Here is a 1,153,433-nt window from a genome sequence, read left to right on the forward strand (position 1 = left end):
ATTCTGGAGAAGATAGAGCCTTCAAAGGAGGGAAATAGACAAGACCCTGGAATCAAAGACAAAGAAACACAGAGAGGAAGAGAATGAGTGGAGGCAAGATGAAAGGGAGTGTTATAGGTTAGGGAGAGAATACCAGAGGAGAGCACCAAAGGATCTTTGACAAATGCTAAGATTCATCTCTCTGGTGGCATGAAAATGCAATGCATATTTTTTTCCAGAGTGGGAGATACAGAATGAAATGATGTGATCATTCAGACTTCCAGCCTTATCCTAGTAAATCCCATTTTAGGGGCTTCATAAAATTCATTTAAGGTTGGATGAGACTTTCGTCATGGTGCCTAGTCTCCCCTCTGAGTGTGCTTATTTATGACCAGTATTGTCTATTGTGTCATTGGTGAGACGTCACAGGCCTTAACTGCTTGGAAGCACTGCAGAATAACTTCAGTCAGACACAGAGGCCCTGGTTTTCTATTCCTTTTTGTCAGTCTAAGGCCAATGTAATTTCATTGATTTGACAGGAGTTAAACCAACCAAAACTAGTGTGACCGGGGTTAAAGTAAGTGCTAGTGGCCGAGGTTGGGGGGGATGTGCTACCTTTGCTAAATGCAGAGGGAAGCTCTCTCCTCCCCTTGGCTTGGGAGAAAAACACTGTTCTTTGACTGCTCCCCCTATTATTACCCCATCAGATCTAGTGGTTAAAGTGAAGAATCTGTCTCTGATTCAGAGGCTATACAGATGTGAAAATAGTGATGGGACACCTGGTAAACTTTCTTGTCTTCAAGCGAGTTCAACAGCAATCAATCAGAACTATGAAGTACAAACGTTCAAATTAACATCAAGTTGACTGAGCTCCTGTTTAAAAGAAATATTGAGTAGATAGATTCTTTTTATTTACCTTCTTATCTTTAAGGCTTTACGATTCACATGGGAAGAGATGAGACACACACATGTACACCTCTCTCACGCAGGGGGGGCATGACCCACTGACTTGACCCTCCCCTCCTGGTGCTCTTTGCGCTCCATGCCTGGCTGGGCCCCCAGGATGGACCTGCCTCTCCTGGTACCTGGTGCCACATCCTCCCCAGGCAACACGTGGGGGGCAGGGAGCATGCAAGATCACATGCTTACCACCCCCAGATTTCTGCCAGGGTTCACAACAGAATGTGGCCAGCAGCAGCCTTTCAGCTCTATGAGTGGGAGGGAAGGGACAGGAGCTGCTTCCAGCTGTGCAGAAGGAGGGGAAGGGATTACCTGGCCCGTGTCCTCCCACCCCTGCTCTTCTGTGGCTGGAAGCTGTTGTCCCTTCCTGCCCGCACACTGTTGAAAGGCAGCTAACACCTCCAGGCTGCTGTTGGCTACCAGCATAACCCAGCCGCCTCCTGTCCCCTGGCAACAGTGCGGTCAGAAAGGGGTTAAGCCCCTAGGGATGCATTGTGCACTAGAGCCCAGGGAAACCTGACTGCAGGGGCTTCAGTAAACCCCACCAGAGAGGTGGCTCAGCAGGGGATGGTGCTTAGGGGACGGAGCAGCCCCAAGCTCCCTAGGGGCAGGACCCAGGGTGGGGATGGGGAGGGGTAAAGAGGGTGCTAAGCCCCTGCATGGGGGACTGCCGTGCAGCCTGCAGGGTCAGGGTGCGAACAGGCTGGAAATCGCTTTTCTGCCCTACTCCAGAACTTAGCTGAAGGGCAGAGAGGCTTCCCTGTGCTAGCACTGTGCAGTGCCCAGCTCATCCTGACCAGTGCCCCAGGCTGGAGGGTCTTGGGCTTTCCTGGGGCGCTGTCCCAGACAGAGGCAGTGGGGGAAGGAAGGACCCTGCCGGCCAGGCTGTTGGTGAGCTGAGTGCTCTGACCAGGGGATGGTTCTCTGCAGCGCTGAGGGCAGGACGTACCCTGCTAGGAGGGAAATATAAAGGAGCAGTGGAGCTGGGAGGGCGTATGAAGGGGCAAAGCAGGGAGAGGACAGCAAGAGAGGGAGCATGTAAAGGGCTGATGGGTGGGCAGCGGAGGCGACATATAACCAGCTGGTGACTGCCCACACTCACTAGCCATCGCAACTTGCAGTGCACAGCCAGTGCTGGACAGAAACTGGACAGAGGTGGGGCCCTGCTGGCTGAAAGCCGGCATGCAGCAGGGGCTGCACTGATGGATGAGTAGGGGGAACAGCCAGTCCTCCACCAGTCTTGAACACACACCCCATCATCGGCCACTGGACACCCCCCCACACTCACTGTTGGTGGGGAGGTGGCTGGTGAGCAGGGATCAGGCCTGCATCAGGACCCGCTAGTATTGATGCGGGGGGGGGGGGCGTGTAGGGAAAGAGAGTGATAGAAAATATGGGAAAATTTGCCTGCTTTTAAGAAAAAGTTGAGGCTTAAATATGGGACTGTAATACAGAAGGGCTTAAATATGGGACTGTTCCTTTAAAAATGGGATGTCTGCAGGGGCGGCTCCAGGCACCAGCATGGGAAGTGCGTGCTGGGGTGGCAAGCTGCGGGGGGTGGCCTGCTGGTCACTGTGAGGGCGGCAGTCAGGCAGCATTCGGTGGCACGCCTGCGGGAGGTCTGCCAGTTCCATGGCCTCGGTGACAATTCAGCGGTGGATACGCCAAAGGTGAGGGACTGGCAGATCACCCGCAGAAACTCCACCGAATCCGCATTCCCAGTGTACTGCCCACAGGGATGCCACCGAAGGCTACCTGACTGCTGTGTTTGGGGCAGCAAAAAACATAGAGCCACCCCTGGATGTCTGGTCACCCTAATTAGGGCTTATGATTATACTGTCTAAACTACTTACTGACAGTGCTATTAAATAAACTTTTCACTGCAATGATTAATATTGTTTCATGCTGATACTTCCAATCACTCCTCTGGAAAAGCTTTCAGGTCACTCATGATGTTTGACCCCAGATTTATTGGCCTTTGCTATAGCTAGCCAAATAACAGATTGTAGAGGTCACCAGACTGATGGTGAACATATCCAGGGAAGCTGAAGAAAAATCATTTGAGAAATTCTCAGAAAATTGGACTTCAAAACTTCACATTTATTGGTTATTAAAAAAAATGCCTTCCATTTTGAAGCTTTAATTAAACTTACACTGAAATATACCATGTTATGACAGATTTAGGGCTCAAGGTAAATAGTATGAGAGAAATCCCTCTTCCAACCCCAAATCATCCATACTTTCACACGTCTATAACTTAGCAGTAATTGAACTCTGTGACCTTTTCTGACAGATTAATAGGTGTGACTTCTCCTGGTGGTTATTAGTCATTTTAATCTTATCTGCACAATGATATAAATTATCAAAAAGTGAGCTGAAGTACTATAAAATGTTGTAAAAGTGTCAAAAATATTGGACAAGATGCAGTTAGGCTTGAGAATTCAGAAAGTCAGAATTCTGCAGCATTCAACTTTATCTATAGGAATGTAAGCAGAGTCAGGATGAGCTCTACCCTGACATCTGGGGAAAAGAATTTCAGAGAGTGTATTTGCACAGGCACACCTACTCCATCCCAAGCTGCCGAGCTGTGGGACTGCTTTGTGACAGAAATGACTCAACCTCAGTTGGGTGGTACTTGCTAGACAAGGGGCATGGGTTCCAAAACCCAGTGAATTGAGAGAGGCTGGGGACAGGTATCTGTGCCTGGTGGTGTAGTCTCCTTGTGGAGCCAGAAGCACCAGTTCCCCCCACTCCTCTCTCCACTGTGGAATGTCAGAGTTGATTTTTTATTCCCTTAAGAATCTAGATACAGGTTACTGAGCTGAACTCACTTTGGGCTAATGGTGCACTAGCACTGGGGCTCCCCTACTATGAGCTGAGATCACTAGGAGTTGAAATCACTAAAGAGCTGGAATTACTGAGCTGAGAGCACAGAGTACTATGCTAACTAGTGGGGGAGCCTGAAGCTATACTGCGGAACAGAGCAGCTGGCAGAGTGGCATGGAGCAGTTTGTGGGGACGGCCGGAGCGGCCCACGGAGCGAGCGGAGCCGAGCAGTTTGCGGGGACAGCTGGAGCAGCTCATGGGACAGCTGGTGAAGCAGAGCGGCTGGCAGAATGGAGTGGAGCAGTTTGTGAGGACGGCTGGAGGAACAGAGCGGAGTGGCTGGTTAAGCGGAACAGTTCGTGGAGAAGGTGGAAGCAGAACCCCACGGAGAGGCAGGGCAGTTGGCCCCGGACCACGTAAGGTGCCCCTTTCTACCCAGGCTGAGGGGAGGGACCTCTGCAGATAGACTCTCAAACTTTGGGGCTGCACTGACCCAGGACAGAGACTTTTGGATTGTGGGTCTTTTGAAACTGGGTGATTTCGGGGTTGCTGGACTCAAGAGACCAGGGAAAAGGACACGGCCCAATTTCCTGGGGTGGGTCTTTGCTCACGGTTTGGTCTATGAACTCTAGTTAAGGTGTTTTCCCAATTTAATGCTTGTTGTTTATCTCATGTAATTAAACCTTTTCTACTACACCGAGACTCTGTGCTTGCGAGAGGGGAAGTATTGCCTCTTTGAGGCACCTAGGGATGTGTGTAAGATTTTCCCAGGTCACTGGGTGGGGGCTCAAGCCGGTTATGCATTGTGTTATTGAAACGAAACCCCTGGATACTGAACCCGGCCCTTGTTGCTGCCAACTCAGAGGGACAGAAGGGTTACAGGAATATTCTGTCAAGCTCCTTTTAGGGTTAGGGTACGTGTTTCTGGGGAGGACCTGAATTCTATTTTTGTTGTGAAGGTCTGCTTTGCCATGGTGACATGTTTGTTATATTATACATTCAAAATCTTGGCTTCAGAGCTCTGGTTTATCTAGGAACTGTTGTGAACTGTGCTAGCTGAGCCTCACAATCTTGTCTATGTGAGTCTTGCACTCATTGAGCCCAATTTTGACCTTTTGATTTCTAATTAATGCTATAACTGAAAGATGCAGAGCTGTTGACTCCAAGTGGCTGTAAATGACCTAAACTAAAGTGATTCTGAATGCGCACTGCTATAATATATTTATATATATCAATAAGACTTGCATAAAACATTAATGCTGGACCCTTCTTTGGCCACTTCTTGGTTCAGCTACTTTAACAATTTTGTAAAAATGTACGAAATATACACACATTCTTCACCTTTTACTACAAGAAGGTGTTGAGGAAAAGATGGGATTTTTAATATATTCTGAAGCTTTGGACTAATTTTTCTTGTCTACAATTAAGCTTTATTTTAATTTTTGTTATGAATCACTGAATTTTCAAATCAAATTTTTCAGTAATCAAGGTCCTGGTTAGATGTCTGCTTCTGTAGGGAAGAGATACATGCTATGGAATACAAAGAGAAGTCCCCATTTGCAATATTTCAGGCATGTGAAGGCCTTATCCATCAAGCAGAATTCACTCCACAATCAGTACTGCCCTGCATAATCCCTGAAAATTAGGTGTGTCTGCAGTTGAACAGGCTGTGTGCCAGGCCCCAGATCAATATTCTATAACAGTTGGGCAACATGACTGCAAAGCAGCCTGTTATAACATTTTTTCCCAGATCTGGACCTTAGCGTCCAAAATATGGGTGTTAGCATGAAAACCTCCAAGCTTAGGTACCAGCTTGGACCTGGTATCGCTGCCACCAGCTAAGAATTATACAGTGCCTAGCTCACTGTGGTCTCCCCAAAACCTTCCCTGGGGGACCCCAAGACTCAGATTCCTTGAGTCTCACAACAAAGGGGAATAAACCATTTCCCTTCCCCCTCCTCCCCTCCAGGTGTTCCCTCCCTGGGTTCCTGGAGAGATATACAGAAGCAAGCTCCATGAATCTAAACAGAGGGATTCCACCCACCCTGTTTCCAGCCCTGGAAACACAAGTACTGAGAGAGCTGATCTCTCTTCCCCCCTCACCCAGAGGGTATGCAAAGTCAGGCTTAGTAAATTTAACACAAAGAGATTTTCCCCCTGACTTCTTCCTCCCACCAATTCCCTGGTGAGCTGCAGACTCAATTCCCTGGAGTCCCCACTAAAGAAAACTCCAACAGGTCTTAAAAAGAAAGCTTTATATAAAAAGAAAGAAAAAGGACATTAAAAATAGGCTCTGTATCAAGTTGACAATATATAGGGTCAATTGCTTAAAAGAAAAATGAATAAACAGCCTTATCCAAAAAGAATACAATTTAAAACATTCCAGCAACTACACACATGTAAATACAAACGAAAACAATATAAACCTATTGTCTTACTATCCTTGTACTTACAACTTGGAAACAGAAGATTAGAAAGCCAGGAGATAGAAAAATCACTCTCAGAGCCGAGAGGGTCAGACACAAGACAAAGAACAAAGAACTCACACCCAAAACTTCCCTCCACAGAGATTTGAAAAAGTCTTGTTTCCTGATTGGTCCTCTGGTCAGGTGTTTCAGGTTCCCTGTGTTAACCCTTTACAGGTAAAAGAACATTAACCCTTAGCTATCTGTTTATGACACAGCCCTAGTCATCTTGATTAGTTACTCTAACTAGGGAAATGGAGTAACAGCTAGTAAATGTTCCAGAGAACCCCAAGGAGCTAGAAGCATGCAGTCAAGTGACAGCAGTATGTCCCCTTTCCCCTGTGTCCATAGAATTAGCAACTGTACACTAGTGCTGCCTCATGCACTTATGTGTTTAGAGCATTGGAACTGGTTTGAGTGTAATGGGGTTTGTTTGTTTTTTATTTAGACACAGACACACAATACACTTATTGCAGCCTTCAAAACACCTGACAAATCACTGAGATGCATAGAAAAACAGCCATAGAGAGAGCCCAGTGCACACAACAGCTACTTAGTGGAAAAGCCAAACAATCCCTCACCCCTAAACTTCCACGAGTAGCCCCTACACCTCAACCCTCCCACAAAGCCTGGCTAAATAATGGATGTGGCAGCTTACCCTGAAGCTTTGCAAATTTGGGGTTATTTGGCCAAAGGGAAGGAGTTGAGGGACTTTGTCAGAAAAAGTCCCCCAGCAGCCTCTTCTTCTTTAGCCAAGGAGCTAATTCGTGATTTCCCTCATTGATCAAAAGCAATGTGGTAATCTCTCTCGCTCTCTCTCTCTCTTTCTCATTCTCTCCCTCTTAAGTAGGCAGGTATTCCCAGTCATGTAGGGCTTCTTAGATTAACTCCATGTGAAAACCAATAGGTAGTCACTGTAGCATGCAAAGCACTGGTACCATGCTCATGGTGAGATGTGCTTTGTATGACATCATGTAAGAGAACATGCTCAGTCTCTCTAACGTGCTTAGTGCATCTCTTCACATTGTCATGAAGAGAAACGATGGTCCAGTGGTTAGGAAGTGGCTGAAAGTTGGGAAACTTGGGTTAAATTCCCTAGTTCACCACAGATGTCCTATGTGATCTTAGGCAAGCCACTGAAGGACAGATTTTATTTCAATGGGAGTTAGCTGCCCAGGCGATTTTGAAAATCCCTGTAGGTGTCTATCTGCATCTTTAGGATACTTTGAAAATCTGGACCTTAATCTCCCTGTGCCTTATTCACCATCTGAAAATGGAAATAATAGCACTTCCCTACCTCATGGGGTGTTGTGAGAATAAATATGTGAGAGACTGTGAGACACATTGATACTACAGTAATGGTGAACATACAAATAGCCAAGATAGATATTAAACTTTAATGTCCTCTACATGCTAAACTCATATGAAACATATAGAATGGGATTAAGGATTGGCAAGCAGGCAATTGTCCAGAGGGGCAGATGGTTGGTTTTGTGGAACATCATGTGAAATTTTTACAGCTTGGCTTATAAAAAATAAAATGAACACAATTTATAATTATGATGTCAGGTATCTTAACTGGGTAGTGGGGAGGGAAAAAGTTCCCTCTTTTGAACATCTCTGCTACTGTGCCTTTCTAGTGGGCAATATTTCTCCATATGTGGAAAGAGACCCTCCAAAATATGAACTGGCTGTACAACACTGATCTTCCTTCACTGCTTTCATTTACTTAAAAACCAAAATGCAATTATTTATACAAACTTGCTGTCACCGATATTGAACCTAACTATTTTTCAGGAACTGTTGGAGACCATGCAGTCTCACATGGCAGGTAAATGTTAAAGAACTGACAAGGACATCTCTCTGGGGTTATATTTGTTTCAGAAGTTCATTTTGTACGCTGCTGTTTGCAAATTGCATACTGCTCCCTGGTGTGCTGACCAAACCTAAAGCCATACTTTATATTTCAAAATTGAATTTCTCATCACCTGCTAAAACTAATAATAAAGGATTGAGTGTTTTTAAAATTAAATTATTCAGACCCTACCCAAATTATATTGCACAAATACTTTTAACCTGGCTATACTGGCTTATATATTAATTTAGATCCCAAAATTCAGCAAACTGGCTGGCACAGTGGATTAGTGACATTAACCTGTCACTTCTGGAGAATGCTAATTTGAAGCCCTATCCTGGAAGTATTTGCTTCTGGACATAGTGTTTATTGCCATGAGTACCACGGGCTTTATTGGGGGAATCATAATAGCAGCCATTATTATGGTAGCAGATATTTTCAGGATTAAGTCCTTAAATTTACAAATAAAAATCAGTTTCATGCTCAGATCTTAGTGTTTAAGTGGACACCTGACCACATCAAAAGTCTCTGCCCAGTGACTTAGAAGTGACTTAGAAGAGGTCCAGAACTGGAATGCAATGTTTCTGAAGATTACAATGAGCTATTCTGGCAGAGCTGTGTGAGAAAGCTTTCAGAATGCTTGCAAGGAGCCAGGTTCATCTCTGGCATAACTGTTTATTTCAGTGGATTTAGGGCCAGCTTTGTCTCCCTATGTCTGTCTGCAGGTAGTGCTATTAGGGCCGATGCAAAGTTAGGGTGACCAGATAGCAAGGGTGAAAAATTGGGGTGTGGGGGGTGATAGACATCTATATAAGAGAAACCCTCAAATATCAGGACAGTCCTTATAAAATTGGGACATCTAGTCCCCCTATGAAGAGTCCACTGAAGTCAGTGGGAGTCCCTCCATTGGCTCTAGTGGATCAGGCCCTTAATCCTTGGCTTTCAGGAGCAGAGAATGTAACAAAAGAACATTCTAATACAGAAAATATTTTCATAATGCATAATCACGGAGAAGAGATACACAGGCACGTTTTTAAGCATGCTGTAGATGGCGGTGTAATTCTTTAACATAACTGCAGGTGACCACATCTTAATTTCTGTAGGAGATTGAAAGTTCTTTTAACAAAAATGCAAATAGTCAAAAAAGGAGCAATGTTGTGCTTCATCATAAATTTAAAAGTACTTCCACTTTTGTGATTTTTTTTTCTAGTACTGGGCTGAGATCATTTTTAATTAAATTGTTTAAATTAAATATACATTTTGCTGCGTATTTGCAACACCCTCCAAAAATAATGCTATAAAACACTGCAGAGTCCTACAAACTGCAGGAGCAAACCATCATTTTCAGCCCTTTATACTTACAGGCTAAGAGCTTAACAAATTAGTGTTGTTTTTTCTACAGTGTACATGGGCAGTCTTATAAAAGCCTTCATCAATATGTTTTTAATTGCAGTATTTTTTCAGTCTTCTCTCAAGAATTGCATCTTTCACTGTGGTAAATAATTTAGTTCCAGGGAACTGTTCAGTGCAGGGCTTATTGATTAAATTCATAAACTGGATTTCAAATACTAGTTCAAGATAAGGAGACAATAAAAAAAAACTTCTGAGAATTGTGCCACAGATCTGATACATTTAAAATGATCCAGATATAATAGCCATTGTTGTTATTGAAACCATCAAGTAATGAGCACCATATGCTTTCTTGAAAGGAGTACGGGGGCATATGGGACTAGGCTTGATTAGCAAAGTCACTGAAGACTCAGAGAGCATATCACATCAAATGAACAATGGAAATGCTATTTCATCCTAGATAAAAAGCAGTTGAGGTGAGTAGAAGATGAAGCCCAGAAGTGTATGTTTTTCCTTTTTAAAAAGGAGATATTTATTCCATATGTGACTTACCGGGGAGAAAAGGATAAAGCACAAAAAGAAAACCTCCATGGATAAAAACTTCACTTTACTTTTTATTGGAGGGAATCTTTTCATTATTTTTTTTCTGACATCTATAAAAATTTTGGAACAAACAATGCGAGTGAAGTACTTGGAATAATATATTTTATATTATGCCAAAGACCAGCCGATCTAGCTGTGACTTCACAGTACTGTCTGTGTTGTCTGTGCCCAAGATACATAGAGATGTTTTTTTCATGAACAATTTATAACTGGGTTCTAAAGCCACTTATGTGCCAGGATTAAAGAGCAAAGTGATTTTAGAATCCTGGCACAAAGTTGCCATGCTGTGGGGCCTAAGCACAGAGCACACAAACAGTACCGTTAAATTCTTTCAACAGCTTGCTACTTTAATTTGAAAGGGACAAATAAGTTCTAATGCTTCAGCTAACAATTGGCAATCAGATGTTTTTTGAGCCACACATTCTCTAACATTTGCTTAGTTCATTGCTTCTGTAAAACATTCCTGCCTGGGAATTTATCCATTTAGAATATTTGTTTAATTTTCCTTTTAAATAGTTGTGATTTTTAATGGTGGGTGGGTTGTTTTTTTTTGTTTGTTTGTATTTAAAGGTCTTAATTTAGTAGCAACTGTATCCATGAGACCGATAAGATATTTGTCCAAGACAAGATAATTTGTCATGTAAGACTCTTAAATCTGCATGAGGTTCCGGAAGCCTAATTGCATACTGTGAGAAACAGTCATTCACCGGATGCAGTGAACAAATAGAAAAGTTTTTTAACATAGTAAATTCAGATATAACCAGCATGTTCAGTAGGTTAGGTGATCTGGCTCATTTTTCTGAGTATGGTTTAGTTTTCATAATTCAACCTAAATCATTCCTATGTAATATCTAATATATATATAAACCTTTTGGGGTGTATGGGTGAGTTCGAGGCAATACCGCTGCATAGTAGACACCTCCCCTTGTAGAAGGTTGCTTGCTTGCAGTTGGTCCTGGCGGCTCACTCAATTCTTATTAGTGGGTTCGAAGTAGCTGTGAATGCACTGCAGCTCCATATCCCAGGACCTTGCCTTGACTGGCATGCTAAATCTAATGAGGGTAGCTAGCAGCTGCAATTGCTAGTGAAGGGCACATCTGGCCTTCCAAGTGCATGCCAAGAAGTCGTGGGCAAACACTTGGCAAATATTAGACCATAGAAACCAAATGGAAAAGACTTCATTTGGCCCCATCATTTTTGTTAAGCTGAGGGACGGGAATCAAAAAGAAGAGAGCAAGAACTGTTTATTAAAGTGCTTTACAATCTTTACATATTCAGATGTGTTCCTCTACCACTAAAGTGTCGCCATCTCTTGGTGACAAGATGGCAATTGCTAACAGTGCATTGCTGCACCACAGAATGGTCTAGGACAGGAAGTGAAGAATGCCGTAGTCAATTGAAATCATGGGGAATTTAGGGAGGCAGAATCTAATTACTCAATCTATAATTTGGACAGGAAGCTGAGGCTAAAATTACTTCTCTGGTAAAAAGTACCATGGAATCTGTAACAGCCTCAACTGGTCAGTACTGAGGCTTGCCTCATCCTAAAGAGAACCTCTGGAATGGTACTAGGCTTCCTAATACCATTCTGAAACACTACTTCAGCATTGACACAGAGCAACCGTGCCATTCCCTGAACCACGAGCACCCCTTCCTGCAGCACTTTGACAGTTCTAAGGACACCTCTTTTCTGAGTACTGACCAAAGCTAACTTTCTTTATTTTGTGAGATTCAGGGTGGTCTTAGCCTCAGCTGTATTGTCACATAGCAAAAGTAAACTTCTTTAGTAATAACTAAGGCCTGGTCTCTACTACAGACCTATATTGGTATAATTATGTCACTCAGTGATGTGAAAAATCCACACTTCTGAGCAACGCAGTTATACTGACCTAATTCCCTCTGTAGGCAGCGCTAGATCAATAGGAGAACTTTCCCATTGACACAGCTCTTGCCCCTCAAGGAGACGGATTAACTAAACCCCTTATACACTGTACATGTAAGCAAGCCCTAAAAATTCTTTAACGGTGTGATACACTCAAAGGACCAGGCTTTGCCCTACAAAGGTGAATTGAATTAAGATAAACTGAATTAAGGTAAATTTAATTCTGAATAACAATGTTCACACAGTTATTTAATGTGGTTTAACTAACCCATTTCAAATTCACACCTTCGGTTAATTCAGGGTAACTTTCCTGGATGTCCCCATATGGACTAACCTTTAGGTTGTGTTAAGAGAAATAGAAATAGTAGTTGGTGAAGTATGCTATGGGCTACTCCTTTGAAACCATAACCTTAGCTCTGATTGCAGCACAAAAACAATGTTGTGTTTGTAATTTATTGGAAATAGCTGTATATTTTTGTAACTACAAATTACAACCATTTCTATAGTCATCAATATAAAAACTCTTCAGAAACTGTAATTTCCCCAGTTTCTAAAAGCTTCTATTCCATTAAAAAAAATATGGAAATTCCATGTATGGAGATATTCAGTTTTGTTATTAAGAAGGTATTTTCTACTGCAAACATTTTATAATGGCTACCCTTTGTTCTTGTGTAGAAATAAAATTCAATTGCCTGTCACAATATATTTCTCTTTATTATGAACAACTGTCATGATTTTCAAGGTATGAAATGTGTGGATTTTTGCCAATTTTAAATGTTTCCTTTGAAAATCTGTTCTAACTTCAGAAAACTAAGATGCCCATTATAAAACTCAACTGTCTACTTTGATTGTAAACTCTTTGGGGCAGGGACTGTCTTTTTGTTCTGTGGTCCATAACTGGGGCTGCTAGATGCTACAAATAAATAATAACAACAGCAACTCATTGTACCAAATAACAATGAGGTTAAGGGAAGACTGAATGCTGCTTGAGCACAATGGGTGAATAGTGAAATAAAACAGTCCTCCCCACTTTGCAGTGTGATTTATTATTGGAACCTTTGAAGTTTTCTCTTTTTATTAGACCATGAATGGGGACTGTACTCTAGTAGACCTCCTGTGTTGTCCCTATAAACAATGGATGACTGATGTGGCCATTAAATGAGAGGATTGGCAAATTCTCTCACTGGCCTGCTGTTAAACTTTGATACTTCTTGACAACATAGAGGGGCTGGGTCTAGCACAGCCGTGCCAGCCAGGATTATTTGTCCATGTAGCACACAGATCTGCTCCAGATCTTCCTTAGATGCCCCTCAGATAAAAAGATATTGTGGGAGAAGTCTGCTCCTTTTCAGGTTAGGGGGTTGAGACAAGGAAGCCACAGCGCCAGGAAGGGAGTGGGAAAATTGGTAGAGGAAGTAATGGGGAAAGAGAAAAGGTGCAAAATGAAACAAATGTTGGCTGACATAGAAATAAAGAATTGGCACTCCCCCAAGGGAAAAAGATACTCCTCCATGTATACCTGTATTAGAGATGGAATCAAATCAAACCAACCACCCTCGATTTTAACTTTGCCAAACTTTAAGAAGCTTCAGCTCAGAGACAAACTTCCTGGTTTCCGCCTATCTCTGTCAAGGGTGTGCATCTGTGTTCAGTATGTAGGTCATTCAACTAGCCTAGGACCAAAAATGACACTTCACATATTTTGTATACTACAAGCAAAAGCACAGTAAAAAAGCTTTTTCTATACATTGTATTTATAAAGTCAACACAAATATAACACTATTGTAAATGGTAACTAACAAGGTATCTACAGAAGTGTCACCAATGGTTTAATTCGCAGATTTTGATATTGGTGCTGACTTGTGACAACTGTATCAGTAGGACTTCTTGGCTTTTCAGCTGCTTGGTGATTTTTCAAAGTTATCTATATATGTCACTGCCTTCATGGCAGTCTCAGTTCTTCTTTTTAATTTGGCAGTCAACATTTTTAGGGAAACCCTACATAGAAAGGGGAGAGCTAGAACAAATTTTTAATTTCTCTGCAATGGTTAAGCAGAAATACAGTAGTAACCAAAACCATAGAGTACCCCCATGTCAGTTCTTTCTATCACAAGCATGCTAATGGAGAGTTCTGCTGAAGGAGAGCTAGTCCACTCAATTCATTTTGTTGCACAAGTGAGGTTGCTGCTGTGTTATGTTTGCACCACTAAAGTGCACTGAGAACATCAGGCTCTTGAGTTTCAACACCTAGGCTCTGAATATGACCCACCTTTGTTGCTAATAATTGGCAGAAGAGTATCCAATTCTCTTTTGGTTTGCTACACCTCTTTCTGACTCATCCTGATAGTGTAATCATAATCTTCTTCACAATGAACCCATTCTCATATGCAATGCATAAGTGGAGATCTGTGTTCTAAAATGGGACAATCTGTTCATCATTCCTGAGAAGTCATCCTCTTGGCTCTTTGATTAATTCTCCTTATGACATTCAGTCTTTTTCTTGCTTTAACGCATTTGGTGGGATTCCCAAAAGTATTTAGGCACTTAACATCCACTAAAATCAATGGGAGTTAGGCACCTAAATACCTGTTCTGAATTCCATCCATGCTGTATATTCCAAAATAGTTTAGATCTTAAAGACAATTCTCATAACAGGTTATCCATATGTCCCTAAGCAAAAACTGAAAAACTCCACTGCATTAAATCCATTATGAAGACTACATTAAGGAGGAGGAGGAGGGAACACTGTCAGGGTAACAGCTGATGTTATGTTGCTGGCTCATTAATTCTTTAGATCAGAATGAGCTTTAATGAGATGCAAGAATCAATGGCAAAAAGAGAGAGACAAAGCAACTAATTTAAAAGAATGTGGTAGAAGAAAGTGATTTCTTAAAACCTTGATGAAATATTCAATGCGCATCATGTAAAGTTGAATATAAATGGTTATTTCTCATTGATTAATTTCATTCTCCAAGTTAGAAACAGAGGATAGGGTAAGAGGGGGATCATGATTGGTCTAAAGGTGCCAAGATAATTATTACTCATTTAGAAATCTGAAATGGCTTTTACTTTAAGTGGGACAGAGAGCAATAGAAATCTTAAATGGGATTTAAAGCGACATAGCAATAAATGTCAATTCGAGCTAATGGCAGAGAATGAAAAAAACCCTCGAACTCCAAAACCCTTCACTTCTTCTTTCCCCCGCCCCACCCTGCATGCAAAGTAAAAACTACTTGTGTATGTGTGTGTGATGATGCACCCAATAAGGCTTTATGTAAATATGTTTATGAATGTATATATGACATAACTGGAATATGTTTTATGCTACATATGCCATGTAACACATCTCTGTAAAGGTTATGATCTACTGAATTTATTCATCCTATTTGTGTGCATGTATCATTTTTGTGTTTGAAGTCATGAATATTGGCTGTGTACTTTCTGAATTTCTAAGTAGCCTTAGTAAAGCATTTGGTTAGCTTCTTGAGAAAGGAATGTGCAAGTTAACTGCCCAAACAAGAAGCACTTAATGGACAATGGATCTTGGAAGGCTCCAATCCACATAAGAAGTCTACTTAAGGATGTTCAAGGCAGCATCTGAACCATGGCTGCTACCTGTAAGTTCTGAGTCATGCATGGACATGTGATTTGCCCATGCGACTCCAAAACTCCATCTTGGAGCTGAACTTTGCATAGGAGAGAGGAGGGGGTCTCCACCCACAAGAGAAAGTCTATTTAAACTCCCGGGAGACACTTCCATTTGGTCTTCAGGTGGCTCAAGAGATAGCCTCACCACCCCCAAGGGTACCAGAGAGAAACTGGAACAAAGAACAGTAACTACAGGGGTTGTGAGTGATTGCTGGACCCAGACTAGAAGGAAACCAGTCTGTAAAAGGAAGCTTACTGGAACACCTCTGAGGGTGATGTTACCTGAAATTGGGCCATCTAGTAAGCTTAGAGAGGACTAATGACCCTCCAGAGTTTGGCAGAAAGCAGCACATTTATTGATAGCTAAGCTCAAAAGAAGGGGGGATGGTGTCACACTCACACTTGCATACTCACGCTCCCAGAACTGGCATGGCATTGGAGATGTCAGGATCATTCAAGGTAAGTGTCCCACAGCGCAGTGATGGGTGGTGCGATAAAGGTGAGTCTTCCCGAAGCATGATGGAATGCAACGCAGTGAACCACTGGCCAGGCGGTCTGGCCAAAGGGCCTTCATGGGAGGTACAAGCTTCTGAGTGCACTCCTGAGCACATAGCCCCTTCCCCTTTTAGGGACCTGCTCCTCATGGCCTGTGGCTAGAGATGACTTGGCCACATCTGGTTGGTCACACCCCACCTCGGGCAGTGTCCATGCACCATCCATGCATTGGATGTGTGTGCTCTGCCTAATTAGAGTCCCAGACACCTTGTCTACCTGGAAGCTCTTCTGATCTTCCAGCTATTCAACCAGCCCGTTCATCCCACAAGCATTCCAGATGGGAGGGGGCAGGGGAAAGCCACTTACAGGTATTCAAAGAGGAAGAGGAGATATGAGGCGGGGAGTGGGGGGAGTGTAACAGACCTTTTGAAATTACAGGTTATACATAGCATACAGATCACTGGTGCTCCTACAACAGGTGATGTTTTGTCTGTATTCAGTTTTCTTACTGTATTAGGCATAGATTTGTGCATTTTATTTTATTTTGCTTAATACTTCACTTTGTTCTATTAGTTGGAACCACTTAAACCCCACTTTTTGTATTTAATAAAATCACTTTTTATTTATTAATTATCCCAGAGTATGTATAAATACCTGGGAGGGGGGGCAAACAGCTGTGCGTATCTCTCTATCAGTGTTATAGAGGGTGAACAATTTATGAGTTTACCCTCTATAAGCTTTGTACAGGGTAAAACGGATTTATTTGGGATTTGGACCCCATTGAGAGTTGGGCATCTGAGTGTTAAAGACAGGAACACTTCTTAAGCCGCTTTCAATTAAGCCAACAGCTGTTAGGGAACATGGTTCAGACCTGGGTCTGGGTTTGCAGCAGGCTAGTGGGTCTGGCTCTAACCAGGCAGGGCACTGAAGTCCCAAGCTGCCAGGGCAAGAAAGCAGGGGCAAAAGTAGGCTTGGCACATCAGTTGGCAGTTCCCAAGGGGGGTTCTGTGATTCAACTTATCACAGTGTGTACAAGAAGGACCAGGTGAGTACTTGCCAAGAGAATATAAGGAAACAGTATGCAACATGCGGCAAAATATTGTGGATGCAAAAACTACTTCATGTTTATCTGAGTGGCAGAATGAACGTTATTGAGAAGACTTTTTAGTCAACTGGTGAGCAATGTCTGAAATTTCTGCGTATGGCAGTGATGAAAGCTTTAGGCTGGGGAAGTGTGAAGAAAGACTTTAGTAAAATATACCATAAATGCATGTTACATTGAGACTTATCAACATTTATGGTGAAATGTTTTAATTTTAAGACCCACTATCTGCTAAAATCTTTGCAGGCCTTTGAAAATGAGTTAGTTTTTTCATAGATGGTTTGCTGGTTTTGTAGCTACAGAAAGTAAAAGGCACTCCCTGCACCACGAACAGCAATCTATTGAGAGACATTTCTTCAGGATGTAATGAAATGGACTTGTCTGGATCTAATTCAGTTTGTAATAATATATGAGCCTGCATGTTGCACCATATATTGTACTGAAGGTCCATTTTAAAACAGTCTGATTGAGATGTTACTGTATATGTTTAGTGATGTGTGGGCTATAATCTAGACCTAGCTTACTCTGAGCCATTTAATCACTCTATGTCTTTGGGCCCAATTCTCCACTGCCTTGTGGTAGTCATTTATACCTGTGCAATGAGGATCTGCAGTGCTACCTCATCAGAATGATCATGATTTACACCCACCTTGGGCAAGTGCAAATATTGACATGAAGTGAGCAAGCTATTGGAGAAGTGAGGCCTTTTAATTGTAGAAGCATTTTTGGGAGACTAATGACATGATTTTGTCACAGCTGTGTTAGTATAAGCATAGGGGGCAGGAGGCTAGGACTAGAGGGGACTCAGCTCCCCCAAAGTTTGAGCCATCCCTGCCACCTGTGTGCACTGCCCAGCTCAACAAGCAAAGTTCTGACTCTGGTGGTGCCAGGGCCAGTTGATGCTGAGCTGCCTGGCTGCCCAGCAGCAGGGCACTTAGGGAGAGTCACCAGAGCCAGGTGGGGGTCAGAACGCTGCATGCGGAGTCTGTCATAACATAGCTAATGCTCAGTGAGCTAGCTGTGTCCCTGGTGCCTGGGAGGAAGGGAGTGAGTGAGACAAAGAGAGCAGAGGAGAGGAGAAGGGAAAGGAGCTGCTAAGGAGGGAGCCAGACACAGCTGGAGCCAGCTGTGGCCACCCTCACAAAGCTCTGTCTGCATATTCCACCTCTATGTCCCACTAACCCCATCTCCCCAAATAAATAACCCATAAAACATTACCCTCATCACCCTACCAAAACCCTCCTCACAGCCCCAGTCCCCAATAGACTCACCTCTTAAATATCTCCTACTCTGTCATCCATCAAATGACTTCCCTCAATGCCCCTGCTACTCCACCACCCCTTATTCCCCCCGTCCTTCTAATGTCCCCAACACCCAAGTCCATCTAACCTACAGATCAGCTGAAATACTCCCATTTCCTGACTGCATGAACCTCTTTCTCCCTTCTTCAATTGCTCTCATCCCCTATGACTCACCCAGGAACACCCCACGGTGTCCCTCCACCCTTTTAGCCCTGGCATCCCATCCTCACTTTGGAGTATTATGCGGGGCGGGTAACCATTTCCCCCCTCCCCTTCCTTGTCTTCTTGGGTTAGTCAGATGGTTAGCTCCCTCTCATTTGGAGGAGCCAGTCACAGCAAAGCTGTGAGCAGCAAGAACCAGCGGTCCTTGCCTCCCCCCAAAAGTAATGCATAATTAGCAATCTAAAACAATATCTTTTGTTTAAAAGTAGCACAGTCATTGCCAGTAACAATTTCAGAGTATCTCTGTGACAATAGTTCTAAGCAATTTATTGCATCTGACTGAGGTCGCCTGCTTCTTAAAATATCTCCAGGAACTTGAACAAAAAACTCCTTTTAAAGAAAGTATACTAGTTTTAGTTTCTCCTAGAGATGTGCTGCAAAACATACCTTCACTACATTGTATAAGCAATAACAGTAGGGGTGCAAGAAGCTTTCTGGGGATTAGTGGGGCCATTTATTCTAAGGAAGTGTCTGCAATGAGGCTATTATTTGTTAAGCTAAAAATGGGAGGGAGACAGGAATTGAAATCATGTAATGTGAGTTAGGGTTTACATTACTGAAACCCTACATTTTTTCATCCACATTCTGAAATTGAAGTTGCTGGGAATGAAGAATCTGTTGGGTACAAGCAACCAACACAAAACTGTTTTTGAATGCACATTGTAACATGGCTGCATAGTGTTTTACTCATCACTCTTTAGCTGAACCACAAAGATCATAACAACTTACTTCTGCTGTCAAGTAAGCGTTAGTTCAAGTGATAGAAGCTTGTGCTTTTTGTATCTGAAGATCCGGGAAATAAATCTGATTGACTGGCTACAAAATATTCACACTTAAGGAAACAAAAAAACCCACCCTTTCCTGGCATTAACTTCACATATAACTAATAGATCATCCTGAGCTTTATATTCAGAGAAAACTTTGGAAACAAGTTCTAAGTGACTGCTTCAGGAGAAATGTGAAATTTCGTTGTGGTTCAATGCTTGTAAGTTTCATGAAGGAAGCATCCTTGTAGTTTTACAATGTTTGTATATCTCTCCCCATCTTTTATTTAGTCAATCAGCCTTACCTGCTAAATTTTATGTATTTTATGTATATATATATATATGAGAGAGAAAGAGGCTGACTGACTAGTAATACAGTTATGCAAAATTTTATGCTTTCTGCTGCAATAAAGCAAGCCAATGAAATAAGCATTGATTTTCATCTCCAGCAAATGAGAATGCAGACAGGCAGGCTCCATTAGTATTTTATTTTGCTCATTTTTTCCCCCTTATAAAAACATTATGTAGTAGTGGTAAGTGTTTCAGAAAGCTTTTTATCGGAGTTTCCACTAGCACGCCTTTGATCAGAAGTCTGTTCCTCCTGAGCACTAGTGGTAATGTTAGTTGGAAACGCTTGTCTCAGACTTTTCTCATCTGTCATACCATAGACTCCATGTAGAGAGAGTGAAAAGGCCAAAAGCTGTTTGTGTCAGTTAAAGCAATTTCCGGCATATCCTTGGGAGACCTTATTGAAATAAGTTTAAGTATCTTTGGGGTCCATTGTTTTTAAACACAAAGTTGATGTGTTATTGTGGGCCAGGGTTGTATGTAACCTCTCCAGAGGGTAGATACGATATGAGGCCTGGGAGTTCAAAGGACTATGCTGAACATGTGCCAGACAAGAATGGACTTTTGGGATCATAAGGGTTAGAGAGAGATTAATGCAAATTCCCCACCCCCACCCCCCATCACACAAAAATCTAGCCCTTTGAAGCTACACACTAAGTCAGTGGTCCCCAACGTGGTGCCCGCGGGTGCCATGGCGCCCACTGGGGCATTTATGTGTGCCCGCCTAGTGCCCAGCAGGGGAGAGAAGCCACAGCCCGGCGTCTGCCAGGGACAGAGAACTCCAGGGCTGCAGGCTGTGGGCGCTGGTGTTCTCTGTCCCTGGCAGACGCGGGGCTGCGGCTTCTCTCCGGCTTCTCTGGAGCTGCAGGCTGCGGGTGCCAGTGTTCTCTGTCCCTGGCAGGTGCCGGGCCGTGGCTTCTCTCTGGCTTTGAAGCTGTGGCCCGGCCTGTGCCGGGGACAGAGAACTCTGGGGCTGCAGGCTGCAGGCCCCAGTGTCCTTGGTCTCTTGCAGGCGTGGGGCCGTGGCTTAAGCTGGAGAGAAACCACAGCCACACGCCTGCCGGGGACAGAGAACTCCAGAGCTGCAGACTGCGGGCGCCGGCATTCTCTGTCCCTGGCAGGCATGGGGCTGCGGCTTCTCTCCGGCTTCTCTGGAGCTGCAGGCTGCGGGTGCCAGTGTTCTCTGTCCCTGGCAGGTGCCGGGCCGTGGCTTCTCTCTGGCTTTGAAGCCATGGCCCCGCCTCTGCCAGGGACAGAGAACTCTGGGGCTGCAGGCTGCGGGTGCCAGTGTTCTTGGTCCCTGGCAGGCATGGGGCCGCAGCTTAAGCTGGAGAGAAACCGCGGCCCCACGCCTGCCGGGGACACAGAACTCCGGGGCTGCAGGCTTCATTCTATGTTAAAGTAAGCATAATAAATATATTTGGACTAGCAGTTCAACAATGTTTAACTTTTTAAAAATAAATAAGATGAAAACTGTTTATAATATTTATTTTGTAAAAACTCCTTAATTTTTCTTACAGGTAGATAAAAAAGAGCAAATTCACATGGTAAGGTGAAAGAGTAATTGCCAAATAATTTAATTAATACCTTTTACATGTAAAATTACCCTTTTTATCTTATGGATTCATATATTATGTATATTAAATATGATGTTTTTCATATTATTTAATGTACAAATACAAAATAAGACTTGAAAAATTGTTGGCGCCGGCCACACTCTTCTGAAAATATAAATGTGCTACTGGCCACAGAAAGGTTGGGGACCACTGCTCTAAGTAGTGGGTCATTACTTGCTGATTACCTGTTACTGGAGATAAAAGGGCCAAGCCATATAAAAATAAACTGCTGATCTGCTAAACCTTGGTTCTGAATCTGGGATGGTTATAAGCATGTAACCATGGGAAAATCCAGTTCTGGGCTTTTGAAGGACTGACACCTCCCAGAGTACAAGGTTGGAGCTGGGGGTGACCTCTTGTAAGCTTTTTAGCTTACGTATTGATTCTTTTTATTGGTTTTTAAGGTGTTTTTTTCTCTGTATTGCTTTTACCTTAAGAAAGGTGGTGCTTGAGGAGCCGAGAGTCCAAAATGGGTGGCCTTAGAGAACCGTGGGAAATACAGGTGCAATTACCCAGCAAATGCATACTGCTGATACCAATCAAATACACTGGAGATGACCAACACACAACAACCTCTCAGGAATTTCAAGATGGATTCCAGACTATGAGGTAAGGTTGCCAGTTTTTGTTGGATGTATTCCTGGAGGTTTCATCACATGACATAATCTTTAATTAAAGATTAATATTTAATTCCTGGAGACTCAAGGCCAATCCTGGAGGTAAACTGTGAAGAGTACATGCCCAAATTCCTTTAATTACTCATGTCCCTCAACAGGATCTTAAATAGTTTATTTGTGGTTGAATTTTGTTTTTATTCTCTCTTGCTCTCTCTCGCTTGCTTTCTTGTGCTCTCTTTCTCTCTCAACAAAAAGAGACACTTCTTGTAGCGAGGCTTCTGAAGTAAGTGATTTTGCAAGTCCCTGAAATATCTCAGACTTGCATAAAATAATCTGAAAAAAAAAATCTTAACAGCCCATTCCTGGGGCTTCTCTTCTTCCATACCAGGAAATGAACTGTCTAGGTTGAAAATCAGAAGCCATTTTTGTCACATAGTTCAATTAAGAGCTTGAAAATGAAACTCTGATCTCTACTGCAGGATCTGAGAGAGAGTTGCATTAGTCCAAGGTTATTAATAATTAAACACAATTGAGCCAAACCACTAGTTTTCCTGGCTTTCAAAAGAGATAAAACTTTAATGCTGTAATGAGTCTCCAGGTGCTAGAGTAGTGATGAAGATTCCACACTTTTGCACAGAAAACTTGGTAGAGTTTCATACCTCAGAGTAGCCCACTGTCTCGGTGATGAAATATACACATAAGACTGAGCACTAGTGCCTTCTTTTATACAAACAGGAAAGAAATTTATTGTGAATTGTTGGCATGTGTGAGTTATCACACAGCCAATCACATTTTTTTTGCCACTGATGAAGCTATTAATGTAATTCATGTTGAAAGTCACAAACAGGTGTAATTGGCTTGCCTTTGGACAGTAGAGACCCTGGTGGGAAAATGCCATAATACCTTAATCTTACATAAAGTCCGTTGTTGCTGCAGTATAATAAGACCAGTTTTTATCTACCATGGGTACAGATCTCAGTTTTCAAAATTGCATTTAGCCATAGATTCAATTTAATTCTTGTTATAGAAACCAAGTTCCTGACAGTAAACTAGGAATCCCTGACCAATTTTAGTTCCACGTATCTAATGTCAGAAAATGATATGGCAGATGGTCTGATTCTTCCCCATTAATTGCCTAAAAAACTTAATTGCCATGTACAAATGCCTACAGATCTTCTGGACACAAAATAAACTTGGTTCACTCTAGATCACTTGCCTCTGGAAGATTTTAGGTCACCAATTTTTCAGTTAGTAGCCATACAACAGTATCATGCACTGCAACTTTAAAAGAGGAGGAGCAGCGAGGAAGTTAGCAAGCAGTGTATGCATTGAAATAAATTTGAATTGGTTCACTTAGATACAGCACAGGAGGGCAAGATGGGTTGGTTGTTGCTGAAATAGTGATGACATGATCAAAGTTTGATCTGTAGTTGTAGCTGCCAACTTTGTCTTCCAAAATGACAGGTTGTGCATGGCAGAGGGGTGGCTGGGCCAAATTTGTGTGGCAGTGAGACCTGGCACACATGGTTGTGTTGGCTCTCAGATTGTCCTGGCCGCCCATCCATTATGCCATGCCACTCACACTTAGCTCAGCTGCTCCTCTGTCTGGCATCATGGAGGAGCAGCTGGGTCAAATTTAAGTGGCATGTGCCAAGTTGCAACACCACTCAAACTTGTCCTGGCTGCCCCTTTGTCAGTATTCTAAATAGTATCGGACATCTTTTATCCCACATTTCAGCCAGCAGTGTAGTGCTGCTGGAGCACCACTATGCCCCTGGTTGAAAACAGAATAAAAAAAACCCAGATTAAAAAGGACAGGCAATTTTTTATTCAGATAAGGGATATCCCTTATAACGTGGTACTGTTGGCAACTTTCTCTGCAATGCTTCTTAACTGGCAAAGAAGAGATGGTGATAAGTGGTAATCCACAACTTCAGGCTATTTTCCTGTAGATTTCCTGCTCTTTTAAGGCACGGCAATGGTGCCATAATGCATACACTATTCAATCAGAGGCATATGCAGTGGGAATGAGTTTTGTGTGTGTTTCAGAAAGGAAGTAAATCTCACAGGAGTGTTGTGTTTTGTACTTTGGGGTTTAACAATCCTGCCATTTACCAGCTGCAGCATAGAACCAAGCTGGGCCATGCTGTTTCACCATTCCAGACCCATCTAGGGCTATCCTTAAGGTTTTGTCTACACTGTAATTAAATCCCTGCAGATGGCCCATGTCAGCTGACTTGGACTCATGGGGCTTGGGCTGCAGGGCTGTAAAATTGTGGTGTTGATGTTTGGGCTCGGGCTGAATCGGCCTGAGCCTGGACATCTACACTGCAGTTTTACAGCCCCCGCAACATGAGCCCCAAGGATCAACCTGTGTCCTGGAACAAATGTTTGTGGAGCATCTAGACTAGCATTTACAATTCTTATATTTAACTTAATTGGCAACTGGTTAACTCAAGTTAAAACAGGACTACAAACTCTGGCCTAGACAAGCCATGTGGTGATTGATGCAGTCATGAAATGTTGCCTGACTGGTAAGTTCAGACCATTTTGCCTCTGTTAAATAGTATGAAAAATACTACCCTGCTCACTCTAAAGAAACAGTCACAAAGTTTTTGTCTGAGCCTTAAAATGTTATGCACCGATAACTTGGCTTCACTGAGCCAGAGACCGATTTTGAAACCACTGTAAAACTTTATCTGAACTGTCTGTGCACATCACCCACCTGTGCTTTTCCGTGTATTTGATTTTGAGCCAACAGTGATCCCAGTGCCTGGGGAATGGATACATTTACTTCTTAAGTATTCTTGACCCTTTTCAAACATTATATACCTCTTCAGTTGTTCTGTGTATGAGGGTGAGGGGGCTTGGAGAGTTTGCCTCACACACTTATGAGAGAGACTATGCTATTTTGCCATCTTGGGAACTGACATACACTGCTTTTATTTCTGATTCCCTATGGGATCTGTGACAGCTGTTTGTTAAAATGTCAGCTCAGTAGACTTGCCTTGCTTTTATTACCCATGGTTGATCAAGGAGATTGAGGGTATGGCTACACTTGAAATTTCAAAGCACTGCTGCGGCAGCGCTGCGGGAGCACTGCTGCGGCAGCGCTTTGAAGTGTGAGTGTGGTCAGAGCACCAGTGCTGGGAGAGAGCTCTCCCAGGGGTGCACGTAAACCACATCCTCTACGAGTGTAGCTTGCAGCGCTGAGAGCCGCGCTCCCAGCGCTGCGGCACTGATTACACTGAGGCTTTACAGCGCTGTATCTTGCAGCGCTCAGGGGGGTGTTTTTTCACACCCCTGAGCACGAAAGTTGCAGCGCTGTAAAGTGCCAGTGTAGCCAAGGCCCAAGTTTCCCATGCAGAACCTATTATAAACCAGTCACCTGAACATAGAGTGACCAGATGTCCCGATAAAATCAGGACTGTCCCAATATTTAACCCTTTTTCCCATGTCCCGATCAATGTACGATCAGGACACCATTTGTCCTAATATTCAGATAAGGAGGCGAGCGGGAGGGAGGCACTGACCCTGCGGGTGCTCTGGGGCTGGAGCACCCACAGGGAAAAATTGCAGCCAAGCTCCCTCGTCCTCACCTCCTTCTCCTCCCCTCCCCCCAGTGTGCCACGTCTCTGCTCCTCCCTCACTCCAGTGCTTCCCACCACCTAACAGCTGTTTGGTGGTGCTTAGCGCTTTCCAGGAGGGAGTGGGGAGGAGCAGGGACGCCGTGTGCTCGGGAGGAGGTGGAGAAGAGGCAGGGCAGGGGCTGGCACTTGGGGGAAGAGGGTGGAATGGGAGCGGAGCAAGGGCGGTGTAGGGGCGGGAAGAGGCAGGGGAGTGGGCGAGCACCCACATGGCAGAGAGGAAGTCGGTGCCACAGGGGTGAGTGGCGGGTGGGGGGGTGAAAAGGTGAGCAGGCAGGCGAGCAGTGGGTAGAGGATTGAGGAAGGATGCAGCAAGCCAGCATCAGGCTGTGAGATGAGGAGGAGCGCGGTGGGGGAGCCAAGTGGGGAGGAGGTGGGACCTGGGGCAGAGCCTGGGAGGAGTGAGGGTGGACTGTGAACGGGACTGATGGCACCCCAATGTGTCCTGATATTTTAGTGTGGTGATTTGGCTACCCTACCTGAACATGTGAACTGGCAAGCAGAAGGCAATATGTCTGTATTGTCATACCATTTATCGCCAGAGTGGATTTAGCTTCACTCCCGAAATAGAACCTACATTGGCAGCACTGAAAATTCATGCCAAGTTCTATCAAAAAGATTTATTCTCTGTGACCTACTACTCTGTTTACAATCATTCCTAATTTGATTAACTCATATTCATACTGCCTATTACACAGAGACAATAGTCATTAATATTGGTGTTTGGCTGAGCGGCATTATGTGAAATGCTTCCTTTGAGGCATTTATATCTCAGAAACTCTTTAGGCCATCATTTATGGTCAGTGCCTAATAGCATGCCAGTTTTTCTGACAATAGGGTTACGATATTTGGCTTGTGCAGCAAGTGAAGAACAAGATAATGATTATAAATTTATTGCATCAACTTCAGTTGACACAGGAGGAAAACTTTTTTCACTGGGGACTATAAAACCAATATATAATGTAACTTGCAATCGGCTTAACAAAATATGGCCATGTTTTCAAGACTGGGTGTAAAATCTGCACATTTAAAAGCATACACTCACTTGGAAAAGCAATAAGACAAGAGCACCCTCAAGTGCTGTTTGTGCACATAATACTATTTGAATCTTCCCATGACTCTTTGGGTGAGCAGCAGGTGAACATTTTCCATAGGAAGTATGATTCAGAACTGAGGTCATTCCATAAAGCAAATTTTCAACTAACCTGCTGTGGCAAGAAAGTTTCTTGAATAAGAAATATTTAATAAAAAAATCTGGGAGGAGTTTCAAGTGTTTTGGAGGACAGGATTAGAATTCAAAATAATCTTGACAACCTAGAGAAATGGTCTGAAGTAAATAGGATGAAATTCAATAAGGACAAATGCCAAGCACTATACTTGGGAATGAATAATCAATTGCATAAACACGCCTTCCTAGGCAGTCATTTCCTATTTTGTAAGTACTGCAGTAAAGGATTTGGGGGTTAAGTGGATCACAAACTAAACATGAGTCAATAATGTAACACTGTTTCACAAAAAGTGAACATCGTTCTGAGATGTATTCGCAGGACTGTTGTAAGCAAGACAGAAGAAGTAATTCTTCTACTCTATTTAGCACTGATAAGGCCTCAACTGGATTAGTGTGTCCAGTTCTGGGCACCGTGCTTCGGGAAAGATGTAGACAAATTGGAGAGAGCCCAGAGGAGAGCAACGAAATTAATTAAAGGTCTACAAAACATGACCTACAAGGAAAGATTGAAAAAATTGGGTTGTTAAATCTGGAGAAGAGAGGATTGAGGTGGGGAAATGATAAAACTTCAAGTATGTAAAACATTTTTATAAAGAGGAGGGTGATAAATTGTTCTCCTTATCCACTGAAGACAGGATAAGAAGTAATGGTCTTAAGTTGCAGCAAGCAAGATTTAGGCTAGACATTAGGGAAAATTTCCTAACTCTCAGGGTACTTAAGCAGTGGAACAAATTGCCTAGGGAGGTGGTGAAATCTCCATCATTGGGGGTTTTTGAGAACAGGTTAGAGAAACACCTCTCAGGAATGGTCTAAATAATACTTAGTCCTGCCTGAATGTAGGGGACTGGGCGAGCTGACCTATTGAAGTCCCGTGCAGTCCTACATTTCTAATATTGTCTATGTAGATTGACAATTCTTGGGGACATTTTCTTTTTCTTACTTTTGTTTATCCAATGCCTGACACAATGGGGCCCTAACCCAAGCTCTGCAGGTTACTGTACTACAAATAATAATACAACAGACACTTCCTTTGTTTTTTATAAACGTAGCAAATTGTGCCCAGTTGTGCTGCTAAATGACAGTAGCACTCGAGTCTCAGACTGGAGTATCCTCTGTTAATTGTGGTTCACAGGTAGCTGGAGATCTTTGTGGAAGTGACATCTGGGCTACAATGCCCTGCAACTAGACCTCTAGCCATGCCATCTGGAGAATGCCTCTGTAATCAGGAGGAAAATGAATGGTTTACAACCTGTGTGAAGTGCCTAAAATAATGCTGTACCTCAGCTGTATTTTAGATTCTCCGTCTTGCGTTGCATTTTTTTCTGATGAATGTCCCAAGTCCAGTCTGCAAGGTACAAAATGGTTAGAGAATGTTGAGGCAGCTAGGAATACATCTTTTTTTTAATCAGGGAAACAACCTATTTGTTTTATCAGGACTGTCATAATAAGCCATGTATTTTTTTTATTATGGAAGAATTTGAAATAAATTACTGTTTATATTATGCAGTTTTGCAATAAAGCTGGCGATTAAGAATCACTAAATGTTAATAATCTAGTGAGATTCTCATAGCTTCATTGCAGAGCTATACTCCTAGAATGCAGCAGAGGTCCCCTAATCCCAGAGATATTACCTCCTACTTTAACAGCCAGAGGCAAAGATTTTAATATTAGAAGTTATGAAAGTTTAGTCTTGTATGACCCGCTCATGTTATGACTACTTGGGAGCCCCTCTCTGAATAATTGGGTTACATTTGCTTTTCATATAGTTTTCTTATTATAGTTTTTCTGCTTATTGTCTCGCTAGGTTTTGATCTTCTGCATATTACAATTTCCGTGCTGTTCTGTTATTTTTTTAACAGTCTGCAGTTAAATCCTGAAAGGATATAATAACTGAGTTGCTGTCTTCCCTGTGCAAAAGTAATTTAAAATATGAAAAGATTTCAAAGGTTAAATAGCATGCTAATCCTAAATTTTCAAACTTGGGTGCTTAGAACTAGGCATCTAAGGTTTCATTCACACTATACAGTTAGGTTGGCTTAAGTACATCACTCAGGACTATGAAAAATGTCATGCCCTGTGTGATGTAAGCAAGTCAACCTAACCCCCACTGTAGACACTGCTAGGTCAATGGAAGAATTCTTCCAGCTACCACCTCTCAGAGAGGTGTATATACTGCAGCGATGGCAAAACCCCATCAGTTGCTACAGTAAGTGTCTACGCTATATCGCTGCAGCTGTGCCACTGTGGCATTTCTAGTGTAGATATACTCATAATCTATATTTAGGCACCTAAGTAAGTGGCCTGATTCTGAGATGTGCTGAGTGCCTGCAGCTCCCATTGACTTCTATTATTTGTAGTAATGATACTTATATTAAGGTAGCATCTAGAGACCCCAATCAAGATAGTTGTGGGTGCTCAGCACCAGTGAAAATCCTGGTTTATGAGCCTGACTTTGAAGAGTTTGGCCTTGGCACTTAACTTAGCCTTCTAAGTTTGAAAAGCTTGGCCGTGATGTTTAGCAATTTAAGTCACCATTTTTCCCAGGGTGATAGAAAAAGTACAAACCAAGATTTTTAAAAACGAGTTGACTTAATTGGGGATTGTTGAATGCTTAGCACCTTTTGAAATCCAGGGCCCTTATTTAGGTGCCTAAACATGGACTGTAGGCATTCGTTTTTGAAAATTTTTGGCTCCAGTGTTTGCCTCACTGATATGTGATGGCAGAATGAAAAGGACAGAACACTGTCAAATGTTAACATTTTTATTACTAGGTTCATAACTAATATTATGCATACGAGTCTTTAGCATAACCTCATTTCAGTGGGTATTCATGGACCAACAATGGCTGTCTGTTTAAAGTAGTATCCAGGTAACCGAAAACTACAATATGGTTTGACACATCTGAAGAATGTTCCTTTATTCAACATTATACTATATGTTTATAAAGTGCTTACTACAGTAAGGTTCTGACCAGGTTGAGCCTGTAGGCACTACTGCAAAATTAATTTTAAGTAGAAATAATAATGGTTTTTGGGGGGATGGCAAATACAAAGTGAGGGTGTATAAATAATTGTACCATACGTAGGACCTCAACACGTATCAGTTTCACACTTGGATTATTGTTCACAGTTTCAGGCTCCTTTATTTATGTATAATGGGCATAGCTGGAATAGAGGAAATCTTAATAGTGCCAAAGATGATCAAAGAATTATAGGTTATGAACTATCAATTGAATCTGCTTTCAGAAAAGAGGCTCAGAGAGGGACAGGTTTGCTGTTTATATACCCTTTACACATAATGGTATTAAAAAGGGGCAGATTTTTTAGAAGTATTTTAAAGGTGGCATAATAAGGAGCAATAGCCTGAAACTAAAAGAGAGAACAATTGTATAGACGTTAGGAAACTATTTTTTGCAGTGAGTTCAATTGGACAATGAAGAATTTGCATGGGTGGGTTGATGAGGCACCAGCTCCTAGAGGTATTCAAAAGTAAATTGATGAAAATGCTAAAGAACAAAACAGCAACCATGCTATTGTGTAGAGATATAAGTTAAATGACCCAGAGAGCCCTTTCCTTCCCTGAAATCAATGCCTCTGTCTTAGTTATTGAATCCCTTCCCTCCCCCAAACTCCTCTCTTACCTTGCCTTGTCTGTTCTTTTCATAGAGTACAAATGAGCATTTTTGACAGGAAGGAGAGTGTTGAAGAGCCTCAGCCATGAGCTAAAGTAGGAAGAGCGATAATGACAAATATTTTAGACATTTAAAATATTTAAATAATTTAGGTTCTGCTGCTTGTTGTTGTTGTATCATCAATGTTATGGCCCAAAATATTCCTGTTTTGAATCATTTCTGGATAAGCAGTCAGTGTGGAACTCTCCATACAAAGGGTTAAATAAAGACAGCCACATCCATGGAACCCCAGAGAGTAACTGCACCCCAACGGTCAGTAAGAAGTTATGCACATTCCTTTGTCAGCTTGGAGGCTGGCCAACAGCTGGCTCCAGGTAAATCTGTTTGAAGTTCCTTCCTGCTACAGAACAGCTTCAGGAAAGGAGTATGAACACCCAGGATGACCTGGCAAGACTATGCAGTCTGGGTGAACACCTTTTGACTAGGGGTTTCCAAAGTAAGAAGCTTGGGGACTTGGGCAGGAAAAGGGTAATGACCGAGCTAAAGCTATCAACCACAAAGAGGGGCTGTGAATAAGTTTGCTGTTTTTGGTAGCTGGGCTATGTTGTTTTAACTGAGGCTTCTGCAAAAGAACCTTGCCTGTGTGCAGCTTGGGAGCACATCTGTTCAAGGTAAACAGGATGAGTGCAACCGGTAAATGAATAAATTAGTCTAGAGAACACTCTGATTCTGCATCACTGATTTCTCTTCCATTGGGCAACCAAGTTGTTGCAAGGTGCCAACATCTGCTACCACTAGGCCATTGGTCCCCAAACTGTGGGGTGTACCCTGTAGCGGGGCATGGAGGAATGTTTGGGGAGGGTGCCCGGCAGGGCCAAGGCCAGCCCTCACAGGGAGGAGGGGAGTGCCACTCATCCCCTGGTCTGCCCCCAGCACAGCTCCGGTCCCAGCCATAGCTCCACTTGCCCCCCAGCTCTGCCCCCAGCCCAGCTGCAGCTCTGCTCTGCCCTCAGCCCAGCTCTACCCTCATTCCCTCTCTGCCCCCAGGCCAGCTCTGCCTTCAGCCCAATGTCCTCTGCTGAGCCAACTGTGCAGTTATGGGAGGGGGTGAAGGGGGAAGATTCCATTACTAATAAGATGGTGTGTGAGAGGAGAAGTTTGAGCACCATTGCACTTAGGCAATGCACCAACAGTGCCAACTAGTATCATCCTCAGCAACTCAGTGCAGTGAATTAATATGCCTCCTACCTAAAGCATTGCAAAACTATGTCCTTCTTATTCCTGTGTCTAAAACAAGTTCCCGTCCAGTGATATTTTCTAGTGCATATGTACAAACCACACTTAAGGCTAAATTATGGCTTTAATTAATACCGTTGGGTGGGGGCAGAATAGGTCTGGAAGCATGGCCCTTTAAAGAAGCAATTTGCTTTCTTCTCCACACACGGTCAGCTCTGCTGGCTGGTGCAGTGGGAGTCAGTGTCATTGTACCATCCTCCATGGTATCTGAGTGCAAGAACTGGTACTGTGTCCATATACCCCGTGCAGATGATGGCAGTGAGGTGGGAGAAGAGCAAAAGTTCCTTGTGCCCTTCTTCTCTCTCCTGTATATTTCCCCTTGCAAGACCAAGCGTAATCCAGCCGACACACTCTAAAACTAAAACAAAAAATAACAGGGAGAAATCATTACTATGACAACCCTACAGTTAACACAAGGAGCGTATGACTCACTCCAGCTTTTGAGTTCAGTGATTCAAATCCATAGGCAATAAGTCTGTTTGTTTTTCCTCTACGGGCAAAATTGAGTAACATTCCACTTGTGCTTGCAAGACTGCTTAATACGTTTCAAGAAAAAAATCCAATGTGTACCTGTATCTGGCCTTAAAAAAAGGTCAAACCGTGCAAAATATCAATAACAAAACCCTTGTGATTTTTTTCAGTGGCGCCTGCCTTTTCTGGAGACATTTTGGGGCCCTCCAGTCTTTCCCTACCTTTTTTAATGTTTCTCTCTCCAGATGTTTTCAGATAGTTTCTCTGTTCTGCTGTGTCTCCCATTAAAGGTGGTGGAGGCTGGTAACGTATGAAAACGGATAGATGTAACTGGTATGAATGGGAGCCAGTTTACAGCAGTTTACACATGCAGGATGTTTTGAGGAAGTCTTTGTTCTATGCCTGAGCAATGCCTAGTGCAATGGTGCTCCGGCCTCTAAACAGGGCTATAATACAAACAATAGTGCCTCAGATCTGAAACAGGATGGGCACTGAACCATGAGGAGCTTCCATTGGAGGCATATGCACTGAAATCTTCTATCCATTCCTTCCCACTTGGAACAATTTCCCTTATCCAGTGCATCAAGATAAATGAGGAACGACTCCAAATTTAGATGTTGATCAGTGACCACACCTAGGAGTTCATTATCTAAGCACATAGTTCCAGATGACAGCCCTTTAATCTTCATTACTTTATGCAAGTGCTCAGGGATCTCTTCCAGAACCTCTGTACTGTGTCTCACCCCAAGACATAGTTTTTGTTTTGGGTTGCTTAGTTTTAATCAACAAACAGAAAACTTTAAAAGACTGCAGACTCCTGTTGTGACCTGCCTGTCACTTAACCTGCCTTTTTCATGGCCTTTGTGGTCAGTTTGCAGTCATAGAAGAGCTCGCTTTGAGACACTGCCTCCAGATTTGTATTGCAGGGAAGAATCATTTCATTCTGAATAAAGAACCTAGACATATGTGATAATTTTTTTCATCTCAGCTTGAAATCAGATGGTAAATAATACATACCCCTGTGTCTCTTTTCCAGAAGGTCTATAACAAAATAGCACTTATGATTTTTGCCTCAGTATACAGACAGTAACCTTTAAAGGTTACTATCATCTCGCTGAAGGTTAATTTATAAGTATGTTTTAATAAGTGTTTATTAATGACTGTGCATATAAAGCCACACCTAGATTAAACTAGTGATCATGAAATCTCAACCTCTTTCACCAATCCTAATATTCTTAAAATGTCATTTAAGGAGGGGAAATGCATCCGATTGGTAATGGACATAACCAAAGAAGCGGTGAAGTTGGTTGAACCAAACCCTCCCGTCTCCTCAGATGCTGAAATTTGCCTACATCTCTGGTTCCTTCATGTGCTCTGACATGATGGCAATGGGTGCGATACAAAACTCATAGATAAATACCTTCCTCTCCAGAAAAGACCTGTACTCTTAGGGGATCCATCACTAATTATACACTGTGTCTGTATTTTATGATGTCTGCTCGCTTGACAGTTTTTAAAAAGCATCCACAGTTATGTTTTTTTTTACTAAGCTGTGATATGAGAGGATTTTGTGTGAAATTTTCAGAAGTGCCCAAGTGACTTAGGGGCATAAGTTCCAATGACTTTTCAATGGCATCTGTGCTCCTAAAACACTTTAGGATATATCTATACAGCAAAGAAAAACCTTTTGCACCAAGAGCCCTCATCACTTGACTTGACTTGGGCTCCCAGGGCTTAGGCTGCAGGGCTAAAAATAGCTGTGTAGAGGGTTGAGATATGGAATTCTGCTTCAGAACCTGCTGGGGCAAAATTAAAAACTTGATAATTGGTGTCTTTCTATTTAGTTTTTGTTGCTCTTTCAAAATGAAAGTCAGTTTGTCTTCAATAGATTATTCTTCCTGAAAACAATTTTTTTCATTAATCATGTGATTTGATCAGTCAGCTGAAGGATTTGGAGTACTTTTCTTGCAGACTTGCTTTTAGTTAATTCAGTTTCCCAGAGATCTCTCTGGTGTAGGCAAGAAGCCACATCTTCTGTTTCTCACATAGAAAATCAGTAAATTCACTCTTTATGCAGTCACAGGCATGCAGCTTGTGTCTCAGTTCAAAAAAATCATCCCAGTACTTTTCCTCTCAAGATGTAACAAGCTTCAGCGAGGGACAACATGTCATGGTCAGACCCCATGTCTTCACACAGTTTTGAAAACAGTGTACATGAAGAGGCTGAGTCTTGATGTAATTCACAATGGATGACTCCTACTGCAAGACTTAACCTAGAAGTGGACCCAGAGTTTTAGATGCCAGTTGGTCTCTGTGAATCATGCAATGAAGCCACACAACAAACGGAGCAACTTTCTTGACCAAGGTGTGCAGGGTTGCTTTGTGGCCTGCCATAGATGGAGCTCCATCTGTGCAAAAGCCCATCATGTGATCCCACAGGGTACTTTTGTTTTGCATGTAGCCATGTAACACAACAAACATTCGTTGTGCTGTCTGAAGCCCAGGAAAAGGGAGACAGAACAGAATGCCTTTGAGAATTGCATTGTCCTATATGTATGGCACAAAAGCCAAGAAATGTGCATCACAGGCCTCAGTGCTCACATCAACTTGAAGAGCCTTCACTTCACTATGGTGTTGGAGAATAGTATGGCTTTCAGTTGTTTGCCTTATTTTCACCTCATATTATCTTCACCATATTGATTCCAGGGGGGCAAAATCAAGGTGTCTCCACTCATGTGAGGCTTCTTGGCCTGTGCAGTGTGAGTAACTCATCTTCAATGATGTTTGGTCAGAAACAGATGTAGATCTCTTGAATTGCACTTGTTGATGCAAAATTTCTTCTTTCCAGTGCTGTAAAAATGACTTTGGTTTTCCTATGTGTTCCCTGTGAAAGTTTTCAAGATGTTGTTTGTTTCATTAGGCTTCTTGCTTTCACGAGATAACATTGTGTGACACAGCAAGCCAGATTTGGGCCAAGAGACAATTCCAAATGCATCTGGACTCTCTCCCCAAATGCTCCACCAGGAGGAGGGCATTTGGTAAATTAAAATGGAGTCTTGCCACAAAGATGTTTGTGGAGCAATTGCAGACAGATCTGGGAGTAAAGGAAATCATCTCGTGGACTGAATCCGGCCCATTGGTCCTGCGACCCCACATGAGGACATAACCCACAGTTTGGAAACTACTACCCTAAGGAGCTCTGTCGTCATAGCGCCAGTATAACTGTATTGGCAGAGTCTGTGAAGTGTAGCCTAGCCCTTTATAGAATTAGTTTCAGGAACAAGAGCATGAGTCTTGTCACTCACCTTCTCCTCATTTGAGTTGATGGGGAGAGAAAAAGCAGTTTTCAATATTGATCTAATTATGCTGGTTTATTATTTAATATGCTCCTGTGACTTATTTTTGACAGCCTTGTCTGGGCAAGTGCCCTTCATAATAATAATAAAGTCAAAATCTGAGTTTATGGAGGCTTTTAACATTGAAATTTGCACCTCCAGAAAAGGAGACATTGAGATGCTTTATCAGTTAATCCTTCACTGATTGTTCAATAGCACATAAAATAGACACACACAAAACAGACACACAGTACAGTAGCCCAAAAGGAAATTTTATTCATTAACCATTCTGAAAGTAAATGAGTTGTTTTTCAGCAAATGTGGGACTCATCTGAAATTTACATAATTTTTTTGCATAAAGCAAGTTAAAGCCTGAATTCTTCGTGACTTTTGCATTTCTTTCTCTGGTTAGTTATTCTGGAAGGAAGGAAGCTGGAATTTATTCCACAGGCACTCTTGGTTTATTGCAGTAATGGGAACGTTGTACCGGTAATTATAGTTTTACTAATTACACTTGCTCATTTGCTTAATCTTCATCAAAAGAATATTATTTGAGCCTGGTTTTCTCTTTGACACAGTAGTTGGGTTATGAATTGTAAGTAGGAAAGAGGTCAAGTCTGACTGTCTGATCTTGTCCCTCGCTCTCGATCAGGCTCCTATGGGGCTGCTTCAGCAGAAGTCTCAGTCAGTTCTGAACAAGTTGAACAGTCTGCAGACCTTATGCTTGTAGAGTGCAGATACTCATGAAACAGAGAGGAAAAAACTGGGGGGGAGGGGCATATGGGGAAGGGGAGGACTTGTATCCTTGTTGTTGGATTGCATCCTTTTGACATGAATAACTGTTGTGTTTTATTGCTTAATTAATTAAATCTTTGATACATTTGTGTTTGCAGCTAATTAGCACTGCTAACTCAGAAGACTTCTTTCCATGGTTCTGTTTACAGTTTTTTTTTATTTTTTACTGTAAAAAATGCTTGTCTTATAATTGCAAAGAGTTTAAGACCAGATCCAAAGCCTTTTGAAGTCAATGGGGGAACCTTTCCACTGGCTACATTGGGCTTTTGGTCAGATGCATAACTGGCAAAATTCAGAATCAGAATATTGTGGAAAAACATAGGTGAATTCCACTTCCAGATTGTCACCTGGCTCCTGTGTTTTTTCTCAGTGAGCTAGCTTTTTTTTATAAAGCATGAAATATTGAAGGTTGAAGAAAACCCATTTAATGGCTTTAAGTTTATGGAGTTCCTTGTGATCTACTTTAATGTTTAATACATGCACAAGCAGAATAGCTAACAGTGGATAATACAAAGGGCAAATAATTATTCACTGTCATGTCTCATTAAGTAAAGTTCAGCGAATTCTATTAATTTCTAAGAATGTGCAGTCTGAATACACAGCAATGAATTTGTATTCAGTAAATATCAGGGACTACTCGTATGTAAAAACAGGCACTTTTCTATTCCTGTAAGGCTGTGTGTGTATTTTCATTGATTCTGAACTTTATTATCATGCAAACTTTTATTGAGGGTGACAGGAATAGGTGCTCAGGAAGCAAAATGAATAATTCCCCAGTGCCCTCTGGAGCTCAGAGGATCTAATCCAAAATAGTAGCAATGAGTGAATCTCTGGGGTAACTTAAACACCGAAAAGTTTCATTTTTATTTTTAAGTAAGCAAGTTCAAGCAAAGCCAACTTTTTATTACATGACTGTGACTGGAATTCTCAAGGAGTCGCACTGTGGTTACTCAGTTAGGGTGAATCGCAAAGAATGGGGTAGACAATCCCCAAAGCTAGTCGATATTCCAACACTTAGATTTACCAAACCAGCACAAAACAGCTTCTATAATACCTTACTGGTTACCCAGAAGCCAACAACACAGTTCCCTTAAAGTAATCTGGCCTTAGGCCTCCACTCAGACACCAAGTCAAATATGATGAGGATTACTGAAAATCTTATTCATCGTATAAGAAATTTCTACCAATCCCAAAGGATCAGACATGTTAGCTCCCAAGTTAATGAATATTCCAGATCTTATCCAAATACACAATTTACAGCCAATTTTTATTAACTAAACTAAAATTTATTAAAAAAGAAAAAAGAGTGTGTATCGGTTAAAAGATCAATATACATACAGACACGAGTACAGTTCTGAGATCAGATTCATAGCCGAGATGGTGAGCTTTGTAGTTACAAAGAGTTCTTTCAGAATCAGTCCATAGGTTATAGTCCAATGTCCATATTCAGGGAGATCCAGATGAGACTCTGGAGATCTCAGCCTTGCGGCTCAAGTGTCCCCCGCATTAAGCATCAAGCAGATCTAAGATAAAAAGGATCAGGACCCGAGTGGTTTTTGTACAGTTCCAGGCCTTCTCTTGACAGGTCAGAGTCCACAGGCAAACAGTAGGGAATCATGGAGACTTTGAAGCAGACCTATTTCCTAAACATCACTGGTAATTAGCTACACGGATTAACATAAGGCAATTGCCTGTTTTTCCATCATTCACAGGTGATTTGCTATACATTTCAAAAGAGAGATGGATACAGGGATATTACTTTGTTTACAGTTCTTTTAAATCTTAAGATGTCCTTTGGATCTCTGAATCAATAGTTATAGTGACAGACACAAACTGTCTGTTTACATGGCTAATATCTAACAAGATATAAGTACACACATGCAGTTAGTATCACTCCAATTCTCTAACAATACAGGTTTGCATTTCAGAGTTCTAGCCTATCTAGCATGGAGTGGCCCTAATGACCATTCACATACTTTTCTAACATGTCTGTAAAGGTTGGCTCTGTGTCTTTAGCCTGTGAGCCGCTTAACCCTTTCTATTGACACATTTTATATAAGATTCGTTGCAATTATACAACAGTGGTAGCAATAATGATTTGCATGTTCATATTTTAATGAGATAATGACACAATACATCAGATCCTCAGCTGGTATAATTTGGTGTAACTCCAGTGAGGTCAATGAGGCACTGCTGACTTACACCAGCTGAGATTCTGGCCCCAAATCTCTTCTAGCATTAACATGTCTCTAATAATAACTCACTTTGTGTTTTTCCTGCAGAGAAAATGCTTTATTGGCATAGGAAACTTTAACAATAAAATAAAGACCTTTGTCTTTGATTGATGTGATTAGACAGTATTAGAAAATGAAAACCGTCCTTTTCCATTTGATGAAAAAAGACAACAAGGGAATGTAACGTTCATAGTTTCATAAAGCACAATAACCCTGCTTATGAAGTTTTCAAGGCTGCTTCTCAAGACCCATTGCTTTAATACTTCAACTGATTTGTATCTGAAGAGACAGGTAGGGTCCTATTTTCTCAGCAGGAATTTTGCTGCTTAGGAAAACAGGCTGAATGAGCACTGGGTGGCTTGTGCTCTGCCAATTTACTATAATAATTCACATCTTCCTCCTGTAATGTTTGTTTGGTCACTGCAGTTATCCATTTGCTTATTTTAAAATGGAATATACTTATTATGCCCCATATGTTAGGGGAAATGCTTCTTGCATTGTCATTGGGAAATTTTCTCCCTTCATTTTCTTCATAAATGATTTATCTGCCCTGTTGCTGCTTGTGTGGTTTCTACCTTGTCTGCATAAAGACTTTTCCAAAGCCTTTTTGTTAAGGACCACAGAAAAGAAAATGCATTAAATCTAATTTTCAGCTGGGAATGTACTTTAAATCTTTCAAATGACTTTCTTCTCATTTCATGGCCATTGGCACATCATTAATAGCTCCAGAGGGAAAAGGTGGGAGTTACCAATCCAGCATGGACATGCATGCATTATCTTGCAATGTGCACTGACAGGACTGGAACTTTGAAAACCAGCAAAATACTTTTCCAAGGAAACCTTTAGAGTGTGTGTGGCTGCAGGACCTAGACTTGAGATTAGTTCAATAGGCTTTGAAGTTGATGTTACCATCAAGTGACTAACTCATTGGCTAATGTGCCTTTGGGCCCTGAATTGTTAAGAGTTCCAACATGCCCAGATGTTTTGGTTTTGTTTTATTTTAACCCACTTACTGAGCACACATTGCTGCCATTAAAATAAAGCAGCATGAGCTGTGATGCCCCTGTTTGCTTCTCATTATGGAGAGACTTATGATCGCAGCCAATTTTTACTCATCTCTTCTCAGGGGTCTTTTTGGAGGTTTTGTTTTTAATGGAATAGTTGCTTCTGTGAAGACAGTAGAATAGGTAGTAGTTATCTACTTCACATCACATCTTCAAAGCACTGATATTAAAGGCCAGGTTGTGGGTGCGCAAGAGCAGGGGAAGAAGGACGGTACAAGGAATCTCTGCCCTCCACTCGCCCCAATGACTTCACAGGCCCAGAAGCCTGGAGAGAAATAGGGAAGGGGTGGGCTGAGGGTAAGGCCATGATTAGCAGAGCTGGTAGGGTGTGGAGGCTGGGAAGCATGCTGCACCGTCTCCAAGGCTAACGTAGGCTGCTCTGGTGCATATTGCCCAGTACCTCCCAGGAAGTATTCTGAGTCAGCCAGGAGTCCTTCTGGGGACTCTGGAGCAGTGTGGCTCTTCTGTACCCCATCCCATAAAGCAGGACTATTAATGCTGAGAGCACAGTCTAGCCTAACAAAATCTGTGTGGGGTATTTCCCTCCTCATTTTACCCAGGGAAAACCCGAAGTAGAGAAGTTAAATGATTTGCCCAAGATCATAGTAGGAGTCGGTGTGAGAACGAGTTTAGAATTTCTGAGAGTCCATCACTCTGTCCTGAATTCAGACTGCTCCACTGCCTTGCCTAGTAGTTAATAGCCTGTAGTGCTCAACATGCTGTTTCCACTGGCACTAAAGCATGATCTAGGCCGGGGTGGGCAAACTTTTTGGCCTGAGGGCCACATCAAGGAATAGGAATTGTATGGAGGGCCATGAATGCTCACAAAATTGGGGTTGTGGTGTGCAAGGGAATGTGGGCTCTGGGGTGGGGCTGAGGAGTTTGGGGTGTAGGAGGGTGCTCTGGGCTGTGACCAAGGGGTTAGGAGGTGGGAGGGGGATCAGGAGGTTGGGACATGGGGAGAAACTCAGGGATGTGGACCCCAACCTAGCATCCCCCGGAGCGGGACCGAGCTGTGTGATGAAGCCTTGACCCTGCGCTCTGGCCGGAGCAGGGCCACACCACGCAGCTCGGCCCCTGACCCAGAGCCCTGGCCGGAGCACCAGAGTGGGGCTGAGCCGCATGATGCAGCCCCCGACCCAGCATCCTGGCCAGAGCAGGACCGAGCTGCATAGTGCGGCCCCCAACCCAGCGCCCCAGCCAGAGCGCTGCCGAGCTGCGTGGTGCGGCCCTGGCCGGAGCAGGACCCAGCCACTTGGTGCAGCTCAGGGGCTGACTTAGAATGGCTCACGGGCTGGATCCGGCCCGTGAGCCGTAGTTTGCCCACCCCTGATCTAGGAACAAGGGGGCATGGAAATACCTCCAGCTGAACATGTCCCAGTTTGCATTCTGGAAAGTGTGCATCCCAGAATATCTATCCCCAAAGGCATTCTAAGGATGAATTATAGCTGTCTGCAAAGTGCCTCCACATAAAGAATTGTGGGTTTGTTTTATCTGAATTGAGAATGCATTCCCATAGGACTCTGAGTTTTGTGTATGTGCTATTCTTTTGCAGTTTTCACTAACCAGAAGACTCAAATTGAGGCAGCTTGATTTTAAGATTATTGCTTGATAAAATATGCACAGTGACATCAGCTCTTGGGGAAAATTAGGAAAAGTTCCCTCAGCTATAATCACTATGATTTCATTGCTTTTCTTTGAGTGCTTTAGATGAGACATCTCCGTAACAATAATAAATTAAAGAGGCATCCAGACAGTTCTGCAGGATGAGCTTTCTGCAAGATGAGCTTCACTCCTCATCTAGGTCCCTTGGTTTGGAGCTGTATCTACATAGATACATCTTGTTTTATATTTTGATCTGCTTCGTGTCATCTCTAATAGATGAGAGAATGTTTCAAACCTACCTGCAGTAAAACAGACAGATGTTTGTCTTACATGCTGCCTAGGTTGAAATACAATTACTTTATTGGAATGTTGCAAGTTTAGCAGAATATATAGGATCCTATTCCACCCTTGCTTTTCATGTGGAAGACCCACTGATATCTATGGGTGTTTTGCACAAAGACTGAAAGTGAGCTATGGCCTCTAGTAACATGAAGAGAAAATCTATACTGATTGCTGTGCTTCTTTTCTTGTTTTGTTTTTTCTTTCCACTATTAAGGTCCCAGTCTTGATATGTTTTTAGTCAGGTCCCTGGTTAGATATCTGTGACAGGCACCTCTTAGTTCAGTATAAATCAAATAAATACAATACTGTGTAAGGCAAGAAAAAAACATTACTTTATTCCAGCTAGGTCTATTGTTCCAGAACACAGTAATTGCTCCTGGATCTGTAACTTATACTGGAGAGTGCCCACAGCAATCTGAGACACACTCCTCACCCCCATCCCAACACATACATCTTCAGCACACTTTGTCCTTTGTGCCTCTTTAGCTGCCACCTAATCATCTTGTTTCCCATCCATGGTTTCTACGTTTCCATCCAGTCTAGAAAGATCTCCCACATCTACCTTAATTTAAAGGCACAGCACAATGTAATCATTTTGAAAAACTGGTATTAGACATTTGGAAAAAAATATAATTTTAAAAAAATTGTTTTGCACCAGTATTGCATATTGAAATCACTAGAACTTTGCTGCAGACACATTCATAACCCATTTTGCCATTGGTTGGGGAAAAGACATTCCAATAATGTCGTTTTCCACCCCCAGTGGCCAAAATGTTGTGATCAGGCATGGAGTCATCTTCCATGTGCTTTCCGGTTGCAGCTTTTGGGGTGGCCGGGTTGCTTTGCAGCATCCCTAATGCCAGATCTAATGAGAGAACTGCTGTCATTCTGAGTGATCTCCCAACATCAGCTAACTCGGCACTGTGTCTAGGTATCCAAATCTCTTAGTTAGAGGAGGGGAAGTAGAGGTGGAAACCAGTATTGTCTTCAAATCGCTCTAAATGCATCAGTCACGCTGGAAATTACCAGCCCACTCCAATCACGTTAGGGGGTGACAGTGACTGTCTATTGATTCTGTACAATATGGTCCTGGTCCATGACTGGAACTCCTGGGAGATACGATAATACAAATATTTAATACGTTTTTGGAGCTGCCCTGTCCTGAGTGAGTGGAAGGAGAAGGGGATCCAAGGGATGATATCTGATAGGAGAGAGAAAGAGGAAAGACCTGGTCTTCCCACAGTAGATAATAGGTACCTTCTCTTCTGAAGGTAGATAAGGTGGAGCCCTAGACACCTCCTCGTACAGAATATCAGTCAGCCAGAAAATCACCCAGTTTGCATCTAGCCAACTAGGTAAGGAAAACAGCCTTTAGTAGAAGCCAGGTTGGGGGTCCAAAGTCCTTCCCTAAAGGAGCAAAATTACCTGGCCAGTTTCTTACATAGCTCTAATTCCTCCCCTGTTCTTGATTCACTTCACTATCTGTCTCTGTCCTTCTGCATTAAATTCCACTTTCCTCTCATAGTCTTCAATGCTTGGCACATCTCCATTCCTCTTCTCGCATCATCCTATACCCTTAATCTCTGCATTCTCTCTCCTAAGTGTCCCTTCATCTGTTGCTCACTGTTGGCATTTTGCCTTTCTTTATGCTACCTCCTATACATGGTTTCTCTCCTTCTTGCCAGATGCATCTGTATGTCTGAGCTTTAAGATGATAGTGTCTCCTTAAAAATCCTGCAAGATATGGGTCTTCCAACTCCTTGCCATTTGCTAGTGATTCTGACAACTGCACAAGCGTCAGAAGAAATTTCACACTCGAGAGCTTGCCTGCAGCAGGATTATTATAAGTAACTCACCTATTGATCATTACTGTTGATGATATCTCAAGAGAAATGATGTAAAATGTAAGGCAGACAAATAATCTATATGAGAAAAGATCTAGATCTCGGAGAACTAAAAATCACAAAACTATAGAAGATAAAAGACTTAACCAGCGGGGCTAGTGTTTAATTTAGGAAGAAAGCAAGGGGTCGTCAACAAGGTGAAAAAACAAAACAGGGAAATATGAGTGGCTTGTTTTTAATTAATTTTTCATTCTTGTAGTGAGTGTGGTGCTGTTGAAAGATACCAGGTTGGCCATTCTGGGAGTCTGAAGTTCCTTCTTTATTCATGGAACAGGAGCATCATGACACTGCAAGTTTCCTACCTTCCTCCCCACCAATATGCTGCAACTCTAGGAGGAAAAGGGCAGTTCACTCTCCATGCTCATTTTTGCACAGGATCTACCGAAGGATCAGAACAGTGGAGAATGAAACCCTGAATTTTTGCTGTCTCTGAGATTGCTAACAAGGCTGCCAAGTATTAATATCTCAGGTTCTATAAATATGCCCTCTGCCTTCTGCACCTGGGGGCTCTGCCATATTGTGCCAAGATTTTAAAATGTGGCTACTAGTTTTGGGTGCCTCAACCTGAGACATGGACATTCAAACAGTTGATAATAAAGGAACTACAGTCCTTTGAATGATGGTGTTATAGAATTATTCTGACAATATCATGGATAGACTATGTAACCAACAAAGTATCGAAGAAGATTGGAACTCAGCATGATTGGCATTAGGTTCTTATAAAAAGAGAGGGGCTATTTGCAGGGCACATCTAAACAAGCTGAGCAGACGGTGTATGTTTATAGGGACTAGAAGGGAAAGTTAATGGCAAAAGAACATGAGGCAGAAAAAGAAGATCTTGGACGGTCAAATTGGTATCTTGGGTGGATCAGGTTTATTCATCCACAAAGAGATTAGTAGAGGATCATACAGAATGGATTACCATTGTTGCAAACCTCCAGTAATGTACATGACACTTACGAAGGAGAAGTGCAACCTTAAATACCTTAAAGAGGCTTGAATTTTCTGAGTGTATGCCCTCTTAAAATGAGGCCCTTTCAAGGTGTCTTAAATTTGGCACCCCCAATCACTAGTCAGTTTTGAAACTTTTATCCCGTGAGCATGGCAATTCCAACAGCACTACCTCACATATGGAAACTTCATGTGATATCCCACTAGTCATCAGTACTGACTGGCTGAAGGTAGAGATGGAAGAACCTGGTGATGCTTGAGGTTTTGAACCTCTTGTACTATATTCTGGAGGTTGCAAACTTTAATTTGAGTTAATTACCTCTCTCCCTATGGATTTAAACAGATGGTTTCCCCTCCCCAATTTAAAAACACATGCACCCATGTATTTCTTTACTTACTGGGAAGCGTATGCTGTGAAATGTCAGAGGCTTGGGACCTACTGCAAAAGAATAATTTGACAAGACAAGTCCTGAGCTTAAGCCCTTAGGTAAACAAGAGGAATGAATAAATAAAAGGAGGATGGGCAGTGGGGAGGGAAGAGAGGAGAAGAGCCTAAGTTTGAGTAGTAATCCTCTCTTGGCATTTGAAAGCTCTCATAAATTTGCTTAGCTATTGAGCTGTTACATCCCAGGAAACAGAAACAAACAATATCATCCTGATAGCCTGTTATTATGTGAACAAATGTCAAAGGCAAAGGGAAGATTAATGTTCATCTTCTCTTCCTTTACACTGATCTGTTTGGTCTTATCAGGCAATAACAACAAATTCATGATATTCTTGATTTGTTTGTCAGCTCTCAGGTTCTGATCCTATAGTAGCATAGGCAGGCTCCTTTGGCTGCCCAGAGCTCATTGCAGGATTGGGGCCTTAAGCATAACATTGGCATTAAAAACAAAAGAGGGTCGAGGGGGAATATAGTAGCTCTCTTTAAAATAAACTTATTCAAAGTCTGATCTACCAGTACTCCCCTCACAAATGGGATTATAGTCAATGGCAGTTAATTTAAGACATTTAATGCTGAACTTCCCAGTTAATAATTCTACTTATGCAGAGACCTTGGGGCTGAAAAAAAAGATGGTTAAATCTCCATAGTGACATTCTGATGCTAACACCATCCTGCCTACTGCACCAAGAAAATAAAATGTCAATCTAGTTGAAAAATTTTTGGAATATTTTTCTGTCAAAATTCTTGCCTTTGATGAAAAATGTTATGAAAATACTTCTTTCATTTTCTTTTTTTCAAAAATGTTCAATGGAAACTTTTAAACAAGTTTTGGGAGGCTTGTTTGTGTTTGTTTTTTGTCTCTCTTCTGCAAATTGTGTTTGGTTGGTTTTCAGTTTTTGTGCATTGCCAATTTTGCTTGGTCAGATTAGCCACTTGGTGGAATTTTGTCAAAACTGAAAAATTCTGTTTTCAATTAAAAAAAACCTTTACTTAAAAAGTTTTGAAAATTTCCAGTTTAAGAAATAAATGTTGTTTTAAAAATCTAAGAATTTGAAAAGTGAAAAATTACACTTACCAAATTTTTACAAATTTGCCAAAATTCCCACTATTTCTACCCCATTTCTTAAGCAGTTCTTTATATTTTGCCCACTTTAACAAAGAAGCTCAGAAATTTTTAAATATGGAGGAGGTCACACACTTCATATCTTGTGTGGGTTGAGTATGTTGCCCACTCTAAGGGCTCCATGCCTTCCTCAATTCCTCCAACTCCCCTACTGAAGGAACTTCTATAACTCCCCCATCCCCTCCACTGTTCCAGGGTCTCTGTGTGCTCCCCTCCCCCAATACCAGGTTTCCCCAATTTCCCCCTGCCAGAAAGTGTTCTGTGTACTTCCTATTCCCGTTTTCAGGTTCTCCTATTCTTCTTCGAGTGATTGCTCATATCCATTCCAGGTAGGTGTGTGCGCCGCGCGTGCACGTTTGCCGGAAACTTTTTTACCCTAGCAACTCCAGTGGGCTGGCAGGTCGCCCCCTAGAGTGGCGCCACTATGGCACTTGATATATACCCCTGCCGGCCTGCCCGCTCCTCAGTTCCTTCTTATCGCCGTGTTGGTTGCTGGAACTGTGGAGTGCGGCTTGCTGTCCTCCACGTACCTAGCTCTCCTGTACACTGTTCATAGTCGTAGTTGCAAATAGTTTTATAGATAGTTTAAAGTAGTATACTAGTTAGTTGTTTATTGTATATAGTTCTATAACTTGTTTGCGGGTGGGCCATTGCCCTCCCCGGCGCCTGGCACCGGGCTCATGCCTGGTTCGCCAGGCTTCAAGCAGTGTTCGCCATGCAAGAAGCCAATGCCGACTAGCGATCCCCACGACGCGTGCCTCAAGTGCCTGGGGGAATCGCACATCAGTGAGAAGTGTCGTATATGCAAGGCCTTTAAGCCTCGCACAAAGGAAGAGAGGGATCAAAGACTCCGCGCTCTCCTAATGGAAGCGGCACTGACTCCGGTACCGGCGGCGCAACCGGCCACTTCTACTCTGGCACCGGACCGTGCCGGCATTGGCAAGACTCCCCGGCACCAGGAGCAGATCCAAGACCCTCGACGTCTGCAACACCATCTAGGCAGGCTCGAGTGGAACGCCCGGCACCTACCTTGGCCACGGCACCGCCTGCAGGGCTGCTGTCGACTCCGGGTCCGGAAGGTCCGTCGAGTCCAGCCCCTCCTAGCTCCCCCTTGAGATCAGGGGTCGAGCTGTTAGTCCCACCTACGCCGGAGACCTTTGCCTCGGCACGGGACTTGATAGCGCTCACGGAGCCATCACAGCCTCAGACCATGGCACCCCCAGGATGGGTAACCTCCAGAGGCAAACTGATGCTGAGAGCGCTGTCTCCGGAGTCCAGGCACCGATCGCCCCGGAGATGTGAACGCTCGTGCTCGGGGCGCCGCTCGCAGTCCCAGCACCGTTCTCCCCAGCGGTACCGGTCGCACTCGCGGCGCCGATCAGCATCTGCACGGTCCCGGTCTGGCTCTTCTTACCACCGGCACCGAGACTCTAGGAGCCGTTCACCTCGGCGTTCAGCTCCTCGGTCGACCTCCCGGCACCGAGCCGGTGGTAGGTCCCGCTCCCGGTCGACATCCCGGCACCGCGTCGGTGTCAGGTCCCGGTCCCCACTGCCATCCCGGCACCGCGCTGAACGAAGATTGCGGTCCCGCTCTCGGCACCGACCTCGAGGCAGATCCCAATCCGGATCCCGGCACCGACTACCACGCCATTCCCGGTCCCGATTCCGGCACCGGTACGGGTCGTGGCACCGATCCTTGGCACCAAGGAGATCATCGGCGTCGGCATATAGAGAGGTCTATCAAACTGGCTCAGCGCCTCCGTGGCCTTCAAGGGAACCATCCGTGTCCTCTCAGGCAGAGAGCGCCTATGCGTTGGGCCAGGACAGACACTCAGCCCTGTTTCAGGACCCTCCACCTCAGGAACGAGGGCCTCAACAGTGGGGGTTTTGGACCCCATGGGCGTACCGCCAAGCCCAGGGTCCACAACATATCACTCCCCGCCTTGCGGCGGAACGCAGGCCACCAGAGGCAACGGTGTCTAGACCCCCTCCCTCCCCGGAAGCAGAAGACAGGTCCAGCCACCAGGACCCAGAGCTCCCTCCAGTGACGGAGGTGCAGCCCCAGACAGAACCCCCCGTGGACACTCTGTTGCCGGGGGTTTCCTCGTCGTCTTCCCCGGATGAGGCAGTGGCGGGTACCTCGTCCTCCAGCCCTCCCCCTCTAGATCTTAGGGCACACCAGGACCTCCTCCGACGCGTGGCACAAAACCTGGACATTCAAGCAGAGGAGGTCTCTGAAATCGAGGACCCTGTGGTGAGCATCCTCTCCGCCGATGCGCCCACCAGAGTGGCCCTGCCTTTTATCAAGGCTATTCAGGCCAACGCTGCTACTATCTGGCAGTCACCGGCCTCCATCCCTCCGACCACTCGAGGAGTGGAAAGGAAGTACATGGCCCCCTCGAAGGGCTATGAATACCTGCACGTTCACCCGACACCCTGCTCCCTTGTGGTCCAGTCGGTGAACGACAGGGAGCGCCATGGACAAGAGGCCCCGGCACCCAAGTCTAAGGAGGCGAGACGGATGGACCTCCTGGGCCGCAAGGTCTATTCAGCGGGGGCGCTACAGCTCAGGGTCTCGAACCAGCAGGCCCTCCTTAGCCTCTACTCCTTTAACTCTTGGGTAGCGGCAGGAAAATTTGCAGAGCTGTTACCACAGGACGCCCGTCAGGAGTTTACCACCATCCTGGATGAGGGCAAAAAGGTAGCGAAGACCTCGCTACAAGCCTCCTTAGATGCTGCGGACTCGGCCACTCGGACCCTTGCCTCGGGGCTTACGATGCGCCGCATTTCCTGGCTTCAGGTCTCTGGCCTTCCGCCAGAGCTCCAGCATACTATCCAGGACCTCCCCTTCGAAGGCCAGGGCCTGTTTTCCGCTAAAACAGACCCCAGACTAAAGGACCTTAAAGACAATAGGGTCATAATACGGTCTTTGGGGATGCATACGCCTGCGACACAGCGCAGGCCATTCCGGCAGCAGAACCAACAACAGCAGCATCGGCCGTATCCTCAGTTCCGTCCGCGGCAGGACCTCACTAGGCGCCGCGGCAGGAACAACTGACGCAGACAGTCGGGTGGCCAAACGGGGCAAAACCAAGGCTCCACCAAGGCCCCTTCTGGACCCAAGCCTTCATTTTGAAGGTGCACCCGAGGGCGCAGTACCAGTTTCCCCTCCGGATCCTTCCCCGCAGTTTTCCAACCGTCTTTCATTTTTCCTCCCGGCGTGGACCCAAATAACATCGGACCGTTGGGTCTTGCGTACTGTGCAGGCCGGTTATCGCCTGCAGTTTTCATCGCCCCCCCCTCCCACCCACCATCCTCGTCCCTCTTCAGGGACCCCTCTCACGAGCAATTCCTCTGTCAGGAGGTGCAGATGCTCCTCGTCAAGGGAGCCATAGAGGAGGTTCCAGAGAGCGAGAAGGGCAAGGGGTTTTATTCCCGCTACTTTCTAATCCCCAAGTCCAAGGGGGGCCTCAGGCCTATCCTCGACCTGCGGGAACTCAACAAGTATATGGTAAAGTTGAAGTTCCGTATGGTGTCCCTTGGAACCATCATCCCATCCCTGGATCCCGGAGACTGGTATGCCGCCCTCGACATGCAGGACGCTTACTTCCATATTGCCATATTCCCCCAGCACAGGCGTTTCCTCCGCTTTGTGGTCAACCGCCAACATTATCAATTTGCAGTCCTCCCGTTTGGCCTCTCTACGGCCCCGAGGGTGTTCACGAAATGCATGGCAGTCGTCGTCGCACACCTTCGGCGCGGCCGCATTCACATGTTCTCCTACCTCGACGACTGGCTGATCCGGGGCACATCGGAGCTGCAGGTCCGACACCACGTCCGCAGGATCAGCAGCCTCTTTGCTGCCCTAGGCCTCATGATCAACGTGGACAAGTCTACTCTGCTCCCCACGCAGAGGATAGAGTTCATCGGGGCCGTTCTGGACTCTACCCTAGCCAGGGCCTTGCTACCCTTGCCCAGGTTCCAGTCACTGTCGGCCATCATTCTGCGCTTGCAGGCGGCCCCGCTGACCTCTCTAAGAACATGTCTGGCCCTCCTGGGCCATATGGCGGCCTGTACGTTCGTGACAGCGTATGCCCGACTCCGCATGAGGCCTCTTCAAACTTGGCTCATCGCGCAGTACCGGCCGGCCAGACATTCATTGGACACAGTTGTCACCGTTCCCCAAAGGGTACTGGACTCCCTTCGGTTGTGGCTGGACCAGTCCGTAGTCTGTGCGGGGCTCCCGTTCCATCCGCCCCAGCCCTCATCCCTGACTACGGACGCCTCAGATCTGGGCTGGGGAGCGCACTGCGGCGCCCGAAGAACTCAGGGCCTGTGGACCCCTCAGGAGCGGGACCTCCACATCAACATATGGGAGTTGAGAGCGGTCCGTCTTGCTTGTCAAGCGTTCGTCCATCACCTTCAAGGTCGTTGTGTCGCGGTGTTCACCGACAACACGTCAACCATGTTCTACATCAACAAGCAGGGCGGCACCAGGTCCTCTCCCCTATGTCTCGAGGCGATGCATCTCTGGGAGTTTTGTATAGCCCATGCCGTTCACCTTTCCGCCTCCTATCTCCCGGGAGTACGAAACACTCTAGCGGATCGACTGAGCAGGTCCTTCCGCTCGCACGAGTGGTCCCTCCGCCCAGACGTCGCCCTCTCACTCTTCCAGAGGTGGGGTCGTCCCCGGATGGACCTCTTCGCGTCCAGGGAGAACAGGAAATGTCGAACATTCTGCTCCTTTCAGGGTCGGGAGCCCGGGTCTATAGCGGATGCCTTCCTGATCCCATGGGCGACCCACCTGTTTTACGCGTTCCCTCCCGTTCCGCTGATACACAGGGTCCTCCTCAAGGTGCGCAGAGACAGAGCTCGTGTAATTCTGATAGCTCCAGCGTGGGCCAGACAACACTGGTACCCCATGTTGCTGGACCTCTCAGTAGCCAACCCAGTTGCCCTGCCCCTTCATCCGGACCTGATCACCCAGGACCACGGCAGGCTCTGTCACCCAGACCTTTGGTCTCTGCACCTTACAGCATGGCTCCTGTGTGGTTGACAGGCTCCGAGTTACGCTGCTCCACCCCGATTCGGGAGGTTCTCCTGGGCAGTAGAAAGCCTTCCACCAGGGCTACTTACTCGGCTAAATGGAAGCGTTTCTCCTGTTGGTGTTCGGAGAAAGGTCTTCTCCCTATGGAGATTCCCATCACCACTATTCTGGACTACATCTGGTCCCTCAAGGCCCAAGGTCTGGCGTTGTCGTCCCTTCGGGTCCACCTAGCGGCTATCTCCACGTTTCATCCTGGAGGGGACGGACGTTCCGTCTTCTCCCACCCTATGGTGGCGAGATTCCTGAAGGGACTGGAACGTCTCTATCCACAGATCCGCCCTCCTGCCCCTTCATGGGATCTCAACCTGATCCTAACTCGGCTCATGGGTCCTCCATTTGAGCCGTTAGCTACTTGCTCCCTGCTCTGTCTCTCATGGAAGACCGCCTTCCTAGTGGCCATCACCTCAGCTAGGCGGATGTCAGAACTACGGGCCCTCACAGTAGATCCCCCGTATACGGTCTTCCATAAAGACAAGGTGCAGCTGAGACCACACCCTGCCTTTCTTCCCAAGGTGGTCTCAGCTTTCCACATTAACCAGGAGATCTTCCTCCCCGTCTTTTTCCCAAAGCCCCATTCGTCCCGCAGGGAGCAACAGCTCCACTCGCTAGATGTCCGTCGGGCGCTAGCATTTTATGTGGACAGGACCAAACCATTCCGCAAATCCCCCCAGTTATTCGTGGCGGTAGCGGACCGGGTCAAGGGACTACCGATTTCCTCGCAGAGGATATCTTCCTGGGTTACCTCCTGTATCAGGACCTGTTATGACCTGGCCCACGTTCCGACGGGCCGTGTGACTGCTCACTCCACCAGAGCACAGGCGTCATCACTGGCTTTCCTTGCTCGCGTGCCGATCCAAGAGATTTGTAGGGCGGCGACCTGGTCATCGGTCCACACATTCGCTTCCCATTACGCCCTGGTTCAGCAGTCCAGAGATGATGCGGCCTTTGGCTCTGCAGTGCTCCAGGCCGCGACTTCTCACTCCGACCCCACCGCCTAGGTAAGGCTTGGGATTCACCTACCTGGAATGGATATGAGCAATCTCTCGAAGAAGAAAAGACAGTTACTCACCTTGTAACTGGTGTTCTTCGAGATGTGTTGCTCATATCCATTCCACCCCTGCCCTCCTTCCCCACTGTCAGAGTAGCCGGCAAGAAGGAACTGAGGAGCGGGCGGGCTGGCAGGGGTATATATCAAGTGCCATAGTGGCGCCACTCTAGGGGGCGACCTGCCGGCCCACTGGAGTTGCTAGGGTAAAAAAGTTTCCGGCAAACGTGCACGCGCGGTGCGCACACCTACCTGGAATGGATATGAGCAACACATCTCGAAGAACACCAGTTACAAGGTGAGTAACCGTCTTTTCTCTGTGCGCCTCCCCCTCCCTCCCCAGCAAGGGCTGTGTGTGCCCCCCTGTCTTAGTATCTTTCCCCAATCTGAACCTTAGAGTCCAAAAGTTGGGGTACCAGCATGAATTCCTCTAAGCTCAATTACCAGCTTAGAACCTGTAGCACTGCCACCAATCATGAATTCCAGTGCCTGATACTCTGGTCCCCCCAAAACCTTTCCTGGGGACCCCCAAAACCCAGACCCCCTGGATCTTAACACAAGGAAATAAACTCTTTCCTTCACCAGTGCCTTTCCTAGGCTTCCCTCCCTGGGTTACTCTGGAAGATTACTGTGATTCAAGCCCCTTGAATCTTAAAACAGGGAGGAATGTTCCTTCCCCCCTCCCCTTCTCCCTCACCCAGAGGCAAAACAGATTCAAGCTCCGTGAACCTAAAACAAATGGATTCCACCTCTCTCCCCTCCCTTCCCTTTCTTCCCTGTTAAGTACAAACTCAATTCCCTTGAGCCTCAACAAGGGGAAAAAAGCAGACAGGTCTTAAAAGCAAAACTTTTAATAAAAAAAGAAAGAAAAAAGGTAAAAGTTATTTCTGTAATTTAGATGGTAAAAGTTACAGGGTCTGTCAGCTTATAGAATTTGGAGAAAAAGCCTCCTCCAGCAGAAATACAATTTAAAATACTTCCAGCCAAATACACATTAAAACTCTACCAGCCAGATACACATTTGCAAATAAAGAAAACCAATTTAAAAGACTATAACCACCTTTCTACCTTTGGTACTTACTAAATTTGAAAAGAAGATTAGAGAGCCTGTAGGTACGTGTGGTTACTCTCAGAACCCAGGGAGAACAAAGCCAAACCCAAAAAACACAAACAAAGGCTTCCCTCCACCGAGATTTGAAAGTATCTTGTCTCCTGATTGGTCCCCTGGTCAGGTGTTTGGTTCCCTGTTTGTTAACCCTTTACAGATAAAAGAGATATTGACCCTTAACTATCTGTTTATGACTCCCCCCCCATCATTCTATGGCAGGGATTTTATGTGTGTCCTCATTCTCCCCATACCAGGGTCTCGCATTCTCCCCTGTACCAGGGCCTGTGTGCCTGCCTCCTCACTCCCTCCTGCCCACACATCACAATTTGTCTTCTTTCTATCAGGTGATGAGTCATTCAGGGAGTCAAGGTGTTAAAGTGTATTGGGAGGATAGGGAGAGATGAAATGGGATGTTGTTATGCCGGAAGGCATGAATGGGTGCCATCAACCAGCTATTTGATCGATCGACAATTGCATACGTGTTAGAAGCTGTGTCCATGCTAAACAGATGTTAGGGGCTCCATTTCCCCCCACCTTTCAGTTTCTGACCCCCCCCGTCATTCCCCCCCAAATCAAAAGGGTTCTGGCCACTGATGCCTAGAGTATTCCTTGAAATTCTGGAATTGATTGGATGCCATGTTCAAAAGTTATCATGTTACACACAGACAAACTGAGAAATGCCATCAAGTTGAGTGTCTAACCTTCACAAGTATGGCCAATTAGTTAAACATCACAATACACCTATACCATAGATGGTAGCTGTACTAGTCCCTGTACATGAATTCACTGGGGCTCGACCCTCTCTGGCGTGGAGGGGAGCCACACCGGCTCACTACACACTGATGGGTCCGAGGAAACAGTCTGGCCAGGGGTCTCCCTCGGTAGCCCTTGCGGTTGTCGGCTGCACGGTGGTTACATCTGGCCCCAGCTCCAGCGCGGCAACACCCACTGGCTCAGGAGGATCAGGCCCTCGGGGAGGGTTGAGCCGTAACAACAGTTATGAGCCCTGGCCCTAGGTCAGGGCAGGGCAGAAACCACTGAGTCAGGAGTGCTTAGGCCCTTAGGCCGGGCTGAGCAACAGTAACAGTTTTCAGCCTCCTCAGGCCAGGGAGAGGGGCAGTCTGCCACCCAGGAATAGGGTGGCAGGGGGGATGCAGGCCCTCCCACTCCACTGCGTCCCAGCCCAGGGCCCTAGCAGCGGCTGACGATCCGCTGCTTAGTCAGTGGGGATCCTGGCCGCAACACACTGACATAGGCTCCGTTAATGCTGCAGCCAGACTGAAGTCGGCTGCTCTCGGGCTACTTCCATACTCCCCCTCGGGCCCTACCTGGGTCCTGACGTCGGCCTCCGCGGGGTCCAGGAGCATGGATTCGTCGTGGCTGGGGCTGAGCGGCATGTCTGGCAACTCCTCTGGCGGCTCCTCCGGATAGCGGGCGCGGGGTAGCTCTGGCATCTCTTCTGGGTAGCGGGCGCGGGGTAGCTCCAGCCAGTCTGGGCTGCTGCCTTGGGCCGCAGTAGCTTCCCAGTCTCGAGCTCCCCTAGGGGCATCTGCTCTCTCCAGTGGCTGGAGCCCTTCTGAGCTCTGAGGGCTGGCCTTTATAGTTCTGGGTCGCCATCTGACCCTTTGGGGGGCGGGCTCAGAGCTCCCTAGCTCCGCCCACTCTGGCCTCTGTCTGGACTCTTCCTCTTCCGGGGCGGAGGGAGGCCACGCCTGCTCACTACAGTCCCATTTTACAGATAAGTAAACAAAAGAACAGACGGTTTGTACAGGTCTAGCTGAAAGTTATCAAGTCAGTGCCAGTGCCAGCAATAGAGCCCAGAATGCTGACTTTGTTCCATAAAAATGCCTCTGTGTGTGTGTGTGCGTGTGTTTGTATAATCTTTTACAGAAGTGATGATTTTGCTGAGACTGTGCTATGTTTTGATTGCTGGGATCATCTCATTCATGCTCAACTTAGATCTGGGATTCTGTATTTCTGTATTACCCAGTTTTAGTAGTCCTTTCTGGCTTGTAAACAACATATTTAAGCTTGTCCCTAGTGTTTATTTGAGCCTCATTCAACTCCTACTAAAGTCCAGTGAGAGTCTTTTAGTCAATTTCAGTAGACGCTGGATTGGACCAATGGCTCCACCATAGCAAATGCTTAATTTAAGCTTGTGAGTAGTCCTGCTGAAATCAGTGGAACTACTCCTATGTGTAGGTAAGTGCAAGGTTAAGTACTTTTGTGACGCATGGCTAGAAAGGGTTAAACGCCCTGCAAAATAAATAACCCTCAAAATATCTGTGGGGAGATAATGGTTGTGTTTTTGTGTATTTACATATATATGAGTAGACAATGTAAGCAACAGTTCCTGCCTATGCTGTATTCTGATAGTTCAGAGGTCAAAAGAACATCCTGGCCTTTTAAATGAATTGTAAACACAGGATATCTCTGTATTCATCTTGCTTTGAAATGTACTGTGAATGGTGGAGGAACAAGCAAATTGCCTTAGGTTAATTCAGTAGCTAAGTATCAGTGATGGACTTCCTTCAAAGTCATGATAATTACCTTTTCAACTCCAACTTATCTAAAGACGTGAAATTGTATAAAAGATCCTTGGGTCCTGATTCTGTCATCTCAGATCTGCTTAAGCTTCATCAGGGAAAGTTTGAGTCGCAAGACTGAGGTCCAGGGGTGAAAGTAACTTAAAGGACTTACCGATATGCTAAAGTCCTGAATGAGGGGCGTGGCCTCAACTGGAAGAAGTATGGCCTCAATTGGAAGAGGCGGGGCCTTTAAATACCTGGGCCCTTTAAATCAAGATTGAAAAGCCCAGTGGCTCTGGCTCTGGCTGGGAGCCCCGGGGCCTTTCAATCATCCCTGGAGCTCCCAGCTGCAGAGGCAGCTGGGAGCCCTGGGGCTCAGGGGCAATTTAAAGGGCCGGGGCTCCGGACGCTGTGAGGAGCCCCGAGCCCTTTAAATCACCAGCCTGGGGAAGCCAGTCCAAGGTCCCAGTTATGCTGGTATGCCCTGAAAATGATATTTGGACATTGGACTATAACCTATGAACTAATTCTAAAAGAACTCTTTGCAACTACAAAGCTCACAATCTCGATTATGAATCTGCACTTAAATGAATTGAACTCATGTCTGTATGTATATTGATCTTTGAACCATATTCTCGCTTTTGTTTTTAATGAATTTTAGTTTAGTTAATAAGAATTGGCTGTAGTGTGTATTTGGGAAAGATCTAGAATATTCATTAACCTGGGAGATAATGTGTCTGGTCCTTTGGGATTGGTAGAACTTTATATATATATATATGATGAAATAAGATTTTCAGAAATCATCATATTTGACTTGGGTACCTGGATGGATGCCTGAGGCCAGATCACTTTAAGGGACTTCTGAATAACCAGTGAGGTAATGAAGAAGTTTTTTTATGCTGGCTTGGTGAATCTAAGTATTGGAATGTCCACAAGCTTTATGGGGATTGTTTGCCCCATTCTTTGCAGTTCACCTTAATTGAGTGACCACAGCTGGCTCCCTACTAGGACCCCGGTCAAAATGTTGCTGAAAGGAGCCCCGCAGGAGCAGTTTACCTCTTCACACATTGTTCAAAATTCTAGCCTCATGCCGATAGAAAAGAGACTTTTAATTGATAGCTAGGGTGTGAAATGTTAAAATTTTCAATCACTTTTAAGGTATAAAGTCAGATCTAAAACTCTGTAACTGCAGCATAAAAGCAGTGTTTTATTAAGCTGCATTTCTTTTTTTAGGTGCTCTAAAAAGATCTTTTTTCATTCCATAAAACTGCTTAGTATTATGGAGAAAACTATATACTAGTGAGATTAAATTCAGGAATCACAGTCTAGGCACATACAGTAGCTGGTCTACATGCCCTCTTATATTTTGCCTACATTGGAAGCAACTTTTCATTTATTAACATGGTATCAGCAGCTCCCATATCCAATTAGTGTGCTCTACCTTTCCTACTGCTTTTGTTTGGGCATTTAAATAAGAGTACTTAACTGCAATTTTTCTGTTAGGCTGCTAGGAGGCAGTGCTGACAAGTGAAACTCCTGTATTATCACTTCTTGCATAAACTTAAAGGATAAAGCTTATTGAAAACAACTCTGTCCCTTTTCATTACTGATGAGGTTTAGTATGAGTTTTGGATTTCTTAAGTAATTTCTCTGTACATTAAACTAGAAAACTTTAACATAGTCTATCAGCTACAGAAAGGTTATGCATCCTAGTTCTTATTAAACGCTCAGATTAAGCAAATTTGATTTTACAATATAAACAGGTAGATCTGGCTAAACATGTAACCGTACAAAAAATCCTAAATACTGATTAAATCCCCATGTTTTCCTGATTCACTAAAAAACTGTTAATATCCAATGCTAACCTAATTTCGCACTATGTGACCATATCCATCCAGTCTGCAAAATGAATTCCTTGTTTATATATTTTGTAGAGATGGGACTGATCTGCACTGGTTGGACCTAGACCCAACTTTCCCAAAATTCAAGAGTGCTAGCTCAGATCAATCTTTTAGATTCAGGTTTATCTCCAAAAGTTTAGTTTTCTTCCCATAGGCCATGGCTACACTGGCGCTTTACAGGGCTGCAACTTTTGCGCTCAGGGGTGTGAAAAAACACCCCCTTGAGCACTGCAAGATACAGCGCTGTAAAGCCTCAGTGTAATCAATGCCACAGCGCTGGGAGCGCGGCTCTCAGCGCTGCAAGCTATACCCGTAGAGGATGTGGTTTACATGCACCGCTAGGAGACTTCTCTCCCAGCGCTGGCGCTGCAACCACACTCACACTTCAAAGTGCTGCCGCTGCAGCACTTTGAAGTTTCAAGTGTAGCCATACCCTGATAATCTGATACTGGAGGATTTCTTCCCATCTTCATCCCTGGGTGGGTTCAGTCTCTGAGTGGTTCTTTTCTGAGGTATGCCTAGTCTAATTCTCTAATGCTCAGAAGGATCAATCCAATGCTGGTGAGGGCAATAGACTCGGATAACAACATATTTTTGTAGCTCCTTTTTTTAAAAAAAAGCATTTCTTTAAAAAATGTGAATACAGGTGCAGTAAAAAATGTTGACTTTTTTATTTACATTCTTATAATGGAATAATATATTGGAAGGATAAAGAATGTGGAGAACAAAAGTGGCATTATCACAATAGATGAGAAAAACAATTCAGAAGTGCCTAGGTGGCTTAGGTGCCCCAGTCCAATTGAAAGTCAATGGGATTTAGGATCCTAAGTGCCTCAATCACTTGAAAATTTTCCCAACAAAGACAGGTATTGTGGTGGGGTAAATGATAAAGTCAGAACAAAAAAGGAGGGAGAAGGAAGGAGAGAGGGGGAAAGGTAGAAAAGAGGATATGGATATGTAACCCATGCCTGTTTGGTGCGGTGCTTTGTCCCCCTCTTGTGGCATCTAAACCAGTTGGCAGCAAGTAGGATTGAACCTGGGACCTCTGAAGCTTAGTGTATGAGTCTTTACTGCATGAACTGTAGCAGACACATCAATCTCTAGATTGCCTAAGTACCATTGGGGGGGGACAGAGCATCACGCTAGGGAGGCATGGGTTACAAATGTGTGTGGGGAAAGGTGATGTAGATAATATTTATGGGCTATGATATATCTGTAGAAACTCCCAGAGGAAAAAAAATTAATTCAAACAAACAACTCTAAATTCTGTAGCCCAAAAAGGATCCTTCCTATATGCTGTGGTTTATACAAAAATAAGTGCATGCTTCTCTCATGCAGTGCAGAGCTAATAATAAGTTGACTTGCAAATTATACAGCAAGTGCTATATAAATACATCACAGAGAGATTTTTATTGTTCAGATCTTCAAATTTTCAGTTGCTTTGTCTTTCTTCCCATTCTTGCCCCCTGTCTAATTCACATTGTCACTTCCCCCAAAGAGATTTTCTTCTCATTACAGAAGATGTGAAGACCTAAAAGTTTCACATATGCCTAGCTCCTTGGAGAGGATAAAACAAGAGGAGGAATGCGAAGAGTAAAAGTCATAGCTTTAATTAGCAGCAGGAAATGATTGCTTAGAAACTTGCTGCCGAGAGGTGGTTGGCAGTCTGAGATCTATTTACTCTCTGTTAGTGCTCTATAATGGCAGCAAGTGCTTGCAAATACTGTGCATGAATGAAAGAGTGAATATCCTGAGACAGTTACTGGAGAAAAATTAAAATATAGATGTGCTTTTTCTACAACCTGCATTTGCACAGATATGCACTTGTCTCCAGGTCTTGCTGGTAAATGTGTAACAAAAAGAACTCCCCTTCTCTTCTTGCCTCATAATTATAATTAATGTAATAGCATTTTACTGCCTCTCTCTTAATGCCTCTGGACAAATCCGACATTACAATATTTTGATTGGGAATCAGACCTAATTATTGTTGAATTTGGTATGTAGGAGAGAATGAGGTTTTGCTAAACAGCTGCTGAGGAAGCTTTACATGTGAAACAATCTGACACATTCAGTATAGCTTGCATTTGATCACACCTATGTGGCTGAGAGAGGAATGCAGTTGGTTTTTCAACATTCAGTTTAAATTGTAACAGCAAAGTAAAGAGGTGAAAGAAGACCAATGTCCATTCTTGTTTCAGCCTCTGTCAGAAAAAACAAGAACCACAAGGTGTTTATAGTCAAACAGGCTAGTTCAGGACAGAAAAGGAACCAGTGTGCATCTTAAGTGGAATCAGAAACAGCCTACTGGGTCATCCAGACCAGCTGAATGCTAATGCGGAACTGTAATCAACATGCTTTTAAGTTCCCATCACATTCCTGGGAGATTACTCAGAACCTAATAAATCTGATGGTCAGGACATTTTTCCTGGTACTCAGCACCTTAACTTGGATTTGTGGTTACTAGTGTATTATTTATACCACACTCAGCACCTTGGGATCCAAGCATGTTACAAAATACATATATCCACACAGGTGGTCTACACATGGGTTAAGATCCTATCTTCCTCCCTCTCTTTCCATTTCCAAGAATGGGGAGATATTTATTATTTACTATGAAAAACTCTGTCAAAGAAGTGGGTTTTGTCCGGCGGACAGTAAGATTTGCAGAAAGGATTGCACTGCTGTAGACCAGCTATTGAGAAGGCTCCATCTCCAGTTTCCACGATGCTCAGTCTTGCGGTTGAAAGTTGTGTTGCTCTTGAAGATTGTCGCTATTATAGAGGGTGAAGTGGTGTCTGGGATGGTCCAGTCCATTGAGCATTTTGAAGACTGTGACCAGGACCTTGAAAGTGGATCCGCTGTGAAGTGATCCCAGTGCCAGAGTGATATTCAATAGATGGACTGCTGCATGTTATACTAGCTAGAGTATTTTAATATTTATGGTTTCACTCCTTAGTATCATACGTTGCCAGAATTGCCATGTGACAATGGTAAAGAACGAACCATTTTTTCCTAACACTGAATCTATTACAATAAGGAAAATGGTATCTGAGATCTCATCTCTCTCTGCTTCATGGCAGTATGTGCCTAGAACCTTTCTGATCCCTCTTCTGCTTAACTTTTGTTTTAGATTTAAAGTACATGTCCTCACTGTTATCTAGACCTCAGAATTTCATGTATTACTGTGGCCAAGACTGCATCTGACAGGATAGGATGTGGTCTGCGTCTTAGCCAGCCAGAGGTACAGAACAGCATTTTTTTTGCTGCTGTTGCAAAATACCCAGTGTAAAAGAGGGAGTGCGGGAGGAATTTTTGGCTGCATGCCACTTTGATTATGACGTGAAACATGATCTATTGAGGGTGATTGCAATTTTGGCAAGTTGCTTTGACACCCACTGGAATTCCTTCAGTTTTGCCTGATTCTACTTTTGTTCAGCTGCTCTTTAACCAGGAGATGATCTTGTCCTAACTCTGAGAGAGCTGGGAAATGTCAGGGTTTGCATTTGATGTGAAAACATATTGTTGGATGATTACATATTGCTGGCATTTAAGATCCTAACACTTTGCACTCTACCCAGGGTTGTGACACAAATGTTGAACAAGGGCAGGGGGTTAAAACAGCACTTTGTAGAGTGCCATGTTAGAGAGCTCAGGAGAAGAGGGTTCACAACTCTTTGGGGAGTGCCTATTATTCCATCTCCAACCCTGTATAGCACCCTAAATAACTTCTCTTCCTCTGGATGTCTACACCTTGCAGATACGCATGATTGGCTCTGATGTTCTACCCCTGGATGTTGCTTAAACAAGCACTGCACATTTCTGATGCTTTTCTCCTTTCTCCACAAATCAGTCACTCATGGCCCCATTTTTGTTGCATTGCTTTGAACTCCCTCCAGTTTGTTAATTTCTAGAAGGCGCTGAGGTGCCTAGAAATGAGGATAAGCAGGGCAGTGTCTAAGCATGAATATATAAGGTGCTTTTATTCATCTGCAAATGTGGCAAACACCCAGCATATCCGATTCTCCTGGAAGCCATTGGGCACTCAGCCCTTTTGAAAATCTGATCATCAACCTTTTATTTCAGGGTGGCTGAAAGTCAATCTGAACTTACTGATTAGTTTCTCCTTCTAGTTCAAATGTTCATACTTTCAACTGTTCAGTTATAATTTCAGAAAAAAACATAGAGCTGACTTTCCCAGACATCCTTCTAAAAGAGTTAGAAGTTTATCAAAGTGAGGGGAAGAGGAAGGAGTTATGCTGGCTAACATTTGCAAGATGAACTCGAAGAAATGGAAAACATGATATAGCTGGACAGCCAAACTGCAACAGAGGGTGAGATTCATGGAAAGGTAAATACAAGGGCTGTGTTACAATATCTGAAGAGCACATCAAGGTCACAAATTCAATAGTACAATAAAAAGGAGGCAAAATTATACAAATATTGTAAATAACACAAGGTCATAACACATGGGTCAAAATACACCTGCAGTATAGTCCCATTTGCCTGGGCCATCTGTCTTGACGAGCCAGTGCCACCGTGGAATGTTGGCACATAAGGACGGTGCAGCAAAGCAGTTAAATTGTATTCCTGCTACAGTTTTCATCACCAGTGATCTAAGAGAATGTTACTACCTAGTAAAGTCAGTAAAAGACTATAAAGTTTAAAAGAGTTGTAAAGACGGACTTTAAAATGTTTAATATTCTATATTTTGATTGCTGCTTATTCCAAATCTTTTGCATACATGAACTTATACAGGCTACTGCTATTTTGAACAGGGAGAACAGGGCATGGCCAGCAATTCAAATAAGCAACATAGAAAAGGTCACAGTAGTAAAGTTTACTACCATCTTTCAGAGAATAAATGAAGCACTAAAACTCCGACACCTCATTCTTGAGGCAAAGACTGAAAGAGGAACAAGAAATGCCACAACCTGGATCTGGGCTTACTGTTCATGGACTTAAGTAGGTAGTAACATTCTCCTTGATTACTCATGAAGAAATTATTCTATATTCATTACAACTTACATGCTGTAATTGTGCACTTACTCTGATGCAATGTTAGCAGTTAAACTCTGGTAATACTTAGTTGTAGGTACTATGATAACGTGGCATGCAAGCTTGTCATTAGAGCTGGTTGAAAATGTTCTGATGGAACAGTTGAAACATTTCACAGGAACATTTTTATTTCATCAAAATTTCTGAAAAATTACAGAAACATCTTGCTTCAAGAAGGTCACAGCTCTTTTATTATATCAAAGTTGAAATGGTACATTGGAAGAAAGCACTTTGACTTGATTGAAATAAAGTGCTTTAATAAGGTTAAGTAAGTAGTTCCAAAATGAACTTCTTTGGAAACTTTGTTTTGTGAGTAATTTCAACTTTTCCTTCTGATTTGGTACAAAAGTAAGTTTTGAAATGTAGGTATATCTGATGGAATGGTAAGGCTGAGTTTTGACCAAGTCTCTTTGTTGTGAGAATCATGGATTCCCTGGGCATCATGCATCAAGACACTGTGATGTTTTGCTCCAGTCACCCAGAACTGTGAGCCCCTGTGCTACCACTCTGCCTGTGAGAATGAGCTTTGCTGTTGCTAAGCTATGTGTCAGCAGCCTGACACACCTGCTTGCCTGCCTTGCCAGAAAACTCATCAGGACTCTGCCAGTCCAAGTGCTGGAAAAGAAACAGAAGAAGGGTTTTAAGTGACTGTTCTAAACATTACACTACAATCCATGTATCCCCACAATACTCAACCACTGTAAAGATTCTAATGCTCACCGTTACTGCGGTGGCCAACCAGGCCAATAGCAATATCCTATCACAGGTAATAATCCTATGCAGGTAATAATCCGTGAACCCCAGTCCTGAGTTCCCCTGAGACATCTTTCTGCAGTGTCCCAATCCCTGTCACTGGACACTCACAGAAGTTACGTTTGCTGCCTCCAAAGAAACCAAACACACTCCAGTCTTCAGTTTAACACAAAGCACAGAGATGCTTTTGTAATGAACTGAGAATAAGTTTATTAACAAAGGAGATAGGTTGAAATGATGATAAATAAGAATAGAAGGCACAGTTATGGTTACAAGTAAACAAAACACCCTTTCTAGTGCGTAAAACTTAACTTCAGCAAGTTACAATCTTTGTCTAAGCAGGTCTCTTTCCTACAGTCAGTTCCCAGAGACTTCAACCCCCTTGACTGAAGGATCCACCTTTCTCAGATTACAAGAGCTCTGGCCTCCTTTGTCTGCCCAGTAATGGATGCCAAAATGGCTTTTTGCCTTTACTTATTTTTTTTTTCTGAAGTCTGGTGTCTCTGTTTCAAGAATCAGGAAGGCTTCCTTGAGGTGCAGGCTCCATCCCCCATCATGATCGTTAGGAAGCCTTCCCCACCCTGATTGTTTAGCTTGATAGCTTTGTTTACCTTCTGTTTAGATGTACTTTTCTTTGTCCTCTGAGGTGTTATCTGGCTCAATTTACATTGGAGACAGAGGAAAACAGGAGAAACAACATTCCTTTGTCTAGGGCCATGTCTACATCTAAAATTTTGCAGCGCTGGTTGTTACAGCTGTATTAGTACAGCTGTATAGGGCCAGCGCTGCAGAGTGGCCACACTTACAGCAACCAGCGCTGCAAGTGGTGTTAGATGTGGCCACACTGCAGCGCTGTTGGGCGGCTTCAAGGGAGGTTCGGGGAACGCGAGAGCAAACCACGGGGAAGCTGGTCTCCTTTCCCGGTTTGCTCTCTCGTTCCCCGAACCCCCGAGCAAGCAGGTCTCCTTCCCTGCGGTTTGCAGGGTGGTTCGGCGAACGCGAGAGCAAACCGGGAAAGGAGACCAGCTTCGCCGCGGTTTGCTCTCGCGTTCCCCGAACAAGCAGGTCTCCTTCCCTGCGGTTTGCAGGGTGGTTCGGCGAACGCGAGAGCAAACCGGGAAAGGAGACCAGCTTCGCCGCGGTTTGCTCTCGCGTTCCCCGAACAAGCAGGTCTCCTTCCCTGCGGTTTGCAGGGTGGTTCGGGGAACGCGAGAGCAAACCGCGGCGAAGCTGGTCTCCTTCCCCGGGTTTGCTCTCGCGTTCGCCGAACCACCCAGCAAACCGCAGGGAAGGAGACCTGCTTGCTCGGGGGTTCGGGGAACGCGAGAGCAAACCGCGGCGAAGCTGGTCTCCTTCCCCGGTTTGCTCTCGCGTTCGCCGAACCACCCAGCAAACCGCAGGGAAGGAGACCTGCTTGCTCGGGGGTTCGGGGAACGCGAGAGCAAACCGGGAAAGGAGACCAGCTTCGCCGCGGTTTGCTCTCGCGTTCCCGGAACCCCCCTGCAAACCGCAGGGAAGGAGACCTGCTTGTTCGGGGAACGCGAGAGCAAACCGGGGAAGGAGACCAGCTTCGCCGCGGTTTGCTCTCGCGTTCCCGGAACCACCCAGCAAACCTCAGGGAAGGAGACCTGCTTGCTCGGGGTTCGGGGAACGCGAGAGCAAACCGGGGAAGGAGACCAACTTGATTACCAGAGGCTTCCTCAGGTATGCTGGGATACCTGCTTATTCCACGGAGGTCAAGAAAAGCGCTGGTAAGTGTCTATACTTGATTACCAGCGCTGGATCACCAGCGCTGGATCCTCTACACCCGAGACAAAACGGGAGTACGGCCAGCGCTGCAAACAGGGAGTTGCAGCGCTGGTGGTGCCCTGCAGATGTGTACACCTCCTAAGTTGCAGCGCTGTAACTCCCTCACCAGCGCTGCAACTTTCTGATGTAGACAAGCCCTAGGACAGGCTGGGTTTAAGCACAGCTTGAAAAACATCTTTAAAGAACGTATTTCCATCACACATCTATAATTCTTTATAATCTCACCCATACATATATCACGCAATAATATTTATGACCAGTGTGTTACCAGATCACATATGGTATCCCATATGACACCTTTTAAATACAGATTATGACACCAATGTGTTGGGGCTATGAGTGTGTCAGGTCTGATGTGTTGTGTTAAGTTAGGCCGTGCCCTCTGCCAGCTGTCATTGAGGGAATCTCTGGGTCACAAACACAAATATCAGTGCTTTCCTCCTACATTTGGTGCTGTTTCTAAATGGATAGTGTGATACAGCATGGCCAGAGGGCAGCAGGAGAGTGTTAGAAGGGAGCCTTGTTCCCTGTAAAGGGAAGAAAGTTTCCTATAGATTAACTAGAGCACATGAAGCCAATTAGAGCACCTGCAGTCAGTCACATGATAAAAACCCCCTGCTTCAATCAGGCAGTGTGGGAGTTGGAGCAGAAAGGATTGGTATTGGAGCAGAGAACAGTTTGGAGAAGTGCTGTGGTGGGCTAAGAAGTCCAAGACCCTAAGTAAGGGGCACTTGGCTTGTGCAGAAGGAGGGCAGGAAGCCCCTCACAAGCTGAAGGGAAGGAGAGGGAAGTAGCCCAGGGGAAGGAACTGCCAGTTCAAGTGGTTCACCACTATCCTCAGGGCCCCTGAGCTGGGACATGGAGTAGAGGGTGGGCCCAGGGCCCTCCCTTTCCACTCCCCTCCTCAAGGACACTAGTGGGGCAATTAATATTCCAGTTCAGGGGCAAGAAATGGCACTCTGAACCCCCTCCCCCCAAAGAAGAGAAAGCGTGAGACCCATCATAATAGTGCTGGCAATTTGCCACAATAGAGGATCACTGGGGATGGAACCAATGCTGGTTGGAAAATGGTCAGAATTTACTCCAACTTTTTATCTAAGAAACAAAAAAAAATCTTCCTTTCCCCATATCTTCAATAAATTCTCAAACTTCTCTGTGTGAAAAATAAAAAAATAATATTTTTTCAATGTTTCTGGGTTTATTTGTTTTTTAAAAACCTTGAAAAGCTGGAAAGTTTTGAAGGAAACTAAAATTTTTATGTAAATGTTTTTGGTTTTTTTAAGTCATTTTTTCATTTAAAAGTAAAACCTCATCAAACACTTCAGCCAGCTGTAATTGGAGTTACATCATTGAGAACAGCTAGGTGAAGGCCAGCAAGAGGATTGATAAGTTTCCTAGTCATATTTAAAGACAATAATGAAGAAAAACTGAAGCCTGGCTCTATTAAGAGTTCCTCTGTGAAGAGGGATGGGATCAGTAGCTAAGTGTGCACAGGATTAAAGGGCGCATGATTCCATCAGCCAGCTGCCCCCAGCCCCGTGGCAGCAGTTGAGGCTCTGGGGAGGGGAAAAGGTGAATTCTGTTATCCAGGCTGCTCCCACATGCTCTTGAGTCAAGTCTATTTTACTTGAGAGTGGGGAGTAGGATTCAGATATTTGGAGGGGAGGCGAGTAGGGAAATGGAATCTTGGAATCCTGTCTGGTTCATCAAATACAGTTTAAATACCACCAAGCAGGCTAGGGCCTTCTCATAATTGTTCTGATTTCTCTGATCTTTAGCACTTTCTCCCAATTTTAACCAAGAACACCAGCCCTAATAATAATTGTTTTGAGTAAGGCAATGCAAATGGAGCCTGGCAGTGAAATGCATGTTTGAGGTTGTCTGGATTTTGACACCCAGCCCCTTCAAATAAAAGGTTCATTTGGTGGTTGAAACTTCAGATTTGTATTTCTGTTATAAATCCATTTTAAGTGGATACATTTTTACATGCGAAACAAATCTTCCAATGACTTAATATTAAAATTTGGGAGTATTACTATATTGTCATAGTCATAGACATTAAGGCCATTATTATCAAATAAATATTAGGCCCTGATCAGGCTTGTAGATCCATTGTTCTGGGCACCGTACAATGAAAAGAGATAATCCCAGCTGTTATCTAGTCTGACTTCAGGATAATGCACACCATAGGATATCACCCATCAACTCCTGCATAAAGCCTGACAATTTATGATTGAGCTAGAGCATATCTTTTAGAAAGAAATCTAATCTTGACATATATGTTATCACCCAATATTTATAGTGTTGTTTTCACACAAAAAAGACTGTAACTCCTTTGGTTTATGCTCCCATTATATGATTATAAGTTTGCCTTTTTTTGTTTTTTTAACAGTTTACAGTGCTTAGCACACTGGGGCCCGGTCAGAGAATGGGGGTCTATGCATTACTGCAATATAAATAATAGGCGATGAGCCACTTTTAACCTATGTGCATGCTGTAAAAATCCTAATAATTTGCATAATACAACACAAAAACATTGTCGAATATGATTGACACTTGGTATACTAAACATGGAAGAATTATAAAGAAGAAAATCCACGTGGCAAGAAATTTCTTAAGCTTCCACTTGTGGTGTTTCCTCTCAGTCACCAACACTGCATAAAGAAGCAGGGTTTTCTCCTCTCATGGAATAGGCAGGGCATTCAACTCTTCTAAATCTTTTTTTCATCTGCGAAGGTCCCTATGGCCTCATGAAAATCTGGTCTTCCAATATCTCCTTGTTTTCTACAGCTTCTAAATGTCTCATTAGCAGTTGGGACATTCACCACCAGCAGTATTGTTTTAGGTGGGGATTCTCTATAAATTTGGAAGGGAATTATGCTATGTAGAGTGGCCATATTCTTGTTCTGGATTCACTCTCCTCCAGTCTGGAGAGCCCAGTCTGTGTGCCCAGAGAGGAACTTTTGCGGGATCGGGGAGCTGACATTTTTCTCCCTTCTGTCTTCTTCCTGCCACCCCTGCAAACCTCTATGTGCCAGATGAAGGTCCTCTCCACTCTCAGGGGCAGAGGTGAAGATTTGATTGATTGATATCTGGTGCTTATTTACTGACAAAGCTTTCTGTACCATTCTCTCAAGTGCAGTATACATAAACCTTCCTGGAAACTGTGTACAATAGGAACATTATGTCAGCAGTTCTGTACAAAGCTGAAGTACAGCAATTAAAATTGAAATGAGAAAACAGCTTGATACTCCTAACTGCTATTGACTGTTGGCAAAGGATTTTCAGAGTCACAAAAGGCAGCAATAAGTTTTATTGAGCAGGAGATTCTCAAAATAATAGCTTGGGCATTTTTATTGCCTATTCCCCTGTGACAAAAGTTGGAAATCTTGGTCCCTTCAGATGCCTCCCAACTCACAGACTGTCTGTGGTGACCCAAAAAAACATTTAGGAGATAGGCAATGATCAAGCAAACTTCTCAAGTGATGATTAACACGAAGGGGGAGGAAAAAGAACATGAGTTCTTCCAATCTTTTCTACTCTAGTCCTGCCAACTTGTCTGATACCTCAATAGTATGAAAGTTAATTTAAAAATAAAATCTTATTGTGTTCAAAACAACTGCCAGTACTCTGAAAGTAGACATCAGTTTAATCAAAACAGGTATGAATGTCACCATTCGCCACCGTCACTGAGTTAAAGTAGCTCACCATGGAAGGCAACATTAAGGAGGTCGGTCAAGAAGAACTGATTCTGTAGATCTGAAAGATGACAAAAAAGAGCACAACATTTATTCTTCTTCGAGTGATTGCTCACATCCATTCCAGTTAGGTGTGCGCGCCGTGCGTGCACGTTCGTCGGAAACTTTTTACCCTAGCAACTCCAGTGGGCCGGCAGGTCGCCCCCTGGAGTGGCGCCGCCATGGCGCCCAATATATATCCCTGCCGGCCCGCCCGCTCCTCAGTTCCTTCTTACCGCCGTGTCGGTCGTTGGAACTGTGGAGCGCGGCATAGCTGTCCTCCACGTCCCTAGCTCTCCTCGTTATCTATCGTTTATCTCTAGTACTATTGTTAATTAGATTGTTAAGTGTAGATAGTAGTAGTTAAGTTAAGTAGTTGTAAATAGTTCTTCGCTGGGGGGCTTAGCCCTTCCCGGCACCCGGCACCGGGCTCATGCCTGGTTCGCCGGGCTTCAAGCAGTGTGCGGCCTGCAAGAAGCCCATGCCTACCAGCGATCCCCACGACGCGTGCCTGAAGTGCCTGGGGGAATCGCACAGATCCGACAAGTGCCGCATCTGAAAGGCTTTTAAGCCAAGGACAAAGAAGGAGAGGGATCAAAGACTCCAAACTCTCCTTATGGAGGCGGCACTTGACCCGGCGGCTTCGCAGGCCGTGATCTCAGCGCCGGCACCGGATCGCACCGGCACCGAGAAGACTCCCCGGCACCGACCTTCTCCGGCACCGGGGACAGAGCCAAGGCCGTCGAAGTCTATTACTCCGGCCAGGCAGACCCGACTGGAGCGCCCGGCCTCAACATCGGCCGCGGCGCCGCCGGCACCGTCGACTCCGGGCCCGGCGGGTCCGTCGAGTCCGGTGCCGCCGAGCTCCCCCATGAGATCTGGGGTTGAGATAGTGGTCCCATCCACACCGGAGACCTTCGCCTCGGCTCGGGACCTCATAGCCCTGACTGAGCCCACTCAGCTGCCACCCCCGGTACCTCCGGTGCGGGTCGTGTCCAGAGGCAAGCCTATGATGTCGGCACCCTCTCGGGACTCACGTTCACGATCCAGGTCCCGACGCCATGGTCGCTCCAGATCCCGCCGCCGCTCGCAGTCCCGGCACCGCTCCCCTCAGCGGTACCGGTCGCACTCGCGGCGCCGGTCGACATCAAGACGATCGCGGTCGGACTCCAGCCGCCGATACCGGCACCGCGATTCCAGGAGCCGATCCCGACGTTACTCGCCGCACCGGTCGACCTCCCGGCACTGAGCTGGTGGCAGGTCCCGGTCCCGGTCGACCTCCCGGCACCGAGCTGGTGGCAGGTCCCGATCCCGGCACCGAAGCGGCGCCCGGTACCGGTCCAGATCCCGGCACCGTGACAGAACCCGGTCCCGGTCCCGATCCCGGCACCGATATGACTCCCGGCACCGGTCCCCGGCACCGAGACGTTCCTCCGTGCCGACCCGCGCAGACCCTTACCATCCAGGGTCAGCCCCGCCATGGCCCTCTAGACAGCCGTCCGTATCTTCACAAACGGACAGCGGGTATGCGCTGGGCACCGACCGGCAGGCGGCACTGTTCAGCGATCCGCCACAGCAGGACCAAGGCCCCCAACAATGGGGATTCTGGACACCCTGGGCATACCATCAGGCCCAGGGCCCCCAACAGCTCCCTGCTAGGCCGGCGACTGCGGAGCACAGGGCACCTGAAGCCTCGTTGTCTCGCCCCCCTCCCTCCCCGGATGGGGAGGAAGGGTCCAAGCAACAAGACTCCGCTTTGGCTCCTGAGGCAGAGGCGAGGGCCGAAGGAGACCCGCCGTTGGACACTCTCTTGCCAGGGGTCTCCTCATCCTCCTCCCCGGATGAAGCGGTGGCTGGTACCTCCTCCAACAGCCCCCCCCCCCGCTGGACCTCAGGGCGCACCAAGACCTCCTCAGGCGAGTAGCTCAAAATCTGAGTCTGCAAGCCGAGGAGGTCTCGGAGATAGAGGATCCAATTGTTACCATCCTCTCAGCAGATGCTCCCACCAGGGTCGCCCTACCATTCATACGAACCATCCAGGCCAACGCCAACACCATCTGGCAGTCTCCGGCCTCCATCCCTCCTACTGCGAAGGGCGTCGAGAGGAAGTACATGGCTCCTTCTAAGGGCTACGAGTACCTCCATGTGCACCCGACCCCGTGTTCCCTGGTGGTTCAATCAGTGAACGATAAGGAGCGTCATGGCCAGGAGGCTCCAGCCCCCAAATCCAGGGAGGCCAGGCGGATGGACCTCCTCGGCCGTAAGGTGTACTCGGCTGGGGCGCTGCAGCTCAGGGTCTCCAACCAGCAAGCCCTGCTGAGCAGATACGCCTTCAACTCCTGGGTGGCAGCAGACAAATTCAAGGAGCTGCTGCCACAAGATGCTCGCCAAGAGTTTACGGCCATCTTGGATGAAGGCAAGAAGGTCGCACGCACGTCCTTGCAAGCCTCTTTGGACGCTGCAGACTCGGCTGCCCGTACCCTCGCGTCGGGTGTAACAATGCGTCGCATCTCCTGGCTGCAGGTTTCCGGCCTTCCGCCGGAGCTCCAGCATACTATACAGGACCTTCCTTTCGAAGGCCAGGGCTTGTTCTCTGAAAAGACAGACCCCAGACTCAAGAGTCTGAAAGATAACCGAGTCATCATGCGGTCCCTCGGGATGCACACACCCGTGACGCAACGCAGACCCTTCCGGCCACAGCAGCAACAACAGCGCAGGCCGTATTCCCAGTTCCGCCAGCGGCAGGACCTTAACAGGCGCCGCGGCAGGAACGGAAGGCGCAGGCATTCGGGGAACCAAGGGGGGCAGAACCAAGGCTCCTCTAAACCCCCGCCTGGACCTAAGCCTTCATTTTGAAGGTGCGCCCGAGGGCGCAGTAACAGTTTCCCCAATGGATCCTTCCCCCCCGTTTTCCAACCGCCTTTCGTTTTTCCTCCCGGCGTGGTCCCTAATAACATCGGACCGCTGGGTCTTAAGCACGGTGCAGACGGGATACCGCCTGCAGTTTGTTTCATTTCCTCCTTCCCGCCCCCCTTCCTCGTCCCTCTTCAGGGACCCCTCTCACGAGCAATTCCTTCGACAGGAGGTGCAGACGCTCCTCAGCAAAGGAGCTATAGAGGCGGTGCCGGAGAACGAGAAAGGCAAGGGGTTTTATTCCCGCTACTTTCTGATCCCCAAGGCCAAGGGGGGCCTCAGGCCTATCCTCGACCTGCGAGAGCTCAACAAGTACCTGGTGAAGTTGAAGTTCCGCATGGTATCCCTGGGGACCATTATCCCATCCCTGGATCCGGGAGACTGGTACGCCGCCCTCGACATGCAGGACGCGTATTTTCACATTGCCATCTGGCCACGCCACAGACGTTTCCTTCGCTTCGTTGTGGGGCCTCTTCATTATCAATTTGCAGTCCTCCCATTTGGCCTGTCCACGGCCCCGAGGGTGTTTACAAAATGCATGGCAGTTGTTGTGGCGCATCTTCGGCGCAATCGTATCCACGTGTTTCCTTATCTGGACGATTGGTTGATTTGGGGCACGTCGGAACAACAAGTCTGCAGCCATGTCCGCGTGATCACCGGCATGTTCGCCACTCTGGGCCTCTTGGTAAACACGGACAAGTCCACCCTGATTCCCACACAGAGGGTGGAATTCATCGGGGCCGTCCTGGACGCCACTGTGGGCAGGGCCTTGCTGCCATTGCAGCGATTCCAGGCCTTGTCGGCGATCGTTCAACGACTGCGGACAGCCCCCTTGACGTCAGTGCGGACATGTCTAACCCTGTTAGGCCACATGGCGGCTTGCACCTTTGTGACCGATTACGCTCGGCTCCGCATGAGGCCCCTCCAGTTGTGGCTCATCAATCATTACAGGCCGACAAGACAGCCGCTAGATATGTTAATCACAATCCCCCAGAGAGTATTAGATTCTCTCGGCTGGTGGCTAGACCAATCCGTGTTATGTGCAGGTCTCCGTTTCCATCCACCTCAGCCCTCGGTGTCCCTAACAACGGATGCCTCGGATCTAGGCTGGGCGGCCCACCTAGGGACCCTGAGGACGCAGGGCCTGTGGTCCCAACAGGAGGTGGGGCTACACATCAACATGCGGGAGTTGAGAGCGGTCCGCCTTGCTTGTCAAACGTTCTGTCATCAGCTTCAGGGTCGCTGTGTCGCAGTGTTCACCGACAACACGACGACCATGTATTATATCAACAAGCAGGGCGGCACCAGATCCTCCTCCCTGTGCCACGAGGCGATACGACTCTGGGACTTTTGTGTAGCCCACTCCATTCACCTCATGGCTTCCTTCCTCCCCGGAGTACGGAACACGCTGGCGGATCGATTGAGCAGATCCTTCCTGTCACACGAGTGGTCCCTTCGCCCGGACGTCGCCCTCTCCATCTTCCGGAGGTGGGGTTATCCCCGGGTGGACCTCTTCGCGTCCAAGGGGAACAGGAAGTGCCAAGCATTCTGCTCCTTTCAGGGCAGGGAGCCCGGGTCGATAGCGGATGCCTTCCTCATCCAGTGGTCGACCCACCTGTACTATGCGTTTTCCCCATTCCCTCTGGTTCACAGGGTCCTTCTGAAGGTGCGCAGGGACAGGGCTCACGTGATCATGGTAGCCCCGGCATGGCCCAGACAGCACTGGTACCCCATGCTGCTGGACCTGACCATAGCCGACCCAGTTCCCCTGCCCCTTCATCCGGACCTGATTACCCAGGAGCACGGGACCCTCTGTCACCCGGACCTGCAGTCGCTGCACCTAGCGGCGTGGCTCCTGCGTGGCTGACTGGCTCTGAGCTGCGCTGCTCCACGCCGGTGAGGGAGGTGCTCTTGGGCAGCAGGAAGCCGTCCACGAGAGCGACATATTTGGCCAAATGGAAGCGCTTCTCCTGTTGGTGCGTGGAGAGAAATCTCCGCCCTATGGGAGTTTCGGTAGCCGACATCTTAGACTACATTTGGTCCCTCAAAGGGCAAGGTCTGGCCATATCGTCGTTGCGAGTCCACCTAGCAGCTATCTCCACCTTTCACCCGGGTGCGGATGGTCGCTCTATTTTTTCTCACCCAACGGTGTCTAGATTCCTTAAGGGGCTGGAACGTTTATACCCTAACGTCCGTCCCCCTGCTCCAACCTGGGATCTTAACCTGGTGTTGTCCCGGCTCATGGGGCCCCCCTTTGAGCCGTTAGCTACTTGCTCCCTGCTTTACCTCTCTTGGAAGACTGCCTTTCTAGTAGCTATCACCTCAGCTAGACGGGTGTCGGAACTCCGGGCTCTTGTGGTAGACCCCCCATATACGGTCTTCCACAAAGACAAGGTGCAGCTGAGACCACACCCTGCTTTTCTCCCCAAGGTGGTCTCAGCCTTCCACGTCAACCAAGAGATATTCCTCCCGGTTTTTTTCCCAAAACCTCACTCCTCAGGCAGGGAGCAGCAGCTCCACTCGCTTGATGTCCGTAGGGCTCTCGCGTTCTACGTGGAGAGGACCAAGCCCTTCCGCAAATCCCCCCAGCTTTTCGTGGCAGTAGCGGACCGCATGAAAGGGCTTCCTATCTCCTCCCAGAGGTTATCCTCTTGGGTAACGTCCTGCATCAGGACCTGCTATGACTTGGCCCATGTCCCTACGGGCCGTGTGACTGCGCATTCTACCAGGGCGCAGGCGTCGTCGCTGGCTTTCCTCGCCCGTGTGCCCATCCAGGAAATCTGTCGGGCAGCGACCTGGTCATCGGTCCACACCTTTGCTTCCCACTACGCCCTGGTCCAGCAGTCAAGAGAGGATGCGGCCTTCGGAACTGCAGTGCTCCATGCCGCGACTTCTCACTCCAACCCCACCGCCTAGGTATGGCTTGGGATTCACCTAACTGGAATGGATGTGAGCAATCACTCGAAGAAGAAAAGACGGTTACTCACCTTTGTAACTGTTGTTCTTCGAGATGTGTTGCTCACATCCATTCCACACCCGCCCTCCTTCCCCACTGTCGGAGTCACCGGCAAGAAGGAACTGAGGAGCGGGCGGGCCGGCAGGGATATATATTGGGCGCCATGGCGGCGCCACTCCAGGGGGCGACCTGCCGGCCCACTGGAGTTGCTAGGGTAAAAAGTTTCCGACGAACGTGCACACGCGGCGCGCACACCTAACTGGAATGGATGTGAGCAACACATCTCGAAGAACAACAGTTACAAAGGTGAGTAACCGTCTTTTCTTTTTCCTTCAGAGAACACTTTAGGATATGGTCGCTTTCTAGGTGTCTGCAAGTTATCTGAAGTGAAATTCTCCACTGGAGTAAAATGCAAAAAACTTCATTGAAGTCCAGGTATTAAGCTCATTTACATAACACAAGCAGAGAATTTGACCCCTCTTTCTTATCAGGGATGGTTAGTAATTTAGTTTTAACAAAAAAAGCACTCAATGGAATATGTTGTTTTTGAGAAGGGGGGGAAACAGTCATGATACTTGTGTCATTTGGCATTCCATGGGCATCCTTGGTCACTCTTTTGGTTCCACATATTTAATGCCTTTTGATGTCAAGAATATTTTGGTCCAGATACTTTGGATTATCTCTTTGTCTCGCATTTCTGCTAAGTGTCTTGAAATAATCATGTACTCTAGACTACATTAACAGGTGAACTTCCCAAGGTCCTCTGAGACATAGATTAAAACAGGTTGGCAAGAATTTATTGCATTTATGTTCAGGATACATACAGCTTTTTCTCTGCATTAACCACGATTATGCTAGGAAATGCACTAATGTGTTCTGGGTTACCAGCTGGAAGTCCTCATTTAATTTCTTACTAACGCCATGTCATAAACAGATAGCTAAGGGTTAATGACTCTTTCACCTGAAGCACCTGACCAGAGGACCAATCAGAAAACCGGATTTTTTCAACTCTGGGTGGAGGGAAGTTTGTGTCTGAGTCTTTTGTCTGTCTGCCTGCTTTCTCTGAGCTTTGGAGAAGTAGTTTCTACTTTCTAGTCTTCTGTTTCTAAGTGTAAGGACAAAGAGATCAGATAGTAAGTTATATGGTTTCTTTTCTTTGGTATTTGCATGAATATAAGTGCTGGAGTGCTTTGGTTTGTATTCTTTTTGAATAAGGCTGTTTATTCAATATTCTTTTAAGCAATCGACCCTGTATTTTATCACCTTAATACAGAGAGACCATTTGTATGTATTTTTCCTTTCTTTTTTATATAAAGCTTTCTTTTAAGACCTGTTGAAGTTTTCTTTACTGGGAAATTTCAGGGAAATTGAGTCTGTACTCAGCAGGGAATTGGTGGGAGGAAGAAATCGGGGAGATCTGTGTGTTGGATTTGCTAGCCTGATTTTGCATTCCCTCTGGGGGAATAGGAAAGTGCTTTTGGTTTCCAGGACTGGGAACAGAGAGGGGGAGTCACTCTGTTTGGATTCACAGAGCTTGTGTCTGTGTATCTCTCCAGGAGCACCTGGAGGGGGGGAGGGAAAAAGGATTATTTCCCTTGGTTGTGAGACTCAAGGGATTTGGGTCTTGGGGTCCCCAGGGAAGGTTTTTCAGGGGGACCAGAGTGCCCCAAAACACTCTAATTTTTTGGGTGGTGGCAGCAGGTACCAGGTCCAAGCTGGTAACTAAGCTTGGAGGTTTTCATGCTAACCCCCATATTTTGGACGCTAAGGTCCAAATCTGGGATTAAGGTTATGACATGGTGTAGCAGCGGTTGGGATATAGACAGAATCCAGAAGCCAGTAGGAATATTATATTTTTCTTTTCTCTGCTAAGGGCTTTTTAGCAGAGAGAAACAGTTTGGTTTTAAAAGGGAACCAGAGAGAATTTTTTTTTCTGCTCTCTCTGGCAGTTTGTGGCTTGCATAATAAGCAAGAAGCCATTAAGGTGCTATTAAGAGTCTTTTGTCACACAATAGCACTCCCATTGAGAGTCATTACCAGCACTATATAAATGCAAATAAAGTGGTTTTTCAGGTTTACTTAACATTGAAGATTAGCTAAAGGCACTGTTGCTAGGCAGACTCCAGGAGGCAACAGAGCCTGCAGTTCAGAAGATAAACACCGGAGGGCACCCCAACACAAGAAAACAGGAATCATGACTTCTAAGGCAAAAATTGAGGCCGAAGAACAAATCAAAGAAGCTGAACACAGGCGACAACTGGAAATAAAACAAAAAGAGATGGAGATGAAAGAAAGAGAAGAACAAGCCAAAGAGGCAGCACACAAAAGAAAACTAGAAGAAGAAGAGGTGGCCTACCGAAGGAGACAAGCAGAAGAAGAGGCGGCCCACCGCTGAGACATGGAAAAACACCAAAAAGAAATGGAAAAACACCAAAAAGAAATGGAAAAACAACAAAAAGAGAATGAAGAGAAGGAAAAACAGAGAAAACATGAACTGGAGTTGGCAAAAGCTGGGCTGCATGTGCCAGCCAACCCTAACAACCCGGCGCCAATTATTGCTCCACAGCACAGGAAATTTCCCACCTACAAGGCAGGTGATGACACCGAGGCCTTCTTGGAAAATTTTGAAAGAGCCTGTCTTGGGTACAACATCCCTGAAGACCAGTACATGGTAGAATTGAGGTCACAGCTCAGTGGACCTTTAGCAGAGGTGGCAGCTGAAATGCCTAAGCAGCAAATGAATGATTATAAAATTTTTCAAACCAAGGCCAGATACAGAATGGGGATAACCCCAGATCATGCCCGTCGGCGCTTCAGAACCCAAAAGTGGAAACCAGAGGTGTCATTTCCCAAACACGCCTACTACATTGCAAAAAACTATGAGGCCTGGATAACAGGAAACAACGTTCAAACATTGGAAGAACTGCACCTCCTCATACAAATGGAGCAGTTCTCGGATGGTGTTCCTGAAGACATCACACGGTACATACAAGATGGAAAACCCAAAGATCTCGCTGAGGCGGGGGAGATTGGAGCCAAATGGATGGAACTGGAAGAAAGCAAGAAAGCTACTGTCAAGGGGAACGATTACCCCAGGGGGCACACAGACCATAAACCCTACAACCGAGGACAGCCAAAGACCCCACATACCACCCAAGTAAAGCCACAGACACCCTACCCTTCCACCTCACCAGTCTCCAGTAACTCACCTCGGCCCAGTGACCCATCAGATGGAAGATGCTTTAAGTGTAATGAACTGGGACATATCAAGGCCAACTGTCCAAAGAACACCATGCGAGTGCAATTCATTACACCACCATCACACCAAAGATCCCCAGGCCCGGATGCCTCTCAAATACCCTTGGAGCGAAGGGAAAATTTGAGAGTGGGCGGAAAGAAGGTTACTGCATGGAGAGACACGGGGGCACAAGTGTCAGCTATCCACCAATCCTTCGTTGACCCCAAATTCATCAACCCAAAGGCCAAAGTTACAATTTACCCCTTCATGTCACAAGCCGTAGACTTGCCTACAGCTCAACTGCCTGTCCAGTACAAAGGCTGGTCAGGAATGTGGACTTTTGCAGTCTATGACAATTATCCTATCCCCATGCTACTGGGGGAAGACTTGGCCAACCAGGTGAGGCGGGCCAAGAGAGTGGGAATGGTTACACGTAGCCAAACCAGGCAAGCTTCCAGACCCATTCCTGTTCCTGAGCCGTCCACAGAGGCCCCGTCTGTGTTACCAGAGACCCAGACAGAGGTAGTGGACCCGGATTCCATGCCTACCACTGAAACAGCCACAGCATCTCCAGTCCCAGGCCCGGAACTGGAACAGCAACCAGCACCAGCAAGTGCAACCACATCTTCAAACTCGACGCCAGAGGGCGCCAGCGAGCCAGAACTGGCAGAAGCAAAAGACAGCCATACCCAAAAGGCTCAGCCAGAGCCTGAAATACCCTCAGGTGCACCAGCGGAGAGCGGTTCACCAGCAACGGAAACAACCCCATCACCTACATCGCTTCCAGAGGGACCAAGCCCAAGTCCACAGTCTGAGGAAGAACTGGTGACCCCAGCCTCAAGGGAACAGTTCCAGACTGAGCAGGAAGCAGATGACAGCCTTCAGAAAGCGTGGGCGGCGGCACGGAGCACCCCACCGCCTCTCAGCTCTTCTAATCGATCCCGGTTTGTTATAGACCAAGGACTTTTATACAAGGAAATTCTTTCTGGTGGACACCGGGAAGAATGGCAGCCGCAAAAACAGTTGGTGGTTCCAACTAAGTACCGGGGGAAGCTCTTAAGCTTAGCCCATGATCATCCCAGTGGCCATGCTGGGGTGAACAGAACCAAAGACCGGTTGGGGAAGTCCTTCCACTGGGAGGGGATGGGCAAGGACGTTGCCAAGTATGTCCGGTCTTGTGAGGTATGCCAAAGAGTGGGAAAGCCTCAAGACCAGGTCAAGGCCCCTCTCCAGCCACTCCCCATAATTGAGGTCCCATTTCAGCGAGTAGCTGTGGATATTCTGGGCCCTTTCCCAAAAAAGACGCCCAGAGGAAAGCAGTACATACTGACTTTAGTGGACTTTGCTACCCGATGGCCGGAAGCAGTAGCTCTAGGCAACACCAGGGCTAACACTGTGTGCCTGGCCTTAACAGACATCTTTGCCAGGGTAGGTTGGCCCTCCGACATTCTTACAGATTCAGGGTCTAATTTCCTGGCAGGGACCATGGAAAAACTGTGGGAAACTCATGAGGTGAATCACTTGGTTGCCACCCCGTACCACCATCAAACCAATGGCCTGGTGGAAAGGTTCAATGGAACTTTGGGGGCCATGATACGAAAATTCATCAACAAATTCTCCAATAATTGGGACCTAGTGTTGCAGCAGTTGCTGTTTGCCTACAGGGCTGTACCACATCCCAGTTTAGGGTTTTCACCATTTGAACTTGTGTATGGTCACGAGGTTAAGGGGCCATTACAGTTGGTGAAGCAGCAATGGGAGGGGTTTACACCTTCTCCAGGAACTAACATTCTGGACTTTGTAAGCAACCTACAAAGCACCCTCCAACACTCTTTAGCCCTTGCTAGAGAGAACCTAAAGGATGCTCAGGAAGAGCAAAAGGCCTGGTATGACAGACATGCCAGAGAACGTTCCTTCAAGGTAGGAGACCAGGTTATGGTCTTGAAGGCGCAACAGGCCCATAAGATGGAAGCATCATGGGAAGGGCCATTCACGGTCCAAGAGCGCCTGGGAGCTGTAAACTACCTCATAGCATTTCCCAATTCCTCACTAAAGCCTAAAGTGTACCATGTTAATTCTCTCAAGCCTTTCTATTCCAGAGACTTACAGGTTTGTCAGTTTACAGTCCAGGGAGATGATGCTGAGTGGCCTGACGGTGTCTACTACGACGGGAAAAAAGACGGTGGCGTGGAAGAGGTGAACCTCTCAACCACCCTGGAACGTCTGCAGCGGCGACAAATCAAGGAGCTGTGCACTAGCTTCGCCCCATTGTTCTCAGCCACCCCAGGACGGACTGAACGGGCATACCACTCCATTGATACAGGTAATGCTCACCCAATCAGAACCCCACCCTACCGGGTGTCTCCTCATGCCCAAGCTGCTATAGAACGGGAGATCCAGAACATGCTACAGATGGGGATAATCCGCTCATCTACCAGTGCATGGGCATCTCCAGTGGTTCTGGTACCCAAACCAGATGGGGAAATACGCTTTTGCGTGGACTACCGTAAGCTAAATGCGGTAACTCGTCCGGACAACTATCCAATGCCACGCACCGATGAGCTATTGGAGAAGTTGGGACGTGCCCAGTTCATCTCTACAATAGACTTAACCAAGGGGTACTGGCAAGTACCGCTAGATGAACCTGCCAAGGAGAGGTCAGCATTCGTCACCCATGCGGGGGTGTATGAATTCAATGTCCTTCCTTTCGGCCTTCGAAATGCACCCGCCACCTTCCAGAGGCTGGTAGATGGTCTACTAGCTGGACTGGGAGAATTTGCAGTTGCCTACCTCGATGATGTGGCCATTTTTTCAGACTCCTGGCCCGAACACCTACTACACCTGGAAAAGGTCTTTGAGCGCATCAGGCAGGCCGGACTAACTGTTAAGGCCAAAAAGTGTCAAATAGGCCAAAACAGAGTGACTTACCTGGGGCACCAGGTGGGTCGAGGAACCATAAACCCCCTACAGGCCAAGGTGGATGCTATCCAAAAGTGGCCTGTCCCACGGTCCAAGAAGCAGGTCCAATCCTTCTTAGGCTTGGCCGGATACTACAGGCGATTTGTACCACACTACAGCCAAATCGCTGCCCCACGACCGACCTGACCAAAAAGACCCAGCCAAATGCAGTTAAGTGGACTGATGAGTGTCAAAAGGCCTTTACCCAACTTAAGGCAACGCTCATGTCTGACCCTGTGCTCAGGGCCCCGGACTTTGACAAGCCATTCCTAGTAACCACGGATGCATCTGAGCGTGGTATAGGAGCAGTGCTCATGCAGGAAGCAACAGATCACAACTTCCATCCTGTCGTGTTTCTCAGCAAGAAACTGTCTGAGAGGGAAAGTCACTGGTCAGTCAGTGAAAAGGAATGCTATGCCATTGTGTACGCCCTGGAAAAGCTACGCCCATATGTTTGGGGACGGCGGTTCCAACTACAAACTGACCATGCTGCACTAAAGTGGCTTCATACTGCCAAGGGGAACAACAAGAAACTTCTTCGTTGGAGTTTAGCTCTCCAAGATTTTGATTTTAAAATTCAACACATCACAGGAGCTTCTAACAAAGTTGCTGATGCTCTCTCCTGTGAGAGTTTCCCAGAATTCAGTAGTTAAAAAGTGTTCTTAAAATGTAGAAGTCTGTTAATTATATACTTAGTAGTATATGTAAAGGTGCATGTGTTGTAGTAATCTGTTTATTTTAAAGTTCTAGAAGGAAATCGCCGCCAGTGAGCTTCCCCACTGTCTGCAATTTGGGGGGCGTGTCATAAACAGATAGCTAAGGGTTAATGACTCTTTCACCTGAAGCACCTGACCAGAGGACCAATCAGAAAACCGGATTTTTTCAACTCTGGGTGGAGGGAAGTTTGTGTCTGAGTCTTTTGTCTGTCTGCCTGCTTTCTCTGAGCTTTGGAGAAGTAGTTTCTACTTTCTAGTCTTCTGTTTCTAAGTGTAAGGACAAAGAGATCAGATAGTAAGTTATATGGTTTCTTTTCTTTGGTATTTGCATGAATATAAGTGCTGGAGTGCTTTGATTTGTATTCTTTTTGAATAAGGCTGTTTATTCAATATTCTTTTAAGCAATCGACCCTGTATTTTATCACCTTAATACAGAGAGACCATTTGTATGTATTTTTCCTTTCTTTTTTATATAAAGCTTTCTTTTAAGACCTGTTGAAGTTTTCTTTACTGGGAAATTTCAGGGAAATTGAGTCTGTACTCAGCAGGGAATTGGTGGGAGGAAGAAATCGGGGAGATCTGTGTGTTGGATTTGCTAGCCTGATTTTGCATTCCCTCTGGGGGAATAGGAAAGTGCTTTTGGTTTCCAGGACTGGGAACGGAGAGGGGGAGTCACTCTGTTTGGATTCACAGAGCTTGTGTCTGTGTATCTCTCCAGGAGCACCTGGAGGGGGGAAGGGAAAAAGGATTATTTCCTTTGGTTGTGAGACTCAAGGGATTTGGGTCTTGGGGTCCCCAGGGAAGGTTTTTCAGGGGGACCAGAGTGCCCCAAAACACTCTAATTTTTTGGGTGGTGGCAGCAGGTACCAGGTCCAAGCTGGTAACTAAGCTTGGAGGTTTTCATGCTAACCCCCATATTTTGGACGCTAAGGTCCAAATCTGGGACTAAGGTTATGACACGCCATCATAAAGTCTTTTAACCACTTTTGGATTTTTTTTAATAACTTCACAGTCATTTTCAATATTAAAATCGCCTTGTTCCAAAAGATGCATCTACATTGTCTTGTAATATAACAATTAAACAGAGTGGCTAAGTTGTGACTTGGACTCTGTAATCTGAACTGATCCCCTAGCACTGTAGAAAAACTCACTGGTCTAGATTAAACACCCAAATAAAGCTATTAACTAGAGAAAGATTTTTAAGTGATTAAGTGGTATTGGCATAGAAGATTAGAACTGGTCACAAAAGGAAATAAAATAGCAAAACTGCAATCTTCTAAATCCTAAACTTCACCAGGCTAATAATTCTTAAAGCAGAAGTATTTCTCTCACTCAAATCGTCACAGAAGTTCATGCTAACTGAATGCCTTCCAGGTAGGTCCAGCCCCTCCCAAAATCTCAGTGGAGATAATCTTGCTTCCTTGTGTACAGATTGGGGGTGGAGGGGTGGGAGGAGAAAGAAGAGGCAGGCTCAGTGGTGATGTCACTGTCCCTCATTTATACTTTTCTCCAAGTGCTAGAAAAATCCTTGCTGTGTCATGGGGTTTAGGCAGCCCCATCATGTAGGTGCTCTGCTGACAGTCCTTCATTATGAATTGCAAGTTCTTGCTTGCACCTTTTGTCTATATGAGGTTTGGCATGTAAGACATCTGTGTTTATGGTTCCTTTGTCCTCTCTGAGGGGTTAGTCTGTGGGTATTCCCAGACTCACAATATGTTTCAGTGTTTAACATATAGCAAAATCTCTCATAACTTAATATACATTGATACATACATTTCAACAGGATAATGAGGTTCATCAAATCAAAACTTTTCAAATAATATCCCACAAGGCATACTTTGTACAAAATATATAGCAATGGTGAATATGTGGGTAACACTGGTTACAGTATGTCATAGTAGCTAGCTAGTCGCATTTGCAAATAACTTGTGTAGATGTCTTCTAAATGGCTTATATAATGACTGCAACTATTTGTGACTAGAAAGGGAAATTTCTCTTTTTGTGTATCTGTTCTTCCACCTGCAAAGTACCACAGATCATAGCAGCGTAGACCACTCCTAGCTCTTTGCCCCACACATCATTAAGGGGAACTAAACCTGTCCTCCCAGCCCCCGCTCAGAGTGTGACTTTGACTGTGTGGTTGGGGAAAGGGAGAAAGTGCCTTCAACCTGATGCTCCCCCTCTGTGAACAAGTGGGTGAGAAGGGGGAAGAGATGAACAGGAGTAGCTGGCCAGGCATGCTGCATGGAGATGGTGCTCCATAAAAAGGAGTTAAGTCGCATACTCATCCTCTGATAAGAGGTGGGACATCAAGGGAGGGAATAGCACTTCTGAACCACAGTTCAATCTCTGGTTTGTTCCTGCAGTGATGCAGTTACACACTGCCCCTTACACTGCCAATATTGTAAAGTTACAACCGTTTATTCCATAATAAGGGCATTATTTTGCACTTTTCAGGGATAGGTTCAGGGTTTGTCAATGTCTTGTTGAACAGGTCCTGGTTTCTTCTTTTCAAAGTGAGCTGGCTTGCCATTATTATGTATGTGGTATAAGCAGAGGCAAGTAATGATTTAAAAAAATTATTAATCACTCTTGAGCTAAAGTACGGTGCTTAACTTCCTAAGGGGAGGAATGGGAATTTCCTTATTTTAGTGTCATAGGAGAGCCATTTTTCTTATTTTTAACTGCAGGTTTAACCTTTACCATTTTATATTTTAGAGTAAGAGTGCCTCTGTATATAGGATCATCAAACCATTTCATGCCTGATTGAGTCTGACAAGGTTGGAGCATCATTATAATTGAAGGTCCAAACTACATCAGAACAAGTTTAATTTATTGACATGGTAGAAAATTTCAGGCTTTAGTAATGCAGCAGCTTAATATTCAATAACTATCAAGAAAATACTTTAAATTAAATGTCAGAAGTTTCAGCATCCATTATTTCTGTGCTGAATTTAACCAGTTAATCCACCATACTGTACTAATCCATACTTATTTAGTAGGAGATGACTTTGGACATTCGGAACATACTGGTTGGTTGTATCAGCAGGTCATACTCATGTCTAGTGCCCAATAAATGCACATGCCTGTTTTCCTTTCTTTCATAATAGATGAACAAGATGATTTTGTATGGAAATAAGAATCAAATTCAACCTCTTTTTGAGGTTTTAAAATGTTTTGATTTGCTTTTTACTCACCTTGTTTTTGCATGACTGGGAGAGAGAAGCTTGCTGTCCTTGGAGCATATCTATGGAGGCAGGACATATGTCTGTCAGAGAACTGGAAATTTTGCAAAGAGCGTCTGATCTCTTGGGTGTGGATGATACACTTCTAGTGAAAGGGGTACACCAGACCTATGCAGTAGGTAATCTGGATTCTAATCCTAGTGCTCCAGAGTGCCAGGAAGAGACCTGACAATCATAAGAGCTGGCACACTATTGTGTTGGCTCTGTGGATGTGTATGGGAGATGGGGATGTTACATGCTAGTGGCTGTCCTATACAGAAGTTAAGAAAACTGCTATTACTATTCTACTCTGTAGAGGTTCATGGTACATGTTATGGTAGATCATTCTTAGTGTATGTAGTCGAAATCTATGAGTTTGGGAGCTGAAGAACTGGGGTTCAAGTCCAAACAATTCGTCAGTGCATGGATTCTTGTAACTGTTGTCTACAGTGTGGGCCCAAAGAGACATAGCTGGGCCCAGGGGTGCTGAGAGCCATTGAACCAAACTGTAAACCCTGTATATGATGAAAATCACTTCAAACCAGGGGGTGTGGCAGCACCTATGGCTAGGCCATCGGTTCCCAGCCTACATTGGCTATGGGGACAAACTGCTTCCTTTCAAAGGTAGTGGGAAGTCACCACGCTACACATGAGGATGTCCAGCCTGAACCACGCTGCTGTGCTCAAGCATTATAATACTTATAATTAAGCAACTATCCAGCCAGGGCCCGGGTTTTTGCTGCCCCAAGCAGTGGGGGGAGGGGAGGGAAAGGCACCATTGGCGGCACTTCGGTGGCAGTTCCACCGCGCCACTTTCGTCTTCAGTGGCACTTCGGCGGCAGGTCTTTCCCTCCGAGAGGGACTGAGGGACCCACTGCTGAAATGCCGCCAAAGAGTGAGACATGCCGCCCTTTCCCCTTGGCCACCCCAAGCACCTGCTTGCTGCGCTGGTGCTTGGAGCTGGCCCTGTATCCAGCAGGCACCACTCCACCCAGTCCAGATTTACTCCTTCCAGTAAGGACATTGACTTTTTGTTTATCACTGAAGCATTAATAATCTATTAACCCTGAATAGTATGTGCTATACATAACTTGAGTGAACATTCCATCAGATACCTCATAGAGATTCATAATAGTGTTTCACTTGTCTATACTAACATGTAAAGGTTATACAGTTCAGTATATAGACATTTTAGAAGCTGTGGATGCAATCTTAACATCATTTTATGTATATATATATAAATAAAATGTGTATAATGGAAAGAGCTATAACAGAGGAAATTGTAACCCAACTGTTGAAACATCAAACTGATATGCACAAGAACCTTCTATTACTATTCTCTGTGAATGATCAGATCCTAAGTGTTTCCATTATTTATTATCAGTTCATCCTAGTTTAGAGGTGGTTGGGAATTTGTCAATTAAACTTTATCTTTTTCTTTTTTAGTCAGCAAATGCTGATTTTGTTGAAACTGAAGCTTTTCACAGAAAGGGCATTTGTCAAAACCAGCTCTATTTTAAAAAAATGTTTTGAAAAATGTTTCAAAGCTGTCCAACTATCTTGTTTTTATAATTTCTAATGAAAAGTTCTGTTTGGGCTTTTTTTTTTTTTGAAATTTAAGTTAATATTTCGGTTTTTTAAAAAGGAAGAAATAAAAAGTCAAAGGTTGAAATCAAAACATGTTTCACTTGACTCACTTAATGTTTGTTTATTTATTTATTTTTGAAATTTTGGTGCATGAACATTTTTAAGGTTGACATTTTTGCCCTGTGATTTAGAATGGGAAATTCTTAAATTCTCATGTGCCAGGAAAACCATTTCCTACCTAGCTCTGCTTGAGATTGAGAGTCTTTGGATAAGACAAAATTGCAGTCTGTTTCTCCAAACTGAACTTCCTGGGGTTCACTGATCACTAATTTTTTATTGATACATTTCATAATGCCAGTAAGGAAAACCCAGGTAGTATGCTACAGGATAGTTACCATACTTCTGCCACGATTAATCACTCAACCTTTGGACATATGCTTTTGTAATATTACAAAATGTGCCATAATCACCTAGAAATAAACTGCCTGATATTAATTATTGCTGCTGTTTTAGCACAGAGGCATTGAAAGAGAAGCTTAAAGAAGCTCCACCCTTTAAAACATTAAAACTTTGGAAAGAGGCACAAAAATAAGAATATAGGAGAAAAACAAAAGAAAAAGAAAAGCCAAACTCAGGGAATATACACTATATTTTATCTTAAGAGTTAATAGTTATGTACAAATAATCACCTTTAAAAATCAGGGTAGTGTGAATTTAACAGCAAATGGCAGTGACCCAGAATTCAAATTTTTGAAAAGTTTTTGATTTGTTTTACTTCCTGCCTTTGTCATCTTTCTAATCAAAGCCTGAGCCACTGTGCATTTTGTCTGTTAAACAGTGTAACTGTTGAAAGGATTTGCTTTTTATAGCTAGAGAGATTTGCTTTTAAAGCATATCTAACTATTGCAAACATTGGCTTTTTGTGTATCACTGAAGCATTAATAATCTACTGAAGGATGAACTTGTTAACCCTGAACAGTATGTGCTATACATAACTTGGGTGAATATTCCATCTTGTACCTTATGAAGATTCATAATAGCGTTTCACTTGTCTATACTAACATGTGAAGGTTATACAGTTCAGTATATAGACATTTTTAGAAGCAGTGGGTGCAATCTTAACATCAAATATATATTAAATATAACCTCAAACATAAGATATATAATGGAAAGAGCTGTAACAGAGGAAATTGTAATCCAGCTGTTGAAACATCAAACTGATATTCACAAGAAGCCTTCTATTACTATTTTCTGTGAATTACCAGAAATGTCAAATGGAAATAACTAGATCATTGTAGGCAAATGAAAGACATGTTTTCTTTTTGCCCATTTTGGAAATAGCAAATCAAAGTCGTGTTTGTTTATTTGGGGAAAGAAGAAGGTTGGAAGAAAGTGAAGGCACAAATTGATTCCTGGCCATAATGGAAATCTCATTTTAATCTTACTCATAATGTCTTCAATTAAAAAGAAATACTTTTGCAGAAAACCCATTCACTGTACGGTCTTTCTAATAATAAATAGAAGCATTTCTAATTGATTGTCAGTTATATTCTTTTAGTTTCCTATTGTAAACTATTATGATGTGATTAAATTAAAGAGTATCTAATCACTCTTTCATCTTCATTAATTTATTTTCATTTGTTGCACTAGGTCTCTTAGATAGCATCATCATCTAATCCAAACATCCATTGCATCATCTGTTTCAGAGAGTGTTTGTGGATGGGTTAAGTATATTGGGCAAGATTCTGATACGCTTACTCCATTTTAGATAGGATGTTCCTCCACAAATAGTTCCAAAGAAGTCAATGGGACAATATGTAAAGTGCTATCCAGTGTAAGTAAAATTAATAATTCTGTTTTCACAGCAGGGTTTGGATAGTGTGCAGTAAATAAGGCCTGGGGCTACATATTAAACAATGAGAAGCAAACAAAGTATTGAATAGCTGCTCATTAAGTGATTGGATGAGGGTAACATGATTGAGTTGTTGTATGTGAGGGAAGACACTAGGCAGCAACATTGTGCTCAAGCAGTTTCTGAAAGAAAATGAAAATGAAAGAACCTGCTATCTGTACCATTAGAGCCTATAAGATCCTTGCTCCGGTGCTGCTCAGCTTACCAGAGCTTTTAATTTCCTTGAAACAACTAAGGCTTTCTCTACATTACCTCACTTTTAGTGACATGGCTGTGCCGCCACAGCCATGCTGCTAAAAGGCGTGCAGTGTAGCTGCTGTTTGTTGGCACGAGAAAGCTCTCCTGCTGACAAAAAAATTCCACCCCCAACAAGCGGCAGCAGCTTCGTCTGCAGGAGAGTGCTCCTGCTGACAAAGTGCTGTTCACACCAGTGCTTTTCGTTGGAAAAAGTTTGTCGTTCAGGGTGATGGTGTTCTTTTAATGCCCCTAAACAACACAAGTTTTGCCGATGAAGTTCCAGTGTAGACAGGATTTTCAAAAGTGCTTATTGACTTCAACTGGAGCAGAGTTAGGCCAATACTAAGCACTACTGGAAATCCCACATCTCCCCTGCATTTACCAGTGTAAATATCCCCATGCTGAATATTACCAGAGACTTGATTTGTTATTGCATCATTTATAATATTTTATTTTTTCAAGTCTGAGTACCATTTTACAAATACAGAACATGGGTTTTTATGACAAAAGGAAAGCTACAAGTCCAAGATTTGGGCTCTGCTCCGGCAGAGGACTTAAGTACCTGCTTAACTTCAAGCACATGAATAGACCTATTTCTTTTACAGTTACACATGTTCTTAAGTACTTTGCTGGATTGGTGCCTACACTGAACATATATATCAAGTTGAACATATCCTGGAAATGTGTGGTTCTTTTAGTCAGATTTGTGTGGCTATGATTTCAGTTAAAAAAAAATTACATTTAAAAAAGTCAGGAAATGCAAAACTTGAAAGTTCTAATGAAAATATAAACTCACATTGCAGATATCTAAACTTATCTATTCCTGTTGTTCTTGATGTATGTATAGCTTATACAGGAAAATCTTTGTTATCCAGCATGTTGGCAGAATTGGGGCGTGCCAGTTAGTCAGAAATTCCTGTTAACTAAGAGTTATCCGTACCAATAGAGGGAGGGAGTTTGGGTGTGGGTGTGGGCTCGCGGTAGGGGGTTGGGTACAGGAGGGGTTTCAGGATAATAGATCTGGGCTGCGCTCACCTTGGGCGGCTCCCTTAAATCGGCGACATGTTCCTGCTGCTCCTAGGCAGAGGCATGGCCAGACGGCTCTGTGTGCTGCCTTGGCACGCAGGCGCTGCCCCTGCACCTCCCATTGGCCGCGATTCCTGGACAATGACAGCTGCGGAGCCAGCGCTCGGGGCAGGGTGGGGGGCAGTGCATGGAGCCCCCATGGCCGTTCCTCCACCTAGCAGCAATAAGGACATGTTGCCACTTCCAGGGAGTCACGTGGAGCCTGGTAGGGAGCCTGCTGGCCCCGTGCCAACCTGATTTTTACTGGCCTGGTCAGCAGTGCTGATCGGAGCCGCCAGGGTCTCTTTTCAACCCCGTGTTCTGGTCGAAAACCGGACACCTGGCAACCATACTGACAATTTGTATTGGGAGATATCAGAAATGCTGGTTTCTAGAGCTTTCTGATTGGGTAAAGTGCTGGATAACACAATTTTTACTATATATTACTGTTTACATTGTCTTTTTTTAAAAAAGGTAATGCATGGTTAGTTATGTAATTTAAATTCTGCTTCTATTAATGTAATTATCAAAAAGATTAACCACAGTGCTCACTGTAATTGCAATGTAACTACAGATCATTATTCTAACGTGCACCTTCAGAAAAAGGCTCTATTTGAAGCACACACATGTGGGTGGTCATCACAGAGTGCTGCTGTTTGAATAAAAGTAATGGAGCTATAAAGGGACTTGAAATATGTTTATTTTTCACATGTACACTTTCACATGTCCCCTAAATTTCAACTATGGAATAATGTTAATAAATATAGATATCACTTATAGCTACAGATGTGCTTTGTGTTGCTATTTTGTTGTGGAACTTCATAGTTGAATATGCTCTAAATATGTGACTGTGGAAGTACAAAGTAAAATTTAATAGGACCAAAAACCTATGTATGAAACCTCCTGACAACCTTCCCAAAATTGGGGTTCAAATTTGGATTAGTTCCATCTCCAAATGTTTTATATTTGAAAATTATCTGACCAACAACATATTGTAATGTCTGACTTTCTTTTGCTTTTAATGCAAAATGGAATGAAATCACAGTTCTTTGAATGGTATGATTGACTGAAAGGAATTAAAACTGGAAAACTTGCATGTGGTGAAACTATTATGGACCAGCACCATATGCTAGACTATGTGCTTTTTATCCTTCCGAATCTCTTTGAAGGACTTGTCAAAAGGAGGAGGGAAAGTAAACTAACGCACAGGATAACAAGGATGAGAGAATCCCTAGTGGAGAAGTGGCAGATTCACTGATGTTTTTAAAACAAAATTAGCTTCCATTACTGAATATTAGAGGTGGTTGAATATTCTCAGCCGGAACCATTTTTTCCCGTTGGAAAATGCTTATTCAATAGAATTGAAATGTTCTGTGGGAATATTTTGTTTTTGTCAAAATTTTGATGGAATCCAGGCAGGTGGGCTAGCTGGCATGAAACCAGGCAGGCTACTTAGCTTGATGGTTCACCAGGTGGACAGGATCCCTGCCTGGTGGACTGGCGGGATGCCTGGCTTCCTGGGCTCCCTCGCTTTTCAGCTCCCAGCTGACAGGGCAGCTGCCTGGCTTGCTGGCACCCTGATAGGCAAGCTCTTGGGCTCTCTGCCTGGCAGGAAGGCTGCCTGCTGCTGTCCTGGTGGCTGGCCTGGACAGTGAAACAGATTGTTCCATTTTTCTGGAAATTCCCTTTTTTGGCCAGCTCTACTGACTATAAAATGTGGAAGCTGCAAAAACAGAAAGTACAAGACTGGAATGAAGTAAAATTTAACTTTTGCATATAAAGAAGTTGATGTTTATACTAATTGGAAAGAAATGAAAATGAAACTACAAAATTAACTATACCTTAGTTTTCATCTAGTTAGAAATACTTGAAATAACTATTATCAAATTTGAGCATTTTGGCAGTACATTTATTTTTCTGATGCCTTTAGGTTTTCTACACAGGCAGACGTACATAGAGAAATCAGGATTTCCAAGGCAGATGTTCAGTCAAGCATGTGACTAGTTCCTCAAAATCAATGGGATTACCCATGTACTTAAAGTTATGCACATGTTTAAGTGCTTTTTTGTGTTAGGGCTGGAGTACAGAAATAACAGAGCAGAGCAAAATAAGAAAAAAAGTAAAGATGTCAGTTCTTGTGAGTTGACAGGTTTTTCCATTTGATGATATATCATAAGGGGATACAAGACATTTACTCTGATGTGTTTTGTATTTTGCTGCTGGTTTCATTATAAATACACATGGGTCATATTGAATCTTTGAGCAGGGGATTGTACTAGAGACCTCCTGAGGTCTCTTCCATCCCTAATATTCTATGGTTCTAGGAAAGTTTGAAAACAAAGAAACTGAATTCACGTATCACATAAAAACTTCCTAATGATTAGAAAATGTGTGGTTAAGTTTTATTGTGCCTAATTATCCCCCTTTGGTACACCAAAGGTGCACGTTAGAATAATGACCAGGGCAAGGCAGTGAAATTGCATAAAAAATTATTTGTCTTAGATCTACATAGGCACCCTTTGTAGGATTAGCGTGCAAAGAAAATTTGTTCATGTTCTTGTTTAAACATATAAATTAGATTGATGAAATTGCTGCTGCACTAGTAGTTAAAGAAACTGAAAATAAGAACAAACTATTGAGTATAGTAGTCTACAAAAATTCTAACTGCTGAGTATATTTTCTTACCTTTCTATCTAAATGAGAAGTTAATTAAATGAAAAAATTCCAGAATAAAGCTAGATAGGAATGCCTGACTTGTGTTAGATTTATTGTTGCAGGAAAGCTGGATGGCAGCTGCTAACAAAAAAGTAAAAGGTCACCTGACATCCCATTCTGTACATCCCATCTCAGATGAGTAGTGAAATGAATTATCTGACATTCAGCAAAATAAAATCTGGACTCAAATACAGGCTCTTGACTTTTGCCTTATCACCAAAGAAGCAGGAAGTCCACAAATACTATTCTACAATTACATAAGGTCATCCCTTTTATCAATATTTGACCTTACTTTGACTTTGTCAAAATATTAAAATTAGGTACAAAAAGTATATATTTTATACCTAAAGATATTAGAGAAACAAGGGCAGTGAGGTAATATCTTTTGCTAGACCAACTTCTGCTGGTGAGAGACAAGTTTTTTAACTTACACAGGTCTGACCTGAAGAAGCTTGAAAGCTTGTCTCTCTCACCAGCAGAAGTTGGTCCAGTAAAAGATATTACCTCACCCACTTTGTCACTCTAAAATCCTGGGACCAACATGGCTACAACAATGCTGCACACCTAAAGAGAGTCAGATTTTCAAAAGTGCAGGTTATATGTATACACAAAATATGCATACAAGTCTGTATCCAATTTGTATTGACAATTACCACTAATCCATGTGCAAATCAAGTAATTATGTATGAAAATGAATAAGCAAATGAATATGTGGAGTTATTTGCTCTGATATCTGTGAGGAATTATGCACATGAATTAACCTAAGCGAATAATGCATAATTTATCCTGTAGTTGACTACCTTAATCCCTTTATTCCTTTTGCCAATTTTTTTTCAAATATTTTTTTGAAATTAATTGTTCAAAATTATTTACCAAATTACCTAGAAAGAATTTTTGGTCTGTAAGCTCTTTGGTTCATTTTGAGTATTTTACATCCAATTTTTGAACTATGTCGGTTAGTTTTGGGTGGTCACATAGGCTACATACTGTTTTTGTTCTTTGATTTGATGACCGTAACATTTAGATTCAGATTTATGGTGGGAATAGATATGTTTCAGTTACAGTGAACTTCCTGCATATATTCTTTAATATGCACTTATAATGTACATTTTTTCACAAATATGCCTACCAAGTAAACAGGTTTGTTCAAACATTTGTAGAAATTGAAGAGGAGAGGTCAAATGCCACTGATGTGAATTCAATTTTTATTTTATTAGATATTTACACTCTTTTTTTGAAGTATTTATTCACATGAGTTGAATGTCTATTTTATACACCTAAATAAGTACCTAAAATCTCTAAAAGTTAGCCTCTCCAAATATTATTTCTCAAGATGACCTCCAAACTAACAGTTATGTGTTTTAGCAAAAAAGATAAATGAATAAAATAACAATGTTTTAGCAAAAAAGATAAATGGAAACTTAAGAGGGCTATTGATGGGAGTTCACAGTCCTAAAATACTTCAGTGGAGTAGGACATGGAGTGCATTCTGCAGGGGAATTACAATATTCCTATAAATGCATAGTGGGGCTTGTGTGTGAGAGAGGTTGAGAGGCAGGCCTGAAGAGCAACTTTATAGACTGCTGAACAAGATGAGTTATCTCATCTTCCTAGTGGCTGCCAATTAGAAGGGGTTTCAGAAGCTAGCTTAATCTCTCCCTCATCTGTAAAATCTCTGGTTTCTGTGAGTTGTATCAAACACTCTACCTGATGACTGTAAACCATAGCCTCTTTGACCTCTTAGGCCATGTCCACACTACAAACTTTGGTTGACATGAGTTATGTCGGCACACAGTTGCCAAAGTTAATATATCGGTCAGGGGCTCGCATACTTGGCTGCTTGTATTAGTACTGTGTGTGCTCACCAGGAGTGCCTGTGTCCATGTAAAGTGAGATGCACCATGGATAGGTATCCCACTGTGCCCCATCTGATACCATGAAAAACAATTCAAGGTTGTTAGTGTTTACAGAGCAGCTGCAGATGGTGGAGGGCCACTTCTGGGGCCTTGGCTACACTTGAGAGTTACAGCGCTGTTGGTGGCTTTATAGTGCTGTAACTCACTCCCTGTCCACACTGGCAAGGCACATACAGCGCTGTATCTCCATGGCTACAGGGCTGCTTGTACTCCACCTCCTCGAGAGGAATAAAAAGTATGGAGCTGCTGCTGCAGTGCTGGGGTGGCAGTGTAAACAGGGAATAATGTTAGTATGCTGTGACTGACCTCCGGACGCTTCCCATAATCCTTTTAAGTGAAGGTCCCACTCCTTGTTTTGTTGTGATGCCTCTTTGTTTTGTTGTGAACTCCGGGCTCCGGATCTGGTTATCAAAAAAACAAACACAGCTACTGTTTGCTGTGAATGAGCAGAGGCAGGGGAGCTCCCTTTGGAACGCCCATAGCTAGTGTTTGCTTGAAGAGAGGGGGAAGGAAGGGGCTTGAGGAGAGAAGCAGCGTGGCGGGCGGGAGTGGGGAGTCCATTTCGGAGCGGCTGCTTATCTGGTCTGTGAGGAAAAAAACAAACAGCTGTTGTTTGCTTTCAGTGAGTGAGAGAGGGGTGGGGGAGGGGGTCGGAACTTGCAAGGCAGCTGCTGACACAGTGTCAGCTCCAAAAATCCACACTCTCTCTCTCTCTCTCTCTCCCCCACGCTCCCTATCACACTTCACCCCACACCCCCGTTTTGAAAAGCACGTTGCAGCCACTTGAACGCTGGGATAGCTGTCCATAATTCACGGCTCTCAATGCCACTGCAGTTGCTGCAAATGTGGCCACGACAGTACACTGGCAGCTGGCAGTGTGGACAGACTGCAGCGCTTTCCCTACTTAGCTGTACGAAGACAGGTTTAACTCCCAGCACTGTACAGCTGCAAGTGTAGCTATACCCTAAGTCTAGGAAATGAGCACTGATGGGTGGAGTCACATTGAAATGCAGGTTTGGATGATTAGTGCCTGCAGAACTTTCAGATGGAAAAGGCCACATTCCTGGATCAGTGCTCTGAGCTTGCCCAAGCACAGGGACACCAGCATGAGAGGTGCATTGACAGTGGAGAAGTGAGTGGCGACCACACTCTGGCAGCTCACAACACTGGACTGGGAAATTATTTTGGAGCTGGAAAATCCACAGTGGGGATCACTGTCATGCAAGTGTGTAGGGCCATTCAGAGTCTCCTCCTATGCAGAACTATGACTTTCAGCAATGTGCAGGACATAGTGGATGGATTTGCAGCAGTGGGGCAATAGACATATCTCTATTTTGTCACCAGCCCACTTTGTCACAGAGTACATCAACAGAAAGGGCTACTTTCCATGGTTATGCCAACATTGATGGATCACTGGGGATGTTTCCCTGATATCAGTGTGGTTTGGTCAGGAAAGGCACATGATGCCTGTGTTTTTAAACACAGGACTGTTCAGGAAGCTCCATGAGGAATGTTTTCTTTCCTGACTGGTGGATTACCATTGGTGATGTTGAAATGCCAACAGAGATTCTAGGGGACCCAACCTACTCCTTGCTTCCAATGCTCATAAAGTGGCACACTGGCCACCCTGACAGTACCAAGAAAAGATTCAATTACTGGCTTAGCAGGTGCAGAATTACAACTGAACATGCTTTTGGTAGATTGAAAGGACCCTGGCAGTGTTTACTCACAAGATTGTGTCTCAGTGAGAAAAATATCTTACTGGCTATAGTTGCAGTTTGTGTCTTGCATAATGTCTGTGAGACAAAGGGGGAAAAGCTGCTGCCAGGTGGAAGTAAAGCGGCTGTCAACTGGCTTTGAACAGCAAGACACAAGGGCAATTACAAGAGCTCATCATGGAGCTATGAGGTTGAGGAGGCTTTGAAAGACCACGTCAGTGGTCAGCCACAGTAATGTGCTGTGCTGGGCTGTGCTCTCTCCTTGAAGGTTTGGGGGATGTCAGGAATTGTGTAGTGTTCTGAACATTTATAAATATTACTATGGTTTTACTGGAGCTATCAATTATGTGGCACTTGCTGTGTATTTATTAACATTAGGCTGTGTGTTTTACTGAACCTGTAAGTTATGCGGTGCTTGCTTTATGTTTGTTCATATGACTGGGTGTTTTCTGGAACATATGAGTTCTGTGGTGGTGTACATTTACAAGTAGTGAATGCTTTGAACAACACTGTGCGTTCTGTAATATGTATTGCGACCTGATAAAGATAATTTATTTTTAAAAAACAGAAATGGATTGAGTAGCAAAAAGGGTGCAGAAGAACAATGTGCAAAATAAAAAAGGCAATCCAGTGCAGACTTTTAACATAAATTACCTGAATGGAACTTTAAAACTGGAAAGGCATCAATCATTTCTGTCCACAACAGTGCACAAATGCAGTCCATTTTGGCTACACATACACCAACTGTGGCTGCCACATGTGTGAAGCTCTGTTTGTCCTTATTGTCGCTCCAGTATGGAAAGGTAAGGGTAGGAACATGGCACATGATGCCCTATGAAATATTGGGGGTGTACGGAGCTTCTATCATGGAGTTCTCCAAAGGGTGGCAAGTCTGTGACTGCTGGACCTCTAGGCCAAACAGGCTCAACAGCATTTGTGTTTGCTGCCTTAGAAGCCCTACTATGTATCACTCTCTCCTCTTCCTGCTGGGATTCCTGGGTCTTTCTCTCATCTGCTCTGTCCTCCTCCATGCCATCTGCCATGTCGGCCCTCCAGGCCCTTTATTCGTGTACCAATGCAGACTGCAGTGAAGGATCTCATTGAACTTATCCTCCCTAGTCGTCGTCTTTCTTCTCCTCTTCAGGGTCAGGCATTCTGTGGGTCTGGAGGGGGCCAAGGCAGCAGCTACTGATAAAAACAGACTCATGTCATTGAATTTCCCTAGATTTACAGTCACAACAGAAAGGGAAAATACGTTTAAAAACTCCCTTCTCTTATTCCCATCAGATCTTTTAATAAGGCTTGCTTATTGACACTTCAGCTTTGCAATACTTCTCTACAGCACCATGCTCTAACCCCAGCCATGTTGAGTATGGGGCAAGATGGGGGAGGGAAAGAATTTTGGTTACATAAAACAATAACAATGGTGATTTTTGCTGATATCTCGCCTCAAGGGTAAGTGGCGGGGGGGGGAGGGGGCTTCTGGTCTTTGTGACCCCAGGGCAGTAGAGTTTACAACTGTGATCAGGGACTGGGGCATGATGTGGCTGGAGGACTGTTAGGGTTGATGTATGTCACTCAGTGTCTGCACTTGCACTGATTCATCCTCAGTAAGTTGACCATGACTCAATGCCATTTGGGGAAGCGATTTTACTGCATCACCATGAATGGGCACTTACTTCGGCCCAAGACAAATCTGACTGTAGACATAATCACTAATAGGGCAATGCAAGGTGACTTATATCAACCTAACTTCATAATGTAGACCAGGTCTTAGAAAGTCAAAGCATCTGACATTGAGCTGTGGAACTAGAGATCTGCCCTGAGCTCAGCAGGGGAGGTTGTGGCCATATCAAGCATTTGTTGTGGAAGTTGCTGTCAAAAGAAATCAACCCCTTTCCTCAGATGTAAAGTCTGGATTTAAGATTATAATTTGTACACATATAACTAGCTATACCCCAGGCAGATACACTATCTTCAAGAGGAAACAAGTATTGCCCTATAGTATATTTTCTTCCCACAAAAATGGATAGAGTAATTACTGGCATCTAATTGACACTGCAGAAACTACAGCTGTGTTATTAATAAATTATGGGATTAGCAACTGGGACTTGTCATTAAGAATAAAATCTTCAATTTTCTGGTAGAGTGAAGGAAAGGGTGTGCAAGAGTCCTGCAGTGAAAAGGAAGCTGCATCTGTTGCCAGGGCCGGTGCAACCATTTAGGCGGACTAGGCGGTTGCCTAGGGCGCCAAGATTTGGGGGCGCCAAAAAGCAGCACCCCCCAATTTTTTTAAGTGGTTGAGTGGCTGCTGCTGCTGGGATCGAGAGGGACTCTGAGCTGCCGGGGGCATTGGCAGCGGGCAGCCCAGGGTGTCCCCTGGGTCAGTGCGCCACCGTGGCAGCCAGCAGCCCAGGGTTTATAGGCGGCAGGTTCTATATGTTTGCGGTGCTCGAGCACCAGCAATATTCAGGGCTGGGGGCCCTGCTCCAGCAATATTTGGAGCTGGGTCTCTCCCCCGGCCCTGCCTGGATCGGGCCCCGGCCCCCCATGGGTCTCCCCCCCCGGCCCTGCCGGGTCCCTGCCTGACAGAAAGCAGCACAGCGTCTCTCCCCTGCCTGCTTCTGTTGCTGGAGTAGAGCGGCTCCTGGGAGAACTGCTGTCTGCTGTCCCACGGTCCTAGTGCCCCCCATCTCCTACTGGCAGGGCATGCTGCCCTTACCCTGTGCTTCCGCCCTCGCACTGAGTCTCTCAAACACCCCAAACCCCTCAGCCCCCCCCACACCCTAATCCTCTGCCTCAGCCCTGAGCCCCCCCACATCATGAATCCCTCATCCTCAGCCCCAATCCTCATCCCCCTGCACCCTAATCCTCTTCCCCAGCCCTGAGCCCCCCCTGCAGCATGAACCCCTCATCCTCAGCCCCAACCCTCATGTCCCTGCACCCTAATCCTCTGCCTCAGCCCTGAGCACCCTTACATCATGAACCTCTTATCCTCAGCCCCACAGCCCTCATCCCACACCCCAGCTCTCTGCCCTAGCCCTGAGCCCCATCCTGCATCATGATCCCTCATCCTCAGCCCCAACCCTCATCCCCCTGCACTCCCTCCTATCCCCAAACTCACTCCCAGAGCATGCACTCCCTCCCAGAGCGTGCATCACCTCCCCTTTCCCACACAATCCTTCCCACCCCCAAACTCCCTCCCAGAGCCTGCACCCCTCACCCTTTCCTACACCCCCACCCCCAGCCTGCACCCAAACTCCATCCCAAAGCCTACACCCCTCACCCCCTCCTGCACACCCACCTCCTGCCCCAGCCCAGAGCCTGCACCCAGCACCAAACTCCATCCCAAAGCCTGCACCCTAATCCCCAGCCCAGGACCTGCACCCCAGAGCTCCCCCCCAACCCCCTCCCAAAGCCTTAGGCAAGTGGGGGTGGAGTTTGAGGGGGCAGGTTCTGGGCACCACCAAAATTTCTACAAACTTGCCACCCATGCCTGGGTCAGCGTGCCACTGGCAGCCCGGGGGTTCCACTGCGCAGTTGCTGCTTCACTTCTCCCACCTCCCAGGCTTGCAGCGCCAATCAGCTGTTTGGAGCCGCAAACCTGGGAGGAGAATTAGAGCAGGACAGCGTGCTCGAGGAGGACGTGGAGCAGAGGTGAGCTGGGGTGGGGAGGTACCACAGGGCTCCTCAGGCCAGGGGGTGGGGAGCTGCCACGGGGGTGGAGGGCACACTTCAGGGCGAGGAGCTGCTGCAGGGCTGGGGGGGCGCAAGGTGGAAGTTTCGCCTAGGGCGCGAAACTTCCTTGCACTGGCCCTGTCTGTTGCACTTTCCACAACCTTGGGGGTGAATTTAGAGCAAAAACCAAATGATAATAAATATGTTAGAAATGTATTTCTGTTTCTGGAATGCCTGAATCATGAGACTCTCTGTAGGTATTTATCACTTTTTGAGCAACACCAAATTGCCCAGTACACTGCTGTGTCTCACATGTTTTTTTAAGCAGTGACAGGAATTTGAATGATGGCCTTGGTTAATCTTGCAGGGTTTTCATATTCTATAAATACACCATTATTTATGATATTAGTGATAAGCAACTAAAAGTGTCAGACTTTAATTTCCCCTGGTGATCGAGGCATATATGAAATGAGAATTGTGGAATATTTCTTTCTTGGCATTCTTTATATTTATCAAGAAGATCCTCTAAATATAAGAAACATGTTCTCTCTTTTTTTTTTAATTGATTCAAAACCCATTATAGTCAATGGGAATCTTTCGACTGACTTCAATGGATCAGTCTCAAGTCCTTAGCATCACAAACTAAGAGACTGGTTCTGATCTCCTGTTGGTTTGCCATTAGTGTAGCATAGTTGAAGTCAGCAGTTACTCCTGATTTATACAAGTGGGAGTTCACAATTAGGCCTTTTAAAGAAGAAAGCATTACGAAAAATACTATTTGATTAGTGCCAAAAGCAGTCTTCCAGCACTGTAGTATTTGGCTACACTAGAGATGTTTTCCTTTCTCTGTCCCAGTTTACTATGGTTTGAATATTGAAGTTCTTAACAGAAACAGAAGAAATGAGGGACACAGCTTTAATTCCTTATGACACCTTAGAGACTAACAAAATTATTTGGGATAAGCTTTCGTGGGCCAGAACCCACTTCATTGGATGCATGGAGTGGAAAATACAGAAGCAAGTAGAAATACATGAAAAGATGGTAAGGCAACTCCCAAGTGTGAGGTCTGTCTAACGAGATAATTCAATTAACAATAGGATAACAAGGGAGGAAAAATAACTTTTGTAGCGGTAATGAGTGGCCCATTTCAAACAGTTGACAAGAAGGTGTGAGTAACAGTAGGGGGAAATTAGTATGGGGGGAATTAGGTTTAAGTTTTGTAATGACCTAACCACTCCCAGTCTTTATTCAGGCCTAATCAGATGGTGTCCAGTTTGCAAATTAATTCCAGTTCTGCAGTTTCACATTGGAGTCTGTTTCTGAAGTTTTTTTGTTGAAGAATTGCCACTTTTAGGTCTGTAATCGAGCGACCAGGGAGGTTGAAGTGTTCTCCGACTGGTTTTTGAATGTTATAGTTCCTGATGTCAGATTTGTGTCCATTTATTCTTTTGCGTAGAGACTGTCCGGTTTGGCCAATGTACATGTGTAATAACCTTAGTCCCAGATTTGGACCTTAGCGTCCAAAATATGGGGGTTAGCATGAAAACCTCCAAGCTTAGTTACCAGCTTGGACCTGGTACCTGCTGCCACCACCCAAAAAATTAGAGTGTTTTGGGGCACTCTGGTCCCTCTGAAAAACCTTCCCTGGGGACCCCAAGACCCAAATCCCTTGAGTCTCACAACCAAGGGAAATAATCCTTTTTCCCTTCCCCCCTCCAGGTGCTCCTGGAGAGATACACCGACACAAGCTCTGTGAAACTACACAGAGGGACTCCCCCTCTCCGTTCCCAATCCTGGAAACAAAAAGTACTTTCCTATTCCCCCAGAGGGAATGCAAAATCAGGCTAGCGATCCAACACACAAATCTCCCCTTGATTTCTTCCTCCCACCAATTCCCTGGTGAGTACAGACTCAATTTCCCTGAAGTAAAGAAAAACTCCAACAGGTCTTAAAAGAAAGCTTTATATAAAAAGAAAGAAAAATAAGTACAAATGTTCTCTCTGTATTAAGATGATACAACACAGGGTCGATTGCTTAAAAGAATATTGAATAAACAGCCTTATTCAAAAAGAATACAAATCAAAGCACTCCAGCACTTATATTCATGCAAATACCAAAGAAAAGAAACCATATAACTTACTATCTGATCTCTTTGTCCTTACACTTGGAAACAGAAGACTAGAAAATAGAAACTACTTCTCCAAAGCTCAGAGAAAGCAGGCAGGCAGACAAAGACTGAAACACTCAATTCCCTCCACCCAAAGTTGAAAAAATCCGGTTTCCTGATTGGTCCTCTGGTCAGGTGCTTCAGGTGAAAGAGACATTAACCCTTAGCTATCTGTTTATGACCATGGAAGAGGGGCATTGCTGGCACATGATGGCATATATCACATTGGTAGATATAAGGTGAACGAGCCCCTGATGGTGTGGCTGATGTGGTTAGGTCCCATGATGGTGTCCCTTGAATAGATATGTGGACAGAGTCGGTTCCGGGGTTTGTTGCAAGGTTTGGTTTCAGGGTTGATGTTTTTGTTGTGTAGTGTGTAGTTGCTGTTGAGTATTTGCTTCAGATTAGGGGGCTGTCTGTAAGCAAGGACTGATCTGTCTCCCAAGGTCTGTGAGAGTGAGGGATCATCCTTCAGGATAGGTTGCAGATCCTTGATGATGCACCGGAGAGGTTTTAGTTGGGGGCTAGTGGTGTTCTGTTACTTTCTTTGTTGGACCTGTCTTGTAGTAGGTGACTTCTACCCAAACGTTTAGAATTTGGTCTGGACAGAGTTTGAAGTTTGTAATGACAGCTGAAACTACATGAGTTGCATCTTGGCCTTGTCAGGAAACAATGAAAGGAAAGTTTTGTACCAACCCTTGCCACAACCAAAAAAATTTGGTTGCAAAATTGTGCAAACAGATTTAAATATTGTAGTTCACAGGTGGCCATTTCTATATTTCTGTAATGCCTAAGAACTGATCAAAAATAGCTAAGCACTGTGTAAACACATTATGAGAGAGAGTTCTTGCCCTGAAGATCTTACAATCTAAATAGACAAGACATATTTTAGGCAAGGGAAAGGGATATAACATAGAAGCAGAGTAAACAATGCAATGACAGTTCCAGCAAACATCATGTTAGTGTCCTAGTTTCTTTGGTTTAGTTTAAATCCTTTCAGTACGGTTAATGTTAGGAGGGGATTAGCAAGATGGAAAAACAAAGGAAGGGAGGAGGTGTGAAAGGTTGGAGCAAACAGCCAATCAGCATAAGGGAGAAAATGTTTAGAGTGAAAACTGCTGAAAGCAGTCTGATGTCGTCATCATCCATGTCCATCTATCACTGCTTGAACTGATTTCTACAGCTGCTACTGTTACAGTCTCTGGCTGGATCCTCCCTTCTGTTGGCTATAGGCTGGACAGGGGTAGGGGGTGTCCCCAAAGATGATAGTTCCCCTGTGGGGGATGTCTTCGTTGTACAGTTCTGAGTCCAGGGGTTATTCCTGGCATTTATAGTATATTTGATCTTGTTACTCTACATAATTATTAGGGTAAAGCATATCTTGTTATTAGAATACAATATGTCTGACTAAAAAGGAATCATTACATTCACTGGGAAGAGAAATTTAAAGTGAAATATTAAGTTTACTTCATTAACCTCTCAACTTTAGCTTCATGCAGGAGTCAGGGTTTGTGAAATCCAGTATAAGCATATTTTGGAGTAGCTTTTTGTTTCAAAGGAGCAGGGTGGGAACAAAGCCAGTAAACTCTTTCTTTAATTTAGTCATTGTAATTAATTTGAAGAGCAAGGAAGATTAAAAACTTGTAAAGAGTATCAAAGGAATTTATATCTAAATGTTCCTGCTGAGTCTCCAGGTAAGGAATGAAATATTTGCCAAATTGAGGACAATTTAAAAACTGTTGCAAGCTGAAGACATCTCATCAGACATCTCACAAGACTAGCTGCTGAAGACTCGTTGGAACCAAGAGCCATTATGAATGTCAAGTAGATGAAGTAAAGAAGTTCATAAAATATACAAAGTGTTAGATATTTGTCTTGTGTAATGCAGTATTTCTAAACAAATGGGCATTCCCATTTCTCTTCTGCCACCTGCACTGCAGATCTCTGTTGCATATTCAGCACAAGGAAATGAAGAATGGTACTTAGCACTTCAATAGTGCTTTACAACTTTTAACTGCATTTCAAACACTAACAAATTACTTCACACAACTCCCCTGTGAGATTAAGCAGACATCTATTATATTTTCCTTTTTTGCAGAGAGGAAAACTTGCCAAAGAGGTAAAGTGACCTAGCCAAGAGCAGAAAGGCAACTAATGTCAGGGCAGGAAGTAGAAGCAGGTATAGTGGGTGCTCAGAGCTGTACAAAATGTGAATATTTTTGTTTCATGGAATTTATCAGGAAAATATCTCAATTTATTCTGCATCATTTTGGTCCCTCTAACTTTTTTCGTAGGGATTGGGGGGTTTTGTTTTAAGATGAGTAAATTCTATTCATTTTAAACAAAACCAGACTTGCTTCCGAGTGAAAACAGGTCTGTTTTCTGAGCAGAGAAGTTGTGCACTTCAAAAAAAAAAAAAAAAAAAAAAAAAGTCAGTGTTTTGTGCTCACAACTTTTTTTTAGCATGAAAATTGTCATTTCATCAACAGGTTTTATCATCCCTCCAGGCTCCCCTGAGAAAATTCAGCAGACTGCAACACACTTATCATAATATGTGGAGTACCTTATCCAGTACATTAAAACCCTCAATCACAACTATATGGGTGAAACCATGCAATCACTATACGCTCGAATGATCTCTCACAGAAAAATGATAAAAGACAAAAACACCATATCACCCATGGGCGAACGCTTTTCATAAAGCTTTCATTCCCTATCTGATCTTTCAATACTTGTCCTCAAAGGAAACCTGCACAACGCCTTCAAAAGACAAGCCAGGAAACTTAAATTCATAACTATGCTAAACATCAGAAACCATGGACTTAACAGGGACATTGGTTTTTATGGCTCATTACAACAATTTGTAATACACCTTATTACTTGCCAGGGCTGCTCGGGGGGGGGGGGTGCAAGTGGGGCAATTTGCCCCAGGCCCTGGGCCCCACAAGGGCCCCCACAGGAATATAATATTCTAGAGTATTGTAACATTTTTTTATGGAAGGGGCCCTCAAAATTGCTTTGCCCCAGGCCCCCTGAATCCTCTGGGCGGCCCTGCTGCCCGCTACCCTTAATTGTCCACTTTAAAACTTTTATGCATAACAATCTGACCCCCAGTTGACCATTTCAATGACCTCCAATATGCATTATCCCTTCTGGTCAACAATCTGTCCCAATTTATAGTAAGCTCAGACACCTGCTTCCTTCCCCAGACCTGAAGAAGAGCTCTGTGTAGATTGAAAGCTTATACCTTCCAGTAACAGAAGTTGGTCCAGGAGAAGATATTACCACACCTACCTCAATTGCAGAATGCAACTGACCATTTAAGTGCTCTTTCCTGAAGGGAGCACATTACACCAGTGTACCATCATTTGCACTAACTTTCATTTCATTTCTAGGTGCAATATCAGAGATTGCTTTAAATGGTTTGATACCTCAGAGACTCAGAGATTGCCCGTCTCTTCCTCCGATACCATGGCAGAAAAAAGTCCAATCCTTATGTGTAATAACACTTTTTTTAGTGACGAAAATATTTTTTTTAATTTAAAGTTTCATGAAAAGCCCCCAGATTTGATGCCCCTTTGCATCGACCTTGCCAAAGGATATTAGATTTCTGTCATCAATGCATATGAACTGACTATGATCTATCCAGATGAGGAAAAGGAGGATTTCTATGAAATGTTTGATAGCACTGTTGGGTCAGTTCCATGTAATGATGAGCTGATAGTTTTAGATGATTTCAATGCCAGGGTTGGTTGCGGCTATGCATCATGGGACAATGTGATAGGTCATCATGGAGATGGTCATGCAACCTCTAACAGCTTGCCACTACTTTCTAAATGTGTGGAGTTCAACATAGTTATCACCACCATAGTTTTTCAACAGGCCAACAATTATAAGAAATCTTGGATGCACCCTCATTTACAACACTGGCATATAATCAGTTACCTTATTGTATGGCAAACAGATCTCCACAATGTCAGGCTCATTCTCATCATGAGAGATGCTGACTGCTGGACATACCATAGACTTGTGAGAAGTCAAACGTCCCTCTGCATTGTTCTCAAGCAACTCTGACTGTCTCAAACCAGTGAAGAAAATCAATATTTCAAGCCTGGAAAACTGTGACCGTCTGAATTTCAACAGAAAATCATGGAAGCATTTCCTTGAGTTATAAAAGCTTCGGGTGAATGTTGAGACATCCTGGAAACATTTTTGGGACATGACATATAACATGGCTGCTGAAGTTCTTGGCTTTGTTAAAAGGAAATATTAGGACTGGTTTGATGAGAATGACCCTGAAATATGACCTCTCTTGAACTCTCTGTATGCTACCCATCAAGCCTACATAGCAGACAAGGATTCAGCTGCTAGGAAGGCTGCATATCATCAAACAAAACAGATGATTCAGATCCAGACTTTGGCAAATGAAAAAACTGTGTTTGGAAAATGTAGCGGCAGAGTTGCAACAAGAACCAGACTGCAAAGACACCAGAAGCTTTTTTGCTGGTCTTCAGACTGTGTGTGGCCCTAGTGCAATGGAATAACCCGTATAAGCATGCTACATGGCAAGCAAATCTTAACTGACAAAAAAGAAATACTTTGACCCATGAATGGATCATTTCAGTTTGTGTCTCTGTTACTCTTTGACCATTTCTGAGGAAGCAATTAATGCTCTTCAAGAACTCCCATTAAAAGAAGAACTTGCACTAGCCCATCCTTATATGAGACCATAACAGCAATCAAACACATCACTTGGGAAAGCACTTGGACAGTAGCATTCCAGTAGAGATCTATAAGGAGGGTGACTACCACACTGCAAAGGAGCTCACATGGTTTTTCTGCATTATCTGGGAGCAAGAGTTGGCACCACAGGATTTCAAGGATGTCAACATTGTCCATCTCTTTAATGTAAAGGATGGAGTGATAGACCGTGGCATTTCCCTACTCTCTGTTGCTGGAAAAATTCTTGCATGGGTCATATTGAATAGACTTAATACCGGTCTTGAGGAAACCATCCCCCCCCAAGTCTCAGCAGAGATTTCAGTCTGGATAGGGAACTACAGACGTGATCTTCACAGTCCATCTGCTTCAGAAAAAGACTGAGGCAAAACCTGTGGTTTCATAGTGTTTCTTGACTTAGCTAAAGCTTTTTCCTCTGTAAATTGTGAGGGATCTCAAAACTTTTATTCTTCTTTGGATGCCCTGCAAAGTTTATTTCTGTCATTCTGTCTTTCCATGGTGGGATGATAGCCAGAGTTGTGGAAAATTATCAGACCCCTTTCTGGTCACCAATGATACCAAGCAAGGTGAGTGGTGACTCCCTCATTCTTTTCCATCCCTTGTTTCAACTATGCTTATGGCTGCATTTCATGACATTGACAAGAAATATATCCTGTTCTGGACTAATGGAAAGATGTTCAATCTGCAGTGTTTCCATGGTCATACAAATGTGGTGGATTTACTCATTAAGGAGCTTTTTATTTGCTAATGACACTGCATGAGTTGCTTATCCTATTATTAACATTCAATTTATAGGTGATCACTTGTGTAGGCAATCATTTTTTAATTTAACAATCAAACTAATGAAAACTGTAATACTGTACCAACCTGTGCTTGGGGATGAACCTATCTACCCTATTATTAAGACTACAATGCTCCTTTCAAGTCTGTGGAGAAGTTTTGCTACCTAGGGAATATGCTGTCATAACATGCCTCAATTTGTGATGAGATTATCCATTGGTAGAGCCTTGCAAATGTGGATATAGTGGTATTGTTTAACATCTTTACTGATCAGATGAAGATCCATATTTTTTTTTTCAACATAGGGCTTTAGCGTAGTGATTCTCAACTAGGGGTCCGTGGCCTCCAGGGGACAGCAAGCCTGTGTCAGGGTGTCTGTGGGGCCCCGGAGGATGGAAGTCTGGAGCCCTGAGGCCTGGTGCCCTGTGCAGGGCGAAAGCCCGGAGGCCTGCGGGGATTGGAGGAAGTGCTGGGGCTTGGGTCTCTGGGCTTTAGTCCCCTTGGGGCTCCAGGCTTTCAAAGCATACTCTTAAAAGCTGCATTGCTCTGGGCATCTCGTTTGTATAGCTGACTGAAGAATACCCAAGGCCATATTTTATGTCAACTAAAGCAAGGCATTGGTTCTCATAGTGGCCCAGGCCCACCGACAGCAATTCTAGGCCACAGGGCAGAACAGTCAGTGGGCCCCCCCCCACACACAAGCTGTGCCTGCGCTGGCTGGTGCCCAGCGAGTTGCTGGGTGTGTGCTCGTGCTCTTCTGGCATGGCCAGGGCTTTCCCATGCCTACCTGCTAGAGTTGCCAACTGTCTAATTGCACAAACCCAAAGACCTTTACCCCCCCCACCTACCCCTTCCCTTAGGCCATGCCTCCATCCTGCCTCTTCTCTGAGGCCCCACCCCCGATCATCCTCTCCTCCACTCTCTCTCTCTCTCTCTCTCCCCCCCAAGGCTGGGGCAGGGGGCTGGGGTGTGGGAAGGGGTGCGGGCTCTGGGAGGGAGTTTGGGTAAGGGAGGAGGTGTGGGGTGTGGGCTCTGGGAGGGAGTTTGGGTGCAAGATGCAGGGTCTAGGATGGGGCCAGGGTTTGGGGTGCAGGAGGGGGTCGGGGGTCGGTGATTATCTTGGGAGCTCCCGAAAGCGACTGACACCCCCCTCTGGCAGCGGCTCCTAGGTGGGGGGCCTGGGGGTCTCCGCACACCACTGCTTGCAGGTACCACCCCGTGCAGTTCCTGGCCAATAGGAGCTGTGGAGTTGGCACTTGGGGGGGGGACAGCATGTGGAGACCCTCTGCCCCTCCCCCCCCCAGGGGCTGTAGGGCTGTACTGGCTGCTTCTGGGAGTGGCATGGAATGAGGGCAGGCAGGAATCCTGCCTTAACCCCACTGCGCTGCCGGCCCCTGGGGCCACCAGGCCCTTTTAAATTGCCCGGGCCTCTGGGCAATTGCCCCCTTTGCCCCCCTTGTCGGCGGTCCTGTAGTGGCCAGTACAAATAATATTAAGGTACACTGAAGTCAAACTTGTCTCATTGGCCCCGGCAACTGGGAAGCAACAGCCCATAACAAAGTGAAGCCAGATTTTCATATCACTGTTAACTGTTCTGAAGCAAGGCACAATAATGCTTTGTGTAAAAAACATGAACAGAGCAAAACAAGGCTACAACAGTCTGCAATGGTCATGAACAATCATGTCTGTCTGTGTAACTCTGTTTGTGGTTCTTGCATTGGTCTGAACTTGCATATATGTGTTCATCTGAAGTGGTTGCTGAATCCTTGTACATTGACATTGAGGTGCAACTCCATTATAAATGGTCATCATCATCCTTTCTTTGCATTGTGTTCCATGTTAATAAGCCTCTCTAGCATTTTAATTTTAGTTACTATAAATAATAAATACTTCTAATACCTATATTAGGTGATGATCCTTCACTTACTTAACTTTACTCCCATTGATATGAATAGGATTACTCTTGTAAAGCTAAGCATACACATAAACATTTGCAGGATCAGGACCCTATTAGCAGAAAATCAGACATAAGTGACAAATTCCACCTTCCATGAGTATGCAATAGACAGCACTTACTGAAGTCATCTGAGGGCAGCATTTGGTCTTTAAAAAGAGAGAAAAGAAGCATCTCTTGGTTTTTAGCCTGAGAAAATATTACAGAGAAATTATTCCACTATAACCTACTGTTTGTCAGGGAAAATAGCTTAGAAGGTCTTTATGACCAAGGTAATCTTAAACCCAATGAAGTAGGAGGCTATGAAATCATCCCTAAATTAGAAAGGGACATTTATAATACTGGAATTTCAATACAATTAGGTTTAGTTTAAGTTAACAGTGAACTTTTTTGTAAGTTTGTGCATTTTGGATGAAGGATATAAATATCCTCCCATGCCATCTGAAATAAATTGAAAATCCAATATTATGAGTTTGTTTCTGTATTTTCATTTTAAATCATCTTTCACTTTTTGCATTTTAAAAAATTCATTGCGGGCCTGATCTCACAACTGAACTGCACTCAAAAAATCCATTTGACATTAGTGGGAATTCTACATGCAGAATAATTGCAGGATTGGATTATTGGTAAATAATATATTGTTTTAGGCGGCGTCATATCTAAAAAAAAATGTTGTTATAAACTTTACATTGAACGTGAAACACACTGTTGACATAAAGTATTTTAAAAATTGAGGTTCTCAGTTGTAGACTTGCCCAAAGTCAGGAAGCATGTCACAAGCAGGATCAGATTGGTAGGCCCATGCCTGTTCCACGCTTCACCTCTGTGTTTCAATATTTCCTTCTGTAAAATGGGTTGGAGGGAAATGGTATTTATCGCAGGTTGAAATCAGAAATGTGTGGCAAAAGATGTCCAGTGAAGATGCATGGGGACAAACATTAGTCCCATTCTGCACACAAGGAAACAGAAATCCAGAGAGGATGAAACAAAGGTTGAGCCTTGTAGCGGAGTGGTCACCCGCTCCTGCCTTGAAGGGCTTGAAATCGCAGCCCTGGAGAGGGCTGCAGCTCTGAAAGCTGGGCTGATTGAGAAGCAGCCACAGCTGTAGCTGGTTTAATAAGGGCCCAGCTGGCCCTTATAAGAGGGCAGTGGGCCAGGAGCAAGCAGTCTCTCTCTAGCTGTAGAGGGAGATGGACCTGGCTGCAGGACCTGAGCAGAGTGCCTGAGTGGAGCAGGGCTGGGGAAAGGCAGAGGACCTGGGGAGGCTCCAGCCTGGAAAGCCCCAGGCTGCGGCCTAGCAGAAGGCCAATGGGTACTGGGAGTTGCAAGGGGCAGCCCACGCGTAGGCAGAGGCAGCAGGTCCAAATCCTCCTTGCCAGTGATGAGTGGCTTATACTGCAATCTGCCCCAGGAATGGGGGCTAGTTAGTGACTGGCAGTAGCCCATGACTGAAGCAAGGCAGGGATAGAAGGTTGGGGGTTTCCCTGGGTGGGGAGACCCTGAGATTGCAGGGGTATTGCCAGGGGGCAGCGCCCAAAGACAAAGAGCACCGGGTCCTGGGAGGAACACGGGGGTCCAACGGGGATAGGCTTTTGGATAATGCTCTGAACTAGGACTCAGCAGAACTGAGTTGATTCCCAGCTCTGTCATGGGAAGTCTGTGATCTTTGGCTGAACGCTTAATTTCTCAATGCCTCAGTTTCCTTTAATCTAGAAAATGGGGTGATGGTCCTGATCCACATCCCACTCTCTGTCTCTCTAGATTGTAAACTCATCAGGGCAAGGACTGTTTATCCCTCTCACTGTCTGTAGACTGCATAGCACAAAGAGGGCCCAGTCTTGTTTGGAGTCTCCAGGACCTATTGTAATACAAAGAACAATAGATTCATTGAACCATTTATTTAGGCTGACAAAAAATCAGGGGAATTTTAAGTCCAAACTTAAAAATTATTTACACTGAAATTTTGACAATTTATAAATTTGACTTGGAAAAAAGTGAAAATCTTTGTGCATTTCTACTACTCTATTTTTTTAAAATACAAAATCTAAATTCCTATCTCTGACTAACCATGTCCCTTTCAGTTTATTTCCCATACAATTTTCAACTTTAACTATACTAAAGAACTTGCCTATATAAACTATGTTTAGCAAGGACAGTTTTCTATTGATTTCCTTTCTTCATTTTCTTGTTCTTCTGAAAATATATGGATCAGTATTTTAAAAAATGGATGTCTTAAAGTTAGGTTCCTTATCACAAAAATGTTCTGTCTGTATAATTGTAAAAGTAAAAGATAAAGTGCTAGTAGATTGTGCTTAATAGTATTTAGCATTGTTCCTGGGTTCTGTAGGACCAATACAGTTATGCATTGCATATGGCTTCCTTTGTGCAATCAGTTCTTAAACTGCTGAGTGTCCAATAGTTTCTGCTGATGTCATTGGCATTAAATTATCTCACAGTTACAAGTGCTGGTCAAATAATATCTGGCAAATAGATTATTTAACAAATGCCAGTGAAAATTTATCAAGTGTTATATTTGACAGTTTTTTTCTGCTTTTCAACCAGCGTTATTGATGACTGTGAGCTGAGAATAAAAAGCCCTAAATCAGTGCTGTAGAAGTGAAATGGCACAGCCACAAAACCATCACAAAATCTCTTAACCTGGGCACTGAAATGTAAAACTGTGATTGGACATGCAGATAACTGGAATTGGCACATAATTTATTGTTTACACACCTTGACTTGATGAGTTCTCAGGGAATTATAATACTTTCCACCAATATGGTGCCTTTCATTCAAAGGTTTCAAGATATTTTACAAATATTAACTCTCTCATTCTCTGGCAGGTGGTATTACATTAATTTCGCAGATGGTTAAACCAGACATAAAGAGGTTATGTCAAACAGTGAGTCACTGGCAGAGCTAGGGAGAGAACCCAGGAGTCCTGGTTCGCAGGGTCATGCTCCAGCTGTTGGAGAACACATCCTCTCTGAGCATCTGCTGCATCTTTACTGGTCCTTGAAAAGTTACAGCTCCTCAAATTAGAGAGAGAATTATATATGCCAGTGGGATACATGGAGGGTGATAGAGCAGGAAGGGGATACTGACTTGCAGTTGTTCCTTGATTGTTCTGCAGTATTAAAAACAGTGTCTTTTCCTATATTAATAATAATGTCTGTGTTCTTTCTTCGTTCACAGCTAATGAGAGGAATATATATGACCATTTCATATGTTCCTGCTGTGATTTCAATGGACAAATGAGTTACCTACTGCTGACTTAGGCAACTATTGCCAAATATCTTCACAACAAAGGTGTGTGTTTTTTCACTCTGAAATACGCTGTATTTTCAAGTGTGGTGCTTAATTTACAACCTGTAAATGGGACAGACTGAAAGGGCAGAAAAGATCATTGAAACATGCAGTGTGTTCATGCAGGGTACAATGTGGATTTAAATTCTGATTGCCTACAGGATTTTATTTTTCCTGTGCTCTGGGGAAAAATTGGGTCAAATTTAGCCTTGATATAAGCAGGTGACTTTCCTATTGACTTCAGTGGAAGTTAGATCAGCTTATATCAGGATTGACCTTATTATCTCACTACTGTATCCAGCTGGCTCAGCTTCAGCTAATGTTACATTGGGCCTTGAAAATGACAAGAAATCTATTTACCTTAAATATTTATATGGTCCCCATTGCCAGAGTATTTGAGCACCTAATAATCTTTAATGTATTTATCCTCAGAACAACTTGCTGAAGCAGGGTCAGATTAACCTTTTGTGGGCCAGTGCCAAACATATCTGTGGGCCCCTTCAGAGTGTGCGCCTGATGTAGCAGTGCCATTGGCGCCATAGTATACCTGGTACTGAATCTGAGACATTTTTCATTATGATCTCACACCTCTGCAAGACTATGTGTATTGCCATACACAGCTTTGTCAGCCCCCAGATTTTGTCATTGAGCTGTATCCATGTGAGTTTAACAATGTCCACAGTGAGCAGAACTTTCATAGTGAACAGGGAAACTCCCCACAGATTTATCTCCTTCCTCATTCTATAGCCTTGTGTCCAGTACCACCCTCTTTCACCAGTCACTATATGCGGTCCTGGCCTCGGCTCACTAAAGTTTCATGTCCAGCAGATACCTGATCAGTTCTGACAAATCCCTCCCCCAGCACCTTTCCTGCCATTTGAGCAAGCCACTTGCAAACACCATTTCCCCAACCCTGGCTCAGTGAGTACTTAGCCCTTGGGAACCTGAAGTCATCAGGCTTCTTTCTCCCTCTGCTCCCATCTACATGCTATTCCACTAAGTGGTCACCACCACTTTTCCCCATGCCTGTTTCCCTTCCGTCTTGGATGCGATCTCCAGCCAGCAGGTCCTATTCTCCCCCTGCAAGCCTGACCTGCTTCCTCTTTCCCTGCTCCCCTTGACATTCCTTTCCTACTGTTGACCTCGGTTCCTTGAGGTTAACTCCAGTTTATCTGCTCCTAGCTTAATGGCCCCTGGTAGACAGAGAACCACCTGTAGCTTCTCTGGCTACAGCCATGGTACCAGTTGCCAGAGACCCGCCTTAGACAGCTGCACCTACTAGCTGTGGGAGGAGTGGCAATTCCAAGGCTGGGCATGCTTGAACCTTGCAACAGCTGCACTAAGGACTCTGTCTCAATCCTCAGTGCTGGATCTAGGCAACTGCAGACTCTGCAGTAAAGTGCTTCCCTACTCCAGGCCATGGCTTTAAGTACCTGAGATGCCCATCACCTGCAGTAGGGCCCCCCAGTTCCCATGCACCCCTCAGCTAACACATAGTCATGCAGAAGGTGCAGCCTGGATGATTTTGGAGGCTGGGGTGCCAGGAGGTTCCCCATTCCTGAGCAGCAGCTCTGCAACAAGCTCACACTGCCCCCTCTGCTGTGGGACCGGGACCCTGTGAAGATAGTGGAGTTACCTCATGTATAACCAGTTCCACCCAAAGCCTGTTGAAGTCAGTGGGAGTCTTTTCATTGTCTTTAATGGGCTGTGTATAGCAAAGGACTTCATCTAGACTCTAAGAGCATAGTGCATCCTAAAACTTTGCTGCTCTGGTTTACTATTGTAAACAGGAGGGTCTCACATTACCTAGTGAATAATCAACACCTCCTGCTACATGTAACTTTTTCTGAGAGACTTCCCACCCAATTAATAAATGTAAACCTGCTTAGCTTACAAGGTCTGAAAATATCAGGTGGTATGGTTACAAAAACAAAGCACTTCTGAATCCAGTAGGAATTTTCTATGTGCACAGAATGCAGGACTGGTTCCCGCATGGTTACAGAACTGCAGCAAAGTTCTGTTTGTGTGATTGGAAGATATCTGGATCCATACTGTAAGACTGTCCCACATAATGAGGAAAAGTTGAGGTGCCTTTGCTGTTCTTTTGTTGCACTCTTAGCGTATGTCGACATAGCCAATGTTAAAGTGCTCCCAGCATTGTAGCACTACTACACTGCCACTTTACGGTGCTGAAACTTGCATCGCTCTAGGATGGATTTTTTCACGCCTTGTAGTGAAGAAAGTATCAGCGCTTAAGTGGCAGTGTCGACAAGGCCTTAGTTCTTGTGGGGGAACTTGCTAATGCACTATTACTGTCATTTTCTTTTTAAACTAATGAAACTAAAAAACAACAATCCAGTAATGGTTGTTGAAAATAGCAATTCCAGTCCTAGTTAGCACTGGAAAGATGCTAGCATTTGTTGCTCAAGTTTATACTACTTTTTCTAGAGCAAATTACAGTGGATCAGCATTTGATTTGAGAGAAATGAAAAAATAGAGAGCAGCCCAAATTGAGCTGAGCACTCCTGAACTTTGAGAGTATTCAAATCTGGAAGTCAGGTGCTAGCTTCCCTTTCTGGATATTAGATACATCTGGAAAGGAAAAGCCAATTTCTGCTTCCATGACTCAGATCCTCCTGCATGCCTGGTACTGTACCTAAAGTTGTCCAGGTCCTCTAGTAGAGCCTTCCCTCTCTTACCTATCAGTTTAACTTCTCCTGGTAGAGGTCCATATACCTCCTTTGCTAGGCTTCAGATAGAGGTGCACTGTCCATTCATTCCACCTAATTCCTTTTTTGGGGACTGCCAGCTGTCATCCCTAATTGTGTCTGGGGAAGTGTTCTGAGGGTGATAGCCAAGCCAAAGCCTTCTACTCCTTGTGCATACATGTTCCTCATTCACATTGCCACCCCCTTCTAGCAGCCAGCTCCCCATTCACAGCAAGCCTGGTGTGCATCAGGTCTTACCATCCCTGGCAGCTTCCCCCATCCCTTTCCTGTTGATAGCTGCCAATGGAATGCTGGGGAATTTAGTTCCTTCCCTGCTCCAGGGCTGGCTCTCCAGGCAGGGAGCTGGCCAAGGAACTACAGCTCACAGGTTACCTTGGTCTCTCAGCTCCCAGGCTGGATACTTGCACCTGCAGGCAGAGGGTGAGAGCTGGAGCATTGTTGCCTGTCTCTGGGTGTGGCGCGGAGGATACAATGTATCAGGGCCCTGATACAGTGTATCATATCCTGGGGAAGGGGGCTGGCTGGGCCTTGAAGGGCGTGGGTGTAGGTGTTCTCTGGGGCTGGAGGCTGGGCGCTATGGTAACCAGGATGCTGCTGCTTGCTCTCGGAGCCTCTTGCAGCACTGTGGGAGGGGAGGAAGCAGGTGTTATGGGCCCCTTCTGAGTGTGGGTCCGGTGCCAGGGAGCCACTGGCGCCTTGGTAAACCCAGTATTGCTCTGAAGTAGGACAGTGCTATTATCTCCATTTTACAGATGGGGGACTGAGGCCAGAGAGTGTAAGGGTTTGTCTACACTGAGCTGTACTTCAGATGATGGGCGTGTGAATTGCAAAAAGCACCAAAATGTTTTGTGCTAATTGCCCTGTGTGGCTGCTGCTAGTGCAAAGTAAAAGGTACCTTGTTTGTGTTAACATAGTTCCATTTGAAAGAGCCCTTTCCACTGCCATTACTCCAGGGCAAAGGTGGAGTCACATTGCAGGATCAGGTCAGGGAGTATCTCAGATCCTGGATCACTTTGATCCAGCTCTGGATTTGTGCAACCATATTAACAAAAAGAATCTCAAATCAAGAATCTTAAAATTAAGACTTGAAATTTATACTTTTATAGTTAGCTAAATTGGTGGTGATGTTGTAGCATTGCTTTTGTTCGCTGATTGGATGAATTATGTAAGTAATCAACACAGTGCCAATTTTTATTCTGTAGTTGTGTCTTCTACAATCGCTGCTATTTGTGATGTGCTGGTTAGTTATGTATGCCATCCAAGCCATCATAGGAATGTAGGACTGGAAGGGACCTCCAAGTCATCAAGTCCAGTCCCCTGCACTGTGTCAGGACCAAGTAAACCTAGACCATTCCTGACAGGTGTTTGTTCAACTTGTTTTTAAAAGCTTCCAATGATGGGGACTTCACAACCTCCCTTGGAAGCCTATTCCTTAGCTTAACCATCCTTATAGTTAGAAAGTTTTCCCTAATATCTAACCTAAATCTCCCTTGCTGCAGATTTAGCCCATTAGTTCTTGTCCTACCTTCCTTGGATGGAGAGCAATCATCCTCTTTATAACAGCCCTTAACATATTGGAAGACAGTTATCAGATCACTTCTCAGTCGTCTTTTCTCAAGACTAAACATGCCCAGTTTTTTCAATCTTTCCTCATAGGTCAGGTTTTCAAAACCTTTTATCTTTTTTTTTCTCTCCTCTGGATTCTTTCCCATTTGTCCACATCCTTCCTAAATTGTGGTCCCAGAATTGGACACAGTACTCCAGCTGGTGCTTCATCAGTGCCCAATAGAGTAGGACAATTACCTCCTGTCTTACATATAACACTTCTGTTAATACACCTCAGAATCATATTAGCCTTTTTTGTAACAGCATCACATTGAAGATTCATATTCAGTTTGTGACCCACTAAAACCTGCAGATCCTTTTCAGCAGTACTCCCATCCAGACAGTTATTCCCCATTTTGTAGTTGCACATTTGATTTTTCCTTCCTAAATGAAGTACTTTGTGTTCATCTTTATTGAATTTCATCTTGCTGAATTCAGACCAAATTCTCCAGTTTAAGGTCATTTTGAATTTTAAACCAGTCCTCCAAAGTGTTTGCACCACCTTCCAGCTTTGTGCCATCTGCAGATTTTATGAGCATATGCTCTACTCCATTATCCAAGTCATTAGTGAAAATATTGAATAGTACCAGACCCAGGATTGACCCCGTGGTATCCTACAAAACATGCTTTCTCAACATGACAGTAAACCATTGATAACTACTCTTTGAGTATGGTCTTTCAACCAGTTGTGTACCCAACTTTTATAGTAAATTCATCTAGACCACATTTCCCTAGTTTGCTTATGAGACTGTCATAAAGAACTGTGTCAAAAGCCTTACTAAAGTCAAGATATATCATGTCTACTGTTTCTCCTCTATCCAATAAGTCAGTAATCCTATCAAAGAAGAAAATTAAGTTGGTTTAGCATGATTTGTTCTTGACAAATCCATGCTGACTATTCCTTATAATCCTACTATCTTCCAGGTGCTTACAAATCGATTGTTTAATAATTTGCTCCAGTATCTTTCCAGCTATCAAAGTTAGGCTGACTGGTCTATAATTTCTTGGGTTCTCTTTGTTCCCCTTTTTAAAGATAGGTACTATGATTGCCCTTCTCCAGTTTTCTGGGACCTCGCCATCCTCCAGGAATTCTCAAAGATAATAGCTAATGGCCTTAAGATTGCTCCAGCTAGTTCCTTAAGTACCTATGATGAATTTCATCAGGCCCTGCTGACTTGAATACATCTAACTTCTCTAAATATTCCTTAATTCCTTAATGTTTGTTCTGTATTTTGGCTTGCATTCCTTCCCCTGGGTTATCAATATTAATTGTTGAGTTTTTGATCATCTATAATATTTTTAGTGAAGACTGAAAGAAAATAGGCATTAAGCACCTCAGCTTTCTTGATGCCAGCAGTTATTAGCTCTCCTTCCCAGGCCCAGCGAAGTAGAGGAACCACATGTTTCCTTCATCTTTTTCTTGCTCCTAATGTATTTAAAGAACCTCTTCTTATTGCTTTTTATGTCTTTTGCCAGGTGTAACTCATTTTGTGCCTTAGCCTTTCTGATTTTGTACTGTTTGTATTTCTCCTCTTCACTGTTGAGGATGTGAGGGAGATTCCCAAACGTGAGCCATTCTTTTTGGGTGACAGATCTGAGGAGCTGTCCCAAATTGAGGTGTCATTAGAGGAGGTTTGGGAACAAATTGGTAAACTAAACAGTACTAAGTCTCCAGGACCTGATGGTGTTCACCCAAGAGTTCTGAAGGAACTCAAATGTGAAATTGCAGGACTACGAACTGTCATCTGTAACCTATCATTTAAATCAGCTTCTGTACCAAATGACTGGAAGATAGCTAATGTGATGCCAGTTATTTAAAAGGACTCCAGAGGTGACCCTGGCAACTACAGGCCAGTAAGCCTCACTTCAGTGCCGGGCAAATTGGTTGAAACTATCATAAAGAATAAAATTGTCAGACACATAGAAGAACATAATTTGTTGGGAAATAGTCAACATGGTTTTTGTAAAGGGAAATCATGCCTCACCAATCTACTAGAATTCTTTGAGGGGGTCAACAAGCATGCGGACAAAGGAGATCCAGTGGATATAGTGTATTTAGATTTTAAGAAAGTCTTTGACAAGCTCCCTCACCAAAGGCTCTTCAACAAAATAAGCAGTCATGGGATAAATGGGAAGGTTGTCTCATGGATTGGTAACGGTTAAAAGATAGGAAACAATGGGTAGGAATAAATGGTCAGTTTTCAGAATGGAGAGAGGTAACTAGTGGTGTCCCCCAGGGATCTGTACTGGGCCCAGTCCTATTTAACGTATTCATAAACAATCTGGAAAAGGGAGTAAACAGTGAGGTGGCAAAATTTGCAGATGATACAAAACTACTCAAGATAGTTAAGTCCCAGGAAGACCGTGAAGAGCTACAAAAGGATCTCACAAAACTGGGTGACTGGGCAACAAAATGGCAGATTAAATTTAATGTTGATAAATGCAAAATAATATACATTGGAAAACCTAATCCTAACTATTCATATACAATGATGGAGTCTAAATTAGCTGTTACCACTCAAGAAATAGATCTTGGTGTCATTGTGGATAGTTCTCTGAAATCATCCACTCAATGTGCAATGGCAGTCAAAAAAGCAAACAGAACGTTGGGAATCATCAAGAAAGGGATGGATAATAAGTCATAAAATAACATATTGTCTCTAGATAAATCCATGGTACGTCCACACTTTGAATACTGCATGCAAATACAGTCACCTCATCTCAAAATAGATATATTGGAATTGGAAAAGGTTCAGAAAAGGGCAACAAAAATTATTAGGGGTATAGAATGGCTTCCGTATAAGGAGAGATTAATAAGACTGGGACTTTTCAGTTTGGAAAAGAGGTGACTAAGGGGAGATATGATAGAGGTCTATAAAATCATGAGTGATATAGAGAAAGTAAATAAGGAAGTGTTATTTACTCCCATAACACAAGAACAAGAGGCCACTAAATGAAATTAATAGGTAGCAGGTTTAAAACAAACACAAGAAAGTATTTTCTCATGCAATGCACGGTCAATCTCTGGAACTCCTTGCCAGAGGGTGTTGTGAAGGCCAATACTATAATGGGGTTCAAAAGGGGGCTAGATAGATTCATGGAGGATAGGTTCATCAATGGCTATTAGCCAGGATGGGCAGGAATGGTGTCCCTAGCCTCTGTTTTCCAGAAGCTGGGATTGGGTGACAGGGCATGGATCACTTGATGATAACCTGTCTATTCCCTTTGGGACACCTGCCATTGGCCACTGTCAGAGGACAGGATACGGAGCTTGATGGACCAGTATGGCTGTTCTTATCTATTTGACAATGTTTCAAGTTTTTGCAGGATTCATATAATCCTAGAACTGTTAAGGAACAGAAACATTGTGTTTTAATGTAAGTGACCAATAGAACATGAATCACAAATAACTGCAGTACATGAATGCTCAGCAGGACAATAATGACTCACTGAAACATTTTGTGAATATATTTTAATAACAAATTTGAAAATTTTGCTATCTCTTCATGGACAATTTGTGAACAGAAAAAACAACACTCACTGGAAAAAATAGTTCTTCTTCGAGTGATTGCTCATATCCATTCCAGTTAGGTGTGCGCGCCGTGCGTGCACGTTCATCGGAAACTTTTTACCCTAGCAACTCCAGTGGGCCGGCAGGTCGCCCCCTAGAGTGGCACCGCCATGGCGCTCGATATATACCCCTGCCGGCCCACCCGCTCCTCAGTTCCTTCTTACCGCCGTGTCGGTCGTTGGAACTGTGGAGCACGGCATAGCTGTCCTCCACGTCCCTAGCTCTCCTTCGTCTTTACAGTTCATACTTGTAGATAGTTGTAAATAATTGTAAAAGTATAGTTAGTTATGGTTGTTTGTATATAGTTGTATAGTTATTAGCGGGTTTGGGCTGTAGCCCTTCCCGGCACCGGGCCCATGCCTGGTTCGCCGGGGTTCAAGCAATGCTCGGCCTGTAAAAAGCCGATGCCGACCAGCGACCCCCACGATGCTTGCCTAAAGTGCCTGGAGGAATCGCACATTTCGGACAAGTGCCGCATTTGCAAGGCTTTTAAGCCTAGGACAAAAAAGGAGAGGGACCAAAGATTAAGGACTCTCCTAATGGAAGCGGCACTTAATCCGGTAACCTCAACACAGAGCGCCGCCTCTGTGCCGGCACCGGACCGCGCCGGCACCGGAAAGACACCCCGGCACCGACCTTCCCCGGCACCGGGACCCAAGACAAGACCTTCGAAGTCTGCGACTCCATCCGTGCAAACTCGAGCGGAGCGCCCGGCGCCTACCTCGGCCGCGGCACCACCATCAGGGATTCCGTCGAGTCCGGTCCCTCCTAGCTCCCCTGTAAGATCTGGGGTTGAGCTATTGGTCCCGTCGACGCCAGAGACTTTCGCTTCGGCGCGGGACCTGATTGCTCTTACAGAGCCTACCCAGCCTCAACCCCCGGTACCCCCGGTGCAGGTCGTATCCAGAGGCAAGCTGGCAACGATGCGAGCGCCGTCTCCGGACTCACCCAGCCGGCACCGATCGCCGTCGAGGTCCCGATACCGCGGACGCTCTCGCTCCAGGCGCCGCTTGCAGTCCCGGCACCGCTCCTCTCGGCGGTACCGGTCGCACTCGCGGCTCCAGTCATCCTCCAGACAGTCCTGCTATTCCCGGCACCGGTCTGGATCAAGTCGCCGCTACCAGCACCGAGATTCTAGGAGCCATTCCCGGCGGCGATCAGCACCCCGGTCGACCTCCCGGCACCGAGTTGGAGGCAGGTCCTGGTTCTGATCCCGGCACCGGTATGATTCCCGGTATTGGTCTCCGGCACCAAGAAGATCTTCGGCGTCGAGACCAAGAGAACCTTACCAGCCGCGTTCGGCCCCTCCATGGCCTTCCAGGCAGCCGTCTGTCTCGTCGCAGACAGACAGTGTGTATGCGATAGATGCAGACAGACCCGTGGCCCTCTTTCAGGACCCTCCTCCGCAGGATCAGGGACCGCAGCAGTGGGGTTTCCGGACACCCTGGGCGTACCATCAAGCCCAGGGCCCTCAACAAATTCCTCCTCAGCCTGCGACGGCTGAGCGCAGGGTGCCAGAAGCTTCGCTATCTCTCCCTCCTCCTTCTCCGGCAGGCGAAGACAGGTCCAACCAACAAGACCCTGAGCTCCCTCCGGAGTCAGAGGCGCGGGTTCAGACAGAGCCTCCCGGGCACACTCTTTTACCAGGGGTCTCCTCATCGTCCTCTCCCGATGAGGCAGTGGCGGGCACAGCATCATCCAGCCCTCCCCCACTCGACCTCAGGGCACACCAGGACCTCCTCAGACGCATAGCGCAGAACTTAAACTTGCAAGCTGAGGAGGTCTCCGAAATCGAAGATCCCGTGGTGAGCATCCTCTCAGCAGATGCTCCCACCAGGGTCGCCCTGCCTTTTATCAGGACTATCCAGGCCAATGCCAATACCATCTGGCAGTCGCCGGCCTCCATCCCTCCTGCTGCACGCGGGGTGGAGCGTAAATATATGGCTCACTCCAGAGGTTATGAGTACCTCCATGTGCACCCGACACCGTGCTCCCTCGTCGTGCAGTCGGTGAACGAGAGGGAGCGTCACGGACAAGAGGCCCCAGCACCCAAGTCCAAGGAGGCGAGGCGTATGGACCTGTTAGGCCGGAAGGTCTACTCAGCGGGCGCCCTCCAACTGAGGGTCTCCAACCAGCAAGCCATCCTTAGCCGCTGCGCCTATAACTCCTGGGTGGCAGCGGATAAGTTTAAGGAGCTGTTGCCTCAGGATGCGCATCACGAATTTGCGGCAATTCTTGACGAGGGCAAGAAGGTCGCAAGAACTTCGTTGCAGGCATCCTTGGACACAGCAGACTTGGCCGCTTGAACTCTGGCTTCAGGGGTTACAATGCGCCGCATCTCCTGGCTTCAGGTTTCTGGCCTTCCGCTGGAGCTCCAATATACCATCCAGGACCTCCCGTTCGAAGGTCAGGGCCTGTTTTCGGAGAATACGGACCCCAGGCTGAAAAGCCTAAAGGACAATCGGGTTATCATTCGCTCCCTAGGGATGCACATGCCTGGGACACAGCGCAGACCCTTCCAGCCGCAACAACAACAGCAGCGCCGGCCGTACCTCCAGTACCGCCAGCGGCAGGACCTCAATAGGCGCCGTGGCAGAAATGGCAGGCGCAGACAGTCGGGCAACCAGGGGGGGCAGAATCAGGGCTCCTCCAAAGCCCCACCTGGGCCAAAACCTTCATTTTGAAGGTGCGCCCGAGGACGCTGTACCAGTTTTCCCCGCGGATCCTTCCCCCCCCCATTTTCCAACCGCCTTTCGTTTTTCCTCCAGGCGTGGACCCAAATAACATCGGACCGTTGGGTCTTACACACTGTGCAAACGGGTTACCGTCTGCAATTTACTTCTCACCTTCCCTCCCGCCCCCCACTCTCGTCCCTCTTCAGGGACCCCTCTCACGAGCAATTCCTCCGTCAGGAGGTGCAGACGCTCCTCGACAAAGGAGCCATAGAGGCGGTTCCGGAGAACGAGAAGGGCAAGGGGTTTTATTCCCGCTACTTTCTGATCCCCAAGGCCAAAGGAGGCCTCAGACCTATTCTTGACCTGAGGGAACTCAACAAACATATGGTGAAGTTGAAATTCTGCATGGTATCCCTGGGGACCATTATCCCATCTCTGGATCCTGGAGACTGGTACGCCGCCCTCGACATGCAGGACGCTTATTTTCATATAGCCATTTTGCCGCAACACAGATGTTTCCTTCGGTTCGTGGTCGACCGCCACCATTACCAATTTGCGGTCCTCCCGTTTGGCCTCTCCACGGCCCCGAGGGTATTCACAAAATGCATGGCAGTCGTCGTCGCACATCTTCGGCGCAGCCACATTCACGTGTTCCCTTACCTCGACGACTGGCTGATTCGAGGCACATCAGAGCTACAGGTCCGCAACCACATCCACACGATCAGCGGTCTCTTTGCTACCTTGGGCCTCATTATCAACATGGACAAGTCCACTATGCTCCCCACTCAGAGGATAGAGTTCATCGGGGCCATTCTGGACTCCACCTTGGCCAGGGCCCTGCTGCCGTTGCCCAGGTTCCAGTCGCTATCGGCCATCATTCAGCGCCTACAGGTGGCCCCCATGACCTCTATAAGGACATGCCTAACCCTCTTAGGCCACATGGCAGCCTGCACATTTGTGACAGGTTATGCGCGGCTCCTCATGAGGCCTCTCCAGTCTTGGGTCATCGCGCAGTACCGGCCGGCCAGACATTCGCTGGATGCGATTATCACCTTTTCCCAGGAGGTATTGGATTCCCTCCGGTGGTGGCTAGACCAGTCCGTCGTGTGTGCAGGCCTCTCGTTTCATCCGCCCCAACCCTCGGTATCCCTAACAATGGATGCCTCAGACCTGGGCTGGGGGGCCCACCTCGGAGCCCTGAGGACACAGGGCCTGTGGTCCCCTCAGGAAGTGGCCCTCCACATCAACATACGGGAGTTGAGAGCGGTCCGCCTTGCTTGCCAAGCGTTCTCCCATCAGCTTCAAGGTCGCTGTGTCGCGGTATTCACCGACAACATGACGACCATGTACTATGTGAACAAGCAGGGCGGCACGAGATCCTCTCCCCTATGTCAGGAGGTGTTGCGGCTCTGGGACTTTTGTATAGCCCACTCCATTCACCTCATGGCTTCCTTCCTCCCTGGAGTACGGAACACGCTGGCAGACCGTCTGAGCAGATCCTTCCTTTCACACGAATGGTCCCTTCGCCCGGACGTCGCCCTCTCACTCTTCCAGAGGTGGGGTTGTCCCCGGGTGGACCTCTTCGCGTCCAGGGGGAACAGGAAATGCCAGACGTTCTGCTCCTTTCAGGGCCGGGAGCCAGGGTTGGTAGCGGACGCCTTCCTTATCCCGTGGACGGCCCACCTGTTCTATGCGTTCCCTCCGTTCCCGCTGGTCCACAAGGTCCTTCTGAAGGTGCGCAGGGACAGGGCCCGCTGGATTATGATAGCTCCATCATGGCCCAGGCAGCATTGGTATCCCATGTTACTGGACCTGTCCATAGCCGACCCAGTCCCCCTGCCCTTTCACCTGGACCTGATCACCCAGGACCACGGCAGGCTCTGTCACCCGGACCTCCAGTCCCTGCACCTCACGGCGTGGCTCCTGCGTGGCTGACCAGGTCGGAATTACGGTGCTCTACCCCGGTACGTCAAGTACTCCTGAGCAGCAGGAAGCCTTCCACTACAGCGACGTACTCGGCCAAGTGGAAGCGTTTCTCCTGTTGGTGCACGGAGAGGGGTTTCCTTCCTGTAGAGGTTTGTATCGCCAATATTCTAGACTACATCTGGTCCCTCAAGCAGCAGGGCCTGGCGATATCATCCCTTCGGGTTCACCTGGCGGCTATCTCCACCTTTCATCAGGAGGGAGATGGCCGTTCGGTTTTCTCTCACTCTACGGTGACTAGATTCCTGAAGCGACTAGAACGTCTCTACCCCCAGGTTCGACCCCCTGCACCTACCTGGGATCTCAACCTGGTTCTGACTCGGCTCATGGGCCCTCCTTTTGAGCCGTTAGCGACTTGCTCCCTGCTCTATCTCTCCTGGAAGACTGCTTTCCTGGTGGCCATCACCTCAGCCAGACGGGTGTCAGAACTCCGGGCCCGCACAGTAGATCCCCCGTATACGGTCTTCCATAAAAACAAGGTGCAGCTGAGACCGCACCCTTCCTTTCTCCCCAAGGTGGTCTCAGCTTTTCACGTCAACCAGGAGATCTTCCTCCCCGTCTTTTTCCCAAAGCCCCATTCGTCCCGCAGGGAGCAACAACTCCACTCGCTTGATGTCCGTCGGGCACTCGCGTTTTATGTGGAGAGGACCAAACCGTTCCGCAAATCCCCCCAGCTCTTCATGGCAGTAGCGGACCGAGTCAAGGGGCTTCCCATTTCCTCACAGAGGATATCCTTGTGGGTAACGTCCTGTATCAGGACCTGTTATGACTTGCTCACACCCCTACGGGCCGTGTGACTGCGCACTCTACCAGGGCGCAGGCGTCATCACTGGCTTTCCTCGCCCGCGTGCCCATCCAGGAGATCTTAGGGCGGCGACCTGGTCCTCTGTCCACACCTTCGCTTCCCATTACGCCCTGGTCCACCAGTCCAGAGATGACGCGGCCTTCGGCTCTGCAGTGCTCCATGCCGTGACTTCTCACTCCGACCCCACCGCCTAGGTAAGGCTTGGGATTCACCTAACTGGAATGGATATGAGCAATCACTTGAAGAAGAAAAGACAGTTACTCACCTTTGTAACTGTTGTTCTTCGAGATGTGTTGCTCATATCCATTCCACACCCGCCCTCCTTCCCCACTGTCGGAGTAGCCGGCAAGAAGGAACTGAGGAGCGGGTGGGCCGGCAGGGGTATATTTCGAGCGCCATGGCAGCGCCACTCTAGGGGGCGACCTGCCGGCCCACTGGAGTTGCTAGGGTAAAAAGTTTCCAACGAACGTGCACGCGCGGCGCGCACACCTAACTGGAATGGATACGAGCAACACATCTCGAAGAACAACAGTTACAAAGGTGAGTAACCGTCTTATCTTGGTTCTCAAATGTTATGCTAGTTTTAAATCAGGATAATACCACTGAAATCATACCATGGTTTAAATTAATGATGTTACAATAGCATAAAACTGGTATAATGGAATGAGAATCAGGCTTATTATTGATAGCAAATGTTTTGCCCTGCTCTACCCTTGTATATAGATTCTGAGGTTTCTGTACTACAATTTTCTAAGATGTATGGTGGTAAATAAATGTTATTCATTCAGTTCAATACAAATAATTCAATACTAGACTCAAATCATATGTTTTCTAAATCCTACTATTTTATACTGACACTAACCATTTAGCAAGATAACACAATGCAGCCCTAAGACTAGAGCTATTTTCATAGAACTTATGGGGGGCAGGGGGCAGCCATCCTGTAGGTCCTGTGACCACACAACTTTTGTTTGAACTCCAAGTTGTTGCTTGTGGTACCACCACTAATCTATCATGTGCATCATCATTATCTAAATCTGCTGCCAGGAGCAATTTACATGCTCATCAGTTATAATCTGCAGAATTGCCTGAGAGTGAACTTTCTTTGGAGGCTGCTTTAATTGGTTCACTCATGTAAATCATTTGAATGGTACTGTCATGAAGTGAGATTACCCCCACCCCTCCTATTCTGTGCAGATCGGTGCAGTTTGGCTACGTTTGTTATTCACATCTCTTCTGCCCTACTAATCTGAAGATCAACAAAGACTTCTGTAGGGAGCACTGAGGTACGATAATGACCAAGAAACAGAAAGGGATATCCTAGCATAGCTATTTTGACGAGTGCCTTTTATTCCCCAACAATCATGTCATCGTCAGACTCATGATGATAGTTATTGGGGCTGTGTATGTGCCTGGCACTTACCATCATGGATTCTAGTTTATGCAAAACTAATAATTTTTTTTCTGTGTGTTAACCTAAAAAATTATATAGGTGAGAAATGGAGCAAGCTATGGGTGGGAAGAAAATGGAGAATCCAGATCTTCAGACTCCTTTCTGATAGATTGCAAATCCCATGGAGATTGTGAGACTGGGATCTGCCTCAGGAGATGTCCTTTGAGAAGGATATCCATGAAGAGACTAATTCTTTGGATGACACCAATTTACCTGTAAGATTGGGAAGGTAGGAAAAGAGTAAAGGGAGAGTTAAATTGGTTGCAATGACTATTGGAGCTTGAAAACAAACAACCTCCCCTTCAAGATAAGGTAGTGAGGGTGGTCAGAGTACCTTGTGGTGATCTTATTCAAGACCCCTCCTCCTTCCCTTCTAGACTGAGGGCATGGGGCTGTACTTCAGGCTGATGGAAGCAAACACCTATGGTAGAAGGGGAGGCAAATTGACAATAGAACTGGTCAGCATTTTTCATATGAAAAGGTGTAGAGGGGAGGAGGTTGGTTGGTAGTTGGTGGTGGTTTGTTTTGTCAATGGCCTTTTATGGAAAAAATATGTTTAATATTGACATTTTAATTTGTGGTGTTTGTGTGCCATTTTTAATTGGCCTTATTGAAAACATTCTCAAAATCATTATCAAAATGGTTATTTCCATATTTTATTATGGAAAACCTGGTTTTCAGTAAAGTGAACATTTAAGATAACATTTTCATTACACTGTTGCAACCATTGCTGGAATAAAGTTCTGGTGTCCACAATCCAAGAAAGATGTTGATGAATTGGAGAGGGTTCAGAAAAGAACCAGGGGAATGATTAAAGAATTAGAAAACATGCTTATAATGGTAGATTGAGCTCCTGGAATCTATTTAGGTTGACAAAGAGAAGGTTAGGAGTGACTTGATCACAGTCTGTAAGTAGCTGTATGGTGAATGAATACTTGATCATGGTGTTTTCAGTGTAACAGACAAAGGTATAACAAGATCCAGTGACTGTCTCTCACTCTTTCAAGCTTTACCCTGGAGGCTGACAGCTTGAAAGTCTCTAGAGAGTTAAGACTTGATCCTGAACCCATTTGAATTCAATACCTCTTTTGATTTTGCACCACTGAAGTCAAGCCTTTAGTCATCAAAAAGAGAAAGCAACTCTCACATATTTAAAAGTGCTGTGAGATCAGACTCAGACCCATTTTGTTTACTGCCAGGATTCTACAAGACAATGAGAAAAGAAAGGACATGCTTGTGAAGGTTACTATTGAATAATTAATATTATCAATTAACACCAAAGCTAGTTAAAATTACAATCTCTTTCCAGCCTTGATCAGTCTTCAAACAATTGTAAATACTATCATAATTGCAATTATAGGATTTTTTTGTTTTTTGTTTACCAATAAAGGCTTGTCAGACTTAGATTAAAATTAATTTGTTTATATTTTCCTTCTGATTATATTGTTTCAGTGACTTGACTATTTGGTAGGCTCACATTTTGCAAGCATCTAAGTGCTGACAGATTGTCTCTAAGAATAAAGGTCAGCTACTTTAGGTTTCTTTAGCACAGCAGGTATGCCATAATGATCTTATGGGCCAAGCCAGACACTTCATTAGTTTACATTCTGATTGTGCACTGCATGAACAATTACACACCCAGGACAGTGGAACACCTATCAGAAGGTGGCATTCACCAAAGCAGATTGGAAGCTGCAGAATAGAGGTGTTGCACAAGTCCCACCACTATTTGTTTTTTTCAGGTGCTGTAAAAAGGCTGACGATTGGGGTGAGGGAATCTGCTGATAAGTCACTTCATCCTTGTTTCCCTCTTCTGTCTGACATCAGTGTGCTGAAAGCATGCCATCTACATACATGGCAAACCTGCCTTGGGAGCAAAATTAAGCCAACCAAAATGGTAAAAAATATATCCTTGTAATATGCGTTTCTGCTTATTTCCTCAGACTGCTCTACATTCTGCCTGAATGTGCCATTTAGGGTGACCAGATGTCCCGATTTTATAGGGACAGTCCTGATACTCAGGACTTTTTCTTATATAGGCGCCTATTGCCCCCCACCCCTTGTCCTAATTTTTCACACTTTCTACCTGATCACTCTAGGGCCATTAGAGATTATTATATCTGTGAAATTGTAATTACAAATGTACAGTACTTTCTTTCCTTTCCACTTTCTGCTTTGAGATCTGTGAGAAGTAGTTGTCTTATAACACATTTAAGTTTCTGGGGGGCTGGACTTCTCTATCTCTGCTAGTTTTTATGACTTCTTGCTTAATCATCGGTAAGGTGTCTGCTCATCTTCCCTCTCTTCCCACCTGAAGATGGCCATTTTGAATTTACTTCAGAGCATAATATTTTAGCCATGCACCACTCTCAATAGGATATGGGTACTGTTATGGGTGGAGCGTCCTTTCAGCTTTCTAGCTTCCTTATTTTCTGTAGTGGTATTTCCCTTACTGAACCACTGCTCCCTTCAGAGAAATGCTAAATCATCATCACACAACTTGGAACAGACCCAGTCATACCACCCTAAGGAGCTGATACAAATGTGTCAGCTCTATGTAAGTATTCATGTAGACAGAAATAGTCAGAGTAAAGCCTTAACTCTTCCCTTAATTCCTCACTCTTATGTCTTGGAATTCCAAGATTTTCAAGTCTTATACAGCACACAAACTACAGATCTGGTAAAACAGGATGAGTTCAGGCTTCATTTCACTCAATTTTGACTCTGAGGGCTGGATTCTTTAATCTGCTATGGCCAATTTGTGTCACTCAGCAGCACAAAGTGGCTATATTCTCGTTGGAGGTGGCCAGTGGAGAATTCCTTATTTGTAGGGGAATTTTGCACTCCCATAAAGCTGGGAGAGACAGTGCTAGCCACTTTCAGAGTAGGGGGCATGTCAGGGTAAGGAGTTGTTACTATCAGTGGCTGCTGGCTGGAATGAGGAGTAACTAGGAATAGGGCACTCCAGACAGAACATCCAATTGGAAAATCTCCCACTGACTCATCTCCTCCCAGAGATCATCTGTAAGTGAGTTTGAGTCCTGCTTCTGATTTTCAGGGTTTATTATATGTTTGCTTTAAAGTTGCAGCTTATTATGCACTCAGTTGTGGCCCCACTCAAATAAACAAGGAGTTTTGTCATTGGCTTTGGTGGGAGCAGGATTTGTCCCTATGCAAGTTGTATAATTCTGCATGTACTTTTCTTTATGAAGCAGAGCTTACATATGTTAGCTTTTTCAAAAATATAGTGGCAAAAAATGGAATATATACTTGGCTTTGGTCTTCAAACACTTTACAAAGATAAATTAATTCTCCCAACACCTATAACAATACAGTTCAAGCTGCATGTGGGGCCACCTCCAGTGCATAAACCACATATTAAGCAGTCATTAAAATATATCTTCTAAGGTTCCCTGGCCAATTGTGGTCAACCTCTGAGGTTTTTTATCAGTTTCATTGTACTTTTTTCTTTGTCATTGATCTAGAAGGTTGGGATGGGAGCGGGAGAACTAATGAAACTGCATGTATCAGGAATCTCAGATGTCTTTTTTCCATCTTTGTAGTCACTTCCTAATAGAATAACTCCAAAAAGCTGTGGAGCCAGATGAGTCAGTTATGCCTGTGTGGTGGTGGTAGTCCCAGTTCAGTGCTTTAACCACATGGCCATTTTTCCCTCTCTTAACTAGATCATTATCAGACAGATTGTTTTTCTGTCTTTAGCTTGTGAGCAATATAGGACAGGGCTCAGGGCTTTTTCTCGGCTTGGAAAGTGCCTAGAACAGGGACAGATAACTGGCGGCCTGGGGGCTGCATTCACTTATAATAATAATTAATAAATGGAGATATACCAATCTCCTAGAACTGGAAGGGACCTTGAAAGGTTATCAAGTCCAGCCCCCTGCCTTCTCTAGCAGGACCAATTTTTGCCCCAGATCCCTAAGTGTCCCCCCTCAAGGGCTGAACTCACAACCCTCGGTTTAGCAGGCCGATGCTCAAACCACTGAGCTATATCTAGTCCACAATAGCTTAGTTCTTGGCAGGATATCTAGTGGCACCACGGCCAGGAAAGGGGCAAGGCTTTCTTGGGAGTGGGGCCCTGCCTGCACGTAGATACATGTGTCACATGATTCCATGACACATACCAATTGATTGGAGCAGGGAGCCAAGTCCTACGCCAAGGGACAGGAGCAGCCACTGTGGACTGAGTGCAGGGCGGGCTTACTCTCCAACCCTCTTGATTCCCTCTCCATGTCATACCCCTTTAACAATCTTGGGGTTCATTAAATAACAAACCAGTGAATGAGACAGGAATAAAACAAACTGGAGAGTGTCTTTGGTGAACTGCTGAGCACAGCCATGTGGTGTTTCTGACCCCCGCCTCCAGGGCACATCTCCAAATTCTCACACTCCCAACACAGTCCCTTTTCAGGGAGCATCTCTAAATCACAATCTTTCATAAATTTCTCTCTCTACCCCTTGGCCCTGCAAAAGAGTTGTGCCTCTACTATTGTAAAGTTTCCCATCCTTGGTCTAGAACACTGAGGATGATACCAGTGATAAGTAAGAACAGTAGCAGTTTGCAGCTACTGATATAAAGTAAATCTGTGTGACTAAAAGTACCAATTTATTTTGGCAGATTGCTTAATAGGTATACTTTAACTAAATCCAAGTATAGTATTTGAACACTGCCAAAAGGTTAAAAGATGCGGGGGGGGGGGGAGGGGGGGGCGAGGAAGAGGGAAATGACTCAATTACCCATTCACTAACTAATATTTACCATCTTTTTACAATGTAATTTCATTGATCTCTCTTTAAAAGCTGGTAGAAATATCCCACGTTATTAACCACTGCAGCCTGGCATTTATTGAAGGTTTTATTTTCATCTGGGAGGAGGAAGGTGATATAAAACAAGATTTTGAAGTTCTTGGTTTTATCAGTCAGATTGACTGTGGAAAGACTTTTCATCTTTGGTATCAGTTTCAAAGATTTATAGTGAAACCTTTTTTCTTTTTAATATGGCTATTCATACCTTGTGACTAGTCAGTCATTTATTCATTTTCATCTTTGACTTGAGGTGAGAGTGAGCACTTGATTCTCATATACACTTATGAGGCATGGTGACAACATTAAAACTTCTTTGTGCTGCCAGAATGATGTAAAATTGCCTCAGTGTAATTGAGAATTCGGGCCTGGATGTATGCCCTCAGTGGCCTGGGCTAATACCTGCACTTGGACGTTCTTACATTCCAGAAGAAGAAACATATGATCAAGCACTTGAGACATGTTCCATCACTGAGTACACACTTCTGGGAAACCAGCATTCCATTTTTCCTGTGGAACGGGTGCAAGTACAGTAAAGCTGCGGCCAGACATGTGACAGCTGTGAGTTTGTTGTATTTATTTTGAACACCGCACACTACTTCTTTATTGTCCTTTTAGATGACATGGATTAGACAAAGACTAAGTTGCATATTAATCATGGCTCACGGTCTGTAAGAGGTGAACAAACGCACTTTGTTCTGGGATGCTCGTTTGGCACATGCCAAATTGATACAGTAATGTTTTGTGTGACTGTGAAACTGAACATATTTTCCCAGAGTCCTTTTACCTCAACAGGTCTTCTATTACAGCAGTGCTAAGGGTCTATGACTTTAAATTTTACATATTTGAAAGGGTGCTTTTTATCTAGCAGCAAGCTGAAACTTGTTTTAGAAGGTCTCCTCCTGATTAGATTTAAAACATAATGTTCTATACTTGTCCATGAGAAGATGATGACACTTACATATGCAAAGTAAATAGAAATAATGACAATGCTCAATGACTGAGGCAGGGGCTTTGAACTCTTGTTTCATCCCAAGAACCCTTTTACTGTGTGTGTTTTGTTTTTTAAGCATTGTGCTTTCCTAGTTGTGCACTTCAAAAGTTTAAGAGAAAACAATTTTCAAAGGCTCTTAAAATCAAAAACCAGTTGCCTCGTGAACACTTGGAGGCACTTCTCTTCAGTGAAGGTTCCTTCCATGCCACATTTCAACCTTAGAACCCTCAGCTATTTCATCTTCAGAGCTGTTCAATATCACACTTTTTTTAAAGGGAAAGTGTATTTTTTTTTAATGCTCTTTGTTCTAAAAAATTCTGTACTGTCTTTGTTCAGACTTTCCAAATAAATTCACCTTTGAGCAGAGATTAACACTGGAAAATTTCAGCCTGAAAAGTGATTTAACAAACTGTGGGTGGCAGAAAACAGGATTTGAACAGAAACTTATAGCGCCTTAATGATAGTAGTGGCCTCTTCCACTCCTATTATAAAATACCACTTTCCTTTTCTTCCTGTGGAAAGAGATACATACAGATCCTGCAAAAGTTTATGCATACAAGTAATTTACACATGTCAATAGTCTTGTTAGCTTCAGTGGGACTATTCACATATATATATAAGTGTTTGCAGGATCTTGGTCATACCACAGCAGGGTTCACATGTAAATATAAGCATGGAAGGATTCGATTTTTATTGGTAAATATCAATTTCAGTATACACACACAAACTAATGAAAAATATTTCCATTGATAACTGAAATGTGCAGATAGGCTAATAAAGAAAAATGCTGCTTGAGCTCATGAGAGGCCCACCTCAATGTGTATAAATGAGTTACAATGAAAGTTGCATACAGCACGTATTTAAGCTTTGCTAAAACAGACAGCTTAAAAAACTCTAATGGTTTGAATCTTAGTGTTTACTATCATTACATAATTATCTAACACTCCCAACCCCTTATTTCCTGTAATTTTGAGAATTTAAATGGATAAAAATTGAAAAAAAATGTGTAAAGCCTTTCATTTCTTGCAACTGTGCAAAGTTAAATAGATAAATGAAAAAATGTTCAAATTAACATCAATATTATATGTCAAAATTATAAAAAAAAAAAATCTAATTCTGCCAAGCCTATTTAAATCCTGTTGAAATCACTAGGTATTTTGCTTGCGTTGGGAGTACAGGATTGAGATAATACTAGACAGGACATTCAGAAATGTAAGGAATAAATTTCTAGATATTTTCCCGGGCTCTGCATTAGAAAAAGAAAGGAAACAATGCTGAGTCTGAGCTGCATACCTGTACAGTCCCACACAGAACTAGGTATTGGTAGCATAGCAAGGAGGGCAGTATAAATGTTTAGATATATGTAGATTTTTTTTTGTATGGCATACAAAAATTGGACTCTACTGTAGTGAGTGCAAAGGTGAACCTTTATTTAGCCAGCCTGAGATGTCTGATATTTCCCTATGTCTCTAATGACTAATAGTCCATAATATTGCCACAAGGAGGGCCACATTTTCTCATTATATAGGCACATTCAACCAGATAGGGACTAAGCAATCCAGGAGTAGGCTATGGAGCATATTACAATACACCTGCCATAATTAAAGCTGGGTGCCAATTAAACTTGGTCAGGGGAAGATGTGGCTGTGTGACACTGGAAGATCATAGAACTGTGGGGAGGAGATTGATGCGAATGTCAGCTTCCTGCTTAGAAATTTCATCATAATGTTATATGAAGCCCCTCCCCTGAAGTAGGGGTTTAGCCTCCTCTCTTTTCTCTCCCAGGTGCTTGTTAACACCAATATTTGGAGTGGCGTCTCCCCAATTCTCACATGAGCTTGAGTTTTTTTGGGGAGTGTCATAAACAGATAGTTAAGAGTTAATGTCTCTTTTACCTGTAAAGGGTTACAAACAGTGAACCTGGAACACCTGACCAGAGGACCAATCAGGAGACAAGATACATTCAAATCTCGGTGGAGGGAAGTCTTTGTTTGTGTGTTTTCTTTGTCTGTTGTTCTCTCTGGGTTCTGAGAGTAACCAGACGTACCTACAGGATCTCTAATTTTCTGTTCAAATTGTGAGTACAAGTACAAAGGCGGTTTAGTCTTTTTGATTGTTTTCTTTATTTGCAAATGTGTATTTTGCTGGAATGATTTTAATTTGTATTTGTGCTGGGGGGAAGGCTTTTCTCTAGTGTCTATAAGCTGAAAGACCCTGTACCTTTACCATCTTAATTACAGAGACAACTTTTACTTTTTTTTTCTTTTATTAAAAGTTTTTCTTTTTGAGACCTGATTGATTTTTTCCCCTTGTTGAGGCTCAAGGGAATTGAGTCTGTACTCACCAGGGAATCGGTGGGAGACAGGGAGAGAGAAGGGAGGGGGGAAGGTGGAATCCCTTTGTTTTAGATTCACGGAGCTTGAATCTGTATTACCTCTTGGGGAGGGGGAAAGAGGAGGGGGCAAGGTGCACTCCTCTCTGTTTTTAGATTCAAGGAGTTTGAATCACAGTGATCTTCCAGGGTAACCCAGGGAGGGAAAGCTTGAGAGAGGCAATGGTGGGGGAAAGGGTTTACTTTCCTTGTGTAAGATACAGGGAGTCTGGGTCTTGGGGTCCTCTGAGAAGGTTTTGGGGGACCAGAGTGTACCAGGCACTGCAAGTCCTGGTTGGTGGCAGATCTAAGCTGGTAATTAAGCTTAGGGGAATTCATGCTGGGTACCCCATCTTTTGGACGCTAAGGTTCAGAGTGGGGATTTATACTATGACAGGGGGACAAGGGGGGGAAGTGTTTGGTGCCTCCACTCAGAAAGGCTCCTTGTTGTGCCCAGTACACAGGGGTACTGTCCTTTGAGGAATCAATGATATTACAAGCTGGAAAAGAGAGTAAAGCCTGGTATGAAGGGGATAATAAAGTAAATAAAATAAGCACCAGCAAAGGAACGGCATGCCAAAATTAACAGCATAAAAAAGTGGGAGACTTTATTGTGGACAGGAAAATAGGCTTTTGGGAAGGAAAAGATTAAGGTTAACTATTTATAAATAACAAATTCCCCACCTCCTAATGCTCAAAAAAGCCTCTAAATCCAACTCCCTCCCTCACACCTTCCTGAGGCAGACAGTTTGGCCAAGACCCTATTGTCCTGAGATGGAGTGTAGCAGCACTGTGGCACTGGACAGCTTGAATAAAAGTCACTATGTTTTTGCTTCTCCCCTTGGTGGGTCTAGGTCTTCTCCTGACTCCAAATGGGCTTGCTGGTTTTCCCTGGTCTGGAGTCAGCTGGTGCTGGGTTGGATCTCTCTCTCTCTAAGTCTCTCTCTCGATACTGATCACTGCAGTCCTGGAGCCACCTGATCCCTGCAGCCAGCGTCTCAGAGCAGTACTACTGCCTTTGAGGAAGAGGAAATTTAGCAGGGACTCACTCCTTGAACCATGCAGTGTCTCTCCCAGCTATCAGAATCTTTGTCTACAATTTGTCACCTTTTCCCAAGATAACTTGCTTGGTGTGGCGTAGCCCTGTCTTGTCACTGGTCCAGTGGACTGCTTGTCCTGATCACACAGGGCAGAAGCCTCCATAATTGGCCCCAGCAAGGAGTTCTAGTCTCTTCTGTCTCCAGCTCTCACGCTAAGCATGCTGGGACAGGGATCTAAGGGCTTTGGTGACCATCATAGTTGTTGTCCTTTTGGTAGAGCCCCACTAGAGGCTCCGACCCAAATGCCAGGAGCTCGGAAACTCCAAGTAGGGGTTACATATAAATTCCTCACACCTTGGGTTAAACAAAAATCACTCTTTGCTAATCCGACTAATCCCTTCATAAAGCAGTTCACAAATAGTAACTTTTTAAAGTAAGTAATCTTCCCAGTGTAATCTTTAGCAGATAAGATTACTGCCCTGCGTCTCCTTGAAGCATCAGTTGCAAAACGTCTCTCTCTTAGCTATTATGCACCTGTTTCATGGAACTTGCTGAGTGGAATGTATCTACCTTTTCCCCAAATTTCAGACTGTAAACTGAGGTATTTGGGATTACCTGGGGAAATGAAACTCAAATGTGTGGCAAGTATCATACATATAAGGAGGAAAAAAACAACAAAATTTGCTTTTACAAAGGCTTTGTAGTCAGGCAAAACTGCCTATAACATTTGCTCAGGAATTCTGCTGTAAGCAAAACATGGTTTTCATCAGCCTTTCTGAAGCAAAATTGGCTTCTGAATCCATCTTTCTACAGTGCTTGTTCCACAAAGTGAAATAGAATTGGTGCCATCTGTTAAGAAATGTGCAAATACTTTAAAACTTGGTGCCACCTGTGGGTTGATACCACTGGAATAATTAGCACGTATGAAGTTGTTATTCTATGTTGCGTTGACAGCATACAGCCCATTAGCAGAAATTATAATACACAGAGAGAATTTTCAGGTTTCTGTTCATATTGATGGATACTCAGGAAATAAGTGATTCTTTTGCAAAATCTCATAATTCATGCTGTAACATTACAGTACACATGCGGGCAAATGACTGTAAAATGACAAAACAAAGCTTGTTCCTATAGTTTTTACTCAGGCAAAACTGAATAAAAACAATTAACCAAATTCATCTGTGTCTTAAATCAATGGAGTAATACCAGGAATGAACTTGGCCAATTGAGCCCCACTGTTGAAGGGCTACTCCAATTAGCCTTTAGTGAGCAAAAGACTAAGACAAATCTTCATAGTGTCTATTCTAGTGCTCACTGGCTGCAGGGGCGGCTCTATGTTTTTTGCTGCCCCAAGCATGGCAGTCAGGCAGCCTTCGGTAGTGTTTCTGTGGGAGGTCCGGTGGCCACGCGGATTTGGCGCTGGTTCAGTGGGTGATCTGTCAGTCCCATGCCTTCGGCGTACTCGCCGCCGAATTGCCGCCAAAGCTGTGGGACCAGTGAACCTCCCGCAGAAACACTGCCGAAGGCAGCCTGACTGCCACCCTCACGGCGACTGTCACGCCGCCCCCCGCAGCTTGCTGCCCCAGGCACGCGCTGGCTGCCTGGAGCCACCCCTGACTGACTGTTATGTAGTCCCACATACAAAATATTATTCTTCTGCACTAAACTAACAGTTAATTGAATGCAACTAATTATCCCTTGAGCCTATATTTATCTTCTGAATGTCACAAGCCCTGATTTACATTTGACAGGGAACTTCTTGAATGGAGGAATGGTACACATGGCAAAATCTCTTCAAATCTCATTGCTTCAAATTGAAGTCTCTGAAAGTTACTATAAGCTACTTAAGGCCAGATGGTGACCCTATTGCCTGACTGTCCAGGAGAGTAAAGAGGCATCAGGCACTCCTTGTTCCCTGCCCTAGTTGACCTGACCACAAGAAGCAGCATGGAGGGGAAAGCAGCCTCCATGGGGTTGCTACATCCTTTCTTAGAATGTGGGCATAGTCTATGCAGAAAGGCTAGTGCCTTGGCTCTGTCCTCTAAAATGCCTGTGCACCCGTGCCGGCACATCAGGGGAAATATGATCCACTAGGTATAGACTCCGCACGCTCCTATCCTATGAGAAAACTGGGAAATAGATTGGGACCTTGAGGCACAAGCTGGCTGCCGTTCTGCTACTTGAGTGTTCCAGCTACAAGCCACACAGCTATATGTGTGGTCTTTGTGGGCCAAATCCTGCCATGTTCAAGACTTGCACACAACCCCCACTAAAGTCAATGGGTAGAGTCTTGAATAAGGACTGCAGGATATGTCCCACCATTTGGAAACAGTGAACTAAATTCTGTCCTTACCTATAATCATTCAATATCTCTAAAATAGGGTTGCACAAGCCTAATAGAGGGCAGAATTTAGCCCCATAAGAGTAAGGATGATGGTGTTCTGTTCTGTCTCCCACATACATGGAGACAAGTACAAAGAATCAGGCAGGTTTTTATTTTTGTTTGTCTGGCTATGGTAATCTGCGGTGGTGTTGATAAGCAATATAGAATTGTATGGTTAGAAGGGACTGTAAGGGTCATCTAGTCTAATCCCCTGCCAAGATGCAGGATTTGTTGTGTCTAAACCATCCAAGCCTCCTTCTGAAAATCTCTTGTGAAGGAGCTTCCACAACTTCCCTAGCCAGTCTGTTCCATCTTGAGGTGAGGACCTCAGAAATTCTGCAGAAGTTTGTGGAATTTCCATGCTCCTTGTGTTCCACTGGGCCAGTGGCTCTCTACCTGGAGAACTTATGAAGTCTATAATGTGGACAGGCAACAAACTCAGGGGTCATGAAAGTTCTGGAAGTTTGCATGATCCTCTGGATTGATCTAAAGTTGTGCAGGAGAAGTTCATGTATGGGACTCTTGTCATGAAATCACTGAGAGTTCTTGCTTCTATGAGGAAGCAGGTTACATAGACTGAGGTGACTTTTCTATTGCTAAAGCATCCATGGAAGTTTGGGTCTTGAATACTCCAGCTAGTGATGCTGAGTAGAGCTAGTGAAAAATTTTCCACTGAAACATTTTTGACAGAAAATTGGGTTTTCAATTAAACAGCATTTTTTTTGCCTGAAGTGTCATCTTTCCTTCAACAATTTTCAACTTTTCAATGAAAAATGGAAAACCAAAATATTTTTGGCTGAAAACAATGAAAAATGTTTTCTGTGTTTATGATCAAAAGGTGAAGTATCATCAATGAACAAAGTCAGAGAGCTTTGTAGGAGTGGAGTGAAGTGGGGATGCTCTTAGTATTCCTTTTCTCTTAAAAATAAATAAATAAAATTATCATGCTGGCAGTCACAGGATTTAGCATTCAGAATGGCAAAGGTTTTGTCTGTGACAGTGGGTCATTGTCCCCTTCACTGTCCAGCTGTGTTTGCAAATTCTATAATTACAACACCCAAAGGTCAAGACATGTTGCATTTCATCACCCTCGATTGTGTGTGAGACCATATATCCCCATGTATTTATTTTTATATTTAATATGCAAATGTATACAGCACCTATTGTATGTTATATCTAGATGCTGAGACAAAAATTAGAAAATGGAAAACTACGAATGGTTTGGTAATATGGACATGAAATTGGACAGCTCCAATTCTATCCTGTTTCTCCTTTGACCTCCAATAACTAATTCCCTGCCTGTGAAAATACCAGGCTAAGCAGTTGCATTGCATTTTAAATCTGCCCCGCTGTGGACCAGAGCTGGAATGAGTTCTAAAGATGATAGGCTTCCATTGAAAATGCCTTGGAGTTCAACTCTGAGCTCTGACAACTCCAGCTGGCAGTAGCTGCTGGGATTGGGCAAGGGAGTGTGTGTTTGTGAATGGTTAATACATTATCTTGTTATCCTTCAACAATGATAAACGCTGTGCAAGCATTCCTCTTTTCATGAATTTTAAACCGTCGCTTCCTTTCAGTCTTTTCATTCCAGCCTTGTTTATGGATGAATTTACTCTTCCTGGAACTGAAGGACAAATTGTAAGTCAACCTGGCACTGTGTGAGTTAGGGCAGGGCACAGTCCTCTGCTCAGCTGTCTATGCATCTCACTCCTGACATACAAGACCCACCGCTACTCCAGTCCAGGGCTTCCCGTGATTCCCTAACAGATACTGCTGAAAATGCCAAGCAGTTTTGTGATGTACATGAATGAGGGAACTAGGTCAAGAGCCACAGAATAAATCATAGTAAAAAGATTATTTTTTGTTCGTAAAACAGCCCTGTTTATCTTGATAGGCAGCATGCTGTGTTCCAACACCAAAGAGACGCTTTGTTCTTTAGGGGCTCTGTACTGTACTTTATATGGAGTGGCTTCTCCATTTATTACATCATTAGGATGACTTTATTCAAGTGATTTAGAGCAGAAAATGATGCAGCTTGGCAGGGCAGCAATGGATCACGGTAAATTATCTTCACATGGTTTTAACCATGTTCCAGTTGAATCTGAATGTCAAGCCTTATTCCTCACAGTATTTAAACCTGAAAAATATAGGGACTTTTGGAAAAAAACATGGTCATAAAACTGTTTATCTAGCTGTATTTCACATTTCCTGAAAATTTGCAGCCCTATGCAACACTATACCAAACAGATTTAAAATGTGCTGTAAACTGTCTCTGCTACAGGCATACGAAGTTGCATCCTGCTCTTTAACAGTGTACGTGCCTCTAGAGAAGTGAAGGTTGCATCCAATTGGAAGCATGTTTACATCCGTCAGAAAGTAATGAAAAAAACCTTTTACAAAAGTAAAATATGTACTAGGTGGTCTATTTTAGAACAGTATAAAATAAGTCACCTCTTGCTGAGACCTTCCAAATGAGGAAGGACAGTTGGTAATTTAATATTACAAGAGACACCAAGGAACTGGAATGCAAATTTGTTTATATAGGACTTAATTGTGTTGACAGAGGCATAAAGTTGCTAGATTTAAAATCCTCATGTGTGCACCTGAAGTAAACCAAAAGCATATATGTGTTTTTTTTACCACCATACAATGCCTGGCTTTTATATCCCATTAAATTTCTAGGGCTATTGTGACAGATGTTATACTGAACATTTCTGACAGATGCTATCTACTTTTTACTTGCACCATTTTTCATTCATACTATATCAACCGAATTTACCAGCTGCCTCGATCCAATGATTTAAGAAATGTATTCCGTAGCTCGCAGGCATTTATAGTTAAAGCTCTTTTTTGTTTTTTTATTTTAGGATTAGATTTCAGGGCTGGCCAAACTGTGGCCTTGTTAAATGTGTCCTGTCCTCCGCCAGGAACACATGCAGCTTTCCCATTGTCTGTATGCCTTTCACATTTGATTGGAAAAAACCATCTGTGATGGACCAGTAGCATGAATGAGAAGTGAAAGGTAGAAAGAAGCTGCCAAGGAGGAGGAGAATTTAATATTGCTAATGTTGTTATTAATTCATGCTGAGACTGCACATCTAGGGCTTCTTCCAGGTCAGGGCCCTACCCTGCTAGGCACTGGCACAGATGTAGTAAATAACAGTCCCTGCCTCAAAGCACATACAGTCTAATAGGCAAAACGTAACAGGTAGATGACACAAACAGACAGGTAGGCGATAGTGTGAGGGAGGACAAGGTAACAAAAGTAATAGGATGTTTTAGTATAGACTAGCTGTGTGTGCAATTCTTAGCCAATCAGCAGCAGTAAACACAACTCACTACCTGTGAGTAGATAGAAGAACACGATTCCTCATTTTCAATATTGGTAATCAGCTGACAGCTTTTCAGACAACAGATCAGAGGTCACATGTCACTCTGCATTGAATATTGCCCCAATTTAAATTGGAGAATTGTTTTCTTCACCATCTGTTGATGTCTTTCAGCTATAAAGAAAAAATGCCATGGTGGTTTTTGGAGAGTATCTGTTGGTTTTGGGCTACCTGGAAATGTCAGATTACACTCCAGGAAGTGAAACTGAACATTTCTATTTCCGTCTAGATTTGCAACTGTGTTTCTGTATGTTGCAGGATACTGGATTCATGCCAAAGCAAAGCACAGATCTCTGTTTTCAAAGAGTGAGATGTTGAACCTGTGACAATGTTTTTGTGTAGACGTTACTTCTATTATCTAAAATGACCTAGGCAGATGCAATAATTTTATCTGATAAATACGCTGTATTACAGTGAAAGATGTTCTCTGCTAGTACCAAACCAGAATATTTGGCAATATGAAAGACTTACTAAGTTATTTAATCCACTCTCTGCTATTGTTCTGGAGCTGGACAATACTTTTGTAATGAAAACCAGGTGAGACTAGACTGGTGCATTGTTTCACAACTATGCTGTTTATATGTGAACATGCTAATTTCTAAATTGCTGGAGATTTGTGTTTCTTTAACTGTTGTCCCTGAATAATGACCACATACAATATTGTCAGAATCAGGGTATCTTATTTTGTCCTATAAAACTGCACTCTTAAAATCAAGCAATAAAAATATAAATGAAATCACATGTTGAATTTGACGTTAGTCAAACAAAGCACAGCCCAAAATCCTCAGGTTTTATGCGGTTTCTTTATCTGTAGTACCAACCCAAAGTATCAAAAATCATGAGTCAGGGCCCAAAGCGTCATGAGAGTTTTAAAAGATAAATTTTGGGTTCTTTTTATTTGTTTTGTGAATTTTGAACCTTTAGGGTGTATTACAGTCAGAATTTCTAGTTATTCTCTGTAACTAAGTATATCAACTTGGCTATTTTTTTTAAGTGAGATTTTCACATGTAATCACTTATCTTTAAGAACTGAGGACCTTGTTGTGGCTTTTACTCTTTACACAGCAGTCATAATACGAAAGAACCATACAGGCACAGAGAGATCCAAATAACAGTGTTTCCTAAACATATACAACATAGAAGGCCTAGATTCATAGATACAGTGCTGCTCTGGGAGGGTTATGGTGGCTTCTGAAACATAGAAGACAGTAAGGGCCATTAGAAGGGTCACAAACTATTTAATGGGGATACTACCCCATTTCTGTGTACTACAGCTTAAAGTAAAACATCAACTCCTGAAACTTGCCATAAAACTATGAGAGTTCTCAACATGGCTTTATGTTGCACTGTAAACATGATTTGGCCATAAATCCATTTTGGTTGGCCAGGGAGGACCATAGCAGTGGAACCTCAATAGAGCCAACCCTGTGAATTCAGAAACCATGAAATGGGACTAATGCTAATGTGATTGTTATTCATTATTATTTTTAAAAGGAATAAATCATGGGGTTTGGTCTGTTTTTCTGGATGCCCTCAGCCCACAGTCAATCTGTGAGTGACGATTACAGGCTGAACATTTTACCTTAAATGAACATAACATGTGCATGCGTGTACGCACACACATGCACACATACACACATATATGCAGGTGTTGGCTTCCCTGTGCACCTGCTCCTCATCTTCCTCCTTTTCCCCACTGCCCAGAGCCCCCCCTTCTCCGTGGCTCTCATAGCCCCCAGTCTTCTAGCAGGCTCACCCCACCCCCGCATTCCTCTCAGCAGACTTTCACAGTCCTCCATTCCATCAGCCCCTCCCATGCCACTAGCTGGTTCTAGCAGTTGCCCCCTCTCTCCAACCTTCAGGGGAGGGGGCTTCCCTTGTGCTACTTTCATTACCTCCATACCTCCTGCACTGCACCTATTCTACAGCTCCTACCTGCTCAACTAGGTGCTATGACTGCCTGTAGCACAAACGACACAGTGGCCACTAGCAGCCAAAAAGGGAAACATCAGATGGCTCGGGCATAACTCCTGAGCTGACAGTGTTTTATCATGAAATTACAAAAGCCCCTCAAAATAGGCCTGAACTCCTACCACTGAAGGATAATATCATGGGTAAGTCACACTGAAGAGTGATTCTGTCACAGTATGGAGACAGCATAGATACTAGTGTGCCGTATGCCTTTCCTGATGTTGGGTTATAGCAGGAGTGAGGGTACAGTTACTGAAAAAGGTGGTTGGGTAGGCTGCTCCTAAGTCATTTTGCTCTTAGGCCATATTTGCAGCATCCCTGTGACTGTTAAAGACTCCAGTAATCTAGAGCAACCTGTGGCTGCCTTAATGTAGTGCAGTGAGAACTACATGTGCAGAGCAGTACCAAGTTGTAGGCAGTCCAAGGAGCAATTTAAGTCACCTTTGTACATGCACCCTGTGCGTTTTGGCTGTGCTCATGCACCAGGTGTTACAACTGAGATACATAAATGTTTATAATGATCCCAAAGAAAAGGGGGGCCCAGAACTAATCTAAAACCTTAATGCTCAACAAAATACATACAGCCTCTTCTGTGGATGCAAGATAATAGCTTGCATTCGCTTCCTCTCCAACCTTAATTGATCTAAGAGTCAGAGCAGCCCACAAATTGTTTTTAATAGCTCTTCTGCCACCTGCACTGCCCATCATATATGTATTGTCCAAAACAATAGATTTCATTTGGTGTGATCTAGCATATTCCCTAGAGTCAAAGTCATCTTCCCTATTGCAAGTTCTTTCACTATTTCTCTTCAGAGTCCAGATGGTCCTCAAATCAGAAATATAGAAACTGATTAGGATTTAGTTCTTTATTTCTGATAGGCTGCCAATGGAAAGTGTGCTGATACATATTATACAGAGTGTAGGAACACAAATATCCCTTCTGAATACAGTAGACTTTCATCTGCTTTCACCCTGCAGGGGTGTTGCATATTTTTTGCAGTGAATCTATATTTTTTTCTTCCAGATATGATTTGGCAGCCTAGGGCGTTTCTTTGCACCTATGCGTCTCAATTCTGCCCTCACATACACCCTGTGCATCTCCAAGTATAGCAGACAGGCATCGGATCTTCACAATTGTATAAATGTACATAGGCTGATGTTTTCAAAGCCAGCTAGGGCACTAATTAGGTGACTGTGAACATCTCAGCCGTAATCTGTGTTTGCAAATGTACTGATTGCAAAGGTGACTGTAGAAATACATTAGCCATGATTCAAGTGACCAGAAAAAGAAAAAGTTGTCTTAAAAATTCCCTAATCCTGCTGAGACAAGGTAGGTGAGGTAATATCTTTTATTGGACCAAGTTCTGCTGGTGAGTGAGACAAGCTTTCAAGCTTACACAGAGCCTGTTTTTTTCAGGTCTGGTAAACTAACTCAGGGCTTGGCTACACTCAAAACTCCAAAGCACTGCCACAGGAGCGCTCCCGCGACAGTGCTTTGAAGTGTGAGTGTCGTTGCGGCGCCAGCGCTGGGAGAGAGCTCTCCCAGCGCTGCAGGTACTCCACCTCCTCAAGGGGATTAGCTTGCAGCGCTGGGATACAGAAACCATAGAAAATACAGACTTCTTATTCCAACAGATCTATTTGAGTTTAAAAAGGACATTATCTCTAAAGAAATTGTATATGCAGACAGGATACCATAGAAGAGACAGCAGGGATTGATGTAAAAGGTAAACGCAGAGAAAAATGATTGTACAAAACTCAAGGGCAATATACTAGGGAAGATCAAGATGTGTTTATGCAGATTACAAAGCCCTGTAAAAAGGATAAAAACATAGATCATGTAGTATTTCAATTATCCTTACAGTGGCTAAGGTAAGAATTGTGGAATGACAAAGGTAGCACGTAGGTTTCTAGAGATAGCATGGATAGTTTCCTAGGAAACCCAACAAGATCAAATGCAGGTTCAGGCTTGGTTCTTGCAGTACAGAGACCCAGAAGGGTAGGCTATAAAGTTGGAATACCCACACCATGTGACAACAAATTTTGGTATCTTAAGTTGCTTTGCAGAATAGGGGTGGATTTAAGTGCTTAAATTAAACTTGAGCTTTGCTGTATTGGGGCCAAAGTTAGTAAAGAGTGTGACTGTATGGCACATCAGAAAATACTCCATTACATGATACAGTAGTTCCTGGGACCCAAGCTTTATATCTGACCAAGCTTCAGCAGCATCAAAAGTCCTTAGTTCTAGCCAGGATTGTGGATGTACAACTGTAGAGTGTTAGCAAAGGGAGTTAGTTGAGACACTGGGGTCACTTTGGTAAAATTTATAAGAAGAATTGGGACCAGCTATGGGAGAGTAGAGGGAATTTTGTAATGAAGGGGTGATACCTGGGACTATTCTTTTCCACCCTGAAAATGGCAGAACAGTCCAGTATTTCACACATCAGGCCTGAATCAAAATCTTCCCTTTCATACCATACAGCAAGTGATGGGGGAGAGTGAGGGGAGAAGGAGCTTTTGTCATTTTAAAACTGTTCTAGTCCATCTGTTAATTTATAATCACTGCAGTATCTGGACATGTGCAGATTTTTTGTAGGAGTATTATTTTGTGATAAATATATTTTATAGTTTTGTACCAAGAGAACTTAAAGTCCCAATAAATCATTTACCAAGAGATCAAGGAAATTGTTCCAACTGCAGTTCAGAACAGCTATGCTCCACTTTCCAAACTGTGATGTAACCACTGACAGCTGTCACCATGGAGGTGTAGGGAGGAGGATTGGGGAGCTGATGAATAGATACAGTGTGTAATATCACAAGGATAACACCAGCTGTCTAGATGAAAAACAACCAAAGTTAAATAAGTGGAGAGATGAAATCTTTAAAAGTGGCAGTGGAATGGTATCTCAATAGGACTTCATGCATTAATCTAAGCCTTGGTTTCTTTAAGTGAATGCTGAAAATCAGGCCTCTTTAAAGTGTCTCAAGATGGGTACCCAAAAACGGAAGCAGCCAAAATCGTTTGGTGTACAATTTTCAGAAGCACTTAAATCCCAATCTCAAAACTTAGAAACCTATGTCCTTCTGACTTTCAGAGAGGTGTAGGCTCCTAGGGCCAGATTTTCAAATGTATTTGTCCATGTACAGATGCAAATAAGTGCCTACTAGGACTTACAAAAGCTGCCTAAACAGCCTAGGTGCCTAAATCCCATTGAAATTAATAAGAGTTAGGCATCTAACCTGAGGAGAAGCTTTTGAAGGTCCTACTAGATCTCTATTTGAATCTTTAAGTGCCTAGATATTTTTGAACATCTAGCAATAAATCACTTTTGAGCATAGGACTTTGGCTCCTAAGTGTGATTTAAGTGCTTTAACAATGTTACCTCCAAGGTACTTCTGAAAATCTTGGCCTAGACTTCTAAGATTGGGGATGATTCTAAACTCCAAGGAACAGTGCATTTATGGAACTCGGGGGAAGGGGAGGAGGCTTGTGTTGGAGGAGGAAGTACAAACAAACAAGCAAGCAACCCAACCCAACCACAAACTTAAATCAATTAGACACATAGGCTAATGGATGATAATTGTAGTTCAATACAAATTAATGTTGAATAATAAATTTGAAAAGAGGGATACAAACAGAAGCAGGTGCTGTAGCATACTGAGTAGGAAAGAGTTTTGTGAGTGTCTGTACAAAATTCTGTAATGCCTCCAGGCCAATACCAAGTATAGCTTCAGTGAAAATAGGGATTTTTTGTTGCACTAACAGAATAGAATGAAAGTCAAATGAACCACTGTTCCCTGTATAAGGCTAGATCGTGTATAAACAGTAGTATAGCCTAAAGCATCTCAAAATAGATAATTTCAGAGACTTTCCTGCTTAGTCTCCCAAAGTTCACCTGGCTCCAATGTAAATAACAAAATGTTGAAATGAAGTTAGTAAAATAGCCAAATGGGTGAATAAAGCAAATAATGCATTATTAAAAAGGACAGAAGGGTCACTAAGGCCCTAATCTTTCAATCAGATCTGTATACACAGATCTTTATGCCTACACGAAGTCCCATGGAAGACAATGAGGTACTGCATAGGTGCAGGTTCACCTGGATTGGGTCCAGAAACTGGCCATCAATTATCTCAATGACTCTAGAGGATTGATTCATACAAAGATTTGGAGGCAATGAATGAGGAAGGGGAAGAAGAGGAAAAATATACTAATTATTTGAGATAACCAAACTCTTTGTGTCTAATTCTGAATCCAGTACAACTTCTTGGATGCCAAGTTCAGAAGCCATTTCACATGATTTTTGTTTTACTCACCCTAGGAAAATAAAATTTTATTGTACTTTTAGCTACTCCTACACAAAAATGGACCCATTTCATACACTGTAGATAAAAAACATGCACTACTTGTCTTTTACTATGAGGGCCCTTCATGAACTTTCCCCAAACTTCTTATTAGCTCTCATTCAGTATTGAGAGGTTGACTCCAACCTCCAACTGGCCTCCAACCTCCACCAGCCTCCATCATCCACTTGTTAAATTTGCAAACACCTTGATGCTTTTTCCCATGCTGCCTCTCGCACTTGGGAGAAAAGCCCCATAAACGTCTGAAAAGCCACTTCATTTTTCTTCAGATCTCTCCTTAAAGCTCTCTTTTGCCATGATCCCCCCCAAAACACTTGACAACGGCTAGACTGCTAGTGTGTGGAGATAGCTGCCTATCATGGTGACCAATATTGTCTGATTGGTACCTTGCATTCATGGCAGTCTTTAGTCTGTGTGTCCATCTGCTGTCTGTTTTCCTATATCATAAGCTCATTGTGGCAGGGACCATCTTTTTATTCTGTGTTTCTACAGTGCCTAGCATGATGCAGTCCTGGTCCACTACTAGGGCTCTGGGTTGCTACGATAATACAAATAATAAATAATATCATAATGTTGTTACAAAATGCATGAAAAAACTTCACAGTAGTGAAAGTATACATTATAGATACTTTGTTTTCCACAGATTACAAATGGTAATGTTCATTAAATGTATCGGTATTGAAAAGAATTTCTGCAATTGCTTTTACATTCTGAGCTAAGATTAATTTGTTAGTATAAGAATTATAAATCAAAAAAATAAAAACAAAGAGCTGTCATTTACTGATTCTTTCAATTGTAAATTTCCAAACTGTTAGGTGTTCTAAAACTATGGCATGGATACTGCAAACGTGTTTACCTTTACCAAAATCAATAGGATTATTGATGATCTAAAAAAAGTTAAGCAAGTGCATACTTGTTGGAAGGATCAGGGCCTATGAAGCTCTTTGTAAGCAGAGAATAACATGTACATAAAGATTTTAGTATTTATATCTAGTGATAAAATGGACTGTCTTTAGTCATAGATATTTGATTGAAGTAGCCATTTTAGGCTACAGTGCTGCAAACACATATTTAATAGCTCAGTAGTCCCACTGGAGTCAATGGAAATATTCAGGAGCCTGATTTAACTGGGTGCTAAAGCATGTGTCTTTTTTCAAGCACAAGTAGCTATTGACTGCAGTGGGACAGCTTAAAGTTAGGCATGTGCTCCATAGAACTGGTCAGGAATTTTTCACCCAATATTTTTCAGTGGAAAATGTGATGTCTGCAAAATGAAAATTTTCCATGGAAAAATGTTGGTTTTCCTGAAACTTTTTGATTTCTGATCAGGAAAACTGAATTACTTGTTTTGTTCAGGTCAACATGAACTTGCACTGCAGCAGCTCAGCCAGTAGAGAGAAAATGGAGCGTAGCAGTATCATTTAGCCAGACAGCCCAACCCATAAGTCAGAATCGGGCCATGAGACATCTTCAGTACAACCCCATGAGGAGCTACAGCTGCACAAGCAGACACAGGTAATATAAAACTGACCCGATATGGAATGTTTCACTTGGTTTTACAAAACAAAACAAAGAAAGGATTTGATCTGAGAATGTCAAAACATTTTATTTTGATTTTAAAATATCAAAACATATTAGTTCAGTATTTTCACGTACAGTTTTTTCCTGAACTTTGTGCCTTCTGTATTTTGACTTTTCATTTTAGTTTTGGATTAGAGCAAATATGGAAATATCAGAATTTCCTACAGAGTGGAAATTACTTTTGTCATTCAGCTCTAGTGCTGATAAGTAGCTTGCTGAATTATGTCCATTGACTTGGGCCATGTAGGGATTATTTGCGGGTTTAAATTGGCACATACTTAAGTACCTTGGAAGTGTTTGCAATATAAGCATTTTAATTATTACCTGATCTATTGATTGATTATTATATGTTAATTAGAATGCCCAATTTAACATTCTGTGGTTTGGCAAGAACTTGCCTCAGGATCAGACCCAGAGCTGTTATTAGGATGAGAACATGATGTGTGTGGTAGAAACACTCACACTTAGTAAAGGCTTTATGGCTTTATAATATCTTTATTAGCATAATTAGCAAAGTCACAAACACTCCAATCCAGCAAAGAAGGTAGCGATCATATAAAATGAGCATCTGAGCAACCATATACTCACACCAGCCTTTGCGGAAAAACCCCAAGTGGTATTTGTCAAACTTATCATCCTCACCATCATCACCCTCATTGCTGGAGCTTGTCCTGGCATCTCCCCAAGCACAGAGGCCAGGATACAGCTTTTATAATGTGTTATGCTGACTCTCTTTATGCCTAATTCATATTCAGTTGGGATGTCAGATGCTTTTCCTTATCTGTAAAAGCAGCAAAGAGTCCTATGGCACCTTATAAACTAACAGATGTTTTGGAGCATGAGCTTTCGTGGGTGAATACCCACTTCGTCAAATGCATGTAGTGGAAATTTCCAGGGGCAGGTATATATATGCAGGCAAGCTAGGGATAATAAGGTAGTTCAATCAGGGAGGATGAGGCCCTGTTCTAGCAGTTGAGGTGTGAAAACCAAGGGAGGAGAAACTGGTTCTGTAATTGGCAAGCCATTCACAGTCTTTGTTTAATCCTGAGCTGATGGTGTCAAATTTGCAGATGAACTGAAGCTCAGCAGTTTCTCTTTGAAGTCTGGTCCTGAAGTTTTTTTTCTGCAGGATGGTCACCTTAAGGTCTGCTATAGTGTGGCCAGTGAGGTTGAAGTGTTCTCCTACAGGTTTTTGTATATTGCCATTCTTAATATCTGATTTGTGTCCGTTTATCCTTTTCCGTAGCAACTGTCCAGTTTGGCCGATGTACATAGCAGAGGGGCATTGCTGGCAGGATGATGGCGTATATTACATTGGTGGACGAGCAGGTGAATGAACCGGTGATGGTGGCTGATCTGGTTAGGTCCTGTGATGGTGTCGTTGGTGTAGATATGTGGGCAGAGTTGGCATCGAGGTTTGTTGCATGGATTGGTTCCTGAGCTAGAGTTACTATGGTGCGGTGTGCAGTTACTGGTGAGAATATGCTTCAGGTTGGCAGGTTGCCTGTGGGCGAGGACTGGCCTGCCATCCAAGACTCCTTCCCATATCTCTGGAAAAATTCCACCACTATTTCAACAGCTTCCACCCCACCATCAACCTCAGCCTGGACCAATGTACATGGGAGGTCCACTTCCTAGACACCACGGTGCAAATAGGTGATGGTCACATTACCACCACCCTGTACCGAAAACCTACCGACCGCTATGCCTACCTTCATGCCTCCAGCTTCCATCCCAAGAGGACTCCACTGACCATCACATACAGTCCCCAGCTAAAACCTCTCCAACGCATCATCAGGGACCTACAACCCATCCTAGACAATGATCCCACACTTTCACAGGCCAGTGGAGTCCTGTTGGTTTCTTTCTTGGGTTTGTCTTGCAGTAGGAGGCTTCTGGGTACATGTCTGGCTCTGTTGATCTTTTTCCTTATTTCCTCATGCGAGTATTGTAGTTTTGAGAATGCTTGGTGGAGATTTTGTAGGTGTTGGTCTCTGTCTGAGGGGTTAGAGCAGATGCGGTTGTACCTCAGTGCTTGGCTGTAGACAATGGATCGTGTGATGTGCCCGGGATGGAAGCTGGAGGCATGAAGGTAGGCATAGCGGTCGGTAGGTTTTCGGTACAGGGTGGTGGTAATGTGACCATCACCTATTCGCACCGTGGTGTCTAGGAAATGGACCTCCCATGTACATTGGTCCAGGCTGAGGTTGATGGTGGGGTGGAAGCTGTTGAAATCATGGTGGAATTTTTCCAGAGATATGGGAAGGAGTCTTGGGTGGCAGGCCAGTCCTCACCCACAGGCAACCTGCCAACCTGAAACATATTTTCACCAGTAACTGCACACTGCACCATAGTAACTCTAGCTCAGGAACCAATCCATGCAACAAACCTCGATGCCAACTCTGCCCACATATCTACACCAGCGACACCATCACAGGACCTAACCAGATCAGCCACACCATCACCGGTTCATTCACCTGCTCGTCCACCAATGTAATATACGCCATCATCCTGCCAGCAATGCCCCTCTGCTATGTACATCAGCCAAACTGGACAGTCGCTACGGAAAAGGATAAACGGACACAAATCAGATATTAGGAATGGCAATATACAAAAACCTGTAGGAGAACACTTCAACCTCACTGGCCACACTATAGCAGACCTTAAGGTGACCATCCTGCAGCAAAAAATCTTCAGGACCAGACTTCAAAGAGAAACTGCTGAGCTTCAGTTCATCTGCAAATTTGACACCATCAGCTCAGGATTAAACAAAGACTGTGAATGGCTTGCCAATTACAGAACCAGTTTCTCCTCCCTTGGTTTTCACATCTCAACTGCTAGAACAGGGCCTCATCCTCCCTGACTGAACTACCTCATTATCTCTAGCTTGCCTGCATATATATACCTGCCCCTGGAAATTTCCACTACATGCATTTGACGAAGTGAGTATTCACCCACGAAAGCTCATGCTCCAAAACATCTGTTAGTCTTTAAGGTGCCACAGGACTCTTTGCTGCTTTTACAGATCCAGACTAACACGGCTACCCCTCTGATACTTCCTTATCTGTATTTCCTCACCCTACTCATGTTGGGGTACCCTCCCTTCGTAAGTTACTAGGTCTTTCACCTCAAGCTTATTAGCATATACATCAATTACTTACTATGGCATTCTTGTGGTCAGACAGTTGCTGTTGTCCCTAACTTAAAATATCTAAATTGGATATCAACTGACATCTTGTGGTTAGCTGTCAGCAATTTAGTCATATTTGTGTATTACATTCGTTCTTGTGACAGCTTATAAATAAGGATACAATTCAGTCACGGGTTATTTTAACAAAAGTCATGGCCAGGTCACCAAATGGCAATAACCAAAAGTCATGGCCAGTGACCTGCCCATGACTTTTACTAAATACCCATAACTAAATCTTAGGTGCTGGGGAGAGGGGCGGGCACTCCCGCAGACGCTGCTGCTCTGGGGTGTGTGTGTGCGCGCTCTGGCGATTGCTACTGCTCCAGAGCGGGAGAGGAGTGGCCCAGGACTGTGCTGCTGCTCAGGGGGGAGAGGAGTGGCTGCTGCTCCAAGCAGGGGGTAGCCCGGGGCCCCACTGCGACCGCCGCTCTTCTGGGTGGGGGGCACAGGGTGATGCCATTGCTGCTGGAGGAGGGGACAGGCCTGGACGTTGCTGCTGCTTCTGGACTGCTGCTCTGGGGCAGCGCCCAGGACTAGCTGCCTGGAGCCACCCAAAGAGCCGCCAATACGGCTGGCCTCAGGGCCACCCCAGCAGCTCGAGCAGCCTTGGGGACAGACGCACTAGCCGCAGACGTCACGGAGGTCCCAGAAAGTCACAGAATATGTGACTTCTATGACCTCTGTTAGACTCGCAGCCTTACTTATGATCTAGGGTTTCTCCTGGTTAGCTGCTTACACTGAGGCTTTTGGGGTTGTTGCCTCAGTTAATTTAACTAAGCTACTGTCTTACAAGCCTTGACACTTGTAGACTCATTGCATTACTGTCTTAACTTATACTTATGCCTTACTTAGCAAATACCTATACCTATAGGCTACCTAATGTAACATATAAATAGTAAAGAGACCTCTCTGTATACAGAAAAAAAAATACAACTCCTTTTTTAGCCCCATGTTTTCAGTTATCTTTTCCATTCACAGATTCCTTTGTACTGGAATTTTCAAGTTTTCTTTGTCTGAATTTAGATTTTCTATTTTTCCGAAATGGTTGAGCCTTCCTAATTTTGTTCTGATAATGCACAAATATATTACTGCTAACGACCCGAAGAAAACCTCTGTGCAAACTTGAAAGTTTGTCTCTCTCACCAGCAGAAGTTGATCCAATAAAAGATACTACCTCACCCACTTTCCCACTGCTACAGAAAGTCAACCATTGCTTGTCGAATTTATAAACTCTATGCTGAAGAGCACTGCTGAAGTAGGCATTAGACTTGCCTTTCTATCTAGGCCAAGCTCCCATTTAAATCTTGGTCGCTTGAGGCCATGGCTATACTGGGACTTTACAGCGCTGCAACTTTCGCGCTCAGGGGTGTGAAAAAACACCCCCCGAGCGCTGCAAGATACAGCACTGTAAAGCCTCAGTGAAATCAGTGCTGCAGCACTGGGAGCGCGGCTCCCAGCTCTGCAAGCTACATCCGTAAGGGATGTGGTTTACGTGCAGCGCTGGGAGAGCTCTCTCCCAGCGCTGGTGCTTCGACTACACTCACACTTCAAAGCACTGCTGCGGCAGTGCTTTGAAATTTCAAGTGTAGCCATACCCTCAGTTAGCTTTCCCTTGCTCCTGAGCCCTAACTTGTGTAAAAGATTACAGGTGGGTTTCTGGGACTCTTGGATGATGCACCATAATCCAGGCTAACTAGAGCTGTCCTTTTCACATATCTGTCCTCACTGCGTTCCCTATCTCTTTCCAGAGGTGAATTGTTAGAATTTGTTTTCTATGCCAGTAGCCAAAATCTCCCCTCACCATGTGGATTTCTCCAGCATGACACCCAGTTTGAGTAAAATCACATTTAGGCTTCAGATTTTCTGAAGCAGTTAAAAGAAAAAGATTATGCTAAGCAATAAAAACCTTGGGCTGTGAATAATTTGAATGTTCTGCATTGGTTAGAGACAATGATTATTTCAACCAGTGAATTGTAAAAAAGCATTTGACTGATTTAATCTAAAAATACATTTAAATGTCTTCTGCAAGGACATAATGACGTATCTCAAAATTCCTTCTGATAGATTTTTTGTTTGAACAATGGAAGTAATAAATGGTCATATTTTATCTGAACACTTCAGTTATTTCTCTAGACGTGAAAGGAAAAAGAAGCACGTAGATTAGTAAAATAATGGCAAAGAGCTCAGCATGCAAAGTAATCAGAAAATGATAAAAAGCAGAGGATCACAAGAAAACACAAAGGAGAGTGGATGACTCAAAGGATTTTTAATGGATAGTGGAGCCTTGTACCTCTAAGGCACACATAGGTACCTGGCCCTGTTAGTAGTGATTGAAAGCATAGGCAGGGCCGGTGCAAGGATGTTTCATGCCCTAGGCGAAACTTCCACCTTGCGCCCTCCCCTCCCATGCCCCCGCCCTGAGGCGTCCCCTCCTCCCGTGGCACCTCTGCCCCTCTACCCTGAGGCGCCCCCCTTGCGGAAGCTCCCCACCCTCCACCCTGAGGCACCCCCCCCAGCTCACCTGTGCTCCATCTCCACGCCGAGCACACCATTTCTGCTTCACTTCTCCTGCCTCCCAGGCTTGCGGGGCCAATCAGCTTAGGCGCCGCAAGCCTAGGAGGTGGGAGAAGTGAAGCAGCCACGGCATGCTCGGGGAGGAGGCGGGGCAGAGGTGAACTGGGGCTGGGAGTTCCTCTGCATGCCACCCCTCCGCCCTTACTTGCTGCAGGCAGCCCTCCCTTCACTCCCCTGCCCCAGCTCCCTCTGCCTAAATGCTGATGGCAACTGGGGCGGCCGAAGATCTGGCCGTTGCGGTCGCTGCTGAAGAAAATGGCGCCCCCCAAATCCCAGCGCCCTAGGAGACTGCCTAGGTCGCCTAAATGGTTGCACCGGCCCTGAGCATAGGCACAGGAACTAGAGGTGCAGGGGGTGCTGCAGCACCCCCAGGTTTTACACAGGGCCACTGGCCCCATGCCCAGGCCTCCACTCCCCACACTGGGCTTGGGTCAGCCTTGCTCCCTGGCAGCTGATTGAAAGTTGCTGCTTCTAGAGTGTGTGAGTGCGCACGGCTCTGGAAGGGGAAGGGGTGCAATAAAACCATTGATTCTAACAAGAACTTAAATGAACTGCCCGTTCAAAGAGAGCATTATCTGAGCTCCTCTATCCCACAAAAACCAAAGTGACAAAGTACTCCACCACCAAATACCAAGTTTGACTCATTGCATCACCAGAACTTGGGCCTTGCCTAATAGTTTCATAGTAAGGCAAGATGGTTGGGTGATTAAAATGCTGGCCTAGGAGTCTGAAAGAGACTTTTCATGTGCCACTGGGCAAATAATTCTATCTCTGTGTCCCTCAGTTCACAGTCTGTAAAAAGGGGAAACATTATACTTCTGTTCACTCACTGTGTCTGTCTCTCTTGCCTGTTTAGACTGTCAGCTCTTTAGTGTAGTGGTGGAAAATATGTATAGCAGCTAGTAGAATGGGGATCTGATTTCAGTTGGGGCATTTACTCTCTACTGTTATAATACAAATAATAACCCGAACAAACGTATTGGCTGATCATGCACTGGTGGAATGATGTCATTGCTAGCCAGTAGCTACTTCTGACAGCTGCCTCTCATGAGTGTCAGACACACCAGAGTTTATCATCTATTAATTGGTCAATGACCTCTCACATAAATTTGTTGTCAGTCCAGTTCCTAGTGGACAGAGGTCCCTGTCAAAGAGGCCACTACCAGAATTGGTATTAATTCTCCTCTGCCCCGCTGCCTCTCCTGTTTACAGGCTCAGCAGAGAGATCAAGGATTTCCAGGGGACTGGACTAGATGATCTCTCAAGATCCCTTCCAGTCCTATGATTCTATGATTTACAGTTGAGCCATAGTGATGGGGAAGATTGCACTGTCATTTATTATGTTTGGTTTCAGAGTAGCAGCCGTGTTAGTTTGTATCCACAAAAAGAACAGGAGTACTTGTGGCACCTTAGAGACTAACACATTTATTTGAGCATAAGCTTTTGTGGGCTACAGCCCACTTCTTCAGATGCATACAATGGAACATATAGTAAGGAGATATATATACATACAGAACATGAAAATGTGGAAGTAGCCATACCAACACTAAGGCTGATTAATTAAGATGACTTATAATAAGATGACTCTTAGAGTTGATATGGCTACTTCCGCCTTTCATGTTCTGTATGTATATACATCTCCTTACTATATGTTCCATTCTATTTATTATGTTGTGGTTAAAGAAGACTCAAGTATCCAAGGATTTTACTATGGTCAATTCCATCCATACTAAAGTCACTGGAAAGAAAAGAAATCTATGAGCACAGAATGAGTATTAATTTGAAATATGATCCTAAATCCACATTCTACTAGTGTAATTTAGGTTGGACGATTTTAGAAAACTAAGATTCAGGTAATGGGATGCATTTTCAGTATTTCATTTTTCTGCTTTTCAGAGAGGCAAAACTTATTATTTGCCTTTTCTGAAGCTGGACAAAATATCAGAGAGTATCACACTTCAGTTACAAAATTGAAGCATACGGTATTATTTTTCATGCTTTTCACATCTTTCCTGTTGTAGCTATTATGCCTTACAGAGTAGATCATAAACCAGCCACCACACAAGTGCATTTTTCATGCTTTTAGGCTGACAGGCTACAGTGTAAAATGAGAACATATTGGGAAATTTCCTATTTCTGGTTTTTCATATACTTGTCATCTGTGAATTTGATAACTAGAATTACAGCTAAACTTAACAGTGCCTAGGGAACTGTTACCCAGCACTGACTGGGGTAGCCCTGGGCATTTAAGAAAAAAACAATGAATTTTCGTCTTTCTTAAAGAGAAATCTGAAATAAATGAAGACTGCAGTTTATGTGCTGTGGAAAAGCCAAATCCTGTGGGAAATTTTATAAACATCAGTAACTTTTACACAAGTGGTCCCCTTGACTTCAGCAGGACTCATTTGTGTGTATAAAAGTTACTAATGTGCTTAAATTTCTGCAGGGTAAGGCATAGGTGTTTTCTTTCTTAGGTGTCCAGGGGTGCTTGAACCCCTGCACCACCCCAGGCCCTGCTCCCACTCCACCCCTTCCCCCATCCCACCTCTTCCTGCCCCCACTCCGCCCCACCTCACCTCTTCCTGCCCTGTTCCGCCCCCAACCTGCTCTGCCCTCACTGTCCCCTCCCCCCCCCCGCATGCCATGGAACAGTTGATTGTGGGGGCGGGGAGGTGCTAACCAGAAGAGGCTGCCGGTGGGTGCTTTTTTTTCTGTGGGTGCTCCAGGGTTGGAGTCTGCGCGTACAGGGTAAGACACTCAGACTATATTAATTCTAGTTGATTTTTATATCACACTAATAGTTGAATCAGCAAAACAGCATCCCCGCTGTTGTTGGCAACTAATTAGAAAACCTCTACAATAAATCTTTAGCTTGCCTTTAATTTTTTCCTTGATATTTATAGTATGATGTGACAAACTGGAGCCAGGTCTGTCCTGCTTATGAATGCTGGATGGTACCTTGAAGTTGTATTATGAAAAACTGCTGTATAATGAGTACCTAGGTATGTTGATACACCACTGCTGACAAGTCCTGTAGCACATACACACCAGACAGGGACAATGGGAAATAGTTAAAGTTAATGACAGTACTTTAACTACATAAAGGTAATGCTGAAAAGCAGGAAAGGCTGAGAGGATGGATGGGTTTAAATAGTGACCCTCACAGGAATAGAGTGAGCCGGACAGGTAGAGAAAGTTTTGGGCAGGAGAGATCACATCATCCAACATGTAGCAGCCTCATAGGGTACGGGGGCCAAGGACTCTGGACAACCCAAGGGACTCTGATCCCAGACCAAAGCATGCCCTAGATGCAGGGAAATGGAGGCAGGGATGTTCATGTAGTGTTTATTGCTTTGTTTGCTCTGTACTCTCTTGTGCTTTATATGATTAAGTAAAGGAGCAACTGTGTTAGACTCTGCACAAAGTGTCTTTCTATGTGTTAACTGCTTCACAACTGCTACATGTCCCTGAGACAGTTACACTAAACCAGAAGCTGCACATCTTTTGGGTGGAGTTCTGGGATAGGGGGCTATTTAAACTCTTTCAAGATTCCTGGGTAGTCTGAAGGGTCAGTGTTGCACCCAGAGGGGCTAGATGGCTGGATGTGGTGCTAGATAGCAGGCTTGTGCCCTGAGAATATGCTCGGGGACCCCAAGGTTGGGGCACTGGCTCCAGGAGCTTAAAAGACCTGGGGGATCCAGGGACATAGAGGCCTGGATCCCCTTCACAGCAGTCTGGTGAGTGGCCAGCGAGGGGGCACCTGGTTGTATCTGTGAAATACATTATCACACACTCCTGTGAAATTCTGATGCAAAATTTGTGTCAGTTGTGTAAAGTAAAAACAAAAAAAATTTTAATCACTTATACAAAGTGTTATATATAGAGGTGGAGGGAGAAGACGCCAACTAATAATCATGTAGTATAAAATACACAGTGTTCTAAAACTCACTGCAGGCCATGAAGGAACAGTGCCAAGCCCTTATCAGGAAATGATCATGCAGCTCAAATCACCAGGCTGCAGAGTATTTTCATCTGCTCTGGGCATGTCAGCATCAGACGCACAAATGAGTCTGAAAAAGAAGGATCCGGCACTACTGGTGGCAGGAACTGAAAAGAGGGGCCCAGTATTAAAATACTAGCCTTCTTCATAGGGTTTTATGCTATTCCTGTGGTTAGAGGGTTTTGTCCACACATAAAATGCTACAGAACAGACAGTCACTAAAGTGATGGGTGGGGTTGTAGTTAATCAACCTCCCCAAGAAGTGGTAGCTAGACTGAGGGAATAATTCTTCCATCGACCTAGCACTCTCTACACCAGGGGTTAGGTCAGATTAACTACATCTCTCTAAGATCTCTCTTAGAGAGATATAGCTATGTAGATGCAAGTTTTCAGTGTAGACCACCCCTAAAGTTCTGAACCTTCCAAAAGGGTCAGAGCCCTTAAAGAAAAAATATTTGTATGAACTGGGTACTTATGAATGTGTGGGATCTAAGCACTGACTGCAGCAAGCATATTGCATGCAGGGGTTGTGCAAGATCAGGCAATGCCTTTACACCTTTGTCATTTTAATATAGGCTTTTCCAGCAAAGAGATTAGCAATTGTACTAAACGTCATAACACTTTGAGATGTGGTCAAATGTCCCGTAAGGACCATGAATTCCAATCTCCAGGGATGAAGAGAGAACATGTCAGCCCACTAATGTATCTAATCCACTCCAGTGAACGCTCCTTAAATTTCCTTGCATGTCTCTACATTGTTGCCTTTGTTTTAGTCTTCCCTCACCTTTGAGAAAATTAGGTACTTTTAATGGGTGTGACACATCCAGATATGGAAAAACCCAATAATGTCCTACCTTATATTCAGTTGGTATAGCTGCTCCTAATGAAAACCTCTCAGGTGTGAGGAATATCCCAAGATTTCAATCTCATAGTTAAGAAGGTAATCCATCAAACAGATGTTTCAAATTGTTCCTTTATGTTAAGTTTGAGAATCAGTCTCTCCACTCTCTACTAGGATGTTTGCAATAAATCAAATGTCTATTTTTAAAATAGTAATCAACAAACTAAGAAGGTGATTCATAAGAAATTCTGAAACAAAACCAGCCTTCACACTTCAATTAAAGTCAGCAATAAGTCAAATGTCTCTCTTTGTTCATCTGGGAAAAGGAGGGAAATGTCATTTTCAGTTATTTCTAAACAATAAATTCTTCCTTAAGAAATGTAGCAAATCAGTTATTCACAGGATGAGAAAAGAGTAAGTCATTTGCAAAATGTACTTTTATGAAAGAGTTGAAAAATATCTCCATTTCCATGGTAAGAAGACAGTCCAAAGATTTTTGGTTACTTTTCAAAGACATGACAAGAAAAATAAGCAGAAAAAATTGCTAAAATGATGGCAAAGAGGTGGAAGAAAAAGTAATCAGAAAATGATGAAAAAAATAAAGGTTTTGACATAAGAAATGTGAAGTAGAAGCAAATGATATTATTTTCCTATCCATTCAAGTACATGGTATTCAAGGCAGGATCTCATATTTTCTAATTCCAAATATTCTTTGACAGTTTGCCAAAGATCCCTTTTGATGTATTCAGTGCATACGCCCATACATTACACTACAGTTACTGACAGATCATCTTTCTCTCTCTCTCTCTCTCTCTCTCTCTCGCTCTCTCTTTTAATAAACCCAATGGCAATAAACCCAAGCAATAAACTCAAATGGCAAGGAAATATTTTGTTGTTAGATACATCAATGCAGATCCAGAATAATTCCATTGACTTCACTGGAATTACTCCAGAAGTTCATTGGTGTTAAAAAGTTTACAATCTTTTATAATGTTTGGAGTCATTGTTCATGGTAGTATTTAATTTCTCTTTTTAATTAAATGTTTTTGTAGAGTACTTGAGATCCATTTTAGGAAATATTTGTTCTAAAAATTAAGACTTGCATTTTCAATATTTGTCATGACAGTTGAAAACATGAAAAAAGTTTGTTGTTGGCTAAACTGTGTTTTACAGGTGAAATTATATTCTTTTATTCTATTGGCCATCTTCTTGTCATTCTCTCCCTGAAATGGCAGAAATGAGTATCCACTGCTTCTTGTTACTTTCAAGAAAGCATATGGCTTCTACAAGTTCTGATTTGTTCTATTAGTGGGCTAGCACACCAACTGCAGGAGTAATGATAGAAGACTTCTAACAAAATTAATAATGGGCCTTCCTCTGTCACTCTTACTTATACAGGAGCAGATCCTCAGCTGGTATAAATTGTCCTGGCTCCACAATGGACTCCACTGAGTGGTATCTTACTCTGTGGGTAGTCCCACTAATTTCAATATTTAACATGGCTACCCCCTTTACTTTATTCTCTGGAAATCATGCACCTTTCAGATGTCTCATGCTGGGCATCCAGAATCATTAATCACATTTGAAAATCTTGGCTAATGTTTTTAAGTAGGAGGGAATACCTATTCTGACATACATACAAGTTTTGAAGACACATTTACAACTATACATGGAAACTTATTTTTTGTGTTTTGAGGCAAGGTACTCTGAGGACATTTATTCTATTACATGGGATATGGATGTGGGATCTAAAATAAATAGAATAAGTAGTGGTTTGTTTTAGAACAGTAGGTAGTACGCTAGGATATTCCCTGGGTTCCACAGAGTAGGTCAATGAGCTGCACTGTAGTTACTGAGTTATTTTCAGGTGAACTTTTGCAGTGTGCTGTAAATAATCTAGCATTAAGGTTAAGCTCTGTGATCAGCACCCATCAGATTTTCAAAAGTACTCAGCACCAAACAGCTCTCATTGTGACATCTGTCATAAACAGATAGTTAAGGGTTAATAGAACAGGAGTACTTCATGTCTCTTTTGCCTGTAAAGGGTTAACAGTTCAGTGAGCCTGGCTGTTACCTGACCAGAGGACCAATCAGGGGACAGGATACTTTCAAATCTTGAGGGAGAGAAGTTTTTGTGTGTACTGTTAGTGTTTGGTTGTTGTTCTCTCTGGGTTCTGAGAGGGACCAGACGTGCAACCAGGTTTCTCTCCAATCTCCCTGATACAGGTTCTTATAGATTCAAAATAGTAAGTACTAGGTGATAAGGCGAGTTAGGCTTATGTTTGTTTTCTTTATTTGCAAATGTGTATTTGGCTGGAAGGAGTTCAAATTTGTATTTTGCTGAAAGGATTTTAATTTGTACTTGTATACTTAGACTGGGAGGGTATTCCCAGTGTCTATAGCAGAATATTCCATCTTAAATTTACAAAGATAATTTTTACTGTTTTTTATTTTCTTTAATTAAAAGCTTTTCTCGTTTAAGAACCTGATTGTTTTTTTATTCTGGTGAGACCCCAGGGGACTGGGTCTGGATCCACTAGGGAATTGGTGGGGAGAAAGGAGGGAAGGGGGAGAGAAAAGTTATTTTCTCTCTGTGTTAGGATTACTTTCTCTCTCAGGGAGAGTCTAGGAGGGAGAGAGAGAAGGAGGGGGAAAGGTGAATTTTTCTCTCTGTTCAAAGATTCAAAGAGTTTGAATCACAGTAATCTTCCAGGGTAACCCAGGGAGGAGAAGCCTGGGAGAGGCAACGGTGAGGGAAAGGGTTTACTTTCCTTGTGTTAAGATCCAGAGGGACTGGGTCTTGTGGGTCCCCGGGCAAGGTTTTGGGGGGACCAGAGTGTACCAGGCACTGGAATTTCTGGTTGGTGACAGCGCTACAAGTACTAAGCTAGTATATGAGCTTAGAGGAATTCATGCTGGTACCCCATCTTTTGGACGCTAAGGTTCAGAGTGGGGAATTATACCATGGTAACATCTATAGCCAAATTTTCATGAAAGCTTAGCACCCAGCTGAGCTCGTCTGAAAAGCTGGCCTTTTATTTTGTTGCCTAAATGGGAGCTGAACAATTTTGAAACTCTGTCTGCCACGTGTGGGTGCTGACCTTTCTGAAGATTCTGGTCTAAATCCTTTGATAGACCAAGTATGGGTCTGATCCTTCTGTGGGTTCAAAACCTCAGGACTAGAAGCACATCCAATAGTACAAACAGCAAGGCTAAGTGTGCGAGCAACGTCATGAGCCAGATTTGGTCATGAACGTATGGCTTTGGAATGACAGAAAAGGTAGTTGTGAATGTAGTGGGACCAGTCATGGAAAATGCAGAGGATGTATCTGCGCAGACAGTGGGGAGCTGGAAAAGAATCTTTGACATGACTGGTTGCACCTGATGCTGTGCACAAACACGTCTACAGAAGAAACTAAAGAATGCTGCAGGGGCTAGGGTTGACATACAATGTCACCAATTTTAAATGCTCAGTGTATTGTAGGTGGAGTCATTTAGGAGTGCAGAGTAGACCATTTTTTCTTCCAAACGTTCAATGTGTATTGTCAGTTTCCCCCTCCTCCGACCTTCCAATGTGTGTTTTCAGAAGAGGCTGCTGGCGCACTGTAGTAGAAAGAGAAAGTAAACTTGGGTGATTCTGAAATTTGTCTATGATGTCTCCTGCTTGTGCTTGGAGTAGAGTTCAGTGTTCTTTCTTTCTTCATTTCTATACACTAGACTTTCCTCAATTATTGCTGCCAAGCAGCTTAAAGGAAAGTGAATGGTATTTCTTCATTTAAATGTGGGCTGAAAAAATCCCGTGTGTGGTTGTCCAAGATTTCTCTTGTTTTATTGTAATTTTCTTATTCTGTTACACTTTATGAGGTGGAATTTGAAACTGGGAGGAAGGGCTTTAAGGGTCAGCTTTTCAAAAGGTCTCAGTACCCAGTTTTCTGAGCTCTTTCGAAATCTGGCCATCGGCATCACTCTGGGAACTGATGATTGCTGAGTACTTTTGGAAACCTAGTTCTTCATAGGTGCCGAAATAGGACCTGAGCACGTTGGATAATCTGGTTTCCATTGTGAATACTGAGGACTTGAAAATCTGGCCCTCAGCTTCTTTGAAAAACTAACCCCAAATAACCAGTATACAATGGCTCAGCAGTTTGCATGTGAATCATCTGAGTTCATATGGCCTTCTTAGTGTATGCACAACATACCTCGGCTTGCACGTGACCAGGATTCATCACCAAATTTGGTGTGCTGGTTGGATCATTAGTTTCCCAGCTTGGGCCAGGTACTGATGGGGAGTGTGATGTGAACGCTGATCCATGCCCCGTATATGGTGAAAAGGAAAGAAGCATTTAGCTGTGACTTTTAGATCTAAATCTGAATTCCGTCGTCCCATTGTTTGTATGTAGGATTTTGATTTGCTACCTCTGTCTCTAATTTGAAGAGCTCTATACCAAAATGACTGTTTTGTTAGTAATTAAGAGAATAATTGTAAGCTTCATTAAAGGATACCATTATATGAATACACTGTGGTTCCAATCTGTGACTTTGTCTGTGGGGACACAGAACAGATGGAGGGTAGTGTAAAGATTTGGCTTTGTATTCTTCCAGTTCTGGAGAGGCTGAATGTTGAGTGGTAAGAGCAGGCTATAGGTTACTGAAAATTGTTCCATGTGCAAGTAGCTTCAAGGAACCAAAATGTTATCTAGGTTTTGCAGGGCGTAGGGAAGCCCTAAGCAAACCCTTCTTGATCTGACCACATCCCCTACATTGGAGGGAAGGCACGGAACTATACTGGTTCCATACCATCAGAGAATTCCCCTATGCAGGGATGATCCTCCATGGCCAGATTGCCCTGATAGTGCTGTACAAAGAAGCTGTACTAGGCACAAAATCTGGCCCTGTGTGTAGAGTTTTATACTCTAATAGATATTAAACCTTTTACCCATATATTTATGAAACAGAGATAAAATAGTGCTAAGTACAGAGATAAAATAGTGATGAGAAGGTGCTACAATAATTATTCAGGTATTTTTAAATAGCAATTCATCAGTACAAATACAAAATTCCAAATATGATCTGACGGGGAAATAAATTAATTTACTGTGTGAGCAGTTAAGTGTCCAAAGAGAAACATTTTCGGCATCTGGCCAAATTGCTAGTAGCAGATTAGCTTTCCTAACACTTTGTACTCAAAACAAAACTGATTTTTCTTGTTACAGTAGCAAAGGAAAATAAATTATGTATGTGTGTCAGTGTGTGTGTAATATGCTTTTTATTTTATGAAAATTGAAAGGGACATAGGATTTATGCTATAGCCAGCTACAGGTTGAAACATATTTATACCTTCAAAAACAGAAAATCCTTGGTACTGTTCTACTGCTGTCTGTGTTGACGACTTCCTGAGAAATTAGGGTAGGAACTATGGTCCTATAGTAAAGGATTTGGAAGCTGGGAGATCTGGATTTTTGTTCACACTCAGCTACAGCTATGTGACCAAGAAGTAGTGACTTAATTTTTCTGTGCCTCAGTTACCCAATAGTGTTTTCCAGCTTTACAAATATTATTGGATTAAACCAAATAAACCCTTGGCAAGTTCCTTCATATTCCTGAAAGGAAAATGTTGTAGAAATATCTGAGATTATTTGATAGATAACTGTGAAGTATAAATCATCATCATCATGTGTTAGACTCCAGAATTCACTACTTTTTGCCAGGCTCAAATTTATCACATAAGATTTTGTGAACTATTCAAGAAATTAAAACCGAGGAAAATTTTGATTTTATTTTCAAAATATTTTTCAGTTTACATTTTTTCAGTTTTCTGATGAAAATTCAGTTTCTTTTTCTGAGAAAAGCAGACAGTTTCTGCAAACATTTTCATTTCGTCCAAAGTCCAATTCTTCATCAAAATGGCTTTTTTTATGGAAAATTTTTGATCAGCTGCAGTTAGTAAGTACCTGTGACCTTTTGGGGACCACCTAAGAGGGTACTGGGCTCTGTCACTACCTGCCCTGTAACTTCAGGGCCCCTTTGTGCTGCATAACTATGGTTCAGATCCCTGACACCAGTAACCAGCCCACAAGCATAAGGTCTCACCTTAGCTCTCACTAATCTAGGTATTCCTTGCAGGTTGACATCAACTTCTGAGTCATCCCAAATCCATCCTCCACGAGTTCTTAAGCAGCAGACACTCAGACCATTCCCTTCTGGTTTGTTGTCACCCCTGAAAGCGTGAAACCAGTCCCCCAGATACCAGCTTACTTTTACACTTACACTCCATGCAGTTTGCACAACAGGGACCTGCTTGAGATAAAAATAAACAAAAAGTTTATTTAATAGACAAACCACAGATTCAAAGTGAAAGAGCAAAGGAGAAAGCATACATATACAAGTTACACATAAAGCAAACATAAAGACACAACCTCAGGCTTTATGCTTCCATATTAGATAAAACCCTTTTGTAATACAAGTTACCTATTGACTTTGAACACTACCCCAAGCATACCGCCTAGCTAAAGGGCAGATCCAGCATTCAGGGACAGATTCCCGCCTGGATACTGTCCCTCAGTTTCTGGATGACAAACCTCAGTTCCAACCTTGTTTTCTTTTGTTTCCTCTCCCGGCATAGTGATTGATGATTCTCTCTTGGCTTGATAACCAGGATGTCACAATGTCTTCCCATTAACTCTAATGGTTCATCATTGTCTTTTTCTTAGCCAGACAATGGATGGTTACTTGGAGCTGGTTTCAAGTAAACACCTGGCATAGGAGGTGCCTCTCCCTGCTGTGAGGCATAGTTGAAGTTGTACACATTATGAGCACAGTTTTTTATATACATAAATACACAGATTCATAACCACAGTCTGTATAAATATCTCCTAATGACCATCAAGTTCAGAACACTACAAGCTTTCATAAAAGACCATACTCAATATACTATTATAGTGCAATAATATAGTGTGCGATCAGTTGGTTCAGCTGCTCATTTTGGGAGTTTAAACCTTCTGTTCTCCCTTTGGATGTCTGGGCTCTGATTGTCACAGCACCTCTTTGCTTTCGATGTTGGTGCTAATAAATTATTTCACATATTTAATTAGAGGGGAGGTTTGTGCACAGGCAGGCACACTAAGCGGCAGATCCTTGGCTTCTTATAAGTCACCCCTGCACTGTTTCAACTGCTAGAAGACAGCAGCAGAAGATTCCCCTAACATGGAGGGCCTTGACCTGGCATAGCCAGTCCAGGTCCAGTCCTTCCAAAATCTCCCAGCATAGGGGGCATTTAGGGGTGGGCTGAGGATAGGAAGGGGATATCTCAGGATTGGAACTGAGGCAGTATGAACTTGATGATTCTGGGAGAGGTGGGGGGTAGAACAGACCTCCTTGAGGCCCACTATCTGCAGGGGCAAATTAGAATGGCCCCAAGGCTGCTCTAACTTGTTCTATGAGTTTATTCAGCTTCTTGCAGCTTCCAGGGTCAGGGTGAACAGAAATGTGGCAGAAAGTCACTTATACATTCTCCTTCCCCTAATTGTCTCCCTGCCCCTGGTGTGTTCAACATTGCTGTGGTGTACCTGAGGATACAGCTCTATGAGCGTGTCATTTAAGACAATCTTGGTACATTCCTGTATTTGTGTTGTATACTCAATATTATGGTACATAAAAAATCAAAACCAATGTGTTAAAAGCATGTAATATATATGTTTAACTACTGTAGATTTAATATATGTAATAATAATAATATTCATATTGATGGTGTAAAAATAAAGATGGTAGAGTAATTACATATATATGGAGAGAGAGCTTGTGCCAATGGCTTATAAAAACTCATTAAAATTCTGGTAGCTACACAATCTATGATTATCATGACTGTATCCTCGCTGCTTCTGGTCTAAAAATACTTAAGGAGTTGTCATAGTTCTTAAAAAAAAAAAAAGTTGTGAGGATTGTTTTTGTCGGACTTCTCTGTTTAAAGAAAGGGTTTGTCCTGATGATGAATTAAATACACCTGACCGGCCAACCCACTAAGAATTCCCATTCAGTGAAATTCACTCTCTGGATTCCTCTCCCCCTCTGTAAAGTGGATATCTGGATTTCCTACTGTGGCATTCCGATTCAGGGAGATTCATTAGCATTAACAATGGAAGTAAATGACTTGTAAAGACTTGTCTACACCTAGAAATGTTTATTGTTTTAACCAGACCAGTATAGTTTTAGTGGTATAACCCCTGTAATGTGGACACTGGTATAAAGGTGCTTTACACTGTATAGCTATTCCTATATGGGAAGGGGAATAAGCTATACCGCTATAAGACACTGTATATTAACTACATCTACACTAGGGATTGTACTAGTATGGCACCAGTACTCTGTTGGTCAGAGTATGATTTTTACCCATAAATATACCAGTATAACATTCAGTGTGTAGATTAAGCCTTCTATCTCTATCTATCTCTTCCTCCTGTTTCCTATCATAATTTCCTTCTTTTCTTTATTACTCTTCTTCTCTTTCTCCTGGTGTTATTTGCTTAACCATTTTTACAGTGTTGTCATTTTCTCTCTTCCTCCTTAAACTCTTAAACTTTTCCTCTTCTCTTCCACTCTCATTTCTTTTGTACTGTTTTCCCATTCTGTTAAGCTTTTTGGAATTTTCACTGAAGTTATCACCATTAAAAGGGAGTTGTTGCTGCAGTTATCCTAGAGAGGTATTTGAGACACAGCAGCATTTCCCTGTACTATGGCCTCATGTGCTAACTGTGAGTAAATGTTTAAGTTTTCAGTGATGATTGTTGTACCGGCTGCCATGCTACTGTGCTGAACGGGTGATGCAAGAAGCTTCCTCTCAGAGGATTGACAGGAACTCTGCTGCTGAAGGTGGCTATCAGTGCTGCCAGAGACTGACATATAGCCAAATGAGAATGATGGGGGTAGTAGGGTGGGAGAAGCCCTTCATCTTAAATATACTGGGCCTGCTACTGTTTTATTTAAATTGGGGTGGGGTTAAGGAAATGATCACATGAGCACTTCTTTCTCTTCTACAATGTGATAATTTCTTGTTCTAGCTTTTCAGATAATTATAGAAAATTGGCCATTCAGGGAGGTCCATCGAGAGGCAATGGCACCAATTCATATATCACTTGGAGTGGCGTAGTGGGGTAAATTCCAGTCTCTTCCTCCCTGTCAGATGCCCTATTCCAGTCCCTGCTCTCTTCCCACCTTACCAGCCCAATCTCCTGCAGCAACCCCAGGTCTCCCTCAGGGCCGGCTCCAGGCATCAGCACAGGAAGCAGGTGCCTGGAGCAGCCAATAGAAAGGGGTTGCACATCCAGGTCTTTGGCAGCAATTTGGTGGCAGGTCCCTCAGTGCCTCTGGGAGCGAAGGAGCCGCTGCCGACTCGCTGCCAAAGAATGAAGCGGTGCTGTAGAGCTGCCGCTGAAGTGCCGCTGATCATAGCTTTATTTTTTTTTCCCCCCGCTTCGCTGCTTTGGGCGGCAAAAAAGCTGGAGCCGGCCCTGGTCTCCCTTGACCTAGTGAGTCTCCCCTCTCTTTTACCCACACAGTGCATGAGCAGTGCTACCAGGAGGAGCTGAGTTCTCAGCAGACTCCCCTCTGCTTCACTGCACAGGATCAGACTCCCTGTTATGGTACAATTCCCCACTCTGAACCTTAGCGTCCAAAAGATGGGGTACCAGCATGAATTCCTCTAAGCTCAATTACCAGCTTAGTACCCGTAGCGCTGCCACCAACCAGGAATTCCAGTGCCTGGTACACTCTGGTCCCCCCAAAACCTTGCCCGGGGACCACCAAGACCCAGTCCTTCTGGATTTTAACACAAGGAAAGTAAACCCTTTCCCTCACCGTTGCCTCTCCCAGCCTTCCCCTCCCTGGGTTACCCTGGAAGATCACTGTGATTCAAACTCCTTGAATCCTGAAACAGAGAGGAAAATGCACCTTCCCCCCTCCTTCTCTCTTCCCCTCCCAGATTCTCCCTGAGAGAGACATTAATCCTAACACAGAGAGAATTTAGCCTTTCCACCCCCCTTCCCTCCTTTCTCCCTACCAATTCCCTGGTGGATCCAGACCCAGTCCCCTGGGGTCTCACCAGAATAAAAAAAAAACAATCAGGTTCTTAAACAAGAAACTTTTAATTAAAGAGAGAAAAACAGTAAAAATTAGCTTTGTAAATTTAAAATGGAATAGGTACAGGGTCTTTCAGCTATAGACACTGGGAACACCCTCCCAGTCTAAGTATACAAGTACAAATTAGAATCTTTTCAGTAAAATACCAGTTTGAACTCCTTTCAGCCAAATACACATTTGAACTCCTTCCAACCAAATACACATTTGCAAATAAAGAAAACAACCATAAGCCTAACTCGCTTTATCTACCTAGTACTCACTAGTCTGAACTTATAAGAGCCTGTATTGGAGAGATTGGAGAGAAACCTGGTTGCACGTCTGATCCCTCTGAGCCCGCAGAGTGAACAACAACCAAAACTAACAGCACAGCACAAAAACTTCCCTCCCTCAAGATCTGAAAGTATCCTGTCCTCTGATTGGTCCTCTGGTCAGGTGACAGCCAGGCTTACTGAACTTGTTAACCCTTTACAGTCAAAGAGATATAAAGTACTTCTGTGCTATTAACTTTTCTTATCTATCTATGACACTCCCCATGTGCTGTCACAATGCCACTCATTGAAATTTGTCCTGGCCACACCCCTTCAGTAGTACATAGGGGTGACAGGGTCAGATTTCAGTGATGTTGTGACCATGCAGTTGAGTTGATGCTCCAGACTGCTCTGGCAGCAGTTGTATTGATTTAGATGTGACCACTGCTTAAAAGTGGCTGGGCCATTCTCTGCCCCTTGTCCCCGCACTGGCTTCACACCCTATGTAACTTTGAACAAGGGCAAAAACCATGGGGGTGAGGGCAGATTTGCCACCTCAACCTCCCGCTACCTGGCACCAGAGAGGTACCTGAGATATTATGGAATTAATTGTCAGAATCCCAGTGGTTTCCAAAAAGTGGCAACCGTTCATCTCAAAAGACGATGTTGTAAGTGCCAAAGTGCTGCAGCATCATGAATGGCTAAAAATTCCAGTTCTTGAGCAACAGTCCTTGCCACAAATAGTGCAGGCATAAGCTCAGGGCCAGAGAATGAAGCTGATGCTCTACTAGTGCTTGAGGGCTGCTGCATTTTCTTCTCTCCGAACCATCTCTCCTCAGCCTCTTTGATTTCCTGGAATAGATCAGACCTCCCATGTAGCCTGTTGCTAGCTATATTTTCCAATCTTGCAGTGTTGATGTTGAAGCTTTTCAAGTCCCTGTTGAAAATATCCTTGTAGGTTTGCCCAGTGGCCTTGAAGCATCCTCAAGTTCTCCAGACACGAGCTTCTTTGGAATGCATCATTCATTTGGTGCAGATGACCAAGGCAACTGAAACATCTGTGCTTGAGAATAGTGATTATATATCTCAATTTTGCTTTCTCACATATATTGGTGTCAGAAACTTTGGTTTCCCATGATGAAGAAAGTATGGAAGGTTTTTAGCTTCTTCTCATGCCTGCTGTAGTTGGTTCAAATCTTGCCACCATACAACGGCATGCTCAAATTGCACATCTGGTAGACCTTCATCTTGATGTTCATTATTAGTTTCCTGTTATCCGACATATGCTTGGTCAATAGAACAAATATGGTAGCTGCCTTTCCAATGCGAGAATTAAGTTAATAATTAAGAGATACTTTACCCAATACAGTTGATCCTAGATAGAAGAACTTGGGTGCACAACTTCTAGTGTGTTGTTAGTCTGGTGCAGTCGTCACACCTTGTGCCATAATCATTGTTTCTTTAGACTGATGTTTAGTCTAAATTCATCACAATCTAGTACAAAGCTATTGCAAGGTTGCTGAAGCTTCCCTTCACTCTGTGCCTTGGGCACTGCATCATTGGCAAAAAGAAATTCTCTTATCAGCAGGTGTTTGACTTTGTTTTTTGCTCTGGGACATTACAACATGGAAGAATCTTCCATCCAATCTTGTATGGAGATGTACGCCCTCAGTACCAGATGAGAGATCATGACAAAGTAGCAAAAAGATGAACATACTGAAGAGTTCTGGCACCAAAATACATCCCTGTTTGATGCCACTGTGGATCTCAAAGCTGTCAGAGTGATCGCCATCATACAAGACTTAGCCTTTGTGACATTAAGAAAGGATCAAATCAGACTTAGAAGGACTAGGGGGCAACCAATTCTCTCTAGAAATTGAAAAGGGCCCTTTCTGAAATAGTTCAGGACTTCCAATCAAATTAGATGGTAAAAGATGTAGGATTTCTGTATTGTGGGATCCTGGCACTGTTTCATACACATCACTGTGTTTCCTTCCATTCATTACATTGTGATTTATTGGTGCTGTCCAAAGAAACAGCATGAACACACAATTACTGACCGAGCATAAAAATAGAGAACCAAACAAATGCTTCCCTGGGGAAAAAAAAAGGGGGGTTGACAATCTCAGGGATAACCTAGCATTTAGGGTAAATAGAGCACACATTTCTGGGCAATAAATTAACATAAACGTACATAGGCAATTCGTACTTTATTTTGGAAAACACTATCATAACTATGCAAACTATTGTAAAAAAGTAATTAAAAACAGACTTTACTGCAGATTGCACTATACAAATAATTTGCTTTGGCTGCATATAATGTAAATGTACATACACTTCCCCAATACATTTTCAGTGAGTAGTTCTACTTGAATCTTTTTTAATTGCCAGCTGTTAGTATTAGGATTAACAGTGAAGATCACAGTTTATGGTCACAAATACAAATAGAGATAGGCAATGTGGTCTAGTGCATAGATCACTGGACTATGGTTTAGGAAATCTGGGTTCTACTGGTTAACAGACTGGCTGTGTGACTCTGAGAAAGTCACTCCCCCGCCCCCCAAATCAAGCTAAGGCAAGCAAACTAAAGCGAATAACAGGCTGGAAGCTAAAATTGGATGGATGAGGTGATAAACCAGACAAATGTTCAGTCTGTTGCCGACACAGAAGTGCCAGAGGCAAGCAACAGCGGTTCGTTGCCCAGAGTGCTTAGCGCCAATAAACACACCAGGGTGGAGAAGCAAACAGCCAAGTTTATTTGAGCTCAAATAAGGTGCAAGGGAGAAAATCTCAAATCCTGCACCCCTAAGACAAGCAGTTTCTTCCTTTTATATCCCAGTTGTTTACTACAAAACTTTTTCGTGCTGACTAGCTGATTTCTCACTCCCCCCTCCTTTCCCATCCAGCTGCAGTATCTTTTCTCATTCAATCTTTTGTCTTTCCCCTTCCTCCCCCCTCTCCGCTGCTGAGACATGTATACAGTATCTTAAAACGGCCTTGAGCGTGCTTTAGCCTAGCTTTAATGTATTACAGCAGAGAACTGGCTGTTATAACCAAAAACTAACTGCTAACACTACATTTTTACAGCTATTAGTACATTAGGTTACACTAGGTTACACAAAGTGTTTAACATGGAGGAACAATGGTTCGTTGAGGCCTGAGCAGGAGGGCTTCATCGACACTTGTGGTCTACCACCCTCCCGAGTTACCTAGGGTTATGCCAGAGTGACACCAACAAGTCCATGCTGAACTCTGTCTACTAATTGTAGCTGAATCATCTCATCAGTATCGCCACTAACTTCCTCAGTAGCTCCACTTCCCTTTCTTGCTTCTCTATGTTTTTGAGTTTACTCTTTTTGCTTCCTAACCCCTGCTCAACACTGCAAACTTATGTCGATATAACTGCATTGCTCAGGGGTGTTATAACCTAACCTCTGGTGTAGACAGACAGTGCTATGTAGATGGGAGGGCTTCTCCAGTCAACATAGCTATTGCCTCTTGGGGAGGTGGAGTACCTATGCCAATGGGAGAAGCTGCACCGCTGTATTGCTTTAGTGAAGGTGCCCCTATGTTGACAGGAGAGCTCCTCCCACTGGCATAGTTAATCCACCTCCCCAGGAGGCAGTAGCTGTGTCAGCAGCAGAAGTTCTCCTACCTACCTAGTGCTGTCTACATGGGGAGTTCGGCCAGTATAACTATGTTGCTCAAAGCTGTGGATTTTTCACACCCCTGAGCAACATAGTTATATTGATATAGATCTGTACTGTCTCAGTATTTGGCTATGGGCAAAACCACTCATCAACAAACACACAGGTTACAAGGAATAATGGGTGACAGTAGAGGGGGGAAACAGTGAAAATTAGTGAGTAATAAAGCAGGTTTTGGCAACAGTCTCAGCCCCTCTCCTTTTCTTGTGATTTTCTTGGTTAGACAGAGCCACCTCTCCTCAGTTCAACTAGTTTCCAAGGTCCTTCCAGCTCAGGCCATGGCTACACTTACAGCTGTACAGTGCTAGGAGTTACAGCTGTCTTTGTACAGCTGTGTAGGGAAAGCGCTGCAGTGTGGCCAGACTGACAGCTACCAGCACTGCAGTGTGGCCACATTTGCAGCATTTGCAGCGCTGTTGGGAGTGGTGCACTGTGGGCAGCTATCCCACAGAGCACCTTGTCCCATTTTGCTGCCGTGGGTTGTGGGAAGGGGATGGAAGGGTGCGGGTCATTCCGCTTCCTGTCGCAACACCCCATGGTGCATGGCTTCACATCCAAGCACTCACAGTTTTTCTGTCCATGTTTGGCGCCATTGTGAGTCTCTGTGCAGTGCGATTTCTGTGGGAAATGGAGCCCGAGCTGCTGAGGACTTTGCTGATGACTGCTGCCAGCACATCACATTTGGCAGTTGATCTATTCCTTCAGCTCCAAAGTGACAGTGAGGAGTCCGACGATGATATCGAGTCGCCTGACGCGTGTGACACTGAATTGCTTGTGGCATTCACAGAAATGCTCAGCACCGTGGAACGCCGCTTTTGGGCTCGGGAAACAAGCACTGAGTGGTGGGATCACATCATCATGGAAGTCTGGGATGACGAGCAGTGGCTGCAGAACTTTCGGATGAGAAAAGCCACTTTTCTGGGACTGTGTGAGGAGCTCGCCCCCACTCTGCGGCACAAGGACACGAGATTGAGAGCTACCCTGCCAGTGGAGATGCGGGTGGCTATTGCAATCTGGAAGCTGGCAACTCCAGACAGCTACCGATCGGTCGTGAACCAGTTTGGAGTGGGAAAGTCGACCGTTGGAATCGTGTTGATGCAAGTTTGCAGGGCCATTAATCGCATCCTGCTAAGAACAACCGTGACTCTGGGGAACATGCAGGACATTGTGGATTGCTTTGCACAAATGGGTTTTCCTAATTGTGGAGGGGCAATAAATGAGACACATATTCCTATTCTGGCACCACCCCACCTAGCATCCGAGTACATTAATCAGAAGAGGTATTTCTCTATGGTTCTTCAGGCGCTTGTGGATCACCGTGGGTGCTTCATTGACATTAACACAGGCTGGCCTGGAAAGGTGCATGATGCACACATCTTTTGGAACAGTGGCCTGTTCAGGAAGCTGCTGGCCGGGACTTTTTTCCCAGACCGGAAGATCACAGTAGGGGATATCGAAATGCCCATTGTGATCCTTGGAGACCCCGCTTACCCGTTAATGCCTTGGCTCATGAAACTGTATACAAGGAAGCTTGACAGGTGCCAGGACCGGTTCAACTACAGGCTGAGCCGGTGCAGAATGACTGCAGGGTGTGCTTTTGGCCGTTTAAAAGGGCGCTGGCGATCTCTGTATGGGAAGCTAGACTTGGGGGAAAGCAGCATCCCTGCGGTTATATCTGCGCGCTGTACCCTCCATAATATTTGTGAAGGGAAGGGTGAAACATTCAGTCAGGAATGGACCTGCGAGGTTCAACGCCTGGAGGCTGAATTTGCACAGCCAGAGAGCAAGGCTGTTAGAGAGGCCCAGCACAGGGCTACAAGGATTAGGGATGCCTTGAGGGAGGAATTTGAGGCTGAAAACCAACAATAATGTTTGATGCCTTGCATGGGAGTGAAGTGCAGTGGTTAGAATAGTAGGAATCTGTTTTTCCTAAAATGATTTGCAGTGCCTGTTTCTTTCCTGGGCTATGGTATCTTTCACTTTCTGCAATAATAAAGACTGTTTTCAAAGCCAAGAATTCATTTATTGAAAAGAAAATAACTTTCTTGACAGACACACAACATTTTGGGAACCTAAAAGGGCAGGGGGTGGGGTGGTGAACTGTACAGTCACAGGTTTGAATATGTCCTGTCTGGAGTGCTGTGCAATGACTGCTGCACTTCAGGATGAAAATACTGCATGGTGATGGGGGTTGAGTGCAGAGGGTAAGGGTCGTAGGTCTCAGGGCTGGTTGGTGAACGTACAGGTGTTGGGGGCAGCTGGTGGTGGTAAGAACCTGGATGCTGGGGAAGGGGATTTGGAGCTGACATTGGGACACAAGGGAAAGCGCTTTGGGATGGGGGGGGGGCCGGCACGGCAGTGCTCTGCCTGCATGGCTACGAGTGACTGGATACAGTCCGTTTGGTGCACCAGGATGCTTATCAGCTGCTTTGTGCTTTTCTTCTTAGCCGATGCTTTTCTCTGGCAGAGCATGCTTTCCCTTTGTCTCCAGTCCTGCAGTTTTTCACTCTCTCTGGCAGAGTGATCCATAACTGCTTTAAGCATGTCTTCTTTGCTTTTTCACGGCTTTTTCCTGAGGTTTTGTAGCCTCTGCCCAGTGGATGATACAGGCAGTCCAGTAGTCAAGGACACGGTTCGAAAGACAAAAATGGCAACAGTTAAAACAGGACACAGGCTGCATTGTTTATAATCTCACCAAAATAGTTATTTCCACACAGTGAAGGAGTTTACAGTCTTCACTTTAGCATACTTTTCCCATACCAAACAGAGTGCACCTAACCCACAGGAGGCAGGAAATGGTGAGTAAGGGGGAATGATTGCTTCAGGGATGTGCAGGAGTTTCTGTGCGTTGGGGAGAGCAAAATGCTGCAGGGGGCACCTACACTGAACACTCTCCCAACATTTTCCACAGGAGTTAATCCTGGAAGCTATCTCGCTGCTGCGGATCATCTGGGAAGGGGGAATGATTGCTTCAGGGATATGCAGGGGTTTCTGTGCGTTGGGGAGAGCAAAATGCTGCAGGGGGCACCTACACCAAACACTCTCCCAACATTTTCCATAGAAGTTAATTCTGGAAGATATCTCGCTGCTGCGGGTCACCTGGGAAGAGCGGGAGGGTCTTCTACAGCAATGCGGATTCTGCCCTGGCCCCTATGCAGCTTGCCTGTGTGCAGCAATGGTCCCTCCACTCCTCGCAGCACAGTGGCGCGGACGCGTTAGCCTGACTGGGACAAGGACCACAGTGGCTCTCCCTATAAACTTGCGCAAGCGCATTGCCCACACTCTGGCTGAAACTTTTGAAGAGATTACTGAGGCCGATTACCGCAAAGTGATAGACCACATCAATGGGCTATTCCACATCTAGGCATGCATGCATGCAGCCCTAACCCCCCCCTCCTTTCCTGAATCATTTCCATCCTGAAACTAAAAGTTGCTTACCGGGAACCTGCTCCTCTGCTTGTCCTTCTCCAACTAGTTCCAGCTGCTGCGACTGGCTGCCTTCCTCCTGGCTTGAGAAGAGCTCCTGGCTGCATGCCTCCTGGGACTCCGGGGTGTCTCCTTCCACCCCAGTACGCTCACTCTCGGTTTCCTCCCCCTCCTCCCCTTCCCCTTCCTCTAACCCCCGCCCTCCGCTCTGAAGTGTCCATCCTGGTTGTTGGATTGGGAGAGGGGTCACCCCCAAGTATCGAGTCCAGCTTCTTGTATAAACGGCAGGTCGTAGGGGCAGCACCAGAGCAGCGGTTTCCCTCACGGGCTTTGCAATAGGCACTGCGCAGCTCCTTTACTTTAACACTGCACCGCACCACGTCCCGGTCATGGCCCTTTCGAGCATGGCCCTTGAGATCTGCCCATAGGTATTGTAATTCCTACGGCTGGAGCACAGCTGTAACTGCACAGCTTCCTCACCCCAAAAACTGATGAGGTCCAGCAACTCGCCATTGCTCCATGCTGGGGCTCGTTTGGCGCGTGGAGGCAGGGTCACCTGGAAAGATTCATTGATTGATTGCACTCCACACCTGGCTGAGCAAACAGGAAGGGGATTTTTAAAATTCCCGGGGCATTTAAAGGGCGGGTCACCTGAGGCCAGGGCAGTAGAGCGTGAACTGATGAGCAGAGTGGCTGAACAGGCATTCTGGGATACTTCCTAACCCTGGAGGCCAATTACAGCGCTTTTGGTGGCCACACTTGTGGAGCAGCGCTGCATCACCAGCGCTGCAATCCTTATACCCCAAGCAGAGCAGGAGTACAGCCAGCGCTGCAATCAGGGACATGCAGAGCTGTATGTGCCCTGCAAATGTGGACGGTGAGTAAGTTGCAGCGCTGGTGGTGGGTTTACAGCACAGCAACTCTCCAGTGTAGCCAAGGCCTCAGTCTAAATCTCTGCCTCTGAGCTGACCTTTCTTCCCTTTCTGTTATCCAGGTATCCGAGCCTTCAAACAAGAGGTGGGGTTTCCAGTTGCCTGGACCCCTGTGCTAGTAACCCTTGAGTGATCTATCCAGACTGCATTTCAAATTACTGAGCGCGGTATTCCTGCTATGCATTTGAGAGATGTGATTCAGCACACCTAGATGGCAGGGAGAGAGGGAAGTGGGGGACTTACCTAGGGTTAGAGATTCTGAGAAGCCTTTGAACTTCACTTAAACAAACCTTTTGAATATCATCCATCATAACAACCACAGGAAAAAGGCCTGATAGTATGTCATCTCATTGTGCATATGAATTCAAATGGTTCTCTGACCGTAGCTATCTCTGCCTTTATTGCTAACATTTTCCCATTCATCTGCCATGGGCTTTTATTCTTGCTCAGAAAAATGGTCCTCGCTTTCCTTTGTTAGGAGTCAAGTAATCTCTTCCCATCCTTCACAGTTCTGTGCCATATCCCTCACTCTTCACTTCCTCTGTCACTCATCCCTGCTCACATCATCCTTTCAGTTTTCCCTCTCCCCCATCTCTTGTTTTGTGCCTTCATGAGGAAAAATAGATAATTGCTGAGAGGAGGGGTTTAAGTGAAGTGAAAGCCCATGAAGGAATAGTTGTGTTTTGACCTGTTTGAGGGCAATATTATAAAACGCTTTTGGTTTGATATTTCCTCTGTTACGTCAGACTGGTCCTTCCAACACCTCCTATTGTGACAATGATTGCTGGCATCACAAAAGTAAGATTCACACTGAAACTGAATGGCCAAGCTGAACTCTTAACCTTCTCTCTCCTGCTGTGATATACGACTCTTGGTTTAACAAAACAAAATCAGTTTCCACTAGCAAACACTTCCACCCAAGCAAAAGTCATAATCAATGATAAAATGGAGGGTGAAAAATGATTTTCCACTCTAAACACTCCCCATACCTCTCAGCTGGCACACAAAGTTCCATATGTGTGCCTTAGTAACCACTTTTCTTTGCTCAACAGATTATGTGATGAACTGAACTGTTCTGAAGGATCTGTGAAGTGGTTTCAATCATCTCCATTTCCTAACTTTCACAAGTGAGTGTTTTTCCCCTTTTTGTTTGCAACCAGATAGTAATGAGATTTCCATTATGGCCAGGAATCAATCTGTGCCTTTGATTTTCTTCCAACCTACTTCTCTCCCAAATAAACAAGGCCTTGATTTGCTGTTTCTGAAATGGACAGAAAGAAAATTCTTGACTTTTATGCCTGCAGTGATCTAGTTATTTCCATTTGTTATTTCTGACTACTCACAGAGAAAAATAATGGAAGGTTTCTTTTAAATATCCGTTTAATATTTCAGCAGCAGGGTTACAATTCCCTCTGTTACAACTATTTCTGCTATATATATTTGATATTAAGATTGAATCCACTGTTTCTAATAATGTCTATATTCTGAACTTTGTGGCCTTTACATGTTAGTAGAGACAAATGATTGAGTATTATTACTCTTCATGAGGTACATGATAGAATGTTCACCCAATATATGTGTAGCGCGTACTGATCAAGGTTATCAGGTTCATCCTTCAGTACGTTATTGATGCCTCAGTGATGCTCAAAAAGACAATTTGTTTGCAGTTGCTAGATTTGGTTAAAGCTACAAAAAGCAAATCCCTCTAATGGCTACACTGTTTGACAGACAAAATGCAATGTATCTCAGGTTTTGATGAGAAAGATGACAGAGGTAGGAAGTAAAATACAGAAAACAAAAGGAAAACAAAACAAACTTTTTATAAGTTTGAATTCTGAGTCTCTGCCATTTGCTGTTAAATTCACACTGTCCTGATTTTAAACAATGATTTTTTTTGTACACAACATTTTAACTCTGTTAAAACAAAATACATTCTATAATCCCTGACTTTGGCTTTTCTACTTTCTTTTATTTTCCTCCTTTATTCTTTTATTTATGTACTTATCTGTCCAGAGTTTTCATGTTTGAAAGGGAGCTGCTTCTTTAAGCTTCTCTTTGTCTCCGTTATAACAGCAGCAATAATTAATGATAGGCAGTGTGTTGCAAGGTGATTATAGCACACTTTGAGTAATATTACAAAAGCATACATCCAAAGGCTGAATGATCTATCATTGCAGAAGCATGGAGATCATTCTGTCTTATGCTGCCTGGGTTTTTCTTGCTGGCATTATGAAATTAAATTTATAAATAAAAATTAGTGATCAGTGAACCTCAGAGGTTCAGTTTGGAAAAACAGACAAAATTTCAGATTTTTATCCAAAGACTCCAGATAGAGCTGGGTGGGAAATGGTTTTCCTGGCCTATGAGCATTTGAGATTTTGAAAATTGTCCTCATTGCAAATTGCGGGACAAAATGTTGAAATCTCAAAAAAATTTGATGTCAGCCTTTTAAAGAGCCTGATTTGGTTCCTATGATTTACATGCTTGTGCAAATACAGCCATTTTTGAATTATCTTGGTTGAAAGGGGAAAAAAGTATGGCAGTAACCCATTCTTTATAGCATGAAAAGTATGTATGGGACAGGAGGGGAGCTGGGGGGTTCCCCTCAGCCTTGCACAACTCGAGGAAATGAAAGGACACAATTTCTCCCTTTGCTTCCAGTGATGGGGAGGGTGGGGGTAAGTAATTTACTACCGTGGCTGAGAGGCCACAGATTACTATTTCCCTTCACACCTAGCTAGTGACTCTGATCAGAGAGTGATGGTAGAAAGGGAGAACAGAGCCAAGGTTCTTCCCCGCTCCTCAGCTCTCTTCATTCTCTCCCCAACTATTTACTTGCAGTGGGGAACCTGCAAAGAGAGTCGGGGCTGCACTCCACACCAGAGAAGATCAGGAAAGTCTTACTCAGCAGAGCGGGGGGGGGGGGGGATCCTTGAGTGACATGCGGGCACATTCTAGCCCTTTGATGCATGTGCTATTCTGCTCACTCATGTAGCCTCTCTGGACCTCAGCTTCTGTAACATCTTTAAATGGGGATATTAATACTTTCCTGCCTAGAGGAGCGCTGTGAAGGTTAATGAATGTTTGTAAAGGCCTTTGCTGATGAACAAAATTGCCCCTGTAGAGAATTCTGTGATTTCATTAGGCAGGTGCAGCAAGGATGAAAAATGTTCTGGCTTCTTTTGTTGGCAGTCAAAATAATTTTTGCTGCTCAGTAGAGAAAAAGTTGTACATCCTCACTGCCAAAGGGCTGGGCTGTGCCTTTAGGCTTGACTGTGAGTAAGGAGAGGAGGGAAGGAGATGATGCATGAGCTCCACCGCCCCAGGAGTAGTGCTGGGAGGCATAGCACACAGACATACCCCTCTGAGGAACAATTTCTCCCTTGTGTTCTGGGGAGGGAGTAGGAATTTGGTCCTAGCCTATATCAATAGCAATGTATAACCCTGTCTGGTATATTGGAAGGTGGAGACAAGGCTTTGTTCAGTCCCTTCTATAGCCCAACTATCTGTTCTGGGAAGCGGGGTTAGGCAGGAATGCAGTTCCCAGTTACTCCTGCATACCCAGACCCAAAGTCCGCATAGCCCAAGCAAAAGCAAAAGGGGATCCTTGCTTCCCTGCATGGATTGTGTAGTCCACACTATAATCCAGCCCAATGTGATTTGCAAATATTTGGGACAGATTAGTCATGGAGAAGTTTATGCTTTGGAGAGATGAATTACATGGATTACTATGTCATGCCACCTAGGTTCCTGTTCTAGACTTTGCTGAGGTAATATCTATGCTGGCCAAGTTAGCACCTGTTCATTTCTTCTTTGCTTTATAAGACCCTTGCACAATCCTTGCAAAACATTTCATTGCTAAAAACAGACTTGGGAGCTGTACTGCAGGATCCAAAAGGGCCAGGCTTGCTATTGTCAGTACTTCTCTGGTAATATTTGTTATAATTACTCTAGAATACTCCAAACATTGCTATATTATTTATCGTTATATAGATTTCATGCAATATATTTATTACTCTAGTGTGTGGAGGGGGAATTTTATAAATGCAAAAGGATAATGTTTTATATTCCAAAATGTGGTATGGCTTATTTTTAATGGGATCCTTCATGACATCCTATTGTGTATATGTCGGTTTTGTTTTCAGACTAACACTTTATTTTAACATTATAATTCATTATGTATTAAACCTTCATGTGTGGAAAGGAGATCAAATAAATCCCTGATTCTCCATTTCATATCTTTGTCATGTGCTTACTTTCTGTGTTACAGTTAGGAGCTCTCTGAATTTAGGAGCTCTCTATCCAACAAAAACCAATTTTAAAGTTATCTGTAGAATTGCTCTGTTCTAATAAAAAGTACGGGACACACTCATTCTAGACATTTGCATTTTTGCAGGGAAAGGTTTCAAAACCTTCCTGGCTGAGAAGTAAATGTCACATTTTGGGTCTTGAAATGGTACCCAAATTACAACTGGGGAATAAAGAAGAAAACCATTAGTATATTGACTTATTGGCATTTATAGAAGATCATTAATCATGATCATAATTTCTTTTGACATTTCTGCTTCTGAAATTCTTAGTGGAATCACACAGTGTTCTCAGATACATTAGATAATCTACTGACAGATGTTCAGTTGATATTAAGCTTTTAGAGCAACCTGTTCCTCTGGACTATTGCCTACTTAATCACTAATTAATGGAAATTGCCATTTTGCATGTGAAGTTGGAAGCTGACATTCTTGGCACTATTGAAATATGTAAGTGCCTTACTCAGATAAAACATGACAGACAACACCTTAGATACTTGTGGCACCTTAAATACTAACAAATTTATTTCAGCATAAGCTTTCTTGAGCTACAGCTCACTTCTTCAGATGCACAGAATGGATCACACAGACAGGAGATATTTATACACAGAGAACATGAAAAGATGGAAGTATGCATACCAACAGGAAGAGTCTGATCAATTGAGAGGTGCTGTCGTCAGTAGGGGGAAAAAAACTTTTGAAGTGATAATTAAGATGACCCATAGAAGGTGTGAGAAGAACTTAACATAGGGAAATAGATTCAATTAGTGTAATGACCCAGCCATTCCCAGGCCATAGCTACACTAGAGATTTGCAGCGCTGGTGAGGGGGTTACAGCGCTGTAACTTAGGATGAGGCCACACTTGCAAAGCACGGCCAGCGCTGCAACTCCCTGGTTGCAGCGCTGGCTGTACACCCGGTCGAGCTTCGGGTGTAGGGATTCCAGCGCTGGTGATCCAGCGCTGGTCAGCAAGTGTGGATGCCCACCAGCGCTTTTATTGACCTCCGGGGTATAAGGAGATATCCCAGAATTCCTGTCCACAACAAACCGGAAGAAAGGGAAAGCTTGGAGTTCAGCCAAACTGCTTATTTAAAAAACAAACACAGCTCCTGTTTGCTGAGCGAGCGGAGGCAGGCAGGGGAATTACTTTGGAATGTTCACAGCTGTTTGCTTGAAGAGAGAAACAGCACTCTCACACGGCAGAGGGGGAGGGGGAAGTCCGTGTTGAGCAGTTGCTTATCTGGTCTGACGGGTATTTAGCAGTACATAATTTGCATTTAGTGAATGAGAGAGGAGTGGGGGAAGGGAGTTAGAACTTTTAAAATGATTGAAGGTAGGCACTGTGTATCTTCCAGTCCTTAGAACTTGCAAGGCAGGGAGCTGAGAACAGTGTCAACTCCAAAAATCCATTCTGTCTGTCTCCTCCATGCTCCCTGTCACATTCCACCCCACCCCTCTTTTAAAAAGCACGTTGCAGGCACTTGAATGCTGGGATAGCTGCCCACAATGCACCACTCCCAACAGCGCTGCAAGTGCTGCAAATGTGGCCACACTGCAGCGCTGGTAGCTGTCAGTGTGGCCACACTGCAGCGCTGGCCCTACACAGCTGTACGAACACAGCTGTAACTACCAGCGCTGCAAAACTGTAAGTGTAGACATGGCCCCAGTCTCTGTTAAGGCCTGAGTTAATTGTGTCTAATTTGCATATTAATTCGAGTTCAGCAGTCTCTCTTTGGAGTCTGTTTTTGAAGTTTTTTTGTTGCAAAACTGCCACCTTCAAGTCTGTCACTGAGTGGGTAGAGAGGTTGAAGTGTTCTCCCACTGGTTTTTGAATGTTATGATTCCTGATGTCAGATTTGTGTCCATTTATTCTTTTGCGAAGAGACTGTCCAGTTTGGCCAATGTACGTGGCAAAGGGGCATTGCTGGCACATGATGGCATATATCATATTGGTAGATGTGCAGGTGAACGAACCCCTGATGGCGTGGCCAATGTGATTAGGTCCTATGATGGTGTCACTTGAATCGATATGTGGACAGAGCTGGCATCGGGCTTTGTTGCAAGGATAGGTTCCTGGGTTAGTGTTTATGTTGTATGGTGTGCGGCTGCTGGTGAGTATTTGTTTCAGGTTGGGAGGCTGTCTATAAGCAAGGACTGGCCTGTCTCCCAGGATCTGTGAGAGTCAGGGATCATCTTTAAGGATAGGTTGTAGATCTTTGATGATGCGCTGGAGAGGTTTTAGCTGGGGGCTGTAGGTGATGGCTAGTGGCGTTCTGTTATTTTCTTTGTTGGGCCTGTCCTGCAGTATGTGGCTTCTGAGTACTCTTCTGGCTCTGTCAATCTGTTTTTTTACTTCAGCAGGTGGGTATTGTAGTTTTAAGAATGCTTGATAGAGATCTTGTAGGTGTTTATCTCTGTCTGAGAGATTGGAGCAAATGCGGTTGTATCTTAGAGCTTGGCTGTAGACAATGGATCGTGTGGTGTGTCCTGGATGGAAGCTGGAGGCATATAGGTAAGTATAGCAGTCAGTGGGTTTCCGGTATAGGGTGGTGTTTATGTGACCATCGCTTATTAGCACAGTAGTGTCTAGGAAATAGACCGCTTGTGTGGACTGATCTAGGCTGAGGTTGATGGTGGGATGGAAATTGTTAAAATCATGGTGGAATTCCTCGAGGGCTTCTTTTCCATGAGTCCAAATGATGAAGATGTCATCAATGTAGCGCAAGAAGAGTAGGGGCATTAGGGAATGAGAGCTAAGGAAGCGTTGTTCTAAGTCAGCCATAAAGATTTGGCATACGGTGGGGCCATGCGGGTACCCATAGCAGTGCCACTGACTTGAAGGTATATATTGTCCCTGTCATAACATATTCCCAGATTTGGACCTTAGCGTCCAAAATATGGGTATTAGCATGAAAACCTCCAAGCTTAGTTACCAGCTTGGACCTGGCAAAGCTGCCACCACCCAAAATATTAGAATGTTTTGGGGCACTCTGGTCCCCCCAAAAACCTTCCCTGGGGACCCCAAGACCCAAATTCCTTGAGTCTCACAACAAAGGGGAATAAACCATTTCCCTTCTCACCTCCAGGTGTTCCCTCCCTGGGTTCCTGGAGAGATACACAGAAGCAAGCTCCGTGAATCTAAACCCTCTCCTATTTCCAGTCCTGGAAACACAAGCACTTCCCTCTTCACCCAGAGGGTATGCAAAGTCAGGCTAGTAAATCTAACACACACAGATTTCCCCCTGACTTCTTCCTCCCACCAATTCCCTGATGAGCTACAGACTCAATTCCCTGGAGTTCCCCACTAAAGAAAAACTCCAACAGGTCTTAAAAAGAAAGCTTTATGTAAAAAGAAAGAAAAATACATAAAAATGGTCTCTCTGTATTAAGGTGACAAATACAGGGTCAATTGCTTTAAAGAAATATGAATAAACAGCCTTATCCACAAAGAATACAATTTAACACATTCCAGCAACTACACACATGTAAATACAAAAAAACAAACCTATGGTCTTCCTATCTTTGTACTTACAACTTGGAAACAGAAGATTAGAAAAGCAGGAGGCAGAAAAATCCTTCCCATAGCCGAGAGGGACAGATACAAGACAAAGAACTCACACACAAACTTCCCTCCACCCAGATTTGAAAAAATCTTGTTTCCTGGTTGGTCCTCTGGTCAGGTGTTTCAGGTTACTCCTTTCCAGGTGAAAGAGACATTAACCCTTAGCTATCTGTTTATGACAGTCCCCAAATGTGAAATAGTTGTGGGTGAGGACAAAGTCACTAAGTTCAGCCACTAGGTTAGCTGTGATGTTATCGGGGATACTATTCTTGATGGCTTGTAATCCATCTTTGTGTGTGGAATATTGGTGTAGAGGGCTTCCACATCCATAGTGGCCAGGATGGTGTTTTCTGGAAGATCACCGATGGATTGTAGTTTCCTCAGGAAGTCAGTGGTGTCTCGAAGATAGCTGGGAGTGCTGGTAGCATAGGGCCTGAGGAGAGAGTCCACATAGCCAGACAATCCTGCTGTTAAGGTACCAATGCTTGAGATGATGGGGCGTCCAGGATTTCCAGGTTTATGAATCTTGGGTAGCAAATAGAATACACCTGGTCGGGGTTCTAGGCATGCGTCTGCACAGATCTGTTCCTGTGCTTTTTCAGGGAGCTTTTTGAGCAGATGGTGTAGTTTCTTTTGGTAATCCTCAGTGGGATCAGAGGGTAATGGCTTGTAGAATGTAGAGTTAGAGAGCTGCCTAGCAGCCTCTTGTTCATATTACGACCTATTCATGATGACGACAGCACCTCCTTTGTCAGCCTGTTTGATTACGATGTCAGAGTTGTTCATGAGGCTGTTGATGGCATTGTGTTCAGCACGGCTTAGGTTATGGGGCAAGTTATGCTGCTTTTCCACAATTTCAGCCCGTGCACATTGACGGAAGCAATCTATGTAGAAGTCCAGTCTGTTGTTTCGACCCTCAGGAGGAATCCATGCAGAATCCTTTTTATTATTGCGTTGGTAGGAAGGATTCTGTGGGTTAGTATGTTGTTCAGAGGTGTGTTGGAAGTATTCTTTGAGTCAGAGACAGTGAAAGTAGGATTCTAGGTCACTGCAGAACTGTATCATGTTCGTGGGTCTGGAAGGACAAAAGGAGAGGCCCCGAGATAGGACAGATTCTTCTGCTGGGCTAAGAGAATAGCTGGAAAAATTTGAACTCGAATTAATATGCAAATTAGATGCAATTAACTCAGGCCTTAACAGAGACTGGGAATGGCTGGGTCATTACACTAATTGAATCTATTTCCCTATGTTAAGTTCTCCTCACACCTTCTATGGGTCATCTTAATTATCACTTCAAAAGTTTTTTTTCCCCTGCTGATGATAGCTCATCTCAATTGATTAGACTCTTCCTGATGGTATGCATACTTCCATCTTTTCATATTCTCTGTATGTATAAATATCTCCTGTCTGTGTGTTCCATTCTGTGCATCCTAAGAAGTGAGCTGTAGCTCAAGAAAGCTCATGCTGAAATAAATTTGTTAGTCTCTAAGGTGCCACAAGTACTCTTGTTCTTTTTGCGGATACAGACTAACACGGCTGCTACTCTGAAACCTTAGATACTGGCTTTTTGTTCTGCTATCTGGCAGAGCAGGAAAAAGTTCTGGGCTCCCATCACTTTCAATTACTAGTTTAATTTGGGCTAGAAATGAATTGGTGCATACTGTATGCTCAGTTCTTATAATGACACCCACACGAGTCACTCTGTGTGCAGCAGCACATTGATGTCCTTGTGCAAAAATGTAATCTATTTTGGAATAATGAACTGAGGGCTGTTTAAGGAAATCATTTTAAAAAACCAAATACATATGACTTAAGAATGTAAACACCACTCCCAGTACACACGCACCCACACCCTTCCCATAACCCCCCAAATATCTCTCAAGCACCCCTGAAATACCCTCTCCCAATATATACACCCTTTCAGCATCGCCCCCAAATACCCCTCACGGTACACTCACACGTGCCTCTAGCACCCCCCAAATACCCACTCCAGCACCACCAACGCTACCCCCCCTCCTTCCAGCTTCCACTCTACCTCCTCCGGCAGTGTCCTATTTTTGGGAACCTGAAATATGGTAACCCTACCTTCCAATTAATTCTTTCCTAGAGCTTTGAAAAAGTAGCTTTTGAAGCTGACAGCTGCATCCTGCAACATATCAATTGCTTTATGTAGCAACTTTAATGAAAATTCAGATGAGTGTAAGGTCAGTCACTCTACAATGTGTTCTAATTAGATTTCCACTTTTCTATAAAAAGCAGTTCACATCTGGCCCAAAGATAGAAGCCCATTGTACCAGACTTGTAATAGAATAGGTGTTATTTTGCGCCTTTCATCTATGAGGGATAATGGCATGGGAAATTCATTCTCTTCTGTTCCTTAGTAATTTTCCCATCTGTTATTGTAGTTGTTTGTGCAATTGGAAACAAAAGCTAATCACAAACCTCTACTTTAGAAGTGCTTCTTTGTCAGCTCCCACGTCAATGTTAACTTGTAAACAATGGAATGTCGCATACAGAGCAGAAGAGTAGATCTCTTGCAATGCAAATGTAGATTATGGCTTAGCTTTGTATACTGAAACAGGTTATTAGCATCACAAGCTAGTTGCTAGGAAGCTTCAGCACTTTTTTATGGTTGTGAAGTATTTCTTTTATTCCATTTGAATCCTCTAGTCACTTGGAGAGCCTTAACAACCCTTGAACAAATGCTAGCTGTACATATATTCATGCAACCTTATAGTCCTTAGCTAAGAGTAGAATTTGGCTCACTGAACTCATTGGCATTCCATCAGGGATGAAACTGACCCATTATGCTTAGGGAGGCAGTGTACTCATTGTAGTAGCTTTGAGCCTAATTCTGCCCTCAGATATATGCATGTGTAATTCCCATCAAAGGGTATCTCTGAATGCAAAGCTGTGCCCTTAAAATTCAGTCACTGCTGAAATGGGGATGCATCGGGGTCTGGGATAAATTCTATCCCAAATGTCACTGCAGTTCTTCCATTGTGGAGTAATATCACGTGACTTTGCAAACATCAGCAGCTGCTGCAGGGTAATATAGAAATTTCCACATCTACACTTCTCGATAGAGCTGATTAGAAAGCAGAATTTCCATTCTATGGGACCCTTCAAATATGTTTTTATTCTGAATCTGAATGAAAAGTCAAAAATTGTAGATTTCTCATGGAATGGAAATTTTGAAAATATGTTGATTTGGAAACATTACAATGCTTCATTTTTAAAACATTGAAATATTTCATTTGGATAATGTGAAAACATTATAACATAATATAAATAATAATATAGAAGTCAAAATTAAATGAAAAGTTTTTATCATATTGAACCAGAATGAGAGAGTCAAATGATTCATTTAGACTTTTTCCCATAAAAATGTATCAAAATAGACACATTCTCATTAAACACTTCAATTTTGACAAATGTCGGAAACTATTCTGTCAATAAAAAAATTCAACCACCTTCATCTCTCAAAGTAGATTTCCATTTCTGAAACCTTTCCGGATTGTTACCTTAACCTTTTAGGCTGAAAGCAAAAGGAAAAGGGGAGTTTCAGGAAGAAGTGGAAATACTCCACACCCCAGGCAGAGGTGAATGTAAGCCAGTCCAGTCCGGTGTACCAGCAAGAGCCAGTACGCTGTGCTGGACCGCACCGGCTTCCACAGCAGGAATTGAAAGGGCTCTGGGCTGCCCATGGCTGCGGGCAGCCCAGAACCCATTAAATCCCATCTGCAGCTCCGGCGGCCGGGATGGGGCTGGGATTTAAAGGGCTCAGAGCTCCCCATGACTGCGGGCAGCCCAGAGCCCTTTGAATCCCCACCACGGCTGGGATTTAAAGGGCTCAGAGCTCCCCGCGACTGTGGGCAGCCCAGAGCCCTTTGAATCCCGGCCACGGCTCTGGCGGCCGGGCTGGGGCCAGGATTTAAAGGGCTTGGGGCTCCCCTCAGCGGCAGGAGCTCCGGGCCCTTTAAATCCCAGCTCCAGCACTGCAAAACTTGGGGTACCCTCACCGGGGGGCTCCCAGCCACCTCTTCAGCTGGGAGCCCCTGGTTGATTTAAAGGCCCTAGGTCTCTCAGCCACAGTTGGTGCCCCAGGTCCTTTAAATCTAAGAGACCACGCCTCTTCCGGATGGGGCCACGCCTCTTCCGGATGAGGCCACACACTCCCTCAGGATTCCGGCAGTATGGGTAAGTCCTGTAAGTTACTTTCACCTCGACCCCAGGTCATACTAAAACAGTTCCATGCTTTTTTTGGAGAAGAGCATGCTACAGCTAAATTAGGAAGTGTAACCTGCACTTAGTAACTACTGGGGAAATGTATTAGTGAAGGCACAGCCTTGCAGAGTGAACCATTTGGACTTGTGTGTATACTAATTTAAAGATCCTAGATGCATATTAGATGTGACTATTTTTATTGTTTTAAAGGCAGATGAACTCTGGTAGAAAAACACTGCAGGGGGGCGGTGTTAGCCAAAAACCATGTGCTCTGCAATGTCCAACCCTTTCCTAAACCATTTTGAGGAAGAGTAAGATTTGTTTACTTCTCTAAAGAGACAAACTGCACAGCTAATCACTTTAACTGTAGTTAACTGTCACTTCAATTCAAACAAAGCACTGGGTTGATTTAAATTAAAAGTAAAACAAGTTCATTAACAAAAGGAAATGAGATTTTAAGTGAATTTAAGTGAGATTTTAAGGATAGAGTTAGAAATGGTTACAAGCAAATAAAAGTGAAAAGTGCTTTTTAGAGACTTAACAAAACTACAGTATTGGTTCAAGGGACCTGTCAGCAAGATGGCTGGCCATTCCCTTGGTCAGGATCTCCCACAAAGTCCAAAGTGCTTGGTTCCTTTGTCGTCTTAGGTGGAAGCTCACTAGGGTTCTTTGCACTTCTCTTTTTATAGTCCAGTGAACCTCTGACATGGATCCTTCTGAAGGTTACCCCTACCCACCCACCCAAGTAAAGTTTATTCAAGCAGTGAAGAAGGTGACATGGGGTCTGGTGCTGAAGGAGGTTCTATGTTGGTTTAATTCTCTGCTGGTGTTTGCTAAAATGCAAATTGATCTGTTCCTGCAATCTCCTCCCCATGCTGTGTTGCTGAGTGGTTATCTGCACCCCTTGTTAGCTTGATGGTTTTATTTGCCTTTTATGTAAATACATGCTCATTTTTTCTTCATGTATCTTGGAAGTACATTCAAGGTGGCATAATCACATTTCTTTGTCTAGGGTGGAGTAACTTCAGCCCTATTTTAAGAACGTAATTCAAAATATGTTTGTAATTTTGTATTTATCCTCCTGTACATACATCATTCAATAATAATGATCAATATGTTATTAGCTTTCTATAGATACCTTACATCAGTGGTTCCCAATGTGGGGCCTGCAGACCTCTGGGGGTCTATCATGGGTTATGCAGGGGTCTGTCCCTTAAGCCAGGCCCAGAACGCACTGGAACAGCATGCCAGCACGTTTGTCACATGGAGGATGCCATTTTGTTCTCAAAATGTGCTCTGCACATTGTGACCTCTCACAAACTGTGTGTGTGAGGTGATGATGGTGGGGGCATTCTGGTAGTGCTGGAAATGAAAGGGATCTAGGACACTTAGTAAGATGCCAAAGGGGTCGATGAGGAAGAAAGTTTGGGAACCACTGTCTTACAGGACACCTTTTTGATGCAGATTATCACACCAGTGAGTTGGCGTACACTGAATTGGTTAGTCAATTGAGTCTTATTACCAGTGAGCCCCTTGCCCTCTTGCATAGGGATGCTCCTCTCACTTACAAAACTGTTGGAGGGTTAGCCAGTGGCTGACCCAGAGGCAGCAGGTCAGAGCCCTCTTTCCTGGACAGAGCGTCTGCCCCCGTATTCACTTTCTCCTTTATAGTATGTACAGTCTCCATATCATATTCCCAGTGACCCAAGTAAGGAAACTTTGCTGGTCTTATTTTACACTTAGTCTTTTATAGTCAGGCCTGCTTCTTTGAGCTTTTCCCAAGTGATTTTTGGGAGCACACAAAAGTTGTCATCTTGGAATTCAAGAGTTTGTGAGCCTTTCCCAGTAGCATGCCATTGAGGAGGTTTGAGTAAGAAGATGACCATTTTCATGTGAAGTAAGCATTTGTTTTATATGTAGGTAACAGAGAAATCTGTGCTCATGAAGTTTAATGGGAGTCAGGCATCTAACTTGCTTAGACTCATTGCAAATCTGAGTCTTAATCTTTATAGATCTATTCAGCTCCTCTTTATTCATGCCCTGTGCAGGACACATTGTGCCATTCTGTAATATCGGTTTTATGTTCAATTAGTTTGTACAGTAGCAGCTATTTCAACAACAGAACATAGTATTTGCCTATAACAAGTTCAGAGTTTGAAATTCTGCAGAAAAGTTCTAAATGCTTTGAATTCCTTGGGATGTATTCTCGTCTCAGTACATGCACTACTTCCTATTAGTGATCATGGAAATGCTGGGTATGCATTTTGCACACCCCTTTCTTCTATCATTAAACAGCTATTGTATTTTCTTGTTTTGCATATTCTGTCTTTTTAATTTATACTTTTAAAAAATGAGCACAGTTTCAAGGATTAATGGGGTCTGCAGAATGTGTCAGCTTCATACATTTGCCTTTGAGGCAGCCTGGCTCTGAACATTTAAGACAGTGTTTCTCAACCAGTGAATCATGAATCCTGGGAGAGTCATGAAAGGCACTCAGTGAGGCCACAAGGCACTGGAAATGTTGTGACTATCTAAAGCAAATTGCCTGCATACTCTTTACCTGTTGGAATTATTATTATTTATGCAAGATATTACCACAACACTAATTTGACCATAAATTCCGGTATTAAATCTAAAGGCTGAATGGGATTTATATAGTTCCTCTAAACATGCCTAACAAGTTTAAATAATAAGCAATTTACTATATCCAAACAGTAACAAAACATTTATAAGCATTCGATCAGGTTACTTATAAATGGACTTAACTCAGGGATGCTTAGTCCCATATTGCTTGGCTCCAACTTGCTCAGGCAGATATTAGTAATGAACCCTTTAGGAATTGACTTTTTTATACTCTTAAACACACATGTGAAGTCATTGCCAATTATAAGAATTTAGCTAGGCCAGATAAAGCAATTTTTTATAATACATAAAACAAACATATAGCTAACTACATATTGTCCCTGGTACACAATTAAGTAGTTTATTTCTATTACTTCAGCCCAAACCTTAAGTATGATAACACTAGTATTTCGAAGGTCACTACAAGTTTCACACAATTCTTCTTTCTCGTGATCTCATTCTTTTTGATCATTTACTTTGGGTCAATTGCTTATGCTAATACCCCAACTCAATTTTAAAGCAAAGTTCACCCAAATCTAATGTGGGCCTGTATTCCTACATTATCTTTCAAGGTCAAGTATTCTCAGCCAAGCTCTTGAAACACACACAAATTTATTATTTAGGGTTTGGGTAACCAGATAGAAACTATGAAAGTTGGGACAGGGGATGGAGGGTAATAGGTGCCCATATAAGAAAAAAGCCCCGAATATCAGAACCATCCCTATAAAATCGGGACATCTGGTCACCCTATATAGGGTTATCATTGGTATGTTTTTGTCTTACTTTTACCATAAATCAAAGGGGATCATGAAATATTTTGACTTTGCGGGATCATCAACCTGAAAAGATAGATAAACGCTGACCGAAGGTTATCAATCACTTCTTTTTCTTGGTCTCAGGTTTGATCATTAAGCAGAAGGAAAACAAGTAGCCAGTTTGGACTCTGCTTTTGGCAGTCCCATGGAAGTGCTACAGCGCGCATGCTGGAAAGACAATTCATTGATTAATTTTTTCACCTTCCCCCATCCTTCCAAACAACATTTATCTTGTATGTTTGAACGTGATGCTCATTAAAGGAAAGAGCTAATTTACTAATACTGCCCCCATTAACTAATATGTGGGTCCCTCACAAACAATGGATGGATAATAAATTTATCCTCAGAGCGATGTTTGAGAGATGTTTGTGTAGGAGAAAAGAAACAATGTATAGATGGAGAATTGAAGCACAAACAGCCGAAGTATCTTGCCCAAGGCAATCCAGGTAATATGTGGCAGAGACACCAACTAATATCTGATCTTGTGCTTTATCTGTTCAGACATTGATCCATAAGCATTCAAGATCATTTTCTTTATTTTATCCTGGGAAGCAGTCACTCTGAAAAGGACTTGGAGGCCATGCTGGATAATAAACTGAACATGAACTTTGAGTGCAATGCTATGGCCAAAAAGGCTAATGTGATCCTCAGATGTATAAATCGGGTAATATTGATTGAGAATAGGATGGTTGTATTACCTCTGTGTTTGGCACTGGTGTGACCACTGCTGGATTATTGTGTCCAGTTTTGGTGTCCACAATTCAAGAAGAATGTTGATCAATTGGCGAGAGTTCAGAGATGAGACACGAGAATAATTAAAGGATTATAACGATAAAATAAATAGATTGAGCTCATGGAGTGTAACAAAGAGAAAGTTAAGGGTATCTACATGGGGAATAAATATTTGATAATGGGCTCTTCAGTCTAGCAGACAAAGGTATAACAAGATCCAATGGCTGGAAGCTGACAAATTCAGACTATAAATAAGCAGTACACTTTTTAACAGAGAAGGTAATTAACTACTGGAACAGTTTACCAAGGATTGTAGGAGATTCTCCATTACCGGGAATTTTAAAATCAAGATTGGATGTTTTCCTAAAACAGATGTTCTGGTTCAAACAGGAATTAAAATTAAAATTCTATGGCCTAGGTTATGGTAGAGGTCAGACTAGATGATCACGATGGTCTCTTCTGGCCTTAGCATCTATGAAATGTAGCTTTGCCAGTGCACCTCATCCCAACCTGAAATACCCAGGTCTGTCCAGTTGTGTGGTTTTTTTGACAGGAGATTCGCTATCACTGCTAAATGACAAGGAATTTTATAATATGGCCCTATGGCTTTGGGAGTGAGCTGAGAATACCACCTTTGTCTTCCCTCACGACCTATCACAATTTAAAAGCATGTTTATAGGGACAAATAGCTAATGTATTCACCGACTGTTCCACATAGTCCCCCATCTGATAGTTGTCTGATCATAATACAGCTGTGCTCAACTATTTACATTTGTTGGAAAAGGGGCCAAGCATTTGACAATTGTAATGGAAAATGGGGTACACTTTATGTATTTCATATGGCTTACACATTAGGTTCTATAAAATATTTACATTCTGGCTTCATGGAAATAGTATTGACTGATGTTCAGTAACCCATATCCACAATTAATGGTAACTGAATTGCTAATTATAGGACTGACATTTGCAGTGAGATGCTGCAGTGTTGTCATGAAGTATATTTTATCTAATTTCCTGAGCCTGTGATTTGATGCAGTGTAGTTAAAGATAGACTAAGGATTCAATCTCATCTCATAAAAATCTCAGCTAGCCTGGAATGATTGAAAAGCCTCAGGACAAAAGAATTGGACACCATTCCCCAAGGATTAAATCTCTCCTGGCATTTCACCTCATCAATGAAAATAAATTATGCTACACAACTGTCTATTGTTGCGTGTTTTATTTGTCATGCCAGGTTTCTCAGCCTCTCTGGTTTCTTTTCCTTGGGTAGTGTAGGAAGATTGCAATAAATATTAGTGCTGTTACTAAGACTGGATATTCAGGAATCCGGCTTGGAAAAAGGATGGATTCAAAATATTACATTTTATAAACTTAATCCTGGTATCCAGTAGCAATGAAATATTGTTTTATAAAAACAGCGTCTGGAGTGTATCTTAGCCCTCATACCAAAATGTGGGCCAGATTGTCAGGTGGTATATATTGGCATGGTTCCAAGAGGCTACACTGATTTACACCAGCTGAGGATCTGGTCCATTATCTGCTGCTTGGAGTAACCCAGTCAGTTGACCTAGTCACATATACTAAGGACAGCATGAATATTCAGCACCCAGATTCATTTTAACTACTAAATAAGGAGATTATGCAATTCTCTGGATGAACAAACCTTGTGAGAACTTTAAATTAGACACCAGGCTCTGAAATGTACTGATTAGCCACACAAGTAAAGAAGGAAAAAGTAAAAGCAGAAGAACATTGTCTCCTCCACTGTGCAGCAGGCAGGGGTGAAACAGCACAGTAAAACTGGAAATGGAACCAGGAGCTGTAGGGTGGAGAAAGGCAACTATGGGATATTCCTATCATTACATAGCTGCCAATATTCCTTGCTCGGTGCAGGCCTAATCTGAATAGGGTTGCCAGGCGTTTGGTTTAGAAGAGGTACCCTGGCAGCTCTGGTCAGAACTGCTGACTTGGACATTAAAAGTCCGGTCGGTGGCACAACAGGGCTCAGGCAGGCTCTCTGCAGCTCCTGGAAGTGGCCACCATGTCCTGCTCCTAGGCACTGGGTGACCAGGGAGGCTCTGTGCACTTCCCCCACCCCGTAGCTCCTATTGGCCCGGAACTGCAGCCAATGGGAGTTGTGTGGGCTGCGCACGCTGCACAAAGGAGCTTGCCTTAGCCCCTCTGCACTGCTGACTGGGAACTGCCTGAGGTAAGTACAGCCTGGCTGGAGCTCGTTCCCTGAACCCCCTCCTGCACCCCAACCCTCTTCCCCAGGTTGCAACCCCCTCCTGCACCCAAACTCCCTCCTGGAGCCTGCACCCCTAATCCCCAGCCCTGAGCCACTCCTGCACCCACACCCCTCATCCCTGGCCCTACCCCAGAGCCTTCACCCCCATATGGAGCCTGGAGCCTCCTCCTGCACCCATAACTCCTCATTTCTGGCCCCACCTCACAGCCCTCACCCCCTCCTGCACCTCAACCCCCTGCCCCAGCCCAGTGAAAGTGATTGAGGGTGGGAGAGAGCGAGTGACAGAGGGAGGGATGGAGTGAAGGGGGGGTCTCAGAGAAGGGGAGGGGTAGGGTGTTTGGTTTTATGTGATTAGAAAGTTGGCAGCCCTAAATCTGAGGCCCATTTAAGTTAATAGAAGTCGTTCCAGTGCCTTTAGAAGGCTTTACTTCCTGCTTTGTATGGGACAGCTACTTCATGGCTGAAAGGGAATTACTGCCTGGCACAATGGGTGTCAGAGCCAGGAATCAGCCACACTCTGTGACATGGCCCACTCCTCCTCAATGAGCGGATATAACAAACTTACCATAATGATGCATGAGCTGCTGCTGTTCCAGGCAGCAGTAACTTGTGACCTACACAACCCATCCAAGAGATCAGCAGTAGCACAAAACAGGACCCTGAAAAAAATAGCAGCATGATATGGGAAGCATCCATGCTTCAGAGCACAGAGAAGGCCAAGATGTACATAGATGTCCTGAGAGCTGCAGAAAAAGGCTCTAGTTTCCTTGCAAATCTTCAGGCACAGCACAACTGGCAGGGCAGGCCTGGCCCTCTGCTGACTGGATCTGCATTCCTCAAATCCCTCAACACGTCCAGTCCACCTCCAAGAAGAAAGCAGGAGGCATATTCCTTCCGCTATTAGCGCTGCAGAGCTGGGACTGCAAAACCAATGCTGACTCCATTCTGCCTGTCTTGTCAGAGCTGTTTGGTCTCAGTGGGTATTGCTAATGGGTAGAACCCAACAGAATCAAGTTTGTGTTATGTTTTCCATTTGCACCCCTGTGGCCTGCTATGTTGTGTTCATCTTGTTTTTCTTCTTTCATGAGGAGCACAGAGCACTTTACACAATACTTCTTCATGTCTCATAGCTAACTGTGCTGTAACACCCAGTTTGGAGTCATATGACCAGTCATACTACCTCAGCCCAATGGCCATCTAACATAGTATCCTATCTTCCGACAGTAGCTGTGACAATTTTCAGGTTCATTAAATAACAAGCCAGTGAATTAAAAAGGAATAAAACAAATTGGAGAGCAACTCTGGTGAATTGCTGCATACAGCCATGTGATATTCCCACCCGCCTCCAGGGCACTTCTCCAAATTGCTTTGTTTATAATTCTGTCCCTTATGAAGGAACATTTCTAAATTATAATCTTCTACAAATGTGTAGCCTGTGCTGGATGCTTCGGAAGGAATGAACAGGTAACCCAGGCCTGCTTGGTGTGGCACTCTGCCCCCCTCTGTGACAGCTAGACCAGCTAGAGACTGTTGAGTCTGCTACAACCTGGGCTAAAAGAGATGTCTCTTTTAGCTCATGCAGTGGAGGCTTGTGCATTGAGCTCCAGAGCTTCCAGGTCTGAACCTGGCCCACAATGACCGGGGTCTGTCAGCACTACAAACAGAACAGGGAAATTTTGAGTGATCCATCCCCTGTTGTCCAGTCCCAGCTTCTGGCAGTTGGAGGTTTAGGAACACCCAGAGCATGGGCTTGCTGACCATCTTGGCCAATAGCCTTGTTGGACCTATCCTCCATGAACTTAACTAATTCTTTTTTGAACCCAGTTTATACTTTGGGGCTTCACAATATTCCATGGCAACAAGTTGCACTGGTTGACTGTGCATTGTGTGAAGAAGAACTTCCTTATGTTTGTTTTAAACCTACTACCTATTAAATCATTTTGAGAAGTTTGACCCTTCTCAACAGTCAAACTTTTTCATCTCTACTGTAAAACAGAAAGTTTCCTTTTCTCTTTCATTGAGCTGTGATATCAGATCTGCTGATGGAAAGACAACACTCTTGCACCAGGCAGCGGAAATTCATTAAAAAGGTCAAAACTTTTTATATTTTCCCATGAAAAATGTATAGATTGTGTGTTCATCTCCCCTCCACACACACACCCTTTTTCTAATGTTGTACTTGAAAACTAAAGATTTTGAGCATAGTGAGGCACGTACCACAAAGCAAGAGGAAAGTAATAGACTAATTTAGTTGGTACACAGAGAAGAAGGATTTTACATGAATTTCAGATGAATCCTCTAAATGACTGCATTCTAGCGAATATATGGCTGCCTTCTCATAATCATGGTAGTGTTTATTTTAGATGGGTAATAACTTACTGGAAAATCAGCATGTTCTTATCTTTTTGTACCTTTGGGGACAAATTCTATCTTAGTATAAGCATGCTCACATTGCTCTGTATGCCTCGAGGGTTGTGCTTACATATGTGAGGGCCAAATTTGACCCAGGGAGTAAATCTGAACTGTACATGAAGTAAACACAGTACCACCATAATACAATTTTGTAAGGGAGGGCACAATAGAGTGGATTTTCCTTTGGTATGTTTGAACTCTTCATAGTAGTTTTTTTTTTTTTTTTTTTCAATTTGTATCACGCACCTATCAGCTTCCCCAGGCACATTTCCAATCAAATATATTTTCAGCTTTGTTCACATACTGTCATTTTGTCTTAGGTTAAAAATACCAGAAGTTTAAGGAATTTCAATGAGACATTCATCTATTTTGGGCCATAATTAAGGCCAGAGACACTGTCAATCCATAATATGTACAGTCCCCATCTTCCCTTATTGAGCATCCATGGGAGATGTTTTCCATTGGAACATCCATGGGAAATGTTGTCTGTGTATTATTTACTCCTCATTTATTCTCTCACAGTGATGTGGATGTTGTGATAACATGTTATCACCATATGGGCATTTGAGTTCCTCATCTGTTTGCCAAATCCCATCCAAAATGGAGTAATGTTGTTTACAGGAAACACATGGTTCAGCAAGGACACAAATGGAAATGAAATTGTTTGACTGCTCATTAATCATTTCATTGTTCCACTACAGGGAATGTTAACTCCAAACCCCTTCAAAATAGAAAAGTTTCTTCAAATATTTATAACACTAGAAACTTCATAATAATATCAGTTAACTGACATCAGTTATCCTTTACTGAACTTTTTCAGAGGATGTATGGCAAGCATGTTAAGTGCCTTCGGCTTTGCATTGGACGTTTAATTCCGTCTTCTGGGAGTACTTAGTTTACTCGCTTCGACAGTTTAAATGTGAAAAATCTAATAGGACTGGCAAAGGAGTGGTCTCCTTTAGGACACCCCCTTGTGGCTTTAAGGCAGCCCTGCAAGTGGTGCCTTGCCTCAGTTTCCCCTCTTGGTTCCTCAGTAAGAACTTTTTCAAGTCCATTAACAACAGCCCTCCTTAGGGTCTGCTTTATTAACTTAGAAGTTCAAAAATAAATGCCAAATTCTTCAGCCCCTAAACTCCTCTACTGTCTCAGGGTTTTCTCTGCTTTAGCAGGCCACTCCCAATCCTTTCTAGCTGTGGCAACTCCTCTGGTTTTAGGGTCTTCCCTGCAGGAGCCTTTCTCACTCTTTATAGTTTCCTGAGCTTTCCCACACACACTGCAGCTTTCTGCTGCCCTTTAAAAGGGAACAGCTGATCTCTCTTTGGTGTGCCTTTTCAATAATTGATGGCAACTGGACCCAGGCATCTGGCCTAGAAAGGGGCAAGCCATCCTGTTAGAGGGACATATACCAGTACCAGTAAACGTCTTATCTTCCCTAGGAGCTACAGTCTGCCAGATGTGCACTATGTTTCAATTTTGCATTATATTTATTACCAGCAGAAGAAATGGAAGAATTGTGGTGTTCTGTGAATTGCCTGGATTCAAAAATACTTATACAGCATATACAGTGAGTGACATGTACACCCAGAAACATACAAATAGGGAAGGGGGAGGAATCTGTTAATTAATTCAGAAACTCAGGATGCAAATACCTGGGTGCAGTATTTTCGAGGGGGATTCTGTGCTTATGGCTTATCTTAACTTTGGGCCCAGGCTTGCTCCAAATGAAATCCATTGGAGTAGGATTGCTAGCCTTTAAGATCACAAGTAGGAGGATAACATACTTATGTTTGCTGACTAGAGCCATGGATATTTTTAACCTGATAAACTGATGTGCACTAGCTAAAGCGCAGAGAGGCTCTGCTTTGCTATGCCTTAATGTTGCTGAATTTACAAAAGCAGTCCAGGTCTGTCAAGGAAATCATCACATTTCTTGTTCAGTCTTTTGCAAGAGCAGCATGTCGTTCTTCTAACCCCATAGGGTGATAAATATTTTATGGCAGATTAGCTAACATGGCATATCTAATAACTTACTGGAAAACTAGGTCTGTGGCTGGCAATATTTATGCTAAGCACAGAATGGGCTCATGATAATGAAGGAACCCAGTGGTGATGTCCTACTATAAGGAATATTGCTATAAGCTAGCAGAGACTGGCAGGTAGGAGGTGGATGCTCCTCTGGCAGTAGAGCTGATTGCTCAACCTGAAGACAAGGCATCCCTTGCCCCCGCTAGTGTGAAGTGTGAGTCTTTGCAGCAAGGAAAAGGAGGTATTGTTCTGAGAGTCAGACTAAGGTTCTGCTCTTAGGGCCAGGGACTTTCTCTTTTGAAGTCTGATTCACAGGCAGTTTATTATGGCAACAAAGGGAAAAGGAGAATAACAGTAATCCAAAAGCCTTTACACAGTAAAATATTGGCTATTTGCAAAGAGTAAATGTGCATATAATAGAGATTTTCAGTGTTGTTTTTCCAAAACATGTATTCATTGAGCTGCACATTTGCATATATTAGTGTACAAAAAACCCTAATCTTCTAGCCTAATAGGCCTGATTTTCATAAGAGCCAAGCACTCACTATTCTAATTTAAACCAATGGGTGTAATGGACTACTAAACTGTACTACATTGTTTTGCTAGGAGGTGGCTTTGTGTGTACAATACCTTATTTAAAGCTAATCTTAGCCATAATTGGCAAAGCATTAAAGGATCATGTGATGAACACATCTGGTGTGCATAAGCAAGATCTTTGACCAGTCCATATCTGGTATGGGAATATGACATGGTGTCAGAAGTAAACTACAAACAGAAAGAGAAGGAACAAAGGTTGCAGGATGTCATCAACATGACACTCTTCAATGTCCCAGAGAACTCCAGTTTTAATAAACCTTCAGAATGGACAATCTGGAAACAATATTTTCAAGATTTTGCATTGCTATCCAGCTGCACAAAAAATTGAGATATTACGAGTATTGTTTTAATTTATGCTGTAAGGAAGCAGGTAAAATATATCTTTAAATCATTTGACTTTACTGAAGACAGTCACAAAAATGACTCAGAAAGGGTTCTGCATATGTTTGATGCATACCTTATACCTCAGAGAAATATGGTTTATGAAAGAGCATGTTTCCACCAGAGAATTCAAGAACCAGGGGAAAATGTTGAATGTTTTATAAAAACATTGCATACATTGGCTCACAACTGTGATTTTGGGAAAGCAAAACTTGAAAATATAAGAGATTGGCTGGTTATTGGTTTGACATATAAAAAAATTCACAGCATCTACAACTGAAGAGAGATTTAACCCTAGCCACAGCTGTACAGAGAGCAAAGCAGTCTAAGCTGATGAGACAGCAAAACCTAGAGCAATTTGACAAAGTTAAAAAAACTGAAACTGTAAACAGATACTTGAGTATTAAAAGTCATTGTCATAAAACCCTGCATGGAAGAAAAGAGAACTCCCGGGCTAAAAGGGACAAATTCCAGCCAACTTGCACAAGGTGTGGAAAAAATTATATCGCAAGAAATGGTGTGTGTCCAGCCAGAGGCACATGATGTAATAAATGGGAGATTTTGCTTTTGAAGATTACCTTTGGGGATTACCAGTGCACCTGCAATTTTCTGAAGAAAAATGGCTGAACTGTTAATGAACACAAATAGAGTTATAGCTTTCATGGATGATATTCTGATATATGGATCATCAATGGAAGAACACAACAAAACCCTCAACAAAGTCCTAAACCTAATCAGCCAATCTGGACTGAAGCTAAACAAGGAAAAATGCATTTTTCATATACCCCAAATCAAGTTTTTGGAACAGACAATAAACAAAGATGGAATCAGTCCTACCCCTGGGACAGAAAAAGCAATTAGAGAATTGAATGCACGAACTTATGTATCAGAACTGAGACATATACTAGGAATGGCAAATTATCTTTTCAGTACCTAAAAGACCATTCTACAGTGCCAAGCCACTGAATGAACTGTCAAAGTCCAACACATCTTGGCTATGGGGGCCAAATAAATACATTCTCTTCACAAAGGTAAAATAAATGACCTCAATAGCTCCAGTTCTCAAGTATTACTCTGTGAATAAACACACAATGGTCAATGCAGATGCAATCAGTTATGTAACTCAGGTCATGTAATTAGAAAACCAGTACAATTCAGAGACACCTAGCATACTGATACATACTGAACTTCAAAGATTGCATGATAGTGTAATATTGTAAATGGTAGGAAAATAGAACTTAAAGGGGGGGATGTAATGGAATGCTAAACTGTATTATACTGTTTTGCCACTAGGGGGCACTGTGTGTATGAGACCTTATTTAAAGCTGACCTTAGCTATGCCTGACAGAGCATTACAGAATCTTATGCTGACCACATTTGATGTGTATAAGCAAGCTTTGTGACCGGTCCATGTCTTGTATAGGAACAGGACAATGGGAGTGGAATCTCTGGAAATCACCCTACATATGTTGATTGGACTGAATAAAAGTGAATTTGGGCTTTATATCTGGAAGGTGGGGTCTCTGATATAACACAGAGAGGGTGGGTGGGAGAGGTTGGTTTTCCCTCCCCATAGTCAATTTGTGAGGGAAAGAGGGATGACATTAGTTCTGCACTGTAGTTTTATTTAAACAATAAAATACCAATTGAAGTTATTAAATATTTTGGATGTTTTTCTACATTTTCAAATACATTGATTTCAATTAAAACACAGAATACGAAGTGCATAGTACTTACTTTATATTACTATTTTTATGACAAATATTTGCACTGTAAAAATGACAAAAGAAACAGTATTTTTCAATTTGCCTAATACAAGTACTGTAGTAAAATCTCTTTAACGTGAAAGTGCAACTTACAACTGTAGATTTTTTTGGTTACATAACTGCACTCAAAAACAAAACAATATAAAACTTTAGAGCCTGCAAGTCCACTCAGTCCTACTTCTTGTTCAGCCAATCACTAAAATAAACAAATTTGTTTACATTTATGGGAGATAATGCTGCCCACTTCTTATTTACAATGTCACCTGAAAGTGAGAACAGGTGTTCGCATAGCACTTTTATGGCTGGCATTGCAAGATATGCTAAACATTCATATGCCCCTTCATACTTCGGCCACCATTGCAGAGAACATGCTTCCATGCTGATGACGCTTGTTAAAAAAAATGCATTAATTAAATTTTGACTGAAGTCCTTGGGGGAGAATTGTATGTCTCCTGCTCTGTCTTACCCTCATTCTGTCATGTATTTCACATTGTAGCAGTCTCGGATGATACCCAGCACATGTTGTTCATTTTAAAAACACTTTCCACTGCAGATTTGACAAAATGCAAAGAAGGTACCAATGTGAGATTTCTAAAGATAGCTACAGCACTCGACTCAAGGTTTAAGAATCTGAAGTGCCTTCTAAAACCTGAGAGGTAGGAGGTGTGGAGTTTAAAAGAGCAACATTCCAATGCGGAAACTGCAAAAACCAAACCACCAAAAAAGAAAATAAACCACCTGCTGGTGGCATCTGACTCAGATGATGAAAATGAACATGCGTCGGTCCGTACTGCTTTGAATCATTATTAAGTAGAACCCGTCATCAGCATAGATGTATGTCCTCTGTAATGGTGGTTGAAGCACGACGGGACATATGAATATTTAGTGCATCTGGCACATAAATAACTTGCAGCTCCTGCTACAAAGGTGCCATGAGAACGCTTGCTCTTATTTTCAGGTGACAATGTAAACAAAAAGCAGGCAGCATTATCTCCTGCAAATGCAAATAAACTTGTTTTCTTAGCGATTGGCTGAACAAGAAGTAGGACTGAGTGGACTTGTAGGCTCTAAAGTTTTACATTGCGGTTTTTTTTTGAATGCAGTTTGTTTTGTTCATAATTATACTTTTATAAGTTCAACTTTCGTGATAAAGAGATTACACTCTAGTACTTGTATTAGGTGAATTGAAAAATACTATTTCTTTTGTTTTCTACAGTGCAAATATTTGTAATAAAAATAAATATAAAGTGAGCACGGTACACTTTGTATTCTGTGTTGTAACTGAAATCAATATATTTGAAAATGTAGAAAATATTCAAAATATTTAAATAAATGGCATTCTTTTATTGTTTAATAGTCCAATTAATTATGGGATTAATCATGGTTAATTTCTTTAATCGCTTGACAGCCCTAATTAATACCCTAGTGAATAGATTTATTCCTGTATCTATTACTGAAAGGGATTTCATTATATACTGTATGTAGTAGAAGATTATATAGAGAGAGACCACATGCTAAAAAATGTAATACTAAAAGATGTATTCATTTAGCAGGAAGTTTTGGGAGTGTATTTTTAAAATAGTTCTTACTAGATTTTACCATTTCACCCTTGGTTCATTTCATTTGCCTAACAGGTTTATTCAGTTTTCATTTAACAGGTTTTCATAGTATAGCTTTCAACCACAATGACTGGAGCACAGGAAAGATTTTAGCAGTTCTTTTCTTACAGTGTAAGTGGTATTTTTTTTATGGATATTCTTTTCACTAATATATTATGACACCCTTTTCATGAGCTCTGTTTACATAACAAGACTAATAGCTCAAGTGCTCAAACTACATTGTTTAGTTACCAGAGCCAACCTCTGCTTTCAGTTACATGGGTACAACTACCACTGATGGGAATAGGAGTTACACCTTTGTAACTGAGGGTCTGTCTACACTACCTGCCAGATCAGCAGGCAGCGATTGATCCAGCGGGTATTGATTTATCATGTCTAGTCTAGAAGCAATAAATTGACCCCCGAGTGCTCCCCCATCGAGTCCTGTACTCCAGCGCCGCAAGAGGCACAGGCAGAGTTGACAGGGGAGCAGCAGCAGTCAACTCCCCACCGTGAAGACACCATGGTAAGTCTATCTAAGTTCACGTAGCTGAAGTTGCATAACATAGATGGATCCCACTCCCCAATGTAGACCAAGGCTGACACCAGACTCATGTCTATATGCTTTCCTTATGGTCTGATTCAGCAAAACACATAAGCACATGCTTATGTCTATCTCTATTCAGCAAAGCACTTAAGTATGTGCTTAACTTTGAACACATGCTTAAATCTCATTTAAATCAATAGAACTTATGTCTGTGGTCAAGGATTTGTTGAATAAGGGCTCAGATAGCCATTCAATTCTGAAGTCATTGGGTGACTTTTCTGATTTGTGCTAAAGATTTATAGAACATAGAGGTCCCACAGTAAAATTCAGACTGACTTTTGAAGAATCAAATTACAATGTCATGTTTATAAAGAAAAGTGAAAAGATTTCAGACTTACGAAATTAATTATAAGAGTATAGAGCTGTATTTCCACCTTCCCTTACATAAAAGTGTTAGGATACATATATAGCAAAAGTGCTTTGGGAGTAGAAAAAACCCATTGGCTGAATGTAAGTGCAAACAGCTTTGGCACCCTGTATGTATATATGTACTTTCAAAAAGTGGAACGACAACTTACTCAGAGGAAATTTATTTTATAATTCCCAATTTAGTGATTAGCCAGGACATTTAGCATTTTTAAAGAATCATGATTCAAATAATATCTAGAGTTGACTGAAAAACAGAATTTTTGTCCTGTGGGGAATTCCAATCTTTCAACGTTTGTTTTCATCTTGAATCTAGACAAAAGATCAAAATAGCAAAGATTTTCACAGAATTAAAAGTTCAGAAAAAAATTCAATTTCAAAATGTTAAAATGTTTAGTTTTTGACATTTTTGATTGAAACAAATCATTTGGACATTCCTAAACCGAAATGTTTTGAGCTGACATTAATTTCTGTGTCAGCCTCTGTGCAATGCATGGGAGTTGTAGTTCTGGGCCCCTCGTGCCGCTATTTACCCCTGGGACTTTGCTCCGAGCTGGACTATGTCTTAGACTTCATAGGTATCCCCAGAGACACCGTGGTAAATAAGTGTATCCCTTGGTTCATTTTGGCCTCTTCAATCTTCCAGAATCCAGGCAGCACAAAAGTGGTTTAAAGCTCTGGATTCTCAGGAGCCACAGTGCAGAATCTTCACCTAAATGTTCTTTCATGATATAGACACTGAACTGTTTCTCAACAAACTGAAACAGTAAAAACAACCAAAAGCTTTATTTTATTCTAGTATTTTACAAAGATACATGATTTCAAGCTATAAATTTAACTGACTTTGGCAAAGAAGAGTTTTAACAGGATTTCCCAGGAGTCTAGTCTGAACTCTGTATAACAGTCTTATTTATTCCTCTAGAAGATTTATAACACCAAACAAACAAATACAGTGGATGATGGTTGAATTTCTTATAACTTGAAATTGTCGCACATTGTTCTTAATGTTGCTGAATATATAATAACTATTTTATAAATGAATTGACTTTACAGTGAAAAATTGAAATGGGAAACACTTCTGTCTTGGCTGTATTGGGGGATAAATAAAATGGAAGAGAATTTAAGTGGCTTTCTGATTTGGGATACATCTATCTTCAAAGCCCTCACAGGAGTAGAACAAAACTATCCAGATTGTTTGCACTTCTAAGAGAAGGAGGAGGGTCCTGTGGTGAGAGCAGTAGCCTGTAGCCTGGGTTAAGTTGCATCCTCTGCTTCAGACTTCCTGTATAGCCATTGGCAAGTCACTTTATCACCCTGTGCCTCTGTTCCTCATCTGTACAATGGAGGCATTACCCACATCCAAGGCTGTCCTTAAGATTTATGGGGCCCTTCATAGTAGAATTAAACTGGTGCCCCTATGCCTAACGGCAGCCCGGGCTCGCAGCCTGGGCGGGGGCGGGACGAGGCAGCAAAGGATACCGAGCCGCTCGGCCCTCCTCACAGCGATGGAGAGTCACAGTTCCCCACAGATACCTCCCCCCATACCCTCTCCTTCACGCAGAATATGCAGCGCCGGCACATTCGGCTCTGTCAATACGGCCCCTGCCTAAGGAGACTACAGTGTGCATTGGTTGTGCGGGAGCCAACCCACTCTTACCTGCTGCCATGGGCACTGAGTGAAGCTACCGCTTGGGGAGGCTAGCTCCCCAGCCCACCTCTTTTGCTGGTGGCCCCACCCATAGTCCACCCCTGCTCCCCCCCAGGCTCCACCCCCACTCTGCCCAGGCCCTGCCCTCTCCCCACTGTCTCCCTCCCCTCTCACTGCTCACCCCCTTCCAACCGAATTCCTGAACCCAAATGAAGCAAATGACATTTGAAAAAAACCACTCTTCTGCAATTACTTTCTGAAGAAAATGGAGCATGTTTTCCACTGCATGCCAGATTGAAGACTGGACATGCAGAAGGTCTCTAATTAAGAGCACTAAACTTGGGAATAAAAAATGTCAGTCTTGGTTTTTTTGATATACCCTGAAGTTTGTCAGAGATTTATTTGCAAAAACTTTGTAGTAAGGGCAAGTCAGCTGTCTTGCTGAATACAACATTAAATATTATGGAATACATGATGCAGCTCTTCTCTGTTTTACATTTTCTTAATCAGTATTTCTAAGCTGATTTTATATTTTAAATGTACTCTTAAGCCTTCATAAAATAATCATTCCAGATTACTACATATTTAAGTCACTGAAACAAAGATATTATTTTAAATTAATCAGTCACAGAGGTTTAGTGTGTTCATAACAATGTTCATTGCTTTTAGAAAAAAGTAATGCTAATTTACTTTGTGTGATCTCCATAACAATGGACAAGTTTATGAAATTTCACTAACTTTAAAAAATATATTTCCAAAGATTTTACACATAATAAAAGACTTTATATCTTAGGGTATGGCTACACTTCGCGACAGCGCTTTGAAGCGTGAGTGTGGTCGGAGCGCCAGCGCTGGGAGAGAGCTCTCCCGTAGAGGATGTGGTTTACATGCAGCACTGGGAGAGCTCTCTCCCAGCGCTGCACGTAAACCACATCCTCTACGGGTGTAGCTTGCAGCCCTGGGAGCCGCGCTCCCAGCGCTGCGGCACTGATTACACTGAGGCTTTACAGCGCTGTATCTTGCAGCGCTCAGGGGGGTGTTTTTTCACACCCGAGCGTGAAAGTTGCAGCACTGTAAAGTGCCAGTGTAGCCAAGGCCTTACTAAGATACTGATTTTTCTGAAGGGTTCTCTTAAAACTAGTTCATCAAATAGTCAAAAGTAAAGAAAGGGACACTCCTTTGTCCAGCTATCTGGAAGGAAGGGGGTGTTGTCCCTTTAAAGAGTCTCTTCAATGGGGAGTTGGGGGAGAAAGTGACGGCCAGAAAGGACAGGAAGAAGCAAGTTTTTTACTATTACTATAGTAATTAAGATTAAAATGTGTATTTTAGATAAGGGTGGTTTCTTGAAGGATTTATTTAAAAAACTACACATTTAAGACTAAAGATGATTACTCAGATTGTGCATCTAAAAATCTATGCAAGGATTTTTTTTAGAGATGTGATTTTATCATCTTCAGCCGCACACTAATGAAATATTTTTAAAGCAAATTTTAAACTAAGGTCATGTAGACTAATATGTTCTGAGTAAATATGACAGTCATGCACAACTGTTTTTGTCAGTAATGTCAGGCCATGGCTACACTTACAGTTTTGCAGTGCTGGTAGTTACAGCTGTGTTCGTACAGCTGTGTAGGGCCAGCGCTGCAGTGTGGCCACATTTGCAGCACTTGCAGTGCTGTTGGGAGTGGTGCATTGTGGGCAGCTATCCCACAGAGCACCTCGTCCCATTTTGGCGCTGTGGCTTGTGGGAAGGGGAAGGAAGTGTGCGGGTCTTTCCGCTTCCTGTTCCAGCGCCCCGTGGTGCTTTGCTACGCATTCCGAGCAGTTTGGCGGCATTGTGAGTCTGCAGCGCGATTTCTGAGATTTCTGTTACAAATGGAGCCTGAGCTGCTGAGGACCTTGCTGATGAATGTTGCCAGCACATCACGCATGGCAGTGGAGCTATTCCTTCAGCTGCAAAGTGACAGTGAGGAGTCAGACGATGATATTGAAACGCCTGACGCTCAAGACACACAATTGCTTGTGGCAGTAATAGACGTGCTCAGCACCGTGGAACGGCGCCTTTGGGCTCGGGAAACCAGCAGTGAGTGGTGGGATTACATCGTCCTGCAAGCCTGGGATGACGAGCAGTGGCTGCAGAACTTTCGGATGAGAAAAGCATTTTCATGGGACTGTGTGCTGAGCTCGCCCCTACCCTGCGGCGCAGGGACACGAGATTGAGAGCTGCCCTGCCAGTGGAGAAGCGGGTGGCTATTGCAATCTGGAAGCTGGCAACTCCAGACAGCTACCGATCGGTGGCGAACCGGTTTGGAGTGGGAAAGTCCACCGTTGGAATGGTGCTGATGCAAGTTTGCACAGCCATTAATCGCACCCTGCTAAGAAGAACTGTGACTCTGGGGAACGTGCTGGACATTGTGGATGGCTTTGCACAAATGGGTTTCCCTAACTGTGGAGGGGCAATAGATGGGACGCATATTCCTATTCTGTCACCACCCCACCTGGCATCAGAGTACGTTAATCGCAAGGGGTATTTCTCCATGGTTCTGCAAGCGCTTGTGGATCACCGTGGGCGTTTCACTGACATTTACTCAGGATGGCCTGGAAAGGTGCATGATGCACGCATCTTTCGGAACAGTGCCCTGTTCAGGAAGCTGAGGGCTGGGACTTTTTTCCCAGACCGCAAGATCACAGTAGGGGACGTCGAAATGCCCACTGTGATCCTTGGAGACCCCGCTTATCCCTTAATGTCTTGACTCATGAAACCGTATACAGGGAAGCTTGACAGGAGCAAGGACCGGTTCAACTACAGGCTGAGCCAGTGCAGAATGACTGTGGAGTGTGCTTTTGGCCGTTTGAAAGCCCGCTGGAGGTGTCTTTATGGGAAGCTAGATTTGGGGGAAAGCAGCATCTCCGCTGTTATATCCGCGTGCTGTACCCTCCATAATATTTGTGAAGGGAAGGGTGAAAGATTCAGTGAGGTATGGACCTCCGAGGTTCGACGCCTAGAGGATGAATTTTCACAGCCAGAGAGCAGGGCTACTAGAGAGGCCCAGGAAAGGGCTTCAAGGATTAGGGATGCTTTAAGGGAGCAATTTGATGCTGAGAACCAACAGTAATGTTTGGTGCCTTTGCTGTGCTCCTTTCTACCTTGGGGTACAGTATTTACCACTTCCTGCAATAATAAAAAGTATTGTAAAAACCATAAAATCCTTTATTCAAAGTACAGTACATAACAGGCCAGGGGGGTTAGGGTGGTGGACTGTACATTCAGAGGTTTGAATATGTCCTGTTTGGATTACTGTTCAATGTCTGCTGCACTTCAGGATTACTATGCTGCAGAGTAATGGGGGTGGAGTGCACAGGGTAAGAATTGTAGTTATCAGGGCTGGTAGGTGATCGTACAGGTGTTGGGGGCAGCTGGGAGTAATAAGAAACTGGCTGCTGGAGAAAGGTGTTTTGTGCAAATACTGGGGAACAAGAAAGAGAGCTTTGGAAGGGGTGTGGGTTACCACGGTACAGATCTGCCTGCATGGCTACGAGAGACTCGAAAGAGTCAGTTTGGCGAGCCAGGAGGCTTATCATCTGCTTTGAGGTTTTTTTGGTAGCCAATTCCTTTCTCCTGCTTTGTGTTTGCCTCCACTCATACATTTTCTCTCTCCATTCCTGCGTCTTCCTACTTTCTCTGTTGTAGTGATTCATAACTGCTTTGATCAACTCCTCTTTTGATTTTCGTGGATTTTTTCTCAAGTTCTGCAACCGACGTGAGGCTGGTGATCCGGCTGCATTAGTCAAGGTCACTAAAAAAAACATAGATAGAAACATGTAATACACAGAGGCTACATTGTTTATTATCACACAGTGAAGGAGTTTGTAGACTTTTTGTAGCATCATTCCCACATACCTAACATAACACAGAGAGGCCAGGGAAGCCAAGGCATGGCGAGCAATGGGGTGAATGTTTCTGCCCCGACTTCACCTGGGAGAGGGAACTGACTGATGGCTCACTGGGGTTTATCTGCACTGGATACAGGAGGTAGCTGGTGCCCTGCACAGGGGACAGTAGGGAACATGAAGCTGGCGAGCTGCTGGCGGGGGGGGGCGGTCCGCGGAACTGCTGGCCTGCTGGTGGTGGTGGGGGAAACGCACCGCGGTGCTGGCTGCCTGCTGGAAGGGCGGGGGGGGGAGACCGGAACGCACCACGGGGCTGGCTGGCTGCCTGCTGGAAGTGGGGGGCAGACCGGAACGCACCGCGTGGCTGGCTACCTGCTGGAAGGGGATGGGGAGACCGGAACGCACCGCAGGGCTGGCTACCTGCTGGAAGGGGGTGGGGAGACCGGAACGCACCGCGTGGCTGGCTACCTGCTGGAAGGGAATGGGGAGACCGGAACGCACCGCAGGGCTGGCTACCTGCTGGAAGGGGGTGGGGAGACCGGAATGCACCGCGGGGCTGGCTGCCTGCTGGAAGGAGGTGGGGAGACCGGAACACACCGCAGGGCTGGCTACCTGCTGGAAGGGGGTGGGGAAACCGGAACGCACCGCGGTGCTGGCTGCCTGCTGGAAGGGGGTGGGGAGACCGGAACGCACCGCGGGGCTGGCTACCTGCTGGCAGTGGGGGGACCACGAACCTGGCGCCCAGCACTCAAGTATCCCTAAATTCTCAACAGGGTTTCCTACTGCCAGATATATCACTGCTGCGTGTTACCTGGGAAGAGAGGGAGGGTCTTCTACAGCAATGTGGATTCCACCCTGGTCCCTATGCAGCTTGCCTGTGTGCAGCCATGGTACTCCCACCCCTCGCTGCACAGTGGATCGGACGAGTTAGCCTGACCGGGACAAGGACCACGGTGGCTCTCCCTATAAACTATAAAGCACATTGCCCACGCTCTGGCTGCAACTTTTCAAGAGATTACCGAGGCAGATTACAGAGATGTGATAGAGCAAATCAATGGGCTATTCCACGTTTAGGTATGCATGCAGGCAGCCATAACCCAAACCCTCCTCTCCCAAAACATAAAAATCTGCTTACCCCGAGCACGATCCTCTGCTTCTTCCTTACCAGCAACTTCCAGCTGCTGCGACTGGCTAGCCTCCTCCTGGCTTGAGAAGAGCTCCTGGCTGCATGCCTCCTGGGACTCCGGGGTGTCTCCCTCCACCACAGTAGCCTGACTCTCGGCTTCCTCTACACCCTCCCCCACTTCTGCCTGCTCTGAACTCTCCATCGTGCTCCTAGGATTGGCAGTGGGGTCACACCCAAGTATGGCATCCAGCTCCTTGTAAAAACGGCAGGTCATGGGGCAGCTCCTGAGCGGCGATTTCCCTCACGGGCTTTGCAGTAAGCACTGCGCAGCTCCTTAATTTTTACCCTGCACTGCAACGCGTCCCGTTCATGGCCCCTTCTCAGCAAGGACTGTGATATCTGCCCATAGATATCATAATTTCTCCAGCTGGAGCGCAGCTGTGCTTGCACAGCTTCCTCACCGCAAACACTGATGAGGTCCTGCAGCTCGGAACTGTTCCATGCTGGGGCTTGTCTGGGGCGTGGAGGCATGGTCACTGATTGATTGATTGATTGATTGATTGCACTCCACACCTGGCTGAGCAAACAGGAAGGGGTTTTTTAAAATTCCCGGGGCATTTAAAGGTGGGGTCAGCTGAGCCCAGGGCAGTGGAGTGTGCAGGATTACCAGAGAGGCTTAAAAGGTATGCTGGGATACCTCCTTATACCCCGGAGGTCAATAAAAGCGCTGGTGGGCGTCCACACTTGCTGACCAGCGCTGGATCACCAGCGCTGGAATCGCTACACCCGAGGCTGGACCAGGTGTACAGCCAGCGCTGCAACCAGGGAGTTGCAACGCTGGCCGTGCTTTGCAAGTGTGGCCACATCCTAAGTTGCAGCGCTGTAACCCCCTCACCAGCGCTGCAACTCTCTAGTTTGGCCATGGCCTCAGAAACTGACAGTATATACCTTGGGGTTGGCAAATACCTGTTAAATGGCTTCATTATCACTTGAATTGCTCTTTAACAGTGTCAATGTTATGATAATAGATCTGACAGGCTGGATGGCTTTTTCACTTTTAAGTTACTAGATCCCCTCTGGAGGAAGACTCACCAGGCTGCAGCAGCCAGCTGTGGGAGTCTGCAGGAAGAGTCAGAACAGGGATAGGGAGAGGCGGGAGCATGGACACTAAGACCCAGGGGTGCCCCAAATTTTCAGGTGCCCTACACAGCCAGGTATGCTGTGTATGCCTAAGGATGGCTCTGACCCCATCCCTACTTCATTAAGTTGATGATAAATACATTGAGAATTGCTAGGTGCGCAGATACTACGGTAATGGAGGACAATTAAGTAACCGTGATAGTTGTATCTTAGAGAGCACTTTGCCTGTGCCCCATCATGTCAGGTGGGGTTCAGGGTGTAGTCATCACAGGGCCCTTGAGAACTTCATTCCTGCCCCAAATCAGGCTTAGCACAAGTATTGCCACAATTAGGGGACAAATACTCAGCTCTAGGGGATTCTACTAACTTCCAGAGTGATAGACAAACTGGGCAACTTTGAACAGTACACCACACTCAGGCCCCGATTCTGGGGTGTGCCTATCAATAGGCACAGCCTGATGGAGAAGGGGATCAAAGGTGGCTCTGTGACACTTTAGCACCTCTGGGTTTCTGTAGCTGCCTTGTGGGCCCCTGGCTTGACCTAGAGCACTCAGGGATGTTCTTACTTACGCCTGTCTGAAACAGTCTCCAAGGTTCTGGCAGAACAGCTGAAGCACAGTGGGTGCTTCAGCTATTCTGGCCACATACCTTCCCCTGAACCTAAGACATCTCCTTTCAACATCAGGCCCAGCTTGCAACAGGGGGCTGCCCAAGGGGAATTTCTGGGTGGGAAAATCCAGCTGCTTTCTGGGCTGTGGATACAAAAGGAGAGTATAAAGGGGCCAAGTGTGGGGGCCCAGCACAGAGCGAGTTCAGCGGGAGCAAGCCAACATTACTCTGAGGTGAGGAGGCATCATGGGCTCATATTTTACTGTTCTAGAGAAACCACAGCAGGAATGATCAGTTCTGAAAATCTATGGACAGTTACGCATATTAAATTGGGATACAGGTGGCTAAATGAGGTTTTCCTCAGTGCCGTGTGATGTGCAGCATCTCTATATGATTATCAGGATGCACACAGACAGCTGGCTTGCAGAATTTCCAGTTAATATATATTGCTGAAAAAATTGCCGTTTGCTGCCTGCTATCTTTCTCTACCACACCAGTTTTTGTAACCTGGTGATAGGCCATGATTCAGAACACATTTGCTGCAAATTGCCAGTGCATTATCTGGCAAAGATAATAGAGGTAATCACAGAATTCTCTTGCCAACACCTTGGTGCCAGCAGTCAACACTGCTGAGAGCTGCTGCATTCATCCAAAGGTACAGTCTGAAAATCTTGCCCCTTGTTCCAGAAACAAAGGAATCATTTCTTCATGGAAGGCCCAATTTCTTAAATACTCTGGTTTAAATATCCATTTATCCAATATCCATTGATTTATCCCTGCCATAGCAAGCTGGAGCACTTAGTCTGTGTATATCCTGCTTGCAAAATGGCTATAATTGCATGAAAGGTGTAAGCAATCTGTTAGTAATTCCATTGTAATTACACAGATGAAGAACACACAGATATTACTCAGTTACATTTTTAGAATTATATTCATCTAGTTATGGGCTAGCCAGGTGGTCTAGTGGTAACAACACAATCCACAGGCATCTAGGGATTCAAGCTCAAGTCATGAGCTCATCTATTGCTTCCTGGATGGAGGCAGCACATCTGCCTGCAGAGAAGGGGAGAATGCTGTATTAGCCTTGTCTGCATGGGGAATTTCCCAGCTATAGCAGAATAACTATTCCACTATTACTATTCTGGTACAACTCTCCCATGTGAACACTCTATTCTGGAATCAGAGTGATTCCTAAGCAGAGTAATTATAATAAAATCACTTTGATTCTGGAATATACTGTCCCACTGGGGAGTTATATCGGACTAGCTAAACTACATTGGAATAGCTGTTCTGCTATAGCTATGTCAGGAAGTTTCCTCTGTGCAGACAAGGCCTTACTCTCCAGTTATAACAGTCTCTTCTGGCCTAGTCACAGAGTGATGATGATAGGCTCCAGAGGCAATTGTATTCATTCTTCCTTGGCTGGAGGGTGACTTGCTGCAAAATAAAGACTTTAGGTTCATTTGGAGGGGGGAGGTAGATGATGAAAACAGGGGATCCTGGAGGAATGAGATTTCACCCGTTGTCATGGTATAACCCCCACTCTGAACCTTAGTGTCCAAAAGATGGGGTACCAGCATGAATCCCCCTAAGCTTAATTACCAGCTTAGATCTTGTAGTGCTGCCACCAACCAGGCCTTGCAGTGCCTGGTAAACGCTGATCCCCCCAAAACCTTCTCAGAGGACCCCAAGACCCAGACCCCCTGGATCTTACACAAGGAAAGTAAACCCTTTCCCCCACCGTTGCCTCCCCCAGGGTTTCCCTCCCTGGGTTACCCTGGAAGATCACTGTGATTCAAACTCCTTGAATCTTAAAAAGAGAGGAATGCACCTTTCCCCCTCTTTTCCCCTCCCCAAGAGGTAATACAGATTCAAGCTCCGTGAATCTAAAACAGAGGGATTCCACCTTCTCCCCCTCCCTTCTCTCTCCCTGTTTCCCACCAATTCCCTGGTGAGTACAGACTCAATTCCCTTGAGCCTCAACAAGGGGAAAAATCAATCAGGTCTTAAAAAGAAAACTTTTAATAAAAGAAAGCAAAAAAGTAAAAGTTGTCACTGTAATTTAGATGGTAAATGTTACAGGGTCTTTCAGCTTATAGACACTAGAGAGGAGCTTTCCCCCCAGCACAAATACACATTAAAATCATTCCAGCAAAATACACATTTGCAAATAAAGAAAACAATCAAAAAGACTAAACCGCCTTTGTACTTATACTCACTATTTGAACAGAAAATTAGAGAGCCTGTAAGTACATCTGGTTACTCTCAGAACCCAGAGAGAACAACAGACAAACAAGCAACACAAAACAAAGACTTCCCTCCACCGAGATTTGAAAGTATCTTGTCTTCTGATTGGTCCTCTGGTCAGGTGTTCCAGGTTCACTGCTTGTAACCCTTTACAGGTAAAAGAGACATTAACTCTTAACTATCTGTTTATGACACCCGTCCCTTGCAAATAAATACCTACGTTTTGTTCCATTTGATTTGGAATTGCCTTTTACTCTAGCATGTTAGCTTCATAAGTGTATACATTGTGCAATAACACAAGAGTATAAGCAATATTTAGTTCCTGCATACTACGTTTCATCTGTACATCTCAAAGCACTTTGCAAAGGTATCTGACATTTTGCAGGAGGGGAAATTCAAGCCTTGAAAGGGGAAGCAAGTCCATCAAATTCACCCAGTAGGTCAGTGGCAGAACTGTGACTAGAGCCCAGTTCTCTGGAGTGCCCAAGCAGTGCCCTAGCCACAGAACCACGCTCTTTCTCTTATGCAGCATAATGTCACTGTAAAATTACAAGGGCATTCTAATGTCTTCTCCAAATGAGTGACACTAAAAGACATGTCAAAATAGATCCATGTCAAATGGGATTTGACATTCATTGTACTACCAAAGAAGGATTTCATCCTATCATGTAGCTAGGAAAATCAAATGCTAATCTCCTAGAGACAGCACCGAAATCCTTCAGACGGATTCCAACTACACCTCTATCTAGATCTCAATTCAAAGGCAGGAAAAATAATTTACCTGTCATCTTGAATGTTTGTTATTCTTTATGCTTTAATAACCCTCATGCTAATCAAGTATAATCTTCCTGGAACAGGAGTATGATTACTTGAAAATCATTCTAAACTCGTTTTTCTGTGCTTTCAAGGGGCAGAGACTAGGAAAGACTTCCTAATCGGATGCATATTCTGGAGCCATGTTGATTTTAGTGACTAGCCTGCCAGCTGTTTCTGAGCAACAGAGTTTACAGAGATGCAAATACCAGTTGCACTGTAGTTACTGGAGCCATTTGTTATATGTATTTTTAGAAAAACTCCTCACTGCTGGCAAAATCATTTGTGATAATGTTTTTGCTGGTGCACACTTAGAGACAGACATTTTTTCATCCTTACCTTGTATACTTTGTCAAAGTAATTGGCAGTCACCACCAGCTGCAAATAGTCTCTTTCAAACACTACTCATATGGTCATGGAATAATGTTTAGTAATTTAATTTCACTCAGCTCTATCCTATGGCGTAAGAAAACAGTGCATGGTTTATAGTTAACTAGACAATTACACAAAGGGGCCTGGTACTTCAATAACTATCATAACAAGAACAAACGTGTAATTAAATGAATGTATTGATTACCCCCTCTGCAAAGGTCCCTTTTATGCTGAGGAGAGTCCAGTTCAAGCACCTTTGTAAATCTTTGCATGTCACAGGGTAAAAAGGCTGTCCCTCAGGTATGTAGAGCCAATGCCATGGGGGTTTATAGCTCACGACTAACACCTTAAACTCCCCCTAGAAAACCCACAGGCAGTCAGTGCTGATCATGGAGCACTGGATGAAGATATTTGTGGTGAGGCACTCTGCATAGCCACATTCTGCACTAGTTTTAGCTTGCAAATAGATTTAAGTTGTAGTGCCAAGTAATGCACATTATAGTAGCCTTGTCTTGAGGGGACAAAGTCATGGATTACAGTGGGGAGAGGAGTTTAAAAACCTGGGGTGAAATTCTGACTCCATTGAAGTTAATAGAGGTTTTACCGTTGACTTTAATGAAGCTATGATTTCACCACGGCTATTGTTAATGAAGCTATGATTTCATTGCATGGCTATTGTTGACGTATTTTTTCTCTCAAAAAATATAAGACTTCAGTCTTCAGAACTATTAATCTGCAACCTGCCTCAGCACTGAAAGTCACTTTTAAAGAAAAAAAACAGAACAAGGGTTTTGGTGGAGTTTTTTTTATTAAAAAGCTGAAAGTGTGCCCTTTTAGACAGATTTATCTTCCGGAGTCCTGGGTGTTCTTTAATCTTCCTTGGAGATAATTCTTTAATGTGACCGCAAACAGGAGTCCCCGTTGTGTATTCATTCCCCAGCAGCTTTTTCTGTCTTTCAAGCCATCTAAATGTTTGTTGTTGTCAAGTGGCCTTTTTTCCAGTCCTGAACAAACAGCTAGAGTTAAGTATGTGGTCACATGCTTTTTAAAATACACTTGGCCCAATACCATCCTCTGTGTGACTATATATATACACATATATAGACAGATCAAATATCCATCTCTATTTATGTGCATATATCATTCTTGGCCTATTGAATACGATTCATTCTAAGTCATCTCTCTAGGGTGCTTTGAAATTTGTTCAAAGATGGCTATCCATCCCCTTCAGAATTATTCAGCTACAATCATATAATACAAGACCTTTGCATGCACCATTTACATTTTAATAGCACAGTAAATTCAATAGCACATAAGTTGTCCTTGTTACTGACTGACCAATCTGTTCTTTGTACATCTATTTTAGATTGTATTTTCCAGAAGGACACAGAGGTTCTCTATTATAATATGTTCACAAGTCAGTGGTGGAACTATACCTCCCAAAGCTTGTGACATAACAGGGATACAGTCCAGACTAGTGAGGGGCTATGTCACCCCTGCCCTGCAATCTTAGGTGCCTTATAATGTCTTGCTGTAGTAAATCCCACCTTGGACAGTCACAAACAGCCATCCAGAATGCAAGCCACACCCCGAGCATCTTTGCGTAACTGCAGACTGCCAGTTACATCCTGGATCTCACCAGCCTTGGTTGTATTGCAGGGTGACCCCAACACACTCTCAGTCCTGGATCTTCCCCCAGAAATGTGTGTCCTGTACTGCCCAGCCCTCTCCTGGAAAGTACAAATATATTATGCCTGTTATTCTTTTAAGGGAATAATATGTCAGTTTATTATCTGAAATAGTTACCAAGATAATTCAGTTTGAACACACTGGATTAGATAAAACAGTAAAACAAGTTTAACAACTACAAAGAGAGATTTTAAATGAATACAAGTAATGAGGCATAAGAGTCAGAAAGGATTACAAGAAAAATAAGGATAAAATGCTTAATGGTATCTAGCTCAACAAACGATATCACATTCAAGCAAGATTTCTCACCACATGTTTCCAGCAAGGTTACTGTCCAAACTTTTCAGGTCAGGACCCCTCCTGCAGAGTCCAATGACTGTCTCCTTTTGACTTCTCAGGTGCGGCGAATGAGGTGGATAGGGGAAAAAAGGGGCTTTCTTAGGATGTCTGCCCCTTCTTCTTATAGTCCTGTCCCCCTTTGAGTAGCATTTCCAGCTGGGAGCAAGGCGCCAGGCAGTCTGTGTGGAAGGGAACTTCATGCTATTTCTTTGCTAAGATGTAGATTTTTGCCTCTGCACCTGTTTCTACCAAAGAATAGCCATTTAGCAGGTAATGGTCAATCTTGTTTACACCTGGCTATGGTGTCAGCTTGCCCTTTGTCTCCGAGCAACTGGTTTGGCTACTCTCCAGACTTATCTGGAAAACACTTTTAGTGGTGATCTCTGCTTATGTTTATAACTTCACAAATAACACTGCTACATGCATTTTGTGAGGACATTATTGATCAACAAAGTATGGGTTTTTAAATAATACCTCACAAGGCAGACCTTGTACAAACATTATTACAATAGTGTGTAGGGTGTGGACACAGTGATATAGTCTCTCAGAGAGTTACAGCTAAATATGCGAGGTGATAGGTTTACTCAGGAGCTCTTGTTTCTCAAGTATGCATTTTAAATATAAATCATTCCGTTATTTAATTAGGTGTTTCATTTTCATTCCAGTTTTCTCTTTGGTTTATGGCTTGTATGGATACTCAGGAATGCTCTTTTATTTTGTGTTTTGATAGTCTGTAAGCTGACATTTTCCCTCCTAGAGGACCATTCTATATTTCTCTAAGGAAATGAGCCATTCTAGTGCTGGGTAATATGTTTAGTTTTGTCAACTTTTGCTATGCTAGAATGCAGCACTTGCTGCAGATATTGCTCAAATATTGTTTTTCTCGTATGACTGGTTTCAATTAAATGGTTTCCAGTGCAGTGCAGCTATATGTTTTCATAGCAAAGAACTGGCTGATATCTATGAAGAAGATGTTGTTTATAAAAGAAAACTCTTCTGTCTCCTTGTCTGTTTCTCCATGCTATATCCGAACTGGGCTTCCTGGGGCTAACAGTTTTCAGATTTATATAAGATTATAATATGACAGCTGAGTTTAAAAACATCTATCGAAACTCCTAGGCAAAAGAAACCTGTTAGAATAGAATGTAGCACTTAAAGTGCCTGGAAAAAGATGAGGCCAAATTGTTTAAAACAGGGTAAAGTAGTTTGCACTGAATTTTTAATGTAAAAATGTTATGTCCTAAGTTGATGAATGTATTTGATATTTCATCTTTACATAATAACTGATTTATTAAAGCTAGCAGTCGATGTCCCCGTTTTGTGCCATCTCACATGAGGAATGATTCATCTCTGCATCTCTTTCTTCAGGAACTCTTTCTGTTTTCATAGACTAATAGATACTAAGGCTACGTCTACACTACAGGATAAATTCGAATTAGCTTAAACCGATTTTATAAAACAGATATTATAAAGTCGATTGTGCGCGTCCACACTAGGCACATTAATTCAGTGGTGTGCGTCCATGGTCCAAGGCTAGCGTCGATTTCTGTAGCGGTGCACTGTGGGTAGCTACTGTAAAATAATGAGGCCAATAACTTCGATTTGCGTCCACACTAACCCTAATCCGATATAGTAATATCGATTTTAGCATTACTCCTCTCGTTTTGTAGGAGTACAGAAATCGATTTAAAGAGCCCTTTAAATCAATATAAAGAGCAGTGTAGTGTGGACGGGTGCAGCGTTAAATCAATTTAACGCTGTTAAAATCGGTTTAACAGCGTAGTGTAGACCAGGCCTAAGAGAAGGGATCTTTCTGACCTCTTGTATAAGACAGGCCATAGAATTCCACCCAGGTACCCCTATGTTAAACCCAAAAATTTATGTTTAACTAAAGCTTATCTTCCAGAAAGGCACCTCGTCTTGATCTGAAGACAGCAGGAGATGGAGAATCCACCACTTCCCTTGGTAATTTGTTCCAATTGTTAATCACCCTCACTGTTTAAAAAAAAAAAAAAAAAAGGGTGCCTGATTCCTAATTTGAATTTGTCTGGCTTCAGTTTACAGTTATTGCTTCTTGTTATGCTGTTCACTGCTAGATTAAATATCCCTTTTGTACCTAGTATTTCCTCTCTGTGATTGTACTTAAACACTGTCATCAAGTCATCTCTCAATCTTTTCTTTGATAAACAAAGAAAATTGAACTCTTTTAGTGTCTCACTGTAAGGCATTTTCTCCAGCTTTGTATCATTTTTGTGGCTTCTTTCTGTGCTCTCTCTAAAATTTAAAGATCCCAGAATTTTGGCTGCATCCTTTACAGTTGCCCTGTGATTAGAGCCGAGGAATTTCAATGCCATAAACAAAGGCCATATCCCTAGACCTGTGTGCAGACCATATGAACGAACAGCAAAGGTCTGAAGTTGAGTTCAGAATGACCCTTTAGGCCAGATCATTCCAATAGGATGCAGGCTCATTGGTACCAGGTTCGATTTTGCTGAATTTCCTTTTTTTCTCTCCCGGGCAGCTGTAGCAAGTATACCGTGGAACAAGCTGTAATCAACATTTTCATCGTATTTTAGAAAATGACAGATATATTTTTCAATCCTGTTGGATCAAAGATTTCAAAGTTCAGTTGGCCTATTGAACACTGAACTGTAAAAAAACAGACAACGAGCCTTTGTAATAAATGTTCCCATGTATAGCTCAGCTGTATTACTGAACAGCTCGAGTCACGTTCTTGAAATGTTAGACAGTTAGAGTGGCCTCTGGAGTGCCGTAGCTACTGTCCTTTGGAGGATGACGGGCTAGATAAGTATTTTTGTAGCACATTTTAAGAATAAAGCGGGTGCAGTGTTGTTTTGATATTTGAGCATTATAAATTTGAAATACAGAACATAAAAAATTGTAACGTAGAACATAAAACAGGCGACTAGCAGAACTACAGGTAGAGGCAAAATTAACTGTGAAAGTGAGAGAGATGCTGAGATTTGAAGCGATGTTAACAGCAGCACTTTCCACCCAGTGAGACAGTCACAGAGATGACATGAGAGAGGAGTAAGGGGAATTCCCTCTCTGGGCGGGGCCTGGTGAAGACAGACTGAAAAGAACTACAGAGAGTAAGTTAGGCTCCTGTGAGAGGCCCTGGGATAGCTCCTGTAAGAACTAGTGAGGTCCTGGCGAGAAGCTGCCAGAGTCCCCAGGGAGTGGAAGGCAGTGAGGAAGACTGCTGGGAAGAAGAGCCTATAAGGAAAATGATCAGCTTAAGGGTCGAAGGAAGCACTCTGCAGTGCCCAGGTGTAAAGCAGGAAACTTCAGCTGAGCCCAAAATAGGGATAAGGATCGTTTGTTTTGTCATGGATTCTTTAGTGGGACTTTTTTGTTACTGAGGAGTGAGCTTTGCTGGAGGGTCAGGCCTCAGAAGGTGTAAACAGAGGCAGGCTGTCACAGGGGCCAAAATAGCCAGGGGGTGCTAATGAGGATTCCTGTAAGATCATGAGTGACACCAGGTGGTGCAGCAGTGAATGGAACCACTTACACTGAAGTACCAGCTTGAAGAAAAATGATCTTTTGGAGGATCTGTTCAGATCAGACAGAGGGGATGTTAATTAGCTGGCATAAGCACCCACACTACAGATTGTTCCACTATAACTCTACTAAAACATCACACCCCTAACCAATATAGTTATACCAATATAACTTTCAGATGGAGACCAGGCCGTAAGTAACACAGGGTATCTTTTCAGAAATTGCCCCGCAGTGAATGAATTTCATTGGTATAAGGAGGAAAAGTGCAGAACTTGACCTAAATTTATTTGTACACTGCAGTTTCTTAGATGGTTTGTAGCTGCTTGTCACATGAAGGCAGGTATTCAAATAGCATTTCGCAACTAGCTCTCAAATACAGGGCTCATAATATGGGAATCTCAAATACTTTGCTGTAGCGCATTTCTAATTCATTTGTGTGTTGAAAAAGTGAGGCTTGGTCTGTCTTCAGTGAGTTATGGATCATTCCTGTAGTACAGGAAATGAATTGTATTATTCCACTGGCCACTGATTTGCATTATGTATTTATTTTTCAATTCAGACAAGTTAGACTGGGGTCAAGGAGAGTATCACTATATGATCAAAAGAGCTTTTAAAATTGTATTAATCTTTTGGTTCAAGACTGCAGTATTTCATTTTCCAGAAACAGCTTAAAATTTGCACTTCTGCAGTAAAAGGAAAGGAGCCTAGATAGATTTAAAATATGAGGCTAGCATTTTGTAGTGTTATGATATTAATGCTCTGAATACCTTGATGTGCATAGTGCTGGGAAGATACTAACTTTACTGCTTCTGTCATCTGTTACCGTAAAGTTGAAAATCATTGTTTTTTTTTATGTCAAAACTATTATAAACTTATATAACATTACATTTTTAATCAGCAGCGCTTTGGATGATACCATAGCTAGGCTGTTTCAGCTCGCTTTGCCTCAACCAATATTTTCCCAAAGTATATATTAATGTGTCTGCTTATTCAAAGTCACTGTCATACTAAGTAGCATAATTATAGGTTGCATGGAAACTCTTGATAAGAAAACAGGAAAAAATATATCAGCAAAATCAAAGAATCACTTGAAGTTAATTCTAAATTAGCACTGAAGTATAGCTAGCAAAATGCTTTAATTATTTCTGGATATTAAAAAAAAATACAGCATGTTCTTGAACGTTTGGGTAATTTTAAACCAAAGTGCATTTTTTTATATTCATTTATACCTAAGATAACTGATAGATGAGTGATTACTAGCTTAAGAAAAAGTGACTAAAGATGTAATTTGTCAAAGGTTACCTCTGCATGTGAAGGTTAGATATTTTAGTTACTCTTCACATCATCAAAGCCTTTTGTATTCCTACATGATAATGATTGCCGAAACCCCATTAAAGAATGTAATGTAAGATGGATGCACAAAACACAATCATACCATTATACTTATCTGCTCTTCATGTGAGTTCAAGGAGGTACCTATTATCAAGTTATTGCACCTGCATTTCAGACTCTTGGTGAGAAATGGCTGTAGAAAGATGACAAAGCACTTTAGTGAGCAGATGTTGTATACTTATAGACTCATAGACTCATAGGTCAGAAGGGACCAATATGATCATCTAGTCTGACCTCCTGCACAAGGCAGGCCACAGAACCCTACCCATCCACTTTTATAACAACCCCTAACCCAGGACCGAGTTATTGAAATCCTCAAAATTGGTTTGAAGACCTCAAGGGGCAGAGAATCCACCAGCAAGCGACCCATGCCCCACGCTGCAGGGGAAGGCGAAAAACCTCCAGGGCCCCTGCCAATCCGCCCTGGAGGAAAATTCCTTCCCGACCCCAAATATGGCGATCAGCTAAACCTTGAGCATGTGGGCAAGACTCATCAGCCAGCACCTCTGAGGTTAATGGTCTCCACTTGGACTTTACACTCATAAAGATTGTATTGTGTAACATATGAAGAGGGCCCTGATACTCCAATGAGCAATATGCAGATGCAGCAGTCCTCCCATGCATTGTACCTACAATGCAGAATTGGTGTCTAAATTATCATATATGCTTTAGGTCAAGGGCTAGGATCTGCCCTCTGATACATAAAAAGAACAGGAGTACTTGTGGCACCTTAGAGACTAACAAATTTATTTGAGCATAAGCTTTCGTGGGGTACAGCCCACTTCATCGGATGCATAGAATGGAACATATATTGAGGAGATATATATACACATACAGAGAGCATGAAAAGGTGGGAGTTGCCTTACCAACTCTGAGAGGCCAATTAAATAAGAGAAAAGAAAGAGAAAAAGAAACATGATACATATGCATCCAAGCTGATATAGTTGAAAAGCCACTTGTTTTATAAAGACTCATGTTAATGGGCACCTGCATACTGAAGTGCAAAGTCTGCCTTCAAATTCACAAGAGCAATAACATTCACAATTAGGAAAAAAACCAGACACTGACACTTCATCCATAAGTGATGCCATTATACAAAAAAGGTCATGTAGAGTGAAGTGTTATATCCAGGGTTTCCACTTTAAAACTTAACATACTGGGAAACGTGTGTGTGTAATTTATAACTCCTCATTGCCTACATATTTTAAAACTTTCATTTTCTTGCATTTTCAAAAAGTTTCAATAAATATTTCTGTGCTCAGGTTGTATGAATTATGCACTAAGAACAATTTAGCTGATAAACTTTGCCCTTTTTTTGCTCATGAATTATCTGCAAACAGGTTGGGATTAAATCTAGTTGAAAAAATTTTGATGCAACAGTTTTCCATTAAAAAATGCAGTTTTGTTGAAATTGAAACCTTTTGCAGGAATGTGTTAATCTCAACAATTTCTACAGGAAAAAGTTGAAATATTTTATTTTTACAATGTCAAAGTATTTAAATTAATTTCATTGTGTTATATTAAAATATTAATTTTGCAATAATTATATATTAATGTAGTATACAAATAAAAATGAATTGAAACATTAAAGGCTAAATGAGATATGCTGACACTATCAAAATGGAATTTTAATTTTGTGGGAAATTTTGAAATTTTAGCTTTTCATTCACCTTTGGATTTATTGCTTGATTTTTTTAAAATGTCAGAATTTCCACAGAACAGAAACTCTAGTTCCCAACTCGTTCTAGTTTTGATATTTTTTTAAACTAATTTGTACAGCCGGTAAGAAAAAAAGAGCCCTTCAAGATTTGAAATTTCAGTGAAAATTTTTGTTTACTGTCCTAACTTTTAGTAAATGAAATATGCTGATATCAAATGTTGAAATGGTTAACATTTTCAATAAAAATGCCATGGAAAATGGGTTTGTTTACAATCTGATGAAACAGAAATAAATAGGCTATTTTGAAAATATTCACAAGTTTTAATGTCATAAGTTTTTTCCTGCTTTGTACCCAATAAGAGCAAGCTTCTTGAGAAAATGGTATGGAGACTAGGAAGAAAGAGTTGAATCCAAGTTCGACTTGAAAATAAATGAGAGCTAGAGTTCCTGAACTAGGATTTTTAACTTATTGGCAAGATTGTAGGCCTCCTAAATTAGACAGAAGAAATTGTATGGCATGCAATTAGTATTTTACACTAATAACATAAGAGAAACATGTAAACTGATTTACAACATTCAATAGATTAGAAACATTCAGCTATGAAAATCAAGAAACTCTGAAGTAGGCAGATGTATCTGTCCTTCAGTGTAGGGTAAGAGGTGACTAATATTTCAAGGACATGAGTTAGTTAACCATTATTGATTCACTGCATTGTCCCCTTTCAGTAAATGTTGTTAGGCTCATCTGATCTGTTTAAATGAGAATGTTATAGGAGAAAAAAAATAAACGAACTCTATCTCATCCCCACTAAGAAACAGTTCCGGGACTTGGGTAATTGCATTTCTCACTGCTTCACCAATTTTGCTTTTGCTTTGATGCTCATATCACAGAATGAATTTGGAACACTTTCTAGCTAATGCCGTTTATTTAATACTTAGCATACAAATGCCATGTAATTTCTAGAGACATTTCCCTGTGTTTTCATATGCAAAAGCTGTAAGTGTAGGAGTTCTTGTGCTGGAAAGTGATTACCCTCCTGTAATCTTAAGTTTCTTTTTGGATAACTTTTTATCATCCCTAAATATTTACCTCTTGACTATTACAAAGCTTGCTGACTTCCTTGGAAAGATCAGCTGTAGCTGCAAGTAGACTGTCACCTAGCATATCCTGATAAAAGGGAGAGGCCTGGACAACATGACAGCTCATTGATCTTCAGTTGAAGGCAGTAAGTGCTCTGGAGTGCTTTGTAAGTGTCTTCATAAGCAATGTATTTAAAATATTCCTATGCTAGCCAAAAATACCATGTACCATTGGCATTTAGCTACACACAGGGAATCATTAATGGAGGTTCATAAGAGCATAGCATGTTTCAAAAGGAAATTCTCTGGCCTAACATACCTGTTCTTTTCTAGTTAATCTGTCTAAGGCCCTGTCTACACTGGCAAGTTTCTGTGCAGTAAAGCAGCTTTCTGTGCTGTAACTCCTGAGGTGTACACACTCCAAGCCACTTAGTGAGCAGAAACCCTGCAGTTTTAGCACTTAAAAAAAAACCACCCCAATGAGAGGTGTACGGCTTTCTGCACTACAGCGCTGTGGTGCCAGTGTAGACACTGTGGTCGATTATAGCACTACGATTGCCCTCCAGGAGGTGTCCCACAATGCCTGTTCTCGCCTCTTTGGTCATCAGTTTGAACTCTACTGCCCTGCCCTCAGGTCATCCTCGCCCCATAAATTCCTTTGGAAATTTGAAAGTCCCCTTCCTGTTTGCTCGGTGATGTGTGCAGTTGTCTCAGCACATCTTTCCAGGTGGCAATGCCTGCTCCATACATCAGGCGATCTCCTGTTTGGAGCAATGCCGAGCTGCTGGACCTCATCAGTATATGTGGAGAGGAGACTGTCCAGTCCCAGCTGTGTTACAGCCACAGGAATTATGATACCTACAGACAGACTTCACAATGCGTGACAGAAAGGGGCCATGATCAGGACCAGTGGTGCAAGTAGGGTGGTACTCTCCAGTATGCAGTACCGGCAAGACATTTTTAGGGGCTAGGGGCTACCGGAAAGACTTGAGGCTGTGCTCTGCTCCTTAAAGGAGCAGAACACAGCTAGGGAGGGCATTCATTCTTTATATGGCTTTAACAGCACAATGCATATGCTAACAAACTTAAACAAAGACTTTGTTTAAGTTTGTTAGCATATATATTGTGCCATTAAATTGTTCAGGAGTCCTCAAGGGAGTGGGGGCGGATGGAAAGTGTTTAAACAGTGTTTTTTATTCTGTTTCTCCCCATTGGTCTGAATTATCCATGACATTCATACTGCATCACATCAGGTCCAAATCATTAGAGGAATGCCTGTGCTTGTACTGACCAGAGGATGTTTGGATTCTGATGCCAGGCGAGTTCTGCAGCCTGACAGGTTTCAGATGTTGTTCCCAGTGTACATAGAATTCTTCTTTGCAGCCAAACTAGTCTAACATGCATTTTCTAACTGGAACTGGAGCAGCAAAATAAAGAAAACAAAAGCCTCATTTTCCAGCTTTGTGGGTGAGAGAACTATAAGTGATGTTTATAATGTTGGACCTGATGACCTTAAACCAGCTTTCTCAGTGAAGGAGCTGCAGAACGCCTACCACAAGGCGTGGGCAGCAAACCGCCACTCAGTGCTCAAGAACTTGGATTTAAATTCACACTTCCTACATTGGCAAAATTAGGCTGGAAAACTCTTGAGAAAGGACTTCCTTGTAGTGTGTTTTATCTCACAAACATTTTGAGTACCTGTATAGATTGTCTATTTTATTATTGATTTGTTAATGGGTGGGAGGGGGTGTTGAATTCTCTGAATCTCTGCATTTGTTATACATTCATTCCATTTAGTATGTAGTATTTCTCTATGGCATTTCTTTTCAAAGGCATTTAGAAGTGTCTGCACCTTTGTGGATTTAATTTAACAAAATTATAAAACCAGAATTTGGGTGTGGGATGAAATACAGTACAGTATTTTTGGCCCATTTGTAAATATCAGGAACAGTTCCCACATTCCCACAGAGAAAGTAGTCTTGAATTTTAAGGATTTACCTAATCATCAAGTTTGGACAGAAATTCCACAAGAATTCTCTTATATAGAGGGCCTTTTATCTTAGAATTGCCAAGCAATTTACAAACATTGAATAAATAAGCCTGTCTTATGACAGCTCTCTGAAATAGATGTCGTATATTTTGCTATATAACTATTATGTCTTTTGTTTTCTACATGCTGCATCTCTAAACGTTAGCCTTTAAAGATATGCAAAGTATAACATAATATGCTGAGATGTAAAAGACTTATTACAATGGGCTGCAGGTATTAAAAGGAAAGAGACTATTTTTGGATAAACCATGCAGCATTCACTGGCATCCAATTGGAAATGAAGCTGCCAAATGATAATGGAGTGAATGTCCTGGCTCTTACAATGTCAGTTCTCAGACAGAGCTGCTGAATTGTTTTCTAGTATTTTAGTACATCTGTCAAATAATTAGGCAGGCAGTTTGATCCTCCTTGTGTTGTACAATGCATACACTGAAAGCTGATGAACAACAATCAATAATATGTTTGTTAGCACAAATGCTCTTACAGTAATTGCTTTGGAGAGGCAGAGGGAGTTTGTTTGTTTGTTTTTAAGAGTATCATCTTTAGTAGCATAGCTGTTTAAAAGGCACAGTAGTGAGTATGAAAGATGCTGATCTTGCATGAATATAGCTCAATGGGAGATTTGTTTTTAGTTACTTTTTCCAACAATTTACTACTCATGCTCCTCCTCCTCATTGTTTGTCTCCTGTCATACAAAGATGAACACATTCATTGAAACTAGTGGATAAGCAGTAGTTTCTCTCCCCCTTTCAGGGCCCAGTACATCCAGGTTTTGTTATTATATAGCAATGTATGGCTCCTAGAGCCACAGTAATACAAGTAATAAATAATAATGTACAGTTTTGGCCAGTCGGGAATTAAATTAAGGCAGGGGGTTGTGGACAGTTCTCTCTCCTTTACTAAAAGCAGAGAGGTCCTCCTCCTTTCCCTGGCTTGGGGAAGAAGAGCCCCATCCTCCACTTCTCCTTCTTCATCCTGGGATGATGTGGTGACAGCTCCCCTTTTTATTTCAATGTGCATTAATCAGTATGGCTTTCAGCTAGAGGATGGTGCTGATGGCCAGGGCCAGCTTCAGCTTTTTTGGCACCCCAAGCGACAAACAAAAAAAAAGGAAAACCTTATTGAGTTGCCGCCAAAGTGCCGCCGAAGAGGAAGAGATGGAGAGAAGGACCCGCTGAATTGCCACCGAAGACTAGAGTGGAGCTCTTGAGCTGCCGCCGAAGTGCTGCCGAAGACCCAGATGTGCTGCCCCAATGCCCGAAGGAGTGCCGTCTTTCTATTGGCCGCCCCAGGCTCCTGCTTCCTTCACTGGTGCCTGGAGCCAGCCTTGCTGATGGTATTGAGCTGGAGTTGTAACAAGCTGCATAGAGGAAGGTGTTTGTAGGGGGGAAAACAAGAAGTTTTACTGGTCCTCCAAAACCCAGATGTGACGCTGGCAGCTCTTGCCCAGTTTGCAGGCATTAGCTAGAAACTGAAAACCTCATAGCTGGAGACCTGACCAGGGCACTTGTTTGTTAGTTTTGCTCAAAACAGGCATTAGTCTTACCAGAATGTATTTAGTGTTTAGGACTCTATTATATGTTTGGTTTCAGAGTAGCAGCCGTGTTAGTTTGTATCCGCAAAAAGAACAGGAGTACTTGTGGCACATTAGAGACTAACAAATTTATTTGAGCATAAGCTTTCATGGGCTACAGCTCACTTCTTCGGATGCATAGAATGGAACACACAGACAGGAGATATTTATACATACAGAGAACGTGAAAAGGTGGAAGTATGCATACCAACTGGAAGAGGCCAATCAGTTGAGATGACCTATAACCCAAGAACTGCTCCATGGAAGAGAACCTCAGAGAGGCGCAAGAGATGAAACATATCTATAATCCCAAACTACATTTATTATTTGTTTTACAGTAGCACCTAGAGGCCCAACTGAGATCAGGGCCCCAGTGTGCTAAACATTGGATATACACAAAATTAGAGGCAGTCCCTGCCCCAATGAGTTTACAGTCGAACCAGAAAAAAAAACACAGGGTGGGAGGGGAAATTGAGCCACAGAGAGATGAAATGACTTGCCCATGGTCACAAAGAAATGAGTGGCAAAGCAAAGAATGGCACCAAGGTCTCCTAATGCCCTGACTAGTGCCCAGGGCTGGCTCAGGGTTTTTGCCACCTGTAATGCGGCTTGGCCGCGGTTTGTCCCTCAGCGGGGCTGTGGAGTATCCCACCGCCTTGCTCCCAGTAGTCTTAAGCCCGGCCCTAGGTCAGGGCGAGGCAACAAACACTGAGTCAGTACGTTCAGGCCCTCAGGCAGGGCTGAGCAGCAATAGTAGGTTTTGGCCTCCTCGGGCCTGACTGGGAAAGGGGGAGTCTCCCACCCCTGGAGGAGTGGCAGGGGGGACGCAGGCCCTTCCACTTCACTGCATCCCAGCCCGGGGCCCTAACAGTGGCAGAAACTCGCTTCTGTCAGTGGGGATCCTGGCCTCAACACACTGACATTGGCTCTGGCAGTGCTGCAGCCAGACTGGGGTCGGCTGCCCCCAGGCTACTTCCACTCTCCCCCTCGTCGGGTACCTGAGTCGTCGTAGCGTCACCAGCGGTCTCAGACACCATCGGCTCCTCTGGGTAAGTGTGCGAGGGTGGGATCAGCAACTCCTCAGGGTAGCTGGCCAGAGGCAGGCTCGGCCAGTCCTCCTCGGGGTAGCTGGAGCGGGCCAGGCTCGGCCAGTCCTCCTCGGGTAGCAGGCGTGAGGCAGGCTCAGCCAGTCCTCCTTGGGGTAGTGGGTGCGAGGCAGGCTTGGCTGGCTGGGTGTGAGCTCCGGCTGGCAGCGGCCGCAGACGTCTGGTCCCGGCGGTGGCTGGGCCCCTACTGAGCTTTGCAGGTCAGCTTTTATACTTCCGGGTCTGTGCTGTGACCTCTGAGGGGCGGGCATAGGACCCAGCGGCTCTGCCCACAGCAACATTGGGGGAGGTTTGTCCCCCAGCGGGGCTGTGGGGTATCCCACCGCCTCGCTACACCACCCCAAGCAAAAAAAAATTTTTTTTAAAAATGCTGGAATGCCACCACTGAAGCAAAAAAAAAAAAAAAAGCTGGAGTGCCACCCCTTGAAAAGTGCCGCTGGTGCCTAGAGCTGGCCCTGCTAGTGCCCCACCTACTAGACCCCACTATCTCTCAACCAATTGATTGGACATTTAGTTAACACACTCTTCAACCACCTATTGCAAATGCAGCTTATAATAGGAGCAACTGTTTTCACTTGCTAGCACAAACTGATTTAATCCTGCTGTCTGTGGGACCTGATTCAAACCAACTTGTGTGTGTGTGCATGGAGGAAAGGGCACACATAACTTCCGCCCAATTTCATGCCAGTGTGCAAGAATCCCATTGAAGATTGTCCCTGCTCCTCCCTAGCACTCTGTGGGTTCTTTGGTGCCTGGAAAGAAGCAGGGTGAGAGTGAGGCAGAGTATCTTCACCTTTTGTTCCTGTCCCTTTTTCTAGGGTGCTGTAGCTGCTGACCCAATGTTCCTTCTGGGGACTCAGGCTGCTGTGCCCCTCTGCACCTATTCTGATACACCTGGTGGTGCTTAGGACACAATCTAGCTCTGTGTCAGTAGGCATCTATGTCTACGATGTTTAAAATTGCGTTTATTTTCTCTGGGCAGCTACTGCATCACTGGTGGGAAGATAGGTGATACCTCACTCAGACCCCAAAATAGAGCCACATGCCAGGCTTTGAAATAACACATGCGGCTTGAGAGTTTAGGTTAGGCATAAAGGCTGCACCTGCATATCAGGTAACGTGTAGGTAGGGTGACCAGACAGCAAGTGTGAAAAATAGGAACAGGAGGTGGGGGGTAATAGGAGCCTATATAAGAAAAAGACCCCAAAATAGGGACTGTCCCTATAAAATCGGGACATCTGGTCACCCTACGTGTAGGTGAGGAAAATTTCGAAGAATGTACTGAGCTGTAGTCAAATACATCCCTCGGCTGTAGCCACAACTGCTGCAAGGGGATATCCCTGGCAATAAATGTAATTAATGGACAAAAGTAGAAAACTCCTCATAAGGATTCAAATCACAAAGTTCCCTTTTCTCTGTGGAAGGTCTGCAGTAATCTGTAGATCAAGCTGCTGAGGCCAAAGAATTAGTAGGATATCTTGTTTACTATGGTACTTGTTTCGTGTGGAGGGAAAGGAGCAGGCAGTTTAATTATCATTGTTAAAATATCATTGGCTTTATAGAAAAGAAAATAACTTGCAAAATAATGGAATTTTTAATGGAGAAGGGGAGAAAAGCAAAAATAAATCAACACAGCAGCATTCTTTTTTTCCCCATAGATATATATTTGGGGCACCACGTTACTAGAGGAATCTTGACGTTTGTTCCACAGCTTTGTCTGATCTTAGGTCCTCTCGCTGCAGAAATTTGAAAGTCCAAGTAACATTAGCTTGAAATGTATGCTCTGAGAAACTCATGTTCTCCCCTAAAAACACCTAGGCAGCTCCAGTACAGGTCTGAGTCGGCTGTCACAGCAGTGTAAACTAGATGAAATGCCACTAAAATCAACCAGCATGCTCCTGTTTGATTATATATTCTAATCATATTGAATCCTGCAACATTTGTTTGTGAGGAGGCTTTGTTAAGCAGAGCTATTCAGAAAACAGAATTTGCATCTTGTGGGAAATTCCAATGATTTGATACTTGGTTTTGTCCCAAGAGAGGACAAAAAGTTGAAATGCTGAAAATTTTTGCAGAATAAAAAGTTCTGAAAAAATTTAATTGAAATTAAACAATGTTTTGAAATGGGAATATTTGACATTTTTGACTTTCGAAGATCTTAAAATGTCAGTTCAAAATAAAACATTTTCCTTCAAAATGTACTGTAATTTTTTTTTATATTTCAACAAAACCCCATATTTTATTGGGAAAATGTTACAGCTGAAAATTTTTGACAAGTTACATAGTTAAGCTATAACCAAAACAAATGGGAAACTAGTTAGCTTTTTAAAATAGCCGTTTACATTAGAGATTAAACATATGCTTGCAGCTTTAACAATTTGATTAAGGGGTTTCAGAGAGGGTTAGCAAGCCAAGTGTGTTCCCATGGTCTCATACTTTCTGGGCTGCAGCCTAAGCTGCAGTGTCTTCACTGGTACTGTTACCAGTGCTACATGGATTCAAGTTAGGTCAGATAGACTAGGCCAGGTATAGCTTTGCTGTGTTTATCTGAACTGGGGCCTGAGAGAAAGTATAGACTTTTGGTTAAAGTACTGGATGGAGACTTGATTTGGGTCCAGTTCCTAGCTCTTCTAAAGTCCATGTGACCTGAGGCAAGCCACTCAGGGCCTGATCCAAAGCCCATTGATGCAATTGAAAGACTCCCATTGGTTTTAATGAACTTTGGACCAGGTTCTTAAACTTTGTACCTCAATTCCACATCTGTAAACTGTCTTTCTTCTACCCTTTGCCTGTTTTGTCTATTTAAACTATAAGCTCTTCAGTGTAGAGACTGCCTTGCTAGGTATACAACCAGCAACTAGCCCAATGGGGCTGAATCTCCATTGTGGTGTCTAGGTGCTAACTAATACAAATAAATAATAATAATCAATGGAAAGTACAACAGTGTTAATTCAGAGAACCATGTTCAGAATCTGATCAGTTTGAACAGAGCTTCTGAAATACCATCTCTAAATGAGTGCAAGTAACTAGTCTGACTTATTGTCTTCCTGTTGTACTCTTCAGCACCATTGTTTGGACCAAAAAGTGATGTAACTCACAATAGCACCTTGGATATGCCTCTGATGTAGGCAGAGAAGGTTTAATGAAGTATGTGAAGATCTACTCATTGATACTTATAAATTGTCTGAAAGGTTTTTAAAAAAACGAAGGTCCTTAACAAATACATTCAGATTACTTTACATTAATTGTAGAGCTACTCTGTTTCTAATTAACCCAGTTCTATGCAGAAGATTTAAAATTCCTTTTAATTTCAGAGCTGTTGTGTGGATTCCTTTGAACCTTACCGTATGGTGCCACAAGAGAAATTTTAATTGCAAGCGAATAGTGATTGGAACTGATTTTGAATTCTGGACAAGCATCATACATCACAAACAAGATCCAAATGTTTGCTTGAAAAACATTAATTCCTCTTCCTAAAAAATGTATGAAATTAGCTCATTTTCTTTGTAAGATCAAATACGATGTAACATCTGGGGCCATATTATATCATCCATTTTAAACAATCATTGGGGAGTTTTGCTTAAAATGAATGGCATGATATGACCCCTGTGTTTTTAGCATGTTCTTGTTTTCACCCAATCTTTCAGCTGGGCTGAAGGAGGCACAAGAAGGCAATGGTTCACCCAAGGTCGCCCCAGTGAGACAATAGTTCACTGACATTAGATACTTCTTGTTGCAGGGCTTTTGCGCACCTCTACCTTCAGCCTCAGAATAATTTTTTCTATCAACATCTTTGACTTCAAGGTTAATGCATCCTGGGATGAATGTTCCTTGTGATTAAATAACATCCAAAATGTGTCATTATATTAATGAAGGTAAGGGATGATGGACTAAATATGGGTGTAAATTGATTGACAGCAGCATGATGAAGGAGAGATGAGAAGTACAGTCCCCTGAAAATCAGAAACTCTACAATTGCAATTTTACAAAAGTCTAGGGGCAGGTAAACGAAAATTGTGCAAATTGAAGATTTGTAAAATTCCTGTTTTACAAACCTACAACAATGTCCTATCAGTATGGGTTCTGTCTCCTCCTGAATTCAAATGATGCACAGCAGATGCAGTTAAAGAACATTAGTAGAGTGAGCAGATGTAGAAAACAACATTGCACATTCCATGACAGCCTCATGTCCCCTGGAGAAGACAACAATCCATAATGTAAGACAGAAGGAATCACTCTAAGAATGGGTAATGAGAAACGTCAAAACATAAGCCATTTACATTTAGGGTGAAATCCATACCCTCAGCAAGAAGAAGTTTAGACGGGTTTGCAGGGAAGACAAAACAGGCACCTATTCAGCCTTTGTGATTACTATTCACAAGACATACACTATACAGGATCTGAGGCTAGTAGGCTCTGGCCTAGAGTTCAGCCTCATAATGCACTGGGGGCGGCAATGTCTTTGTTCATGGTCTCATCTCTTAATTCATTTCACCCTGGGTAAAATTCATTTCTGTGCAGCACAAGGCTGGTGCATTTCCAGATGGTTTTTTTTACCGTGCAGGAGTAAAAATCCAATAAATTCATAAATTGTTATTTTGAGATCTTGAATGATGTGCAGTCTTTGTGCTGGACCTCTGAACAGAGGTGCGTTTTGCTCACTGTGTGCCACGGAACCATAGAATGTCCACAGAATTTTTAGTCCTTCCGTAGTTGCAGGGCTGGTCAATGGATTTCATTCTGAATAGAATTCTCTAATCCTAATCTGTTCAAACAGTCTAGCAAAAACATACATGCACGGTGTTCTCTTTCATTTAGCACATTTCACATTTTTTCCTTTTGGTGCACTTAAAACCCAATAATTTCTGTCTGGGGAGAGCAGTCCTGAAGTCTGGAAATTTACTTCTTTGGCCCAGTGTAAACATACCACCACAGTTTTAATATTGGGTGCTGCTCACAAATCCTAATGAGCCTTCTCTACAGTTTCCACTGGCCCCACACAACTCCAAGAGATGAACTGATTCCTAGAAGGCTTTTCCACACTGGGAGCTCCTGATTTATTTTTGAGTCAGTTACAGTAGAGGTCAGGTATTTATTAAGTTACTTGCATTTTCCTATGAAAATTATAGACAGTAAGGCTCAAATCATTAGGCTGTTGAAGAATAAAGACCTTAGAGATTGTTTGCACTGGCTTCATTCATATTGGTAGCACAACCCATTAAATACTGTGCAACAGCACAGATCTGACTGCTCCTTGCTACTGTCTATAAAATATTTAACAAATTATCAAGTGCATTCCAAACAGCATATACAGCTGTCACTGTTGAAATAATAATTAGAATTTGTATGTCTTAACAATAGCTTCCTTGAATTTGGAAAGTCTGTGTCAGTCTGAATAGCTCTGAATAGCTCATAAAGAAAAAAGAATGGGACAAATTAACCTTGCCTATTATTACACTTGTTCATTCAACCCTTAACACTAAGTACAGTTACATAGATATTAGCCTTTTGGGACTAATGTTTATAGCTGCTAGCTAAGTACCTTCAGGATTTCCAAAGTTTGGTTTAAAATTTCAAACAAGTCTATATTATATATCTGAGCCCTGATTAAAATAAAAGATGACTTTTCTTTGGACACCAATTTTAAAGCATAATATGGTTTAAGCTGGTTCATCGAGTTCTGACTTATACCAGTTCACCCGAGACTACCTACCCCAGTTCCCTCTATTTCATGTTATGAAAAAGAGCTACAGCCCATAGCCTGAATACACAGCAATTCCTGGCATAAAAAAAAAATTACTGTGAATTGCTTTTGAATAAACTGTAAAGAAGAAACTACTTACTGATAATTGACTACAGTAGATAATTAATGCATCCTTAGACTAAGCTAATGTCACTTTTCTAACAGTACAAAGTCAATTAGATAACTCTTAGGATATGGCAAAATATCAGTAATCACTCCAACCCCTAACTATTATCACTAGTTTAACACTTGTATAGGTCACTTATTAAAACAACTCCTATAATATGCGGAAATCTTATAAAAACAAAATAATTTTGAAACTGATTTCTACTGGCGCAAAGCTGTACCTTTTCAGTAACAGATAGAAATATTTACAGTTGTCATAATCAGATAAGTAAGAGTTAATAGAACAAAAGTGCTTCATATCTCTTTTGCCTGGAAAGAGTTAACAAGAACAGTGAGCCTGGCTGTCACCTGACCAGAGGACCAATCAGAGGACAGGATACTTTCAAATCTTGAGGGAGGGAATTTTTTGTGTGTGCTGTTAGTGTTTGGTTGTTGTTCACTCTGGGGGCTCAGAGGGACCAGACATGCAACCAGGTTTCTCTCCAATCTCCCTGATACAGGTTCTTATAGATTCAAAATAGTGAGTACTAGGTAGATAAAGCGAGTTAGGCTTATGCTTGTTTCCTTTATTTGCAAATGTGTATTTGGCTGGGAGGAGTTCAAATTGGTATTTTGCTGAAAAGATTTTAATTTGTACTTGTATATTTAGGCTGGGAGGGTATTCCCAGTGTCTATAACTGAAAGACCCTGTACCTATTCCATTTTAAATTTACAGAGATGATTTTTATTGTTTTTTCTTTCTTTAATTAAAAGCTTTTCTTTTTAAGAACCTGATTGTTTTTTTATTCTGGTGTGAGACCCCAGGGGACTGGGTCTGGATTCACCAGGGAATTGGTGGGGAGAAAGGAGGGAAGAGGGAGAGAGAAGTTAATTTCTCTCTGTGTTAGGATTACTTTCTCTCTCAGGGAGAGTCTGGAAGGGGGAGAAAGAAGGAGCGGGGAAGGTGAATTTTCCTCTCTGTTTAAAGATTCAAGGAGTTTGAATCACAGTGATCTTCCAGGATAACCCAGGGAGGGGAAGCCTGGGAGAGGCAACAGTGGGGGAAAGGGTTTACTTTCCTTGTGTTAAGATCCAGAGGGACTGGTCTTGGGGGTCCCCGGGCAAGGTTTTGGGGGGACCAGAGTGTACTAGGGACTGGAATTCCTGGTTGGTGGCAGCGCTACAAGTACTAAGCTGGTAATTGAGCTTAGAGGAATTCATGCTGGTACCCCATCTTTTGGACGCTAAGGTTCAGAGTGGGGAATTATATGATGACGTGGTGTGCAGCATGTGGGATAGATAGATAGAATTCAAAAAGGTAGTGAAGTTTTTATTTCTCTCCCTGCTAGCTATCTGCAGGCAGACTGAGGTTTGGGTTTAGAAGCAAAAGCCAGTAGGATTTTTTCTTTCTCTTTCGCTGCTAGCTGTGTGTAAAGCAGGCTAGAGGAGATTGTTTTAAAAGCAAAGGTCTGCAAGTTTTTTTTTTTTTGGTCTCTCCCTTCTGAGTACTCTGAAGGCAAAGACATTAGGGTTTAAGAAGGATCTTTGTTAAACAAAGGGACTCCAGTTGTGAGTCACCATACACCAGCAAAACACATTTGCAAATGAATGGTTTTTTTCTTTCTAACTCTGTCGGGAATAGCTAGGTAGAAGGAGTTAAAAAAAGACTCTGTTGCTAAGCAACCCTAAGAAGGCAACAGAGAAGCAGCATTTCAGGCAGTAAACAGCAGAGGGCACCCCAACACAAGAAAGCAGAAACCATGACTACCAAGGACACCCTGAGACAGGAACGGGCAAAACTGGAGGCAGAGGTACAAATCAAAGATGCAGACCACAAGCAAAACATGGAAAAGAAACTACAAGAATTAGAAATAAAACAAAAAGAGATGGAGCTGAGAGAAAGAGAAAGAAAGGCTGCCCACAGGAGAGAGCTAGAGATATAAGAAAGAGAGAAGGAAGAAAGAGAGGCTGCCCACAGGAGAGAGCTGGAGATAAAAGAAAAAGAGTTGGAACTCCAGAGGGAGGCCCACCGGCAGGCCCTGGAATTAGAACAGGCTAAGCCGAAGGACACAGCCAATCCTACCAACCCTTCGCCAGTTATCATTCCACATCCCAAGAAATTTCCCACCTACAAGGCAGGTGATGACACTGAGGCCTTCCTAGAAAATTTTGAAAGGACCTGCCATGAGTACAGCATCTCTGAAGACCAGTACATGATAGAGCTGAGGCCACTGCTCAGTGGACCCCTAGCAGAGATGGCAGCTGAAATGCCTAAGGAATACACGAACGATTATGAACTTTTTCAAGCCAAGGCCAGAATCAGAATGGGGCTAACACCTGAGCATGCCTGTCAGAGGTTCAGAGCCCTTCGGTGGAAACCAGATGTGTCATTCACCCGACGTGCCTACCACATTGGAAAGAATTATAATGCCTGGATATCAGGAGCCAATGTTAAATCTCTGGACTACATGCACCTCCTAATACAATTGGAGCAGTTCTTAGAGGGTGTTCCTGAAGAAATAGAAAGGTACATCCTAGATGGGAAGCCCAAAACTGTAACTGAGGTGGGGGAGATTGGAGCCAGATGGGTGGAAGTGGCAGAAAAGAAAAGAGCTACTATCAAGGGGAGCGAATACCACAGGGGGCACACCGACAATAACCCTATCACCGAGGGCAACCCAGGACCCCACCTGCAACCCCAGGAAAGCCGCCGACTCCCTATTCTCTCCTCTCACCAATCTCCAGTAACCCACCTCGGCCCAGTGACCAGTCAGCTGGGCGATGCTTCAAGTGTAATGAACTGGGACATATAAAGGCCAACTGCCCCAAGAACCCCAACTGAGTGCAGTTCATTACACCATCATCACACCAAAGATCCCCATGCCCAGATGCCTCTCAAATACCCTCGGAGTGAAGGGAAATTTTGAGAGTGGATGGAAAGAAGGTTGTCGCGTGGAGAGACACGGGGGCACAAGTGTCAGCTATCCACCAATCCTTAGTGGACCCCAAATTCATCAACCTAAAGGCCCAAGTGACAATTTACCCCTTCATGTCACAAGCGGTAAACTTGCCTACAGCTAAACTGCCTGTCCAGTACAAAGGCTGGTCAGGAATGTGGACTTTTGCAGTCTATAACAATTATCACATCCCCATGCTACTGGGGGAAGACTTGGCCAACCAGTTAAAGTGGGCCAAGAGGGTTGGAATGGTTACACACAGCCAAGCCAGGCAAGCCTCCAGACCCATCCCTGTTCCTGAACTGTCCACAGAGGCCCCATCTGTGTTAGCAGAGACCCAGACAGAGGTAGTGGACCCGGCTCCCCTGCCAACGACTGCAACAGCTTCAGTACCTCCAGTCCTGGACCCGGACCTGGAAATGCAACTAGCACCAGAACCATTGCCAGCACTGACGCCAGCGCTTGCAAACGCATCTTCAACCCCAACGCCAGAGGGCGCCAGCAACCCTGAACTGGCAGAAGCAGCAGACAACCATTCCCAAGAGGCTCAGCCAGAGCCTGAAATACCACCTGGTGCACAGGCGGAGAGCAGTTCACCAGCCACAGAAACAACCCCATCACCTACATCGCTTCCCGAAGGACCAAGCCCAAGTCCACAGTCTAAGGAAGAACTGGTGTCTCCAGCCTCAAGGAAACAGTTCCAGACTGAGCAGGAAGCAGATGACAGCCTTCAGAAAGCTTGGGTGGCGGCATGGAGCACCACACCGCCTCTCAGCTCTTCTAACTGATCCTGGTTAGTTATAGAACAAGGGATTTTATATAAGGAGACTCTTTCTGGTGGACAGCGGAAAGACTGGCATCCACAAAAACAGTTGGTGGTTCCAACTAGGTATCGGGGGAAGCTCTTAAGCTTAGCCCATGATCATCCCAGTGGCCATGCTGGGGTGAACAGAACCAAAGACAGGTTGGGGAAGTCCTTCCACTGGGAGGGGATGGGCAAGGATGTTGCCAAGTATGTCTGGTCTTGTGAGGTGTGCCAAAAAGTGGGAAAGCCCCAAGACCAGGTCAAGGCTCCTCTCCAGCCACTCCCCATAATTGAAGTCCCATTTCAGCGAGTAGCTGTGGATATTCTGGGTCCTTTCCCAAAAAAGATCCCCAGAGGAAAGCAGTACATACTGACTTTCGTGGACTTTGCTACCCGATGGCCGGAAGCAGTGGCTCTAGGCAACACCAGGGCTAAAACTGTGTGCCAGGCTTTAGCAGACATTTTTGCCAGGCTAGGTTGGCCCTCCGACGTCCTTACGGATTCAGGGACTAATTTCCTGGCCGGGACCATGAAAGAACTGTGGGAGACTCATGGGGTGAATCACTTAGTTGCCAGCCCATACCACCATCAAACCAATTGCCTGGTGGAAAGGTTTAATGAAACTTTGGGGGCCATGATACGTAAATTCGTCAATGAACACTCCAATGACTGGGATCTAGTGTTGCAGCAGTTGCTCTTTGCTTACAGGGCTGTATCACATCCCAGTTTAGGGTTCTCACCGTTTGAGCTTGTGTATGGCCACGAGGTTAAAGGGCCATTACAGTTGGTGAAGCAGCAATGGGAGGGGTTTACACCCTCTCCAGGAACTAACATTCTGGACTTTGTAAGCAACCTACAAAACACCCTCCGACACTCTTTAGCCCTTGCTAAAGAGAACCTAAAGGATGCTCAGAAAGAGCAAAAGGCCTGGTATGATAGACATACCAGAGAGCGTTCCTTCAAGGTAGGAGACCAGGTTATGATCTTGAAGGCGCAACAGGCCCATGAAATGGAAGCATCATGGGAAGGGCCATTCAAGGTCCAAGAGCTTCTGGGAGCTGTTAACTACCTCATAGCCTTTCCCAATTCCGCCCTAAAGCCCAGAGTGTACCATGTTAATTCTCTCAAGCCCTTTTATTCCAGAAATTTGCAGGTTTGTCAGTTTACAGCCCAGGGAGGAGATGATGCTGAGTGGCCTGACAGTGTCTACAATGAAGGGAAAAGTGACGGTGGTGTGGAAGAGGTGAACCTCTCCACAACCCGGGAACGTCTGCAGCGGCAACAGATCAAGGAGTTAATGCACTCTCCCATGAAAGTTTCCCAGAATCAACTGGTTAAAAATTGTCCTTGCAATGTGAAGAATTTTGTAGTTGTACATAATTAGTAGCATATGTAAGGGTGCATGTGTTTATTAATCAGTTTATTCTAGAGTTCTAGGGAGAAATCACTGCTAGCGTGGTTCCACACTGTCAGCGATTTGGGGGGCGTGTCATAAACAGATAAGTAAGAGTTAATAGAACAAAAGTGCTTCATATCTCTTTTGCCTGGAAAGGATTAACAAGAACAGTGAGCCTGGCTGTCACCTGACCAGAGGACCAATCAGAGGACAGGATACTTTCAAATCTTGAGGGAGGGAATTTTTTGTGTGTGCTGTTAGAGTTTGGTTGTTGTTCACTCTAGGGCTCAGAGGGACCAGACATGCAACCAGGTTTCTCTCCAATCTCCCTGATACAGGTTCTTATAGATTCAAAATAGTGAGTACTAGGTAGATAAAGCGAGTTAGGCTTATGCTTGTTTTCTTTATTTGCAAATGTGTATTTGGCTGGGAGGAGTTCAAATTGGTATTTTGCTGAAAAGATTTTAATTTGTACTTGTATATTTAGGCTGGGAGGGTATTCCCAGTGTCTATAACTGAAAAACCCTGTACCTATTCCATTTTAAATTTACAAAGATGATTTTTATTGTTTTTTCTTTCTTTAATTAAAAGCTTTTCTTGTTTAAGAACCTGATTGTTTTTTTATTCTGGTGTGAGACCCCAGGGGACTGGGTCTGGATTCACCAGGGAATTGGTGGGGAGAAAGGAGGGAAGAGAGAGAGAGAAGTTAATTTCTCTCTGTGTTAGGATTACTTTCTCACTCAGGGAGAGTCTGGAAGGAGGAGAAAGAAGGAGCAGGGAAGGTGAACTTTCCTCTCTGTTTAAAGATTCAAGGAGTTTGAATCACAGTAATCTTCCAGGGTAACCCAGGGAGGGGAAGCCTGGGAGAGGCAACGGTAGGGGAAAGGGTTTACTTTCCTTGTGTTAAGATCCAGAGGGACTGGTCTTGGGGGTCCCCGGGAAAGGTTTTGGGGGGACCAGAGTGAACTAGGGACTGGAATTCCTGGTTGGTGGCAGCGCTACAAGTACTAAGCTGGTAATTGAGCTTAGAGGAATTCATGCTGGTACCCCATCTTTTGGACGCTAAGGTTCAGAGTGGGGAATTATACCATGACAACAGTGTTGTAATGTCGGTGAAAATCCAGGAGGACCATATTAAAACAAATCACTATCAACTGAAGTTTATGATGTTTGTCTTATCTGTTTAGATTGTAAGCCCTTCCTGGGCAGGGACTGTGTACAATGTCTTGCATTTTTGATTGGGCCATAGGCATTACCATAATAAACATGATTAATGAAAATAATAATGGTAGCAGGCTTTTGATGTAATTAAATGAAGTGGTGGTGCTAAGGTAAGAGCCTCCAAATGAAAACATGCTAATGCAGCCCTACAAAGTAGAGGTAAAAACATTATCTAGATTCATCCTGGAGAGAGGCTAAGACCATGAATTCAGTCTGCACCTGAAAGTCTGAAAGGTTTCAGATAGCATTGCAATGATAGTGTTTAGATAGGGAAGTGGTATTGCCCATGGAATAGAACAGAGGGACTCAGGCAGCCTGCCTTCTAATCCTAGCTCTACAGCTGCTCTTGCCTACCTCTGCTTCAGTTTCCCCACCTGTAAAAGGAGGTTAATGATACTTACCTTTATAAAGTGCTGTGAGATTTACTGATAAACAGTGCTAGAGAAGTTATTAAAATTATGGCCTGAACAGTGAAATTTGGATCCATAACTCAAATTTCCCAAAGTCCACAACCTTATAAGCTAAAAGACTAGTCAGGATTGACTAGATATTGTCACTGTAAGACATTAGGGGAAAATAACCTGTGGTTAGAACATCTCGTTTTTTAATGGATGTATGGTAATTCCAGTCCATATAACAATAATTAAAAGTTATCCCCATTTTCTATTGAAGAGTGTTCCCCACTCTCACGATTTTAACATAAGTCTTGCAATATTTGGCATTTTTTGTTAAGCCCCAGCTCTGGGAATCAAGTGATTGAGATTTTCACATACTTTTTTTAAAATATGAAAGCTAAATTTTTAGTCCTCATTGTTATGGCTAAAAGCCTTTAAACATCCACCAAATGCCCCCTGAAGGTTCAAAAATATAAGGCAAATAGAAATGAAAAATGTAATAATTTTTAAAATCTCATTATTTTGAGGGGCTTGACGCAATTTTTAAATACTTGGGGTTGACAATACTGATTGTTATTTTTGCAGTTAAAGATCTTCTGAGAAGAATTATTAATTACTTTATGATTTCTGTTATGATTGTTTGAAAAAGTAGAAGAAGGTCAACTAGTGCCCTGTGGAAAGATGAAAGGCCTTGCCCACGTGCTTTAGTACCTATTCTGCTGACTTAGAGGATTAACATAACGTAAGTAAAGGGACAGGCCAGGACAATGCCGAGTGCCCTCAAATCCAGAGGAAGACTTTAGGAGTTCAGGGCACTGTGCAGCACTTAGACGCACTCGGCACTAGAGCTGGCTGAAATTTGGGATTTCCAGACTGCAGGATATTTTTATTTTTGAAATTTGGTTTCCTTGTCATAAGGAAGGATTATAAGGGAGCAAAAGTGATATCCTCCCCCACTCTCTCTGAATTGTGCTGCACTTTAGGTAACGTGAGAAAAAGGCATAACTCGCTCCTGAGCATTTGTTTTCTAATAGGTACAGCCAAAAATAAGTACTTCAGCCAGAACGGATATTTCTACACAGCAACTAGATACCTGCAGCTGGCCTGTGCCAGCCATCTCAGGCTTGCAGGGCTTAGGCGGCAGGGCTGTTCCATCACTGTGTAGATTTCCAGGCTCGGGCTGGAGCCTGGGCTCTAGGATTATGTGAGGTGGGACGGTCCCAGAGCTCAGACTGTAGCCCCAAGCCTGGATGTCTATCCAGCCTCGCAGCCTGAGCCCCATTCAACTGGCATGACCCAGCCGTGGGTTTTTCTTTGCTGTGTAGGCATACCCAATGTGGCTGACTACCTATTTGTGTTTGGATTTCGGTACAGTCCTATTCAGGAGCTGCCACTTAGTATGTCACACGAAAAATCAAGAAAGACTGGGTGCGTAGAAGTTTTCTTAGCTCTTTCATGTTACAACTTTGGTTAATATTAATCCATAGAACCCTTTCTTTTTCCGAGAGATGCTTTGCTATCATTGCTGAATGCACAGAAGTGGAATCATAATTAGCAATCCAACTGAGCGGTCGAAAAAGGAATCATTATTAAACTCAGTGCTCCTAATGGTGATCCAGCAGTTTTCTTTTCAAGACGTTGCCAAAATTATATCTTTAAAAGCTTCTTTTAAATTGATTTTAGGAGGAAATGTCAATTGGGACTTAAGTCAAAACCCATCAAATCTTCAAAGACCTTCCTCCATATAATGACCAAGATAAGGACAAATAGACAAAAACCAACAAGATAGGAAGAGACAAACTTCAAGTTTGTGTTCACTTTTTAGAGATTTTTACAGTCAAATGTGGAGGGACCATAAAATGAAATGGAGGCGTGGGGGGGAGAGGAGAAAGTGCTGCAGAAATCCAGAACCTAGGAAAGCCAGACTCTAAGGTTTTAACATAATTATTTTGGAATGCCCCTCGCCCTAGGAACCTTAAAACACATTGGAAAGTAACTGAGTATTCCTTTGAGAGCCGTGTGCTGTTGGGGTAAATCCATCCATTGATCTGTTTACACAGATGAATGGACACAGGATGGATTTAAGCAGCAGGCTGCAACTTTGTTTAATACTGGAAGGGGCATTGTGTTCCCTGCCTCCTACTCTCACACCAGGAGTGAAAGAGAGAGAGAGTCACAGACACAGAGGGAGCTGAGAGGAACATAGCTGTCCTTATTCACGTTGGAGACCGGCCATAAATTGCAACAAACTAAAACAGTTTTTCTTTTACTAATGTCAAGCCTTTTAAAATCATAATGCTATAACCTACCTACACCTCCACAATGATGCAAGGAAAGCCAAAAAAAAACCCTCACTAGACCATCTGAAAATCCCTGATCTGATTCTGAATCCAAACACTGTGGCAGGTCCTGATTTCTCTCTAATCAAGTGAACCAAAATCCTGGATCTAAAGCAATTAACCTAGATGGTGTTTTGTGTGCAGTTGTTTGCACATAATTTTTGTGTGACATTAGATATGTCCCTAAAATCTGAACAATAGGGAATACTTTAATGGCACTCTTTGCAAATTGTAAAGCCTTTGTCATATAGTAGGGGACTTCTGCCAAAAATAAAATAAGAATGAACTCTTAAAGTTTGAATGGTTTAACCAGTGGAAGTATATAGTAAGTGGGGCTCCAAACTGAAATACATCACAGTGTTTACCATCCTTTCAGAAAACTACAATATCTTTTAAGGCTGCTGTTTTGATCTTGGCATAGTTTCTTGGAATTACAGCTCAGCTGTGCTGTATTTATATTTGAAATAATTAGAGATTGGTTATAGTTATTCAGGGCTGACATTTTTTCATTTTTCAAGTGAATCATAAATCCCTTCACTTTTAAATGTTGCATGTGAAATTTTTCCTGACATTATCTAGCTCCTGTCTGCGCTGCTCCCCGGGGTACTAAGCAGTGTAAGAAAACTTGCCACTAACTGTCCTTGGCACAAAGCAGTCTTGTCTGTGCCTGCTGGGCTTTAGTTCCCTGAAACTAACAGCCTCTGGCCCTATAAGCACTGCCTTCCAGATCTCTGCAGACCTCACCTTCTCTTGTGCAGGCTAGCAACAGACACTTACCAACTCCAAGGCCCTCTGCCAACTGTCTTTCTCTGGAGTACCCAGTCCCTGTCACAGAAATAACCTGTAAGCTGTCTGCAAAGAGAGAGTGTCCACACAGCTTGACTGATACAACTCAGAATCAGGTCGTTTATAACAACACAGCACTGGAATCTGCTTGTAGTGAAAACAAATATAAGTTTATTAACTAAGCATATGATTTAAGAAATAGCAAGCAAGGATAATAAGAACAACATGTAACATGTAAAACAAAAGGTATAACATGCCTCTTAGAGTCTAAACTTAACTCCAATAGGCTCAAATCACTGTCTAAAGCAATTTCTCACATAAAGCAAACTCTTAGGCCTGGTCTACACTATGTGTTTATACCGAATTTAGCAGCGTTAAACCGATTTAACGCTGCATCTGTCCACACAAAGAGCCCTTTATATCGATATAAAGGAGTCCTAAAAACCAATTTCTGTACTCCTCCCCAATGAAGGGAGTAGTGCTGAAATCGATATTGCCATGTCGGATTAGGGTTAGTGTGGCCGCAATTATACAGTATTGGTCTCCGGGCCGTATCCCACAGTGCACCATTGTGACTGCTCAGGAAAGCCATCTGAACTCGGATGCACTGGCCACGTAGACAGGAAAAGCCCCACGAACTTTTGAATTTCATTTCCTGTTTGCCCAGCGTGGAGCGCTATCAGCACGGACTGTACGGGAGATACTGGATCGGATCGCTTTATGGGTACACAAATCTGTTCTATCAGAGTTCCGTTCCAGAAGACGAAATGCCAAAGCATTTGAAAAAATCTCCAGACAGAGGCCACAGCAGGGACTCAACACATTGCTGCGTGACAAGCGTAATGGAAAGCCAGAGAATCAAATGGACACTCATGGAGAGAGGGAGCGGGGACTGAGAACTCCAGCTATCCCACAGTCCCTGCAGTCTCCGAAAATCATTTGCATTCTTGTCTGAGCTCCCAGTGCCTGAAGGGTCAAAAACATTGTCCAGAGTGGTTCAGGGTATATCTCATCAATTTACCCCCCTCCCCTCCCCCGTGAAAGAAAAGGGAAAAAAATCATTTCTCGCCTTTTTTCAATGTTACCGTATGTCTACTGCCTGCTGCTGGTAGACGCGGTGCTGCAGCACTGAACAGCAGCATCCCCTCCCCTTCCTTTCCTGATGGCAGATGGTACAAAATGGTGGAAAACCGTCCTCATCATCCCATGAGTACTCCTGGCTGGCCTCGGTGAGGTCGGCCAGGGGCTCCTGGGCAACAATGGGAATGACTCCTGGTCATTCCCGGCAGACGGTGCAAAAGGATCGAAAACCGTCCTCATCATAGCAACTGGGGGCTGAGCTCCATCAGACCCCCCCTTTCATGTCTAATGAAGAATCTGTACTGCCTGGACTATCATAGCAGCGGGAGGCTGCCTTTCCCTCATTTTATCTCACTAAAAAGTCAGTGTTTCTTATTCCTGCATTCTTTATTATTTCATCACACAAATGGCGGGGACACTGCCACGGTAGCCCAGGGGGGTTGGGGAAGGAGGGAAGCAACGGGTGAGGTTGTTGCAGGGGCACCCCCTAGAATGACATCATCATTTCTGTGGGATGTCTGGGGCTCTGACCCGGAGCAGCTGTGCTCTCTGGTTCTCTAGTACACTTGCCTCATATTCTAGGCAGGACTGACTCTATTTTTAGACAAAATATAAAGAAGGGAATGACCTGGGGAGTCATTCCCATTTTTGTCCATGCGCCCCTGACCAACCTCAGTGAGGCCAGCCAGGAGCACCATGACAGCAGCAGACGGTACAAAAGGACTGATAACCGTCATCGCCAATTTCCGATTGCAAACGGTGCAAAATGACTGATAAACGTCATTGCCAATTTCCAATTGCAGACGGTGCTTTAGCTGGTAACCGTCTCTGCTACCTTGCAAAGGCACATGAATGCTGCTGTGTAGCACTGCAGTACTGCGTCTGTCAGCAGCATCCAGTACACATACGGTGACAGTGACAAAAGGCTAAATGGGCTGCATGGTTGTTATGCTATGGCGTCTGCCAGGGCAATCCAGGGCAAAAGGGCACAAAATGATTTTCTACTGTTGCTATCACAGAGGAAGGATTGAGTGACGACATTTACCCAGAATCACCCGCTACACTGTTTTTGCATTGGGATCTCAACCCAGAATTCCAATAGGTGGGGGAGACTGCGGGAACTATGGGATAGCTATGGGATAGCTACCCTCAGTACAACGCTCCAGAAACCGACGCTAGCCTCGGTACATGGCTGCACACCGCCAAAATAATGTGCTTAGTGTGGCCACGTGCGCTCGACTTTATACAATCTGTTTTTTAGAAACTGTTTATGTAAAATCGGAATAATCCCGTAGTGTAGACATACCCTTAGTGTCAGTAGCCCACATGGCCAGGATGACATGAATATTGAACTTGTCATGAATATGTGTCAGTATCTTGCACATGTCTGGTTTTGGGTTCAATACTCAGCTTGGGATAAGCACATGAAATGATGAGCCTATTACCCACCCTACTTTTGAAAAGGTATGCTCTGCATTGATCATAAGTTACTAAAATTGAGGCAGGAATTATTGGGCCTGTATCAGGTAGGAGGCCTGATTACATGGTCATAATGGTTCTTTCTGGCCATAAAATCCATGAATCTATTACCATTTCTACTCCAAGCTGGTCTAAGATTTGTTTATTAGCTTATATATCTGTTTGCTAGCAGGAATGGTCTCAAGCCTCAGATTTCAGATGTGGATATGACTTTTGACCACTGCAAAGTTGGGGTGGGGGAGCAGTCCAGATCTGTACTTTGATAACGGTCACTTGCAAATTTCAGATCCAGCTCTGGGCTCAGACTGAAGCAGGGAAAGACTCCAGCAGCAGGGATGCAGCAGGACACTATATCACAGCTAAACACAGCAGGCTAGATGGGGGAGGTACTGCTTGGGTGAACAGAGAACCACGTAGATACATACCCTAAGGTTCTGGCAAGTCTGTACTCCACTAGCCTAAGCAGTGCCTCATCATCTCCACTGCTATTTATACCTGTGCGTATGTACTCTCCATGCTGCTATAAGGAGTGTGCAGTGTAGGGTACCCTTAGATGTATCCTACAATATTTGGAAGAAAATAACTAAGAGCAAACACATTTGATATAAAAAATATTTGGCCTACTAAAAACTGCTGTGTTTGTGGGCAACTATGGAATTGTTGTACAACTTAAAAAGTTTAATAAGCAAGCACTCTATCCCATTTTAGCTGAGATGAGATAGTTGGGGAAGATGATGATATAGGGTAGGCCAGAATTGGGGCAGTTGCGCCAGAAGTGAAAGAGAAGCAGTAGAGGGGAATACGGTATTTGAGATATGTATTTGAGAGGGCAAGAATTAAGGGAACCAATATAGAGAGTAGGGACAATTTCAGGAGGTGAGGAGATTTGAGCTGATGAGTGCAATTAAGGGATAGAAGGATAGTAAAGGTAAAGAGGTGGTAAAACAGCAGAAGTGTGGTAATATTACTTTAAAATTAAATTCGTCCTTACCCCAAGGACATCTGTATGCATAATTCCCACTGAAGTCAATGGGAATCTGGTGTGTAGCAAGATTTCAGTAGTGGGCTTCTATTGTGGGATGCTAATGCTTTATGAAATGAATGTTCTAGTGCATCAAGCTTTCTGTATTTCATCAGAATCTATTTTGACAAAACTCATGATAGAGCAGAATATGACATCTGACAGTAGATTATATATGGCATGATACCTACTTCCAGAGTTTGCTTTTTAATCATATCAGACAAGGCACATTAAACATCCTTTTTCTTTTGCAAAGAGCTGTGGTTTGTTGTGAGTTTGGTTAGGAAAACAACTTGCTCAGATTTAGGGACAAGTCAGTGAGTTCAGTAATGTTTGGCTAGGTCCCAACATGGGGAAACTGCCTGCAAATGGGCAAAGTATTTTGCATTGCCTTTCACTCTCCAGTCAGTGGGTTTTCTCTGGATTTTACAATGCTGTAAGGGCTTGTCTACATCACAAAGTTGCAGCGCTGGTGAGGGGGTTACAGCGCTGCAACTTAGGAGGTGTACACATCTGCAGGGCATCACCAGCGCTGCAACTCCCTGTTTGCAGCGCTGGCCGTACTCCCGTTTTGTCTCAGGTGTAGAGGATCCAGCGCTGGTAATCCAGCGCTGGTAATCAAGTGTAGACACTTACCAGCGCTTTTCTTGACCTCCGTGGAATAAGCAGGTATCCCAGCATACCTGAGGAAGCCTCTGGTAATCAAGCAGGTCTCCTTCCCCGGTTTGCTCTCGCGTTCCCCGAACCCCCGAGCAAGCAGGTCTCCTTCCCTGCGGTTTGCTCTCGCGTTCCCCGAATCCCCGAGCAAGCAGGTCTCCTTCCCTGCGGTTTGCAGGGGGGGTCGGGGAACGCGAGAGCAAACCGCGGCAAAGCTGGTCTCCTTCCCCGGTTTGCTCTCGCGTTCCCCGAACCCCCCTGCAAACCGCAGGGAAGGAGACCTGCTTGCTCGGGGATTCGGGGAACGCGAGAGCAAACCGCAGGGAAGGAGACCTGCTTGCTCGGGGGTTCGGGGAACGCGAGAGCAAACCGGGGAAGGAGACCAGCTTCGCCGCGGTTTGCTCTCTCGTTCCCCGACCCCCCCTGCAAACCGCAGGGAAGGAGACCTGCTTGCTCGGGGTTCGGGGAACGCGAGAGCAAACAGCGGCGAAGCTGGTCTCCTTCCCCGGTTTGCTCTCGCTTTCCCCGAACCCCCCTTGAAGCCGCCCAACAGCGCTGCAGTGTGGCCACATCTAACACCACTTGCAGCGCTGGTTGCTGTAAGTGTGGCCACTCTGCAGCGCTGGCCCTATACAGCTGTACTAATACAGCTGTAACAACCAGCGCTGCAAAATTGTAGATGTAGACATACCCTAAGGGCTTGTCTACATCAGAAAGTTGCAGCGCTGGTGAGGGAGTTACAGCGCTGCAACTTTGAAGGTGTACACATCTGCAGGGCACCACCAGCGCTGCAACTCCCTGTTTGCAGCGCTGGCCGTACTCCCGTTTTGTCTCGGGTGTAGAGGATCCAGCGCTGGTGATCCAGCGCTGGTAATCCAATGTAGACACTTACCAGCGCTTTTCTTGACCTCCGTGGAAGGAGGAAGCCTCTGGTAATCAAGCTGGTCTCCTTTCCCGGTTTGCTCTCTCGTTCCCGGAGCCCCGAGCAAGCAGGTCTCCTTCCCTGCGGTTTGCTGGGTGGCTCCGGGAACGAGAGAGCAAACCGCGGCGAAGCGGGTCTCCTTTCCCGGTTTGCTCTCTCGTTCCCAGAGCCCAGAGCAAGCAGGTCTCCTTCCCTGCGGTTTGCTGGGTGGCTCCGGGAACGCGAGAGCAAACCGCGGCGAAGCGGGTCTCCTTTCCCGGTTTGCTCTCTCGTTCCCAGAGCCCAGAGCAAGCAGGTCTCCTTCCCTGCGGTTTGCTGGGTGGCTCCGGGAACGAGAGAGCAAACCGCGGCGAAGCGGGTCTCCTTTCCCGGTTTGCTCTCTCGTTCCCAGAGCCCAGAGCAAGCAGGTCTCCTTCCCTGCGGTTTGCTGGGTGGCTCCGGGAACGAGAGAGCAAACCGCGGCGAAGCGGGTCTCCTTTCCCGGTTTGCTCTCTCGTTCCCAGAGCCCAGAGCAAGCAGGTCTCCTTCCCTGCGGTTTGCTGGGTGGCTCCGGGAACGAGAGAGCAAACCGCGGCGAAGCGGGTCTCCTTTTCCGGTTTGCTCTCTCGTTCCCAGAGCCCAGAGCAAGCAGGTCTCCTTCCCTGCGGTTTGCTGGGTGGCTCCGGGAACGCGAGAGCAAACCGCGGCGAAGCGGGTCTCCTTTCCCGGTTTGCTCTCTCGTTCCCAGAGCCCAGAGCAAGCAGGTCTCCTTCCCTGCGGTTTGCTGGGTGGCTCCGGGAACGAGAGAGCAAACCGCGGCGAAGCGGGTCTCCTTTCCCGGTTTGCTCTCGCGTTCCCCGAACCCCCCTTGAAGCCGCCCAACAGCGCTGCAGTGTGGCCACATCTAACACCACTTGCAGCGCTGGTTGCTGTAAGTGTGGCCACTCTGCAGCGCTGGCCCTATACAGCTGTACTAATACAGCTGTAACAACCAGCGCTGCAAAACTTTAGATGTAGACATGGAGAGAGTGTCCTTGGCCAGAGAAGCTTACAGTCTAGGTACTATCCACAATTTTCTGCATCTTTACATGTATTTGAGTTCTGACTTGCTGTCACATTTTAGAGGGTTCCAATTGTTGAGTCATGAAGGTTGGCGTTTTAAATTGCACAACCGGGGGGAACAGAGGTCAAAAGTCATTTGCAATTACAAACATGTCATGAAAAATTGTTGTTGGAAGTAAGATGTTTTTCCCAAAGCTAAGGCCCAAGAGTGGCTAAGTGAGGCCTGGATTCAGCAAGCTGTTTATATTTATGCATCACTTTAGGCACACAGGTTGTCCCACTGAAGTAAGCTAAAGTCCTTTTTGAATAAGGGCTCAAATCATGTGCTGAGTCTGTGATTTTCTAGCAACTGAACTACAAGCACCAGAGGCAGAAACTGCAGAATCTGATCTTTTGCTTCTCTCTCTCTCTTTTTCTTTCCTTTCACTCGATGGGTATTGGATTTGTTTTTTCTTAAGAAGAAAGAACATCAGATTTTAACAACAAAATTTCAAAGCTACCATCTGAAATTGACTTTCTTTTTCCCAGAATGGGAATTTGATGTCACTCAAAATGCTGGCAAGCAAATAGAGGGAGAGGAGATAAAGGAAATTGGTGAAATGGAGAAAAAATGCAGGGGGGCAGGGGTGTTTGATTGTTTTTTGGAGATTTTCTAATTCTCTCTTTTCATATGTCTATTGAAGTAGAAAATATTTTTTAACTTTAAATCAAAGACCCCGACAACAGAAACTTGAACCCAGATTGTTGTTGTTGCTCTGGCAGTACAAAATGATGTTCAAATTTTTTAGCATCCTAATAGTCCTTTCCCATCTTACAACACACCATCTCACCTTAGGCCAGTGCTTCCCAAAGAACGAGCTGGGGAGCTCAAACAGACCTCTCCTTTGCTCTCCAGAGTCTCAGCTTTCATAAAAATAAGTGAGTCTTTAACTGTTATGGTTGCAGAGAAAACCTTCAAAATGTCAAGCAAGTGTAATTGTGGCAGTGACCTCTACCTGAGTTTGCAGAAGCCTAAATCAACAGCTTTAAGATATAAAGTGCCACACTCATTTCAGTGGTGCTAACTCAGATGCCAGTGATGATATTGTAAATGTCAACATTAACTAAAGCATGTAAGAAAGGAAAGAATGAATCATGAAGATTGTAAAGAGATTGTGAGAGACCATGGGTCTCAGACCACCCCATAGCTCACTGGTACCAGCAGGCCATGTGGTTGGTGGATCCTAGCCCACAAAGCTCTGATTGGAGAAGGCATTTAGCCTCTCTGATTGGCTCAGACTCCCTATTTAAGCTAGAAGGAGGGCCAGGAAGTTGTCTGAGAAATTAGGTGGCTTCCTGGCTTGAAGCTACATTGGACTCTGCCTTCTTGCTTGACTCTTGATTCCTGCCTTCCTTTCCTGTTCCTGCCCACCTGCCTTGTTCCAGGTCTCTGCTTCTACACCCCATCCCTGATTACAGACTCTGTCTCTGACCCTCAGCTTGACTCCCAACTCCAGCTCTGACCACCTTTGTCCCAGGCCACGACAAAGATCTGCATCAGCATTCCCCAAGTTGTGTGTGTGTGTGTGTGATGTGGAGTGGAGTGTAGGGTGGGATGGGGGGGTATCTTTAGTAACATGTAGTGGGGTTGCACGGCAACTAGAATGTAGAACTCAATCTCCTCCTTTATGTGAACTGCAGCTCCACCCTTCCTTCTTTTCCATGTCACCTGCGAACTTTCTTTTTATTATGTCTTCTTTCTTGTAACATCTCTGTCACCCTCATAATCTATAACCCTTTTCTTTGCAGGCTTTGTCTCCCATTTGGTCTTTTCTGTGTTTGCAGTTCTGCCAAGGAGTTTTTATTATATTGTTGTCGTTGATTGGTCTACGTTCTCATAATGTATTTCTTATGAGGGTGCTTTTCATTACTCCCGTTGCTTTGGGAGGTGGTGTTTTATAAAGAAAATTATGGATAGAATAAAATAATGTAAGGCCTTTTTATTTCAGTCATAATAAGATGGGAATGAGCTCGCTGAGTTGTAGGCCTGAAGCTGGAAAAGAACATCTGAAAAATTGTGCTTTTCTTTATTCTGTCTTTGTCCCCTTGCCTATTCCCTACTCCTCTCTCCCTGTCATCTCGCCAAAGCATGTGCTGAGTAAATGTGAAAGCACATCAGGATGGGACCTGACATTTTAGATCATGTGGAGCTTACAGCAGGATTTAGGGCTGAACCAACAAAAGCAAGTGAAATGTAGGTTGCCCCACAGAATCTGTGACACTTCATGAACATGTTAATGGATCAGAGTAAGAATGGTTCAAGTACTGAATCTTCTACCGAGGCTGATACACATTCTGTTAATGCTATTACATATTGACAACTGTCCCTTCTATTCCGTGTCCAATACTGAGAATGATTTCCCAAAATAATCTGGCAGTTGGTTGGCTAGCTAGCTAGCAAATACTGGCTGGAACACCTCTGTGTCCGACTCAATATGCACACAGTATATATGCTGTCACTGCTGACCAGTGAGAGAGACAGAATACAGTACAGATAAGAAGCTTTCCCCCTTCTCACTGCTTTGATTTTCTTGCCTCTCCCTCTGATCAATCTGTTGTCTTTTCTCCTACTTTAAATGGCACTGGCACTGAATGCTGATGAGACAGTGACTTTGGTGCAACTTCACTCATTTTTCAAGTTATTTCTTTGAGAACCTGACACTAGGCCTGAACTTTTGGAGGCACAAAGCACAGTAGTACTGAGTGCTGTTCCCATGGGCCCCACCAAAATATCTATAGTGTCATTATCTTGCAGACAAGAGCACTGTATTGCCTGTGCAACACATGCAGACTCTGTAAACATATGCCCAATGAGATGTTTGTATAGCTGAAAACCCTTAAATCGACCGATGACAACTAACCATTCCGTTTCAGTCATACACTGTGTACGTCTTATATACTTTCAATTTGGTTATCGCTCATTTTTATGCATTACCCAAGCCATAAATGCACCTTTTGATTTTTCGGGAGGATTGGCAGTTAATATTCTGGTTTACCTATGAGAGACATTTTCATAAGCAAGTATTTACAGCATGGCCTATATTCTGCTATGTCTTGCAATATAGATATTTCCTATACAGTATTTGTTTAACTGCTCTTTAGACTACCCTAGACGGGGAATCAATAAGAGATTTAAAAAATGCAGCAGGGGAGAATAAAGGAAGAAAACAGCAAAACATGACAATTTTACCCAGCTTTAGCTATTGCAATTTTGAAAATGGAAAATAGATTCACTTAATGAAAGAAACTGCATTTCCTTCCATGAAATATAGGAGCAGGAGAGGGTGTGTGCGTGTGTGTGTTTATTCTTTATGGTCTGGTGTATGCAGCTATGAAACTAAGGGTATGTCTACACTGCAATTAAAAACCCATGGCTGGCCTGTGCCAGCTGACTTGGGCTAAAGAGCTGTTTAATTGTGGGGTAGAGGTTTGGGCTTGGGCTGAAGCCTGAGCTCTGGGACCTTTCCACCTCACAGGGTCCTAGAACCTGGTCTCCAGCCTGAGCTTAGACATCTACACGGCAATTAAACAGCCCTTTAGCCTGAGTCAACTGGCACAGGCCAGCTGCCGTTTTTTTTAATTGCAGTGTAGACATACCTAAAATGCCTTTGTTTTTGTCTATTGCACTTTCAAAAGCTGCTCCTGTGTGCACAGAAAATAGCCATTTTGTGGTCAGAGTTGCTGCTCATTGCTTTACGTGAAAAGTAAAATCTCTTGTCATTTTCCTTAATCCAAATATATGTCATTTTAGACTAAAAAAAAAAGATTGCTCTTTGTGTGTATGGAGAAACCATAAATCTCCATGGTAATAAAGTAGCATCCAATTAGTAATATTAGTTGACTGTCAATTCAATACTTGATTGACCTTGTAGGCCTCCTAGACACAAACCCAAGAGTATCCAGAAAATATCAGAAACATGTGAGAGGCCCCACACCTCATCTCCTGGTTTGCTTTGCTTTGCCTTGCCCTACCCTTTGGGCTCAGCTTTAGGTATTGAGAGTCTCTGGTGCAAGTGAGAGTGCAGGGGAGAGAACTGGGGGCTAGGTGCAGGGCAGCCAGGGGAGAGGAGGTAGAGTCCTGGGGTGGGTGTGTGGGGAGGAAGGGACAGGAGAGAGCTATGCCCCTACTTGCTCCAAAGTTCGCCAGTTGGCATTGAGTCGCCAGTCATTCACCCTGAATTTTATGGGCCTCTGGAAGATGGGTTCCAATGGTGATAAACTCCTAGAGGGATTTTGGTATTTTGTTTTCTTTTTGAATCCAAACCTACTGAACCTACCCTAGCACCAGATGTGACTCCCTGGCAGCCTGCTTCCCACAGGAGCTGAGTGGCTACTGGCCACCCTGTAGTGCCTGTGCTTTGCCCACTGGGAGGGGGCAGCGTGGAGGTGGATTGATGCTGCATCTAGCAATGGTACTTCCCACTGATTTAGTTGGGTGTACAGTAGTTGCCCCTAAAATTTTTTCAGTTGCCTCTGTGGCTAGATAACATTAGCTCACTGTTTGCAACATTCCTCACACAATCCTCATACTAAAACTGACACTTCTCTTTTCAGGGCACAGCTCTTTTCAAAACACCTTTAAAGGGGAGAATTTCACATACACTCTATAACCCTGCAAGCAGCACCATGGGCCAGACTTCCAGTGGAGGCACTGGAGCTGCACAGGGGTCCAATTACAAGAAGCAGTCTGAAGGAATGGGGCCCAAATGGCTGCTCCTTCCCCTGTCCATCCCTTGCATAAGCTCTGGAGCTCCACTGGGCAGCCGTGGGCTGCCTGGGAGTTGAGGTGGGAGGATGAAGAAGGTCATGTTGCGTTGGATCCGCTCCCCCTGTACTGAATATCTGAGTGCCTTTGCATCTCACTTTACTTTTATTTGATCCCCCCTGCATATCACAGGGGGGATCATTATTGTGTTTGCTTTTTATTTAATTTTGTTATGCACAACTGTACAGATTTCAAAGGGATTATTTGAAAAAGCTCTCTGCATTGTAAAAGTAGACCTGGCAAGCATGTCATCTCTGATTTCTCGAGTGTAACTCTGTGCCAAGCAGGCTCAGGTGAAACACCCAGAGATATTCATGAGATGATGCTTTCATGAAAGGATCAAGGCTTCTGTTCATGATCAGTGAAAAGTTATTTTATGACTTTTGATTACTAAAAGCAAATGTGTCTCTTCAAAACTGACTGACATATCTGTACCTCCATATAGTAACTTATGATTCTCAGGGCTTTTATAAAAAAACCCTTATTTTAGCAGTTGGTAATTAAATTTACTGTACTGAAGCAATTGCATCATGGCAACGACTTAAGAAGCCAATTAAATTAAATTAAAAATGAGATAGCTGGCCATGCTATCTGTGAGATATTTCAATTACTCTCCTGATTCACTTCCCTTTATATGATGATCCTATTTACTCATGACCAAGTCCTATTTATTATTTACTTGGCAAAACTCCCATTGATTTCAACAAGGACAGGACTTAGTGAACACTAAATGTCATAATATATGGAGCTAAAGTCCTCTTTACAGAAGAAGAATTTATTAGGGAGAACAGCAGCAATAAACTACTGCCTTCCATCTTTGTCTATTCCTACAGATCCTCTCCTGAACCCTTTGGGACCCTCAGGACAACACAGACCTGTACGGGTCAAATGACCTATATTTGCAGTTATGTCAACATTAGGACTTCATCATTTGACCTTACAGGCATGTCTACACTGGGATCCGGGGTGTGATTTCCAGCTCAAGAAGATATACTTGCAGAAGCTCAGATTGTGCTAACATGCTAAACGTAGAATGTAGCTGTGGCAGTGTGAGCAGCAGCTAGCTACCCTGAGTATGTACCTGTCAGAGACCATAGGCATGTACTCAGGGTGGCTGGCTGGTCCCTTCACTCATGACACCATGGCTACACGCTATCTCTAGCAAGCTAGGGCAAATATGTTTCCTCAAGCTCCAAGAGTAGACATACCCTATGATTCTCAGACATGTTCAGTGTAGCTACATGAATTTATTCTTAATATTGTAATCCTTGAGTTTAATAATTTCTTCCAAGCTGATATCCATGCCACCAGCATCATGTCAACATGTCATTTAGCCAGAGAACGAGTGAGCAGAACTTAAGCCACCGATAGCAGTGGGAGGGCCAACTCCACCATAAAGATAGGACAGGTAGCAGGCTATGGTAGCAAAACACTGGGGACAGCAGGCTATTCAGTGCGTACCGTTTGGTAAGGAGCAGATGTTTTCTGGTTTGCCTAGGGCAGCAGAATCTCCAGACCTGACCTTTCCCCTTCCAATTTGGCCAAGATTTTCATATCCAAAAAACTCTAGACGTGTTCTTAGTTTGTGAGTATCTAGCTTGAACTACCTTAAGGCCCCTGATTTTTAGAAGGTGCTGAGCACTCAGCCTTTGAAAATCAGACCCCTTTAAGGAGTCTGACTTTAGGTCTAAGAACATATCTCCATTTGGATTTCTTCCTGCTTAGCTCACTCAGCTGGTTAGTCATTACTCATGCATGTAGCCCCAGAAATTCCAACATACACTCATGGGGTGAGCCTATTAGGAACAGTTTCTGCATAGGAGAAGGAGACGACTGAAGAGTCACTTTAGGGACTGGAGGCATCGGCTACTATTGGTACTACACTCATGAGTAAAGTCTACTTATGGGAGTTCTGGGTTGCAGGAACAGGTCACATACGGCATGGCTGAAATCATACTATCTCTTAGGACCACATGAATTCTGGCATCTTTCTCTTGGTAACATAGCTACAGTCTCCCTAGTTCTGTAACATTTTTTAACTTTGACTCTAAATATGGAATTGTAGTAAAAAACTGTGATGTATTTAACTACAGCTGACATTAAATGGTAACATTCATTAAGATTTCTCTCTTCCACTTGTTATCAAGTCATATTTCAAAGGTCACATTTACCTTCAAGCAGTATTTTACGAGGCTAAATGGCTGGAGCCTGGAAATAAATTAAAATATTGATTAATTTTTAATATGCTCCCAAAATCTCTAGGTCTTTTATAAATCAATATGCCCCTGGAAGGACTATATTCAATATCTGAGAAGTATCCTAGTAATTACACTCAGGTTTATATCACTGCAGAAACAGACCTACTTCTAGAATAATATCAGACAGAATCTCACTTCTTATTTAAAGTAACTAGGCTCCTAAATACATCCAGAGCAAAAAGCAAAGTACACCACATGGAAAATTTCATTAGGCAGCTGTGTCAGCCATGTACAAAGTTCTGTCAAATCTTTCCCATCTCTCAGCGCCTCATGGTTCTGATTTTATGTCCCTGTCTTAATATCAATGTTCACTTTAAACTCTGACCTATTTTTCTGGATTAAGTAAAGAGCACTTATTTCAAAATCAGCCCAAGGTGGCAAGAGCATATATGTATTTTTGTGGTATCTTTTATGCACATCAATTATAGAAGGGCTTTTAGAGAGCGGTGGAAATAAATTACCTTTATATACACTTAATGTATATAATATGACATACAGTATATGGGATATATATAGATGAAAATAATGTGATGTTAATTTGTACCACAATTAGTGACAAAATAAATTAATATTCTATTGTCTTGCTACAGAGTAGCGCATCTCTTCGGAGTGTCCTGATTTAGGTGGATTTCCTTCTGAATCTCTTAGGTCTGGAAAATTTGGGCTTAATCCTATAAGGTGCTGCCCCCCTGCAATTCCTGTTAATTGCAGTGAGTGCTGAGGGTGCTCAGCATGCTGTACAATTGGGTCCTTTGAACAAGAACAGGTTTTCTTATGACATTTCTGATGTTTCCTGTTTCCACCATGAGAAAACTTTCTTATGGCATTTAGTTATTTCTAAATGACTGCACTGGAACTGGAAAATGCAGAGGCACTTGAAAAGGACAGTCTGTGTATAGGAAGGGTCCATTGTAGGAATATTAGCATATTCCTATATGATGGACTGAAGGTACATAAACATAGCAGTCATATATCTGTGCATTTGGTATCCAGCTGCTTTGTGTCTGGCTCCTTTTTTGTCTTGTATTATCTACCCTTAGTGGCCAGTCCTACCCCTTCTTTCACAACCTGGGGGGGACCCCAGTAGTGAAAATGGGGTGGTTCTGCTGTGCAAGGGGATGGCAAAATTGGAAAGGGTGCATGAGGGTACACCTCTGCATTATGTAAAGCCTGCTGCATTGGTCCTTCCTCTGTAGCAGTATGTAGGAGTGGGCCATTGGCAGAGCAGGTGCCAGAGGATCTGCAGCTGCCTCATTCTCCATTACTTGCCCCTCTTAGAATCTTGAAAATAATGTCTTTTCTCAGCAATTTTCCCTGTTTCTACTTGTAAAGGACATGGATGATTGTAAAATTTATGAATATTATATCTGCATGTGATTGTTATTGTGATACATGAGTACTAAGGGTAATTCAGGCCTGGGTTAGATTGAATGTACACAGGAAAGCATACAAACGCTTCTGTCAGCCACCTATTTACTGATAATTAAAGGACAACTAGAGAACCAACTGCTTGGAAATCTGTCTCTGACCTCCCCTGGAGGGCTGCATAAACCTGTTTGGCCAGGTTCAGGAAACTCAGAACTGCAAAATTGTTAAAAGATCTGCCCTGCATAGAGTGGAAGAGAGACACAGGAACTGTGGATAAGCAAACTAAACCCCAATTCCCAGAAGAGGGGATGTCTGGGTAAAGTAGGCTTTGGATAAAACTTGTGTGTGTGTGTGTGTGTGTGTGTGTGTGTGTGTGTGTGTGTGTGTGTGTGTGTGTGTGTGTGTGTGTTAAAAATTCTTTATTCTTATTATGCTTTACTCCTGTTTTTTTCAGATTAGACACCATTTTGTTTTGATCACACACGGGTCTCAGTTCCCACAGACAAGATTAGCAGGGCTTGAATTCAGTCAAATCTCAGGACTCTTGGTTGGCACGCAGTGTACTGTGTCCTAAGACCCAGTCTGTGAGTGGAAGAATCATAGGATTCCACCCAAGGACAGGGGAAGGTGCGAGGCCTAACACTTGAGGAGGTTGCAGTCAGAGAGATATAAAGGGGCAAAAGGTGGAGATAGCCCTGAACTGTCACACTACTTTTCCCCTTTTTCTTCTGCAGCCCACGGCAACACAGTTTTGCGCTGCTCACTTCCCTGTGTGGATAGCATGATTGCAACTCCACTGGCTGTCTCCGTGTTGCCTCTGTCTGTACTGCAAAATGTGTGCACACGCAATAGCAGATTTAACAAGATGCATGGAAATGTGTATTGGAGGGCAAGAAAAGGATGCTGGTGTAAAAATAATCCTGTTAACACTATTTATTATGCTACTGTGGAGAATGGAAAATAGGTTTAAGTATATACAAGACTACTATGCAATTCCCTTCACATCTCTCATTCTGTTTTTGTAAGGTGGTGTCCCTCTTCTGCTCCTGCTCCATTTTGCAAGGCATACTCATAGAGTAGACAGCCTTAGAAAGGATGAAAAATATGCAACCCACCCTCCTCAAACTCCTGCAAAGTTAAAACTCTCCCACTCTAACTCCATTACAGATTACATTGCCGTGGGCTGCAGAAGAAAAAGGGGAAAAGTAGTGTGACAGTTCAGGGCTATCTCCACCTTTTGCCCCTTTATATCTCTCTGACTGCAACCTCCTCAAGTGTTAGGCCTCGCACCTTCCCCTGTCCTTGGGTGGAATCCTATGATTCTTCCACTCACAGACTGGGTCTTAGGACACAGTACACTGTGTGCCAACCAAGAGTCCTGAGATTTGACTGAATTCAAGCCCTGCTAATCTTGTCTGTGGGAACTGAGACCCGTGTGTGATCAAAACAAAATGGTGTCTAATCTGAAAAAAACAGGAGTAAAGCATAATAAGAATAAAGAATTTTGCAGTGTGACCTGAAAGTCAACAAAATCAAACTTGGCTAGAAAAGTGAAAGAAGCAAATTCCAAAAGTTGAGGACACTTGCTCTGAAAATACCCTGCCTCTATCCTCTCTCATTTAAAGGAAGATTTTAGCTCAAGCACCTCAGCTTATCTCAACTGTTGAGTTATCATCTAGGGAGTTTACCACTACAGATTCCAAGAGTATGGTTTTACTACTCATACCTTGGTACGTAAATACCTCCATATATATCTGGAAAGTGTAAAAGGAAGATGTCTGCTCTCCCAAGTTAGTTGAGAGTCTTGATAAAAGACACATGCATTATGTTAGCCATTTCCAAAGTTATTTGCTATGTAGCTTTTTAAATATCAGGCACACCACAAGCAAGATAGTGTCACTAACATGGCAAAATCATGAGTTTAGATATAGCACTTGGAAAGTGTGTGAAATAGAAAAAAAATACGGAAAGCAAATATAGTTTTGGAAGACGGAGGGTCACATCTCTTCAGAGGAGGAGCTGCTTGAATTGGGAAAAGGCAAGGGGATGAATTTGAAAATGTGTATTTATTTTAAAGTAAAAACTTCTAAACCCCGGTCTGTGATGAAGAGGGTGAATTCATACCAGCCAAGCCTGACATTGGCTGTTATGGTAATGCTGATCCATACAAGAATCTCCATTGTGATAGTTCAGTTTGATCACAATGTTGCCTTTTCTGTTGTCCCAAGTTTCTGTTTTGTGTAGACCAGTAGCTGTTACCTTCCTTAGCAGTATTCACTCAGACTGCCTCATGTACTTGAAATATCAGGAGGTCATATAAACTAGCATCTGTAAACAATACCCTGTACAGTACACTCTAATAAGGAAAGAGTGCATTCAGTTACTAGATCAGTGTCCTCATTAGAATCATCAATGTCGTCTCTAGAAGCTGTTCACGTCCAACCATTAATCGAACTATCCCCTTCCTTCATTATCATCAGAGTCCTGCAGAGGCAGAAATCCAATGTTATGCTATAAAATATTGGCATCATTGACTTATATTTAGCTTGTGCCATTTGCCTTAATTCAAATGTCTGACGTTACACTGTTTGCAAATAAAAGCTAATGTTTAAGGGCAAAGTTATTTTACTGAAAACATAAATTGACTGGAAGTATCACTTATGGCTGGCTCCAGGCACCAGCTAAGGAAGCAGGTGCTTGGGGTGGCCAATAGAAAGGGGCAGCACTCCGTTCCTGATCTGGTCGGCACACCGGGTCTTCGGCAGCAATTCGGTGGCGGGTCCCTCAGTCCCTCTCCTCCTCTTTGAGCTGCCGCCGAAGTGCCACCAAAGAGGAAGAGAGAGAGTGAAGGACCCACCAATGAATTGCCGCAGAAGACTGAAGTGGACAGATTCAGCTGCCGCCGAAGTGCTGCCGATCGGTTGGTTTGTTTGTTTGTTGGTTTGTTTGTTTGTTTGTTTGTTTTCCTCACCGCTTGGGGCGGCAAAAAAGCTGGAGCCGGCCCTGGTATCACTGACCTGTTGACTGAGTCCAGATTTACCAGAAGACCCATTGCCCACTTTCACTGTACTGTAGGAATAACAATTGACCAGCAAACCTGATAGACACAAGGACTGCAATACTAGATCAAACCTATGGCTTGTCTAGTCAAGCAGTGTCTAGAACCATGATGGTGAAAGAAACCTTGTAATGGACAGTTAGGTGGTAGTCTACTCATAGGGGAAGCTTAGCTATTGACTTATGCCCTGAGTCAGGAGGGTTTATAAATGTTTGTTTGTTTGTTTTGGGTATCTGTGGATAGTCTTAAAAAAAGAATAAGAGTACTTGTGGCACCTTAGAGACTAACAAATTTATTTCAGCATAAGCTTTCGTGGGCTACAGCTCACTTTTTCGGATGCATAGAATAGAACACACAGACAGCAGATATTTATACATACAGAGAACATGAAAAGGTGGAAGTACCCATACCAACTGTAAGAGTCCAATCAATTGAAATGAGCTACCATCAGCAGGAGAAAAAAAACCTTTGAAGCGATAATCGAGATGACCCATAGAAAGTGTGAGGAGAACTTAACATGGGGAAATAGATTCAACATGGGGAAATTTCTACGGGTCATCTCAATTGATTGGGGCCTCTCTGTATTACAATACAAATAATAATTGAAGAACAGATACTGCAGACTCCCCCCAACATCTGTCTCTAATATTAATCTTTCTTGGTTCTTTGGAGATTGTTTTTTCATGTGCAAACAAATCTCTCATCATATACAATTTCAAATACCCTTTACCCTGTAGAGAAATAGTCTACTGCATAATATCTGTGGGAGACATGTGATTTTTATTTTCTAGCATTGCTATGATAATGGGCTGAAACATGGTGGTTTTCTCCCCTCTCCCCTTTCATTCCTCTTTAAGTCTGTTCCTTTGTCTGTTAGCTGCCAGCCGGATGTACTAGAAAGAACAAAAGAACATCACTAACTAGAAGAGATATCTGGCTAGATATCATGGTGCAGGCGCTTACATTGTCAGAACTCCATTGACTTTAATGGAGCTCTGACAATTATCAGCTGAGTATCTGCCCCACTATACATACGCTGGATATCATTAACAGCAGTGACCCACAGTCTGTAGAAGCAGCTCTGCAGGGTAAAAATTTGCCTAGTGTGGTGGGGCAACACAATGCCCATGTGTCACTTAATTCCCACTTCAGTGATACATGGTTCACTTGAGATTTGAGTGATGCATCAGATTTATGCAGGCTATCTGTACACATGTGAATGTCACCACTAGTGAGCCAAAATCCTCATCTTGTCACATGAGCCATTGAAGAAAGCAGAATAAATATCTAGGATATGTGCCCAATTTAGATGCAAACTGTTTAAGATATCTCAGCAGATCATGGCAACAGAACAGAAAAAAAAATTGTGGGGGAGAACGTGTGTGGGCAGCAGGGTTGGAGAGGCAGTAATTCATGATGTTCTGGGATGTCTCTGCTAGGAATGCTGTTTTACAATTTCTCTTCAACTTTAATATTTTTAAAACTCAATTAAGATAAAGGCTGGGGCTAGTGATGTCTTCCATCTGCTGTATCATATGAACATCACTTTGTTTCATCTTTATGTTCCTTGCCACAGGTCAAGGTAGCTCAGTCATACTCTGTAATTTATACTTGTATTGTAAAAATGATGAGAGTATTACAGTATTCAAATGCTTATTAATGCTGATCTCTGTTCACTGTATAGAATATTATCCAGACCCAGAAGTAGAACGAGTACGAGCATTGGGAGGTTTGTGTATCTCCAGACATCCTCCAGTTTTACTCAATGCATTGAATCAGATCTGCAGGAGACACCTAAAGTGTACAAATCTGAGTCCATCCCACTTCTATGTTGGGTTACATTGTCCTACCACCCAATGGATTAAAAATGGATTGAAGTTAATGGCAGATGAGGGTGCCAAGTAACTTCCAGCCAAGGCTCAGCACCACACAAGATTGTACCCATGGTAACAGCATGAAAACGTACCAAAGGACACTCAAGGTACAAACATTTAAGATCAGAACATTTTAAAGCTTGAGGATACTCCACTTAGGAAGGAACAATCAGTTGCACATGCTTACAAACTGGGAAATGACTGCCAAAGAAGGAGTACTGCTAAAAGGGATCTGGGGGTTATAGTGGATCAGAAGCAAAATATGAATTAACAGTGTCAGACTCTTGCCAAAAAAATCATTCTGGGATGTATTAGCAGCAGTGTTGTAAGCAAGACACAGAAAGTAATTCTTCCACTCTACTCCACACTGATATGGCCTCAACTGGAATATTGTGTCCAGTTCTGGGTGCCACATTTCAGGAAAGATGTGGACAAAATGGAGGAAGTCCAGAGAAGAGCAACAAAAATGATTAAAGGTCTAGAAAACATGTCCTCTGAGGGAAGATTGAAAAAATTGGGTTTGTTTAGTCTGGAGAAGAGAAGACTGAGGAGGGACATGATAACAGTTTTCAAGTACATTAAAGGTTGTTACAAGGAGAAGAGGGGAAAAATGTTCTCTTTAACCTCTGAGAAGCAAAGAGCTTAAATTGCAGCAAGGGCGATTTAGATTTCACATTAAACTCTGGAATAAATTGCCTGTGGAGGTTGTGGAATCTCCATCATTGGAGATTTTTAGAGCAAGTCAGACAAACACCTGTCAAAGATAGTCTAGATAATATTTAGTCCTTTAAATCTCTTTACTTGCACACTGCTCTTGCCACCCCAGATCCTGCAGCAGACCAATCACTGGGCTGGTCTCTGGCATACAGCAGAGCAGCCTCATGGCTGTTCTCTTTTATGCTAGTTGCTAGTGGCTCCCAATGTGCAGGGATTGCTGGTATGTAAAAGACACTTTGTGCCACAATGGGGAACCTGGTGAGGATACAACCGCTCATATGCCACCTGAAGATTCCCTCATGCAGGAGAGATCCTTGGGGGATGGAATCACTGGCTTTCAGGTTTATTTGTGCCACCTGAGCAGAATCTCTCCCTTGATCTTTTGTGACATCTACGAATGGCTAAATGAAAACACAGTAATTAACCATACTAAGTGTGGTAAAGTAATGGAAGGATATTATTTCTATAATATGGAAGCTAGAGAACAATGGTCAAAATTCTCTCTAGGCACATTCATAGTTAAGGCATATGGTGATTACTATCTGCTATGATTAGATATGTCTTACTATAATAGCCAGTAGTATAATTACAGTATGGGACCACATTCAGCAGTGATATAACTGGTGCTTTAAGTTATACTTTTCTTATTACTAGCAATTATACCTTGCTACAGGCAAATGACACAGGCCATCTCTCACTTGTCTCTCATTGCCTTTCCCTCCCGCCCGCCCCCTCTCCCCAGCTTTCCACAGTTGAACAATTTCTTTTCATCTCAATCATCACTCTCTCCAGTTCCCCATTTTAAAAACCACTATTTTCAATTTTTGCTAAACTGCCTTCTGTATATTCCTTGGCAAGTGCATTTTAATGTAATCAACCAATGCTCGCTAGACCCTAGATTTTCCCCTAATGTTCATCCTATTTATCACACCCTGTACATTCTCCAGGACTAAATCCAATATAACATCTCATTTTTTTGATTGCTCAACAAATTGTGTGGGAGAACAGTTCTATATTACATTTAGAAACTTGAGCTCAAGACATTCCACAGTTCTCACTTGAGTCACTTTCAGGGCAATTGAAATTCCCTGTGATCAATGCTATAGCCTCTTTAAAAGCCTCTGTTATCTGCATAAATATTGGCAGATTTGCGTTTTCATCATGCCCTGGAGATCTGTAATGACTTCTCACGATCTTTTTGACCATTTCTATCTGTAACCTTAATCCAAATTATCTGTTGCAGTAGCTAAATTACATATGCCACATTTTTAGTTACATATTAATGTCCTTTCTCACTTACACTGCTACTTTCTCTTTTTTCAGCCAATCCTACTTTTAGATAATATATACTGAAATTGGAATATCCTGGCCAGTTTTCCACTTTTGGATTCAACTGTGGAATCCATTCTCAGGCAATGGAAATCTTGCCACTGCAGGTAGGGCCCTTAATGAGTCAGCAATGATTTTAAAAACAAGTCCTTTATGTCTCCAGTTTTGTCAATCCCCCAACCCCATTTTACAAAAGACTATTCTCAATTATTGCAAATATAGTATGTTCACACATTTTATCTGCTTTCTGTACTCAGCTGTCTATGCCTGAAACCCTGCAATACTCTTATTATGCTCCCTTATTTGTAAAAACCTTCCTTTTTGGATAAAGAGTGTTCTATAAATGCAAAACTAGTGAGGGGGAATGAATCCGCTGGCACTTTCTGTTCCCACCCCAATCTGAGGTGTTTCTAATAACTGTTAGGCTTGAGTTCTGGACTGTGATTATTTTAAAGAATAAACAAACTGGTCTATATAGAAAAACTGGTGATTTTGACAGTTCTTAATCACTGATCATTTTATAAACAAAATCCAAAAATTCAAAAATCACCTCCACCTCTTGACCCCAGTGAAAGGCTGAATCAATGCTGCTAGTAATCTCAGCAGAGAGGCCAAGAACTGAGTAGACCTGAAGAATGAGAGCCTAGTCTTATTCCCATTAAGCCAGGGGCAAAACTCTCTTTGGTTACATGGGAGTAGGACTGGGTCCTGAACTATCACCTCATCCTTAGACATAGTCCCTCCAGTTCAGAGTTGAGGCACATTAGCAGGACCATATGGGGAAATTTGCACTGCTGCTACTCACAGACTCATAGACTTTAAGGCCAGAAGAGACCGTTATGATCATGTAGTCTGACCTCCTGTACAATGCAGGCCACAGAACATTGTCCACCCACTCCTGTAATACATCCATAACCTCTGGTTGAGTTACTGAAGCCTTCAAATCATAATTTAAAGACTTCAACTTACAGAGAATCCCCCATTTACTCTAGTTTAAACCTGCAAGTGGCCCATGCCCCATGCCGCAAAGGAAGGCAAAACAAAAACAACCCTGGATCTCTGCCAATCTGACTTGGGGGAAAGTTCCTTCCTGACCCAAATATGGTGGTCAGTTGGACCCTGAGCATTTTGGCAAGACCCACTAGCCAGACACCTAGGAATACTTTCTCTGTAATAATGGAGAGCCCTCTCTATCTAGTGTCCCATCACTGACTGTTGAGGATATTTGCTAATATCACTCACAGATGGATTACATGCCAGTATAGTCAGTCTCATCATACCATTCCTTCCATAAACTTATTAAGCTCAGTCTTGAAGCCAGTTAAGTTTTTTTGTCCTCACTGCTCCTCTTAAAGGCTGTTCCAGAGCTTTACTCCTCTTATAGTTAGAAACGTTTGTCTAATTTCAAGCCTAAACTTGTTGATGGTCAGTTTATATCCATTTGTTCTTGTGTCCACATTGGCCCTTACTTTAAATAACTCCTCTCCCCTCAGTGGTATTGATCCCTCTGATGTATTTACAATCAGACCACCTCTCAGCCTTCATATGGTTAAGGTAAACAAGTCAAGCTCTTTGAGTCTCCTCTCATAAGGTAGGTTTTACATTCCTCTGTTCATCCTAGTAGTCCTTCTTTGCACCTGTTACAGATTGAATTCACCTTTCTTAAACATGGAAGACCAGAACTGCATACAGTATTCCAGATGAGGTCTCACCAGTGCCTTGTATAATGGTACTAACACTTCCCTATCTCTATTGAAAATACCTGGCTCGATGCACCCTAGGATTGTATTAGCCTTTTTCATGTCTGCATCATATTGATGCCTGTAATCAACTAATACACCCAGGTCTTTCTCCTTTGTTGCTTCCAACTGATAAGTCCCCACTTTATAGCAAAATTCTTGGCTTAAGTCATATGACTGCACTATTACATTTCATTCCATTTCTATTGGTCCAGTTTTCAAGGTAGTCCAAATCTTCTTGTGTGATATTCTGGTCCTCCTTAGCATTGCCAATGCCTCCCAATTTTGTGTCATTTGCAAATTTTATTAGCACACTCCCACTTTTTGTGCCAAGGTTATTAATGAAAATATTAAATAAGATTGGTCCTAAGACTGATCCCAGAGGAAGCTCCACTAGTAACCTTCCTCCAGTCTGACAGTTCACATTTCAGTATGACCTGTTGTAGTCTCCCCTCTAACCAGTTCCTTATCCACCTTTCAATTATCATATAAATCCCCATCTTCTCCAATTTAACTAATATTTCCCTTGTGGAACAGTATGCCTTACTGAAATCCAGGTAGATTAAATCTACTGCATTTTCTTTGTCTAAAAAATCAGTTATCATCTCAACGAAGGAGATTATGATCTACATTTTGTAAATCCATGTTGTCCTTAACTACTCTCTCTTTCAAAATTTGCTATATTTGTTCAAAGGAGAATAGTGTTAGGTTTCAGTGCTGTGAATCAAAGAACTATGATGAGTACCATATAATGTTGTTTAATTTTCTGGGTGCTCAGGATAAAGTCTTTCCCCCATCACTATTACGCTAGAGGAATTCACTATTTGTGTGTGTGTAGAAGGCTCACTGAAAGCATCAAACTCTATACAATTAACTTCCTTAAGTACCTTTGATAGCCCAGAATGATGTGCCCAGAAACATTGTGGGGTTTTTTTACCCAAACAGTGGCACTTCTGTCCAACTTCTGCTTCCCTTCAATTCTTCACCATCTTGTTAGCCACTTTTAGTCTGTAACTCACAGCCTGCAGCTGGTACTGGCTACAGTCCCAAAAACATCGGTTTGCTCCTTTGTTTTGCTGTCTAAAATCAAGTGTCTGAACCTTTGAAATGCTGGCTCTGCTCTCTCTGGTGTCATTTATACCCACAAGATCTGTATGTGACTAATGTGCAAACTATACATCCAGTACAAAGTTAATTAGAAGCTGATTCTAGAGAGGAGAGATTGACGAGTTTGGACACAGAATCATAAGCAGTGCAAAATCTTTTATGAAGTTCTTCATCTTGTGTTGTGTGAAATGCACCTTCTACCAGTGCAAACAGAAATAATGCATGTTGTGGTGTATTTTAAACAAAGTTTAAGATATATATTTTTCTGATGCTAAGCTATTGCAATTTCTATACTAGTATTTATTTACTAGTATTCATGTGTGGTGACAAATATCAAACCACCAGTCAATTAAGTAGGACTTCAAAATAACTCTTAAATCATATCATTATCATGACCTGGATTATCTTTTCCCCTGGGAAGGGAGGCTTTGGGTTGGAAAAACCCATGACAGTCATCTTGATGAGTTTCCCTGGTATATTCTAATGGGGTAGTAGGATGGACCTCACATATGGAGCTGCTAGTGATTCTGCCTGCAGAAGCTGTGAATCCCCTGACACTCCAGGCTGGCTAAGGGACTTACCGGCAGTGTATTATTTAGCCAGTAGATGTCTCTGTGTGGTGCATAGAGTTCAGGACAGGGTACAGTCCCTGGTAAACAAGGGAGATAAAGCTGGAACTCAAGCTGTGTGGAAACTTGCTTTTTGGTGTCCATAGTTTGTGGTGGCTTTCTTTAATAATCGCCTCTTATTTGTCAGTCTGTGTTTTCATATAATAACAGAGACTCTCTGCTCCTTCTGGTTCCTTGATAGTGAGGCTGCTTTGCCAGTGCTTCTCTCTAGCCACTGCTTTGAGGAGAGCTTTCCTATTTCCAAGAGTGTCTGTGGAAGAGTTAACACATAATATCTGAGGGGCCACACTTGTCCACTCACTCTCTAGCTGAGGATTCTTGACCTCAGAGGCCCCAGATAGGGGACAATAATGCTATGAAGATAACTGACCTCTCCCCCTCAAGTGGAAAGGAATGAAAGTGGAGAAGGAGTGTATCCACACAGAGGGAACTCTCGATGAAGGTTTTACTAGGCAGATGATCTGGGCTATTATGCATAAGGAGTGGTGAAAGATGAAGGACCATATCTCAGAAAAGTGAATTAAGAAATTAAAGGGAATTACAATGGCTCTGTTAATGTGTGCTCACCCTGAATGGGTGGGACCACCTCAAATACAGGTAATGGGGGGATGGGCTATACGTTGAACATAAATATAAGGTCATTTCAGAGTAAAAGCTCTCCCTCCAGTTACTGAACACATTTCATTCATCCCTCACATTAGTGGCAATAGGTTAGTCAGCTGATAGGTATCCTCTTTGTTAACTGTTTGCACTTGGAAGTCAAAGCAATGCCTGAATAAACTGCAGAAAAGGCCAGAGGAGGAGTGGAAGCATCCAGAATGAATGAGAACTTAACATAGCTTCAGATTTAAAAAAAAAAACAACAAAAACCTCCCACTCAACTATATGTCTTTATAAACATGTTTATATATCTTTTTGTTTTCAATTCCTGTGTCCATTTATCTATTGTATTACTGTCTGGGGAAAAACAGGCCATATTTCACTGAAGCAGACAATAGAGTGACCCATTGGGTTTTACTACATTTATTCCCACACACAAGAAACTGAAGAATCTAATACATTAAATAGTGATTTCATTTCAAGTGCTAGCAAAATGCCAAAACTCCAAGGGGAACTGTGAAGCTTGGAAGCCAATGAGGCTCCAATTGCATCTTGAGCTCCCAACTCCCACAAAAAGCTGTTCCCCCCATATAAAATCCTTCTCTATCTATCTTTTGAGTATAATCAGCAGCCTTATGGAGCATGAAGTATATGGATTGATTTAAATATTTTTCAGAATGGTACAGAGAAATAATGAAATAAATAGAGCAGTTCTATTCACCCAACTAAATAATTTAGGAAAAACAAACCGTGACTACTGGGTAAGGTGCCTACCAATCCAACTGGGAAGGAGCTGAGCTTGGGACATGAACTTCCAATTTCCTGGCAGAATTCTGTGATGTTTTGCAGTCATCTGTTTGCATGCTAGGGGAAGAGCATGGCCAAATATATCCAAGACCACAAGTGTCACACATCCAGCACATACTTATGCATTTATATGGTTTGCATGGCAAATGCAAAACTTAACATTCCATTAAATTCAAATAAAGTTTCTAGCCCTTGCAAAGTTCCCCTTTCAAATGTGAACAGAGTATAACTAATGCAGCAAAGTCTTCTGGGTTCTGCAGACAATCTGAAATAATGGATCAGAGAGAAGTAGATACCCCTGCTCCCCATTAATCTCATTGGACTGTTAATTCTAAAACTGATTGAAGACATCTGACATGCCGTCAGCTATTTTATCACCTGTGGTTTTATCAAATGGGCTGGGAACTGGGCTTCCAGCAAAGCCCATAGGTGGAGAATTGTGATCCATTCCCTGTGGCTCATTCCCATCTTCTGGCAAACAGACTAGGGACCATCCCTGCCTATCCTGGCTAATAGCCATTGATGGACCTATGAATCTATCTAGCCCCCTTTTGAACCGCATTATAGTATTGGCCTTCACAGCATCCTCCAGCAAAGAGTTCTACAGGTTGACTGTGTGTTGTGTGTGAAGAAATACTTCCTTTTGTTTGTTTTAAACCTGCTGCCTATTAATTTCATTTGGTGACCCCTAGGTCTTGTGTTATGAGAAGAAGTAAATAACACTTCCTTATTTACTTTCTCCAGACCAGTCATGATTTTATAGACCTGAATCATATCCCCCTTAGTCGTCTCTTTTCCAAACCAAAAAGTCTCAGTCTTATTAATCTCTCCTCATACGGAAGTTGTTCCATAACCCTAATAATTTTTGTTGCCCCGTTCTGAACCTTTTCCAATTCCAGTATATCTTTTTTGACATGGGATGACCACATCTGTACACAGAATTCAAGATGTGGGCGTACCATGGATTTATATAGCGGTAACATGATATTTTCTGTCTTATTATCGATCCCTTTCCTAATGACGCCCAACATTCTGTTTGCTTTTTTGACTGTCACTGCACATTGAGTGGATGTTTTCAGAGAACTATCAACAATGACTCCAAGATCTCTTTCTTGCATGGTAACATCTAATTCAGACCCCATCATTTTATCTGTATAGTTTGGATTATGTTTTCAAATGTGCATTAGTTTGCATTTATCAACACTGAAATTCATCTGCCACTTTGTTGCCCAGTCACCTAGTTTTGAGAGAACCTTTTGTAGCTCTTCACAGTCTGCCTGGGACTAAACTCTCTTGAGTAGTTTTGTATCATCTGCAAATTTTGTCACCTCACTGTTTACCCCTTTTTCCAGATCATTTATGAATATGTTGAATAGGACTGATCCCAGTACAGATCCCTGGGGGACACCACTATTTACTTCTCTTCATTCTGAAAACTGATCATTTAGTCATGCCTTTTGTTTCCTATCTTTTAAACCAGTTACCAGTCCATGAGAGGACCTTCCCTCTTATCCCATGACAGCTTACTTTGCTTAAGAGCCTTTGGTGAGGGGCCTTGTCAAAGGCTTTCTGAGAATCTAGTTCCACTGGATACCCCTTGTCGAGATGCTTGTTGACCTCCTCAAAGAATTCTCATAGATTGGTGAGGCATGATTTCCCTTTACAAAAAACATGTTGACTCATCCCCAAATACAATCCACAGGAGTGGTATGGGGGAATAAGGGATAACATTTCTCTGGGATCAGAAGCCTAGACTTGCCTGATTAACTCATCCTCTGCATCTGGGGAAAGAGGTGGAATTTAATTAGCTGACCCTTCTAAAAAAAGAGTTCAGTGGGAATGCAGGGGAGGACTGCAATATCCTTCAGAAAGTGGAGATGCCTGGGTGGTGCTCCCAATGAACTGTCACTGGATTTACTGCTGAGAGGAACCGTTAAAAAAACCAAACAGACAAGAGGGAAGATTGTCTGGGGAGCACTTGAGGACTGTGGCTCTGAGGTAAGAGTCAGGACATCTTGTTGGGAATTACTGGTGCAAGAGGCTGATTTTGGGGAAGGGACTCCTATGCTTGCACAGACTTTGAAGTAAGAGTCTGCAATGGGGGGAAGGGGAATTATGTTTTAGTAAGAAGGCTTAATTGAAAAAACTGCCCCAGCTGAAGATAATTTCCCTGGATTCCTTGAGAAACACAGACAAAGGTAAACCTAGGTTGCTAGGTGGCCAGGCAGAATAAAGCTGGGTCTGACTGGAAGCAGGACATGTTAGATTAGGCCTTTCTATTACAGAACCACAGGAATGCAGGATCTAGACCAAAAATCGCACAATGGCTCATGAGTATGACATATCTAAGTAAGGAGAGAGAGGGAGGGAGGCTTAGAAGTTTACTTATGTTCCAGTCAGCATCTGAACTTTTGGATGCTGATTTGATCCAAACCTGTAAACAAGAGATGATCCTGAAGCCCAGAGCTCCGGATTTGAACTGTGACTCTAAACTTTCAACAAATTCAGATCTAGATCTGCACTTCACATTTCAAGGTTAGGTCTATAAAGAACCCCAAATGAACACTAAAACTGAATGTCCAAATGTGGGGTAAGTTTGAATCAACATCCAAACTTCATGGTCCGTCTCTATCTTTTGCTTATCATTCTTAATACAAAATAATGGTACAAAGCGTGAAGAAAGATATAGTTGTGTGTTTTTGTTAATCACAGACATACACTGCTAAATAAGACCCTGCTTTAGGGAAAACGCTCAAGTTCTTGACTTTAAATTGCTTAAATTAAAATGAAAGCATGTGCTTAAGTGCTGTCATGAATAAAGATGCTTTCCTAAATCAGGGAATAAGTACCTAATAGAAACAGGGATAATGCTCCAGGAATTCTTTTTGGACTGGACTTCAGTGATCAAAGAATGTCCTCTAGAATATGATTTCTGGGGAGAACACGTCAGTTTCTGGATTTGTTTTGATTGGGGTACATATAAACTGCAGTTGCTGTTCTCACTTTTTAAAAAAATACTGTTTTTTCCCTTATTATTTCTTTCAGAAAATTTGCTTGCTTAAGTTTGTACATGTGGTGCGATCATCCTTGTCATTGATAGACCTGTCACGGAGAAACATTGCATATGCCTCGCCTGAAGATAACACACTTCTATCTGCTAAATGAATGTACTAGGTATGAATCCTGCTGCTTGAGGTTATATATTCCTGGTGTCTGGGCAAGGAACAGGCCAGAGGGCAATCCCCATCCTGCTCGTACAGCAGTAGGAAATACAGAAGATGTGCTTCATTAGTTTTGCTATTTGTCTTTCTCTTTTGACACTCCTGCTTAGAAAATAGAGGAAATCACACAGAAAAATACATGAGAATATGAAGAGCCTCACTGAAAGACAGTGTCGTCTGTTAAGTGCTGTGGAATGTCAATGGCAATGCTGTCAAAGCTGCTAAGCAGTTACAGCTTCTCAGTGCTGTTGTTTTTGGAGATCTGCTGTTATCTGCCCGAGCAGGGACCTCAGCTTGCTATTTCAGCACTCCTTGATGTTACTCATAAAGAAAGACCACAGGCTTGATTCGGTGGTGAAGGCGCTCACCTAGTTTATGGTCAATGAAGCACAGCACTAGCACCATGGCTCCATGGTTATAGGTACACTACCACATGTATGCCTGTGACAATGGTACCAACTCAATCAGTGCACCAGGATGCTGCCTCCTAGGCTGCACAAAGGTGCCCCTCCTATGACTTCTCCTTTTATACATTGATACAAACAAGTTACATATTATGCTCCTGTCGTGGTTAGTTATCACCTTTATCCTTGTACCTGCTAGTTTGAACAAAACATCCCCATCCATTATCCTATCACCCATCCTTTTCTTATTCAGGATCAATGTTTTCCTGTACCATATCCTAGGAGATGTGTTTATGCCATTACTTGAGAACTCTAGGTGTTCCTGTACCATCCTCTCAGGTCAGAATGTGCTTACTCGCTGTTAGCTAATACCTGGTACATTGCTATTTTGCCAATGCCAGGCCTACTCTGGTTCACAGCCTTTGATTCACAATGTTAGTTATGCCTGGGGCTCCAGCAAGGCCTAGATGATCTAGAGACTCCAACAGGGAATGGTGAGTCTGGAATAGAGGGTTCCATTCTAGTTCTGCAACTGACTCACTGTGGAATTTTTTGTTAATGATTCTGGGCTTGTTTTTCTCAAGTGGATGAGTACAGAAGGAATCTTCCACATGGATCTCTCTTTCTCTGCACTATTGTGTGCATTCAGCTGTCTCTCCTATGCCTAACCACAGAAAGCCCTCTTCAGTGTTAGGGATCTGCAGGTGAGAAGAGGTGGTCGAGGGTGTCTCCATTATGTGGAATCCAACAGAAAGTGAATGAAATTAATACAATATATTATCATGCAATGTGTGTGTTCACTTTGTAGTTCTGTGTACTGCTTGCTCTATGTACGCCAGACAACTGGAGTCATTTAGCCAAACTACATGTGAGAGTGTATATAAGTTGGGATAGATTCTAGACTTCTGTTGACTGACACAAAGTAGAAGAAGGGGATATATGTTCAAACTTTGCAATCAGATCTTTTCAATCTAAGCTAGGTGCCATGAGAGCTGATAGTTTATCAAGGGAACAATGTTATAGGCCAAACTGCAAACTATCCTGATGCAAAGGACAGCTAGGAAGAATAGTAAGAAACCAACATGGCTCCATGAGGAGCTCTTTAGTGACCTGAAAATCAAAATGAATCCTACAAGAAGTGGAAACATGGCTGCATCACTGCGGATGAATACTAAAGACTAGCACAGGTATGTAGGGACAAAATGAGAGAGGCTGAGGCACAAAATGAGTCACCTAGCAAGAAAGCAAAAGGCAATAAGAAGAGGTTCTTTAAATACTTCAGGAGAAAAAGAAAGACAAAGGAAAATGTAGGGCCTATACTTAGCTGGGAAGGAGAGTTCATAACTGCTGACAGCAAGAAGGCTGAGGTGGTTTAATGCCTATTTTGCTTCAGTCTTCACTGAAAATTACAAGGGTGACCAGATACTCAACACAATTAATATTAACTAGAAAGAGGAAGGAATGCAAGTCAAAAAAAGGGAAAAAGTCAGTTAAAGAATATATAGATAACTAGATATATTCAAGTTGGCAGGGCCTGAGGACATTTGTTTCAACTAGTTCCTTAAGGACAATCTTGAAACCATTCACAGTTATGCTGGAGAACTCATGGAGGATGAGTGAGACCCAAGAGGATAAAAGAAGGGCAAACATAGTACCTATAATACGAAAGGGGAACAAAGAGGAGCCAGGGAGTTATAGATCAGACTACCTAACTTGGATAGCTGGAAAGGTACTGGAACAAATTATTAAGCAATAAATTTCTAAGCACCTCAAGGATAACAGGGATATGAGAAATTACCAGCATAGATTAATCAAGAATAAATCATGGTAAACCAGCCTAATTTCATTCTTTCACTGTGTTACTAGACTCTATCTTGAGGATCACTACTAGCCATGGATCTAATAATACCTTGGGAAGTCCTACCCTTTGCAACCCTAAAACTTGCCCAGGGAGCTGTGCTCTTGGTAACCATAACATTAGCACAGGGAGCCTTCCCAGCCCAAGGGATAGCCATAGCCCAGGGAACCAGCAGAGCCCTAATGATGCCCCAGCATAGTCCTATTCCATAGATCCCTAACCTTAGTAACCCTACTCCAAGCCTGGGAGGCCCAACCATTAACAGCCCTAACCATTGTCTTTGGAGTCCAACAGGCACCAGGCCTAACCAACTCCTGGGGACCCTTTCTTTAGTAACCCTGGCCCAGACAACCCAAATGGCACCAAGCCTAACGCTATATCAGAGACAGCTAGCTTTAGTAATCCTAATTCTGACCTAGAGAGCACTACCCTTAGCATAGCACTAAGAGCCCTACCCAAAGGAAACCCAATCTTAGGGTGGGGCACCCTACCCATAGGACCCCTAACTCTAAATCCAAGGGCCCTATCCATAGGAACTGTAACCCTAGGGCGGGCAGCCCTATGCATAGGACCTATAACTCCAAGGGATCTATCCATAGGAACCCTATCCCTAACTCCAAGGGCCCAACCTATAGGAACCTTAACCTTAGGTTTAGGAGTGCTACCCTAACACTACGGCAGGGAGCGCTACCCATAGGAACCCCTACCGTAACCCCAAGAGTCCTCCCCATAGGAACCCTAACCCTAGGGAGGGAAGCCCTACCCACAGGAACCCTAACCCTGGGGCTGGGAGCCCTACAAATAGGAACTCTAATCCTAGGGCAGGTGGCCCTAGCCATAGGACCCCTAACAGTAACTTCAAGGGCCCTACCCATGGAAGCCCTAATGCTAGGGCAGGGAGCGGTACCCATGGGAACCCCCGCCCTAACTCCATGGGCCCAATCCAGAAGATCTCTAACTCTAGGGTGGGTATCCCTACCCATTTGAGCCCTAACCTTAGGGCAGGAAGCCTACCTATAGCAACCCTAACCCTAGGCTGGGGCACCCCACCCATAGAATCCCTAACCCTAACTCCAAGGGACCTACTCATAGGAACCCTAACTTTAGAGTGGGGAGCCACCCATAGGAACCCTAACCCTAGGGCCGGGAGCCCTACCCATAGGAACTGTAACCCTAACCCCAAGGGCCCTACCCATATAAACCCTATCCCTAGGGCTCAGAGTCCTACCCATAGGAAATTTAACTATAGGTTGGGAAGTCCTAGATATAGGAACCCAAATCCTAACTCCTAGAGCCCTACCCATTGGAATGCTAACAGGAGGGTGGGGAACCCTATCCATAGGAGTTAGTGTTAGGGTTCCTATGTGTATGTCACTTGGTGTTAGGGTTAGGGTTCTTATGGGCAGAGCTCTCTGCCTTAGAGTTAGCGTTCCTGTGAGTAGGACCCTTGAAGTTAGCTTTAGGGTTCCTATGGATAGGGCCCTTGGAGTTAGGGTTAGGGTTCCTATGGGTAAGTTTCTCTCCCACCCCCAGGATTAGGGTTCCTATGGGTAGGCCCTATTATTTCCATATAATCTTCAAATAATTCTTTTCTTGATTGTTTGAAGCAGCTCATTATTTGTCCTTGATGCTTGAATTTTTGCACCGAGTAGCAAATAATATAGCAGGGCAGTTTTAGCTCTGCTTGGTTCATTGTCGGTGAACGTTTTGATAACTGTAAATCCAACATCTATCAGCACACAGAAGAAAATGGTGTTGCATTTATTTTATGTTTGTCAGTCCCCTGCATGTTTCACAAGATCTGCATGATGTGCATGAATCTGGGTTTTACATTATCACCACCCACCACAGGCTTTATCCACCTTATTTTCTTTTTTCTCTCTCGTTTTTGTTTTTTTTTTTTTAATTTTATTTTGCATATTTTGCCCATTTTGTTAGCGGCACACTGCTCTTGAATTGGCTTAGCCTGAAAATGGCATCTAAACATGGATTAACTGGAACATACGTGTGCTTAATTGGGTGTGTTTTTTTATTTGAACAGGAGCGGGGACCGAAGGATTTTAAAATTCTGATGATGTGTATATTTTCTCTGAGATATACACACTTACTGTCTTCTCTCCCTCCAAAATGCAAAAGGACAGTTTCACAAAATGAAAGGACTATATTTTCAAAGTTGCCTCAATGTAGCCTCTAAATTTACACCTACAATCTTGCGTAAAAAATCATTTAGGTAGTAACTTTTAGAAGGGCAGTGTCCCATTTAAGATAAAACTCCATTTCATGGCCAAATATTATGCCTTTTGTGCTCCAACTGACTGTGAGTACGAAATTACAGGCTCAAAGTTAGAGGGAGTTTTTGGAAAACATGGCACAAAAATCATACATTTAAACCCTTTCTTAAATGTCAAGCTTCAAATATCTCCTATCAACATGATTTTCAAGAGAGAGCTCTTCTTACTACTCCCCAACCTATTGTGCAGCTTTCCATCTCCAAGGCCTGTCTTTTACGGTGCACCTCATACAATAGTTCTGCACCTATCCTCAACAAATGTGAAAATTATGACCCAATCACATGCGATGTTACCATAAATAACTGCAGTTTTTCATTGGCCAGAAAAATCTTTTCTTTCCTATGGCTTGGATTCTGCAACTCTTACTCAAACTGAGTAGAAACTTACTCAACCTCCAGGCTACATGCAGGGTAAGAAGCTATTCAACATGAATAAAGGTGGCAGACCCTGGCCTTGTGATTTACAGAACCATTATAATGTGTCTGGAATGATCTGTTTCAGGAACTCTGCTATTGTTCCTTTATGTCAGTGGTTCTCAAACTTTTGTACTGGTGACCACTTTCACATAGCAAGCCTCTGATTCCCCTTATAAATTAAAAATACCTTTTTATATATTTAACACTATTATAAATGCTGGAGGCAAAATGGGATTTGGGGTGCAGGCTGACAGCTCGCGACCCCCCCATGTAATAACCTCGTGACCTCTTGAGGGGTCCCGATCCCCAGTTTGAGAACCCCCGCTTTATGTGAATACTATAATCTTTCTTTTGGGTGTGCTTTGTTGTGGAGATGAGGGGTTTGAGAAAATGAAATCTTTTTAGGTGAGGTAGCTGCAGCTCTTAATAGGATAGAAAGTTATTGCAATTCTTAGCGGGGAGGCCTGGTACTTGAGAAATAATCTCTTCTCTACTTACACATGCATCACAGACAATATTTTAAAAAATCTTTACTCTTTTCTCAACACCTCCCCACAACCTACAACATATTAACTTGTTTACAGTGTATGTGGATATTTCCATTGAAACTGCATTTAATTTTCATGGAGCTTTGTTCTATTATTTTCTGACTCACTTTGAGACATCCTTATTTGCATTTAAATACCACAAGCCATGTGTGATGTTTCCCTCTGGTGTTATGTGGACCGGTGATCTGCTAGGTCACTCCAATCCTTGACTCTAGGAGCCAGGCTTACCCTGCTCTGCTGTGAGAACCCCCACTCCTGGGCTACTCACGCACAGCCTCTGGCATGTAAACTGCTCCTTGAATTGTGCAACCGAATGACACTAGCCACTATCTCCAGTCCCAGACACAACCCTAGGAACCTCCGTCTTGCAGTGTCCAGTTATACCTGCTGGATGCTACAAGCTTATATGAGTTCATCAATTAAACAAATAAATTGATATGTACCAGGCTTGTTATCCCAAGGGGAGTCTCTGACATGTTTCAACCAAATGCACTGCTTCAGGCAGAATAAACAAACAGATTTATTAACTACAAAGATAGATTTTAACTGATTATAAGTCAAAGCATAACAAGTCAGATTTGGTCAAATGAAATAAAAGCAAAATGCATTCTAAGCTGATCTGAACACTTTCAATGCCCTTACAAACTTAGATGCTTCTCAACACAGCCTGGCTGGTTGCTCTTCAGCCAGGCTCTCCCCTTTGATCAGCACTTCTGTCGCTTGGTGTGGTGTCGGTAGATGTAGGTGGAAGAGAGAGGAAGAGCATGGCAAATGTCTCTGCCTTTTATCATGTTATTTCTTCCCTCTTGGCTTTGCCCCCCTCCTTCAGAGTCAGGTGAGCATTACCTCATCTCAGTCTCAAACTTACCAAAGGAAAGGGGGTGACTCACTCGAGAGTCCAACAAATCCTTTGGTTGCTGCCTAGGCCAGCGTCCTTTGTTCCTGTGAGGCTGGACTGGGTTTGTCCTGTACATGCCCTGATGAGGTGTGAACTGCCTCTCTGCTCTTGGAGAGTTTTTGCCTGGGCCAGTTTTAATCCATGAAGACACATCCTCAGCCTCATAACTATATACATGAAATTACAATCTATAAAATTATTGTAACAACAATGCTCAGTGCATCATGAGCCTTCTGAAGATACCCAACATGACAAACTTTGCATTGGATACCACACAATGATCTTACGAGGATGAACATGGGGGTCCTGGGTATTCCCCCGAGTACAGAGCATCACACCATGATGCATGAGGACTTCAGTGAGATGACGTGTGGAACAATTCAGGGTCAGTCAGGGTATCAGAATTTGGTCCTACATGAACAACAGCCAAAAAGCAGTGACCTGGGGAGATTAGTGGTGCAGCACGAAGCTTGCAGCCCACTGGAAAGGAGGACTGTGGTGCTTTTAGGCCTCCTTTTGTGCCCTCCTGACCCTGGGATGCTCTGTGGTCTCTTGGGGGCCTGCCTAAGTTATGATAATCTTCCTTGGCTCCCCTATGGCTACATTTACGGCCTACAATCTCCACAGTGTGTGGGCCCCACCCCTGAAATACCCCTTCCACCCACAGCCTGACCCAATACACCCTCTACCCCAGGGCTTTTGAGGGAGTGCTCAGAAGTCAGTCTTACAGATGTCTTCTCTGGTGTCTGCACTGGGGGAATTCTCCCCGGGCCAGAGATGGGATATTTTAGGGCCTCTTTATACTGGTCTCACCCTCTTATGCAGCATAAAAGGACCAGACCAGAGCTCAGGATCTCGCATCTGATTTTTAGAGATGCTGAGCATATACAGCCTCAGCTGAATGGAAACTGTGAGGGTTCAGCACTCAAAAATCAGGACCTAAATTATGGCATTTCTCACTTTCACAAGTTCTCCCCCATAATGGCAGGAGACTCTTGCTTTAATGAAGGCAGCAACATTGTAAAGACGAATAAAGGATTATTTCACTTGGTTTTAAAATACTATCTGTGTATTTCAATACCTATCTCTAACATTGTGTGAAGCAGGAATTCACAGGTTAAAAATTCAGTTGTCTGCAGCTCAGGAGCCATAAAAAGCTGATTCTATAATTGGAGTTAAAGGAATGTAGGCAGATGTATTAGCACAGAGAGTGAGAAAGAGAATCAAGATTTAGCTTGCAATTTATTCAGACCCTGTATTCAATATAATTCTAAGTCTTGTTAGTTATGTCAGAGAGCTAGAAGAATGCTGATACTGTCTGTGACCTTTTAGAAATTGGTCATCCTAACTGGGGTTCATTCAATAAAAGTACAGAAATGGTGACAGTACTGCATTTCCAGCCACTTAAAAATGGGACTGTAGTGGGGTGGTCACCCACTCCTGCCTGGAAGGGCTTAAGACAGCCCTGAAGAGGGCTGGGGCAGCGGGAAAAGCTGGGCCACGCCCCAAACAGACCCAGCTGGCCCTATAAAGGCCAGGGAAGCCAGGAGCTCAGACAGTCTCTCTCTGCCTTCAGAGAGAGAGAGTGGGTCTGGCTACTGGGAAGCTCAGGGTGCCTAGAGTGAGGCAGGGCTGGCGAAAGACCAGGCTGGCAACTCCCCAGGCTGCAGGGCCTTGCCCATAGAGGCACTGGGTTGCAGAAAGAGGCAGCAGGTCCAGACCCAATCTTGCCTATGATGAGTGGCTGACACTGCAGTCTGCCTCTGGGCATGGAGGCTAGTTGGTGACTGGCAGTAGCCTATGACTGAGGTGAGGTGGGGATAGGGGGTAGAGGTTCCCTGGGGAGGGGAGACCCTGAGACTGAGGGGTATACTGCCAGGGGGCAGCACCCCAGATAAAGGGGCACTGGAGTCCAGGGAGGGACATGGGGGTCAAGCGGCAGGGGACACTGGCCTGCAGAGGGTGTTCTGGAGGCTGGAGAGCTAATTCCTGAGACGACCAGCAGGAGGTACCGCAGGAGTAAGTCCCACATCACTACAGGGACCCACAGGGAAATCTGAAGGTGCTGGCCAGGATGAATTTCATTCTGTTGGAAATGAAATATTTCACCTTTTTTAAATCCCCAGATTTGGATAGGATCAACAAAAGTATTTTGGCAACTTTCAAAGTGCATATTTCTTAATCTGGTTAAAAAAAATTTAAAACACAAGAGAACTTCACACACACAACTAAAAACAAAATTTAAGGAGGTGGATTGAATCATGACAATTCAGAGCTGCGATTGAATATCCTTGGTTTACCTCTGGAGTATTACTGCAGTTTGATGCAGCCCTCCATAAATTGGGCTGCGTGACTATTTCCTCAGCTCTGTTACTAACAAGGTAACACTCTATTAATTAAAAAAAGCATGGATTTGGGTTCTTCATCATAGAATTTTAAAAACTGCAGATAAATCATGGAATTAGTTTCCTGTTTGGGTAATTCCTCTCTCCAGAAAAAGTGTATGTGTTATACAGTATCAGAAAAAGGGGGCAATAACAGATACTGTTTGACAAAAGTATAAAGGAAAAAATACAGCAAAACTCAGTATGACTTGCTCATGTCTTAAGTTATCAAAAATAACGCAGCAAGAAACAGAAATCATCAACACCTTAGGTTTGTTATTTTTCTCAGCAATTGTGGAACTTCTAGCCCGTCCTGCTGTCTCTATGCAGTCCCCTTTAGGCATATGAAGTTTTGCCCAAGCGGAGACTACAGCGTCTGCTATTCTCAGCATTTGGAGATTTTCTTGGCTGCTATTTCACTTTAAGTGGTAGAGAACAAAATGCTCCATTAAAGTGGATGATTGTGCACTCAGAGGAAGGCCAGCAGATAATGACATCTTGTTTTGCAGCTGCTTCCATAGAATGTGGCTTGACAGTTAGTACAAATCCTCACTCTTTGAAAAGCTATGCAGGCCAAACAAGCAATATGATTTTTTATATTCCGTAAAACACTGAACTTAGTGATAAAATGTATTTACCTTGGTAACAATACTCTTAATAGATTATAGCGTTAAGTCACATATCCAAATTGCCAATTAGCTGTCTAAGTGAACATTTGCATGCACAATTTTTGCAACTACCCTTTCAGCAATTGTGTGCACAAACTAAGTGCACATGTTTTACACATACAATAGCCCTCAAGCCATTCTCAAAATCTGGGCCTTTGGAACCCTGACAATGAGTCAGATGTCATAGTTGTCTAGAGTAGACAGTGTGTGTCCCCTAAAAGTAAATTATTATCTCCTGGCAGAAAAGATTCAAACAACTGAGGTCAAAATGTTCACAAATGCCTTCTCAATATTTGAGTGCCTTGGTTGACATACTTTTTATCTGATTTTCAGAAATGAGCACCCATAACTCCAAATGGAGTCAGTGAGAGCTGCAAATGCTGATCAGCTCTGAAAATCGTGCCCAAGATGTCTCAAACTGGACATTCAATAAATAAAATGTTCCTGTATTAACTTGGACCATGAAGGGATCATGTGAAAAATCTGGTAATGCTAATATGATCATCACAAAATGAATACATGTAAACACTGTAGTTACAGTAATATCTATTTAAGCTGATATTAGACTATACCTAACACATTGCTTATGTGGTATGCTATTGCACACCACAAAGAAATGCTATTAAATTCATTTCAATTAGTATACTGGAAGAATTACTTAGCAGGGATTTAGAGGCTGCAGTTGAAACTAGCTTCTTTACATGGAACAAATATCTGGAAAGAACATTTTAAGGCAGATAATAGCAGGTCTGCTCATATTCAGGGGAAGGAATCTCAATGTTGCATACTGGGATGTGGCACCAAGGCTGATCTCTCAACACCCCTTCACCAAGTATGTCAGTGCTGCCAGGAAGCTGGAAACTGTGTTATAAGAGTGGAAGCACTGGTAGGAAAGAGAGTCTAACACATTAAGTACATTCAGGAGTTCGTCAATGCACTTGCCTTCTTGTCCACTGATTGAAGTTCCTGGACCAGACTCAAAAGCTACTCTGGCTGGTCCAAAGTTGCCACAACTATGCTCTGGCTAGGCCTGTTTTCTTCCCCTGCTGTGACTGTGTGGCATTGTTGTGGACAACTCATGGTGGAAGAGTATTCAGTCTGCCATCTGGAGGGCATCTTACAATGCCTAGCTTTCCTTGATACAGAGGCTTTCCTCTGGTTATAGACACTGAGCTCTGATGTATGCATGCAAGATGAGAATTATTTATTTGTATAACTGCTGTGCCTAGAGCCCTCAACCAGGATCAAGACTCCATGGCAGTTGTCACTGTACATACATTTACTAAGAGACAGCCCCTCCCGAGAAGAGTTTACAATCTACAGAGGTAACACAGATGAAAGATGGGAGAGAGAGAGAGGATTATTATCTCCATTTTAGATGTGGAAAATAGGCCAAGATTAGGAGGATTCCCCTTCTTCATATTAGCGAGTGGTTATTCTTCCAAGTCATCACAGTAATGCTAGTGGGATTATTTGGGTAATCCCCAAAGAGCGTAAGAGGTGATGAGTCTGGTACAGAGAGAGTACAAGGTCACAGAAGTCTGTGGCAGTCAGGAATTTAACTCTGTTCTAATTCCCGACCCAATGCATTAACCACAAGCCCATCTTTGAGCTATGAAATATCCCAGCTATGTAATATACCTGATGTCTGTATAACATGTTCAGTGCTGGTGCAGCTATACCACTGCAAGCATAGACGAGTCCTGTTACACACAGGCCCATTGGTGGCAACTGGTAAAGGGTTCTCTATTCAGTCAGCAACTCCTAACAGACCAGACAAACTCAATACAACTAACATGATTTTCATAGTCTTAGCCATAAAGAATACGTAAGGCACTTAATAAAAGCTTATGTCATACTGATCTTCATAATCATTGCAAGATGAATGTATAAATATTTAGGGAATTGTGTATATGTACTAAAAATGTTTTGGAGACTGTATCCTAGGCAGAGCAGACAAACAAGTTTCTTCCAGACAGATGATAAGATGTGTATCTCTTTGTCAAATGTAGGTTAAGCCTTGTAAACCAAAACAATGGAAGCCCAATTTACAGACTAGTCAATGGGGGATGGGAACTGAACAGGAAGAGAAGAACAGGAGGGGGAAAAGAACTTTGCCTAGAGGAGCACTTCAAAGGTTTATTGAACTATAATTGGGGGACAAGTAAGAAACTTTGTCATCCATTCACGAGGAAACAGCTTGAAGGGTGTCAGGTGTTTATGAAAGCTTAATTCCTGGTTTTGATTGAAAACCAGCAGCTCTGTCAAAGACTGAATCCTTGAGGGGAAAACTACTTTATTAAATTGGAAATGTAACTGTTGGTAAGTGAAGACCTAGGATTGCAATTTGTTTTGTTTTTATCTGTGTAGCCATTTCTGTTTCCATTTATTATCCTTACTCACTGTCTTTTAAATTTAACCTTTTATAATAAACATATGATAGGTCCACAATACATATATTTCAGTGCTGTAATATTATAAAGGAGCTGATTTTTAATTGTGTCAGTCGAGTTCTGTGTACACTGCTCTTCAGGGACAAGTTACCTGGTACTTTCTCTGAGTGTCCAGTGATGGGATGGATACTACAGGGGATGCTTTCCAAGAGCCCTTGGGAGTGGGGTGTACATATTGTTAACCTGCAAGGCAAAGTAAGGACTGGCGGAGCTCCACAGTGGTGTCTTTCATTCACTGAGGCAGGGGGTAACACGGTGGCTCCCAAACCTGGGCACCCCAAGCAGGACCGGCGCTAGGGCCCGGGGGTTTTAGCGCCCTAGGCGCATGGCAATTTTGCCGCCCCGTGCCCTGGTCCTGCGGCTCCGTTGGAGTTGCCGCAGTCGTGCCTGCGGAGGGTCCGCTGGTCCGCGGCTCCGGTGGAGCTGCCGCAGTGGTGTCTGCCGGAGGTCCACTGGAGCCACGGGAGCAGCCAGCCGTCCGCATGCACGACTGCGGCAGCTCCACTGGAGCCGCCTGCCGCCCCCTCCGGCAAAATGCCACCCACCAATAATCCTGGCGCCCTAGGTGATTGCCTAGGCCGCCTAAATGGAAGCGCCAGCCCTGACCCCAAGGTAGCCTCACATACTCTATTATTTGTTGATCTCCATTATCATATCATGTATCCATTGAGGTCATAAACCCAGCACACTTTGGACACTGAATGAATAAATAATGAATTAATAGCAATTTATACAAATATTTGCAAACATTCAAGGAATTCCAATGAAGTACAACCTGTAAGATCCAATACTAAAGGGTAGCTGGTGTTTCAAAATATGAACATGCATAATGAATATTTACAATCTGCAGCAGAGGGTTTGGGGAAGATTACTGTAACCTGACAGCGATGCCCTCCACTGTCATTTGGATTTCAATATATGAATAAGTGATTTTTAAATAGCTGTAAAAATCTCATCTGCTAAAAAATCAAACAGGTGCCTTTTCCTGTGATGAGCATTTCAATAAGTTTAATTTCTCTGGCTCTGCACCTAATTGACTTCTGTGGAGTTCCACTGGGGTTGTATTTGGCCTAATATCTGCTTTAGTGGTTTAGTGTTACCTTGCTCAAATGCGAAGCAATGTAATGAATTTATTGACTACTTCTGCTGGTCATTTTAAAATATAGACAAGCACTGTTGTCCTCTTTTTTTCAGAAGGATAAGCATGCTCAAATCTTGGGCTAAGGCCTTGGAAAATTACAAATACTTTCAAGTGTTTTAAATTGAAATTCCTGATATTTCTTAGCACAGCTCTGATCTGCTTCCACAAAACTTATGCAAATAGTCGTATTGAATTCAGTAGTCATGTGCATAATGCCTGCCAGCCTGAAAAAAAATTGCAGGAGTAGTAAACTACAAGTGGCCTTGTCAAATTCTTTCAGGTTCATACACTGCCCTCCAGTGGAACTCTCATTAACATTGGTCAAGTTTCCAAGCATGCATCAAAATCAGTGAATGACCGTAAAATCAGTCTATATGCTGCACTCCTCTCATCTGCTCAAAATAGTCACATTTTTACTGCTGACTTCCTTCTCCCAGAGCTGCCATTTTTAATGCATGTTCAAACTTCATTTAAAAACCTCTGGAGAATTTAAAGTGAGGTTGAACAAAACTCACCTCCAAGTTACAACCCAGAGTATGGTGGATTTTTTTCATGATATCGTCTTGGGACTTGTCCGTTTTCTGGATATCATAGCTTCTCAATTCACTAAAATGCCCAAATGTATGAAACAAGTCTTTAATATTGTGACAAACTCGAAATGAGGGATGCTGCAAAAACAGTAGATGGTGGAGATTCAAATGATGTGGGCTTCCTCTTTAAATAATGTATGAGGTTTTCTAGAATCTCAGTTTCATGATTCAGCACGTACTAACATGACATAAATTTATAATCCTAAACAGTGAGATAATTGAAGGAGTATAAGGGACAAAGATAATTTGAGTTTAAAATGGAGTGAAGCATATACTTTAATCAATGAGGATTTGTAGGCTGTCATGGCTTGTGGTCTTAGTGGAATTCTTGTGGAATTCATGCAGATAATGTAGTATTGATATTTATCTGTTGAACTAGATATTTTCTAATAGTAAGATGAGTATAAGAAACCTCTGAGTCATTTATTGAGTAATTTGGGTTTATTGAATCACACTGTGTAAAGAAGAAAAAGTCTCCTTTAGCTCATAATCTTAAATTACTGATGGCAGCAGTTTCCAAATCAGTATTCTGGTTTGTGTTTAGTTAAATATTTAAGTTATTAGATTGAATTCCTTGTCCTAAACTTCGTAGGACAAGGTAGTGAATTATGACAGAAACATTATTAATCTCCTCTTTGGTTACTATTTTTGTTTGTTTTATAATTAAAACATTGGAATGTGATAATGGGAACATTATTACTAATGCACTCAACTGAAAAACTCTATAAGATACTCCTGGGGGAATTCTGCACCACTGGCCAATGCAGAATTAATGTTATGCACACAATTTCCTTCTCTCCTCCCCAGAAATGGGCTGCAGAGCTGCTGGCCACCACTAGGGGGTGCTGTACCAAGCAGAACCCAGCTCATAAATAGAAGCCATTGCCCAGGGGTGGGGAGGAGGAGCTGGAGGGCTCTCAGCTGTGACAGTACCTAGCATGCCCTGAATGAAAAAGGCAGTGTGCAGGAAATTCCATGCAAGCCTGGGACACAGCATCAGGCTGGTTCTCCCTCTGGATCCTGGGCTCTGGGAAGGGGGGACTACCTGGGCTGGGGGGGAGATGCAGTTGGGCTCTGGGGAGTAGGTGGTGCAGGTGACTGGGCTCTGAGGGGTAGGGTGTGCCTGCAAGGGTCTGAGCTGTGGGAGCACAGCTAGACTCTGGGGAGGGGGGTAGATGGTACATGTGAGTGCCTGGGCTTTGGGGGGAAGGATGTGGGTGTCTGGCCCCTCCAGCTGGGCTCTTCGGGGAATGGGCAGAGAAACAGAAACTCAGTTGTCATAGGAGCTTCTTTAACTCTCCACTCATGGGGGAATTTTTTTGGCTATATTGTTACAGACATAGTTGCTGATAGGTGTTCTGAAATAAATTACTCAAATAATTGAAACTGGTGTGATTATGTAGTGTTATTTTGACAAATAAAATATGCAGAATTTTGCAGATTTTTAAAATATTGTGCCCAGAATTTTTAATTTTTTGGTGCAGAATTCCCCCAGGAGTAATAAGAACAGGGCACATTATTTCAGCCAACTCTTCTCCTGATTATGGCCCTGATTCAGAAAGTGTGTTTAAGCACGTTTAACTTTCAGCACATTGTGGTAGGGTATATATCCAGTCCTGACTCTGAAAGAATTAACATGGGCCTGTGAGGCCAAATTAAACCTATATGGGTGCACCTAGATGGTGGGCCAGGCCTAATTAAAGATGAAGCCCAATTGGGGAAGGAACTGGGTGGTGATTGTAAAGAACGGAAGTTCAGATTAGAAGGGGTTGCAGGGAAAAGATCTGTAGTTATTCTCTGGGATTAAAGAGTGGAGAGTCTAGAAAGATCAAAGAGGAAGACAGGGGGAGAGTTGGCCTTGGGATTTTCTCCTGAACAGAGAAATCTGACAGGAGGCCAGAAGAGACACAGAGCAGCTGCAGGGAATGAAGCAGGCTCTGATGGTGAAGAACCTTGATAACAGGATGGGTTCTGAACGTCCAGGGAGAGAGTCTTGGGAGAAGTTAATTTGAGGAACAGATGGATGAAGGTCAAGTCTGAGGCGGGTGGAAGTGGGTTTATGTTTGCACTTTCAGTTTGGCATTTTGTTAGGGGATTCTAGGGGACAGCTTGCAAGTCCTGGCCCTGAAAGAAGGGTGAACCTAGTAGACTGTGAGAGAGGCCTACTTGACAGTCTGTGAAAGGAAGTCCAGGGAAACAGCACTAAGAATATTGATGGGACAGACCTTAGCTGCTGGTTATAGGCTCCCTGAACTGGAATCCAGTATCGAGGGTGGGCCTGGGTCCTGCTACAAGCCACTGGGTAAGTGGCAAGAATGACCAAAAACTCTCAGCAAAGGGGTGTGAAGATCACAGGGCCCAGAGTAGAGGCCAAAGACTCTTTGTAAGAACTTTGGACTAATATTTGTTGGGTTTTGTTACCATGGAAGGGGTGGGACTAAAGTGTGACCTGTTGCACGAACAAAGATTACCACCAGACTGGAGTTACCATTGATAAGGAGCACTAGAATAGAAAGAGCTACTATGCCACACCAAGTCACAAGACAACATGGCAGCAGTGAGTCTACTTTTCCACAACATGCTTATGGTTCTTTTCTGACTCAGGGCTTGTGTGTCCATGGACTGTAGGGCCAGATTCAAAGTACTCTGAAGTCACTGGGAGTCTTCCCAATTGACTGCAATGGGCTTTGTATCAAGCCCATTTTGAGAAGAATGTATTAAAGTTCTTGAAGAAGACTTGTCTATTAGATAGAGCACTGGACTGGGACTCCAAGCACCTGGGTTCTATTGTGCAGATCCGTTGGGTGACTTTGAACAAGTCAGTTGCCTCCTCTGTGCCCTCTATTTCCCCTTAAGTAAGCACTACATAAGAGCTAGGCATTAGTTATTATTTTATAATCATCCCTTACATCTGTCTACAATGGAGAAAGTTATCATTCTCATCAGCACTTCCCTGCTTCTGGTGCTCCAGGGGGAATTTATTTGGTGAAATTCCTTATTGTATATGTGGCCTTTGAATAATGTATACCACTATTGCCTGATCTCCATTCTTGTCTATGTTCATAAGTGGGTTGCATGGTCTCAGAAGAGAGATGTACCAGCAATGTCAGATGCATATTTTTAGGAATATGGATTGCAGCAGGTCCACTGAACTGTCAAACATGTTATATTCAAATAGGATTTGAATTACACTCTGTTGAAGATTTAAAACTGACATAGTCTAGAATTAAAACAAATTACAGGCATAATGCCTCTCATTGCAAGGCTCAACAAATGTTCATTTGTTTGCTTGCTTAGAAGCTTTTGCTATTTTAAGCTGGAAATGAAGCAATGATTCGTGACGGGAGGCTACAGTAATTGTTTTAATTGATGTTATTGAGCTATTTTGGCTTATTATTTGACCAGGTAATACTTGGAAATGGGTTTTAAGCTTAATTAACCTGCTCTGTTAACAAATAAATGACTTGAGCAATATAAATTATCTTGATGTATATAGCTTTCAAAGCCAGCCCCACTGATAGTGTATGCAACAAGATTCAGCCCTTTGCCATTTGAAATAATTAAGGGTGGAATTTTCAAAAGCACTCAGTATTGGCCTAAATCTGCTCCCATTGAAGCCAAAGTAAGTTTTACAATGGACTTCAATCAGAACAGAGTTAGGCCGACATCCAGTGCTGTTGAAAATCCCATTATATGTTACAAAGCCTCTGAATAATGGAGAGTATATAGAAATTGGTGACATTCTCTTTCTGCCTACCTGGCATTAGTATGCACTGAACAAAGGTTGCTGGTGGGTTTCAAGTTGACTGGCTTGCAAGTCAAGACACAGAGTTAAAGGACATTTTAAAGTGGGAGACATGGAACAGTATTAAGGTAAGTGGAAAATTTAATCTCTGCAGCAGCCAAGTGATTCTGGCACCAAAACTGGCAGGATTCACAGTAGGGAAATCAGGGACTGAGCTGTGGCTTGTTGGCAGGTCTGCTGAGTGCACAAAGGCACATTTCCTCTGGAAGAATAGGGCCCAGTGTGGCTGCATAGAGTGCACAGGGCAAGAGCTGAAACTGCTACTAACTATACTTGCATTACGGTAGGAGGCTGAGAGGAAGGGAGATGGAGTGAAAGTAACTTAAAGGACTTACCAGTACGCTGGGGCCTCAGCCAGAAGGGGAGTGACCTAAACTGGAAAAGGCAGGGCCTTTAGGGCCCTGGACCCTTTAAATCTGGTTGCAGTAGTGGCAGCAAGGAGCCCTGGGCCCTTTAAATCATCGCCAGAGCTACCAGCTGCAGAGGCGACTGGAAGGCCCAGAGCTCGGGGGCCATTTAAAGACCAGGTGCTCCGGCTGGTACTACTGCAGCAGAGCCGTGGGCCCTTTAAATCGCTGCCTGAGCCCCGCTACTGGAGCTCTGGGGTAGCTGTGGCAACCAAGAGCTCTGGCAGTGATTTAAAGGGCCAGGGGCTCCTGGCTGCTGCTACTGCAGTGGAGCCCCAGGCCCTTTAAATCACCGATGGAGCCTCAGGGCTTCCAGCCACCTCCACTACCCAAGGGCTCCAGCAGCGGGGCTCTGGTGGCAATTTAAAGGGCCCAGGGCTCCAGCCACTGCTGGGAGCCCCAGGCCCTTTAAATCGCTGCCTGGAGAAGCTGGTCCAGTACAGCATACTGGTTCTTGCCAGTACGCTGTACTGGACCATACCAGCTTACTTTCACCTCTGAAGGGAGATTTTCTAATCCCCAATCCCACAGGCTGACTCTTAAAGTCAAAGAAAAACCCAACCATTGTATTCATGCTGTATATTTATAATGTAGAAATATTATGTTGAAAACTTCTTCAGCTTTCTTAGTTTTTTACATTCAGAAATACCAGGTTGTCACTTCCCTTCCTTTGCTGGAGATCCTTGGCGAGATGTTCAGAATACCTGAATGATGACATTATATGGAGATGTAGTCTGAGTTGCAACTCTGCCCCCAATCCTCCCTCCGACCCCGCCAGAGAGGGAAAAGGATGCTGGTTCTTAGACTGGCATCACTATTATATAAAAAATCTTCCAAGGATCTGCAGCATAGAGGAAAATGAACACCCAATACACTGAATTTTTGTTAATGTTTATGAGGTTTTCTTTATGCATAACAAAAGAAAAGAAGAAAACCAATGTGTTGGTGTTTTACTTCACTGTTCACTTTTAACTTCTTAAAGTTACTAGGAACTGTGGAGCAATGCAATGCCCTTTATGCCAGCTGCAGTAGCCTAAGAGTGAAGGCTTTATTTACACAATAAAACTTAATTTTTATTTTTATTTTTTGAAAAATCAGAGCTTTCACAACAGCTTGTGATGGAGATCAGTACAAGATCAGCTGCCAAGTTCCATGCATCTCTGAAGACTTGTCATGAATAGCCTGCTGTCTCGCAAACCAAGTCTGTGCTATTGTTATCCTTTAAATTTGGATACAAAGTTGTGTTTCATTGAAACAGTAAAGTCAATGAAATGAAAAAAATATTTTTTAAATTCCTATTAGAGATGGGCCCAAACCTTGGATTCAGAAACACACAAAATATGGGAAGAAATTGTTTTGGAATACAAATATGAATTTCATGGTTGACTCATATAAAAGGCCAAATCAACACCCCACGCCTTCTGTACTTTAGGAGGTATATAGAGATATAATTATGAATCTGTTTCCGTGTACTTCAACTTTAAACCTTTTATTGTCTGCTGAGGCTGGCAGCCACTTTGTGTTCAGTTCAGTACAGATTGTTACAACAGTGACACAAACCCACTGCATGCTTTCTTATAGGCATTGAGGAGGAGAGAAACTTTGGGTTTGTGTTTGGGAACGTAAACTCCCATCCAGGACTATAAAAAGAAAAGAAAAATGTAAGACATTTGACAATGTATCTTTACTTTACTGTTCCTGGTGATTTAAAATACACAAGAATTGACTTCTTAACAATTGAATGAACTCCAGAAAAATACTCACTGATCCTTGTAATGAGGTATGAAAAGAGATCTGAGGGACTCAAGTGACAAAGCAGCTTAAAAGAGAGTTTTACAGAAACCTTACTTTGAATGTCTTCAAAACTCAGGAACATCCAGCTGTGGAAAGTAACTTGCTTTTAAACATCTATTTCTTTTCCTGTTGTAGGTGAGGCACTGGGCTGAGACTCAGGAGATCTGACTTAAATTCCTGGCTGTATTGACATCCTGTTTGACCTTGGGCAAGTCCCTTACTCTTCCTGTCTCAGTTCCCCATCTGTAAAACAGTGATAACACTTCATTTGTCTGTTTGGGCTCTAAACTTTTCATAGCATGGACTGTCTCTTACAACATGTAGGTACAGTGCTTAGCAGAGTGATGCCCCAATCTTAGCTGGGGCCTCTGGGCGTTACTATAGTATAAATAAGTGGCTTTATTTTCATTGCTTGCAAAAAGCCTATGTGGGGGGTGTCACAGTGCAGGCTCCCCTGGAGTGCCCCCTTGTGGTCAGGCACAGCACCGTGGATAAGCTCTGCCCTGATTTTTTCCCTCAGGTTGGGTATATGACAATCAGACCCCATCCACTCATTACTTGTAAAAGCAAAGGAATTATCTTTATTTTCTTTTAGCACCCCTGCAGGATTTCTAGAGCTATCAGGCAGCTGATTTTTCACCAGAACCTGTGCAACCGGCTACCGCTTCCTTGCCATGCTCCAACTTTTACCTGCTTGACAAACCACTGAGAAGCTGAGGGATAATTTGTCTTTAGAATGTTCCATACGAAATCTTAATTTTTCTGCTGGGGGAAAATTGAAACATTTTATTTTATTGAATGGATGTGAAATGTTTTGGTTTTGAATCTGTTCAATAAAACACTAATCTGTATTTCATGTCAGCATATCACTTTATGGGAGTTTAGTTCAGGCTCCTATGCTCTCCTATGGCTGAGCCCCCTGAATTTTGAATTTTCCTCTGATCCAGCTCTGTAGGGTGCAGCTTGGGAGTCATCTGACTTTGGGTGGATAATGGGAGATGCAGTCCAGCCAGGGAGCCTGGTTCACTGGTGGGAATGAGGGCATCAGACTCCTGAAATTCAACGCCCATGAGACAATGTGTCACAATGGAAGAATGCAGTTTAATATTGAACTAGCTCAAATTGAAGCGTTCCTGGTCAGTTCGAAAGGAAACATTTCAATCTTGCTATGGCAAAATGTTGCATTTTGATTGAAAATGTCAGGATAAAATGTTTCAACATTTCCAAACAGAATTTTTTGGGGAGATTTTCATTCTGCAATGCTGGAACTACCAGTGGACTGGTAAGTCCAAATTTCACTCATCTTTAAATACTTAATGCAAGCAGATGTGTAAGCAAGGGTTTAAAAAATGACTAGTGATTCTGGTTACCTTAATTTTTAAGTGACTGGCTTGAATCACCATATGAGCCTGACTTTCAGAAAGTTCTGAACCCCCAAGCCCTTAACCCCCATGCCCTGAAAATCAGAACCACTCGAAATCACTAATCACTTTTGAAAACTTCAGTCATAGAGATTGACATCCCACATTACTTTAAGGCCAGAAGGGATCATCATGATCACTGACCTCCTGCACCTTGCAGGCCACAGAACCTCACCCACCCACTAGAATCATGATTTCCCATGGATGTGACTCCCAGTGGCAGAGGGTGAGAATTTGTCACATTACCACTGTGGCTGCAAGGAAGTCAGTCACCAACTTTTAAAAACATCTTATTTTTTTAATTTAAGGGGCACTTTCACCCTATAGCAAACTTGAAGGAAAAGGGGTGGGGGGGCAGGCTGGGGAGGAGATAAGTCTTACGAAGAAAAAATGGAGTTGGCCAGTCTTTTTTTATTATTATTATTATTATTATTATTATTATTATTATTTTTTAATTGGATGGCCTTTTCTACTGAAGGTATTTGAGGGAGAAATCTCTTATCAACATAGCACAGTTCATTCTTCAGTCCTGCAACTCAATTTTTTGTTAAAAGCATGCCTTGAAGACCTAATCCATCAAAAGCTACATTCTCAAGGAAGGGTAGAATGCATGTGCCTGCAAAACTACTTTAATCTCTTTTTTTCAAGTATTTGTAGGGGCAAATCAGTAACGATGTATTTGCCTAGGTAATGACATGCATGACACGGTGTACAAATTTGGATGTTGTGGTTGCCTGTGTCTGCTCCCACAGGGTCTAAGCACCTTTGAGAAGTATATTAACTGATGTGGCCTAGTGCCATCTTGTGGACTGTGCAGCTATCTAATAGGAAGTACAGGGGTGCTGGAACATTGTTGAGAGCCATTGAACCAAACTGCATATGATGAAAACCACTTCAGGCCAGACAGTACTGCTGTGCCCCCAGCACCCCTAGTTCCAGCACCTATGAGGAGGTAAGCTCAAGAGACATGGAGACTGACAGTTTAGCGCATTCTGATTAAGACATTGAATTTGGTCTCATCCACAAAGCTGCTAATGCAATTAAATAAAAGTCTTTTAGTGAAACCCGAGACACTAAATGAATGCTACAAGTGACTCAATCTGTCACTTTACCACTTTTTTTTGTGACGAAACACAAAGGCAAGTTAGAACTACACATCTTGGTACCTTGGACAGTTCAACTTACATGGTTGCATGAATGGCTAATAAAAGATCAATATTTTTAAACACTCCCCATCCACTGCTTTACTTATTTTTAAGTAACACGAATTTTATTTGCTGGCAAGCTTGTTTTGTTGGTTTATTTAAGGTTAACTCACAACCCAGTGACTAACTCTTTATCGACAAGTATAATATATAAAAGCCCTCCCAATCTCATCTGCCTCTCTCTGTCCCCTAACCCTCTTTTTGCATGAATTCTGCCACCCTAATTCACTATTCCCATTGAAACCAGCGTGGACAACCGTGGAGGAAGGTACTACTCAACACAAGTAAGATGGCAGAGATGGGGACTAAATTACCCATGGAATGGTTAACAGAAGGGGCTTTTTCCTTAATCCAGAGGTTCTATACACAGTCTAATCTACAGAAGGGCAACACATTTAGGAAGGAACAGTGGAAGTTTTGAAAAATCTATGAACACCCTGTGATGCAGGCACTGTGGAAGACAGCTGTAAAATTTCCTCAAGAGTCCCAGTGTAGGAGGAATGCTGGTGGCAGGGCTGGGCGTGGCATTGCTGTCAGCAAAGCTGTTATACTCAAGTACCACTCAAAGCCACCTTAATCCTCACGACCTCTGGGTTGGATTTTTTTGTGCTTTGCAATTCTTTATGGTGCAGCACAGAATCCCATCCTAGATATAATAAAGTGTGTGTCTGTTCGTTTGTTTTTCTAAAGGAATTCTTATGAGAGAACTCCCACATGTATCAGACTGAGAAACGAACAAATTTATTTATCTCATGATTCCTAGAATTTGAATATCCTTTTCAGATGGGATATTTTGGGCATCTTAGATTTTTACCCTGTAATGTCTTTCATTGGTGATCCAGGTCCTGTATTTCAGAGATACACAGTGGGAAATAAACTATTTGAGAGAAAAGACTTCATGCTTAACCAAGCGTATAGTGTTTTTAAGCCCGTGGTGAACTTTGGTAGATTAAGTCTCTGTTCAATCCAATAGGCAGGCACTATTTCATGGTTTTTTCAATGTCAAGTATGGAAAAAGGTCTTCAGTTAAGTGATTTACCTCTCCTAAGGGTTGCATGATAAAATTTCTAGTACAAAAAATTAAATACTTTGGGGCATAATAAAAATCTAGAACTTCAGCTATTAAAAGCTTCGGTGCAGTTAAAACAAATTTACTGCTTATGATAGGACACATAAGTCTATTATAATGCCAGTTGCTTGGAATGATGTTTTTCCCCCTTCATTTAAAAGCACCCAGTATTAGTGTGACAAGTGAAGATCTATTAAAATGTGATTGATGCCATAACATTTTAATACAAGTGAGAATTTGAGTATCTAGTTTCTGCACCATCGATACTGTGAACAAAATTACATAAAACAGCATGCCCATTGCCACAGGACTACAGTCCATCCACTTCTGGAAAGTTGTAAAACTGTATAATGTACATTATAAATCAACCTATGGACGGATTCTGAACATATTATAATAATTAGAGGGAAAAGAATCTAATATATAGACTTAATATAAAATCCCAAATGTTAATGCTTGATCCATAAATAATTAAAGATTACAAGTAGATGTCAATAATAATAAAATGGCAAGGGACTTACCTCACCACTTTTTGAGAGCTGGAAATATGTATCATGAAATTTGTATAATACTTTCAGTAATCAGATATGTTTCTCCTTCTGTACTGCGTAGAGAAAAACCAACATCTCCCTTTTCTTACTTGGTCTTTTTCTACATTATAATATTGGCAGAGGAACTTTTAGATTGGGCAGTAGCGGTAATGCAGGTTGCCCTGTTATTCGGGATTGGTCCCAAACTGAGGAGACTATAGTACCTTAATATCCACTGTTTTCATTCATTAAAACTAATGTAGGAATCTTATTAAACACTTACAGAAACATTCTAGGTATGAGTCTCCATAAGTAGGCAATTTATATACTTCAGCTGAGTTTGAACTTCAATTTCCTGTAGCCTTAAAAGTCAAATTCTACCCTTGGAAAAGCCTGGAAAACTGTCTCCTGTTGGACTACCGTCTGGCCTTAATTAGCTTAGTGCAGTCCCTATGAAATCACAGGCACTGCATTGATGTGACTGAGAGCGAAATTGGATCCATTAACTTGAACAGAAGTTACAAGCCCTTCTCCAAGGACAGCATTTGGCCTATTGTCCTCAACTATGAGAGTGAGAGAGGAACTGGCTAAAGAAAACCATTTGGTTCTAGAATCTTATTTATACTTTGGGCTAGATTCTGGCACCCTTACTCATACTGAGTAGCACTGTACTTGACAAGTAGTCATGTGTATTAAGATACTACTCAATATAAGATTGGCAGAATCTGTCCCTCAATCTGTTCTTTGAGTTAGAATTCCATAGGCTCTGGAAAAAACCCTGAAAACCTTAGGCTAAATGTTCTGGTGATTCCATAATCTGGAGCTGCAATATTTTAAATCTCCTAGGGGTTCCATAGTATTTAGGTGTGTACAATGCCTAAGGAAACTGAAACCAATCATACTGCCTTAACCTTCTTTACTGGTATTTTAAAATTTCATATCAGGCACATAAGCAGAGACTAAGCTTTCCAGGACATCACTTACCGTTTTAAAAACAGTAGCACTGCAGTCCCCAAATACAATCCCATAAACATGCAATTGATATTTCCTGGTCTTGTTTGTTATGGTGTGAAATGTAAATATGAATCTCCAGATCTAGTTAGCCAAAGGGCATGCTTGGCAACTGCATGACCCAGATATCTTCCGAGCTTCATTTTCCAAGTGTAGCATCAGCATTTTGGCTGCTCAGTGAAAAATAGTAGCATTTTCTGTTGCCTAGATTTTAATTGAACTGTTGTCTGGAGGCTTATAATTATTATCAGCTGATGTTTTGCTTGTGGGGCATATACAGTCACAGATTGTTATGTTAAGAAGGGATAAAACTCTACATTATTTTGAACATTTTATAATGATAAAATGCATAATATCGATATAAAATGTAATATTCAGCAGAAGGATTTTCCTGTTTTGGTCAAAACATATAAAGGGATAGCACAACTTGATGCCAACTATATATTTTAAATGGCCTTTGGCAACAATGATGAAGATTCTACTGGTGTGCAATGTACTGAAACTGACTGGTATCATGGCATGAGCACTGCTGATAGCCTGGATGGCATTTATGAGCCCCTAAACACTGAGATTATAATACATGGATCCTTAGATTAATCTGATCCATTGCGTAAATCCACATCCTGCAACTTTAATATCTTGCCAGTAGTAGCCAGACACAATTGGGAAAATTTTCTCCCTTGATATATGTGTAAACAAATAACAGTGGTTACCATTGGCATGGATTACTTGCTCTGGCAAACCTAGCAATTTAAAGCTGTGTAGCGTGCTAGCTCTTTACAAGCAGGTCTCTCATGTGGCTATGCAAAAAGTGCCTGGGTTTTGACTGCATTTGTTTTTGCTTTGTTTTTTTTAAACAAATGCCTTGATTGTGTAAACAGTAATTTTCCAAAGTCTGACACATCTTGTACCTTTGTAGTTCATCAGAATTTACTCTGAATAGCTCTGATATTACTATGTGAATTGAAGCCACTGAAGTGTGCATTGCGTTTCATGTAGCCTGAGCAGGTAATTAAGGAAACATGTGAATCTTCCTGTATCTTGCAGAAAACTCAGTGTTTTGTTCTTAAATAACAGTAGGTAGTTTCAGAAAGGCAAATTCTTCTAATTCTAGGAAATTTGAGATATTGTTATTCATCAGCTCATTTGTTCTGCTTTCAGCTCAGATTACTCACTTTTACTAAATAAAAGACATTTTGGATGTTCTTATTAAGAAAAATACCATTCTCATATATCCTTGATGTTATCGACACGTTAAAAATCCATACAACTGATATAAAAGCTCATTTTCTGTGGTTAACACTGGCTAAACAAATCAGTTATAATGGCATGGAGGAATCCAGTGGAACCACACAGCCCGCATGGTTTAACATGATCACAATAAACCTTGTCATGGAGCAAGTCTGAGCAAAAGCAACACAGAATTCAGAGCAGTGCAAAAGAAATGGCGAAGCAACAGTTAACTATTTCACACTAAAGACATAAAATCACCCCAATCCTATACTCTGAACCCGTGTGATTTTTACATATACTGCACCATGTAGGTTTAAATCTGGTAATAAAAATGAAATTGTGTTAATGCGTATTTTGGTAAATTTAAATTTAAAAAAAGCTTGGAAGAAAAAAAAGTCAGAGCAAATGCTGGAAGAGTGAACTGAAAATTTTTCTTGTCAGTGTAGATTCATCATCTTGTTTAAAGCCAGATGTGACTTGCTACGTGCCTGTACAGGAAAGTAAGGGTCTTCTTGATCTTCATGTGAGTGTGAGTGAGATATGTAGCTATAAAACCAGAAAACTATTATTTACATGGAGATATTAGAGCTATAACAACAACAATATCCGATCGAATAGCGATATAAAACCATTTAGTCCTGGACCTGAGCATTCAAAAGCTAAAACCAGACAACTCTGTAGAATTATTAGCTTGATAATCAGTAGAGGAGCACAGATACAAAATGTACAAAATATGGAGACCATCAGCTTCAGTTAACAGACTGAGCTGCCAAGGAACCTTTAAATTTTCAGAAAGAGGGAGGGGAAATGGGTGGATAAGGATAGGGACAAAAGTGTATGGCTCACATCCACCTCTGACAGAAAATCTCTGAGCCTGATAATGAACTTTACTGTTTCTAGGACACTGAGACAGAATGAAATTGTTGCAGAAGTTTTGAGCAGAGAAAAGACCAAAAGCTTTTTAACCAACTTCAAAAAACTGGATAAGCTATAATAACACCAGAATCCACTGCCTCTTATAACCCCCAAATGCAATACCTTTCTTACTGAGACTTTAAATCTGTAGATTTTAGAAAATTCCTCTGCAGTGACACTTATAGAGAGAAAAGTCAGACCTATAGTATCTTTATTAAACAGAAATATTGAAGGAGGATTTACCTTGTGGCAGTTTGATTTAAAACTGCAATATCCGGTGAGAGAGAATATAGAAATTAGAGACAGAAAAGAGCTACTGGGTCATCTGCTCTGTCCTCTAAATATAGATCAAATAATGGACGTTATTAGACAGTGCTGCAGAGCACCGTGTTCTGTATCATATGCAGATCTTGTTGGTACCATGAGTTTAGTTTCCTAGGATGTTCTGGTGGCACAAAGCAGCTATGGAAAAACTTCCCTCTATTCCTGCATGGAAATAGTTGGTCCGTCTACTAAGCAAATTTTATAAGCCAGGCCCTAATATTTCTTATTAAATGAATGTGTATAATCAGGATTTCAGGCTTGATGAATTTCCAGATTTGTAGATTTACTATTAAAAGGTAATTTTGAACTGAAAAACAACACTTTGTTTCAAAAATATCAAAACGGAACATGTTGACTACCTCAGAATTTTTTGGGGGGAGGGGGCAGCTTAACATCAACAACTCCGTATAACTAAGGTTACGTCTACACTATCCGCTGGATCAGCAGATAGTGATCGAGCTATCAGGGATGAATTTATCGCGTCTAGTGTAGACGCGGATAAATGGATCCCCGATCACTCTGCCATCGACTCAAGAACTCCACTATGGTGAGAGGCGGAAGCAGAGTCGACAGGGGAGCAGTGGCTGTTGATCCTGTGCCATGAGGATGTGAAGTAAGTGATTCTAAGTCAATCTAAGATACGTTGACTTCAGCTATGCTATTCTTGTAGCCGAAGTTGCATATCTTAGATTGATTCCCCCCCGCAATGTAGACCAGGCATGAGACAAATGCTTTGTTGTCACTGAATCTGCCTTTTTTGCACTTCAGCTGAAATATTTCACCAGCTCTGCCAGGCACTAACCAATGTTCAGTTATCAGAGGCACAGATCATTCTAAACTGTCTTGTCTGATATAAGGTAGTATTAATAGTACATTTGTAGAGGTTGGATAATTGCTCAAATTGCTGTGCTCAAAGGATAATTTTACTTTGCTAATTCATTTGTTTATTTGTGCTCCTACCAGTATTATTTTATAGCACTCAAAAGTATGCTAGATGCATCATAGATTTATCTAAGATTAAATCTTGATGATTAAATAACCCTAACTTCCATGGCATGTGAGAGATTAAACAATCAAGCTGTATGAGCATAAAGTTCAAACACTGTACATGACCAGAAGAGATTAGGAGGAAAACTGGAATGTTTTCTGTGAGAAATCATGCGCCATTTTATTCTGGACACCTTTGCCCACCACAGATGGTACTTTCCTGAAAAACTTGGTGAAATGGCTGCTTTTTGCTTCAAAAACATCACCCTTCATATTTCAAAGCTATCTTTTGCTCAGAAGGTGCTTGATTTCACTCAGAAATAGATGTATTTTAAGTGGGAAAAGGGGCAGTTTTTGAACAATGAATCCGTTTTTGAGTTCTAAAGAGGTAAGTGGTAAAATTTCATCTTCTTTTGTACAGTTTGTTACAGAACTTCTGTACAATTAGAATTTGAACTTGTGCACTGTTTTATAGGATCCTGTTCTGTGAGTACCATAATGTACCTGAGCTCATTTCCATTGATAAGCACCTGCACAAAGACCACACTATAGTATAAAAATATCAGTGTATATATGGTTTATGATGTAATATGGATGTATACACTTACAGATATATAGAAGAAAAAGATGATTGGTTTATAATTCTGTTTTACTTTTCAGTACATAAAAAAGAACCAAAGGAAGACTGATTGGTCTAATACCATCAAAACCATATGCTTGCCTTCACTTTTTGGTACCCACAAAAAGGTTAATCAGATCTTAGAAGTTCCAATGTAACTGTATCACTCTCTCAGGTTACGTTCAGCCAGTTGGGGAGTTCTGCTTCCATCTTTGGCTGAGTGTGTTGTCACCAGTGGTGGAGCCAGCTTTTGCAACTAGTGGGGACAATGGGTCATTGCCAGAGAACGAGCCCACCCACACTCACCCAAGAGCAGTGGGTCCTGCCCCTAAGGTTAGGCCCAGCTCCCGTCTCCGAGTGTTGCAACCCTGGTGCACGGGGTTGCAGCACCATTTCAGGCTTGGCTCAGCCCCCACACTCCTCCATCATGAGTCAGTGGCTTTGCAACATGGCCCACATGATCCAGTGCCCACAGCAGGGAGCTGGGCTGAGTTCTGCTCTGCAGGACAGGAGCTGCCACTGCCAGGTGAGTACGAGATGGGATCATTCTCCAGCCCTTTGTGAAAAGTCACATCATACACCTCCTTTTGTCAATGGTATCATATGCTTGAAAAGGCCCCACACATACACTTAAAGACCCGGAAGAGGGGAACAGACCCCCTCCTTCCCTTTAGCTCCACCACTCAGTAGCCCTGGGACAGTTATATGGGTGAAGATCTGGAGTTAACCAGAAGATTCCAGCTCCTTCATTTATGTTATTGAATTTATTGCCTGATAAATAGAACTGTTTCCAATTTGCCTCTGGACGCTCTAGTTCCAAACACAACAATGAAGGATTATACTGGTCTTCCAATATGTTAGACTAAATGAGCTAAATACACAGAGCATGGCTAGAAGATGACTGATTACTAAACTCCCCAAATGTGAAGGACTAATATCCAGGAATTAGTGTGTGTATGTTGGGGGAGGTATTCAGAAGAGAAATTATTGACCTTCAGAAGTAAAACCAAAATCTAATAGCAAGGTAGTTTGTCTTTCACTGGGGTTTACAATGAAACTCTGCGTGACAGACATTCACAAACACAAACACATGCACACACACACACTCCTAGTGCTCTGGTGGAAGAGGAACACATTTTTTGTAATCTAATTAGAATGAGTGATTTGAAACTGTAAAATGTTAATTATATTTTACATGATGTTGTAGTAACATTGGAAGAGTCCGAAAAATATCACAAATAAATCCATGTGATAGGGAATCAAACCTGAATGAAGGAACTGATTAAATTTTTTAGAATAATTATACAGAGAATTACAGCTATTTATTCTGGACATAAAGCCCTGGAAATGACAAGGGTCACTATGAGAGGGAATTCTGTTGCTAAGTAACTAACTTCAAAGTAGCCTATAGAGTTTAATATATCCTCTTTTATTAGAAATGAAAAAATGTTGATTAATGAAAATACTTAATAGATCACAAAAAACAAGTGTCAAGGCATCTACGTTATCTCAAAGGCTGGATGAAATATTTAATGTAGATCTTGAAATCCATTGTGAAATGAAAATCTTCAAGATGAACCCAGCCATAAGGAACCAAATGCCTGCAGAGTCTTAGAAATACACAGGCAAGTGCTCCCAGCTCATAAATGACGAAGGAATCAAAGAATAATAAACAGGTACTGACAGAGAGTTTAAAGATTTCTATAGCTGGTGTACAAGACTGGTGGTGAAACCAGCTAAAACGGTCAGGAAACGGATGACTCGGGCAACCTCATATTGATTAAATAATCTGGTTAATAAAATAGGAATTATCCTACTGAATCAGACTAGCAGTCCACCTAGTCCACTATCCTGTCTCTGAAAGTGGAGGAGAACAGCAGATACTTTAGAAGAAGGTGCAAGAAATCCCCCAGCAGGCGGTTACAGAATAACCTGTCCACAGGGAATGTTTTTTTACCTAATCTCCATTGGTTAGAGGATGTATTATTATTCTATCCCTTCAAAAACTATCTTTTTTAAAAAAAAACAAACTTACTTTTATAACTCTGAATATCTAATTTATGAGTTTGCATGAAGACCAGAAACTTCAAAATGGCCTTTGCAAAGAAGAGATATGGCAGTGTCAAAAGGAACTGTTTCTTTGAACAGCAGAAGACAGTTTCATTGCTTGTTCCTAGTCTCTTTCATCTAGTAGTCTACCCACCCCCATCCCTCTTCCAAAAATCTCCCTGTAGGCTTTTCTCAAGGCCTCACTCCCAGCGCTTGCTCGGGCTATGTCCTTGGCTTTCTCTTCCTTCTGTATCTGTTTCTGTGGTGCTTCTTGCTGCCTTACTAAAACAATATCCAGTGAAACTCTTATGCCCATATGTGCCTTTGTTTTGGGCCGTGACATTTGACTGCCTTTTGGATGGAGGCACCTATTGTTTGAACGACCTTGTTCGATAAAGGAGCGTAGTGGCTTCTTACAACTATCTTAAATGAAGGCTGGCAGTTACATCCAAGTCATAACAAAACAGTTACCCCACATGAAGCTGTGGTGGTCATGGAAGTGATCTGTGGACACCACAGGGAGCTGGAAATCGAAATAGGAGCATCAGAAAAAGAAACTTGCTGCTGCTTGTTCTGATGAGACACATACTTGGGTGAAAGGGACAAAGTTTTGTTTTGTCTATTAATATTATGTAAAATGTATATTAAGAATAAATTGGAGTAAAAAAAGAGTTGCTTGAAATAGGGGAAAAAACTGTAATCAAGATTTTTGTACTTAATCCAAAGTCTGCAAAAGTAAATGGAAAGACTCCCACTGACTTTAAAGGGCTTTGGAGGAGATGTGATGACTTGGGAATCTGTTGTACAATTTATGAATTCTGTGTGAGATTATGAGATCTAGGCAACTTTACCAGGCTGCAAACTCCATTCTGAATGCACAACATTTTTTCCTTCTCTGTTCATTTGCCTCCACATAGAGCTGAAATTTCACAGGCTGGTGGCAAAAGAATAACAAAACAGGACTGTTGAAGTTAAGTGTTCTTCCACTGAAAGGGAGTAGCTCTAAACAATTGCCTTCTATGATGAGATAATTGGCTCTGTGAATGGGGAAAGCGGTGGACGTGATATACCTTGACTTTAGCAAAGCTTTTAATACTGTCTCCCACAGTATTCTTGCCAGCAAGTTAAAGAAGTATGGGTTGGATGAATGGACAATAAGGTGGATAGAAAGCTGGCTCAACAGGCTTTGTCAGATGCTACCGGTGTGGTGCTCTACTCTATTCAATGTTGATATCAGTCGGCTGCGTGCGTGTGTTCCCTCTGTGTGCTGCCCCGGCTCTGCGCAGATAGCTGACACAGCAGACCCCGAGAGAACCCCCAGTGACCACAGACCATCATAAGGTACGAAGGCACTCAGACCAGGTTTATTGTCAAAGAGAAACACAGTCTCTAGCTCCCCAGATTAGATATCCAAGGTTCTGCTAGCTAGTACATATGTGCTCCCTGGCAATGGACCGGCTCAGTCAGTGGCGGGACTTTCCACGGCCCCCTAGGTCAGATAAAGACATCCACTCAGGGGTGCATTCTTATACATAGTTACAAACAAGTTACACATCACTCCTGACATACTGAAGTACAACCCCTCTGCATAGCAAGGTGCCGTCTCTCACCTTTTACATGTTGGTTCGCACAAAACAACTCTATCCATCATATTACCCTTTTGCCCCAGTCCTTGTTATCTGTGCGGAATGTGCAAGTGTCAGCATGTTCTGGTATCTCTAGTGTCCAGTACCTTTCAAGTATGTGTATTTTTGCAACATCAGCCCTTTCATTGCCAGCTTCTACGAGCAGGGCCTGCCTCTGGCTCACTTTGTTTTATGTTAGCAACGTCTTGCTCATTACTTTAGTTCAGGCCTCAGGCCTCGTACCGGGCCTCTGATAAGGGTTTATGTTTCAGGGCCTTATCTTATTACAGTAATCAATGGCTCGATGTTGAGCTGGCAGCTGGTATCAAGTGGAGTACCCAGGGGCCAAGCCTGGGACGGGTTTTGTTCAACATCTTCATTAATGATCTGGATGATGGGATGAAATGCACCCTCAGCAAATTCATAGATGAAACTAAATTGGGGCGGGCGGTTGGGGGAAGGAGATACCCTCGAGGGTAGGGAAAGGGTCCAGAGTGACCTAGACAAATTGGAGGATTGGGCCAAAAGAAATCTGATGAGGTTCAACAAGGACAAGTGCTTTTAGGACGGAAGAATCTCATGCACTGCTACAGGCTGGGGACTGACTGGCTAGTGGCAGTTCTGCAGAAAAGGACCTGGGGATCACAGTGGATGAGAAGCTGAATATGAGTCAACAGTGTGCCTTTGTTGTCATAAAGGCTAACGACATATTGGGCTGCATTAGTAGGAGTATTGCCAGTGGATTGAGGGAAGTGATTATTCCCTCTATTCGGCACTGAAAAGACCACATCTGGAGTATTGCATCCAGTTTTGCCCCCTCCCCTCACTACTACAGAAAGGATGTGGACAAATTGGAGAAAGTCCAGTGGAGGTCAACGAAAATGATTAGGGGTTTGGGGCAAATAACTTAAAAGGAGAAGTTGAGGGAAATGGGCTTATTTAGTTTGCAGAAGAGAAGAGTGAGAGGGGGATTTGATAGCAGTCTTCAACTACCAGAAGGGGGGTTCCAAAGAGGATGGAGCTAGGCTGTTCTCAGTGGTGGCAGATGACAGAACAAGGAGCAATGGTCTCAAGTTGCAGTGGGAGATATCTCGGTTGGATATTAGGAAAAACTATTTCACTAGGAGGGTGGTGAAGCACTGGAACATGTTACCTAGGGAAGTGGTGGAATCTCCATCCTCAGAGGTTTTTAAGGCCCAGCTTGACAAAGCCCTGGCTGGGATGATTTAGTTGGTGTTGGTCCTGCTTTGAGCAGGGGGTTGGACTAGATGACCTCCTGAGGTCTCTTCCAACCTAATCTTCTATGATTCTATGATTGGCTCCTAACCAGGGAAGAGCAGGTGAGAAGAGGAAACAAAATCATCTGGCTGGGGTTTTTGGTCACCTGGAAAGGCTGAGCAGGACGTCACCTGTGAAAAGGGGATAGAAGTTATAATAAAGGAGGAGCTTGTCTCTCCCTATCTGTGGCCATTTTTTCTCCAGTTGTGGAGGGAAGAGAGAATTAACCCAGTATGTAGGGGCTCCTGCTTGCCTTCTTCAACTCAGAGCCCTGAAGGATTCCCAAGGAAAGGGTGAGCTAGGGAGAGGCACTGCAGTTAGGATATTGGTTGTGTTCTATGGGATCTGTACTCTTGTGCTTCATATGATTTAAGCAAAAGAACATTAGCAAAAGAATCTGTGCTGCTATGTGTATGCTCACAGTTAACCCTGCAACCTGTGAGTTAAACTGTAACTCAGAAGGCTCATATCTTTGGGTGGGATTCTGGAAGACAAACAGATGATGTGTTTAAGTATGAGGATGAAGAGTCACCAGGACCGTGATTCCAGAAGGGAGTGTTAGTCTTGCAGAGCTGTGCCCCGAGAGTGTGCCCTGGCGACCCCAAGACTGGGGCAGTGGCTGGGCTCTGTTCTGGCTCTGGAGGCATAAAACATCCAAGGACCCAGAGGCTTGGCTTCCCCTCACAGCAGTCCAGTGGGTGGCCAGCAACAGAGCACCTGATGGGAGCTATCACATGAGGTTACAGCAACAGATCTGACACTATCAGAATGACACAAGTGTCCATAAACGAAACCACCAGACTGCCAATGAAATGCACTCAAATTGAAAATGATCTTCCCATATTGGCACCAAAACCATCTCCCAGCATAGTACAGAATTGGGTAGGCTTGTCATTGATTAATAAGACTTGATTAAGAAAACAATTTTTAAGAAGTCTGAAGTCTATACTTTAGTTTAAGCATCCTGAAATGTAACAAATTAATGTGAAACCTGGTATAGAGAACATATTTGTAATTTTGTTATGCTGTATCTACTTCATGGCTAAATCTGTAAACATCTTAGGGGGAAAGCCCCAGTGAAGCATTATCTCTAGTAAGAAGAAGTAGAAGTAAACAAACAATGGATTTTTCAGTTCACTGGCAATTTCAGAGAAGAAAAATACTTTGGGTTGAACTCTTTTTAATTTTTGGTGAATCAGAAAGGGGGGATTATTTGGAGTCAAACTATTTTGTTTTGATTTAGAGCATTTTTAATGTATTCAGAAAATTCCTTTAATTTTTTTTTAATTAAACATGTTCATTTCTATGATGGAATATTTGGAGGATTTTTTTGACCAACATAATTCAGCAAAATCTATATGAATTTGCAAAATGTTCCAGTGTCAGAGAATCTTCATTTTTTATCAAAAAATTTTGGTCAAAAATATTTTGCCAGCTCTAAGGAGTTTTAATGAGGAGTCATAGGATAAATTAAGATAGGAAAAAATATTAGGACTGGTCACTGACATCTATTAAGCTGTAAAATAGTATCTTTAGGGAAGTAATGGGGACTCCATTACTTTGGATTTTTAAAATTAGATGGAACAAAATACTAGGAAATAAACTGTAGAGAACAACTCTGTATTGGTAATGGGATGAACTAACAATGGATCTTTTCCATTTCTCACTTCTATGATTCTGTGATGGAAGCTTTAGTAAAGACTACAGAACTACATCTATCAAGAGAGAACTCATTTTTTCCCTTCCTTTCTTGTGCATGCCTGGAAACAACTATATTTCATACCTTTGTATGAGGTAGCAAGATTACGTGACAAGGCTTTTCAGTCAAGGTAGGGTATTTTGCTCATGCTTAAGGTTACGATTCTGCCACGGAGGTCATGGATTCCATGACTTTCAAGGACCTCCATGACTTCTTCTGGGGCAGGGCTGGAGCAGCTGTCAAACCTGGGACTGTTGGAGCAGCAGCCACCAGAACAGCTGACTGGCAGCCAGTCCCAGGGCTACTGGTCCACCGGAGCATTGGTCCCTGACCTGCACGGAGCAGCAGCAGGTGTTGGATCAGTAGCAGTCAGCCCCTGCCCCAGGAGCAGAGGTGGGGCTGGAGCAGCTGCGAGCCCCGGCAGTACTCTGTTTGTCCCCTTATCTCCCAGGATATTTTTAGTAAAAATCACAAGCTTCTGTGAATTTTTGTTTATTGCCCACAATCTGTCCGTAACTTTTACTAAAAATACCCACAATGAAATCTTAGCCTTCCTTATGCTGTACTTGGAATATATGTGGGCCTGATTCATCTGTTGCACTGTGTAAATCCAGAGTAATTTGATTGAATTCACTGACTGACAGAATAATTTGGCCCATGATGCAGAATGCTCCTTGTTTCTACATTGAAAGGAGCTATTTTTCTTTTCCTTTTTGAATACAAACTAAGGTCATGGTATTAATAAGGTTACTGCATTTGGTATCATTAATCCAGCTGCATCATTGCTGTTAACTAGATATCATTCACACACACACACGATAATACTTATTAATTGGGCCCATTCATGAAGCATGCCAATTTGTTTATAATTAACTCAAGAAATTTAGAAAAACAATTACAGTAGCTGAAATAAACACATTAGATAATGATCACAATGCCAAGTTTAATTGCTTCCAAGAAGAATTACTGGTATTAATACCACAATAATCACTAGTCATGTTTGACAGCATTATGTAAATATACCAATTATTAGTTTTCTGCTCTAACTTTGAAGTCTACTTTAAATAAACTTACATACTTACATACTTTAAATAAACTTACATACTTTTAATTTATTTTCAAAAATCTTGTCGCAAACCATTTCCTTGCTTCCACTCACAGGACTTTGCAGCATACAAAATACAAGTACAAAATAAAGACAATCTCTCTGATATTCCCACCACAGTCAAATTAAAGAGGAAATGCTTGAATTTATCTTGCTTAAGCACATTTTGACATTATGCATATAGAGATGGGGTGAGGAATTATTCTTATGAAATAATTCATCCTATTAAATGTAGAAAGCTAAGAGAGTAGATCTTGGTTTAAAAAGTATGAAAATATCTGTATGAATATGAATCTATAGATTGGAATATCTTGTAATTTGCTCATTAAACAAAAATGCCTTTGGGGGATAGGGCTGTGTGTGATTTCTGTGTGTTATCTCAAAGCTAGTATGTATGTGACCTTTTCTTGTTGTAATGTATGAAAACAGACATTTCTGAAAAGTGTCGTGGTTTTACTTGTACCTTATTTTTACCAAATGAAAATACTTTCCCCATTAGTCTCAATTTACTAACTTGGCTCAGTTTTATCATTTTCCCTACTTAGACAATTTAAAGGCACTCTTTGTCATCATTATTTTTATTCACCTGAATTTATTATCCTGAATAGTAAAAGAAACAAATCAATAAATAAATAACCAGTATATCATTTATCAAGCATACAGCTCCCTCTTTGGTCTATGTAGATGTGAATTTCATGACACAGCAACGTTAAGGTGTATGCTGATATGCAACCCAGTTTAAAACTTATTTGTCTACTCTCTGATTTATGGGCACATGCCAAAACAGCTTATAAATTTTCATGTATTTAATTTCCCTTCGCCTGATTTTTCTCAGTGGCATTGTGTGCCTGCTGTTCCCATTGATTTCAATGGGATATGCGGATGATAAGCACATTTGAAATCAGGCCAGAAGCACCAGAGCTGGGAGAGTCCCCACACACTTTTAAACAAGAGCATAGTTTGGGGGGCAGGGGCCATGTTCCCCACCCAAAACTGCAAGCCTCAGGCAGGGCCAGTACAACCATTTAGGCTACCTAGGCGGTCACCTAGGGCACTAGGATTTGGGGGGCGGCATTTTCTTCGGCAGCGACAGCAGCAGCCGTATCTTCGGCCACCACGGCATTTAGGAGGAGGGAGCAGGGGCAGGGGAGCGCAGGGAGGGCCTCCTGCAGCAAGTAAGGGGGCGAGGAGCTGCACTCAGGGAAACTCCCCGCTCCAGCTCACCCCTGCCCAGCCTCCTTCCCGAGCATGCCATGGCTGCTTCACTTCTCTCGCCTCCCAGGCTTGCGGTGCCAATCAGCTTAGGCGCCGCAAGCCTGGGAGGCAGGAGAAATGAAGCAGCAACAGCGTGCTCGGGGTGGAGGTGGAGCAGGGGTGAACTGGGGCGGGGGGCAGTGCCTCAGGGCGGAGAGTGGGGGGTGGGTAGCTGCCGCAGGAGGGGCACCTCAGGGTGGAGGGGGGAGAGCTGCTGTGGGGAGGCACCTCAGGGCATGGGCGCGGGGGGGGGTGCACAAGGTTGACGTTTCGCCCAGGGCTCAAAACATCCTTGCACCGGCCCTGTCCTCAGGCAGGCACAGAGTGGCACAGACAAGGGCTGCGCTTAGGGGTCGGGGAGCTGATAAGGTGATCAACTACCCCACTGCGAAGCACAGCCCTTGCTAACAGTGCCAGCCTCTTTCCAGTGGTGGGGCTGAGATGGGCCTTTGCTCCTACTTGCCATCAGGCCCGGTTCCTCTTAGTGGCCCCACCCCTGCACCTCTTCCCCCCCAAGTCTCCGCCCCCGGCCAGGCCAGAAGCCAAGCCACCCAGGGAGCCTGGGCCACTGTGGAGATCCCCAAACCCTCCAGCTGCCCTGGGCAAGGGGCTTCGGTGTCCAAGAGCAGCCCTCAGCCTGTGTCTCTGCCCCTGGAGCACACCACCCAGGGCAGATGGAGGGTCTGGGGCTCCCCACAACAACCTGAGATCCCTGAGTGGCTCTTAACATGGCCCAGCTCCAACTTCCATCCTGGCTAGGGGAAGGAGCTGTAGGGGGAAGAGGAGGAGCAGGGGGCAAGCCCACAAAGGGGGAAGGGGCAGGGCATTATGCCCCCCCCCTTCTATTGAGGTTCTGGCACTCCTGAATCTGACTACTTAAATACAAGACACATATGATTAATTAGCACAAACCTTTCCTCAAGCCCTATCTTAATGCTCTAATAACAATTTGGAGTTGTAAGAATTTACAAACCACTTATACTGAACAAATGACAGAAATTGCAAAAAGCATCTGGTTAATCATTTTCAAACATGAGTACCTAAAGTCAGACACCTAAATCCATACTGGGTACCTAACTTAGTGACTTGATTTTTTTCAGGGTTGCTGAGCACCTGCAGGTCCCATTGAAGCAAATGGCACTCAGAACTTTTGAAAATCAAGTCACTTACTTGAGTGATTAAATATTAATTTAGGCAGAGATCCACAAAGGGACTTAGGTGTCACAATACTGAGGGTCATGGCACCTACATTTTAGGTGCCTAGAATATTCAGGAACACTGTGATCCACAGGGTTAGGCTGTGAGTTAGGCTCCTTGGCTCCCTATGAAGCGCATGGGGAGAGATAGGCACCATAGAAGGTCGTTCACAAAGCTATTGGGCAGGGTGGCTTCCCCCCTTAGCTTGCCAACAGGAGCTGTTGAGAGTGCGGTGTCTTAAGTCCCACCCTCTCCCAGAGATAGGTGCCTCCTGCAGCCTGGACTTAAACACCTCTCTTTGCTAGCAATCTGTGAATCATAGGATGATAGGCAGCTCTCTGCCTAACTCATGTTCAGGGCCCACTCTGCTAAGAATGCTCAGAGTATGCCTAGATTGACACAAAACAGCCAGTGGAGAGGAGAAGGCTTTCCCTTAAAACCTTTAGCCCCATGGTTAAGGTACTCACCAGAGCTGTGGGAAACCTTTTGGTTCAAGTCCCCCTTCTCCTGGTAGGGTTGCCAACTTTCTAATTCCAGAAAACTGAACAGCCTTGCCTTTCCCCCTTCCCTGAAGCCCTTCCCCTACCCTGCCACTTCCCTGAGGCCCAACCTCCCTCCATCGGTCGGTTTTCCACCCTCCCCGCCATTGCTAACTCACTCATTTTCCCTGTAAGGCCCAAGCAGGCACCAGGAGAAGGCCAGGAGCTGCAACAGTTTGAAAGTGGGAGATGGAATGTGTGATTCAAATACCCTTCGCTTCACCAGGGAGAGATTTTAAACACTATTGTAAAATGAATTCCCCCCGCTTCCTCCCAAAAAAGAGTCCTGCTCACTCATGATGAGCAAGACTAAAGACTCACAAGAACATGCAGACCTCTGCAGGGCAGGAGTGGCTGTCAGCAGGCGATGCCAAAGGAGAACCTGCTATGCCACTCCCAATCAAATGTGGGGTGCTGGCTGGGGAGTCACTCTCTTTGACAGGGCCTGATTCAGCAAAGTACTTAAACACCTACTGAGACTTAGGAGGTGCACAGGCAGATTACTGCATGGGGCCCATGGCCAGAGACCCTGGCCAATTTAGGGCCCCCCAAAAAAATCTCCCTCGGCCATGCCCCAGGGGATGGAGGAGCTCTCGCTCCCTGCGGTGGCCCCAGGGGGCCGGGGAGAAGACACAGAGCTTTTCCAGTCTCGGAGCTGCAGCTGGAAAGGAGTGAGTGGGGCTGTGGGGGAAGGGGTGGGGCTGTGGGGGAAGAGGCCAAACAGGATAGGGCTGTGGGCAATGCTGCAGGTGGAAGAGGTGGAATGGGGGTGAGGCCTTGGTTCCCACTCTGAGAGACCTTCACTTGCTCCAGCCCAGGGCCCCAGTAAACCTTAATCCACCTCTGAGAAGGCGAATAGTGCTGCTGAAGTGGCATGCTGAATTAAAGCCTAGCTGTCTAAGCTTAGGCACCCAGAATTGAAAATTCTGGACTGTACTTTTAATCAAATCATGTTACACAATGTCACATACAAACACGTGCAGAATGGTAGGAGCGCCCTCTTCAGTGTATCAATATGGCATCAATGTTATGGGTCTGTAATGGGTTATATATCCACTGGCACTAAAAGAGTTAACTGGAGCTAGCTAGTCCAATTAAGTCATCTGAAGGGTGGGCTGAGCCTAGTTAAAGATGAAGTCCAGCTCGGTGGTGGTGGAGGGAAGCTGCATAGTATCAAAGGAGGAAGCCCATGCATAAAGGTGATTGTAGGATAATCCAGGATGAGCTCTGTAGTCCCCCTCTGGCTATTAGCAAGTGAACGGAGGGAGAGTGGGTGGGTGAGCCTAGAGAGAGGCAGATGTATAGTAAGCCAAGGAGGGACTGAGGCAAAGTGCCTGGAGAAAGGCCGGCTATGATAGGAAGAAATCCAGAGAGGTAGTGAAGAGTTTAAGAGAGCAGACCTTAGCAGCTTGCCCCAGAATCCTTGGACTGCAACCCTGAGTAGAGGGAGGGACTGGTTTTACTTGCGTCCACTGGGAAAAGGTGATGCAGAATACCCTGATGCCAGGGGGAAGGACTATTGAATCTGGAGCCAAACCTTCAGGAAAAAAGTTCTGAGATTTGGTGGCTTGTATAAGAAAAGGAGGACAACACTGCAGAGTCCAGCAAGGTTCAGTAACTTAAAACTTAAAACACACAGCTATGCGGGAGACTAGCATTAGTAAATAAATGTTGAAACACTTCCTTTAAATTCATTTCTTCTGTACTCACAGGCAATTATAACCAATTATCTGGTTGAAAAGATCAAAGGCAGTTTTGTGAGGTTAAAAGATGCTGCTATAATTCTCTTTAGCCCTTGGTGAGTTTGTATTCTCTCAGTTCAAGGAGGAGAAGCTGCTATACACTGAAAAAGATGTAGCTCCTGTGACGTTGCACCCCATAATGCTTTATAGAAATATGCTTATGTGTAAATATGACATAACTGGAATCTATTTTATGCTAGATATGCCATGTAACATATCTTTGCAAAGATTATGATCTGTTGAATATATTCATCCTATTTGTATGCATGTATCATTTTAATATTTGAAATTATGAGCATTGGCTCTATGCTTGTATTTAAAGTGTTTGCTGTAGGAATCACATAAGGTAGATTTGGTCAACATGAGGTTATTCAAGTAATTGGGAGTACTTAACTAGCAATGGATTTTGGGAGATGCCAATCCGCATCTGAGCTTTCCTGGGAACGTTCCAACTAACATGTAAACAATGGCATTTGCCTGCAAAAAGCTGAATTATCCATAGACTTATGACTTGCCCAGATGGCTACGAACTCCATCTTGTTGCTGTGATTTTCCACAGGAGAACAAAGGGATTTCCACCCACAAGAGAGAATATAAAAGGCCCTGGAAACCCCTCCAGTTTGTCTTCAGCTGGCTCAGAAGGTAGCCTCTCCACCCCAAAGAGGTGCCTGAAATAAACTGGAACAAAGGACAGTAACTATGGGGGTATGAGTGATTGCTGGACTCAGACTAGGAAGGAGTCTAGTATGTGAAAGAAGCTTACTGGAACATCTCTGAGAGTGAAATTTACCTGTGTTTAGTTTCATACTGTATTAGGCTTAGATTTGTGTATTTTTGTTTTATTTTGCTTGGTAATTTACTTTGTCTGTTATTACTTGGAACCACTTAAATCCTACTTGTTATATTTAATAAAATCACTTTCTACTTATTAATTAACCCAGAGCAAGTAATTAATACCTGGGGGAGCAAACAGCTGGGCATATCTCTCTATCAGTGTTATAGAGAGCAAACAATTTATGAGTTTATCCTGTATAAGCTTTATACAGAGTAAAACAGATTTATTTGGGGTTTGGATCCCATTGGGAACTGGGTGTCTGGGTGCTAGAGACAGGAGCACTTCTTCAGCTGTTTTCAGTTAAAGCCTACAACTTTGGGGGACGTGGTTCAGACCTGAATCTGATGGTAAGATGTGGATGATACTGTTACAGTGAATGCTCTCCTAGATTCCATTGTGCAAAAGTATTTGAGTTTGACAGGCTAATATGCTGATGTGGCCTTAATTGATCCTCCCCTGCCACACCTGTGAGATTCTTCCCTCCAGGTCTGATGCTTAAAATGGGGAAGCCTGGCACACTTGGTGGCAGACCAAGGAGGAGAGCTCTTGGACAGAGGGCTGACTGATGGCAGGAGCTCCTTGAATGGCTGATGCCTGGTTGCCCCTTCCTGCTGGAAGACGGGCCCAATTCTGACTCATCTTTTGAGGGGAATTTTTCTCTGTATTTGCCTATGAACTTATCTGAGGGCTGTTTAAAGGAACAGAGCTTTACCGCAGCTGCAGGACACTTCATTTGTATTAATTCTCCTGTTTCTCTTCATTGACAAGCCCAGGAGGGGCAGACTGTTTGGGGCTTAGCTAGAGGGATGAGCATCTTATGATGGGAAACAAATGGGGAAATCTAGATGTCACAGAACAGAGACCCAGGTGAGTGCTGGGGCCCAGCCCAGGGCCTAGTGAGTACCCTGGGGCAGGAACCCTAATGACAGCATGCAGATAAGTGATCAAGAATCCCAATTTGAGAAATCACCCAAGCCCATGCTTAGTTTTATGTACCTGAGTCCTTTAATGGGACTTAAGCACATGCTTAAGTGCTGCATTGCATAGAGATGCTGTCCGGCTTGTGCCTTGTTAACTATACTAAATATGCCTGTCATCATGGAGTTATAAGATATTGCCAGCACTGAATTGAGCATCTGTATTTTCAAAGAACTTCAAAATGCAGGGGGACTGACTGCCTCAAAGGCTTTTGGTACACCACAAAAATCTGTGAAATGGTATTTATTCTGTTCCCTACAGCTGTTGAACAGCAACAACAAGTTTGCCCATCATCGGGCCAGCTAGGAAAGATTCTGAAAATTAGCAGAGCTGCCACAAAGTTCTCATAGGTGTCCTCTCTTTGGGGAAAGTCCCTTTCTGGACACCAAATGCTGAATGTGTTTATGGGCAGTATGGAGCTGTTCAGCCCTTGTGTGACGGCACTGCATGGATTTGTATAATGTCACTCATGTTTTCCTAGGCAAATAAGTTTCCTAGGCTCTTGACTCTTGCATATGCAGTAATCCTTCTCTGTCTGCACAATGGTTTTCCTTTACTGGGGCTGACTCAATCAACATATAAATAGCTCTTAGCCTAATCTAACATTTTCTCCTTCCCTAGTGTATTTGTGCGTTCCCTAGTTTAGTTCATTCAGTAAGTGGGTCCGTTTCAATTAGTTTTAAAATTAGAGAGACTGTTTTCTTAATTTCATATTCTTCAATCTATGGCTAATATGCATTATTGCCAGATGGAGCATAAGTCTGTCCAAGTAGGAGATTTTGTTTTATCTCAAGGGAAGTGTTGCCAGGTCAGTTCTCAGAGGAATCATATGAAAGCTGTAACAGATGTGCTTTCCATTGCAGACTGAAAGTGGTCTGGGAATTCGCTAGCTGTGGGCCTACTGAGAATGTTCACTCTTTTACCCTACAATCCCATGTGGGCTATCCTCTCCATAAATCCTGGATATAGAGGCCATTGAGGCCTCCTCTTGTTCTTAAGCCCTAAGCCCTATCAGTCTATTATCGTGCATGCATGCCACATCTTCCCCAGCAAGATGGATTATATTCAGACTTTGATTTAGATCAGTACATCAAATATGAGCATCTCTATAATATATCATAATATTCATGGCTTATTTACAAATAACCTATAGAGCAGTGCATGGAAATAACTCACTAAATAGGTTATTCCAAGTCTGGAAGCTCTAGTAATTTCTCAGTCTTGCAGTTGATTGTCATTGTTGCAATGTTCAAGAAAAATCTAACCTCAGACATCATTTATCATACCAAAGTAAACGAATCGTGAAAGCAAAACCAAACAGGAAAGTAGTATTAGTCACACAACAGTTGAATATGTACTGGGAGAACTAGGGTTAGAGTGACAAAGGGAACTTAGGCTCACTTGCAACACCTAACTCAAGGGTGCCTCTGCTGCCCAGTGGAGTACAGCGCTGAATTAGTCACCCACACTCACTATACAATGCATGAGGAGAGTTAGGTGTCTAAGATTCATAGAAGTCAGCCTGCTAAGTGGGAAGCCACCTAAGCTAGCCAGTAGGAAATGCCAAGGAAAGGGGTGGGTCCTAAGCCCCTCTTCTCAAATGGACTTAATTGCCAAACTCTGGGCTGGAGACAGACACACATCTAGCTCCGCTCAGAAGTGAAGCTTCTCCTGGAGTGAAATGCCAAAGCCAGGTCAGCCTTTCCTTACTCCCCTACAAGAAAAGAGGAGGCATTTTCCTTTTACCCAACATCCCAGCACTCACCTGGGATGTGGGACACCCAGGTTCAACTCCCCACTCTGCCTGATTTAGAGCAGGGACTTGAACTCCACTCTCTCTCACCTCCGTAACTACTCATTGGGCCAGACCGAGTGAGAATAAATAGCTCAGTGATTAGCACACTTCTTCCTGGGAGACTGGGGTTCCTGTCTCTGCTCTAAAACCAGGATACTTTTACTGAGGGGCTTGATTCAAAGTCCACTGAAAGCAACACAAATCTGTGCACTAGGCCTAAGGGTTTGATCCTGTAAAGATTTTACCAACTGTCGAGTAGTTCCGCTGATTTAAATGTGAAGCTTTCTATAAGGGGGTTTGGGCATCTAATGTTAGGCTCCCAAATTTGAATATTTTGGCCTATGCTTTCAAAATTTGTCATAAACAGGTTGTGTGGATTGCTTTCAATAATATTGTTTTTAAAAAACCTTTTAAAAATAAGTTAAATTTATAATGGCATCATCTAGACATGCATTTTCTAAATTGACTTGAATAAAAACAAAGGTTATGCAAGAATTTATCCTCCACAAGTCTGAAGTAATGGAGTATTTTTAAAATTAATCTTAATTGATGGAATATGAACATAAGAATGACCATCCTGGCTCAGACCAAAGGTCCATCTAGCCCAGTATCCTGTCTTCTGACAGTGGCCAATCCGAGGTGCCCCAGAAGGAATGAACAGAACAGGTAATCATCAAGTGATCCATCCCCTGTCGCCTATTCCCAGCTTGTGGAAAACAGAGGCTAGGGCAGGAGTGGGCAAAATACAGCCCGTGGGCCAGATCCGGCCTCTCTAACATTTCTGTCTGGCCCGCCAGGCTCTTTGGCTGCCCCTCGCTATCTCCAGGCTGCTAAAAGTCCTGGAAGTGGCTGGCTGCTGCTGGCATGTCTCTGTGAGTCCCTGGTGGGGGTGGGGGGAGGGTGCAGTGGGTCTCTGTGCGCTGCCTCCAGCACCATCCTCACAGTTCCCATTGGCCAGAAACTGGTGCTTTTGGGCGCAGGCAGTGCACAGAGATCTGCTGCACCCCTCACCCCAAGGAGCGCACAGAGACATGCCAGCAGCAGCCGACCATTTCTGGGAATGGTGTAGGGCCACGGCATGCAGGCAGCCAGTGATAGCCAGCAATGGACCTATCCTATCCTCCATGAATTTATCTAGTTCTTTTTTGAACCCTGTTATAGTCTTGGCCTTCACAACATCAACTTCTGGAGCTAATAATAGTGATATTTCCTATGAGTCAAATTAAATTGTTTCCAATCTTGTATCTTAATTAGAGGGATAAAAACTGTTACATCCTTTCTTATTAAAATGTGAATCTTTAAGAGAGCAGGGTACTGTAGGTGACCACAAGTATGGTCCCCAAAACTGTTCTACAGTGATAAAGGAAAAATAACACATCATCCATGTAACAAATAGGAGATATATATCACTGTACTAAAATAAAACCTCTTTTGTTCTGTTTTCTCTGTTCTAACAGTAAACTCATACTTTCTGTACAAATTTGTTTTTAGATAACTATCTCTGATACGTAATTCTACAGAACGGTTGAAATCACTATGGAAAGGAAATTCTCAATTTCATTTTATAGATTTTAGTGTTCCATAGAAGTTACTCTATAGTACATTTTTACAGAACTCTGTTGGTTTCATTCAACTGTATTCTACACAGGGCTGGCTCCAGGGTTTTTGCTGCCCCAAGTGACAAGGAAAAAAAAAAAGCTGCGATAGTGATCGGTGGCAGCTTCACCACACCACTTTCTTCTTCAGTGGCAATTTGGCAGCAGGTCCTTCCCTCTGAGAGGGACCAAGGGACCCGCCGCTGAAGAACCGGACGTGCCGCCCCTTCCCCTTGGCCGCTCCAAGCACATGCTTGATTCTACAGCACACTTCTAAAAAGGCAACAGCAAACCAAGAAAGAACAACGTTAATGTCTCTAGGAGAGAGCCCTCTGAGTACCTCCCCTAGAACGTGCCACTTCAACTCTGTTTTATGACACTGCTGGTGCCTCTGCAGACAGCTGAGTCCAAAATATTTTAAAAGTGCAGTACAACGAGAACAAAATTTCTGTGCTGCCTTGGCATTCAAAAAGTATGTGGCTGGCCTAAAAATACCATTAAAAAGAAACCCAATTTTATTAGGTTTCAAAATCTATTTGCCCTCTGGTTTCTGAGCGTTTGGATGTATTCAAATCAAATTTTTCAAGCTTTTCTCTACAACCCACATGGGTTAGTCAGTATTTCTTTTAAATAAAAGTTGAAATTCCCACACATCAGGCTTCCAGAAATGGGGGCATTAAGTAAAACACAAGATATCATGGGGCTCAAGGTAAACTTACATGAAAATTAAAATTACAACAGCTACATAGATATGTGCACCATACTCCCTTTCCCTCTGCCCTTCTAAAAGCTCCGTCGTGGGTCAGAAAAAGCTTCAGGAAGGTGAAAGAGAGAAAGCAAGGAATTTTTCTTTATAAGAATGTGCTCCTTTTCTGATCTGAAACAAGATAAGTGGGAAACAGTTTCTCTTGTCAAAATAGATGGCCATGATTATTCTGCATTATATCTACCATACAGTTTCTATCATACAAGAATGGTGTTCTAGACTAGCATTCGGACATAAATGTAGGGAAGAGACTTGAAATGATCCCCACAGCCCATCCATGCTCAGGCAAAAGCCAGAGTAGTAGAGGTATTTACATTATGCGTTTGGCTTTGCGGCTTCCTTCAATTTTACTCTGTTTTGTGTTTTAACTGCATTAACTTTGCTAGTGAGAGGAACTGTAGCCAATGTGTGCCACTAAAAATAAAAATGCTATCCAGCCAAAATCTTGATCCTTACTCCACTTCTATTCAGTCCTTGCTCAAGCACAATTCCCATTCAGTAAGGATCATAAGATCTGGTCCATTGTTGACAGTAAATTGTAAGGTTGCTCTTACAATTTGCAACCTAGTGAAATAAAATTTCTCATCAGACAATAGAAATAATGCATTCTAGGAGTGAAATTCTAGCCCACTGGAGTCTATGGAAGGCTATTCTAGCCTTGATTGAGGCCAGGAATTGGATTTCACCTTCTGTGGTCCCTCACAGATGGGCTTATCTGTCTTCCATCCATCACTTTTATCCAAGCTCACGCCATGGAATGTTTTCTCACTCCAAATTAATGTGGACTATGATTATGGTGAACACATTAGACTGTCAAAAATCGTCAGAGCTCAAATTATGGGCTAACTTGGCCTTAAAGATGCATTCTCTTTGAAGAGGACTGGTGCTGTTAGAAAAAATATTAATTGAATTTAAATCTGAATGCTTTTCCTACATCTGAAACTTAGTTACTACAGCCATTTATAGCAAGCCACTATATAGTCCTCACTCACCAATATTGTAGATTATTTTGAAAATCCACATAAATGCTGCAAAAGTCTTCATTTGTCAGAATGTATAATACAGGGGACCCACCCCAGTGGATCATAATGTCAAAAATATTGTAAAAGCAGTTAGAAAATCTCAAGTCTTTAAGCAATTTCTTAGGAATGTTAATGTTACATCATTTATATGAAGTTATGGCAGATTCATTTTTTTTTGCAAATTGTTTGCTACTTACATGTGGTACATTTTATCTTGAAAAGTAAAAATAATAGGTAATGCTGGCTGGATGATCCTTCATAGACAGCAAAGCTTTACTTACTTAAACAATCTATTAAAGTCACAACACAATCATGGTTCCTCTTGGTTTTTATGGGCAATCTTGTGGCATGACACTGAGGCAAAGAACTCTTCAATGAAGTATCTTTTTAATTACAGAAGAAAAAAGAAATATACTTTTTAAAAATTCTAAATATAGCTTATAAGACAAATTTGGTTTTTAAGGCAGAATGTGCAGCAAGTCTATACAATGTATTATATATTTGAAGGAGAAAGTAGTTAAGGACATTGAGGTCAATGGTAATTGGGACAAATTACAACATGGTTTTACTAAAGGTAGATCATGCCAAACCAACCTCATCTCCTTCTTTGAGAAGGTGACATATTATTTAGACAAAGGAAATGCAGTAGATCTAATTTACCTCGATTTCAGTAAGGCGTTTGACACTGTTCCACATTGGGAATTATTAGTTAAATTGGAAAAGATGGGGATCAATATGAAAATTGAAAGGTGGATAAGGAACTGGTTAAAGGGGAGACTCCAACAGGTCGTACTGAAGGGTGAACTGTCAGGCTGGAAGGAGGTTACTAGTGGAGTTCCTCAAGGATCAGTTTAGGGACCAATCTTATTTAATCTATTTGTTACTGACCTTGGCACAAAAAGCGGGAATGTGCTAATAAAGTTTGTGGATGACACAAAGCTGGGGGGTATTGCTAACACAGAGAAGGACCGGGATATCATACAGGAAGATCTGGATGACCTTGTAAACTGGAGTAATAGTAATAGGATGAAATTTAACAGTGAAAAGTGCAAGGTCATGCACTTAGGGATTAATAATAAGAATTTTAGATATACATTGGGGACACATCAGTTGGAAGCAACAGAGGAGGAGAAGGACCTTGGAGTATTGGTTGATCACAGGATGACTATGAGCCGCCAATGTGATATGGCCGTTAAAAAAGCTAATGCAGTTTTAGGATGCATCAGGCAAGGTATTTCCAGCAAAGATAAGGAGGTGTTAGTATCATTATATAAGGCACTGGTGAGACCTCATCTGGAATACTGCGTGCAGTTCTGGTCTCCCATGTTGAAGAAGGATGAATTCAAACTGGAACAGGTTCAGAGACGGGCTGCTAGGATGACCTGAGGAATGGAAAACCTGCCTTATGAAAGGAGACTCAAGGAGCTTGGCTTGTTTAGTCTAGCCAAAAGAAGGCTGAGGGGGGATATGCTTGCTCTTTATAAATATATCAGAGGGATTCACATTAGGGAGGGAGAGGAATTATTTAAGCTTAGTACCAAAGTAGACACAAGAACAAATGGGTATAAACTGGACACTAGGAAGTTTAGACTTTAAATTAGACGAAGGTTTCTAACCATTAGAGGAGTGAAGTTCTGGAACAGCCTTCCCAGGGGAGTAGTGGGGGCAAAAGACATATCTGGCTTTAAAACTAAGCTTGATAAGTTTATGGAAGGGATGATATGATGGGATAGCTTAATTTTGGCAATTGATCTTTGATTATCAGCAGATAAGTATGCACAGTGGTCTGTGATGGGATGTTGGATGGGATGGGATCTGATTTACTGCAGAGAATTCTTTCCTGAGTGCTGGCTGGTGAGTCTTGCCCACATGCTCAGGGTTTAGCTGATAGCCATATTTGGGGTCGGGCAGGAATTTTCCTCTGGGACAGATTGGAAGAGGCCCTAGAGGTTTTTCGCCTTCCTCTGCAGCATGGGGCATGGGTCACTTGCTGGTGGATTCTCTGCAGCTTGAGGTCTTCAAACCAAAATTTGAAGACTTCAGTAACTCGGACATAGGTTAGGGGTTTGTTATAGAAGTGGATGGGTAGGGTTCTGTGGCCTGCTTTGTGCAGGAGGTCAGACTAGATGATCATATTGGTCCCTTCTGACCCTAAAGTCTATGAATCTATATATTTGCCAGTTTGGAAAACACTTACTACCTTGAAAGAATCTGAGACACTTGCACAGGGGTGACTCTTGAATACAGCAGTGGAGAGATTCTTCACAGGCAAAGTATAAAGTAAGTCAAAAATTAATCTCCAAGTAAAAAAGGCAGTGCAGCCAGCTAATCAGCAGGCAGCTAGCTAGCACCAGGCTACATAGTACAGCCAAGAACATCAGGTACCAAATTTATCTCTGATGCAACTCAGCTGTAACCAATGGACTCCTCTGCTTACTCCAAGGCTGAATTCTAAGTACCATGCACAATTATTGGCACTTTAATAAAAGATCAGCTTAGTGCTATACAAAAGACATCAAAACAGTCCTGTCACAAGGAGTTTACAATCAAGAAAGAAACTTTCAAGGAAAATGAGAAGCTCCTCAACAACTGCATTGGCTGGGTCAGTAGGCTGGAAGGGATTTAGGTTAAACCAAGGCACCCACAAGTATGCAACCTAGAATGACCAGGTGACAAAGGACAGTATGATGGGAATCTGGCATATAAAGCAGTAATATTAGCCAAACAAAAAGCTAATTAGCAGATAATTGGCACTGCAGACTGGTATTATAATACTCTCTTTGTGGCTTTTAACAAACAAGCATGGTCTTAAATAGCTGTCAAAGGTCCACAAATGTGGAACAGTCAGAAAAGCTGACTAGAACTTCAGAAATCAACACATTACCTATTATTTGACCCTGCAGTGCTATCCACCCCATGTATTCAGAGAGCCTAGTGATGGCTGGCTGCGTGCCAGTTTAGTAGTTCTCTCACAATGGACACTTTTCTTTGCTACTACTTTTGTAGAATGGTATTCGTGTGGCATGCAACCTGCAATATAAATGCAAATCTGCTTCCTGGGCCACTGCCTTGCCTGCTTTTCTTTCAGGGCCCGGTACAATGCAAAAACCTGAGATATGATGCAGGCCCTTCATTCAGGAATTGAGCTACCGATACACAAAACTGGTCACCATCTCAGATTATTGCTGTTGAGGACAGCCTTCATTGCAAAGTATTGTTTTTTTTCCATGTCATATTCTTGGTTTTGAGGGGGATCCTTTGCATGTCTTTCCAGCCACCCTGCCATGTTACTCCTCTGTATTAGTATGAGTTTTTGTGTGCTCTGCTACTTTGAAAAGTTTGAAATTGTTTGGGAATTGTGCAATTTAGGGTTTATTGTCAAGACCAGTGGCATCTGAAGTGTGTTTTGTGCATTGCTGCATGCTGCTTTGCTTTGGTGAGAATGGATTTGAATGATCAAAATTAGCTAAATCAGTGAACAAGAAATAAAATCCATATTTAAGTTACATTAAAATGGAGTGAATGACCAGGTTACTATATTTTTAAAAATGACTTTTGAATCAATTAGAATGGATGCCATGCTGACACACGAGGCGATTGTCCTAAGGGCCACATGCTGCTCAGTGAAAACAAGGGGCCAATATATGTGAGAGTACATGCCAAAGGGCAGAATTTGGCTTAGAATTGTTTCAAAAGAAGAATCCACGTGGAAGAGTAACATACTGTGCCATTCTCAGAACACTCTTTCTGCAAATTATAGGAAAAACTTTGTCCAAGCCTTTTAAAGCATGGGGGCCTAAAGGCTCCTTGGCCATGGTAATAAGTGGCCTGATTTTCAAGTGCTGGGTATCCGTCAGCTTCCATGGGCCAAGATTTTCAAAGCCTATTGGTGATTTTGAGTGCCTCTTACTTGGGGGCTGATTGTCAGAAGGTGGGAGCTCAGCGCTCAGAAATCATTAGTGACATCTGAAAATCCTGGCCACTGACTTCATGTGGATTTAGGGAGCCTAACTACAGGGACCTATTTTTGAAAATCTTGGTCCCTGAGTCTCTCTCATATGGATATGGGTTAGAATTTGCAAATGTTAAAGAAAATTATTCTCAAAAGGTGCAATTCCCTCCTGTACAGCAGGCCAACACAAGATCTGGGCACCATTTAAGTATTAGTTCAGCTCTGTCCCCTGGGTGAAAATGAATAACTTTATTATAAAAATATAGTAGAATTTGTCCTGTCATCACTTGAAGACTATTAGTCATCCAGTGGGTATGTTTCAGAGAGCTATATTGTTGCTGATTGCACTTTCCCGAATCCATTGGGTTGGTAGATTTTTAACAGTTCTCTTCATTCATTTTTTTTTTCTCATTTCCTCGAAGTGCCTACTTTACTAGGATTCAAAATAGTCACTAGAAGCTTGCTCTATAACCCTTTCAAACCCATGTTTAATTGCTTTTATCTTTGTCTCTCACCTGGATCTGATATATTGCTTGAGATTCTGATAAAAAACACGAATGAGAGAGAGAGACTGTTTCATTTTTTTAAAATCGTTGATCTGTCTTACAGTGACAAACAGCATATGTCTATCTAAATAATGTTACACGTTAATCTTGCCTTTGCCTTACATCCCATGAAATCTATATCATCCATGCATACTACATCCACCCCAGTGGATGATAATTTGGCCATTTTGTCAGCCAAGAGGTGCTTTGTCTCTGTTCAGGCTGGTAGTTAAATACAGTGTCATAGTCCAATGTTGTCTTTTGAGTTTGTGCCATAGAGAAAATCAGGCTAATATTCGAAAAGTATAAATGTGGGGCCTGATCCTGCAAAAACACTTACATATTAGAAATGTTGGGAAAAGTGCCCATTCATTGAAATATCGAGCCCATTCTCAAGACTGAATAGGTTCAAATAAGCATCCAAACTTCTGAACTGTTGAGGCTTGCCCATCTCTAGTTGTCTAACAGGAGTGGGATCAGGTCCAAACTCTGAGTCCTGGTGGGAGGGAAGAAAATATCTATGTGAGGAAACGGGCTTAAAAACTCATGGGCTACCACGTAGAAATGTTTAGGGGCTTGTCTACACAGCACAGTAAAGCACTTTAGAGGAGTGTGACTTGTTCAGCCTGTTACAAGACTATGGTACCTCTTAGATTACAACAATAGGGTCTACATGGGGAAGTTAAAGTGCAGCAAGTTAGAGCTCTCTGCAAAGCATACCACCATGTAGATAAGCCCTAAGAGTGTACCACTATCATTCTAGGTGGTTTAGCCCTGTAGCTCAAACAGGAGAGTCTTATGCTTTTAGAGCTTCTGTCCTTGGTTCAGTCCCCACAGATGACCAGTCCACCAGTTGCAACTCCCATTAACTTCAGTAAGAGCTGTAGGTTTTAGGCATCTGTGAAAACCCAGCCATTACTCTTTTTAAATATGAAAACTGAAATGTCCTTTGAGTTTCTAATTACCATGAACAAGAACGGCTAAAGTCCAAGCTTTGCAGAGCCCAAAGGAAGTGTTAGAGCTTGGTAAGATTGTCACATAGAACAGTGTTGGGCTTGTTTAAATGTGGCAAATAGGGATGGAGGAAAAGGAAGTTGAGTCCCTGAAACACTAATATAATTAACCTGCAGAATTGCTCTTGGGACAGATTTCAGCTGTATGGTTATTCAGTGGAGTCATAATTCTTGATCCAAGGGCTCTGTTAAGAGGAAGTATAACTTGAATGTAATGGCAATGACACAATTCTTGTTAATAAGCAGTTAAGTAAATAGATGCCAGAGAGTAGCCTGGATTGTACTCTGTGTGAACAGAAATCTCTTTTTAAGTTTCATAAGGGACCAAAGTTTAGAAAGTTGTGCCAAATGAAATGTTGTTAGAGGTCTCTGCCTCCTCCAGTGGGAGCTATCCAAATGTTTTCATTGTAATTCATATTCTCAGCATTCCACTTCTCAAATGTCACAGTGGAGAATTGCTTTTGTGAGATGAATAAAGTGGAAACTGGTATGGAACAAAGATCCTCAACATGTTTGCCCATACTAAAAAGATTAGGCCCTCCAACCTCACAGTTTTTGAGTGGCGAGTGTTAGGGTGATATGTTAGATTAGAAACCTGAAAGTGTTTACTTAGATCTTTGTTCAGTGCCAAAAGGACTTCAATCAGTTTTTATCTGCTCAACCAATACGTTCAATTGAGTGGTAAAGCTAAGCAGTTCTGGTGTGGTGAAATGGGTTTGACATTCAGGATGTGTCAATCAAATCTATAGCATAAAATGTGCGGGCAAGGAATGAGCATTTGTGAGCTCACTGATCCTGGATTTATGCAAAGGCACAGGCTAGCTCACCAGATGTAGTTTGCAAGACTGACTCCAACTCTCCTTTGCTCAGATGCTGCTAAGGCACAGGCTTCTGTCAGGTCTTTTGACTGGCACCTTTTTCTTGTTGATCTGAAACAAAGTCCACAGACATTTGTGAAATTACCATCATAGCCTGTCTAGTAATCTGGGGTTATGTTAAAATATATGCCTCTGAAGTCATTGACTCAATACTTTTCCACTTACTGGGTTTATGTGAAGGCCTAAACTTCTGTGAATCCCCTGGCCTGGTACTTCCAGTTTGCTGTCAAAGAACAAGGACTCTCTGACATTATAGGTTCACTGGCTTTATCTTGCTGCTCTGATGTTAAACTGAAGATTTATGTGAGGTCAGTAGCCTGTAAACTATGGTGACTGACCTCCTGTCAAAGCACAGGCTTCTGAGATTACTGGCTCAGCAGTTCTAGCTGGCTGAATTCATGTCAAGGGCTTGGCTTGTGTCACATTGACTCAATGTTTCTGAGTTTGTGAATAGGCCCAGACTTTTTTCTCTGGTTTGGCACCTCTAGTTTGCTGGGACAGTGCCAGAACAAAGGGTTTGTGAATATATGGGCTCAGCAGGCCTGATTGGATGGGGCTCATACAAAAGCATTGGGCTATCTAACACTAGTGGGGCAAAGGAGCCTTCTCCTTCCTTCCACCTGCCCTCACTGTCTTTTTGACCCTCACTTGTGTCATACTGAATCCAGATTTTATGTTTTTCTGGGCAGAGAGATGTCTAGCGTGTTTTGTGGTGGTCAAAATTAATTAATATTAAACCATCATAATTCTCCTTAGTGCTCTTGTGTTCCTTTTCTACACATTGTTTAATTTGTCTGGAGAAAGTAAACCAGGTGCAAGCTAGAAACTTAGTTGCAACATACCATTGTGTCTTACTCCTTTCAGAACAGCAACTCACATAGACTCTTGCTTAGCCCTTGTCTCTACCCATGTAGGATAATAAATGAACCTCTAGTTACTCGGCTACATTCTATAGCTCTCTATGTATCCCACAACTAACCATTAGTTTTCCGAAAAAATGCTTTATTTGTAAAACTTGACTGACATATGGAAATCAAGTAAATTATCTCTATGTGGTAATGTGATAAAATGCACCTTCCTTCAATAATAAAGGAAATATAACCTAACAACCCAGATTATACCTGTCTTATTGTTGCTGGATAGGGTTACATCCAAAGGGCAAAAGGATCTGTGTAGGTGGACCATTCAGATCCTCACTGACTTCAGGGAAATTTGCAGGGTTGAGTACTAAAATATGAGTCAGAGTAGATTGTTTCAGTACTCCTCCTTACTGAATTTGTATTGGACCATTCATTCTTGCTACAAGCTTTCTCACAAATGAGGCACCTGAATATTAATGGTCCTCTATTACGTGGAGGGTAATAGTATCCTGTACTACCCTGACCTTTCCCCATGTTCTGTAATTTCATTTTTTGGCCATTTACAGCCTCTTGATTACAGCTTCAGTATTCTCAGGTAAGTGTAATCATCAGTGAATCCAAAAGAACAGCATCTGAAAGGGCAAAGATGTGCAGCATAATGTATTTTTTCCATTGACTGTACTGGACATTATAATTTGATTGTCTTGGTCTTTTAATGAAGATTGTGGATTTAAATCAGAGCCCACAGGAGGAGAGCAGTGGAGGGAGGAGTTATCATTAGGTAGCAGTGGGAGTCCATGACTGAATTCTGGTTAGCAGAGAGGGAGCATGGGCTGGAGTGAGAGTTGCAGCATGTACTTCCTCCTGCATCAGTTCATCGCCATTAACTGGTGTGGAATGTGACAGAGCCAAATCTCCCTTTGGAAAGCTTATGACAAGTGACACTAACCTAGAGTAGAACTTGTGCAGCTCAGCCCAGTGTTGGCTGGTCCTTGTGCGGGGCAAAATATGGAGAAGGCCACTTGTCTTCTCTGCCCACCTTGTACATCCTCTCAGGGACAGCCAGACTCTGTCGCTCTGTGTGTGTGTGTGTGTGTGTGTGTGTGTGTTCACAAATGTTAAGTGTGTGTGTGTCTCTCTCTCTTTTTTTTTTATAATATTTATAATAAATTTTCCAAGCAAAAAATCTAAATTGAATGAATTCTAAAGTTATAAATTAAAGCATTCAAAAATCAGAAAATGACACAGTTAAGTTGCGCAGGTAACCTTAACTCAGCCCCCTTATAATGTGCATTTCAATACAGCCTTTAATAGTGTCATCACATGCTATTTTCTTCTGTAGGACCCTTGCCTCATTTGTTTCAGACGATGGTGAGTGCTCACTGAATGAGGCAACTTTTCAATAATTTTTTTCACATAATTTAATATAGAGGCCCATGTCTCTCTTACCACACACTATCCAAGCCCTGCAATGAATAATGAATTGTTTCCTTTATAGCTGTCTTTGTGGCACTCAGCTCAGTATCTGAGTGCCTCACAAACACTAATAAATTTAGCTGTACAACACACCTTTAATACTTAGAAGCATTATCACCCTCATTCTACAGATGCAGAACTGAGACACAGAGAGATTAAGTGAACCACTGGCCAATGCATTACATAACTTTGCCTCACTCTTTGTCCAGTGTGTGAATTGAATGAGATGGGGAACCTGTAGGAAAAAATCAGTATGTTCCATATAAGGAAAGGCTGTATCTTGATGCATACTCACAATGAGGCAGGGTTAAGGTTGTACAAGGAGTCTTAACTTTGTCGTTTCCTGACTTCTGAGTGCTTCACTTTGCAGCCTAAAGGATCAGCTAAAGTAACTTTTGTTGTATGAAACGTCCCATCTCTTTTTCATATAAAAGAAAAAGTAAGCAACTAAAATTCCATCATGTTAAGATTTGTGAGATAACAGCACTATTCCCGGCTGGGTAATGTGAGACAGACGCTCTTGCATCATTTAATGCACAGCTATACAATTGAATATTCATACAATGCACCTGCTCTGGTACTTTTGCTCAGACTAAATTCCCAGGAAGTCATTGGAAGCTTTCTGAGCAAATAGCACAAGAATGGGCCTAATGTCACTGGAAAATAAAGCAGAAAAAAAAAAACGAGGGCTAATATTCCAATCACAATCTGTAAGCTGTCCTTTCAAGGTTTGTAACCCTACAGCAATAATAAGCATACAGCTCCATACTGATTTTTTTTCTCTTTATCTCTTTTGCCTGAGATTCCATTTTAGAACAGAGCTGAAATTCTTGCTTGTGAAGCTGTTAGATGGAAGTGCATATAACTTTAATAATAACAAAGGAGGTTTCCTGTGCCTTTGCTTGGAAAATTACAGTTAAATGTTTAATGGCTTCCTCCTCCTAGATTAGAAACTAGACTCTGATTTTTATAAGAAAAGTGAAAAGAACTGGCTTTAAATCATTTTAATATAGAACATTTATTAATCTTCGATGGAGCCCACACAGAAAATGTGTCTGTTCCTCCAAATTCACAGATTTTTTTTTTTAAATTAAAATTCTCAAATGTCAGATTCACTCTGGGAATCCTTTCTAATTCACAACAATCTCAGTGTACCCATCCAAAGCTTTTCTTGCAGAAAAATCTTGTGGGATCATATTTTAAGTTTGAAAACCTGAGATAAACGCCTGTGCTGAAATCTTTGTCATTCTCCTTGTGTATATGAAACATTTCTACTAAACTTGGCATTTGTTTTCTAAAACAAAGAACATGACTAATCACTTGGGGCTTCCTTGTTGAATTGTTACAGCTTATGTACTACTTACAATGCATTCCAGATAACATGATGTTACTGAATAGAAATGAAAGTTTTCTCTGAAAAGGAAAGCAAGCTCTGATGATAACATCTCTTATGACTTCATTTGTTTCCCCTTGATAAGGACTTGTGGGATTATTTTTTTTTCTGGGAGGATTTCCTCTGTTCAGTCTCATTATCACAGGATCTGGAAGCAGGTAGAGTACACAGTTGTATTAATCCCCAAGTCCTTGGAAAATATTCCAACATATTTTGTTTTAAATTCTCAGTTGCATTTTGTGGTCCAGTGAGGACCTGCTTAGTACCCAGTCCTCTGGCTCAATTGACTGAACTTAAAAGGAGACAGAGTGACTTGCCCAAGGCCATCTGAGTCAGTGACTCACTCCAGACTAAGTATCATCATGACCTTCTTGATTTTTCTTCATTCCTTTGCTCCCAGTGGTTAGAAAAACATCTTAAAAGAAATGCTCCAGTTCAGCTCATAGTTGCTGGTTGGATGCAAAAATCACTTGGTGAAATTCTGTAGTCTGTTATGTAGTAGGCCAGACTAGATGATCACAATAGTCATTTTTGGTGTTAATGTGGATTTTAATTGATTTATAAATTTTATCTGAGAAGCACCAGCATTTTCTACAACCAGTTCATTCCAGGAGCCCAAAAAGAAATATTCATTCCTCAAATGATTTTGAATGGACTTCCTAGCTGGTTTGTCAGCAGGCATAATATATGAGAGCATAATAAATGAATTTAGCATTATGTGGTATATAGCTGGGAATGGAAATGGTACCAAGATAATGATACAGGCATAGGCATATGATGGGTATTAAATATGGAGAGAGTGGAAATATTAGGATTACTTAGCCTGGATGAGTAAGGAAAGGGAGTCTGAGGTATTGAAAATTTAGAAAGGCATAGTGAAAAGTGATAAGAGCCTCATTTTCACCTTGTCCCATAATCTGAAAACAAGGGGCAACTTCCTACATAGAATCTTCATTGCTGCACTAATTTGTGATGTGGTACTTTTTTGTGAAGTGAAAGCTCTATGTCAAGATGGCTTTTTGTCACTGGATGTACCTCCTGGCCTCATTATCCACTTCCCTGAGAGGCAGCATGTTTCCACATGTCACAAAATGGTATACAACGTGAGAGGCGAGAACAACAAATCTCCATTCAGTTGGATGTGCATGGAGTCCTAAAACAGTTATATAAATTAAATGTGTTCTTCTTTTTATTTAGTAAACTGCAATGAATTACTCATGCATGGGACCATGCCAAAACTGCATTTTCAGACTAAACTTAGGAGAAATTTAGATGTGAACTTGAAGTCTGGCTCTGAAGTCTGATTTGCCCCCTGGCAGAAATGGGCCAAATACCTTCTTGAACATTGGCAAAATTTGGATTCTTTGCATCTTACATATTTCTCTATATTGTGCTTTTATTGTTACTTATTCATGGGATTTTATAGATGAACACATCACTTCCAAAGTCTATAAGGAGCTGGGCAACAGTTTGAGTGCAAATTTGGGCAGAGATGCTTAGGATCAAATCCTTCAATCCCATGCCTGGCCCAAATAACAAGCTATGCATTGGGTATCTCCTTATGTCTGAAAGAACACCTCTCTCCCCAATGCTGTGTATGGCTGAGGTTTTGTGTTGTAAATGCTATTGCAGTCCTGAGGCTGTAGCAATCCTCTCAGTTCACCCTTGTGAGGAGGGGTGGAAAAACATGTAGCAGCAGATCCTTCAGCCATTTGCACATACACTGTAGTCCGCTCCCACACATACGACCTCCATACTGGCCTGGGTGAGCAACTGCAGACCTAATATCTGTCTAGTGGTAGTGAGGATATAAAACACTCTTCCATTCTAAAACTTAACCGTCAACACTAACCTTTACACTAGGAAGAAAGAATCTCTCAGCGCAGCATCCCTCTGCTGGGTGGGTCCTTCATGGGGAGTGGAGAGGGAAAGCTAGCTATTGCTTCACTTCTCTGGAGACTGGTGGAAGAGGAGAGAGATCTAGGAATTCCCTTACCACTGCTTCCAGAGTAGTGAAGGAAATATTTCTAGTGGCATCAGGTTGCTGACTTCCAAGTATTGGGGACCAAATATCCTTTAGGTAGGCCTCTTTCCCTTGGCCTCCAAAACAGGGAGTACAACTTTTCATCCTTCACACCTTTCCTTGTGATCTTTTGGGAAGAAAATAAATACAGTGGCCAAATACCCTATATTCGAGATCAGGGGAGGTGCCAGAAGACTCTGAGAGGAAAAATATTCAATGGCCCAGCCCAGTAGCAGAGGTACAGTTGGCAGAGGAAAGAGAGGTGTCTGGGAGACACACAGACTAATATTTGTATTTGCAGTGGATGCACAAGGAATATGAATGTTTGTTTCCTGAATAACCTTGCATGAAGTACCATCTGGATACAAATATCTCTTTTGTTCCCTCATTTTGTCTGCAAATACTTATTTTCCCAACACTAGCATGAATTTTAGAGCTCCTCCCTTAGTTTTATGTTTTTACTGTGAACCCTAACTTATGGTGGGCTACTGTCCAGGAAGTTGATCTTTGAAAGAGACTTTTTAATGCCAAAAATCACAAAATGGCCATTTCTAGAAATATTCCTTAAGTGAGTTTCAGCAGAATAATATTTGTTAAAATATTGGCTAAATGATCTGCTATTTTTGGAACTGTTTGAGCATAAGAATATGCATTAGTAAACATTGCAGGAAGGCATAAGATGGGCAAGGCAGATGTAATAAAAATCCTTTTATTGAAAACTGAAGAGGCAGATTGATTGCTGTCTTGTGCTGCTTTGATATAGTGCTGATGATGCCTCTTTAAATCAGATGCTGCCACAAATTAAGTGACACACAATTTTCTGAAATACATATGAACCCAATTTGAGACCAAAAATGACAGTCAAAGCTATAATTCCTGCCAGTGTTTCTATCTACAATCTGCCGAATAAGTAAAATGTTTGACACGGAGAAGTACTGGCAATGTTGCTTGATCCTTGTTTAAAGATCTTTTGATGCCTCATGGAAACCTTCTGGAAAGACTTCTATTTCCAGACCCATTCTGCTTATACAGACTGTCATCTGGTTTGATTTATTTGTGTTTCTCTTTTTGCTTTTTCTGTTGCTAGGGAGGTCTGCATTAAAAACAGGATGTGTTTCTGAATTCATGTGCTTTTTGTACTTATCCTTCACCTGAAGCCCTTATCCTCTGTGACCTCACAGATGACTGTTAATAGACATTATCAGATCATAAGAGGTTTATTATTTCAGAGGGGGCATAAGTACGTAGGGGCTTGATCCTGCTACCAGTGACTCAATAGCAAAACTTCCTCTCAATTCAATGGGCTCGATTTTGACACCCTTACTCATAGGGGTAACTTCACTGACTTCAGTAGGATTATTTGAGGAATAAGGTATCACTCATATTTTCTGGCATATGAGTTAACACAGGCTAGCTAACACATTTCAAGTCTTGTATAGAAAGGACACACTGCCTTTTAATCTTTACAAAGATGGTAAAGTTAAAGCCTGGTTTGGTGTGGTTTATTATTATTTTAGTGCTGGATTGACAGCTCTGGGGGAGTGAAGTCCTTCACGTATTCTTAATACAGGAACAGCAGGATAGCAAGCCTTCCCCTCACTGCCTCACCAATACCCCAGTGTCAGAAGGCATATCTTTAGCAGCAGTCAGGCAGTTCTGTCTCTGTTAATTCAGTCCTTGATGGGTCTCCATTGAATCTGTCAACAATAACATTAGTAACTTTGGGAGTTTTTACTATGATGTGACTGGATATTACCGGCTAGAATGCATTAAAAATGCAGAAGATGAATACTGCTCTCCACAATTTTTAAGGCAGATAATGTGCCTAATTCAATGACAAAAATACTCTCAATCCCTTGAACATTCCAATGTCACTTTTCATGAAGGACTGGGTTTTGAAAAGCCGAACATGCTGTCATATTTTAAGTGAACTATCTTATAAAATGTTATTTTAAAAAAATAAAAACGACTTGATGTCAGAGCTTTTTCAATGCTTTTATTAGCCCCAGTTTCAGAGAGATTTGCCTGATTTGAGTCCTTTGTCCTTGATTTTTTTTCCCCAAGAGTTGTTCTTGACTTTCATGTCAAAGAGCTGAGTGCTGTGAATTACCATTAATAGAAGCCTATGCTTCTCTTAACCCCTTGTGGGAATGTCTGATGAGTAATTAAGCTAAAGAGAAACAAAGAGGGAAGTGAAGAGTCTTTCTCTTTAGTTTGATTAACAGTGTAGGTGCTGGAAGCTGACTTTACTGTAAGTTTCCCATTGAGAGTCTGTCAGAAAGCTGTGAAAAAGCAACAACTGAGATTTGCTCCAAGCAGCTAGGGATTGGTGCTGTCTGATGTGAAAGCATAAAAAGAAAATAAAACTTTTTCGTTTTGCGCTCCCTCTCCTTCCTCTTTTTTTAGTTTTTAGATAATGTTCATGGTGCAGTGTCCTGGTCACTTGGAAAGATTTGCAGGATGCCTTTTGCTGTAAGTACACTAGTCAACAGTCCTGGTTTATCACACTCGTTTTTAAATGATATCTAGATTTAACTATCTCGGTTCTTCTTAGCTATTAGTACCGCCTGCCACCAGATCGTTTTTGTATTGGCTACAGCCAGCTCTACGGCCCCATTTTTTTTTCTGAATTTGATAGCACGTGCAGGGGGAGCAAATCAGGCTTTCACTATCAGCAGCCGCAGGTCTTAGAGGCAAGTAGTCAGGGCAAAGATGGGGGTAGGGGGGTGGAAATGCTGAAGACAGTATTAAACTGCCAGCCTTTTCTTCAAGAATATTTAGGGGAGTAATGAATAGATCTAGACTACTTAGCAAGGCTCGGAGTAGGGCTGGCTGGAAAGAGCAATTCAGTTTTTGCAAAACTTTTAGAATTTTTTATTTTGCATTGGAACAAAAATTCGACCTCTGAAAATCTGCAATGTGAGAGAGACAGTATAGCCTAGTGGTTAGGGTTTCTCTTATTTTGACCAGCAATACTATACTGGACCTGAGAAGCCTTTTTGATGAAAATTTCATCAGAACTGATTTTCTGAAAACACTTTTATTTTGCCACAGCAGTGTTTTGTATTTTTTTCAACATGAAAATAATCTTCAACCTCTCCCACCCCCCTCATCGGCTCTAGCTCTGACCCTAGAAACTTTACTCACGCAGGTAGCGCTTAGTTACAAGACTAACCCCTACTGAAGTCAGTGAGTCCACTTGCATGAGAGCTACTCCTGAAACTGAGTCTACAAGACTGGATTTTGAATTTCTGATGTAGAACAGTGTGTGGCAAGAACCATGACATGAGCATGACAGCACAGCAGAGTCAGGCCTGGCTAGTTCTGCTGCTGTTAGCAGTGGCACTAGACACCTGCTTACTCCTAAGAGAGACACAATGCCCGACTGATAAGTGCTCTGAGCAGTAATCCCATGACCATCTTGATACTCAGATAAAGGGAGGGAAGTGAAGAAGTGGGAGGTGAGAAGGATATGAAGAGAGTTGTGTGACTTGTCAGGGAGAAGAAATAGAGAATGAGTAGTTAAGAAAGAGTGGGAGAAGTAAGGCTTCCTCTAATAAAAATAGCTGCTGTTTGTCATAATTTTTTAGTATGACTGAAGCCAAGCTGCTTTCAGTTAAAATGGGCACTCCCTATTCTCCATGCCTGGCCCAAAGAGGACACAGTGAGAGGCATAAAGGGCTTATGAAGGAGATGTAGAAAGTTGAAATCTCACAAAAGTGAATTTGTGGGGTTTTCCCACCTTTCTGGGCTTGAAAAAGATGCTCCTTTGAGATTTGGATATGACCTTGAAATCATAGAGCTCCAGCTCCCCAAATCTGAAGACCCCTCTCCCTCCACCTTTCTGAAATTCAGGGAGAAGGGACTTGTGTGATTGGAACCACACATTTCTAAACTTAAAAATGTAAGTGACACACACAAACTTTCCACATCCTGTAAAATATTCTGTGGCTTTTTGAAAACAATGGCTGCCTATTATGTCTTTGTGGTGGTTCTTTAATAGACCTGTCAATGTCCATTTCATAAACTTTATCTGAGCCAAACAAGCAGCCATTATGTCTAGCCTTGTGGTGTTTAACTATTCTCTGAGACTGCTGGAGGGTGGAAAAAGCTGGATAATATGAAAACTATCTCCTTAATACTGATACAATTGCTATTCAAATACAGTAAAAGCTTTGTTATCAATCATGTCGGGGGAATGGGTGGTGCCGGTAAGTCAAAAATTCTGGTTGACTATGGGGGAGGGAGCTCAGGGCTGGGGTTTGGGGCTCACCTCAGGCAGCTCCCTACAAGCGGCAACATGTCTCTGCTACTCCTAGGTGGCTCTGCATGCTGCCTCCACCCACAGACTTTGCCCCTGCAGCACCCACTGGCTGTGATTCCCAGCCAATGGGAGCTGCAGAGCCAATGCTCAGGGTGGAGGCAGCACGCAAAGTTGCTTAGCTGCGCCTCTGCCTAGGAGCAGCAGAAACATATTGCTGCTTCTGGGAAGCCACAAGGATCTAGGTGGGGAGCTTGCTGGCCCCACACCAACTGGACTATAAACTGGACTTTCAATGAAGATCAGAAATGTTGATTTTATAGAGCGTTCTGGTTGGTAAAGTGCCAGACAACACAGTTTTTACTGTAGCTGGAGAAATCATTATGCTTCAGTTATCCAGAAGATCATAGAATATCAGGGTTGGAAGGGACCTCAGAAGGCCATCTACTCCAACCTCCTACTCAAAGCAGGACCACTCCCCAGCCAGATTTTTACCCCAGTTCTCTAAATGGCCCCCTGAAGGCTTGAACTCACAACCCTGGGTTTAGCAGGCCAATGCTCAAATCACTGAGCTATCCCTCCCCCATATAATTGGCAGGTTTTATATTTGATAGTTTAAAGAGGCAGATAGAAACTAGACCAATTTTAAAAAAACATAGTTGGGATGTTGCAATAAATTCTCTCAGATGTCAGTGTGCTGGGCATCCAATAAGAACTGAGATACCTTTATTTAAATCTATGTGATACCTGTAAAATTGAAAAACATTTATATTTCAAGCATGTTTTGAAGCACCCTCTCAGCATGAATGTACTACTTTTTAATAATAATTATATGTTCAAAAACACTTCAGCTTTTCCTGTTCCATGACAACTCCTTTCTCTGGACTGGGTATTAATATTCCCTGCATTACACAACATGTCCTCCACTGGTTTTTCCATATGTTAGTGAAGACTGTGCTCCCTCCGGATTATATATCATGTTGAATTGTTTGTTACATTTGTCTGAATTCCCACTTCATTTGATTTTAAGTGCATGCTACTTCCTGTGAAGCTATTAAATGTAGCTACCAAATGTGCTTATACAATATTCCTGGTTCTGTACACTTGAACTTCATTTCCATTTGACTTTACCCGTCAGTAAAATCATTTCAGAACTTTTTGGTTGCAATTAAAAATTATATTGTGTGTTGCCCTGTGGGGTGGTCAGATGAAGGATATCTGAGGAGGCTGGGGAACACTAGCCAACCTGCAGTGTACTAAAATGGAACAGAAAGAGTAAATTAATACGTAGTTCTTACTTAGGGGTCTTCCAGTGGTCTCAAGGGGCATAACTATTTACTATCCTAATTTTACAGATAGTGAAACTAAAATACAGAACTGTTAAGTAATACACTGGCAGAATGGGATACTGAACCTGTAACAGTGTGTCTTTCTACATCCTTGGTATTCTTGTAACTTGAGCACTACTGATAGTCTGTTGCATGAACTGTTAGTTTCTGCATCTTTGCTAATTGGAGTATTGTACCAAATTGGAGGTCATGGTCCTCTCCTGGAAGAAAGTGGACTCTTCTCCCCAGGTGAGGGGAAAGCAGCTGCCCTTAGTGGAAGAGTTCAAGTATCTAGGGGTCTTGTTCTTGTTTGGGAGTGGGAGATTGACTGACTGGCAGATTAATGTGGTGGTGGCGGTGATGCAGGCACTGTACTGATCTGTGGTGGGGAAGCGGGAGCTGAATTCTTGGACAAAGTTCTTGTTTTATAGGAAAAATCTATGTCCCCATTCTCACCTATGGTCATGAACTTTGGGTAATGACCGAAAGAACGAGATTGTGCGAGTACAAGCGGTGGAAATGAGGTTTCTCCGCAGGGTGGCTGGGCTTACTTTCCAAGACAGGGCTAGTGGCTCTGCTATTTGGGAGAGCCTTGGAGTAAAGCCACTATTCCTCCGGATTGAGATGAGCCAGCTGAAGTGGTTCGGGCACCTGATAAGAATGCCCCCTGTAGGCTTCCTTTGGAACTACCAAGCATGTCCCACTGGGCGGAGGCCAAGAGGCTGACCCAGGACACACTGGAGGGATTATATCTCCCAGCTGGCATGGGCACACTGAGGAATATCCCAGGAGGAGCTGGAACCTGTGATGTTATCTGATTAGAGTATAATCATGCAAATCATTGTGGCTATCACTGTTATATAATTACATGTGATGCATGGCCAGAAAGGGTTAAGCAGCTTGCAGGCTAATTAGCCCAGATTCAACCTTCAAGGACATATTGGCAAATAATATTTGTGTTTTTGTGTGTTTACATATATATTGTTAGCGGTTAATAATGTAATTGAGCAGCCCCTGTCTATGCTGTATTCTGTTAATTCAGAGATCAAAAGGAAATATTAACATTTAAATGAACTGTAAACAGTGTATTCATTTCTCTTTGAAATGTATAGCAAATCACCTGTGTCATAACATTTTTTCCCAGATCTGGACCTTAGCGTGCAAAATATGGCTGTTAGCATGAAAACCTCCAAGCTTAGTTACCAGCTTGGACCTGATAACGCTGCCACCAGCCAGGGATTTATACAGTGCCTAGCTCACTGTGGTCTCCCCAAAACCTTCCCTGGGGGACCCCCAGACTCAGATGCCTTGAGTCCTACAACAAAGGGAAATAACCCCCTCCCCTTGTTTCCTGGTTACTTCCTCCAAGGCTCCCCTCCCTGGACGACCCTAGGAGATTCCCTGCTTCCAGTCCTGGAAACACAAGTACCGAGAGGTCTGATCTCTCCCCCACCCCTTCACCCAGAGGGTATGCAAAGTCAGGCTAGTAAATCTAACACAAAGAGATTTCCCTCTCCCTTCGTCCCTTAGTCTTAACCAGTGAAAAAACTCAAACAGGTTTTAAAAAGAAAGCTTTATATAAAAAGAAAGAAAAGGACATAAAAATAGTCTCTCTGTATTAAGGTGACAAATACAGGGTCATTTGCTTAAAAGAAAAAAAATGAATAAACAGCCTTATCCAAAAAGAATACAATTTAAACATTCCAGCAACTACACACATGTAAATACAAAAAAAAAAACCAATATAAACCTATTGTCTTATTATCCTTGTACTTACAACTTGGAAAACAGAAGATTAGAAAGCTAGAAATAGAGAGAGATCACTCTCAGAGCTGAGAGGGTCACCGAAACAAGACAAAGAACAAAGAACTCACACCCCAGAACTTCCCTCCACCCAAATTTGAAAAAGTCTTGTTTCCTGATTGGTCCTCTGGTCAGGTGTTTCAGGTCACTGCTTGTTAACCCTTTTTTAGGTGAAAGAGACATTAACCCTCAGCTATCTGTTTATGACACGCCCCCCAAATTGCAGACAGTGGGGAACCTCACTGGCGGCGATTTCCTCCTAGAACTTTAAAATAAACAGATTAATACAACACATGCACCTTTACATATACCACTAAGTATATAATTAACAGACTTTTACATTTTAAGAACACTTTGAGAGAGCATCAGCTACTTTGTTAGAAGCTCCTGAAATGTGCTGAATTTTAAAATTAAAATCTTGGAGAGCTAAACTCCAACGAAGAAGTTTTTTGTTGTTCCCCTTGGCAGTATGAAGCCATTTTAGCGCAGCATGGTCAGTTTGTAGCTGGAACCGCTGTCCCCAAACATATGGGTGTAGCTTTTTCAGGGCATACACAATAGCATAGCATTCCTTTTCACTGACTGACCAGTGACTTTCCCACGGGTGACGAATGCTGACCTTTCATTGGCAGGTTCATCTAGCGGTACTTGCCAGTACCCCTTGGTTAAGTCTATTGTAGAGATGAACTGGGCACGTCCCAACTTCTTCAATAGCTCATCGGTGTGTGGCATTGAATAGTTGTCCGGACGAGTTACCGCATTTAGCTTACAGTAGTCCATGCAAAAGCGTATTTCCCCATCTGGTTTGGGTACCAGAACCACTGGAGATGCCCATGCACTGGTAGATGAGCGGATTATACCCATCTGTAGCATGTTCTGGATCTCCCGTTTTATAGCAGCTTGGGCATGAGGAGACACCCGGTAGGGTGGGGTTCTAAATGGGTGAGCATTACCTGTGTTAATGGAGTGGTATGCCCATTCAGTCTGTCCTGGGGTGGCTGAGAACAATGGGGTGAAGCTAGTGCACTGCTCCTTGATTTGTCGCCACTGCAGACGTTCCAGGGCGGTTGAGAGGTTTACCTCTTCCACGCCACCGTTTTTTTTCCCTTCGTAGTAGACACCGTCAGGCCACTCAGCATCATCTCCCTGGACTGTAAACTGACAAACCTGTAAGACTCTGGAATAGAAAGGCTTGAGAGAATTAACATGGTACAGTCTGGGCTTTAGTGAGGAATTGGGAAATGCTATGAGGTAGTTCACAGTTCCCAGGCGCTCTTGGACCGTGAATTCCCATGATGCTTCCATCTTATGGGCCTGTTGCGCCTTCAAGACCATAACCTGGTCTCCTACCTTGAAGGAACGTTCTCTGGTATGTTTGTCATACCAGGCCTTTTGCTCTTCCTGAGTATCCTTTAGGTTTTCTTTAGCAAGGGCTAAAGAGTGTCGGAGGGTGTTTTGTAGGTTGCTTACAAAGTCCAGAATGTTAGTCCCTGGAGAAGGCGTAAACCTCTCCCATTGCTGCTTCACCAACTGTAATGGCCCCTTAACCTCCTGGCCATACACAAGTTTAAATGGTGAAAACCCTAAACTGGGCTGTGGTACAGCCCTGTAGGCAAACAGCAACTGCTGCAACACTAGGTCCCAATTATTGGAGTGTTCATTGACGAATTTACGTATCATGGCCCCCAAAGTTCCATTAAACCTTTCCACCAGGCCATTGGTTTGATGGTGGTACGGAGTGGCAACCAAGTGGTTCACCCCATGAGTTTCCCATAGTTCTTTCATGGTCCCTGCCAGGAAATTAGATCCTGAATCTGTAAGGATGTCGGAGGGCCAACCTACCCTGGCAAAAATATCTGTTAGGGCCAGGCACACAGTGTTAGCCCTGGTGTTGCCTAGAGCTACAGCTTCCGGCCATCAGGTAGCAAAGTCCACGAAAGTCAGTACGTACTGCTTTCCTCTGGGTGTCTTTTTTGGGAAAGGACCCAGAATATTTACAGCTACTCGCTGAAATGGGACCTTAATTATGGGGAGTGACTGAAGAGGGGCCTTGACCTGGTCTTGGGGCTTTCCCACTCTTTGGCATACCTCACAAGACCGGACATACTTGGCAACGTCCTTGCCCATCCCCTCCCAGTGGAAGGACTTTCCCAACAGGTCCTTGGTTCTGTTCACCCCAGCATGGCCACTGGATGATCATGGGCTAAGCTTAAGAGCTTCCCCCCGGTACTTAATTGGAATCACCAACTGTTTTTGCGGCTGCCATTCTTCCCGGTGTCCACCAGAAAGAATCTCCTTGTATAAAAGTTCTTGGTCTATAACAAACTGGGATTGATTAGAAGAGTTGAGAGGTGATGGGGGGCTCTGTGCCGCCGCCCAAACTTTCTGAAGGCTGTTTTCTGCTTCCTGCTCAGTCTGGAACTGTTCCCTTGAGGCTGGGGTCACCAGTTCTTCCTCAGACTGGGGACTTGGGATTGGTCCCTCTGGAAGCGATGTAGGTGATGGGGTTCTTTCCGTTGCTGGTGAACCGCTCTCCGCTGGTGCACCAGGTGTTATTTCAGGCTCTGGCTGAGCCTCTTGGGTGTGGTTGCTGCTTCTGCCAGTTCAGGGTCACTGGTGCCCTCTGGCGTTGGGGTTGGAGATGGATTTGCAAGCACTGTCATCAGTGCTGGCACCGGTTCTGGTGCTGGCTGCTTTTCCAGTTCCTGGTCTGGGACTGGAAGCACTGTGGCTGTTTCAGTGGTTGGCATGGAATCCGGGTCCACTACCTCTGTCTGGGTCTCTGGTAACACAGACGGGGCACCTGTGGACGGCACAGGAACAGGAATGGGTCTGAAAACTTGCCTGGTTTGGCTACGTGTAACCATTCCTACTCTCTTGGCCCGCTTCATCTGGTTGGCCAAATCTTCCCCCAGTAGCATGGGGATGAAATAATTGTTATAGACTGCAAAAGTCCACATTCCTGACCAGCCTTTGTAGTGGACAGGCAGTTCAGCTGTAGGCAAGTCTACAGCTTGTGACACGAAGGGGTAAATTGTTACTTGGGCCTTTGGGTTGATGAATTTGGGGTCGATGAAGGATTGGAGGATAGCTGACACTTGTGCCCCCATGTCTCTCCACGCGGTAACCTTCTTTCCACCCACTCTCAAAATTTCCCTTCGCTCCAAGGGTATTTGAGAGGCATCTGGGCCTGGGAATCTTTTGGGTGATGGTGGTGTAATGACTTGCACCCGGTTGGGGTTCTTTGGGCAGTTGGCCTTGATATGTCCCAGTTCATTACACTTAAAGCATTTTCCAGCTGACTGGTCACTGGGTCGAGGTGAGTTACTGGAGACTGGTGAGGTGGAAGAATAGGGTGTCTGTGGCTTTCCTTGGGTTGTAGGTGGGGTCTTTGGCTGCCCTCGGTTGTAGGGTTTATTGTCAGTGTGCCCTCGGGGGTATTCGTTCCCCTTGACAGTAGCTTCCTTGCTTTCTGCCACTTCCATCCATCTGGCTCCAATCTCCCCCGCCTCGGTGAGATTTTTGGGTTTTTCCATCTTGTATGTACCGTGTTATGTCCTCAGGAACACCATCCAAGAACTGCTTCATTTGTATGAGGAGGTGCAGTTCGTCCAAGGATTTAACATTGTTTCCTGATATCCAGGCCTCATAATTCGTTTCAACGTAGTAGGCGTGTTTGGGAAATGACACATATGGTTTCCACTTTTGGGTTCTGAAATGCCGACGGGCATGATCAGGGGTTATCCCCATTCTGTATTTGGCCTTGGTTTGAAAAATTTTATAGTCGTTCATTTTCTCCTTAGGCATTTCAGCTGCCACCTCTGCTAAAGGTCCACTGAGCTGTGGCCTCAATTCCACCATGTACTGGTCTTCAGGGATGCTGTACCCAAGGCAGGCCCTTTCAAAATTTTCTAAGAAGGCCTCAGTGTCATCACCTGCCTTGTAGGTGGGAAATTTTTTGGGATGTGGAACCATAATTGGCAAAGGGTTGTTAGGATTGGCTGGAGCATGCTGCCCAGCCTGTGCTAGCTCCAGTTCATGTTTTCTCTGTTTTTCCCTCTCTTCACTTTCTTTTTGTTGTTTTTCCATTTCTCTGTGGTGGGCTGCATTTTTGGCATCTTGTTCTCTTTTATGGGCTGCCTGTTTGACCTGTTTTTCTCTTTCTTTCAGCTCCACCTCTTTTTCTCTTTTTTCCAGTTGTCGCCTGTGTTCTGCTTATTTGATTTGTTCTTCGGCCTCCATTTTTGTCTTGGAAGGCATGGTTCCTGTTTTCTTGTGTTGGGGTGCCCTCTGGTGTTTATTGTCTGAACTGCTGGCTCCGTTGTCTCCTAGGGTTTGCCTAGCAACAGTGCCTTTTTCCCTTTCTTCCTCTAGCTAATCTTTTAAATGTAAAGTAAACCAGAAAAACCACTTTATTGGCATGTGTATTGTGCTGGATACTTGACTCTCAATGGGAGTGCTATTGTCTCACAAAAGACCCTTAATAGTTCCTTAATGGTTCCTTGCTTAATATGCAAGCCAAAAACTGCAAGAGAGAGCAGAAAAAAAATTATCTCTGGTTCCTTTTAAAACCAAACTGTTTATCTCTGCTTAAAAGCCCTAGCAGAGAAAAAGAAAATAATATTTCTACTGGCTTCTGGATTCTTCTATCTATCCACTCCGCTGTGCCACCATGTCATAACATTTTTTCCCAGATCTGGACCTTAGCGTGCAAAATATGGCTGTTAACATGAAAACCTCCAAGCTTAGTTACCAGCTTGGACCTGATAACGCTGCCACCAGCCAGGGATTTATACAGTGCCTAGCTCACTGTGGTCTCCCCAAAACCTTCCCTGGGGGACCCCCAGACTCAGATGCCTTGAGTCCTACAACAAAGGGAAATAACCCCCTCCCCTTGTTTCCTGGTTACTTCCTCCCAGGCTCCCCTCCCTGGACGACCCTAGGAGATTCCCTGCTTCCAGTCCTGGAAACACAAGTACCGAGAGGTCTGATCTCTTCCCCACCCCTTCACCCAGAGGGTATGCAAAGTCAGGCTAGTAAATCTAACACAAAGAGATTTCCCTCTCCCTTCGTCCCTTAGTCTTAACCAGTGAAAAAACTCAAACAGGTCTTAAAAAGAAAGCTTTATATAAAAAGAAAGAAAAGGACATAAAAATGGTCTCTCTGTATTAAGGTGACAAATACAGGGTCATTTGCTTAAAAGAAAAAAAATGAATAAACAGCCTTATCCAAAAAGAATACAATTTAAACATTCCAGCAACTACACACATGTAAATACAAAAAAAAAAACCAATATAAACCTATTGTCTTATTATCCTTGTACTTACAACTTGGAAAACAGAAGATTAGAAAGCTGGAGATAGAGAGAGATCACTCTCAGAGCTGAGAGGGTCACCGAAACAAGACAAAGAACAAAGAACTCACACCCCAAAACTTCTCTCCACTCAGATTTGAAAAAGTCTTGTTTCCTGATTGGACCTCTGGTCAGGTGTTTCAGGTCACTGCTTGTTAACCCTTTTTTAGGTGAAAGAGACATTAACCCTTAGCTATCTGTTTATGACAACCTGCGAATGGTGAATGGAAAATAGGAAATTGCTTTATGTTAATCTGTGTAGCTAATTACCGGGGATGCTTAGGAAACAGGTATAATTCAAAGTCTCCATGTTTCCCTATTGTTTGCCTGTGGACTCTAACTTGTCGAGAGAAGGCCTGGAACTGTACAAAAACCACTCGGATCTTGATCTTTTTTATCTCAGATTTGCTTGATGCTTAATGCCGGCGAAGCTTGGGCCATAAGTCTGAGATCTCCAGTCCTACCTGGATCACCCTGAATATGGACATTGGACTATAACCTATGGACCAATTCTAAAAGAACTCTTTGCAACTACAAAGGTCTACTATGAATCTGAACTCAGAACTGTACTCATGTCTGTATGTATATTGATCTTTTAACCAATACTCTCTCTTTTTAAATTTTTAGTTCATAAGAATTGGCTATAAGCATGTATTTGGGTAAGATCTGAAATATTAATTAACCTGGGAGGTAATGTGTCTGATCTTTTGGGATTGGTAGAACTTTTTTATATGATAAATAAGATTTTCAGTAATCCTCATCATATTTAACTTGGATGTCAGGTGGAGGCCTAAGATTGGGTTACTTTAAGCGAACTGTGTTGTTGTCTTCTGGGTAATCAATAAAGTGTTATAGAAGCTGTTTTGTGATGGCTTGGTAAATCTAAGCGTTGGAATATCCACTAGCTTTGGGGATTGGCTGCTCCCTTCTTTGCAGTTCACCCTAATTGAGTGACCTCAGTGAGGCTCCCTGGGATTCCAGTCACACTCTACCAGGAACGTCCCACTGGGCAGATGCCCTGAGGCCAACCCAGGACGTGCTGGAGGGATTATATCTCCCAGCTGTCCTGGGAACACTGAGGAATATCCCAGGAGGAGCTGGAACTTGTTGTGGAGGAAAGGGAGGCCTGGTCCTCCTTACTCTCCATGTGGCCGCCAGGACCCTCAACAGGAAAAAGCAGCATAAAGGAAAAAATACGTTGTACCTTTGTGTGTGCCTGTATTTACCATCCCTTAGTCAGTACAGAAGCCAAGTCTTCTGACTCACTCCTGCATCATGTCCACTGCCCCTCATCAATTCAGTGACTCAAGAAGCAGTATGAAGCTTTTATAGATAAATGGAAAGACTCAGAGTACTCCTAAATATTTACATTTCACTTTCACTCTCAGCCTCTGTCGTGTTACATATTTAATTACACTTTACTGCTCGGCCTCCAAAACATCAGGTACAAAGTAAGCAAAAAGGAATCAAATTATATCTATACTCACAACAGTGGCCCTAGCAACTAGCTGCCTATGTATGGTTATAAATAATGAGTAGTCACTTATGTCATTACAGCAGCACAACTGAGAAGGATTAACAATTTCTCATGTTTGGAGGGGATGCGGAACTAGCACAAAGAGATTATCAGTTTGTTTAACTCTTAAATTAAGAAATACACTCCCCTCCTTATTCTAAGTTTATATCTCTTACTCTCAGATCTGTGTTTTTCCCCCCTTTTTCTACATATATAGTGTTGTTGTTGTTTTGTTTTCCTCTCTGACCTGCACTAATTTCTTGCTACTGTGGTAACAGGTGCTTAGTCCTGCATATAGTGAGGTTAGACACCACTATGCTGAGATGACCCAAGCTGTGACAAATTTTAAAACACGTAATGGATTTTTAGATTAAAATTTGTATCAAGTTAGGGAAAATATTTTAAGGGTCTAATTAATCCAAAATTCATTGAAGTCAATGGGAGTCTTTCCCCTCATTTAAGTGAGCTTTAGGTCAGTCCCTAAGGCAATCGTTCTTACATTGTTGTGAGTGGAGCTCTTAGGTGAAATACTGTATCTGTCCAATTTCATGCAGAGATGTTTCCTGCTAGTTCAAGCCAAGATCTGGGCTTTCGTAGAATTTCCATTCATAATTTTAATTTGCCAATTGAAACAACCAATTGAAAAACCTAACGTGTCCCTACATACTGTGCGATGTAAATTCAGCTGTGATAAAATTCGTAAACTGTTTCAAAACTGAAGGGTGTAGTAAACAAAAATGAAGACCAAACCAAACTGCAAAGGGATTTGGTGCTGCATATTGCAGGCTACGAACTGAGATTTAGTTTTAAGTAATTAATAAAAGACAAGCCCTACACTCATGAAGAAGAAGAAGAAATAAACAAGCAAGGAGTCGCACCTGTCTGTAACGTTCCCCTGGTGTTCTCTGAACCAGTGATCCGCTAGGTCACTCTAGTCTTTGACTCTGGGAGCCAGCCTTACCCTGTTCTGCTGTGAGAATCCCCACTTCTGGGCTGCTCATGCACAGACTCTAGCATGTAAGCTGCTCCCAGCTATGTGAGTGAGCCACTACTTGGATTGTGCAACCGAATGACACTAGCCAAAATCTCGAGTCTCAGACACAACCTTAGGAACCTCCATCTTGCAGTGTCCAGTTATGCCCACTGGATGCTGAAAGCTTATATGAGTTAATCAATTTAACAAAGAAATTGATATGTACTAGGCTTGTTATCCAATTGGAGTCTCTGACATGCTTCAAACTAAATGCAGTGCTTCAGGTAGAACAAACAAATAAAATTAGTAACGACAAAGGATAGATTGTAAGTGATTATAAGTCAAAGCACAATACGTCAGATTTGGTCTAATGAAATAAAAGCAAAACACATTCTAAGCTGATCTTAACACTTTCAGTGCCCTTACAAACATAGATGCTTCTCATCACAAGCTGGCTGGTTGTCTTTCAGCCAGGCTCTCCCCTTTGATCAGAGCGTCAGTCACTTGGTGGTGATGTCTGTAGATGTAAGTAGAAGAGAGAAAGAACATGGCAAGCATCTCTCCCTTTTATGATGTCCTTTCTTCCCTTTTGGCTTTGCCCCCCATCCTTCAGAGCCTGTGAGCATTACCTCATTGCAGTCCTGGACTGACTCACTCAAGAGTCCAACAGATCCTTTGTTGCTGCCTAGGCCAGTGTCCTTTGTTCCGGTGATGCTGGGCTGGGTTTGTCCCATACATGCCCTGATGAGATGTGAACTGCCTCTTGCTCCTGGAGAGAGTTGCCTGGGCCTCTGCTCCTGGAAAGTTTTTGTCTGGGCTTGTTTTAAGCCATAAGGACACAGTTTCAGCCTCATAACTATATACATGACATACGTTACTATAACAACAATGCTCAGTGTATCGTGAGCCTTCCGAAGACACCTGACATGACAAACTTTGCATTGGATACCACACATCATATTATATGGATGAACGTGGGGGTTCAGGGTGTTTCCCTGAGATACTGAGTGTCACATTATCATATTAAGCAAGTTTATTTTAATCAGATCTCCTAAAACTGTCTGGGGTGGTGGCAACCTTCACATGGCTTTCCCTGTTACGTACACTCTAATCTTTGTATATGAACTAATGCAACTGCTTTGGAAACTGAAGATCAGTCATCAACCTCTTGGTCAAAATAGTAACTTTTCCAAGAAAGGCTCTTTTCAAAGTCACACTAACTGACTAATAGGCCTGTTGATTTGTCTATGACAACTTAATGTTGAGGGCTTTCCTCATTTGAAGCTGATATTATCATCAGGGCTGCTGATGGGCAACATCATCATATCCTGGTGCTGCAAGAAACCACCTTTCAGAGGAAGACTCAGCATGCCTCAATATGCCAGGATTCATCTTCTCTCTAACCAAAATATGGAATAGTCACTTACCCCAGGCCAAACCTAAAAGACGTAGCCAAAGCACTGTCAGCAATGCACAATGGTTTTGTAATTGGTATCCAGGTTGGTGAGCTGATAGTAGATGTATATGAGCCGTCCAACCACCAGTGGCCCTTACCAGGACTAACAAAATCACAACGCCCATCTGGCAATTTTAACAGCTAGCATACTGCATGGGACTCGTCAACAAACAATGTTGCAGGTGAACATTTCGCGGAGTAGATATTGGCAAAGAATCAGTATTTGATGTTCACTGCAAAACAAAAGGGTACCTTCTGCTCAGCCCAATGGAAGAAAGAATACATACCTGACTTCTGTTAGTGTCTGTAGAGACAAAATCATATATCACCACTCATTGCATCTCAAACTATCCTGGGCCCTCTTCCTGCACAACCCACTGGTGGTATATATTGGCCTCCAACTTGCGGTCATTATCAGCATACCGGTTCTATGCTGGAACCTGAGATTGGTGGATTGGCTGGGTTTCTCTGATGCTATTAAAACACCAAACCATGAATAGCATACTACAAAATCCTCAAAACGCTGACAGCTTCACAAAGCTTATTATTCAAGTTGCAAAGAATAATGTCTCCTATGATTTATAGGAGCTTCATTATGCCATGCTGGAGCCCAGAGAGCAAAATGCTCCTTAGGAAGCTACAGGTGACCCAGACTTAGCCAGTGCTCTCCTGGAATCAGTGGACTCTACAAGATGACAATAGATAGAGACAGTGGAGGCTACCAGCATACACACAAACATCACAAGTCACTGCTAACAGCATTCCCAGCCTCCTCCTAAAGAATTCAAATGAAAAGAGAGGTGAAAACAATACTTAAGGAATCTTGTGTATGAAGTGCCCCCTTGCAAAATCTCTGTCAATCCTTCACCAGAGTCATGATAGACTCTGTCCTCTGCTTCCAAAGTAGGAAAAGCAGCTGCCATTGATGGCAACCTTCCAGATTTCCTTAAATATCTCCAGCTGAGAGGGTGTGGCTGGATGACAGCACTATTCACAGAAGTCATCTGTACTAGCAAACTCCCAACAGCTTGGAGACTCTCAAAAGTCTGTCATTTTAAAACCTGGAAAGCTACCCAATGGTGCAAAAGCCACCACTGTTTCTCACTCCTCTGTACAATTTACGAATTATGGGAGTGAGAGGTCCTGACCAGGCTGACCCCTATCCTGGAGACTGAAGTCCCCTTGGAACAGGCAGTTTTCAGGACAGGCTGAAGCTACTGTGACCAAGTGCTTGCACTGACTACACATATATTGTGGCTGGCTTCCAGCAGAAGCTTAAAACAGCTGCAGCTTTTATCAACTTGTCACCATCCTATGACACCGTCTGGCAAAAGAGGCTACAACTAAAACTATCCAACCCACTTCAATATGACCAGACTTTTAGACTCATTAGGTCAATTCTTCCACACAGAATATCATGTCCATCTTAGAAGTCAGGTTGGCAAACACATTGGCCTCCCCTGGGCATCAGTACTAGCACCATTCCTTTTTAACTTATATACAAGTGATGTGTCTGAAATGATATGCTGCAAGTTCATTGTGCAGATGACCTGGCACTAACAATACAGGCTGCAACACTCCAGGAAATGAAAGACACCCTTAATGCTGAACTGTCAGTGGCTCAAACCCAATCTATCAAAAATGGTGATGATGGATGCTGAATGTAAACATCTGTGTGGCAAGGCAATTGCCCACGATTCTAACTCCCGCTACCGGGGAGTCACTCTTGATTGCAGCCTTACCTGTCATCAACAACTCCCAAAGCAGGTGAGCTATAAAATGAAGTCCCATCCATTTCATCCAAAAGCTTGCCAGTTCTAGCTGGGGTTGTAATGCTCAAGTGCTCTGAATGGCAACACTGGCTTTAGTTCATTCCACATCCAAGTACTGCACACCTCTGTGGGGAAGAATTTTGTACGTGGACCTTGTCGATATCTAAGTAAATGTGGCATAACTGGCACCCTGAAGTCCATACTGCTGCCTTGGCTTCCAGTCCTCTCAAAAATCCTGCTGGCAAGAGATTGCTCCAGTAAAAGAAAACTCTCATTAACCAAAAGCTCCTGCTCCATGACAATCTTGTTCACCCCTAAACCCAGGTGCTGGCACATGTGGGCTTGCATTACATCTCCCAGCAGCTACTATTGATGATGTCCCTAATACCTCCATACTGCTTGTGGTGTAGGATGTAGAGGATGCTAGCAGGATGTAGAGGAACAAGACAACACTCACAACAAACTCAAGTTCAGATGAAATTTATTCTGAAAACACAACACAGCCCTTAGCAGCTGAGAAGTCAGGTAGCCATTGCATTGAGCAGACACTGACTGGCACTCACTAAGTTCTTGTATAGCAGCATGGGTGGCTTCTGGTAGGCAACGACCTATAGGAGGTAAATGATACTAATTCATTTACAAATCCTACATGGTCAGCATGATTTACTTACATTTACCTTCTCCTCAAGGGTGTCTTCCAGGTGCCTGAGGTCTGGACTTGGCAGGGTAGACTTGGTGAAAAAAACTAATCTAATTAAGTGTGTGGATGTGACTGGCAGGCTTTCACAATTGGTCAGTTGGCCCATTAACCTCCCAGTCAACAAAATACCTTCATTTGCTGCAGACTAGTTTAGAGTCAAGGATTCATTGTACAAGAAATCCTTGATGCCCCTGGATGATAATTGGCAGAGGTGGAGTCTTCACTTATCCAGGAAAGAGATTCTCCATATATAGCTTTAACAGCAAAATGTGGAAGACCAGATGTACTCTCATGGAACTAAGCAGGAGCAGTTTGACCATGACTGGGTTCATTTGCTGGTTAATTTTAAATAGACCCAGCTACCAATCTAGTTTGCGAAGGTGAGGTAAGGGTGACCAGACAGCAAGTGTGAAAAATCAGAAAAGCAGGGAATAGGCACCTATATAAGAAAAAGCCCCAAATATCAGGACTGTCCCTATAAACTGGGACATCTGGTCATCCTAGGTGAGGTTCTGTGATAACTATAAATCGCCAACAACAAAACAAGGGGCATCTTATCGGTGTTGATCCATACGATATTGTAGATACTTTTGGCGGAGGGGAGGTGTTTGCTCAGGTCCTTTTGGACATGATACAAATGCTGGCCTGAGTTGGTGGCTGTAGAAACATGAGACATCTTCAGTAAGGATTGATGGAACTGCAGATAGAATCCATAGTTGACGTAAAAGTGTCTGTGATGGGTTGAGGCCTGGTCAGAGGTGTAGGCAAATTCAGTGAAAGGAAAGACTGAGACCTAGTGTCCTGATGAAACAGCTAAGGTATTGTTCAAGGATTTGGTTTAACCCATTTGGTCTGCTCATCACTCTGAGGAGTGGTAGGCAGAGGGAGAGTGTAGCTCGATGTTCAGGAACTGATATTCTTGCCACAAATAAGAAACGAATTATGGGCCCAGGTCAGTGATGAGGCTAGATGGTAGCCCATGGAGTTTGAAGACATGAATGAAAAACAACTAGGCTGTCTCCTTAGCTGTGGGGATTCTGGGACAGGGGATAAAAGGAACATTTTTGTAATGTGATTGATGATGACTAAGATGGTTTTATTGCCCTCCAAGCTGGGTAAGTCAACAATAAAAATTCAGGGTGACTAGGGCTGTGAGTTGAAAGAGGCATGAGGCCCTGAAGGGTTTCAAATGGTGGGTCTTTGTTCGAGAGCAAATATCACAGGAGTCAACATATGACTTGATGAAGGTCTGTATCTTCAGCCACCAAAATTTTTGAGAAGTTAGTTTACTTGTTTTAAGATGGCCAAATGTCCAGCCAGAGGAGACGTGTGATAAAGCTTAAGTATTACAAGTTCTGGGTTGACCTTGTGGAATATAAATATGGCCCTTAAAATAAAGGATCTCATCTCTGATCAGGAAGTCAGGATTAGGAGGCTGGTCATGGATGGCATTCTGAGACAATATGACTTCCTCAGCAAATGGGTCCCTAAATAACAAGGACTGGATGAGGAGCAGCAAATTCCTATGTACTATGGCAATGGCAAAATTACAAGGTTGGAGGACTGTAGAATTATTCTTGAGCTTTTTTTCCTACATATTTTCCCCCTTATGCAAGTGTGCATCAGGCTTGCTGTTCTGGATGGTAATCAAAACAATGTTAAAGCTGGAGAAGAATAAAGACCATGAGATTTGACATTGGTTTAGGGATTTTGCAACACACAGATATTCCACATTTTTGTGATCTCTAAATACCTGCACTGGAAATCAGGCAACTATGAGATGGTTGGGCCATTCTTCAAAGGTAGCTAATGGCAAGTAGTTCTTTATTGCAGATCTTGTAATTCTGGTCTGTGGGTATGAGTTTATGTGCGTAGGATACACATAGATAGGGAGTAGATTCCAGGCCCCATGTCATTGTGATAGTACAGCTCTGACTGCCACACTGGATGCATCTGCCTCGTCTAGAAAAGGTATCACCAGATCTAAGTGCATCAGAATAGGCACTGACATAAATTCCTCCTTTAAGTGGTCAAAGATAGATTGAGCTTCCTGTGTGCAGGAAAACTGGGCATTTTTCCAGAGCAATACAGTTATAGGGGACACCAGTCATGAAAAATCTTTAGTAAAGCATTGGTAAAAATTTGCAAATCCAAGGCAACTTTGAACTTTGCATGTATTTCTTTGGGTTGCTCAGATCTGATCCCAGATATTTTTCTAGGGTCCATGCTGATGCCACTGGGGAAGACTATATAACCTAGAAATTCCATGGATGACTGGTTAAATTTGCATTTTTATAGTTTTGCATATAACTCATGCTCACGGAGATGTTCCAATACTAAGCAAACATGCTAGTCACGGAGGAATTGGTTTTCCCAAGAGAATAAGAATATCATCATTCAAGTAGATCACCATGAATTGATCTAAAGTGTCTGTAAAAATCCCATTAATGAAACGCTGAAAAGTGGCCAGGACATTTGAAAGGCAGCACCAGAAACTCAAAATGGCCTTACTGAGTCTGGAATACTGTCCTCTATTCATCACCTTCATGAATCTGAACCATATTATAAGCACTGCAAAGGTCAAGCTTGGTGAACACTCTCATGGAGTGCAGTTTGTCAACTGCCCTTAATAAGCAAGTTGTCATTTCTAATGGTGGCTCTATTCAAGGCTCAATAATTGATCCACAGAGGTAACAAGCCATCTTTCCTTCTGACATATAGGAGGGAGGCACTAGCTGAGAAGATTGACAGATGAAATTTTTTGTAAGATTTTCTTGGAGGTATTCATGAACAGCATTGACCTCTGGTTCCAATAAGGCAGAGATTCACCTAAATGGGATCTTGGTTCCTGGTTGGAGATAAATGTGACAATCAAGGTCAATGAGGAGGTAGAACGTGAGTGTTCCTTTTATTGAATATGTCCTCTAGAGCTCGTATTTTGCTGGGACCAGTAGGATTGGATTGGAATTTTCAGACTTAACTATTCTCATGACATGCATTGAATGGGCATTGGTTTGGAGAACCTTAGTTGTTACCATAATTAAGCCCACACTCCGCAACTTCACATAACTTGGAGCATAGTTGGTATGGCAGAAAGGGGCCCCACAGTGAGCAATGAAGATAAAACAAAACCTTGAATAGCTACTCATTATGTGAGCACTTCATCCAGTGCACTGAATGAAGCAGGGGATCCTTTGGAAAAAATAGTATGTGATTGTGTAATTAAAGATTATCCTAATATATGCACACATACAGGGGGGAGGGGATGAATTAATGGTGCACAGATATTACCGGTGTTCTTAGGTGCTACAGTAATACAAATAATAATGAGATGGACACTATTATCTGGGACTGGAGATTGGCCATACTTCTGATGTATTGATGTATGTATTGATCTGGGTTGCTCAATTCCTTACAAGCAAATATATCTAATGGGGTTTTTATATTTTTGTTTTACTGTTGTTGTTTTTTTCCTCTTGTATAAAAAGTATATACTTGGCAATCATCTGGGAACATGGAACATAAGTACTTGCAAAAGTGAGCAGGGATGTTTATTTTAATTCCCTGGAGCCAGAAATAAAAGCACAGCTTTGGATATGGGCTTGGATCATAGGACCTTCAGACCGATTGTCCCAGTCCTTGTTGCTGCCATTGGAACCTGGCAGAAGAGTTACATATGTGAGTGAGTGAGACAGGATGTAACTTTGTGTATCAAAGGGAAAAGAAGATTATAACCTATATGCAGTTACAGTTACAACACAGACCATAATCTCCCTCTTCAAAGGATGTAACTTTTCATCTTGGCCCTGAATTTCAGTACACATTCGTATCTTACAATGGGCGTGGGCCAAAGTGAAAAGATTGGCTTTGGTGGAGTTTGGCTCAGTCCTTGGATGAGCAGCTATGCTAATATCAGTTCCTCAAAGAAATACATTGATCATCTCCAACTGGAAAATCCATCCTCCATGTTATTCACTTTGAGCACGTTCTCTGCATTTAATCCCAACATGCAGTACCATTTGACATTGTACAAACTGCTTGCAAAGTAGCCAGATTGGAATGGTAAAATATAAGAAGGGCCATTGTTCCCATGGGAAGTAGCCAAGTGATGGCCTTGTTGGAGAATGAATCACAGATTCTTTTCTGTGAACTCTTGAGGCATTTTTTGGAGACTTCATTTGCATATCTTTATCTTTCTAATTCCAGCTGAAACAACTAACAATGTTTTGGCTCTCTTAAGCATGTGGTTTTTGTTAGGACAGTAAGTACAAGCTGTTAGCCTGATAAACATAGCTGCTGCTAAATGGACAGCAACTCAGCTACTGAGTGCATTGTGCTCTTCACTGAATTTGGGAGTAATATTTTCTGAAACTGAGTCACATTTCTGGTTGAAGATGATGTAGTTTCTAAGGCACCTAAAGATGGATGAAATACTCTCCTCCTCTCTATCTGTGATCTCTTCTGGTATGCATTGTATCCAAATGACAATAGATTAGCAGGTCCCCTGCTGAAGTTTTTAGGTAGCTTTGGGATGTGGAACAGTGTTGTGTTGCTTAATCTTTGCTATCATTTGCAAGTTTACCATAGTATTGCAAGTTTAAATTCTGATCTCAGAAACCTTTACTCAAAATCCGTAGTTCAATGTCTTCATAAGTACAGTATTGAGTAACATTTCCTCGTACTAGATTTAGACTGGAAACCAGCTCAAGCCACAAAATGTGGTCTAGATCCAGCTCAGATCACCCTCAAACACTGGATAAATCCCAGATACGAAGTCTGCACCTTGAACTCATCTCTAATCTCTGGTGTGAGGAACAGCCGCCCCACACAGCAGTTAAGATTTACCATTGCTTAGATATACATTTTCTTGTAAATCAATGAATTTGCCACGTCCTGCATACCAAAATCAATGCATCACTTTATACATTGCCCCTAATGACTACACATTTTTCCTGCTGGGTAATGTTAGACAGCTGTAACTGTTCACTTGTCTCAGGAAAGTATCCATCTTTATTGTGTACGTGAAGTGTCTTCCATTTTCTTTCTCTGGATCAGCAGCCTGTGCATTGTGCAAATTGCTGTGAACGCTCCTCTCACAGCCAGGCAATTCTCATTTCTGCAGCTAATTTTCCCAAGGAGCTGGGATGCAGCCATTGATAAATGGGATTGAGAAGGCGAACTAGCCTCTCTTTTTTCACTCTGCCCGCCTCTCCCAATTCAAGGACAAGAGGACACTCAATCCAGTTAAAAGCTTGCAAAGGAGAAAAAGAAATACTTACGGAAACAACTTGTAATTAACCTGTGGAACTCACTGTCACAAGACATTATTGAGGCAAATTGTTTAATAAAATTTAGAAAAGAATTTGACACATAATAAGAATAGAATCTGCAAAGACATTAAGATGAAAATTACAGGATTGTCACTCTTATTGAGTTGGATCAGGAAGAAATTCATCTCACTCCCACAAGATAGTATTGCACAATTGTTCAGGTGCCTTATGAAGGGGTTTTGCCTTCCTCTGAAGCATCTGGTATAGTCTGCTATTGGAGACAAAATATTGGTGTATGTGACCTACTGACTTGTTTCAATGTGGTGGCTTTTATGTTATAACTGTGACCTTATCACTTCCCATCTCACAGTTGCAACAATTCCAGACTTCAGGAAGCTCAGCCACCTTCTTCTCCAATCATCACAAAAGAAGTTGCAGATTAACAGCTGAATAAGAATCTCTTGGGAAAATGGAGGCATACACCCAAATATTTTCAGAACTGTAGGTCTGAAAGGGCTTGCTCAACCAACTTTGTCTCTCTGATTAACACCATAATGCTCCTGTAACTTTTATAGTGAATTAGGAGGGCCAGCTATTCTGGCAAGATTTAATGCTTTACAGCTAGCAAACTAACTAATACCTATTCTAAGCAAATATTTATAGTTTATAAACCAAGTAGATTGTCTAGCAGAAAAATAGCAGTGATTCTTTCTGTCATAGTACTGGAGTCACCAGCAGTGTAGTCAAATGTAGGTCAGAAGTAACTTTTCTGATTTATTACTCTCCAAGTAATTGCTTTCTATATCAAAATGCCTGTAGGCTACAGTCAAAATGTTGTCTTAAATAAACATAGGTATTTCATGTCAGGTCTTGGAAAGCTTTCATTAGAGACTGTGCATTTTGGGGCTAACAGCAGCTCAGTAAAAGCAAGCTCAGAAAAGGGTTGAGAGGGCAGCCTAGAAGGTAGCATTATGATCCACTGTGATAAGTAGGAGGACTGACATTCAGAGATCAGAGTTTCAGTCTATCATTGTGAGCTGGCTCACATAGGTTTGAAGCCCATAGCAGTGGCAGGCAAAATTCCTGGGAAGGGATGGCTCTGCAATAGTTAGCTGACCAGTTGCAGCATTTATTGAACTCTGAAGAGGACTCAATCCAGGCACGACTGAAGGAGAGTCATAACAATGTGGTTTATCATGGTCATCACATTTTGCCTTTGCATGTATTTAACTTTATCTGTGCTAAGACTGTTCTGTAGTGCTTCAGGGTAGAGGAAATCAAACCAAACAAAATAGTTTACACTGATTATCAATAGTCTTCTCCCGGTTCCTGGTTCTGAAGCCCTCTTAGGATTATAAGGGCTAGACTTTGTTGGAGATTCTGACAGGACTGTCATCTGTAAGAGGGAAATGCACACATTTTAAATTCTGACATTATCGCAAAGCTGCCAACTCCAGTAATGTAGGGGGTTACATATTGTCAATATTGCAACATTGCTGGACAGCCCTTGTACTCAAAGGCAATGAAGTCGGTGTCGGTGATGCTTTAGCCCCTTTGTAATTACATAACTTGCTAGCTTTTCTCCTTTAGCATTTATAAATTTTTAAAGGGGAGGGAGAGAAATCTTCCATATAAAATGAGTGGAAATTAAGAGCCCATCCCTGTTCACTGTTGACCTGTGTTGACTCTTCCAACAGGTGCATTCTGGTAGGGAGCAAAGTACACTTAGATACTTCCTGTCCTAATACCTTCCCAAGGCCTGGCACATTTTGTGTTTATCATAGGTCTTGTAACCTAGTTGGATATGTTACAGGTTACCCCTCTGGGCTGATCCACAGAGGATATGAGCGGTTGCAGTCCTGAGCTTTAGCACAAGGTGTAGCAGCTCATATCTTTAGGTCTGTAACTCCCCAGTTCCATCCCTGGAGTGTCAGCTATAGGGTGGCCATCACATAATCACTGAAAGACAATTAGGGTAGAAATTACTTCCCTTACAAATTCCCTAGGAGGCTAACAGGATATTTCAATTCCCAAGGCATCTGCCTGACACTCAGAACTTTGGACTGTGTTATGCATGAGGTCACTGTATACATGAGCATAGTCCCTTTTGGCCTTAAAACTTAGCTTCTATAAGACTGGGCCATTTCCTTAATGCATTTGATGTATTTGGACCAAAGCTCAAGACTCTAGGTGCCCTGACTCAGTGGTTCTCAACCAGGAGTATATGTACCTCTGGGGGTACATAGAGGTCTTCTGGGGGGGACATCAACTCAGCTAGATATTTGCCTAGGCTTTACACCCAGGCTACATAAAAAGCACTAGTGAAGTCAGTACAAACTAAAATTTCATACAGACAATGACTTGTTTATACTGCTCTGTATACTACACACTGAAATGTAAGTACAATATTTATATTCTAATTAATTTATTTTATAATTATAGGGTAAATGAGAAAGTAAGCAATGTTTCAGTAATAGTGTGCTGTGACAATTTTTGTATTTTTATTTGCGATTTTGTAAGCAAGTAGTTTTTAAGGGAGGTGAAATTTTTTTGGTTGGTTGCGGGGGGGAGAGGGTGTTGTTTTTAAACAAAGGTCTGACAGGCGAATCTGTATCTGAAATTTAGTTAGAAAAACAATCCTCTGCATACTACCCAACTGGTTAGTCTTCGCATTTGTTATGCTGCAAATTTGGCAAGGGAGGATGAAAGATGAGGAGGAAAAAAGTAAGTGGCATAATGGATCAAAGTGCATCGATTCAGAAAGCAAGCAAGCAGATTTCTGAAATGCTGAGCATATAGTTGGAACTCTTGGGAAGTCCTAGCTGCCATGAATGTCCTTTAACATATCGGATGATAATTCCAGATGGCAATGAGCCAGTCTCATAAGAAGGAAGAGATGAAATAATCATGCTAAAAGTTAGCTGAAATTAATTATGTATCTTAAAAGACAGGGATTTTTTTTTCAAACAGCTGCACAAACATACCAGTTGTGGTCATAATCCAACCCTCCGTGTATACCTTAGTTCCTGCTTTTCCCACTTGCAGAATAACAAGGCAATGATTCAATACAAGATCTTCTTCAGAACCCATAAGGGTTTTTTTCTCCCTTAGGGCTGGGGTAGGGAAAATCTTTCAAATCTTTACAGTTATCAAGCAGCTGCCAATGTTTGAGGACCTTATGCACCAGTGCTCCTGTGTGCTGGAAACAGAAATTTTCCCTCTTTTAAAGTACATATCTAGTCCTCATCTCTTACTTCATCCTCTGAGAGTGAGCAGAGGCAACAGAGCAAGGCAAGGGTAGCAAATGCAGGAAGCAGACTTGGTGGTGATGGCTTACTGTACGTGAATGAGCTACGGCCACACCTGTCTTTGTTTTTTATATATAGAGGCCTTTTCTTTAAAGGTGCTAAAATCACCCTTGTGTAGTCTGTGGTACGCATTACATTGCATAGTTATCTTATTGAAAACATGGAATTTTCTCTTTCTGCTCTGAAACAGTATAGCAGAGCAGAACAGCCCTGTATTTGCTCAAAACAGAAGAAGGGAGGAATTTGAAGTTATGAAACTGATATCTTTTATTCACACTATACCTTTTAAATTTTTAGCTCCCTCCCTGTGTGCTGTGCACAGCAGCAGTTTATTCTCAGGCTTGCTTCTAATCTGATTTGCATTCTCTCTCACACACACTCACACACTACTCCTGTACTCATGGAGATTTTACCTCTTTTACGTCCTCTGTGTTTCACAATTCCATCCATGTCACCAGGATGCTTATATTTCTATATGCACAAAGAGCAACAGAGCCTTTCAGTATAAATGATGAAGCAACACACAAGAGTAAAGACTCCATTGGAAAGCACTCTGTGTGTGCGTGTGTGTGTGACTGTTATAGCAAAAAGCCAGAGAACAAAATGAGAGAGAGCTAGAAATTTAAAGGGGTCAGGTACAAAAAAATAAAACCTCACAGTTTTATAGTGAAGATATATGTGCACCCTAGAACTCAGTTTTTATCTTTCATGGGTTGCCCATGGAAAGAAAAGAAGGGTTTCAAATGTTAGCACTTTAAAATATTGTTGCAGCTCCTAAAATGGCTCTGAATTTTTTTTCAAGATTATGAGTAAATTTTCAAAAGCACTAAGTCCCATTTTAAATAGCAATTTAAGTTTCAGAATAGATATAGACCCTCGTGCTTCAGAGCAAGCCTGCTCCTTACTTAACAGGATGAGGTAGGACTTTGTCCTGTGGACAGGCTATTCCATCACTGCCAGCTGCGGGTGTCTTGCACCTTTCCCTGAAGCAACTGCAAGTATCCATTATCAGAGACACGACAGTCTTTCACTTGGGGCATTTCACTTTGGGTGTCAGTCTCTTGATGCCCAAATTTTCAAAGTCACTTTTGAAAATTTTACCCTGTATCAAGAAAGAGCCATTGTACCAGATGCCTTGTGACATGCACTATTGGCCAATTCCAAAACTGAAAAAGACTAGGCAAATGGTACAAATTCCAAACCTATTAGCAGTTCATAGATTTTTAACTGCTGTTGGGACAAGTGGCAGGATTTCTCTTGTGTTGACCTAAAACAATGTATTTTTCCCTTCAAGGTTACAATGTTCATTTTAGGCACAAGTAACACCCTAGACAATTCCAAATGACGTTCAGAATGTTTTGTTTTCTTGTTTCCTTGAGCCAAAGCATAGGGTGGTTGGTTTGGGTGGAGTTGTATTTTTTTGTTTACTTTTTTTTTTGTGTCAAGTTACAGATTTATATGAGGCTTCTGCAGTGCATCAGGAAAAATAATAGATCTGCAGTACAACTGAAGGTCAAATGTAAATTACACTTGTATCGTGATAGTGGGTTTTTTCTTATGTGAATATTCTGTAGATCCTCTTTTCAAACACATCCAGATTTAAGAGTCTGAATGGCCCAATGGTGATCCCTTCTGTACATGGAATGGATGGTAAATTCCTAGCATTAATACATCCTTTGAGAGTCTTCCCTTGTGTCATTCCCTACCCAGATGGATATTTTTTCATCTCGAGCTCTGATCTAGGAAGATGTTGCTACACCAGTGCACAAAGACATCAAAAGAGGAAAACTTGTTTAGCCTGTTAGCAATCAATGCTAAAAGCCAACTAAAACAAAATTCCCTAGTGAAGGTTCCTAAATGTCTGTAGAGAGACCTTACTTAAGGATTAGTGAAGTAGTCTTCACTAATAGATGGGAGTGCTAGCGGAGCCATCTTAGCACAAATAAATAAGATTCTTCCAGTAAGATGCAGGCTCTTTCAATAATATATTCTTCCAGGAATAGTGCATTAACTTCTTAAGGATGAAAAAGCACAATCAAAAATGCAATTATCATCTAAAAGCTTTGTAATAGTTAATATTTTCCATGCTCTGTGACCATCAGCCAGGAACAGACACAAGGTTCCTTTCCCCATCTTCCTGAGTCTGTTTTAGAATAGATTGTGCAGGTAACCATACTCAATCAAAGGGCTGACTTAGAAGTGGGCAGAATTGCAGAGTGAGGGAAGAGCAACAGGGAGATGTTCCGACTCTCTCTCTCCAGTGGCTGGGCTTCCTTGCATTTTAAAGCTGCCCTTTCCCAGTGGAACCCAGGTAGAGTGGCGTTGTGACCACTGCTAGACCTCAGCAAGGGGTGAATAATCCCTGAAGAATAACTGTCCAAATTACACTTCAGCCTGCTTGAACTGGTGGAAGTAAATCAGGCCCCTTGCTTGTAAATTACAGTCCTTTGGTGGAAAGTGGTATATAAGAACCAATAAAAGCAACAAAGAATCCTGTGGCACCTTATAGACTAACAGACGTTTTGGAGCATGAGCTTTCGTGGGTGAATACCCACTTCCTCAGATGCATGTGAACCAATAAGTTACTGATCCCTGTAGCGAAGAGACCTCACTCCCCGCCGCGCCTGAGAGGGACAAGCCAGAACAGGCACAGCAGTGGGCGGAGCCACCGCCACCTGTCCCCGCCCCATGGAAGTGAAGGGGCGGGACACGAAGTATAAAAGCCCGGCCCCGGCGCTCAGTTGGCGGCAGGCTGCTGGAGAGGACCAACGCTGGTGCTTGAGCTCCCGCCGGGCCCAGCCTGCCCCATGCTCGCTCCCTGGAGGAGGGCTGGCTTGACCTGCCCCATGCTCGGTACCTGGAGCAGCTACCTGAGCTTCCCAATGCCCTGCATCTGGAGGAGCTGCCTGAGCTTCCCCACGCCCCGTACACAGAGAAGTGGCCTGGACTCCCTGGCGCCCCGTATCCTGAGGAACCCATGGTCTGGGACCCATTGGATGGCGTCGGCAGATGGCAGGTACCCAGTGAGGGGGAGATTGGAAGTACCCCGGGGACAGCTGACCCCAGTCAGGCTGCAGATTTACCTCAGCCCATGTCAGTGTGTTGCGGTCAGGATCCCCACTGACCGTCAGTGGTGACAGCCGCTACTAGGGCCCCGGGCTGGAACGCAGTGGAGTGGGAGGGCCTGCGTTCCCCCTGCCACCCTTCCAAGGGTGGCAGACTCCCCCTCCCCCTGGCCTGCGGAGGCCATTAAGGCTATATTGTTGCTCAGCCTTGCAGCAGAAGGTCTGAGCCCTTGATTAACTGTGTATGGTTGCTCAGCCCTGCAGCAGAGGGCCTGAGCCCCCAACTAACTGTATATTATTGCTCAGCCTTGCAACAGAAGGCCTGAGCCCTAACTAACTCTGTATTGTTGCTCTGCCTTGCCGCAGAGGGCCTGAGCCCTAACTAACTCTGTATTGTTGCTCAGCCTTGCAGCAGAAGGCCTGAGCCCTAACTGACTTTGTATTGTTGCTCAGCCCTGCCTGAGGGCCTGAGCCTATTAACTCGGGGAAGCCCGACTATTCCTGCTCAGCTCTGCCTGAGGGCCTGAGCTATTAACCCGGGGAAGCCCGACTATTGCTGTTCAGCCTTGCAGAGGAAGTCCCGAACTCCCCAGCGACTCAGCGTTGTTGCCTCAACCCCGAAGCCAAGGGACTGGGCCGACAGCGTGTAGCGAGTCGGTGTGGCTCCCCTCCGCCCTCAGGGAGCGTTGAGCCACGGTCCCACCCTACTACAATCCCATTTTGCAGAAGTGGAAACAGGCAGAGACAGGATACAGGACATAGTGACTCAGTGGAAGTGCTTCTTCAGCTATAATAAAAGTAGATATGGTCATGTCTGCATCTGAGGAAACATTATCCCAGAGAAGATCTAAATGAAAAAGGACTAGGCATGGACAAGGACTGGCTAATGTGCTTTGGACTCTTGACAACATTCCTCCAAGAAGGCCCTTGGTGAGAGCTCACCTTCTCCCAGAGAATTTCCTGTGCTCCCATATGCCCACTTCACTCTGGCTCTAGTGGACAGTGACCAACAGGCAACTGTGAATTGGGCCTATTTCATTCAATAACCTACTTCCATTATCTTCAATGGAAGCAGGAGCCAAACCCATAGTTTAACATTACTTGAGAAGAGCACGGAGAAGTGAATAGTGCTATGCAGTGCAAGCAAAAGAGGGGTGCAGGAACCTTTTATGTGGTTTGAAATCTGAAATAGCCTATTTCCTTTAGCAATTCCTTCTGAATTGATCATTGCTTCTACCAAAAAAAAAAAAAAAAAAAAGCAGGGATGGGAGGGTTGTAGTTTACCATACTTTCTCTGGGAATATCAATTCTTAGCTTTCTTTTAGCTACAACAAACTTGTCCAAATTTGATCCAACAGCGAACATTGCCATGTCATGATCCTTCAAATGCTACAAATCAAAACTGGATTGGCTACCTTTTCTGGAAGATTTGCTTTTGCCAAACACAAATTGAGCCTAGTACAGGGGTAACTAAATGTAATGGTCTGTAATATTCAGGAGGTCAGACTAGATAATCCAATTTTCTCTTCTGACCTTAAACTCTATTATTCTATGAATAATCCCTTCATGCTGAGAGTTAGGGTATGTCTTCGCTGCCGGCCATATCGGCGGGTAGCAATCCATTTCTCGGGGATCGATATATCGCGTCTCATTTAGACACAATATATCGACCCCCGAATGCGTTCCTGTCAACTCTGGAACTGCACCAACGCGAACGGCGGTAGCAGAGTCAACAGAGGGAGCCGTGGACATCGATTCTGCGCCTTGAGGATGGTAGGTAACTCGATCTAAGATACTTCGACTTCAGCTACGCTATTCATGTAGCTGAAGTTGCATATCTTAGATCAATCCCCCGCCCCCAGTGTAGACCAGCCCTCAGTTTCCCAGATCAGCATCACTTGCAAAGGAACAGATGTACTTTAACTGCCAGTGCCAAAGTGTCAATTGACATTGCCTCTTTTTTGCTCATCACTGTTCAGCCAAGTCCAGTCATTATTAATAAAATGTTTACAGAACTGTGCAAAAACTGTCCATTTTGTGTGAAGTTCTGCTATTTGCAGGAAAAGAAACAGTCTGAATTGCAACAAAATTTTGAAATTTCCCACAATGAATTTTTTGAAAAAATGGAGTTTTGGATCAATTGAAACTTTTTTTAATTTTGATATGTTTATTTGAATTTTTTATAATAAACTTTGCATTTTGGAAATATTAAAAACCTTACCACTTTTTCCTCAATATTCTTCTTAATGATATTTGGTTAAAATCAACATATTCCCACAGGAAGTTTTGGTTTTGACAAAATAGATTGTTTTTTTCAGACGGAAAACTTTCAACCTGCTCTCTTTATTATTCAAAGGAATAATTTCTTGGAAAAGTGAATATTGTAGATTTTATGGATATGCCCACTCACACTTATTCTTCAACACTATGCAATAGGTTAACTACTTTGTGGAAAGGCTACAATTTGTGCTTAAGACCGCTTCAAGTTGTTATTTAAAATGCTCACTTTGCAGCTGGAGTTACACAGACTGATCACTGAAAGCAGAAAAAAAATTGCCTCTTCCATGCATTCCTTTAAAGCCAAACCCCGTCGGCTGTTTTCAGAACATTCTCAGACAAAGAAGGTTATCTTTCTTCACAGTTAAATATTTAAATGAAAAATGCCTGTGCCACCCGCACTAGCAATCAATCCATTCTACAGTTCTCCTCATTTAATCAATACTAGGGCATAAACAGCTCTTGAATCCAAAGTCATGCACATCTTTCTCTTATATTGGATCAGAGCATTTGATTCCTGATCAGACAATGCATTAAAAAAAACACGAAGAAAATGGAGACAATTAAATAAGCTTGAAAAAAATGATTGCGTTAATCCTTGATCAAACTCACATTGAAATCAATGGAAAGATTTCCATTGGCTTCAATAAGAGTTTGATCAAATCCTTAAATACCAAAAGAAAAATGGATTCCTGCTATAGTCTCAATGTACTGAATAAGAAAATGGAGAAGAAACTTTGGTAGAAAAGTGATTTTCTCTATTAGGATCTCTGCAGGAAAGGTTAGCAACTACATAAAACTGGTCCTCATTATCGAAGAGTTTCCATATACCTTTGTAAAATCAGGGCTCTATATAGTTTGTACTATTGGTTAGCAAACTACAGATGAAAGATGTTCTATAAAGTGCAAGAACCATATATCTATAATATGGAGACAAGGACAGCATGAAGATATTGGTCTTCAGTCTCTTAAAAAAAATCCTAACATTATGAAATATATATTTAACAACCTTAATTTTTTTCTAAAATGACTTTTTTAAAAATAATAAAATCCTAGTAACGTTACAATAAAAGCATCTTGTGACAAAGTAATGTTTGGAATGAATCTCCTTTTATAAGGGCCCTTTTGTATTTGGGGTTTCAGATTTTCCATAGAAAACTGTATAAACATTATTACATTTCTCTAGGCAGAAAGGTATTGTCTGAAAGTCCTGATGATGCAAGGCCAAATCCTGTGCTGGTGAGCAGAACACACGGGAAAAGTTGGGTTTACATTTGTGCTTGGAGCAATTCTCCATTTGGTCTGTACCAGCTTTGTATTTCTACCTGTAAGTGAGCCACTCATATCTGTCTAAAATAGAATTTGTTTTGGAATTTGTGTCAAAGGAAGACAACGCACGTACCCTCACAAGCACACCATTTAGAACTTGAACTAACAAAGATTCAGGGAGGAAGGATATTTCTGAGATTGAGGCATGGGAGTGGTTATCTGATCTGACTCTTATATTCCTTGCTTGTGGGAGACTTGATGAGTGACCTTGGGCAATTACTTTCCTAGTCAGTGCCTCATTTCCCCCCACCCCCAATATCTGTAAGACAGATAATTCGCTGCCTTGCAAAGGTATCTTGGTGATCAGTTCACTGTTGTTGGTAAAACACTTTGAGATCTTCTAATAGAAAGGTGCTGCAGAAATACTAGGCTAAATCCTCAACTGGGTTAAATCACCATAGCTCCTTTGATTACAGTTGATCTGCTCTGATTTTCACCCACTGAGGACTTGGCACTCAAAGTAGTATTGTTAATATGCACAGTATGCTTTTTTCCCAGAATACTGGCAGTACAGGTCTCTTGCCTTCACACACAACTTGTGAAGCAGAAAGCACACCTCTTTTGGACTTAAAAAAACACACACAACCCAATCTTTAGGAGTGCTGAGAACCAACAGCCCTCATCAACTTCAGTTGGAGCTATGTAACTTAGCACCTCTGAATATCAGACCCATCCTAACTATTCATGGGATGCCTCCATTTCCTAAACACCAAGCTGGATGCTCTTCTCTCCCCTCTGCCATGGAGACAATACATGGAGCACCGAAGCACCTGGAAGCACTAGGCAAAGTAAACAGAGAAACATGAAAGGAGGGGTGTAGTGTGTACTCTGCATATTCCCCATCAGCCTCCAAGGGGCAACTACACATTCAGACATTTGTGGGTGTGTGAGGAGGCAGATGTGGAGTCAAGTGCTTCTGAACCAAAAACTCATTGCAACATTCTCCCCCAGCAAGTACCTACATATTTAATTCTGTTCTTTGCTGCTGCACGGAACACCCTACTGCCCAGACTGCTGTTGGTATCTGAGACACCAGCATCGAACAGGGAGGTTCCAAGCTGCATGGGAACACAGGTCCTGAGTGGTTTCAAAACCATGGCCCCTGCCCAGTCTGCATCATTGCTACTAATCTTCCCTCCCAAGGGTATAATGTAGCACATTTTCCATGCAGTCATTCCAGCATATTTGTTTACTTTTCTTTTCCACTCCTCAGAAGAAGACAGCTTTTCCCACATTTTTCTTCCCCTTTCTGGACACTTATGTGACTGTCAGGGGATACAGTGGGGGAGGGAGGGAAATAATCTTGCAAATTCCAGTAACATGATTTAGAATTAATTCTGCCTAGAGTTTTGTAAAGATTCTTTTAATGTTATTGTGCCTTCAAGTCCTCCACCAATACAATATAATTTCAGTCTTCCTCTTGGAATAAACTATAAGCATGACTATATAAGTCAAGAAAATACCAATAGAAAGCTGATACCTTCCTGGGCTACAGCATCGTATGTCTGGTGTCCACCTTTATGAGTGATTGCCTGCCTGTTATGTACTTCCATCACTGTAGTCTCTGAGCCATCATCCCCAAGTGCTACCTGTGTGTGTTTGTTGTTAACACCACAGGTAAATAAAATCCTATCTTTCAAACTTGGCCTACTCATATCCTAAAGATTTTGGGAATGAAGCATGCAAGAGATTCATCAACTTTCATTTAAGAACAGCAATAAAGAGTAGAGGATGTGATTTGCTTATTAAAACAATAAATTGATGGAGAATAGGCTATTTGTTTTGTGCCATGTCTCAGATGAAAATAATTGGCTCATTAATCACAATATCAGCTTGGTCATTTCAGGAAGGTCAGCCTCAAGAATGAATCAAATAGGGCACATAATTTTAAAATATAAATGCTGGCACTAGGACTGTGGGTGTCGGAAAGTTTCTATGAAGTACTTAGTTTCTGTGGGTTATGTACCAAAAAGCTTAAGAGGAATTTACTCCGTGCCATTTTTTTTAGCTCAATTCCACATTTTCAAACAGCATAAAAATAACAAAAATTAAAACATTCTCAGCCTCTGCGCTCTGACAGGGTAAATGCTCTTTGGGTCCTGCCCCTTTCTTTAGGTTTCTTTGTCCATGTGTTCTCTCCAGCTTTTTGTGGGCCCTATTCTCCCCTCTCAGGACACAAGTTACTTCCAATGAAGTTGTGAGAAATAAGAGTGAGATCTCAGGGCCCTTGTCTTCATCCCTCGCCCCAATGCATCACATCCAGTTTTGCCAACTTGCTTCGTATTCTTGTCTTACAATACTGGTAGGTTTTTAAAGGCCCAACTGCTGGAATCATAAGATGGCATGAGAATCTCAGATTTTATGTGGAAAAAAGTTAAGTTGTTGGCCATTGTGATTGCAGCGGAATGCTTGAATATGTGGACTGGATGAACCCTAAAGACTATGAAACCAGAATACAAATTTTCAAAAAGCCAACATTTATTGGGTTAAAATAATGAAATTGTTTTATAAATGTAACCCTTCTGCCCCTCTGAGTTGGCAGCAACAAGGGCCGGGTTCAGTATCAAGGGGTTCCGTTTCAATAACACAATGCAAAACTGGCTCGAGTCCCCACCCAGTGACCTGGGACAAATACATACCACCACCACCACCCCCCGGGCGCCTCTAGGAAGCAATACTTCCCCACTCACAAGCACGGAGTCTGAGTGTAGCAAAATCCTTTTAATAAAGGAGGGAAACAATGTGGCATCACATTGGAGAAACACCACAAACAGGATTATGACACAAACCATAAGCAAAAAACCCATATCCAAGTATGTTTGGAAATGTCCTTTCCCCTTAGGGTCTTAAGTCCAATCACCCTGAAGTCCAACAACCCGAAAGTCTCTGGTCAGTGCCACCCCAGAGTTCAAAAGTTTATCTGCAGGGGGGTACACACAGGGTGTTAAGGGGCACCTTACATGGGCCAGGGCCAACTGCTCTGCCTCTCCGTGGAGTTCTGCTGCAGCCTTCACCACCACCAACTCCACTCCATCAGCTGTGCCGCTCCTCCAGCTGACCCGTGAGCCATTCTAGCCGCCCCCGCAAACCACTCCACACCACTCCGCTCACTGTTCCGTGGGCTGCTCCAACATGTTGCAAACTGCTCCACTCTGCCAGCCGCTTAGCAATAGATCTTCAGGCTCCCCCACTAGTTAACACAGCATTCAGTGATCTCAGCCCAGTAAGCTTAGCTCTTTTAGTGATTTCAGCTTGTAGTAGGGGAGCCCTGGTGCTGGTGCACCATTGGCCCAATGTGAATTCAGCTCACAAGCCTCTAGACAGACTCCTAATGGAATCAAAATTAGCTCTGCTCTTCAACAGTGGAGAGAGGAGGATGTGCAATTGGTGTTTCAGGCCCTCAAAAGGGACCCATACCATCACATACACACACCAGTCCCCAACCTCTCTCATTTCACTGGGTTTTGGCACCCATGTCCCTTGTCTAGCAAGTGCTACATAATTAATGTTGAGACATCTCTGTCATAAACCAGTCTCATAGTTCCTCATTCACATAATCAGGATGACAACACTTTATTCCTCCTGCCCCAATAACAAAGAAATTGGAGATCCCAGAGCTGTCAAAATAACCATCCCAGGCTGCCGTGGGCTATGCTAGATGGGATGGGTGTGCCAATGCAAATACCTGAAATTCCTTTCCACACTCCCTATAATTCACCACCAGATGTCAGGGTAGAGCTCATCCTGACTCTGCTTACATAAACAATCTCATGACTTTTTTGGGTAGAATTTATATATATATATATTTTTGACTGCTGGCATTGGCCATACTGTTCATTTCTCTCTCCTTTTCTGGATCTCATACCTTTGTCTTTCTACACAAACCTGTGTCTTCGCTAATCATCTCTGACAAATGGAGAAGCTGTTCCTGACACTACTTTCAGAATCACATAGGTTTCCTGGTGCAGTTGCCAACTTTCTAATTGCAGAAAATCGAACACCCTGGCCTGGCCTCCTGCCCTGCCCCTTCCCTAAGGCCCCACCCCTGCTTATTCCATCCACCTGCCATCTGTCCCTCACTCACTTGCTCATCTTCACTGGGCTGAGACAGAGGCTTGGAATGTGGGAGGAGGAGAGGGCTCTGGTTTTGGGTGCGGGCTCTGGGGTGGGGCCAGCATGAGGGATTTGGGGTACAGGCTGGGAGGTGGGACCAAGGGGTTTGGAGCATGGGAGGGGGCTCTGGGCTTAGGTAGGGAGTTGGGATGTGGGAGGGAGTACAGGATCTGGAATGCGGGTGTGGGCTTTTTGGATGGGGGCAGTGATGAGGGGTTTGGGTGCAGGGACATCTGCACAACCCTATTTCCTGGTCCTGCTTCACCTCTCATTGCTACTCCTTTCAGTTTAGCACAAACATGTTCCTGCATCTCCAGCAGGTCCACACCCTTCTTCTACTCCTCATATGGAAACACATTTTTCAACTAGATAAGAGTTTTTCTAAAGAATTATAAGTTTCATAGACTTGGTCAGATTTGACACATAGCTAAATGGTGACAACTACTCTTGGAGGATGACTATTGCCAGGTATGTATGTATATATATACCAACTGTATTAATACAGACTTGTCTGTTTTAGGGGGAAGAGAATCCCAAGACCCAGTGAAGTCAAGGGAAGCCTTTTCTATTGAAAGAGGGATCTGGCACTATGAAAGAGATTTTTCAACAGCAGTAGGGACCTCACTTTTCATAGAATCATAGAACCATAGGATTAGAAGGGACCACAAGGATCATCTAGTCTAACCCCCTGCCATCCTGCAGGATTTGTTGTCTAATATAGTGGGACAGTAAGATTTCACCATACAAGTGCTGTGGAGAAAGATGAGATAATCCTGAGGCCTGGGCAAAGAAAAGTACTGGCTTTAGCAGAATCAGAATATTTGCCAATTCTTCAATACATAGTAGAAGGGCATCTACTTTAATGATAGCTTTAATAATGAAACTCAGTTTCTGTACAAAAAGTTGTGCCCACCACCAAAATTTTTTTGAGGTACTGCCACAGCATTAGAGGATGTAGAGGTCGGGGCTTTCCTTTGGATTTCTCCAGCAACAGTAGTAACAAGAGTATCAAGTAAAAGAATTGCAGTCACTGGTATATGAATTATTTTTAGATGGCTTCATTTGAAAGCCATTCATTGTTGAGTCTATAAATGTGAACAACTAGGGCTGTCAAGCAATTAAAAAAATTAATTGTGCAATTAACAATAATAGAACACCATTTATTTAAATATTTTGTATGTTTTCTAAATTTTCAAATATATTGATTTCAATTACAACACAGAATACAAAGTGTACAGTGCTCATTTTATATTTATTTTTATTACAAATATTTGCACTGTAAAAAACAAAAGAAATAGGCCTGGTCTACACTATGCATTTAAAACGATTTTAGCAGCATTAAACCGATTTAACTCTGTACCCATCCACACAACGAGGTCCTTTATATCGGTATAAAGGGCTCTTTAAATCGGTTTCTGTACTCCTCCCTGACGAGAGGAGTAGCGCTAAAATCGGTATTACCCTATCGGATTAGGGTTAGTGTGGCCGCAAATCGATGGTATTGGCCTCCAGGCGGTATCCCACAGTGCACCATTGTGACCACTCTGGACAGCAATCTCAACTCTGATTCACTGGCCAGGTAGACAGGAAAAGCCCCACAAACTTTTGAATTTCATTTCCTGTTTGGCCAGCGTGGAGCTCTGATCAGCACAGGTGACCACGCAGAGCTCATCAGCACAGGTAACAATGCAGTCTCCTGAGAATCGAAAAAGAGCTCCAGCATGGACCACACGGGAGGTACTGGATCTGTTCGCTATATGGGGAGAGGATTCTGTGCTAACAGAACTCCATTCCAAAAGACGAAATGAAAAAATATTTGAAAAAATTTCCAAGGCTATGATGGAGAAAGGCCACACCAGGGACTCAGTGCAGTGCAGAGTGAAAGTTAAGGAGCTCAGACAAGCCTACCAGAAAACCAAAGAAGCAAACGGAAGGTCTGGGGCAGGACCGAAAACATGCCGCTTCTACACTGAGCTGCATGCAATTCTAGCCACCACTACCTCACCCCTGTCCGTGGATTCCGAGGTGGGGTTGGTAATCTCAGCCATGCCTGAGGATTCTGTGGACGGGGAAGATGAGGAGGAGGAAGAGGAGGACGAGCTTGCAGAGAGCACAGAGTACTCCGTTAGCCCCAACAGCCAGGAGCTTTTTCTCACCAGACGGAATTACCCTCCCAGCCCTTCCAAGCCACTAGGCCAGACAGTGAAGCCATGGAAGCGACCTCTGGTGAGTGTACCTTTGTAAATATAAAACATGGTTTAAAAGCAACCATTTTTTAATGATTGATTTGCCCTGAGGACTTGGGATGCATTCGCGGCCAGTACAGTTATTGGAAAAGTTTGTTAACATTTCTGGGGATGGAGCGGAAAACCTCCAGGGACATCTCCATGAAGTGCTCCTGGAGGTACTTCAAAAGCCTTTGCAGAAGGTTTCTGGGCAAGGTAGCCTTATTCCGTCCACCATTGTAGGACACTTTACCACATCATGCATGTAGCAAGTAATCGGGTAACATTGCATGACAAAGCATAGCTGCCTATGGTCCCGGTGATTGCTGGCATTCAAGAAACATCCGTTCTTTATCTCTCTGTGTTATCCTCAGGAGAGTGATATCGTTCATGGTAACCTGGTTGAAATTCAGGAATTTAAGTAAGGGGACAGAGATGGCCATTCCTACTGGGCTGTTTGCCTGTTGCTTAAAAGAAATCCTTCCTTGCATGTAGCCAAGCTGGGGGAGGGGAATGGCGCTGAGCTTTTTCGCCTTTGGCTATCAGGGATCTTCTCTGCTACCAGCCACGCGGTGGGGGGGGGACCAAGGGGGGTAATTAGCAGTGATCTTCCGTGATACCAGCCATGGGGTGGGGGGAGGGATAAAGCGATCATCCCACAGAATTGGAGTGGGGGTGGCTTCTGCTGCTGCATGTTAACAGGAAAGAAGCAGCACTGAAAGGGATTTGCTTGGTATTTGGGAAAGGAGGGCACTGTGTATATGAAAGCTGCAGAAGCCAAAAAACAATGGCTTACCATGGCAGCATGCAAGCTGAATTCTGATGCCCAGTCCTGTGTCTGTGAGATCTGTAACACCAGAGCCACAGGCACTCAATATTAAGATGCAAAATGCGACCTTGTAGTAAAATCACATGTGCTATGTAAGGTGAATAGTGTTGTTCACTGTGAAAGAGTATAACCATTGTTCTGTAAAATGTATCTTTTTAAATACTTCTCTCCCTTATTTCCCTCCCTCATGCAGCTGCACATTCTTCAAGTCTCCCTACTCCATCCCGAAGGCTCTCTCAGATAAGGCGGAGGAAAAAGAAGACGCGAGACGAAATGGTCTCGGAAATCATGGAAGTGACCCGCAATGAAAGAGCTCATCTGAATGAGTGGAAGGACGTGGTATCAAGTTACAGGAAAGATGCCAGTGAACGTGAGGATAGGAGGGACCAACGTGAGGATAGGAAAGACGCTCACGATGAGAGGTGGCGGCAGAAAGATCAGAGGTGTAGGCAGGAAGATCAGTGGTGGCGGGATGCAATGCTGGGGCTGCTGTGTGATCAAACTGACATCCTCCGACGTCTGGTGGAGCTTCAGGAAGAGCAGCGGGGTCACAGAGTGCTGCTGCAGCCCCTGTGTAACCACTCTCACCACTCACCATGTTCCATGTCTTCCTCACCCAGACGTATAAGAATGCGTGGGGGAAGGCTTCGTGCACCTGCCTACTCCACCCCCGTGGACAGCCCAACCAAAAGGCTGTCATTACATTGAAATGTTTTTAGTAGCCTTTTCCTTCCCTCCTATCCTCCTCCCAAACCACACCCAGGATACCTTGTCATTTCTCTCCCTCTTTTTATAATGACTTTTTAATAAAGAATACATGACTTTTAAAACGATAGTGACTTTATTTCCTTAAGCAAGCTGTAATCAAAGTGGGAGGGTGGGTTGCTTACAGGGAATGAGTCAATCGGGGGGGGATTTATCAAGGGGAAACAAACACAACAATTACACCGTACCCTGGCCCATGATGAAACTCGTTTTCAAAGCTTCTCTGATGTGCACCGCTTCCTGGTGTGCTCTTTTAATCGCCCTGGTGTCTGGCTGCGCGTAATCAGCGGCCAGGTGATTTGCCTCAGCCTCCCACCCCGCCATAAAGGTCTCCCCCTTACTCTCACAGAGATTGTGGAGCACACAGCAAGCAGCAATAACAATGGGGACATAGGTTTGGCTGAGGTCTGAGCGAGTCAGTAATGTGCGCCAGTGCACCTTTAAACTGCCAAATGCACATTCTACCACCATCCTGCACTTGCTCAGCCTGTAGTTGAACAGCTCCTGACCACTGTCCAGGCTGCCTGTGTATGGCTTCATGAGCCATGGCATCAAGGAGTAGGCTGGATCCCCCAGGATAACTACAGGCATTTCAACATCCCCAACTGTTATTTTCTGGTCTGGGAAGTAATTCCCTTGCTGCAGCCATTTAAACAGATTAGTGTTCCTGAAGACGAGAGCATCATGAACCCTTCCTGGCCATCCCACATGGATGTTGGTGAAACGTCCCTTGTGATCCACGAGTGCTTACAGCACCATTGAAAAGTACCCCTTGCAGTTTACGTACTGGGTGCCCTGGTGCTCCGGTGCCAAGATAGGGATATTAGTTCCATCTATTGCCCCCCCACAGTTAGGGAATCCCATTGCAGCAAAGCCATCCACTGTGACCTGCACGTTTCCCACAGTCACAACGTTTCGTAGCAGCAGCTTAATGACTGTTTTGGCTACTTGCATCACAGCAGCCCCCACAGTAGATTTTCCCACTTCAAATTGATTCCTGACTGACCGGTAGCTGTCTGGCATTGCAACCTTCCAGAGGGCTATTGCCACTTGCTTCTCAACTGTGAGGGCTGCTCTCATCTTGGTATTATGGCATTTCAGGGCAGGGGAAAGCAAGTCACAAAGTTCCATGAAAGTGCTCTTACTCATGCGAAAGTTTTGCAACCACTGCGAATAGTCCCACACTTGCAAAACTATGTAGTCCCACCAGTCTGTGCTTGTTTCCCGGGCCCAAAATCGGTATTCAATGGCTAGAACCTGCCTCATTACCAGCATGCTCTCCAAAGCGCAGGGGCCCGCAGTTTGAGAGAATTCTGTGTCCATGTCCTCATCACTCTCGTCGCCGCGCTGCCGTAGCCGCCTCCTCCTCCTCGCCTGGCTTTGCAGGTCCCGGTTCAGCATAGGCTGCACGAGAATGCGCGAGGTGTTTACAACATCCACGGTTGCGGTATTGATCTGAGCAGGGTCCATGCTTGCTGTGCTATGGCGTCTGCACAGTTCACCCAGGAAAAAAGGTCGCGAAACGGCTGTCTGCTGCTTTCAGGGAGGGAAGGGTGAGGCTGTACCCAGAACCACCTGCAACAATGATTTTTGCCCCATCAGGCACTGGGATCTCAACCCAGAATTCCAAGGGGCAGGGGGAGACTGTGGGAACTATGAGATAGCTACGGGATAGCTACCCACAGTGCAATGCTCCAGATATCGATGCTAGCCTCGGACCATGGATGCACACAGCTGAATTAATGTGCCTGGTGTGGCCGCGTGCACTCGACTTTATACAATCTGTTTTACAAAACCGGTTTATGTAAAATCGGAATAATCCCGTAGTGTAAACGTACCCATAGTATTTTTCAATGCACCTAATACAAGTACTGTAGTGCACTCTCCTTATCATGAAAGTTGAAATTCCAAATGTACAATTGTGTACAAAAAAACTACATTAAAAAATAAAACAATGTAAAACTTTAGAGCCTACAAGTCCACTGAGTCCTACTTCTTGTTCAGCCAATCGGTTAGACAAACAAGTTTATTTACATTTGAGAAGATAATGCTGCTCGCTTCTTGTTTACAATGTCACCTGAAAGTGTGAACAGGCGTTTGCATGGCATTGTTGTAGCCGATGTTACAAGATATTTACATGCCAGATGCGCTAAAGATTCATATGTCCCTTGATGCTTCAACCGCCATTCCAGAGGACGTGCGTCCATGCTGATGATGGGTTCTGCTCAATAATGCTCCAAAGCAGTGCGGACTGATGCATGTTTATTTTCATCATCTGAGTTAGATGCCACCAGCCGAAGGCTGATTTTTTTTTTTGGTGGTTCGGGTTCTGTAGTTTCCGCATCAGAATGTTGCTCTTTTAAGACTTCAGAAAGCTTGCTCCACACCTCATCTCTCTCAGATTTTGGAAGGCACTTCAGATTCTTAAACCTTTGGTCGAGTGCTGTAGCTATCTTTAGAAATTTTACATTGGTATCTTCTTTGCATTTTGTCAAATTTCAGTGAAAGTGTTCTTAAAATGAACAACACGTGCTGGGAACAAGAAGACTGCTATAACATGAAATATATGGCAGAACGTGGGTAAAACAGAGCAGGAGACATACAATTCTCCCCCAAGGAGTTCAGTCATATATTTAATTAATGCATTATTTTTTTAACAAGTGTCATTAGCATGGAAGCATGAAGAGGCATATGAATCTTTAGCACATCTGGCCCATAAACATCTTGTGATGCCAGCTATAACAGTGCCATGCGAACGCGAACTCCTGTTCTCACTTTCAGGTGACATTGTAATTAAGAAGTGGGCAGCATAATCTCCCATAAATGAGTGCAGTTATGTAACAGAAAAAAATATTTGTAAATTCAACTTTCATAATAAAAAGATTGCACTATAGTACTTGTATGAGGTGAATTGAAAAATACTATTTCTTTTTTATCATTTTTACAGTGCAAATATTTGTAATAAAAAATATGAAGTGAGCCCTGTATACTTTGTATTCTGTCAAGTATCAGAGGGGTAGCTGTGTTAGTCTGGATCTGTAAAAGCAGCAAAGAATCCTGTGGCACCTTATAGACTAACAGACATCTTGGAGCATGAGCTTTCATGGGTGCATCTGACGAAGTGGGTATTCACCCACGAAAGCTCATGCTCCAAAACGTCTGTTAGTCTATAAGGTGCCAAAGGATTCTTTGCTGCTTTTGTATTCTGTGTTGTAATTAAAATAGATATATTTGAAAATGTAGAAAAACATCAAAATATTTAATAAATTTCTATTTATATTCTATTGTTTAACAGTGCAATTAATCACGATTAATTTTTGTGAGTTAACTGCGATTAAACAACAGCCCTACAAACAATGGTAGGTGTTTTGTTTGCTACTGAATAACTTCATTGCAATTCTGGTAAGAGTTCAGTTCAAGTCTCAGGGTGTTTTTTGGAACTACAAAAGGCACTCCATTTAAACCACAATTTTCTCCTGCATAAAAGATTTTACTGAAAAACACATACAGTGCTTTAAGAGTAACATTTATTTATCATGTCCATGTTATGCCATAAATATATAGTGTAAAATTTAATGAGATGTATCTAAATATTACACATAGTGGTATCTATATATATTGAAAAGTAAACTCACAGTTTTGTACTTGATTAGAAATCAGAAGTATTGTTTGAAGTGGCTAATGATCTAGAGAATTCCCAGTGGGGAAGGATCAAGATTTCAAACGCATGAAGAGAATATCCATTCAGTTCCTGGAAAGGAGGTGCTGTATTCCTGAATATCCACCTAGACAAACTTGAGTACTCATGGGTCAGAACATTCTAATTCAAAATTAATAGACTTCATGAATGTTGTATGGCAGAAGCTATACAATGTCTCCCTAGATGAAGTTTTTAAAAAAAATAAATCACATTAATTTAGCACAGTGGAGCTCTCCTCTTTCACCCCAAAACCCAAGAAAAAAAACATTAATAGCAGGTTCTCATACTCTTACCATGTGGAATTGTATGTTACTCCTTACTTGAAATCAATGGGACTGTTCATGGATTAAGGTGTTGATCTAAGGGATTTAGGATATCAGAATCTAACCGCAAAAACTAGGGATCAGGTCATGGAGCTATGCCAATTTACACCAGCTGGGAAATCTCAAAATAGAAGACTGAATAGTTAGAAAGTAGTGTAAAACCTTTATATGTGATTAGTCCATCCATTCTATGTGATTAGTCCAGCAGTGGTATTTTGAACATGCTGTAATCACAAGACAAAAGCTAAAGGAAGGCTGGTCTAGAGAAAGGTACAGTACTCAAGCCTGGGGATATCTGTGAATCAAGATCTCTATATTATGAAGCTTCAAACAGCTCTAGAGGGGAGCCGTGTTTTGTAAAGGATTGTCATAAACAGATGGTTAAGCGTTAATGTCTCTTTTACCTGTAAAGGGTTAAGAAGCTCAGTAACCTGGCTGACACCTGACCAGAGGACCAACAGGGGGACAAGATACTTTCAAATCTTGGTGGAGGGAAGTCTTTGTTTGTGCTTTTTGTGTTGTTCGTTGTTCACTCTTGGGGCTAAGAGGGACCAGACGTACACCCAGGCTTTCCCAATCTTTCTGAATCAGTCTTTCATGTTTCAAAATTGTAAGTAATAGCCAGGCAAGGCTGGTGTGTCTTATGTTTGTTTTCTTAACTTGTAAATGTGTCTTTTTGCTGGAAGGATTCTTTACCTCTGTTTGCTGTAACTTTGAATCTAAGGCTGGGGGGGGGGGGTCCCTCTAGTCTATATGAATCCGAGTACCCTGTAAAGCATTTTCCATCCTGATTTTACAGAGATAATTTTTACCTTTTCTTTCTTTAATTAAAAGCTTTCTTTTTAAGAACCTGATTGATTTTTCCTTGTTTTAAAATCCAAGGGATTGAGTTTGAATTTACCAGGGATTGGTGGGGGGGAAAGGAGGGGAGGATGGTTAATTCCGTCCTGTTTTAAGATCCAAGGAGTTTGGATTGGGGTGAAGCCTCTCAAGGCAACCCAAGGAGGGGAAAGTCTGGGGGGAAAAGGAGGGGGATGGTTAATTTCTCCTTGTTTTAAGATCCAAGGGGTTTTGGATCTGTGTTCCCCAGGGAAGGTTTGGGGGAACAGAAAGTGTGCCAGACACTAAATTCTGGCTGGTGGCAGCATACCAGATTTAAGCTAGTAATTAAGCTTAAAAGTGTTCATGCAGGTCCCCACTTTTTGTACCCTAAAGTTCAAAGTGGGGGTAAAAACCTTGACAAGGATAAAAGGCAATTTTTAGCCTGTGATTTATAGGTGAATCAACAGAGGGCCATGGAGTAGAACAGAAGCTGAGATTGGGACTTGGAAACAATAGTAATGCTATCAAAGTACAAAAGGATTTCTGGACAAGGTTGAAGGGACCTTGCAGAGTCTGTGATGAATGGTTCTGTTCTGGATTAATTAAGTGGAGGAAATGTTTATTTAACCATGGTCTGGCATCCTTCTATTTCCCAATAATGTTATGAAGGTGCTTAATGCAGGACAAATCTTACTGCATGAGCTCTGTCACACATGGATACTTTGTCTTGATATGTATCACTTTTCTCTAGTGTTCAGATTCCTTAGAAAAGGGTTGCTGAGAATTCAGACCCACCATTCTGTTCCCTAAAACTAGCTTCTTTCAGCAATATTAGTTTTTCAAAGATTTAAATAAATCTGAAACTGAAGCTTCTATTTTTAAGCCACAGTCATTAAAACCATCTTCAACAGTGAATCAAGCTTTCTACTGTATACACTTACCCTTTTTTCCAGAGTGAGGATCCAGGAGGAACTCTCAGTTTTCAAACAGCTGCAGATGGAGACACTCACTGTGAACTATCTTGGAAAAGAAAGATTAACAATATTGCAGTTCCCATAGGTACTCTACTTTCATGGCGGAGACTTATGGGACCCATGGGATTTTTTTCCCCCTCTACTTTTCCAACAAATTACTCCTGCTATTAGGTAATTTTAAACACAGTGGGCCAGTAGATGCTGTAGATAGGCACAGCTGCAGAATATTAAGTGGTTGTTTTAACTGATTCTACTTAAAATGGCAAAGTCTATTTATAATATTCAAGCAGCTCTGATCTAATTTCACTGTGCACTCTAATGGTCAAGAATCAGTAGGTCAGAATGCAAGTCTACTGCCCCTGTTAACAAGACAATACAGTGCTGAACAAATGAGCTTGAATGTATATAAAGGCGATTCAGCGAATGACACTTCTCTCCCCCTTAGTTCCATATATCTTTTCTTTCTTACTTACTCTTTCCCTCCTTCATTTTTCCTTCTTTCATTTTTCTTTTACCTTTTCTTTCTCTCACTCTTTTTCATCTTTCCTTCACGGGAGTTAAACATGGCTTGAAATAAATATGTCAAGTCAGGGTAAGATTTAATGTAGCTTTTGCTGTAAGAACAGCAGCCAAGAGTTTCAAAAACAAGGCCTGAAATTAGGCCCCTTAATCTGTATTTTGGCACCTAAATAAATGGCCTGATTTTCTAGAGTGCTGAGCACCTCATTCCTCCCACTGAGTCCTATGGGAATAAGCAGAATTTAAGTGATGCCTCAGTCCTGTGCTGGCTCTGTCACCCACCATGAATATTTCCTGTTCTGGCTGGTTTAGACTTGTTGGCACTGCCTCCCTTCTTCTGCCCCCTTCTCCAGGCAGCCCTCAGTGTGCTTGCTCTTGTGCTGTGAGACCAGCTGGCATGGTGCTGCTGCATACTCTGCTAGTGCCTGTTGCTAGGATCGAATAATCACTCCAGCACTCATTGCAGAGGCTGGCTAGCATTGTGAAAATAATCAAGCATGGCTATGCCGCTAACCTTTGTTATCCAGAGCACAACAGATGTGAGATGAACAGTGACTCTCTTGATATTTTCACACCTACTCAAGCTGAACCTGCAAAGGAAATTGCCAATGTCACCACAACTTTAGCAACATGTGTTAAAAGACCCCAGTAGCCAGGCTGACACATCTGTTTATTCACTAATTAGGACAGTTTCACCTTGTCCTCACTCCCCAGTTTTTTTAATTTTATCCACCTGCTGTTTTCTCATCATATGTGCAGATGCATATAAGGGGAGGCATTGTCTTATTAAAATATCTATGTACCACACCTAGCACAATGAAGCCCTGATCCCCAGCCTGGGAACTCAAGGTACTACCACAACAGAAATAATAACAGGAAGTTAAGGCACGTCCAGCAACCTTTTTTGTCTCTTTCACTTTAAATAAATTCTTAGTTTGGTGAGTTGAGGTATGCAGAGCACATTGCTAAAGTTCAGGGAATTTTGACAATTCCCTCTGCAGGTCTCCTGTCAGTGCATCATATTTGACAAATTGCTCCATGCTGGGGCAACAAGCTTTTATTTTATCCTCTACTTCACCATCATACTGTAAATCTAGACTAAAGAATTCCTTTCAGAGGATTAGCCGTAAGACAAGTAAATTATAAATGTTGCAATTTACTTGAAATCACCCCTATCATATTTTTTCGTGTCTAAATGGAATATAGACTAATAAACCCATGAGAAGCTTGGAAAAATAGATAAGTCTGGAATAAACTCACATTACTAAAAATACTCTAGACACAACTTTCAATTACTGCTTTGGTAAAAGAACTCAAGTCGATGCAATTCTAATGGCAAAACAAAGACTTCATATTAACCAATCAGATTTTGTTGCTGGTGTTCTTTCCCCTCAGGCTTGAAGTACACAGGGGTGACTCTAGACATTTCGCCACCCCAAGCACGGTGGCATGCTGTGGGGGGTGCTCTGCCGGTTGCTGGTCCCGCGGCTCCAGTGGACCTCCCGCAGGCATGCAGGAGGTCCACCGGAGCCGCAGGACCAGCGGACCCTCCGCAGGCAAGCCATCGAAGGCAGCCTGCCTGCCGCCCTCCCGGCAATCGGCAGAGCGCCCTTCACGGCATGCCGCCCCAAGCACGTGATTGGTGTGCTGGGGCCTGGAGCCGCCCCTGGAAGTACAGAGGGTATTCAGAGGGCTAGATTCTGCCATTGCATTCACACGCACAACTCCCATTGAAGTCACTCAGAGAATCATATGGAAAACTGAGATCAAAACTTGACCATGATTGTTGAGCCCATTTGTTTCTAAATACCACCTCACTCTGCCATGCCAATGTACAAAGTGCAATGAAAAAAGTCATTAGAAAATGATGTAGTCATTTCAGGTTCACACTCAGAATCTTACTACAATGGAGTTTTGCCTCCACATAATGGCTGTTGGGTTTGGCCCCAAAGAATAAATTGTCAAAGATGTCTCTATTGGCCTCTAATGTGGTGCACCCAATTTTTTTAGCGCCAGAGGCCAAGGAACAGAATGCACCTAAAAAGTAAGGTGCCCAAAAGTGAGCATCCAGAAACATATAACCCTCCAGAATTAGGCCCCCATTTTAACAATTGAGCTCTTAAAATATTCTAATATCAAGAGTCTGCTACCAAAACATAATTAGACCTGAGGCTATAGTATTGCCCTTTCACTTTGGAGCTATTGCAATTATGCTAGTTTAATGGCATTATACTAGGAATAAACTGATGAGAATTGGTTACTTCAGAAAATTACACCCATGTAAAGGGGAGCAGGATCTGGCCCCATCATTTACACTCAGAAGAACACACAGTGATTGAGACTATATTTAAATATCTGTCAATAGCTTTGTCTATGCTAGGGAAATTTTGCACACATTTCCTGCCATTGCTAGTGCTTTGCTACTGCCAGTAACATTTGGGACAGCATCTTAGGATGGGATTTTCAAAAGGCCCTAAGGAAGTTAGGCACCCAAATCCCAGCCCTAACTTCCATGTCTTCTACCCTGTTTTCAGAAGGTCTAATTAACAGTGTACTTAAAACATACATAACCCTGCCATTTTGCAAAATATCCCTCCTAGGTAAAGGTAATGTGTACTATAATGTTTTTCTCAGAGCAGCACAACTATTCATCTATAAAGAGGTTTGTTTGAATTTAGGCCTTAATGTAAATTATCCTTGCATTTTTCTACTTTGGATAACTTTGCTAATGAAAAGGCATAAATTCTTGTGCCAAAATTTCATTCTTTGGTGGAGAGAAGTTTGTTATTTCATGCTGCAGAGCTGTAATCTATATAGTGGCACTGTAAATATTTTTCAAAGCGGGAAAAAAATCTGGTTATCTTCCTTCATAAATAAAACAGGCTTCACGCAGCTGTTAATGCTGGTGAGTTCATCATACATTTGTGTCCTGCCCAAATCTTCCATATGTGAAACTTCACTTTAAAAAAACCCAATCCCTAGTATTTATGTTTAAGACAGCACAGAAGGGGAAAACATGCCAGAGGAGCTTTCATTCCCAGTTGATGGCCATAAATAGAAAAACTAGCTTTTCAATAGCAGTTTCCTGTAGTTGCTTCAGAAATGGAAGTGAAGGGTTTTATTAGTTGGTTACCACTGGGACGCCTGGCTCTAAGACTTATCTTTTATCCTTTAAACTCAGTTTTCTCAGCTACAAAAATTTAAATGAATGCTCCTGAACTCTGAAATTCGCATGTGGAGTTCTGCAGCATTTCTAGCTCATTAGCACTTAGAAATGTGAGGTGAAGGGAAAAAATAGGGCTGTCAATTCATCACAGTTAAATCAAGCGATTAACTCAAAACACATTAACTTGATTAAATATGAATTGCAGTTTTAATCGCACTGTTAAACAATAATAGAATACCAATTGAAATGTATTATGAATATTTTTGAATGTTTTTCTACATTTTCAAATATACTGATTTCAATTACAACACAGAATACAAAGTGTACAGTGCTCACTTTATATCATTATTTTTAATACAAATATTTGCACTGTAAAAAAAAAGAACTAGTATTTTTCAATTCACCTTTTCAATGTCAAAGGACTGTAGTGCAACCTCTTTAATGTGAAAGTGCAACTTGCAAATATTGTTTTGTTTTAGTTACATAACTGCACTCAACAAGAAAACAATTTTAAAGTTTTGAGCCTATAAGTCCACTCAGTCCTACTTCTTGTTCAGTCACTCACTAAGATAGGTGTTTGTTTACTTTTACAGAAGATAATGCTGCCTGCTTCTTATTTACAATGTCATCTGAAGTAAGAAAAGGTGTTCGCATGACAATTTTATAGCCGGCATTGGAAGATATTTACATGCCAGATATGCTAAACATTCGTATGCCCCTTCATGTTTCACCGCCATTACAGAGACATGGTTCCATGCTGATGATGCTCCTTTTAAAAATAATATATTAATTAAATTTGTGACTGAACTCCATGAAGGAGAATTGTATGTCTTCTGCTCTGTGGTTTTACCTGCATTCTGCCCTATATTTCATGTTATAGTAGTCTTGAATGCCAATCCAGCATGTTGTTTGATTTAAGAACACTTTCTCTGCAGATTTGACAAAACATAAAGACCGTACCACTGTGAGGTTTCTAAAGATAGCTACAGCACTCGTCCCAAGGTTTAAGAACCTGAAGTGCCTTCCATAAGCTGAGAGGAATGAGGTGTGGAACATGCTGTCAGAAACCATAAAAGAGCAAGACTCTGATGCAGAAACTGTCACACCCCAATGGCCCCTTCCCTCAGAGAGTCCCCGGGGAAGGCAGATCAGCAATGTATGTGGCTAATGCTGTTGCAAGCATCGCAAAGCATTTTGGGGAGGGTCAAAGGTGTGAGAGTAGGGAATGGAAGATTCCTTTTCAGGAGTACGAGAGGCCAAGGGGGTGAAGGAGAAAGAAAAAAGCAGAGAACCGGTTAACTCACCACTTTAGCTAGCTCCATGTAAACATAAGATGTTGGCCCTGGCCCAAGGTCATGGGCTCGACAAGAAATCTACAGATGAGAAATCTACAGCTGCCCAGTCATGAGAAGAGGAGAACAAAGTGGAGCAGAGCTGCAAAGATAGCAGTGAAAACAGAGCAAATGAGGCAACAACGGTGAAGGCCAGCAGAGCCAGTGTGTTTTGGGCAGCTGAGTAGGCCACAGAAAGCCAGTTTGGACTGGCACAAAGAGTACCAGGAACAGAGGTTGCAGAATGGAATACCCCCAGAGGAGCCCAGGACTTAAAACCCTACTGAGAGCTGGAACAGTTTGGAGAAGCAGATACTTGGATGACCTGGGTCCAGGACAGCACTCCTGTCCACCATTCCCCCCACTACCCTTCTTCTAACATTACACCCAGACTTGGCCAGTCTGGGTCATGCATGAGTATGAAAGTGGGTTAGGGCTTGGGGCATTAAGGCTTTTTTTCCTCCTGAGTGATGTGGGACTGTTCCAAGCACTCTCTGCTGTTCTTTTATTATTTAAGCTAGAAAATGTAAACACTTGGTATGTTATGCCCTCTCCTCCCCAAACAATCCTGCAGTGTCAGCCTGATCACCTGATGCTCCAGGCAGATTGGTAACAAAAATCTGTCACAAAGCTACAGAACCTGAACCACCAAAAAAGAAAATCAACCTTCTGTTGGTGGCATCTGACTCAGATGATGAAAATGAATGTGTGTCTGTCTGCACTGTTTTGAATCGTTATTGAGCAGAACCCATCATCAGCATGGAAGCATGTCCTCTGGAATGGTGGCCAAAGCATGAAGGGGCATACAAATGTTTTGCCTATATGGCATGTAAATACCTGACAACACAGGCTACAAAAGTGCCATGTGAATGCCAGTTCTCACTTTCAGGTGACATTGTAAATAAGAAGAGGGCAGCATTATCTCCCATAAATGCAAACAAACTTTTTTCTCTTAGAGATTGGCTGAACAAGAAGTAGGACTGAATGGATTTGTACAGAGGTGCTGGAACAACTTTTATGATGTGGGTGCTGACAGCCATTGAACCAAACAGTAAACCCTGTATATAATGGAATCTACTTCAAGCCCCTAGGGGGTGTGGTAGCACCCTTTGTTCTCGCACCTTTGGACTTGTAGGCTCTAAAGTTTTACATTGTTTTATTTTTGAGAGCAGTTATGTAAAAACAATAATTCTACATATTTACATTCACTATAAAGAGATGGCACTACAGTACTGGTATGAGGTAAATTGGAAAATACTGTTTCTTTTATTTATCTTTTTTACAGTGTAAATATTTTGTAATCAGAAATAATATAAAGTGAGCACTGTATACTTGATATTCTGTGCTGTAATTGAAATCAATATATTTTGGAAAATGTAGAAAACAGCCAAAATATTTAAATAAATGGTATTCTATTATTGCATAACAGTGCAATTAAAACTGATTAATTGTGATTAATTTTTAAAAATAATTTGAGAGGTCTAAAAAAATAAAAATATAAATCATAGGGCAAAAGATTTTTTTAAAAAAAAAACACCCTGCAATTTGAATTTGGCTGATACAAAGTCAAGCTATAAGGAGAAAGACCACATTGAAGGCCCAGACCTTCAACCTTTACATAAATAGGCCTATTGACTTCAGTACTTATCTAGGGATACCAGGCTTGAGCTCTAAGTGAACAGATTTTTATCATACTTAAATCTATTGAAGTTACTGAGTAATTTTGTGCCTAATCTAAAGCCCATTGAAATCAATGGAAGACTTTCCATTGACATCAATGATCTTCAGATCAGGCCTTTGGCCTATCAAGTTCTTACTCTTTTCGCTCCTGACTGGTATTTAGATACCAAAGTGATATGCTCCTTAAACATATTGGGCCAGTCTCCCAGCTGGTGTAAATCCATGAATCTTTACTTACTTCAAAGGAGCTGGTTGATTTACACGAACTGAGGTTCTGGCATGATTTCAGATCATGTTCTATTACAAATAGGCTTTTCAGTGAGATAGGATGGCAGATGAAGTTTATAAAACATACCATAAGTCATAAATAATTAGCTAAAGAGGCTGAAGGCCAGCTGGTGTAAATCAGCATAGTTCCACATACTTCTGTGGGGCTTCACTGATTTACACCAGATGAGAATTTAGACCAGATATTTTTGTACACATTTAGCTAATTCTGTTACTAGAACTTATGATTATGTAGAAGTTTATATGTTCATTAGAGTACAAGGTTACTTGTGCCTACAAAATAAGATTTCTGATGTTGTGGGTAGGAAACTGAGTATAAGGTGAGTTGTAGGTGTGTGAAAATAGTTTGTAAATTAATAATTTTCATATGTTGTTTCTTCTTCTTAGTATGAGTTTCTTCACATGTTCTTAGCATTTCCATGTTTAATGTAACCTAATCTTATAAGTAATGGTAAAGATATGATTATAAAACCCAGCTAATTCTGTAGGCCAGTTCCTCAACTTGTCTAAAAATCATTGTAGATCCATGGAAGTCAATGAAGCTGTGACAATTACACCAGTTAAGGATCTGGCCCTATGACTTCTTTGTGTCTTGAGCTTCCCTTGGAAACAGTTCTACCATGCAGCACGTGTAGTATTTTATATTCCTGTTTATCTAATTGTTAGAGATAGACCCAGACCAGAATATTGGTTCTGGACATCCCCTAGAATTTTGGATCTGTCCAATTTTCAAATCTCACAGCTGGCCTCCTCAGTATCTCTATAATGGGCCTGTCCCAAATAGCCCTAAACATCCACCAAGTTTGGATCTGGGTCCATATTTGAACTTTGTAGCTTGAGGAAAGCATCTCTACAAACCTTGCTCATGTGAGCATCGTTATTCATACGGGTATTCCTCTTGACTTTGGTGGAACTACTCAGGTAATTAAGGGTTGCTCATACAAACAAGGGTTGGCAGAAGCAGGCCCTTATTTAGTCTCTCTACCATATAGGTAATGTGGCAGAGTTAACATTTCAGAAGAAACCTTAATAATTCTTTCAGTTTTCTGACTTCTGAGTGCTTAATTTCTCAACTTTGCTGTTGCTAATGTTTGCATGAAATTTTAAATCAGACTTTTTTTTCTTGGCTTACACCCTGAAAGGATCTGTTTGCAACAGTTTCCTATATGTTAACAGGACAGGTTAATATATCTCCTTGAGATCCCTTAGGATTTATTCTGAGACTTCAATATTTCTGTTTGCTAAGAAATATTCAGATACAGAAAAGCTGTCTCTGTTCCTGGGGCAATAGGCTTTCCCAACATGTTTCACTGCAGTTTCAGGATGTTCTTCTATGCCCCCTTTCAGTCAGGGGAGGTGGACATTTAACACAGCCTTCTTGATATTGTCTGTTTGATACAGATACAGTACGTCAGTCCTTTTTCTCAACTGTCTTAAGGCCCAGTCCCACAGCTATTACTTAAGCAAAATTTACATTGATTTTGATGGATTTTTTTGCCTGAGTAACCACTGGAAGAATGACTTACGGTGGTTTTAATTCAGCACATTCTGCTTTTGTTCTGCCTCCCTGCTCTCAGCAATTCATGTCAATCCTCACAGAGCTATATAAGAAGTGCCAGATTCGTGGGTCTCTCTGAGCTATATACCCACATGTACTCCTACCTTGGAACACCTTCTACGGGAGAGGGAGGGAGAAGATCAGGTGATGTGGAACCTGCCTCAGCGTCATCTTACCTGGGGATTCCCCTTCATCAGGGTACTCCCTAGCTGTGCCTTTTGGGCAGGTTTCTAGCTGCTTTGATCTATCTAAGTAGAACAAAGAAACAGAACAAAGGCCTTAAAGTCATGATTGTCCTTTGTACGTTTGTTCCATGAATGATTCATCTCTCCCTGCTGACTGACCTTTGACAAGACTAGTTTTCCAGTTCTTATCATCAAAACATAGTGAATCACTGGAAATATTTATTATTATGTACTGTATTTTTAACATTTGTATTGCAATTGCACCTAGAGGCCTCAACAAGGTCAGGGCTCCCTGTGCTAGGCAATGTAAAATGGGTTAGTAAATTCTAGTCTCTGCCCTGAAGAGCTTACACTGTAAATGGCAAGACATTACAGGTGGATGAGACAATTTGGCAGGGTTGGGAGATAGGGCAAAGAACTAATAGACTGTTTTAGTCCCAGGAAGAATTGTTTGACAGACTTAAAATTTCACTTTATTTATTTATTTATTTGTTGCTATTTTAGTGGTATTTTACAATGACAAAATCTTGATGAAATTTCACCCCCACCCCACCCCCACATCCCCAACAGCCTTCGTCAGTCATTTGTCCACATTCTGAAAGCTACCATGTCTAGAGTGACTTGATGCATTGGAGACATTAAAAAGATATATACACATATAAAAAAAAAACATATTGCTGTCTGAAAATATCCTGCCTAGCAGATGAGCAAGTCACATTTATGATTCCTATAACTGAATGGTAGCAGAGAAAAAATACTTTATGCATTGGACAATGCTTTTCTGTACAGTCAATGTTTCCCCTCTACAATCAGATATTTAATCAGTTTCCCCTCTCGTTTGTGTGGTTCTTTTACATAGAAACACGGAAGAGAGAAACTATTTTTTAAAATAGGAAAATATGAATGTAAAATAACAGAAATCGACAGGGAAACTCATGGTCAGGTGCTGTACCCAAAACTACTTCTCTCTCTCTCTCTCTCTCTCTCTCTCTCTCTCTCTCTTTTTAATGACTAGATTTCAAGCTGACAGTATGTTCTTTTCCCTGATGGTAAACAGTAGTTTGAACTATGGTGGGCTGATGCAAAATCTCATCGAAAGCAGTTAGCACCTGTCTCATACTATGCCTGCAATTTATAAATACACTCTCCTTTGGAGGATTTTAGTGTTTTATAGGTTTACTGTTGTATTCACATTATTGACTTTCGTATTAATAGTTAAGATTACAGTCGGTTGAAAAAGCAAGGTCTTCATAGTTTAGCTCTGCTAACCAGAGTTCTTTAGAATAAAAACCTTGGCTACCTTGTGACTCTAGGGAGCTTGTTAAGCTTACATGTATTACCCCAGCTCACTGTGGAAAAGTTGTAGTTCAATGATCAATAGCTCTAATTATGAATGAGATTCCTATTTCCCACCATGAAAGAAGAAATTTCTCTGTAAAAATGTACTTGTAAATCCCAGATAGCCCAACTTTGAACAGACTGTCAGCCTGACAACTGCTGATAACCGGAATTATTTTAAGAATTTAGATTTTGCAGATAGAGAGAATAAATTGTAATTTTGCACATGAAAAGGATGCTTAGAAGAAGACATTAGCGGTGATAACCTGGAGATTATACTACTTGGGAATGCAGCACTCAGCAGAAGCTAAGGAGCTAATTCCATAGGGGAGATTACCATCAACCCAAAACAGTTAAAGAGAATAAAAAACAAAACCATTTAACTGATACTGTATGTATTCACTATCCATATACTCCACCCCTACTCATCCGCAAGCATCACTCACATATGTACACTTAAAGGTAGTAGACTATTTTAGAAGCAAAAGAGCTGCATGTTGTGCTGTTCTATAGGCTTTGGGAATGAGTAGAATATGAGTTTGTTACACCGTCTAGCTGTAGGACATGGTCCTAACTCAAGCTGTAGAAACTCATGCTTTTAGCTCCGGAGGTCCCCAGTTTAATCTCTACAGGTAATCAAGATGGTGATCATTTCAGAAACTCTTTAGAAATATTAATCAATAAATTTGTGCAGGGTAGAGAGGTATTTTCATCTCAGTTTAATAGACATAGACACTGAAACACAGATAGGTGAAGTAACTCAACCGATGTCTCCTGCTTCTGTTCTCTAGTATTTGGTTTATCATTACTATGACAAAAAAAAGTCTGCTTGTCATTCTCACCAGCTGGAGGAAAGCACCATTATGGGAGGTTTTTCAGACAAAACTTAAATAGGCTGGGAGTGAAGATCTTCTGCCTATATGAAACCAAGCTCGGAAATGGTGGGGGGGTGCAAAGAGATCAAGAAAAGACACCATCCAAAGCCTGAGGGCTTGTCAGACCTCAAACAAAAGAGAATCTGAAGCCCATAGCCACATCTGTATGTGCTCCTAATGTGAAATTCCTATCCTATAGCTGTTGTCTGGCAGTGCAAAACAGCATAATAAATGTGGATGTGCAGTGCTTGTAGATTCTGCCTCTTTGCCTTCATGCAACAGGCAATAGCAGAGAACACGAAAAATAAAGACCAGAAACCTATTTCATCTCTGTAATGTCTAATTATTAGTGCTGGGATCCAAGTTTAGATTTAGGTGCATAAAAGCATGGCTGCAGAGGGTCCGCTGGTCCCGCGGCTCCGGTGGACCTCCCGCAAGTGTGCCTGCGGATGCTCCACCGGAGCCGCAGGACCAGCAGACCCTCCGCAGGCACGCCTGATGCCCCCGGAATCCTCTTGGAGGCCCTGCATTCAGTTGCCATGAGTCAAAATAGCACTAATTTGTAATGCAGTGAATATACTAGATGAACATCGGGCAGACTTCTGGCTGGCTACGATAAAAATCCAGGCCAAGTTCCTACATTGTCCTTATGCAATCATCATAACTGCTTTAATCTACAATACTGTTTATTCTAGGATGGGAGAAGTCTAAAGTGCTGTACAAAAAATAGCCCCCACATAACTTTGTGATTTTCTTTCCCTATCATTTTATAAACTTTTACTCTAAAATTGCAGCTGCCTCCTGATGTGACAAGGATGAGAAATCAGCTGCTGTTTTTTCCCCAAAGTTTATTTTTAGTATCACTTGCAAGTTTACAGTACAGTAATTCCTCACTTAAACTCATCCTGGTTAATGGTGTTTCATTGCTACATTGCTGATCAATTAGGGAACATGCTCATTTAAAGTTGTACAATGCTCTCTTCCAACCTCGTTTGGCAGATGCTTGCTTTGTCCACTGCTTGCAGGAAGAGCAGCCCGTTGCAGCTAGCTGGTAGGAGCTTGGAACCAGGGTGGACTGGCAGCCCCCGTATCAGCTCCCCACTCCGAAGTTCCCTATGCAGCAGCTGTCCAGCAGGCTATCAATTGCCTGCAGTTCAGCTGTCCCTCCCCCACACTGCCATGTGCTGTTCCTGCCCTCTGCCTTGGAGCTGCTCTCTGAGGCCACGTCCAGACTACCCGCTGTATCGGCGGGTTAAAATCGATTGCTCGGGGATCGATATATCGCATCTAATCTAGACGCGATATATCGATCCCCAAGCGCGCTTATATCGATTCCGGAACTCCATCAACCCCAACGGAGTTCCGGAATCGACACGGAGAGCTGCGAACATCGATCCCGCACGGTGTGGACGGGTGAGTAATCCGATCTTAGATATTCGACTTCAGCTACGTTATTCACGTAGCTGAAGTTGCGTATCTAAGATCGATTTCCCCTCCCAGTGTGGACCAGCCCTGAGACTTCTGCTTGCTGTGTGGGGGGTGGGGGGGGCTCATGTCAGCGTGTCCCCCTCCCTGCTTCTCCTGCACCCCGCTTACCCCATCTTCCATAGAGCAGGGGGGACACACAACAGGGCTCGTGAGGGAGGGAGCTTGCTGGCAGCAGCTGCGGTCTCAGCATGCTGATCTAACTAACAAGGCAGTGTACTTAAGAGTAGGGTCAGCATACTTAAAGGGGAAATGGCCATCTCTCTCTCTCACATACATGGTTTGTGTCTCTGTCTGCGATGCTGTCTCCCCTCCCTCCATTCCTGTTGCCTTGTAGAGTGTGAGAGTTACCCTTGAGGGCTCAACCAATTGCTAGTTCATCATTTAGCAGTAAGGCATTCCCTGGAAAATATCCCACCCTCTGACTTCACCACCTCAACCAAGCTTCACAATCATCATCACTGTGTACCAGTATTAAATTGTTTGTTTAAAACTTATACTGTGTGCGTGTATATATATAATATAGCCTTTTGTCTGGTGAAAAAAAAATCCCTGGAATCTAACCCCCTCATTTATATTTGTTCTTATGGGTAAATTGGATTCGCATAACATCATTTCACTTAAAGTCTCATTTTTCAGGAACATAACTACAACGTTACCTGAGGAATTACTGTACTCTGTAGATCTTCCATGTTTGTAAATTCTCAAAGAGGAAAATACCAAACTTCACTGCTGTGTATTCGTCAGTCATACCCCCAGCAGCGAACAACACGAATGTGATACAGTGTAAGTGCAATAGTAGATAACAGCTCCTTTCTTAATGAAATGTCTGGAGTCTTATACTTTTACCTTTTCGCTTATGAATAATTTTATATATACTGTATATAAAGGATATGTACAGTTGAGTATTCAGATGTCACATTTGTCACTCATCAGTTCATTTTACAACTAATAATGAGCCTATGGCTTCCTCATGTAGATGAATCTCAACACCGAACAGTTGTTTGGGAATGTTAAGGAATTAGAGCACGAATTTGCAAGTCACTCAGCCAGGGGCTCCTGATTTTTTTTTAATCCAGGATCAGCTGTTAACTTGCTGAGTGGTTTGAACTAGTCATTTAACTTCTCTGTGTCTCATTTTACTCATCTGTAAGATTAATATAAATTAGTTACTTGCCTGCCTCTCTGGGGTATTGTAAGGGTTAATGAATTATTTGTGCAGCACTTTGAAGCACGATATGGAGAAAGTGGTAATCATTACTGGCAGAGATATTCAAAGGCACACATAGCAGTTAGGTGCCTAACACTGCTGTGCGTTTGAAAATCTTCCCTGTGGTTATTATGGACTCTGCCACTGAGGGTAGGCTCCATAAAGGCACTCAGGTGGCTAAACTCCAGACTAAGGGCAGGCCTACACTGAAAGCATAGGGTGACCCAGCTACATCATTCAGTGGTGTGAAAAATCCATACCCCCTCAGAAGAGTAGTTTAACCGACCTAACCTCTAGGGTAGACCGTGCTGGGTCAACAGAAGAAGCCTTCCATGGACCTAGCTACCTCTTCTTGGGGAGGTGGATTACCTACACCAATAGGCAAACCTCTCCCACATAGGTAGTGTCTACATTGAAGCACTACAGCAGCAACGCTGTAGTATTTCAAGTTCAGACAAACCCTTAGGTGCATAGGTCTCAGATTTTGTGTGGAGCAAGATAGGAGCCTAACTCATTCCCACAAGAAACGGCTTAGGCACCTAAGCTGCCTGACTCCAAGTGGCAGGTTCCCATTCATGGATCACTAAGCAGAGCTAGGCACCTCCCTGCGACTGGATTTAGGAGCCTATATTCATGAGAGGCGTTGAGCTTAAGACAAATCTGTCTCATTGGCATCTCCTATTGTTTAGTTTAGGCAGCCTTCTACCTAGCATGTTGGGGTTTGTGGATCACATTCTTAGGCCCCTATTGTTCTCCATTCATTGTTTAGGGAGCCTAGATCCCTAACTCAGTTTCGCAGATGAAGGGAATTCCTGTGATTTTTCTAGGTGCCTAACAGGTGCCATGAGGTATTGCAATGCTGTGCATAAGTCCCTTCATAGATCCCACCCTGACTCACTATTCCATGGGGACCTGGAGAAAATCCCTTAACTTTTCCTGCTTCAGTCTGTCTATCTGCCAAATGGGTATAGTAAGATTATATATCCCAAAACAGGTTTAATTAATCTGTGAGAACCTTGGGCTACATAAATACAACATATTGTTATTAGTCAATGGAGAATTCTTGACAATGTTTCATTGTACACTCTCAGCACCACAAGTGCAGTACAGATCCCCTCTCTGCCATATATCTATTTGTTATTCATTTAATGTCATGTGCTCTGACATGGTTTTACCAAAGCTCAGTGGTATCATGAAAGCTCTGAGCCAGACGTGCCAGTCTTAGATAGACTGTTGATGATTTGATGTTCATCACAGTCTCCCTTGTGTGATGTATAGGAAGGACGTGATGAGGTAAAGCATTCAGCTAGCGATGTGCTAGGAATCCGGGAAGGTGAAACCAAGCCAAGCATCTTAATGGAAGTGAAGGTAATGACTTGATAATATGGAGTCATTTGTTCATTATCTGTAGATAGACATCCAAAATGTTGGCTATGCTGGTGAAAATGACTATAGCCAATAATTTTGTTTGACAAAAATTTGGAATTTTCACAAAACCGGTAAACATTTTATGAAATTGAAGGCCATTCTTCAAAAGCTGAGAAAAATTCATTAAAATGCTCAGAATTCACATAAAGGTATTACAAGGATCAGAATTTGCCAAATATTTCTCCTGGGCCAAAATTATATATGAAAAGAAAATATGAGAACTTCACACAATTCTAGTACGGTACTCCATCTGCTGACTCAATAGTAGCCTTTAACTAGCAACATTATTCACAGAATAGCAATATTGTTGATGAACAGATGTTTTGGTGTGATAACAGTGATGTGTTGCTGATATTCCAAAAAGTAGCTCTCATGAAACACTCTCTCCTTAGCCTGTGATAAGACTCTGTAATTGAGATGTGTGGGCTTGCAGAGAGCAAGTGCCCAGAAGCCCAACTCCCACTGATTTGAATGGGTATTAGGCACCTAGGTGCTTCTGAAAATCCCACTAGGCACCTATTTTCATTTTTAGGCCCTAAAATACCGCTAAAAATCTGGCCCAAACTGCCTAATTTAGCTTGCAGAATCCTTATTATTGTGGGTGCATGAGAACCCCATCTTAGCCAGGGAAACCACCTACAAGTTTCCTCCAGTTTGGTGCTGGTATTTTAACAAGTGGCTCCAGAGAGCACCAGAAAGCCCACCCAGCACATAGTGGATAAAACTATAGTCTTCTTGATCCTGCATTACTTACTCTGGACAAAATCCTACTGAGTAAACGGTTGATTGAACAGGGTAAGGAGTGCAAACTCAGGCCCCATGTAAGTTGAGGTTGTCAATAAATTAAACAAAAAACCTCCAGGTTGCAGCTTCATTTAAAACACAGAAAGAACAACATTAGTTCCCAAATGGAAAATGCCCAATTTAGTTGCTATCTTGAATATTTAATCTTCATCCAAGAATGGTGATGATAGAGCTAGTCAGGAAATTTCTTGTTTTTGTCAAAATATGTCATGAGAATGAAAATTTTCATCAACATGTTTCTTCAAAAGTTTTCAGGTTTCCCTCAAAAGTCTGAAAACTTTAAGCCCAAACCTGACATTTTGAAATACCAAAAACTGAAAAAAATTGACATTCAGTTTTCAGTGAGACCTGAAAAATGTAGTTGAAAATGGACTCTTACTACTGAAATTTCTATTTCGATGGGAAAAGGCATTTTAATTGCAAAAAAAAAAATGTTTCAAAGAATAACATTTCAACCAGCTCTGTATGAGAAACCCTGAAGACACAATAAAAACACTGGATTTAAAACAGATTCTGTCTGAACCTTAAACTGGGAGGTCTCCTTAGACAAACTCTTCCAAAGATCTTTGGAAACCATATATAATACTTGCTTTGTATCAGCTGAGGCTCAACTTTGGCACCAGGACAAAGAGCGTTTTTTTTTTCTTCTGGCTAATTGCTTCCATAAAATCATTTGACTCACAGGTAAAAATCCATTGCTATGTGGCCTCGTCTTTATTCTGTGGTGAATGTAAACTCTTCAATATAATGCCATAAAAATTACATTCACCATTTCTCTGGAATTTACTACTTTATCAAAACTAATAGGCAATTAAAAGACATCAATTATGAGAGATAATTGATTGTGAATAGCTATAGCGTTCAGTTAAAGACCTTTAGCATGATCTACCTGTATTAGGGACTAAATCCTCAAGTCCAGTGGACTATAATGAGTATATAAAACAAGCACAGTTTAGCCTTTTTTTGGTTAATACGTTGCTCTAATTCAACAACGAATGCCCATGGAATGAAATGTGTTCACATTGGTTTAATTGATCCTAATGCTTCACTTCAGATAAATAGTTGAAAGCAGATAATGTTAAATATTTTGTAATCACAGTTCACAAGAAAGCATCTGTAAAGTGCACTTGATTCAGAGAGTTTGGATATAATTAATCTAGCAAGTCATTGGGAGTTTTGGGTAAGGAGTAAGGACTGAGTATAAGCAGAGCAAGGAATTCAGTATCAGGCCACCAGTGCCCATTACTTAGGCTGCTGGCAGAAAGGAAGGGTCTGTTGAGTCATACAATGCATACACATTGGATTAATTATATTAATCATTCACTGAATCAAGTGCACTTTTGTCAAAACATTTTTTTCGAGATCTGGACCTTAGCGTCCAAAATATGGGTGTTAGCATGAAAACCTCCAAGCTTAGTTACCAGCTTGGACCTGGTAAAGCTGCCACCAGCCAGGAATTATACAGTGCCTAGCTCACTGTGGTCTCCCCAAATCCTTCCCTGGGGGAGCCCCAGACTCAGATTCCTTGAGTCTACAACAAACGGAAATAACCTCCTCCCCTTGTTTCCTTGTTACTTCCTCCCAGGCTCCCCTCCCTGGACGACCCTAGGAGATTCCCTGCTTCCAGTCCTGGAAACACAAGTACCGAGAGATCTAATCTCTCCCCCTCACCCAAGCATTAGATATATCTCTTTTCAAACAGCTCTCTAGAGTAATTCATTAGGGTCATTTCCACCAGCGAACATCTCTTTTCATTTTCTGGGCAGCTGACGCTGAACTGGAGCATCATGTTTGCCAAAGATGATATAAAGGAAAATAAGAAATTAATCCGGCTGCTCTTCTAGTTACAAGGAGTCACAATGCAGTCAGTGACACTGCCTGTGTGCATAAGGAACTCAAGTTTGGCCCTAAATTAATAAACTGTCAGTATGGTTTTCTGTGTAGTGTATGGTGCTACTTATTATTAATAACAGATGTGAAAGTCAGAGCCGTGCTGTATGTAACTAGTGGCTAGGGTCCATCTAATAGCTAAGTGGGAAAATGTTATAGCCCTTCTGAGAGGGGTGTGAGAAAGCAGAACAGACCGAAGTAGCAGACTGGATAAGTAGCATTTTCTAATCTATTAGAGCTAATGTACTTCCTGCCAAGTGGGTAGCCTTAGGAGCACAACTCCTAAATCCTTGCATTTGGGACCCTGCAAGGATTAATAATATCCAGCCAGGCATGTGCTAGCCAGTATTCCCAGAGACTAGCTTTTCCAACACTTTTGCAGAATCACCTCTGCTGAATATAAGCCAGTTCCAAACACAGCACTGTAAAGAGTATTTTGTAGATGTTTCAAAGCAGATATTTATATCCACTGCCTGCATGTAATGCCAGGCACCGCAACACCATGGCTGGTTGAAATTTCACAACCTTTGTTATTCTAGAGGTCAGACTGGATGGTCTAATGGCCTGTTCTGGCTTTAAAAATCTGTGAAACCTACGGTGCACCAAGCCACCATTCCATGTCCCCATGGCAGGGAGTTCCACTTCAGGGGGCAGTCTCTACTCCATTCAGTTCCCTTTGCATCACTCGGGCACAAAAGGAGTGTGGGCTGGCCACAAATCATTTGCTCGGGGTTCCTTGTTGAGTCCCCAGTAGACACAAAGTAGCAGAGCTGGCTCCTTCTCAAACTTCCTGGCATGAGAGGTTGTCTGATGAAGAGGATTTGTGACCAGAGCACAATATACTCTGACTACCCCTAGCTGGTGGATAACCTCTCAGAGACCATTGCCAAATGGTGCACAACAGAGAAGCCCTTAAGGCTACTGTAACCTATGCCTGGCGGACAAGTGACCAGCTTCTCGATATTCCCCAATCTGCAGTGCCTAGAATTTGATGTGAGGATCCATATATCCAGCTATCTCTACTCTGAACTTTGCCACGAGCAGTTACAATTGACTCCATTCTAAGCTTGGATCATGTGCTAATGTATGCAGCCTTTTTAGGTTGTATTATTGAGGGTATATCACCTCCCAGGGCCACATCACTGCAGCCTGAGACTGAAACATGCCATTGTCAGGACAGCAGTGTAACAACTATTTCAAACCAAATCAGCTGCTATAGAAACAGGCTGTCGGAAAACAAAAACAAATTGCAAACAATGACCACTGAACATGAAAATACCTAAATCATCTGTTTGTTCAGATCTTATGGGCTGGGAGACAAGGAAATATTTCTGAGCTCAATGATAGACCTGTGTGATAAGAACAGACTCAAGGTACCTATGAAATGGAATGGGGAGGGTTGTTTTGTTTTTTATTTTGATTAGGGGGAGGGGATTTTTTTGGTTGGTTGATTTTTGCTACCAGGTTGACCTCTATTATTTTTATCTTGGTAGCTTTTGAATTTCATGTTTTGAACATTTCTTCTGTGTTGCTTGGTGTGTGGGAGCAGGGGAACCATAGCATCCAAGCGTAAGGTATTAATTAGGACTGTTATTGTTCTGAACTGAGACAGGCATCCTCCTTAAACTATTTGTACAGATTTAAAATATATGCTCAGGAGTCTCAGTTGAAGAACTTTGCACTTTTATGAAGCAAACCTTTACTTAGCCAAACATGAAAGAAGACATTGATACTCTGTGGACAAGACAGACGTGTGTATCATAACAAAAATACTTACAAGCTGTTGTTAGGGCAACTATTGCAGTCTCTTTATCTGAATCTCTGCTGTGCTTTTATTGTCAAATACATAAATAAAATAGATTTTTGCTAGAGAACTGTTCAACATTTAATATATATAAATGACTAATCCGTGAGAGAGACCAGGCTATAACCTATTGTCAGCTGGCAAAATGAGGACACTGGTATGTGCTTTAGCATTATTCTTGTCTAGAAGGTGAAGGATGGTCCTGTGGCTAAAGTACTGGACTTGGTGTCAGCAGATCTGGATGCAGTTTGCTACAGATTTCCTATGTGATCTTGGGCAAATCATTTAATTTCTCTGTGTCTCTGTTCCCCACCTGTAAAATGGAGATAATTTATTTTCACAACACTTTGAAGTATTCATTAATACTTAACATATGCTGTAGTAATGGGAAAAATAAAACTACACAGATAGAAGTTTAGTTCTTGTAACGAAGAACCAGAGGTGTGATCCCATGCCCACTGAAAGCAATGGGAGCCATTCAGGCACTGGTTTAGGTCCTGGATGCCAACATTAGAAACCATGGTCTGTTCTATCTATGGAGATAGAAACTAATACATTAAATCTGATACATTCCTCACAGCTGATTAACAGTCATTGTTCTTGTTACAGATTCATGTAAATAATTAAACAAATACCATAATCTCAATCCAAAGAGATGGTGGTAGAGATGAAGCTGCACTGCAGTTAAAGTATCTGTGAAATAAAGCATTAAATGAAACCTCAGCATGCCTAATTAATAATGACAAAATGTATTTGAATCTACCGGTGTGTTTTTGGATTGGGTGCTGTAACTATTGTTGGTGTCACTGGTAGAGTAGCTGTTCATATACAACTAAAATGTTTGTTCATTTAAAAACTTTGATTCATCTGAACCCCTCTGTTGATCTCTTTAAACAAATCTCCTATAGTGAGAATATTTTATAGTGCAGTACAGAGGGAAGCAATGAAGAGTACCCAAACAAAATTGGAAGCCATTCTTAAGAGACCTTCTCCTTGGTTAAAGAAACCACTTCTTCCAGTTCAGTACGTCCTTCTGATCCAGCTCAGTTTGCCTCTGATGAGAACTGCAGCTTCACACCTGTCACAGAAAATCAGAACTAAAACCAAAAATAAAGATTTTTTTAAGCTGCCAATGATGTATAAGGGACAGTGAAGATTGCATGTGTATGCAATGTAACCACATACAGGTATGCACGCAGGATCAGGGCACTATTTTCCAAACCCTCATTGCCCACGAAGTCAAACTGAAAGTGAATGTACACCTAGTCATGTACGCACTGAGTTATATATAGGCCCCAATAGCCAGGAGTACAGCAGAAAGGATATTTGCACAAGGATAGAAAAGTAGCAGACAACTTGGTTCTCAACCCAAGAGTGGCAACAGTTTAAGACACATGAACACTAGCAGTGGGTTATTTAGTTAATGACAACAATGAGGCATGAAGGCATCTTGGGAAATGGCTGAATGGCTGATTCCAGTAGTGTCTCCAGTTATTGTCTCGAAATATTGTCTTGTGGCTAGAAATCTCAGGCAATAATGAGCTTGTGCATTGCTGGAACTGCATGACTCTGCTTTGTTCGACATTCCAAGTCAGTCAGTCAGTCAATCCAATTTATTTATACTGTGTTTATCATTACAATATCCACCCCTCATAGGTTCACTTTCCAAACCTATCTCTCTGAATCACTTTCTCTCCTATCCGCTATAGGCACCTGATTCATACCTAGCAAACTTGTGGTGTTTGTCCAGGCTTCTCTTCTGTTTCACTTCTCTCGTTGCTCATGTTCCGTTGTGCAAATAAGTTGGCCATTTCTCTCTGCAGGTTGGGATACTAGCTTCCAGTTTCCTAAATTCATATGATGCTTCTCAGGGTAACTCCTAACAGTCCTTTGAAATGAGACTGCACACAATTGGTATCTGAACTCATTGCTATTTGCCCATGAATGTCACAGCTAGGAATTGGAGTGTAAGCTGGTCACTTGGCACGAGTGATGCTCCATGGAACATGCCAAACGAAGGCACTCTTTGCATGACATACAGTTGTTTTTTGTGTGCACATCCTTATGGACATCTGGCCAATTTAAATGTTGGCACAGGGGGAAGCAGGTGCATAGATCTGCCCTCTTCATGTCCCCTTTTGGGGTGGCTCGTACCACAGGGATCTCTACAGGGAATAGTCCTGCTCTCAGAAGAACATTGGGGCTTCTGTTGTGGTCCTTTTATCCTCTCAATACTCTTGCACAGCTGCAATCTGGCCATACATCTTTTATTTAAAGTTATAGTTACATAATTTGTTCACATGTTAAGTAATTTGGGATCCAAACACCCTTTCCTTTCTCCCACCAGATCCACTTTAAAAATCCATCATTTTCTGTGGCTCTTCTCATCCAAAATTTGGAAACCAGCAGTGTGGGTTTCTGAGAATGCTCCTGATGTTAATGTTGATTGATGTAGCCAAAATTCTGTGGCTTTTTGTTTGAAAAAGAATATAGTATTTATCCTTAATTGAGAGACTAGATTTGTGGAGCTTCAAGACAGATATCCAGAAATAATCACATATGAATTGTGGCCCACATTAGTGCTTGCTTATGAGTAAGATAGGCATTCTCAGAGGCTACGCTGATATTCACTCTGTGTATACTTTCTTGAAGGATATGCGTTACACTTACTATTTGTGAAACTAGGTTTGTGTGTTTATGCCTCTGCTTGCAATTTATACACTGTTGCATAACTGTGGTACATAACCTATCATTTAAATCAGCTTCTGTACCAGATGACTGGATGATAGATAACGTGACACCAATTTTTTAAAAAGGCTCCAGAGGTGAACCTGGTAATTACAGGCCAGTGAGCCTAACTTCAGTACCAGGCAAATTGGTTGAAACTATAGTAAAGGACAGAATTATCTGACACATAGATGAACATATTTTGTTGGGGAAGAGTCAAAATGGTTTTTGTAAGTGGAAATCATGCCTCACCAATCTATTAGAATTCTTTGAGGGAACAACAAATGTGGACAAGGTTGATCCAGTGGATATAATGTACTTGGACTTTCAGAAGCCTTTGACAAGGTCCCTCACTGAAGGGTTATTAGCATAGTAGGTAGTCATGGGTAAGAGAGAAGGTCCTCTCATGGATCAGTAGAAGACAAGGTAGAAATAAAAGGTCAGTTTTCAGAATGGAGAGAGGTAAATCGTCATGTCCTCCAGGGATCTATACTGGAACTAATGCTGCTCAACATATTAATAAATGATCTGGAAAAAGGGGTAAACAGTGAGGTGGCAAAATTTGCAGATGATACAAAATTACTCAAGATAGTTAAGTCAAAAGCAGACTGTGAAAGGTTACAAAAGGGACCTCACAGAACTGGGTGATTGGGCAGCAAATTGGCAGATGAAATTCAAGGTTGACAGATGTAAAATAGAGCACATTGAAAATGTAATCCCAATTTTACATACAAAATGATGGGATCTAAATTAGCTGTTATCACTCAAGAAAGAGAACTTGGAGTCACTGTGGATTCTTCTCTCAAAACATCCACTCAATATGCTTTAGCAGTTAAAAAAAGAAAATAAAATAAAAGCTAACTGAATGTTAGGGACCATTAGGAAAGGGATAGATAAGAAGACAGAAAATATCATAATGCCTCTATATACATCCATGGTTTGTCCACAACTTGAATACTGTGTGTAGTTCTGGTCACCTCATCTCAAAAAGATGCATTAGAATTGGAAAAGGTACAGAGAAGGGCAACATAAATGATTAAGGGTAAGGAACAGCTTTTGTATGAGGAGAGATTAAAAAGATAGGGACTTTTCAGTTTGGAAAAGAGATTAAGAGGGAATATGATAAGAAGTCTATAAAATCACGAATGCTATGGAGAAAGTGAACAAGGAAGAGTTATTTACTCCTTTACATAACACAAAACCAGGGGTCACCCAATGAAATTAATAGGCAGCAAGTTTAAAACAAACAAAAGGAAATATTTCTTCACACAATGCACAGTCAACCTGTGGAACTCATTGCCAGGGGATGTTGTGAAGGCCAAAAAGGGGTTAAAAAAAGAATTAGATAAGTTCATGGGTCCATTAATGGCTATTAGCTAAGATGGTCAGGGATGGAACTGCATGCTCTGGGTATCCATAGCCCCTGATTGCCAGAAGCTAGGACTGGATGATAGGGAACGGATCACTTTATGATTGCCTGTTCTATTAATTCCCTCTGAAATACCTGGTATTGGCCACTGTTGGAAGACAAGATACAGGGCTAGCTGGAACACTGGCTATTCTTATGTTGCTTGTTTTGCTTCAGGTTTGAGTCAAACCATTCCTTTCCTGTAGCTATTTTTAGTTTCACTTGATTGTTTTTATGGTTATCTTTTGGTCTATATTATTTTTGTAGTATATTGTCAGCACATTGACAGGTGGGAAAGGAGCTCTACAAATCAATAAAGAATACTATTGCTGTCTCACATTGGGACTGCTAGCATACACAGTGCCTGAGGGATTTCTACTCAGGTTTAAAAGCCAGCATAACACAAATACTATTTCTGAGTTAAACACTTGACAGTTGTAAGATGAAATGTGTTGGCACAGCCCATGAGAACATCCCCATTGCAAAAAATTCCTAGTTCCATTGTCAGGTGTTAATAATTGGGTGACCGGAAGGCAGAAAGTCAAATTCACTGATAATGAATATTGAACAGGTATATGAATATATTGCATGTGAATTTGTGCTGCCATTAGGTCAGACAATAGCCCAGCTTTAGAAAAGTGAAGGTTGACTGGCTCCTGTTCTTCTTGCTGTCTTAATGCTTCTTCTCTGTCCTCTTTGCAGTCTTATGTCTAACCTTCTGATCGGGTTGTCTCTCTCTGTTTAGTACTGGTCCCCCTGAATAGATGGTAGGGAAAATCCTGACACATTCCAAGGTTACATCTTGTCTCTTCCTCTTCATCTGTGGCCTCTCAAGGATCAGAAATTATGTCAACAGAAGAATGTATTTCTTTGCCCACTATGAGTCTGAAGACTTGTCTCTGCATAGCTATAAAAGTGCTATATCATCTGTTCAGAGATGAATCCATAGGCTTGTCATCACTCCTCATAAAGATGGTAGAAATAATGACTATTGGAGTTTATTTTCTCCTTCCACATCTCACAAAACAGCTAATTTTTTCTATCTTTTTGATCAGGTAAGTAGCTCTTCTGTAAAATGTCTACATTTATAAGATCCAAGGTTTTTGAGAGTTAAGGACCAGTTTCTGCCCTTGGTAACTTATGCAATCCAACTAAAGCCAAGGGCATTACCTGGGTGTAATGGAGGGGAAGAAATTGGCTCTCTATATTTGAACCTAGTCTGTGATCACAATTTCCTTTTCCCTCATAGTGTATTACCATTTCCTTTCTTTGCTTTTTAGGACCAACCGTAGCTAAAGAAGTAGAACCCTCAGATAACATCAAGGAAGCCAGAGATGTCATAATACCGTCATATGTTGGAGATGTGTGTATTCATTTCTCTGGCATAGTGAAAAAGTTGGACAGTGTGTAGAACAGCTGTCCCGGTTATGAAAGAATATGGAGGCATAGGTCAGCTTCCATTGTAGAATGTGGGGCTTTAGACAACAGAGGGCTGATCGAGCAGTGGCAGGCTGTAATTTCAAGCAGGCTGTGATCTGTGTTATGTAATGCAGGAATAAAAATAATATAATTGTTAAATATAAGCTGGTCTTGCTCTGATGGAAGGAACACCACAGACTGTGTGAGACAGACGTTTGACTGATGCCAGTATGACAGCTGCGTAAACTCTCTGGAACGGATAACGGGGCAAGGGAATTGGAGAACAGAGATTTCAATGGCACTTTGATGTGGGATTCAAATGGGGGACAGCAGCTTTAGTTGCATCTGGGACTCTGTAAGAATCCTGCCTGTGAAGGCTGCCTGAGGAATGATCTGAATTAGTAACATGTCCCAGGGCCCTCTCGTGGCTACAATCCCACCTTAGCCAGTGCCACCCACTTCTGGAGCACCAGTAGCTGGCTTCAGGCCCTCAGGCACAAGGGAAGGTTGCAGGCACCTTTCCCTGCTGCAGTCCCATCCATGAGAGACCCAGCAGCCAACACAATCCAAAGGGTGAATCAGGACCTGGATATCTGATAGAGTTATGGAAAGTGGAAGGAGAGACTTACCAAAGAATCAGTTACTTTTGACTGGCCACACAGTAATAATACAAATTACCAGTTGTTTTTACATTGTTCATAGCTGTGCCAGGCACTTTTTACAGAGCAAATAGAAAGGCATAGGCCCCACCCCAAGATCACATGACTGGATTAATTATTAAGGACCCGCTTTTGATGTCCTTGCTTCCCTTGTGTAGCACCTTATTCTGCAATTTATCCTATTGAAATCAACATGCATTACTCAATCTGGACCTAATTAATTAATGAATACCTACCTAGTGTCTTTCATCCAAGAGTGTTAGAACACTTTTCCAAACAGCAACTAAGAGCTTCTGCACCCCATCCAAAGCCTGAATGAATAAATCACACAGGTTCTGAACCCAGATCTGCAAACCTTCTTGACTTCCGTGAGCTTATATGCAACTCAGAAGGCCACAGATCGTTTCAGGTGAATAAAGCTCTGTGATTTAATATCACCCAGGAATCTTCAGTCAAGGATTTAATACCTAAAAGCATCAGTCTTAAGAACCTGAGTCATTTAAATCTGTCATGCTAAATGGCATTTATTGATTGTGAGACCATATAGACGGAGTCATACCAAAGAGCAGTACGGGGTTTATATACAAACTATTTAAACCCGGAGGCATCATCTGGAGTGTCCCTATCAAAAACTGCTGTATATTTATGCTAATGAAGAGAAGATTAGGGAGATGATAATGTTTCATTTTCCTTTTTTATTTTAATTTTTTTCAGTTTTTGACTTTTTAACATAAATAAAAATCAAAAGAGCACATATGATCACTTCTGCATGAAGTGTACAAATATCCTTATCCAGGAGGACTCAAAGAAGAGAATACATTGCATCCAGCTGTACAAAATACATGTTGGAAAGCTCAATATAGGATTAAGATCAAAAATAGGATTAATCTGAGATTTGTGTCTTTTTGGAGTCTGGAGAGCGAGAGAGCGATATTAACATAGAATTTAAAATCATTACTGATTTTCTGATATGTCGCCACATGTGAAGTGAGAAGATACAAATATAGATGCCACACTGAAAAGGGACAGTAAGTAGCAGGGGGATTGGCCATGCTTGTTAACTAGGGAAGACCTTCTGCATCTCCCCAATCAAACTAGATGTCTTCAAATGGCTGTCAGATCTGATTAGGCACAGTTAGTGAAAGATCTGCTTTGGAAGGTTGTTGTCCCCATGAGAATAATAATCCTAGTGAACATGTTGTCTTGAGTTTCCATTTCCGTAGGATACATTCTTTCATTGCCAGTTTAGCTAATAGGATCATTTTTTTGCTTAGGTTAACAGTGCATATGTGGGAGCTAAATGTTACTCCAACTCATATACAGGTGTTTATGGAATTCTGGGTATTGTTTCATTGGTTGGGGTTTTTTAATTTTGTTTCTTTTTTTTTTTTTATGGGGCTTAGGCCAGTTCTTCAGCTGCTATAAATTGACATACTAGTACTGAAGTCAATAGAGCTATGCCAACGTGAATTAGCCAGGATGTGTCCCCTTGCAACTGGTAGGCATCTGCTCAGAATATTGAATAGTTTCACAATTCTGTTGCAAATATTTCCAGCCATTTTACAATATGAGTTCACCATAATATATTTGGCTCTGAGTCTGGGAATTCTTTAGCAGCGTTTAGGCTTTGTGGAAAGCTACACACAAAGAGTCTGCCTTTTGAGCAGCTGCAGGGTCGGCTCTAGCCATTTGGCCGCCCCAAGCATGGCGGCACGCCGTGGGGGGCGCTCTGCCGGTCGCCGGTCCTGCGGCTCCGGTGGACCTCCTGCAGGCGTGCCTGCGGATGCTCCACCGAAGCCGTGGGACCAGTGGACCCTCCGCAGCCACACCTGCGGGAGGTCCACCGGAGCCGCCTGCAGCCAGAGCGCCCCCTGCTTGGCTTGCTGGGGCCTGGAGCCGCCCCTGAGCAGCTGACATTGACTATTTAGGGTACCTCACAGAAGCATACTGGTCTTTTTTTTTTTTTTTGATATTGCCATATTATGTCTTTTAAATTAGAAGCATTTCCAGAGCAGGCAGCAAGTTGTTGTAAGAGAATTGCTTCTTACTATGTGTCCAAACTGTGTATAGAGCAATGTGGCCTTGGGCTTACAGATTCTACTCTAACACATATATTTAACAATAACACGTTTCTGGCTTTTCCACAGACTTCTGGTGTGATTTGGCCAAATTAATATCTTCATGCCTAAAAAGGTGACTAATGATATTTACCCATCCATCCCAAAGCTGTTGTGAGGTTAATGTTTGTTCATATTATGTAAGCAGCTTTGAGATCCTTGGATTTTATTATTCTCTATTGTTTGTGTATGGAATTTTCAAATCTGTCTAAGGCAGTTAGGTGCCTGAATGCCATTGACATCTGATGGGATTTGGGTACTTGACTCCTTTAAGTACTTTTGAAAATCCCACCTTGTCTTGGAGTAGTGCCCAAGGACTCCAATAAGGAGCAGTAGAAACAAAAGAAAATACTAACATTGCCCCTGAGAGAATCTTACTGTTTTATTTTAATGGCTATAAGTACCATGTACAAGCAAACTGATCAGAGTGATGTGATGTGAATGCCAGGTACCTACATATTTATTTATACATTTGTATTACAAACAATGTTTTGGGGAGGCACTCGGGGATGAAGTTGGGGAGAAGAAGGGAGTGAGGCAAGACAGGGGCTGAGGATGTGGGAGGTAGCAGGAGAAAGGAGAGAAGCATAACATGCTAGGAAAGTGTGGAGAACATTATGGTATATGTCAGGGGTTAGCAACCTTTCAGAAGTGCTGTGCCGAGTCTTCATTTATTCACTCTAATTTAAGGTTTCGCATGCCAGTAATACATTTTAACGTTTTTAGAAGATCTCTTTCTATAAGTCTATAATATATAACTAAATTATAGTTGTATATAAAGTAAATAAAGTTTCTAAAATGTTTAAGAAACTTCATTTAAAATTAAATTAAAATGCAGAGCCCCCCAGACCAGTGGCCAGGACCTGGGCAGTGTGAGTGCCACTGAAAATCAGCTCGTGTATCACCTTCGGCACACGTGCCATAGGTTTCCTACCCCTGGTATATGTTGTATTGATATTATATTAGAATGGAAGTGGTGGAAGTAAGATAATGGTTGAAATCCAAGTACTCTGTGAGGGCCCCCTGGGGTGCTAGGTGCCACCCAGGAATGTTCTTTCAGCAGTGAGAGGATCATTGGTGAAGGGAGTGTGGAGACTTGCCACCTGAAGGTGGTTTGGTTCATGATTACTGAAGAAAGGTCTCTCCAGACTCCAAAGACTGGTCCATCAGGTCTGGGCTGCCAAGAGGGTGGCCATCAGATCAGATTAGGAGAACAATGGAATCTGTGGCTTATGGAAAGGATGCCTGAACTGGGGTCTGAAATCAGACTTCCAAGGTTTGAAAAGGACAGTGGGCTCTTTCAGACAGATTCATAGACTTTAAGGTCAGAAGGGACTATTATGATCATCCAGTCTGACCTTCTGCACAACGCAGCCCATACAATCTCACCTATCCACTTCTATAACAAACCCCTAACCTATGTCTGAGTTACTGAAGTCCTCAAATGGTGGTTTGAAGACCTCAAGCTGCAGAAAATCTTCCAGCAAGTGACCCGTGCCCCATGCTGCAGAGGAAGGCGAAAAACCTCCAGGATCTCTGCCAATCTGCCCTGGAGGAAAATTCCTTCCTGACCCCAAATATGGCAATCAGTTAAACCCTGAGCATGTGGGAAACACTCACCAGCCAGCACCCAGGAAAGAATTCTCTGTAGTAACTCAGATCCCATCCCATCTAACATCCCATCCCAGACCACTGGGCATACTTACCTGCTAATAATTTAGCAATTGATCTTTAATCAATTGCCAAAATTAGGCTATCCCATCATACCAATCCATCCATAAACTTATCAAGCTTAGTCTTGAAGCCAGATATGTCTTTTGCCCCCACTACTCCCCTTGGAAGGCTATTCCAGAACTTCACTCCTCTAATGGTTAGAAACTTCCGTCTAATTTCAAGTCTAAACTTCCTAGTGTCCAGTTTATATCCATTTGTTCTTGTATCCATATTGGTACTAAGCTTAAATAATTCCTCTCCCTCCCTGATATTAATTCCTCTAATATATTTATAAAGAGCCATCATATCCCCCCTCAACCTTCTTTTGGTTGATCAGTACTGGAGCTTGTTCGTAGGTATTAATTGTAAATAATAAATTACAAATTTGTTAATTTGGTCTAGAGTGGAATTGTGGTGAATGGAGAATCCCTGCCGCAGCTTTTAAAGACCACCTACCAGGGGACCCCTGCTCCTGGGGACAGAATCCTTGTAAAAAAAAGGAGCACAAAGAGGGGTGCCCTGAGGTGAAATATCCAAGTGTGAGGCTTGATAGTGGCAGCAGATACCTAAACAGGTTATAGGAAACCTGGGGTAGTGACAGTGAGCAAGACTGTGCAGCTGACAGGGTTGAAAAAAGGTTCCAATGATCAGCAGCAACACAGCACTAAGAACAAAAACACCAGAGCATAAGTTTCACAACTGAGTGAATGAAGATGTTAAGAGGCTGCGATGGCATCTCTCCACTGCTGTGTTCTCCATGCTAGGAAGAGAGAAGGCCTTTAGTCCTAGTTCCCTTGGTGGAGCAGGTCCTGCTTGTATCTCAAGCTGTGACTGGTTCTGGTTGCTTTGGGGATAGCCCTGAATGTCAAGTGGTTTCCTTAGTTATTATTTAAGTTCAAAGTATTTTCCATACCATTTTAAATTCTGATGAGTTAGGTGGGGATGAAAGGGTCACATAAGATGACTGCTTTGGTCTAAATTAATTGAAATCCAGAGCCTGTATTTTATAAAGGTTTAGGATTGATGGACGTATGATTATGCCCAATTTATAGATAGGAAACTGAAGCACAAAGACGTTAAGACACAGATCCTCAAAAGATATTTAGATACCTAATTCCCATTGAAATCAATGGATAAGGCCTACATTCAGCTGAAGCCATCTGGAGCACAGGTCTGATAAATATTTTCAATCCACAAGAGCCCCGGCATGCTCTCCCTCCCCCTGCCATGGGGCTGAAGCCCCAAGCCCCAGTGCACTGCCCTCCCCTGCCACGGGGCTGAAGCCCAGAGCCCCTGTGTGCCCGTTCCCCTGACAAAGCTAAAGGCAAGAGACTCCCTCACCCCACACCTGAAGCCCAGAGCCTTGAATGGGGGGAACTTGGAAATGGAAGGCTTTGGGATATAATCTTTGAGAATTTATGCCCTCTCAATGGGCGTTAGGTGCCTAAAGATGTTGGAGGATCTTTGCTTAAGTGACTTTTCCATTCAGACAAACCACTGATAGTCACAACTCCAAAGAATATTTCATACAGCAAAAGCAGGGTGGGCAAGGCTGTCCATAGCCCTGGTGAGTGCATAGAGAAGGGGAGAAAGCCTTCCTAAGGGTGGAGCAATTCTGTCTCTCCCTGACTCACCCATGCTGCCTCCTGGAGCTCCTCTTTGGATGATATGGTTCACACTGCCTCTACCTGCCTGACCTGGGGCTTTTATGAGATTTCTCAGGTCCTAGGCCTCCAAAATCTCAGGAGACTTCCCACTGATTTTGATGGGAGCTGGATCAGGCACTTTGTGCTGAAACTGAAAGAGGCATTGGACAGAAGAGAACAAAGAGTTAGGTGCTGTTCAAATATATCTCTGCATCTTCCCTCTTAAAGAAATATGAATTAACTCATATATAAATAATGTATCTAATAACACACACATTACATTCTCAACCCATTGACGACATTTCTATAAACCCAATGTGTCAACTACCTAGAGAGGAGAGGTTATCAACACATCACTCTCAAATGAGTCTTTACCACTCACCTTCCTCAAATACCCCTTCTCCAGGAAGGTTAGCAAGTCTCTATGAATCTTTCAGGATGTTTAATATCCTGCTCTGATCTTCTCAGTATCAGTTTTTCATTAACATCTGAGTTGTTCTCTCGTTCCTTGACAGTTTCTCCTCTGTGCATTGATAAAGGATCAGTCAGCTGGGAAATGCCAGAGTCCACATCTACTGTCAATGTGTTGGGACTTTCTGAGATTACTCGTAAATCCCTTTGATTATATCGAAATGTGTTCCTCTGGTCTGTCTGGATTACATAATACCTTAGATGCAGCTGTTCTTTAATGGTACCTCTTTGGCCCCAAATATTAGAATGTGCCCAAGGAATCACACCTCTAACACCTGGGTTAAGAGATCGGAGATCATGGACCCTTTTGTCAAAATAATATTTCTGCTTCCACTTCTGATTTTCTTTCATCTTCCATATGGTTTCATTGTTATGAGATTTCAGCAAGTTATCAGTAATTGGCAAATTAGATCTGGTCTTTCTTCCCATTAACGGCTAAACAAAGCTGGAAAAAAGCCATTCTCCAGAGGTGTACTTGGGTAAACCAATAAAGCTTTATACAAATCACGCCACTGTCAAAAGGCTTTTTCATAAGAGTCTTTACTGATCGTATGGACCTTTCCACATTTGATTAGGGGTAATTTGGCCTTGATGTTTTGTGATGAAAATCCCAATCTATGGCAAATTGCCTAAAATCTACACTGAAAAATTGTGGCCCATTATTGCCAAAGACTTCATCTGGAATTCCTTGTCTTGAGACGATTCCCTTTATGCCGGCTATCACTGACTTACTATTAGTACTGTGCAGTGTGCACATTTCTGGATACAGAGAATAGTATTCTGTGACTATTAAATAATGCTTTGATTGTCAGGTAAATAAGTCACTGCCGACCTTTTCATAAGGCTTTTGTGGAACTGGATGAGGTCTCACTGGCTCTGCTTGTTGGCATGGCTTGTATTTCAAGGAAAAGCAGTTTCCTAGCACATTAGCAATGTCATGATTGATCCATGGCCAATACTGCATCTCTCATGCTCGTTGTTAGCACTTCTCAATTCCTAAATGACTCTCGTGGATCTTCTGTAGCATTTCTTTTCAGAGGTTCATTGGAGTTACAACCTTTCTGCCCTTGGAAAGCACCCCATCTATCACAGTAAGTTCATGTCCGCAGCTCCAATAGTCTCTTCTACATGGACAGGCCACTCTTTAATTATCACTTCTTTAAGGATTCCCAATGATTCATCTTTCTCCATTTTCTCTCTTCTTTCTCGCAGTTTCCTGTTAACTATGGGAATTGACTTTGCAATCAAATCTACCTAGGCTTGCATCTCTCACTCTAAAGTTTTCCCTAGTTTCATGGAAGCCACTATTCTGGAAAGTGCATCTGCAGTTAACATGAGTTTACCGGGCATATAAGTCACAACAAAATCATACCTTTGCAGCTTTATCATCATTCTTTGAATCCTTAAGATACAATCATTTAGCAGTTTACTAAATAACACCATCAGGGGCTTGTGGTCCATTTCAACTTCCACTCTCTGTCCATAAATATGTTGATTGAATCTCTCACAGGCAACCAATATTCCTAAAAACTCCTTTTGATCTGTGCATATCTGGTTTCTGCCTCAGTCGGTGATTTGCATACATATGCCACTGGTTCCTCATGCTTCTGTAAAGTCGTTGCACTTAACCTCATTCTGCTGATGGGGAACTGGGGCATTGACTGATGGTGACCTTGCTGAAGGTGAAGCAGAAAATGTGGTTCAGGGATGGGAATAGCGCTCCAGTCTGGTGCCTTAATATCATGACCATCCTTCCCCTTCCAAGCTGGCTGAGAATCTGGCCCCTGTGGTAATTTGGCACCTTTCACTGTGTGTGTGTGACTTTTCGTCTTAAATTAGGAAGTTCTGTCCTATCATGCTCCCTTCAACTGAAGATTATTCAGTGGAAATAAAAACACAAATTATATTGGAAAAACTGTATTCTTATGGCAAGAAAAGAGCTCTTCAGATGCTTTATCACAGTAAATTCTGTGTGAGATCATGCAGAAAAATTGCTGTCACTTGTAGCTTACAATGTAAAATTAATATGTCAATAAATACATTCCATTGCCATTTCCAAATAGCTGTGAGACACCTTCCAAGTATTGTTCCACACACTTTTATGTATCTTAGTGATAAAAGGGTGGGGGAGGGGAACAACACATGAGACACTATTGAGTGAATCCTGAGGAAAAAAACATCGTAATGCAGAATCTTAGTGCTACAGTTGATTTCTATATAAGCACAGCCACACTGAGTCAGACCAGTGGTCCATCTAGCGCAGAATCCTGTCTCCAAAAGTGGCCAGTGTCAGGTGCTTCAGAGGGAGAAGACAGAACAGGGCAAATTGAGTGGTCCAGCACCTGTCATCCAGGCTGAGCTTCTAGCAAGCTGTAGTTATGAGACACCCAGAGCATGGGATTGCATCCCTGACCATGTTGGCTAATGGACTATCCTCCATGAACTTATCCAAGTCTTTTTCAACTCTATATGATGGTCACATGTGGCATGCATTTGGGATGTTATTCTGACTTTTTCTTGCTGACATCACCATTAAGGCTTTGCATTAGAGTGCGAATTTGAGGCAGATCTGTATTGCTTTTTGGCATCTGGTGGAGATGTGGAGTGTTGGTGTGCATTATTGACAGCATATAAAGGTGAAAAGGAATTAAGTCTTTCCCTTTTTAATTCCGTATTTCCATGTGTTTAAGGTATTGCCTGGATGAGGTGTATCCTGATGCAACCTTAACAGTCAGTAAACAAAGCTTTTGTTGTGTTATATATATTTCTAGCACATTCTATTACAAAACACCTTTTGAGATCCTGACATTTCATTTTCTGTATATCTCTGAAGTAGTTGGTTCAATCTAGTCCAAAATGACATGTGATATCTATTGTGTTTATTATAGCTTGAACAATGCTGCTCTTGATCATTGTGCCAGTTTATCTGAAGAAGTTCAAATGAAAGGTGATGTGTTGAATGAGAACCCCTTTTCTGCCCAGGCACTGAAAATCCAGAATCCTCGTGTCAAGGGGTTAACGATGACTTAAATTCCTTAAAGATGAATTAGTAGACTTTTGACTTGCCAAAATATGATTTCAAAATTCTTTGCTTCTCCCTTAATTATGGATGGCAACACTAACACCAGTACTAGGTAGGGCAGGGGTGGGCAAACTTTTTGGCATGAGGGCCACATCTGGATATGGAAATTGTACGTCAGGCCATGAACAGGGCCAGTGCAACCATTTAGGCAACTTACGCGGTTGCCCAGGGCACTAGGATTTGGGAGGCGGCATTTTCTTTAGCAGCAACCACGGCGGCTGGATTTTAGGCCGCCCCAGTTACCGCCGGCATTTAGGCGGAGGGAGCTGGGGCAGGGAAGCGCGGGGAGGGCCGCCTATAGCAAGTAAGGGGGGGGCAGCATGCAGGGGAACTCCCTGTCCCAGCTCACCCCTGCTCCGCCTCCTCCCTGAGCCGTGGCTGCTACACTTCTCCCACCTCCCAAGCTTGTGGCGCCTAAGCTGATTGGCACCACAAGCCTGGGAGGCAGGAGAAGTGAAGCAGCGACGGCATGCTCGGGGTGGAGGCGGAGCAGGGGTGAGCCGGAGGGGGGGGGGCGCCTCAGGGCGGAGGGTGAGGGGTGGGGAGCTGCCGCAAGGGGGCGCCTCAAAGCGGGGGCTCGGGGATGGGGGAGGGTGCAAGGTAGAAGTTTTGCCTAGGATGCGAAACATCCTTGCACCCACCCTGACCATGAATGCTCACAAAATTGGGGGCTGAGGTGTGGGAGGGGGTGGGGGCTCTGGGGTGGGGCCAGAAATGAGGAGTTTAGTGTGCGGGAGGGGGCTCAGGGCTGGGGCAGGGGGTTGGGGTTCAGGTGGGGGGTGAGTGCTCCAGCTGGGAGTGTGGGCTTTGGGGTGCAGGAGAGTGAGACCGAGGGGTTTGGAGGGTGGGAGGGAAATCAGGGCTGGGGCAGGGGGTTGGGGCACTGGAGAGGGTTGGGGAGCAGGTTCCAGGCAGTGCTTACCTCAAGCAGCTCTTGGAATCAGCAGCCTGTCCCCCCTTTCACTCCTACACGGAAACACAGCCAGGTGGCTCTACACACTGCCAATCTGCAGGTACCACCTCTGCAGCTCCCACTGGCTGTGGTTACTGGCCAATGTGAGCTGGAGGGGCGGCGCTTAGGTTGGGGGCAGCATGCGGAGGCCCAGGCTGCTCCTACACATAGGAGCTGGAGAGGAGACATGCTGCTGCTTCCAGGAGCCGCGCAGAGCCACAGCACACATGGAGTGGGACAAGCCCCGGACCCTGCTCCCTGGCAGGAGCTTGAGGGCCAGATTAACACATCCGAAGGGCTGCATGTGCCCCCCGGGCCATAGTTTGCCCACCCCTGAGGTAGGAGGATTCATGCTGAGCAACTCATTCCAAGGAAGATGAGGAGAAATAGGAGGGAACTCAGAAGAAACAGTGGGAGTCAGCAGGAATTTGCCAAAGTAAGGTTGAGGACCAGATATCCCTTTGGTGGAAAAAATCCATGGAAGGGCTAGTTCAGGCCAAATTGCAGAGTTTTGTCCTGGGAGTGATCCCCTCAGGGTATATGTGTGCATGCACACACGCAGGGAGCTGTCCCTCCAAGCCCATGAATGGTTCCATATTTGTGATGAAATTCTGCAGTTCTTGCGCATCTTTGGAGCACTTGGCATTTGCACAGAGGATAGGATACTCCATGCTAAGTGAATGGAGATCAGCTCGAGCCACACTACTATAGGATCACCAACATTGGCCAGCATCATTCAGCCTTCACCTAAAGGATGTGAAGAGGTTTCCCTCAAAAAGTCATGCTGATATGGTCAGCATTAATCCCCAGGCCCATTTCCCTGTATGTCTGGAAGGGAATGATGACGTAATAACAAATGGCTAATCTCTTGTAGCCACACCCCCAGCACCAAACAGAGATATCATGAGGAGACACTTGGAGTGACAAGTGAGGCGGAAGTGATGTAACCTAGGCTCAGTGGCTTCTCCACCCCTCAATGGGCCATTTGCTCAGATTTTTCATGCTCTCTCTGTCTGTCTCGCACAAAAATGATTTAGCCTTGAAAACAAACTGTAAGTGATGGCCTAATATGTGTAATATGGTGGAATGCAAATTGAGGCAAAGCAGGTTGGGAGCTAACGGTAACTGTCTACAAGTTCCTGAAGAGGAATAAGGCCAAAGGAAGAGCAGGAATTGTTTTGACAACTGATAACTAGGAGCAATGGTTAAAAATAAAACAACAACTACCTCAGTAAAAGACAATTCTGGTTAAATTTCCTAAGAGTCAGATGTGTTATATGGAATGATCTTCCCAGTGGATTGGTGGAAGCACCATCACTTGTGTTATTTGACACTAGACTAGACAAAGCACTGAAAATGCTATGGGGAACAATTCTGCATTGCAAGGAGAGGAACAAGCTGATTGTACTGGCTTTTTCTATTTTTGATTTCTGTAGTTCTGTAAATTCATGACTTGGCGGGTAAGCAAAGGAGGGATGAATTTTAACTGGTTCACAGATACTTTGTGGTGTGTCAGTTGTACTTTCATAACTGTTTTAATGTAGTCATTTATTTATTTTTTTTTGGTTTCTGTTCATCTTGATAAAGGCAATTTTAGGGATGCCTGAGTCTAATGAGACGGACGACTCGGCGATGTTCTGTAACACTGCAAAGGGTGCAATTTTTCTTCCATGTCTTAAATACATGTATTGTTTAGCAGCTATGCAGAAGGAAATGCTTTACTTATCACCAGCCCTCTGTGTAATTAAAAACTAAAAGTATCATAAAGAGATACCTGTGATTTAGAGTTAATGCCTGTGTCTAGCAGAGGATACACTGTAGTTATCCTATACAATGTAGTTATCCTAATCCTGTTCTGTGTCTCTCCCAAGAAAATATGCTCATGGAAGAAAATTTGTTGTTGTTCTGTTGGCCTAAAGGGCCTGATTCAGCAAAGTATTTACGAATGTGCTTAACTTTAAGTACATAAGTAGCCCCATTATCTATTTGCTATTTGATGGGAGACTTTTTTTTGTCATTACTATTTATTTGTATTACTCTAGTGCATGGGAGCTCTAGTAGTGGACTAAAACCTCATTGTGCCCCAAACCACTAAAGCAAATTACAGGCTTAAGTGTTTTACTGAATCCAGGCCTATTTGTAGAACATGGCCTGGAGAAAAAATAATTTGTTAGTATCAGGAGTAGGCAAAGGTATTGCGGGTGTCGTATATAAAGGTGTGGTTATAATTCACCTCAATACAATTTTGTTGTAAGTGCCTCAGACAGGGCTGGCCTTACCATGAGGTGAACTGAGGCGGCCGCCTTAGGTGCCAGACTAGGGGAAGAGGTGCCACTAGGACCCAGAATGTAGAAAATTGTGTCTGCTGCTGGTGCATATGTATTCTCTCTGCTCTAGATGCACAGAGATGGTGGAGTGCTGTGCTGGAGGAAGGAGGGCACAAGAGACATAACAGGCAGGCAGGAGAAAAGGTGAGAGGGAATAACAGAAAGCAGCACAAGCTGCAGGGAGAGAGAGAAGGAGGGGCCTCCTATGTACCTCTCTAGCACCCCCAGGAGCCCGGACTGATTAACACCAGCTTCTCAGGGAGCTTCCTGTTTCCTGCTGCTTCCCTGAACCCACTTGAGGAGAACAGGCAGTCAGCTGAAGTAGCAGGAGCCAGTTAGGCCCTTAAGATGCTGATATCTTCCCTCACTCAGGCCCTGCTACCAGCCTGCTTATTTGTCCCCTTCAACTGAGTGTGGAGAGCCACTATAGCTGGCACAGAACAGCAGTCATGAGTGAAAGAAGAAATCACCCCTCTGGGGCAGCATTCAGAAAAAGCAAGCAAGCAAAGGAAGCTTTTCTATCTACGCAGGAAGGAGCTCTCCTGAGATACATAGACACAAATGTTCACAGTGAGCCTTCTGGCCCCAGCGAGGATGTGAGTGGTGAGGAGATGCCTGATCTTCCAGTTAGTCAGAGTGCAGGTGACCTGGCAGCTACTGCAGCATCCATATCTCCATCTCAAATGGATGCAACCATGCACATTCCTGAAGAAAAGTGTAGATCAGAAAAGAGTGTGGTGGAGACACAGGAAACAGCTGCTGCTGAGTTTAGTTCCTTAAGTCTAGATGATCCATGACTGTGGACCCACTTGAGCAGTAGCCTGAGGGAATTCCTTGTACTGCATGAGCCACAGCAAGTGAAAAACTTCATGTTCCCCAAAAGCAATGAAAATAGAGTTCCATCCAACACATTACTGGCGTGAAATCCCCAAATTGGTACAGATTACAGAGGCCATGGCGTATGTACCCAAAAGCCCAGAATGCTGCATACTGTTTCTGCTGCAAACTCTTCCAGTCTAATGTTCCAGCCACACTGGGTTCTACAGGAACAAAAGACTGAAAAATCTGGCTAGAAATTTGGCATGCCATGAGAAGGCAGCAAATCACCAGAGAGCATTCCATAGGTGGAAAGAGTTTGAAATGAGACTAAGGTTAAAGGCCACCATAGACAATCAGCATTAAGAGGAGATTGCATCAGAGTCTTTTTACTGGCAAAATGTTCTGAAAAAGCTCATTGCCATTGTGAGAATGCTTGCTATCCAAAACCTAGCACTGCATGGCACTTCAGATCAGCTGTATGTGCCAAACAATGGAAGCATCCTTAAAATTGTGGAGCTGATGGCTGCATTTGATGCTGTACTCCAGGATCAGAAGACTCACCACCCAAGAAATGTACACACACCACTACCTTGGGAAAACAATTCAAAATGAGATCATACAATTACTGGCAACAAAAGTCAAACAGAAGATTGTGGCAGATCTGAAGTCAGCAAGATATTACTCTGTTATTCTGGACTGCACACCTGACATCAGCCATATGGAACAGATGACTTTAATGGTGCGTTTTGTAACAACAACAGAACCTAGTGAAAATGTCCCTGCAATGGTAACTGTCAAAGAGCACTTTCTAGAATTTATTGACATTGATGATACTGCAGGAGCTGATATGACAAATGTGCTTCTTAAAAAGCTGGAAGATACAGGAATTGCGATAGCTGACATGAGAGGTCAGGACTACGATAATGGTGCCAACATGAGAGGAAAGAACAGAGGAGTGCAGACTCGGATCCGAGAGTTAAACCCTCAAGCTTTTTTTGTCCCATGCAGTTCTCATTCACTGAATTTGGTGGTCAGTGATGCAGCATCAGCTTCTAGTGAGGCTGCTGAATTTTTTTCATGTAATTCAAAGCATCTACTCATCGATAGCAAACATCTGGGAACATCCTCTCTGACACTGAAACCACTGAGTGCCACATGATGGGGAAGTCGAGTGGAGGCAATAAAGCCTATCAAACTGGGAAGACAGATGATGCCATAGTTGTCGTTATGGAGGACAATGCTATGACAGGAACTGTTCATGGGAGAACAGTGGCAGAGGGAAATGGAATCACCAGAAACATACATGACTTCAAATTTCTGTGTGGCTTAGTGTTGCGGCATGACATACTGTTTGAAATAAATGTTGTATAAACAAGAGACTCCAAGGTGTTGACCTTGATATATCTGGAGCAATGGAACAACTGGACAAAGCAAAGACATACCTACAGTCTTACTGGTCAGATGAGGGATTTCAAAATATTCTGAAGAGTGCACAGAAGTTGGCAGAGGAACTTGACACTGAAGCTATTTTCCCACCCATTCAAGAATACAAGAGTCACTGAAGAAGATGACATTTTGATTATGAGGCACGAGATAATCCCATAAGAGACCCCAAACAACAATTCAAAGTTGAATTCTTTAAACAGGTGCTAGATTGCGCAATACAGTCAGTTGAAGAACGTTTTATGCAGCTCAAGGAACACAGAAGTATATTTGGGATGTTGTATGATATTCCAAAATTCCTCACTATACCTGAAGATGACCCACACCAGCAATGCAGGGCACTAGAGACAGTGTTGACACCTGAGGACATGTGCGATATTGATGCAAGTGATTTAGGTGATGAACTGAAAGCTCTTTCAAGATATATTTCAGCAGGATCAACTCCAAAGGCTGTTCTGGAATATATGTGCACAAATATGATCACTGCCCTCTTTCCAAATGCTTTTGTTGCTCTGCGCATGCTTCTAACACTTCCTGTAACAGTTGCCAGTTGAGAACGCAGCTTCTCCAAGCTGAAGTTAATAAAAAAACATCTATGCTCCACAAGGACACAGGAGAGGCTGGTCGGCTTTCCAACCATCTCAATAGAGCATAGGGCTTCCGGGGCGGGGGGAAGGGGGCAAGTGGGGCAATTTGCCCCAGGCCCCACTGTATAGTATTCTATAGCATTGCAACTTTTTTTTATGGAAGGGGCCCCCGAAATTGCTTTGCCCCAGGCTACCTGAATCCTCTGGGCGGCCCTGATGAGCTGGCCCAGACTGTGGACCTTCAGGAAGCAGTTCAAATCTTTGCACCCAAGAAGGCACGGAAAGCACCCACTTTGATTATTCAAACAGATTAAATGCCAGTGTTTACTATGCAGACAAGAAAAGTTACATTTGCTGTTCAGGAATTTGAAAGTTAAGTGTTACTTAAAATTTTTGAACCGGGGATTTTAAGTTGTTAGTTCTCCTTTATTGATATAGATAGCAGAGCAGTACCATGAGAGGGGTAAAACAGGAAGAAGGCAGAATTGAGACCTTTCAAAATTTTCTCGAGGGGGTATGGGGGCATCATTTGAGCTCCCTGCCTCAGGTGCCAAAATGTTGTGGGCCGGTCCTGGACTCAGGACAGGGACTGTATCTGCCTAGGTGTGGAGAGCACCTAGCACAGTGGGGCCCCAATCTGGATGGGGTTATGAGTGCTACCATAATACAAGTAAAGACTAGTAATGTTGTTGCTCCTTTCCTATAAGCCATGATATTAAAATATGTAAGTGTTTGACAAAAAGTAAAACACACTCTATGGGTCGTGTGTAGCCTTTTTAAAAATTTTAAAATAAAGCTTAAACCATTACATTAAAAAGTGCAGTTTTAAGCCTAGCTATATAATTTTTTTTTAAATGTTGCGAGATCTAAATTTGATCTTGGTACAACCGCATTAACTACCACGCTCTTACCCTGGATGGATGAGGTTAGCCTGGTCTATGTTCAATTTTAGAGATCTTGGGCCAAGTTCTGCTCTCAGTCCCAAAGATACAAGCCCTATGGGAATCAATAGGCGCTGCAGCCATGCAGATGAGATTAGAATTAATTTCAGGGGAGTCGTGGCTGCACAACAGAATTTGACTTGTTTACTGCTGGGGGAGATGAAACACTTGGCTCTGCTAATTTTTTTCTCTGGTTCCTGAACATAGTGGTTGCAGTGTGGTTAGGATTCAGACTAAGGTCTTTTGTGGACTGGTTCAGTTAAAAAAATTGCCCATACTGTGTGGAGAGCCATTTAAACTGGGATGAAATAAAACAGATTGTAGTTCTTCTCTCTCCTTTCTACTTTTGCCATCTCTCATCTCTCGCCCTTCAAACCATAATAGGGCACATAACCCCCCCACACAAAGTAGCTGTTGTAAAGGACAATTATGTCTGAGTGTAAGAGAAAAGCAAAATCTGTTTTGCCCTTTCCAGTTGCATCCCTAGTGAATGGACTGTGCTGTACCGTATGATATGCTTAGCATTTCTTCCAGGCTGGAAGAAATCACATCAGCCAACTCCCTCAGCATCCTTGGATGCATTAGATCTGGACCCATGGACCAGTGCACATTCAGCTTTTCTAAATAGTCCTTTACCTGTTCTTTCACCGCTGAGGGCTTCTCACCTCCTCTCCATACTGTGTTGCCCAGTACAGCACTCTGGGAGCTGACCTTGTCTGTGAAGACCAAGGCAAAAAAATCATTGAGTACTTCAGCTTTTTCCACATCATGTCAATAGGTTGCCTCCCCCATTCAGTAAGCAGCCTGCACTTTCCCTGACCTTCATCTTGTTGCTAACATACCTGTAGAAACCCTTCTTGTTACCCTCCACATCCCTTGCTAGCTGCAACTCCAATTGTACCTTAGCCTTCCTGATTACATCCCTGAATGCTCTAGCAATATTTTTATACTTCTCTCTAGTCATCTGTTCAAATTTCCACTTCTTGTAAGCTTCCTTTTTGAGTTTAAGCTCACTGTTAAGCCAAGCTGATTGTCTGCCATATTTGCTATTCTTTCTGCACTTCAGGATGGTTTGTTCCTGTGCTTTCAATAAGGCTTCTTTAAAATACAGCCAGCTCTCCTGGACTCCTTGCCCACTCATATTAACTTCCCAGGAGATCCTGCCCATGAGTTCCCTAAGGGAGTCTAAGCCTGCTTTTCTAAGTCCAGGGTTCGTATTTTGCTTCTCTCCTTTCTTCCTTTTGTGAGGATCCTGAACTCAACCATCTCATGGTCACTGCTGCCTTATGTTGCCACCCACTTCTACTTCCCCTACCAATTCTTCCCTGTTTGTGAGCAGCAGGTCAAGAAGAGAGAGCTCTGCCCCTAGTTGGTTGCTCCAGCACTTGTACCAGGAAGTTGTTCCCAACACTCTCCAAAAACTTCCTGGATTGTCTGTGCATTCCTGTATTGCTCTCCCAGCAGGTGTCAGGGTAATTGAAGTCCCCCATTAGTATCAGGGCCTGTGATCTGGAAACTTCAGTTACTTGTCTGAAGAAAGCCTAAGGACCTCAGAACTTGGCCCACAGAATATAGGCGGTATAGTCAACCTTCACCAATTTTTATCATAGATATCAGTGGTACCTTCACCTGTTCCTGTACATAGAAGAAAGATTCTGCTGCATGCCTAGTCACCGCTGTGTGGTAACTATATATAGCAGAGGGATACTCTTACATAAACAAACTGCTTAGACTTATTAAACAGCTATTAAGAACAATGATACTAAGAATAGCATGGCCCTGAATGTGAAATCAGTCTGTAGGAGGCAGTTTGGCACATGATAGTCTTCAGGAGAGGTTCTGATTGCTGCTTAAAGTAGCAAACAATATAATAAAAAGGGAGCAAATAGAATAATAAAAGAGAGGTAATTCACCTCTATATAAAATCAAAAGGAAACCAAACCCAGGGATCAGTCAGTGAGTTCCCAACTAACAGCCCTCTCCTCTGCCTCCCCCACACAACACTGATGTGACTGCCCAAGTGCTACAGGCTGAAGTACATGTCATGCCTCACTTAGGTGAATGCAATAAGAAAAAGGCAAATTCACATCTTTTGGGGGGAGACATTTTCCAGAAGGACAGTTTAGCCAGAGAGCAGCACGTTTATCAAAAAGCAATTGATAAAACCAGCTGTTAGTGGGAAGGTAGAAAGCAGCTGGCATTTTGTAAGGTAACCCCCTTCTCTTCATGTGCAATAATGCCTACATCTGTAATTTTCACTCCATGCACCTGAAGAAGTGGGTTTTTTACCAGAATAAATCGGTTAGTCTTTGAGATGCCACCGGACTCCTCATTTTTGTGAATACAGACTAACACGGCTACCCCCTGATACTTGGCACTTTTTGGTGTATTAAGCTGTATTTCAGTTAGTGATATTCTTCCAATTCCTTATTATTTGATTTTTGTTGTTTCTCCCTCCATCCCAGCCCAAAAGTCATTTGCCATTTTTGAATTCAGCAGTTTTTCTGTTGTTGGTGAGAAATGTGTCTTAATGCTGCCAAAGTGTATATTTCTCATGCCGGTAACAGAAAAGGGGTTGCAGGTACTTCCTCACACCTCCTTTCCATCAACTGAAAAAAAAAAATTAACATCTAGGCTGAGACAAAAGAATCAGTGAAAAAGTAGATTTTTTAAAAAGAAAATTATGCACGTATAAAAACAAAAGGTTATAATGAAAGTACTGGTGTTACACTGAACTGTAGTGGCTGCTGCCAAGTGACTGGCTGTACTATTACTTTGTGGCTATACTGGACAACATCTCAGTGCTGTAGAGAAAGCTGCTGGCCACAGCAAGATGCCTTACATTGGGCTAAGGAGATGTACTCAGGACTGTGCTTTAGTAGCTGTTTAAAAGAGGTATTAGAATGTTCCACCGGGAAAGGAGCAGGCCAACGGTGGTACCTGTTAGTATGTTGCTATATAGTCTTACTTCTGCAGTGTCTCTAAAGAAACCAGTGTGGGGGTAATGTGGGTACCTCTGGAACACCAGAGGCTGCAGGGGGCAGTAGTGGTGCTAGAGATTCTCTTCAGAGCTCCACACAGTTAACCTGCAAAAACAGCAGCAGCAGCACACAGTAAACAGCATAGATGGAAATCCTGGCTGTTAGATTCTTTCCATTGACAACAGTGGCCAAATTTTGCTTCCAGGACTTTCCAAATTCACAGAGTCATTGACAAAGTTACGAAGAGTGTCCTGGCATCTGGTCCTATGTCTAAACACTGGTCTACTCTGCCCACATGTCAAGAAGGGGTAAGGTGGGGTAGGCAGTAAAACCAAACTACACTAAGGGGAAACAATGGAAAAAGGCAAACTCTATACTGAAAGTGTGCTCATTTCCCACTGCAGCTGCTACTGTGCCATTACCCAAAATCATTTCCCCGCCCGTGGTCCGAATAACTTGTCTTAGGGGAGGAAGACGTGGGAGAGGAAAACAGTCCCATGGGCTAGAGTGCAGCTGCTGCTGCAGTCTCAGTGCTGAAGAGGACTCCATGGTCTTAGCACACTGTCTCTATGCCTGGGAAGGAACAAAGGATCCCAGTTGCTGAGCCTCCAGCACTGTCCCTTCCACTCCCCTCGTGTGTCCCTCCTTCCCCAATCCTTCCCTGTGCAACTCCTGCAGGGAGCCTCCAACCAGTGGCATTTCACACTGCACATGCTAGGGTTTTCAAGAGTGGTCAGTGCAAGCCTGCATCTGCTCCCATTGAATCTGATGGGGCAACTCCCCCGGGAGGTGGAGTTAAGTCAGCGCTGAATGCTTTGAAAATTCCATCCAACTTCTGCAGCTCCCCAACTCCTTTTGCACTGTAGAATTGCACCAGTCTGCATGCGCTCTTAGATGAAGAGGTAACATTACCTCTGTATTATTTTGAATCATGTTACGAGATGGGAACATGAATTGATCCCTGTTGTGACTCTGCCTTCTCTTGCAGCAGATTTTAAGTCTTTCTTCTAGTGCTTTGCCCCACCATCCTTCCTAAGAAAAAAACTGAGCCCCTTTGAAGGAGCAAGAAAATTATAGATGTCACAAGCAGCAGCTTAGCTTTAAATTTACTGTTTGACTCGCAGTCCAATTTATAAGTAATTCCATAAGTCTTCAGCCATTACTTCATTTACCCAGAGAAACCATAAGCCATAATCATTAATGCTTATGATACTGGTGTCACCTTAGTAGTGATGTACATTTTGAGTAGAGAACAACGTCTCCTTCCCTGCCACCCCGTTGCAGTGCAAAAGTATCATATACTGACTTTTAAATTAAAATGAACACTTTGATGTAAGGTTGCTATTTGGTTTTGTAAAGTCGATTTCATAAGAATGCAGGGAAGCAAATGTTACCGATTACTATAGAGTGGCTATAACCCAGCTTTACTTGCTTCATAACCACTAGATGGTGCCTACTGCATCCCCCATGACCTTGGCAGGATCGGATCCAGTGTGGCACTGAGAATCCATCACTCTTGATAAGTCATTAGGGGTGAAATCCCAGGCCCACTGGCAAAGCACCCATTGACTTCATTGGGGCCAGGATTTCATCCTTGGAGTTGAAGGTGCTCAGTGTCTTGCCAGGATGAGGCTCTAACCAATGAAAACCTTCAGACTGACTTGTTTTCAAACTGATCCCCAAAAGAGACAGAGGCAGTGGAATTGGTTTTTTTTTAAATCAATAAAATTTTATTGTCAGAGTTATAAATATTCTCCATTTGTTCCCTATTTACATTTGCAAAATATTTTAGGATAGCCTACCATCACCAGTCATTCAGCATCTCTATAAATGCCATGAAAATGTCATTATGAAAAAAGTCCATATTTTCAGCCCACAAACCCGATTTCCACACACTCGCAAAAAAGAATCAAAGGGGCGGGGGTGGGGGGGAAGATACAGTACAGCAGGCAACATTGCAACATTTGCTACACAGTAGCAAAAGGACTGAATTAAGAGTTTCTTAGAATCAGTTATGATGACAAGCTTTTCAGGACATTTGTTATAGACCAGCGTTGGCCAGTGCATTTCTGAAGGACCAGCTGAAATCCAAATTCATTGTCACTGTTTTCCTGTAATTCCAGGCAACGCTTGGATTTTCTGTTCTGGATTGGACCTCCCTTGGGAAAAAAGAAAAGGAAAACCAGTTTTGATTAATGCCAAGTCTTTCGTGTGTGATGTTTCATGTTAGACTAGCAATCAAAAGTCCATCTTTGAATGGTTATTTATTGTGGAAGAGGCCAGACTGAGATGCACTGTAGTGTTAGACTGGGGAGGGAAGGTGGCCTTACACCACCTTTATGGATCCTTAATCCTGGGACGAGCCAGGGGCTAGTTCAACCCTTGATGCAATTCAGGGCACATCTTTTATAGCACTGGGGGAAAGCTTTTCCAGCGCTATAAAAACCCCACTTCCATGAGAGGAATAGCTACTAGCACTGGTGCACTGCTTACACTGGCACTTTACAGCGCTGAAACTTGCAGTACACAGGGGGTGTGTTTTTTCACACCCCGAGCGAGAAAGTTGCCGTGCTGTAAAGTGCCAGTGTAGACAAGCCCTTAGAGCAGCCCCAAGACTTCTGTTCCAGTAGCTGGGGAGGGAATACAGCAGCAGTCTGGCCATTCCCCTTAAACTGGATGCTGGAGAGCCAGCAAGATGGATCTGTACTACCCAGGCCCTCCCTGTTCAGGCTTCATTGCTCCTTTGCACTACTGGAGCAGCATCCAGCTGCTCTAACAGAGCCAACGACCTGACCCAGTATGTCCTGTACTTGCCAGATCTCAAGGTCTAGAATGTTTTTTATAAATGATGCCTAGGCTATCTATTGACGTCATAATTAATCACATGTTGTTTACATGCCGTGTCAGTTCTGTATTCAGTTTGCAGCCTGTATAAAGGCCTAATTAAAGGCCTAATTAAAGGCCTAATTTTGCTCTCTTTGACTTCACTGGGAGCAGGATGAGACCCTAAATTGCTAGGGTCACCAGGGGATTAATTGTAGATAGATGACAAATTACTAGTTTTCCTTCAATTCAGGGTGCAATTTGTTCCTCTCCTTGGTTTAATAATGATAATTATGATGTATTAACGCCATTCTTCCAAGGTTTACAGGGCAATTAGCACAGTGACCTGAAGAAAAAGTTTCTCTCATGTAGGCAGGCTAGCTACCAGTGGTGGTGTCTGAAAGTCAAAGATTGGAGGGTAAGCCATCAGCCCCAGATTAATGCAGCTAAGGTACAGAAACTGCTCCTAGACATGTCAGGTATTTGTTTACAATAGAGGACAAAAATCTAGTATGACTTTTTTTTTTAAAACTCACATTTAGTTTTTTCTCTTCATTTTGCTGAAGCCTATGTTGGGCTTCATGTTATAAAGTTGCAGTATCAGAGATGTCCGCCATAATAACCTCAAGGATTTTAACTTAAATGTGATATGAGATGTGTTACCAGGGAAGCAATAACATATGCCATTTGGAACATGACTCTACACCATTCAGGCAGGTGTCGGGGTATGTCCATATGTATGACTGGAGTGAGCAGCAGTTATAATAAGCACTTTTTCCCCCTGAGAAATGAACATCAGTTAAAACCTTTTTCTTGAGAGAGGCAAATAAGGTACATAATTAGGTTTGACAGCTCTGAAGTTTAAATGTGGTTAGGCTTGAATAAGGGAGACCATTTTTAGTATAATCTACAAAATTCAAATCAGGGGCTCCCATAAATCCTTTCTGAAAGGTTTAGATGGGAATTTCAGATTCAATTCTCACTGATTGCTGTGCTTGGCATTCAGCCTTAATATGCCTCCACGACTGCCAAAGTGTGATTCCCATTAATAGTAATAATGGTTGTTCCATGTGGCTGCCCCCTGGGAGATTAGACCTCCTTTAGCACTACAACTGTTTGAAATTCATAACGTTGGTTGTATGAAGTGGCACATGCAATTGGTCCAAGTTTAATTTCGTGCCATTTGCTCCTCTCTCCCACTCCAATTGTCTCTTTGGCCCCAATCCAAAGCTGAATGAAATTAAGAATCTTTCTATTGAGTGTAATGGGGTTTGGATCAGGCCCTTCAGGAAGGATTTCAATTAAACGGCTATTTTCACATTAAAAAAGTGGGCCTATTCTGACAAGGGGAAGCTCACTATCTTCAACATCTAAGATAAAGAGCAGACGTTACAATACAAATAAAAAGGATGCACAAAATGACTTAGTCCTGAGGGGCCCAATCCTGCAGGGCACTGAAGCTCAGATTTTCCATGGGAGTTGGATGCCTAAATACCTTTGAAAATCTGGGCCTGAGTGCCTCCTAATGCAATGGTTCCCAACCAGGAATATGCAGAGGTTTTCTGGCGGTACATCAGCTCATCTAGATATTTGCCTAGTTTTACAACAGACTACATAAAAGCACTAGTGAAGTCAGTACAAACTACAATTTCATACAAAGAATGACTTATTGGTCTACATACTACACACTGAGATATAAGTACAATACTTATATTCCAATTGATTTACTTTATAATTATATGATAAAAATGAGAAAGTAAGCAATTTTCCAGTAATAGTGTGCTGTGACACTTTTGTATTTTTATGTCTGCTTTTTGTAAGTGATTAGTTTTTAAGTGAGGTGAAAAGTAGAGATATGCAAGACAAATCAGAATCCTCAAAGGGGTATAGTAATCTGGAAAGACTGAGAGGCACTGCATTACAGGGTGTCCGTTATGTATGTTAAATGAGCATGGAACTCAGGTTTGTGCATAGAAAACCCACATGAACAGCTTCTGAAAGGACAGATTTCACAGGGACAGCTGTGCTTTAATGCCACGTCATCAGTGTGTGGATTACAGATGAAAATCATTAATGCATTAGTGAAAAATGACTTTGACTCGAGGTACACTTAAATAATAAAATAAATCAGAACGCTGGTTTAGCTCACATTCCAATAGCTATTGAGCATAACAAAATGTATTGAATTGAAATATAGAGTTAATTCAGCAGTGAGGGCTCTATGCTAATAGTGTGCTTCTGAAACCTGAAATCCGCTTTGTAGGCGTATGCTCTCAATTGTCAAAAGGCCTAATGCTGCCACAGGTAGTCGAGAACGCCCCCACCCCCCAAAAAACCCCCAAAACAAACAAAAAAAAGATGCTCAGCACCTTACTGGAGCATCAGGCCTCAACCCCACCATTTTCATTATATTTTTATTCACACAGTGAAGGCTGGATTTATTGATTCCCCAACTATTTCTATTCCCCTTTCAGGTGCCTCTTGCCCTCAAATTATCTTTATTCCAATTCTAGGCAACTGGACAGCAAGTCTGTTGTCTTCCTCTGCAGTAACCCTCCCAGACTCAAGCACCGTAGCACCGCTTTTTACACGTGAAACTAATGAACTATTAGCTTGGGCTCTGGAGTTTTTGCCTCTGAACTGGGGACATGAGTGCTGGAGGAGCATTTGCAGGTTGAAATGTATATTGAACGCAGACAGACAATTTGTTCTCCTTCAGCTGGAGACTGCACCGTTTGCTGTAATGAATCTTTTGTGGAGCCATTACTGTTACATTTTTTCATAGCTTTTTTTTGTTGTTGTTGTAAACTTCCTATGGAATATAATAAAATTGTACCTTTGTTTGCATTTGGCTTTTGTGTTCCAAACAGTAATGAAGCGGACAGACTGCAAAAGTCATTCAATAGTGATCTGACTTGGAAATATATCTGCTACTGGGTTTGGCTTCCTTCTCTCATTGCTTTTCAGCGTGTCCTCATGCTGAAAAGCAATGAGATTTATTTAGTTAATTTTTTTTAAATGAATTATATAGCTCGGTCTATTCCAGGCCTTGCACCATATGGCATGTGCATTGTCACTACCATTAAGACAATATACTGACCTCACGAGCAAGCCATCTCTTTAGACATATACAAAAATCAATTAGATTATTTCACTAGGACACTTTAGTTAAGAAAAAGTCTCCAACTTGCCCCTATTGTGCTTCAAAGTAGTTTTCTTCCATATTTCTGCTCAATAGGGCCAGACCTGTGTGGTTGCTGCCCCTCTGAGAGATTAAGCCATTGTTCTCTGCATATGTGCCCCAGGGCTCAGAAGCAGAGCTGTTTTGTTTCTAACAAGATTTGAACCTTTATGTTTCTATTTTGTAGAAAAACTCATCTTGCTAAAAGCTTCTATGCTGTCTGGAACAGCTCAGTTCCCTCATATTAGCCACCACTTCAGCTCCAGTACTACCCTTAAGGGTGATATTTACTAGTAACTGCTGAGTGCTGTGCAACATATCAAGCAGGACTCCCTAGCTTTTTTCTCTCCAATGGCACTTAAGTGTAGGTCAAATTTTACATCATAACAGATTGGGAAAAGAGAATGTTTCTAAAAAGAATGGATCACTCTCTTTTTGTTTATTATCAATGCCTTTATTAAAGCAACAAAGAATCCTGTGGCACCTTATAGACTAACAGACATTTTGGAGCATAAGCTTTCGTGGGTGAATACCCACTTCGTCAGATGCTTATAGTGGAAATTTCCAGAGGCAGGTATAAATATTCAGGCAAGAATCAGTCTAGAGATAACGAGGTTAGTTCAATGAGGGAGGATGAGGCCCTCTTCTAGCAGTTGAGGTGTGAACACCAAGGGAGGAGAAACTGCTTTTGTAGTTGGCTAGCCATTCACAGTCTTTGTTTAATCCTGAGCTGATGGTGTCAAATTTACAAATGAACTGAAGCTCAGCAGTTTCTCTTTGAAGTCTGGTCCTGAAGTTTTTTTGCTGCAGGATGGCTACCTTTAAATCTGCTATTGTGTGTCCAGGAAGACTGAAGTGTTCTCCTGTAGGTTTTTGTATATAGTATCCCTGATCATGCCCCAGCACAACTGGTTGCTGAGCTCTGTGACTTTGTCCTCATGCACAATTATTTCAAATTTGGTGACAATATATACCTCCAGACCAGTGACACCACTATGGGTATCTGCATGGCCCCACAATATGCCAACATTTTTATGGCTGACCTGGAACAACACTTCCTCAGCTCTTGTCCACTCACGCCCCTTCTCTACCTACGCTACATTGATGACATCTTCATCATCTGGACCCATGGGAAGCAGACTCTTGAAGAATTCCACCACGATTTCAACAGCTTCCACCCCACCATCAACCTCAGCCTAGATCAATCTACATTCCTACACACCACGAAACAAATAAGCGATGGTCGTGTTAACACCACCCTATACCAACAACCCACTGACCGCTATGCCTACCTTCATGCCTCCAACTTCCACCCGGACACACCACACAATCCATCGTCTATAGCCAAGCACTGAGGTACAACCGTATTTGCTCCAACCCCTCAGACAGAGGCCAACACCTACAAGAGCTTCACCAAGCATTCTCAAAACTATGATACCCGCACGAGGAAATAAGGAAACAAATCAACAAAGCCAAAAATGTACCCAGAAGCCTCTTGTTGCAAGACAAGCCCAAGAAAGAAACCAACAGAACTCCACTGGCCATCATCTACAGTCCTCAGCTAAAACCTCTCCAATGCATCATCAGTGATCTACAACTCATACTGGACAATGATCCCTCGCTTTCACAGGCCTTGGGAGGCAGGCCAGTCTTCGCCCACAAACAACCCACCAACCTTATATTCTCACCAGCAACCACACATCGCACCATAGTAACTAACTCAGGAACCATGCAAGAAACCTCGAAGCCAACTCTGCCCACATAGCTACACCAGCGACAACATCACAGGACCTAACCAGATCAGCCACAACATCACCAGTTCGTTCACCTGCATGTCCACCAATGTAATATACACCATCATGTGCCAGGAATGCCCCTCTGCTATGTACATCGGCCAAACTGGACAGTCCCTATGTAAAAGAATAAATGGACACAAGTCAGATATTAGGAATGGCAATATACAAAAACCTGTAGGAGAAAACTTCAATCTCCCTGGACACACAATAGCAGATTTAAAGGGAGCCATCCTGCAGCAAAAAAAACTTCAGGACCAGACTTCAAAGAGAAACTGCTGAGCTTCAGCTCATTTGCAAATTTGACACCATCAGCTCAGGATTATCTCTAGACTGATTCTTGCTTGCATATTTAAACCTGCCTTTGAAAATTTCCACTACATGCATCTGATGAAGTGAGTATTCACTCACAAAAGCTTATGCTCCAATATGTCTGTTAGTCTATAAGGTGCCACAGAACTCTTTGTTGCTTTTTACTGATCTAGACTAACATGGCTACCCCTCTGATACTTTATTAAAGCAGTTATCGTGTACACATTGCTGTAGCCTTTGGGTACCTTTTACATGGTTTGGATCTCACATAAATATATTTCTGCCAGGTTCTGTCCGCATTCTCCCCTCCCATCAAAACCTTCATCAGGAGTTGAGCACACTCAGCACCACCTGCTAGAACAGGGGCTCTCAAACTTTCCAGACTACTGTACCCCCTTCAGAAGTCTGATTTATCTTGTGTAACCCCAAGTTTCACCTCACTTAAAAATGACTTGCTTACAAAATCAGACATAAAATACAACAGTGTCACAGCACGCTGTTACTGAAAAAAATGCTTATCTTCATTATAAAAAATAAATTGGAATATAAATATTGTACTTATGTCAGTGTACAGTATATAGAGCAGTATAAACAAGTCATTGTCTGTATGAAATTTTAGTTTGTACTGACTTCGCTAGTGCTTTTTATGTAGTCTGGTGTAAAACTAGGCAAACACCTAAATGAGTTGATGTACCCCCTAGAAGAGCTCTGCAACCCGCCAGAGGTATATGTACCCCAGGTTGAGAACCACTAGCTATAATATACAGTCTTCCTTTACAGTTTGCATTTACTGTATGGCATTTGTACATAATAGGGGTTTTTTTTAGCTTTTCTTTAGTGAGAGACTTGTGTTGTGACATCTGAGAGAGTCATTTTATATACTCTGCAAACCCCACACGCAGTGAGTAGCACCAACTCACAGAGGAAGTCCCATTGCGCTGGATAGGTCTACTCTTGCGAGTCAGTGCTACCCAACAAGAGTAAGGCTTTTAGAAACTGGCTCTCAGTAATCAAAAAGCTTGCTGCACACCAATTTACAGTCACACATAGTTCAGCCTTGCTGAATGAATGCTAGAGTCCAGGGTGCTGATAAATAATTACATTTAAATGTAACTGCCTTTGCTGAATTTACCTAAAATTGCTCCTTTGATTTGTTGTTTGATCATGGATGTGGGGTCTGTTTTTATTAATGGGATTCAATCTTCCTCAATATGTTTGTCATGGGAGCTGGGCTGGTGGAGGAAGAAGCCACACATGGAGTAGTGATCCTTGCAAAACTGGGCCCTAATTGAAGGCTTTTGCAGGAGAACGCAGGTTTCCGTTAAGCTGCAGTAAATGAAAGGCGCAGATTCACAGCATCTCTGAAAATCAGGCCCATTGTTCCTTGAAAAATTTGCTATGGTAAGATTTACTAGCTAGCTGAAGAGTTTGAATGTTATTTTCCCTCATCTCTTTTACAAAAACACAAAAAACAAATTACATGTGCATATATTATTCTAGTTGAGAAGGGTACAGTCCAGTACTTAGCTTTCTTAACGGTGTCTGTTCCAGGGTTGTGGGAAGAGATCCTACAAACCGTGTCTCTAGCTGCCTTCAGTAGTCCCATCCCAGAAAACATATGCTACATGGAATTCACGCATTTACTGGTTTGTAATTTTCTGTTATCACCAGAATCAATGACTCAAAATATTTGCAGGTGTGGTCCCAGCTTTGATGTGTGTTATCAAATCTTTGATTTGTTTAATTGCTTCTCTACCAAAGCATAGGCAAAGATTGTGGGAAAACCTGGCAATCTGAGGTGGAGCAAATAAATATCAGCACGTCAGATTTTTGCCAAATTGGAACACAAAACTGACGTGCGCATGGGATGAAGCAGCTTCCTTTTAAATTAGAGCAAATACTGGATTATCTGGATCTCTGTGAACCACTTACTGAAGATGGCCTTCACTACAGAGATTGCTGAGATGAGGACATGCCAACATAATGGTGACACATACAGGGAATAACTCTTTGGTTGAGTTGACAACATCTTTTTAGCTGATTACCTTTAAAAAGTAATATGTATTTTTTTTATTGTGACTACAGGCAACGGGTTATTCCAGATTCTGATTCCTGTTGGTCACGTTCATCTACAGAAACTTACTTTTATCTCTGCAGAGACCTGCAGTACCTTCTGTTTCTATAGCGACATTACTTATGTCCCACACATTCATGGGTTCATTTTCATGGAATATAAATACTAAACTTTTACCAATTTCAAAAGTGGCTACTACCACTGATGCTGATTAGTCAGTGAGACATTTAGAGCTCGATCCTGCTGTCACTGAATTAAACTGCAAAACTGCCATTTATTTTGATGATGCAGTAAGCACAAACCTCCATTTCTAATGCTATAGCTTTTGAAAAAGCTATCTGCATTGTTCAGCTGCAGTTTGTTGCTGTAATGATGCTGTCTGCCTCATTACAGCAATGAACTGCAGCTAAACAAGGCAGCTAGCTTTAATATAACAGAGCTGAATTCAGATCCAGATTTCTAATAACCCAAAGGTGAGGAGTATTTGGATTTAGAACTCTGGTTCAGCTCATTAACGATTTGTCCAGTTGCCAAGTTTGGATTCCCATTTCAAAGGCTGCCAAAATTCTGGGATATTAGGATCCAGTTTTTGGTTCAAGTCCTTCTTAAGTCTAAATCAAATAACCAGGGTTGCGAATTCTTTGGTCTAGCAGTTATCAGGAGCTCTACTAGCAGTAGAGCAAATTAAGCATAGGTTTTAAATGATTCCTTTGAGAAATAGTCTAGAGTCCTTGGAATCAAACTTTCACAATGAATTGTAATTCATGTGAACAACAAATTTCCTCAATAAAGCGTTTGATTAGAGTGCCACTCTCCATGAAAGTGCTTAATCTCTCAGTATTTATTTTAGTGGTATTAGTAATTAAGATACATTTCACTCCCATTAGTGCTGCATGTAATATTTCATATGCATGTGTATTTAGCTAGATGACGGTATGGGAGTGGCACTATGTGAAAGATTTCAAAAAATCTTCAATGAATCAAACAGTATAATCGAATCTTTATGGATAGAAATTCCATACAGTAACTCCTCACTTAACGTTGTAGTTATGTTCCTGAAAAATGCAACGTTATGTGAAATAATGTTAAGCGAATCCAATTTACCCATAAGAATTAACGTAAATGAGGGGTTAGGTTCCAGGAAATTTTTTTCACCAGACAAAAGATTATATTATATATACTAAACACACACACAGTATAACTTTTAAACAAACAATTTAATACTGGTACACAGTGATGATGATTGTGAAGCATGGTTGAGATGGAGGAGTCAGAGGGTGGGATACTTCCCTTACTGCTAAATGATGAACTAGCAGTTGACTGAGCCCTCAAGGGTTAACTCTCTCACTCTACAAGGCAGCAGGAATGGAAGGTATGAGAGAGAGATATACGCACTTCCCCTTTAAGTACACTGCCTTGTTAATTAGATCAGCATGCTGAGACTGCAGCTGCTGCAAGTTCCCTCTGTCCTGAGCCCTGGTGTGTCCCCCCTGCACTATGGAAGATGGGGTAAGCAGGGTGCAGGAGCAGGGGGCAGGAGGACACTCTGACATTAGCCCCCCTCTTCCTTCCCTCCTCCCCGCACAGCAAGCAGGAGTCTAGGGGAGCAGCTCCAAGGCAGAGGGCAGGAGCAGCATATGGCAGTAGGAGGAGGGACAGCTGGACTGCAGGAAGCTGCTGCACAGGGAACTTAGGGGAGCGGGAAGTTGATAGGGGGGTTGCCAGTCCACCCTGGTTCCAAGCCCCCACCAGCTAGCTGCAACAGGCTGCTCTTCCTGCAAGCAGTAGACCAAGCAGGCAGCTGCCAAACGACGTTAGAAGAGAGCATTGCACAACTTTAAATGAGCATGTTCCCTAATTAATCAGCAACGTAACAACACGTTAACGACTTTAAATGAGGAGTTACTGTACTTGAATAATAAGAATATAGCAGTAGGAATATACTATTGACCAGGATGGTAGGGATGATTGTGAAATGCCCAGGGAGACTAGAGAGGCCATACACACAGAACACATAATAATAATGGGGATTTTCAACTATCCTTATATTGACTGGGAACATGGCATCTCACAATGGGATGCTGAGATACATTTTCTAGATACCATTAATGATTGCTTCTTGGAGCAGCTAGTCCTGGAATCCGCAAAGGAAGAGACCATTCTTGATTTAGTCCTAAGTGGTTCACAGAATCTGGTCCAAGAGGTGAATATAGCTGAACCACTTCATAGCGACCACAATGTAATTACATTTAACATCCTTGTGTGTGGTGCTGGGGCGGGGGGGGGAGGGCATACCAAAGAAACCCACCACAGTAGTATTTAACAAAAAAGGAAACTATCCCAAAATGAGAAAGCTAGTTAAATGGAAATAAATAGGTACAGTCACAAAAGTGAAATGCCTGCAAGCCTCATGGAAACTAAATACAAATACCATAATAGAGGCTCAAACTATCTGTATACCCCAAATAGTAAAAACAGTGGGAGAACAAAAAAGTGCCACTGTGGCTAAATAACAGGCTAAAAGAGGTGGTAAGAGACAGAAAGACATCCTTTAAAAATTGGAAGTTAAATCCTACAAAGAAAACTATAAAGGAACAAACTATGGCCAGTCCAGTGTAATTAGGCAGGCCAAAAAAAGAACTTTCAGAGAAACTTGCAAAAGACAGAAAAATTAGCAGCAGTTCTTTTAAAAATACATCAGAAGCAAGAAGCCTGGCAAACAAGTTATGGGGCCAGTGGATGATCAATGTGCCAAAGGAGCATTTAAGCAAGATAGGCCACTTCAGAGAAGCTAAGTGAATTCTTTGCATTAGTCTTTACTGAAGAGGACATGAGTGAGATCCCCATACCTGAACCATTTTTTTTAAGGTGACAAATCTGAAGAATTGTCCCAGATTGAGGTGGCAGGTTTGGAACAAATTTATTAATTAAAAAGTATTACGTCACTAGGACCAGATGATATTCACCCTAAAGTTCTGACAGAACTCAGATATAAAACTGCAGAACTACTAACTGTGGTATGTAACCTGTCGCTTAAATACATCTCTGTACCAGATGACTGGCAGATAGCTAATATGTGCTGATTTTTTAAAAAGGCTTCAGAGGCGATCCTGGCAATTTCAGGCTGGTAAAGCCTCACTTCAGTACCAGCAAACTGGTTGAAATTATAATAAAAAACAAAATTATCAGACATGTAGATGAACATGATATGGTGGGGAAGAATCAACATGGTTTTGTAAAAAAATTCATGCCTCACCGATCTATTAGAACCCTCTGAGGAATCAACAAACTTGGACAAGATTGGTCCAGTGGATACCGTGCACTTGGACTTTTAGAAAGCCTTTGACAAGGTACCTCACTGAAGCAAAGTAGATAGCCATGGGTAAGAGAGAAGGTCTTGTCATGGATCAGTAAAAGACAGGAAACAAAGGGTAGAAATAAATGGTCAGTTTTCAGAATGGAGAGAGGTAAACAGTGGTGTCCCCCAGGGATCTGTATTGGAACCAGTGCTGTTCAACATATTCATAAATGATCTGGAAAAAGGGGTAAACAGTGAGGTGGCAAAAATTGCAGATGATACAAAATTACTCACGATAGTTAAGTCCAAAGCAGATTGCAAAGGGTTACAAAGGGACCTCACAAAAGTGGGTGACTGGGCAGCAAATTGGCAGATGAAATTCAAGGTTGATAAATGTGAAGTAATGCACCTTGGAAAACATAATCTCAACTCTACATACAAAATGATGGGATCTAAATTATCTCAAGAAAGAGATCTTGGAGTCATTGTAAATAGTTCTCTGAAAACATCTGCTCAATGTGCAGCAACAGTCAAAAAAGCTAACAGAATGTTAGGAACCATAAGAAAGATAAGATGACAGAAAATATCATTGCCACTATATAAATCCATTGTGTGCCCACACCTTGAATACTGCACACAGTTTTTGTCACCCCATCTCAAGAAAGATATATTAGAATTGGGAAAATACAGAGAAGGGCAACAAAAGTGATTAGGGATATGGAACAGCCTCCATATGAGGAGAGATTAAAAGTCTGGGACTGTTCAGGTTGGAATAGGGACACTACGGGTGTATGTATGATAGAGGTTTATAAAATCATGAATGGTGTGTTATTTACTCCTTCACGTAACACACAAACTAGGGTCACCACATAAAATTAATAGGTAGCGGTTTCAAAACAACCATAAGGAAGTACTTCACCCCATAATGCAAAGTCAAGCGGTGAAACTTGTTGCCAGGAGATGCTGTAAAGGCCAAAAGTATAACTGGGTTCAAAAAAGAACTACATATGTTCACGAAGGATAGGTCCATCAATGGCTAGTAGCCAAGATAGTCAGGGATGCAACCCCATGTTCTGGGTGTCCCCAGTCCTCTGACTGCTAGAAGCTGGGACTAGACAACAACGGATGGGATCACTTGATAAATTTCCCTGTTCTGCTCATTCCCTCTGAAACCTCTGGCACTGGCCACTGTTGGAAGATAGGATACTGGGCTAGATGGGCCAACTGGTCTGGCCCAGTATAGCCATTCTTATGTTTTTAGGGTCTAAACAACTACACAAACTTGGTATTTATAGATAGGCAGGTAAATGGGGTCTCTTTATCAGGCTCTGTTTCTGAATGCGAGTGTTAGCTATTTTCTGATACTGAGCTACACTAATCGCTGGTATAACAGCACTGACTTCATTGGAGCTACAAAATGGATAAATCTGGCCCACAGTACCTATTAGAAATGGGCTAAACTGAATTTGGAGCTCTTCATGATAAGGCAGCCTGTCTTTCATTTGCCCACATAGTCTAAGTAGACATCATTTCAGCAATTGTTATACTCTTCCTATATTCTATTTTAAAAAAAGACACCATTCCATCACTGCAATTTGAGTTACTATTTGGAAATATGATTTTCATTGACTTCTCATTATTATACCATCCTGTATGTTTATACTGATGCAGTATCTGTATTTAAACAATTGCGATAAGTCAGATGATATAGTTGTATTAGCACATTCAAAAGCTGTTTTAAAAACAAATTGGGTGTGCATTCATTTACTGTTTTGTTTAATCCATTATTTTATGTGCATGCAGAATAGTTTAGGTTCTGAACACAGCCATTTAAATTATTTGTGTAATACTTAAAGCTACAGGATCTGGAAATACACAATACTGTTAATTAAAGTATTTAAATAAAGATAATTAAACCTGGCAGGAGAAATGCAATAGCATACAGAGAACTTAATTAGAATGGAAATCAAATTAAATAGAGAAAAGACAAAGAAACTGAAAACCAAATGTATGGCTAACTTTAACAGTAATATCTTGGATTGATGTAGCAAACTTTATCCCAGAGGATTACCAAAGCACTGTTATTTAACAGCAGTAATATAAGATATACCCAACCCATAATGGAATCAATTCAACCCACCACTGAAAGACACCCTACCTATGGGGAAAACAAAAATGGTAAGATTCACCAAGGTATTTGGCACCTAATTCCCATTTATTTCAAGTTTATTGATTTACAGTTAAGTGCCTAAATACCTTTCTAAATCCGACCCAGAAACTCTTTAAGAGCTCACAGAAAAAGGAGCATTTTACTACAGGAAATGGGGAAAAAACACGTAACTGCATTGGAAGTCTAGGATGGGAGAAATTATCCAAACTGGAAATCACCCAGATCAACGAGATACTCTTTTTCAAAAGGTGTCATTTGCCTTCATTAGATTAGTAGTGGCAAGAACTCTGTTTGACAAGTTATAAAAGATACTGACACCAGTATACTCCATTCTTATAATTTGTTCTGTATTGATTCAAAGGGAAGAATGATTAGTGAGTTACCAGCACCACTTCCGATAGCAGCCTTGAGTTTTCACTGAGGATCTTCTACCCAAATATAGACCAGGCAATCATATTCAAACCAAAGATTACAATGTAAGTAACCTTTTCTTTTTGGCAGCCACTCAGCTGCTGATTTTCTTAAGTATACCCTCTACAAAAGCTAGGCTCTACCCCCATCCTAGTAGTCTCAATAGCAAGAGATAGTGTCCAAGACAAATCCAGGTCTCCCCTGTGCACTTGGTAATGACTAGCATCTATCTTCTGACCGTAAGTGGTGTTCTGAATAACATATTTTAGCCTTTGCTATATGAATGAACCTGTTAGGTATGGTGAATTGGACTGCATTTTTTTTGACAGCATTACATCTATGTATGTTACAACACAGCAGAGATTTTAGGAGTGAAAATAAGAGTGCTCTGCAGTATATATGATGACATTTCTCTCAATTTGTTCCTTATTACTGAACAGGACTGAGAATGTAGTCGACTTCCTACATTCTGCTTAAAAATTCACCTCCTATCATCCTAAATGTAGTAGTGAACTGGAGGTACATGTAGAGATCCTGTTATCAAGTGATGGGATATGTGTGTATTTTGGCCACACACTGCTTTACAGATGTAACTTGAAATACCTATACTCTGAAGTCTAATGTAGAAGTCAGGGTATATTTAAGGTACACAATTTTACATGATTTTTGTTAATTCGACAAGATTTGAAACAGTGCACCCTTGTGCATGCTAAAAGACTGTGGCATGTGCCTTGAGATTTAGTATAACTGACCAAAGCATGCATCCGAAGAAGTGCGCTGTAACCCACGAAAGCTTATGCTCAAATAAATGTCAGTTTCTAAGGTGCCACAAGTACTCCTGTTCCTTTTGACCAAAGAATGAGAGTTTCAAGACAGTGCCCCCCACACCCAGGTCTCCTACCAGGTCAATTCAGTCTGTTTATTGAAGAGACATTTTTGTATGTGAAAAATCTGTGAGAGAGAGAAAATTCTACCTTCAGGAACCACACTGGCAAATTAGTTGCTAGTGTAGACAAGCAGGAGTATAATAAATACCAGCAAGATGGGATTACTTTGTGCATTTTGTGAAAAACCCAGAAGAAATTTTTTTTTATTCTAAAATTATGTCTAACTGACTCCTGTAAATATCTCAGCAGTAAGGTTGGATATAAAATACTGAACCAGGCTAGGGCTGGTCCTAAAATGTCTCAAAAAGCAGAGAATTGAAAGATGTATAGTACCAGGAACAGAGAATGAAGAGGCCCAGAGAAGGGCAACAAAGATGGTTAGAAGTTTGGTTGATAAAGGATTACAAAAAATTAAGATCTATTAGCCTGGAAATTAAAAGCAGGGGATCTGGCTGAGATCATCAGAACTATGAAGGGATAGTGAAACCTGGCAAGTCTCTTCTTTGTAGCCTGTCCTATAACAGTAGAACAAACATACTTAACTTCATCAAGGGACTGTAAATTTAGAACAATTAATGTACTTTATGCATGGTTTAGTAAGCTCATTGAATTCACTGCCATGAGGGGTAACAGAGTCAATGACTGCGACTGGATTAAAAAAATAAAAGGGCTAGATTAATTTTATGAGCACCAATAAAATGTGTAGCTGTGTGCACATTAAGATAATAATATGGGTAATCAGATCTCACACTTCATGACATAAGCTGAGCACCTCAAGGTTGCAAAAGGGAATTTCCTTCCATGGGGTTACAATGCACAGTTGTTTACCGATGGGCTCCATATTCTCCTGAAACACCAGCCATTGCACTGCTAGAGGCAGGATGCCAGACAAGATAAATTATGGATCTGATCCATGGTGTGGTGAATCATGTGCTCCTAGGTTTTGGCTTTGGGCAGAGTTTGGTTTTTATAGTAGATCACGCATTTATGGGGGTTCCCAGCTCAGTCTTTTCCTGCATTCCTGGTCCACCCAAAACTCTTACAGTGGCCAGGGTTGGGTGAGCAGAGAATGCAGGATTGGGGCTTTCATGTAAACCTCTCACAGCATACAGCTAGCTGTAGGCAAAGAGCAAAGGGCACAGTTCTAGCCTATTCTCGAGATGATCAAAATACTGACATACCAATACACATGAAGAAAACTACTGTAAAGAATCTATAGTAACATGAAAAGTCTAGAGTTTCCAAAAATGAGATATTTCAACCATCCTGCATCTGGTGAGTGACTAATTGGTCTTCACCAGTCTGACAAAAAACAAGCACTTCTTGTTTTAACACTATTAAAAAAAAAAAACCAACCAAGTTACAAAAATCCTACCTCGCCTTACAGAACATGCTCATCACTTTATAAAATGGAAAGACCTCTCAAAAATACCCCCAAGATACAGTTGTTATGGGTAGAAAAAATATTTTCTACTTCCTTGTGAGACTTAGTAGAAATATCTTTATCTCTCCACTGTTATTCAAGATTTGTTTTTCCTTTCTTTGTTAGATGTAATTAGTCTGCATCTTCCAACCTGAATGTTTGATATAAGGTTTGTGTAAGTAATATGACTCATTTTAACCTGGAAAACGATCTATTTGCAATGCCATATATGCTGCTAACAAACCAGTTCCTACAGACAAAGATACAAATTGATGCCATCTGAACAAAAAGGATGAGGATTTAGACCAAAACCACAGACCAGCTGTGCACTCTAGTGTGGGCAAGTACACTAAGCACTTTAGGATAATTAGATATCATGGTAAAAAATCCCAAACTTTTGTTTCCAATCATCATAGAAAACTATACACTGACCGGCAATAATGTCAGGAAAGGAATTTTCTCCTACTTTTAATGTAAACATAGTACAATTTATTAAATGAATTATGGGAATTTCTACTTTTCTCTGATATGTTATATATTGTCCACTGTCAGAGGCAGGACATGATTGTCTGATTTGTTAAAGGAAATCTTGTGTTGCTACAGTATATATTATTCTTTAATCTCACCTGAACTGTCTATAGAGTCTAGGATTTAATTTAACCTGTATGCTAAAGTACTGTTGGGTTAAAATGAGGCTGTGACACATTCACTTGCCAAACCTTGGTTATACATTATAGGTCAATCCTGCTTTGACTGAAGTCAGTGTCAAAACCTTCACTAACTTTAACGGAAATAGGATTTGATTTTGTTTGGGAGGTCAGAATACTTAATAATAATAATAGCCACTTAAATAGTGCTGTCCATCCACAGATCTCAAAGTGCTTGAAAAAATGGGTAGGCAGTATCTCCATTTGGAAGATGAGAAAACAGGGGCACAAAGGTGACTTGCTCAAGTCACACAGCAAGTCAACAGACACACCAAGAATAGAATCTAGGCCTTCTGAATCCCAGACCAGGGTGGCCTATTCACTGGAGTTGGCTAAGTGTTATAAATCAGTATGTTAAATAAAGCCATCAGGTTATGGCTCTTAACTTCATAGATTCTAAGGCCAGAAGAGAACACTGGGATCATGTAGTCTGACCTCCTATATCAGTGGTTCTCAAACATTTTGTATTGGTGACCCCTTTTGAAAACCAAGCTCTGAGTGTGACCCCCCTTAGAAATTAAAAACACATTTTTGATATTTAACACTATGTTAAATACTAAATTTAAACCCCATTGCTTAAAATGAATTTACCTTTTCTCACTGATTTTAAATTAAGACTAAAACACATTTTTATAGAATTAAATATAAGTGGAAAAGTTATTTTTAAGTAGAATTTTATTTTAATACTTGACAGCAATTAATGATCTGAAGCAGCCAAAAATCAGTGAGATGGATGATGCTGTTTATTTGACACAAGAAGTTTTATTGTTTTAGAAAGGGTGCATCTGATGTCGTCCTTCACATCAAGCCGGTTTCAAGATTTTGTTTTTATTGTGAGAATGCTGGAGAATCCACTCTCGCATTCGTAGGTAGTGGGAAATGGCAGAAGGACTTTCATGGCCATTTCAGACACCAGTGGGTAGTCACTTGCAACTGAGCACAAGAACTGGTTTGGAGGCAGCTGTGTGAATTTTTCTTTCACTTCATCTTCATTGATCATGTCGACAAACTGTTCCTGTGTGTGAATATCGTCAGTAGGTAACTGCTCAGCTGTCACACTGAAAGGGTTCTTCACTAGGGAATGAAGTGGTTCTGGTAGGGCTGGGAAGTAATGTGAGAACTCTTCATGAAGGGCTCTCAAATGTTCACTGATCGCTGATTTGAGAGCACTATCAATGTTAATTTCCTCCTCCTCGCTGAATGATGAAAGTGTCGGAAACATGCCGTATCTGTCTGTGTCCAGCTTCCTGCACCACAGATCCAACTTCATCTGGAAGGTTTTGATTTTATTAGTCAGGTCTATTAATGTTGAATGTTTTCCCTGAAGTGACAGATTGAGATCATTAAGGCTACCAAAGATATCAACTAGGTATGCCAAGCAGAGAAGCCATTTCTTGTCACTGAACATTTTGTTCAGCTCTTGTTTCTGTTTTTGCAGGAAAAACTCTGCCATCTCTTCACGATGTATAAAAACACGCTTTAATGCACGTCCCCTAGAAAGCCATCGGACTTGAGTGTGGAAAAGCAGAACTTCATATTCACCACCCATTTCATTGCAGAGCTCTCAAAAGAGACAACTATTCAGAACATGAGCTTTAATATAGTTCACTGCTCGTATAACAACATCCACCACAGCATTAAGGCATATTGGCAATGTCTTTGCAGCTAGTACTTGACGATGGATTCCACAATGAGTGACAATCACATTAGGTGAGACACACTTTACCTTCTGCTGAAAGCCAGACCGTGCACCCATCATTGCTGGAGCACCATAGATACCACAAAGATTTTTCCATTCAATGTCACTGCTTTTGAAAAAGGAATTCACCTTACTGAAAATGTCCTGTGCTGTTGTGGTTATTTCAAGTTGTTCACAAAATAAGAACTCATTCTTAACATCCCCCGGCATTAACATACCGTACGAATGCTATCAGTTGTGCGTAGTGAGTAACATCAGCAGTTTCATCAAGTTGCAGGCTGAACATACCGAAAGCAGAATCTTTAACTTTGTGCACAACTTGTTTTTTGATATCTTCAGACATCTCACATATTCTCCGTTTCACAGTATCATTAGACATGGAAAGCATAATCAGTTTTTTGGCAGTATCATTGCCAACCATAAGTGCCACAATATCTTTGCATCCTGGCAGAACAAGCACCCCACCTACTGTATGTGGCGTTTTGGTACGCACAATTTGTAGTGACACAACATTCCATCAGCATCAAGCCTGGCCTTCTTTGCTGCTGCTTCTCTGCGTTTGAAAAAAATCCATGCTTCAATTTTTATGCTCAGGATGTTTAGTTTCAAGATGTCGCTGCAGTTTGCATGGTTTAATTGATTCAGCAGACAAAACTTCACAGCAAATGACACATTGTGGTTTTTCAATAGCAGAGGAGATGATACTGGTAAAACCAAATTTAACATAAGACTCAAGATACTTTCGTTTTTTAGCGGTTTTAGCAGTACAAGTGCCCATTATTTTCAGGAGAAAGTTTGCACTTGTGTGTCTGACTGGTAATTAATAAAGTATTTGTTCAGCTGCGAATCAAGCCCTCTAATGTTGTCCCAGTACCAGGGCCAGCCAGAGGAAAAATGGCGCCCTGGGCAAACTTCTATTTGGTGCCCTTTCTTTGGAGGTGGAGCAACGCTGAAGGTAGAGTGGAGTTAGGGGCTCACAGCCAGGCAGCAAGGTCAGGACTCGCAACCGTACACCAGAGTTGGGGCTTGCAGCCACGTGCCGGGGTCAGGGCTCACAGCCCAGTGCAGAGGTCTGGGTCGGGGCTCACAGCCATGTGCCAAGGTTGGGGCTCACAGCCCAGCGCAGAGGTTGGGGTTGGGGCTCATAGCCCAGAGCAGTGCTCAGGCTGGGGCTCACAGCTACACACCGGGGTTGAGGCTCGCAGCCACACACAGGAGTCGAGGCTCACAGCCCGGCGCAGGGGTTGGGGCTCACAGCCCGGCGCAGGGGTCAAGGTCGAGGCTCGCAACCGCGCGCCGGGGTCGGGGCTTACAGCCTGGTGCAGGGGTCGGGACTTGCAGTCACACATCCCTGTTGGGTCAGGGCTGACAGCCCAGCGCCGGAGTTGGGGCTCACAGCCACGCATCCCTGTCGGAGTTGGGGCTTGCAGCTTACAGCTGCACATCCAGGTCAGGGCTTGTAGCCCCGCAGCTCCACACAGAGGTCGGGGTTCGCAGCCATGTGTCTTGGTCAGGGCTCATAGCCCAGCGCAGGGGTCACACTTGCAGCTGCACACTGGGGTCAGGGCTCATGACTCCCCACGGAACTGTGTCATGACCCCAGTTTGAGAACCAATGTCCTATATCATATAGGCCATAGAACTTCCCCAAAATAGTTCCTAGAGCATATCTTTTAGAAAAACGTCTAATCTGGATTTTAAAATTATAAATGATGGAGAATCCACCATGACTCTTGGTAAGTAGTTCCAATGGTTATTCTCACTGTTCAAAATGTACACCTTATTTCCAGTCTGAATTTGTCTAGCTTCAACCTCCAGCCATTGGATCTTGTTCTACCTTTCTCTGCTAGACTGAAGAGCCCATCATTAAATATTTGTTCCATATGTAGGTATTTATAGACTGTAATCAAGACATCCCTTGACCGGCTCTTTGTTCAGTGAAATAGATTGAGGTTTTTGAGTCTATTACTATAAGGCATGTTTTCTAACCATTCTCATAGCTCTTCTCTGAACCCACTACCATTTATTCACATCTTCCTTGAATGGTGGTCTCCTGAACTGGACACAGTATTCCAGCAGTTGTCGCACCAGTCCCAAATAAAGAGGTAAAATAACCTGTCTACTACTACTCTAGATCCCCTTGTTTATGCACCCTAGGATTGCATTAGCTCTTTTGGCCACAGGGTCACAGGGGGAGCTCATTTCAGCTAATTATCCATCCCTTCCCCTCAAAATAGAGTTACCAATTTTTGGTTTGATGTATTCCTGCAGGTTTCATCACATGACAATCTTTAATTAAAGATTAATCTTTAAACCCTACCCCTAAATCTTTTTTCAGAATCACTACTTCCCTCTAAGTGTGGCCTAAATTCTTTGTTCCCAGATGCATGCGTTTGCATTTAGCCATATTAAAATGCATATTATTTGGTTTCATCCAGTTTACCAAGCAATCTAGATCGCTCTGAATCAGTGACCTGTCCTCTTCACTATTTATCACTCTCGCAATTTTTGTGTCATCTTCAAACTTTTATCAATGATGATTTTATGTTTTCTTCCAGGTCCTTGATAAATAGCAAAGGGCAGATAACCGAACCCTGCAGGATCCCACTACAAAGAGACCTACTTAATGACAATTCCCATCTTGTACAGCACACAACACCTTACCCTCATTAAAAAGTTTTTCATATGTGATTTCAGAGTGATCCTATCTGGACCTCAGAAAATCAGAGTTAGTCTATCAAAAATTAAGAGAATCATGAGCTTGGAACACATATTTTCTTTGTAAAAATAAAAGTGGTACAGAAAATTATATGCTAAAATATGCAAATAGCATATCTGCTTTGTAGAAAAAGCAGAGGAATGCACTGAATTCCTTTTAAATTAATTCAACATGAGTATCTTTGGAGCTTAAACACAGTCCTCAGGAGAATAAATGCTGCATAATGTGAAATGCTGGAAAAGACTCGAAATGCACCCACTAAAAGCACTTTTTACTGCAGCATTCACACAAGAACTTTCTAGATGGTAAGTTCAGCATGGAATTTCTGAAAATTAAAACCTGTTACTAGAAAATTACTCCAAGTACAAGACTTAAATTATTTAAGATGTCATTTGGTTGCCACAATGAAGAGTTTTTACCAAACAGCAACTGCATAAATTTCAGGCCACTTACCATAAATATTGACCTTTTTCATTAAGCAAAAATATTGCACACATTCATATTGTCATACAGAGATGTGTGAAGTGATGAATCCATAGAGTAGGGATTCTGAGCACGTGATGATTTACAAATATTTCTAACTAATTCACTTTAGCACAACTTGTCAAAGAAGCAATCACAGGTACTTAATTAGACATGCTAAGTTGACTGAAACTGCAAATACTTTAAGCTACCTATTTTTAACGTCAAGTACTCGATGTAAAAGGAATATTGTTTGAGTTGCACACACACACACGAAAGGGAAGCATACACTCAGTTAAGATGAGAATGTCATTAAATACCACTTTCTCATCTGCAAGTAGTACAGTGGGCAAAATTTCTTGGCCTCCAACTAGAATAGCTAGTGCAGTGATCCTATTAGTTCCAAGGATAAGTAGGGTCCAGCTGGGTTAGTATTTGGATCAGAGACAGGCAAAGAACAGCTACGGACAGCAGAAAGAGGCGGTGATGATTCATCAGGTAGCACTCTTTCCACCTAAATCAACATGATGTCCGGGGGCACTTGTGGTTCTGGAGGAGCTGTCTTGTGGTTGAGATTTAAAATTAGAGTCCTGGCCATTTGCAGTCATTTAAAAAAAATCAAAAAACAGCCTTTTTGCAGGTATCAGTTGGCCAAATTCCACTTTGGGTAATTACATTCTGCCTGTCTATACTCCTCCTACAGTTTCAAATGAATGCAGTCTTCTTCCTTTCCTGATCTGAGCAGTTGTTTAATGTTGTGGAGTGTAGTTATGTAGTTGCTGTCTTTCACATCAGCAGCAGATGATGATATGATCCTATTCCCTACATAGATTTTGAGAGTGTGGGATTCTTTTGAGTTAAAGGGACAGTATAAATCCAAATTTTTAACAAGTAATAATACAATAATATATCAAGGGACTTTTATTCTGAAAGATTCCAAAAAATCCTGCAAGTTACAGGGAAATTCTTCCCCTAGATGCATGCTGTACTCAGCTCCACTGAAATCATGTGCAGGCATTCCAGGGCAGGATTTGGACCTACATTAGGGTTACCATCCGTCCATATTTCCCTGGACATGTCCAGCTTTTTTGTCTTTAAATAGCTGTCTGGGAGGAATTGGTAATAAGGTTAAAAGGTCTGGGATTTTCCCCCTCTCCCACCCATGCAGAGTGCAGCTCAGCTGATTGGGCACCTGGGCCTGTCTGAGCAACTCCCATTGGCCTCCAGCAGCCAGAGCCCCTCCCCAGCTCTCCCCCCACCCGCTGCCTCAGCACTCCGTGGGGGAAGGGCTGTGCGCGGGGCAGTCGGCAGCGTGTTTTGCCTTCATGTGGAGCCAGCGTCTGACCGGCATGGGCCTGGTAAGGGAGTCCCGGGGGGCCATCAGGGAGCAGGGGGAGGGCTGGATGGGTCGGGAGTTCTGAGGATCCTGTCAGGGGGTGGGGAGTGGTTGGATGGGGCATGGGAGTCCTGGGTGTCTGTCTGGGGGTGGGAGTGTGGATAAGGGTTGGGGTAGCCAGCGGACAGGTAGGGGATATGGTCCTAGGGGGACAGTTAGGGGCAGAGGTCCCAGGAGGGGGCACTCATGGGACAAGGAGCAGGGAGGCTTAGGTAGGGGGTGGAGTCCTGGGGGGCAGTTAGGGGCAGGGGTCCCAGGAGGGGGCTGTCAGGGGATAAGGAGCAGGGGGAGTTGGGAGTTTCGAGGGGGGCAGTCGGGGCAGGAAGTGGGAGGGAGTCGATGGGGGCAGGGTTCTCCCCCCTCGTTTTTGATTGTTGAAATATGGTAACCCGACCTACATACAGTATATACTGCACAGGAATTACTCCACTCAGTAATAGAATGGTTCTCAGATAGAAACATGCAACTTTTTAGCAGTGCACAGCAACACTTCACAACAGTCTGGGATAAGAACGGTGAAATTCACTCACGTAAGTGTGAATTTAAGCACAGTAACAGAGCTCCAAGGGCTGGTGCAGAAATCCTCTCCATGCAGCACAGATTTTTTCCCCACTCCAGTATAGACACTGTTCCTTCTCCCTCCACTTATACAGAATGGGGCCTCAAGATCAGTGATCATATCATTCCAGTGGCTTCAAGATCTGTGTTCACGTGGATGCAGTGGCCTTAGCACCTCAGGGACGTGAAATGCAGGAGCTGAGATTACTTTCCAGCTCATAGACTCATAGACTCAAAGACTCATAGGTCAGAAGGGACCAATCTGATCATCTAGTCTGACCTCCTGCACAAGGCAGGCCACAGAACCCCACCCATCCAATTTTATAACAACCCCTATCCCAGGACCGAGTTATTGAAATCCTCAAAAATGGTTTGAAGACCTCAAGCTGCAGGGAAACCACCAGCAAGCGACCCGTGCCCCACGCTGCAGGGGAAGGCGAAAAACCTCCAGGGCACCTGCCAATCCGCCCTGGAGGAAAATTCCTTCCTGACCCCAAATATGGCGATCAGCTAAACCCTGAGCATGTGGGCAAGAGTCACCAGCCAGCACCCAAGAAGGAATTCTCCGCAGCAACTCAGTACCCATCGCATCCAACATCTCCCCGCAGACCATTGAGCAGACCTGTCTGGTGGTAATTCAAGATCAATTGCCCAAATTAACGATCCTATCATAACATCCCCTCCATATACTTATCGAGCTTTGTCTTAAAGCCAGGAAAGTCTTTTGCCCCTACTACTTCCCTCGGAAGGCTATTCCAGAACTTCACTCCCCTAATGGTCAGAAACCTTCGTCTAATTTCAAGTCTAAACTTCCTAATATCCAGTTTATACCCATTCGTCCTCGTGCCTACATTAGTACTAAACTTAAATAATTCCTCTCCCTCCCTAACGTTAACCCCCTTGATATATTTATATAGAGCGAGCATATCCCCCCTCAGCCTTCTTTTGGCCAGGCTAAACAAGCCAAGCTCTTTGAGTCTCCTTTCATAAGGCAGTTTTTCCATTCCTCGGATCATCCTCGTAGCCCGTCTCTGAACCTGTTCCAGTTTGAATTCATCCTTCTTAAACATGGGACACCAGAACTGCACACAGTATTCCAGATGGGGTCTCACCAACGCCTTATATAACGGTACTAACACCTCCTTGTCCTTGCAGGAAATACCCCGCCTGATGCATCCCAAAATCGCATTTGCTTTTTTAACAGCCGTATCACATTGGCGACTCATAGTCATCCTGCTATCAACCAGTACCCCAAGGTCCTTCTCCTCCTCCGTCGCTTCCAACTGATGCGCCCCCAAGGTATATCCAAAATTCTTATTATTAATTCCTAAATGCATGACCTTGCACTTTTCACTGTTGTATTTCATCCTATTTCTATTACTCCAGTTTACAAGGTGGTTCAGATCTTCCTGAATAGTATCCCTGTCCTTCTCCGTGTTAGCAATACCCCCCAGCTTCGTGTCATCCGCAAACTTTAGTAGCACATTCCCACTCTTTGTGCCAAGGTCAGTAATAAAAAGGTTAAATAAGATCGGTCCCAAAACCGATCCTTGAGGGACTCCACTGGTGACCTCCTTCCAGCCCGACAGTTCACCTTTCAATACGACCCTCTGGAGTCTCCCCTTTAACCAGTTCCTTATCCACCTTACAACTTTCATATTCACTCCCATCTTTTCCAATTTAACTCATAGCTGGAGTAGTAGCAATGTGGGTTTTAGCCACGTAAGGATCAGTGAATAAGGGTACCTCATAAGCACTGTTTTACAAAAAAGAGTAAATCTGTAGCAGCACTGAGGTATGAATGTGTCCTCATTTGTTTTAAGTCTATTCTAGCCATTAAAAGAGACAGGTCCTAACCAAACAGAATATTTCTTATTTAAATAGAATATAAGTATACCCACTACATCATATCAACCAAAGAGCATAAGTAATTTCCTCTCCCCTCCCATAAATTCCCAGTGTGGTACTTGGGGAATTAAGCATGTGACAGTTGCATTTGTTAGCAGATTTTGTGTACAGCTTTGCTCCCAAGACAACACAAAAGATAATTCAATACTTAGTTATTTTCTTTAAAGTCTGGAAAGCTTGCTGTGAGAAAGAACTTTGTGCCCACACAATCATGCCCCAAAGCAGCAACACTAACCGCCAGCCAGAGCGTTTCAATAAAGCACAGTGCATATCAAAGCAGTCAATCTGGAAATGACAGAATTCTGATGTGCTTATAAAACATGGAGGCCTTTCAAAAACAAAACAAACCAAACAAAAAGCTACCACTGAAGTTACATGAGAATAGCAACAACTTGTGAAGTTATTTTCTTAAAAAGTTTAATATTGATTGCTCACAAAGCTTCCTGTGCATCTCTGCCAAGGTCAAGGGGTCACGTTCTTCCTTGATCAGAATCCCATCACATTCTGCTATTTTTAATTCTTCTCAGTGGAAAGGGATTATTTATTCTAAATATTAGTCACAAAGTCTTAAACATGAGAGGCAATGATCAAAGTGCTGCAGCGGTAGTTTCAGTAAAGTAAGATGATCAACTGCTGAGATTTTAAACATAGGGAATAATCCCAAAACGCTACACCCAGCAAATCCCTTTCCACTCAGATAGACTACACTGTATAGCACAGTAATATTAGTTTTCATCTGATGAAATCTACTATAGCTGCAATATTCAATCTATAGCTGGAGAATGCATAAGCCTTAATCGTTATTTATTAGTATGCACTAGTTTCCATGCTATGTCTTCTTTTTGCACCTGAGGAACAAAGCATTTCATTACAATAAACTCCAGCTATGCAAAATATAGCCATGGGAAAGATATAGAATATAAACTCCAACCCTCTGCTTCCTCTAACAACACTATATTTTCATTGTAGTGTTAAAGCAGGGAGACAACTACAGTATTTCACTCTGGCAGCACTTTCCAAGGGAACAATTATGAGCTATAGAGAAACATGGTGAAAAATGCAAAAATATTTAAGAAGGGAACTTCATTTGCCTGCTGCAGTATTTTACAATGGCTTCAATTTCACATCGCTTGCTCTTAACAGTGCTGATGGTAGTGTTTGGACCGTCTCTCACTTCTTTTGGAGAAGTGACAAGATTCACAGTATTCTCATGATCAGAACAAACACCATAGATGGGTGGGATGAATGGCACACTGTGCACATGCATGGAACAGTGCTGTGACATTAACTCTAGATACCAGAATCTTGGTGCTGTTCTGGGCATATGCGCTGCCCAGCCTCTCCCCTTGTGATGCTAGGGCCGAGTGTTGATCTTACCAGGTAGGGGCTCTTCCTGCCCTCTGATCTCACCTATGCTGACAGAGCAAAGATAACAATAGAACCTTATGTGCTGTTGTCAAAATGTCAACATGGAATGCCTTCAAAAATGCTCAACCCTAAGCTGGCAATTCACAGATATTCCTTGAGTAAAATACCTCCTCCATTCCCCCGCCCCAATGCATTAATCCATTACCTCTCCCCTCCTGCAACATACTGTTTCATACTTGCCCTCTCCCAAATCCAGCAACCCTTTCATCCTCAACCTCGGTTCAAGTACCTCTTGACTCCCCACTAGGCACTTCTAGGTAGATCCCCTTTCTGGCAACTGTTTCTCACAGGAGTATCTGTGCTGATAGGCAGGTTGTCCTGCTCTTTCTGGCTGCCTGTAGGAGGATTGACTGAGTGTGAGCAGGTATCTTCCCCGGTGGTGAGCTCTGTAATTATTTGGGAAATGGATCTTCCTTAATTCTTGAGGCTGGAAGGTTCCCCAGACTGGAGGCCTTGCTTAGCTGGTCTGTCTCTGGCTTTTGGGATGGGAGGAAGAGGGTATCCTGCACTTATTGTGGGTGAGAGTCTGGGGGTCCCACACACTCCCATAAACAGCTTTTTGGATTCTGGGCTAGATTGACAGGCACCACTGGATATAGGGATAGAGTGCTGTGGCTGAGGGACTACTACTTAGTGTAAAGTATCAGAGGGGTAGCCATGTTAGTCTGGATTTGTAAAAAGCATCTGATGAAGTGGGTATTCACTCACGAAAGCTTATGCTCCAATACATCTGTTAGTCTATAAGGTGCTACAGGACTCTTTGTTGCTTTCTACTTAGTGTAATAGCAGCTTTCTCTCCTGGTCCTTGGGTGCTGCTAGAGCAGCTGGCCAGGGGGAAGGAGAGAGAGTTGCAAGGAGTTTGTCATATGCCCTCTATGCACCCTCTGCACAAATGTCCGTTTGTTTCCACAGCACACTTTCTAAGGGTATGTCTACATTACAAACCCAAGTCAACAAATACTAGTAGTAATTACTGAGGTGGTGCATATTCACGCTACCCTCTTTGGGTTGATGGGGAGCGTCCTCACCAGGAGCACTTCCACTTACCTAAGAGGGGCAGTGTGGGGTGCTGAGAGCCTGCTGGAAACTCCCTGCCAGGAGCCTGGCTGCTTTACAGGCTCCTGGGCTCCCAGTAGGCTACCCCTGCCCGTGTGTGCCATGTTCCCTGGGGGCAGAGGGAAGCCACCTGGGGCTTCTTGCCACCGGGAAACAGGGTCCAGCTGCTCTTCTGGTCAACCACCCATTGCTCCCTGCCTGGCTCTCAGCAGGAAACAGGAGGAGGGCTGCTTGGCTTCTCACCCCAGCTCCCTGCTGGGAGTCAAGCCCAAAGCCACCCCGGCTTCTGGCCTGGCTCCCAGTTGGGAGCAGGGTCTGAAGCTCAGCTCCCAGCTGGGAATCGGGGGAAGATCCCCAGGCTTCTCACTCCAGCCGGGACCACAGTCCAGCTGCCCAGCTCTCCAGGGCAGCAAGGGCTTTCTTGACAATTTCACAGCTCCTGCTATAGTGTAGATGCTAACATAATTAGGTTGACAAACTATTTTAAACTGACCTAACTATGTAGTGTAGACCAGCCCTTAATCTCTTCCAGCCATAAGTGGTGGGAGCTTAAGTGATGCATGGAGCCTCTGTGCAGAGGTGAATTTTACCCACAGGGAGGGTGTCCACTTGCCATATAAAACTGTCCACAGGTGTGTCTGAATGCAAGAAACTTGGGAAGTCTCATTGGAGGTTGAGGAAGGAATCAATAATTTACAATAAAAGCTATTCTGGTGTTTAGAATGTGCATTAAAAAAGAGGGACATACGTGAGAGGGTTTGTTCAGCATAATGTATCCAGAAGTGTGTGGGAATGCTCACCTGAACAGTACATACTTCCTTAGTGCTTTTAGAAAGCTTTCAAGCTGGAATCAATAGCTGCGTGAAATGGTTCTCCTACACACACTGAATAAATAACTTAGATATAGCATGTGGTGTCACTTGAGAAGGGTAAATCCTGCTTTCAGCTGCACTCAAACAGCCCACTGAACTCAGTAAGAACCCCACCCCACCCTAAAGTTATCTCCCAGGGCCTGATGCAAAACTAATTGAAACCAATGGAAAAAATCCCACTGACTTCAATAGGAGATTGGGTCCTAACAGAATAATTCAGGGAGGTTGAATAAAGGTGAGAATTAAAACATGGCAGCTTCAACAATCCTGTCACTGCTGTATTAGTGCTCCCGGTGCTAACATGGTGTTAGCTGTGCCTCCTCCTAACACCCCTCCCGAGACTGGCACTATGCACTAGTCCTGCCTAAAATATTAGATAACCTGGAGGGGCAGAAATAACATGGCCTCTTTATGGCCTTTATATATGGAGGAATTTGATTTCTCTCTTCGGACAAGTTGTTCTTATTTATTGGTTTTATTTCATTTTAAATGATGAGAAGTGTTTCTCTTTTCAATTCCTGAAGGATTTGGTTTTTCATTTTAGTTTCAGAATAAGGAAAGCGGAAACCTACTAATTAAGAAGCTTTAAAAAGAGTCCTTTAAACATATAAGCATATAGACATATATACCCATACACACATATGCTTAAATACAGCCCTTGTTTATCAGCAGTACTGAGATGTAGTACTGGTTCCACTAAGCCACCAATGAGCTCAAAGAGTCTTGCACAAGACTTTGGGAAAGAATATGCAAAGAACAGGCTTCATTTCTGCTGCAGAAGCCTGGGGCAACATGAAGCTCCCCCAACACTTTTCATGTCAAATGAATCTGTTATAGAGGGTATCTCCGAGAATCATCTAATTTACTGTCTACACAGTCATCAGTCTGGCACCACGCACAATGGTGCGATAATCATAGAATCAGAGGACTGGAAGGGACCTCGAGAGGTCATCTACTACGGTCCCCGGCACTCATTGCAGGACTGAGTATGGCAAGGTGGGCAAATTATGACCTGTGGGCCACATCTGGCCTGCGGGACACTCCTGTCCAGCCCGAGCTCCTGGCCCAGGAGGCTAGCCCTCAGCCTCTCCCCCTCCTGTTCCCCCTTCCCCGGAGCCTCAGCATACTGCACCGCCGGCGCAATGCTCTGAGCAGAAGGGCTCTTGCAGAGCCGCAGCCTGACCCGGTGCTGTGTGCTGCACGATGGCGTGACTGGCTCCAGCGAGTGTCTGTCCTGGTGCTCTAGATGGTGCAGCTGTAGCGCCGCCAGCCTCCGGTGCTCCAGGCAGCCCAGTAAGGGGGCAGGGAGCAGGGGGAGTTGCATAAAGGGCAGGGAGTTCGGGGGGGGGTGGTCTGGGTGTAGGGGAGTGGATAGGGGTTGGGGCTGTCAGAGAACAGGGGGGTTGAATGAAGATAGAGGTCCCGGGGAGGGGGAGAGTCAGGAATGAGAGGAGGGGTTGGATGGGGCAGCAGGGGGCAGTCAAGGGTGGAGGGTCCAGAGGCGGTAAGGGGACAGGGAGGGGCATCAGGGGGCAAGAAGCAGGTAGGGTCGGATAGAGGGCTGGGGCCGGGCCACGCCTGGCTGTTTGGGGAAGCACAGCCTTCCCTAACTGGCCTTACATACAATTTCGGAAACCTGATGTGGCCCTCAGGCCAAAAAGTTTGCCCACCCTGATCTAGACCATCCCTGACTGGTGTCTGTCTAACCTGGTCTTAAAAATCTCCAGTGATGGAGATTCCACAACCTCTCTAGGCAATTTATTCCAGTGCTTAACCACTCTGACAGTTAGGAAGTTTTTCCTAATGTCCAACCTAAACCTCCCTTGCTGCAATTTAAGCCCACTGTTTCTGGTCCTATTCTCAGAGGTTAAGAAGAACAATTTTACTCCTTCCTCCTTGTAACAACCTTTTATATACTTGAAAACTGTTATATTCCCTCTCAACCTTCTCTTTTCCAGACTAAACAAACCCCATGTTTTCTAGACCTTTAATCATTTTTTGTTGCTCTTTTCTGCACTTTCTCCAATTTGTCCACATCTTTCCTGAAATGTGGCACCCAGAACTGGACACAATACTCCAGTTGGGGCCTAATCAGCGTGGAGTAGAGCGGAACAATTACTTCTCGTGTCTTGCTTACAACACTTCTGCTAATACATCCCAGAATGATGTTTGCTTTGTTTGCAAGTGTTACACTGATGACTTATATTTAGCTTGTGGTCCACTATGACCCTCAGATCCCTTTCCACAGTACTTCTTCCTAGGAAGTCATTTCCCATTTTGTATGTGTGCAATTGATTGTTCCTTCCTAAATGGAGTACTTTGCATTTATCCTGATTGAATTTCATCTTATTTACTTCAGACCATTTCTCGAGTTTGTCCAGATCATTTTGAATTATATTCATATCCTCCAAAGCACTTGCAACCTCTCCCCATTTGGTATCATCCACTAACGAATGGTGGACAACAACTGGTTATAATGGGGATTAGTCTTCCTTCACTGAAGAAGGTGGCTAGATTTGCATGACTCCTGAGCATTGTATGAGGCTGTTGGTTGCCTCATGCAGTGGTCTGAATGGGACTCTGACCTTGGTTAGGCATTGGAAGGGCTGTGATAATCCAAGCTAATTAGGCCTGGGAAATATTAGAATACTTCGGATTTGAGTATTGAAAAGGAAGGTCGGTGACAGTTTGACGCTATATAGCCTTCCCCTTTGTTCACTGCTGCCAGAACAGGTTGCCCTTAGTAGATATCTTCTTTAAAATAATGGTTTAATAAAGTTGATTCCACTTTGGCTACATGATTATTCTTGTCTCTGTCCTCCCACTCCCTATCATTTGTAGTAATCACTAATTGCTCTTCTAGAAGGCCCCGTTTATTTCTGATTAAGTGAAAAGTGGCGATAAGTATTCGAAAGTCTGATGGCAGCTCACCTCTTTCAGTGATAGATACAAGGTGGCTGAGTCCAATAACGGTGTTGGTCCAATAAAAGATATTCCCTCACCCACCTCATCTCTCTCATATCTTGGACTCAGCACAGTTACAACAATTATTTCAGTTCAAGACAGCAGTGCTTCCAAAAAAGTATTTGCCTAGATTAGAAGAACACCTGACAGACACTCTGAGCAATAAACTTAGTGAACATTATGCACTTGAGTGAGTCTTTCCAGTGTTAATTTACATAATTTGACATAATTACAGATATAAACACTCGAAGAAGCCTTGGGAGCAGGAGTGTCACTGAAGCCTACACTTCATCAGCTCACACTGCATTTAGCACATTTATAAAGCTGTAGACTAGTATGGAAATCAGCTGAGGGTCAGATCAGCTGGATCATGATTAAATATCCATCATATAAGAGTTTGAATGACTTGAGTGCTCCAGGAACTTTCGTCTTGCAACAAAAACAAAACAAAATAAGCCCCACACCAATGTTCCTAATGTTTATATCCAATCGCTTTTCACATATAGGACCAAATGTTAAAATGATTTTCAGATATAGAGGGCCAGATCTTCCTATCATATCAGTTCTATACCAATCTAAGTCAATTCAGTGGAGTGACTCCTGATTTACACTGGAGTGAGCCAGACAAGATTCAGACTCAGCCCTTTACATTTGTGAGGCCCATACTGTATATTTAAGATACTTAGCATTTATGTGATGATGAGAAGCCAAAAGGTTTTGCCTACTTTTAGAAGCAACTTTTGAATATTTGGTACACAGACTTAACCAGAATAAAATCTGGTAGCAGACTTTCTATGGAGAGGCAAAGGGAGCAACTTTGCTATCAGTTACATTAGTGTAAAACCAGAATAACTCCACTGACTTCACTAAATCCACTAATTACATCCTTCTAATTGAGATAATAATTTGGTTGATAACAAAGCCATCATAAATTACATTTAAAAAATGACTATATTGAAGTACTGTACTGTGGACATATCATGGGCCAAGATTTTCAAAACTAACTAGTGATTTGGGGTGCCTTACTTGTTGAGTGCCAAAAACAAGACACCTTAAACAGGTCACAATTCCAGAGGTGGATGATGCTCATCACTTATTGAGAATCAGGTTCCTTAAGCGTGCTGAAAATTGAGGCACCCAAAAATCACTAGACGCTTTTGAAAATCTCAGTCACATGTGTAAAAATATTAATGCATTATTATTTTAACAATAAAAATCACCTATGGAGAATTTCTTGACACTGAATAATTTGAAACTCTTATGTTTCAACTAAATCTGAAACTTCCCAATACACATATTAATAGAAAAATAATACTGTATAATAAAAATTAACTTATTCCTTATACTACCTGCACTTGTGAAAGTTGATACATTTGTACATTACTATAGTTTCTTCTTGATCACTCCTTTTATCCTTTATTTTCTTAGAAATGTGATTGCTCATGAAAGAGGCCAGATTGACAGAACTTTCTCAGGGGCAGTGCAAGACTGGGAAATCAACTCCTCCAGGAGCTAAAGAACTTCACAAACCCCATTATCTTCCACTCCAAGTGCCAGACACATTTCTTTGATCTTGCCTTCTCTAACATAAATACATAGCAACTGGTACACTAAAACACAACAAAAAACAAACAGCTCCCTGAAAACCCTACCAAACCAAGACACTCCACTGCACATGCTTCTCTCCATGGGGAGAAGATGAGAGAACAATATATGACAGATGTCTGGTCACCTTATGCAATGAACTGTGGGAAAGCGCTCAGATACAACACTGATGTGTGGTATAACAACCCATATGGAACAGAACAGAATAAAATAGCCCTGGAAAATGAAGCCCTCTAGTTGTCCAGGAGAAATGAGGCATAACCAATGGCAGTGTAACCTTCCCCAAGCTGTCTCTCCAATGTGTCTTAAACCTGACCTAGTAGGACCTCCTCAGAGTGAGAGGGTAGAGCCACTTTTCTGTTGAGATTGCCACAGGACAGCTATAATATACTAAGAAACATCATCATCTATGCACTAACCTGGGTCTAATTCACATCAGTACTTCGAAGAAGAGATGGGTTCAAGTCATCACATTCCAATCCACATTTTAACTCTCTTAATTCAGGACTGTTTGGAGGATCCAGGGTTCTGGTTTAGCCCATGATAAACATAGCAACCATTTGAAAAATGAGGATCTGGAATCAGCTTTGGATCTCAAACCACTCAATGTTTCCGCCTGTGTTTGTATACATGGCTTTGATTTGGGCCTATTTCTGGTTAGATGTAAATGACTTCATGTTCTAGAACCAGTTCCCTGTGACATCCAGTCCATTGTTCTCTCTCAAATATTATTGCAGTTTGGGATGGAGAATTAATTTCTCCATCTTCCCTTCTAAATGAAAGACTAATAACTGCTGGATTTCTATTTGCCCCGCCTTTACTACTTCTTCATACTCTACAGTGCATTAAAATAATAGTGCGGGAAATAAATGAGCTCAATCCCCTTGTTATAAAAGGAAGGAGGTTGCTTGCAGAAAATTTTCCATAAAGGTCCCTTTCCTTTGTAATGATCTGCCCCTCAGGGCTGAAATAGCCCAAATTTGTTGATCTTCCAGGCATATTACAAAGGCCATCTCTTTGAGTTGGCTTTTGGTGGAAGGCTGAGACAACTGAGGGCAAGATTTCTGTGTACTGGAAAAGTGCAACAGGGAGTTGAAAGCCATATTAGTCACATAATTGGAGATCAAACGATGTGTGGTAGGAAGAAATGCAGCTGCTTTGATTGATTTACTTTGCACTTCCTATGTTATTGTGTTTCTAAATGGCATGTCAAGGGTCTAAATGGGATGTCAAGCACTTTGGATGGGCAACTTTGGGTGGGGAGTTTGCATGAGACAAAACTTAACTAAATAAAACAATTAAACAGATAGGGAATTAAGTTTGATTTCCATACATAGGCCCTAATCCTGAAAAGACTTACATACATGTTTAACATTAAGCAGGTGAGTAGTCCTAGAATGGTCTCACAGGATCAGGTAGGTCACTGTTAGCAGAGTATGAAATTTATCTTTTAATTTTGTTGTATTATTTAAATAATACCACATTTTCCATCATTAAACTAACATAATGAAAGCATCCCACTAACTGCAAATGGAGAAAACGGGGAATGCTATCTAAATGATACTTTTTCAAAAAGTTGCAGTTTTATCCACGTGAGCCTATCAATTTTCACAGAAACTTAAAATGTAGTGGTAAGACTGAAGATACATTTTGATGTCCTTGCCATACTATGGATAAGAGTTTTGCCTCTGAAAATGTAAAGTGTGTTTTGCAGGAAGTTATGTATGTTTCCTCATTTCAATTCCAAGACATAGGCCTGGAACCCAGGACATGTGCATTAGTTTTGCACTATTCTGGACCTTTCTGTCCTCCTATAAGTTTGCAAAACCCATTACCTTCATGAGGTAATTCTTCCCTCTCCCATTTTTTACGACCTGCATTATCAGAGTCCCCTGTGGGGATCATTGCCATGTCTCAGAACCTACAGAAGCGTGAGCCTGTGCTTGCAGTCCTTAGGTGGGGCTATGAAATCCTATGGCCAGAAGCCAAAAACTACATTTAAAAATACATTAATATTTGAACAGCTCCAACTCTAAAAGTGCTACATGAACATCAACGCCTACAGTCCCTGTGCAGTAGTCCTGATCACTGTGTAACATAAAAAAGTAAAGGCAGGAGCTTTCAAAATGTAGTAGAAGAAACAACCATGCTTTTCAGATTTTTTAAGACAGCTTCCAATGTATTCAGAGAAGTGTACTCATTTTACCAGATTAAATGTGAGCAACTAGAACACAATGCATCAATTTATCTTGGCAATCCTTGATTACTCTCATTAGTTTTCTTGTAGCTTACAGCATGCAAAACCTACTTTGCATCACACTATGTGTGCAGAAACTACAACTCTTTAATCACTCTGGGTACTAACAAAACAATCCTTTCTGAACAGCATGCCTTTAATTAATTTATCATAAAGAGACAAAAAAAGTGGTTCCCCCTTCTCTTCAGAGGAAGTTTAGGTTGTGGGAATTAACACTGGACTCCTTGGAGTATTTACAGCACAGTACGGTGCTTCCACTACAGAATGGAAAAATAGAAGGGAAAAGAAGACACAAAATCCTAACAAGGTGATTAAGAAATTTTTGAAGTTTATGTTTTGTTCTGGATTGTTGAGGGTGTGGAGAGGAGGGTTAATTAAACTGTTAATTCAGCACTTTTTACTCTAATAGCAAACATATGGGCCCAGAAAATCAATTCTAACATATATAAATTAATCATACCAAATTCATCAGTGTTTTGGAGCAGAGGCGATGGATTCTTTGGCACCAAAGGGTCAGGTCATCTGGAGCAAGGACCATACAGTTGAATGTTAATCAGTAACGTGACTGTTTTTTGCAACAGAGTTTGAATAAATCTGTTACTACAACCCATTAAAAGGATGTCCCAAAACTAAGCAAGCAGAACACTACAATGGAGAGCGTCCTGAAGCTTGGTAGAATGAGGATAATCAATTGGACAATGTAATACCAGGGTACAAAACATATAGGAATGACAGAGTAAGACATGCTGGCGGGAGAGTGGCAATATATGTTAAAAAAAAAAAAAAAGAGTCAAACAAGGGGAAAATCTTAAAAGAATCAAACTCTACAACAGAATCTCCAGAGATAGAAATTTCATGCTTGCATAATAAGAGGAAAGCACTAGGAATATACTACAGACCATCTGCCCAGGATGGTGACAGTGACTGTGAAATGCTAAGAGAGGTCAGAGAGGATACAAAAATAAAACAACGGAATAATAATGGGTGACTTCAACCTCATATTGACTGGATAAATGTCATCTTATGGCATGATGCAGAGAAAAAAATGTTTAGATACCATAAATAACCGTTTCTTGGAGCAGCTAGTCCTGGATCGCACAAGGAGAGAGGCACTTGATTTAGTTTTAAGTGGAAAACAGGTTCTGGTCCAATAGGTCACTACGGCTGAACTATTCAGTAATAAGACCATCATATAATTAAATTTAGCATCCTTATAAGGGGGAAAATACCAAAACAAAACAAAACAAAAACAAACAACCCCCCCACTGTTACATTTAACGATATAAAGGGGAACTACACAAGAATGATGATGCTAGGTAGATGGAAATTAACAAGAGCAGTCACACTGGCCTGGTCTACACTATGTGTTTTAACTGATTTTAGCAGCGTTAAACCGATTTAACGCTGTACCCGTCCACACTATGAGGCCCTTTATATTGATATAAAGGGCTTTTTAAATCGGTTTCTGTACTCCTCCCCGACGAGAGGAGTAGCGCTAAAATTGGTATTACTATATCGGATTAGGGTTAGTGTGGCCACAAATAGACGGTATTGGCCTCCAGGCGGTATCCCACAGTGCACTACTGTGACCGCTCTGGACAGCAATCTCAGCTCGGATGCAGTGGCCAGGTAAACAGGAAAAGCCCTGCGAAATTTTGATTTTCATTTCCTGTTTGCCCAGCGTGGAGCTCTGATCAGCACGGGTGGCAATGCAGTCCCAAATCCAAAAAGAGCTCCAGCATGGACCATATGGGAGATACTGAATCTGATCGCTGTATGGGGAGACAAATCTGTTCTATCAAAGCTCCGTTACAGAAGACGAAATGCCAAAGCATTTGAAAAAAAAATCTACAGGCTACACAGTGCTGCGTGACAAGCGTAACGGGAAGCCAGAGACTCAAATGGACGCTCATGGAGGGAGGGAGGGGGTACCGAGGACTCCAGCTATCCCACAGTCCCCAGCAGTCTCCGAAAAGTATTTGCATTCTTGGCTGAGCTCCCAATGCCTGTAGGTTCAAACACGTTGTCCGGCGTGGTTCAGGGAATAGCTCGTCAATTTACTCCCCCCACCACGTGAAAGAAAAGGGAAAGAAATCATTTCTTGACTTCTTTCAATGTCACCTATGTCTACTGAATGCTGCTGGTAGACGCGATGCTGCAGCAGTGAAGAGAAGTATCTGCTCCTCTCCCCTCCCCGGTGGCAGACAGTGCAGTAGGACTGGTAACTGTCCTTCATATCAACCCGTGAGTGCTCCTGGCTGGCTTCAGGTGAGGCTGGCCGGGGGCGCCTGGGTGAAAATAGGAATGACTCCTGGTCATTCCCAGTAGATGGTACAGAACGACTGGTAACCGTCTTCATCATAGCAACTGGGGGCTGAGCTTCAATCAGCCCCTTCCCTTTCATGTGAAAAGAAAAAATTCTGTACTGCCTGGACTATCATAGCAGTGGGATGCTGGGCTCCTCTCCCCCACACTGCTTAATGTCCTGCCTGGACTATCATAGCACCGGGAGGCTGCCTCCCCCTCATTTTATGACACTAAAAGCTCAGTGTTTCTTATTCCTGCATTCTTTATTACTTCATGACACAAATGGGGGGGACACTGCCATGGTAGCCCAGGAAGGTTGGGGGAGAAGGGAAGCAACGGGTGGGGTTGTTGCAGGGGCACCCCCCATGAATGGCATGTAGCTCGTCATTTCTGCGGGATCTGACACAGAGCAGCTGTACTCTCTGATACACTGCTTCTCTAGTATATTTGCCCCATATTCTAGGCAGGACTGACTATTTTTAGAAACCATAAAGGAGGGATTGACTCGGGGAGTCATTCCCAGTTTTGCTTTTGTGCCCCCAGCTGATCTCAGCCAGGGACACCCATGATAGCAGCAGACAGCACAGAAGGACAGATAACCATCATCTCATTGCCAAATTACACTGGCAGCAGACGGTACAGAACGACTGGTAACCATCTCCGCTATCATGCAAAAGCAAATGAATGCTGCTGTGTAGCGCTGGAGTATCGCCTCTGTCTGCGGCACCCAGTACACATACGGTGACTGTAAAAAAAGAAGCTGAATGGGCTCCATGGTTGCTGTGCTATGGCGTCTGCCAGGGCAATCCAGGGAAAAAGGGCGTGAAATGATTGTCTGCCGTTGCTTTCCTGGAGGAAGGAATGACTGACGACATTTACCCAAAACCACCCGCGACAATGATTTTTGCCCCATCAGCCACTGGGCTCTCAACCCAGAATTCTAAGGGGCAGGGGGAGACTGCGGGAACTATGGGATAGCTATGGAATAGCTACCCACAGTGCAACGCTCCGGAAATCGATGCTAGCCTCGGACCATGGACGCACACCGCCGAATTAATGTGCTTAGTGTGGCCGTGTGCACTCAACTTTATACAATCTGTTTTATAAAACCGGTTTATGTAAAATCGGAATAATCCCGTAGTGTAGACGTACCCACTGTTAAAATGCCTGAAAGCAGCATGAAGGCTACTTAAAAACACTGTAGCAGAGGCTAAGACTAAATGTATAAAAATAAAAAAAGATAGCAGCATTCTTCTGGTCTTCTTACTATGGGCATGCTAAACAGCAGAGTAATCATAGTATGATAGAATCATTGGATTAGACGGGAACGTAAGGGTCATTCAGTCTAACCCCCTGCCAAAATGCAGGATTTCTTGTGACTAGACCATCCAAGACAGGTGGCTATCCAGCCTCCTTTTGAAAACCTCCAGTGAGGCAGCTTCCGCAACCTCCCTAGGCAGCCTGTTCCAAAGTCCTACTGTTCTTAAAGTTAGGGATTTTTTTCCTGAACTTCAGTCTAAATCTGGTATGCTGTAGTTTAAACTCACTGCCTCTTGTCCTGCCCTCTGTGGCAAGAAAGAACAACCTTTCTCCCTCTTTTTTATGGAAGCCTTTCAAGTATTTGAAGACTGCTATCATGTCCTTCCTCAATCTCCTCTTTTCAAAACTAAACATACCTAGTTCCCAGTGGTGGGTTTAGAGTTAGTGGGGCCCTGTTCTTAGCTTCATTTTTGGGGCTCCTACTTGGGACCCAGCCAAGAAAAAGAACATCCTCTCTTATCTCCCCGCCACCACCGTTTTTCATTCACCCTCCTCCTATAAGTGATAGCAAATAAATGAAAATAAAGTGAGGTACCTTGATTGTTTTTTGTTGACTAACTTATTTTTCCACAGACCACTTGAAAATTGCTGAGGGTCTCGGCAGACCACTTAATGATCTTTCCAAATATTGGTTGTACTGTTAGCTAACTACTGTAAAACGCTTTGGATAACAGTGCTTTAAAAAAAAGAATGTAAACGCTGGGGTGCAGGGTCTGGGCTCAGGATTGGGGGTGCAGGGTCTGGGAGGAAGATAGGGTGCAGGAGTGGGCTTGGGGTTGGGGTGCAGGGTCTGGCCAGGAGTTAGGGTGCAGGAGGGAGCTCAGGGCTGAGTCGGGGGTTGGGGTGTGGAGCGTTTACTTAGGGAAGCTTCCATTTGGTGTGAGGGGTGCAGTTAGGGATGTGGGGGGGTACAGGAGTCAAGAGGGCAGGTAACTGGGTGTGTGTGACGGGGTGCAGGAGTCAGGGCTGAGGGTGTGTGAGAGGGTGCTGGAGTCAGAGAGGGCAGAGGTCTGCGGTGTGTGAGGGGAGTGCAGGAGTCCGGGATGGCAGGTGACAGAGTGTGTGAGGGAGTTGCAGAAGTCAGGGCAGGGGGTTGGGGCTGTGTGAAGGGGATGCAGCAGTCAGGGAGGGCAGAGGGTTGGGGGTGTGTGAGGGGGTGCAGGAGTCAGAGCTGGGGAACAGGGTTTGGGAGGAAGTTAGGATGCAGGAGGGCGCTCAGAGTTGGGGCAGGAGGTTGGGGTGTGGAGCGCTTACCTGCGGCACTTCCATTTGGTGCGAGGGATGCAGGTGGGAATGTGGGGTGTGTGTCAGGAGTCAAGGAGGGCAGGGGACTGGGGTGAGTGAAGGGGTGCAGGAGACAGGGCAGGGGATGTGGGCTCGGGTTGTGGGGGTGCTCCCAGCCCCCTGACCCATCCTAGCCCCGTGCCCTGAGCAGCTCCCTGCCACACCCAACCCCTGCCCCGATTCCACCTCCTTTCCCAAGGCCCTGCCCCGGCCTCTTCTCTGCCTCCTTCCTCAAGCGCACTGCGGACCCCACGTCTCCCCCTCCTGGAGTGACCTGAGCACTGGCAAATAGCTGTTTGGCGGCGGCGGAAGCGCCGAGAGGGTGGTGTCAATAACCTAGTCCCAGATTTGGACCTTAGCGTCCAAAATATGGGGGTTAGCATGAAACGTCGCTGCAGACGTTCCAGAGTGGTTGAGAAGTTCACCTCTTCCACGCCACCGTCTTTTTTTCCCGTCATAGTAGAAACCGTCAGGCCACTCAGCATCATCTCCCTGGACTGTAAACTGACAAACCTGTAAGTCTCTGGAATAGAAAGGCTTGAGAGAATTAACATGGTACACTCTGGGCTTTAGTGAGGAATTGGGAAATGCTATGAGGTAGTTCACAGTTCCCAGGCGCTCTTGGACCGTGAATGGCCCTTCCCATGATGCTTCCATCTTATGGGCCTGTTGCGCCTTCAAGACCATAACCTGGTCTCCTACGTTGAAGGAACGTTCTCTGGTATGTCTGTCATACCAGGCCTTTTGCTCTTCCTGAGCATCCTTTAGGTTTTCTCTAGCAAGGGCTAAAGAGTGTCGGAGAGTGCTTTGTAGGTTGTTTACAAAATCCAGAATGTTAGTTCCTGGAGAAGGCGTAAACCCCTCCCATTGCTGCTTCACCAACTGTAATGGCCCCTTAACCTCGTGACCATACACAAGTTCAAACGGTGAAAACCCTAAACTGGGCTGTGGTACAGCCCTGTAGGCAAACAGCAACTGCTGCAACACTAGGTCCCAATTATTGGAGTGTTCGTTGACAAATTTACGTATCATGGCCCCCAAAGTTCCATTAAACCTTTCCACCAGGCCATTGGTTTGATGGTGGTACGGGGTGGCAACCAAGTGGTTCACCCCATGAGTTTCCCACAGTTTTTGCATGGTCCCTGCCAGGAAATTAGTCCTGAATCTGTAAGGATGTCGGAGGGCCAACCTACCCTGGCAAAAATGTCTGTTAGGGCCAGGCACACAGTGTTAGCCCTGGTGTTGCCTAGAGCTACAGCTTCCGGCCATCTGGTAGCAAAGTCCACGAAAGTCAGTACGTACTGCTTTCCTCTGGGCGTCTTTTTTGGGAAAGGACCCAGAATATCCACAGCTACTCGCTGAAATGGGACCTCAATTATGGGGAGTGGCTGGAGAGGGGCCTTGACCTGGTCTTGGGGTTTTCCCACTCCTTGGCATACCTCACAAGATCGGACATACTTGGCAACGTCCTTGCCCATCCCCTCCCAGTGGAAGGACTTCCCTAACCGGTCCTTGGTTCTGTTCACCCAAGCATGGCCACTGGGATGATCATGGGCTAAGCTTAAGAGCTTCGCCCGGTACTTAGTTGGAACCACCAACTGTTTTTGTGGCTGCCAGTCTTCCCGGTGTCCACCAGAAAGAATCTCCTTGTATAAAAGTCCTTGGTCTATAACAAACCGGGATCGATTAGAAGAGCTGAGAGGCGGTGGGGTGCTCCGTGCCGCCGCCCAAGCTTTCTGCAGGCTGTCATCTGCTTCCTGCTCAGTCTGGAACTGTTCCCCTGAGGCTGGGGTCACCAGTTCTTCCTCAGACTGTGGACTTGGGCTTGGTCCCTCTGGAAGCGATGTAAGTGATGGGGTTGTTTCTGTTGCTGGTGAACCGCTCTCCGCTGGCCCACCTGAGGGTATTTCAGGCTCTGGCTGAGCCTTTTGGGTATGGCTATCTGTTGCTTCTGCCAGTTTTGGCTCGCTGGCGCCCTCTGGCGTTGAGTTTGAAGATGTGGTTGCAATTGCTGATGCTGGTTGCTGTTCCAGTTCCAGGCCTGGGACTGGAGGTGCTATGGCTGTTTCAGTGGTTGGCATGGAATCCGGGTCCACTACCTTTGTCTGGGTCTCTGGTAACACAGACGGGGCCTCTGTGGATGATTCAGGAACAGGAATGGGTTTGGAAGCTTGTCGGGTTTGGCTGCGTGTAACCATTCCCACTCTCTTGGCCCGCTTCACCTGGTTGGCCAAGTCTTCCCCCAGTAGCATGGGGATGGGATAGTTGTCATAAACTGCAAAAGTCCACATTCCTGACCAGCCTTTGTACTGGACAGGCAGTTTAGCTGTAGGCAAGGCTACAGCTTGTGACATGAAGGGGTAAATTGTCACTTGGGCCTTTGGGTTGATGAATTTGGGGTCTACGAAGGATTGGTGGATAGCTGACACTTGTGCCCCCGTGTCTCTCCACGCAGTAACCTTTTTTCCGCCCACTCTCAAATTTTCCCTTCGCTCCAAGGGTATTTGAGAGACATCTGGGCCTGGGGATCTTTTGGGTGATGGTGGTGTAATGAACTGCACTCGGATGGCGTTCTTTGGACAGTTGGCCTTGATATGTCCCAGTTCATTACACTTAAAGCATCTTCCATCTGATGGGTCACTGGGTTGAGGTGAGTTACTGGAGACTGGTGAGGTGGAAGAATAGTGTGTCTGTGGCTTTACTTGGGTTGTAGGTGGGGTTTTTGGCTGCCCTCGGTTGTAGGGTTTATGGTCGGTGTGCCCTCTGGGGTATTCGTTCCCCTTGACAGTAGCTTTTTTGCTTTCTGCCACTTCCATCCATCTGGCTCCAATCTCCCCCGCCTCGGTGAGATTTTTGGGTTTTCCATCTTGTATGTACCGTGTTATGTCCTCAGGAACACCATCCAAGAACTGCTCCATTTGTATGAGGAGATGCAGTTCGTCCAAGGATTTAACATTGTGTCCTGATATCCAGGCCTCACAATTTTTCCCAAAGTAGTAGGCGTGTTTGGGAAATGACACATCTGGTTTCCACTTTTGGGTTCTGAAACGCCGACGGGCATGATCCGGGGTTATCCCCATTCTGTATCTGGCCTTGGTTTGAAAAAGTTTATAGTCGTTCATGTTCTCCTTAGGCATTTCAGCTGCCACCTCTGCTAAAGGTCCACTGAGCTGTGGCCTCAATTCTACCATGTACTGGTCTTCAGGGATGCTGTACCCAAGACAGGCTCTTTCAAAATTTTCCAAGAAGGCCTCAGTGTCATCACCTGCCTTGTAGGTGGGAAATTTTCTGTGATGTGGAACCATAATTGGCGAAGGGTTGTTAGGATTGGCTGGCGCATGCTGCCCAGCCTGCACTAAGTCCAGTTCATGTTTTCTCTGTTTTTCCTTCTCTTCACTTTCTTTTTGTTGTTTTTCCATGTCTCGGCGGTGGGCCACCTCTTCTTCTTCTAGTTTTCTGTGGTGGGCTGCATTTTTGGCTTCTTGTTTTCTTTTATGGGCTGCCTGTTTGATCTGTTCTTCTCTTTCTTTCATCTCCATCTCTTTTTGTTTTATTTCTAGTTCCTGTTTGTTTTTTTCCATCTCTCGCCTGTGCTCGGCGTCTTTGATTTGTGCTTCAGCCTCCATTTTTGTCTTGGTAGGCATGGTTCCTGTTTTCTTGTGTTGGGGTGCCCTCCGGTGTTTATTGTCTGAACTGCAGGCTCTGTTGCCTCCTGGGGTCTGCCTAGCAACAGTGCCTTTTTCCCTTTCTTCCTCTAGCTAATCTTTTCAATGTAAAGTAAACCAGAAAAACCACTTTATTTGCATGTGTATAGTGCTGGTATTTGCCTCCTAATGAGAGTGCTATTGTCTGACAAAAGACCTGTTTGTCACAGCTTAATGGTTCCTTGCTTAATATGCAAGCCAGAAACTGCAAGAGAGAGCAGAGAAAAAAAAATTCTCTCGGGTTCCTTTTAAAACCAAACCGTTCCTCTCTGCTTAAAAGCCCCTAGCAGAGAAAAGAAAAATATAATATTCCTACTGGCTTCTGGATTCTATCTTTCCCACCACTGCCACCATGTCAATAACCTAGTCCCAGATTTGGACCTTAGCGTCCAAAATATGGGGGTTAGCATGAAAACCTCCAAGCTTAGTTACCAGCTTGGACCTGGTAAAGCTGCCACCACCCAAAAAATTAGAGTGTTTTGGGGCACTCTGGTCCCCCCAAAAACCTTCCCTGGGTACCCCAAGACCCAAATTCCTTGAGTCTCACAACAAAGGGGAATAAACCATTTCCCTTCCCTTCTCCCTTCCAGGTATTCCCTCCCTGGGTTCCTGGAGAGATAAACAGAAGCAAACTCCGTGAATCTAAACAGAGGGATTCCACCCTCCCCGTTTCCAGCCTTGGAAAACAGAAGTACCGAGAGCTAATCTATCTTCCCCCCTCACCCAGAGGGAATGCAAAGTCAGGCTAGTAAATCTAACACACACAGATTTCTCCCTGACTTCTTCCTCCCACCAATTCCCTGGTGAGCACAGACTCAATTCCCTGGAGTTCCCCACTAAAGAAAAACTCCAACAGGTCTTAAAAAGAAAGCTTTATGTAAAAAGAAAGAAAAATACATAAAAATGGTCTCTCTGTATTAAGGTGACAAATACAGGGTCAATTGCTTAAAAGAAATATGAATAAACAGCCTTATTCAAAAAGAATACAATTCAAAACACTCCAGCAACTACACACATGTAAAATACAAAAAAACATATAAATCACTATCTGATCTTTTGTACTTACAACTGAGAAACAGAAGATTAGAAAGCAGGAAATAGAGAAATCCTTCCCATAGCCGAGAGGGAGATAGGCACAAGACAAAGAACTCAGACACAAACTTCCCTCCACCCAGACCTGATAAAGTCTGGTTTCCTGATTGGTCCTCTGGTCAGGTGCTTCAGGTTACCTCTTTCCAGGTGTAAGAGACATTAACCCTTAGCTATCTGTTTATGACAGGTGGGAACCCAGTATGCTCATGGGAGGAGGTGGGGAAGGTGGGATCTTGGCTGCTGGTGGGTGCGGAACCTGCAGCAGGAGCCCCAGGAGCCAGCAGGACCAAGCTTCTGCCCCCACAGCTGCCCATCCCTGGGGCACCCTGTCATTGGGGGGCCCTGTGCCAGGGCACCCTGTGTTTTACTGTAAATCCGCCTCTGCCGGTTCCTTCAACCTTTGCTCATGTGGCTTGCATTTCATCTCTTTGATCATCTACGTCACTCACCTCTGGATCCTTCCCAGTTTCTCTACATCGGTGACCAAAACTGGACACAGTACTCCAGCTGAGGCCTAACCAACACTGAGTAGAGCAGTACTATCACCTCCCATGACTTGCATGCTATGCCTCTGTTAATGCAACCCCTAAAATTGCAATTGCAACAGCATAACGGAGGCTTCAGAGGCAAAAAGGCATTCTTGAAAATATGGAAGTCAAATCCTATTGAGGAAAAATATGAAGCAGCATGAACTCTGGCAAGTAAAATGTAAAAATATAATATGGCAGGCCAACAAACAATTTGAGACGCAACTTGCTAAAGATGCAAAAACTATCAGTAAACGTTTTTGTAAAGTACATCTGGAGCAGGAAGCCTGCCAAACAGGCAGTGGGTCCACTAGACAACAAAGGTGTTAAAAGAGCATTCAAGGAAGACATGGCCATTGCAGAGAAGCTAGATGATTTCTTTGCATAATATTCACTGCAGAGAATGTGAGGGAGATTCCTGCATCACAACTATTCATTTTGGGCAATAAATCTGAAGTACTGTCTCAAACTGATGTGTCAATAGAAGAGGTTTTAGAACAAATAGATAACAACTGTAATAAGTCACCAGGATTCGATGGTATTCATCCAAGAGTTCAAAAGGAACTCAAATATGACATTTCAGAACAACTAACCATAGTACAAAACCTATAACTAAAATCAAGCTCTGAACGAGATGACTGGAAGACAGCTAACGTAACACTGATTTTTAAAAAGGACTCCAGAAGAGATCCTGAGCCTAACTTCATTACAAAGCAAATTGTTAAAAACTATAGAAAAGAACAGAATTATCAGACACATACATAAATACAATTTTTTGAGGAAGAGTCAACATGGCTTTTGTAAAAGGAAGTCATGCCTCATTGATCTATTAGAATTCTCTGAGAGTGTCCAAAAGCATGTTGCTAAGGGTGATCCAGTCGATAAAGTATACTTGGATTTTCAGAAAGCCTTTGACAAGGTACATCTCCAAAGGCCCTTAAGGTAACTAAGTAGCCATGGGATAAGAGGGAAGATCCTCTCATGAATCAATAAGTGGTTGAAAGATAGAAAAAGTGTAGGAATAAATGTCAGTTTTCACAATGGAGAAAAGCAAACAGTGGGGTCCCCCAAAGATCTGTGCTGTTCAACATATTCGTTACTGAGCTGGAAAAATTTGCAGATGAGGAGTCATCTTACAGAACTGGGTGACTAGACAACAAGATGGCAAATGAAATTCAGCACTGATAAATGTAAAGTAATGCACACTGGAAAAAATAATCCCAATTATACATATACAATGTTAGGTCCTAAATTAGTTATTAAAACCCAAGAAAGAGAACTTTGAGTCACCATGGATAGTCCTCTGAAAACTTATGCTTAACAGTGATCAAATAGGCTAACAGTATGTTAGGAATGATTAGGAAAGGGATAGAAAAGAAGACAGAAAATATCATAATGCCATTATTTAAATCCATGGTGCACCCACACCCTGAGTAATGTGTTTAGTTCTGGTTGCCCCATCTCAAAAAAAGACATAATGGAACTGGAAGCAGTTCAGAGAAGCTAATCAATGGCTTTCATACTAAGAGAGATTAAAAATATTAGGATTGCTCAGATCAGTAAAGAGACGATGCAAGAGGATATGATAGAGGTGTGTAAAATCATGAATGGCATAGAAAAAGTGAATAGTGAAATCTTACCCTTTCACAGAATACAAAACCCAGGGGTCACCAGGATAAATTAATAGGCAGCAAGTTAAAAACAAACAAGAAGTACTTTTTCACACAACACACAGCTAACTTGTGAAACTCCTTGCCAGGGGATGTTGTGAAGGCCAAAAAGTACAACCGGGTTCCAAAAAGGACCAGATAAGTCCATGGAGAATAGAACCATCAATGGCTGTCAGCCAAGAGGGTCAGAGAGACAATTCCATGCTCAGATTGACTTTAAACCTCTTACTAGAAGCTGGGAGTAGAAGACAGGGATGGGATCATTCCATATTTTCCCTCTTCTGTACACTCCCCCATACACTTTGGTACTGGCCACTGGCGGGGACAGGATACTGGACAAGATGGACCATGGTCTGACCCAGTATGATAGCTCTTATGTTCTTATATTCATTTTAAAATATTGTTAAATATTATGTTACAGGCCAAGCTTAAATGTAAGGACATTGTAAGTGAAGGCTATGATATCACTTTCCTGCCAGCCTGGGCATTTTGAGGACTGCCACTTGAGTACTATCCTTTAAAAACAATGATCATGGCTTCCTATTAATTATAATAAAAATACATTAATATATGTTAGTGACCATAAAGTCCAAATGAGCACTGCACTAATTGTAGTCACTCCAGTTAATTGCAGGACGCTTCTACTGCAGTTATTACTGAAGCTTCAATTGCTGGTTAAACATAAGATGAAACTAATGAGCAGGCAGCAAAAGTACTCTGCAAATCCACATGAAGTGGAGCAGAACAGACCAGGAGTCACAGCTGAGGTTATGCACTTAGGGTGAAATTCACCCTGATGCAGAAGGCCAGCACACAGGTCTATGCACCACTTAAGTTCTCCAAACAGGCCCTTGGTGGGACTTAAGTGATGCACAGGTCTTGCACTGGTCTCTCTGCACAGGGTTAACTCTCACCCTTGGTTCTGAGGGCCAATACTGAGTCCTGTGGAAAGCCTCAGTAAGCTGTTTTTGCAGAGGACAGTTCTCTGCAGAAGATCCTTGATGAGAAGGGAGCCCCAAAATCTCCGCTGCACAATGACACACAGAGAGTGCTGCTGGGCAACACCGCTTCACAGCCCACATTCTACGGCTCCTCGTGTGGTGGAGCTATCAGGATCAGATATAAGTACGGCTCCCTGGCATGCTGTACAGAAACCAAGCATACACCCAGTTCAGTTCTGCTGGAAAACAGAGTATGCATGTTTCAGGTACAGAAACAAAGCTGATCCCTTTTGAACCTTCTGCAATGTGTTTTGAGGAAGAATTACCTGAGTAAATTGCCAGTAAAGCTTCATCCTCTTGGCTTTGGCATAATTGCATTCAATGAGTCTGGGCCTGCTGTTCACATCCACCAGGCATCTGTTGTCATCATCATCAATAGTGGGACTCAGAACACCCACATGGATCTGCTGATTACTTGTATAATAAACATTCTGCAAGAGAAAGCACAAAACAAGACTCATGGCCTGAAGATGGAGGAGCTATTTCTGTCAAAGCTAACAGCAGCAAGAGTTAATACACTGACGAGAAATGAACTATCATCTTGTCCCCTGTTGGCTTGTAAATCATTTTATATGTAGGAAGTAGCGTAATATATATAAAGGTAGTTTTAAACTATCTATAATTGCCAGGTACCTGGTGAATAAGGGGTTATGTGAATATTACAAAGCATTTACTGATGACATTTTTCTCTGGCCATGCAGATTTGGACTCAGAAACAGCAAGCTGCTATAAGTGGTAAATTTTCCAGCAGGAAGTGGGGTCAGTTTGGGAATTGCCATCATTTTTTATTAGAATAAATAATCTGAGGATAAAGCAAGATGCAGATTTGGGAGGCAAGGGAGGGAGGAGAGGAATAATACAACTGAGTGCAGAGGGATCTGGATCTTTTATGTGACCTAAGACAGTAAATACAAAAAGCTTAGTGCAGATAAATGAAAATTAGTACATTTAGGGCAGCTCCCCAAAATGCAATGTACAAGTTCAATGGATATCAGTTAACTCATTCAGCAGCCTGTGAAAGACTGAGTTATGGAAATTTCAGGACACCTGGACTCATTTTACTGAAAATATATATATATATATAGAGAGAGAGAGAGACAGGGCTGAATCCTTTGCTCTGGATTCACAGCAGAGCATTGATCTCACAGACCCTAATGACTTTTCTGCTGTCCAAACAGTCAAGAGAATGTTTATTATCTAGCCTATTCATTTTGCCCACTGAAAATGAGAGTGGTGTGTTTCTTTTGTTTGTTTCCCCAGAGGAAGGAGGGGAAAGTGAAAAATGGATGGCAGGGGTTCTATGGTGTTCCCTCGCAAAGGTATAACATTATATTAAATGTGAGCAAGGTGAAATAAATCCACAATTTGGGATTGTTCTGTGAAAGCCCCAATGAAGAATTAACTTTAAGGAGACTGGACCTTTCCCCTTGACAGCATTATGGAAAAGGATAAAATTGCTCTTATCTTTGACTCCATTAATTCTTTACCACCCCTTATACAGTGGGGAAAGTGTTAAAAATGAGAAGTAAAAGGGCAAAAGTTGATAGGGAGAGGCTCTCCGAGTAGCCCTGTGTTGTCTTACTGTTGTTAATTAACAAAGCTAAATCCTGGAAAAGTGGGGAGCTGGACTTTATGTACTGTGTGGCTTGAAAACGTGTCTGTTCCCAGGGCTTGATGGTACTATATCCTGATATCTATTTATTATTAATGTTATATATAACACTGAGAGCTTGTTTTGTATGTACAGTGTGTACTGCGTTGTAAAAATCAAATAAAATATTAATTACAAAAAGAACAGAGTACAAATTAAACAGAACAGCCACGAACCATACAGACCTGGGAATGGATTTGGGGGCCTATTGTAGAAAATTCTTTAAATACATTATACCAGCGTATAAAAGGCAGGCAGGATATTGGGATGAATCAACACAGGGATAAAATACAAACCTTGCTTCTTGTTTGTGTGCAAGGCATACTGCTTGCCCTCACCTAGCATTTCTGGGTCAGATCCTCAGTTGATGCAAATCAGCATAGTTCCATCGAAGTCAATGAAGTTATGTTGATTTACACCAACGATCTGGGCCTCTGTTTAGTTTTGGTTCCTTTTTTTCCATATCAAGGATACTACAGAGAAACCTTAGTTGGCTGAACCAAGGTGATTCCAGGTGTTAAGAATCTTTGCTACAGAGAAAGATTGAAAAGGTCAGTCTTATTTTCACAGGAGAAGAGAAGAGTGAAATGATTTAGCAGATTAATTCAAATTTCTGAACAGGGTGACTGAAACTGAATGACAAACTATAAATACTGCTGAAGGGTTCACAAAAAGAGACAGATCCATAAATTAGGAAATTAAGATTGGGCAAAATGAAGATTGCTATGATTAAAACTGATGCATTAGAAGAGCAATAAACATAAGCTTCCCAGACAGACCAGTGCGGCAAATACTGTAGATGAGTTTAACAAGTAGCCAGACACTTTTATGGAGAGGATTGAAGGATTAATTGATAAAGCAGGGAGACGGGATTGAGATAATCTTTAAAAAGGATTGTTAGGCCATATAGCCTTTTATGGTTCAGCACTTCTTTATGGCCCTAATGCCTAGTATCCAAACTCGTTACAGGCGGAAGGGGAAGAAAGTGCTAGTCGTCTTTTGTGATTGCTACTGATAGGAAGCTATTTGTTAATATCATTATTCAGTATGTTGTCACCAATGTTAACAAGACAAAAGAGAAAAATATGGATAAGTAATCTTTTTAAAAAGCTACAATAAGTCACTTAAACACATAGGCTTAGTTCCTTGACTACAGCTGAGGGCTGCACTGCACAGCTAAAGTGATGTGTGCACGTAAAGGGGACTTTAAACTATTGTGTGTGCACTGTCGTTTCAATGCCCTCTTTATCGGTCAGGTCTCCCAAGCATTACTTAGAACAGCTTGAGGGATCACACCAATCACCCTTCTCACTACTTGAAGAGGGACAAATTCACAGTGTAACTGCAAAGACCATTTGGGAATTATACCAGTAATAAATTAGGCCTCATAGATAGCAGTAGAATGATCCCCCTGGTTGTGGAGTACTCAGTAACTGAACCTGGAACTGGCTGTTGACAAAGCTCTACAGATACAGATTCCAAGGCCAGAATGGACCACTGTGATCATCTAATCTGATCTCCTGTATAAAACAGGACATAGAACATCCTCAAAATAATTCTTCTTGAACTACAGCATATCTTTAAAAAAAATCTAATCTTGATTTTAAAATTGTCAACGAGGAAGACTCTACCATAACACTTGGTAAGTTGATCCAATGTTAATTAACCTCACTGTTGAAAATTTACACATTATTTGCATTCAATCTTGTTAAACCTTTCTCTGCTAGATCAAAGAGCCTGTTATCAAATATCTGTTCCCTGTGTAGGTATTTATAGATTGTGATCAAGTTACTCCTTAAACTTCTCTTGGTTAAGCTAAATAGATAGAGCTCTTTTGAGTCTATCACTATAAGGCATGTTTTCTAGTCTTTTAATTATTTTCATGGCTCTTTGTTGAACCTTCTCCAGTTTATCAGCATCCTTCTTGAATTGTGGACACCAGGACTGGACACCGTATTCCAGCAGTGGTTGCACCAGTACCAAATACAGAGATAAAAATAATCTCTCAACTCCAATTCGATATCATTAGCCCTTTTGGCCTCACAGCATCAAATAGGGAGCTCCTTGATCAGGTGATTATCCGCTGTAACCCCCAATCTTTTTCAGAGTTAGTGCTTCCCAGAAGGAAGTCCCCCACCTTGTATGTATGCCCTACAGTCTTTGTTCCTAGATGTATGAACAAGAAGTATATATATGTATCTTTAATAAAGGTGAGCTAACAGGGTGTTGACACAGCCTCAGAGAGCACCCCCCATATGCTAATATCATTCCACTTTTCAACCCGGTGTAAACCAGTTTAACAAAGGGGCAAAAAAGAGTTGTTAAATTTTATGATCTGAGCTATAGTGGAACTTGTAGAGACTTGGGTTGGACAAAAAACAAGAATTTCATTTTACCAAAAAATTTGAGGTTTCAAGAAAGAAAGACTACCACAGAATAACCATGAGGCGAGTAGTTCGTGTACTCACCTGGGATGTGGGAGACTGAGGCCTGGTCTACACTACGCATTTAAATAGAATTTAGCAGCATTAAACTCATTTAACCCTGCACCCGTCCACACGAGGCCATTAATATCGATATAAAGGGCTCTTTAAACCGGTTTCTGTACTCCTCCCTGACGAGAGGAGTAGCACTGAAATCGGTATTGCCATGTCGGATTAGGGTTAGTGTGGCCGCAAATCGACGGTATTGGCCTCTGGGCGGTATCCCACAGTGCACCATTGTGACCACTCTGGAAAGCCATCTCAACTTGGATGCACTGGCCAGGTAGACAGGAAAAGCCCTGCAAACTTTTGAATTTCAATTCCTGTTTGGCCAGCGTGGAAAGCTCACCAGCACAGGTGACCACGCAGAGCTCATCAGCACAGGTAACAATGCAGTCTCCTGAGAATCGAAAAAGAGCTGCAGCATGGACCGCACAGGACGTACTGGATCTGATCACTATATGGGGAGAGGATTCCATGCTAACAGAACTCCGTTCCAAAAGACGAATTGAAAAAAAAATTGAAAAAATTTCCAAGGCCATGATGCAGAGAGGCCACACCAGGGACTCAGTACAGTGCCATGTGAAAGTTAAGGAGCTCAGACAAGCCTACCAGAAAACCAAAGAAGCAAATGGAAGGTCTGAGTCAGGGCTGAAAACATGCCGCTTCTACGCTGAGCTGCATGCAATTCTAGGGGGGGGGTCAGCCACCACTACCCCACCCCTGTCCGTGGATTCCGAGGTGGGGTTGGTAATCTCAGCCATGTCTGAGGATTCTGCGGACGGGGAAGATGAGGAGGAGGAAGAGGAGGACGAGCTTGCAGAGAGCACACAGCACTCTGTTCTCCCCAACAGCCAGGAGCTTTTTCTCACCCAGACGGAATTACCCTCCCAACCCTCCCAACCCACTAGCCCAGACAATGAAGCCATGGAAGCGACCTCTGGTGAGTGTACCTCTGTAAATATAAAACATGGTTTAAAAACAAGCGTTTTTTAATGATTAATTTGCCCTGAGGACTTGGGATGCATTCGCGGCCAGTACAGTTATTGGAAAAGTTTGTTAACATGTCTGGGGATGGAGCGGAAATCCCCCAGGGACATCTCCATGAAGCTCTCCTGGAGGTACTCCAAAAGCCTTTGCAGAAGGTTTCTGGGAGGGCAGCCTTATTCTGTCCTCCATGGTAGGACACTTGACCACGCTATGCATGTAGCAAGTAATCGGGTATCATTGCATGACAAAGCCTAGCTGCGTATGGTCCCAGTGATTGCTGGCATTCAAGCAACATCTGTTCTTTATCTCGCTGTGTTATCCTCAGGAGAGTGATATCGTTCATGGTAACCTAGTTGCAATTCAGGAATTTAATTAAGGGGACAGAGATGGCCATTCTTACTGGGCTGTTTGCCTGTTGCTAAAAAGAAATCCTTCCTTGCAGGTAGCCAAGCGGGGGGAGGGCGGGATTGGCACTGAGCTTTTTCACGCTTGGCTAGCAGTGATCTTCCATGATACCAGCCACGCGGGTGGGAGGAGGGGTAAAGCGATCATCCCACAGAATTGGATAGGGGGGTGGTTTCTGCTGCTGCATGTTAACAGGAAAGAAGCAGCACTGAACGGGATTTGCTTGGTATTTGGGAAAGGAGGGCACTGTGTATATGAAGGCTGCAGAAGTCGAAAGACAATGGCTTACAATGGACACATGCAAGCTGAATTCTGCTGCCCAGACCTGCGTCTGTGAGATCTCTAACACCACAGCCGCAGGCACTCAATATTAAGATGCAAAATGCGATCTTGTAGTGAAATCACATGTGCTATGTAAGGTGAATAGTGTTGTTCACCGTGAAAGAGTATAACCATTGTTCTGTAAAATGTATTTTTTAAAATACTTCTCTCTCTTTTTTCCCTCCCTCCTGCAGCTGCAAATTTTTCAAGCCTCCGTACTCCATCCCGAAGGCTCTCTCAGATAAGGTGGCAGAAAAAAAAGACGCGAGACAAAATGTTCTCAGAAATTATGGAAGTGACCCGCAATGAAAGAGCTCATCTGAACGAGTGGAAGGACGTGGTATCAAATTACAGGAAAGATGCCAGTGAACGTGAGGACAGGAGGGACCAACGTGAGGACAGGAGGGACGCTCGAGATGAGAGGTGGCGGCAGGAAGATCAGCAGTGGCGGCAGGAAGATCAGTGGTGGCGGGATGCAACGCTGGGGCTGCTACGTGATCAAAGTGACATCCTCCGACGTCTGGTGGAGCTTCAGGAACAGCAGCAGGATCACAGAGTGCTGCTGCAGCCCCTGTGTAACCACCCTCACCCCTCACCATGTTCCATATCCTTCTCACCCAGACGTGTAAGAATGCGTGAGGGAAGGCTTCATGCACCCGCCCTCTCCACCCCCATGAACAGCCCAACCAAAAGGCTGTCATTACTTTGAAATTTTTTTAGTGGCCTTTTCCTTCCCTCCTATCCTCCTCCCAAACCACACCCAGGCTACCTTTCAGTTCTCTCCCTCTTTTTATAATGAATTAATAAAGAATACATGATTTTTAAATGACAGTGACTTTATTTCCTTAGAAAGCAAGCTGTAATCGAAGCGGGAAGGTGGATTGCTTACACGGAATGAGTCAATCAAGGGGGGGTTCATCAAGGGGAAACAAACACAGCAGTCAGACCGTACCCTGGCCCGTGATGAAACTCGTTTTCAAAGCTTCTCTGATGCACACCGCTTCCCGGTGTGCTCTTCTAATCGCCCTTGTGTCTGGCTGCGCATAATCAGCGGCGAGGTGATTTGCCTCAGCCTCCCACCCCGCCATAAAGGTCTCCCCCTTACTCTCACAGAGATTGTGGAGCACACAGCAAGCAGCAATAACAATGGGGACATTGATTTGGCTGAGGTCAGAGCGAGTCAGTAATGTGCGCCAGCGTGCCTTTAAATGGCCAAATGCACATTTTATCACCATTCTGCACTTGCTCAGCCTGTAGTTGAACAACTCCTGACTACTGTCCAGGCTGCCTGTGTATGGCTTCATGAGCCATGGCATCAAGGGGTAGGCTGGATCCCCCAGGATAACTACAGGCATTTCAACATCCCCAACTGTTATTTTCTGGTCTGGGAAGTAATTCCCTTGCTGCAGCCATTTAAACAGAGTAGTATTCCTGAAGACGCGAGCATCATGAACCCTTCCTGGCCATCCCACGTGGATGTTGGTGAAACGTCCCTTGTGATCCGCCAGTGCTTGCAGCACCATTGAAAAGTACTCCTTGTGGTTTATGTACTGGGTGCCCTGGTGCTCTGGTGCCAAGATAGGGATATGGGTTCCATCTATCACCCCACCACAGTTAGGGAATCCCATTGCAGCAAACCCATCCACTATGACCTGCACATTTCCCAGAGTCACTACCTTTCGTAGCAGCAGCTTAATGATTGCTTTGGCTACTTGCATCACAGCAGCCCTCACATTAGATTTTCCCACTCCAAATTGATTCCCGACTGACTGGTAGCTGTCTGGTGTTGCAAGCTTCCAGAGGGCTATTGCCACGTGCTTCTCAACTGTGAGGGCTGCTCTCACTTTGGTATTCTGGCGTTTCTGGGCAGGGGAAAGCAAGTCACAAAGTTCCATTAAAGTGCCCTTACTCATGCGAAAGTTTTGCAGCCACTGGGAATCGTCCCAAACTGGCAAAACTATGCGGTCCCACCAGTCTGTGCTTGTTTCCCGGACCCAAAATCGGCGTTCAATGGCTAGAACTTGCCCCATTACCAGCAGGATCTCCAAAGCGCAGGGGCCCGCGGTTTGAGAGAATTCTGTGTCCATGTCCTCATCACCGTCCTGCCGTAGCCGCCTCCTCCTCGCCTGGCTTTGCAGGTCCTGCTTCAGCATAGACTGCACGAGAATGCGCGAGGTGTTTACAATGTCCACGATTGCGGTCTTGAGCTGAGCAGGGTCCATGCTTGCTATGCTATGGCGTTTGCACAGTTCACCCAAGACAAAAGGCGCGAAACGGTGGGATAGCTACCCACAGTGCAACGCTCCGGAAATCCACACTAGTGTCGGTACATGGACGCACACTGCCGAATTAATGTGCTTAGTGTGGCCACATGCACTCGACTTTATACAATCTGTTTTAAAAAGCTGGTTTCTGTACAATCGAAATAATCCCGTAGTGTAGACATACCCTAAGATTCAGGTCCAAAATTAGGCAGAGAAGGAATCTGAGCCTGGATCTCCCACATCCCAGGTGAATACCCTAATCACTGAACTATTCCTTCCTGGACCTGAGAAACCTTCTTGATGAAATTTTAATTGAAACCAATTCATTTCCACAAAAAGTTACTGTTTCCACAGCTTAGCATTTTACACACACACACACACACACACACACACACACACACACACACACACACACACACACACACACACTTACTTGTCAAAAAGTTCCAGACCAGCTCTACCAGATGCAGCTTTCAGCTTCTGAATATCACTTGAGGTAAGACCCAAGATATGCAGACTGAGATGCAGCAGAGATTCCAGTCATATTTGAACTTTTCTGATGCTGATCTGCTAGTTGCCTAGATGCCAGTTTCTTTTTGTTTGAGTATTGAACATATCAAGTACCACCTAGCCATCTGACTCCAGTGTAACTTCTCCAGTGGAAAACCAACAACTGCTCACAGCCTGTACAGCATTTTTTGTTATCGGAAAGATAAAGAAACTATGGGTTTGTGTTGCCCTTGGGCAAAATGTTTTTCTTAATACCTCTGTATGAAAAAAATACTTGCACCTATATACCACAGTGATGGGTACCCCTGAAAGAAGACACACACAGCTGGCTAGATGAAATAGATAGATAAGGTAAATACTGGCACTGCTGACAAATTCCTTCCACTTATCTAACATTCTGGGATTTAAAATTGCTAATAGCTAAATCCTGGTTACCCTTCCATAAACATTCTCAGATAGGAAGAAGATAATGTTTAATTGCTATTATTACTCATTTTAAAAGGGCAATAAACATAAAAGCCATTCATTTAAGTCTGTTTCCCTGATTTTTTTCTTCTTCAGAAATATTGGTTATGAGAACTCTTTAAAAGAGATGGGGAACAAAACATGATAATTTTGGATTAGGCTTTAGGAGAGGACTGAACTGAATTACAACAACTGTGTCAACTAATTTATAGTTTGCTTTTTTGCTTGTTAGATTTTTATTTTGTTATTGTTTTACTGCTTGTTTGAAATTAAATTGCAGACAAAATGAAATCTTACAGGTCAAAACAGTGCTCCTATTTTCTCACAAAATAGAATATAAAAAAAGAATGTTCATAGCAACACTTATTATACTGGATCGCTTCTCTTCTTCAAGTGGATGCTTTTCACAAGCATCAATAAGCATGACAGCTACAATGAATTCCACTTCAGCACAAGACAGACTACTGAGTCTCTTTTGTTTAAAGCACTGCAGATCATTCTGGAGAAATACCATTTACTGGCACATATGTTTCTATTATATTACCACACTATGTTTTCAGCTTGCAACCTAAAGGCAGACTGTAGAATTTTCAAAAAGCATCTAAGTGATTTAGGAACGTAAGTCTCATTGCCAAAAGTGACATATGCAGTTAACAGAATAACTGCCCATTGAAAGTAGGACTTAGGCACTTTTAAAAATTTGACCCATAGTTAGGAAATGCCAGTGAGACAGATTGGATCACAGAAATCCCCCTGGAAACTGCCACCTGATGTGCTGAGATTACCTCTGAGTCTGTTTTCCCTGGCAGCTTGGGACTTCAGAACCCTGCTTGGTTTGAGCCAGACACGCTAGCCTGCTACAAACACAGACCCAGGTCTGAACCACGTCACCCAAAAGCTGCAGGCTTAACTGAAAACAGCTTAAGAAGTGTTCCTGTCTCCAGCACTCAGGTACCCAACTCCCAATAGGGTCCAAACCCCCAATAACTCCGTTTTACCCTGTATAAAGCTTATACAGGATAAACTCATAGATTGTTCGCCCTCTATAACACTGATAGATATGCACAGCTGTTTGCCCACCCCACGCCTAGGTATTTATACATACTCTGGATTAATAAGTAAAAAGTGATTTTACTAACTAAAAAAAGTAAGATTTGAGTGGTTCCAAGTAATAACAGACAGAACAAAGTGAATTACCAAGCAAATAAAATAAAATAAAAGGCATAAGTCTAAGCCTAATACAGTAAGAAAACTGAATACAGATCAAATCTCACTCTCCAAGATGTTTCAATAAGCTTCTATCACAGACTGGGTGCTTTCCTAGTCTGGGCACAAACCTTTCCCCGATACAGTCCCTGTTCCAGCTCAGGTGGTAGCTAGGTGATTTCTCATGATTTCAGCCCCCTTTGTTCTGTTCCACCCTCTTATATCTCTTTTGCACAAGGTGGGAATCCTTTGTCCCTCTCTGGGTTCCCACCCCTCCTTCTAAATGGAAAAGCACCAGGTTAAAGATGGATTTCAGTTCAGGTGACATGATCACATGTCACTGTAAGATTACATTACCCAGTTGCCAGCACATGGGTATACAGGAAGACTTACAAGTAAACAAAACCATCTACAGTCAATTGTTCTGGTTAATGGGAGCCATCAAAATTCCAAACCACCATTAATAGCCCACAATTTGCATAATGACAACAGGCCCTCAGAGATATCATATTTCTAGTTTCAGATACAAGAATAATACACCCATACAAATAGGATGACCACACTCAGTAGATAAGAAGATTTGTAATGATACCTTACAAGAGACCTTTTGCATGAAGCATATTCCAGTTATATTATATTCACTCTCATTAGCATATTTTCATAAAATTATATAGAGTGCAACGTCACAGTCAGGACATTTCGTTTCCTAAGATTCCTATGTCACGGCAAATGTTGCAGTAGGCAATGTTGTATAAGCACAATAAAGATAAGGAGCCAGATTCTCAGCAGGTATAAATTGGGATAGTGCCACGAAACTCACTGAAGTTACTGTACTCTGAATTACACCAACTGAGGATCTAGCACAGAATGTCTTTACTCATCATACTAAAGCATTAGTGAAAAGCAACAACAGAATTCTCACATCACCACCACACCAAAGTGCCACTGAATTTCCAAGGGCACGTGTCTTGGTCTGATGTTGGGACACAAGCAGATGACAAAAAACAACTCCATATTCCATAGCATTATAACTGAATATGCTTAAGAGATTTTCATTACTCTAACACACAACACTGCTGTTTCTCTTAAAATACCAGCCATATTGAATGAAATATAAGGATAGCTATGAGCTCTTCAAATTCCATTTGTACTATAGTGAGGGAGTGTCTTTTGTTCAGGAAATCAATGCAGTTCCATTAAACATACCATGCAGGTGGAATTGTCAGGACTACTGTCAGTTAAATCTATTTTGGAAAAGCTTTACTATTCACACAGGAATCACCTAAGGAAGTGTGTGTGTGGAGGAGTGTCATGGTCCGACAGTGAGCAGGGCCTGAGACCCCTTTGCAGTTCGTTTTGAGTGCATTCTCAGGCAACATGCTTTGTTTCCTTCATCTAGGTGGAACCCCATGCTTCACCCACTTTCAGACTGGATCTTGGGGTTGCAACCCTGCTGTTTGCAACTGTGTAAGCACAACAGGCCCAACTGTATTTGGCACATGCAAGAAACTTCCCTCTGGGAGCCTGTGATCAGGGACTGACTAAAGTGACTCAACACAGCTTCTTCAAAACAAACATATTGTTTTGTTCACCTAAAGGTACACAACAATCAGCCTGAGTCATACCTAATGTTCATCATTTCCCTCAAAGGCTGGGCAAACTTAGCTGCCTCAGGGTATGTCCACTCTGCAGTGAAAAACCCACAGCTGGCCCCTGTCAGCTGACTTGGGCTCAGGGGCTCTTTGATTACGGTGTAGACATTTGGGCTCAGGCTAGAGCCTGGGCTCTAGGACCCCCTGCCCAAGCATCAACAGTGCAATTAAACAGCCCCTTAGCCTGAGTCTCTCCCCCCACCCCCCACCCAGCCAGTCTGAATCAGCTGGCTTGGGCCAGCCACAGGTTTTTAATTGCAGTGTAGACATACCCAGATTCATCCTGTGTCTCAGCCTGTCTGCTCTCAGTGAACACCTCCCTCCCTCTCTACAATGAGAGGTTTTAACTGTCCAGTATCCTTTTGATCTAAGCCTTGGCAAACTAGCTATGTAATTTTGCCTGGTGCCTGGACATATTATCTTCCCAATTAACTGCTATCAAGTTGTTTACCCAGAGGTGTCTTATTGCTGGCCATTGTTTCCTTTGTTTGCTCTTCCTAACAGCGCCTTTTCATTTAACCCCATCTAGTCAGACAGAACAATATCAAACAGGTAAACTGAAGTATATATAATATTCATAAAGCATAATATAGATCTCTTCCCGGTTCTTCACTAGGAGGAAAGCTAGCCACTGGATGTTTGGAAGCGCTGACCCTTTTTCTAAAAGAACTTTAAAATGAACAAAGGCTATGAATGGCTGGGAGGTGGAGAAGGGCATTGCTCAGGTTCCTCTAAAAACTCTTTACAATTCTTTTTCCTGTGCGTTGTGATTATTAAACTATGAAGAAAACCAGATGTACTAGCACTTTCCCACCCTCTATTCTAAATCTCAGGCAAGTTTGTTACTGGTGATTCTTTCTTCTTTGATCACCCAAGTTTCACCTTCTTTCAAGATGGAATCTGACGCGGAAGCCATCACGAACATTCAGAATATCATATTACTTTTATCATATAACTTTTCAAATTCCTCTTGAACAAAGAAGATCCAGAATAAAAGGAGAGGGTTAAAGCTTTAGCATGTAAATGGGTTGGACCAGCTCACATCCTTCCTCACTTCCTTGGGATGCAAGGACTCACTCCCCACTTAGCATAAGCTCTTGGAGGGAGAGTTCACACCCAGAGTCCTGGAGTGTTCTATGCATTAATTATTAAAATGATAACAAATGGCCCTTTTGCTGACATCTACCTATTCTCTATTCTGAATATCCATGAGGGGCCAAGTCCTGTCTTCAGTCATATCCTTGCAAGCCCACTGAATACCAGTTCATCTGACTGTGGGGACAGCAATCTATCTATTAAAGAGTTCACCTTGCATCTTGTTGCTGGCATTAAATAGCAAGTATATGTCCACAGCATGTGTGAGTGCAGAGAGCAGAAAGTGGACACAGCTAAAAGGAAGAGCAGCAGATCTTGGAGAGAATTCTGTGCCTTAGCAGGGCAACTAATCAGGAGAAAATGAGAGTTATTTTACAAGAGGTTAGAGTTGGGATGATTTGCTGTTGAGATCCACAGGAACCTAGCAGATTTCCACTCCCACCTTGTGTTTGGATTAATCTGACAAGTTTTAGTTTAATTTTTATTGGCAATGGCTGAGCTGCTGAGCTTAGTGAAGTACACGTTTCTTATACACATCCACCTGAGAATGATGCAGAATTTCTATCCAGGAGAGAACTTCATCCTGAAAGGCCAAGTCAGTCTTTAACCCACTAAAGTTAGTGGTGAAATTCCATTGATTTCAATGGGACCAAGATTTATCCCAATGTTAATAATAAACCTTGAAAAGCCACTTGAGCTGATAAAGACTTTGCTGGCTGAAGATGGTTGCGAATTTTTGTAAATAATTCATTGGAGCTGGTTTGTCAAGCAGCAAAATGTTACAGTAAGATGTTCAACTTAACACAGGATGATTATCTGAAAGATGAATTGCCGGCTCCCCACTGAATGTTTAAAACAGAATACACCAATGTTTAGGCAAAAGCTATTCCTACTGCTTATGGCAGCTTTCCCAGATGAAATCTCATTGGAGGCTGCTATGTGGCTGTGCATTTGTAATGAACGATCATTATATTCACCAACAATGGTGCATGATTTCTATCCTGCTTGTTTTACAACAACAGAAGAAAGTGAGACAATGGGCATGATTCACTATAGTTTTACTGCAATTTCATGCTGTTTTTGCTTCACTTAAATCAATGACATTACATTAGCATGAACCTGGAATAACACAATTATGCAGGTTCATTTGAGAGCACTACTCCAGTAGACTATTCTTGAACTGGGTTCTAGTAAGTCCAACCTTGATTAAGTTTTTAAAAATTTACTGGCAGAAACTGGTAACTGGAAATGAATTTTAAGTGGCCAACCAACTCCTGGCTGCTACTCTCCAAAAGGCCATCCAAGCCTGGCTGGAGCCCAGCTGATTTCAATGGGAGATTAACTGAGAGTTAAAGGACTTGGGTAAAATCAGAGTAAATCCCTCAGGATTTCACCTAAATAGCTTGAATTTTAAGTTTAATCTTATTTTAACTGTATTTTTAAACATGTTAATTCTTCCTAAAACAATAAAAAGTTTGAAATATAACAGATACTCCACAATTTACCAGATGCACCTTTCTGATCTTTAAAAAAGACCTTGAGTTCTGTGGTTTCCCTTATCAGTTGCTTGGCTACTTGCACTAGGTGCACTGTTTATTTCAGAGTCCCTTATCACTTAGGGTGCAATTCATGAAGAACCTTTGGTGCCTAAAGTGCTGACATAAGTCCCTAAGTCTCGGTATCTAGCACCACTGTGATCCACAAACCTCACACATTTATCCACAGTGGAACAGTCCTTGGGCCAGGCTGGGAAACAGAAGGAATGACATTAGTCCAGTGGTTCGGGAATCCACCTGGGAAGTGGGAGACCTCAGGTCCAGCCCCTTCTCCAGTCACTCTCCAGCTTCAACAGTGGAGATTAAGCGAGATCCATATCAGAGTATCCTGTAGCTTGGTGGTTAGTGCACTCCCCTGAGAGGTGGAAAACACCTGTTCAAATCCCTTTCCCCCCTTTGGGAGTGAGAGGAGAATTAAACCTGGATCTCCCACATCCTAGGTGAATTCTCTATCCTCTGCACTAAAGTGTATAAAATGGCTGCTGCTGCCTCTTTGTCCTCCATCTATTTTCTGTGGAATGAGGTAAGCACCTAAGCTGCCTGACTCCAGGTGGTAGGTTAATAATAGGAGATATACCAATCTCCTAGAACTGGAAGAGACCTTGAAAGGTCATTGAGTCCAGCCCCTTGCCTTCACTAGCAGGACCAAGTACTGATTTTTGCTGCAAATCCCTAAGTGGTCCTCTCAAGGATTGAACTCACAACCCTGGGTTTAGCAGGCCAATGCTCAAACCACTGAGCTAGGCCCCCTCCCCAAGGAATCACAAGCCAAGGTAGATGCCTAAATCCAAGCTGCAGAAAGGCACCTACCTCCGTGCGAAGGGCAGGTCATAGCACACACCCCTCTTGTTGGCACCTCCCATTGGCTAGTTAGGCAGCACTGCAGCTAGCATGCTGGCTTTTGTGGATTGCATTCTAAGGCACCTATATTTCTCCTTTCATCGTATAGAGAGCCTAAGCCCCTAACTCAGGCTTCAGGGATCACATTGTTATTCCTGTGATTTTCTAGATGCCCAAGAGTTAGTTGCCACTCAGCTTTGCAATACTTAAGTCCCTTCAAGGATCCCACCCTTAATCACATTTGAGTGAGTGAACATATCTGTCCTGTTGGGAAAATTATCTCCAAAGAGATGAAAGAGTAGATCATTAGTATAAAAATCAAGTGAAGTTTTCATCTGTACACTGATTCATAGATCATAAGGCTAGAAGGAACCATTGTGATATTCTGTTCTGTCCTTCTGTATAACACAGGTAATAAGACTTCCTGAATTCTTCTGTTTGAACTGGCACATATCTTTTAGGGGGAAAAAAAATCCAATCTTGATTTAAGAAGTTCCAGGGATAGAAAAGCCACCACAACCCTTGGTAAGTTGTTCCAATCGGTAATTATCCCCACTGTGAAAAAACTGCATCTTATTTCTGGTCTGAATTTGTCTAGTCACTGGACTTGTTATACCTTTGTCTGCTAGAGTAAAGAGCCCCCTCTCATCAAATTCCTGTTTCCCAGGTAGGTACTTATACACTGTGACTATGTCACCCCTTAACTTTCTCTATGTGAAAATCAGCCAATTAAGCTCCTTGATAAGGCATATATTCCAATCCTTTAATCCTTCTTGGGGTGCTTCTCTGAACCTTCTCCATCCAATCGTGTTTTCCTTGCTGAAACCTCATATCAACAAATCACTGTGCAAAAGCATCCACCAGAAAGTGCTATTTCTACAAGTCCAATGATTCATACAAAACAGGTGTCATGCTGTCTGGAGTGGCTCATGACCGTGAGTGCCTAACTCAGAGCAAACTGTCAAAAACAGGACAGATAGCCCGGCCTGATGGTGTGTTCTATAACTAGATTTCACCAAACCAGTAACACATGTGAACTATAACAGTCTTATCAAGGAGTCATAGACAGTCCCCTTAGACTCTCCAGTTTATCTTGCTACTCAGGCAAGCTGGACTGTGTGTGATAAATAGGGTCCTATCAAACTCATGGTCCATTTTGGTCAATTTCACAGCCACGGGGTTTTTAAAATTGTCAATTTCATGATTTTAGCTATTTAAATCTGAAATGTCAGTGTTGTACTTGATGGGGTCCTGATGCAAAAAGGAGTTGTTGGGGGAATTCACAAGGTTATTGTGTGTGAGGGTGGGGGTTGCGGTACTGCTACTCTTACTTCTGCACCTCTGCTGGAAGTGGCGTTGCCTTAATTGCTGGGCAGCTGGAGAACGGCAACTTAACTGGGAGCCCAGCTCTGTAGGCAGAACAACTGACAGCAGCAGTGCAGAAGCAGGGCCAGCTCTGGCTTTTTTGCCACCCCAAGTGAAAAAAAAAATTGGGGTGGTCAGAATGGAAAAGCAAAAAAAACCCTGACAACCTGCGGGGCGGCTAGGGCCAGGGTGCAGGCGACTCCCTGCGCTGCAGACATGCCCCAGCTAGTGGTGGGGAGGGGGACTGGGGGAGACAGAAGGGGGGCGGTCATAGCTTCAGTGGAGCACTCGCCCCGCAGCCCGACCGCTGTGCCACCTGCTGGGAGGGCTCCGTGCCACTCCGGTCGGCAGGGAGGGAGGGATGCGGGCTGCCAGGTTTGCTACAGACCTGGCACCGGCTGGGGCAGATGGAGCGCGGAGCGCGCAGCCCGCTCCCAGCAGGGCACTCCCCTCCTCCACGCTGCTGCCCTCTACAGGGCAGCTGGAGCAGTGGAAGAAAAAAAGTGGTGGTGCTGCCCTAGGACTGGGCAGAATGCCGCTGTGTAGAATCTGCTGCCCCAAGCACGAGCTTGCTCGGCTGGTGCCTGGAGCTGGTCCAGTGCAGAAGTAAGGATGGCGTAGTATGGTATTGCCACCCTTACTTCTGCACAGCTTCCTGCAGAGCTGGGCCCTCAGTCAGCAGCTGCCACTCTCTGGCCGCCCAGTTCTGAAGGCAGCAGCGCAGAAGTAAGGATGGCATGGTATGGTATTGCCACTCTTATTTTTGCACTGCTGCTGGCAGGGTGCTGCCTTCAGAGCTGGGTGCCTGGCCAACACATGCCACTCTCCAGCCACCCAGCTCTGCAAGCAGCATAGAAGTAAGGGTGGCAATACTGTGACCCCCCCACCACTCTAAATAACCTTGCAATCCCCCTGCAACTCCGTTTTGGATAGGACCCCCCAATTTGAGAAACGCTAGTCTCCCCTGTGAAATCTGTATAGTACAAGGCAGGGGTAGGCAACCTATGGCATGAGTGCCGAAGGCGGCACTTGAGCTGGTTCTCAGTGGCACTCACACTGCCCAGGTCCTGGCCACTAATCCGGGGGGATCTGCATTTTAATTTAATTTTAAGTGAAGCTTCTTAAACATTTTAAAAACCTTATTTACTTTACATACAACAATAGTATGGTTACATACTATGGACGTATAGAAAGAGACTTTCTAAAAACGTTAAAATGTATTACTGGCACGCGAAGCCTTAAGTCAGAGTGAATAAATGAAGACTCGGCACAGCACTTCTGAAAGGTTGCCTACCGCTGGTATAGGGTAAAAAGCACACAGAAGACCAGATTCCACGGGGGAAACTAGATTTCATGGTCTATGAAGTGTTTTTCATGGCTATGAATTTGGTAAGGTCCAAGTGACAAATTGTCATTTACACCTAAAATCACAACAGATTCAGGTTACACCCAGTCTCAAGAGCCCAGTCACTCACCCAGCTCAATTTGCATCCTATATTTCACACCAACAATAATTCTGGTAGCCAATTCTATAGTAAACTAACTAAAGGTTTACTGACTAAGAAGGAGGAATGAGAGTTACTGAGAGCTTAAAGTGGATAAAAAAAAATATATGTACAGATGAGTCATCGTCTATAATTCCAAATGGTAGCAGAGATGTAGTAATCTGACAGTTTCCCCCAAATCTCTCAGGGTTAGCCAGAGTAACTCTGGGTATCTCTGTCTTCTCGTTTGGTTGTTCTGCCCTGTTGGAATGCAAACAGTCCAGTGATGAAGAATTTTTTCTTGTGTCCTTATAGCTTCTTCTCGCCGAAAACAAGCTAACAGGATCACTACCCATGTGAGCTCTTTCTTTGAGGATGGAGAGAGAGGAATGCATTTAGAATCTCTTATATCCAATCATCACATTTGCTTTGAAATGCACAAGAATTAGCACTTTCCTGTTAAAGTTCTTCATTTGCATTACACAAGGGCTTCTATCTTGTTTGAAGGGTTATTTAGTTACAGGGGTAAATACAATGTAAATGTTTGTTATTACATTATAACGGGATACAGATAAGTGGAAACAATGCATGCAGCATCCCATTAGTTTTCATGAATTTTGAACACCAAACACATTCTTATATATTTAACAATCACTTGGATCTATACTAACAGATAAGTGAATTGGCCTGGCTTCCAGCTGTGAGTTTCAGTTCTCAGCTGACTCGTAGGCCTTGGACAGAACTGGTATTTGGTCTGGCAGTGTCACAACATGATCTCTCTTTTTAGGCACAATTAGTTCACTGTAATCAATGCAGAGCTGTAACCTCATATACGTTGAAATATCTTCCTGAGCTAGCCTGGCTCTCCTCCTTACTGAGTGAGTCTAATGGATGCTCTCATTTCTTCCAGTTTATTCTCTTTACTTTCTTGAATACACAATGATCCACATATTTTAAGCAAACTATTCCACATATGCATATGTAATGCTGCCCTGGTCACAAATGGTCCTAAGATTATCCCTCATGATTTACTCCTAGTGAGGCATAAGGCTGGGAATACAGATTAAAAATTATAGGAAGGTTCAGAGATTTCTCCCTTAACCAAAAAACCCATTTAGAGGGGTCAAAAATCATTTTTCTGTGAAAATCCAGTGATGAAAGTTAAACATATTGAGGTCTATACTCAGCTGGTGTAAGTTGGCATAGCTGCTACAGTGGTTTACTCATCAGTTGACAAAGATAGTGGACTAAGGATGGCCAGAGAACATCCTAGATCTTCCTGAATTACAAATGCCGCAGGAAAACAGCTGGTAACCAGTTTACCATGACTCCCTAGAGATGATTGTTGGTTTTTTTGGAGATTCTATCTGAGCTATCCTACCAGAATGATCAATTATCAATTTTCTTTTGTGGTCTAATTAACTTTTCAGGCTGCATTCCTGTAAATACAGGCCAAAATCCAGTAAAATATTCACAAAAACAGTATTTCTAAGGAAAAATAAAAACAGGAAATGAACGCCAGACCTTTGCAGGCCAATTTAGAGCAGCCACTGCTGACTTATAGTTCCTTTAGTTCTGTTCTTGATTCCCACTTCAGCTGCCACTGCTTTTGCCTACTCTAATATTCTATCTTAGCTTTCAAGAAAGAAAAAAAGATCACTCAGGGCCACACTGCTGCTCTTATTCAGACTGCCTGCATCTGTGTAACTTAAAATCAGGCAATCACTCTCTTTGTCTACTTACTAGTGATGCCAATTTCTGTAGCCTTCACTCTGGGGAAATTAGGATCCATAGAATTAACGAATAACCAAAGACACACGTAAATTAAAGTAAGAAGTGTTTTTATCAAAAGACATGGTGATAGGTCTCTAAGAAATATACCATTTTGAACAGCAAATTAACCTTTTCTATTGCAATTTATTTTCTGATTTAAGTTTTTGGTAGATTTAAATAATTTTAGTGTTTATAATTATGAGGGACTGAAACACCGAGGAAAGTTGCAAGCAACTGTCATGCAAACTTAATGTGGACAAGGCAGAGCATGGAGATGGGGATGGATTTTGAGCACCAGGCCTCAACAGTATTAAACTTAGAATGGAAGGAGCAGGGGTTACAAGGCTCCCACTATATAACCCATAACTCAGGTTAGACTCTCCTACGGTGGATTCAGCAACCCCTAGGACTCATGCTTCTGAGTCCTATCGCCCCCAGCCCACAAAGAGAACAGAGGTTATTAGCCCATGAAGGCCACAAGGTCTCCCCCCATCCCCTGAGAACAACACTCATCAGCAAAATTCCAGGTCTTATTTCTGGGAACCATTCCTTTTAGCCTATTAACTACCCTGGAAACCAGACAAGTTGTGACAAATTAACATCCCTGCCAAGTACTACCACAAAATACTACCTTTCACTCCTAATTAACTTACTGTGCCTCCAAGATACTGTCTAGCATGGCCCATAAGCAGGGTGGTTAGATCAGTGGGATGGGAGTCGGATTTCTGGGTCCTATTCCCAGATCTCCTACTGACTTTGTCATGTTGTCTTCACTAGAAAAAAAGATGCGTTTTCGTCACGTGCTAGCTAACATATGGTAACTAACATGAGGTAAAATCCTAGTGAAGATAAAGCGGTTGTAGTTTTAATAGGTGTTAGAAAGTTGAGGTAAATAACAGCCTCCCCCATGATATGCACCTCTCTGTGCCTCAATTTGCACATCTGTAAAATGGCTATAACAATACATTCAGTACATATTTCAGAGGAGTATTATGACACTAATTAATGCTAGGAAAGCACTTTGGAGGCCCTTGAGATGATATACACTAGAAATATACAGTATTATTATATATCCTGAGGGGGTTAGTGTAACACCTTAATTGCTGGAGACAAGGACTTCATAATAAATGCCTAAGGTTGTGTGACTATAACAACAGAACTTGCCCAAGCTCATTTACAAGGAAAGGTGTGAGGAGAAACTCAAAGACATAAGGTGTATCTGAAACTAAGTTTATTTCAGTTTCAGTCTGTTGCAGGACGGCTTCAGGGGATGTGCTACTGCAAAGTGCACTTTACACTGTTACCATCTGAGAAACTCCATCCTGGTGTTATTATTTGAAGGTTTATTGTGGATTTCTTTGTGGACAGTTTTCCAGTGCTGTGTTTCCAGGTATATTTGGCTCTGTTACTTGAGCTGCTCATTGAATACATTTTAAATGTTTTCCCAGTTTAACATAAACTACTATGTGGTAAACATTGTTGAGGGTGAAATTGCCTCAGGATTTCACCCAGAAATAATTGCGCCCTCATTATACATGTCGAGTAACTATAGTTCTATATACACAAAGATTCTATGTTGTGCTTAACAGTCTGTGTTGCCTATTGCAAATGAACTGAATTATTGCAACCACACTTTTAGTGTTTTAAAACACTGTCAGTGCTTCCCAGAAGTCAATAAACAATTTCCTTCTTGACAACCGATGGCAACACTATGGTTTCCTTAGGGAATTAAGTGATTTACCACAATCACAGCTCCCTTCACAGCAGCATCTCAGGGATTAACAGGAGTCATCTTGAATACAACTGGCAAAATTATACACAGCACTATGCTAATGACAGAAAGAAGAGGAAGAACTGAGGGCACTCGCACTCTTGTTGTTCATCATGTAGCTGACTTGTCCTTTTGCAGCTGAATTTGCCTGCAACCATAAAGTCAAATCTCCTTTTATATACAGTGCCTCAAGCACTTAAAATGTTACTTCAGTGAAGTTTTCTTGCTGGCACTGTTCTTGATACTTCTGATGCATATATAAAGGGTGTCTTATATAACTGAGAAGGAGTTCCCTATCCAGAAGAACATAAATCACCACCAAGGTAGCTGTTTCATTCACATTGCAGTACCAGTGCCTTTATTATACATGTGCTTTTTCATGATAAATAGCGAGCATAACCTCTTAGAAGTACATGAACTTGCAACATATTAGGGAAACATTGTGTAAGATATTATCCCTCCCAACCAAAAACTAAACAAACACACATTTCAAGTTACTCTATTGGCTTAGCTCTCAATATGAATCATGGTTTGGGGAAGTTACTGAGGACAAAGGAAGACTAATATTAATAATATGATGCAACAGGTTCAAAAATAAAAGCAAAAGAGGAGGAATATTTATGTCAATATGGTGACCAAGTAGCAAATAGGACATGAAGGATCCAAGTTCAGTCCCAAACCTGCAGAGGCTTGAAACATTGGCGAGATGGGCTACATCTACCCTACAACCTGGGTGTGTGATCCCCATCTCCTATAGACATACTCGTGTTAGCTCTCATCTGAGATCGCACAAGAACGTCTACTCCAGCTGGGAATCACACCCCTGGCTCATAATGTCACTGTAGTCATAGAATACTCAGCCTATTGGGGAGAAAGCATCCCGTGGCATTACTGAAGATCAGTTCTGGTCTAGCACTGATGAGCTTCAGCTAGAGTTATATCTGGTTCTCTTTCACCTCTGTTCAGCAAAGCACTTAAGCACATGAACCAAAATCTTGGCCTTGCTGATGTCAATTGAAAATCTTCCACCAATTTCAATGGGGCCAGGATTTTTCCCATGCTTCACTTTCAGCCCATGTTTAAGTGCATTGATAAATTAGGGTTTTTGAGTGGGTTGCCCTGTGGATGAGGTGGGGTGGAATACGGGAGATTGTGGAGAATCCAACCCCCCTAATAAAGCAAAGGGTAATTGCTGAGTTTTCTGTTGCCTGATGGTATTCCTATTCTAGCACATCTATAGTATTTGCCCACTTGCTCAAACCATGCTAAACCTGTGCAACTAATAGAGGAAGTTCTGATTATTTTTTAAATGGAGAACATCAAGTTTATGCTAATTCCCACATACAACATTCCATAGGGAAAATGTGCCACAGCTATAGAAATATTTCAAGCACTACCGTCTATTAGTTTAAGTGGTTTGCTAAACTAAACTATCAATCACTAATAACCTGTAGTGACTGCCAGCAGTCCATAAAATTTTACCAGCCCTTCTTGTATCTTTAAAATACGTTTCTTTGGCGCTACAAAAGACAGTCATAGAACCATACGGATTTTAACAAAAATAAATGTATGTTTTTATTATACACACACAGGCACACTCAAAATTTTCCCATAACTGTTACTTATTCTGTCTACAGAATGCCTTCAAGAAGTTTCCCGCTGAACACTTGAGCTACAAGAAGTGACAGTAAGTGAGAAAGACGACAGCATCCAGAATATAAATGAAGTGCCTGTATACTACGACCTCATGCAACAAACTGTACCATTGATCTTGGCTGTGCTCATGAATAAATTGCCAGGTTCATGAAAGCTCAGCCAAATATATATAAAAACATGTCTCAGGCTGGAATATCCACACCCCAAGCGCTCCTCCTCCATTCCATTTCTATTCTCCTCAGAAGAGGACAGAAGGAAATAATGAAAAATGAGCCACTTGCCTTCACATTTCTGCTGCTGAATGTATTTTTAAGCAGTACAGTTTAAACTTTTTTTTTTAAATACTCAACAAAAAGACATAACAGAAGAAACCCCACCCACCAAACTATTACAAAATCAATCATTTATGAAGCTATTCTTAGGAGACATTCAAATGACCTTCTGGAGTGAAAAAAGCCAACACTATAAATGAATTACAAATCATTTTATGACAACTGAGCCCAGGGAGGATAATGTTGATTCAAACATCCAAACTGAGTTGAGAGGTTTATTGTATTTTGTTTAGTGAACTTCATTCCCTCTACCACTGAATAGCAAGTACCTGCCTCACAGTATGTCCCCTGACACACATGCTATGAAGCCCTAAATACTGCAATGTGCAAAGCCACACTGCTCTACTAGTAGGGTTGCCAACGGTCCCTTGTTACAAGGGACATCGCTTATTTTTTCATCTGTGTTTAAGGTCAGGAATTGCTGAGTGCTGCAAAAGGCATCAAGAAATACCTCTGGTAAATGTAGGCAAGAGCTGCTTATTAATAATAATAATTATGATAATGTTAATAATATCAAAAGTAGGGGCAGGGCTGGGGTGTTAAGAAAAGAGTCCCTTACTTTTGGAATACAGTGTTGGCAACCCTTACTGCTAGAATACTAACATGTATCTCTCTCTCTCTCTCTCTCACACACACACACACACACACACACACACACACACACACACACACACACACACTCTCTGGGCTCTGATGATGAGCAGCCTTTATTACAAAAGGTAGATTAGATCACAGATTAAAAAAAATCCTCAGGTCCTTTCCCCCTTCCTTTTTGGCCTTTGTTGATTTTTGCCATCTTCAGGAGATGGAACAGATGATTTGTAAAGGCTTTTGCAAGACACAGTGACAAAGAGTGGACGAAGCAAAACTCCTGTCTCACTGCTTAGAATAATGCATATTAGTTGCATGAATCCTATAGATCTTTCAGTACTTTATGGGCCACAGAACACAAACTGCTTGCCCACTCCATAGATATTACAGGGCTAGATTGTCTCTAGGACACAGTAAACAGTGGCATGTAGCTTGATCCACCCAGGAACATCCCGGGGAAAGAACTGTGGCTCAGGGATCAATGATTCCCTCCCTGTGCTCCCTCTTCCTCCAAGAGTTCAATAATTTCCTGCTGGCCTGTATCAGTGGTGAATTCTAATTCCCTTTCTCTTTGCTAGCTCATCCGTGCTTGCCGAAGTAGAGGATGTGGAGCCTAGGCTCCCCATATTCTTCACCCCTTGCCCACCCACCTGCTCCAGGGAGTAAGTGGGTGAGTGGCCCTGCTTACTCCTATGCCCGAAGGTTCAGAGAGCCAAGGTACAATCCAGCCCACGGTCCAGAAACTGTAAAAGTGACAGCAGCCTGGTGCATACCCCCTGTCACCCCAGCAGGGCTCATAGCCAGTCCATTAATGTTGTTCACTGAATCACCAGCTGTGCTCTGCCACAGTCCTCTTGGCACTCCAGTGGCAAAGGTAATTGCAGATATTAGTCCTACAACACATAGAGGGTCTTCCGTGTGGCTTTTCTGCAGCCTGGCCACCCTCTGCACGAGAACCACAGCAGCTCCATTCTGTTGTGAGCCTTCTGTGGTCTCTTAGCATATGGGAGGCTTTCTCCTACAGCAAACTTCTGCTTATAGTGAGATTGTTATGTGGGGGAAATATATTTTTCTATGAGCACATTCCTCTGTGCTGTATAAGATGTGTGGGGCTGAATCATGACATAAGTAGATTCATGAATTAAACATTGCAAACAGACAAAAGAGCATTCTGGGAGCTAAATTTAACTTTTAAACCACATTAATAACACTAAACCATCTCTCAGGGTAGATGCAGACTGGAATAAAATGTCAAGAGTTTCATTCACCGAGCTGCTTGTTCCACTCCAATCCTGGGATGAATGTTAAGAACAGAACCACATTTTTCTTCCGCTTCTAAATTACAGAGTTGGCTTCTCTCTGTGTCTTCCTTTAAAACAGAACTGTTGTAGTTGTCACAAGTGGAACTATGGGTTGTCAGAGACTCACTGCTTACTCAGTGTCTTTCACTTATCAAACTCACAATAAAGAGGAAACCTAAAGAGTTAAATATTGTACCACTGAGCTTTCGGGAAATTCCAGATGACCTAGGGCCTGATCCAGCACCCACTTAAGTCATCAGTGTCCTTTCATAGAATCAGAGAATATCAGGGTTGGAAGGGACCTCAGGAGGTCATCTAGTCCAACCTCCCGCTCAAAGCAGGACCAACTAAATCATTTCATTGGGAACTGGATCAGGTCCACGTTCAGAAGCCAATGGGATGGCTGAAAACAACTGATCACTGCGGCAGGAGCTCATTCAAAGCTAAATTTTGGAGGTGGATGGGGAAGAAGCAGGTGACAGCTACTGCTTGAATGTCTGAGGGATACTGAGCCCAAAAAATGGACCCAATCCTGGCATTTTACATGTGTAAAAAAAGCAGAATTTAGTCCTTTAAGATTTGGTCTTGGAGATTTTGTTTTCATTTCATGCTGGTGGCCACTAAAGGAAAAGTAAGAGAAAGAAAAACTTTGTGAAGAAAGGCCAGCAATAAAAGAAGCTGAGCAGTCAGAAAGCACAAGAACTGTGTGTTGTCAGAAACTGAGGCAAGGATGGTCAGGCCTATTGGCTGGATTAGTGGCAGTTATGCCTTGAGGTTGAAGTGGTGACAGTTGGGCCTAGAGGTTAGAGGCAAGAGTCAGAGCTGGAATCAGGAGTCAAGATGAACATTGGAACAAGGCAAGAGTATGGCTGGGAGTTAGTCTAGAGCAGAAATAGGGACAAAACAGGAGCAAGAGCAGAACTGGAACAGGCTGAGGCCTGAGGAGTCTGTCACCACCATCAGGCAGAGAAGAGTTCCAGCTCATGGAGCAACATTGAACAGACTGAGCGGCTCTTTGTTTCGAGAGGTTTATATACCTGCTCTGAGAGTCAGCAGACCAGCTTTTGCCTTGTAGACTGACTGGGGCCTAACACAGGTGTGATGTTACACCCCATAATCTTCATAGAAATATAGTTATGATATGAATATGGCATAACTAAGATATACTTTATGAAAGATGGCTCATGTAAGGTATCGTTGGGAAGGTTCTGATTTACTGAATGTGATTATCCAATTTGTATGCATGTATTATTTCTGTATCTGAAGCATAGGCGCCGACTCCGTGGGTGCTCTGGAGCTGGAGCACCCACAGGGAAAAATTAGTGGGTGTTCTGCACCCACTGGCAGCCAAGCTCCCTGCCCTGCCTCACCTCACCTTCTCCTCTGCCTCCTCCTATGAGCGCTCCGCATCCCCACTCCTCTGCCTACCTCCTAGGGCTTGTTGCTGCCAAACAGCTGTAGCAAGCTCCAGGAGTGGGGGTGGAGGAGAGGGAATGTGGTGCGCTCAGGGGAGGAGGCAGGGAAGAGGTGGGGATTTGGGGACGGGTTTGGAAAAGGGGCAGGGATGGGTCAGAGACTTTGGGGAAAGGGTTGGAATGGGGATGGGACAGGGCGGGCCCGGGGGCAGAGGGGGGTCGAGCACACACCGGCACCAGAAGAAGTTGTCGCCTGTGATCTATAGTTAGGCGTATTGACTATGTAACAATTACAACTGTGTGTGTACTTAGGGGAACGCCCACCAGACAGTAGGTAATCATCGTGAATGAGCCATTTAAGAAGACAATAGAACTCTGAAGAGCCTAATCTCCCCCCTTCCTGAGGAGTTTCCTGGGATGCTACATTGACATCACAAGGTCCAGTGATGTCACCTGATGCAAAATACCTTGGACACTGCTAGTACTTTTCCCCTGAATGGGGATGGGGATCAAACAAAGGTTTCCTGCCTTAGGTAAATCCTGTTTAAGGCTGGGGAGGGGGTTAATCTGGACTCTCCTCCATTGCCTACCCAAGAAGAAAGAATGCTGAAAGTACCTGAGGGGAAAGGCAGGGTTGAGTCCAGACTGAGACAGGTGTCCACTCTGTAATAAGAGATAACTGGAACTCTAAGCTACAGAAACTCTGCATCCTGCCTAATTCAACATTTAGGGTGTGAAATTACATTTTGTAACCTCTTTCTTTAGTGAGTCAAGCTTAGTTTGTGTGTTTTGTTTTATTTGCTTAGTAATCTGCTTTGTTCTGTTTGCTATCCCTTATAATCACTCAAAATCTGTCTTTTGTGCTTAATATACTGATGTCTTGTTTATAGCATAACCCAGTTTGCGCAATCCATATCTGGAAAGAGACAGGGGATGAGGTAATATGTTTTACTGGACCAACTTCTGTTGGTGAGGGAGAGAAGCTTTCAAGCTACACAAAGCTCTGAGTATACACTTAATATTTCCCATCATCCTGTTTAAATATGAATATATATTATAGTAAATGAAACAATGAATTCCACACTACTGTAGCTCTTTCAGGTAATTTGATCACTAATCACTGATTTGGCTCCTGAACCACTGAGGTCTGAGTATCACTGATCTAAAGTATGGACCAAAATAAGCATATTACACCAGTATTCTGGTCACAGCATTTGCTTCCAGTTACCATATGTATGGATTTGAAGATTGCACTTCCTACGGTTACAGGGTGAGTGGTGCCTTACACTCCTTTGCCGTCCCTCTCGAGTACACTCGTCAGGTAACAGCTTGTGTTATCTTTGCCCTTCTATAGGTGGAATCCCATGGTACACCCACTCTTAGACTGGATTCCTGAGTTGCAGGCCCTCTTTTTTCCAAACATATGAACATGACAGGTTTAGCTATATTTGGCACCTGCAAAAAACTGCCCTCCTGGAGGCTGCGACCAGTGGCTGACTGAAGTGACTCAAAACACCTTCTTCAAAATAAACATGTTATTTATTCACCCAAAGGTACCTAGCAATCAGAGAAAAGTGTTAAACGCTATACAGCTCTGGTCTTACCTCAACTTTATCCCCCACCCTCCACAAGTTTAAGTAGGGTTATACTTCACCCAGTTACATCCCCCCTCCCACCACAGGATGGGAGGCACAAACTGGCCTGCTACAGCTTTTGCCTCTCCCAACGTCTCTCCATCAAAGTCTCCCCTCAAGCATCTGCTGAAAATTCACACTCCCCTTTCTCCAGGGGTGGGGTAGCTCCTTTTAATCATGTAGTGTCCTTCCGATCTCTAGGATCCCAGCCTCAACAACAGTTGTGCAGCTTGTGTTGGAGCCTAGAAGTTGAATCCTCACATGCTGATAGCTGACCTATTTTCTTTCAAGGTGTTGTTCCTTATCTAGGCTATTGTGCTGACATCTTCCTTGTTTCCCCAACAGTCCACTATTAAACTGAACCAATACATCCACACATTGCCATAACCCAATGCTGCTATGCATTAACTATCTTAACAGATAGTTCACATATTCCTAAAACTATTACAGATCAACCCCATGTTTTCCACAGAAATGTACGGACCATATCTGCAATTTACTTCCATCAGAATACATCAATTGACTTCACTGGAGTAACTGGGGATTTAGGGCCTGGTTCACAGCCTAGTGAAGTCAACAGGAATCTTTCCATTGATTTCAGTGGGCGTTTGATTAAGCCCTTGCACCATTGTCTATAAAACCCCAATTAGTCAAAGCTCCTCTTTTACTCTCAGTCTTTAGGTTCATTAAGATTCTCTTTATCTAAATGCAAAGTAGCTGGCTGATCTATCCTAAAGATGAAAGTGTTTTGTGTATTATCCCATTTGCTTAAAAACTTTGAAATAGGCTGTCTATGGGTAGCAGGAACATTAGTGCCACTAACTCTGCATTTAACCTGCGGAGATGATAACAGTCATTCAGAGTTAGCTGATTTTATTCTGTAAAGGTCTGTATAGCCCAGCTGTGGGAGGAGGCACAGGTGGCTTTTTGACACCTTTACACTGGCTGTGGATTTGTTTAGCCCCTGGGGCAACTTAGAGGAGCCTCAGCCAAGGAGGTGCTTGTCCATCAGGAGACCACTGGTGTGCAACCACACTCTAGCTATGTCCCTGACCCCCCTATTCTGGGGTTAGCAGGTATGGGGTGGCATAGAGCTGGTTTTGCTGTCTCTACACCACTCAAAATCCCCAACTGGCTGTTAGGGCGTATTTCCACCTGCTTTGTGCTGTCAGAGCAACATAAAGCAGAGAGAATGAGAGTTATGATCAGGCTAAACAGTCTATTGCATTATACTGCAAAACACTCTCCTGCCCAGCAACGTAAAAATGCACACAAGGGGTAGTAAAAAGTCAAGGGAAATGGAAGAACAACAAGAGATAGTGTTGGATATGACTCAAATGATAAAAATATTCATTTATTTTTAGACCAAAAGGTTTGCAGGGAGTCAAGGAAATCAAAGAGAACCAAAGATCAACTCTGCCACTTGTCTAAATGAAAGACGATCTGTTCTATTTTTTTTTACACTATGGCCGTTACTACAGTATAATCATCCCAGACTATATTTCTCAGATGGGAATTTCCCTTCACATGATTTATGTTCAGTCATAAATGGAATCTGTAGTGGTCAAATTCAGCTTTATTTGGAAACTGGCTTGTATATGACCTACAAAAATGCCACTTGGGAGCCTAAAGTTTTCATTCTATGACAAGCAGATAATTAATGAGTGTTCCATGTGGACTTCCCTGGAATTAGGAGTTTAACAACTCCTTCAGTGTCCTGTCCGTGTATGTCATCCATCTGGCAAAGTGATATCCATCTCACTTGACAATCCTCTCAAGTTATTTGAATTCGCCTTGAGTACTCACTACAGTCACGATCCTCCTATCCTTCTTCACAAAGTAATTCTCTCTCACGTGTGAATAATCCCACTGAATTAAAAACAAACCTAACACAAGCCAATCTGGGAAAAAGCAGACTTAACTACAAAAGCATCTTTAAGAACACCACAGGGCCAAAGTCAGGATTAGTGATGGAAGAGTGCGCAATTTGATGAACGGTGTAAATGATGCCACTTAAATGGTGCAAGAAAGTGGTGGGACGCAGAACCACCGGCACTATGACACACCAGTGTGTACGCAGAGATACGAATTGCAATCTGAATTCTCAAGGGCATTTTAGCTCTGTACACCCCAGTGACTCCAACGAAAAAACGTTTGAAGCTGTGTGCCAATGACAGACTGAAGGTGTTCAGTATCTGTAAAATTATAACATGTCCTGAAAATACACTTCATACAGTTTTAATACTATACCAAAGACACATTCTTAATTACACCATGCTGTGCCAACTCTGCTAAGAGTTCCCTAGTGCATACTGATGTTTGAAACAGGACCACAGCTACAAACCCTAAGAAACTTTTATTGTGTGCCAGCACGGTCCACACGGCAGTATACAACATGCTGGTGTGCACCAGAATATACACTCCAGCTGGTGCACACAAATGCACCATGTACACAAGTTCTAAGGGAGCTTTCTTTGCATGTCCCTACGTTCAGGGGCCTCTGCCACAACTTAACACAATGCAACAGGATCAAGATGACATTTCAGTTTTAACACCGTAAATTGCCTTGATTTTGCTCAGTTTAAGCAAAAACTTTTATTCTGTTTTAGCAAAGTCTGTGTGTTGATATATTGTTCTATTTTTTTCTCCCAAATCAATAGGTATTAACAAAAAAGTCATGAAAACCTCACAATTTATTAAGCTAAGTGCAGAGTTTGGAAATGCTAAGAATACATCATGTGAAATGCATACTGAATCAAATCTTTACATCTTCAGCACTGTAACAGCAACATAGCTTGCAATCAATACTGTTCCCTGCTGAACAAATAGACGGTTAATATTGTAGCAACATCTGCATGACAAATGCATTTATCAGCTTTTTCACTGGACTGCTGTAAGCTTCTATGGATATCCAACTGATACCTGTCATGCAAAACTTATCACAGTGCTGTTTGTTTATTGTAACACTGGAAAGAAGTGGAAATTTGAGTAATTTATAACAGAATAAAAAAATTCCCACTGGTTTAAATGATAAAGTAAAATCCAAAACATTCTTCTTACATATTAACAATTTATCTCATCTATATGTGCCATAAGTGCAATCAAAATTAGATAAATAAATCCTAGATGATTGTAATTTAGTTAACAGATTAGTAGGCCAAAAGGGACCACTGGATCATCAAGTCTGACATCCCATATGACACTGGCCATAGAATTTTACCCAGTTACTCCTGTAGTGGATTAATTAACTCGGGTTTGACTAAAGCATATCTTCCAGAAAGGCATCCAGTCTTTAGTTGGAGACTATCACACCTCCATTTCTGTGGTATCGGAGTGCCTCACAGTCTTTTATGTATTTGTCCTCACAACCTCTGTGAGGCAGGTAAGTGCTATAATCCCATTTTACAGATAAGGAACTGAGGCACAGACAGACTAAGTAACTTGTCCAAAGCCACACAGGAAGTCTGTGATGGAGCAGAGATTTGAACTTGGGTCTCCCAACTCTCAGGCTAGCACCCTGATCACCAGATTATCCTTCCTCTCATCAAGAAATGGGAATCCATAACTTCCAGCCATTGGTCTTATGGTCCCTTTCTCTGCTAGATTAAAGCGCTTTTTTTTCCCCTGCAAAGGTAATGATCCACCGTAGTTACTGTTCAATCAACTGGAGCCATGGACTGAATTCAGCCCTTGCTAAGGGCTATTTGGAATACGACTTGCAAATACATTGTCTGACAAATGTAGCTCTTTCTTCAATTTGCAAATTAGACCTGACTTCTGTAAAGTTATTCATTAGTATTCAGTGAATAGTTCATATGAAGAAATTTGAACCTATGGGTTGCTTGTGCTCTAATTATTTTGGCTTTCTGTGGTGCATGATTGTTTCTACTCCATGACTGGATGACTGACGTTTTATAAATAGGAAAATATTTTTATTTGCATGCACATACAGGTATCCGTGTGAAGAAAAAAAAATCATTCCCCAAACATTCATGTGAATAAAAACTGCCTTGGAATTGGTGAAAAATAAAGGACAGAAATTAGTTCAAATTGAACTGCTGATCAGAATTTGAATGAATGCTGACAAACTAGCACAGCTCCAGTTGACTACAACGGGAGTTGCATTTGTTTTCAGTGGGGCTGAATTTGGTCCATGAATTCTAAATAAGCCAGTGGATGACTTCAATTAATAGAATGACATAATACAAATTAAAAGATTTATGAAGTAGGCACTTTGCTTTCTGTATTATACTCAAGCTATAGCACCACTGACAAGAGTCACACCGTCAAGAGTTTGAGAAACAAAAATCTGACCTTCAGGACTTTAACATTTGATAAAGTAACAAACGAAATAATATCACATCAGTCAACAGAATGTTTAAACTGACAACCAACCCGTGGCTACTGCAATATCAATCTCCAAGAGCAATATATGCACTCCAATAACTCTTGTTGGTTTTATGCTAAATTTATACTGTAAGCAACTATAGGTCTTGAAAACTGCAAATTAAAATGCCAAATTGGAAATAGAGGAGAGATCTTTAAAATATGGCTAACTCTAGCAATTGCTGCATAATATGCAGGCCTACAATTCTGATCTATTTCAAATTGATGCACTTACCAAAAATGTGGAATGCTTGGATAGTTTTAAATTGCTACATGCGGCACGTGCCCAGAACTGCTATTTTAGTTCTCTAATGGGTTTTAATTAAAAGTATTTTCACTTTAAGCCAAGGACAGGCTTGTCTACAACATAACAATCCATCCCTCAGTTTATTCACACTAAATGTTATTTAGATGAAAATCAGCTGGGCCATGAAGCTTATTTTGACCTATTCCATAGGGCCTCTTGCAAAGAAAGAGAACCATAGGAAAGTGGAAACTTCATTATAATGTTATAATATATTTCTTTTCATTTCTAAAAGTTCATTCAGCTCAGTGTTAGATTAGTGCCTGCAGCATTAATGTATAGTAGGTGTGTTGCCTCAGTATGGGAAGTTATTGGGCCTCTATCAAAAACTTTTAGACTCTTTCCAGGCACTCAAGAAATCATGGTAATATGCATGACATAAAAAACAAAAAAATAAAATAGATCATAGTGTCCATCCTATCTCTATTTTCGTCCCTCTAGTAGAACTATGCCTCCTCACCAGTTGGTCACATCCTGCATTTTTGTGTGTGGACGTAACTGGCAGCTTAGGGATTGCAAAGATGTTGGCAACAATAAAAGTGTAGACAAGGACTAAGATGTAATCATGCCTGGCCAAGAAAAAAAATGTCCTTTTGAGTGGCATAAACCCAGCAATTCCTTCCACACACTGAGAAAAAAAAATCATATTATGCCTAATTCTGTTTCCTAGTCACCAGTGATTATGGATTGTGTAAAGTATAGCTGAATGTAAGCCCACATTGCATATTTTAGGTATTTCTCTCCAAGTCTATCCATCTATTGAACTTTTACATCACTGTAATATCTGAGTGCCTCACAATCTTTTTGTGTATTTATCCAGCGCTGTGAGTTAGCAAAGTGCTATTATCTCCATTTTACAGTTGGGGAACCAAGGCACAGTGATGCTAAGTGACTTGTCCCAGGTCACACAGGAAGTCTGTGGCACAATACAGACTTCAACCCAAGTCCTTTAAATCCTAGGCTACAGCCCTAACCACTCAATCATCCATCCACGTCACATCCATCTCTGCATGATAAAACTACAGCTAGCTTCAAGCACTGAGAATTTTTGTAAACCTGTTAGATAGTGGCTGATAGATATACGTGAAAAGTTTCACTTAATGGATGATGGGTGTGTTACCACTTTGCCTTCAAGTATGTTCTGTCCCTTTGTGGCAATGCCCCCCATTACTCCTCAGCATGCTAATTCACATTGTGAGGAAATGTCACTGGCTGCTCCATGCTGGAGATGATCTTTCAAATGCCTGAGCAGCAGCTCTGAGTGGGAGAACTTTGGTTCCCAGATCAGGATTAGACTAGACATCAGCCAAGCTTGCAAAGCCCTACAGAAGCTTTGAAATCACAACAGCAGAATTTCTTTGGGTCTGCTTAGTGCCTGTTGATAACACATCCCTGGCTATATTTAACAAATTAATGGAAATCTACAAACCTAAACCAAACCCTGTATGTAAGGAAGTGTCACCTTAATCAGCTTAGTGCTCAGTCTGAAAAGCATAGAGTTTGAGTCCGAAATCATGTGTCAGCCTTATCATCTCGGAGCTCAACATATTTCACCTTCAAGTTTTTGAGTATTTAAAGTTTTAACATGCTGAAATCCTTAGTAGGCCAAAACTACTAACACAATAAGCCATACTCTAAACCAAATAGAAAAGAATGCCTGACAAGCATATATGCATTCTGAATATCTGGATGAGAACAGCACTGAATTGCTGTATAATATCCAGTCAGCACCTCTAAGCTCTTCCAAATTAACCACTGTATAAGAACCCTGAAATGCTCTGGTAATTTTTAATATATATGCATTGCTCATGTGCAGCAACAGCTTGTTTGTTTTGATTACATTTTTAATTAAACTTATCTTAGCATTATTTACTTCTGGGCAAAATATATTTAATGAATATAAATAGAGGGTAAAAATCTTGAAGCAAATGGCCATCACAGTTTAGTTACTAAGGACTGAGGCTGGCACAGGGAGAAGAAATGATAAGAATAGCAGATGGGTTGGTTTTCAGGACCGGTTTTGGGTATGTGCAATATGAAACTAGCCCTAAAACTGGTTTCTCTGACATTCTGACATCCAGTTATCATAATCTTTTGGTCTGCTGCCTTTGTCAGCCTCAGCTGTGCTGACTAAAAGTCTTGAACAGAACTGTCTCCAGTCAGAGGACAGAGGCAGAAAAATTATGAATTTACTGCTCCCCAACTTATTCACCTAGGAGGTATTCAAAAGCCTCAGTTTTTCTTTAAAAAACCCAAGGAATTTAAATGGAAGAAAAAAAATGTTAAACCAACATTAAGGTTTCACATTTAGGGTAGGAGTTTCCTAAATGCCTGGTGTTGGCCTAATTTTCATTCCATAGAAATTACTGAGAGTTATACCACTGACTTCAATAGAGTCAGTTAGTTCAAAGCTGATTACATTTGAAACACTCATTCCTAAAATGTGTAAGGTAAGAAAATACAGATACTCGGATTCAACAGCAATCTGAACTTCTTCATGTTATGAATCCTATATATATATATATTATGCTATACATTTAACAATGCAACAGAAATATGTAAAACTACACAATTAAAAAGAAAAAAACAGAAAGAAAATACTTCACTTATAAGCATGAGTAAGTAAATCTTGTGTGAATCCTTACTTCTTCAGTTCTTGATTTCCATTAATATGAATTGTGCAACTTTAGTGATGCAGTAATATCTTTTCTTGCATGTAACATTCATAATATCAATAATGGAACATACAGAAAGTGACAAAAGTGATGATGCCGCACTGTCAGTTAGCTAATTTATAATACAAAGGCAACCAAATTCAAGATGAAGTAGCTAGACTAAAAGTTCATGCAATTCAATACAGAAAAATATGTAAGGCAATCATAATGTGACTAGGCCCGCAACAATTTAAATGGAAATATACCGTACAAAATTTCAAGGAGGAAAAAAATTAAAACATTTTTGAGAAGAACTTCTGTAATTCACAAAAACATCACGCAAGTATTTCATATTTTTAATGCTCTTCTTCTTGGAAAACTGCAGGGCTGCTTGTTATACATTTCACAGAGTTTTAAGCAGGACAATGAAAGTGCCATTTGCCCAAAGGATTTTTCCTGATTTGTTTTCACTCACTGGTATTCTGTCTGTGGTCTCCAAGGTACTTCTTTATTCACTCAGATAGTTTGCTTCCTTTACCAAACTGTTTCCCATTTCAAGTTTCTATTATTTCTACAAAAAATCTGCTTTACTAGGCAAAATCTTTCTCACTGAAAATCTTTAAACCAAACAATGGGTTTTCCATTTAGTAAGGTCAAGGTTATTTTATATACATATTTCCAGCTTTTCTTCCAATTGCTTCTTAAGACAGATGTGACATTACAGCGGTTTCTCATACTGCAGACAATGAAGTATTGCTACTGGCTTAAACCATCCCCTCTAGCCTTTTCTCCTTACACCTAGGTCTCCCTTCCTTTTAGAAGAAAGGACAGTCTTGTGGGTATGACACATTATGGGGAATCACAAAACTAAGGTTTTGTTCCTGGCTCTTTTTAACAGACATTGGGTGACCTTGCCCAAGTCACTTCTTATCTCTGCTCTAGTTTCCATATCTATAAAAAGGGAGGCAATTATTTCTCCATCTGTTTAGCACCTATATGTTCCTGAAGTTGACCTTAAAGCTTCCTAAAATACACTCTTAGTGTATGTCTACACAGTCATGACAGCACTTTAACGTGGCTACATAGTCGCAGCTCCAGCATTTGTAATCTGCCTCCTTCTGGTCCTAAACATTGACAGCACTTCTGAGAAAACTAACCTTTGAATTCTTGCTCTTAAGCTTCAGGTTAGCTCCTGGAACCTGAACGTCAGGACTCCTAATATAGCCTTTGTCAGGTTATTGGATGCAGCAAATAGCCTGCGATGGTATTTTCTATCTCCATCACTCTTAGGCATATAGGCAGATTTTTACGTGTGTTTTAAAATCCATGATTCACCCTATTCACTGAACTAAGTGGAAGTTCTGCAACAGAACAGCCTTCTAAAGGAAGCAAATTGGAGTCTGTTGAAATAATACATAAATATTGTACATCCCCAAATGAGAAAATCAATGTCCTGCTGTAAGAAGAAATTACTGTTTTTCAACTATTTTATCTCACTAGTAACTGAGTTTCAGTTCAAAATGATCAGTTCTTCTGCTGTCACGGGCATGCATAACATCACACCACCGCATATTTTCAATCACAGAAAACAAACAATAGTTTCCATTCAATTATTTCAAAACTAGAATTCCTCTGATCCAGAATAATATAGTTTTATGGCTTATGTTCTCAGTGCAAAACAGAGAAAAGGACCTGCTCTAATATGTCAGAAGCTAGGAGAAGGATTCTTTGTTTATGCTTTTTTGAGTTGAAGTCCCTTTACACTGTGAATTAATAATGTCTAAATCCCATGTTTGATACAGTTCCTAAAACAAACTGAAGAGCCAAGATAGCACTTAGTCCTGCTACTACGAAGTCCCAAGTTCCATTCAAAACCCCTCTCACTCCCATGTCAATCTATACGCTGTGGATAATGGATATTATTTCTGGCCACATGGGTTTCTGAAATTGTCTGGAAGGCCAGTTAGTGGAGGCTGTGCCTCTCCAAACAGCCAGGCCTGGCCCAGCTCACGCCCCCTATCTGACCTCACCCCCAATTCTCGCCTGCTGACGGCCCCCCTACCCCCAGGATTCTTGCCTCATCCAATCCCCCCTATTTCCTGATGGCCCCCGGGACCCCTGCCCCATCCACCCCTCCCAGTCCCCTGGCTGCCACCAGACCGCCCGCCCCTTACTGCCCCCCACTGCCCCATCCAACCTCCCTTTCTATCTGACCGTCCTCAGAACCTCTGCCCCTGACTGCCCCTCGCCACCCCATCAACCCCTCTCTCCTTCCTGACTGCCCCGTGACCCCTGCCCCCATTCAACCCCCATTCCTCGCCCTCTCACCAACCCAAACCCTGTCCACACCCTTACTAACAAACCGAAACTCCCCTGCCCTCTAACCCCCCTGCTACCTCCCCCTTACCACGCTGCCAGGAGCACTGGTGCTGGTGGTACTACAGCTGTGCTACCCAGAGTACCAGGACAGGCAGCCGCTCTGCAGCTGCACTGCCTGGCAAGAGCTTGCAGCCCTGCCACCCAGAGCATTGTCTCGGTGGCGCAGTGAGCTGAGGCTGCGGGGGAGGGGAAACAGCATAGAAGGGGCTGGGGGCTAGCCTCCCTGGCCAGGAGCTATGGGGCCAGGCAGGATGGTCCCGTGAGCCATAGTTTGCCCACCTTTGCCTATGAAGCTACAAAACCTTGGTCCAAAAGGACAGATCCAACACAAACACCAGAGGAAGCACATGCAGCCCCCCGAGAGATGTGCTTCATGTCATTCCCCATCAACTCCTGCGGCTGAGCAAGGAGCAGCACTGACCTACTTTGAGGGACAAATTGCCCAAACAAGGCTGATGTGATTTGGCACCTTGCATTCTGAAAGGTGAGCACTGGGTGTGACGGGTTTCCCCCCTTTAAGGTGCCACCTGATGTACCACTGAGCCTGCCTGTTCCACCAGCCTGGGCCTCTTTGATCCTGTCTTGCTGAGCCAGGCTCTTTAACCTCCTCTAGCACAAACACAGGCAGGGCCACACCCCGCTGTAGAAAGACACAGACACTGAGATCAGTTCTGGGAAAATTCATCTTAAAGGGACTTACCCCAGTACTCAGGTGCCCACCTCCCTTGGAGTGCAGACCCAAAGGTATATTGTCTTGTGCTGTATAGAAAGATCTACACAGTGCAAGCTCATAAAAATTTACCCTCTCCCTCAATGTGAAAAGAGATATGCACAACTTCTTCCCCCCCTCATTAGAAATTGCACAAACTGGGTTTAATAACAAACAAAACAAATGTATTAACTATAAAAGGCAGATTTTAAGTGATAAGGGACAGCAAACAGAACAAAGCGGATTACTAAGCCAATAAAACAAAACTCACATACTAAGCTTAAAATCTTAAAGAGACTGGTTTCAAGAATAATTTCTTGCCTTAAATGTTGTTTTAGACAAGTTGCTGAGTTTCTGTGGCTTAGAGTTCCACTTATTTCTTCTTATAGACTGGATCTCAGTCTCAGTCTGGACTCACCCCGCCTTTCCCCTCAGGTACTTTCAGCCATCTTTCTTCTTGGGTAAGTAATGGAGGAGAATCAAGATTAACCCCTCCTTAAAAAGGATTTACCTAAGGCGGGAAACCTTTGTTTGATCCTCATCCCCCTATGGAGGGAAAGCAGCAACAGTGTCCAGGGTGGTATTTTGTATCAGGTGATCTTATCACCTGATCTTGCAGTGTCAAAGCAACTATGAAACCAGGTTCATTTATAATGTCCACAGGAAGGAACTCCAGGCAGATGGGAGATCCACATCTTCAAAGACTCATTGTCTTTTTTTAATGGCCCATTAAGGTTGATTGCTTACTGTCTGGTTGGTGTTTCCCCAAGAACACACACTGTTGCAATTGTTACAGAGTCAATATTACTAACTTCAGATACAGAAATGATACATGCATACAAATTGGAGAATCACATTCAGTAAATCAGAACCTTCCCAATGATATCTTACATGAGCCACCTTGCATAAAGTATATCTTAGTTATGTCACATTAATATCATAACTATATTTCTATGAAGAATATGGGGTGTAACATCACACCGGGGTTCAGGTGAAATGGACACACCCAGGGCCGCCCAAAGGGGGGGGGAATTGCCTCACTTGCCCCAGGCCCCACAGGGGCCCCCACAAGAGTGTCAGAGGCTCCCCCTCACCTCCGCCTTTTACCATCCCCCAGCGCGCCGCATCCAGGAGCGGCCCTGGACAGCGCTGCAATGGTGTGGCTTGGGCGGGGCCTGAGCTCCTCCCGCTCAGAGCCATGTGATAAGAGGGCGGGGCTGTGAGCTGCAGCCAAGTGGCGGGAGCTCAGGTCCAGCTGGAGCCATGCCGCTGCAGCACTGTCCAGGGCCGCTCCTGGATGCAGCACGCTGAGGCTCCGGGAGAGGCGGGGGTAAGCGGCATGGTAAGGGGGCTGGGGGGGCTGGATAAGGGGCAGGGAGTCCCAGGGACAGTCAGGGGACAGGGAGGAGGCAGAGGTTTGGGGTGGCGGTCAGGGGACAGGGAATGGGGGATTGAATTATGGGCATTCCGGGGGTCTGTCAGGACTCGGCGGGAGGGGTGGATAGGGGTCGGGGCAGTCAGGGACAGGGACCGGGGGCAGTTCATGGGGGTGGGGTCCCAGGGTGGTGGCTGGGGGGGTTCTCAGGGGACAAAGAGGATGGGCCGGGGATTCTGAGGGAGGCAGTCAGGGGGCAGGAAGTGTGTGGGGGTCAGATAGGGGGAAGGGCCATGCTGTTTGGCAAGGCGCAACCCTCCCTACCCTAAAGCTCATTCAGCAGTTTGAGGCTTGCAGACAGCTTTTGACACAAAGAGCCAAGCTGTTACATTTTCCCTTAGGGCTACCATCCCTTTCAATTTTCAAATGCCAAATTATAGTCTATATTTAATTTCAGTGCCATAGGGAGATTCATGTCAGGGGAGAGTAGCTTCATTTAAAATTAGCCACTTTAGATTAACAGTGATAGAGCCAAGAGAGCCATGTGGGAGGGGTCACATGAGAAGAGCAATATTCTACACAACCTATCTCCTTCCCAACCCTACTAAGGGAGACCCCCCCCCCGCATTCCCCAAGGCTCCAGAGGGGTTAATTCAGTGGTTCTCAAACTTCTGTACTGGTGACCCCTTTCACATAGCAAACCTCTGAGTGCGACCCCCCCCCTTATAAATTAAAAACACTTTTTTATATATTTAACACTATTATAAATGCTGGAGGCAAAGTGGGTTTGAGGTGGAGGCTGACAGCTTGCGACCCCCAGTAATAACCTCGTGACCCCGAGGGGTCCCAACCACCAGTTTGAGAACCCCTGGGTTAATTTAATTTTAGCACCCTGTGTCCATTCACATGCATTTGCTATTTTGAGCATTTCAGTTTTCACAACATAGGCTCATCCCAGATTCTGGAACAAGCTCAAATGCCCAGTTCGTGGAGTATGTACATAAGTTATACTAAAGGCAAACCCACAGTAACCATCTCCAGTTTGTGAGGGACCCCATGGAGCCAGTCTCTAGGAAACAGATAAATTCATGGAGGTTAAGTCCATTAATGGCTATTAGCCAGGATGGGTAAGGAATGGTGTCCCTAGCCTCGGTTTGTCAGAGGGTGGAGATGGATGGCAGGAGAGAGATCACTTGATCATTACCTGTTAGGTTCACTCCCTCTGCGGAACTTGGCAGGATACTGGGCTGGATGGACCTCTGATCTGACCCAGTATGGCCATTCTTACATTCTAATGTTCTAACCTAAATGAAGCCAAAGTTATGGAGACAGATATGAGTCAAGGAAGCCAGCAGAGTATCAGAAACCTGGAAAAATCTCTGACTGGATGGGCTCAGGTGTTGGTCACAAGCTCAGGTGGTTCAAAAGTTTTGGATTTTTTTTAAGCAGAATTTTTGTCATTGCTTCTTTAAGCAGTCAAACAGAGAAAGCAGCAAATATTTGGCCACATACTTCTGAAACCCCAAACCATGTTCAGGTTTTGGCAGACTAATTTCAGCTTTTCATTTAAAAAAAACCCAACACAACCCGTTTTGAAGGAAAGCAGACATTGTCCGTGATTTTTTCTGCTTTTTAAAACCCCCTAGTTTTAGATCCAAAAAAAGTTTTGATGGAAAATATTTGTCCAATCCTTTTAAGGAGCTTTAGGGCCTTTTAGCACTAACTGATCCTGAGAACCAGTGATATCTTGTAAAGGTGACTTGAAAAGAAGTTCTCTCAAAACTGGGCTTGTGCCAAGATGCGGAAGGTTTTTAAATGTTTATTTTTCCCAGGGCCATCTGGGGGGGAGGGGCAAGTGGGGCAATTTGCCCCGGGCCCCACAGGGGCCCCCATGAGAATATAGTATTCTATAGTATTGCAACTTTTTTTTTTTTACGGAAGGGGCCCCTGAAATTGCTTTGCCCCAGGCCCCCTGAATCCTCTGGGCGGCCCTGGACACACCCATCAGAGACACATCCAGAACCTCATGCTGGGTATATTTCTTTGAGAACCAGTGGCAATAAACAACAACATTAAATGTCTTGAATCCAGACAATCCCTTGGGAAGAGATTCCAGACAGAGCTCACTTGGCCCCAGAATTTCTGATCAGATGAAACCACAGCAGGATCAATAATCTTGCAGTCCTCATCTTGTCACTGAGGTCTTTTCCTGAGTTACAGTATGGACTTCAGCACAAAGCTCAATCTGTTTTTGTTATAAAATCAAGTTTAAAGAAGAAAACCGCTTCAAAAAATGCTGCAGCGAAGTAACGTACTATGAGAGATCAAACACATGATTATTGCAGTCTTTTCCATGTTGATCCACTACAAGGTCTAGGTGAGAAGTCTTTACATCTGAATATATTATCTAGATGCTAGTCTTACCTACTGCGTAACACAGACCAAAGAACTTCCCCAAAAATAATTCCTAGAGCATATCTTTTAGAAAAATAAACATTAACAGTCCAGCTAGCTCCTCAGCCAGTTCTTTTAAAACTCTTGGATGCAAGTTATCCAGCCATGCTGATTTTAAAATATCTAACTTTAGTAGCTTAACATCTTCCAGAGATACCAGTGGAATGGAAAGAGTGTTTTCATCACCACATCCTGAAACAATAACATCTGTTTTACTCACAAATGCAGAATATAAATATTGATTGAGCTTCTGCCTTTTCTGCATTACTAGTGATAATTTTACTATTTCCATCTAGTAATGGTCCAGTACCATTGTAAGGATTCTTTTTGTTCCTAATACATTTTAAAATCTCCTCCTCCTTAACTCAGCAAGCCATAGATTTCTTCTTGTGTTTCTCTGCTTTCCTTATCAATTTTCCACAATTCCTAACTTCAGATTTATATTCATTACAATCAACTTCCCCTTTCTTTCATTTGTTATATATTTATTATAATGAATCAAAAAGTTACCCAGATATGCCCTCCAATTTGCTCAAGTAAAATGAATATATAAACAAAGAACTCAAAGTCACAGTAAAAGAGAAACTATTTAAACTAACCACAATTACGAAACTGCGTGCCCGCCCTCACATTGGATAATTAAGAAATGATATAGGGGATCATAATAAGATACCAAAATCTGATGGCATAATGAATTAATCATATTGTTTTAGCTACTTGCTATTTTAAGGCTCCATTCAGTAAGAGCTTTTGCAGAGATTTTACCTTTTCTTTTTTCCAGCTTCTCAGCCACAGTGCAGAGCCTACAGTGATTTAAAATTCATTTCTGCCTACAATGTACACCCACCTGCTCCCTATACTTGGCTCATGCTTCTCTCCTATCAGTGTTCTTTGTCTACTCCAGAATCTAGGGACTGGATCCTTAGCTGGTGTAAATCGGCATTAGTCCTTTGAAGTCCACGGAGCTAAGCTGATTTTCACCAGCTGAGGATTTGGCATCATATCTATTGTTGTTGTTATTAATATTATTGCCCATTTTGTTAGGCACCATAAAAAAAAACCATAGTAAGAACCAGTCCTTGCATCAAGGAACTTACATGCACTTGGAGCAGCCTCCCAGTCAATGCCTGTACCAAACACTCTTCCTGTCCTCTGTAAGGAATTGCTGAAATCCTTTTTGTTACATGAAGCATTCCAGCTATAATGGCCATGCAGTACCCTTTGCTTTCTCTGTATTGTAATGTTTTAGTACTTACTGTGCCTTGAGACCATACGTTCTTTGGAACAGAGACTGGTTCATTTTTTAGTCACTCTAGATTTTGATATCTCTTAAGAGCATGGAGCCAGTCACACACACTTTCAATCTACAATCGGAAAATCATTTCACAGCGATGTAGCACTGACAGTTGTTATAAAGTTGCTCTGTCTTCTGAATATTATTTTGGGAAGAATTCTCACAATTAAAAAGTTGGGCTGTGCTTATTTTTTCAAAATAATGTGTAACATCATGCTCAAGAGAAAGGATATTGCGCAGGGTCTATGCGTGACCAATCAGTCTCATATGCAAGTGACTAAAATGTTTATCATTTTCCTAAAAACAGTCAATGCCTTTCATAAACATCAGCTCTTAGTTCACAGGTGACTGACAGCTATGAATCCAGTGTTGTGCCTTATATAATTCCTTAGAAAATTCTCTGTGAGAAGCTTTACTGGGCATGTCTCATCTATGGGGAGCTGATACTTCAATACTGACCATTTGAAGGTTAGTCTTTAATACAGATCTGCAGGTTTTCATATGATCTTCAATCTGGTTTTACTCCCACTGAAATCAGTGGCAAAACAAGTGTTAACTTCAGAGGTAGCAAAAGCAGGCCCTCTGTTAGGAAAATTCCTCACATGATGTAGGTTTGTAATGCTTACAGGTTTTGTCCTGAAGCCGAGTATTGTGTTAGGAACTTGGTCATATTTCTGAGCTACAAGAGACTTCATGATTTCTAAAAATATGTATCAGTGTTGTTTCCCACAAGGTGCTCTTTATTACCCTTGTGCTAATGAAATTTACAGGCACTCAGTAGTTTTTCAGATAGAGGAGAAAGAAATGCATGTTCTCCTATAAGTCAGCCATGGATCTAAACAATCAAAGTTATAGGCTTTTCTTAAATATTAGTAATTCTCTGCCTCTAAAACTTGCCCTGACGCAATACCCTGGCATTCTGTGGGCAGCAAAGGAAAGAATCCCAGTGAGAATGAGTTGTGTGTTCAGCTTAGCTTAATATTTCCACGTTTTGATACTAACTGAAAGGTACTATGAAAGGTCAGAACTGAAACGAAGGACATAATTACAATTCATGTATTAGTAATGTACAAAATGGGCCTCTCAATCCATGTAAACTGGTATGCAATACTTCTCAGTTTAAGCACTGCACATAGAAAGAAAAGCTGCCTTTGCTGAGGTTATCATCTCTGTTTGCTTCCTAGTAAACATGATTCTTCTCCACCACTCATCATGCCAATGTCCATGACAATACTTCCCAGTGCTTTTGCCCAGAAGATAGTTAGACAATGTGAATTCATTAGAATCAGATATTTAACGCAAATATTTAATCACAGAATAACCCTATTAAAAGTAAGGTTTCATGAAAATACCATTGTGGGGGTTCTATGTTTATTGTCTCTCAATAACCTCAGATCAAATTTGCTGTTTTAGAGTGCCTGAATTATTCATTGAAAATAAATGATCTGACAAACGCAGCACTCCTCTGTTTGCCAGTCTGTTGGCTAAGGATTTCAATTTTTGTCTACTTATTGCTTTACATAATTGTTTGATGAACACTTTATGTGAACAACTTTCAACCTCTACAGTTGTTTACAAACTGTTTACTTGCACCAGTCATCACTCGTCATTTGTATGTGTGACTGATCATATAGTCACATGGTATTTCTATTTTTAGTTGGATGACAATTTTTGAATGGTGAACATTCTTGTTCACAGATAAATATTTTTGTTCACACATAAATACAAGTATATGCCTGAAGCGCAACCATTCCTCAAGCACAGTTTTTGCCTGAATTTCCATGAATAGCAAATTAAAAGGGGAATAAACGTGATCCAACCAATCAGCTCTTTGTGATTTAAGTGAGTGTTTGCAAACACTATCTTTGCTGTATTCCGCCAACTTTACTCAGTTTGCAAAATTAAACATGTTGGACCTGATCCTCATATGGTGTAAATTGGCATAGCTCCACTTGTTGGCATAGCTTCACTCCACTAACCTGAATGCTGATTTACACCAGATGAGGAGCTAGCCTGTATTTTCTAACCACCAGTCCTGTAAACTCACCCAGGGATTTAAAAGGCAAACTGCTCTTTCCTGCTTGTGCTTCTTTACTAGTAATAAGGAGTCTGCTGGCCATATCCAACCCTCATCTCCACCAGTCTTCAAATTAACCTCCTCAATCCCTAATTCTTTTACATTATGTGACTCAAGAACCTCTGGATGCCAACTGGCAGAGGGCACTGGGGTATACAAGACTACAGGAGTTCACCAAGCTCTCTAATGAAAACCTGTGTCACACTGGGTCACCATGACCATTGTAAGTGAAGAATATGTGTGAGGAGTCAGGTATCTATACTAAAAAAATATGTTCTCTAGCTCTGATGTTAAAAACAGGTCACTCAACAGTAGCAAATCTTGAGACAATCTCTTCCAGACAAGAAGTCTAAGGTAAAACTGGGGAACTGTTTTAAGCGGTTCCTTTGGAAACAGAGGATCTAGGATTTCTGTGGGTATCCAGTGATCATAGGCTGGATACCACTAGAGGATATTTTAAAAGGACGCAGAGGCTTGGGTGCATCTGTTCTCAACCAGCAAGGCAGAGACAGTGGTGGTGTACCCTAAAGGAGAGTGCTTGAGTGGCGGACAGGCTTGTGTGTTCAGGAGCTAACACCAGCTTTGCACTAGAAGCAAGTGGTAACAAGGTGACTAACAGCCCTGGTGACTCAGATCACCAGGTGAGTTTCCTGGGATAGTTGATTACACATTGACACAAAAATGAGCTGGAAGTTATTGAAGACAGAAAACATGGAACCCCCATAATAACTTCCCCCCCAAAAAATCTCAAGCACTTTTCAGGGGACACTCACTTTAATAAAACTAGTGCTAGTAATGCTAGTAATATGGTATTCCGTACCTTACCAAAAAGTCTCTTCCAATTAGCATTCAGTGGCATGCTCTCATGCACATAAAATACTGTAATTAGTCTTCCTTGGAAAGATGAGAACATGGGCAAGGTCATGGAAACACTGAGCAGGCACTCAGTCTCAGGAGGTTTACAGAGAAAGAAAGTTAGTGCAACCAGGCCAGGAGCATGTGTTTACTGAGACTACAAAAAAGAACTATGCTTTACATACACAACCCGGCCTTTCACTGCAAAGGAACTTTTCTTTTAGGGCCTGACCCTGTGCTATTGAAGTATGGTTTTGTCATTCATTTACATGGGAATAAGATCAGGCTTTAATTGAATCACTGTACCATCACTCTCGCATGCTAGAACAATTAAAAGGCACAGATGGCACTTCTGTTCTGATTTTTGTTTTTTTCCTCATTTCCCCCTCTTTTTATCTCTTTCCTCCTTCTCAGCTTTCATTTTTCTTTCCCACTCCATCTCCCCCAACCACAGGCAGTTCCCCTTTTTCCCATCAGTTTTCATACTCTGTCCACTTGGGCTATGAACAAAAGAGCCAGAGGAGAGAGAAGAGGAGCTAGGCTATCCTTGCTTAGCCTCTCAGCTGTTCTGAAGCAAAAAGAGGAATGTGACTTCCACTATGACTTAGCAATTTAGTGGGAAAGCAGCTGTTTCAGTGGCTGGGGGAGTCTAGGCTGCTCATCACTAGAGAGCGCACTGATAGAATGATATGTATGTGGTCACCTATTAAAAATGGTCCCTCCCAGGCTCTTGGGCACATAGACACCAAAGAGGCCTGGAATACCTGCTTTATCCAAAATGGGTAACTTCCCAGGACTAATGATGGATACAGAACAGGATTAGAAACGATAGAAACAGATGCTACATGCTCAGGTACACTAGTGATGTTATTCTTGATGCCAAGACTAGGGATTCACTTCCACACACGGTCAGTCCCTGTACTGACAAGAGTAATGAAGATAGATCTCCAAAATCAACACTAACTGAAGACAGAGATGAAACGGGCTGATGATTGGAAAGTAGCATGTTCCAAAACAGTACCTGGAGAGGATGAGCTACTTAAGGATTTACTGCTTGGAAGTGACAATTTACAGAGATGAGAATATTTTCAACAGTATCCAAAAAGAGCTTGGCAATAGCCATTCTAGAAGTTACACTTGGAAAAGAAAATGAACAGATTCATAATTAATTGTTCCTGTATTGTTCCCCTAACCTCATTAAGAAAACAGTTACAAATGATTATCCCTGAATTGCTTGGTTGGCAATTTGCTGCACTCGCTAGATGATACCATGACTCTCGAAAGGATCTGAGTGTTTTAGAGACGAGCCCAGAAAAAGCACCACATCCAATCATTCCACGGGGGATTGAGGTAGAAAGAAGAGCATAATCAGAACATAAGATCTAGATCCCAATTTTTCTACTGGGCCTATCTCTAAGTCAAACCAAAATCCTGGATGTGAAAAGCCCACAAGTTTAAAATTGGGATCTGAGTATTGCTGCTAGGGCCAATCTCTAATTCTATCAAGTGGGTCAGCTTATTGATTCTTATGAAGAAGCATGGTCTTAAAACTGCAGTCTTTCCTCCAAATGGAACCAAACCCAGACCTTTCTTTAAGAGCCTAAGCTAGTTCACTTAGAGCAGACCTTTCTCCTGGGTTGTGTAATACTGCTGGCAGGAACAAGTTACATACAGAGGTGGCAGTGGGTGCAATGGCGGTAAGCGCTTTATTCTTGATGACTTGGAAGTGACTTAGATTAGAGCAGTTTAAAATATATAGACCCAAAATATTTTTCATCACAATGTTTAATGAAAGCAGATAAGATTTCAGTGAAGCTTTTGATTTTTTTATTTAAAAAAATTCTGAAGGAAACAAAATGAAAATGTTCACTGCATTTTTAACTCAAATTTTCATTTTTCAAAAAAACGAAATGAAATTTGAAACAAAATGAAAATTTTCATTTTTCATAGAAAAATCTAAAACTTCTACAAAATTGTGAATGAAATCATTTTCATTGTTTGACCAGCTGTAATGTAGTCAGCACAAGTTCCGGGCAGAATGCCTTCCAGAACACCTCAGCGTAGACACACAATTCCTGCATAATGACCATTGTTTTATTTTAAATTAACTTCTAACACATTAATATTGAAAAGCCCAATGACGGGCTAACTGTGAATGTAATCAAGATGTGTAAAATCCTTCTCAGCCCTTCCTGTTCTCACGGGGTGGAAGTGGAGGGCGGAGACTATGTAGAAACCATCCCCTGATTGCTGAGGATTTTCAATCACTATTTTTCTTTTTTATTTCTATTCCTTGTTTACTCCTCTCTCTGGAAGTGACATCCATCCAATCCTGACACCCTGTCATGGTGTAGCATAGACAAGATCAAGGAGCAGTGAAGTGATCAAGTTAGTTCTACTTCTTCTCTCTCAAACTCTTTGGGCTAGAATAGAGCTACACCAATTTACCCCAGCTGAGGATCTGGCACTTCAATGTGTATCTAGACTCTATTTTAAACCCACTGTAGGGTGTCTCAGAGCTCAGGCCTACAGAGTCGGGCTATGATGCTAAAAAACAGCTGGGTAGATATTGCAACTGGGGCTGGAGCTTGGGCTCTGAAGCCTACCGTCCTCCCTGGACTTTAGGGCCTGAACTCCAGTCTGAGCTGCAATGTTTTACACTGCTGCTTTTGGAGCCAAAGCACAAGCCCTGTGAGCCCAACTCTGTAGACCCAACCTCAAACTCTCGCCTATGGGTTTTAAAATGTAGTGTGACCCCAAACTAGCATCTTTTGCTCTTCTGTTTGACTGGTCATTTTTCTCTCATTCCTCCTTGCCTCAGTCTCCCTCATCTCTGGCTTCTAAGTCCTCCTTCCATTCAAGATGCATTGCTGCATCCAATCACCTCTCTGCTGCATGTTGGTGCCTTTACTTCATCCTGCATTCTGGGAACTTATGAAGCCCCCTGGTGTAGAAAAAATGAATGTAGAGTTGGAGGAATCCAACTAGGACTATGCCTATATTAATATTCAAAGGAGCAAACTGGCGGGAACATAAATATTTATAGATACTTAGATAATATCCACACCATTATTTTACAAAGCTGAAAAAAGGCTCTTTGCCTCTGGATATGTTCCATTGTTAGGAAGAACAAATTAGGTAGGATTTATGTCTCCAAACATAACAGAATGGAGCATTTTCATCCGGAGTCCAATGAATAATTACATTGATTGAAAAGAATAAGAGGTTACTATTTTGTGTTGTGTAAAGTACACACCAACTCCCACACCCACTCACAAAGTTTATGACAACTTTAAATGTGCATTCAAATAATATACGTAGGTAAAAAGCCAATTCTCCCCCCCCCCCTTTTCATTGTACCATATCCTGGTCTGTATATGCAGGTGTGCATTTTTTCTCCTTTTCTCCATTATTTCGATTTTAAAAAACAATTACAAGCCAAATTCTCTGCTGCTGTAAATTTGTGCAGCTCTGTTGAACTTAATGGAGTTATGGCAATTTACAACAACAGAAAATTTGGCCTCAAAATACTAAGCTGAAAATACAGACAAGAAGAAAAGACTAGGAGTCATGATGGGATGGAGATAGCAAGAAGCTGGGACAAATGACAATTGGCCAGTTGCAAAGGTTGAATAATAGAAGACAAGAAAATCTGGGTCACACGTAGTGGAAATTGCATGGAGATAGTCATGTTGGCCTCACCATGTAGAGAAAAGTGATGCATTATTTAATACCAGATGGGAAGATAAGTCCTTCATAGGTAGGTAGTTCTTGTTAGTGGACGGAACAGGAGACTAAGAGTCAAGATTCTCTGGATTCTATTCACCATTCCACCACTTCCTCACAGAAAAATTGTGCTTCAGTTTTCCTATCTGTATAATGGTGACAATAATATACACACAGGCATATTCATTCATTCACTGAAGTACTTTGAGATTCTTGTATTCTCAATACATATTAATTCTTTATTAGTTGTACAGCAATCATGTGACGGGAGTCGATGAAAGTTTGGTTAGCCTCAAACATTTTAGGCTCACTCATTATTAATTCTAATGCCTCTTAAAAACAGCTGTTGTTTTGTGCAGTGAGACAATCTCTGGCTATTCCATTATGCGGTTTCAGGGCAGTTCTTTGGCACTTTTGAAAGCATTTTTAGTTACAAAGGGATGTCTGACATACTTGCCACTGACCACAAAACAGTGCTATGAACTCTTATATTTTAACTTCACTATTCCCTTTTCAAAGGGTTCAATCATCCCATGTGTGTGAATCATGCTAAAAGAGAAGAGTAGACATTTACACATTCCACAGCTATGCAATTTCAAGAGCTGATGCCAAATAGCATGACTAAGTGATGAGTAAAAGGGGGACTAGATCAGAGTCTTCAATTATTTGAAAGGGGTTAGCACAGAGCAAGAAATTATTCATGACAGAAAAAGAGGATATAGCTAGAAGGAATGAGAAGAAAGGAAAATTTAAGCTGCATATCAGGGAAAACTTCGTGACAGTGAGATGTGTTAGGCTGTAGAATAGTCCCCCGAGGGAAACAGAGGAAGCTCTTTGGCTTGGAATGTTTAAAACTAGAATGGAGAAAGTATTAGGAACAAATACTAGTAGCTTAGGGAAAAACCCTGAATTGTCAAGCAGATGGGCTAATGACGTAATGGGCCTTTTCCATTTTTAACTTGTTTTTTTAGGATCATATGAATTCATCCTCACACATATTTCTAAGGGTTTTATTTAAGTCCACAAAACACATCCTTTATTTAAAATGCATTCCACCTCAGCTTATTTGCAATTAAATCTATCAAATATATGAATGCTGTGTGAAAACCAAAGTACCGAAATGCATGACAAGCCCTGAATTCTTCTTCTCTTGGTCCAGTGCATCTTATGCTATTACCCTATAATGATTTTTCTGGATCGTGCATATGCACATTTTATTTATTTATTTACTGTGACTCTTCTCCTGGTAGGATATGTGCACAGGCCTTGTGGTAATCAGCTATAAGATGCTCTCTACTTAGCATATCTGTGCACTTTAAAAAGCATAGGATCTGATAAGGAAAATGAAAGGTTCATCTCCAGTGAGCACTTTACACCAGTTGAAGAAGGAAGAAACCAATTTCTAAGGGTACATCTACACTTCCAGCCGGATTGGTGGGTAGCGATCAATCTACCAGGGATCGATTTATTGCACGTAGTGTAGATGCGATAAATCGATCCCCGATAGCTCTCTCGTCAACTGCTGAACTCCAGCTTGGTGAGAGGCAGAAGCAAAGTCGATGGGGGAGCCACGGCAATCGACCTCGCGCCGTGAGGACGCGAGATAAATCGAACTAAGATACGTCAACTTCAGCTATGCTATTCTCGCAGCTGAAGTTGTGTATCTTAGGTCAATCCCCAACCCCAGTGTAGACCAGGCCTAAGCGAGAGAAAGAATAAGGAAGTTGTAAAAATTGCATTACGTGCCAGGGTAGAACATTGTTTAAATCACACAATTTCCTGCACATTACCTCCTCTCCATAATACTAGAATGGTCTTGGAAGAGCCAAAACGCCTCTCCAGCTGTGTCTACCCTACGAGCTAGGGGTGCGATTCCCCCGGTTGTGTATGCATACCTGTGTTAGCTCTCATCAAGCTTACATGAATATAAACAGCAGGGTAGCTGCAGTAGCATAGGCAGTGGCAGCAGAGTCATGGCTTAGTGGCACTGAGTATTCACTAGGCCCAAGCCATGCTTCTGTTGCTGCTACCCATGCTGGTGGTGTAGACATAGCCTAAGAAATGAAGAGACCTCAGACACAAAGAGTATGGGATTTTTCTAGCACAAGGCCTCACACTGCAATTCCTACTCACACCAGTAGTTCTGACTCCTGCTACGAGTCCCACTGATTAGTCTCACTGGGACTGCTCACATGAGTAGGGGGTTCAGGACTGGGCCAGTATTCGTCACTAAACAGTATGACTGCTTTCCAACTATTTTTTTCTTTTTCAACAAAGTTAACACTAAGTGTTAGGTCCATGGCCACAGGCGTGAGCTGCCAGACTATGCAAAGGGATCTTGAACCAACCACTCCCTCTGTGCCAGTTGCTGGGAAGAGGCTTGGGTCTATGCAAATATGGGGATTCCCTCTACACAGAAGAAATCTTCCAGATGTCTATTCAGTCACATTTATGGGTCCTTTATGCTACAGTAGTGGCACACAATTGGGTCAAGTACACATCCTTTAATGGGGAAACAGCAAGTTCCTCTTTAAAAAGACATCTCACTCATTTTCTAATCCCAGGCAGAGTCAGCGTCATAGCTTTAAAAGATCCTGAAATCATGTCAATGGGTGAGGAGATGCAGTTAACACTGTAATTATGAAAGAAGCATGCTCCCATCAAGAGGGTTCCTCTTTCTCTCTCCCCCATCCCCATATTTTTGTTACCAGTATCTCATTTATGCAGAACTTTGACATTCAAAAACAGTTCACTGTACAGTGAATGCTGAACGGTGCTAATTAAGAGGGCTTTTTTTTTTTTTGCCTCTTAACTATAATTAAAATTTCCCATTTTAATTTACAACAGTGTATGTAGACTGTTATCACAGATGATATGCCAGAAGAGAATTATGGCACCTTCCCAGAAGGTGAAGAATAATGACTCCAGCAAATTTGTGATTTACACTGAAGGTAGGTAGTTACTTAGCCATCAATGAGGACCAGCTTAAAAAGCTCCTGAGGCAAAACACTAGTTATCAGTGTACTTATGTGAAAAATAAGCCACAGTCTATGCAGTGGGTGCACGTGATAAGTGGGACTCTCCGATATTTTTCTCTTCTTCATTCATAATTTACTCAAGCATGATCCCTCTACTGATCAATATTAAAAGCTCTCAGTAAAGGAAATCAGTGCACAGCTGAAAATGCAGAACACATCACTTTGCAAAGTATTATATAACCAACACCAACAATTTCATCAGGTTTAAGTTTCTAACTGAGTAAGTTACCCATAGATGGAAAGTCAATGTTACCTTTTCGGTGTGCACTTGTTTGTGTCTTAGCTAGCTAGTGTTATGATCCTCCTTTGCCGTGTAATCAAATCAAGTAATTGATGGTTCCATGAACAGCACCACATCCCACACATTTATATAAATGAAGAGTATCAAGGTCCTTTTGTACAATGCTTGCATAAAAAGAACAATCAGAGCAAAATTTTCTACTGATTATTACTACGCACTAGGAAAGGGAGGGAGTAAATGCTTTCAATCACCCTCATGAATTCTAAAATGCAGGGGTATTTTACTCTACAACGTGCAATCAAAATATGACCCTTTTCCTTCTATCAATTTTTGTTCAAGTGATCTTCCAATGTCAACTACTTTGCACTGTCTGCCTCTGACGGGCAAGTTCTGGACCACGCAGGTGGTAGTTTCGGTAGTTGCATGAGAATGCTTTCACATGTGTCCAGATTGTTAGTCACTCAAGAAGAGGCTATATGCTCAAACTCTTGTTTGTCAGTTATAAAATCCAACTGTTTAAGTCAATGCAAGGGCTTTGATAATTTGAGTCTTTGACCCATTCTGAACATGTATTAGGGAATGTAAAAAGGGCCTGGAATGAAGGGCTTTTGCGGGTATTAATTTATTTTTGTACATGTCTGTAATGCAGTTTGAAGTAGGGTGTTGTACCTTTCTAATTCCCGGAACGACAGTAAATACAGCAGCCCAAAAGAGAAAATTTTGCTCTAAATACACAATACCTTCTTTAGAGCTTACTGTTGCATTCCTATCAGAGACACAGTTAAAAGAGATCAATAACAAAAGTTTCTGCCAACAATTCCTGGTAAATGTAGCACTAATTCATGCCTCTTGTTGCTTATAGTCTTCCAAAATGAATAAATAAGCTTCCTTGTCAAAGCACTAATTAATACACAAGTGATTCTCGACATTATGGCACAAGTAATGTTCCAATTTTCTATAAAATCTCTAATAAAACAGCCTAAGGATGTACTGTAGCAGGAAAAAACATTGACGGTTACAATATGGTTCCTCCTACACAGCCTACTAAAAGCAGCAGCGATATATGAGATCATTAGTCATACTAACCTGTGGTGTCATTCCATGGCAGATATACATGATTGGAATATTTTCTGTGTCTGGCCCCTGATCAAGGCACAAATCACTTTTCAGGGAATTCTGCAGCTAGAATAGACACAGAGAAAAGGAAACAAAATATGTGTTAGAACAGACTATATTCAATCATTTCCATTTATTTGCAAGAAAATCATATTTACTCGAGAGAAGGAAACATTCATAATAAAGACACTTGTCTGTGTGACGTTAAGAGAAAACAGCTGAATCAAATTCTTCCCTGCCTTAAACATAGTAGAACCCTATTAACTTTAACACATGGCATGAACCAGGGCAGAATTTAGCCCTCTAAGGACCACATTTTCAAAAGGCATTCACAAGTGTCACCAGATTTTTCCAAATAGCTCACCATTTTAGCACCTACTTAAGGACAGATTTTCAAAAGCGGTCAGCACTCAACAACTCTCATTGCTTTTCTGAAAGTCTATGAATACTGAGCCTTTCTGGAAATGTCAGTCTCTGTGTTTTCCATTTAGAGTCCAATCCGACAGCCAGTCAACACATGGAATTCCCACTGAAGTCACAGATGTTTCTGCGTACACAGTGGTTTTACCAGGGGTTGGCAACCTTTCAGAAGTGGTGTCCCGAGGCTTCAGTTATTCACTCTAATTTAAAGCTTCGCATGCCAGTAATACATTTTAACGTTTTTAGAAGGTCTCTTTCTCTAAGTTTATAATATAATTAAACTATGTTGCATGTAAAGTAAATAAGGTTTTTAAAATGTTTAAGAAGCTTCATTCAAAATTAAATTAAAATGCAGAGCCCCCCGGACCAGTGGCCAGGACCTGGGCAGTGTGAGTACCACTGAAAATCAACTCGCGTGCCACCTTCGGCACACATGCCATAGGTTGCCTACCCCTGGGTTATAGGATCAGGTTGACAGAGTATATGTTAAGATGTCGGTGGACGATATGCCAAAAAGAGATATTGACAGCAGGGAATTGGTAACCTCTGAGACATAGAAAAAAAAGCAAAATGCTTTGTAATGTCATCAGAACCTGGGAAGGACAATGACAATTCATGTGACCTTTCCATGGTGCAGTGTCCTTTAGATTTCATGTTTAATTGTACAATTGTACATTTATATGCTGTATTCTCTTGTTGTTTGTAGATTACATCCTGAACTTCTTACTCAGTTTCTATTATATCAATGGGCTATAAATTCATCTAAATTACTTAACCACAATAAACCTAATCCTTTGCTGCTGTTGTTCTGTTGACACATTGGGTTGAATTGGGCATATTGCCCAATGCTAGTGTGATGCAGAATTGCACCGCAATAGGGACAGCTCAAGACATCATTATTATTAACATTTCAGCAATGAGCTCAACTGAGCTCAGAGCCCCATTGTGCTAGTCAATGCACATGCACATATACATGATGAGATAGTCTGTGTCCTGAAGAGTTTACAGAGATACAGTAAGTGTGGGAGAAAGGAAATATTAGCCACATGTTACAGATAGAAAACTGTAGCACAGAGAGATGAGTGACTTGCCCAGGGTCACACAGATCGTCTGTGGCTGAGCTGAAAATTACATTCAGATTTCCTGAGTGCCTTAACCATAAACCCATTCTTCCTTTCATTATTATTGACATTAATGACATACTGCTGCCATTTTATTCCACTGTCACTACTGTTACTTATACCTTCCTCTCTCAATTCAAGATCATCACTAATCTTGTGTCCTAGACACCACGGTGCAAATAAGTGATGGTCACATTAATACCACCCTATACTGAAAACCTACCGACCGCTATGCCTACCTTCATGCCTCCAGCTTCCATCCCGGGTACATCACATGATCCATTGTCTACAGCCAAGCACTGAGGTACAACTGCATCTGCTCTAATCCCTCAGAGACCAACACCTACAAAATCTCCACTAAGCATTCTCAAAACTACAATACCCGCACGAGGAAATACGGAAACAGATCAACAAAGCCAGATGTGTACCCAGAAGCCTCCTACTGCAAGACAAACCCAAGAAAGAAACCAACAGGACTCCACTGGCAGTCCCCAGCTAAAACCCCTTCAATGCATCATCAGGGATCTACAACCCATCCTGGACAATGATCCCACACTTTCACAGGCCTTGGGTGGCAGGCCAGTCCTCGCTCACAGACAACCTGCCAACCTGAAACATATTCTCACCAGCAACTGCACACTGCACCATAGTAATTCTAGCTCAGGAACCAATCCATGCAACAAACCTCGATGCCAACTCTGCCCACATATCTACACCAGCAACACCATCACAGGATCTAACCAGATCAGCCACACCATCACCGGTTCATTCACCTGCACGTCCACCAATGTAATATACGTCATCATATCCAGAAATGCCTCTCTGCTATGTACATCGGCCAAACTAGACCGTCTCTACGGAAAAGGATAAATGGACACAAATCAGATATTAGGAATGGCAATATATAAAAACCTGTAGGAGAACACTTCAACCTCCCTGGCTATACAATAGCAGATCTTTAGGTGGCCATACTGCAGCAAAAAAACTTCAGGACCAGACTTCAAAAAGAAACTGCTGAGCTTCAGTTCATCTGCAAATTTGACACCATCAGCTCAGGATTAAACAAAGACTGTGAATGGCTTGCCAACTACAAAACCAGTTTCTGCCTCCCTTGGTTTTCACACCTCAACTGCTAGAATAGGGCCTCATCCTCCCTGATTGAACTAACCTCATTATCTCCAGCTTGCTTCTTGCATGCATATATATACCTGCCCCTGGAAATTTCCACTACATGCATCCGACGAAGTGGGTATTCACTCACAAAAGCTCATGCTCCGAAACGTCTGTTAGTCTATAAGGTGCCACAGGATTCTTTGCTGCTTTTACAGATCCAGACTAACATGGCTACCCCTCTGATACTTGACTATTCTTGTTATGTTTCTTACACTGTTTAAATGAATAAACCTCTGCCATCTTCTCAACTTACTTCACTCTTTCCGTACCAGTTCAATGAGTCTACACACTACTGTCCCAAAGTGCACTGGTGGCCTTTTGAAATCTCTCAGAATCCACTGCTTCTGTGAGCTCTGGGATAGGTACTCAGAGGCTATTTCAAATGAGATGATTTAGAATACCACTAGTATGGATGCAGAGCAAAAGCACAAGACTTCATATGGTTAGCGTGTACACCTGACCAATTGCACTTAATCCAGTTCTATCATACACTGCTTAGTTTTCAAGTGCGCACACAGCCTAATTTACAATCTTAAGTGGAGCCTGGCAACCTCTGAGTCTCCAGCTGATCAAATAATGAAAAAAGGTATTGATTCTGATTTCCTTTTGTAATAATGCAGCATTTTTGTTAATTTTTTTCATTACTGACAACATTCCCCCTCCCCTACCCCGCTCCAAAAAAAAAAAAACCCAAAGAAAATCTGGTATCTTTGACAAATGCAGAGCAGTGATCCAAGCAGGTAAACACTTTAATATTTAAAATCTGAATTAGCAGCTGATTTGCATTTCCTTGGCACTTTTTCCTTCATTACAAGCTTAGCAAACAAGCGGAAAAGAAGAAATGAAGGAAGAACAGACGAGGGAACCAAATACCACTCCCTCTATGAAGATCAGGTGACAGTGTGTTTTTATTTCCTAATGCAATGTCTCTTGCAAGTCTCTGTAACTCTAGAGATGCTTTGCCATGTGGTTCATTATTTTCAGGCATTTTTCAGTTAGTGGAATAAGACTTCATACCACAGTTTCCAGCTAAATTATGAGGCCATTAATGTACTGACATGCTGCAGTCAATAGATTGTATCATGTCCCTTGTTGTGGCATACTCATAATATGTACCTATTGACCAGAGGTGTCCTGAGGACTTACATATTGGGCTCTTTGGTTCTGCATCACGTAACAGTGTGATGTATGAACACTCACTCTTGCTGTATACCAAGCTTATTTGGTATTGCCAGCATCCTTCTGTGGATGCTGAGACAGGCTCAGGAGATTCAAAATCTTAAGAGGCCTGTTCTGTGCTTTTCATCTGCGCCTGTCAAATCAATGTTGAATTAGTCCAAGAAGGATGTGTCAAGTAACTCAGTTATTCCACCTGTGTTTTTTCTTTTTCACTCATTTACTATTTATATCTGTGATCAAAAATACTCCAGGCTTCTATGCCCGGCAGGAGAAATATGCGTCCATTTACTAGGAAGCCTAATCTATCCTTAAAAGAATCTGGGCCAAATTCAGTTCTAGTGTAACTGAGCACAATTCCAGTGAAGTCAATCTCCTCACATCGAGGCCTCAATTTGGCCTTGCCATTAACAGTTTTCTACAATCCTTATTACTTTTAAAAGAACTTTGCCTTATTACTTTTTGGATGGGTTATTCTCTATTTGACTTGCATGAAAAGCCAGCACTATAATTTCAATTGACCATCCAAAGCAGTCAAATAATTATAAAATACCTTTCAAGTACAGAGCCATTCCACTTGCTAAAATGTGTGCTGAACTACAGGATCCTACTAGGGTTGTCAGCTTTCTAATTGCACAAAACTGAACACCCTAGCCCCACCGCTTCCCCGAGGCTCATCCCACTTATTACACCCCCCTCCTCAGTGGCTCGCTCTCTCCCACCCTCACTCACTTTCACTGGGCTAGGGGGGGTGAAGGAGGGGGTGAGGGCTCTAACTGGGGGAAGAAATGAGGAGTTCAAGATGCGGGAGGGGGCTCTGGGCAGGGCCGGCTCCAGGGTTTTTGCCGCCCCAAGCAGGAAAAAAAAAAAGCCACGATCACAATCTGCAGCTCTACACTGCCGCTTCAGTCTTCAGTGGCAATTCGGCGGCAGGTCCTTCGCTCTGAGAGGGACTGAGGGACCTGCCGCCAAATTGCCGCCGAATAGCCAGACGTGCCGCCCCTTCCCTGTGGCAGCCCCAAGCAGCTGTTTGCTGAGCTGGTGCCGGCCCTGGCTCCAGGCAGGGAGTTGGGGTGCAGGAGGGGGTGAGGGCTCTGGCTGGAGGTGCGGCCAGGAATGGGGTCAAGGGATTCAGAGTGTGGGAGGAGGCTACAGGTTGAGGCAGGGGGTTGGGATGTGGGAGGTGTGACAAAGTTCCTCCTCTACCTTGGTGGGTCCTGCGCTTATTGGCAGATTTGCTCACCTCACAGATTCACCCTGTGGGTTGGGAAACAGCCCAGACACCTTCCCTTCTGGTAGAAGCCACAGTCTAGAGTACTTCCTGGTACAGTTGCGTGACAGCTATAACTCCCTGGGCTACTTCCCCATGTCCTCCTTGCAACACTTTCTTTGTCCTCACCACCGGACCTTCCTCCTGATGTCTGGTAACGCTTGTACTTCTCAGTCCTCCAGCAGTATGCTTAGTCGCTCTCCGCTTCTCATGCCTCTTGCTCCCAGTTCCTTGCACATATTTCCTCTCCTCTGGCTCCCTGGCTCTCTCTGGCCTGACTGGAGTGAGCTCTTCTATAGCATCAGAGGAGCCTTAATTAGAGTCAGGTGCTTAACTGCCTCACCTGACTCTTAGCAGGTTAATTGGAGTCAGGTGTTCTCATTAGCCTGGAGCAGCCCCTGCTCTGATCACTCAGGGAACAGAAAACTGCTTATCCAGTGGCCAGTATATCTCCCTTCTACTACTCTGCTGTTCCCAGTTGGCCTGGATCTATCACAGAGGGCTCCAGGACTGGGAATGTGGGCTCTGGGGTGAGGCTGGGGATGAGGGGTTTAGAGTGCAGGAGGGGGCTCCAGGCTGGGCTGAGGGATTCAGAGTGTGGGCGGGGGCGGCAGATCTAGGTAGGGGGTTGGGGTGTGGGAGTGGGGTGTGAGCTCTAAGGTGAGGCCAGGGATGAGGGGTTTGGGGCAGGGGCTTACCTCAGGTAGGTCCCGGTCAGCGGCGCAGGTCCAGCTCCTGCAGCGGGGTAGAGGGGCAGGAGGCTCTGCACACTGTGCTCACCTGCAGGCACCACCCCACCAGCTCCCAGCCAATGGAAGTGCGCAGCCTGTGCTCAGGGCGGGGGCAGCATGTGGAGCTCTGTGCCCCGCACCCCTCCTCCACCTAGGAGCTGGACCTGCTGGCTGCTTCCAGGGTGCAGCACGGTGCCAGGACAGGTAGGGACTAGCCTGCCTTAGCCCTGATGCAACACCAACCGGACTTTTAACATCCCGGTCAGCAGTGCTGACCGGAGCTGCCAGCGTCCCTTTTTGACCAGGCGTTCCTGTCGAAAAACAGACACCTTGCAACCCTGGATCCTACTAGATCTCCACAGACCCACACTGGCAAACTGCAGAACTCAGAACCCAGTTTTCAAACCGGGGTATCTTCCTCCATATCTTGCATTGATGATCTGCACTTATTGGTGAAATATCCTACTTAGGCTTCTGAAGTGAGACCTGAGTGCAAAGAGATTACTTTCATTCACAGAAGGCAGTGCAGGCTAATGGATGAGGCACAGGATAGGGGTTCTGTTTCTGGTTACGTCACTAACCTGCTTTGTGCCCATGGGCAAATCACTTTACCTCTCTGTGCTCATTTTCCCTACTATTTGTTGTCTGTTTTCTCCATTTAGGTTGGAGGCAGGTACTGTTTGGAGCAGGTACTGTTTCTTACAATGTTTTAGTACGCTGGCCTAGCATAATCAAACTCGGATTTCAACTGTGGCCTGAACGGGCTACTGTAACATAAATAGTATGCAATGATAAGAAGAATCTTTAGGTTCATACATGTCTGTATGAATCTCTAGATATATGATTTTGATATTATATTAAGGTGCTTGTATGTGAAAAACTAAGTGCACTGAATGGATTCACACAAACTACATGTATTCACCATAGTTTCCAGCCAATAGCTCTGTAACATCTAATAAATTATACCTCAGAAATCTTTCACTTTAACAAAATCTGTGAAAAGAGCAGGCAAAGAAGATAATACACAGGAATGTATTTGCATGAAGTATTGTAGCACAACAGTCTTTGTCAACTAACCAGTCAATCCATCAATTTAACTAGAGACTCCTAGTTTGATCTGGCTCTTATCTGAAACCATGCATTGTCTGCATGAATTACTTCCACTATTATTCTGTTTTTTAAATGATCAAGGTAAACAGGATCCTTACCACCCCATAGGCGATAGTGTCTGAGTACATTCTCATTTCTGGATATACACTGACAAGGTACCACCTAAAGGTCTTGCACTGTAGTTTTTTCCTCAGGGCCTTCCTCTCAGAAATATCACCAATGTCAATTCCAGAATCCTGCGCACATAAAAGGGTCAGAAAAACAGAAAACGTATCAGTGACATCAAAGCAATTCTTCCTAAGATAAAACTGTCTCTCTACCATGCCCACTCTAGTGAGGAACAGTAACACAAGAGTTGATTTCTCCACTGGATCAGCAACACTGGTGTAAAGTGATTCTGATGTCAATGGACGTTTCATAAATCCACTGTTTAAAGAGGGTGTTTACCATAGTATTATAAACACAGTTCATATTCTGAAGCCTCATTCAAACCCCACTATGGTCCATGGAAAGAGTCCCATTGACTTATATGAGTTTTGGATTTGGAGTGTAGTGAATTCCACCATAATTCTCTAGTCCTTTTAGGTTTTCAGATCCAGAAATAATTGGCATAAGGTAGCAAGTTGCCTAGGAAACAACCTGATTGCTGATGTTCAACTGTGGCCTATTTACTAATGTATTCCTTTTTCTGCCTATTTCTGAAATCTGGCTTTGTTGTTCCATAGTGAAAATTAGAATTCCTGCTCGCCTTTTTGAAACCTCAGCTAACCTATTTTATACTGCCATTAAAATTTCAGTTGATGTTTTTGTTAAAAGTATTTGCAGAATTTCTCCCTCTCCTCCTTTTATTATCTTTTACTTTTACGGCTAACCCTCGGCTGGTGTGACACAATTTTGTGGAGTCCATGAAACATGAGTTCCATAAAAATCCTGTAAGTGGAGCTCAATAATTTATCCCTTTAAAATCATGCAACAGAGATTTTTAGAGATGGATCTAAATGCAAATCCATCGCCACTTTCTGACAGGAAGTAAAATGAGACATTTTACTGTAAATTATATTCTTGCATGCAGCTCAATATAACAGCTCAATATAACAGAACAAAACTTATTATAAATAAACTTTAGAGAGAAATCTTACAATCTATTTGGTTAAACAGCAGGCCTTGCCTGAGTCGTAAATGCCCAAAGTGTCTTCATTGGCTGCTGACATCAGGATTTTAAAATTATGTTAGGAAATGCTGAATTCTCTTTCATTAGTATATCAGAAGGATAGCTTTATAGGAGCCTGATTTTATGGTCTGAAGCATAGGCTATGTAATTAACACTATCTAGAGTAAGAATATTTTACAATGCGGGCACTTCCTGACTGGCACTAAAGTAAATTTGGCTTCCACACTAGCAAAGTCTATTAAAAATACCTTGCACCAAATTCAGGTCTGATGCAAATAGGTGCAACTCAAACTATGGCAAAAATCATGGGTCTATCCTTATACAAAACTGCCTCTTAATTAACAAATTGATCTCTTTCTCCTGGTCAGGAATGTGACCGTCTAGATCAGTGGTTCTCACCTGCTGGGATCCCGGCCCATGGGCCGCCCTTTAGAACACAGCTCAGTTGGGCTGCAGCTGTGTGCTAATTGGGCTGCATGCGGCCCATGGGTTGAGAACTGCTGGGCTAGAGAATCAGGTGTCCCTGAGGCTTCAGCTCAAGCACTCAATCTCTTACAAGTCAGTCTGAATCTTACCAGCAAGAACCTCCTATACACAATAGGTCACTACTACAAGAGGGTATTTAGAGCTTGCATTTGAATGCTTGTCTGAATTTCCAAAACTATGGATGCTTCTCTCAGCCAATCCATTTCTTCCTTGTCAGATGATATTTCTCTCTCTTTAGGTCACTGGTTCCCTCTTGACATCTGCCTTTGTGCCTACCCACTATCCCTGTGGTCTCGGATGACTTCTTTATCTACCCTGAGCTCTGTGAATTTACAATGTATAGTGATGCTCAGCTGCCCTTCTACTGGGTTCCAGTACATCCCCATTCCTTTCTCACGCAACATAGTATGCTGCAGTGCTTATTGCTCCTTAGACTGATGAGCCCTCTAAGGAGCCAGGTCCTCGTAAAGATGCAACCAGATTCTGCAACTGGAAAGGGAACCAGCTTGCACACAGTACACTGGTTTGGGTATAGCAAAGGCCAGCTTGTATGTAGTGGAAGCTGAGAATTGAATGTCACCGGAGGAATGGGAAAAAGCTGCAGGCAAGACAGAGATAGAGCAGACTGATAGTTAATAAAACCACCTAGGTCTGCTGCAGGACTTCTCATTAGTAGATCTCAAAGCAGTTTTCACAGGAGGTCACTATCCTTAGCCCCATTTTACATATGGAGATAACAAGGCTAAGAGAGAAAGAAGATGGTGATAAAGGAGCAATGTGTTAAACTGGCCAGATAAACACATTGTGAAATATGTTGGACTGAGAACACTAGAGTTTAAGGTCCTGCCACTTAACTAGTGGCGGTGCATGTTTCCTCATGTTTTCCCCCACAAAACGTGTTAACTTTAACACGGAGCAATCATGTGTGACAGATATGACAATATCCTGGACAAACCTTACCGAATGAAGTTAAACCTAATTGAATTATGTTTCAGTATCTTAGGAGTTCATTGTATTACAAATGGAAATGTTTATATACTATTGAGGGAACTGCTTTATATACTAGTATACTTTATATACTAGTTTATATACTATTCCCTGGGAGAGGGCAACCACAGACCTTCAGGAACTAAGAGCAGTTGGGAGTCGCTAGGTAAATTCATGGAGGTTGTAAAACTTCCAGAGAGATACCACCTCTTGGAGAGAGGCTCCCATATACTGGTTCAAACTGGATTCTCCAGGGACCAACAACATGCAGTGACCTTCCTCTGCAGCAGGCGGATGTAGGTCACTTGGCAGGACTATCTGGGTATATCTCACTTAATCGTTCCCCTGTCAACGTGGGGGGTCTCAGGCACTAGTGTTCCTTGGTTCCTCCTACTCTGGCACATAACAGTCTAGTCTCCTCTGGACTGTAAAACTACAGTCTCATTACAGGTGCTGGGCGGTGTCAGTGGCCTCTGCTATACAGGAGGTCAGCTTAGGTGATCTAGTGGCTCCTTCTGGCCTTAAATTCTAACACTCTGTGAGACAAAGGGCAGATTTTTAGTCAAACGGCCTGAGTTAAAACTGACTCAAGGCCTTCTTTCTGATCCCCCCCAATGGGCAGGACCCCTGGTCCTTAGGGAGGGGCTGGAAGGTCTTTGGCCCACTGAGGCCCCATAAGACTGGGGAGCCAGCTCTGAGCTGATGGTGAGATGGACTTGTGAAGACAAGAAAAAACCCCTGTGTGGGGTCTGAAGGACTAATCACCAATCACCAGAATATCAATTTATTTACATATAGTTGTTACCATATCAAGTCATAATTTACCATTGGTTACCACAGCCTGATTCTCAGATCTTCTCTATTTCCCCTCTTTACAGGAAAGCCATGACAACACCCCAAATAACTATTGGTAAAGGTTGAGATTTACTGGCTACTACTATAGAACACGTAGGTTGAAATGACTTTCACCCACTACCAACTAGTCATTATGTTAAAAAGTAGCCCAGAGGTGACAATCATTCTGTTAGTGATTCTATGAAGCCACAGATCCCTAATCTCATAAGCCCCTGCTACCTACCCCATTTTTAACATACACCTCTACCTCGATATAACACTGCCCTCCGGAGCCAAAAAATCTTACTGCATTATAGGTGAAACCACATTATATCGAACTTGCTTTGATTCGCCGGAGCACGTAGCCCCGCCCCCCTGGAGCGCTGCTTTCCCGGCGTTATATCTGAATTCATGTTATATTGGGTCATGTTATATCGGGGTAGAGGTGTATTTCTGTTTCATTTTCTAGCTCAGAGGATGGCTTCTTCAGAGAGATCCCTTCACTTGACACTTCTGAACTTTTGTTTCCATTTTAAAATGCTTATTGAGTCTGTTCAGCTAGGTATTTTATGCTACACTCCTCATCATGCTATCTGAGTGCCTGAGTAAAGCTTTTCAGTGCTTCAAATACAAAGATCCCAAGATAGTAGCCACTTCTTCCTGCCAAATGGGACAAGCTCCCTCCTTTTGAACTTTGTTGCTCTGAAATTTTTGGACATATTTGATTGAGGAGCTCTCTGAAGCTCTGGGAATTATTCCATGAAAAAGTAGGTTCTACTGGGTATTTGCTACTTTGCAACAGCATACTGCATGAAAAGCCCTGGCTGATACAGGTGAACAAAGAAGTCCACTATAATGGTTCCAATCCCTCTATTTTGCACGCATGTTTCATTTCTGTCCAAACACATAATTACTGTTGCTCTTGTACAAACGTTTAATCAACAATATCTGACCAGCCAATTTGCCTTTTCTTCCACACCCCCACTTTGTGCATCTACATTATCTTATTTTGTCCCTTTCTGAAACTAGCTATGACTTAAAGAGTGTCCATAGTTTATATTCCACCCTTAATGGAATCTGAGGATGAAGAAAGGTGCAATGGAGCTAATGTCACTCAGTCAGATATAGGACTTTGACATAATCAATCCCATACTTTCCTTGCTGTTCATCCCTTTAGCTCTGTGTCCTATGACACTCCTGGTGATCTGTAGCATGGATGTTCCACATATTGTGTCAAGGTTATTTTTCGAGTTGCTTCTTAAAGCAACTCAAAAAAATAGATGTTCTTTCTTTCTCTTCTCTGATACTTTTTCTGTAGAAACAGCAGATTGCATAACTCCTGCCCTTTCGATAGAAAAAACCTCCCACACTAATGATGTTGGTTTCCTTTTCAGACTGATTTGGTATGTGCCGACGGGTGCAAGCCTGTACCGTATCTTCCTCTTCCCCTCACCAACAATACTGGTAAAAGATCAGATGGTGATTTCATTGGGTTCTTTACTCCCACTGGGGCTTTTCCTCACTTAAGTCTGTAAGCTAGATTTTCTTGGGCAATGAGCAAAATTTAGTGTAGCAGATTGGAAGTGCCAGGGAAATGGAGCCAGCTTCCTGATTCTTGAGGCCAGCTCTGACCCTAGTGAAACATCAAGCTGCTGCCAGGTGACTTGGGATCCCTAATGGACTCTAAGCCAATGCTAGATTGCCACAAAGGAGCAAAACTCCGCCATGATCCCTGCATGCTCCCAATAGGTCTCCTATGCCAGGATTGTGACGTTGGAGGAGCAGGGCCCAGCCTGGCACATCTATATAAGAAGATAGTTCCTCACTGTTAGAGGGATTTTCTGTTAGCTCATTGAGGGCCCATATCTCCTCTGACACTTTTGCAGCTAATACCAAATCACTGCCAGGCTCAGGTTTCATGGATTTTTAACCATATGAAAACTAGAACATCTCCTACCTTGAAGATACCATTTTTATACGACTGTGACACCTAGAAGCTCCAACTGAGACATGCTAGGTACATTATAAGATAGAGTCCCTGCCCCCAAGGGTAGGAGAAAGAAAGGCATTTTATCCCCTTTTATATAATGGGAACTGAGGTACAGACAAATTAAATGGCCGGCCAAGATTTTACTGAAAATTTGTGGCCAAACTGGGATTTGAACTCTAATCAGCTGAGCCCTGGTCCTGAGTCTTAACCACCAGACAACCCTTCCCCTCATGTTCCTCCTGGTCATTTCCACTCTGTGCAGAGGAGAAACCCTTATAAATAAAAATGCCTGTCACCTCAAGGGGTCTGTTGTGCTACCTATAGCAGGCTTCACGTCCTCAATCATTTCCACAGTAGCACGTTACACATATGAACCACCGACACCATAGTCATCTAACATTCTGCTGGGTCTGATCTTCTCTGCCCTTTTGTTTGCCACTGTGGAATTAGTCAGCACATGCATTACTAGGGAGTCTTAAGAGAAAGAATTTGGGAACTTAAGGGATACAGTGAAGATGTGGCTGCTGCTTCCATGCCAGTTACTGCCTCCCCCCTCCTCCCACCATCATCCCACTTCCAGAGGAAATTTTGCTTTGGGGTAAAGCATTTTCATTTTATACTAGTTTTAGCTAATGTGATTTATTTTCTTCTGATAATGGCAATATATCTTCTCACTCCTTCCCTCCCCAAATCTTCTGCTCATAAGTGCAAGCACATTGTCAATAGCAATCAAACCAAACCAAACCCCCTTGACCCAGCCAGATATTTAGGACCTCTAACCTTCTAAGCAGCTCCACAAGACAGATTCCTATTACTGAACTGGGGAAAAAAAACGGTCTTTTCCTAGCTAAAATTACCTTTTTTTCCCCCAGGTGTAGTGAAACTAACTTAGGCAAAGTACATCATTTTACTTATAGCACGAAAAATAGTAACAGGACAAATTACACCAGTTTCACTGCAGCTGCAAAATTGTTTAGAAAGATTTGTGAGAGATCTTTTATTAGAAAAAAAATTAAATTAAATAAATTGTTTGAGTTCATTTATTTGTTTTGTGCTATATTCTTTAGCAAGAGACAGCTGGAGGGAGCTGCAGCTGCAAAGCAAATAGATTCATTTAAAGGAATAAAAGCTAAAATGACAGGCCAAATTCTGCTCTCAGTTATGCTAGGGTAAATGCAGAATAACTCCAACAAATTCTAGGAAGTTATAACCATATTTACATGAGTAGAACAGAGAACAGAATTTCATCCTAACATGAGGTCAGATTACTCATCTGAGCAAAGACCACTCACGTGAATAAGGATCTGGCCCATGATGTATTTCTACAAATCAGTATTGGAGCGTGTCTATAGTCTGTATTTTCAAGGGGATGAACTAATTGACCTAATAATAAATAATATAATACACCTTTACCCCAATATAACATGACCCGATATAACGTGAACTTGGATATAACGTGGTAAAGCAGCGCTCCGGGGGAGAGGGGGCTGCGCACTCTGGCAGATCAAAGCAAGTTCGATATAACGCAGTTTCACCTATAATGCGGTAAGATTTTTTTGGCTCTCAAGGACAGCATTATATCGAGGTAGAGGTTTATATTCAATTTCTAATATTTTTAAACCTTTTTCTTTATTTAGTAAATAAAACAGCACAGCATGTAGCGAGGACTTTGACACACATGCATTAAGGGCTATGTAGCATAGCTATAAAATCAAATTCTACTTTTAATAATTTTGGCTTCCAGTGCTGCGGCTGCTTTTTGCCCCCCCCCCCGCCCTTTTTTTCTTTTTTTTAACAGTAAGTTACACTCACAGTAACATAAGTAGGAATATGATCTGCATATAGAGACCTAGAACCATGAAATGACACTTATTCCGTAAGGCGATTTCTAGCCCTACTAAGTGAGTAGGAAAAAGGAAAACACACCGTTCCAGCAGCACTGGTAGACATTTAATACTCTCATATTGTACAACAGGACTTCACTCTAACATGGGTAAAAAGTATACCAGTCAATGAGATAGACACATGAATCTGAAGCTGAAGAGCAGCTCCATGTAAGCCTGAAAGCTTGTCTGTCTCTCCAACAGAAGTTGGATCAAAAAAAGATATTACCTCACCCACCTTGTCTCTCTAATAACCTGGGACCAACATGGCTACAACAACACTGCACATAAGCTTCATCTCTTGCATTCCTGCAGGTACTAACTTCAAAGAGTCTTGCAGGGTCAACAATGAACAAGAAAAAAGCAACGCAGCAAGAAAGTCATTTTTAAATAACCTGCAGACAATGGAATTGCTCACAGAGGGAGGTGTTACTCCACATGAATAAGGGTGGCTAAATGTAGTCCTAAACTAGAGTCCACATTTTGGGCCCAGAGCTAAGGCAATCCGAGCATGCCAGTGATCTTTGCAACCTACCTCTTGGGGTATATTCCATGCCATGTAAACATGGCTTTTAAATTCATCCATCCAGACTTCGGCCACTCTTAGCGCATTCCTTCGGACATGAGCAGTGAGGTCTTCTGTGTACGGCTTATGGGCTCTTTCAATATGGGCAATCCTGGAGCAAGGCAGCACCTCAACACTACCTCCACATTGCCATACCTAGAAAAAATATACAGTACGAGTTGAAGTCAGTAAACTGAGTCCACTATACAGTAATGCAGTGTCTTATCACTTTCAACAGGTACACTGGAACTCTTTTGGTTTTAGACAGAATACTGATGCTAAGGAGAAACACAACCAATATATATTGGGCTGTCAAAAATTATCTTAGAACAAAGCTGATACTCCTTTGACAATGTTTACAGTAGCATCTAAACAGTTAATTCCAGAGACATCCTTCCTTAGCCAATGTACCCAGCCTCATAGTAGTAGTAAAAACAAAAACAAAAACCTACTTATTTAGTATTTGTCAGTAGCTCACACAGCACTTCACAATCTTTAATGTATTTATACTCACAACACCCATGTAAGGAAGGGCGGTGCTATTATTCCCATTTTTATAAATGGGAACTGATGCACAGAAGGGATAAGTGACTTGCCCAAAGTCACAGAGGAAGTCCATGGTGGAGCAGGAAATTATACCCAGGTCTCCGATGCCCTAGGCCACTGCACTGACCACTGATCCCAGCAGTATCTGGGTGCATTGTATAAGGTATATATAGAGCTGCAAACTTTTCCCTCAGAGAGGTCACATGTAGCCCTTCATATGCACACCTCACTGCTCAGAACTAGATAACCTTAGAGGTGGAAAAACCAAGCCACTGAATTGCTTGTCAGAAGATCCCAGAAAATCCAGATTCCAAGAGGCATGGAAAATAGATGCATCTTACATCGTCCTTTAAAACACAGCCTAGATAGCAGTGAGATGCATTTCTTTTGAGAGTGAATTCAAAAACCAGGGTTCACTACTGAGAATGACCTATCCACAAGTTTCACACCTTGCAAATGCTAGCCAATCCATTTATCGCATTAGCTTGATGTTTCTATTAAAGTGTGTGTTGGCATTGAGTATCACAACAGTGATGGGCTAATGCGTAGAAAGTGGTATTGTTAGTTGTGAGTGTTGTCTTGGCTTATGATTTCCTTGCTTTTAAGTGTTTAGTGTGCCTGAGGAAATCCACTTGATCCTTAGCTCTTTGTTTGTTTTGCAGGGGGACGAAATATCTATACCTTATATTATGTGAGCTTTATATTATAAAATAATAGAATCAAGGCATCAAATTCAATACAAGAGACACAATGGCGTAGTGAATGATCTTCAGGCAGAAACCCAAATGTGCTGAAACTAGCCTCATTTTGAGTCTCCTGAACTGAACCCAAAAGTTTGTGAGATCAATTTGGCAGAAACAGAGTTTCATTGGGATGTGCCAGTGCTTGCGTTATGACATGAACACCATCAAGTTGTAACACCACTACTGGAAATCCCTGGCCTTTGGTACCCCCTCCCTATAGGGCAAGAAGAGAGGAAGGATGGCTCCTTCCCGAAGAAGCTAGCCCAGAGGAGTTCACACTCTGGTCTCCCTTGAGTCCTGTCCCTAGTGAGTAGGGAAGGTGGGTTGGCAGAACATCAGGTTCTGGAACTGAAAACTGAATCTCTCCAAGTCTGTCCAACCTATATGCATATATTCTACCAGGAAGACACTTAGTTCAGCCATTCATTTTATACATTTAGACAACTGGACTGAATATAGCATTTAGGCACTTGGCAGCTTCTGAGACTGAAGGAATGTGGCATGGATTCAGAATGTTTACAAAGCCTTTTCTGGACTGGCGCCTAATTATGTTCAGCATATGCTGGGAGGAGAGATACAACTTCGATGTTTGAGCTCACTGGATGATGAGCCACCCAATAGTATAATCAAATGAGAAAGTAGCTTAAAAGACTTTTGCACATCTTTGCCTCAAGAACTTGGAATTCTGTAAGAGGCAACAAATATAACCAATCCCAGTGAAAAACTGTGATGATCACCATTAATATTTAACAGGAACCAGATAATTGTTCTGGTATGAGAATAAATAACCTGAAAATAACATTTTTGTCCTCTTACGTATTTCTAAACGTAATATAAAGTAGGCAATCCAGCTTTAAAAGCTAACAAGAAATATTAGTTTCTGAAAGGTACAATTCTAAATAGCTCAACTGCCTTTTCTAAGAAAGATTCTTGACATCTGATTTGTGTCCATTTATTTTTTTGTGTAGAGACTGTCCGGTTTGGCCAATGGTCCTCGCTTGCAGACAGCCACCCAACCTGAAGCAAATACTCACCAGGAACTGCAAATCACACAACAAAAACACTAATCCAGCCCATTGCCAACATTGTCCACATATCTATTAAAGGGACACCATGATAGGACCTAATCACATGAGCCATGCTATCAGAGGCCCGTTCACCTGCACATCTACCAATGTGATATATGCCATCATGTGTCAGCAATGTCCCTCTGCCATGTACATTGACCAAACCAGACAGTCTCTATGCAAAAGAATAAATGGACACAAATCAGACGTCAAGAATTAACATTAAAAAACCAATCGGAGAACACTTCAACCTTCCTGGTCACTCAATTACAGACCTAAAAGTCACAATTCTTCAACAACAAAACTTCAAAAACAGACTCCAACGAGAAACTGCAGAACTGGAATTAATTTGCAAACTGGACACCATTAAATTAGGCTTGAATAAAGACTGGGAGTGGATGGATCAGTACATAAAGTAAAAACAATTTCCCCTTGCTAATTTTTCCCTTACTGTTACTCACACCTTGTTGCCAACTGTTTGAAATGGGCCATCCTGATTATCACTACGAATATTTTTTTCTCCTTATAATAGCCCAACTTAATTGATCAGTCTCGTTGGAGTTGGTATGGCAACACTCATTTTTTCATGTTCTCTGTGTATATATGTATCTTCCTACTGTATTTTCCACTGCATGCATCCAATGAAGTGGTTTTAGCCCAAAAGCTTATGCCCAAATAAATTTGTTAGTCTCTAAAGTGCCACAAGTACTCCTCGTTCTTTTTTCCAAATTTTGGGGAAGCTCAAAGTTAGATCTAAACTCCAGCTCTGGAACAGGCTGAAAAAACCCTTCATTTCTATAGTAGGCTGAACTTCAGGGGAGTTTGAACCTGGATCTGAAATTTTAGGCTCTGTCTCCTCTAATTTTAACTCTCTCTCTCTCTGTCTCTCTCTCTCACACACACACACTGTTTTCCAAACACACACTGATGTAACAAATATTATAATATGGTTTATAAACAACAATTACCCAGTATCCCAGTAAACACCAATTAATCAAACCTATTAGTCCTCCCTTTCTTTCTTACACACTGTCAGTCTTTGTTCTATTTGTGAAGACTAATTAATTACACTGTTGCAAGAAGCATGAATTCACTTAAAATCTTAAAGTTAAGTAGGAGCTGTCAATACAGATGCTGACAAAATGGTATAGTTGTGCAAGGCAGATTCGAAACCAAACCTAATTGTTTATAACGAAAAATATCTCCTGGAATCCATGAAAATGTGATTAGCATATAACAAAAATCCATTCAGATGTGGCTGATAATGTGCCTTTATAGCATCTATGTATCAAGATGAAACTATGCCACTCAGTTACTAATTATTGTACTAAAGAAGTGAGAAACAAACATGATTTGAATATCTAGGGCCCATACATCAAGTTATACAGTCTCTATAGGACTATTAGCATAGTCCTGTTTTGGGAGCAGCATACAAGCACGCTGCCTGAGCAGGAGGCACAAATTCACAGAGCACCCAGAGGCACAAAGGCTGTGTGCGCTGGCTCCTTCACTCACTGAGGGGATGTAGCACATACTCCCCCATTCAGCTGGTCAGCTCTTCTAGCTGGTATGGGGGCCAGGCCATGGTCCAACAAAGCCAATAGACCCATAGGAGAGACTGGATGCACTAACACCTCTGAACTTAACAGCTTTTGGCCAGAAGAAAGGTAACTTTCTTCTCACAGACCCAGCTCACAGGGAAGTTGGGAGGCTATCTGCAAGGACCAATTCCTAATCCCACCGAAATCCATGGCAAAACCAACAGTGAGTTCAAGGAGTCCAGGATTTGGTCCTAAATATTTATAATGTCTTCTGAGATTCCTGAATGAAAACTGTAAAGGGAACAATCCTACGTCTCCTTGCAATACATGGTAGAACTCCCACAGAAAAGCAAAGTATTATTATTTGTTATGCTTTACTTATACTGCATCTGTACCTCAGCTCAAAGAGACTCCAAGAAGGGAACAATGAAATTATTCATACTATTATACAAGTATCTACAGTTATAACTTTCTGCCACATTCTGTGTAACCCCTTGAAATTACATGTCATTATACAAGAACAATGTTTGTCTGTCACCCGCCAATGGCTGGTCTGAATAAGAAGATAAGAGATTACTCCAACTACCAACTAGGGGTTTTACTTCTTTAGCACAAGTACAGGCTTGTGCTTTGGAGTTGCAAGTCCATGGTTCAAACCCTGCTAAAAACAAAGGCTGGTGAGTAGTTAAAAACACAATAAGGAAAGGCAGAAAGAAAGAACAAACAATTGTTTAAATAAACAGGCTTTGCCATCAAACCAAGAGTCTATTTCTGGTTGGTGATGAGCACAGGGAGGAGGCAGTTCTTGTGGTTAAGGAACAGAACTGAGAGATCTGGGTTCTATTCATGGGTCTGCCACAGGAAAACTGTAACCTTGGAGCCACATTTGCCAGACTTATTCATCCTGAGTGGTACCTTAGTTTGTGAGAAGTCCCACAGATCTATAAAGAACTAAAGTCAATGGCATTATTTCAGATAAGCACCAAAGTAACTGAGAACAAGACTTGTTCCTAAGAGCGGTCAGGACCTCAGGGCTATCTATTATTCAAATATGGACTATGAACAACAGAAGAGATTAAAGAAAAAAAACCCATCAAGAAATCAAAACATGAAGATTGCACCCATTTGTGCTCACAGCCATATTGACTGATTTGACCAGCATATCTGACTGCTTCTGCCTATGGGCCAGATCCTCCAATCTGGATGAAAGGTGATCAGTGCAAAAGACTGACTGGGGTAGGGAGGGCAAAAGTGGCTTAAAGATCTAAGATGTCCTGGACTACTCAGAACTGCTCTCTCTTACACTGGATACCTATGGTCCCAAAGGGTGTGTTCACATAGTCAGGAACTGCTGAGGTATATGGCTTGTTCAGCCATCCTCCCTTTTTCCAGAACATACCCCTTGTATTGGCTACTATAACCCCTATGGGTAGCCCTATAAAAGGGAAAATTCTCAAGTATCAGTCAAACCAGCTTTAGGGCTACATTGCACCCAGGGCCGCACAGGGTGTTTGTGTGTGGGGAGCAAGTGGGGCAATTTGCCCCAGGCCCCGGGCCCTGCAGGGGCCCCCACGAGAGTTTTTTGGGGCCCCTGGAGCGGGGTCCTTCACTCGCTCCGAGGGCCCCGGAAAACTCTTGCAGGGCCCAGGACCCCGGAGCTTCTTCCACTCCGGGTCTTCAGCAGCAATTCGGCAGCAGGGGGCAAGACCTCAGGTCCCCTGAATCCTCTGGGCGGCCCTGATTGCACCACAGGAATGGCTGGGAAAGCAGCCAGAACAGGGCCACAGATGAGGTCCTATATGTTTATATGGCAAGGACAGGTCATCAGCAATGCTCATTTAAAAGCCTTCTTATACAAGTGGAAGAGAAGATACTTGAAGATACTCCAACAACTATGGTTTAAAGGAAGCAGAATACCTTTTACTGTTGGTGAGGCAGACTCTTTATAGATGGTGGCAAGAGCTAGAAATTGCCAGTTTTCTGGGGGATCCCTCGCAGCAGGACACTATGTATAATGTGAGAAAGCATTCCATATGCAATTTCTACATGTACGTACACACTTTTGAAGCTACCATGTCTATAGAAGAATACAGACTGCTACTGCAATCAAGTGATAAACAACAATGCCCAATACTGTAGAACAGTGGTCCCCAACCTTTTTGTGGCCAGTAGCACATTCATGTTTTCAGAAGAGTGTGGCAGGCACCAACAATTTTTCAAGACTTATTTTGTACTTGTACATTAATACAAAAAAAATCGTATTTAATATTACATAATATATGAATCGAGAGAAGCCGGAGAAAAGCCGCGAGGAAAGAGAACAATGATGCCTGCAGCCCCGGAGTACTCTGTCCCCAGCAGGTGCGGGGCCCCAGATTGTCTCTTCTGCTGGACACTAGGTAGGCCCCACACGTGCCGGGAACAGAGAGCACTGCGCCTGCAGCCTTAGTTCTCTGTCCCCAGCAGGCGCAGAGCCGTGGCTTCTTTCCCCTGCTGGACACTAGCCGGGCACACATAAATGCCCTGGTGGGCACCATGGCACCCATAGGAACACTGCTGTAGAACCTAAGAGTTACAAACACCAGAGTTACGAACTGACCAGTACCCTGCACACCTCATTTGGAATTGGTAGTATGCCATCAGGCAGCAAAGGAGACCAAAAAAAAGGAAAAAGAAAAGCCAATATTGGACAGTACTGTTAAACATAAACTACTAAAAAAATAAAGTTTTAATAAAATTTGACAAGATAAGGAAACTGCTTGTGTTTGTTTCGTTTAAATTAAGATGGTTAAAAGCAGGATTTTTCTTCTGCATAGTAAAGTTTCAAAGCTGAATTAAGTCACTGTTCAGCCAGGAGCGCCGGCAGCCTTTTTGGCACCCTAGGCTGCGGAAGGCCCTGTCCCCAAAATGGCGCCCCTGACGGAGATGGCGAAAGGTCCCACCCCTGAAATACCACCGATGACCACGGCGGCCAAATATCTGGCCACCACGGTTGCTGCCCACCAAATGTCAGCATCCTAGGCAACCACCTAGCTCATCTAATGGATTGCGCTGGCCCTGTGTTCAGCTGTAATCTTTTGAAAGAACCATAAAACCATAATGTTTTGTTCAGTTATGAACAATCTCCATTATCAAGGTGTTTGTAACTCTGAGGTTTTACTGTACTCTGTTTTGCAAAGACACCTCTTGCAAAGTTATCTCATTGGGGCTTTGCCTGTAGGGGACTCCTGAAGGTTTTCACCTCGACAGGATCAGCCCCTGGGAGTATTTTCATGTCTTCAGCAGGATGGAAGGGGACATCTTTTAAAGGCTTTTTGTTGAAGGCCCTGTTATTGATGGGTGTTTCCCCTCTGCTGTTTGCTTTAGAAGAGTTATTTATGGATTCCAATACTGCAAGTCACTGCACAAAAAATCTAACATAGGGGTTATCCTTTAAAAATAACCCAAACCATCCTTCAGTACAAAGTCTTTTGAATTTTCCTTTGCAAGGAGAACCTTTGAAACAATGCTTGCTCTTGGCATGGCTCCCTGAAGAAGTTCAAGCAATCAGAATAACCTCAAGAGATACTTAGAGGATTCCCCCTTTTGAAAGGGTTTCTTCACAGCTATGGCAAGGTGGCAGAATGCTGTCTCTTGGAATAATTTCAAAGCAATGTCAGGCATATTAATAGTGTCTGAGATATTCTGAATGCCTGTGAAGCAGAAAGCATTTTCTTCAGAGGGCTAAGATCAGCTGAGGTTGTAACCTAATCTAAGAAAAATACATGGCTGTAATGGAAGATGCAGTAGGAATATCAACTGAAGAAAACTGGTCCATGAAAAAAGGAAGGGTTCAGTCTTGTTCACAAAATCTGCAGTTTATCATCAGTAAAGAAACTAATAGCTATATGGGGACAGAGACACACTCCACATCACAGCTTTTTAAAAAAATATTATTACTAATAGTACATTTACAAGGCACCCATTCTTGTGGCCCTACTTTTGTGTGCACTTGTGTGCAGACAGGCTAGAATGGTACCACGCAACATCTTCTCACACAGGAAACGTGTATTTTGCAACCTGCCACTGCCACCAACTAAGTGAGGCTGAAAGAAAAAAAATGAAATTTAATAGAGAAAAATGCAAGGTCATGCATTTAGGGATTAATATCAAGAATTTTTGTTATAAGCTGGGGACGCATCAGTTGGAAGTAACAGAGGAGGAGGAGAAGGACCTCAGAGTATTGGTTGATCACAGGATGACAATGAGCCACCAAATGTGATATGGCCATGAAAAAAGCTAATGCAGTCTTGGGATGCATCAGGCGAGGTATTTCCAGTAGAGATAAGGAGGTGTTAGTACCGTTATACAAGGCACTGGTGAGACCTCGACTCATAGACTCTAGGACTGGAAGGGACCTCGAGAGGTCATCGAGTCCAGTCCCCTGCCCTCATGGCAGGACCAAATACTGTCTAGACCATCCCTGATAGACATTTATCTAACCTACTCTTAAATATCTCCAGAGATGGAGATTCCACAACTTCCCTAGGCAATCTATTCCAGTGTTTAACTACCCTGACAGTTAGGAACTTTTTCCTAAGGTCCAACCTAAATCTCCCTTGCTGCATTTTAAGCTCATTGCTTCTTGTTCTATCATTGGAGGCTAAGGTGAACAAGTTTTCTCCCTCTTCCTGATGACACCCTTTTAGATACCTGAAAAATCTGGAATAGTGTGTGCAGTTCTGGTCTCTCATGTTTAAGAAGGATGAATTCAAACTGGAACAGGTACAGAGAAAGACTACTAGGATAATCTGAGGAATGGAAAACCTGTCTTATGAAAGGACTCAAAGAGCTTGGCTTGTTTAGCCTAACCAAAAGAAGGCTGACGGGAGATGTGATTGTTCTCTACAAATATATCAGAAGAATAAATATCAGGGAGGGAGAGGAATTACTTAAGCTCAGTACCAATGTGGATACAAGAACAAATGGGTATAAACTGGCCATCAAGAAGTTTAGACTTGAAATTAGATAAAGGTTTCTAACCATCAGAGGAGTGAAGTTCTGGAACAGCCTTACAAGGGGAGCAGTGGAGGCAAAAGACATATCTGGCTTTAAGACTAAGCTTGATAAATTTATGGAGGGGATGGTATGATGGGATAGTCTAATTTTGGCAATTAATTAGTCTTTGACTATTAGCAGTCAATGTGCACAATGGTCTGTGATAGGATGTTAGATGGGGTGGGATCTGAGTTGTTACAGAGAATTCTTTCCTGGGTGTCTGGCTGGTGAGTCTTGTCCACATGCTCAGGGTTTAGCTGATCGTCATATTCGGGATTGGGAAGGAATTTTCCTCCAGGGCAGATTGGCAGAGGCCCTGGGGGGTTTTCGCCTTCCTCTGCAGTGTGAGGCACAGGTCACTTGCTGGTGGATTCTCTGCACCTTGAAGTCTTTAAACCATGATTTGAGGACTTCAATAGCTCAGACATAGGTTAGGGGGTTGATACAAGAGTGGGTGGATGAGATTCTGTGGCCTGCATTGTGCAGGTGGTCAGATTAGATGATCATAATGGTCCCATCTGACCTTAAACTCTATGATTCAACCCAGTCACTGCACTGGTGAAGAAGATTCCAAAGTCTGCAGTAGACACCTTCTCAAGCATCATCTCAGAAAGATGATCCTACATGTCACTCTACTGTATTCAGATATACATGCAAGTTAGAGAGGTGAGATCGAGCTGCTGAGAACAACCTATCCTCACCCTCCATACCATGCCGGCTTAGCACATTGTTTGCTCGCACTCTGCACTAGCTGAAGCTGCAGATACTCTTACAGGATAGCCCTATAGAGTGGGAGGCAGTAAGAGACAAAGGCATGAACTTCCATGGAAATAATATTTGCATCTAAAAGAAATGGGCACTAATCGCTTAGTCTGATGTGGATGAAAAGAGGCACTTTGGTCCACTGCTACTGTCTGGGAATCCAAGAGCAGAAAAGAATCTAGTAAACCCCCAAGTTTGAAAACCTCCTAGACAATAGACAGGCAGAAGCCATCAGTTGAAGGAGCAATCAAAGGCTTTGCCTGTTCTTAAAAACACTTTCATCTGCCTCCCAGCAACAACTCTCGATTAAACTTAAGCACACTGGCTTTCAGAGAGGTCACAGACTCAGACAGATATTGGGGAAGTCAGGGAAAGTTTCTGTCTTGGTAAGGTGAACAGGAAACTCACAGATGATTATCAGCTTTCTGAAGACACAGCAGTCAAAAACTCCCAGGGGCTTCACACTGAACAAAAAGATCAACCTGATTGGACCCTGTGGGACTCCAAGTCTTAGCCATTCCCAAACACTACACATTCTGCAAGGAGTGAAGAGGGCCATTTTAAAACTCACTTCTTCCTCAAGGCCCACAAACATGAATTCCTGCCAGTAAATATGGTACTGCTAAGTAGTAGGCCAGGTTTGACCTCTGCCCTTTTGACTTATGCAGTGCCGAGTACACTGTTGGCACTTAATGAAGAACAGATGAGAATATTAAAACAGTTCCATCCACCCTACCAGGGCCAGAGTTAATTCAGCAACATCTGTCACCAAAGACACAAAAGACTATTAGTAGGATCCTGATCCATAGTCCATCCAGCTTTAGGTCCTCATGCTCAAACAGATGCCTCGGCAAATTTCCTTTGCCAATAGGGTGTGGAACTCCAGGGAAGATAGCATGTGTCATGGCTGCTGGATGATCAGATCTGTGTAAAAATACATGCCACACCCTGCTAATTTCTTAGGAACAGTCAGGAATGGCTCCTCATGGCTCCACATGTGGAGAGTTTGAGAAGTTCAGCATCAATGGTTCTGGGGAAGTAAGGACCAGAGCCCCACAGCCGTACCACACAGCTCCCCATCTGGCTTTTTGTAGTCCAAAGTTTGAATTTGATCCCCACAACACACACTTTCTACTGAATTAATAAATTAACATTTTCAATTAAACAAAAATACAACTGAACGGAGTGATTTAATCATGAAACTTCCTGGAGGCATTACCTCCAATTTGCATTTAAGATTACAATATATACTATTGTCTGAGATTTGTCTCTTGGTTCTAGGGCCTAGAAAGAGCTTTACTCACTAATGATTTCACACCACTGTGTAAACCATTAAAAATGTCTAGCTATAGGGCTTTCTTCAACAGTGATTCAAGGAGGAGTAAAACTTAGAAAACTCACTGGAGAGAGAGAAAAATTGCAGAACCAGAAATCAGCGGCAACCTCCACTCCATCAAGGTGATACGGTAGCCCAAAACTGGATAGTCCTGGCCATGGAAGGGGCATGCCCATGACAGTTTATGCACTGATACAAGAGATCCTCTCAGAATGGTCCAGGAGTAGCCTAACCATAAGATATAGCTGCTCTGCACCCCTTCCCTAATCAAAAATGCTAAGAGGACTGAGGTAGTAACAGATGGAATCTCTCTTTTGACCAGCCTGGCATAGGGAGGGATACACCCTCAAGTTGGCTTTGGTGAATCTGGCTCCTATTCTCTTAGATGCAGGTGTCATAAGAACAGCAAAGGGGAAGGGATTACAAACAGCACTTCTTAAATATAAAAAAATGGAATTTCCATTTCAAGAGCCAGAAAACCTTCCTCAGAATAAAAAGGTCCATATTTCTACTAATTTTAAGTATTTCTAAATCTCTCTCCTTGGATAAATTCCATTCAAGTGCATTTAAATGTGTTTGAATTCACAAACACTCAATCAAATCAGCTATTGCATTGAAGCTCATCCCTTTTAGAATATTTAATTTATACTTTGACATATGAAGATGCACTACTTGTTCATTAAAAGTGTTTCTTTTTTCATCTCTTTAATCACTGAGTGTTCCTTTCATGTTGCTGTAGCTTAATCTAATCAAAAACAAATTTTGCGTGACACTATGCAGTTCATTAGCATGTACCATAGTCGCTGAATTCATACTTATCATAGAGTCTCTTAGAAAACCAAAATGGCCTTGTTTGCGGCAAACAACATATTTGGACTCCAGACAAGGCTCTTTAATAATTAAATAGTTTGTTAGGACCTTTCAAAAAGCTAAAGTATTTTCTAGTCTCTGAAGTCTGCAGAAGAGAAAGTGTTTTGTACTTTTAACAAACATCCTGCAGAAAAAAAAACCCAGTCAGTGTGATTTCATTATTTTTGTGGGTCTCAACAGATAGTCACTTATCTTCAACATAAATGTTTGTGTCATAAACATACAGCTGAGGGTAGCATAAAATCCCTCTTTTACCTGTAAAGCATTAAGAAACTCAATTAATCTGGTTGGCACCTGACCAAAAGGACCAATAAGGGAAGAAGATACTTTCAAACCTGTGGGGGGAGGTTTTGTTTGTGCTCTCTTTGTTGTTCTCTCCAGGACAGAGAGGAACCAGGGCAGGAAAAAAATACATCTCCTAAAACCCTACCTGAAATAAGCATCCAAGATTACAAAAATTGTAAGTAATAGCAAGGAAATGCGTTAGCTTATCTTTTATTTTAGCTTGTGAATTTTCCCTATGCTAAAAGGGAGGTTTATCCTGGTTTTTTTTGTAACTTTGAAGTTTTGCCTAGAGGGGAATCCTCCGTGTTTTAAACATTACCACCCTGTAAAATTACCTTCCATCCTGATTTTACAGAGGTGCTTCTTTAACTTTTTTTTTCTTTATAATAAAATTCTGCTTTTAAGAACCTGATTGTTTTTTTAGTGTTCTAAAAACCCAAGGGTCTCATCTATGCTCACCTTGTTTACCTATTTGGTTGGAAGATTATTCTCAAGCCTCCCCAGGAAATGGGGTGAAGGGGTTTGGGTGGATATTTTGGGGAAACAGGAACTCCAGTGGTCCTTTTCCTGAATCTTTGTCTAACTCACTTGGTGGTGGCAGCAATACCGTCCAAGGACAAGGAAGAATTTGTGCCCTGGCGAAGTTTTTAACCTAAGCTGGTAGAAATAAACTTAGGGGGTCTTTCATATGGGTCCCCACATCTGTACCCCAGAGTTCAGAGTGGGGTGGGAACACTGACAGTTTGGAACAATTTACCATATAAAATATTTGTAGATTGTTGACACTTATGTTTCACCTAAGGTTATTTTGTTATTATTGTTAATTATTTACAAATCGCCAACAGTGAGCTTGGTACTTTATAGACAAGAAAAGATCTCTGCCCCTTCCAATGTAAACAGACCACATACAGATAGGTGAATGGGATGCAACCCAAATTAAAGTGATGGAGCAATGGATTTTGCCACGTGTGAGGGTGGTAGTTCTGTGATTTCTTGGTTCCATATTTTTCTTTCAGTATTCTAACGGCTCACTGTGGAAAGGAGTAGGCTTTAAAAGCTTGATCTAAAGCCCACTGAAATCAGAACACCTACTTCCATTGATTCCCCAATGGGCTTTGACTGCTTTTTGATGGTAGTGTTTTAGGTAAAGATCTCTGTAAATCTATTAGTAACCATTTTTCATTGGGTCAAACTGTTGTTCAGACAAAACTTCCACTGAAATCACAGCATTTTGACCGAGGACTTAACATCTGCAGGATTTGGCTCATGCCATATTCCATGCAAGGCTTGCAGAGAGCCCAGGTCCAGGTTTGCACACCCTGCTGATACTTGGAAGACAAACCTTTAAACAGAAACTCAATAAGGTTCTTTCAATAACAGCTTCCTTGGAAGGAGTCTGCCCAAAGAGTAGATCTAAACACATTGTCTTGGACAGTGTGAGGTGAGTTCATTCAGGTGGTGATTCAGGATATATGCACTATAGGAAAGGCTGGAAATTACAGAGTTAATGTAGGATATGTTCTTAGTTTGCCCATATGCTTACATTTGTGCACAAAGCAGAACTTTACAAAGAATTAAGACCTTGGTATTTACTACAGCAAGCAGAAATTAACAAGAAACTTTGCATTGATGTGAAACTGTCTTTATTTGGTGTTAGTGGCAGTGAGAAGCAGCATTGACAGAAATCAGATCAGAGAATTTAGAGGTGGAAAAGATCATTTAGATTAGTTAATCCATTCCCTTGCCATCACAGGACTGTCCCTTAGTATGAAATGACCCAAGTGATGTGGTTTCTTGGGAGACTATTCTCACTTCTCTCTGTCTTGAAGCCTTCCCTTTTATTTTAGACCAAGTTTTGCACGTGTTTGTGATAATAACCGCTCTCACTCCCAAGCTGAAAATTCTAAGGGCAAGCTGCAATAGGCCCAGAAAAAGACAAAAGGGAAAGCTAAATGATTTAAAAAAAAAAAATGAAAGGCTTCAACATAACTAGAGTTGGCCCTCAATTTTTAAAATGTAAATTATTCCTTAAATTTTACTTTTGAAGTCTTCATTAATTGCCTTACAGGCTTCGCTTCACATTAATTATGCCTTTATACAATGCCCTCATGGAAAAAGTAATACATGTAAAGAATCTTTCCATAATAAATTGTCAGTGTTTTCCTCTCCCTTTTAGCTAATTGCTTCATTATGTACTTTTTTAATTGTTTTGTTCTGCAGGGATTAATTTTGTACTTATCTTCATGAACCGTAAAACTTTTACAATGTATTGTTAAACTACGTAAGTTGGCGTGCTGTTTTATAATTGCAGAAAGCCACTCCAAGGCTTGTGCTATTAGGAGATAACATGCTTCCAGGGTCACTGAAGGCATAAAGCTTCACTCTGTTGTTTCTCAATGTATCCATCTCGCTGCTAGGCACAGTAAAATAATTGATACTTAAGTCACTCCATTGCCAAATTTATGCCACAAATAGGAAGCAGAAGAAATCATATTTTACCCTGAAAGGGGGGTGAGAAACAAAGTGTATAACCAATGCAAATTACCAGAGGTTTAAGGTTTGTGTGACAAGATATTGTGACTGCTCATTTTTCATGCATTTTTTTAAACTCCTTTCCAGTCCCTGACGCCCGATGCCAGCGTCAGAAAGTCTTGTATTAATAATAGCTCTTGTGCTACGTCAGGGGACCCAGTCAGAAGAGCAGTAAGGTGAAGGGTCTGTACCAACAATATATGAGATACCATGATATCAGAGGTTACAGTGCCACTTTTAGCTGCCCTTAAGGTATTAAATTTTGTGCTATCTTATGATAAGCCACTAATTAATTTGTCTCTTTCCTGAAACCACTGATTTGTGAGTAGGTGTGTTGACTTCAGCTGTGTTATTTCTCTCCTTATCATTGCAAGCAGTAATTTCCTTTGTTAGCACATCAAGATGTTAACATTATTGTCCACTTAGAAACATGGGAGCACACAGGTACAGGCAATGAAAAAAGCACCTCTGCTGGAAATCTAAAATACTTCTTGCTCTTTAACGTATGTTAAAGGGATGCTACACCACATATCTGCCGGTGTTACATCAATCATTGGCTTTCCTGTGGGAGCTTTGAATAACATGTTCTCTCCCCAGAAATAATGTAAAAATGATTCACTGGCGAACTGGTAATGTTGTCTGTATGTATAATTATACATGCTGTAGCTGTGGGATACCTGCTGAGACATTCATGGGCTAAACAGGGGAAAAACAATTATTCCACTGGAGGCTTGACCCAAAAATAGAAGCAGCCATGGAGAGCAAATTGCTGCAGATGTCATGACTGACACAACTAGAGGCATGACAATTTGGATGCAAGTTCTTTCTTTCGTTTTCAATAGAATCATTTCTTGTGGTGAAATGATAATTGTATAGAAATGAGAGCCCTTAAAATAGAGAATACTAGTCTCTGGTACTGTTGGGCTTTAGTACCTCAACATAATGAAGTGGTCTCCTAAAGCAATCGCATTTTAGAGATGATTTTTGCCTATATCAAGATCACAATATCAATTATATACAAAGCTGCCAAAGTCAAATAGATCACTAGTTCTGGCTGCACTCATGCTGCAAAACTAAACAATTTTCATGATTTTTTGCAAAAACATTTGCTTTAAAAAGTATCAAACACTTTTCGCAAGATCCCCAATTTTTGTCAGTTTCTCAACTTTCTCTCACATGATTTAAAGTTAGTTAACAAAACTGTTTCTTGCTTCATGAAACCGTGCTGACAAGAAATGACTGCTTTTCCACTCACAACACTGGCATGAAAGTAAAAATGCCATGTTCAGTTAACTTTTAACAGCTGAAATTAAGGAGAAACCAATATACTAAAAAAAAAAAACAAAAAAAAAAAAACAAAAAAAAAAAACAAAAAAAAAAACAGAATTACACTTCTACCTGAAAATCATTTTACCTCACACTGTTACAAGTAACACCTCAGGTTACTATAAGAAAGAAATTAGAGAAGTGTAATTTTCTCTGTTTTTCCCCCTCCAGTTATCTTGAGCATTTGACAGTGTTGTGTCTATAGTCAGTTTCGCTGCAGTCTACGTGGGTCTTTCAGGAATTACTAAAATCAACTAAAAAAATACATGGTTGTAAAACCACACCAAGTGACAGTGACTGAAAGTGTGTGTGTGGGGTGTGTGTACTGGGGACTGAAGAGAAAACAGCTTTCAAATGTTTGGGAGATGATAACCTTAGATATACCCTATCAAAACAGATGTTCATTTATTTTAAATACTGAATGTAATGTATATTATATATAGTATATAATACATACACACACAGAGTAATTTGCTAGGCCTGTCTATTCATTCCTTATTGTCCAAAAGGGGTATTTTGATGAGAGATTTTGTATGTATGGATCTTTATTTATGGATATGCTAAAATGGTCAATGTGTATTTGTGAATTTATACTTATTTTCTGTTCATGCTCCTAGAAGCCATGATACATTCATTTTTATAATCTGTAAAGAAGAATACTATATATACATACAGATATATAATTACACTATATATGGTAAGTCATACAATTGGCATATAAAATAATATGCTAAATATGTCTCCAAACATTCCAGGTTACTAACACCACAAACTTTCCAGAGATTTCTGAAAAGATAAAAGCAGCAAAGAATCCTGTGGCACCTTATAGACTAACAGAGGTTTTGGAGCATGAGCTTCTATACAAACGGACTTCACTAGAATAAGACAGGAGATCTACATTACTCACTTCACCTCTCTTCAAAGGAAAAAGGACTGTAAGCTGTCTAAACTCCTACCTGCCACATGGGGCCACAACAGTGGTACTCCTAACCCACCCAGCAATATCGTCAATCTATCCAACTACACACTCAGCCCAGAAGAAAAGTCTGTCCTATCTCGGGGACTCTCTTTCTGCCCTGCCACCCCCACCAACATGATACAGTTCTGTGGCGATCTGGAAGCCTACTTTCGCCGTCTCCGACTCAAAGAATACTTCCAGGACAACACTGAACAGTGCACTGATACACGGGTGCCCTCCCACCAACAGCACAAGAAAAAGAACTCCACATGGACTCCTCCTGAGGGTCGAAATGACAGCCTGGACCTATACATTGAATGCTTCCGCCGGCGTGCACAGGCAGAAATCGTGGAACAACAACATCGCTTGCCTCACAACCTAAGTCGTGCAGAACGCAATGCCATCCACAGCCTCAGAAACCACCCTGACATTATCATCAAAGAGGCTGATAAAGGAGGTGCCGTTGTCATCATGAACAGGTCTGACTATCAAAAGGAGGCAGCCAGACAACTCTCCAATACCAAATTCTACAGGCCACTTCCCTCAGATCCCACTGAGGAATACACTAAGAAACTACAGCATCTACTCAAGACACTCCCTACACTAACACCAGAAGAAATCAACATACCCCTAGAGCCCCGACCAGGGTTATTCTATCTACTACCCAAGATCCACAAACCCGGAAATCCTGGACGCCCCATCATCTCGGGCATTGGCACTCTCACTGAAGGACTATCTGGATATATGGACTCTCTACTCAGACCCTATGCCACCAGCACTCCCAGCTATCTCCGCGACACCACTGATTTCCTGAGGAAACTACAATGTATTGGTGACCTCCCAGAAAACACCATCCTAGCCACCATGGATGTAGAGGCTCTCTACACAAACATCCCACACACAGATGGAATACAAGCTGTCAGGAACACTATCCCTGATGATGCCACAGCACAACTGGCTGCTGAGCTCTGTGCCTTTATACTTACACACAACTATTTCAAATTTGATGACAATATGTATCTCCAGATCAGTGGCACTGCTATGGGCACCCGCATGGCCCCACAATATGCCAATATCTTCATGGCCGACCTGGAACAACGCTTCCTCAGCTCTCGTCCACTCACACCCCTTCTCTATCTACGCTACATTGATGACATCTTCATCATCTGGACCCATGGGAAAGAGACTCTGGAAAAATTCCACCATGATTTCAACAGCTTCCACCCCACCATCAACCTCAGCCTGGACCAATCTACACGGGAGGTCCACTTTCTTGACACCACGGTGCAAATAAGTGATGGTCACATTACCACCACCCTATATCGAAAACCCACCGACCGCTATGCCTACCTTCATGCCTCCAGCTTCCATCCCGGGCACATCACACGATCCATTGTCTACAGCCAAGCACTGAGGTACAACCGCATCTGCTCTAACCCCTCAGACAGAGACCAACACCTACAAAAGCTCCACCAAGCATTCTCAAAACTACAATACCCGCACGAGGAAATAAGGAAACAGATCAACAGAGCCAGACGTGTACCCAGAAGCCTCCTACTGCAAGACAAACCCAAGAGAGAAACCAACAGGACTCCACTGGCCATCACATACAGCCCCCAGCTAAAACCCCTCCAACGCATCATCAAGGATCTACAACCCATCCTGGACAATGATCCCACACTTTCACAGGCCTTGGGTGGCAGGCCAATCCTTGCCCACAGACAACCTGCCAACCTGAAACATATTCTCACCAGCAACTGCACACCACACCATAATAACTCTTGCTCAGGAACCAATCCATGCAACAAACCTCGATGCCAACTCTGCCCACATATCTACACCAGCGACACCATCACAGGACCTAACCAGATCAGCCACACCATCACTGGTTCATTCACCTGCACATCCACCAATGTAATATACGCCATCATATGCCAGCAATGCCCCTCTGCTATGTACATCGGCCAAACTGGACAGTCTCTACGGAAAAGGATAAATGGACACAAATCAGACATTAGGAATGGCAATATACAAAAACCTGTAGGAGAGCACTTCAACCTCCCTGGCCACACTATAGCAGACCTTAAGGTGGCCATCCTGCAGCAAAAAAACTTCAGGACCAGACTTCAAAGAGAAACTGCTGAGCTTCAGTTCATCTGCAAATTTGACACCATCAGCTCAGGATTGAACAAAGACTGTGAATGGCTTGCCAATTACAGAACCAGTTTCTCCTCTCTTGGTTTTCACACCTCAACTGCTAGAACAGGGCCTCATCCTCCCTGATTGAACTGACCTCGTTATCTCTAGCTTGCTTGCTAGCACACATATATATACCTGCCCCTGGATATTTCCATTACATGCATCTGAGGAAGTGGGTATTCACCCACGAAAGCTCATGCTCCAAAACCTCTGTTAGTCTATAAGGTGCCACAGGATTCTTTGCTGCTTTTACAGATCCAGACTAACACGGCTACCCTCTGATACTTGACACCATGCAAGGCACTGCATTTAGCCGTATGGAATGGAAATCCATCAACCTCATGAAGAAACTTGCACAAATACAGACAGATATCATCTTCCTTTCCAAATGCAAACGGATGGACATCATACCAAATGGACTAAAGGTAAAAATCCACTGCTATCTACATACTACACAGACCACAGTGAGAGATTATGTCATACTCTATCAAAAAAACTGAGGAACCACCTGATCAGCATCCTATACAGCAAACAGGAAAACATCAGAAAAGAGCTCTCCAACCTGGAGACTCTCATTAATAACCAAACTTCTATACAAACGGACTTCACTAGAATAAGACAGGAGATCTACATTACTCACTTCACCTCTCTTCAAAGGAAAAAGGACTGTAAGCTGTCTAAACTCCTACCTGCCACATGGGGCCACAACAGTGGTACTCCTAACCCACCCAGCAATATCGTCAATCTATCCAACTACACACTCAGCCCAGAAGAAAAGTCTGTCCTATCTCGGGGACTCTCTTTCTGCCCTGCCACCCCCACCAACATGATACAGTTCTGTGGCGATCTGGAAGCCTACTTTCGCCGTCTCCGACTCAAAGAATACTTCCAGGACAACACTGAACAGTGCACTGATACACGGGTGCCCTCCCACCAACAGCACAAGAAAAAGAACTCCACATGGACTCCTCCTGAGGGTCGAAATGACAGCCTGGACCTATACATTGAATGCTTCCGCCGGCGTGCACAGGCAGAAATCGTGGAACAACAACATCGCTTGCCTCACAACCTAAGTCGTGCAGAACGCAATGCCATCCACAGCCTCAGAAACCACCCTGACATTATCATCAAAGAGGCTGATAAAGGAGGTGCCGTTGTCATCATGAACAGGTCTGACTATCAAAAGGAGGCAGCCAGACAACTCTCCAATACCAAATTCTACAGGCCACTTCCCTCAGATCCCACTGAGGAATACACTAAGAAACTACAGCATCTACTCAAGACACTCCCTACACTAACACCAGAAGAAATCAACATACCCCTAGAGCCCCGACCAGGGTTATTCTATCTACTACCCAAGATCCACAAACCCGGAAATCCTGGACGCCCCATCATCTCGGGCATTGGCACTCTCACTGAAGGACTATCTGGATATATGGACTCTCTACTCAGACCCTATGCCACCAGCACTCCCAGCTATCTCCGCGACACCACTGATTTCCTGAGGAAACTACAATGTATTGGTGACCTCCCAGAAAACACCATCCTAGCCACCATGGATGTAGAGGCTCTCTACACAAACATCCCACACACAGATGGAATACAAGCTGTCAGGAACACTATCCCTGATGATGCCACAGCACAACTGGCTGCTGAGCTCTGTGCCTTTATACTTACACACAACTATTTCAAATTTGATGACAATATATATCTCCAGATCAGTGGCACTGCTATGGGCACCCGCATGGCCCCACAATATGCCAATATCTTCATGGCCGACCTGGAACAACGCTTCCTCAGCTCTCGTCCACTCACACCCCTTCTCTATCTACGCTACATTGATGACATCTTCATCATCTGGGACCCATGGGAAAGAGACTCTGGAAAAATTCCACCATGATTTCAACAGCTTCCACCCCACCATCAACCTCAGCCTGGACCAATCTACACGGGAGGTCCACTTTCTTGACACCACGGTGCAAATAAGTGATGGTCACATTACCACCACCCTATATCGAAAACCCACCGACCGCTATGCCTACCTTCATGCCTCCAGCTTCCATCCCGGGCACATCACACGATCCATTGTCTACAGCCAAGCACTGAGGTACAACCGCATCTGCTCTAACCCCTCAGACAGAGACCAACACCTACAAAAGCTCCACCAAGCATTCTCAAAACTACAATACCCGCACGAGGAAATAAGGAAACAGATCAACAGAGCCAGACGTGTACCCAGAAGCCTCCTACTGCAAGACAAACCCAAGAGAGAAACCAACAGGACTCCACTGGCCATCACATACAGCCCCCAGCTAAAACCCCTCCAACGCATCATCAAGGATCTACAACCCATCCTGGACAATGATCCCACACTTTCACAGGCCTTGGGTGGCAGGCCAATCCTTGCCCACAGACAACCTGCCAACCTGAAACATATTCTCACCAGCAACTGCACACCACACCATAATAACTCTTGCTCAGGAACCAATCCATGCAACAAACCTCGATGCCAACTCTGCCCACATATCTACACCAGCGACACCATCACAGGACCTAACCAGATCAGCCACACCATCACTGGTTCATTCACCTGCACATCCACCAATGTAATATACGCCATCATATGCCAGCAATGCCCCTCTGCTATGTACATCGGCCAAACTGGACAGTCTCTACGGAAAAGGATAAATGGACACAAATCAGACATTAGGAATGGCAATATACAAAAACCTGTAGGAGAGCACTTCAACCTCCCTGGCCACACTATAGCAGACCTTAAGGTGGCCATCCTGCAGCAAAAAAAACTTCAGGACCAGACTTCAAAGAGAAACTGCTGAGCTTCAGTTCATCTGCAAATTTGACACCATCAGCTCAGGATTGAACAAAGACTGTGAATGGCTTGCCAATTACAGAACCAGTTTCTCCTCTCTTGGTTTTCACACCTCAACTGCTAGAACAGGGCCTCATCCTCCCTGATTGAACTGACCTCGTTATCTCTAGCTTGCTTGCTAGCACACATATATATACCTGCCCCTGGATATTTCCATTACATGCATCTGAGGAAGTGGGTATTCACCCACGAAAGCTCATGCTCCAAAACCTCTGTTAGTCTATAAGGTGCCACAGGATTCTTTGCTGCTTTTACAGATCCAGACTAACACGGCTACCCTCTGATACCTGAAAAGATAAGTATCGTTTTACCAGTCAGGAGAATTGTAGCACTGAAAATTATTTCCTGTACTGATTTTGAACTGCCCTTAGAGAGTATTTGTAGAGCACAACAAAAGAGAGCAAGACAGACACAGATATCCTTTCAAAGAAGAAACAGTTATGAGGCCACACTATCAAAAAGAGATTTCAGGTGACAAACACTAGGAATAGCTAGACAGATGGAGACTGGGATATCCTCCCTGCAGGAGCGGCACCAGGGTTTCTGACGCCCTAGGCGGACGGCCATTTCGCTGCCCCCCGCGGGGCCGGTAGACCTACCACAGTCATGCCGGCGGACGGTCCGCTGCTGGAAAGGCTCCGGTGGAGCTGCCGCAGTGATGCCAGCGGGCGGTCAGCTGGTCTAAAGGCTCTGGTGGACCTGCCGCAGGCATGACTGCGGTAGGTCCGCCAGATCCTTTAGATCAGCGCACCATTCGCTGAAATGACTGCGGCAGCTCCACCGGAGCCTTTCCAGCAGTGGACCGTCCACCGGCATGACTGCGGTAGGTCCACCGGACCCGCGTGCCGCCCCCTCGGCAAAATAGCACCCCCTCAAAATTCTGGCGCCCTAGGCCATTGCCTAGGTTGCCTAAATGGTAGCGCCGGCCCTGCCTCCCTGTAAGGTCTGAAGCCTTGTTCTCTATTAAACCGTGAGCTAAGTTGCAGAGTGTCATGTTCCATCTAAATTGCACCAAAACAATTTAATATCAAGCTGTTAAGAAGGCGCTCCTGTCCTAATAGTACCCATGATCACCAGACACTGAAACAGATCTTAAGATGTTCAAAGAAAACTTTGTTTGCAAACATTCTGTCTGGCAAGAAACCACTTAACAGCTGTGATTGTGAAATTTATACTTCTCTATTGTATTGCCTTTATGGCCCCTATTTCCCTACTACAGACACTCCCCAACTTACGCAAGCCAGAACGCCTTGTGTAAGTCGAAGACATATACCTGACAATTGTGCCAAAAAACCCACACCCCGCTTCCGGAACTTTCTGTAAGTGGGTTTGTGTAACCCAGGGAGCGTCTGTATATATCCGTATGGTTCCCGTCTGACTCTTTAATTGGTTCTGTCTGTTGCATAACTAGTTTGCAAAGTTCGAACCAACTAAGGTGATGGGGTATAATTGGTTAAAGAAGTGTTTTGCAATATGTCAGGACTGATTAAAGAGTTGTTTCATAAAAATAACTGGCTCTAACTTCATCACCTCAACCAAGCTTCACAATCATCATTGCTATGAACAGTATTAAATTGTTTGTTTAAAATGTATACTGTGTGTATATCTATATAACATATAGTTTTTTGTCTGGCGAAAATAATTTCCCTGGAACCTAACTCCCCCATTTACATTAATTCTTATGGGAAAATTGGATTCACTTAACATTGCTTCACTGAAAGTCACATTTTTCAGGAACATAACTACAACGTTAAGCGAGGAGTTACTGTACAGTTTCAATGGGAACAGGCTTAGGCCCATTAGGAAACATGTTTCATTTTTTCATTAAGGAGCTTTTGTCTTTCAAATAGAATTTTCTCTCACTCATTTAATTGGGACATTTTATCCCTAGGAATATGAATACATCAGCCAGAACACAGTCCTTCTAAAATATATCATTACTTTTTGAAGCTAGAGCCTGGGGTTATATTCCTGCCCCTGACATTGACACTGTCTGTGACCTTGGGTAAATCATTCAGTCTCTCTGAACCTCAGATTATGCATCTATAAAAGTGTGTACAATATAGCCTTAATAGGCTGTTGAAAAGCTTCAGTAATGTTTGTAAACTACTCTGAGCTCCTCAGATGAAAAATGACTATATGGTCCTGACATCAGTGGAAAGGCTTGTATTGACTTTAGTGGGAAATGAATTAGGCCCTACAAAAAGGAAGTATTACACTGGACTTCCAAAACTTTAAAACAGGCTGGTCACGATGGTCATCCATGGGCTTCCTAGATCACAAGGACATCTCATGGCTAACACTGATCAGCAATAGACACCCCAAGCCTACAAGGGATGGCAAGGGGCCATGACTCTGGAACCATATTCTGCACCAGCTGGGGTGGTGAAGCACATATTACAATCTCTTATGGATGCTCACTGGGGATGGTGCCTCCTTGAACTTCTGCTTGGGCATGTGATGCTGCACTGACCCCAGAACATGAGCCAATGCCTTAAAGGCATGATTAAAGGCTATGTTGTTATATTATGAGAGCAGAGAGTCACAAATGATGGAAACCTTGCCTTGAAACATATTAACAGAATCTGGAGAGTACAAGTGATTATATCTCAACAGGAAATAGCTTGGGATGGCACGGTAACTTTAGAGGGACTGATAAAACATGAGGGACCTCTGAAGGAGCCAGGCTTATCCTACACAGAGTCTAAGGATGTTATCCTGAGAGGTACTGACAGCCTCCTGTGAGCAACCTCATTGACGGGATCCAGCCCCTCTGACAAGGTGCTCATCAGCTCTCCTCATCTAGCCTTAGTGAGCTTGACCTTTTTTTTGTTATGAGGCAAGTACTGAGCTTTGTAAGAAAATGTTTTGCTGTTGGGGAAAAATATGACTTTGTTTCTTATTTTATGAATGTATGCATACTTTGCACTCAAACATCTAGCCTAAGGCAACTGAATTCCATTAATATTTATTTGAGAATAGATGTTTCATTTTACACATATTATTACAAAGTCATAGATGAGGGGGCAAAAAACCTATTGATAAAATATTACCTCAACTCAGAGATGAATGGAGTTGAGAAGAGAGAGAGAATATTTACAAGATCCTGACAGAATGATCCCCAAATCCTATGACATATTGCAATGTGAAAATAATTGCTCCTGCTTTTTATGGCTGATCCAGGTGTTACCAGCAATGAATGCTTTGGATACAATTCCATGTGGTTTGTGTGTTTTCTTGGTCTCAAGTGGCCCAAGTAATGTGAATAGATGAGAGAAAAGTGCCTCTTTTGGTTAGGACCCTGTGTAATAAACAGATGGTTAAGGGTTAATGTCTCTTTTACCTGTAAAGGGTTAAGAAGCTCAGTGAACCTGGCTGACACCTGACCAGAGGACCAATGGGGGGGACAAGATACTGTCAAATCTTGGTGGAGGGAAGTCGCTGTTTGTTTTGTTCGTTGTTCGCTCTTGGGGCTAAGAGGGACCAGACGTACACCCAGGTTTTCTCCAATCTTTCTGAATCAGTCTCTCATGTTTCAAAATAGTAAGCACTAGCCAGAAAAGGCGGATTAGACTTACGTTTGTTTTCTTAACTTGTAAATGTGTATTTTGCTGGAAGGATTTTTACTTCTGTTTGCTGTAACTTTAAATCTCAGGCTAAGGGCGGGGGGGAGTCCCTCTAGGCTATATGAATCTGAATACCCTGCAAGGCATTTACCATCCTGATTTTACAGAGATAATTTTTACTTTTTCTTTCTTTAATTAAAAACTTTCTTTTTAAGAACCTGATTGATTTTTCCTTGTTTTGGAATCCAAGGGATTGGGTCTAAACTCACCAGGGATTGGTGGGGGGGAAAAGGAAGGGAATGGTTAATTCCTCTTTGTTTTAAGATCCAAGGAGTTTGGATCTGTATAGCTTCCCAAGGCAACTCAGAGAGGGGAATGTCTGGCGGGGGGGAAGGAGGGGGGATGGTTTATTTCTCCTTGTTTTAAGACCCAAGGGGTTTGGGTCTTGGGTTCCCCAGGGAAGGTTTTGGGGGAACAGGAAGTGTGCCAAACACTATATTGTTGGCTGGTGGCAGCGTTATCAGATCTAAGCTAGAAATTAAGCTTAGAAAGGTCCATGCAGGTCCCCACTTTTTGGAGGCTAAAGTTCAAAGTGGGGAAAAAACCTTGACACCCTGACTTAGGACTCATTCCAACCCATTTTACGGTGAGCAGGGCACTTCAAGGCTGCAGAGGAAAGGACAAGATTTGCCCATTACAGACTAATCCTGGTGAGTATAAGAGGGCTTTGTTCCACATGGAAAATGACACAGAACTGAGAGATAAAATTTTCAGTCTGAACCAGCCATGGCTGCTAACACAGGGCATGGGGAAATATAGCAGACATGGCTTGCAGATTCCCCATGAAACAGCGCTTTGGCAGCACTGCCCAGAGGATTTAGGAGGCCTGGGGCAAAGCAATTTTGGGGGCCCCTTCCATAAAAAAAAGTTGCAATACTATAGAATACTATATTCTCATGGGGGCCCCTGTGGGCTTGGCTCAGCACATACACACAATACATGGATACGCCAGTCACAGTATTTGCCTGGGTCTACTCACAGTCCTTCCACAAGGAGCTGCAGAGACCCACCATGGCAATCTTCTCTATGGAATGGGTGGAGGGAGGAGGGAAGTCTCATTAATGCTGTCTTCTCTGCATCTACTTTGTACCCTCATAATCTAGCACCCTGTAACATTGAACTCTTCACATTTATAAGACATTACCAGGAAGAAGATGGCAATCCTGTTCCAGTAACCAAGCGTTACTGCAGGCAGGTGAGCCTGTAGAGTCATGCAGGCTTACAGCACACAGAGACTTCCTAGAGGAAGGAAGGAAGGAAGGAATGTTGCTTGGCATTCCATCTGTTCACTGTGTGAACTCATTACAGCATGCAGAATAGGAACAGGCCACTGTGTATTTATTTTACTCACAAATTCCTGGCTATGGTAAGCCATAGAGTAAGCTCAGGAAGTTGGCTGGCTAATGAGCTCCATCCTATTGTATGATACATGGCACTTGTAACTTGGAAAGCCAGCTACTGGGTTTACTCAGGCATACTTGGTAGCTGACTCTCCAAGGCTACACAGTAAAGCGCACCACATGTCAGGAGATGGGATTAAGCCATATGCTGCTAAAAAGGAAAGTACAGATGAAAGATGAAGCACAGGAAGCAATCTGCATCTTGGTGTGGAGGTTATAATTTTAAAATAAAAATATTATTTATTGTACTGATACTGTAACTATAAAATGCAAACTGCTGATGTTTCTGTTGAACAATTGCAGCCTGTATTAAGTGATTCATTTTAGGCCCTGCAGTTAAAAGCAACCCAGGAAGTCTCGAAATTACTCTCTGGTACTGCAGAGACAAGAAAACGTAGTTAGCCAGCAGAGAAAGACCATCAGGACCTAAATCCTTCTCTGACCATAGGTAGAGGCATGCTGAAAACTAAAGCAAATTAAAGGCAGCTTTGTGGAGTAACACTACTGTCTGTAGAGCTAGGGACTGCAACTAAATTACATGATTTTCCACAATATTCTGACAACAGCATTTTTTGTAGGCACCTGCATTTTGCCAGGAAGCAGCACATGGCCTGAGGTCTGTACCAGGAGCAGTGGATTAAGTGAAGAGGCACATTTGCAAAACCTACCATCTGCAGAAAGAATATTACATTCCTGGCAGAACTAATATTGCATTTAAAATGTATATTAATCCTAGTATTATCTGGGTTATGATGAGCATAGTGAGGAGAGTCATTAATAAACTGCTGAGCTATCTGTCTATTACAGATGTTTTGATGCAGCTGGGAACTCAGATCAGAGTCAGAATAGAGCTAGATGAAGCAATATATATTCTGCTACCTTGCATATTGTGGTATGTCAAAGATGAAAGTGTTTTATTTAGGTCAGGCTTCACTTCCCTGGAAACAGAAGAAACAGATATCAAGAAATTAGAGCACTGTTGGGTCTTATTCCACTAATCCAGTATATGCCAAAATTTCAGTTATAGAGGGGGTGGGGGCATTGTGCATCTGTCTAGCCCTGTCTATCAAAGTAATTTTCAACAGTTAACATCCACAAGGACTAAACAGTCCGGGCAACTAGTACATTACTTGAGAGTATTGGGGCCATATTCAGTCACACACATTATCATCAAAGTCTCATAGGTACGATTGATCAAACTCTTTGCCCTCTCCTAGAGGCAATAAATCATTCAGTTAAAAATCAATGTCACTAATTTTAAAACTGAGCAAGCAACAGCAAGCTGAGAAATCTGGTTCTAGGAAAGGACTCAGGCTCCCGGTTCTTAATTTTGCAGAGACTGGTTTTATCAAAGGCAGATGCTCACATCTCTCCTCCAGCACTGCAAGAAGACTCTCTCTCTGACAAGCGGTAGGAAAAGACTTTCAAAAAGTCAGAGATGGAAAATGAGTGGTTTTGTACTATGTCTCAGTCTGAACGCATTACCTGAAGATATTTTCTCATTATTTACAGAAATTCATCCTTGTCTTTATGCTCGTGTATATCTTTATTTCAGAGACCTGACAGTCACAAAACACAAACTTCAATATGTTCAGCCAACATTTCAGTAGCAGAGATTGTAAATCTAATTATGTAATGCAAATCAGACCTCTTTTTCATTTCTCCAACTATGTAACTCAGAATCGGTCTTTTGTTTGTATAAAAAAATCAGAGAATCTCTTAAATTGAGCAATGTTGCATTTTCAGGGTGGTATTTATTCATGAGGGGAGGCAGAATGAGATACACAAATCACACAGCGTATTGCAAATGGTAAATAAATGAACAGTGTATGACGAAAGAAGAAAATACGAGCAATTATGCAAACTCAGTACTCTATGAATATCTTAAATCCTCGGCAAAGGCAGAGGGGAGACAGCTGAAACAATAGGGCAAATATGCTATCTCCAAAGTGAGCTCCCCAATTTAAACAAACAGATGAATCTAGGAGAAACTTCTCCATTAGATCTTTGAGAAGCCCCCCTCCCTATAGGAGACTGCATTATAAAAGTGGGGCAAAGAAGTTTTCTCCAAGCTTCATCATAGCAGCTACCACTATCAGCTGTGTGAAATAATGACACCATGTTTGTATCCTCTCCAACTACATTTTTCACAAGGGAGCCTCTGCTTTGTAACCCGTCCCTTTCGTATACAACCCATAGGCATAGGATTCTACATCTGGCTTGGTATATTACATAAACACACGGATTGACAGCAGTTATATAGCTACTTCACATACTACCTCTACTTTCCTTTGTCTGCTTCTTCACCTATGATGTGGGGCAAGTCACATTTTATAAGAACAAATCATCAGTGCTTGTTTGTTACATTTCCTTACCCTGATCCCAAGCTCCACATTCTCTCCTCCATAGACCTCCATGCCTTCATCTAGTAAGCCAATCTCTTGGAAGTACTCCCTGTCTACTATGAAGCATCCAATCAGTGCAGGGCTTCTGCATGAATACAACAGAACAACAAAAAACAACAGTTAGAGAGCAAGTAAGCTACTTCCTTTTTTATTGTCACTCAAACAGATTGTAGTTCATGTCACTGGGCCATACTGGGTGTAAGACCATGGACTGCAAAGGAGTTACACCCAAGATGGATTTGGCCAATTTTGTCTTATTGTGCTATTTGTTTTTTAAATCAAATTGAGTGATGGTGAAAGGTGCCAAACTGACAATGCTGAAAACTGAAGCCCTCAGTACAGGATGAGCAACAAGAGTGATGCTCCCTTGCAATGTTTTGCCCATGTGTCCAAGCTCTGTTTTGAAGAGACTAGCTGTAGTGGGAAGAGGGTTGCAGTTTCTGTTGCCACTCAGCTCTTGGGTTCTCAATGTAGACTACCAACAAGGGTATCAATTAGTGCAAATTTTGCCCTTGATGAAGAAAAGCACTTAACCACATGCTTAAGTCCATCCCCTGGTTAGGAAAACATTTAAGTGTGTGCTGAATTTTAAGCTTAAATTAACTATCAGCTGAATTTTAAGCTTAAATTAACTATCAGCTTAAGAGCCCTTAGAGAATACATGGATGCTTTCTTGAGTCAGGGCCTTTTTTGGTGGCTTTTATAATACGGACGCAAGAATTGGGTATGAGACAACTCACTCCTTTCACTGAAATGCTGTAAAATATTAATGTCTTTCAATCACTGCTAATCAGGGACAAATCTGAATCTGTGGCCTAGAGGTGAGAGTCTCCATAGGTACGATTTATAAAACTCTTGAGTCACCCAGTCCTACTGATACTAATTTCCTATTCCTTCAAAATCCTGAGACACTCAGTCTTACGACTGCTGAACCACCTTGAAAAGTAGTGAAGATTTGACCATACAGAGTATAAATTACCCTCTATGAGGGAAGGCGAATGTAGAGTAATGAATCTAGTGCTTTTTAGCTTACCTTGCATGCTGACAAAAACAAAATTGTGATTTTTGTCATAGTGTGAGCAGAAGGAGCACTGGGAACAACAGGATATTAATGAAAGGACACAGGACAATTCAAGAGTATAGGGTAAATCATCCTGCATTTATCAGGAAGAGAACAATCAAGCTCTGTTAAATGTAGACATCTGCTTTTCATGCGATTATAAAAATGCTTAATCACAAAACTTAAAATTCTTCCCTTGTATGGATTTATATATTTTTGTGTGGTGTTATCCTACACTATTACTGCACCACTTCAGCATAATGAGAAAATATTTCTGATGTATTTAGTAATGAGGAAAATCTGAGATGTCCTTATACCATCTAAAAAATAGTGCTGAGTTTATCACAGAATAGGAAGGTTTCTAGATGTTTTTTGAGGCAAAGAATCCCTTTGACTTTGTTTTAATTCTGTTGTATATTCACTATGTTTCCTTTCAACAGTGCCTGAAGTAATAACGTGCTGGTTACTGGGAATGGTCTTAGTAACGCTATCTATCCACACGCTGAACGTAATTTATTGTTACATGACACTTTTGTACAACGTATCTCAAAAACAAATAATATTCCAGGACAAGAGCCAGCTATCACTCCCATTTAAGGATTTAGCAAGGATCAAATCTAAATGCCCATCACTGTAAAATGAAATCTAACCTCGTCTATCAGGAAACACATATACCTCTACCTCGATATAACGCTGTACTCGGGAGCCAAAAAATCGGACCGCGTTATAGGTGAAACCGTGTTATATTGAACTTGCTTTGATCCACCAAAGTGCGCAGCCCTGCCCTCCCGGAGCACTGCTTTACCGCGTTATATACGAATTCGTGTTACATCGGGTCGCGTTATATCAGGGTAGAGTTGTAATTACTGGGTGAAGTGCACAATCAGGACCAGTTCTTTGTTCTGAACTGCAACTATTTTATTTCAAAAAGTCAACAAGAAGATATTAAAAATAATTTTCACTGCTACAAGGCCTTCCAGAGTTTATCAAGCACTTTACCAACATTAATCAAGCTTCCTCGTATCCCTACGAGGTGGATATTTTTATCTCCACCTTAAATACAAAGTCTATGGCTGAGCTAGCCTTCATATCCAGATCTCCTGACTCCTAGTCCTGTCTAAGGACATCCTCTCACCTTCCTAACGAGTGATGGCTACAGATATGGAGTGGGTCAATGCAGCTCTGAGCCAACAATTCTGTCTCACAGCTCTAAAGATAGCTCTCAGGTTGACTGTCTGGGTGAATGCAAGAGACACCTACTGATGCCCCACCCTAGCACTTCCAAAAGATACAATTTTTGTACTTCAGTCTCAACCACCTCCTCTCTTTCTGCACAAGCTTCTGGAAACCAGAGGGGAGGTTATAGTGAGCTCCTTGCAATTTGCATAGAAAGAATAACTAGGATCTATAGAGATCTGCTTGGAGTTCGTCAGTCTTATTTACTAGACAACGCTACCCTTGGTAGCGTAGAGTAGACAGGGGTCCTCTTCAGCACCAGACTAACAGTTCTCTAGACAGAATAGGCAGGTACAGAGCTCGGTCACACAAAAATAGGAGTTTTCACACACTCCTTGCTCCCACATATATGGGCCAGATTTGGTGTGTACTACTATGTGATATAACCACAAATGTAATAATCAGATATTAATTCATCACTGACAGTTGTACCTTTTTGCAATACATTTGTAAACTGCATTGTCTTTCTGGATCATTACCATTAAATTAGCAGACAAGACATTTGTAGATGGCAACACTGAATCAAGTATCATGTCTTCTCTTTTGCTTTTTTATATTTGCTCTGACTTGTTATATAAAAATGAAGTACACGAGACTGTACAAGTTTTTTGTGGTTATCTGAGGAAGCAATGGTAAAAGTGGCAGAGAACAGTGAGAACATTTATTCTAATTTAACCACTGGTCTGTTTGATAAGCAGCTCCCTTGGTCCTTGTTAAAATAAAGTGCATGTAGCCAGCCCTTTGTTATTTGTTACATATAACTGAGTGCTTCCCACAAGTCCCAAATCCATGTCACAGCTGCATGTTACCTTATCGGAGCAGTTGAGTTTTCCAGCTTCCACCATGATTTTGGAGGATTCAGATATCGACACCACAGTTCCCAGTCAAACCCCTGTGCTGATAGGGGGTATTCCTCTATTTCAAAATTATCATATTTGATGTTATCAAACGAAGGAGAAATGACCCTTTTTCTGTTTTCCTTAATCCTCATGAGTACTGGTTCAGCCCTAAAGGAACAAATACTGAGATTGTTTCAACAGAAGCAAAACTCTTATGCCAGCCAGAGCCTATGTTCTACATTATCTGAAGGGCACGCTCTACAGTTGTTACTCATGCAAAACTCCCATTGACTGAAGTGTGGGTTTTACTGAGTGAGGCTGCAGGATTTGGCCCAAAGTATATAATGTAACTTTAAATCTAGCATGCACTGGATATTATTCCTTTCTAGTCTGCTGATGGAAGAAATTAGACCTCTCTTATCAGTTACCATTTACATCCTTGCTACCACATAAAGATGTCATCTCCAGGCCAACTCTATGATCAAGGACATCAAGAAGATCGAAGTTAATAATTGAAGTATCCCAGGGACAAAAGCTCTTTTCCCTTTAAAGAGACTTCTTTTTATACAGAAGTAACAGGGAAACTAAACATAAGTTGGACAACTGTATAATTAACTGCTCATGAGAGGTACAGTAGTAATAGACCAGTCACTGAAGGTCCTCTCTTTCCCCCCCATTTCCTGCCCTCTCAATAAACCTCAGCTGAGACCTGCTGGGCCACCTGTACGTATGAAAAAGTAATGCAGCCCCAAGGATACTCTGCCCTTGATCTCTGGACAGCACCATCCAAGTCATTTAAAAGTCCATCAACAAAGATGTCAAAGCTAGTTGTGATAATAATTCTCTGATGTGGTCACTCTTGACTAGGAATCAGGCTAAAACCACCAACTAATTTCACAGAGGCTATTGAACAGCTTCAGATGCTAACAACTTTTGGTCATTAATCAACCAATGGATTTAATTGGAATCAATGACCTAAAAGTGAAAGGTTTGGTATCCCACTCCTAATCCCTGAATCATCTACCCTCCTATGCCCAGACACGTTTTATGCAATTTAGATTCTAATTAAAATGATTTGTTAAGGAGACCACTGTGACACCAGGAGCACATATGAGATATATCCAAGACATCGTTATGTAATTTTTCTGTATCTTGTAAAGCCAGCTGCTGGCAGTTAAATACGAACAGCACAAGTCTCCTAGAAATGAGCGTTGAGCTTGGCAGCCTATGCCATTTGTTACTCCTTTGCTGAAAATGAAAAATGTTTGTACGTTCAGTGCACATGCACTGGTGTCATAGTATAATTCCCAAATCTGGACCTTAGCGTCCAGGATATGGGTACTAGCATAAATTTCCCTAAGCTTAATTACCAGCTTAGATCCTGTACTGCTGCCACCAATTAGGACTTAGAGTAGAGCGCCTGATAGACTCTGGTCTCCCCCAAAACCTTCCCTGGGGGCCCCAAGACCCAAATTCCTTGAGTCTCACAACAAAGGGGAATAAACCATTTTTCTTCCCCTTCCTCCCCTCCAGGTGTTCCTTCCCTGGGCTCCTGGAGAAATATTCAGATTCAAGCTCCGTGAATCTAAACAAAGGGATTCTCCCTTCTCCTTTCTTCCTCCCAGATCTTTCCTGCCCTGGGTACACTAGAAGATCACCGTGATTCAAACTTTTTGAATCACAACACAGGGAAATCAGGGGGGTTCCCCCCCCCCTTTTTCCCCCTCCCTTCTCCTTCCCTGTTAAGTACAGACTCAATTCCCTTGAGCCTCAACAAGGGGAAAAATCAGACAGGTCTTAAAAGCAAAACTTTTAATAAAAAGAGAAAAAATAAAAGGTCTATCTCTGCAATTTAGATGGTAAAAAGTTACAGGGTCTTTCAGCTTATAGACAATAGAAAGAAAGCTTTCTCCAGCAGAAATACAATTTAAAGTACTTTCACCCAAATACACATTAAAACTCTATCAGCCAGATACACAGTTGCAAATACAGAAAAACAATTAAAAAGACTAAACTGTCTTTCTACTTTTGTACTTACAAAATTGGAACAGAAGATTAGAGAGCCTGTAGGTATGTGTGGTCACTCTCAGAGCCTAGAGAGAACAAAGCAAAACCCCAAACCCACAAACAAAGGCTTCCCTCCACCTAGATTTGAAAGTATTTTGTTTTCCTGATTGGTCCTCTGGTCAGGTGTTTGGGTCCCTGTTTGTTAACCCTTTACAGGTAAAAGAGACATTAACCCTTAACTATCTGTTTATGACAACTGGGTTAAACTTTGGATGTTTCCATCTCTCCCTCCCAGCTCCTGCCAAGGCCTCCCCATCCCCCCACCACCACACACGTGGCCATCCAAATTGCAGTTGCTATGCCCTGAGCAATTAATAATGGGATGATCCCAAAACACTGGTTTAGACTGGAGGCTTAACTGGCTCAGGGCCCAATTGAGCAAGATACTTTAGCAGATATGCAGGCGAGTGAGTGCATTGGCTTCAATGGAACTATTTGAATACTTAAAATTATATGTGCTTAAATATCTTGCTGAATTGGGACCTCTGTCTGCTTTCAAAAAATTTTAGTTAAATGCAATGGTGAAAGAAATGTAAAGAATACTCTATGTGGAATTATCCTGAGAAGTACTGAGAGGCCACAGTATCTCATTGGATCAGCTCAGCAAACCACAGAATCTGGCCCTAAATCATAAAAATTTGCATTACCCCCTTAATTTTGCATACAAAAAATCAGAACAAAGTTTGTTACATGTCTGACCTGTTCTACTGAGCTTCTCCATGCCTAAGTGATTATTTATCATCTGTGCACTGGCTATTGACAAAAATCAAATGAAAATGGAAGAGAACAGTAATATACTGTGCATACATAAATTTGACACAAATTTTAACCAGAGGCAATAAATCTCTCGTTTGCTCTACTTGTCTAATTTAGTAACATGCATTTACCAGCACAACCACTACAGCAGACAATAACCTAGTTCTAAAAAACAGAATCTTGATTATATGACGATGTTGCATATTACGAACAATAAGCGTATCTCTGTATTTAAATCTATGTCAAAAGAGCTGCATATAACGATCTCCTTATATGCTGGATAAATATCATGCCATAATTTACAAATAATTGCAAGCAGCAGCAAGATACATGCCATCCCACGCTGAATTCCACATGAGCATCGAAGAGCGCAACAACTGGTGCAGTGGCAGCTCTCCATCCGCTGACTCGAGACCGGATCAGCCCCTCTTGCTTGCTGTGTCGGACCACCTTGATGAATCCAGGCTTCCGCATATTCACCTCGTCAACATACTCCTTTAGTTTCTCCTTGAGATCTTCTGTACAAAGGGAAATAATGAAGAGTAAGAATAATAAAAAAATCTATTTATCCATCAATATATGTTAGGGAAAACGTCAATGAGGACTAAATCTTGCCTTTTGAAGCACTAGAGATAAGGGAGGGTGACAAGAAACCTCTTCCACAATGAAAACAGCACACCCCAAAATTCTCTTGCACTGAAATGGGCCAGCTAGTCTGTTGGGCACAGCCTGAGATTAGAGGACATGATCAAGCCCCTGGTGACTAGCATTTATACTGTCATTCTCCTCCGTCAATAGTCAGGGACTCACAAGAAGAGAAGAACAGCTCAGTGCATTTCCACAGCATATCAGCCCGCCCACTGCCTTGTGGGGTCCTGCCCTCACCAGTACAGAATGCACCATGCAGCCTCTCTGCTACCCCTGCCTGCACTAGTAGGGGCAGAATTTGGCCACACAGTATATCAAATAAAGATATGAAGATGGTGTGAGATTCACCCTTACATGGAGGGCCAGTACAAAGTCTATTTACTAGAGCCCTGTGCCAGACTATTTTGGTATCCTGCTCCCGCTATTACGGCAGTGGGTCCTGCGGGATTCCCAGTCCCTCTGGAGAGCTCTAAAAACAGTCCCGGGCAGGGCTCTACTATGCACCATTTGAGCCTCAAAATATGGCTTAAGTGTTGCATAGGTCGTGTGCAGTGGTGTGAGGATCTGTATACTGTGATATTTTCCTTATGTCATATCTAGACCTGCAAATAAGAAAAAAATCATTGGTCACATTTTCCTCTTACATTTACAATTCAATAAAACCTATTTGGGGTTTACTACATTCAGTAAAGCCTATTTAGGGTTTATTATGTTAGAGATATTACTATTGCCTAGGAGCCCAGACAAACATTTAGGCCTCACTCTGCTGGGCACTGTACACATACATAGAGACAGACAGTCCCTGCCCCCACAAGGCTTACAATCTAAGGCAGGGGTGGGCAAACTACAGCCCATGGACCGTGTACAGCCCATCAGAACTTTTAATCCAGCTCCTGAGCTCCCGCCAGGGAGCGGGGTCAGGGGCTTGCCCCGGTCCAGCACTCCAGACGAGGAGCAGGGTTGGGGGCTTGCTGTGCGGCTCCTAGAAGCAGCGTGTCCCCCCCTCCGGCTCCTATGAGTAGGAGCAGCCGGGGGTGTGCACACTGTCCCTGCCCCAAGCACTGCCCCTCGCAGCTGCAGGAGCGGCACCAGTGGACAAGGCAGCATGCAGCGCCGCCTGACCAGGGCTGAGCCTTTGTGTAGGAGGTGGAGGACGACATGCTGCTGCTTCTGGGGGCTGCGGGTGCAGCACCTGCGGACGGGGTGGGGTGCAGAACTGCTTGGCCATGCCTCTGCACAGGAGCCAGAGCAGGGGACAAGCCGCTGCTTCCAGGAGTTGCTTGAGGTAAACGCTGCCCAGAGCCTGCATCCCTGAGCTTCCCCACTCCACCCCTGTGCCCCAACCCCCCGCCCCAGCCCTGATCCCCCTCCCACCCTCCAAACCCCTTGGTCCCAGCCCAGAGCACCCCTCCTGCATCCCAAATCCCTCATCCCCAGCCCACTCCCTGAGCCCTCACCTCCCCCCTACACCGCAACCCCCAATTTCATGAGCATTCATGGCCCACCATACAATTTCTTATACCCACATGTGGCCCTCAGGCCAAAATGTTTGCCCACCCCTGATCTCAGGGCTTGTCTACTCAGGAAAGTTACTACAGTATAAGCTAGGATGTGAATTTAAATCTCCACAGTTATAACATTGCAAATGCCCTATAGACATTCTTCTTCCAGTATAGGGTGACCAGATAGAAAATGTGAAAAATTGGGATGGGGGTGGGGGATAATAGAGGTCTATATAAGAAAAAGCCCCAAATATTGGGACTATCCCTATAAAATCAGGACATCTGGTCACCCTATTCCATATAAGAGGGGTGGTTTTTTTTGGTTTAGTTCACATCGCTTTGGCAAGGGTTTAAACTAAACTGAAAAAAGCCTCTCCCATATTGTAATAAGAGCATCCACAGGGAGAGCTATACAGGCATGACTATATTGGTTTATCTAGAGTGGTATAACTATACCGTAGCTGGTAAAACTTGCCTGTGTAGTCAAGCTCTAAATAGACAAGACAGACAAAAAGGTAGGAGTGTAAACAGAAGCATAAAACACAGAGAGAGGAAGAGTGTGCAACAGTTAAGCACACGGTACTATCACCAAAACCTCATTTGCCATTGAACATTAATTAACGTGCCATAAAATGAAGTGTTAGCACATAAAACATCATATAAAGGGCTATATTCACAATGGCTTGCATAAGCAAGTGTTATGTTATTGCAGGAATGAACGAGGTAGCAGTTACAGTATGTAAATTTCATTTTTGAAAAATATGTCTGGAAAGAAAACCTAATTATTTCCCATAAACTTTTTTTGATTTGTTTTTTAAACACCAGTGTTTCAAGGAGGAAGACAGAAAAAATTAACTATCGTGCTTCCCCCGCAGCTTTCTTTGCTCTGACAACACCTTTCTTTCTCTGCTCAAAAGGTTCTGCAATTTCTCCTCCTTGCTCAGCAAAACAAAGCAAGAATAGTGATCACAAGAGAGAAGAATCTTTTCCTAATTAAAAGGTTATTCCTTTTTAACCAATAATTACTGCAGCTCTGGTTCAAAGATGAATGCATGCAGCAATGCAAAACGTGGAATGAAAATGTGCAGTTAAAATGCACTCGTTCTCATGATTATTATTTTTACATGGTAGTGCTCAGAGTCCCCAATGGTAATCAGGGCCCATTATCTTAACCAATGTACAAACACAGAAGCATCCTTGGAGTAAAAGGAAAGAGAAAAATGATGGTCTTTGAGTTAAGGTGCTGGACCAGGACTCAGAAGATCACGTTCAAATCATAACTCTGCCACATATTTTCTGTGAGACCCTGGGCAAGTCACTTAACACATCTGTGTCTCAGCTCCCCATCTATAAAATGAGGATAATAAATACTTCTTTTATCTTTCTAGTCTATTTAGATTGTAAGCTCTTTGGGACAGGAACTGTTTTACTATGTTTCTGTACAGTGCCTAACACAATGGGATCATGAACTTAGGTCCTCTGAGTCCTATCATAATGTTGCCCCTTGACCTGAGTAGTTAGCGAATATTTGGGGCCTTGCCAGGTTGTTTCCTTTAGAGGGAGAAATTCGGAATACAAGTTACTTATTTCTTTGGTGCTATGTTGTTTATTTACAAAGAATATCCACAAAGTTATGTTTCCCTGAACACAGTAGAAACAAACAGCAGCAGGCAGAAATCCAAGCCTGCTTTCCAGCCCATCCTATAACGCAAGAAGCTCTGTCTCTGCTCCATATCAGGGCCATGCTACCAACTGCTTCACTGGTTTTCTCCTCCCTTTCAGATACTGATATACACAGACACACACAGCTCCACCAATCAGTGACCCAGCCCTGAATTTTCAATCAATCAGTCCCTGGGAAATCTGATTTAGCTCTTGTCAGGCCTTCCATGGACCTTAAGTTGGGGTGGCTACTATTGTTTCAGCTATCACTAAACAAAGGACTATTTAATTGCTCTCTCAGTTAGCATGAATGAATGGCGGCTAACACACCGGTCAGCTTCAGTTAGGTTTCTGACTGCCCACAGATCAAACACACTTGCTGGCAGCCACCAATGTCCTGCAGCACAACAGTAATACAAAATAAATAAATGAATAAGAAAAAGAGCTCCCGTCGGTGTCTTATTTTTTGCCTCTATTATATTTTCATAAAGATGAAATGATACTGCTTCCAGCAGTAATTCTCTGCATCATCTCTCTTGCAATAAAGTATTGTTTTGACTACATACACAATATATGTTTGGATTCCGTTCAGAGAAGTCAACTTTATTTCCTCATCACTAAACTCGTTTCACAGTGTAATGTTAATTTGTTTGTTTAAACTAACTGCCAAAGCAACTAAAAAACAGTCCCCCAAAATAAAGCTAAGGAGGAGGCAGGATTTCACATCTTACTGCTAGGGTGGCAACAACTTGTCACTTTGCACACACTGGGCACTGCACTCCAAATCAAAACCAAACCCTTTGAGTATTGTATGAATGAAAATGTAAGTCTGTAATTATTCAAACACACTGATAGCTGGATCGCTGTAGAACACAGGAGAAAGTTCTCATGGGAAAAATATCCACTCAATGTGCAGATGCAGTCAAAAAATGTTAGGAAAGGGATAGAAAGTAAGACAGTAATCATCATAATGCCACTATGTAAATCAATGGTACGCCCACATCCTGAATACTGCATGCAGTTCTGGTCACCTCATTTTAAAAAAAAGATACAAAGGGCAACTGAAAATATTAAGGGTATGGAACAATTTCCATATTAGGAGAGATTAGAAGACTGGGACTTTTCAGCTTGGAAAACAGACAACTAAGAGGGAATATGATAGAAGTCTATAAAATCATGACTGATGTGGAGAAAGTAAATAAAGTATTATTTACTCCTTCACATAACTAAAGAATAAGAGTCACCCATTGAAATAATTAATAGGCAGCAGGTTTAAAACAAACAAAAGGAAGTACTTCTTCATACAATATACAGTCAACCCATTGACTTTGTTGCCAGGGGACGTTGTGAAGGCCAAAACTGTAACAGGACTCCAAAAAAATCCAAACCAAAACAAAAAAAACTAGATAAGATGGTCAGGAATGTAACCCCACATACTCTGGGTGTCTACAGCCTCTACCGGCCAGAATCTGGGACTGGACAAGAGGGGCTGGATCACTCAATGATTGCCTGTTCCATTCATTCCCTCTGACTCGTCTGGCTTTGGCAACTGTCAAAAGACAGGATGCTGGACTACATGGACTGGTCTGACCCAATATGGCTGTTCTTATGTTTTTATGAGGAAAACAAGTCATTAATACATGTTTGCATTCACACTGAGACTCATCAAGAATGGACGTGATCTCCTCCAGTGCTTTCCCATTCATGATCTCTGAACAGGATATTGGAGACATGCGAGACTGGAGATCAGTTTAGATCATTTGCTAGTTGAATAGTTACTGATAAGGGAGATGAGCTCATTATATTTCAGATTAGATAGATCATGTCATTCCTAAAATATGACCCACGACTGCATGTCATTGAATCAAGACTACAGATCATTATACACATTACATACACAATACAATTCTGCTTTAAATTAGATTTGCTGCAGACCCTTCTTGTAGAATTCTTTAAAAAAAACAAAACAAGAAACCCTGAAAAGCAGGAAAATACATATTTAGGATTCTTATTGTGCTTGTGTAAAACGAGCATATACTCATTGCTCCCTTCTGTAACTTTCAAACTGTAACAAGCACTCAATTATCAAACCAACCACCACCTCCACTGTTTAAATTCAAAAGAAAGCATTTGTGTTATTGAGATATTACTATCCTTATTATAATAGGGTGAGAGAGTTCCTTGTTCCTAGTATAGTGTAATATTGTGATGAGTGGATATCAAAACTCTTAAGATCAAAGCTCTTTTTTGATTGCAAATATCTGTACCTAACTTTGCAAAAGCAGGAAGCTATTCTTGCTGCAACAATGCAAGGGGGTGGAGTGGTGTCATGAACAGATAGCTAAGGGTTAATGTCTCTTTCACCTATAAAGGGTTAACAAACAAACAGTGACCTGCAACACCTGACCAGAGGACCAATCAGAAGACAAGATACTTTCAAATCTCGTGGAGGGAAGCCTTTGTTTGTGGGTTTGGGGTTTTGCTTTGTTCTCTCTGAGCCCTGGCCCGGACTAGAGGTGTAACCAGGTTTCTGCCAATCTCCCTGCTACAGTCTCTTATCTGTTCAGAACTGTAAGTAGAAAAGGCAGTCATAGTCTTTTAATTTGTTTTCTTTTTCATTTGCATCTGTGTACTTGCTGGAAGTAGCTTAAATTGTGTTTCTGCTGGAGAAAGTTTCTTTCTATTGTTTTTAAGTTGAAAGACCCTGTACTGTTTACCATCTAAACTGCAGAGATAAACCTTTTACTTTTTTCTTTCTTTTTTATTAAAAGCTTTGCTTTAAGACCTGTTTAATTTTCTTTTCCCCTTGTTGAGGCTTGAGGGAATTGAGTCTGTACTTAACAAGGAAAGAGAAGGGGGGGAAGGGTGGAATCCCTTTGTTTAGATTCATGGAGCTTGAATCTGTATAATTCTCCAGGAGCCCAGGGAGGGAACACCTGGAGGGGAGGAGGGGGAAGGGAATGGTTTATTTCCCTTTGTTGTGAGACTCAAGGAATCTGGGTCTTGGGGTCCCCTGGGAAGGTTTTGGGGGGACCAGAGGGTATCAGGCCCTAAAAAAATTCCTGATTGGTGGCAGCGCTACAGAGCTAAGCTGGTAATTAAGCTTAGGGGAATTCATGCTAGTACCCATATTTTGGACGCTAAGGTCCAGATTTGGGAATTATACTTGACAGGTGGGGAAAGGAGGATGTTCATAGCCTCACTGTAGAGTGGCGGTGTAAAATATACATTGGGAAAGCAGATGCTGAAAACATTGCACACAAAGGCAAAGACTTGAAAATCAATACCCTTGACAGAGTCATTGTTTACTCAGACTCCTTCCTTTTCCAGCCAACAGAAAGTTTTGGGTGCTACCTTCTATTGCTTCTACTGTTACTATTCGAACAACAACAAATCATCTTAAATACTTTGGGAAAAACTGCAGTGAGGTTTGCTGTAGGAGCAGGTGGACAAGGAATAGCAGTGGAGCAGTGTCTTTAAGTAGCCTTGCCAATGAAGGGCAACATGGTTTGCAGAAGCCTGAAGGCAACAGGATCCTTACACCACATTATTGCTGCTCCCAAAAGGAGTAGTGTACACTTAGGGTTGCCAGGTATCCGGTTTTTGACCAGAACACCCAGTCGAAAAGGGACCCTGGTGGCTCTGGTCAGCACAGCTGACTGGGCCACCTAAAGTCTGGTTGGCCACAGCGTCAGACTCTGTGTGGCTCCCGGAAGCAGCTGTCATCTCCTTCCAGTTCCTAGGCCCGGGGCGGCCATGGGGGCTCCGTGTGCTGCCCTTGCCCACTGCAGCCAATGGGAGCCGGGGCGGGGTGGGAAGCACCTGTGGACAGCGCCAGCATGCAGAGACCCCGGCCGCCCCTGCGCTTAGGAGTCAGAGGAACATGCCAGCCACTTCCAGGAGGCTCCTGAGGTAAGCACTGCCCAGAGCCCACACCCCAACCTCCTGCGCCAGCCCTGAGCCCCCTCCTGCACCCCAAACCCCTGAGCCCCGGCCCCACCCCTGTCCCAAAGCCCTCTCCTGCACCCCCAAACCCTCATTCCTGGCTCCACCTCAGAGCCTGCACCCCAACTCCCTACCCCAGCCTGGTGAAAATGAGCATGTGTGTGAGGAAGCAACAGAGGGAGGGGGATGGAGTGAACAGAAGGTAGGGTCCCGGCGAAGAGGCACGGCCTTTGGGGCAGGACAAGGGTGTTTCAATTTTCTGCAATCAAAAAGTTGGCAACCCTATGTGTACTCCACCTCACAGCTGCTCTTGCATGTGAAAGGAGGGAAAGGTGCATGGGGGAGAGCCCATCTGTGCCCTACCAACTAGCATTTTATACATACTCCTAATGGAGGAATTCTTCTTGGATCATTAGCAAGAATTCCATTCTAGAGCCTGATCCTGCACAACTAGGAAATTTGCCATTGACTCTAATGGGGAGAGATCAGCCCCTAATACTCATGTACATATTTGGGCCATATGCAGCATTTTGCCCTCAGGCCTTTTCCTGCCATCGTTATTTAAATGAAACGTTCAGTGGCTGCAGTGGGGACTTTGTGCTCAGAAAGATGGCTGGATGTAATTTTCCCTTGATTGGTAGACTGGGATCCTTACTAAACCTGCTAAGATTCACCTTTCTTTCCCAAAATGAAAAGAATTTCTTGTCAGCAATGTAGCATTTCAACTCTGATGAAGGGCACAGCAGCCTGGGACATTTAAAGCAAGGAAATCACTTAAATCAACATTTTCTGCAGAACACAAATACGCCCTAGTGGGATATTCAGTATCCGATTTCTCATGCAGTCCTAACCTGCCTAACACTAAATTTTACAAGGCGGCTTTGTATTCAATTGCCTTTGACATTTTCAGAGCACTGTACCCAACTAGACAGGAAGAAAGGATTCTAGCCCTACAAACAATTATTGTTTCAAAGTGATGCTACCAATGACCTTCACCAGCACATTTTTCAACCCATATTTTTTCATTTAATGCAAATTACTTGAATAATAAATCCAAAACACTCTTCTTCATTAATTATTGTGCTTCACTGCCTTCTGCCGCCATAGGGAAAACAATGGGAACGAATTAATGTGTCTTTTTCAATATACAGATGATTCTGTTTCTCTTTATGGAAACAAATAGCTTATAAAGACAGATGTGCTTGTCTTTCAACATGGAATATCTGAAATAAGAACTCCATTTGGCTAAACTGAATGAGTCTGCATGGTTAGAGAGAGCTAACAGCACACATATGGACAGTGGAATACTGCAGGTGCAGCACTTGCAAGCCGCAATGAACTCTGCATAGTTAAAAGAGGCAGAGAGGTATGTAGCATTATGCTGGACTAGGACATTGCTAGTCAGAGCAGATGTATAAGGAGTAATTTATATTCTATTCTGAAATGTCTCTATATACATTTAAAAAAAAAAACCCTAAACCTCAGAGATTATCCCTGCAGGGATCTCTCTATTCCAGCTTTGCAAGGTGCAAGACAGGAACAGCTCATGCACATGCTCTCCCCCTTTTAGAGCTCCATGTGGGGCACTCAGAAGACTGGGCAGGCTGGAGGCAAGGCGTGGGTGGAGCCAGGGGAGGAACACCATCCCTACCTTCAATCCCACAGAGATTAATTGGGATTATATTACAGGTTTGGTGAAGTCCCTTTCACAGTGGGGAATCTTCCTTTAAGGAGGGGGGCCCTACGGCACCTGTGGCTTAGGACAGTTCCTTGTAATACACCTACATCCACTAGGACAGGGGTGGGGCAAACTACAGCTCAGGGGGCACATCCAGCCCTTCAGACATGTTAATCTGGCCCTCGAGCTCCTGCCAGGGAGTGGAGTCTGGGGCCTGCCCAACTCTACATGTGCCATGGCTCCGCATGGTTCCTGGAAGCAGCAGCATGTCCCCCCATCCAGCTCCTATGTGTAGGGGCAGCCAGGGGGCTCCGCTCACTACCCCCGACCCAAGCGCCTCCTCCGCAGCTCCCATTGGTCAGCAACCATGGCAAATGGGAGCTGCAGGGGCAGTGCCTGCAGAGAGGCAGCGTGTAGAGCCATCTGGCTGCGCCTCCACATAGGAGCCGGAGAAGGGACATGCTGCTGCTTCTGGGAGCTGCTTGAGGTAAGTGGTGCCTGGTGCCTGCACCCCTGATTCCTTCCAGCACCCCAACCCCCTGCCCTAGCCCTGACCCCCCTCCAAACTCCTAGGTCCCACCCTCCTGCACCCCAGATCCCACACGCCCAGCCAGAATCCTCACCCCGCCACCCGCACCCCAAACCCCTGCCCCAGCCCTGAGCCCCCTCCCGCACACTGAACTCCTCATTTCTCACCCCATCCCAGAGCCCGCACCCCCAGCCGGAGCCCTCACTCCTTCGTGCCCCAACCCCCAATTTTGTGAGCATTCATGGCCCGCCATACAATTTCCATACCCAGATGTGGCCCTCGGGCCAAAAAGTTTGCCCACCCCTGCACTAGGATGTTGCACCAGCTCAAATTTTGTGAATGGCCTGCTCTTCAGGTTGGCCCATAGGGGGATCAGGGCTATGAACCTGCCTCCTCTCTGTCTCCTTTCAGGCACACTGGAGGAGCAGTCCCGGTGCAATTATGAAAGGTTCTTGCAGGGTCATGCAAAATAGAAGGCTCTTGTGCACTTTCCCCTCACACTCACCCAAAGGGCTTGTCAAAACCTGGCTCTGAGGCAGAAAGTAAGTATATCCCCATTACTGGTAAAATGTAGACTGAACTCATACTCTCTTGTATTCCTTTCCATCACCAAGCTGATTCAGTATTAGAAAGGGATATATCAGGACATAATACAGAGCACTTCCATGCAGCCATGTGCAATTTGGGTGAACGTGCCCATAAAAATCTGACTCCACTACTTCAACAATTTTGAACTTGAGTTCATTTGAGAATTCAAATCTGCATAAAAGATATTTAGAGGGTTAGTTGCTTCTAATAGTCTCCATAGTAGCAAAATATAGTGGAAAGATAACAGGGCCAGACTCTCAGCTGGTGGAAACTGCCATAAATAGAGCTAATGTGAATCTACACCAGCTGAGGATCCCTTAGTCTTGAAGTGTAATTTTAAAGCTTTTGATAGAAGCAGTGTTGTCGTAAATAATGAAATATTGCTTCACATTCTAGAGAAATCATGTAAAGAATAAGCTTAATTTACAATAACTTTAATACTCTAATGTATTCCAGTTTCAACTGCTTAGATGAATCCTTGCATCTCTTAAAACAATTACATTTGTAAAATCTGACACTTCTTCCTTGCCTGGACACAGACACAGACTTGCTAAGTTACCTGTAACAGTTTGTAAATATTAAATTTTACTAAAAAGGGCCAAAAGTCACGTTCCATGACATTGGTACAGTAGAAGCAGAAATGCTCTTTACCTGCCAGTACTGCTGAACCCTGCGTTCTAATAGGATCAAATGTATGTCAATGCAAGGGGCCTCAGCACTGCTTACATCCGACTTATATCTTAGCCCTCTGCGCAGAGGTGAATTTCAACCAGGAAAGTGGCTACATCCGGGCCGGACGGAGGCCTGCCAATTCGCTTCTCGATGACAGTGCGTAGGGCGGCCGCTACTACACTTGATCTTAGCAACATAGTCCTTTTTATCCATTACTACAAGACAACTACCTCGTATTGGTAACAGACTACAATGAGCCTCAGAATTCCCTGCTGTAATGCAGATGCAGATTATGCACTCTACTTACTGGTACTGCTGAATCTTGTACTCTAATAGGATAAAATTTACACCAGTGCAGAAGGCCTAGGCATCACTTACGCCCCACTAATATCTTAGCCCTCTGCATGGAGGTGAATTTCACCCATTGTGAATGCAAAGGAACTAGACAGTATAATAAACCTTTACAGTCACAGCTTCTGTGTGCAATAGTTCAGATTATCAGGTGGTATAAAAAGGCACAGCTCTACTGAAATAAATGGAACTAATGCCATTTTACACAAGCTGAAGATTTCAAGAAGAACTTCACTGGTTTAGTGCTGAGCGCAGCACTAATCTCCCCATATGGAGGAATAAGAAATGGCCACACACCCCTCCTTCGAACTGCCCAACAGAGTTGAGCCAGACTATAGGGAGTACATGTTGCTCCTTTCAAAGGGTGTAACAGGCTGTTTTTGTCCTCATGCCTCAGGCATTCCCTGAGGCAGTGTTTGTTCCACTTGACTCATGAGTAGATCTTGTTGGCATTGTACTGAATCCTCTTTACCTGCCTGGAGCTGCCTTCCACAGAAGCAAAGGGTGTTCTGAGATCACCTGTGATTTTGACATCAGAAGAACAAAGGCCTGCCATCCCCAACAAATAACCCTATTTCAAAACAGTGGTTCCCTGTAAGATAACATGTAACACAGCTCTTCATAAATTGAAGCCAATCTCCTTGTACAGGCTTTCTAGCCATCACCAATTCCAGTAGCTGCTGTGTGGGTCTGTATTAGTGATCTAGTAGGCAGACATACCTTAGGAAATTTAAATGATACATGGTTCCTGACACAGATGTGGAAGTAAGATACCATGGAAAAAGGTAACCTTACATTTCAGATTTCAAAAGAGGTTATTTTAAAAATTCAGGGTTCAGCACATTTAATCAAATCCTTACTGAAAATACTGCTGCATTCTGTACTAATAGCCCCGCACACCGTTGCAAATTACTGCTCTACTGCTGAATACTATGGGTTGTTTTTTTTTTTTTCAAATAGAAGAAGAGGAGGATATACACAGCATCTGTCAGTTTATGTTATTACTACCTATGTAACTGTACACTTTTTAGGAAAGGCATTAAAAGAGAAGTGAAAGTAAGTGCGCACACACACAAAAGCATAAAAACCCTGACCCAATGAACACACACTGGTGGAAGAACTACTGTCAACAATCTGACATTAGAGTCTGTAATTCCTTCACTTGATGTTACTGGATTGGTTTGTGAAGCAACCTTTAAGTGTTAAAGAGAAAGTATAGCGCTCGAGAAATACAATCTAGCATCAACTGATTCCAGTAATCTATTTTTAAAAAACACTATTTAGTTCTAATCTATTGTAGGGTTTACACAAAGCAGCTACACGGAAAATCTCTATTCAAAGGGAACTAAAGGCTTGAACAGTCTATATACGTTTAGAAAAATACAGTGTAAAGAACACATTATAGATTCTCTCTACTGTAACCCTGGGGACCCCACAAGGTGCTTTCTAAACAGTGAACTTGATCAAGTCTTCTGGGTAACAAAAACATTTAGGCAATCCATCTTATAGAAATGGATTCCTAAAGAAAAAGAGAAACTCCCAATAAAAATGCTGAATACTCTAGTCCAAATAAGGCTATTTATTTATTGGCATTGCTTCAAAGCCTATGACATTAGTTGTGGAAAGTGGTGCAAACAAACATGGTTCTAGAAGTATGTGGTCCAGAGATAAGTCGTGAATAAATGCTATCTGGGCCAGGTCCAAGGCACTCAAAGGTCAACAGAAAGATTCCCATTGATTTCAACAGAGTTTGCATACTGTCAGCATGAAAATTATGCTAGAGAAAACAAGAACTAGCTGGGATCAGGCCATGCGTTCACTATTAAAGAATCATCAATGATTTTATAGACAGTTTTTTATTTTAGTGTTTTTAAATGGGGCTTAGGTTCTTTTGAAAATGTGAAACTATATGGGCAATCACAACTCAAACTTACAAACACTGCACATATGACAACTTTATCATGAACCTGAAAGTCAACTCTCCTTTAGGAACAAGAATGTTTGATTTGGACCACAGTGGCCCTCAGCATGCCTGATAATATCGTGAGAAGGTCTCCAAGGACAAGGGCAGCAATACGGCATTCCATCCTGTTGGGACCTCAATCTGGATCCAAGTGACAAATGTATCAGTCTATGGGTGCATTTCTGACATCATTCAAAATTAGGGTTGCCAAATGTCCTGCTTTTGAATGTGTCATCTTGCATCAGTCAAATCTTACATATGGGATCCAAAATGTTCCATCTCCATCTGAGGCATTTATTTCCAACGCCATTATTTAAGTGGGCATATCCCAGACTTTGCCAGAGATATTCTATATGAGTCTGGGTGAGCACATGGTGCATGATATTCTGCTCTCTAGTCCTTTAAAAGGCATAGCTGCATTTCAGCCTGAAGCAGGGCCAGATTTAGGGGCAGGCAGCCCACGTGACTGCCTGAGGTGCCAGGCTCAGGGGACACTGGGTGGGGTGCTGTTTTTGTTGTTAGCAACAAAAGGGAAAGGCAAGAAAAGCAACCTTTTGAACTAAAGGACTCGGATTAACATTCTAAGGGTACGTCTTCACTACCAGCCGTATCGGCAGATAGCAATCGATTTCTCGGGGATCGATATATCATGTCTCATCTAGACGCGATATATCGATCCCCGAACGAGTTTCTGCCGACTCCGGAACTCCACCAACGCGAACGGCGGTAGCGGAGTCGACAGGGGCAGCTGCAGACGTCGATCTCGCGCCGTGAGGACGGTAGGTAACTCGATCTAAGATACTTCGACTTCAGCTACGCTATTCACATAGCTGAAGTAGCATATCTTAGATCGATTTCCCCCCCTAGTGTAGACCAGCCCTAAGGCTGTCACCTACAGTAACACTATTTAATAGTGGTCCACCCAATTTTGGTTCACAGTTCAATTTCTTGAAGCTAGTACATTTCATTTATTCTTAAAATTTAAGAAGTTTCTATAAACTTAGAGGAAACCAATTTTTTTAAAATTTGCTTCTATATGGCATGAATACATACAGCTTTACAGATCCTAGCGTGCAAATTTATCATCTTTTTTGACAGAGCATGCCAATTGTGCATCAAATTTGTGAAATAGGCTACGTATGAAATAAAGAATGAGATATTCAGAAGTTTCACACATAGAGGAGGGGGCGCCGAAGACGCTCCTCGCCTGGTGTGCCATTTGGTCTAGGGCTAGCCCAGTGTAGGGAGTTTGATCTCTGTATCCATGTTATCATAGGTTACAGCTACAGCAATGGAAAAAAAAAATCCCACAGGCCTTGTTTACACTAGAAAAATAAAATCACTCCCCTAATTGGCATAGCTATGCTGGCAAATCTTCCAAGCAGCAAAGTCGGTAATACTGGCAAAATCTTACACAACTTCCCTCAAATGAAATAAGGTATGCTGGCAAAAGGTCAATATAACTGTATCGACTGGGGATTTTGCCAACATGATACCCTGGCACCCTAATACTCACTACTGTCATGTAATTAGATATGTTTTGTACAAAGTATGCTTTCTGAGGTATCCTTCTAAAAGTCTTAATCTGCTAAACATTAACATCTCATTGGATTATATGTGCTATCGTATGTAACGTTATGAAGTTTGGCTACGTATGTGTTACTGAAACATGTTGCAAGGTTGAAAACACCCACAAGCAGCCTTTCAGGTACAACAGTAAGAAAGTCAAACAATGTTAATGGCTTATTGAGGAAATGCATGCAGGCACAAAGATTATCTCAGGAACTGTGTACAACAGAGACCTCTCAGAGATAGCACTACACAATGGGAACAGTTTGACCCAGGTCACAGCAAAAGAGCTTTCCAGCAAGTTGGGAGAAGATATAAAAGGGGGAAAATGACATCATGATGTTACCTTACTCTCCCTGCAACAACACACCTGGAAACACCTGAGGAATAAAGACTGAACAGTGAGGAAGTGATGGTCCCAGCCTAAGGGATTGCTAGCCTGTTTACAAAAACCTGGGAAAGCCAAGGCAGCTCGTGCCTTAAGAATCTGCCAGCCTGTTTATTACTCAGAGTGAGAATTTGCTAATTCATATCCTACCTATCTAGTAAGTTAAGATGAGTTTGCCCATTTGTTTATTTACTAAATAATCTGCTTTGATCTCTTTGCTATCACTTATCACTTAAAATCTATACTTTCGTAGTTAATAAATTTGCTTTTGCTTCATCACAAACCAGTGTGTGGGAGTTATAACTTGGGGAAAAAAGATGTTTAATATTTCCTCTCCATAGTGAAGGAGGCGGCAAATTTCATGAGCTTACGCAATACAGATTTCTGTGCAGCGCAAGACCATATAATTTTGGGTTTACACTCCAGAGGGGGAGGGGTGCTGTAATAACCTTAGTCCCAGATTTGGACCTTAGCGTCCAAAATATGGGGGTTAGCATGAAAACCTCCAAGCTTAGTTACCAGCTTGGACCTGGTACCTGCTGCCACCACCCAAAAAATTAGAGTGTTTTGGGGCACTCTGGTCCCTCTGAAAAACCTTCCCTGGGGACCCCAAGACCCAAATCCCTTGAGTCTCACAACAAAGGGAAATAATCCTTTTTCCCTTCCCCCCTCCAGGTGCTCCTGGAGAGATACACAGACACCAGCTCTGTGAATCCAAACAGAGTGAATCTCCCTCTCTGTTCCCAATCCTGGAAACAAAAAGTACTTTCCTATTCCCCCAGAGGGAATGCAACATCAGGCTAGCAATCCAACACACAGATCTCCCCGATTCCTTCCTCCCACCAATTCCCTGGTGAGTACAGACTCAATTTCCCTGAAGTAAAGAAAAACTCCAACAGGTCTTAAAAGAAAGCTTTATATAAAAAGAAAGAAAAATAAGTACAAATGTTCTCTCTGTATTAGATGATACAACACAGGGTCAATTGCTTAAAAGAATATTGAATAAACAGCCTTATTCCAAAAGAATACAAATCAAAGCACTCCAGCACTTATATTCATGCAAATACCAAAGAAAAGAAATCATATAACTTACTATCTGATCTCTTTGTCCTTACACTTGGAAACAGAAGACTAGAAAGTAGAACTACTTCTCCAAAGCTCAGAGAAAGCAGGCAGCCAGAAAACAAAGACCTTAGACACTCAATTCCCTCCACCCAAAGTTGAAAAAATCCGGTTTCCTGATTGGTCCTCTGGTCAGGTGCTTCAGGTGAAAGAGACATTAACCCTTAGCTATCTGTTTATGACACGCCCCCCAAATTGCAGACAGTGGGGAAGCTCACTGGCGGCGATTTCCTTCTAGAACTTGAAAATAAACAGATTAATACAACACATACACCTTTACATATACTCCTAAGTATATAACTAACAGACTTCTACATTTTAAGAACACTTTTTAACTACTGAATTCTGGGAAACTCTCACGGGAGAGTGCATCAGCAACTTTATTAGAAGCTCCTGTGATGTGTTGAATTTCAAAATCAAAATCTTGGAGAGCTAAACTCCAACGAAGAAGTTTCTTGTTGTTCCCCTTGGCAGTATGAAGCCACTTTAGTGCAGCATGGTCAGTTTGTAGTTGGAACCGCCGTCCCCAAACATATGGGCGTAGCTTTTCCAGGGCGTACACAATGGCATAGCATTCCTTTTCACTGACTGACCAGTGACTTTCCCTCTCAGACAGTTTCTTGCTGAGAAACACGACAGGATGGAAGTTGTGATCTGTTGCTTCCTGCATGAGCACTGCTCCTATACCACGCTCAGATGCATCTGTGGTTACTAGGAATGGCTTGTCAAAATCCGGGGCCCTGAGCACAGGGTCCGACATGAGCGTTGCCTTAAGTTGGGTAAAGGCCTTTTGACACTCATCAGTCCACTTAACTGCATTTGGCTGGGTCTTTTTGGTCAGGTCGGTCAGTGGGGCAGCGATTTGGCTGTAGTGTGGTACAAATCGCCTGTAGTATCCGGCCAAGCCTAAGAAGGATTGGACCTGCTTCTTGGACCGTGGGACAGGCCACTTTTGGATAGCATCTACCTTGGCCTGTAGGGGGTTTATGGTTCCTCGACCCACCTGGTGCCCCAGGTAAGTCACTCTGTTTTGGCCTATTTGACACTTTTTGGCCTTAACAGTTAGTCCTGCCTGCCTGATGCGCTCAAAGACCTTTTCCAGGTGTAGTAGGTGTTCGGGCCAGGAGTCTGAAAAAATGGCCACATCATCGAGGTAGGCAACTGCAAATTCTCCCAGTCCAGCTAGTAGACCATCTACCAGCCTCTGGAAGGTGGCGGGTGCATTTCGAAGGCCGAAAGGAATGACATTGAATTCATACACCGCCGCATGGGTGACGAATGCTGACCTCTCCTTGGCAGGTTCATCTAGCGGTACTTGCCAGTACCCCTTGGTTAAGTCTATGGTAGAGATGAACTGGGCACGTCCCAACTTTTTCCAATAGCTCATCGGTACGTGGCATTGGATAGTGGTCCGGACGAGTTACAGCATTTAGCGTACGGTAGCCCACGCAAAAGCGTATTTCCCCATCGGGTTTGGGTACCAGAACCACTGGAGATGCCCATGCACTGGTAGATGAGCGGATTATACCTATCTGTAGCATGTTCTGGATCTCCCGTTCTATAGCAGCTTGGGCATGAGGAGACACTCGGTAGGGTGGGGTTCTGATTGGGTGAGCATTACCTGTATCAATGGAGTGGTATGCCCGTTCAGTCCGTCCTGGGGTGGCTGAGAACAATGGGGCGAAGCTAGTGCACAGCTCCTTGATTTGCTGCCGCTGCAGACGTTCCAGGGTGGTTGAGAGGTTCACCTCTTCCACGCCACCGTCTTTTTTCCCGTCGTAGTAGACACCGTCAGGCCACTCAGCATCATCTCCCTGGACTGTAAACTGACAAACCTGTAAGTCTCTGGAATAGAAAGGCTTGAGAGAATTAACATGGTACACTTTAGGCTTTAGTGAGGAATTGGGAAATGCTATGAGGTAGTTTACAGCTCCCAGGCGCTCTTGGACCGTGAAGGGCCCTTCCCATGATGCTTCCATCTTATGGGCCTGTTGCGCCTTCAAGACCATAACCTGGTCTCCTACCTTGAAGGACCGATCTCTGGCATGTCTGTCATACCAGGCCTTTTGCTCTTCTTGAGCATCCTTTAGGTTCTCTCTAGCAAGGGCTAAAGAGTGTCGGAGGGTGCTTTGTAGGTTGCTTACAAAGTCCAGAATGTTAGTTCCTGGAGAAGGCGTAAACCCCTCCCATTGCTGCTTCACCAACTGTAATGGCCCCTTAACCTCGTGACCATACACAAGTTCAAATGGTGAAAACCCTAAACTGGGATGTGGTACAGCCCTGTAGGCAAACAGCAACTGCTGCAACACTAGGTCCCAATTATTGGAGAATTCGTTGATGAATTTTCGTATCATGGCCCCCAAAGTTCCATTGAACCTTTCAACCAGGCCATTGGTTTGATGGTGGTACGGGGTGGCAACCAAGTGATTCACCCCATGAGTTTCCCACAGTTTTTCCATGGTCCCTGCCAGGAAATTAGACCCTGAATCTGTAAGGATGTCAGAGGGCCAACCTACCCTGGCAAAGATGTCTGTTAGGGCCAGGCACACAGTGTTAGCCCTGGTGTTGCCTAGAGCTACTGCTTCCGGCCATCGGGTAGCAAAGTCCACTAAAGTCAGTACGTACTGCTTTCCTCTGGGCGTCTTTTTTGGGAAAGGGCCCAGAATATCCACAGCTACTCGCTGAAATGGGACCTCAATTATGGGGAGTGGCTGGAGAGGGGCCTTGACCTGGTCTTGAGGCTTTCCCACTCTTTGGCATACCTCACAAGACCGGACATACTTGGCAACATCCTTGCCCATCCCCTCCCAGTGGAAGGACTTCCCCAACCGGTCTTTGGTTCTGTTCACCCCAGCATGGCCACTGGGATGATCATGGGCTAAGCTTAAGAGCTTCTCCCGGTACTTAGTTGGAACCACCAACTGTTTTTGCGGCTGCCATTCTTCCCGGTGTCCACCAGAAAGAATTTCCTTGTATAAAAGTCCTTGGTCTATAACAAACCGGGATCGATTAGAAGAGCTGAGAGGCGGTGGGGTGCTCCGGGCCACCGCCCAAGCTTTCTGAAGGCTGTCATCTGCTTCCTGCTCAGTCTGGAACTGTTCCCTTGAGGCTGGGGTCACCAGTTCTTCCTCAGACTGTGGACTTGGGCTTGGTCCCTCTGGAAGCGATGTAGGTGATGGGGTTGTTTCCGTTGCTGGTGAACCGCTCTCCGCTGGTGCACCTGAGGGTATTTTAGGCTCTGGCTGAGCCTTTTGGGTATGGTTGTCTTTTGCTTCTGCCAGTTCTGGCTCGCTGGCGCCCTCTGGCGTTGAGTTTGAAGATGGGGTTGCACTTGCTGGTGCTGGTTGCTGTTCCAGTTCCGGGCCTGGGACTGGAGATGCTGTGGCTGTTTCAGTGGTTGGCATGGAATCCGGGTCCACTACCTCTGTCTGGGTCTCTGGTAACACAGACGGGGCCTCTGTGGACGGCTCAGGAACAGGAATGGGTCTGGAAGCTTGCCTGGTTTGGCTACGTGTAACCATTCCCACTCTCTTGGCCCGCCTCACCTGGTTGGCCAAGTCTTCCCCCAGTAGCATGGGGATAGGATAATTGTCATAGACTGCAAAAGTCCACATTCCTGACCAGCCTTTGTACTGGACAGGCAGTTGAGCTGTAGGCAAGTCTACAGCTTGTGACATGAAGGGGTAAATTGTAACTTTGGCCTTTGGGTTGATGAATTTGGGGTCAACGAAGGATTGGTGGAGAGCTGACACTTGTGCCCCCGTGTCTCTCCACGCAGTAACCTTCTTTCCGCCCACTCTCAAATTTTCCCTTCGCTCCAAGGGTATTTGAGAGGCATCCGGGCCTGGGAATCTTTGGTGTGATGGTGGTGTAATGAATTGCACTCGCATGGTGTTCTTGGGACACTTGGCCTTGATATGTCCCAGTTCATTACACTTAAAGCATCTTCCATCTGATGGGTCCCTGGGCCGAGGTGAGTTACTGGAGACTGGTGAGGTTGAAGGGTAGGGTATCTGTGGCTTTACTTGGGTGGTATGTGGGGTTTTTGGCTGTCCTCGGTTGTAGGGTTTATGGTCTGTGTGCCCCCTGGGGTAATCGTTCCCCTTGACAGTAGCTCTCTTGCTTTCTGCCAGTTCCATCCATTTGGCTCCAATCTCCCCCGCCTCAGCGATATTCTTGGGGTTTCCATCTTGTATGTACCGTGTGATGTCTTCAGGAACACCATCCAAGAACTGCTCCATTTGTATGAGGAGGTTCAGTTCTTCCAAGGTTTGAATGTTGTTTCCTGTTAGCCAGGCCTCATAGTTTTTTGCAATGTAGTAGGCGTGTTTGGGAAATGACACCTCTGGTTTCCACTTTTGGGTTCTGAAGCGCCGACGGGCATGATCTGGGGTTATCCCCATCCTGTATCTGGCCTTGGTTTGAAAAAGTTTATAGTCATTCATTTGGTGCTTAGGCATTTCAGCTGCCACCTCTGCTAAAGGTCCACTGAGCTGTGACCTCAATTCTACCATGTACTGGTCTTCGGGAATGCTGTACCCAAGACAGGCTCTTTCAAAATTTTCCAAGAAGGCCTCGGTGTCATCACCTGCCTTGTAGGTGGGAAATTTTCTGTGCTGTGGAGCAATATTTGGTGCCGGGTTGTTAGGGTTGGCTGGCACAGGCAGCCCAGCTTTTGCCAACTCCAGTTCATGTTTTCTCTGTTTTTCCTTCTCTTCATTCTCTTTTTGTTGTTTTTCCATTTCTCGGTGGTGGGCCGCCTCCTCTTCTTCTTGCTTCCTTCTGTGGGCCAACTCCTCTTCTGCTTGTTTCCTTCGGTAGGCCATCTCTTCTTCTTCTAGTTTTCTTTGTGTGCTGCCTCTTTGATCTGTTCTTCTCTTTCTTTCATCTCCATCTCTTTTTGTTTTATTTCCAGTTGTCGCCTGTGTTCAGCTTCTTTGATTTGTTCTTCGGCGTCAATTTTTGCCTTAGAAGTCATGGTTCCTGTTTTCTTGTGTTGGGGTGCCCTCTGGTGTTTATCTTCTGAACTGCAGGTTCTCTGTTGCCTCCTGAAGTCTGCCTAGCAACAGTGCCTTTAGTTAATTTTCCTTTTCTCTCTCTAGCTAATGTTCAATGAAGGGAAACCAGAAAAACCACTTTATTTGCATGCATATAAGTGCCGGTACTTGCCTCCTAATGGGAGGGCTATTGCATGACAAAAGACCCTTAACATGCAAGCCACAAACTGCCAGAGAGAGCAGAAAAAAAAAATTCTCTCTGGTTCCCTTTTAAAACCAACTGCTTCTCTCTGCTAAAAAGCCCTTAGCAGAGAAAAGAAAAATATAATATTTCTACTGGCTTCTGGGTTCTGTCTATCTCCCACCAGCTGCCACTCATGTAATAACCTTAGTCCCAGATTTGGACCTTAGTGTCCAAAATATGGGGGTTAGCATGAAAACCTCCAAGCTTAGTTACCAGCTTGGACCTGGTACCTGCTGCCACCACCCAAAAAATTAGAGTGTTTTGGGGCACTCTGGTCCCTCTGAAAAACCTTCCCTGGGGACCCCAAGACCCAAATCCCTTGAGTCTCACAACAAAGGGAAATAATCCTTTTTCCCTTCCCCCCTCCAGGTGCTCCTGGAGAGATACACAGACACCAGCTCTGTGAATCCAAACAGAGTGAATCTCCCTCTCTGTTCCCAATCCTGGAAACAAAAAGTACTTTCCTATTCCCCCAGAGGGAATGCAACATCAGGCTAGCAATCCAACACACAGATCTCCCCGATTCCTTCCTCCCACCAATTCCCTGGTGAGTACAGACTCAATTTCCCTGAAGTAAAGAAAAACTCCAACAGGTCTTAAAAGAAAGCTTTATATAAAAAGAAAGAAAAATAAGTACAAATGTTCTCTCTGTATTAGATGATACAACACAGGGTCAATTGCTTAAAAGAATATTGAATAAACAGCCTTATTCCAAAAGAATACAAATCAAAGCACTCCAGCACTTATATTCATGCAAATACCAAAGAAAAGAAACCATATAACTTACTATCTGATCTCTTTGTCCTTACACTTGGAAACAGAAGACTAGAAAGTAGAACTACTTCTCCAAAGCTCAGAGAAAGCAGGCAGCCAGAAAACAAAGACCTTAGACACTCAATTCCCTCCACCCAAAGTTGAAAAAATCCGGTTTCCTGATTGGTCCTCTGGTCAGGTGCTTCAGGTGAAAGAGACATTAACCCTTAGCTATCTGTTTATGACAGGTGCTCTTGAGCAGTTCCTTAGCTGTAGCCTCCCCATGCAGAGCTGATCACAGCAGCCTGTAAGCTCTGCCACTGGGTGTATCCCTACCTATGTGCATGCTGGTGAATGAGCAAGCTTGGAGAGTTTTGCAACTTGTGACAGCAGCACAGTGTGAGAGGGAGTCCAGGCTGATGGGTGCTCAGTGGCACTCCAGTTCCAGGTGGCATCCCAGGGGGAACCTGTCACAGTACTTTTGTCACTGGGGTGTGATTTTTATTTTTTTCTACACACTCCTAACCTGACAGCTATGTCAGCAAAACTTTTAAGTTCAGACCAGGCCACACGGTAAAGCCCTACCCTCACTGAAGTCAATGGAATTTCACAACTGACTTCAGTGGAGCCAGGATTTCATCCACACTTTTTCATCTTGGCAGAACTTGGTAGACATCCAGCCCTAAATGCAATTTAATACACACCTTGAGGACCAAGCTGTATCTAGCCCTGGATATACACAGGGAAAAAAGAGAGACAATCCCTCACTCCCGGCACTATGTTATGGTAGCATCACCATCCGCGCTGGCATCCCTGAAAGGAAGGAGTAGTAGCAGCATGCTTGGCCTGTTTTACCACACCACTTCTCGAGCAACCAGAGGTGAACATCCACTGTGTGGTCCTTCAAAGTCCCCGAGGAAGAAAGCCCCATTCAGCTTCAAGGCCTCACTGTCAAACTCACACAGCATAAAGTCATGAACTTAAACCTATACACTCAGACACTTCCTCTGTTGTGCCATTTAGGTTACAGAATTTATCTTTTTAAACAGCCTCTCTAAATAATTGTTCTACGGTAGCTTCTCTTATTTGAAGTGTCTCACTAAGGACCAAACCAGTAGTAGGCCTTACTCAGGTAAAACATTCACTGTGGTCAACATGCATTTTGATTGACTAGAAAGAATAAAGACTCCAGGATTGTATGCTTGGAAAGATCAACAATACAAATTAGAGAACTGGTCTGATGTGAGGCTGATTTTTCCCCAACGCAACACATTCCAGCTTGCTCCATGATCAGCAACCTCCATCACTTCACAGGTGCTGTTCAGTATGTACCACTGTGGATCTACAGAAAGCAGATCTGCAGAAAACCTACCAATCCAATATATCTTCCTTCCTAGAAGATTGCTCCTTACAGTACATCCTGCCCACTCCCACCCACCTTCACTGGAAACAGCAACCCCAGAGGCTGCTCTTCTCTGTGCACTGTTACACGTGATCCCAGGTGACCAGTGCAGGCCAGGCCACACTCTGGCCCCAAGAAAAAAACTAAAATGTTTCTCCAGATCTAATTAAAACAGTAATGAAATTAAATTAAATGTTCACGGTGCTATCACTGTGATATCTGGACAACTCAATACATTAAAACAAACTGTTGCAAACAAAACAGTTTCTACTCCCTCCATCCACTGATGAGAGGCACCTCTTACTATAGGCCCATATTTGTTAAAAAGGCAGGAAGGCCAAATCCTGCCCGCATTCCCTGCAAGTATGAAAGGTCCTAAATGAAGCAGAACTGATGTGGCTCCACTGTGCAGACATGGGGGCAGGCCGAGCGCATGTCCATATTTTGAGCTGGAAGTACAGCTCCCAGCTCAAGAAGACGTACATATACTAGCTGCGATCAAGTTAGTATGCTAAAAATAGAGCGTAGCTGTGGCACAAAGCAGAGGGAAGGGCTGGCCACTCCAAGCATGGACCTGTCAGATGCTAGGAAAGCATTCATCCCAGTGAGCCTGTCCTGTCACTTGCATCACTGAGGGTACACTCTAATTTTAGCATGCTAGCTCAGTCAGAACGAGTGTGGGTATGTCTCCTCAAACTGGGAAATACAGCCCCAGCTCGAAGTGTAGACATACCCAGAGTGGGACTTCCCTGTGCATCACACAGTAGTGAGAGTGGTATTCTGTAGGTTCTTTCCTAGGAAAAACAAGGATCAGGATATTGAGGGCAGGCCAAAGGATAGCAGATGCATACCAGCATTACTATCTAAAATATCCTGCAGAGGGTAGGGGGCAGGATTTAGCTGCTACCAGGGTGTGTTTCATGCTTGGAAAAATAATAATACCACCACCTTTTACTTCCATATAAAGGACTCAGTTGTTCAAGCTTTATGCAGGTGTCCCAAGATGTGGCCTGAACTCAATGTGCTTCATACCACATCCTAAAAAATTGCTAAACTCAGGATCTTAAGAGAATTACAACACACACACACACGCCTCTTTGAGACCAGATAACTTGAGATGAAAGAAACAAATCAGTTTGCTCAGAACAAGTAATGATTCCAAGTCCTTAATTCAGATATATTGGAAAATTTCTCAGCAGGTACTAACCACCATTACCCAACATTTTTACCAACAGATCAATTCCTTTGCTTCTCTTTAGATCATTTTACAATTGTTGATGTTCCACAGTCATCGTTCAATTTTGATTTTATATATGAAATATGTCTGGGATGCAGCAGTACGTATCAGCGTCTGTATAACGAAGAACATTTTTAATACATTGGTTGATTTAATATTAAAATAAATTCAACCCAAGGATGTACTAGAGCTTGGATGCATGAAGGCAACCAGAAATTGTAACACAATTCTAGATACTGATCTGAAGCTACAATCCATCATACCCTTTTGATTATGATTAAAGAAGCAGCATTGCTATTAACATCCCACTGCAATCTGGGAAAGATCTGCTTAAATTGTGCTTAATTTTGAGTATAATTTATTTTAAAACTAATTATGCTAATCTATCTATTCATATTACCCTCAGAGTAGTGAATGCCTGCTGCTCACTTGCATAATACACAAAAAGGCCCAGCTGACAATGTTTTGCTAAGGCTACTGAGGACTGATTCTCCTCTCACCTACACTGGTGTTACCCTATGGAATTCCACTGACTTTAGTAGTTACTTCTGATTTACACTGGTGTAAATTATATAAATGAGAGGAGAATCAGGCTCCTAGGGTGTTATTGGCCAGTTCTTTACAAACCAGAAGCTATTATGCTGAAGTCATGAGTGAGATATGCTCTCTCCTCAAATCTCACAAAAGAGGTCAGTTTTACTAGTTCAGGTTATGATCTTGTCCGCAGCAACAGGACTGGTCGGTGCTAGATGGGAGACGCATATGGAAAAACTCAGGGCATTCAGGAAGGGTTGTTTGAGATTCGGAAGGAGACAGTCTTTTCTCTGAATCAGAGAAACACCAATAACCGGATATGTTAGTAGGAGCACTGTGCTGGTGGAGAAGCTGCCTTTTGCATGAGACGCTATAGTAGACTTGCACAAAATGGACTTAAAATAAAACTGCAGGCCACATCTCACAGTCACTAATATTCCAAGAACCCCAATGTGGAGTAGCATGGGTGCATAAGTATCAACAAGGCCAGAATTTGGCCCTGTGCACTGTTTGTGTTTTCCTAACAGAATTTTGTGCAAAAAACAACCACAAGACCAGCAGGATCTTCTTTTCAAAATGGTTTTTTTCTTGATTAATGGTTAGATGATACATTATGTTTTATGATATTTTTGCCCCAGGAAGAGATGTTCCAATAAAGATTTTAACCTAAATATTTCTAAAACCATCATCATCTCTTGTGTCTTTTCCTTTTCCTGCAGTTTTTTTTAATTTGATTACTTTCTGAACAAATTCAGTAAAGTTTCAAGTGATTAAAAAATTAATCACAATTAATTGTGCTGTTAAACAACAATGGAATACCATTTATTTTAAATATTTTTGGATGTTTACATTTTCAAATATTTTCTTTTCAATTACAAACAGAATACAAAGTGTACAGTACTCACTTTATATTTATTTTTTATTACAAATATTTGCACTATAAAAAAAATTGTATTTTTCAATTTTTCAATTCACCTCATACAAATACTATAGTGCAATCTCTTTATCATGAACTTACAAATGTAGAATTATGTACAAAAAAACTGCATTCAAAATTAAAACAATGTTAAAATTTAGAGCCTACAAGTCCACTCAGCCCAGTTGTAGCTGGCGTTACAAGATATTTAGGTGCCAGATGCACTAAAGATTCATATGTCCCTTCATGCTTCAATCCACAGGACATGCTTCCATGATGGGTTCTGCCTGATAACGATCCAGAGCACTGCAGACTGACGCATATTCATTTTCAACATCTAAGTCAGATGCCACCAGCAGAAGGTTGATTTTCTTTCTTGGTGGTTTGGGTTCTGTAGTTTCTGCATTAGAGTGTTGCTCTTTTAAGACTTCCAAAAGCATGCTCCACACCTCGTCCCTCTCAGATTTTGGACAGCAATTCAGATTCAGATTCTTAAACTTTGGGTCAAGTGATGTAGCTATTTTTAGAAATTTCACATTACCACCTTCTTTGCGTTTTGTCAAATATGCTGTGAAAGTGTCTTTAAATGCACATGTGCTGGGTCATCATCCGAGACTGCTATAATGTGAAATTATGCAGAATGCGGGTAAGAGAGAGCAGGAGACTCTTACAGTTCTCCCCTCAAGGAGTACAGTCACAAATTTAATTGACGCATTTTTTTTTAAACAAGCATCATCAGCATGGAAGCAAGTACCTTGCAATGCCGGCTACAACAGTGCCATGCCAACGCCTATCCTCACTTTCAGGTGACATTGTAAAAAAAAAAACAGGCAGCAGTATCTCCTGTCCATGTAAACAAACTTGTTTGTCTTAGTGATTGGCAGAGTAAGAAGTAGGACTGAGTGGACTTTTAGGCTCAAAATTTTATACAGTTTTGTTTTTGAGTGCCATTATGTAACCAAAAAAATCTGCACTTGTAAGTTACACTTTCACGATAAAGAAATTGCACTTCAGTACTTGTATGAGGTGAATTGAAAAAATACTATTTATTTTATCATTTTTACAGTGCATATATTTGTAATAAAAAATTATAATATAAAGTGAGCACCGTGCACTTTGTATTCTGTGTTGTAATTGAAATTAATATTGAAAATGTAGAAAAACATCCAAAAATATTTATTAAATTTCAGTTGGTATTCTATTGTTCTAAGTGCAATTAATTTTTTTGAGTTAATCGCTTTGAGTTAACTGTGATTAATTGACAGCCCGAGTTTTAATTCCATCATTATATGAACTTGTGGAATCTTTTCCAACAGAAATTGATCTCTCTCACAAAACTGATGCTTTGGAGCATGAAGTTCTGTTCCAAAGATCTTTTTAAGGCAGACCCTTACAACTAAATATGGCCAGTGCATGCTTTTATATAATCTTGATGTGATCTGCAACACTGCAAAATTTATCAAAATCCACTTCTTAGAGAGATCTGAGAGCTTCCCACCCAATTCTTCCAGTATAACATTTGACCTTTTGCTGTGAATAATGACTTTTGCACAGATACAGGCTTGAGCTGGATTTCTTTGGATTGAATTTTGATTTGCAATGAATATACATCCACATTTTTCATGATTGTATTATTGTCAGGCAAGTCTTTTAGTACCTCCAAGAGAGTCTCCTGAATTGGGAGAACTCATGATTAAATTCTATACTGATCCAAGGCATTAACTTTCCACCTTGCCTGTATATCACAATTTTCTATGCTTCACAAAAACCCTTTAATATAAAACTTCAGACCAGGTATGTGTTATTTTCCAGCATGGCATTCATCTTAATTAACAGTAGTTTATTTTCTTTTTCCAAATGAATGCATTTTCTCAATAGCGACAAAATAAATGTTGGAGGTGTTAATTGGCAACATTTGTGTGAAGCAATTACAACTGAGATGCTGCAATCATCTTGCAAAAAAGGGGGTTTTGTACAGAATTTTAATAAAAGTATGTTTTTCTTGTTAATATCCTGTTGAATCCGTCAAGTAGGTAAAACAGCGCAGGTAAACCATTAATGAGGCCCATATGAACCATAAGTGAGGCTCTATGACCAAAATTTAAAGTGTGTTTGTAAAGTTAGAGTCCTAAAATCATATTTAGACACCTCTTTGCAAGTTATCTCCCAACAGCCTCATATACATGTTACAAAAAAAGGGATGACAAGCATTGGTATTTCCCAGAGACCTCTTCTTTAGGCAACTGCAGATTGGTAAAATTTAGTAACACTGATACATAAATCAATTGAATATTTTAGACAATATTTTAATAGGTTTTAATTTTAAAGTATTTTGATTTGTATTTACTTTGACATTTTATTTTTCTTTCTAAAATTTTATTATATAGTTTGGGGGGTTTAGTAATATTTAATTTATGTTCTAGTTAACTAGAACTTTTGGATATGATTTTAGTGGTTTAATGTTTTATTATATTTTTAATTGCTATTGTATCACTTAATTTATAATTAATAGCTTGTTAAAAGAAAACAGAATTTGGATGGCATTTTTAATAGGATTTTGGTGGTTGGGCTTTATCTTTTCTATTTACTGATTTTTATTTTATTTTATTGGTGCTGAGTTGGTTTTTGCTTTTAAAGCACAGAGCTATCAGAAAAGGGGAAAAAATACTGTGGCTTCTTTTCGGAACCCTTCTAGGATTTTAGTTAATTAGCATGTTTTATTCACTTTTTAAAAAAGAACTTTTTTACACTTTATACAATGCATGTTTAATAGAAATGCATGTTTTTATAATTTAATGATTATTTTTATATTATATTAGCAGTAGTAATTTAATACATATATTAAAAAGAAAAATGTTATTCCTGAAAAAGGGATTTAAGGGTTTTTTTAATACTATTTTGGTATTGGTTACTTTGTTTATTACCTTTTATTTATTAAGAACATTTGTGACTCAATTTTTTAAAAATTCAGCTCTGTAAAAGCATTAACACCTCTGAAGGCTTAACTAGCAAAGCTAAGGATGTCAAGAGACCTTGGCCACTGCCCTCTGTCAGCTTTGCAACTCAATGAAAGAGTCTGAGGTATTTTTAGTGAAATTTTTTTAAAAGCCAATTTATTTTACACATATATTTTACATTTTTTAAAATAGATGTTTTTTAAAATGTTGTGGTCCCTTGCTGTGTTGTGAACAGCTTATTATGAAAAACCAAATAAATACTTCGAATTTGCTTGGCTTAGCCCTGCCAGTGAGACTTTGAACTTTCTTTTTTCCTAAAAAAATTTTACACTCCTGAGGTTTTCTTTTGTAAACTGGAAAGTTATGAGCAGATGACATATTTCAGTTTTTTATATTTTTAACTGAATTTTTTACATTTAAGCTTTGAATACTTTTTTTTAATTTAACAGTCAAAATAACTTTTTTGGCCTGGGCTTTAATAATTGCTGTATTTTACCAATGTTTTATTCTATCACTATTTATACTTCATGGATTTGTATTTTAGCTATTTGAGACTTCAGTAAGATTACTGTTGCACTTAACTTGCTCTGACAGGCAATTTTAGCTGCTGTTTTATTTATTTATTTATTTTAACTTAGCGCTTCAGTTTATTACCTTCCTTTTTTGTGCCCAGGTTACATTTTTAGCAGTGCATTTGCCACACACAAATTCCTATTTCCTTTAGTGATTTTAACTAATTTGTTGATAGTTAAACCATTTAAATCAGCAGGTCTTTGTATCTGCAGCAGCCAGCACAATTGATTACACCTCTACCTTGATATAACGCTGTCCTCGGGAGCCAAAAAAATCTTATTGCGTTATAGGTGAAACTGTGTTACATTGAACTTGCTTTGATCCACTGGAGTGCACAGCCCCGCCCCCGCGGAGCAGTGCTTTATCGCATTATATCCAAATTTGTGTTACATCAGGTCATGTTATATTGAGGTATAGGTGTATTTACAGACATTTACCGGAAAGGGCCAATTTCCTTCAGAAGGACTGTAAAGATGACAGTGGTAGTCACCACCTGTCCTTCCCTTAGCATAATCTGTTTAATTACTAAGGCTATGGCTACATGAGAGAGCTTAGAGCGGCACTAATGCAGCTGCGCCATGGTAAGCTCTCTAATGTAGCCGCTCTAAAACGAATGGAGAAAGCTCTCTGAAATGTTCCCCTCTGGTGTTATCTGGACCCGTGATCTGCTAGGTCACTCCAATCCTTCACTCTGGGAGCCAGCCTCACCCTGCTCTGCTGTGAGAACCCCCACTCCTGGGCTACTCACGCACAGCCTCTGGCATGTGAGCTGCTCCTCGGATTGTGCAATCAAACAACACTAGCCAGTATCTCTGGTCCCAGACACAACCCTAGGAACCTCCGTCTTGCAGTGTCCAGTTATACCTGCTGAATGCTACAAGTTTATATGAGTTCATCAATTAAACAAATAAATTGATATGTACCAGGCTTGTTATCCCAAGGGGAGTCTCTGACACACTTCAAACCAAATGCACTGCTTCAGGTATGTATGTATGTATGTATATATACATATAAACACACAGAAAACATGTTTTGAAATCTGTAGCAAGGCAGAGTTGACAAACAGGTTTTCTGTCAGACGAGGTTTATTCACCTCTCTCTGGGTTGAAACGTAAATTAAGTATTGTCTCATTCACAATGGATCTCCCATCATCTGTCTACAATGAATGCAAATGAAGGATTATACAATTTCAGAAAGGATCTAACGGCTATAGAAACACAGTGGGAGATACACTTCAAAGATTTGCTGGCCTATATCTGGGGAACGAAGAAGGCATCCTGTCATCCTGAACATAGGAAGTATATGGGCATTGCGTTTACAACCAGCCTTAGCTGAAACACTGCCAAGGACTTCGCGGGGGGTGAGATAAACTTCTTCAGATGGGAGGTTAGCCTGTTAAGTATTTAGTCTCCAGAAGTGTGTTATGATTTTTTTATATAAAACCTTTTGTTTCCATTAGCCTTACTCACAATCTCTTGAATCTTTGGTAATAAACTTATTGTTGTTCTCACCATAAATCAGCACTGTGATATGAAGCAAGGTGCTGATCCTGAGTTGAATCATACAAACTGGTGCGTATCCTGTTTCCCCTAGGGACAGCAGACCTGGTATTTTTGAGTGTGTTTAGTGGATAAGAGGCTGGACACTACAGGGAAATGCTTTAAAGGATATTGGGGACTGGGGTATACTTGTTAACCTGCAAAGCACAGGCCAGGGGAAAGTGCTTGATTAGCTAACAGGGCACTGACACCTAGTTAAGCACAAATAAGTCTCTCATATGCTGCAGGCAGGGGGGTAACAGAGGGTACCCAGGACTGAGAGTCACCAAGAACTGTCATAATGGATTAATGGAATTTGCAAATTAGCAAGTATGAGGCCCAAACCTACAAAGTACTCAACAACTCCTGCGAGGTGCTGACTGCCTTTAGCTTCCAATGAAGTCAAGAATAGCTGATGGCCTTCAGAACCTGGAGCCCTAAATGTGACTCACTGAACGTCTTTTATCCATTTGGCAAGTGCAGTCTACTTTTAACCCTTTATGGTAATATTTCATAATTCACTAGTCAATGTTCTCTTGTACATGCTGCAAACATAATGGAGTCTTAGTAATGTGAGACTTTTCTCTGGGGTTGAACCAGCTGCCATTGACTTAGAGGCGGGTTGAAGGGTTGGCCCTCTGATATGTCATCCTTCCTGAGAATTGGGATGGCAGCACTAAGTTTTTGAGAGAACTACTGGGTGTCTGAACTAACAAAAGTACAAACTAGTAAGGCTCAGCTGGACACATTTTAACTGCTTTGAGGATGTGGCCACACACAAGCATATTTTAGTCAAGATTTTATTTTATTTTGCACTGATACAAGCCTTACACCAAACTTCCAGTCACTGTCAATCACTCTTATTGAGGTAACAAAATCTGACATCTGCTTTGAAGATAATGGATTAATTTCTTTTGATACATGCCTATCTCATGATAAAATCAACAAGCAGCCCACGGAACAACTAATAACATGAACCAGATGGTAGAAGTACAATGAAAGAATTAGGATGCATATCATTTACCCCTTGAATATTTCTGTGCACCCGCCAGGTCCAACTGCAATGTGTCACCAAAAAACAGGATTTCAATAATCATATACTTAAATGATCACAGACAAAATGAGAGTTTCGTCCAGGGAGCTAATTCACTTTTTGTGAGGCAGTGAGCTGTGCTATAGTTCAAGGTCGAAATTTTTACATCTGATGCCCAAAGCTTTACTCCTAATCTATATTTAGGCACCTAACTAGAAGTGGTTTGATTTTCACAGGTTCTAAATACCCAGAAACTGGGTTTGCTCATAACCTTTGAAAGTCAGATGACTTCTATTTAGGAGTCTAAATATGGTTTTAGGTGGCTAGCCCTAGGCACCCAGGTTTTAAAATCTCTGGCCTAAGATTTAGGCTGTTACTGTAGAAGGGTCCTAAGGTAATTAGGCACCTAAATCACATAAGCCCTTTTGAAGTTTTCAGTATTAATCAGCATTTAGGGCCCTCTTTACTAGATGTTAGAGCAACTGATATCTTGAAGTCATTAATATATTAAAAATACCTTCTCTTTCAGTGGAAGAGTTTATTGTGTCTAAGGCATGTTTCTTATGTACACATTACTATTGAATGTGTAACGGATGCCTATATAATCATTGAACAAACACTAGCAGCACCTAAATTCTGGTTCAGTAAAACAGATACCTTTAGTAGGAAAAGTAAAATGGGACACACCAAGTATGAAAAGTGCTACTGCATATTCTGTCAGTCTCAACTGAAAAGCATAAAGAACAAACTGTTTCCAAAGGAACACATTTTGCCCATAGATAAGCATTCAAAATGTCCACCAAAGTCAATGGTTGTTGCATGTGCTTGTGTGAAGGCAAATTTTGCCTAAAGAAGTCAAACCACAGAGAACATATTAGAATGAATGATTTTGATGATGTGATGTCCTCAGCTATCTGCAAAAGGATATACATTTTGTGTGTGTGTGTACACATACAGTGTGGGCTATTATTTTGAACAATATTTTTAAAAAATTGATTTTTCAAATGCTATTTTTTCAGTGCAGAAAATAAAAACCAGCTTTCCGTATGGCAAACAGATCCAACTGCAGTATGTCATCAAAAAACAGGGCTTCAATAATCAGATATTTAGGATTCTTTTATAAGAAAAGAGTTCTCTATGCCATTTTATTGAGAAAATGGTGGTCCCTATTAAAATAGGCCCTGATTCAGCAAAGCATTTAAGCAGGGTGCCTAACTTAAAGCACATGAGCAGTGCCATTGATTTAACTGGGACTCCTCGCATGTATAAAATGAGGCATGTGCTTAAGTACTTGGCTGAATTAAAAAAATAATTAGATACTTAAGTCCTGATCCTGCACCATTAAAGTGAATAGGAATTCTATTTTTGACGTCAATGAATGCAGGGTTAAGCCCTGAAAGCTCATGTCCTTATTTCAGCGACTCTTATGCTACAACTATTGCTCCTACATGATACATACACACTAAAATAACAACTGAATTGCTCAAAAGTCTCTAACTCTACAACTCTAGAGACCATAATGTAAAGCCACAGTTGTTATGTCTGTACAGATAAAACGTCAGCACATAAAATGGGGATTCCTAATCAAAACACCCACAGACACTGTGCCCCACCATGCTTTCATTTCCTCTTCTCTTCATCTCCCTTCAGGAACGTCCTTAACCCTTACCAAACTGCTTCAGTTTAAGATTAAGCAATGACAAAACAAAATGTTTGCTCCGAGTCGATTTTAAATATTTTAAATTGTAGTAAAATGCATAACTTCATGACTATCTCTATGTTGTATGCCATGGAAATCCGTAACTTTACTAACAGTGGGTAAAGTATTTATATCCTCCAGCTCCAAAAGTACACATCCTTATCATTTGAGCTAAAGAATATACAGTCTATGACACAGCTGAAATGTTCTTATTCCATCCAGTAGGGGGCAGTGTCCCCACCAATTCCTTGCAACATTACACTTATCTTACTGTAGTAAGTGAAGGCCCTGAAAAAGGCCCAGTATGAGGCCTGAGGCCTGAACTAAAGTAAAGTCAAGACTTAGCTAGAAAGCAAAGGCAAGCTGTGAGCTGAAGGCCGGCTCGGTTCACAGATGTTGGCAAGGAAAGGGCTGATATTGCATAAACATATATTCACCTAGCATACTGAAGTATAAACACGGTACCAGAACACCTTATATTGGAACATTCCACAGATAAGAAAGAACACGCCGACCCATCCCAATGACAGAGGCAAAAGGGTAAAATGATGGATAGAGTTGTTTTGATCGAACCAACATGTACAAGGTGAGAGGCGGCACCTTACTACGTAGAGGGGTTGTACCTTGCTACGTAGAAGGGTTGTACCTCAGTACGTCAGGAGTGATGTGTAACTTGTTTGTACCTGTGTATAAGAATGCATCCTTGGGGCGATGTCTTTGTCCGGCTGGGGGGCAGTGGAAAGTCCCGCCACTGACTGAGCCGAGTCCATTGACCGTGGGTACATATTCGTAGTATGCCCTGTAGAGTAACAATCTGAGAGGTACTACTACTGTATCCAATACGGCAATAAACCTGGCCGACGTGCCTTCGTGCCTTACTAGACTCTGTGGTCATTGGGGGTTCTCTTCGGGTCTGCTGTGTCAGCTATCTGCAGAGCTGGGACAGCACAAGAGGGAACACACGCACGCAGCCGAGTGATACCAACAAGGAGAGAGCAGAGCACCACACCGGTAGCATCTGACAACACACTTCTAACAACACTTACAATTACCCAGACATTTTGCAGTTTGTGTCACTTTTTTCTAATACCTTGCAAGCCAAGCCTGCAGCGAAACACTAGAGACTGGATCATTCAGCTGAATGCACAGCTCTGTCAACAGTGATACATTGAAGTACACAAGCATTTTCCTGTACTAGTAATGTGTCCATATTTCACTAATGTTTATTCAGTGCAGTATGTCAGGGATCAAAAAGTTATAAGCTATTTTCAGCTTTCAATTGTTAACCTACTGTGCATGAGTTAATAAATATCAATCAAGCTGAATCTCGTCCGTTCAACAGCAACAGCCAGATAACTGACTTTGGGAACAACCAGTGTGCAGGTTCTGAATGATAAAGAAGAAAACCGGAATACAGTGGCCTCGGATTCTTTTAAAACAGAGCAACACACGCCTAGTGATAAGTGATCATAAGTCAAAGGATAGCTGTGGACTGTAAGTTCTTATGGATTTCCTTAAGTTTTTAAAGGTCAATAATTTACCGACAGTTACCACATCACAGAATCCAAGATGCCATAGTTTTCTATAATTCTGTCTGCTCATCACATCACTAGCATCAGGCCCCATTATCTGCAGGACCCTATGGTAAGGTGGGAAAAGAAGCTGCCCTAGGTTTGGATAAGAATCCAAACTGCTGGATGTTTATCCAATTCCAAAATCTTCTTAGGCCTTGGCATTACTGACATTAAAATAAATAAATCCACCAGAATGCATATAAAACATTTCCTAGCTGGTACCCTAAAGGACTAAGACCCTCATCTGACTGGAAGAATTGTCACAGGAAAATTTTTGTAAATGTCAGCAGCTACCAAAACAAGAAAGCCATTCACTGAAAATCTGCATGCTGATTGGCTAATCATATTGTGTCAATGATGTCTACACATGGCACTTTATATCTCTTTCATCCAAGGATTGCATGGAGCTTTACAAACATTGATTAATTAAATCGCGCATCCACTCTGTGAAGTAAATTTTACATCTTCACAAGTGGAAAAAATGAGGCACATAAAGATTAAGGCCAAATTGTTCCTACTTAACTTCAAGAGAAGCGGAGTTTGTTCAGCACCTCTGAAAATCAGGATACTTAAGATTTAGAGGCCAACATTTAGGGTGTGTCTCACTGCAATCAGAAGTGTTATTGCAGCTCACTAGCTTTAATCTAGCTAGCATGGTTAACGATAGCAGTGAAGATGCAGCTACATGGACTTCAGCGTGGGTTGGGGACCCTGAATTGGTAGCCTGTGCCACCATCTTCACTGCTATTTTTAGCTGTGTTAGCTAGATTAAAGCTAGCGTGCATATGCCTACCCACACCACAATCGCACTGCTCATTGCAGTGTATGTACACTGGTAGACACTTGCATTTGAAAATTTGAAATTAAGTGACTTGCCCTAGGCTAGTCAGTTGTCAGAGCCTCAAGCAGAAGCTGTAATTCCTTCACTAGTCAACCTCTAGACACAACACTGCTACAAAAGTTCAGTACAAGTTCCATGGCTCTTGATGCAGAGAGAACACTCACAGACTCATAGACTTCAGGGTCAGAAGGGACCAATATGATCATCTAGTCTGACCTCCTGCACAAAGCAGGCCACAGAACCCTACCCATCCACTTCTATAACAAACCCCTAACCTATGTCTGAGTTATTGAAGTCTTCAAATTGTGGTTTGAAGACCTCAAGCTGCAGAGAATCCACCAGCAAGTGACCCATGCCCCATGCTGCAGAGGAAGGTGAAAAACCTCCAGGGCCTCTGCCAATCTGCCCCGGAGGAAAATTCCTTCCCAACCCCAAATATGGCGATCAGCTAAACTCTGAGCATGTGGGCAAGACTCACCAGCCAGCACTCAAGAAAGAATTTTCTGCAGTAACTCAGATCTCATCCCATCCAACATCCCATCACAGACCACTGGGCATACTTATCTGCTGATAATCAAAGTTCAATTGCCAAAATTTAGCTATCCCATCATACCATCCCTTCCATAAACTTATCAAGCTTAGTCTTAAAGCCAGATATGTCTTTTGCCCCCACTACTCTCCTTGGGAGACTGTTCCAGAACTTCACTCCTCTAATGGTTAGAAACCTTCGTCTAATCTCAAGTCTAAACTTCCTAGTGTCCAGTTTAAAACCATTTGTTCTTGTGTCTACACTGGTACTAAGCTTAAATAATTCCTCTCCCTCCCAAATATTAATTCTTCTGATATATTTATAAAGAGCAAGCATATCCCCCCTCAGCCTTCTTTTGGCTAGACTAAACAAGCCAAGCTCTTTGAGTCTCCTTTCATAAGGCAGGTTTTCCATTCCGCGGATCATCCTAGTAGCCCATCTCTGAACCTGTTCAAGTTTGAATTCATCCTTCTTAAACATGGGAGAACAGAACTGCACACAGTATTCCAGACGAGGTCTCACCAGTGCCTTATATAACGGTACTAACACCTCCTTATCTTTGCTGGAAATACCTTGCCTGATGCATCCTAAAACTGCATTAGCTTTTTTCACGGCCATATCACATTGGCGGCTCATAGTCATCCTGTGATCAACCAATACTCCAAGGTCCTTCTCCTCCTCTGTTGCTTCCAACTGATGTGTCCCCAATGTATATCTAAAATTCTTATTATTAATCCCTAAATGCATGACCTTGCACTTTTCACTATTCAATTTCATCCTATTACTATTACTCCAGTTTACAAGGTCATCCAGATCTTCCTGTACAATATCCCAGTCCTTCTCTGTGTTAGCAATACCCTCCAGCTTTGTGTCATCCGCAAACTTTATTAGCACATTCCCGCTTTTTGTGCCAAGGTCAGTAATAAAAAGGTTAAATAAGATTGGCCCCAAAACTGATCCTTGAGGAACTCCACTAGTAACCTCCTTCCAGCCTGACAGTTCACCCTTCAGTACGACCCGTTGGAGTCTCCCCTTTAACCAGTTCCTTATCCACCTTTCAATTTTCATATTGATACCCATCTTTTCCAATTTAACTAATGATTCCCCATGTGGAACCGTGTCAAATGCCTTACTGAAATCGAGGTAAATTAGATCTACTGCATTTCCTTTGTCTAAATAATCTGTCACCTTCTCAAAGAAGGAGATCAGGTTGGTTTCGCGCGATCTCCTTAGTAAAACCATATTCTAATTTGTCCCAATTACCATTGATCTCAATGTCCTTAACTACTTTCTCCTTCAAAATTTTTTCCAAGACCTGTGACTTGCCCTAGGCTAGTCAGTTGTCAGAGCCTCAAGCAGAAGCTGTAATTCCTTCACTAGTCAACCTCTAGACACAACACTGCTACAAACGTTCAGTACAAGTTCCATGGCTCTTGATGCAGAGAGAACACTTTCTGTTGGTAAATCTCAAGCCCACTGGGATTTCACCACCACCACCACACCACTTAATTTATATTCATAAATGCAAGTATAATTCAGAAAAGAAAATTAATTGCAGCAAACATTTGGGGTTGGCACTTCATTATCCTCCTTAGATACAGAAGAACTGAATGACAGATTGCATTCTCTCTCATTGCCAAGCTAGAATATCTGTTTTTGAATAGAAGTCTGCTGAAAAATGTGGCCTCCTCCAAAGGGCAACACCGAGTAGTCACACCAACAGCCTGCAGGGGGGTGATAGCTTTAGCAACCTGGCAAGATCAATAGCTGGCACTCAGTGCTAGACATCCATCAGTAACATTTAAAACCAGCTTTCCATGAAGAACATAGAAAATTGTCCAGTTTTGCTGACTGCCAAATCTATTTGTACAAAAAGCGAGATACTAGTTATAGAGGAAAACATTTTGTTCTGTAAAAATGGCAGGAGCAGAAGAAAAAGGGGGTTTAAGTTAACAATTAACAAAATAATTAATCCCAACAGAAAGGGAAAATCTCTTACATCTCAAAAAGACATGTAAAAGAAAAAAAAATCAAACATCTCAAATCCAGCAACGTATACAGCTAATTCAGGGGAAGCTACACTTTATAGGCAATGGAAATTAAAATCTGCTAGAATCAGCTAAGTATGAAGCCTACTGACTATAACAGCCTTATCAAATTCTATTCACATACTTATTTGAAGTGATTTTTTCCCATTTCATGTGTAAAAATTATTACGTTGTTTTCATTATCCTCAATCATCACGATAAAGAGGCTAAAGTGAGCAGATTTTGTGGTTGGGCTAGTAAATTTGCAAGGCAGGTTTTTACAGTACTTCGATGAAAAACGAGTCCAGAGAACATTTTTCCTGTGTATTTACATTATGGACCAAATTTGTAGTCAACATCTGCTCTGCGTATTCACCAAAGGCCATATTCTGATGCCCTTATTCATACCAAAAACTCTCTCATTTAAACTAATGGGACAAATGATTTGTCTAAATGAACAAGAGTGCTCTTTGATCTAAAAACTAGGGAACTGTTAGTGCACGGTAGCAGAGTCCACACAGATACTTAGTGAGCAGCAGGTTCGCCAAGAGTAGATTTATAGCCCACGAACTAAGTGTTGGGTATGAGGGGTAATGTAGGGCTATCAGGATTCAGCCCAAATTTTGCTCTCACAATGTCATTCTTCTGTTGAGTAGGACCTTACCCCATGAGTAACCCAGTCCAATTGATTTCGATGGAACTAGTCACAGAATAACATGTGGCAGAATCTGGTCCACAATCATTCACAAATGGTTATGAAACATTTGGGGCCAGATTCTGCAGCTAAGTAATACATTAGTCAGGGAGTATCCTCCTACTGTTCATGTAGCAAGTGTCATGACTGGGGCCTGGGTCATCAAACCTAGTGGTTACAGAAGGAATCGGAGTCAGGAATCAAGCCAAGCGTCAGAGCCAAGATCCAGAGCAGCCAGAACTGCTAGTTGAGCCAAGGGTCAGAGCTCAGGAACAAAGCAAAAAGGCAGGAACCAGGAACAAGTCAGGAGAGTAGGACCCAGGGCCAGGTCAGGAAAGCCGGACTCAGGAGTTGGGCAAGAAAGCAGAGTCCAATGTAGCAGCCACCCAGAAATGTAACCAGTTGCCCAGCCTTCTTATCTCTCTCTTTGGGTTTAAATATGAAGCCCTGAAGTCACTCAGAAGTTCTAGTGTCCCTTCAATCAGGGCCACATAGAAGACTCACTGATGTAGCTTCAGGTTTCATAGTCTCTTCACCTGCTTGGTTGGTAGTGAGCCACTGTCTGAGATAAGGAAGGCACCCGCTGACTGGGAACCCCACAGATCCAGGTTCAAAACCTGTGGGGTCATAACAGTAAGATACTACTCAAAATGAGTACTGAGGGCAGAATCTGGCCCTTTATTTAAGCAGCTGTTTGCATTTTGAGGGAGTAGACCTTTTGGGCTTCCTTTCTGTGAACAGTGAAGTAGTAAACAAGCTTATTAGCAGAAGTGCGGCCAAATCAGCAAGGATGGATTCTGAACTAAGGCACAGTCCTGAGCAAAGAACAGTGCATAGCTATACCATCTCAGGAGCAGTTCTGATATCCTGAGATGCACTGCGACTAGTGACGCACTCTGAGTCACAATTCCTCCCCCAATTCCTCCTCCTCCCCAGGGAGGAAGGTAATAATTTGCTGCTAGTCAACCAGGACTACAGTAATATGAACTAGGTTAGGTACCTTTTAGTTCATGCAAGCAGAGTCTACACAGGGCAGTTACAGCACAATACTTCATTATGCACTGCAACCCACATACCCATAGTGCTCTACACTATGGGCATACCGACAAGCCCTAAACTAATGTGGGTTCTCTCATTAACCCATAACAATGTTGAATCCTTTTTTGAATCTTACTAAACTCTTGAAGTGAAATCCCAGCCCACTCAAGTCAATGGGATTTTTGCTATGGACTTCAATGGAAACAGAATTTAACGCTTGACATATCATAGCAACGAGTTCCTAACCTTTAAATTGCATGTGTTTTAAAAAAAATCTTTTTAAAAGTTTTTCTTCCCTCTTTCTGTTGGTAAAGGGTGTTTTCAGCAAAGGAAAGACTGACTAGGTAATTGACTATACAGAGAAAACTGTGAGGAGTTCTGTCAAATGTTCAAGGTAATTAAAATGTAAAAACAAAAAAAAAATAAAAGTTCTCTTTTTTCTCTTAGCACTTTCAGTTATACTGATCTTGTGTTACTTGTGTCTACATTTTTCAGATAGGAATGGAATTTTCAATTTTCAACCCCCTCTCCTCACCTTTTTTTTTAAATTATAACAGAACCAAATGAACTGCCCAGTCCAGAGATACCTACTGCTGTAATTCCACTGATATCAGTGGAGTTAAGCCAACAGCAATTCTAGCCCAAGATATCCCTATAACTGTGTATTATAATTAAGAGACTTTGCAGTGTGACTTGGAACTTATTTGATTCAAAACCCATCTCCCATGTGCAGTTTTCCAGAACCATTTGCTCATCTATTTCAGATTGCATGCACACAAGAAATATCTTATCTCTGGATGAAACAAATCACACCCACTAAAGGTATAATTCCAGGGGGCGGTGGGGGGTAAGTCACCCAGGAGAGCAGAAGTGTTTGAGAAGACTGGACTTCCTGAGAGCCTTAGATCCAGAAAGAAAATGTTCTGTATGGGCTCTCTCCCCATGGGTGAATAATACACCTGATATTTAAACCCCCTGAAGGAAAAATCAGCAGGAAAAGAAGGCAAGGACTGTGCAGTTCATCCTCACAATGTTCACTCATCAGTTATCCTATTCAAAAATTCAGTGACTAGAAAGAGGCATGTAAGTGCATTTCTACAGAATATACTGATGATCTCAAGATCTCTGATCCCTACCAAGCCCTTTTGCATGGAATCAAAGAGATACAAGAAACCTGTGAGCCGCACTTGGAGAAATTCAGTACAAAAAATGCTTTGCACCTTTTTGTTTCCATTTCATGAGTGACCTCTGCAAGAGATATCGACCCAACCTCCTTGAACTTGTGCATGTGAAGTTAATCTTGAAGTTAAACACTGAAGATCGACTTCTCAGTGTTTTACATATCCTGTGTGGCCTTTTATTCTTCAGTTCTCCATTTCTCTCTTGCTCTAGGTAGTTTCTCTATCAGTTCCTAAAGTTACCTGTTGTATTGGAGCTAAAGCACTTTGATTGTAGACTTGTCTCGGCCTTCTAAAGGCTTCCATCCTTTAAGAAAATTAACCTTTGCACTCCCAGTTAAGCGAGTTACACGGTCTCAGGACCAAATCACACTTTCACTTGCATGTGTACAACTCCGAGTCACTTCAATATCTCAGAGCAGAATCTGGTACAATAGATGGGTCTCACATTTCCCTAGCCCAAGCATCTGAATGGGTTGCAGCTTGACACTTGCTGAACAAATGTGGTTGGACGCTGCTTGGCAAACTGGGCTGTTGCTTCACATTTATTCCCACTGTTTTATCACTGTCATTTTATACAAGACCAAGGAACCCAAGCATGGGCTTGTGATGGTGCAAGCAGCATCAAGTGAGACTTCTAAAGGACTTCGAAAAGCATTCTAGGTAGAAAACAATCTGCTCATCTTATCTGTACATCTCATCCTTTATTCACTTCCCTTGTTCTTGATTACTAAGGACATTTGCCATGAAATGGGATTATGATTGCTCACTAATTTGCCTTCCTCTCAAGCATGGGGCACAGGAGTCACTCGCTATGACCATCAGGTGGATGTATCCAGGACCGGCGCTAGGGGTTTGAGCGCCCTAGGCAGACGGCAATTTCACTGCCCCGATCGCTGGTTCCGTGGCTTCGGTGGAGCTGCCGCAGTTGTGCCTGCGGGAGGTCCACCGGAGCCCCGCGAGGAGCCGACCGTCCGCAGGGACAACTGTGGCAGCTCCACCGGAGCCGCTGACCAACGGACCCTCCGCAGGCACCACTGCAGCAGCTCCACTGGAGCCGCCTGCCACCTCCTCCGGTGGAATGCCGCCCACCAATTATTCTGGCGCCCTAGGCGATTGCCTAGGCTGCCTAAATGGTAGCGCCAGCCCTGGATGTCTCTCACCAAACCAATTTCCTGCCGCTGCGGAAGCCTTGGGCATTGGTGTGCCATGGTCCCTCCTGTTCTTTGCCTGTGGGACACAGATTTGAGGGCTGCAATACTTTAGTCTAATTCTGGTAGCTGGGTTTGTGACTGACTAATTCATAACTACTGTTACTCATTCTCCATTCAAAGTCATAATCCTTGTTATAACATTACAAGTACATGCTGCGCTACCAGCTTCAAACTTCAGTCACTTTAGAGTTATGTGCATAATAAAAACTGGCAATTTTTAAAAAACAGATAATGTTTGTCTTTTTCACCTTCGTACAACTAAATGCTAGCACTACTCAGAAAATGGACTATTCCCTTCTCCCGCCCCTCGGAAAATTATTTCTCTATATATATTTTTTTAAGAGACAAGGTGGGTGAGGTAATATCTTTTGTTGGACCTACTTCTGTTGGTGAGCGAGATAGAACAGTTCTGTGTAAGCTCGAAAGCCTGTCTTTCTCCTACCAACAGAACTAGGTCCAATAAAAAAGGATATTGCCTCATCTAACTTGCCTCTCTAATATCCTGGGACTAGCATGGCTACAACAACACTGCATGAACTTTGTTTGTTTGTTTGTTTTCAGAAACAAACACAGAAAAAAGTTTCCAGACGCAGACTGTCAAAACTTAAAAATTCCCATCCAAAAAACTCAAAAATTCTGGCTGAACACTGAAAAAAAATTCCCACTTGGGTCCAAAAATGTTCAGTTTTCTGACCACAATTTGAAAAATTTTAAGGAAACCAGACACTTTCTGTGAAAAATGTCAGTTAAAATCCCACTTTTCAATTGAAAAAAAATCTCAGAAAAATATTGATCGATCCTATCAAAAACAGCTGAAGTGATTTTGCTCAGATTTTCAAATCCTTGGACTTCACAAAAAGAACCAAACATGGAAATTTCCAGCCCAAAATAGGATTTTCTTCAGATAGTTATTAGCAAGTGAAAAGAGGGAATTTCTCACAAAAATTGTTCTTCAAACATAACTATAATGTGTTCCTAAGCAATATTATACTATGAGCAGGATTATTTCTAACTAGAAGGTTATTCAAGGTTTTCCAGCAAGTCTTTAAAGTATATTATATATAAAGGACTAAATAAAATTTGATATGCTGTAGTTCTAGAAATAGGGTTCAATTCCCATCTTGTATCAGTGTGAATCAGCTGTAACTCTGTTGAAATCAATGGAATGACAATAGTGTAAAAATAGTGTAAGTAAGAGAAGAATCAGTCCTGTGTGATAATTTTTCCTATATTCAGCAATTTTGAAAAAACTGGAATTCTTTACAGTGAGGTTTTTAATCTAGCCACAGACAAGTGACAGCTCTCACCTACTGAGGTCAGATAAGACTGTGAAAGTAAGTTAACATGAATATATAGCCCCGTTTGCTCTAAAATAAACAGGCACAAAAATATAGTAATTAATTGTAGTGATAGACTGACAGACTGCACAATGCACAACTGGGGAAAACAGAGCATTCCCAAGCTTCTCTTTCTCTGGAAAGAGTGATATAATTGCAGACTGGCTCTTTCAGGAAGCAAATAATCATTTAAAGTAGCACGTACACTACATTAGGATTCAGTCTCTCTCTGTCTTCTCTGGAGGCCATTTGATCCTAGGAGGTGTTTTTAATCAGGGATTTGATCATCAAACAGACTATTCCAATGTTCATGCTCATTCTTCTCTAGGTCCCTCAGGCCTCTTTACAGCATTATGCTGTGATTTTAGGGTTATGTAATTTGGTACTTAATGCACCTTATTACTAGCTCAGGACAATTTAAATAACTCTCTGATATATAAATCACATAGCAGAACTGTTCCTTTCAGCTTCAAAACTCTCCCCTTCAGTGGATAAAAAGGTTCTTTTTTATCCTTCCCTTTCCCCCGCCCCTTTTGTTGTTGAGAAAATGGCCACTTCATGATCTCTAGCACCTTTACGGTTACTATAGCTAGTTTACAACTTTGAGAAAGCTGCCCCAGAAAGAATCATCGCTGTACCTCTCCATTTACAGAATATCTTCCCCAATTCAACAAAGTGCTTAAGCACGTGGCTAACTTGGAACTATTCACATACTTAAAGCTGATCATCTGCTTAAGGACCTTGCTGAGCCAGGGCCTAACTCATTAACAACCATGATATTCTATGATTAGAACTATTCTTTGGCACAAGCTACAAAAATGATCAATTAAGTCCCCATGGTTTTGGCTAGTGGGGTGCAATGATGTGTGTGTGTGTGAGAGTGTGAGTGTGCGTGAGAGAGACAGATCTGTACTGACTCAGCAAGAGATGAACCAGCCTGATCTTGCACAAATCATCAAGGCTAGTGATTCATCATCAGACAAAACTGGGATTGGAATGGAGATCACTTGGGTCTCTATCCAGCAGTGAAACCAGAGGGGGAAGAAATTCATAGATTCCACACCCAGAAGGGACCACTGTGATCCATCCAGTCTGACCTCCTGTGTAACACAGGCCAGAGAACTTCTCTGAAACAAATCCTTTTGAACTACAGTATATCTTTAAAAAAAAGTCCTAATTTTAAAATGGCCAGTGCTGAAGAATCCACACAATCCTTGGTGTACAAAATCCCAAACTCTCAGCATCTTTCTCTAATGTCTTTTTGTCTGTTTCCTTATCTGTAATTTGTATCACTTGAAATCTGATTTCTTCCCTTCCTGTGTAAAGCCTCTTCTTTTGCTATCAAACTGTTCTCTTCCTCCTTGCTCCCTCTGAGAATCTCTGGCTCCACAATCCATTCCTTCTTGATCATTTTGAAGATCAGTTCCCCTTCCAAGGCCACCAATGGACCTCTATCCCTTCTCCAATTGCATAGCCATAGATCTGCTAAAGAGAAGTGCCTCTTGCCACCTGTAACAGCACCTCACTGCTGGTCCATAAATCAGATTGACATTATTCAGTGCTCTCCTTCATCTCAGCAGGGAATGCATGCCACTTCTCTATTAGTTTAAAACACCTGATTCACCTCAGAGGTTGTGAGGTTCTGCTTCTCCTCAGAGCTGGAAGTATTTAATGTGAGGGGTTCTCTCAGTAAGATAGGTGTTGGGGGTTGCTGGCCCTTTCCAGAGGAATCATGGCCAAGCCTACCCACAAGGAGCAAATTTTACAGGAATGAGCCCATGTCGGCAGTTAATTGACCAATAAGCACCTGGGCCTGATAAAAACCACCAAGACTCAGTTGCAGAGAGGAACTTCCAGAGATGACGACAATAGCAGCGGCAACACTGCTTCTTTCCGCTAACCTCTCCAGGCTCAGAGGTAAAAGGACTGAGTAGAAAGGGGCCAGCTGGGGGAGAAGCTGACTGAGGGCTACAGCTAACCTGAAGCATAATCCCGCTCTAGACCTGTGGATTCATGAGGAGCATGAGATAACCCAGTCCCTGAGGAGCACTGATGATTGAAAACCTAAAACTTTCAGGTTATGAATCAAATTAGAGTGGATGTAGTAACGTCTGCCTGAGTCTACAGACAGCATGAAACAACAGGATTAAGAAGTGTGAATTGACCCATTCATCTCAACAGCAAGTTGATTCTGAAACCTAATGATAATAATTTCAGTGTCAACACTGATATCCATTTCACTGTTTATTAAAGCATACAAGAAAGAAGAGGGATGATCACTTTAAGAAAACCTTCACAACCTGTTGGGAACAACTCTCCTTCTGGTGTTTTGTTTTGGAAACTCAAGTAAAAGGAGTTCAGTTTGAGGATAGTGTCTACCACAGAATTTCCTCTCCTCCCCACAGTCAATCCCTGATCGTAACCCTAAAAATGTACACATATTGTATAGCTATCTGATCAGTACCTATTGCCAGGAACATGCAAATACACGTGCCCCACAAGCAGTAGAGTGCCTGGTTCTTTAGTGGACACATAAAACCAGCCAACTGATCAGTAGTTTTGCTTAAACTAATAAGTTTACAATTGGGTCCCACTAGGATAGGAGCAAGCATGAAAAATCGGGACAGGAGTAGGGGTAACAAGTGCCTATATAATAAAAATTCCCAAATACTGGAACTGTCCCTATAAAATCGGGACACCTGGTCCCCCTACACTAGGAAAACGTCACAGCATGAACAATAAATCTCTTAGATCCTCATCACAATTGCAGCATTGTTACACATGCTACAGGCAAGATTCTGGCTTCCTGAGCATAAGGATGGGAAGGAGGCATGGGAGGCTACCTGTTTCTGTACAAGGGTTAGCACAAGCCAGATTATGTGCTCCTTGAGAAAAACTGGTGGGAATCCTAGTGACACTGGTGCTGCTGGCATTTCAAGGGGGTGAACCTTAATTAGATGGTCATGTAACAGCATGGCACTCACCTCTCACAAGCACCTCCTTCTGATTGGGTGTTTCTGCAGTCTTTAAATAGTCCCGACCCTGGTATTGGGCCATACTCCCAGGGCTTCCTCCATGGAGGCAATGGTTTCGCTCTCTTGGTCCATTCTTGCCCCAGCTTTCCAGCTGGGCTACTACGTAGTTCAGTTCCCCTTCTGGGGGTTTATTGCTGTCCAATTGTAGACCAGTTCTCCTGTGGCCTATGCCCACTACTCCAAAAGTCCCAGCCCAGGGACCCTAAGAATAGCAGCCACATGCTGACATGTCCCTTTAACTAGACTGCTTTCAGTTCCCTGGGCCACTTCCCTGCAGCCCCAGCCTTTGCCAAAGCTTCACCTTACCTCAGGGTTAAGTTCAGGCCCAGCAGCCACCTAGGAGCTCTTCCTCCCTTCCCCAGTCCCTGCCAGCACTGAGCCGTTCGTGGTGCTGCAGTTCCCTCTGGCCAGCCAGGAGCACCATCTGCGCTCCTCTAGCTCAAGCAACAAGCCAATCTGTCTCTGCAGCTCTTATTATATGACCTTCCCAAGCACTGATTGACTGCTCCCTACAGCCACTTTAGGCTGCCTGAAGGACTCCTCTTCTGTTCCTTTCCTGGGATGGGTGTAGTAAGACACTGAAGCCTCCAGGAAGGGGCCTCTGGGCTTAGTCCACCCCATCACAAGTCCCTACTATTGTAGTATCTGAGCACTACAGAATCCTTTATGTTTATTCTTACAACACCTCTGTGAATCAGGGATGCACTATGATTCCTTTTTTAGAGATGAAATACCCAGAGGCTAAGCAATTCACCCAAGGTCATACAGAAAGTCTGTAGTGGAACAGAGACACGAACTCAGATCTCCCAAGTACAAGGTTACTGCCCTAACTCCTGGACCATCCTTCCCCTGTACACTAGGTCTATGCTACACCTTAGCATAGCGCTCTAACGTGTTACACTCTAACCACCTCACGTAGACTCTGTTGGTGCTCTCTATGGCTACGTCTACACTACAAGCTCTGACTGTGATTCTCCTGATCACGTACACATGCTCCCACTAGCTCCTATCAAGCTACCGTGAGTATAAATACCATTGTAGCCATGGTAGCACAGGCACTGTCAGCAGAGTGACAACTGAGCCATGCCAAGTACAAACCCACCTGAAACTGGTGCATATGTACTTGGCCTGGCTAAGCTGTGCCTCTGACGACGCTACCCAGGATACTGTAACTACTGGCTATTTGTACCCATGCCAGCTTGATGAGCAAGCATGAATGTGTGTACACGATTAGTATAATCACACCCCTAGGATCCAGTGCAAATGTAGTGTACAAGGTACCTAGTTCACGTTGATATAGTCACATTTCAAACTGGACCATGTTAATGCAAAGTAGGCAGCTTTTAGAGCACAGCAGCATGGTCTACACAGGGCAGTTAAAGTGCAGCCCATTAGTGCACTTTACAAATCACATCCCTCTGACGTGTGCTGCCGGCAACATGTAGAGAAGCCTTTAGAGCCCGATTAAGTTCTCACCTCAGAGCAACTCCATTTATTTCACTGGAGTTACTCCAGATTTACAGTGGAGTAAGTGAAGCCTCCAAAATTTAACATTATTAAATGCAGTGACATCCACATCTTTACATTATAACTCTGTATATGTTGGGGAAAACCAAGAGCTTATGTTTCAACACTCCTCTAAGCACCGCAATTCTTAAACCAAAATGTTCCACATACTGAACATTTTCATAGTCAAATGAACTACTAGTCCTTCCTGTAATTCCACTGAACAATTCATCCACCTTTTTTCATCTTGACCAACATTTTAAGTGTGATTGCGCTATTGTGCCGTAACCTGCAGCTGATGAAGTTTGGTTTGGTACATTCTGATGAAGTGGACATATTATTCTGGACTACTTTCCATTTAAAAAGAAAACCTTTCACAGATCAGGTCATCTTTTCTTTTTACTGTAACTAAATCATTTCTCAAGTCACTCTCTCAGTCTACTTCCTTTCTGACCATGAAATGACATTTAGTTTAACAAACCATTTTAACCTATCCTTCCTGAGGTTTATTTTCATATATGTTGAAATACCACTGGGCCTGATTCTGAAAGGTGCTCAGCACTCATCTCTCACCGAGCTAGAGCCTGGAAAGAGGCTAATCTGCACAGAATATATAATCAGTTTTGCACTCCCTTGCCCCTGCTACAGCCCCTGCAAGGCTCCTATGCCAGATCAGAGCAGCCTGAAAGTAGCCCAAAGGGCTGAAACTTCAGCCAAGAATTGGCCTTGGGCAGAAGTGTACAGACTTCTCTGCCAGACCCAGTTAGGAACAATTTCCAACTACTTAACATTGGGACTGGCTTGTGTTTCAACTTATACAACAGAACCTCAGAATTACAAACGCCTCAGGAATGGAGATTGTTCGTAACTCTGACACGTTCATAACTCTGAACAAAACGTTATGGTTGTTCTTTCAAAAGTTTACAGCTGAACATTGACCTATACAGCTTTGAAACTTTACTATGCAGAGGAAAAATGCCGCTTTCCCTTGATTTATTTTTAGTAGTTTATGTTTAAACACAATACTGTGGTGTATTTTTTTTTTTTCCTTTTTGGTCTCTGCTGCTGTCTGACTGTGCACTTCCAAGTGATTGACTGATCAGTTTGTAACTCTGGTGTTCATAACTCTGAAGTTCTACTATATCTCAAGTTTCAGCCCAATGTGATTTTAGAAAAGCCAACATACTAAACCTTGAATCTCTAAAAATTGCTGTTCCTGTCACAATGAACATGAGTATAAGTCAATGTGAGTTAGGCACCTAGCTACTATCTGTGCCTTTGAAAATTTCCCCCACTATCTCACTGGTTTCAACGGAACTATTTCCATAAAGGGTTGCAGGATCATCCCCTATATTTCTTCATGAGACTGACATCAGTACACCAGACATTTATTTTAGTGAGGATTAAAAATCAATTTTTACCATCTTAAAACTATTTAGCGGCAGAAAAATTCATCAATTTGTTTTTAATTTTAGAAGATCTGTTTCTTTCCTCTTACACAGTGTTGCGCATATTTGCCAGGTGAGAAAGCAAGACAAGAAGGTAGGAACTATAATCACTCTACAGTATGTGAAACTGACAGACCATGTGCTGTGCTGTATAAACATCTTTAAGCTTCCTAAGTCTTTGCTGTAATTCGATTAGGTATATGGTATTTTTTCAGCTTCATAAAGCACAATGCTGTTTCCACATTATTTTCTTCTGTTTTCTATTTTTCCAATTATTCTAACCGCATGCAAATCGGTTGGTATTTTTTACTGCCTGAAAAGACTGCCTCAAATGTAAGATTGCATCTTTCTAAGCATTAAACAATGATTAGGTAGGCACTGGGCCAAAGGACTACGCTGTTTAAGAGCAAAGGAACAACACAACAGCTGGCAGTAAGCAATCTTGAGAGAGCTGATAATACTTTGTAATCCTAGCAAGATATTCTCTACATACAGATGTAAACAATTATTCATGTTGCCTTATTATTTGGCACTCATCAGAATTCTGCAGAAGTTCATATCAATAATTGGAGTATATAAAACACTGGATTGCAGACAAATCTCCCATGACCTGAGGGAAAGTGAATTACCCTTCAACTGGTCTCACAAACATTTGAGGCTTTGGAGCATCATTTATCCTTCTCTGCTGCAGTATGAGTGGCACTGAATATGTAAGATCACTTGTTTTAAACAAAAGCCAAGTCTCCAGAGCATCTCATCATGGTATGCCACAGTGACCACCCCACAGTGCGGGTTTACGAGAAATAAATCTCCAAAGCACTCTCCACTCAGACTTCCTGCCCTATCATTCCATCGGGGCTCAAGACTTACCTCCCAACTCCCCGGAATAGGTCACAGGACCCACTCCAAAACATGAGTTACCTAGGGATCTTTGGAAATTACGGGGTATCCACAGGAAGCCAAAGCCATTAGTATGCAGAAACCTGTGCCTTCAAACTAGCTCTAGTCCTTGGTGGTCCCTCGCTTAGTCTCCAGAAGCAGGGCTCCCCTGGTCTGTGCTACCAAGGGCTACCCTTGTCATGGCCAGTCTCATAAATCTTTTAAGGAGGCTTTACGGCAAGAGAATATCTTTTCCACTTAAGCTCAGTGAGGCTGGAGAGGAACAATGTTGCAGTCCCCAAAGCCCAGCCTCCAACTCTTTAGCTTTTACTGTTTTAATTTCAAACTCATGAATATATATTCTAATGTGCACATCAAAGTTTCATTTCAGTTCCACAAGGTTTTAAACATATGTATTAAAATATATGCATTATTGTATTCATGGTATCACACTGTTCATTCTTCATGAATATTCAATTACCAGTAGGAATTCATAGAAATGTCTGCATAACCTGAAAGTTGCCCAAACTTTTGCCGGAAGTGTGCTATTCAGTATTTGTTAGGACATTTCTTTTAACTGATCTGGGAGCAAAAACAATACTATATCATCAGTGTCACACTGCAAATAATCAATAGAGAACAACTGAAATCAACAGTTTGTAAACAATTTACAAACAACTCATAACCCAAAGCTCATTCTTCTGAAATATTTGGTGACTGCTTTCAAATGTTAAATTCCAAATAGACCTGCAAGTACCAAATCTGGTTCGTGAATTATTAGTGAACCAAAAGAAATGACAAAATTCATGGAACTTTTGGCTCCACAAACATTATTTGACCTGTCTACTTCCAGGCTTGTATTTGCCCTTTGCCAGCCATTGTAGAGTCTGCATTCTCTTTGAAATATGGACTTAATATATTCATCCAGTGAAGCAGTGACTAATTCAAAAATGCTTTTTGTTAACTTGTCCTGACCCCTTGCAGAAGTATTTAAACCTCAAACTCTTGACTATATCAAGCCCCCGTCATACCTTGTGCTCCTCCCTAAGGTAAAGGTATCCGAATGAGTCCTAAAGTTAAATCATTTGAATTTTTAGCAGCTTTTTCACAAATGGGAACAGCAAACTCAGAATTAATTCTCTGAAATTCATCTTTCCTCTTCCTCCTCTTTTGAAGATAAATGTACTCAGGAAAGGATGAGAAGATAAAGGAAAATTAATTTAAGTTTCATCTGATGTATTCCTCACTTGCTATAAAGAGGAGTCCATTAAATCTTATGCGTCTTTCTACCACTAAAGATTCCTTTTTCCTCAGACAAACTCTTGCATATATCACATTTCTTGAATGAAGAAGAGAAAAATACTTTTCTATTGCTTTTTAAATAGGCCAATTCATCCTTGCAACAATTCACATTACTGAAATCTTTTAACACAAGTCTCACCAGTTGTGAAATCTCTACACATCTCTTCACTGATTAAAAAACTTAAAAAGAAATCAGCTATATAGAAACAGTTTCTTGGTTCCATAGGATAACAAACCTAGAAAAAAAAAAGCCAGGGTCATTTCACTATCCTGAACAGATTATGGTGCTCTAGATGCCTTGAGGGACATTCAGGATATCACATGAGTTGGACGCTTACCCATCACTGCTAGTGAAATTCAGTGAAGACCACCAGGCACATAGCTTTGGTAGCACTCGTGGATGATTTCCTCATGACTGTGGACAGAGATCAAACTGAATCTAAACAGCAAGCTTTCAAAATTACTGGCCTCAAAATGTTCCTAAACCATATAATATGACCTGGTAGGGGGTTGCAAAGTAGCTCTAAACTGGCCTCAATCATTCTTTCCAAAAGATTCCAGAATAGTGATGGGCAATTGCTCATTGTCCTGCAGAGACTTCATGTGTATTGTCCCTGGGCTCCAATATCATTAGTACACTGATGACAACCAGCCTTCAATCTTTTTCTCAGCTGTCATGGCAAACATCCTCACCCAGATGTCACAGTGCCCCAGAGAATGAAACACTTTGATGAAAAAACAGCTACCAGCACAAGGCAAGACAACAGTGTTGCTGTCAGGAAGAAGCATTACTTTAAGGAGCTTGCTACACTATAGCCACCACTGAGACTCTGTTCCTGATTTTCAAGTAAGTGTGAAACCTCAGAGTCCTATTCGATATGTTCATGAGCAGGGCCAGTATTTTCCAGAAATTGCCACTGTTTTTCACGAAATGGCTCTTCATTCTGGAACCACTAATCAGAGGGTGGGAGGGATCATTTGTCCCACTCAAGATTTCCGCCAGGAGACACCTAACTCCTCCCCAGGGTGCAGGTAAATGTCTAAGGGCTGAATGCTGTAAGACTTGCCACCAGCTTCTCCCCTTCTCACACAGGTCTGGGCTTGGCTTAACCTCTCAGCAGCATCCACAGCGCCTCTCCCCCTCCCTGCACACAGCTGGCTCCTCACCCTTCCCCCAGCACACAGCTGGTTCGGGTCTAGCCCTCACTGCCCAGCATCTGTCCCCCTCCCCTGCACACAGCTGGCTCTACACCCTCCATTGGCTATCAGTTCATTACAGGCGCACAGTTCAAGGTCCTGTTTTCCTTTAAAGATTGTTCACACCGTCCATTCCAGCAGCAGCTTAGAACTACAAAGGATAGCCAGGGGATCTGCTCAAATGGTGTGGAAGGGCTTCAGCTTCTACCCAGTCTATGTGCTCCACGAGGTCTGTAATACAGCCCCATACTTTTGCCATGGGCAGGGAGTTGTGAAGGGGGGGAGGGATTTCATTTCTCCTATTCACCACCAGATCTCAAAACTTGAACCAATAACTTGTTTGAAAACTACAAACTGCCTTGTAATCACTAAGATTTTACCTCAAGTTAGCCAACATGAGTTAATAACACACCTTTTTGTCCCTGCCTGCCGGTATATGGGATCTTGGGGAGCAATTACCACACAGCTGGGGTTCCAATTAATTTCTTTATTAAAGGAAAAAAAAGGAAGTGGTGGGAATTTAATAATGAAATACGATGGGATGGGGTGTATAGGGTGTTTACAATAGACAACGATGGGGGGGGTTCTTCTTATTGAACAGTGTAGGGGGTTCTAATAGTGGGCTACAGCAAGTGGGGTTCAACACAATGGGATACAGTACAGTCAATAAGCAACTCTAGATACAGTGTGGAAACGCAAAGCATACCCAAAAGAAATGCAAAATAAAATGGTAGCTTCTATATGAGTTAATAGCTAGATACACAATGTAACACAGTGGCATCAATGTAAATAAAAAGTATATCAGAAAAGTGGAGGCAACCAATGGGGTGTTATAATTACAAGTAAAATGTGAGTTACAGTACAACAATACAATATCAATATAAAGGCTGGATCAAGAAACAGGAGCGGGGGGAGTGAGTGATTAGTGGTATGCAGACGAGCGGCTGGAAGCAGCGAGAGACTCTGAAGCCCTGCAGGGTAAGGACAACGGAGCAGTGTGATGGTGATCTTCGGTAGGGGAGGGGCAGCGGAGAAGTGTAAAGAAGGGCTAGAGAGAGGTTTAAGCAACAAGCGGACACCAAAAACTAAGGTAAAAAAAAAAAACAGCAAAGGGTTAGGGAAGTTATACAGGGGGAGAAGCAGCAAGGGGTTTGGGAAGTTCGGAGGGTGATGCAGACGCGGGGAGGGAGAAAGCAGCAAGGAGTTGGGAAGTTCGGAGGGAGTGCAGATGCGGGGGAAAAAGTAGGAAACGGTTAGGGAAGTTATACAGGGGGAGAAGCAGCAAGGGGTTTGGGAAGTTCGGAGGGTGATGCAGACGCGGGGGGGGAAGCAGCAAGGAGTTGGGAAGTTCAGAGAGAGTGCAGATGCGGGGGAAAAGCAGCAAAGGGTTATAACAGGGAGACACGGAGGAGCACACAGAGGGGGAGATTGGAGCGGGGGAAAAACAGACATGGGAAAGTTCAGGGAGAGATCGGGACAGCAGGAAGGCAAATTTAAGCAGCAAAAAACCTTATCTATCTTAACCAACGACTAGGCAAAACAACAAATATCACAATTCTAAGCAAAGGTATAACAAGCAACTATACGGAGCAACAAAACAGTAAACTATAACAAGGCAGTTGAAACTTACAAGCTCTACAATCTTAAACTATGACTTATTAAACTAAAAAAAACAAGACCTATGGTGCACCTTATGCTATGGGGAGGTTACAGAGGGCAGAGTGGTATGTGTCCAGGACCCAGCTCCCAAGGAAGCCAAGGGATGGTGGCTACAGCAGTGGATACAGCTGAAAACAGAGAGCCCCAAGGCAAAGCCCACAGGAGCAGAGCTTAGCAGCGGCACAAACTTATTTTTAGCGGCAAGGAGCCCTGGAGTTTAAGAGAGGTTTTAAGACACAGACCAAGGTTTAGCTTGAGTCTGTGTGCTGGGGAAACAGAGCCAGCAGCTAAAATAATAAAATAAAAGTATAGAAAGTTTTACAAAGGGATTCTTACCAGTCCCCAAGGCAGCAGCAAAGGCAGAAGCAGCAGCAAAATCAGAAGAGGCAAGGAGGGCTCGGTACAGTCTCAATAATCAGGAGATCTCTCAGGTAGCAATTCGTTCTTCGTGGGGGGGGGGGCGTTCAAAAAACAGGGGTACGCTCAAAAATAAAACGAGAGCGGAGAAAGGACCCCCCAGAACCCCCGGCTGATCAGACCAGGAAGCAATGCAGGAATCTTTCTGAGGTGTGTTTCAAAAATGTCTGGTTTTAAAGGCAAACTTGGGCAGTTTCCCGCCAGTAATCCTGATAGGCTCCCTCTGTCACAGGGGAGGGGGCACAGGGAAAAAACTGAAGGTAAGCCCAGAGACATGCCTAGACATAGGCCTGTGCAATAGGTGACTCAAGAGCACATGAGGCCTATGACTCATGCCCAGGATCTTAAAAACACATTAGGTCTTGCAGCTCTGGACATTGCCTGCCCTACACCAAGCCCAGGCTCAACGAGGTGATAATAGGACTAACCCTTTGAACAGGGCAGTGGTCCCACTTAGCACGCAGCACAAGTGGCCATCCCTTTGAGAAGGGCAATGGCTCTTGTTAAACAACTTAAGGGGCCCTCCCTTTGAGAAGGGCAGTGGCCCTGGTAAACAACTTAACAGCCAGGGAAGGGCGGCCACAGGAGAATAGAAAACAAAATGGAGTCTGGGGACAGCTGTAAGAAACAAAATGGAATAGGGGATAGCTGTAACAGACACTTTTATTCTCCAGTGAAGACAAGGCTGAAAACTAGGGAAGTAGATTTCACCCACAATGAATAAGATGACTTGCTGTCACTAGGTCTTTTGAACAGCTATAGAAGTGCCCCATCACTACCTCAATCTCAGATGCTCAGTAGCTGAGTGTGTGCTGATGATCAATCTAGGATACAACAGTTTTTTTTCCTCAACTAGACCTCCCCCCCCCCCCCTTTTACAACCATCAGGCTGAGAAGTAGCCACCTGCATATCTCCCCTCCTCCTCAAAAGTTAGAGCTGGGTAAGCACTCTCTGTATTTCATCACTATGAAATCACTCACCATGCTGGGTCACAAAACCAAACTGTGGACCTGACTGGCCAATAGTCTGCACTTTGCACAGTCATGCACACCAGGGCGCAGTGGGTGTAAACCACGGCCACTCTGATTTGGTAATGTTTAAATCCACTGTGCATACACTACACCAGTGGTTCTCAAACTTATCTGATCACACTCCGCTCTGTGCGTCTGTAGTAGTTTAAACTCCTACCCCTCCTGTGGTGGCGGCGCATCACTTGAATCAATTGTGGCTTTTTTTTTTCCCCTGTTGCACAAATAAGCCAACAACCCATTGTAAAAAAACTGCGACTGTGATCCATGCTTACAGTTAAACATGCACATTCCATTGAAGCAAACGGATTAACGTACAGATGGCAATGACTTTGTATAATACTATGCAAGCTTAACAGAAATCCGTCAAAATGCACAGCGCCCTCTAGAGACAAATGCACAGTACCATCTGAGGACCTGATATGTCTGGAGGAATCAGCTTTGCTAGTTATTCATTGCTGTGGGTAAAATGTTCTCAGTAAGGCTTTTCTCTCCCTAAAGCTTCTCACACCGCTCCCCATTCCCTGCCCTGAATACATTCCGTGCCACACCAGGAGGGCCCTCCCCAAGTTTGAGAACCCCTGCACTACACAAATATTATGTGTGACTAATTCAGTAAAATGGTGGATTGGGCCTGTTTTGCTCAGCCTTGTTAGTACAAATTGGCAAATAGGTATTCACTCTAATGCAAAATCATGGGGAAGAATTACCACCTAGATTGCTTTCATTTTCATTCGGAAAAAGGGGGAGATATTGGGAAATTGTAAAATGGAGGCTGAAATTACACTCCTAAATTCCTATTTTCCACTGTAACCTCTGTATTAATGTAGTACACAGACTCAAGCTGCTATGCTTATCTACCTTCCCTTAGTATTAAGTTCAGCATGAAGATATTGCTGGGGCGACACTGAAATGAGTTCCTCTACATTTAAATCAGATATACTGTTAATGAAATCTCTTAAAGCAGAGCTTAATGGAAATGGCCCTGTCTTATTATAAAATAAACAAAACTAAAAGCACTGTGTGGTGATAAGATTTATAGTTACAAAAAAATAACTCCAACTGCACTCTGCCTACATTTAGACTGAAATGATAGAAAAAACTACTCTCGTCTGGATTCTATGTGTACTGAATTCCACATCTGCAAAAGGGTGTTTATTGGTCTGCAGCATTATAAAATGCTGTGGGCCTTGTGGGGAACTTTAGTTTATAGAACTGTTTCCTCCTGGGAATAGGTAACATACACAAGCAAGGTAACTTGGTAACAAGGTAAAAATTCTGTAACAGCGTGAAGTGTTTGATGATTTAATCCATTATCCATTTTAAGACTGGTTATCGGTTCTTTGTGGACGATCACATAATTATATCAGTCTCAGAGAGATCTAAGACACAGGTTCTCAGCTTGGGTGTCACATCTCACCCTCCACTTCTTTATGGCTAGATATAAAGAAGATCCAAAGTATTCTTCTGTTGTAAGCTGGGGCGATGGTCTGAAAAAGGTTGAGAACCACTGATCTACGTATTGCGATGGGTGAAGATGAAGGAATGGATAGTAAAAGAAAGGATAGGGAAATGGAAGACAAGGCTAAGGAGAAAGATGGGGGGAAAGAAAAGGGAGATGGAAGAAAAGAAAGAAAAAGGAAGACTATATGACAGAAGGGAAGGCAAATGTGGGTGAGAGGAAAGGAAGGTTGAAGGAAGTAAGGAGGTGGATGAAGAAGGGACAAGTCAGTAACGGGGTGGAGGAAAGGAACATATGTCTGAGACAATGGGGAAAGGGAGAATGAATGAAGGCTGGTCATGTAAGAGTACGACACAGGAGGGGAGAAGGGAAAATGTAGGGATGGGTGAGTGAGATGGGAAGAGAAATTAACTAATGAGGGTAAAGGCAGGGAGGAGTTGAATGATGACCGGAGAAAAATATGCAGGAGGAGGGATGACGAGGGGGTAGAATGGGACAAAGGAAAGGGAGACGGTAGATGAGGTAGAGAAATGAGAAAAAATAGAATGGGTGAATAAGGTGACCAGGGTTGAAGGGAGAAGGTACTGAGAGCATAGATGAGGGTGGGCGAGAGAAGAGGAGGTGCAGACAATGGGAGGCTAGGAGCAGGGGGAATGGAGTGCATGACTCAGGGAGACAGATGGAAGTGAGGAGTTAATAAGGAAGTCATACACAGGATGAAGCCGGTGGCATGAAAGACGGAAGTAGGTAGACTGGGTGAAATGGAATGAGGAGAGGGAAGTAAATGGATGAATTAAAAGATAAGGTACAGGAAGCATGGACGGATGAGTAAGAAGGAAGGAAGGTGATGGTGAGAGAATCAAACGTGTGGATGGAGAAGAATGATGGCTGAAAAGATGCAAAGGAGTAGAGATGGATATGGGTTGGTAGGACAGATAACCACATTCTTCAAGAGCCTCCCTCTCTTTTCTGCTGTAACTTTTACCTCTTGTTACACTACATCTGTTTTCTCTCTCTCACCTTATCTTCAGACATGGAAGCAGAGTTTCACGCATCCATTATTCTAGGCTGCCATAGGTAATCCCAATCCTCTTCCTTTGCAGCAGAAACTTCACACAATATCCTACCAACCAGCGAGAAAGAGGACCAAGCAGACATTTCCACAGCTTTACTGCTGCATGGCCATGAACAAAAGCTTGACACTTGAGCTCCTCTCTCTACAGAATAAGAGGCCTCATCCTGAGTCAACATGCTGATGGGCTGGTTTTCCCAGGTTGTTTGAGTGTGATCCTCGGCTGCCGTGCTCTGTGACAAGTTATTTGGCCAGCTCTTCTGTCTAACCCTGTTTGCTGAAGCAGATGGTCACTGGTTCAGAGTTTGTTTCTGGTTTTTTGTCTGTCATGTCTTTGAAGAAGCATCTGCAGTGGTCAGCACATATACCAGGATGCACATCACGCATGACACAGGACACATAGCTGACCAGGGATGAGAAAACGCTTGCTTCAGGGTGGCCATAGTTTATTCACTTGTTTGTCTTACTGCAAAACGCTTTCAGCAAACCACAGTTTTCCACAGAAAATATTTATTTACACATGTGAAAAAAATATTTTGGCTGTATAAGAGCAGCAAAAGGAAAAACAATAAGCTTTTTAACATTGAAGAATCTGGTACTTATATAGTGCATTTAACAAGTCTGCTCAGAAGGTGCCCATCAAGGGAGGAAAGGGGTTAATTTGACATTCCTATATCACCTAAAGCACTGGTGCCTAACCGTTTTACACAGAAGGGCCACAGAAAAATCAGCAGAACCTTGTATGGGGCAAATAGATTCTACATATTTTAATAAAGTTTAAAGTCACCTGTACTGATTTATATTTTAAGATCAGCTTGTTTCACATGTATTTAGATAGAATGAACACACTTGTGAAAACTAAAATGATGTAAACATGACGACAAAATGTTAAGGAATCAGCCAGTGGTATATTGTGTTGAAGCAGGCCACAGACCTTATGAAATACTCTGGTGGGTCATGTACAGCTTGAGGGCTGTAGGTTGGGCACCCCGACCTAAAGGAGTAATCTAAAAACACAAGAGATCGAGCCCCATACTTCTTTTAATATTTTTAGACCCAAATTCTGACTGAGGTCCTTACTCCATCCTCATTCACTCAAATCTCTACAGGCTTCATTAATAGTTTGCCTGTGTCAGCAGTGAGTAAAACTTGAGTCAGAATCAAGAACTTTGTGTAGAGGGATGAGTGAACCCAGGATGATGAAGTAAGCAGCTACTTTTACCATATACAAACTGTTACCCAAAATTGAAAATGGAACAGGTTTGAAAATACCTGTAGTTTGATTTTTCCTCTATTTTTACATGCCTCTGCATATATGACATCCATCCAGGACTAAAGTAGAGAAAACAGTTGTTACTTTTTCTCTAGCAAGAAGCAAGACTAATAGTAATAATAAGACAAATCCTAAAGGTGCTTATTCAGTTTTACTCAGGCTGGGTGAAAGTTTCTGCTATGTGCATAAAAATTATAGCCCAGGGGAAGTGTGTGTGTTTGGGAGGGATGGCTAAGATGGTTTTAAAGTCTCTTTTGTGCCCTCCTATTCTCAGCTGCTGTGAGGGCCAAAATGGACTCAGGCACAATTTAGACTGCTCAGAGAGATGCTCTAAATTACTGCACCCCTGCCTAGGCTGCATCTGAGGAAATGCACAAATAAGAGCTGCTCAGAGTCCCACATGTTACTGAATGCTAGGGCCCCAAGCCGCCTCCCCCCACCCCCAGAGTCCCATGCCTAACATGTTCCTAGAACTGGAGATTGCAAGGGACAGTGCATTAGATGGCATAGGCTGTCTTACACAATGCCTGCACCAGAGGAATGCTACTCAGGCTGGCTCACTAGCTTTTATGGACCCTGCAAAATGCTACAGCAACATTCAGGGGGGCACAGTAGGAGGAAGACTCCCCTTTCCCCCCTTCTTATTTAAGGAAAATCTCCATTTAAGGCAATGGGAGATTTATCCAAATAAGGAATAGGTGAATTCTAATTTGAATATAGATAGCAATGGATGAACCTCAAAAGTCCCATTTGCATTGTTTAACTGTATTAACAAGAGTTGTTCAGAAAACTTTTCTTCCCTGCAGAAAATTTCAACTTTTCAGACAAAAATCAAAAAGCCAAGTTTTTGGCCAAACCCCAAACTTTCAAATGAAAACAAAAAAATTTCATTTGGAAATGCTGCCATGGTGGGATTTGAAGTTTGTCTGTCTCCTGGCCTCATTTTCCACTCTGGGCCAGGCTCCTAAGCCAGACTATATGTCCCATAATGCACCACGGTCTCCCCTTCTTCTGAGCTGCCATGGTGCACCATGGGAGATATAGGACAGATGGGAAGCTGGGCCCACATAGGAAAATGGTGGCAGGAGGCAGCCATACTTCATTTTCAACATGGCATCATTTTCAAATCAGATTTTGTTGCTTTTTGGCCAATCTGAAAACTGCATTTTTTTTTAAATGAAAAGTCAAATTTTTCCATAAAAAGCATGCACTTTTCATGAATAAATGTGTTTAGTTTAAAATCCAATTTTCTGTTGAAAAAGAATTAACAGAAAATTTTCAACCAGCCCTAGTACTAATAGAGCCTGGTTGAAAACAACATATTAACACTGTTTAAACACAAGTATCAGACGGGTAGCTGTGTTAGTCTGGAGATGTAAAAAGCAACAAAGTCCTGTGGCACCTTACAGACTAACAGGCATATTGAAGCATAAAGTTTCATGGGTGAATACTCACTTGCATGCATCTGATGAAGTGGGTATTCACCCACGAAAGCTTATGCTCCAATATGTCTGTTAGTCTATAAGGTGCCATAGGACTCATTGGTCGCTCTATAAGCAGTTTGCCTGGCCAACATAAATCAAACACAACCATTTTACAAACAGTTTCTCTCAACTCAAATTTAACTCTGGATCCCATTGAAATCAGTGCCGAACTTTTACTGACCTCAATCAGAGTAGGATCTCCCCCTAACTAGAATACAATTCCTAGCATTGCTGCAGTTTCATGTCTCCATTCTATACTATTTCTGTCTGACACTGAAAAACCTAGTCCTATAAAAACCAAATAAATGAAGAGCCTGAATCTACTCTACACAGGCCTAGCAAACCATACTAAGTCATACTAGCATAAAGGGTTTTTTTGGTGGTGGTTGTTTTTTCTTTAAAAAAAAAAAAGAAAAACAAAAAAAAACAATTCAGCTCAGAGTTCTACTGCTAAATGAGAACAGAGTCACTTAAGGATTCAGTTTGGGCTGGTTCAGGTAAAGATTCAAAGTTTTAGCCAAATTATTCTGCTCTCTTATGTAGTGCTGCCAACTCTCAATAAAAAAAAAAAAGAGGACATGATATTTGGTGTTTTTCTTAAAGCTCCTGAAGTAATGTAAATCACAGCTTTCATAAAAAAAAAAAAAAAAGTTAGTTTCTAACACATATGGTTGCAGAGGAAAGCTAGAAAATATGACCTGAGTGAAGGTTCAAAAACCAGCAGGCAAAGAAAAAAGAACCTAAAATGTACTACTTTTTAAACTCTCATAATTCTTAAGTCAATCTCATAATTTTCATGGCCTGACAGTACTGTGCTTACAAATGCAAAATAAACCTGGAATTCTGTTAAGAAGAATCGGTTTTCCCAGGATATGCCTATTAATGACCTTGTAAACCAATCTATCAGTTTTTCCTGATTACACTGGGCATAAAAAATGTCTTTAAATCATGTTAACATGTTTAAAATAGGTGAACCTCAAAAGTCTGATCTACACTTATCAACAGTGTTAGGATAATAATTCACCCAATTTTCTCTTTCCATGTATCTGTTACAGATAAACAACCCCTAGAGAGAAGTGCAAGTTTCTAATGGAACTGTTAAAAAACCCTTTATTCAGCATTCTGAGGACTATGTCACAGATCTCTCAAAGGAGATATAGTTGCATACAATCCACTTTCTTCTATTCTGTACTAGTTCTCTTTGACAACGCAAGTCATATATCAAGGTTCCTCCGCCACTCTGAACTTTAGGGGACAGATGTGGGGACCTGCATAAACACTTCTAAGCTTAACTACCAGCTTAGATCTGGGTTCGCTGCCACCATCCAGATTCCTCCATGTCTGGAACACCTCTTTTCCCCCCAAAAACCTTCCCCTCCCTGGGTAGCTTTGAGAGGCTTTTTCACCAAGTTCCTGGTGAACACCGATCCAACCCCTTGGATCTTAACACAAGGAGAATTTAACCATCCCCCCTCCTTTCCCCCACCAATTCCTGGTGAGTCCAGATCCAATCCCCTTGGATCTTAAAACAAGGAAAAATCAGATTCTTATTCTTAAAAAGAAAGCTTTTAATTAAAGAAAGAAAGGTAAAAATCATCTCTGTAAAAACAGGATGGAAAATACTTTACAAGGTAATCAGATTCATATAGCCTAGAGGAACCCTCTTTAGCCTTAGGTTCAAAGTTACAGCAAACAGAGGTAAAATCCTCTCATCAAAAAGGAACATTTACAAGTTGAGAAAACAAAAATAAGACTAACACGCCTTGCCTGGCTGTTACTTACAAGTTTGAAACATGAAAGACGGTTCAGAAAGGTTTTGAGAGCCTGGATTGATGTCTGCTCCCTCTTAGTCCCAAGAGCAAACAACCTCCAAAACAAAGAGCACAAACAAAGACTTCCCCCACCAAGATTTGAAAGTATCTTGTCCTCTTATTGGTCCTTTGGGTCAGGTGTCAGCCAGGTTCCTGAGCTTCTTAACCCTTTACAGGTAAAAGGATTTTGGTGTCTCTGGCCATGAGGGATTTTATAGTATTGTACACAGGAGGGCTGTTCCCGTCCCTTTATAGTTATGACATCATAAAATTAGTATACCATGATACCAAACATTATTACTGCAATTCAATAGCCGTGTTCACAGACTTCTCAGAGCAAAAACTGTGAATTGTTACACTGCACGCGTTAGGACATTTTATTCATAAGTGATGATTCCAAGAAAAAAAGACCTTATGAAACGTGAGCCTGCTGCAGTGTTCATTATGAACTGCAATACGGAAAGTGGCCATATGGCAGGGTAATTATTGCTTTAATGTAAAATTTTGCTCTACAAATTTTAGACATGTGAAAGCACCCACCCACCTGCACTCACCGAACAGAAGGGCACAATCTGGCCAACAATGAGCTTCTTAGGTACAGTGCACATCGGATGAAAAGTATCACACAGTGTTACACGCAGTGGGTCAGACCCTGGCCCTGCTGTGCTGCAAGGGGCTGGAAAGCTTGCTTAAATAGCTAGTAGGGATTCTATTGGCACAGAAGATCTTTATCCCACCACCACCAAAACAGGAGAGGAATGTGTGAGCAAAGCACACTGCATCCCAGCAAGCCCGAGTTGTAGAATGGCTGCTCTAAAATTATACTTCAGCAGCAGCTACAGCATCAGGGACTGAGGAAGCATAAAAGGTGTTTTAAGACTACCTTTTCTTTGCCTCCCCCGCAGCTACATTGCACAGACCTTTGGTGCAGCGGGAGAACTGGGCCAGTTTTCAAGTCAAAACTGTGTAAATTATATTTTTGCCAATTCTAATTTAATCTACAAATTACCTCTGAAATGCAAACAGCATGCTTTAGAGAAAACAGAGTCGATTTTGATCTCACTAATGCCACAGTAAATCCACTGAGATCAATGGAATTACTCCACATTTACACCAATGTAACCAAGATCAGAATGTGGCACAATTTCTCTGTAATCAGCAGCACAGGTCAAGGTTTTTTGTTTTTTTGTTTTTAATATGTGCTTAATATAATACACATACACAAGGGTTGAAATGCTTTCTGTGGGTTTATTTAAAATTTTATTTTAACAAAGAATTACCTTATAGCACAGTGGATGAAACATTTCACATTTTAATATGTTTATGAAATTTTCACAAGGAAGAGTTGGCACAAAGTGTTTACATAAAAAACTGCAACCTGCTTTATTAAACCAGAGTTTTGGGATCCGTGACATGTATTTTTCTGCTTTTAAATAACACAGTGGCATTTTAGAAATACAAGGTGGGTGAAGTAATATTTGTTATTGGACAAACTTCTGCTGGTGAGAGAAACAAGCATTTGAGCCACACAGAGCTCTTCTTCAGGTTTATACTACAGATGCCTTGGCATTTTCACAGATTGCTAACTTCAAACATCTGTTTAAAAGAGGCGAAGTCTTCACAAAAAGATAAACTGGGGTCAACTTAAGCATAATGGGGAACTTGAAGAACTGCACTGAGGTTTAGCAAAAGTCACAGACAATTTGCTTGACGTACCACGAAGTGCATGAAAAAGACTACCGTAGCGTATGTTGCTCAAGATAAACATAAAGAAGCTGGACATACATATTAACATATTGACATACTCCCACACTGTTTTTCCCAGATCAGCCTAATAGAATAAAAAAATAGACCAGTTCCTCTGCTGCTTTTTCTTTACAATTAACAAGGCTATTTCCTGAAAGTCATAACAGGGTAAACTATAGGAAATAAATGAGTTTTTGCTATCAATTTAAATATGGCTAGCATTTGGCACACTGTGAAAAGACAGACCAGAATTCCATTTCAGATTTTAAAAACCAGGAAAATACCATGGGTCTAGTCCTGAGCTAGTATAAATTGACATAGCTGCATTGATTTAAATCCTTTACTGCAGACGAATCCAGGCAGTGAAGGACATTCAGTAATGTATGCATTTATTTATTTGCATCCTGTCTGGTCTCCCTATACTTTAGTCAATGTCAACTCTACTGCTGTAACATCTCCAGCCCTGGCTCCTGTGACTCTTATAGCATGATGTCACTGAAAGACTGACAATCTGGCGTCTGTTCTGGCCATGTGTGCGGTGCCTATGCTTAGGGAAAGTCTTCACACCACAATTGCAGGTTCTTGTCTCCCCAGGAAACTCTGCAGGGAAATCCAGAGTAACTCACTTATCTTACTGGCAGCAATGCTCACAATTTCCCAGTAACACAAGCACAAATAGACGCTAAATGACAAAAGCTGGGAAGCCCAGTCTGAACAGCTGAGGTAAACTAAAACAAAATTGGAAATAAAATGTAAAACACTAAACTAATAACCCCATAATCCAACCATCCTTATACACATCCATTGAACGGACCCCACCCATGCCCAAAGACTCAGTATACATTATGGGTTAGAAAGCAAGTCTGAAGTACAGAGAATTCTGGCTTGTGGACAATGTGGCCCAATGCTGCAATGGGCTATAGGCTCTAGAGATAGAGCAAGAGGTCAGGTGAAAAAAAAGCAGCATGGGTTGGAGATTTTCCAGGAGCCAATGGGGGTCTCTGTAAGGGACACACCTACTCTAAGCCATGTCAGAAAGTCACTCACATCCACTCACAGTCTCCATTCTCCTGTCTGGGGACTATGTATTTCAGAGGAAGGTGAGACCAGACAGCCTCTCTCTCCTTGTAGAGTGTCTCCTCTTTTGATCTACAGCATTTTCAATGAAGTCCTTTCTGGCAGTACACCAGGCTTTAGCTTCCTCAATAACCAGCAAGGACTGGATCTTGCAGTGGATGAGCTGAGTGACCTGGCGAAGTCAGATTCTACTATACTTCAGTTCTCAGTTTTTTACTTTCCCTCCTGGTCTATTTCCCCCTTCTGCTGACTGTTCCCAGAAGCAACAAGTGGATGCTGAAGAGGTGGGTATGACAAGCAGGGTCCAGATGCCCCAGGAATAGAACAGGGGGATCAGATTTCCAAAGAATAAACAATTGAACCAGCTGATTTCATACATTAGTATTGTACTATAGAAGTGTACCAAGTAGGGGCTTATGAAAGCTGATGACCCTCTTATGGTCATTGATATTATGGGGTGATGTATGTACAGTTAGTAGGTAAAGAATTATGTATGGGTGTTGGAAATGTGTTTGTAAAATGTGTTCAAACCAAACAATCTCAGTAGAGCGAATAAACAAGTTTGTCATGGACAGAGTAGTTTGTCAGACACAGCAACGCTGTTTTGCCTGTTTACATGCGTCTCCAATGTAAACTGAGCACGGGGAGGCCAGAGACAATGGAAGTACAGTAAAACTTGCCTGAGAGACGACCTATCACAAGTGACTACTTGCAGAGGCCATGGAACATCAGCATTCTCTGTTGTGCAAACCTCTGAAGAGACCATCTCTTACAAGTGACCACTTTTGCTAACTCCCATAAATGGTCGCTATTGGCAGGTTTTACTGTATATTTGCATCTAAGGTAAACAAAGCAATCAAGTAAGCAAGTTATCCAGAGCATGAAAAAGGAGGTTGGCATTAGCACCCTAAAGAACAAGCCGCAGCAAAGAGAAACTTGATCTGGGTTTACTTTTCAAAGAGTACATTTCTTCCATTTTATAGTTCAGAAAACCTTTGAAAGTGAACCCTGTTAGTTATCCATCAGTTAGGGAACAAAGGGGACAGCACCCTCTGATTCTGTAAATGTTGGATCCTCTTACCAGGAAGGGCTGGAGATGTTGTTAACTTGAGGTAAGTGAGAACGCTGTTCAGGCAAAGACACAGCTACTAGAATTATGTTTTAGGCATTAGAAATGGTGTTTTCGTTTTGTTTATAACCATACTGTGTCTTTTCCTCTTAGTATCACTTAAATCTCTGCTCTTTAATAGTCAACTTTTTTTGCAGTTTTACTATAAACCATTTCAGTGTTGTTATATTAAAGTAAAGAGCAGGGTTTCTCAAACTAGGGGTCACAAGGTTATTACCTGGGGGTCGTGAGCTGTCAGCCCAGAGCCTGGTGGGGCTGACAGCCTCAGCTCTGGCAGGTGCAGGGCTGACAGCCTGAGCCCCCGGTAAATTAAAATTAAATTATCCCGCCCACCCCCGTTTTTAATCCAGAAGAAAAGGGGTCATGTTCAGAGGGTTACTGTGTGAAAGGGGTCACCAATACAAAAAGTTTGAGAATCACGGGTAAAGAGCAAGTCCTCAGCTAACCTGTCAGGACGATGTGTGCACTGTCTCTTGGGAGGAAGCAAACGTAACTTCTATGAGCGCCCAGTGAGAGAGACTGGATACTGCAGAGTGCAGTCTCTGAGGAACTCAGAAACTGGGGTTCACTGATTGTCACCTGCAAGGACGGCTGATACTGGCAGAGTCTTGAGGAGTTTGCTGGTGAGGTACACAGATTGGTGTGGCACACAGACTGATGTGGCAGGGAGTCAACACACAGTTTAGGCCTCAGCACAGCTCTCTCTTACAGAGCCAAAATGGTAACATGGTGGCTTATTGTTCTGGGTGTCCTGGAAAGAGCATCACAGTTGAACACTGAGTTTGGAACAAGATCCCAATCAGAAGCCATTGGGGAAGATTTTCTTCAGGAGTCACTGCTGCAAATTAGCCTGTTTTATAGGGTCCCCCTTGGCTCTAAAGGGGCATACAGGCAGTGCTCCCAAACAATGATAAATCCCATGAGGATTACACAAGTCTGACAAGTGACTGTCCATATTTTATTACCTTTGTTTCCAGCACCATGGAAACTTGAATAGAAAAGTCATATATTTCTTTTTTACTGGCAACAATGGTGGAGTGGTACCAAAACCATTGGTATTATTATGTACTGGAGGGCCACAGCACTGGGCAAATCTATACAGCTGAGTTTCTTGGATCCGAAAATCTCCAAATTGGGAATGTTCTGAATCAGATCTGGATTCAAATTTGCAGCTCGGGGCCACCTTCAACATATATTAAGAAAATACGATCACTGTCCTCAGGACTGTTTATAAACTAATAAAGACACAGACCAAACATAACATAGTACATAATGGGTGCTAAAACAGAATGAGGGGGATGTGAATGAGATCTCCTAAAAGACTAGTACTTAAGCGGTTGCTGCGATTTCCTATCCCTTCCATTCTTAGGGATAATCTTCTCATTGAACCAAAACTACCATATAATAGACAGCAACTAGACTGCAATAGTTTCCAACCAAAGGAGTAGAAAGGGTCCCTTCCTATGCAACTGTAAGGATGAGCTGTTATGAAACATCCACGTAGGAAGGGCCTGATATTACTCCCAATTCGATATCAATAGGAGCTTTGTAACAGACTTCAACAGGATCGGGATCAAACCCTAATTAGCCTTTGCAACCTCCTAAACCCAAATGCTTAACTTCCTCCATGACCTGCCTTTGGTATTCCAGACTTTGGAACGGATTATCCCAAAGTACTTTTGAATCCAGACCTCTTGTGTTACAGCAGTACCACCAAACCAACAAGTTCTCCCACGTACTTTTGGCATCATATTATTAAGCCTTACATGTAAGATTCAGTGCTGAATTTCTGTAGGGACGTTTCAGAATTCAAGTCTACTGACATAAACTGCGTTCAACTTTATTGCTGATTCTCAATTCAGCGCCCCTCCCCTCGTCCCCTCCCACCCCAAATGGACAACAACAGCAGGAAGTAGAAAGAAAAAAAGTTACAGAGTGATGGAAATGTCTCAATATAGCCATGTGCCAGGCAACATCCAAGCCCTACATAATGAAACGCATAAACAAGCCAAACAGCCTGCTCCAGTTCACAAGTGGTTTCTGGATCACTGAACTTCTTTTATATATATAAAAAACAAACTATGAGAGAACTAAATACGTGATTTGTCATCACTCCATTGCACTGCTACATCCCACATCATGCCCTAATTCAAGAACAGCACCGTATAAATTCTGCATACATCTCACCCACACTGCTCTATGATTAGGTGTCTTAAGAAAAGTTAGGTCAGATGTAGTTGACTCTAAATGCAGCTTATTCACTGGGGCTGGAATCACACTTAAACACCCTTGTACAGCCATGGTTCTAACAGCATAACTCCAGTTGTTTTATGTGTCTGTCTGGGATTTGATTCTTTTCTTGACAGATAGAATAAAAAGAGGAGAAAAAGAAGGAGTTTCAGCCTTAGGAGAGGAGCTTATTTACTTTGCCTGCTACTTTGTCTTTGTTCTATACAAATCCAATGCACACCAGCGATTCAGTAGCGGATCCCAGTGTGCAGGAACAGGGAGTCATGTAATAGATGTAACTAGGCTAGGGATGGAACAGAAGCCCTTCATTTGGCATTCCCCTTCAGCAGAATGCATTTTGATCTCACTTAAATTTTATGAGTTTGAAATTAACTCCCAGACGAGCCCAACCTTTCAGAAAGTTAAATGTCCCACGGGCTGCTCATTTAAAATTTCATCTGCGATGGTTCCAGAGGATGAAATATGTAAGTAACTCCTGGCATGGCCCCACTGAAAATCATCTAAGGAAAGCACTAAGCATGTCGAAAATTAACTGGCCTGCTCCTCAGCCTGAGGGCTGGAAAGTCCACGTGGAGACATGAACTAGGTGAGCAGCAAACAATGAGATTGGGATTGGCAGACAGAGCCTATGAGCAGTCAGGAGGAACAAAGAGCTAGCAACCTGGTGGAAAGCACAGAGATAGGCTTTGCAGGAAAGAGACAGAGCACGCAACTGAAAACTAGAGGGGCACAGGGAGCAGGCTCCTGGGCCCAGAGACTGGAGGAAGAGGATGCCTGGGAGCACAGCAGTGTGCTAATAAACAGTAAAATCCTTTCCAATGTCTCCCATCCCTATTGTTCTAACGAATAGGGCTCTACTGAGCACATTAAACGTAGGGAATGATGTTCTGTTCTCCGCCTCTGTTCTCACTGACTTCAGTGTCAAGTAGTTTGCCACATTTGAAGGCAAAACTTGTCACAGGAGAAGGTTCTAAGGCTACGGGGGGCAGGAGGAGGAGGAGGAGGGAGGAGGGCAGGGAAGAATAGAGAAATACTCTGGCATTTCTCAAACACACCATCTGAAATTCTAACAGGATGTCTGTGATCCAAAATTTAAAGGGAAATTTGTGTTTATAGTCATACACAATAGAGTCTGTATGAAAAAAAACTGTGCTCAAAAGAGAGCCCTTACCATTATTACTGTTATCATCCACTAAGATAATTTCTTTGAGTAGGTGAGGAGGAGTCCGGTCAATAGCAGAATGAATGGAGCGCAGAATCACTGAGAGGGCTTCATTAACAAATATGAAAACAATGCTGACCTCAGGAAGGCTGTTAGGAAATGTGAGGTTTCTGCACCTGAAAATAAAATACAACAAATATAAACTGCTGGAAGTTTCCGAGATCATTATAGCTGTGTCTACACTGGCATTGCTATCACTGGTGGGAGATTTCCCAAAACTGCCTGTGACAAACTTTAGATGATTCTCTCGGCCTCTTGAGACTGAATTGGGCTGGAAATCATATAAGAACAGAGATTCTCTTAGTATTTTGATATTTCTCCCTTCCTCCCCTCCCCGTGACAAAAAAAATCTCATAGGCAGGCAAAAATGAAAAATACGTTTTTGTAAAAAACTAAAAATATGTCCAGGTCCAGAAGAGGCTGAGTTTTAATTTTAAGCTATTTTAATTTTAAGCAAACTGGTTCACCCACCACTAATAGTCACATAAAAACAAGTTCATACAGCATCTACCACCGTTGGTTCTTATGCATCAGTACAAGAAAGTAGCAGTTACAGTGTTATTTTTTGATTTACTGATCTCTACTTGCAGTGTGATCTTTTAGCTACAGATCAAATTTTACTTTCCATAAGCCAGTTCCTATTTTTGCTGACGGGTTTGCCCATTCCTTCCACGCATAACAGGACTTTCAATTGTAAGGATCAGATTGAAATGTAGTCTTTGATGTTTCCAAAAGGCCTGAAAGAATGTCACACCTTTTTGAGTATCACTCCACTGTAGATGAAAAAAAAAATGGAGTGCCACTTATAGTCAATTTCTGTACCACTTGACTGAACTACTTCACCACTGAATGCTTGGAAGTTGCTCTATCCTCCACAGCTTGATAATTTGCTTTCCATGAGCTTCTGATTTGGGAAGATGTTGGTTTTATGACTTTATATACCATGATCTTTCTGAGGAAATGACTGAAAGACAATTTTAGTCACATTGATCCTTACAACAGAATTTCACTGTCCTTTTAAAATCACTGGTCACATTTTTTGTAGAGGATCAGCTCAATGTCTAATTGCATGCCTGATCCTTTCAGGTGCCAAGAACCCATAATTACCATTGGTTTCAGTTGGTATTATGTATGCCACCTCATAAGCACTCACCAACTTGCAGGACTGGATCCCTAAGTATGTGAAATTCCACACATGTGCACACACTCTCAATTGCATGTGTAATTCTATACACACTATCAGTAGTGTATACACATAATAGACTCCACAGAACTACATGCACAAAATTGCATCGACATATTTAGAGGCTACTGACCAGCAACATTCCCTGTAAAACTGTGTGGCTGCACAGCAATCTTGAGCATATGGTACAGGTCAGAAACCATGTCATTCACTTCTCTGTGATGCTATCATGTGGTCCTTTAAGAACCTGCTGTGCTCATTACTTGACCAAGCCCAGGGCATGTGTGACCCCAACCTCTTCGCTGTGGGGGGAATGAAAGCACTTACAGTCTCAGAGACATGCTCACCCAGTCCCGATCGGGCCAAAGCACTATGCACTCCCTCCCCCGCCCCTGGCAATGGTTTCCAGTGAAACAGCAGTTGCTGCTGCGGAGAGGCAGCCAGGGAGGAAGATGTGGCCCAGGCCCTTCCTGGGAAAAACCGGCGGGGGCCTGAAACTCCCAGCCAATGGTGGGAGCTGGGACAAGTGTGTGATACTGGGGAGGAGACACACCTACACAGCCCTCACGACATACAACCACCACCACCACCACCCACCCACCCACATGTAAGCTTGCTCTAGAACAAAAATGTAGTGCTCACTAGAATTTGCAGCCTTCTCAGTAACAGAAAAAGAAATCAGAGGGAAAATTGCTGACCAGATTCTGATCTCAGTTTCACCAATGTATACCTGGAGTGTATCTATTTCGTTGATGTAAGAGAGTGGAAGTCTGTCTGTTTGAAAATTTGGCCCCAAATGAAGTATGCTGTAAACAGGCCAACAGTTTGCATGCACTAAAATAATTATCAGTGTCAGTCTAGGAAGATGCTTTTGTTTTATCTACTATGTCAGTGTCTCCAACATATAGACAGAGATATACAAACACAACATCACGGCATAACAAACCAAAAGGTACAGTGATTTTCCTTTCTGCTATGTAGCTGTGGGAATCAATGTACAATACTCTCAGCTGTGCACATTCTAGCAGTCATCATCACCAGTGATTCTGTAGCACAGAGAGAGAAATGATGAAGAAACAGCACCAACAAAATATAGCAAAAGGCATTGCTTAACAGACAAAGAAGAACGGTTTGATTTAGTGAAGAATATTTTCAAAGCCAATACAAAAGTGCTGAAAACAATGAGTTTAAAAATAAAGCCTTAATTAGACTCAATAGTGACTTTTTCTCTCCAGTGCCAGTTGGATGAAGGACTTATTGCCTGTTTGTGAAACTCACTGAAAATACAGCTTTGTCTAAGATTACAATTTGTTCATTCACTAAACCACCTAAATTAAAGTTAAATAAATAAACAAACAAACACTGCAGCCCTTTCATAAACTCATGTACAAACTCATGTCCTCCCGCTCCATGGAAGATGGGGTAAGCAGGGTGCAGGAGCAGGGGGAGTGGGACACCGTCACATTAGCCCCCCCCCTCTTTTTCCCTGCCCCGCTGCATAGCAAGCAGGAGTCTCAGGGAGCAGCTCCAAGGCAGAGGGCAGGAGCAGCACATGGCAGTGGGGGCAGAGACAGCTGCAATTGCTAGCCTGGTGGGCAGCTGCTGCACCGGCAATTTACGAGAGCGAGGAGCTGATGAGGGGCTGCCAGTCCACCTGGTTCCAAGCCCCCACCCGCTAGCTGCAACGGGCTGCTCTTCCTGCAAGCAGTGGACAAAACAGGTGGCTGCCAAACAACATTACAAGGGAGCATTACACAACTGTAAACGAGCATGTTTCCTAATTGATCAGCAACGTAACAATGAAACAACGTTAACCAGGACGACTTTAAGTGAGGAACAACTGGCGGGGGCTTTAAGTGAGGAGTTACTGTATCCAACATGAATTCCTGCTTCCCACTTGTCTCTCTCCCATTAGAGATAGAAGGCTGGGACTTATTTTTTCCTGGCTATATTTGTTTACACTTTTTCAAATTAATCACACTGGGGCTGATCTTCCATTGCCTAGCACTTTGGACAGATGTTCACATCAAATTAAAGTACATGCAAACTGAATGCCATCGTGACTCGGTAGCATTATACATTCGTTTTGCCCAGGAGTAAGTGATTAGAAAGCATGCAGGGAATGGAGAATCAGGGTCCAATTGTTTCTAATCCCTCCCGTCCCTTTTGCATTAATTCTTTTCCCATCCATTGTGTTGTCCATGAGTAGTTTTCACTTCCAGCAGGAATCCTCTTCCCTTAATATAGAAGGGAAACATTGGTCATTCATGTCCGAGAGAGAGAGAAAGAATGACCTACTTATTTCACTTACAAACTGGATTTCAACCTAAATATCCATGACACAAGGCATTTATACACTTGCACATCTATCACTATCCTTTCTTGGGGGAATTTTATTCAGTAGGAAACACAGCGTAATTCTAGCTATGAACCACCAAGTAATAGGGGCGGAGGTGGTTAAAATGACATTGAGGAGCATATGTATGGGAGGATACATGACATAGCTCAAAAATGACATAGCTCAAAACCTCGGGTCCAATAAGCTCTAAGAACAGAGTGATCACAATATAGCAAGTAAGAACTTCTGAATTCTTATGCTACCTCTGTGGTCCTTGACAAGACACTTAACCTGCCTGTGGTCCGCATTACTTATTTGAAAACTGGGGCTAACACCAGTAACCCTTCTCACGGGGGCACAGTTGAGTATAGGGGGTATGTCTACACTGCAGTTACATATTCATGGCTGGCCTGTGCCACCTGATTCAGGCTCACAGGGCTTGGGATAAGGAGCTATTTAATTGTAGTGTAGACTTCTGAACTTGGGCTGCAGTCTGAGCTCTGGGACCCTCCACATCATAGGGTCCTCAAGCCCAGGTGTCTACACTGAAATTAAACAGCCTTGCAGCCCAAACCCCACAAGCCCAAGTCAGCTGGCGCAGGCCAGCCGCGGGTTTTTAATTGCAGTGTAGACATACCCTTAGTAGTTACTGTTCAGTGTTTTTAAAATGTAAAATTGTAGATATTTTATTTATCGTTATAATAACCAGTATCATTTATGTTGGAGTCTGAAAAATTACCTCCAGTGGCCACGTCCGCTAAATTATATAGGGCTAATAAAGCGAATGTAACTGTTGCCATGGTTATCAGAAACTTCTAACGTTCTATTTGCAGCATGACTTGTAAGCAAGGGGAAGGATACATGATGATTCTTCTTCAAAATCTTTGCCCATGAAGAAAATCTATCTGACCAGAGCATGTACATAGCGGTAATGAACTTCACTCAGTCACAGTAAAATCAGTGTCCCTGTTCTGTGTTCTAGCCACTGGATCTCAATGCCTCAGCAACAGTGCTTTTCTACAGGATGATATATGGCATATTAGTAGTAATGAGATAAAATTCAGCATGGGTGCAGACAATGGGGCGGGGGGGGGGAAAAGAGTGCTGTGGATGGCTTTAGGCCTCCCAAAATGTAGGGATTATGTTCATAAATAAAGGAAACTCTATGCCTGGAACAGAAGTTAATTTATCTCATTTGATTAAAAGAGGACAAATGTAGTTATGGTACAAAAACTACACCTGGAAGCAATAATACAGCTATTATTTTCTTACTTTTTAACTCTAGCCTTCCCAAATTAAAAAAAAAAGTTGTCTATATGCCCCTGTTCAGGAGTGGTGAATCTCTATGACCACCAAATGGAAGGGTGACCTGTTTCTGATAAAATAAGAACTGATGCAAATCACAGACTGAACCAGAATGATTTTCAAGTCTTGGGAAAGATTCAAGGGTGAAAGTAACTAATTTAAGGGACTTAACAGCACACTGGAGCCCTGAGCAGGGGTCAGGGCCTCAAATAGAGGGGGAGTGGCCTCAACCAGAAGGGGCGGGACCTTTTGAGCTACAGGATTTAAAGGGCCCTGGGCTCCAGCTGCTAGGCTTGGGGGCCATTTAAAGGGCCTGGGGCTTCTGGCCACCCGTACTGCAGTGGAGCCCCGGGCCCTTTAAATCACCACCTAATCCCTGCTGCCAGAGCCTCAGAGTAGCAGCAGTGGCTGGGGGCTCAGGCAGTGATTTAAAGGGCCAGAGACTCCCAGCTGCCACTACCACAGCAGACCCTGGGCCCTTTAAATTGCCGAAGGAGCTGCAGGGCTCTCAGCTGCCGCTGCGATTCCAGGACTCTGGTAGCAGGGCTCAGGCCGCCACTACCACTCTGGAGCCTTTAAATCTCTGCCCGAGCCCCGCTGTCAGAGATTTAAAGGGCCCAGGCAGAAGTGGCTGCCAGAGCCCCCAACTCTTTAAATCACCACCTGAGCCCTGCTGCCAGAGCCCTGGGGTAGTGGCAGCGGGGCTCTGGCAGTGACTTAAAGGGCCAGGGGCTCCCAGCCACTGCTACTGCAGCAGGGCCCCGGACCCTTTAAATCACTGCCGGAGTGCCAGGGATCCCAGTCACCTCTGGCAGCAGGGCTCTGGTGGCAATTTAAAGGGCTCAGGGCTCCAGCTGCTGCTGGGAGCCCCAGGCCCTTTAAATTGCTGGCTGGGGAAGCTGGTCCAGTACGGCGTACCAAGGCATATCAGCTTACTTTCACTTCTGGAAAGATTCAAACTGGTTATCATTCAGAACTGCAAAGAGAAGTGCAGAATTACAGATAAATAGCCTGCTCTCGTGGGCTAACTGGAGAAGTACTAAAAATCTGGTCATATGAGAATTCCACCTCAAAAAGACAGTTACCTTTTCCGTAACTGGTGTTGCTCATGTCTATTCCACAATAGGTGCGCATGCTCACCATGTGCACTGGTGCCCAAAGTTTTTCCCCTAGCAGTACCCATAGTGGAGCGCTCTAGTGACCCCTGGAGTGGCGCCTCCATGGCGCAGTATAAAGGGCGCTGTGCGTTCCCGCAGCCCTCAGTTCCTTCTTGACAGACAACACCAACAGAAGGGAAGGAGGGTGGGATGTGGAATAGACATGAGAAGCACATCTTGAAGAACACCAGTTACAGAAAAGTTAACTGTATTTTCTTCTTCGAGTGATTGCTCATGTGTATTCCACAATACGTGATTCCAAGCTATATCTGTTGGAGGTGGGAAGGATTCACAAACTCTCAGCACGGAGGACGGCCCTGCCAAACCCGGCATCCTCCCTGGTCTGAGACACAATTGCATAATGTGGAGTGAACGTGTGAACTGAAGACCACGTGGCAGCTCTACAAACGTCCTGAATGGGGATATGGTCCAAAAAGGCAGCCAACGAGGTCTGCACCCTGGTTGAGTGCACCCTCACAATTGGTGGTGGCGGGATTCCTGCCAGGTCATAACAAGTACAGATACACGCGGTGATCCAGTTGGAGAGCCGCTGAGTGGAGGTTGGCCAACCTTTCATCCCTCGGCCGGGACGATGAACAATTGCAAGGACTTTCTGAATGGCATAGTCTGCTCCAGGTAAAAAGCCAGAGTGTCTCACATCGAGCGTGGGGAGGCGGAGCTCCTCACTGGGTGCATAGGGCTTGGGGCAGAGGACCAGCGGAAAAATGTCCTGACCCACGTGACAGGCGGAGACCACCTTCGGGAGGAACGAAGGGTGTGGGTGGAGCGGGACCTTATCTTGATGAAACACTGTGTATGGGGGCTCAAAGTTTAGGGTCCTGAGTTCCAAGACCCGCCTAGCCGATGTGATCACAACCAGGAAGGCCACCTTCCATGAAAGGTGTGACCAAAAGCACGTGGCTAGCGGCTCAAATGGGGGCCCTGTGACACAGGCCAACACCAGGTTTAGGTCCCTCTGCGGGACTGGGGGCCTAACATATGGAAAGAGATGATCCAACCCCTTAAGGAATCAGCCAGTCATTGCATGGGAGAATAGCGCGTGGCCTTGCAACAGTGGACGGAAGCCTGATATGACCGCCAGGTGCACCTTGACTGACAAGGGTGCCAGGCTCTGGGCTCTAAGGTGAAGGAGATAGTACAGAATAAGCTGTGTCGGGGTGGCCACCAGGGAAATGCCATGCTCATCTGGAAAACCAAGACCACTTTGCCAAGTAGGCTCGGCGTGTGGCGGGTGGCCTGCTTTCTAGGAAGACGAGCTGAACCCCTTCCGAACACGTTCTTTCCTCCCTACCTAACCACTGAGCAGCCACGCCGTGAGGTGGAGTGCCGCTAGGATGGGATAGAGAAGGCAGCCCTGGTCCTGGGAGAGCTGGTCCAGAGGGGATGGCAATGGCCACAGCGAGGTGACCACCAGGCCCGTGAGAGTCCCGTATTAATGCTGCCTGGGCCATGCCAGGGCAATCAGAAGGTCTTTCCAGGACCTTGCCGATTAGTGGGACAGGGGAAAGGCATAGAGAAACCAGCTTGACCAGAACAGGAGGAAGGCACTGGAGATAGCACCCCATCCCAGCCCCTCCCCGGAGCAGAACCGGGTCACAAACAGGTCCACCTGGGCAGTTCCCCACACCTGGAAAAGTCTGTGCACTAACTCTGAGTGGAGAGACCACTTGCACTGAGAGGAGAAGTCCCTGCTCAAGCGATCTGCCCATGCATTCCGGACGCCTGGCAGATGGAAGGCCTGTACGCAAATGTTGTGGGCTAAACAAAAGGCCCACAGCCTGAGGGCTTTGCGGCAGAGGATCAGGCCCCACTTTGCCTGTTGATGTAGAATATGGAAGCCTTGTTGTCCGTGAGGACACTGACCACCCAGCCCTCCAGGTGTGAGCAGAAAGCCATGTACGCCAGCCGTACTGCCCTGAGCTTCTTGACGTTTATGTGAAGGGTCAGATCCTGAGCCGACCACATACCTTGGGTCTGAAGATTCCCCACATGGGCACCCCATCCCAGGTCCGATGCGTTGGACACCAGTTCCAGCGACAGGGTCCTGCCCCTGAACAGAACCCCTTGGAGCATGCTTCTTGGGGAAGACTACCACCATAGGGAGATGATCACTGACTCAGGTACCGTGAGGACTTTGTCCATCCTGTCCCTGGTCTGGGAGAACTCCGAGGCCAACCAGAGCCGGAGGGGCCTCATCCTGAGTCTGGCGTGACGGACCACATACATGCACACCAACATGTGACGCAAGAGCTGGAGGCACGCTCTGGCTGTTGTCACCAGAAATCTTGTGACCATGTTGATGAGTCCCTTCAGGGTCTCGAACCTGTCCGCTGGGAGGGAGGCTCCGGACGATGAGGTGTCCAGGACTGCCCTGATAAACTCTATGCATTGTACCAAGACTAACGTGGACTTGGTGTTGTTTACCAACAGGCCTGAAGTGGTGTACGTGGACAGAAGGAGCGCCACGTGATCCTGCACCTGTGACTAGGAGCTTCCCTTGACCAACCAGTTGTCCAGATAGGGGAAGATCTGGACCCCCCGGCGCCTGAGGTAGGCTGCCACCACCAACATACATTCTGTGAATACCCTGAGGACAGGCCAAATGGGAGGACTGGAAATTGGTAACGTTCCTGACCTACCGTGAAACGCACGAAGCGTCTGTGCCCCTCAAATATATAAACGTGGAAGTATGCGTCCCGCAGATCGAGTGCGGAGTACCAGTCCCTGGGATCCAGGGAGGGGATGACGGAGGCCAGGGAGACCATGTGGAACTTGTGCTTCATCATGTATTGTTTCAGGCCTCGCAGGTCCAAGATGGGCCTGAGCCCCACTTTGGCCTTCAGGATAAGGAAATAGCGGAAGTAGTACCCTTGCCTTTGAAATCCCCCAGGACCGCTTCCACAGCTCCTAGATCCAGGAGCCGCCCCACCTCCTGCTTGAGCAGAGCCTCGTGCAAGAGGTCCCCCAGGAGGGACAAGGGACAGGGGTTGGTTGGGCAAGGAGGAAGTAAACTGGAGGATATAGCTCCAGGAGATGGTTCGAGGTCAGCCACAACCACTCTGGGAGGAAAAGTGCACAACCGATTGGAGAAAGGAAGCTTTATTGAGTGTGGATCCCTGATAAGAACTGGCAGGGTGTCCCCGAGGCATCCCGTCAAAACTGCCTTTTCCCCCCTTGCCTGCCCTTGGAGGACCCAGACTGGGGGCAGGCTGAGACTGCCTCTGTGGGCACCTCTTACAATCCTGCAACTTCTTATAAGCGGTCTCATATTTTGAATGGGTGGCCTGAGCGGGAGTCTGCTGCAGCTTGAATTTAGGGTTAGCTGGAGCCAGAACATAGAGACCCAGAGTTTGGAGAGTTGTGCGGTAGTCTTTCAGGCCATGCAGCTTTGTATCTGTTTGTTCCTCAAACAGAGCTTTGCCATCAAACGGGAGGTCCTACAGGGAGGTCTGCGCCTCGCTGGACAGCCCAGAGAGCAGGAGCCATGACACCCTTCTCATGGACATCGCGAGGCTGTGGACCATGTGGGCATGTCTGCTGCATCTGAAGCTGCCTGCAGGGTTGCCCTGGCAGCTGCTGTGCCCTCCTCCAACGGCGCTTTGAATTCCTTCCTGTTGAGCTCCTGGAGGGAGTCCTCGAAGTTGGGCAGGGAGCCCCACAGATTGAACTCATACTGGCCCAGGAGAGCCTGGTGGTTTGTCATCCATAACTGGAAGCTCAAGGACAAATAATTTTTTCTTCCAAATGAGTCCAGCATCCTTGAATCTTTATTTTTCGGGGTAGGGGCTGGTTGGCCCTGCTATTCCCTGTGGCTGACCAACTCAACCACCAGGAAGTTAGGAGCAGGGTGGGTGTATAAGTATTTATGCCCCTTGGTGGGTACAAAATACTTGCGTTTCGCTTTCTTAGAGATGGGGACCAATGAGGCTGGGGTTTGCCACAGGGCATTTGAAATTTTCGCCACCCTTTCTTGGAGAGGCAAGGCCACCCTGCCCAGTGCCGAGGAGGACAGTACATTAAACTGGGAATCCGAGGGCTCCTCCATCTCCTCTGCTTGGAAGTGGAGGCTTGATGCCACCCTTTTTAAGAGTTCTTGATGGGCCCTAAAGTCATCCTGCAAGAAAGAGGAAGGAGGAGCCGTAATTGCCTCGGGTGAGGAGGCTAGCACAGTACTGTGTGTGTCCACTGGCACTGGAGGGTCCACCACCTGGTTGGTCTCTGGGCATGGTGCCAAGGATGTACATCCCACCAACTCCTTCCTCGGAGGTCTGGAGAGGGAGGCCGATGGTCCTTCTGAGGCTCCGGCCACCGAGTGAGCCCCTCCGTGGGCTGTGTCTGCGGCCACAGTGCCCATTGGTACCATTGGGCCAGCCATGGGGCCCAGTGTCACTGCACCTGCTATGGCACCAGCGGAGCCAGCTGATCGGCTTGGCCCATCAGTGGACAACTATGAAGAGAAGCCGGGCTGACATACGACCTGCTGTCCCTGAACCAGGAGAAGCGGCAGCGCCGGGAGCGATGTCGACCACGGGACCATGATTCCAGTGTGGAGGATCATTACCATCAGTAACAGCTGCTCTGCAATCAGCTCCGGCGGGCAGATCCGTGATGGCCAGAGACTGGCCATCGCCGCCTGGGGCTGCGGAGGCAGTGCCGTGGTGGGGTCCTGGAGCGGGACAACATCTGGGAACGACGTTAACGTTCGTGCCATGACCAGCTGCCTTTGGCATCATCTGCCTCAGTCCCGTCGGTGTTGGCTCTTCGAGGCAGAGCGGTGCCAAGAGTCTTGGCCAGACAGAACCAAACCAGACAATCTGGTGGGCATCGAGGGCGATCCACGTGGACTTCTCCCTGAACGGACACTGGGCGGCAAATGGCATCGGGAACGTTCCCTTGACTGAAACTGTTACTGAGCCAAGGGTGACCGCAGAGATCCCAGCGGCGGCTTGCCTCTGGAGCGTGGGGCCAACATTGGTGGTGCTCTTGGTACTGGCATGGACACAGTATCCCGGGCCACCTGCAGGGCCTCCGGTGTGGAGGGCATTCAGACAGCTGGGCAGGCCTGCTCCGAATGGGCCAGACTACTCAGCTCAACCTGAGTGGGAGGCCTAGAGGCTGGTGGGGATTGAGGACTGCCCAACATGGGTCTAGCCTCTGTCCCGAGTTTACTCCGGCGCCGCAGTGAAGGCGGCCTCTTCCTAGCCTTCTTATCGTGTCCATTGGACAGGGAGCGGTGCCGACTAGTCGATGGTGCCGAAGGGTCGCTGTGCACTGACACCGCGATGCCCGGTGCCATAAGAACATAAGAATAGCCATACTGGCTTAGACCAAAGGTCCATCCAGCCCAGTATCCTGTCTACCAACAGTGACCAATGCCAGGTGTCCCAGAGGGAGTGAACCTAACAGGTAATGATCAAGTGATCTCTCTCCTGCCATCCATCTCCACCCTCTGACAAACGGAGACTAGGGACACCATTCCTTACCCATCCTGGCTAATAGCCATAAATGGACTTAACCTCCATGAATTTATCTAGTTCTCATTTAAACGCTGTTATAGTCCTAGCTTTCACAACCTCCTCAGGCAAGGAGTTCCACAGGTTGACTGTGCGCTGTGTGAAGAAGAACTTCCTTTTATTTGTTTTAAACCTGCTGCCCATTAATTTCATTTGGTGGTCTCTAGTTCTTATATTATGGGAAAAAGTATATAACTTGTCCTTATTCATTTTCTCCACGTAACTCATTATTTTATATATCTTTATCATATCCTCCTTAGTCTCCTCTTTTCCAAGCTGAAAAGTCCTAGCCTCTTTAATCTCTCCTCATATGGTACCCATTCCAAACCCCTAATCATTTTAGTTGGCCTTCTCTGAACCTTTTCTATCGTCAGAACTGGGGTCAGCGCTGACTCCACCAAAATAGTCTGGAGCTTAGTGTCCCTCTCTCTCTTGGTCCAAGGATTAAATGACTTGCAAATCTTGCAGTGATTGCTGAGATGGGTTTCCCCTAAACAGTGTAAACAGTCCGCGTGCAGACCACTCACTGGCATAGATCACCTATAAGTGTCACATGACATGCCCCGGCCCGGGCACTCTAGCTAAGCTAAGCTAAGCTAAGCTAAGCTAAGCTAACTACAGGTACCACACACTAAACGAATAAGCAGTTTTGGGGACAAGCTACAGCAAAACTGGAGCAGAGCAGTTCCTGAGCACCTTCTCTGGCGGCAAGAAGGAACTGAGGGTGGCGGGAGCACATAGCATCCCTTATATCGCGTCATGGAGGCGCCACTCCAGGGGTCGCTAATGCACTCCCCTAGGGTCACTGCTAGGGGAAAAACTTCAGGCACCGGTGAATGTGGTGAGCACACACACCTACTGTGGAATACACATGAGCCATCACTCAAAGAAGAGCTTTTAGTGTTTGCCCAAAATCAGTCTCTGCAACTTTTGCATTTTATCCTTCATTATTATTGAGATGAAACAATGTATATGACATTGTACAAACATATAAAGGGTTCCTTAATTCTTCCCTTCAGGGCTTTACAAACTATTACAGACCTGGACAACACAAGACAGTGAATAACTCTAGTAGCACATGGTTTAGAGAACTTGATGTCTGGTCCTAATTTTTGACAGTGAGTAAACAAAAATGGGTATACAATTGTGTGACTAATTTGTCTACACAATTAGCATAACCGTATAAGCAAATAAGGCCAACACTTGTGATATCAGAGTTTAGAAAAGCAGGGCTTAACAGAATTTTAAAATAAGAAAAGATAAGCAGTCAGAGAAACTGTGGCTGATAATTACATACAAATTCAGGGTAATACAAAAATAACTAGTTTTTGGACATTTGGACTTCTAATGCTATAGATTTAATTGTAACTGACTGATTCTTATTCTTTTTAATAAAAGGTGCTCTCATATAGAACATTAAGCCATAAGATTCCTTCTTCCCATCCACCTACCTATGTAAGAGTCAAACCTTTCTCAAAGGATAAAAACAGACTCTTCTGTTAGTGAAACAATGACAGTATCTAATAATATGGGAGTTGATGGTCTCAAACTTAGTTTAATTGATCTACATGAACACGTGTAGAATTCATGCAAAAATTGTTAACCTCAGAGTATTATGCACCAGGGACTATTCTGGGTACTTCATAACATAAATGCATGCCAAGCAAAAGAATCACAACACAGAAACCAGATATATTAAGAAAAGTAAATTGTCTGCTGGACTTTACAAAAACTAGACAAGCCATTTACAACACACATCTTGCTTCTCTACAGAGGAAAAAGGACACTAAAATATCTAAACTTCTACATGCCAGAAGGGGCCACAACAGTGGTTCTCTTAACTCACCCAATAATATTGTTAATCTATCCAGCTATACTGTTAGCCGGAAGAAGAGTCTGTCCTATTGCAGGGCCTCTCCTTCTGCCCCTCCACCCTCACGAACACGATACAGTTGTGTGGGGACCTAGATTCCTACTTTCCATGTCTCCAATTCAAGGAATATTTCCAACATACCACTGAACAGCACACTAACCCACAGAAACCTTCCTACCAATGCTACAAAAAGAAGGATTCTGCATGGACTCCTCCAGAAGGTCAAAACAACTGACTGGACTTCTATATAGGAGTGCTTTCACCAACATGCATGAGCTGAAATTATGGAAAAGCAGCATTACTTGCCCCATAACCTCAGCTGTGCAGAACACAACACCATCCACAGCCTCAGAAATAACACTGACATCATAATCAAAAAGGCTGGCAAAGGAGGTGCTGTTGTCATCATGAACAGATCGGAATACGAATGAGAGGCTGCTACACAACTCTCTGACACCACATTCTACAAGCCATTACCCTCTGATCCCACTGATGATTACCAAAAGAAACTATACCATCTGCTAAAGAAACTCCCTGATGAAGCACAGGAACAAATCTACAGACACACCCCTCTGGAGCCCCAACCAGGAGTATTCTATCTGCTACCCAAAATCCATAAGCCTAGGAATCCTGGATGCCCCATCATCTCAGGCATTGGCACCCTGACAGCAGGATTGTCTGGATATGTAGACTCTCCCCTCAGGCTCTATGCTTCCAGCACTCCCAACTATCTTCGAGACACCATTGGCTTCCTGAGGAAACTACAATCCTTTGATGATCTTCCAGAAAACACAATCCTAACCACTATGGATGTAGAAGTCCTCTACACCAACATTCCTCACAAAGGTGGACTACAAGCCATCAGGAACAGTATCCCGATAATGTCACAGCAAACCTGGTGGCTGAACTTTGTGACTTTATCCTCACCCACAACTATTTCAGATTTGGGGACAATTTATATCTTCAAGCCAGCAGGACTTCTATGTGTACCTGTATGGCCCAACAGTATGCCAACATTTTTATGGCTGACTTGGAACAACACTTCCTCAGCTCTTGTCCCCTAATGCCCCATCTCTACTTGCTCTACATTGATGACAGTCTCATCATCTGGACCCATGCTAAGGCGGCCTTTGAGGAATTCCACCAGGATTTCAACAATTTCCACCCCACCATCAATCTCAGCCTGGACCAGTCCATATAAGAGAGCCACTTCCTAGACACTACTGTGCTAATAAACGATGGTCACATAAACAACACCCTATGCCGGAAACCTACTGACCACTATACTTACCTACATGCCTCCAGCTTTCATCCAAAACACATAGCATGATCCATTGTCTACAGCCAATCTTTAAGATACAACCGCATTTGCTCCAATCCCTCACACACAGAGACAAACACCTATAGGATCTCTATCAAGCATTCTTAAAACTACAATACCCACCTGGTGAAGTGAAGAAACAGACTGACAGAGCCAGAAGGGTACCCAGAAGTCAACTACTACAAAACAGGCCCAACAAAGAAAGTAACAGAATGCCACTAGCCATCACCTACAGCCCCCAAGTAAAAGCTCTCCAGCGCATCATCAAGGATCTACAACCTATCCTGAAGGATGATCCCTCACTCTCACAGACCTTGGAAGACAGGCCAGTCCTCACTTACAGACAGCTCCCCAACCTGAAGCAAATACTCACCAGCAACTACACACCCCACAACAAAAACACCAACCCAGAAACCAAACCCCGCAACAAACCCTGGTGCCAAATACGTCCGCATATCTATTCAAGGGACACCATCATAGGACCTAATCACATCAGTCACACCATCGGAGGCTCGTTCACCTGCACATCTACCAACGTGATATATGCCATCATGTGCCAGCAATGCCCCTCTGCCATGTAGATTGGCCAAACCGGACAGTTTCTATGCAAAAGAATAAATGGACACAAATCTCACATCAGGAATTATAACAACATTAAAAAACCAGTAGTGGCAGTTCTTCAACAAAAAATTTCAAAAACAGACTCCAGTGAGAAACTGCAGAACTGGAATTAATTTGCAAACTGGACACCATCAAATTAGGCCTGAATAGAGACTGGGAATGGATGGGTCATTACAGAAACTTAATTTGTTAGTCTCTAAGGTGCCACAACTACTCCTCTTGTTTTTACAAAAACAAATTTCCCCCTGTTATATACTCACACCTTCTTGTCAACTGTTTGAAATGTGCCACCTTGTTTACATTGGCCTCATTAACACTACCAAAGTGATTTCCACTCCTTGTCAACTGTTGAGAATTGCCTACTTCCAACTTAAATTTAATTGGCTCGTTAGCACTGACCCCCCCCCCCCACCCATTTGGTAAGGCAACTCCCATCTTTTCATATGCTGTGTATTTATACACAGGCCAGACTAAGCTGGAGGTAAATGTTGGTGTAAGGACTATGTTGGGTGTAAGGTGTTCAGAAAATTGGAGTGGGAGTGCAGCGATCAGATGGGATGAAGAAAATATCGGGACACATTGGGAAGTCCTGCTGGCAGAGAGAAGAAAAAAAAATAACTGAGTCTTGGAGTCCTGCCAGCAGAGGGGGCGGGGGGGGATAGAAAGAAAAAAACCAGAGTCCCGCCGGCAGAGTTGGGGGAAAAGAAAAAAAAATGGAGTCCCGGAGTCCCGCCGGCAGAGAGGTAGAGAGAGACAGGGGAAAAAAAAGCAGAGTCCAGCCGGCAGAACAAAACAAAAAAGAAACAGGAGAGCGAAATATCAGGACGAAATTGCGTTCCAACCAAACATCAATTGGGACGCAGGACAAATGCCTAAAAATCAGGATAGTCCTGATTTTATCGGGACTCTAGTCACCCTACAACTGTTAGAACCAGTGCAGTTATTCCTTAGGTTCACAACAGGAAATAACTCTGGTATTTTGGGGCCTACACTCCAGTTAGTTGCTTTTCCAGTACACCAGTTAGATATTTTCAGTCAGGAACAGATTTAAAAGTCTCCATATGAACATATAGTATTAAATATGCGAAGCAAACTCACTACAGGAGAGATTACTGTGTTTTCTTGTTTCTGTGTTTATTGCAAAGAGTATTTTGATTACACATCTTCTGCCACTACTGTATGCTACTTTTTCACTCCATTTTAAGCCTCGAAAAGAGTAAGGTACATCCATTTTGCAAACTTATTGCATGCCAGTTTCGAGCAAGTTGTATTACGATACCACTTTACTTATTTTCTGGTGATCTTTTACTCAGCATTTCTGGCCACCATTTATATTACCAACGAATTTGGCTTTCAACTTCTAGGATATTTTCTGTTTTCTACTGAACATATACAATAGCTGAGAGTGTGATTCTGGCAGACTCTCTTTTGATACATGATACCTTGCCTAGATTGTAGAATCCAGAAAAGCAATTGATATATCTTGACAAATAATATATACCTTACATAGTTTACTATGTTGTTATTATGTTTGCACTACCTTTTACCTCGTCTTCTGGTATTCTACCACAGATCCCCACCAAACTTAGAAGTGCGGTTATACTGTAGGTAAAGGACTAGGGACAAATTGATTCACTGATGGTGCAAGTGGGTGAAACGTCACAGAAATTTGATGTAAGCTAAACGTTTCTGAAAGTGTCATTGGTCAACTAAGAAGCTTGACTAGCTCTAGCATCACATAAATAATGAGACACCTGCTTTGAGAACAGAATTTGATAGAGATATTGAAAAAGGAGCATCCAGTAGTGGTAGAAGATGTAATATTCAAAACACTCTTTGCAATAAGCACAGAAACAAGCAGCACAGTAATCTCTCCTCTAGTGAGTACAGGTAAAACCATTAAAGCTTTCCAAGCTTTTTCTAAAAAGTGTAGCACTTCAAGGACTTCTGAGGGTCAAATATTGTTCCCACGCATGTCCTCAGCTAAGATGTCTATTGGTGAATGTAACATACAGAAGAATCCTTTCAGAACAGAATATATTAAGCTATGATGATGATCTATGTAATGACTAATTCATTAACAGAGGAACAACGTCAATATATTTTTAATATTTATTACTATCACAGAGTACTCTCTTTGATGTTTATAATAATCAGAAGTTTTAAACTGAAATTTATTTCTTTAGTAGTTTACCTTCCAATCACACCACATAATGGTTTATTATAGTTGATGGGACGTTACATTTGTTTGTTTGTTTGTTTGTTTGAAAGCACTGAAACATTCTAAAAAATAGTAATGGACTTTGCAAACAGAGCTAAGAGCACAAAAGGAAGGTCTATCTATCATCCTTGGTGGAGCACCACTGAATACCACGTAAAAAGCAGATGAAGTGAGGAAAGCGGTGGAAAGTCCTATGGTTTGGTCTCCCACCTTCTATAGTTCTGTAAATTACAGAAAACTCAATGGCCTCTCCTGATGTTTTCGCTCTGTCTTTTACCTTTGCTACAATTCCTTAGATCACTTCTTTAACCACCCACAAGTTTTCATGGGGAAAATATCATTTTCTACTAAATTTTTCAAATTTTGACAGTAAATTTCAAACCCAAAACAAAAATGTTAGTTACGTTTTTAATTGCCTTTTTGTTTGTTTGTTTCAGTTCTGTTTCTGAACATGGGATAAAAATCGGGCTCTTGTTCAACTCCCTTCTCAAGGTTTTTCCTTTTTTCTCCAGTGGGAAAAAAAAAGAAAAGGGGAAGCTGAGAGAAACTGGGTGTACTCAGTTTCACCTTTTCTTAATTCTTTCAAAGCTTTTTCAATGAAAAAAAAACCTGAGAAAGGGATGGATTATTCTTTAAGTATTTTGTTCTATTTCTGCCCCCACTTTAAAACTCTTTTTAAAAAGTTAAAGTTTGCATCAGTGAGGGAAAACCACTCACACTTCTTTTTACTTTTCCAACAAGAAAAGTGTGAAAACAGTTTCATATAAGTGTGAGAAAATGCTAATCTCATTTTTAAAAAATTTGTTTCACATTCATTCACATCTTTCTAAATTGGGAGAAAAAAGTAAAAGTGAGAAGACGTACTCTCCCCCACAATCTCAATTTTTTCCCAACGTTTTTGCCAATAGGAAAAGAATTAGAGAGTGGGGGAAAACCACTTGCTCTCCCACTTTCTCCTATGTGAAAAAAAGGGAAGAAAGCTAGGAAGAGAGAGAGAAAGGGGACAGACCACAAAATCCAAAAACTGAAAATGAAAACTTTCCAATTTTTGAACTATGAATTTTTTTTTTAATTCAAAACACATTTTAAATAAATTTCTAATGAATCAAAATGAACATTTTCATTTAGAATTTTTCCATAAAAATTAATGAAGTAATTTATTTGAAATTTTAACAGGATTAATGCATGTTCTTTTTTCCCCTACCTTTATTGCTCCTCAGAGCAACGATTCTGACCCTGGGAGGTGGGAAGGTCCCAGAGCACAGCCTAAGCTGGAATGTCTACACCACAATTAGACAGCCCCACAGCCTGAATTAACTGGCATGGGCCAGCTGCAGGTGTCTAATTGCAGCATAGACATACACTTAGAGCGAAAGGATGGTTTCAGTGGTGAGGCACTGAACTGGAAATCAGGAGATTCCTGATTCTCCCCCTGACACTCTGTGACACTTTAGGAAAGTCATTTAACTTCTCTGTGACTCGGTTTCCCTATCTATAGAATGTGGATAATAGCCTACTTCACGATGAGGTATGAGGCTGAATCCATCAGCACTTGTGAGGAACTCATATATGACCATCATGTATGTACCTCCACACAAGTGTACCTAACATGGCTGGACTCCCAGTAAAGACAATGTACCTGAAGCCACAACTGAACCATTGTTGCATTCTTCTGACTGGCAGCTCTGTACCATCTGCTAGGTTTTCAAGTATCAAGTAGAGCGGAGTCCAATGCCTGGATTTTTCTTTTTTATTCTTTTTTTCTTTAATTTTTATATTTAAAGGCTGTATCTATTTCCCCTCTTCCTATGCCAAAGGAGACTGCCCTTCAAAACTGATCAGAACACACACACACAACCTGCTTTCTAGCTCAGAAGTAACATCTCCTGTTCTCTTATAATTTGGAATAACACAGAGGTCATTTGCTTTTTGCAAATGAAATTGGCAGAAGCGCCCGGGTTCAAGTCTCCCAATGTCATCTCCAGGACTCTACATACTACCATAACGCTGACCAACACTGGGAACAACAACATATGACGAACAAGTGAATCCCCTGCACTAAAACATCACAAAACATGAATTTAATTGATGTTTCCCTTGTCTCTGTGAACATATTTACATTCCTTGGCTATGCCATCTGCTCAATCTGCTCTTAGTTTATGATTGTTTCTATGGGCCGGATCCTGCTCCATTCAAAGCAATCAGACTTTTACCACTGACTTGAATGAGCAGGATCAAACCTTAAGGTTCTGATTTATCATGATTGTTAAGCACAGACCTAGCTTTAACTTGCTGCTTAATGTGGAATAGTTCAGTTTTCTAAACACCAGATCTTTAATAAGCAATCAAAACCTTTTCCCTGAAAAGCAAAGAGAACATCCCTGCAGCACACTTCCAGTCAGCTGGGAAAAGAGGTGATCCTTCTGCAAGCCAAACACTGTTGTACATTTAGCAACCCCTGCAACAAGGGAAAAGCCACATTTTTTCCCTCCCTCCAGGTGTCCTGCTTCTGATTTTCACGCACATGCAGCGTTTCTCAACGCAGAAAATGCTTCACTGACCATAGTCACCCATTGGCCGATTCTTTCATTCCACATACACTTCTTAAAAGAAATTCTGCAGAACAGTTCCTCCACTGGGGGTCCACTCTGCACCTCCATTCCCCACCTCTCACCCCCTCATAAGCAAAGAAGAACAATGTTATCTTTGTTTCACAGATGTGCTTCAGGGATCAGGCAACAACAAAATGTTCCCAACCAGCAAAGTAGAAGCATAATTCTGCATCTGGTCAAAAGACGACTTGGTGCACAGCTCTGGGATTCCTTAATAACCTAACTTTCAACGATATCTTTCTTGTTCAACATTTTACACATAGCAAGCTTCATATGTGCTGCCTGCCCTATTTAAAACAATAAGCACAGCAGAGCTACAGCTAACCCAATGTGTTATCCCATTCCTGCCTAGAGTGAGGCTGGCACTGCTTTCTTCAAAATGATTTCAAGCTCACTAGAGCTAGTAGTTCACTGTTGCCAATGGTATTTTCTGCCAAATATAGACGCAGTGCTGGCTGACAGATGGGGACTGGTGGTGGGAGGCCGAGAAGTAAACACCTCCTCACTGAGATGCCAGCAGCAGAAAATAACTATCGGGAAGTACTGGGAGAGAAAGATGTGACAGAACCCCACAGTACTGCTTATGCTATGTGTAAGTACTGTAGATAAGGAGATACACAGCAGAGAACTACTCCAATACGTTATTTCAGGAGTGTTGAATATTCCAGACATTAGCACAATTATCATCATTTGTATTACAATAGCACCTACAGTTCTCAACTAGGCTTGCGGCCCCACTGTGCTACCACTTTAGAAACACATAGTAAGAGATGCATACCCCAAAGGAAAGCAGGCAGTTTCAACAGGTGAAATTCTCTCCTATACAGAGGCTGAGCACAAGGCCATGTTCAATATAAGTCACACTTAAAACCTACTTTGAGGTATGGCAATTGCTACGTTCTCTGCTCGACTATTTGTACAATCATTCTCTCCCATTAAAATTGATCCGTTCTGCCTGAAGAAATAAGGACCCCAGGATTGGCCCATTTTTCCCATGTTTAAACATCTTTGGTTCACAAAATCGAGCCTCAGTTTTGTGAGCACAACTAATTGCAGCTCAAATCATTGCAACTTAGACCTCTAACTGCCCTACGTGGTTATACATTTAAATGTGGGCAAAAACTGAGCTTATAAAACGTAAGATGGCTTCTCAAAATCACGTATATGATATGCGCCTAACATTCAACAGAGTTGTTGACTCTATGACCCTACATATGGATGCAGAGGAGCTCCTCTCGAGTCATCCTACATCAACTGTTCAAACCCTGTATGAAAAAACAGAGAGTAATACTAGCATGCCACAAAAGGAGTTGAAGTACCTGATTAAATTAAGGTCTGGTACAGGGAGGTCTTGTAAGAACGTAAGAAGGGCATAGTTTGAGGAGAAAATCTAGACAGACGTTTATGTCTGCTGGTTATTTCAGTTACCAGCAAAGCCAAAACACAGATGAGGCAAGCTTGGACTATATAAAGTGGATGTATATTTTCTCTTCAGAGAAGAGAAACTATTTTTACTTTTTAAAAAAATGACATTTTCATACATGTATGGTATTTGATCTATCGTATGCTAGATACTGTAAGGCAGCTACAGGGGATGCCATTAAAAAAATTCAACCTTGCCACCTATGGTAATTAAATTTACAGCATTATTTCTAGTATTTTTTGTTCTCAGTATCTGAAATAAATACTGGCCTAAAGGCAAATACCACTGCATAGTACGTGTTGATTTATTTAATGGTACTAACCATGCAGAAACATACTAATAGAACGGACTAGACCAGTGCTCCATCTTGTCTAGTACCCAGTCTTTGACAGTGGCCAATATCATCTCCTTTAGACGAAGGTGCAAGAAATGCTGCAGTGGGTGATTATGGGTAACATTTCCAGGGACAGATCCCTCCTAATAATAGTTAAAGGTTGGTTTATGCCAAGCAAATACCTGTCAAGAACAGTATAGTTATTACTTAGTCCTGCCTTGAGTGCAGGAGAATGGACTAGATGACCTACTGAGGTCCTTTTCAGTCCTACAATTCTATGAGACTTTCGATCCCTTCCAAAAGTTTCTTATAAATATTGGCTATTATAACTCTGGATATTCTTGTTACCTATACAAAATGTCCAAATCTTGCTACATTCTTGGCCTCGATTATATCTTGTGGCAGTAAGTTCTAAAAACTACTTGTACATTGCCTGAAAATATATTTCCTTTCATCAGTATTGAATTTGCTGCATTTAGTTGAATATTCCCTTGTTCTTGTATTAGGAGGAAGATCAGAAACATCTATGCATCCTATCTTCTTTAGACCATTTATCATTTTGCTGTCATGGATTAAGAAGTATATCTTAAATTTTGACCATGCAGAGTTAACTAAGGATCAAAACTTTCATGAAAATTACAAACACAATTCCTTGTAACTGGGATTTCTTTAAAAATCCCCACCGCAATAATTTTCTCTCAGACATAGTAATGTTCATGCTCTCAGACTTTTTAATTTTTTTATATTTAGAGTTTTAAAAAATTAAATTGAAATCCTTGAGGAGCATCATTTCATAAGAAAAAAAAGCACAGGCATGCTTCTATTCTGACAAGAACGTTTTGTTAGTCCCAGAAGATTTATATTTTTCTAAATTAATTCAAAAAGATACAGATTGTTCTTAAAGATACTGCTAATGGGTTAGAACTAGAATGCAAATGTAATTGCACAGGGCTTGATATCTTTTATGTTGGCACTGCATCAGATCTCAGATATATATTTGTAATATCTAGAGATTCTGGCTTGGTGTTGTGATCAAACCTTTTAACTGATTCTGGGTTGTTTTTTTTTTACTACTACTTTATCTAGTATATGGTACAATTACTGTTTGCTTGTTTTACTTGTTAAAACATGTGGTTTAAAGATCTGAATAAGAAGTCAACTGGATCACTTAATGAGTTGGTAATGAGATACAAAGTCATTCATGTCTAGATCACTGGTGCAAACGTAATCCTGGTCTGTACCAGCCAGTAATGATTACTCTAATATCTGTTTGGGTGGATTGCGAGATATCAATTTCTCTCCATCCAGTTTCCAGCGGACAAGTGTTCACATCAGAAACTTGGCACTTTTGTTTCTAGTGTAAGACGACCTGCCAAGGACTGAGTGGATGAGGAGACTTGACTCTACCACCTCTATAGGTGGTCCCACCAGAATAGGCCTGAGATGCATTACCAGAGCAGTAAAGGAACGTTTGTGTAGCCACTGGGCCCCATGCACCCTGGCAGGGGTGAGGAAACAATTGGTTACTTAGCACGGGAGCAGTTTAGTTAACTCTGGTAAACACATGGTACCTCCCTCGGAGAACAGCAGTTCTCAACTCCACCAGGGGCTTCACCAGCATTCTGCCAGGAAAGGCTACCCAAGAGATGAAAGAGACGCATAGCCTGTGTATGCTACCTGAGCTGGCCAGCCTTGTTTGCTTTCTGATCTGTACCAGCCAGCTCTGGACTCCCCAGCTTTGAGCAGACCATTCCAACATGCACTCTGCATCATTCCAGGTGGACTTTGCACTATTGGGCTATCACCTTCTAGGTTCTATTAAACTTCCAGTAATCATAATTCTGATTCATTTGCTGTACTGACCATAGCTTCTGAATGAACTGCAGATTAATACAAAAAAATAAGCAGATTCTTCTCTGATAGATTGGGCTAAACAACAGAGCTCACTGACCAGCTGTGCAGCGTAAGTTATAGCTAGGATTTTCAAGAGACTTAAGGGAGTCAGGCACTGTTAATGGGAGTTAGACACCTAACTTCCTTGGGCACTTTTAAAAATCTCAGTCTACACTTACTTCATAAAGCCCCTCCTTCAATTCATTCTGGGTAACCCATGCACCAGCACTGTAATGACAATGTTTCATAACATTTCCAGTTAAAAAGTGTGGGCTTGCTGTAGAACTTGGGAATTCTCCTAACCATCAGCATTTCACATACAGTTAATACTAAGTTCAATTGAAAGCACTTACCCATTTGGCCTCAGGTCAGGTAGTGGCCTATCCAATGGTAGGCGATCACTCAAGTAAGCATTGTAGCCATAATACTGGAATTGTTTAAGGGCAATGCGTCGGTTTTCAGGACTGAGGTCCTGGCCCCAGTGAGCAAAGAGGGATGAGTCAGTGAAAGCTTCAGCAGGATTTTCTTCCAGCTTTGGTGGAGCTTCTATAAAACAAACCAAAAAGATAGATTTTGAGATCTTTAATTTAAAACAAGCAACTAGTCATTTTCAGAGCAGTGTGAGAGGCATTATCTCAGGAATACAACTTTAATTGCTCAGAAAACAAAACCCTGCATAAAGCATATGGTTTCAGTTTACTGGAGCCTACAACTTTCTTCAGCACTCAACCTATGCATTCCAGGACATTCACCAAATAAAATTTGTGTCACTATATAATATTTTTGTCCTGTGTGGCAGCATCTGTGCACCTAAAAACTATTCCAGTAAGAGAGATTCAGAAAGGGGGAACCAACATTTTATTGGTGATATGCTTAGCATCTAAAAAGAACTGCATCATAATTAACAATGCAGCATTTTCTCCCAAGATCTAACTGCCCATAGAGTCTGTTAAACAGACCTTGTAAGACTATCTACAACAGACCATCTCGTAACTCCAGTCAGTGTTACACCTCTATTCTCAGGGGCAACACACAGCTAAAATTCTAATCTGAAACCATGTTTAAATATTTTCCTATTCTATTAAACATAGTATGAATGAAGTACCTCAGGAGCCCTTGATTTGTCATAGTTAATTATTGATTCACAAAAGAAATGGACACTGAAAAAGGTCCTCTTTTTTCTGGAAGTCCATATAGTTTATGAATAGCCTCCCTGGAGACATTAACAAGTACTCAGCTAAATAACAATCTCATTTTTTAATACAGCTGCATTTGCAAATCATAGCTCTTCATTAATGCAAGTCAGAAACTGTCTTTCCAGAAGATTTTAATGGAGTTTTCTGATGTCTCTGTTGTGCAGTAGATTCATCAGTGCTGTCTCCAGAGATGGTACAGTGTCACGCTCGACTCCTACACAATCACCTACAGATCCAAAAGGCAACTTCAACCAGCCAGATGGAAATGTACAAAGAGCTTATGTAAAATGACACTCTCTATCAGCTGGGATCATAACTCCCGACGTGTGTCAGGAAGTCCATCCTTTTATCTTTTTTAACATAAATTGAGAAGATTAAGCTGTTAGCTTCCTGTGAGAAGCCCTTCTTTTTTGCCCTTCTTTTTTTCCCTGACAACTCTGACAAGAGACTAATGAAGGACTGGTTACTTGCATTAGCTTCCAATCTCTGTAAATATGTAGTGTTTCTTAATCTGTCATGTCACTGTGTTACTGTTTGAGTGCTAAGATCAGCTCCATTTCACTTCAAGGATGAAAGACATGCTTAGCCCTTCAAAAGGTGAAAAGCAAATATGAACAATTCACACTGTAAGAAGTTGACATTTCTGAAGTTATACATCAAGACTGACTTTCCTCCTCCTCCCCCATCCTGACATTTAAAGAAAAAGGTTGTGCTAATCTGGATTTTTCCAACTCGGACATGTTGTCTCTGAACGTTTCAAAGTTTATATTCAATTATTATACTTCCAGTGTACAGCTGACTGATACATGGTCTAGTCTAACCATCTCTTGCAAGTAGCCCCCAATAAAGAAGTTGTAATTAAAAGGATGAGATTTGGGGTAATAGACAGATGCACATGCATAGACGTGTAGCTACCATAAAGTTCCTTTTCCATACAGCTTCATCCCAAGTAACCAAATACTGTCCTCACATTCACACTCATTATCCACTGAATTTCAGCTAATATTGCCAAAAAAGTATTTCCTGAAGAGATTCACTAATCTCTTGCTATTTCTTAATTCAAGCAGCATCCAGCAATCAACAAGTTAGGACCAAGACTCTTGAGCTACTGGATAGCTCTGAAGATAAAAACAGTTTTCAAAACTCTCACAAATCACTTGACCGTTTTTCATACACTGAGTGACCACTTCATTTCACCGAGTATAATAGGAAACAGAATAATGCTAGTAAAAAATTAATTGGTTATTTAATTCGATTGGATCTGAGCATGAATTTCTAATGGCAGAATTTGTCTCCCTTTATCTGGGTGAAAGTATTCAGATAATAGAATCATAGGACTAGAAAGGACCTTGAGAGGTCAACTAGTCCAGTCCTCTGCACTCATGGCAGGACTAAGTATTACCTAGACCATCCCTGATAGGTGTTTGTCTAACCAACTCTTAAAAATCCCCAATGATGGAGATTCCATAACCTCCCTAGCTAATTTATTCCAGCGCTTAACTACCTTGACAGTTAGGAAGTTTTTCCTAATGTCCAACATAAACCTCCCTTGCTTCAACTTAAGCCCACTGCTTCTTGTCCTATCCTCAGAGGTTAACAATAATAATTTTTCTCCCTCTTCCTTGTAACAACCTTTAAGTGCTTGAGAAGATGGAGAGGAGACATACCTGTTTTCTTTTCCAGACTAAACAAACCCAATTTTTTCAATTTTCTAGACCTTTAATCATTTTTTGCTGTTCTTCTCTGGTCTCTCCAATTTGTCCACATCTTTCCTGAAATGTGGCACCCAGAACTGGACACAATACTCCAGTTGAGGCCTAATCAGCATGGAGTAAAGTGGAAGAATTACTTCTTGTGTCTTGCTTACAGCACTCCTGCTAATACATCCCAGAATGATGTTCGCTCTTTTTACAACAGTGTTACACTGTTGACTCATATTTAGCTTGTGGTCCACTATGACCCACAGATCCCTTTCTGCAGTACTCCTTTCTAGGCAGTCATTTCCCATTTTGTATGTGTGAACTGATTGTTCCTTCCTAGGTGGAGTACTTTGCATTTGTTCTTATTGAATTTCATCCTATTTACTTCAGATCAATTCTCCAGTTTGTCCCGACCATTTTGAATTACACTCCTATTCTCCAAAGCACTTGCAACCCCTCCCAGCTTGGTATCATCCGCAAACTTAATAAGTGTACTCTCTATGCCATTATCTAAATCATTCTCAAAGATATTGAACAGAACCAGACCCAGAACTGATCTGTGCAGGACCCCACTTGTTATGTCCTTCCAGCATGACTGTGAACCACTGGTAAGTACTCTCTGGGAATAACAATAAAGAGGACTTAAAGTAGTCCCTAGTAATAAATAAACAAACTGCGTTAAAGTAGTCAATGTGAGTTGCACTGATCTATGTCTTTGAGGACAGAATTTGGCCCTAAATCTTATACTCAATTCTCATTCTTCAAAATATAAAAGGTTACTACTTCTGAAATTGCTGAAATGGCCATGGGAATCGAAGGCCTAGAAGTGAAACAATAAATGTATACTGCCAGAAGAGGTATTAATTTAGGCACGTATCTCTGCTCAGATATCAGTCAGGGAAACACATCAGTTCATTGTCTCTTATATGATTCTGGTGGGAAGGTGTCCTATAGTCATCTGTAGCAAATGTTCTGCATATGTTAATGAAGGCCTGATCTGCTTGAACTTTCCTGTGCCCTGTAAAAGGGGAATGAGGATTCTTAGGCATTGCAGAGTCATTGGCAGCTTGTCATGCTAGCATTTAGCTACTGTGGTGATAGGTATCTTAGAAATAGCATAGCTATATTAGTTGGACAATATCCAGCTCTGTTACTGAAGCAAGGAGGCCTGATAGCCCCACATGATCTTGCCTGGGTCTGATCACATGCTGGAGCATCCATTTAAAGAACCACATCCATTTTGTAACTAACTATTGACTTGTTATGTTTTTATCCTGTGCTGCTTTCTGGGCGATGGTTATTAGATCCGCAGCTAGCCTCCATACTGCATTTCACTACTACTACTTCTAACCTCCTTAACGGCAGCTCCAAAGACAGAAATTCAGCCTCCCAGCTGTATCATTCATTATGCTGTAGCTGGCAATATTCTCCCCATTTCCTCTCAATCTGACTTTAGCTGACTGCATAGCATATTACAGGGACATTTGCGGTCAGAAGGTATCAGCAAGAGCCAGCATCTACCTGACATCAAGTTGCTTCCTTCTTCTTAGTACTATCAAGAAAACCCACAACCCTACATTTCTTAATAGCTTTGTTGTCAAATAAAGCTAAATCTTATTAAAAGGTATAGAAGCTACTTGATTCAATGAAACTCCCATACAGTCCTCGATAAATATCCTTTGAAGTGGTTTTATTTGGGGGTTGTTTTTTTAAACATATGGCTTGTATTATCCTAGTAAGGTTAATGTTCTTTTAGTAACTTTCAATTCCGCATAACTAATTCATAGTTATTGTTAGTAAACTGGGCTCCAGGTTGTAGTTATGGCCTTTGAGCTGGAATTCTCAACAACAACAAACAGGATGGGATTCCTCTCTTGATTTGCCGCACAGTGCCCAGGTTTTAGTGGACCAGGTGATACAAGGGGTTTCTCTCTATTCTAACAGGGAGAGGAAATATTGCATTGATGCGGCAAGAATGCGAGAGATCACATAGCTTTTCCCTAAAGTTACAGACAAATACATCATTGAGTAAAGCCAGATAAATGAGTTCTGCACAGATGTACGCTACAGCGATCGAGATGATGGAATTTCCATCTTCATCTTTGTTCTGGAAGAGGCTGCTATGTTTCTTCTCTCTATACCTTTCCATGCAGAAATAAGCCAGCATACCTGCATAGTCATCGACCCACTAGCCACTTCTCGACTCCCAAAAACCTCACTGCTAAGAGTTACAACGAACTCTTCCGCACTGTGCCACCCCTCCCTCCCCCCAACACACTCACTCAGGGTATGTCTACACAGTAGATGGGAGAGTGCTTCCCCTAGTGCAGACATATAGACAAGCACTAGCACAACTAGGTGCTCAAAAAAAACATACAATAACTTAGACAGTAAGGTTTTTTAGAATGGGGACAGAAATTTCACCCATTGACTTATTTGTCTGGAAAGATCTATGCACGTTTATGGTATCATTTACATAATAGTTAATAACTGATCTTACAAACTATATTTCAGAGTGGCTTTGCCCACTACTGAAATCTAACCACCCCTGGGAAGGAACAGGGCAATCAGTTAACATCACACAACATTAGGGACTGTCTAAGAAGAAAGCAAAGAATATTGTAACTCATTACAATTAGAGTAAGCATTTAGGGACAGTAAGCAAAACGCAATTATCCAAGTTGAAACATGCCCAAAACTGTGCCAGGGGATTTTTCTAACCCACTAGAGCAGACTTCACTTTTACACCTTATCTGAAAGACGCTAACCTCAGCAGCACACTGCCATCTAATATGGAAGGCAGTAGTTTACTACTGACTCAGAAAGGTAGAAAGCCTACTGCTTAGTCCCAAGTATAATTTTGTGCTGCAGCTACACATTCCTTGTATATTTCCCACGCAAGCACTGATCCACTCCAACCAGGCTGGGTTTCTATTTTCTGAGAATGATCACAACTTCAGCTACTGCTTCAAGTTTGGCCCACATTGGTGGGGAATATGTTGGTGGCCTCAATTTGTTAACGGATGAGTGCAATCACTGACAACTGGCACAATTATAAGCAGCCTTAGCAGACTGAGTGAGTATGGGAACTGACCTACCTTTACATTTTCATGGAGGAAGCATCACTGAAAAGGTTGATGTATATTGGCAGGAATGCAGATACAGGGTAAAATTTTGAGAAGCACCTCAGTGACGTAGGTAGGGTGACCAGAGAGCAAGTGTGAAAAAATTGGGACGAGGTGCAGGGGGAGGGATAATAGGAGACTATATAAGAAAAAGCCCCAAATACTAGGACTGTCCCTATAAAATTGGGACATCTGGTCACCCTAGACTTAGGCCTGGTTTACACCAGAAAATTCACACCCCTAAGCAATGTAGTTAAACCAACCTAACTCCTGGTGTGGACAGTACTAAGTCAACGGGAGAATTCTCCCATTGACCTATGTACTGCCTCTTGGCATAGGTAGTGTCTTCACTGAAGCACCACAGTAGCGCAGTTGTACCACTGCAGAGTTAAGTGTAGACAAGCCCTTAGAAGCCTAAGTCCTATTGATTTTCAATGGGACGAAGGCACTTATGAAAGTTTTGCTTGGAATCTTGCAGTTGTCTGTGTTGTACCCTGATCTGTCCACAGAAGACTTTAACCTTCCAGGATTTTAAAACAAATTAAAATAAAATGGTCTCTCATTCAATATGCAGTTATGGTTGACAATTGCTTGGCTGACAGAAGAATTGTTGAGACAGCTTTGAAAAAGAAATAGAATAACTGAGCTCATAACTTCACAACTAGGAATACTGCATGTGCTCTATTATCTTCTGTGCTGCATCATCTGGCATAATAATGTTGCCGCCACTAGTAATTCTTTTCTGTACATTATTTATTTGCTTAAGCTGTACAATGTATCACTTTCCCCCAGTTTATTATTTATGCTAAATTGGGTCTCTTTGTTGAGATGTTTTTCATTATTTCTCCATAAGAAATACTATTTCACTTTGATTTTCATCATACAGAAGCTGGGTTTTTTAATTATTACAAATGCTGTTCCTAGAAATAGCACAACATGTTCTTGAAGTTAAGAGTCAACAGAGGAAATCACATGTGAAATTTGCAGCAGAAAGGTCACTAATAAGAGTTTGGATTATGAGGTGATGTTGCAAAGCTACAGTAATTAATTAAAAGCAAAGGTAATATCACTGTATGATGGGCTAGTGAGACTAGCAAGACCACATATACAACTGAAAGCACAGTTTCAGAATTTCATCTCCTTTCAGGCTGCTGCTGAGAAGAAAGAAAGTAAAACAATTAAATACAGAAGCAGACTGGGGTCATTTTGCTCTTCTCCCCAAATGAGCTCTTCTAGGCACACAATGATTAAGGCTACGATTTAGTCATGGAGATCACAGCAGTCACGGATTCCGTGACTTTACCGGACCTCCGTGACTTCTTCAGCTTCAGCAGCTGAAGCAGGAGCTGGAGCCAGGGCTATGCTCCCCACATAGCCCCGCGGTGGGGGTCTTCGCTGTGACCATACAACCCTGCCCCATGGTGGGGGCTGCAGCTGCAGTCATGCGCCTCTTGCTGCCTCTGCTGTTGCTTGTATGGTTATTTTTAGTTTAAAAAAAAAGTCATGGCTCCGTGAATTTGTTTGTTGCCAGGACTTTTACTAAAAATAACCATGACAAAAATCTTAGCCTTAATGATGAGAAGCATCCATTTGATTATTGCATATTGAGAACATCCATTTTTGCCCAGCCTCATGTACAGCTCACCCTTTCTCCAGAAGGATTGCTATAAACTGGATTGCCAATCAAACAAGGGGGAGAAGGCAGCACCCCCAGGATAAAGAGATGAAGTAATAATAGGGCCGAGAAGGCACCTAAGCCACAGAATTAAACAAGATACTTGATGTGAGACATTTCCCCTGTAAGTTAAAAACTAACAAATGAGGGATACAACGAAGAGCAACAATAATAAGCGATGCAGCAAAAACCATCAGCGAGAGTGGAAATGCCTTCCATGGTGTCAGAGCAGCTTTCCAAGTCATGCTCTGTAACGTTACGCTGCTGATTTTAATAAGTGTCAGTAACAAGAAAGGAAAGACCATAAGCCAGAGAAAACTCTGAATCTACAAGAAGATTTGTATTTCAGCTAAAAACGGGTAGTATAGAGCAGAGGTTCTCAAACTTCATTGCACCGCGACCCCCTACTACATGAGTCCAAAGGGGGGATCGAAACCTCAGCTCGTTTGAGCCCTGCCACCCACCATGTGGGGGGTAGGGGGGAAGAGAGAGAGAAGCGAACAGGAGCTGCTAACAGGGAGTTTTGCAAGGGAGTTCTCCAGGTGAAGGAGGAGCACAGACAGCATCTGTGGGCAAAGAGGAGCGGACAGAGAGCTGTAGACAGGAATTTGAGACTTTGACAGAGGGAGGCTTAAAATGGTGAGGAGGACCCGTAACACCTGTGCCAGCACTGCTTCTGTCTCCTCCACCTCCACCTGCGCCTGTAGCCAGACAGAGCACCAAAGCATGGATGCTTTTACCCAGATTCAGGTGTGGGCTTGCAAAGACTGTAATTTGCAATTTCCACTTACTGATATCCAGGCTGGGGGTGGCATCCAATGTGAAAGGTGCCTACTGGTGGAATCTCTCAGGCAGCAGGTGGGAGAGCTACAGGAGGAGGTGGCCTGGCTGAGGAACATCTATGTCCATGAGCAATTCCTGGACAGTATCCATGTGGAGACAGCTGATGGTGCTGTCCCAGTTGACGGGACTACTGACACTGCAGTGGAAGAGGAGATGCCTCAGGGTGTACCTGACACACCAGTGGAGGAGGAGGCTCAGGGTGGACACGGCCAGCTGGTTACTTCTAGCAGCGGGCAGTGCTCCACCGCTGCTGCGAACCCTCCTGTTGTGGTAAAAGATACAGCAGAGAAGAAATCACCCCCAACAGTTAAGGGGGTGAAGTCTCGTACCCCTAAGGCTGGGAGGTCTGCTGCCACCACTGATAAGAAACGTAGGGTAGTGGTGGTTGGAGACTCTCTGCTGAGGGGGACAGAGACACCCATCTGTCGCCCTGACCGTTCATCCCGGGAGGTATGCTGCCTGCCAGGGGCCCGTATCCGAGACGTTACAGAGGCTTTGTCGAGGATTATCCGGCCTTCTGACTACTATCCCATGCTACTCATCCATGTGGGCACAAATGATACTGCGAGGTGTGATGCTGAGCAGATCAAGAGTGACTACAGGGCTCTGGGAGTACGGGTTAAGGAGTTTGGAGCGCAGGTGGTATTCTCTTCGATTCTTCCTGTTGAAGGTAGGGGTCCGGGCAGAGACAGATGCATTGTGGAGGTGAATGCCTGGCTGCGAAGATGGTGTCGCCAGGAGGGCTTTGGCTTCCTCGACCACGGGATGCTACTTGAGGAAGGACTGCTAGGAACAGATGGCGTTCACCTTTCGAAGAGAGGAAAGGCCTTATTCGCGCACAGACTGGCTAACCTGGTAAGGAGGGCTTTTAAACTAGGTTCGACGGGGACAGGTGAGCAAAGCCCACAGGAAAGTGGGGAACAAGACCTGGGAGATGGGTTGGAAGCAGGAGGGAGCACGGGCTATAATGGCAGAGAGGAAGGAGGGTCAGGGCAAAGCTGGGAGGCAAAATCAAACAAGTATCTTAGATGCCTTTATACAAATGCAAGAAGTATGGGTAATAAGCAGGAAGAACTGGAAGTGCTAATAAACAAATACAACTATGACATAATTGGCATTACTGAAACTTGGTGGGATAATACACACGACTGGAATGTTGGTGTGGATGGGTATAGTTTGCTCAGGAAGGATAGACAGGGGAAAAAGGGAGGAGGTGTTGCCTTATATATTAAAAATGTACACACTTGGACTGAGGTGGAGATGGACATAGGAGACGGAGGGTGGAGAGTCTCTGGGTTAGGCTAAAAGGGGTAAAAAACACAGGTGATGTCGTGCTGGGAGTCTACTACAGGCCACCTAATCAGGCGGAAGAGGTGGATGAGGCTTTTTTTCAAACAACTAACAAAATCATCCAAAGCCCAAGATTTGGTGGTGATGGGGGACTTCAACTATCCAGATATATGTTGGGACAATAACACCGCGGGGCACAGACTATCCAATAAGTTCCTGGACTGCATTGCAGACAACTTTTTATTTCAGAAAGTTGAAAAAGCTACTAGGGGGGAAGCTGTTCTAGACTTGATTTTAACAAATAGGGAGGAACTTGTTGAGAATTTGAAAGTAGAAGGAAGCTTGGGTGAAAGTGATCATGAAATCATAGAATTTGCAATTCTAAGGAAGGGTAGAAGGGAGTACAGCAGAATAGAGACAATGGATTTCAGGAAGGCGGATTTTGGTAAGCTCAGAGAGCTGATAGGCAAGGTCCCATGGGAATTAAGACTGAGGGGAAAAACAACTGAGGAAAGTTGGCAGTTTTTCAAAGGGACGCTATTAAGGGCCCAAAAGCAAGTTATTCCGATGGTTAGGAAAGATAGAAAAAGTGGCAAAAGACCACCTTGGCTTACCCTTGAGATCTTGCGTGACCTACAAAATAAAAAGGCGTCATATAAAAAATGGAAACTAGGGCAGATCACGAAGGATGAATATAGGCAAATAACACAGGAATGCAGAGGCAAGATTAGAAAAGCAAAAGCACAAAATGAACTCAAACTAGCTATGGGAATAAAGGGAAACAAGAAGACTTTTTATCAATACATTCGAAGCAAGAGGAAGACTAAGGACAGGGTAGGCCCACTGCTCAATGAGGAGGGGGTAACAGTAACGGGAGACTTGGAAATGGCAGAGATGCTTAATGACTTCTTTGTTTCGGTCTTCACTGAGAAGTCTGAAGGAATGTCTAGTATAGTGAATGCTTACGGGAAGAGGGTTGATTTAGAAGAGAAAATAAGCAAAGAGCAAGTAAAAAATCACTTAGAAAAGTTAGATGCCTGCAAGTCACCAGGGCCTGATGAAATGCATCCTAGAATACTGAAGGAGTTAATAGAAGAGGTATCTGAGCCTCTAGCTATTATCTTTGGGAAATCATGGGAGACGGGGGAGATTCCAGAAGACTGGAAGGGGGCAAATATAGTGCCCATCTATAAAAAGGGAAATAAAAACAACCCAGGAAACTACAGACCAGTTAGTTTAACTTCTGTGCCAGGGAAGATAATGGAGCAGGTAATCAAAGAAATCATCTGCAAACACTTGGAAGGTGGTAAGGTGATCGGGAATAGCCAGCATGGATTTGTAAAGAACAAATCATGTCAAACTAATCTGATAACATTCTTTGATAGGATAACGAGCCTTGTGGATAAGGGAGAAGCGGTGGATGTGATATATCTAGACTTCAGTAAGGCATTTGATACAGTCTCGCATGATATTCTTATAGATAAGCTAGGAAAGTACAATTTAGATGGGGCTACTATAAGGTGGGTGCATAACTGGCTGGATAACCGTACTCAGAGAGTAGTTGTTAATGGCTCCCAATCCTGCTGGAAAGGTATAACAAGTGGGGTTCCGCAGGGTTCTGTTTTGGGACCGGTTCTGTTCAATATCTTCATCAACGATTTAGATGTTGGCATAGAAAGTACGCTTATTAAGTTTGCAGATGATACCAAACTGGGAGGGATTGCAACTGCTTTGGAGGACAGGGTCAAAATTCAAAATGATCTGGACAAGTTGGAGAAATGGTCTGAGGTAAACAGGATGAAGTTCAATAAAGATAAATGCAAAGTGCTCCACTTAGGAAGGAACAATCAGTTTCACACATACAGAATGGGAGGAGACTGTCTAGGAAGGAGTATGGCAGAAAGAGATCTAGGGGTCATAGTGGACCACAAGCTTAATATGAGTCAACAGTGTGATACTGTTGCAAAAAAAGCAAACGTGATTCTGGGATGCATTAACAGGTGTGTTGTAAACAAGACACGAGAAGTCATTCTTCCGCTTTACTCTGCGCTGGTTAGGCCCCAACTGGAGTATTGTGTCCAGTTCTGGGCACCGCATTTCAAGAAAGATGTGGAGAAATTGGAGAGGGTCCAGAGAAGAGCAACAAGAATGATTAAAGGTCTTGAGAACATGACCTATGAAGGAAGGCTGAAGGAATTGGGTTTGTTTAGTTTGGAAAAGAGAAGACTGAGAGGGGACATGATAGCAGTTTTCAGGTATCTAAAAGGGTGTCATCAGGAGGAGGGAGAAAACTTGTTCACCTTAGCCTCCAATGATAGAACAAGAAGCAATGGGCTTAAACTGCAGCAAGGGAGATTTAGGTTGGACATTAGGAAAAAGTTCCTAACTGTCAGGGTAGTTAAACACTGGAATAGATTGCCTAGGGAAGTTGTGGAATCTCCATCTCTGGAGATATTTAAGAGTAGGTTAGATAAATGTCTATCAGGGATGGTCTAGACAGTATTTGGTCCTGCCATGAGGGCAGGGGACTGGACTCGATGACCTCTCGAGGTCCCTTCCAGTCCTAGAGTCTATGAGTCTATGAGTCTATGAGTCTATAAGCCAAAGCTCAAAGCTTTCAGCTCCAGGAAGGGAGCTTTGGCAGTGGGGCTCAGACTTCGGTTTTGGCCCTGGACCTCAGCAAGTCTAAGCTAGGTTTGGCAACCCCATTAAAATGGGGTCCCGACCCACTTTGGGATCCTGACCCACAGTTTGGGATCCGCTGGTATAGAGGAATGCCAGCTATTTAACAAACCTAAACAAATCCATGTCTAGCATGTTCCTTGTGAATGAAACACGTTGGAACAGGTGCCTGTACTTGGGCAAGAAATCTCTGATCATATGTTCTTCTCCCTGCTCCATTTGTATTTTCAGTGTAGAATTGAAAACAAGGAATATGTGCTGATTAAAACTACAGTCTATGAGTCAGTGGAATGAGGATGTAAGTCTAACTGAACTGCCAAAGAAATCAAACTTCAACTCTTATTTGTCAGTGATTTTATAATTGGGTCAGTTGTTCGTGATTACAGTCAGTGATTTTTTTTTTTTTTTATCTTTAGCCGCCAGAAATTTGGAAAATGAAGATAAACTCCTTTCCAGTGTATTTGTACCTGTGTTGGTCCAAAAATATGAGAGAGATAAGCTGAGTGAGGTATCTTTTATTGGACCAACTTCTGCTGGTGAAAAAGCTTTCGAGTTTACAGAGTTCTTCTTTGGGTCTAGGAAAAGTATTCCCAGCCTCACAGCTAAACAGGAGGTGGAAGAGACTGTTTAGCATAAGGCATAAATACATGTTGAGAGACCATTTAAGGTGAAGTGGGCAGCTAACTCTTCTGCAGTAATAAGACAGAGGAGGGGTAACGGGTTACAGATTGTTGTATTGAGCCATAAATCCAGTGCTTTTACTGAGTGCAAAATTTTTAGTGTCTACAGAGTTATTAATTTAAGCTCCTAGGTTTGTCTTTTGAAGGTACTGTGCAGGTTTCCTTTCAGGATGAAGACTGAGAGGTCAGATATGGAATTTTATGAGAAGTGTTCACCCATGGGTGATAGGGTGTTTTTGTCTTATCATTTTTCTGTGCAAGTTCATTAGACAGCATAGTGATTGTCTCGTTTCACCCACAAAGCTGTTATTGGGCAGTTAAGTACGTTGGATGAATGCAGCCCATTGGCATAGGCATGTGTAGGACCCATGCATCTTGAAAGGTGTGTTGTGGGGGGCATTAATCAGTGTAGCAGTGGAGATCTGTCTGCAGATTTTGCATCTGCTGTTATGGCAGGGTCTGGTGCTACTTGTGTCCTGGTCTGTTGAAAGCTTGTTTCAGATGACAAACTTGGCGGGTTGTTTCAAGGCAAGAAGAGGGGGTTCAAGAAAGATTTTTTTCAGGATGTGGTCCTCACTCTGTATGGGTTCTAATTGTTTAATAATATCTCACACATATTCCAGTGTGGGGTCAAAGGTGACAAGTAGGGGTATGCAGTCATAGGTGTTTCCCCCTCCAAACACACGTTGAAGGAGGTTCTCTTGGGGTATTCAGGTGGCCCATTAAATGATGCAGTCTACTTCTCTGGTGGAGTGTCCTTGTTTGGCGAAGGTGGTTTTAAACTTGTTAAAAAGGTGTGCATTCTGGACTTTCCCCTCAGAGCACGTTCTGTGGTATGTGACTGCCTGGCTATAGATACACAATTCTTCATATGTGTGCAGTGGTTACTGGATCTGTGAAGGCAGGGGCAGTGAATTTTTTTTCAATTTGCAATTTAGGGTCAAGATGACCCATTCCGCAATTTTGATAAGCAATAAACTCAGCCACAATGAAACACATCCGCCAGCGGCAAGAACTGCAATGCTAGTGACACCTAACTCAAATATACATCAAGGTCACATAGCTGGAAATTCATGTAGAGTGGAGATATCACTAGTTGATACATGTCAAACAGTCATTTTAACACACGTCGCAGATAGATGGTTAAGAATCGAGCAAATACTGTGGAAAATTCTGTTTCTTGGTGCCAAAGAACAAACAACATATTTCAGCATTATAAATCCAAAATGTGAGTACCTGTAAGCATTAAACCTTAGCATTATTATCGCGCTGTATAATTATGAACTTCTCTTTGTTATAACTGGTTCACATGTAATAAGGTCCATAAAAGAAAAGTAGTAGTATTACGCTTAATCGACTATGAAAGTGATGACATCACACTCCAAGTGGGTAACTGTGAGAAAGGGGATTATGTTCCAAACAACCAGTGTCGGGTTACAACATCGAAAAACATCGTTTTGTTTCTGTGTAAATGCTGTAACTAACTGTTTTAATAGGCAAATGAGTATATGTTACTAATCATTGAACCTTTAAGCAGTGAAAAGACGTGTTGGGATGGCTGCAATGTGGTTTATATCACCAAGCATGTGGGTGACACATGTGGGTGTGTCAGCCATCCTTAACGCCATAATGCTTGCAGTTGGGAGCACAGTACATAACAATATTCAAATGTCTCAATGCAGAGAGAGGAAAAAGAAAACCCTCTGGAGCCGAGAATCTCAAAACAAAAGGCTGAGAAGGAAAAGGACCAAGCAAAACATCAGGGATCCTTCCTGAAATATCTTCTCTTTAATCCAAATTAAGATGGAAGCAGTTCACAACATCCAGATGAAGGAATTTCACTTGGTGATGAGGGTAGCTCACATCCACAAAAAGCAGTTTGGAAACTCAAGATGATGGAACCTTACTTCTAGATGAAGGCAGCTCATTGAAATTGAAGAAAGAAGTATGGGAACTCCGCTTCATGGCCCAGATGTGATGACAGTGTGTGGCAAATTCTCGTAGAACATGGACTCAAACAAGTTCATGAATTTCCCTTCCCTAAGGATGGAAATAAAAGAAAATTCTCTGCTCAGCATTACAAGAGGAAACTCATTAATGGGGAAGAAATTCATTGAAACTGGTTTCAGTATTCAATGTCAAAGGACTCTGTGTTTTACTTTTGCTGCAAGTTGTTTAGAAATCAAGCAATTGGTACATCACTTACTGAAAATGATTGGAAGGACTGGAAAAATATATCTTCAATTCTCTCTTCACATGAAAGAAGTATAGATCATTTGGAATCTTTTCAAAATTGGAAAATCTGAATTACGATTGAAAAAAGAAAAAACTATCGAAGAAGAGAATTTACATGCGATCAAGGAAAAAGAAGAATATTGACAACAACTATTAGAGCATCTGATTGCTGTATTGAGAGTTCTCAGTGGGCAAAATTTAGCATTCCACGACCACGGTAGAAAATGAAAAGTTATACACTCCAGGAAACTTTTTAAATTTTGTTGAATACCTAGCTTTGTTTGATCCAGTCATGAAGGAGCGTCTATGTAAAAACAACTGATACGAAACACAGGTTCATTACTTAGGAAAAAATATGCAGAATGAATGGATTCAAATCCTAGCAAATGCCATTAAAAAGAAAATTGTAGAAGCTGCCCATTCTGCAAAGTATTTTTCAATAATACTGGACTGTATGCCAGATGTGAGTCATGTTGAACAAATGACGAGCATTTGTTTTGTGGATATGGAAAAGTCTGCAGATGAAGATAATGAAGTGCTCATAAAGGAACATTTTTGAGGTTTCGTAACACTGAAGGAGATGACTGGAGCATTTATGACTGAAACTATTCTGCAAGAGCTTGAAACAATGTCATTATATGTTGAAAACTTACGTGGCCAAGGCTATGATAATGGGAGTAATATGAAGGGTAAAGACAATGGTGTGCAAAGGGGAATGACAGAAATCAATCCCAGGGCCTTTTTTGTCCCTTGCAGTGCGCATTCTCTAAATTTGGTTGTCAATGATGCTGCTAGATACTGTTTGGAGACAAGCAGTTTCTTTGACCTGGTGCAACGTGTTTGTTTTTTTCTCTCAGGCTCAACATGCTGTTGGGAGATTCTGACTCACCATGTGAATTCTCTAACTGTGAAACCACTTAGTCAAACAAGATGAAAGAGTCGCATTGATGCTTTGAAGCCTCTTCGATATGAACTTAGGGCATCATAAATGTTTCCAATTGAAACTTCTGATGATACTACCTTTACTGGATCATCTGGCAATATGGCACGTTCAGATGCAGAAGCTTTTGCAAATGGCCTTTCCAAAAATGTGACTTCACTCATTTTGTGGTATAATATCCTTTTCGAGATTAACCTCGCTAGTAAGCAGCTTCAGGAAAAGAACTTGAACATACATTCTGCTATTCAAAACTGCAACAAACTAAAAATATTCTGGAGGAATTCAGAAGTGATGAAGGGTTCGAAAGAATACTGGTAGATTCTCTCGAGCCTGCTGAAGAAATAGACTTTCCAACAGGATTTGAACCAGAGCCAGTTCGCATTCGGCAAAAGAAACAGCAGTTTTCATATGAAGGACAAGACACACCCATTCAGAACCCAAAACAAAGGCTCAAAGTGAATTTCTACTTTGCAGTCCTTGATAGAGCTATTCACTCGGTTGATGAAAGATTTCAACAGATGCAGCAGCTAGAGTCAGTATTTGGCTTTCTATATGATATCCACAGCGTGCAAAAGAAAACAGCAAAACAGATAAGAGAATTTTGTATAAAACTGGAGTCAGCATTGACTCATGAAAATTCAAAAGACATTGATGCAACAGATTTGTGTAGTAAGCTTCAGGCTTTTTCAAGACGAATTAAGAAACATTCCACTCCTGAAGAAGTACTGAAGTTTGTTTTTGAAAACATACTCAGACAGTTTTCCAAATATTTGTATAGCTCTATGCATTCTTTTAACTTTGCCAGTTCCTGTAGCTAGCTTCTCAAAGTTAAAATTGATAAAAACATAACAATGGTGCAAGATAGACTTGTTGGACTTGCCACAATATCAATAGAGCATGAAATAGCTGGAAAACTGGATCTAAAAGAACTAGTGACTGAATTTTCAAAACTTAAAACAAGAAAAGTCATGCTTTAAGAGCACAGAGTGTTTTTTATTTGGAGTGTTTTGTAAATACAGGTTAAAGTTTTCTTATTTCTTTCTATATTGGATGTGGTGGTAATGACAGTTAAAGCAGGATAGCGTAATGGATGAGTTTGGATTTGTAATAATAAAAATTATAATTAACATTTTAATGCATTTTTATTTGAAATCGGACTGAAATATCATCTAGCTGTTATGTATAAATCTATTCTGAAAATTTCATGTCTCTATTTTATCTGATCTCAGAAACATTGGTTGGACAGATGGACAAACTGAATAATTAAGCCTCTTTTTAAAAAAAAAACACAAAAAAACAAACACTTAAAAACATTAAAAGGGAAAAAGGGGAAAAATGTTTCCCAATTTACCCAAAAACTCAGCCTAGATCTGCCCTTGGGGTTTGTGGGGGGTTGGGTGGGACGCCGATTGCATAGTTCACCTAGGGCGCCAGTTGCCGGTAGCTAGTCTAGGGCAGCCCCTGTGTGAAGGTAAGCGTGGTGAGCCTTGCGTTTGTGTACATAGTTCGCTGCAGAGTTCAATTGATGAAGCTGACTGAGGTGTGAGAGGACAAGATCTATTAGCTCTAAAACCTTGAAGGACAAGGTGACCAGAAACAATCAATCACTTTCAGTTCACTACCTACAGATAATACTTCCTTTGTTCAGTAAATCAGTTAGTTTTAAATGCAAAACATGATTTGTTAAACTTTTTTCCCTTATGTACCCAGAACATTGAAGGTAGTTTTATTTAACTAATAAACAGTTTTAAAATGCTATTTCTATGCACTAATTGAATTCCAATTTCCATCCAAATGCAACTCAACAAAAAATTAATCTAGTAAATAGGAAACGCATTCACCATATTTTATCAAAATAAAATGTGAAACTTAATATGAAATAAGGTAAGCTTAAATAAATATAAATAGATGTAGTTTATCCTCTAATTAGTAAAAATAAGCACCAAATTTGTGTAAAGGCTATATTACATTGCAAATCTACATGTTTTAAATGATTACCAACAAATGATAAACTTTTATTTAGGAAATTAACTAAAATATATAAATGCAAAACAATTAAAATTGGATTTAAATCAAGATTTTCTGCTCTCTGATTTAAATCTTGATTAAAATTGGTGATTTACACATCACTGATTTAAAAATCAATCCACCGTGCTCGGAAAGCTCACCGAATTCACTAATGAAGCCACTACCAGCTGAAACAAGGCTTCTGAAATTTGGAAACAACCTCCATGTTTCTATTATGTCAAAATGCTAAAAGGCAATGGTTCCAGGTAGCTTACAAGCATGGGCAGCAGGTTAAGCTTCCCCTTGGGGAAACTAGCCCACTGTCCCACCTCTTCTGGCTGAGGCCACACTTCCCAGTCTCAGCCTGCCAGGGCCCACAGCTCCAACCCCATTCCAGCCCCACACTGCCTCTTCTCCCTGCTTACTCAATTATGACCCCTCTCCTCACCCCACCTCCACTGTGGCCCCAAGACCTGAAAAGCTTTGTGCCACTGTGGCAGGGAGTGAAGGCCCCTTTAGCCCTCGGGCTGTGGCAGGGGGAGGTTTTTCTGAGGGCCCAAAATTGGCTGGGTCCCCTGGGCATGGGCCCCATGGGCTCGTGTGGTAATCTGCCACTCCCGCCCCCCAGCGGTGCGAGGTTTGGGGAGCCTAAGCCACCCCCAGCCTCCATTATCTGTCGCCCATACTTACAAGGCTGTTAATGTAGTGAAAACCATGGGGAAGAGGGTTAGCTAAGGCACAAAAATGGAGTGCAAACAACTGTAAGGTAGTGCTTCCAACAGGGGGGTTGCTTTACTTCTAAAACCTTCCCCAACAAAAGTCACTATGCCGCTGAAAGGGGATTGATATTGATTTAGTTTTTCTTCTGCTAACTAGATTTTTTTTATTTGATGATAATAATAAATAAATAAATAAATAAATAAATAATAAAAAAATCAATGAATTCCTGAGGCCAAAGCCCAAACTTACTTCCAGTAAAGCTGACCTCAAAAGGTAGTTTACCTGAGTAAGAACTATGTATAAACTGGACCAGATTCTGCCACCCCATGCTCATGAGTAGCCTCTAGCAGATAGCGCCAATGAAATAAGGGGAACTATGCACATAAAGGTATCGGAATCTGACCTAATATTTTTAATAATTAATAGGTAATTCACTATGCGCTGGAGGCTCAGTCTATATTGATTCTTTGCACATCCAGAAGTCCCACTGAAGACAGTGGGAAAATTAGGTATTCAAGGAATGTAGGATCAGGTTCTTCTTTTACTAAAAGCAGACTGTCAAGGATCTGTACTATCATCATTAGTAATAGCATGCATTTAATATTAGCCCCAGTTGAAGAGGGAAACACCAAAATCTCCTTCATAAAATCACGTCATTGGACCCAGTAATGGTGCTAATCAATCCCACTGCTCAACAATTCTCTGCAAGGCTCCCTCCTTGTGAAAAAAAAAAAAACAAATAAACCTGAGATGAGTCTGATTTTGATGACATAAAGATCCAGGAGCTCTTTGAATTCACATGGTGAGGTTCATATTATCAGGTTCCCTCAACTGTGAAATAATGGGATGAGTTAATACATTACAAGAGGCTGAAGAGGGAATATCAGCATGAGCTTGTTGGAAGCCATCAACAGCAATCTAATTTCTTGGGTAGTAAAAGCACCGCCTGGGTGTGTTGGGTTTTCATTTTTAACTAATAAATGTGGGGCACTGATAAAAAGAAGGCAGCTCCTGTAAAGATCCAACTATCCTCTTTGGGTACATCTTTGCAAAGAACAAGCTTCTTACAAGCGTGAGGGCAAATCCTGGCCCACTTTGTGGCTCCTCTGCACTACTACTGCAGTGCAATGGAGCCGTAAAGCTGAGGATTTCCATGGGCTGGGGAATCCATGGGCTGGAGAGCCAGCATAGCCAGGTCCAGTTTCATCTTCACTCAGCACTCCCCCTAAATACAGATATGGCCAAGGGGCAGGTTGGGGATGTGGCTGGAGTATCCTGCACAGCAGCAATCCCCCAGTAGTGTAATGGTGCCTAGAAGGCCCTCAGAAGTTGGCATAATTTAGAGCAGTCCTATGTCTGAAGCAACCCCCAACTGATCCCAAGGGAACCCAAAGGTGCTATACAGTCACCTTTGCCTCCACTCCCATTTCGGTCCTGGACTCATGCCAACTGCTGCTCAACCAGGACTTAAGGCTCAGAACCATGAAAGAGAGTGAACTGTAGCTTGCATCAAGATGCTCTGCCAGAGTAACCTAAGTATAGTTCTAGAAATACCCCAGTGGGTTATGGGTAATTGTTCTTCTTCAATTACAGTGAGGCCGCATCACTGCAGCACAGTCTTCCTTCCCACATGCTTTGGCCCTTAAACCAGTTCAGCTTCTGACACAGATGAAAAAGTGTAATGAATGTTCAAGTCTGCACCACAGCAGTACAAAATATACTGGCTTGTGTTAAATTAAATGGTGATCCCTTCAGTGCCAGGGCTCAGATTCAAACCCTCCTCTGTTTTTCCTACTTAACAGGGCTAACAGAGCCACCGCCTTTGCATGTGCTTGAAGAACACACCTTCAGAGAGAGGCCCGTTGAAACATGGTATTACTTACAAGCACAAATCTCAAAAGGGGAAAATGTGAAAATAAAATCAATTATACAGAAAATGTATAACTGAGAGCTAAATAAAAGACTACAGAAATACTGGTAGAAAGCTGATTTAGAAAGGACAAGTAGAGTTTTACCCAGGGATGGGCCAATCATGTCTCACTCTCAGTGGGTGTGGAGGAGTGGGTGCATGGCATAAGGAGCTTTCCTTCACATATTTATAGGATGGGTAGAATTGCAGATCTTGCCCTCAGGGAAGCAGAGTTACTGCTTCATCCCTACAGCCACTGGGATGCAATCTTGCCCCACGATTCTGCTTCCTTTCTGCACTGGGGCAGACTTGCTAGCAGGGAGGAGCAGGATGCCACTCCCACATTCCCCAGGCAGCTGAAGAAAATATTCCACTTCAAGGTAGGCAGAACACCTCTCGATGGCTCCCACAGGCATGCTGTGGCTCTGGACACTTGCTTTGGTCTATATCCAGCAGATATGATCCATCCCTAAACACACAGTTTAGTCTCAGATATCAGTTAGACAGGTGTTTCTCCAGAGGTTGGGTCTTCTTTCCACTTGGAGAGAGCGAGAGAGAGAGAGAGAGTGCACACGCTCATTGCAGAGTCTGTTTAATTTATATCTTCACACCACTTCTTTCTCTCTGGGGATATGTCTATACTGAAACTGGGAGCGTGGCTTCCCAGCATGGGTTGCGCAACACACATTATTTCTGCTGAAGTAAATGTGTTAAAATTGCAATACGGCTGTGGTAACGGCTCAGACTAGTGACCTGGGTATGTGCCCTGGGCAGATTTGTACTTGACTGGCTAGCTCGAGCCTCTACAGCCATACTGCTTATAGACATACCATGGGAGGCTCCAAAACAAGTCTGGTGATCCTCTGTCAGGCTTTCCCAGTTGATTAATTTTAATTTACCCCACTGTGACATCTGCCCTTTGATGAAGGGTGAATCCAATGGACCTTACTGGACTAAAGGCCTTCACATTCTTGCTAGCGGCACTTTTTTTTAAAAAATTGCAAATTTAGGGCCAAATCATGACCTAATTTAAGTGGCAGAAGAGAAATGTGAGGGATCATAATGCCTCCATGGGGCTAAGTACCCTGGCATTTATGGGTAGGAGTTGGCAGGGAACATGTAGGGCCCTTGGCTCTGCCTCACAATGCATCACAATACATAACTCCACCAGGAGGACATACTCCAGATGCTTCTGGTGTAGCATAAGGAGGAAAACCAGAAGTCAGGTTGTAATTCTTGGAGTCACACTCTGCATCACTGGCTACCCCTTATTCAGGGCTCATGGCAAAGGCACAATTCAAAACTTAAGGCCAGAAACTTACTGAGGAGCAATTGTGTTCATGAAAGAGTGCTAACATCTCACTTCTATGCCTTTGACAAAGCAAAACTTCACCTTATTCTCACCATTTTAGCTGAGGTTTGTTTTAAGAAAATCGCAATGCAAACCATCACAACAACAACAACATCCTGCTGCTGTGACACTACAAATGCCCACGAAAAGCCCCGATGCAGGTTCTTTGGAAAGCAGTTACTGCACATACTTTGCAAAGTTAAGAAGCCCATTTTTTCCTTGATGCAGACAGACAACTGCCATTGATGTTAATGACAGTTAAGTGCTGGTATCAGTGGGAGCATAGACAGGACCCTGGAATATGTTCTCTGCTTTAACATGTTTCTATCCACATTTTGGTGCCCAGAGAATCAGGTACACAACCCACAATACCAGCAGAAACCACTGCTGAATGTTACAAGGCCTTTAGCTTCCCAAAGGGGGAAACTCACTGATTGGAGACACCCCTATCCCAGTTACATTATGATGAGGGGAAGCACCTTTGAATTAGATAGGATGGAGTAAGGTGCCAGGGAAAGTGCAGGCGCAACGCAGGGAAGCTTGATACTACTGGAGCTTGAGTCACGTGACACACCACTGCACCTCATTTACGACCAAGGGACTTACAAAAGAAAGAGCCAGCTCCTTTTCAGAGAGGGGAAATATCTGGACAAGGAAGGCTGTTAGGGAAAGTGGTAGCTGTGGTATTTTCCTGTGTTAGGCACCTGTAACATCAAGCCTCTATGAACTGCATTTAATTTGTTTTTGGTAGGATTAGTTAGTTCATAGGTTGTGGGTGTTTTGGTATTCTGATTCCCCCCCGTGAAACCCCATAAACCTAATGTGAAAGCCACCCAAAGAAGATGGGCTTTCTTCCTGTGTGGATAAAAAAAAAAATGTGTGTGTGTGTGAGAGAGAGGGGGAAGGGAGTAGAAAGCAGGCATCTTGCTTCCTATGAAGGCCTTCAAAACCTTAACACCATACAGTAGTTGGGTTTCTTGGGGAGGGAAGTGGGGAGGCTTGAACATAATACACAAAATGTGTTGACCACTAGAGGTCATGGCAAAGCTATGCTGCATTGATCAGATTCAAACATAATATATCAGGGTTGGAAGGGACCTCAGGAGGTCATCTAGTCCAACCCCCTGCTCAAAACAGGACTAATACCCAATTTTTGCGCCAGATCCCAAAATGGCCCCCTCAAGGATTGAACTCACAACCTTAGGTTTAGTAGGCCAATGCTCAAACCACTGAGCTATCCCTCCCCCAACACAAGGGGTGAGTATAGCACATACCACACACATCCACAGTGACACAAACTCTTCCTTTATATACATTTACACATCACACTGCATTTACTATATATTGCACCATACATTTTGGGATTGGCTGGGTAACTTTGTAAGAAACAATCCCCGTACAGCATGCTCTGTCCACATAAACTTACTTTCTACCTCATCTTTACTTTTCCGACTTATCTTGTCCTTTGCAAATGGCTCCTGGGGTGTTCCCAAGTCCCTAGTTCAGACATTGTGTCTCTTAGTTTATTGAGTTATTTACTTATCTGAGTTAGCACAGAGTCTTTTTTCAGGCCTGCTGATCTATTTACCTCCCTAATCCTATCTCCCAAAAAATAAGGCCTCTCCTTATGTTCAATTACCCACGTCAAGCCAGGGTTATTATAGGGTGTTGTTTCCTAATAGTGCATTACAGTGAAAATTTATACAATCTTTTACAATAGTTAATACTAAATTTCTAGAGCTATGATATGAACAAATATTACCCAGCTAAGCATTGGTAGTGGACAGTCATATTTTAAACTCTTTTTAGTTGAATTTTCTTTCTTTCTGTGCAGTTGTTCATTCAATAGGTGGACCAGGCAGCTTAATTTTTCCTTCTGGTATTTGCATTATCTTAACCTTCTGCATTCATCAAAAGACAACAATCATCAAGTGAAGTGACCTCTAGCCCAATCTCCTACCTTAGTTTTAGCATGGACACAGTGTTGCATGTTACTGTTAGGGGAAGAGTTTGGTCATCCTTTGTTTTTACACAAAGGAAATTATCTGCTGCCTCAATGTGCAATCCAAAAATTGATGCTGCTTTTTTAAAATCACATTTTTAAACCAAAAATTTAATTACTGCAAAATATCTGATGGTCTCTTAATTATAATATTGGCAACTAAGAGATCCCATCACAAAGTCAGCAGAAAAATGTCATTGAAACTCACGCAAAAATGTCAGGATCTGCTGAAAGTGCCATAGGGAGGGATAGCTCAGTGGTTTGTGCACTGGCCTGCTAAACCCAAGGTTGTGAGCTCAAACCTTGAGGGGACCACTTCGGGATTTGGGGCAAAAATCAGTACTTGGTCCTGCTAGTGAAGACGGGGCTGGACTCGATGACCCTTCGGGGTCCCTTCCAGTTCTATGAGAGAGAGAACTTTTTATGCCCTACACCAGCCATACAATATTAAAATTCATTTTAGAAAGCAGGAAACATATGTATCTTATGAATAAGAATTAATGTATGCAGCAGTCACTTACTGGTTTAAGACCTTTATACTTAAACTTCTGCCAGTGAGATATAATGAACTTCATGGCATGTACCATAATATGTTTTAAGAATACTGACAGTCTGGAGCTACGTAGTAGTGCTTCTTAACATATATTACAACCATCTAGACATAGAACACAATATTTCCATGGATCAATTTGCTGAAGCAACCTAAATAAAAATACCACTGAAATTACTGTATTTTTCTCCCCAAACAACCACCTGCATTTTCTCCCTCATATGAAATGCACTCAATATTACATACGCAGAGTTGCACCAGTTGTCTTTTCCTGGATTTATAACTTGCATAGCATTTTAAAGTTAAATCTGCACAAAGGATCTTCTACCACACTGTGTCTTTGGCAACCACTTTAAAGTAGAGATATCCCCAAGTGACAGAGTAAACATCTGGATCTGGTTTGAGATGGTTTGGTTTTCAGGTTCCAGATACTGATTCTGGATTAATTTTCAACCATGCTGAGATCATCAAGTGACATCACAGTCCAAAAAATCAGAGGTTGAAATTTCCTTTGAATGGCTTCAGATGCATCTGAATAAAAAAAATAAGCCTATTCCAAGCTTTGGATCATACACAGAACCAGGAAGCCCTTGTCCGTTAAGCCACCTCTTTTCCACAGCTCCCCCTTATTGTGTCAGGTATTGTCTATGTTTTATGTTCCCAGGGCTTGCAATATAATTTTGTTTCTCTTTTAGTTAAATAATGCCTTCACTGTGTAACAGATTCTTCTTCATAGAGTGCTCATCACATATCCTATGCTGGGAAGGAATCCAGAACCTTTAGGAACGGGGAGTGGGGAGTGTGAAAAGTGTTTCAATTTAAATTGATAGTATTGTCTGTGCATCCCTGACACGCACATACTTTCCAGTATCTCAAATGACTGAATGGATTTTCCTTAAACATTCAATAAAAAAAAATCATCATCTCTGTCCTAAGCATGGAAGGCTTATCTCAAAATTACAGAGCTTGAGAAAGCTATGAGCTTGTGTAACAGAGTTACAGTAGAAATCTGAAGGCAATGTGACCTATAGATTTTGCTTTTATCAGCCTATAATTATTAGAACTGAATAAATTACTTAAAAGAGAAAAAACAATGAACTGTACAAAGACATTTGTGACAAGAAAAATCTCTGCTATTCATGCTAAATAACCTAGTTCTGTATCTTTTAATCTATGCTGAAAGAAAACCAGTAGAACAGGCGGTATCTTGGGGCCAAATCCTGTAGCATGTTACCCACGTTTATCGCTTGGCACCTCACAAGAAGAGACTCTTATTGAGATCCATATATTTCTCTGGTATACATTGGCATTAGCCTGCTCTCTGATCTGAAAACACTATATATCCAGACAGCTGTTGGTTCTACAAGATATCTCTTCATTACCAGTCATCAAATTCCTTTCCAGCCATAAATCTACATTGATGCATGTGCGAGCAGATGTCTCAGACCAGCCGTAAATCCTTATGCCCTACTGGCATGGTTACCATACATGTTCTATAAGCCTGGGAGGCCTTGAAACAGCATGGAGGCACTGAACTCATACAAGAGAGACTATCAAAGGAAATATGCATTTTTTAAATACAAATCAGTTTCCTCATCAAGATTCTACGAAAGATGTTTTATTAAGTATCAAGTATTATTAATGCATTCTATATCCACTGGTTGTGCCTTCACTGTTTTGAAAGGAAACAATAGCCAAGTTTGCCAGCAACACTAGGACTTCAAAGAATATGGAGCCTGATGTTCCAGACTTTCAGGCATACAAATGATCATTTTTTAAATAAACTATGAATTACAGTAACACAAAAATAAATGAGATTTTTCAAAGCAATCACCTCATGATAATCTTCATCACACTCAGAAACCTGTTTGTTAGGTTTGCTTAAAATAATCAATACATTGATTGTGGCTACAGGTATCCAAAATAACAGTGAAACAAGGGAATTAATTACAACTCAAGGGACTGCTGCTTACCTTTGGCAAAAACAAAGCTGACAATTTCCATTTTAAAAGTCACGTCTTCTCTCCAACTACAATATTATCTTTGCCATTCTGAAAAATAGGGTACTGAACACTATTAAATATGTACACCTGACAGTATTTTATACCGTTTTATTTAGTTTAAAGACCTACAGTTTGAGGACAGATGCTTAAGCAGTAAAATTATTAGAGGGGGTATTAATTCTCTGGACCTACGCCAGTATAAAACTGGAGTAAAACAGTGATGAATCAGCCACTCGCTGTTTTGGTTTGTATTGGAGGTGGGCTCGATGCTTCGGGATTTTTGCTCAATTAGTATGTGACCATGGGCAGTTACTGGAATATACCCATACACAGGACCTGAGCACAGTCAAGCTTAGTCAATACTGGTAGGATTTTAAAAATTGCTCAGTGTTACGCTCTCTCTGCTCATACAGAGTTTTACCACTGAGCGTTATACCAACACTGAGTGCTTTTAAAAATCTCACCCTAGAAGAACTGGAGACCTCTGAGGATGGCCTAAATCAGATTCAGTAGATGCTGTAGACTCAGTAGACATTCTTTCCTCGAAATGGAAACTAGCGGCTTTGGTATTATTGAGTACCATCTTTCACTGCTGTACTCATTAAAGATCCCAAGGCTCCCTCCCATCAAAGGGGGTAGGGCATGTTAGCCAACTAGTGCCCTGGCTGAATTCGAACAGGATGACCGTTTCCCTAACAAAATTTCCCTTGTAGTTGACATGGGATATAAAACACAGTTTTCACTTCTTTTCCTAAATTGCTGTGTAGCGATCCTGTGCACCGTGAAACAGTTGCTTCACTTCACCGAAGAGATGGCTGTATTTCAAGTAATTTAATTCTTGTGTATGTGTGAAATGCTGGCGTAAAACAGGTTCTTTTGAAATGCAAGGTTTTTATTTATTATCATTCAAATACATTATGGTTGAAAGAGAAATCAAACCATATAGAAAATCCAACAGACAGACTGAGTTTAGATAGTGCTGGTACTGCCACAGTTAGTAAGTGATTCCAAAGGTGCTATGGAACAAAAATACTTATTTATCCCGACACAGCAAAAAAAGATGAAGATATTGAACAGAGCCGGTCCCAAAACAGAACCCTGCAGAACCCCACTTGCTATACCTTTCCAGCAGGATTGGGAGCCATTAATAACTACTGAGTACGGTTATCCAGCCAGTTATGCACCCACCTTATAGTAGCCCCATCTAAATTGTGTTTGCCTAGTTTATCGATAAGGATATCATGCGAGACCATATCAAATGCCTTACTAAAGTCTAGGTATACTAAGAGCACTTTGAAAAGGTAATGGAATAAAACAGCCACTAGTGACATAATGGGTAAACTTCAAAGTAGTGATTAATCAGAATGACCTTTTAAAGATATAAAATGCATTGCACAGCAACTGTGCTCCAAGAACAAAGCTAATATGCTTCTTGGAAGCTAAGCATCATCACCTAGGCCCAAATCAGGAAAGCACTTAAGCACAAATTTAATTCCATCCCTCTTGAAGAAAGCACTTAAGCAGGTCCCATTGACGTCAATAGGCATGTGCTTATGTCTCAAAATTAAGTACATGCTTTCAGTGGTTACCTGATCCTAGTTTCCATTCAACAAACAGCAGGCCAAATTTTCTCCTGCAGTCAATGGGAGTTGCATTTGTGGAAGTGAGAGGACTTACATGTGCAGTGTGCCAGAAAAACAAGATCCATAGCACCTGGAACATGCATCCAGGTCATGACAACTTTCATCTAGCGTGAAAATTTTTTTATTTTTTTTTAAAAACCATTAAATTCTAGATATTGGCTATAACAATATACACATTTTTTAGCTTATTGACCATATTACTTGCCAGTTCTGCATATTTTGATTAAATGTAATTAACCTGGGTCAAACCAGGGGGAGGAAACAGGTAATGGTACTCTTCCCAGCTCAACCCACTTGAGATACCGCAATGAGACACCACTCTTAGTAGATTATGCAGAACATGAACATGCATGTTTTTTCGGTTCCATTGGGCTTCTCAGGATTAGTTCCCCTTCAGCAGGATTCAAATAAACCTGTGGGATCCTTAGTTAAGCTTATATGCTCCTTGAGGCTTGTGGTTCCTTCTTGATTTAAGTGAAAAGACACAAGTAATGGGATCTCCCAAGCCCACCCGCTCACGTTGCTAAAATGAACTCTCTCAGATCTTTTCCTTCCATTCTTCCAGATTTTGATGAGCCCTGAAACAGATCATAATGCTGATATTCAAATACCAATACTGACATCTCAGAAGATGGATGAGGCAACTTGTACCTCTGAGAGGTACTGTTTCAGACTATCTGCAAACTCAGGCACACATGCTCTGGCTGTCCTAAGACTAGAACCCACTGGAAGCTGGGAGGGGCCGACAGCAGTGCATCACTTGATAATTGTCCTGTTCTGTTCATTCCCTCTGAAGCATCTGACAGTATTGGCAATTGTCAGAAAACAGGATACTAAGCTAGATAGACCATTAGTCTGACCCAGTATGCATGGCCCTTTTTATGTATCACTGCATGAACTTAGTTCATTTTTTCAAGTTTTTTTTTCCCGCAACCATAATAGCTGGAAACGTACTTTTAAAAAAAAAAATCTGTGATTCTGGAGGTCATTAAGAAAGTTTGGGAGAGGCGCTGGCATTCTATACAGCCATATTCCATCCCAATTTGAGCCCTGCTGATACCATATTTAAAACACTGAATATACCCAAATACTAAAGCTGAGATCAAAGAATAATATAATAAAAATTGAGAAGCAAGCATAACAAAACTAATCTCTTCTGCTATGAAAAACAAAATGAATGAGACACTGAAAGAATTCTTCCTTCCTTCCCCTCCCCGCACCAAGCTGAGAATGGAATTGGGTCATAAAAGATCTATGCTTATGTTAATAGCATAAAAGAATTAGAAATGAGACTGGCAAAGATAATAATGAACTATTTTTGAAAACAAGGGGAAAAGGAAATGTAAACAAGTCTTTTAGTTGTACAGCCTGACAATATTTAATAAAACAACACACAAACTTGGACTCTGAAGAAGACAAAACACCAGTGGAAATCTGCATACACGATTACTGATACGCAGTCAACAAGCAGGAATTCACCCTATTCTGTCCTTAGCAATGCACAGCCATCCCCTACTGACTTCAGTGGGAGTTGCAGGGGTAAAGAGAGGGGAAAATTAAGCTATCAACAACTGAAGCCTAACTGATTAAGATAAAAACTGGGCCTGACATTGGCAGACCAGGTGCCAGCTCATTCCAAAGACCCAGGCCTCACTGAACACTTAGGAATGTATAACTGGAAGGGAAGCCAAATCACCGGTGTATTAGTATACATCAAAATGATTGTTAAATGTATCCGGAATTTAAACTTCATTAAAGCTATCAGGATCTTGCATTTTCATTTGTCTATATCCTGTTAGAATAGAATAGCAAACATTTATATTATATTTAGCCCTGTAACTAAACAGCCCGTCAAACAAGAAAAAAGCCTTGTGTAATGACAATGAATTTTTAACACGAAAGTGCTAATTTTTGCACATTTCAAAGTAAATGGTCATTGTGTGAGGTGATCAGAGATCAAAGACTCTAAATGCATTCCTCTTTCTCCATCCAAGAAAGAGCTCATATGTGTATTGATCCTGTAAGCTTGTTTTCTGTGAGAAGAAGTTATAAATATGGACACAACAAAAAATTCTACACCTCTGGACTGTTTGGATTCCAACAGGACAGAATAACCAAATGAGAAGACTGAGATCCCCAGGTTATTCTGGGTAGCGCTGAGAGACTTTGGGAAAACTGGCAGATTACTACATCTCTGCGACCATTTGGAATTATAGATGGACACTCCCCCATACATATATTTTTACCTACCTTACCCTCTCAATAACTCATTCTTTTTTCTTTAGCCAGATCATTTACTATAGAACTGTCTACCGAGAATTGTCTTTGGTGTTAGATCTAGGATGCAAATTGACTTGGGTGAGTGTTGACTTGGAACTGGGTGTAACCTGAATCTATTGTGATTTTTGATGCAACTGCCCATCTATCACACAGTCCAGCTTGCCTGGGTGGTAAGATAGACACTCCAGTCTAAGGGGACTGTGACTTCATTACGAGACTACTGTAGTACTTTAGGAGTTCACATGTGTTACTGTCTTGGTGAAATCTAATTAAATTATAGAACATACCACCAGCTTGGGGGCCTCTGCCTTGCTTTTGACAGTCTGTCCTGAGTACGCACTCACAGTCATGATAAGGATTTAGGAGAACTGGGCCAACAAAATGAAATTCAACAAAGACAAATTTAGGGTGCTACACTTAGAAGAAGAAAAGCAAATTCTGCACAAATACAGAATGGGGGTGATTTGGCTTGGCAGCAGCACTGCTGAGAAGGATCTGGGAGTTGTGGTGGATCACAACCTTAACATGGGTCAACAATGTGATGATGTTGCAAAAATAAACAAATGTAATTTTCAGTTGCATTAACACAGGCATGGCATGCAAGTCACAGGAGGTGATAGTACTGCTCTACTGGGCACTGGTTAGGCCACAACTGGAGTACTTTGTCCAATTTTGGTCACCAATATATAGAAAGGATGTAGAGAAATGGGAATTGATCCAGAGATGAGTGACAAAGATGATCAAAGGGATGGAATGCAAACCATATGAACAAATGCTGAAGGAACTGGGTATGCTTAGTTGGGGAAAGAGGCGATTGTGGGGGACAGAACATGATAGTAGTTTTAATACTTGAAAGGCTGCCATAAAAAAGATGGAGAAATATTACTCTCTTGCCACAGAAGGCAGGACAAGAGGCAATGGGTTCAAACTATGGCATGGCTGATTTAGATTAAGTCTCAGGAAAACCTTCCTACCTGTAAAAACACTAAGCTAATGGAGCAGACTGCTTAGGGAAGTTGTAGAAGCTCCTTCACTGGAGGTTTTCAAGAAGAGGCTGGATAGCCATCTATCTTGGATAGTTTAGGCATAACAAATCCTGCCTCTTGGCAAGGCGTTAGACTAGATGACCTTTGCAGTCCCTTCTAACCTTAAGGTCCTATGATGGAAAAGATACAGCCACATTTTGGTTTGGGGGACATTTTGGTAGACATTACGTTTTTGAGTGACCAGCTAGTGACACCTTAATACTCATAAGTCATTCTACAATTTTGTCATGGATATTTTCAGTAAAAGTCAGGGACAGGTCACGGGCAATAAACAATAATTCATGGAAGCCGTGACCTGTCCCTGACTTTTACTAAAAACATTGTGACAAATGTGGAGGGAGGAGGATCCAGCACCCTGCCCCACTGCATGCAGTGGCAGGGAGCTGTGGCCGCTGACCATGGGGATACGAGCTGGGAGGGACCCCATGCTGTCCTTCAGGGATGGGAACTGCACAGAGGGGTCCCCACCACCATCAGCAGCTGGGAATTGCAGGGGGAGGGAGCTGTGGGAGAGCATCCCCATGGCCAGCAGGGCTGGGGAGCTGCCGCCCGCAGAGCCTGGGAACTGCGAGGGGCCACCAGCTGCCGCAGCAGCAGTACTACTGCAGGGCCTCAATGTCACAGAGGTTGCTGAAAGTCATGGAATCCGTGACTTCCGCCACCTAGTGACATACTCAAAGCCTTACTCACAATCAGGGGTCACTTGTGAAAATGGGAGTAATAAAACTTACTTCACATGAGTGTTGTGAGGATCAATTATTTCATCTTCGTAAAGCAGCTGGAAGATGTAAAAGTTCAATATATCATGGGGGGTGTAATAATGACAAGATCATTATCTTTGAGAAGAGATTTGTAACTCTAACACATGCTGAATTAGAAACCCCATAGTTAGGTGCTGCTGCAATATGAAAGACAGGCAAATGCTGTTATCAAGGGTACTAAAAAATTAAAGACATGCAAAGGCTTTAAAAAAAAAAATAGCAAAATGGCAAAATCACATCAAATTTTTTATAAAAGTATACAGCTAGATTAGTGCGTAAGTCAAATTTATAGTTAAAGATTTTGTTTTAAACTGAAGAAAAAGCAAGAGAAAGGATGAGGAAGAAGCCAAGAAAAATTAAAACTGCTGCCAAGGAAGGAAAACAAACAAAAAATAATAATAATAAAAAAAAATCAGGCAAAGTTCAATTTATTACACAAGATACAATGGACAGTTTGGATGGTAATAAAAGTTTAACTGCATTTCTCACTAATTGCAGGATTGTAGATTTCCCAAAGGACATATTATTTCACTACTAAGAGCAATTTTCACTGAAAAGAACAAAGTTGCACACCAGGCCACAGACAAAAGAAGTAAAAAACATCTATTATTTTGCCGCTAACTTGAAACACAAAACTATGATAATCAGTCCGAAGGTTCAGCTATGTTCTTTCCCACTTCCCATATCTAATACTGGGAATTGTGTAAAGCAGTGGCTCTCAAACTGTGGTCCGCAGACCACCAGTGGTTCACGAGTTCCATTCATATGGTCCAAGCCCGGGTGGCGGCACATGAGAGAATGAAGGGTCACCCGCCTAATTAGTGGAGCCATACCTGCACAGCTTCACTAATTAGGTGCCTGGACCCTGCAGAAGATGCACATGTAAGGTGCGGTGGTGGCCTTGGGGGGGAATAGGGCGCAGCTGGGAGGGCGCAGTGGGGTGAGAAGAGGGGCTGGGGGGAATTTGGGACATGTAGGGCTGCGGCGGCCAGATAAAAAGGAGTCTTGCCCCAGCTCCAGGGCTGTGGCTGCCAGGGAGAGACGGCCCTCCTTCCCAGCCCCAGCTCTGCAGCTGCTGTGGTGGGGGAGAGACCTCACCTCCTTCCCAGCCCAGCTCGGGGGCTGCCACAGCAGGGGAGAGAGGGCACATCCATCGCATTAGAAAGACAAGACTACTGATATTAAAATATGAGTTGCGTGCTTTTATTTGTAGAACAAAGAACATAAATTATTAAAAGTTTTTTTATATATAGCGCTTTTATCCAAAGTGCTTTACAACAGTTAGCTAACAGTACAAACAACATTTGGAATGATCATTAAGTGGCCCACCGAGACCCTCAGCAATTTTCAAGTGGTCTGCAAAAAAAAGTTTGAGAACCACTAGTGTAAAGCAGAAGCAGCACATAACAGATTGATGCAAACGGAACCATCACCGATACATGTGTAACAGGTAGTTTCCCACTCCCATTCTTGAGGTTTTTTTTAAATAATTTACGCCATTCATCCCAAAGGAATTTACAAACAAATGTAAAACTATATACAAGACTCATTTCATCCACAATTAAATGGCACCTCTATGGTTTTTAAGAGCGCACACCATTACACTATAGTTTAAGAAGTGAAAAAAAGAGTATTGCGGTACACAGCCGAATACAATAATGAAGGTAAGCAGAATGTAATTATTCACATAGGAATCTGGGCCAGGATAACAGAGTTAACTCTCTCATCAAAAGTGACATGGGACATTTAAAGACAAATAATCAAGCCTTGATTTTATGTCCTATGAGAAGACATCACATCCAGCAGCTTGGGATGCTGGGACACTGAGAAAGATCTCTAATGAAAAGTGGTACTCTACCAGCCACAGAGCTGGTCCAATCCTCTTTCATTTGTGAAAGCTGACAAAAATCAAAACTTGATAATACTGTGAAAGGCTCTCTCCATTAGTGAAAGGCTCTCTCCATTAATTAAAGTGTAACTCAAATTAATCAACTTTGCGGGATGTTTAATGGACCTTAACGTTGATGTGGTTGTTACAGGAAAGTCTTTTGGGCATTATGACAAGTGTTACTGTATTTCTACTCTTCTTTGGTATTTTTCCAGCAAAATGTAATACCACAAAGTTGCCTAGTCCTACTTCTTTTTGTAAGACACTTCTAAACCTCAGAGACCACAACCATTTGCCCCAGATCTCTGATTAAACCCTCTCAATGTGCTGCATCTAGGTAGTCTTGATTTTAAAAACTGGTAGTTTAAAAAATTCTGTAATTTAGATGGATAAAAATCTACAGCAACTAGTCACTCTGAGCCAGATTCTCAGCAGATGTAAATTGGCAGCATTCATTCATAACAGGTGAGGACTTGGCTCAGAATATTTAACTGAGCTATTGTAAGGACAAAAGCTGCTTTCAATTATATTAGTATGATCAAAAGCAAAATTTGACTCATCTAGTTTAGAAGGTACTGCCAAGAATATAAATATCCTGATTCTTCTGTCACTTATACTACTTTTATTTCACTGTCTCTTGACCTCAGTGGGGTTACATTGGAATAAAAGTGAGCAGTAAATGAGAACAGAATCAGTCCCAAGCCCTATCACATGTATTAAATGTACTCCTATGAAGAGCTGGTATCTCAAATACCATGATCCTGGTTATTGTAAACAGAAACAGCATTATGGAGCAGTGCTACCAAATGTCACTCTAATGACTGAGAACTTCTAACAGGTGCCGAAAACAGACATTTGTTAGTTTTATGGAATACTTATAACAAAGAAGCAAACAGCAATTTTCTTTTACCCAGCACAGTCACAGCACTACTGATAGCAAAAGAGAGCTAGAGTTAACATGCTGATAAAATATAAAAATGAAGATTATAATACCATTTCATTTTGAATGTACACAATGGCTTTAACAATAACCACAACAAAAAGAAAAAAAGAATGTATGAAACTGTATTTTGTGCATCCTAGCCTTACCTTCCTGAAGTTTGCTAGCTGGAGGAATATTGTAACAAGGTTGCAGGGTTCTTCAGTTACTCCATCTTGTCAGCAGGTGTTGGAAATCTGCAAGGAGCTGCAATTTAATTATTGCTGAATCACTGGGTACTAGGAACAGCTAATTTAACTCTATTTGAAACAGAAGAGGAGGACATCTCATAGACAAAGTTACAGATGAGAAAGGAGAGGATCTGAGAGAAGATATTTAGAAGCAATTCTAGAAGCAACCAAACCTGGGGAGCAATTTTAGGGTTCATGCCAAGTTACCTTGGAATGACCTTTTTGTTAATGAAACCAGAGACATTTTGATTATAAGGGTATGGCTTCTCATAGACTCATAGACTCTAGGACTGGAAGGGACCTCGAGAGGTCATCGAGTCCAGTCCCCTGCCCTCATGGCAGGACCAAATACTGTCTAGACCATCCCTGATAGACATTTATCTAACCTACTCTTAAATATCTCCAGAGATGGAGATTCCACAACTTCCCTAGGCAATCTATTCCAGTGTTTAACTACTCTGACAGTTAGGAACTTTTTCCTAATGTCCAACCTAAATCTCCCTTGCTGCAGTTTAAGCCCATTGCTTCTTGTTCTATCATTGGAGGCTAAGATGAACAAGTTTTCTCCCTCCTCCTGATGACACCCTTTTAGATACCTGAAAACTGCTATCATGTCCCCTCTCAGTCTTCTCTTTTCCAAACTAAACAAACCCAATTCCTTCAGCCTTCCTTCATAGGTCATGTTCTCAAGACCTTTAATCATTCTTGTTGCTCTTCTCTGGACCCTCTCCAATTTCTCCACATCTTTCTTGAAATGCGGTGCCCAGAACTGGACACAATACTCCAGTTGAGGCCTAACCAGCGCAGAGTAAAGCGGAAGAATGACTTCTCGTGTCTTGTTTACAACACACCTGTTAATGCATCCCAGAATCATGTTTGCTTTTTTTGCAACAGTATCACACTGTTGACTCATATTAAGCTTGTGGTCCACTATGACCCCTAGATCTCTTTCTGCCATACTCCTTCCTAGACAGTCTCTTCCCATTCTATATGTGTGAAACTGATTGTTCCTTCCTAAGTGGAGCACTTTGCATTTATCTTTATTGAACTTCATCCTGTTTACCTCAGACCATTTCTCCAATTTGTCCAGATCATTTTGAATTTTGACCCTGTCCTCCAAAGCAGTTGCAATCCCTCCCAGTTTGGTATCATCCGCAAACTTAATAAGCGTACTTTCTATGCCAACATCTAAATCGTTGATGAAGATATTGAACAGAACCGGTCCCAAAACAGACCCCTGCGGAACCCCACTTGTTATACCTTTCCAGCAGGATTGGGAGCCATTAACAACTACTCTCTGAGTACGGTTATCTCTGCATAGAGCTGAGTGGGGACTCCAACAATTTTTTCAATTAGTTATTCTCTTCTGGGGCAAAAGCTGGTCTTTATTTTTTTTTTTACTTCCAAGCTTAAATACAACTCTGAATAATTAAACTAATTTGGGCTTCAGAAACAAATCCAAGCTCATGGGGATGCTGGAGGATCCATTTTCTACTTGAAAATGGAATCTAGGGTATTTTGATCCACCAGTGTTTCTCATGAGAGTGGGTGGGGATTTTTTTTTTTTTAAATATCTGTTGTAGCCTCGGTGAAGGAGTAATTATGAGGTAAATGGAAACCAACTGAAGGTAGGTGGCAGTTTCCTTGGTGGCTGAGCTAAAGCTGATTACTTTGATCCTAATTATCTTCTATAGAAAAAACCTCAGGCAAAGAAACCTCCCAGGGAAACCCCACACTGCATTTCCTCTCATGCACTCAGGGAGAGGGATTTGTAGTATTCCAACTGAGCTAAAACTCCACATGCAATCTTGTCATCAGTCCCCTCTCCTCCCCTCCCCTCTCACTGAATTTTAGAGCACCTGTTGCTCTGTGCTGCAAATGAGGGTCTGTTATTCTGGCCAGCAGCATCTCTCAGTAACTGTTGATGGTGGTTCTCTGCTCACATGCTACATTTCTCCTTCCAAGACTCCTCCCTACCACCCACCCACAGGAGCAGAGAATAGCGTGCTGCAGTAACCAGAATTGTAGAGCCTTCACTGTATGGTGTTTGTGCAGAGAGACTTTTACAGGATCTGTGGGATCACAATGCCATGTTGGTTCCATTGTCTTCCCTCCTGCAATTCTGGAGTCATTCCAAAGATCTATTTCTCCTCTTTTCATCCCCTTAGCACAGGACTGGGCAAACTTTTTAGCCCAAGGACCACATCTGGGTGGGGAAATTGTATGCAGGGCCATAAACATAGGGCTGGTGCAGGAGGGGGCTCAGCACAAGGGGTTGGGGTGTGGCAGAGGGTTAGGAGTGCAGGAGAGGGGTCAGGGCAGGGTGTTGGGGTAAAGGAGAGGCATAGGGGGTTGCAGTGTGGGCTCCGGCCTGGCACCACTTACCTTGAGCAGCTCCAGGGTGGCAGTGACACAGCGGGGCTTAAGCAGGCTCCCTACCTGCCCTGGCCCATGCTGCTCCTGGGAGTGGGGTGGGGCAGGCAGCTCTGCTGTGTGCTGCCCGCACCTGTGGGTACCACCCCCAAAGCTCCCATTGGCTGCAGTTCCCCATTCCCAACCAATGGGAGCTGTGGGTGGCGGTGTCTGCAGGCAAGGACAGTGCATGGAGCCCTCTGCCCACCCGTCCCACAGGGGCTGCAGGGACACGCTACCAGCTGCTTCTGGGAACAGTGCGGGGCCAGGGCAGGCAGGGAAGCCTCCCTTAGCCCTGCTGCGCCACAGGACTAGCAATCCCGCAGGCCGTAGTTTGCCCTCCCCTGTCTTAGCACCACACAGCAGGAGAGCGGCTAGCAAAGTCCCTTAGATTGTAAATCTCTGCCCTGCTTGTCAGGTACTATTAGGACCTAGGTGATGCTTAGACAGAAACAGTGAATCAAAGAGAGTTCTATCTTCATCATCTTCAGATTTCAGAGGTGAAACAGGCCTGCGAAGGCTCAGTTTATATAATACTTGTGGCCTCATTGTGATTATCCATCTGGCAGTAGCATTAATTTAAAAATACATGGATCCAGTATGGAGGGGTAGGGAAATAAACTAATGGGCTACAGATGTCTTTTCCTTACAGCCTCCTCACATACACCAAGCAGTAGGGTGACCAGATGTCCCATTTTTACAGAGACAGTCCCATTTTGGGAGACTTTTTCCTATATAGGTGCCTATTATCCCCCAGCCCCTGTCCTGTTTTTTCACTGTTGCTATCTGATCACCCTGCCAAGCAGTGTTTTACCAGACCAGCAACTCAGGGCATTTGAGTGCAACCTCACACAATTTCCACTCCTCTGTGCACATTATTCCCCACACAGAGTAGCATGAGGCATAGTATTGCTTTCTATCCTCTCCTGAGCGTCTGCTGCATGATAAGCATTGCTCTGATGAAATCACCATTCTTTAAGTATTTATCCTCAAAAGACCTTGCAAGTATAGAGGGTGATCACTACATATAAGAAGCTTAACACTATTTTTGCCAATGTTCCTTTCCTCCCCGTTATCTAAGCAAATTTCATCTGCCATAAGGCTGTCCAATCCATCAAAGGCTTTAAGTTACTGAATCACAGGCATATGATTTCCATCTATTTGGCCATCATCTCTGTATGCTACCAATGCAAGTAAATCACTACCATATATTCCCCTTGTATTCTGCCAGTCTAATTTTAAATGGCATGTGTAATGGTGCTTTTCACTTTTGTCCAGATTTCTAAATGCCCTGAACTCCCATTTTGTTATATTTCTATCCTTACACTGCACTTGCACCTCCCAATTTACTTCTATTTGTGAAAGACAGTAACTGAAGTGTTGTCTAATGAGTGTGTGTTGGGGAAGGATGGCCTTATAGTTAAGGGCTGGAAGGCAGGAGAACAGGGTTAAATCCTGGCTGTGCCATGTACATATGGGTAAGTCAATTAGGTAATTTTTTGAAAATCTGATCTTAATTTTTAGGTGCCCAGCTTTCGACACAGAGGGTTACATTCAGCTTCTAATCAGCTCCTCTGCACTGTAGCATTGCTCAGCACAGCAGAGGGGAAGGAAGCAAAGGTTGATTTAAATCATCTTTCCACCCACTGGTAATCTGAGTTTTTCCGTGAGCCAAATTGGCCACAAGTTAGAGAATCCTAAGAGCAGCTGTAACTTGTGCTGCCTTGTAGTGGCTCTAGAGACCATTATACTGGTGAGAATTGCCCCTTCTGTCCCTGACAGTCCCTTACAGCAGAGGAGAGAGAAGCAGGAGGGGAGGAACTTTATGCCCATTAAGGACTCCTCCCATCCAAACAGCATAATCCTCAATTCCCATTTATGGCAGTTTTGCACCACTCAGAACCACTGAAAATTGAGACTTAACTCTCCGTGTCCCTTCATTTGCCATCTGTCACATAAGACTAACAATACATCCAACTTCTCAGGGATATTAAAATGAGATCTGTTAGCTGCTCACATACTATGGTGACAAGCACCACAGAAATGCCCACAAAACCAATAAAAAGCCTCTTGTTAATCCAATACATACATTTCTCACAAATTCCTTTCTTTGGGCACAATAATTTAGTGTCACCAACTATCTTCACTAATTTGCTGTCCCCTTCCACTCCAAGTCAATAGTCAATATTTAGAAATATTGGTTCTAATACTGAATCTGGGACACCCCACTTCTAACTTCTCAATATCCTGAGGCACAGATGTTTACTACAACTCTGTTTTCCATCACTTAACTAATGAGTAGTTTTGTATTTCTTTTGTTTATACAGAGATTAAACAGATTTCCAAACATCATCAGAGCATGGGTTCCCAGGGATATTTTAATACACAAATAGAATGATATCTACTTGCACAAAAGAGTGGAAATAATGTGTTTGGGTCTATTTTTCCACCTCACTGCACCTTGTGTAGCCATTTAAGCTTGGGCAGAGTGGGTATAAAAGGCTACCAGAACAGTCATCTCTCAGTCTTATTTTGCATAGGTGGCCTGACTACACCAAGTGCAAGGGAGCGGAGAATCAACTCCTTCGTTATTGATTTGCACATTACTTAGTGTTCCAATCCACTCATGTTGTTTCATGAAGGATTTCCACATTTTGAAAGGATACTCTTTTAGCCCTAATGAATTTACTTTTCTAGTTGGCCATACAGGTTTCCTCCCGCCGCCCCTCCTTTTGTTGTTTTCTTGCTCAGAAATATGTAAAACCTCTGTGCCTTTACAATGGTCTAACAATTGTCTGCAACTCTGTTTCTGTTAAAGAGACATCACCAAGGCTGGAAGGCCAAATATGCCAGTGGTTTTGCTGGAAAACAGGCAGGCACGTTGCAAGTTCTCCCTCGTCTGCTTGCCTAGCCTGGTATTATAAGCATGAACAAGTCTCTAGGTTCTGTTAAATCATGCACCAGTGCAAAGTTCAGCACAAGATCTGTAGGGAGTAAGGTGACTGACTCTTACACTGTCTCTGCCCCTCCCCTGTGCTGGGGATTTTTTCCTCTTGTGGTGCTTTATATTTCCTCTATGTCAGTGTAAAGGAAATGTAGAGCAATCGTGAATTGGGCCCCCGTGGACTTATTTTTGCCATCTGTAACAAGAGGGTCATATAGTGCACATCCACCTTCCTAAAGGACTTGGAAGTTATGGATGATGGGTAGGATTTTTCAAAAGCAAAATGATTTGGGATTAATGACATGAATTTCAATAGAATTTGTGTTCCGAAGTCACTTTGGCCCTTCTGAAAATTCCATTGGCTAAAGCTTTACATGAGTGCAATTGATGACACTAACAGCACAGATCAGAAAGTCAGTTTGTTTGTTTACAGCCAGATCATGACACACTCCCATGCACTGGAGAAATATGGTGTAAGAAGCCCCATCACTCCTCTGCACAGACTATCTTGGAGAGAGAGTAGCGGTGGGCAGGCAAGGATGGGTTTGGGCTGAGCTTTGGCATCAACTAGTTCATCTGAGCTGACATGAAGGGGAAAGTAAGCTGCGCCAGGAAAATGTCTGTCACTGCTTACATTTCCCTGGAGAAAGAAGGAAGCACATTGTCTGTGATCTGCAAGTCACCACTTGGTTCCTACTTTGCTTATGGGGCAGTACAACTACTGACTTCCTCTTATTTAGGGTTTAGTGCAAGGTGCCAACCCAACCCTGGCTGATTTTTAACCTAAAATTGATCCTTTAAACAGCAATAATAGCTCAAAATATTGTTACCTTTGAGATAAGACTGGAAGGTCAAAATATTGATTAACTGTTTCCTTGAAAGTGGAGAAGTAAGAGATATAGGTAAAAGGTCATTGGAAAGATTATTATTGGATTTTGTTTGACATTTCAGCACAGCAATCTATTTTTCTCCAAGAAACAAAGGGAATTAAATAAGCAATTGCATGCAGAGTACATGACATTCTATGATTCTATGAAGTGGTGCTATGATGCACCAACAGAAGACAATACTGATGGGGGCTATGATACAAACAGTGTTTCAGAAAAAAGGCATGTTTCAACTCTGAGTGACTGATCCATAGCACTGTCTTACTGATGCTGAGCTTGACAGCCAAGGTCTAGCTAACATGATCAGCTGTTTGTCTTCTAGTCTTTCCTGACAAATAAAACTAATCACTTTAGATTGACGCTGGCTTCCTCAGAGAATTTCCATTTATAAATGGAAATTTCAACTTTCCTATTTAATATTTGTCATAAGAAACAGGCAGGAGAATAACAAAATGAGATCTTGTCCTATTTTTCATATAATTCTATTTCATGTCACTTCTCTTTCAATGATTTCTACCAGCATAATATAATAGCTCATTATCATATTACAGCCACTGAATCTCAAACAGCTGGTAATCATCATATTTCAGAGGCCTGTTAGCATCCATTTTCTACAATACTATTCTTCCAACCTTCCATCAGTCATTTATTTCTAGGTGCTGAGTGGAAACATACAATTAATCTCATTAAAACAGCAGGATGGAAAACTAATACTACATCTCTCAGCATTCTGAGTGTTCAGATATCTGTTTCCAACTGTCCTAAATAGGATTTTGTGCTACTTTAGGTAATAATTAATGTTAAAATCTAAGAGCATTATTTAAAACCAAACAAACACTGTTCCTTTTAATCTTTTCAAATATTGAGAATATTTGAATATTAATTAGTATTCCTTTGAGAGGGAATTAGGTATCAGGTGCTAATATTATTAATATTCTTATTTACATTTCAGACAGTGCCCTAAATATGCCAGGCACTTATAGATTCTCATGGTGCTTTTCATAGTTAACTCAATGTAGTCACTATCCACAATAAAGAAAAAAAGACATCTAGTTGGCTGTAAAGATATGCAAGGTATGGGGGTTCCTCAGCTTCTGTATATCATCCGCCTGTGGGTCGGAGTTTCCTGACACGGTCTCAGTTTTCATCTGATTTCCCTCTCAGATGCAGAATAAAATAGTAATGTTGCTTGAACGAGAAGTCACAGGACAGGCCCAACAAAGGAAGTAACAGAACGTCACTAGCCATCATCTACAGCCTCCAACTAAAACCTCTCCAGCGCATCAAGGGTCTACAATCTATCCTGAAGGACAATCCCTCACTCTCACAGACCTTGGGAGACAGGCCAGTCCTCACTTAAAGAGAGCTCCCCAACCTGAAGTAAATACTCACCAGCAACTACACACCACACAACAGAAACGCGAACCCAGGAACCAACCCCTGCAACAAACCACATTGCCAACTCTGTCTGCATATCTATTCAAGGGACACCACCATAGGACCTAATCACATCAGCCACACCATCAGGGGCTCATTCATCCACACATCTACCAATGTGATATGTACCATCATGTGCCAGCAATGCTCCTCTGCCATGTACATTGGACAGTCTCTATGCAAACAAATAAATGGACACAAATCAGACATCAGGCATTGTAACATTCAAAAACCAGTAGGAGAGCACTTCAATCCCCCTAGACACTCAATAACGGACTTAAAAGTCGCCATTCTTCAACAAAAAAACTTCAAAAATAGACTTCAACAAGAAACTGCAGAACTGGAATTAATTTGCAAACTTGACACCATCAAATTAGGCCTGAATAAAGACTGGGAGTGGCTGGGTCACTACAAAAAATAATTTTCCCTCTGTTGATATTTATCCCTTCTTGTCAAAAGTTGGGAATGGGCCACATCCACCCTAACTGAATTGGCCTCACTAGCACTGACCCCCGACTTGGTAAGGCAACTCCCATCTTTTCATGTGCTCTATATTTATACCTGTTCACTGTATTTTCCACTCCATGCATCTGAAGAAGTGGGTTATAGTCCACGAAAATGTATGCCCAAATAAATTTTAGTCTCTAAGGTGCCACAAAGACTCCTCATTATTTTTACTGATACAGACTAACACGGCTACCCCCTGAAACATTCTACATACTGTTATAAGTGACTGTATGACTGCTATTTAATGACTTGGTGATGTAAATTTTCCTTCAATCCGAAACTTCATTGATGTTGAAGTACAGCCATACGGTCTAGAAAGAGAACAGTTTTCAGCAGAGCCAAGCTAGATACAGTCGAAAGTGATTAGAGCCGCTTGATGGGATTCCATGATCTCACCCTATCAATGCATTACATTAAGTGATGGGTTATGCAGTGGTGTCAAATCTAAAATGCATTATTATCTACAGAGCCTAGGAAAGTACAGCATGTTCTCTTGTGCTAGCCAGCACAGATCCTAAATAAATAAAACGAAATGAGCAAAGAAATTTATTCTAATGTTTTCTGTCCTGGTTTCACATCCTGTCTTTGTTTTTTTATGATCCTTTTAGTATTATTCCTTTAATTAACATATTTATTTAAATAGCACCATTCATCGTAAGGAGCCTAAACTGCTTCTGAAACTATGCAGAAGCAGGAATAATTTCAACACTGAAATTAAGCCACTTCTAGGACAGACACTTAGGGGATTTCATGACAGAAAGGAGATATTTTTAGAAAGACTGGGGCAAAACTCCAGTCTTATGAAAACTGCAAGGAGTCTACACACTGCAATTCAGGTAAATGAACCCACACCAGTATGGCAAAAAAAATAGCAGTGTAGAGGCTTCGGAGTGGACAGTACAAGAACACCTGGGACTTTGGATACCTACTCAGGTTGCTAGTACACACTGAAACTGGCACCACCACATCTTCACTGCTATTTTTTGCTATGCTATTTCTGGTAAAGCTAGCACAGGTTTGCGTACATGAGCTGCAATCACACCTCAGACTGCAGTGTAGACGTACGCTGAATTGAATACATATTTATTTGCAGTGTTTCAGAAGAATGTAGGGCTAATTCTACTGGTGTTGGCATTTGAATGCATCGTTGCAGGAAGCTTAGATTTTTTTTAACTGGATTGTAAGGCTTTAGGCCATCCCCTTGTGTCTTTAATGAAAGCTTTGATACCTAGATTTAAAAGAAAAGAAAGTGGGGGAAAAAAAGAAAACCACAATCCTCTGTAACAAAGGACAGAAACAACTGGAGCTATTTATGGATCTTGTCTGAAGGAAAATGCGTTCCTGATGCAGATATGAACTAAATACACATTAGTGTATGTGGGTGGGGCTTTTCTTTGGATGAAACTTTAAAAACTGAAGTCCTTCACTCTCAGTCTAAACATTAAATATCACATAGTACTCTTCATAAAGAGAAAGACTTCAAGAGAAAAAAATTGGAAAATTATCAACTGAGACTTTAGGTTAGGATTTAGTTCTCTGTTCAAATTAAGAAACTATTTTGCATTCCTAATAGTCAACATCATTAAACTCATTCCTTATCAGGACAATCTAGCTAATAAAACCAATCAGAGGAAACAGTTTTTAAGTCAAGATCACTCTCTGGTTGCATACTACGTATGATTTTTTACGTCAATTGCCGAGACACACTAGACCACTGGGGAAAAGCAGGATATTTCTTTGCAAGGTCAGCAAATCTTTTTTCCCCAAGATTTACACAGACCAACTTAAAAGAAAACTTTACATGATCAGAGAATTGACTGAGCAGAAACATCTATTCTGTACCTTGCAAAACTAAGAGTGATCTATAAAAGGAATGAAATGTTTTCTAGAAGTTTGATGGTGTCATGTGTTTCATTTTAAGAGCCCATAAAACAACTTGTGAAACCATGGACTCAGATACTAAAAGCCTGGTGATGGTGCTGGCATGTCAACTTATTAATTAGAATTTTTTAGGCAATTGTATTTTTTTCTTTTTGTTCAATGAAAATAGCTGAAGAACTGTAAGGGAGGTCCCCTTGTTTCTTCCATACATCTGTTATTGGAAGTCTATCAGAATGCTGGGACCTGCCTTCTCACCCATACTGAGAAGTATGATTGTGCTAGTTCTGCTTTCATTTCAGATGCCAGTTCCATCTGTGTTTTTAAAACTTTCTGTTCACCTATTCCAGCTTACCTCACTCATTTTGGCCCTGACTGTCCACTAAATCGGCACTGTTTGTGCAATAATCTTCTCTGCAACATTTGCCATCTAGATTAGCCTTTTTATATTTCTCAATTTTCTTTGATTTTTTCTTTGTATTTCAAATCTCCATGAGAAACATTTCTCCTGCATTTCTTAGTTTCTCTTTCCTTCTGCTAATATTTATCTCTGCAACTTTTATTATTAATTCTGTAAAATATGCTTGTGTACTATTTGTACAAAGCATGACCTAAAAGTTACAGGCTGAGGTTTCAAAGGAGTCTAAGAGAATTTTAATTGGATTCGATGCCTAATTCAAGTCTATTCACAGCTTTGGGGTTGTTGTTTTTTAAAATCCCCACCCATAATAATTGCACCTTGTTTGGGTTTATTTAAAACAATAATTTTTAAAAGTGTTTTATACACATTTACATTTTTGGGATTGATTCCTCTAGCTAATTTCTCTGTGTGAAGCTTGCATATCTTGCTGACTTATGCAGGCATTTCTGACTCTTAGGAAAAAAGTCAGTCACATTTTTCAATAGCCCAACACACTGGTAGCCAGAGAAATGATTTAATTTTCTCAAAAAGCATCAACCCTAAGAGAATTTGGGCCTGAGTAAAGCAGTACAATGGAAGGAGAATCACGCCTTTCACCATAACATTGCTGACAAATTTAAATAAAAGTGCTGAAGGTTTACATCAAAAGGAAGAGTGTTTGCAGTGAACAGAGATATGAGGTCAGATTCTCTGCTGTGTCATACATACTTTGGGCACAGTGTGGGGTGGGGAAGTAGGCAGGCAGTTACAAACATAACCTTTGTGCTGAGGGCTGCAGAGACAGAGGGGCTTAAAGACAAGCTTTTCTGGCTCTGCACTTTCTGGATACTCCCCAGTTGGAGGTAACTCCAGCTTTGGCATCTAATATCAGTCTCCACTCCTTTTGTGCGTTCTGAGAGTAGGGTGACCAGACAGCAAATGTGAAAAATCGGGACAGGGAGTGTGGTAGGGGTGTGTGTAATAGGAGCCTATATAAGAAAAAGACCCAAAAATTGGGACTGTCCCTATAAAATGGGGACATCTGGTCACCCTACCTGAGAGGCACAAAGTGAGTAGAGTGGGCAAATACTCTGTCCCACAGACAGAATCTGCTATAGATAATGGCCTGTTTCAGAAGAGTTCTCTTTCTTCCAAGGAAAAATGCAACAACTGTTTCCTTGGATCTCTAACTTGTTCTTTACAGGGTTCTTTCCTATTCAACTCTGGTTCCAATAGTTATACTCACTTTTTGAGCATTAGCAGAAGAAGAAAGAAGGTTCTTTATGGACTGCCAAAGCACCAAGGTATAACCTGCTCAGTGGGGGCCAGATTCTAGCCCCTGCTCTGGTCCTATACATTATTCTGATGACATACAGTGCCTGTAAAGGAGCTGAAAGGTGCCAGAGGAGAATTCTCACAACCCTGCAGTAGTGTAGGGCCATAGTAAGTGTTCCCACTCTTACAAGCCCTTGCATATAAGCATGACCTGGGAGGGGGGAATAGTTGTAGCACTTAGTGTGGTTAAGATTTTGGATCGAAGACCATAAGCAGCCTCAGGGGCTGCTCTAACTTACATCAGAGCCCATTTTGGCCCCCATAGCCGCCTGGAACCTGGGTGGCACAATGGCAATGTAAAGCCACTTTTGCTTATCTTCCTCTTGGACTACGTCTTCTGTGTTGCTTCTGTCAGGTGACGCACCACACAAACTAGCCCTGAGTCTTTACCATGCTTGTGCACACTCAAGCATCAGCCAGCCATTTGCACATCCTCCTCCCCTGGGTGAAGCTGTCATAACTGTGAGGATGTCACATATGGAAGAGCTGGCCTAATTTGATTAGAATACCAAACCTGTTCAACTTGCCAGAAAGTCTTGTCACCACACATTAACAAAGCTTTCAGGGTACTGCTCTCAAAACGCTACACTGCTTATTAAAACATTCCATCAAACCCCATTACAAATGCTATACAAGAGGTAGTACTGAATAAGAAATAATCATAGCATGTCAGGGCACCGAGCAGAGGACCCTGTATTGATTGATCTTAGTTAAAAGAAAAAGTTTAACATTTATTTCTACTAGTGACTAAGACTATGCCAAATGGCTCATGTTTTATCATCTGTTTAGGTTTCTGCATAGCAACTACTGTTAGTAACATTACCAGCTATAAACTAGTGAACAAATCATGTAATCAAATGACTTCCAAGGAAGTACTGGCCAAGGAGAGAAGTTTGGCAAAAAGATGAGACAAAAGAGCTTACTTGGGAATAAGAAAATAAAATGATTTCCCTTTTCCTAGGTATTAATACTGGCTAAATGGTGCACAAAAAATGTTACTATATGTCATGACAGAATACACAAAAAGAAACAGATGAAGCTTTTCAAAGCAGCCTAATAGGCACCCAATTCCCTGGTAATTTCAATGGGAGTCTGGCACCTAACTCCAATATGCTCCTTTGAAAATTCCAGTTGTAAGGTAGTGACTTTTATGCACATTCAGATACATACAGTTGCCCTTCTGTATAAGGTTATGGGAGCCATGAATTTTGCATGATAACAGTATGAACTGAGTCCATCATTAACTTCAAAGGAACTCAAACCCCGAGTACAGTCCTTGAGATAAGGGGACCCTTAGGCTTGCTTCTGCTCCCATTTAGGTCAATGACACGATTCCCATTGATTTTAGTGTGACTCGGGTCAGGCCTCTCACAGACCCAGATGGTCCCTGAGATCTGTGCATGGATCTCACATCTCCTCTACAGCACTGTTCCCCCTGCCTGGAAACAGCTCAAACTGCACCCTTCAGGGAAGGGAATACCAGGCCAGGACCACACATATCATCCCCCACAGATTATAGTATCCTTTCCGCAAAGTTCTCCTTTTGTGGTCCTCTGTGGCCAGAAAACACAGCAAGTGGAGGCAGATGGCCTGAATGCAAATGGATCCTCTGGCATCAGCAAGGTGTGAAGATGGGCCCAATGGTCCTTTCTGGTCACAGAAAAACCACTTTTCCCCTCAGTACTTTAAGAGGAGATCTTCTCAAGAGATTTCACCCCCAGACATCCCTCTTGCAAGTTTTACCACCAGAGGATGGTCTGGCCAAAACTGAGGAATCACAGCAATTCTGAAGGTTAGTATTAGCCCTGGTAACTATTAGATCCTGCAACACTACTCAGCAAACAGTTCCTATTTATGAGAGCAGCCCCATGACCTTGCAAAGAAATAACCTGCTTTTCCCCAGTGATTTAGTGTCCCTCAGCAATTGACATAAAAATCATGAGTAGCATGCCACCACAGAGTGATCTTGACTTTAAAAAACGGTTTCCTCTGCTTGTGGGAATCAGGGTTGAAGGATTGGGCCTAAGCTTGTTCTCTAATATCTGTATTATTTTTTTAAAAAAAAGAAGGATTACTGCTATAGCAAAGCATTTCCACCCATACCTACTAAACTAATACTATCAATTCAGTTCAATGTCTTGTCCTGGACCACATCTTAGAGGATACCCAGAGTAGCAGCAGAATCCCATTATTTCTCGGTATCACATATCAGGAAAGACTGTCTTAGTCTCTCCTCAAACATACCAGCTAGCTAACTCTATACAGCTCATCTGCATTTGTGCACCTAATGATGTCCACTGGGAGCAGGAAAGCACAATGTTGATCCAAGATTTCCTATAGCAGAGAGACTAAGGGCTTGTCTACACTACCCGCCGGATCGGCAGGCAGCGATTGATCCAGTAGGGGTCGATTTATTGCATCTAGATAGACATGACAGATGTGATAAATAGACTGCTGAGCGCTCTCCCGTTGACTCCAGTCCTCCACCAGAATGAGGAGCACAAGCGGAGTAAACGGGAGAGTGTCAGCTGTTGACTTACCGCAGTGAAGACACCATGGTAAGTAGATCTAAGTACATCGACTTCAGCTACGCTATTCACATAGCTGAAGTTGCGTATCTTAGATCAACCCCGCGCAGTAGTGTAGACAAGCCGCTAGACATTGATTTAACAGTTTAAACAGCAGCAGAAGTTGACTTCAGTTTACTGCCCATTTTCATCTTCTAAACATGCCATCAGTTATGTTCTATTTGATCTAAAAACTCAGTGGTTCATAATTGTTAAATATTTACCATATTTTTTCTTTAATGGAAAGCATAATCTTTCTCTAATGTGTCTCATAGCCCCCTGTCACTAGTGGTAAAATGATACCCATAGAGGCCTGGAAAAAGAACATGTGTGATCACCACAGGACTTACTTGTTAAAGCAGCTTTAAAAAAACATATACTGTACATGATCTATGTATGTTATATGATCCATGCACAGTATATGTCTCAGTCTATTCAGGTACTTCTATGTAAAATCAGGAATGGGCAGGGAAACCAATCTAAAATTGTTTAAGACGCAGAAATGTCTTCACATTTAAATTTTAAAAATGTAGGAATTACTCTAGCCTACGGCTGCTGCTGAATGGATTAATATTTAGCACTTGGTACTGGCATTGATAAGGTAGTATAGAATGAGAGCTGAGATTCTTAAAATAAATAATGTCTTTCATATACTGTAGAAGAGGGCGCTTTTTTTTTTTTAAGTGTTTCTTGTTCCTGGTATTTCTGCTGTAAAACTAAATCTAGAAACAGAACGAGTGAAAAATTAAATAAGATCAGAAACTGAAATGGAAAAGGACCCAGCATAATTCAGTTGCCCCAGCCTGTGTAAAAATCTCACTCCATAACAAGTCAGCTGGATTTTGCAAAGCTGTCAAGAGTCATACTACAGCAGCTTTATGCAGGATCCAGTTCACTGAGTGCTAGGAAACAAGTCTTCAGAAATACCATTATATCTCATATTTACATTTTGCCAATCCTTGATTTGTTTTTAAGCACTGTGTCCAAAGTTTTATGAAGATAAAGTATTCAAAATTTCAAAAGACTACATGCTTCGCTCATGCTCTTTCCAAAAGAGAAAATGATCTGGCAGCGTACAGGGATTTATAAATTAAATAGTATTTTTCCAATTTTATGAATTCAAGAATAACTTGAAATGGATTTTTAGACCTACCAGAAACACACTCTGGATGTGACTATACTGCAGTTGGACACCCACGTGTAGACATTCTGGCTCAGCTGGAATTCTGGGACCCTCCCACCTCAGAGGGCTCTAGAGCCCAGGCTCCAGCCCAAGCAAGAAGGTCTATGCTGCAGTTAAACAACTCTGCGAGCCCAAGCCCCACGAGCCCAAGTCATCTGGCCCGGGCCAGCCGCAGGATTTTAATTGCAGTGTAGACATTACCTCTGGGGCTCAGCTACTTGACAGTCACAGATGGTAATGGGGAACAACAACCTGGCAAGGTTCTCTACAATTGATTCTTTTAATGATGACCATCACCCAGCCATGGCATCTGCCAGCTCCATCCTCCATACCAATTTCCCCTGCCTCCAAAAGCAAATGCTTCAGTGGATTGATGGTCCTGGGACACAATACATTCTTAGATAGGGTCAACACACAGTGGCATTAAAGGTCATGCTGTGATTTATACCACAATGAGGTACATGTTCCGGGATTCAGCTCCCACTCATTTTGCCACAGCACTACCTGTCTTGCTTCCAAGAACACTTTTTAGCTAGTACATAGAAATCTTTAACATTTAGATGAAGAAAGCTTAACCCTTTCATAGGGCAAAAGAGCCTCCCACACCAAAGTCAGACCCTGGCCCACAGTATAGCTCCTTTCCACCACTCCGGTGGCTCAAAAGAGCAGCAAAGAAATCTTCATCCCCCAGCCTCTAGGTGTGTTGTGGTGGGCATGGCCTGGGCACTGCTTGGAAACCCATGAAGGCCATTATCAGCTGAAGTCAGAGAAACCCTCAGACAAGGTGGTTGTGCTGAGTAAAGTCTGCAGGATCTAACCCCATATTCTGTCCACTTGAGCTTTAAGGCAAGGAGTCTAAAGTAATGCCTCCCTTGTTATTTAAAAAAAAAAAAAAAAAAAAAAAAGGTGATGTGTTAGATTTGAGATAGGATGGGATTTCAGACCCCATCACAAACTCATAAGTCATCAAAATACACCAGCTCTCTATACTGTAGTGCAGACTCAGGAGCGTTGCTGCAGCTTCTGTAAGTTAAGTAGCTCAGAATGTCCCCCCCATCCATTTTTTTTTAATAATTCATATTATTAAAAAAAAAGCACCAGACAGGTTGACAACTTATTGAAAGTGGTTCCTCATCTGGAAAGTGCTTATTACCTACTGTGTACCATCTTTATTACACTAATACTGACATTTAACACTCAATAAATCGGCAGTCCCATTGTGGTGCTCTGCCTGACAGTTAAACTGAGCCCCTTCCTTTTCTTTTAATACCTGTCGAGGTTTTTCAGGAAAGAGGAATATATACCATATCTGGCTCCTCATTGTGATGCAAACTGCTTTCACACATTCCTTCCCACTGGCAAGATGAATCAAGATAAAACCACCTTTCCTGAGTGTCTTCATAAAGTTTTGCAGTTTCTTCTTCCTTAATAACACATGAAGTTAAATTATGCGTGACTCCATTCCACTCCCTATGTGACATAACTTTCCCATTTTCCCTCATTGCTCAGTTATTACTGTATGTGACAGCAACCGTAAGGAGCTGGATCTTCTGGTTGGGCCAAGCTGAGCTTATCACCATGGGGAGGATGGACTTGTGCATCTTCATGCTCTCCTGATTCTGGCCAGGCCAGTCCCTGAAGTAAACGAGGCAACCTGAAAGTTCTTCTAATGAATGCTCAATTGTTCATGGTCTTAGGAGATTGATCCAGACCTAACTTCCTTTGGCTCTTTGAAAATGCCAGCATTAAGCAATGAAGGAGGCCACTTTTTAAAGAAAGTGAAAGCTTGAAAATTGTAGGATGTCAGTGTCCCTCTTGATGATAAAGCATCAGCAAATAGTATTTTCAGGAATTTTAAACCCCTTTCATCTTTCCACAGTCTGCTATGAAACAGAAAAAAATTCAAATTACCAATTGCACATTACAAGAGTTTATTTTGGAAGGCCCAAACTATCAAGGGCTAGATCTTCAGCTGCTGTAGACGGACATAGCTCCATTGATATCAGTGGAGCTATTACAACTTAAACCAGCTGGCTCGAGAATATATGGAGCACGTGTAACCCACATACCTCCTGGGTGTGGTGTTCTGTTCCATGTAATGGCACTGAGAGCACTTAGAGATTAATAGCTAAGGCTGTAGAGCAGAGTCAACAGCCATACGGCTTTTAGCTCATGCAATAGAGCAGGGATTGGCAACCTTTGGCACGCGGCCCATCAGGGAAATCCGCAGGTGGGCCAGACTGGTTTGTTTACCTGCAGCGTCCACAGGTTCAGCCAATCCTTGCTCCCACTGGCTACGGTTTTGCCATTCCAGGCCAATGGGGACTGCAGGAAGCGACGGCCAGCACATCCCTCAGTCCACACCACTTCCTGCAGCCCTCATTGGCCTGGAGCGGCGAACTACGGCCAGTAGGAGCTGAGATCAGCTGAACCTGCAGACGCTGCAGTTAAACAAACCATCCTGACCCACCAGCAGATTTCCCTGAGGGGCCGTGTGCCAAAGGTTGACAATACCTGTAGTAGAGGCTCATGCATTTAGCTCCAGAGATCCCAGGTTTGATCGACCGGGGTCTGTCGGTGTTACACATGCTTGTGTCTCAACAGTGAAATGTGAGGGTTTATTAATTCCTTGAGGCTGAGGTCTTCTAGCAGCGTAACAAGGTGAAATATCCCCAGTGTTACCAGCACTCACACTTTTATTGCAAGTACCACAACATTTGACGTGTCTCTTAAAGTCCCAGCTTCTGAATTCTTGAGATCCAGTTTTATTTTTAAAACAAGTTTCTAGATCCCTAGTTGCAGAAAAAATCTGGAAGACATGAACCAGGTGTAATCTAAGGGTTTGGTTACACTTGCGAGTTACAGCACATTAAAGGAGCCCCGGGTGCACTAGTTCACTACCCACACTGGCAAGGCACATAGAGCACTCTGACTCCGCGGCTACAGCACTCCTGGTACTCCAGCTTGGCGAGTAGAATAACGTTTGATGTGCCCTCCTGAAGTGCCCCATCATCAGTGTGAATGAGGTGTTGCATTACTGCGCTGTGATCAGCCTCCGAAAACGTCCCATAATCCCCTTAAGTCAAGTGGCCACTCTTGTCATTGCTTTGGATATGCCCTTTGAAAGCTCCGTTTGACAGCCGGCTGCTTATCTGCTTATCCCCCAGGTCCCGCCACCACTCCACCCCTTCCCCCAAAGCCCCACTCCATCCCACCTCTTCCCACCCCGTTCTGCCCCCTTCCCAGAGCATGTCCTGCCCCTGCTCCTCCCCCACCCTCTCAGTGCCTCCTGCACATCGTGGAACAGCTGATCCACGGCAGGAGGTGCTGGAGGAAAGCGGGAGAGTTTGGCTGCCGGCAGGGGTTAAGCACCTGCTAATTTTTTTTATCGTGGGCTCCAGCCCTGGTCAGTATTGTATATACCCACAATGACTATTTCCTGTGATGGGTCTAGAAATCGGTGAAATAGGCTGTGAACCTTTTTTTAATTTCACAATTTCATTTCAAGGTCATACCCCTTTATAAACAGACTCAATTATCTTATTATTGCATTTAGCAATTTCTAATCTGCAGAGGTTACCCCAGAATATTTTTGATGCATACAATTGTGTAAAGGAGAAAACACTACCAAGAGGACAATGGAAAAGTGGAGTGCCACAGTCATCTGCAGTTAAACATGATTAAAAAGTTCTTATCCCAGATTTCCAAGTACTAAAAAGCAACTCACAATCTGTAGTATATGAAAACTATGGACCTGCTTCTGTTTGGTCCTGCACCACATATAATAGTCATTTACATCAATGGACATAAAATGGAGCATTCTAATTGCATAACATTTTACCCCCACGTTACTGTGGTATAAATAACTCCATGCACTATAGGGCAACTGAGAATCAAGTTCAATTAAAAAAAAATGGTCCTGCTAACAAGCAATCCATCAACAGAATGTACTATGTCTAAAGACAGAACACCTAGTAATAGTTTATACAAACATCCCGACAAGTGAAACCATAACAGGAGACCAGATTCTGATCTCATTTACACCAGCTTTACAGCAGTATACCTCCATTATGCCCAATTCTCCAGGGCTTTGCATTTTAAGCATTTGTTAACACTTGTGTAAAGTGATGTAACATTACCACCCGTGTGCAAGAGTGGAAATTCTGATCTGAAGCCTTTCAATTACACTTCGCATGCAAATAAATGACTCCATAAGGTGCAAGACAATGCTGAATCAGCTATGTAAACCTGTTAAGGGTAATAATATACTATTCGTTTTTTATAGACAGCTTAAAGATATTCTACTAGGGATCTGAGATCTGAAGACAGCACAACATTCCATGTTGTAATTTCGTTACTCACATTCATGTATTCATTCAATATATTTAATTTAAGGATTCCCGCCCCTCCAAATAGATAGATTTTGGAATTAGTAATTACCAATATACGGAATCATTAACAATATACAACTTCAATGGGGTAATAATACAGGATGCAATAAAATACCAGTATATCATTAATTTTCAGAGATGTAACTGAACCTAAAACACAAGGCATGGTACTGAATTAAAATCATTATGACATGCTACTAATGATGATGATGATAATTAACATTACCTCTTGTTCTGAAGAAAAACAGTCATCCTATTTTATTTTTAAATTCTGAAAAAATATAATCTGTAGAACTAACACAAGGGTCTTTTTTAATCAGAAATCTTACATGGCAAGGGAAGAAATCTCCTCTGGTCTAACATAAAAATGGAAATTGTGGAACCAACTAGATTTCAGTTGGTGTATACTCGCCCCTAGATAACTGCACTGCTTATTCCATTGATATCTATCATGATAGATTTTTATTATACTAAAGCTCAACATTTTCTCAGGAGAGCAGGATATTGGATACATTAAACAAATTGAAAGGCATCTCTACAACAGTCTACTGTCAGAGCTTCAGCAACATATCTAAATAGTCCAGATATCACTTTAACTCCATTTATATGCTATCTACAGTAATATATTCAATTGTTGGACTTCATGGTGCATACACAATCCCAAAGGTAGACCCCCTATGGAAATCCAGAATTCTTGAAGTTTTTCTAACTTTACTAATTAAATTAAAGACTTTGTAGATTGGACTGATTTTCTGCAATGAACATCTCCTCTCAGAACTAAATAAAAACTAAACTAAACTTTCTTCAGTCCACGTTTCTCTTTTTAAAAAAAATATTTATAGCCTTTTGTGCTTTTGATTCTAGTGACTGTGCATGACTTAGGGCTGGATCCAAAACGTGAATGGCCAGCCACTAAAACTTTGTTTCTCCGACTCAGCATAGATCACTCCCAGAATCATCCCATTCATTTTCCTGCACCGTAAACATCACCTTCCCACACATTAGATGCCATCTAAACATTTTAGAAGATGACACCATGCGATCACTTTGTTATTTCAAAGCTTTCTGGACTTAATTTATTTCATTAACTCTTAATCAACATTGCTTTAATGTTAATTTACACCTAGACTCTGTGGTAAAGAGAGAAAAATTCCTCGGAGTAAGGAATCAAAATTAATATCTAGAAACAAATTATACTTGCTTGTAACAGAAGGAACTGATTAAGCTGCTGAGGCAATCATAGAAGAAGAATGATGCTGCAACTGCCTCCACTTCACAGGTTGTGGGCTTGATCCCAATTTTTTTTTTTTTTTTACACTCCCAACTCCCACAGAAGCAAATGGGAATTTCAGGAGTCCTAGATATACATGCAGGATCTGGTCCCAGCACTTACAACATGATATTTGATTATGCATTAGGTCTGCACTTCAAAAGCTTTGAAAACACTACTAACGGATAAAGAGGAGCAGGATAAATTTGCTCATGAGGCATGTTAAATAGCAAGCATCTTCCTTCTACTTTGTAGTTATATCACTGCTCTGCACCTATATACCATCTCAGAAACTGACTTGCCTACTACATTAGATTTTCAAAAGGTGCCGTTCCTCAAAGGAAGGCATCCTCCTTATAAACTGAACAAAACCTCTCTGCTTTTTGTGATAGGAACCAAATGCTAAAGAAATAAAAACTACAATGTACACAAAATGAAAAGACTCTCGGGGACTCGGATAACATATATTCCTCCAGTTACTAAGAATCTGGAATTCCACCTCTTCAGTGCAAATTAAATCGTAAAAGCTCAGATGCCAGGCCACTAGCAGAAAGGCCTGCAAACTAAAATTTCCAGCTTACTACTGGAAATAGCCAATTGGTTTTTAGTATCAAATCCTACACATGCAATACAGAATGTATTAACTGTTGTCTTTGAAAATATATTTCCCAGCTTAAACAGTTTAGAAAACTGATACAGATGTGCTACTCTATATACAGAATTTCTCAGTACATTTCCATGACTGGCTTTGTTTCTAAATTTCCATTTTAGTTTAGCTTTGTCTCTGAAAGGTAACAGATTCTAGGAAGCCTTGCCAATTGTTCTGGTTCTGTCAATAAGTCACAGATCCCTGAGGCTTTACAGTAACAGAGCTTCATTCCATATATCTGACATGTTACAAACAGGGCTGCTGCACTGAATGTTTCCTTAGCTTTTGTCATTGATCTGCCCTCTGACCTGGGGCAGACTAAGAGTTTCTAGCTGCTGTTCCCTCTTATGGGTAAGGAGCAGTTTCTCATAACATCCCCTTGTCATGTTTAAGACAGTATGCCTAAGTAACAAAATGTGGTCATGTAATAAAACTTCATAATACAACTGTGTTCTCTCTCTAGATACTACAAGTGGATGTTGAAGGGGAGCAGGTTGCCTTGTGCCTGGAGGTTGAGGTTGTGGCGGGCTTGCCTTGTGAGAGATGGGTTTTTTTGTTCTGTTTTTTTTTCCTTCACATTTCAAAAGGTGGTAACCCTTATGTAACAGGATCTCACTGTCTCAGTTGCTGCTCAGCTCACCATTATTCACCTCTACTATACAGTATGTTGCTTTATTTGACTGCATACTCATGCATAGAGGTTTCTCCTTCCACAGTTTCTACACAAAGTTCCATAAGCTGGGCATTTGCCTGCTCCATGCCTTGTACTGCTATCTGTTTTCATTGTGCTTGCCTCATCATTGTATTTATCTAGTAGGGGAGTGGGGCATGTTGACTTCTGATGCCATGTTCTGGTTCTGGCAATAAGACACAGAAATTCTTGAGGCTTTACAGTAACAGATCTTTATCCCGTATATCTGAGATGTTACAAACAGAGGTGCTGCACTGAATGTTTCCTCAGCTTTTCTTACTGATCTACCCTCTGACCTGGTGCTGACTAGTCTACATCCTGTTATACAAGATGCTGCACAGTTCAGGCCCTTGGAGGTTCTAGCTGCCACTCCCTCTTGTTGGTGGAAAGCTGTCTTCGGTAACACCAATGACTTACCCATCACAACATCCAATCAAAGGGGATGATTTAAGGCCTGATCCAAAGCTCACCAGTGTTAATAAAAAGATTCATGGAAATCTGAGTACTCACCACTCTCACTGACGGGAATGACAGCTGTGGGTGTGTGGGAGCTCAGCAGTTCCAAAGATCATGCCCACAAAGGTGCAGCAGCCAAAGTTCAGTAGTTCTTCCTGCGGACTTCTCAAAGATGAGCCCTAATTTCCTAGTCATGACAAGCAAACTGAGCTGCTTCATACAAACTAAGCTTTAGTTGCAACTTCACAGTTCATCTGGAAAAATGACTGCCTTGTAATCTAGCACCTCGTTCAGTCTTCACTTTATTTCAGTTCAGAAATACATTCCAATGCAGGCAACACCTCTATTCCTTTTAACTAGGCAGCGCTGTAGTGACTGGTTTGATAGCATTTCCTCATCCATTTTATCAATTTACACACTCCTTTTCTCATAGCAATTTCACAGTGGTATGATCAAAGAAATGAATCTAGATCATGCTGCCATTATTCAAAGCCACTGCAAATACAGTTTTCTTGATGGTAGGGCAATATTTCAATCTTGCAGCCATACCCACGATCACCTGGGAGTCTCTCATCTGATATGGAGTTCTACCAAAGGAAAATTCAATTGTATATGGTTACATACCAAATGTGTGCTTTGCAGTTTGACACATCTCTCTAAACAGAACCAAAGTTAATCTTCTAGGGAGCAACATCTAGGAAAGAATTAATGGAATTTCACTATTCTTTGTAGAAACTTGCTCAGACTGTCGCCATATCACACGAATGAGGTTGAGCCTAAATCTTAGCTTGCTGGGAAAAAACCTGTAAACAAGCTGAAGGATGCTGGTGTACAAGGGGCTTTAGAGAAAACCAAGTTCAAATAAACAGGTTTGCTAGGTTGCCTGACATCCACCTTACAATGGAAGCTAAAGCAGACTGATAACCAAAAAGTAGTCTGATCACTCTGTATTCTTCAATTATGCAGTGTACTGCAGAGAAATAAAAAAGGCTCTTTAAACAAAAGTTTCCTTTGCGGGATCAGATCCTGCTGTCTCTATTCACTCCCTATTCAGGCAAAACCCAATTAGCTTCAATCAGTAAGAACTGAAGTAGCCCTGGGCTTTTAAATCTTTTAAAATGGAACAGAAAAATTAGTCTCTTTCTCTACATTAGTATAAACACTATAAATGATAGATACTATACAGATATATGCATGTGTTTGTACAGATGAAATTGAAAGGGCAACAAGTGGAGAGTTTTTCAAAAATCTCTGATAAAATAGCTTTTCTCTAGAAACAAAACACTTTCATAGATTTTTTCCCTTTGCTTTTGTCAATTTCTTTAGTTTTTTGTTTCATTCCATTTTTAATTAAAAAAAAATCTGTTTTGGGGAGTTCCACTCACTTTCTCTCACTTTTTCACTTTCGCCTTGGCTACACTGGCACTTTACAGCGCTGTAACTTTCGCGCTCAGAGGTGTGAAAAAACACCCCCCTGAGCGCTGCAAGATACAGCGCTGTAAAGCCTCAGTGCAATCAGTGCCGCAGCGCTGGGAGTGCGGCTCCCAGTGCTGCAAGCTACACCCGTAGAGGATGTGGTTTACGTGCAGCGCTGGGAGAGCTCTTTCCCAGCGCTGGCGCTGCGATCACACTCACACTTCGTGGCAGCGCTTTGAAATTTCAAGTGTAGCCATACTCTTTGTTCTGAAGAAAAAGTAAGAGAAGTGTTTTAAATATTTAAAAAGTAACACTTTCACTTTTAAAAATATTTTTCATACTTTTTCATGGAAAAAGTTAAAAAGTGAGGATGGAGAGTCACTCATTTTTTGTATGTTTATGGTCGCTTGGGTTTACAGACTACTGGGGCCATTGTCCGCAGGCGGCACCTTACGCTTTACAGACATGTTGCAAGGATGCCATGAGATGTTCCAGCAAACACCGTTCTCTGGGTGGCTTGTAACATCCAGGATAAAATTCCACCAGCTGAGGGGTGGAGGCGGCCCAAAGACAGACCCCCATTACAACGGTTCATCAAGTCTGTTCCAATGTTGGACTCTCAGGCCATCAAGCCTTTGCCATTTGGGCCATTCCTGCGCAACCACAAACGATCGCTACGGCCAAAAATGGAGGTAGTAGTAGTAGGGGGAAGGAAGTAAAAAAGTGAAAGGAAACAGAAAACAAAACACAAAACTAAAACATGATAAGAATGTGGCTCCTTTTCACTGACATCTGATGATCCCAGCTGGCATGCACAGAACGCTGGAACATTCTTAGCTCCTTGCTGTTGCAGAACTGAGGTGAGAAGGTCACCTAGTTTTACGTGAGCCATGTGAAAGTTTTGTCTTGTAGGTTTTCAGTTCAACCATCAATTGGCCTGAAGACAAGCTCTATGCATCTTGAAAGCTTGTCTCTCTCACCAACAGAAGTTGTTTCAACAAAATATATTACCACACTCCTCTTGTCCCTCTAATATCCTGGGACTAACACAGCTAAAAAAGCACTGCAAACATCAACTGCCAATAGCTTAAATGCTTATTGTAAGCTTTGAGTACTTTCTGTGGGGGGAGATCCAGTCCACTGCCTTCACTGATGGGTCTGCTAAGGAAACCTGTAGCATCAAATTAGTGGTAAACCAAAATATGAAAGAGGCATTTGCTTGAGAATTAGTAAGACAGTAAAATAGATTGGGCCATATTTATCTTTGGTGTAAGCTGACGCAAGTCCATTAAGATGTGTATCATACTTACACATACTGCTAGACATTAAAAATCAAGGACTGAACAGAGATACTGGATTTATTACAACAATCTGTAACCCACTAACAAGCTTCCCCACCTTCCATTCCCCCCCTGACTGGAGAGCCACTTTACCTTGAATGGGCCCTTCAAATGTGTTGACTGCTTATGCTAAACAATCTGTTCCACTTTGTGTTTAGCTGTGACACTCTTGAGTACATTTTCCAGACCTAAAGAGCTCTGTGTAAGCTTGAAAGCTTGTCTCTCTCACCCACCAAATTTGGTTCAATAAAAGATATTACCTCACCTACCTCGTCTCGCTAATATCCTGGGACCAACATGGCTACAATAACACTGCATTCACACTTACACAGGCTCATACTCACTTAAAATAATCGAGAAAGGTACATACACTATTGTAGCTTTTTCTGTTAGTGGATATTTCAGTCACTTTTAATCTGTCTACACTCCTGTCTGCTCACCAAGTAACCTTATTTGAGAATAGTCACAAAGTACTATCATTTATTAGTATGTATTTCATGGCTTTAGGTTATTTATCTTTATAGTAAATATAATGGCTAATAGCCTATTTAATTCTTTTCTGTATTTTTTAATTAAAATCATGGATCCCTTAATTTTTTTAAATCCATAGAGATCCTATTGCAAAGGGAGGAATATTCTGGTCTCATTTCTTTTTCTTTTCCTGTAGAACATAACTGCATAAGTGACCCAATGGTTTACCTGCCTCAGGATTCTGAATAAAATCTTCTATTATATGATAAATATAAATTATATGATAATGTATGACAAATTCTCAAGATCCAACAATACTTTTAAAATCCCTGGCACCTCTATATTTCCTTATGGATTTTTACTTCTTGTCAGACAAATGCTATCAGTGCTAGAACAGTTTCAGCACCTCCATTATACTGCTTACACCCAAGGTCAGGAGTTTATAACTGTGCAAGAAAAGCTTCTCTTCAGCATATCCTCATCCCATCAATGGGATCAGGTTAGGGTGGTTAGTTACTAGTTTTTAAATTGGCCAAAGATCTCAGAGGAAAGTCTGGCATTGTGCATATTAGGACAAGGATACTAACCACAGAGAATTAGGGTCTGTGTGAAACAGAAATATGGTTTCTGGCTAATTTTGGTTTCTCCACCTATAAATGGAGGGCCAGATCCTTACCTGCTGTGAATTAGCAGAGCTCCCTTGGAGCTATATTTACACCAGCTAAGAATCTGGACCAGAGCATGGAAACACCTGTTTCTCACAGGCAACACTTAACAAACAAGTTACGCACTCATTTGTGTGTGTTTGCACACATTTATGAAAATCAGAACCTTAGTACTTGATTTATTGTATCCAAAGAGACTAAATAATAGGGAATATGTTCTAACATTTCATTGCATTTCTGGGGTGTCACCTCAGACTCTTCAATATTATTTAGAAGTTTTATTTCTGTTGTTGTGTTTTTATGTTGGACAGGCAGTATTAAGCATTCATAGTAGCGTAGTATTCAAAGTGAGAGAGGTTTGGAAATGTGTGCCAGCTAGGCAACAGTCTATCACAAGTTCTCATTCCAGGGCTGAAACAAGGATTCCTTTAGAATCTCAAAAGTAGTTTATTTTCTTAATGTGTTCCTTGAACAGACTGTGTGCCAAGTGGCTAAAGCATTAGAACGAAGGTAATTAATATGGTGCTTGGTGGTATTTTACACTCTTTAGAAGGGAAAATACAGGAGCATTTTTAAAAAAGGAGGTCATCCTTAATCAGAGAGCAAGGGAACCGGTCTGCAGTATGTGGTGTTGTGTTTCAGATCAACACAGATTACGTTAATCTGTTTGACCTGCCCAGTTTGCAATGACTTCTACCATGTGACACAGAAAACAGCAATCACTTGTAGTCACAAGAGATCTAAAAGTTGACACAATTTAATGTTTTATAGCTCATAGCAAGGGGGGGAACAAAGCATTCAGCACAACTCATCACCTCATAAAAAGTGAAACTGACAGCCTAAATAAGATAGATTTCCAAGCAAAGTACATCTTACTGAATTGATGTGTCACTTGGGCATGCTTGCATACCAACATAAGCCAACAGTGACATACTTTTATGTCCTTCTGTGTACAATGTTCCTTGGCTCTAAAGGCAGGTTTAGCAACAACCTTTTAAATATGCAGACATAAAAGCTTCCTGTTTTCAAAGGGAAATTTTCTTCTCCTCATTGGAGAGAGACTTGTTGAAGGATCTTTATGAATACATTTGTTGTGAAATATTCTCCCAAGGCCATCTCTGAACGAACAGTAAGCACCTTTCAGACATACTGCATTAGTAAACCATTCCTTGTTTCTGTGAATAGAAAGAATTGCACAGCCAAAGCTGGAAGGGCGGGGAATGATATGTATAAAATGTGCTATTCAATATGCATAAACAGCTGCCATCTTGAAGTGCTATTAAGCAGAAATGAAAAGCAACTATGTACCTACGGAAACTCCAGGCATGTGCTTCTCCTTGAAGTTTGTGGATCCCCTGGCACTTGATTTGTACCCAAAAGATTCAGTTCCACACAGCCAAATAAGGAATAGAATTGTTTCCCTTACTTTTACGAAACCCTGTATAACCTTGGGCACAGTCCGAAGACAGAAGTGTATTTATGTTCCATGATATGGGATTATGGACACCCAGTGCTCCCATAGACCTTACTTAGAAATGGATCCAACCTATGAAGTCACGATCCACACCAAAATAGCCTTAAAATTTGAGAGGATTCAAATCCAGTGCTCTGGTTTGGATCTGTCTTACAGAGGTGGTCTGGCTGAGTAATATTTGCATCCAGACTGGAATTTTTCCAATCTTTAAAGGGATTTAGACCTGATATTCTAGTATGTAGCTTTAATAAAATATAAAGTTAGGCAATTTACATCCATATATAGCATGGGCCCATCTCTAAATTCCATGAGGAATGCAGGATAGAAGGCCTTATATACAAGGGAGGTGACACTTACCAGACTCAAAGACAGAATGGATTTTTTGTTCATTGGATTTAACTCAATTCATATTTTCTTATAGATCCATATTGTGCATCCAGAAGTCATACATACAGCAGTATTTTTGAGGGCAGAGATGGTTTAGCACCCATGTGACTCCAGGGATCCATACAGATGTCTGATAATTCCTTGGTTTAGAGGACCACACCCTATGCCCATTCTATAAAATAAGGGAAGCCTGCAATCCCCACCCTTCCTAATGTGCTGGAAACCTCCACTCTGGCCCAACATTCCATGACTCACTTTCAGAACTTGTCTCTATCTCCCCTTGCAGAAGGGGAAATGGAAAGTTTTAGTGTGAAACACATTAGTGAATTCTCTTCTCCAGGAAAGAGAATAAAAATGGGAAAAACAGAAGATGTGAATTGATTGCAACTGTAACTTCAAAAAGGCACATGAATCCTGTCTTGCCCTGATAAAGGATATTTGGAGCAAATGACTCTGATGATTTTTTTCTTTAGAATTCCCTAGATTTCTTGAAAAGGCTCTGATGAGCAGTTCTACAAGAAGAGTAATGTGAATTTTCTCTACGGTTTATGATGGGCAGCTGGCTTGCCTGCTAACAGCCCAAGAGGGACTTTTTCAGATGATACCAAAACAGCTCAATTATGTAATGGTTAAATGTGTATGGCAAATTTGTCTGAGAGACAACTTTTAAAAGCACACAAGAACTTTGATTTAACTAGGACTTGCTAAAAATGAGTTCATACTTGTTTCTAACTTAAAGAGCTGTGAGGCTGTTATGTGAGAGGTGATGGTTCAGGGAAGAAACGATCAAGGGGCTTGACCTCTCTTAATAAAATAGGAAAGCATCATTGTGGAAAGAGGAAAAAAATCCATTACACAAAACTTTTCCTCTTTCTGTTAAACCAACACGCTCCACTGTTGAAACAAAATTCCATCCGTGTGCTTAAAATGATGTAATTTACTGCAGGACATTCAACTGCCTGGCCTTAGCAGACCTAAAAATTAAACACTAAGCACATTCGCATTTTGCTTAGTTTGTAGGATTGTGTACCACACACAGGTTATGTTTTTAATTTTTTGGTAGTGAAGTTAAGTGAGGTGGCCTTGCAACCCAGGAGAGCAAGGATCAACTTTGCTTTAGTTCCCAAATGAAACAGATTTTGTGGTTTTGATCTATATTGGGGTGGCCAAACTCACTGGCCTGCTGAGCTGCATATGACAATCTTGAGAAGTTTGAGAGCTGGGGAACACCTGCTGGGAGCCAGGGCTTGGGATTTCAGCCCCACTCCTGCTGAAGACCTGAACCCCAGCAGATGCACCTCGCAGGGCTGAAGCCCTAAGACCGCCTCCTCCCCACTGGACAGAAACCCCTACCCCACCACCCACTTCAAGACCTGTATACATTTTTCCTCAGAAAGGACACCTGAACCCCCATCTCCTGTATCCCTGTTATGTTACAAAGAAGTAAAAAAAACACTGTTGAACTGCTCTTTCCACACAATTGTTCTGTAAACTTAAATCTCCAAGGGAAAAGAAAGGAAATCCAGGCCAATACTTCATCTGGGAGATTGTCCAGCTTCCAGTCAGAAAGATTCCTATCCATTTTCTCTTCTTGCTGAAGTCAGAATTGATATACAGCCTTTCAATGATGAAAAGCTACTGATTCAGCCACTTAGTTACTGAATAGTTTTGTCATGTACTTGCCCTTGAAAGTCATCCGACTCAAATTAATCATATAAATGTCAATGCATAGAGCCAGAGCATCAACACAGTTTGTTCAAGCAAAATCACAGATTTTTCAGAGAAATGCATCAAGGCACATATGCAACTCAAGACAAAATCCAACTCTGTTAGCCAAAAGGACTATATGAAAAACACATGCAATGAGGTGATTGGAGCAACAGGCTGGCTAGTTACCTCACATATAAACTAATACATAATGGAAGATCAAAAGAGTGGCTTTTTCCAGGGAACCCATAAAACCTCAACCATCAGTTTCTTTCGAGTCTTTTAAACTTTCAAATATCCTGCAAGTTGTTGCCAGCCCCCTAATGTCAGGCTGGAATAGGTTAAAGGCATAATAATATTTCCCACTAACACTGAAGTGAGCTAAGTTACCTGCCATTTCTCAATTGCCTCTTTCAAGGAACCTAATATAGGGCTGATCCTGGGAAAAGCTGAGTACCAGTGGGAACTGAAGAAGCTCAATACCTCCTAGGAAGTTCTCAGCACCTTTCTACAATCGAGCCAAAAGAAAGTATACTGCTTATGCTCTTGGAAGGTTGCCCAGTTTGTAAGACAAATGTTTTTTTGTTCCAAAATATTTCTTCTGAAAATGCTTACAGAGAAAATAATTTGGTGGGTCTTTCTCCCAAAATGTTTCTTCTATAATAAAAGAGCTGAAAATATGTTTCCAGAGATTTAGTGAGTTTAGTCTGTACTATTAGTATGGAATTGTTTTGAAGTAGCACCTGCTTTTTTGTGGCATTAAAATGAGTGAAGTTGTTCCAAGGCTGTTGCTAATCAGTAAATGAAAATACATCCCGTGAGAACTACCCTACTTTAAAACAAAGGATACTAATTAAAAACTCCCCGAAATATTGTACTTTCCAGCCTGGAAAATTTCAAGAGGGGGGATGTTTCTGCTTGTGAACTCTATCTACAAAGAGCAAGCCAGGAACAAAGGCGTGCAAAAGATTCCAGATCAGGAGCTGAACTTGTCTGCAGCCCTGTATGGGATAAGAAAATTAGTTGCATGTCTAACATACAGAGGGCATCCTAGGTCTCTCTGTTCGTTTAGCAACTCATTTAATATTCAAGAGACTATATTTATTATTTAGAGGATTTTAAAAGAAAAGATGTGAAAATGTACATTTATAACGGCTTATCTTTATAATGCAAGAGTGCTTGGAGACTAGGCCTGCAGGGCAATTGTATTCAATTACCAGGAAAGTGTGATTCTTTGAGCAACATTTCTTTAAAGAGATTGTTGCTTTTAAAATATATGGACCTGATCCTTAGCTAGATTTATACTGATTCACACCAGTTGAGAACCCAGCTGGCCATGTGTAGAGAGAATGAACACATTATGGGATGGTGTGGTATAAGGGTTTTATTCAGATTCATTTGGGATGACTTGTGTCATTTACTCTTGACTTCAGGACTGCTGAGTAATGCACCCATCCCAAATACAAGCCAATAACATCTGTAAACTCACCCTCATGTACTATGTACACATAAATATTGTGAAGGAGACTGGCACACACTGGATAAACTGATTAGCATCCTCACTAGCTACAGAGATTCATCCTTTTAACCACTTATTAATGAGTAATCATTCTATCTGTTCAAATAAGTTGGTGTTCCTGTGAGATACAGCAATGCCTTTCCCAGTATCTTCTGCAGGAATCCTATGTATAATTCAAGTCTCTTCATAATGAAAGTACATAATACAATAAAGTCCACTAGATCCAAGAGGTAATTCTCAGAATATGCAGTCAGGAAGCTGAACTTTTATTTAGAACAACACTTACCAAGACGCTGATATCTTTTTTCCATCCAAATTAATTTCCTTCACCTTAAGTACATTTAAAAAAAAAATAAAAATAAAAAACCCTAGAGAAAATATCTTGTAGCCAGTAGGCTGAGTAGATTGAATAAGTAGTGTCTGTTATCTAACTAAATTGTAGCGGAAATGATTTGTGAATGAGAAAATTGTAATGCTGCCGTGGATCACTTTTGATAGCTTCAATTAAGATTTTATTTAGTTAAGTACTTACACATTTTAATAAACTGTCCTGCACAATTATTGATTGATTAAGGATTTCCAGGTTTCTTAAGTTTTCTGACTTCTTCGGAACAGGTGTGTTGTATTGGGTTGTATTTTATTATTTTCATTACTTTCTCCACTGAACATACTGCATCAACATGCAGGGGTAAATCCTGCTGCTGAGCTCCTGGGCAAAAAGTGAGCATACTATATGGAGTTTTTCTTTTGATTCAAGCTATTTGCATTTCAAGAGGTTCTTAAATTAAAAAAAAATCACAATGATCCTGGTTTATTCATATCCTGTCACTTTTAATAAGTCAAAACTTCTACTTAGTGAAGGTAGGTCAGACTCTATCCAAATAAACAGATTCAGAATGTATTGTACAGGAACATTACCACTGAGAAAATCTAAGTAATTATAGACAAGGGAACCTAATAATTTCCTACTGTGAACTTGCTGTAACTACTTCCTTCACCTGTCAATGCCCTCCTTCCTGGGTTTACTTAAAACACATGCTGAGTGTAATACCATACAAGCACTTTATAACGCCTGCTCCTCTCTCTTATTGAGATAACGGATGTGTTTCTTCATTGCTCACACTGACAGAAATAGCTGCAAATGTTTTCTGGTCTCCATGCTCTGAATGAGAGAGTTCCACTATTTTGAAAACTTCTATTGATCTCCCATTTCTCCCCACATTAGTTTTAATTTTAGTGGTTTTTTTAATTGCCTATTTACCTTGAAGTATCTTCAAAATGAAAAGATCTCATTTCTGGCCTGAGGGAACAAAGTATCTGTTTAAATGCACTGCTGTTTTCTGCATTCATGGATATTACAGAAGCGTCCAATCCTTACCTAGCAGACTCTGTTTGACAACTTGTCAGGGCCCCCAGCAGCAATCATTAAAACAGAGGTATGGCCTGAAATGACTATGGGACCCAGAATGCAATGCTTCATCGTGAACTGAGTGGCTGATTGCTCAGTTCAAACTCGAGCATTATGGTGGGCCCTGTAGTTCCCATGGAACAAAGACAGGGGAGATAAAGGGATGAACTGTCAAATGCCACAGGCTGCATTCAAGCAATAAGGAGTTTGACCATGGGTAGAATCATAACATTCCTTTAAAGCCAGATACTTTTTTTATTGTGGTAACAATACATAATTGTCAAGATATATACATGAACAATATCCCTGAATCACCTCAGAGATTACAAGCACCCTCATGCTGATGTAAGGTGAGGTGAACCCAGGAAGGATTCTGGACATCTGTTCATCAAAACACAGAAGAGCCCTTCGGTATCTAGTGGAGGAAAGGCAGATTGCCACTTGAGCCTTGTCTAGACCCAGATTTAAAAGTGTGATGTTTGAGCTAGGGTAACATCATCTATCTGATTAACAACCGCCTAACAATCTAGTAAAGACAACACAATTGTACTTCAGAACATGCTAAAGTGGACAATTCAAGATGTTAAAAAAATCAAGCTTGAAAAATGGATCTAATCTCACAACATTAAATCCTAGTCAACATCTAACTTTGGTTTTACAACATTAACAGTTTGCCACTGGTGTAGTCACCTTATAAGGAACAAACTCATTGGGCCTGCTGGTTGGTTTTAAGGTATGTCAACTGCAAAAATTAAGAAAGGGTCCAATTCCACAATTTTTACTCCTGGGCATATTGAACTATCCTTTACACCTAGTAATAAGCCCAGTAATAAACGTTTGCCATGTCAACCACAAAGTGGGGGAGGCAGGAAGAGAGAAAATATAATCATAATGTTTAACTCTCTCAGGCATGATGAGCCCCACTCAAGACTCCCCGATAAAAGGAGTAATCTACTAATACAGAAAAAGCCAAGCTCAGCTGGTATATTTCAATAGCAATTTTCCACTTGCAAGAAAACTATGAAAATTGAAGGCATCCATTTTTAGGTCATTTCTGTAGTATCAACCTTTGCCAACATCTGTTGTTTCAAGAGGATTTAAAGCCTGTCACAGAGATTACCAGGAACTTTCACCACATTGGATTCCCTGAACACATGTCAGTGGATTTAAAAAACAAAGAATAAACATGTCCATGGAGTCTTGCATTTCCCTTTATATTGCAGTATAGTCCTACATTTTCCAGACAAAGGAGTGGTCAAGCAGAACATTTCTCATGACCATGGAGAATTTGCCCAGAAGCAATGCCAACTTTAATATATTAAATAGAAGCTTTAGGGTGGTTTAATTAAAATGATATTTCCCCCTCAAGTAATGTCCCCTACATTATCACATCCTGAGCAATATTGATAAGGTGTAAATTTTCAAATGCTACATGCAGATGACATTCTGTATAAGACTTAGAGTAACTAATCCTAGCTGCATGGTCCTATTGACAAATGACAGCACTAAATTGTGGTCCTACTAAATGAAGCACTAAATTACCTCCGCAAAATCAGAGATATTGATATCTGTAGAGTAATTAATCTGACTTCCTAAGGAACATGTTCTCCAATGGAATTCATTTCCATTTATACATCCTGCACTCCAAATGCTGTCCTGCCCTCTCCTATAATGTCCAAGTAAACACACTGTGCACAGATGATCCAAAATCTGGGGTAAGGAATCTTCTATCCTGGAGGTCACAATACATTTCCTTTCTTGCAATAAACCAAAACACTTTCCAAAATAGTCTCTGCATTGTTTAGAATGCAATGTCTACCTCACATTGGCATTACATAACTCTCATTTGGCTTTGGAAGTTTCCTGTTCGCCTCACTTAAGTTCAATAATAAAATGCTGCCACTGATAAAGCTCACATTTATTTGCACACTTTGATATATGGAGTAGACTATAATGTAACTATTGTGTTATTACAATGCACTGTATTGCTAGCCAAATACTTTTAGCAGTTTAAAAGTTACCTGAGGACCTATTTATTTATTCCTCCAGATATTTTGTGCTCACTTTGCTTATTAGGATCTAATGCTTTAGCTGTAAAGCATCATGTTGTGGTTATTTTTTTTCCATCTAAGAGCAGCTCTGAAGCTCAAATGTCACATCTTAGTTTATTCTCTATTACTAGCATGTATATTTTAAATAATTCATTTGCTACTGCTGCCAATATGCTGATGCTGCACATTGTTTTGTGCATGAAAAACAGTATTTTGTCCCTTGTGTTTTTGCAATTAAGCAGGATTTTTGTTCAGCAGAATTTTTGTTGCTTCCTACTCCCTATACAAATCTAGTGTAAACATACCCAGCACAGCAACTCTGTAATTGATGGTACTCAATTAGGGATCATCTTGGGTAAAATAAGACAGAACTTGAGTAGAGTATGAAGAATGGAACCGGTAACACAGGCAAGAGTTTTCACTGAACACCTTAAAAACGGAATATATATTTTTTAATATTTTCACATTTCAAGAGAGCTATCCATGGAGGGGCAGGTCTGACCACTCAAGATTTTTTTTTAAATACAATATTCACCGGATAGGAGAAGCATTCACTAACATAGTCATCAGCAATGCTTATGTTCTCATTTGTTAGTCAACTATTTTTGTAAGGTGTCTGTTAAACTCCAGATACCTCTTTTCTCATTCCTCTCATGTCTTAGACTGTGAGCTCTGTGGGCCCATTTGGGGCCCCTACATACTACTATAAAACAAGTAATAATAGTAATAATCAATAGCTGTTGTAACATGTCCACTGCAGCAGATATAGTGCATGATCCCAACTGGCATTGACTATGGCGTTGTAATAAGAAAATTCTCTGCTACTGAGTGCCCATCACAGTATAAGGCAAACTGCTGAGCTAATTAGCAAGTGTTCTCAGTTAATCAGCTTCACCTTGCCCAGAAAATGGTAAACAAACAGCAAAACTTTGACCACATTGTGCAAATCTGATCACTAAGGTCTAGGGCACTGCTAGTGTGATATATTTGTTTTACAGCACCAGTAACACAAATATGACATAGGCAGAAAAACAAAAAGCCAGAGATCTAAAATTCACACCAAAATTCACAAAAAAATATTCATTCCCATGGCATTTTGGTTAACCAAAAATGCAAGAAAATATCCATCATATATGATTTAAAACCTGCTGCAATTAAGAATGTGATATATTTAGAGAGAGATTAGTAATTATGCTATTCTAGCTAATCCCAGAGAGATTGGTTGGCTGTACCCTACAACGCTGAATTAGGTAGTTAATCAAAGAGGGGGGGAATTAAAGCTGCCCAGCATGGTTGCAACAGATGCATCTCCCACAATTAGACGCAATTATCCAGATTTTAGAATGATAGACTGTAGAGATAGACCCTGATTTCCAAAAGCTCACTAGTTTACTTCACTCCATGTTTTATTATGTGTACACACTCTAGGCTTGAGAGTTGGGATGCCTTAAGAAAAGCTGCTCCTGCAGTGCCTTGGCTGCAGGGAGCTGGCTCCTTCCCACTGAAGGCAGATGGTATCATCAAATCAGCACAGCTGTACTGTAAGTAAATCTTACACTGAGTGAATTACTGCCTCTGCTAATGGGAGTCATTCTCCATCAGAAATGAAAACAGAATGCGAAGAAATGGAAAGGCAATAGAGTGACAGTGGGGAGGACCACATCACACCCTCTCTTGTGCACCTCTGATAAATATGGCAAATTACAAGTGCAAAAACTCATATCACCAGGTGGAGCTAGACACTTTGTTCAGTCACTATGTTCCTGTACCAATTGATAGCAGATCTTGAGTGATTCAGTGTTCATCGGTTCTCTAGGAATGGAACTCCAGCAGCAGAAAAGGCAGCAGCGGTCATAACAATTGTTATTCACTATGTAAAGAACAGAGCAGATTTCTTCTCTGAGAACAAAAAGGGAGTATACTGAAGGGCTGTCAATAGTCATCTGGGTCTCTGACACGCTAAAATGACTCCTAAATTGCATTTTATTCATGGGGTAAAAAAAATCTTCTGTTTTTTGTTGGTTAACTGTACCATTATCCCTGCTCTTCAACCTGGAAGTGTATGGTATCCATTGCAGCCCTGAATTGTTCATCTGAGGCTCATATAAATACCATGCCCGAGTCATTTTACAACAGTATATGTTTTTGAGCTCTGTGTGTGTGTGTTTCTAGTGGGGCAGTGGAACGGATGACTAAGGGCCATGGTTATGGCTGCCTCCCTGGAAGCATTGGTGGAAGTTCTGCGAGATTTTCCGCAGGAGGCAGCAGGACGTGCAAGGGGGTTGTGCTCTAATAAGATGAAGCGCTGCCCTGAGTGATAGTCTCAAGCCCATCCTGTATGGTACGGATGACCTGATTTAACATTCTACAGTGTCACCATGTGCTGAGTGCCTCAGATAGAGATGGGAACAGGGATCCTCTCTCAAAGACAGTATAGCCTAAGTTATTGCGTTACCATGAGCCCCAAGTCAGGGGCATTCCCAGAAGTCAGACTGTGATTCAAATTCACCCTTGCTCTGAGGGGGAGACACCCTGTACCAGATCTGGCCTGATGACACACACTTCCCCCAGCTCACCAGTGTATTTACATAGAGGTTCTTACTCTCTTCCTGTGCTACTCAAAAGAGGGAGGGAGCATTACACTCTTTTACTCCCTTGCATAGCTGTGCATATCAGGCCACAATTTGGCCCTAAGTAGACAGCACATGAACAAAGCTGTCGGGAAGAAAGGGACAACACAAACCAGTTAGAATGAACGGTAAAGCTGTTAGCTCTCCCATGGGGCTTGTAAGTCCTATTTTGACTCTCAACCTTTTTCAGTAAGTTAAGGGTGGCAGAGTACGCGAAGCTGGGGTTAGAAGTTTGCAAATACCTGCTTGAAAAATCCCTTCTGAAAACAGGCAAGTGTGGAAGTGTCAGACCAGGCCAGGAAGCGGAGTTCGCAGCATGCTGCATTAGGCAAACTGAAGTCAAGCCTAAGTGCACGCTGCTAGTCAAAATAAACATAAGAGCCCTTTCTTTTGAAGGCCCTTCACTTTATTTTATTGTCTTCTGAAAAATAAATATATTTAAGTAATTCTTTATGTTGCAGAAGTGGAAATTCTGCACCTCATTATAGGTTTTTCAGTCTCAGTACGGTTTCAAGATCAGGTATCTTAACAGCACCTTTGGACTGCTTTATCCTAGCACAAAGTAATTGGGTTTACTGGTGTACACAGGTTGTAAATAGTCATTTTTAATACATTGTCTAACACTTTTTAACTCACAGTTTAAACAGCACTTTGCACCTAGTGTAGAAAGAACAAGTCACGTTAAATGGATAATGGGTTTGCATTTTCACAGCTATCTCTGCAAAGAAAAGAGTTGGAAATTTGCTTTTCCAAAAGGAAAGCTGAGAGTCTCCAGACTGGCTTTACTTTTCATGATTGAGATATGAATCTGCCTTCTCCCTAAGAAGACTGAAATCTGGCTGCCGTGCCAATGAGTTAATGTCTTCAGACTAAGGTCTGTGTGACAAGGTGAGGAAGAATCTGAAACTGACATGGAACACGTTCAATCTGATCTTGAGTCTTACGCATTAACCTGCTGTTATCATGAAAGGTACCTCAACTATATCAACCCCTTAGAACAGAAGCAGGAGAACTAGTTCTTGAGAAGTTTCCTTTCAAACCCTACTGAGAGGTCACAAAAATCCAGGTTTGGGAAAACAAACAAAAAGGCGGGAAATGGAATAGCAATTGCTTTTAAATCCACCATCTCATCAGCACTTCCGTCCTTCATTACTCATGTCATAGAAGGGGACTGGGATTCACAATAAAGATGTAATGTGCCCATAGATAATATCACATTACAATCTGGCTCCCTAACACTAGTATTTATCCAGAGTAACTGTTGATGTCACTTGAATTACTCCAGATTTTCCACCAGTATATCTGAGATCAGAATCTACCCCTCAGTGGTAAGGAAGAGAAGTCAGTGGTCAGTAATGTAGTGGTGCCAAAAAATATATTCAAGATGTCTCTGCCTTTGTTCCTGCTGCTTGTCTCACAGACAGGGGTGTGTAATTCATCAGTCTAGACTGGGGGACTTGATTTAGAAGCAGATTTTCAAGGATATTCCTGAAAAATCAGAGACAAGAGAAAAATATGTGAACTAGCTCACTTCCTGTCATCAACTCTGGCTGTGAATAAGATGACAAACATTGACTCTTCTGCCTTCTGAGAGAGAGGGACTGCTTCACAAGTGCTCAGTGAGATAGCAAGAATTGAGGCAGAGGAACAGAAGAGAATACGTTTCCCAAGGACAACTGCTGTACTTTCTAGTAACTATCCCGGAAATCTTGCCTAAAGTATGTGTTCATGGGGATTTCCACCCCACTTCGATAAAAGTATATTAAACACTGACACTAAAGCAATTAGCACTGTATACTGCTCTTCCAAAGTGCTTAACATTTAAATAAGACGAGCACTAAATCACAGTCATGTTTTTTCTGAAAGGGTCTGATCCAGGATTCTCTGAAAAAGACTCTGCCAAACTCAGACTGGTTTGGGGATTTAAGAGCCCAGTCCTGTAAGCACTGGAGATGAAGACAGTAGCATGCATGATCAGTGCCTGATTCTGCATTTCTCACACATGCAAAAATCCTGCTGACCTCTCACTGGGAAGTATAGGTGTTGCAAGGAATGCAGGATGGGGCCCTGCCTACAGTTGTACCATTGAAACAACAGTTCTCATAACCAAGGAAGGTGTTTGCAGGGTGGCCAAAAAGGGGAGTAAATCTGAGGGAAAACCTAACAAGAAGATACAGGACGTGAAAGGTGCACAGGTGCAATGAAGACAGGCTATTCATAAACTAGTTTATGGGATTATTCTCTGCTTGGGTTACATTTTTTCACCTTTGTTCCAAAATAAAGAGAAGCCAAGGAGCTGGGTCACCTCATGAGGCTCTCAGGACAGTTACAGCCCTGAAGCAGCAGCTACTTTGGTGATTTTCCCTGAAGCTGACAACTGATTTATTTTTATGTATGTTAAAGTGCCGATCCCTGGTTTTAGGCATTTTTGGCAGCAATTAAATATACAATTACAAAGATAAAAACCCTAAGATACAAAAATTCATCCTGGAATCCGCTATGATGAGTGCTAAGAGAAGCTGGGGAGCCTGGAGGTGGTTGTGGAAGTGAGGGTGGGTGTAATGGCAATGCTTTCTCTTCACAGAGCTGCTGTGACTCCCACCATTATTGCTGTTAGCCCTCAGGATACTGTGCCTGAACAGCTGCAAGAGGCACAATCAATGAAGGAAACACAGTGTTAATGTCATCCAGCAACTGGTATGGGAAGATTTTATCCTTTTCTATTTTAAATGCATCCTGGTTTCAAATAGATTTACATGTTTTGAATCCAGGATAGGTCAATTCCACTTGAATTCTTGCAGTCTGTGGAGTAAATTGAACAAATACTTTGACATTTCATTGAACTGGACACTGATTTAATTACCCCTTTGTCCAGCAGAGGAGAAACAATGGACTTGATTCTGCTTTTCTTTGGGGATGGGGATGGTATCTTTCTGAGGAGTACAGACAAGTTTGTGAGACTCCATATAGTATCTGCTGTGAGGACTCCATTTGCCTGAGGTGATGGAGGCCAATACTTTTACAAAGAATAGAAATGATCTGTAGCCAGAAAGCATCTCAAGAACCATATCAGCTTTCTTGTGATGCCTTTTTTTTTTTTTAAACTATGGGTGAGGGGCATAACATGTATTTCTGGGCCTCCAAAATAAAGGTGTAGCAACAAAGAGCACACTCTGAGTTTTTGGAAGGGAAAGTCTAGGTACAAGGGAATATTTGAATGTTGTCTGGCATGTATTTAAGCCTTGGTCAAGGGCCTCTTGTGACAGTGTGTTCACCCCCACACTAGAAAGGAGGGGGTTAATAGAGGCCTCACAGGCCTGCCACACCCTGTTCCAGAAAGGAGCAGTGGAGGTGAGTCCTCCAAGCAGCCTAGGGATGCTGCACAGGAATCAGTCAATTGAAGGGAGGCTGCACAGAGCAGCCAATCAGGGCCCAGTGGGCTCATGTAAAAGGAGTTGCAGGATCAGAGACAATCAGGCCAGGTCTACTCTAGCGAGCTTACGGCAGCACAGGGTGTCGATGCAGCTGCGCCACTGTAAGGTCACTCGTGTACTTGCTCTATGCCAACACGAGAGAGCTCTCCCATCGACATAATAAAACCACCTCCATGAGAGGTGGTAACTATGTCGGCAAGAGATGCTCTCCAGCTGACACAGCACTGTGCACACTACCAATTAGGCTGATGAAACTTATGTCACTCAGGGGCATATTTTTTTCACACCCCTGGAGCAATAAATGTTTTACCGACAGGGAGCCCAAGGAGTGAGGACTGTGTTCCTAGCAGGCTGCAGGAAAAGTAGTACCTGGGACAAAGCAGCGCTGGCAGGGATTGAGGGAGCAAGAGGGAGATCCTGGCTGACTGAATGCCCTGAGTAGAGGTGCTGGGGCCATGGGGAAGTGGCCCAGGGAACTGAAGCAACATTGGGGGAGACGTTAAAGAGTCACAGCAAGAGGCTGCTATCTACAGGGCTCCTCGGTCAGGACCCACAGTAGTGGGCGAGCCCCGGTCCCCTCTCACTCACAACTGGGGAAGTGGCTGAACAATTGACAGATACCAAACCCCGGGATTTGTGGAAATACAGATAGTGACACACAGTGACGAGCTGCCAAAATATTAACAACAGGTTCCCTCCTCATCACCTCATGAGGGGGTCGTGCCCTCCCCGGGGGTCATGCCCCATCCAAGCCCCCATGTTCCTTAACACCCCCTGGGGGCCCCTGACCCATCCCCCCCTTCCCTGTCCCCTGACTGCCCCATGCCGTCCCATCCAACCCCTCCTCTCATTCTTGATGGTCCCCCGGAACCCCTGCCCCATCCAACCACTCCTTCTCTCTGTCCCTGACTGGCCCCACCACCTCATCCAACCCTTGCTCCTTCTTGACTGCCCCCCGGGACCCTTGCCCCCATTCAATTCCCCTGTTCCCTGCCCTCTGACCGCCCTGACCTGTATCCACCACCCCACAACCCACCAAACACCCCCTCCCTGCTCTCTGCCCCCTTACCACACTGTCTGGGGCCGGGACCGGGTCCACTCAGGAGGGACCGCGACCAGGACCATGGGGCCCAAGTCCCTGGGCAGGGCCGGAGCCACTCGGCCGGCACCGGGATCAGCGCTGCGGGTCCCGAGCTGGGCCGGGTCGGAGTCGCTCGGCCAGGGCCAGGGGGAGCCACTCAGGTGGAGCTGGACTGGGCCGCGCGCGCTGTCCCCCCACCCCTCTGGCTCACTTACCTGCCTGCTGCTTGTTTCAGGCTTCCCGCGAACATTTGATTCGCGGGAAGCAGGGGAGGGGGAGGAGAAGGAGGGCGGAGCATTCAGGGGAGAGAGGGAAGTGAGCTGGGGCCAGGGGCCGAGTGGACAGCTGCCCGAGCCTTTGTTAAATTTAAAAGCTTTTTAGAACCAGTTGTCCTGGAACAACCGGTTCTAAAAAGGCTTCTAAATTTAACAACCGGTTCCTGCGAACCAGTGCGAACCGGCTGGAGCTCACCACTGGTGACACAGCCAGAGAGGACAGTCATGAAGAGGACTCCGCAGTACTTGGACTGAGGCAGATCTGTAGGTGAAGATGATGACAGGAGAGGCACCACCAGGAGAGGGTGCACCAGCTGGCAGAGCTAATCCCCACGATGGCCAGTAAGAGGCATCGCTGTGGTGAGTGGACCCTGTGACACCTCTCCAAATTGTTTTGCTGCCTTTAACAGGAGAGCAATGAAATAAACACAAACTGCTGGAATAGGAAAGAAAACTGGAGGAAAAGGGACATTACAGAGCAGTTATAAAAAATCAGGTCATGGTATTGTTTTCAGGAGCAGGAAAGGAGCAGAAACCTCCACATTTCTGAATGGAGGTATGAGGGTTAAGGAACAGTACAAAGTTTACAGAGACAATTTCCTAAACCTTTACAGTCACTTAGAGTTCCCTAGATGTCTTTCTTAAATTAATATTTATAGAACCTCCATGCCCAGGAGTCTGATAAATATTTTACATAAATGGGCTGTGGTAAAAGTCACTGAGTCAGATCTGCAGCTGATGTAAATTGGCATAGCTCCACTGGCATCAATACTTTTGTATCAATGGAACTAAGCTAACTGACACCAGCTGACAGTCATTGGGCTAGTTATTTCTAGCTATTTAGTGCTCTACTTTTTTAATGTAGTTGTTATTACCAAGCCAAGTGGAAGATCTGTGTTATAACGTTAAGCCAGCAGTTCCTGAACATACTCCAGTGCTGTGGCTTGACTGGTGTCTTTGGGTATGGCTACACTTGGAGGTGTGCAGCGCTGGGAGTTACAGCTGTCTTCGTACAGCTGTGTAGGGACAGCGCTGCAGTGTGGTCACATTTGCAGCATTTGCAGCGCTGTTGGGAGTGGTGCATTGTGGGCAGCTATCCCAGCGTTCCAAGTGGCTGCAACGTGCTTTTCAAAAGAGGGGGGTGAGGGGGAGCGTGGATTTTTGGAGCTGTCAGCTCCCTGCCTTGCAAGTTCTAAGGACTGGAACATACACATCACCAACCTGCAATCATTTTAAAAGTTTCGAGCCCTTCCCCCACCCCTCTCTTATTCACTAAATGCAAATTATACACTCTGAGCTCCAACACGGACTCCCCTCGCCCCCTCTGCCCTGTGGCTTCTCTACTCAAGCAAACAGCTGTGAACATTCCAAAGCAATTCCCCTGCCTCTTCTCGAGCAAACAGGAGCTGTGTTTGTTTTTTAGATAAGCAGCTCCAGGGAGCCCGGTCTTCCAGTTTGTTGTGAGCAGGCATTCTGGGATACCTCCTAATACCCTGGAGGCCAATTACAGCACTTTTGGTGGCCACACCTGCGGAGCAGGGCTGCATCACCAGCGCTGCAATCATTATACCCCAAGCAGACCAGGTGTACAGCCAGCGCTGCAGCCAGGGAGTTGCAGCGCTGGATGTGCCTTGCAGGTATGGACAGTTACTAAGTTGCAGCACTGTAAACCCACCACCAGCGCTGCAACTCTCCAGTGTAGCCATGGCCTTTGTGAAAAAACAAAGAGCTAAAGCTTGCCATTCTATATAGTGTTACATTTCATCTCCCCAACCATCATTTCTCAAGCCCTCTGCAATGGAGAAAGAACAAGATTGTTATAAAGAGAGTGCTACTTTCCTCTGTTCTGCAGTGAGAGATAACTGAATTAGAATACAAAACAGACTGAGGTTCTGTACAACCTTGGGAGAGGCTACAGTTGTACTTTGTTGAAAATCAATCATTTATAGGAACACCTCATCAAAAAAGCATCTTGCATAGATACAAGGAAATCTAGTAATCCCCGAAAAGAATCTACTCTTTGCTCGTTGCATACTGACTGCCCTTCTCTGCACCCAAGGTGGCAGATTGATCTGGAGTACCCAAGCACACCACTCCATTTCCTTTGTCGGATGGGGATGTAAATGGAAATCAGCAGAAGTTCGGAGGGTGTGTGTCAGAAAGGGCAGACAGTACAGTTTATGGTCACTAGCAAGCCATTATAGACACTTCATGAAGTTTCTGGCTGCCAATTGTCCTTTGACCAAAGACCAATTTGACCATGTGCAACTTATGTAGCAAATCTCCACAAATCAATATATGCTCTCTGCAGGAAGAAACATCAGCACAAAGAGCACAGTTGTCTAGTTGGAGAGAACCAGAATTGAATTGACATCACTTGTCCAGAGACGCTCCAATGAAGGAGCGCAGGTGTATGGGTGAAATGCTGCAACAAAATTAACACAGTGGACTTTAAGTATGATATTCCACACCTGGCCTCAGAGCAGAAATCATGATTGTTTCAAATAAACCTGGGTGATGATTTAAGAGGTGTGCAGCAGGATGCCAAAGAAAGCCATGCTTTCATTTAATTTCCAGGCACCAAGAGTCTGATTCAATGCTCTTTAAAATCAAAGGAAGTCTTGAAAAGCAGGGGCAGCCTAGAAGTAAGAATGGCTGAGCTGCTTAACTGTGCGCCTTACAGCTTGATGATCTACTTCTGTTGCTTCTACCTATGCACTCATGGGAAGCTGATTTCTCAGACAGCACTCACGTGGCTATCCTATATAAATGTTACTTCAGCAACAGATTTTGCATTTGTCTGGAATTCTCTATGCTCAAAGAGAGTGTGTTCAATTCTCCACTTACACAGTGAAGAATGGAAAGGAAATGGCTAAAAGGAAATTAAATGTTTAAAGGTATCATAACTACCTGGTTAATGATCCTCACAGTCCAATTTATAGTTATGTTCATGAAGCCAATTAATACACTGTCTTTCCTGGGGTTTCACCTCTACATTCCACGTACATGGAAGAATGCAGCAAGAAGATAGAACAAAACTTACATAAATACTGCAATGGTTACAAAGATTCAGGGGTGGGAGAGAATCTTCCTACTTTATCTTCATAGTCTGTTATCCACTTCTGCTTGCTTTTCTTTCTATCCATGCCTCCCTCCAGCAAGCCCAGAACATCTTGCTATAAGGAAAACATAGCAGTTGCTACCCCCAATAACAGAGATAAGAAGATGCTGGTCATGAAAAAGCAAACCTAGGAAAATAAAATAACCAAAGAGAAATCTGAAAATTACATTCCACAACCTTATTTTCTAATGATGCTGGTCTTTGTCAATTTATTAATCACATCAGCACTTATAATCCTCACATTCCCCTGAAATTTCTTGTATTGTAATGGGTAACAATTAAAGCCTGAAGCACCAGACTGCCTTCCTGGCTGCAGTTGCAGAGAGGGCTGGCATAGTATCCACAGCACAAACAATCCCTGTGGGAGGAGGTAAGCCACAGTGGTTGCGTATGTTACTGAGTGACACACTGGTGTGCACTAGAGTTTACACTGTAGCTGGTGAGTACTAACACACCATGTAGAAAAGCCCCTATGTAACACTGAAGAGCCCAGCATTCTAAAAGTTCAGAAATATTATTTAAATTTTAGAGATGAAGAAATGGGGGGGTGAAGTGATTTGTACAAGGTCACACAGTAAAGCAGTGGCAGAACAGGCTCCCAAGTCCCCGCTCTCATCTCTAGACAATGCTGCCTCTATTTTCCATTCTCATTTTTACTTTAAGTTCCATCTCCTCCATATATCGCAAAAGAGCTACATTCATCTGTTTCTAAGTAAAATGATCTGGAAGATTGTACTTCAGACGTGCTGTCAACAGCTGCTGCTGCTCTGACTGGATGAACATTCATTTTCAAATTCTCAGATCCCTGACAATGCTACTATCACAGAATAATTAACATCCTTTCCAGCCCAGCTTAATTTTGCTCGATAAAGAAAAAACAAAGATGTGCAGCTGGATGCAATGACTTGCATCTCAATAAACATTGTATCTTCTGTAATGTGCTTAAAGGACTTCTCTTTTATAAACTATTGGCTTTTAAAGAATATTATGGCCTAAAGGAGTAACAACTCTAGAACCATTTTGGTGACTAAGCAAATTTTAAATTCACCACATGTAGCAATTGTCTAGTTTTCTTATTGTAAGAGAAAAGCAAAAGCAATGTCTTTAAGTCTATTAAACTGTTTTAACACTAACACCTAAAGTCATGTTCTATTTCATTCTGTCCACCCAAGGGCCTCAACTTTGCACATAATTATACAGCATGCATAAAGTCAGGAACAAGTAACCCCTTTGACCTGAATGGATCTACCCATGCATGTAAAGTTAAGCTTATAGAATCCTAGATTTAGCGATCATCATGAGTCTGATCTCCTGCATAACACACCCAGAATCTCCACCAGTAATTTCTACATCAAGTTAATAACTTCTGTTTGAGCTATAACATATCTTTTAGAAATATATCCCATCTTGACTTAATGGCTGCTAGTGATAGAGAATCCTTACATTCATACTGTTCTCCAGTCCCTATGTGCACCTTATTCTTGAGTCTCTCGCTAAAAGGCAAGTTTTCCAGAACAAGTGTCAGTGTTTTCAGAACTGGGGCCTATGATATACATAACACTGAAACAGCAAATTACAAAATTGGACAAAGTTAGTCCTTATATTGTAATTCTGCTTTGATGTGGAAGTGGCACCCTCTTAATTCAACAGACCTGTTCTCTGCGTCTATTCAGACTCTCTTCACCTTTTAATCCTGTTAGCAATTCAAAACCAGTGAAAGCATTGGAAAGGGAGCTGAACTGCCTTTTATTCTGGCTGATGCATCATCATCAGACCTGTTAACTAAATTCTGATCATAGTGTATTTACTATAGGTGATGTCAAGTATCAGAGGGGTAGCCGTGTTTAGTCTGGATCTGTAAAAGCAGCAAAGAATCCTGTGGCATCTTATAGACTAACAGACGTTTTGGAGCATGAGCTTTCGTGGGTGAATACCCACTTCCTCAGATGCACATAGTAGAAATTTCCAGGGGCAGGTATATATATGCTAGCAAGCAAGCTAGAGATAACGAGGTTAGTTCAATCAGCGAGGATGAGGCCCTATTCTAGCAGTTGAGGTGTGAAAACCAAGAGAGGAGAAACTGGTTCTTGTAGTTGGCAAGCCATTCACAGTCTTTGTTCAATCCTGAGCTGATGGTGTCAAATTTGCAGATGAACTGTAGCTCAGCAGTTTCTCTTTGAAGTCTGGTCCCGAAGTTCTTTTGCTGCAGGATGGCCACCTTAAGGTCTGCTACAGTGTGGCCAGGGAGGTTGAAGTGCTCTCCTACAGGTTTTTGTATATTGCCATTCCTAATGTCTGATTTGTGTCCATTTATCCTTTTCCGTAGAGACTGTCCAGTTTGGCTGATGTACATAGCAGAGGGGCATGGCTGGCATACGATGGCGTATATTACATTGGTGGATGTGCAGGTGAATGAACCAGTGATGGTGTGGCTGATCTGGTTAGGTCCTGTGATGGTGTCGCTGGTGTAGATATGTGGGCAGAGTTGACATCGAGGTTTGTTGCATGGATTGGTTCCTGAGCTAGAGTTATTATGGTGCGGTGTGCAGTTACTGGTGAGAATATATTTCAGGTTGGCAGGTTGTCTGTGGGCAAGGACTGGCCTGCCACCCAAGGCCTGTGAAAGTGTGGGATCATTGTCCAGGATGGGTTGTAGATCCTTGATGATGCATTGGAGAGGTTTTAGCTGGGGACTGTATGTGATGGCCAGTGGAGTCCTGTTGGTTTCTTCTTGGGTTTGTCTTGCAGTAGGAGGCTTCTGGGTACACGTCTGGGTGTAGGTGATGTGTAAGCCAGAAAGAACCCAGACTGATAGATCCCTGGAATTCCACAGCACTGACTATTACAATAAATCTGATTGTCCTTCTAAACCAGACATATTTGATCTGGAAGTCACTGAGACACAAGATATAGGGAACACCATGATGCCATTTTTATAATGTCACTTTTCTCAGCATAACCCACACCATATAATTCGTCTCTATGTCTTAAGTAAGCAAGCTCCATTATCTTTATTTATGGATCCACAAATAAATAACAAATAATGGAAACACTAACGTAGACAGGTTACATGTCTTCCCCAAGATCACAGAAGGAAGCACTGTATCAGAGCTGAAGAGTCAGGAGTCAGGAACACAGACTTCACAAATGTCTGTCTCTGTGCTTACATGACATCTGCGTATTGTGACTTTCAACTGTGTGTCTGCTTTCTCTTAAAAAAGGTGAGTGAAGAGGTTATTTAAAACATGAAGTTACCACTTTATAGCACTTTACTAATTCTGCTAGAGTATGCATACATTATAGATAGTCTAGAAAAAGATATTTGAGTCCTACGAGGAAAGAGCTGAAGTTTAGAACAAGTTACCCAGTCCACAGTTACTAAACAACCTACAAATTCATCCTATCTTCTCCATATTTAAAAGACCAAATGCAGCTCTTCATTATTATTACAGAGTTAGAAGTGATCATTGCAGACTGCTGCAGCAGTTAAAACATTTGCAATTGAAAAGGCTTAATTGATTATGGAACATGAGACTATCAGAAATCCTCCAGTCTCAGGATTCTGTGATACAAAATTGTTTATACAAGATTGAAGGCACTCACAGACCAGCATCATCACCACAAATGATTCTGCCCTTAAGGTGCTCTTGCAGAAAACATGGCATATGTCATCTTTGTTCATTATGTTCATTTTTTATTGTTAGTGGAAAATACCTAGGGTAGAGTGACACAAACCACTTGTAACCATTTATGGTTAGAGAGTTCCATCTTCCAAAGCCTATTTCTGTGTTTGGCAGTTTCACAGGAACTGCTCATTATTCTGATTATCTTGGATAAAATTTTCCTGTAACTATTTCTTTGCTCTACAAAAAAGCTTATATATAAAATACAACATTCCCAGAAAAAGATTTCCTGCATTTTTCATTGTGTGTGTCTAAAGCATACAGTATTTTACAAACATCCCTGATAACAATGGTATACAATAGTAACAGAAAAATGAATGTCTTGATCCTCAATGAGAGAAGGATCAGACAGAAGGAATCGAAGTAGAAAAGAAACAACATAGTAGCTACTGACCTTCTTATCCACTATACTCTTCTCCCATTCCATGGCATGCTAAATTAGGATCAAGTAGCCTCTTTGTTCTAGATTTTTGCTCAGTGGCATATATACAACCGCAAAGAAAAACAAACTATTATCTCCCAGTTCAAAAAGATTTCAGAAACCAGTTGCCGAGTCTCTTTGTTATCAGAGGAGCTTTCGAATTGTTAATCCTGACTCCTGCCACTGTAGCTCATAAATGATGTCTTCCCCTGCCTGTGAGAAGGAACTAAAGCTTCTTAAGGCACATCGGCAAAGATATTAGTACTTGCTTTAGAGTCACCCCTGGAATAGTGCTGCAACAGCAACAGTTCCTAAAAGTTGGGTCTAATTCCTGGTTGTTAAATATGCTACTGACCAAAACTCTGCACACAGCAGCAGGGCCATCCTTAAGATTTATGGTGCCCTAGGCGAGATTATTAAACTGGTGCCCCTGTGCCTGTCTTGCTCTTAGCAACACAAACATAAGCTTACAGTATTGGAAAACTTGCCACATGCATGTTATTAAAACCAGTTTAACTTAATTAAGTACACTGTAATGCTGATGGACTAGCACTAAAGAAGTAGCACTATAGAAAAATTCTGATTGACAGAATGATGCAAATAATATTTTTTTTAATTTGTCAACATTTTATTGGAAATTTATAGGAAGAGGTATTGAAACAAGGATTAGTTTTTAATTAAAAGCAATCTTTCTGGCTGCAAAATCAGTAATAATGTCATTGTATGACAAAGACAAAGTGATGTCTTGTTCGATTGCAAGAATAGCAAGACCAGTCAAGTGTTCCTGACTCACTGTAGAGCGGAGATAGTTTTTAATGAGCTTTAGTTTTGAAAAACTCCGTTCTCCTGATGCTACAGGAATTGTCAGTAGAATACGAGTGGCAATGTACACATTAGGATATATGTCAACAAGTTTGCTGGTATGAGTAAACTGTACAACGTCCATCACCGATTTTGCATGTGGCAACAACTCAATTTTTCGTACAGTTCAAGTCCATTTAAATCAAAATGATCACCGTGCTTCAGGAGGCTCTCTAGGTCAGGGGTCCCCAACGCAATGCCCACAGGTGCCCCGGCACCCACAGGGGCCTCTCAGTGCACCCACATACTGGCCGGAGGATGAGCATCTGCCGAAATGCAGCCGAAATTCAGCATCATTTCAGCGGATGCTTGTCTGCCACCACGGTCCTTCATCTGGTGCCTGCCAGATGAAAAAGGTTGGAGACCACTGCTCTAGGCTCTTGCACTTTGTCATTAGTTGCTCTTCTTTTCCTATTTCGTTGAATTTAGTCCTGCTCAGCCCGCTGCCAGCTGAGTGAATGGAACCCCAGGCCGACAGTGGGGTGAGTGGCTCAGCCGGGGTCTCAGCCGCCAGCCTGCTCAGCCACTGCCATCCTGGGGTTCCTTGGAGGTCCCTAGGCCAGCAGTGGGTGCTGAGTGGCCCCGGGGGCCAGGACCCTAGGTGCCAATGCGGCAGCAGCCGGAACCCCAGAGCAGTGGTGGGCTGAGCTGCTCAGCTCGCCGCTGAGTGCTATCAAATATCAGCTCACGGGCCGCCTTTGGCACATGTACTATAGGTTGCCGACCCCTGGTCTATACACTAGTAAGGACATGAGCATATTACATTGTAACAGGGCTATAGGAAAGTCAGTCAACATTTTTTGTTTCTCTGATGAAAACTGGCCCACTCCCCTCCCCATACCAAACTTGTCACAAATAATTTTCAACAACTTAATTTTCTGTTTTTGGCTAAGATATTGATTTTTTTAAAAAAAATATTGAAATTGAATTCAGGATTGTTAGCAAGCATTTTTGGCAAACAAAGTTGTTAAATGACACTTTAAATGGCAACACAGTTCTGCTTTCATGCTTGGCTCACCCCCCCAGCCTGCTGGTCCAACAGCTGCAGTAGAGGAGGAGATAGGTGGAAAACTGAAGGACCCCAAAATCCAGAGTGGCAACAGCAGCAGCAAACCCTCAGGTCTTATCACATGCCAATGGGCACCACCGCCAGCCCAACGGACCATGGTGAAGTTAGCACAGCATCTCATCTCAGGGACGGGGCACCCATGGAGCCACAGCAGCTCATCCTGCCCTGTGCAGCTCCCCCCGGATGAGATTGATCACTGCCAGCCCAGGGGAGAGATGCGCTCCCCAGTTAGGGTGATCAGATCCAGATGTCCTGATTTTATAGGGCCAGTCCTGATATTTGGAGCTTTGTCTTACATAGGCACCAATTACCCCTATCTAGGGTGACCAGACAGCAAGTGTGAAAAATCAGGACGGGGGTGGAGGGGAATAGGAGCCTATATAAGAAAAAGACCCAAAAATTGGGACTGGCCCTAAAAAAGTGGGACATCTGCTCACCCTACCCCAACCCCCTGTCCTGATTTTTCGCACATGCTATTTGGCTATCCCCAGCCCAGCCCTATGCAACCATTCCAATCCTGGCTGCCTGCCGAGGAAGTGAGTTACTTTCACGTTCATTCCTCAGCAGGCAGCCAGCCAGCCTCCCCTCCCTCCCAGCACCTCACCAACCAAGCCCTGATGGAGGGGAGGGGGAAGAGAGGGGTGCTCCGTGGCGGGGGAGAGAGAAACGGGGGGGTGCTGTGGGGCAGGAGAGAGAAGAATGGATGTTATGGGGGACAACAAAGGATACTGCCAGAGCCACCGAGCCTGCCTCACCTCAGGCCGGGGGAAAGAGTCACACTCACAGGTGATTTCCTTCCTCCACCCCTTCCCAGAGACATCAGCAGCCAATCCCCTCCCTCAGACTGTGCTGCATTCGGCTCTCTCTAGGACCCAGCAGCCCTGCTCTTACATGCTCCACTGCTTCCCGTCTGTTCAGGCTCTCGCAGAGCGGTGCCCCCAGACCTAGTGGTGCCCTAGGCGGCTGCCTATTCTGCCTATGGCTAAGGGCGGCCCTGCACAGCAGAGATGCCTCAATACTGTATTGAATCAACTCTTGGTTTAATCTCGTCCAGTTCATACACCCAGGAGGCTACCAGATCTATCCTAACCTCCTGAGCATGCCAAACTGGGCTGGAAATCTCACAAGCACAGCTTTCTTGTGAGACTGGACTTATGTACACCCACCTCCTCTCCCCTGCCACACACACACACACACACACCCCTCACACCGCCCATGAGAACAAGCAATAGTTACTCCCTACATAATAAATAAACATACCATTGTAATTGCCACAATTCCCACTCCAAGTGTGAGGAATTCAAAATAAAGTAAAATTATGGGGCAAAAAGTGTTATTTTTTTTAAATATGAAGAGACAGTTGCTAATTCATAATATTTCTCCTCTGGCATACTTCTCTCCTTGTTTTGTTAGCAAACAGTGACAGCGAGCTCTTCTCCAGTTTCCTGACGTTTCTTAAATGCTGTGTTTACAAATGTAACTGAAGATACAAATTACAGCTGTCCCCTGCCCCTTAAAATGCAAGGGTGCCCTTTAAAGGTTGATTTTACCCGGAGTTCCTCTGTGCTGTGAAAGGAAATGAGTTCCCGGAAACTTCTTGATAAATACTTCCCTTCCAGCAGCTTTTCCTTTTCTATAGGAAGTGTCTGGGGAACTTGCACAGCGACTAATCACGTGTAACATGGTGTCTCAAAAATAAAGTGAGATTCTTTTCAGCAGTTACATACAAGTTTGGGATGTTATATGGACTGGCTAACAGATGTAGTAGGAAGAGGGCCTGAAACATAAGCCCTTGTATCAGAGGCCTTGTATGAGGCTGTCCCGGCTGCTCACTCCGCTCATGCCCTGAAGGGCTTAAAACAGCCCTGGAAGAGGGCTGGGGCATGGGAAAAGCTAGGCTGAATGAGGGAAGCAGCCACAGGTGGGGCCATGCCCCAATTAAGCCATGGCTGGACCTATAAGAGGGCTGAGGGCCAGAGACTGGAAGAGTCTCTCTCTAGCTGTTTGAGAGAGAAGGCCCTGGCTGTCTGGGAGCTGAGAAGGGTACCTAAGCTGGAGCAGAGCTGGGGAAGGGCAGAGGGAGCTGGGGTGCTCCAGCCTAGCAAAACCTCAGGATGCAGACCTAGTTAAAAGGCCAAAAAAGGTACTGGGGCTGCAGAGGGGCAGCCCAGAGATAGGCAGAGGCAGCAGGTCCTAATACCCTTGCCAATGATGAGTGGTTTACAGACTCCAGTCTGTCCCAGTGAGTGGAGGCTAGATGGTGACTAGCAGTAGCCACTGAAGCAAGGTGGGGACAGGGAGAGACCCAGATTGTGGGTTACTGCTGGGGGCAGAACCCTGATGTAGAGGGCACTGTGGTTCAGGAGGGACATGGGGGCCAGCGGCAGGCAAGACATTGGCCTGCAGAGGGCACTCTGGGCTGGAAGAGCTAATTCCCAGGACGACCAGCAGGAGGCGCCACACCAGTGAGTCGTCACCCTGCCACAGAAGCCTAGGCTAAGGTAGTGGTCAAAGCTTTGCTGATATAAAGCCAAGTCAGGCTGTAAGCTAGAGACCAGGCCTGCTCACAGAATCTGGCAAGAATAGGGCTGATAGTGCAAAAACACACATTTCTAAGAAGTGCTATGCACAAGAACACACATTCCAGAAGGATGGTACCAAAACACCTCAATACACACACATTCCCCAAAAATAACAGGAACAGCCTGACCCATCTTAAAGATAAGATCAAAATGACAGCATGATGGATCGAGATGTTTTGATCGAACCAACATGTACAAGGTAATGAGTGGCACCTAGACACATCAGAGGGGCAATTCATAACTTGTTTGTATTGGTGTATAAAGAGATATCTCAGGGGAGGTGTCTTTGTCTTGCCTAGGGGGGAATGGAAAGTCCCACCATTGGAAAGTCCCCATGGAAAGTCCCTGAGCTGGTCCGTTGTTACTGGCATATATGTGTTAGTGGTCCCGTAGAGTCTATGGGATACTAGAACCGTGCTTCATTGGCAATAAACCTGGCCAGGTGCCTCTGTACCTTAACAGATCTTTTGGTCATTGGGCTGTCTGCTCAAGGTCTGCTGTTCCAGCTACCTGTGCAGAGCTGGGACAGCACACAGAGGGAACACATTCAGCCAAACATCTGATGACAACAGAGATGCCTTTTGATTCACATATCCAAAATGGTAGTGAGTCTGGACAGTCTGGGAGTTCAATACACAGTGAAGACAAAAAAACAGACTTCAGCTGTGGTCTACCAAGCATGGAAACACAGCTTCTGGTTTTATGTGGTTTGCTCATCAAAAAAGCACTCACCATTGACTACACTCTGTTCCCATTGAAATCTCACCCCCACTCTGAACAACAGCAAAAAGATTTCCTGCATCAATCAGTGCCTAAAATAAATTTCAAAAGACAGCGTATATAATGGAAACCTCATGGCTTCTTCTAGACAGTGGTGCTGGTAACTCAGGAGTTAATTTAGTATTTGGTGCCTAATGTCATAAAACACCAGTGCACTCGTTTAATCTGTAAATCCTATAAATATTCATTAGTTTAAATGAGGATACTAACTAATGTTTACCATTTAATTTTGGAAGGTGCTCAAATACCACTGTGATAAATGTAGGCTGGATAGTTGGATATGGCTATCCACAGAGAGCTTAGACTATTATTGGTCCTTCCATGTGTTGTGTTTTGTGAACTAACAATTAGTATCAATAAAAATCTACTAAAGCCTTTGGAGTTTTTATCATCCAAGTTGCTTTCAAGGTAGAAAAATCAGTTGATCACTTCCATTTTTATAGTTTCCTCCCTGCATGCACCCAAGCTCACTTCACATTAATGAATGAATCACAGCCTGATGTCATTCCATTTAAGGGGAGACAGCCAAGGTTATTAGTCCTTAAAATTCAATGTACCTTGAGAGATTGCCCATTTGATGGCATTTGCCTTAAGGATTCTACTCAGTGTGTGTGATGATGTAAGTGAGAGAAGGATTTAACTCTTGTTGTGGTACTTGACTTAAACCAAAATACCTGAATTCCATGAGATTTGCTAAATAGACCAGGTTATATGTCAGGGTATGTCTACATCTACAATTTTGCAGCGCTGGTTGTTACAGCTGTATTAGTACAGCTGTATAGGGCCAGCGCTGCAGAGTGGCCACATTTACAGCAACCAGCGCTGCAAGTAGTGTTAGATGTGGCCACACTGCAGCGCTGTTGGGCGGCTTCAAGGGGGGGTCGGGGAACGCGAGAGCAAACCGGGGAAGGAGACCAGCTTCGCCGCGGTTTGCTCTCGCGTTCCCCGAACCACCCTGCAAACCGCAGGGAAGGAGACCTGCTTGCTCGGGGGTTCGGGGAACGCGAGAGCAAACCGGGGAAGGAGACCAGCTTCGCCGCGGTTTGCTCTCGCGTTCCCGGAACCACCCAGCAAACCTCAGGGAAGGAGACCTGCTTGCTCGGGGTTCGGGGAACGCGAGAGCAAGCCGGGGAAGGAGACCAGCTTGATTACCAGAGGCTTCCTCAGGTATGCTGGGATACCTGCTTATTCCACGGAGGTCAAGAAAAGCGCTGGTAAGTGTCTATACTTGATTACCAGCGCTGGATCACCAGCGCTGGATCCTCTACACCCGAGACAAAACGGGAGTACGGCCAGCGCTGCAAACAGGGAGTTGCAGCGCTGGTGGTGCCCTGCAGATGTGTACACCTCCTAAGTTGCAGCGCTGTAACCCCCTCACCAGCGCTGCAACTTTGTGATGTAGACAAGCCCTCAGTTACAAAAGGAAATGCCACAAGCACCATCGACCAAATTCTGATCTCTGTAAGAAATTGAAAAATCCATTTAGATCAGCGAAGTTACACATATATCAACTCTGAATTTAACACAATGGGACAAATTCTGCCACCATTTGCTGTGCAACCATGTTAATTTCAGTGGTGTTGCATGAGAATACATAATACCAGAATTTCTATCTGTAGGTACATTTCATCATAAAGACAGCAATTAATGGCGGTTCATTTTAAAGAACCACCACTACCTAGGCAATGTCCCTTTAACAGGAGTAAAATTAGGTTATGTCCTTTGACCTTTTCCTCTATCACAGCACTGACAGACACCTTTCCTGTACTGTGCTGTTGACAGGGGTTCCAATTCAGCTAAGTATTTAAGCATATAAATAACTTTAAGCATATAAGAAACCACACTGGCTTCAGGAAGCTTAAAGTTAGGCATGTGCTTATGTGCCTTGCTGAATGTGAGTCTATGTAAGCAACAGATTTTTAAGAAAACAGAAAAGAAGGACAGAAGCAAAGAAAAGCATTAGCACTTTGACACAATTTTTTAAATAAAAACAGAATGAGTACCATTTAGGGGTCACCATAAAACTGTTAAGACTGTACCACATGTGGGCTAGACAGACCACACAGCACCAAGTGATACTGATTACAATGCATCCACTCATACTAATGTGCTGCTGTTTTACAGTGTGAGCCAGGCTTTCTAAAAGAGCTTTAATACAATTTTGCAGAGCCAGAGGAGTCAGTCATCCAAGATTTGCAGGAGAGGGGAAATAAGAAGAGTACAGTATTGGTAAGACCATGCCTGGAATTCTTTGCTCAGATCTGGGCATCTCAATACTAGAAAAATGTCTGTGTGTTGGTGAGGAATACAACGAAATGTAGCAAAATGATTACAGAGTTTGATTTGGTTCATGAAAAGAAGCAGATATATTCAGCTTGACTAAAAGAGGTTTGAGTAAGGAGGAGATAAAAGCATCATATATATCACACATTAACTAAATTAATTGTAGCATTAAGAGATGATAGACCTCAAATGGAAGTCAATGAAAGTTGTCTTTTTGAAAGTCAGGTCACTTATTTAGATGCCTAAATACGTTTTTAGGAGACTAACGGTAGGCAATCAATTTTGGAAAATCTTATCCTCGTCTTTAAAACAAAAGATCAATGCAGCAGAACACTTTGCAAATAATAAACATGTGGAGAGACTTTCAGATTGTGTTATCATGTGGAAATTCAACCAGTGCTTCCAGTGGCCCTATTAGCAGCACCTTAGAGCTTTAAAAAGGAAGCAATTTTTGTCTCTTTATTAAAGAGAACATAAATTGGGGCCTAACCTGTCTGGCAGCAACCCTTCAAATGAGCTGGTTCTGTGACCCCAACCACTCAGTCTTCCATTAAAAGGTAGTTTTAAAAAAAAGAGAGAGAGAGACAGACACACCCTGGAGAGGACTTGCCAGCCTACACCCACTCTCTCTTTTTGTCCTTAGAATCACAGAATATTAGGGTTGGAAGGGACCTCAGGAGGTCATCTAGTCCAACCCCCTGCTCAAAGCAGGACCAATCCCCAGACAGATTTTTGCCCCAGAACCCTAAATGGCCCCCTCAAGGATTGAACTCACAAACCTGGGTTTAGGAGGCCAATGCTCAAACCACTGAGCTATTCCTCCCATGTGTGCAGCTGAGGCTCCAAAACACCTACCTAGGCAGAGCCGCATGAATCACCCGTCTACCTCCAAGTGCAGACAGAGCCTTAGTTTAATTCGCTTTCCAAAGTGAATTAAACTAAACTAAATTAAGGCCACTTTAATTCAGAATGAGAGAGTGCCCACCCAGAGGTTTGATGCAGTTTAGCTAATCCACTTGAAATTCACATCTTTAGGTAATTCGAATTAACTTTGGAGTGTCCCTGCATACACAAGCCCAAAGCCAGCCTGAGGGGATATCTACTTGTTTCATTCAAAGAACTCCAAGTAAAACACTAGGATGGGCCACAAAAACTAAAGAGAACCCACTCTAAGCACTGAGGTTCATTCATTCCCCCTCCATCTAATGTTTTGAAGGCAAATGTATTTAACAAGAAACTAAACTTGACTACTGGAACTCACCAACTCAGAAAGCTGGTCAAGCATTCTTTGGAGGAAAGAAAATTTACTACCAAAATGGAGAGACAGGTAAGGAAATGAAAGATGGGAAACAGTCTATCTTTCTAGATGATGAGATAAAATACTGTTTTATAGGCTATCAAATAATTCCCGCAATAATTACAGCAATATCTTCTTCTACAGCTTTTGACTTAATGAAAACAGGCAAGATTGTCAGCCTCTCTGTAGCTTTGACGTATAAATCAAGTCAAAGGGAATAAAAGTCTTTGTCCTCTGCTTACACTTAAACAGATCACAGCAGCCACTCTGAAAACAGGAAATTTTCATGTACATGGTGATTGGATTTAGAGAAATGGTATTCAAGACCAGAGCCAAGAGGTCAAACAAAATGTCCTTTCTTTCCTCTCTAACCCCTACCAGCTGTGCCAATATCATTCTAACACGTCACTAGTATATATAACTGACTGCAAGAGAGACACAAGGTTATAAGTCCAAGCTAAGAATGGTAACTCAAAAGTTGAAAACCCAGGCGTGTCATTTTCAGTTAACCTGCTGAAAATAATGAATCACACTGCAGAGATGTTTGATTTGCGTTCAAGCATCTTCAGTTTTTATCAGTAACAAGTTGTGGTTGGGTTGCTGGCTCCCATTCCCAGCCTGCTAGCTACTGGGAACACATGCACCAGATGTCAGAAAAAACAGCTCCAAACCATTTTTAGCCTTCCCTTCAGGGAGGGCGTAAAGCCATCTGATGTTCCATTCCTTGCACTCTCTCACAATCTAGCACAAAGGAAACTCAAAAAGAGAGAAATGTGATGTGCAGTCAGAAATATTAAACTCAATTATCCAGAGAGAGAGAGAGAGCAGCAGCAAACAACGAAAGCCTTAAGGTATCAGCCTTCTGTATCTGAAGAAAGCTAGAAAATGTGTTCAGGTGCCATGTAATGGGCACATTCAATTGGATAGACAGACTTAGTCACATTACTATTATTTGTATAAGGGTAGTGCCCAGGGGACCCCAGTCATAAATCAAGGCTCATGTGCTACGTGCTGTACTAACAGAACAAAAAGACTTTCCCTGTCCCAAGGAGTTTATGGGTCCTACTGTTTAAAATCCTTTGGGCCAGTCTCAGGAGCAATGTGGTTTCCTGTCGCTGCACCACTTGTGGAAGCTGGCCATACTACTGCCATTACTATTGGAAGGGGGGTCATCCCACTGTAAGGGTGAGCCTCTAGTTAGAGACAGAATGGCAGCTCTTTTGCCAGTCAGCATTCCTGGGGCTGATGCGGCAAAGCAAAGGGTTGTGGCCAGGATTCCTACTTGCACCACACCAATCTCTCCACTGCAGGTTTGGCACATTGAGGTGTAGGTTAGGGCTGCCCGAGGCTGGTTCTAACTCGATGCACAGGGGAAACCAGCCCTATCCTGTGTCAGCACTAAGATCAGTGAGTGCAAAGGTGAGGTTTAATCCAACTTTGTACACATACACCCCTGGCCTGTGCTGTGTACAGGTCAGCAGCACCCCAGAATAAGGCCTTTTGTTGTAGTCAACACAACAGGCAGTGACAGACCGACAGGAGAAAAGCACTCTTTGTGGAAGATTCAAACAGATCACTTCAGTCAACTGAAGACACGGCCCGCTCAGTTTTCTGGTCCTCCAAGGAGTCCTCTAACAAGAACAGGGAAGAAAGGGGTTCCTAGCATTGCCAATATAAAACACAATCAGAAAATGTGAACACACACACAAAATGAACGGGAATAAAAGGAAGACCCATTTTTCTTCCTTTTGCAAGTCACTTTTAAAGTGAGTAGAGGAGAAGAAATAGCGTATCGTGGTCACTCTGGCAACAACAAGATTTTTTAACTGCTTTCTAATTTTGCCCTCAGTTTCTAAATCTATAATTGTATCTTTTCTGTGAGATTTAATGGATTTAACAAGCTGTAAATTGTCTTTCATACAAGCAGTGTCACCAGGAGTCATGCTAATGAGCCAAGCTCGGGAATTTGCTCTAATGAGCAGGTATATTCCCTTATTTACTCACTTTACTTATTTATGGTAAATAACATCCCCACTTGAAATGTACCTTAAAATGAAATTAACATCAAGCATACCATTTCTCCAGTCAACCCAGAGCTCACACATCCAACAAAAGGGAGCTCACTCTCCCCACCACCACCACCAAGGAAAGCTTTAGCCTCCCTATTACACACATTATTTACACAAAGTCTCTGCAGCATTCAGAGGTCATTAAGGTCATGCACAGCCAGAAGTGGTGGCCTTGAGTTAGCATAACTGATCAAAGTCATAATGTTTTCACAGTTTTGCAGCGCCTGACCATATATCTCCTCTTGTTTGGCATTCCCCGCCTTCGTAGTGTTTGTTCTTATTGTGCACGGCTATTTAGGGAGACAAATGATTGCCACTGCACTTAACACAGATTGACCTCATATGTCAGACCAAGAATGACAAATAACCCAGCTGAGCTCCATGTAGCATGCAAAGAATGGCAGAAGTCACATTCCAGGGGCCCAAACTAGAAACAATGTCATTTTAAAAAACAGGGCAATACCCCATTGGCCCTCAGTAATTGTATTTTTATTTTTATTTTGCCTGAGCCGATGTTCATTTATTTCTTAGTTTATGTCACTTACATTAATATCAATCTAAATACAAGCAATAATGTAGGCCAGCAGTTTGCAACCTTTTTTCATTTGCAGACATCTAAAAAAATTTCAAATGGAGGTGCAGCGCCCTTTGGAAATCTAATGCATAGTCTGTGGATACCCAGAGGTCCTCAGATCACTGATGTAAGCAACTCATAGAGGATAGAGTCCTGAAGCATTTCATAGTGACATGCCCTTTACCACACAAAGATGCTAAATGCATATGGGTTATTCTGCTAATAACCATCCACAGGCCATTGGGCATAACTGCTCGATATGCTGCCTAATTCAGTGAATTGGTAACTTTCTACATATTGGAACAAGCAGAGCTTGAACTATAAAAGGGTAACACTGTTTGAACAGGATACTATCCAGCAGGACACATGCTACTTAGCATATTGCCTGAGGGCAGTAGTACAGAAAGCCATCCCTGAGCTATCCCCTGACAGCCACAGATTTGGTCATTATGTTGTTCATTAGGTCAGATCTCAGAGGCATGATGAGCAGCAAGCCAGCAGAACTGGAAGAAAAAGTCAGGCCACAAAGTCTTAAGGAATTCTTGCTTCCTTGGTCTGGGAACGATGTCTGGGACTTCTTCCCATGGGCTAATTGAAAGGAACTATAAAAACTCTGCTGCACCAGCCTGTCTGTCTGTCTGCAGGACTTCCCTCTCATTCATCCTGGGGCCTTCTTTCCAATAAAACATAACAGAAAGATGAACTTACGGATGACCTTATCATCAGTTTGACACTCATCCCACAGCCAATTTCTTTCAATCTTGATGCACATACACATGGGAGTTCAACTTGTCCAGTTTCTCTACAGAAACCATTTTCCAAACCTCCTTTGGAAAACAGAGCCACACAGAGAAATTTAGGGACAAAAAGGTCAATTAAATACTGCATCATACAGCTACCCATCCTCCCTGCCCTGCCAGCCTCCTTCCTATTCCAGCAGGAGACAAAGGCAGAAACCTAAGAGTCCATACTGGGTCCAGCTCTTCTGCAACTGCACCTCAGGGATATGAGGCAAGGAGCCTAAGCCTGAGATATCTGCAGTTCTTGTGATCAGTGAAGAAGAGGGATATATCCCTTTGCAGGTTCCCAGGGTGAAGAGCACCCCAAAAGTCGGTACACCCTGTTTACTCCCCAGCTACACTATGGATCACAATCCTTACCTGAGCCTCATCACAAACAGGGCTATGCTCCAAAGACAGTATAGCCATAAACAAAAAGACTTTGAGACAGTGCATCTTTGTTAATTTCACAACTGGATCAGAGTCTAATTATTTTAACGAACTGCTAAATCGTTCACACTTTTTGCACAAACTTAACTGAAAATCAGTAGTTTTTGACTGCATGGCATGAAATCCCACTACTCAGATTGACCTAAAAACTATGAGAGGCACTGAACAGGTGGGAATTAAGCTTCCATGTCATGGCCCCAACTGAGATTTCCAATTTAGTTGGAGCAGAATTTGGCTGACAGGGGCTGACAGCTCAGGATCTGGCCCATGGTCAGGGTTTTCCTCAAGATTAGAAATGTGCATACTGTTTGCAGCAACTGTTTTAATGTATTATAATATAAGTTTAGGCCACAATCCTGCAATTTACAGTATGCAGGTAGTCTTCTGTAGCCACATGGAGCCCCTATTGTAAACTGCAGGATGGGTGTCTCATTTTGTGTCTTGCATGCAAACTGCACACTCAAAACCCTGGAGTTCAAATAGCAATTACAACATGAAACCATAAAACTAGTCAAGTGAGAGAGAGATTTAAGTATATGTACAGGCCTAGAAGTAGAGTTATGTTTGCTGCTAAGATCTGAGCAACAACGGAGATGTAGGAAAGCAGCTCCAAATATCAGGAGCTGTACGGAAGGCAGCTATCACATCACCAAGTGAGATGGCCATAGAAGCAAAGCTGGTATTAGAGCAACAGGGAGAGACAAGGTGCATGAATGAAGTAGGACAGAGAACATTTTAAAAACAAGAGAGCATTTTTATTGGATCCTAAAATGAATGAGGAAACAGAGGTGAGGAGAAAATCATGGTTGTGCTTTGTTAAATGGGCTGTGCACCAAAAGAGGAATCTATATTAACTCTGTAGATATACTTCATGAGTATCTGAAGGTACATTCCGCTCAGGGTATGTTCGATCGAAGGTTCATTATTTGTGTCAAGGCTGCAAACCAAAATGGTCAAACACACCATCAAGGGTGCAGCAGGTTTCCTTTATCAGGCCCTTTCTTCTTTGGTCTGACTTTCCATCATTACCATAGTAATTCTTCGTCAATTAAACCAAGCCCTACCTTCTGCAGAGCATTGCAATCAAAGAGCCTTCTCTCTCTGCCATTCAGCAATTGTCAAGGTATGTCCAGAGTGGAACTTCTTCCTCTCATATGGAAGCTGTAAATAGATATCTACAGCAGAACTGTAAGTATCATTGATCAGCTCACAACTGCCATCACAAACAACGAAGGCCTTGAAGCACAACTTGAGTCGAATGACCACAGAGCAACCAGGATAAGCGGCATGAGTGCTAATGAGTATCAGTGCTCATTTATTCAATGAAAGAAGCATTCCTGAGTTATGCAACAAATAATGCAGGTACGTTAACAAGAAGGGTTTGGTTCAAACTCATAGGTGCAGAGAAGTGGTGCAGTTTACACTCACAGCAACAGCTGTGCCCAACCAGAGTTTCACCCCAAGGGCCCCGAAGACAGCAGGTAAAAGTACCACAGCTCTTCAGCCACGGAAAGCAGCTTTAAAATCCAGCAGGGAATCCACAGAAGCCTATCGTTGCAGGTAGGTCAGAAGACATGCTGAATTAAACTCCTTGTGGAGCATGGGTTGTAGAATTTCTGTTTCTAGGGGGCTTCACAAGCAGAAGCTATCCTAACCAAGCAGCTAGGCATCTCTGCTCCATTTTGTTCTGTAAACTTACTCCTTTTACACCATCGAAATATATTAGCTATGGGAAATTAATACCACTTAATTGATTCAGCTAACATGAAAACCCTATGAATTAGGTCTATTTTTAATAGGAATCCATCTGCATACTGTTCTGCAAAGTTAGATTCCTCAGACAAATACTTCCAGTATTTGTAGCGCATTTTCCCCTCTCTCTTTTTAGACTAGGACTCAAAAGGGAATCAGGCTGCAAATGAAAGAGACTGGCTGGGTACAAAGGACTCCTATTTACTCAAATCAAGATTATATTTTAGCAGATGATCAGCAATGTGTTCTCATTTTTGTTTTTCCTCTGTTCTCTCCAATATCTGTTATTTTTTATAGTGGTAGCTGATAGCAAAGTCCATAGGAATGGCCATACTGGGTCAGACCAAAGATCCATCTAGCCCAGTATTCTGTCTTCTGACAGTGGCCAATGCCAGGTGTCATTCTCAATAGTTATACCATCCCTTAAAAATCAATGCCAGTAACGTAGCATTTGTTATTGCCTTGTCTCTGGTCTTCTTATTTTAGGATACCCAGATGACAACTTCCTATTATGACAGACTCTAATGTGGTTGATATTTAAGATACATTACTAGGCACATGAGTTTTCTCAAGCATTTTACACATGGTGAGTTAGGGGCAGCTGTGTGTAACTTATTTGAGGGAGTGGCAGTCATTTGGTTTTGATTCTGGTTTTCAAGAGTCAGGTTACATATGCCCAATACAGCAAATGTGCAATATGTTACCAGTATAAAAATAATCAACCCTACAGTAAGAAACCAACACACAAAAGAAATGGACAGTGTCCCATTCGTTTCATGGATCCAGCCCCCCAACACATTGTCCCAGCCTCTACAGATCTCGTCACAAATCAAGCAAAGCAGACATGGCTGGATGAGCAAAGCCAAAAAGTCACCATTTGTTTCCACGAGCCAGAGCCCATAAGGATGAGTCAGTATGTGCACACAAGTTGCCTTTTGTATCATTGTAACACCTTCATTTGAACACTCCTGTAGTGCTATTACAGTTGTGGTAGCAGTTCCGAATGTGGACATCAAGTGTTATGCCATCACTAGATCAACAGTTGACACCAAAATCGAATTCCTATTCTGCTTTCTCTGTGCTCCGCTCCACAGTGTAATTTCAGTGCTACTTTTTATGCCTTCACTGCCAGATTTAATAGGAAACACACTTTAATGTTAGTGTTCATTAATAAGAGATAAATTACAGCCAAACGCATCCAGCAGCATATGTGTGACATCCAGGGGAACAGTGGATGAATTCTTAGTGACTACAGCATCATGCTGCATACCAACATAATGCATAATGACAGGACATTTACATTCAAAGTGTTCCCATTTGAAATGATACTGTGCTGCTGTTACTCACAGGCTGGAAAGAGGATTCTCTACCTGCCTGCAAGATCTTCAATTTATAGGAGCGCATCAACTTCATTCTGATCAGTACTGCTGGGGCGAATACAGATGCTCACAATCAATGTTTTCAATCAACAGCAATCCACTTCCAAGCTTTAAAATTATTAGGAGCTGGTCACCTGAAGCAAGCATGGAGTCATCCCGAATAATGACTGATTTTCTACAGTTGTCAGGGATGCTGGAGGTAGGTAAACTGCTGACAGCTAGTTTTACCTTTGATGCTTTGTTCCTTAAGCATCTCTAAATCCTCTCTTGTGGTAGCTCCATGCATCTCATTTTGGTCTTGTCTGTGTTGGATTGTAAGTTGTTTGCATGAGGGACCTCACCTTATGTATTTGCTTTACAACATACCCAGGTGCGCTAAACAGAACATTGGGCCCCTTTGTATTAATACATAGTCATTTTTTTGGGAAGGTGCTATGTACATTTACTGTACTATGTCATTAACACCAGAGAATAGCCTGCCACCATCTCAATTGGTCATTGCCTGATTTGCTACCAGGACCAGGCACCCGCAAACCAAGCACGTGCTTGGGGTGGCACAATTCCAGGAGCAGCATTCCGGCCATCCTTTTTTTTTTTTGGCTTGGGCAGTTGCGCTTTCGGAGCTTGGGGCAGCAAAAAACCTAGAGCCTGTCCTGTTTGCTACTTGAACAAAACGTGAAGTGAAGAAACAGGCCACCAGGGCTGGTGTTAGGGAGTAGCAAGCAGGGCAGTTGCCTGGGGCTCCACGAAGCTAAGTTACATCTGTGGCAGGTTGGATCACAGAAACCCTCTTGGGAGCTGCCACCCGATGTGCCAAGACTACTTCTGCCCCCTGTTTTCCCTGCCAGCTTGGGACCCCAGCACCCTGTCTTGCTGAGCCAGACATCTGCTCAACAAAGACCCAGGGTCTGAATCACTTGCCCCAAAACTGCTGGTTTACCTGAAAGCAGCTAACAGAAGTGTGCTTTTCTTTAACACCCAGATGCCCAACTCCCAATGGGGTCTAAACCCAAATAAATCCATTTTACCCTGTACAAAGCTTATACAGGGTAAACTCATTAATTGTTCACTCCCTATAACACTGATAGAGAGATATGCACAGTTGTTTGCTCCCTCAGGTATTAATAGATACGCTGAGTTAATAAGTAAAAAGTAATTTTATTAAATACAGAGAATAGGATTTAAGTGGTTCCAAGTAGTAACAGACAGAACAAAGTAAGCACAAAATAAAATAAAATGTGAAAATCTATGTCTAATCAAACTGAATACAGATAATCTCACCCTCAGAGATGCTCAGTAACTTTTTTCCTCAGACTGGATGCCTTCCAGGCCTGGGCACAATTCTGTCTCCTGGTACAGCTTGTGTTCTAGCTCAGGTGGTAGCTAGAGGATTATTCATGATGGCTCCTCTCCTCCCTTTGTTCTGTTCCACCCCTTTATATATCTGTTGGATAAGGCGGGAATCCTTTTGTCCCTCTCTAGATTTCCACCCCCTCCTTCTCAATGGAAAGACACCAGGTTAAAGATGGATTCCAGTTCAGGCGACATGATCACATCACTGCAAGACTTCATGCCTTCATTCCTCTCAGCCTGACCCACAGGAAGCCCTGCCTGCAAACAGAGCCATCCAGTCAATTGCCCTGGTTAATGGGAGTCATCAAGATTCCAAACCACCATTAATGGCCCACACTTTGCATAATTACAATAGGCCCTCAGAGTTATATTTCATATTTCTAGTTTCAGATACAAGTCTGCTACATTTAAACAAATAGGATGATCACATTCAGTAGATTATAAGATTTATAATGATTCCTTACAAGAGACCTTTTGCATTAAGCATATTCCTGTTAGATTATATTCACTCATTAGCATATTTTTATAAAATCATATAGGTTGTAACATCACAACATCCTATCTACTAAGTCACTGGGGGTAAATGTAATGTGAGCATTACAGTAATTTAATCTCTAAAAGTGGAAAGAAACCACGCTAAAGCAGAGGGTTTTCAAACTGTGGGACTGTCCCTCCCCCCCCAGGGGGCATGGAAGAGCATTTGGGGGAGGGTGAGCAGCGATGCCAGGCAGCTTGGACTTCAGCCCAGGTGGTGGCACTTGGGCTTCAGCGGGTTGGGGGACCACTCCTTAGTTTCTGCAGGGCCCCAGTGAGTCTAATGGTGGCCTGGCAGACCACTGGCCTTTCTAGAACCACATCCTCATTCTGGCAGCAGCCAATGCATGATGCTTCAGAAGATAGAGCAAGGAAAATAACTCCTTACAATGCAGCTACTAATTGGACACTACTGCTCATTACAGGTAAAATCCCTTCCTGGTCACAGCACATGAGCCACTTACTTCTTGGTGTTTAAGATTAGTTTAATAATGGTCTTAGTATAAATACAACAAACAGTTAATGATAATATAGGCCTTCCCTTCCTTGGTTTCCTTTATTACTGCTTTTAATTTAAAAAAAGTATAAAGAGACAGATATTGGTCACCAGAATGAAAGTGTGCCATTCTTGCCTGGATACATTTTCAAAAGGGATTACTGATTAGGGGTGTCTCAGTTTGGATGTCCAGGTTAAGTCTGATTTTCCAAAAAGCGCTGAGCACCATTCTCTGAAAAATCAGGCCTTCTTAATGCATCTCAGGTTGGGCACTCAATTGAGATACGGGCATGTGCAAAAGTGTGTCAAGGCTCATAAATCACTAGTCACTTTACTAATATTATTACTGCTGTTGTCATAAAGCACTGGACCAAGACACAAAGACAGTCCTTGACCCAGAGAAATCACACTCTGGGATGAAAATTTAGCAAGTTTAGGCCAGTTTTTCTGTCTTTAAAACATAACATGCTTGTACACTATCAAAATATACACAGCTCCATTCAAAGGTAGTATTTTTCAGGGCTCTATATTATAAAGATGCAATTATTTATAGACGAAACACGATTTCTTTCAGTGTTATTCTACTACAAGAAAAATTAGTGTAACACAGCATTTAAATGGACTATCTGAATGAAAAACAGTGGAATTAGGCGTGCTACACAATGCAGTCTCAGTACACACAAAGAAATCAAATGCAGTCATTTTATTCAAATGTGGTAGTGAGTTTTTAAGTGGTGGACACTCCCAACAACAGCAGGAGACACAGGGAATCAAAGAGTGAGCAATATTTCCATAAAAAGCATTGATGCACAATGACAGTTGTAGTCAGGGAACCATCACAATCCTTCTTGAATGCTGATGTTCACCATAAACTGCAGGCAATAACCCTAATCCACTAAAACCATGATGGTTTTATACAACCACTTACACATAGCCATATTATATATCAGTCCTACCTACACTACACACATTCAGCGTAAGAGCAAAGTATACAGAAAAGACAACGACCAACTTCTCAGCAATTAGAAAGCTGGCCAGAGCATCAGGTCTGCCTTGTCCTTCATACAGGCTGCTGTCTCTTTCCAGAGCCAACATAAATATTCCCTTTTTTCAAGAAAGGGCTTGCTAGGAGTCAAATAAAATCTAGATAATTTTTTTAAATGAGAGAAGAAAAAAGTGCATAGATAGGAGAGGAAGAGGTATTATTTATTCCAATGTTATCACTGGAGTTCTTGAATCTGAGATCTGGTTTTAAAAATTACATGCAAGTGAACTGCTTTGTTCTGTTTCTTTTAAATGTGTGGTAACACCATGCTTGCACCTGAGGTCCGAATATGGCCATGAGTAACAGGAAGACACGCAACTACAAGAGAGGAGAGAGAGATTAAAATATGCTATAAATACATACAGAGCTCACAACAGCAGCACACATTCTTGTGACCTATAATATCTCAGCAGCAAGTCACCCCTCCTACCCACCCATCCCGCTACATCTCCTCAGATTCATTAGCCAGCAAACAGAGAGAGTGGAATCAGGCAGAGGTGGGCAAACTCTTTGGCCTGAAAGCCACATTGGGGAATAGAAATTGTATGGTGGGCCATGAATGCTCACAAAATTGGGGTTGGGGTCGATGGGCAGATGAGGCCTCTGGAGTGAGGCTGGGGATGAGGAATTTGGGGTATAGGAGGGTGCTCTGGTCTGTGATCGAGGCGTTCGGAGGGCGGAAGGGGGATCAGGGCTGGGGCAGGGGTGCGGGAAGGGGTGCAGGCTCTGGCTAGGATTGTGGGCTCCAGGGTTGGGCTGGAGATGAGTGGTTTGGGGCACAGGAGGGTGCTCTGGGCTGGGATCGGGGGGTTTGGGGTCCAGGAGGGTGCTCAGGGCTTGGGGCAGGAGGTTGGGGCGTGGGGAGGGACTCGGGGTGCAGGCCCCAAGCTGTGCTTACCTCAAGCGGCTTCTGGAAGCAGTGGCATGTCCCTTCTCCGGCTCCTACACATGGAGTGACCCCAGCCCCAACCCTACTAGAGCGCTGGAGCAGGGCCAGGCAGCTGCCTCCGGGAGCCGCATGGTGCAGCCCCTAACCTAGCACCACAGCTGAAGTGGGGCTAGCCCCAGACCCTGCTCCCCAGCGGAAGCTCACGGGCTGGCTTAAAACGGTCCATGGGCTGTAGTTTTCCCACCCCTGAACCAGGGACATTATTTGCTATGGAGCAAGGGTGGGGGGTCATTGACCTCGCAGACCATGGTTTTCCCTCCCCACAAAACTTGTCATACGTCTATACGCTCCATTATGTCTTCCACTTTCTGCACCACTCCTCAATTTGTCAGCATATAAGAACATTATATATGATTATATTATATCCTGCCAACTCCCCTGTCACAGCCAAGGCCCCTTCCATTCCCCATCACTCCCCACCCTCATGCTCTGGGGAGGGAGTTAGCAGGTACTGTGTTCACATATTCCTCCACACCCAGGCAAGGTCTGAGTAGCCCAAGTAGGGGTATAATGGAGATTCTCGCTCCCCCTTGCTACACCATGTGGGTGTTGTAATCCAGGCTACAATCCAGCCCTTTGTTTCTACTGCATTTTAGTATGTTCAGTGGTACTGTTTAAATAAAATGCTGGTGTCCCCACTCAATCCCTCTTGGGTACAAGTCTTATTGACATAGTGAGGGTTTGATCATGCAAGATGCTCAACAACCTCAATTTCCATTGGTTTAATGGAAGTTGACAGCACGGAGCACCTTGCATGAGGTTTTAATCACCTCACAAGTGCTCAACTCTTCTAGTATATACTTGGTAATCTCTCTGTATGCCTCAGCCCACTTTTTATCAACATGGCCACTCTATTTCGTTAGATGTTATATAACCAGGGTAGTAGCAGTGTGGGGAAATTGGGATAATTTTTTTTAGAAGGTTCTTCCTCTTAATAAGCTGCCTTTGTTTAGAGCAGTGCTTCTCAACCTATTTACATTGTGGGCCACATGTGGATGCAGCCCACATATACACACACACATGCACACAGAGAGATATATAGATTTATACACACACACACACACACACAACCTGTATGTCCCTGAGGATGTCACATGGGCTGTAGCTGTGTGCTGATTGGGCCACAAGCAGCATGCAGGTTGAGAACCACTGGTTTAGTGGAATCGTTATTTTTGGCTGACTTTTTACTTATTAAAATATTATGGCTGCCATTTCACTGACAGTAGAACAGCAGGAAAGGGTGACTAAATGTACCCATACGTGGTAGCTTTAGAACCTTTTATTACAGTCATTTGACTTCATAAAGAGTTTCTCCTTCCAGCCATTTAGAGAAGGAAGGGGTCTGGATAACAAGGAGGAAGTTTCTCTGATCTGTTCTAGCAGTGCAACAAGCCGGAGAAGTTGAAAGAAAAGAAGCTGTTTTGAGCTAACTATGTTGACCCACACACTATTAACATGTGACATGGGGCAACCAAAGGACCCAAGATGATAAATTTTGGAGTAACTCTGAAATATAATTATCCATCAGGCTTGATTAAGCTCTTGAAGTAGAAAGGCATCACCATCATGATGTTTCATTCAAATTAAGATGCTTTAGGACCATTCTGCCATATCTTCATGTAAGAATTCATCAGGAATCACCTTAGCATGGTAAAGGGATACTGGCCACATAAAAACAGCGAACTCTACCCTACCTCTCTTCCTAATAGCACTTGAGCTGATTCTAACTAGAATCAAGTCTAACTCACTTCTCACAACGCATGAAACCAGTCAAGTTTTCATTCCTTGCACCTTACAGCATTAAAAACAGAGCAACCTTCACTCAGTTTCACATTCTGCTCCTCATCTAACAAGTACAGCACTGTCATGTCTGTGTTCGCTGCACTGCAGAGATGTTTTTTAAATCCAGATATTAAAAAAAACATAAATGGACATTTTTAATTTAAAAAACATTTTTATTTTTATAATACTAAACCTAGCTGACATGGTGGCCAAACTTTGAAGAGGTCATGTGCTAAATTCCAGTGTTCTTTGGTACATGCCCAATTTATGCCCATGCAATTGCACACACACACAAACCTTTATAAGCACAAACACTTGTACATGATCACAACTTATTTTGCCTACAGGCAAAAATTAAATGCATAATTTAGTATATGTGCTTATGAATATTTGGCCCATCTCTCTCTCAACTAAGTTTCCCCAGATGCACAATTAGCACTGCAAATCTTCTTCATTTTGAACCCACATTCCTGCCACCTCCATTAAGATTACTTCTCCAGTGACAGGAACAATGTCTGAGGAGTCTGATTTGTTGTGTGTAGCCCAAGTTTCACCTCACTTAAAGACTACTTGCTTACAAAATCAGACATAAAAATATGAAAGTGTCACAGCACACTATTACTGAAACATTGCTTACTTGCTCGTTTACCATATAATTATAAAATAAATTGGATTATAAATATTGTACTTACATTTCAGCATATAGTATATAGAGCAGTATAAATAAAAGTCACTGTATGAAATTTTAGTTTGTACTGACTTCACTAGTGTTAGCCTGTTGTAAAACCAGGCAAATATTTAGATGAGTTGAAGACCTCTCTGTACCTCTGGTTGAGAACCACCGGCTTACAGTACCTCTTAGCCCCATGCACAGTGTATTCTCAGGATCAAGTTCATTAGAAAGCAAGATCACGGATTTCAAGGTAGCAAAATTATAATTATGTAGTATTAATACAGCCCAAAATTTTCAAAAGTGATCACTGATATTGGTGTCAATTTAATTAGGTGTGCATGGCTCTTTAAAGATTTATACAAGGATAACACCTGTCCCCTAGAGAGTATACTATATAAATAAAAGTCAGTAAGCAGTGGTGCTTAGCAACATTCCTGCTGTTTGCAATCACTCTCTTAGGCCCCATTCCAGAAAAGCACTTATACACATTAGCATGCAAGTAGTCCTGTTGACTGCAGCAGGACTACTGGTTCTTAAAGTTAAGCAGGGGCTTAGTGCTTTGCTGGATTAGGGTCTAAATTAGTTCTTTACTCCTCAAACATACGTTATTTCAACCATCTATAATTATTTTCCACAATGTCCTACCACAGCAGAGAAGAGGGACTTACCATAGCACAGAAGAGGGACTTACCATAGCAGGAAGAAATTAAGGTTTTCATTGTGGAGCTGACACTTACTCTCAAAATGTATCTTACATGACTATAACCAATATTGCCATATTCTGTTTTTCATTTACCTCATTTGGGATCCTAGGGATCATTATGTCCTGGCAAAGTCTGCTTTTCTAAGGATGGAAAAAGCACTTTGAAACTGTGATTCCCACTCTCCTCAAGCTCAGATACCTACATTGTAGGCTCTCACCATCTCCTTATACAGTACTTAATAAAAACCAACTTCTCAGTACCTGGGATCAGAGGAGAATCCAGCACTGCATGGGATCCAGTAAGACAGAATTTCTGGCCTTGGCTACACTAGAGAGTTGCAGCGCTGGTGGTGGCTTTACAGCACTGCAACTCACTCACCGTCCACACTTGCAAGGCACATACAGCGCTGTATCTCCTTGGCTACAGCACTGGCTGTACTCCACCTCGGCCTGGGGAATAACGACTGCAGCGCTGGTGATGCAGCGCTGCTCCGCCAGTGTGGCCACCAAAAGCGCTGTTATTGGCCTCCAGAGGTATTCGGAGGTATCCCAGAATGCCTGTTCAGCCACTCTGCTCATCAGTTTGAACTCTACAGCCCTGGCCTCAGGTGACCCACCCTTTAAATGCCCCGGGAATTTTAAAAATCCCCTTCCTGTTTGCTCAGCCAGGTGTGGAGCGCAATCAGTGAATCTTTCCAGGTGACCATGCCTCCACGTGCCAAACGAGCCCCAGCATGGAGCAATGGCAAGTTGCTGGACCTCATCAGTGTTTGGGGGGAGGAAGCTGTGCAGTCCCAGCTGCGCTCCAGCCATAGGAATTACGATACCTGTGGGCAAATATCAAGGGCCATGCTGGAAAGGGGCCATGACCGAGACGCGCTGCAGTGCAGGGTTAAAGTGAAGGAGCTGCGGAGTGCCTATTGCAAAGCCCAAGAGGGAAACCGCGGCTCCGGCGCTGCCCCTACGACCTGCCATTTTTACAAAGAGCTGGACGCGATACTTGGGGGTGACCCAACCACCAATCCAAGGACCACGATGGACACTTCAGAGCGGAGGGCGGGAGGAGGAGGGGGAGGAGGAAACTGAGAGTGAGGGTACTGGGGTGGGGGGAGACACCCCGGAGTCCCTGGAGGCATGCAGCCAGGAGCTCTTCTCAAGCCAGGAGGAAGGTAGCCAGTCGCAGCAGCCGGTACTTGGTGGAGAACAAACAGAGGAGCGGGTTCCCAGTAAGTGGCTTTTATTTTCAGGATGGAAATTTTTCGGGAGAGGAGGGTGGGTTAGGGCTGCATGCATGCATGCCTAGATGTGGAATAGCCCATTGATGTGGTCTATCACGTCGCGGTAATCGGCCTCAGTAATCTCTTCAAAAGTTTCAGCCAGAGCGTGGGCAATGCGCTTGCGCAAGTTTATTGGGAGAGCCACTGTGGTCCTTGTCCCTGTCAGGCTAACGCATCCATGCCATTGTGCCGCGAGGAGTGGGGGGACCATTGCAAGACACAGGCAAGTTGCATAGGGGCCAGGGCGGAATCCACATTGCTGTAGAAGACCCTCCCGCTCTTCCCAGATGACCCGCAGCAGCGAGATATCTTCCAGGATTAACTCCTGTGGAAAATGTTGGGAGAGTGTTCAGTGTAGGTGCCTCCTGCAGCTGTTCGCTTTCCCCAACGCACAGAAACCCCAGTACAGCCCTGAAGCAATCATTCCCCCTTACTCACCATTTCAGGGCTCCTGTGGGTTATGTGTGCTCTCTTTGGTATGGGAAAATTATGCTATTGTGAAGATTGTAAACTCCTTCACCGTGTGGGAATAACTGTCTGATATAAACAATGCTGCCTCTGTTAAGTGTTGCCTGTTTTGCCTTTCCACAAGCAACCTTGAGATCTCGGCTGCCCGTGTTATCAACAGCTCAAAGACTCCAAAACCTCCGGAAGAAGCCGCGAAAAAGCAAAGAAGACATGCTGCAAGCAGTTATGCAGCACTCTGTCACCAAGAGTCAAAAAGTGCAGGACTGGAGGGAAAGGGAAAGCAGGATCCGCCAGAAAAATGCAGCGGCCAGGAAGAAAAGCACAAAGCAGCTGATAAGCATCCTGGCACACCAAGCGGACTCTATCCAGGCGCTCGTAGCCATGCAGGCAGAGCACTACCGCGCAGCCCCCCTCGTCCCAAAGCTCTTTTCTTTGTGCCCCAATGTCAGCTCCAAACCCCCTTCCCCAGCATCCAGGTTCTTACCACCACCAGCTGCCTCCAACACCTGTATGTTCACCAACCAACCCTGAGAACTACGACCCTTACCCTCTGCACTCAACCCCCATCACCATCCAGTATTTTCATCCTGAAGTGCAGCAGTCATTGCACAGCACTCCAGACAGGACATATTCAAACCTGTGACTGTACAGTTCACCACCCCACCCCCCTGCCCTTTTTGGTTCCCAAAATGTTGTGTGTCTGTCAAGAAAGTTATTTTCTTTTCAATAAATGAATTCTTGGCTTTGAAAACAGTCTTTATTATTGCAGAAAGTCAAAGATACCTGAGCCCATGAAAGAAACAGGCACTGCAAATCAGCTTAGGAAACACAGATTCCTACTAACATTGTAACCACTGCACTTCACTCCTGTGCAAGGCACCAAACATTATTGTTGGTTTTCAGCCTCAAATTCCTCCCTCAAGGCAACCCTAATCCTTGCAGCCCTGTGCTGGGCCTCTCTAGTAACCCTGCTCTCTAGCTGTGCAAATTCAGCCTCCAGGCGTTGAACCTCACAGGTCCATGCCTGACTGAATCTTTCACCCTTCCCTTCACAAATGTTATGGAGGGTACAGCACGTGGATATAACTGCGGGGATGCTGCTTTCCCCCAAGTCTAGCTTCCTTACTCCTGTCAAGCTTCCCTGTATATGGTTTCATGAGCCAAGGCATTAACAGGTAAGCGGGGTCTCCAAGGAACACAATGGGCATTTCAACGTCCTCTACTGTGATCTTCCGGTCTGGGAAAAAAGTCCTTGCCTGAAGCTTCCTGAACAGGCCGTTGTTCTGAAAGATGCATGCATCATGCACCTTTCCAGGCCAGCCTGTGTTAATGTCAATGAAACGCCCACGGTGATCCACAAGCACCTGAAGAACCATAGAGAAATACCCCTTCTGATTAATGTATTCGGATGCTAGGTGGGGTGGTGCCAGAATAGGAGTATGCGTCCCATCTATCGCCCCTCCACAGTTAGGGAAACCCATTTGTGCAAAGCCATCCACAATGTCCTGCACGTTCCCCAGAGTCACGGTTCTTCTTAGCAGGATGCGATTAATGGCCCTGCAAACTTGCATCAACACGATTCCAATGGTCGACTTTCCCACTCCAAACTGGTTCCCGACCGATCGGTAGCTGTCTGGAGTTGCCAGCTTCCAGACTGCAATAGCCACCTGCTTCTCCACCGGTATGGCAGCTCTCAATCTCATGTCCTTGCGCCGCAGGGTGGGGGCGAGCTCCTCACACAGTCCCAGGAAAGTGGCTTTTCTCATTCGAAAGTTCTGCAGCCACTGCTCGTCACCCCAGACTTCCGTGACGATGTGATCTCACCACTCAGTGCTTGTTTCCCGAGCCCAAAAGCAGCGTTCCACGGTGTTGAGCATTTCTGTGAATGCCAGAAGCAATTTAGTGTCATATGCGTCAGGCGACTCGCTATCATCATCTGACTCCTCATCACTTGGGAGCTTAAGGAATAGCTCAACTGCCAAATGTGATGTGCTGGCGAGACTCATCAGCATACTCCTCAGCAGTTCGGGCTCCAACCTTCCCACAGAAATCGCGCTGCACAGAAACCGTTGAGAGAGTCAAGACGGAGCCAAACGTGGACGGAAAAACAGAGATTGCTGGGATGTGAGTCGATGCATCACGAGGCGTTGGGACAGGAAGCAGAATGACCTGCACCCTCTGCCCCATTCCCACAACCCACGGTGCCAAAATGAGATGAGGTGCTCTGTGGGATAGCTGCCCATAATGCACCACTCCCAACACCACTGCAAATGTGGCCACACTGCATCGCTGGTAGCTGTCAGTGTGGCCACACTGCTGCGCTTTCCCTACACAGCTGTACGAAGACAGCTTTAACTCCCAGCGCTGCACACCTGCAAGTGTAGCCAAACCCTCTGAATTCCAAAGCCTGCACTTCAATCTACCAGCCCCAGAATTAAACATTCAGTGCAATGAAGCTTTCATGTTTCCTCTCGGGAGGCATGACTGTGCGTGTTATTAACAGCCCACAGCAAACTAAGAATGTCACCAGCACTTTCCTCCAGACACCATTTCCCTCTAAAATCACATGGCTTCTGAATTTACCTGCCTTGCTAGCCTTCGTCAAATTTAATTTACCCCTATATGAAATATGTAAAAGTGCACTAAGCAAACAAATCTCAGTCAAATTCTGTGTGCATGCCTCTGTAAGAGCTCATGCTCTCCCAAGGGAAATTTTTTTTAAGGCATATACAAGGTTCTCTCTTCACCTGCAGTGAAATCTCATTCCATTGCAATTCACAAGGGAAGTAAAGAGCCTGCTAAGGTTTCTAGCTAGGCTTCTTTCTGGCAAATGTATTTTCATTATTTCTTCCAGAAAGAGATTGATATGAAAAGAATTGAATAAATAAAACATGTAGAAACAGCAGAAGGTAAAAATCAAACCACTAAAGAAAAATGTCTATTAGAATATATTTTCTGACACATTCTATATAGCCATTGGCTACATTGGTACTGCTTACCTTCATTCTTGACTCCTACAACTCTTTATAGAACATTTCAGGAATTGGTGGGGGGAAAAAAAATCCAGAAAGCCTAGTGATGTGTATTCAGCAGCCAGCCAATAAGCCAATACTGGGAGACAGTATTTATTTAACGTCAGTGAAGATCAAGAAAGCCACACTGAGATGAATCACCTTGTTTGCATGCTGTCCTCAGCTGTCACTGCTGGCAATAGCTGCAGGATGAAAGATCTAATATTAAAAAGTACATTCCAATCAAGAGAGTCTCTGGAAACAAGACATGGAAAAGCAAAGGTCAGATCTGTAGAAAAGGGGGATTGAAGTTACAGTGAGGCTGAAGAACAAAACAAAATGACAGCTGGTAGATTAGACATTTCACCTGTTACTGGGGTCAAAAGAGTTAAGTGATATGTATTTTTATTGTCCGTTATCCGCGCTTTGAATCTGAATAAAATGTTGATCACTTTGATTAAGAAGTCTTGCAGAGGAAATTTTACACTATACATTTAAGAGGTTACCAAAGGTACTGAGATACCACAGTGATGAGTGTATTATAAACTAGAGAAATGCTACAAGCAGTATCACTATACTCCATGAGGTGTGATTTCAGTTGGAGTCCACTGAATTTTTCTTTTGTCCAGAGTCTATCACGGACAGATAATGGGCCCAATCTCACATATAGTACTCTTGTTTCCCTTTAATGTCATATGATTTCTTGACAGCTTGTTAATGCTGGGTTTCATGGTTGGTTTGTTTTTTCTTTTAAGCACTTTAAATTTTGACATCTTTTGAAACAGACTCAGGACCCAATTATTAAAGGGAAAAGAGAACAATGGGTTTTGTCCCCAGTGAAGATGAGCAGGCAAGGACAAAAGTCAGTTTAAAGACACTCACCACGTACTCAGTGTCATCATTGTATTGTCATATTATTTCATGACTGTTCATGTATGGCAGTCTTTGGAAATAAAAGGATTCTTTCTGTTGCCAATCTTGGATTCCATTATAAAATGTTAGGAATTCAAGATAGTAACACACCCTACGTTTAATAACTCTGAGAACACGGATGGATAAAATACTGTTACCTTTTTTAATTATTATTTTTGTTGCTGTGCTGAGAGTTGATGAAGAAACAATGACTGTTCTCTGACAATTATACTGGAGACTGACTCTCCTTCAAGTGGGCTGTAGCCCACAAAAGCTTATACTCAAATAAATTTGTTAGTCTCTAAGGTGCCACAAGTACTCCTGTTCTTAATACCAATTCTGGCTTTCTTAGTTTACTCAAATCCCCCAGAATGGTGGGGAAATTAAGTCCTGATGTACACTGGTGCGACTCCATTAGATTGAGGGTATTTACACCTATGTACACTGAATTTGGACCTAAAAGTGTTCCCTTAATCACAGAGGAGAAGCTGCCTGTTATTGTTGACATTTTATACAGTTTCTGGGTTTCACTAGTCTCCAAATCCCTGATTTGTGCTATATCTTCTGTCTAGATAGGCATATAGTCTCCAACAGAGAAGTATCTGAGTGCTTCACAAACCTTAATAAATGTATCCTCACAACACCTTTGTGAGGCAGGGAAGTGCTATTATCCCCATTTTATAGATGGGGAATGGAGAGAGAGAGATGAAGTCCAGTGTAGCTCTTTGTGTGATTCTTCAGATGAAGAAAATTATTTAATAAAAATGTAGTGTGGTGTTTGCTTTAATACAAACATTCAAATCCTGGAGTTCTATAGCATTTCTGGAATAAAACCATCCCTCACCTATTTTAAAATATCACCCATGATTTAAGCAGGTGACCAAAGCAAAATGTGTATGGGGTGCTTATATTTTTTTCTCCCCAGTTTCCATCTGCATGTGGGGAGAGACACAGCTCTGCTTTCAAGGCTGCAAAATCGGTGGCTGAAATTTATTTCTGAAGCCTTCGGCAAAACATTCTCAAGGGTGCACACATGATGGTGGTGGAAGCTTGGGATGAATGCCTGAAGTGAATATAGCCTGCCAGGACTGGTGAACAGCTACAAAATTTGCACCTTCATGTTTACTGAGCAGTAACTTGCCTAAAACGTCTGGGAAAGTTTAGCTGACAGTACAGCTTGTCTGGTCTGCCTAGGGGAAAACACAATAGGCACCATCTGTCCACTGTCTAATTCAGTAGTGCAGGTATCCGAGCTATGAAGGATCCAGTCAGTGTACCAGAAAACCACTGCAGCAGGGAGCTGAATCCATACTGATTAGCAAAGTAGTATGGTTCACCACATTTAGGCCTTCAACAAGTAAATTTTTTCTCACGTTAGTCATATTTTGGACCCATGATTTCCACTTCCCCCGTGCTCTATTGGGCAGATTGCAACAGGCTTTATCCTAATGATACACAATGGAACATCTAATAACTAAGTTGTGCTCTCCCTGTAATGTGCACAGCAGCTTCTGCTACACAGCTAGTTTCTCGGAGTTCATAGCATTCCAGAGTCAAACTACTGACAAAAATATATCCAATGTAATAATAAATAAGATACCTGGCACTTAATGTAGATTTTTTGGAGTATCACAAAGCACTTTACAAACATTTTAATTAGTTACACTCCTGTGAGAAACAATAGGGATTATACCCATTTTGCAGCTTCACAGATTAAGTGCCCTGTTGGGAATCTCAGGCCATATCAGTGGCAGAGTTAGGAACAGAACCCATAAATTCTAATTCTCATTACATGCTCCAACCACTGGGGAGTACCTGCCTCAGTTCTAAGACTCAGGCCCCAAAATGAGAGCCAGAAGCAAAATGTTAACTATATGAAGGAAGTAAAGTTAACAGTGTCAACAACTTCGGTTTCAAAATTCGGAATTTTTAGGTTGGAGGAAGGTAAATTTGAGACTTTGCTTATGTTCACACAGTTTGCCCTTAAGCAGACACTTCTGTTATTCAAAAATATTGACCTAGGGGGTGAGGAGGAGGGTGTACAATACCGGTTTCCTTACCTCTCCTTTTTCTTTGAGATTTTGTATATATACATTATAGCTTCTCTCAGCCAGAAGATGGAGACAGAACACTAAGGCTTTACATAATGTCATACCTTCTCATAAAGGTCTAGCCATCTCTACCTTCCCAGATTCCCAGGCCACAAAAGACCACTGTTAATCCTAGAGTAGGAGCTCCTGTATTACATAGGCCATAGAATTTCCCCAAAATAATCTTTAGAGTAGATCTTTTAGATAAATCCAATCTTTATTTAAAAGTGGTCATTGGTAGAGAATCCAACACAACTCTTGGTAAATTGTTCCAATGGTTAATTATACTCACTGTTACAAATATACACCTTAGTTCCCAGTCTGAATTTGTCTATCTTCAACTTCCAGCCATAGGACCATGTTCTACTTTTCTCTGCTAAATTGAAGAGTCCATTATTAAATATTTGTTCCTCATGAAGGTATTTCTAGACTGTGATCAAGTCACCACTCAACCTTCTCTTTTTTAACAGATTGAGTTCTTTGAGTTTATCACTATAAGACATGTTTTCTAATCTTATAATCATTCTTGATTTTGAACTCTCTCCAATTTATTGCCATCCTCCTTCAGTTATGGACATCAGAAACGTACCCAGTATTCAGGGCCGGCTCCAGGTTTTTTGCCACCCCAAGCAAAAAATTTGCCACCCCAAGCTCCGAGAGCACAACTGCCCAAGCAAAAAAAAGCTCCGAGAGCGCAACTGCCCAAGCAAAAAAAAAAAAAAAAAAAAAAAGGCCAGAATGCCACCCCTAGCACATGCTTGCTTTTCTGGTGCCTAGAGCCAGTCCTGCCAGTATTCCAGCAGCAGTTACAGCGGTGCCAAACAGACTCTCTACTCTTACTCAAGAGTCTACTGTTCACCCTTGCAAAGACGGCATTAACCCTTTTAGCCCTAGCATTTCACTGGAAGCTCATGTTCATCTGATTATCCACCTTGAGCCCCAAATCTGTTTCACAGTCACTGATTTTCAGGACAGAGTCCCCCATTCTGGAAGCATGGCCTAAGTTTCTTTGTTCCGAGATGTATATATTTACATTTAGCTATATTAAACTATATATTCTTTGCTTGCACTCAACAAACAATTCAGATTGCTCTGCATCAGTGACCTGTCCTCTTCATTATCACTCCTCCAATTTTGGGGTCATGTGCAAATGTTATCAGTGAGGTTTTGTTACCTTTCAGGTCATTAATAAAAATGTTAAATAGCATAGGGTCAAGAACCAATCCCTGGGGAATGCCACTAAAAACACACCTATTCAACAATGTTTCCCTGTATTCACAGGGGCTCTCTCTCTCCCCCCAGCCCCCACCCAGCCCCAGTCATCTACACACCACACTCCTCCAATGGTGCAAATCACAATGCAACAAGATGATACTTGCCAGATCCAAGGTAGAGAGAAAAACAAACATTAATTCCAATGACTGAGAGACAAAGAAAAGCTCAGGAACATTTTTGCGCTATCACATTAGACCAGTAGTGTGAACAACTGCAAAGTGATTTCCACATCCAAGCTTCTCTACCCTCAGGGTCAGGACAATGGGGAGAGACTATCAAGTTTATGTAGTTCAGTAGCAGGCTTGTATTATAATTCAAACATGCTGCTGTCAGTGTCCAATGACACTGAAATCAAGAATTGACCAGGCTGTCAAAGACTGACTGGGTTTTAACCAGACTGGATATTCACTGTGAAGTTGTCGGAATTATGCACACACCACCCTTTTCATAGCTCAAAATCCAAGATAGTCATTTTAGCATGTAAGGAAAGAAAATAACGCTAGAGAAAACTTCTTAATGGAACATTATGTGTCATGAAAAAGAATATGTGTCCATTATAGATTAATGCTATGAATTCCCAAATATTTTGCTGACACCATAATTTGACAACACTAAAAAAGTCAGCATCTGCAAACCGTAACTAAACGGTAACCTGTTCAAGATGCCCGGTAGATCTTTTTATCATCTCAGTTTCTATAGGTGATATCTTGATACTGGTTCTTACATGGAACTCTCAACTTGAATTTTGCTCAAAAGAAAAAAAAAGTTGATGTGACCCTATGATTCTCCTAGATGTTTTTAATCATAAATCATCATGTGGCCTGGTATATTACAGACACTGATCTTAAAAAAAAAAAAAAAAACCACACCACAAGCTCCCCCTTGTCACATCTATAAAGATTTTCATCACAAACTGTAAAAGGGAAAAAACAACTTGACATTTCCAATTAACCTTTCTACCTTCAATAACTGAAAAACAACAAATATAGCTAAATATGAGTTCATTACCAGTTTGCAAAGACAGAGTATGAACGTTAAAAAAAGCCGCTTATAGTTTTACTGAGCACACGAGTTTTATTTGGTAAATTTAATAGCAGTGTTTATTACACCCACTCACTTGTGACGACTGATACCTACTTAGACAGTTCACAGCTCTCATTAGTATGGTTGGATGTTATTACAGGATACGCTGTATAAATTGGTTATAATGGACCCAGAACTGAAGCCTGAAGTCAGTATTCAGGCAAAACGATGGTTTACTTCAAGATTAAGCCCGAGGTTTGCACTGCTAACTAGTAGAGCTGGCCCAAATTTTTCATTTTGTCTAAAACTAAAATTTTTATAGCAAAACATCACCTTTTACTAAACTTCCCCGGCCCCCTCTCCATGGGAAACTTTGAAAATAAATTTAAATTTGTTTCTTTTCATACTTTTTAAAACAAAATTTTGAAATATCAAAATTTTGGATTTTTATGTCTATCCCCTTTGTTCATTTTGGCCACTGAGAGCAATACAATAACCTCTGGGGTCTGGGAAGGGTTACCATTTTTTCATTTTTCCTTTCTTCAATCTAATTTTTTAAAAGTTGAGTAAATTTCAAAAACAGTTAGCGAGTGAAAAACCCAAACAGGATATTTATTGTACTCGGTGCCAAAATGGGGAAAAGAAAGTAGAGGGAAAACAAAATTTCAAGTTAAAAAAAAGAAAGAAAATAGTTCCATTCTGAAACCCGGGACACTGTTTTCCTTTGCCCCCACCCGCCCCGCGGAACTGTTTGCAACTGACCTCATCAGCACTCAAATAATTTGGGCTGCCTGAAAACATGGTATTAATCTAGCACTTTTGGAACAGAAGCAGGGCTTCCTATGAAGTGAAAAACAGCTCTGAGAGCGGAGTTCAGTCAGGAGCTACTAGGCCTGAGGCCTGCATTCAAGGAAGTCTCAGAGTTCCATAGGTCATAATATGTAACAATAAAATTATTTCCTTTTATCTCTTTTAAGTTTGCTGACTTTACCTGATCATATGTCCCCTTACTCTTAGAAGGGGACAAACAAGCAGGAGCATCCAAACTGCTCTCTTCAACTACTGCTTTACTGTTCACCACTGATGCTTTCCAAGTACCAGTGCAATGCAGTAGACATAAACGTTGTACTTGGTCCAGCAGCAGGCAGGGGCACGTCCCTGTTCCCCTCCCTCCCCACTTCCATCCTGAGAATTAAAATATTTTATCTCCTGCTTCCCCAAATATCTGTACCTGTGCCTCTCTCTTTTAAAAGGCAATATTTTGTAACTGTCCATATACTGGTTTGCCTAGCTAAAGAAATTCTGATTCAATTCCCAATCTTTCCTTAGTTTCATTTCACACTTCTCAGTTCTCGTGTTTGACACTAGCACAAATTGCTTTGCAACATCTCTGCCCTCTATTCCCTTTAGAATAAAGGGTCTCTCAGTGAGGTCCCATTTTCATCTGTTTTTATTTTATTTATTTATTTATTTATTAAGAAAAGAGCCTCATTGCTTTCAACTTTGAAAAAAATTAAAAGTTTTGTTTTCTTTTGCCATCCTCTATTACAATAAGGCGCCCAATCCTGAGAACAATGTTCCAGTCACAGCCTCATTTGTTCCTATGGCAATGTCTACCCTTCAAGCTGGGAGTGTGATTCCAAGCTAAAGCTAACGCTAAAAAACAGAGAAAGTGTAGCTGACGTGGTGCAAGTGGTCAGCCTCTCTAAATGTGCGTCTAGCATCTCAGACAGGTACATATGCAGGGCAACTAGCTGCTCAAACTGCCCCAACTACACTCTAATTTTAGAGCATTAGCTTGATGTAGGGTGACCAGACAGCAAGTGTGAAAAATCAGGACAGGGGGTGGGAGGGTAATAGGTGCCTATATAAGAAAAAGACCCAAAAATCAGGACTGCCCCTATAAAATCGGGACATCTGGTCACCCTAGATGAATGAGAACTAGCACAAGTATATCACTTTGAGCTGGGAATCAGACCCTCAGTTCAAAGTGTGGACATACCTTACATGGTACTAAGATGATTTCCCATGTTCTGCTGTTTGAAGCACTGAGCTAAGGGTGTTGGATATTTAACTGATATTCCCTACATCATGTCCTTCTCAATGGGTTTCTAGAAGAAGTGGTGCTGTAGAATACAATAAAGGCCTGATTAAAAGCTTTTCAAATTCAGTACAAGTCTTTCCATTTACTTCAATGGCCTTGTGTACACACATATACACACTCCTTTTCTATCTACTCCTTGCTACCATACATTTCTCTACTTTAACTGGATTAGTCATCAGTCATTCTCTCTGGACCCCATTTTAGTAGGACTAGGTTTTCCCTCCTGTACTTGTGCTGAGCAGTACCTTACTCCACAAGTAGTCCCACTGATTTTAGTGGGAACATTTTAAGTATAAGTTACTATTCATACTGAGTCATGGTGCTACAATCTCCCCTTTATACATTAGCGATGCTGTATGATCCTTCTTCTATGCCAGCGATTTATAAAATGAGCTAAATCAGTTTTAGCACTAATTTGTTTAGTTCACCACTAGCACTTCATTCCATCCCTAACTGTAATTACTTCAACAGGACAAGATAGATATGATTATGTCCTTTTACTCTTCTCTCTCAGTAAAAGCTTCTGTGTGGAAATGGTAGTGAACAATTCTAAAGCAGGGGTGGAACTGAACTGGTAAAAGTGGGTTTAAAAAAAAAAACAGGGCTGTCAAGCAATTAAAAAAATTTATCGCTATTAATAGCGCTGTTAAACAACAGAATAGCATTTATATAAATATTTTGGATACTTTTCCACATTTTTAAATATATTGATTTCAATTACAACACAGAATACAAAGTGTACAGCGCTCAATTTATATTTATTATAAATATTTGTGATGTAAAAATAAAGGAAATAGTAGTGCAATTGCTTTATCGTAAAAGTTAAACTTACAAATGTACAATTATATACAAAAAATAACTCCACTCAAAAACAAAACAATATAAAACTTTAGAGCCTACAAGTCCACTCAGTCCTACTTCTTGTTCAGCCAATTGCTCAAACAAATTTGTTTACATTTATGGGAGATAATGCTGCCCGCTTCTTGTTTACAATGTCACCTGAAAGTGAGAACAGGGGTTTGCATGGCACTGTTGTATCCGGCGTTGCAAGATATTTACATGCTAGATGCACTAAAGATTCATAAGCCCCTTAATGCTTCAACCACCATTCCAGGGGACATGCATCCATGCTGATGATGGGTTCTGCCTGATAACAATCCAAAGCAGTGCGGACCGATGCATGTTCATTTTCATCATCTGGGTCAGATGCCACCAACAGAAGGCTGATTTTCTTTTTTTTTCTTTTTTTTGGTGGTTTGGAGTCTGTAGTTTCCACATTGGAGTATTGCTCTTTTAAGACTTCTGAAAGCATGCTGAACACCTTGTCCCGCTAAGATTTTGTGTCAAGCGCTGTAGCTATCTTTAGAAATCTCACATTGGTACCTTTTTTGCATTTTATCAAATCTATAGTGAAAGTGGCCTTAAAACAAAAATATGCTGGGTCATCATCCAAGACTTCTATAACATGAAATATATGGCAGAATGCCAGTAAAACACAGAACAGGAGACATACAATTCTCCCCCAAGGAGTTCAGTCCCAAATTTAATTAACACATTTTTTTAATGAGCATCATCATCATGGAAGCATGTCCTCTGGAATGGTGGTTAAAGCATGAAGGGGCATATGAATGTTTAGCATATCTGGCACATAAATATCTTGCAATGCTGGCTACAAAAGTGCCATGCAAACGTCTGTTCTCACTTTCAGGTGACATTATAAATAAGAAGCGGGCAACATTATCTCCCATAAATGTAAGCAGACTTGTTTTTCTTAGTGATTGGCTGAACAAGAAGCAGGACTGAGTGAACTTGTAGGCTCTAAAGTTTTACATTGTTTCAATTTTTGAGTGTAATTATGCAACAAAAAGCAAAATCTACATTTGTAAGTTGTGCTTTAACGATAAAGAGATTGCACTATGGTACTTGTATGAAGTGATTTGAAAAGTATTTTCTTTTTATCATTTTTATAGTGAAACAATTGTAATAAAAATAATATAAAGTAAGCACTGTACACTTTGTATTCTATTTTCTAATTGAAATCAATATATTTGAAAATTTAGAAAAACATCAAAATATTTAATAAATTTTAATTAGCATTCTATTGTTTAAGAGTGTGATTAAACCTGCGATTAAACAAGATTAATTTTTTTAATAATGATTAATTTTTTGAGTTAATCACGTGAGTTAACTGCGATTAATCAACAGCCCTAAAAAAAAAAAAAGATTCAGTTATACCAAGCATTGCAGAATGCAGCAAAGTTCAGAAGGAATCAATTCTGGGTTATATACAAGTCAGACTGTGAAGGCTGGGATTTAGGATATAGTTCCATAAACCAGAACACAGAGGATGACAGCTTCCTCTCCTGGTTCAGTTAGTACAGTTACAAGAAACACTTTATTGATACTCTGAAAAGATTTATTTTCTGCCTATATGACGATAGCTCCTAGCCTTAGTAAGGAACTATGGGTACGTCTACACTATGGGATTATTCCGATTTTACATAAACTGGTTTTATAAAACAGATTGTATAAAGTCGAGTGCACGCGGCCACACTAAGCACATTAATTCAACGATGTGCATCCCTGGTCTGAGGCTAGTGTAGATTTCTGGAGTGTTGCACTGTGGGTAGCTATTCCATAGCTATCCCAGAGTTCCCACAGTGTCCTCTGCCCCTTAGAATTCTGGTTTGAGAGCCCAGTGCCTGATGGGCCAAAAATCATTGTCGCAGGTGGTTCTGGGTACAGCCTCACCCCTCCCTTCGCGAAAGCAGCAGACTACTATTTCACGCCTTTTTTCCTGGATGAACTGTGCAAACGCCATAGCACGGCAAGCATGGACCCTGCTCAGATCAATACCGCAATAGTGGACATTGTAAACACCTCGTGCATTCTCGTGCAGTCTATGCTGAACCAGGACCTGCAAAGCCAGGAGAGGAGGAGGCGCCGGCTACGGCAGCACGGCAATGAGAGTGATGAGGACATGGACACAGAATTATCTCAAACCACAGGCCCCTGCACTTTGGAGATCCTGCTGGTAATGGGGCAGGTTCTAGCCATTGAATGCCGATTTTGGGTCCGGGAAACAAGCACAGACTGGTGGGACCGCATCGTTTTGCAGGTGTGGAACGATTCGCAGTGGCTGCGAAACTTTCGCATGCATATGGGCACTTTTATGGAACTTTGTGACTTGCTTTCCCCTGCTCTGAAACGCCATAATACCAAGATGAGAGCAGCCCTCACAGTGGAGAAGCGAGTGGCAATAGCCCTCTGGAAGCTTGCAATGCCAGACAGCTACCGGTCAGTCAGGAATCAATTTGGAGTGGGAAAATCTACTGTGGGGGCTGCTGTGATGCAAGTAGCCAAAGCAATCATTAAGCTGCTGCTACGAAAGGTTGTGACTGTGGGAAACGTGCAGGTCATAGTGGATGGCTTTGCTGCAATGGGATTCCCTAACTCTAGGGGGGCGATAGATGGAACCCATATCCCTATCTTGGCACCGGAGCACCAGGGCACCCAGTACATAAACCGCAAGGGTTACTTTTCAATGGTGCTGCAAGCACTGGTGGATCACAAGGGACGTTTCACCAACATCCAAGTGGGATGGCCAGGAAGGGTTCATGACGCTCACGTCTTCAGAAGCACTGCTCTGTTTAAACTGCTGCAGCAAGGGAATTACTTCCCAGACCAGAAAACAACAGTTGGAGATGTTGAAATGCCTGTCGTTATCCTGGGGGACCCAGCCTACCCCTTGATGCCATGGCTCATGAAGCCATACACAGACAGCCTGGACAGTGATCAGGAGCTGTTCAACTACAGGCTGAGCAAGTGCAGGATGGTGGTAGAATGTGCATTTGGCCGTTTAAAGGCACGCTGGCACACATTACCGACTCGCTCAGACCTCAGCCAAACCAATGTCCCCTTTGTTATTGCTGCTTGCTGTGTGCTCCACAATCTCTGTGAGAGTAAGGGGGAGACCTTTATGGCGGGGTGGGAGGCTGAGGCAAATCACCTGGCTGCTGATTACGCGCAGCTAGACACCAGGGCGATTAGAAGAGCACACGACGAAGTGGTGCGCATCAGAGAAGCTTTGAAAACGAGTTTCATCACGGGCCAGGGTACGGTGTGACTGCTGTGTTTGTTTCTCCTTCCTGAACCCCCCCCCACTTTATTGACTCCTTCCCTGTAAGCAACCCACCCTCCCCCTTCGATTACAGCTTGCTTAAGGAAATAAAGTCACTATCGTTTAAAAAGCAAGTATTCATTATTAAAAAGTAATTATAAAAAGAGGCAGAGAACTGACAAGGTATCCCGGGTGTGGTTTGGGAGGAGGATAGGAGGGAAGGAAAAGGCCATTAAACACATTTCAATGTAATGACAGCCTTTTGGTTGGACTGTCCATGGGGGTGGAGTGGGCGGGTGCACGAAGCCTTCCCCCCCACGTTCTTACACGTCTGGGTGAGGAAGATATGGAACATGGTGAGTGGTGAGGGTGGTTACACAGGGACTGCAGCGGCACTCTGTGACCCCGCTGCTCTTCCTGAAGATCCACCAGATGTTGGAGGATATCAGTTTGATCATACAGCAGCTCCAGCGTTGCATCCCGCCACCGCTGATCTTCCTGCCTACACCTCTGATCTTCCTGCCGCCACGTCTCATCTCGAGTGTCTCTCCTCTCCTCATGTTCGTCCCTCCTATCCTCACGTTGGTCCCTCCTGTCCTCATGTTCACTGGCATCTTTCCTGTAATTTGATACCACGTCCTTCCACTCATTCAGATGAGCTCTTTCATTGCGGGTTACTTCCATGATTTCCGAGAACATTTCGTCTCACATCTTCTTTTTCCTCCACCTTATCTGAGAGAGCCTTCAGGATGGAGTAGGGAGGCTTGAAAAATGTGCAGCTGCATGAGGGAGGGAAAAAAGGGAGAAAAGTATTTTTGAAAAGATACATTTTACAGAACAATGGTTATACTCTTTCATAGTGAACAACATTATATAGCACATGTGATTTTACTACAAGGTCGCATTTTGCATCTTAATATTGAGTGCCTGCGGCTCTGGTGTTACAGATCTCACAAATGCAGGTCTGGGCAACAGAATTCAGCTTGCATGCGGCCATGCTAAGCCATTGTCTTTCGGCTTCTCCAGCCTTCATATACACAGTGCCCTCTGATGCTTCCTTCCTGTTAACTTGAAGCAGCAGAAGCCAACCCCCCACATCCAATTCTCTAGGATGATTGCTTTACCCCTCCCCCCACCGCATGGCTGGTATCATGGAAGATCACTGCTAATCAACCCGCTTTTCCCCCTCACCACGTGGCTGGTAGCTGGGAAGATTCCTGCTAGCCAAACGCAAAACAGCTCAGCACTATCCTTCCTGCCCTCCCCCCGCTTGGCTACGTGCAATGAAGGATTTCTTTTAAGCAACAGCCCAGGACGAAAATGGCCAACTTTGTCCCCTTAATTAAATTCCTGCATTTCAACCAGGTTACCATGAATGATATCACTCTGCTGAGGATAACAGAGCGAGATAAAGAACGGATGTTTCTTGAATGCCAGCAATCACCGGGACCATACACAGCTAGGCTTTGTCATGCAATGATACCCGATTACTTGCTACATGCATGGTGTGGCAAAGTGTCCTACCATGGCGGACAGAACAAGGCTGCCCTGCCCAGAAACCTTCTGCAAAGGCTTTTGGAGTACCCCCAGGAGCGCTTCATGGAGATGTCCCTGGAGGATTTCCGCTCCATCCCCAGAAATGTTAACAAACTTTTCCAGTAACTTTACTGGCCGCGAATGTATCCCAAGCCTTCATGGCAAATCAATCATTAAAAAATGCTTGCTTTTAAAGCATGTTTTATATTAACAAAGGTACACTCACCAGAGGTCGCTTCCATGGCTTCACTGTCTGGGCAAGTGGCTTGGGAGGGCTGGGAGGGTAATTCCGTCTGGGTCACAAAAAGCACCTGGCTGTTGGGGCTAACGGAGTGCTGCGTGCTCGCTGCAAGGTCGTCCTCCTCTTCCTCCTCATCTTCCCCCTCCGCAGAATTCTCAGCCATGGTTGAGATTACACCCCCCACCTCGGAATCCACAGACAGGGGTGGGGTAGTGGTGGCGAAGCCCCCTAAAATTGCATGCAGCTCAGCGTAGAAGTGGCATGTTTTTGGCCCTGACCTGGACCTTCCATTTGCTGCTTTGGTTTTCTGGTAGGCTTGTCTGAGCTCCTTAACTTTCACTCTGCACTGCAGTGAGTCCCTGGTGTGGCCTTTTTCCATCATAGCCTTGGACATTTTTTCAAATATTTTTTCATTTCGTCTTTTGGAACGGAGTTTTGTTAGCACTGAATCCTCTCCCCATATAGCGAACAGATCCAGTACCTCCCATGCAGTCCATGCTGGAGCTCTTTTTCGATTCTCAGGAGACTGCATTGTTACCTGTGCTGATGAGCTCTGCGTGGTCACCTGTGCTGATCAGAGCTCCACGCTGGCCAAACAGGAAATGAAATTCAAAAGTTTGCAGGGCTTTTCCTGTATACCTGGCCAGTGAATCCGAGTTCAGATTGCTGTCCAGAGCGGTCACAGTGGTGCACTGTGGGATACCGCCCAGAGGCCAATACCGTCGATTTGCGGCCACACTAACCCTAATCCGATATGGTAATACCGATTTTAGCGCTACTCCTCTCGTTGGGGAGGAGTACAGAAACCGATGTAGAGCCCTTTATATCGATATAAAGGGCCTCGTAGTGTGGACGGGTGCAGCGTTAAATCGGTTTAACGCTGCTAAAATTGGTTTAAATGCGTAGTGTAGACCAGGCCTAAGACAATGGAGGCCAACCACATCCACATTGCGGGCACAGGTTCCAAGAAGGTACAGGAGTGCAGTGAAGTTTGGGCTCATGCTGACATACCAAGAATTAAAAAGAAGCTATTGCCACTAACTTCACGGTAAAAATTGCCCCTTAATTTTCAGATTTGTCCTGGGGCAGTTCATCTTCACTGTGGCCTGGAGTGGTATGGTTATGAAATGGGACTTGGAAGAGCTTTTAGTTTCAGTTGCTATTAAAGATTAAGCAATTGACCATTTACCTTATATTCAAATAAAGGGTTTTTAATCAGGCTAATTACAAAAAAAAGCACCAACAAAAGGGAAACAGTGGTATTGTGACACTGGAAGGCCAGGTGCCAGCTCATACCAACGCCACTGGGCTTCACTTGTCACCGACAAATGCATAGCTAGAAGCCAGTCTGGCTTGCTTGTCCGTTATATTGTTAAAATAGATATGAGAGTTATAAGAAAGTGTTTAGACTTTATGAAATGCTTGTTGGATGCTGCATGTATTATCCTTACTTATAATATCCCATGTTATAAGATAATATTGAAGTGTTTACTCTGTTAACTAGAAAAATGTTTGCTAAGATTGCAAACCCCTCGAGTCAGGAGAGAAGCATGACCAAGTGTGAAACACTAGTCTATCACAAGCAGTGTTCTCTTCTCCCCAACAAAAGAAGGCCCATAGACACCGGAACTACAGCGGAACATCAGTCAACAAAAGACTGTTGATTGAAAAGGATATGTATACAAGCCCTCATCCAGGCACAGCTTGAATGCTGAAGGAAGGAAATAAAAATTCCTGTTAAAGAGAAATTGTTATAACTACGCTGCCTGGGATTCAGAGAGAGAAATATTTCTAAGCGTAAGCAAGGGATCCCCAAGCTGCTTAGCTTGGATTAGCCCTAAAGGACATATAGAGCTTGCTTATTATCACAGCTTGTATTATCTTTTGAAAACTAAGATTAACTCATTTGTGTGTTTATCTGCTTTAATCGTGCAAACAACTTTCTTGTTTCTTTTTCTTATTTAATGAATTTTTAGTTTTTTTGAGGATTGGTTGCAAGCATTGTCTTTGGTGAGAGATCTGGGCATGCAATTGACCTGAGGTAAGTGACTGGTTCTTTGGGGCTGGGAGTTCTTTGTTGTGATTTTCTGGGGTAAAGGACTATCTATCACAAAGGCAAGTTTGCCTGGGTGGCAATATAGACCAGAGTGCCCAAGGGACAGTCTGTGACTGCACAGTAAAGCTGTTATAGCGCTTGTAGAGTTCATACTTGATTGGTGAAATCCAATTATAGAACATAGAACTAATTTGGGGTTTGTGCCTTGCTTCTTGACAGTCTGTCCATAGGTTGGCACCCATGTTTGTGAGTCACTCCAGACAGCCTGACAAGTGTTTTCAGCTTTAAGCCATTTGAACGCCTTTGGAGGGGTGCAACTAAACAAATATATTTTCTTTTGGACCTTTAACACCCACAGTTCAGTATGATCTGGCAGCCTCCATTCTCCCTGACCTACAGATACAGTAGAGACTATAACTTCTGTAATGAATCTCCCAAAGATCTGCCCCTTCCTGAATAAAGATAGGCTGAGCCAAACAAGGTCAAGTTCGCTAGCATCTAAAATACAAACCTAGGTCTTGACTGAGTGTTGGTGGTTGTCTTCAGCCTCTGGAACCCCCTTGCAGGAAAACCAAGCAACACAGTTACTCTGCCTCAGTTTTCTTCCTTCTTTGGTGGATCAATCACCATCTAGTCAGCTTGTTGATTCTTTGTAACAAGCTCAGTCCTCTGGCCAGGTCATCAGTAGTCCCTTCCCTTCTCAGGGTGTTAAGAGTCCAATACCCCAGGAGGCCAGTCACCTTACATGAGAGGCATACAGTCTAAAACCTCTCTGAGTATGGCTCACTTGTTCAAGGCCTCAATAACCCCTCCCCCTCCCCCACGACTTTGGTAGGGAAACCCAGGCCCACGCACTCCTCGGGCCCACAGAGGCTCGAGGAAACTCAGGCCCAGAGAGACCCTGCATAAAGTGGCTGGCACCAATATCTCCTAACCCCCTGGACTTTCCCTGGCCTGCTTCCTACCACGTCTCTCCTGCAGGCTGTTCCTTAGAGCTACAAACACCCTGTGGTCCTCTCTTCCACAGGATCTGGTTGAATGGTTTCTCACCAGTTTGTTGCTGGTGGCTCCTATTCTCAATAGCTCCTCAACCTCCCTAGCAACCACCCCACCATTCTGATCTGCAGCCCTTTTATCCTTGCTGCAGTTGTGAGACTACCAATCAGCCCAAGCTGAGGGGGTAGCCAGTTTCCCTATTAACCATTTACTGTCCAAGACAGCATGACACTGAGATATGGCAGCTGTCCTCTAATCAAGACTGTGTTCCATGGTAATGGGACCTAAATTCTGCCACAGAATCCAGGAACCTGGTGGAGATCTGGTTGCCCGAATAGGAAATTCTGCTGCAATTTGAGTTAATATTTCTAAAATGGGGGAAGGGAAGTCAATGAATTAAATAGCAAATTAAATTATACAAACTAGCACAGCTGCTTCTGTGAAATAACAGATTTTAAAGTCAATTATGTTATCCCCACATATTCACTTGAAAGCCCATTGAGATCAAAGACCAGCAGACACCTCACACTGCTCCTTGGAAACACTATCGTATCTGTTCCATTTGTTTTCAAAGGGCTTCTTTGAGCCACAAGGCCTAGAATTATTATTTTTTTAAATGAAAAATGATATTCTGGAGCACAACTGTTTAGCAAGAAGTGGGTTCTGTGGCAACATCCATAGCTGCAGAATCAAAATACTGGTTATAGTGGGCTGAACTAAAACATCCCCAAATTTCAGGTCATTTGAAATCTGTATTGAAGCTCTGCGGCTGAACCACATCCCTATTAATGAGCAGTATTTTCATAAGCTAGAGATAGATGAATATGTGTAGACAATCTACAGATAAAGCAGATAATAACTAACAGACAGTCCTAGTCAGAACACAGAAATTCTCACAGCAATTGCCTTTTCTTTTAAGTTTCTATTGCGTTTGAATACCTGTCAGGCACTCAAAGCTGCCTGGTGTGTCCCTTATTTTAATTCCTGAATGTGCTCTGGGAATGCATTTACTGTCACAAAATGCATTAGCACATTTGTGATGAATCTCTTGAGAATTCTGGTACTCAACGTAAAAGGCGCTTTCGAATTCTCAAGCCTGATACTTTTATAATTATAAATGGATCACCACTCCTGCTCGTCATTATTGGCCATAGCATAAGCTGTTAATAACTACAAATATTCACCTGTCACATGCTAGCTACATCAATTTTCTATTTAGTCACTACACACCACATCATTATTTTTGTACAGGAAACATAAGACACTTCTCATAAGGTAGAGGACTTGGGGGGTTCAAGTAAGAAAGTTGTTAAAACCATAGGCTCAAAGCAGAGCAGTTGCAAATAAGGCAAATGAGATTGTTACAAAAGGAGAGAATACGAAGTAAAAATGAAGCAATAAGGTTACTATAAAACAGTGATAGGCCCAAACATATGCCTAAATCTCTGTACAAACACAAGCTAATCATTTCACGCCACCTGTGTGAATTTAGTCATTAATACTGTCCTCTTTTGGGGTATGAGGGAAACTGAGTCACAAAATGGTTACGTGATTTGCCCAGTGTCACATGATCACATGCATGATTAGAAATCCAGAGTTTCTAGCACTCAGTCCCAAGATGAATCTTAGACTCTGCCTTCAGAGAGCCAAGGAAGTCTTCTGCTGCATTAGGGCTTCTGTGATCAGAAAGGCATAATCTGCTACAGAGGGTGCAGCTGACAACAGAGAGGGCACTATTTGAGTGTATCAGCATTTCAGGAGCCAGCAGATATCTATTTTAGGTACTTCTGTGACCCCCATAACCACAGTATCTAAGCATTTTACAATCATTGGGGTACTTATCTTCACAACACCCTTGTGACTTAGGGAATTTACAGCTGGGGAGCTGAGGCAAAGAGAACCCAAGGGACTTGTCCAAAGTCACCCAAGAAATCTGTAGCACAGCAGAGAATTGAACCTGGATTTCCCCACTCCCAGTCTAGCACCCTATCCACTGGACCATACTTCTTGGTTGACCTGTTGGATCCACATGGATCTTCAGAAAACAGAGGAGAGAGAGTGGGATTGGCTCTGTGTTTCAGCAAGTAACCCCACCCTTGTCAGGAGTGCTAGGGAAATAATAGCAGGTCATGAAGGTGAAGAGAGAGTAAGGGGAGGTAGGAGGCCCCTTGTCAAAGCTTTTTTGAATCTTAAAAAGCTTTGGGTTCAGTTCAGTGAAAGGCCTGATGTTCAGGATGAGTAATGGAACAAAATTATTATGCTAAAGTACACCAAAGCCTTGGCCTATACAGAGACTCAGTGCAAAGATAAGACAAGCCTTGGTGGTCTTTTATAAGGGGATCAAATTCAACTGCTTAATCTGAAAAACAAGCAAGAATATTATCTGACATTGTGTACACCCCAGAAACACTGTCCTTGTCTTTGGAAACTGCAGTTTAAAGCACGTGCACCAGCTTACAATAGGTAGGTGAAGATAGTACCAACACGAAAAAATAATGTGCTCAAGGCACTATGAATAAAATTACCCTCCAAAAAGAATACAGTTCTGGGTTTCCATTTTATATCTCTGTACTTGTTTTCAACTGATTAAAAACAAATAAATAAATAATCCTCAAACCCTATAATTCCAGGCAGACACAGTTTCATTACTGGTAAAGGACACAGCTGATCTGATCTGACACAATTTCATCATCTTTCATCTCCTTTATCCAATGCCAAGGTTGGACAGCGCCAAAGTTTTGAGCAGATTCTATCCATGTCTGTTCAGAGCTGCCATTTCAACCATTGGGGAGTTGCCTGGATGGTTTTATATACTGCATTGTATGGTCTCCTTGGATGTCAATGGCCTGTCTCGTGCACTCTTTCGCAGGTAACAATTTCTGGCAGTCTGTACGGGATCATTCTAGCATCATGGCCAAACTACTGCAGTTGGTGCCTTTTGGTTATTGCAGGTCACACGCTGCACTTTCAGTCTGCTACAGATGTTATCATTTGTTAGTTTAATCTAGCCTTGCAACCGCTAGACTACGACGCAGGCACCTCATTTCAAATGATAGCATTTGGAGCAAAAGCTGCATTGTCAGTTCACCTGTTTTGCAACCATAAAAGTAATGTGTGTACAAATGAGCATTGTATACAATCTGGCTTTAGCTATCATGGACCCTGATTTAAAGGTATCAAACATTTTTATTAAGGCAAGTCTTCCTCTGCTGCTAAATACATCGAAGCAGACCCTTCAAGACACTTACCTATCTCCCAATAACTCATGAGCAATTAGAACTAGGGAAAGAAATTTTCCCTCCAGCCTGATTTTTCTTACCTAAGTCTAACTTCAGCAACTCTGGGAAGGCCCAGTCCTCTGAGATACTGAGCTTCTTTGACTCCCTGTGATGTGAATGGAAGTTAAAGAACCTTGACCTCTAACAGGATCTCAAGGTCTCTGTGGCATAAGCTTTCCTGAATAAATGCTAGATGAACACCAAAGTGAAGGTTAACTGTAACTCAAAGGAACCCCCACAAGGTGTGTCTTGATTGTTAACAGCATGATCCCATAAACTGAACCTACTGCTACTGTCCAGAGGCTGTGTTTTCGCTTGTGATAATGCAGCCTTGAATGGACATGCTATTGTAATTTACTTGCAGAATATTTAGCTCAAGGGTTTGCTGATGTCATAGCTATTTAAACTGGAATTCAGCGTTTCACACAGATGATGGCCCAGCAGTATAAACATCTGCCAGTTAAACTGACAGCTCTTCAAAGATGCCCCTAGACTCCAATCCCCAACAGGGCTAGGAGCAGCTGACTTGACCTGGAGCTCACAAAGCAGCCACATGAAGAATCTGACAAGTACAGACTGTTGCCTTCCCCAGTCTCAGTTTGACTCCCAGAAAGATCGGCAACCCAAATCATGCCTAGATCTGTACTCAGTAGTAGTCAGTGAAGAGTTACTGACCTGCATGAGCAGCAGAGCTAGCATCTAGAAATCATGTCTTCGACAATGCATGTGTCCTGGTTTATCAATCATATTGACAGATAAATGCTAGTCAAACATACATGAAACAAAATGTGATCAGTACAGATGCAAGGGGCAACCACCATGGCTTTCGCAGGCCAAACAGCACCAAATTTATCCCTGGTGTCACTTGACTGATGTCAAAGGAGCAATAATAAGGATGCATGTCACACGTACTCGATTTCATATCCATTTCAAACACCTGGGTCTTGTGCAACAATAAAGTGTGGAAAACAAAATCAAAAAAACAACCAACCTCCAATTTTATTAAACAGGGGCCCAATCCTGCAAGGCACTGTGCACAGCACTGCAAGGTGCTAAGAACCCTCTGTTCCCATTCAGCAAGTTGAGCCTCATTTCTTCTAACACTCACAAAAAGGCAAATCAATAAATAAATACATAAACATTACATCTAGCTCAACGAGTAATTTCTCCACATACCATACCATGGGCACCCTCTGGCATGGTTGCTGTAACCCCATCCTTCCTCATTCTAATCCGTCTCTACTGTTTGTTAGTCGCAATCATTGAATTGCATGCATAAATGAGGCCTTCAATCTGATCCCTATGGGCAGTCCCTTATACCTGCTCAGTGTCCAGCTAAAGTCAATGAGGCTTCATATTGAAGAGAGGGTTTGCCCCTGTGGCTCGACTTGCAGGGTAGGGGCCTCAGACTGTAAACTCTTCAAGGCATGTCTTTCTATTTGTATTCCAAACTACCTAGCACACACACTGGGCACTGCAAAAAACAAACAAAACAATGATAAAGTGATTTGTGTTGAATGGGAGCAGAGGCCACTTAGCATCTAAGGGGGGGTCTACCTGCAATTAGACACCTGGGGCTAGCCTGTGCCATCTGACTCGGGGTCACAAGGCAGGGTCTAAGGGGCTGTTTAATTGCTGTGTACATGTTCAGACTGGAGTCTGGACTCAAGAACCCTATGAGGTGGGAAGGTCCCAGAGCTCAGCTGCAGCCCAAGCCAGAACATCTACACAGCAGTTAAACAGACTCTTAACCCAAGACCCACAAGTCCGAATCAGCTGACATGGGCCAGCCGTGGGTTTCTAATTGCAACACAGATATACCTTCTGCTATACAGATTTTAAAACACTGGTACATAATATATCAGAAGAAAGGCTTGATGGTAGTGACTTTTTTATATATTTTAAGATCTGTTTAATATTTTAGTAGACAGGGTTAATCTGATCATTAATGGTTGACAGTTTAACACACACATTATATAAACTCCTAACAAGATGCATATACATGCAAATATCACTGCGCTATTGTAAAGATGCTTTCCACAGCTCAGTCATAGCAGTTAAACAACTGCACTATTAAGACATAACATTAAACAGATCCAAAACACATTTACCAATGCCAGGACTAATATACAATAGGTTGCTATGGAAATATTTACATAATATGGAGGCAGTTTAGCTTGCTCGGGCAGAAGACTGGTCATTCAGTTATTAATTTGCTACACTTTCAGGTTGTTTTCTCACTCATAGAGTCACATTATAGGATGGTAATAGACCAATGTACTGGATCAGTGGAGATTCACTGCCACATATTGCAAATAAAGAACTAAATTATAAATCAGAAAACTGAAGTGAGAAGTGACCTATGTAGCACAATAGAAAACTGTTTTTTAATCATTTGCAAAAGTTCCACAACACTGTAGCTCAGAAGAACTCGCATTGTTAAATTTACTGGAGACCATTTCTCATCCCAGGTGGAAATATGTGCTTTACACAAATTGCTGCACAACAGTGTACGTTTAGAACGTTTGGGAGATGTTGGGCGTTAGAGGAAAATAGCTTGCCTCTATTGTCTTTCCTTCAAAGATGTTCCAGTTTTAATCATTTCCTGGGAGTGTGTGAAATGTTACTACTTCAACAGTGCTCAGCCTCAAAATCAGAAGGCCTGGCTTCAATTCCCAGCTCTAGCATAAGACTTCCTATGTGACCCTGGGCAAGTTACTTCATTTGTGTCACTGCCCGCATCAGTAAAATAGGGCTAATAGCACATCCCTCTTCAGAGGGGTGTTGAAAGAATAACGATATGAAGCACTGTGAGGCACTTGGATACTGTGGTAACTGTGGTAAGGGGACCATAAAAGTCCCTAAAACAGGTCAAAGGGCAGGTGTCTTACCTGAACTTACTTATAAATTCATCAGATTTAAAGTTGACAGTGCCCCTCTACAAGACAACACAATTCCACATTGTCTGAGTTTTCAACATTACTTTTACGGAGCTGGGTGTTTATTCATTTAACAGGTTCCATGCACAGAGCTCATTCGCATTTTCTACTAATTATTCTGCTGCATGACATAACGCAGCTGGCTTCGCTGCTGCTGCCAAAAGCCAAAGAGTCTTTGCCACTCCAGAAGTGAAACAGGTTACCCAAGCTTTCCAAGTAGTCCCTTCAGACAATCTGACAGTTCATGGGATTACATGTTCAATACCGGAGTCTTTTAGGAGTCACTTAACAGGAACAAGGACAGAAACACCTCTGTCAGGGTTTTTCCTGTAACCATTTAAGCAATCTTGATTTGAGGGCGCTTTTCTTACCTAAATTTATTAACATTGTCTTGGACATTTTTTATATATACATTTTGTGGATGTGCAGCTGTTGTGTAATGGAAAGCTGCCAAGACCTTAAAAAGTGTCTGCACTGACCCTTCACATGAAATGTATGAACTTCTATAGAAGCCAACCTTACAGGTTATACCCAGTGTCAGGTTAAATACTACAGATTTCTCGTTCTCCCAGATACTACTGTTTAACGAAAAACTGAAAACCTACAGAAAGAAAAATTGTGCTGAATTTACAAAAACTTTGTATGTAGATGAGGAAACTTTTAAAGACAATGCTTGCCTCATCGGTCATCTTCATTAAAGATTCAGAAATCTAAAATATTGATAGCATCTTACATTTGATTTGCCACTTTTTGTCTTGAAAGATCAAAAAAATATAGAAACTCACTTTGATGTCTTAATGATACACGGCAATCACCTCATTTATCACTGAAATCTAGCCACATTTGCAACTGAAACTGCTGGGGATGAGATCTAGGCAGTTAGAATGTAATTATCCCAGTAAGAATTCAGCCAGAAAGTTGGGGTTGACACCCTAATTCTTACAACGTGTTTCATGGGTCCTTTAGGGATTAACTGTCTCCCCCTTATCACATGCTGGTGAGCACTTTCTTAGGCAAAAGCAGCAAAGAGTCTTGTGGCACCTTATAGACTAACAGACGTATTGGAGCATCTGTTAGTCTATAAGATGTCACAGGACTCTTTGCCGCTTTTACAGATCCAGACTAACATGGCTACCCCTCTGATACTTTCTTAGGCAAGTTATTCCATCAGTTTCAACAGGACTATTTGCCAGGGCAAATGCTCACCAACATAAATGGTGGCTTTGTACCTGATCTGAAAAATGTCCATCTCATCCAAAAGACCTGCCTCTCACCAGGGTGGACAGTGTGCACATAAATCTGATCTGTGGGAAAACAATCATATTAAACCATAGGCAACAAATTAAGCACTTTCACCAAAGAAATGAAATAAACCATTTTCCTTTTACCAACAGATGAAAAGCTACTTTTAGTGGTAAAATCTAGCTACTATAGCCCTGATGCAAATGAACTCAAGGGAAAGACTCCAATTTCATTCAGTGGGCTTCAAGGAGATTTGGATGGGACACAATAACGACCCTACACACACAAGTGACCACTAGATACAAACTCACTACATGAAACAGCAAAAAATGGTGAAGATAAATCAAGGAGTCCAGACTAGGCTCTATAGCACACAGTGGAATGGTTGCTCCAACTGGAAAGATGGAGAGAAAAAACAAGCTGGAAGAATTAGGAGAGATCAGGAAACTAGCTTAGGAGCCTCCAAATCAGCATGAGCTGAACTGTCAAGAGTGCTGGCATATAAACACACCCTACATTTTCTATGCACTGTGCACATCTGCCTGCCTCCACTCAGATCCTCTACTGGGGCCGGAGAGCAGAGACAGTCCGCCACCATTACTTGTTATTGGTAATTCTAAATACCTATTTCAAAAAGATAACAACCACTCAACACACGTTCATCAGAGAGATCAAACTAAAATGAAAGCAGCAAGCTGACCTCACTGTCTTCCCAGGTACAACCCGTCAGTGAACTGAAGTGTTTTTCCAGGTGAAGACAGAAATAGATTTGCAAGAAAGGGCCAAGTGGCTGTCTCTCATATGCTAATCTTGCTTTTATCTCTCCCTGTTGACAGTATGGAAGGGTAAACTGTAAACAGATTGACACTCCAACAGGAAAGCTTCAGGTTAAAAATCTAACAAGCTCTTCTTATACTAATGAGCTCAGCGTTTCAGTTTATTTTGGAGAACTATGTTATGATTCACTTCTGCATAAATGAATGATAAATTACTTAGAACCAAGCATGATTTACTCTACTATTTTCATTAATATTACAATCACTACCTTATTTAACAAGTGGAATTTATATAATTTTTCTTTACTTTCAATTACTTGAGCTCTTCACAGGCTGCACAATGGTTGTTGATTCTTAAAGTGTTCTTCCCTTAAATTTCATTAAGTTTCTACTTAATATTATTTTATTGTTTTATTAATGCGGCTTTTAATATTTAATGTCAAGAGCAGCTATCTTTTTTTAATACTGAAGGTTTCATTTCCCAGTCATCCCCATGAGTGCTGTGACTGAGAGTGGAGAAAATGTTTCATAATGATTGAAATTCACATCCGAGTCCAAAAAATAAAAATAAAAAAGAGGATTGGGAAAAGTACAGAGATCATGGATCAGAGCAGCCAGCACTCGGCAATTCAGGACCAAGGTTCTCTCATTAGCCCATAAATGCGCTCATTTGCAAGTATCAGTAATTTTGCTAATTTAACAGGCAGTTTTCTAACAAGCTGTGCCCTTACAATGGAGATGGTACTCTACTATCTTTCACCAAATGATACCAACAACTTTTTTTTAAACTATTTGAATCTGTGAAACCAACAGGTAATTTATATGCAAGCCCATTAAGTCTTTCCAATTTTTGCACACTTTAGCATATACAGTTCTTAACTAATGAGTACATGGCAAGATGTCATCTCCTTTGATCCAATCAAACAACATTTAAAAGTTTTACTCCAGACTTCTCAGAGCTCTTGGCATGTAACCTTTTCATCCCCCTGGCAGCAAGACCTACTGATTGTCAGTGAGATCTCAGTGGAATGAAAAAGATTTGGGAGCCAGGATATCATGAGTAGAACTAGTGAGGAATTTTCTGATGGCACTCCAATTTGTCAAATCAAGGTATTTCACAGACACATTTAGATACAACAAAATTTCCATGCAGACTACCCCAGGGTCTGGACAACAGATGTTCTAAAGTTGTTGATCTGAGGCAGCCCTGCCTTAGGGCTCTGAGTCCAAGCTCCAGCCCAAGCCACAGCTTCAAAGCACTGTCTACACCAGGGGTCAGCAACCTTTCAGAATTGGTGTGCCAAGTCTTCATTTATTCACTCTAATTTAAGGTTTTGCGTGCTGGTAATACATTTTAATGTTTTTAGAAGGTCTCTTTCTATAAGTCTATAATATATAACTAAACTATTGTTGTATTAAAGTAAATAAGGTTTTTAAAATATTTAAGAAGTTTCATTTAAAATTAAATTAAAATGCAAAGCTCCCTGGACTGGTGGCCAGGACCCAGGCAGTGTGAGTGCCACTGAAAATCAGCTCGTGTGCTGCCTTCAGCATGCATGCCATAGGTCGTCTACTCCTGGTCTACACAGCTACACATAGCCGGAGAGCCCTTGCTTCCAGGGTCTGAGACTCCCAAGCAGCCTTGCCATGCTAGGGCCTCCAGCATTTTCAGACTCCTTGTTATGGAACCAAGAGCCTGGCAATCCTGAAACCCTCAACTCTTAACTGGGGGTCAGGTCCTGGCTTTGCCCTGGAGACACAGACCCTGGAAACCGAAAGTCTGTCCTGCAACCAGGGCCAGCTTTAGGAAGTGCAGGGCCCAATTCGATTGGGCCCCAGCAGCTCCATGTCTTCCACGGCACTGAAGGACCTGCCGCCAAAGACCCGGTAGGGAACTGCCCGGTGAGTACATCCCCATCCCCCATCTGACCCCCACTCATGTCCTGCCCCCGACTGCCCCCCTCAGAAACTGCAACCCATCAACTCCCTCCCCCGCTCCTTGTTCCCTGACCATCCCTTCTCAAGACCCCCCCACCCTAACTACCCCCCAGGACCCTACCCCCTACCCAACTCGCCCTGCTTCCTGTCCCCTGACTGCCCCGACTCCATCCGCCACAGACCCCCAGAACTTCCACGCCTACCCAACCCACCCTTTCCGACTGCCCCCCCCCAGAACCTCTGCCCAATCCAACCCCCGCCCACCCGCTCCCTGTCCTCAGGACTCCCTACCCCTCCCTCCTCCAACCCCCTCCCTCCTCCGGCCCCAGTCTCTTACGATGCTGCTTACCCCCTCTGGAGCTGGGCCGGAGCCGGGGTTGTGCCACCTGGAGTCGGAGCCATGCCGCCCGGCCAGAGTCAAAGCCGGGGCCAGGTCGGAGCCACGCCGCAGGGCCAAAGGAGCTGCTCAGCTGGGGCCGGGGCCATGCCGCACTTCCCTAGAGCCCTCCTCGCGCCCCCACACCCCAGCTTACCTGCCGCTGTTTGTTTCCAGGCTTCCTGCGCAAACATCTGATTTGCGGGAAGCAGGGGAGGGGGAGGAGAAGGGAGGTGGAGCATTCAGGGGAGAAGGAGGAGGTGAGCTGGGGCTGGGGCGGGGCAGACAGCTGCCAGAGCTTGGAAACCAACTCCAGTTCACCACTGGGTGCGAGACCCCATTCAGGGAAAATCGGCCTAAAGCCGGCCCTGCCTGCAACAGTTCGTATGGCGGTGCTGCCTCAAAGCCACTGACCTTAAAAACCTGGGATCCCTAGTCCCGTGGCAGTCCATGTGTCAGGGCTCTCCACTCTCCAGCAGCCCAGAGGCAGAGAACCAGAAGCCTTGGGTCTGTTGGAAATTTGCCTATGGTTCAGCAAAAGTTCGTCAAAGCCGACATGCTTTCACAAGAGATTTCATGGGTTGATGAACTGGCATTTTCCGATGCAACTCTTCTTTGTTGGAAAAAATTTCCTACCAGCTGAATTTCCAAGGTCCGCAACTCCAGGACGAGCCTACCATGGGGATTTTGGTCAGCAGCTGCCCAGCTCTCGGAGAGCATATTTGCTTTTGAAAACACCATGTGTTTCCAAAATGAAACCAGAACTTTAAGTGATAAAATTTCCTGTAAATAAGAAATTCCTAGTATCGGCCAACTATACTCAGGAGCTCTTCTCTGGCTCTGAAAACGACTACTTCCATGATCTTGAAATGGTTTTCTAACCACTTTTAGAAATGGAAATAAGGATAACACCACCTAGGAGCTTCACACGAGTGTAAGGATTACTCCTGAGGGAATTCTGCACCACTGTGTGGGCACAAAATTCCTATTGCCCACGGATTTCTTTCCTTCCCCCACAGAAAAATGAGGAATCAAAGAAATCTAAGGGGGACATGCATCCCTTCCCCAGCAGATCGGGAGCATTTGTTAGAGCGCCCTGTGCAGCCGACAGAGATGTAAATCACTGAGGGGAGTGGGGACAGGTTGTGTGTGTGTGGGGAGATGTTATACATTGCCAGGGCCAGAGCTAGGCATACATGCCTGCAAACAAGCAAGAGAAACTCCATCCCTCTTGCTTCACTGGTATGGAGGGGTAGGGCTTTGGAGGTTTTGGAGATAGGCGTGAGGCAGGCTCTGTCCCCTGAGGCAGAACAGAAGTCTAGCTGCTTGCCTGCATAGTTGTAATGTTCCTGGTTAATTGTTCCCATTCTTAGGGCTTGGCTACACTGGAGAGTTGCAGCGCTGTAAACCCACCACCAGCGCTGCAACTTACTCACCGTCCACACTTGCAGGGCACATACAGCGCTGCATCTCCCTGGCTGCAGCACTGTTTGTACTCCTGCTCTGCCTCAGGTATAAGGATTGCAGTGCTAGTGATGCAGCGCTGCTCCACAAGTGTGGCCACCAAAAGCGCTGTAATTGGCCTCCAGGGTATTAGGAGGTCTCCCAGAATGCCTGTTTATAACAAACTGGAAGAGTGGCTGAACTCCGGGCTCTCCAGAGCCGCTTATCTAAAAAACAAACACAGCTCCTGTTTGCTCGAGAAGAGGCAGGCAGGGGAATTGCTTTGGAATGTTCACAGCTGTTTGCTTGAGTAGAGAAGCCACATGGTGGAGGGGGAGAGGAGAGTCCGTGTTGGAGCAGCTGCTTATGTGGTCTGAAGGCTATTTAGGAGTGCATAATTTGCATTCAGTGAATAAGAGCGGGGTGGGGAAAGGGGTCGAAACTTTTTAAATGATTGAAGGTAGGTGTTTTGTATCTTCCAGTCCTTAGAACTTGCAAGGCAGGGGCCTGACACAGTGTCAGCTCCAAAAATCCACTCTCTCTGTCTCCCCCAAGCTCCCTGTCACACTCCACCCCACCCCCCTCTTTTGAAAAGCACGCTGCAGCTACTTGAATGCTGGGATAACTGACCACAATGCACCACTCCCAACAGTGCTGCAAATGCTGCAAATGTGGTCACACTGCAGCGCTCGTAGCTGTCAGTGTGGCCACATGCAGCGCTTTCCCTACACAGCTGTACGAAGACAGCTGTAACTCCCAGCACTGTACAGCTGTAAGTGTAGCCATGGCCTTAGTCAATTCTGCCAGGAGCATAAAACACGTGTAAAAGTTTGACGGCTCCTTTACATTGCCAGAGTGGTGTAAAGGAGCCTTATTGTAAATGGCAGGAAAGGAATCCTCAGCTAGGGAGATCTATGTGATTTCTTGCTTTTTTCCTATTCCAGAGTAGCACAAAGGGGTTAGACTGCAACTGAGAATCTATTTTACTTACCCATTTAACAAAAATAAAGACTTTGTGGGCAAATAAAATGTTTATCAAGCAGTCAGTAAAACATCAGGACAGTCAGAACCAAGTACTTCCCAAAATAGCCAGCCAGGATTGTAACTGGAATGCAGGATATTAGTTACCAAGTGTTTGTAATTTAACTTTCACATGTTTAGGAAACATTGAATAGTTATTGTGACTTTTTTCTGTATTGTAGATTAAATAAATTACCAAAATAATTGAAACTGGTGAAATTATACTGCATTATTTTGACAAATAAAATATGCAGAGTTTAGCAGAGCTTTAATTTTTTTGGCTCAGAATTTCCCCAGGGGATCAGTTAGGTTTGTAAAGTGCTCTGAAGATGTATGGCACTAGGTAAGTTTGGAGCTGAACTGGGAGAGCGGGGAGGGAGAACAAATGTCCATCCCACAGAAAGTTCTGATATATCAACATTTGTTTTCATCCCAAATAGAGACAAAAATATCAAATGGTGATGCGCTCTTCTCTTAAATAATGCAACAAAGCATGTTTTGGAAATGTTCTGCAGCCAAGGTACTGCAGCAGTAGGTCAGTTCATGAGAACCAGAAAGGGAACACAGATTAAAAAAATTACTAGAAAGAGAAATTGACTCAGCCTCCCCCCGCCCATTGTCCAATCTGAACCAAGTGCAACAGCAAGAATGGTGAGTTTTTACAGTGTTGGTATGAACAAAGGCAAGAAACTTGTGGAGTCTTTTTTTTAAAACAAGATGACAGGATACTGTCAAATTACACAATGTTCTTTAAAAAAAAATATTGAAGTGGAGTTAAGAACTCTTTTCTATAGATATGCGAGTCTGTAAAAGCTAGCAGCATTCTGATCATTCCTGGCTTTCACGCAAGTATGGTATGAGGCTCTGCATGGAAGACCCTGGCTGTGAAAGTATTTTTATCTATATTATTTCATTTTTTCCTGGTTTTCTTTCCCTTTTCCTGCAGAATCTGGCACCTTTCCTCCTGCTGGAATGGCAGAAACAGTTTCGGAGGCTGATGGCAACACCACCCATCTGATTAATTTTCTCCTCAAACTTCAGGACACAAAAGTTCAGAAACAGACTGTTAGAACTAACACCTCCCCACAGTGGGTCCCTACCCCAATTAAATTAGCTGAGGCCATGGCAGCACTGGCAGCTGCAGTCAGCATTTATTAAAAGTATAATAAAAGTCTGATGGTTTTAGGTTGCAATGTTTTAGAGACTGTAACTTTAAGAGCTGCTTCTGTCCTTGTGGAAAGTCACAAGGTTTAGCATCTTGACTTGCCACCCACACACACACTCTCACACCAGGAATGCCTCAAAAAGTATTTAAGGTTTTCAGCACCAAACAATACAAATTAAAGAGAAATTTCACACACAAATGCTGCACAACATAGATGACTCCGTTTTACTTGTTTCAACGTTCACTGTATTTTGCCATATGCTTCTTAGATTTAACAATGTCATCCCTAAACATTTTGTTCAAGTGTTTCACTGACTGTAGAGGAGGGATATGTACAAATAATTCACATTGTGAGATGGTCAGAGGTAGGGGGATTTAAAAAGGGGACTCTGAGATGCAGCTGGATGCACTGGGGTAGGAGGTTCAGGAGTAGAGAGAATCAGCTAGAGACCCTCAAGGGAAATTCGGCTGTACACTTCTCTTTAATTATCTGCAATAATTAGCTGCAGACGCCAGGTAAGGTAGTGTAAGTCCAATGTGTTATATAGGAGCTGGAAGGATTTTCTGCTTTACACAACCAAATCACATCATCCAGCAATGCTCACTACTCTCAACATACCATAAACAGAAAATAATCACACTGAGTACTTCTGCCACCCATTTGCGGATCTCAAAGCACTTTGCTAACATAAATGACATAAATGAATACGAGCCTCACATGTAAGGAAAAGCATAAGGAGATGATGACCCTTGCTTTCAAGATGGAGATGCTGAAACAAAGATGCAGACAATAGCCCCACACTGTAGACAACCTAGACAAGGAAAGAGCAGAAGCTAAAGGACATGCTGCAGAACATGAACAAAAAAGAGTTGAAGACCACTGATAGAAGGAAAAAGCTTCAGAACTGGAGAAACTAACAAGACTCTAGATTAGCAAAGGCCAGACAAACTAGCATTCTAGGAACCCCAAACGGAAGGCAGTGCTGTTGTCTGAGGAACCAAACAGTGAGTAGAAGGCACAGCTGAGGCATCTCTAATGTATAACACTCTCCTGTGCTGTACTTTTGATAGTCCTGAACATAGGGAACCAGCTACACATGCAGCACACTGGGAGACATAACTACAGTACACTAATTACTGATTGGTAGGTGCAGGAGTTACACTGTACTTGAATGACTGCAAATTCCCCATGTGTTTTCTTGCAACTGAGTCTCTGATGGATAGGAAAGGTGCAAGTCTAATGCTCCTATCTGACAGATGCATATTAGGTTCAGCAGACAGTTTTTGGTTTTTGGTTTTTTTCCCCTTCAAAAAAAGGTTATAAAATCCCTGCTTCTATTACAAGCAGTTTGCTTAAGTAGCTAGCCTCTGCTGTCCACCACTTTTCACTGTGCTTCAGCATTATCTTTTCACTAGTCTTACTATAAATTGCTAAATTACCAGGATTAAATCTGCACAGACCCTACTTTTTCCTGTGCCTTATGATCTACTGTTCACTGGTCAGTTTGAAATCCCTTACAGCACTGGGAGAGGAAGTGGATAAGAAGCAGGATGCTTTCCCCTTCTGAGCCACTAAAATTACTTCCTGACTTGGCCTGATGTTGAATGAAAGCTCTGGTCCAAATGAAACACTTATTCTGTGAATTCAAAACTTTCCTACTTAGTCTATAATTCTTTACATTTCTACAGAGCTTGCCATCTTGAGACCTTCACAAACACTAACAAATTAAGCTTCAAAACAACTTTCTCACATAGGTAACTATTATGGTCTCCATTTTATAAATGGGAAACTGAAGCACAAATTTAAGCCACTCACCCCAGGTCACAGAACAAACCCATTGCAGAGAAATACAGAACCCAGATTTCCTAACTCCCAGTCATGTCCATTAGCCAGGAGACCATACCGATGCCTTGCATGCGGCCCACGTGGGCTCACTGTGTGGCCCGCAGGGGGTGAGTAGGTGGGCTCACTGCGCGGCCCGTGGAGGGTGAGCAGGCAAGCGGTGGGTGAGGGAGGGGGGCTGAAGAGGCAGGTGGCCAGTGGCGGGGCTGAGGAGGCGAGTGGGCGGGCAGTGGCGGGGGGACAGGTGAGCCGGTGGCAGGGGAGGGGGGGCTAAGGAGGCAAGCAGGCGTGCGGGCAGCAGCGTGGGGTGAGTAGGCGAGCCGAGGGTGGGTAGGGGGCTGAGGAGGAAAGCGAGGAGTCAGTGGCTGACCTGTTCTACTGATCTGGTTTGGCTCCCATCCCCTCTCCAAGGGTTGCAGCTGTCTGGAGGTGCTGCCTTCCACACCTTCCTCAGTCACACCTCATTCATTCAACAGGGCAATTGATTACAAAGTGGGGGGAAGATCTTATTCTACTTCTAGCAAAAAAAAAATTTCTTTTACCTTAATTATACTACCTTAGGGGCCTGTTATAACATATTACCAAGGTTCAATGTTTCAGTGGGGCAGCGCGGAGGAAGGAGGGTTTGTTTCCGCGGGGTGGGCGGGGGGGGAGGGGAGTATTTCAGGGGGGCTGAGCAGCGCTGGGGGGTGTGCTGTGTTTCAGGGGGGACTTGGCAGCACTGGGGGGGGGGGGTCGGCAGGGCCAGGGGGGTGGGGGGGAGGCCCTCAGCTGTTTTCTTTGGAGTAATATGGCCCTCGCCGCTTTACAAGTTGTGCAGGCCTGCCTTACAAGGTACATTTTTCTTAGTTCCCACAGTACTTGATACAGCCTTATTCTCCCCACAGAAATGTTTCACGGCACATCACGGGAGCACTTTCTTGTTAGTATTATTCTGATTATTGGTATTACGATAGTGCTTAGCAGCCCCAATCAGGATTTGGGCCCCGCTGTGTTAGGTCCTGTACAAAGAATACGAAAGATAATCCCAAACTCAACAGGAAGAGCTCACAGCGGAAAGTCACTGGAGTTTTAATCTTTTCTCAAACAGCATCAGCGTTATTGATTTTTGATATAATGTGTACAAGGTATTTTGCACTCAGGTTTTCTTTCGGTTTCAACTTATCTATACAAGAGGGATAAAGACAAGTTCTTTGACCTAAGATCTTACAAAGAACCCAATCCTGCAATCTGCACAGTTGCAAAACTCCTACTGAAGCCAACAGCAGTTCCCTACTCAGAGAATACATAAGATCAGGCCCTTAACAGACAATGTTCAGATAAAGGATAGGGGAGGAAATTCAGTGGACAGCAGCTTGATATTTCCATTACAAAGCCATCTTAGCAGTTATAGGATAAAACCTAAGGTTTATATATTAAACCTAGACACTACTGTGCCTGGATACTACAATGATTGGCTCTCTATAAATACCTAAGATAGATAGACAGTCTGGCAGCATTTATTTTATCATGAGAATGACTGAAACCCCAAGTTTTATTTTTGTGCAGATACATTCTCAGCTGTCAGAGGGATAGTGCTAACATGCTAATAAGGCCAGGGGTGACATTTTGCAAACAAACAATTTGAATCCCCAATGAAAACAAAATGTAATTATCCTTTTACTTCTCCTGACTTTATTAATAATCAATACCATAAAAATATTAACACTTCCATTACACCAGACCTGGATTGATTTCCACTGAGAAGCAGCTTCCCACCAGGGCCCATTCTGTTTGGGCTGGATTTTGATTTTTCAGTCTGTCAAAGCTGCAATATGAAAATAAAGCACATCTCCTCAAGGACGTGCCTCCTCCTATGGATGAATGATGGCTGTTTAATTAAGTCAGGTGTCTAGAAATGGCAGGTGTTACAGGTTAGCATTTTACAATTACCTAAGCCAAATAATGCAATGGTGAGATGACTGTCAACACCCAGAAATCAGGAGGATAGTAAATAAAGGAAGCCATTGGTTCACCCACAGCTGTTTCTCTTTTATCCTAAGTGGCACTCATTATACTTTCTGTAGACTTGAGACCCATAACTTATCGTTGCTTGGGCCTCACTGTGACAAAAATCTCAAGGACTTATCATTCATGAAAATCGTTGTGTACTTGCTGTTAGGAAGTGAGACTGAATGGGATGGTGAGGGATGAGAGGAGAAGGAGGAAAAAATGACAAGGTGGAGACATTAATCTACTGAAAATCTCCTGAGACAAGGTCAGTACATCGGTCACTGTCTGTCTGAGGAGAGAGATTCAATGAGGTCAGAGGGGAAAGCTTTTTGTAAGTCTTCTAATGAATCTTTGTACTGTCTTTCACTTTAATTAGCAACTTTAATGACCTGCACTAGTAAAACTCTTTGTCACAGCAAGCTCCTGGAAAGCCCTATGCACCTGCAAATTGCCTGCTGGGAAATAAACAGTGGCTGTTTGTGGTCTTAAATTTCAGAGCATCAAAGCATGGCAGTGCTACAGGATTTACACAGGAAAGCACCAACTGTGGGTGGGAAACTGATCTCCTCCCTCAAATTATTTATATCACAACCATGCCCAGAGGCCCCAGTCAGGCTTGGCACTGATTGTGCTAAGTAATGTACAAATACATAGAAGTAGAAACTGCATCTGCCTATGAGTGTATGGTCTTAGAAACACTTAGGAAAGGGAATAAGCTATTTCCTCCCTGAATATCTATTAAGGTCTTTCTTCCTCATGGAGCTGCTCAGGAAAGTCTGTATTTCTTCTGCCCAGTCAGGCCAAATAATTTTCTTTTAAACAGGTCCATTTGACCATTCCTTTTGAACAACAGAATTGGTCTTCAAAAGAACCTGTTAAATCTCCTGTGTTTCAGGCCAAGCAGCCCAAACCAGGCTTCAATGGGTACTGGATAGGAAAATTTTGGCTCTAGGCATCATGTTTCAGCCTAACTGGATTTGGATCCTCAACTGGTGTAGCAAAGCTCCATTGTGTCCCACTGATTCCATGAATCTGGAAGTGGGCTGTAGCCCACGAAAGCTTATGCTCAAATAAATTTGTTAGTCTCTAAGGTGCCACAAGTACTCCTGTTCTTTTTAAATAAGCAACAGTTCATTATTTTGATGCAACTTAGGTTCCTTTTCAAATTGAACAAATCCATGTGGTTAGTTATAGTTCAACAGCCTCTGGAAGACAAATAGATCACACTTGTTCCACAAGTCAGGTTAGTGATTTGCTTTAATATCCTTCACTTTCCCATCCATGAAGATCACCATGTAAATACTTCTTATTAAATTCATACCTTATATAGTATTTATCTTGATGTTTGTGGCAATAGAAACTTTTAGCACCAATTCTGGATGGAAAGGGCCTTGGGTAGCAACTTCAGAGCTTATGATAATGATGTCAAGGACTACATGCTCATAAACACTTAGCTTCATTTTGGCAAGCTCTGGTCAAATAGTTGTGTCTGGGCCAAATACAATACTTACAAAAGACTTCGAATTCAGTGGAATTCACTTTGTTTAGTCCATAACATCCAAAATATTTTAAAAATCAATTTATGAATTAGCACATTAAATTTTCAGTTTCACTCAGAGTTCAGCCATTCCTGGTTAGTATCTTGTGCCTAACAAATAGAAGAGAAGACCACAGCTTGTACCTTTTAAGAAGATTACTAAACATTGATATTCAAAGTCTCCAGTCTATACCCATGCTATTGCAGTGAATGCACACATTCAAGCTGGGGCTTTCTTGGACACACAGGCCCTGATCCTGCAAAGGTTTATGCACCATGAGTTGCCCCTTAATGTCAATGGGACTACTCACAGTGTGTAAAGGCAAGCATATGCATAAGCCTTTGCAGGGCCAGGGCCATAGTTAAGTGCATGCAACCCACCAGCCCCAACTTGCTCAGATGCTTCCAAGTACATGTCCACCTAACCCAGGACTGTGTAAAAGTGTGGCTTGTTTCACTCTCGGCCCCTGAAGCTTGCCAATTACTAAGGTAAGTAGTCTGAAAGAAATTTCAATGAAAGTTAGCTGAAATTAAAAAAGTGGAAGGGGAGGAGCTTTGGGGTGAAGAAATGTAAGATATAAACTACAAAATATAACAAAGATGTAAAGCACACAGAGTACATCTACACTACAATGACATAGATGCAGCTACGTCGTTGTAGCACTGTAGTGTAGACACTACAGCTGCAGGAGGGGTACCCTAGTATCTGAGCACCTCACTCTTGAGCGTATTTATTCTCACAGTACCATTGTGAGGCAGGGCAGGGCTATTATTCCCACTTTACAGAAAGGAGAAATGAAGCACAGAAAGTCTTGCTAAGTAAATGGCAAAGCAGGAAACCGAACCCAACTCTGAGTCCTAGGCTGGCACTCCAACTACTGGGACCGTCCTTCCTCTTGTCTCTCAGACTGTAAATTCCTTGAAGGCAGAACTGTCATTTACTATAGGTTTGTCCAGTCCCTAGCACAATGGGGCTGTGACCAGTTTGAGGCCCTTATGAGCTATCGTAATCATGAGTGCAATATAAAAACCCAGATGATTAGGCAGGCCAATGGACAGTCCTACTTATGTAGGATTCCTATGTACCTAACTCCAGCATGAAGTATTCCCAGCAATATAAATTAAAACTCATTTTTCACTTTATCTCAAGAGAGTGCTGCAGGTAAAGGGAATTTTAAAATATTTTATTGACAGCCTATTGCCTATTTTTAGCTGGTCTTTCTTGCACATTAACCTTTTCATCTGTTTTTCCCCCTTTAAAAAAGAAAATATTAGCATATGGTACTGGCTTAAACAGCATTTGCCCTTTTGATTCCCAAAGAGTAATGCTGATATTTAAATAAATGAAAAAAAAAAAACTATGCTGAGAAGTACAATTATCTGACAATGGCCGAGTCTCTACAGAAACGGTTCATACTTCAAGCACTTTGTCCCAGATACTGTCTAAACACATGTTCTGGAAATTACCATAAAGCCTTCAAGATCCTTAAATCCACTATCTTTGCATTACAGGTTCCTCCTCACCAGCAACAATTGAATGGTTTCTCTTTCAGTTTTAAAAAAGTAAGTAATTAGTGCTTGTGAAAGGCACCAGACTGGTAGCCCTGAAAACTGAAGTTCAATTGTTTTCAGATTGTACAGCTTTCTTGTTCTCCATCCAGGATAGAACACGAGTAATGGCAGCCACTCAAATTGCATCATGGTGCCTCTAATGGCCAAACCCTGCTTGTCTTACTCACCTGAACATTCCCACTGAAGTCAAGGAACCTGATTCCACAATGCCTTGTAGTTTGTGTGGTCACTTCTGCGGATGCAAAAGGCTACTATTCCGAGTACTCATTCTGCACAGGTGTAAATGACTACATAAGGTGCAAGGTAATGGAGAATCAGACTAAATGGAATTACGAGCATAATGGGGCAAGTAGGATTGGGCCCTAACTGCAGCAAACCACAGAGTACACAATAAAGCAACTTACAGTGCTGCTCTACACTTTGTATCTGAAATGTGCATAAATGGAGAACTTCAACCTCCTTGACTGGTCAACCCAGCACCTGTCACGTTCTCTACATTTACTTTCAAGAATAGGAAGCCTCCTAGTCATTTATCAATTCCCTACAGCATTAATTGCTCTTTCTAAAGTAGACCAGTAACTTAATCCCAGGCTTGTATCTCTCTAGCACTACACTGTGACCCAACCCTTTATTGTGATACTTGTGATATTCTGCCACTGAGCAGCTTTCAATCTTCCCTCTAACATGAGGTTGTGGAAAGTCAAGATGTTATTGCTTCGCGTGAAAGCTGTTATAGATTGAAAAGCACAATCCCAAGAGCAAAACATCACACTCAAATATCTAAATTCCACATACCAAGCAATACCAAGACGCTTCTCGGATTCAAATAAAAATGCAGGACCTAGCAAGCACCAATGGTATGTATAGTGTGCATCATTTCTGTGAGACTGCATTGAAATCTGCACAAAATAAATGAAGCCAATTTAATATTCCAATACTCGATGGAGCCAGCAGCCTGAAGGAAAGGCTACGACTGAAGCATTAGTATAAATTGCTCTTTTGTGCTCATAATGGCTTGTTGCTCAACATTCCCAAATGGCAAAAAAATCATTTACTTTAGCTCTATAGACTGATAATATACAAGTTAATAACTCTAATCGTTATGGAAGCATTTTGCTTCCCTACTTGGTTCAACACTGTCTTATGTATTATTGTCTTGTCCTGAATCGGTGAATTACTACAAATGTGCACAAAACATCATAAATCTAATGTTTAAGAAGGGTTTATTTAAGCAGTCTAGGTATCTCAACTCCAAAGCTCATTACAATGATATAATTAATTACTGGTAAAATAGTGGATTAGAGGAGATGTAACTGAAGCACTAGAGCCATTGTGTTAATATATTTTTAGATTCTGCAAAGAGAATATAACAAAATGTACCTCCCTGCAAGTTACTATTTCAAGCAAGGATAAATATCTGACATTCTAAAAACGTTTCCCCCTAGAATTTCAATAAGGTATAAGATTTCCCTGTGTTTCCAGTGGATAACTAATCTCTGGACATGTAATAAACAAAAGTTCATGTACAGCTATATGGTATAATTCATAGAATTAATTTACAAAGAAGCTCAATAAGTAATTACATTCCTATCTAATATGTAATATAGAACCTGGTCCTGAAGTCCTGATTGATGCATAATTTACAACCTGAACCTAAAGTCAATGAAGACTTTGCCACTGGCTGAGATTTTGAAGTTCAGTGGAATTGGGTGCCTAACTCCCTGAGGCCCTTTTCATAACTAAAGTCAAGGACTGAGATTGAGGGCAAGATTGGCTTTATTCATGTAAACTGTCTCTATTGACTACAATGGATTAGGCTTCGTAGACATTCACTGTCCATAGCACTCACATGGAAGGAAGGAAGCAGAAAATGGATGTAAATTATGCTGCATAATTTACTTACAAGCAAAATATGTAAACAGATGTATATTCTTTTCCCTTCCAGATGCTACACTGAATAAAGAACTGGAATTACCATCATCTCTGAGCAGGAAGAAAGGGAAATAGAGCAGTTAGTTGAGTAGTAGAGCTCACTTGAAGCGCTCATTCCATCTTTAGAAGTCTCACTTTAAAAGTACCTACCTCAAACATTGTTCTGCTGGTTTCAGTCTTACAAAAGAAAGACTGGTCATGCCTAAGGAGAATTCCTCCAAAGCGTTACTTTTAGAATCAAACAATGCCAACGTTACTGTGCAGGAAGGTCAGTTATTTTAAACCAAAGTAGAATAGCTAAAAGATTCATGAGACCCAAACTAATTGTAACCAGTGGCCAAAACAAGTTAGAGTGATCGTTAGCATGTGACATTTTAGTATGCATATCAACCATCTAAAAAAAAAAAGTGACATGCATTTGTTAGGAGAATCCATCTTTCTCTGGAGTGTCCATCATTTTTCTTATCTTTTACATCCCCTAGCCTTCAAGGGAGGACCAACAAATCAAACTATATAGTTTATTCACTTTTGATGACATTCACCCCTATGCAGAGGACCAGCAAAAGACCTGTGCATCACCTAATTCCAACTGAAGCCTTATATTAAGACATGAGTGGTGATTCTCTCCACGGGGTGAATTTCACCCCCATGGATACTTTCTGCACATTAACCAAGCCTTTTTAAGCAAACTGATGTCCTGCACAGAATCTCATTCACTCTTCTCACTATACAAGGCAATATGACAGGGGAATGCAGAAACATATCCCTTGCCCTGATTGGTGGTCTTAGTCAATACCTGCCTCGGACAACAAGAAGTCATAATGAAGCTGTCATAAACAGATAAGTAAGAGTTAATAGAACAGAAGTACTTCATATCTCTTTGGTCTGTAAAGGGTTAACAAGATCAGCGAGCCTGGCTGTCACCTGACCAGAGGACCAATCACGGGACAGGATACTTTCAAATCTTGAGGGAGGGAAGTTTTTGCATGTGCTGTTAGTGTTTGGTGGTTGTTCTCTCTGGGTTCTGAGAGTGACCAGATGTGCAACCAGGTTTCTCTCCAATCTCCCTAATACAGGTTCATATAGATTCAAAATAGTAAGTACTAGGTGACAAGGTGAGTTAGGCTTATGTTTGTTTTCTTTATTTGCAAATGTGTATTTGGCTGGGAGGAGTTCAAATGTGTATTTGGCTGGGAGGATTTTAATTTGTACTCGTATACTTAGGCTGGGAGGGTATTCCCAGTGTCTATAGCTGAAAGACCCTGTACCTATTCCATTTTAAATTTACAAAGATAATTTTTACTGTTTTTTCTTTCTTTAATTAAAAGCTTTTCTTGTTTAAGAACCTGATTGTTTTTTTTATTCTGGTGAGACCCCAGGGGGCTGGGGCTGGATCCACCACGGAATTGGTGGGGAGAAAGGAGGGAAGGGGGAGAGAGAGGTTAATTTTCTCTCTGTGTTAGGATTACTTTCTCTCTCAGGGAGAGTCTGGGAGGGGGAGAGAGAAGAAGGGGGGAAGGTGGATTTTCCTCTCTGTTCTAAGATTCAAGGAGTTTGAATCAGAATGATCTTCCAGGGTAACCCAGGGAGGGGAAGCCTGGGAGAGGCAACGGTGAGGGAAAGGGTTTATTTTCCGTGTGTTAAGATCCAGAGGGACTGGGTCTTGGGGGTCCCTGGGCAAGGTTTTGGGGTGATCAGAGTGTACCAGGCACTGGAATTCCTGGTTGGTGGCAGCGCTACAAGTACTAAGCTGGTAATTGAGCTTACAGGAATTCATGCTGGTACCCCATCTTTTGGACGCTAAGGTTCAGAGTGGGGAATTATACCATGACAGAAGCTAAGACAGGAAAGCTATGAAACTAGAAAATGTATGTGTCATCGTGCCCAGAAAACGACTTCATCAAACATCTCCCAAGCTAAGAACAACTGGACCAATTCTCAGCCTTCTGTCAAAACAGAGAAACTGCAGCTTGAGTGCATATTATAATAAGCGCTGTGGCCTTTGCAATATTGTGATGGACTTACAAACCCTGCAAACAAAAAAAGGACAGCTTCCCAATTATTGCCTGAAAAGAGTTGGGTGGTTTTACTGTGAAGAAAGCAAGCTTCCAGTATCAAAAAGCAGCACTGAGCTTTTCTGCATAATGTACAAATAAATGCTGTTGCCTCATTGCTTTCACTCTCCCTTTGGAAGGGGTGGGTTTTTCTTTTCTGCATAAGCAAATACACCAATGAAATAAAAAATATATAGTCTTAATAAACTTTTTCATAACAGCAACTTCACCCAAAAAAGTGGTTTTCAAATTTACCTTAGAAGTGTTGATGAGGGAATTAATGCAGTTTTTTCAAAATAAATTACATACCTTCAGTCTTATCTTGTTGACTTGAAACCTTGCAAAAGGGAGGGAAACATAGTGCATTGTTGATACATTGACACATGCAAGTAAAGCCACCTAATTCTCTCATTCTTGAAAAAATAATGAAGAAATTTTTAACAAAGATTAAAAGCCCAAAGGCCAGACCAAGAAAAATAGTCAAGGAAAGAACTATGGATTGATATGGGAGAAAACTATAGCAATCCAGTCTTGATCTTCTCAGGGCAGCATTTAAAAGCAGAAAAGAGCATAAGCAAGGTTGCTTTGTAACCTATTCCAGTGGGAGAGCTTAAGTAGGACTAAACATAGCCAGGAAGGAATTTCTATTAAAATAAATAAAGGGCCAGATTTTGTTACTCTGATTTGTGTTGGGTCGTCCCTTACTGAGCAAGTAGCTCTACTGATTTCATTGGGATTACTTGAAGAATAAGGTACTATTTAGTGTGAGAAAGGGTAACAGAATCGGATCCATCTTGAATATCTATATTTTCTTAGGCCCTCTCTACTGTGAAAGGGCACACACTTCTGATAAGCTCAGAAATAGACAGGAGACATAAGGAGGATCGCTGATTTGGAAAGCCTCCAGCGATGCTTCAAAACCAGCTCATACTCAGGAAGGCTACAGCAAGTAGGCTGTCCTACCATGTTTGGGGATTTCATGAAAGAAGAGAAAGGAATGCAGCTGCTGAATTTGAACACAGAGCTTGTAATTTCTCTTAAAAGTTATAGAATGCTTCCCAATCTGAGAACGCAAATCCCCTCTTTCTGGAGTGAATAGCCCTCTACCTGCAGAGGTGGTCTCTGATGAGAATTATTTGCTCTGGGCAGGAGCACTCAATAGTGCGTGAGAAATCAATAGTGCACAGAGCCTGGAAACACAATCAGATCAACTCCCAAGGGCAGCAGACCTTCCTGTATTTTGCATAAGATCTGAAATGTACACCACACACTTAATTGTTTTCAGCCATAGAGGCTACGATGGCTTTGTTTCCACCCAATTATCTGGAATGGTGACTAAAGTTCTTGGCAGGCAAGAAATCGCCAGTGTGTGACATTTTGTCTCTCATACGCAGAGGGTTCAACTAGAGTACAGTAAAGCAGATGTTGCTGCCCTGCTGCCACATCAGGAGATGAGCACAGAATGGTTTTGGCATAACTGCAGAGATGACCACAGGAAAGAATGTATTTTTTCCCCATGCCTCTATGCTACTTGTTTTTCCTCAACAGTTATGACAGCAAAACTCTGCCTAAAGATTTCACCAGAATCCATTTACAACATTTGTTGACTCGAGTTCTCAGGCTATTGCTCCAGAGGCCCTTCATTCCAGACCATGTCGTCTTTTTGCAGCTTCCAAAGTTGTTATAAGTGATGCTGCAATAGTTCATTTATAATCTTCCTTTTCATTTTCTGTAAGGAATTGAGAGTGACAGGAGGTTAATCTAGTGAAGCATACATTTCCTCAGTTAGGAAATCAAACACACAGATGCTGGCTGCCTATACTTGAGTATCCAGAAGTGAGAGAGACTGTGTGGAGAGGGATAAATGAGTGTACAGGATGAGCAGTACTACTAATTAATTTCCCTTCCAGTGATGCCCATTTATTAATTCCCTGAGTGCCCAAACACAGTGGAACTCAGGGGCTAGGTTGCTTTCATTTGGTGCACTTGCTCTGAACAGTACAGAAGCATTTCTGATGTAACCTGTAGAACAAAGAAGCTGAAACCATTGAATTTGGCTTGTTGCTCATGGCACGCAATAACGTGAGCAACAAAGTCACTAGCTTGAATCATCCATTTAGAAGGAAAATGTGCTCCAGGAACTTAGTCCATTAAGCACTTGCCTACATGCTTTGCTGAAACAAGACATTAATGGAGTAAATGGTGACATCGCTCTGCTACAAGTTATACACGCAACCCCAAGTAAGCAGTTTCAGTGGGTAGCTGATCACAATAAAGGACTCTTGTTCACACCACTTGATAAAATACTCTTAACTACAATAATAATTGGCTGTCTTGCTCCCCAATCCCAAGGTTATATGTTTTTGAGTGATCTATTTTTAAATCATCTGAGTCATTTCAAAGGGAAAAGGTGGCCTTTCAGCGACAACTTGCAAGGAGCTCTCAGCAAAGTGGACTTTAATGTAATAAATGGCAACTTACCCTAAAGAACAATTCTTCCCCAAGCACAGTTCTCATAGAATTCTTAATTAACATCAAAGATGTTGCAACTTTTGTGTGCGCAAATACCCAACAGTTTATCTAACTTACCACCCACTGCACAGAGCTAAAACACTGCAAACGTTATCAAATTACATAAATTATATATTTTTCAAAACAGCATAGCTATCAAAGTAGCAATCGCATTTATAACTGCTGGTAGTTGTCAATAAAGCTGGCCAACTCCAGAAATAACACACTGAGCTTGTCATCTGAGATCATGCAGATGCAATGAAAAGTTGCTGAATTTTCAACATAAGCAGTTGTGAGACTGTCAGAGTTTCCTCGCTGACAATGTCAGACTTTCCACATTTCTTTCTAAATTGGATATGCTGGCACTAGCTCCAAATCAGCCTTGGCGGGACAAGCAAGCAGAAGTAACATGCACATCCAAGAGACTGGAATAAAAACTATCACTAGGTTCATCATTAAAAGAAACATTTTGTGCCGTAATGCCATTAGCAGCAGCAGATTATCACAGCACACCACCTTACAGCAAATCCTGACTGCCTTTTTACCATCTAAGTAGTGTAAGGAAGTACTTCTTACTCAGAGCAGAGTGAAAGAAATAGATTCACCCTCCACTCAATCTCCTGTGGTAAAAAGAAATTGCTAAGGGCCCGATTCTGATGTCCACTCTCTCAGTCCATAAGTAGGCAAGCCCCGTTCAATAAGCATTTTGCCTGAATAAGGACTTCATGTTTTGATACAAAATGAGAAGGGCATAAATCTGGACTAGTGGGGACAAGGTTTCTAATGAAAAACAGAGTTTCCATTATCACAGCAAAGACAAAACAAAAGACAACAAAACACTACTTTAAAAACCATGAGAAGCACCTTTCCCCCCCTAGTGATGCTCTTTCAACAATTCCACAAACCTATTTATATTTAATGCTCTGTATAAAAGGTTCCCAAACACAAGGAGTTCCTGTGCTTTGTTTCACAGAAACATTCTGTTTGGAATATGCATCTTCTGATTACAGAGTATACAAATACAATTCAATACATATATTTAATGGACTAATTAGATCTGACAGGCCTCTTTTTAGAACAGTAAACACTGAAGTATTTGTTTAGGGCTGTTAATGAGCTCAGTAAGCCAAAACATGTCACCTGGGCCAGCATAAAGTGGGGGGGGGAGTCACTCCTATCCGCTGGTAGAACCACTCCATGATTATCTAATGGTGAGAGTAACTAGCCATTGGAACAATTTACCAAGGGTTGTGATGGATTCTCCATCACTGACAATTTTAAAATGAAGATTCAATGTTTCTTCTAAAAGATCTGCCCTAGGAATTATTTTGTGGAAGTTCTATGGCCTGTGTGAAATGGCAGGTGAGACTAAATAATCAAAATGGGCCCTTCTGGCCTCTGAATGCATGGAATCTGTAATGGAGATGGTTAACCATGTATCTCTAATACATGAAAAGTAGTAGACTTCAGCTACTTGAAGACACTAAGTGACAGACACTCACCTTTCCTAGAATCGACAGATCTGCTATCAGTAACATTCCTGTTCTAAATACCATTGAGATTTAGCCTGAAATGTGGAAAATCTTTTTTGACTAGGCAGAGTTGTAAACCCAGGTGAAATGTAAGGTACATCTATCAATGTATTTCTACATCCTACAAAACTGGCCTTAAAGATAAGAATTGTCACACTCTATTGAGAATACAAGGTTGTGGCTGCCCCAGTGACGTAATGGTAAACACTGTCTTGGCTTGCAGAAGGTCCGGTGTAATTTCCAAGCATGTTCTTTTGTCTCACAGGCCAGGAGACGTTGGGAACATTACAGAAGAGACTCTCTCAGTTCTGAGAGAGGAGGGTGTGAACTATTATGGAGGGCTTTGCTGTCTGATTTAGGAATTCTGTCTTCCGCTGGAAAATGTTCCCATGCAGCAGAATAGGACTGCTCAAACAAAAGGAAATATCCTCAGAGGGATGTAAAGGAGGAAAGAGGTGACGATTCATGAGCACAGATGCTAAAGCTTTTATCTATCATAACTGTCTTGGATCCTAAGCTTTGCCAGGACCTCAGCTTGGGACCCTGTGCACCACAGACATTCATGAAGGATGGGAATACATTTTTCTCCCCTTTCAAAAGAAGGCATAACAGGCCCTGACATTTCTAGGGCAAAGCAACTGGCTTTATAAAATACTATGTAGGCCACTGAACACACCAGGAGATTTCAACAAAGATCTATTTCTACTGAGGTTCTCACATCCACTGCATCCAGTCATGAATTTTGTCATGGCTCTGAAGCATGGAAAACCATTCACATGTTGTTTCTTGGAGTTTCCACATACGTCTTATTAATGTGCCTTTTCATTCTCAGCTTTTTAGCTACCATACCAGAGACTCAACAGTTCACCCCCAAACAATATACATACACACACCTGGAGGAGCACTAGAGATTTCAAGTCTGCTTCCTCTACACCAATCTGATTCCAGCATGATTCCACTGGAGCCACTGACATCACACCAGCATAAGACTGGGGTAACATGTCAGAGAACCAAGATCTTCAGTTTTAAGGCAATAATTGCCCAGGAGCAAATAGACACTTTTTTGACCTTTGCTGATAATTCCTCACTAACCATAGCTCATGCTGAGTCCAGTCCTGCTCCCACAGCCATTTCAACAATGACAGCATATCACCACAGTAGAGTCTGAAAACAAGAACAACAGAGGGTGGGAACACCAAAAAGGAAAGGAAGTTGGATACCATATTTTCCTTTTCTCTCTCTATCACAAGAGCCTTTGGAATAGAATTACTGACTGGGAAATGGGTTGTGCTGCACATTTTTTCTACAAGCTTCATCATTTGATTCATGCTGTTCAAAGATGCATGTTCTACCCCATTAGGAAGGTGCATCATCATTGGGTAACACTGGTCAGAAATTTTCCCATCAAAAGTGATTTTTCAACAGAAAATGTAATCTGAAATTTTTTGATTGTCCACTGGAGAAAAAGGATTTAAATCTTTTGATTTGTTGCACTGACCCAAAACTTTTGTTTCAAGTCAGTTGAATATTAAACCACATTTCCCTCTTGTGGCACATTGCCTCACAGAAGCTTTACTCAGGAGTCTCATGCTCCCGTTCTCTCCTATGGGCCAGGCTCCCTGACTGGATTACATCTCCCATGACGCATTCTCTCTTTAACCTGAACCACGGTATGCCATACAGAGACATGACTACAGGTGGATCATGGGCAATGTAGTTCAGATGCCTAATACCTCCATTCTTCCCTATCGGTTGGACTCAGCGGCCAAACTACTTCACCCGTGATCCATCTGTAGTGGTGTCTCCCTCATGGTGCACCATACAGTTCAGGTTAGAAGGAGATTACATCATGGGAGCTGTAGTCCGGCTAGCGGCCAGGGAGCCCAGCCCACAGGGAAGAATCCAGGCATGAGGCACCTGAACTGAAACTCTCATGAGGCAACATGGCACCATAGAGATGCAATTTAATCTTGCGCTGACTCAAAATGAAATGTTTTGTTTCAGTACTTCAGTCAGAAAATATCAAAATATTTAATTTGGATTGAGAGTGCCAGAACTAAATTCCAATTTTCACTTAGCTCTAATTAGCTCTGTTGTTCACTCCTGAATCCAGAGACTACAGAAAAAGCAGCCCAGTGGTGTGTGTAGTTTATTCTCCAAAATCCTTAGATCCAGATATTCTCTCCCTGCTTCCTGCTGAAAGATAATCTGGTTGTGTACAGTTAACTCTGATAAGGCACATCCAACTGACAGTTATTAGGCCGGAAACCCAGCCAGAAGCAAATCCTTCTTTAGTGCTTGCTGTTTTCAGAGTGTGTGGAGTGTGGACACAGCATGGAGCAGGATAATAGCGTTTTGCCCCATGTCTTCTCAGATACTTCCATTCTCCATCCATACCTCATCTCATTTTTACGCCCCATCCTTGCAAATAAAACAGCAAGCATTTCAGAAGACTGATTTACAGGGCTGGAGCACTATGTTTAATGTTCAATTCCTCCACTCACACTGATACTGGAACACAACAACTGCTACATCCCAAAATGTTATCTGTCATTAGGGTCTTGAATAGGACTGTGAGATCACACTAACAGTTTCTCTTGAAGATTTTGGTATTGCTTTTTTATAGATTTATCATAGAAGTTTCATATTTCTTTGGTTTCCTCCATTACTGGTGCCTGTCTTTTGAGTGATGGATTAATGTTAAAAGGTTTAACAGAGAAACCATATTCTTATGGAGGACCTTAGAAGAGAAGAGAGTGGATAACCAGGAACAATTGCCCTTCTAAACAGAATTTGGAGGCCAGTTATATAGTAAGACACACATTTGGGCCTATTAATAAATAATAATTATACTAACTCTGATGTGTCTCATTTTGGGGGCCACCTGTGATCAGAATTCAGTTCAACTGCACTGCAGCACTTTTTTGCCTGCATACCAAAAGCCTAGTTTTCTAGTCTTATTAGGAAAATTAATCTTGTCTCCCTTCCAGACAGGAATCCTTTCTGAGAGGCTCATTCAATGAAAGATCTTTGGGGCATGATTAAGTAAAACGAACATGAGTAAGTGTCTTGTCCTACGCAGAGTAAGTTCTACTAAGAATTATTTGCTCTTCCTAAACACTGCATTAGAATCACAGAGCAGCAGCAGCTACTTGTTACAAATATTAGTTCTATAGGATTTTTTGTGAAGTACACGAGCGTATCAAAAATTCACAGGAATCTGCATCAGACTTTTTTCCTACTGGTAAGTGTTAAGTAGTGCAACTACTTCTAAGTAACTGACTAGTACACAATGCTGTTCCTGGATAATCCCAATAAAGCAGATATGTTATGGGCCATTACATAACTAACCCAGTATAGTAGAGTGTATCAAGGTCAGATCCTGACTCCCTGATTTCATCAGACCACACTGATTTATACCAGCTGAGGATCTGGCCTTTGTTTACAGTACTTTTTGTAGGCATAATAGAGTTGTGTAAGCAATACATTTGTAGCAGAACTTTCAATTCTGGGACAAACATTATATCTAGAGTCAAGAGCAATCACAGTTCAGTGGTTTCCACACTATGGACTAAATGCAGACCAGGTCCAACTCCACTGAAACCAACGGCAATTTCATTGAAGTCTGACATTCTGCTGGCACCAGGTATGAATTTGGACCCAGAAGAGCAACAAGTTATATTTAGCATCACTGTCAGTCTCTGCTCCAGAGGAGAACAGCACTGAGCTGCCATGGAGATTGAATCACTTGCATCTGACTCACAGCTCAGGTAGCTGCTGAGGCAGAATAAAGAAAAACACAGTACAACAGCACAGATACTAACTGTACTGTGGATAACCTGCAACTCTATTGACCAAAAAAATCCATCTTGTGCAACAGGGACATTTTTCCTGGTCTATCACAATGATACTTTCTACTGCCAAGCAGTCCAAGCCAAGCCAAACCAATTGTCCTTGTGCAAACCACAGTTAGGATGCTAGTCCCTGTTATGCTGAATAGTTGGAGAACTCTGAACCCTAACAAAGACTCCACGATTCTACAGTCACTTGGGAGAAGCACCTACATGATTAAATGTGCTATTTTGTTTACTGTTCCTTTATTCATTCTAGAATTAAAATGATCTTTAGAAGAACGGGACAGTTTTAAAGATAGAAGGTGGCGGTGAATGGTGTAAAACTTTGGTATCTATCCTGTCTGAATGGGAATGTCAGCAATACATTAAGAGTAACATTTTCAAACAGGCTCCTAAGTCGCTTAGGAATAAGTCATACTTTCAAACATGACTTAGGAAACAGCTACACTACGGACCTTACAGCGGCATCTCCTGTGTAGCCACAATTTTGCGGGTTGGAGAGAGCTCTCCCACTGGCACAATTAAACCACCCCAAATGAGCGGCGGTAGCTATGTCAGCGGAAGATGCTCTTCCACTGACATAGTGCCATCCACACCTGCACTTTTGTCAGTCGCGGGGGCAGGGAGGAGTGACTCTCTAAGGACAGAACAATGCTGTACAGTAATGAGAGAGAGAGAAAATAATTACTAATACAACCCTATTAGGGAGATTCAGTTGCATTTTTTTTTAATTTAAAAAGGTGTCTGAACACAACAAAGGAAAATAAGGTTTAGTGAGTTTAGAGGGATAAAAGTTTTGGAAAAAAAATGTGGAAAAATCCAAATATGCAAATGAATGGAAAGCTTGCATATATCACCAAGACAAAAACTGATCTAGAATTTACTGTGGATTTTTTTTTTTAGACTAGACATCACAGTGATGGGCGCCTTATTGATGCTTTAGATAACAAGATCAGACAGACGATAGATAGGATAACATGATTTAGTGACACATTCATACCGCCCTTATCACTAGATGAGAGTGCTTCTTTAATCTATCAGAGTGGGGTGATTTTTTTTTAAACAAAGGATAACTGGATAATGAAGGGCAGCAAAGAGATATTGACACAAATGCAAGTCAAAAGCAATAGTACGGAATAAAAACACTAGTACTTGTATTGCCAAAATCCCAGACACTGGTTACAGTTTCAGCTCTTCAGAAAGGGTGATGTTCATCATTGTGCATGGGCCAGCACAAATTCTGTGCACCAATTAAGTCCCACTTCAGGGCACAAAACAGGGTTAAAATGGGACTTAACTGGTGCATAGATGTCATGCTGGCCTTCTGCCTAGGGGTGACTTTCACCCTGGGAGAATAACATTCTCCAGGAGAGAGCACGAGCAAGTTGGACAATCAGGCTGTGTCCTAGTTTTTGGAATATTTGTCACAAAAGAAAAAAGAAAAAGAAAAGAGCATAGGGAAGTTGATCTTATTCTTACTGTAGAGGAAAAATTTTAAAGCAACCTTTGTTAACCAGTATACACTGAAAAAGTATTGATGATAATGGTGTAAGTTATGGGCCCCACGGGAGTCCACCGAGCTAAGCTGATTTACACCAGCTGATGACCGGATCAGTTTGAGTCACCAGGCCAGATTCTGATCTCAAGTTACCCTGGCATAAATGTGAAATAACTTCTCTGAAGTTAGTGAGCTACTCCAAATTTATGTGGACAAAAGTGAGACTAACATCTGGCCCTGTATATGCAGAAGCTGTTGCCTCCAATACCACCAGTACTGCAAGTGTTTTGGAGTTTAAACTGCACAGCCTCCCTCCCCTTTTCCCCACATGGGAAACTGTTTAGTGAACGTGTCTGCTGAGTCAAGTAGCTGTTTCCATGAACAGTGATTCTTTTGAGGCTAAGATCCAGATCGTGCAGTATGATATAAGGAGCAATTTTCATCTTTTAAGACAGCAACAGGAGTACCAACGACAGAAATAGACCGTGTGGAAGCAGTATTCATCCCTATGCTATTAGGATTCAACATGTCCTTATCCGCTATTCCCAAAGGAGGATGTTTGCTGATGAATAACGTGTAAGGGATGTAAAGCAGCAAAGAGCACAAGCTCACAAGAAGGAAAATCCTTCACCACATTTGTCTATTTAATATTCCTTATTGTAATGTTTTTACATGTAGTAGAGCAGGATTCAAGATACAGTATAAGGGAAAAAACAGCATGCCCTCATATACACAAGATAATGAAGGCATCAAAGGCACCAAGAAAAGCATTTATCAACAAATGGCTTACAAGGTAAAGGCAAATACTCTGCAGCATGCCTCTGCCCTCCACCCGTGCCTGAAACCTATGCTTAGGCAAGTAGCTGGCCACGCCCCCCCTCTGATGTTGTATGTGGCTACAATGAACACTGCAAACCAAGAGATTTGGCCTCAAAGAGAAACTGTGAACATGAAGGATGCCACAGTAAGTGACACAATAATGAGCCAGAATTTAGCAATTCAGCTGTACTACATTTAAACTGGTAAAATGAGCATCTTTTGTAAAACAGGTTTCATTTTGACATGCCTGTACTACTCTATATTCAACATTCCTGCTCCAGAATTTATTAAGAGTGACTTGTAATTTGTAATTTGCCACTCTGCCATTTGAGAGAACAGATGTTATTTTCTCCTAACTCCCAGACACCTGGAACAGGCAAAATTCCCCAAGCTCACTCAATTATCCTCCAACAGGCAGGGCTCATTCAAGCAATTTATCTACAAGGACCAGTTCAGCCCAAGGTGGAAGAAGCAAAGATCAATTTCATCAAGTCTGAAATAAACTCTAGTCAAATTTGACCCAATACATGAGAGTGTCTGGGGTTTTTAAAAAAGCAAGTTTATGAAGTCAATAATCCCATGACCCTTCTCAGAATGAATACTGATCATCTTTCAGAAGAAAAGGAAATGTGTAGAGTCTAATGGCTTTCTCAAGTCTCAAATTTAAAAAAATTGGACCACAGCTTTTTGTTTCTTGCTGAGGAAGGAAAGGAAACAGAAACTCCTCCACTAATGGGGTATGATTCTTCTCTCACTGCATTTTCACTGCTTCGTAAATCCAAGAGCTTCAACTGAGTTATTCCTGATTTACACCAGAGAAGAATACAGAGAAGAATGAGAGGGGAATTAGACCCATAGCAGGGGCATTCAACAAATTCCATATAAAACCAAACAGCTAATTTGCACAATGACCAGCTACAGCATCATCAGCCCCTCTATGAAGTGGCACTCAGAAATAACACTTAGGGGCTATCTACACATACAGCACTTCAGCGGTGTAGCTGCACTGGCTGCTGTAACAATTTAGCGAAGATGCTACTGCACAGACGGAAAAGCTTCTCCCATTGGAGTAGCTAATCCACCTCTGCGAGAGGCAGAAGCTATGACGATGGGAGAAGCTCTCCCACGACATAACCCCTGGTATAGACAGCACTGTGTCAGTCTAACTATGTCACTCAGGGGTGTGGATTTTTCACACCCCTGAGTGACGCAGTTATACCAATGTAAGTTTGTAGTGTAGACCTGACCTTAGTGTGTTTCATACACTGTAAGTAAAAATGGTCAAACCAAAAACCTGGATTCAAAAAAATTAGATGAACCTTTAACTCTGGAGAAGGTAATGCCGTGATCGAAAATATCAGAGCCGACTTTTCAAGGAGTTTGGATCCAAACTGGGATCTCTTGGGCCCATCTTTAGTTTTGTGCTGTGAGACATCTCTTTGGGCCTACTGTGGACCCTCTGTGACTGCTGTCCTTTTCTGGAATGCAGATGCAGGAGATAGGCCATTTGTTACAATTTGTCCTGGGGTCTCTCAAACCAAAAAGTTGGGTAAGTTACAGACAGAGGCCTGATGGAAACAATGCAAGGCAGAGACTATAACTCAGTGCCTCTTTTACTTCACTACTTACATCTTGGAGGCTTACAGGCCCCAGCTGAGCACAGCACTTAAGCACATGTTTAATTCCCACTGAAGTTAAGCACATGCTTAAGGGCTGAGCTCAACTGGGGCCTCAGACCACAAGGACATCCACTGTTTACACATCAGAGTATATTAGGGAAGTTTCCTCTTCTACTGTGACTATCCAGAGTGCCTACTGTGCCTTGATGCTCAGCATAGCCACACAGAGGGCAGTCAGCAGAGATAAGTGAGGCTGTTTATTGACATCCTTAAGAGGGGTAGCACTTTAAACTGTGTAATCTCATTGAGGGTATGTCTACATCTACAATTTTGCAGCACTGGTTGTTACAGCTGTATTAGTACAGCTGTATAGGGCCAGCGCTGCAGAGTGGCCACACTTACAGCAACCAGCGCTGCAAGTGGTGTTAGATGTGGCCACACTGCAGCGCTGTTGGGCGGCTTGCAGGGGGGTTCGGGGAACACGAGAGCAAACCGCGGGGAAGGAGACCTGCTTGCAGGGGGGTTTGGGGAATGCGAGAGCAAACCACGGGGAAGCAGGTCTCCTTCCCCGCGGTGTGCTCTTGCGTTCCCCGAACCCCCCTGCAAGTAGGTCTCCTTCCTCGCGGTTTGCTCCGGTGTTCGCCGAACCCCCCTGCAAGCAGGTCTCCTTCCCCGCGGTTTGCTCTCGCGTTCCCCGAACCCCCCTGCAAGCAGGTCTCCTTCCCCGCGGTTTGCAGGGGGGGTTCGGGGAACGCGAGAGCAAACCGCGGGGAAGGAGACCTGCTTGCGGGGGGGTTCGGGGAACGCGAAAGCAAATCGCGGGGAAGGATACCTGCTTGATTACCAGAGGCTTCCTCAGGTATGCTGGGATACCTGCTTATTCCACGGAGGTCAAGAAAAACGCTGGTGAGTGTCTACACCTGATGACCAGCGCTGGATCCTCTACACCCGAGGTTCGACCGGGTGTACGGCCAGCGCTGCAAACAGGGAGTTGCAGCGCTGGTAATGCCCTGCAGATGTGTACACCTCCTAAGTTGCAGCGCTGTAACCCCCTCACCAGCGCTGCAACTTTGTGGTGTAGACAAGGCCTGAGCCAAATCTTGAGATGTAACAACCTGCAATACCCAGTGGCTTCAGCGGGGGAGTTGAAGATGCTTATTACATCTCAGAACCTGGCTTTTAGCAAAAAGATTCAAGAAATTAATGGCCTGATCTTGCAAGCTATGAAGCACCTCCTGCCATGTGCTGAGTGCCCCCAACAAAGCACCTGACAAGAGGCACACAGCATCTGAGAGGTTCAGACCCTAAACCAGTAACTAATTATTGATGTCTCGAAGTAGCTGCTGACTTTTAACAGAATGGATTTCAGTTCGTGTGAAAACAGGGTGCATATTTTCCATCATTTCAGGGTATTTTAATAATATAGGGTCTCTTTAAATTTGTGTGTTCTATTACTCCTTCCGAAATAAATATATTTAACTGAAACCCATTCTGTACTCTGTTGATAGAAAGGCCGAGACTATAACTTCTTGGAAGAGGACCTCTGTGTAAGCTCAAAAGCTTGTCTTTCACTATGACAAGTTGGCCCAGTAAAATATATTGCCTTACTTACTTTGTCTCTCTAAAACTGGTAGGCAGACAGGTGGGCAGATCAGACAGAGCAGCATTTCTGTGGCATGTTCCCTCTGCTCTCCCACACATAAGGTATGTCTATACTGCAATTAGACACCCGAGGCTGCCCCATGCCAGCTGACTCCTGCTTCTGGGGATCAGGCTGGTTGTAGGGCTTTTTAATTGCAGTGTAAACTTCCGGGCTCAGGCTGCAGTCTGAGCTCTGGGACCCTCACAGGGTCCTAGAGCCCAGGCTCCAGCCAAAGCCCAGAGGTCCATACTGCAATTAAACAGCCCCGCAGCCTGAGCCCCGGGAGCTCAAGTCAGCTGGCATGGGCCACCCATGAGTTTTTAATTGCAGTAAAGAAATATGCAAAGAAAATGCATCTGCATGCATGAGGCCCTAGCACATATATCTTTGAAGGCAGGTTAATCAGCACTCTAGCCATGTCTCCATGTTCAGGCAGAACTGGAGCACCGTGCTCAACGAAGCACTTCTGGCTCAACCAGAGAGCTGTACCAACACTCAGGGAGCAAACAATTTAGCTACTCATTTATGGCTGTAACAGATTCTCTACTCACCACTAAGGCACCTCCTTGTGGCTGCATCTGGGGAATAGCTCCGCCCGTCTGAGCCCTTTTCTTGCTCTTGTTCACACTGAGGCCCCTTTCAACACTGCTTCCTCTCTGTGACTGGGAGCTCCCTCCCTCGTGGCTTGGCCCTCCGGACAGATAGTTTTCCCATTCCAGGCTAACAAAAAGTCTCATCGGACAATCAGTCTCATGCAGTCTTCCATTCTACTGCCCAGACTGTGCCACTTCCTCCAGGGCTGGTAGGAGAACCTGGGCCGGTAGGAGAACCTGGGCCTGTTTGCTACTTCGTGTTCCAGGCCAGTGACCCTACAATCAGCAGCCAAGTTCTGTACTGTCCCAAACCTTGCTGCCATTTCCCTGAGACTTTTCCTGCTTCACTTCTACCAAGCTTTCGCTCCACTACCCCTCTGGGTGAATCCATCCTTCAGGGCTATGGTCCCAGGGCTTCTACTCTCCCTGGGCTTCCTCCTTTCCCTCTCTAAGCCCAGAGAGGGCAGAAAGGGGATGCTGTATAGAAGCCTGTAGCCAGCCCCATCTGCTCTTGCTCAGCTGGGCTCCATCCTCGATTAGGATTGCCTATCAAGCCTAACCCTCCCTCATGTGTGGCTTATCAGGGTACTCAACACCACCACCCTCCCCAGCTACATTAACCCTTTCCAGGCTAGTGCTGGGCAAACACTCCATCACAAGAGCCATATACTTCAGTTGATCAGCAGATACACTCTCACTGACATTAACTGGAGCTGCACGGTGCATGAATCAAAAGCAGTATACTTTTCGGTTCCCTCTCACACATAGAGCCTGATTCTCCATGCCATGCACATTGTGGACTCATTGACACCTGTGCAAAAAGAGAATTTAGAGTGCATGTACAAAACACTACTGCTGGTCCGAGCAAATGAGTGTGATGCAACATTTCACCTCCACTTTGCATAGATGTAAAATGACTCCACATGGTGCTAGGCTATGGAAAATCACTTTTCACTCAGAGAAGAAGAAAAAAATAAATCAGAAGGAAATAACACCTTTGGCACTCTCAGGCCGTGAGAAGTACAGAGCGCATCTGAATAGCTCCTGGTGCTCTCAGGCCCACCTATACAGGCAGAAAGCATCAAATCCAATAGACGTAGATATCCATCTACATTCTAGAACAGCAAACACTACATTATTCACAGGCATTATTTTTATTTGATTGATTGATTGATTGTTCCATCTTGTCTACTCGAGGCTAAATCCAAGTCCTGGTTTATGTGGTGATAAGAATATGACAGCTCCATGTGCATGAACTGGCTGAGCGCCAGGCCAATGGATTATGAGCATTTGTTCCGCTGATGGCAAGTGCTGGGTGGTTGGGGGGGATACCAGGGAGCTGATTCATGCCTGCCTGCGTAACTCTATACATATCATTTCTCCTTTCTCCCCTCCTCACCACACTACGGCTGTGCCAACTACTCAGCACTGGAGCTATACTAACCTTATGGGGTCCCAATGAGGGAAAGAGATGGGAAGAAGCCTTCCAATCCTCACTCAGCTGATATAAATTTACACCAGTTAAGGATCTGATCCAGGAGCCCTATGTTATGCTGGAGGTTTTAATCCTTTTTCATTCCTATAGGGCTTTCCCATAAGGGGAAAATCTTAAAACAAGCCGAAGTTTTATTGGTCCTTCATATAGCAAGCACTTCTTAATTATATATCGATCAGCAGTACCCGTCAACTTCACACTAGAAGGGCCTGATTCTCATATATACTAAGACCCTTTACATCACTCTCGTAGCATAAAAGGGCCTTAAAGTGGGTTTAACTATGTAGTAACTGCAATGTAACTGAGAATTTAGGTCCAGGTGTTTAATGTTCTTCTAAAACTGGACAGTCAAACAGATATTTCCATTGGTCAGAGACTGTTATGGATGTTTAGAATTACCTTCCATTAACCCAGGGTGCACCACTCACTGCTACTATCTCACACACTGCAGCTACTCTACCCCCTAGACAGCCAAACAACTCTATACACACTATATGGCGTAATGTTAGCAGACAAAACCAGATGCACAACTAATGCTAAATGCACAAGCTCTAATGCATCTCCTTTTTCAGGTGCCAATCCTGGAAACTCTTACATTAGCCCTCCTTACTTGTGTAAATATTCTCACTGATTTCAGTGTAATGATTCTCATAAGTAAGTACTACTCATGTGTGCAAAGGCGAATAGCATCAGGTCTTGCATCAGAGAAATACTCTCCCAGATCAAGTGAGTTTTATGCATACTGCCTTCATTAGTTAATATTGCCTCAGAGGACAGAGATGCTTAATAGCCTCACTTAAATCCACACCGCTAGGATTCTGATGAATGTGTGTTTCAGTGCTGGCTGCCACACAAAGAGCACTCTGGCTGAATGTCTGACCAACTGTCAATTCCTGTGTAACTAATACAAATGGTCAATGTCTGGAAAAGTGTGGCAGAATTTGCAATGAAACTCCTACAATGTGTCCTCTGTTACCTGCCTGTTTTTCCCTTAGTCATTCTTTTCTAGGTGACAGAGGCAATACTGCTATTTTACACATTACTGAGAGTCCCCGGTTCCAGCTTTTGCAGGAATGAGTCAGAGGCTTTTGTTCCCCTCTTCATCTTTGAACGCAAATAGGAACAATCTTTGGAATATATTTAGACTCAATTTTGGGATTTTTTTAAATGTTAATTGCTAGAAATGTTGCCAATCTGTTTTTAGCAGATGGTTTGTGATTTAATGACTCTGGATGAGATAGAAAAGCTTTAATCAATACAATGAAGAAAAATTTTGAGAAATCATATGTAATTTTACAAAAATCAAAAGCATTTCCTACGTATTGTCAAGCAGACAAAAACATATTGACATGTTGTTATTGCAAGAAGCCAGCAAATTGTTTGATGCATTAACTTTCCTTATATGTCTTTTTCAGGCATCATGGTAACGAGCAAGATTTTTGCTCTTTCACGGGTTTGACAATTCTAGTCCCCAAACAGTAACTTCTTTAATTATGACAAGAGGGCCAGTGCTGGATGATAAACACTTTACTATTACGACATGTACCACAAAAAGCTTTATATCCATGCTTAATTCTCAAAATCAAACATGGAAAATGTGACCTTCCCACTCCCTGGTCTATGTTTCTTACTTTCACCACAGTCACTCACTCTGAATCAGGTTTCCACATGTAGCAGATGAAAGCAGGCAGGAACCACTCTAGCCTTCAGCTAGTTACTTAATCACTACAGATGGCACTAACAATTCTCCCAGCTGTCTGAAGACCTGATTCTATGACAGTCTAGGCAATTTATTATCATCAGCATTCCCAGGCTATAAGCTTCCTTTCTTGTTGCTATTATTGTGGGCTACCATATAAATATGCTCCAAAACTCTTTGAACCAGTCCCTGCTTAGATGTTATTGTTAACAGATCTTAATGCAATTTGAAAGCCAAAGTGTAGCAGTTTGATTGCAATAGACAAACTAACATTGGATCTACATAAATGCAATCCGATGGCTCTTCTTTTGCCCTCCCACACCAGCCTGCCTGGGGCGAACATACAAACCGTTTATTGAAGAGAGTCCACATGCACCCCCTGCATTGCCATTACACCCACCTTCCCCTGTCCATCCCCAGTACAGCCTTTATGTGGCACTGGAAGGGCCTTGTGAGGAAGGGCGTGTATGTAAGGGCTTGTCTACACACACAAAAAGTCACACCACTGTAACTATCCTGTTATGGTGAGAACACTACAACCTTCCTAGTGTGGATGAAGTTATAGTGGTATAGTATAAAAGTGCTTTTTGCCAGTACAGGGGGTCTCCGGTATACGTCACCCTCTTATCCATTGTTTCACATATCTGTCACTCATCAATAGGGGAATGTGTTCTGATTCACGTCAGTCCCAATCCACATATCCATTGTTTGCAATATTGTACTGTCAGTTTCAAACGATGGATATGCATCAGAACACATTCCCCTATTGATGAGGAACGCATATGCGACAGATATGGGTAGCCACAGGTGGGCAGTGGCCCATCCACTTAACATCCAGGCCCACCCCGCCCCAGTCCCAGCTCTGCTCCCACCCCTGCACTTACCCCACATCGCCTACCCAGCGCTCCACCTGGGGAGCGGGGTTGGGACACAGGGACTTCCAAGTTCCCAGCCTGTTCCCCAGCAGGAGCGCCGGGCAAAGCAGGGCAAGACCCTGTGCTCACTCCTCAGCTGGAGCTCTGGGGGGAACAGGACAAGCCTCTGTGCCCCGACCCAGCTCCCTGTGCAAGCGCCAAGTGCTAGGTAGGGGGGTGGAGCGGGTGGGACGGTGGGAGTGCACATTTTTCCAGAAGCCCGTAGCCAGAGCGTCTATCTCTCCCTCCCCTCCCAATCCCCAAGGCTGGCAGGAGGGAGGGAGAAACCTCCAGATCACTCCTACCCTTCCACCTCCATCATTACGCATCCACCCAAGGCTCACCCAAGTGTCCCCTCCTGCCTACATCACTGCTGTACCAGTAGGTCCCCGGTATAATTTGTTTTGGTATCCGTGGCTCTTTTCAAGAATACAACCCCAATGTATACCGGGGACCCACTGTATAGCTATTCCTGTAGAGAAAGTGGTATACAGATGTTTATTCCACTGTAACTGCACCCATATAACGGGTGGTACCAGCACAATTATACCACTTTAAAATTAAAAAAAAGAACAAAAAAACACATACCCCCTAACCAAAATAGCTACACTAGCATAAAAACTAAGTATAGACCAGGCCTCTGCCTTAACATAATGGTATCAGAAGGTGTAAGTTAACGGTTTTTCCTGCTCAACCCCTTTCAGAGCCCATCTTCCTTAGATTCAGCTAGACTCCCACATACCCCTTAGAACTTACATCACTTCACACACTACCTCTGAGGTTGGCCCTTTGCATTTAACAGTTTCAAACTTTCTAAAATTACCTAGATTCCAGTCCAGGAAAAAATAGTATTTTTTTAAACATAAACTTTAAAGCGCTCTGTCTCACTCTATTACCTCTCCATTTACTGACCTCATAATGCTTTACTGCTGACATCATGTTGAAAAGTCACAAATGACATTAATGATATTGGCTGTTCTACGACCAGAAGGAACTGGGAAAATGACAGGATGATAGCAGCTGGAGAGGACAGAGTGGGAGACAGCTTTGGTGCGAATACACATATCTGTTTAATAATTTCTGACTGTACACACACTGAATATTTATGATTTCATTAGAGGCTGTACACATGTTTCAGATTAGATAGTCTGTTTTGATATCCTTCCTGCTCTGTTCTTTAAAAGATGTGTATATTAAACTAGATCAACTGGGTTTGAGTCTTGCATGCTTGATAGATGAGGCAGATGTTATTCTAATTAATGCAAGTAAATATTTTCTTAAATCCATTAAAAGCATAAAGCTGCTTTTGAAAGCACCGGCAAAAGAAAGGCTTCCAGAATTAAAATCAGAGGCAGTTTATTGCCTCTTTTCATTCCTTAGCGGTGATAACAATAGTTTCATATTCATTAAAAGGACATAAAATATTCATGTAGCATATTATTTTCATGGAGCCTTCCACTTCTTTCTATTTCTCCCCCACTTACTCCCCCAGCTTTTTACCCATAGCTGCTTTAGTGGTCACATTTTCAAATCAGAAATACCATATGAATTACAGTATAATAATAGGTTTAGCTATCCATACCTCACATGAACAGCTGAAAGTATGACTGTTAGCATAAGAAATGTTGTTTTTTCTCTGTGTGATCTTATGAAACTCAGACAGTAAAATTACAAGAATCCCTCCAAAAAGGCAGGTAGAACAAAGTGAATGTGGTGGCTATATTGTGCTCTCATCTGTGAGACCAGTTAATTCTGAGTACAGATCAAGTGAAAAGGGTAGTTCTTGGAACCTGAATTTTACAGCCATGTCACTCCATAACATATGGTTACCGACTTACTGAGTCTGCGGTGCTGGAGGAGCTTATCTGACACCATTCTTCATGCAGGGTGTGCCAAGCATTCTCTCAAAGCCTATGGCAAGTCATAACTCGGTGCAGGGATCAAAAGCTTCAAAGGAATGTGAATCCACCATGAAGCTGGACTCAGGTAATGCATGCTTCAGTCTGATCATTCATAAAGCAGGTCTCCAGCTGGGATGTGATTACAGTATAGTAGAATGGTACTGTAGCTCTGCTCTCAGAACAAAAACTATACTAATCTTTCTACAATGATTGTTAATTGATCAGTGATCATGATGCTATAGAAAATAATTGCAAAGCCTGCCCATCTCGCTTCTCCTTTCTTTCCTTTAGTAATCACCAGCAACAGCTTCTGTAAGAGGAAAATCCAAGGGATGCGACCACATGCAGAAAATGTTTTGGGGGGTTGTTTGGTGGGGATGGCCAGGAGTGTAACTGCACTAATGGTACAGATGCATTTAGGGTGAAATATAAACAAATGGCCAAAAAAAAAAAAAAAAGTGAGGCACTTCTCCCACCCAACATCTTGTCCTACTTATTCCCCCCAGTGGCTGCACCTCTGGAACCTACAGGTAAGACTTTTCTCACACACTTGCAGAAGGTTTTATTTCAAAGAGACAGGCAGCGTGGTCCAGTGGTGCGGACACTGTAGACATATAAAGTAACTGTATCAGCTCAGGAAAGGGACCTGGGTGTCACTGCAGACAGCTCAGTGAAGACTTCTGCTCAATGCACTGCACTAGTCCAAAAGCAAACACGATGTGGGATTTGTACACTCCATGACAGCAGCACCCTAACATGAGTCAGGAAAGGGTTAATGGGCTGCTAGGGGCCCAACCACCCCTGTCCCATGACTCCTGAAAAGAGGTATCCAGCTTTGAGAAAGGAATGCTCAGCTCAGCTGGTACCCGATGGAGAGGAAAAGAAGATCTTCAACCCTCACTACAGACAAGGGGCTCTGCAGGTCTGCTCCCAGCCAGCATTCTGTGGCGGGACCTGGGGAGTACTGCCAGGGGCTAGAAGTAATTGGACTCAGAAAGGCCCTCAGGAGCGAGCAGAACTCCTGCTGGAATAGAAAGATTGCCCCATAGTGGGGGCCTCACATACGGGACCCAGTGGCAAGAGACTCGAAGAGACTATGACCAAGCCCAGGCTGATGGTTGGCCCTTTACACCTCCCCGAAGAAATGAAGAGCCTGCCAAGGATTCCACTCTGTCTGTCTGTGTGTGTGTGCGTGTGTGTGTGCGTGTGTGTGTTTGTGCATGTGAAATAATTTACATTTCTTTGTATTTATTTTCAACTTTGGGCACTCCAGAAAGGATGGTATTTTGTGACCTAATCAGAGGGTTAAGTCTCCTCACCCCAGAAGGCACTGGAGGCTAGGTGGAATGGTACACAAACAGGAGGGAAACAGTCAGCCACTGCTGCATCATGCCATCTCATAATCCTACACTCCTCAAGGACCTGACTAAGGAGATATCTGAGCTGTTAGTAATTATCTTCAAAAACTCATGGAAGATGGGACAGATTCCAGAGGACTGAAAGAGGACAAATATAGTGCCAAATCTATAAAAAAGGGAATAAGAACAACCTGGAGATTACAGACCAGTCAGTTTAACCTAAGTACCCGGAAATATAATGGAGCAAATAATCAAACAATCAATTTGAGAACACCTACAAGATAATAAGGTGATAAATAACTGCATGGATTTGTCAGAACGAATCATGTCAAACCGACTTAATAGCCTTCTCTGACAGGGTAACAAGCCTGGGGGATGGGGGGAAGTGGTAGATGGGGGAAATAGATCCTAAATGGAACTACTATACAGTGAGTGCATAACTGGTCAAAAAGCGATTCCCAGAGAGCAATCATCTGTGGCTCACAGTCAAGCTGGAAGGTCATATTGAATAGGGCCCCACAGGGATTGGTCCTGGATCCAGTTCTGTTCAATATCTTCATAAATGGTTTAGATAATGGCATAGAGAGTATACTTGGAACATTGGCAGACAATACTAAGCTAGGAGGGGTTGCAAGTACTTTCGAGGATAGGATTAAAATTCAAAATGATCTGGACAAACTGGAAAAATGGTTTGAAGTAAACAGGATCAAATTCACTAAAGACAAATGCAAAGTACTCCACTTAGGAAGGAACAAATCAGTTGCACACATACAAAATGGGAAGTGACTGCCAAGGAAGGAGTACTGCAGAGGGATCTGGGAGTCACAGTGGATTGCAAACTAAATGAGAGTCAACAATATAACACTGTTGCAAATAAAAGCAAACATCAGTCTGGGATGTATTAGCAGGAGTGTTATAAGCAAGACAAGAAGTAATTCTTCCACTCTACTGTGGGCTGATAAGGCCTCAGCTGGAGTATTGTATCCAGTTCTGGGCACCACATTTCAGGAAAGATGTGGACAAACTGGAGAAAGTCCAGAGGAGACAAACAAAAAATGATTAAAGGTCTAGAAAACATGACCCACAAAAAAAGATTTAAAAATTGGGTTTCTTTAGTCAGGAGAAGAGAAGCCTGAGGGGGGAACATGATAACAGTTTTCAAGTACAATAAAAGGTTGTTACAAGGAGGAGGGAGAAAAATTGTACTCGTTGACCCGTAGGACAAGAAGCAATGGGCTTAAATTGCAGCAAGGGTGGAGTAGGTTGGACATTAAGAAAAACTTCCTAACTGTCAGGGTAGTTAAGCACTGGACCAAATTGCCCAGGGACATTGTAGAATCTCCATCAGAGGAGGTTGTTAGACAAACACCTGTCGGGAATATACTAGTTATTACATTGTCCTGCCTTGAGTGCAGGGGACTGAACTAGATGACCTCTCGAGGTCTCTTCCAATCCTACACGTCAATGATTCTATACGGGGATGCACAGGAAGGCATGAGAGCACATAAGGAATGAAATAGAGAATAATATGGAAAAATATTATACTAACCACTGAGACAGTGTTCGTCAGCATGATCGGCATTTTCTTGTACTCTCCATCTGTTGTCTCTTGTCTCATAATTAGATTGTAAGACCCTGGAGCAGGGTCTGTCTTTTTGTTCTGTGTTTGTACAGAACCTAACATGATGGGGTCCTGGTCTACAACCAGGGCTCCTATGTGCTAAAGAAATACGAGTTATAATCATGTAGAAATAAATGATTCAATCTCATCTAGACTAGTGTTCAGTTCTGGTCACCCATTCCAGAAAGTATATTGTGCAATTAGAGGGGGCCAGAGAAGGGCTATAAGGATGACCAGGGGCCTGGAAAATTTCAAATATGCAGAAACTGATATTATTTATCTAAGAAAAGAGATTAACAAGAGGGGACATGACACAAGTATATAAAATAATGAATGGTCTAGAAAAGGTAGAATGGATGCTTCTGTTCTCCCTGCTTCATAACAAAGACACAGTGAATCAAATTAAAAGGTAGCAATTTCAAAATGAAAGGAAGTAATTTTTCACACAATGCAAAATTAGACAGTGAACCTCAATGCCACAGGATGTCACTGAGACCAAACATTTTAGTAAGATTTAAAAAGGAATCAGACATTTAAATGGCTAGCAAGCATATCCAGAGTTGTTGTTAATGATTAACATTTTGAAGGGATAACAAACCTCATGCTTCAGGGTTTAAGCCAGTCTCCAAGTACTAAAGATCAGGATGCAATCTAATGGGGGCGGGGGGCAGATTATCCCATATCTACCTACTGCAGAGTTCTTACACCCTCCTCTGAAGCATATGGGATGAAAAGCTTCAAAGGAAGATGAATCCACCAGAGAACTGGGTCCAGGTAATTCACTGCATTCTATCCACTAATATATTGCCATTCATTGGTGCTGGCCACTGTCAGAGACAGTATACTGGACTAGGTGGACCACAACTCTTATCTACTCGGGCAATTCCTATATTCTTTAGCTCTGTCGCTGATCTCTGTGTCTCTGTTTCCCCTCCAGCCCTCTGTCTCGTGTGTCTGTTTTGACTGTAAGTCCTTCGGGGCAGGGCCTGTTTCTTGCTATGTATTTGTACAATATCCACAAAAATGGGGGCCTGATCTCATTTGGGGCCTGCAGCTGCCACTGTAAATCAAATAAACAACAAAAACAAAGTTGCAGTAGAGAAAGGGGAAGAGCAGGGAACCCCCCTGTTTGGGGAAGATACCTTTTTATTTTGATTGCCATTTGGGAGCATCCCTTTTAAAAGTGGAGTGCCCATCTCCCTATCGAAACTAGTGTTTTTCCCTATTTCACTCATCTTCAAACTTTAACCAGAGGTGGTGCTGGAGAACTGCAATGGCCACAATCAGGTTCTAGCTTGGCCCTCAGAAAACCCAAAATATGACAAAAAAGCATCTCAGCGCACTAATTGTTACAGAATGCCAGGTCAGGAGAGGAAATCTACTAGGAAAATGAAAATGAGATGTTATTACACTACGAATGCCAAGCAGAGCACAGACAAAAATGGCGAACTCCTCCTCAGACAAGTACACCACTGACCTCAATACAAAACCACTACGTGCTTTATCTAAAGAGCTGAAAGGAGGCTGGATGAGGATTTTGAGACAAGTAGGTGAAAGAGAGATGAACTTTAAGATAGATAATTCGAGAGGCAAATGAAGAGGATGGTGACTAGGGTTAGTGCATTAGAGGATGCAGAAATACACACATAAAACTTCCAGAAAGTCAGTCTTCACTTTAATGGTGCTTTGGATAGGTCAAGACACCAGTGTAGAGATCAGCTGGAGATTTTAAATGTCTTTAAAAGGCAAATTAAAGAATTAGGTCTGATGTATGAGTTCACAGAAATAGTTCACCTATTAACAACATCTCCAGGGCTTGTATTCCAGAACTGAAGCAAAATCTCAGGCTCTAGCCACACTGCACATAACGCAGGTGTGTATTACCTTTATGCAACCATTCTTCAATCTCTGGGCTAGTTTTAAGGCACAATTTAAAACAGTCTCAAGGCTACTCTAAATTGCACCAGCTACTAATAGCAGCTTCCTGGCTAAGCCCTCTTTCTCTCAACCACAGCCACTGCCCCAAAGGCTGGTAAAAAAGCCACTCCACTGGCCCAGTGTCAACCATGATGGGAAAATATTTGGGGAGCCAATTAAGTTGTCTTTGTGACTGCCACACCAGGGTAAGGATCTGGCCCATGATTTTTTATTTATCACCATGTTTTCTTTAGGTATCTTCTCACTGGCATTCATAAGAACGGCCATAATGGGTCAGACCAAAGGTTTATCTAGACCAGTATCCTGTCTTCCAACAGTGACCAATGCCACACGCTTCAGAGGGAACGACCAAAACAGGGCAATTATCAAGCGATCCCTCCCCTGTCAGCTAGTCCCAATTTCTGACAGCAAGAGGTTTAGACACACCCAGAATATGAGGTTGTACCCCTTACCAACTTGGCTAAAAGCCATTGATGGACCTTGCCTCCATGAATGTATCTAATTCTTATTTGAATCCTGTTATAGTTTTGGCCTTCTCAACACCCCTGGCAATGTGTTCCACAGGCTGATTATGCATTGTATGAAAAAGTACTTTTTTTTTTTTTTTAAACCTGATGCCTATTAACTTCATTGGGTGACCCCTGGTTCTTGTGTTACATGAAAGGGTAAACAATACTTTATTCACTTCTCCAAAACACTGATAACTTTATAGACATCTATTATATCCTCCCTTGGTCATCACTTTTCTCAGGTGAATAGTAGCAGTCTTTTTAATCTCTCCTCGTATGGAAGCTGCTACATTTTTGTTGCTTTCTCTGTACTTTTTCCAATTCTAATACATCTTTATTTTTTTCATAGATTCATAGACTTACGGTCAGAAGGGACTATTATGGTCATCTAATCTGACCTCCTGCACAATGCAGGCCACAGAATCTCACCCACCCACTCCTGTAACAAACCCTTAACCTACGTCTGAGTTACTGAAGTCCTCAAATCATGGTTTAAAGACCTCAAGGTGCAGAGAATCCTCCAGCAAGTGACCAGTGACCCATGCTGCAGAGGAAGGTGAAAAACCTCCAGGGCCTCTGCCAATCTTCCCTGGAGGAAAATTCCTTCCCAACCCCAAATATGGAGATCAGTTAAACCCTGAGCATGTGGGCAAGACTCACCAGCCAGACACTCAGGAAAGAACTCTCTGTAGTAACTCAGATCCCACCCCATTTAACATCCCATCACAGACCATTGGGCATATTTAACTGCTAATAATCAAAGATCAATTAATTGCCAAAATTAGGCTATCCCATTGTACCATCCCCTCCATAAACTTATCAAGCTTAGTCTTGAAGCCAGATATGTCTTTTGCCCCCACTACTCCCCTTGGAAGGCTGTTCCAGAACTTCACTCCTCTGATGGTTAGAAACCTTCGTCTAATTTCAAGTCTAACTTCCTAGTGTCCAGTTTATATCCATTTGTTCTTGTGTCCACATTGTTACTAAGCTTAAATAATTCCTCTCCCTCCCTGATATTTATCCCTCTGATATATTTATAAAGAGCAATCATATTTCCCCTCAGCCTTATTTTGGTTAGGCTACACAAGCCAAGCTCTTTCAGTCTTCTTTCATAAGACAAGTTTTCCATTCCTCGGATCATCCTAGTAGCCCTTCTCTGTACCTGTTCCAGTTTGAATTCATCCTTCTTAAACATGGGAGAACAGAACTGCACACAGTATTCCAAATGAGGTTTCACCAGTGCCTTGTATAATGGTACTAACACCTCCTTATCTTTACTGGAAATACCTCGCCTGATGCATCTTAAAACCGCATTAGCTTTTTTAACGGCCATATTACATTGGCAACTCATAGCCATCCTGAGATCAACCAATACTCCAAGGTCTTTCTCCTCCTCTGTTACTTCCAACTGATGTGTCCCCAATTTATAACCAAAATTCTTGTTATTAATCCCTAAATGCATGACCTTGCACTTTTCACTATTAAATTTCATCCTATTACTATTACTCCAGTTTACAAGGTCATCCAGATTTTCCTGTATGATATTCCGGTCCTTCTCTGTGTTAGCAATACCTCCCAGCTTTGTGTGATCCACAAACTTTATTAGCACATTCCCACTTTTAATAAAAAGATTAAATAAGATTGGCCCCAAAACTGATCCCTGAGGAACTACTAGTAACCTCCCTCCAGCCTGACAGTTCACCTTTCAGTATGACCCATTGTAGTCTCCCCTTTAACCAGTTCCTTATCCAACATTCAATTTTCATATTGATCCCCATCTTTTCCAATTTAATTAATAATTCCCCATGTGGAACCGTATCAAATGCCTTAGTGAAATCGAGGTAAATTAGATTTTTTGAGATCGGGCAACCAGAACTGCATGCAGTATTCAATGGGTAGGAGTACCATGAATTTATGTAGTGACATTATAATATTTTCTGTCTTATTATCTATCCCTTTCCTAATGGTTCCTAATATTGTTAGCTTTTTTGACTGCCACTGTTTCCAAAGAACTAACCACAATGACTCCAATATCTCTTTCTTGCGTGGTAACAGCTAATTAAGACCCCATCATTTTGTATGTATAGTTGGCATTATGGTTTTCTAACATGCATTGCTTTGCACTTATCAACACTGAATTTCATCTGCCATTTTGTTTTCCAGTCACCCAGTTTTGTGAGATCCTCTCCTAACTCTCTGCAGTCTTCTTTTGACTTAAATATCTTGAGTAATTTTGTATCGTCTGCTAACTTTGCCACCTCATTATTTACCCCCTCCCTCATTTATGAATATGTTTAGCAGCACTGGTCCCAGGTCTTTGGGGCAGTGGTTCTCAACCAGGGGTACCTGTACCCTGGGGGTACACAGAGATCTTCCAGGGGTACATAAATTCATCTAGATATTTGCCTAGTTTTACAATAGGCTATATAAAAAGTGATAGCAAAGTCAGTACAAACTAAAATTTCATACAATGACTTGTTTATATTACTCTATATACTATATACTGAAATGTAAGTACAATATTTATATTCCAATAGATTTATTTTAGAATTATATGGTAAAAAATAGAAAGTAGGTAGTTTTTCAGTAATAGTGTGCTGTGACACTTTTGCCTTTTTATGTCTGATTTTGTGATCGAGTAGTTTTTGAGTGAGCTGCAATTTGGGAGTACGCAAGACAAATTAGACTCCTGAAAGGGGTACAGTAGTCTGGAAAGGTTGAGAACCACTGCCTCAGGGGACTCTGCTATTTACCTCTCAGCACTGTCATGGGCAATGCTGGATTATACTATTATGATGCAGTTTATGTAACTTTTCTTGATGACAGACCCTTCTGCTGAGCAAGTGTCTGGAGCAGAAAACTTATCCCTCCTCTTAGCAGTCACAGCAGAGAGGCTAAGGGTGCAAAGGGTAGGCAACAAATGTATCCTCTCAACCCTAAAGGGGCTCCCTCCAACATGAGAAAGTTTGCACTGCCCCTGTCCATTCTGGACTAGTTCTGCAGATACACAGTGGCCTTCAGTCTCCATACTTCCAGTGTGGTGAAATGTGCTGTGCTGTGGGAATAAATATTTGTAGGTTCAAATCCTGTCTAGGTTCAAATCCTGTCTAATCTGTTGCAGAGGAGGTGAATAGTCTTAACTTCCAGGAATGCTAAACTCATGTAAAAGAGAGAATACACTCCTTCAGCCCTGGCTAACTGTGACTCTGAATGTTCCTTTGGAGTGTTCTCACTCCCAACACTACTATGCAAAAATATATGTCACCATCAAGCTTAGCCTGCAGGAACCTCTCCTCTCTAAGGTAGATCCCTACTCTGTAGAGTTTGCACTAATGTGGCGATGTTGGTTTAGGAATGACTGGATGCGTACTGGGTATACTGTCTTATGCTCCTTTTTACCTGTGCTACAGTGACATAAAACAACTCTCTGATATCAGAAGGATGGCCCCATGGTTAGGGCAAAAGCCTAGGACTTGCAAGATCTGAGTTCAATTCCCAGCACTACCACTGCGTGGCCTTGGGTCAGAGACCTATGGCAAAATTTTCAAAATTGACTGAGGTACTTTGGGCCAAATTTACAGAGGCATTTAGATGCCTAAAGATGCAAACACACATCTAGTGAGATTTACAAATCTGAATTAGACACCTAACTACCATGGACTCTCAACGGGAGCAGCGTCTAACTTTCCTAGGCGCTTTGTAAATCCCACTGAGGATATGTCAGTCTACACAGCAAGTCTCAGAGCTCAGGCAGACAACTTCAGGCTCATATTACTGAGCTAAAAATACCTGTGTAAATGTTACAGCTCTGAAGCCCACTCCATCCCTAGGCTTCAGAGCCCCAGCCCCAGCTGTAACAGCTACCTAGCTATTTTTAGCATAGTAGCACAAGCCCCCTGAGCCTGAGTCTGTCGAGCGGGGTTCTGAGAATCGCTGGAGTCTCAGGATTTGAACATGCGGCCTGTAAGCAAAAGAATGAGACAAACAGTGCAACTCACCCTAACAGCTATAAGTAAAGATGTTGAAGAAAAAGCTCACAACAAATTCTTTGTCTATTTTATTTCCCCATCAACAGCAGCAGTGGCTTTCCCAGCTACTGAAAGGGTGCTTTATACAAATCACCCCTTTCCACACATAACTAGCTGAAGTTTTTACCATCAAAACTTTTAGAAAATTCAGTAATTTAAACTAGAAAAAAGAATTTCTGGCCTACTAGCATTGTCACTGCAAATTCCTTTCAAGTGAACTGACCTACTTCAACTAAAATAATCATAGAACCAGATTCTGTCAAAAGCAAATCAAATAATAATAATAATAATAATAATAATACAAAAAGAAATGTCTTATCTGTAGTAATAAGATTGGCTCCAAGATAGTTACTGGTACTTTAATAAAGCTAAACAGAAAATGTCCAGTTTGAGTCAGTGTGTTCCAGCCACTGCAAAAGAAATCCATGGCAGAAGGATCAGCTGGAGTAGGAGGTGACAGATAATGTTACAAGCATAAAGAAAGTTTAGATTAATGAAAATAAAGTTGCATTTATAGGCCTAGTGAATTTTCTTATTCTTAACTCTTCTGCATATTGTCCCTTGAATATATTGGGCTTATAGTGATGTTGGTGAGTTCACAGATACTAGTGAGCTGCACTCCTCTAGCTCAAGCCACTTGAATAGGTTTTTTTATACCACTCACTTTTTCACCTCAAAGCATGGGAAATTATGACAGCTGAACTCACACAAATCTCCACTGACATGCACTACCCGAGAATGAGCAAGGCAGTCATAGCCTAAGGGGAAAAAAATAATGAGAAAACTAATGGGACTTATCCTGCAAAGCCTTAACACACCATAGTAGCTCTTCCTCACACAATTAGTCCCTTCGACTTCAATAGGCTACTTTACTTGAATAAAGACTACACATATAGGGCCTTTTGTAACAGAACATGTACTTCTTGTCCCAGATTTATCCTTGATTTGACTTTCAGTGGAATAATTACATTTTATTTAGTGATAAATACAGTTAGTTGCTTTTGTGCTTGAGGGAATGAACTAAGAGGGATTTGATGATGGTGCTGAGAATTATTTCAGATCCTGTGATCCTGGTTTTATGGAATGGTATAGAGGTTTCCATTCAGCTAAAATGTATTGCAAAGGATACTTAGCTGCACCAGAGTTTAGGCACAGCACACTTCCGAAAGAAGAAGCTGACTCTCATCTTCTATATATATTTAAAATAAAAAAATAAAAAGGGCGGGCGGGTCGGCACGGAGAATGGAGTAATTCATTCCAGAAAGCAGGTCAGACACTCACCATATCCACTTTGTCCTCAAAATATTTCCATCAGAGTTACGTCTACAACAGTGACTGCTGCTTCACAACATGGCATCTCCAGAAGAGATGAGGCAGTCGGAATCAATATCAGATGCAGCAGCATGCAAGCACCTAGGATTGACCTCCCAGTATCATGTAGGTGGTTGAGTAATTACCGGCTGGTAAATAGATTTTAAACCAGAATCACATTCCACAGATGCCACTGTCCATTTTCTTTGTTAAGTTTCACTGCACATTTCATAACCCCTACATTCAAGGATCTTTTCATTTGAAATGGAAATGCAGCCACCTCTGGGACAGAAGTGGGGAAGCTTTGAACAACACAAAATGCCACTGCATAAACAGATCAGGGCAGACAGCAAAAAAGCACAAGAGAGTGTTCTGGGTGAGATCTCTGTGACTGTAAGAATAGCTTTCCAAAGGAAATGTTAGGCTCTCCATTATCTAAGACGTTTAAAAGTAGACTGGAGAAAACACTAAACTGCTTGCTTATTATTGTTAGTGCTGTTTCTCTTGTCATCGCAGCCCATCTGATATTTATATTGTAACAATAGATCAGCTCAGATGATTTTCTTAGTTTGCATGAAACTTAGGGGAGTTCTTTTTTAGTGCCAGAGCAAATGGATGAGGCATTATTAAGATGAGCGATGTGCTGTAAAAGTTCTCTTGTATCGAGTTTAATAAAATTAGACTTTTTTTTTTGGTAGTAGTATATTTCTTGTAAACTTGGGAGAATGAACTGTCTTCATGTAAATTGAGACATTTGATTTCAATTGCAAACTCTAGACTGGAACCACTAACATTTCTTGTAATACAGTATTCATTACAATACTCATTAACCTTAGCCCTCTAAAGTAGATTGTCCAGTAATAAAGCTCAAGGCACAAAAAAATACATTAGCCACATTCATTTCTTAACCATAAAAAAAGATTGCATTATGCATAAAAACTATCCATCTGGTCGCTTCCTCATTTTCACATACACACAAATTTTCTCAAAAAACAATATGCTATTTTGTTTGCAAACTGTAAAGGAAGTGGAAATTACACTTCTTATTGTGGATAGCCTAGTATACAATATATGCCTTCTACTGCAGAAATAATGGCAATAATAATAATACGTAGCACTTTACATTTTTCAAAATGCTACACAGTCATTAACTACTTAATCCTTATGACCTACTGCTGTAGATGAAGTAGGTGAGTACATCCCATTTTACAGAGACAACAGAAAGGTGAAGTGACTTGCCCAAGGATAGTCAACAAGTCAATGGCAGAACTGGGAATACAGCCTCGGGGTTCATGGCCTGTAGCCTCAAGCTCAAAACCCTACATCATGCTGCTTCACATCAAAGTGCCATTTCTGTCTCTCCAGCTAAGCCACAGATGACCAATCCTCCATCAGGCTGCCCATTATGGGAACAGGAGCAAAAAGGCTTTTACACATCACAGGTGCAGAAATGGCAGTATGCATCTGTACAACTTTCCATGTAGAAGCAGGTCAGCTGTGAGCTTGCTGTGTACCCCAAATTTGCATCATTGCATACAGGGAAAAAAGGCACATGTGGTGTGGGCAGAGCAGATATAACTCAGGGTAGACATCCTTATGCCACCTACTAGAGTCCAAACAAAAAAGTGCATAACCACCATTTTGATGACAAGCTGTTGCTCCTGAACACTTGCTGGAGAACTGTAGATACACAGCTGTGTTGGCTGATGGTGAACAAGTCCACAACATGGTAAGTGAATATCTGTCTTTCACATTTGACCCATTCACTCAATTTTTGACCAGTATTTACCTTCTCACAATATTAAATCTAACTCCCCCCTCCTCTTTCTCTCTCTCATGAAACAAAATGTCTCCAGACTAATGATTTGCTTATTATGTTACCTTTATTTCAAAGAGATTATTTTTCTCTGAAAGCACCCACCCTCTTGTTCCAATCTACTTGGTAAAATATTACAAGGCTGCAATTTATATTCCCAAGGAATTCCCAGGCACCATCTAATTAAATCAGTCAATCAGAAAACAAATTAAAATAAAATATCAGGACAACTCCCTTGTGGAAAATATATTTCCATTATCACTTTCCTGGCAACTGGAGACGACCCTAAAGAATGGGATTCTATTGCCCTTGCTAATTTCATGTCTTGTCAACATTTGTGAAAAGAGCTGAGGCACTCAGAACTTCCATAAGAATATTTTCCAATAGACAAAAGTAGTGAAAAAAGCTCAATGGCAAACTACAGATAACTTTAAGAACTCAGACCACAGCCATTATGGAGGATGATCTGTTCTACATAGAGAAATAAATTCCAAATTTATCATTTGTTGATGCTGATCAAGAGGCTGATCCAAAGCCCAATGAAGTCAATGAGGAAAAAAAAAGATATATCCCCAACTGTCACAGAACTGAGCAAAAAATATATTTTAAAAAAAGATTTATTTTGTATCTTCAGTAGCAGCCACCCTTGTGAACCTAATCACTATGGTTTGGACTTGAACTCCCATTTAGGGATAGTGATGTTCTATTGATTTGCTAACTGAACAACTGGCTTCATTAAGAAGAGCAATGCAAATCATTATATGTTTGATTTTAGCTGTTTTTTGAATAAATGTTAGTATTTATCGAACTGTGGACATGGTTATTTTTAAAAGAGAAGCAGATTTCAGTTTTCTTAAAATGGTGTTTAAGGAAATGAAAAACCAAAAATGCTTATGAAAGAAAGTAACATCATTAGATAGATCATATACAATCCCTCTCATCCTCTCCCTTTAAAAAGGCTTTTTTATTGTACCTTTCACTATCATAGACAAAGAACAAGTTACCAAGCTAGCAAGCAGATACAGATCTAAAAGACTAACATTTCCTTTAAAATATTTTGAAGAAAACTGCCTCTATAGATAATTAGGCATTTAGACTAGTATTTTCAAAGAAGTCCAAGGGAGTTAGGCATCCAACTCACATGACATTCAGGTACCTAACTCTCATCAGAGCTTTTGAAAAGCCCTGCCTTAGGATGGAAAGCTACTGTAGAGTACTCCATTGCCACTCAGACAAGAATATATTTCTCTTCAAAAATTAATTTTAGGGATCCAGATAAACCAGAGGAATGCCTGAAAGTCACAGCTGGCAGGAACTGGTCTCACTCATCCTTCTCAAAGGAAATTGTGTTTTACTAAATTATCCCGGTTCCAGACAATGCTGCTGAGAAAAGGAGACAAGTGCAAACTCAATAGTTTAAAAAAACGCTGTCTCTTCAAAAATGTTATAGCACATGTACACCCAGAAGTCAGCATGAAATAGTAGGGCTTGAAAGTATCCCAATCAAACTTGAGAATCACTCTACACATTATGAACTCAAGCACCCATGTGGTTAATCATCTTTCCTAACTATTATGATGCTTGTTTACATTTCCAGCATATAAATTCTGTAGGTCAAAACTACTTGGAAGCAAAGTAGATTTGTGCACCGGTGGTGGAAAAAGCAGCAGAGCTCGTTTACCAATGATTTGCTCTGTGCATGTGTAGATAGACAAGACTAAGGAGACTAACGTTGGGCTCTGAAGCCTCAGTGCTGCCGCTACAGAAATACAAGAGGGCTCCTCTCCAGCACCTCGCAAGTGACTTTATTTACCCTCCCTGCCGGATATTTAAATAGATACACAAATCATAATTGGGGGGAGGGAATAGTTGTTTGTTCCCACACGGATGAGGAGAATAATGCGGGGGGCATTACTTGCAGATCACATATAAACAAAGTAATGCAAGATCCCAAGCACTGCCTGGTAATTTACCCATGAAACCATGTCAGAGCCTCCACCCGCCCTGTCCCGGAGATGGAAACAGAGACATTACACGGCTGAACGTCCCGGCTATAATCCCAGCTGGCTCCCGCAGCAGCCGCGTGGGGAAACCTGCGAGCACAGACACACCCGTGACAACGTTCCGTTCAGAGCCCGCGTGGGGGCAGATACACAACAAATAAATAAGGGTTGATCACAGACTGCAAGAAGAGCCTCCCTCCTCCCCGGCCGAGACCTGCAGGCACCACCCGACCGGCGATCAGGTTTATTGCTGCAACACACACACACACACACACACACACACACACAGCCTACCCCCTTGGGAGATGTCGCCGCTGGCACAGCAAATGCTAAGGGGCCGCAAAGCTCGCCCCATCCCGACACCCATTCTCCTGCCCGCTGCTCGGCTTTGCACGCCAACCAGAGCCCCAGGCTAAAGAAGCCATGGCAAGAGCCTTTCCCCCGGGCTCCGGGGCAGCCGGCAGCATTGTTAGCAGCTCCATCTCCAGCTCTCCGAGCGGAGGGAGCCGGCTTCGTCAACAAACCAGCCCGCAGGAGCCCTTGGCTCACCCAGACTCGTCAGCCCAGCCAGAAATCATTCCCAAGGGAGGGTCGCCACTCAGCAAGCTGCGTAGCCAGGGGCCAGGGCTGCAAAGCGCTGCAACCAGCCACCCCGCCGCCTGCTCCAGCTAGCACGCTGCGCTCCCCGGCACTCACCAAGCAGCCGAGAGGAGGCTGCTGGCAACTTCTGCCTGCACAAGAGTCTGAACAAAGCCTCCGATTCTTCTGGGCTGCTGCAGGCATCTCGCCCCCGATGGCAGCCGGAATCTACCACCCGCACAGCACATAAAATGCAAGAGGAGGGGATGGGGAAGGCTGCAAAAGAAGGACCCGGAGAGGAGCGGGCTGGGGGTGAGGGTGGGAAAGCAAGAGGGGAGGAAAGGTGGTACCTTGTATGTGCTGCTTGATGACATTTTCCAAGTGATCCAGCCTTTCTATAATCCGTAAAGTGTCCCCTTTGTCTTCCTCTAACTTTTTCTCTGAGATTGGCTCCTGCACTTTCACATAGACACTGGCAATGTAGTTGGTGACCCAGCCCACGTAGAGCAGACAGATGATGTTAGTCATTCCACTCAAGATCACGCAAGTGGACACTAAAGTTTTGGTTTTCCTGGTGCAAACCATCCTGAGATCCCTCCATATAGCTCCAAAAATCCTGTGATCCAGAGAAATAAAATTAAAGTGCGATAAAAAAAAATCCTTCCCTCCCCCTTAGCCCAAAAAGGAGACCACTCAAATCAGTAAATTTCCATGCAGGAAGTTTGCTAGTCCACAGAATAAAAATCTATCTCGCCTACCTAGAAGGGGGAGCGGGTTGGGAGGGCTGGTTATTTAGGATCCTGGATTTCAATACATTAAAATAGCGGAAACTTTGCAACAGCAGCAAGTCATCAGTAGTGTCAGTTGCCCGGCTGGCTGTTCTGTTTAGGAATCGGTTGTTCCCATAGGCACGAAGGAAGCGAGTAGTCAAGTGCCCAAGTGTTGCAAACTTTGTTCTCCCCAACGCTGCTTCCCATTTCAATCAGCCACAGCTCCCGAATCAGATCTTGCAAAGAGCTTGCAGAAGAGGCGGGCTTGCACGGTCTAAGATTGACAGATCTTCCCTCCAATGAAGAGCCGGCTATGGAGGAGAGTTTGTTAATATCACCCTATGACCAACGGGACCTAGCAGAGGTGGAGCTATACCAGGGGCCCACCTGCTTGTCTTTTACACATACACAGAGTCATGCACAGGGGTGTCTCAGGGGCCCCCACAGTGCTACAGGTGTTTGGGTGAGGAACAGGCAGTTTTTCCTTCACACCGTCTCCCTGTTTGTTAGTCTGTGAGTGCAGGGCTTGGTAGGAGTTTTTTCCTCCCTGAGATAAGATGAGCTTGCTAAGTCCCAGCTTGCAATTTAGCAAAACTTTCTGATTTTTCTCAGGAGTGAGCTGCATTTTTTTTCTGCTCCCATTGTGCTGAGGCCAATAAGCTGTTTGAGACAAAAAACAAGTCTGGGATTCCTCTGCACTCTCAACGTATCTGCCCATCTAGAAACTAGTTGATTTGTTTTCTGGGGTGAAGCCAGAGGAATTCCCCTTGTGCCTGTAAACTATTGGTTCTCTGGATCCAGATTGTCAATATTGCACCCTGAGAATATACTTCCCCTTTTTCTCTTGTTTTGTTTTGTTTTTTGTGAACTGCATTATCATTTGCTAACAGTAGCTTAGATGCTGCACCTGGATTCCTGCTGGCAGACCCCTGCATCAGTGCAGAGCACCATTGACTGAAATGGGACTGCACGCAGGCATAAGGAATTCAGGATTGTGACCTATATAAAAATGTCACTGTTTAGCTCAGTCCACAATGTCAAGTTCTTTGTGGGACTTCCCTTCTTTCTTCTCCATCTCAAACCACAAATGGATCAGAAATACATAACAGGTCAAATTCACCAAGCCTAATTCCATTGGTTTCAATGAAGTTACATCAGGAATGAATTTGCCCCATTAGTGTTAAACAAGGACATCTGTACTAAAAAACTATCTTTTGCTGGATCATTTTCTTTGATACTCAAGTGAAAAATTAAAGCTTAGTATGACTCAGGTTCGGAATAGCAAGGCAGTTATTAACATGCTAAAAAGATTTCAATACTATTAAGTTGTCAACCAACAAAAGCAAGAAGTTACAGATGTTCTGCATCATACTGTAATCTCAAATCTGCAGTAAGCAGTATACATAAAATAAATCTGTTATTGTGCTTTATATTCATGCACCACACATCTGAGACCAGGATTATCCAGTTTGCCCTTGAAATTGCAGAAAGCACAGTAGGTAACAGTACTCACTAACCAAACTCATGTGAGTGACCTTTGAACCCTGAAAGATCTGGCTCGGGTCAGTGTGTGTTCCAATTCTGCAACACAGTTGAATGTGGAGGGTTTTGTCTTAACTACTTATTTGCTTTAAGCTGTGAAAATTTTATGGTGCTTATAAAGGTGAGAGGGAGGCAGCAGTGATCTCCACCAAATGGATGTATCTCTCCTCCTATTAGTAGGTATGCCTAATGCTCAGTAGGGCTCAGTAGCAGCTAAGCATGCTTATCAGAGACAACAAAGTAACAGTGTGAATAGGTATTGTGCTAAACTCTGCCAATCCACCTCGATACTGAAAAGTATTATCCTGGTTGATTCCAAGCTTCTCAAGCACAGCCTGCCTGCTATTTGGGGGTAAAACTAGCAAAAATTGCTTCTGTGGTGTTGTGAGGTAAACTAAATCCATCAAAAAGAACAGAAGTACTTGTGGCACCTTAGAGACTAACAAATGTATTTGAGCATAAGCTTTCATGGGCTCCAGCCCACTTCATCGGATGCATAGAATGGAACATATAGTAAATAGATATATATATATATACACATATACAGAGAACATGAAAAGGTGGGAATTGTCCTACAAACTCTAAGAGGCTAATTAATTAAGAGAAAGTCCATCAGTCACTAGAATGTGACCACCAAACTCATTGGGAAATAAAATAGGATTTGAACCCAGGTATCTAGAGGTGAAAACTAAAATGAATGGGTTTTTTTTGTTTGTTTGGTTTTGGTTGAGAAATAAATCTGGTCACAGTAATTCATGAAAGTTTGCAAGACAGGCAACTTACCTAGTCAATACACATTTTCAACCTTTATAAAATGCAGATCATTAACCCAAAGGATTGCTGTGGCTTCTATCATGTAAATCTACTGCACTTTGTGGTTCATGATGTAGATTCTGCCTACCTCAGTATTTCTCTTCATATTGCCCACTATTTCAGCTCCATGTATAGTAACAATTCTGAGAGCATCAGTGCAGATAGGCCACTGAAGTTTTAACCACCATGTCATTTAGACTTGCTCTGACCTTTGCATGCATGTACGCATGCATGAGAGCACAGACCTGCCCCAACCTGCGTTCTATGCATTTTAGGTTAACCCCACAATCTGGCCTTGTGACTTCTAAGTTCAAATAACTCAACAAATCAAAGTAAAACTCATCTGAAACCATCCCATGAAGGGGAGGAGTGACATGTATAAAGAAATTATTAAATTAAGGTTCTATTTATAAAGCATTAGTAAATGAGCAATAGACTTTACAAGCATATTACAGATGCGAGTAATATTTGTTATGGATAGTTATGAGCACATAGTGTTATAGGTGGTTATAAACCATAGCTATAAGCAACCTATTGACATGTTGGACTCTATAACAAGTGTTTAACCATTTAGTAAAACATCCTATAATCATTTATTAACCCTTTGTAATATACTTAGAAATGGAACTTTAGTATAAACTGTGACAACAAACCTGTGGGAACACTCTCTTGCTACCAAAACTGAACTTCTCCACTGCAAACAATTATTTCCTGCCCACTCCTGCACTTGTGGAAGTCAGTATTAAAACTCCCAGTAACTTTGATAGTACAGGAGTGGGTCATAAATGTGCTCCTCACTGTAATGCACAAAGATGTTCAGAAAAACCACCTGCATTCATGTCTATGGTAATATTTTGGTGATGGGTTTTTTTTTTAAAGTCTCTTGCCCAATGCACCTTTTTGTTGTTGTTGTTGTTGTTGATATGATATAAAGCCACAGGTTTCAAAGTGTATAATATTTTGCAGTTGGTAGTAATTATTACCATTATTCTTTATTTATAGTACGGTAGCACCAAGTTCAGGACTCCATTTTGGGTAGCACAGAATAAACCACGTAGTAAGGCCTGGTCTACACTAAACGTTTAGATTGATGCTGCTATGCCGACTTAAACTCTGGTGTAGATGCAGCTAGACTAGTGGAAGAATGCTTCTGTCAACCTAATTACTGTTGCTTGGGGAAGCAGAGTTCCTGCAGCAATGGAAACACCTCTTCTGTCACTGTAAATTGCATCTACAGGCGTTAGAGTGCAACCGCTGTAGTGCTGCTGTTGCCCTTGTAGTGTAGACAAGCCCTAAATCCTTGCCCCACAGAGTTTACCACCTATATGGAGAAAACTAAAAAGGGTGGGAGAAGTGGAAGAAAGGAAATATTATTATCCTCATTTCACAGATAGGGGAGAGAGGCACAGAGAGATTAAGTGATAAGATTAAAGGAGGGGAGTTAAAAAAGCACTGTAGTGGTTTACAAGCACAAGTCTATTGACTTTCAATGGGATTTGTGTGCCTAGGTCATGTACGTGCTTGTGAAAATCCCACCCTGTGATTAAATTAAGTGAAGAGGCAGCATGACCTGTAAACTAGGACTCAAGAGACTTGGTTTCTATTTCCATCTCTGCCACTGACCTACTATGTGAACCTTGGGCAAGTCTCTTCATCTTTCTGTGCCTCTATTTTATTTCTCTTGTCATAAGATCTTTGTGGCAGGGACTTTCTCTTACTATGTGTGTGTATAATGGGCACTGATATGAATTGAGGGTCTCTAGGTGTTTTTGTTATATTAATAATAAGACACACGCATCCTTGCTGCTGAAATATGCTTTCATGTCCTAGCAAATATATCCACCACTTATGTAGCATTTTCTCTCTGAAAGTATTCTGACATAAGAACGGCCGTTGTGGGTCAGACCAAAGGTCCATGTAGCCCAGTATTCTGTCTTCCGACAGTGGCCAGTGCCAGGTGCATCAGAGGGAGTGAACAGAACAGGTAATCATCAAATGATACATCCCCTGTCACCCCTCTCCAGCTTCTGGCAAAACCAAGGCTAGGGACCCCATCCCAGCCCATCCTGGCAAATAGCCATTGATGGACCTATCCTCCATTAATTTATCTAGTTCTTTTTTGAACCCTGTTATATTCTTGGCCTTCACAACATCCTCTGGGAAGGAGTTCCACAGGTTGACTGTGTGTTGGAAAGGAAAGGAAGTCCATTAACATCTGACATCCATCACCAGAAATTCAAGACTGAAGTGATGGTGAAGGGTGTAAACAGAGGACAGGATTTGAGAAATGTTTCCAACAGCCGTTTTTTTGTTTTGTTTTGTTTTTTTAAATGGTGCACTTTGATGAATGATAAAACTTATTAGTGGCAATACAGACCTTCAAGCAACCAGTACTGAAAAGTGTGTTGGTCAACGACATTTCCACCCTTTCTGAAAAAAATGTGATTGTTTCTGTCTGACTAAGTTTCAGTGGAAAACTTAATAACTATCACTTTATCATCATTACATCTATTCCATTCAGGATCTTAGATAGAACCCCATCAATTTTATAAAGCTTTCAACTATATCAACTTTGAATAGATTTCCCCCACACACACACTTTTCCCTCCAGAACCACCATCAGTCCCTTTGTTTTGAAAAGATGATACAAATTTCCAAAGGCACTCAGTAAGAAACACTGTATTTTATATTCTGGAGAGATAGGACCACACTGAGATAGAAAATGAGTGAGAAAAGCTGTAGAGTGAGACACTATCTTCCATTTATCATAGCCTAAACTCCGTGAAATGGGATTATGAGACACTCCCTGAATAACCGAAGATTTTGATATTGTGATGTCCTGGTTTGTATAAACATGTACCAATTGTTGGCTACTTCCTGGAATGTGACATACCTGTTCTTGGTTGTATCAGCTCCTCCCAATGGCTGCTTTTTCAAGTACCCTGTTTCTCCTCCTTCCTTTCTTGTTCCTCTTCCTTCTATCATCTGACCCCCAACTTCAAAATAATTATTTTAAAAGATATGTTTATATTACATGCCACATTGCTCTGCTGAATAGTCAAAACTGAAATTAGGGCTTCCTGTCAGTAGATCAATACTGTCCAGATCAGGGTAAACTGGAGGTTACAGAAACTCAGTAGAGGACCAACACAATAAAACTGGATCTTACAGCTCCATGCTGGGATTTTCAAAGGAGTCAAAGAGAATTAGGCTCCTAAATCCCATAAATATTCAATGGATTTGGGTGCTTAGTGCTCATAGGATCCATTGAAAATCTCAGCCTGAGAGTTTAAAAAACGGAAGGTACCAAACTTTCACGGAAAATCAGGACCATGCATGGAACTTCACAAAGTGTAGCTAGTATAAAACTGGAGGACAGCAAGCCAAACTGGAACACCTTTGACTCCAAGATGCCATTTTCGATCTTGAAATGCACTTAAACCAATTTTTTAAAAAGCCATACCATACACAAAGGAAGGGGAGCTGAGCTAGCAGGGGCTGGCTTTAAAATTTATAATGGAATCTTATCTGCAAAAGTAGTGTGCAACAAACACGGGTACATGCGTGTATGGCTTTCTCTCAGTCACTGCCAGATCAAGCCTTCATAAGGCATTAGACACCTTTTATACAGTTGCTATAAATTTTGTGGTAGTATTTTAACATTCCATATGCTATCTTCCATCTCTGAGTGTTTGCCAATCTTATGCATCTATTTCAAGACTATTTTTAGCTTGCCCATATGTCCTTCCAGAAACTTGTTCGTCTCAAATCTTTTCATCCTTCAAATGATCTCTTCTATGCTGTGTTACTTGTTGCTTATATGTACAGACCTAGTTTCTATTTTCAGGCTGCAGTATATTCTGCACTGTGCACTTGCACAGAGCAGACTACTCTTACAACTAGTCCAACTGAAGTTAATCTTGAGGGAATAGCTACTCCTCAATGTGAGTAAAGGTTTCAAAGTCTGGTTCTTTGTAAGCAACACAACTGTCATTATTCAAAGTTATTATTAATGGTCTTTGTTTCAGTCTCTTTTTGTAATCAAAACAGCCTGTAGTGATTCCAGGTGCCTCCATTTTTGGGTACCCAACCTGAGATGCCTTCAATGGGCCTGATTTTCAGAAGGTACCTGTCCTCTAAATCAGAGACCTTCTTAAAAAGATCTCAAGTTGAGAAGCCAAAATCTGAGGCACCCAAAAATAGTTACTTTTGAACAGGGCCTGCTCCAGCTTTTTTGCCACCCCAAGCGGCAAAAAGAAAAAGAAAAGCCCAATCAAGCTGCCGCTGAAGTACCACCGAAGAGAAAGACAGGGAATGAAGTACCCGCTGCTGAAGCAGACCAATTGAGCTGCTGCTGAAATGCTAACGATGATGACCCGGAATGCTGCCCGAACAACGGACGGACTGCTGCCCCTTTCTATTGGCCACCCCAGGCACCTGCTTCCTTCGCTGGTTCCTGGAGCCGGTCCTGCTTTTGAAAATCTTGGCTCACTCTTTTAACCCAGTTTTTCATGCAATTTTCTCTACCTATTGATCTTAAGAAGAATGTTTCTTTGTATCTTATGGTGTCTTTATGGTTTCCTTCCTCTCTGTCTAGGTTCTTAAGGAGTGCTCCTGACTATGCAACCTTAATGCCTCACAAATTATAAAGTGTTCATGTAAAGATCTCTTTATCTGTCTTGGCCTCACTTTCTGTTCCTTCCTGCCAGTTTACAGGGACTGGACTTAGGATGTTTAGACTTCACTGACTCATGTTGTGTATTTTATATTGTTGGTATAATTGCAGGAGGATTATGCTGAGTAAATGAGTTTTGCATTTTGCTGTCTAGGTGCTGAGATTCATGGTCATTCCGCTGTCTTCCCGGTGTCAGTTCCAGGATCATAGGGCAGTTACTGAGCAAGTTCTGTTTCCTGCAGGCATAGCTTTCACTCTGGAGGTTGACAGCTCCATGGTCATCAATAGCACCATCACAATGTATAATTCTACTGAACTGTGGAGTTTACATTGTTTGGGTTGCTGATGAGAGCTTTCTAAAATATTACATTATTGCACCAGATACGTTGACCATCACTTAAATAAACAAAGCAGTAATTTAAATGAAAAACAAACAATAAAGTATACAACAATCAGTTCAGAATAAAAATCAACTGATGAAAAAGACCATTTTTGTTATTGTTAGACTTGGTCAAACCCTAAAATCTGTCTCGGGTAAATGAAAACTTAACTGATTGATGCCATTTATAAACAAAATTGCTTCCAGGATGAGGAAAAGTATAGTTAGTAAGTTTTATTCCATCTTGATTTTAAAACAACCCTCATATACATAGGTATGAAGAAGAAATGGCAATTTCACCTTCCAGCATCTGAGAAGCCAAAGGCTAGTCTGGCATAGAAAGCTTTGTTCTGCCAACACTTCCAGCAAAGCAAGCAAGAAACTCTGTATTTTGATAAGAAAATAAGAGACAGAAGGGAAGGTATCAAAGAGAGGTAGTTGTAGTCCCAAAGAAGTAATGAATGGGAGCCAACAAGCTGTTTGAACAGCAACTATAGTAATGAAAAAACAAAGGACTGGATGGAGGTTGTTGGGATTTCCTCCGAGACCTCTTCCCACTCAGCTTCCCTGATATTCAGACTCCAGATTTTGTCACCAAGCTATCTTTATTTGGCACACAGCAAGTCTACGCTGAGTTGATCAGACTCAAACGTAGGGGGTGGATGCAGGGTATATCACACATTCAAAGTTACACCACAGATCCTCTTCCTTTATATACATTTACTTATCACATTTCTTGGGATCAGCTTTGTCACTTTGGAGGAATCAATCACTGTACAGCATGCTTTGTCCATATACAATTTACTCTTTACCAGATCTTTACATGGCTTCTCTAGTCCATTGTTACCTTATTCTTTATAAATAGTTTCCTGGGTTTTCCTCCTCTTATCTTAGTTCAGACATTCTGTCTCGTAGCTTATTGCCCAATTTACCTATCTTAGTTAGCACAGACAGTCTGTTTTCAGCCTGCTGATCTATTTACCTCCATAATCCTGTCTCTCAAGAAATGAGGTATCCCCTTATGTCCAAGTACTCAGGTCACGCTGGGGCTACAGAGGTGAAGGATGAGTCTTGCTTATTCAGTACATAACGGAGAAGAATTTTTGAAAAAAGTCTTTGCTTTCTGCTGATTTCATAATTAGATCAGAATATATAATGACATAAAGGACCTCTGACAAAACACTATTCACTTTTGGGCATCTAGCAAATGACAGGACCCTAAAATGACAAGATTAAAGATTATACTTTCAGTTTCAATGGTTTCTCGGTTAAATAGACTTTCAACTAGTACAGACCTTAGTCAGAATTTTTATATATGTTCTCCTGCTGTATACCAATCATAGTCCCTAAATGGCTCATTTAATACAACAGAGTTCACATTCCATTCCAATCCAGTCAAAACTGGATTTAACCTCAGCAACATTTTCCCTTCAAGTGGGCAGAGGCACATTGTAAACCAGTTTTTTCAATAGTTTTGAGTGGCAGTTCAGTCCATTTGCAAGCCAGTTTCTAGCATGCAGTTGAGGTAGATGATATATTCTTTGCATATGCTGACAAAGGGTCAGTGAGGGAAAATGGGCCAATGTGATTTGATTCTAGAGCTGTGCAAATAAACTGATTTTTTGGGGTGCTGGCAATTAAAAGCAAATTGGGTCAACTTGAAACCAAATGATAGATAAACTGAAGAGTGAGAAGAAAATTCACCTCCTGTTGACCTGAAATGAAACATTTTGTTTAGATTTGGGGCATTTTTAGCCTTTTCAGAAATGAAAGCAAAGGAAATTGAGAAACAAAGGGCTAGTTTCACAAGGGGACTTAGGTGCCAGTAACAAAACTGAGAAGGCGCCACCTTCCTTTTACCCACTAGCTGAGAGGTTAAGGAACTCACTTCTGATGTGGGAGGTTTGGATCCCTGCTGCGGAGCAGAGATGAACTCAGGTCTCCCACAGCAGTGCTCTAGGGTAGGGTTCAGAGTGGGATTCTCTGCTGGTGACAGTGTTCCATTTTGTATAGATAACTAAATCTTCATTGAGCAAGAAAGTGAGGGAGAGAACAAGTGAGTGACTCTCTAGCCCAGGGGTTAGGGCACTGACCTGCAAAAGGGGGATGGGAGAGATCTGGGTTTGAGTCTGTGCCATGAAGCAGAAATTCAAAGCTGGGTCTCCTACATCTCTTGTGAGTGCCCTAACCAATGGGCTATTAGATATAAAGGAGGTATCAGCACCTCCTCCTGAGGTTTGTGAATAGCACCTAAGTCCCCTTGTGAATCTAGCCCCAAAACAAAACATTTCATTTCATTTCATTTCAGAAATGAACCAGTCTGACATGTCTGGGAAAAAAATCACCAAACAATTAACCTAAAGATAGGAAACAAACAAATAAAAAGAACCTATTCAACAGATATTCCAGAGAGGGATTTAGAGAGGCAAAATAATTACCTGGGCCAAAACACAGGGCTTAACATGTTTATTTTCACTAGAGCATCATGGGATATACAAGTAGCCAGGACTTCAGTTTTCCATCTCATTTGAAAAATAGTACATGAGCAAGACTGTCATTATGTTGGAGGAGTATTCATCTAGTCGAGACTCAGAGGGAAAGGTGTTAGCTACTGAAGGACTTCCTGTAGCTCTAGGTGTTTTTTGGAGGTCTCCCATCTAATTATTATTCAGCCCAACCATACTTAGCTTTTGAGATATGAATATATCAGAGCACAAGACTAAACATAGAAATTGCACAAACAGTGGTATGTATGTTCTGATCAAACCTCTGAACAGTCAAAACAGGTTCTAAGACACTGGAAAGAACAAAATGAGTCTGGCACTCAGGACAGGATTTTAACAAGCACCTAAGTGAGTTGGAAGCTCAGGTTCCTATTAACTTTAATAGAGTCCTATGGTATATCCTTGATCTTAGAGGCACATGAATTAGCAAAACAGGGCAGAGTAAGACAATTTGGCATTCTCAGTGGAGAGAAAATGGAGAATCAGGAGCTATGATCCAGCACATTAGGGGGTTGTACTGATGAAGAAGGATGTGTATGGAAATGAAGGTGAGCAAGATGAGGATTTTAGGAAGGGAAATTAGCATATTGTTTGCATTATTACCATTGTATTGAAGGTGGTCTGGCTGGCAGGTTTAGATGCTTGTGAATTATCGGTTCAGGGGAACAGTGTTTCTATACCAGGCATTTTTAATTGATTGGCTATAGATAGAAATAATATGCAGGTATGTTTTTAGGAAGACCAGGCACAGCTGATTTCCAGTCTGGAAGTTGGCTTCAGACCAAGTTGCAACACCACTCCTTCCAGTTTGGCCTGGTCACATCTGAGTTAGGGGGGCTGGGTCAAACCTGAGCAATGCTGCAGCCTCCCTCTATACCAAGGCCAAGTTTGCAACACCCAGAGCCAGAAGGCAAATCCAACCAGCCCACCCAGGACAGGAGCTGTGGCTGTGGGGTGAGTAAGGCAAGGGCTCACTCTGCAATTCTCCCTCATAGGCCTCCCATCCCCTTAGAACATCCTCTGACCTCTCTCCTAGGCCTCCCACTCCTAGGGGCAGCACTTGTCCCACTTCAGTCACTGGAGATATTAGGATATAGGCACCCATGACCCATCAGCTGTTTCCCAATTGGAGTTAAGAGGGCACCCTGGCCTTAGAAGGGAGAGACTGAGACAGAGTCAGTCAGAAAAGAGCAAGTTGCCTGGAATGAGAGATTGGCAATGGCAGGTGAGAACTGCCAGAGACCAGGAGACTGTGGGAGGTCCCTGATGGAAGCTTTGGGTGGGTTATGGGGGAGGGGGGGCGAAGGTAGGAGAGCAGCAACAAGATTTTGCTGGATGACTTCCCAGAGCTGAAGGGAAAGGAGAGGGCTGGCTGAAGGCCAGAGGGCAGCAGAGGACCATGCCTGCTGGCTCTCAGATGGAGACCTGCAGCTGGGGAGCAGCAGAGGGGCTTACCCCTTGATGTCTCCACATTGCAGAGCTGGAGCCAGGGAAACAGTAGATGGGCCTGTAGGATGTAATAGGTAGAGTGTATATTTTAGGTGCTGGAACATGTGAAAAGATGCCTGTTTGTCTGGCAAGGAAAGAGAACAGTCAGGTAAAAAAAGTGAGCCAGCAACCTGATCAGGTAAATAACTGAATTAGCAAACTAATCTTAGTGCTAGGCATAAAAGGTGTTTATACAATATATGATGAAGAGCTTTGTAAACAGAGTATTTAAGGTGAGCACCTGAATCTGGGAGCGGGCTTGCATTTAACCCTGTGCTGTGCCCTCTTTCAGTGGACTGATCACTCACTGGAGCAGCAAATAAATGACATACTTCTTCAGCTCAGAAGTCTGTCTGTGAACCTGTGTGTTCTGGGTGGTGGGAAAAGAACTGGGCAACAGGGCCGACCTGCTTGCCTGTCTGGGATGTGAAAAGTTAACAGTGGGAGTGATGGATGCTTCCTGGTAAGGAAGATCTCCCAGCAGAGGAGTTGGGGGATTCCTGCTGGGATGAGCTGAGTTACACACCATCTGAAAGGGCTAGGGTGGCTGTCCTGGCAAAAGGATAGGAGAGATCCAATGAAAAGGCCAGATGAGGTGGAAGACATTGGAGAATGGTATGTGTTACATTGATGGAATGGGGGATGTGGGATTCTCACACAGGATGTGAGGAAATGGATCATGTTTGGGGCTTTTGTTAAGAACTATTTTGAACTATGTTTTTGTAATCAACCATCCCCAAAGGAGGGTATTAGTAAGCCAAGAAAGCTTGCACAGAGTTACCAGGGACTCTGAATTAGCGAAACTGAGGCAGGTACACCTATTCACACTCCACTGAAGAGTGATCCAGGCCCTATGACAGAGATCAAAGTCAGTGAGGAATGAGACATCCCTTAACACAATAATCTTGGCGTCAACATCCACCACTTGTAACTCAGCCCATCTATCTGACCGCCGCAACTGCCTGAGTGGACTTCTCCCCTCAGGTACAGTCTCTGAGGAACAGGGTATCTGGCACAAAGCCAAGACTAAGGCACTGCGATGCACAGGGTAAAGGGTCCTCAGAAAATGGAGCAAGGGGAAGTAAAGGGCTAGCAGGCTGCATGAAGTATGGGCGCAGTGGGACTGTGACTCTGGAACCTCTTGCGGCCAACTGGCAGAGGGGGTGTTTAGAGTCTAGCAGGGATCCCCTGAGTCAGATATATGCACAATAATTAATTTAAGGGAGACATGTCAGATCTCTACCAAAAGCCCATTGGTCATCATAGTCATTGTGAAATGTTTGTACAGATGATGTTTAAGGAGTTGTGTGTATATTGAAAATTATGTTAAGGCAGGTGACCAGGAGGTGACACATTTTAGACAGGTTCCTTTCAGGCAGAGGGTGACAGACATCTCCCCATCTGATCATTGTGTATTTGGTGTCCCAATTTATGCTTATTTACATACTCAGACAACTGCTGATTAAGTGATAGTGAAATCTTCAAGAAAGGAGTGTGCAGGAGGAAAAGCCAGCTCATGAATAAGGACAATGGATTTCTCTGATATCTTTCACCCAAGATCTTTCTCTGAGGAGGCAAGCTGACAGTGTGACTTGTCTCACAAATGGAAGATCACAGCCAAGCCTGGCTGTAAAACACTGGAAGGACTTTGGGTGAGCCTTGCTCTGGAAGAGGGTTTCTCAACCTTTTCTTTCTGAATCCCTCCCACCCCCCCAACATGCTACAAAAACTCCACACACCGTCTGTGCCACAATAACTGGGTTTTTTTTTCCATATAAAAGCAAGAGGTAGCAAGCAGGGTGATTGCCTGGGGTCCCACGCCACAGGAGCCCCCACCAAGTTACACTGCTCAGGATTCAGCTTCAGCCCCAGCAGGCAGGGCTCAGGGACCCAGGCTTCAGCCCCATGCAGTGGGGCTTCAGCTTTCTGCCCTGGGCCCCAGTGAGTCTAATGCTGGTGCTGCTTGGAGGACCCCCCTGATAGCTGCTCACAGCCCCCCACTCCCACCCCAAGGCCCTGGACCGCTGGTTGAGAACTACAGCTCTAGAGGACTCGAAAGTATCTAGTTAAATTAATAAGTTCTAGAATGTGTGTAATGATTTTATATGTAACCATTTGTTACTTCTACTTGCTACTATTTGAATCTCTTTACTTTGTTACATTAACTTAGATATGTTTATAGTGAAAACAAGTAAAACAGTGCTGTGTGTTGTGGAGCAGGGATCTGAGGTGAAACTGGTACACTGGGTTGTGCTGCTTCTTTGGAAGCAGCAAGTCTGTGAATAGTGCAAATGTCCAGTGGAACAGGAGCTAGACACTCCAGGAAGATGCTCAGAGTAGGGGGGAGGAGGGTTTGCCTGTCACTAACCTGTAGAGAGACAGCGGGGCCTGAATAGTCCAAGAGGGGAGTGCTTGTGTTTCCTGTTGCTAGTGGAACTGAAGAGCTGATCCCTAGCAGGCAGAGACAAGGCTTCCTCATGGTACATGAAAGTGGTAGTGAGATAACCTGGGTAGCATCACAGGGGAAAAGGGAGGCGAGGAAAGGGCAGTAAAGCCGCACATGGTACAAACACAAGCTGGAGGTGAGGGTTGGGGATTGTTCTGTGCTGCTTTGGTGTTATATCTTCATCAGGTCATGCAGCATGTGTGTCTAAACTGTGTTGCCTGCAGTCAGAGGGGTAAGTTGAACCCATAGCTGAGGAGGTTTTTACTGTTTATTTGCTGAATTATGTCAATTTATTTTACTTCCTTGTTTTAATACTGAGCCTTGAAGAAAAGATCTAGCTGAAGGTAATCTCCCCCCACGTTCAAGCTATTCCCATCAGTTCACATATGTATTTATGTATTACATGTCTAGCACGATTTCATTAGATCTATATGTTCTGGGATGAATCTGCAAACAAATCAGCATCCCTGCAGATCTCTGCGATGCCTTGCTGCAGAATTCCTCTGTCACGATGGAAAGCACACTGGTCCCTATTAAGAGGAGCAGTAAATATTTGAATTGTGATTTTTGATTGGAGACCAAACAAATGGTTGGGGCTTTGGAATTTTTATTTTAAATAAACTTTGTGTGCCAGTTGCTAGTCACAATCAGACTACAGTCCTGTTAGCATCCCCTTCCAGGGCAGCAGCAGTTTCTGGTTTTGTTAAGTGGGTTTTATTCTATTCTGGCAAATAAAATATTCAGCAAACAGCTATGAGGCGACCAGGTTGTTCTGTAGAAGGATGGCTGGGGCTAGTATCTGTTTTAAAGCCAGATAAGTGGCAAGGATGAGAAATGATATAAATGACAATGTTTCTTTTACAGTGCCACTGATTCCAATTCCCAGCACGTTTAACAAAAATCAACCCAATATTCATTCTGTAATGTTTCTGGAGTTTTGGAAACTGTGTATGACAGATATCAAGTACTCTGATGTACTTACCAGACCCTGATCCTGAAAGCTGCTGAGTGCCCTCAATTCCCATTGAAGGCAGTCATGGTTCAGAGGACTTGACACCTCACAAGATCTTGTCCAAAATAAGCCAGAACTTTTGTAGAAGAGAGACTCAACTACGTAGGTGACTATTTTCAAATAATGCTATGAGCTAGAGTAAGAGAAGGGGTAATAGGTGTAGTATTGCAAATCCCCAATAGTAGAGCACATTTTTAGTCTTCCCAGCATGGTGAAAGGTCTAGCACAAGTCTTCATCCATGCTAACGGTATGATCTGCATGTTTTATGAAGCATCATAGAAGATATATGATCAATCCAGCAGAGGGTAAACAAAGAACTGTCTCTCTTCTGTAATGCTTAGATAAACACACCAAATAGTTAGCAGTTTGTTCCACGGAGATGAGATCATCCTCCTCCTCAAACTCATCCCTTCCTGTCATAAAGCATGTGTGACAGGTTGGATCACAGAAACCCCCATGGGGCTGCCAACTGATGTGCCAAGACTACTTCTGCCCCTGCTTTCCTGCCCTGGCAGCTTGGGACTCCAGCCCCCTGTCTTGTTAAGCCAGACATGCCAGTCTCCTCCAGCACAGACCCAGGGTTTGAACCACGTGCCCCAAAACTGCAGACTTAACTGAAAGCAGCTTAAGAAGTGTTCCTGTCTTAAACACTCAGATGTCCAACTCCCAATGGGATCCAAATCCCAAATAAATCTGTTTTACCCTGTATAAAGCTTATACAAGGTAAACTCATAAATTGTTAGCCCTGTGTAACTCTGTTAGAGAGATATGCACAGCTGTTTGCCCTCCCTCCCAGGCATTAATACATACTCTGGGTTAATTAATAAGTAAAAAGTGATTGTATTAAATACAGAAAGTAGGATTTAAGTGGTCCCAAGTAGTAACAGACAGAACAAAGTGAATTACCAAGCAAAATAAAATAAGACACGCAACTCTAAACCTAACACAGTAAGAAAACTGAATACAGATCAAATCTCACCCTCTGAGATGTTTCAATAAGCTTCTATCACAGACTGGACGCCTTCCTAGTCTGGGCACAATCCTTTCCCCGATATAGTCCCTGTTCCAGCTCAGGTGGTAGCTAGGGGACTTCTCATGATTGCAACCCCCTTTGTTCAGTTCCACCCACTTATATCTCTTTTGCATAAGGTGGGAATCCTTTGTCCATCTCTGGCTTCCCACTCCTCCTTCTCAATGGAAAAGCACCAGGCTAAAGATGGATTCCAGTTCAGGTGACATGATCACATGTCACTGTAAGACTTCATTACCCACTTGCCAGCACACAAGTATACAGGGAGACTTACAAGTAAAACAGAACCAACTGCAGTCAATTGTCCTGGTTAATGGGAGCCATGAAAATTCCAAACCACCATTAATGGCCCACACTTTGCATAATTACAATAGGCCCTCAGTTATATTTCATATTTCTAGTTTCAGATACAAGAATGATACATTCATATAAATAGGATGCCCACACTCAATAGATAAGCTTTGTAATGATACCTTACAAAAGACCTTTTGCATGAAGCATAGTCCAGTCACATTATATTCACACTCATTAGCATATTTTCATAAAATCATATAAAGTGCAACGTTACAGTATCACTTTGCTTCCCAAAGAAAAGTTCTGCTCTCTGGTACAGCAATGTAAGTCCAGAGCAATTCTTCTCATGTTTCTGATAAGTCAAAACTCTGGATCACAGACTGCAATGTGACCAGCACAGCTCCATGCTAGTTTCTTCATTTACTTTTGCTATATACAGTGCTCACAGCAAATACATTAAAGGGAATCGGAGCTGATTGGCATCAGATCTAGCTGAATGCTCTCTCTTTGGCATTCACCAGACTGTTGTGAGGGGATCTCCATGTGTGTTAAGTCTCTGAAATCTGAATAGAATCCATACACTGCCCCTAGCTTGGAATCTCTAGGCATGCTCTCCAGGTGCTGATGCTCTGCCTAGCACCCCATCCTTAGAGCTGAAACCTCTGTGATCCACCTGCCTAAGCCCTGAGATCAATGCTGATGCCTCAGACTCCCTCATAACTTAAAACACATCCTCTTCCAGAATTCCAGCTATGTGGATGCTCTGGAGTCACTAGTTAAATTTTCAAAGAGCACATATGCAACATAATACACCCACATGACTTTGCACAGGACTCTAAAACACAATTGCTCTTTACTAGGTAGCATAAGAAATACACAGATCTAGATAAAAATAATAAACCATACATGTATTTCCCTGCCTCAGTTTCCTCACCATTGTGGAGCATTCTTGAGCTGGGGATGTCCAGGGTCCTTATGCTGCAGCAGCTTATTGCTTGACTTTTGAACTAGGGAGCCTCTCTCCCCTAGGTCAACTTGCTTTTGCTGACCTTGGTTGGTCTGACAGCTAAATCCCAGCCTCCTCCACTACAAAAGTGAATCCATCTCTTCCCTTCTGCTACCCAAATCTTCTAGTGAGTGGCTCCGAGTCTTTCCCTTGTGATTCTTTTAAAACTGCTTTGTCACCTCTGACCCTTTCTTCTGATTGGGGATTTCCTACATTCTGCATTTCACCAGGCCCCTGAGCAAAGGTAGAGTAAAACTGGTTCTTCTGGGTGTCAGCTAACCCATTGTCCCAGTGTGTTTCTACTTGAATAGGTGGTCATTACATTCTAGTGACTGCTCCTGTTCCACCTGATCTGGTAGGGACATGGTGCAGACCTTGTCAGCAGGGATGGGATCCACATATACAGAGGTATTCAAGGATTCAGCCATTTTCCTAGTAACTTCATACTATCAAAGAATTCATACAGCTATATTCCTCAAATCACTACAGTTAGAAAATGATATTTTTCCTCCAAAATAAAAATGAGATGAAATTTCATCTAAAAATTTCTTTGCAAAATTGAAAACTTAATTTCTGACCAAGAAGCAAATATGTTCTGTTTAAAAGGGGGGGAGGGGCGTTTGCTTGGCTTTTTTTTTTTTTTAAACAAATTCTACATTTTTCCATGGAAAGCATCCACTTTCTGCAATGAACATTGTTTAGTCAAAAACTCAGTTTTCTATTTAAAAAATACTGTTGATGGTTTCCTTCATATTCTTCTGCACCATGTAGAGGTAGGATAACAGACGAAATTCTGCTCTCAATCACATGGATGCAGCCTCCCTGGTCTTTAGGAAGAACACAGTTGAACCCAATATCGTTTCAATGCATTATAAACCATTTATAACTTCATTCTCAGCCAAAATCCTTCCCTCAGCAGTCCATATTTTGCTACATCAATCATCTGTCAACTGTATTGGAATGATATTAATGCATAGTTCATTGCTCATTAAGTGTACTTTTAATGCTTAGAGGCATACAGTACTGCTTCTAAACTGCTTGACATTCTCAACATGAAATAAAAAGAAAGTTGTATTGGTTTATTATGAACAAAGATTTGTCCTTCAACTGTAAGGCATCTGGGCAATATTTTACTCTGGAACGGATCCAGCAATGATTGCATGATGCAAGACTTTTTGAAGCTTCAGCACCCCTACCAGGCATATTGTAAATTTTTTGAATTGTGCTACTTTTAAGGAATTTAAACTTCTAGAGAGCAACTGAGATCATGCATTTTTTTCAATTTTTAAATCATTTTGGATAACTACTCTACAGCCTGATACAAAATGCTGCATGATTCATATTTATCTTTGTACACTGAGAAGGGAACATCTTCCACCTCAGACAAGTATGAAGTTAGAGTCCAAAAAAAGATCTTACACAGTATGTGCACTGAAGAACATTTCAGACCTTAGTACGTTTCTTTATTTAACTTAAGTGAACTCCAGCTATATAAAGTTTATTTTCTTCTATTGCTTTGCTGGAGCCAAATTTTTACCTCACTTTAACTGATACAGACCCAGTCAGTGCCAGTTAAAGACAATGGGGCTGCCACAGATTGTCTGGCCCGTTAAGTGGAATTGGGCTCAGTCCCACCTTTGTCTAATATCCACCTCCTAGATATGGGTTTGGACTGGTAGTTGGATTAGGTGATCAGGTGTAACCCACGCCCACTCAGCATAGTCCTTTGTCCCCCTCTAGCGATGGCTCAGCCACAGATAGAGTATGATAAGCCTGCCACAGGCTTGACTACCAGGCAAGAGGTCTTTTAGCTCAGGTAGCACAGGCTTATGGGCCAAACTTGAGAAGACCAAACACAACTCAACAGCATTTCTGTCTGTAATGCAGTCTCTTTTTAACACCGCCTCTGATCAATTCCAAAGTTCAGGGAATATTTGAGACATAAATGGCCAGAAATCTTTTGATTTGTGGAAAAACTGGAAAACCAAAAGGGAAAATAATGGATAAATGTAGCCCCTCTCATCTGTTTAGCAGACACAGCTTCAAGCACAACTGCAATTGTCTATACATTGACAGCACCCATGAATGCCTTCCAAGCATAAGAAATACCCCGTCTCATTTCCAATCATCCTCCCAACCCAGATCAACATGCTGACACTGTGGACTACTTATCATCTAGTCAGAAAGTAGAATACTTGGGGAGAGGGGTAGTAGAGGGAATGGGGAACGTGGGGGAATGCAGAGAGCCCCTGACAAAAGGGATATTGGGGGAGTTACAGGCAGGAGCACTGGCAGTCTTTTTGGCGCCCTAGGCAGCAGAAGGTCCCGCCCCCGAAATACTGCCGACGACTGCAGCGGCCAAACATCGAGCAGCCACAGTCACACCCCACACACACAAATGTTAGGGCCCTGGGCAACCCTGGGCCCTGGTTACAGGGCATCTCTGAAACAGAGGGGGAGGGGAGATGGCACACAGGGAGCTTGTGGAGGGGATGGGGAGAAACAGAAGGATGCAAATAGCTCCAGGTGTGTGCAATAAGCTTGGCCTACACTGGCCAGGGCAGGTGGAGGGTCTGCGGCTCCCCAGCAATGCCTGGGCTCCCTGGGTGGCTCTTACTATTGCCCGGCTCCAGCTTCTGGCCCGGCAGGAGCCTCAGGGTGGACAGGAGGAGCAGGGGCAAGGCCTTGTGAGAAGTTGGGGGAGACTAAGGCCCAACTCAGCCCCTGCATCCCCACAGAGAAGATGCTGGCACCGTCCCTGAGCCTCCACGTAGGCGCAGAGCAGCGGCACAGGACATCTGGGATAAATGCTGTCCCAGGGTCATTCAGTCAGGGACTGGGTCTTGAACTCTGCATTTCAAGACTCTCTCGCCCAATTTGGGATGGATGGTCACTCATCTGGTTGAACCTATAGATAGAGGCAAGAATTCCTAGTGTTGAGATAAACTGATATTTTATGTTAAGAAACCAGACCCTAGAATGGGAGAGTAAAACAAAAGCACTAGTTATGGTAATTTGAAGGTCTGATGCCAGATGAGAGAAGATCATCTTACAGGTGGTATGGGTGCAAGTCAACATTTAGCCCAGACTTGTGTATGCAGAACAATGGGCCATAGTACATAAACCCAGGGCTATAACTAGGGTGGGGAGAGTGGGGCAGCCACCCAGGGCACAAAGCATGAGGGCAGAAAAAATGGGGCAAGAGGTGACACATTGGGATACACTTCAGGTTACGTGTCCATCCCCCCAATTTTTTAGTTGCACCCCCACAACCCATACAGGCTGGGTGGCCTGCTGAGGTGAGCCAGGGCATGGTGTTGCCAGCCAGACTGAGCCTGGAATGTTCCTCCGCACCTGCTAGGAGGGTCTGCCCCACAGTTTGGGAACCTCTTTGGGTCAGTCACGTGTCCATCACCCATCAATAGCTATGTGTCACCTCTGAATGAGGCAGAAAAATGACAAAAAACAGTAGGGGGGCACAAAACAGGTCTATTCCAGCTCATCATCACTGACTGAGACACAGAATAAAATCCCAACAAGAACGTACCTGATGCTGGTGATATGAACGCACATGGAAGAGAAAGCTTTGGATCCATGACAGAAGGGATGCAACCAGCACGGAACTGGAACCAGACATATTTGGTAGATGTACCCCCAAAGTTTTAATAGATTGGAAAGACATCTATGCATATTAAGAGGAAAGCCCTATCTACGCTCTGATTAAAAATATCAGTATACCAACATCAGTATTTAAACACAGCTAGAAAGATTCTAATCTAATTTCCCAGGTCAAGGATATTTTTCTCAGAACTAGAACTGTGCTGATGACTGTAGTATGGCAAGTCAGGAGAACCCTGCTAGAAACTTGCTAGCTGTAAGCCATATTGCTATTAGCACAGTTTTTGCATATTTTGGACATAGTCAACATGTCAAGAACATATTCTTCTATCATCAGTGAAGAAAGTTACAGGAAGGGGATATGGAATTAAAGGGGGCAAGGTGTAAATCACCATAGCTTCATTAACCTCAGTGATGGTCACATTGATCTGCACCAGCTAAGCATCTGGCCCAGAAAATGTAAGCTATTTGTTATTGTTGGCAGGCAGATCACTTATTATACAAAGATGGAAAAGGAAGAAACCTCCAATGGCAGAGTAGGTATGACATAGGAAGACCATATTTCTTAAAGTAAAAACAGGACGGTTCAGTGCTTGCCTGAACTACCCCCACTTTCCTTCCCAACCCCCCATGCTGCCCGGGACTGACCCACCAAACCCCACTCTGCTGTAGGGGGAAGAGGTCAGCTCTGAAGGCAGTGCTACTTGCCTGTACCAAATTTCTCCACTGCTGCAGGCGGGCAATGCTATCTTCAGCTGATCCCCAGGCAGCAGCCACTGCTCTCAGCTTTGCCTTGCAGATGGGACAAATGCCCTGTTTCGATGAAAAAGTAGGGACTGCTGGGACAGAGCTGAAAATGGGGACTGTCCTGGCCAAAACAGGAGATATGGTCACCCTAGACTGCAGAATAAGAGCACACTCAATTATTCCGGTGCACCAAAGATATGCTGTGTAAATTGAACCACTCCTCAAAAGTACATCACCAAAAGAGCAAAAATAAATGGTCAGATAATGATTCTGTCTTTGAATTTAACGTGGTGGTCGTACTGTTTTCCTTTGCATGATGTTTGATAACATCAATGCATGTGATAAATGATGGACTAGGCAAGTTAAAATAGAGAAAAAATGTCTTGGATCATACCCAGAATCTTACAGAAATGATATATGGAGCTTAATGTATTGTAGACTATTAAAATTAAATGTTACATCCACTCAATGTGCAGCGGCAGTCAAAAAAGCAAACAGAATGTTGGGAATCATTAAGAAAGGGATTGAGAATATACCGAAAATATCATATTGCCTCTCCATAAATCCATGGTACACCCACATCTTGAATACTGTGTGCAGATGTGGTCGCCCCATCTCAAAAAAGATATATTGAAATTGGAAAAGATTCTAAAAAGCACAACAAAAATGGATTAGGGGTATGCAATGGCTGCCATATGAGGAAAGATTAATATGATTGGGACTTTTCAGCTTGGAAAAGAGACGACTAAGGGGAGATATGATAGAGGTCTACAAAATCATGACTGGTGTGAAGAAAGTAAATATGAGGAGTAAATAACACTTCCTTAACTCAAGAACCAGGGGTCACCAAATGAAATTCATGGGCAGCAAGTTTAAAACAAACAAAAGGAAGTATTTCTTCACACGACACACAGGCTACCTGTGGAACTCCTTGCCAGAGGATGTTGTGAAGGCCAAGGCTATAACAGGATTCAAAAAAGAACTAGATAAATCCATGGAGGATAGGTCCGTCAGTGGCTATGAGCCAGGATGGGCAGGATGGTGTCCCTAGCCTCTGTTTGCCAGAAGCTGTGAATGGGCAACAGGGTATGGATCACTTGACGATTACCTGTTCTGTTCATTCCCTCTGGTGCACCTGGCATTGGCCACTGTCGGAAGACAGGATACTGGGCTAGATGGACCTTTGGTCTGACCCAGCGTGGCTGTTCTTATATGCTATAACCAAGTGAATTTTGTCAGGATAGAATGTGTGCCTATGGAAACATCTCTTCTAATAAAACTTACAATTCGCACACACACACACACACACACACACACACACACACACACACACACACACACACACACACACACACACACACACACACACACACACAAAAAGGGGAGATCTACTTTTCTGCTTTGAACCTTGTCATAGCCCTTCAAAAGCAGAGAATTTCTCTTATCATCCTTGATCTTGCTTTTTTAAAAAGTATTAGCAATGCTATAAGCAGCTGTAATGAGTCCCTGGAAGGAAAGCTGTATTTATTGGAGTACTGGTTGAACAGCTAATCAGATAACACCTACCTAGCAATTACCATGCCACAGTGAAAAAACACCACTGGATTAGTCATGATACTTTTACTAACCAAATATGGGGACCATTAAAGTCTTTGTGAATTCTTCCCTCTGAATCGTAAAGTAGTATCAATAGCAGGGAAAGTCCAGAGTTCCTGCTGAAACCATGTGCACTATCATTGCCAAGAACAATGTCATTTTCTTCTTGCTAGACAAATACCTGGTACAGCTGCAAAAAACACACAGATGGAGGCTAAAGGAGGCTTAACACTACTAATTCATGTATCGCTGCCTTTGGGCTTCGCGGAGCATTTCATTAGGTTGCTTTCTTTCTGCTGGGCTAACACAATTAATTTTGCATCAGAGACCAATAATTTCGTTAAGCCTTGAAACTGGTTGGCTTGGAAAGTGAGAGAGGACTGTGGCAAGGCTGTCAATTAGTGGGTGTATATTTATACAGTTTTTCTAATACTAGCTCAAGCAGAGATCTTTTATGGGCAGAAATTTATTGGATGCGCAATTTTACTAAATCTAAAATACTAGTATTTCTTAAATATCTACACAATTAAAAGAATTTTAGTGAGTAGCAAATCAGTTTTTTCAAATATAGATCAGAACAAGCAGTATTCACGCATCCATATAGTCATTGTAATGGGGTCCCTCATTCTTGGAGCACCCCAGACAGTGCATCATTACCATTGTGTCCCCTGCCTCAGTTTTCCCCAAATAAGAGTTTTAATAAGTCCAATGAAGCTTCTATAGCAGGGTTCTCAAACTGGGGTTCGGAACCGCTCAGGGGGTCACAAGGTTATTACATGGGGAGGTCACAAGCTGTCAGCCTCCACCCCAAACCCCGCTTTACATCCAGCATTTATAATGGTGTTAAATATATTAAAAAGTGTTTTGAATTTATAAGGGGGGGGGTCGCACTCAGAGGCTTGCTGTGTGAAAGGGGTCACCAGTACAAAAGTTTAAGAACTACTGTTCTATAGCGCTCCCTCAGGGGTCTAATTTATTCAACCCCAAAGCCAGAACATCACACAAATAGGCCTCCCCCTCAGCATCTCTATCAGGAGTGAGGAGGGACTGAGGCAACCTTAACCCATCAAACCCACTTATGTCCAGGTCCTTTACCAGTGAGGCTCTCTTGACCCCAAACCTCTTGTAATCAGCTGGGGAAGGGTCTCTGCTCTTAGGTCAAAGGCCCCACAGAGGTCCAACTACAACAACCCTTTGTCAGAACACCAGAGAATTCCACTGGCCTGAAATTTCCACTGCTACCTGGTGAAGTCCTTCCGGTGGTTGGAGGGTGAGGGGGGCAGGTTCTGCTGAGACTTGGCATTCATAGCTCCTTCCTTTCAGAGAATCTGCCACCTAAGAGCATTCTTCTCTTCCTGGATCCTGGCGGTCTATCCATCTCCCCAGCAGCCTGTGCTCTCTAGCCCACTCCTCCAGGGGGCTAGCTTCCTTCTATCACACCCAGATGCTTGCCTTCTTACTTAACTCCCAATTTCTCAGTGAGTTAATTAGGCCCAGGCGAACCCAAGTTACCTCATTGCCTCTTCTGGAGCCTATCAGAGGTAGACTGAGCCCCTGCCCATTTCAGTCACATGTTTGCCCTTTGCTTGTTACAAGAAAAATCTGAAACTTACATTGCTATCTTTCTTGTAGGTCAGTTTCCACTAACAGCCTATAAAAAGTAAATCCATGTTCACTGCATGTAAATATTGCTTCTTTTCTATCCTTTTCATAGCTAGAAATACTACACTTCCTTTTTCCAGACTAATAGGATTGTCTGACAATTATACAGTGTAATATTGTTAAAAGTGAGATTCTGCAAGAGAACCATGATGCTATTTTAATAGAATGCCCTGTTTCAGAACAAGTGTGTAGTATTATACATTGAAACCACAGCTCTTTTTCCTTTTTATAATATCACAAAAGGAAATAATATTGTGTGCACCTCCTGTGGTTATTGCCCCCTCCTGAGAAACATAACTGTGGATTCACAAAACATGACAGGAAGCAAAGAAACAGGATAGTAACAAAAGAGTACAGCAAAATTATTGATAAAATTAAAAGCAGCTTGCAACATGTTTTTGATGTAGCTCATATTTTGGCAACTATTTCTTCTTCCCCTTAACTTGAAGAATATTTGAGTTTCAACTATCAGTGCACAATGTACAAGTTCCTAGGATAGCAAGCCTACAGTATTCCAAGTGTAACCCTTCTGCCCCTCTGAGTTGGCAGCAACAAGGGCCGGGTTCAGTATCCAGGGGTTCCGTTTCAATAATCCAATGTCAAACCAGCTCGAGCCCCCACCCAGTGACCTGGGAAAATCTTACACACACCTCAAAGAGGCAATGCTTCCCCTCTCGCAAGCACAGAGTCTCGGTGTAGCAGAAAAGGTTTAATACATGAGATAAACAATAAACACTAAATTGGGAAAACACCTCAACTAGAGTTCATAGACCAAACCGTGAGCAAAGGCCCATCCCAGGAAATTGGGCTGTGTCCTCTTTCCTGGGCTCTTGAGTCCAGCAACCTCCCAAATCACCCACAGTCCCAAAAGTCCCACAATCCCAAAAGTCTCTGTCCTGGGTCAATGCAGCCCCAAAGTTCGAGAGTCTATCTGCAGAGGTCCCTCCCCCCAGCCTGGGTAGAAAGGGGCACCTTGCATGGTCCGGGGCCAACTGCCCTGCCTCTCCATGGGTTCTGCTCCCGCCTTCTCCACAAACTGCTCCGCTTTACCAGACGCTCCACTCTGCTCCTCCAGCCGTCCTTACAAACTGCTCCTTTCCACCAGCTGCTCTGCTCCACCAGCTGTCCCGTGAGCTGCTCCAGTTGTCCCTGCAAACTGCTCAGCTCCACTCGCTCTGTGGGCCGCTCCACCCGTCCCACAGTTACTCCGCTCTGCCAGCTGCTCTGCTTCACCAGCTGTCCCGTGATCCGCTCCAGCCATCCCCACAACTGCTCCACTCCGCCAGCTGCTCTGTTCCACAATATAGCTTCAGGCTCCCCACTAGTTAGCACAGTACTCAGTGCTCTCAGCTCAGTAATTTCAGCTCTTTAGTGATTTCAGCTCATAGTAGGAGAGCCCCAGTGCTAGTGCACCATTAGCAAAAAGTGAGTTCAGCTCAGTAACCTGTATCTAGATTCTTAAGGGAATAAAAAATCAACTCTGACATTCCACAGTGGAGAGAGGAGGGGCTGGAACTGGTGCTTCTGGCTCCACAAGGAGACTGCACCACCAGACACAGATATCTGTCCCCAGCCTCTCTCAATTCACTGGGTTTTGGAACCCATGTCCCTTGTCTAGCAAGTACCACCCAACTGAGGTTGAGTCATTTGTCACCAAGCAGTCCCACAGCTCGGCAGTCTGGGATAGGGTAGGCGTGCCTATGCAAATACACTCTCTGAAATTCTTTCCACCAGATGTCAGGGTAGAGCTTATCCTGACTCTGCTTACACAAGGACATGCTCTCTTAGCTTCTATGTATTAAACTCATTCATACGATGGACCTGATCTTTAGCTGGTGCAAATCAGAATAGCGCCACTGAGCTATGCTGATTTACAGGCAGAGCTGGCCTTACCATGAGGTGAACTGAGGCAGCCGCCTCAGGTGCCAGACTGTGCGGGGGCACCACTAGGACCTGAGTGTAGAAAATTGTGTCTGCTGCTGGTGCATATGTATTCTCTCTGCTATAGATGCACAGAGGTGTTGGAGTGCTGTGCTGGAGGAAGGGGGGAACAAGAGACATAACAGGCAGGCAGGAGAAAAGGTGAGAGGGAATAACAGAAAGCAGCAGGAGCTGCAGGGAGAGAGAGGAGAAGGAGCCTCTTATGTACCTCTCTAGCACCCCCAGGATCCTGGACTGATTAACACCAGCTGCTCAGGGAGCTTCCTGTTTCCTGCTGCTTCTCTGAACCCACTTGAGGAGAACAGGCAGTCAACTGAAGTAGCAGGAGCCAGTTAGGCCCTTAAGATGCTGATATCTTCCCTCACTCAGGCCCTGCTACCAGCCTGCTTATTTGTCCCCTTCAACTGAGTGTAGAGAGCCACTATAGCTGGCACAGAACAGCAGTCATGAGCGAAAGAAGAAAACACCCCACTGGGGCAGAATTCAGAAAAAGAAAGCAAGCAAAGGAAGCTTTTCTACCTAAGCAGGAAGGCGCTCTCCTGAGATACATAGACACGGTGAGCAGGGGTGGCTCCAGGCACCAGCATGCCAAGCGTGTGCCTGGGGCGACAAGCCACAGGGGGCGCTCTGTCGGTCACTGCGAGGGCAGCAGGCAGGTTGCCTTTGGCGACGTGCCTGTGGAGGGTCTGCTAGTCCTGCGGCTTCAGCGGACCTCCTGCAGGCATGCCGCCGAATCCGCGGGACCGGGGACCTCCCGCATGCAAGCTGCCGAAGGCAGCCTGCCTGCCGTGCTTGAGGTGGCAAAATACCCAGAGCTGCCCCTGACAGTGAGCCTTCTGACACCAGCGAGGATGTGAGTGGTGAGGAGATGCCTGATCTTCCAGTTAGTCAGAGTGCAGGTGACCTGGCAGCTATTGCAGCATCCATATCTCCATCTCAAATGGATGTAACCATGCACATTCCTGAAGAAAAGTGTAGATCAGAGAAGAGTGTCGTGGAGGTGCAAGAAACAGCTGTTGATGAGGTTAGTTCCTTAAGTCTAGATGATCCAGGACTGTGGACTCATTTGAGCAGTAGCCTGAGGGACTTCCTTGTGCTGCATGGGCCACAGCAAGTGAAAAACTTCATGTTCCCCAAAGACAATGAAAATAGAAGTTTCCATCCAACACGTTACTGGCATGAAATCCCCAATGGTGACAAAGTGGAGAGGCCATGGCTTATGCACTCAAAAACTGAGAATACTGTTTTTGTTGCAAACTCTTCCAGTCCTTTTTCCCCCCTGGTCCTAGAAAAATCTGGCTAGAAATCTGGCATGCCATGAGAAGGCAGCAAATCACCAGAGAGCATTCCATAGGTGGAAAGAGCTTGAGATGAGACTAAGGTTAAAGGCCACCATAGATGATCAGCATCAAGAGAAGATTGCATCAGAGGGTACGTCTACACTACAGGATTATTCTGATTTTACATAAACCGGTTTTGTAAAACAGATTGTATAAAGTCGGGTGCATGCGGCCACACAAAGCACAATAATTCGGTGGTGTGCGTCCATGTACTGAGGTTAGTGTCGATTTCTGGAGCGTTGCACTGTGGGTAGCTATCCCATAGCTATCCCATAGTTCCTGCAGTCTCCCCCACCCATTGGAATTCTGGGTAGAGATCCCAATGCATGATGGTGCAAAAACAGTGTCACGGGTGATTCTGGGTAAATGTCACTCATTCCTTCCTCCGTGAAAGCAACGACAGACAATCATTTCGCACCCTTTTTCCCTGGATTGCCCTGGCAGATGCCATAGCATGGCAACCATGGAGCCCGTTTTGCCTTTCGTCACTGTCACTGTATGTGTAGTGGATGCCGCTGACAGAGGCGGTACTGCAGCGCTACACAGCAGCATTCATTTGCCTTTGCAAGGTAGCAGAGATGGTTACCAGTCGTTCTGTACCGTCTGCTGTGCCATTGTAAATTGGCGATGAGATGACAGTTATCAGTCGTTCTGTACCATCTGCTGCTGTCATAGGTGCTCCTGGCTGGCCTTCGCTGAGGTCGGCCGGGGGCGCAAAGACAAAAATGTTTTATCTAAAAATAGAGTCAGTCCTGCCTAGAATATGGGGCAAGTGTACTAGAGAGCCAGTGTACCAGAGAGCACAGCCGCTCCGTGTCAGTTCCCGCAGAAATGATGAGCTGCATGCCATTCTAGGGTGTGCCCCTGCAACAACCCCACCCGTTGCTTCCCTCCTCCCCCAACCCTCTAGGGCTACCATTGCAGGGTCCCCCCATTGGTGTGATGAAGTAAAAAAGAATGCAGGAATAAGAAACACTGACTTTTTAGTGAGATAAAATGAGGAGCAGGCAGCCTCCAGCTGCTATGATAGTCCAGGCAGGACATTAAACGGTGGGGGGGAGAGGAGCCCAGCCTCCCGCTGCTATGATAGTCCAGGCAGTACAGAATCTTTTCTCTAGACATGAAAGGCAGGGGTGCTGATGGAGCTCAGCCCCCAGTTGCTATGATGAGGACGGTTACCAGCCATTCTGTACCATCTGCCGGGAATAACCAGGAGTCATTCCTATTTTTACCCAGGCACCCCTGGCTGACCTCATCTGAGGCTAGCCAGGAGCACTCACGGGATGATGACAAGGACGGCTACCAGTCCTTCTGCACTGTACCGTCTGCCACTAGGGAAGGGAGGGGAGAGGATGCTGTTGTTCAGTGCCGCGGCACCGTGTCTACCAGCAGCCTGCAGTAGACATACCGTGACACTGAAAAAAGTCAAGAAACAATTTTTTTCCCTTTTCTTTCATGGGGGCGGGGGAGGCGGGGTAAATTGACGAGATATACCCTGAACCACCCCGGACAATGTGTTTGACTTTACAGGCATTGGGAGCTCAGCCGAGAATGCAAATACTTTTCAGAGACTTCAGGGACTATGGGATAGCTGGAGTCCTCAGTCCCCCATCCCTTCCTCCATGAGCGTCCATTTGATTCTTTGGCTTTCCGTTACGCTTGTCACGCAGCACTGTGCTGTGGACTCCGTATCATAGCCTGGAGATTTTTTTCAAATGCTTTGGCATTTCATCTTCTGTAACGGAGCTCTGATAGAACAGATTTGTCTCCCCATGCAGTGATCAGATCCAGTATCTCCCGTACGGTCCATGCTGGAGCTCTTTTTGGATTTGGGACTGCATGGCCACCCATGCTGATCAGAGCTCCACGCTGGCCAAACAGGAAATGAAATTCAAAAGTTCACAGGGCTTTTCCTGTCTACCTGGCCAGTGAATCCGAGTTCAGATTGCTTTCCAGAGCGGTCACAGTGGTGCACTGTAGGATACCGCCTGGAGGCCAATATCGTCGATTTGCACCCACACTAACCCTAATCCAATATGGTAATACCGATTTCAGAGCTACTCCTCTCGTTGGGGAGGAGTGCAGAAAATGGTTTTAAGAGCCCTTTATATCGATATAAAGGACCTCGTTGTGTGGACAGGTGCAGGGTGAACTTGGTTTAACGCTACTAAAATCGATTTAAACGTGTAGTGTAGACCAGGCCAGAGTCTCTTTACTGGCAAAATGTTCTGAAAAGGCTCGTTGCCATTGTGAGAATGCTTGCTACCCAAAACCTAGCACTGCATGGCACTTCAGATCAGCTGTATGTGCCAAACAACGAAAATGTCCTTAAAATTGTGGAGCTGATGGCTGCGTTTGATGCTGTACTCCAGGAGCATCTAAGAAAAGTCACCACCCAAGAAATGTACACACACTACTACCTTGGAAAAACAATTCAAAATGAGATCATACAGTTACTGGCAACAAAAGTCAAACAGAAGATTGTAGAAGTTCTGAAGTCAGCAAGATATTACTGTGTTATTCTGGACTGCACACCTAACATCAGCCATACAGAACAAATGACTTTAATGGTGCGTTTTGTAATAACAACAGAACCTAGTGAAAATGTCCCTGCAATGGTGACTGTCAGAGAAAATTTTCTAGAATGTATTGACATTGATGATACTGCAGGAGCTGATATGACAAATGTGCTTCTTAAAAAGCTGGAAGATACTGGAATTTCAATAGCTGACATGAGAGGTCAGGACTACGATAATGGTGCCAACATGAGAGGAAAGAACAGACGAGTGCAGACACAGATCCAAGAGTTAAACCCTCGAGATTTTTTTGTCCCATGCAGTTCTCATTCATTGAACTTGGTGGTCAGTGATGCAGCATCAGCTTCTAGTGAGGCTGCTGAATTTTTTAATGTAATTCAAAGCATCTATGTATTTTTCTCTGAATCAACTCATCGATAGCAAATTTTGAAGCAACATCTGGGAACATCCTCTCTGACACTGAAACTACTGAATGCCACATGATGGGAAAGTCGAGTTGAGGTGATAAAGCCTATCAGACACCAAATTGGGACGATAGATGATGCCATAGTTGCCATTATGGAGGATAATTCTATGACAGGAACTGTTCATGGGTAAACAGTGGCAGAGGGAAATAGAATCACTAGAAACATACATAACTTCAAATTTCTGTGTGGCTTAGTATTGTGGCATGACATACTGTTTGAAATAAATGTTGTAAGCAAGAGATTCCCAGGTGTTGGCCTCGATACATCTGGAGCAATGGAACAACTGGACAAAGCAAAGTCATACCTACAATCTTACCGGTCAGATGAGGGGTTTCAAAACGTTCTGAAGAATGCACAGAAGTTGGCAGAGGAACTTGACACTGAAGCTATTTTCCCACCCATTCAAGAATGCAAGAGTCACCGAAGAAGACGACATTTTGATTACGAGGCACGGAATAATCCCATAAGAGACCCCAAACAACAATTCAAAGTTAAATTCTTTAGCCAGGTGCTAGATTGTGCAATACAGTCAATTGAAGGACGTTTTATGCAGCTCAAGGAACACAGCAGTATATTTGGGATGTTGTATAATATTCTAAAACTCCTCACTATACCTGAAGACGACCTATACCAGCAATGCAGGGCACTAGTGTTGACAGTGTTGACACGTGATGACATGCACAATATTGATACAAGTGATTTAGGTGGTGAACTGAAAGCTTTTTCAAGATACATTTCAGCAGGATCAACTCCAAAGGCTGTTCTTGAATATATGTGCACAAATAAGATGACCACCCTCTTTCCAAATGCTTTTGTTGCTCTGTGCATACTTCTAACACTTCCTGTACCAGTTGCCAGTGGAGAACACAGCTTCTCCAAGCTGAAGTTAATAAAACACATCTACGCTCCGCAAGGACACAGGAGAGGCTGGTCGGCCTTGCAACCATCTCAATAGAGCATAAGCTGGCCCAGACTGTGGACCTCCAGGAAGCAGTTCAAATCTTTGCAACCAAGAAGGCATGGAACTCACCACTTTGATTATTCAAACAGATGAAAATGCCAGTGTTTACTATGCAGACAAGAAAAGTTACATTTGCTGTTCAGGCATTTGAAAGTTAAGTGTTACAATTTTTAACAAGGCATTTTAAGTTGTTAGTTCTCCTTTATTGGAGTAGGTAGCAGAGCAGTACCATGAGAGGAGTAGAACAGGAAGAAGGCAGAATTGAGACCTTTTTAAAGTTTTGGCCCAAGCGAAGGGCATGGGGGTGTCATTTGAGCTCCCCACCTCATGTGCCAAAATGTTGTGGGCCAGCGCTGTTTACAGGAGCCAAGGATCTGGCTCTTCTACTCATGTTAAAACAAAAAGCAAAATTCCTATGTTTTTACCATTCAGCCCAGTTTTGCTTAGCACTAGGTTTAACACTGTTTTCTCACAACCCACAATTCTGGCTTGACAGAGAGCAGGGGGGTAACAACTTGGACAGGAAACATCTTAATCTCAAACGTCTCAAGTTCATTACGGAGCAGTTCATGCTGCTCTCTTCTCCCCTATAGTGAAATTGTTGTGATTTGAACTCTAAAGCTTGTTTCATTAGAGGAGCAATATGGAAGAGGTCTTCATTGAGCAGAATGAAATCTGTCACTTTTTCTATCATTTGTTGATGACTGTGGTCATTGATACATTACTGTGGAGACAAGTTTCCACAATGTGGACTCTGTCAAGAGTCCACCATTCTGCTTTAGAGTGGCTCCTCCAGTTCTGTATGGGTTGTATATACACTGTAATCCACAGATCTGTACAAGGAAAAGATCAGACAGAACAACTGAGTGAGTCACTTGAACAAATTCACACACTGAAGGTCACAACTGGAGTGGGGCTGGCCATTCTGAGCATCAGGCAGAAACGTTTAGCTAGTACCTAAATATGAATTCCAGCTATTTGGCAATGAAGTTTTTAATTATTAAAATATCTGGCATAAGAAGCTACTTAAAATCAGTGGCTCTTATTGTATTTTGAAATCCTGCCAAGGAAAACCTGTCATATCTTCTATCTACTTTCTCTGCTTATCTTAAAATTATGGCATAAAGCTTTCCAAACCAAAAGACTTTCATTCAAGTGACCACGGGTTGGTTTTGTTTGGGGCTTTTTAGGGGGTGGTGGTATTTCTTTGATATTGCTGAAGTCTTAGACTCTTGGTCTTAATATATATTACGTTTTTGAACAGCATTTGTAGTTTAACCAGAATTAATAGTAAGTTTCTCAGTAGTAATGCTAAATGAGTTCAAACAGGGTCTGGTCATGGTCTGGAATGTTTATTCATTGTCAGCTGAGCCCTCATTAAAACAAGTTCTAAAGATTTCTTTGCCTGGTTTGTGTTCTGAACCCATTAAGGGTTTAGGAAAGAATTGACATTTGTTCTGTGATTCTTTTTTAATAGAAAAGGCCTTTGAAATACCTCCTTTACCCATAACAACAGATTAAAAAGTGAGATCTTTTAGACAGATGGCTTTAATTTTGGATCTGCAACAACAGTCAAGATTTTCATAAAGTATTAATGATTTGAAGTGCCTTCATTTTTGAGGTGCCCTATTAGAGACCTGTAAATGGACTTCTTTTCAGAAAATACTGAGCATCCACCCTCTGAAAAACAGACTCACTTAAAGTGTATCAAGTTTGGCACTCAAAAAATTAAGATCTTTAAAATTATTGGTCACTTTTTAAAATCTTGCCCTGTCATAACAGAGATTATTCATATAAGAATATGTTGGGTGGGGTAGGAAAACTAATTTTTTAAAAATCTGTCTTGCTGATCACAAAGTCAACAGGAGACAAAGTGCTCAGCACTGGGAAGAATTAGGTCTTCAGTAACCATCTAATCAAGTTATGGAATGTTAAAATGGCCATAATACTATATTAGAGTGATATAATTCAGACAAACCAATTTAACATTGAAATTCTAATGCTCCACTCGTAGTGCAAGTAAAGAACATTTGCACCTTACTGTCAAAAACTGTATAACTTTCCTATTGCTTTAAGAGGTCTCATGTGGCCTCCTCTTATAACCTAGAAGAGAAAAAAGTCTGTCTCTCCATGCTGCTATCTTCCATATGATGTTTCTCATGATCTAGTGCTGCTGTGCAAAGCTGCTGATGTCACAGTAAAAGACAATTTCAGCCAAATTTGGATCCTCTCAGCAAATTAATTGCATCTGGGAACCCTAACTGGATGGCATGGTTGTTTCCTACAAAAAATTGAGCTGCAAGATTAATCCTTGGCAACAGAAGTGATCCTCAAGGACTGAACTTCACATATGCGTATTTGTGTGTGTGACAGGCTCATCTTTAATTCACAATGAAGTTTGTTATTTATTGTGTTTGTTTATGTTTCTCAAGCTAAACACAGAAAAGCGGTTCCGCTTCCCCCAGGCTTGGCACAGCATGCTGGGGAAGTCTCATGTGGACCAAGGCAAAATTCCTTTATATTTGTAATTGTCACAAGACTTCACTCAGCTGCAGATAATTAAAAGGCATAATTGCATTTTTTAAAAAGCAAAATGATGGCCTCTCTCTCCGCTGCTTGAAACAAGCAAAAAAAATCAAACTCCTCTACAGCAATTTCAGCATTAGCCTTCACTACCACCATATGGTTAATATGACAGATGCCCTCTCCTCACTGGAAGGTTCTCCGTTAATGTCCCCCAAGACAGCAGCTGCTGAGAGCTATATCCTCCATCACCTGCATGATTTAATTCATCCAGTCCTTGCCCAGACATTGACAAGAAGGAGAGGGGATTTGAGAGAAGGATGCATAATCTGCTTTAGAGAGCCCTTTCTTTGAATATCACTGTGGTAGATCACTCTCTTAAGCCTCAATTCTGTAAGGTGCCATTGAAGCATTCTTCATCATTGTTAGAACTTCTGCACTGCCTTTCCTAGCACCTGACACAGGTATGTACTGCTTGTGCTGCCATGGCAACACTATTTTTAGAATGCTAGTTCAATCAGCGCTAGTGCAGAAATGTCTCCTTGAGCTGGGAATTGCACCCCCAGTTTGAAGTGTAGATATATGCTAAATCTGGGGGCATCCCAACTCAATTTAGTGGAAAGTGCCTTAATCCCATGTGTCACTTCCCCCTGGTAAGTTTTCTTTCAGTTGTGATATTACTAACACATCAATTTTCATATGATGTATTTCCTTTCATTGTGATAGATATGGAGACTCTCTCCTGGCTCTTAGATCATTCATCTTTTCCAATAGCTTGACCTAGTGAATGCTCCTAGCCCTGCATGTGCATTTTCTTTCCGAGTCTTCTTTAATTAAGGTATTTCCCAATAAACTCCTGAAAATATCGCTCTTCCATTTTTTCTTTTTTAGTTATTAGTTACCCCATTCCCACATGATCATCTTCCTATTCCTTTGTATGCTGTAATTATTGGCTGGAGCACATATGCTTTAGCCTCTTTGGTGCTTGGCAGTAGCCAGTTGGAGTTAGAGAACTCCCAACCAGCATTTAAAAGTGACAAGTGAAAGAATTCAGCAAAATGCACCACCACCAACCCTTACAAATGTTACATCTGTTGAATCAAGGATCAACAGATTTTGAATTTAGAACATTTTTTCCACCTTCACTGGCAGGAGGGTGATGCTAACGTGCAGCCTGCCAAACTCTGCCGCTCACTGGTTTGGAAGTAATATGTAGAAACCTGATCCTGAAAAGCCTCACTCACATAAAAGTAGCCCCATGTCTAAGTAAGGATCACTCCTGTAATTAAGAGTTTGCAGGACAATGCTCTGGACTTTTAGCCATTATAGGTATTTGTATTGTGCCATTTGAAATAAAACCATTAGAAAACCTAATGTTGTAACAATACAGATAAAAATTCCCCACATTAACAAAGCATATTAGTAGGTGAGTCATGATAGGTTTCTCATGTTCTGGGGTGCAATTCACACCAGTGAGGAGTTGTGTCACTGCCTGCCTGTAATACTGGATGCCTCACAATGCTTTGCTGCTGTAGCTCCTAACCTGGGCCTCTCACACCAAGCCTATCATCATGCAGGTCACTCCATGAGCATCTGTGTACTAGACAGCCCTGTTATAGCAATTCTGACCCCAGCAGCCCCATTCTGGCTTCCACCAGCTTTGGTTACTACTTGCAGAGTGACCCCAACACACTCCCAGTCCCACTTTTCCCCAAAACACATGCTCAGCAACATCCAGCCCTCTCCTGGACAGTTCAGAGAAACAGTATGGTTCATTTGTTGCTTTAGAGACACAAAAATACATCACAGCTTATTAACTTAATGGGAGGTAAATGCATCCTTCCCTTAAACACAGCCTTGGTTTACAGTAAAAATGAAATAAATTTATTAACAAAATGTACATAGGATTAAGTGAGTTCAAGAATAAGGAAAGAAGATAGAGTTACCAGTAAAACAAAATACTAAAAACTGAATCTAGCAAGGTACAGGCTTTGTTCAAGATATTTTCTCTCACCAGTCATTCCTCTTCCCAGCCATGGCTGACTTTTCCTCAGTCACGACCTTCCACAAAAGGAGAATGTGCTGGTTCCCCTAAGTGAAAGATCTTTGCCTAAGCAGGTGTAGTCTCACTTCCAGAGACTTCAACCTCCTCCTTTAGTGGAAGGGCTCATCTTTCTCAGCTTGCAAGGGCTCTGTTCCTTTGTGTCTGTCTAGTGATGGACACCAAAGATGGCTTCTATCCTTGTGTATATCTCCCAAGTTCAGAAACCTTGCTTCAGGAGGCAGGAAGCCCTCCTGTGTGCTCAACTTGCTGTGTCCACCAGGAATCTGACCTTATGCTGTTTTTCTCTTGAGTTTCCATTTCCATGCTTAATATACACAGCTGTGACATTCCCTCCTGTCTAGGTAGTCTGAACAGCCTAATATCAGTGAGTATCCATAATTCCTTACATAGTGTTAATACATACATTGCACAATGATATTAATCACCACTGTGTCATTAGCTTTCAGAAAAGACCTCACTCTACACACTTTTATAATACAAGTAATATTGTTTACAATCAGTTGATTCAATTGCTTATCATCTGAGGTTCAGCCACATGTTTTTATAGACCAGTAAACCTTTGAAATGGATTCTTCTGAGGGGTACCCTTCAAAGTAAAGGTTATTCAAGACGTGAGGAAGATGACATGGAGTCTGGTGGTGAAGGAAGCTCCAGGCTCTTTCTTCCCCATTTGTTAGCTTAATAGCTTCGTTCACCTTATATGTAAAAATGGACCTTCATTGTCTCTGCCTGAAGATTGGGCTGGTCAGAGAACATATTTTAGTTATCATTCCAGCATATGTCCATAACTCTTAATACCCACCACTTATATACATGATGCAAGATTATTAATGATCAGTGAGTTATTAGTTTTGAAATGATACCTCACATGGCATATTTTGTACAATAGAATGGAGGGTGTGAAGGGGTGCTTAGTGTCACAATGCTATACGAAATTACCTATTGAAGCTATATAATTAATCTTTGGAACCACACTCCATAAAGGTAAAAATCAAACATAACACAGACAGAAGATGGGAGAGAAGATACTTAAGTAATAATGAGGAACATACGTTTATTCATCTTTGATAAAAATGCAATACTTAAAGCTATCCCCAAATCCAAGTCATTGGAAAGTTCAAACCCAGAATTAACATATGCAGAAAACATCATCATGGGTTGTAACATAACTCCAAGAAATACCTACTCTGAAAATATTCTTAGGCCAAGATTTTAAAATATGAGTACCTAAAGTTAAGCTCTTAAATCCATAGTTAGGTGCCTAAATAAGTAGCTTGATGAGCAACCAGCTGCTCCCACTGAAATCATTTTTAAAAATAAGGCCGCTTATTTCAGAACCTAATTTTAGGAAGCCATGTTAAAAAAAAATCTTGGTTGTAGTCCATGTAAATGTGAGAAGTTACTAAAAGATATCAAAGTAATAAGTCGCAGAAGACTGAGAAAAGATGCTTTCTCAAAATTAGCTGTCACCAGCAAAGTGTAGCTCCACTGTGCAATATATGATCCTCTAGATAGTTTTATTGCTCTGAAGAAAGACGTCTCCTATCAAGTTAAAGTACTCAGGCTACTAGAACCTCCCAAACTACCTAACTCTATACTTAGCTCCAAACAAATCTGTAGCAGTAACAGAACTAAGCAACACACTTCTATTGTAGGGTCACAAAGTACACTGCAAACAAGCTAATCAGCACTCCTGCGAAGTACAAGCATTACTTTACAGATGTGCCCAAAGTCACATAGGAAGCTTTTAGAAGAGATAGGAATAGAACCTAGGACCTTAATCCAGAGCCCATTTAACTCAATGGCTCAGACCCCAGATATCCTTTCCACTGCTCTAACCATTATATAATGTTTCTTTCTACAAGCTGACCTTCAGTCTGATGGCACTCTAAAGCTATTGACTTACGCTACCATATTACCATCTACCTTGTCCTATTTACTCACTAGGAAATTATTGTTTCATGACTTTTTAAAATGACCTGCTAAACTGAAAAATGGGATTTAAGGTTTTGTTTTGTTTTTCTTTCTGGTTTATGATGTACAAAGTGTCACAGAGTCATCAGACAATGCTCTGGAATTACTCCATACGAAGCCAGTCAGGACTCTGGGGGAGCCTCCTCTCTGTGAGCAGAAAAGAGTCCTGCGGCACCTTATAGACTAACAGACGTATTGGAGCATGAGCTTTCATGGGTGAATACCCACTTCGTCGGATGCATCCAGACTAACACGGCTACTCCTCTGATACTTGATCTGTGAGCAGACTGTCTCCAGGGCAAGAAGCTTACACAGCTTCAACCTTCCTGGGTCTGACCTCGGAGCATTCAGCATCCCCTTCCACACCTTGTGCTTCCCGCAGTGAGTCTGCACAGGCGGGACTCCTGGGGAAGTCAGAGGGCTCCGAACCCTAACTCCACAGTCAGATGTGACTCTCAGCCAGCCAGTAAAACAGAGTGTTTATTAGATGACAGGAATACAGTCTAAAACAGAGCTTGTGGATTCAGAAACCAGACCCCTCAGTCAGGTCCATCTTTGGGGAAGAGAGGCCAGATTCTGGGTCTGGTCCCACCTCCATTTCCCCAGCCAGCTCCAAACTGAAACTCTCCAGCCCCTCCTCTGGCCTTCGTTTCTTTCCCAGGCCAGGAGGCCACCTGATCTCTTTGTTCTCCAACACCTTCAGTTGACACCTTTGCAGGGGAGGGGCCCAGGCCATCAGTTGCCAGGACACAGGGCATCAGCCATTCTCTGTGCAAACAGCATCAGCCCTGCCCTCTAGGGCTCTGCAACAATCACACATCTTTATCCCACCATCTAGATCCTTAAGAAATGCATTGGGGGAACTGAGGCACACACACACAGTATTCAGATAAAACATTAAGAACATTCCCACTTCATCACACAAAGAAAACCTGAAAGAGATTTTCGTCACTCATACTTCCTTTTTGTATTAAAAATGCAGGTCTTGTCTATCTTCATTTTTGTAGGGGATTCAACAGAGAACTAGTAGGTTTATGATCCCAAAGCAGTGAAACTTTATTAATTGGGAAAGGAAATAACCTTTATTCAAAATATTTAAAACTCTCTGGGTCAGTCCCTACTGCAAAACAGGAGAGAGACAAGCGGCTCAAACCATTCCTCTCCTTTTAGGTCAACTGTGAGCACAAAAATGTAACTGTTTGACAATGTCTCTAAACTGAAGATCTAACATAATGGACTTATCTCTAGTGAAGTTCATTGGCTGTGCTTCAAGAATAATATTTATAATTATCTGGGGGAAATGTTGTATATACTCCTCAACATTTCATCATTCCTTACTCTGTTATGCTGTCGACCATTATAGTGATCAGTTTTGCTTCACTGAATTTACACTAGGGGAAATTTTAAAAGATCCAGTAATGAGTCACAATTTTGATTGTAGATACACATTGCAGTTAGTAGAATCGCTGGATTTTTGGATCTGTTGAAACTGTGATATATTGAACACCAACAAAAAGCAGTGACCTCAGTCAAACACAAACGCTAAGGTGTGAGAATGTTCTGCTCTTGATACTGAACAAATAAGTGGTAGCAGATGCTCCAGTCTTTAGAAAATTGGGCTAAAGGCAAGAACATTTGGATATATAAATAAAGCATAAGTACAGGAGTGCCCCATTTTCTATGTGTCAGGATTGCTATATTTTTCACATACTTTATATCAGTTTCTCTCAATTTATTTCCCTGGATTATACTGCTCCTATACCCCTGGTGCTAACATGTTGGCTCTTTTTCTTAGTGAGCATCTTGGCTGGCATGAGCTAGAGTATTGAGATGCCCCTGACATGGTACACACTAAGGCCTGGTCTACACTACACGTTTAAACCGATTTTAGCAGCGTTAAACCGATTTAACGCCACACCCGTCCACACTACGAGGTCCTTTATATCGATATAAAGGGCTCTTTACATCGGTTTCTGTACTCCTCCCCAACGAGAGGAGTAGCGCTAAAATCGATATTACCATATCGGATTAGCATTAGTGTGGCCGCAAATCGACGGTATTGGCCTCCGGGCGGTATCCCACAGTGCACCACTGTGACCGCTCTGGACAGCAGTCTGAACTCGGATGCACTGGCCAGGTAGACAGGAAAAGCCCCGCAAACTTTTGAATTTCATTTCCTGTTTGGCCAGCGTGGAGCTCTGATCAGCACAGGTGACCACACAGAGCTCATCAGCACAGGTAGCAATGCAGTCTCCTGAGAATCGAAAAAGAGCTCCAGCATGGACCGCACGGGAGGTACTGGATCTGATTGCTATATGGGGAGGGGATTCGGTGCTAACAGAACTCCATTCCAAAAGACGAAATGAAAAAATATTTGAAAAAATTTCCAAGGCTATGATGGACAAAGGCGACACCAGGGACTCAGTGCAGTGCAGAGTGAAAGTTAAGGAGCTCAGACAAGCCTACCAGAAAACCAAAGCAGCAAACGGAAGGTCCAGGGCAGGGCTGAAAACATGCCACTTTTACGCTGAGATGCATGCAATTTTAGGGGGCTTCGCCACCACTACCCCACCCCTGTCCGTGGATTCTGAGGTGGGGGGTGTAATCTCAACCGTGGCTGAGGATTCTGCGGAGGGGGAAGATGAGGAGGAGGAGGAGGAAGAAAAATTTGTTAACATGTCTGGGGATGAAGCGGAAATCCTCCAGGGACATCTCCATGAAGCGCTCCTGGAGGTACTCCAAAAGCCTTTGCAGAAAGTTTCTGGGCAAGGCAGCCTTGTTCCGTCCACCATGGTAGGACAGTTTTCCATGCAATGCATGTAGCAAGTAATCAGGTATCATTGCATGACAAAGCCTAGCTGCGTATGGTCCCGGTGATTGCTGGCATTCAAGAAACATCCGTTCTTTATCTCGCTCTGTTATCCTCAGCAGAGTGATATCGTTCATGGTAACCTGGTTGAAATTCAGGAATTTAATTAAGGGGACAGAGCTGGCCATTTTCGTCCTGGGCTGTTGCTTAAAAGAAATCCTTCCTTGCATGTAGCCAAGCGGGGGGAGGGGAGGAAGGATAGCGCTAAGCTTTTTTGTGTTTGGCTAGCAGGAATCGTCCCAGCTACCAGCCACACGGTGGGGGGCGGAAAGGGGGGTGATTAGCAGTGATCTTCCATGATACCAGCCATGCGGTGGAGGGAGGGGTAAAGCAATCAACCTAGAGAATTGGATGGGGGGGTTGGCTTTTGCTGCTGCATGTTAACAGGAAAGAAGCATCAGAGGGCACTGTGTATATGAAGGCTGGAGAAGCCGAAAGACAATGGCTTACCATGGCCGCATTCAAGCTGAATTCTGATGCCCGGACCTGCATCTGTGAGATCTGTAACACCAGAGCCGCAGGCACTCAATATTAAGATGCAAAATGCAACCTTGTAGTGAAATCACATGTGCTATGTAAGGTGAATAGTGTTGTTCACTGTGAAAGAGTTTAACCATTGTTCTGTAAAATGTATCTTTTTAAATACTTTCTCTCCCTTTTTTCCCTCCCTCATGCAGCTGCACATTTTTCAAGCCTCCCTACTCCATCCCGAAGGCTCTCTCAGATAAGGCAGAGGAAAAAGAAGACGCGAGACGAAATGTTCTCAGAAATCATGGAAGTAACCCGCAATGAAAGAGCTCATCTGAATGAGTGGAAGGACGTGGTAGCAAAGTACAGGAAAGATGCCAGTGAACGTGAGGACAAGAGGGACCAAACGTAAGGATAGGAGGGACGCTCGAGATGAGAGGTGGCAGCAGGAAGATCAGTGGTGGCGGGATGCAACGCTGGAGCTGCTGTGTGATCAAACTGATATCCTCCGACGTCTGGTGGATCTTCAGGAAGAGCAGCAGGGTCACAGAGTGCCGCTGCAACCCCTGTGTAACCACCCTCACCACTCACCATGTTCCATATCTTCCTCACCCAGATGTGTAAGAACGCGTGGGGGAAGGCTTCATGCACCTGCCCACTGCACCCCAGTGGACAGTCCTACCAAAAGGCTGTCATTACATTGAAATGTATTTAATGGCCTTTTCCTTCCCTCCTATCCTCCTCCCAAACCACACCCGGAATACCTTGTCAGTTCTCTGCCTCTTTTTATAATTACTTTTTAATAATTAATACATGATTTTTAAACGATAGAGACTTTATTTCCTTAAGCAAGCTGTAATCGAAGGGGGAGGGTGGGTTGCTTACAGGGAAGGAGTCAATAAAGTGGGGGGGGGTTCATGAAGGGGAAACAAACACAGCAGTCACACCGTACCCTGGCCCATGATGAAACTCGTTTTCAAAGCTTCTCTGATGCACACCACTTCGTCGGGTGCTCTTCTAATCGCCCTGGTGTCTAGCTGTGCGTAATCAGCAGCCAGGTGATTTGCCTCAGCCTCCCACCCCGCCATAAAGGTCTCCCCCTTACTCTCACAGAGATTGTGGAGCACACAGCAAGCAGCAATAACAAAGGGGACATTGGTTTGGCTGAGGTATGAGCGAGTCACCCAGGATAACGACAGGCATTTCAACATCCCCAACTGTTTTTTTCTGGTCTGGGAAGTAATTCCCTTCCTGCAGCCATTTAAACAGAACAGTGCTTCTCAAGACGTGAGCGTCATGAACCCTTCCTGGCCATCCCATGTGGATGTTGGTGAAACGTCCCTTGTGATCCACCAGTGCTTGCAGCACCATTGAAAAGCACCCCTTGCGGTTTATGTACTGGGTGCCCTGGTGCTCCAGCGCCAAGATAGGGATATGGGTTCCATCTATCGCCCCACCACAGTTAGGGAATCCCATTGCAGCAAAGCCATCCACTATGACCTGCACGTTTCCCACAGTCACAACCTTTCGTAGCAACAGCTTAATGATTGCTTTGGCTACTTGCATCACAGCAGCCCCCACAGTAGATTTGCCCACTCCAAATTGATTCCCAACTGACCGGTAGCTGTCTGGCGTTGCAAGCTTCCAGAGGGCTATTTCCACTCGCTTCTCCACTGTGAGGGCTGCTCTCATCTTGGTATTATGGCGTTTCAGAGCAGGGGAAAGCAAGTCACAAAGTTCCATGAAAGTGCCCTTACGCATGTGAAAGTTTCGCAGCCACTGCGAATCGTCCCACACCTGCAAAACTATGTGGTCCCACCAGTCTGTGCTTGTTTCCCAGGCCCAAAATCCGCATTCAATGCCTAGAACCTACCCCATTACCAGCAGGATCTCTAAAGTGCAGGGGCCTGCAGTTTGAGATAATTCTGTGTCCATGTCTTCATCACTCTCGTCACCGTGCTGCTGTAGCCGCCGCCTCCTCCTCGCCTGGCTTTGCAGGTGCCGGTTCAGCATAGACTGCACGAGAATGCGTGAGGTGTTTACAAAGTCCACTATTGTGGTATTGATCTAAGCAGGGTCCATGCTTGCTGTGCTATGGCGTTTGCACAGTTCACCCAGGAAAAAAGGCGCGAAATGGTTGTCTGCTGCTTTCACGAAGGGAGGGGCTGAGGCTGTACCCAGAACCACCCGCGACAATGATTTTTGCCCCATCAGGCACTGGGCTCTCAACCCAGAATTCCAAGGGCGGGGGAGACTGCGGGAACTATGGGATAGCTACGGGATAGCTACCCACAGTGCAACGCTCCAGAAATCGACGCTAGCCTCGGACCATGGATGCACACCGTCGAATTAATGTGCTTAGTGTGGTCGCGTGCACTCGACTTTATACAATCTGTTTTATAAAACCGGTTTATGTAAAATTGGAATAATCCCGTAGTGTAGACTTACCCTAAGAAGGCAGAGTTCTCACATCCATTAGAGCTATGAGAAATATATCTACCACCAAAGAATTAAATATCGTGTTTTCATCAGTTTCATGAAAAGCAAAAACCTCATGCTATTTAGAGTCAAATGGCTTGTTCAATGGAAATAAAACATGCAACATTGTCAGGAAAAAGGAACAAAAACCCCTGCCTCTAGTCTTTGCAAGTCACATTCCAGGAGAAAAGACATACCAGAGGAATCTGCAGCATTGGAAACAGGCTTCTCCATCCACCAGTTTTCAGACCCTTACATTACTAAAATTAGCCCTGAATGCTAGATTTCAAAAGTATCACTAATCCTTATAACCCTTCTCTGGGGCAGGTACAGGAAGTAGTACTATTGCCCATTTTTCAGATAGGGAAACTGAAGAAAAGAAATTGTGACTTTCTCAAGTCTGCAGAGGGAGGCAGCGTCAGAGCCAGTGTTAGGATTCAGCAAATAATCCTTTGGCATCTTATAGACTAACAGATGTTTTGGAGCATGAGCTTTCGTGGGTGAATACCCACTTCGTCAGATGCATGTAGTGGAAATTTCCAGGGGCAGGTATATATATGCAAGCAAGCTAGAGATAACGAGGTTAGTTCAGTCAGGGAGGATGAGGCCCTGTTCTAGCAGTTGAGGTGTGAAAACCAAGGAAGGAGAAACTGGTTTTGTAGTTGGCAAGTCATTCACAGTCTTTGTTTAATCCTGAGCTGATGGTGTCGAATTTGCAGATGAACTGAAGCTCATCAGTTTCTCTTTGAAGTCTGGTCCTGAAGTTTTTTGCTGCTGTATGGCCACCTTAAGATCTGCTATAGTGTGGCCAGGGAGGTTGAAGTGTTATCCTACAGGTTTTTGTATATTGCCATTCCTAATATCTGATTTGTGTCCATTTATCCTTTTCCATAGAGACTGTCCAGTTTGGCCGATGTACATAGCAGAGGGGCATTGCTGGCATCATCAGGGTTACTGTTCCTGACAGCTTATATTCCATCTGTGTGCGAGATGTTTGTGTAGAGAACCTCTACATCCATGGTGGCTAGGATGGTGTTTTCTGGAAGGTCACCAATGCATTGTAGTTTCCTCAGGAAATCAGTGGTGTCACGGAAATAGCTGGGAGTGCTGTTGGCATAGGGTCTGAGTAGAGACAACCTGCCAACCTGAAGCATATTCTCACCCGCAACTGCATGTCGCACCATAGTAACTCTAGCTCAGGAACCAATCCATGCAACAAACCTCGATGCCAACTCTGCCCACCAGCGACACCATCACAGCACCTAACCAGATCAGCCACACCATCACCGGTTCATTCACCTGCACGTCCACCAATGTAATATACGCCATCATATGCCAGCAATGCCCCTCTGCCATACTGCAGCAAAAAACTCCAGGACCAAACTTCAAAGAGAAACTGATGAGCTTCAGTTCATCTGCAAATGAACCATCAGCTCAGGATTAAACAAAGACTGTGAATGTCTTGCCAACTACAAAACCAGTTTTTCCTTCCTTGGTTTTCACACCTCAACTGCTAGAACAGGGCCTCATCCTCCCTGATTGAACTAACCTCGTTATCTCTAGCTTGCTTGTATATATATACCTGCCCCTGGAAATTTCCACTACATGCATCTGACGAAGTGGGTATTCACCCACGAAAGCTTATGCTCCAAAACGTCTGTTAGTCTACAAGGTGCCACAGGATTCTTTGCAGCTTTTACAGATCCAGACTAATACAGCTACCCAGGGCCGGTGCAACCATTTAGGCGAACTAGGCGGTTGCCTAGGGCGCCAAGATTTGAGGGCGCCAAAAAGCGACGCCCTCAAAAAAATTTTTAAATGGTTGCAGCCGCTGCTGCTGGAGAGGCAGTCTGAGCTGCCCGCGGCAGCAGCTGCCTGCAGTGGGCAGCCCAGGGCGCCCCCGGGGTCAGCGCGCAGCTGCTGCAGCCACCGTCAGCCTGAACCTCTGGGCTGCCGCGGCAGCGCGCTGACCCCAGGGGTGCCCTGGGCTGCCGGGCTGCAGTGCCAGCGCCCTGACCCCGTCAGGGAGCCGCCGCGGCAGCCCAGCAGCCCAGGGCGCCCCCGGGATCAGCGCACTGCCCCAGCAGCCCAAGGCACCCCCCAGGTCAGCACGCCGCCGCGCGGCAGCCCAAGGCACCCCCCAGGTCAGCACGCCACCACACGGCAGCCCAGCAGCCCGGGGCACCTCCGGGGTCAGGACGCAGCCGCGGCAGCCCAGGGCACCTCCGGGGTCAGGATGCAGCCGCGGCAGCCCAGGGCACCTCCGGGGTCAGGGAGCCACTGCGGCAGCCCGGCAGCCCAGGGCGCCCCCAGGGTCAGGGTGGCAGCCTGGCTGCCCAGGGCGCCCCCCGGGTCAGGGAGCCGCTGCGGCAGCCCGGCAGCCCAGGGCGCCCCCGGGGTCAGGACGCAGCCCCGGCAGCCCATGGTGCCCTCCGGGGTCAGGGCGCTGGCGCTGCAGCCCGGCAGCCCAGGGCACCCCTGTGGTCAGTGCGCTGCCGCAGCAGCCCAGAGGTTCAGGCTGACGGTGGTTGCGCTGACCCAGGGGAATCCCTGAGCTGCAGGCAGAGGCTCAGAATCCCTCTCCCTCCCAGAGCAGGGGCTCCAGCCTATGCAATTTTTCTTGTTGCCCGGCGTGGGCGCCGGCGGCTGGGCAGAGCTGCAGCAGCTCTGCTTAGGGCACGTGGCAGGGGCCATGCGACAGGGGCGCAACACCAGGGCTTCGCTTCTGGAGGAAAGCCGCGGCTGCTCCCTGGCTCAGCCTCCACGTCAGCCCCAGCAAGGGGCACGGAGAAGAAAAAAGCCTCAGCAGTGGTCTGGTGGAGTGGAGGAAGAAAGATGACCCTAGCGCTCATGCATTGGGCAAGGTAAGCAAGTGCCTCCCCATGGGTCAGCCTCAGGTGCCTGTGCTCCTGCCCCCTTGGTCCTTAGCTGGTCCCTCCTCCTGCTCCCCTTGTGCCTGGACAGCTGGAGAGAACAGCAGCCTGCAGAGCTGAGCTGCCCCAGTGCCCCCAGGCACCCCCTGACCCCATCCTCCCCACAGCCCTGATCCCCAGCTCTGAACCTAGTCCTTCTGAGCTGGAAATCCCCTCGACCTCATCCCCCCACAGCCCTTACCCCCAGCTCCGAGCCCAGTCCCTCTGAGCTGGAAACCCCCTCGACCCTATCCCCCCTACAGCCCTGACCCCCAGCTCCGAGCCCAGTCCCTCTGAGCTGGAAACCCCTGACCCCATCCCCCCAACAGCCCTGACCCCCAGCTCCGAGCCCAGTCCCTCTGAGCTGGAAACCCCTGACCCCATCCCCCCAACAGCCCTGACCCCCAGCTCTGAGCCCAGCCCCTCTGAGCTGGCATTGGGGGGGGGGGGGCGCAAGATGGAATTTTCGCCTAGGGCGCAAAATATCCTTGCACCGGCCCTGCAGCTACCCCTCTGATACTTGTTAGGATTCAGTTGTTCCTGGCTCCTAGACTTCTGCCAGGAGTGCTAGGTTACCATTACTGTCTGAAGCAGAAAAAATGACATGCAATGGCAATGTAACTAGATTACCCAATTGCAGGATTCCACTGGTATGTGTCTGTCTCAACAAGGTCCAGTATAGTGGTGCTCTGGCCTGCCAGTATTGCTCCTTTTCGGGCGTTTAAGTTTCAGAGGCAATAAACATAACTGAAAACCTGGGTCATCCCACAAAACTTTGGTTATGCCCCACTCTTCTACTCAGGGCTTGTCTGCCAGTCTGTGCTTCCACCGATTCCCTTTCCAAGATCTGATCCTTCCTTCCTGGAAGGTGATCTGGCTGGCAAGAGAATGCTATCTCAGGGCTGCAGCCTGGCTTGTCTCCTGTCAAGAGAAGCAAATCTCTGTCCACTTTCCTGGTAAGCCCTGAATGGGGCAAGGCTTTTTCCTCTTATCTCCCCTCTCCACGCCTGAGGTTGGCTGCAGATGTAGTGGAGTAGGACCAGCTGGGTCCACAGGCTTTCCGTAATCCTTTTATTGCCAGGGAAAGCCTGCCAGCCTTCTTCACCCTCTCCCTGCCAGTATGGGGCCTCTCTGCCCTATCACAGGCATGTTATAGTTGATTTTCATTTACTGTCATCTGAAGAAAACCAAGCCAGTTCCCAATTAGCAGGCACCCCTACTGTTCAGAGATGCCAGTGAAAAACTGATATTCATTTTGGAGTGCTAAGGTTTCCAGCCCCAATAACCTGTATATTTTTAATACTCTCAGCATTGTTTTGGGGGTGATTGCAATTTTCCTGGACAAGGAATTCCTCTACATCCCTTGTCAGAAATGCCCCTGAGGTTATGCTAGTGCCCTGTTGTATATCATGTACTTCATCTCTGTGGTTATCTTGCCTGCTTCTTCCTCAATGACCAGCGTGGTTGCAGACATTTCCTGCATTCAATGACAGTTGTTATTAATAACAACAAACATGACTTCAAGCTTTGCCTTGTTATTAGGCTTTCTGGTGTGTGTGTGTGTATATATATATATATATGTGGCTTTGTATAAGTTCTTGTAATGTCTCTGAATTTGATCAGGCCCATTAATCACACGCATAGCTGTGCTAATCCAATCTATACAGGTGTCCCTGACAACATGAACAATGGCTTTCTCCTCTGCTTAATATTAGGCTACATTCCTGCTGGGTCATTCTATCCATATAGTTTTCTCCTGCTTGGATGGTAAATTATTTGTTTGCAAATAGCTGGGGGAAATTAGGAGAAAAGCAATGCTATTGTGCTGCAATAAGTCTCTCTGTGCAGCCAGGGTAGGGCTGATCCTGTGGGGGTGCACTCAGCACCACTTGTGAAGCACTCTCTTCCCTCAACTCCTAGTGACTTCAGTGGGAGTTGAGATACTCAGCACTGCAAACCTTTCATTGACTATGAGCACTTGTGCTCCAGAATGCTGGCTCCTTTCAAAACCGTTTCAGCCAGGGCTCAATCTGCAAAGCTCACCTTGCTGGGGTGTGTAATTTAACAGCTTTAGGTAGGCTGCTCCTCTCATTTTATGTTTCTCTCTTTATCTTTCTACATTTGCTGCTTCCTTTTCTTCAAAGAGATAGAGAAATTAATGACACTTTTGAATGAATGTCAACCTTTGCACTCAGGTTTCAGTTAACAAGTGTGATAAACTCAGGACAGATAGCTGCAAGGGAGGGGTAGGAATCAGTACCAGAAGGTTAAAAGGCCTCCTCCTTATCAACTGAGAGGCAACCACAGGTCAATCAGGTTCAGCTGGGAAAGGTTACCAAGATAGTAAATTAGAATCAGCTGAGGGGGAGCTACCTGAGGTTAATTGGGACCAGCTGATTCCAACTTGGGGCTGCCTGAGACCTTTTTAAACCCTTCCCTGTGGAAGGAAGGGTAGGAGAGTAGAGAGAGAAGCAGTAGTAGCAGCCGCCGCCGCCTGCTGCTGCTGCTGCTGCTGCTGCTGCTGCTGCTGCTGCCCCCCCCTGCCCTGCTGCTGCTAGGAGTAGAAAAACAGTGAGACCCTCCAGGCGGAGAGGCAGTACTTTCTCCCACAAGAGGGGTAAGAATTCACTAACCAGGACTAGTGGAGATACAGGGAGCAAACTTCCCTTGTGTCCCAAGGGGGATTGCATTACCCGAGCCTGTCTCACCAGGGCTGAAAGCAGCAGAGACTGAGGAGGTGCCTTGCCACACAAGCCATTTCTTCACATTTACAATTTTCTTGGACTCTAGAGAGGAACAAGCAGACTTCTCCAAATGCATTCTTTTGTGCTGGAATACTTTGCCTCATTCATCTCATTCACCACCACCACACCTCCCCTATCATACTGATCACCAACAGATAGTGCATTGCACATAAATTAAGGCATCTGGAAGCCTTCAGAGAACCATGAAAGTTAGAGCTGGAAAGACCTGTTGGGTTATTTGGTCCACCCCGCTCCTCCACCAACAAATGAAGGTTGGTTTCCTATCCTACATCTACTTGTGCATTGTACTTTCTAGTTTTAAATGTCCCAAGTGATAGACTTTCTCTCTTCCCCCTCGGAGGCTAGTACACAGCCTGACAGATATGACTGCTGGGAATGTTCTTCCTGATCTACAACCTAGTATCTTAACTTCACCATATTGTTCCTGGTTATACCTTCTTGTACCATCATAACAGCAGCAGTCTTCATTTAGTCAGGCTACCAATATATGGGATTTAAACTTTAAGTTAAGCAAGTGCTTTGCTGAATCAGGGCCTTAATTTTTTTTCCTTGTAAAGAAATCTTCCTAGTCCCCTTAAAGTATTTACTCTTTTCTGTAAATAAATAACCTTCTTGCAATCAGATATCCAGAAATGTAATATTCTAGGTATGGTTTTACCAGGGATCTGATCAGTCAAAGTGCTGAGCATTCACAGCACCCACTGGCCTCAATGGAAGTTAAGGGTGCCCAGCATTACTCAGGAGGCGCTCAGCACCTTGCAAGACTGAGGTCCAGAGAATTTGGAGAGGGTATATTACCTTCCTTCTCTGTATCAAATGTCCTGCAGATAGATGGATGGGTTTGTGGCTAAGGCTCTGGGACTCAGGGGGAGAGCTATACTCTCTTCCTCAGTCTGCCACAAACTGAATGTGTGATCCTGGGTAAGTCACTTCATCTCCCAGTATCATTGTGCCTATTTGGAAAATGGGACTGATGTTAGCATTCCCCTACCTCAGTGGGGTATTGTGAAACACTCAGATACTACAGCGATGAGAGTCACCAAAAAGCCTATAAATAAAATTGAATTTACTTATTTTGCCTCAATTCCTCATTGCAGAGTCCTTCAAACGGAAGTGAGCTGAGCAGGTACTATTACCAATTCAGTTGCAAACAAACATATTGCAGCAGACAAGAAATTCTTTTCTTTTTCTGAACCAATTCAGAAATGAGCTCACACGTTTTCACATTTCCATAAGATTGTTCAGAACAAGTGACAAATGCTCAGGCTGTGGGAGAGATTTTTTGCCCAGTTCTATAGCAAACCAGTGATTATTCCACAAGAGAGCACTGGAAACCACTACTACTACAGCATCTTAATATATTTATGAAACTGGAAATTAGAATCTTACTTGAAATGTGATCTATTACTTGTACCATAATTAGACACTCTTCCAGGAGCTCATCATTTGCCTAGAGGCAGCTCATTTTATGTACTTTATATGCCAGTGTTTGTCTAGGATACTGTAAGACTTATTTGTCACTTGCTTTTTTGCTATTAATAGCATTCACATGTAACATATCTAGTGTTTGTTAATATACTGGCTATAGCACAAATCCTTCTTATACACTCAGGCCCAAATTTTGCTCTCAGTTAGACGAGCGCCATTCCAAAGCAGCTCCAGGGAAGCTAATGTGGATTTTTATCAGTGTGACTGGGAATAGGTTTAGGCTTTTTGCCTACATCAACAGAGAGTAAAAGTAGTTACTCTGCAGAATTTCTTTAATTTATCTCTCCTTTACCCCCATGTAATAAAATGGTAAGAAAGACTTTCTATAGTTTAAAGTATATATCACCCAAAAGACATGGGCAGAAATTATATGGCTTTGAACCAAATGAAACTAGGTATGGTGCCAAACGAAATCCGGCATCCAAAAACACTGGTGCTTTGTGATGTTTGAAATCTCAGCCCAAGTATTACTACTCAGCCCATTTCTGACCAGAGAAACAGGATAACCAATTCACAGGAAAGAAAACTGATTGACTTTCTAACACATGGCCAATGAGGGAAATAACCAGGAAAATCTGGAGAAAGGCCTTGACAGCTGAAGACGGTTAGACTAGTCATATTCAGAACATGCTCTCCGTTGTTATTCAGAGTGTCCAGGACTCCTATGGAAAGTGAGCTTTGCCAAGCTATAATACATTTTGGAAATATACCTATCAACCAAGCAGTTCACACTTTCAAATCAGAAAACACAAAAACCCCACCCTGTACATCTTTGATCTAATCTCTATCTTTTTTTTTAATATTCTGAACAGTGTAAGTGTTTATGAGAGCAATGTACTCTCTCTGTAAGTAAAAACATTCAGGGCCTTGTAAGTTACCAAGTAGAGATTACCATGCCTGGTTCCTTCTTTTTTCCCTTTCACACAGCAGCGGCTCCAGGCACCAGTGCTCCAAGTGCGTGCCTGGGGCAGCCAGCCACAGGGGGTGCCCTGCCGGTCCCTGTGTGGGAGGCAGTCAGACAGCCTTTGGCAGCTTGCCTGCGGGAGGTCCGCCCAGTCCCGCGGATTCAACGGCAATTCGGTGGCAGGTACGACAAAGCCGTGGGACTGGTGGACCTCCTGAGGCATGCCGCCGAATCTGCGGGACCGGGGACTTCCCACAGGCAAGCCACTGAAGGCAGCCTGCCTGCCGGGCTTGGGGTGGCAAAAAAGCTAGAGCCGCCCCTGCTTTCACAATAATAAAATGTGCGCTGTTTAAAACAATTTCTTAAGTTTGTGCGTGTGTTGGGGAGAGAGGAGAAGTGGGAGGGGCAGAAAATAGATATGAAAGATTTTCTCAAGTCTAAAGTGTCGGTGATTCCAAAACATTCAGGCAAATCATCAAATAGGCCATAGGGACAAAAGGACACAGTGATGGAACATTCATCTGACTCAAGGGCTGTTTTTCTTGCACTCTCCTTTGCTTCTATGCGCCCTCTGGTGGCTTTTAACCAGATTTCCTCATAGCTAAATGAGTTCATAAGCTGAATCTGATGTCGTGTAACCTGTTGCATTTTGCATAGTGGGCCTGATCCTGCAAGGCACGATGAGTGCTCAGGATCTCATAGATGGTGCTCAGCTACTCATAGGATTGGCCCAATATGCTGCCTAATAGAAGCTACACTTAAGAATAGTGCCCAATCCTGCAAGGTGCCAAACACCCTCCATGCTAATTCTGCAAGGTGCAGCACACTCTTCATTTCTGTATACATCCGCGTAGAGTGACCAGACAGCAAGTGTGACAAATTGGGATGGGGCGGGGGGTAATAGGCACCTATGTAGGATAAAGTCCCAAATATCAGGACTGTCCCTATAAAATTGGGACATCTGGTCACCCTACATCCGCGGGAGCACAAAATGCTCACAACCCTGAAAGTTGCACTCATTACCTTGCAGACTGAAAACCATAATGAAGCAACAAAGGTTTGCCTTTGTGCAAAGGAAAATCTGTTTGGCATGATAATACTATGTGCAGCAATACATTTCATATCATTCTGTTCCTCGGATCAGTTCTACAGAGTGGCCCACACTGCAAAAGCGAAGTCAACATTTTAAACACCTTAAAGTTCAGGGGTACTTGGAACTGTAGTTTTGGATCAACTCATGACAAAGATAAAAGCCTCTTGCAAAATTCAGATCCAGGTTCAAAGTTCAATTCCCAGGTTAGTGATGCTCCTTAGCCAATGAATGGAAATGAATTATTGGTAGCTTTGCAAAGCTTATTGGTAGCTTTACAAAGCTTCATCTATTGGTTATTTGTTTTGTAAAACCAAAACTAGGAATTGTTTTATCTAGATTCCATATTTATAGAACTCCCAACACTATCACCACTTCTTTTTATTTTAATGTAGCTTTTTACTGAAGTCATCAGTATAATCATATACAAGGCATACTGTTGGTTAACAATTTTAAAATTATCACAAACATGTATGTTGACTTTGGCCTTCAGCTTTTTCTTTTCAACATCAGCTCAAAAAATGTTAGATGGAGCCTTAAAAACACAAAAAATAAAGACCTCCCTCAAAAGTCGAACATAACAGCCCAATAACTTGAATATTCAATGACACAGCCAACCTCACATCTCAATATCCAATATTTACTATGTATATTTTAAAATCAAAGGTACTGAATCACCACTGCCTGGTATTTTATGGAGTTGTCTATAAAACGGGGCAGATAAATCGGCCAGATCCTGAACCCGGCAAGACTGTTCTGCCAGAGTAGTCTGAAAAACCAGGTCTAAATAACTAGCTGTGGTTTTCTCCTGTGCAGGGGAACCCTCCAGTGGCACAGAGCTACCTAACTGGTTCTATATCTTTCCTGGCCCTAGCATAAGGAGTGTATCCAGAACTTCCTTGCTGTCCTAGACACACACCGGGCCATACACATTATTTTAACATGCGTATCCTTTTTTGTGTTTTTACGTAGACACAGATGAGGTCATAGTCAATAACTCTAATGGTGTAGCTATTTCAGTAGAACGTCAGCAAGGCTAACATTAAAGTCAGGTCACCATTTCCATTATAAACACCTATTTCCAGAAGCTTATAACCCAAGCATCAAAATTCACTCCAGGCTAACATAAGGCTCAGAGGAAAAGCAATTTTAAAAAATGCAAACAAGGGACCATATCCTCAGCACGTGTATGTAAGTACTTCTCCATGGACTTCAGGGGAGCTATGCTTATTTACACCAGCTGGGAATCCTGCCCTTTAAAAACCTTTAACCTGTTTCTTCAGAGTGCAAAACAAGTAGATGTTAGAATTTGACACTGGAGGCCCTATCTCTAAAACTGATGGCTGCAAATGAATCTGATTGTGCCAGTCATTGTTCCATAATGGGGACAGGACAGCTTGCCTCTTTTGAGGAGGAAAAAAAACGCTAATGAAGATTTGCTTTAAAACAAATGAGCTGTATTTGAACGCCCCAAATATGAAATCTTCACTTAACGATAGAAGGTGTCATACGTTCTTCCAACACCCACACACCATGGTACCATTGTAATGAGCTGCTTAATTTGCTCTCTAATGCCTGCAAGTAGGTGATGGACATATGGTGCCATATCACCCTCAACTGTGAATTGCCTCGGCTTTATCATTTTCTGTCACAGCCTGAACATTCTTTCAGTGCTGTAGTGATTGTGAAGGAATAATAAAGAACGATTACTTAGAAACTTTCAGAAAGAGAAAAAATACACCAGGGAACTTTAAGCAACAGTAAACCTCAGGCCTGTAGTGCAGCACAAAAGATCTCCTGCAAAATTCAGAAAGCTTTTTAAATTGTGAAAAATAATCACCATGAGGGGTGTGTTGGTGAAATATATTTAAGAAGGATTTGGAAGGACGAGTAGCTGCGCAGCATTTTGTTTTAAATGCTTCATCATCATAGATTGATTTCATATTCCTTATAGGAACACAGATTATGTTGAGTTCCTGTTGCTGCTATTATGGTGATACCACACATGCATTTTCACGTCTTCCATGCCAAGTTAATAGTGGTTAATTAACATTTTAAGTTAAATGTCACTGGTAAATATATTTGTTCATGTAAACAAGTTAGGATTGCAAGAGAATCAACATGACCAGTCGAAGGTCCAAAAGCAGACTGGAAGAATGCAATTACATAATCAACTCTGGGCAGATCCTACAAGGTGCTGAGAATCCTCACTACTCATTGGCTTCAACCAAAACCTTGCAGGAGGCATTCATAGAGTCATAGAATATTTGGCTTGGAAGAGACCTCAGGAGGGCATCTAGTCCAATCCCCTGCTCAAAGCAGGACCAACCCCAACTAAATCATCCCAGCAAAGGCTTTGTTAAGCCAGGCCTTAAAAATCTATAAGGAAGGAGATTCCACTACCTCCCTAGGTAACCCATTCCAGTGCTTTACCACCACCCTAGTGAAATAGTTTCTCCTAATATCCAATCTAGATCTCCCCTACTGCAACTTGAGACCATTGCTTCTTGTTCTGTCATCTGCAACCACTGAGAACAGCCTAGCTTCATCCTCTTTGGAACCTCCCTTCCGGTAGTGAAGGCCGCTGTCAAATCCCCCCTCACTCATCTCTTCTGCAGATTAAATTCTGTTCTCTCAGCCTCTCCTCGTAAGTCATGTGCCCCAGACCCCTAATCATTTTTGTTGCCCTCCACTAGACTCTCTTCAATTTGTCCAATCCCTTCTGTAGTGGGGGGACCAAAACTAGATTCAATACTCCAGGTGTGGCCTCACCAGTGCCAAATAGAGGGGAATAATCACTTCCCTTGATCTGCTGGCAATGCTCCTACTAATACAACCCAATATGCCATTGGCCTTCTTGGCAATGAGGGCACACTGCTGACTCATATCCAGTTTCTCATCCACCATAATCTCCAGGTCTTTTTCTGCAGAACTGCTGCTTAGCTAGTCAGTCCCCAGCCTGTAGTGGTGCATGGGATTCTTCTTTCCTAATTGCAGGACTCTGCACTTATCCTTGTTGAACTTCATCAGATTTCTTTTGACCCAACCCTCCAATTTGTCTAGGTCACTCTGCATCCTACCCCTACCCTCCGGCGTATCTACCTCTCCCCGCACAGAACACCTTACAGAACTGGGTCCTGGTATAGTGTTTAGTTGAGGACTTGAAATTCACATGAACTATCAGAATGATAATTATGCTTTCTAAAAGAAATTAATTTCCACAAACAAAAGGTATTAAATTATGTTTGGGCTGAGATTACAATCCCACACAGCTACACTGCTGTATACTATTATAATTAGGGCTTCCAGTTTTAGGCTGAAATTTATTCTTTTCGGTAAATACCCACTGAGGCAAAGCACTTACCAGTAAATATCAGTTTAGTATTAATCTGTAGTCCACGGACCCATGGGGATCCGCAGACTATGTCTAAGATTTCCAAATGGGTTCATACCTCCACTGGAAATTTCTTAGGGGGTCTGCAAATGAAAAAAAGATAGAAAGCCGCTGATTTAGATTTTATAACAGCTAAAATTGTGGTCACTGAATCTCTAGGACTCCATTTCATGCTGCTTCTCCATAGTGTCACACTAGTGAAGGGAATGGGGTCAATACACAGGATTGTGTTCATCAGGACTTTACAGCTAAAGGTTACAACATATCCAATGAAGCCAGACCTCAGAGCTTTTCATTTTATTTTCACAAAAATATCCCACAAGTATTTCAATGCCCCAAATCCAAAGCTTTCATTATAAATGACAAATATCTAATTCACTATAGTCTCCTAAGTACAGATTACAGTGGTTTACTGATCTTTAGTTACAAAGAAATGGAGAATTCTCCAAATGCTGCAGATCCATTCCATGGCCTGCATTCACAAATTCTTTTCTCCTCTGCTTATAACAGTTATTTGCCAGAGGAACAAAAGGGAAAACATCAGCATTAAGTGAGAACTGAACAAAATGTGGACGATAGTCAATGGGGCCTTATCAAAAGTCAACTGATGTCATCAAAGAGACTCCTACTGACTCCCCTGGACTTTGGATCTGGCCCAATGGTAAGACAAATAGAGCCATCCAGCTGACTCTCTAACATTTAGCTTTAAGATCCCAATCCTGCAAAATGATCCAGTCTCAATGGGCACAGGGATCTGCCCACTCAGATCTAATCAGAGGACCCTGGCCTAACTTTTTTCTATTTAATCCATGCACTGACCATCCCACAACACATACAAATAGATTTCAATAACTGCAAACAATATACATTAAATTATTTTTGTTATTTATTTTTCCACAAAATAATACATGGAGAAAATGTGTACCGTTTTTCAAGATGAAGCAATCTATCCATATTTTACAAACATGAGAAAATATATGGATTCATGCATTCATCCACTTAATTAATTCAAAGACAATGTGTCTTCATAACTAATAACTACCATCTAAGACAAGACTAAATGCCCCATTACTCTTAAACATATCATCCTGAGAGTATTCCTTATGTTGGACAGAATGACGAATATCATAAGAGAGACACAATTGCACACAAAGAATATACAGGAACTTTTTACATAAACATACACACACCTATGTTCTAAAGACAGATTTACAGATTGACATTCTAAAAGGAAGAAGAGAAGTAGCTTTTATCTAGATGAGAAAAGATAAGAAGAGATTACTAAAGTAAAAGCTAATCTTTTTAAACACATCATATCTACTGATTATGCACACATCGCCCCCCCCTCAAAATAACAAGAATGTTAAGGCTGTGAAGACAAACACTCAAAAGTTAAAAAATACCAGAATTAAGGTTATATATGGAACCTTAATTCAGCCCTCCTGGATGTATGCATGGTATAGTCTTTAATTACATTACCACATTGTGACAGAATGTACCCGTGTCCACACCCTATGCACTATTGTAATAATCTTTGTACCTAGTATTCCTTGTGAGATATTATTTGAAAATTCATAATGAGCTGGCCATTATTGTCCTGATACAATGTGTGTGGCAACATTGTATCTGAAGTTATAAGATTCCATTGTGTAGTGTTATTAGCACATGTTCCAAACTGAGGTTAACAAACACGTCTGTCTCAAACAAAGGAATGTGTGCTCTACTTAATTTGCATTTAAGCAGTAAATAGAGTCATCAAAAAGGAAGGGAAACAAAGGAAGCTCAAACTGGTGAGTAAAAAGCAGCAGGGAACATCCTTCCCCGTAGACATTTTGTCTCCTGGTACCCAGCTGGAAATATTTTTCAAAAGGGGAACTGAAACTATAAAAAGGAGGAGCAAACACACAAAGGCATTTCCTGTCTCATCCATCACATCCCCTGCACCTGAAGAGATAAAGGAAGCATTCACTGGATTCTGGAAGAAGGGGCCCTGACTTAGAGAGTTTGGTCAGTAAGACTGCTGAAAGCATAGGGTAAGAAACGTGACTTGAATCTGACACAGTTTGTTAAGTTAGGCACCAGTAGCATTTTAACTTTATTTTCTTGTACCATTTCTGACTTTTATGCCTCATAACTTGTACTCACTTAAAATCTCTCTCTGGAGTTAATAAACTTGTTTTATCTAATCCAGTGCATTTAAATTGAAATGATTGGAAAACTCTGTTGGGGGTGGCAAATTATATGAATATTATTTCTAGTAAAGAAATAACAGGCTTTATATAAACTTGTATTGTCCAAGAGAGGGCTGGACAGAACAGAAGACACATTTCTGGGGGGGAATGTAAGACTGGGAGTGTGTTGTAGTCACCCTGCAATATAAGCAAGGCTGGTAAGAGCCAAGATATGGCTGTCTGGCTGCAGGATACACAGACATAGCTGGGAATGCCTAGCATGCTGGAGGCTGTTTGTGGCAGTCCAGGCTGGAGGCCACTGCAGCAAAGTATTGTAAAGTGTGCTCCAGCTAGAGGGCAGGGGTGACAAAGCTACTCATTAATCTGGATTGTACTCTGGTATGTCACATCCATACTGTATTTTTCTACAGGATCCCCAGGCTCATTCAGTGCACAAGATGAATAAGCACCTATTCAGTACTTTGTTTTTTCCTCATTGTTCATTGTGTGGACCTAGGCCTTATTTACTGCATATTATTCAAACTGTACTGAAGAAGACAAAATTATTAATTTCCAATGGAATTTTTTGTGGTGCTTATCACCATAGTGTTTGAGAGCTTCACAAATTTTAATTGATTTATTTTCACAACCACCTTGGGAGATGAAAGGGTATTATTATCCCCATTTTACAGATGGAAAACTGAGGCACAGAGAAATTAAGGTAAAGGTATACAATAATTTTAGGTCTCTCAAATTGGCACCTAGGGTCCAATTTTTCAGAATACTTTATATGTTCAAAGCATAGATCTCACTGATTGCAGTTGCAGCTGTGTCAAGTGCTTACTGCTACCGTTGAAGCTGTTGGAAGATGTGCTTCAAAACAGAAATTGTTATATGAAGCTGAGCACTCTGAAAAATCAGATCCTAGTTGTCTCAAAGTAGGCAACCCCAGAAAATGAGGTGCATGCACACAGGGACGGCTCTAGGTATTTTGCCGCCCCAAGCATGGCAGGTAGGCTGCCTTTGGCGGCTTGCCTGCGGGAGGTCCGCCGAAGCCACGGAACCAGCAGACCCTCCGCAGGCATGCCGCCGAAGGCAACCTACCTGCTGCCCTCGCGGCGACCGGCAGAGTGCCCCCCGCGGCTTGCCACCCCAGGCACGCGCTTGGCATGCTGGTGCCTGGAGCCGCTCCTGCATGCACATGGCTGTGAAAAGTTTGGTTTAAGTGACTTGCCTAGTATCATATAGGAACACTGTGGCAGAGATAAGGAAAAGATTCAATTTCAGAGCAGCATTTAACTGCCTGAACCATGAGACCATCCTTTCCCTTCCTGCAATCCTCTGCCTCATTTACTACCAACCACCGTAGAGCCTTAGCATGGGCACATGCCTGGTGCAGTTCACAAACCCTCCTGACACCTGTCCTTTCAAGATGAGGGGGAGACCATGAAGGACATCTACGTAGGGTGCTTCAGATTGCAGCCCCTCTTCTGGGTCTTCCAAAGTCTCTTATTCAGGTTCTGGCTGCATTTCTCCCACACACCCCATCCATGGCCCCACAAAGGTTCAAGGAAGCCTCCTTGTCAACCTCTCCCTGGTGCTGGCCAAGATGGCCATCCATCACACCAAGAGGAGGAAGCTGGACAGCAGGGGTGCTCTGAGACTGTGGGGCTTATCTCCAATTCCTTGTTAAGTTGCACCTCTGTCATAAACGGATAGTTAAGAGTTAATGGAACAGAAGTACTTCATATCTCTTTTGCCTAGAAAGGGTTAACAAGAACTGGCTGTCACCTGACCAGAGGACCAATCAGAAGACAGGATACTTTCAAATCTTGAGGGAGGGAAGTTTTGTGTGTGCTGTTAGTGTTTGGTGGTTGTTCACTCTGGGGACTCAGAGGGACCAGATGTGCAACCAGGTTTCTCTCCAATCTCTCCAATACAGGTTCTTATAAGGTCAGACTAGTGAGTACTAGGTAAATAAAGTGAGTTAGGCTTATAGTTGTTTTCTTTATTTGCAAATGTGTATTTGGCTGGAAGGAGTTCAAATGTGTATTTGGCTGAAAGGATTTTAATCTGTACTTGAATACTTAGGCTGGGAGGGTGTTCCCAGTGTCTATAACTGAAAGACCCTGTAACACATTCCATCTTAAATCTACAAAGATAATTTTTACTGTTTTTTCTTTCTTTAATTAAAAGTTTCTTGTTTAAGAACCTGATTGTTTGTTTTTTTTATTCTGTTGAGACCCCAGGGGATGGGGTCTGGATCCACCAGGGAACTGGTGGGGAGAAAGGAGGGAAGGGGGAGAGAAAGGTTAATTTCTCTCTGTGTTAGGATTACTTTCTCTCTCAGGGAGAGTCTGGGAGGGGGAGAGAGAAGGAGGGGGGAAGGTGAATTTTCCTCTCTGTTTTAAAGATTCAAGGAGTTTGAATCACAGTGATCTTCCAGGGTAACCCAGGGAGGCGAAGCCTGGGAGAGGCAATGGTGAGGGAAAGGGTTTACTTTCCTTGTGTTAAGATCCAGGGGGACTGGGTCTTGGGGGTTCCCAGGCAAGGTTTTGGGGGGACCAGAGTGTACCAGGCACTGGAATTCCTGGTTGGTGGCAGCGCTACAGGTTCTAAGCTAGTAATTGAGCTTAGAGGAATTCATGCTGGTACCCCATCTTTTGGACGCTAAGATTCAGGAGGGGGAATTATACCATGACAACCTCCAAGTGGAGTTCCTCTTGGCAGTGTCCACTGACTCTTTAGATGCCTTTGAGGAGCAATGGGGACCTGTTGAGTGTTGTCTGCTCAGTGTTCCCTTCTGTCTCCCTGATTTTTAACCTATGACCTTCACACCTGTCCCTGTCTTTTTCATTTGTTGTCCCCACTATTTACCTGTGGCCTGGATTCAATGGCCCCTCCAAGCTGAGGGCCTTTAGCTTTGGGCTTGGGCCTGTCATCTCCCGGCAACCATGATAGGTGTACCCCTTCCAATTTCTACAACAAATGACAGAAGGGTCCTACAGAAAACTGCCTCCTTCACTACAAAATCCTGATTCACCCCCAGAATGTGGCTCCTGGCCTCTCCATATGTCAGGCAGGTGGCTTCCGTCTCCACCTCTATGCTGTCTGGATGCCAGCAGGGAAAACAGTGAGAGCATAGACGAGACAGTGCCCTCTGCTCTCCATTCCTGTCCCTGGCAGCTGGGAGCAGCAATTGTAAGGGAAGTACTGCTCAGCTCCTGCAGCCCTGGGCTGCAATGTGCTATGTGCAGACAGACTCTTCAGATAATTTAACTGCCAAAAACTAACAAGTCTCTACTGAGCATGCACAGAATTTTAAAAGACTTATAACTCAGCCAATTGTGGGTGGTTTTTCCATAGGGATAGCAAAAGACATGTCCCTGACACTAGAGCAAACCCCAGTCCTAAGTTTCAAGCCCTGCAATGCATGGGGGTAACTACAACTTCAACAAAATGACTGGAAGAATATTTTTAACATGGGTAAAACAATGCATTTTCCCCAATCTCATTTTCTGGACAGTTTGTTCGGCTGAATCATTTTTGCTGAAATTTTCTCAAAAGAGTCTGTGTGAGGCAGGAACCCAGAGTGGAAAATTTCAGTTTCAATGCTTAAAGTCTAGCAAAGTCATAAGTAACTGAAAGCAAGGTATTATAATGGGAAGTGTCAGGCAATCCTACATGTAGGTGATGCTACTAGCATTATGATCTTTTGGTGTTCTCTAATGGAAAGGTCAAATTGCTTTGGTGCTTCCCCTCATTCTGAGTGGTTCATAATATGGGCCAAATATGTAAAGATTTTAAGCTCACTGATACATAGACATTAACTGTGCCACTCAGTCATCTGGGACAGATGTCTGCATTACTTTGTATATATGGAATGTTTATGTACATGCTGATAGTCAATAAAATTTTACAAGTTTGTTTTTGCAAAAACTGAAGTTATCATGATAGTCACGTAGCATAGAAAATGCTGCAGTAAGATTAATTAAAGACATTTGTAAAGATTTAAATGTGGGCCAGTCTTTGTATATTACACACTCCATAAGTAGGTCTACAAATATCACTTTGATTAATAATATATTGTCCACAAACATGTATTCTTTGAAGTGAAAGACATTTATTCAAACAAATCCCAGAAATTACTATCACAGCTCAAGGTCAGCCTATGGCATCCAGAAGATCCTGTTTACAAATTCATTCAGTGTCTCCCAAGTTTTCTAGAAGGGTACAACAATAGCATTTTAACTTATTTGTATTCTATTATGGAAGAGAGCTTATTGGATTTTTCTCACTCATCAGTCATGCCCTGAGGGTTTTTAGATCATTACTGATCAATAGATCAGTTTAGATAAGAATGGTAATTCAGACAATTGAAAAACACATAAGCTTCCCTGATGGGTCTGGGGCACTAGCAGCAAATTAATTCATTGTTTCATTCTGCCCTGGGAAATATTTTTTCTTAATGATACAATATGCTATTTAAAGAGCATTTCTTAGACTACCAGAGAGCTTAGCCTTGATGTTTCCCTGGTATAGCTACAAATTAGTGTTCTAGTTTGTCTGTCCAAAAGCATATAAAATTTGCTTTTTTAACCTATGTACTTTACTGAAATGTATAGCCAAGATCTTTAGACCTTCTGACCCCCTTGTGTGTTTAGTTAAGATAGCAGACAATCACATGTGGAGTAATAGTGTCCCTACAGCAGACTGCTTCAAGTTGTGATGGATTCCTTGTGAATCTACAATAGGAACAATCCTAAGCCTTTACATTTGCCTATGCATTTGGAGCCTCTGCACTGTGTCTGCGATCACCTCTGCCTATCTTCCAAACCTCCTGCACGAAGTGAGAGCAGGAATGGATTTAATAGGATGGGTCCAGTGCGAAACAAACACAGTGGGAGCCCAGGCTGGGGTTTGGGAATGGGTGAGCCGAGGCAGTAGTGGCAGCTTAGTGGAAAGAATGCAAGTACTGCAGCTGAAGAGGGAGACAGACTGCTGTATGTTGGAAAGCAGTAATTTCTGTCTTATATCCCTTCCCACTCACTGCCCATCACTCCATCCTAACCCCTCAGAGATGCAGGCACCACCTCGCTATCTCTCCCTCTAACTCCTCACCACTTTCTCACATACACACTTTGTAGCACAAGAACTACCTTTCCCTCTGCCCGCCAATATCCTCATGTTGGTTCCCAACTTCAACTTTCAGAATTATTTATGGAGTAAGCATAAGAAAGAACAAAACAAAGTCTCCAAAGTAGGCACAATGTTTGTGTGTGTCTCTGTCTGTCTAACAGCAGGCGCCGTAAATTGCCTCATGATACTGAGGGGGTAAGGGACTGGGGAATCTAAAAACTGTTTTACCATTTCAGCACTTTTTCATCCATAACCAATGGAGGAAACGACTACACTCAGAACAAGAACACTCAGCAAACTAGCTGGAAGTGTTCATACTTTGTCCCTGAGTCTAACACAATGTATGTTCGATGTGTGTAATTTGAAGAGGGTGGGTGGACATTGGGCTGGGGGGTTCTGCAGGGTTCTAACAAGAAGCTGGATTTTTTTTAAACATCTGAAGTTTGGGATAATCTTGTGCATCCCAAAGGCTCTTCAGAAGTATTTTTATTAGCCCCAAGTATATCATCTCTGGCAGGGACAATAAATTAAAGTTTAGTTACCAAATACAGGCCCTGTTCTTCCAGGGATCTTTGTGCAAACCTCCCACTGACATCAGTGGGAGTTCTGGTGTGAATCAAGGGGAGTATGTAGCCCTGAAATGTGTACCCTGGCTCCTGGACCTTAGTTACAACTCTCCCACTAAATGAGTTTGGCAGCCCTGTTTTAAGCTGAACTTCACCATGGGCGGAGAAATCACACTAGAATGCCCTCCCAGTGGAGTGGTACCATTTTAACAGGGACTCCTGAGATCTCCCTCTAGTGCAGGAGATGTGAATCCTGAAGCTGCTCACAAAACAGTGGCTTCCTGCAGAACAGTACAGGACATCAATGCCTCTGTGCCAGCAAAGCATAATTTAGTGCAGTTCCCAAGAGCCACATCTCAGACACCTGTGGATATCGGACAATGCAATAATGAAGGGAGTCATATGCCATGGTTCACAGCAAATTTAATTCCTTCAAAATCTGTGAGAATTTCATTTTTGGGACAGGTGGCAGGTTAGTAGCTCTGGTGACTCAAATGCCCAGTTTAGCTACAGAACAGGTAATGTACAGACACAGCAGTGTAAGATTCCCCTACGCTGCTCCAGTGTATCTCCACTCTCTCCTGGACAGACCCGTCTTTAGGGATGAGAGGGAAGCTCAGTCTTCATGAGTCAGTCGCAGTCTGCTGAGATGGCAAACAACTGTGATGGAGCTTTTTGGGAAGGGCTTAAGGAGAATGAGACTAACCAGCAAGCTCCTGTCATACAGTTCAAACAACTATCAAATAATGCACCAGTCACTTGTCAGTGAAGCTCAACACAGTAGTAGAAAAGGAAACTCAATGTAACCAGCAGCGTCTGCAGGGTCGTGCCGGCTGCTTCCGGGAGTGGTGCGGAGTGAGGACGAGCAGGAAACCTGCTTTTGCCCTGCTGCCCTCTGGCGCCCAGGCCCCTGGGCAATTGCCCCTTTGTCCCCTCATCAGCAGGCCTGAGTGTAATAGATGCAGTGCCCACTTTAACATAAACAGGAGTAAACAATCCAGAAATGGTTCCTTGTCAGGAGAACAGCAGACTTGCTCTGAGTTTACCACTCATCTGTGTTCCCATTCCATACTCTGTCTGCCCTTAAGAATGGGGTTATGAAGGCCACCCTCAACAGGCAGGGGCAGGGCCTTAAAGATACAGTATCCATACAGATTTGTCACAACAGTAACTTTCAGTCAATATCAATTCAACTCAGCAACCTAGAGATGATAGGTCCTCTAGCCCCATCACTAATCCACCTAGAGACTTCAATTTTTAGTACACTCTTCCATCTAGTGACTGATCATATTGTGTGCCATTGCACTCTGATATGAGGGGAGATGATAGGCATATGTGACCCTGGGGCATATTATGAGCTAAGGGCAAGAGTGTACAACTTTCAAATGGCCAGCTATGCCATTCACTAAACTGTGGAGAGAGAGACTTGAGTCTGAACAGGCAGTAATATAGCAGTAGAGGGTGGAGGATGCTTGAAAACTTTCTGAACACCATATAAGGATGTGTTTTAATGTAACAAAAAGAGACATGCATTGGGAATTCAGAGTACTTGAGCATTTTCAGTGGAAGATAAAATTGGTCAGAGCTGGCTACCTAGCGTTAGACAAATTCACAAGTGCCCTGATTTTCAGAGGTGCTGAGCAAGTACACCTCTCATTGGAGTCCAGGGGAGTTTTGCCCAAAAAAGGAGTGCAGAATTGGCAGGGCCGGTGTAACCTATTAGGTGACCTAGGCGGTCGCCTAGGCCACTGGCATTTGGGGGGCTGCATTTTCTTCAGCGGTGACCGTGGTGGCCGGATCTTTGGCTTCTCCAGTCGTTGGCGGCATTTAGGTGGAGGGAGCTGGGGCAGGGGGGCACGGGGAGGGCCGCTTGCAGCAAGTAAGGGGGGGGCAGCACCCAAGGGAACTCCCTGCCACAGCTCACCTCTGCTCCGCCTCCTCCCCTGAGCATGCCACCCCACTCTGCTTCTCCCGCCTCCCAGGCTTGCGGCGCCAAACAGCTAATTGGTGCCGCAAGCCTGGGGGGTGGGAGAAGTGGAGCAGCGACTGTGTGCTCAGGGAGAAAGTGAAGCAGAGGTGAGCTGGGGCGGGGAGCTGCCGCATGGCTCCCTGGCTGGGGGGAGGGAGCTGCCACAGGGGAAGCATCTCAGGGGAGAGTGGGGGTGGGGAGCTGCCACAGGGAGGGTGCCTCAGGGTGGAGGGGGTGTGTGGAGCTGCTGCAGGGCTCAGAGAGGGGCAGAGCAGAGGTGAATTGGGGTGGGGAGCTGCCGCACAGCTCCCTATGCCGGTGTGGTGGGGAGCTGCCGCGAGGTGCGGGGTGCCGCCGAAGGGCTCGGGGAGGGAGGAGGGCACAAGGTGGAAGTTTCGCCTAGGGTGCGAAACATCCTTACACCGGCCCTGAGGATTGGGCCCTGAATATGAAAGCTTAGCAAGGTTGATGTACAGTTATACTGGAACAACAGAGCAGTTTGACAGGTTTCAGAGTAGCAGCCGTGTTAGTCTGTATCTTCAAAAAGAACACGAGTACTTGTGGCACCTTACTTCTTTGGTCTACACTGGGGGGGTTGGGGGGGTCGATGTAAGATACGCAACTTCAGCAAGGGGAATACCGTAGCTGAAGTCGATGTATCTTATTCCTCACGGTGTGGGATCGATGGCCGCGGCTCCCTGGTTGACTCCATTACCGCCGCTCGCTCTGGTGGAGTTCCGGAGTCGACAGGGAGCATGTTCAGGGATCGATATATCACGTCCCATATCGGCGAGTAGTTTGGATGTACATTTAGAGACTAACAAATTTGAGCATAAGCTTTTGTGGGCTAAAACCCACTTCATCGGTTATGCTTTGGGATATATTTTTCCCCTCTTTGCCATCTTCTCACTCACCTGCATGCATAGGAATAAAATTTTGGGGCTTTTGGAAGGGCACTTTCTGTGCCCCACACCTCCTTGGCCCAGTGGAGCTGACTCTCCCTCCCCCTTTTGCCCCAGGACTCGAGAAGCTGTCATCTCCCACCCCAACCCCGGGCCAGAGGAGCTTGCTCTCCCCACCCCAGCCCCAGAGAAGGTCTCTGCCCGCACTGATTGGGGGGTCTGCACCCCTTCTTGCCCCCCGGTGCATGCCCCTCTCAGCATCCATTGTTGAAAAGTCAAATTGTTCTCAGCAAGAAGTTGAATTGTTTAGAATGGATTCTAGTATCTTATTACAAAGAACTAAGCATCATCATCCATTTAGAATGAGCATTCTGAATGGCTGTCTTCAGGAAGGAAACTACAATCACTCAGGACACCATACTAAAAGTTCTAGTGTATTGTGCCATGGGGCCGGGGTGGGGCCACAGAGGAGAAATCAAACTCTTGCTTGTTCTCTGCGAGATTCTATCTATACTGCCGGAAATGGCACTTACTGCAGAGGGCAAGTTTGTCTCATACAGTACAGCACATTGAGAGCAGCTGCAGAGGCAAACAGCAGATGGAAAGTGACTCATGTCAAATGAAAAGGAAGGACCAAAGTGACCTGAGAGCTAAGGTTCTCCCTGCAATCACAGATAACTGATCCTGTGGGTTATGTCTAGGGTGACCAGACAGCAAGTGTGAAAAACTGGGACAGAGGATGGGGGGTAATAGGAGCCTATATAAGAAAAAGCACCAAATATTGGGACTGTCCCTATAAAATCAGGACATCTGGTCACCCTACACCAGCTGACCTCTGGTCAGTGCAGCAAAGAAAAACAAAAAATTTCTGCCTATTTGTATTAAATCCTATGCAGGTGTAAGAGAATTAATCCTGGTTAAGTATCTCATCCCATGTATGTCCAAAATACTGTCATTGTCGGGATAATTCCCTGGCTTTTAATTTTTATGTTTTTACATTATCTATTTTCAAGCTGCTTGGTCTGATTCACCTGTCAGCTACACCAATGTAAAGCTGGGGTAACTTGACCGAAGTTGGTAGAACTACACTGGTATAAGGGCAGGGTGAATACATAACCATTGCCTGGTCTTCATTAAACGAAGAGAAAACTTACACATAAGAGAGCAGAATAATAAAATAATAGAAGAACTTCTGTTAAAGTTATCTAAGCCTCTCAGGAGAAGTCTATTAATAATTAAAACAGACAACCAGGAAAAATGAATGTCATGTTAGCATATAGTGGGTGAGTGTTTTCCTTGCCAATACAACCACATGAACATAAAGACATCTGGCTATGTTTAGTCTAAGTCTTAAGAGGAGATTTTGGGTTTTTTAGTCTGTTTTGCAATTATGGTAAATTCTCCCAGTATTTTTGGACACACAGATTTCTTAATGTAGATTATCATCATCATCATCCTTGGTGATATATGGAAAAGCAATTTACAACTGAGAATTTAGGAAATTGCTTGCCCACAAGGTAGCCTCTCTGCTGTATCTCAGCTGATAGAATACAATTGTTCCTACGCAATTCTTGGTTGGGGTTTGCAGGCTCCCACGTAGGGGGTGGACTCAGCTAACATTAGTTCATTCAGAATGCCTGGCTACTTGCTGGCAGGAAGAATTCCCTCATCTGGTACTTAACTCATGGGTTAGACGAGAGAGCAATGTCACTGTTTCTGCAACTGAAGCACCACATCAGCCAGGAAATCTAAAAGATACTAATTAAAAGAATCAGTTTGCTGCTCCTTGTCTAGAATTTAGCATCCAAATCAAAAGACAAGCATAAGAGACTCAGAGTGGAACCCAATGATGCCTTTGCAACTATGGTAAAAATATTCTGGAAGTCTTCCAAATATGAAGAAATATCATTTGAGTTTTTTCTTTAACTCTTGGTCTGCAAGAGTTGCATACATCTAAACAGATTTTGTTCTGAAAATGTCCTTTTTCTCCAACTGATATGCTGCTATCTTGTTAAGAAGCAAAAGAAGTTAACTACTGGAGTAACTGGTGACATCTTAAAAAATATTCTTATTAAGGTTATGTAGAGTAGTTTTTTTTTTTTTTAAAAAGACCAGCCTTCAGTTGGTCTTACAACTTTTCTGAGACTATGCGAGAATGATTGAGAGGGGAGGCAGTTGGTTGGCAAAGCGGACAGTAAGTAATTGATATAGGATTTTAAAAAAGCTATAAGTCTGGGGGGAAAGAGTTCCCCAAGGCATCAGCATGAATTACAAGAAAAATGACAGAACAATGGGCAAGGCAATCTGACAGATTGTGTAACCCAGTGTGTATTACACATTCCTTTCTGTGATCAATCCATGGAGAATACGACTCTGCTCTAGCTCCCTGCTACAGGACACAGTCCTTTTGCTCAAGCTATAGAGAGTCATTTCACCTTTGGATGTCTGTGGTTCAATCCCCTGTGACAACTAAGATGGCTGTTCATTATAGTTGCTCAATTTAAACTGGAAGAGAAAACACACGAAAAGGAGCTGGAACGGATGATACAATGCATCATTCAGGAGCTTTCCAAACACCTTTTATAGCCAAGGAAGACAGCTGTCTTTTGTATTTAATAAGAGCAATACACAGCTATTTTAGAGATTGCAGAAATGACATTGATGCCACAGCTCCACCATTCTCTTTGGCACTCTGCGTCATGTGTGTAAAAAATACACAGACACACATCAAATACTAACACACACATGCTTTTGAAAAAGAAAAAGCTGAACTCCACAATGTGACAGAAGGTTGTTTAGTTTAGATTTTCCCTCCTCTCTCTTTATTTTGGAATCAGATTTGTAGCCTCAGCCTTTTCCTTCTGGGAGGGAGGAGGGGAGAGAAGGGAATGAAATAAGGGTAAAAATTAAATCTGATGCAGTGAAGATGAATGTAATCAATTTCAGTGTGAAAACTATATCCCATGATATTCAACTTGTTTACTTGCTTTAGTCTTCTAAAGAATTCTAGCAGCCTGAGAAAGCAAAGACAATTTACCAGGCAAACAGAGACCAGAAAAATGTCATGCTTGTCCTAGCTTCAACATATTCTGCATAAGCCTGATGCCTCAACTACTGCTGGAACAGAAGGCGAGTGTGTTATTTGGAGTCATTACTTCAATGTCACCAATAGCATCGTCTCTCTCATGATTACATTTATCTGGTTTGACCTTTTAGTTTAGAGGCACATATTAAAATAAAATTAACTGATTTGGAGTGAAAGAGAAACTTCATTTGTTCTAGAATCATTACTACTGTAAATGTATCAGATCTTTTAAAAAAAAAATCTGCTACCACACATACTGACTAGGCCATAACATTTTTAGAATCAAATTGCAGCTGGAAACCCAGACTTATTGGACCAAGTCAATAAATAACTCTGTTTCATGTTGTCAATAAATAACCAACTTAGGTGCCTTCCAAATCCATTTACAACTCATCGTGCAGACATTATGCTGCCATACAACCGTTACCTAATGGCTACATAATGTTTCATTTATTAGAGTTAATAATTCCTGTTATGCTAGTAAATGGACTAGCATGGTTTATCATCATCCCTAATAGTTTCTTTATGAACTAAAAGGGCGGCTGTCAGGAGCAATTGGTACACCACATGAATAAGTCTGTTTTAAAAGGCACTGTTTCTCATTTCTGGAGAATGCTGTTCAAACACAGCTGTCATGGGCCTGTCACGTTAAGTTATGACAGACATTCATTCTCACTGTTTTTGTTTGAGGAGTGACTGCAATAAGCTGGAGAGTGCATCACTACATCTCTAGTTTTGAAAAGTTATTTAATTTATGCAAACTATTGACCCTGATCTCATTGGTGCTGCACGGAAATGCCAAATGAATTACACAAAACCTTTCCCACGACCACAGAGAACAAGCAGCCTGCATTGAAATAATTGTGGGAATTCTGTGATTTAGAGATAAATTAACAGGAAAAAAAAAGAGAACCAGGAAGCTGGGGAGGAGACAATAAGTTGTCCATGTTTATACGCCATTCCACACATGCACACCAATGACAGAAAAATCATTGTCTGTACTTTGAGTCAGTGAACAAGCACACTACCATATTCCTTAAAATACAAACATACATGACTGCTACCCAGCGTTCAAATTAAGCCGTTTAAAAGATGTTCATTCAATTACATAACTGACAAGCGATATTTGTAGCCCATTTGTAGCTGCTCCCGCTGTTTCTATATTACTAACTGTCCCAGCTCCATTTGTAATAATATCTGTATCTATAAACGTCAAGAAAATATCCATGAAAGGTGACCTGAGAAGGGAAATAAGTTTGGATTTTTTCCTCTTTTGTGATAAAGTCCTGAAAGTTTTACTGTTTCTGAAAGGTTTAAGTGACAACATTATGAGGAGAATGGCTTGTACTTTATGTATTTGCTGGAGGTTTCTGGAGGACCAGAGCTTGAGTTCAGGCTTTCTCCAACCTTACTTGAAGAAGCAGGGGTGTGGAATGACTTAAAAAAATATATATTTTCTCTCGCATGCTTGTCAGGCATTGAAGTTATAGTTAACAGAAACAAATGAATTTTAATACCCTCTGGCCCCAGTTCTCGGTTACTCTGTTCTTATGTTTGGGATAGGAATGGAGCAAGGGGACAAAAGTTTCTAATCTATCTTTGCGCTCCCCAAGTTCTGGAGCAGCCCGGCACCTTCGCAGCCCCTATTGTAAGTTAGGACAACGCTAACTTGTGCTTTCCTTCTCGCAATTCCCTATGGGTCTAGGAATCAGAGACCGACTATAGCACCACATACTTCACCACCCTGCACCACCCATAGCCTGCACCCCAACATGCTCCTTACAATAGGGGCTGTCAGCAGGGCTGGCACAGAGCCATTATGCCATCTCTGTGATGGTCAGGGAGGACCCATGTGCAGGGGATATCTTGGGGACCAATTCCCTATTTTAAGGCCTCTTTATGCTGTCAGAGCCGTGCAAAGAGGTCTTAGCATAACAGAATCAGGCTCTTGATTATAAATCCCTTTCCCTTTCATTTGCTCAGGTTTCACTTCCTTGATACTGGTCATAATCCTTTTTGTTCTCCACATGTTCATTGAAACGGCCAGGAAAAACAAAATAAATTAGACCTGAATCTCTGTTTTAAAACAGTAAAGTCAGAAACATACCTTACAAAAAACCACCTTTCAGGACAGTCTTTACATATCATAAGCAGCAAAAACAGAGCACAAACAATTTTCTTATTTGGAAATCAGTGACGTTTCTGACCTAGATGTAGTATAACCAATATACTGAATGTAATTTAGCCGGTAATAACATCAGTTTTGTCTGCTCTCCTCCATTATCTGCATCATCCACATGAACACGGAGTGGAACATGTAGCCACAGCTCCTCCTGTCATCTGTGCAATACTAGCAATATCCTGATTTTACACTAATTTAGCCGCAAGAACCCTCTGAGGCGATTAGGCTGGAAGGGGGAGAATGGCAGGACAGGGAGCCAATACCATTGTAGATATACCTCAGGTGTGTGTGAAAGGAATGTTCATATTCTTAGTGACAACACATATTGAATAGATGGGGAAAGAAAAACTGCATCACGGTATCAACAGCAAAAGAGGATTTACTGTTTAATCTGCCATCAGCCTGGTTTGGGGAATGTCACAAAAAGCTCACTGTACTTGCAGACAACTCAGTGAAAGGATGGTGTCATTTACCATTACATACCATTATCCCACGGCTCAGGAAAAGTTATATTACCATTGAAAGAAATGACTGTACAAGATATAAACCTCTACATCTTAGATTGTCCATTGTATCCCAGCCTGCTATCGGTACATTAGAATCCTCTTCACTGGGACAGGTTTTCCTGAGTACAAGTACTACACTGATATTCACCACATCCCATCATAACTTGATCTTTATTCTTTTCATTATTACCTGGCAATTTGTGAATTAAATTAATAGAGATAAATAATAATGAGGCCAGAACTTGGAATTTAGCTCTGTTGATTACCTGACAATGCATCTCCTTTATGGGCCACATTGGTGTTGCATTGGGCAAGGAGCCCCACCACCTCATAGGAAGCTTCCAAGAAGGACTATGCCTGCCACTCACATACATGCTTCACCAGCCATTGGGATGGTATAGCCTGCTCTCCATGGCCAATTCCACCAACCGGAATGTGGGAGCGGGGGTTCGCCCTAGCTCCTCGCTCCCTTTGGGGTGATTTAGGCCCCAAATTGTAACAACTTTGGTGACCTAAAGGGAAGTACATCTGCTGTCATACCTGGCCCTTTCTCAAGGAACACACTGAGCGGGCATAAGTTCCTCGAACCTTCCTCTCCTTTCCCATCCTGTACTTGGGCTACAGACAATATGTTCCTAAATGGGATTTTTATTCACTGAGTCTTGTTTAATTAGCAATCTTTGCCGCTCACTGTCGTTACACTAGATTAGTCCCCAGTAAAGGAGCCATTCTAGGACAAGCATGATTTTTGCAATCCTTACTCAGGCAAAATTCACTGATTTTGAGTTGAACAACTAATTGAAATCACAACACTGAACTGATTTCAATGGGAGTTCAGTCTGAGTGAGGAATGCAGGGCCAGGCTAAAATGAAGTGAGCTGTCCTTTTATAAATAGATAGGCTGTATTAAGATACAAGATATTTCAAAAGAAGAAAAAAAAACTCCACTAGACTAGGATATATTCACAGTCACCACGCACAAAACATCCTGGGGGAGGTGAGAAAGGGAAAAATAGAATTTGGTCTCTGAATTCTTCCATTGCTTCAAAATGGTCATGAGCCAATCAAACATTGCTGGTGATTGCAGTGTGTTTACTTTAACACTTGCCAACCCAGCAGCAGAGACACAAAGAGAGCAGAGGGAAGTGGGACAGAAGAGCAAGAGGAGAGATGACAGCAGTGGCACCAGGATACTTGGGAAGAGGCCATCCACTGACCTATTGCAAGTGGGGCTGGAAACTGCTCATTTATTCTTTCTACAGCTGTAGTCCATGTGAGACTCAACTGCCCTGCACACTTATCCTGACCCTAAAGTCAGTTTGAAAGGAAATCATAGCATCATTTCCTAAAATGAGTTATTTAATGAATAACCTCTGACTGGTAGCACAATCCCTGCACAACAGCCCATCCAAATAGTTGATCCAAGAGATGGATTAATCGGAGTGGAGGAAGGGGCTTATGGGCTGCTGGCAATGAAAAGGAAAGGCATTAAACCATGCGCATCACAACACTTTATCCCTAAGCCTGCCTCAGGATGTCCCTCATTGCCTTTATTTGTGCATGGCCCACGGAGTGTGAATGGTGTGGATTTTGAATAGTATAGCTGTTGAGTCCCCCCGATTTCATTCCTGGCCTCAGATTTTCAGAGGTATATATTACACTGAGCCAGGATTTGCTCCATTACATGCATCTAAAATGGGAAGAGAGCTCTGTATAGAACAGGGGCCAGCACGTTGAGTTCAGGTTAAAAACTGTCTATGCAGTGTTGTAGCTATGTCAGTCCCGGGATATTAGAGATGAGGTGGGTGAGGTAATATTTTATTGGACCAACTTCTGTTGGTGAGGGAGACAAGCTTTCAGGCTACCAAACTTCCTCAGCTCTGGGAAAGGTATTAAGAATCTCAGCAAAATAAAAGATCAAACAGATAGCACATATGCTAAACTAAGGGACCCTTCAAGGTAGGTGGTCCTGTTAACCCCTCGGCAGGCACAGGAGAAGTAGGGGGTAGTGGGTTACAGAGTTGTGTAATAAGCCATAAATCCAGTGTCTCTTTTAAGGTCATGATATTTAATGACAAGCAGAGTTATGAATTTAAGCTCCCAGACTCATCTTTTGAGAGTGTTTTGCAGGGTTCCTTGGAAGTCTGCACCAGCTCAGTGGGTAGTTAAATCTTTCCTTGATGCTGTCAAGGGGGCCAGTGTATGGTTTCATGGGTGAGGGGAGCCAGGGGTGGGTTGGGATCTTCCAGGATCACAACTAGCATGTCAACATCACCAGTGGTAACCCACTAATTGGGGGGGGGAGTCGCTGCTTGTAGCTTTCTGGACAGTCCTGTTTTCTAAAAGAATGTGAGCATCCTATATCCTCACAGCCAATACTGATGGCACTGAAGCATCCCTGATGATCCCCAATGCTTGCATAACCATAGAAAAGTAGCCCTTACTGTTGATCCATTTCTGAAAACTCTGACCACCATATGCAAGCATTTGTATTGCATTCATGAGGGATAATATAGAGCATCTCTCCATGCAAGTAGCCTCCTTACAATATTGCAAATGGGACTACTTAGATGAATAGGGATTAGATACAAATCATCTTCCTAACTTCTGGTTTTGTACAGCACACATCACCATAGAACCCAAGTGGTGATTGCCTATGGATGTGGTATAAAATGAGACCATCTTTGGAAATCAGTTGCTACACATCCATAAACAACCATGATGACAATTTCACAGGATATATTCTGGGCAAGTGAACTAAAAGAGGGATTTGAATGTAGTCTATTGCTCCCTAGCAGTTTGGAATCCAAACTGCTGCAAATCCATGCACATGATCCTATGCATTACCAAGAGTCACAGTTGTGCATAGCAGGATACAATTAATGCCCCTGCATACTTGTATGACGGTAACTCCCACAGTGGGTTTTCTAACTCTAGAATGATTTCCCATTGACCAGTAGCAATTTGGTGCTGCATGTTTCCACAGTGTAATTGCCACTTGCTTCTTCACGGTCAGTGCAGCTCTCATTATATGATGAAGGCTGGGGCAAGCTCAGCACTCAGATCCAGAAATGTGGCCTTTTGAATCCAGAAGTTCTACAGCCGCTGCGTGTTGTCCCAAACCTGCATTACGATGCAATCCCACCAGTTAGAGCACATTTCTCAGGCCCAGAAGAGGTGCTCCACCATCTGCAGCTGCTGTGTGAATGCCCCCCTACCCCAACAACTCTGAATTGGTTTTTGCTATATCATACAGCAATCTGTCCTCCATGAAATGCTCATCAGCATGGAACATGACTTTCTTCTTGCAACTCTGCAAATACCAGAGGATTATATGTCCTGTGCGTGCAAGGCTCAGAACACTGCAGAGCGGTGCCATCTGTGACAGAAGCCTTGAACCTGCAGCATGGCCGCCCAGAGGCGGGGGGAAAGTGGGGCAATTTGCCCCAGACCCTGGGCCCCACAGGGGTCCCCACAAGAATATAGTATTCTATAATATTGCAACTTTTTTTTTTAAATGGAAGGGGCCCCCAAAATTGCTTTGCCCCAGGCCCCCTGAATTCTCGGCAGCCCTGACCTGCAGACAGTGAAGAAGGCAGTACAGGTTTGTGGGATTTTTTTTTTTAAGCACAAAAATTATGGGATATGCATGATAGTAGGGGGATGGAGAAAGGTGCATATGCTGGGAAATTGATTACTTATTCCTAGTCACTCCTGAGAGACTCATTTCTGCCCCCACCACGCATTGCCAAAAAGTTCCCACAAATCATAATGCTGAACAGTGGCGAGTTGCACACTGAGATACGTACCCAGTGTGCACTGCATCCTGCATTGACACAGTGATTGCACAGTACCAACCCCAAGGAGCCAATGTTATTTGTGCCAGCCAAAGTTTGTAGTGTAGGCATGGCGTTAGGCTCTTAACTTCCACTCAAATCAGTGGAGCCTAAATAGAAATTAGGAGGCTAAGTTGCTTCAGGGATTCCACCTAAAATGACCCTCATCTCTTTTTTCTATGATTTGATGCTACTGTGCTTGTTAGCAGGGGTGGCTCTAGACATTTCGCTGCCCCAAGCATGGCATCATGCTGCGGGGGGCGCTCTGCCGGTCACCAGTCCTGTGGCTCCGGTGGACTTTCCGCAGGCCGTGAGCGCCCCCCACTGTATGCCGCCCCAAACACGCGCTTGGCGTGCTGGGGCCTGGAGTCGCCCCTGTTTGTTAGTTACATGAGACCTTTTTTTTTTTTTTTAAAACACACCGTTGATTTTTGCTGTAAAGAATAATTCTATGTGGAAGATGATTTCAATGTCCTCAGCAAGAAATGAGTCTCAAATAAGTTGAATTAATTTTTGCTGACTTCAACAGATAGTTAGTCACTCAAAACTTATCCTCTGAAGGATCAAGTAGACAGGGAAACTTAACATAAATTTTAGAGCTATGTGCTTAAAATATGCATTAAGTAATTCAAACCAATTTTAGGGTGTTTCAGACTATAAAGTTACCCTACAGAGATTGTACATCAGTGGCTCTGCTTTTCAAGAAACATTTATAAACTTACGAAACACTCAGCTATGACAAAAAAAAAAATGCGCTCCAGGCTAACATTTGGCATTAAAAAGGTCAAGGAGTAATTTTTTACATTTCCCACCCTCCCACCCACCCACCTTTTAGCCATTTGAGATTAAGGGAGTGCCAAAAATCACCCCCCAGCCCAAAATTTTACTGGTATCAGATATTGTTTTATACTCCTAGGCTGCAGCAAAAACAATAGCTTGGGTTTTTAAATACCAGTTTTTGGAACATGAACTATTGCATGGCCAAGGCTTTTGAGAGATGAGGTTTTAGAAAGAGAACACTTCTGAAAATGTATCACTTGCAGTGTTGTATTGATTGTGAGCAGTTATTTCTTTTAGGACTCTAACAATGCATATATTAATGGTATATTAGGATTGATCTATATTACAGGTCAATAGGATACCAAATATCCAGCTATTATGTAAGCAACTGTGTGGAAAAAACCCAACTAGAAACTTTTGGGAACATGGCTATTTTTTCCAGGGCTGTTGTCTCTGGCACTGCTGACTCAAATTATCCCAAATATCCGTCACTAACACTATTCAGCATTTCCACAAAGCATAGCAAATACCAAGAAAATCTGTGCAATCATGTAGATTTTAGAGCAATATGAAATGTTGTCCTTTAAACAGTAAGGAGAGGGACAATGGAGGGAAAGTGATCCTCTACATATCCATCTCCAGCATAGGAGGCACTGAAAGGTATGAAGCAGCCCATTCAATTTTTTTCAGCTGAACTAAGAACATGGAGATGAATACAACCTGAAACAATAGCTTAGATGTGTGAACTGCTCCATTCATCCAAGTGTGTGTTCCCATCTTACTCCTAAGTGCTTTAGAGCTGTGATATGTATGAAGTATACCAGTTCTCAGCTCCTCAGCCAAAGGAGCAGGACTTCCCCAGATCCTGGCTCATGAAGGGGCAAGAGGGGACCTCAGACTTCCTCAGAAGAGGAGCCCCCCAGAATCCAGCTCACCTTAGAGAGAAAGATGGTCCAACTGCAGTAAACTGCAGGAGGCAGCTCGAACACAGCCAGACGGGCAAGGCTCTCCAGTGTCCCAGCTCATATATGGGGGACTGGGAGGTTGATTCAGAGCCTCCTGGATGTGGGCATAAACATGCATAGGAGGGAGAATGTGGGACTGACAGGTTGTCTTTGCTTCTATTCTCCCCCATAGTTCTTGCTATTTACCCCCATGTTCCCATTCCCATAGGGTTGCCAACTTTCTAACTGCTGAAAACCAAACACCCTTGCCCTGCCTCTTTCTCCAAGGCTGAGGCCCCACCTTCTTTCCCCCACTTCTCTCCCCTCCTTCCATCACTTGCTTCCCAACCCCCCCCATCCCACTCTTCTGCCCCTCTTTTGGGACTTACCTGCTGTCTGCAGAACCAGACTGGGAGAAACTGACATGGAGCCTGCCTAATCAGTGTACAGTGGGGGTTAGTCCCTGTAGCAAGGGGCCAGGGCCATCAGGGCACACTGGTGGGAGGGGTCAGGGCAATCAGGGAACAGGAGGAGGGTTGGGCAAGATTCCCCCCTCCCTGGGCATTGGCACCTACCTCTTGGAGCCTGATCCAGAAGCCACCCCCTGCGCTGTTACGCATCAGCAGCTAAGCTGTTGCTCCTCTGACTCCAGCCACAGCTGCTGCTGCTCTTCCCATGTCCCAGTGGCCAGAAACTGTGGCCAACTGGACTTTTAGCATCTGGTCAGCTGTGCTGACCGGACAATGCCTGGTTCCCTTTTTGACTGCACAGTCCGGTCAAAAACTGGATACCTGGCAACTCTACCTTTCAAGTTTACCACTTCTCCACATCCCCTAACCCTCAACCTCTCCCACCATCATGTGCTCTTATCCCCCTCCTTTCTCTGCAGCCTCAATCTCACCCACCTCTCCTACTTTTCTGCCCCATAAACACTCTTCCTGGGAAGCATTCACATATCTAATTTCCCCCTCCTCCCCCCTACGATTTTGGTGATGCAGGGACAGTAGGGTGCACTGCCAGAGCTAGGCAATTCCATGCCTCCCTCACCTGAGGCCCCCCAAGATCGCTCCCCTCCTCCCCATAACCTCCCTTCCCTCACAGCAGCCTTCCCCATCCCTATTCCTCAGCTCCCCCTAATATGCCCAAGGAAGTATTCATATGTAAATTTTTCCCATACTCTCATTACTTTCCCCTAAAACTAGAATTGGCACTAAGGACTCAAATTGTAGCAGCCTCCAGTCATTCAGTTCAAAACTCCTTTTGTCTTTCTTATGTGGGGGCTTGTGATTAACTGAACTTTGATTGCTGTGAGGTCACCCTTTAATAACACATCTGAGAGATCTGTGATTCATCCAGAGACAAAGTGAGGGAGGTAATATCTTTTATTGGATCATGTAACAGCTTGTGCTCACCACTGTGGTGCTTCCTGCTGGTTGCTGCAGGAATTAGCTCTGTCCATCAGCAGAGCACCATCCTCTTGTGGTGTCTCACTGTCCGTCACTGCTTTCTTTTCTTTGGCTGAGTTCTGCGCAGACACTCCAAGGGCTGCTCTTAACCCTTTGCCAACCAGAGAGGGACAGCTGCCCTGTCACAGACCAACTTCTATTGGTCAAAGAGACAAGCTTTTGAGTAGCTCCAGACCTGTAGCCCCAGATCTGAAGAAGAGTTTTGGGTATCTCAAAAGCTTGTCTCATTCACCAGCAGAAGTTGGCCCCATTAAAAGATTCTCACCCACCTTGTCTTGACCATCTTGGCATCAACATGGCTACACCAACATTCAGGCATTAGTACCTCTCCATTTAACAGTGCAAGGCAGCAGAAGCAAGCCATTTCGGGGGGGGGAGGCTGTAACTTGGGAACCCCTTTTGTCAAATGACCCAAAATGTGGGTAATTAACACTACCCAGCATACCCATGAGGCATACTGAATTTCAAACAATCCAGTTAACCACTTGGATTTTAGAGCATATACAAAACAGTAGGAATGGAAACTCTACCTGTTCTTTGGTATTGGCATGTGTACAGTGTAACAATCGACAGAGTCCTGTGCCACCTTATAGACTAACAGACGTATTGGAGTATAAGCTTTCGTGGGTGAATACTCACTTCGTCAGATGCAAATGTAACAATGTACATTTTCTTAAATACCCATCCCAATTTAGGGTCCATACATTACCTTGTGAGTGCCACGTACTAGCCTACATAAAACTCAGACTGAGACTACGTTAACCCATATTTCATCAACAGTTTGATCTTTAGCTCTGAGCAAAGCCAACAACCAACCTAGAAATCTTTTTTTAAAAAGGCTGTTTAACCTGGTGCTCAATGACTGACTTGAAATTTGGGTTATTAAACCTACCCCACACTGTATAAAGGAACAGGGTTTTTTTTTATTTTATTTTTTTAATCCAACTAAGTATGTCTATCAGAGATGACTTTGAAAGGTCTGTCAACAGTTATGACTCAACCTTAACTCTAAGTGGTGCTCCCACACTACTGTAATTCAAATCAGTCATACAATTTTGGCTTAAATATAATATCAGTTGATAGGGCGGATTGGAGTTTGTCTAAAACAACGCCAATATGAATCCTTCTCACAAATATTCCCTTCAGTTAAGCCTATGCCCCCTAGAGCTATGAAGATTTCACAAAGCTTTATCCTCATACCTGTTTTGGGATTTCTACTTTTAGTTTGTTGCATTAAAGGTTTGTATGAAAATATGTAGAATAGGTGCCTTCTCGATTTTAATAATCAGAGTTTTCTAAAGCAACCATGGTATTATCAATCTTTTGTCGTATATAGGTGGTGTAAGGAGATGTTGTGTTGGGGCAATAATGCATGGATGACCACAGTTATGATTGCAGAAGATGCAGTGATGCATACCTTATTAGATATTCAAGAGCAGGACTGAGCCAGAGGGATTCAATTTTCACTTGGATAAAGAAGTTCAACTATCTGAAGGCAAAACCCGGCCCTGTGTATTTATGGAGCATAGGGACGGTGTTAAATGTTATAGTCAGCCATGGCAAAAAGGCAGGCTGGGATTTTCAAAAGCTCTCAGCATCAGTCTAACTCCATTCCCATTGGGATAATTTACTACTGACTGTAACGGAAGCCTGCACACAGCTCTTTTGAAAGTCCCCTAGGGTACGTGCACACAGAAAATAAAAACCCAAGGCAACAAAGTCGCAAGTCTGTTGTTCCTGAGCTCTGAACTGTAGAACTAAAAATAGCCGTGTAGACATTTCAACTCAGGCTGGAACCCAGGCTCTGAATCTCTTCCCTCTTGCAAGGTTTCAAAGCCCAGACTCCAGCCCAAACCCAAACATCTACACTGCTATTTTCAGTCCCTCTGCGTGAACCCAAGTCAGTTACTCTGAGCCTCGCTACTGCGTGTCTTTCTTTTGCTCTGTAGAAATACCCAGAGTGTCCATTATTCTGACAGTGGATAGTCCTATGTAGACAGGTAGCAGATTAGAACAGACTGCCCTTCCATCGAACACTCAGATACGCAATACATGAGTAAAGTGGGAACTGTGGTTCAAGTGACCTCTATTAAAAACACCGCCTTTGGGGCAAATTCTGTTTGTCTTTTCACGTGAGAAGTTCCATGAATTTCAGTGGGGCTGCTCATGCTGAGTATGGTGAGCAGGACACAGCCCTGTAAGTGCAATTAAATCAACTTGTCTCTCGAAGGAGATCCAAGTATATAACATTTGAAACATTTTTGTTTGTACTATTCATAGTTTCTGTTCCCTCTGTACAATGTTTCAGTCACCCTGTTATTAAAATCATGTCTTGCTCAATGAGCAGCAAAAGATTTAAATCACTGGTGTAAAGTTACAGTTAGGCTGAAACATCTCATCCTCCATATGGAAGAGAAACATAAAAATGACAATCAAAGGGTGTTTTACACCACGGCCACTCCCCTAATGAGTGAACTAAAATGGAGTCACCCATTCTGAAAGTCAACTCCTTCCACTAAATTTGACTTCTGAATCTAATAGGGAATGTAATACAAGCTTGTACTCCATTTTTCATTAGCATGCACGCTTGTTCCTCAGATGACTGAAGATTAACAGAACAGGAATGACTCATAGGAAAGACTCAGATGCCAACGGGAGTCCGCTAACACTGTACCTAGATTTGGAAATGCATGATTTGTATCTCTTCTACTGATGCCAAGGAAACTGCTGTATATCAACGGCTCGTGGCAGTTTTGAACTTTAAAAAGTACAGAACTCCTTGGGAGGTACAGATGGCAAGACCCACTGAAAAGTGCGTCATAAGCACAATAAGCTTCTGATTTTCAGACTCAACTATCTACTGTGATATAATGAAATAGTCTGATGGATGCAGCAATACATTAACACATGAGAGTCTGAATAATAAATATTACTTTCTGCTGCATCTAACTCACTCAAGTTTGGGGTTTGCTTTTGTCTTCAGAATCATATGAACAAGGCCATAAATAAAACATGCAGCAATATTTTATTACCATAGAATAAGATGCAGTGTTATTTGTTGTAGCACTAACAAAACAGCTCTTCCAGTTGCTCAAATATATTCCAAATATTAATTAATGTGCCATAAATGAGGCGTGTGATAAAGTTTACTGTCACTAATAGATTTGTTTACTCAGGGAAGTATAAGCGAAAGAAAACAAATGGCTAGAAATGCACTAAAATCTTCAGTTACATTAGTGTCTTTATCTGTCCCTGATTCATACTATTGTTCTGTAAGAATAGCATTTTCTTTTGCCTCTCCCTTAACTATTAGATAGTTTCTTCCATCCTGGAGATAGTTGGTGTGGCCCTGAAGGTCCAATTCTGAAAACCATGACCACCATATGCAAGCATTTGTATTGCATTCATGAGTGATCATATCAGAGCATCTCTCCATGCAAGTAGCCTCTTTGTAATATTGTAAATGGGACTACTTGGATGAATAGGGACTAAATTAAAAACTCAACTTATCTTGCATTTTTGTACAACACTCATCACCATAGAACTTAAGTGCTGATTGTCTATGTACATAGTACAGAATGAGATCATCTTTGGAAATCAGTTGCTGCACATCCATGATAGAATATGCAATATGTTTTACATAATACATAAAATGTCAATAAATGGAAGACCTGTATTAGAGCACTGTGAAGCATATCAAGCCAAACTTACCCATGGCCTACTCCATTAGAGGCACTTCATGTCTTTCCTTTACCTGTTTTCCTGGGTCTTCCTCTTGATCAATTGGAAGAAAGAAGCTGAGATCCCAAATCCAGCCATTAACTAGTAAATCGAGAATGCTCCTCTAGCTCTCATTATTTCACAGAGCCATTGTCTGACTGAGCTCTGAGATCCAAAAGAAAGATCTGCATTAAAATTTGTTATGCACAGAGAACAATAAATTCATTTTATTCAAAATAAAAGCTTCCAATTTAAGAAAATTCCTAAAATCAGTCAGTAGCTCAGTCACAGCCTTAAGTCGTTCTAGCTCTACAGCAGATCACTATGTTTTACTTACAAAAAGTTTCACAGCATCAGAGCTCAGTCATCAAAGTGTGCTCCCAGTCAAAACTTGGCATATAAAGAAAGTTTTAAACTCTAAGTGGTTAAAAACTTACATGCACACAGCCAGTTTTTAAAAGAGTCATTTACAACTTCACACTTTGGGGGGGGGGAAAAAAAAAGTAGACAGTTGGCTTCATTCAGCTTTAGTGCGATGTAACTGAAAATAATGGCATCTACTTACACTAGGTCTGAATTTGGCCCAGTGCATTCTGGGCATTCATTTCCTACACATGAAGTAACAGTACTTAAAAAGTCAAAACTGTCCAAAGCTTACTGAAATCCATGTGTAGTGCGGCTTTGCTGCGGTGCGTTCCTCAGTGGGGCTGTGGGGTACCCCACTGCCTCGCTCTAGTCCGCCAGCAGTCTGTGCTCTGCAGCAGTGTGGGACGGCCAGCACACGGTCAGGGACTCAGACCTTTAAGCAGGGGGACTGAGCCAATAGTTCAGATAGCCACCAGGCCCTAGATCAGGGCAAGGCAGCAAACAGTCAGAGACCCAGGACCTTAGGCAGGGGCTGAGTAAGCAGTTCAATAATAGCCCAGGCCCTAGGTCAGGGCGGGACAGCAGGCAAATAGTCAAGAACTCAGGCCTTTACGCAGGGACTGAGTCAATAGTTTCAATATCGGAAGGCCCTAGCCCCTCCAGGCCAGGGGAAAGAGGGAGTCTGCCACCCAAGGAGTTGAGGCAGGGGGGACGCAGGCCCTCCCACTCCATGCGTCCCAGCCCGAGGCCCTAACAGTGGCAGAAACTCGCTGTTGTCAGTGGGGATCCTGGCCGCAACACACTGACATAGGTTCTGGCAGTGTTGCAGCCAGACTGGGGTCGGCTGCCCCCGGGCTACTTCCAACCTCCCCCTCGTAGGGTACCCGAGTCGTCATAGCATCGCTGGCGGTCTCAAACACCATCGGTTCCTCTGGGTAGCTGGCAAGAGGCAGGCTCGGCCAGTCCTCCCCGGGGTAGCTGGCAAGAGGCAGGGGCAGCCGGCCCGGTGCGACATCACGCCGGCCGCGGCCTTTTGCTGTCTCCCCAGAGGGAGCTTGATCACAGATGTCTGGCCTCTCCGGCGGCTGGTTCCCAACTGAGCACTGCCGGTGAGCTTTTATACTTCCGAGTCTGCGCCGTGACCTCTGAGGGGCAGGCGCAGGACCCAGTGACTCCGCCGACACTGGTGTTAGGGGAGGTTCATCCCTCAGCGGGGCATCCCACTGCCTCGCTACACCATGGAAAGGCTCTCACTGACGTTGACAGGTTTTGAGTCAGACCCTATGAGTGACAGTGCTAATATCAAAACTTATTTCTCTTGGGACTTAAAATTAATTTGGCACATAAGACTATGGAGGTAAAGGCTTATATCAAAATCAGTTACACCTCTTGGGGGTAGGGAGAGGTGCAGAGTGTCATTTTCATTTAAGACTTTTTCAAATAATTAATGAGGTATAGAAAACAGTCTAATTCATCTAGATAACTCTGTAAATTTACAGATAGATGTACACCATCATATACAGGCAATTATGGTCAGTTTAGGTCACAGCATAAAATCCAGACTTAAAAAAATATTTTTGAGAGACATGATCTAAATATCTCAGCTACCTATGCTGGATTTGCCTTTAAGCCGCAATTCAGGGAAAAGAAAAAGAAAAAGAAAAAGAACCACACACGCACTTATGCATGTGCTTAACTTTAAGCAACCAAGCAGTCTCATTTAAATCACTGCGAAACACTTGTGTGCTAAGAGTTAAACAATTTGCTGAATCATACCTTTTTATTTGTGACCCCTACATATCATCCATAGTTATAGATGTTAGGTGCATGTCCACAAGACACTAAACCCTTCTATAGTTAGTAACAAATTAAGACTCAGATTACCCAGATTTCTCCCTCATATACTCCAATGTAGCCCCACTGATATCACCATCCACGTCAATGTCATTGATGCACACAACTGAACACTGGGACCAACCCAGCTCTATCTGCCTGAAGATTTCTAGGCATTGTGTAATTAACCTACACTATTCTTGAAGTCTTGCAATAACATCCTATTATCTCAGCACAAATGTTCAAAGTGGACTGAGAGAATTAGATTCAGCAAAAGATAGGGGTAAAAATAGAACTGCAGTCTTGGTTTATGAAAATCTGTAAACACTACTAAAACACATTTTAAAGATATATTTAATGGGTGGGCAATTAACAGAACATCTGCCAGCTAACAAATACAGAGTATAGCTCTTCTCTGATGTACTTTCCTGATGCAGCAAGTCCGGTAGGTGGGACCTTTTTTTGGAAGCACAGGATAGTCTTGCAGCATCAATCTTTTATATCAATAAGGGAAATAACAGTTTCAGAAACACATGGCATGACCTTGAATACCTAGCTGTGAACTCCTAGTTCTGTTAACTATTAATGTGGGTCTGAACTATATGAAATATGTGAAGGTCACTTTCTATTGTGGGGAGGCAGTCATTTTTAAGTTTTGCAATTTTTTGTGAATTAGTCTGTGCTCTTTTAACAGTGATGTCCTGTAAAGGGCCACTATATTGTTTTGTACACAAAATGTTTTATTACAAGTGGGGGGAAAAAATCTTCGAAGTTATCAGTCCACATATCAACACTAATAGGTATATTCATGCATTTAAACTTGATACGATCCCATTCAACTTTGTTAGATTTAGACTGTCTTAGACAATATGCCTGAATTGAAGGAGAGTAAGCCCTTCCTTTTATTCCTATGTCTGAGCTATCCAGACAGTTCTATATTGAGCTTTGCTCTAACCCACTTCAAAATGGAACTAGATCAAAGTACAATACAAAACCATTAGTGTGTATTGGCAAGAGCCACATGGACAGTTGGTGAGGGGTAAGTTCACAGCAGGCCAGGTTGTGAATCAAATGTTCGTGTAGACATGCTGTAAGTGGACACGGTGCACCCCCTGGCTCTCTTCTTTGGCAGATGGGTAAGGGGAGGTAGAATACAGGGGATCCCAAGCTCTGCTTCTATGCCTCACCCATACATTTGCTAGCATAGCTGAGCGGGCCAGTGGAAGCAAGTAGTAATTTGGCCTACATCAGCAAAATAGTACCCCAGTCCCACCCAAGCAGAGGATGAATTAGCCCTCAAAGATGGACAGCTAAAATGTGGATAAAATACTCTGGGAAAAAAAAAGGGGTAACAGCTTTGCTAGGAAGCCAAAGAAAACCAAGCCCACAAGAAGGGAGGTTAAGGGACTCTAGCAGAACACAGGATCCCTTTTGTGGGAGAGTGATGGGAAGAGTGGAAGTTCCAGCAGGTTTTTGATCCATCCTCAAACTCTCTGCTTATTGTTTGGGGGTTTGGACTCACCAAAGGGGAAGGGTGTGAATTCTTCTGTGGCTGTGGGGCCATTATACTTCAGTAGGAGAAGCTTGACAGATTCTCAAAGGAGAGCTGTGCCCAGGGAAAGACACTGGGTGGAGATCTCAGATGATCATTTTGTTTATTTTGGACTCTGGCTGCTCTAGAAAGGGTGGAATTTGGGGCTTAATTTACCCAGCCTGCAATAGGGAAACTGAGGCAGTGGTTTCACTCAGAAGTTCAATCAATTCATCCATCCCAAAGTCTTCTGTTCCATTTGTACTGGTTGTAGAACGTGGAGGACACCATACCACAAAAGCACAAAGAGGACTAGGATCAATAAGAGTAAAAGAAACTGACTAGATAGTCAACTCCATGACAAGAGTAAATTCTAGAACGTAAAGAAAGCTAACCTCCCCTTCCTCCTCCACAACACACACACAAAAACTCAATATGCTGCTTCTCTGGAAGGCTGTGCAATTGTTTTAAGACAGAGTATTGTGCGCTGAAGGTTCAACCTGGTATAGAGAAGATCATTAGCAGAGGCGGCTCCAGGCACCAAGCGCGTGCCTGGGGTGGCAAGCCATGGGGGGTGCTCTGCCAGTCGCCGTGAGGGCAGCAGGCAGGTTGCCTTCGGCGGTATGCCTGCAGAGGGCCCGCTGGTCCCGCGGCTTCGGCGGACCTCCCGCAGGCATGCCGCCAAATCCGCGGGACCAGGGACCTTCTGCAGGCAAGCTGCCAAAGGCAGCCTGCCTGCCGTGCTTGGGCGGCAAAATACCTAGAGCCACCCCTGATCATTAGACAAGAGTTCCAGACCATTTGAAGCCTACTCTACAGACAAGCTGATCTGGAAACTATTAGATACAAATAATCCCCAAGGTAAGGTACAAATGCACATAATTTCATCAAAAATATATGGCTAAAATGTGATGAAATTATGTTCTCTTTACTACCTGGGCTATTGGTGGGGGGGGGGGAGGGGAAGAGAAAGAGAATCAGAATAGGTTTAGTAAGATAAAAAGATACCTAACAAGGTAGAACAGCTAAATGTTATTGCCCACAAACATCAACAGAAAGAAGAAAAGGATTTAGAAATAGCAAGAGCCTGACAAAGCAGTTTAGTTTTCTAACTACTAAGAGAGATAATTATCACATACCCAGTCATCAATGTTAGATAATCAGCATGACAATGGAGATAAATCCCTTGGGTTTCTGACAAGCAGCTTAAAATGTGTCTTATAGCACTGCCATAGAAATGGAAATCCACATCCTACTGAAAAAAATTAGAGAACTATCAAGGAACAGAACAAAATTGGTCCCAGAATAGAACTCTGAAGGATTTCAGTTAATAGCTATAGAAACAGAACACAATCTGCATCGCTGACATATAAGATATGGTCTTTAAGTATGTAACATCAGAGTAAAAATGCAAATCTTATTATCAACACAGGTTTCAGTACCAAGGTGTTTCAAAGGTGCTTTGCAATAATTTTTTTAAAGGTGAGTTAAACCAGCCTACAAAATCTTTAGTGAAAGCTAAAAACACACCCACACCCCCAAGTTTAGACTCAAACAACAGTTGCCATCATGTCAATCCTCTCTGTACATCAAGGAAGAGTTAACAATGTTAGTAGAATCAGTTTGAACATTGGAACTTAAGACTTACCTTATTGGATCAGACTGGAGGGCTATCTAGTTCAGTCACCTGACAGTGGCCAAAAGCAGATGCTTTAAAAATAAAATAAGTAGTAAGAACCCCACAATAAGCATATGTGGAATAATTAGCCTGTGGATCTTTAGTAGTGAGAGACTGACTTAAGCCCTGAGGCATGAGTTTAGTATCCCTTCCATTATTATAAGTAATAAGGATAAGTCTGGATAGTCACAAACATTCAACCCCTTGTAGAGTATTGCATTTTGTGTTTCTGCCTGTGGAGCAAGTTCTTCCACAATTCCCTTCTTTATAGGCTCTAACTTCAGGGCTCCACATTCTGCAACTGAGAATTGGGCAAGACTCCTTTGGAGTCTGTGGAAAAAGTCAACTCACCAGAGCACCCTTTTGTAGTTAGGCACGGCCTAGCCATTTTCTCCTATAGAGTGCACTCTGCCATAGGTCGTTCTGGTCCCACAGCGGTCTGCCTCTTTTGGGGACTTGGTCCTCCAGTCAGGTCATAGTTTAGTTCCACCACTAACAAAAATACAGCTAAAGTCCAAAGGCATACCAACACAGAAGAGCCTTCTGCTTCCTCTGTTGGGGTTCTATACACCTTCCTCGGGGCTTGCAGGGGGACTTAGTCCAACCTTCCACTCTGGTTTCCAGCCACTTATTAAACAGCTAGGTCTGCTTCTTCAGGTATGCTGCTGTTTTCCTGGGCCACTTCTTATCTCTGAGCCCCTCATACTGTTCCTCTGCAGCCTGCACTTATCATGGCTGCTTTTCTGGTTTCTCCCTAGGTCCTACTACCAGCTCTCTGTTTTTCTGCTGGAATTCCAGTCCCTCAGGACTGCCTCTTTGTTCCCTACCCCAGCCTTTTCCAGACCTGGCACAGGAATTAATTCCAGATTGTGACCACCTCCAATCAGTCTTTCCCAGAAAGAGACGGAATTCCCTACCTCTTCTAGAGCTTTCACTTTCTTATTTCACAAACACCCAGCTCCTCCATAGCTGGGCCTAATAAAAAATCAAACCTGACACCCTCCAGGTGCAGCAAGGTGAGCTAATTGAGCTCTCAGACTTCTGTTAACCTTTTGTTCACCTGTGCAGGGTGGACTCCATCAGAGTCTATCAGCATTGCTTCTGCACAAGTCACAGGGGTCTCAGTATACAGGTAGAAGGCACTCTAGGAGATGCCTTCATTACATTCTCATCCTCTCCTGTTCCATGTAGGGCAACAGACAGGAAAAAGAACCTAACTAGCTGGCAGTGCTGCAAATTTACCATACTGATGTCCAGGGCAAGAAGCACATTAAGCAGCTCAAGACTGAGTACAGGAAAACTGGAGACCACGGCTGCACCTCAGGTAATGCGCTGGCTTTGTGCTGTTATATGAAGCTGAGCTCAGAGTCAACAGTGATGCATGATTACCAGGTTAGCTGGGATGATGCCCTGCTGGTCCCAGAATGTAGCCTGGGGACTGAGGGGAACCAACAGTAGGCTCTGAGTGAGGACAATGAAGTGACCCTGTTGCTGAAACCAGTCCCAGAAGCAGGACCGGCTCTAGGCACCAGCAAAGCAAGCACCTGCTTGAGGCAGCACATTTCCAGGGGTGGCATAGTACCGCTGTATTGCGAGGAGCTGGGCTCAGTCCCGGCAGTAGAAAGTGACTCAGCCGCTGCGGTGACTCTGGCTCCCAGGCTCCTGGTGAGATCCCTGAGCCTCGGTGGCTGGTGCTGGGAGCCCAGAGCCCTGGCTGCAGCCAGGAGAGGGGAATCTCCAGCAGGGCCCTTCCTGTTGCTCCCCAGGAGCCTCTCCCAGGGCAGAGCCCCAAGCCTGGCTAGGGCCCCTGCCCTGGGGGCCCCGCTCAGAGGGAAGGTAAGAGAGCCCCCCCCCCTCGTCACACCTGGACTGCAGAGGGAGGGTTTGGCCCCAGGCTGCCCCCAGCGGAGCTGGCTGTGATTCCCTACCATGGGCCCAGGAAAGCTGCCGCCAGCCCCCATTGTGTGCGGGGTGGGGGGAGCCAGCCCATGCTGTGCAGCCCCAAGCACTCAGGAGACAGATCCCCAAATCATGAATGTGTCTGAAAATAATAAATTGGGAGCAGTGAGTGTGAGGGCTGGATATTTGTGGTTAAAGAATTCCGCTCTGGCTGCTGGATGGGGCAGCCCCTTACCACCTCCTGCCTCATGGGGGAGCTGCCCTTGTATCTCTCCCTCTCATTCTCCTCAGCTCCTACTCTGTTTCTCTCCCTTCCCCAGCCAGTGTGCTCTTGCTCTCAGTCTCCCCCTAGCCTCCCCTCATCCCTCCTTTCCTTCATGGTGCCCCCCACTCAGTTTCCCTCTATTGCAGCCCTGTTCCCATCTGCCTCATAAATTTTCCCTCATTTCCCTGCATTGCCCCATTCTCCCTTCAGCGCCCCCATCCCCTTCACCTCCCTCCTACTTTCCTGTTCCTTATCTGCACCCCCTCCCTTCTTCAGCCCCCTCCCGCTCCCCCACCTTGGATATGTCTATGGTTATGTTCTGCATAACTTTGCTGGTCAAATTCTCTGTTTTCATTTTTTTAAATTTTAAACAAAAAAAATTGCAAAGTGCAAACGTAAAAGCCAAAAAAAAAAAAGGGGGGGGGAATGTTCTTGCTTGAGGTGGCAACAAACCTAGAGCCAGCCCTGACCAGAGGAGGCTTTGCCACAGGAGCAGCAGTTGCACATCCTATGGCCATATTCAGAGGAGCTTACTGAGGTGCCCCACTGCCCCCAAGGAGTTGCCCATGGTGGAACCAACAGAAGCCACCCCACTGCCTGGTAAGTTGCTCGTTCCATTTTAATCATTATTAATATAGAAATGGAAGGGATTTCCATTCTACGAACCAGTTAGGGTGACTAGATGTCCCAATCGTATAGGGACAGTCCTGATATCCAGGGTTGTCTTATATAGGCGCCAATTACCCCCCATCCTGATTTTTCTTACTTGCTAGCTAGTCACCCTAGAACCACTGCGGAAGTTATGAGAAGCCCTGGCTAGCAGTATGCATCCACTAATAGCAGATACACGCCAATGGCTCAGCACCCCCACAACAAAACATTCAAAATGGCAACTGGGAAATGCAAACAGTAAAAACGCCTTGAAAGTGAAGCTTTACTGGAAAGGCTCAGATTTTTGCTACAGTATTCCTGTTTCTTAAAAACAATAACTTTCCAGTGCTATGCTTGTCAGCATGCTGCTCTGTAACCACTCAGAGGTGTAACACTCCACATGGAAACAGTGCACTGAGGGGTGGAGAGGCTGGAATTCCGTTCCATTTACAAATCTAGTCCATTTTAGTTAAATGTACTCCAGGGGTGACAGACATTTGTGCCAAATTCAACTAGCATTTGAAATGGTGTCCAGGAATGTGCCAGGGGGTGAGGTTAAGGAGGCTGGCAATGGAGTTCTGGGTGTTGACTGCATGCAGTCATCATGAGCTAAGCCACGTGGAAGCTAACACAGCATCCGATTGATTCTGCCATGAATGCTGACCTAATCTCATGTGCAGCTAGATACAAACTTTTTCTGAAGCAGGAATTCCAGATAGGTAGTTACATTTTGGGGATGGGTGTATTTTCTGGGGCTACCGCACTACCTGCTCAGTTACTATATGTTCGAATGCTGCAGGTTTCCTGTCAGCTGCTTGTAAAAATCTCTCTTTGCCAATTAAGCACCTCAAGTACCATTATGTCCTCCAAAATGTGGAAGGCCTGGAGTGATAGAAACAGCTTTTGTAGCACAGCCACTAACTGCCCACCTCCCCAGGTAGTTCCACTTGGGGGGTGGGGGAGGGAAGAAGCAGCTTTGCATTTCTGAACTTACCTTTGTCTGCACTTTTCACTACCATTAACCAGGCTGTATCCAGGGAAGTTCTGTGGTCTGAAGCATCTGTCTCACAATATAGCAAGTTCAGTTTGGAAAAAGTAACATTTTAGTCCTTGAAATGCCACAAGGATTTTTTGGGCTCCTGCATTATGCTATTTGAGACAATAACTTTGTGTCTTGTCCTAGTCCAGACTGCTGGACCTCAACAGGCTGCAGCATAGGTACCAACTGGAGCACCCACGGGGAAAAAAATAGTTCGTGCTTAGCACCCACTGGCAGCCACGTGGGTCAGTGCCTCACCCTTCCTCCCCAGTATCTTCCACCCACTGGCAGGCCCTGATCAGCTCCTCCTCCTCCCTCCCAGTGCCTCCTGCTGGCTGTGATCAACTGTTCAGCAGTGTGCAAGAGGGGAGATGGGGAGGAGAGAGGGCAGGGCCTGGGGCGCTGAGGAAGTCCACGCCTATGGGCTGCACAGTACCTGAACAGCTTGCCCACACTGCAGCAGAAGGCTGTGCCAACATAGCTTCAAAGCCTAGTCCAAGAGGAAACTTTCCCATGATGAACTTATGGTTGAAGTTTTAGATTGGTCCTAGACCTGCTTGTTGGCACTAAGGCAGAGGGACTTACCGCTAGAAGAAAGGCTCAGGCTGGCTGCACAGCTTGAGGAGAGGGTTGCAGCATGGAGCGGGAAATCACTTCACAGTTCCTGGAGGAGAGGAGAACAGAGCTCAGCAGGAAACTGTTTGAGCAGCTGCTGTCACTAATGGCTGCAAGAGTACTGGCTCCTGCTGCATCACCCACACCACAGCCTGAGTCCCCTCTCCAGTACCCTGTGAAACAGCATGGGAAACTCCATTGCTCAGTGACCTGTGCAATCAGGCCCCATGAGCAGCTGAGAAGGATGTGGTGGTGGATGTTCAAACTAACTGTAATGCGAATGGGGGCAGTGCACCATGCTCAGAGGGCTAGAGCAGTCACATTTTATGCAGGCAATAGAGAGCCTGGGATATGGTTGGGTTGACTTGGGTCTGTGTGCTGCCTGGGGGTGCCCGATACCCAGGTTCAAGAAAATTCTTAACATAGGTTTAATAATCAGGGTAGATGCTCAAGCTCTGGGTTCTCTAACCCAGGATCTGCTGACTCAAGTAACACTTACCCTGGGCTTACATTGCAATGTAGATATACCCATAGAAAAGTGGGTGTGTGAGGAAGTGTACTGTTTCTTTAAAATCTTCAACAGGAAAAAGGGCTGGGTATGGAAAGTTTTGGTAGAAGATCTGCAGCCAACACAGTGAGAGAGCAGCTGTAGAATAACACTGTCTTGGATTGATAAATATTAAGAAAAACAATTGCAATTCTTTGTCATTGCTGCAAGACCCACTTGTCACTCTAGCTCACTTGAGTAAAAACTGACACCAGGATTTCTGAACTGGAGTATGAAAATAATCAAGGTGAATATGCAGTTCTGCTGGGCTTCAGGAACCAGTTATACTACATGCTTAGTGTACAAAACAGACCAAGAGCATAAATGGTCATCCAAATGAACATTCACTAGACAGAAACATAACATTTATTTCACAGGAGGTGGGGGAATGGTGACTGTCCATTAATCCTTGGCACTTTTCCCTCATTTCCTGATCTAACTCTCTAACATTTTAAGTAGCAAGTGAAATATGGTGATTCCTCCTTTCCAGCTAGGAGGAGGAGCAAATGGCTACTTTTTTAGCTGCTAATAGTTGATCAAGAAAGCTGTGGAGCAAGAGACCTTTGTTCATTAAGTAGATACTTTTACCGTGCCCAGCCTTTGATAGATTGAATTTATTGCTCAGATTTAAGGCACAAATATCATTGGACTCCACCAAGAGTTTTTGCTAGTCTGTATTGGCTATGCAGTTGTCATAACCTATTCCCAGATTTGGACCTTAGCGTCCAAAATATGGGGGTTAGCATGAAAACCTCTAAGCTTAGTTACCAGCTTGGACCTGGTAAAGCTGCCACCACCCAAAAAATTAGAGTGTTTTGGGGCACTCTGGTCCCCCCAACAACCTTCTCTGGGGACCCCAAGACCCAAATTCCTTGAGTCTCACAACAAAGGGGAATAAACCATTTCCCTTTCCCCCTCCAGGTGTTCCCTTCCTGGGTTCCTGGAGAGATACACAGAAGCAAGCTCCGTGAATCTAAACAGAGGGATTCCACCCTCTCCTATTTCCAGTCCTGGAAACACAAGCACTTCCCTCTTCACCCAGAGGGTATGCAAAGTCAGGCTAGTAAATCTAACACACACACACACACATTTCCCCCTGACTTCTTCCTCCCACCAATTCCCTGGTGAGCTACAGCCTCAATTCCCTGGAGTTCCCCACCAAAGAAAAAACTCCAACAGGTCTTAAAAAGAAAGCTTTATATAAAAAGAAAGAAAAATTACATAAAAATGGTCTCTCTGTATTAAGGTGACAAATACAGGGTCAATTGCTTAAAAGAAATATGAATAAACAGCCTTATTCAAAAAGAATACAATTCAAACCACTCCAGCAATTACACACATGTAAATACAAAAAAAACCCATATAAATCACTATCTGATCTTTTGTACTTACAACTGGGAAACAGAAGATTAGAAAAGCAGGAGACAGAAAAAAATCACTTCTCATAGCCGACAGAGTACAGGCAGAAGACAAGAACAAAGAACTCAGACACAAACTTCCCTCCACCCAGATTTGAAAAAGTCTTGTTTCCTGATTGGTCCTCTGGTCAGGTGTTTCAGGTTACTTCTTTCCAGGTGTAAAAGACATTAACCCTTAGCTATCTGTTTATGACAGCAGTATGTATAGTGTGTCAGAAGCAAATGCTATCTGCTTTTTGGAACATAAATCATGGATCCCAGTTTTTAAACTTGGTCTAAATAGGACATTCAAATCTAGTAACTGGGACACTCAGAGCAAATAAATGCTTGTGTTACACAAGCAAGTGCCCATTCACTGTCCTAGTGAATTAAGGCATCTATCTGAGAAGTGGGTCTGCAATATGGAATTGTCTAGTTTCCTCTCCCTCTTGTGTACCAGTGAAGATGCATTCTAGATAGGTTCTCCCACCAATGTAGGTACTCCACCTCCCACCAGAGGCAAAAGGAGAATTCTCCTGTCAACCTAGCACAGTTGTCTACCTAGAATAGGCCGACACAACATGCGGCCCACGTGGGTTCACTGTGCGGCCTATGGGCAAGCGATCGGGCGGGGCTGCTGAGTTTGCCCCCTGCCTCACAGCCCCACGTGCACATGCTGCGCTCCAACCACCCTAACGGCCAGAACCGCCCATGTCTCCATCTCCCGCTTCCCCCGCATGGCATACAGAGGGTGCATCACTTCCAGGGCCTGCTGAAGCGGGAAGTGCTGGACATGAGGCAGAGCCAGTAAGTGGTGAATGAGGGATAGGGGTGCCTGGCCTCCATAGTGATTGTGGGCGGGAGGGTTGAACTGTCTGTGGGCAGCCAGGATATCCCCAGGAGGATGGGGTGTATGTGTGTGTGGCATCTGCCCTGCTCTGCCTCAACTGCTGCCCTCTTCCCTGGTCCAGAGATCTTCCCCGGCTCCTATCACACTGCCCCCCAGGCTCCCTGTGTTTGTGTGTTGGACAGTTACATCCAATCCCGTCACACTGCCCCCCTTTCCTGTCCCCTTAGTTCATAGCTCCAGAAAATCCCTTCAGACTGTCCCCCTTTTCCCCTCCCCTTATTTCATGGGGGGATGATGAGCTGGGCAGGCCATGGTGGCAAGGCTTTATATTTGGGGGTGGGGGGGTTGTTTCTGTGGGACCAGGCAGTGCTGGGGCAGGAGATGTGTTTCGAGGGCCTGGACAGCGTGGAGGTGTGTTTCGGCAGGGCCAGGGGGAGGGAGGGTTCAGCCCTCAGCTGTTTTCTTTGGAGTAATATGGCCCTCACTGCTTCATGAGTTGTACAGGCCTGACCTAGCACTTTCTACCCCAGGGTTTAGGTCATTTTGACTGTGTCACTCAAGAGTGTGGATTTTTCACACCCCACAGTGGTGCAGATACACCAGCATAATTTTCTAGCGTAGTTCAGACCTTAGCTGGGCATATTTTACCAGAAGGAAGACAGCTATTCAAAAGTCAACTACAAAATGACCATGCTAGCAGAACCATATAAAGAAAGGAAGAATAATATGTAAAGAAACAGTCAGAGTTGGCTTCATGATTTGATTCACTTTTGGTTCCTGAAGCAGAACTGTTTGGTTATTTTATAGTTTAGTGTAAAACAAAATATATGGCTACATAAAGTCAGGGTGAAAGTCAGACCATGGGACACTAATGTGATGTCTGGCAAAAGTGAACTTCTGTCCCAGAACAACCCCAGGAGATTCTTTCAGTTGTATTTTTTAAGCTTGTTTTTAATATTTGCCTGTACTCGAGCTGATGTAATTTCCACAATGTCTGTCTATACTCCAAAATAAAACAAATCTAGCAGAAGTGAGTCATTTGCTGACTTTAAGGCATTATAATATATAGATATGTTGGTGCCACTAAGCATAACCCTAAGTAACTTGGGAGGGTGGAAGGCCACAAGGGTATGGAGCCTCCCTGTTTTAGGCCTCAGCAAACAAGAGTCCTTCCATGTTTGAACTTTAATCAACCTAAAAAAAAGCCAGTAGCCGAAGAGGGCCAGGTGTAACAGCCGTTATCAGTTGCAACACAGCTCAAACCCGTCTAAAGCAGTAATAATGAGGCCTGCATGTTTCTGGCTAAGGGAGCAAGATAACAGTTCAGAAGAAGAAAGGACAAGATAGTAGTTCAAAAGAACAGGCCTAACAAGCTAGACCTGTAGCCACCAACATTGCTTAACTGTTTAATATAACTGCTTAATGTAACTGCTACAAGGGGGAATAAAGGGGGTGTGAGAAGGGAAGAGCTTAGCTAAAGTAGAGTATAAAAAAGGTAAACTGCTTGTATTAGATGTGCTTGATCTGAGACGTCCAAGTCTTCCTGCACTGCTTTGAGATCTCAAATAAACTTTGCTTGCTTCTGCACCTTGGTGTGTTCATTGGCACTGTGCACACCGGGCAACTAACCCCGCTGTTGCTCGCCTCGGGCATCTTTTGCCAGCAACAGTTTATGCACAATACAAGAAATCTTCCAGGCATACAGTTTGCACTCTTACATACCGTACTTGTCAGTAAAAGCAGCAAAGGACCCGAGGGCACCTTATAGACTAACGGATGTTTTGGAGCATAAGCTTTCATTGGTGAATACCCATTTCGTCAGATGCATCTGACGAAGTGGGTATTCACCCACGAAAGCTCATGCTCCAAAACGTCTGTTAGTCTATAAGGTGCCACAGGATCCTTTGCTGCTTTTACAGATCCAGACTAACAGGGCTACCCCTCTGATGCAGTACTTGTCAGTGTATTTTGTAATGCACAAATCTCAGATATAAAATGCTACCATTCAAAGTGAATGCCCATTGGTTCTACATTCAGAAGCATTTCACCCTTCCACAGAAGTCAGCTTGGGGACATTTACCTTCATGTTTCTGTAACATAACAATGGGCCTTCCTATTGACTGTCAGTCTAGAGCTCCATTTGGCCCCCCATCCTCCTTCCCCATGAGCAGCCAGGTAGGATGGAGGGAGTGTGGTATTTAAGAATGTTTACTGATGCCATTAGGGCGATAAATACAAAAATCCAAATTCATCTAGTAAAATCTCAGTGTGGTTGGAAATAAGCATGAGAGGGATTTTTCCCTATTTAAGCAGAAGGCTTTTCTCTTTGTTGAATAGCTCAGTGATGACAAGAGACATTTCAGAGTCTTTAATAGCTTCTTTTCCTCACACAAATCGCTCTGTATCTCAAACTGGACAGCATGTAGCATGTCTTCTCAGTTTAAGAGGTGGGATCTAGCTAAAGTAACTTCTCCAAAATTATGGTGTTAAAAACAAATATGTAAGGGAAATTTGTATGCATCCAAGCAGGAGCCAGATCTTCAGGCCAAGCCAAGCTGATCATGATGGGATCAAGACACCTTTCCACTCACCTGATGCTGGGGATACCTAGAGAGCAATTCAGCCCCCTGCATAACTTAGGGCAGCCTTTGGGTCTCTGAACATTAAGTGCTTAGTGTCTATGAAAATAAGTTCTTAAAAATGTACAGTCAAAATGTCAGCAAACTCAGTGGAATAAAAATCATGGATCTCCAGGAAATTCTGCTATAAACATGTATCAAAAGCAGCAGGTTCCAGTGATAAGCATATCATAAACCTCTGTGGAGTTTGATCATTTAGTGTATCATGCTTTAGATTCTTCATCTCAAGGAAATTTTCTGCATAAGAGGAAGCGATCTTGGTCCTATCCAACAGCAGCAAGATTTTTTTAGCTGTCTCTGAAGAAAATTTCCTCCTATCATTTCAAGTGCATCCAGTTTCTAAAATAATAAAGTGGAATAAAGGCAATCTCTAGAGCCCAGTACAGTACTTTGTAGCATCTCTCCATGAGAAAAAGGTTATGGCCACAATCCTACAACAGTTTGTCTGAGCAGATTTCCATGCCCGTGCAGGGCACCAATGGGTGGCTCTGTCAGTGCAGGAGGCCACCTGCCTCAAAATAATGTGGTGCCCTTAAACCTTGAAAAGTGACTATAATCAGGCAGGGGCAGATTGATGATTTTACCACCCCTAGGCCCTGAAAGGATTGCTGCCCCCACCTCCACATGAAGTTTGGTTTTTTACAAATTCATTTGAATTAAAACAAATAAATATCATTAAAATTGAACATTTACAAGTTTTTATTATAAAATTACAAGTACAGCAGAACCTTGCTTGAATGTGCATCTATAGCGTGATTTTACTTATAGTGCGGGACCACGCATAGATCCAAAACTGAGAACTGCTTAATTTCTTCCTTCCGGTCATCATATTAACATTTAGGATTCTTGTGAGCATGTTTATTAAATGGCATCACACCATCATTGGTGGTTTCAATATGCGCTATGATTGGTAGACTCATGGCATCACTGATGCTGTGATTACAAAAATGCTGCTATTATAAATTTACCGCCCCTGCAAATTTGCCACCCTAGACTTAGGCCTTGTTGGCCTAGGCAATAATATGCTGCTGTAATCCAGTGGTCCTCCTGAAGTCACCCAGAATGATGGATACAGGTTCCTGTGACCATTTAAGATTTAATTCCTTTAGGTTTCAGTTAAAACATACTTTAGCCTAAGAAAATGTTATTTGCTTGCATTGGGTTTGTTAACTTTGTTTTAATACATCTCCCTAGGTCTGATGGTCTGACATTTAAAGTGATAGCAATACATCTAAAATTTCATATATCACACTCTCTCTCTTTATAATAAGAATCATAGATAAGCAGCCATATAATGGCAAGACAGTTTATTTTGCCAAACTCCCCTGGTGGAATTATGAGAATGAAACCGTAGAAGAGTCATTATAGTGAAGAGTAAGTCAGTATTTCTACAATAAATCCAGATTTACAGTAGGTCACTCCAAACTGCAGTATGTTCCAGCTTTTTACAACAGACATCTTATATGTAAAATCCCTACACACACAAAAACGGTATGAAGTAAAATCAGTTGAGTGAGTACACGAGGTTATACAACTAGGATTTGTAACCATTTCAAGATTTGAGGGTTTTTTGGTCCAATCCCTTCCTGAAAAAACTTTAAGCGGTAAAACATGAAGTGACAGTATATACAGGTCTCTAAGCAGATGGTCAAGGCATCTGTACTGCTTTAAGCTTGCTTAACAATTTTAACAGGTTCACTTGATAGATACGCATTCTTCTCTCCCCTTTGGCATACTAATTTCATGATTCATTGCAATGGTTTTAACTCGGTGCTTCACAGACATGCCACAACTTGACATATATACAATTTACACTTAATAGAAGTAGTAAAAGAACTTGTGTTCCATTATACTTACCCAGGTTTGGTTTTGGCCTGAAATTATACTAGCATTAAAATGTATGCTTTGCTACCAAGTGAGAGGTATCTCTCCAAAACTGTATTTTGTTTCTCCTTTTAAAAGGATATGATTTCTGGGGGATGGTTTATGAAGCATAGAAGGGTGTCTTGTCTTGAAGTTTGCCATAGACACGTACTTTAAAAATGCAGTCCTCTGGACTGTCTTCTTATATGCATCTCTTATTTGGTTTGGACAGCACATAGCACTAAAGGGCCTCTATTCTAACTGAGCATTTAGACACATCCGTTAATAAACTGAACCTGGTGTAAATAGGTGCAGCTCCATTGACTCTAGTGGAGATGTGCCAGTAGAATGTTTAGGCCAGTGTTTATCCACAGTATGCATTGGATGCAAATTTCCCTAATAAGTTTAAGGTTTACCATGACTCAGTTTCCACGCAACCACTCCTTTCCTGGAGAAAGTAAATAAGGAAGTCTTATTTACTCCTCATAACACAAGAACTAGGGGTCACCAAATGAAATTAATAGGCAGCAGGTTTAACACAAACAGAAGTATTTCTTTATACAACACAGTCAACCTGTGGAACTTTGCCAGAGGATGTTGTGAAGGCCAAGACTGTAACTGGGTTCAAAAAAGATAAATTCAGGGAAGATAGGTCCATCAATGGCTGTTAGCCAGCATGGGCAGGGGGGATGTCTCTAGCCTCTATTTCAGAGAAGCTGGGAATGGGCAACAGGAGATGGATCACTTGATTGCCTGTTCTGTTCATTCCCTCTGGGGCACCTGCCATTGGCTGCTGTCAGAAGACAGGATATTGGGCTAGACAGACCTTTAGTCAACCCAGTATGGCCGTTATCTTCTTTATTGGTCAAAGGCTACATGGTGTTTATATCAATACATGCATATGCACACTTAGATTCTATACTCTAGCAATAATACACTTTAAGTGTTAGCCAAAATACTCTCAATAAGATCAGACGTGGGAGACACCTTTCCAACATGGTATGACTCCAAAGGCATAAGGAAAAGCTCCAACAAAGGAACATATACCATCTATACACACGCACACACCCCGCCCCCCATAACAAGTGATGTCATTGCTGATTATTGGACTTAGCAGAATACAGCCCTAAACTGCTTCAGCTTTCTTCAAGGTTTTTTCCCCTTCTCACTTTGCTCTATTTTTCCCTACCTACTGGACTAAGCACTTCTAAACAGTTAGTTTCTGTACCTGGTGCCCAATTAACCATGCCTTCTTTATTTCTATTTCTTAGCCCAACCTTAAATTAAAAATTCAGGTATTTCCAAGGTCACTACAAATTAAACACAAAATCCTTTTTAATTAGTTTATTCTTTTTGATTACATGCTTTGGGTCTATTACTTATACAAAAATCCAAACTGAATTTAAAACCACAGTTCATTCAAATTTAATGGAGGGTTATATTCTGACAGTTGGAATACAGAATCAAATTAAATTATTCAAATGATCTTTATGGCTCTTAATATACTAGAAAGGTCATTCTTGCCCTTTGCTCTGTTACTCAGACCCTGTGGGTATATCCACTCCCCTTATGTATTAATTATTATTATTATTATTATTGAACAGCATGCCCACATTTGTCTCACACGTGTGAAATGCACTGACTTCAGTGGAATAATTCCTCATTTACACTATGGTGAAAGAAGAATCACGTCCATGGTGTTTGGAAAAAGGAAAGTCTGCTTCCTAAATGTCCGTATTTGGAGAATCCAGACACTTCAGGCTGGAATATGGAGATTCTTGTTTTAATAAGCCTATGAAAAGGAGATTTATACCCCTTGGCCACTTGAATGATCTCAGCATGCAAAGTTCTCCTTTCTCTACTCAATCTTAGCATGTCTTCTTACTCACCTTCTTTTAAGATATGATCCAAAGCCCACTCAAGTCAGTGAATAGATTCCCCTTTACTTCAATGGGCTTTGGATCAGCTCTATAAAGCACCCATTGGATTTATGGTCTATATATTGTTAGTTCAGAATGCCCTGAAGTCAGACTCAGTGTTTTGATGCACATTGGCCTGGCTGCTGAAAAACAATGCAAACTATGGTCTTTGGGAAAGCTGAAAGCCAAGTGCATCTATGGTTATTTATCTGTCTAGTTTCATTGGACTTTATCCTTTTTTTCCAGCTCACATTTCCTCCATCATAATTCTAACTCACCTGCCTTCCTGTCAGGATATGCATCTTAGATATTAAGGCTGGCAAAAGACCAATTAGGTCATCTAGTCCATCTGGCTGACCGTTTGCTTGTTCCCTAAAGCAAGTTTTCCAGTGCTTTATCTAAGAAGTTGTTCTGATACTAAGTGTAGGGAACAAGAGAAATATTTAATAAAAGGGAAATGCCTCTTTCCACCATCACCTTGATGGATCAGTCCATCAGCCCTCGGAGAGAGTGCTGATCACAACACATCCTTTGCATTGTTCTAGCCAGTCCTTCAACCACCTGCTAGCCAGGCAGTCAGTGGCACCAAACACCGGATAGACATAGCGCACCGTAGCCCAGAACCGCTGAGTGATCGACCAGCCTCAGCCTCCCAAATAGATGGGACTGCAGGCACCCGTCCATCATCACCATCTTTTATGGGCATATAATTAAAATGTGTGTGTATATTATATATACACACACACACACACACACACACACACACACACACACACAGAGCAGAATTCCTGATTTAAACATGATAAATTGAAAATTTCCCTCACTGTCTTCAATTCAAAGTTACAATCCAGTATTACAGCACTATCAGACAGTAGCATACAAGCCTCCAGTTTTAGTGTATGTAGACTAGTATCTGATTTAAGCAAACATTTTGAAAAGATTAAAATAGCATTTAGTGATTTATACAGAGTTAACATCATTGCTTTGGACTCTGATTTTGCAATAAAATGTGCATAAGAAATTTAGACCTGAGTGACATGGTTGGCCAAATGTATAACAAAAGTAAGCATTGCTAAGAGATGATTAAAGCAGCTTTGTGTGTGTAGGTAAAGGGTTATCAGGCTAAATTAACAGCTATACACTTGTCCTAGCCACTACCTCATTTTTTAGGCTATTTTCCCAGTGTCATAATTTCCTCATTGTCATAGAATGTGTGGAAGTGACAGAATATATAACTTTTAAATATAATTCATGATTTATTCATCAAGACATTCAAGTCTGGAGCTAAAGCAGAAGCTGGCCTAACAATTCCTCTTTAATGTTAGTAATAACAGATTGCAACATATACTCCTGAGCCTGGAACCTTTACTATAACAACTCCAAGACCAAGATGTTTAGTCATTGATGCCCAATGACCTATATGAACATGCTAGAATCCCTAACTGGACAAGAGTATCCCTTGGGGCAGAACAGGGGAATCACTGATCCCCACAAAAGATCCTAACCGTGTGGAGAAAAGATACGATGTATCAACAGGATACCTGAAGCTGTATCCTGCTCCAGTCCCTGGACTGCCCACACAGAAAAGGAATAGTGAAGAGTGCTGAGAGTGACCAAGTCAAGCCTAAAGAGTAACCAAGGCACAGGTAAATGTCAGATTTGGGTTCTAGGTGGTCAGACCTAGGGGTTGGAGCCAGCCATAGAATCAGGACCAGACCAAAGGCAGTGCTGGGGACAGTCTGTGGGTTAGAACCTAGCTCAGAATGTGTAGGCTAGCCAAATCAGGATCAAAGTCAGAGTCCAGAAGCAGGCTGAAGGTCAAAGCCAGGCTGGAGTCAGTCCAAGGGGTTGGAGGACAAGAGGCAGATGCAGTGCTGGAACAAGGTTGCAGTAGGACACGATCAAGGCTCAGGCAAGGCTAGGGCAGGAACTGGATCAAGGGCAGGCTGGAAGTCTAAGGAGTCTAACATTGAGGCAGAAGAAAGGTTCCTGGCTAGGTAGTGCTGTTGCACAGACTGGCTTGCAGCTCTGGTAGAGTCAGTGAAACATCTGTGCTTGGGGGGTTTGATGGACCCCTGGGGTACAACCTGGAACTGTGCGATTGTATGTCCCCTTAACAATCCAGCCTGAGCTGTTTCTCATGTTGCTTTGCTAAAAACAAGCAGCAAACCCCTCCAGGTGCTGTGATCACTCAGTCAACAACAACATGTATGGACACACCCAGCTAAGTTGCAGGAATGCTCTCTAAGCAATTCCTGAATTATACAGAGGGAGACACTAGCAAATCCCTCCAGCCCACAGCCTTGCACCCCCAGAAATGTACTATCATACAGTGCTCAAGACTTTCTTTTGAACAATGCAAGCTCATTAATTAGTTTGTCACTTCATCAAAGGATAGTGGACAAACACCAGCCTTTGGAATCTGAGCAGATTCCCCAAGCACTTTAGACAAACCCACTGGTAAGGACACAACATTAGAACAAGTTTATTGACTACAGAAAGATAGATTTTAAGTGATAGACATAACAGCCAGAGATAGTTGCATAAGAAATAAAAGTAAATATATTCTAAACTTTATCAGATTTAGTAAGATTTTAATCAAACCACTTCTCACCCCACTGGATGTTGCAGGCAGCTTACAGTTCTATAAAGCCTTAAGAAGAATTCTTTTTAGCTTCCTCAGCATGATTTGATCATTAACTGTGGTAATTGGCAAGCTAGAAAAATCAAACCATTGACTTACTGCTTGATATTATAGTTGGAATACAATTTGACTGTTGTAATATATGTCTTGTAAATACAGTCAGGAAAACTAAGTTCATCTAGAAACATATTTCCCTTCAACTTGTTTTATAACTGCCTGATTAATCTTAATAAATGTATAAGACACGTGAACTGGTTTGTCTCCCTAATCTTCAATTCACACAAATTATCCTATGTGGGTTAAAAAAAAAAAAAAAAGTAAAATCCTCAGTCATTCCTGACCCCAACGTATGGTGCAAGATACAAGCCAACCCCCAGACTATCCATACTGAAACAAAACGAGGGGATCTGCTTCTCCATTGCCTTGCTCTGTCATTCATACCTGTGCTATCACCAGGGTGAAGGAGTGGAAAAATTCTCATTTGGTACTTTTTCGCATGCACTTTCACCAGAGAAGACTCCACGAAGTCAAAGACACTGTAGAATTATGGCCAGCAGTCTACAGAAAAGCAGAGTTTTGGAATTCAGTACATCTTTAAGACAGTGATAGTTAAAATAAAACAAGAAGTCTGGTTATGAGGAGAAATTCATGCCTAGGCACTACTCTGTTAAGTCAGTGGCCCTCCCATAACTGCCAAAGGCATTTTGTATTGCTAACATGGTGTTGTGCTTGGCAAAATGCATAAATAGAACAGGATTTTGCAAAAATGAAAACTACTGAAAAAGAAGGAGCAGCTGATATTTAGATCCTATTTCAGGCTTGAACAGATACATGATTGACATATTTGCTCACTCAATTCACAAAACATTTCAGTATGGAAAGTAAAGTACTTTACTGCATCCAGTTGACAATTAGAGATTTGGTATTCTACCCAGATTCACTTGCAAATTACTGATCTTTTGCTAGTCTACCGTGTTAGGATCCAGCCTTCTGCTTTGCCATGGCTACAGAGACTTTGAATGCAGTGGAACCAGTGAACATCCACATTTCAGAGAGAGAAGCAGGACCTGTGGAGCTCATGCATGAGTCCCACACACCTTGTGCTCCACAGTATCCCCACTATGCAGTGTATTTTGGTGAGTGGAGCAGAAGTGGACCGGGGAGGGGTATCTACATAGATCCACCTGTCAAACCTTCTTACAGAGAAGAAACAGTAAGGCCAGAACCCCTGGGACAAACTCATCCCTGGAAGTCAATGGAGTAATACTAAAAATAAGAGAATCTCTTAGTTCAGGGGAGTTTGGAAAAACCTTTTATACTGGTGGATTCACATCCTTTGAGTTTTACTTAAGGTGTAAACAAAAATTCACTGTGAAACTCAGCTACCATAACTCCAGGTAGAAACCACCCACTTACCACTTCCACCTCTAAACACACATTAGGCCAAGCACCTTCTAAAGTTACTACAGGCTTATTTCTATCATCTTAAAGTTTGGAGCTGGCAAGAATTTTGTCATGGAAGTTAAACACAGACCTTGTAACCACCCTGTAGCATAGTTGCCATTTACAGAGCACTCTCTCATGACAAGAAGTCACTTTGCAGGCACTCTGCCCCAGTTAGCACCCTCTTGCAGGCCCCTTAAGAGCTCCACATAGTCTTTCACATAGCTAACAGCACCCTCACCCAGGTCTGGTTTAATAACAGAAATAGGTCAGTCAATGTCCCAAAATAAAGTCCAGACCAACAAACACTCATACTCAGCTTTATTTCTGCCCCCAAGCTCATCTTTTCCCGTCTGCTCTAGCAAAGCCCTCAGGCTCACACCCTTCACTTGGCAGCCACAGCCTGGTCCCTCCTGCTTCTCTTTATAAGGAATCCCTTGATTCAGCCAATGTGTGCCTCCTTTATAGTCAGGGTTGCTAGCCTAGGCCAGACAGCCCTTAAGGGTAAGTCACCCTATGACCTACCCTAAAGCAGATGGCTGTTTACCACTGGAATAATTTCTAGGTAGTTGGATAGGGGAAGTTATTTTATGATGAGATATACTACTGGACTTTGCAGATGGAGGTATTAAAAACCCACTGACAGCTACTGAAAGAAGAAGAGCAGAAAAAAGGTCCTTTTTCAAATAAACTTAATAACAAAAAATAAGGGAACTGGCAGGGAAAAAACCTAGTCAAAGTAGAACTGTTTATAGTTCAAAGATTTCCAGGTAGCCTCAGCAGCTCTGTATAATTACTGCCTGCCTGTGGGGATTTATCCTCATGTATGGATGGATCCATTATTTAACATTTATGCTAGTTTATGTACCTTGTGTGTGTTGAAATGTCTCTCTTCCTGCCTGATTGACTGGCATCCTCCTTCCCTGATATCAGCCAGGGAGATCATTATTTAATGGAAAACAACCACAGCTTTCAAATTACTTATATCTAAAGGGGCTTTATTTCATTATCATATTGTCTGCAATTCTGAGTCAGTCATAACTCACACACTTAAGTTTTAATGTAAACATGTATGCATTCCTGAGAAGTTATTTATAATATTTTAAATATTTTAGTCTGAGAGCATACAGATTTCCAATGAGAAGAGACAACTGGAAACAAAGGCATCACTCTGCATAAAATACTTCTGAGAGTCTCAGTGCAATGCCTCTTTGCACAAAGTGGTGGAGCAGACACAGTTAAAGTGCAGCTCTGCTTGGACATGTGGCTTATGTAAAATGGTACCTTCTCACTCAACAAATCTGCTCCTTGTATGTATTCAGAGTCCTGTCTGAATACAGAGTCCATAGAGCCAATACAGTTATGGGAGAAAGAACTGAATACTGTTGCAGCTCAGGCATTATAATCATAATTGAGATAATTTTAACTGCAGATCAAATTATGTCCTCAGGTGGGCTGTAATCTGCTGAAAACAGTTTCACAGATTTGCCTGAGGAGTTCAATGGTGTCACACTGCCAGGAGACCAGAGCAACTGAGGAGGAACAGGGCAGCCTCATGAATGATCTTAGTTTTCCCTACAGATCCCCCTTAAATCCAGGAGGTTCAGATGTCCCCATGGTCTGCTCCTTGGCGTGACAAACAGGAACAGTGGAACTTTATTTCCTGACCCCTGTTTGTCAATCTATATTCCACCCTTCATCAAGTTTTTTACTACTTGTACTGTTAATACATTTAACAAGGCATAGCAGGGCCTTGATATTGGGTGCCTGAACTGATACATCAAAGATAATTACATAAATAAGCCACTAGTGAATGGTAGGCTTTTTTTAATCTGATTACTATGGTGAGCAGACAGCAACTTATTAAGTGCCATTATCTTGCTTCTCAGTGAATTGTGCAACATCTCTGTTTAAAAAAAAAACAACCTTTGAGACGGTTGGAACTCAAACACTTAAGTGTTAAAGCAAACTTACATATTCTTGAAACGTAATTTTTATGTAGCTCATAACCTGTAGTCCATTAATACAAAGTAATTTTCCACATTTAATTCAAATCCGTCTAGTCTAATATTGACTCAAAAAAAATCAAATATCTCTAGGGGTTCAAGGGATCCTTACTTAACATTGCTAGAATATCACTACACACCTACAAACTGCTTTTTTTTAGAATCACCAGTTCAGAGACTGAAATTTTGGTGTCAGCATCTAACAAGCTTCTTGATCTAAAGACAATCTAATCCTCAAAGTAGTTACAAAAAGGAGTTCTGTGCCAAGAAACTAGAACAGAAGAATTATTGAACCAAGAATGCCATACTTACCTTTATTGCAAGTAGGACAGAATGTCACTGTCTAAACAGAAAGTGTGTGGCAGCTTGCCAAGGTAACAGCTATACCGTATGTACCACACCAAGGTCATGCATCATAACCATCCATGAGGGTCAGACAAGAGCAACAGATTTGTTTTCTTAACATGCATAATATGCTCTTGAAAAAAATTATGGGATGAATAATTTTATTTTTCTAACTACACCACCTCTTCCTGTGAGTAACAGACACACTAAGGTATGTTGTATGCAGTTCACCAGATGCATAAGGAGGGGCTGATCCTGTTCCCACTAATGTTAACGGAAGCCTTGCAATTGACTTCAATGAGGAACATGTCTATAGAGCACAGTATCCGATTGTTAAACACAGTAATATTTGCTCCGCCGTCATACAGGTTTGCTTCTTTAAAGGTTTAAATTTACAGGCAGCTGTGTTTGCTCCTCTTAAAGGGGTTTCAGAATGCATAAAATTAATTCGTGTATAATACCTCATGTGGAAAATTAAATGACATGAGGCATGAAAAGCAGTGAGAGATATTGATACTGTCTCCCACTGATATGTCATAGACTCATAGACTCTAGGACTGGAAGGGACCTCGAGAGGTCATCGAGTCCAGTCCCCTGCCCTCATGGCAGGACCAAATACTGTCTAGACCATCCCTGATAGATATTTATCTAACCTACTCTTAAATATCTCCAGAGATGGAGATTCCACAACTTCCCTAGGCAATCTATTCCAGTGTTTAACTACCCTGACAGTTAGGAACTTTTCCTAATGTCCAACCTAAATCTCCCTTGCTGCAGTTTAAGCCCATTGTTTCTTGTTCTATCATTGGAGGCTAAGGTGAACAAGTTTTCTCCCTCCTCCTGATGACACCCTTTTAGATACCTGAAAACTGCTATCATGTCCCCTCTCAGTCTTCTCTTTTCCAAACTAAACAAACCCAATTCCTTCAGCCTTCCTTCATAGGTCATGTTCTCAAGACCTTTAATCATTCTTGTTGCTCTTCTCTGGACCCTCTCCAATTTCTCCACATCTTTCTTGAAATGCAGTGCCCAGAACTGGACACAATACTCCAGTTGAGGCCTAACCAGCGCAGAGTAAAGCGGAAGAATGACTTCTCGTGTCTTGTTTACAACACATCTGTTAATGCATCCCAGAATCATGTTTGCTTTTTTTGCAACAGTATCACACTGTTGACTCATATTAAGCTTGTGGTCCACTATGACCCCTAGATCTCTTTCTGCCATACTCCTTCCTAGACAGTCTCTTCCCATTCTGTATGTGTGAAACTGATTGTTCCTTCCTAAGTGGAGCACTTTGCATTTATCTTTATTGAACTTCATCCTGTTTACCTCAGACCATTTCTCCAACTTGTCCAGATCATTTTGAATTTTGACCCTGTCCTCCAAAGCAGTTGCAATCCCTCCGAGTTTGGTATCGTCCGCAAACTTAATAAGCGTACTTTCTATGCCAACATCTAAATCGTTGATGAAGATATTGAACAGAACCGGTCCCAAAACAGAACCCTGTGGAACCCCACTTGTTATACCTTTCCAGCAGGATTGGGAGCCATTAACAACTACTCTCTGAGTACGGTTATCCAGCCAGTTATGCACCCACCTTATAGTAGCCCCATCTAAATTGTACTTTCCTAGCTTATCTATAAGAATATCATGATAGACTGTATCAAATGCCTTACTAAAGTCTAGGTATATCACATCCACCGCTTCTCCCTTATCCACAAGGCTCGTTATCCTATCAAAGAACGCTATGAGATTAGTTTGACACGATTTGTTCTTTACAAATCCATGCTGGCTATTCCCTATCACCTTACCACCTTCCAAGTGTTTGCAGATGATTGCTTTGATTACCTGCTCCATTATCTTCCCTGGCACAGAAGTTAAACTAACTGGTCTGTAGTTTCCTGGGTTGTTTTTATTTCCCTTTTTATAGATGGGCACTATATTTGCCCCCTTCCAGTCTTCTGGAATCTCCCCCGTCTCCCATGATTTCCCGAAGATAATAGCTAGAGGCTCAGATACCTCTTCCATTAACTCCTTGAGTATTCTAGGATGCATTTCATCAGGCCCTGGTGACTTCCAGGCATCTAACTTTTCTAAGTGATTTTTTACTTGCTCTTTCCTTATTTTCTCTTCTAAACCTACCCTCTTCCCGTAAGCATTCACTATACTAGACATTCCTTCAGACTTCTCAGTGAAGACCGAAACAAAGAAGTCATTAAGCATCTCTGCCATTTCCAAGTCTCCCGTTACTGTTTCCCCCTCCTCATTGAGCAGTGGGCCTACCCTGTCCTTAGTCTTCCTCTTGCTTCTAATGTATTGATAAAAAGTCTTCTTGTTTCCCTTTATTCCCATAGCTAGTTTGAGTTCATTTTGTGCCTTTGCTTTTCTAATCTTGCCTCTGCATTCCTGTGTTATTTGCCTATATTCATCCTTCGTGATCTGACCTAGTTTCCATTTTTTATATGACGCCTTTTTATTTTGTAGGTCATGCAAGATCTCAAGGGTAAGCCAAGGTGGTCTTTTGCCACATTTTCTATCTTTCCTAACCATTGGAATAACTTGCTTTTGGGCCCTTAATAGCGTCCCTTTGAAAAACTGCCAACTTTCCTCAGTTGTTTTTCCTCTCAGTCTTAATTCCCATGGGACCTTGCCTATCAGCTCTCTGAGCTTACCAAAATCCGCCTTTCTGAAATCCATTGTCTCTATTTTGCTGTACTCCCTTCTACCCTTCCTTAGAATTGCAAATTCTATGATTTCATGATCACTTTCACCCAAGCTTCCTTCTACTTTCAAATTCTCAACAAGTTCCTCCCTATTTGTTAAAATCAAGTCTACAACAGCTTCCCCCCTAGTAGCTTTTTCAACTTTCTGCAATAAAAAGTTGTCTGCAATGCAGTCCAGGAACTTATTGGATCGTCTGTGCCCCACGGTGTTATTTTCCCAACATATATCTGGATAGTTGAAGTCCCCCATCACCACCAAATCTTGGGCTTTGGATGATTTTGTTAGTTGTTTGAAAAAAGCCTCATCCACCTCTTCCGCCTGATTAGGTGGCCTGTAGTAGACTCCCAGCATGACATCACCTGTGTTTTTTACCCCTTTTAGCCTAACCCAGAGACTCTCCACCCTTCCGTCTCCTATGTCCATCTCCACCTCAGTCCAAGTGTGTACATTTTTAATATATAAGGCAACACCTCCTCCCTTTTTCCCCTGTCTATGCTTCCTGAGCAAACTATACCCATCCACACCAACATTCCAGTCGTGTGTATTATCCCACCAAGTTTCAGTAATGCCAATAATGTCATAGTTGTATTTATTTATTAGCACTTCCAGTTCTTCCTGCTTATTACCCATACTTCTTGCATTTGTATAAAGGCATCTAAGATACTGGTTTGATCTTGCCTCCCAGCTTTGCCCTGACCCTCCTTCCTCTCTGCCATTATAGCCCGTGCTCCCTCCTGTTTCCAACCCATCTCCCAGGTCTTGTTCCCCACTTACCTGTGGGCTTTGCTCACCTGTCCCTGTCGAACCTAGTTTAAAGCCCTCCTTACTAGGTTAGCCAGTCTGTGCGCAAATAAGGCCTTTCCCCTCAATTCATATTTTATATTAGAGAGTGACCCCCCAACCAAGACAGACTCTTGTTCCCATCAGTACTGATTTGTGTCAGGGTGTTCTCCTCCCAGACTGTGTGAACAGAAAGTATGACAAGGAAGATTTACACACAGCACCCTCAACATTGTAACCACCTTGCTCAATATGGCTTTCGCATTTATGCCCAAATCATCTCTTTGGTATTCAATCCTATTGCAGTACAACTGTAGGTGTAAGTATGTGAGGTATAGGCTACACTATATCCAAAAGGTATGTATAACACCAGTGCTTTAATTTTACATGACATAGCACATCGTTATTTTATTCACCATATAATCCATATTTCTCACTAACTATTTTTACAGACTCCAACTTTTGTTGTATTGTGCTGGTAGTTGTAGCAAAAAGTGTCATCTCATTAGTGTATTTGAAGCTGGTTAAGAGGAGTCCAATAATGGAAGTCCCAGCTCCTTTCAGGGCTTGTCTCATAATAAATTCTGCATACATGTTGAAAAGGGTTGGGGACAGAATACAACCTTGTCTCACATCCTGCCTAGTGGAAAATCTCTCACCATTGCCCACTGCTGTTCACATTGTGGCCTGCTGTTGATAGTAGAGTCTTGGGAGGAGTTCAATGAGATGCTTCAGAATCCCCATATCTGCCAGCATTTTCCAAGACAGTCATATCATATGGTACAAATGCTTTTGAGCAGTCAATGAAACACATAATCTGTGGGTGACTGGAAAATGCAAGGAGTACAATCCTGTGATGGGTGTTCACTATTTGATCACGGCGGCAATTTGGCAGTGGGTCCTTCGCTCTCTCTCTTCCTCTTCGGCGGCAGCTCAAAGAGGAAGAGAGGACTGAGGGACCGACTGCCGAATTGCCGCCGAAGACCTGGACGTGCTGCCCCTTTGTATTGGCCGCCCCAAGCACCTGCTTCCTTCGCTGGTGCCTGGAGCTGGCCCTGGTTGTGGTGATACTTTTGCTTCTGTCACTCACTTTCTTGTGAGCCTGGATTATGTAGAGCAGAACTTTGCTTGTGTGCAATATCAAGGAGATGATCTGGTTGTTACTATATTGTTACGTCTCCTTTCTTTGGTAAAGGCAGAAAGATTCCCTTCTCCCAGTCGCCCAGCCAATTTCTAGTCATTTGTATATTGTTGCAAATTTTCCACATGAGATCAATACTGTGGTCACCAGTAGTTAACAGTTCTGCTGATATTTTATCTACACCTGATGCTTTCCCCAGCTTCATTTTCACAAGAGTGCACACCATTTTACCTGGCAGGATTGATGGCTCCAGCTCCACACTCTCTGTTCTGTCATCCTGTATTGTGAGTGGCTCTAATGGAGGTTTACTGATTGGCACAGTAATCTCTCCATCAGCATTTGAAATCATCACCTTCAATGAGGATTGTGCCATCTTGATCTTTTATTATGTTATATCACAGGAAGACCTTTTTGCTAAGAAGTCTAGCCACTGTGAACATACCTTTTTGTATTGTTACTCATTTTGTGGTTTTCAAGTTCTGTGCATTTTGCCTTTATGCAACAATAATCAAAATAATAAATAATAATAATTCTGGGATCAGAGCCTGTCACCTACCCCCAGCCTTTGGGGCACCGTGCATCTCCTGTGAAGTAGGGAGGGAACAGTACCGGTAGCCTCCAGAGCACAGAAGCTGCAATTCTTCCTGGCTTTTACACAAATAATGCCAGAAGGGAGGGAGGTTCCATAGGTCCACCTCCCCCATCTGCACTCCCTGCCCATGCACCTTTGTAGGTGCCAGGCAGAATTTAGTCCTAACATGCTGTCACTCCAGGTTTGTTTGCTGCATTGCTTCCTCTGTTAATTGGCTTTTCCTTTTTGGCAGTTCACCAGTCTCCCATGCATTCTAAGTATCCCACAATACCATATTTTTGTTGCTGCTCACTAGCATTTCTTACTGACCTAAAATAAGTATGATATACTAAGGGTCTTGTTCTCTCTTCTTGGAGAGAGATTGTTACTTCTGAAACATGTTTTACATTACAGAGACCAGGGCTGGCTCCAGGCACCAGCTTATCAAGCAGGTGCTTGGGGCGGCAACTCTGAGCGGGGCAGCACTTTCAGGTATTCAGCGGCAATTCGGCAGAGGGTCCCTCACTCCAGCTTGGAGCAAAGGACCACCCGCTGAATTGCCGCAGATCGCGATCGCCGCTTTTTTTTTTTTTTTTTTTTTTTTTTTGGCTGCTTGGGGGTGGAAAAACTCTTGGAGCTGGCCCTGACAGAGGCACTTCAGTGCCACTTCTCTGTAGCCTAGGGATTGGCAGATACTTTCACACCAGGTCCTGCTTGACTGTTATTCAAATGAATAACTCCTGCCTGGACTCTACCACCTCGTAAGAAAGTGGCCCCACTAATGCCAAGCTATTCAACTACAAGATAATCAGGGGAGTCAAACATTGTAACTTCTTCCTGCTCATTTTATTCTGCACCCTCTGAATCTGGACATTGATGATTTTAGAAAATATTAAGGATTATTATTTATATTCCCATAGAGCCCAAAGGCTTCCATTGGAATTGCAGCCCCATTGAGTTAGGCATGGTACAAAGACCCATAATAAATGTCAGTCTCTGCCCCTAAGGATTTTGCAACCTAAACAGCCAAGAGTCTTCCTGAAAAATCAAAGCTACACGTTAGAAATTAACTAATTGCACCCTCTACAGTTCTAACCACTGAACAGAACATTTTTGTAAACTATAGCAAGATGAATGGAGCTTTAGAAATAAGAACTCAGACAGTTTTGTAGCCCACTTTGAATTGCACTGCATACTTCTTGGATGCAACAGAGTATCAGGGCTAGTGTCTCTGCATATGCACCCAAAATATTTTGCTACCATAACACATTACAACCTTCCATCCAGTGTCCAGTGCTATCTACAAGCACTGCAAGCTCTTCATAATGACACAATCCATTAAAGAATTAACACCTACTAAAACAATTAATTAATCACACATTCCCGTGGTTTAATACATAAGCTAGTTTATTACTAATTATTCCATATTATTTTTAAACTTCTCAGTATCACCACATTTGAGATAATTAGTATTCAGTTAGCCTGAAGCTTTTACATTTGCATATTAATGACTGATTCCTTAATCACAGAAAAGGGCATTCTAAAGCGTAGGAAGGCTTTGATCTTTTATGAAATGTAAGTGTTCTCATTATTAGATTTTAAGGTTTGTAAGGAAATAGTTTTAAGATCACTAATCTTCAAATGTTTTCTCCCTAGAGTTCTGTTCCTTTCCTAAGGAATCTGTCTTTAAACAGTGTAATTTTATTACTCATGCAGTCATATAAATCTGAGATTAAGGTAGAATGGCCTAGAGCCTTGCATAGTACAGAAGGGTTCTATAAAACAGACTCCAACAGAATTCATACTTTCAGAATTAATATTTTACTGATCACAGACTTGATTTTGCTCCTTCTATGAGTACATCTGACATTTTCTAGTGAGAAACAGTAAGAATGCTGTAACAGAAATATTGACACAAAATGCACAAAAATTATAGCTCTTTAACCCCTTTGTATGGATTAATTTAAAATCCTTCAACAGCACAGAATATTGGAATGTTGGAAACTTAATTATCATCATTGTAAGAGACAATATAACTACAGTATATAACTTATGGATGTAACAATGGGGCATTTTGTTACAATAGAGGAGTCGTGCATGGTTTCCAAGTAGTGGGTGATGTGTCTTTTAATGCCAGCTGAGATGACATTTTTAAAGGAACCTCAAAAAAGTTACCACAACATTTGCACACACACTTATTTGCACTACTCCAACCTGCATTTGCATGTGCAAGTATATAACTACATGCAACACTGGTAATTATATGGATACACAGTTTCAGATAATGTGTAAATACAAGCAGGTTCTTTGTCAATTTTATAGGCACAGTTTCAGTAGCTCTATGAAAATGTGGCCGTACGTTGCAGTCCTACTCTGAAGAATGCTTGCCTGAACTTCTGAAAATCAGGCCACTTCCATTTAGGTGCTTATCAATTTAGAAGCCCAGCCATAGGCACTGAGGTTTGAAAAATGTGGCTCTACAGTGCGCTGGATTTACACCAAGGTTTAATGTAGGTAGTAGCATAGGCCTGGATCTACAAAGGGGCATAGTCATTAGAGCAAGAGAACTGGACCCTGGGTCTCCCACCTGCGTGTTCTAAACCACCAGGTTAGAGAGTCACTCTCTAGCTCTAATCAGTGGGTTAAAATTTATAAGGGAAGTGCCTCCACTTTGTCCTGCTCTGAACAGATTTTGAATAGGGCCTGATCCAGTAGGCAGCCTCTGAACATGCCTACTGGATCAAGCCCTGCAGGTGAGATAGGTGGTGAAATGATTGTGTTAAGTCCCCTGGTTGTTGATTGCACTGGGACTTGGGTGTAAGAGAGGCATCTGGGCTCCTTGAGTGAGGCAGAGAAAATGTAGGCACCATGTGAGTTTAGGTGCACACAGGATTAGACAGCAGCCTGTTGGGGATGGGGGAAGAAGTGGGAAAGTTGTGGATAGCAGGGGTGCCTAAAACTGAGACTTGGGTGCCGTTATGCTTAGCATTGCAATGCCTAACTTTTAGATACCCAGAAAATTAAACAGCAACAACACTGTGATCCAAAAGCGGAGTTAGGAGCCTAGACTCCCTATACAATGAATGGGTGAGATAGGCAACTTAGAATGGGATCCACAAAAGCCAGCATGCTAGGCAGGGAGCTACCTAAGGAAGCTAATGAGACATGCCAACAGGAGGGGGTCCTAAGTCCTACCCTTCTTTTGGAGATAGGTGCCTAAATCCAGGCTGCAGAGAGGTGTTTAGCAATCCACCAATGGAACCCACTGCCTGGAGCCAGACAGCCTGGGCACCTCAGTCATTTCCTGCAAGAATGATTTAGGCTCCAGCTTCACTCCATACAAAACACAAGAGGAGTTGGTCGTGCAGGTGTGGTCCACCATATAGCTTTTAGTCCTGGGATTAGAGCACTGAACCAGGTTCAATTCTCTCCTTAGGCAGAGGGAGAGAAGAGATTTGAATAGCCGTCTCCCACCTGTCAAGAGAGTGCTCTAACCACTGAGCTTGAAGATATTCTGAGGTGAGTCTCCCTCAATCTCTCCTGTTCCACTGTGGATAAATAATGAAAATCCATTGAGGGCCTAAGTTACAGCCACCTGCCCTACATGCGGAACCTATATACAAGCATGCAAAGGGAACCACAGAGGACCACCTGTGGTTGTTTTCTTCAGTTCTTGTGGCTGAAGAACTCTCATCCAGACAGATATTTTAGAGCCCCATTTTGCCACTCTGGCTCTTAACTTGGCATAAGAGAGCCCAAGTGAGGGTGCAAATCTCACCATAGGGTTTTATCCAGAGACCATTAATATCAGTGGGAATCTTTCCATTGACTTTAACGGCCTTTGGATCAGCCCCTAAAGACAAAAAAAAAATATTGAACACTTAATTTTTCAGTTCTCATCTGTTTGACTAGTTTGAGGAGATGAAGTACAGAAAGATCTGGTATGGTCAGGGTATCATTGGATTGAGGTGGGGTTGCTAATATATAATATTTTTATTTATTTATTTTGGAAGAAAAGGTGTTTTTTTTTAAATACTCACCTTATGTGAAAATGAAACAATTATAAAATAGCCTTTGTTATGCAAGCTCAAAGACGATGGAATTATTCTAGTTGGAAGGTGCTTAGCAAGTGGTTTTAATTTATGCTGCTATGTAAATGCTATCTAAAGTAACATTAAATCCTTTTCAGTGATGGAGTATTTTATGTCTTTCAAGTTTTAACAATTATCTTTAAAATATCCAGTTTCATTTGCTATTAACTTGGAACTGGCACAATGATTAGACAGCAAAAATAGGCCTGAAAATTTTTACATTGTTCAGGAAAGAGACATTTAAAAACAGTTATATTCCCCTCTACCTATGAAAGATAAAATAAAAACAAGCATACTTTGAAGGCAGATATCCCTGCTGTCTGCTCTACATAGAAATACCATTTTGTACCACATTTGATAAATCAGACCTTTTGAGTTTAGGATGGCTGCTATGTTCAGGTGTGGCTGGTATTTCTCTGTTTTGGTTGACCAGAATTCCTTTCCCTCAGCTCCTAAACAGATCTGACTAGCTAGATATGGAGTTTGCAAGCTTTTTTGGCTAGCCATTTCTTCAGCTTTGCTAAATCCCAGAATGAATCAGCAGGAGCAGCTAATGTTCAGATCAGCTCATACTTATGCCCCTATCCTAGGCTTGAAGTCTTTGAGGTGTGATATATGGATGTGCACAATAATGAACAACACATGGCATTATTGTGATATTCAGAGCTCTGTTTCAGAGCCAAAGTATTGTGGGTTTTGGGTGAGATCCTACAGAAATGTGGCAGAGATTCTAGAAATGTAGCAATAGGCCTGGAGGAAGCCAAAACCTCTTCTCAAAACAAAAAAAATCCAGTTCATATTAGTTTCTAAACAAAAAGTTCCCTTCCTGGGTCATGTTTATGTACCCTTTCGGTAGACAAGAAACAAAATAAAAAGCCCTGAACCAACCTTTTCTGGATGCCAATCAAATTCAAAATAAAAACAAGTGAACCTTAGCAAAATCTCATATTGAATAAGCCAGCCAGAGATCCACTTTCACTCAATTTCTCCTTCTAAAGAGAGATTATTAATATTGGAAATACAAGACCCTCTTTCTTCCTGGGTTCTGGTAAGAACACACCTGACTTCCCCTCCCTTTGCGCCAATCATTGAATAAAGAAAGTAGCTGTGCCTTGTTAAACCCTGCTCTGGCCTCTGTTTTCCTATATCTGTGTGGATTTCGTTATTGTCATTTGTGAAACTAGGATGTAGTATTATATCCCAAAGAGCTGGCATGGGATCCACAAAGGGATTTAGGCATTGCAATGCTGAGCATCATGGCACCTAGCTTTAAGGCCCCTAGATCATAGAACACTAGTCGATCCCCAAAGCTGAGTTAGGCGCCTAAGGTCCCTCTGAAATAAATGGGGAGAGATAGGGTTCTAATAATGCAATCCAAAAATCCAAAACCGTAGGCAGGGAGCCACCTAAGTTAGCCAATGGGAGATACGGAGGAATGGGGTCTGCACTAAAATCCTCCAAGATAGGCACCTTAGTCTCAAATGCAGGCAGGTTCCTAGCTCTGCTTAGCCATCCACAAATGGGAACCCACTACCTGAAGTCAGGTGGCCTACCACTTAACTTATTCCTGCAGGAAACTACTTAGGTATTCCATGCAAAAAACAACCAGAGGAGGAAGTGCACACTTCAACTTTTATCCCAGGTGAGTACTCTAACCATAGATACCTGGTGCCTCCTCATACTAAGGGAGCACAAGCTAAAGGGGAGGACACATGACTGCCCCATGTGTCTCCTCTCTGCCCCATTCCCAGCCTGGGCCCCTGCACTGTCCCTGCCCCTGCCCCATGTTACTTGTTCTCAGGGTGACCAGACAGCAAATGTGAAAAATTGGGACAGAGGGTGAGGGGTAATAGGAGCCTATATAAGAAAGAGACCCAAAAATCAGGACTGTCCCTATAAAATCGGGACATCTGGTCACCCTACTTGTTCTCCATCTGCACTGGCTCCCACCTGGCATGTTCAGCCGCTGTTCTTGGCAGCCAGGCCCGGGTAGGAAGTGGGACAGAGCCGCTCATGGTTGCTGCTCTGTGCAGTGTAGCCAGCTGCCTTGGAGAGAGCCTGGCTGGGGAGGTGCAGCAGTGGCACCCCATTCCCTGCCTGGGCTTGGCTTCTGGGGACAGGAGCTGAGCATGCGGGGGGGAAGGAATGACTAATGTCACCCTAAACCGTGACTATATGAAACAGCAAGTGGTATATAAGTTTAGTAATTCTGAAGGTGGCAAATGGTTCAATTTTGATCTTACGTCATTAATCAAATTTAACTGTTAGGTCTAAAATCCTATTTATAATATTAACTGCTGTTCATAATGTGGAATTCTATGCACTCCAGTCTGCTCTGTTTCTACTTCTTGTTGCTATAAAATGTATTGTTTGGACTCACATTCGTGTGTAAACTAATGAACTTCTGCAAGATTTTAAAGGGCATTATATATTTAAATGGACAGATAATCAATTTAGCAAAAAGTAGAGACTCAGACCCTAAAAGGAGGTCTCGTGTGTGGTCATTTACAATCTTCTGTATATCTGAACACCTATTTTGGGACTGATGTATCTCAGTTAATTATTCTTTAAACTGTGAATAGACAGGTTATCAGTTTATTCAACAAAAATCCCATAGATACGCATAATAAGAGTTTAAAATTGTGGTTCTGAAATGTCAGTGAAAGTATCCCTCTGATTGGGATTGTGACTGAGGCTTTAGCATAATTAAATTAGCAAGATGGTCTAATGTCACCATGTGATTTATGTTTTAGCATCAGACTCTTTGGCCCCAAACCCACTCTCCTCCAACACATTTTGTCTTCCAATACAGCATGAGTGAGTAGGTGCCTTGCCAATTTTACTTCTCCTTATTTCATTAACTATTGTAAACAACATTAGATTGTTGTTTAATACCAAATTAAATATATGCCTCTATCATCAGTCAAACTGCTGCAATAGAACTTTCAGTCTGTCTTTAGTGCCCCGTTTCCTAAATGAATCTCTTCTTGGTCATATTAAACACTTTTGATATCATAATTCCAAATGCGAAATAGTGGGATTCTGGACCTTGGAAAAAAATAGATAAGCTGTTACCATAAAACACATCATCCCATTTTTTACTTCTAGACATTTTTAAAAAAAAGTACTACTATGAAAAAACAGGAGTACTTGTGGCACCTTATGCTCAAATAAATTTGTTAGTCTCTAAGGTGCCACAAGTACTCCTGTTCTTTTTGTGGATATAGATTAACATGGCTGCTACTCTGAAACCTGTTATGAAAAACATCTGCTGTGTTGAAAGATCTGTTCTTTGGACCCAATTCTGATCTCACTTACACTGGTTTTCCCCTCATATCAGTGGAGTTGCTCCTGATTTATGCCAGGGTATAGACAAAAGTCAGGCCAGTGTGTATTCAGAGTCTTATCTGCTTACTTTAGTGACAAAAAAACAAAACAAAAAACACTTTATACTCCTATTAGCCCTGCAGAGCTGGCACAGCTATGAAAGAGCTAGCTGGGTTCTATAATTAGCTTTATCATCAACATAATTGTTAATGAAGTTCTAAATGCAGGCCAGATTAATTCTGTCTCTAGCATGGCTGTACAGGTGTAACTATGGAAATAAAGGACAATGAAGCTGTACAGGTGAAGACAGATTATAGTCTGCAGAATCTTTCTGGCTCTGATATCATCATCAGTAAAGAACTCAATTTGTCCACAGCAACATTTAAAAAAAAATCCCCACAAATATCAGGTTTATTATGTCAGCATTAAAACAGAAATTCAGCATATCTACACACAAGTAACATTGGAAGAAGCATTGGAGCTATCTTCCACTACTCAGTGTGTCAAACTTTACTTTCACCTCCATGGGTCACCCATTTTTTTAAAAAAGATACTATTAAAAGGTACTGCAATTGTCTCCTCAAACATCGTCATTCTTGAGAGAGAGGCCACTGTGCTAAACTTCTTGATATGATCCTCTTGTACACACTTGATATTTTTGTATAGTTTTCCCTCATTACCATAGAGCTACTGGGTACAAACTGGCTATTGGGTTCAAACTGTGAAACATCCAAATGGAAGGCAGAAGATTTACCCAACCTGTACTGTAATATCATGTAAGTTATTTCAGCTACTGTACAGTTTGGGGGAGTTTTCATTGAATGTAAATGTGTGCAAGTTAAATTACCTGAATCGCTTTAAATACTGATGCTCTGATATCATAAATGGTACTATTAGAATCTTCATTTATAAATATTGACAGCCTGCAGTATAATAGAATGCTAATATCAGCAAAATGTTTCCAAAAAATATAAGTAACTGCTCTTTTTCTAACAATTGTGCTCATGTAATAGATGCTGAGATTTGTTGTATTAAAGTACTGTGAGGGTTTTCTGTCTAGCTTTAAAGTAAGCTGTGGAGAACAATCTAGGTATTCTTCACTGAATAGCAAATACTTCTCCCCTTTGGGTTGGTAGCTAAAGTAACAAAGCTGTCTGCATCTGGACTCAAATCCTGTATCTCGCATAGAAGGACATAGAAGCCTTCCATGCTAAATTTGCTTACAATAAAACATGCAGATAACATAAAACAGGAGGATGGGTATGAGCATATTTAGTGTTGTAGCTCTCAGGCCTGCCCAAAAGGCTCGCTCTCTCAGTGGTAGATGAAGCAGTGGCTTTGTAGATGGTGTGGACTCACCTCATTTCTCACTGCTAAGCTTCAATAAAAGAAGTTCAGAATACATCAGATACTTTCTCTCATAGTACTTTTCCCCACAATGAAAAATGTCAAGGTGCCATGTGGTTGTTTTGTGATTGGGGGAGCTCCAGGCAACCATGACTGGGCCTGGGAGGGGAAGTGCAATGGCGTAATTGTGGTCAACTTTGAGGGGACTAGAGGGGCAAGGCAAGGAGTGTAGCTGGTTGAGGTAACCCATTTGTAGCAGGGTTCACTTAGGGGCCAGCAGGCAGGCTACAGCCTCCAAAGTCCTGTGGGATATGGGAGTGGGGTGGGGCTTGTCAGGCAATCTGGGTGCTTGGTAGCTAAAATTACAGTCTGTCCTTCTCCTGTCTGGTTAGACTAGGGGTAGAGGGAAGTGTAGGGGGACCCAGGCTCTGTCTCTACCAGGTCCCAGCCCAGGGCCCTAGAGACGAGACCTGGGACCGGTTTCCAGCCCCTCTAGCTGATACTCCAGACTAGCCCCTCCCCCCATCCCCATGCTCTCTTCAGTTTGGGACACTGTCATAGCCATCTGCTTTCCTCCTCATGGAGGATTGTTCAAGCAGTCTCCGTGACTCAGATTATTAGATAGGGCTTCCAAGCTCCCTTCAGTGTCTAATGATTTCCCCCTTGCCAGGGAGAGGGTAGAGAAAAGGGTGTTGGGCCTTACCCACAGTCCAGGTCCTTGGCATAGTAGGACTAGCTGCTGCCAATACTTAATAAATAGTACACACACACACAACACTCCAGGCTGTGGCCTGCTGAAGAGATATAATAAAACATGGTGGTGGTTAAGAACACCTGGAGTTGTGGTTGTTACTGAGGCTGGAAGAGACTCAAGAGAACCACCTTATGACAGTACCCTTCTTGGATGACTTAATACCCAGTGGTCTGATGTTACTGAAGCTCATGCCTCTTGAAAAAGGAAAGATGGGAACCAAAAGAGGGAAGAAAAATGTATATATCAGGGGTTGGCAACCTTCAGCATGTGTGCCAAAGGTGGCACATGAGCCAATTTTTACTAAGCATGCTACTGCCAGCCAGGGTCCCAGCCACCAGCCCTGCTCAGCCCGCTGACGGTCTGGAGTTCTGGCTGCTGACCCCTTGCCAGCCAGGGTTTCAGCCCGCTGCCGGCCTGAGTGAACGGAACGCCCAGCCGGCAGAAGCTGAGCGGGGCTGGCGGCCGGGACCCCGGCTCGTAGGAGCTGGCGGACGGAACCCCAAAGCAGCAGCAGGCTCAGCCATCGGCCCCACTCAGCCTGCTGCTTGCCTGAGATACCTCACTGCTGGTCTAGGGTCCTGCCCTGCCAGCCGGGGTCTGGGCCTCCGGCCCTGCTCAGCCCTCTTGTCGGCCTGGGGTACACTACAATTAGCTTTAAAAGTTTTCAAGTTTGTTTGTATATTACAGCAATCGTTAAAACATCTATAAGGTTAATACATAGGTTTGATGAAACAAAGTAGTTGTACTTATGTGCCTGTGTTTAATTTGTGTTTGATGATTTACCTTCTAAAAAAACTCACATGTCTCACACCCCTAGAAAGGGCATCTTGCACCCCTAGGGGGTGTGTGCACCCCAGGTTAAGAACCGCTGCACTAAACTGATAAGATCTGCATTTTAATTTAAATTTTAAATGAAGCTGCTTAAACATTTTAAAAACCTTGTTTACTTTACATACAACAATAGTTTAGTTATATAATATAGACTTGAGAGAGACTGACTTTCTAAAAATGTTAATGTATTACTGGCACACGAAACCTTAAAATCAGAGTGAATAAATGAAGACTCGGCGCACCACTTCTGAAAGGTTGCCGACCCCAGTATAGATCCATTGGACTGGTACACCATCCTTGATCTTAACCCCAAAATTGCTATTTCTGTGAATGAGGTGGTTGGGTAGTGGATGAGAAAGTTAGTTCTCATATGGCATTTCTGATCCAACTATTTGTGATAGAAGTATGAAGTAGTAGAAGGTCGAGATCTCTATCTTGAACAGAACTTGGATTTATATTGCTCCTTTCTAAAAGGAAAGGTATATAGGCCTACTGACAGTCTGGCAAGAGAATCTGTCAAAGAATGTAATGGGTCATCTGTTTGGGGTTAAATAGACCTTTTCCTTAAATAGGAAAAGACAAGTCTTGTACTATATTTTAAACCTCTTTAGGAAGGAAGACCTACTGCTGACAACTATGATTCTTTTCTAATGGAGTTGCCGGTTGCCACAGATCTAGACCATGTATACGGAGTCCAGGCTTGCTTGAATTGTTGTTTTAAAAATGAGTGGACCCTCTGTGCAAATCTTAAAATTTCTCAGTTAGATCTGGAGGAAACTTACTTGAGAAATCCATAGCTTTGTTCCACTGAATATAGTTGTACTTCAATACCATAGCCACATAATTTGCAGCTCTGGCCTGAAAAGACCAGTAAACCTTGTGGCCACATAAATCCAATTTCTTTGGTTCTCTTTTGTGGGGTGAATTTGTAAACCTGTTTAGATCTTTGATTCACTGCAGTGACTATCAAAGAGGATGGTGGTGGGCGAGAGTAAAAATATTCAAAGCCCTTAGATGGGACTTGGTATTTTCATTAATTCTTCTTTGAGGTTGCTGTGACCAAAACTGGAATATTCCATGACTCCTTTGAAGGTTCAAGAATTCACATGAATAGGAAGGGCTATTCTGCGCTGTGTAGTAGGTTTCAGAATGCCAAATAGATATGTTTTCCTGAACTAATTCCAAAGGAACTTCCAGAGAATTCATCCTTTTTCCCCAGAATGTCTTTGTATGCCTTAAAAACATCTCTAATAGAAGTTTCTTCAAGCTGTAGTGGGGAGAAAGTTCTTGTACTCCTTCATCCTCTTTTTCTGGTATTGCATGTTGAAGTTCTGACGTGGGATGAGGTGCCAGAGAGTGGGCAAAGTCTTGATGACTCACTACCAGCCCCCGTAGTGGAAACTGAATAGTGACTTGGGAATCTTAAGTGTTGAGACAAGAGGGGCCAATATAGCCAAGGTTGGAATCAATTTGGGTCTGGCACAGACAAAGGTAATTAACTCCAAGGAGGTAATGATGCCTCCTGAGAAAGAGCCCGAAAGGCAGCATCCTTATAGCAGTCTTTGAGTATAAGCCTTAACTCAAGGTGAAGCAGGAGTGATGGTTGAGAATCAGGTAAGTAATTCCTGCTGAGTGCCTGGGAAGATGTTGAAGAAGAGGAAAAACCCTGAGAAGGGAGATGTGATGGAGCAGAGAAAACACACCAAAAGAAAAAGGATTAAGGAGAGCTAGCCCCATCCCACTATTTCTGCACCAATGCCAGGGCTGGAGAGGGAAGGAAAAAAAAAAAAAAAAAAAAAAAGGACCTGACTTGTTTCAGGGCTGACTGACAAAGAGGCAGGAGGTAGCTCTGCCTCTGTAGATGAGGGGAGCATCACCACATGCCTGACAGCCGCTGAGGGAGAAGCACTGCTTGGTATCTAGGCTTGAAGGAAGCCCTTTCAGTACCATGCTCCTCTGAGCCATTTATCTGCCGCCACTTTCAGTGGCTCCTTTGAAGCATGGGTTTCCACTCTCTTCTTCTGTGGCACCAAGGAAGGTGAACATCTCCTGGCAGAAGATTCAGTGGAGTGGCAGCTGGGTTGATTGACTGCTCCAACAGATGACCTTAAAGCTCTTTCAGGAGTGATACCTTTCAGGGGGCATGAAGCAGAGTAACCTCCCTTGCTTGCAGGGCAGGGCCAGGATGAGTCCTGGGTACCAGGTCAGAGGATTCCTGGAGATGAGGTATTTCTGGGTCAGACTCAAGTCTCATGGCCTTCTCCACTAGAAAGAGTGTCAATTGATATTTTCTTGATTTCTAGGTGTACTGCTTAAATGGCTTACAGATAGTGCATTTTGAGAGATTGTGGGACTCCCTTAAACAAAATCAGCAAAGATCACATCCAGCCATAAGAGAGATAATATAACAGCTTCCCATGAGGGAAATAAACAGCTAGTCTGAGCTGTTGAGTACTCTTCAGCTCTGCTGAAGAAGTGATCAGCAGGGGGTAGGGAGGAAGAGGCTGAGCCCTGCTGGAGGTGGTGTTCAGCTCTGCACGCCTCTCTCCTCAGACTTCTTTGACCAGGCACAGGGGCTGAAATTTTGGGAGGGGGAAGGGAAATCATTGTTTCCCATAACTTACAGCATGTAAGACAAGTCCCCCCCTTCCTTTCAAACTACTCCCGTGGAGATGTACCCACTAGTTAGGAGACAGTCAGACTTACTTTTATTTTTAATTTAGTCAATTTTAGGAACATACAGTGTGCCAGTGTCCCTTTTAATGACAGAAGTATTCATATACTCTAGGCTTTCCACTCTAATACAACAATAACCAATTAAAACATTACTTCAAAGGGTCTGTCTTGCACACCTGCTAAACAACTCTGCTGAAAATGCCTGAGCATGATGTAACATGATAAAGCTGTATACATTTTGAAAAGGATTGTGGAATTTGAAAATGTTTTAAAATTAAGTATCTTTGTTTACATGCAGGCCACTAGACTCCTCTGCTCAGGAACCTTGACAGCTTCCTCATGCCCTCAAAGACCCTTCTTTTCTATTCATGGACTCCCATATGGTCTCTTCACTCTTCTGGTATCCAGATACCTCTGGGTTTGCACTGCCTTTGCCTCTTTCTCCTAAATCCACTAGTTTGCAAACTCCCTCACTGTTTCCACTTCTGTTTCCTGCCTAATCACACACTTTCAAAGTTCTTCAGGCTCTCTCACACTGCTGCTGTGCAGACTCCCCAGTGGTTCCATTTTGTCCCCTTGTCTTCTCCACTTCAAGGATCCACATTCCACACTCATTTCAACTGCATATCTGAATTTCTTATACCACTCATCTGACAATATGACTGGTAGGAGAAGACCATAGAGGGGGTCCTTGTCATGGTTCTTCCATCTTTTGTAAGCAAAGCTAGAATAAGGCAGCATACGCTTGGGAGAAGTTCCCTGGGGAGCTGAAGGGAAGAAGACAGGACACTTCTATCCAGTTTCCAGGAAAAAAGTTATATAAGCCCTGATGAAGAAGAAAATTAAGCATATGGGTGATTTTAAAAACATGAGTAGATCCATTGAAGTCAACGGAACTACTCCCAAGCTTAAAGCATCTGGAACAGGGCAATAAAGATGCCAGTCTACTAGAAAGCGTTACTGCTGCTCTATGAAGAAAATAGCCCAAAAGCTTAAGCATTTTATGTACTTTAGTTTTGCTTATTTTGTTGTGAACCTTGAGAGCCCAGAGATTTGAGGATCTCTTGAAGAGTGTTTATTTTCTATTGGCTCTTTTTAATTAAAGCAGCAATATTCTTTCACAAAGCAAGTTTTGTTTTTTTCCTTTACAAGTGTCTTGTTTGAGAGAACCGCTTTTAAACTGGATTGTACCCCAGACAAATTCCAAGCAGATTGCTTGCAAAGATAGAGTTTCACTATCTGGGAGAATCAAAGCAACATTTTGGCTTGAATAAAACAGAAATTTTTTATGATTAATGTAAACACTGTATTTCAACATTCCATCTTTGAACATTTTATTTTATATGTTCAAATGGACTTTTTCCTTACTGTTGGAAGATCACCATCAGAGTTGCATATAATGCCACTGAGAACACAAAAATGCTCTGTTATGCTAGTGCATAGCATAGCCAATATATACAGGAAGACAATATATGGAGCTGGACAGTATGTGTTATATTTAACATGCTCGTTATCCTGTGTGAAACTTCACAAGAATGGCATCAATTGTGATCTGTTACAACAATGGCAAACAGGAGTTCATTTTTTCTTCTATTTATGTATGTTGGGATTACTGCAGATTTATACTGGCGTAAGGAAGAGCAGAATCTGGCCCAGTGACTCCTGACTCTAGTACATGTTGTCCTTGAATAGTGGAAAAAACTATTATGTATAATAGAACAGAAAATCCCCTAATTTAGTTTCTAATCTAAAATTTTAACAACAACATTTTGGCATTTTTTGTTTATCTATTTGTTTTGATTTCTTTTTAAGAAACACTTTCATAATATAATGGTCAGGAACATTAAATGGAATTTTTGGGCTTTATTACATGTTCTTTGCAGTACAGAGCCAAATATAGATCCATCTAGGGAGTTTGAGCTGTACTGAGTTACTGAAATACATTTTCATTAACCTTAGCTGACTTCTTATGGCTATAATGCGTGCTTTCACTGAACCTCTTTTCTAATAGTGCACCTCTGTCAGAGTATGAACCAATTAAATGTAAGTGTTCATCTCTGCAGCAAATATTAAAAGAATAACCTTCATAATACCAACTTAATCCTTTAAATAATGGAGAAGAAAAACCATGATGCAAAAATAAAGCAGTACATTTTAATGCGTTTACTGTTGAGAGGGAAAAGGTATTTTTGGTAGTCTAGCTGACATTACACCAACTTCTTTCATGATTAAAATAGGAAGCATTGGACGTATATCTTATTTTATGTTTCATATTTTCCAGTCAAAGAAATATGACTTTCGATATAACTGAAGAGCACAAACAGGTACAAAACTGTGCCAGGAAGATTACATATAATGGATCATAATTTCAACTTGGATGAATTTCATTCTGCTACTATAATAAATAGCCTATAGTGAAAGTGAGAACAAAACTAATTGGCAGCCCTTCAATAATCTATGTGAGATGAATATCACCTTTGTTATGCGTTTCCTTCAGTGACATGCTTTGAAGAATTCCTGATGATAATGTTATCTATTTTTCCTCATTTTTAAAGTGAATTAAGTGTTCATGAAAGTTGTGGGCTGAGAGAGTCCTGAAGAATTAATGAAAAAAATCCTCAATTTGTCCAGAGATTAGAGATAAGCACCTGCTATACAACTGACATCTTTTGTTCAAGCTTCCCCACCAGTGTGTCTTGCCCTACGAGGGCTATTATGAAGGTGACCAGTTAGCTCATTTACACACTTTAAGGTCAGAAGGGACCATCATGATCACTAGTCTGACCCATTACACATTTCAGGCCACAGAACCTCACCCACCCACTCCTGTAATAGATCCCTGACTTCCGGCTGAGTCACTGATGTCCTCAAATCATAGTTTAAAGACTCCAAATTACAGAGAAGCCACCATTTACACTAGTTTAAACCTGCAAGTGACCTGTGCCCTATGCTGCAGAGGAAGGTGAAAACCCCCCAGGGTCTCTGCCAATCTGACCCAGGAGAAAATTCCTTTCCAACCCCAAATATGGCAGTCAGTTAGACCCTGAGCTTGTGGGAAAGACCCACCAACCAGACACCTGTATTCTGGAAAGCATTAAAGGACATGCATAAAGTTAAGCACATGCTTAAGTGCTTTCCTAAAAAGGAATGGACATAAGTATATTAAGTACTTTCTTGAATCAGGGCCAATGTCCTTGGCCTCTTTACAGATACTGCTAAAAAGGCCAGTTATCACCAAAAGTGATGTTGTCACTCATCCACTAGAAACTGAAGAACTAATTTCACATAGTCACTGCAACAGGGTAGATGTCCCTTTAAATAAAACTGGGTTCAGTGCTCCTGTTCCAGTCCAGGTGCTCCTAGCTGGACCAATTAAGAGGCCAGAGCAGCACTGTGGGATATGAGAGACTTGGTGAGAAAGAGATGGCAAAAGTCAGAGCAGACTGAGTCAGGAGTCTGACAAGGAAACAGGCAGGAGTGAATAGATTCCAAGTGGCTCCTGGGGGAAGGCTGAAGGCAGGAAATCAGCAAGAGGGATTTGCTGGCTTGTGTTCCTGATCTAGGGCCAGGGGGTTGAAAGCAGGAGGAGCAGCAGAGGGAATTGCCTGCTGACTCTGAGCTGGAAACAAGGGCCAGAGAGGGCTGAAGACAGGGATGAGAAGAGGAACTTATTTGCTGACATCTCCAGGGCCAGAGAGCTGGACCTAGAGGTAGTGTGTGAGGGATGCTCTCCTGGCAAGGATGCTCCTAGCAGAGTAGCTGTAGGAGTTCCCACTTAGAAGAGGGGGTTTGTAGCTCAGAAGGAATGGCTGAGGTGTGAGTCCTGGCAGAAGACACTGGGTTATAGTGAGAATAAAACTAGATTTTTAAAGACAATGTGCACCATAGTGAGATGGATGGGACTTTAGCACTATGTTTTGTTAATAAATTATGTTGATAGACTTGAAGACATGCTTGTATGGAGTTACTAGTATCCAAAAGGGAAATTAAGGTGAAAGGCATCTGCAGGCCTGTCCCTAGATTACGAGGGGGATCCTGGGAAAAAGCCACTCATTTACAACTACCAAATAATAACTTTCAATTTTCTAGCCACCTGGGCTACATTTGAACTTGTGTTCTATCCTGTATTTCATAGCCCATCCCACGAGCTATGTAGAGTCCTTTAAAAATAACTATTTTTCTGCCACAGATCAGCTTGAAGTTTCCCATTCAGGGCTGCATGTTGCTCCACTCGTTCTGAAGGCACAGAAGGTCAGACATGCCATGCTGAGTAAAAGGAAGAGGCTGCAGACAATGGTGCCAGGACCAGAAGCCATGGTGCCTCCACTTTTTAACATAGGCATAGGTTGGGGGTAGGATGACCAGATGTCCCAATTTTATAGGGACAGTCCTGATTTTGGGGTCTTTCTTACATAGGCTCCTATTACCCCCCCACCCCATCCCAATTTCACACTTGCTGTCTGGTCACCCTAGTTGGGGGGCAGGAGATGGCATTGCTTCCCCCTCCCCCAACTGCAAGCCTCAGGCAGGCGTGGAGCAGTGCCAGCAGGGGCTGTGTTTCACATGAAGTGCAGCCCCTGCCAACACCATTTGGTGCCTGCCCAAGGCTTGCAGTTTGGAGGGGGGCAGTGCTGCCCCTTACCCCAACCCATGACCATGTTAAAAAATGGGGGGCATGCCCCTCTAGTTCTCATGCTGGTTTCTCCCCCCCACACACACACGTCTACAAAGGTTCCAGCACCTTTGGTTGCAGAGGGTCATGCAGGAGGACTTTCCTTTTCACACCAAGGATCTCTGTTCTGTGATGTCTCTCTTCAGTCACATAGAGGGCTTTGGGAGTATGATGGGGTTATGCCTGGGCAGAGCCCATACATCTACCATTATGCAGCCCCAGGGGTCTAAGCCCCCCCCCACACCTTACCAGTCAGACCCCCACCCATTACTGCATCTTGATGCCAGCACTCCTAAGCCTCACTTATCTCCTGCACTACATTTACTTAGTCTTTGTGGTAGAGTGGGGAGGAAAGAGCAGTGTGTCCAAGCTTCCATCTAGTGCCTTTTATAGCTCCTTAACTCTGTCCCTCTGCACTTTCAGAAAATGTTGACAAGCTCAGAGGAGCAATTTTCAATTACACTAAAATGTAGCTAATATTTGTGATGCTATTCTGGGTGACTCACTGGAGAGAAGAGGAAATGTTTCAAATATAAAAGTATATAGGTATGTTGGAAGAAAGACTAAACAACTAGCTCACAAACTGCACGACAGAGGAGTACAAGGAGATGAGTTTCACTGTTAGGAAAACTCAAGTTGAAATGCTTGGTCTCCAGGGAGGGTATAGCAGGATTACTCACTGAACGATCTCAGCTTGAGAACAAGCTACGTAGCCTGCTCTTCCAAATGGAAGAATATCTGAAAATGATTACTTTAAAAGATAGAAGAGGAAGAAAGATGGTTCTCTGCCCTTAAAAATAGGGTCTTAAAGAAAAATGATACAAGAAGGATGGCCTCAAACTCTAAAGAACTTGCTACCCACTCTAGTGAACAGTGTTTAAAGCATTTGCTATCTCCTAGACATGATAGTTTTTGCTTTTTAGGATTCTAGAGTAAATTTCGTTGAATTCTCCAAGTAGAAAAGGGATATATTTCTCCAGGCAATCTTGGAAAATGGTGTCTCACTTTAACTATGCACCATGATCTTATTAGGATTATTGCCAAGCAGAGAATCTGAAGAGAGGTATTAAGTGGCCATAAGAATTAGAAAATGTTATCCTTCAGCTTGCTGATAATGGTTTTGTGATTCATGCTGTGAAATCAGACCAGAGAAAAAAATCTGTATTGCCTTCCCTCCAGGGAGATCTTCAGCATCCATGACAGAATACTGAGGATCTCCCATATATTCCAGCTTTCAACCCCACTACATCCATGCAATGTAATATCACTGCCACTATTTCTGTGGCCAGAAATAATTAGATCTAACTCCTTTAGGAGCCAATCAGTGCTGCCTGGCAATCAGATAGACCAGTGGTGTTCAACCTGTGGTCTGCAGACTCCTGGGAGTCCACAGATTATGTCTTAGGTTTCCAAAGGTGTCCGCACCGCTATTTGAAATTTAGGGGTCCACAAATGAAAAAAGGTTGAAAACCCCTGAGATAGAGAGATTGCTGTGAAGTGACACTAAGTAGTCCTTCCCCTCTAAAGGTTAAGTGAGCAGCTGCCTCAGCAGCACTCCTGATTATGGTCACCCAGGGAGCAAGACCCAATTTTTCCTGCATTCACTTTTCTTATTTGCTATTCATATCTGCTTAAGGGCCTGACACCTCACCACTGAAGTAGGATCAGGCCCTAAAAGAGAAATATGATTTAGAGGAAAAAGAAGAAGTGAACACAGGTTGAGAGTTTGTATAAGAGATGTCTGCTTGGTATGATTTAAAACCATCAAACTACAAGTTTAGGGTGGAAATGCAGCTAGAAGCATAACTACAGAGTCACTGGACTGGTGCCACAGAACTAATAATTCAATATCCCCCCACAACTCACCTTTCAAGATCTGTGGGTCCTACACAAGCTTATCACATTATGTCTGGTTTTATCCACAGTCAGTATGCTCTTGAATGAACTCACACAGAAAAATAAGAGAAACACCATATCACCCGTGGTGAACACTTTTCACAAAACGACCACTCCATGTCTGACCTCGTCCTCATCCCCAAAAGAAATCTGCACAACAACTTCAAGACAAGCCTGGGAGCTTACATTCACAACTTTGCTAGACACTAAAAATCATGGACTGAATAGAGACACTGGATTTATGACTTATTACAACAACTCTCCCTCAGGTGCTTTCCTCCCCTCACTTCCTTTCCCCTCCATGACTGGATGGGTGTTAATGGGCTGCTTCTCCTTGGAATGGTCCCTTGAAATGCATGTTAACTACGTATGCTAAATAATCTGTTCTACCTGGTATTTAGCTCTGGCACTCAGGGTACCTTTCCCAGAACGGAAGAAGAGCTCTGTGTAAGCTCAAAAGCTTGTCTCTCACCAACTGAATTTGGTCCAATAAAAGATATTACCTTGTGTCTATAATTCACATAAGGCATTACAGTCCTCTGATAACTTATTTTCACAGCATAGGCTACAAACATAATAGCGAACGTGAGAAAGCCATCCAATCTTGTGATATATTTTGTTACATGAATAAGGACAAGCTATAAAATGAACACGCCTGCCAAAGATTGCAATCACAATTTCACCTAAAATGATATACACAACCGAAAAGGAGAATCAAAGACTAAAAGGTATCCCAGAGCTCCCAGGTAGTTTTATTCCCTGTAATAATGGTGCCATCTTGTGGAGAAAATATTTAAATAGAAAATAAGATTTTCAGATTAGTGGATTTAAGAAACATGAAATACTGCATTCAGAATTGCCTCATATCGAATGCTATGGCAACAGCAGCCTACACTCAAAGGTCCTCGTGTTAAGAAGTCACTTAATATTGGTGTGGTCCAATGAACAGTCTGGGTTCAGCCTAGATATTTCCCTCACATCACAAAATATGGAAAAGTTCCTTCACTCTAAAAACTTAATGGAGATCTGTAAGTAACATTGTTATAGACCAAAGGACTTTGAGATAGAAGCACTGCTTAAGAATATTTCAGTAGCCTTATAGTGAAACTGGCAGGCTGTCTTATTAGATCATGCCCAGCAGAAGGGCCTTGTTAGTTTTAAGCAGTTCAGATTTGAAACATTCAATATTTAATTCAGAGCATGATATTTCCTAAATCTGCTTCTCTTCATCCCTGACTTTGAGAACAGGGTTTGGGATATGGGCAGTCTGTCTCTTTTCTCATTGTTTTGAGGAAGCTTAAGTCTTAGGGCTTGTCTACACTACCACATGGGGTCAATCTACGATACGCAACTTCAGCTATGTGAATAGCGTAGCTGAAGTCGATGTACTTAGATCTACTTACCACGGTTTCTTCACTGCTGCCTGCCGATCCTGCAGGTAGTGTAGACAAGCACTTAGTTATACTCATAGGGAAAATCTTTATGCACAAGTCTGGATGGGGCACTCCAGAGATGTTTGCCTTCAGACATCCTCTTAGTACCAAGATGAAAGGAACATTAGCATGTGCCCCATATCAACACTAGCCCTGATTCATAGATGTAGATTTTAAAACCAGATGAGACCATTATGGTCATCAAGACTGACTTGCATAACACAAGCCAGAGAAACATTAACTATGAAGATTAATCATTGAGTTGGTTGGACATTTTCCAATGGAACATTTTTCTATAAGCAAATGCTGATTTCTAGAAAAAACACATTTTGCAGAAATAGCATCTTTGATAAAAATTTGTTTAGAAAAAAAATTGAAGACCATTTCAGAATGGAACATTTTGATTTAATCAAAATGAAATATTTTGATCAACCCAAAACAAAATAATTGGAATTTGGATTCACAAAAAAACTTTGAATTGTTTTTATTTTTGTTTATTCTGGAATGGAAGAAATATTGATATTATGAAACTCTCCAAAAACAAGAAAATCCAGGTTTAGAAAACAAACTATGAGGAAAGATTGAAAAAAAACAACTGAGTTTATTTAGTCTGAAGAAGAGAAGACTGAGGGGAGACATGATATCAGTCTTTAAATATGTAAGAGAGTGTTTATAAAGAGGAGGGCAATAAATTGTTCTTCTTAACCACTCTAGACGGGTAAAGAAGTAGTAATGAGTTTAAATTGCAGCAAGGAAGATTTAAGTTGGACATTAGGAAAAATTTCCTAACTGTAAGGGTGGTTAAGCACTGGAACAAACTAACTAGGGAGGTTGTGAAGTATCAGAGGGGTAGCCATGTTAGTCTATAAGGTGCCACAGGACTCTTTGCTGCTTTTACAGATCCAGACTAGCAGACGTTTTGAAGCATGAGCTTTCACAAGTGAATACCCACTTCGTCGGATGCACCGACGAAGTGGGTATTCACCCACGAAATAGGGAGGTTGTGGAATCTCTGTCATTGCAGGTTTTTAAGAACAGGTTAGACCAGGGGTCAGCAACCTATGGCATGCATGGCAAAGGCGGCACGCGAGCTGATTTTCAGTGGCACTTTGCTGCCAGCTTGGGTTCCGTCCACCAGCCCCCTGCCAGCTGGGGTCCCAGCTACCAGCACCGAGGGCTCTGCTGACGCCCTGGGGTCCTGGCCACCAGCCTCGCTCAGCCCACTGCCAGTCTGGGGTACCAGCCGCCAGCCCAGATCCTGCCGCTGGCCCCGCTCAGCCTGCTGCCAGCCCGGGATACTGGCTGCCAGCCCCCTACCAGCTGGGGTTCCATCCACCGGCCCCAGTCAGCCTGCTGCTGGCCCGGGGTCCCAGCCGCTAGCCAGGGACTCTTCTCCTGGCCTCGGCCTGGTGCTCTGCAGATGCCCCCAGCTGTGGCCCACTGGCCCCCAGCCTTGCAGACAGGGGCAAGAAGGGGCACAGCTCAGCATCCCACCTTAAAAGTTGTTCCAGCGCCACTGGGATATTTTTAAGTCCTGATTTGCTACTTAAACCACACCATGTGGAATGGCGCACTGTGTTTGACATTGTGCATGCCATCTGTCATGATTTTTCCCCCCCGCTGAATTGAGATGACATTTGACAAAATGTCAGCTCCTAAGAAAGCAAAGTTAGATGTCTGTTCATTTCAGCCTTCTTGGACAGACACATTTGGATTAATTCAAAAGGAGGACTGTGCTGTTTGTGCTTTCTGTTGTGAAAGTGTTGCACATCAAATGTTCAATGACAACAACATTTTGAAATGAAGCACGAGAAAACCTTTCTTGATGAAACAGACAAGACAATCGATCAAAAAGACTGTAGCAGGATATGAGATGCAAAGCAGTGTTTTTAAATTCTTAAGTGTAAGTAAAAATCAAGCTACAGAAGGAAGTCACAAGATTGCACAGTGCATTGTAAAAAAATGGAAAGCTGTTTACAGATAGGGAATATATAAAAAGTTTCTCAGCAGTTAGGTTTTATTCAATGGATGTGCCAAATAAAGATACAATCATATCTAGAATAAAATAATGGCCTGTCTCTACCAGAACAGTTGAGATGCATAAGCAAAATGGTAGAAGACATTAACAAAAAGCAGACAACTGCATTAAAAGTCACAGCAGTGTTTATATGCATGCTCTCATCAACTGAAATGCTAAACAACATTCCACATTTAGCAGTTGTTGCAAGATATTGTGCTTCTGATGAAATCCAAGAGGAACTTTGTTGCCTAAAACCACTGCATGGCACAACAAAAGGGGAAGATATAGTGGAAATTGTGGAAGCCATTTTCAAGAATGAGGAGTTGACATCAGAAAAAAAACTGATACAACAGATGGTGCTCCCGCCATGGTCAGAAAACAGAAGGAATTTACAAAGTTACTTGATGATCAAATTGGCCACCCAACAGTCAAATTTCACTGTATCATCCACCAAGAAAACCTGTATGCTAAAATTTCTAATTCAAATTCTTCCATGAGAATTGCAGGGTTAATCCAGCATAGACATGGAGACTTCAATATTTGGTCTTAGATTTCCCTGTCAATGTTTAAGCAGATCTGAGATAGCAAGGATCAGGCTTGAAACTTCCTTTATATCTGAAGTTCAGCCTCTTGACTGCAAATGATCACATCAGGCCTTCCTTGGATGAAGAATAGGTAATGTACATTGTTGCTTTAAAGCTAATCTGTTTCCACCGGTAACTAGTTGTATTTATTAGCATAGAGCACTTAACCATTCAAACAGTTCACAGATCATTTTATTATGTGGAGTCACAAATTTCAAAGAGAAATAAGACTAATATTATTGCACCATAAGTCTCATCTAAATGATACTCTATCCCCTTTTGACCTCTGAATCAATAGAATACCATAATTAATCATATAGGCAAGAAAAGAAGTTTAGCATCTACAAGATGATTAGAGCTCATTGTTAAACTTCTAACAAGTGTGACAAAGTTCCTCTTCTACCTTGGTGGGTCCTGCACTTCTTGGAAGATTTGCTCACTTCAGTGATCTTCCCCTCTGGTGGAACCCACAGTCTGAGTCAACTACTCCTGTGTCTGATCAGGAGTTGGGAGATTTGTGGGGGGAACCCAGGCCCACCCTCTACTCCAGGTTCCAGCCCAGGACCCTGTGGATTGCAGCTGTCTATAGTGCCTCCTGTAACAGCTGCATGACAGCTACAACTCCCTGGGCTACTTCCCCATGGCCTCCTCCAAACACCTTCTTTATCCTCACCACAGGACCTTCCTCCTGGTGTCTGATAATGCTTCTACTCCTCAGTCCTGCAGCAGCATATGCACACACCTCTTGCTTCCAGCTCCTCACATGAGCACCTCACCAACTAACTGGGAGGCTTTTAACTAGTTCCAGCCAGCCTTTGATTGGCTTCAGGTGTCCCAATCAATGTAGCTATCTCCACTGCCTTCTAGAAGGATCTTAATTGGCCCCAGGTGTCTTGATTAGCCTGGAGCAACTGCCATTTGGCTACCATGGTCCTATTGGCATCCCCCCCAGCCTAAGGGGAGGACCCACAGGTCTGGGACACCAAGTAATTACGGGGGACAACTAATGAAAAAACAGGATCGGGAGTGAGGTCATAGGGCTAAACGAAGGGAACCCGATGGGGACACCGAGCAGAGAACCCCGGACAACGCCCACTGCTCCTCGAAGGCGTCAAGGGAGCCAGTGGACGCCGCCCAGAGGAACTCTGCCCGGATGCGTGAGCAGACGGAGGAACGGAAATAGGCCCTACAGTCGCAGGAAATCCCGTCGGCCAACCTCCTCTCCCTGGTGTTGTAGATGGCCAGTTTGGCCAGGGCCAAGAGGAGGTTGAGAAGGAGATCCCGCGACTTCGTGGGGCCACGGATGGGGAGCGTGTAGATAAAAAGGTGAGGGGAAAAGTGCAACCAAAAACACAGGAAAATATTCAGGAGGAGCTGGAACAGGGGCTGCAACCTGGCGCACTCCAAATAAACGTGTGCCAAGGTCTCCTTCTCACCACAGAAAGGGCAGGTGCTAGGGACAGATGTGAACCGCGCCAAGTACACGCCCGTGCTCACGGCTCCGTGAAGGAGCTGACAACTGATATCCCCGGCGGGCCTCGGGACCAGGGCAGAGTACAAGCTGGCCCACCGGGGCTCCTCACCCTCGAGAGGCGGCAGGAGGTCCCGCCATTTGGTATAGGGGCGGGACGCGAGGGTGAGGTAGTACCAGGGATTTATTTAGCCTTGGCTAATATTCCTGTTCCTACTTTTCTGTAGCCATCTGGCCTAGGTAAACAGACAAATACAATTAGTATCTATTTTTGATCTTCTAACAATACAGGGCTACAAATCAAGGAGTCTAGTCTATTTAACATGGCTTTGATTACAATCTACAAGGAATAGCCCTGTTAACCATTTCAATACTCTTCTAATATGTCCTTAAGGGTTGTTTTTAGGTCACCCAGCCTGCTGGTTGGTTAACTCTTGCTGGCTCAGCATCACAATCCCTTTACGTACGTTTGAGTTACATAATTAGTATTTGTAAAGTACTTTTGAGATACTTAAATGGGAAGGTTTATAGCCCCAATTCTCTATTAAGTTCATAGAGTGGCACCAGAGAGAGAGAGTGGTTTGGAGCTGGATGCAGCTCTCTGATTCACAGCCTCCTCACCTCAGCATAAGGTAGAGCAGGAAGGTCCCTCCCACTAAAATTATGCTACTGGCATAAGGTTCCTTACACCAGCAGAAGAACGGATGTAATAGTGTTCAGCTCCACCACACACCCGGTATGTCCTGAGTCTGTCCCAACACCCCCACTTTCCCCCCTTATGCTGAAAATGTCGGGGGAACCTAGAATGGTCTCCACCAACTCTATATCAGCAGAGAATTTCCAGGGGAATTCTCTGCTGGGAAACTGGCTGGTATAAGGCCACTTTGTATCCTAAGATAGAGAATCTGGCCCTATATAAATTACAGAGTTCTATACTGTTTGTATTATTAGCAGTGACTATCTCCAATTCCTATTGACATTCCTGTTTTGAATCATGTTGTACAGAGAGAGACTGCCTCTATCCACTTCCCCTTAAAACACAACACATTCTATTCATTACAACAGTGCCTTCAATTTTTTAAGATTCAGTCACTGAAAGTGTCTGGTGTCCCTAAAATCTTTGCACTCGGTGCAGTTATTCAATCAATTCACTGCCTAGAACAAATCAGAATTTAAAAAGAAATTAGAATAGGTTTTTAACCTTCTCTCCGCAAAATGCTTTGGATCTGGTGATAATTGTCTTGAATCCATGATGCTCTGCATCATCACTTTAATTCTTGTAAACGTAAACACCTCTGGCTCATAAAAATGAAGCAGGCAGGCAGAGGGGAGAGGGTCATGTCACATGCATGCATTCACCCACATTCTTAAACAAAACCAGCACAATTAGGTTTCCTAGTGATAAGTTATTCAGCTGAGAAGTTGAGATTTGTATATCTGATAGAGCCTTTATGTTGACACTTTGATTTTTTTAGACTTGGGAGATATATGTATTTCATTTGTATGTCCCTTTAAAAATGAAAGCTGAGCATAAAGTATGAGTCTTGTCTATTAATCTCTTCATTTGTCTATTGTTGGGGTTAGTGTGCAGGTGCTGGGTGGTATCGGTAGCCTGTGATATACAGGAGGTCAGACAAGATGATCTAGTGTTTCCTTCTGGTCTTAAACTCCATGGCTCAAACTTGTCACTTTCTGAGACTGATTAAAATCAGAACTGCTGAAATTGGACAGTACAGTGGATATTATTGGATGGGCCACAGAGTTCAATATACTCAAGAAAACAGTATACAAAGCATAGAATATTTGGAAGGTTGCATAGAAACTGCCAATGATCCATCTATTACAGGATGCTGCCTTTGACAGCGCCCAACACCTACTGCTTCAGAAGAAGGTACAAAAAATACTGTAGTAGCAACTTATGAAATAAGCCCAGAGAGAAAGTTTCCTCCTAACCCCCGTTAGTTGCTGGTTTATGACCTGACACATAAGGATCTATATGTTGGGAATCATTAAGAAAGGGATAGATAATAAGACAGAAAATATATTGCCTCTATATAAATCCATGGTATGATCACATCTTGAATACTGTGTGCAGATGTGATCATCCCGTCTCAAACAAGATATACTGGAATTGGAAAAGGTTCAAAAAAAGGGCAACAAAAATTATTAGGGGTATGGAACGGCTGCCATATGAGGAGAGAGTAATAAGACTGGGACTTTTCAGCTTGGAAAAGACAGGACTGGGGGGGAAATGATAGAGGTCTAGAAAATCATGACTGGTGTGGAGAAAGTAAATAATGAAGTACAATATTTGAATTGATTGTGGTGGTTCAAAAAATCCCACAAGTGAATAAATAAATATGCATTGGAAGCAAAAGTTAGGCCATTTTGAAAGTTCTAGCAAAACTTCCATATAATCTTTTAAAATAATACAATTTTAAGGGTAATCACTGTATTCGTACATCAGACATTCTGTAATTTGTTTAAAGACTGAAAGAGTGAAATTTTTTATAGAGAACCAAAAAGTGACAAAAATACACAGCAAAGCTTACACACCCTCCTTGTGGGGGGAATTCTGAGAAAAATTATTATACACAGTCAAACTTACCTGAAATCAAAAGTAATTACCATCAGTCTCCTAGTCATGCAATGAAGCACCATATTTATCTCATCTTCTGTCTTCTCCAGCAAGACTTTCCCATTGTCAGCATCCCAGCAAAAATATTGCTTTCTGTGATGGGATGGATGCTTGCCTGCAGATTGTTTGTTAATAGTTTGTGTTTGGAGCATCTTTCAGTAATAAGAGCAAAACTCACTGATATAAACTAGGACAGCAGTTCTTAAACTTTAGTAACTGAAGAACCCTCATTTTAATTTAAAATTTTTCCATGGACCCCCAGGGCCTCCACCCCTCACCTCCAGGCCCCACTCCCACTCCGCTTCCCCCAAAGCCCCATGCTCATCCCACCTCTTCTCACCCATGCTCCCTACCCCAGGTGTCCCTGTCCCCCCTCCTCTTCCAGCACCTCCAGCAGTCCCCCAGCATGCAGGAGGTGCTTGGAGTGAGGGGAAGGAATTCAGGGAGGGGAAGGAGTTGATCAGTGGGGCCTGCAGACCCCCTGGAGTTCCCTCACAGATCCCCATTTGAGAAACGCTAAATAGGACAAAGTCCCTTTGCTTATATCAGAGAGGAAAATAATCTTTTTGTAGCAACAACGACCCCTGTTCTGCCAGTTCAGCCTCTGATAAACAGCTAGGAGTGTGGTTTTAGGAGTGTTGTACTAGGTCTATTTAAAATTCCTATCCTCAAATGCTAGTGCTTGGTGACACTCCGTTTATAGGGAGTTTTAAAGAAAGCAAAAGGTATTGCAAATAACATAGGCCCTGATGCAGGAAAGCACATGCTTCATTTTAAAGTAAGATGCTCAAGTCCTTTTGACTTCACTGGGATTTAAAGGTGCTCAGAGTTAAGCAGGAGCTTAACTGATTTACTGAATAGTGATTCTTTCCTGAATCACGTCACTGAGAACATATCTGATCCCACTTATTTCCTAGAGAGAAGATGTAAAAGAGCCAAGAGAGGTTTTTCTTCTTTGGCATGTAGCAAATCCATAATAAAGAATGGTTACTAGTTAGAGGAACTGAGGATGTGAATCGCACTCATGGTGTGTGTGCACCTCATGTGTGCAAGTCTGGAACCTTTTGGCCAGCTGTGCCCATTAGAGCCACACATGTACCCTGTATTTCATCAGCTACTAGAGCTAATAGTCTACAAAGAAATGTCTGTAGTGTGTAAAGAAACTGGGTGTGTAGGAGAAACCCAAGCCACCACACAGAGCTTTAAATAAGATTAGCCTTTAAATGACATACTTTTAGCTATGTCTCTGGGCAACCTTTATACCTTCCTGTACAAAATTGTATGTGGTTATGGTGACACTCTGTGCCCCAAAGCAACACCCTGGCACCCCAATATTCATCACTTTCATACAATTATGATGTTTTGTACAAAGTATACCTTGTGAGGTATCATTCTAAAAGTCTTAATCTGTTAAACATTAATACCCTGTTGGATTTTGTGTGTTATTACTGTATGTGAGGTTATGAAGTTCTGCTACGTATGTGTTACTGAAAGATGTCATGAAGCTGGAAGCACCCACAACTAGCCTTTCAGGTACAACAAAGCAGTAGCCAGACAGTGTTAATTGCTGTCTTCAACACTATCAAGGGGAAAATCCTCTAGCACAGGAACTCTATGTAAGGAAGTTTCCTCGGAGGGAGCACATAGGCGATGGAGAATGTTTGGCCAATGGGGGTGGATCCCCCACGTCACATGCATGAACTTTCCAGCAAGCTGGAAGAATCTATAAAAGATAGGGAATGACATCATGAAAGAACCTGAAAGAACCTCTGGAAGACAAAGGACTTGGAACGAGGGAGGGGTATGCAGGCTGCACAGCAAATGCAGCCTGTGCCTCAGAGATCTGCAAGCCTGCTCGTATCATAGGTCAGGGTGAGCTATTGCTGATTCAAATCCTATCAAGTATAATAGTCTTAGATTGTGTTTTTGTTTATTTACTAGGTAATCTGCTTTGATCTGTTTGCTATCACTTATAATTGCTTAAAATCTATCTTTCTATAGTTAAGAAACTTGTTTTATCTTAACCAGTGTGTTTTTGAGTGAAGTGTTTGGGAAAATCTCAGCTCAATCAACAAGGGCTTGGTGCATATCTTCCCCACATCAAGGGGGGAGCAGATTAATTAATGAGCTTGGACCATACAGATCCCTGTGCAGTGCAAGACATCATCATTTTGGGTTTATACTCCAGTAGGGGTGCAAGGCTGGGGAGCTGGGAAATTAGTTAGTGCTTCCATTGTTGATCCATGAGTGGCTTAGGTAAAGCACTCAGGTAACTCAGTTGGGTGTGTGGCACCACCTGCTGTCAAGTTGGGTGATAACAGGGCCTGGAGAGGTTGACGGAGTCACCAGCAGAGCAGGTAAAGAGGCCAACGTAGCTGAATAATCAGGGGACTCACTGGTTCCAACAGCTTCCAGGCTTTGCCGCGGGAGTGACAACCCATCATAATTACTATATTATATTTTTTATAAATGGAGCATAAAATATTTTTTTATTCTCTAAAAAGGACTTTTATGGGTTAACCATTCACTTGATCATTCAATCATTTGACTTAATCCTAAATTGTAACATTTTCACAGGATCCTTTTGTAATTCATTAGATTTCAAGTACAACTGATATTAGAACATGATTATGTTGTAAAGTACATATATAAGATGTGCCTGATCTTTAGTCAAAGCCTGAGAAGGAGAGGAGTATTGAACTTTCACTTATGTAAGAGCCCTGTTTGAGAGTACAGGCTAAAGACAGCTTTGATCTAAGAGGAAACATCAATGCACTAATGCCTCATGCATAATATAAAAAGTTACAAAGCTAATTTTATGAAATTCAAGAGGTAAGACATCACTGGACACATAATGCATGCTCAAAAAAGCATACTTCAAGCAAATAGCTAAATGGAAATTGTCCAGTCTAAAAATAGCAGAAGACTTCACAAGAACTGAAATGATAGTAGAGGGGGGAAGTACAAGGAATATTAAATATATCTATCCATCTGAGGTGAGAACTTCAGATGATTTTCCAAAACTACCTCCAAGTGAACAGAACGGCTTTCACACACTTTTTACCCCAATTAAAAAAGTGATTTGTCCAAAATGAGGGCACATGAGAGATGAAAGTAAGAGGATAAGAGAAATGAAAAGATGAAAAGGGAAGACAAAAGGAGACAATTAATGATTTATCTTTGTGCACTTGAGTCTCTTCAGCAGCTCTAACACCCTATGTTGCCTTAATTTGCTGCACTGTCCTCCAAATTTTAGATCCAGGCTACATCTTTAAATAAAGGGAAAATCATTTAGTCATTTTTCTTTGGTTACGCTTCTAGCTGAAGTAAATATGCCACAGCAGTGAATATTTTCAATACATAAACTGAACTTTTTTTCTTTGCTCATCTGGTAGCTCAAACTACTTTTAACAGGGAAAAGATTTTGAAGGGTTAGGGTTCTGTTTACAGATCTTCTCTGGAAGAGAAAGATTTAGGATTATTCAGAGTGGAGAACGTGAGGAGTCACCTGAGTTTGAAAGAGACCATTTTGTGAATATCCTGACCAACCCCTCTTTCACCAAGGGACTTGTTCTAAAATCAGAGAAGCATGTGTAGCCATTGGATAGCCTCTAGACATTTTGAACTATCCTCTGAGGTAAAAATTTAGTTTAGAAGCAAATTATTGATCTTCCCAAAGTCTGCATTGAATGTAAGATCCCAATGTACAGCTTACACGGTAGTGCTCTCTGCAACCATACAAATTTACCTTTTTTTCTATTAGTGTGGAGTAAAGACTGTAGTTACAGATTTTAGACAAGAGTAAGAAGGCATTTGCCAGTATCAGGAGTGTAGGAAGTTAAAATAGTGAATCAACTCCTAACACATTTACAGGTAAACCAGGCCCCAGTAGATGTCTCAGTCCTTGGGTCCAGCTATGTTCTTACTCAGGTACAAGACCAAAGGATGGAAACAAAGATGGGATAAGACAGACTTTGCATTGACGAAGATCTGACCCACTGTTTTCTGTAAAACTGAAAGGTACAGGCCTTGAAAACATTCCCAGTTTTAAGAGAGACAAAGATAAACAAGGTTTGCTTAGTAAAACTGAAATGGTGTTTGTTGACAGGCCTAGCAAAAGTTCAGAGGCACACTGTGTCTGTGTTCTCCTCATTGGCAGTCAGTTTTCTGCACCTGAAATCCACCCGTCGTTCTTTACCTATTTTTTTGCAAAGGTAGGGGAGCTCCGGAGCTCCCTGATCTTTACTCTGGCTTAAGTGGCTTTTATCAGGCAAACTGTCATCAGTGTGCAGGCAGACGTTTATGCTAACATGGGGACACAAAGGAGAATCTATGTTGAATAGACACCTAGAAAGCTCTCCATTTTTAATTGCTATCCAATACCTTTAATTGTATTTGCTTGAGAGAGCTAACATAATAATAAAATCTATATAGGAAAATAGGGATTGATCCTGAAATTCACATGAGTACTGCAAGCAGCCTCCTTGGAGGATGCAGGGAGAGAGTCTGCAATCAATGGGGGTTTAGAGTATGGGACAATTACAGGATTGGTCCCTCGCTTGCCTAAATGTGCAGTCAATACTTTAGAATTGGAATGGTCCTGTAAAAGGTTAGTTTTCAACATTAATGATGTGAAACTATATCCCTCTCTGTTGCTTCTAATCTGGTCCCATGTGTCACTCCCAAACCCATTTTTAATGTACGATATAGGCACAGGTGCATCTGTTCTTCTGTTTTCACATTTTGTTTTTCGTACAGTAAAATCTGAGTCTCACAAAATGAGTAAGAAATCTCTTCTAAATTACTGTATTTTACAAATTAGCAAGTAAACACACACAAGCAAAGATAATGAATTAAACATACTTTGTTCACTTTGAAAACTGCAGCTTAGTCAATGTATACTAGGAAATGTATGCATCATATTTTATGTAAATAATGAAGTCTTCATAGCATGAGACCTATAGTACCATTATATTTTTGCTGAGAGTTTGAGGAAGAACCATTCTGGGGTTTAAAATGAAGTGCAAGAATAAAGGAAAAGCAGCTTAGCAAAGTTTTACTGAAACTCTCTAAAGTATTTAAGCAGGTTCACATTTGTAGCTAAAAAGAAAAAGACATCAAATGGTTCAGGTTGCTAGGTAAAAGACAATGAGGAATATTCCCTGTATATAAATTAAGATTTGAATTTTAAAATGTAGAGCACTTTCTGTCACTTTCAAAAAATACTATCTTCTACAGTCACAGTAAAGAACAGTTTTGTTTAATAAAAGGCAATATTTAATTTCAAAATTCTATATTTTTTTATAATGAACTATTATAACATAGGTATGCAGAAGGTAAGAATATACAATCTACCACATAAGTATGAAGAATAATTAACATAGTGAACTATTTTTCTTAATACTGCTATCATGAGGATTATTACATACGTTTTAATTTTCAAATATTTATTTCTCATTCTCTGAAACCTGGAGGTTTAACTGTAAGAATAAAAACAACAAATCTGAAGTCAAGTAGACACCAAAAAAATCCAAACACTACCACATCTGACTGAGGCAACCCAGAACAGTATTTCCAGGTATGTCTAGAAAAGGGAAACAAAAAAAATATTACCTGACCTACTCTACAATAAATTAGGTCAGGACCTGAAGGTGTCATTCTTTCACCAGGAGATAAACAGTTGTGTGTTTTTTCATGACTGTCCTTGTTCACCATTATAGGTGCTGCTATAGGTGCACCAATAAAAAAAAAATCATTCAGATTTTTTTCTTTGTAATGTTTGATTAAACACCTTCCCTATTTATTTGAATTATGCAGTATAAATTTTGGGGAAATAAAACAACTTTCTTTTAAATTACAGACTTAGACTACAGCTAACCCTAAAATAGAACATAGTAACTGAGTAGTATATGATACATTTGAGGATCCTATTAAACTATTCACTTCGAAGTTTTATGAGAAGATATGTCCTCACAACATATGCAATACACAGGATTACTTGGTGCAAAGTTAAAGATACAACATGAGTGTAGTTTAACAGGTGATAGGTGAAAACAGATAAGCAGCACAGATGGTGTATATGCAAGTTATTGTGGGGAAAAGGCCCAGTGTGAAAGCTGAATTCAGTAAAGTAAATTAAAACTTTACCTGTTATAATTTCAAGTGTATTCCTTTCCAGCCTACCTGATATCTTCTGCTGTTCTGAAATAATGAATAAAGCAGTCTTTGAAATTAAAAATCACTTTGAAAAAATATATATAAAGAATGTGTCTATAGGCACACTATTTATTCAGATGTGTAGGACTAATCCCTTCTCAGCTAGGATTTCTCCTGTCTTCTGCTGTCTACAACTGTTTTTTTTTTGTTTCCTAACTTTGGCTTCACTAACTGTGTTCTAGAAACCATATTATCTGAATCACCTTTCACTTTAAAGAAATAGGATGAATTAAGCAGCATCTGAATGTATTTCACTTCATCTGATTTTTGAGATTGAGTGAACACATGATTTTCTCTTTCCTCCTCAAACACTGGACCAGCAGGATGATTTTCCATATGACACATAGGCTCTAATGTGTGTTTGCAAGATACATGAACACCATCACCTGCACCCCCCAAGGATGGTCTTCCTGTATTCTCAGCACTTGACCTAATTCTGTAAGGCAAACTGAGGTCCAGTGGTTGTTCACGGCAATCTGTAAATCTCTCTCTCATTCTTAAGGAGGAAGCAAGTGCTGGAGAGCTGAAAAAGTCTTCTGTTTGAATTGCACACTCTCTTGTAGCTGACTTTCTACCCCTACTTGGTGTCAAACCATTCTGAGAAAACTGACTGTGTTCATCACATGTTTCTCTATTTGAAGACATCTGAGAAAACTCCAAAGTATCTGCAGAGATTTTTTGTTTAAACCTTCTTTCTACACTTGCATCTTTAGCATGGTTTTGACTGTAGAGGGATAAGCAAGTACTGCTATTATTGGGAATCTGCACTGGTAAAAAAGACTTCTGGGTTATAAAAAGCTCTTGACTAAGATCAGTGCTGCTGCATATTGCTTCAGTTTTTGAGTTCATATGAGAAGCTGCCTTATCCCTCAGGGTTTCCACATTGAATTCATCTTCTGAGTCATAAGTTTTAATTTCCAGAGCTGCTGGACTAGATGACAAAAGAGGCTCTGTACTACTAGTGCAGCTGTTTATTTCAGTAGTGTTGGAGCCTAGTAAACAGCCAACAGGGACTTCCTTATCCAACTTCCTGCGCTTTTTAAAACCTGCTATGATTCCACCACTAAAATAATGCACAGTAGAATCAAGACCTTCACGTTTGCAAGTTGTCTGAGACCAAGAACTATTTCTACAACTTAATTCATTATGTTTACCATTCTCAGTTACAAAAGAAGTATGTGATGAGGGAAGGCAGAGATGTTTTTGTTTGACTTGAGTATTACTCTTCTGTACTATTCTAGAATTTTTATAATATTGTTTGTGATTTACCTCTTTAGAGCTCTCTTCATTACCATCAATTACTTTGTTATCTTGAAGTAGCTTTATTTTCTTTGCTTTCTTTTCAACAAAAGGCCAGGGGACAAAGGAGTTTTGCTTATTGCAAAAGGTTTTTTTTGTTGAATCCAAATAACTTTTTGCTTTAGTATCATGTTTGTTCTTTTTAAGAATTTTATTCTTTTTAAGATCAGTGTCATTGGCAGTGTTTTCTTCACACAAACCCACATTTTCCTTTCCATTGCAAAGATCAGGCTTATTTTTCCTTTCGGTTTCCTGTGTCTTCCATTCTCTTCCATGCTTTTTGGATTTGCCTTTCACTTTGCCATGATCTTTTCGGGGAGTTTCTATGTAATCAAGATAGCTTCCAAACTGATATAAAAGTTTAATTTCTTCATCTGATTCAAACTGTGTCAGCTTTTAAAAAAAAAAAGTATATAAGTAATGTAACAAACGTATCCAATATACAGTAACCTATGAAACAGTGTCAATACAATAGTACATACTAGCTATTCTCTGCTCCCATAATCCAAACACGTCACATCATGTGTATAGTAAGTGCTACAATCCTACAACTGCCATGGGAAAAATCCAATCTGATGTGCTGCTCCCACATCTGCAGTGTGGCAAAAAATATATTTGTCATCTGGTCTCTGACAAGCATGTATGATATATTAAATTCAAGGAAACTACATGAATGCAGTGTTAATTTGTTCACATTGAACATCTTTAATTGGCTGTGATTTAGGTAGTTTTTGGCACATAGATACTGGTGCTGCAGCCAGGGAAAAGTCACTAATATCGTAATTTACCCAGAAAATATTAGATAAGAGCATTCTTTTATTTTTATAATATAACCAAGAATGTCAAGGTAGCAGTAGTGGAAAACATCGCTTTTTTGAAATCTGCATTTGGCTAGAAGGTTGACATTTTCTTCTAAAGATGGGCAGTTCTACCTCAGGACTGGATTACTCTACATACACCCACACTAGGAGACTGTTCTCATAAGACATATACCATAATATACACAGGAGTTGAAAAATGGCTAAGTTAACCTTCTTGTTGGAACCATATGTTTAGTCTAGTTTGACTTTGTGGAAATGTATCAATCTAACTGGGTAATAGTCTCTGTTTGTGCCTGCAGCACTATCTATGCTGGAGAGGTTGTCAAAAACTCCAGTGTTCTTGTGCAGGAGACAAGGCTTGTTAACCCCCTTATTCCTAAAATATTTTGCCCCAAGTTGGTGCTGTTTGGAATTGGGCAGATATAGGCATAAATAAAGGGGAGAGTGGGAAGGGGGATCTGGAGTAGGGGAACAGCAGAAACCAAGGTCAGTTTAAATAGAAACTGGAAGGCTACAGCTACAGCCTGGATTTGGGGGCAAGCCTGGGAATAGTAAAAAAATGGAGATGACTGGATAGAGTGGGAAGATGGTCAGGTAGAGCAGCTAAGTTTCCAGCCTGTAATGTGTATAACGGGGAACCTGAGATTTTCCCTTCTCCCCAGAGTTAAGCACAACCAAAAGACAGACAAACCAAACAAAAAACAATCAGGAACTTTATCTTCGTAAAACTTATATATTTTAATCCCATTAGTTTTGGTGGGAGATCTCTGTCTGATGTTCTGGAGGTTGGCACTCTCTCCCTTTGGGAAGTCCTCCCACCACTTTTTTTTATCATTATGATCTGGGTAAATAGCATATGTAAGATTTTTCCTGAATATGGTAGAAAGCCTCAAAATATCAAAAAGGGGAAGGATCATGGCCTCTTTCACTTCTTATATCAGAAAGTATTCAAGTAAAGCTCTGAGACAACTATGTCTGCCAGAAAATAAGGAGAAAGAGGGAGAGGGGAGCTGCCTAGGCAAGGGATGGCTGCTGAGATCCACTCTGAGAAGTTTCAGGGCTACAAAAGACTGGACTCATCCCTATGCCCTTACAGAGCCTGGGGTATGAAATAGTTTTTACTCCCCCTCTCATGGGGCCCAGGACTAGTTTAAGACAGGAGGTCACATTAAAGCAGAACTCAGCCTGGGTTTAAGCCAGGGGTCGGCAACCTTTCAGAAGCGGTGTGCCAAGTCTTCATTTATTCACTCTAATTTAAGGTTTCGCGTGCTGGTAATACATTCTAACGTTTTTAGAAGGTCTCTTTCTATAAGTCTATAATATATAACTAAACTATTGTTGTATGTAAAGTAAATAAGGTTTTTTAAATGTTTAAGAAGCTTCATTTAAAATTAATATGCAGAGCCCCCTGGAACAATGGCCAGGACCTGGGCAGCGTGAGTTTGAAAATCAGCTTGCATGCCACCTTCAGCACATGTGCCATAGGTTGCCTACCCCTGGTTTAAGCTCTCACGGCCCCTGTAGACATTGTGGGAATGACTACACTGCAATGTAAGCTCAGGGTTCGAACTCAGTCTCAAGTCTAACCCCCCTTCCATCTACACCCAATTCACACTGACCCTGGGCCCTAGGCTTGATCCTGGAGGGAGGGGGGTGGTGGTGGAAGGTTCGAGCCTGAGTCAAGTTAGAATTCAGGGTTCAAGCCCTATTGCTTTGCAGTGTGGACACAGCCCCACAGGACTTGTGCTCGGGGAGTCTGCCAAAAGTATTTCACCATCTCACAGCCAACTTCCTTTGTCCTCTGGACAGTCAAGTTTGGTGGACAGTCATGTTTTTCCACACTGCACCAGGAACAAAGGGCCAGAGCAGCCACATTTTGGGAGGGCACTAGGAAGTCTGGGATATAGGTGGTTGGACTAGGCCTGCATAATGCAGTGTAAACACTGGAGTCTCAGGTGCCAACGATTCCTAAACTGGTATTACAAATAAGTACAGACACTCAAGCCCTAGATTAAAGAACCCAGAGTCTGATAACTCAAGTTCTACATGCCCTGGGCTTACATTGCAGTGTAGACAAACCCTATGACAGCTGAGGCATAAAGGAAATCCTCACTATGGAACTCCAGACCACAGGCATGCCTTTGCTGCAAACAAAAATACCCCCTGCAGTTAGCCAGTACAAAGGGGCTGTAGAACATCAATGAACTTCCCTCTAGTTCTTCAGGATACATTCTGAATGGAGCTGTTCCTTTGAAACCACAATTTAGAGGAAGCCCTTAATGGAAATAAGAAGAGTTTTAATCCACTGCTGGGAATCTTCCCCAGCCAGGTAAGAGACTCAAGAGTATGTCTGCACGTAAAGGGCCAGATTAAAAGGTGGAGCCAAAGTCAGAGGTGATGTGAAGGGCTTCGCTACACTTGCAAATTAGAATGAGCGCATTAAAGCAGCCCCAGGTGCCCTAACTCACAACCCGTCCACACCGGCAAGGCGCTTAAAGAGCCTGGACTCTGCAGCTGGAGCGCTCCTGGTAATCCACCTCCACAAGAAACATAATGCTTGCTGCACGTCAGCTGAAACACCCCAGCGTCAGTGTGAACAAGGTGTTGCATTACTGCACCGCAGCCTCCGGAAATGTTCCATAAGCCCCTTATGTCAAGTGGCCACTCTTGCCATTGTTTTGAACTTGGCTGTAGGAAAGCGGATATCCCCTTTCAAAGCTCAAAGCAACCATTAGTGTGGAATGTTGCTGCTGTGTGTGTGTGTGAGAGAGAGAGGCGCAGGGAAGGGGGGGTCTGGTGCTGTCTAAACTTAAGACAGCATTCTGACATGCTCTCAGTCCCACAAAAACTAACTCTCTCTCCCCCCACATACACACATACACACTCTCTGTCACACTCCACCTCCACCCCTACCCCCACAGCACTTTGCATCCACTTGCATGCGGGAATAGCTACCACAATGCACTGCTCTCTGTGGCACTGCAACAGCTGCTAATGTGGCCACACCAGTGCGCTTGAGTCTGACAGTGTGGACACACTGCAACGCTTTCCCTACTGCACTCTCTGAGGGCTGGTTTAACTCACAGTGCTCTATATCTGCAAGTGTAGCCATGCCCTAAGTGCATACGAGCATAATTTAAGTGTAAGTCACACTACAAGGTGAGTTGAGGGGTATAGCAAGAAGAGCTATTAACGCAGGATAAAATATGTCAGTTAAAATAGCCACCAAGGATAAACTTCCTTCACATTACAAAATCAATTCCCTTTCCCCAGTCCTCAGATAAAAATGCTAACACCACACCTGCTCTCCAGTGGCATCTTCCTGCAAAGATGGTGATGACAAACAAGGGCAGCACTTGTATTTCTTTTTTTTTATTTTGCCTTTTGGAGCCATTTAGTCATCCAACAGGGGTATTCTAGAAAATTTTAAAAGTTGCTTTTAGAAAAAGTGATTCAGGTTTTACATTTATGTAAACAAATGCACCTTTTACAAGAAACATGATTCCAAAACACTTACATCATTTAGTACCTCATCTTGCAGTCCTTACTCCAGCAAAATGACCATTGACTCCAGTAGGTATATTGGCAGAGTAAAGACTGCAAGATAGGATACTTAGAATTAAAATGTTGAATTACAGGAAAAAGGAGCAGAAATCTGGGAGTGAGTTTTGAAGAGCCCCTTAAACTACATACTGCTTGTACTGTAACAGAAGAGACAGGAGCCTTAAGTCTTGAGTCAAATCAATAGGGCACAAAACACTACACGTGGAAGCTTTCAACCACACTATTTTGTCAGCCTCTTAAAATGTTCTGGAAAAAGCTGCAGATGAGGAGTGACTCAGTCTATGTCTAAACAAGGGATTTTTTATTTTGCTGTTTCTCAACTTCACTTGTAACAGCTCCTGTAGACTGGATGGGGTCATTTTAAACACTATCATGTCAAGCAGCACTCCCTGTTGCTACCATAGGTAGAGCTGTATTAATGTAGCATAAGAAAAAAAAAATCAGTTGTAGATAAGGCCTTAAAGAACAAAGGATGCTGCAGGATTTCAGGAAACAGCTTATCGTACAAAACCAGTAAAAACTCCAGATCAGGCTGGGTTACAGTTACATGACCAGTTGCAGGAAGAGCTTCAGGCCAAACTGTCCAACAAACTGTAATCAGCAGGTAACAGTGTTGCCCGATGAGCCCAAGCTTCAAAATTCAGACGTGGAGTTGAACCACTGTGAAGTCTGTAAGAATTTGAATCGCAAAGGGGGGGGGGGGCACATCGTAATGGGAGGTGTGGGTATTTAACACTCCTCCTCCCCTACCCCCGGTAATGGGGTAGGATATAAACCCTCTCCCTGCCCCAATGGAAGAGGATTACACAGTACTGTGTGCGTGGGGTGGTATTAAACCCCTTCCTCCCCAGCCCAGGGGGTTACACATTGACAGGGGATTAAACCCGTAGCCGACTGGGTTACACGATAACAACGGGGGTATTAAGCCCTGTTCCCGCCGCAGCTTCCTACCCCCTGGAAGGGACACAGGGCGCTCCTGTCCCTCCTGCAGGGCCGGGGTTTCGGTGCCTCCTTGCAAGGCTCTGGCTCGGCCAGCGGCGCCTTCCGCCCAGCCGAGCTCCAAGCCGCCGCCGGGTTTGAACGGCGCCCGCCACCGGCCCAGGGCCCCGCCCGCGCTCTGCGCTCCCCCTCCCCCCGAGGGGCTGGTACCGAGCGACTGGGCTTGTCACGTGACAGAGAAACACTCATAGCGCGGGGAGGGGGCAAGAGAGCAGCGTCCCGCAGAGCGCGCTGCACGGGCCAGTGCTGCCCACAGGCGCTCCCACCCTCCTGCGTGGGTCAAAGGAGCCGTGATTGGCTTAATTAACACTTGCTGTTCGATACTGAGCCTCCCTGGGGGTCACTCTGAGCTGCTGCTGGAGAGCCCCCAGTGCAGCTTCACCTGTAGAAAAGCACTGCTGGCCTTGGGGCCGCTGTTAATGATTGCAATGGGATGATGCTGACAGTTTGTGGTCTTCGAGCTGATCTCCAGCAGCCCCATTTGAAGATAAAAAAATTCACATTACAGATAGTCTGATGCGGCCTTGACTTTGCTTTCTCGGAGTGCCTCCTCCCCTCGCTAGCTCTTTATGCACAGGCGGCGTCAGTTGATTGTTTTTCAATATACCTGTTACGTCACTGCAAGCTTCCTTGTCGGTGAATCTTTTCAATCATTACCATCGTGGCATGCATTCAAAGTGACTCATTTCTTTCTCCTTTACCTCGGCTCCCCCACAAACTTAAGGCATTCTGCTGCTGTGTTTGTGCAAACGAGCTAGCTTCCCTCACCATACCTCTCCTCTGCGCACTGCTAGGAGAGGTCAGCTAACAGGCAAGGCCGTGTTCCAAAAATGAATGGGGTAAGCTGCATATCCAGACACCAGTCTGCTACTTTGTACTGTTGGTGTCAGTGACAAGTAGGAGTCAGGAAGTTTGTGCTGCTCCCATTGCACACACTATTTGGAAAAGCTGCAATATGTTCCCTACTGCAAATTGACTCTGATCCTAAATTCATCTAAGTCAGTGAGAGTTTTACCAGGATCCCGATAGTTTAGGAGATACCAACCAGTATTTCTGCCCTTCCCCCCTAGCATGGAAGGTAGAATTTGGCCTTTCAAGGTGCATAAACTACTCTTATTAACACAAATAGGATTTCCACAAGTGCATTAAGAAGTCAATACAGCTCAAAATGTGGTTTGTTTAGACTGCTAGCACCAGAAACTGCACTGTAGTTTTGAGTACATGGTACGGGGGAGGGGGGAATATAAGATGACAATATGATACAATGTTAATAAAGAAATTTGCAGTCCTGCAAATCCTCATGAGGAATTTTATTTCCCACAAGTATTTGCAATTCAGTTATACTCCCATAGGGAGTTTATAGACAAGGTTAATGCTTTAATGGAAAAAAAATAACCTCATCAGCCAGGATCTGAATGTCCAGTGTTCTGAACCAACATGAAATGATAATGCTAGCAAAACAAGCGTCCTTCTTAACTTTGATATATCCTAAACTGCTAATTTGCTGACAGTGAATTAATGATTAATAATTAATTAAAACAACTCCAGGACTGGGTACGTAGCTGAGAAAAATGGGAAAGGATTTACAAACTCTCTAAAAGTATGGCAGAAAGCCATATTTAAAAGACGTATAAGAAGTTCTCATTACTTTATAACACCACTGGGTTTTTTTATATGCTTTAAAGTTTAATTCCTTTTACAAGGACATCTCATTCTTTTGTTAGTACAAGATTCATCACAAAGGTATAATTTTTTACACATGCCTTTGTCATATTCTTAATTGTCCTTCTTTTAGCTTTATATTAGAGAGAGACAGTAGTTTCTCCTTAGTAGAGACTACAACCAGCTTTCCATTTAGAGCTCGATTTTGCCACCACTCTACTGTTCTAAATCTCTTCAGAAAGAATTTTTGGTGTCTCAAATTTTGCATGAAGATCTTCAGCTAGTGGAAATTTTAAGAGGAAATGTTAAGAGGAATCAGACAACCCATTTCTCAGTTATGAAACTTAGTAAATAGAGGTGTACTTTAATGATACTGTTATAGATATTTATATTCCAACTCTTGGGTCCCAGCTCAATAGAGTGAGATAAAGCAATAAGGAGCTAAGGCCCAAGAATGAGAATTCCTTTGAAATTGTACCTTCAGAGAAGCAGAATTACAAGTAAGTAATTTTCCCTTCTCTATAGATACCATTCAGAAGGAATTTACTCTTGGCTCTTAGCTTGTTAGTGGCCTGAATCATGTTAGGGAGCTGAGACCACAAGTTGAAAGCCAGTTAAATATATCTCCAGAAATGCAGCATTATAGGTGAGTAATTATCCCTTCTTCACTTTGTGAAAGTTCTTCCAATGCTTTTTGACACTGCATAATCTCCCCCCCCCACCCCCCAAATAAAGCCTGGCCTAGAAACTTCATATTTGTTTTATTGAAGGGGAGGAAGGATGCTCCAGTGGGTAAGGTACTTGCCTGAGATTTGGGAGATCCGGATTTAATTTCCTGTACAGCCACAGGTCTCCTGTGTATTCGGTGGGCTCACATCCACAAAAGGACTTAGGCCTGAGGTCCCCAAAGTGTGGGGTGCACCTTCTCTTGAGGGCCATGGCGGGACCTTTTGGGGGGGGGTCGGGTCGGGTCTGGGCCAGCCTTCGATAGGGTTGCCAACTTTCTAATCACACAAAATAGAACATCGTAGCCCCGCCCCTTCCCCAAGGCCCTGCCCCCTGCTCACTACATTCCCCCTCCCTCAGTGGTTCACTCTCCCCCACCCTCACTCACTTTCATTGGGCTGGGCCAGGGGATTAGGGCTCTAACTGGGGGTGCGGGCTCTAGGGTGGGGCCAGAAATGAGTGGTTATGGGTGTGGGAGCGGGCTTCAGGCTGGGGCAAGGGTTGGGGTGAACGAGGGGGGTGAGGGCTCTGGTTGGGGGTGCAGGCGATGAGGTGGGGCTGAGGATGAGTGGTTCAGGGTGCAGGAGGGGGCTCCAAGCTGGGAGTGGGGCAGAGGGATTCAGGGTGTGGAAGGGGCTCTGGGAATGGGGTTGGGATGCAGGGGGTGAGGGCTCTGGGTAGGGCCAGGGATCAGGGATTTGGGGTACAGGAGGGGGTTCTGGGTTGGGGGGGCTCAGGGCTGGGGGTAGGGGCTCAGGGTTGGAGCACATGCTTACCTCTGGTGGCTCCCCATCAGTGGCGCAGCAGGGAAGCTAAGGCAGGCTTCCTGCCTGTCCTGGCACTGCAGACCACACTTCGCCCAGAAGCGGCCAGCGGGTCCGGCTCCTAGGCAGAGGCATGGCAAGCGGCTTTCTGCGCTGCTCTCGCCCACAAGCACTGCCCCCGCAGCTCCCATTGGCTGTGCGGAGCTGATGCTCAGGGCAGGGGCAGTATGTGGAGCCCTGTAGGCTCCCCACCCCCACCGTAGGAGCTGGACCTGTTGGCCGCTTCTGGGGCACAGCACAGAGCCAGGAGAGTTAAGGACTAGCCTGCCTTAGCTCTGCAGCACTGCCAAACGGACTTTTAATCTCCTAGTCAGTGGTGCTGACTGGAACTGCCAGGGTTCCTTTTCGCCCGGCTGTTATGGTAAAAAAACAGACACCTGGTCACCCTACCCCTCGGGGGGGGGTGGGGAGGAAGGGAGGAAGCACCACCCAGCCCCTCCCCACCCCAAGCTCTGCTCCAGCACCATCCCCAGCCTCAGTGCGGCTCTGCACCAGGCTGGGGGCCCAGCTGCAGCTCTGCTCCTGCCCCAGTCTCAGCTCCTGGCCACTGCTCAGTCCACAGCCTCGCTCCCAACCCCATCCCTACGGCCTCAGCCTCAGTCCCTTACCCTTCTCCATGTCCCTGCCCCCAGCGATGTCCTGCTCTAGGCTGGGAGGCAGGGGGACATGAACAGAGGTAAGGGGAAGCCTAGCCCTGTAAAGTCTGGGTACCGCTGCCTTAGGCATTGCAGTGCTGAGTGTCGTGGTGCCTAGAAAATCACAGGAACAGCACTGTGAACCACAAACTTGAATTAGGTGCCTAGGCTCCCTATACAATGAATTGAGTGGGGAAGGCACCTTAGAACACAATCCACAAAAGCCAGCACTCTAGACAGTGAGCCACCTAAGCTAGCCAATGGGATATGTTGATGACAGGGGTATGTCTCTCCCAAGGCTTGTCTCTCTCGAAAATAAGTGCCCAGCTCAGACTTTGTGGATCAGTGTTGTTCCTGGAATTTTTTTAGGCACCATGACACTCAGCATCACAATGCCTAAGTTTCTTTCTGGATCCCACCCTCTATACCTCAGTTCCCCATATGTAAAATGGGGATAATAGCATTTTCCTACTTCAGAAAGATGATGGGAGCCACAGGCACCAACTTTCCATTGTGCCAGGGGGTGCTCAACCCCTGGCTCTGCCCCAGGGCCTGCCCCCCACTCCACCCCTTCCCCTAAGACCCCACCTCCACCTGCCTCTTCCCACCCCTACCCTGCCTCTTCCTTCCCCACTCCACCCCTCCCCCGAGCGCACTGTGTCCTTGCTCCCCCTCCACGAAGAGCCTTCTGTAAGCCGCGAAACAGCTGATTGTGGCAGATGGGAGACATGGGGAGGGAGGGGGAAGTGCTGATTAGTGGGGCCCGCTGGTGGCCAGGAGACGCTGGGAGAGGTTCTGATAGGGGGCTGCCGGTGGGTGCGGGTCCTGCTTCCTAACCCAGTTTCAGGTCCCATGGTGTCTTCTCCAGTCCCTCTAGGCTCTGTTCTTGTTTCTACCCTCCCACACCATTCCCCAGCACGATGGCAGCTGCTCCAGCCCCTCTAGGTCCTGTTGCCCTCAACGCCTCCCTCCCACCTGAGTTTACATGGGTGCAGAAGAGCCCCCAAATATTTCCATTGCAGGGGTGCTAACCCAGCCCCCTGGTTCCACAGCCCCTGTGGTATACAGTGTGATGGGTTCAGTCACAGCGATCCCCTTGGGACTGTCACCTGATGTGCTGAAATTACCTCTGAGCCCGTTTTCCTGCCAGCTTGGGGCTTCCAGAACCCTGTCCTGTTGAGCCAGACACACAAGCCTGCTGCAACACAGACCCAGGTTCACGCCCCAAAAGCTGCAGACTTAACTGAAAACAGCTCAGCAGGTTACCTCTTTCCAGCACCCAGTTCCCAACGGGATCCAAACCCCAAATAAATCCATTTTACTCTGTATAAAGCTTATACAGGGTAAATTCATAAATTGCCCTTTATAACACTGATAGAGAGATATGCACAGCTGTTTGCTCCCCTAGGAATTAATCACCTACTCTGGGTTTATTAATAAACAAAAGTGGTTTTATTAAATATAAAAAGTAGGATTTAAGTGGTTTCAAGTAATATCAGACATAAAGTAAGTCACAAAGCAAAATAAAACACGGAAGTCTAATCCTAATACATTAAGAAACTGATTACAGGTAATCTCACCCTCAAAGATGTTCCAATAAGCTTCTTTCACAGACTAGGCTCCTTCCTAGTCTGGGCCCAATCCTTTCCCCTGGTACAGTCCTTGTTAGTTTCAGCAGACATCTCAGATGGTAAGCAGAGATATTCTCATGACTCACAGCCCCCTTTGTCCTGCTCCACCCCCTTTTATAGTTTTGGCACAAAGCGGGAATTTTTTGTCTCTCTGGGTCCCCACCTCTCCTTCTAAATGGAAAAGTACCAGATTTAAGATGGATTTCATTATCAGGTGACATGGTCACATGTCATTGTAAGGTTTATCTTGAAACCAATTTTGCTAATCTGTAAAATCTACAGGGGCCGTGTAAGTACCTAAGAGAATGAGAAATAGTGCATAGAACTAGTTTAGAGAAGACTGGCAGAACTGCCAACAGTCTAATTTTGGATAGAATTATCTCTAGGTTTGTAAACCAGTCTTGGGTGTTTTCAGTACTGACCAGAATTTGGAGGATTGTAACAGCTGCTTCATGAATTTCTAAAAAATTGCAACACCAGCTTTCCCCAATAGGGGGCAAGTCTGTGTGCTGTCAGAACACAGGAGAGAAGGGATGGCTGCATCTTCTTTGCTGCCAGCTGAGAAGAGCAAGCAACACCATCCCTAGCAAATTTTTTACAGTGCTGGCAACAATGCGTTGGATGTTAATCATGAGTGATTTGCTGATACTTAGGAACTCTGGGAAGGTTTTTGGGAGAGTAGCAATGAGGAAATGTCAATGATGCTCTGGATAGAAAATCATCAAATGGTAATAACACCATCACAACTAATCTTACACAGATTTTAATTGTACCTCAAAGGTTAACATTTTGTCTCTCTACCAAATGTCAGGGCCACTAGTCCTATATATATATATGTTTTGTCACAAAGAGTTTTTCCCTTAAATGTGGTAATTTTTTGTGTTAGAAAACAGTAAAACAAAAAGTTCAGAACTTACAAATAACAAATAGGCCTAACAATTCTCCCTGTACCTTCGGTAATGTGAATCCTCATTACATATATACGAGGCTTTCTATCACAACTTTGTTCCTTTTCTCTGAGGCTATATATTGTATTGTACGTGCTGTACCTCTGGTAGTGAAAAACTTAGAAGGAAAAGTAGCCTTAACTAAGCCTCTAAGAGTATGTCTACACTACGGGATTATTCCAATTTTACATAAACCGGTTTTGTAAAACAGATTGTACAAAGTCAAGTGCACGCGGCCACACTAAGCACATTAATTCGGCACTGTGCGTCCATGTACCAAGGCTAGCGTCGATTTCCGGAGCATTGCACTGTGGGTAGCTATCCTGTAGCTATCCCATAGTTCCCGCAGTCTCCCCTGCCCATTGGAATTCTGGGTTGAGATCCCAATGCAAAAACAGTGTCGCGGATGATTCTGGGTAAATGTCGTCACACAATCCTTCCTCCGTGAAAGCAACGGCAGACAATCATTTCACGCCCTTTTCCCCCTGGATTGCCCTGGCAAATGACATAGCATGGCAACCATGGAGCCCGTTTTGCCTTTTCACTGTCACCAAATGTGTACTGGATGCTGCTCACAGACGTGGTACTGCAGTGCTACACAGCAGCATTCATTTGCCTTTGCAAGGTAGTAGAGACGGTTACCATCCCTATTGCACAGTCTGCCATTGTAAATTCACGATGAGATGACGGTTATCAGTCATTTTGTACCGTCTGCTGCTGTCATGGGTGCTCCTGGCTGGCCTCGCTGAGGTCGGCCGGGGGTGCATGGACAAAAATGGGAATAACTCCCTGGGTCATTCCCTTCTTTATGTTTTGTCTAAAAATAGAGTCAGTCCTGCCTAGAATATGGAGTAAGTGTACTAGAGAACCAGAGACCACAGCCGCTCCGTGTCAGAGCCCCAGAGATCCTGCAAAAATGATGAGCTGCATGCCATTCTAGGGGGTGCCCCTGCAGCAACCACATCCATTGCTTCCCTCCTCCCCCAACCCTCCTGGGGTACCGTGGCAGTGTCTCCCTATTTGTGTGATGAAGTAATAAAGAACGCAGGAATAAGAAACACTGACTTTTTAGTGAGATAAAATGAGGGAGAGGACGCCTCCAGGTGCTATGATAGTCCAGGCAGGACATTAAAGGGTGTGGGGGGGAGAGGAGCGCAGCCTCTCGCTGCTATGATAGTCCAGGCAGTACAGAATCTTTTCTTTAGACATGAAAGGGGGGGGCTGATAGAGCTCAGCCTCCAGTTGCTATGATGAGAATGGTTACCAGCCGTTTTGTACCATCTGCCGGGAATGACCGGGAGTCACTCCCATTTTCACCGAGGCCAGCCAGGAGCACTCACGGGCTGCTGCTGATGATGGATAGCAGTCATATTGTACCGTCTGCCACCAGGAAGGGGATGCTGGTGTTCAGTGCTGCAGCACCCCGTCTACTAGCAGCATGCAGTAGACATAGGGTGACACTGAAAAAAGGCGAAAAAGGTTTTTTGTCCTTTTCTTTCGGGGGTGGAAGGGTGTAAATTGATGACATATACCCTGAAACACCCAGGAAAATGTTTTTGACCCTTCAGGCATTGGGAGCTCAGCCAAGAATGCAAATGCTTTTCGGAGACTGCGGGATAGCTGGAGTCCTCAGTACCCCCTCCCTCCATGAGCGTCCATTTGATTCTCTGGCTTTCCGTTACGCTTGTCACACAGCACTGTGCTGTGGACTCTGTATCATAGCCTCGAGATTTTTTCAAATGCTTTGGCATTTCGTCTTCTGTAATGGAGCTCTGATAGAACAGATTTTTCTCCCCATACAGCGCTCAGATCCAGTATCTCCCGTACGGTCCATGCTGGAGCTCTTTTTGGATTTGGGACTGCATTGCCACCTATGGTGATCAGAGCTCCATGCTGGGCAAACAGGAAATGAAATTCAAAAGTTCGCAGGGCTTTTCCTGTCTACCTGACCAGTGCATCCGAGTTCATATTGCTTTCCAGAGCGGTCACAATGGTGCACTGTGGGATACCGCCCGGAGGCCAATACCGTCGATTTGCGGCCACACTAATCCTAACCCGACATGGCAATACCGATTTCAGCGCTACTCCCCTCGTCAGGGAGGAGTACAGAAATCAGTTTAAAGAACCCTTTATATCGATATAAAGGGCTTCGTTGTGTGGACGGGTGCAGGGTTAAATCGATTTAACACTGCTAAATTCGGTTTAAATGCCTAGCATAGACCAGGCTTAAATGTGTGCGCCCAGAACTGCACTGCCAACTGTTTGAATATTCCCAAACTGATTTCTGCACCCAACCCAAACTGGATCGTTAGGTATCTTTCTGATTTGCATGATTAGTTCTAGGCACACAAATGTACAGGCTGCTATTGTAAATTTGGCTATGACTGTCCCTTCAGCTTATGTAACAGGTGGTATATTATTGAAAAAAATATATTTTTGGCCATTTTTCTCATCACAGACAACTATCATGGTACAAACCAGCTGTGGTACAACCCCTATCTCCAAGACTGTGACTCTCTGAGACTAGGCAAACTGGTTATGCCATAAAATCCAAGGCCTAATCCTTGGTGATTCAGGAGAAGTCCATGTTTTCAAAAAAGTCTTGCTTTTTTATCTTAATTTCCTTTATCTCTGCCAATATAGTTTGTACAAGTGTCACTAGATATTCCATTCTATTTGTTAATCTTTTCTTTAAAACGTTTTTTGCATGTGTTTTTGTTTACAGTTTTCTCCTGTCATCAGTAAATCTACATTTTATTTTCTAATCACCCTTATCTTCACTGCTTAGTTTCTAGGACATTGGACTCTGTAGTATAACTATAGGATTACAGTAGAATATGATTTAAGAGATATTGAGATCATTCAACTATACGGATAAAAAATTGCTTTCTAAAGCCCTTATCTTATCTGTGCTAGCTTGTTTGCTCTCCCTTAGCCTAGTTAGTTGTGTTTTCAGTTGTAAGAATCAGATTAGAAGTATATTCTTTGTATCCAAGGAATTTCAAACTTTCCTGAGTGCAACTCAGCTGCAAATAAAGAATATTACAGGTTGGCAGAATATCAGCTGGGGTCTAATAGTGACCTGGTTTGGTATAAAATGCCTGGCAGGACTCAGGGCCAGATTTTCAAAGGTATTTAGGCACCTAAAGATGCAGATAGGCATCAAATGGAATTTTAAAAAATGTCTAACCAGGTTAGGTACCTAATGCACTTAAGCACCTAGTGGGATTTTAAAAAGCACCTATCTGCATCTTCGGACCTGTCACAGGATATTCCCTAAGTCTTTTCCAAACACAGTAAGTGACCACACGATACTTCACTATATCCATTCAGCAGCCTAGAGAGCTATTTACATACTATTTACAGTCAGAAGCCACTTTTCCCCCACTTGCTTCTGTGGAAGGGAACAACATTAGCAGCAACCAGTTCTATCTATTCCTGCCTCCCTTCAGGCTGCCTACTCTTCTCTCTAGCCCCATCTTCCTGTCTGCTTATATAGACCCAGATGCTGGGGCTTACTTCCACCCAATTAGCCACTGCCAACTACCTGTCTTTCAGTCAGGTCTCAGTTAATGTACACTGGTGGGGATGAGAGTGACAGGGTGCTGAGCCAGCTCATGACTCAGCACACCCTGTTAACTACCTACAGAACTTTAACAATCTGGCCCACTGTCTTGGTATAGACAATGATCAACACTGATATTTTGTTTCTATAGCTGGTGTCTGCTCCAAGCTATTTTTTTAAATGTAAGCAAAAATAGTTCAGCCAATTCCAATTACATGAGGGAAAATTGTTTTGCCCATGTGTTTTTTTCTTTAAACTTACCACTGTTTAATTGAGAAGTTCTAGCACCTCCATGCTTTCAAACAAGGAATTAACAAAGGGGTGGCCTTTGTGTCAGCACTGGGTCTTTTGTTGTTTACTTGCAAAACTGCGTAATTTTGGTCATGTTATAAGAAAAATCTTAGACTGCAAATGCTCAGTAGTGACTTGTTAGCTTGACAGCTAAATTCTCTGATGATTCCATCTGTAGCGAGCATGATCCAGTGCAGAGCTGCAAGGGCTGAGCAGGATTTTCCCTGCAATTACTGCTCCCAAGTGCTGCAGGCCACTGGGCAGAGGAACAGCGAACAGAAAAACTCTCTCTTGCTGGCACCCACCAGCTGCATGGAAGAAGAGGAGGAGAATGTAGCCTGAATAAAATACAGCGGGGACAAGAGTGGGACTAGGGTTAGGGCTAGAATAGTACTCTGAAAAAACAGGCCCTGGGCATCTCAAATTTGGCACCCAAAATGAATGACCTTAATCTATCTGTGCCTCAGCACAGCCTCTGTAAATGGGGATAATAATAATACCTTAATAGACTCTGCCCTTTTCTAACTTTGGAGTGCTTGATGTTATAACTTTAATGTTCTTTTAACACAGTTTCTATGTAGGTTATATATAACAGTGCTCTATGGATATTTAGGCTTTCACAACGTATTGTTTTACTAATAGTCAAGCCTAAGTTTTGAAAGCACCATAGGGCTTATTGTCAGAGAAATGAGCCTGAGGCTGGGATTTTGACAGTGTCTAAAGACAGAGGTATCCTATTCTCATCAAATTTCAATGGGAATTAGGCATCTAACCACCTTAGGAACCTTTTAAAATCTCATCCTGAATTGTTGTCCTTTTTCACAGTACAGCCATGTACAGTTAAGATGTGACACCGTTTCTGTTAAATGATGTTGACATTTTTTAAATTTCTGGGGTAAAAAGAAACAACCTAAACCTCCTTAAATAGGAGCTGCACCTTGCTTATGACAGGACTCAATTAGATTCCCCCAGAACACCAATAGAATACAGAGAAATGTTTGGGATTTGTTTGTTTGTTTGTTTTTAGGTTGGCTGGTCAAAAAAGCTTTTCCAAACACTAAATGAGCCCAGGACTGAATTAAAACTAGTAGGAAATATCACTGTCTGAAGACTGACAGATGCTTCAACATTGTTGTTAGCCATAAATAGACCCCTGAGGCAGAGTTCAACTACCTGGAGTCTGACGTGTACATTTAAAACCTTAACTCTAACTTTTTTCTTGTCTGAGAATATTAATTTAGTCCTGATCCAGGAAAGCTTCCTTATACAGGACAAGTTAAGCATGTGCTGTCCTGAATCTGGAGTCTTATGCTATGTGGAACCATGATTCACTTAATGGACAGTGAGTCATGAAAAGTCCATTAACCTCCAGATCAACTAGAAAACATTTAATTGCTATATACTAGCATCTCGAAGAGCTGGCTACAAATTCCTGTTTAGATAAAAACAAATGCCGGAGTCAATTATATTAATTCCACTAGAGGAGTTTCAGATACACAAGCTATCACTAGATGTTCATACAGTTATTTCTGTTGATAAATGGGGCCAATTGATAGAATGTCTTTCAAAAGGATTACTGATAATCTAATAGGGACAGATTCATGCTAGTTTTTTTGTCCAGATACTAAAATATATTATTTCACAATCTATTCTACTACGCCGATGGCGCCATAAGTACCATCTGTACACGATTCTCATTCTTCGGTCTCAGTTCCCTAGTTCATAACAGGAAGAATTCTCAAAGCTCCAGAAGGTTTGGTCCCAAAGGAAACAGAAACTCCAGGAGCACCAGTCACATGCCACTCTTGGAACTTTCCAGACAGTTCTTTCTTGATTGTATTATTTTCTATCAGGACCGTCTGTCACTGTTCTGACTCTTCAATCCAATCAGCATCTATCCTGCTCTTGCTATTCTCTGGTTCTCTCTCTCTGGCTGGCTTCCAGTCTAGGCTAGTTCTTGTTACTGCTTTTATTTTAATAACCCTGTGACTCTTTAGCCACTGGCCCAGAAACACCATTAAGATGCCAATTTCCACAAACCCTGAAGAAATCTTGGTTCCATGTCTCAAGTCTTCATGTTTAGTACTGAGAGATTTCGTGCCTTTCTTGCATTATTTATTTCTGAGATAGTGCCTCAGTACTTTTTTGCTTCAGCCAAAATATCAAGGGCTCCCTGAAAAATTTCTGTTTCAGTCAATGACACATCCGACATTCCCTGGATAAAATATCCTCTCCCTAAAAAAACAACACTAAAAAATCCATTTTCCATACACTCTTTCTCCCCTCAAATCCTGTCAGTTCCACATGGTCCCCCATCCTAAATCCATAGATATTTAAAACAATTCCAGGCCAGTTTTTGTGTTTATGAAGGACGGTATACCTGATGTAATTAAGTCTTCAGCAAACTAGCTGTTTGCATGCAAGCAGGCTTCTCTATTGAGAGCTACTGTGACCTCTGGCTGCAAGGAGGGTTGGCTCAACAGTGTATGAGATAGTATGATCTAGTTTCTAGTAAACTGAATATGGCATTAAGAGCAAGAGACTTCTGTTTTTTTATCCTGCCTCTGACAGCTGTTTGCATTGCAGTAGAGTAGCACTCAAACACCTCAACTGGGGTGGGGCCCTATTGTGGTAAGTACTGTACAAACACATTGTAAGAGACCGTCCCCTAACCCAAGGACCTTACTGACTCCTGCTGTGGCCCTAGTCAAGTTATTTTGCCCAAAATTTTCACATCAGCAGCTTCTTGGAAAATGAGTTCAGTTTCATTTAAATGTCTAAATGTGCATTTAGATGCCTTATTTAAAGCAGAAAGCTAAGGATACAATTTTCAAAACAAGTTGCCTAATTTACCCCATCTGAAAAATGAGGATGAAAAACAAGGCAATCTAGGGTTTTGTTATATGGACAAATGTCCCTTAAAACCTTTTAAAAAATATTCACAATTACGCACTGATCCCTGAACAACCAATTAACCTCTACTTCTCTTTATGTGGCTGATGGAAATAGCCTGAAGAACCCATCTCCCCACTTTTAATATAAAATGAGTCAGTTCAGTTTGAGTGAACCCTAAAGCAATATCTTGCTGAGATCTTAACCCCAAATTCTTAGTATCCCTGCGTGCAGTGGATTTGATAGGCACTGGATTAAATTTGTTTCTGTCTACAGGAAGGGAACCTCAATTCTGTTTAATTTTGCTCCTTTCCACCACACAACACTAAAATAATGAAGAAAATATTTCTATGAAAATATATAGGTTCCATATATCGTATTTCATTCTCACTACTGAGATATATGCACACAAACCCTTTTCTGTGTTAAAAAAGCCTGTTTTTTTGTATAAGTAAAAGTTAATTATAATTATAATTACTCTTCCTGTGTGTATCCTGTGTGTATTAAATTTGAAGACTAATATTTTATTTGCATTGTATTTGCACTTTGTACAAAAAAAGTTGCTAATTTTTTTGGACAAAATCTCCAAATCAAAATACCTACACTTCACATGTGGTTTTACACACATTGGTCCTGAATTTGCCAAGACTTATACATGTGCTTAACTTTACACTTTGCATTTAGTCCCTTTAATTTCAAAGAGATAGCTTCTGTGTATAAAGTATGTGCATAAGGGTTTGTAGGATTAGGGCCTTATTTGCTCTTCTAGCTATTATTTTTAGGCATGGAAGTATTAGATTATCTGTAAATGTTGATTTCACCATACCCAAACAAAGTGAGGAAAATATATTTCCATCTATAACAACTGAAAATTATAGGGAAGCAAAAGAAAGAAAAATGCTGCTTGAGAACTCTGTTTTAAGCACTTAAGGAAATTTACTTTATATATGCTGACAATTTGTATTTAATATTTTACCTTTTGAATGTCAACATCTGCAGTAATTAGTCTAACATTCCCATATTTTTCACAACTGGGAAAATTTAAATTGATTAAAATAGAATATGCTTAAAATAAACATTGATATTACTTATTGAAATGCCATAAAAATCAAATTCTGCGAAGTCTACTTATTTTGGCTTTTATTCTACATTCAGGCTGTGAGTTCACAGCATCCAAATGTCACAAACCTGAATAATACCATAGAAAGATTTTTAAAAAATCTATTTTACTTTACAATTTATAGCTTAGATCCTTCAAACACTTAATATGGGAATAATTCCATCAAAATTAGTGGAACTACTCACCTACAAAAAGTTAGGCAAGTTTGCAAGCTCCTTCAACTCTTCAACAAATCCCCACTGCTACCATTTTCAGACAAAAGGTTCTGATCTTGTTTGCCTTGAGCACCTAAAATCACCATCAGTCAATGGAGTAGAAGTTGGAGTTTTCTGTGCACAAATAATTCAGGACTAGGCACCACTAAAAAAATGATCCTTGATTTAAAAAACAAAAAAACCAAACAACCAACAGCAAACCAATCCAACCAATCAAAAAAACAGAAAGTTCCTTCTTTACCAAGCGCAGAACCATTTTTAAAGAGGGCTTAAAAATGTTGAAATGGCCAGTTTATATTTACCTTTCCAGGGTAGAATTCTTTTCTTTTTAATAGTTGCTATCGAGCGACTAAAAAAAAAATTAATCCTGATTTTAAAAAGTATATAGCTGTAAAATACAACTAGCAGCAGCAAGTAGTGTGACCAGGTAGCAAATGTGAAAAATCAGGATAGGGGGTGGGGGATAATAGGTGCCTATATAAGAAAAAGCCCCCAAAATTGGGACCATCCCTATAAAACCATCATCTAGTCACCCTAGTAGCAAGTATCCTGCAAGCACTTTTGCACACGCTTAATTTTAATGACACACTGAGTGACTATCCGTGCGCTTAAAGGTAAGCAAGTGCTGAAGGCTTTGCAGGGTGGGGACCCTACCTGGCCTTTCGGGCAGTACTGTCGGTGCAGGAGTGTTTTTGGGCAGGGACACCCCCCCACAAAAGCACACGACATCTCTCATCTAAAGTCCTGGGGCCCAGAGGCCGCCAGCCGCTGGCAACCCCCACTGAGACCAGCGCGGGGCAGCTTCTCCCCGCCGCTGCCTTCCTCCCAGCTCGGGCCTTTTGCCTCTGAAAACTTTCCACGATGACATCATCTGTTTGTGTAAAACGTCGCCCCTCCAACCCCTGCCCTGAGCTTGTCACGTCAGGGACACGGGGCCTCCCCGCCCCCCCACGCGGGGCTTTCAGTAAACACGCCGCGCTAAACCCCGGCCTGGCGGCAAGGGTGGCTGGGCGCCCTGGCCTATGACGCAGCGAACACGCAGACACAGGCTCGGCGGAGGCGGATGGGCGCGTGCCCGCCGGGCAGCTCGGGCAGACTGTGTCAGGGCTGGGGGGGCGCGAGGCCGGCCGGTCTCGCGAGGCTTGTCGTCGGCCATTTTCCCATTGGCTGGCGCTGGCAGAGGGGGCGGGGGCCGCGGGCCGCGGCGCTGCCCTCGCGGGGTGGGGTGTGTGTGTGTGTTGGAGGGGGAGAATGAACCGCTTGCGTCCCTCCGCCTCCTCCGGCAGCTGCTGACGACTCCCCGGCCTAGCCTGCTGCGGGCCCAACGCCGCGCCACCGGCCATGGTGCCCAACGAGGAGAGCCAGCTCGTCCCCAAAGAGGTGGGGCCCGAGCGGCGGGGTCGCTCAGCGTGTGTGGGGGAGCGTGAGGGCTCCTGCCAAGGAAGCCTCGGGCGGGGGAGGTGCGGCGGGGAGGCCCCGCTCCGGGTCGGGCCTGGGGTGTGGAGTGAGGGGTCGGCCCGGGGAGGTGTGCGGCGGCTCCTCTTTTTGTGAGTGGTGGCAGGAAGGAAATCCCCGTCCAAGTGAGAGTGCGCAGGTCCCTATGAGGGGAACTGCGGTGTGGGGGTGAAGTTGGGTCTTTGCAGTGTTGGGGGGCGGGGGTTGTGAAAGGCACCTGTTGGTGTCACTGCATGTGGCAAGTCTCAGAGGGGTAGCCGTTGTAGCCACAAAAACAATGAGGAGTCCAGTGGTACCTTAAAGACTAACAGATTTATTTGGGCATAAACTTCCCTGGGTAAAATCCCCACTTCTTCACTGCACGTGGGTTTGTGTGGGAAGAAGAGGGCCCCAGTATGTCTTGCCGTCTGTGAGAGCCTGGGGAAGAGGCCCTGGTTTTTCTAAGGTTGAGGGGAAGGCCTGTCCTATGAGAGGTCTGAGGGGGAGCTGCCTGGCTTGAGGTGTGTGTGAAGGAGGAAGAGGTGAAGCCTGAGTAGTGAGATCCCAGGGCTCTCTTGCAGGAAGAGAGAGCGGTTAAAGGATGTCTGTGTGGTGGTTCCAGGGAGCTTGGGGTGTTGGATGGGCAGGTAGGAGAAGCTTCATGCCTATGTGAAGTTATCTGGGGACCCTTAGCTGGGATGTAGGAAGAGAAATTGTCCATATGACACCTGGGAGGAGAGCAGGCCCCTGTCCCTGTTGTTTGAAGGAGCTGGGTTAGTGGGAGGGCACCAGGGAGGGATTCAATCTGAGAGTTTTGGGGAGGGGAAAGCCATTTGAGTGAAGAAGGCCTATGTCTATGAGGTTTGGAGAGGCTAGGCCCAGGTATGGAATTTGGGGAGGGAAAGGTATACCCTTCCCTGTGTGGTTCTTTGATTATGGTGGGAAAGGGCAGGAATGTTTGTGGTGGGCTGGGGGCGTAATAAGAGAATTGATTTGGTAGCTGATTCTGTTCCTGTTTGCACAAAAAGGCTGCTGTCTCTCTGCAGCAATGGGAAGGGAGGGAAAAGGTTTGCCCCTTATCCCTAGTCCCTTACAAACAGCAAAGTGGAGGAGAACTGAGCCTCTGCCCCATCCTTTTGTGCTGATGCTTCTCATGTAAATCACATGTATCAAAAATACTGCTCAAGATTGAGAGAGGGGAAGTGTAGGTTTTAAGTGATGGACAAAGTGATGATAATCATCTGTTAAGGCAATTAATAATATACAAGGTTTTCAGCCATATTTTTTGAGAACTGTGAGGATCTGACAGATAAATTAATAGGCTCAGTTAATTTTTAAAATGATTTTACATTTCAGTTAAATTGTTCTAACTCTTATTGTTACTTTGTTCTCCCACCCAGATTTGCTTATTTTCTCCATTTGTTCTGTCTTGTTATGTATCTAGATTGTAAGCTCTTTGGGGCAAGGCTTGTCGTCCTATTACTGGTTTGTACAGTGCTTGGCATTTCAAGACCATGATTCCTGAGAACTATAGTACAAATAATCCTGAATTTTATAGAAATGTTAGATATGAGAGAGTCTGTGGGGCACTGCTGTATAATTGAAGGAAATAAGGTAATGGGAAGCTGTATTTCAGAGGCAAATATTTCTAAAACTTAAAAATAAAATGTTTGGTTTAAAAAACAAACAAAAACCGCCACTACAGGACAGGAGGGTATCCAGTATAGGTGGATGAAAACTAAGAGATAAAGGAGACTGACAGAAAAAGCCTGTGGCACTTGTGGTGGGTAACTGGAATGGATAGGGATGATTAACAAAAGAATCTAGCTATGGCCGTTCCTCTAGTTTTTTAGCTTTTATTCCTTGTGTGTATGTGTGTGTGTGTGTACACTTTAAACCAAACAGGTATGGTTAGGTGTGTGTGGGAGATACACACACACATCTGTTGGGTTTAAAATGTATTTAGAATATGTGTGCTTCAGATGTGTATTTTTAATTGTCTGCTCAGTTTAATTTCCCCCCCCCCCTTTGGTATGAAAGAAGTAAAGGGAACAGATAGAGGAAGATAACTGTTTTTTAAAAGAATTAATGATGTGATGTCCTGTACAGTTGTCATGGATTTGGATATCTTGAAGAAAACTTCATGACATTTGTAAATGATGTATGTTGATAATCTCCTTGTAAATTACAGATTTGGGTGTGATTCTTCTCAGATTCTCTTCTAAGTTACACCTCACTACTTTTTGTAAGCAAACACAGTGGAAAACCACTGTGAATGATGTAAACATTGACAATTTACTCTGTAATGAAGTAAACTGTTTTGTGATTTTTTTGTAAGCTGAATTCATTTTTCTTTGTAATGCAAATATGAGACATACAAAATAGTTGTTTTGATGAGAGAGAAACAGATTGAGGGGGTGTCTTAACCCTTCAAGATCTCTACTTCTGTTACAAATAACACACACAATATTGGCATTTTCTGTTGTACTTTTCTAACTTTACAGTGTGCCCTTTGCTTGAATTAGGGTGTGTGGAAGATTAACAAATCTCTTACTGCAGCATTCACGAGCTACACCTGTTGGATTCAATAATAGTCTCATAAAGGGAACACTATTTTGAGAGAGGTGTGGATGAGCTGTGTTCTCCAGGGTCCCTGTTGAAAATAAGAAGATCTTTCCCTTGGTCCCTTGATTTTGCTGTGTGACTCCTGCATTATTGTACTTCCACAAGTAGAAGATGCTGTGAGCCTTTTTGGAGTTCCAGTTCTGCTGCTTATTAGGTGGAGGTGTCACTGTTTTCTTACCACCTTCCAAAGGACTGAGTGACACTTCTTTTTTTTTTTCTTTTTTTGCAGCGCATGCTGCCTGCCTCTGGAAATTAGAGTGGGATTTGAACCAGGGTCTCTTGAAAGACAATACAAGAACCATGTTGTTTTACTTAATACTCTGTTTGCTTGGGATAAAAATGGCAAGATCACATTTAAAATGTCACTTTCCTTGGCTAGTTGGCTGAAGGTTTGGATGTAAAAGCCCTAAATGATATGGGTCACAGCTACAAGATTGGAGACTGCCTCTTTGCTCATGTGATACCATGGTAGTTGAGGTGGTCTAGGGTGTTTGAATTATAAATGATTCTTGCTTTAAGTGGGAAGCGGTTAATGGCAATGTATTTTCAGTTAAGGGTCCTCAGATCTAGAATGCCTTTTTTCCTTCTGGCTTGACAGAAGCTGGGTTTGCCTTCCAAGGCACACTATACAATGGTTATTGGTTTTCAGAGGCTTTTGTGTAGGGAACATGGGTTTGGAGTTTGTATATGTGGGAGAATTTAGTCCCTGTGGGCTCAGAGGGCTTTATTAATGTTAATCCTATCTGAATTTGTTAACTGTTTTATAAAACTGTTTTACTTTTGTGTAGGGCATCTGATAGGTATAACTTACTTATCTAAAATAAATATGATTTAAGATTTTGCTTTCATCTGCCTCTTTTTGCTTTACTACCTACTAGCTGTTTGCAGTGCTGGTATTGGGCTTTGGGTTCAGGATCTCCTTTAGCCGAAAAGTATGCTACGGAATTCTAACTACCCCAAAGCAGTGCTTATAGAAGCTGTGGTGTTTTTTAATTGAGCTTTTTATGTTCTTCCAAGTTCTAAATTAATAGTTCGAGGACCAAATTTAGTTGTTGAAAGGGCTGACAGTTAAACACTTTTTTGTTCCAGCTGTTAAGGGGTGAGTGATACAGCCTATATCCCAGGAGACTGGAAGCTACTTACTCTGTACACTGTGTGAGTCAGTGGTTATGTTCAAGTGTAGCTGCATATAGAAACATATGTTACTGTGCTGCAAACAAGCTACTTATGGCTTTTTGGATATTGATCACATAAAATTTAGCAAGGATTCAGTGGTATACCTTTAACTTGGGGACTTCTTATAGAGCTGTAGTTGCCACATTGTGATCTATGGAGCAATTTGCCCAGGGAGTTGTTTGGGTATATGATATTGGTTGCTTATTTTTCACCTGCTAAATTGCAATTAAAATGCATTATTACATCCTAATGTTTCTTTCCCACGTAAGCAATTTCTGTAGCTGCTACAAGGTGTCATTTAATTTGCAATTGGTGTGGGAGGAGGGAGACTACTGTATGTGGAAACTTAGACTTGAACTGTCCAAAGTACACTTGTCAGTATAAAGTGTATGTACTTTATACTTGCTGTCATTAAATCAATGGTGGGAGTGTGTGAGACTCTGCTGCTTTGCAACCATCTGAAGTGAATCCTCTCAGTCCAAATCTGGATTAAATGACATATTTCCATCTTGTAGATGAGCCTGTGCTTCAAGGTGGAACAGATATTGGTACACAGATGGCTTCTTTGCACTGCAAAGGGCATGTATGAGCTATTATAGCTCCTCACTGTAGTGGCATTGGAGGCACTGACTGAGTGTGTGGGACTTTCAGTGTCCCTGTTGGTGACGATTCTTTTGGGACAGTTGGAAGATTTCATGACCGCTTGAAATGAATGCTAGTTCAGCTCATAAAGCTGGCCATACTCTTGTTTAAGTGGTTGGACTGAAATTGAAGATGGGGCAAGGGCTGGTAATACAAATTGCTGGCGATGGCAATTGAGATATTGTGAAGGTGTAACATCCTTCTGTATTCTTGTTTCAGGAAAGCTGCTGATTTTATTCTTTTATAATTGTACTTTTAGTCATTTTAAAGGTTCCAGAATAGAGGATTTTGAAATTACTGGGAAATGGAAATAAATGCATGGAAGAGTTCTTTTCTGGGTTCTTTCTATTAGGCTTGTCTGAATGTTGAATTGTTAGTTTCTGCATAGCAAACACAATTCTTTCATTTTTTTTTTAATAGAATGTTCACTTCTATTGTCCCTTGAGCAAACAAATGACATTCTTGGTGGGGAGGTCACCCTAATGTCTGATCTGTTCTTGAGAAAATTACCCATCTGGATAAATAGGATTTCTGTAACTATGTGTATGTTAAAACCAACAGTGCTTTATCAGGTTCAATGTGCACATGAGATCATAAGCATTTTTGCAATATTTTTAAAGAGGAAATAATTAAAATATATTAAAATGTAGTTAATGTTGCTTCTGTAAAATCTTAGTTTTATTCCCTCCTCCATTTCTGTTGTGTTCTAATCCAGAATGCTAACATATATAGGTGTGACAAAAAAGTAGTGAAACTTACTACCCCATTGTTAAAGTGGATGATCTCATCTCCAGTTACAAACAAAACAAATTAGTCTGTTTTTGCTACTGGACGCTGTTAGCTCCTTCATTATAACAGCTAGAAGAGTTTTCCATTACAGTGATCTGAGCAATATTATGTTGCGTATCCCAGTGAATAGAGGGCTGGAATGAGACTCTAGACCTGCCACTGGCCTGCTGGGTGACCTTTGGCAAGTCACTTCCTCTGTTTTCCTATCTGTAAAATGGACATAATGATACTGATCTCCTTTGTAAAGTGTTTTGAGACCTATTGAGGAAAAGTGCTACATAAGAGCTAGATAATTATTTATTTGCCACTGAAACTAGGCCTCTCCACAGTACCAATTTTACACTATTAATTTTCTTTACATGGTGTATATTGGGTATCACGGATCCTAGCAAGTGCCCCTTCGTGGCCACCTGCTAGGATTGATGTGAGGGAACTCCAAACCTCTGTCCTATGGATTCTTAAGGGTGTTTTAAGATGATTTAGCCTAAATGGGGTCAAGCCATTGCCTCAATCTCAGCATCCCTAGGCACACTCTCAGGGCTCAGATCCCTTATCTGGCACCCACTTTCCAAGTGTTGGAAACTGCTGTGCATTTGCCTAGCCCCTCTGGGTGCAAGCACTGCCCCTTCAGACTCCCCAGGTCTTAAACACATCTCTCTCCTGGAACTCTACCCCAAAAGATGTGAAACTTCTGGTTTACAGTTTAACTACCTCTGAGATATGAAGCAGTTGACAAGACACACATTTTGTTCAGACTATTACCCTTATGCTCTTTACTTAACAGATTATGTACAGGAGAGTACAAATCATACTAAACAATAGAGCTTCCTAAACACAATGTTTCTCACTAGCTCATCCTTCCTTTAGGAGTCCTTTGGTGGGGGGAATCTATATTTGTTCTGTCAGAAAGTCAGGGTCCCTGCCTCCTTGCCTACCCTGCTCCTGCAGCAGCCTCACTCATCTTAGTCTGGTGCAAAATGGTTCTCCTGCCACTTTTATAGGTCTCCTGCTTCTTTTGTTCTGCCTTTTGGTAATTTTCCATTACACCCGAGCCCACCTACCTTCAGGCAAGAGGAGAAAGTGTTTTCTCCCATGCAGAGCAAACATATTGTCCCAAGGTGTTTTACTCTGAATATATGATAATTGAGTCTGATTGCTCAGCACTGAGTGTGGCCTGACAGAGACATGACACAATCTGGCTAGCTCATGGGGGACTTGTATACATATAGGCTTTCCATGACACAGTAATTTCATGATTATAGTTTTATAAAATTATCCAAAATTCAGAAGTGGTACAGAAAAAACCCACCAATACATCACATTTCTCCTCCTTTAAAAAAAAATAAAATAAAGTAGGGCTATATAATAGGTACCCTAGTTATGTTCTGAAATCTCACTTCTAGGCAGAGCATCTGCTTTACTACTTATTAACTTGAACTTCATAGATTGTCAGTAAGCAATTCCAATTATCATGCCAAAATATAGTTTAATAATATTATTATAGACAAGTTACCATGTTTGCATCCATTAAAGGAGAGATTAGATGTGTCTTATTCCCCAATCTTCCTCAGGTTTAGTTACATTTCAGCAGACCACCCTGAAATCGTAAAGTAAGGGGCACCATTTCCCATCCTTAACAGTTTCACTCCCCCTAGAAGTTGCTTCACATCCATTTGAGGCTTTTCCTACTCTCTCCCATGTATCATGGATTTGACAGCACTTAGGTGCCCACTGTTTCCCTCATTCCAGGGGAGCTCTGACACACATCATCTTTGGCTGTGCCTCTTGTTCCCTTTGCCTGCAGAGTCTTGAATCATCGCACCTGTTTCCTGCATCTCTGTTTCCTTACTCACAGTGGAGTTCTGTCCCCCTGCATCTTTTCGCTGTACTGGTATCTCATCACTCCCAGCAGTATTCTTGGCTATTCAGCGCTGACTCATTTTCCCCACTGATGGTAGGCAGTAATCTTGCCCCCTCGTCTGTGGTAGCCTGGGACTTCCTAATGGTCTGTGAAGATGTAAAGGACCTTGAGCCAGGCAGGAGAAGGAATTCTGCTTACCTTGACTTATTACGTGGGGAACAAAAGGCAGTGGAGTGTGTGTGTGTGGGGTTAATACTCCTCCCTTAAAGAAGCCGAGGTTAGGCCATTGGAGTCCCTGGGCCCTAAATTCCAAGAGGGTGGGGCAGAAAAAGGAATTTGGCTGTGGGGGAAGGATTGAAGAGTTTCCCTTGCTTGACTCTTCTGCTGTTTAAAAGCAGTCAGAGATGCCTCACAGGGAAGCAGCCCTACCTTATTTCTCCCCTTTTTGCTCTGAAGAATTGGTGCTTGTAGTATTTCCAGGATGTGTGGGGAAGCTCACCCCATTATAGGGGCAGCCAGTCCATTGAAGGAGAAAGGTAAACCATACATATTTCCTAGAAACTGGAGTAGGAGGACCAGGTCTCAGGTTTACATCCAAAGGTTTGAGGGTAAGAAGGAGTGTGTGAGAGCTCAGCCCCATATTTTCCAAAGCTGTTCCACTTTGGATAAATAATAAGAGTGATTGGAGTAAGGGGGCTGGACCCACCTCCCATGTAAGTGTCCTAACCACCAGGCTATATATATACATTTTCAGTCTTTCTCTCAGACCCAATGACTATTTAATCATGTGTACAAAGTGGGGTAGAGTCCTGGGGGTGATTAGGGATGGGGGTCTCTGGAGGAGGTAGTCAGGGAATGAGAAACGGGGGGGAAGGGCAAAGCAAGTTTGATATAATGTGGTCTCACCTATAATGTAGTGAGATTTTTTTTTATCTCCCGAGGACTGTGTTATATCGGGGTAGAGGTATATATAGAAAACGAAATCTAAGGTGCTGTGTCATCAGAAGTTAAATGTTTGTGCCATCCTGTTCATGTTTTTTATCAGTTGTTAAAATGTCCCAAATTCTAAGAAACCAGCTTGAAATTCCTGGTGCAGATGTCTCCAGGCATAATTAAATGCATAATGTTTATCAACAAGTGAATTACTAATTTAGCAGTTTTTTTAACAAAGAGCTAAAAAAAGTCTTCTGTTTTGTCTTGCTGCTCTTCTGAGAATTTTTCTAATTGAACATATCTGAATGTATGACTTAAAATTAAAATATTGCAGGTGTAACAATGAGTGACTTTTTTCAACTATTAACTACAATAACAGATTGGAGAAGAAATATTTTCTTTATTTACTTGCGTATTTTAGCTACATTTAGTGTATAGCTACTTTCACTGCTCTCTTATTTGAATGGGTAGTCTTGTATAACAACAGGAGAAAAAATAATTTTTAAACGTAAGAAGAATTCTGGTAAAATTGGTAGGGGTCTACCAGAAACTACATTAAAATTATTTTTTATCTAAGAGTAAAATTTTCAGAACACTTAAGTGAGTTAGACACTTGTAGCACTTTTTCAAAGTGACTTAAGTGCTTTGGAAAATTTTGCCCATGATCTCAGATTGACAGGCCTGTTAAAAAACTTAGGACTCGTAGATGTGCAATAGTTCATCTGAGTTAGAGGTTCCTTTGATTAATTGTAACTGGATGTTTAGGATGTGCAAACACCACCTCTGTGTCACTGTCTGAGTCACCACTTGTCAACAGGAGCCCTCTACTGAGGCGGAGGGACAAGGTTTATGCTGTATGCATGTGCACGTTTAGCATTTATTTATCTTTGTGTCACTTAGAGATGTGTTTCAAAGCAGAGGCTTTGTTAAATAGCACGATAGGTTAAAAACGGGGGATTCTGTACTAGCTAAATTAATAGATAGCTAGAAGCAGTTTGGGGTGTGTGTGTGTGTGTGTGGTTTTTATTTATTTATTTTGAGAACAGTGACGAAGCTAAAACTAGTTAAAATGAAAAATGAAATAGCAACTGCATTATCAAAAAATATTTTTAAAATTTCCTGGTCTATAATCCAGAACTAATGTAGTAATACTCTGTAGAATATCAAAGTATTTCCTCATAAATGTTCTTTCTTAAAAATATCTGTGCAGGATTTTCACTTCTAGGTACCAGGATTTAAGGGTATTTTGCCTTCTAAGGGTTGTAGTAGCAGGAGCACAAGCCACATCTTCTGCGGTGATTGTGCACTATCCCTAAGCTTAACTGCTGCTGTTTGAACATTCCAGTCAGTACCTTCTTGTCTGCTGTCATCAATGAACCTCCATGCAGGAACAGCACAACTGCAGCTAGCTACTCCAGCTTGTCTTAACCTATGCTGGTAGGGCAGGATAATCTTTTATTTGTAGCTTTCCCTGCTTTCTAGTCAGGTCTGTTTTCTTTTTTGTGGCTGCTAGAGCAGAAACACTGATGAATTGCCAGCCTCCATGGACCTTGGAGAAACTTTGATTCCATGGTCAGTCTTCACGTATTTGTATTTTTGGGTCAGTGACTCAACACACTGTTGCTTCATAATCTGTCTCAGGGCCTCTATTCCTATTAATTTCCAAGTTTCATGATTTGCATAGTTTTCATGCTTTCTTCCCCTCACCCCGAATGTCTGTTTCCTGATTCTTCAGGCGGAAGAGAGACTACTCAGCTTTGAACAATGTCAGCATGGCAGAAAGATGATAATGGAGGAGCATGTTCACTGCATCTGTAGCTGGAAGATGGGCACACGATGTGAGGGTGATATCTTATGCGTAGGCAACACCATAAGTGCAATTACGTCAGGGAAATGCTTCCATTTCCATGTTGAGGCAAGTGTAGAGACGCCACTAAGTCTTTTACATTTAGTGCAGCCTCATGCCAAATGAGAAATCTTTGAATTATAAGGCTGAATCACCTTTGATCACTGAATGCTAGGACACTCTGGTACTGCCTACATTGGCACAGACCCAACTTCCCTCTAGGCCAGTGGGGTACCTTTATCACCAAAGTATTTTTGGTTGTGTCCTTCCAGCACCCCTTTTGACTTCAGCTGAGCTGTTGAGGCATTGTTTCCTTATAAGAAGCATTGAGGGTGAGCCCACTACTGGCAAAGTAATCACATCAAAGTCTTACCACTCTACATTCAGGTCAATGAGACTGATCTTGGGAGACTTTGTGGTAGTGTATATGTTCACAGATCTTGCCATGTCCGTCTTAGTCATCTCAGAGGCTGCAATATTGTCTTTGTTTACTTCAGGCCCTATTTTGAAACCTACTGGTGCTGTTTATACAGTTGGAGTGTTTTGCCCCAAGATCAAAACCTGTGCTCTGGCACTTTGCTTGGTTGGCTTTTGAGGCCAAATGTGATACTATGGCTTTCAGATGGTACCCATTTATGAAGGTACCAGAGCCAAAATCAAGAGACCTCTAGGTCGGGAATCTTCATTCAATATCGTTTCTGTGCACCTGAACTCTGTTTTTCTGTTGTCTAGCAATGGTGTGGCAAACACCTTACATAACTGCTTCTGCCTTTAACGTGGTCAAGAAAGTATACCCTTCTGAGGATGCCTTTCTGTCTCACACCTCCAGTATGGTGATTGAGGCAGTGATAACAAGAGGAAAGACTGGACAAACAGTCTTTTTTTTGCAGAACCACAAACTATTTGTGGTCATGATTTATTTGGATTAAGGGTACTATTTTGCGGCAGCAGCCCTTCAGTTTGTGGAGTAATATTCTTTCATGGACGAAGAATCACTCAAACTCTTCTTTTGAGACCCTTTCCAAGGATAAATACTGAAAAAAATAGTGCATGATGTGGACGTGTGGTGCAAACAGGTCCCTTTATTTGTCCCATCCAAAAATACCTCGCTTGAGTGTTAAAATAAAAAAATTAATTTCAGCTGGGTTCATTTGACATCTTTCAACTAGTCGTGAAATAGACACAAGTCTCTGCAACCCCTTGTCATCAGAGTCATGGGGAGCTTGATGCTTTCAAAATCTGGATTAAAAAGGCCCACATTCATATTAATATAGTCCTGACAAAACTTACAAAAATGTCTTTTTAGCCAGGTCATATTGCTGATGGAAATGAACAGCTCACAAAGTGTGACAGAAGTTTACGCTCCCCTGTGACTGATCCACCTAATACCAAGTTTGACAAGGATAAGGTGGTCCTATGGTCTCATATCTGAGATTCTTAGCCGGTACAGTGACAGTTCTACTTAATAAGCCTGCTATCTGTGTTCTCTCCTGAGTATGCATGTGGGTATGGAAAGGCCTTTCTCTGGCTTAAGAGGTCTTTGAAATGTTAGTTGGAGGAGATTAGAACTCTTGAAGTCTATCCATATCTTTGTTTCATTTGAAGACAATTTGCTGTGTAGCGTGATCACTAAAAGAGCCATGTTTAAGTGAGCCATTTCTGATGAGTGGTGTTGGTGGCTCACTCCTCTGCTATTACCCTTGCCTGTAAGAGCCAGAAAACCTTAAGGGCTTAAATATTGCCACCTGTTTTCTGCTAAGTTGCTCAGACCAGAAATGAGAATTCTGCAAGATATCTTAAGAGAAACAGAATAACAATTTAAGTAACTTCTTCCTTGTTGCATGATTTGGCAATGACTACTGTTCTTACTGGTCTGCTTTGAAAATAATAGCTATGGATTTCTTTCATTGTGGATGAGCAGTTTCACTTTTCCCCACTTCTAGTGCTTATGTACTAGCATGTGGCTGTCGTGTTTTGAGTTGCAAATATGTGAGAATATTTACATTTTTTTTTTATTTCTGTGTTTTTTAAATAGACTTATTAGGCTTTTGGAAAACAATTAAATTATTTAATATGACCTAGGGGCTCAATTCTCCATACTCACATATGCAAAATTGCTGTTAACTTCACTTGGGTGGTTTTTTGAGATTCTGATTGCAGTATTGAACAATGAATCACTGAAATTTCCCTTCAAAATTACTTGGAAAAGTAGTTGGGAAAGACTTTTGCTGCATTGCAGAGTAAACATGAAATACTTTTTACAAAATGATATATGCTGTATTGAGGATTAGAGCATTAAGAGAAATTTTAGATAAAACGAATTGTAATACCTGTTTGTTATACTCTACAAGAGCATTCTTGAAGTTATATTTGAGTGCCTTTTTTCATACAGTAAAATCTGTCTGTGGATTGGAAACTTTCATTTTGTAGCTTGATCAGATGATCCTTCTAATCTAGTTTTGGCATTACTTTGTAGTCTGGTCTCCAAATATGCTGCTGTTCACCTACATACTGCTCTTCTTCCCGTTACCAAACTTGTCCAGTGCGGGCATGAATACACTCTGTTTATATTTACTTTTAGAAATCAGAGGTCATCAAGTCCAGCCCCCTGCACTGAGGTGGAACCAAGTAAACTTCTTCATCCTGGGTTGGTGTCTGTCCAACCTGTTCTTAAAAACCTCTCAACAATTTTGTTGAATGAATTCAGTGCCCTGAAAGCTTCTTTTTTCTTTGTGACTATTAAAGAGCTTCAGTATTTGCTGTCTTAATTTTATTTTAATTATGGAATATTTTGTAGAAGATAAATATACAGTATATTAAAGGTATCTGATTTAACTCTGTTTATACTTTGGCTTAAAAAAAGAAAAAGAAAAAATGTATTCCACTCAGGTGTGCACACACAGCGCACCAGAACTGGAGAAATTTGCCTCTCAATACCTGTAGGAGTGACGCTCACACCATTTGCCTCATAGCCCCTCCACTGGCTATCTAAGGGCAGCAGCACCCTGTCTGCCTCAGTTCCTTCTCACTGCCTGCTGCTACAGTTGCAGCACTCTTAATAGTGTTTCTTCGCCTTGCCCCTTTTTTCTGTCTTTGAGAACTTGTAAATAGTTTAGTTGTTTATTAGTAGTATCTTAGGTTGGCTAGTTAGGTATTTAGCTGTAGTTTCCTGGCGGAATTTCTTCACCAGGATTTAAACATTGCACCACAAACCTATACGATGGACAATTGTGAATGATGATACCCACATGTTTGTGCCTGTGAGAGGTACACATTAAGGACAGATGCTCCTTCTGTAAGAAAAGGACACTGCTGGCAAGGGATTTGAGACTCATGCAGCACCGATGGAGCAAGCTATGGGGCCTATATCATCACCAAAGATGCTACAATTTCCTCAGCCACCACTGAAGCCACAGCAACTCAAGACTCAGAGCCTGTCTCTAACAGGCAGGGAGATCATTCCCCTTCCTTGAATCCACCAAGAAAAAGGACCCATAAATTGGACCATAACCACTCCAGATCTTGAAGAGTGCTGTCGTCCTCCATGTTAATCTCTGCTGACGGGTACTGTGGCTTCTTGGGTACCAGTGAGAGACCTGGGTCATTGACCCATTCCCTAGTACCAAGACAATATCGCAAATCTTTACTATTGACTCCGGCACCATGCATGAATCCATTACCAATGACTTAGCTACCAGTGATGACCAAGTCCCTAGCCTACGGGGCAATGTCAGACCTATTATCCCTCTCAATCCCAGATTCTCCAATCACACGGAAACACTTAGCAGTCATGACTTCATCAGTAGTTACGGCACCGACATTGTTCTCAGTATTGCTCTTGAGCCTGGCTACCCTAATGAGACTAGTGCCAGAACTGGTAATGACCTCAGAACTGGAATCTTTCAGGGTTGGTGCCGAGTGAGAACGTTGCTCTGGGCAGCCCTTAGTGCATCAGCTTCTCTACCAACCTTGAGCTGATGCAGTCAACATATTGGATCTCAGATGAGGCTGGACTGTGGTTGGTTCTGCTAGAAATTACCCCCTTCCATTGCTTCTGGATGACTTTGGAGGTTCATCTGGGTCGAGTTTGAGATCTTCATTCACTTTCCCTTCATCCCCTAGATGCTAGTCTATGGTTTGCTCTGGATATATGTCTGTTACTGATCAGTACCAGGTTCGGTACTGATCTCACAGTAGATATAGGGGCACTCCGCCCGCTACTTATTGGCCACTAATGCCATGGGATGTTCCCTTCCTTTAGGTCTTCACCTTCAACCCACTCTAAGGTAAGATGCAACCCACGCTAGGGTATCTTGCTGCATAGTCAACTGGAGGATGCTACCTCTGAGCAGGTACAGCCTGACCTAGTTGGACAGGGTACAGTACTGAACCAAGAGCATCCAGCTACTCTTCATCCTCGTTGTCACTGGATGATGCCATGGCACCAGACGTTTTCTTTCTAGCCCCGGGGGGATTCTGGGCACATCAAGACCTTAGAAAGTTGACCTCAGTGTTGGGTATCCAGGCAAAATTTGTGCAGGAAAACATGCACAAATTAGTGGGCGTTCTCCAGTCCTCATGCTGGGGAGAGTAGCTCTCCTGGTGTACTTTACAAAACGTATTACGTAACCCATTAAGTGTTAGTGAGGTGTAACGTTATAATTTCTAAAATACAGGTAAATAAGTTTAGGAGTCTTCATGTACAGTACAGTCTTATCTTTTTAAATGTTTAGAATTGATACTGGAATATCAAAGATAGCTTTTCTCTCAGATGCAGAATAGAATGCATGCAGTTTAATGCTGCAGTATTTGAAAAATATAAACTTTCAGCTGCTAGGAAATAGCTGTATAATATATCCCAAATCAGTGCAGCTAAGAAAGTAAGTGTGTGGTATTAAGACTAAGTGACTTTAATCACAGAAATATTTTGTATTTAGGAAATATGAGGAATTTTTTTAAAGTTTGTCTACTTCAACAGCAGTCCATCTCTAAGTAGTGTAGTTAGGTCTTACGATCCAGATCGTGGTATTAAGTGGCTGTTTTCCATGTCTCCATTGTATCAAGAAAAGGGGGCAGATCGGTTCATTTTGTTTACCTGGAGCGTCTGCAGGTGTGGAGCCCCTCAGCTCCCTGTGGCCACAGTTTGCCGTTCCAAGCCAATGGGAGCTGTGAGACTTAAGGAATTAGTTCGCTGTTAAGCTGAAACATTTCACCAAAAAAAGTCTTAAACTACCAGCATCATCTGATGTAGGTTTATAACATACATTTATCAGTATGACTTAAAAAAAACTTGTCATCTATTTATTCAATTACTTATGCTATGTTTTTGAATTTTGTAGTATACAATATATTTTCTTGCACAAGTTGTGGTTAGGATTTTTGCCAGCCAGTTCACATTAATTGAAATTACTGCTAAAGAAAATATTCTAATCTGATATGAACCTATGTTAAATTGACTAATTTAGTAATATATAAATGGAGTAATAAACTGAATTAAAAGCCTATATTCTGATCTGGTTACTTGAACCAGTCAAGCAAAGTTGTTATCAGTGTCACTATATGAGAGAAATACTTACTGTAAAAAGGCAAAATAACAAGTAGAATTACATTAATTTGAATTTATTTATAGAGGTGGATTATTTTAAACTGATATTTTTGCACTCATTTTTTTACTTTGTATAAATAATATATCACACTTATCAACACTTTCTGAATCTTGTTTATTCGTTTAGTCTATGAAGTTACACATCTTAAATGTAGAACCAAATTCTCTACCAGAGTTTGCTCTGTAAATTACAGTTGATTTGGAAGATTGAATTTTTTTAAAAAACTTTAAAAAAGATATGACTGATTATCATCTTCTTATCACATCCACTTTGCATACAAAATAAACTTTCTCTCTGCAAACAAAACACCTATACTTTTTTAAAGCATTATGATTTGTTATTAATTTTTGTTTTTATAGGATATGTTTTGGAGTTGCAGACAAAGTCTCTTTGATGAAATGAAGAAGAAATTTTCACAGGTGACAACTGAAGTCAACTATTTAGAGTGATAACCAAGATACATCATAACAGCATGATACTCTAGCTTTTGTTTAACATGAGCATGAATTGCTTAAATTTTTTGCATGTTTTATGGATTTAAAAAACTCATTACATGCAGTCCTAACAATAGAAGCTTTGATATATTTAGTTCCACTGTTTAATTGTATATTGTCCCTTATGAGCATCTAGCTTTTTTTATATTTTGTTTTTACCACCATCAAGAAATATGAGCGTGTATCTGATAGTTTGAAACAGTTTAATTGGATTGTTTAATTGTTGATTAAAATTTAAAAGCATGGGTTGTAAATACTGCCTCAATCACATAGGATCCTATATCTAACAATAAACTAGAGACTTGTGGCTCCGTATGCTTTATAACTTGTCCACAAACTTGAAGGAGAACTATGCTGTTTGCTCAACCCGGCCATCTAAAAGCGTGCAGCATAAAGTAATAAGTACTTGTCATCATGAATAGAATAGAATTTATTTTTATGCACCCTCAAACACCAATTTGGGATTGATGTGTTATACTCTGAACTCCCTGAGCCACCAGTAGTGTCCCCTGACTTGGGTCCTCTGCAAGAGAACCAACTGTGCTTTGCTAGTTGCTACTTTCAGTCTTCCAGTGAACCAAGTGTGGTGCCTCAGAGGTAGATAGTGTGGAAAGGGGGAGGTTGTGGGTTGGAGAATGGCCAGGAGCCTGTCCTGCAGGTTATTGTGGGGGACACAGATCGGAGTAACAAGAAGACGACTCTTAGCTGGTGAACTGTAAAGTGGAATTAGTAGCTCTACTCCTGACACTCTACCTGTGATTGGTGATCACTTTTAACCATGTGTTGCGACACACGCAAAGACACTAGCACAGAAATTACTGAAGCTCAGTTTGTTAGTCTATATTTTTCTAGTTATTTAACACTATTAATACCACCAGCTTTCTCTTGATCTTCAGCTTTTCCTACAAGCGGGAGTTAATTGGATAACAGTGTGTGCTCTCTGTCCTATTCCATGGAGTTAGAACTCATAAATATAAGCTGGGCTGCTCGTAGAACATCAGCTAAGGCCAAGGAGATGAGCTACTGAAGCAGGCTGCAAGCCTGCTCTTCTCCCTATACACAGTGAGAGAAAGTTCTGTAACTGACAGCTTGGACATTGTGGCAGTCAAGGTTCAGAGTGTGGTGCTGGTGCTTAGAGAACATAGTGGATAAAACCCATCCTAAAAACAATCTCGACTGAAAATCATTAAATCTGAAGTTATTGTTTTCAAGGATGAACCTTAGGGAGAAGAGGAGGAATGGACAGTGAGGGTTTTTTTCATGGGATTGGATTAAATCACTGCTGCTATACAGTTTGGTCCCATGGTGCTCTGTGGTACATGGTAGCCTGTCACTGTCCCTTAGGGATTACAGCTAGGCAAATGAAGACACATGATCCCTTATGCCTCAGACCACACTGAGCCTACCGGTAAGATGAATGTGGACCAGTTGATGCAGTGAAGTGAAGAGAGCTGTATCTCAAAGTAGCATAAATCAGTTGGATCAGGATTATTCTCCAGAATAGCAATCCTTTTCTGTGTTCTGTTCTCCTGATATTGCTTTATCTCCCACAATCTGTGAAAAACTGGTATTCTGTTAAACTCCTTTACTATTTCTGTTGTGTGTAGTTTACATTCCAGCATAGTTGCAGTCTGCTTTCTCCTCCTCAGAGAGTTCAGTCCATAAGATTGGCATTTTCCAGAAAGGATGAAATGAATGAAGTATTGCAGATTTGCTGGAAAATATGCCTTCTACCTCTGAAGAGCATGTTTTCCTGTGAAGTGTTCTGCATTGAAGAATGAGTCCAGCATGCCTAAAGACTATGGGAAGCTTGATTTCTAATCTGAGAAAATTCACAATGGAAAGTGAGCCCACTTAATGTAGAAGTATTGCTTACTCTTATTGCTTTATTTAAATGATTTAGATAGATGCCTCAAACATTTATTTGGAGAAGGCTACAAAAATCATTTCAGCATTTAAGGTCTCTAGTATCCATATTGGCATTGTGTGTTTTCAGGCACTCTGGCTGTTGCTACAAGCCTCTGTCCTTCATATAAGGCTCAGTGGTATATATAGACCCTCTTCACAGAGAGAACAGCTGTGATATACTACTACAGTTGCTTCTGTGTTTCCTACTTTCATGTATTACAATACTGTTTGTGTGAAAATAGAATTATTTATCAGGTCTTGCATGTAGCTCTCCATCTGACAGGAAAGGACCGTTCTCTAGGAGATGATTTTAAGTCATAGATTATAATTTCAGCCTGAGTACGATTCTTGTTTACCTGCAACTCTTCATCCACCAAAGATTGGCAATATTGCAGCATGAATCTGTTGGCCTTTGGGACCAGTTTGCTTGTTCTGTAGTAGGCAGACATCTGGTCGTCTTGACATGAATTTGCAAGAGGCAAGATCTCGTGTTTTCCTCTTTACAAATTCAGAAGACTGGTTACTATGGAGATTCTTATGCTCTCCACACACCCCAGACTCTAGTATGGTCTGTATTTTTAAGTATTATTTGTTCCTTAGTACTCTGGAAGTCCAAAACCTAGAAATATTTTTTGAGGGGATTAATTTTAGTGTTTCAGTGGATCTTTGGCTTTCCACTTCTTATGCAGTAACTGTTGTTGAAACATTCAGGGCCTGTGCAAGGATCCTTGGCGCCCTATGCAAAACTTCCACCATGTGCCCTCCACCCCTCTCTGTCCCCCCAGAGCATAGATTATAAACTTTCAAAAAAGAATACTGCATAATATGGCATTGTTTATTAGAATTAATACACGTTCAACTTGAAAATTTATTAATTTCATTTAGTCTGCATATTTAGTGAAAATAAATGAATAACCTGTGTGTGGGGCTGGCTGGCTTCGGGCAGGGGGGTGTGGCAGGGATTGGCTGGAGACAAGGGGGTGCAGGCCTGGCTGGAAGCAGGGGAAGGGGGTGTGGCAGGGGGTGTGGCAGGGGCTGGCTGTAGACAGAGGATGCGGGGCTGGAGGCAGGGCAGAGGGTGCAGCAGGGTCTGGCTGCGGGCAGGGTGGCGGGTATCAGGGCCGTTGCTAGATAATATGGGGCCCTATGCCCCGCAGAGCGGGCGTGGTGCCCCCTGCCTCTGCGGGGGGAGGCTCCTCGGGGGGGGGCGCCCCAGGCTTCCCTGTTGGGGGGGGGGGGCTGACTTTGAGGGCAGGAGGGAACCACCACCAGCACTCACCGGAAGCATGGCTGGGGCTGGGTCTCTGCACTTCACCTGCCGGTGAGTGCAGGCCCGGCCCTGCTGCAGTGCTCAGGGAGTGAGGCCGAGGTGGGACTGAGCAGGGGCGGGGGCCCTGGGGAAGAGCCAGAGCAGCAAGGAGCAGCACAGCGCCCCCAGCGGCCAAAGGAGGAATAACATCACTTCCCAGCTGGCTGGAGCTGATCAAAGCCGTAGCACCGGGTGAGCATCCCAGACATTTTGGCACCCTCAAATTTTGGCTCTCTAGGCAGCCGCCTATTTTTCCTAATGGTTGCACCGGCCCTGGAAACACAACATTGGAAAATGTCCTTTCCTTTGTACTTTGGGGTCTTTTTGATCCCCCCCACTTCTCCATTTAGTTTTCTTGCTCTTCTCTAGTTCAAGATTGTTTTTACTCCTGTTTTATCAGAGATAAAATGGTGCTTAGAGCAATATGTACCAGTAGCTTTTTTAGCCAAGATGATTTACTCAGGCAACTAACAGAAGTTACTAGATCACAGGCCCTGATTCTCTTGGGGGACTTCAGTCACCCCGATATCTGCTGGGAGAGCAATACAGCAGTGCACAGACAATCTAGGAAGTTTTTGGAAAGTGTAGGGACAATTTTCTGGTGCAAGTGCTGGAGGAACCAACTAGGGGCACAGCTCTCTCTTCTGGACCTGCTGCTCACAAACAGGGAAGAATATAGTAGGGAAAGCAAAAGTGAATGGGAAGTTGGGACGCAGTGACCATGAGATGATCGAGTTCAGGATCTTGACACAAGGAAGAAAGGAGAGCAGCAGAATATGGACCTTGAATTTAAGAAAAGCAGAGTTTGACTCCCTCAGGGAACTAATAGGCAGGATCCCCTGGGAGAATAACATGAGGGGGAAAGGAGTCCAGGAGAGCTGGCTGTATTTTAAAGAATCCTTATTGAGGTTGCAGGAACAGACCACCTTGATGTGTAGAAAGAATAGTAAATATGACAGGCGACCAGCTTGGCTTAACAGTGAAATCCTTGCTGATTTTAAACACAGAAAAGAAGCTTGCAAAAGTGGAAGCTTGGACAAATGACCAGGAAGGAGTATAAAAATATTGCTCAGGCATACAGGAGTGAAATCAGGAAGGCCAAATCACACTTGGTGTTGCAGCTACCAAGGGATGTTAAGAGCAACAAGAAAGGTTTCTACAGGTATGTTAGCAACAAGAAGGTCAGGGAAAGTGTAGATCCCTTACTGAACGGGGAGGCAAACTAGTGACAAAGGATGTGGAAAAAGCTAATATACTCAATGCTTTTTTTGCCTCTGTCTTCATGAACAAGGTCAGTTCCCAGACTACTGCACTGGACAGCACAATATGGGGAGGAGGTGACCAACCCTCTGTGGAGAAAGAAGTGGTTCAGGACTATTTAGAAAAGCTGAATGAGCACAAGGCAATGGAGCCAGGTGCACTGCATCTGAGGGTGCTAAAGGAGTTGGCGTATGTGATTGCTGAGCCAATGGCTGTTATCTTTGAAAACTCATAGTGATCGGGTAAGATCCCGGATGACTGGAAAAAGGCTAATGTAGTGCCCATCTTTAGAAAAGGGAAGGAGGAGGATCTGGGGACCTACAGGCCAGTCAGCCTCACTTCAGTCTGTGGAAAAATCATGGAGCAGGTCCTCAGGGAATCAATTTTGAAGCACTTCGAGAAGAGGAAAGTGATCAGGAACAGTCAGCATGAATTCACCAAGGGCAAGTCGTTCCTGATTAACCTAATTGCCTTCTATGATGAGATAACTGGCTCTGTGGATGAGGGGAAAGAAGTGGATGTGTTATTTCTTGACTTTAGCAAAGCTTTTGATATGGTCTCCCACGTTATTCTTGCCAGCAAGTTACAGTAGTATGGGCTGGATGAATGGACTATAAGGTGGATAGAAAGCTGGCTAGATTCAGTCTCAACGGGTAGCGATCAATGACTTCATGTCTAGTTGGCGGCTGGTATCAAGTGGAGTGCCCCAATGGTCGGTCCTGGGACCAGTTTTGTTCAATATCTTCATTAATGATCTGGAGGATGGCATGGACTGCACCCTCAGCAAGTTTGCAGATGACACTAAACTGGGAGGAGTGGTAGATTTGCTGGAGGGTAGGGATAGGATACCGAGGGATCTAGACAAATTGGAGGATTGGGCCAAAAGAAATTTGATGAGGTTCAACAAGGACAAGTGCAGAGTCCTGCACTTAGGAAGGAAGAATCCCATGCATTGCTACAGACTAGTAGCTAGGCAGCAGTTCTGCAGAAAAGGACCTAGGGGTTACAGTGGACGAGAAGCTGGATATAAATCAACAATGTGCCCTTGTTACCAAGAAGGGTAATGGCGTTTTGGGCTGTATAAGTAGGGGCATTGCTAGCAGATCGAGGGATGTGATCGTTCCCCTCTATTCGACATTGGTGAGGCCTCTTCTGGAGTACTGTGTCCAGTTTTGGGCCCCACGCTATAAGAAGGATTTGGAAAAATTGGAGAGAGTCCAACTCAGGGCAACAAAAATGGTTAGGGGGCTGGAGCACATGGCTTACAAGGAGAGGCTGAGGGTACTGGGATTATTTAGTCTGCAGAAGAGAAGAATGAGGTGGGATTTGATAGCTGCTTTCAACTACCTGAAAGGAGGATGAAGCTAGGTTGTTCTCAGTGGTGGCAGATGACAGAACAAGGAGTAATGGTCTCAGGTTGTAGTGGGGGAGGTTTAGGTTGGATATTAGGAAAAACTTTTTCACTAGGTGGGTGGTGAAGTTCTGGAATGGGTTACCTAGGGAGGTGGTGGAATCTCCTTCCTTAGAGGTTTTTAAGATCAGGCTTGACAGAGCCCTGGCTGGGATGATTTAGTTGGGGATTGGGCATGCTTTGAGCAGGGCGTTGGACTAGAGGACCTCCTGAGGTCCCTTCAAGTCATTCAGCATATAATTCCTATCCAAATTCATTTTACAGTGAGCTTTGCAAAAGAATGATTCTCTTGAAGGTTCAGAAGTTTTAAAGCCAGCTCTCAAGATTGTTGTAGGTTGCAGATCTTCTGTTTTACTGTCTTAAGAATCAATAAGGTGGTGAGGCACTTGTCTCATGGCTAGAACTTCGGGATGGCTCTGTTAGGCAATTATTTCTCTACCCTCTGACTCCCCAGAAACAGGCAGGCAAACAAAACATTCTCATTCCCTGTAAACAAGATTTCTGTTATCTAGATTCTCTAAAGCAAGTTTAGTATAAAAGAAAGAGCACAATTGTGAAGCCAATTATGTGGATCATTTACTACTAAACCTCTGTGTGTGTGTGTGTATTTATTTAAAAATGAAAGATCAAGACAGTTGCAGATACAAGTTTGTCTATGATGGTTGAGTCCCAATTTTTCTCTTATTTCATTTTAATAATAAAAAAATGTCGGAATGTGTTTTGTAAATTGCAGAACTTAATTATGCAGGGACAAATAGACCTTAACTATAACCTTGATAACTTTCATTTTGCTACTGAATACATCTGATAATTTACATACATTTTTTAGCGAAGATGTAGTAGAACTGTTGAGTTCTCATATCCTTCATTATTTTTACAAAACATACTATGTAAAATTACTATGCTGTGATGTTAGTAAGGTTAAACCTAAACTACGCTGATTAAATGAGCGAAGTACACTTGATCCAGTATCCTTGCTTTTATTGTTTGCTTTCTAATCGTAAAGTTCAGTAATTTTTCTTCTTAAACATACCTAATTTCTAGTACTTTAGAACTCTGATTTTTGTTTGCGTTTCTGATGACTGACTGACTGTCTAAAATATGTAAAAAATACATGCATAACTGTGAAAAGACTAGTTAGGGTATCTTTAGGAGTTTCTAGCTCATAAAAGCTCTACCATAATTTAGCTAGCATGAGAATTGAAATTACAGAAGAACCTTAGCTAGCACGTGCCATGGCGTTTAACATTGACTTTATGCTTTCCATGCTTCTAAAATAAAAATTGTAGATTTAAATTAGCAAAATGTATTTGTTGTAGTTGGAGTGTTGTTACTTTACCGATATAGGAATTGTTTTTAAAAAAAACCCTCTCCTTTTAACCTAATGAATAAGTTGTCTGCTCTGATTTCAGATAGAAAGTGCTGCTGATGAACCTAGAGTGCTGTGTATAATACAAGATACTACCAATTCTAAGACTGTGAATGAACGTATCACTTTAAACCTGCCAGCTTCCACTCCATTAAGAAGGCTGTTTGAGGATGTGGCCTCCAAAGTGGGCTATGTTAATGGAACTTTTGATTTAGTTTGGGGAAACGGAATCAATGTCGCGGATATGGTAATACAAGAATTTATTTATTTATTATTTTAAAGGAAAAAAATTAGGTGATAAAATGAACATTTGTAGAAGTTTGTTTTGAAGAACAGTACTTACATAATGTTTTCAATATTGTACGATGTTTTCAAATCTTCCTCTTGCATCTAGTTCCTATAGTGACCTAAGACCTGGAAAAATTTGTAATCAAACGCAGCCAAGCTAGTTAATGGTGTTACTAGACTTGAATCTGAATTTCTTTTTGTTTTTGTTGATTTAGTTTAGACTATTTTGTACTGTCAGGTGTATTCTAGAAGGAACACTTACTGAACAACTAATTGACAAATTTTTAACATGATCATTCATCTAAATCGCACACTAGCACTTATTCTCCAGATGTATTTTTTTTGTTTTAAATAAAAGAAACATCAACAACTAAATTAAGGGATAGCTCAGTGGTTTGAGCATGGCCTGCTAACCCCAAGGTTGTGAGTTCAGCCCTTGAAGGGGTCACTTAGGGACCTGGGGCAAAAATCTGTCTGGGGATTGGTCCTGCTTTGAGCAGGGAGTTGGACTAGATGACCTTCTGAGGTCCCTTCCAACCCTGATATTCTATGACTAGTGGTTCAGCTCCTGAATAAACTGACCAATTTGCAAATATTTGTTAAATATTTTGATCAAGATTTGATTTATTCACTGGTTTCTCTTGGCGGTAGTTCTTTCTGAACTCCTAAGTTTGATACTAAAAGCTGCTTATTTCATAGATGGCAAGGCTATTTTCTTTTTCACTGTAGTATAAGTTATTTGAAGCAATATATTTAGAAGAAAACTTACTGAACTGGTTCAGAAAATCTTTGGTTACATATAAATGTGTCTGATGTTTTGTTCTTACAGACTCCTTTGGATCAAACCAGCGATAAATCTATTCTTGAAGCTCGTTTTGAGGTAGGGAAGAAAAATTTTCTACGTTTGACAGATAAAGATGGTGAACAGCCTCATATAATGTCGGTAAGCCAAAATTTGATATATTCACCACATTTATATTCCTTTCAAGCTTTACCAGAGATAAAATGTGTTTATGCCTTTATTCTTGTGACAAGATTACATTATTGTTCTTTTTCTAGCCCTGTTTGTCATACTGTCTCTCAAAAAAACGTCGTCAATGCAACTCAATTACATGTATTACCTGTTTGTGTCCCTGAAGTAAAAATACCAGTGATAAAAATAGGATGTTATTTTCTGTTACTGACTGATACTTGCCAAATTATGTTCAATATTATATAATCAACTAAACTTTGATTGTATAAAGACAGGTCTTAACAGTATGGACTCAATCCCAGCCGAGTGTAAGATAATTCTGCATACAACATAGGATCTTTAGCAGCAAAGGTGTAGTTACATCTTCAGTTTTGTAGGCTTGCATTTTGATTTATTCTGTAAAAAACAGATTAAACACAATAAAGATTGTTACAATCAGTTGTGGACTGCCACAAAAAATGTTTGAAAGTTCCTGCTGAGTGAATTTTAGAATCCAAGGAAGTGAAAATAGCAATGGTTTATATGCGCCAGGCATTGAGTAGGCTAGCTACATAAAAGATTTAGTGTGCTGCTCTGTCAGCATTTCCTTATCCTGACCTGCTGAGGCTTTCTTGAGCAGATTGTCTTTTGTGCCAAATTGGTTTTACAGTGTGAAAATATATTCAGGATAAGACCCTCAAACTCATTTCTTTGTGACCATAGTCAGAATTTGAATCCAGACTGGACAATTTTTTTTTTTTGGAGGAAAATGGGATAATGGACTGTCCAACAAATTGCTGCTGTTTCTTAAAAATTATTTTTGTGTTTTAAGTATACGTGTGCCCAAAACATTGGATTTGTGGATTTAAAAAACAGGAATACAAATTGTACGAAGACTTATTAAACTAAAGGGTTACCAACAGCAACATATAATAACTTCCTGTGATTTGGGTTTCTTAACAGTTAAAACACAGAAATGAAATGTAACTTAAATCATCGCCATACAGGCAGTTAAGAGCTCTTACTAGAATTGTCATCCTTATTTGACCTTGAGCCTAGGTTATGATGGGGATCTCTGAATAGGGAGAACTGGTAGCAAACATCTATATTTAAGTTGCCCAACACTATCTACTATACTTCTTTTTTCAGAAGCTCTGATGTCTCTGTTTCCAACTAGCTTTTGAAATTCGGCATGGGGAAAGACCTCTGGCTAGGGACTTGTTTCACAAAATTTTTTTGTTTTTGTTGAGACAAACTTAAAAATAACTATTTCCCTACTGTCATTTGTATTCATCAGGAAAATTTCTGGCAGAATGTTAAAATAAAAAAACTTCACTCTGGGGGTGCCATACATGGAACAGGATCCAGTCTCAAAACTCCCATGGTAGAAGTGTTTGCTGCGGTACTACAGGTTCAGGGTTCACACCTTACTGATAATGTATAACAGGGGAATTGTTACAGTTGTGCGTAATAGAATTTGTTTTAGTTCTTTCCTTAAAAAACCAAAGTAACAAAATCCACATATCTAATCCTGGCAATTGCATACAAAAATGTAGTAACACTTCTTGTTTGCAAAACTACCTTAGTTGGCAAAATCAAACACTTGTATGTTAGGAAATGCCTGATTAACAATTGCCTGTGCAGCCTTAATTTTTTCCCCTCATATGCATATGCATTACAGTAATCTTTAACTAGAGAGTCATATACTGTTGTTTCCACAGGATACTTGCCTTAGTAAGTGCCCAGGATAGACTCCCAAGGGAGCAGAAATAAGGTTACAAGAGCAACTGTAAATCAGGCATTTCATAAATTTTGAGTGTTTGACTTTACAACCTTACTGATCTTTTAACATGGGTTCTTTTGTGTGAGATATATATTAGCTGAGTTTTAACTTCTTTTGTAAAAGTTAGTTGAGTTAAGTAAATTAATTTTTACATAAAAATCCATGTATTCGTATTTTAGGAGGAATCGGGTACAACAGATGATGGTAATCAAGAGAGGTTTATAGGCCCTCTACCAAGAGAAGGCTCTGTTGGTTGTACCAATGATTATGTCTGTCAAAACTACTCATACTCTTCTATCCTGAGTAAATCGGAGACAGGTATGATGTTTTGTCCCACTTTGTTTTAACCTGTTTAATAAAACGAGACTAGGTGTAAATTATTTTAAAATAATATTAAAATTCTTCTTAAGTAAGCAGGATCTTATTTTATTTTGAAGAGGAAAGAGCCATTTATTTTAAATCCATTAAAATGTTTTTATCTACTGTTGATAGTTCTTGCCAGATCTATCTTTGGTAAAAGGAGAAAAGTATCCCCTTCTTGGTCTATAATAAGATTGCAATGTGTGTGAAGAAATGTTCCTTTAAAGGCAGGGTGTTGTGTTTTTTTTTTTTTGTTGTTTTTGGTGGATGGTTGGAGAGGGGATTGCTTGGTGCCAGTGTGCTTTTAAAGTTTAAATCCACAATTGTTGTTGAATTTCTTGTTCTTCCCAACACTCCACCTTCCCGAAACCCCAATTTATAATTTGGTTTTGACAGTGCTGTTTGTGAGATTACAGTACATCTGTTCCCTCTTATGCATCTGTGTGTTCAGCTGGTAGTGTAAATCATGCTGTAAATGTTAATGATGGTAATATGTTGTCCTTTTATAGGCTATATTTGAAATTTTTCTTGACTTGTGACTAAACAGCTCTTCTTTTCTCATTAGTAGTTGGAATTTAGGACTGTTATTGACCTCTGGTGTTGAATACCACAACACTGATAGGATGTAAACATTCATGCTATGGCAGTCCTGCTGGTCCATGTTTGTTTTTTTTATATGGGGGCAAGAAATTGTCCTAACTGATGTCAAATGTCTTTTTATCCAAATACAGTTTTGGTAGATAAATAATCTACAGTAAGAGCACAAATACAATAAAATGCATGTATGCCAATTTTGAACTCTCTTTTCACAAAAACTCCCGTTCATTGCAAAGGGTGGTTGCCTTGTGTATTATGAAAAGGCAACTGTACCCAAGTATTCCTTTTCACTTAAAGCTGCAGAATACAGAATTAAATGTCATAAAAGCAAATGTCCAAATTAATTTCAATGTCACTGTATGCAGCAATATATTGAATTTTTACTTTGTCCCACACATGCTACGTGGTTTGGAGAGAGAAGTTTTTAATTTAGGCAGATGTTTCACTCCCCATCTCTCTTGAAACTAATTAAACTTGTTTCTGAATTTAGTAGTAGTTTGTTGCTATTCTTTATGGGGGGAGCAGGAGAGAGTGAGTAACTTTTTAACATCTTAGAGAGAGAGAGAGACAATAAAGGCTATTGATTTGTTATTAATCAGCACAAAGTGCTTTATAGATGATGGCTTAGGGAGTGATTACAACAGTTAAAATTGCTATTTTGCTTTTAATTACACCAAACTCTGGATTTTTTTCAGTCTCAGGTGTAAATTACCTTCTTGATGTAAATCACTTAAAAAAAATTAGGTTATAGCTTCACTTGTGCCCATGTTAGTAGTACCTAGTAAACCTGGAACGTTTAGTTTAATATTAATGAATTATCTTTTACAATATCATTAGAATATACTCATGTGGTTCAAGGAAATTTTGAGAGGTTGAATGCCAAGTGACTTTAACTGTACATCTTTAATGCTGTCCCAGATTGAGCAATAATTAGGACAACAATGCTTGTCATGTCTTCACTTTTTTTATAGTGAATAATGTGTTGTTTTAATGACATACCTGCATGTGGTCGTGTTAATGTTGCTTCTATAATCCATTCTTTCTTGTGAGTTACATATTAGTTTTCTTCTGTCAGGTGTGGAAACTACTTTGTGTTTCCAACTCACTCTTATTTGTATTTTTTTTAGGCTATGTGGGATTAGTAAATCAAGCCATGACTTGCTATTTGAACAGCCTATTGCAAACACTTTTCATGACTCCTGAATTTAGAAATGCATTATACAAGTAAGTATTTGTTTTATATAAACAAGATTGTATCATTAATATTGACATCTTAGAAAACTTACCTAATAGGCTTCTATCCTGTGGCAGATGTGCAGGTATGGCATGTGAATTTCTTTCATGTTACCTCTCCTGTTTGGAAATGCAAATGCATCTAAACTGCAGTGGCTGTTTTGGGTGTGCAGGGAGTGCAGTTGTTTCCAAAGTGGGTAAACATAAGGAACAGGGGTTGTAAGGAAAACAAGGATGGGGCTTGCCTCAGGAACAAATTTCTTTTCTTCTTTTCCTTTTTATATTCTAGATCAGGTTCAGTTACCTGTCTACCTAGAGTTTTAACCATGAGCTGAACCTACAGCAGTTCTCTCTGTTCACACTTGATGTAATCTCTCCAGGCACGTAAAGCCAACAACACATTTTTTTCAAGTTACATCTGCAATCACCTTATTTCCAAATAAAACCCCTTGCTCTTTTAAGTAGTGATGCTTTCTTGGCAACTGGCCTATAACTGTGGAATGTGGCTCAATAAGAAATCAGAGTGACCAAGAACCTCTACATCTTCAAGTCAAAATAAAATAGAAAGTCTTCAGCTTCCCTCCAATAACTTGAGCAAAATCATGTTTAAGAACAAATACCCCAATCAAACCAAGAAGTCCTAAAGTCACTTTAAAATTCTGAGGAAATGAGAGCAACGCAGGGATCTTCTCGTGTCACTTTAATTTATAAAGTGTTTGGATACCATGATGATGGCTGCAGTATAAGATCCTATATAGATAATGCTTAAACATTTTTGCCATTAAATGACACTTTAGATGTTTCTTTGTGGTGGGTAATTTTGATGTAAGCATCCGTGGCACAGTAAAGTGTGTTTTATGATCATGCTTTCCCTCTTAAACTGAATGAATGGTTTCTTTGTATGGGATCCCCTGGCATATTATGTACTACAAGATGAGCCATGCGCTAGGATGGTTCTGTGCTCTGGTTAATGGACATCAATGGTACAATACAATTTCCCCAAATATAGATGGAAAAACCTATTAGATAACAATAGTAGGTCTTGTCTAAAGGTCTAGTACACCTATATCCAAATCAGGCATGCCTAAGTCTAATGTCTAGTTTTTACTGTAGGGTAGATGAGTCCTAAGCATAAAAGTACATAGAATTGAGATTATAAAGTTGTCATTCATCCGCTCCTTGCAAAATGGGTTTTTAGCTGTCTTCTAATCCTGTATATCTATCTTCATTTATATTGAAATCTATATTTAAAACATTGAAATTACCAATATTTGATAACATCCAAATGTCTAATAGCAAATGTTAAGATCTTTTAAAAAGAATTTATGAACGTATAATCATTACATTCATAATTAAAAAATGACCTTAGTACCATAAATGTTAAATCCACACTTCATTTGGCTTGACAGTTTCAAAAACTGAAACACTTGTATGTTTAAAAAGAATATATATGTAAAAGATGGACTACTGCATGGCCCTTGAGCATTTCAGATCAAAAGTAACTGTTTTGGAGCCATATCTAGTTTAGTATTAAAAAGCAATCATGATAGTGTCACGGAGGACAGATTATTGAGCAAATGTGCAAAAGTTTTTGTAAAGCAGAGATATATACATTATAATTTCAGTATATGCTATATCTGATGTGCTTTGCAAGTTTAAAGTAGGGATACGTCTACACTAACCACCAGATTGGCGGGTAGCGATTGATCTTTCAGGAATCGATTTATTCCGTGTAGTGTAGACATGATAAATCAATCCCCGATCGCTCTCCCGTTGACTGCTGGCCTCCAGCTTGGCAAGAGGTGGAAGCAAAGTCAGCGAGGGAGCGGTGGCCATCGATCCCATGCTGCGAGGACATGAAGTAAGTGATTGTAAGTCGATCTAACATACGTCGACTTCAGCTACGCTATTCTTGTAGCTGAAATTGCGTATCTTAAATTCTCTCTCTCTCACACTCACACTCACACTCACACTCACACTCACACTCACACTCACACTCACACACAGTGTAGACCAGGCCTCTATGAATACCCAGGTGCATTGCTTACAAACTATGTGGCAAAGATTTCCAACAAAGTTGACACATCCAAAGGTCACAGAATCATAGAAATGTGTGGCTGGAAAGTCATCAAGGTCCATTCCACTCTCCAACCTCCTTTTCTCTCCTAAATCTCTTGAGCTCATCAATCCATCCCCCTGTGCTGAGGCAGAACCAAGTATACTTAGACCATCCCTGATGGTGTTGTCTAACCTATTCTTAAAAGCCTCCACAAACATTGATTTCCCAACCTCCCTTAGTAACCTGTTTAAGTACTTAACTATCCTTATAATTTGAAAATTTGTCTAGTATCTAACATAAATCTTTCTTGTTGCAAATTAGGTCAATTACTTCCTGTCCTACCTTCAGTTGACACTGAGAACAAACAATCTCCATCCTCTTTGTTCCAGCCCTTAACGTATCCTTTTCTGCGCTACAGCTGCCCAACTAGCTATTCCCCATTTTGTATTTGTGCATTGCACTTGTCTTTAAAGAACGTCATCATGTAGATTTTAGGTCAGTTCTCCAATTAATCAAGGTCATTTTGAATTCTAATCCTGTTCTCCAGCATGCCTGCAACACCTCCCAACTTGGTGTTATCTGCTGATTTTTATAAGCATAGTCATCACTCTAATGTCCAAGTGTATAGTTATAGATCCTTGCAGGACCCACTAGATATATTCTACTAGTCTGACAGCAAACAATTGATAACTACTCTTTGAGTATGTTTTTTCAGCCAATTATGCACCCACTTTATAATTTCCTTTAGACCACATTTTCCTGGTTTGCTTTCAAGAAGGTCATGTGGGACTGTCAAAAATTTTACTAAAATGAAGATAAATCATGTCTACTACTTCCCCCTATCCATGAGGCCAGTCACCCTGTCAAAGGAGGAAATTAGGTTGTTTTTGCATGATTTGTTCTTGAAAAATCCACGTTGGTATTACTTTATCACCCGATTATCATCTAGGAGCTTGCAAATTGAATATAATCATCAAGCTTTTTAAAAAAATAATAACCCAACCCTTATGTTGAATATTATCTATAAAAATTGTGCGCTTAAGTGTTGCTTATGTCCACAATAGCAGCAGTTAAATCAGAGATTCTGAAATAAGTGACATCTTTTATTTTGATACAGTTGCAAAGTGTATTTAGTGTTGTTTGACTGCTGAGAGTGGTTTATGAAACCTGGAGAAAATTTTGATTTTCACTAAGCTAAGTCAAACAGAGCATCAGTTAACTCCTACAATTTAGTTAACGTTTAAAGACAAGATAATTTCTCTTAACTTAAATGCTATTTTTTGAAATTAATTGCTTTAGAAGTGTTACTCAAATATTTTATTTGTTAATAGATGGGAATTTGAAGAATCTGAAGAAGATGCAGTGATGAGCATCCCTTACCAGCTTCAAAGACTGTTTGTTTTATTGCAGACCAGCAAAAAGAGAGCAATTGAAACAACAGATGTTACACGGAGCTTTGGATGGGATAGTAGTGAGGGTAATATTTCATATTGGATTTTATTATGTGGAAAATTTAGAATAATTATAATAGCGGTTGTTTTCTGGATAGTGCTCATTCAAAGGACACTCATAAGGGCACTAAACTGATATTGGTGGTGTAAAAAGACGTCTGTTCATAGAATTTTAAAGAAGAACCTAACACTAAGTTCCAATAGAGTAGCTTAAATGGACACTTCTTTTCTAAAACTGCTTTTTGTTTTGTAGTGTGAGGCCAATGAATGAAAATTCATCTTAGATTTTTTGAATTTTTATGGTCAGAGTCCACAAAGTAAATTCAAACTTATTTATAAGTATTTGAGATCACTGGAAAGATAATGTTACAGTTTTGCCTAGAAGCTTCATATTTTTCATTTTTATGTAGAGTTTAAGATTTTTCCCTAAATTATTTTTAAACTTTTTTTTTTTTCACGCAGCTAGAAATTAAGTATATATTTCTGGCAAAAATCTTTTAAGTAGGAATTAAAGTTGTAAATATAAGTTATTTAAAGGAAGTCCCCTTTAAAAAGATGATGTAGCTGTCTCAGAAAACGTAAATCAACCTAGAAATGCAAAGGTTACACTTAAACAGAAAATAATACAGAAAATTCCAAACACATTAAATTTGGGGATGCACAGTTGGTCACTTGGACAATGTAATTCTGCCCTGTGCCCTGCTGATCTTCTACACTTTGCATGTGTCTCGCCATGATTTGAGATGAGAGTTTATTTGCCTTAAACTTTCTGGGGAAAAACATAGGTGGATTTGTTTTAGTTTTGGGGAAATGTGGGTGAGGTGTGTCAGAATTAGGTTCATAATGGAAGATTATCTTAAACTGTAACTATGCAGACAAGCACCTCCATATTGTTTGCATGTATATTCATACATGTATATTCATGAACATATGCTCAAAACGTGTCCATATATATACATACATACACACACACACACACACACACATTTAGACAAGATGTATGCTAACTTTCCTCATCTTATGATTTTAGAATAACTTAAGCCCTACAGGGGAAGTTTACAGTAAATCATAACTTAGGCATAGAACTTTGACAGTACCCTCAAAACTAAGTGGTTTATTTTAAACAGTATATATCTATAACTGTGCTATAGAAAATATTAGAAGGATGTGAATGATTTTTTTTCTTGTTTTCACTGAATGAGATTAATTTTACTTTATACCAGCATGGCAGCAGCATGATGTACAGGAGCTTTGTAGAGTCATGTTTGATGCTTTGGAACAGAAGTGGAAGCAAACAGAGCAGGTAATATACCATAAAACTTCATCTTTCAGGGAAAGAATGTTGGAGGAATGTTGTTTAACTGTCTTCTAAATGTGGTCATGTGGTAATTGTTTTGCAAGACAATTGAAAATCTGCCACTGTCTTTTGTCTGAGGCAGTGGTTAACTTACTGCATGCTTGAGTGTGGTTTATTTTTTGAGATTGGTTTACAGATTTTATTCTTTTAATTAAAGATTGTGTGTGTACATCTAAGTCCTGGTCAAAGTGAGCTGGATCCTCAGTTTTGATGTGCACTGCAGAAGGCCAGCATAACTGACCAATTGAGGGTTAGGAAAAATTCCTAGGTTCCCTTTAGCAAGCATAGATGGCTCTATGCAGCTTCCTTTTCCCTGCCCTAGATAAAACAGGAATGGCCATGGCCAGAGCATTGCTGCGTACTATGGGTATCTAGATGGTGTACTTTCCCCTTTTGGGGCAATCATTAGTGGAGAGTTGCAGATGGTTCCTTTGTAGTACATTCCCCTGACCGGCCACCAGCATTTTTTTGAACACAGATGAGGACTGAAATAATATAATTGTGATTAAGTAATAAGAAATAACATTATTTTACAACACTGTTTCTTTAGAGCACTGCTTTATATGTAGAACGCAGGACCCACCATGATAAGAGTTCTCTAAAATAAACCTAAGGTAGAAAACAGGAACCATCAGGACATTTTATTACCCAGTAGCATGTGCTCTGAAGTGTGCATTTGTGATTATAAAATGCATATTTTTCACATGTTTAATATATAACTATGATCTCTCCCTCTTCAATTAAGTGTAAGGAAAAAGGGATGTCAGTGTAAAACTAAATAAAAGGAATACTTTGTTTTAACCTTTTTTAGATGTTGTTTCAAACTATGCCAAAATAAATCTCTCCATTTGTTTTAGGCTGATCTCATAAATCAACTGTATCAAGGCAAACTGAAGGACTATGTAAGATGTCTAGAATGTGGCTATGAGGGCTGGAGAATTGACACTTACCTGGATATTCCATTGGTCATCAGACCTTATGGCTCCAACCAGGCATTTGCTAGCGTGGTGTGTACTCTTATGCTGACAGCTAGTACATCCATACACACATAGAATACATAATGCGACAGTGGTATAATTTCTTACATGGTAAGTATCATCCTAGATACTCCATCTTGGGGTGTTCGTCTTTGTTCAGTGAACCAGCTAGCAAGTTCTAGAAGATTTTTTTTTTTTAACCCTTCAATGAGTCCTACTGGTGCATGTATAAGGGGAGGGGAAATGCATCTATTCTGCCTTAAGGTTACAATAATTTATTATTTTGTTTCTGATAGAATTTTCAGTATTTGCCATAGGTATCTCTTGTGAAAACACTGATGTTCTTTTGACTGACTGGTGGTTTTTTTAATAGCACTTCTATTAGCTTTTATTAGCACTGTTGGAAGGTTTAGTGAAAAAACAGGACAGCTACCTACTGAAATTTGGTTACTAGTTTAATCTCTCTGTGTTGGTTTTTATAATTTAAGAGTTTAAAAATAACATGTCCCTTATTCATTTGGCAAGTATTCTGTAATTCTAATGATAAAAATTCCATTATGCCTCTGTTTTCTTTATTAATACTTTTGCACTGGCATTAGTGATATTGGCAAATGTATAAAATGTAGGGAATAACTTTTTAAATACCTGCTTTCCACAAGAAAAGTAATCTGAATACTGTTTCATACCACTATTGTGGTTTTAAAAATACTTGATGGAATTATTAAAAATAATGGGAGATAAGTCAAAGATTTTTTTCCCCAGAAATATTAAATATTTTAAAGCAACGTAAATATTAGGGTTATAAATTGCTTTATATTTATTTTATTATTTATTAATTTTATTTTTAAAGGTAATGTTCTCCCTTGTATTTAGAGAGTTGGCACTGTTGTAAAACGTTAACATAATTCTTTCACTTTCTTAACAAAAGAACTGCTATCTCCAGGTTAGCTACCAGTGTACCTTCAGTTACATAGGGCACTTGATATTTTAAAGCTTTGGATGCCAATCTTCAGGGTAATAACAAGAATAAGAGACATTCATCATATAACTTCAAAAAAAGGATGGAAGTAAAGAAAATTTTCTGTGTGCCTCTCAACATTTTTTTTCCAAATTTTGTGGAACTTCTTATACCTAACTGGTGGTGCATTTGAAACTGCAGTTTCAAGATGTTGCAGACATTGATGTGTTAAATGGCTCTCTCTTTCATTGTTTGTTTTTTTAAACTATATTTCAGGAAATTTTCAATAATACAACAAACAAGAAATTTTGTCTTTTTTGCATTTTTACTGATTCAGTGAATAGAGACTTCCTATCTATAATATATGTATCCACCCCCCCCACACACACTTTTTAATAATTCCATTAATCACTGACTCTTCTTTTGAGTGGCATCCTTATGTCTCAAATTATTTAGTTGGGGATTGAGCAGGGGGTTGAACTATATGACCTCCTGAGGTCCCCTCCAACCCTGATATTTTCTGATTCTATGATATTCTGGAATTTTCTTTGATAGGGAAGAAGTCTGCTACAGAATATTATGGAAAATTAAAATATTTCTGTCTTTATATATAAAGACAAATATACAGGAAGCTTCAACACTTAAGTGCTTAATGATAAATATTCAGATTAGTTTAAATTACAGCTGATATTTCACAGCATTTGCTGAATATCAATTGAGGTGATGAAACAAACCAGTTTTAAGCTTTTGTGTTGAGGTAGTTACATGGTTGCAGTTTGTGTTTATGCTCCATTTATTTGAGCTATTTTATAATTGTGTACTTTGACTATGCAGTTGATTCTCCTCCCTGTATTTGTCTTGTCTGTAGCAGATGTTTTAGCTTTGTAGTCTTCAGCAGTGGGGAGAGATGGAGGATACTGGCTTTTGGAGAAGGGAAAAATCGCCTGTTTCTAAATGGAATTCTCTGAAGGTAGTATCCTCCATTGATCCACAGATGATGATGGTTCAGTAGGTTTAGGTAAAAAGGCAATGAGAGAGAGAGAAAAAGGTTCACACATGCGCTAATAGGGCTTGTGGAAGGGAATGTAAAACTTTTTAGACCTTGCTAGTCAGCTCCTGAGGGAACTTGCAGCAGGCGACACTACCCAAGATAGGGGATCTAAGGAGGATACTACCTTCAAAGAACTCTAGTTAGAGGTAAGTGATTTTCCATTACTTTTGAAAGAGAGAGATAATGGATGTACAAGATATAAGTAAGGTTATTATATAGTATGTCAAGTAAAGTTTATTATGCCACTGTTTGCTATAGTATACTACATAAAAAGTTTAAACTGGACATTTTGTGTGTTTAAATTTTTGTGAAACAGAATATTGGAGAACTTCCAAGAGTTACAAATAATTACACTTCCTTTTTGCCTTCTTTTCTAATCAAAGTAGAACTTAAAACTATTCTAAATTTTCTGTCTTCAATTTGATATTGTCCTTAAGGTTTGCAGTTTGAAGAAACCTTATTTCCTTTTCTGATATATTTTTTCTTTCTTTGGTTCATTTCATGTAGTGTAGCTTTACATTATTAATGCATGTCCAGGGGGCTAGGGCTTTGTTAGCATACACTCCAAGGCCATCTAAATCAATTTAATAACTTTTGCTTTGTTCAAGGGCTTAATTTTAGAAAATTTATAAGGAATTTACATAGATCTGAGACCTCAGTAACTAGTTGTGTTGCGATATAGGCCTGATGGTTAAATAACTTGTGATTTTAGATCATGAAAAAAATTATAGACAATGGAAAACAAAGTCTCCTATATTAGAATATTAATTGTTGATGCAAAAGGCTATATGGACAATAGCACTAGTCAGTGAAATTATCTGGCTATCAATAGAACAGTATAGAGCTGTGTTTCACAACCTGGGGGCTGCAGGATGGGTTTAGGGTGGTTGCAAGCAGGGTTGGCGTTAAAAGCTAGGAAGCAGGGCAGTTGCCTGGGGCCCCATGCCACAGGGGTCCCCTGCAAAACTAATTTACATGTTTCAGCCTCGAAACCTCCCGCTTAAGATAGGGGAGTCAGAATTTTTCATAGTGGGTGTGTGCATGTCACAGTTGTTTTAAGTCCAAAGGGGGTTGCCAGTACAAAAAGGTTGAGAAACACTGGTATAGGGGAGCCAAACGAAAATTTGGTATTGAGGCTGAACTATTCTCTCCACCCTAGAGGTGGCACACTAGGAGTAGGGCTTTAGACAAAGATTCTCCATACTGCTTTCCTAGCAGACCTAGTCCTGAGAGATATTGAGCATCCTTTGATTTTAGTGGGAGTTGTAGGTGTTGAGCACTTTTGGATCATGACTCCTCTTTAGAGACTGCAAACAACGATACAGTGATGTCGGCATCTGTCTAAAGATGTATTCAGACCATCATCTCATTTTTATATAAGCATAAACAGCTATTCAGTTTTAATAACATCGCCATTACTGACCTGGTTTGGATTTTAAGCAATGATAAATAAAAGGATATGTATCCCATTACCCATCCTCAGAGCTTTCCAGTTTGCTTTCCATTATATCTTTAGGTTAGCAAACTCTTGTTCTTTTTAGTTGCTAGTGTAATTTGGGACATTAATTAGCCAAATGGAATTTGTATTGATATTTAGATTAATGAAATCATACCTATATACACTGACTGGCTTTCCCCTCAGATTTATATTTGTAGCTCATTTAACTGTTTATAAATATTCTACTTCTCATATTCGTAGAGCTAAACAAATATTTACAGTAATCTCAAATCAGTGGCTATCAAATGCAGTAGATATACCATAATGACATTTTGTGAAAAATGGAAGCTCGTTCAAAGTGCCTTTCTATCTCAGGCAATGATGAGATTGAACGATTTATTACAATATATTAACGTGTAAAGTACTATGATATTCAGCACCATAAAAGAACAAACAGTGATAGCTTGGGATAAAATAGACTACTTGAAAACTTTAAAATATTTTGGTTTTCTTGATGATTAACTTATGATGTGTATGGTGTCAATTTTTAAAAATGTTTAAAATGTAATAGCTACCAGGTTAGATAATATTTCCTCATGGATAAATTGTCTTGCTCTAAAAGTACAGTTAATGAAAGTAGGGGTCATATGATGCCACTCGTGCGGTGAAGCGCACAGAAACAACGTTATACCAATAGTTAATTTTGTTAAGTATATGAATTATAACTGAATGAGAGAGGAGACTGGTCATTACAATAATAATTGGAATAGAGAAGATTTATACTCATTATCAGAGATAATTTTGGTATAAAACTATGTAATGGAAAATTGGAGGAGAGATGGAAAACTTAGTATATTATACATACAGTACATCAATAGTGCTTACATATATGATACAAGTTGGAAACATGATATATATATATATAATCATAATAGTGAAGTTATTCAATAATTTCAATAAACCATAGGTCAAAGTGCATCTCACTATCTATTCCTGTGGTAAGCAATGAAATCATTAACAAGAATACATTACCGTTCATGATATTTCATTCAACTTTTGGAGGTCCATAGGAGCATTACTTGTTTTCTCCATAACATAAATATATTCTAGTATGGTTCCTTGTTGACTTGCACATCATATCGACTCTACATAAACTTTGCATAACCACTTATGTCCTTCATTCACACGTCATTCATTTGTGGAGGAATGAATTGCAGCATTTTTCTTTTATATTGTGAATATATTTTTATAGAGACTGTTGCTTGTCTCCCACATAACAAACAGAAATTATTGGAATAAAATAATTATTACCGTGGAGAAAGTTGGTAAGATTCCTGGCTGGCATTTATTCCAGAAGCAGTACCTCCATAGGCCATGCTTTTGTTGTCTTCTAAGTTTGGTATTCGACATGCTGGCTGTTGACTTGTTTTGCTTTCATTTAATTTGTTTTGAATTGTTAAGTTGTTAGCCAGTCCAAAAAACCCACTATCAAAACACAGCAATCCCTTTTTAAATGAAGACTTACAATTTATTTACCACCTACTTATTAAGTAAATATATAGACAGTTTACTTTGGGCTCACTAAAAAGTTTTGACATGTTTAAAGAGCCTTCCTGCTTCAGAGTTGTGATTATCTTTTAGAGTTGTTAAGAGGTGATTTATTTTTTTCCTTTTTCTATTTGGGTACAGAAACAATGAAGGATGGTGATAACTAACTTTCTCTGTGCAATCTCTTTCTGAAATTTGGCACATTTCTAATTTGTGAGACCTGGTCTGGAGAACAGTCCTTTTGTAAAGAGTCTCTCATCTCTTACAATAATAACACAACTTTTGTTCATATGGAAAAAGCAGGGCTATAAAACCTTTGTTTTGTTATTTGTTCTTAGTGCTTCCCTGAGTTCTCAGAAAAGAAATGGAGGGAGAAGGGATGAATTGGAGGCTTTTTGAAGACCTTCCCATATCCTTGATCTCTTCCCAAAATGGGATCCATCAAACAACATGGTTTAGATAGTAGTCTTATAAGCTCTGTACCAGCCATTTTGCAATTGGTGAGTCTATTCTGCCCAACTAAGCCCCCTCTTATTTATTCGGACTTCAGGGAACAACTATGTTCCATCATGAGACAATGATATTCAAGGCATCATTTTGATTTTTATTTGATCCTCTTCTCTTTAAGCACCATCAGCATGCCAGTGGTATTTCTATTTTAGATTGCAGATATCTGCAGGTGAGCAGATAACTCCGGAGTATCATCAGTAATTATTTGCTAATTATGTTTTAACTTCCCAGCTATACCGAGAAGCTGGATGGAAATCACTATAACTTGTATTTAAAGGAGGATTAGAAACATTTCCCTTGTAGCTATTGGAGGTGACTCATGACTATTTTTGGTTTACAACCATATATGGTTTGTGCTAATAAGCACAATGTATCCCTGGAAGATGGCAATTGTGTTTCTCATTGCACTGGGAGTAGAGATTCAATATATGTTTTAGATGGGAGGAAAAAATGACTGACTTATTCTGAAGCAGCAGTAGTGTCCCCTGGCAGATTGAGAGACAGCCATCTACAAAATGGACATTGAGGAACTAAATAATTGCTCCCTTTCTTCTGTTTGTGCTTGGAATTATGTGACATGTGATGGGAGAAAGTAGTGTCCCTGAAGGGAAGGAGACATTTGTTAATTGTGGAATAAAGGTGTGGGGCTGATGGCTAACCAAAGCAAAGTAAGGAATAAGATCAATTATGCAACAACTGATTGAACAGAAGTGACTACATGTGATGTGCAAGATAACAGGGATATATTTCATTGTAGATTGTATGCAAAACCAGGACATGATGGACCCATCAAATGACTGACTGAAATATAATTAATAGTCATGTATTGTCGTTCATGATTTGACTGCTTACCCTGGGGCAGGGCAGGAAGGTTGGCTTCACTTGATGTTTTTCTGATCTTTGTTTCTGTGGGTTTTTTAATCATTCTTCTAGACTTCTGTAATTCAAATTGCTTTTGAATGTGTGAATACTTCATATTGCAACCATTATATTCCGTATTTGCAATCTAAGCATAAATATAATGTTCTAAATCACGTACATGAAAGTAAACATTCTTAAAAAGCAGGTAACGTCTTTTTTTATTAGGAAGAAGCGTTGCATGCATTTATTCAGCCTGAGATCCTTGATGGCCCTAATCAGTATTTCTGTGAACGCTGCAAGAAGAAATGTGATGCAAGGAAGGTAAATAAGTACCATTTGTGTAACATTACATTGGTTAGTGTTTATATCTGTAACATAATCTTGCCCATTGGTTATTGTGTTTTTTGTTTAGGGCCTGCGGTTTTTGCATTTTCCATATCTGCTGACTTTACAATTGAAGCGGTTTGACTTTGATTACACCACTATGCACAGGATTAAACTTAATGATCGCATGACTTTTCCTGAAGAGCTAGACATGAGCACGTTCATTGATGTTGAAGATGAGGTAAAGACCAGTGTGTAGTCTCTTTTTTAGAACCATCTTTCTCTAGCATCTCTTAAAATCTAGTGTCACTAGGGCAGTGGTTTTCAACCTGTGGTTCGTGGACCCCTGGGTGTCCACAGACTATGCCTAAGATTTCCAAAAGGGTCCGTACTTCCATTCAAAAATTTGTAGGGGGTCTACAAATGAAAAAAGATTAAACCATTGCATTAGGGAAAACATCATGGCCAACCTTTTGAAAACACATACCTGTTAGGGTTCCTAAATTCTTATTAAGACATCAGAAAAAAGTTGCCTGATTTTCAGAAGTTCTGAATACCAGCAGCCCACCTTAACTTCAATTGAAATTAGTGCGTGCTCAACACTTTTGAAAACCAAACCACTTTTTTGGGTACCTTAATCAGGAATTAGGAACAACTTTGGGCACTTAGTGTCAAAAATCTCATCCTATATTTTTGTGTTTCTGTGGAGGTTTGGAGTTAAAATTAATTTACAAAAAGGGGCTTCTGACAGTGCTCTACACTGTTATGTAAGGTGCCTGGGTTTAATTTCCAGTGCTGGTATATTTTTTTCCTCCATCTTGTTAGAAGCTGAGACCAGTGAACTGACATTAAGTGTAATTCATTCTCTGGAAAGTGAGTGGTGTATTTCTAAACAGGAAGAATTCGGTTTGGTGGTTATGAAGGCCACCTCCTTCTTACCTAGAAAGATGGTGGCTTTGATACATGGCCTTTGGGCTGGGAGAGAAGTACAGAAAAGGGCCTCTTCAGAGGCACTGTGCATGGGCATGTGAGTGCTATATATCTTGGATATTTCTCAGAGTATCTGTTCTCTTCTCACTTCTTCACCCATATTTTTACAGAGTAAACTGGCTGTTAAGTGCTTAAAGTTAATTTTAAAAGAGGACAGAATTGAAATCGATTTCATTGCACACACTGTGAAGGACACCCAGGCTTAATTTTCACTAGTAAAAAGGTTGAAATGTTGCATATTGGAATCTTGAAATGCAAAACTAATGTGTCTGAACTTAAGGATTGCTTTGTGAGAACAACGACTTTGAGATCAAAAGACTGTTGCTGTCAGCTTGTGAAATATGGGGAATAGCTAAGGACATGTTAAACTCTATGAATTGAACTTGCCTTCTCTCTCTAGATGCAAACTTTTGGAAGAGGGTCCTTCAGTGAAAAGCTGAGCACTCTGAAAATTTAAAAGCAGATTGTTCCTGCTTATATATCTGGGTATATTTTCTTTTGGAGATATGGGTTTAGTTGGTATTAAAATCACCGCCAGTTTTTATTACTGTTCTCACTGTTAATTACATTCGCTTTTTGAGGATTAGCAGGCATGCTTCACTGGAAAAACAAGCAAGACAAACTTTCCATTTATATGTATTTAATTTTGTTTTAAGTATTACAGAACTCTCAAGAACCTACATACTGTATCTTTATGACTTTGGTTCAAGAAAAAGTAGCTCCATGGACGTAATCCTAAAATAGACATGTTGGGGATATCTAGCTAATTTAATTTTGATATCAAAAGATAAATACATTTTGGGAGACTTTTTCCTGGAATCCATTGGAATGTTGTTGGTATCCTACATCTACATAACTTAGTTAGCAGTCAGAAGATTCATAAAAAGTTACATTTGTTTCAGTCTTCAAAACTTAACATCTTCCTCAGATTTGCCATGTGCAAAATAGATAATACTGTACCCTACTTCACAGAGGATTATTTATGAAACGATTTGAAATTTGCAGGTGGAAGGCAATGTAGAATTGCACAATATTATTTATTTTGAGAACTCATTGTCTCTTGTTACATGTATGTGTACTATCATTTTTATCTACTTTATAAACTAACATTTATGGTTTATTTTTAAGAAGTCTCCCCAAACTGAGAGTTGCACTGATAGTGGAGCAGAGAATGAAGGCAGCTGTCACAGTGATCAGATGAGCAATGATTTTTCTAATGATGATGGTGTTGATGAAGGAATCTGCCTTGAAAGCAATAGTGGTGCTGAAAGGATTTCAAAAGTTGGCATTGAAAAGGTACTTTAAAAAACCCAAAACATATGGGTACAACTTTAGTATGTTGTCCAGATAAATTTTTAAAAAAAAAAAAGTCATATTTCTTTGCTCTTGTTCTAATATTTAAGCCCGCAGCTTTGCAAAAAACACAAAAGGATTGGGGAATTTCTCCATTCTGAGGGAACGCTCACCTGGCCAGATCCTATGGATTTCCTGCTTTGTTCTGATAGAAAGTGTTTTTTATTTCTGGGCAGCACTTCCATGATGAGGTAGACTGTCCAATCCCGTGACACTATGCAAATATTTTGCAATTTAACAGAAAGGGCTAGAGAGTTTGATCAGTCTGTGGCAGGTTCCACTCTGTGCAAGTCAGCACCTTCAGACTTTTGGAGCAGAAAATGATTATAGCTATTTTGTTCTGCCCCATATATTTCAGCATAAAATATGTTGTCGTATCCTGGGAGAATAAATTCATGAAGAGGCTCTCTTCCACCTGTAGCATATAGGAGCTTGGAAACAGCCACATATATGAATGCTTAAAATGGCTGACTAATTTTCACCTGACTGCAAGCATGTTTCTCATGGAGGCTTGTTTTAATAAAGTATCATTAAGACAAAGAGCTACTAAAATACTGGTTTTCCCCAAGCTTTTCCCTTGTTCACAGCACTATCTTGAGGAGCTGCATGGACTCTTATATCTAGCGAAGTACCATTAATATTGAGTTTGTATGGCTCGGAATCTGAGATCCTTTGTCTGGTATCAAAAGCATAATAGTGGAAAACACTGGCCTTCTTTTGAAATGTTTTGTGATCCATTAGGACGTTAGACCAAGACAGAATGTGGAGGATCAATATGTCTCTGAATTAATAGTGATAATAAAACTTTCTTTAATCTCTGACATAAATTTGAGAAAATGGAGATCTTGTGTCAAAGTAGCTAAGATAGGTGAGTCAGGCCCATTAAGGGCTTGATCTAATTAGGTGCTTCCATGCCTCCTGGAAGATATTGAGTGCCTTCCAGGATGCGCAATCAGAGTATACATTTGCTCATTTGTCTGCATCAGCTACACCTACTTTGCGCACATATCATGTGATGTATGTATGAAACTTGGACTTAGGTGGACTTGACCTAATTATAAGCCTTCTGTTTTGTCACTTGCATCTTGAATTGTGCCCAGAACCAACTAATAAGCCAGTACAAGTGTTAATGTGCTCCTAGCAAACCACCTCACTCCGTCTAGGTACTACATCGCTGGAGTAGGCAGGATGCTTCAGTTATTTTTATTAAAAATATAAAGGTAGCACTAAATGATCCAATTAAAGATTGGAGCCTTTGTGCCTAGGGTCTTAACATATGCATAATAAAGTCTAAAGAGCTCACAGTATTAGAATGTGATAGCAGCTGGATCAACAGGAAATGGGAAGAACAAGACAAGTAAAATTATTTCTTTTGTATAATGAGCAGTAGTTACACCGCCCTAGCTAATAGTCTAGCTTCTTTATTAGCTAATAGTCTAGCCGTTCTCTAATGTTTTTGTAGTTATCCAAACAGAGGTGAATTTAAGGAGGTGTTTAATGAGAGTAATGTAGTGTCTTTACATATGTTTTTGAACTCTTCCTACCCATTTTTGGGGTGGGGATTGAAGCAAGAATGTGCTTGAGAAAAAAATTCAGCTAATGGACAAGGATGATGGATGTATCTGGCAGAGTACAGATAAAGACAAGTAGCATGCATTTCATGCAGTGAAAGGGGAGTGAGGGGAGGGATGTGAAGAAGGGGTTCATGTCAGCAACAAGTCAAGATGATTATCTTAGCGGTTTTGGGTAGACTTGAGGGAGGCAAGATTACATTTGTCAAAGCCAAGTTGTAGTAATCAAGATATGAGATGATTAGGGCTAGAATTTATTGAAGGCCATCCCATGATGGGTACATTATGGTAGGCAGTGTGTTGGTGACGCAGACTTTGGTGACATTAACATTTACATCTGAAAGGAAAAGTCATTTTTTTGGTCAGCCATAAGTAAAAGAGAGCATTATGGGCCACCACTACAATCTGTTTTTGTAGAAGTATGACATTACCACCATGAGGTTGCTTACTTGGGGAAAGGTGACAAATGAAGATGAAAGTTCAACTCCCCTTCATTCTTGTAGGTGAAACCCCGACCCACAAGTATTGGATATCTCTATCTTGTCTGAGTAGTCAGAGATTTCACCATTCAGAAAAATTGGAAAAGATAGCTTTTTTATCTTAAATCTTCATTGCTGTATGATTGCTTAACTTTTTTCTTTCATCAGACTCACAAATTTATGATGAAAATCCTGTTTTTTTGAGTTGCTAGGAGTTGAAAAGCTTGAGGAAAATACAGTAATAGTACAGATCTCTGAAAATAGCTATCCATTTCTTGGCCTGCAGAAATGACCATGTAGAAAAGAGGAGGGTATTAGGAGCATTTAATATGCTATTTAATATCTTGAATTAATGGTCACAAAATACATTTTACAATGGCAACTCATTCTATGATAGCAGTGCCCCCTTTTTGTTGTTTAGTGATTACCAAAGACTCTAATATGGAAAACTTAAGTGCCTTTTACTAGTCCAAGTCTTCTCTGAAATCTTTGGAAAAGTTGTCACTAATACTTACTTCTAGGATAAGCTTCCCTGACCTTATTCAGTGAACTAATCTGAAACATGGCTTGCAATGTTCCCTCTTAATTTTTTATATCGATGTGCAGAATGAATTTTGTTATGTGCACCGATATGAAGGTGATGTGTGGTGGAGGTGGGGCCGAGGGGTTTGGAGTATGGGAGGGGGCTCAGGGCTGGTGCAGAGGGTTAGAGTGCCGGGGAGAAGGGTGAGGGCTCTGACTGGGCATGCGGTGTCTGGAGTGGAGTCGGGGATGAGGGGTTTGGGATGCAGGCTGCCCCAGGGCTGGGGCCAGAGAACTGCTCCTCCCCCCCCCGCCCTTTCCCTGCCGCCAGCAGCCCTGGGGCTGGGCCCAGAGGGACCCTCCGCAGCCCTCTCTTGGCTGGCAGCAGACCTGCAGCTGAAGCACCTCTCCCCTTAAGCAGTAGCCTCGGGGCTGGGGCTGAGGCCTGCGGCATCCCTGCATGCCCCAACTTGCTCCCCTGTGACAGTGCACCTCCCTTTATAGCCTGCTGTGCATCTTAGAGGGAACTTAGATGGCCTGTAGCTCGTATCTGTCTAGAACCATTAGGAAGTCACGGATTGGTTGGAACTAAACCTTTATAAACACTTTAAAGACTGTTTTTAATAGTGTAATATCTACATTCTGGCCCTATAATAAATTTCACATTGGAGTTCTAGTATTCAGGCTCAGTATTGTTAAATGTGGTATTGGGAATCCTATAAATCTCTCTTGAGAAATAGGAGCTTGTTAACAGTCACTTGATTAGAGCAGGGAGTGAAAGTCAGAATACCTGTAATCCAATCCTAGATTTGACAATGACTCTGCATTTTAACCAAGTAATTTAATCTTTCTGTGCCTCTATGTTCTCATATGTAAAATGGAGAGGTTTACCCTACCTCAGCAGGAAGTTGGGGATTAATGAATTCATATTTGTGAAAAGAAAAGCCTTGAATGGAAAATGCTACATAAGTTCTTTCTATTTCAGACTCTTGAGCCTTCGGACTAATAACAAAGTTAAATTAGATACTTTTGTTTCTGGTTCTATAGAGGTCCCCACTCTTTTTTTCCCCCTCTTGCCCCAGTCCAGATTTTAGAACACAGATTTACGTTTTAAAGATACACCAAAAAAAAAAAAAGGAAACTACTTTTTTGGCTTTCATTACACATTGGTTGAAAGTGTGCAGAGAAGAATGGTAGTGTAATGGTCTAATCCTCAGTACTTTAATCCCTGATCTGCCATAGTTCGTTACTGTGAGACAAATAGGTATGGTGACTTGTCTAATTTCCCCAGGTGTAAAATGTGGCTATTAACTACCTGACATAAGAAAAGTGTTTTGAACAGTAATGCCTCACAAGCCTATTACAAGAATTAAAGTTTATAAATTATATTGAAGATAAGTGCCTTGTCTATGCTAAATATTAGAGAGATGACAGTTGCTTCCATAGTTAAGGTGAAATAAGCCTGCACAATTAAAGTTGTTGAGTCAACTTAACTGTCAATGTTTGTACGTTCAGATCTTTGTGGAGTTTATAAATTTAATTTGCGCTTAACTTCCTGGGTTGGCACTATTCACATTTTTAAAACTGTACCGTATTATTTTTTTTCTTTGAGTTAGTGAAACTTTCCCATCCTTAACATCAGAGAGTTTTTTGTCTGAAAATTATTTTTATTAATTTTTAATGCCAGGTTCATACTCTACAGCAGGCTTTCTCTGTTTTTTCTTTGGATAAGGAGAATATTGTAAGTAAGGTGGGGATGACATTTAGTATTTTATATTTACGTTCATATTCGGCATCTGTATAAGAAAGAAGGGTGGTCCTGTGGACTGGGACTCGGAAGACCTGGCTCTGTGACCTTGGACAAGTCACTCATCTTTCAGTTCCTCTCTTCCCCATTAGTAAAATGAAGATACTTCCTTTGTCTTACTGTTTTTTAGATAGAGTCCCCACCCTCAAAGAGCCACTCTCTTACTATGTGTTTTTTACAGTGCCTAGCACAATGGGGCTCTGATCTTGGTTGGGGCCTCTGGACACTACTGTAATTCTACTAATAATGCAGAATAGTACTTGTAGAGAGCTCTATGCACAATTGTTTCATAGTTATTTTTCATGTAACTATACACAATTGAGAAACTTTTTTTAAATAACACAGGTGCAGTTTGTTAGAACGAGGTAATACAAGTTCTCTGTTCCTTACATGGTTTTTTTTCCCTCTTCCCTAGAATTCTTTACTGTATGAACTCTTTTCTGTAATGGTCCATTCAGGAAGTGCTGCCGGTGGCCATTACTATGCCTGCATAAAATCTTTTAATGATGAGCAGTGGTATAGCTTCAATGATCAACACGTCAGCAAGGTAAGGTAATATTTTACTGCTTTGTTTTCCTCATACATGAAACAATGAGCTTGTATTGTTCATGACTCTCACTTGTAGTATTTGAAGTAACATGCATATTTTTGGAGTTACAGTGCACAGACTTTGAATTTAGTTTATATCACTTTTTCAGCTCATCATGTAGTCTCAGCTTGTCCATGTATATATAATTCATTACTTAATTTGAATGTTAAATGCTTTTGCAAAATCTTTTCATATGAAGAATGTTACGTGATTCTTTTTTATTTTAATTTTTCATATATTAAGACCTGTCATATTTCCAGCCACCATCAGTGCAGACTGCACGATTTAGTTTGTCTGGATCTGTGAGGACCTAAGAGATTTCTCTTCGAGGGAAGAATGCCTTCAGAATGTGGTTTTTTTGAACCCCCCCTTCCCGCCCCCCTTTTGCCTTTTGTATCACGATTGGATCAAGAAATGGAAGTAGCAATGCAAACCAACGAGCTAGGAAATAATGGTGCACTCTTCATGGTAGCATATACAAGTCTTCATTGTAGGCTCATTCTACAGTACTTGCTGTCATGGTGCCCCACCCCAGGGGAGTTTGTTTGCTCTTCTGAGCAAGTCTTCTGCTTGCAGCATGGTCTGTCATCAGTCACCGTCTATTCAATATAGCAAGTTCATTGGGTGTTGTTAATTCTCAAGAAATATGAGAGATTTCCGGGTATTGGAAGAGGCAAAGCTACCTGCTTCAGTTGATCAGGACATATTTGGCTTCTCCATGCTACTTTATCCTGTTTAATAGAAATCTTTGTTTTTTAGGCTAATTTTGCTCCCTTTATTTACTGTCCCCCTTCTTCCGCACCACGTCTGTACAGAAGAAAACACAACATATTATTTCTGGCTAAAGATTTTGAGAAGTCCAACATTCCCATCTCTCTTCACTTAAGGAATTGTTCCCTAACCCTAGGAGAAAAGTTCATGGTCCTGGCACTGTCTTCTTATAAAGACTTTGAGGATGGTTCTGGTGAACTTCCATAAGGCATTCTGATGATTAAGAGAGGGAAAGTTTTATAGGAGTGGAAGTCGTATCAGCTTTAGTCTTATGCCTTCCCCTTTAAAATACACAGGGGCAACTTCCTGCTTGCTTAAAGAGTTAATATGAAAGTTCTGCCATAATTCAAAGGTAGTGGAGTTAATCCTGTCCTGCTCCGAAGCTTCATATATCTTTATCTTATAAAGCTTTTGATACTGTCTCCATGACCTTCTCATAAGCAAACTAGGGAAATGCAACCTAGATGGCGCTACTATAAGATAGGTGCAAAACTGGTTGGAAAAACTTTCCCTAAGAGTAGTTTTCAATAGTTCAGTTATGCTGGAAAGGGCATAACAAGTGGGATCCCCCAGGGATCGGTTCTGAGTCTGGTTCAGTTCAGTATCTTCATCAATGATTTAGATAATGGCATAAAGAGTACACTTATAAAGTTTGCGAACAATACCAAATTGGGAGGGGTTGCAGGTGCTTTGGGGGATAGGATTAAAATTCAAAATGGTCTGGACCAACTGAAGAAATGGACTGAAGTAAATGCAATGAAATTCAATAAGGACAAATGTAAAGTACTCGATTTAGGAAAGAACAATCAGTTGCACACATACAAAATGGGAAATGATTACCTAGGAAGGAGTACTGCGGAAAGGGATCTGGAGGTCATAGTGGACAACAAATTAAATGAGTTAACAGTGTAACACTGTTGCGCCAAAAAAAAAAAAGTGAACATCATTCTGGGATGTATTAGCAGGAATGTTGTAAGCAAGACATAAGTAATTCTTCTGCTCTACTCTGTGCTGATTAGGCCTCAGCCGGAGTGTTGTGTCCAGTTCTGGGTGCCACATTTCAGGAAAGATGTGGAGAAATTGGAAAAAGTCCGGAGAAGAGCAGCAAAAATGGTTAAAAGTCTAGAAAAATATGACCTTGGAGGGAAGATTGAAAAAATTGGGTATGTTTAGTCTGGAAAAGAGAAGACAAAGAGGGGACATAACCATTTTCAAGTACATAAAAGGTTGTTACAAGGAGGAGTGAAAAGAATTGTTCTTAACATCTGAGCACAAGAATAGGGCTATAAGGTGGATAGAAAGCTGACTAGATCGGCAGGTTCATCTGGTAGTGATCAACAGCTGGGGCTGGTAGTGAACAATCATCCTGGGGCTGATTTTGTTCAGTAATGTTTTGTTTTTATTAATTTGTTCATTAACATCTTCATTAATGATTTGGATGATGGGACGGATTGCACCCTCAGCAAGTTCGCAGATGACAATAAGCTGGGGGGAGAGGTAGATATGCTGATGGGTAGGGTTAGGGTTCAGAGTGACCTAGGCAAATAGGAGGATTGGGCTAAAAAATATCTGAGGCTCAACAAGGACAAATGCAGAGTCCTGCACTTAGGACGGAAGAATCCCATGCACTGCTACAGGCTGGGGACAACTCGCTAAGCGGCAGTTCTGCAGAAAAGGACCTGGGAATTACAGTGGACAAGAAGCTGAATATGAGTCAACAGTATGCCCTTATTACCAAGAAGGCTAACGGCATATTGGGCTGCATTAGTAGGAGCATTGCCAGCAGATCGAGAGAAGTGATTATTCCCTCTATTCAGCACTGATGAGGCCACATCTGGAGTATTGCATCCAGTTTTGCTCCCCCCAGTACAGAAAGTGGTGGACAAACTGGAGAGAGTCCAGCGGAGGGCATCGAAAATTATTAGAGGGCTGGGGCACATGACTTATGAGGAGAGGCTGAGGGAACTGGGCTTGTTTAGTCTGCAGAAAAGTAAGGGGGGAGGGGATTTGATAGAAGCCTTCAACTACCTGAAGGGTTTCAGAGAGGATGGACCTGGACTGTGCTTAGTGGTACCAGATGACAGAACAAGAAGCAATGGTCTCAGGTTGCAGCAGGGGAGGTCTAGGTTGGATATTAGGAAAAACTCTTTCTCTAAGAGGTGGTGAAACACTGGAATGGGTTACCTAGGGAGGTGGTGGAATCTCCGTCCTTAGAGGTTTTTAAGGCCCTGGTTGGGATGATTTAGTTGGGGATTGGTTGTGCTTTGAGCAGGGAGTTGGACTAGATGGCTTCCTGGGGTCTCTTCCAACCCTAATCTTTTACTATTCTTGTATGATTCTAAGACACAATGGGCTTAAATTACAGCAAGGGAGGTTTAGCTTGGACATTAGGAAAAACTTCCCAACTGTCAGGGTGGTTAAGCACTGGAATAAATTGCCTAGGGAGGTTGTGGAGTCTCCATCATTGGAGATTTTTAAGAGCAGGTTAGACTAACACCTGTCAGGAATAGTCTAAGTAATACTTAATCCTGCCATGAGTGCAGAGGATTGGACTAGATGGTCCCTTCCAGTCTTACATTTCTATGCTAAACATAACTATAAATCTACATTATTGTTTGACTGACAAGAGCTTCATTTGAAGTCAATGGCAAAATTCCCATTGAGTCAAGATTTTATCCTAGATTTCTGTCCCAAAAAATAATTTTGTAGCCTTACTCCCAAAACACTTACAAAAGTTATGGTGATGCTAGTGGATGCTCTCAGGACCGACTAAGTGTGTGTGTGTACACACACATACAATATTGAATTTGAGGTGTAGCTTAAGCAAAGCCATACTGTTGCTGTACCATTTTAAATTAGGCAAATCCATCACTTGTAGTTATTAGGGTTTCTTTGGTAGCTGCCCCAAAGTGTTTTAAGAGAGCTTACAACTTGCTTTTCCTTATTTTTCCAGTTGGGACTTGTTTTTTGTTTTGTTTTTGTTTTGAAGTATGACCTTCTTTGAACTCTTATCCGACAGGAAATGTGCCTTCTGGGATTTTCTACATTGAATGTATTTACTTGAATTTTTAAACCATGCTATAGAAGTAACTTTTGAAATTCATATGAAAGTTGAAAGAGACTGTATTTGCTGTCATGTTTCTCATAATACATATTAACATTTGTCTAAAACTCACACTTCAAAAAAATTAAGGATATTTATTTTCAACCTGAAAGGGAGACTTAATCACTTCTAGACACACAACTTTTATTTTCTTGTGCATTTAGAAAATAAAAAGAAACAAATTTAAAATAGTGATGACTTCAGTGTGGTCTGAGTGCACATTGACTAGATTCAGTTTTTCCAATACTAATAAATGCTCATTTACTATTGTTACTTGACAAAGAATGAACTTTAATAAAACAAACTGGATTTGCTTCTAGATTACCCAAGAAGATATTAAAAAAACATATGGTGGGTCCTCTGGAAGCAGAGGCTATTATTCCAGTGCTTTTGCTAGGTTAGTATATCTCTAATATTCTTTCTGCGTTAATATTGGTATAGTCCAACCAAACTGTTTGCATGCCACATTATGGTAAAAATGGTATAATACATTTATATAAAATAATTCTAAAAATTGATGACAGTTTCAAATATTTAGCAATAGTATGAATTTCATGTTTAAAAACAATATTTGTGATTACTGAATTAATACACAGTATTACAGTTGCCATATACAACTATTTATGATATTAATAACTTTAATTATATGATTTTATTTTGGCTTCCAAGTCAGATACTGATATTCTTAAAAATATTTCCCTATTAGCTCCACAAATGCATATATGCTTATATACAGACTGAAGGATCCAACAAGAAATGCAAGTAAGTGTGTGGGTTTTTTTTTTACAGATTTCAACTAAAAATGTTAATTTCAGAGTAGGAAGGCTTTTCAGAGTGTATATGGGGTTCTAATTGCTATGTTTTAAACTTGATTTTTTAATAATGAGCTTAAGTAACTTTCATACATGAGGCAAAGTAGTGCAATTTTATTTTTGTAGTTATTATTTACCCTTTTAAAATAATTTGCTCACTTGCCAGTGTGATATTTCATGGTATCAGGATAGGCGTGTCTGTTTGGTAGGTTTTATTGAAAGTTTTCTTCTCTTTGTCTTGTTGATATAACCAGTATCCATAGACCTTCAGGAGCAATTTCTCTTCTCTGTGTAGACATTTTTCAAATATTTTAAATAAAGATAATAAAACAAATAAGGAAGCTTAATATTTTCCCATTTAGATTCCATTCAACACTAGAACACTGGGGAGGGGGAAACAGGTGTGACTAGGTGATGCAACAGGGTCAAAGCTCTGTAAAGTACAGTAGAAGCTTGTTTTCAAAATATCAAATTGTGGGAAGAACCAGTATATTAAGATTAGACCATGTTTTTTTCCTTTCCTTTTATAATCCAGGGAGATATGGTCAGTTGTGGAAATGTACCCAAAACAGCAGTAATGGCTATGCAAAATATCCTACCACCTAATCAGTCAGAATAGAGTGTTTTTTTTGGAATAAGAATGAATGGAATTACTGCAGAGATGAACTTGGCTTGTGATTTCAAAGCTATAGTTTTAAAGAAAGTAAAGATCTAGTGTAACCCCAGTCCATTGCCACAAATGGATTGCTTTTCCAATACCAGCAGATTAGAAACCTTCCCAGCTCACATAGACCTCTTCAGTTCTCAACACCCTCTCTGCCATAAATACCTAGTGGATAGGATGGGCCTACTGATTAACAGATTTGGGCTCTGGTGAACCAGAGTATGTAAAATCCAGAAGCCGTGATCCTTTATGGGGAGAGTGCTCTCAGTTGCCTACTTCCATTTATTTCAGTTGTGCTAGCACGTAGATGGCCCCTCTAAGGATTGTTTGCACAGTTTATAATGAAGGGTTAGACCCAATAACAAGGGAGCTTTATCTTAAGCATCTCTGATCTCAAGAGGAGCAGTATGGCATTGGGAGAGAGGTGGTCTTGGGGGAACCATATAGGTTTTTGTATGTTAAAATCAACACTGTGAATTTCACCAAGAAACTTATTTGCCAGTCAGTACAGATTCCAAAGCACTGGGGTGATAGTCTTCTGGCTCAGAGTTATACTTAATAGTGTAGAATATAATTGCCTGGTTAAATTCAGTTTCTTAATGGTGTCAATGTCAACGTGAATAACTGCACTAAGGTCTTCATCAGAGAGAAGAAGTTGCATTTTTCTCTCCAGGTGCAGGTTGAAAAAGTGTTCTTGGCTGTACTCGCTATGTGGTTGCTAAACAGGCCAGTATATCTTAACGTGTGCATCCATGTTACAGATGACAGTCCCATCTATTTGTAGATGAGTGGCGGTCACTTGCATATGCAGTTGATGAATTCCATCACCTCACATACGGGTGATAGAGCATTCAGCACTCAGTTGTGTGTGCGTGAAAAGTTGTGCATATGTGTGTGGGGAATGGATTGAAAATCTGGCTTATATAATAACATTCTGCCATTGTAACTGTATTAGAAGGAAAGTTAGACAATCATCAGTTTCCTTTAACCCTTTCCTGCTGGGTGAAATTTTAGGCTGCATAAAATTGACCAGAAAGTCAATCAATTAGAACAGCCATGAGCAAGATTATGCAGTCAAGGAAATTAGCAGCAAACATTGTGAAGACAACAGCAAAATATCTGTTTGAATGGACACCTTGGAATTTAATTAAAAGAACTTATATTGATGGTTTAGAAATATTTTGGACTTGCATGGTGAATTTTGAGCCTTCTGTTATATTTTTAAACAAAGGCCATTTTGCAAGTTCAGAATTGTACCATTCCTTGCTTGCTTATTAGTCTGGCTGCTTCAGTACCAGTTGTTTCAATGGCAACTATGAGAATATCCTTTTTTGTTCCTCAAGTCCAAGCTTGATTTAACACAAATCGTATTTGTTGTCAGTTAAAAAGCAAAGAATTTTCTTCCAGCTTGCATTGATACATTTTGGACAGGATACCACTGGCTCTTCTTTGTATGTGGGTCCCTGTATGTATTCCACTATGGGATATACATATGTTCCATGTGCCTGGAGTCAGAGAATTTTGAAAGCAGTGTCCATTAGTGCATGTGTACCCTTGCTTTCCTCGTGCCTCCAACCGAGGAGATAAGGGCGAGGCAAACCGGTCACCTCTCCAGTTTCTTCTTATTGCAACACGCCTTTGTTGGAACCTCCAGTGTTTTGAGCTCTCCTTCAGATTCTTCTTCCTGTACATATTAAACAGTGCCTTTGTTGTTATAGTTTAGTTTTTAATAGCTTTTAGTAAAGTATTTATAGTTATGTAGATTTTCCGCCTCCTGCACCACCTTTCCAATACGCTGTTACATGTATCATGCCCAGGACTCTGATCTTCAAGAATTGTGTCCTGCCCCTGTTCCTTCTCACTCAGTGATGACTATCTGCTCTGCTTATGCTGCCTCAGAGAGGCACACATTGTAGTTAGGTGTAATATCTGCCAGTCTTTCCCTAACCATACCTGTGAGCCATGGGAATTTTGACTTAGAATAGGAGAAGGCCAGGAGGTTGCAGTCAGACCCAGGCTGTAGAATCTCCTTCTGTCTCCCATACATCGGCCTGAATCTACATGGAGTACACCCCTTGCCACGAGGTCCAGCTCTGCTACAGGAGAGTCTGTATCCACCGAGCCCCCATCAGGGTCTCATCAGGACCTACTCTGTCAGCCTCCAAGAACTTAAGATATACTGCGTCCCGGGGACAGCACTCTGAAGCCCATCCTGTGAGGGCTCTTTCCATACTGGACCCTGTTCTGAACAGTCAGAGCTTCCTCCTGATCCCGCTGAAGACGAGGACTGTGAACCAGTTCCACCTATATCAATAAGTTTGCTGCCTTTGTCTCCCGATGATGCAGTCACCCTGGCATCTCCGTCCCCACTGGATGACCATAAACACTCAGTAGTTATTGCACAAGGTGGCAGAAGCACTCCAGATCTTTCTCGGGAAGAGGCCAGGATCACCAGCATAAGCTCCTGGATATTCTGCAAACCACCAGATTCAGCCAAATAACACTTCCAGTCAACAAAGTTATTCTTGAACCTGCTAGAACAGTCTGGGAATACACCAGCAACATAAGCCCTTACCCTTGAGAGAAACTATATTATTTCCCATCCAAGGGAACAGAATTCCTTTTTATCCACCTGGCTCTGATCCAAGGAGAGATGTGGACAACACATTAAATCTGCAAATTCTGACAAGAAAGCTGAATGTCTGGACTTACTGTGAAGAAAGATATTTACATCTTCTAGCCTTCAGTTTTGTATAGCAAACCACCAAGCACTGTTGGCTAAGTACAACTGTTTCAACTGCTCAAAATTCATGGATTTTGTGCACAAGCAACCACAATGAGAGAGCTCATTTTCAGGTTCTTATTGATGAAGGCAAGCTGGTGACCAGAACTGCACTTCAATCAGCAGTTGATACAACAGAGACATCATCTATGTTGATAACAGTAGTCATTGTATTTGGTTGAGAAGTCATGGTTATATACCTCAGGATTTCCCAGGGAGATACAAGACACTATGGAGGACGTGCCCTTTGGTGAAGGCAGACTTTTCAATGAAAGGACAGATGAAAGACACCCTTTTCAGTGACAGTCCTTACACGTTTCAAAGGACTCTAGAGCCACTCTCCACTCCCTGGTAATGTATACACCTACCCCAAAAAGGAAATAGCACAGGCAGCCTTACAGACATCTGTTTTATCACCAGGGATCTTCTGTACTCTCTGCCTCTTATGAGAAGGGTCTTAATTCTTGTTTCCTTGCATCCTCACATCTACAGTACCATCTCAATCCCATTCTCTGATGAAAATAAATGTTTGACTGGAATTTGAGAGCTGCACACCATTAACAATATCACCACCCAACCCCCACATACCATTTGGGGGGTTGTTTAGCACTGTATTTCCACATCTGGAGTGCCAGGACTATGGACAAGTGGGTATTAGATGTATAGATTGGTATAGCCAATTTGGCTATATGATTGTTTACTTCCCTATCTCCTCCAAAACCCCCATCCCGTTCCTCTCAGGGGCTACTCTCATGAGGGGATTCTCGGACAGGAAGTGGAGTTCCTCGTCCAGCGAGGACCAGTAGAACTCGTACCTGTTCAGTACCAAGAGGAAAAAGGATTTTACTCTACATACTTCCTAATCCTCCAAAAGAAGGGAGTTTGGAATTGTCTGTTAGCTGAAGTTTCGCATGGTCAATGTGGCATTTAAAATCTCATTCCTGGAAAAAGACATATGGTTTACCACTCCTGATATGAAGAATACTTGCTTTCATGTGGATATTCACCCAATACACAGACGTTTTCTCAGACCACTGCAAATACAGAATGCTCCCATTCAGCCTTATCACTGCTCCCCAAGTCTTTGCCAAGGTATTCCTGGTACTAACAGCTCATTTTACATAGGAGAAGACTGTGAAGGTATTCCATCTCAACAGTTTGCTTCTTGCTGCCAGGAGTTGTCAGGAAGCCCACAAGACAACCTCATTTATGCTTCAGCTAGTTTCTTCTCTGTGAGTTAAAGGCAACTTGGAAAAGTCTGTTCTTTGAGTTCTTGCTCATGTTGATTCCATTCAAGGTGTGTGCAGGCCCACGTGCACAGTCATCAGAGATTTTTGCCTTAGGGTCGACTGTGGTGCCCACTCAAGTGCCACGCTCATGGGTCAGTATATGAGGTGCTGCTGGCCCTACGCCCTCAGTTCCTTCTTACTGCCCATGATGATTGGTCGAAGTGCCTTGTCTTGCATAGCAAGAGTGCTAGTGGTTCTTAACAGCCCATTGTTGTTTCCTTTCTGTATAGTTTATAAGTACTTAATTAGCATTTTAAGTAAGTGTTAGTTGTTTGTTTAGTGGTTACAGTCCTGGTTGGGACTTTGCCCTGGAGCTGAGCGTGCCCCGTTTCCTGGGCTTTAAGACATGTTCTTCATACAACAGACCAGTTTCTATTAGTGACCCTCATAGCAGCTGTTCTCCCCATATAAAGGAGAAATGCAGGATTTGCAAAAATTTTCGTCCCAGAACCCAAAAGGAGATGGACCGCTTGAGAGCCCTCCTGATTTAGGCTGCATTGTGCCCAGTATCAGAGCCCTCCTGATGGGATTCCGCTTGTAACACCTCTGCATCGGTGCAGAGCGCCCAACCAACACTGGGATTCTCCCAGAACCATTCCCCCACACCAGTGCCTGAGAAGCGTCCAAAGAAAAAAGGCTCCACAGCACCATCCAAGGAAGGGAAGGGGGCTTTGGGCAAAGGACCTAGTTCAGGACACGTGCCCACCCCGGAGCTACAGGGGAGTACCACTAAGGTCGGACCTCTAGCCCAGACAAGGATCTGCCTCCAACTTCTGGGAGCGGTAGGGGATCTTGGAACCTTTGTCATCTGAGATGGCCCATGCAGGCAAAGAACTGGTGGCCTACCGGTCCACAGATGCCATGTCGGGTGCCAGAAGGGGCTAAGACTCTGCAGCCCAAAGGCAAGCCATAGGACCTCCCCAAAGGGCAGGGGAGCACCATCGGTCCCCGGATCGCAGGCATTCGTCCTCGTCCCCATGGCCTAGGATACTGGTCCTGCAACCCTGGTTGCTGGCTAGGAGGCCCAGGTCCCCAGCCCCACATTCTTCTTCCACGAGGCCTGGATTACTGGAACGAGGCACTGATCCTCACTCTCAGTACTGACCAGCCTCTCAAGATTACCTGTGCGCAGATCTTTCTATCACCCAGGCTGTTTTCTAGGCTCTGGTCCCTGCCGCTGCGGGACCACTAGTCATCACAGCACCAATCTCCGCTGCCTCGGTACCACTTCAGGGACAGGCGGCAATTCCTGCCCTCTAGACACCAGTCTCTGAGAGTTAGTCGGCACACGCAGGCCGCCTCAGCCCCGCCATGGTCACAGGAAGGGAATTGGTCTGCGTCGGAGCCAGGGTTCAGCCTATTGCCAAGGGGGTACAAATCCCTGTTGGCCAGTGAGACCAGTACAGTATCAGCAGCATGACAGCAGGGACAGTGGCCTGGTCAATGGCCATGTTGGAACCCTTGGGGGATACTGGTGATGAGTTGTCTCCATGGTGGAAGTATGGGACCGACAACAGGCATCAACACCCAAGGAGCCGTCTCCGGGAAGGAGAACCCGCCCCTCCCCTGGTGATGCCCTTGTTTTCGTTGCCAGCTGAAGCAGTGGCCCTGCCCTCCTGGATTGGCTGTCCCCCTTACGGCATTAAGAAGCACCAAGCTCTCCTTAAAAGGGTGGCTACCAACTTAAACCTCGAAATCGAAGAGTTGGAGGAGCAATCGGACAACTTGTTCAATGTCGTCATCTTCCACGCTGGCCTGCATTCCACTTCCTGTCCACTCGAATCCTAAAGTAGTATTTCGTCCCCACCAAGGGATTTGACTATCTCTATAAACACCCATCAGTGGGGTTGCTAGTCGTGTCTGCAGTTAACAGGAGGGACAGATGAGCTGCACACCAAAAAATAAAGATGTCAAACGACTAGACCTCTTTAGCAAAAAGATTTATTCGATGGCCAGCTTACATTTCCGGGTATCCAACCACCAAACCCTGTTGGGAAGGTACAATTTTTATTTATCGAACTCCCTTATCAAGTTCAGGGCGGCCCTTCCACAGGACCTGGCCCTTGAGTTTGCCACAATCCTGGAAGGTGGCAAAGGGCACCCTCCGTATGTTGTGAGATGCTACAGACTTGGCCACCAGGGTGATTGCTTAGGTGGTGGCTATGAGGCGCATCTCTTGGCTACCATCTTTGCGGTTATCCCAAGAGAAGCAGGTCACAATCCTGGACCTCCTGTTGGACGGTGTGGGGCTCTTCTCTGAGCTCACTGACGCAAGGCTGCATGGTCTTAAAGACTCCCTGGGCCACCCTGTGGTCACTGGGCCTCCACACTCTGCAGCAGGCCAGAAAGCCATTCCGGCCTCCTCCACGTCAGTCCTAGGGGCTTTCCTGGCAGGAGACCTACAGGAGAAAGGACAGAGACAGGGTTTAAGTGACACCACCCTTCGTTCTCTCGATCGCCTGCTCAACCGGGCCGTTCGAAACACCACAGGGGCCAGAGACAGGCGTTTTGGGCCACATGGCGGTCTGCACTTACTTCGTTTGGCACGCACAGCTCCATCTCACACCCTTCCAGATGTGGCTCGTGTCAGTTTTCACCCCCAACAGACACAACATAAACTGGGTATTCAAGATTCTGGACCACATACTGCCATTGCTCACTTGGTAGTTGGACCCCACACTGGGGTTGGAGGGAGTCCCCTTCGCAGTCCTGTCCCTGTCAATCAACCTGGTCTCTGATGCTTTAGCTCTGGGATGGGGAGCCGATCTGGGCGATATCTGCATGTAAGGTGGTTGGTCGAGTCGCGGTTGCTCCTTACACATAAATGTCAGTTTGCTCAGAGTGGTACGCTTAGCCTGTCAAGCTTTCCTGCCTCATATAAAAGACAGAGTGGTTCAGGTCCTAACTAACAATACCGCCGCTGTGTTCTACATCAGCAGGCAAGGGGGAACCCGATCTTCAGCCTTTTGCCAAGAAGTCCTCAGGCTCTGGAACTTCTGTGTTCAGCAACCAGAAACACTTTGGCAGATCACCTCAGCAGGACCTTCTCGTCTCCCTATGAGCGGTCTCTCCATCCAGAGGTGGTAGTCATCATTTTCTACAGGTGAGGGACTCCCCAGGTGAACTTGTTTGCATCCAGGCAAAACAAAGTGCCACACTTTATGTTGGATTTGGGGGGCAGAGGGTCCCTTTCAGACACTTTCCTGTTCCCGTGGTCGGGCGCTCTGATGTACACCTTCTCTACCGTGCCATTAATCCACAGAGTCCCCACGAAAATCAAGCAGGACAGAGCAAAAAGTAATCCTCATAACACCGACTTGGCCGTGCCAGCAGTGGTTTGGGATGGTGTTAGACCTCTCGGTGGCTGCCCCGTTTATAGCTACTGCTCCAGCTGGACCTGTTCTGTCAGAACCATAGCAAACTCTTGCATTCAAACCTGGTGGCCTGGCTGCTACATTGTTGAATGCAGATGAGCAGCTCTGGTGTCCAGTAAGTCCTGCTGGGCAGCAGAAAGCCCTCTAGCAGAGCGGCCTACTGAGGGAAATGGAAACTATTTACATGCTGGTCTTTGGATAAAGGTATTCGACCTGAGAGAGGCTTACTACAGTTAATCCTCCTGCATTTTAAGATCTAGGGTCTTTCTCTTTCATCTCTTAAAGTCCACTTGGCCGCTATATTGGCCTTTCATCCTCCACTTGAGGGTAGGTTGGTTTTCACCCGCGACATTTCTGCCAGAGTCCTCCAAGGTTTAGGGTGCCTACACCCCAACATCAGGGACTCTGTTCCTTTATGGACCAAAATCTTGTGCTGTCGCGACTCATGGGAGCCCCCTTTGAGCTTCTGGCGTCCTGCTCCCTCCTCCTCCTTTCCTGGAAGATTGCTTTCTTGGTGGCAATAACATCTGCCCACAGGGTCTCTGAGATTAGGGCACTTGCCTTGGAGCCCCCTACACAGTGTTTTACAAGGACAAGGTCCAACTGCAACCTCATCCGGCCTTCCTACTCGAGGTTGTTTCACAGTTTCATCTGACTCAGGATATATTCTTACCTGTCTTCTTCCCAAAACCTCATAAGTCAGAGGAAGAGCGCAGGTTGCACTCTCTGGATGTCTGAAGGGCGCTAGCCTTCTACATTGAGAGGACCAAGCCTTTTCGTAAGTCGCCACAGTTAGTCATTGCAGTGGCCGACAGGATGAAAAGTCATCCAATGTTGGCCCAGAGAATCTCCTCTTGGATTACTGCCTATATTCGCTACTGCTATGACTGGGCCAAGGTGTCCCCTCTGGTGATTGTAATCGCCCATTCAACCAGGGCACAAGCCTCTTCGGTAGCTTTCCTAGCCCAAATGCCGATTCAGGATATCTGCAAGGCTGCCACCTGGTCGTCCGTCTGCACGTTTACATGGATAATGCTTGTGAGTCACCTAGAGTGGAATTGACATGAGCAAGCCCCCTAAGAAGAAAAAACAGCTTCATGCATTTAAAATACTCCTTTTGCCAGACTCCGCCTACATTACCTTCAGGCATGACTCTACACTGTGTGTTCACCAAACATTAACGCTATGGTAACAATTCCTTCCAGAGTAACAGCTTCTCTAACATGGTGGAAGGACTCTCATCAGGTCTTTGTGGACATCCCCTTCCTACCATCTTCTCTCTTTAGCTGGGCAGTGCAAATGGACAGTCATATATCTCAAGACACTTGTGCATCCTGGCTTCTCAAGGTATCCATCAGCCTTCCTGAATTTTGGGCAGTTCAAGAAGCTTGCAAAGTTTTTCTGAAATTCATAGTGTCCCACCATGTCCTCATAATATTAGACAATATGGCAACCATCTTTTTACATCAAGAAACAGGGAGGTGTGAGCTCAATCCACCTGTATGTAGAAGCAGTCACCTTCTAGAACTGGTGCATCAAGAATCAAATCACACACCGCTGGCAGCTTACCTTCCAGAGACTCACCATGTGCTGGCAGATGCCCTCAAGCAGGCATTTTGCCATCTATCGTGAGTGGGAATTTCACAAGTCAGTAGTAAGTGACATTTTCACTCAGTTCTGTTCACCTCCCAAATGAAGAAGAAATGCAACACGCATTGCTCCAGAGGTGCTCTAGGACTACACTCTCAAGGTGGTGCTCTCCTTCTTTCATGATTGGATCATTTGAGCTACACAGTTCCTCCTTTACTGCTCCTACTTTGAGAAAATTCATCAAGACAGGGCAAGAGTCATCCTCATTGGCCCAGACAGTTTTGGTTCCCATACTTCAGTGGCTGTCATCCTGTTAGCACTAATCATTTTCTGACCTCTTGATCCAGGAGAGTGGCAGAATCAAGTATCCCAACCCCGATATGCTTCATCCTACAGCTTGTTTTTTGGATGGCCATCAACACTAGAACTTTCTTGTTTGGAATACCTACAAACTGTCCTTAACAGCAGAAAGCTTCACTAGGAAATCCTGTTCGGCCAAGTGGAAGCGTTTCTCCTTCAGGGCATGTCAGAAGCACATATCGCCCAAGTAAGAAGATATTCCTTCAATTTTGGATTGTTGTCTTTTTCTCAAAATGGATGGCCTTTCCCTGAGTTTTTACGAGTCCACCTGCAGCAGGCAGTATGTGCCTATCTGATAGTTACTTGGTTTTCACTCACCTGTTGACTATCAGATTCTTAAAGGACTTAATTAGCACCTTTCCACCAGAAAGGAAGCCTACCCCTCATTTCAGCATTGTGCTGTAAGTTCTGTCAAAGCTTCCCTTCAAGCTATTAGCTACATGTTCCACTTCTCATTTATCCATGAAAGTTGCATTCCTTGTGGCTATCATGTCAGCCAAGAAGGTAGGTCAATTGGGAGCCCTGTTGATCCCAGCCTTCTATGTACAAAAGACACAGTTGATTAAAAAATCTCCCAGACTCTTTCTCTGTGAGGGAAAGAGTCTGAGATCAAGCTATCTCCTCTCAGAGGATCATGAAGGGGATCTCTGGTTGTATCTTACTGTCAATTTTTTCATCTTCCTCCATTGCAAGTGTAGAATGAGCCCTCAAACCCAAGAGCAAACGCAACATCTACAGCATTGCTTTAGGAAGTGCATCTGGTTCACATTTGTAAAGCAGCGACGTGGACTCCCATACATATGTTTTGTGAGATGATATGCTCTTGTACAGTACTCTGCTGCTGATGGATCCTTTGGGACAACAGTCCTTCAAACTACTCTGCTGCCATTGACCTTGTCCTTTCCTCGTTCTTGAGTATTGCTTGTCAGTCACTTGTAGTGGAATTCACATAGGGACCAGAACTCAAGGAAGTTATTTGTGATGTGTGGTCCCTGTCTTTCCCTATGCTTCAGACCTTATTTCGATTTGTGGTAAAGAAGGAACTGGAGAGGCGATTGGCCGAAATTCCCTTTCATTGGAGGCTTGAGGGTAAGGGCACTGGGTGCATGCCAACAGACACTGCTTCCAGAGTTCTCTGACTCTGGGCACATGTTTATCCCACATGGGAATACAGAAGACAAGTAACCTCCTTATCTCTGTCCCATGCCAGTATATTTCTCCATACAGTGAATAATGGTATACCTCTAGCTTCAAAGGAAATACAACATTTTGTGTGTAATAGGGGAAAAAATTACAAGAGAACAGCTATAGGCTAAGTACCAGGTTCCAGTGATTTCTGAGAAGTTGGGTGGCTTTAGGTATCTAGTCACTATAAAGAAATACCATATGCTTTAGTGGAGACAAAGATATGAGTTAGAGACCATTAAAGAATCCTCCAACTTGCAGTAGGTTGGTGATAGAATGCTGTCAGCCCAAGGATTTTTACAAAATATATGGCTAAAATAGAATATCTAAGGGGAGAGAACATAGAATTGAGTGATGCAGCATTTGAATGACTGAACTAATATTGGTCATTCCCAACAAGAACCAGTAATTTCCATATGCTGTTTACTCTGAAGTTCCACAAAATCTGTAACTTTAATCAGCTGTCGAGCATGTTTTCACAAAGATGCATTGGATAGTATTTTCTCAAGAAATCCTCGAGTGAGGATTTTCAGTTTTCAGCATCATCTGTGTCTAACATTTATGATATTATTTTCATATCATCAAATGCCTAACTGTGGCCAGCCCACATCTTCTACAAAGAAGGTGATAGGCTAAACTACTTTTTAAACTTGAGAAGGAATGTGTACAATTCCGCAGGGTGTGTATGACACTTGAAGGCCAAAAGACAGCTTCATTTGCAGGTGTTAACTTGTTTCTCCTTTAACTTTTTGAGAAATGTCACAGATTGTACATTTCTCCTTTCGTAGCAGAGAGTCTTACCTAGTGCATTGCTCTATATTAAAAAAAACAAAACAAAAAAAACCCCCACATTTATTTTATCATTATATTGATGATATAAGTTGGAATGTTCGCCTGTTCCTGGAAGGTGAGTGAGTTGATTGTAATAAACTTCTCTTTTAGAACGTAGTCTTCAGTCTTGACTCCCTTGATAAACAGCAAAACTCCTTGCTGACTCTGCATTATTATCTAACACTATACTTTGTGGGATTCTAATCTCTTTGATAAAGTATAACTGAAGAAATAAAATCAAGTTGACCTCAACTCCCCTTGAAACACAGGGAAAAACAGTCAGAAGCTTAACTGAAAAGAGTAAAGTCGGAGGGGAGAAATTTGTCAGGTTGCTCAGAGGATATTGCAAACAGTGAAGAATTCTACAGGAAAAAGTGCCATTTAAAAAGTAGTCTTCTTTTTAATCAGCATTTAATGTGTGTTTTTATTTATAGAATTTCTTGATGTGAATGAATATCCAGAGCATATTAAACAATTGGTACAGAAAGAAAAAGAGTTAGAAGAGCAAGAGAAGAAGCAACGTGAAATTGAGCGCAATACTTGCAAGGTTAGAATTCCAGGTTGCTTAACATTGACTCTACACTTTTATTAAAAACAGTTTAAATATATTGGAAATGATTACTACAATACCATGAGTCTTATATAGTGTGTGAAGTATTTACATAGGTAGCTCAATAAAAACTAAGGCGCTACATATCTGAATGCCCTACAAAGAGGAGGGCAGGGCTATCATCTGTAGTCAGCTAGATCCCCGAATTTTAAACTACTAAGTAAACAAAAGTGCTATATTTTAGTAGTCTCTGACACTCTAAATCTTTATACATACCGTTGTGGACCCTAGAAGTTTCCTTCAGAAATGCGATTCCTTGTCTGGTTTTTAAATTTAATTTTCTGGTTGGAGATATATAACAAGCAAAAAATGTGGCAGCTGTGATCATGCAGCTCTTAGGGTAAATTTCAGTCAGTCCACTTTAGGAGCAGATGGTGGTTTTCAGTGACAGCACTGTACAGCCTTAAAAATTACATTGTTAACACAAAACTATACTTTCACATCCCTTGTTGGTAGAATTTGAAAGAGGATGCATTTTAATATAAAATTTATTTCTTTATACTGAACATTGACCAAATAGTAGACAATCTCTATAGTTCTGGATCTGGCACTTTGTGACTTGTAATTTTAAACCTTTTGTTCAGCAAATACTGCTATTCAGTTTCTGTTCCACCTTCACCCCAGTGTTGCCTTTTAAAGTGTTTTCAGCTGGTTGAAATAAGGTTAAAGCTGCAGTACTGCTCCAGCTGTGTTTTGTTTGGTTAATTCAAGATGTGGCTGTCCATTCAAACATAGTTTTACAGTAAAAGACATTACAGTATGCTCCATTTATCTGAATGGCTAGGAAGGCACCCAAAACTTTCAGATATCCAGCCATTCGGATAAAAGAAAGTTCTATTTTTAGCAGCAGTTTCAGTGCATGTAGCCCTATGTTAGTGAATCACCTGCTAACACTTTCTCAGTTAGCCTCTTAGCACTTGTTAGAACTAATCAATGGCTTTGTCATGTTAATGCTTAACACTTGGTACTTTGTTAAAGAATGAAAAACAATTTTACTGAAAATAAATTCTAACTCTTTAATAAAGTACAGAATATAAAGCATTAAAAGAGCAAATCTGTTGATTAGCATTAATAGGTTCTAAATGGCTCACTGACAACTTACTAGCGGGCGATTATTATAGGGCTAATTGGGGTCACACTGTGGAATCAGATTTTCTGGTAATAGGATTTTGAATAAATGGCAGTGTACTGTATTTGCAAATGCATTTGTGACAGATTAAGGTTATTCATTCTATTGATGTTTTTACAGATAAAATTGTTCTGTATGCATCCTGTGAAACAAATAATGATGGAGAATAAATTAGAAGTTCATAAGGACAAGACACTGAAGGAAGCTGTAAAAATAGCTTACAAGGTACGGCATCAGGAATGGCAATATCGCAAAACTGGCTAATGTAGTTTGACTGCATAATATTTGTCCATAGTGTATTTTTATATTTTCATTTTGCCATCTTTGACTGCTCTCTCTTATATAGAAAAACAGCACAAGGCATTCTATTTTGATACTACTGACAAAGTTATTCCACTGATAGCTGAGGTTTTTGTATAATTGGTGTGGCACCAACCTTTCCTTTAAAAAACCAGTTTAGCTTCACAGACCCATATTCTGAAACCTCAATGCCATCTTCGTGGTTGGTTTATCACAAGTGAATTTTTTTTTCTTCTACCAGTAATTTAACTCTAATCTCCATATTTTGAGGAAGTATGACAATTTATAGTAGGATTGCAGTAATAGTGTGAAAATAAATATAGGCAAAAGATAATTGTCATGAAGGTTTCTGAACACTTGATCCAGTGACATTTATTCCTAATTCTAGAGGACCAATGGGTGACTCTATTTTCAGATAGACTAAAAGAAGCATGAGTTATAGATGCTCATATTTCTAAAGACATCTAATCGTAAAGGACATCCAGGCCAGGGACAGATTAAGACAGTCCAGGACCCTGGGCATACCACAACTCCTGTGTACTGTAATGATGGCAGGGGAACCTGGGTGCATCCACAATGGGCTTCCATTTCCTGCCTGCCTGCCACGCTCATCTCCCAACTCCTCTCCCCACCCTCACAAAAAAGTAGTGGTAGCATGGGGCCCTTCAGTGCTAATTTCAGCACCTGGGATGTATCTGCTTGGGTGGATGGGTTGGACTTGCTGCATTCTTTCGTTCCTGCCTCACTCCATGTTCTCTGCCAGAGTGGTGTTAGCATGGCCCCTCCAGAGCAGGGGGTCTTGGGGTGAAAACCTCATTTGAGATGCTTGGGCAATTCATCCCTCTTAGAGCTATTGTTTCAGGCTATGTGCAGATGCTGCGGCATCAGTTACTTTTACATCATATTTTCAAGCTTTTCTTTGCAATCATGGAGTAGGAGCTTAGTTTTTTAAATGGAAAGTTCACATTGTGATGTGATCACATGACTCTGTTAATTGGGGCTTACAGTACTTACGCTATGGCCCTGAAGTCACCACTTTTAGTCAATATGCAACCTTATCTGCTGTCCAGACATTTTCCTTGGATTGTGTCTTCAGGTGCTCAGGGTCCCTGTTTCCACAATCACATCTATTAACTACTCTTGGTTTCACTTGTATTCTTCTCTTCTCCCTAGTCATATTTGCTTTGAGAAGGACAAATTTGTCTTCTGCCCCTCTGTCTAATTTAAAAAACAAACAACAAACATTCTTCTGTTGGCCTCCTGATAAAAGAAGTAGCATAAAGTTCTGAACACAGCAGCTCTTTCACTTTTATTAGTGATTGTTTGGCATGCAAAGCCATAATCCAAGTGACATTACCAGTTAAATACTGTGTGTGCCAAGAGATGTGTGGGAGATAGCCAAGATCCTACTACCATTATCCTAGGTCAGGTTTCATGTGAGAACGTAATGCAGCCAAGAAGAACCATGCCTGGATTCTCAAAGGGCTATTGTTGGAAGAGGGAGAAATGCATTATGTTAAAGAAAAAATATATATACCTTATTGTGAAATAGTATTTAATTTCACTTCTGCATTTACATTCTAGATAATGGATATAGAAGAAGCAGTTCCTCTGGACTGCTGTCGTCTTGTTAAATATGACGAGTTCCATGATTACTTGGAGCGATCATTTGAAGAGGAGGAGGAGGATATACCAATGGGACTCTTACTTGGAGGAGTCAAATCAACATACATGTTTGACTTACTTTTGGAAACAAAAACACCTGACCAGGTTTTCCAGTGTTATAAACCTGGAGGTAAGAAATATAGTTCCATAAATCCAAAATCGGCTTAAAGTTTATAATATATGGTGTGATGATAAATACAAACTCTGCAATGTGAAACAAAAATGCTTGAGTGTGAATGAATGAGATTTTTTTCTTGAATTAGATTCTAGTAAAATCTGCAGCATTCAAAAATGTTAACTAGTCTAATTGTTACATTTTTATGTAGCAGATGCTGACAGTGTTCTAATTAAAGCAGTGCTAGAAAGCATTACTATAATTAGATGATACATTGAATAACATTTTTATCTAGTTGGCATTAGATTAGTTGCTTATCTTACTGCCTGAAAGTAGAATGCTGTGATCGTGACTGCTAGTGGAGTGAGTTAAAACTCATGTATATTTAATGATAGTCTTTAAATGGTATACTGTAAACATCACATTTCTTCTGTTTTTTTTTTAACGGAATCATTCTCGTACTATATTTTCTCTTTGCTACAGAGGTTATGGTGAAGGTTCATGTAGTAGACCTCAAGACTGAATCTGTTGCTCCTTCTATCAGTGTGCGAGCTTATTTGAATCAGACAGTTACAGAATTCAAGCAACTCATTTCAAAGGTAATTTATAGTTTTTAATTCAATCTAAATATGAAAACCTAGTATGATTTAAATACCATGGGTGAGAACCTCATGCTGCTCCCAGGCCTTCAGACTACAGTAACGCCTAACTTAAATTCATCCTGGTTAACGTTGTTTCGTTGTTACGTTGCTGATCAGTCAGAGAACATTCTTGTTTAAAGTTGTGCAGTGCTCCCTTATAACGTTGTTTGGCAGCTGCCCTACTTCGTTCACTGCTTGCAGAAAGAGCAGCCCATTGGAGCTAGCTGGTGGGGGCTTGGAACCAGGATGGACCGGCAGCCCCTCATCAGCTCCCCAGTCCCCTAAGTTTCCTGTGCGGCAGCCGCACAGCAGGCTATCAGTTGCCAGCAGTTCAGCTGTCCCTCCCCCCACTGCCATGTGCTTCTCCTGCCCTCTGCCTTAGAGCTGCCCCTGGGAGCTTTCTGCTTGCTGGGTGGAGGCGGGGAAGGGGAGACTTAATATCAGGCTGTTCCCCTGCTCCTGCCCCCCTTACCCCATCTCCATGGTGGGGTGGGGAAAGGTGGGACACAACAGGGCTCAGGACAGAGGGAGCTTGCTGGCAGCAGCTTCTGTTTCAACTTGCTGATCTACTTAAAAAGGCAATGTACTTAAAGTGGGGTCAGTGTACTTAATTAAAGAGGCAATGCACATCTCTCTCGCACAGGGTGTGTGTCTCTGAGTGCCATGCTGTCTCTGTCTCCATTTGTGCTGCCTTGTAGAGTGTTAGGCTACCTTAATAGCAATATGTTAACCCTTGAGGGCTCAGCCAAGTACTAGTTCATCATTTAGCAGTAAGGCATTCCCTGGGAAATATCCCACCCTCTGACTTCACCACCTCAACCAAGCTTCACAATCATCATTGCTTTGTACAGTATTAAATTGTTTAAAACTTATACAGTGTGTGTGTGTTTGTTTATATAGTCTTTTGTCTGGTGAAAAAAATTCCCTTGGAACGTAACCCCCCCTATTTACATTAATTCTTATGGGGAAATTGGATCACTTAACATCGTTTTACTTAAAGTCGCATTTTTCAGGAGCATAACTACAATGTTAAGCGAGGAGTTACTGTACATAGAAGTATCCTGACAGCCCGTATCCAGCCAGGAGAAGATTCCTGACAGACACAGCAGAAGACATGTACAGTTGCATGCAAAGACTCCCTGACAAGCCCCTGGTGTAGGCAGCATGCTAGTGGTGGTGTAACATGTAGCGTTGCAGTCCTCTCCTTCCCTGAGAACAGCCAAGAATCAGGATAGGTCCCTTTGTCCTCAGAGCTGAGAGTTCTATGCTGCCCTTCAGAGGCTCAGCAGGGAATCTCAAGCTCAGTGTTAATATGAATGAATAACAATACCTTTACCCTGATATAACGCTGTCCTCGGGAGCCAAAAAGTCTTACTGCGTTATAGGTGAAACTGCATTATATCGAACTTGCTTTGATCCACCAAAGTGCGCAGCCCACTCCTCTCCCTTTCCCGGAGCGCTGCTTTACCATGTTATATCTGAATTCGTGTTATATCGGGATAGAGGTATATATATGGCTCAAATTCCAGGGTCATACTGAAATCTGAATTTCAGCTTCTAAATAGATTAGGTAGAATTTGTTATATTGTGAGATCACTGTGTTTTACTGCTCTTGCAGGATACCACTTTTGACAGCTTTTATGGCATAGGATGCTTTCATTTGGGGGCTGATTTGCCATGGTTGCAGTGGTATAAGACTACAGTAACTCCATTGTCATTGTTAGAATTACAGTAGAAAAAAACTGGTCTTAGTCAGTTCTTATGTAACTTCCCATATATCTTTTCCTAATATGAAATATCACTGGAAAAATGAAGGAAAAAATCTCCCGCAAAATTTTGAAGATGTTTCTATTTCAAAGGGTTTGAGACAGATCCTGTTTTTGTTTGCTTTCAGAAAATTTTCATTCAATTTATTTTATCAAAACGCTTATAGAAGATGGCTGACCGATGGGCAATATTTGATGCTTCAGAAGATTTACTTTCTTACCTTCTCAGATTGGCTTCTTCACACTATCTTCTTAACTTGCATAACTACAAATATTTAGCCATTTGAAGATGTAACCAGCTGCCTTAAAAACATTTGTTTGTTACTCTGACCTCATGCAGAAGTGAATTTCAAAATTTGACTGCATATCAGTTAAAGCAGTATTTTATTTTTGTTCTGAATTTATTGCCTTCTAATTTCATTAAGTTGCCCTTGTTCTCATCCTGTACAATAAGGTGAAAACAATGAAACTGGTTTTCACTGTTCCCTTCAAACTTTTTAAACAGTTTAATCAGGCTGATTTAATCTCTTTATTTTATGTATTCTAATAATAACCAAACTTTCTCCTCCCATGTGGTAGCTTTTAGAAATCAAGTTAAAATATTTATGAAAGGATATGCTGTTTTTCATAAATTGCATTATGGTGTTGTAGGCTGTACGTCTGCCTGCTGAAACGATGCGGGTAGTACTGGAACGTTGCTACAATGACTTGCGTCTTCTCAATGTGGGCAACAAAACGCTGAAAGCTGAAGGCTTTTTTAGAAGTAATAAGGTAAGATCTCTCTTTTTTTTTAAATCATTCTTTTCTAATATATTTATAACCATTACTTAGATTTTTCTAACTTTTACAATACTTATGTAGAACAGCTGGATATATCATTTTACTTCATTTTTTTCTTCAATTCAAAATCCCCTCTCAGTTTAAGAGAACCTCACAAATTTTGTACTGTTAAGAGAGCTAGCGTAAGAGTTATCTGAAACCAGATGGCTAAGACAAGGTTGAACTGTTTCCAACATTCTGCAATCTGACTGATCTCTGAAGTTCAACAGCATAAGATCCTAATACTAATGAATGCAGCAGGGGCAGTGTATTGCTCACAGACTGGCATAATATGTATTTCAAGGCCTTGGGCCATTATATCTGCTCCTGGAATGGGAGTTCCTTCAGAACCTAAACAAAAAACCTATTCTTACAATCTGCTAGCTTTGACCAAAGTATTTATAGTAAATATTTCCAGCACTAGCTTCATAGTGCAAGTGAGAACTTAAATAATTTTGTACTTTTGGCATATATAGCTTTGTAGTGGTTTAACTGGTCCCATGGGACATTTCTTCCATTAATTATCTTCTGGCTTTGAGGTTTGGGTTCAAGAGTGGTTTGGTATCAAAACATGTTGCTACATAGGAATATTGTGTCTGGATCCAGCAGGGTTTTGTGAGTGCTTTGTATTGCTCTGTAGCTGATAGACTCCATAATGAGCTTGCATCAAAGCCTTTACATCTGAGGAAACCTCAGTAAAGCATGGCAACCTTTGAGGAAGGGAAAACAGGAATTCACCTTCCACCAAAACAGCCCTTTGAATCCTAAGATGCAAATAGCCTATGGTTATACCCATGCATTTATTTAAGCAATATCATAAATTCAAATAAGAGACTTAGGGTCCCTCTTCCAAAAGGGACTTAACCTTGACTCCATCACAAAAATACAAGTGCATATGTGCTAACACGTATCAACTGTATGTTAGGTGGTGCAACTTACTCTGTATGCATACTACCCTTCTGGTTCTAGGAAAGTGTTCTGTTTTTAAAATTTTGCCTACAGCATTTTAGTAGTGCTGGTAGGAGCCCTGTCCACCTATTTACAACTTACTTGTAATCTGCCTAGTATGATTATTTAATATATGTAAAACTAAATTATTTAGCTCTCAGAATAATTAATAAGCTAGGTATTCTTTATTAAGTCTCCTCTAAAACTGGGATTTAAAAATAGATTAATTTTTATATTGTCATCTTTCCAATGCATTCTGAATACTAGTATATATTGTATGTTGTTAAGTACTATTAAGTAACATAGCTATGTAGTATAATTGTATGATTTTATGTTTAGGTATTCGTTGAAAGTTCGGAGTCGTTGGATCGCCAAATGGCATATACAGACTCCCATTTGTGGAAACTTTTGGATCGTCATGCAAACACAATCAGGCTATATGTTTCATTGCCAGAACAATCTCCTGGGTCTCAATTTAAAAGGACAGTCAATCAAAAAGCAAGTGGAGATTCAGGTAATTTGGATGAAGCCTGTGCAAGAGTGAAAGGACCTCTGGGTAATATGAGATCTGTAGAGGCTATCCTGGAAGAAAGCACTGAAAAACTCAAAAGCTTGTCGCTCCAGCAAGAGCAGGAAGGAGATAATGCAGACAGTAGCAAGAGCACAGAAGCAAGTGACTTTGAAAGCATTGAATCACCTTTGAATGAGGTAGACTCTTTAGCATCAGCAGAAAACAGAGAACTTGAAAACCAAATTCAAATTTCTGATCCAGAAAATTTCCAGTCAGAGGAGCGGTCAGATTCTGATGTGAATAATGACAGAAGCACAAGTTCAGTGGACAGTGATATTCTTAGTTCCAGTCACAGCAGTGACACTTTATGCAACGTGGACAGTGCCCCGATGCCCTTGGCTAATGGACTTGATTCTCATAGCATCACAAGTAGTAGGAGATCTAAAGCAAATGAAGGGAAAAAAGAAACCTGGGACACAGCAGAAGATGATTCTGGAACTGACAGTGAATATGATGAAAGTGGCAAGAGTACAGGAGAAGCACAATACATGTACTTCAAAGCAGAGCCCTATGCTTCAGATGAAGGTTCAGGAGAAGGACAGAAATGTATGTATTTATTCTATTTTATTAAAAATACCTTTTAATCCATCTAGCTTTTAACATGGAGAAATACAGTCTGAAAAAACAAAGTATTAAAATTTAACTGGACCACTGTTTTTTCAAACTGGCCTCTGCAGACCCCTAGGGGTCCCCGGGCCATTCTGATCAACTCCTCCCCCTCACTCCTAGCACCTCCCAGAGTGGGCTCTATCTCCCAGAGGCTACTGAAGCCAAACAGGGAGATTTTAGGGGCTAAAAGTCTTGGAGCGCAGCAGGGGTGAGGCAGGCTCCCTGCCTGCCCTGGCTCTGTGCTGCTCCCAGAACTCCCATGCCCAAACTCCCTGCCAGAGCCTGCACCCCACACACCCTCCTGCACCCCAACCCCAGTCTGGTGAAAGTGAGTGAGAGTGGGGAAGAGCAAGCTGGGGGCAGGAAGGAGTGAGCGGGGGGCAGGAAGAGGTGCAGTGGGGTAGGGCCTTGGGGGAAGGGGTAGAGGGAGTGGGGTCTGGGGCTGAGTGGGGACTTGAGGATGCCCAAAAAATTTTAAATCAGAAATAGGGGTCCTTGAGTTGCTTAAATTTTTGAGAACTGCTTTGAACTAGACCATTGAAGCACGCAGTTTTAATGCATTTTTTCAGAATGCTTAGCAATATGTCAACAATATATTTTCATGTTCACTTGCTAAGCCATGTTATAACACTTTGTAAGAAAAGTGTGAAGTTTCCCAGTGAACAATAGAATGGCAGTCATAATTCTTGTTCTTGGAAATAGCACCTTGTATATATTTATGGGGAAAAAATGGCTAGAGGGTAAGTGCAGTATAGCTTTTCTGACACTGACTTCGTACAATGTCATACAATGTTTGCTTGTAGCTCAAAGAGCAAATAGTAGTGATAACTTCCCTAACAATTATGATACCATTTTTGTTTTTAGATATCATTTTTATTGTAAAGAAAAACTTGAATTCCTGTGGAACAAAATACATTTTGTTTCCGCAGCTATAGAGTATGTGGAGCTTCACTAACCTAAATGTATTAGGTTAAGTACAGAGGAATATCTGGTCCCAGATAAAATGATACACCAAATTTGAAGAGAGTCTAACACAAATGAGTCATATTGCTGTTGATCTTTTACATATATTTTATACATTTATTTTAAACATACAGTAACTCCTCGCTTAACATTGTAGTTATGTTACTGAAAAATGCTACTTTAAGTGAAATGATTTTATGCAAATCCAATTTCCCCATAAGAATTAATGTAAATAGGGGGGATTAGGATCCAGGGAATTTTTTTTGCCAGACAAAAGACATTATATGCACAGTATTTATTTTAAACAAACAATTTAACACACAGCAATGATGATTGTGAGGCTTATACCTATCTCATAGAACTGGAAGGGACCCTGAAAAGTCATCGAGTCCAGCCCCCTGCCTTCACTAGCAGGACCAAGTACTGATTTTGTCCCAGATCCCTAAGTGGCCCCCTCAAGGATTGAACTCACAACCTAGGTTTAGTAGGCCAGTGCTTAAACTACTAAGCTATTTTGTTTGATTCTCCACTGAGCTATTTTGTTTGATTCTTGAGGTGGTGGAGTCAGAGGATGGGATCTTTCCTAGGGAATGCCTTGCTGCTAAATGATGTGCTAACACTCGACTGAGCCCTCAAGGGTTAACATGTTGTTAATGTGGCCTCGCATTCTACAAGGCAGCACAACTGGAGGGAGGGGAGACAGCATGGCAGAGACAGACAGACACTACCTGTGTGTGAGAGAGAGATGCGCATTGCCCCTTTAAGTACGCTGACCCAACACTAAGTGCAGTGCCTTTTTAAGTAGATCAGCAAGTTGAGATAGCAGCTGTTTTCAGGAAGCTCCCTCTGTTCTGAGCCCTGTTGTGTACCCCTCCTCCCCCATGGAGATGGGGTACAGGAGTGGGGGGAGGAGGACACCTTGACATAAGCACCGCTCTTCTCCCCCCCACCCCCTTCTGCACAGTATGCAGGAGGCTCCCGGGAATAGCTCCAAGGCGAGAGGGCAGAAGCAGCACATGGAAGTGGGGGGAGAGACACCTGAACTGCCTGGCCATTGACAGCCTGCTGGGCAACTGCCGCAGAGGAGCCTTAGGGAAACTGATACGGGGGCTGACAGCCCACCCTGGTTCCAGGCCCCCACCAGCTAGCTTCAACGGGCTGCTCTTTCTGCAAGCAGTGGGCAAAACAGGCAGCTACCAAACAACATTATAAGGGAGCATTGCGAAACTTTAAATGAGCATGTTCTCTAATTGATCAGCAATGTAACAATGAAACAACTTTAACTGGGACGATGTTAAGTGAGGAGTTACTGTACATACAGGAAAGAAAAACAAAGCCATATTAGATTTTGTAGGTGGTATGTAATGAAGAAACTGGCACGAAATTAATAGCAGGAATTAGAAAGTGAAGAGAAGTTGAAGAAAAATATATAATATCTAGTGTAAATTTACATTAGCATGCCGTAAGAGATGACCAAGTGAAAATGTGGGTGGTAAATGGACTTTTTTTTCGTGAACTGAAGGATTTTTATGAAATCAGGTATCTTGAAGTAGTAAGAGTAGAGTAAATAAACGTCCTTGTAACCTGTAGCTATTGCTTTGATACACAACATTTACTGAACATTTGTTGTTATAAAACCGCAATTAGGGAAGTTGAATCATAGGTACTGCAGAAATATGAACAAAAAATGTAAAATCTCCCTTTAAAACTTGAAAAGACTCTTTCATACTAATCTGGGTTTGAACCACTGCAAATACTGATCAATTTTACAGGAATAATTAAACAAAAGCATTAGTTTTTTAGGTTATTTTTTATGCTTGCTTGTTGCATTGTATTAATTGGTATATTGAGGAAAAATATCTGAAATATATCTTTGTACAGCAGCATGAACAATTTTGAAGTATTTTAAGTTTGGAGTTATATTTTATACTTAGATTTCTCTTCAGAAAATAACTCAGTTGGAGAGCATCCATAAACTACTTCATGTATCTATGTATTTTCTCCTATTTTAGCAATCATAAGCCCTTTCACTGTACTTTTTGTTACTGTAGATTAAATCTAGAAAAAGTAGTGCATTCCCGCTGTTATATAGTATAGTTTAAAATGCTTATTTCAAATAGTTTAATTCAGTTTGTAACATTATATTAAAAATAAGCTGCATAAATTGCATCATTCTTTATATCCTTTCTCATGAGCAAATGATAAAGGCTAGTTATTGGCAGAGGGACATATCCTCAAATTGTGTAAATTGACATAGCTCCATTGAAGTCCGTGAACTGTGACCATTTATGTAAGCTGAGGATCTGCTCTTGACAGAATTCTTCCTGTCTGGAAATAATGGACAAATCTTACTTGCTTTACTTACATAGTTCCATTGATTTCAGTAGGACAGGTGCTTCACCATGTAGTACACCTCTACCCCGATATAACGCGGTCCTCGGGAACCAAAAAAATGTCACTGCCTTATAGGTGAGACCAGCAGCTGGGCTCAGGTGGCACTTTAAAGGCCTGGGGCTCGCCGGGGCTTTACCGCATTATATCCGAATTCATGTTATATCGAGGTAGAGGTGTATTTGGCGCTATATAAGTATTCTTGGAGTAATACAGCCTAATGTGATTAAACCTAAATAGTGTAGGCTCCAGTTGTGTGTAATTCTTAAATTTAGTCCAAATTGCATACATGAAAAAATAAAATTATTCTAAGCAAGCAGGTTTTCTGGTTGCTTTTCAATATGGACTAGTACAGTAAAGCTTTGAGACTTACTATTGAGTATAAAAATAACTGCATTATGGCATGATAAATATGTTGAATAGTTTAAGTGATACAAGTAATATACTGAGATTGAAGGTACCAAAAGGTTTTGAAAAGCTAGGCAAATAGGAAAATTTCTCTGGAGTGTTGAAGGACCTAAACCATCAGCTTTGATCTTTTTCTTTAAAATTACTTTGAGTTTTTTTTTTTAATGGTTCCAAAGGCAATCTTTCAAACAAGAGCCAGTGTTGTGATGCCTTTCTGTACTTGTAAGCATAATGCTGTAGGGCCTCTGATGTCTCATCACAGCTATTCAAAATGTTGTGGGCAGCAGTTCAAATGAGAATAATCTGAGAAGTTAATCTTCGGATTGGGAAAGCTTTGAGTAGCAACTGACATAGCTGTAGCAGCCAGGGTGAGGAGGGCACAGAAGTAGCAAACGCATCCATCCTCAATAGAGTAGAATTGTGGCAGCCCCCACATACACAGTGAAGTAGCCAAGAGGTTCCTGGGTGGGCTGAAGAGAAGGGGAAGCATGCTCCTTTCTTCCAATGGCAGGGTAATGAGTAAGATTTCAAATTCACATCTGGTAGCCAGAGACTTATATAAAAGCTGGATTTTGTATAGTGTTAGTAATGGGATAGACACACCTAGCCCACAGCGCTAGATCCAGTTCCCTGCTCTGTCAGAGACTTCCCGTTTGACAATGAGTAAGCCAGGTAGGTTCAAATTTTGAAAGCCCCCTAAGCTATTTAGATAGTTTTTAAAATTTTACACTTAAGCTCTCAGTGCCTCAGTTCCCCATCTGTAAAATGGGGTTAATAATACTTCACTATCTCACAGGGGTGTTTGAGCATAAACATATGAAAAATTGTGTGGCACTCTGATTTTATGATAACGGGAGCTATAAAATATCTAATATAGATAAAATGTGAAGAGGGACCTGCTCCATGACTGGCACTCTTAGGTATTACTACCATATAAATAATGGTGAACAAATATGTGGAAACAAGTTTTCACAAATTGAATGGGCAAAATTTGGTGGTCACTTTGTAACACAAGGTTGGGTTTGGGTTTTTGTTTTTGTTCTTTAGGGTTGCTTGTGCATGTTGATAAAAGAATTACACTGTCTTCCTTCAAGCAACACTTGGAGCCCTTTGTTGGAGTTCTCTCTTCTCACTTCAAGGTCTTTCGAGTCTATGCCAGCAATCAAGAGTTTGAGAGTGTTCGGCTGAATGAGACACTTTCATCATTTTCTGATGACAATAAGGTTAATCAAATGAGCTTTGAATAATTAAAAATGTATAGAATAGAACCAGATTTAGTTGGCTGCCTAGAGAACTTTTGCGGACTAATTCTGTGTTGGATGAAATTCACTACCCTACTTCATGGCATCCTTGCTATATTGGTAGTATTAACACAATATTAGAAGAGAACTAACTTTTGACTTTTAATATCAGTTCTGATGATGATTCTTTTCAATTAATAGATAACTATTAGACTTGGAAGAGCACTTAAGAAGGGGGAATACAGAGTCAAAGTGTACCAGCTCTTGATAAATGAGCCAGAAGTAAGTAATTTTATATTTTAAAATCTTCTGAAAGTAGTGTATGAAGACACTGTGAAATGTGCATTAGTCTTAATTTTTTGGGGAAAGAAAAAACACAAAAACCCTTAAGGGTAAAATCCCCACTAAATTTTCACTTTTCACTCCATGCATTCTCTTTCCCGAAAGCCTCCCTAACTTGACAGTTTACGTTGAAAGAACTCTCTAATAGGCTTCATGTTTTCCAATAACGTAGTGTTAGAATATTTACTGCCATCAGATACTGCAAAGCAACACTTCTTCAGAAAGATTCACTAATTGAATATGCTGATATAGCTGTTCGCACAAGACTAGTCTGTAGTAGTGCTGGAAACAAAGGTGACTGTCTTGTAATACAATTGATTAACATAAGTATCCATTTGAGACTTAAAGTACAATTAAGTGACTGTAAAAATAACTTTGTAGAGTCCATGTTTTGTCTCAATTTCCACATAAAAATTGCTTTGTTTACAAGTGCACCCGAGTTGTCCTTTATTTACACCTGTAATAAATACACTGCAGTTTCGTCAGTTACTAATATGATGTGTAAGCAGAAAAGAACAGTTGATTGAATAATGCATGAAATGAAATCGATCACTAACTTAAGATCAGACAATGTTTTGATTAAAAATCATTTTCCAAGTATGAACAGCTTTCTTCAATAGAGGAAGTTCTGTACTATGGAGCCAGTAAATAGCACATTAAAACTAAAGAAGGATGGCACCAGTGTGGTGACAGGACTTATTTAATTGAAAAATAGCTTTCCAAATAATTTTAATGCCCATATATCTATTCTATTAGGAAAAAAGGCAAATCTCCCACCATCATATGTGGAAACGTGGTTGGTCCTGCTTTGAGCAGGGGATTGGACTAGATGACCTCCTGAGATCCCTTCCAACCCTGACATTCTATGATATGTTTTACAATGTTTCTGAAGTTTTAATAATGTACACAATATTTAATTCTTAACTACTATGCCTTTATTTCAGTGAAGTTTTTGGTTTGTGAATGAACTGGAAATAAACAGCAATGAGTTACTAATGCACTAATGAGCACAGCCTGTTGTGAATCAGTTTAGTTGAGTATCTTGCTCACACAAAGTTATCAACTGTCATTTTCTTGGGTGATGGAGACTGAGCAAGACAATAGCATGAATGAGAGATACTGTTTTATAAATAAACAATACTAGCACTAATGTATATTTGTTGTGTTCACAGCCATGCAAGTTTCTTTTAGATGCTGTTTTTGCTAAAGGAATGACTGTGCGTCAGTCAAAAGAGGAGCTACTTCCTCAACTCAGGGAGCAATGTGGCTTAGATCTGACGATTGACAGGTAAAAAGCATACAGTCAAGATTAAAACTGGTGGATTAAATACAACAAAGAGTGCCCCTGTTTCTGTTCCTCAGAAGCCAAGAGGACCTGCTATAAATATTGGGAGGAAGTTTTGTTTCTCCTTTATGGGAGAAAGTATTAATATAATCAGTCGCAGCTGGTTTTTTAGTGGATTTTTTGGAGATGGTTGAAAGGTGATCAGTTGTTATGTTGTCTGAGCCAAACTGTGAATATAAAAGATTAATTTGTGATAAATTTCTAGCCTTCGTTCCATCTGGAAAGATTGAGGGAGTGCTGCTTAAATGGAAATGCCTTTTTTCTTTTAAATGGCTTACCACTGCAATCTATAAGTTCAGATCTGTTTACACTTCTATCCTGTCGTGGTATTTATTGTTGGGAATATTAAAGGTAACAGTACCTCTCTAAAAGCTGAAAAGGGAAGAAAAGAAACATTTCACAATAAAAAAGACTCGTCTCTGAGAGATACAGTCCAAACATTTCTGTGTAGCAGTAGAACAAATGCTGCTCTGTGGCATTGCTCTGACATGTTGCCTCTTCTGATTTTCCATACACTTTAAATTCTTGCCTCAGGGCTGGAGAAGATCTGCAAAATGGAGCCACATGAGTCAGACACCCACCCTCTAAGTGTGTGTCCTCTTTTTTTTTAAAGAAGAAAAAATGTTTTTAGTGGGGGAGAAGCTGAGAGTAGAGCTTGGGGGAGAATAACACCACTAATTTATTTCCCATTCCTGCTTAAGAAGCCATTCTTCCCTCCCACTGTCCCTTTCCTTCTGTACTCCATGGATTGGCCAGATACAGTCGTAGTCCCATATTCTCTTGAGCATGTGTACTCCCACTAATAAGTACAATCCTTTCTAGAGCTTGCCAGTATATGGCAGCTTTGCAATGTCTCCTTGTCAGCACTAGGTTTCAAAAGCCATAATTGAAACCTCTCTGAATAACCCACCTACAAATGAGAGAGATTAATATTTCAGTATTGTCAGAAAATAGAAATATGATGATTCATCTCAGAATTCTTTGGTATGCCTGGTTTAATTTAGGCTCACGTATTCTCACATACAAGAGTCATGCATAAAGACCTAAATAACATACAAAGCGTACTCCTGTATTTTGTATCTACATGAGATTTCACAGTGTATTTAATTATAAACTTAATAAACTTTCCGCTATTTCCCCTTTTTAAGAATTTTGCAATTCATAGTAGATCACCAGTTATACAATATTTAAACTGCTTTTAGAATATGCGGTAGATACACGGTAGTTCTGCTGAGTGCTTCACATGTCTGATAGCTGGAGGGCATACATCAAGCAGCTTATTTTTAGCCACAAAATAAACAGTTTTCCCTAAGAGCAGCTTGCTGGCTAAAAGTAGAATTATGTTCTACATAGATCATTGGTCTCCAAGCCAGCAATTTCAGTGTCCTCTCGGAAATCTAATAGCTGAAGATTGCCGTATTGGGTATGTTGTAGAGGAAAGTGCTTAAGCTCTTAGCTGAAGGAGATACTGTCTCTAGCAACCAGCTCCAGTGGCCATGAATGACAGCATTTGATATGCTTAAGAGTCCAGATTTCCATGCAGCCACTTGAAGGTGTGATGGTATACTGTTAATTTTATAGGATCTCCAAATTGAAATTTTGAGAAGCAAGAAAAGTTATATTTACCAATAAAGAGAGGTGAAGCTTGGTCATAATTGAAAATCTTGGGCCTCTTGCAGGAGTGAAGATCCTATGTGTGGCTGGAAGCAGAGTAGGGGTGGTTTGTGCAACCTCTGTGTGTTAAAGGTACCATCTGTATTGTTGTCAGGAGATGTGATTGCAGCATAGGCATACCCATGCTATCTTGATCATGAATAGCAATGAAGCCACAGGAGTAGGAATAACATCATAGACTAGCCACACAGGGTCCCTGGATACATACTTGGGCAGTTAGCCTGTGCTGCTATGGCTTCATTTACCTTTTTAGCAAACTAGCTCATTCAAAGCTAGCTTAAGTATGTTGCAGTCCTGCCTCCCAATTGAAGTGTAAACACACTCTTAAGTGTCATGGATTTTGTGATACCTTTCTCCAGGGCTCAAAAAAAAAATTGTCATTGAATCCATTGCCGTTGTAAGTTGGTATCAGTGAACAAAAGCTTACTGTTTTCTTAAACATATTTATAGGTTTCGCCTACGAAAGAAAACCTGGAAGAATCCAGGCACTGTATTTCTGGATTATCATGTCTATGAGGAAGATATTAATATTTCAAGCAACTGGGAGGTCTTCTTAGAAATACTTGACGGTAATAATAATGCATTATGAGAAAAAGTTAGATCCCTAACATTTTGGAGTTAAAATGCACATTTAAATTGTATCAAAATTGGTTTATTGAATTATTTTAGGTTCACTGCATTCTACATTCTGTACTTTCCTGAAGATAATTAAAACTGCACTTCAAGATTCTTTTTCAGTTTAGTTGTAGTGTATTTTCTAGACGTGAGAACTCAAATGTAAGCTTAATGCAGCCTTCTGAATTGCACAAGAAAACTTACCAGCCCAGGCACAGTCTCCTTGCCTGCACATACCATGATGATTAAAACAATTAATTATATTTTAATTGATTATCAAAAAATTATTTGCCCAAGAGACCAAAGGAGTAGAATTTAAGTGTGGGGAAGTAGATGGGGGCATTCAGATTATTTATTCAGACCAGTGGTGCTAGTGTAATCAAAATAGGATAATATAAATTGCAAAAGGGGGTGAGGTAGAGGGGAAGAAATAATAATAATAATAAAGTTAACCTGTTGCAGTGCCTGGCTTTAGTTTTGAAAAATACTAGAGAAGTTTTGTTCATAGTTTCTTTGCAAACTTTGTGTGTGTGTGTGAGAGAGAGACACATGTAGGTGTAATGATTGTAATTATGACTATGTGTATCAGATGCTGAGAATGCAGCAGTGCCTACACTTGAGGTTGCAGAAGTGTTTCCATTCTAAGTGGTAACTCTCAGTTCATCTTGATCATCTTGATTGATTGGTCTCATATAGATTGCTCCAATCACAACATATCTTCCATTCTTCTCTTATCCTGTGGCCTTCCTTCTCTGTGTGTCCATGTCTTTCCACAATAAAATCTTCCCACCTTTTTGGAGGTCAGCCGTTTTCAGTTCCCTTGGGTACCACTTGGCAACAGAAGTAGTTCGTTTCAGTGAGCCTCGCTAATTCCCAGCCCATTGCATTTTACAGTTCCTGCTTTCAACAATGTCCTACGCTCCACTGTATCTGATCATGTCGTTGGGGACTCGGTCACGGACTGAGATCCCCAGAATTCTTCTTTCTGTCACGCTCTCTCTGTGACAGACAGTTGTTGCTCCACTATCTTCATCAGTGCCCATGTTTTGCTGCCGTACAACATTGCTGGCAATACTGTTGCGTTGCAGTGATTGGCGCGTGTTGCCTTGTTGATTTTTCCCTTGGAGAAAATCCTCAATAAAATTGAATGTGCACGCCACCCAGCTTTCTTCCTTTGCATGAGTTCACCTTCCTGATCATGGTGCATGTTAATTTTTTGGCTCAAATAGACATTGTTCAACTTCTTCTATTTGTTCTCCCTTGACTATTATTTGGGCTTTTGGCAAGGCATTGGACTGCATACATTTTGTTTTAGAGCAGTTCTTTTTCAGTCCGACTTGGCTGCTTTTCGTGTCGAGGTCTTGCAGCATTTTCTGTAGTTTGATAGTGTTTTCAGCAATCAACATAATATTGTCTGTGAATCTAAGGTGGTTTAGCTGCTCTCCATTGATGCTGATTCCACCTTTTCCAGTTCATCCGCCTCATTACCATTTTGAGGCAGGCTGTGAAGAGTTTCAGTGAAACCGCATCTCCTTGCTTCACACCTTTTTTGACTGGGATGCGAAGGGGATTGTTGAACAGAGTTATATCCATAGGGCAGTCAGAGTTTGCTTCCTTTAGTAGTTTGATGCAGAGCAGGGCATCAGCACAAACTACAAGAGCTTTCAGCACTACATAGATCTCTACTCTGTCAAATGCTTTTTCATAGTCAACGAAGGCAATGCATAAAGGAAATCTCTATTCCATTGAGCACTCCAATAGCTGATTTAGAGTGAAGATCTAGTCCAATGTGCTGAAATTCCTTTGAATATCTGCCTGCTTTCTTCGGTGCTGCTCATTCAGACTCTGTGAGAGTCAGTTTGTTGTTTTGGTGAATAGCTTGTAGACGTGAGAGCAGTCATATGGGTCAGTAGTTCTTTAGATCTTCACAGTCGTCCTTCTTGTACAGCAAAATGGTGTTAGACTATTTCCAGCTCGATGTATATTCTGCATTTCTAAGTAGTGGCTAAACCTCTGAGCAAGGGTTTTTCAGAGGTCTTGTCCTCCAGGTCTTTATCATTTCAATTGTCAGTCTGTCTTTTCCTGGAGCTTTTCTTTCCTTCATTTGGTAAACTGCATGTCAGACTTCGTTGCCAAGGACCGGGAGTGCGTGCTCGTTGGTCTGTTGATGTGTTCGTAGTGGGATGTTTGTTTGAAGTGCAAACGGTTTGGTGTAGAAATCTTTGCAGACAGCTGCTATTCATGTTCTGTCAATAACTGCTCTTCCATCTTTGTTCTTCAGCGGCGTTATTGTTGATGTGTATAGCATCAGTTTCCAGTTGCATTTCTTTGAGGCTTCTGCAATCTTCAGCTGTCTTTAAGAGCCTTTCATTTTGGTATTTTTCAAAGTCTTCCTTTTAGTTGTTGTCTTATCAGCTTTCAGATTAGCCGAGAAAGAGACCAAAAAGAGCCAGGAGAAGGATCTCGGAGGAAACAATGAACTTGCTAGGGAAGCGGAAGAATATAAAATGAAATGATGGCAACAAACTCCCTCCTCCTGCAAATTTTCAGTTGCTTATATTTTTTCTAATCTTTACAAATTGTAGTCAAAAAAATTAATGTTTGTTTTCAGTTAGGAGCAAATTTTTGATAGTTTGAGCCAAAATTGTTTAAGCATTTTCAGATCCAAGAATTGAGGAGAAAATCCCCACTCTTTAGCCATTATAAAATACTGACTTTTTGAACAGCTCTGTCAATGGTAGAAACCTGAAATTTGATAAGCAGATGGTTGCCATTGTGCCATTTTGGGAGCTGGTAAAAGTTATTTTGTCAGAGTTACAGAGCTTTTAAAAAGTGCCAGTATTCGTTCTTTATACAATCAGTTCTAGGAAGGCGAGTAGACAGTGCTATGTTTTCTCTAAGATACTTTCCATTGCCTTAGAAAGGAGTGTGGACTCCAAAAATATTCTAATTCCTTTCATATGATGTAGAGATTCACACTCAAACTAGTTTCTGTTTACATCAGAACAAGACATTATAATGGATCATAATATTAAGATCATTCCATTCTTTTCTTGTATGCTTTTGGTCAGTGGTGAAATACTTAGTGTTTTTATTTACAGTGTTATAATTTGACTTCAGAATTAGTAACCCTTTGAAATGAAAAGGGAAAGTTCACATCTCTCATTTTAGGATGTCTACAGGGGGTGCTCACAGACATTTTCATCACCTTTTAAAAGTTTTTTTCACAACCATAAGAGGTAGAGGCTTAATTTAAAATTCTGGAGCACAGTATTGCAGCCTTCAAGAAAAGTATCAGTCTGTGAACTGTCCCAAATTGTTAACACTGGTCTACAATTTTTGAGAAGTCGTCTGCTTCAGAGATAAAATGTGATATTTATTATGTATTTTGATGTGCTGAATTCAAATATGACAATTAAAACAACTGATTGGCTACTGTTTCTAAGATATTTAAGTTTTTACATTTTATGTCTATGTATATTGTGTAGCTAGTAGAATTTTAATCATAAATTGTAAACCTAGGTCTTTTCATGTGTTTATGGTTGCTTTACATGATAATATTTCACCTGTCCTGTTTATGGAACACATTAAAAATCAGCAAAAGGGTTATATAAATAAAATTTATTCTGGAACAAAAGGCAAACTATTATGTACATAGTTTAGTCCTATTCAGTGTCTACTCGGCGCTTCTTGGCTTGTCTCTTGTATTCATTAAATGGAGCATCTCTTGTCACTGTCCAGCAATAGTCTGCAAGCATTGATGGGCTCCATTTGCCCTGATAGCCTGCCAGGAGATTCCACTGCTGTAATCTGGAGCCCCACAGCTCTGCCTACTCTTGGGTAGTTCCAAATCCCTGACAAGGTCATTCAGTTCACCTTGTGTTATGAGGTGTGGTTCAGAGGAGGAGGATGGGAGAAAATGTGGGTCCTGTGACATTAATGGTTCAGGACCAGAAGTTTCATCCTCTTCCTCTTCCTCATGTGACTCAAGTGAGAGTGATTCTGGTGCATCAGGAACCGGCAGTCCTTCTCCATGGGGTACTGGGCGTATAGCTGATGGAATGTTTGGATAATGCACAGTCCGCTTTTTCTTCTTTGACACACCTTTCCCAACTGGAGGCACCATGCAGAAGTAACAATTGCTTGTATGATCTGTTGGATCTCTGCAAATCATTGGCACTGCAAAAGGCATAGATTTCCTTTTCCTGTTCAACCACTGGCGAAGATTTGTTGCATAAGTGTTGCTGCATATGTGTGGGGCCCCCCTCTTGTCCTGATCTCCAATTTTGCAGCCAAAATAAAGGTGATAGGCTTTCTTAACCATAGTGGTTATACTGTGCTTTTGGGATGCAAAAGTCACGTCATCACAAACATAGCAGAAGTTATCTGCACTGTTCACACAAGTACGAGGCATCTCTGCTCACTTTGGCTAAACAGAAATGTGTCCCTTTGCAAAATCAAACACTGACAAATAAGAGAGCACGATACTGTATGATTTCTAGAGCTGATATAGGGCAATTTGTTCAGCAGAGTGATGTAAGCTTACTTATGATTGCATCATCCATGACTTCTAGGAATAACATGATGCAATTCATATCATGTATGACGCAATACCAGCTTCAGATTGCATCATTCATTGTTTTTCCTCAAAAGCAAGTACTGTCCAAACCCAGTCATAGATTTATTCATAGATCCAGTCAAAGAAGTATTTTAGTCATTTCTGGTTTAAATTGAGATCCCTTCCCTTTATAACTCACTTATCCTCCGCCATTCCCAAGTCAAGGGTCGTATATACTGACCCAATAGCATATCTTGAAAACTAGAGCCAATCAACAATTTTAAGCATCATTTTTGTTCTCAGTGACCCAGAATTAGTAAAGTTGGACTACATTTGTTTCAGAAGCATTTTGGCTGTAGAGCAGTGTAATTGGACACAGTGGAATTTCTTAGTATTTTTCATGTTCTCTTTTTAAAATATTGTGAAATTCCCTACAAAAAGGATTTCTATACTGAAGCACTCAAAGGTCAAGGTTGTCAGTCAGTGCAATCTGAACTTAATTTCCTTGTGTGTGTGCGCTTCCTCAGTTGCCTTTTATTTAGGGCTGTCGATGAATCACAGTTTTAATGGTACTATTAAAAAAATAGAATATCAATTGAAATTACTACATATTTTGGATGTTTTTCTACATTTTCAAATATATGGATTCCAGTTACATCATAGAATACAAAGTGTACACTACTCACTTCATATTTTTTATTAAATATTTGTATTGTAAAAAAAGTGTTTTTCAATTCACCTAATACAAGTACTGTAGTGCAGTCTCTTTACTGTGAAAGTGCAGCTTATAATTATAGATTTTGTTACCTAGAAATATGTACAAAAAATAACTGCATTCAAAAATAAAACCAAACCTTTGAGCCTAGAGTTTCACTCAGTCCTATTTCTTGTTCATCCAATCGCTAAAACAAACAAGTTTGTTTACATTTATGAGAGATAATGCTGACCACTTCTTATTTACATCACCAGAAAGTGAGAACAGGTGTTCGTGTGGGACTTCAGTAGTCAGCATTGCAAGATATTTACATGCCAGATATGCTAAATATTCATATGTCCCTTCATGCTTCGGCCACCATTCCAGAGGACATGCTTCCGTGCAGACAATGTTTGTTTAAAAAAAAAGCATTCATTAAATTTGTGACTGAACTCCTTGGGGGAGAATTGTATGTCTCCGGTTCTGTTTTACCCACGTTCTGCCATATACTTCATGTGTTATAGTCGTCTCGGATGATGACTCAGTACATGTTGTTTGTTTTAAGAACTTTTGCTGCAGCTTTGACAAAACTCTAAAAAGGTACCAATGTGAGATTTCTAAAGATAGCTACAACACTCAACTCAAGGTTTAAAAATCTGAACTGCCTTCCAAAATCGAAGAGGGACGAGGTGTGGAGCATGCTTTCAGAAGTCTTAAAAGAGCAAGACTCCGATGAGGGAACTATAGAACCTGAACCACCAAAAAAGAAAATCAACCTTCTGCTGCTGGCATCTGATTCAGAGGATGAAAATGAACATGCATTGGTCCGCATTGCTTTGGGTTGTTATTGAGCACAACCTGACATCAGTATGGACGCCTCTCCTCTGGAATGGTGGTTGAAGCATGAAAGGACATATGAATCTTAGCACATCTCACACCTAAATATCTTGTGACGCCAGCTGCAATGGTGCTATGCAAATGCCTGTTCTCACTTTCAGGTGACATTGTAAACAAGACACAGACAGCATTGTCTCCTGGAATTGTAAACCAACTTGTTTGTCTGAGTAATTGGCTGAACAAGAAATAGGACTAAGTGGACTTGTAGGATCTGTTTTACATTGTTTTATTTTTGAATGCAGTTAGTTTTTGTACATAATTCTAGGTTTGTAAGTTCAACTTTCATGATAGAGATTGCACTACAGTACTTGTATTAGATGAATTGAAAAATACTAATTTCTTCTGTTTTTTACAGTGCAAATATTTGTAATAAAAAATAAATATAAAGTGAGCACTGTACACTTTGTATTCTGGGTTACAATTGAAATCAATATATTTGAACATGTAGAAAACATCCAAAAATATTTAACTAAATGATATTGTATTGTTTAACAGTGCGACTAATTGCAATTTGTTTAATCACTTCACAGCTCTACTTTTTATTATATGATCTCATACTGTTTTTTCCCACCATTCCATTGCTTTATTGAGTTTAGGTATTGGAAACCGAATGAGACTGAATTTTGTCATGAATTAATCTGTTGGTCTGGGGACCAGAACACCTCTGTCCCTTTTGCTGCAAAAGTTGTGTGGTCCAACCTTTTGCACAGACTAAGGCTATATCTACACTACTACGATATGTTGACCCATGCTGTGCAACTTCAGCTACGTGAATAATGAAGCTGGAGTCGATGTACCTTAGGTAGAGTTACCGTGGGGGCTACATCGCAGGGGGTCAATGGGAGAAACTCTCCTATCAACTTACCTTACTCTTCTCATCGGGGGTAGAGTATGGGGGTCGACCGGAGAGCAATCTGCTGTCGATTTGGCAGGTCTTCACAAGACCCACTAAATCAGATGTAGCCTTAGTTTGACCATGTTAAGTCACTTACTCTGTCTCTATGTTCAGTATCATTAAAATGAGTATGATTCTTCATGATCTTCATGATGCTTTGAGGAAAAATTCATTAATGTTTTTTAAGGCACTTACATATTCTATTGATCAGTGCTGTAGAAAAGCCTGTACAGAGAAAACGTTATCCTGGTGAAAGGCTTGGATGGTATGCAGAGAATGAGGCATGGGGTCACACATGGTGCCTAGAAAAGGAAATCTAGAACTGCTGTCTTGTTCAATGAGCACTGGCCATCCTGAGCACTAAAGGTTGGAGTCCTATGAAAAGTCACTGTGGTGTGTGTGTGTGTGTGTGTACACAAATGGGTGCAGAGAAAGTTATACAGGCATATTTAACATGGCAATTTCCTGACTTAAGTGCTTCACTTTGCAACCTTTGATATTTTTGACCTTTTTGCATGGAATATACATAGCTATAATGCACTCAGCAGACTCCCATGTTTGTGTGTGCATATAATATATGTTAAACTCCTCTTTGTAGATAGAATATTCCATCTCTTTTTGCAGGGGCAGAGAAGATGAAATCCATGTCACAGCTTGCTGTTCTGTCAAGACGATGGAGGCCATCAGAGATGAAGCTTGATTCCTTCCAGGAAGTAGTTCTGGAAAGCAGCAGTGTTGATGAATTAAAAGAGAAGGTGAATTGATTTTAGTAGTAAAATGTATTCAAGCATAATTTCAAAGTAAATTTAAGGTAAACCAAATTAAGGCCACTTTAATTCTGAATAACAGCATGAACACAGGGATTTAATGCAGTTCAATTGCAACGATTGCATCTTAGTTACAAATGGTTGGTGAGCTGCCAGTGTAAAAAGACTGTCTTGCATGTGGATGCCAACTGAGATCCCAGTAATAGCAGAGGCTGCAGAGAAACCCTTTTCTTACCGTATATAACTCCTTGATGTTGTGTCACCGGGCGATGCCCTGGAACTACTCTATACGAAGCCAGTCAGAACTCTGGGGGAGCATTTCTCCTCTCTGAGCATACTGTCGCCAGGGCAAGAAGCTTACACAGCTTCAACCTTCCTGGATCTGACCTCAGAGCATTCAGCATCCCCTTCCACACTGTGCATGTCCTGCAGTGAGTCCACCTGGTTGGGGCTCCTGTGGAAGCCAGAGGGCCCTGCACCCGAACTCCACAGTCAGATATGACTCTCAGCCAGCCAGTAAAACAGAAGGTTTATTATTCAACAGGGACACAGTATAGAGCAGAACTTGTTAGCATAGAAATGAGTGACTTTCAGCCAAGTCCATCTTAGGGAGTCCTGGGCCAGAAGCTCTGGACGACTACTCCTCCAGTCCCCCCAAGCAGATTGCCAGCTTGCAACTGCTCCTTCTCTTTGTCTCACTTCCCAGGCAAAGAATCACTTGGTCATCACCTGGTTGCATCCCCCTTCTGGATCTCAGGTTATGAAGGACACTGGTCATGGCATACATGCAGGTAGCTGGAGCAAAGGTCTCAGCCAAAGTCATACGCCCCTATTCTCACTACCGAGGTATTGGTACAGCACACAGGAAAACTGAGGCACACACAGTGTTCATGCAAAACAGTACAACTCACATAGGCTCAACAGTAAGGCTCACATACAACACAAGGGAAAATCAGTTCAGTTTTCTCATGACTGAACACAAATTCATTGTCTTCATCTAACACTGAATGCATTGGCCTCCTTGTTAAGTGTGGTAGTTGGTCATGAGCATGTAATGCTTATATGACAAGCTATGTACTGTCGTCTTGTGTGCTTCCAGGTACAAATCAAGTTACTGATATCATGAATCCCCTAATGACAATGGATCCTACCATCTCCAAGACTGCCTTTTTCATTTAGTGTCACAACATTTGTGGTTGGCTGCTCTTGCTGCATGCCTTCAGAGTTAATCTCTAGGGACCAGTTGGCAGCATGTTTTTTATGGCCTCATCTCTTGAATTTGTTCCCATCTGCACTATGCAAAAGCTTGAAGTTGACATTTAAAATGTGGTACAAGACAGATTTTCAGTCAGTCCTTTTATTTCAGCAGAAGTTTATTGGATGGTGGGGATGATGTGATTCATCAGTCATTTAGCTTTTGTCAGGTTGTTTTTGTTTTTTATTTGTATTGATATACACAGTAAGTTGTATAAATAACATGATTTGTAATATTGAGAACCAACGCTGCTTCAGTCAAAGTTGTAATATGAGGGGTGCAATCACTTTGCATTTTGGACCTCACATTAACTGTTTCTATTTTAATTTTTTCTATCTCCACCACTCTGTTGGAAATTTTGATATTATATAAGGGTCTCACAGAAGTGTCAGTTGTGACTCCTCTGTCATGTACTAACTTAATTGCACTAAAAAGCATCAGCTGTGTTCTTGGGATAACCACTGCTTAAAGAAAAATTGTGACATATGGGATGTTGATAAATTGAAATAGGTATCTTTTCCTGCCGTTTTGAATCCATTTTTGTATCGTTGATGTGTCTGAATTTCTTACTGGCCTTTACAATTTCGCAAAGACTTTCTGATGTTCATATGCTTCAGTGTATGATGGCATGAAACTGTTTACCTCACTGAAAAAAATTAATGTATTGAAAATGTGTGTTTTTACAGCTTAGTGAAATAAGTGGAATACCCTTGGAATATATAGAATTTGCTAAGGTAAGTAGTGTTATGTCGAAATTGTATATACTGATTTGGGGTGCATATATTGTTATGCTGTTTGGATGATTTATTCACTGAATAATTGCTTCTTTCCAGGGGAGAGGCACATTTCCCTGTGATATTTCAGTACTAGAGATCCACCAGGACTTGGACTGGAATCCTAAAGTGTCTGCATTGAATGTCTGGCCTCTCTACATTTGTGATGATGGTGCAGTAATATTTTATAGGTATATATTTTATTGTAGTATAATGATCAACAAATACTCTACGTATAAATAAGGTTCTAACAACCAACAGAAGCCTGAAAAACAGTTCATGCTGAAAATTCTGCTGTTGTTTTGAAGAAGAAAAATGTCCACAGTGGGAGTTGAAAATAGAAAATCAAGCTTAACTTTGATTGAGGCACTTCAGTTATAAATTTGTGTTAGTCTTTAACTTCTATTTTACTAATATGTGCTAAATAGTAAGCATTATGCTTGGAAATAAGTCTGGATTTCAGAAGTTTTGGCATTATCTTAATGTAGCCAGGATTTCACCCATTGTGTTGAATTATGTAGCATTTGCTTAATATTTTACAGTAAGCAGTTATATAAATAAAGCAAATAATATCTTCTTGTTTTAGGGAATTTTTGCCATGACGTTTTTGAATTGACCTTACTATATAGTATATATTGACACTATGATAAACATGAAATTGGAAGCCATTCTAAGGGATCATGTAATAAATAGAAACTTTTTTTCCCTAGTTTTACTAGTTTGAAAAATCTTGACCTAACTGCTTATTCAGGGCCATTGTAACCTATCTGGCCAGCATGAGTGTTTTATGGGCACAACACAAGCATACCTTAAAACTGAATTATATTTTTGGTGAAATTGTTTTCCGTATTTTAAATGCCCAAAGGTTGAAACTGACTACTGTGCAGGGGGCCAGCACAAGGCATAAGCACCATCGAAGGCCTTAGAAAAGGGCTCTACAACTAATTCTTAAACTACTAGGCCATAGCAATTCCAATTCTTGTTCTTCGTCTGTTTCTAGTTACTCTCTGCAACATGTGCTAATCAGATGGTCACCTAAAATATAGCCTCGCTTTTTCATCTGCCAGACACGAAGAAAACAAATCTGTTAGACAATTCAGTACTAAAATAACTTGAGGATGTTCTTTGGCCTTATAGTTTGGTTAGCTCAAAATGCAGTTTATTCTGTAGTCTGAAGTTACCTGGACAAAATTTTTGAATTAAGGGATAATATGAAGGCTGTGACATTATACAGAACAGTAAACAGATTCCTATTTGGATATATTTTATCCTGAATAAATTAGATTTGGAACATGGGACTTCAGCCCACTCCTAAATTTTTTCATAAATTTGCGATCTGGGGATAGCACAAGAAAAGAGGGAGGTGAGTAGTGTGGTGAACTTGAGGAAGAGCTAGGAATAAGAGCGGATGGGGTTTGTGTGTCCCGTGGAGCGGCTCGCTGGCATATTGTCAAAAGCTGCTGCTGGCTAAAGAATAGAGTGGCAGCTGAATAGGAGGAAGCTGTGTTGCCAGGCAGGGGTGGAGTGAAGAGGCGGTGTGGGCTTGATGAAGAGGAACTTTGAAGTGAACTTGGAAAACTGGCTTAGGGTATGTCTATACTGCCGCTGGATCGGCGGGTAGTCTTCAATGTATCGGGGATCGATTATCGCATCTCGTCTAGATGCGATAAATCGATCCGCGAATCAACGCCCATATTCCACCTTGGCAAGAGGAGTAAGCAGAGTCAACAGGGAAGCCACTAGTGTAGCCCAGGCCTTAGTATAAGGCTTGGTCTACACTACATGGGTCGACATAAGGCAGCTTGTCTGTCAGTGTCTACTTTACAGCCTTGCTCCTGGACAATGTAAGTGCCCTAGTCTGCCTCCGTAAGAGGCATAGGGTTTATATCTGTGTAGTTAGGGTGACATAGTGTCTGTATATAGGACTCCAAGTACGGCTCTCCCCACTGAAGACAAGAAGCCCCAGGTGGCTTCCCTCTTATCCCAACTGGGAGTGATAAGGTGAGAAGCCTGGGGGGCAGCTGGGGTCCCAGCAGGGAGTTGCCCTCCCCCCTGTCCTTCTTCAGTCAGTGGAAGCGCTCCTGGTGAGGACGTGCACCACTAACAGAAGGAGGGTAGTGTGGACATCAGCCAGTGCTGAATTACTGCAATAACTGCAAGGTAAACTAACATAGGTTGATTTAAGATTGTAGTGTAGACATGCTTGATGTTTCAACTTTCTAGGAATGCCACGGCTCTCTGATTTCTCCACACTGTTAAAGTGACACATTGCAACTAAAAGGTTCATTGAATTAAAGTTTAGTTGTCTGCTTAGATAGCTGTAGAACAACTCTTTGACTTGAAAGCCCAGATACCTCTTTGCAAATTATATTCCCCCTTTCCTTCTCAATTTATTACCTCCGTATTTCTTTTTGTAGCCAATTTAGCAAAATTTTGGAGAAATCTAGCATCTTGTCGTTTAGTTCTTTCTCTTGTTTCCTTACGTTGGGTCTGTAATGTTCAATTCTGAGTGTCTCAGAAAACACCATGCTTTGCACAGAAAGGCCTTAGAGCGAGAACCTGCGTTCTGAGATACTTTATCACGATTTACAGTACGAAAAGTCTAGCAGGCTCTCTTGATTCAATGAGACCCAGTCATTTGTATAACTTTTGTAATTTTACTATAGCTGATTTTTAAACTATTATTTTATTTTAGGGATAAAACTGAAGAGTTAATTGAATTGACAGATGAACAGAGAAATGAACTAATGAAAAAAGAAAGCAGCAGACTCCAGAAAACCGGACACCGCGTAACCTACTCCCCTCGTAAAGAAAAAGCACTAAAAATTTATCTGGATGGCGCCCCAAATAGAGAGTCGACTCAAGACTGACATTTACAATAGCATTTCCCTTGGGGAATTTTTTTGTTTTAAGTAATTAAAAAAAAAAAAAAAGTTCACTACTACTGTGTAGTGCCATTATGGCAGGACACTCATTAGGTGTAAAGCAATGACACCAGCACTGATTGGGCTGCAGTTTACCAATCAGAAGCTCAGTGCCCAGTCGGGCCACTGTTTGACTTTGAATCATGTTGTGCACTATAGTCAAATGTACTGTAAAGCTAAAGGGATGTGCAAATAAACAAAAAATGAATAGAAAAAATGGGGAGGGGAGGAAAATGAGTGGAAATGATTGAGGACAATGTGCACATAGTAGCTAGTAAAACTAGCATCAAACAGGATACTCATAGCTTAATAATAAAAGCTGTGCAAAGGCCATGAATGAATTCTTTTGTTTGTTTCAGTGATACACACATTACCTCATTGAAGGTTTGGAAGTAAATGTAACACATTGGCTTTTGGAAAGCAGCAAAAATGGGGTGAAGATGTAATGGAATTTTCAAAAGCCAGCTCTAAAAGTTGTCAGGTTTTAGAAGAATCCTTGGACTATTCTTCCTTAAAACAGGTACCTTTAGAAAGTTACCAGGAGGTCTTGGCTCATTTTGCTCAAGTATTGTAAGGTAACTCTTTTTTAAATAGCTTATGAAAGCAGAAGAGCAACTTTACTATATTGCATTCAATGTGTAAATAAAATCTCCCTGTCCAGTTAGCAGAACTATAGTTCAGTTACTTATCATAGTATTTCTTTTCACATATCAATATTCGTTGTGTACATTTGAAAGTATAGCTGCCTATTTAAATTTGTATTCATTTTATGTTTGGCAGTGCTGGGTACTTTAGGGTTGCATTTCCCTTTGTTAGTGAGTTTTTTGGTGTGTTTTTTTTTGGTTCTGCTACTTATTTTTGTACATTTTGTTTTTGAAGACTTCATTACAAGTTTGCATTTTCTAGTCCCATTGCAAGTCACACTTTAATTTTTCCTGGAGTTGATTCATAGTTATTTGTAGTTTAAACATTTTGGCAACCTCTAACACCTCACAGTATAAACTTGCTGGTAGTTCAGGTTGTGGTGCAGACTGATGCAGTCAACATGATTTCATTGCAAGTCCTAGAAACAGCAGGTTTTTGCATCGCTACATCAATTGAGAACAAAAACTATGTAGAATTGGAAATATCAACTAATTTATAACAATCAATAAAAGGTTTTGGTAAACTTTTTCATGCCTGATGCTGTTTACAACAATGAACATGCCAATAAAACATTTGTTCATTCTGTTGTGTTGTTTTAATCATTACACTTCCTTGGGTTTTTTAACCTGGAAAGAAATTATAGAATTGCTTCATGTAAACCTATAGAATCACTTTTAAAATTCATATACTGCCTTCAAAGGTACAAATATGAAGTATCAAGGAGTGTTCATACAGAGTATTCTGGTCTAATGTACTTATGTTCATAATAGAAGATTTATTAACTAATAACTTCCTTTCTGGAAATGAATTCTTTCCCCAGTGCAGAATTTTAGGTAGCAACTCCTTTTCCCCCCTGCAAATACCAGAGGCAGCACAGACTTGTCACGTAGGCTGTGGAGTTTGGCTGTTTCTTTCCACCTTGACTCACAGGTGAGTACTTGCAAAGATGTATAGGAATACCAAGGGCTCGGATCTGTCCAGTGGCACAAAGCAGACAAAGTCAGTAGAACTGTAGCCCCCTGAGGATTCACCCTGTAGGGTGGGGAATATCTGTGTGGCATAGAACCTTCATTATGGCTTCATGCCTCACAGTCCCCAACTTAGGTGGCATGGGTGTGGGAAGAAAGGGAGCATTGTGGGAATACCTTAGCACTCTTGACATCTCTGGCTGCTGGAATGACTTTATTAAAACATATCAGCTATATATATGTAGACACGTAGGAGTGTGTCTACACTGCAGTTAAACACCTGTGGCTGGCCTGTGTCAGCTGACTGAGGCTGCAGGGATGTAAAATCGTGGTGTAAATGTTTGGGCTCAGGATGGAGCCTGAGGCTTGGGACCCCACAAAGGGGGAGAGTCTCAGAGCTTGGGTGCCAGCCCCAGGCCAAATGTCTACACTGCAATTTTACAGCCCAAGTGCTACAAGCCCAATTCAGTTGACATGGGCCAGCCATGGGTGTTCACTTGCAGTGTAAACATACTCTGAGGCTGTCACAGAAACACTGAAGGCCTTATGGTTGGGAGAACTAGGATACAAGTGTTCCAATAAAGGAAATTGTTGAGTACATTTTTTTTATTTTTTTTTATTCTGCATCATGACCTTTCCTTTATGCTGTTAGGCCCTTGGGGCATAACAGTTGCTATAGGAAATCTAGGAGTGTGGGAGAGGAAAAAGTAAGAGAAAGGAACAAAGATTTTAGTCAGACTAGTTTTTAGGGAAGGGGGAAATCTTAAGTACAACTGTTTGGAGCACCTTCATGTTTGGAAGATTCTCCAGAAGAAAGTTCAAGCCTGGAGAGCTTAATAGAAATCTTGATGAATGACCACAAGACAGCTTTAGAGATTTCCTTTCTGGTGACTGATGCCCTTTTGGCACAGGATACTGCAGTAGAGCATGTTGAATGGATTCTGATTGCTTGTGGCACTAGTATTCCAGCAGCTGTGTAGGCGTTGGTAAAACAGAATTTAGGTTTAGAATCTTTCAGACCTGGGCACTTAATGTGAGAGGAAGCAAAAAAGGGTTGACTTTTTCCTAAACACGTTAATTCAGCTAAGCTAAATCTGCAGTTCTTCTCATCTGCCATCTGATAAACTCTTTCAGGTGTTGAGCTCTCAGGAAAAGTGAAACAACAATAGTCCGTGATGTATGTAGGGGAGAAATCTTGCCTTTCTGAACCATTCAGTAAGACTCCTGCTTCCTAAGAGCAGAGAGTTTGTAGACTCTAAACTGAAAGAATTGCCAACAGGGAACATGTTTTAGGGAAAGGAAGAATAGGGATTAAATACCTTCCATTCAAATTAAATGGGTCATGAGCACCTGTAGCACTGTGGCTGCATCTGTGATAGAGAAGATAGGTCTGTCTCTGGATTGATACGTTGCCCTAAGGAACCTCAGTACTATTGGTAATCTTCCAGAGTCTTGGATGAGTTTGTGTTTTATAACATTATTTAGCACCAAAAGATAAAATGCAATGACAGTAATTCTTAAGTCCAAATCTGGGTTGCTGTCAGGACATGGTCGCTGTTTTCCTGGCATTGATCATGATGATATGGCACCTATAGGAAAATTGTTGTTGATTCTCACTGCTCAGTTGTCAAGCTGCTCAGTTGTCAAGCTATCAGATTCAGCCTGGATTGAGATACAAGGAGTGGACCTTATGATACACTGCTTGCTGGAAAGATGGAGTGGAGATCTGTGATGGCTCCATACCCTTCCTTATGGATGGTGACAATGAGCACTGCTTCCTCCCTGCTGCCACCCCCAATCTCAGCAATCTTTCTAGTAGCAGAAGAGGACAAGGTGTGCAGCAGCCTTTTTTTATTATCTGAGTCAGAATGTCTGTTAACAGTGATATTTGGCCCAGTGGATCACACTCTAACTTGAATCAGGAAACCTGGATTTTATTCCTAGTTTTTGCTGCTGACCTATTCAGGCAAGTCGCATAATCTTACAGTGGCCGAGTTTCCATCTCTAAGGCCCTTCGTTTTCAGTTTAAACCAATTTTTACTGAAAAATTTCTGGGTTTTACAAAAACTATTCATTTTTTTTTCTGATTTTCCACCCTACTTTTGTATCATTCAAATAGATAAAAAACAGCTTGTTAGGAAAATACAATACATTGCATGAGATACATGTATTACGATAATACATTAGTCTGTATATGCAAAGCTGCCCCTTGAAATAAGGCTATGTAACAGTCTTGAAGACGCACACAGTAAGCAAACTGGCCTGCATGCAGGCTCTGAAGTGCATATGCATCTGAATGTACTGATGAATCTCATGCCCACCACCTACATCTTTCAAGCTGTTCGCTGATAATGGTTTAAAGATTTGAGACACTACAATGGGAAGAAAACAAAAATCTATCAATACATTTCAGAACACGAAGCATTCAGAAGTTTATAAAATACAAAAACAGGAGAAAAGGATGAAGTTGAGTGTGTGCGCTGCAAATGGTGTGACCCAATTATTAAATGTAAATATGTATAGGCTAATAGGTCTAAGTCTACAACAGTAAGCTGTTTGTTCAAATGAAAAATTTTATTTGGGGTTCAGAGGTATTGTTTTCTTAAACTCAGAGGTGGCATTGTTTTGAGTTCTTTTTTAGTTCTGCAGCAAACCACGTTGATGAATGGACTTCAAAGCATTAATCTGTTGCATACTTTATAAACCTCAATATTTACCCAGAAAACATGAGGTTTTTTTGCACTGATTTTCACCTGTTTTTGAGGTAATAAACACTGAAAATCCCAGGGAAAATGAAATAAAATAACTGAAAACGAAGGACTCTAGCTATCTCTGAAAGGGAAAGGCCAACACTTGCCCTCTTTTGTAAAGCACTATTCAGAGTTGTTTGCTGTGCCAGTCCTTTTGTGCTCAGAATTATTTGGATCACCCTCATGTAGGCTGAGTGGCCCATCTGCCAGAAGAACCTATATTACTTCGGCTTGTAGATGTGAATTTTGACTGCCACTTGTCAGTTTATTCCACAGCTGTTCTCTGAATGAACCAGGTAATATTTTCATCAGGTGATACTGAGAGTCTTGAATAGCCAGTCTTGAAATTTTTTGTAACTAAGGCCCTCGAGCTTTTCTGACCTTGATCATGTTCACTGTGTATATGTAAAATGTACTCTGGGGTGCTTCCATATGAAAGAAGGGAAGTGGTGTGGCAAATAGGTTATGCCAGCTTTGCGGAGCCATTCACTGATTACTATAGCAAGCAACAGGTGTTTCAGCTGTGGCTTAAACTCATTGTGCTTCTGAGGATTGAGGCTTTTCAGGTTATTGCATGACATGGCTCTGGCGAAGTGTGGTTGTCAAAACTGCGGCAAGATGCTAACAACAGTAGCTTCTCTTCTGTTGGGAGTCCTTACAAAAGAGGTTTCTTCTACAGGAATGACTGTTCTTCATGTTCTAGCCTCAGACTTGAAGAGTATGAAGGGAATCCTTTGCTTTGAGACTCCCTAGACAGTTTCATGGCCTTTTCTTCTCTTAAAGAACATGGCAAGTTGTCCTAGCTTTGACGTAACACAAAGTCCAAATTTTTTTCATCCTTTTCATAGCTGGATCTAAGGTCCAACTCCTGCTCCTCACAATAATCTCAACCATGTTTCTGAAAAAAAAAAAACCTCTCCTACTGGTCTAGCACGATTTATATGGGCCAAAGATGGTTCTTTAAAAGGGTTGTAGAATCTGATCCTTCTGTAATGTTCCATACGAACTGTGGTTCCACCACCCCCCCCACCTCCGTGTAATGTAAAAACCTATGCATGCTTTTTATTGGTGTATATGACCTACTTACAACTAGGGCCCCAGTGCCTTATTAAATAGCCTTATGCCAGGAAGTACACCTCTACCTCGATAATAACGTGGTAAAGCAGTGCTCTGGGGGGTGTGGATCAAAGCAAGTTTGACATAAGGCAGTTTCAGCTATGACACGGTAAGATTTTTTGGCTCCTGAGGACAGCGTTATATCAAGGTAGAGGTGTATTATGCATGAGGACAGAATATTGCAGCAGTATTACTGTGACAGTAAGGGTGATACTTTGAGAGAGAGGTCAAATACTGGGCTTTTTATAATAGGCAATCACTTCAAAGCAGGGCAGCTTATAACAATAGGGCTGGCCTGTTGGGGAAGGTAAGGGGAAGCAGCCTATTCTTGTATGCAGGGACAATTCTCTGGTATAGTAAGTCTGAAACATACTTGGCAGTAGCTTGATATTTGACATTCTGATTACAAAGAAGGGTGGAGTTTGTTTCACCAGGAACAGGGGCAAGCTTCATCTGTAGAGTACATATCACCCTAATGAATGTGCATGTGTCCCAATCCAATTTTGTTTGTTTTACAGAAGTTGTTAAAGGGGATGTTTTCTTCACTGGACTTTGTTCAAAATTCTAAACCTATGTAAGAGGTGGGGGGCGGGTGGGAGGAATCCATGTGCTTTCCTGAAGGTAACAACTGTGACAGAGTTACTGCTGCAAGGAGTAGTATTAACTGTCATGGAGTTGACACTGGCAAATGTGGTGTAGTAGGGATGCTGGTTTAAGCTATCAGCCCAGTCCCCCAAAACCTGTTCAGCTAGTGGTGCAACTTGAGTTTGAGATCCTTTGCTGCCGCCTCTGTAAACAGTTGAAAGTGAAGTTTGGTACTACGTGCTTTCTCTGAAACTAAGGATAAAGCTCTCCTCCTTCCCAGCCTCCCCCAGGCTTCAAATAACTGAGCAGAAGCTATATTTATTGCAACTTCACTGTGATTATATATTTTTAAAAGAAACACATACATGGCTGAAGACCAATGCCCGAAAATAATCAACCTAAACAAAGAAGTGGGTTCTTCCTCACCCCAGAACAATAACAACTATTCCAAACATATGTACAGAAAATGCAATGCTCAAAACTTTCACTTGAGGGTCACCAATAATTTAAATGATTATGTATGAAACATTAACACTTTGACACATTATGCTCATTTCCCTTAATACCAAACTAGTAAGGACAGAGTAACTAGTCCAAAAAAAACCTGTGACCGTTGGCCCACACTTGACCAACCTTCCGCTTGGATTAAAAAAAAAAGTCTGTGCAGGTTTTGGGGAAGAGAATAGGAAGAAATCCCTTTAAAATATTTATTGCACTTCTATCCAGCACTGTGTGTTTTCAGAATTTATACAAGCAAAATACTAAATACTTCTAGAAATTTAATTTGTCAGTGACCAATCTACCCTGTGTTTAATTTAAATCTCATCTCCAAAGAGCAGATCATGAGCTAAGTCTGGCTCCTTTAAATCTGTCTGTTCAGAAATATTTCCTTCCAGGCTTTCTAATTCCTTCTGCACTGCCTGAATGATACGGCTGTCTTCATAATCGTCAAGCACGTCTCTGGGTATCAAACCAAGAAACGGTATTTCATCCATGAGCAAAGGCTCTTCCTTTTCGTTACTTCTGGTTTCATTAAAAGACACTTCACATACAGACACGGTGCTGTGGCTGTTGAGAAAGCAAACACATCCTGCCTGTTAGTGTTCAGAGCTGTTGTCATTCCAGTTCTTCATTAAAGTGGAAAATCACACACACCCCTCCCTCCCTCCCTCCCTCCCAGGTGAAAGGGAACAAACACAAATTCCAGATCCATTCACTTGAATAGGTAAGACAGCTAATTATAGCAAGTTATTCACAGCTCAAGAAAGCTGAAGACTGAATTTTTAAAGAAATCCATTATAATGCATGAGGAGGAGCTATAAGTCTCTTGCCCTAAAATATTAGGACAAAAAAATTGGAAGGGGGTAATCCTTTGAGAAGAAGAAATTTGCCAAAACTGACATTTGGGAAATTTTGATCAGCTTTATTGGTTTCAAAACAGGGCAGTCCACTAGGTTAAACATTTTTATTGTTGCTCTGACCAGTAGGTCCAATGAGCTGCAAGCAGAGGGAACTCCCCCCCCCCCGCCCCCTTGTGATGGATCTGGGGACTTTGCATGTGTTCATGCTTACTGGGAATTCGATCTTTCTCCATCTGTGCTCTCTAACAGCGGTTGGCAACCTTTCAGAAGTGGTGTGCTGAGTCTTCATTTATTCACTTTAAGGTTTTGTGTGCCAGTAATACATTTTATGTTTTTAGAAGGCTTCTTTCTATAAATCTATAATATATAACTAAACTATTGTATGTAAAGTAAATAAGGTTTTTTAAATGTTTAAGCAGCATCAATTAAAATTAAATTAAAATGTAGAGCCCGCCCCCCCAGACTGGTGGCCAGGACCAGGCAGTGTGAGTGCCACTGAAAATCAGCTTGTGTGCTGCCTTTGGCACACATGCCATAGGTTGCCTACCCCAGCTCTAATTTTGGAGGTGCTCATGGATCACATGCCATAGTAGGGCTTAGTACTTCAGCCAGTTTAATTAGCAGGTGTATTAATACAGAGCTATGTCTCACTTCAACTTTATAAGGGCAACTATTTTGAAAAATGACTACTAATGTAAATTGGCCACTTCTGTTTCCTTTAAATATGCAAATGTTTGCCCTATGCCAGACTGTTCTTAATATCCAGTAGATGAAATCTGATGTAAATTCATGAAGGAGGCTGAACTTAGTCCATATCAGTCTTGTGGAAGACGCACCTACCATACTATGTAACCATTATCTGAAAGAAATCAGGCAATTGTGGCAAAATGTGTGACTGCCAGAAGTCCCAGTCATTTCTGCTAATAATTGTAGTGGCCATAGCTGGGTTGTTCACTATATCCAAGTCCTATTTTGTTCAGCTTTGGCTTATCCCCACCTGCAGTGTTATCCTTTTATTTCATAGTGATAAAAGAGATGGCAGGTGTTATGTGTTTGATATATCCTTGCTGCGAACTGCAAACTAATTCAAATTTCAGTGTTGAAATGGATTGTGATGAACTATGTGCGGTACCAAATATTACATGAACTATTCCTTCAAACAAAATCCCAGTAATGAATTGCATGTTGATGTGCTAGAGAAAACATTCATTCATATCTTATGTCTCATGGCACATGTGGAAATTGTGTTATTTTGTTAAATGCTAAGCAAATAGTGTAATGGGAAAATACTGACAAAAATGTTATCTCAACCAGAGAGTGAAATAA

At 42.6% G+C, this 1,153,433-nt stretch overlaps 5 protein-coding genes and 1 long non-coding RNA gene across 14 annotated transcripts in view; 2 read left to right on the plus strand and 4 right to left on the minus strand.

Annotated features, from left to right (window-relative positions):
* Window positions 1-212,839: 212,839 nt before the first annotated feature.
* Window positions 212,840-215,429, minus strand: LOC127052013 (uncharacterized). The gene is made up of 2 exons (XM_050955168.1): window positions 214,651-215,429; window positions 212,840-213,421 (listed from the first exon to the last, which is right to left on the minus strand). Exons 1-2 carry the CDS (start codon window positions 214,913-214,915, stop codon window positions 212,892-212,894), a joined length of 795 nt encoding a protein of 264 aa, XP_050811125.1. The 5' UTR covers window positions 214,916-215,429; the 3' UTR covers window positions 212,840-212,891.
* Window positions 215,430-364,781: 149,352 nt separating this feature from the next.
* Window positions 364,782-877,341, minus strand: GALNT18 (polypeptide N-acetylgalactosaminyltransferase 18). Of its 2 annotated transcripts, XM_050955082.1 has the most exons (12): window positions 877,126-877,341; window positions 876,718-876,983; window positions 686,069-686,261; window positions 661,850-662,016; window positions 590,304-590,487; window positions 587,117-587,314; window positions 583,982-584,096; window positions 554,459-554,644; window positions 546,671-546,808; window positions 539,542-539,637; window positions 484,470-484,634; window positions 364,782-366,109 (listed from the first exon to the last, which is right to left on the minus strand). In XM_050955082.1, exons 2-12 carry the CDS (start codon window positions 876,950-876,952, stop codon window positions 365,864-365,866), a joined length of 1,923 nt encoding a protein of 640 aa, XP_050811039.1. In that variant the 5' UTR covers window positions 876,953-876,983; window positions 877,126-877,341; the 3' UTR covers window positions 364,782-365,863. The 2 variants fall into 2 exon arrangements, with proteins under 2 accessions (XP_050811039.1, XP_050811038.1); XM_050955081.1 differs by lacking the exon at window positions 364,782-366,109 and adding an exon at window positions 435,065-435,455 and having other exon boundaries at window positions 876,718-877,212.
* A 147,377-nt stretch (window positions 877,342-1,024,718) lies between these two features.
* LOC127051986 (uncharacterized) lies at window positions 1,024,719-1,048,406 on the minus strand. 4 transcript variants are annotated; one of them, XM_050955088.1, is made up of 4 exons: window positions 1,047,588-1,048,406; window positions 1,047,256-1,047,430; window positions 1,031,516-1,031,630; window positions 1,024,719-1,027,786 (listed from the first exon to the last, which is right to left on the minus strand). In XM_050955088.1, the coding sequence occupies exons 3-4, from the start codon at window positions 1,031,606-1,031,608 to the stop codon at window positions 1,026,197-1,026,199; spliced, it is 1,683 nt and encodes a 560-aa protein (XP_050811045.1). In that variant the 5' UTR covers window positions 1,031,609-1,031,630; window positions 1,047,256-1,047,430; window positions 1,047,588-1,048,406; the 3' UTR covers window positions 1,024,719-1,026,196. The 4 variants fall into 4 exon arrangements, 3 of the variants coding, with proteins under 3 accessions (XP_050811045.1, XP_050811047.1, XP_050811046.1); XM_050955090.1 differs by lacking the exons at window positions 1,047,256-1,047,430; window positions 1,047,588-1,048,406 and adding exons at window positions 1,031,732-1,031,811; window positions 1,033,160-1,033,478; XM_050955089.1 differs by lacking the exons at window positions 1,047,256-1,047,430; window positions 1,047,588-1,048,406 and adding an exon at window positions 1,032,730-1,032,835.
* A 129-nt stretch (window positions 1,048,407-1,048,535) lies between these two features.
* On the plus strand, window positions 1,048,536-1,145,910 carry USP47 (ubiquitin specific peptidase 47). 5 transcript variants are annotated; one of them, XM_050955014.1, is made up of 30 exons: window positions 1,048,561-1,048,665; window positions 1,050,911-1,050,964; window positions 1,064,557-1,064,616; window positions 1,071,992-1,072,195; window positions 1,073,066-1,073,179; window positions 1,075,151-1,075,289; window positions 1,077,056-1,077,152; window positions 1,080,552-1,080,697; window positions 1,081,895-1,081,974; window positions 1,082,886-1,083,035; window positions 1,089,597-1,089,692; window positions 1,089,784-1,089,936; window positions 1,091,814-1,091,981; window positions 1,096,833-1,096,964; window positions 1,101,201-1,101,277; window positions 1,101,587-1,101,642; window positions 1,114,202-1,114,314; window positions 1,115,627-1,115,731; window positions 1,117,391-1,117,601; window positions 1,118,070-1,118,185; window positions 1,120,645-1,120,764; window positions 1,122,100-1,122,877; window positions 1,127,750-1,127,925; window positions 1,128,145-1,128,225; window positions 1,129,458-1,129,573; window positions 1,131,755-1,131,873; window positions 1,139,588-1,139,718; window positions 1,141,672-1,141,719; window positions 1,141,819-1,141,949; window positions 1,144,454-1,145,910. In XM_050955014.1, exons 3-30 carry the CDS (start codon window positions 1,064,560-1,064,562, stop codon window positions 1,144,626-1,144,628), a joined length of 4,089 nt encoding a protein of 1,362 aa, XP_050810971.1. In that variant the 5' UTR covers window positions 1,048,561-1,048,665; window positions 1,050,911-1,050,964; window positions 1,064,557-1,064,559; the 3' UTR covers window positions 1,144,629-1,145,910. The 5 variants fall into 5 exon arrangements, with proteins under 5 accessions (XP_050810969.1, XP_050810970.1, XP_050810973.1 ...); XM_050955012.1 differs by lacking the exon at window positions 1,050,911-1,050,964 and having other exon boundaries at window positions 1,048,536-1,048,665; XM_050955013.1 differs by lacking the exon at window positions 1,050,911-1,050,964 and having other exon boundaries at window positions 1,048,536-1,048,665; window positions 1,091,817-1,091,981.
* Window positions 1,055,838-1,061,426, plus strand: LOC127052036 (uncharacterized). Its single transcript, XR_007774670.1, has 2 exons — window positions 1,055,838-1,056,348; window positions 1,061,173-1,061,426. It is a non-coding gene; the product is annotated as an uncharacterized LOC127052036 (long non-coding RNA).
* A 5,148-nt stretch (window positions 1,145,911-1,151,058) lies between the features above and the next one.
* Window positions 1,151,059-1,153,433, minus strand: part of DKK3 (dickkopf WNT signaling pathway inhibitor 3) — a 67,117-nt gene continuing 64,742 nt past the window's right edge. The window contains exon 8 of the mRNA XM_050955151.1: window positions 1,151,059-1,151,814. Within this exon, the coding sequence (XP_050811108.1) occupies window positions 1,151,562-1,151,814 (253 nt within the window). The 3' untranslated portion in view covers window positions 1,151,059-1,151,561. The remainder of the gene's footprint in view (window positions 1,151,815-1,153,433) is intronic.

This window comes from Gopherus flavomarginatus, chromosome 5, assembly GCF_025201925.1.
Source record: "Gopherus flavomarginatus isolate rGopFla2 chromosome 5, rGopFla2.mat.asm, whole genome shotgun sequence".
Classification (NCBI taxonomy): Eukaryota; Metazoa; Chordata; order Testudines; family Testudinidae; genus Gopherus; species Gopherus flavomarginatus.

Bases quoted from the DNA above. Each gene is read 5' to 3' on its own strand.
- LOC127052013 (XM_050955168.1), bottom strand. From the start codon at position 214,915: ATGACCTGCCGTTTTTACAAGGAGCTGGATGCCATACTTGGGTGTGAC. The intron at 213,422-214,650 runs GTAAGCAGATTT...TGTTTTTTTTAG, and splicing joins AGCAGAGGATCGTGCTCGGG to TGACCTTGACTAATGCAGCC.
- GALNT18 (XM_050955082.1), bottom strand. From the start codon at position 876,952: ATGGTTTGCACCAGGAAAACCAAAACTTTAGTGTCCACTTGCGTGATC. The intron at 587,315-590,303 runs GCATGTATCTTG...TTGTTCCTTTAG, and splicing joins GTGGAATTCAGCGTGGGATG to GGCTGAACCAGTACTCATGA. The intron at 554,645-583,981 runs GTAAGGAAATGT...TATTTTTTCTAG, and splicing joins ATGTGGAGCTTGGGATCAGG to GTATGGCAATGTGGAGGTAG.
- LOC127051986 (XM_050955088.1), bottom strand. From the start codon at position 1,031,608: ATGGCTCCAAAAGGCAAAATAAAAAAAAAGAAATACAAGTGCTGCCCT. The intron at 1,027,787-1,031,515 runs GTGTGGTGTTAG...TTTTTTTAAAAG, and splicing joins AAGATGCCACTGGAGAGCAG to CTGACACAGTTTGAATCAGA.
- USP47 (XM_050955012.1), top strand. From the start codon at position 1,048,627: ATGGTGCCCAACGAGGAGAGCCAGCTCGTCCCCAAAGAG. The intron at 1,081,975-1,082,885 runs GTAATATACCAT...CATTTGTTTTAG, and splicing joins AGTGGAAGCAAACAGAGCAG to GCTGATCTCATAAATCAACT. The intron at 1,122,878-1,127,749 runs GTATGTATTTAT...TTTGTTCTTTAG, and splicing joins TTCAGGAGAAGGACAGAAAT to GGTTGCTTGTGCATGTTGAT.